Source organism: Meleagris gallopavo, chromosome 10 (assembly GCF_905368555.1).
Source record: "Meleagris gallopavo chromosome 10, MGAL_WU_HG_1.1, whole genome shotgun sequence".
NCBI lineage: Eukaryota > Metazoa > Chordata > Aves > Galliformes > Phasianidae > Meleagris > Meleagris gallopavo.
This window is the reverse complement of record NC_139413.1, coordinates 25,704,063-26,575,008: the sequence shown is the minus strand read 5'-3', so window position 1 is coordinate 26,575,008 and position 870,946 is coordinate 25,704,063. Positions and strand designations below refer to the sequence as shown.

Here is an 870,946-nt window from a genome sequence, read left to right as displayed (position 1 = left end):
TCCATCCCAGTCCCCTCCCATTGGGGCCTTTGAAGCCATGCGCTGCCATCACGCAGTCACAGCCGTGGCACTGAGCCCCAGCCAGGAGCTCTGGGCAGGAGCTCCAATCTCCACATTCCAAGGAGAAAAATTAAATCAGCAAACTAAGGTATATTTTTGGAAATTCTCTCCTTATACCGCTAAGTGTGTGCAAATACTATTGTGCACGCAGTAATTTCTGCCTGTTGGTGAGTGGGATAACGGGTTGCACCCAGGCCCACCCCTACAAGTGTCTGAATTTTGGGATCTGGGATCCCCTAAGGCATAGAAATGGGATGGAACTCAGCACTCTGCATCTCACTCCCTCACACTCACGGTATCACCGGGGCTGGCATCCACAAGAGGGGCACAGAAGACAGATTCTGTTGCTCTCAGAAATGTTTTCACCCATTGTGACCACTGCTGGGGACCTTGCACAGCTTCTGCATGGCATGAGTGCCGCTGCCACCCCCTGCTCCAGCAGTTGGCAGTGTGCTGAGCTCGGCCTCCAGCAGAGCATTGCACCAGGAAAGTTTGCACCAGAGAGGTACGAGTGCAGTGTGGCCATGTGTGTGCACAAACACACAGTGCTTCTTGCAGTACAGTATACACATACACTGACATATTTATGCAATACCTTTCTCAAAAGGAAAGCACTCCTACTGTTGCTGCTTTCCACAGCAGGATGTTTTATATGTAGGATTTGCTTAGAAAAGCTGAGATTTGATAGTGGTGTGACAACAAGGCTGTGTGAAGTTGCTTTCTAGGCATTACAGCATCCAGGTGATATGAGTTATGCCTAATAGGAACCGGGAACACAGCACAGACCACTCCACCTGCACCAGCAGCACAGTTTGGCTTTCACTGCTGGACATGATCTCCCCAGCTGTGAAAACCAATCTGAACCCCACAGCAATCTACAGAACAAGTCACTTTCCCCCCACTTCTCTGTGCTGAAGCTCTGAGAGGACACAGCAACCTGAGGGCCTTTCCAGACAGAGCTGCAGTGCCAACAGGTGTGGGTTTCTCACTGCTCCTCTGGCATAGCGCATCGCAAGGCATTCCTCTACACATCTCCCCACTGCCCTTTTCCAGGGCAGGAGCACGGGGTATGGCTGAGCTCTGTGCTCTGTCCTGGCAGACAGAGCGGGGAGGTTTCCATCACAGCTTCTCCCAACTCCAACTTTTCTGATACAAAAATGACCCTTTTTAGCCTTAAATGAGGGATTCTTCAGCGCGGGATGAGGTTGTAGGAAGGAGGGATGGGAACGAATGTGGTACTTTAGAACCCCTCCCCTTTGTCACTCACTAAACTCAATGAAATGAAACGAAATGAAATCGTGGAGATTAAAAAGCGATGCATTCAGGGGTGATTGGGAACTTTTCACATCTCCGTATCGCTGAATTGTACAGACAGCTCTGCACCTTTGCGGGGGGGAGGCTCAGATGAAAGTTGTGTGCACCCAATGCACAAAGGCTGCACACACCCAGATGTGCACCAGAGCCACTGCCGACATCTCAGTGCTGCACAGAGCCGTGCCGGTGCCCGGAGCAGCCCCGGCCGCGTGCTCCAGAGCCGGAGCTGCGCGGAGCAGCGCTGCAATTCACGGCGCTGCCGCACTGCGAGCGCTGCCAACTGCGATCCCCGGGACGGGCACTGTGCATTCATTGGCACCGGGGCTCCCGGAGAGGCTTTGGGTTCGGTTGGCTTTTTTTTTTTTTTTTTTTTGGCCCAAGTTTTCTTACAAGGAATTCAGTGGAGGAGCGCAGTGCAGGCGGTGCCGTGCCGGCCCCTATCTCTGCACTCAGGGTGCCGGCAGCCAGGTGAGCCGTGGGCGCTCCCGTCGGGACGCGCAGGCCCGGGGATGGTTGGGGCTCCTGCAAAGCCGTCCATGGCTGCTCCGCTCTCGGACCGTCGGAGCGGAGGGATGCGGGGACGTGCGGGCGATGGGTGGATTCCTTCCGTGGAAAAAGGGAAAGACACCCCCAGCCCCGCTCCTCCTTTGAACGCTTCCTTACTGATATTCTATTCTTTTTTTCTCTCTTCTGATTCAGATCGTGGCTAAATATAGAAGCTCCGTCGCCCCGCAGCTGCTCATTTGCAATTTGTTCTGCGCGTAAAATCTCTTAATGCTACAAATAAACTTCGGGAAAGTTACATCCCAATAAACAATGAGGTGTTGTTTAAAATTACATGTGCTGCTGTATTATTAGGTCTCTACCGACACTGCAATTATCTCCGGGGCTGGCGGGACCGCATTAACTGCTCACTCAGACGCAGGAATAGCTGCTGCATGAGCTCTCTGCCATTTTTATGAATGGAAAATATTTTAAAAGATCTCTTCCCCTCTTCCCTTTGTCCCCGCCGCAGAAGGAGCCCCTCGCCGAGCATCTTTTCCCACGTCACTTTAATAGCCGCATACATCCTCCATACATCGCGATGCACCACGCGCTGCCTCCCCGCTCCCCCCGGTACGGATACAGATGGGATTAACCCTCGGTCCTCGCTGCAGGGGACGCGGTGTCCGTGTGTGTCCCCCCCCGCGGCTGCGGATGCTGTGAGGACGGCGCACGGTGGGTGCCCGCACCGCAGTGCCGGGCCGAGGAGGGGAGTGAAGCCATGGGAGTTCGCCGCTGTGGGGTTTGGGAGGGGGGAGGAGGTATCTATATCTTTTTTTAGGGGGAGGGGGGTAAATAAAGAAAGCTCGCAACCTGCCATTTCTGCCTCCTCAACCGCTGGTGGAGTGGTAGCCTTTGTCCTCTGGGGGACGGGAAAAGGAAAGGAAAAAGAAAAAAGGAAAAAAAGGGGGGAAGGGAAAAAAAAAGCAAAGAAAAAGAAAAAAATAACAACAACAACAACAACAAAACCAACAAGTTAAAAAAACCCACAAATAACAACAACAAAAAAAAGCAAAAAAGAGCAAGGAGCGCAGCCCGCGCAGGTCCGGCCGCGCCGCTCCGCGCAAATCCCGCGCAAGTCCCGCGCTGCGCCGCCCCCGGCCGGGGGTTCCCCGACCTCGTCCTCTCTGCTCCTCTCTTTTCCTCCCCCCCCGCTTTTGCCGCAGTGCCGCCCCGCAGTCCCGCTGCTCACAGCTCCGCTCCGCGCCCGGCGCCGCGCACATGCGGAGATCGAGGACTGGGGCGAGCCGGGAGCCGCCCCCCCGGAAAAAAATAAATAAAAAGGAAGAAAAAAAAAAAGAAAAATAACCCCACGAAGGCGGGGGGCAGACATCCAGCGCGCGGCCCGGCCCCAGCGCAGCCCCATCGGCACCGGGGGGGAGTCGGGGGGAATCGGAGCCACCGCGCGTCCGTGCCGCCCCCTGCCCCGCACTGCCCCGCACTGCTCTGCACTGCTTCGTACTGCTCTGCACTGCTCTGCACTGCCACTCACACACAGCACACATGCACATATGCATAGCATATCTATACATTTGCACACATGCACACATACACACGCATAGCATGTACACACACATATACACACACACATATGCACAGCACATATACCCATCTGCACACACACACATCTGCACAGGACATACCCACACGTGTACGCATACATATACACACAGCACATATCCATATAGCACATATTCATGCACGCACAGGATTTATACACACAGCAGACAGACATGCATGCACACAGACACGCACACATACGCACAGCACATACACACGTGTCACAGTATCACAGAATATCCTAAACTGGAAAGGTGTCATAAGGACCCCCAAGTCCTACAGGAGGTTGCTGCGGGATCCTCGCTGCCATTTCTCATCTCAGGTTGCTCTGTGGCCATCAAGGTCTTATCACCAACAGCCATCCATTGCGTTGGGGCTTTGGCCTTGGGACATCCATGCTTGGCCTCTCCCTGGGTCTGCAGCACTCTTCCTGCCACTTCCTTCTGCGTCCCTGGTCACTAAGGAACAGACCCTGCCACAGATACGTGGTGGCACTCTGTGACTGGGGGCGAGCACCTGCAGCCCTTCAGCCCCCCCCCCCCTCACACACAGCCCCAGCGGGTGCTCACCTCCCACCTTGCAGTAACCCCAAAGCACAGCAGCACGAGGCCAGAGCCACTTTTGCTGCAGCACTGAGCTCCAATATTTCCCCACGTGTTGAGTTCAGGGAATGCCTCCAGGCTTGCAGTAGTACTGAGCCCCAAACTTTGGGGTGCGTTTGCCCCACATCTGCTGGGCCAGCTGGGACACTGCCACCCCAGCCACATGTCCCCAGCTATGCAACTCATGTTTCACTGCAAAGAGCCCCAAAACCTGCTTTGAAAGACACACCGAAGGCCCATAGGAATGGGACTGGGTTCCAAAAGCTCTACAGCAGAGCACCACACTGCTCCCCAGCAGAAGTAACCCGCACAGCCCTTGGCTGTGTAGAGCTGCGCCGTTTCCCAGCAGCGCTCACAGGACAGCTGGAATTCATATCGGGGTATTTTTAACGTGCTCTTACAAATACTTTGGCATACGCCTATCCCACTCCTTTTAATGATGTTGACTTCATTTCCTTTAATACGAAGGAAAAATGTGACACCGACAGAACTTAATTAAATTAATAAGAAGAAACAATAATAAATAACTCCAGTTTGTTGCTGCGGGGTTGCAACACACGGCACAGGAGTTTCACTGCTGGAACATCACCACCCCGCAGCCAGGCTCAGCATGCCCTGCGCTTTCTCCTTGCCCCACACTGCTGCACCACGGCTCTTTGCAAACCCAGGCCCGTTCATACTGGGCCCCGTCAGCAATCCTAGTGCCACGTGTGAATTTATGCACACATCCATCCGTGTGCACACGTGTGTGTCTGCATGCACACTATAGTCACACGCGTACATATGTGAGCGCACGACTGCGCACACATATGGTCAGAGTTGTGCACGTATGAATGCACGTCTGCACGCATGATTGTGTACAAATCTGTGCACATCCGTGCACGCACCTTGCAGTTCCGCGTGCTTGCACGCAGGCGTTTTAAGCCGCACGCCCGTGGACACGCATGTAGCCACGACCGCGCACGCAGACCCGCCCGCTCTCGTGCCCGGCCGCGCATGTCTCCTCGCACGTCTGCACGCTCCCCGCTGCCCCCGCCGCCCCCTGCCCCGCGCGGCGCGGCCCGGCACAGCTCGTGGCGCCCCCTGCAGGCGGCATCCCGCCGCCGGCCGCCCCCCCGCGCCCGGCCCCGCGGCCTCGCGGAGGGGTGGGGACCCGGCGGAGATAAGGAGCGGCGTTAAAGCCTCCGAGCGGAGGCGGTGCGCGTTTCCCGCTCGCTTTTAGACAGTCGCATGAGTGTGGGAACAGAGAATTGGGATGTACGAAGGGTGGAGGAGGATGCGGCAGAAGGGCAGACGGCCCCAACCCGCCCGGGGAGCCGCGCTCCCCCCTCATCTGTCCGCAGAGCCGTTCTGCCTTGCCCAGCGCGGTCGGGCAGCACCTCAACCCCTCTGATCTGCCCACCTGGATGTGTCTCTTCCCCCTTCCGCACCACACAACAGACTCTCCTGGGCCACCAGTAATGGCTGTGGAGCCGAGGGCGTTCGGCTGGACCGCCAGTGTTGGTAGCTCCCAGCAGTGCCTATGAGGCAGCACCTCCCATGCAAACATCGGTATCAGTTTTAGACAACAGGAGAATCCTGCACTTTAGAGTGTGTGCACAGATTCGAGAAATACTTTCCTTTGGCTTTTTGGGATCGATGTCTCAAACCTCCATAGGAAAACCCTTTCCACACCAAGTTTCAGCCTGGCAGAGGGCTTTCGGACGTGCTCTACAGAAATGCTCTGAGGCCGCCTTGTAGGACTGACTCACTCGGTGGTGTTCACAAAGTGAAATACACTTTTTTACCTGCCCGGCCCATTTTTTACCCATGTAATAAAATATGACACTAGAGGGCGGCCTGTTAATGTAATTCAGTAACGAAGCCGCAGCGGCCGCAGATGGAGAATCGCAGCCCCTGCCTTGCGCCGCTCTGGGGCTGGAAGCCGCCCTGGGAACCTTCACCCCCCGGAGACAACCAGCAGTGCTGGGACATGGGGAGTGCCTCAGACATCACACCAGAACCCACAACAATACGAATTGCTATGAAATGTGATTTGCCAACAGAGCAACGCAACTTGTGTTACGAGCTGTCCTTTTAGCACTTAGTAAATCTGGGAGGAGAAAGTGGCTGGAACTGTCCTCTCCTCTCCCTAATGCCTGACCCTCGTCCTGCCCCAAACCACTGAATGCTTTTACAGCTAAACAATAGGACTGCAGCTACAGCCTGCTTATAGGGGACAGCACTGATGCTTGCTCGCTGGAATACAGTCCTGCTGATGGCTCTGCACAGCCTTCCCGTGCCCAGGGAGGTCTCCTGCAGTTGCAGAGCCCAGTCTCCCTGTGTCAAACGAGGCTAATATCTGCATGCAATTTAATAAATTAAAGATTCCAAATATTTTTAGAACACCAGACTCAGTATGCATCAGAAATACCAGGTATTATCTAAGTACGAAGTGATGTCATTACTAATATTTACATTTTGTCCTGCCTGGCAGCAGAGATCTCCTTGTTGACAGCAGAACCTTTTCTCCTCCCCAGTTTTAAATCTCTGCCTCAGCTGTGAGCCAGCAGGCAAAGCGATGCGGTCAGACGGGCTGGAAGAGGAGTGAGGATGTGGCTCACAGCACCATGAGTGTGGGCTGAGGCCCGTGACTTTGTAGGTTGCTGCACATGGGATGTTTGGAGGTTTGAAGGCATCCCTGCAGCTTGCTCTATAATAGCTTCAGTGCCCTGAGACTATCAAAGGCAGCTCGCCATGCTCGCTGTGAAACGAGGGAACGTTTTAAGCTGAACTTAGGTGAGACTTTCTTATTGTCTCAAGCAGAAATTGGCCCAAAGTTACAGATGGAAAGAACTTGAATTAGTGGCCTCTTTCTCTGAAAACTGATATTCCTTAGCATTTAGCAATAACATGTCTTCAGTTTTTGCTAAATTGCAAACGAGCAATTAATTTTTCAGCACTTGTGCAGAATACTTTAAAAATGGAAACATGAAAGTCTTCTATTAAAATGAAGTTGATAGTATGCACCTGCCACTAATGTACTGTACACTGTGTCTTCCACTCATTATAGTGATGATTTGGGTTGAGATCAAGAGTCATATAGTGAAAATCACTTCAACACGTGCCTGTTCATATGCATAAACTCCTGTGTACCAGATGGCAAAATATAATGACATCTTAAACAGCTAATTGCATAAACCTTGTAATGCAGATAATTGCTGAACCAAAGTATGAGTTAATAATTTCCCACTGTATTGCCTGGCTTGACACTAATTCTAAAGGAAAGTTGTGACAATTCTAACACACTAAAGTTCACCAAGCGGTAATTAAAACTAGCACTTAAAATCATTCGACTTTCAAACCCTTAATTACAATTCAGCGGAATCACTTTGTAGAAATCTAACATTTGTAGATAGTTACATGATAGCTGATATTTCATCATCGTCCCTTTCATGGTGCTCTCCTAAGGCTCGCTTCAGGAGGCACGGAGCTCTCTCTGGAGCTGCAGGGCTGCAATGATTTCCGTACCGGTGGTCACTGGGAAGCACTTGGAAAGCAGAGGCTGGGAATAGGAGCGAACACACACATAGTGCTGTAGTTTGTATGCAGCTTACGCATGGCAAGTAGCCATCCTTAATCACCTGATGATATAAACATAAACAAACAACAAGCCGCTACTATGAGGAGTGTCAGTTTTCAAGGAGTAGTTTTGGTTGGGTTTGTAACAGGCACAGACCTCACAGACAGGCCTGTAGCACAGCATCGGCTGTTCCCCTACATTGAAATAACTGCCACGGGATCGAAACAATAAAGAATGGAAATATAATTAATGGTAGTATATACAATTTTAGCAGAAATAAGCCTTATAAGACAAACCCAATTTCTTTCTTTGATGAGGCGCATCAAATAATATGATGAAGGTAAAGACTGAATGATAAAGGTCAATGAAAAGATGCGATGTTCATTTTTTATGGAGATTAGAATTAACACTGTGTGATATTCTGATCAAAAAAACATTAGAAATAGCAACAGAGCATGCACTAATTAGATTAGGAATTGGCTAACAGCCTGTTAAAAGCTAGCTATGAATCAGGAAGCGTTATCAAACGAGAGAGTTTTACCAGGATCAGCATCAGGTCAGATGCTAGTTAATGTTTTCTTCAATGAGCTGGATGTAAACACTGTAAATTCACAGCTGATAAATTTGAGGATGACAGGAACATCGGTGGAGTGACAGACAATGATGAGAATGATATTCCAAGTGATCTCAATTGCTTGATGAGCTGAGCCCATTCAAACACAATTGGTTTTAATACAGACAATATAAGATTATGCAGTTTCTGGTGCTCGCAGTTTTAAAAGATTGTTGGAAAAGTGGAGAGGGTACAGAAAAGAGCCACAGAGAGGATTTCAGGGCTGAAGGAAGTGCTTAATGGTGAAAGACTTAAAGCACTCAATCTGCCTGGCTTACTGGAAAGAAGACTGAGACGTGACATGGGTGTAATGTGCAAAGATGTATCTGTGAGATCACTCTGGAAGCATCTGCTAGATACTGATGAAACTCCTAATCTTTCAGAGAAGAATGGCTATCTGCAAGCCAGTCGAGCAAATTCAAGAGAGAAGTTAGATTTGAATAGCAAAAATGGCTGGCGGCAAGGCACAAAGCAGATACTGTGGTTTTTGACGTTTTCAAAGTACACCAGAAGAGCTGCCGTAACCAAACACAAGTTAATGCACTTAATGCCGGCACAACAGCACGTAATGATTTGTAGAATATCAAGGGACTTGCTGTAGCCTTCAAAGCTGTGAGTCTATGCACATCAACTGAAATGCTTCTTAAGTGTTTGGGAGCAGGAACGTACAGCTGTGCAAAGGACTAATCAAGTAATAACAAGTCTAACACATTTCATGGGCTCTACAGACACAGGCCAGGTGTGCGGGTATCATACGTTTATATACCTGTAATAACAAATTATTTCAAAAGGTAAGGATGTGGGGCTTTGGGAAAGCACTGAGAGGCAGCCCCCTCTGCAGACGGGTTGCCCCTTGCTGCCTGCTGGCTGGAAGCAGCTGGTTCCTGGAACCTGGTGCCTCTGCTCTCCGGTGAAGGGGAAGCAGTGACCACAGCTCAGGGAATCTCCTGCCTAGAATTCTCTTTTATTTGCAGTGTGAATAAGACAGTCCTAGATCAGAGCGGGTCACAGACAGAATACAAGGCTGAAAGTTCACCCCAGACCTCTTTCTCTGAAGCAGCACTGCCTCAGCAATCTATTCCCATGAGAAAATGCTGATAGTTACTTGTCCTGCTGCTCATACAGCTTCTTGCCTCTGTGACCTTATATACCTGCCTCAGCAGTTCCCAGACATGTATCCTATGCATCCTTTGCTTTCTACAATCATGTTCCTCTCTCCTCCCTCTGAAAAGCTCAAGAACTGCCAAAACCACGATCAATCATAAAACATTTGGAGGCTCTACAATACCACCACACCGTGCATCTGGTCCTAGCTCAGTGTATTGCAGAAGGGAGAGAAGCAGAGGCTTCATCTGATTTCCTTCAGCTGTAGCATCTTCAGACTATGCACAGCTCGACTTTGCCTAAATACCTGCTGGGGGAGATGAAAACTGGGATCTAAGTGCTGTAAAATCAAAAAGCGTAGGCTGATTCTGTGTAGGAGGTCAGAGTAAAAGCTCAGCACAACCCTTTCTGCTCTTAAACTTGTTAGCCCATGAAACGTAACTACCAGGTGTCAGTTGTTTCTACCAATTTTACAGATGGAGGTGACCAGAGATACTGGTAATTCAATAAAAAGACAAAACAAAAGATGACATTGGGCAGCATTATTAAATGGTAACTCAGATGCCAAAAGTTGGGAGGGCACAGAAACATCAGTGACAGCAGAGCCTGGACAGCTAGATGGTCTCAAGGACTTAGGCAGGGATCAATCCAGTGGCTGCTGACCTGCCTTTTTGAGCTTGCAGTGGTGTTGGCAATTAACTCTATGCAGGAAATTGTCCCACTGATCAACTCAGAAAGTTAAAATGAAACACAAGCTGAAATGATTTGCTGGGAGAGGTGCAGTCTGAGGGATTTCTTTATCTTTGAAACAACTGTCAGATCCAGGATGAGGTGGTATGATATGAAGGAGACTTATTTCTCAAGCTGTGATCATAAATTGGTCTTCCTCCTTTCTTTCAATGGAAAGTGGTCTGATGGGGATAGTTTATCTTCCAGAAGCGAAACTCTAGAAAACAAGACAGAATACATTGTCATATCTCTTTACTCCTGTAAAATTAAAATTTCTAGATACCTACTATGCCAGTGTAGAATAAAAGCACTTTCTGATGATAGATATGGTCAAAACAGATTTAAGAAATCTCACAAAAGCACCATACATTCTGACTGTTAATAATTAGGGTGAATTTATCTCCAGTGCTTTCTTCCTAACCAGCGTTCAACAACATTCATACAGCACCAATGTAATATATATTCCCAAGCAGGAACATAACTCAAAGTATTCCTACCTGGCCATGTCTGCCTGGTACTGTCCAGAGGAGTCATCTTCTTATCTCCTTCCTTCCTTTCTTCAGGATGTTTTCAGGAAAGAGTCAGCCACCACATTTTAGATTCTCCTAAAACTGCATGTCTGGCTTTTACTTTGCATCGTATGTGTCCTGATATCCTCAGACATCAGAGACAGACCGAAAGATGTGGTGGTAGGGAGATAAGATGCTTTGGGAAAAAAAGGTGGGCCCCCAGATTCAGTTTTCTTATGATTTTGGAGCATTTGCCCTGCACCACTGCTGATAAAATAGCCCTATAAAATACAGTATCGTGTGGGAAGTGGAATCAGCTTCCAGAACTGATGAAAAGTAACTCGAGATCTGTCACTTTTCCAGATGAACATCTGGCAAGTGATTTTATTTACTTTGATTTCTAAGACCCTAAGGCACCTAGAGATCAGAAAATAGTTCAGTCTGTTCCAAAAAGAAATGAACCTTTCTTCTTAGCATCAGTTCTCAAAATGTTCTTTTGCGTACCTCTATCGCCATGTGTAATTACTTGCAGGTGCCAGCTGGAACATGATGCTTTTTGTCTTTTCTCAAGTGCTTTGGCCAACATGGACCCAACAAACTTGGTTTACCGTGATTAATAGGTTGGCTATTGGTCAGTGACCATTGGAAAAGGACATCTCACAAGATAAGAGCTTTCACTGTCAGTCTTATGGATTGCTTTGCCTCAGATGTACCAGAGCAGTATTGCTGGAACAATTTGCACCTGAGTTTGAAGCCAGTGAGACACACACAGACACGCAGAACTCTGTAAGAACTTCCAATTCAGGTGGCTGATGGACACCAGAACAAGGAATAGAAACCAGTGATTGAGATTGCAATTAGATTTGATTTATACACGTTATTTACTTATCATCCACTCCATATTCCACCAGTTTAGGTTGTTCATACGGGCTCTTATCACCATCCTAAAACCCTCCAGCAATGTTTGCTGTCTGCTCTGTTAACTGATGATTTCATTGTTCATTACACCTATTTATGTGCAACTGTCAGGAAAGGTTTTGTTCTTTCATCTAAGTGTAAATGAGACTGGTATCCTCCAAACCACAGCAGGATTTCAAACTAGGCAATGGCTTGAGGGAAAGTCCTGAAGTTTGCCTGCAAAAGGAGAACAAACTCTTTAGAGATTTTTGTTGCCCAGCAGAATGGCTGCCGGAGGCTTGTCAGGTAGCAGGAAGCCTTTCCCAGGGAGATTCTGCAAGGCTTTGACATTTATATGGTTGCTGTCAGTGTAGCATAACCTCAGGAGCATCATTATCACTGACCTATTGCAGAGCTGCCACCATTTCATGTACTGTATTCTTCAGCAGAGCAATACTTATCAGAGCTTTTCTTAACTCATGCCTTGTCAGCGAGACCTTTTTGCCATGTCCCTTATTTCTGTTTAGACTATAGAGTAATAGTAAAACAAAGAAACAAAATTCTTAGGAATCAGGGTAAAGTTCTTAGCCCTTTATATCTTTCAGTAGGTCCTCTTGCTTTAAGTAGGCAAAAGATGTCCCTTAGCATTTATTTATGCAGCTGCAGTGGTCAGCATTGGCAGAAGCAAGGAGGGATTTTGCAAGCTGTGACTGCTGTTGCTCTGGGAGAAGTTTCCTTCTGACAGGAGAGGTGCAGAGGTACCTGGGGCTCCTGGCTGCTGCCCCTTGCTGTTGTGTCACGCTGATGCTCTCTCTAAGTTAGAGAACTGAACCATTTCCGAAAATCTTGGCCACTTAATTTCTAAAGACAAGTTCTTGTTTACTATTTTGTTCAGTGAATGGACTCTAACACTGTTTTTATTTCCCCGTTTCATTTTTAACCTCCACCACCTGACAGTTTCTTTAAATTATTTGATTTATCCACAGCATTCTTCAAGGTTTCTCCCTGTAGATTATTTTAGCGTGGTGACTGAAGTGATGTCTGCACACTCACACACTACCTTACAGAGCTCTCACTGGGGCTTTTCACACATCCGTACGTGATTGCAGCTCCCACTAATGCTTGCCAGTGGGACTTAATGTACGAACACAAATTGGTTCTGTCTGGGGCTCCATCATAGACTTTCTGGGGAGGATGGTTGGACCTTTGCAGGTCAGTTCTTATGAATGCAAAGCTGAGATTTGAAAATTTGCATTTTACTTCTGTGTACCTATTTTCTGCATCTTTAGCGGTTCTCATATCTCCAGGCTCCCCACTATGCTGGTGTTCACATGCATGTAAGTTAACTGATGACAGAACACTTTCCATTACAAAGTTGAAATCTTCAATATGTTTGGTGAAACGAATGCATCTTGTACCATCTGTAATCCCACTCCACTGCAATTCAGGGACATGCAAATGTTGAACCATTATTATTTGTTAGCCATAGGAAAATAATTACTCATTTCAGAGTAATTTGTACTGAACATGTGTCCACATCTGAAAGTGGAAATGACCAAGTCAAGATACGGTCTGTCAGTTTCTTTGCCCAGGAGGTTTTCTGCCTTTAAGCCACACCTGGGAGATTTTTTAGGTGGATTTTTTTAATTTTTTTTTTTTTTAATGTATGATCCTTGGTGATGTTTGCTGAGCTATAATTCTGGATGCACTAGGGACCAATGAACTGAAGTAAAGCCAAACACGGGCAGGAAGCACTGTATTTCAATACCAGCCTCTCAAGAACAAATTTACTTAGTTTAAGTCTTCACTTTCTACCTCACTGTATGCTTTCAGGCTTGTTTTACAGGTCCTAGAAGTATGAATGTGCCAATAAAGGAGTAACATGATATGACAGTATCCGTTTTCCAGAAGATCTGGCCCCAAACTGAACTACACTACGGGCAGAACCACATATAACAGCAAAAGTCTATTGAATTCAGTCCATGGGCACTGGGACACGTTTCTGAAGGCCAAACCATAGGCACATCTTATGAAAAAGCCAACTGGCACATTCAGCAAGTTCAGCAAGTGGTAACTCACAGTGTTTTCTGTCACCCAAGGCTGACCAATGCTTCCTGTTTAAAAGTTGATTTTCAGCGCTCATAACTTCACCAGGTATTAGCAATTAGAGGACATTCCCCACACTTCATGTTTTTGTCAGGCTGATTTCTTTCTGGAATTCTTTTCATCCGAGCCAACTCATCTATCTCTAAAAAAAGGCACTAGAAAAAAGTGTTTCAGTGTTTCTGGCAGTTTGTCCTTGAAAAGCCCTGTCGACATCATGGTCTGAAGCAATAACTGGGAGATTGGCCTACATCAGCCATTTCTTAAGAGATGCTTCACTGTAGCCTTGAAAATCTATCAAATCTGAAAAGCCTTTACAAGCTCAGAGTTTGCACGTGCTCAAAAGAAGTTTTTCTTTTTTAAGCATCAAGTTGCCAAACTCATGCAGGTTTTATAGGGAACTGACCCCACACAAACCTGTCTCACTGCAGGGGGCTGAGAACCCTGCCCTACAGCCTTCCTTCACGCACGCTCAATCTTGCGTCCCCACCGGTGTCCTGTGAGCATCCCCTTCGTGTGCAATGGGATGTAATTCATAAATCAGATAATGAGTTAAAATGGCCGTGCCCTCATTGCCTAGTAGGAAGTGTCTCTCTTAACTGGTGCTAATGGATGGCAGCCGTTAGTTACTCTTACATTAAGGTGCATTCATATTGAAATCTTATACTGACATTATAATGCATTTGATTAAAATGCAGAAGAATTATGCGTTAGATGTCATGTGGCTGGATGGAAGCATAATTTAGCTGAGTCTGCAGATGCAGTCATGCAGGTGTTTTTGTAATTCCATTCAGTTGGCGAAACTGTTGATGTTCAGTGGCCCTCAAATCACATAACCATCTGCAGCTCAGCTCCTTGTGAAAGGAATTCCTTGTGTTTTTTTTAATCAGATACGATCACTGGATTCCTAAGCAAAACTTTTGGGTTAGACAATATGTAAATGTCAGGTGTTCTGCAAGGAGGGGAGAGGTACTGCAGACATCAGGCACTTCAGCTGTGCTTGTTAGCTGCACAGCTAATGTAAGGAGAAGTGAAAACCTGAGCTCTTTGGGGGAGCATTTCCCTCAATTCAAGAAGCATTGTGCTTTCTTAATTGGGAAAGGGTTGAAGCCTGAACTGTATCTAGTTTGTGGTTTTTGAAACTAAATCAAGTGTGGTCTTACAGCCCCCCCATAAAGTAGTCAAATGCCTGAAAAACACTTCATGCCAGAGGTTTTGTAGTTAGATTCACATTTTCTGTTTAGATCCATTATTAATGAACACAACTGTATCAGCTACAACTCTTGCCACTTCCAGTTTTCATAAGCACCAAGATGATGCCAGTTACAATCAGCACAGAGAGAACTAAGCCCAACACTTGGACAGATCCATGACGGCCAGGAACGGTTCCCATGTACTTAAAGACACACATGCACACCATTTCTTTGCTAGACTGAGGAAATCTTGAAGGCAGGAAGATGCGATGGAGTATAAAAGAATGTAGGAAGGAGGAACGGATAGGAGGGACAGAGCTACCAGGAGCAGGGCTCCCTCCACAGTGCTGCTCATGGGGTAACAGCTGCTGCCCTCTCCTACAGCAATTTCCAGTCCATGGGAGCCATCCTTCCAGTCTGGGAACATCAAGCACTGGCTTGGGATTTGAGGCAGGACGACATTAACTTTTGGAAGTTGATAGACTTTATGTCATTGGAACGCGCTGTGAAGTAATCTAGCTAATGTGCAGTTTTGTCTAGAAAATCTCCGAGAATTGAACACAGTTCTAAAGAATAAAGCAAGTCAAAATCACAGACTGTTTCTTTTTTACCTCAAGGGTCATTATGTTTATACATTTTGAAAGAGTTACTGAACTAATTTGTAAAAGACTTCTATTTTATATACTAAGGAAAAATAAAGACCTCACAAGATTTTTAGTCCATCAGCAACATATGGAAACAAGAAAAATCTGTCCTCGGTTGCTGAAGTATTTATTTATCATTGAAATCCCAGACATTTGCATTCAATGTAAGGGCAACGCAAATCTTATGTATAACCTCCTAGAGAATTCGGTTAAAAGCAGTTTTGGATACCTGTAAGTAATTATGCTATCACATTCTCTAACGGATTTAATTCGGGCCAAGTAGCAACTACCGTATGTCCAAAAGATAATGAATTAAAGCAATGCTTTGGCATATCCCCTTTCTGAAATGTTAGCAGCCTCTCAAGTGACTTGAAAAATAGGCTTCAATAAATGGACAGGAAAATATATGCAATTAAATTCAATCAATAAAGCTGTCCTTGACCAAAGTCCAAACATTAAAAACAACTCCAATTGAATTATGAGAAATCCTTTTCTGATTTTAACTAGATTAGTTTAATCACATGTGCACCAAAGTTGCATGCCATTCCTCAGTAAGTTTATGGAAACAAAAATCAACGCGCGGCTCTGCCTCTCGCTTCAGCTCAGCCCTGGCTTCTCCATAGAGAAGAGCACTGTTCTAGAAGAGCCGTTTTCTGTAACAAGGTCACTCGATCAGAGGAAAATGGCAGAGCAAAGTCCCAGGTGACTGCCATAGGTACCAGCCTTCTCTCTTTCACTTCTCCACAACTCCTCATCCCCATCCTACAAGGGCTCTTTGTTTCTTCTGGGAAAACAACATTTCTGAAATCCTGAAAAGCAACTCAAGATGTGAAACCTCCTCCAGATCCCAACTAACTAGAAAGCTATGATTTTTATTTTTTTTTTCCTTTTCTTTCTCGTGCTTTTTCTCCTGTCATGATATAGCTGAAGATAAACACTGTAACAAAATAATGCTCAAAATTATGATGAGACCGTGCATAGGAACAAGCCACAAACATCTGTAAAAACAGAAATCCTTCATAAAAACAACAACAACAAAGAAAAGCATATCAGACAGTGATAGAGATTAGGCCTTTGTAATATCAGATATCAAAAGAACCTTCACAAACAACCATGTGAATACTCAAGTCCATTTCTCAGTGAGATAGGAGCACACCAACCAGGAGGAATTAGGCAATTTAAAACTTTGTATAGGAATATCTGACCCTTTTTCCCTTTACCTTAAAGAAAGCAAGAGCTACCTTCCTTCTTCTCTTCCCCAGGGATGTAGGACAGCTGGCAAATGATTTCACATAAACCAGACAGCCATCAGCTGGTAATCACAACCCAAGTCTACTTGCCTGCCTGAGATCTGAACAAGTAACACCTGAGAGTAAAGCACTGCTAGGTGAGCTCTCTGAGCTGTCTTGCACAATGCAAGCATTATCTTAAATTTAGAGCAAAACCAGAATATTAGTTTATTTTAGAGTTGACATTTTAGCTGCGAAGCACTTGAGATATGAGAAAGGTAGATCTGGAGAAATAATTCATAAGTAGCAATGTGTTTGTTGAATTTTTACTCTTCAGAGACTTGTGGTTTTTCTGCAGTTCTTTCCAAAGCCAAGGGAGAATTACGATAAAATGGTTTGTCTTGGATAAGGGACAGTGCATCAGAAGCAAAGTTATTTCCTGCCGTATAACAGGAGAAGTAAAGCACTGGAATGAGAAAGAGGGATTAAAACTGTTAGTGCAGGGTTCAAGACTTGCTCTGGTCTTGTTCCTCCTCCACTTGCATGAGCAGGAGGGAAAATCCATGAAAATGGCTGTGCTCATCCCCAGTCTGTGACCTCTAATGTCCCCACAATGACATAATTTTGTGATTTGTCTACAAAAGAGACTTCTGTTTGGTTCAAGCCCCCCATTACTAAATTCAAGACACAGCTGGTTGCAGAACATGGAAATCCTCATATGGCTGCAGCAGTTGTGCTGAATTCCACAGTTACTTGCCTGCTGGCTCTGGAGGCACATCCTGATCTTCAGAGGGACACGGACGCAAACATTACAAAACCTAACCATAGAATAATATGAAAGATTGCAATAAGAGTAATATCACAAATAAGGGCTCAGTGCTGGAGGTACTTGCTCTGATGAGGTCTCCAGCTGCCTTTGTTTGGATCAAATTGGCTGACAATTCCACGGTGTGTCAGGAGCTCAAGCTGACTAGTAGGACACCTGAAAAAGGCAAATTACCTTCCTGCTGACAGCAGAACCTCTGCCTTGGACAATCTCTAGCTGTTTGCACACATACTGTGAAGCCCAAGAAGCTTGCATTCCCTTAGCAACCAAAGTTGGCACCTGTGATATTTGTTTTCAGCGACTGACACCAAGAATTTGAACTTACATCTGTTTTACTGAGTTATGATAAAACAGTATTAGTAACTGCAAAAAACAGCGCTAATTTGGACAATACTGTCCAGATAATTTGCAGCTCGAGGCGCCTGTAATTTCATTTCACATATATATCATTTAACGATATGGGAAATCACACAGTAGAGGAACATGACAAGTCTTACACAGGCTGGATCTTGACAGCTTGACCTATTCCCAGCCATAAAACTTGCTTACGTAGAAGTTTTCCTAATGTCTTTTATAGTTCATTTGTGAAGGATTGTCCACCTGGTGCCTTATCGCATACTGTGGAATGAGTCCAGGAGATGGCAACAACATGAACTGCTGTGGGGGATAACAAGGACTCTGTTATGACTGGGAACGTTTGCAGTACTATAAATAACTCTATCAATATTGTGATAATGGCACTTTAAAGAGGTCTATTTTACAAGTGTTGAATGTAAGAGAGACCACAGCTGTGCTCATTAATTCTGAAGTATGCTCCTCTCTATGTACAATTTGCAGGTGTAACAATAGGAGTGTTGACTCAGTGCAGGTCTAGCTAGTGTTTGGATTTAAAAAAAAGGTCACAGTAGCATGATTAGTTCTTAACAAGTCTTTATTGTGTTTGGCAGAGGGAAAGCAAATGATGATAGTTTAATTGAAAACAATAAAAGTAAAATGGAACTTTGTTACAGAATTCAGCTATACGTAAATAGCTTCTCCCCCCGCAAACAGCAAGTACCGTAATTGACAGCAGTAGATCTTTTGATAATTAATTGCAGTAAATTATCACTTGGCACAAAGAAGGCATAATTCTAATTAATTTGCAACCTTTCCAGCATAACACTGAATTGAAAATGGCACTGCTGTAATTTTTTTTTTTTTTTTTTAGCTAATATATAACTGGAGTACAAACAACATTGTGATGCTTTCCTGTGTTTTCCTTGATGGGAGTTGAACTTGGGTGATTCAGTCCCTTCCACACCATTGCTGTACTACACAGAGATGACCCAAATGGACAGGAGCTTCCTGCAGTCAGAATTAATCTGCCACAGCATGAGATAATAGAATGACATACAGGCATGCAGTCAGATAACCGGTTCAGCTGGGGCTGGTATGGGACATCAGTGCCTTGATTTGGGGCATCAAGGCTGTGAAGAGTTCTTTTCATTGTCCTTTTGACCTTGGTGTGATTTGCAGAAAAGGTACAAGGTACGTGGTAGTATGGGCAAGCCAGAGTATTTAGGCAGAACTAAGAAGAACTACAACATGGGTCTAATTCATCAGCCTCCATCTTGTTAACAACTTACTAACAAATTTTCTTAATCTCTGGGAATAGAATCCTTCTTGGCGAAATGGCAGGTCCTCATGAGGGGTTGTGATGTAGGGACACCTATTGATAGCACAGCCAGTTTTTAACTCTGAGGACTGCATGGATACAATGGCCAACAAGTCCATTTTCCTCAGGATGCTTTGTGAGGTGACATTCCTTCCTGTCAGATCTAGATGCCTCCATGAGGCTCGTGGCTAGTGATCTGTTAATGGAGTTGAGATCTGGCCCCCAAACTGCAACTGTGAACAACTCATAACTCTTCTACGCCTCAAAACTTCTCTGTGTCCCTGGGAGATAATATTTACCTCCTGAGCATCAGTGTTGTGAGAATAAATTAACTTTGGGAGAGTATGTTGAGTTCCTTGGAAAACAGTTACTAAATAAGTACAAGTATTATCATACATTAAATCAGATCAGCTATTAAAAACGAGAACAAGTCCTCAGATCTGCAACCCTCGCTACATCAGTTTCTCCCTCCTTTGCTGATTACTGTTAGCCTTGATAATAATGAACTCAAAGACGATATTAGCAGCCTAACCTATACTATGATTTAATCTTGATTGCCACAGATCAAGGTTTGATTTAATTGCTCTAGAATTAATTAGGAAGAAAAGCAAGTTATAAAAAAGATTTTTCACTCTAAATAAAGAAACTGTTTACATTCAATTGGAGTTCATGTTAGAACAAATCATTAAGCAAAAAAAGATTACATCTGGGCTGGAATTAAAGTCAAGCCGATTCATTAACCCAAATGGTAGCCCAGAGATTACCAACATGGTTTTCTGCCTTGGTGATCAAAGGATCAAGGGATACATGACCAGATGACCCTAATTGAAGCAATCTCCACCAAATTTTGCAAATGAACTTGAAAGTACTAAGAAGATAGTCTCAAACTTCTGTCAATGTGGAGAGCAAATCTGTTCTAGTAGCCTTACTTTACACATATGGCAAAAGAAAGGAAAGAAAAGAAAACTCATGGCAATCCTTTACGCAATACATAAAGTAAGAATATTTTTCTTGAGTTATGGGGGACGCTTATCCAAATTGTTTATAGTTGTCTATTACCACTTTTGAAACACAGTGAATTTACCGTCAGAAACTTCATCGCTATTGCCCTGTCAATGACCTCATCACACCTGACCTACAGGGAGTACCTTCTGGTGGGTTAACCCATAAATCAGCCTGCATGCAAGGCCCTTGTCTCAGAAGCTTGCCAGTTGTGCTGAATTAGGTATGATAGTTTTATTGTGTGAGCTACTGTTCACTGGGGACTGAGCAGAAACTGCTGACTGTATTTCACTCCAGAGTGTAGGATGAACGTGAGCCTTGGTCCCAGTGGTGAAAGGTCAAACCCGTACCTCAGTGGGCCTCTGAACCCACAGACTCAGCTCTGCAGATGCTTTATCAAGGTAATAATCGGAAGCATAAACTTGGGTTTTGTCTCAGGTTTTAAATAAGAAAAATGCACTTAAATGCTGAAAAATGATAGGGGTGTGACTTCTTTTGAAAGACTGGTATAGACATTAGTGAAATTCTACATATCCCTCTGTGGAAAATCAAGAGTCACTGAGCAAAAGAACTTCCTGAAGACAGAGACTATAATTCATCTTATAAAAGGGATGGAATTGGATGTGATAACTAGTGATGGACAAACTTCAAAAGGCTCAGAGCTTGTGCTTGGTTTGGATAGCCATCCAGGAGCTTTGATGCACATCCAAAGCTTATCTGGATCTTCTGGGCCTGTAAATATTGGGATGGAAATCTTGCAAGAGCAGGCTGTCTCAAGAGGTTTTTCTTTTTTAGTATTTTGGGCAAGTATTTACTTACCGTGCTGGAAATACAACAACAACAAAAAAGACAAAAAATAAGACCTGTTTTTAAAGATTACTTCACCAAATCTAAGTCAAGAATAAAAAGATGCTTCTCCTGAAATGTTTTAGACATCTCCAGACCTTTTTGGAATCAAAAAGGGCAAAGTTTTAAAATAAATGTGGAGAAATACGCTCCAGTTTCTTCTGAATCTCAACTGTGCTGCAACCATCTTGAGCCGGAGGCTTTTTTCTTTTTCTCTATATTGTTATAGTTGCTTCTATGTGTAACTTTAAAAATGCCATACAGATTTTGCATAAATGAGATATAAATCAAGGTAGCAAGAATACTGGCATCATCTGACCTGTCGTTTGTACATATTGCAGTTACATAAAGTAATGCATAACTTCCAGAGGACAATCTTTGCACAATACCTCTCACATGTTTTTGTGAAGGTTTTTGTTTGTGTGTGTGTGTGTGTGTGTGTGTGTGCACCCATTTACATTTTCCTAGTTCTCTGTGGACACAAAATAGATTATAGCTGCCGAAACTTCTTCTCTTGGTTTTGCAGTGGTGATGATTGTATAACTACATTTTATGCTAAATAAACCAGTGCAAAATGCAAAATGTTGTGGATGAAGAGAAGTTGGCTCCTGGGGCTGATAGACAGCCTCATAGGTGTGTGATAACAGGACACAGCAGTTACTGTGACAGCAAAACTGACAAGGGACTTCTCTGGAAGATTAGGTTGACCAAGGCCTAAACGAGCTTTTTCTCAGCAGGATACAGCCTCTGGGCTGCCGTGAACCTTCTGTGTGTTGAGCCTTAGAGATCTGCTGAGGACCTCAGAGTGGGACCCAAAGTAGAGCAGAAATGGAGCTGTCCTAAGGGGGTGAGGACACATGGCTTCTTGGTGCTGGTGGAGGCCATGTCCTTCAGATCCCATGGCTAACATCTCTTAACCTGCAACCCAACAGGATCCCCATGGACATGATATCACCGAACCATAGGTTATTTATTTCAAATGTTTGTGAAGAAGATGTAGTCTGCTATTTCCATCTCCCTCCTGCTGTAGTCATTGCTGCCTGTGTGTCTGACAGCGGGCTGGACTGGAGTGCTTTGCTCTCAGGGATTTGTCCAGCTCCAGGCATGGGAATGTCCCTGCTGACTGAAGCCTGGGGCTGGCTGTGGTTCTGAGGAGCTCACAGAGCACAAAGCTGCGTGCTGGCCCATCCCTTCATAGCAGCAAGACCTCAGCTGACTCGCAAATAAAAAGCATTAAACATCCTCACTGTGTTACCATGGGATATCAAGTGAATGAAGGCATAAAAACCCAGCCAGGGCATGCAACAAAAATCACTATCCATATGCAGGAAGAGGCAAACCAGATCTTCTGCCCTGGAATTATCAGAACTTTTAAAATTGTCTTTGACCATGTCATCCTTTCTTTTTCAGCCAGCCAGTAAGCCAGTTTTGGCACCTTGGTACCTTCGGTATTGGGATATATATTTTATCTTAAGCAGTACACACGCAATAAACCTAACGTATCAGTAACTTGGGGAGTGCATTTGCATCCAAAACTCCATTATTTTTATCTTATTTCTCCTTAAGGTCACAAAAAGTATAAAATCTAAACTTGAAATATTCCAGAATGGTACTGCAGAATTAGGCAAATCAACTACACATTGGCATAACAGCACTAAGAATAGAGATCTCCACAGAGCTTTGCAAAACAGAGACTTTTTTGCAGATGGAAAAACTTAGACACAGAGTTAAAGTTATCACTGTAAAGAGGCAGCGGAGGAAAACAAGCAGAGAGTGTCTGCTCATGCGCACAGCCTTGTTTCCTTGTTCTTTTCAGCAGTGCTGACCTCTGGCTGCCCCAAAGTTGTCAGAGCATTGATTAGATGCTGCAGAAGGGAAAATGGTGGCAAGGTTAGAAGGTAAATCTCAAAGAGTTTCAGGCATTCAAGGGATAAGGATGACTGAGGTGCTTAAGTACTGGATGTGTCCAAAATACAGCTGAGGTCCTGATGGGATCAGGGTAATTCATCACTGGAGATGTTTGCTTTCTGCCATCCAGGAAGAGGTGTGAGTCAGAAGACCACCCTCATCCTCACAAGCCCAGAGGCAGATTAATGAAAAGACTTACAGAACCAAACCGACCCACAGTTTTGTTAATGGAGAAAGACAGACGTGCATGGGAATGGGGTGTGGGAGGTGGGGCTAGTCCTTCCTCCTCCTTCCCTCACAGCAGAAGCTCTTTTATGTCCAACATGGAGCAGAGACAGCAGGTGGGGTGAGCTTCTCTCTGCCCTTCTCAACTTGTCTGCTAAATTATATACCATGGCTTAGGCACCAAATAGCCAATCTCAGTTCTTGTCTACTCACTTGCTGTCCCTTACCTACCAGGAATGTTGGAGTTCCTTATGCAGTACAGCCACCAATAGTGAAGAGCACCCAGTGAGGGCCATTGTTAATATTTAAAAATAATCCTATTGGTAAAAATACAGACAGTGGAGTTAGCAGGGGGCCAATCCATTTGATTCATAGACTGACTGTATGGAGGAGGACAAGCCAGTCCCAGTGCCTCTTCATTGCTGGGTTTTTGGAGAGCTGTGGAGGGGTTTTGAGAGGTGGGAGTTGCTTCATGCTGACCACCAACAGCTGTGAAATGTTAGTTGCGTCTTTCAAGACAAGCAGCTGGGGAGTATTCCTTACATCTTGCTCAAAAATATCCAAAATATCTTGGGAGAGGAATCTGTGCATAGCAAGGCAGACAGAGAAGGAGAGGTCTGTCCTTTATTTTTCAGGGCATGGTGTTTCCAGACATGATATGTGATGATCCTATTTCATAGGGAGTCAAGAGCTGAAGGCAGATGCCGACTGGGACAGTTTGCAGTGAAAAAAAGTCCAGAATAAGATTTTTGCATCTGCAAGTCCCAGAATTTTATACAGACTGTTAGTAACAGCTTGAGGGAAATTTATGGCTGAGGAAAACTGCAAGTTTTACTGTGTCCAAAGTGAGATGTGTACCAGATATTCAGTTCCTACTACCGATTTTAGGAAGCAGGTTTTCCAAAGTACATGAATTGTGTGTTCTCATGTATTCAGCATTTATTTGCAATAAACTTAATTCAAACTCTAGGAAATGGCTTGTGATGTTTTGCTATTTAGCCTTCAATTCTTCTAGGTCATGTTCAAACAGAGACCAAGAGGATGAATTGCAAGAAAAATGAGTAGGACCCACCCAGGAGCTCTTCAGAGAAGCTCTCTTTAAAATCGAAGGAAAGTAATTTTCAAAGATATTTTAATCAGATTTTTTAAAACTGACTACACATTTGGTGAGGATCCTGAAAAATTAGCTCATGTATTTCAGTATCTACAGGAGCTTTCAGACCCCACATCTAAAAGACCTGGCTTTCGTTATGGAGGTCTCATGAGTCAATGCATTCAATCTCTAGTCAAAAGGTCACCTAGCTGAATTCCAAAATGCACATACCATATTTTTTATACACGTGGAGTATTACCATAGCTGTTACTTCATTTTTCTGAATAACATCAAGTATAATGCTGTAACAGTCTGCAGGGATTGAGGTTTTGCAGCTGGCTGCCCAGTCCTGGGGCTGAAGGCATGCAGCCAGGCCAAGCCCAGGCTGTGCTGCTCACAGCAGAGGAAAATCTCCCCGAGAGCACACCTGGAGCCCACCTCAGACTGGAGGAAAGCAATGCAGACAAAATGTAGGTGTCTTCCAGAGGAAAAAATACATATATATATTAAGCTCTTGTTCTGAAGAGATTGCTTCAGCCCTTGGAGAAATGGAGCGAATGCCAGGTGACTGTATCACAACTTGAGGGAGCAATAATGTGATGGCAAGACGAATTACTTCCTGGAAGTGCTTCTCTCTCCCTTGACCTGCCAAGGATGCATGATGGCTTTTTCTAGGCATCTAGTTTTCAGGCAGTTAAATGTAACTGAAGTGAATCCAACCTTCATACCCAGATGTGGGACACACTGTTTTTGGGAACTATGGCATGTCTGATGTCAAGACTGTTATGGAAGTTTAGAAATGAAGTTGGAGCACAGTCCAGTAATTAAGGGGATTGCAACTCCTCAGATCTGGATGCTGCTGCTGTTACACCCTTGTCCTGTGAACCTTGGAAAAATCACCACAGACAGGATTTTTAAAGCTGTTTAGGTATGAAATCCTATTGGTTTCAGGTGATTCACCCAGCTTGTGGTCAATGAGAGTTCAGCATCTAAGCGCTGCTGGGATTCTTGCCTTTAAATCTCCTTGCTTGCAATATGAGGATAACACCTGCCTGCCAGGCAGGATTATTGTACTTGGACATCTTTGGGTGGCTGGTGCTGCCGGTGAAAAGTGCAAATTTCAGATTGTCTTGCACATCATGTGCTGCAGATAGCATAGCCCTGCGGCGCTGAGCACCACCGCAACAGACCTCAGATTGCTGTGACAAAATTCACAGCACAATCCGATCTGTGAGATCAGCTGCTCCCTTCCTCCTGGCTTCTTATTTACTTCTGGTTGCTGTGACTCGGAGCTTTGAATAAGGAAATGGCAGCAAGGTAGAAAGCATTTATTTTAGTCTGTTTTTTCACCAGCACGGAAGTATTTGTTTTATCCCTTAAAATGCAGCTTCTGGAGAGAAGAGGCTTGCAGGTTGGAGCTGGAGCGGCAGCAGCAGGCACAGACTGCCACAGTCAGTTGCCCGTCTCTCCCAGTAGATGATGCTAAAGCGCGACTGTTTTGAAGGTTTTAAGGAAGGTTTTTCTGGGAAACCTGCTGTGGCAGGAACGCTTCTGGGGTGCAGTGTTGCAGGAGCTACATGCAGCAGTTATCCTGGAAGCCGGGTGACCCATCTGCTCCTGCTCTGCAAAAGGAATAGGTGTAGACTTTGTGCAGGTTTTTAAGATTTTTAAGCTGACCTTTCAGCAGACTGACGTGCTTACGTTTCTGCAGTTCTTGCAGTGAAAGCACGCTTCCAGCACCACGCTGCCTTAGCTTGCCATGTCTGGACTCTTGCCTTTGAAGAGCTCTGCTTAAACGAGGGATTTGTTGGCACTACGCTAAAGCCTGAAGTTGTGTGGCCCCCCCCACCTTTGTTTCCATAACATGTTGCTAACCTCTGCTCAGCGCAGTCAGACCCATCCAGAGTAAATCGTTTTGAATGTAATACTCGGCATGGGCTGTAGTTTTCTGGTTGCTTTTGAAACGTGCAGTGACAGTTATTGCTGGAAACAAAGCAGCTCTTTGCCTGTAGATGTTGCCAAAGTTCAGCTATGTTTGAGCTCAGGCTGCTCTCTGGAGCCAGGAGAGGAAGTGGTTCTGGAGTGGGAAATGTAGGCTCAGATATACATTTCCCTGGAATTTAGGAAAATTAGGAGGAGTTTGGCCTTGTCTTTGCTTCCATTAGAGCTTTTTTGAGGACTTCTTGGGCAGCCAATATAATTCACTCTGAAACGAAGTTTTAAAGTTCAAAGATTCATCTGGAAGTTATTAATAAAAACAATAAAAGATATAAACTTAAACCCAGCACTTTTTAGTGAGGAAAAATTGCCTTATTATTATTTTTGTTTTCAGTTGGATGATTCTGTATTTCGATAGCTGAAAAATATATGTTCTTTCCTTTCAGGAAAAAAGGCAAGTTATTTGTCTCCTTATGAGTCTTATGGATCCGCAGGGAAGACACGCAGATGCACGCTTTGACTCTCCATGACCAAGCCATCAGTCTACACTGCTGTGCTAGGGAACACACACAAGGTCCCCATCCTCAGCACAGAGGACAGCACAGAGCAAAGAACATTTTGGGAAAGAGATGTACAGAAAGACAAAACGATCTCCCTGGATCCCATGTTTGATACGTGGAGGAGCTCAGAGTAGGACTCCATGTCTCTTGATTTGTGGTCTGCTGGGTCATTATTGCTTCTATATGAATAGTCATCAATTATACATTAAGGCTGTATGATTAAGCTTGCCCTTCCCTTCCCACATTCCTGTGTACAAACATAACACACGGTGTCAGAGATTCAGCACCGATGTTGTCTTGTCCCTGACTGATGCGCTTCACTGGATCAGGAGTACATCCTGGGACAGTCAAGAATGCATGAAGATATATGGACAGGGATTTTTTTCCCTTCAGAGAAGTTGGGCGAGAATCAAATTGCCTGAAGGAAACTTTTAAGAGACTTTTAGTCTCTTTTAAGAAAAGAGATTCTGCAAATATCACCGACCTGCTGTATTTGCAGTTATCTTGCCGCCAACTGTATTTGGTCTTCTGGAATTCTCTCAAGAGATATTGTCTATTCAGCACACACTGCAGGCAGCCACAGCAGAGGCTATTTGATAAGTGGAGATGTTTTGTGCCCTTGCTTTCTGGAGCTCATTCACACCAAGATGGGTTTTTTTTCACTCACTCTGTTAAAGGTTTATCAGTGGAAGTGGGACAGATGGAAGCAAGCTTGATGAAAGGTAACAGATAGGATGAACTTGGTTTTGTGTGGGCCTTCGGGTGGAGACAAAGGAAGTGGCTTTGGAGTAGGGAAGTTTGCTGATGGCAGACTGTATGGGAGCTGGAAAGCAGCCTGATGAGCTCTTGGATTAACTTCTGGACTAAAAAGAGCAGTGTTATCTTCTCGGGGTCCTGTCATTAGGCAGACAACAGCAAGGTGTGCATGAGCAGAAGGGGTGGAAAAGGAGAGGCATGGTGAGATCTGTACAAAAAATCCAGCAGAAAGATCATTGTATCAAATGGGGATGAATATGAAGGACAGCATGAGAAATCCGTGCTCATTCCATCCTGTCAGACCAATTACAAAACTCACTGTGTAAGAGCAAAACGGGATTTTCTCAGTTGTCAGTGTCTCCCAGTATCTTCTAGAAATGGAGCTAATATTTAGGAAAGGCTGGTAAGTATTATTTCACTTTGGACTTTTTCACTATTCAATCAGAGTACTCAGAAAAAAAGGATAAATAAGGCTGATGAAGATTCTAAAGCAGCTAAAAGCAATTGCTGAATGAATTACTTCAGAGCTGTACTCTGTTGTTAAAGTAAGTGTAAGGTGCTGCCCTTTTAAAAATGGCCAAAGAAAATAAAATGGGAACCTCCTGGCAATAGTATTCTGACCTCACCAAATGCCTTTGTCTAATTTAGACTGCATTAGCCATTGTGTTCTTCACAAAATCCCAGGCAGAAGAAGGGAAAGGATTTATAGATAGCATTATGTCCTAAAGGGATTCATACAATGAAATTATAAAACACATTTAAAAATACATAATTAGCACTTTACATCCATAAATTTCCAAAGTGATATTTTTAAAAGGAGGACATTATCTAACTCCATGTGAACTAAATAACTTTAAATCAAATGAGACGATTTATGTGTTTGGAAGATGTTTATATTTGAAATAAGAGCATCGTTTAACATCTCTTTGCCTTTCCCTCATGCTGATTTATCTCCCATATTTCTGGAGGTCACTCTTATTGGTAGAAGTCAGCATTTGTTGTGTTTTGCAATGCAGAAATTCTTTTCATTCCCTAACACTAGAACAATATTTCATTGAATTGCTCTGGTTTATTAGACTAGTTGCACAGATGTCCTCTCTTCCTGAGCCAGATGTACGGAGTGCTGCTTCCAGCTTAGCCCAAACTGGAACATGTTGACAGAATAACATAACTGAGACCAGACATATTGCATTTTACGCTAAAGGTCATGCAGAAAGCACTGGCTGCATATAGCATGGGCTGTTTTACATAAACACACATTTGGTTCAGCTTTGGTATAGGGATTACTGAAAGAATGCTCGAGGAGGACAAGCTATAAGGCAGTTAGAAAGATCTGACAGTTGTTGAATGAATTACCCCCAAATGGGTACATCTCTCTGCAAGCAAGTGTGAAGGGCTCTCTGCAATGGGGAGTGAAGGAAAAGTCTTGGGGAAATGTTTCTGCTCGAGACTCTTCCAGAGAGACAGGGCTGCTTTGCAAGCTTAACAGGAAATTCCCTGAGGATTTGCTTTCCGTAGAGTGGGTTTGGCTCAGCAGTGCCCTTACCTTGCTAATACCTTGCACCAGCATAAGAGCAGTAACTAGAAGAAAAAAATAAATGGAATCACCTAACAAGGAAGTTGAGTGAAAGCAAGTGAGGCCAGAAGATTTTCAGTGGCTCCAATAATTCTTTGGTGAAGAGCTTGCAAGAAGGGATCCAGATGTTGCAGATGAGAAAGAACTGTCCTGCAGAGTAGCTTCAGCTGCTTCAATGTCATGCTCACATGAAGTTTAGATAATGGACCCAGATAAGTATGGGAATGAGGGTACAAACTCAGATCAGGGGCAAAATACCAATTGTTTCTTTGGTATGTTTTGGCAAACTGGGTTGGTCTTGGGTGACAGAAATCTCGCACAGCTCAGGTGACAGAAGAGAAGGAACAAAACCCTTCTGAACATTGGAATTCACCTGTGACGTGCATCATGTTATTTTTTTCCCAAGAAACTTAACCCTTCCAAGTTTTCTGCTCTGAAAAATGGGTACAAACATTAAATGTCCTGAGGATACTGTCCACTTTAATCAACCGGTGCTCATAAAGGTTTTGAGTTAAAAGACAGTATGGACCGTAAGTGCCAAGTATTACTGGTACTATGAACAAATGCACAATAGCAAATGAATAGAAGCACACTGCAAAGAAGGAATGTCATTAAGGAAAGAGGTCCCATTTCAAGCTGCCAAATACAAAGGAGTGAGTCATTTATTTTCACTATGAAAAACATTTCAATGTTGTTCTTTAAGTGATCCTGCTTACGATCATTACTCCTTAGCTAACTGCTCTGTATAATTCCAAGTGGTGACATGGTCTTCTATTCCCACCTAGATATGCAGAAAATAAGGACTGCAAAATAGAAAAATAAAAATAGTTTGGAAAAGGCATGTCTGTTTTGCTGTGTTCTAAATACAGCCTTTGTCTTATGCATAGTTTTGCTATTTTTTTTTCCTGAAGACAACCCTGTGTATATGGGACTGTGCTGCTCCGCGCTTTGTCATTATGGCTGGATGAAGATTTATGAGTTGATAAGTGTCTAAATGTTGGATCACAAAGTATCATTTTTGTTCTCAGCTGACCTTGGCTGTGACCTATGGGACTGCAGGCACGGAGAAATGTGTGATTTCTGTACAGCCAGGCAGGGTAACGCAATCTGCTGGCGCTGCTCAAGCACAGCTTCACATTTCTGTGAGAGTGCATTAAATTGGCCCACAGAAAAGTTGCAAAGGGTACAGAAGGTGGAAGGAGGTTCTTCTCAGGCTCCCTTGGATGTTCTCAGTGTATGTAAATACACAGATCTGCTTATTGTGTTTGTGACCAGCACATTTGCTGCTGATGTTCTGCACAATGATGGCACAGACACACTGGTCCTTCCCCTTATGGCTGCCTTCAGAACAGAAACAGAAAGTCTTGTGCGTGGCAGGTGCTGGTACCCAAACACAGCCTCCGTCTAGGTTAGGGTTTCCAGAAGGTGATAAATGAAGGTCAATGACAGCAGCTCTATGAAGATGAACCCAAGTGCTTAGGCACATCCAGGCCATGTACCGACTGCAAAGTGCTGAGCAGGTTCAGGTGCAGATCTGGTAAGGAGTTTCCCCACATGAAGCCTCATCAAAGAGCCAGAATCCCATGCAGTGCTGTTCCCTGAAGTATTACAGAACTGTGCTGCTTCAGAGTTACACAGACATACATTATTGATATATTTAGACAGTCTGAAGACGATTCTTCTTACTCTAAGCAAGATAACAATGAGATGCTCATTTAAACTGGAGTAGCACTGGGGCAAATCAGACTCAAACCCTCCATAGCAGCTGTCTCCATTCTGCTCATGAAGGCAATGAAGAACGGCAGCCAGACCCCCTGGATGGTGTTGCATGAATTGGCTGCGACAGGATCATTAGGAGAACATGGGTTTGCTGTGCTCTCTAAGTGACAGGGCTGTGCAGCTCACACTGCACGTTCACCCCATGGGCATCGTCTTGATAGCAAAGAAAACGTTGACTGCTTGTAGGAAGACTGAGACCACAATCATCCCTTTGGACAGCACGATGCAGGGGAGTGTGGCTAGGCTTGTTTCAAAGCTGCAGTTCTGGTTCTATCTGGGAGTGACAGGAGTAGCCAAAGACCAAATGGATGCGGAGGGGTGAGCCCTGTGCAGCACAGGTGTTGCTGAGGCAGAGGTGGAGGTGCATGCTGAGGTCAGTGCAGGATCCTGCACCATCTCTATCGACACTTTCAATGCATACAAAGAAGTTTTGGTCTTCAGCTCTGTCACTCAAAGACTTCTTTGCAGAACTATGTTTATTACGAAATAATTATAACTGCAAATTAGGAATGGGGGTGTTCTAGCACCTCCTCATATGTATCTAAAATAAAATCAGCGTAGTGAAACTATTGTAACCTTCTGTTGTAGGTTCAAGTCAGGAATTAAACAGAGATACTCATTTAGTTAGGTGCAAACACTGTACGTGTTGGATTCACTGCCCATTTTCTAATCCCAGCAAGCCTATTTTCTGCACTATACAGCCCATCATGTTTGTAGAGACTTTAAATAAATGTACAACTGAAAGCACGGCTGATCTTATTGACAGCAAGCTGTTGCTACACAGCTTCTGGTGCTGCGGAGCACCACGTCCTTGTTTCCTCCTGATGGTGATCTTCAGAGGAGGACATTCAGGGTGATACCCCCTGATCAGTGCCACTCCTTCACTGCCCTCTTTTGGTACTGAGCCTGGTTCAGTTCAGAGCAATGTTTCTTAGAGCCTGGTGTGTGGACTGTCAGGGGAACAGCAGTGGTTGTATGCAAGCCTCAGATTGCTGAATACTGAGACATGCTCAGAGCCCAAATATATAATGCCTGGCTGAAGACGAGTCCAGAGCCTAACTGAGATTGTGGAGATACTGCTTTGTTATGGATGGCAGCAGTGTTCTTCACTTTTTAAGGGTCAGTCTTCAATGAGGAAAGGGAGAAATGCTGAATGAAAAATGTTACTGTCAGGGTGTGTCTTACAACTGGAAATATTTTATGGACTGCTTCGAGGGAATAAGTGCACCAAATATAACTACATTAGAAAAAAGATTGTTTTGAATGCATATGTTTTACAGTTAATGCAGTATGTTTTATGTTACATGTGACTTGCTGAGCTAGTTAGGGATAAGGAAACTCTTGAGAAAGGAAGTGATCTTGACATTTGCAATTTATTTGTACAACAGATCCAGAAATGGAAGGTTAATAAAAATAGATTTGCCTAAGCATACTATGGCAAAAAAAATTGGGGTGAAATGCAAAATAAATAACTGGGACATGTATGAAAAATAAATACATTAAACCCAATTAAAAATATGAAGAATAATTTGAAAGAAAGAAAATGCAAGACCATGAAACAGATTATATAGCATATATACACAGGCTTTAAGTGTAGCCACGATGGCAATGTATGTCTGTAGTGTATCAGTGCAGAGTTCCTCAGGAGAACACAGATCAAACCACAACCCTTTAGCACTGGTTTAAGCAGGGTACAAAGGGATTCTGCTGCATACTTTTTAGAAACCATACAGGTACCTATTGATGCTCTGGTTACATTTATGTTCTGACTTTTTAACAAGTTAACACGAATTAACACAGCTAAGATCTATATATTTCACTGCAAAAAAAAGAAAAAAAAAAACAAAAAATAAATTCCCATTGAAATGAATTCCATTGCAAAATTGGAATTTCCAATTCAACTCCCTATAATGTTATTGATGACATCCTTAACACAGCTCTATTGGAATATCCATGCAGATCTATATTTTAAGTACTTCTCGGTCATCATATGGCCAGCAATGCATTTCACCCCATGGTTAATCCCGTGGATGCCATGCTCTGTTTGCCTGGAGGCCTGTTTCAAGGTCTTGATTAACACCACCACTCCATGGCTAGTTAAGCTGGCAGAAGTCTGCTCTGCAACCCAAATGGGTTTCCTGTCCCCGTGCTCTCCAGATGGTTACTCGTGCTCCCTCCCCCTGTGCCAGCACAGGTGTTTCTCTGACCACGCAGTGAGAGATCAGGAAACTGATCTCAATGAAAATTAACCCTTTTTTTCTTTTTTTAATGCTTGATTTTCTGACAGGCCGTTTCTTTGGTTGGATTCACTGTGAGGGTCTGTGAGGGTGTACAATCCCAAAGTGAGAGCAGCAGGATTGGAGAGGAAAGATTGGGCCCCTTCTCTGGCAGCTTATTTGGAGGTACAGGGAAAGTGCAGTACATGGGTACCAGCACCCAGCTGGATCACAGACTTCTTCATTGACTTGCATAAAATAACACTTCACCCCTCACCCAGCTGGTGAGAATACTGGCCATAAAAGCAAGTCCCCATGAGATTAGCAGAGCAACCACTATTTGGTAGTAATTGTCTGCACGTAAGTTCTTTCCTCACAGTGAGGGAATTCTTTCTAACTGAAATAAACCAAAATCCTGGCACTAAGAACCCTCTAACTTTAGTCATTTATCATCTGAAAAGGCTTTCTCACTGGATTGGTTGCATTAGGAACAACTTGATGCTTCCATGCTAAAATCCTAAAGTCACTGCCTCTTACAGACACTGCAGCTCCTTTTTGTTTCCCTTATGTTGGGAATTGTCTGTTTCTCTCCTAAAGGCTGGATTCAGCCCACCAGAAAAGATCATCAATTTGAGATGAAGACGACGAACTCTTTGGAGACACCAGCTTGCTTCCACATGCCGTTTTTCATGAGCACAAGTATCTCCTCACCTTCTACTACCACAAGGGTCCACCACAGGGTCATCCATGACACAGTAACAACATATCTACCCGTGAGAAGGCACCAGGCAGGAAAATGTGGGTGTATGGCCAGAGGCTGACTGCATTTTCTAATACCTGACAGATTACAGGGCAGCAAGTAGAAACTACGTATGGTCACTTGAGCCAACTTTTCTTACTCATTCAAAGGAACAACTGTCATGTTACACTGGATATGAACATGACAGAATACGATATGAGGTGATACAATATATTGTATGATATGATAGCTACAGGTTAGGTCAACTGGTCAGAAAGAGGAATTGCGCAGCCCTTGAGTGCCAACATAAGCAGTCACTGCCTGCCTCTGCCAAAAGGAGAACTATCTTGCCGTGTTCTTCTCCCAGAAGACGTTGAACTAATGATCCTCTTCTATGTGCTAACATGCCTATCCTGCCATAAGCCATGTCTTTTCAGTATTACGTGGTTATCTTGCTTTTATTCTGAGTTGTGGCTTCTCTGTGTGGGTTTGGTTCCCACACATCCGTGTTGTGGTTTTGCTACCTGAGCGAGGGTGCCTATGAGATCACGTTTACTCTCAGACAGCTTGGCAGAATACTTTAGAAAATGAGATAGGTTTGGGGCAGGAAGCAGCAGCTCCCACAGACAGATTGGCATCAAAGCAATTCGAATGACTGGCACTGCCATTGAAATGAAAGGAACTGGAGACGAACTCCACCCAAATTACTGGGCTAATGATTTGCATTTTAACAGGTCCCATCCCACTTGTAACAGTAAACTCTGTATTCTGACCTGAAGGGTGTCTTGTAAGGATTTCAACAATAATTTGATTAATGTGCTAAGAGTAAAAGAATTTGCTGTAGAACATCAACATCCCACTCCAAACATCAGTGAGACTGAAGAGTGAGAAGCTTGGTTCCCTGATATTAGGGATCAGTATTGCTTCAGCACTATTCAGACATGGCAGAGGAGAAGCTGTCAATAGCTGTTTGGACTCATGTGCAGACAGAATTACTCTTCTAGTCACTTTCACCCCTGTATTTCTCTACATCCAGCAGACTATGCCAATGACACAAACTTCTGTTGCTGAAGCTGCTCCCACCCTTGGCAGCCAAGCAGTGGGTGTCCCCAGCACACAGAGGACATCTCTGCAGATCCTGCTGACAAGGAGCAAGGCTCCAGCAATTGCGGTGTCCTTCGTGCAGGGCTCACTGCTGGCCTTGCGCTCATTCTGCTGCAGGAAGATGCATTGCTGGTGCCTGGAAATGATGCTGGTGGAGGGTGATGGAGCCAGAATGCAGCCCACTTTTCCTCTAATAAATTAATATGAGTTATTTTGATTAAATGTGTAAGATCATTGCATATTTACAGTCTAGCAAAATACACCTTCAGGACCCAATGCCATCTTCCAAGATGTTATAATTAATGAAATCGCTTTGTGCTTTTTTTCTTAAGAAAATTTGCAATGGGGAAGGAAGATAAAGCAACAACAAGAAATATATCGTAAGATGGAACGGGCAGATTTTAACAAGTACTGAAGGAAAAGTAAAACTCTTCAGAGTTTTGGAATGAACTTCTACTAAAAAGAGTAAAGGAAAAATCAATTATCCAGACTACATTAACTATCTTAATTTACAAGTTTTTGTGGAAGATTTCCTTTTGTTCAAATAGCTGTTTTGGAATTCAAATTCTCTTTTTGCTCTCTGCTTTACCTGCGTTTGAGGTAAAGCGTGAAACTTCCTTTAAAAGCCACCCTGCAGCAGTTTGTCCTTAGGATATTGTTTTAAACGTAATTGAATTGCTGGGGTACATTAAACATTGCAGTGTTTTAAGCAGGGGAAATAATTTAATGATGTGGTCTTTAAGACAGTTAATTAGCCTGGCATGTATGAAAGTGTAACAAGAACACCACCTACTGTAAAAGTGAATGTTCTACACTCTGGAGCACTAATTCCTCATAGCTTTACCCTGCATGGAAATCATTAACCCCTTTTGTGTCACATGTTTTTATCCAATATCAATGAGTTTGGAGATCACAGCTCTCAACAACATTAGCCAGAGGCAAGATCTGAGGGGTAAAATAAATCGCAATCAGTTTAAACGTCAGTAGTGGTAATTTATGGAAAGATAATTCCACAGTCATTTCCATAATTATGATGGATTTTTTTTAGCTGAAAATAGTAAGGATTTAAACAAATTTTCCAATGATGTCAGCATGGTTTTAGAAAATTGCTCGTGGTGACCCTAGTGCAATATCGGTGTGTGGGTGGCTTGATTTATTCAGACGGGCTGTAAATGATAGCATCCAGCACCGAGCAGAAGGTGGCAGAGGTTGTGGGGCAGGGAACAGCAGTGAGCTCCCTCCACAACTCTCCATGCTGAGAGCAGCAGTGAGGTCAGTGCCTCTGTGCAGCCTGAACTCAGCCCCATGGAGCTGCTGGGTTCCGGGTGCTCTCGGCACCACACAGGTGGCATTGCGCTGTATTCGCCCACTTGTCGAAGCCTTATTCAAAGCAAGGCACGATGGAGGTCTCCCGACAGGTCTGCAGACTCAGACCACCCGGAGGCTTTCATACACAATTGCTGGCTGTGTCTGGAAACGGCAGCTTTTATCAGAACTTGTATCTTGGTGTACCTTGCTCTTTTTAGCTATGCCTCTTTATCTGCCAGTAACAAAGCTATGATATAGCAGTTGTATTAATGCCCCAGGTTTGAGATCCCAAATCCTCAGATATCTGTTCTGCTCCTTACGGAAGGCTCCCATAGGCTGGTTGTGAGATAGTTTGATGAGAAGGTGACATCTCCCACTGGTAGGATTACAAAAGGAAAAAGGAATGTGATGGGGAGAAACAGCACAGGAATCCTGCAGGGAGCACAGCATAATGCTGGCCTTGTTGGAGGCAATGCAAACATTGCTCTTACTTCTAATAGCCCTGAATTCACCCAAAGTATCTTTCTGGTTTTGCCTACTGTTGGAAGTGTTTAGTGTGCTGGGATTTTTTCCTCTGGACAGAGTGTGGATTTTGTGATTTCCAGGAGGTGTTCAGTGCTGGCAGGGACAGGAGCATTCCTGATTAAACAAACTCCCTAATAGACCAAGTCTTGCGCTGCTAAACTCACACGCATTATTGCGCAGGAGGCCAAGCATATTTCAGCCACAATGATGGAGTGGGCAGCACTCTGTCAGATCAATTATGTACAAGGCCCATCTTCTCTATGATTCCCTCGATTTTTCCTCCTGACAGTTCACCTTGTGCCCAACCTTCTGTTCTCACGGAGAAAAACCTGCAGACAATAGAAAAACCTAAGGCTGTTTTTCCTCGATGCAGAATGGCACAAAGTAACTCTTTCCTGTCAGGCTCCTCACGACTTCTCACACTAATTTATCTTCCCCAGTTTGGAGGATTTATAGCCTGTCTCTCTCTCTCTTTTTTTCCCCTCCTTTTTGTTCTCTTTGGTAATGTGAAAACAATGAGCATGCTCTTGTCTGCAGGCTCGTGGTCCCTGCACGGCACTGGTGGCAGGACCCCAGCCTGCTCATCTTGCACGTGGCCCTCTGTGCTGGAGCTGTGGCTCTGCCCATTCCCACCCTGGGACAGGAGGCATCATCCTCAGCAGGCACGGCGTGTCCCACACCATGGCCCTGCATGCACCACTGGGACCTGAGTGCTGCAAATCTTTCATTTTGTGACAGCATGCTGCTGCCTGGGGAGATGAGTCCTAGGAGAGACTGCTCAGTTCCCAGTCAATTATCTGGTGCAAGTGGTCTCAGCCATTTATTATCAGTTCTGCCCTACAGTATTTTTAAGGAAAGAAAGTAAATTTGAATCCGCTAAGTGAGGGCCGGTGTCAGCCCATCCTGCCTGGAATAATTTAAAGCAGATTTTGTGGGAGTGAGGTGCTGAGAAATATGAATGGAGTGGGTTGAGCTGGGGACACCTCACAGGAGAGATGTTGTGGTGCTGGTGCCTCACCTATCCCCATTCCCTAAGTCAGCCCATACACCCAGGTCAGTGAAATGAGCATTGGACAGCCAGGAAAATATGGTAGAGAAGCAGCTGAAAGGCTCAGGAAAAGCTTCTATTATCCCTTCTATTATCCCTTCTGTGAGGAAGAAGATACCAGAGAGCACATTTAATTCCTATGAACTCAGTTGCGTGCGAGCAAAACCAACACAAAGCACAACCAAGCACATTGTTATAGGTGGAGTCAGATTCCCCATCTGTAATAAGAAGTAACACCAAATTGAATCAAAGCTCAGACAGATGTATACGTGCAAATGTGAAACAGAAGTGATGGCTATCGGCATAGACCTCCTGGAGTCCTTTAAATGTAGTGCTGGTGGGAGGCTTGGGACCTTTCTCTGCCTTTGGTGGAATTGTCTAAGCCTCCCTGCAGTCATCTGAAAGCTTCAGATAAAGAGTTTTGGCTCAGTTGTTCACAATGGCCAGTATTAGTGGTGTGTGTAATGGGAGAGAGCCCTGTGTCTCTCTGCACGAGCTAGGAGCTTATTTGCCTTGAAGTCAGTGCAAAGAACATTAAATGCAGCCAGAATGACTCAGGAGCACTGATACAGCCCTGAGGAACTGAAATGGGTGATCAGTCCAGCCAAGAATAACCACAGGTTTTTTTTATCAGATTGGTATCTTCTACAGATGCCTTGTCTTCTAACAAACTGACTTCCTTTTCCAACCTCTGTCTTCTCTGATCAAAGGACCTTAATCTTTTGGTAGGGGAGAAATGAAACTGTTTTTCTACCCACGTCTCTTTAAGCTGTGAAGAATTCAAGGTCCCAGTAGTATGGGTTTTCCACAGTCTTTTTTTTTTTTTTTAATTCTCACCATTTTCCCTTTTACTTTGATCTGACCAGTTCTGCTCTCACTTTCCAATCTTACTTCTCTCTCCCCTGTAATGAGAACACTGATAGCAGATATATTACGTGGTAAGTATTGCATCAAGCAGTCACAGCACACTAGGATCACTGTACTATGGACTTGCCATGGCAAAGTGGCAAGATTGATCCATTCAAAGCCATTCAATTCATTAACTTAGAAGTATTCTCCAAGACGGCCTTAGCATTTTTTGTTTCTGATACCCAAATTTACTTAAAAAGGAAGATTGTGCAAAATAAAAATTCAAGCTTGAATAGCTAAGAACTCTGCGATAAAATGGCTTCAAAAGTAAACAAATGTCATTATATGGCACACAATGTTTTTTATTGCTAATTGCTTCTCCTATCAATGACTCTGTAGCAGAACCTTTCTAAAAATGGTTCAGGAATGAGCAAGATTACATCTTTAAAGATACCTACTGCATCTTTAGCAAGAAAGAACAATTAGTCTTTTCTCAATTGAAAAGGTCAGCACTTTATCTGGTCTCTGTATTTAAGATTTTAATTAGAGATCAACTATGTAATGATAGTGCCTGATGCTGTTGTGCTTTTACGTGCTGTGAAGGCTGACTGCAGACAGCCTAAGTCCTTGGATCCTTTAACTTCCTATTTGGGCAAATTTCTGGTGAATGCCTAAAGGTTTTTTAACCTATCTGTCTATGAAGTTAAGGCCTCTAATCATGCTCTAACCTGAGAAGAATGATGAAAAAATAAATCAGTGGGAAGCTGATCCTGGAATAGGGTATAGTTCATCTGAAAGTTTTCCCTGTGTCAGGGAGCGATTTGGGAAGAGCATTCAGCCCCATCACAAAACCATGTAATTCCAGCTCCTACCACTGGTGCTTTTCTGCTGGGTGCACTTCTGAAGGAAGGGCCCAATAACCTAGATTACTAGTGAATATTTCAATCTGACAGCTCACTATCTATCTGACAGCAGTGCCGTGACAACAAGTCTGGGTCACATTCAACACTATTATGTAACCCACCAAACAAACCTTTTTTTGAATACATTAAAGGCTGCTTAAGTACAAAACCCACTCATGCAAATCTTAAAATGCAGGGAAATATTTGGCTGAGGAGAGCTTTTGGACACCCTTTTGTGCCCACACATTATAGCAAGCAATCACACTGAGAAACAGCCTCCACAAGAAACTCCTTTGCATTTTCAGCATCGAAGAAATGTAACACATGCCCAAATTCCTCTGGCAAGAGGAACAAACCTAACTCTGACCTCAACTGGAAGTTGGCAATGCCAGCTTTGGAAAGGGAAGCTCAGGCTGCTGGTGCCATTTGGGTGGAAGCAGGCAGAGGAGGGAAATCAGCCCTGGGAAGAAGTCTCCATAGACAGTGTGCGATTTTTTTGGTTTACAGTATGATATCCAACATTTCCTAAATCACTAGATTATGCATGACTAGAAATGCTGCCTTTTGTTTCCAGGAAAGGGATGAAGGTGGTAGGATTGGAGGCGAGACATCCATGCCCCTTTTGGCAGGGCTGTGGTCGGTTTGGCCACTGGTACCAGACAGATGGCTGGTGTGCCTGGCAGCCTGGCCACTTCTTCTGGGCTGAAATCCTTTCTCAGTGCTTCTGGAGCCCTTCAGCTGCATTTCATTTCTGATTTAACCATGAGCTACATTTAAATAGGGCACTCGTAAACAGAAAGAAAGGTGCCAGCAAAGGGCTTCGTAGCACTTTGTATTTTTTTTTTTTTGTTAGCACCTCAGAGGCTGCGTGTGCAGGCAATGTTTCAAAGCTACCAAAACAATTGTTGTGTCACAGGATAAGCCTGTGTTGTAACCATTCATCCAGGCCATCTGTCAGCACGTCCTGGGCAGAACTGGAGACACAGCAGAACCAGGAGGGAAGACACACTTGGAGGTGCTGCTGAAGAGCTGTACTGCAGTGGGACTGAATTGTCTTTGTTCTTTAGAGCCTGTGTCCCTTGGAGGCAACAGCAGAGCTCACCAGGTGCATAAGACAAAAAGGCTGAGTAGAGAAAGCTAATGTAGCAGGGGACATGGAATTGAAGGGACTTTATGCTAACACTGTGGCAAATAATCATCAACAAAACCATTGGCAAGAACACATCCACCAAGTTCCTGTGATGTCCAAAGGATTTAGTTATTGGGAGCCCCTCACAGAGGGCACAGATGGATATATCTATGAATTTTATACCAGTTTCTCAAGTTAAAGAATAATTAATTTATTAAGTAGATCTGTCCTCTTTTCCTTAAAGCGCCACACGGTGACAGATCTGGAGTAACCCCATTAAGGTTGGTTGGAACTGCCTTTATAATCCAAGAAGACTTTGGCTCCTCTGGTTTTAAAAGCTTCAGAAAACCTATACTCCTCATACAGAAAAAGAGTGAGCACAATATTAAATTTCATCATTTCCTCATCATTCACTGTGTAAGCAGGCAAAGAAAACACACGTTGTGCTCTTTTAGAATAGAATACTCTCTTTGGGGCTGGCAAGTAAGAACATCATGTTTCATATATATGATAGGGAAGGTATTTGATTATTTGTAGAAATCTCTGTGATTCAGCAGCACTGTGGGCTATGTGAATCAGAGGGTGATAGGGAGGGATGTTTGTTTGAAAGCCTTGGCTCCCTTAGCAGCCCCCCAGGTCTCTAATGCTCAGCAATCTGCTTCCTTTCTCCCAGAAACTGGGAGATTGGTGTAGATGAGATGGATGCTGTCTAAGGAGCTATGTTTGAGTCCTCTGCCAGAGTTGTAAATTATCTGAGGTATGACTTAGACGTGAAAATCCTATTATTTGCATTCTGGTAAAACCTGTTGTTGCTGATGATTGTTAAGAAGAAAAGCTCGCCCATCATGTGTGCCAGTACCTGCAGTTGTATCTGCCGTATGGACTTAGAGTTGAAAGTCTTTCTGAAGGAGACATTCACAGAGCCATTGATTGGTACAATAACAAATCAGACCAGCGTCCAGACTGCTGTGTAACATAGATGTCCAACTGATGCTTTTTCAACCTCAAGCATATCTTTAAGATAATCATTTCCTCCTAGAATCAGCCTAGATTGTTGAGTTACCTCTAGTAGCTTGTATTTCCCAATGGCTGTAAGGAGGAAGAGAGACCTAACCTCTGACTTTTTAATGCATAGTCAGCTATCATTGTTAATGGACCAGATCCAAATTCATGTACTCTAAGCAAAGGGAATTGAAATCAGTAGAAAAAAAAAAAGATGGTAAAAAATAATTTCATTTCTGTTACTTTAGTTTCAGTAATTTTATTAGGCATTGCCCCTGTGCAGTCACATACTGCTTTCTATTACCCACTTTCCTGTACTGGCTGCACTCATAAGAGTAAGAGGCACAATGGCCCATGACTGGGTAGGTCAGCATTTTTTATTTCCTTTCAGCTCTCCCTAATGAAAAGCACATGCATCCAGTAAATCTTGCCTTTTCCCTTATTAAACCAGTCGATGTTCATTATTGAGGTCTGTGCCTGGCTGGGTGGGAATCAATAAGATGATCCTTTTAATCGCCTCAGTAATCAACAAGCTATTTCTTATTTCAATCTCAGCCCAGCAGTCACTGAAATCCAATGATTTATCTGCATTACACATCCACTCACACACACTTACAGAGCAGGGAGGCTTTACGTGTGTATCATAGAGAGAGAAAGAGAGAGAAGGGCTAAATTTCATGATACACTTTAAATTAGCGTGTCACAGAGGTGCCCCCAGTGTTATTATTTACTTTCTAGAGAATGGAACATGCATGCCCACGAGCACAGAGCAAGAATTAGATGATATGCCAGAGCATGCAATGCAAAAGACCTGCAGAAAATAAAGGCATTTTTATCAGGAAGAAGGACCACAGGGTTCATTATGCCTACGCTAAACACAGTTTTCTGATTTTTCCTGCTCATTCCTATTTCTGCCTCATACAGGGAGACAGCACAGTGCTGCCAGAAGACCACTGTGCTATCAACTCAGTATGCACAGCTCTGCTGCCTCCACTCCCCCAGTTGCAGAATGGGAATATTTGGGCCAATGACCTTCACAAAGGCTTAAAAAAAATTATTAAATAGGAGCATTAGTTCTGTCTCTAATCACGGCTGTGTTTCAGAAACAAATGCTGCTGCCTCCTGGAGTCTTCCTGAGCCACGCGTTTCGTTGCATGCGCTTAGCTTGCACCGCATGAGGAATGCTTAGGTAACACAGAGCCGGGTGAGTCCGTTTGTACGCTCCTTTACGTGGCTGTATTTTGAGAGTTTGGCCATAAAAATATTTTTCTCCCTCTTCTTTTCGTTTTAATTCATCAACCTGACAACACAGAAATCAAAGAAAAAAGCTGGAGGAAAGCAACATAAAAACTTTCACTAAAGCAAACTCTTCTCAGAAGCTCACACAATGTTTATAGGGCTGCTTATTTGAGTAAGGACTATTCTCACAGTGGGGTAAAATGAACACTGCACACTGGTGATGTTCCTGCATGAAATGTAGTTCAACTGTGCAATGAAATTAGATGGGCAGGAATAGCAAAACCCTGACCTTGCTGAAATAAGCAGCAATTCTTTAGCTGATTTGAGTGATTTCACCCCATCTTTCCTTTTTGCTGAAAGATCATTATGGCATGAATTATGAAATGTGTTAACAGATGGCAAATTGGACACGGGGACTTTTTTCTGCTAATTTATAAACTTTGTTTTTTTGGAGAACAAAAAGCTGGAGGAGAAGAAGAAAGAAAAAAGCCGATGTGCGAGTGCAGCAAGTGCGGGCATCGGTGCATCTTTCAGCTGTGCCTCCCGCGCCATTGGGTGAGCTGTGCTTGGGCTGCAACCCGACACGGCTGCTTTCTCCTCCAAACAGAGCTTTTTCTCATAAAATTCAGTCAGGCACTTCTTCTCAAGTTCTTCATACACTTTTCGCAAGAAAAAAGAAATCATTCATATCTCTTAGAGAGTCTCGGATTCTTCAGATATTTTCCATTATAAGCTTTTGGCACCATTATTACCCACAGATCGAGTTACTTTTCTGATCCCTCTTCTTTCATCTAGTAAAAATGGATTATTTCATTATTAGCCTGGAACCATTACTGTTCACAGAGATCAGGTCTGTATATGAACAATGCTGTCCCCAGTATATTACTGAAAATCCCGTGGCTGATGTAAGGTTTTCTTTAAACACTAGAACTCTACCTTTTTTCTGAAATCAGCATAGTCACTTAGGCTCTGAAAGGAAATTCCTTCTCTCTGAACTACACAAAAGCAAGATATGGTCTTGCTGAGTAGTTCATGGAAGTTCTTAACTGGTGTTAATCCTATTACTGGTACGTTTGTGTACATATATATATATACTTAAATGTACTTCCAATGTCTGTGCTAATATTTACTGTAAATTGACTATATTTTATCTGTCTAATTAACTGTAATTTACTGTTGCTGTTTTGTCAAATCTGCCAATATATTAAAAGACTTCCAGTGAAAAATGGCTGGACTGAGTCACTCTAAAATCTCCAGTCTGAACACTTCAGATGATGGGAAACAATTTTTGTTGCCATGTGCCATTTCTTTTTTCTTTTTTTTTTTTTTTCCTACTCTTCCCATTCCATTGGAAATCTGTCTGTCAGTTTTGAGAAGCTGGGAAATCTCCAGAAAAAAAAAAAAGTAGACCTGTGACACGAATTGAAAGAGGAATGTTTTCACGTGTTAGGAGATGCATCCTGCCCTCTTCCCTTTCCTGCCCCCATTCACTGGTTCTTACAGCAAAAACCACCCTCGTGACTGCAGAAATCTGTGGAGTTGGGTGCGGATCTCAGTCTTGCAGGTCCTGGGACACTGCCCTCAGCTGCAGAACTGCTCCTGCTAGAGCCACTGTAAGTGCTGATGCCTCTGCCTGCACCTCTGCTCCATCTTCTCTGAGCAAATCATCCTCTCGTGCCCTCAAAGCGTTTTCCTGCAGGAGAGCACCTGTCTTCTGAGAAGAGGGCTAAATCCAGCCATTAATTTTGCAAAGACCACCAATAATTCTGAGCTGGTGACAACTCCTAAATGCCAGCCACACGGACAGAGGCAGAACAGATGGGGTGCCAGGTAGAGAGCTCTGCTTCCCATCCCCACTCCTCTGAGAGGAGCTTGAATTCTTTATGTCCTCCATGTGCTTGCTAATTAAAGTGTCTTATCTGCTTAGACTCCATCAGAACATGTTTTCTACTTAATATGAGACAAATGGTTTCCATAAGTAGAGTCCTGACTTAGACTCTCAGTTCATACAAGAGTGAAGATGACGGCAAGATTTTAAAGATTTATTGTATACTGACGTGTTTCATTCTGTGTTTAGATTAACTTCTTAACTGAGCACATTGCTTCCTTTTGCCTCCTTGGTACCTCCTTTTCTACGTGTGCTGTTTCTGTCCTCATTCAGAACAATGCCAATGAGGCAAGAAAACCCCCACCTTTGAATCAGTTTCCTAGGTTTGATTCTGAATCTGGAAATTTGCAGGAATCCTCTGTTATGCTGAATTATCTCACAGAGGCGAGGAAATATCTTTGTGGGCTGGAGGCTCTTCCAAACTCTTTGTCCTCCATGGTAATGTCCCAATCACAGTGAAGTGCTCCCAAATGTGCAAGGACTATTTAAGCTTTGTAAATGCCGTCCTCCAAAAATCACTCCACATAAATGTTTCATGTCTCTCCTCTGCGATGCACAGGCCCCAAACATTCAGCTGTGAGGGTGTTTATATTTGTGGAACTCTCTTGAACATTTGCTGTGGATTTCAAACAGCTGCTACACTGAAGCACTGGGAATAGTAAGATCATGAATATTCAGGTGAAGCCACTGGAATGAACAGCCGTTAATAGAATAAATGCCTAAACAGTTGTGTAAGGCTTATTAAGACCTATTGGGGCTGAGATAATAAATTCCCTCTTTGACATGTTGCAACTACTGTAGTTTAAACATTTTGGACCACCTTTTCGGAACTGAAAGAAAAAATTATGTTAGTTCTGTGTGATAACACAATGAAACACCTGGAAGGCTTGGCGCTTGCATTAGATTTGGCAGAGAGATTTTAACATGCTAGCTCATCCTCACTTAAAATCATGGCACTGTTTATTGTGTTAGTTGTCAAGGTTATCCAAGTTACATACAGTCTGGAGTGAGCACAGCTACATCACTAGAGAGAATATTTTTTTCCTATGTTCCTTTCAAGTTTGGAAATCATCAGTAATAGACTTTTGCACTGGAGCAAGAAATGGTCAAAACTCCATCTCACAAAAGGAGATACTAAGCAGAACATTAGGAAAAAAAAAAAAAAAGTGTAGTCGAGTTGTCTTACAGTAGAAACCCAACAAAGTTTGGGAAACCTGCAGGCACTGGTCTAGCTGTGCATGTTTAAAAGAAGATCAGTGGTTCTGCAGGTGATGTTCCTGTTAGGAGGACACCTGGCTGGCTGCAGCAAGCACAAAGCACTGGATTTGAGCTCGGAGTATCAAGAGTGCTTAATTGTTGCAGGAGAACTGTCTTTTCCTTTGAATTTAGCTGTCACGTTGCATTATGCTGTGCTGTTTTGCCTGGTTCTGGCATACTGTGTCATGAAACATAAAATCCGACAGGATGCAGTGTATAACTCTTGCAGGTTAAATTTTAAAGGCAAACTCAGTAATATTTGATCAGTTACCTGCTGTCAGTTCAGATAAAGGGCATTTGATCTACAATAGCAGAGCTAACTTGTGAGAAGCAAACCTGCACATGGCAACACAGTGCTGCATTCAGCCCTGCAGCAGCTGTGAGCTGCTGAGCCTCAGCAATGCAGTTCAGGTGCACTTTGAACTTTTAAAAATTAACCCATTGGGCTCTTTCTCAGTGTTTTAAGGAGTTTATCAAACTGTTTACTAGTATTTGTGAGAGACAAGCAGATTTTGGTAATTGTTTTGAGAGGAAATTCACAGGTTACATTAAATATTCAAATAAGTGACTTAATTCCACTGAAATTGATACAAAACTTTTTACACATTGTACTTTCTGAGGCCGTTCTGCAAGCAGCGAGTAACCTTTCCCATCTAGTTGCACAAATGATCTCAGATGTGTTTGCTGACTGCCCTGATGTATGCAGCATACTGTATAAATCAGCCTCCTGCAAGAAGGAGTCAGAAGCTAATCAGGATGAAATAAAAGCTAAATTCCCAACATTTCCCTTCACCCCCTTCCCCATTCTCCTATTTTTCTGTGACCTGTTTATCAATATGAGAACCAAATCTGTTTCGGAAACTTCTGTGTCATGGTTACATTTTGGGAGGAAGGAACAGATGGAATAGATTAATTAGTCAAACTATGTTTAAGTAGAAAGGCATTTCTTTCCATGAGTAGCCACAGGCTAGAAAGAACATATAAGGGACAAGGAGAAGTGCCTCAGGACTTCTTGCTTGCTGGAACAGCTTCCCAGTTTAAGGCTTTCAGCAGCATAAAGGGCCTTTGATTTCAGCTGCTGTTAAGAAGTAGGTCAGGAGGTGCCTGGTTTGCAGGAAGGCAACTGTTCCCTCCAGCTTGTTAAAAGTAGCCACTCCAAAACATTTTTTGCATGTTATTTTTAAACAGACTCTGGCTTATAATGACTTCTACTTGCTATTCCTTAGATATGAAAGCAAGTGGTCCTGCTGCTAGTATCCATCAGTGCATGCTCTTGCTCATCAGCAAGTGCCTGCCTAAAACGATGCACCGTCATCTGGCTCCAGTTTTCCAGAGCCTCAGGCAGATACTCATTTCATCACCTCCCTATTCTTCCTGCATGGAACAGAAAACTTGCCACTACACTTCTGGCTCCAATGCTTCTAGCTTCCATGAAGCTAGGCTGGACATGCCACTGCTTTGGATACTTAACATGGTTTTGTTTCACTTCTACATTGATTTCTGAGTGCTCATACAAACTTATGCGAACAAACAAAGCCCAAGCAACTAGTTCAGGAATCATTGTGCCCATGTTTGAGGAGATTCATGAGCTCCTGAGCATTTTGACAAGGTCTCAGTCAGCCTACCTGTGGTGAGATGCTGAAGCAAGGCATCTCAGTGAAGATCATGGTCATAGAAGTACACTGTGCTATCCCACACAGAGAAATACATACCTCCTGAATGTACTTTATCCTCCTTCAAGGGCTTGGTTTTACTGTAAGGGGGGACACAACAGGGTGATCTGGCTTAGCTACACCTCAACTGATCACCTGGTAGATGGATTGAGCTCTTCCTCGTGCTGGTTTGGTTTGTCTGGAGTAATGCCCACAAATAGACATATTTGCTAACTAAAACATGCAACTGCCCTCTCTAACAAGTTGTAAAAAATACATTTTACTCCTATTTCTATTCTTATTTTCTGTCGCAGACAGAAAGGGAAGATGGGCAGGAATTTGGGACGGGAACACTTATTTCATATAACTGAGATGGGAAAGATTTTGGCTAGAAGGGAGATTTAAATCTAACCCAGATGTAGCTCATCAGTGTCTGAAATAGAAGAGTTGGCCCTCATTACAGAATAGCACCCAGGGCTGGCGCGGGAAGAAGGGATATCTGTGCTTTGGGATATCTGTGGGCTGAGGAGAGTTTGGCCCCAACCAGAGGAGATGTGCTGGGGCTGCTGTGGGCAGCAAGGTCATGGGGTGAGATAGAGCTCACTGGTAGATCCTGATGGCATCTGGTCCTATTGGCAAAGGAACAGATTTGCCTTGCCTTGCCTTGCCAACAGGGCTTGGATTTACTGCTGGTACAGTCCAGAGTTAAAGTGGTGCTATCCTTTTCCTCCTCAACTTTATCTTCCCAAAACAAGGCAATAACTGCATACCAGAGGGGCACTGCCAAGTGCCTGGGCTGTTTCTGAGCACACAGATGCACACAGCTGTTCATGCAGGTAGCACACAGCACACCTCACGCAGAGCTGGCCAGGGCTGTAAGCTGAGCAGCCGGGCCATAGGAATTAAACTCTGAATGAAGCTCAATTCTCATGAAAGTTGACAAATGACCTAGTAAGCTTTCAGGTGACAGAAAAGATACGATGTAGGGCCTTCTAGAGGCTTACCTCTTTTTGAAGTAGCTTTCTGAGATTGTTGAAAAAAAGACATCCATTCAAATTCCCATATTTGTCATGACTTTGCTACAGTTATGAGGACAGAGAAGGTAGGAAAGCAAGCAAGTAGGCAGGAAAGAAAATGTTTTTCTTGTTATCTTGCAGTAACTCTGGACTATGATTTGGAATAAATCTCAATACAGAAAACACTATGTTTACTGAAAAAATGCATTGTTTGTGGGTTTTATTCTCACTAAGACTAAAGGAAATTTAAGAAGAAATCACTAGAGATCTGTTTAAAAAAGCAATATTCAAAAGATCAAAGAAACAACTTGTAGATTATGTTAAATAATAAACACAATTGTTTTTGCAAATAGTGCTAACAGACGCTGAGAAAACCTGGGCTCACATCTCATTCTAGTCACCTACTTATTAGCAATGTTGAAATCATATTGTTCAAATCATTCGGCTACAAAAGAATCATCAACAAGATGATATACAGTGACCAGGGGCATGTTGATTTGTAGGTAATGGTGCAAAATTTTGACCTGGACTCAGAGCATCTCAAAGCCTTTGGGTACCAGAGCTGACCCTCTGACACAACCTCATAATAAAATACAGGTTAATTTAAAAAAAAAAAAGGATCTGCACTGACAGGTCGTTAGAATGAGGCTGTATATTGATGCAATAACCCAGTTTGAATTCAATTCTTGCATACAGTTGAAAGACAGATTTCAATCTTTAACTTTGACTGCTGCAATTGGAGCAGTCCTTTGGAGGTACAGATCCATGCAGATGGAATTTTAGCCTAAAGAGAATAGTTCTGCTTTACTCATTGCCTTTCATGGACCTGTCAGGGATAGTCTGTGAACCCCTGGGAGACCTCATCTCAGAGACTGTAAACTGTGGCTGCATAATTTTAGGATGAGTGTGCGGTTATTAACTCGCTTCTTATTGTGTTTGTCTTGAGGAATCTGCAAAACATTCTGCACAGTCTAATGCAGCCATTCTAGAAGGTATTGCCACTCACGAAAACAGTGTAAGCACTGCAATTTTAACATCATGCTACCATTCCAAATGTAGCAAATGGCTGGTGCTGTATTGCCAGCTAGCACAAAACCAACATGAAGAAATCCCACAGCAGAGAACACCTCACATTTCAGGTACAGAGATAAATACATACGTTTGAGATATACTTCAATAATCACATAAGCCTGGCTGTTTTGTCTTTCTCTAGTAAAGGGGTATCTTTGCAAATGATTCGGGTTCCATGGATACCATGAGCAGCTCCAACTTTGTGTCTTTAATGCTTGCACTGTAAAAAACGCTGATTAAATATTCATGCTGACCTTAGAAAGCTATCCACTTGGCCATCTGGAGGACTCCCATACCCCATCCAGTAGTATTTTATTTTGAAGGATATATTCTGATCACACTGACTAGACTAAATAGACTATTGGTCCATTTGTTTTGTAACTGCCATTTAGTTACCCCTCAGGATGTCAGCTCAATTTATCAGGGTGGAGTGGAATGAATGCTCCAATAAAAATATAGATAAATATGACCAAGTGTTGCGGGTGGTTAGGAGGTTACTCATTCCCACTGTCACTGCCGTAAGTGGATGTGACCTTGTCTGTAACTACATGACCTTGCACCTTGTCATTCACATGAAAATTCAAAGCAAAGCCCCACCAGGTCAGAGTGAGAAGCCAGCCTTGTGTTTAAGAGAAAAGAGATTTTCTTGTTACAGCAGTGCTGGGGCTGAGTAGCACACAGAAACACAGAGTGCATAATGCCATGGGCTAATGGGAAAATGAATGGAGAATGAAGAATGTGGCAAAAGCAAGGGAATGGGCAGAAGAGAAGGAAATGCAGAGCATCAAAGGCAGAACTGTCGCAGTCCCCGATGGGGTCTTGCAAGGAAGGGCCAGCTCTCAGGGGCTGCCATCCTCTGCTTGCTTGAGATGGGAATGGAAAAAGGTCTCACTTCCACTGCTCAAATTCCAAAAATACACTGTTTAGAGTATAGGGCAGTCCTATGGCCGTCATGGTTCTCCAAGGGCAATCACACTGCCCAGTGATCTATAAAGTCACCTGAATGCACATACTAACATAAACCATTTGCTGCACGCTCCTGTTCCTGAGACACTCCACCAGCATTAGTAACCCAAGGTTAGGTGAATTGCTCATGACCCACAGTGTTTATTTTGGCCTTTCCTCTCCAGTTTGGGTGTGGGGGCAGTGGCAATGGTGCTGTTTGGCTGATGTATTTATATGAGGAAGGAGGGTGGAAGAAGGGGGCGTATATCCATGGTCACGCTGACTTTTTCAAGCTGCCTTGAAAGAAAGTATGTGCTTAATTTGCATTCAAACTGCATCTCTGGTTCCTATCTCTCAGAAATGCTTGAATAGATTGTGGTGTGTACAGACCTGGCAATAACTCCAAGCTGGACTGACAAGACTTAGGAAGTGCTACTTAATTCTTCTGTTTCATTTTACTTTTCTGGTCTTGGAGAGATTTTATTCTTTGCTGCTTGGTCATTTTCCCTGTGATTCATGTTCTTTCAGGAAATTGTAATTGACAAAAATAAAGCACTTTGGTTGTTATTTAGTGAGCTCCAGCTAAATTCACGCGGTCCTGCTTAAGAATCTATGCCCTCCGTGCTGCATTTGTTTTAAGCTTCCAGCCTCTTCTAGACAGATTTTTTTCCTGGGCAGGCACAAAAGCGCTTTAGTCAGCACAAATTTGGAGGTAGAACAAGAAGGCTGTAATAGCATATCTCATGCTGCTATCAATTTTCCACCGGTGGAGCACTTCAGTACATGAAGTCCTTTGTCTATATTCAGAAGTCAGCTTTGATGACATTACATGAGCAACTACAACATTTTAGCATGTTCCACACTGCTTTGAATTGTAACTTAAAAAAAAAAAAAGAAAAGAAAAGAAAAGAAAGAAAGAAAGAAAGGATGTCTTGGAATATGGCCAGGGCATAATGATTTCAATTCCAAAGAAATCCAACAACTTATTACCCTAAATTCAACATTTTCATGTACTGTAAGTTTAAAATCTCCTCTAATTAAATAGGGAAACCCTTTTTCCCCATTATGCTATGGTTTTAGTTACCAGTAGGCCTCTAAAAATCTGTTTCTGCTTAAAAAGAAATCCTGAAAGGTTATATTTACTATATGTATGAAAAAGGGTTGAATCATACAATTATATATTTTGGAATACTAAAGCAATGTAAAACAGACAAATCATGATCCCAAATTCAATTTTCAAACCTTTAATTGATCCCATCCCAAAGGTAACATTCTATCTTAATTGCCATACTGAAATGGTTGCAATTACGTAAAATAAAACTATTCACTGGTAACTGGAAAAAGTCTTCTCATTAAGCAGATGACGGCCAGCCTTGAAAATAGTTGATTGCAAAAGGATGCAACCACTTTGCTTATATTTCCTTTTCTGGTTAAACTCTCCTTCACATATGTTGAGTCAATTCCAAAAAACCACACACACACAACAGCAAACTGAAGATAGTAGTGTGCCTGTGCTCCCTGCACCTTCTTTGGACAAAGCTGCTACCTTGCAGGGGGAAGGGAAGGGACAGAAGGAAAAATGGCACCAGGGCTGATGTCCCTGTTGGCAAGCACTGGGAAGCACAGCGAACTGTTTACAGGGTGCAGTGTGGGAAGGGAGCTCCTCTGGAGATGCTTTAAGCCATGCTCCAAACAAACTCAGGACATAATTACTGCAAGCTGGGCTATGTGTCAGCCTTGTAAAAAGTTAAACCCCCACAAGGAGAGCAAGATGAAAGGTAGTTGGAACCAAGTGATACAAATGTGATGATCTTCCCTCCTCCCTGGCAGCATGACTTTGAAAAAGGTGGTGATGGTGAGCCCATAGAGAACTTAATTCCCTGTTAAATTTAGAAGTTGTGCTACAAAGTATGCATCAATAGTTCTGCTATAGATGTCATACGAGGTGGGACTAGGAAGGGTTGGTGTCCTTTCTGTTTGTCTGTTTGTATAAAAGCAGAGGTGTTCCAGAGGTGATAGTAGATGTTGATGAATCAAGAAGACCAGCAGCTTTTTCATTATTGCCAAGAGAGATTGAGCCATTCTCAATTTGATATCGACACCTGTGTCACTTGGAACACTGCCTAACTGGATGCAGATATCACATAAATAGTCACGAGTGGTTATTCATTAGTATGACTATTATTGTTCAACTTCTGTAAGCTACAACTGTCTAGCAGAGACAAAGGCATGTCCATAGGAGACTGCTAGAATTAGAAACAAGGCACAAAACATTCAGCTGTGATGGCTGCAGATCACTGAAACGAAGTCTTATGGAGTCGAGAAAAGTATCCTTTTCTCCTTTGATCTTTTCTCAATGAAGCTGGATGTTTCTCCACAGAATGTAGTCTTCAGCTGAACATATACAACTCTATTCTGCTTGGGAATTGTATGGGGACTGCTGAATCATGGCCTGAACCTCTGATTGATCACCTGAGGCGAGCAGTGAGTCAGCCACGGGAGCACAGGTGAAGGCAACTCACCTGTGCTGCAGGAAGGGATGGAGCCTGGCTGCACCTCTCCTAGACCCATTTAAGAGCTGACTGCCAGTTAGGAAGAATCTCTTCTGAAGATCCACTCCACTGGAGTTTCCCATGTGAGCCTAGGTTATTGGTGAGTGTATCTATCATTTCTGTTTCCTGCTTTGGTGTAATAACATCATAGCTAAGCTCTCTGTTATACCTTCGCAGCTGTATATTTGTTATTTGCACAGTGCTATACCATAACATCAGTATATTTGTTAATTATACAGGAATAAAAAGATGAGTGTCTGCAGCCTGCAACGTACAAGAGATAAGATCATATGATCTGAAGGTCCTTAAAACATCTTCCAAGTAACTCTAAACAAATCTATCATGTGGAAGTATTGGAAACAGCCCCTTTCTACAACATGGACACTTCCCATGGCAAGTGTCATCATCTCTCTGTACAGGTGCAGGTCTGGTGCTCCGTTGAGCTTGGGACTGTATAAACTCAAGGAAAGGACGCTCCATATCTCAAGCAGTCCATAATGTTTGAGTAAAAGATGAGATAGATTAGAAACAAACAGATGGGGAAACACAAGGTAAGACTGAAATGATTATATGGTTAATGAGTATCAACTGCAGCATGCCAGCTGTAGCTTCTTAGTCAAATTCTTGTATGTTGACTAAATATGTACTGTGGTTCTACATCAGCAAATACCAGGTCTTTATGTATGCCTATCCCTTCAATTTTCAAGAGATGTTTGGATAATGTCTTTAATAATGTACTTTAACTTCTGGTTAGCCCAAAGAGCTCAAGCAGTTGGAAGATCTTTGTAGGTCCATTTTAACTGCTCTGTTCTGTTCTATCCTGTTTACCTACACTTGTGAGCTATGGTTATGATGGTTACAGAAAACAGATCCTTTAAGCACCTAGGAGATGCACTAGGAATGATGTAGATGCCTGAGTTAGCTAACAGAACATAGCTTTCTGTGTTCTCTTAGAAAAGGGACTTAGATGTCCAATGGGATTTAGCTGTTCAAATCATTTAGGCGTGCCAATGCAACCCAAATATTGCCTATATATAACTTTAAACATCTGAGCCTTTGAATTGCAGTGCTATGCAGTGATGAATAAATGCCTACTTGGACAGAGAACAAAGATACTTGACTAGCTGAATAGGCAGCATTTGAATTGTACAGAACATACAGTTATTCTGCTAAATGAATGGCTGTTCACTTACTTACTCAATAGGAAAAATTGCTCTTTCTGTTTCTGAGCACACAGTATTTGCAGTAAGGAAGACATGCATACAAACCCCAACAATCTATTTCACAAGCTCTTGAGTAGACTTGTGCAAATAGAACCAGTGCATCTTTTTATTGAGGAAATCTTTAGTGGTTTGGACAAAAATCACTGCCAGTCCTACAGACACTCAGGGTCTGCACTCATCTTGATGTGTGCAGCCTGATAAAACAGGATTCTGAGTCTGACTTACTTCTGTTCCCATCTTGTTCCATTAGAACTACATCTTGATCCTGCATTTGGTCTCGATAATGGTAGTAAATACAAATTTTTCCAGGCACTGCTTATAGACTCAGAAAGATACTCAGTTATGTGTTCATTTGAACCCAGTGGACTTGAGAAACTCAGGGAAGTGATTTCTTCTTCTGTGGAAGATTGCTCTTCACCCAAAGCAATGGTAAAATGCCACATAAAGTTGGGATCTGAAACTTCCTCAAACTTCACTAGAAGTAAAAATAGAAGTGAAAATCCACACTCCTAGCTTGCATAAGCTGGTGCAGATCAGCTATATGACAATTATCACATAGATCAGCAAGGTTTGAGATTGCTTAGCTGGCTGACCCACCTCTCCTATTGATCATTTTTCCAGCTGAAATCATCACGATACTGATTTTTTTTTTTTTCTGAGGTAAAAAGAAGGCAAATGAAATGTCAACAGCTCTAAATACAACAAAAGCACAGAGCATTATCCAGTCTGTTTTTAGAGCACTTCTAAGAATTCTCTGAGCTGTGAAAGTTATGGGATTTGAACATCACTTCTGTTTTGCATTTCCCTTGCACAGACAAGACTTCCTTTGGAGAGTGTGGAGAAGTCTTTTGTTTTGGTGCCCTTAGTCCTAATATCACTTGCAGATGAGCCAGCTGAGCCAGCACCAAACCACGATTGATTGAAGATGTACCCTTGTGAAGAGACAGGAGCTGCCTAAACTTCTGTTACTGTTCCAGTCTAACTCCAACCAGCTTTAGGCCAAAGTCTAATTTGGATATACAGCAATACTCTTGCCTTCCCTGCCAGGTGGATGTTTGATCTATCATTTTCACTAGGTATGGACTTTCATGAAAGTTTGTTACCTGATATAAACTGCAACAAAAATATGCAAAGCTCAGACTGAGCAAATAAGAGGAGGGGAAAAAAAAAAAAAGAGAGAATGCTGCTTGTGGACAGAGCAAGGTGCTTGACTTCACTTCTCTTCAATATAGGATGTCTAAAGGAGATTTTTGGGGATCAGAAGGAGATCAGTGCTGTCTTCGATCAGAAAGAGGATTTTCTTTTTTGCTACAAACTACTTGTGAAAATGCCTAAACTGCTACTCTGGCAATTTGAATTTCTGTCACTTGACTGAAGTTGTGGCAAGTCTAGTAACTCACACACTGACTGTGTTCTATGGCTTTCATCCTTCACCCTTTCTTTCCTTCCCCAGCAATCAGAAACAGAAATGCAGGGGGAAAGAAGGTAAGCAAGGAAGACAGAGGAGAGGGAGAGGTTCAGATCTGTTGGGCAGCCTCAGATGATCCGTTCCCATCCCTCTGTACCAATGCAGAACTGGAAGAACATGCTGTGTAAATATAGTATTAAAAAAGCAGAGAACATACTAATGCTCTGTGCTTCTATGAACTGTTTACCCGCAAATGTTATTAATTCCAGGCAAATGAGAGTGAGAAGCAGGAAGCTACTTGCTCACAGTAATACTGGGCAGTTCAGCACAGGCCTGTGTTACTGCAGGAAGCCAATGGCAGAGCTGGAGCTAGACCCCAGCCACACCACTTGTAAACCTCCTTGTCTTGCACTGCTGAGTCTTTCATCTTATATCTTCTTCAATGTCTTGAAATTGCAATTTGATAGCACTGATCTGAAACTTTGGACCTATAGGGGTCCAAATCCCACATTATAAAGGAGATATTTACATTCCTTTAGTAGAAAGAAGTTAATAATAATCACTAGAAACACCATTAGGCCACAGCACACAAAGCAGTTTGTTCCATTTGGAGTGTAAATTGCATAGTACTCTAAGATGAATGCATGTTGTATTTCTTTCATGCTTATATTTAAATCTGTGTTTTCTTTAATTTAAATCTGCTCTATAAAAATCTCAGCAATTTGAAACAAAAGTATGCTTTAAAAAAAGGAAAAAAAAATTGACACGATAGCATCCTTCATGCCAGGCTGGCCCTGTTGTGTTTTTACATTGAGGGTGCATTTTAATTGATGAAATGTGCTACACAGCACAACTTGAAAAAGTAACAACCTTTAGTTACCATTTGGAAATGTGATGGAGGTGCCAGAAGTTAAACTCTTAGGACTAAATGAAATAACAGAAGCTCCCTATCCTTTCTTGAAGACGCTCATTAGTTTTCACTTTCTCACATTCTGTTTGCCATGGATTTCATCCAAGAATGACGGATGTAGAGTTATTAAGCAAGTGATAGTTTCAAAACTCCAAGTGTCAGTGCTCAGTGTGGAAGCTCAGTTACCTTGCAGAGGACAAGAGGTTTAAGAACCAGTACCCTGAAGCTGGTGCAGCAGAGGGAACGATCACACGAAAGGGTACTGTCAGAACAGAGTGAAAGACACAAGTCAGTTATAGGAAAAGACAAATAAACAAATGAAGAATGTTTGAGGAATAACCTGGCATTTGAATGCTTCAGCACACGCAGGAAACCTAAAAAAAGAAAAATAAGGAAATAAAAAAGGAAGGACTATGAATATGCAGAAGGCAATGGAATAAACACCTTTTCTTAAATTCAATCCAAGGGCCAAGATCAACAAGGCCTCTTGGAGAGAAGAGGAGAACTAGTGATGTTCCTGGCTATGGGCTTAGACCCAGTCCGTGGGACGTTCTCCACAGATAAGGCACCAAGGGCTACCTGTAAGGAACCTGCTAGAGAACATGGAGGGCAAAAGCCCCGAAGCCTGGCCTTCAGTTGAGAATCAGAAAAGCAAGCTGCACATCTGATCTCTCCTTATTTTACCTTCCAAGTGACATCACTGCTACGATACCTTTCTTACCAAAGATTTATCCATTCCCAGACTTAGACAGATATTTACTTCTATTTCCTGCTGCATTCTGACTCATGCCTGTGTATTAAACTAGACCCAGCAATTCCATTCTTTTTTTAAATTCCTTTTCCTCATCCTCCTGCACTTGATGGTTTTGCTTGCAAACTGAAAAATAACACTGGAAAGAGCTGTTTACATAGTTTATCTTCTATCCTAGATGCAGTAAAATCATAACAGGGGTCCACATGAAAAGTCTGCTGCACAATTCCTTCTTTGATATCCAGGCTCATGACTTTGTGTGTATCAGGTGAAATCAGACTGTGCAGTTCTAGAAGTCTGCCTGCTCCTGGAGCTTATTTTATGTATCAACCAGAAAGCCACCAGGATCACATTTAGAACTGATGTATGACCTCTCCTTCTATAAGTGTGGGCTTCTTTAGCTGCATGACTCAGAATTATTTGCAAATATTTTATTTCTGAGTCAACTTAGAGATTCATTGCTAACATCCAGCCTGGCGATGGATGAGACTGGAGAAAACCTTTCAAAACAGAGGCTCTTCCTAGGTTTCCACTGCTCACAGCTGTTGGAGGGCTTACAAGAATTTTCCTACACAAAAGCTGAGCAAGGAGAGATTTGAGGAACATCAGCTGTGAAGTACTGAAGTAGGTCACATACTCTTCATCACAGGAGGTCCTGAAGATCATACCAGGCATCAGAACGCTGACTGTGCTTCTGGATAGCTGGATGTGCTAGGTGACCTCTCATGTTCTTTTTCCAGCAAAATTTGTGGCAAATTTGGAGATTTTTTTTCAAAATTAGAATTCTGCAACATTTGCCACCAGGCTGAAAAGACCCTTCTGGTGACCTTTTCTGGATGCAAAAAACTGATTAAGCCTACTGGATTGCATATTAGTTAATCGTTATTTCCATTCTCAGGAGATTTTAAAGCTGGTTTATCTCTGCACTACCAATTATATCAGTCAGAATTTTTAATATGCAGTTGCTGATGAGTTCATGACAACAGGACTGGTCTGCACCCTGAGAATTTCCCTGCAAGATCCTCTCTCCAAAAGCAGAGGTTTACTGTAGCAGAGGTTTGTCGGTGAGTTCTTCAGCATGCTCTCTTAGAGCAGGCAACAGCATCCTGGCCATGTCTTAAGGAGGTTTTTTTTATGAATGAAAGACAAGAGTCATTCAAGACAAGAGTCTGGAACAAGAATATGAATAACAATAATATCCCATTGAGAACAGAAATATTTCGAAGACCCCAATGGCACATTCCTAACAGTAGTAAGAGGTGGTATAGAGTAATAAGACTGGTTCTTCACTTGAATTATTGATGGAAGAAAGAATTTTTGTCCCAGAAAACTTACAACAGGGATAAGCAATTTTTTTGTTAGCCATTTGTGCTTGACGTATTTCTAGACTTTGTGATTTGATTTTAACCTCAATCAATTTGTCCACCTTTAATACTACTCAAAAATACAGGAAAAATACGCATGACACTGATAGATATTATTGAAAGTTGCTAAGTGTGGGTTGCAGAATGACCCACTGATCTTCCTCAGCCCAGGATAGGGTCATGTCTGCCAGGTCAGTATGACTTTAGCCTAAAAGATGTATTCAGATTGAATGTGTATTCAGATTAATTCCAACTTTGCTGTAATGCACAACTTCTACAGATAAGACTTGTCAACCCATGGCTAACATCAAGATACTTTTCATTTCAAAATAGCCCACTAACATCTTCCCTCCCTCCATTACTTCTGTTCTGCAGGTGAGACAGAGCTCATGGAAGGATTGCTTTCAGGCTCTATTGTAAAACACAGAAAAACTCACACTGACATCATATATAGTCAGATCAAGTTCCAAGGTTGCACGTCAACATTTTTTTGAGTGGTGCTGGCTGTGCACAGAGGCCCCCACATCACGTTACATTCTTCTGTAGAAAAAAGGATGTGGGAATTTTTTACCCTTCCAGAGACAGATCTCTTTGGAAATCACATTTGTTTTCTCTGTAAGTACTGGAAATAAATAGATGTGAAAAGATCAACAGTTGACTTTAAACTGCCTCTTATGCTGGTATCACTTTATAGTGGGGGAGGGAGTGTGCATGCATACGCATTCACAGCTAAGGTCTTAATTCTATCTCCAGATGTTGTGCATAATCTAGAGGTTTATCTTAATGAATTATTTCTGTTATTACTACAGGCAAAGTGAGATTTAATTTGATGTGTGATATATCCCTGGATTAACTACCCTTTGGTTTTATTTGCTTCATAATGGTGAATTTTTGTTTATAGACCCATTTTTGTAATTACATCCCTGAGATTGGAAGGGCTACAGCAATGCTGCTCCGTCCTATGGGGGATCAGAAACCAATTCCCTTCTCCCAGTCCTGTTGTCAGCTGGGGCTGGAACAGAAGCTGCACAATATGATGTGCACCATTTTGTCTTGCTTAATAGCAGGATTACAGGACAACATACATTGAATCAAGAGACTTTCCTTGGCAGAGAAGACTGCAATTACCACTTGAGAGATGTATGCAAAGTGGCAGAGAAGCTTCACCTTGAAAATGAAAAGTAACAATTGTGTGCGTTGTAATGGGAAACCAAGCCTTCACTCCATCCTCAAAGATGCCACACAGGCTGGTAGTCATAGCACTGGGACACTCTTCTCCCTTTCTCCCATTGAAGCTCTGGACCCCTTCCCTTATCTTCTAGCTGAAAGGTTTGGGACCACCATACCCCCTCTGGCTCATATTCACAGCATCTTTTTAGCAGTTGCAAGAGAAAGAGAATCATGCCCCACATCCAGCTCATCTTATCCCAGACAGCCCATCCCCAGTGTGGGAGAAGGCAGAAGAACAGGGCTGGAAGCTCCACAGCACAGGGCAGGACATGATGTTGCAGTTACAGGAACTGTGACAGACCCTTACCTAATCCCCTGGGAGCATATGATATGACACACATGCAGAATTGTGTTTCACCACAGTCATAGTGATCTTAATTAGTATCACTCATAACAACAGAAGAAATCAGTAAGCACCAGGAGAAGTAATTGGAAGCAAACAAAACCCATCTGGGTCTTAGCACACGCCTTGGAGATGCTTTTCTTTGGACTTCTGACTTAACGGAGAGAGCCTCCAAGCCACAATGGAGCCTTCATGCATGACCTGCAGTGGGCACTTTCATGAGACCAGCTTCAAACTATGAAGCTCAAGCAGCAGGTCAGGCTTCTTGGGAGAGTGGAGGTGTTGGGTTCAATCTCTACTCTGTCATGCTTGTAATATTCATATTTCCTAAGTATACATCACATCACTGAAGACAAAATGTTTTCTCACAAACAGACAAGAATGTTAGAGTCCATTAAACAGCACTGTGCCAAAACCTCCAGTTCATAAGAAGTATCAGCAGATTTAGGTCATACGGCATGTATGGTAATTTTTCCTGTTCTCATACACTTCCATTAAAAGTTTATTTCCACTTTTTTTTTCCTTTTTTTTCTTCCCAGCTATTAAAATCAAATGTTGGGAAGCATAAAAAAAAAAATCTGTTTGGATCAGTACAAGATGCATTAAGAGCTGACACCAAAGCTGTCTTCAAAATCACCTACTGTTGAGAGAGCAGCGGACAAAAACTCTGCTTCCTGCTTTTTGCCAGTTTAAACCAAACCTGTAGTGTTGTTTTACTGCCTTGGGAGTGTGAATTTCAAATGGACCTTAAGGGTGGGAGCTGATTTAAAAATATTATTCTAAGAAACCCCAAAACACAAGCAGCATTTTTATGAGTGAGAATCTAGAAGTATGCGTCAACATTTGCAAACATTTCTGAGGGATGCAAGCAACATAAATCCTAGGACTTTAAAGTTGTCAGGAGGCCAAAGCCATGTTTCCTTTGCCCATATGAGTAGTCTTCTTCAAGTCAATGGCTGTAAATAAAGCAAGCTAGACTTAGCCTGAAGTTATGGCAAATAACTTGAGCAATCTTTTTCCCCCAGGAGGAGGCCTTGCCCTTTCCCTGCAGCAGTGCTTGGATCCTCAGCCTGCTCCTTGTTAGAGAAGGGAAGGTTGTGCTCCAAAAAGGATGGGAGCAGCAAGGCAGGAGTCTTGTCACACATCTCCCTTCTCTGCGCATTCGGATAAGGCATGGAGCTGTCATGCCCTTTTAACACTGGCTTTGGTCTTTTTAATCCAGAGAGGGCTGTTACGATATTGCAGCTTGACCTCACCCAGTACCAAAAGGAACTCAGTAACCATACTAACAAAACTAAACAGGTCTTTCTTAGATTTAAGAAGTTACTATAGAGCATTTATGGAGTATAAATACACTCCAGCTACAAATTTCTGGAGAAAAAATCTTTTAAATTTCAATCTAGGGCACTATTTTTGCAAGGAGTGGAAGCTATGTCTGCCACTTGCCTTCTACTACAGTAGGTCACTCAGTGATCCTTTTTTCTATGTTAAAAAGGCATAATAAATTCAATACCACTGAAGAAACTATAAAGATTTGAAGACCATTATTGCAGATTTTGTATGTGCAGTGAAAGGCAAGTTGTTTGCAGCTACTATTGATCAGGGAAAGCTGAGTTAATGCAATTGCAGAACATAAAATGAGGGAATATAATAAAAAAAAATAAAATTAATAAACCGGTCTCAGAATCTGAACTCAAAAAGCCAATGAATGACATGCAATAAACCACTCCAGACAAATGAAACTCTGTCACAGTGAATATCAAAAGTGCAGAAATAAACTAGGGCCTCACTACCCTCACTACTTGGACCTTTAGGAAGTCCTGTCTATGCTCACTGTTTTACAGAATTAGTAGCTGCAGTTGAATCTGTTTTCCTGATTGTGAAGTGTCAGCAAGGTCTTCACCTGCCCTGCAGTGGAAGTGCATCTTTGAAGTCATGCTCTGTGCTGCAGAGTAAGGAATCTGAAAAGTTTGTGCAGGAGGAAAGTGCTGGTGTCATCAACCTACAGACAGAACGGCTAAAAATGGAAAGTTTCACAGGGAGCTGGGGTCCAGTTACACAGTGATGCAAGATGTCCTAAAACAAAGTACCCATTTTAACAGTACCCTGTTGTGAGAACAGCAGTGTTATCAGTGTCAAAAATCATGAGTCAGACCCCACAGAAATCACGACATTGACTAGAGAAACAAGAGACTAGGCAAGAAATTAAACATTTGTCCTTTGTGTTTGTCAAATTAAATTTTGACTTTTAGTGTTCTGATTTTCAAGCTTTGTTCTGTTTCCATGAAGACCTGGATTGCATTTTGTTTTGTTCCAAAGCTCAGATTAATGCTCAAACTTAGGTAACTCTTGCTTTGAGTAGAGTCTGCTATGAAGCGTACTCCAGGCAGCATGTAGCATGGGCTAAGGCAGAAGTTTGTGTCAAATGAGATAAAAAAAGATGATGCTCTTACTCCTCAAGATGTGCAGGTGAATGAATTTAGTATCATATAATCATAGAATCCTGAGCGTTGAAAGGAACCTTTAGAGGTCATCTAGTCCAAACTCCCTGCAATGCACAGGGACAGCCACAGCTAGATCAGGTTGTCCAGAGATTCAGCAACAGGTTTTGTTAAGTATTATATGAAGGGAAAAAAAACATTCCCCCACTTTTCACAATGCAATTTCTCCCCAAGCCCTTGGGCAGGATGAATTTCAGCAACTGCTCTGAAGGATGTCCTGGCCTCTGGCATAGGCTGGAGGTGGAAGCCTTATTAGCAATAAATAAGGAAAGCAAAGTCACTGCTAAATGTGCACTTATGTTTTCGTCCTGTACAACAGGATTTTCTTAGCACTTTTAATCCAGACTGGGAAGCAAGAATATCCTTTTAAAGTGTCCATCCAAAAAGAGATAAAACATATTTCTTTCATAGGCCATATATTTAGCAAAAGTAATGATGCTTTTAAAATGGGATGTCCAATATCTGGTGACTAATGGATGACAAAGGGGTTGCAGGGTACTTTATTAAATGTCTCTAGAGACAAAGAAGTCAATTGCTACTCACCAAGTTGATTTACAGTGATAAAGATTTCTTTTTGTAGGAACCACTCTGGCTTCTCACACCTCCACTTGCTGCTCAGGGCACACAGACAGCATGTTCTGCTTTTTTTTTTTTCAAGAGGAAAGAACTTCTCTCTGAGCTAGGGCTGAAAGAATTTTCTGGTTATCCTGACAATCCCATTAGACCAACAGGCTGGTGGTACCAGAACTCTGCTATCCAGGAAAGGAATGATTAGACCTTGAAGAAGCATTATGTCAGATTTAGTAGAAACTACATTGTTTTACTGGCATCAATTTCTGTACTTAAACCATTCAAAAATGAAACAAAATAAAATGGTTCTCTGTATTAATTAGTTGTGGGAGGGGAGAATGCACAATTTCACCTGAATTGTCACTAATAGAGGAGAGCAATGAAGATGGGACAGAGCTAGGGTGCAGGGGAAGCACACTGGAAGGGTATCCTTTGATACCTGGGTCAGTGACTGCTGCATATCAGTGTTGGATCAGAAACCCCAGACGGCCTCAGCAGAAATAATTGCTTGCATCTATGACACCACTTGCTACTTGTGCTTTGCCTTTTCTTTGTGGTTTTCAGTGGCACAACCTACTTTATGGTGCTGATTCTCAGCCTGAGCCTAGGACACAACTTCCATTTGCTGCACTCTGTCCCAAACTCTCTGTTACATGGAGTGTTCAGCATTTACTGCAACAAAACCCATTATCCTGTGTCTGGAGCTCAGACTACAAACACTATATAATGACCCCCTCTCTCCAACGTTACTACTAGTATGACTTGGGAGAGAGATTCTGGGAATATAGCAAAGACCAATTTTTAACAATCAAGGTCAGATAAAGAAGCAAAACAGATAAAGGAGCTCAGAGATACACGTGCTGATTTGCAAAGCCCTGTCGTTTCACAGCCTCATGGTGTGCTAAAAACTAAGCTCACTGAGCAATACCCTCGCTGATGCAATACTGGAGGTGGACAAAACAACTGTACTTGGAGAAGGCTACATAAAGATGAATTGCATCTTCAAAGAAAAGAACTTGCGACATGAAACTTGTGATGGGCTTGTGAGGGTGTCAGCGTGACAGAAGCCCTGGGGTTTTCAACAGGCTGCCCATTGATACGAACGGCGAGGTCACGATGGATCTCAGGGATCCATCAATCACCGGGGCACAGACTGCAGGCATGGCATAGCTGAAGGGACACAACCACTTCCATAGTGCTGGCTAGGTTACACAGCTCTCATGCCTTTAAATGGAAGCAAATTAATTCAGACAGAGCTCAGAAATGTTGTAGCATTACGAAGGTATATTAGATCTTATTGCACCGGGTCCTGCACATGCCTTTTCCTCAAAAAACACAGAAATCTATGTATCAGCTAACTCATCGCTCCTTTGCTTTAAAATGGCTAGCAGATTTAACAAGAGGAATTATTTTAAGACTGTCATTTTAGAGGATGAAGTTATCAATTCTCTATCTTTCTGCAGATAATCCTGTTATGGGATAACGTGATTTTAGGACAGTCCATTTCTAAGGACAGTCGTTTCAGCCTTGTCTGACAGAAGTTCCTATGTCCTTCATAACTTTTCTCGTGCAAAAAAAGTGGGAAGATCCTAACTTTCTATTACAACTGTTGACTTGTACGTTAGCTAACTTTACCAGTACATTGCACATTGTCTATATCTTTAACTGAGATTCTCAGTTTAACTGAATTATGCAAATATATTGGAAGAGTAGTTATCCAAAGAAAGCTGCAGCCTGCCACATTCAGATACTGTGCTACCACACCAATGCATCTCTGCCCACAGCACTGCATTCATCTGCTGCTGTTCCCACTGACTTTTCCTTCATAGCATCCTCAGAGGGCAGCAAGGTGTTACCTCTGATGTTTTAAACGTGGGGAAAGTGAGGCACAAACAGACAAATGAATTCCCTGGTCACAGAGGAAGGGGAAAGGCAAGGACAGAACCCTCACGATGATCCAGAGCAGCAGTAAAAAATCCCTGCCTCCCCAGCTTTTCCTCCTTTTATTTGCACAGATTCCCAAGGAAGGTGTTCGGTGAAAATTTTACATTGACTTCCTAGCTAGGACTCAGACATTCCATTGCTACAGAATATCAGCACACTGACACTGAAAGGTATTTCAGTTTATGACAAAAATTAATCAAGATCTTGCAGGTCAATGGGGTTCTCCAGAAGCAGATTGCCATTTCCTCTTTGTTTGCTTTCTGGAAACAAAACCTTAGTTCTTTAAGTCCAAAAAAGTCTAGTTTGTTTCTCAGCAAGAGGAAATACTTACACAACTGATGCTGAAATTCAGTGCTATTATTTGTATTTATTACAAATTAAATGCTTAACAACAGCATTTAGGAGCCTGGAATATGGACCAGAAGCTGGCTGCGATAATTGCTGCAGTAAAAAGGTCAGCCCCAACTTCAGAAATGCTGGGTAGGGAGCAGAGCAAGCATTGAAACAGCAAAATTTGGGAATTGATATGTTTTCACATGTTAACTGGTAATGAACTGCAATAGACACATTACATTTTCAAACTGCACAATGCTCAGCACTGAGGACTTCCTGCTCATTCTCACCTTCATCTTTCAAAATACAGCACTTGGCTGCTTACCTACAGGCATTTTCTCTACTCTAAAAGAAACCTCAGTTATTTTCTTCAGTCTAAGGGAACAAATGGCTCAGTGTAGATTCTGCACTCCAACAAGGTCAAAATCTATGCGTGCAAATGATTTTAACTCAATGATAACATATTCATGTCCTGCCTGGGGAATTGCACTGATCTTTTCTGCAATAAAGCAGGAGGTGAATTTTTCTAATTCAGTTTATGTTTCGAACTATTCCCTTCTATTTCAATGTTCCTTCAAAGGAAAGACAGCTCATTTCCTTAAGAAACTGTATCCATCCACCAAATGTTATTTCTCACTGTACATAAGTAATGGGAGATTTCCTACTTTTTGCCTGCTGCTGCCCTACAGATTTAATATGTAAACTGGGAATGTCCAGAATATATTGCTTGGCACAAGTCAGTGAAGTTTCACCTGTGAGAACACAGTATGAATTCAACCTTTGGCTGCTTGTATTAAACCACAGGGAGAATCTGCACTTAAGTGATGTGAAGTTCATAGATTAGACACAAACCCACAAAACCAAACCCAGAGAGCAGCATTTAGGCCTGCAGAGCTCCCTGCCCCTCTGACTTCATATCATTACAGGAGAGTACCTTGTCCCGGGGCAAAGATGCTCCAGGTAGAGGAGGGATGATTGCTGGGGTGCAGCACAAAGCAGGTTTTAGACCCTACCTGTCCCATCCATACAAAGCAGGAGAACCTGTGCTGCTGCCATTGTGTGCTTCCTACCAGCCTCAGGTTCCAGGTACAACAGAGCAGTAACTGAGAGAGGATGCTGAAGCACAAATTCTCTATCAGAAGCCTGATTGAGAGAGGATAATTCTATCCGCTTAATGAAGAATGCAGAGAAAAAGTGACTGATACCCTGGAAGTGAGCATGCAGGGAATGAGGAAAGCATACTTGTTCTCACATTTTGTAGCAAAACTTTCTTTTGCAATTTAAAGTTACATTTAAACATTCAGTTAAGCTTAATGTACAAAGCACCTGATATTCCTTGCTGTGCCCTGCAGCGAATCCCCAGGATTCACTTCCATAACCTCAGTGTATCCCTGATCTCAGCTCCACAACAGGTGAGTGAAATTTATACCACAGTTTGCCCTTTCAATTTCACACATTTCATTGTGAAATTGAGAGCTGGAAGGAGAATTATTCCTGGTTCATATGTGAGTTCAATTCTCACTTTTCCTTTTTCTTTCTTTCTTTTTTTTCTTTTTTTTTTTTTTGGCCCTGGACGTGTTTCCATGGATCAGTTTGGGTTCCAGATGATCCAGATCTTAAGTCATTATTTTCTTGTTGTCACGGGTCAACTCTTACCTTACCTCATTTAAAATGTGAGGCGAGCTGCACTGCTCTAAACTTGAAAAAACAGCTCCAACTATCTCTGCTAGGAGTGGAGTGACAGCCAAAGTTCTGATTAACTTCACCTCTTCTGTGGCTTCTGCAACAAACACAAACTGCTGTGAAATCTTTTCCAGCAGGGTAATGGAGAGAGGAAAATGGTTGGCTGTAAGTTTGAGAATTATTATTCGTATAAACCCATTCACACACCTATCACTTGGGACAAGAGAAGGGCCAAAGACATGCCAAGCAATTACACAGCTACATAGGTCCGTGCACAAGATATTCCACCTCACGTTGGCTGTAATTTGCACTCACTCGGTTGGCACTAGCTCTACCTGTGTCAGATGGCAGCAGAGAAAACAACTTTTCTGGGAGACTAAACCCATTTCAGTTTTGGCCAAGCCACGTCCTTATTTTGAAAAGTCTGATCATCAACAGCAGCACCTGTCAATTTAAAGTGGAAAAAAGGCTTACAGAACTCAGACTCCTTAGTCGTGAATTCCCACGTCACTTTCAGGACCCTGAGCAGAATCAAATGCCCAGAGCTTGGTGGTGACATCGCTGCAACCGCCCGCAGCTACCAGGGGGTTCCTGGGGAGTAATGCTTGGTCTTAATCCTGACCTTAGCCAAGAAAAGGTTTTTAAGCAGGTTTGTATTCTCCCTCATTATGCATTTGAGTTGAAAAGAACTGGGAAACCAACTGTTTCCTAGTTCAGCTCGAAGGATAGAAGAGCCACCGTTCTCAGATCGCTGAACTTCACAGCAGGAAAGATCTTAGTGAAACAGGAAGAGAAGTCAAGATCATTATTCATCTCACACAATGTGTTTGCAGATGCTTAAGGGCCTAGAAATGGGCTGAGGTGGCTGCAGAGTAAGTCCTGGTGTTGTATGGGCCAGTATTCAGTACTGGATGTGTCAATCAGCCTTTTTTTCCCTACTGGTAAACTGGAGGCTGCAGTTCCCTGCCAAACAAAAGTGACTTGTTTCATTCTTTTTCACATTGTATTTCCAAGTCTTCATTCAGTTTTGTAAAGCACCAAAGCCCACTGATGCTGTAGAACAGATGGTGGGAGAGGACACAAGAAGACAGACAGACTTATTCTGAAGGGTTTCTGAAGTCTAAACAATTCAGCACCAATGATAAGATAGTCAAGGACCTGTTGGACCATCTTTAATAAATATTCAGTTACTTGAATACTTTGATGTGACGCACAAGTAGCCAAGAGAGCAAATCAGCAGTGCTAAGGGTGCCTCTGTTCTCTGTAGACAAAAAAGCATGTACGTTTACCTGCAGTTACTGCGTGTTGTCCACAGTATTGAGCTGTCTGAGTGGTTTTAAAGAATATCTCAATGCTCCAAAAGACTGACTTCTTATTCTGTGAACAGATCGTGGGCAGGACAGAGGAGGCTCCTCACTTTAACTGCAGTATAAGCTTTGGATATAGATTTAAATCTTAGACTCATATAGCTGCATTCTTGAAAATCAAACCTCCTGTTGGATGAGGCTGCAAATTTGGAGCAGTATGAACAAGACTGTTAAAAAAATTAGTTATTGCAAACACAAAGTCCCACAGGACTAGTCTGGCACAGTACTGTGCTGCTTTCTGCTCTTTGCTTGCCCCAAGAGGACAGACAGTTCACAATCACATCTCCCTCTCCCAGTAATGTTGTGTTTTATGCTGCTGCCTCTACTTTGCCATGTATCTGCCAAATGCTGCAGGTGCTGAAAAACAAAGGTGAAAGCACCCATATGGTGTGTTCCGATCACAAAATCAACTCACGGTTTCAAAAGCCCAAAAGGACCTGTTTTTTTTTCCCCTCATAGAAAAACCTAATGGGGAATCTGTGGAGTTACATCCAAGTGCCAAGGCTTATGAAAGGATATATTGTGAATCTCTTTTACAAGATTCCTTACTTGGTGGAGATAGGTCCTCTGGGATTCCCTTTCATGATACTGCTAATCCCACGCATTTCAAATTTATGATGTACGTTCTCTGGAATATCAAGATGACTTCAAGAACACAGTGTGGATTGTTGTGCTAGTTTTGTTGTGATATTCTTTTTAAGATTTCTGAACTCAAGCATTGACTGTGCTCAGGCTTCCTTTTACAAACAGGAGAGATAGGAAACTAGAGTTATTTGTATGTAATGGTGTGTTCTCTGCTAATGTATCCTAATGCTCTTGTACAGTTCTGGGTCCAGGGCTTCTCCTGGGATCAGCTGTGCAAAGATTCAGAATTGGATGGAAGAGGAATTTTAAGGAAGTTGTGTGCATGTGTGTGAAGTGTTCAGTTCATATGTGGTGTTTTCCTGACTGCTCCTTCTACATTCAGTGACTTTTTTTCAGAATCAAAATCAAGCTGAAAATATTTTTTCCTTTCTACACAGACAAAAGGTAACTGCAAAGATAATATTTATTTCTAGTCATATTTCTTTGCAAATTCCAATATCTGGAAATTAATGTGCAGCTGTTCCCTGCTGCATATAGATAGTAGGAAGAGATGGGAGTGCATTCCAGCTGCCCCAAACATCCTGCCCTTGGAATAAAACTTCCTTTTGAATGTGCCAGTTCCCCATGCCTCTGGAATCCTTATTGCTTTCAGTGATAAGCTACAGAGGGCTTCCAAACATGTGCCCAGCTGAGGCAAAAATGGCAGGTCAGTGAGAGACAAGCTGTTTTAGGCAATATTCACCTCCAATGGAAAGCAAACACTGAGAGTTTTTGTTCTAAAATATCATACTATGTTTTACCGTGTCCTTTTCCAGGATGAGTTTAATTTGATTTGGTGTAATAAAGAAAAAAATCCAAACAACACGAGTTACACGATGCCTTCTTTGTGTCAGAAACTTTTTTTTTTTTTTTAAAGGCTACTTCCAAAAAACTACAAATGTATCTCAAACCAAACATTTTTTCTCCCTTCTGTTTGCCTTCTCTTTAAAGAGAATACACTTTCACTATGGAGTGTGGTCTCTTTTTAGCCTAAAAGCACAGACTTACATCTCATCTCTGAGCCTCTGCAGTGTCTCCTGAGCACAGCAAGGACAAGTTTACAGGACAGTTCCAAAACATCATTTAGAAATGGAAACCCACCCCCAACTCATCCAGTCAATCCCTAGGAGTATCAGGAAATACAAGAAAACGATAGCGCTAATAATAAAAACAAGAGCTGCCATTATTAACAGCGCAGCTATACAAAGTGCACGTTAAACAAAGCTCATTTAAACATTCTCTACTTTAATTAGATTTACTTTAGCCACCTAAAAGAATCCCACAGAAGTGCTGGGGGGTCCCACTGCCGCTCCCTGCTGGGTGCCCACCTGTCTCTGCCAGCCTCGTGGCCCCGAGTCACAAAACCTGGTGGGCTGGGGCAGGGCAGGGGATGGGCTGGCAGGCACAGCTCACTGCGTGGAAAAGGGTACTGAGCAAGGAAGCTGGCTTTGCCGTGCTAAGAAAAAAAAAAGAAATAAGTATTACTTAGAAATTTTTTCAATGAATCAAAACAACAGGCTTCAAGGCAGAGAAGAAACCTGCTATTCAAAGTAGGTTTTTGTACTCTTGCTTGAATGATACTAAAAAAAAGAACACTGTTTCTCAGATAAGCCCCAACCTAATAATCTTGCAGATATATATATTTAAAAAAACCAACCATACAGAGATAAAGAATACATCAGGAGCAGTGTCTCTGTGCTTTGCTGTCTATTTGCACACGGGACATGTTTCCTCCCTGGCACAATCTCAGCCCTGGGTGTGCTCGGAGCCTGGCCCGCATCCCAAGGCAGTGGCGGAGCACCTCCGGCAGCACGGTGGCCCCCATGAGCAGGGTCTGTTTCTACATAAACAAGCTTGGGATCAGCTAAAGTTGCCGCTCACTGGCAAATGAAAATAAAGAGACAATTCAGAATCAAAGGTGAGTCAAAGAAAAAATATGTCCAATAAGAGGAGGCAGCCCAGACATCAGTCAGATGCCAAAACATGTGACAGACCCAGAGGCAACTCCAAAACAACCAAACCAACTGCCTGTGGAGTCTGCCAAGGAGCCAGATGCTCCTGCTTAAAAATATCTTCCGCTGCCTTGGCATCTGCATTTTCTGCCTCTCTGTCAAAAGAGGAGGGAGGGGAAACGGGAAAGGGGTGCAGGAATAGGGGTGGGAGGACGACAACTAATAATATTTTTTGCCATTTTAATTCTAACAAATTCTGGTTATTCATTTGCAGTTTGTCATCATGTCATCCGAGAGCAAAACAAAACCTCATCCTGGCACAGACTGGGAAGGGAAAAGCAGACAAAATCTTCTATGCAGAAAGAAAAAAATGATGAGAAAGACCCAATTCCACATTGCTGCTGGTGGCAGGGTGAGAAAAAGCCAAAACCTGCATTTCCACCTAAGAAAGTGCCCGTGTACCCAGGCTCAGAGCTGGGCAGGGAATGCTCCAGTTCCAGCCATGTATGAGGGCACCGCTGCACCACACCGGCTGGGGTATTCTCGGGGTGCCCCATGCTGCACTGCAGGCTGGGCAGGAGAAAGCTGTGCCAAACACAACTACTGCTGCCCCCCAGCCACAGCAGCAGGGTTCAGTTCACAGAGGCTGTGGCCATGCAGTGGCTTAAAGCCTTGCGTCACAAAAGTGATATTAACTTACTGATCCTTTGTTGCTGTGGCCATTGATTAAAAACAGGAAATAAAGCATACATTCTGGAAATGTTAGAGTATTCAATGCCAGAGAAAAGCACAGTCAGAAGGGAGGAATCTGCACAGTGTCTGTTCTAAGAGAAACTATAAAAGTATTACGACATTTCATTTTAACTGAAGGTCTTTCTCTCTTGTACAGAAGTTTTCATTGGAGAATAAGCCTGTTCAGAAATTAAATTGCAAAATGGATTTGTTTGCATTTCCTGAGGCTTTAAGTGGGAACGGGGAGCCCCACACATGCTGTCCTGCTGCCACCGACCTGAGTGGCTGTAATGCTGGCTAGAAAGCAGCACTGATGATCAAAATAGGGTTGGTATAAAATTAAGACTCATCCTGTGCTCTTGTAATTGAACCACCAGATCTTTGTGTGCTATTTGACTCATTTTCCCCCCTCAGCTGTACGAGGAGTCTCAAGCCTCTGATGCCCACAGAGCACAGAGAGAAGGGCAAAGCTTCCCGACGCAGGCAGGGCAGGTGCTGGTCTCACAGAGCCTCTCTGTCCCTTGACCAACCTGGCACCTCTGGACTACCTCCAGCTCTTCTGCACCGAAGGTTTGAACCCTTCACCGAGGATCAGCCTTGCACCTCACGTGCTGAATTTTGTGCACTGAACTCATTTGTGGTGAAATGCGATCACAGTCAATAGATGAGCAACAGGAGCCAGAGCAGCAGCATGGCAGATCGGCACACTTACTGCAGATAAATGGGAAGAACTCACAGTGATGAACATCTCGTGTGGGTCTGGTACTGACACCGTAAGGATTCTGAAGGTCTACGCAAACTGACTGATAGCAAAGGAGTTTCTAGCCCCCCTCACGGCATACACAAATGTCTGTTAAAGACATAAATATTTAAAAACAACAGCTAGACTAAGAGGGTTAGCTTTCATTTTATCTAATTTGGCAAGCATTGGATACACCCACCAGAAATCATTTTATTTTGTGTAATTTAATAGCAGCTCTATTGTAGCACTGCAGCTTCTGACATACCGAAACAAATCAATGTGGCCTTTTTAAAGTTTCAGAATTAATATAGAGCTGTGTCTCAAATGCTAGATGGAAATCAGCGAAGATTAAAATCTGTCATTCACTTGTTTCCAACCTCAGCTGCAAAATTTATTTGCTTTCCTGCTTGTAATGCAGACTTTGATCCTTGTTCAAATATCACTGATTTTTTCCTTCCCTCATGTTTGGTCTGGTTCTCAGGTGAGAAATATTGGCAAAACTTGTTAGAATTACACCTGCCAACGGTAGCATACAGGCAAGCAACATGGAACTATATAAACTGTACTATGCATGCCATTTGGCTTGTTACACGTCAGAATAGTATTCCCACAGAAATCAATCTAAGATTTTAATTTATTAAATCTTTTTTTCCCCCCACTTTCTTAAAGAGATAGATGGAGACACAGCGGAGGAAGTCAGACAACATCAAATAAAACAGGTTCAGAATGGTCGTGGATGACCTTCACAATATGTGTTTTGCAATTTTGGGTGGATTAGAGGAAACTAATGATGGCTTTGAGATGAGCTTTTGGATAAAGCTCGGGAAACTCTAATCATTACAAATCCACTACTTAAAGGAACAATTCCGTATAGAACACTGCAGCTTTAAAGTATACATGTCTTCATTAAAGAATACGTCTTCATTTCTTTCCTCCTCTGAACAAGCTTATTTTGCTTTCACTTACTCTAGCCTTCTTATAGGAGCCCAGCCACCGTTTTCATTTTCTGCCCTGCCTTTTAATTTAAGGGAGCCTATTGTTTTTCAGCATCACGTTGCCATTGCGGTGCCTTCTGCGTTTGGTTTAGGACTCATAGAGTTAACAGGCTGGGGAAGAGAGAGAGGAAAAAAAAACCCACTTGCATTAAGCCTGAAGCCTGTCACCTTTTCTTGGCAATTACACTGCTAATGGCTGGGTCCCAAGCAAAGTGGCAAAGAATATCTCTTCTCACGTTCCCAACTCACAGTGCATTCCCAAATACCAGATGGTGTTTTTGGAATCCATTTCACTATGTTTGATATGACAATACTTTTGTATAATGTTAAATTATATATAACTATTTCAAATAGCCACTATCAGAACAAGGCAAGAAAAGGAATATTAGACGCAAGGAGGAAAGAGAGAAACTGAAGACTGAAGGTTCTCGTCTACTCCTGTTGTATCTGGTGTCTCAGATTTTTGTGTAATTTGAACAAAAGTGGTTCAACAGACTAGCTCTCACAACGGTATTGTGCAGAAATGGTGCTGTTTCCCTCCCAGAATTTGGTGTATATCTTAGGACACTTGCCAACTCTACAGGAGGCAAGTGCAAGATCATAAATAGTGCAGTGAAAGCAGGAGAAAAGGGGGGAAAAAACCATCATGAATAAACAAGTCTCACCGTTTTCTAAACAGTCTTTTTTCTCAAAATTTAGGGAAAAGCAAAGTGCAGAAAATTCAGCAGGGGTACATTGGTACAACTCCATTAGCTTTAGTGGAGCCATGACTGGCAGCAGCAAAGCATTTGGCCCAGATTATTTAAGTTAAGGCACCTTACATCTATGCATTAAGTCAGCTATATATCCACTGAGGGTTAGTCTAACTCATTCACCCCAAAATATCCATTACAGTTACACTGACGGACTGATAGGAGTTGGAAAACATCACTGGATACAGGTCTGCAGATTTAGTTGCATTACAGTTCATCACAGAAATACCTTGGCCATTCCTCAGGAGACAAGCAGGACCTTAACCTTAGGAGGCACTAGGGCTGTCCTGTTGGACACACTTCAAACAATTTCTGAAGAACAGGAAGAAAATGCACTACTGAGGGAAAAATGCATTCGGGATGACGACCGTCACTTCGATCTACCACTGCTGCCACTGTACCAGAATCCCATCATTCAGACACAGGTTAGTGTCGTGATTTCTAAACTGAAATTGTTTATTTTAATGTAGCCAAAAAGTTTGTTTTCTTCCGTCTCAGTTTCAGCTCAAGGCACATTTTAACAACAGCAAGCTTTCAGGATAAATGCTTACTAACAAAAACGCTTTCCAAGCTTAACTGTAACATGAATATTGAAGCTATAAGGACACAACTTCACAAGTAATTTGTCTAGTTCAATCAGCTTTTTTCCTGCATATGCTGCAAACCTGTGGTGTACACAATCCAAATGAAGGTTTCATTCATATGGCTATGCATAAGCAAATTACCACATTAGTGCTTACGTCTTACACAACAAAATACTGATTTTCCCTCTTGATTACTTATACTGCCAGCACACAGAAAAGATTATCAGCCCCTTAAAGGATCATACAGATCCAGTGACTACTACATAATTAACAATAACTTGTAGTAATGCAATTTAAGAGTCTTTTTAATGGGCATAGATGGCAGAATGTATAGCCCATCTTTCTTTGTCATCCTAGAAAAGGGGCCCCATGCGGAGCTGCTGGTTGCTGAGTGATGCTTTGTAGTCTGTACCAGACAGTTGCACAGTACCAGCTGCATTGGCAGGTAGCCGAAGTGCAAAGAGATAGCTGCCAAGCTATGCTATACAAAGGAAGCGGTGCCAGAGAGAAAGGGACCTTTGCATGAAATCACCTTTGACCCTGAAGCCAGCATGGATCCCATATTCATCAATTCCAGACAATTGCATCTTTCATTCCACCACAAACTATGATTAGAAAGGGCCCATTTGTGATAGTGATTGTTAGTTTACAGTTCCCAGAGATTGGATTATTTAATCTTTAGTTCTGTTGGCAGCAATATTTTCCCTAACCTTTTGTAATGGCACGCCAGTGATAATCTAACATATGTATATAGGGAGATGTACAGACAGGCACCTCCCGTCACCACCAAAACTGGGTGAGCAGAGAAACATGCAGAGAAAAGCACATGAGATTCGTGTTGAGTTGCAAACGTTCTGCTAATGCAGATCTTCCAGAATTTAGTCTGGAAGGTACAATCAGAGTGCAGCCGTATCTCAACTTCTGGCCGCAGAATTTGCTACAGTTCTTTCCTTTAAAAAGGAAAACTTTTGCTTTAGACAATTGAGAAATACCAGAGCTACTATTTCCAGACAAGAGCAGTTAGAACCTCAGGATTTCAGTTCCAGTTCCAGTTCCAGATTACTTTATTTCTACATGCACTGACTGCTTGTAGCTCATACAAAAAGAAGAGGAACATTAAACAAATTTCACATGTGCTCCTGAGAAAACCACGAGCAAAAGCAGCATTTGGGGGATAAGGAGGAGACAGTGCACAGCATGAAAGCAGCAGGGGAGCGTCTAGGCCTGCTCCCTGCTACTGCTCTCCTGTGTGCTTGGCTTTGACATGGCAAGTCCTATTGAAATCAGTGCAAGTGCTCCCAAGGTGCACATGTATGTCAGCAACTTCAAGACTGGCATCTTAGCAAATGGGTCTGGAGCAGCCAACTCACCTCGAGCTTTGCACAGCACTTCCTTGAGAAATAAAACAACTTGTTGGCATAATCAGCAGGCAGGGATAGAACATAAGATGTCTGAGAATATAACTTTTAGCAATGGCTTTCCATTGAATGCAGCAGAAAAAGAGTAAAACCCCCCAGCAGAATCAAATTATAATTGGACTGGAAAGAAAAGGGGGAAAACAACAACAACAAAACAAAGCGCATCTATAAAACTTGTATGAAAATCCTTTTTTGTTCTGACCCTTGTCTAATCCTAGAGGTGTCAGCTGAAGGGAAAAAATGCTTCTACCTGAAGGCTGGCCGTATTGTGCTGCACCTGACTTCTGGCTCGCCTGCGAGACCGTCTGTTCTTTATTTTCACTCTGTATGAAGCTAATGGAATTTGCAGTTGATTAACCTCAAATCTGGAGTAATGATCCAGCCTGGGACTGCAGCTGGCAATGCTGGGGCTATTTGTACTTCTTAACTGAGTAAGACAGCAACAAGTCTAATGGCACAAAGGTAAAGAACCCAGGCAGAGAGGTAAATGTCAGAAGTGCATTAAAGTACTTGGGAATATAACTTCTGAGAGCATGGACAATTTTTCCCCTCTCAGTAAAGGGGTGGGAGTACCAGCTCTTATGGAAATTAATCAGAGATAATATAATAAAAAGTATATGGCTGCACTTATTCCATGTTATTCTACAGGGGACAATCAAGGCAACAGATTTACCCTTTCTGCAAACCAAATCCCTACATTAGAAAAAGGTCAGCCACTGAGGAACAGCCTCTGTGCAAAATTTAGGAGACAGAGTCCTAAAACTCATCTACAACTTCTGCTCATATGAGCGAAAGTAAAGCCTTCATAAGATCAATGCCACAAAATAGAATTTGCAGTAGTTTTACACTGTGTTATTTGTATTTATTTGCACAAACCTATTATTCTGTCTGAAATATGTGAAATGGCAGCTGAATGGCTGCAGATAAACACCACGAGCAAGCAATTCAAGCTTTTTTCTTAATAGATTCTTTGCTGTTTTTCCTTCACAATTGTTCAAAGCTTCAATGAACAGAATTACACAAATGTGCACCAAACCTCAGAACTAATTTAGTTTAGCAAGTGCTTCACACATCTTCGTTTACTGAACAATGTTACTTTCAAATCATGACAACATTCTTCCTTCCTTGCCTCATGACTAATACAGTGTTATTCAAGCCATTCCTCTTCAGACACTTCAGATCTTTACAATTTTTTTTTTTTTTCCCCTAGCATTACCACCTGATTTTTAATTAAAATCAAACTGAGGAAGTTCCTTCCACAGATGTAAATCCCAAAGCCCCAGGCCAGTGACAGTTGCTACAGAAAACGGCTTTGTGCAGCTTCCCTCCTGCAGCATCATTTGGAAAAGAAACTTCTTCAATGAGTTAGAGCACAGGGCTGGGCTGAGTAGGGAGCTCTGATGCTGTTCACCGGATAAATAATTATTAATGTGATGTAGTGAAAACAGGTTTTCATTCTGAGAAAGATCACTCTTTCCATCCTATACAGAACTCATCAAATCAGTGACTACCAGTGGACTTTACTAACACTGCATTACTGTCTGTATTTTATTTATATATCGTGCATGTAAATATACATGTGCACACACACACACTGTGTGTACTATATGTCAACAACTAATCAAAAGTTGTTTGCCCACAAGCATATGTGAAAAATTCATCTAAATAATTGTACATTTAATTTTTAATGAAATCCCAGTAATCCACTCATTCTACCGAATTCCTACTTAATATGGAACAGCAACATACAAGGGACTGGAAAGACACACAGATCTCTCTGTCTTACACAGACTGAGCATACATACCACCAGCCTTCCCCCGTCAGGTTTTATTATATTATTATCTTGATTTCGAGAGTGCAGTTCAGCGATTAATCACTGAACACTGCTCTTACTTGTGCTCAGAGCAAATGCCTTATAAGTAACCCATAGTGTTTGGCTTAAAGGCAATATAAAAATCAGCAATAAATAAACAGTAAGAACAGACTGCTGCTAGATGGAAAGGCTCCACAGCCTGTTAGGTCTTCCCTGTTTTTAACTTCTCTAATTCTGCAGAAACTTATGTTCATGAAGTAATTTTTTAATAAAACAATGTATTACAATTACAGTACCTCCCTTCTGATAACGTTGAAAACCCACTAATTAACATCTAACACCCTTTTTGAGGTGAGTTTTAATCTACTCCATAGATGGGGAAGCTGAGACATAAAGAAGCTAAAGCAGTAGATTTGGCAGAACTCTACAGAAACCAAGGGAAACACATTGCATATCTGCACAGACTGTAGCAGGCACCTGCATTTTGCAGGTGCAAACACCTTCAGCATACAAATAACAATCCTATATCATGCTCACACGCACCCGCCCTGGAACGTGCACCCAGAAAACTGATTAGAACAAAGGAATTTGCAAGCATGAACACATACATGGAAGTACAGGTGTTTGATTATTTCAATCCAAAGCACATGAACAGATGTTTGCATCAAATTGAAATTGTCACCATCCTCAAAACTCTGCAGCTCTGTCATTCCCCACTTATTGGTCTGTTTATTTCTCATATTCCAGAAGGCCTCATCTCACACTGTATTTCATGGTACAACTTCCACTCGTTTGGTCTCCAGTCCCTTCTCCTGTCAAAAGGGAAAATGAAAATTCCCAGCCCATCGATCTTTCCATTACTAGGCACCCAATCATTCACTTTTTGCCTAGATAAATATTTCCAGTATATCATAGTTAAGGTTTTACTGTTCCCAGTATACCTGCACACTACTGGTATATCTCATTTTTGAAGCAGGATCAATTTTCAAGCAGGACAAGTCCCATAATCAAACCAGATATGCTAAGAGACAAGTAGCAGAGAGGTGGACCGCACCATGCAAAGATAGGAACAACTGATGAAAGGAACATGAAAGGGAGAGAAAGTGAAAATACTGCAAGGGCATGTGGTTCTGGAGGTTAATGTGCTGTGAAACCCCTGACTTTGTCAAACTGCAGGTGAGAGACACCAGGATGCAAGGCCGCAGGTTGTGATGCACAACTGTGCTTTAGACATCTGAATCCAGCACCACAGGGGTGCTTTGTCAGCCTGGGATCCTCTCTTTTTCATGTTTTCCTTTTTCAGTTTTCGCCAGAGTTTACAGCAGAGTCCCTTAAAATACTAAAATACTACACTGAGCAGATGCAGTCAAAAGTGGCAGCGCTGCTGACTGGGGGGACATCTCATGAAGTTGGCATGGAGCCTTGTTTTGTTCAGCCAGTGCTGTCATCCTATGACTCTTTGGCTTCCTGCTATGGAGTTGCCTCAGCGCAGAAGAGTTTGAGCAAATGAGCTCCTAATCTGCAATTCAAACCGTGCCTGTGCTTCTGAAGAGGGGAAAATAAACCCAAGTTGTCTGTCTGTGCAGCGGTCCAGTTACTGGAGGACAACAGCAGTTGGTAGCCCATATGTCACTGAACCGGATTTTAAGTAATGAAAAAGAAAACTTCAAAGCAAGATCTGAAGGACAGCAAGAAAAAAATCTTGTGATTAACTGCCTTTATACAGGTGTGATCTCTTTGCTGCTCTTCATAATGCTGGAAAACACATTTGCAAGCCCTTCCTTTCTTTCCTTCCTTTCCTTCCTTTCCTTTCTTTCCTTCCTTTCCTTTCTTTCTTTCCTTCCTTCCTTCCTTCCTTCCTTCTCATCCTTTACAGTACCTGTGTTGTACAACCACGCTTTTGGCCAATTCTCCTCTTCAGACTTTCTCATCTTGCCACAAACTTACATCAGAAATCAGCTAATGTCCTTGCTTGCCTGGCCTTCATTGAGGGTTTCTCATTACTTTAGGCCTATGTTCTCTTCCTACATGCTCACATGCTTCTGCGAAAGGTATTCCCCATTTTTTTTTTTCTTGGGAGGCTCTTAGAAAACTTCATTATGAATGAAAAGAACGGGTGTCTATAGAAATGCTATAATGGTCTAAAGTGAAAAAAAAAAAAAAAAAAAAGTGACTGTAAAGAGACATGTTTTCTCCAGAGATTTTCAGCTCTACCTCGAGCCATAAAAATAAGTTTTACCCTATAAAATTAGGTAAAGCAGTTAGAATTCAAAAGAAAGTTATCATTTACTTTTATGAATAATTTTTTACAATTTTAGTTTTTCAACATTAGGGAATTCTTTGGGTGCAATATATAATTTCTTACACTAAAACTTCCTTCAGTGAATATGGCAGACGGGCAGCATGATCTTTTAAGCCTCATTTCCTTGGGAAATCTGGATAAAAGGAGAGGAAGTAACAAGTCTTAATGCAATGCTTATAAGCATTGCAATTTATATAAGCTGTAATTTCTCATTACAGTGACATTCTCTCCCGGTGACAAGGCACAAACTGAAGCACTGGGCACAAACTGAAACACAGGAAGCTCCATTTGACCATTAGGAAATGCTTCTTTCCTCTGAGAGGATGGCCAAGCACAGGCTGCCCAGCAGCGGTGGACTTTCTCCCTTGGAGATCTCCAGGAGCTGCCTGGACATGGGCCTGGCACCCTGCTCTGCATGGCCCAGCTTGGGCAGGGATGGGATCAGACAGACCCAGAGATCCTTTCCCACTTCAACCTGTCTGTGATTCTGTGGTAACTTACAAGCAAAGAGCATCAGTTAATTTGATTTTTACTTCTGGTAGTTTACAACCCTTAAAAATTTATTCTTGTTCTGCTGATGTAAAATCCTTGGTGAATCACCTTTCTACAACTGCACTAAATAACCCACACTTAACATACACCTCTTAATCAAATCAGAGAAAAAATTTTTAGTCAAAAGAATGCTGGCAAACAGAAATGCATAGGCACATTGTTTCTATTTGTTCCTGGGAGTAAAATAAGTCTTAACTGAATCAACAATCAAATGGAGCAGTTTTTCTTCTTTCTTATTGAATATAAGAGGTTAATTTGGGTCACTTTTTGTGTTTCCTTTAGGTAAATCATTAAGCCGTGCTCCTCTTCCTATTTCTGTTACACCAGTAAAGACAACCACTTCTGAACATTAGCACATTTCCATGCAGCATCAGGCCCATTTGCTCCAGCACAACTGAATTCTAAATAAACAAAACAAAACAAAACAAAAAACCACATACAGAAAAACTTCCCTCTGAGATACTCACAAACTCTCAAAAGTCTGTTTGTGACCACGTACACAGAGCATCTTTTGAGTTATTCAAGTTTAAAGTAAAGGTCTCTGTGGCTTATCCAGGAGCACTGAATTCCCACACTGCTCCTATTTTGTGTATGTGATTCCAATTGGGCTGTGAAATTAATATAGTTGTTTGTGTACATCAAGGGCAACCTGCACTCATTTGAAAGCAAGGGCACTGCAATTATTGGTAGTAAAAGTCTACAAGCTTATAGTGCCATCTGTACTATCCAACACTCCCACCCATATCTAGTTGTATTGCTAACTTTGTGTTTCACAGCCTCTGAAGAGAAAAAACAACCACCAAAGAACAAGACATGCTTATGGAGGCAAAATATTTTGAGTCTCACTCCATTAGCCAGTGCTTTTATTTCATCTGTTCTAATGACTTTTCAGCTTATTGAGCCAGTAATCTACTGTATGGAAAATAGATCCAGAGATTTTCGTCATAATGATTCTAAATTCACAGACCTCTGTGAAGATGATCTGTTCTGGGTTTGTATGCTCCAAAGGTACCTCAGTCGGATCAGCTCCTGCTGCTCTGAGCGTTGTTGTATTCCTTGGGAATGTGGCAGGGCCCGGGCTGAGACTGGATAAAGTGTGAGAGTATTGCATGTGTAAATTGTGTGTATGTGCATGTAAAAGGCTCCAGTATTTGTGATGAATAATGTAATTATTACTGGATAAATCCTGCAGTACATGCATAAGAGAAGTTCCTAGGGAAATTGATGGAAATAGCAATTGAAGTTCTCATCAAGTAAAAACATGCAATTAAGAACTAGCATTTCTTTGTTGATTTGGAAGACAAACACAACTTGATTCATCCTGAAATCATCTTTAAATATTAATTAGTGTCAGTGGTCACATCTGAGTGCAGTCACATCAGAGAGGAGTGAAGCTCTCCTCTAGCAGCACAGCAAGACTCTTCATGCTGGGGTTAGAACTCAGGGAACATCTCAATAAGCCGAAAACGTTACCTTTCTCCTTTCATCCAGAGGTAGAGAAAGCAGATATTTACATCCTTACAAGTTTAGATTGATTTTCGTTCTTACAGAAAACACTTGTACTTTAGCAGCAAAACGTCTCAGAATATTCTTTTATTTTATTTTCACATTTGATTTCCCTAACAGTTGAGGGCTTGTTTAATGCACGAGTAGCACACTACCAGAATGCCTCAGAAGCATCCTCATCAATTTAAAGATCCAGTGCTGACGTTTAAACTCATGTGTATGATCAGCCTTGCAATCTTTGGTTTCAGATCAGAGAGTGTTAGACTTTTCAAGGCCACACCTATTTTTTTTTCTTCATGGTCAAGCATTCACCAAAGTTTTGATACTTCAGAACTCAACCCAAAGCTGATTAAGAATTAAAAGGATGGCAAATGGCAAGTGATAGCAGAGAGGTACCTTAGGTATAGCACAGCTTCAGATTAGAAGTCCATAAGATAGTTGGAAAAGTAATAATATGATCAGGAGGATCTATCAAAATAATTTCACAGCCAGACACAACAGCAGGTTCTGGAAACAATGTATGAACATCACCAGAGAGATTGAGCAAGTCCCTGAGGGCAAAGAGAAGTGCTCTTCCTTCTCCTCCTGCTCAGAATGCTGTCTGTGCAGCATCCTTCTGCCCTCCGGACGCCAACAGGGACAGCAGAGCCCCGGCTCCTGGCTCACAGGATAGCACCACAAGTCCTGATGAAGCTTTTGGGACAGCTGCCTTTTCTCCGTGGCCGTTCCTCAGGGTGTGCTATGGCTGTGCCATCGCGTTACAACAAACCAGGAAGTTCTCGAGGGGTTGAACAAGGGTTAACGTGGCGCATTCTCTTCTTACTAAAATGATGTCATTTCCCTCCCCTTTCCTGAAAGTATCTCTTGCTTGGTTGTTTACATACTAAAGTTAATTTAAAATATATAGTATAAATCTGAATTCTTTAAAAAACAAAGCACATTTTCATATCTGAAGAGATTTATATACATTTAGATTAAATGTATGGTGTTTCAGTGCTACAAAAAAGCATTGTGGAGTTTTTTTTGCCACAAACTACCCTTCTCTCATTTTTCATACTTTCTCCAGAAGAATAAAGATTAAGAAAACAGAAGTACCAATACATTGTAGAAATTGTCCCAATGAGTTTCTAATCCAGTGTCAGTTACACAGGACTGATAAGTAAAGGAAGTTCAACCAGACAGTTTAATCCTCCAATTTCCTGTCTTCTAATCAGCCACTGACTCCTCTGGCTTTAAATTAGAAACATCCATGGCAATATTCAGGACAGGTGAAGGAAAAAAGAGTGGAAAACAACTAGGGCAAATGTTTGTAGGCATAAGGAGGACATACACAGAAAATGAAGACGTTATAAAGTAGTGAAAGTGTGTAGAACGAAGCACTGAACGTAAGCACTAAAGTTATATATGGAATTTAGCAACTCTGCCAGGGAAGGAATATTTTAATTAAAGCATTTATGCAGTGGTTGAGCAGTGTGTGAGCATACAAGAATTACTGCATAAAACAAGGAAAATCCATGCTACAATGCTGCACTTTGGAGCACTTTATTATTTTGATAGAGGCAGGTCCAGGATAAGAATAAATACAAGTATGCTTTTTAACATACCGTAAATGATAAGCACAAATCAGCAAAGCCACAAACAGCACAACAGCACGAGGTGATTATCATGATAAACTTCTATGAGAGTATGTAAATGCATTCATGTATAGATGTGTTCAGTGATTTAAATAATAAATGCTACTTTTGAGTGTTTCTTGCTTCTGGTCTTTCTTGGCTTTCATAGCACTAACTAGCCTTCCATATGACAAAGTTGAGTACTTACTAGATGTGCCATTTTTTTTAATCTCATTTGTAATAAAATTTATAGTGAGGATTCCATTAGTTCTTAATTGAGAGAAATGCCACTAACAGTTTGGAATTGCTCATGACCCGAGCAAGTTCAGTTATTCCTCTAAATATTTTGCACAGCGGCGTGAGAGAAAAAAAGTGATTTCAGAGAAAAGAATGATATAAGGTTAAAAACGTTCAAACAAAATGACCACAAGTCCAGCCCTGTATCTTTAATAAACTACCTTTTAACTTACGGCGTCTAATTAAAATAAAGGTCTATATACTGAAATGTGGATTGATAGTTTGATAATAGAACTCAAAAAGAGTTATTTTGGCAAATGTCTGAAAGATCTGCTTTAATGGTCATGTTCAGCAACAGCAGTTTGCATGCTAACTCATACTTGGAGTCATCCAAAATACCTTATTTATTAATAAGTGGTTTTCTTTTTTTTTTTCTTTTTTTTTTTGGCAGACACTTCCACAACAGAAAGCAGTTTGGGGTTTGGGTCTTGAAGCTGCCTGGGCTGAGATTCTCAAACTGTGAGTGGCTCCCAGGCACTCAGGGGGTGAACCTGGCTCACTCTGCTCCTCTAAACAGTGACTCCAGGCTGACAGCAGTGCAATGCTGAGCAGAATTGGGCCCAGGGTCTTTACTTTTGCCTTGCCATTCAGAATTTTCTACCAGTTATACGTTTGCTACGTGTGTATTCTAATAACCTGGCGCAGAAGAAATTTGAAGACCAGCCCTTATTGAACATATATGAAAGTCACATCACAACGTCATATAGCCTTGCTAGAGCAAATAATTTAAAAAAAAAATAATCAGCTTGAGATAAATGTTTATAAAAGTAGCACAGCTGCACATATTTGTTACAAATGCAAGACAGTACTGAAACTTTCTTAGGACTAACCCTTTAGTGTCTCTATGACAGCCCCAAATTTAAATAAAAAGTGCCAAAATTATGATTTTTTTTGCAACAAATCAATTCTTGTCACATCTTCAGGCTGTTATATTGCTTAGAGTATTTGCTACTGTATCTAAAAATATGTAGATATTCCTTCCCATGCATATTTACAGCATTTTGGGAAGTTTTCTGCTAAAACACCACATTACAATATAGTCAAATAATAACTGTTTGTCATTTTTTTTATTACAGCATGAGGAAAAATAGATTAGATATCAGAAGAATGCCTTAAAACTGTGGTGAGAAAGGCAATTACTGTTAAAATGCACAAATCCTGTGGGTTCTTTTGAAGCAGTTTGGAACATTAGTAACTGTCTGCAAGAAAGAAAAATAGCATTTTTGTTTTACTATGGCATCTTGCTACTTTGGCAAGTAAGATAAAATATATTAGCCATTCCATCAGATGGCTTGAGAAAAAAACTAACTGCGATCAGGCAAAACGAATTAGAGAAGCATTAATAAAGATTACCAGCAAAAGAAAATAAGGTCAAAATTAGAACTCTGCATTTTAAAGCCACCTCTCAAAAATGCAAGCTGCTTTGCCCAACGATAAAATCCATTCATTTTCCTAATCATGCAATCTACCAATCTCCATTATCTCCAGCTAGCTAGCTATAAACATGCTATAGACCAGAGTGAAAGAGGGAGAGTGTGAGGTTGAGAGACGGAGAGAGAGAGAGAGAGAAAGAAAGAGATTACTACACCCAGCCTTTTATAAAGCCGTTTCTTTCATTATAACAGGTCTTTTCATCAAAATGACACAGAACCTTTAAATTTGGGCATAATAGTCCAGTACAGTACACAGCTATAGCTTAAACGTGATTTAGAACCTGCTCCAGAAAGAAAACAAACTCCCTCGTTTGACACACAAATTGTTTACGATTCATTAAAAAGCAAAATTGCATATCACAGTGCTGGCAGCTGAGTCCATATGGGTGCAAGGGGTATTCACTCATCTCTTTGTATGCTGGCAGTACCAAACTGAAGTTTAGCACTATGCAGCTGAGATTTTGTGCAGCCAGACGATGCATGAGGTAATTTTAAAAGCTTTATTTGTCTTTAAAACATTAAGATTGGCTCTCTAGCTAACTTTTGATTAAAAGAACGTAGCAAATGTGAAGAGGTTTGGGGGTAAGGAAAATAAGATATATCTACTTTTTGTTGTACGTTTTAGATTCACAGACTGCATGAAAAACTGCTTATTACTCCATCAATAATTGAAACTTTGTATGAAAATTATTTGCAATTAACGCATCTATTGTAAAGAGCTTGAATTATTCATTTTGGTTAAAAATAACATCTCTTTCATCTGGCGCAACTCCTACCACAAAAACAAGGCTATTTTAGTGGGGGTTTTGTTCTCTTAGAAAATAAATGGTGTGACGTTCAAGTTTAAGAAGAACTTTTCGGCAATGTTTAATCTAAACAACAGCATGTGTGGTTATAAAACTGTTTATTTTTAGGCAAGTGCATTACTAAATGTTTCCATCTTTTTTACATATTATATTCACGGTACTAAAACATCTGTGAAATAAATGTGACCGAAATGAAACTTCCTCGGGTCCTTTCTAAAGGGTGACAATAACTGCCTAGTAGCATTCGAGGATATTATTAAATAATAAACATTGACATACCTCATCATAAAAGCAGCCGATAGAGAATAAAGGAGGAGCGGTAATAAAATATACAGATAGATAAGAATAAGGCAAAATCACAGCACGAGATAAACGGTGGGGCTAAAACAGGCAGTCTAAAACTTTGCTTTGAAAATGATAACTGAGAATCAATAGACTTATTTACAGGGGTTTAACAAGCTAAAAAAAGTCACATGAATAGTCAACAGTTTATATGCATGCAAATACCCCTTCCCCCTCCAACTTCCCCTGGCAGAAAGTCTAATTGGAAAATCAGTACTATAAGAAAGTGGTTAGCCTCCTCTATCCTTGTTAACCAAAAGCTGCATGTTACATTTCTCTGGCAACCGCTGGCAAACCTCTAATAGCCGGTTAAAAAATTAAGACTTTAGACAAAACAAAACTGACAAACCCGAGCCCAAACACCTTTAAATACAAGCCACATGATATACACAATGGCCACCACCAAGCTGCAGAATAAAAACCTTCCGGATCTCACTTTTAAAAGTCTTTCAAGTCCTCAGAGGTCTTAAACTTTCCAAATGATACCAAAATTGGTCCGGGGCGGCGAGGGGGAGGGAGAGACCCGGCTTGTTTCAGCGTATCATACAATGAAAGTGATCATGCCTTGTTTTGTAATTCCACTCGCCGGTCCTTTTTTAACTGATATCTATGTGAAACGAGCTGAGGTTCACGGTCCAGTTAGGAGCGGATAATACATTCATTGTCCTGGCAGCAAACTTTTCCTCTCACTGGAAGAATTCACGCTTGCCACAAGAATAATAATTACAGAAAACTAAAAATGCGCTGCTAACGAATTAATCCCTAACGGACAACACGCTAACGAGGGCAGTAATGATTTGAGGACTCTCTTCCTCGCAACAGGACTTGCATCTTCTGCCACAATGGGCTATTGTACATCCTCCCAACTCACCCTACCTCTTATAGATTCAAGATGTCAAAGGTTGTCTGGCCCGGCTGACCATGACATGCTAGTTAACTCGTTCTACGGAGCACGTTGGGACTTTATTGAAACTTTAATTGCGCCCCAAAGCAGTCTGAGCTGGGCTCAGTGGGATCTGTGACACATGGCTCCAGGTCAGCGCAGCCCCGTAACCTGTTCTCACGTAAACAAGCGGAGGGAGCAGTGAGAGCGGGGTCTGTGGCAGCACCTCGCAAAACGCGCTCCCCGCACACGTGATGGTTTTACACCACGACACTCCCGCACCGGTCCAGGCTTTTACAGCCCCCGACTCGCTCTGCAGCGGAATGAACTTTCCACCTCCCCTCTTTACAAAATATTGCACGGTAAAAAACACACATGCACACGGACGCTTGAAAGCAGCAGATAAAGTAAAACAAAGTGAGCGCTAGGCAGCCGGCTGTGACAAGTTACTCTGCACAAGGCTTTTGCAAACTACTTCTTTGCATGTTTTTTTTTTTTTTTTTTTTTTTTTTTTTCTGCTCTTTAAGGAGAATTGAAAAAGCTTCCCTGTGGAAACTGCTGTGCACATTAACGGTCTCCTGTTACACAGGGGAAAGCACACAAGTGGGACAAGTGTGAGGCTGCTCTACTGAAGAGTGTGAAAAAAATCAAATGTTAATTTGATAAATGTGAGGTCTGGGACATTTTGTCAAAGAGGGAGGGAAAGTAGAAAAGGGAGAAAAAAAAAGCAGCCCTGCTGCCAACTCACCATCCACCAAGTTCTGGCCGAGATGTCGTAGCAGAGCTGCCATTTGATGGAGCCGTCGGAGGTTTTCCCTGCCATTATGCTGTCAGCAAGCTTCATCTGATGCTAACTCACGGGAGATAAGACACCTAATTGAGAAAACATTTGCACTGGCATGTTGGGCAACATGTAGCCCGGTCCATACCATATGGAATCATGGGTAAAAAAAAAAAATCTCCTTGACAATGAACCAATCTCTCACAGACCCAGTGGCAAGGTGAAGTGGAGATGAAAAGTCATCTGCTCCCAGCACTGTCTTCTCCTCTCTCTCGCTCCCTCTCTCTCCCCCTCTCTCTCTCTCTTTTTTTTTTTTTTTTTAAATAAGAACCCACTGCTCAACATCAAAGAGAGGCGGTCAAAATTAGGGCTTCATCACTCAGATGATTTTGGTCTGCAAGGTTTTTCTTTCCTTTCCTCCTTTTCCTTTTTTTAAGAAGAATAAAGAGATTTAATAGGACAAAGGCAGGTAGTGGACTGCGGAGGGAGATCGCCACAGGCTATTAGCCTAAAATTTCTGCTTGACAGATGGAACTGCTTAGAGACTATCATGCAATGTTTTGGGTATTTTTTTTCCTTTTTTTTTTTTGTGTGTGTGTGTGTGTTAAAAAAGAGTTTCAGTCTGATTCAGTATCTGTTTATCGCAGCTACTTTTGTCATGTATGTGAGCGGGCAAAAAAAAAAAAAAGACTGAGCAAAAAATAATTGCATCTCTTTCGTTCTTTCATAACTATGCATATAATCATTTAACCAAAACAAAAGTAGAAACTGATCAAGTTTATTTCTTGATTGAGAGGAGCTTTCTGAAGAAACCAATTGCTCTTTTTTTTTTTTTTTTTTTTAATAAAGGAGACAGAAAAGTTTTGGCTCTTTGTTTCTTCTTGATTTTAGATACCAGAACTTATTATTTTAAATGAATGACTTTTCATAAGAAGGTTCAAATGGCAAAAGTGCTCCATAAGAACTAAACTATTCCCTTCTTGTCTTTTTAAAAAACATATATGTTTAATATATTTTTTAATCTATTTTTGCTACTGTATATTTTAAAACTTGTTTTCAACGTTACACTTCTTAACACTGGGTAATAACCACCCAAAGCCTCGCAGAGGTTTGTTCCTTCCTCCCACAAAGCACAGTGCTCTCTACAAGGTTCGTTGTGCAAATGAGGAATTGACAGATCACTTGGAAAAAAGACAACTCCACAATAAACAGTTCTGAAATGTTACAAAAACCTGGTAATGCTCTGTAATAAAGCCCCTTCCTGGAAAATCATCTACAAGACAATTATGTGCTCTCCCACCTCTGGTGGGGCACTGTAAAACAAAAGTATGACTTTATGACAGCTGAGCATTAAAGAGGCAACAAGCACTTTCCATTTGCAGCGCCCGGCTGGCGCGCAGGGAGCGAGGGATGCCCAGCTCTGCCAGCCCTGGGGAGCACAGAGCACAGCACTTCGACCTCTGCAGCAGCGCCTTTCCTCAAGTGCTCAACAGAATCAACTTCTGCACCGGCAAGGAGACTCACCCGGAACACTTCCTAGGTCTGTGAGCTGGGGCTGATACAACTCACTCCCTCAAAGAGCCACATTCTGCAAATCTTTTGTGATTTGCATGCAAAAGGAAAATGCATCAAAAATATCCACTCTATTTTAAACAATATCTATTTCTGTTTGTATCATAAAAGGAAGCTCGTGGGCGCACAATTCTTCATTTGATTGTTTGTGTGCTATCAATTGTTTAACTATTTGGCTGCAGCGAAGTTGTAATTCCAGGCGGCACAGATCACAAAACCATCATTCAGTACAGGACAGAACCAACTTTCATCGAGCTTCAAAACTACCTTCAGATTTCTGTGATGCGTGAGATAAGCAAATGACTTAAGCATAAAGTACAAAGTGCTAACATAACATTCAGGGATTAGTTTTTGGTTTTGCCCTGACTTTATCTATGGAGGCTGCACAGAAGAATAACATTAGAGCATACTCTATGCAACTACTTCACATCCCATCCCAGTTTTTTGTGTTTTTTGGTTGTTTTTTTTTTGTTTTTTTTTTTTTAATTTTTTTGGCTTTGGATAGCAGGTCACTGCTATTTACAGTAACGGTCTGACTAGCATGGGAAGTGTTAAGTTTTAGTCAGCATCCATAAAAAACCTTAGAGTCTGTGCCAGGAACTGTCCTCACACTGGCCGGCCAAAGCATTTACCGTCTTCTCTTACTCCAGACACATCAGAGCTACCTGTCCTGTGTGGCTGCTGCTTACTGCAAAAGCTCCCTCGCAGTAATCATACAAAATAAAAGTAAAAAGCTTAAGTCACAACCAGCCTTTGCCCAAGCGTCAAATTCAATTTTATGTCACTGTATTTGCTCCAGCCTCTCTAAACAAACAACTTACCCACCCTACTTATAATTTATTCAGTATTTTATAGCCAGTTGTGTGGTGTGCCTTCCCTGTCAAGTTCTGATGAATCTCTGTTCGGTCTATATGGCTTTCCACTGATGAAGTCTGATGAAGTTATAGATCTACTGACAAACTTTCTCTTGATTGCTCTATTAACCACTGCTTTGAGAGTACTTAGGTCTGCCTATACCAATACGTTACTTGGTTTCAGAATATTAATTAAAAGCACACTGAATAAACAGTTTTTCAGAAGAGCATACACTTTTCAGCTTATGAATGACAGAAGCATGAAACCATTTCCTTCCTGATAGTGTAGCACTTATGTGCAAAGAAATGAGGAGTGCTGTTGGTTAACTGTGTTTTAAATTCAGAACAATTAGGTGCAGTTAACTTTGCCATTGTTCTTTCCGATGCTGAGGATGGTGGGTTCTTACCCATGGAGCAATTATTCCTTTCATAAGCTGCTGTTGTTAATAGCATTAAAACGAGATTAAATACAACATGTTAAATATTGCAATTATTGTGGAAAATAAAATTATTTGGTGAGCATAATGGGGAGCAAATCAAGCATTTAACATGATCCAGGAAATGCTACTCCAAACAATTGCATTTGTTTTATGCAATTTTTCCCCTTTGATTGCTGACAGATGCCGTTTTGGAAACAAACATCTAAGTAGTTTTCCTTCAATCAGGAAAAAAACCACACACCAGAAAATGGCTACATGTTTTGAATTTAACTCTTGTCAATCAGCATTCTGCACAACACTCACTGTGAATAGTACTAGGACAAAACGATGCCTTCCAACGACTAATAAGCCACGAAGATGTGAGTTTCTAAATCAGATCTGATCTGATAAAAGAAAAAGCTTTCACGATGCATGGACATTCATGCAGACACAGCTGCAAAATATAAATGCCTGCAATCTACGAATGATACTTCAAGTTGGAAATGTTAGGTATATGTGTTTTTGGGCTACGGGGGAAGAGATTTGTTTTCCGACAGCTTTAGGCCTGAAGCAACAAATTCACATACTTGCCAGTTACTTTCTGACTTCCTCCTAGAGAAGTGGCCAACTATCCACAAATAAATGTGCTTATTTGCTGAGCAGACCTACCTAACGCGGCACAAACAGCACAAGCATGCCTCCCTGCATCTGCCCTCGGCAGCACATTTGGGTGAGATCATTGTTGCTATCAAGTGTTGTATCAAGGAACGAATGCTAAAAAAGGCCAATAACATATATATATTAATTCAGATGACTCTATCAAGCTGGCATTTTACAGTCTACTGGAAACTGAATGCATGAGAGCATTAGAAGCGTTGGCATAGCGGATGCTTTCTCCAAATGTTGGCTTGTACTATTCATGTTAGTAAAAGAAACCCAGCAGAACAGTGCATAGCTCCCAGTACCAGACACAGCTTTAGGATGTCAGTACTCTTTACTAGAATATCTATTAACAGCACTGTACCTACTGTTCATTAACACTTTTTTTTATTCCCTTTACCCTCCCTTATTTCTGCAGCGGGAATTGCTTAGGACTTTTTTGGAAGACTACAACTGTATGATTTTAGATCTGTTCCTAATTTGGAAGGCATTTTCCTTGGGAAGCCAGTACTTAGATGAGTTACGAAGCGGATTTCCTTATCTCGAACAGTGACAATTAGTTCAAGTGCCACGTGAGAGCAGGCAGTCGATTTTTGGACAGCCTCTGAACTAATGCAAAGTTGCTGACAATGAATGCATGTTCCAGCTTTTGGAAATCCTATAATCCTGGCTTCAATCAAGAGGATCTGCTGTTGCTGAAGGCGTAAACAAGAGGAGAAGCAGTATGTGACCACTGCACCTTCAAGGATTTTTGAACCAACAGTAAAGCTTCTGCTGGGCACTTGAGGTGACACACACATTTTGGATTATCTTACTGAACCCAGGGAAAAAAGTTCTTTCCCCTCCCCAGGAAAGTTGTCTTTGGTCTTTGCATTTCCCCAGTAGCTCTGTTGTATGTAATTCCCTGTATTTTCCCCTCACTACTCTGATTTGCTTCCTGCCATCTGCATCCCCTGTTTTGCCTCATCTGTAACAAGCACTGAGACCTGCTTCTGGCAGTATGGACACACGGACATCAAAGATGATGCTGTGACTTCATGTCTGAAGAAAACAGGAGAAGGAGCAGCTGAAAGGAGTGAAGGAGAAAGAATGACACACAAACATTTCAAATAAAAAATTCTTCTCTATCAACCTGAAATCTAAAGGAACACAAAACAGTTGTACTTTGCAGTTTAAATATAACCAACCATTTCCTACTCTGTGGCCATAACTCAATGGCGCAGCTCAGCATGCTCTTCAGCTGAGAGGCACCAGCCCTAACAGGGTGTTCTCTGCTGGCTCCAGGCTGTGGGACAGCCTCATTGGGAGGAAAGGCTTAATGCTCATACGTGGGAGAAGCCTTCAGAGGGAAAGAAGGACTTCTGCCCCAGAAATAAATAAATACGTATTTTAAGTCAATGCAAATTCATAGTAAGCAAAAGTATAAATCTAAATTACAACATTTGCTTTGATGCTGCTGGATCAAAGCTATTACTACCCTACTTAGCTGGGAATGCAGGATGTTTCCTTTACAACCTGAACTATTTATTTTAGCTCTGACATAACAGGGCATTTAGAAGATACAGGTTTCCTACCAGCTCCAGAGCCACAGTAAAACTCTAATAGTAAAATTCATAACTTGTAGGATAGGAGCTCAAGAAAACTAAAAGGTTAATATATTCTAACTAGATGTTGGGTATAGAATGTCAGATCTGTCAAATTTCATTACAGTTTGCTGCTCAATGAAAAAGATTTGATTTCTTTTGCCACTGTCCTACTATGTTCAAGTCACACAGTGCCAGCAGCAACCAGCCAACGACCACAGGCTGGCACTGAGCAGGCCCGAGTGGGAAGCCAGCCGCAAGGACCATCTGTTTCCGATTTCTAGCGAAGCCAAGATGTGCAGTGAAGTGCATTCCATTCACTCAGCCAGCCTTCTCCCTGCTCAAGTTATTAGTGTTACAAGTGAAATTATCTTTTCCAAACAGCGGGGGAGCTATAATCCTTATGGAACAAGACTTCAAAAAAAGGAAAAAAGGGGGGAAAAAATAGGACAGAGATATGCCCCCTCAACACCCTCCCTCCCTGATTCAAAGACATTTTGTTCAAGTTGTTGATGACAGTTTGTAAATTTAATTGCCATATTCATGAGTTTTATCATTTTAAGATATCTTATTAAAAACTATATTCTCTAAAGCAAGAATGCGTGTATTTGTTCATGGAATCTAATGCAGTAACTCATTCAAATGTATTTAGAGTGCTCATTTATGAATAAAGTTAAAAATGACAAGATGAATGCTCATTTAAGTCTCTCTAACATTAAGTGCCTTGAAAAACATTTTAAGTATAATCTGAAGTGAGAATGCATAAACAACACTAATTACATGCTACTTACATTGTTTCAATATGTAATGCATATGTTTAACCTCTCAGTGAGAGGATTGCTCTTGGCACAGCAATTGCAGGGATTTAAGGGTATGCTAAACTGATAACTGTAGTCTGAGCTCTGACATAGGATATTGGTCTCCTACTGTTACCTAAACGTCAGGTGAAACCAAAGGATTTATTGAAGGGAATGGGGGGGAAAAAAAAAAAAAAAAGACAACACAATGAAGTGAAACTGAGAAGTTTTTTTCAAAGGGAGAAACATTTATCCTTTGACACCATTCCATTCCAGTGACTTTATTTCTAATATACCGTGAGATTAATGATGTGGCTACTGTCACTGTGTCTGATGAACACTGGCAGAGCTTTGAAACAGTTGCTCTCTCTACTATTATTGGACATGTTTGTAAATTGGCATATATAAGACAAACTTGTTCCATGTGCCAGCCAATTGGAAAAACATTATTCAGAAGGACAGAATTTGTGTTTTTTATTGCATTCTATATATAATATACATTTGGCTTAAAATTCACTGATTTTAAAACTTTTCAATTATCAGTTTTTTGACAGTGTTTTCATGTCATATAATAATCTCAATACAACTCCTGTGAACATTTATTTCCTTGATTATCTCAATTGATTCATCGCCATGAAACAAATTCCTTACATACCAGAGAGAAGCCAATACTTAAGCCTTTGCTTGGGAAGGCTACGACTGCTGAATGCAGTCATAATCATCAATAATACTGTCCCCCAAATGATTTATTCTCTCATCGTAGCATCATAAAAGAAAATAGAGAGTATCTTGTTTTATTAATTTTCTTAGTTCATTGCAATCTGCTTTCATAGGTACAAAACCATTGCCATAAGTGGCTACTACTACACATTAAGAGTAACTATTGAGTCACCAACTACTCAATCAGCCCCACTTTGTTTTATTTTATTCGGTGTTCTCAGTGATGCAAGTGGACATTGGCTGTTGTTGCAGGTGCTACAGCTAAAGCAATATTAACAAAAACTGTAACCTCAATCTTACGTTTGTATATTTAGAAATATACAAATATAGGCAATGTATGCAACTAAGTTTTACCAGCACTAAAATGTACTTCAGGTTCACTGATTCTGTGAGAAACACCCCTTCAGTTTCTCAACACAAGCTTGCATTACTTCTGTGTGAGTAATTAAGAAAGAGGAATAGGGATGCAGAAAGGTCCAAATAGCACAAGTAAGAACTGTGGGACTGGCATCTTCTGTACTTGAGGTTTACAGGGTATAGCAGGAGAGACAAGCTAGGAGGTTAAAAAAAAAAAAAAATCACAAAGCTCAGTACATTTCTATGACTAGCCTGGTCAGACATGGGAGGCTGAGTACCAATACTCCCTGGCAATGACAAGAGCAGTGCAGTCAGAGTCAGATTTTGTATTACTCCTCATTTTGAGTTTGTAGGTAGGTTCTAGGTGATACCACAGACTGAGAACTACCTTAGGATTCAGAAACAATGATGCCATATGACACAGGAAGCATTTTCCTCTCTGAAAAATGAACTTATTCTCTTTGATTTATTCTCCCAGTGTCTGACTAGGGTTTGCTACAAGTGGCTCACAGTAGAAGGGGAGATTTTACTATTAATCAACAGTGATAGACAAGAGCCCAAAGTCTGCCTGGAAACGACTTTCTTTCAAAGGATCTGCTGAATCCACCAGGGCTGATGGATTCTCAGGCAGCAGAGCTAAATCAGCATCTTTTACCATCTATAACTGCATGAAAGACTGTGACTACTCCTTCCTAATGAGAGACTCCTGTAATGTTCACTGCTTAGGGCTATTCTTGAGGAACAAGGAATCCAGGGCAGATGTGACAGTGACCATCACATTAATCTCAAAGACCAAATCCCTCAAAGCAAAGGATAAATGAACTATTGAAACAATAAATATACTGAACAATATCATTCACCAGTGCCCTCAGCACTAACTACAGTTCCACACGTTACTGTGTAATTTTGGTCCATGAGTAAGTCAGTCCTCTTCTGTTCAGAGAACAAGATTAAAATGCTATTAGTAGTAAAACCACTCCTGGTTGATGACTCATATGTCTACTTAAATACCTGTCTGTTCCTTCACTTCACCTATCATATGCCAGACTTGTCCTCTTGAGGATTTTGGGAAGGACTGAGCTGCATATAAGGAAGTTTTACAAGTGAGTCTAGTACAATGAATTGAAGTGGCTTCGGATTGCTGAACATCTCTCAGGAATATAGCAGTTTGGTGATACTAAGATATATGTGTATTCATGGGTAATCCATGCCGCTGGAAGGCAGATCTCTGAACAAAGATTACTCAAAGGACATCACTATAGACATCCTTTTTTCCTAATTGGTCATGTAATGGAATCTGTTTTGGAAACTTCTTTGATGAGTCCCATCCAATTAACAAAAGCTCATAAACTAGGAAAAGTTAAGAAGTTCCAACTAACCAAATGTATGTATTTTTTAAGTTTAGAACTAAAAATCTATTACTTCAGACTTGAAAAAATCAAATCTTACATAAAATGTGGTGCATCATTAGCAAAGATGTGGAAATTCAAATTTGTAGTTTTTATTCAGTGGACATTTCTGTTAAAATAAAACAACGTAGCCATTGCAGGCTCTACTCTTTATTGGCTCAGTTTTGAAGACCTGACTTTCTACTTTTGCCTAAAGGACTTTGTCCTGCACAGGATAACTCTGGCATGCAGATACAAAAGCACTGCTCAGCACTCCAGCGTACAGATCAAAAGATCACTGAGCCTACTTCAATCTTTTTTTCAACCTTTTGATGCAGTGTCCCACAGCCAAGGAGAAGACATGTTCTCTCTATGAAGTCTTCTTGAGAGGTGTGACAGGGTCAGGGACATTCCTGGGAGGTGCTAACAAATAGCTTACAGTCTATGGTCTGCCTTATTATGTCAGTGCTCCCCTCTTTGGTATGGCAGCAGTTTTTATGAATCCAGAATCAAGTCTAGGTTCTGTGCATTTATCAAACAGGGAATGACAGTAAACTTGACTCTGCTCTGGATCAGACATGCTCAGTGCCAAAAGGCTCAGGAATGGTTTCAAACCAGGCTTTAAAGCCAACCCAGTAGGAATGTATGCCTGCATTACCAACAAGCTGCTCTGATACTGAGAGCAAAAACACAAGCTGAGTCACAGTAGACAACAATGCTGCTGACAAAATGTTTTAAACTGCAAGCTAAAATAACAATGGGATTATTTATGGACTGCAACTCTTATTTTAATGTCAATAAATGTACTGGATAAATTCCCCTTCATTAGCTGGAAACCTCAGAAGGAAACAGAAATATTCTGGTAAACCACAAGCTTGTTCTTAGCAAATACATGGCTACATTTCCACTTCAGAGGCATATCCAGACTATTCCTTCACTGGGACAATAAATTTCTGGAAGTGAAAAACACAGTCTATAAATGCAAGACCTACAAAGTAAGGGTGTGACACATGTGGTCCTCAAGGCTCCAGAGGATGACACTGGAGAGCACTGAGAGCAGCTTTTTTTTTATTTTTTAGATAAATGGAAAAACATGACTTCTAAGTTCTCCCATTCAGCTCTTAAACCAAATTGCTGGAACAAGTTCCCTTCATTATAGGGGGTGTCTGCTTTCTTTTCAACTGAGCTTCAGGCATCTTAGAGAGAGCAAGTTGGTTTGATGATTGTATGGGAAAACAAAGAGGGCTGGGGTAGTCACTGGGGCTCTCCTATTCTGAGACCTGGATTTTCCAAGGCAGAAGAACGAGGCACAATTCACCAACAATAGTGATGGCTCCCAGCCTTTCTTGAAGGAACAGGTTCACTTCAAGTTGGAAGGACTGGAAATCAGTCAGTGATTGCTTTTTTTTTCTTCTGCTCCTCAGCACTAATTTTTCATTGCTTTCCTTCTTTCTGAATCTGTAGTTCTATACCTTATACTGCAACTGATGGCTTACAAGTCATCCAGAATTGAAAATACGGTGCTCTCTTGTCAGTGTAGCATTTTGTTTATTTACAGTGTGATAGCAATGACATTTGAGATTTTCCTTAGAGTTTTTTCCTATTGTGAAGATGAGCCACACAAACAATTGTGTCTGGATCTAAGTATATTCTTGACTCCATTCAATTTATTTCAGACTCTGATTCCTTAGGAAAGGGGACCAATGACTAATAAATCAGGTGTTTTTTCTTCCTTCAGTCTAAGTCACCTATTGGGATCAATAAGAAGCAGAAGAAAGAAGTTTACTTGTTTGCATGAGGTAATTCAGACAGATTCCTATGTGTAATAGGCAATATTTCAAGCCCTCTCTTTGGCAAACTGACTGTTGGCCAAGGCCTATTTTGTCACTCTGTTTTGTCAATTATCCCCCTACAGATGGACTAGATAGTCTTGCTTCTGAGCCCTTACCTGAACCAGTGCTTTTGTCATTGTAGCATGAGTTCTCTTGCAAATAACAGATGCAATGCTGTTTAGATGAAAAGAAGCCATGCCTACAAATCACACATTGTTTCCAGTAATGGGACAAAATCCTGATTCTTGAAAGGGAAGCAGTAAGAACTGTGAGTACAGGAAGCAAAGGGAAAACTGGTTATCACAGGATGGGAAACAGCCTCCACAGCTTTCAATCTTCATGAACTACTTTTTAAGGTTCACCAAACTCATGCAGATTCAGGGGTTTCTGTGATACAAGACAAATAAGCATGTTTTTATAACTAAAGAGAAGCTCTCTACAGTACAGCAATAAGACCATTCCTGCTAAGAGTGCCCTGTCACAAACAGGTTACTAATAAATGGCACACATTATATATATTTGCTTTCATAAACATGCAGACAGACATTCATAGCCTGTAATTCAGAAGTTTATGTAAACCTCATACTGAGCCAGGCTCCCAAACATGCAGTACTTGAACAGGTTCCAAGTGAGAGTGAATTGTTTTGCCCCACATTCTGTCTTTGTAGAACTGTGTAGCATCACCTTTATGCATATACACTCTGTCACAAATTAATATTATTTTGCCTAGAGCACCTCATTTTAGCTTAAACAATAAAAACAAGCCAAAACAAAACACACAAATCAGGTTCCTTTTTGTAATTGCTTCACCTGAAAATGTAGTGCTCACCTTCCTAAAGGGAAATTGCATTAGCTAGATCTTGTTTGTGTTTGTGCTGAAGGACCAGGGCTCCAGTAGATGAACCCAGACAATACTTATCAAAAAATGTCACACCACAAATACGAGCCAATTATGTGTTACTGGGAAATCGCCTGGACCAATGTAAAATTAGAGAAAATTGGAAAGTATTATACGTCAAACAATGTAGAACACTTGTATAGTCTATGAACGTATGTTGCTAGAACTGCCTGTATACTGAATTAAACTAAATTAAAAAAATTAAGAAAACCTAGTCATCGTCCCTCCGTTCCCCACCATTTCTGACTGCACTACACGGACAGCCCTGTGGGACGTCAGCAGGACCAGAGGGCTCTCACACTCTGCCAGCACCTCCCTGAGAGCAGTTGTGGGTTGCCAGCCTCCTTGAGGACGCATGGGAAAGATGGGACATTTTTCAAGTCCCATCCTCTCACTCCATACACCCCCTGCCATAGCATTTCTGCACTGCATTATTTCTCAGCCCTATACTAGGAAGATATACTAAGAAATACCTACAGGAAAGACACTGGTTGAACCTGTCCTATTCTAAGATTTAGTAACAAATCAACTATTTGGTGTATGATAGGCAATTCATTTTGCTATGCATTTACTCTATTTAAAACTTGAAGCACTTAAGGATATTTGGAGTATGCAAGGCACTATTATAAAATCAATTTCCATTCTGGTTTATAACCCAGCCACTTAAAGTCTTAATTTGCTACAACTCATGCTCCTATATTCTAATTCATTAAAAATGGGACCAGCTTCCTTCTGAATTCTGATTGCATGCTTACAGCTGAACTACCAGCTCCGCCATCTCCACTTGCATCTTGCCTATATTTCTGAACTTAGAGCATCAGTCCAGGTTATTTGCACTTGCTTGAGAACCTGCTGCCTCTCTTTCTGAGGCTAGAAGGATGGAGACTTGGGTTTCACTGGGTGATATCCCATTACGCTTTACAAATAAACAAACAGAGGAACTGGCAGGAAGTCATGCCCCTTCGGTGAGCAGGGCTCAGCCCCAGCTGAGGGCAAACAAGGCAGCATCATTTTCACTCCAGCACAAAGTCCCTATTCTTGCCTATTTGACCAAAGGAAGCAAAAGCAGAGGGACGAATAGCAGAGCACATCTGCAGGGCTGTATTTCACAGGAAGTAATGCAGCTCCTCTGCAGATAAGTTTCTCTGAAGAACAAAGACCGATTTTGTTCAGTACTTCAAGAATGATGTATTGAACCTGGACCTTGCTTTTCAATCCTTGAAAACAAGGCTTAGAGAGTGAAATGTAATTTCTTCCTCACCCTTCTTTGAATTGGCTGCATGATTTTCAAATTCGCCCTGTACTTCCCTCATGAAAAAAGTTGAAAAGACGTACATTAATCTCCAGCTGTGATTCTATGCTTTATTTATTGATTTTGCAGACTGCACGTAAGAGCACCTGAGGTAGAAGTCAAAGCAACAATGGCAAAATCAGTTATACAAAACCATGAGCTGCCTTAAACCTAAAGAGACAAACTAGTTACGAGTATGAACAAGACAAACGTGGTAGTAATAGAGCAGCAGGCAGCGTTGTCACCAATTGTTCAAGTATTTTGAGCTTACATCTTTTCAGTACATCATAAGCTCCAAGGCATGCTACTCAATACAATTGGCTTTCCAGCAGCTCAGCATTTAACACGAGATAATCAGGTTCATGAAGTGTGTTTTTGAATGATACAAGCAGCACTGGATAAAGCAGGAGCAAAACCCCATGATCATGCTAAAAAGCAAACAGCAGAGCAAAGATTACCTCTCACCCTGTTGATTTTTTTTTCCCTAGCTTCAGCAGCATATTCCAGTAAATGCAGAAGAGGCACTGTCAAGTATTTCTTTCTAGTTTCTTTTTAAATCTCCATCACTTGTAATGTCCTTGCTTTAAATGTTCTTTAAATGCTGCAGAACAAAATTTCTCTCTGTCAATTTTGCTCAAAACTTCACCCTCTCTTCAAGAGAAGAGTAAGAGATAAAGGTTAAAGATAAGAAATTTTGTATTAAAATTTCAAAGGACTGATAAGCCCAAAGGAAGATCATCTGTCTTACTCCTATTTGTTGCTCATTTCCACCATGCACAGCTCTGTAAGACATAGTGGAGCATTTCATAGCAAACAGTAGCTCACAGTAAGTGCAGCTTGGAGACCTTTGCTCCATGAAAAAGACACTAATTGTGAGATGTGCACCAGCACAAGGCTACAGCTGCATTGTGATGCTTATCTGAGCAATTCCACTCAGCAGTTGCTTGACCCTGAGCTGGAGTAGGACTGGAAGGGAAATGCTGTTTGTACTGGCTCAGGCCTGGTGTTCACCTGGGCCAGGGTCAGGAGAGTCTGTATTTATCCTGGCTGGGCAGAGAGCTGTCTCCATGAAGGAGAAAATATCCAGAGCCCCTGGATTTGTAGACTGGCAGTCACTAATTTTTTTCCTAATTCCAGTGGAGATATGTCTCTTGCTGGTTGTTAATAGAAGTTTTCCTTCAATTTCAGCACCAACAAGACAACTTTCTTTTTGATAACTTAAAATTGTATTTCTTCAAGCTGCTATTTAAACATTTTACCTTTTGCATATTGCATACAGGAGCTCTCCCTATGCTTCAGTCAGCATTTTGCTTAAACATCACGTTTACAATGTTGTGCATTTCTGCACAAAACCTCTAAGTTGCTTTCGCTGTGGGACTAAATTTGATTTAATCTTTCTTCCTTTATGTATTTTGACTTTGTAAAAGAAAGATTAACATGAGAAAAAAACATTTCACTCCCCGAGTTCCCTTCCCAGCCTTGCAGTCAATACAAGCGATCAAGAGTTAATTGGATAGCACTGCAGCTAGTGATTACTCTAATAATACACAGCGACACTGTTGCTTACAATAAGCATTTGGGTCAGCAGATGCCACAGTGACAGTAAGAAAAGCTTTGAGTGCATCTATCCGAGCCTTCCCTGTAAATTTCACCTAACTTCCCTTTCATCCTCTTCTGCAGGGCTCTGTAGGGAAGACCAACTCTCATGATTTCTCCAACCCAACCTCTGAGACACTTAAAACGAATCACAATAGGATCCCAGATGGTCATTTACAGCACAGCTAACAACTCCATTGCAACAGACAAACCTGAACTGGCAACTGAAATTATTCTGACAAAGGAGCAGACAACTGTCATTCACATAAAAATAGCACGAGCAGCATAAAACCTCTGAACAGGAGAAAAGCCCTGTGAGCAGCACTGACTGATGCCCAGAAATCCTGAGGCAGGTATCTATCACCTGGAGGAAATTATTTTGCAAATCAGTAGATCCCAGCCTGCAGGTCATGACTCACAATAATTGAGTTACTATGTTCTTTGACACCTGCTTCGTTCTGTAATGAATCTGCCACCCAGATCTGACATTTAGGCACCTATGTGTACAAGCAGTGAAAATCAGACAACAGACAATTAACGAACACCCAAAGGTTAGCCTGTTATTCAGCAAGTGTAGATGGCGGAACTAAACAAGATGACGTTAGAAAAAAAGGTTGAATACTTCCTCACTTAGAAGAGGGGACACACTCAGTGGAGGAAGGCTTTCCATCGAGTATTCAGTCCAGCAACCAGACCATATTTCCTGTGGTATTTCCTGACAGAGACCATCCAAGACGTGACCTGTCTGTGGGAACTTAGGGTAGGGCAAGATTTGGATCTGAAAAGGGCTAGCACTTCTGTCACAGCATCAGCCATTGATAGCCATGGTGGGTGCCACAGTGCCAGCTGATGCTGCTGAGGGCAGAGGCCAAGTCCAATGACATAATACGTCCTCTGCAGAGACATGCTTTGTAATATCAGTGCTTTCAGTCTCCTGCTAGTTGTTCACCTTTCTTCCCTATCCAGAACACAAAAGGGGACGAAGAGGGAAATAGCAACTGGCTCTCAATTGCCTTTGCAGGGAACTTAGATGGAGATAAAAAGGAAAACCTGAGTTGAGACACATTTTTTGATCCCTTCTGCTCAGTGCAGTGCACTAAGCCAAGCCATCTCATCCTCCTCCCTTCTTTCCTCCCCCAAGAAATCCGTTGTAGCTGCACCACTACAGACATCAAACAACCCAGTAGCAGCCTGCAGCTGGGAGCTGAAGGGAGGGAATCCCATCAGCTGCAGGAGATGCAGCTGTTGTAAAAGAACACGTGCTGCTGGGAGATGCCCTGAAGGCAGCTGGGCCTGGATTCTTGCTCCAAATAGTCTCCAGAACTGCCCCAAAGTTCACTATACCAGTTCATAGCATACGCGTAGCAGAAAAGTAATTTATTGTGTCCAGCAATATACAAATATTAAATGCACTTTTGGTGCTGTAAAACATTTTAAGACTTATAAACCTTTCACACCTTTCACACCTTTCAGGACATAATTAAACCTATTTTGCTTTCTGCAGTAGGCCTGGCCTCCAAACACGTAATTAAGCAGTCACAAATAGCAAAATTAGATTGGTTCCCACCATGCAAATAATGTTAAAAGCCTTCTTGCTTGTCAGTTATTGCATTGTAATTGCCATGAGCAACAATTGTGTGAGTTGGAAGCTTGAAGACCACATCCATGCCTTCCCATCATTCCCTAGCACCAAGTATTTCATTTGATGTGTTCTCTGTTTTTCACGTGCTGCGTGCATTCACATAATACAGCAGCTACTCCCAAAATCAAAGACTTAAAGCTCATTAAGTATAAATAATCTCTCCCTCTCATTATAAAGCAGAAGGTTATGCTTTTCTGCATCTGACTGTACCATCCCTAACCACTAGAAGGATTCATAAGCACCAGCATATGCTGAATGACTTTCTGCATTTTGTAGCTCAGATAGTACAGACATGGATATGTATCCCAGGGACCAGAAACACCGTCTGCTCCAGGGAGCAATTGCTGGGTCTTTTGCTCCATCTCATGTACTCCTCCCCTTCCTCAGGCTACCCAATGCACTTAATATCCAACGTATGCACACATAAGCAAGGGGTGTGTTATTGTATATACCTTGCATTTATGAGAATTTCTCTTCAGTGATTGTGTGGTGTGTTAAATACCTAAATAGAGAGGATTGTGTGCAAGTCATTTAAGTCAATTCTCTTCAAGACTTCCAGCTGTAGCCCTTTGGCACTACCAATCTTCCCAAGAATATTTCCAGCATAATTGTTATTGCTGCAACTTCTGTTCTTCATGCAAAAGTCACAGATTACAGGGATGAAAGTGGAACTGCATCAAAAATATCTGAGAAAAGAAAGCAACTGATAGAGGCATGCATTCTTTCACAGGTTTTTCTATTATCCAACAGTGATTTAACTCATAAGGTCCAGCAGGGCAGTTCAAAATATGTAGAAAGGTTCCTACCTGCCATTAAACATACTGCAGCTTTTAAATCCCCACTCTGAACACAGGTCTACACAAAATATCAAATATCTTGGAGGGTCACCAGAAAGAACACAAGGAAGATACAATATTCCTATGTGCTTTTGTAGATGATGAGAGGGAACTACAGTGTACTCTTTTAAGAGCAGAGCTACTGATCACAATCTGGATTTGTACTACTTTTCCAGCACACTTTTCCAAAGAGCAGAAGTCCGGACTGATTCCTGAGAAGAGGAAACACCTCAATTTTGACTCTCCACTGCCACATGTCTCACCAGCTTAAAGAAAGAACTACAGGCAGCAAATGTCACTGCTGGAAGGAGCAAGTGATAGAACCCATCCCACAGGGTTCTCCAAATGCTACAAATTCAATTATTTTTTTGGCTCATTGATGACAGCATTTGCTAGAAATACTTGTTCCTATTTGCTAGAACTTACCTTTCAGATTCAGAGTCCCCTCATGCCCAATTTTTGTCTCCTTGCACACAGTCCCACCACATCAAGACACCCACAGGTAGCATGCATGCTTGGTAACAAAAAAGCTTTACTATTAAAAGGCTAAAGTACCAATTCTGCTTCCATCTCTATGGATACAAGGCTACAATTTCAAAAGCAGACCAGATTAGACTAGAGTTATACCTGTATAATAAAAGAGTTGACATGTGTGAAGTGCTTTGGATTTACACTGGTGTAAGTCAAACTCTGTCCCTGTGAAGTCCTGCTTTGGGGATTTTGGTGATTTGTTAGATTTATACGGCTCAGTATAGAATTACAAAATGATAACTAATTTCTACCCATCTTTTCTACTATGTAGGTTATTCAAAATGCATGTTTGTTCAGTTACTTTGTGCTTTAAATTATTGGTTCTATTTGTTCTGTGTTTTTGGCAGCCAGAGTCAGCTCTTTCCCACTAACAAAGAGAGAAAAAGGATTTCTACTCATTTAAATACAAACCAACACAGGTAACATTTTACTAGCTTCATCAGCTCAGAAATACTATTTATTTATTGTTTACATCCAGTCTGATTCTGCTGTAGAAGCATTGCTCAAAGCAGCGCGATCACAAAACCTTTGCTAAACTCACTGTTATTAGCTCAGCTGAGTTACAGCACACAGGAGTCAAAAACCAACCAGGGTGCCCAGACAACAAGCAAGGTGTTCTTGGCTGAAGCACAACCAAATCTACATTGCAGTGCTGCTTCCACTGCCATAGTTGACATCATATCAGCAACTTCTGTATGAGCTTTTATTTTCAGGGCATTACACTGACTTGGAGAAAGTCAATCTCTATTCACTCCTGAGTGAATGTTGGTATTTGGAGTTTCCTCACCAACCCATTTGCTTTTTTAATGCCCTGTGGCTGTGAGCAGGGTGGGAGTGCCTGTGTACCAGCTGTCCCCATCCCACACCTCCCACCCTGCTCTGCGGGGTAATTCCCCACTCCTGGCTCCTTGTGCCCAGGTATCTTTAATTAGCACTGTTATATGAGAGCAGCTCATTCCAGGGGTTAAGACTGTGAGGGAAAAAGAAAGACATTTCATTCAGAATTTTCTTTCTCCTATTTCTCTCCAAGTAGCACTGGCATTTATTTTGTAATAAAATAAAAACTGTCTCCTGACCCTTGGAAGATGCTTTATTTTTAATAAAGACTCTTTTCAAAAATGCTTTGATTAAATGAAGAAAAAGATGAATAGAAAGCTAAATATCTTCTAATAAGCAAAGTTAATAAGGAAAATGGTTCTAATCTTTCTTTTTTGATAAAAGCTCCATTGTTTTATTTTGGAGGCAAAAGGGAAATATACATTCAGTGATGCATTCCCACGACTAAATCACCTGTAAGACTGCGTTTTGTATTTGAAAGCTCTTTTACAATGCCTTTCCCAGAGTGGATGTCTTTGCTTCTTTGATGTGGTTAAGCAATTTTGCACAATCATTTAATAGATTAGACTTGGTCTACTTTTAACATTTTTATACCGGGCCTGGGTGATAGATTGAGCTCAGGAACACGAATTCTTGTTGAAGAAGCATACTTGAAGGCACTTAGCAGGAAGCACTTTAGTAGCCTGAAGAATCAAAATCACAACACAAAGCCCTACTACTTCAGAACAAGTATGCTCCACTTTTGGTGACCATATTCCATTTTTTTTCCTGATAGCTACAAGCTGGAATATCAAATTGTACCATTCTCTGCTATTCCCTTAACAGCTTCTGAAATAAAGGAAACAAACAATTCCCATTACACTTAAAACCTCAATGTAGCATCCCATTAAGGGGATAAAAGTCTCAAGTAAAAATGAAAAGTTCACAAGTTCTACTGATTCGTGTCACTGCTGAAGCATGGAGCCAGGAGCAGGACAGACGAACGCTAAGAATTCAGTTCATTTTGCACTTAAAATTTAAGTGGCATTTAATGAAGGTATTAATCATGAAAAGGAACATTCAGTGGATATTTGCTGTGGCATATGATAAACTCATGAAATCCACCTGAGGAAAGATACCCTTAATCAAACAGGAATGACATTTACTACTTACAAACACAGAAGAGAATATAGGTATTTCATAAGAAAAGTGCTCTAATGATCAGACATGACATCCTGCTATTAACTTGTATTTTAATACATGATTCAAGGTGCAAAACAGAGTTCCCCTTTAATTTCAGGGGCTTTGGCAGCATGTGACTTATTAGCAGCTTTACTAATGAAGTATCAGTTGGCTATAGAACCTGACAATCTCATTTCCTGGCATTTTAAATCTTTTCCAAGTAAATGGAACTACCCACATTTGAATTTTTCTTAGAAATGAGGAAAAAAATGGCAGCCGCTGGCACTAGCTCAGCCAACAGAGCTTCAAATATCTTTCCACACATAATGAAACTGAGATGCTTAAAGAAAATAATAATTAAAAAAACCCACAACACATTGAAAAGAGGGAAGGCATTAACGGGTTTCAGCACCTGCCTCTGCTAATGATAATTAAGGATCCCCCTTTGCCTCTGCCCCTTTCCTCCAAGTTTGTTTGTTTTTTTTTTTTTCAGAATAAAATAAAAAATATTGAATTTATTTGGGTCAATACTGTAAATGAAGAGAAATTTTTCCTAAGCTTAGTTAGAATTCTAGCCAAACTGGCAAACATCATCAGAGCTTCAGAGTGGTGTGTTTGAAACAAAAACATCCCCAAAATCTCAAAAACAAGTCCATTTTGCCTTGTATTACGGACTTCCATGAAGAACATTAAACAGTCCTGTGTAACAGGATTAAAGTAAATTTAGCTTCCAGGACATGAAATTTCTTCCTCTAGGTTTAATGATGGTTTTATTAACATAAGCGGATGCAGGATTAGACTGTAAATATTTAAATACCAACACTTACTGGAATTAATGTAGAAATGGAAAATTTCTAATAGATGGTTTAGAAAACGGGATACTGGGATACCAAGTCATTAATTAATTTACTTTTGACATAATTTGCCCAGGATACTTTTTAATAGAACTCATCTCAAGAACAGAATTAGTTTGACAAAGTTGTGCTTAGGGGCTACTCCGTGATGTGTTGAGAGTCAGAGATTTTTGGTACATATCTGGAATTGACAGTAACTCAATAGAAATATGAAAGACTGTCTGTACATTTGTGTGATAACCTCCCTTCTGTTGGCACAGGAATATGTTGTCTTTTAACCTGACTTTGGGAGCTGGCCCTAGAATTAGTCTCAGCATTTTGGATAGCAAGTTGGAATCAAGATTATTTTGACAGATGGCATCTAGCTTGTCTAATATGCATTTTACCTGCTCCATAAATATTGATGATTTTAATACATTTTTGTTCTACCATATGCTTCTTAAAGGTACCCTTTCAAAACTTGACTTGGCTGCGTGATTTAAATGAAATTAATCTTCATTTTGTAGTACTATAAATGAGATCAGAATCACACATGGTCTGTTGTTGGAAGATTTAAGTGGTGTGCATGCATCCCAGAACACTGGGGGTAACTCCAAAAGATTCTCATCCCAGATCCATCCTCATAGTCCTCATCATCAGTGTCACAGAGGGACTTTGTGCAGGTGGAAGGTGCTTTCACTGTACACGGAGAGGAGTTCTGGACAAAGAAAATCCCTTCCTCATGTGAGGTCTTGCTACTTGTATAATGTTTAAAGCCATTTCTCCCTTTCTAGTGCAAAATCCTTTAGCTCTGTCAGCTCCTCTACCTGCCTTATGCCTCTAGAGAAAAAAAGTAGAAAACAGTGGAAAGAAGATTGTCTCATTTGATGCCTATTGATTTTTTATTTTTATTTCTTAGTCTTAACTCTGAACATCCAAGCTGCTGTGTAGCTCTTCCTTTGCATAATGACTCATTCTGCACCCTGCCGTTTAGAGGATGCACTGTCGCAGACTCTCTCATGAACTACTAGCTCTGCGTAAGGACGGACAGCCTCTTTGAACTCCGTCCTTTCCAGGCCAGATGAGATGTAGAGTGACAATTAGCCTCCTTATTATTAACACCTCTTTCCTGCTTTCCCACGAAGCTTACAGAAGCGTTCACAATGCTGCAGCTGAAATGGGAGCGAGGCCAGGTCTGCTGGCAGGAATGGGGAGACATGGGCTAACGAAGGCTCAGGAACCTTTCCCCCAGGCCCCAGTAACCTTGAAAAAAGTAGCACTGCTTCCAACAGGAGCAGCCTTCTGCCCCATGGGTGGGAAAAGTTGGCTTTGACTTCTAGCAGTTCTTCCTCTGTTGGATTTGCCACCTTGTTTCATCAAGCAATAAGAAAAAAATGACAGGCTTATTGCCACCCCTTTGCACAATGTTTCTTCCAGTTCTTCAAGTAATATCTGAGACATCTTCCACTCTTTTCCCCCAGAAATAATGACTGAACATAGCAACAGAAAAGTCATGCCCTTCATAGTAAACAGTAGGAACTCAGAGCAATACTACAAAATTTTATCTAATACATAAAATATATATTTTAAGATTTTCTTCATTAGAAATAATACAAAAGGTTTCTTTCTTCAAATTAAAATAAGTTTTCCATCTGCATGTTTGTAGGTTCCCCGTTAAGAGAATTTTCAAAAGCCAGTGATGAAAAACTGAAACCAACTACAACCCAATAGGTTAAACATCATTAAATTTTCTCAAAAATTAGTGAAATAAACTGGCTTCTACTCCCACTCAGGTGTGCAATTTTTTTCAAGCTTCTCTCATAAGAATGAAGAAAAAAAAATCAGCATTATTTAGCATATACTAATATTTTTCCATCATTAAGTAGCTTTACTCCTTTTAAATACGTTATTATTTGCTCCTTTATACAGGAGAAGAGATGGTAAACTGTAGCTACTTGGCAAAGGAAGGAAAATTGAATCAACAAACCTGCTGAGATTATCTGCTGTGTGCTTTACTTGATAAATAATAACCACTTCAGTGCTGAGCATGTAAAAGGAAAGGTTAATGGTCTTGCTGATGCATTGGTACATCAGTAATAGCAGAGGATTTGTTTGTTGGCAATGAAATCAGACGAGCCCACATAGAGCATGGTACTTGCAATAGAAATATAGCTGGCTAAGTGCTTTAGCTTCACTACCCAAAACCTATTACAAAATGACTCCTAGCACCATATAAAATTGTCCAGGTTTCTCTGCAAAGTCTATTTATGTAAACTTTCTTTATATTAAGTAAATCGCTTCCTAGTCATTTTTTTTTTTTTTAATAGAAAAATTGCAAGACAGTTGGTCTCTATCTTCTCTTGCTAGCTTAACCAAGCTTTTGATGATGTCTCTCCATAGGGCTCTGAATAGAAGTGACACATTTGCTGGAAGCACACACACAGAGACAGGGTTTATCCCTATACACTAACTTAGCACATAGCAGAAGCAACAAAGGTGAGGATTTTACCAAAGCTGAAAATGATGCTGATAGTACTGATCAGAAACATACACTGCTTGCTGCAGAAGGGACATGAAGGAGGCTTTGCTTAAGAGTTGGTTTGCCCAAAGTTCAGGAAGACTCCAACTGGCTGCAGAAAAGTAAATTTGACACAAGACCAACCACTCACAGAAGTGAGTGATATTCTGCACTGATGGAAAAGCAGCATGCCTCCTACCTATGCAACACAGCTTTGGTACCTAAATCAAGGTTGGAAAAGCCTCACCAGACTGTGTTACAGAAGAGAGAGGTGATTTGGAAGAAACTCAACAACACAGGCCTGTCAGAGGTTCAAAAACAGATCAGATCCTTACGAGATGTAAATCAACAACACACTGCTGGCTTTCGTTTATTCAGATCATTTTTTCACCAGCTAAGAACATGCGCTTTCTCCGGTTGGATGAGACATAAAGGAAAATCAGATAAGGCAAGAAGAGCTGGCGTTCCTGGAGCCAATGGCAATTCTGTTTCAGCCAGTAATAAGAGCTTTAGAACTGTCCTGGAGTCAGTGCTCGGCTGGAGCTGAGTATGCTAATTTGTGCAGGTGCTAACACACAGTAGCTTGGCAACTTTGAATGGGAAGGAAAAATGACTGCTTGTCCATCTTCCAGTGGTGATTTGAGGTCTCTAAATGCAGGTGTAGGCTGAATCAGCTTGGAAGGTTGGTTTGACCAGACACTTAAGAAAAAGTGATATAACAAGTCAGAAATACAATGAGAAACAGCTTTCATACAGTTGCTACTTAGTAGACCAAAACTGTTGTAGCAGAAAGAGCTATTCACTTGTTTTTGCCTCCGCCCCTCTGGTGCTTGCATTAACAGTCTTAGAGATGGCTAATAGCTGGCTTCAGTCTTCAGAGCAACAACAAAAAAATATATAATTTCTCCAAGCTGTTAGAGGAAAGAGTGAGCAACGTAGGTGTGAAGAGAACATAAGAAATTTAATGTTTTCTCATGGCTCACTTTCTGACACTTACAATGAGGTTGACCTTAAATGCAAAGTAATGCAAGTCAGATCTTCATGGTTACCTGTGATGGAAACCAACACATTTGCTTCTTCTGGTTTCAAGGTGCTTTGACTTAAAACGCATTTATAAAATCTACCCTGTTTAGTGAGGTAGTAATGCAGGATCTGTCCCTGATGCGCTAACTGTAAGTGCTTCTAGAGTTTTCTCAGAAGAAATAAGACACTGCAGGTAACTAAAAAGTCAAACAAGCATTCAACCGTTTTTCTTCAGTCTGACCACTTAATAACTGTAGTTAGACAACTGGCTATTCAGAACTGAAATGACTTAACTTCTTGGCTTAAGTTCAGAAGTGCTTAATTTAGTGAATATCTTGAAGCATAACTCCTGCTGACTTTACTCCACATCTTCTATCAAAGTGCCTCTCCAAGTGCAGGTCTGACTCAGGATGTACATGTGTAATTTCAGACATCTGTGTCATCTCACTGTGTCAGGGACTACAATGAAGAAACCAAAGACAATTCTGTTTCTGATACCCCCAAAGCATTAGCAAGCTAGGCTAGTAGGGGCACAAAACATATCTTCACAACTCCTGTGCTGCAGAGGTCTGGCTACAAGTTTTATTCCATGTTTTTCTTTCCCTAATATAAACACAACTTGCTTCTGAAGGCATGCATCCTGTGCATGCTCTAACAGAGCCCAGGAGCTTCTTTTATTGTCTGACGCTTGGATTTCTAGTGTTAATGCATGACAGAATGCCCCAGCAGAATAACCTTCATCCCATAGGTTTGTTTACTACAGTATTTCTTGGTTTCATAAATGAGGCAGCTAACTTGGAAACATTTACTTGTTCCTAAAGTTTTGTTATTGCTATTTAAAATTATTCCATGACTTCAGAGGGCTTATTTCAAATCACTGCCACATCTTTCCCTTGTTCATGGCTTCATAACATGTAAAAGTTAATCAAAGGAAAGGATTTCATTATTACCTTCATGATCTCATATTTCTTCATGTTGAATTGGATAAGTTGCCTATACTTCTAGGTTATTTCCTTCAAATTTAAAAAATAATTTTTTTCAGACAAGCAAATTAAATGTTTGCAAAAGCATGTTGGTGGTGGCTTTTATTTTTCTTTTATGTAGGAAGAAATGTAATAAAATCCCACTAGTACAGAGAGTTCACCTCACTTTTAGTCTTTGCTCTGGTTTTCATTTTTAGTACATATACATTACTTAATGAAGTATTCTAAGTGTAAATCTCTAAGGAGATGCATTATTTGTAGAGGAACCTCCATCATATAAATCCTAACACCTTGCTGACTAAGTGGTTCCACTCAGAGAAGCATTTCATCTTGTCTCAAAAACATACTGTATTAACAGTACCAGCCTTCTTTTGTCCACTTGAACAAGTGTTTCATTTTCAACATCCTTCAAGAGTTGTATTACACCATCTTTGTGTTATCGTTATGAAAAGCATTAATTCACCTCCATTAGCAGGTGGGTTGGACTCGGTGAACTCTCAAAAGTCCTTCCAATCTCTGTAATTCTGTGAGTTTCCCAGCATACAAAGAGCTTTTAAGGCCTTTGCAAACTCCCTCATTAGCCTTTCATTTATCCAGTGCTGTGTAGTAGTTGACGTTCTGTCATATTTCAAGTGACAGTAGTTTCATATTCATCATTACTCACATTACATGGAGTGCTATGGCCAGATGTGGAGCTCTCAGTACAAGGGAGATGTGAGTCTGTTACAGCACATCCAGAGGCAGCCCACAAAGGAACTGCAAGGGCTATGCTGAAAGTAATGCCTCCTCTTTTATTAGGTTGGCCTGTGACATCAGTGGTATGGCAGTAGAGACTGAACTTCTCTGCCAACGTTGAATTTCATTGCTGTGCAACAAATGGCAGTAGAGGGGCAGTCTAACAATTTGGTGCCAGACATGGAAGTGTGTATGAAGCAAAAGTGTGGAACTGAATTCCTTCATGAGGAGAATATTACACCCACTGACATTCAGTGAATGTTTATGGAGACCAAATGAGCACAGTGAGACAGTGGGTGGTGTGTCTCAGCAGTGGTGACAGTGCAAGATTTTACGAACATGAAGGTTCTTGATCATGGCTGGCAAAAATGCATAGCTAATGGTGGTGACTACATTGAAAAATAGTGTTTTGTAGCTGAGAATTTGTTCTAACAAAGAGCACAAAAACAATATTTGAAGCTGTTGTAATTTCCATGAAAAAATAGGAGGCATTATTTTCAGGGCAACCTATGTATACAGGATTTTAGATGAAAAGGGTCTCACAAACCTGAATTACATTTATTATTCTTTATACACTGGAATAGTTTCTAATGTACTGTTTTAGCCTTCAGTACAAACATAGTTAAATTTCTCATGTTAAATCTTTTCTGTTTGAGTACAAAACCAGTGACCTTCACTGAATTATGAGAAATACTGGAAACACTTTATACTTCATTCTGTAGTTCTTACTCATGCATTTTCTGACTGTTAAAGACAGGAGATAAAGACTTAGGTCTACTGCTGACAGTGAGTTCCATCACAAGGACAGCTGTTTCTTGATTTAAGTAAACAAAGCAAAACATAACTCCAAAACCAAAGCAAGTGTTCTCAATGCAAACCACATGTGGCACCTTGCCTTTTTCTCAAGATAAAGTCAAAAGCTGTAACTACTTAGACACCTTCTAAAGATACGTACGCATCCAATTCCTTGATTTCATCATTCATTTTGGTGAGGAAAGAAATGACTACAGATGTCAAAATATTTTAACTAAAATATACAAATGCTATTTTGATATCAGTATAAGCTCATGAGTGCTGCAGCAGCAGCAGGAAGACTACTCATTAAGTTCAATCAAGATCACCTTGTAGATAGATTCAGTGCTGAGGATAAAAAGATATCACTTACTTTAATACAAATGAAAACTCACAGCAGTATTTTCCTCCCATTTCCCCACTACACTTATTTGATTCAATTTCTTTCTCTGAGCTTCACAAGTGTACATGACAGAGACGTGCCTTGATGTACCTTTACCTATTGCCATCCAAACATTTGATGGAGCATTCTTGGGAGCTCTTCGCTTCCACTTACAAAAAAAGTAAATCACATTATGTAAATGGAAAAATCAAGAAGTTCAACATTAATAAATGCTGAAAATACTCTAAAAAAAAAAAATAAATTGCATGTCTAGTGGGAAACAGCATCCCAGAACTTCACAGCTTCCAGCACATGTGCTGCAGTTCTGTGACAGAAACCTGTACCAAGAACTGAAGCTGGTGTCAGCCAAACCCAGAGGGAACACGATGAGATCCCAATTTGTAAATATCACTGGACCATTCTGAAGTGGTCTCATTCCTGGCTTTGCCTTAAGCACCATTTGAAGGGTTAATTCTGTTTCATTTCCCTCTGTTTTCAGCTATTTAACATAATTAATTTGATCAGCCAGTAAAAAGAGCTTTTCCTTCTCTCATGATGCAAAGATGTAATTTCTTTGACCTCATATTTTTTTTTAAAGTTACAAGGCTCACAGTTAGAAATAGTGACTTGCATTGTTTGCAAGTACGTTGCCAAAATAATTGTTTCAATAAATACATATAGTATTTCACCTAAAATGGTAACATTTCATCTTGCCTCATAAAGTCATGTTCATTATATACCTTGTTACACTGCTCCAGTAGAATTTTTTCTGATAACCAAATTCACATAACTTCTGGGAAACACAAACTGGATACTCCATAATATGAAGCTATTACCTCTTCCTACAGTGTGAAGTAGGTATACTGTTTCATTAGTTAACTATTAAGTAGAAACCAAGCTCCGATTAAACCTAAGCTTCTGAGATTAAGCTAGTTTTGTAGAACATGCGTTTCAACAGAACTGTAAGACAACTGCTATTATACCATGAAATCTAATCTCTTCCCCCCTTCTTTAAATTCATTTTTAAGTGATAACTATTTCTACTGCTACAGATGTGAATTCATTAATTTTCTGAAACATATGCTTACCTTTGAGAGAAATATCAACATATTTTAAGAACAATTTTAAGCACATGACTAATGACTTCACTCATGAGCACTCTCTTCTGGGTTAACAAACACATAGCATGAGGAGATTTTTTTTGTTTATAGGTAGAATTTTGATCCTTTTTACTCTATTCATGTCCTCATTCTTCAGACCTGTAGATTCTGTAGGATCTTTGGGAGTTAAGATTACAGCAGGCATGAAACTAAATGCGATCGCTTCCACCACTGGCCTGTATTATTTGTTTACATAGTGCATTCAGTGTAGTTGGGGGGCTGTAAATTTATAAGCAATAAGACAGATGATGGTCTGACGATCACAGTGTGATATATTAATACCACAATGTCATGTTTTTGATTGATGTACACACAATGTCCCTGTACTGTAAGTGTGGCTTGGGCACACAAACATTCACTACAGTTTCATACTTACTCAACTACTCCCTCCTTTCCCCACTCCTCTTTTTTTTTTTTTAAATAGACATGCTATTATGGCAAACGTATTTTCATTTGAAGCAGCCAGTCTGTAAGACACGACACTCAAGGTAGTACTCTTATTTTTATTTTATGGGAATCTTGTTTTGTTTACAATTATCTGTGCCTGCTGTGGGTTCTCCAGAGCTTTTATTCCAAAGCAGGTGTATTTTCAGCTCATGTAATGGATATACAGTTATTTGGCAATAAATAGATAGCGTTAAATGTTGCTGTAAAAACGAGATAAATGTTTATTACCCAAAAGTTTAATAAAAAACCCACCTGGGACCCTCTACAAAAGAGCTGATCCTTCTAAGCCTGTATTGAACCAGTGACAATTGTGCAAGATTCACAAGCAAACTGCATCCCTGATACATCCTAAAAACAGGAAAAAAAACACCCAGACTGCACACCACACTAAATGGAGCACAAGGCATTCATGAGATAGGTACCATTTATTATCTAATTTAAGCACTTAGCAGTGGCATCTGTTTACAAACAAACGCTTTCAGCATTAGATAAGTCCCACATTAGGCTAGTTTCCCTTTCCAACTTCATTATCAAACAGTGTGATTTTATCAGAGTCACACAGAAAGCCTTAGCTGAAGAAGAATTAGTTCTAAAGTAGCCAGCAAATAATCCAAAAGTCAGCAGGAAGAGGAAACAACACTTAACAGGCACAAAACACTTCATGTACATACAATATTTTCACTGAACTGTATAGGTTTTTACACCTAGCTTTTATGGATTAAATGACTTGACATTTTACTTCCCTTACTCTGCACTGAATACAGAAATATCGTGTATTCTGGATGGAAATAGAAATTTATTTTCACAGGAGTAGACAATATCATAACCATCAGATCCAACAGTAATCCACGAGAAAATGCACACAGCACTATTTGTCCAACATACACCACAAGCTCTTCCATCCAGTCACCTTCCTTAGATTCTCTTGGGGGCAGGCAGGACTTCCAGTTCTCCCAAAGCTAGTTTCCTTGTGTCCACCCAAAGCTTTTAAGTGTCATCACTCTTTATTTGCACTTTTATACTTAGAAAAAGCCAGGGGAAAAAAAAAAAAAAACACAGCTAGACTTCTATCCACATCAGTTGCTATCCTTGCTAGATGTGCTTAGCAGAGTTACAGGAGCCATTTGGCTCTTTTAGCAACCTAGCTGTCATCCCCCCCTTCTGGCTGGCTGCTGGAATGGTGTGGTTTGTGTGGCTCCCCCCAGAGAACTCTAGCTACCACCCAGATGGCAGATGTGATGCATCTTAGAGAGGTACTGCTTGACAGTCCATCCCCCTATGGATTGGGTTTGAGCAACCCGGTCTTGTAGGAGGCATTCTTGTTCACAGCAGGGGGCTGGAGCTTGGTTGTCTTTAGGGTTCTGTCCAACACAAACCATTATGAGTCCATGACTTTGTGCTACAGGATATTTTTAGCAACCACCACTGAAGTTAACGAAGTAGCACTGGAGATCAGAAGTTTATGCTAGATGCTTCAATCCTGTCCAACTCTGTGATATTTTAAGCTAATGTATATCTTCAATTAGCACCGCCTTTGTGTATCCCCAAGTTTGGAGTCCTGTACTGATGAAATAGCCTAAATCCATTGCAATACTGACAAGTTATTAATTAGGACAGCAGGCCTGTCACAACCTTTAAGTCTCACCAACACTTCCCCTTGTTCCTTGGAGAGATGTACTGTCACCTACTATTGGGATTATACTTCTCACCTCCAAAACATAAGCCTCAGTCAGAGCAGTACATTGAAAATGACTATTGGTATTCTGTAGGCTGTTGGCCTGAATCACTTCCTTCTTGATTTTATGAGCGAAGTCTCAGACCATTGAAAACAATGGGAGTTCTGCCACTATCTTCAGTGGGGCCAGAATTTCACTCAATATATTCTACAGGGAATCCCAAGAAAAAGAATTTAATTAACAAAGCAGACTATCAAGTGCAGTGGGACAGAAAGGGCTTGAAATATCCAAGTCACTGTCTCCATTATTGAGACAACTCTGGATAACTTAGATAATCTACATAATCTCGCTATATTGGCTGAGAAAGCAGCATCTGATCCACAAAACTTGGAAGAAAACCATCAGTTAACAGCGCTGCTGGACTTCAACAAAGTAAAAGGGAAGCATTACAGAGGATGACTGAAGGGTGACACTCTTGGGACTCCCTGTAAATTCAACTCTTGGCTTGGCACAAAAGCACTGCAAAAAATGCAGAGGTTTTAAACTCAACAAGAGCTGTACATTTTCCCATTACTGTTTGCACTGCATTATGTGGTATACTCTAATGAGGTTATTAGCATACAGTGATGACAATCATACAGTATGAACTAGCCTCTTTTGGTAGGATTGCATATTCCATTCAAAAGAGCATTCAGTTGCATGGCTTTTACCTTCCAACAGCTCATGGAACTAACAGAGTGGCAACATACAAGGCATTAGAAAAGATTTACAGAAAAACATACTTGGATAAAAGAGTTTTGATGAGAGCACAGTAATCTATTAGAAACATTCACATTTTACTATCAGCTATCCTGAAGAATAGCTGCAGTTCTATGATGTTAGCGTTTCTGTAGCTCTATTGGTTTAAAGACAGCTGCCTTTGTTGGATTAGATTCACACTCGCAAAGAAAAAAACCCTGTAGCCAGTGCCATGTAGGTCACCATGTTCTACTACTTGTCCATACTGCAAAAGCATTATTTAAGACCAAGCCTTGTGGAGGATCCAAGGGATCTATAGCATCTGGATTCACTGGTTTTTAGTGCATTGATCAAAGAGAAACACAGGATTTTAAGACAGAAAATGAAAACAGGTTAGTAGATGGACTTTTATGGAGCACAAAGTAACTCCCAGTTCCAGATTTTAGTCTCCTGTGCATTTGCCAAAGCCAATACCATGTAGCCTTACGCTTGTTTTGTGCTAAAAAAGCAAACAAAAAGCCACAGAGACTCATAGACATCACACAGATTTACCACAAACACAGCATAGAGAAAAGCAACACCTCTCAGAACACGCATCTAACTTCACCCCAGCCTGCACAGTACTAATTTTCACAGTACAGTTATAATCAGTCATAATAATTTAAGAAATAAAAAACCAACAACTTCCTTCCATTTAACTGCCTCTTCCACTCCCCCCTAAAAAAAAAAAATCAATTAAAAAAAAGACTTGCTCTCAGGCTGTTTCCAGTCAATTTCCCAAGTTCATGCATAATCCATATGACACACACTAACTTTTACATCTACTAGCAGAGATCTCTATAACTGCTTGAGTATGAAGACTATCTTTATGGACATTAGTGTTCTCAGTCGAGTTTACACCTAGGTTATTTCAGCAGTATACAAAGGGAAAGCATAACTGGGTGGAGCTCTCTTCTTCCAGCACATTCTCAACCCATGAGAAGGGTTCTTTTCAAGTTCCAATTAATTCTCAGCTCTGTAAAAACAAGACATGTTAGATGCTAATCCACAATAAAACAGCCCAGCAGGACAAATAAAAAAATCATATTCCTAATTAGTGGGAAATAGTGGTGATAGGTGAACAGTTGAACTGGATATCTTGGAGGTTTTTTTCAACCTCGATGACCCTGATTCATCCTATATTACATTCTGATATTCACGATTCTGACTATATCAAGACAGACATTTATTAGGTAACTAGACAATAACTAATAGCCAACAATATCATGTTTGTGGAAAGCTACAGAACCACTCAGAGATGATCTTGCCTAAGAACCTTACAAGAAACTTCTATCATTTTCTCAAACATCCCATCAAACCTTCAAAGTAGAACCAATAATGCTCCCTACTTCTGCCCAGTAAGGCACACAAGGCTTTCCTTTTTTACCCACTATCACCAGCAAAAATCATTCTGCCACTGAGGCAAGGCCCTGAGAAACCACTGGGCACATTCATGGCCTTAAAGAAGAGCATCTGGTTATGATTAGTTTCACTGAAGCCCTGACATCACCTGCAGGATCTTTCCTCCTAATAATGCTGTATACAAGAGAGCAAGCTCAGAACAGCTTTCAGATTAGAAACTAATCACATGCAGAGACTCAGGTTGTCCCCATAAGGCTATTTTGCTATCTAATACTTTTTTTTTTTTTAAAGAGTCATTTTCCAGGATGGATTTTATCCTCCAGTGTTCACCTGGCCTGTGTCTTCACAGCATCTGAGACAAACAAAACGCTTTTGATGAAATACTAGCTCACTTTATGTGCAGAACATGGCTTTAAATTTATAGAGCAAAGGAAGTAGTGGTTTACTTGCCTTGAGGGGAATTGAGAAGTGACAGTAGGCACTTGACAGCAAGTTCCAATTACAATATTTAAATATAATTGCATACTCTGTTCATCTATGTCAGGATGGCATCATTTTAATATAATTCTCACTGATTCTTTCTAATGTTATGAGTGATGTGAATGAAGCTTTGCCTAGTGAAAAGTTGAATTTTAGTTCTTAATATACACTCTAACTCTGTCTGTCAATTATGCTGCAGCAGAGTTCAAATAAAGGTCTGGGGATCTAGAGGATGTAGCTACCTTTATTAAAGTACTTCTTTTGTAAATAGCTGTGTGGGTCAGGAGACAGTTATCATTTGGTCTTGTTATTTTTTATGAGCCTACTACTATTAGAATAAACTCTTGTGTGTAATCATTCAGATGTGTCATGGAATCTTACTTCAGATGGAAACTGTAAAGCAAAGTAACAAAGACTGCAGTTTGACCTCTGCAAAAGCATTCGCTTATGCACTTTTGCTTTATGTAGAGCTACTACAGCAGACCATTACAATCCAAGGATCCAAAAGCACTTCGTACATCCTTTATAAACTCCAAACTCCCAGTGAAACAAAGAAACAGATACACAAAGAATTGAAAATCACATTCAGTAGTTACACATCAAAGCTTACTGTAAGCATTGCTTGTATTTAGAGGGTATAGATGTTGGTGTCAGGAACAACTTCAGGTGATCCTTTCTCCTTGTCCACCACATCCAAGCCTTCACTGGGATTTACTTTCTCCACAGTTATACTAATCAGGCTGATTGTACAACTGTACTCCAAGCTTGATCAGAACAGTGCCCTGAATTAAGAAATGGTCTCTCCTGGAGGAGTTTTCAGTCCTTGTCAGCTCATTCATCTGGCTTAGAACATGGCCCACATTGTTGCATTAAAAAAAAAAAAAAAAGAGTACAGTAACGTGTTGCAGCCTATAACTGGAATGAATGTCTGGGGTAAAGAAGGGAGAGAAATTGTATCATGGAACTGAATGAAGACCTTCCAAAGTTATTATGTTTTGCTAAAGAATGTTAGAAATATCAAGCAATCTGTATAAAGATGCAAACTTCTGATTATGCTTTTCATAAAAGGCTGCCAAAATGTTTTGTGAGCTGAGCATATAAACAGAATTTAATACAGAAATACAACCACCTCCTTAGAGAAATACTATTGTATTATTACAGTGATGTCCCTGAGCAGAATTAAAAAAAGAAAACCCCGCTCTGTTTTCTGTTGTGGAGTTACAGGAATACAATGATTGTGAACACTTCTGCACTTTTGTGCAAACTGTCACTTGCTTTTTAGAATAAATTTAGATCTCATATGGAATTTAGATCTCAGTGCCACCAACAGCACTATCGCCTAGCACCATGCTGGCACTGGGGTTGCTGTAATCATGCAGGAAGAATGCCACTTATTGAATCACTGGATTTTCCTTGGCCATTTCCCATCCAACGCTACAGGGCTTGGCCGTGTTTAACTCGCAAGATCAGGCAGGCTTTCAGCCAGAGTTGCAAGGCCACATATTTTCTTAACCCTCTGACCAGCTGCCATGTTGAAAAGACAAGTTGCAAGTGCAACTTGCAACTACATAATTCTATGAAGATACCCTCTTATGACATTTCATTGCCTCATTTAGTCTTGGAAAAATTGCTCTGGGCCTGTCATCTATATTCTGTAGACTCCCTATTTTCTCTGTAACCATATAAGGGCACAAAATAATTTCAAAGTAGATTTTCCCTCCCCTCCCCCCCATGGAAAGGACCCCAAAATTTTAAAGTATGGATTTTCTTCTAAATTCACCCTTAGTAAAGAGATGTCTATCCCAGAGGCTTACAAGAAAAGACAAAAAAAGTTCACTTTAGAAATCAGTGAAGCAAGCAGATGACTGTCCTACAAGCTCTTGGACAGCACTGCACAGAGCTACCATATGCTTCCTAGCGCTCCCCTAACTGCCAGCTGTCTCCACCTTGCTCTTTCCAAATGGCAGAGTGGGCAGCTGAATTGCCAAAATTGATGTTTTGACCTGCAGTTATAGGCAGAGAAGAGGCTCTGGGTCACTTTAATGAGAACATAAGCTCCATATAAGTAGAGCAAGGACAAAAGAGTCACATTGTTCCACTACTATCACACAAGGAGAATTCAGCAAAAGTGACAGTATAGAAACACATCTGCTAAACTAGAGTGAAATCAAAACCATGCACGGATTCTGAACAGTATTTTACATTTGTTTTTCCTTTTTATTGTAGAGGAGGCAAATGTTAAGCAAACTGCCAGGCAACAGAGAATCAGATCTACTGACCTTTGAATTTGTGCCATACTCTGAATACAGAAGCCTAAAACAAATGAATTTTCAATTAACACACAGGCTGGGGAATCCATACTGCAGTCACTGTGTCATAATCTCCTCTCAGAATGAGGAACTAGATTTCCTGCATCTCTTCTTGTCCTCCCTTATTTAAGCTTTAACCAAGTCAATGCAAAACCATGCACATTGTCCTTTCTAAATGCTGGTGCCATTCAGTAGTGAGATGTGCTCCAGCGAATGGCACCCATCATATAGAAATGGCATGTCTTTAGTACCTGCTAGACACAAAACTTATACTAGCACAGGCCTACTGACATGAGGAATGAGCATGTTTGTTCTTCTAAACTGAATGAGGATGTTAAACAAAAAGTCTAAGAAGAAAATTCATTGTGACACTAAATTACAATGATTGCTCCTTGATTCTGTCATGTTGCCATGGAAAATATAGAAACCCAAGAGAAAGCTTATGTGAGATACCAGTACCGTTAACATTGTTTTATTAATTCCCTCCCCTCCCCCCATACATTACTGCACTGTTGAATCTGGCAGTTTTCTACTACATCAGCCAGAACCCTAAAGCTTCCTCCTTATAAAAGATCAAATTGAATAGGTTATGACTGCCTAATTTCAGATATTCTCAAAGGTAAGAATCTTCTGGGACATTTTACAAATGAAAGCTTTTACTAATGAAACACATAATAGGCAGGTGTGATGTGGGATGTATGAGTACATCCTTCTCTCACTTATAGACTTCAAGCTTGAAAGAAATACTAGGGAACAGTTAAAAACCTTTTAATTTAGTGTGTCTTAAGTAAACTGGGTGCTCTGACAGACTTAGTTTGGATGGGGCTTTAAGATCATAAATCCTTAAAACTTAAAAACTCTATCTCATGACAGCATAGAGACACTGACCATGCTACAGGAAAGGCAAAGGACACTGCAATTATTTCAGCAGTCTTCATCACCCCGTGCCTTCCTGAGAATTTCACAAAGAAAGTATAGAGGATGCCAGAATTCACATACTACAACCAGAACACCTACCAACATGACCAAACAAAATGGCAGTGTGGGGAAAAAACAAAACAAACTATGAACTTACTTTCATCTGTCCTTTACACTAAAGCAAGACTTACAGAACCAGACTTCTGAGGAAACAGGTTTTAGGTGAGGTGTGCTACCTATCGGCGTTGTGTCTGTAATGAAAGTACAGTAACGACAGCAGAGCAGCAATAAGTGTGGATTTGCTCAAATAAAACAGCCATACACACAGAAATAAAGGCAGGAAACTGCTTACCTTCAGAAGACCCAGGTATGCAGGGATCTCTGCAAGATATACTCACCTCCACTGCCAACCCTTAAATGAGGTTTGGGAAGGGGTGGATCCTGGCTCCAGCCCTTCTGGTCATTCATGTACATTACCTGGACCTAAGCTCCTTTAAGTTGGCCTTGCCTTCCTACCAGGTGCTCAATCACTGCTTTAAGCTGAGACTTGCATTTCTGCTATAGTGTCCTTTAATACTTTCTTGGATTGCTGGTGTATGTGTATAATCAATGAATATTAAGATGCTATAATTATGAAATAAACAAGAGAGGTAGGCAAAGCAGGTTATAATAACAAAAAGAGAATAGAAGAGGATAGATAGAAAGCCTACCCATATCCTGGGCTCATTTATGAATTGCCTTCACCTGTGCTCCCATGGCTGACTCACTGCTCGCTCAGGTGATCAATCAGAGGTTCGGGCCATGATTCAGCTGTTCCCATACACCAGTCTTCGCTAGCTCAGTTTCCCATAGAATGACTAGTTTTAACTCTAACTTTAGGGCTACCAAAAGCAGTCTTAGCTGGATGCCATAAACTTCCAGGGATGTTTCATTGCTCATAGGTCATGAAAGCATTAGGTAAATGTCTTCAGCCCTGAAAGACAACCAGGAGAACATTGCAAGGCTGGGATACTGAACTGACTCTTCACAGAATTTTCTCCACCCTAAGGTTTTCTTAGCATTGAGAAGTAGAACCAACATTATGCTTGGTGCATTTGCACTTCTGTTCTCCAAGACACTCGCTTTCAAAGCTTTCAAGAGCTTTTTGGTGCAGAAAGGTACAAGAGGAAAATTAGGCTCAAGTAACTAAATAAGATGGCGCTTGTGTGTACAAAGACAGACATATACATGCTCACAACATGAAACATACCCCTTCTCCCATCTGTATGCTGTTGCTCTTCTCTAATGATGCTTCCACTTCGCCTGTGACTCTTTCTGAAGAGGAGATACACAACAGCTGGTGTAACAACACAAAGTAAGGGGAGTACAGCTATTAAAGGAGTTAACTGATGAAGCCTGGACACCACTAGGAGCTGTTTTCCATGTCACTGTGCATTCAGCATGGAATCTGTGTCATCACATGGTGCCGCAGTCTTGGCAAATCTGCTTTAGAGCTGAGTCTGCTGGCATTTTGCAGCTACCATCATCCCTGCTGCTGCTGCTCTTTGGCTGCCTTTCTGCAAGTGGTATTTTCTTGATCTCACCTCTGCTGCCACACAGACAGACACAGCTAAGTTCAGTTCTAGCTTACAGTTATGGTCTGTTATTAGGCTAAATGGCATTATACTGGATTTCTTTTTAGATAGCATTTGTCCATAATAGGCATCCTTTTGAACATGGATACAATGCATTTTTTCTTTAATCCTAGAATACAAGGAATAGGTCAGGAATTCTTAAATCTCTTGGGCATAACTATGTTGAAGTCAGCTCAGTTCAGATGTTATTTTTTCAGTGAAGATCATTCAGCAGATAAGGAAGCCCTGAAGTTCTGGCATTATACCTGAATTCTTTAAAGGCACTGGGAATGGTAGTTTCTCTTGTATGTAAATCAGCAAAGGAGCCATTAATAAAACATGCTGCTCTTGAAATAATTTTGTATCTAACACAGGTGATTCCTTATACATAAAACTATATTCACTACTGTGGGTATTGGTTATAAAACTGGAAAGGCATGAAGACACAGCAGCTTCTGGCACGTGCCAAGTATTGGTATGTTACTGTATCATGCTGTCTATCTATGCTAGATAATTTGTTTTTCCTACTGTACTATTCCTTTTCTGCATAAGAAAAATGCATTTCATTAAACTGTTCATTATTTTACAGTTTTTGAGGAACGCTTCAAATCAGTCCTGTTCTGACACATACTTTGTATATAAGGTACAGTGTTACTTGTCATTCCATTCTGCTGCTCTCATTTGCCATGGAGAGGACAAACGTGCTGTCTGCTGACCTCTCTGGACTGCAGATAGCACATGTTAAAGGGATTTGCTCTATATGCAAGTCCTTCGTAGTGTGACTAATTCCCTGGGCAAACATGTTCTTGAACACATCTTGAGGATTTTTTCCTTGTTTCTTTACTAGATCTCCATGTAGCCAAAGCTAGGCAGGTCTTGAGAATGAATTCCCGCTTTGGAAATAAACTTGCATGCATGTTTCAAGGTGCTGACAGTACCTGGTTTACACAGCCAGTGCTCTGACGCAGGACTGCGAGCCTTTTGGAAAACTGAGATGTCAGAGTTGTCTTTGCCATACACAACCACGTTATCATGCTAGGACAAAAACTGGAAGAGTAACAACCCTGCAGCAAGGTGTCTGCAGGGAATTAGATGCTGGTATCTTTTTCTTCCTTCTGTCAACCCTTGCATAAAAGGAAAGCAATAGTATATGTACAACCTATACTTCTTTTAGGAAATTTCTGTTTCCTTCTGAAAGGTTTCATCAATACTTGTGTGCTAACCTATTATTATGTATGTGACAAATGCTTTAATTTACAAAAAAAAAAAAGAAAAGAAGAAAAAAAAAAGAAAAGTTTGATCTTTTGATGTAAGTAGGAAAATAACATCTTTTAAATGTTGTTATTTCAGCAACTGTAGTTTCAGAATCCAACCTTCTCTTTTCTGCCTTGCTCTGTGACTGACAAATCTTTCAGATTCGTTTTTGCTGCCTTTGACATATTTTTGCACTTCTTGCATAATCTACCTTGTGTTTTAATCCCCTCCTGCTCCTAGCTATCCTGTTGCCAGAGAAAATCTGTGCCATTTGTGGATTATGCCATTTTTGGAAAACCTTTCCCACGACAGAGGGACCAAAGGGGCAAAGCCCATTTCTTCCTCTTGTGCCAGACACACGAGATACACAAAATATGTGGACAGGCATGAACTTCACTGGACATTCATGCAGGCAAAACCACACTGACAGCTGGCTTACAACCTCCCCTCAAGCATTTACTTCTCAAGCAATCAGAAGACTTCCCCGATACCAATACCAAGTAATTTGCATCCAGCATGTTTGGACTAACCTAATCAACTTGATATAACTATATATTTTAAACGGCACAGTGGGACAGCAAGAACAGTGCAGTACGACTTGGAGCAATTTTTACTCTAAACTTTACCAGACATTGTCTGGTTTAGTTTATCTTTATGGCTGGTTCCTTAGCTTCTGGCAAGGCAAGTATTTAAAAAATGAACATATGTTGCATAAAATGACAATGCATGTAAATTAGTTATTTTACTCCGACATGCATTTCTAGCACAGCCCTCTTTCTGCAAAGGAATCTCTTGCTAACAATTCTGATCATATTCTGTGAAGTCTGTGTGGCCATGTCTGGTAATTTTTGCATGTTTGGTGAAATGCAGCTGCATTTCACAAGTTGTTCATTACCTGCAAATGCAGGTAAGTAACCTATACCAAGTAAAGATGAACTTTTGGATAACTGATCTAATGAGAATGGGGTTCATTGTAGTAAATAGTTCTTGTGAGTTAGGGTTCATAAACTCTTTCTGTGGAAGATAATGTTTTACTGAATATCTCATTCCTGGATGTGAGTTACTAACATGCAAAGCAGGAGCTAATTGCTGCTCTGCATTATAGACGGGCTGTACACAGATTTCTTTTTAAGCAGTGGCAGTGAAATACAAAGCATTGTGGTTAATAGCTCTAAAAAGTGCTAAGAATAATCATACTATTTGCTTACTCTTCCCCAAATAACCTTCCTGACTGGATTTTTGTTCTTAAAAACTGAAGCTGAATGAGAGAAAACAGAATCAGATCTGCCTGAAATGTCAAATCTTAGGAGCACAGCTTGGAGAGCAGACAGATGGACCTAGCAAAAAGCAACCGCATATGAAAGTGCTATAATCCGTTGGAGCAGCATGTTAGTCGAGAACAATCAGATTCAAAATTGTTCCTCTGAAATTTTCTTGCTGGCAACCAAACATTGTGACTTTTGTCATCATGCTACGAGGATGAATCAAATGGGTGACAAGAGCCAGGGACTGGAGAGAAAGCAGCAGATGTGAAGAGAGAACAGTAAAGCCAGCACAAAATGCTGCTATCGTTTATGAGGAGAGGTAGTGATTATGGCATTAATCAGCATTCCATAATCAATGGCAAAAATTCTGAGTAATGCCAATACCTATTCATCTTTATTTATGCATATGCCACTCCTTTACAGTATTATCCCTGGGAATAGTTTCTAGGCTATAAAGATTGTTGCCATGAAAAAAAGATAATTGTAGTTCATGACCTGGAGGCCAAGGTAGTGCATAATAACACTATTGTGCTCTGGGATGTACAGAGAGCTCTATAATGAGGGTGAAATGTAACCAAATATGCCATTCCAGCGTAAAGTCAACAATGCGTTTTAAACAGAAAATTCTAGCTGTGCTATTAGAAATATGCTTTTGCCAGGATGTAATTACACAGAAAACTAAATTATATCACAAAAGTGATAGCATTCCTGACATCAACAGCCAAAAAGGTACTTTACCCCAGGAGCTTACCAGACCTGTGAACAATGAAAAGTTGTGTTGGAGGGCACTTAGCCTGGGACAGAAGTCCTGCCTTTGAGTGCAGAATGCTTAACTCTTTCCTTCCTTCTGGAGCAATGTTTTCTGTCTTCCACACTCCATAACTACATCCAATATCTGCCATTTTTGAGACTGGGAACTATTTCCCAGTGTAGTACTAAAACGTTCTAGTTATAAGCTTTAAAATTATCTAAAAGAGAGTCTGGCTCAGCAAACTTTGAGCCTGCTGTTTCCAGAAGGCTTCAGCTCAGTTCATAGGATAAGGAGGCCTCAGGGACACTTTGCTGTTTTTGGCAAGGACCACGCTAAAAACCCAAACTAATTCTGACTTCTCCTCTTTACTGGTTGTAATTTCATTTTCAATTTCCAGCATACACTTAGAAGATTACAGTGGTTTGTTGTGGTTTTTTTTTTGTTTGCTTGTTTGTTTTTACACATACTTACAGATAATAAGCTGCATCACACTGAATTGGAAGGTGGCATGCTCTTGAAGAGAGAAGAGTATTAGAAGTTTATGGGAAGTTTTATTTAAAGCTATAGTCTACACCAGGTTCCCCTGGTGGAAAAGGTGTATTTAAAGCCATAAAACGATGGTCCATTTGTATTGCATGGTATCTGGACGTACTGGATTAAGTTGCTTTTTGTGATGTTATGTGACTGAACGTAACCAAGTATAACCATATGGTCCATGAAGTAACTTGTGAAATAGACTAGCCTTATCCTGGGAATAGACGCTGCTTATTTATGATCCCCCCAAAAATCTATGTCTGAATTGCTTGCAGGTAGTGCAAGGGAGCAGAACTTTACTTTGTGACCAGAGCAGCTGCCAGACAGAATCCTCACACCAGCTCAGCTATAAAATGTACTCATAGGTCAAAGATTCAGAACAATCGGAACCATGCTCATGGCTGTCTTCAGTGTTTCCTGCAGCAGAACTGTTCTATATAGGAACGTTACAATGCTGTTCCTGTTTATGTTAAACTGAATGCTCTAAAGACTATCACAATATTCTGGTTAGTTCTCTGAGGAAAAGACTAATCTCAGAATATAATTCTCCTACATACGGGATAAAATAATCTGTTTGAAGTTATCCCAATTCATTTTTCTTTAGCCCTAGTTCCTGTCCTCTGTCTTTGACAGCTAATTCTTTCCTATTCTTCTGCAATGTAATTTAATCACATAAAACTACACAAACACATCTCACATATTTCAAATGCTCGATATTTCTGGTTTCTTTCTTATAATGATGGTCTGTAAATCCTAGAAGCTTTCATGATAAAAGTTGAAAGACTCTACTAGCACATCCATATTTTCCATTTTTAGCAGTAGTTGGATGTTCTGTGGCAAGTGAACACCAAGATGAACCATAATTACAAAGATAAGGCTTAAATCATAGTTACTTCTGGATTAATCTGAATGTCAAGCTTGGGAATAGGCCATGACAAAAGATACAGAAGTTTCAAACTGTCTTCCCAAGGACTAAATAAGGACTGAATATAGAGTTTTCAGTCAAACCTTTTGAACTATCTTAATTATTTTTAACTTCTAAGGCTGTGCAGAGCTGAGTTCTAACAAGACACTGCTGTGAGAACAGAATTGGAGAACATTGAGCAACAGTTGATAGCCGACGCTCTTTATTCTTCACTATCAGTAACATCCATAAAATTCATATTTTAAAGTAAATAAAAAGATGATGAAGAAAAGTAAGCTGTGGAATGATTTAGTTATCAATTGTTGTTTTAAATCTTGAATAATAGTGATGTTTCTATTAAAAACATATGGAAAAAAATGCATGTTCTGGTACTTGAATATCTTAGTGGGAATAGCTTTACTTTCAGGTACATCCTGTCCCAGTTGCCTTAGAAGTAAATTATACTAGCTAGGAACCAATGGCTAGGTAAGTAAATCAAAGGCAGTATTACTGATGAGTGTCCAGAGGCAGATCTACACAATTCTATGTTGTAGTCCTCTAATTAGTGCACTCTAAATTCAAATATTGTATCAACTACCTGTTGACTTTATTAGATCAGTATATTTTTATGACCTATTAGATTTTTGGGAGGCATCCATAATGATCTAAGTCTCTGCTGAGCGTATAAATCTAGGCATGATGAATTCTATTTCACAATGGAGATTTATGCTTAAAAAAAAAAAAAAAAAAAAAAAAAGGAGAATTAGAGAAATAGAAATGTAGGAATGATTATTCATTTTTACAGGTAAACGTCGAAGCACTGAGTACTCTCTTCTTTTCACAGTGTTTTCCATTGTCACTCAGTTTGTTCATAAAATGCAATTTGAGTAGGTGGCATGAAAACAAAGCGACCAAAAGCATGATCTATTAAGAGAAAATCTTTGATCTTGTTACTTCATATCAAAAACCTCAGTAGTAAGACACTAAGTAGGAAATATCATGGAAAATTGGAAATTATGTTTTTTTGACCTTTGAACATCAACTAGATCTTTTTTCCCCCAGTGTGACTGACAAGCAGTGTTTAGAAGGAATGAAGACATGTGAAGCCTTTCCACGTTTTTTAATGCAAGCTCACTGCATCCTCCTCAGAAAAGCAGACCTCTGCATATTGCATTATTAAAGCTGAAACTAACTAAAATGGTGCCTCCTTTGTGTTGCAATTTACAGCAGACTGAGGATGAGCAAACCTTGAAACCGCAGATTCATTTTCACTAATTTCATCAAACATGCATCTGTGAGGGAAACAGGCGTAGCCAGGACTATTCCCAAAGAACAATTTCTTAAATGACATGTGTTCTGCACAGACTTTCAGGGACAGACTAAACATTCATGAACCTTTCCATGGATTTTTTCCTCAGGTCCTTTTATTTTTCTCTCCCCTTTGTCTTGGAGAGTTGAGCCATTTCCTTCATAAAATAATCATCTTCTTGAAATAAGAAAAGAGAATCATCTGACAACTGTACATCAATATGGTATTGAAGGTACATAAAATAATCCCAACATCTGCTTCTTTGTCAATTTTCCAAATCCTAACTTACTATTAATATGCTAGAAAGACGGCAAAACCAACTATCTTGCTACGTGGATCCTTTTGGCTAAATCAATGCAATAGGATGTGCGTCAGCTTTTGTGACAACATAGAATGAGTGGAAATAATAGACTGAAAAAGAATCACAACAAAGAAAGAGCATATGCCATCAATAAGCATACTTTAAAACCAAACTGCAAAATAATTTTAAGACCAGTGGTTTATAAGAACGGACTTGAAACATTCTGTAATTGAATTTATACAATTACATCGCTTACAAGATGGATTCTTGTTGGTTTTGAAATTGTGGCTTGACTGCTATCAGCTTGAAACAATAATCTATCTATGAGTGTGTCCATTACCAGTGGGCAACCGTTTAGTGTAGGAAGTCTGAACTGAAGGCTATTGTGATGTACTCACAAAAGAAGATTAAACGTGCTCTACTACATGTGACTACTTTATGCTATTTAATGTGAAAAGTGAGAGTCATCTGCAGCTGCCTCATTCCTCTCGTGTCTCCCTAATAGCTCCCTTTGCCTAGAACTGGTATTATGAATAAAGGTGCAATGACTGAATTACAGTGATTACACGATTGCACTGACTTTTTTTTCTGCTATTCATTGTAGTATATTATGTGGTTTGTTATCTAAAGACTCTCAAGATGATTGTTACCTGAAATATCTTACAAAAAACTTTCATTGTAAGTGATAGAATTCTAAATATCAAAATGTAGATGAGAATGGAAAAAAAATGGAACAAAGTAGCGAACTTTTATGATAAAACATCTTCTAATTACAATAACACACTCCAGGGCTCAAATTATCAAATGATAATTTACACCTAGGTGATTTGACAGCACTCGGCCTTTGGCCTTCTGCCTAACAACACAATAGGCGTAAATCATTACCAAGTGATTCACACCCTGTCATGTCTTATTGCTTAATTAATTTGTCTAAAAGGCTTTCCATGAGAACTTTTAGCAAATGCCTTTGTTGTACATCTTTCAGTATGGGGGTCAATACCTGCCCTCTGTCATTCTCAGTTCTCCTTTCAGCCTCTCGTGTTTTAAATGTGTCCAGGAAATTTTTGTTTTTACCACACAATCATTTAAGTTAACGCTTCCATTTAATGCTCTTTAGGTAAGTTTGTCTGTTGTTCTCTGGCTGCTTTATCTGTGGATCCATGCATGGAGGCAGAACTCATGCTGTGCTTTAGAGTGCTGAATGCCTAGAACAATTGATCTAAGATGTCCCTGGAAAATTGCTCTCAGAAAGCTAAGATGCTATTATTTTTGCTGATTAGTAACTGTTTGTTTACTCAGATAGGAATATCAACTTTCTGTATAAGCTTAGAGCAGGTAAAGCAGTATACTGTTCAGTAAGACATAAAATTTTTTGAACAGAAATATTGTATAGTGTACTCTTGCAACGATCCAACCCCAAGCCCCATTGGAGTTCTGAAGAGCAAACAGTAAGTCTGATGACACAAAGGAAAAGTTAAGCAAATTCGTAGGGAATATAACTACTGATGGCCATTGAACAGGATGAGCCAGCTGAAGCCTCCAGTCCTTAAAGTACTTGCTACTGAACATGAGGTATGATTATAAAAGAAGGTCACTCCAGTTTGCTTTTTTACTCTACCCTCAAAATTTGCTGTGGACTCTTTTTGTTGAGATAACCCTAGATTAGATGGATTGAGCATGAAGGAATATTTTATGTTCTTACAGCACTGATAAACAGAATTTCCCAGAGACTATTTTCTGCTAGGAAAGACAATGGAATTAAAGGAAATGTAACGGCAATACTTTTTTCTACATGCATAGAATACGCAAATATTTGATGAAAACTTCTTTGATACCATTTTACTGACCATAATTTTTTATGATGAGATTTCGATTTCACTCAGACTTCATCACATAGCTGAAGAGCAACTGGGTTGGAAACTGTCCATGAATTACCTCAGGTCGTGACTAGACACAAGGTTTTTATTGTCTGTGCAAGTGAACGTAGAATCAAGTTTCTATCCTAGTGCCATTTGTTGTTTTGGATACATCTTCAATTTTTGTTAGAAATTTATATAGACGAATACTCTTTCTGAGAAGCAAGGTGAGCAGTTTCTATATTTTACCACTTTTTGCATTTAGCAGAAACCCTTCTGAACATTAGCCAACCCGAATGCTCAAGAGAGGCATCCAAGATTACCAAGCTCAGCCGTTCAGCAAGGATGATCTTGCTGAGAAGGGCCAGACTATCCAAATACATAACATTGCAAAGAACATACAGACAAGCCCAACAACAAAGATTTTAAAGACAGTTGCATAGAGGTCTGGCTGCTCCTTTCGTTCCTTTTGTTTCAAAAAAGTAAATTAATTCAGTGTCATTTCATCCCCTACAAATGCTGGAAAAGTACCCATGAGGCTAGTAGCCAAGCTGAAAAGAACCTTTACAAGGACCACCCGGAGTCTGTCCTTGGTGATCCAGGGCAACAGAGCCTTAAAGGAAGATTTTCTTTCTTCTTTGTTTTTGCCTTCAACTTCAAAAGGCAAAAAGAGTCTTTTAAGCACTTACACAGCTGCTCAGACACTAGCTTGCTCTGTCAGTCAGCTTGGCCCACGCTCCTTGGCTTCCCTTATCTTAATGCTGAGCTCTTCAGTAGTGACATTGAGTTCTCAAACAATGCACCACTTTTTTATTAAAAATTACATCAATCTGGATCTTTGGATTCTGAAGATGCATGTATCTCATTTTACTGATTCACTGATTCTCATCCTTAAAAAATGCACTGAAAGATATCATTAACTGCAGGAACTTCTTTATTTCCTTGACTTCTGATTCTTGCACAGCTCAGCCTCATTTCCGTTCACTTCACAAAATGTTCTGAACATGAAGCAGTAAATGCAGCTTTCCCTGGTAAAAGAAGCATCTTTTGCCATTTGCCATAACTGTCTTTTAGATGACAACCAACAGGCAGTTTTCTTTATTCTCTTTCTGAATTCAGATGATCCCTGTTTTGCAAGTGGGCTCAGTCAACAACAACAACAACAAAAAGCATGAATAAGGAAATTGAAATAAAGTCATCTATATAAAAAGTGGAAGATAATATCTTCAGGGAGACTCTCCTTCAGATCTTTATTTGTATCAAGAGTATAAGGCTGAGTGTCTACTCAAATTTTACTATGGTTACACCTGGCAAGTTGAACAAAGGCAGCGTGACTGTAGAACTGCAACTGAATTTCACTAGAACATGGTACAGGCAGAAAAACTTAGTGTGCAACTCTTCTGTAAAACATATGCAGGAGAGTGAAAAAAATATTTTTAACATTAGCAGAATAGAATATCATGTTTAAGTGATAACAAGGCCTCTACCATTTTTCCGTTTGAATAGAAATCCCAGATTAGTAGTGCTCTTTAAGATTAAGCAAACCTGTGGGCTCATTTCTTACATCAGAACTCAGGATACTCCACAGCTTACAAGTGAGCCTTGCAAAAGAGATGATTCATGTAGCATGATCCAAACGTGACATGAGAGCTCAGGTTGACCTCTCAATCCTATGCACTGATTTTCATTAGGAGATTTATCCAAGGGCTTAAGATAAATAATTTTTCCTGTTCTTTCATTCTATTTTTTTCTCGTTATAGTTAATATCATCAGAGCAATAGAAGCTGAAAAGAGCTCATTTGATGTAAATGCCTTAAAAGCACCTCTAAATTGTGCCTGTATCAAATTTGCATGCCGGCCATCTGCACAAAAAACCCTTGTCTTTGCTCCAGTGAAGCTGGCTTGCTGAACTTACAGTCCCTGGATTTGTACTTCCCTGCACCATTGCATGGTTATTTGTGCAAACATGGGCAATAGGAATAGCAGCAGCTGCACATGTCCATCTGAGGGCAGAATGCATCCTTAATCTTTAACAATAATAGTGGCAATACTTCCCATTTAAATAAGCCTTTTCATCTTCAAAGCCCTCTGCAGCACAGATTCATCCAACACCTCTCAGTTGTGGATATTATTAGCAGCATTTTACAGAAAGAATTATGGGTCAAAGAGAAACAGTGCAAGTTGTTCAGGGACAACTGTGAGATCACTGGCAGAGAGACTGTTATGAACTGTCATCACCTGGAAAATCAGTTTAGAGACCATGAGAAAGAATGGCATACAAGCCCATTCGAAGAACCACAAAGAGATCTGTGTGATGCTGCTCTTTCCTAAGACTTTATGGGGACGTATCCCAGTAACCAGCAGCTTTAACATGAGAAAAAGAGGGATTTTTTTCAACTGGTGGAAGCCGTCAGGAATTCTCCTGCTGCTAGTTCAGGATGTTGCTCAGTATATTGTGATACAGATTAGATTGATTTGTTGCAGAAAAGTGCAGCATACTGCAGTGAAAATGAAATATCACCTGGGTTTTGCTCTACTGCACATTGATTTAAACCACTCTGAACTCAACTGCAGCTATCTAGAGATTTTGGATCAAGCCATCCTGCTAGAAACCTATGATCAATCTTTTATTTTTAAAGGATTCTGTTTTCATAGGAGCAAATTTCCTGTGCAAAGACCAAAATGCTGTTCTAAACGATATTGCTACAGTAGCTGAAACACTAATGCTCAGCATCCTGGAGTGTATCTCTGTCAGATACATGGCTTGTTTTTGACCTAAGCTTTTGGGAATAGCGTGGGCAAAAAGACTTCTCAAAAGCAGCGATAAAAATGACCTTATTTGAAATTTGTTTGTAACAAGTTGAAAAAACCTCAACCTCACCTGCTATTCAATCCACCTGAAGTGAAACCATCATTACACTGCCATTATCACTCCACTGGACACAGAGTAATAAATGGAAAGAAATACTATGTGCTCACTGAGAGACCTGATCCTAAAGAGAGCTGCTTTTTCCAAGCCAGGAATCCTTTAAGCTCCCTTGAATTCAGTGAGAAATCTGGGCTCTCCATAGCTAGTGCACTGCACTCTTTACTTAAAAATTCTGTGATAAATGTATTGGAAAAAAAAAATTTGAAAGGAACACTTGCAAAATATATTTACCCACTTTGATTTTGTCCTTATGTCTCATCTTAACATAGTTTATTTGGCAACATAAAGGCATGGCAGCTCAACACTATGTGAAAAACAAAAACGCTGTTTATTTTGCATAGGATTTGGGAACTGCATAAGGTTAAGGATATTCTGCAATAAAGAAGCACTATATCCATTCAGAAGAGAATTTGCATTTAGATTCTTCCAAGCTGGTAATCTGATAAATACAGACTAGGAATGTATTACTCCAACAGTATGATATTGACTGAAAAAATGTTTAATTTTCTATGGAACTACACCTAATACTAGAAATTTTATCATCCAACGTGCTGCTGATTTTTTTTCTTGTTCTGTATTTACAAGGCGCAGCTATAAGCATACCACTTGCTCTCTAATATTCCTACAAAAATGACAACCATCTGGGTGCTGGGGTGGGTGCACTGAGCCCTAGGGTGCCTTTAGCCAGTTCACTTGAAATCTCGAATCTGTCCTATCCTATCACCCAGCAGCAATGGAACATTTGTTCCCCGAAGGGCCGGCACGCTGCCAGCAGCAGGTGTTAGGCTGTCCTCTGGGATGAAGGCAGCAGGCATGAGCACTGATGTGTGCCTATGACAAGATGTTGCAAATCTGCTCTCATAGCGACGGTGACAGCATCTGGGACAGTGTTGTGAGTCACCATTCTGTAACCATTAAAAACCAGTTGCCATTCCTTTCATAATAATAAATTAAAATATCATTCCAAAGCGTGCTGGTTTCAGGAAGAAAATTAAAGGATGTATGTGTGGATAAACACGTGAGCATGCACTGGCACATACATAGCTTTGCAGCATGTATTACCAAACTGTGTTCAGGTGATTTTATTTGAAATTAATAGATATAGTTGATAAGATAGGTTTGCAGCTACTTTTCAGGATGCATTTTTAAGTTTTCATAGAATAAAGTCAAGTAGAAAATGTTTAAGGGAATAAAAAATTGCAACCTATTAGGACCATATATTCTTTTGAATTAATGTCTTATAATCTATAGACAATTTTAAGACAGTTGTCTCTATTATAAAGTCCAGACGTCCAAACCATTTAAGTTTTAGACAGTATTTACACAGGTTGAAGTTGTTTTTTCTGCTGATATCCAAAGCTAAGCCTTTCATATGTGGCATTTCATAAGAAGAATATTTATATAGATATCTATGTGGAAACAATAATAGATTAGCAGTAGCTGTCTGTTTCCAAAATGCTTGTTTTGAAAATGCTGCCATAGATGTGTAGGCAGGTGCACAGATATTGTTTCTGTGACCTCTTCCCACGGAGATCATATTCTTCTACTTCAGCTCATACTAGATTTGAATTTGGATAAAGCATACTTTAAAATTTCTCAAGCAAATAATACAGCAAATATCTAAATTATACTATTCCTTGACTTCTCTGGAGCCTCGTTTCAGCCTGGCATGCTTATCTTCCTAGTGATCTAAATCCAAGACCTTCCATGTTATTGACCTTTGCTGAACACAACACATGGGGTTGATGACCTCAGTGACTGGGCCTCCCTTTGACTAGCAGTCTTTTGTCAGCAAGGCTACTGCTTTAATCTGGACTGATCCTGACCCAGTTCAGATCAATGGCAGAACTGTTAACGATGTCAACAGAGCCAGGATTTCACCCTTGCCCTTCACACTTACAATGGTTAGCATTATCATGAAGACATTTTATAAGCAGTGTTCATCAACATTAAGAGATTCAGAAAGAGAGATCTCATTCGAGGGCTGACGTCTGAAGTCACATTATGTGCAACAGGATTTGGTCCAAGCAGCTTTTATCATCACTAGCATTTTCCTCCTGTCCATTCTTACTCTTCACTTAACAATCTAAGTGCTCATTTGCTGCTTTTAGCCTACCAAATCAGACATTTGCACACCTTTTTCCCTTTACATGTACCTGTAAGCCCCATGTTTGAAGATCATTACTGCCTAGTAATATCCCATGTACTTCTGAAGAGCAGGTAGTTTGGCCCTGCCACATTTCCCTCTAGTGAAAAACAAGCTTCTCTTCAAAGACTGATGTGAAGTTGTTTTGCAATGGCCAACTCTGAGAAAATTCATTATTTTTGTCTCTCTTATGCTTTCAATTAAAAATGAAAGCATACTCTTTTTCTTTTTCTTTTTTTTTTTTTCCCAAACAAATGAAATGCGTAAAATAGAAACAGGATTTTGGTTTTGGACCATTTAGAAGAGACCAAAATTATTTGTTACTAGAACAGGTTCAGTCGACAATGCATTCAAAAATGCAGGAAAAAAAATGCTCTAAATGGCAAAACATTTTTTTCTGGTTAAGAACACTGTAGAATTTTCCCTCAGAGAAAAGTATTTTACAATCAGAATTCAACCTAAATTTGTAAGAACTCTAGAAATCATACTTGATATAAAAAGGAAAAAAGAAAATCATTTAAAGGTGAATGATAAATTCTGGGTTAACACAGAGAAAATTTTTCTTATTTTTATTTCGTAATGGAATTTAAAAATCCATTGATCACTCCGCTAACTTTTATTCTGTGGAGCAAACACAAAAATAAACAGTGAGAGCTAGCTGTAGTAGCAACATCACACAACCCCAAACAGCCAAAGAGATCTTACTTTAAACTATTTTATCTATATTACTATTGAGATTAAATGTATGTAAGGCACGTCTTCGTTGCTTAGTAATTACTAAATGTCTGAAGCATAAACCTAGCAATACAGAATGAAAACATAGCTTACCTGTGAATGACAGACAAAAAAAAAAAACCAACAGACAACAATATTAAGTGCAGGTATAAGTGCAGCTAATGTTCTTCTCATTTTTTCAGATTAGCTGCTGGTTTTGTGCTTTGCTAAATAATGACATCAGATCTAAAAGGCACCAATTACCAAATCACCTCCTTGACCCCTACAAAAGCTCAGTGATAAGCACATCTCAGCTCCTGTCCTTCAGATTTTTTAGCTGAGCACTGGCGATTTCTTTCCGTCTCACACATCATTCACTCACCTCCTGTGCATTTAAGATCAGATTTTCAAAGCCAGGCATGTGTATTGTGCATGTACATCTACATGCATCAACATTTGAATATCCAGCTCACAGTTCAAAAGAAAAACAATGCTATTCCAATGTGAATAGGATACAAATACTCCAGAGAAAGCTGAATGACTTATTTAAATGTTTGACAAAGAAACCACATACTGCATCTTTTTGATGGATTAGTTGTGGGTCTGCTTTTTTTCTTTTTTTTTTTTTTAAATCATCAGCATGAAGAATTCTAACATGAAAACAAAAGCAAATTATTTAAAGAACAGCCTGTTCCCTAAACTGTTACTGTACTTTGTGCCAAGCCACATTTTGTGATATATCATGAACAACCTCCTCTTGCATGTTTGACTGTTATGCTTTATGTGACTTGGAGTGAGAAAACCCTGATAGTTCTGTCTTAGACTCACCACTGCCACCAAAGACAGGTCCCCTCGTAGATCTGGATTGCAACGTGACACCTTCTTCCAAAGATGATGACTCTGAAAGAGGTGGAAAAGTGTTTGTTTACTTGGCAATGTATACAAAAAGAAATCTGAGTTAAGAAGAAATGCGAATTTAGAGTGAATCTGTTTCCCTTCATAAAGCACTTGGTGGACGCAGAATGACAATGACCTTACTTGTGAAGTGCAACACATACAAAGTAAGGCTATTTCATTCTCACACAGGCCTAGAAATAAATGACTGTGAACTCAGCTTAGATGTGAATTCACAGCATATCAATTATAATTACTGCCTGTATGCAAGCAGATCTGCAGAAGTAAATGCAAAATAATTTATTTCACACAGGGCTACGTTATATCACATTTACCACAAGCATACAGGCAACTACTGTAGAGCAACTCATGTCCACCAACTTCACATTGAAATATATGCTGGAATATTTTGTTTATATGCCTCTATCTTCTATCTTTACATTTACAATAATCCCTTTACAAAATTGATCCAGATTAATTTTCTTAGATGTAACTGAGAAGATCAAGCCTTTCAGTAATAGGAAGAAAGACACATTTTATAGATCTTGTTTCCAGTCTCTCACTGTACAGACTCTACATCAGAGGATTCACGTCAGAAAACAAAACAAAACAACAGGGCTCACAAACAAGTAAGCAATTAAAAAAAAAAATTGGAATTATTTTTATTGATAGTGATGCAGGCACTCAGAAGAAGGTATTTCCAGGGTAAAATTTTCTGCATCTTTTAAAGAAGAGATTAAATAAAAATTAATGTTAGAAATTTGTTCTTACTGCCTAAATATTTTCCGTTTTGAGAAACGCCTCGTGTCCTACTTGAGCTCAAACTACAGAAAAAATACTTCTATTCTAAATGGAGTAGTTAAACCAGTTTGTTATCAAGACACCTTGAAAACCTCTGCTTCTGCTTGCCTACAAGCTTGCTGGATTTCAACCCTTTGAGCTGAAATTCTCCATGTTGTGGAAGCTTTTCCTGAACTGACTTGGGCAAGTTACTAACTAGCCTTTTAAAAGGACTGCATCAAGAATGTGTCCTTGGCAGCTGTAGCTTCTGTCTGTTGCAATCCATTTGGGGTTAGCATTGTATTTTTCTCCTTGTTCCATCAACAGTCGAAAAGGCATAATTAACTAATGCTAATGTAGAACCTGTTTCATTTGAAGATACTAGGACAGAACTGGTGGAATCAGCCTAGTGCTGCAGGCTGGTGGGTCAAAGAATGGAACTGAAATTCAAGGTGTGGAGAGATCAGAACCAGACCTAAAGTGACTGAGTGCTGCTAGAGAGAGGAGGCAGACTGAAGGAATATCTGGGATCAAAGCCGAAGGGGAAAGCATGTGCAAGCTGTCACTGCTGTTAACTGCTCCATTAGCTCAGGTAGAGAGGTCCATGTTATGGTATGAGAGGTCCCTGATTTGGGAGTGACCCACAAGCATGTCAGTGTGATGCAAGATCTGTTCCCCATTTTATTTATGAGCCTCTCAGAAAAATGACAGGCAGAAACTATACTATAATTAGACATATTCCAATGCCAAGGACTCATGGGGAAGGAGATTACAGAATGAATTTTCCTCTTTCAGTCATAATTTAGTTCTCCCTGCTCATACGCATTTTATCTTTAATAAAATAATCTAACTCAATTTTTTTCTACAAAACTCTTGTCTGTTTCTGCACAATTCTGATCTACTTTGGGATGAATCAGTGTTGTGTTGCAAAGTAAGTTCTTTCAAATCTCTCTTTATTGGGAAATGGGAGGTAATAAATGAGGTAGAGATTCCAGGGTATGATAGCAGAGGTTCATAGTTAAAACCACTGAAGACTGAGATCTTAATTCTTTAACTGCTATTACTAAAGTTATCATGTGGTGAAAAGCAACTCAGACAATCAATGATAAATGGAGATTAATACGTACCTTATTTGCAGGGCTCCTGACTTCATATTCAAGGGTTGAAGCATTTAAGGGTCACTCAGCCTGTTTGTTTTTTTTTTGTGTGTCTGTCATTGTTGTTTTTGTTTGTTTGTTTGTTTGTTGTTTTTTGTTTTTTAATAAAAACATTGAAACTATAAAGTTGCTAGAATCTAGATTTCTCTTTTGTACACATTACTACTGTGATTTCAGTGGACTCCAAAGGGCAAAAGTGACTGACTTCTGTCAGTTTGGTAATCTAATTGATCCAGATGTTCACTTTGCTCCATTTTAAGAAAATAATGGTCATAGGAATTCATTTTCTGCAAGTTGCTCCCTAATTACAGTATTAATATGAAGACATTATTCCAAAATAATGATATATTAGGATACTTTTTTTTTCTGTACCTCATTTCCCTTCACCTTCTGGCAGTATAACAAAATATATTCATGTTTGTCATGCATATGAATTTTAGTGTTTAAAGTACTGTGAAAGATCTGAAGGGGAAATTAATAACTCTGGTCAGTAAACAAGGCCTTGGACCACACATTGGATTGTGAGGAAAACCAGAAGTATGCCTGTTCCATCCATCCTCTATGTGAATAAAAAAAATCACGCAGTCACGAAAACGTAGCATAATGCACGCACAGAACCTGTGAAGCCTTAGTTGCAGCTCTCTCACTTTTTGGTCTTTGAAGTCCACTCTCCCTTTAACATTCCTTAAATTTTATTGCAGTGTGGATTTTCTGTGATTAGTTCTCCCAAAGGGAGCCGTCTGCTGTCAGTCCTGAGCAGGAACAGAGAGGTTTTGGGAAGGAGAGAAACACTGCACAACTGTAGCTCACCTGTTCACATCTGCTGGGTGTGAGGCAGGCAGCTCTCACCAATCCAGAACACTCTTCTTCCTCAGAAATGCTTGCACCTGGAGACAGAGGTCTTCATCTGGAGTACCTCAGGGAAAAGAGATGCTGTTATGGATTACTCCTGAGAATGGCATGAGCGGACCCACATCCCAACTTGAGGGGAAGCACTGTGCAATGGGACTTGGGGGACCACTGGTGGATGAAGAAAACCTCACGGTTCATGAGCCAACCTCAAGGATTTATGTTTGTGTTAAGGCTGGGTGAGGTATACAGGGGTTGTGTTCCACCCCCCCAAGAAAAGGAAAACCACAGAAAGAAACGGAGATGAAAAGGAAACAAGTAAACAAATGTGGTTTTACAGAAACTGAGGAACAATTTATCCTCAGCACAGCAAGTGAAAACTTGGAAAACATTTGGAAAAGTCAGAAAACAAGTTAAAGTTGGTTGGCAGACTCTGACAAAACTGACAGCTAAAACTACCCCTGGCATGTTGACAACAGCGTGGCATCAATCTGTGTGTAACAACCTATCCTTGAAAAACTCCATCCTTGATTTAAGCTAGCACTTCCTAACCTTTTCCCTACCCAGCCTCCAAACTGCCGTGCAAAAGTTTCCACACGCGACTCTTAACTCACTCACCATTGGGGAACAGCCCCTTACCACCGGACAAGATGGCGGCTGCTCCTTCACGGCGTAGCCCCTCTTTCCCGCCTCTGCGGCCAGCGGGAATCTCCCCTCAGCACACACCCGCACCCAGCATCTTGCACCTGCCCCATGCTCCTGCACTGCCCTGTGGTTTTGCACCTGCCCCATATCCTCACTTTTTCTCCAGGGCATGACTGTCTCTCAAAGCTTCCACTGCACTAATAACTAATAATAACTAATAGCTTCCCAGCAACCCAGTCCTCCGCATGAGAAAGGAATCTCAGTCTTGTGTTGTTACCTCTATCTGCAGAGTAGCGTTCTCCATTTTGGATTGATACTCCTCAGCTGATGCTCTGCTTCAGGATACTGACATACCTCAGGTAAGTGGGGTTGATATTACTGCCACAAATTGATTTCAGTAGTTTTATATATTCAGTTGTTAAGGATGTCATGATTGCACCTGACCTGACTTGACATAAAGCAAGAACAGAGTGACATAAATGCTGATTCTCTTGCACCACAACACAGGAGTGTACACCTGCCCTACCAGACCCTATTTAGCAAAGCCTTATTTCATTCCAGGAGGTTGGGGAAAACTTTCTTGAGGTTAAATACAAACTTACTTATAACGAACCTCCTAAATTGCTTTTTTTTTTTTTTTTTCCTCTCTCTAGACCCGGATTTAAAATGTCCTGAGTTTTAGTTCTGAAAGGAATTGCAGCCTTGAAAATTGTTCTTGGTTTTGTTTTTTTCTTTTGAAAGGCCACATATCTGATTCTCAGGTCTGAGGTCCCCTACAGGTTTCTGTTATCAGAGACAGTCTCGAATAGGTCTGACATACAAGTGGAAGAGCTGACACACAGCTTAAACCCTGGACCGCTAGCAGCCCTTTCTGAGCTGCATGTTTGAGACCCATACCTCCTCTTGTTGCACTGCTGTATGTTCTTTTATGTGGGTAATACAAATGAAGGCCATGACATTTCTTCCTATGAAATTTCTAGTCACATCCACAGTTTGCTGCTAATAGCCGAGACATCCCTCTGCAACTAGCTGTAAGTTCTTGGTCTCTCCCAACAAATTGGTGACCATCAGATATCAGTGGGTCGAAATGACCTGAGATGCAATGGTAGCAATAAACATAGCCAACCTGTACCATCTGCAGCTTCAGTCCAAGTAATAGGGGTTTAGAAGGCTGTTACCATGCAGCAGCCTCGCATGCTAACATATAAGATGCCACCTTTCTTCCACATTGTTACTCCACCTTAAAAATAGTCTTCTTCTTTGAGACCTTTCAGTACTTTCAGATTATCTGTATTTATACAGTTCTTGTGGTCTTAGGATATCTATGCTTAGCTGGATGATACACAGATAGCCTGAGTTGTCAGTCAGACTCTCCATCTCTCCCATCCATCTCTTGAGATGCTCACCTCATTTCTATATATTCCCTTATATAATATCCCCAAGAGATTTATCTCAAACACCTCAAACATGTTAAGGACATCCATATGTAAAATGTCACCTTCTACAAGGACTCAGCCAAAACTTGCACTGCACAGCTCATACACATGCTATAATGACCACATTATTTTGATTACAAAAGAAAGCTGTGCTTTCTCAGCCTTGGCGTGTCTCGCTATCATTTGCTGCCGCACGCCACACTGATACTTAGCAACTGATGGGGGGAAAAATGAATTGCTAACATCTGTTTTATCATTTTTTCGATGAATGAAAAGCAAAATAGAGATCTTATTTGTGCCTGGATCATTCAAAGCAATAAAATTCACACAGACTGGTGTCGTCATGCATTGTGTTTTTAGCAAATAGAGCTCTCTATGCTTATCAAATGATTTTAGAGTTATTGCTAAGAGAAACTTCATATATACTGCCATACAGACAACTCAGCGATCCAGTACAGAAGATCACAACGTTTGGATCATCTGGCTGCTTGTCAATAGTCATTGTGTTACATATCTTGATGCATTTATCAGAAAAATGAAGACTACTTTTCTTTCTAATTTCTCATGTGGAAAAACCACGTGAATAGTGGGTCTGTTTGGTTTACAAATGCAATAACAAAAAAAAAAAAAAAAGCCATCTTTAACACTTAGGAAACTGTCTATTTTTAGTTTGGTTTCCTATGGAAACAAGGCATCTGTGATCAGATTGTCTCCATGCATGTATCTGTCCTTGTGTACCCCCTAATAATTTTTTAATCTAGCGGCCTTTTCCAACCAAGAGTGACATAATGAACAGAAGTCCCAAGATAACTGAGTTACAGCAAACTTCACGAAAATAAGTGGCCAAAAGCAAATAATTCTATGTTGCCCAGCTGAGGGAAGGTTGCATCATGAACTTAAATCTTATGAGGCTCCACAGAATCCACAACACAACTACAGAGTAAAAATCAGTCCTAAGTCACATTTTCACATTTCACTTCAAGTTTATAAGACTCAGAAATCAGATTTAAATCCATTCCACTGCTCATGCACTTATGTGTTTAATATTTGTATAGGACTCCCTTCAATGCTCAAAGGATTAGAGTCAGTTTTCTCCCCAAAACCAGCAGAGAATCCAGTCCCAGATGTTTTTAAATTTGACCTGTTATTTGGGTCAGAGGATCAGGGTCATGTGATACTAGTCTGCAAAATTAAATCTTCCCAAATGGTGCAGAATTCTGCGTCAGAAAGCTTCAGGGAATGCCTAGAAGCAAGATGTCTTTGGGAATTAACCAGTGAGCCCAGCAATGAGAAGAAAATAGCGTTGGACTCAGTTCTTCTGGTGATTAGAATATGTTAGCACATTAAGAAGTAGATGCTAGAGATTGATTATTTTTGGTTATTGGGAGAATCAGGAGGAGAGGTGGAAGCAGTAGCAAGGCGTGATGCTGAATAGACCTTGATATGGAAGACTTGCCAACTTAGATCATCTTGTTTCTGTTTTGCTGAACCTATTTCTTGCTGTATCTTCAGCCTTCTCAGTATTGTTTAGAGATAGAAAACAAACACAAGAAAGAAGTGTCCTTTGAGGTAAGGAAACTGGAACAGAACACAGAGTAGTTAGCAGCACATATGTAGTGCTTACCAAAACTGCAAACTACAGTTCCTGTCCATTTTGTACAGGGTAATCACTGGAATCACTGAGGCAGAAGGTAGTGACACTCCTATAGCTCTCCCTGAGTTGGATCTGAAACTAAATTATACTTCTGCAACATTGCAAATTAATAAGCCTCATCCTGAGGCAGAGCTGCTTTTTGGATCCATTTTGTGTAGTACCATAGACTTACCAGCCCAACCCGGTGCTTGCCTGGGGCTCTTTGCACTGTGCTCCATTGTACAATGAAGCACATACAAGATATAAGCAGAAGAGCTGTGACTTTAGATGGTGTGTTATTAGGGGAGCTAGCAAGGCTAGCAAACGGGAGAACTGCAGCTTCCGCTTTCTCTTGAGAACAAATGTTTTTCAAACTTGCTGGGGTCTGCAGAGAAGTCTTGGCTGATTTGTAGCTATTTTCCACTTCCTAGGCTATTAAGAACTCAATATCTTGGAGACAAATAAGCCTTTCAGTAAGGAAATGTTCTTCCTAACAAGAAAGCATCCTGACTGTAAAGGTGCCTCCCTACAACTCTTCTACCCTGTCTCCCTTTGTTGTGGTGCTAACAAAACCTTGGGTGGATGGAAAAGATGAGGAAGTTTATCTTCATCATAGTGTGTGGAGGAGGAGTTCCCACGAAATAAAGAGTTTGAATTTTCCTTAGAGTAATATAGTTGCCATTTCTATCCTGTAGTAGTCTGCTGTTACATCATCCTGTTCTTGCTAATATGCCAGCAAAGTCAATCATACTGCATATTTGTTATGCTATGGATGTTATATTTAGAGATCTCCTAATTTTTGATCTTTTATATGAAATAATAGTGAAGGTATTCAAAAAATAAGAATAGGCAGATGTAGTTTTGAGATCAATTGCCTGACACTGAAAGGTTATATTTTTTTTTATCATTTTTTTCTTTCCAATTTTCACCACCATGCTTACTGTAATGTAATTCATTTAAAAAAAAAAAACAAAAAACAAAAAAACTTTAGAAAGCAACGAATATAATTAATTTATTGATCTAGTTTCTCATTATGCTGTTATCACAGGTGAAAAATGTGTTGTTGATGAAATTGTTGATTAAAACTACCTGAAAATCCATTATATTCTAGCTTACTTTCCCTTACCTAATGAAGCAGATGGATATAAAATTAAAGAATGCCATATTGACCTTTAGTAGAAACATATATAGCATATAAGTTGAGACCTATAAAATAATGAATATTAATCCAACATTTTTCATTTCTGAGCTAGAGCTCTTTTACTAATAGCAGCTACATAATGTGTTGTATGCTTTAACTGGGAGAGTGTTACACTGGATAAGAGAAGGAAAATGCAAATTAGCTGAGGCTGTTCTCAATATCTTTTCTAGATTCAGGACAGAGGAAAGGAACATGTCCACTTTCCTTCCCAGCTACTCATACAGTTTGGTAGGTCAGGAACAGTGCATCTTTTGTGTATAACGGAGGAACGTCAGCATGAGAAACTGCAGTAACAGTTAAAACAGGAAATGGGATAACTTCAGCAAGACAATCCCAGGCTTATGCTATTCTGAGTAGGGACCATTAGTACACTGGGTTTGCCCAGCATCTAACATGATAATCTAGCAAAGTTATTTTACATGCTGAAGTAGTGGGGGTTATGTAAGTACATGATTATTGCTTGCCTAGCATGGAATTTCTCAAAATAATCCTTTTCTTTTGAAATTCACATCAACGCTACTTCAAACTGACTATACCTACAGGCAAGTAAAACATGCAGAAAACTCTGCAACAGGATTTTAAGAAATATTCTGATCATAAACATTTTTTCTTAACTCTTCAAAGTCAGTGATAGGCCTCTTTTAAAACTTCAGAAAGTCCCAGATATTTTTTGCATTATTTAACAGCAGCTATTCTTCATTTTGGTATAACAGTACAACTTGAGCCACATTTTCTTCTTGGTCACTTCTTTAATGTTAGCACTTGGATTTCAACCAGAATTTGTTTGTTTGTTTGTTTGTTTATCTGTAAATACAAGAACCCAAAGCAAAATTCCATTCTTCCATTCCCTTTTGTTTGGGTCAAATATGGATCTTTACACTGGAGATGAACACACTCCTCCCTTTCAGATGCAACCCATCTCTTTAAGCATCCTGAAACTGCTATGAAAGGGAAATTTCATTGTGGCACCACATAAAGAGTCCCTTTAGTGTATGCCAGAGGTCAGACTGTCAAGAGCCAGACTTTTAGTGCTCACACTAAAATCCTAATAAAGTGCTAGAATCCACACAATTTTTATGTGGCTCAGGGCAGCAGAGGGTGCTCCTTACACTCTTAAACGTTTCAGACAACTGAAAGAACAAATTTTATTAGGCCTTGAATGAAGAGGATCCATTCAAGAGTTACTATGCCTTTTTGTGTGCAGAGGATTTGTTTTCATCATGGTACAGAATGAGAGAAGTTCTAAATTATAGGGAAATTACACATAATTTCCTGTGCTTACTTTCCACGCCCAAGGAGCTGTTCCCTGTCTGCCAAGTTGTTATGAAACAGAAAGCAATATCATTTTTTAATTCCATGGCTTCCTCTTCAATCCTGCTCTTGCTCACTCTTCTCAGAATGTTTTTTTTTTTTTTTTTTTTAAAGCAAAAGTCTTCCTCATGTTTCTCAGATTTGCATCTTGCTTATAAAGCAGCTGCAAGCAAGTTTGTCTTTGATCTAGTTGGACTTCCATAGACATATTTTGTGCTCTGCGCCATGAGGTCTCCCTCTTTCTTTTTTGGTGCCTCACATTTTCTTTATTCACATTTTCAGATTCTTAGCAAATAAGTCTTGAAAAAAAATATGCCAAGTTTGGTAGTAGGCAAATCTATTTATTTGCTTTAATGAGAATCAAACCTGAGGTTTTGCGTCTCCAGCAATGAACGTTCCGTTCTTCTTCACCTTTTATTAGTTATTTTCCTCTGGACTGCACAGTTACCTCTGGCACTTGAAATTCTTTCTCTGAAGTTTCTTTCAAATCATAGGTCCTAGAGATGCTTCTTTTTAAGTATTCTTTGATAATTTTGATAATATCAAAATTATAGATGAATACCTGAGTTTCCAAGTCTTCAGCATGTTCTGTCTCTTCTTGGTTTCCGCTGAGCCAGCTGATCTCTTGAGCTCTGCTCTGTGTTCTCTGCAGAGTCCAGGTGAGCAGCCAAGCTCGTGTAATCAATCCACATGCAGCTGAGTCTTCTGTAAACACAATAGGATTCACAGAGAAAAATGTATTAGAAGAAAAAAGTTAAGCAATGAAGGTTAATAAAAATCTTCTATTTGTGAGTTCTTGAGCAATTTTCCATGATTACTAGAAGGAAGGAAGCTGAATAAAGGAGTTTTTAAGGAATCTATCTTTTTTTGCATAGCTGAATTATTGATTTTCTAGATGCAGCCTGTGAGACGGGCATACTCAGTGCTGTCTCTGTGTTCACACCTCTTAAAGCCCATGAACAGCTTAGAGGGCATTTGTATTGCTCACCTTCAATCAAAGGTGCCCTATGAGAGCAAGCTCACAAGGATGTGTGGAAAAACATTTCCTCAGTGTTGGACATTTCTAACTATTTCCTGAAGCAGATCATTTACTACATATCTCTGCAGCAAACACTCCCCAGATGTCAAAATAAAGGAGTGAAGATGCAGACAAACATTTACCTTTGCTTGTTCAAAGCACATCCATCTTTCTGGGTGAATCCAGCACTGCCTACTTAATCCATTTCTCATGTGCTGCTTTGTTTTCCTGTGGCATCTCCCCTCTCTGTGCTGTACCACTGGGCTGACCCTGACACGTCTGTGCATACAGTATGCTGCATAATAACACAAGAAGGCTCCACATTTCTGAAATGTAATTCTTTATTAGCACTGGTTAGCACTAAGCTGTAACTGCAGCCGGTGCTCCAGCCATTCTCATTCAGGCTGAATCCTTGGGTGCCTTTGCTCATGCAACTTCTGCTCCTCCTTTCAAATTCTAGATAGGCTGTTATCAGTAGTTGTTTACCTGCTACATAAACCAAATGGAAAGGCTTTCCTTTCTCAGGATCACCACCTATAACAAATTTCTCAGCTTCAGCTTTCTTTCCTTGACTGTATTTCAATGAATTACCCTGAGTTCCTTCCCAAGGTCTATGACTACTCCCTTAACATCCTTTTATGCTCTCTCTTTTTCCTCCCTCTCCCTTCACACTTGCATCATAGACTCTTCCCCAGTCTCAACCTCTTGCTTATTGTCACCTGCCTGTTGAATACTTTGCCTGGCTTTCATCCCACAGCAGTCTGGTCCCCCTCAGGATCAGGAAATTGCTCTTCTTTATATTTCTCCAGGCCTATTCCTGTATACATTCATACATACATATATATTCCCAAGTTAGATCATTATGCAAACTGTGCATGTTCAATTCGTAAATAAAATATTTGGAGAACACCTCTATATTTCTGTCTCTTTACAGTCAGCAGCTTACCCATTTCTCCTTTTAAAGATGCTTGCAATTCTTTTTCTGGCTGATATAAATAATGTAAATAATTCATGTATTTAGTAACAATAAATATTCATATTTCATTGGAACCAGACAGTGGTTGTCTAGATTAAATTGAACTGCTTTGGATTCAACAGCTGGCCATCTCCCCATGCCAAATAAGGGATTTTAGTCATAGTTTATTCAAAGTGCATAACTACCAGAAATGGGAGGTGAGGAGGAAAGGAAATGGACTCTTACCCAAAAATGTAACACATCTGCCTATTGACTGTGCTTTCTTCAGACTTCGCTACAAGCAAATATACTTATTTCTGGAACAGACTAAAAGGGTGCTGAAAGGAAAAATAGTTTGCATGCTTTATGAGCGTGGATAACTATATCAGAGTTTCTTACTGCTTTTGGAGTTCAATTCCTGGTGAGTTGTATTTGTCTACCCTGAGGAAGCTTGGTGATTTCAGGGGCCGGTTGTCTAAAAAAAAAAGTACCAACCAAAACATCTAGTAAAAAAAAATGAATAATGAAATAGAAGACTCCTTCCCAAATTAAAGATATTTTCCCTTGAATTATTAAACTCTACACTGCATTTTCATTTGTCAAAAATCTTCGTCATTAACAAGGAACAGAACTTTGTAATGTGAAGCAGGAGAGAGTTCAGACTGTGGGAGACATTCAGGGATTCTGTGTTGAATATTTGGAGGAATAGTGGTTTCCTTACTACCTGTTCCAATCAGTTGTGCAATAAGGGGCCAGGGTGGAAAGAAAAGGGCTCAGGTTTCCTTTCTGTGCTTCCTTGGTGTTTGTTTACTTTCCTAAGTTCATAACATGAGCTACTGGACAGGAGGGCTGGGAGCTGATGTACATTTTCTTGCTCAGGAAATTGGAGTGCTCATGGCTGTGCGTTCCATATAAACCAGGAAAAAATCAGATGAAGTACAATCACCAGCTTTTAACAAATCTCATGCCATTTTTTTTCCCACAGAAGAGAGTAGAGATATCTCTTGTAGCAGGCATTCAAGTGCTGCAGATATCTTCATGGAATAAAAGGGCATTTTGTAGCCAGTCTGACTTAAACAATATTAAAACATTGCTGAAAACAATCGGTTGTATTTTAACATATATCATCTAGTTGAGCTTAATAATGGATTTATTCCATTTAGCTAGATATCTATATATACAGCATTATGGTACTGGCTCTGCTGTGGAATATACAGTATGTGTCTTTATGTTCAGATCAAGCTATTCTAGTCTGGTCCTGTAAAGTGCGATTATAATTTCAAAGGCAGATAGTTTAGGAAGTCAAACTATTTTTTTGTAATTATTTTTTCCCCCAATTTCTGAAAGAGCTGGAGACAAAGATAATGGGATGCTGCGGGTTGGAGTATATGGAGAGAGTTTGAGGTCAATGGTTCCATGAGAGACTTACCCAGTTTGCTCAAGTTACAGAATCATTAATAAATCCTTTGTGTCATTATTTCAGCTTGCTTCTGTTGTGTTTGTTTTTTTTCTTCCCAACGTTCAGCAGCATTCAGGGCAACTAGGATGTGTCAGTATTGGGAGGCAAGGACCATGATGGCCAATGGAAACATTCTTCCTCTTATGCATGCTCACAGTGCAGCATTTGCAGGTGGGCCGTCTGGAATCACAGCCATGACTCTGCCTGGTGTTATTTCCTCGTTTGTTGTTTTCTCCATCTGCTCGTTTATTTTCCTGGTTATGGTCTTCTTCTCTCTGTCTCCATCTCCCCCTGCTCATTTGTGTAAGCAGAAATATCCTTCCCTCTGGCAACTGTGTAATATGCTTTCCCTTTTATGTATATATTTGGCTTGCAAATAGGTAGCTTAAAAAGCAGAGGCAAGGCAGAGAAACTATCATCAAATTCCAGCAGATTCTTCGCGTATTTAGACTATCTTCCTGCAGATTTTGCTTGTATTTTCCAGAGAAATGTTTTGGCCGTGGCATATCACAATCTAAACACACAATAATGAAGCTTTATGCAGGACAGGTTATGTGGGAGATGAGACTGAAGCACAGAACACGATGCTTTGCAAAACATATGGCTGCTGCCTTGTTGCTGAAAAAGTGTGGTTGCATTAATTTGTGCTCAATGCCAGCTGTGGGGTGCTTCTCCTCTATTTATGCCTTGCCAAGGAGAATTGCAAGGAAACTGAAATCTAACCTACTGTTCTTTCCTGGGTTGTGAATACACTGGATCTGACCTCTTCAGTGGTGTAAATCAGGAGTAAATCAGTGGATTAGAAAGGAGCATGGGGAAGCGAGCAGCCTGTTCTCTGTCAGATGGTGGTGAGGGCTGTTGTACTTTCAGTGTGCTGCTAAATCTGCCCTTTCATGAGAGTATTTGAGTGCAATATTATAATCTGTTATTGTTATTTTCAGCTCCCTGTTTTGCCAGGAAGTGAATTTTGATCAGCAACACTGGAGGCCTGCTGGAGTCTGGTGGGGAAGGCGCAAGCCTGGTTTGTTATGCTGTGGTCTGAACTGCTCTCTCCCCTATAATGTAGAGGTTTTAACAATGATTTCAGGATTTTGCCCCAGAAAAGGATTCTCAGAATTCCCTGGATCCACTGCCTGACCTCTGGCCAACTTAGTCACCTTTCTGTGCCTCTCTCATCCATCGCATCTGTTTGGATTTTAAGCTCTTCAGAGCAGCCACTGTCTCTTTAAGTGTATTTATTTTGTACAGTACCTAGCACCGTGGGGCTTCTGCCTCAGTTGGAACCACTGGGTGTGACTGTAATGTAAATACTGAGTAATAATAATAGCATATGTGGGGGTGTAGAAACAGGGAGAGAGAGAAAAATATTTTCCCCATTCTTGTCTGCTTTTTGTTGTTGTTCTATTTCCTATTCACAGAAAGCATACAATACTGATTAATGAAAAATTTCTGGCTCCAGTTCAGTATCTGGCTTCAGTACATTTGCTATTTGATATCTGAGATATGTACAACATGTTCACAGTGAATTCTCCAACTGAAAACAGTAGAGTTCAAACCAAGTCAATTAATTCACAGAGTGAATGGATTCAAGCCCAGATTCTCGTGCCTTGTGGAGGCCTCTTTGAGTCTCCTGCCAAAAGATATCTGTTTATAAATGCAGTAAACGTAACTATTTGATACTTATAGCTCTTACAGCCTTATGTGATTTTTTCCTTGTTATGGCTGATCTCTGATAATTGAGTTACATTTTGCAGACATTTCAGGCATTCTCTGTCTCTCTGCACTTTCTTCCCCCCCTGGCGCTCCAGCTCAGCCAGTGCTTTGGGTGGTTTCACATTTCCTTTCTCTTTGTTGCCTTGGATATTCTGCTGAAGTAAGGCATAACAAAACTGCATCCAAAATCCACACATTCCTCTAGCCAGGCTCCCTTTTGAACCTGCTCTGTGGCTCTGGCCTGTGAGAAACCGTATCTCATCTACGGAAGGAGAGGAGAGATAAAGCCTCACAATGAAAATGACTGTTGTGTTCTGCATTGATGATCCAAGAACATTAATAATTGATCTTTGTTGAGTAGTATCTCTCATCCCTACCAATCATGCATTTAATAAACTGATGTATGTAGTACAGTAGGCAGTTTTGATAAGACGTCCTCACTTCTGTGGAGTACAGCACGTTATAAAACCAAACAGAAAAAAGCAGTATGCAGGGAACATCTTTATTCATGTGGAAAAATAAGAATAACGTGGGGTGGAAATTTGGGTAACGTGTTTATCCGTATGAAAAATTAAGTTAGAGTATTATGGGGTGGAAATTTGTGCAGGATGTATGGGATAATTTTTCTCCTCTAACAGTAAACATTCAGAATTTCTTTTTTTTAATCTTTATGGCTTGCTTCTTTTTTTTTTCTTCTTTTTTTTTTCCAACAACTTCTTGTGACCTCTCCTGTCTTTATCCTTCCAAGTGAGCTCTTTTAATTGTATGCTTCTCTCTTCCCTTGATACTCTTTGCCCATTTTTATTCCAATCACTCAGCATATTTAGCTGTTGTCTTTACACCCACTGACCCAGCATCTGAAGTGTTTCCATCCATCCATCCGTCCGTCCATCCATCCATCCATCCATCCATCCATCCATCCCAGGGCATAGACATGTCTTCCTGGCTGTTTTGCTACAGATGAAATGCCTCCTAGATAGCTGTTAAATTCTGACATATCCTTAATATTTCTGTCATCCCCTTTATTCTTTAGAATCCCTGTCTGCACCACTCAGCTCTGCAGCCTTGGATGATCAGGTTTGATTCATTCCATTATTTGGCCCAGAAAATCATGGAATTGTAGAATGGCTTGGGTTGGAAGGAAGCTCAGAGATCATCTAGTTTTAAGCCCTCTGCCTTGAGCAGGGTTGCTAACCACTACATCTGTCCAGGAGCCCATCAAGCCTGGCCTTCATTCTTTTCCATCTCATGGACTTCCCATCTACCTGGTCCAAAGGAGTAACACAAGTAGAGGTTACTTTCTTTGCCCATTCATCTGAAAAATTCATTCCATTTCATGTCACTATGTTCAACGTTTTCTATAATCATTTGGATCCTTCCTTACCTTGCCCTACTATATTTTTATGTCTTCTGCTGCAATACCCATTCACCTCTGCTCTACCATGGCAACTGGGCAAGTTGCTCACAGTATCTTGTACCCTCATGCATAGTGCACTGAATACCACCATCTCACTTTGGTTTTCTCAAGTTTCACCTCTATGATAACCAAGTCAGTGAAACAGGAGAGGTAGTAAGGACTAATAATATGTACAGTTTAAAAGTAGATTAAAAATAAATATTCCATTCTATTACTCTCTCCTCAAGTTCTGTGTACCATTTCTGTTCTGGCTGGAAATTGCAAAGCAGGAGTGTTTTCTTTCTATATACTTCTGCAGCACCAGGCATGATGGAGTCCCATTCTACTATGTATGGTAAATACTGCTGAGGAGCAGCTGTAAGAGGTGAGTGAGCATTCCTTAATACTGTGCTGAAGCATTAGAATATTTTACTTGGCTCCATAAAGAGTTGCACCACCTATGGGAACATGAAGCCATTACAATATCAAATGAACATACACTGTCCTCAATATTTTTAGATTGTAATTAGGAGAAATTTTGTGGCTGCCAGAAATTGTAGAATGGTCTCACCAAAAGGATAGTATTTCAGGAACAACTTAATGAATTAATGGAAGAGATTGTAAAACAGGATAATGGTAACCTTGAAACCACAGTTTCTGATCATGAAGCTTTGGGTATTTGATTTATTGATTCGTTATCTGCAAAAGGGTGGTGAGAGAAGATTTGATTGGTGAACATGAGAGTTGTGGTGTATTTGTGTGGCATTCAACTAATTCCATGCTTTAGGGCTTCTACTTTCTTTAAAGCAAGAAAAGCAGGCTAAATACTGTTTGGTACCCAGTAGCCCAGATGTAGTATCTAACAGTCTAGTATCAAAAGATCATAGAAATCATAGAGTATCCAAATTGGAAGAGACGCATAAGAGTCATCGAGTCCAACTCCTGGCTCCACACAGGACCACCCAAAAATCAGACCCTGTACCTGAGAGCAGTGTGTCCAGATACTTCTCGAACTCCAGCAAGCTTGGTGCAAGGACCACTTGCACCACTTACCTGGGGATCCTGTTTGAGTGCCCTATTACTCATATTTTTCTTACTGCAGAGATACTTCTTAATTGCTAAAGGTGAGAGATGGGTTTAGCTGCATGTGCTCAGCACACAGGATCTGGAGCAAGTCCTGCTCCCTCCTGCTCCCATTTGACAGCAGATAGTTTTCCATTCTTTTGCAGCAGCGACCCAAAGTTTTGCTCACAGCTTTGTGAAGCATTTTGGGGCCCCGTGGAAAAAGGGACCCGCAATCTGTTCTGACTTCAGTGTCCATGCTCCCGTTCTGTACAGCTGAAGAGGTGCAACAGCAGCTCCATTCCCAGCAGCTCCTGTCACTGCTCCCAACCACCTTCTGCCCATGCACGAAGGCAGCTGGGCTGTGCTTGGCAGATGCTGCTCTTTTGATGGGATCCCTGCAAAGGGTGCTATAACCTTCGGCAGGCAGTAGCACTGCTGTCAGCGCTAGCACACTGAGCTGTTATTTGTGGTATATTTCGATAAGGAGAGATTGCTGAGGAAATAAGTGTCAGAACTTAAATCATTTCACATTGTAAACTGTTGAACTGCTGTAATCCTACAATAGTTCTGCTTCTTTCAGTTTATTTAAGTTCAGTCACAGCTAGAAAATCAGCTCCTCGGTATTTTTGCAACTGCAAGTAAACCCTGCCAGCAGTAAGAAAGAGGGGAAAAGGTGAAGGGTTGAAATAGTAAAGCCTAGAGAATAATGAAATGTCAGCAACTCTGTACTGGTAGCAGAACTCAAGCAAACCCACAAAGAACCTATCATGTTAAAATGCCAGGAATAGCAGATCAAAGAAAGCCAGACCTGGGAGAGTACTCTGTCTCAAGCAATCACCACAGACATGTAGGAGGGCTTTTCTTGGTGATCTGGAGTAGCTGAAAGCAAGTTTTCCTTCCATTTCTTTCCTTTGAGCATTTAGTAACTGTATCATTCTAAAGCTGCCTCTTGCTGTTCTGAGGAATTCTCCTGGAACAGATAAAACCTTATGTGTACTAATTCAAAAAAGACATCCAACAGATTCTTCACTGCACTTACCTTGTGTATATATAGGTAGAATTTCATGCCAGCACTGCTCATGTGTACTAGAAAGTGTTTAAATGGCAAGCTGTGATTTCCCTCCTGTTCGGAGGGAGAGAGTGTCACATGATCAGAGCATCCCATCACATACCACAAACACTACTTCAAAACAGGTGAAGCCAAATATCTGGTCATCAGCCCTTAACTGAAATGGATTTTCAGAAAACATTTCAACAATTTCAAATAAACAAAATGTGTTGATTGACAAGTTGTGAGCTGGAGGGAAAAAGTCTAAATTCATCTATTCTAAGCTGTGAATTAATCATAGCTTCAGAAACAGCTTCTGTCGTGACACAGCTTTGATGTGTCCCTCCCCAGTTTTACTCATACCCTCCCTTCCTTGCATCCTGATGATGAGAGCTTTCCTTGGGATGGCTGCTCCAAACACACGCATACCCAAACACCACATTTCTCACAGCCCCTCTCTTTCCCCTTCAGCCTTCAGTATTTATTTAAAACACCTCCATAAAATGTTTTTGTCCAACCATCCCCTGGACATTTCACCCTCTTCCACTCCTCGCTTATCCCTTCCCAACCTTTTATTCAATATTTCCTTTGTCCATATTGTTATTTAAAAGCTCTCACTTCTCCTAGCTTCGTGCTAGTGGGTTCTGTCATCTTTATAACAATCTCATTTAATTTTTGCTCATCTTTCCTCTGCTCTCTTCAGTGTTTTTAGGTAGATGGTTCATGAAAGTGTGCACTAACATAAAAAAGTGAAATGGAACCTTCAAATAAACTTGAGTGAAGCTGCGACCTATTTGCAGATGTTCAATAAAGTCAAAGAGAAGTTGATTTGAGGGGATAAATTATTCATAGTTAATTATTTGCCCTTTTTTAATGCTAAATCCTCCGCTTCAGCCTCCTGCAGGCAACTCAAGCAGCGCTTCTTGAGTTTTTTAACAGCAACAGCACAGAGAGTTTTTGAAGTGTTTTTGGTCCCTCCGGGTTGACAGGTGCTACATAAAAAGAAGCCTGGATATTGTTATTAAGACTTTTGAGAGTTTGAAGCATAAAGTCCTGTAGAGTGAGCTGAGATTGTATCTTCAAAACACACATATTACACCTCTAACACACTCATAGGCTCCAGGCTGTTCTTCAGCACAGGCTTGAGCAAAGAACTGGGTGTCGGTTGCTTTGCCCCAGGGACTTTGTGACTTCAGCTTGGGGCTGAATCATCTGCATCTGTGGTGCTGGGGTGCTGTGAGGACAGAAGATGGGAACACATCATTTGCCTGCACTGTACCACGAGTTTCCAGTTCTCCTGTGCACATACCAACTTTATGTTTGTTTAGACAGCTTTTACTGGACTCGAGGTTCTGGTCTTTCTCTGTGCTTTCCATCTCCTTCAGAGTAGTGAGCAGTTGCATATAAAGCTCAGTTTCCTCATATAAAGCAAGATGAGCTTGCTCAGTTGGAACAGCAAGATTTTACTCCTTATATGTATCTCAGGTCTCACATTGACCATTTGTAGTCCTTTTGGCTTTGGATACTCTGTACTCTGCTTATTTTATTCAAGGAAATTACTACTTCCTTGTTAACCTCCTTGCTCAGTTTATTCCAAGCCTGGAATATAGTTATCCATCACTGAGCTAAGTTGTACATGTGTAATGTGAAGTATTGATCCATTACAGCTGCAAATCCAATGCAAAGATTGCAGTGAAAAAAGACTTGATTCTTTTTCCTTTTCCCTTTTGTCTTTTCTCTTTTTCCTTTTCCCTCTTCCCTTTTCCCCCAAGCGGAGAAGCCTGTGTTATTGAAACGAACTCAGGCAGCCCCAGTCAGCCCTTTGACACCCAAAGCACTTTGGTAGTCAGTTCAGACTGGCACACAGCCACTCACTTCTGCACTTGCCCATAATGAAATCAAACATACAGCTCCCTGAGAATGCTGTACCTCAGCCTAAGATTATCATGGAGGAACCCACAAAGCAGGCAGCAGTAACGCGAGGACCATTTATATGCATCGTTTTATTTGCATTGTAAAAGGCTTTTCCAACACACAATGAGTTTCAAGTACTCGGAGAAAAGTTTCAGGCTGATTACTGGTGTGCACAATATTTTTTGTGTTTATATGCATATACATATGTATATAGTGTTAGAAGGATATTAGCTCAGCAACATCACTCAGATTGAGCTGTGAGTAAAAGTCAGTGTGGTTATACAGATATTAAGTAGTATGTTAAAGGCCCTGTTTTTTGGAAATAAAAGCTTAATTTCATTAGCATAATGATGATAACATACAGCTTTGAATGGTATTAGTTCCTGTTTACATTTCTCATGGTGTTAGTCTAAGCTGCATTTGCCATCTAGACATAATTACTATTTTATTATTATTTTTTTCACAGTTAAGTGGAGCATTTTAGCACAGCTGAATTGCTGCAAGCCTTGGTGGAACAAATCTATTAGTGGTATGGCTTGAAACAATACACAAAAGAGCCCTGTGTGTGGTCTGCTCTACATGCTTTTCACTTCCTTATGTTAAACAATAAATCTCTGAGTCAGCTAGAACTCAGAGACTAACATCCAACCAGAGCCGCATTTTATCTTTTATTCATTGGCAGGAACATAGCTGTAGGAGGTATTCAAATCACACTTTTATTTAAACAAACACAGCTGGATCACAGCCTCTTAATATAGCAATTCTCTAATGAAAAATAACAACATAGTATTTATCTCTTTTCTTTTGTGCAGCTCTCAATTTGCTAAAATTAGGCAGACTTCAATCCCATACAAAATTGGCATGTTTTCATGACCAGAGCTCATAGCAACTAACTGCAAAATTATAATGGGAATGTAATTATAGTAGGGCATGTGAAATACACATCCTTTTGCTGCTGTAAGCTATATGGGGTTATACAATTATGCTGTAATAACATCATTTATCTTAAAGAAGTCAGACAGCTGATTTCATTTATTTAACTCGAGTTCTCCAGTTATGTGCTGTGTCAGATTAACATTAATGTATTGCACAAAGTAATACAGTGCTAGAAGTCAGGGCTTCCCCTAGATGCATTGTTCCCTTGTTTGCACAAGTTTATTTTCTTCTTTATCCCTGGGAGTATTTGAAGACAACAAACTTGAGTCTCCAGCTCTTCGGAGCCTTGTAAAACATGCTTTTCTTTCTTTGTGGCTGCACTGTTCATTTTTTCCTGTGGTTGGGTTTTGTGTCTAACAATTTGTAATTAATTGCAGAAGGCTGTAACCAAGTGAAGTAGCTGAGTCACTGAGCCACATGCTGAATGAGAGATTGAAAATAATCACCTTGCTATTTATGTGGTTTGATAATTGATATTGGCCAAATTTTGCATTCATCCATGGCAAAACAATTGCATTGAAATCAGCAGGACATGTATAACTCAGTACTGTCTTTGATCTCCTCACGATCGAGCAGAATGCCCAGCATACTGCCTTCCTGTGAGCGATGCTGCTGTTTAGAACAGACTGTGAGTGACGTTTTGGGGTGCGTTTCCTAACAGGAACGGAACAATCCTGTCCTGGGGCAGTGAAGTGCTGTGCTCCCACTCCAGGGAACAGGGAAGGTGTGTGGCTCTTAGGGATGTATGGGCACAAGAGCACCATCTGAGAAAAGCCTCTTCTTTGGAAGTGGATTTTTGGTTGGTTTTCATGTATCACTCTTGTCATTTGTATTTTATCACAATACATAACCCTATTAATTATTACTGCCATTCAATGGGGCAGTGCAAGCACAAGCTATAGCAAAGTTACAGGCAAGGTCGATTAACAAAAGTAAATGCAAAGAAAAATAGCTTAGCAATGCAGACTGATCTGGTGTGGGAAGCTTTATGAGGCTGAATTGTCTGGGAGATTGCAGAGTGGTGGGGGTGGAAAACTTCCCAGACTAGCAAGGGGTTTGTTCTGCAGAGAGGTGCTCATCATTAGCACCTGATGCCATCAAGCTTCCGGATGTTCTGATGCTCTTCCAAAGCTAAAAGGAGATCTGCAGTCTGTGTAACAGCAGTCCAGCTGCTGCTTCTGCTCATCACCTTCCTGTCTCAACTGATACAGTTTTCAGTATCTGGTGACCACTGGCAATTTCATTCATATCTTGAATAGCTGACACTGGGACTTGTATTAATTTCCAGCCCAGTTCTGAAGCTTGGGATAACAATGTCAGCCTCAAACTATGTTTCTTTCACTTGTTCCTCATCGAGCTTTCTCAACAGATGGACACACTGTGAAAATTTTTAATTTCAGTCTGTGCCCTTCATGTCTCAAGAGCGTTAAATATTGTGGCCTGACAAAATGTCCCATTCCTGATGAAGGTAGCAGGTTTGGTTTTCCTCAGCAGCCACCAGTTCACTGTACACATGTAGCTGCTGATGCAGAGAGGGCTAAACAAACTGTTCATTTCAGAAAGCTGGTGTTTAGCACGCTTGTTGTAATGGATTTTGAAAAGAGTTCAACCTATTTAAAACAACAGCCATATGGTTTTCAATACTGGAGGGCTGGCCAGAACCTAAATGGATATGACACACATTGTCAATAAAAAGTCATTTTACTGCTAAACATACATCTGTAAATTTAAGGAGAGTTCTGAGTCCAAGTCCATATTTGACCAAAAATATGGAGCATGGAGATCTTGTGTGGGGCCGAAATTTAATATTTTATTTTGTGTTGCAAGTGGCATTTCCCAGTAAAAATACCAAAATCACATTGCAAAATGTTGGGGTTTTTTTGTTTGTTTGTTTTTAACAGGATTGTTTGCATTTATACCCAATTTGAAGTGTTGCCTGTACCTATTTTTTTGAAGTCTTTTTCTGCCACTGTAGATATATCTGTAACATAGCACCTGAATTATGCCATCCTCCAGAAGTTATTGATTGTATGGGAACTGCTGAGTCACAGCCTGAACTGATTGAGCACCTGGGGAAAGGACCCCGTCAGCCCTGGGAGCACAGGTGAAGGCATTCAGCTGTGTGACCAGAAGGGATGGAGCCTGGCTGCACCTCTCTTAGACCTCATTTAAGGGCTGACTGCAATGGGGAGGAGGATTTATTTTTTGGAGATCTTACTTTAGTGAAATTTTCCCATGTGGACCTTAGATCTTCTGATGAAGGTGAGCAATCTTTTTCCCTTTCCTTATTGCACCTTTCTATTGTGCTGGTCCTTCCATCATAGCACCTTTTTGTAACACCTTTCCTGTTGCATCAATCTGTCCAATTGTTGCATTAATGTATCTTCATTAAGTATTAACAGTGTGATTGAGGAGTGGGAGGTCAAAAAAAGCCCAAATGCTCATTAGTTGGTAGCTACTGAACTGCAGCTGAAGAAAATAGAATTCTATTGGTGAGGACCTGTGCTTATTACTTCTTGCTGTGAAATACAGTGTGTTCAAAATGCAGTCTTGCCTTAAATAAGTGTGGCTTCATTATATACTTCTGTGTTTTGGAAATAAATTCCTTGAGCTGCATCGTGATGTTAATGAAAGCCAAACTTTTCTGTGTAAATGGTTATTTTAAGAAAGGTGTTTTTTCCAGAGGTGTTGTTGTAGCTGGCTATTATACACCTGTGACTGCATTTTTGAATCTCAAAAGCTTAAGAAAATATAGGGGTGAATTAATTGTGCTCTTGAAATCTCTTTCTAGGTAATGTGGAATTTGATTGTATAATAAATCCAATACTGGGCCTCAAGATTATGTCCAATAGGAAGTTCAGGAAGGCCCCATAAGTGGGAGGGAACCTCAGAAAATTTCACCAGTAGTGCAGACTCCTGGTGAGCTCCCATCTCACATTACAAAAGAGGCCATGGAAAAAGACTAGAATATCTTGCTTTTACCCAAGAGAGCAGTTTTTGAAGGGAGGGAGAACTTTCCTCTTTATAGATGTGTGATTCTACTCTCCAAGTAAAATGGGCTGTATCATTTTTAGTATTATGTTTTCTTTTTTGTTCCCCGTTTCAACACTTACTTATCGTGTGTGTGATGTCTTCCCTTTATTGGTATCTTTCTTGTGTCACAAGTCACTGATATTTAGCTATCCCAGTTGTCACTGTAACAAATGTTGGAGAATTCTACCTAGCAGAAAAAAACTGAGCTTATGAGCACAGCCTACGTTCCTGGGGATATTTGGGAAGGTGTGGATTAGTAGCAGTACTCAGTGAGCAAATACTCACAGAAACGGGTTTGACAAACAACACTCCTCTTCCAGGGTCTGTCCACCCCCAACTGAAAGTGAAAAACAAATAAATTAACCTTGGCGTTGTCCTTGAGGAATGAAGCTCAGTCAAAATGATTTCTTTGTATGGATGCCTTTCAGATCATCGTAATGACAAGTAACTTGTCTGGGCACGGTGACAATTTGCAGATTTGGTCTGTAGATGTGAAGTTTCACTGAACAGAGTACTTGTGAAAGCAGAAATTCCTTTTGGATCTAATTTCACAGCGGTCCACTCCAGTATTAGAGATGGGGGTCAGACATTAAGATGGGGTAAAGCTCTCGGCTGCTTCAGATGTTTATTCAAAGCTATCTGAATAAACTAAGCTGAGGTAGAGCAGTCTCAGGAGAACCAGCCCTCTCATAGGATGTTTGATACTTCCTGTTTCTGATTTACAAAGAAATAAATATTTCCAAATCCTGTTCAGCTTTGATACTTCTATTCCTGATTAGAACCAGGAAGTGTGGCATTGCACTGGAGAGGTAAAGGAAATCAAGAGAGGGAACTCAAGGCATTTCTTGACACCTCACAAAAGTCCTGATTCAGGCCCTTGTAAAAGGTGAGTCTTTTTCCTATTCTAAATATATGCAGCATATTAAAAAAATAAAAATAAAAATGCAGCACTGCCAATTCCAGGGTTCACAACAAAGAATGAAGTAATGTATCTGGAAGAATAGCCATTTCTCCAAATAAGGTGTAATTTCACAGTTATAAAATCAGCATAACCCTTGTGTTAGTGGTTCTTTCACTACTCAGATCAAGAAAATCTTCAAAGATGAGTGTAAACAAAATTATCGGGGAACCAGTACTGCTTTCTAAACACTGGTCTTCTGTGTGGCTACCACATTTTTTTTTTAGCAGTCATCAAGAATGCAAGCACTGGAGCCTGTCAAAGCAACTTCACCTTTATGGTGTAAAGCTCTGCATGTCCCTATGGGAAAGCTATTTTTGTATATTTGTGCGAGAAAGATGATGTGCACGGAGTTTGCACCAAGTGCAGCCTGGAAAAAGGATTATTTGGGCCAGTTAGAAGTCTATCCAAATGTGCATCCTCTGCATTCTTTCTTGCAGGGACTCTATCCTGCCTGTTCAGTTTTATGGTGAAATTTGGAAAGGGTTTCTTGAGTGGTTTCACAATGATGTAGTGCAGGAAAACCTTTTGTTTGCTTTTATGGATGAACATAGAGTTCATCTGCCAGTATCTCATCAACAAGTGCAGCCTCTCTCTGTCTGTGTTCCAGTTTGTCCAAATTCCATGTGGCTGTGCTAACACAGCACCAAGCCCAAGTTAATATATTTAGTCACTGGCAGGGCTTTCCCATTCAGGCTTGGCATGCTGTTAACCACAAGGCTTTGGCCACATTGGAAAGTGGACAGATTGAGCTCATGTCTGTGCACAGTATGTCATGTAGACATAACTCCCTGGAATCATTGCAGTGCTGGGGCCACTTCCACATTTAACATCCTTTTCATCTACTTGCTCATTTTCTTAACTCATGGTGTTCTGCTGTCCCCCTCCTCCTTCCTTTCAGCAGCATTATCACAAGGCTAATTTTGATATAATGCCTGCGGCAACTTGTCAAAAAGTTTTAAATCACATTTTTGATGTATTATATCATCGTGGAGAAGACATCAAATACATTTTATCTAGATGCTTTTGCTGAATTGTTGAACTATTAGCTGTGTTTTCCCTCCAGAACTGGGTAAAACTGACTATTTGTTAAAATGACTTAAATGAGTATTTATTATCAGCATGGCATTTCTGTTCATGTTTTACACTCCTGTGGAGTAGTGGTACCTAAGACAGAGAATACTGTGATGGTAAACAAAGTTTTGAACATGAGGTGATAACCAAGTGGATTTAGAAGTAGCCACAGAGCTGCTTCAAGTGGCAGATCAAGTGATCAGCCCTCTCACATGACTGCAGAATGCTCCAGCTTCTTCCTGAGAAGATGGAGAGGATTTTTCTATTTTCTTTCCATAATTTCTGCTCCGTCTTTCACTGACAAAAGAAGCTGTCAGGGTACTTTGTCCCGGTCCCACCCTTTTCTCACCCAGGTTTGTCCTTAACCCATGGTAAGAAGAGCAAAGTTCTGAGCCCTGGGAAGCAGAGATTAGCTATTCCTGGTTAGTTGCAAATACAATACAAACAGGAAAACTAGGTAAATACAGATTTAAAGACTATTAGATACTTTAAATCACTGATGTCTTACATTTCGGGCTGTTTATAGCCTTATTCGTCTTCTCACAAACAGCCAAATTCCATACATCTCCACGTGGGGTGCTGAACCTTTTTATTTAGATAAACCTCCTCTATTTGATTTCTCCTACAGGGGCACTAGGCCAGGAGCGTATGCAAAACAAAGAGAGCAAAAGGCAACAAAAGCAAGGCATCAGTCAGCCAGAGGAGCCACACACACATTGCTTGGCTCTCTCTCACAGTACCAGCACTCGAGGAGCTTTCCTTGCAAACACATGTTGAATGCTGTGTGATAGACCCACACAGGATTCGCTTTTGGGGAAAGATGTAAAGAAAAATTGGGGAAAGGAACTGCTGCTTTTCTTCTTTCCTGTTTATCTTAGGCCTCATTTAGCAAAACAAAAATCAAACAGAGGACTATGGAGACTTCATAGTTGTGTTATTTTCCAAAGCCTTTAATTTTTAAAATTTACCATGAATAAAGGAAAAATGCTTGTTCAGAGCCAGCCTCTGCACCCAGCTGCTTCCCCACCTCATTTACTGACAATAAATAGGATTAAGAATATATATTGTTTCTACTTTCCAGCTAGATGTGTCAAATGACACAGCTATGAAAAAGGAGCACAGGGTTCAGTTCCAGAAGGCACTTCATTAACAAAAATGACATATAACCCCCCACACCCACACTTGGCAGCAACCTGAAAAGGGTTAATGAAGGACCTATTTGCCTCCCCCATCTGTGAATAAGTGCCAATCAAAAAACAGCTGCTATAAAAGGCTGTAGCCCAGCAGGAACAGGAGTGGTAGGTGGAGAGGTGTTGGAGAAGCAAGCTGTGGGAGGCCAGCATGCCAAGGAGGGGTGGGAAGACTTGGTCCTTTACTTGTCTGATGCTGTCTTGGAAGCTGGAGGAGAAGGTGGGTATGGGGTTGCTGGTCCACAGCGTAAAGGGGAGTGGGTTCTCAGTTGGCCCCAGCGCTAAATGTGTGACCTCCCAGGTTTTGGAGAGTAAATCTGATGCTTGTTGTTCTCATAGAGGCTGGAGAAAGACAGGCTAGGAAGAATCTTCCTGGATCTCAACCTATGTCTTAGTGAGATGCGAACAGAATCAAAGCTTGCTAAATACCTTCCCAATACCAAAGGATGCTTCCTGTTAAGAATGAAGTAAATAATACAGTATGATACTTGTATCACTGTAGACTCTTACCACAAAACTCTGACTTGATTTCTCCATAATCCCATTCTTACTACTGTATTTTGTGCATATTTGTGCTGACACTTCTTCATATGAATGTGCTGCAAGTGACTTATTTAGGAGTGTTTACTGGGTTAGGTTACAAGCTTGGTAACTTCCTGCTTCTCTCCAAGCCCTGCTATGCCAGAGACAAAAGGTAGAAAGGGATCTAGAACTTGCTGGGTGTTACTGGAGAGGAGAAAGGTGTACGGCATGAAAAGAGCCTTACATTGCCTGTAGGATTTCTTTGGTCTGTGAGATCCTTACTCCAGTGTTTACAACCTAAAGTGGGGAGCGTAACTTTGTGGGTGCTGATAAGTGCAGATATAATCCTGGGATCTCATTAAATTTGAAAAAGAGAGGAAAAAGGTCATTTAAATTAATAGTAGCACAAAAGCATGCACAGGAGCTGGAAATGGAGAGGCTTAAGGGAGCTGAAAAATGCCTTCAGCAAAATAAGATGTGATAGAAACGATGTGTCAGCTATCAAAGTCATTGACTAGGAGCTGAAAATGGCAGTAGGAATACATTAATAAAACTTGAAAACAACAGCTTAAGGTGTTTGGTAGCTTGTTGCCTTCCTATCTGTTGAAGAGATGGAAATTTGATATGAGCGAGTAGGGAATATTCCCCAAACTTGCTTATGTCATTATCCAGTGCATCTGGTTTGGAGTATGTCTGATTTATTTATTTCTCAAGTGCTTAATTTTGTGCTTACCTCCTTCACTTGTAAAATAGGAAGTGCAACAAAGAGCAGCAGCCAAATGGCAGATCCCTAGGTATGTTCATCAAGAAACTTCACTTGCTTAATTACAACTTGTGCGTTCCACAGCAGTGGGCTGGGTTCTGTAGCTGTCTGCTAACCTGGTTAAAGGCTCAAGCCGTGAACCAGTAAGATACAGATAGCACTTCAGATAGCACAGGAGCTATTGTTCAAAGCTTTTTTTTCTCAGGAGACCTGAAGGCAAGGTTCTTGGTTCTTATCAAAGCCATCCTTTCTCCTTTGCGTTTACAGTTTGGTAATGCTGTTGCGGTAGCACGCTTCATTCTGGCACTTGAGGCTCTCTCTGTTGTACTGACTTCCCTCTGACAGGGCTGTGCTGCACATGGAGGCTTTCCTCAACTCAGAACACTCCTGTACCCTTTCAAGGGTCTGCAATATTTCACATTACTGAGCGTGAAGTATTAATGACACGTGTATTCTGTTAAGCTTTTGGCCTTTGCCATATTTGTAGCTTTTTATGGAGATTGCATGATGTATTAACAATGATGGCAGCTGCCAAACTGTCTGAACTCCTGCTTCCATTCTCACCCTGCTGTTTTGCCAGGTCAGGGACTCCAAACATCAAATTTCTTCTCCTCTGTTTAATATTCCATGCATTCTTTCCCTGTTTTTGTACCTAATTCTGTATGAAAACTTCCTGATTTCTTTTTTTTTTTTTTTTTTTTTCCATGCTCTCCTTACTCCTTTCTATGAGAGGAGAGGTGAATGAATTAAGCAAAGATGAGCTGGAATGTAAGGGCAGGAGTGGCCTTGCTGTGCAGGATCCCTGCCCTGTGCCCAGCTGGGGTGCAGTGCTAGCCCTGTGCTAGCAGCTCAGCAGGCTGGGGGAGAGGCAGCTTCCCTGCTGGAGGTAAAATATGCCAGCCTGGCCTTCAAAAAAAACTATCAATTTCTGCTGTTCCATAATGTATGGGATGATATTTCATTTAATCTAGTTAATATTATTGAACAAAGCTATTTTGTCTTCACTATGCACAGCTTAGTATTCAACTTTGTGTCATACTTAACAAGGGCAGCAGTCCTTTTCTGAGTTTGATATGCTACGTGGATGTGTGGTTATTTATACCCAGGTCTGCACAAAAGAAATTGAGACAATAGCATATCCTGTAGCACATAACCAAATTGTTGATATGCGTTCTTGGGTGAGTAGGCTGGTCTCAGTGGTTTTGGTAGCTTCCTGGATGGGATACCAGGATGCTGCTCTGTACCACAGAGTATTGTGAGGTTTACTTCTGAGGTTGTGCAGACTTTACAACAGCTCTACTATGCTGCCTGTGTGGGGCTCATTTCCTTGTAGTCACGTGGTCTGAAGATCTTTGAAGTGGAAGCAAAGCTGAGTGTGACTCTAGAAGCAGGGGGTGAATACACAACAGAAGTAGTGCCTGGGACTTTATGCTGAGTTACTCCATCTGGAACCTCCATGGTGTTGGCTTCCTATGAATGAGAGTCCTGAGAGCTGGTGCTGCCTGAGCAGTGCTGAGAGTTCTGCTAGGAAGTCTCTTCATTATGTTCTGCTTGTCATGTCTGCGCCTCCATCTTTTCAGCTGCTTGGGAAATATTCTTGGACAAGACATGCTTGACAGGTGGAGAAAATCGAGCACAGCAAAATGCTGGCCTCTTCCAAAGATGGAAGTGTTACCATGTTGGCTGGGGCTCTAATGTTGCCATGCTAGCCATAAAGAAAAATGGCGTGGAAAGGAAAGCTTGAGCATAGTTGGGAGTTCTCACAGTCCTGATTTTGTGTTATTTGTGTTTGTGACAGTATCAGCTTTTTCCACATAAATACCCGGAAGGCAAAATTTCTTTTTTTTTTCTGCTAAAGCTCCAATAAACAATCGCTTAGTGCCTGCTCTGCAAACTGACCCTCTTCCTGAGATAGAAATGTGAGGGCTTTGCTTGTTGTCAATGAGCCTGTCATGGTTTTCAACATGTTACTTTGCAAGAAATTCATTTCCAGTGATCAGCTTATAAACCTGCCATAAGGAAGTGTGTTTTCACACTAGTCTAGTGTACTTCTTGTTTTCAAACTCTCAGGGACGTAGAAATACACCAGATTTTTGGCAGCGCATGGTTTAAAAATCAGCACCAACGTATCTATTGAACATCTCAAATGGGTAAAGGAAAGGGCAGGTTTCATCAGGGGTCAGTAAACAACGAACATCTGCCTTGCCAATCTTTTCTTCTTCTACAGTTTTGTACAGTCCCAAAAATCCTTCAGACATATGTTGAACAGAGTTTCAAAGCACACAAGCCTCCTGCTTCTGCTGATATTTTGGCCAGTGCTTAACCCTACGTAGTTCAGTCTGGATTTTTCTGACTGCTGGAATCAGATTGAATGGATTGGGTAGTGCTCGGGGCTGGGAAATTGAGGTCTGTGATCTCCAGCAGGTTAGATGAAGTGTGAGCAGAAGTTCTGTAAGCTGCTTGTGCAATTACCCAGGAGAAATAGATGAGTGAAGTATTAACTGATGTTCTTTACCCCTCTTTGTCAGATCTTGGCATACAATGCTTGGTGTAATGTGCTTATTATAGTTTGTCCCTGCCCAGTGCAATTCGCCCCAATTGGCCATAATAAATAGTTCCACAATAGTCTTCAGCCAAGTAAGTGCTTGACCTAATAATGCATCTTATGCTCTGCCTGGAAGCTCAGCAGTGCTTTGTAGGACACAACAGTGCTCTCTGAAGGTCGAGCTGTGCTGCTCTGCTGGCAAGGAATAGCCATCTGGTGACCCCTTGCTTAAAGCATCAGCCTTCCTCTCGTAAACACGAGTCGGTGGATTGCCAGCAGATGCATTTAATTCTGAGCCTGACTGTTGAGATGGTGTGTGGTGAGGGAAATGATCAATAACAAAGCTCTGTTCCAGTCTGAGTGAGGCTTTATTGATGACTGACACCTAGCAGCAAACAGCGGGTCACGAGGAGTAACTTAGTCATGCTGCTCTGCTTCTCAGAGGCAGTGACAAGCTGAAGCTTGTGAGTAATCTTTGGGGTAGTCATATGAAGAAACAACTGCAGCTGCCCAACATAGATTTGCTTTGCTTTTAGTCTGTATAACCTGAAGGCTACCATCTCTTGACTCAGTTGCGTAGGCAGAAATTGAAGGGAACCCCAAGGCAGTATGAGAGCAATTGGAACTTGAGCATGTTTTTGGTAACATGGAGGTGTATGCACGTCATTATACTCAATCCTTCCTTAATTTGTATCAGTGCTTGTCTTAGACAGAGGTATCCACAAAGGACTAAGCAGACAATTGTCCTGTTTAACTTCATCACGTTTTCTTTATGTTGAAGGGTTAGCTTGACTGGGTTTTGCATTTTCACTCTCTGGGTTAAGTGAAAGGAAAATAAAACCCTCTATTTGTAATTAAACTCACAATAACTTGTCCAAATACTGTAGAAATATAATTACATTGTCTCAGTGGTGTCACACCCACTCTACGTGTTCTTTAGGCAACTGCATGTCATGGTAGGACCGCTGATTGTATGCGTTTTAGATGCATACACTGCTCCAAATACTGCTGGAGAAAGCACTTTTGATCCTTATCTTTGAAGTGGGGATACAATTAGAAACAGATGTAGCTAAGTATAATGTCTAATTAGATATTGGGCAGGAAAGCACTAAGTAGATAAACTTGTGGATTATCTTTTGATGACAGAATTAAAAATTCCTGGAAATAAATTGATTATAGTGAAATTTCACTCATTTGTATGTTCCCTTTTCCGAAGAAAAGAGGAAATTCTAGCAATGTCAGCGTTCAACTTGGACACTTACAAATTAGGCATTTTAATTATCAGAGTGATTCTTAGTTATGTGGTGAAATCTAAGTCAAAATGCAAATGGAATGATCTCATCATGGAGTACTTTGATATTTTGTCTATTTTTTGGAAACTCTGGAGTTTACCTTTTACTCTGAATAAATTATTGAAATTCTTCATAAGGTATAATTTAATTAGGTAGCTCTGCTGGTAGTAAAGATTTGGTCAGAGTTTCTTGAGATAGAACAGATATTGTAATGATTTCAGATGATGGGGAAAAATAATTCTTTGTTTAAAAAGCATTTGTTATATAAACTTGTATCTCAGATTCCTCTTTCATAAAGCCTTTCCAATGCATAGTAACTCTTATCTCGATGCCAGTCACAGGGCTAAATATGTCATAACTGACAATGTTTAGAGCATTTTTTGCCTTGACTTGCTTGTGGGATTTTGTCACAAAGTAGGCAAAAAGAATTGTTTGCTCTTCAAGAAGCAAATCACTGAATTTATTCAGCTAACAATTTAATAGGGAATGCTAAGATGCTGACTGACTTGTAACCTGAGTTTTTTTTACTTTATTTTGATCAAAAACAAAATGGGATCTCTTACCTCTATATTCTACTTCAAACTACTCCTTCAATAACAGCTGGTTATGTCTGAGGTAAACAGAGTAGAAAGTGTCCAAAATCTTCAGTGCAAATGAGCATTAGGCATCAAAATGAGTCCAAGCTTCTTGAGTGCTGTTACAGCTTAGTACCAGATGAACTTGAATCCAGCACCTGAGAGAGCATTTTCCTCCCACAGTAAAATGTAGATAAAGGACTGCATAAAGGATTCTCCTTGGCTATACCTGAGCATGAGACTCTTTCAGAAGCCAACACACAGGAACGATACTTGCAGCCATTGCATGTCCCAGATTCTCCACCTCTGGTATTTGTAGGTTCTTGATGTCTGACTAGGGTTTTTAGAAACTGTGCATTTTGGTCAATCCCTGTGCTCAGACAATGAGCAAGAGAGTAGGAGGCCATTTCTGTGTGTATCAGGTAGCATTTCTTCCTTGGTTATTTGCAGTGTAAAGATGAAACTAGAAGAAGACAGGCCAATAGCATAATGTTTTTAGCAAGTCTCTAAAACTGCATTTACCACAGTTGAGATCCAGCTGAACTTTGTGCCAGCGGGAAGCTAGATTGACTTGTTTGGAAATAGCCACCTACTCTATGGGACATCGTGCAGAACCACCCACAGCTGATGGCTTGCAGGACGTGAGCACGGCATCCTTATGCTGCACTTCTGTTTAGATTATTGTTCAAGGATGTGGTGGTGCTGAGCTGAATGACCCTTTCTCAGATGCCTCACCCCATGCTAAGGTTTGGTTATTTCTTAACCAATTGCAAAGAATCAGACTGTATTTACAGGGTCAAAAGTTTAAGTATCCACTGCATAATTCTTGTAGTACTGTGGTGAGGCAGGCTTGCATTAACACAACCTCATCCTGGAAGCTTCAAAGCCTGTCAGTGTGTCTGATAGTGCTTGGCACTCAGATATGACAGTGAATGGTAATTTGCAAGTGCCTCAAATGGACAGAAAATAGTTTTCATTATTTTTACTTGATTTGGAGTAGTGTCAGCACCCTGTAAGAGCTCAGATATTTCCACGAGGGCTGCGTGTGCCCTCAGATGGCTGAATAGTACAGCATGTCCCATCCTTGGTCCAGGGCCTAGAAAATTCCTGGTTCAAACCTCAGACTCAGCACAGGTCATCTGGTTGACTTTAGGCAGAGGAAGCAGCTAGTTTATTGCCTTTTGCAAAGAGCTTTGGGTTGCAGATGGAAGTGATACACATAGGGAAGGCATGACTGGTGCATTGATGGGTGTTGGGGAAGCATGAGTTACAGAAAAATGTGTGGGTGTACCAAGTGAGGAAGAGGAGCAAGAAAGTAGAGGAAAGATAGAATGCAGTGTTGCTCTTCTCTGCTGCTGTAGCACCTGGGTGAGGATCTCTGGGAGCTGATGTTCTCGTGTCCTTGCCACCAGGACTTGTGACAAATCAGCCTGCTCTCATGTAGGCTTTCGAAGCTTCTCTCTGCAGACCAAGTGAGGCACTTCTCCTTTGAAGAAGCTGTAATTACAGAAGAGCCCAGCAGCATTTTCCTGTGGTGTTAATGGATAAATCAGTGTTTCCATAAAGTCCCTTGTGAAGGATTTACAGCTCAGCCATTAATATTAGCTACACAGTGGGTATATAAGCTGCTTGCCCAGAAGTATTAGAAGTTTAAAACAGCGTAGCAAATTCTAGTGGGCCTTGTCTAGAAGCAAGCTTGCACTGGTTTGATAAAGAGCAAATTTAACCTAGTTTGGTTAGAGCACTGCTTATTTGTATGTACGTGCTCATATCTGGCTTGAGGGTGACTTATTTCAGCCCATGCTGATTTTAATTCAGCTGCACAGAAATTCTGTGAGGGTTCCCACTTCATGCATACCATCTGCTGTGCTGAACAGCTCTGGTATCTACTGGGTTAAGTAAAACAAGCTTCTGATAATGTAGGTATGGGACAACACACGGAACCAGCAAGCATTTGGTCAAACTGGTTTTGAACCTCTCTGCAGCAGAAATGTGAAAGATTGTGTGCAGACTCTGCCTAAAACTGAAGGTAGGACTGGTGCTGAGACTTCAGCTATGTTACTACTGCTACAGTGTTATACATAGCGATGAAATTTATTCTCTTCTCAGCTGTGATTAATACAGAGCATAAAAAATACCCTATTTACTTTCCCTTCTACTTTATTACACTGAGTAGACATGAGAAAACATTTTTTTTTCTTCTATTTCTGTGAGTTGAAAATTGCATGCACGCTTTACTGAAATAAGCAAAACCTTTGAATGTCAGAGGTAAAGCTGAAGGCTTTTTCCACAGATTATCTTCAGTGTCAGGAATTCATGGTTCAGAAGGCACTTTCCTCTGGTAATGAAGTCTGAGGCAGTGTTAATGTGTATGACTTTCCCCATTCTGAGAAAATCCTTTTGGCAAGAGAAGTCGGGAAGGAGAAGAGTACTCCTGGTGTGATGATTTCCTCATTAGTAAGGTCTACAAAGCAATGCAGGAGGCTCTGTACTGTCTTCAAAGCAAGATTCATTAAAATTCAAGCGTGGGATGCATGGGATGTCCATAGAATGGGTGGCCCTTGGGCAGTGTTCTAGTTTTGCTTTGTGTGCTTCATATGCTTTGCAATCCCTTTGCCTAGTTATGGCTTCAGAGTGAAAGCCCTTCTGCATAGAGGGACAGTCTCTTCTCTGCTCCCGTGGCACACAGTGTGAAGGGTTCTACTGGAAATCTTGCTCACCATCAATATTTATTATTACTGCTATTGCCATCACATTTAAAAAAAAAAAAAAAAAGTGGAGAATGTTCCAAGGGAGCCTACCAGAGCATCTTGATCAGCTCTTACACTTGACAAAACTTGATTTCCTTTTTCCGCCCCTCCCTTCTTTTTTTTTTGTTTCAGAAGATGATCTATTTCAGGCATTAAAGAAAAGAGAAAACAGACAGTGGTATATGTAAGAACCATTTTCATGAGATATGCATTTATGTTGAAAACCGGACTACATGAATGTACATCTAACAAACTGTCTGTGAAGGTGTTTTTTCCTGTTGAATTTAAGGAATTGAGTAGGGTGTCCTTAATTTCTGTGCATTCATGAGCTAAGGCTGTTTGTTTTTTCCCAGGGAACTTCTCTTGGTTATAAGCAATGGTGCTAATAAACACAGCTAGAAGAATGATATCCTGCTTCTCTCTTCAGTACAGCAGAGATCCTGCAATGAAAAATGGAATAGCAGTTTGGTGCAGGATCTGTGGAAATAATGTGATGCTATAAAATGCTGAAGTTGTAGCACTACTACTCACACTACCAGTACAATAAATATTGGCAGGTTTCAATGTACTGCAGTGTGCAAACATATCAGCACCCACACAGAAGTCAGGGCATGAGAGCTGCTAACTTCCCTGGGGGTTGTGCTGAATAGAGTAACTAGATAGCAAAAGCAGTTGCATATGTGCCCTCAGAGGTAATCTTAAGGACAAGAGAGGTGAGATTTCACCTTCCTGCTACCAGGATGTAGAGAAAAATGATGGAATGGGCTGAACCCTTGGAAGATGTCTCCACCATCCGTCTTCAGAGGAAGATGTGAGCTTGCCCAGGAGACTGGAACCAGTGCACTGCAAGCTTCCAAAAAGAGAACCTTGTAAGAAATTTGTACATCTTATGCTCTGGATGAGAGTGCTTTTTTCCATCTCCTTGGAAGTAATCCTGACACTCCTGCTTCATGTTATCAGCATGGTGGTAGATATCCCCGAAGGTTTTCTGTAATGTCAGGGTCTTAGGATGCTGCTTGGTGAGTTGGTCAAGTTCACACAACTTAATGTGCAGGAGGATGTTCCTGAAAATTCAATCAGTCTAACATTTTATTATAAATGAATAGTACTGCAGACTTTGTTAAACACACAACCCATGCCATATTTAATACCTTCAGAATTAATAACTGATTCAGTTTGGAGCATGATGAATGCCCATGTCAAAGTCTAATCATATCTGGCTTTTTTTCCAGCATATTCCAGAGACAAAACAATCTTTTATGACTCTCCTAGTCTATGCATTTTTAAAAACACAGAATAAAATGTCTTGGCAGCAGTCCAGTCACTAGAGTGATATTCATTCCAGGAATATTTTTAAGGCCACTGCTTTCTGTTCATCCTCCTGGTATTCTTCAGTTTCTTCCTCTTCTTACATTGAGACATTGTGGTTTTTTTATTATTTAAAAATTATGTATGGTCCCAGCTTCCTCTAAAGTAAGTCCTAAATTCTAACGATTAAAAACTAGTAACTTGCATGTATTTATTCACAAGCAGTCACTCTTTTAAACTTCATGTTGTAATTGGGAAGGAGACTTTACTGTCACACTGTGATTATATATTTCAATCTTCATCCATTATGGGATACTCAGATGAGGTACTTGCACTCGTGTTTCTACAGAGGAGAACTTTACCTTATGGAGACCTTCAGTGATGGCAAAGAACCACATTTTTCTGGTATTACTCAAGCCCAAGTAACTGGTCACTTGCTTACCCTACTCATGCTTGAAGAGGCGACGCTAAGCTGTGGGAGCAAATGCAGTGAAAGATGCCTTGAAATGTCTTGGAAATAACTTCAAAGGTGGTTTGTGCAATAGTGAATACTATGTATGTTTAGCATGCCTTGGAGAACTTGGCCTACAGCAAAAGAAAAGTTCAAAATAATCCATCCGTTTTAAAGATATTGGACTAAGAACTAAACCTATGCAGTTACATTCAGTTGTAAAATTAATGATGTTTGAATAACAGTGCTTGGAAAAAGAATTTGGTCTTGACTAAATGTGTGCTCCTTGAATTTGTTTCAGTTATTGATTGCTAGATGATGACTTTTGCAAAAACTCAGAATTCTTGAAGTGTTTTTGCTTCTTCATTTTCATACAGAGATTGCAGAGTTGGTGATTGCGGTTGAATCTGGCATGTGGCTGAGCACCACACCATTTGCTCATTCCCCCCTTCCCAGTGGGATGGGGGACTTGTGAAAAAACTAAGTAGAACTTGTGTGTTGAGGTAAAACTATTTACTAAGGTAGGGAAAAAGGTAATAGTTATGACTATATATGCATGTATATATGAATGCATATAACAAGTGATGCACAAGAAATTACTCGCCACCCCCTAGCTGAGGCACAGCTAGCCCTATGAGAGATGAACTCCCACCCCCTTCAAAATTCCTTCTGCGTGATGTCATATGGTATGGAATATCCCTTTGGCCAGTTTAAGTCAGCTGTCCAAATTCTGTTCCCTCCCAGCTCGTGTGGCCTTGTGCTGAGACTGGCTTTGCCTCTGTACAGCGCTGCTTAGCAGCACCTATAAACGTTGGTGCATTATCAATGTTATTGCTCTCCTAGAATCAAAACATAGCGTTGTACCAGATGCTCTAAAGGAAAACCATTCCATCCTAGCTGAAGCTGAGACACTGATTCAGCATGATGTGAGGATGAACTCTGGGTCCGAATAGGTACATAACTGACTTAGCTTTCACTTTTTCCATCATAACAGTTCTTCACTCATCAACATCCTATGGGAAAAGGTATTTTTGACCTTTAGTTTTTTAGAGACAAGAAGTACCATGGAGATGATCAGTGTTCAGAACATCTTTCTGTGGGAAAAAGACTAATATTAAGGCCACTGTTTGCCAACTGGCAAGAAAAAAGTATTTTTATCCATTCTGACATAAAATAGAATTTTGTTGAAGAAATAATTGCAACCTGGCAGCTTGTAGACTTCTGGGTTATTTTAGGGCAGAAGGTGTCTATGTGATTATCTAGTCCTGCTTTATAGATCGTAGAAATTTAACAATTCCATGTGTATGTAAGCCCAAAGACCAAGTCTTCTGAAGTTTCAGTGTTCTTATTCTCTCCGGGTGATTTCATTCTTGTGAAAATAAGATCTTTTTACTTAAGGAGTGCCACATCATTTTACAGTTCTGTCCAGTTCAAAGATGATTCTGATTTTATAACCATCCCATTTAAATGGGAAAGATCTAGAAAGTACACTGCTAAACTTTGATCTTTGAACAGTTTATCTGTGAAAGGTATAGATCTTCCTCATCACTTGTAGGTTTCAAGTCAAGATTCGATACCATTTTGGCTCAGCAGGGATATTGATGGTGGGCTAACATGAGGAAATTCTGTGGCATGGGTTGTGGAGGAGGATCTGATTAGATGAACAAATGATTCCCTCCTGGCCTTCAGGCCGCTGAATTACTTCATGCGTGTTAACAGTACTTTACAGTAAATGTGCAGTGGAAATCACCAACGTTATGAAACAGGCTGTAACATTTGCTGTATTTCAGGGCTTCTTTTATATTTCCATCTAAGTGAAATGTCAAAAGAACTATATAACAAGATAACACACCGCAAATGATACTACCTGTGTTATTCCAGTATGAGTTTTTCTGTGCCCCTAACTGTGAGGGAAGAAAGGTGGGTTTTCCTGTAACATCTGATGTGCTTACAATAATTAAGGTTTAAGGTATGTGATTATTATGGAGGGGTGGGGTGTGATATGGGTGTACTTCTGTGCAGAAGTTATGGGTTCCCCCTCCAACTCCCACCTATTGCTAGCTGGCTAGCTGAAACAAATAGCACTGCGTGCTAAATATAAGTGGCTAGATCCTACTGTGGTTCCATCTGCAAACATACCACGTGCCAGTTGCTCTAGGTAGGGTATCTTGGCATGGACGTCTGTTTACAGGGAAAGCCTTTCTTTTTTTTTTTTTTTTTTTTTTTTTTTTGCTGCCCTAATTGTTTCCATGTATTTCAGACTTGTGTTTCTCCCATTTCATGGACATGAGAGCAATTAACCAAGAACTTACAAGCTCAGCAGAGTGAGGGGAGTGCTTTATAAACAAATCAAAGTTACTCACAAGACATGTTTTCTCACATCCGGTGAAATGGTAAATACAGTCATCTCCCAATTAGTCTGACTAGCAAGGGGGGAAAGGGGCAACCTGGATAAAGAAAACACATTTACTATGAAACATATGTAAATAAGTTGATAAGAGTATGTGATAAAGGCATAAAAGGGAAAAGGTCTGTGATGACTTATAGTTGTGTGTGTAAATGAGTTCTTGAGCTGAGAACTCTACACAGTGCACTGATGCACCTTAGCCTAAGCACATTTGTCTGGTGCCACAGCCTAAGACAATTTATTTTCCAGTGGGGACTTTGTGGTCAGGCCCAGGGCTGTGAGCATGAGCACTACTTCTCCTGTTTGAGACTGAGCAGGCCACTGCTCTGGGACTTCTGGTTGTGGGGTCAGTGGTCATACAGCTGATCTGTATGGGTGACAGATCCTGTGTCCTGGGCTAGCTGGCCAGGCTCATTGCATGCAAGGTTTTCTCAGGATCTAGTTTATGAAGAGTTACAAGAATACCTACTCTGTATATTGTTTGTTGCTCATGCTTCTTTAATTAAATAGCTTCTGTGTGCTCTTCCAATATCTTCTCCTTGCTGGTACTTAAACTGACGTTTTCATACACTTCTCTGAATTCACTCTGGCAAAATTTCAACCTGACTTACACCAGTGAGACCTTCTGAGCTTGGATTAAAATGTAGAGGAAAGTGTCTTACAGAAAGGTAACTTGAAAAGCATAAGATGACTAGAGATGGTCATGTGGAGCCAGGAACCTGAAGTATACTGGTGTGCTGGATGTCTGTAGTGCATGTATATCAAAGCAGTGAGAAATGACTTCTAAGGAATCGCTGTTGTACAGATTATTAGGAACTCTATGATGCTTGCTTTCAGAATTAGTGTTTATCAGCACGTAAGGTCTGGAACACGTAAATACCATTAACTATTCCTGAATGCTTTAATGCAGTTGTTCTGAGTTGTTTTGTTACTGTTACTACACAGTTAATTCCTAAGTGCAACTGGTGCTCTTGGCCTCCTAAAGCTATGCAAGGCTGATGCAATTAAGTATCACTAATTTTTTTTAGAATAGATCCTCTGGAGTTAAATCCCTCTCTTCTGAATGGACAAAATATCTCAAGCTGTTTTTTGTAACCTAAGATTTACTCATAAGTCCTGGACAAAGATTTTTCCTCCTTTCTGCTGCCACTCCTTATAATGGATGCCAGTTTGCCAAGTGATGGTGGGAGTAGTGATAAAAGCGAAAGTGTAGGTGTTGCACATAGTTGTAAAGCAATCTGCACCTCTCTGGTTCCCAGACATTTCTGGATGGGAGCCTGTCTGTTTGGTTACACCACAGGGCTCCTACCTGAGCAGGAGGTACATTTGTGCAGATAACTCCACTGGAGTCCACCAGATCCCACGATGTGAAATGGTAAGAAGGACTGGAGAATGAGGCCTTGAGTATGCCACTGGCAAATGTCTGTGACTACCTGCTGGCTTGGAAAAGTTAAGTTTTCTAACGCCAGAAGTTTCAGGAATCAAGCCCTTGTCTATTTCATCACTGTCAAACCTGGGGAGCATGAAGCTGATACACATCCACTTTGTGAGTGTCTAAGGAGCTGTTTTTTAAAGAAGAGCCAGGTACATGTATACTAGTCGTCTCCTTAGCACAGAGCCTCTCCAGCACTCTAACCCTATACTTTAGTCACTACTGACAGGTAGAGGGCAAATTTGCATAATGAACTGTTTAAATATTCAGTTTTATCAAGGCTTCAAGGCACTATTTGTCCTCCGCATCTTCAATAGCTAGTGACCCTATCTAAATCAACATCATTTGTCAAATCAAATTAGGCTTGTTGTTAATTTCAGACAGTGATGTTCATCTTTTTGATGCTTTCAAACAACTCTGAGGTAAATCCCTGTGACATAATGCTGCTTAGATATGCTAAATGAGTCACTTGTTCAATGCTGCAATTGTCAGAAAAATATGAAACTTAGCTCTAAGGTAAATATTGTTGGGTCACTTGAAATGTATGCAAATTTGACATTTCTCTACTGATTAGCATATCTACACATCAAAGTTTTCTATATATCACATCAGATATTTTTGATTCGGGAGAGTTAAGGTCAGTGGCACTTGGCATAGTCTTTACTTTGCATCAGACAAGATGAGAAATGAAAATCTTCTTGGGGAAACTTTCCAGCTCAAACCTTACTTGGCTGAAAGAAGAACCTTGCAGAAGAGCAGGGAAAGATAGCAGAGGCTCCTGGTTATTAGTACAAAGCTAATAAAGGAACATGAAGAGGTTATTCACTTATCTAATTGATTCTAAAAGAAAAAGCAGGTTAGGTATTTGGGTTCACAAAGAACAAAAAGCTTCTCTCTGAATCTGTATAATATTTGTTCTAAACAAAGCATGCATCCATGTATCTTTGCTTGTTTTGAAGTGTCTTTTTTAATGAACAAAACTAGGAGGCACGTTCTGCTCTCGTAAAAGTTGCACATGGATCTCCGTCAGCGAGAGCTGTACTTGCAGAGTGCCAGGTGAGCCCCCAGGACCATCTGCACGTGATGGAGTGGTACTGCTTTGGGGTTGCTTGGCTCTTTAGATGTAAACATAAGTGGTCACAAGATTTAATTATTTGTCTGTTGTAGACATCAGGCTTTCAGAGATCCTCAATAAACAGTTGGTGGGTTCAGGCTCTGAAACTATGAAAATCATAATGCTCAATGGCAGATCGGTTTGGTCCTAGGCTGCCTTGTTCCTCATCACAAGAAGGAAATCTATGCAGTCCCTTTGAAATCCTGGTGCCTGACTAGAACTGTCAGCGAAGGGAAAAAAGTACAGCAAGCAGAGAGCAGGCACCAAAACCCACTGGGACATCTTACTGGAGAATAAACTTGCTGCATGTGTATGTTGTCTTTCCTTTCTGCTGCAGAAGAGTAATTTGGTCATGCAAGTTTTTTCTTTCAAAGAGAGTGAAAGTATCTCAACTGCAGCATACAGCGATTGCCAGCAAAATTTTGTTTTAAAAATAAAACAAACATTTTTTGAATTATTGGAGCAGAAAGATGTGTCAGACACTACTAACATATGTTTATTTTTTCTTTTTCTCTCCTATAACTGAAACACGGCCAAACTCTGTTTTTCTTTACATTGTGTGAGTGTGCATGGATAAGTATCTATAGATACAAATTTCATGTGAGCATTTATTCTGCATGGATACCTTACCTGCTGCATCTTAGAAATGACTGAATGGGCTTATCTGACTCCAAAAAATAAGACACAGAAATGCTGGTTGATCCATTATTACTGCGGGGCATCTAGCACCACTCAACCACATTAGGAGCTGATGTTTGATGATAAATCAATAACAGCTTATATCTTCTAAGTAAAAGATATGTTATTCTCTTCCGCCTGTCCTTTGATGGGTGATATAAAAGCAGGATCTGCACACATATTCTTGAGGCAAGATTTTAAAACTATTTTGGTGTAAGATTCACATTTGCAAGCTGCCCATGCTTCCCATATTGGCAATGATTTTGACAAATGTAAAAAAGTCACTAATATTTTGACACTTTCACTGCCCAACTATGATACCAGCTGGCTGTGAATTCAGTTATTCATTGTTCTGCTGTATTTTAAAGACTGGTCCAGAGCCAATGTACTGGACCAGCTCCATTCATTCATTTTCAAGATTGAAGTTTCAGCTAACTGTAGTGGCCATTTTTCAAATAGATCTGGAAACCTCTTCCAATTTAACAGGATCATACACAATAGAAAAAGTCAAGTATGCGTTTAGATTTAAAGCTATTCTGTTCACGGGGGTTATTTACATTGCAGCCCAAATTGACCTAATCTTCTCAAGATTTGATTTGACTGCTCTCTCCTGTTGTTTGTTTTTGGTTTGTTTTTTTTTTCCTAATTTACTTAAGGCATGATTGTATTTTCTTCATAGTAAAACAAGAAAAAAATATATATTTATAATGAGTAGATGAATTTTACTTAAAATTGAAGTAAGGGATAACTGTCCTGAATTCTTAAAACCAGAAGTCACTGCACAGGGCTGAAATGTTTAGTAACTCAGTAATTACTTTAAGGAAACTAGAATGAAACTTACGCATCTTTGGCTCCAGGTAGGTAAATACAACATTTAAATGGATTGAGATGGGACTCTCAGAAGTCCTAAGAGCTTCTGTGGGGCAGAGCAGAAGGACAAGATGTTTTGTAGGGCTGGTCCTTCCTGATCTGAGCATCCTGGGGAACAGGTACGTGTCAGTGGCAGCAGATCCTTCTGAAGTGCTCTTCGTTAAGAAATACCATAAAACTATTCTTACTTAGTAAGCTTTCTTTTATTGTGCCTGCTAAGGTTTTACAATATTTTCTAAAGCTGGTAACAATATTCATCCCTCTGGCTTGTAACTCACTGATTAAAAAACAGATTGCCAGCAGTCATCTGCTATTGTCTGGCTTCTTAAATTCTGTTTCTGGTTTAATTTACTTGATTGTTCCATGCACTATTCATGAGTTCTATAATATTCCGAACTTTAATTTCAACAGATTAATTCTTACTAATTATTCAACATATGAACCTGCACATGAGAATTGTACTGTATGCACCATCCTGAGGCATAGAATGCAATGTCGAATCGTTTTCTGATTTCAAGTGGAAAACAAACTAATTATGTGGAAATATGATAATATATTGTGCTGCAGGGACCAGCCCTTTGTCTGTTTAGAAATGTTTACTTATGATCGGCTCCCTGTGTTATTTCTTCCAGGAGGAGCTGCCCTTTCTTAATGCATAAACATTATTGACTGGTCCATGATTCTTTACTTCAAGAAATCTGATTTGCATAATTTTATATTACTTCCGTCTAGTGGAAACAAACAAGACATCCCAGGAAAGTAATAATTGAGCTAGCTGTAGCAATATTCTGGAGAGATAAGACACGGAAGTCCTTAGAAATGAAGGATCACTTATTTCTCTTTTATTTCTTTTTTTTTTTTTTTTTTCAAGCTGTCATGCAGCTTTACCTCAGCTCTATTTGATATGTTGCATATCGGCTTCATCACAACATGGGGTGCAAATCAACCATCAGAAAACTGATGTAGAACATGCTTTCTCCAGTTTTCTGTCAGCACACCCCAGTCGAGGCATAACTGGGTAATTTCAGTGCTGCAAAATGCTGCACCTGGGGTGCTGGGTCAAATGTTGTTGGGAGAAGTGGGGTGAAGTTCCAGCATGGTCAGTGAGCTGTCAGCAGCCTGGCCTGCAGTGTCTCAGCATTACTGTGCTAAAAACTGTGGGGACGCAGCAAAACCTCACTGCAGCGCTGCTCAGCCAAAAAAGAAATGATTTAGTCCCACGTGGGAGGTGGGGGAGAAGGGAAATAAGATAGGTGTAATACGTTTTTGCTTCCTGTGCCACGTGCAACTGAAAGGCTGAAATATGTGTTCAGGAATTAATCACTAGAGAGAACTCTATAAACATAAAAATAGAGGAATTGAGTTTCATGGGGACTCTGCTCAGTAGCAGCATTATGTTGCAAGCCAAGGCTATGCAAAAACAAACACCAGCAACGACTGGAGGAACATAAAATCAGGGCCCTGGAGCTACATTTTGATAGACTTTGGGTGATACTTCACAGCATAACATATGTCGTAGTGCTTCCATTCTTCCTGGAAAACCCATTCTTAACTGACAGGGTGGGTATTTAGTTTTCCATTCTTCCATCTTCCCCAATAATTTGTAGTTATGAACTTTGCAGTATCTAATGTCTTCTATAATTCACTTGTTTACTTCTTGCTTTATGATGACAAAATGTTTGGAGATAGTCTGCTTTCTGTTTCATCTGTCTTTTGATATTATTTCTACTGTGCCTTGCCTAAAGACCTTAAGGGGCTGTCAGAGGTCTCTGCTGAGATTTGTCCTACCCTCCTGCCCCAAAAATTCTCATTTTAGGACCTGAGTTTTAAAATGCCTAATATTAACTTAGTTATTTTTCTTCAGTAGTTCTAAATGAAAGTAGTTCTAAATATGCAGTTACCTTATCCCTACTTATAAGTGGAAGAACTGAGTCAATTCTGTGATAACAAGTTATTTCAGTCCTCTCTGAAAGATTGTCTTCCCTCCTTCACGCTGCCATAGTATGTAATTGAATATTGACTCAAAAGTCCTTTTCTCTCTGCATCTGCCTGTCCCAGCCCTGCTGCTGAGTGAGGAGTGGGATGGAGGGGCTGATCCAGCCAATGATTTTCCTGCCACAAAGAAAAATGGAGGAATCAATTTTTCACAAGGAAAATGTTCTCAGAGAGACCAGGACAGCTCAGGAAGGATATGCAGATTCAAAGAGGCGGCACAGAGGGGTGTATTAATATTTACTTTAGATCTTTGGGTTTGATATGAATCTAAAAGTACATTTTTAAAAGACTGGTATGAATTTCCTGGTATCAGTTAAAGACGGTTTTGTTCACGCTTGGTGGAATGATCAGACAGTGGGGGGAGAGATATGGCCGCAGGGGCAGGATGGTTATTCTTTTTACTTGAGCTCAGGCTTGAAGAGTAACTTGTTCCTTTGCTCAGAAATAAAAACTGTGGAAAACTTCCTTGGGAAATGGCAGTAGGGTGTCTCTAGAGCTCTTAATTCTATTTAAATAATTGAAATTTAAATATCACTGTAAGCTGGCAGACTGCGTTCTCCCTGCCATAGCAATGCTTAGTGTGTTGGAAAGGTAACAAAAGGAAACAGAGAAGAAAGGAAACTATTTTCCCAGTTCCTTGTTGCATTACGGGTCCTGCTCCAACCTGCAGCCATATCTCTGGCTCTAGGCTGTGATCTCTTCTGATCTGTGGCACAGCCGTGTCACATCAGGTCAGACCCTGCCTGAGAAACATTCCCGGAAAATGCTTTGGAGATGTTTCCAGAAATGAGAGGTTAGGGAAGGTAGTGTCAGGGAAGAGAGCTTTCTGCCACACCTAGCAACACACCTGCAACCCAATTAGCAATAATTGTTGGCTCTCTGGAGTCAGTGGTGCAACACTTCACACTGCCTCTAGAAATGCTGCTGCTCCATTTCGTAGGTTGGCAATGCTGTGAGGAGATGTTTTGACCAGAACCAGGTAAGAATTGGCAGCTTATCATATCTTCCATGTCCTGAGTTATTACTCTGGAACAAAAAGATGATCTTTCTTGACTTGATCTTTGTGTTTCGAATATACTTGATTCCATTTTTGTAAACTGCCTCCTTCTCCTGGCCATCTTTTTGCCAGAAAGTAGGACTTTCAATTATTTTTTTTTTCCCTACGTGATGAATGTACAGGGATACAAAATGAAAAAGGGAGGGCTTTTCTCAGCAGCTAGAGCTGCTCTGGATGGCCAGTGTAGTCACCTGGAAAGTGCTGATATAGCACAGAATGGCTTAGGTTGGAAAGAACTTTAAAGATCATCTAGTTCCAACTTCCCTGCCATGGTCTGGTTGCCAAACACTCAATCAGGCTGCCCAGGGCCACATCCAACCTGGCTTTGAACACCTCCAGGAACAGGGCAACCACAGCCCTCTGGGCAGCCTGTTCCATGGTCTCAGCACCCCCCGAGTAACATATGCTTCTTCCTAAAATCTAATCTAAATTTCTCCTCTTCTAGTTTCAAGTCATTCCCTCTTGTCCTATTACTATCGGATTGCATATAGAGATTGTCCCACTCCTGCTTATAAGCTCCCTTTGAGCACATAGGAAATGCAGGACTTATTGGAGGTGGGAGGATTGTTGCAAAGTCTGGTGGAGCCTGCCTGGGACCATGGATGCCACCATCCTCATCCCCTGTTAGCACAATTGAAGCCCCAAGCCAAGAGCACCCAGTAGAGCCATGTCCACATAGGTGCAGTGCAGGATCCCACTGCAGCCTCTGCAGGTGCCTGGCTGTGAGTGCCAATGCTCTTTGTCTCGATCTACCCAGGCCTGCAGCATGCGAGCTGATGATTAACACCTCTGCACTGGCATAGAGCAATTTGTTGATTAATGGCAACTCCAAGCACACAATTAGATTAATTAAGTTTTGATGCCTTCTGCGAAGGCTGATGAAGGTGTCAGGGAAGTTTGCTCTCTGCTGCTCTGTCCTACCTCAAGCCTCGGATGTTTCCTGTTCCAGAACAAGTGCTTTGGATGGGATTGGTAATGGTGTTTGAAAGCTTTGCTCTTCTAAATAAAGGGAGCTGTTTCAAATCTCACCTCTACTCATATTTGGACATACATTCTTTTTTTGTATTTTTTCCTATACCCATCTCTCTTCATTTAAGGACAGGTTCTCCATCTCACCCTTTTTCTCCTGAGTAGACCCCGTTTCCCAGTAGTCCCCAGTGGATTTACTTTCTATCTCCTTGACTTGTGATCCAGTTGCTTCACTGCATCAGCTCACGTGTACCAGCAGGATTGAGGTCACAGGGTACTTTTTATTAATGGCAGGCTTGTGCTCTGCTGTAGTTTGTCACAGCTAATCTACAGAAACTTTAAGGAAGATATGTTATGTCCTCAGTCTGCAGCCAGGGGACCTGAGCTGGGACATCTCTTGCCTACCCATCTGCTCCTGCAGGTTGGTCAGTGCCCTTTTCCAACACATGGACAGTGGTTAACCTGGCTGCTCTGTCAGAAAGTGCCATAAAGAAGGTGTTGAACGTGCTCAGATTTACCTACCTGTTAACACCTGTGTCAGATTTCACTGGAAAGAAGCCTGTTGTGGCTAAAAAATGATATCTGCTGATAAACTTTTCCTGAAGGAGTAACAGATCTAAAGCTTATTGAAATAAAAGCAAAGAATAGGCTTGTTTCTAGCAGGCTTTGATTAAGGCCCGTGTTCATGTTCATATTACAATGTCTTTTCAAGTAACTTTGTAAGGATGGGCTGGCTTTATTATTTTTTTCTTTGTGCAGCAAATCATAGCTAAGGGGAGTGTGAAAGCAAGGAAGCAAGAACCACAGAAACTGTGCTAAAGGAATTTAAAATGAAAAATGCATTAAAAATTTAGTATGTGAGCAGAAGTGGACTACTTTACTATGGTAGGGTGAAAGGGAGGAAAATTTATTATTTTAATATGTACCAGGCAAGGACAAACACAAATCTGATCACATCTGAGAAAGTAGAGAGCAACTACCTTGGCTTATACTGGCTCTTGCAAATATTTTGATTTTAATGAAAGAATGAGAGAAGGAAAGAGCTAGATATGGTTGTGACATATGCTTATGACTGTATCTGTTTGTGTGAAGTCATACCATGCTCAGTAAAGGTAAATTTGTTTGATTCGAATGCTGATGTTTGATAATATGAAATGACATATTGATATTTCCTCCTTACCTTAATCAAGGGTATTTTAAAGAGTTTGTGGAACTAGAAGCTTTCAAAACAGTTTGGACTGTGTCATTTTTGCAAAACCAACCTGATAATTAAGGGTTCCACTCTGTATGGCATGTGAATCTCACTGTGCTGGAAGCTCACGTGAGACTAGAAGGTAATTCTGAGATCTCTGGTGGGGAAAGACCATGTTCCTGTATGAGCAGAGTGAGTTTGGGTTGGGTCTGTTTGCAGAGACTCTTGGCTGTGTTGAGACTTCAGTTGTGTCCCTTCTGGTCATACTGATCCATCCACCTGCAAGCATCACCTTGCAAAGTGAGACTTCAAGGAGTACTGGTCAAACACCCTCCTAGTGTTTTCGTAAGAGTGTTTTTAGTTCTCCTAACAGGCTGAAACACCCATTTTTCTATTGTTTTGTTGTTGTCTTTTTTTTTTCTTTTTTTAAAGGGGAAAAATTGTCTTCCAGGGGCTAGGAGTAAATAAAAGAGAAAACTTGGTGAAACCTTTCAGGACTCTCTGCATTTAATTAATTTCTTTATGAAGCAGGACTTGGATGCCAACAGTGTGTATGGAGGCTTTGGTAAAGAGCTGTACCATGGAATTTCTTATAGAAAACAGATCTTATCTGGGTTATTTTTCCTTCTAAAAGCTACTGTACAATCAAGAAGGAGATACATATGTGAAAGCGGGAAGATGCAAATGTGTAAGTTTAGGCCATTCACATTAAACACCCAAGAGGGGGAAACAAACCCCCTCATTTTCCTGCAGGAGAAGACATGAGTAAGAGATGTCAGTGCAGCTATGACATCTGTTTACATGGGGATTTTATGCACCTGTTCACTAGGCAATAACAAATGCTTACCATGGTGGTAGCTGTATCACACGGTACATATGCTGCTTCTGACATACATAACACCTCTTTAAGGAAACACATGGCCCCATATGTCATGAGAACTTGTTTACATTCTACAATACAGTAATGGAAAATATGTTTCATAATAAATGTTTTCATCATTTTTGTGTTTAAGGAAAGAATGGGAGTTTTACACCCTTGCTGTCAGTCTGAGTGTCCTCCCTCATTGTTCTCACTGAAAGATGTGTGGCTATGAACTAAACTTCCTAAAAGCTTTCAAAATTTAGAAAATTTTGGATCTTAGCAGTTCAGCTTTGAGGACTGCTGTCCACGAAAAAGGTGTAATAACAAAAATCCATACATATTTGGATGCGCATCAGAATATTTATCTGTTTGACCTTCTGTGACGTCCTATTTCTGGTCAGGCTGACAAGAGCATAGGGTGTGTATTGCCTGGATCTGGCTCTTGAGATGCTGAAGCCTCTTAAGGAAGAGTAAGCCATTGCTTTGCAGGACCACCTTTTAGTTCAGGAATCCTGGAACTGAGAAAAGATATTATATTACTTCATCCTGAAATTAAGCAAGTCATCTTCTTCCTGAAAGCTGACTTGTCCAACCTCTTGAGAAATTGATTTGAATATGTCTGTAGCTTGGCTATGGTTTGGCTCAGATCGTTCATATGCTACCATTTTAAGACTTCTCCCTTTTAATTGTTTTTTCACCTGTCAATATATCTACCCTGGATTAAACTTCATTTTTAGTGACATTTTCCAAGAGTATTCATACCCAGGAGTTCTGAGGTCTTGATTCAGCCCCTGTTGCTGGGGCAAAGTTTTGTCCTAGAGTTAAACTAACAGTATTGTGGGAACTCGAGAAAAGAAGCTCTTACTTCTTAGGGAAGAGAGATCAAGGAGTTTAAAATTCTTACAGGGATATATTATAGGGATTTTTTGTTTATTTCTTTGATATTCACTCTGTCACTTAAAGAATTTGTTTTTGTACATCTGGTTCTTCTTTTACAGATGTAACTGGTTCATATTCATGTAGTTAGGTAACTGGAGTGAAAATCAGAGCCTATCTTTTTAGGGGAATCCACTTGTTTACAGCCAATACTGAAGGGTGAATATTGGGAATGTGTCAACTAACAGTTTTTATTATTTTGATTTAAGGAATCACGCATTGCTGTGTCACACTCCTTTTTTCATCTCAGTCCTTCTGCAAAGCAGTATTCGCTACTATTTCAGCAGTAACTGATATAAAAGGATGGATTAATAGAATATTTATCCAAAATGTAACAGCCTCAGCTTGTCAGCTTTCTTTGTGCATAGATGTAGTGTTGTCTAACAACAAATAATTCTCAGGAGTTTCATCGTGTCAATTATTATTTATTTTTTTTTTACCAATACATCACCTATTTCACATGTATAAGAAATCACTTTTTATTCTCTTTGTTTTTAAATAGCTGCTTGATAACTTCTTCAGCCATTGTGAGAAATAGAAAGCAGTATTTGGCTGTTTTTTTTCTTTTGTGTGTGTGTGTGTATTGTTTTAAATCTTACACAGAAGAAATATTTTCCCCTCTCTCCCAACATCTTTCCTGGACTGGAAAGTCTGTGTCTGTTTTGGCCGAGCTTGGATAATTTATGTACCGCTATGCAACCTGACAAATGGGCACAGGGAACTTCAAAATCTTCTTCTGGAGCTTGTCGATAGTAAAATAATTGAAACACAAAAATGGATTAAACTTCATTTTCAGTGACATTTTCCAATTTTATACATTCTTACTGCTAGTTTCTGAGTTTCTTCTGGCTTGTGCAATATGTTAAGGCATGAAGATGCTCTTTTCTGTATGCATTAAAGACCAAAGAGAAGTATTTTGGGTTACTCTATGAGCTGAGCATGAGTTTTTGCATTTTCTGCTACAAACATGCTGTTCTAGCGTTCTTGGAGGATTTACCAATGAGAATACCTTTGCTAAAATAAACCATCTTGCAGAAAGTCTGAGGCTAACACATAGGACAGTGCAGAACAGCTCTGGCATTTAATCCTCCTCTTGACTCTGAAATTGCAATGTCACTGGGAAAAAAAACAAAACAAAACAAAACACAACAGGGCACCTATCAAAGTGTCTGGTCTCTGAACTCTGCATAATAAAGAGAAATATGATATATTCTTTTAATAATGTGAGAAGCCTAAGGCCATAATTCAACAAAGCATATAATTCTCATTGACTTCTCAGTGATACTAAAGGTTAACCATGTGCTTCATTGCTATGTTGAACAGGGGCTATAGATACAATCATAATCTGATTAAAACCCACCTTAACTAAAAATGTGGGTTTTACCAGACTTTAACAATACTCAGTTTCAGTTGTAAATAATTCTTCTTTCTTAAAAGAAAGTGTATCTTTAATGCATAAAAAAGGCGTTTTGTTCTTGAAGATAAAACTCAACTGATGAAATCAAACGTAGGATTCTGTTTCTACACCTTGGTTTATCCCACACATAAATAAAGACATACATATTTATAGGTTATTCTCACGATTAAGTCCAAGACTCCTTTTGGTTTTATAATTGTACAAGGAAAAGAGGGGATGGCAAATCTTGTTTGACTTAGAATACTTGGAAGCAATTTTTTATTTTAAGATGCATTTCCTTAATCATTTTTTTCATTATAATTTAACAGAGCAATTTTGAAAATACTGGGGGCACATTTGTGCTGTGTTTTTCTATTTGTGACACCTTTTAGAAGAGGATGGTGTTTTCATTTCCAACGGTGCTAGAGTACACGGGTACATGATCTCTGCTGACTGCAATTCTGTGTCAAGCTTTTGTGTGTTCAATACACTACAAAAACTTGCAACAAAATTTTGCCTATTAATTTCTCCTCTAAACCCTACTGAACAGGTCTATTGGTCATGTACTTAGTATCTTGCTTACAGTAGACTGCCAGCAAGCATTATTACTGTGAGAATGGCATCGTTTAAAAAGAAAATAACTTAAAAGCCCTAAGGAAGAACTGTTTCCTATCATTTTAAAGCAGCATGTAATGTTTCACCATCCAACTTTTTTTTTTTTTTTTAACTTTCTTTAAAGTCAAGAAATGATATCAACCTACAGAAACTTGGCACAATAATTAAATAATCATTTTTCTTCCATTCTTGGATGAAGCCATAAAGAGAAAAGTCACAACTGAGATGAATTTTATTTTGCTATCTTATGCAGTGAGCAGTTTGTGAGAAATATTGTTTCCTCACTACAGGGAACCAATGCTCTCTATTAGCAGAGCCAAGCAAAATTTCTGAAAATTGTTATTGTAATGTTTACATAATGAGATCATATTTTTTTCCCTTATGAAGTACAGGTGCAAAATCTAAACACTCTGGTCCCAGAAGTACAACTTTCCAGCCATTTCTTTCTGAAGTAGTCCTTGTGAACTTAACCAGCCAGCTATTAATGGGCTATTTACAACCCTGCTAAATCTTCTCTTTTTTGCCTCTTACAATCCTATCAGTGCAAAAAATCTCCAACAACTCCAAAGCTTTCTACACTTTATTTATTTTTTTCTCATATTCTATTTTTCAAGAGGCAGTCAACCTACAGAAGAGCATCTGCTGGACCCTGAGTGGGGAACAGACAAGCGGAACCCTTGCAAATGTAAAAGCCAGGAGTGGGTCGGACCCCAGATGGTAAGTGTTTGCTCTTAATAAGGAGGCTCTTTCTCCAAAGGAAGGCAGGCAGCACCCTCTAGCACTGAGCCTTTGCTACCACTCCAATGACAGACACTGCCAAACATAAATCAGACTGATAACAGCCTCTGCTGGGGATTCAGACCCACATTTTCCTGTATGGAAGATAAAATCTTTTCTGGTTCTTAATTCAATCACATACCCAACTGGCAATCTTGCATATCAAAATGGGAATCCTGGGAGGCTGCTGGAATATGCAGATCAACAGAAGCTAATTAGCATTTACTTGCAGCCATCCTTAACTGATTGGCAGCACAGCTGTGGGGACCAAGCAGAACATGCTGAGTTGCATATTTGTATGGCCACCTGCCATTTGGTGGGATCCAAAATAGTGTAAACTACCACTTCATAATAACTCAGTGACCTTAGTTTTGAAGTAATATTGAATAGACATATCTGGCTAAGTGTATAATTAGTGCTTATTTCACCTGACATGCAGTTCAACAATAGGCTGTGCAGCGGTATCTTCTTAATTTGACATGTTGATGTCTTAATTGAGATTGACAACTTGTTAGAGAGGTACTCTATTTCCAATGCAGGCTGAGATCTATCCATCATCACTGACTTTCCTATACATATGAAACAATGCACTTTTATGCCTTAAAACATATTCCATCTCCTGAGAGCGGAATGATCAAACATGAGTAGAGCTCAATGATGAAAGCACTTGATCTGTTCTCTGCAGGGTTTTTATGTGAGTCAGGAAACATTACAAAGAAAATAAAGGAGAGAAACATTTAGACGGAAGTAATGTCAGCATTTAGGCCACTTCACACAACGGTGGTGAAGTGTAGATGGGTGAAAGCTGTACCAATGATTTACTATAAGCCATTGACCAGAAAGTGGTGCCTTTTGTGGTTAAGCAGGTGGAGAAGGTTTGTATCACGATTGCCTCACCCTGATCTGGAAATCTGTTAGCTGGATGGAGGGATTACCTTTACTTACAGGTGAAAATAACTGTGCTTGTGACAAACTCTGTAGTATGACCTCTTTAAATGGGCATGTTTTATCAGGATGCCTGGACTGGCTAGTGACAGCTAGGAATTTGACTCTCTTACAGAAGGCACGATACAGAGTTGAAAGAAATATATGGATGAAAAAGGTGGTAGATGGTTGGAGGAGTACGTGTAGGGCTGCTGATCTTTGTGAAATGTAAAGAAATATAAAAGCAGTGCTGTACTCCATGGAAGATGTAGTAGCATGGTGCTAAATTAGAAGTTCCTACTCTAGGCTTTGGATCACACCCATGATTACCATGAAATGATGTAGTTCTGTTTCTGGATATTCACTTGTATGCCTGCATGTTAGAGAGATCAGGAGACTTGCTTCTGCCCCACCAGTAGTTCATCTGTCAGATGATTACTTGGACGCGTGGTTCTGTGAGCACCAGAGCAGGCTGGTAGCGGCTGTAGGATCAAAGAGAGATCGGAGTCTAAGTGGACTGGCAACTTGACAGTGTGTTGGGCAGGTTGCTGCAGCTCTGGGCTTTTTGTATGGATGGGAAGCCAGAAGCCTGGGAGCAGTGTCTCCTTAGCCCTGAGACCTCATTCATCTGAGGCTTCCACTTTCACTGCTTCGTGTTGAGCAGCCAAGTTGAATTTTAATTAGAAACTTATTTGAGTTGTTTGATAATTTTTCAAACCTTCTATATTTCCTTCTTTTCCTTCCAAATCAGAATGAAAACAAACTTTGGAATATTAAAATCATTCCTGTGCCAAAATTACAAATCTTCATCCAACTCTACTTCTAAATTTGTCGCAATAGTATTTGTGACTGAGCTATGTCATGTTGTATCACGCTGTGTGAATGACAGCCTGACATTATAAGTGCTCATCACAGTGCTGTATATGTATAAAGATGTTCTGAGTTCTGCCAACAAACAGACATGATTGTTTGGGAAATATGTGTATTCACTAAACCTCAGGAGCAGTGTTAGGGGGCAGGCAGTGAATCCAGTCTCCATCAGCCAGTGCTGTTGAGGCCTGAAGGCTGATGTGGTCCCAGTGTTTCCATCATAAGTTTGTAACCACATGGCAAGGAGGCAGCATTGCTTGAAATGAAGGCCAGCATGGGAAAAGTTTGGTTGTGAGCTGCAGCAACCTCTGCATCAGGTACTGAAGAATGTTTTCCATGTATTGTGTACTGCAGGCAGTGCCATGTGCTGCTGTGTGAGCATTCTGCACTTTGAGCAGAGCATGACATTTGCACTCTGAGCCCTGCTGCCTCTCCAACAGATTGGGCTACGAGAAAACTCAAGAAAATAACTTTGCCTGAAGTAGGGAAAACTCTGGGAGATACTTTGTGCTCTCCTTAACATTGGAGAGGATGGTCCTGCCCACATTACAGCAAATTCCATGAATCTCAACTTCCTGCTATGCTGGGAAACACTCTACCTAAGACTACATTCTGGATTTTCCCCAAGTGCAAACGTTCGTCTCTCCTATATGTGTGACATCCCACAGGTGGTCAGACACTTTGTGTATCTGGCAGGATATGGGAGACCCCTGTGTTGGGATTCATCCCAGTCCCTGGCAATGCTGTAAGAGTTAGTTGGACAAGTAATTTTTAAAAGCCCGTACTGTAAGCTGAAGTGAGATGCAGTCCTTAGTAAAGACTTTTGTTTCTTTCTACTATGCAAAATAACAAAAAAGACTAATCTTAAAACTGCTCTTAATGAGTATAACCAAAATATTAACAGTAGTAAACAAGAATACATTTGCTCATAACTTGTCATATCAGTGTAATAAATTAAGCCAGAAACACATTAACATTTGACAGCTTAAACAATGCAGGAAAAAATACAAACCTCACAGGGACTATGTGAAGCATGTTGGCAGTTTAACAGACATTTTGAGATGTAGATACATATATCAACCTTTCTGAATTTAGTCTTGATAACTCCTTTTCCTCTGTGTGCCAAAACACTGCCGTGTGAAGACTAATGAGTTCCAGATTTGTTTATCTTTGGTGGCTAAGGCAGATTCATGAGCCCCTTGAACCTATTTTACAGCGGTCATGTGACAGCAGTGTGCAAACACCAGAGGCAGAAACGTCTCTTTTGTGCTGATGGATATACAACGTGTTAAAAGATCTTACAAGAAAGATGTGCTTGGCCATCTGATACAAGGGACCACGTCAAATCCGTTTTGAATGATCTATATGAGTGAATTGTCCTGCCTATTAGCTTTCGTATGTGTTTTATGTTTATGTTCAGAGGTGTAATAACAAATGCTCAGAATAAATTTCGCACAAAAATAGGGATTATTTTGTCTAACAGCAAGATTTCATGATGTGCGCTCAACAGATTTTTGCATGGATGATTGTTTTTTTCCAAACTTCTTTCTTTAAATTGCATAAGCTCGTGCAAACTCTGGTCCACCTCAGTGAAACTTCCTCTTGTTTTTCCCCTATTGTATATCTATTTCTTTATTTGTCTCGATAGTATTTTGCTTTTCTATTACTTGATTTATGATGTTATGTCAAAGTTAACATTCCATATTTTGCGTAGATTTTTAGGAAGGCTGAGCAGAGCAGAGGTCCTACCTGCTGACTCCTTAGTGAAATGATTTTTGCTCAGTTTTGAAAAGAGTTGCTTGCATCCCCCTTGCACCCATAACTGTTTTATATCTCTTGAAAGAACAAAGTGGATACAAAGGAGACTTAGATAACTTGAAGCAGAGAATGCTGCACAGGTGTCTCTGGGTGAGGGGCAGTTGCTGTGGTGAAATTGCCTCTCCTGCCATGATTCCAGAGGTCGGGCCAGGAGGCTGAGCCATGTGCCAAGCTGGTGATAACTGCAGGTAACAGAGAATAAGTTTAAATAATTCTGATCAACACCCTAAGTGACTTTGTGTTGTTTTTTTTTGTTTCATTTTGTTGTTGTTGTTTTAGCAGATGCATTTGGACTTACTATTTAAGTAGAACAAATCCTTCTGCTGAGTCTGCTTGCTGTCCTTCTGTTTCTTGTAAGTAATATTTTTTTCATAACTTCTTTGGTTGTATTTTTTAAATAAGCAACATGAAAAGTCAGTAATGATTCCTCTCTCTCCTCAATATCAATCTGGGAATGATATAATCCTAATGCAGCCAGAACCATGCAAGACTTTCCATAGAAGCATGAGCTTACGAGGCTGTGTCCTGTGCAAATGCCGTTTATGTGTATCCTCGTAGTGTGTCATCTGGGGGAGGCAGGAGAAGAGAAGGAGGAAGAAGAGAAAAAACAGAGAAACTCAATTAGGTATAGAGGTTATTTGTTGGATTATTTGTATGGAAAGCTTACTTGTTATTTGAATATTTAATAAGTCATCTGAACCTAAGCTCTGATTTTCTGGAAATTGGCCTTTGTTAGCTTTCTGATAGAGGTACTAAACCAAGATCAGAATTTGTTCCATAGTAACAAGAAGCAACAAAAACTTTTCAGTTTCACTTCCTGTAGATGTCTTCACTGTGTGCCCTGCATGCAATTGAGCCTGGAGTCCCCATGTGCTACACATAGGGTAAATACACAAGGAGAGGTAGTCCTTGGCTGGAAACGTTCCCAATCTAGGAAGATATGGCAGCTGATAGGTGGATAAAGAGGAATTTTATTTTACTGTAAGTGCAGATTGCTGAGTTGCTGAGAGGAAAAGAGATTCAGCCACAGACTGGAATTTTGCCTGCCCTGACATGTTGCTTCTGCTCGTGCTTCAGCCACAGGTCACATTGCTCTTCCACTTTGTAACCTTCTAACTATGATTTTCTTGACAGAATAAAAAAGTGAAAAGCAAAAATATACCATTTTACCTGGGAACAGTAGTCCATTTCCATACCATGAGCAATGACTCTTCTCATTCCAGCACAAGTCAGACCTCTTCATAACGTACCTTATAACCTGTTAATTATAATTTCCTTCTCTAACGCTTGGATCACACTACTAAATATTTTTAAATATCTATATATGTGTTTTTTAAGCTGCTGGGTTTGGGTTACACCTTTTCCATATGCCCAACCCACACAATCCCATCAACGCTTTCACACACCAGTCAAACACTCTATATTTGTGTGAAACTCACTGAAGGAAAAAAATTCCTATTACTACTACTACTAATACAAATTCATTTCTCACAACTATTTGTGTGCCACTGAATGAATTTACTGCCATTGAACGTCTAACTTTTTGTTGCATCAGTTTAGTGCAGATTTTTTATTTATATTCATAATTACTTCAGTCCCATCACCACGTGCCTTATTTTTTTTTCCTCTTTACTTGACAAAGCTCTCTTTACAAAACTTAATCACTTTTTGTATGAGCAATTTCCCCAGTACATTTTATGTTCTGTTGTTACTGTGAACGATGTTCTGAAAGTTGATACACATTGCAACAGCAGGTGTTAAGACAGGCAAGGAGGGAACAAAAGCTCGTAGTGCATGAAAAAAGTCTAATAATAGACAATTTGTTCACCTGGCACTGGCTGCATTAGCATTTGAGATGAGCTCATTGTTATTTGGCACTGAGCTTTCTGCTGGTCACAGGGATGAAAATATGGAAAAACCAGGTTGTGGAAATAAAGAGTTGCTAATATTAGAACAGCTTTAAATGGTGCGTGATAGAACTGGAAAGGTTGCAGGTTGAGCTGGGGGATTGAAATAGTGAGACACTTCCATAACTGGGAAAGTAATCAATAAAGACACTGTTGTGTATACACTTGCAATAAAATTACACGTGTAAACATTTTCAGTAACTGTACTTCTGGGCAAGCTGTTCAGGGCAGCTTTGCACTCAGAAGTGTAGTTCCATTTTTTTCTAAGCTCGATGAAAACATGGCCATTAGTTAGGGAAGCTCACCATACAAAGAGGAGTTAAACAATCTGGTCAAAGCCAAACCCCCAGTCCATAAAGACAACTTGCTGCAGGGCAGTGCTGAGAGCATTGGGATGCCCTGTTTGAGATCCAGGCACCAGGTACACAGAGTGCATGTCCAGACTAGTCAGTGTGAGGAAGAGAAGTGATTCCTGGAAACATGTTGCATGCACTCACTTGTAATGTAGGTGCCATGAGCATTTGGGAAGCTTTCTCTTTGAGAAGGGGAGCATGCCTGGTCTGGTGGAAGGGAGAGATGGAGGCTGCACTTGGCTGTGATTCCCATCCATCCCCTAGAAGGTACAAGGAGAAGCTTGAATTAAGATCACAAATAGTCAGTGTTTTAAAAATAAATTAAGTGGTTAATATCTCACACTTTAAATCGTGAATACCTTGTAGAAGTTCATGAACGTTTAGCAGTCCATTCATATGCTGCTAGCGCAGTGTGCTGATGGCATTTGTGCCAGCATGTAACTCTGCTTATGTCCAAAAGTTGGCCCATTGAGAAGTTGAGGGCAGGAGAATTAATTTCTTCATATCGGTTGTTTTTGTCCTCCCCTTCATTTTTTATTCCTTTTAAAATGTCAGCTGGAATTTAGGATGTAAGCGTTTAGGTATCTGAAGGGAGGCCACAGTTCTGAGCACAGATCAGATTGCTTTTCCTTCCACAACTCCCTCTTTGCATTCCAGCCTGACATAGTTTTGCTGCAGTTACTTACTACATAGATAACTAAATGCTTTAGATGCTAATTAAAATAGATGATGTTTAACTGTTGGCCTATGGTATTTCTCTATGATGGAAGACAGCAGCAAACAGAATCATCTATTATCATTATCAACAGTGTCTTTCTTTTCTTCTCCAGTCCTTATCCAAGCAATACATACATCCAGGCACTGACTTTGTTCCCATAAACAGCCTTGTTTCCAGCAGAACCTCTGCCTTTCCACTGTCTCACTTTCAATTCAACTCAAACCCACCTATAAGCAATACATTGTAAGTTCCTGGGGGTTTTTGTAGTCGTAACTTTATATTGGAATTGTTTCAGGCCATAATGCACTTCTGCATACAGAGGATGAGGCTTCATGCATTCCCATTAATCAAAGGAAGAGCTGAGTAAAGTGGTGCAATCCACATTCTCATTTTGCAAAATTAAAAGGCAGTATCGTTATTAAAAGGCAATTCGGCTAAATGTTTTCTGATGGAGGGAGAATTGGGACACACTACATTGTCCGGTGACTTTGCCAAAAATATGACACCAAGAGGCACGATAAATGAATGTATAAATAGTAATTGTTCTGAAAGGAGTAGTCATAAATCAAAATGTGAGTTGCAGGACATTTCTTTCACAGTGATACTTCAAATGTGATCTACCTTGAATTAAAAGAAAATCAGATTTTCTCTTCTAATTGCACTGAAATGAGATAGATACTGGAAACCCAATTTCCCTGAAGCAAAATCCTATGCAAAATATGAAGCTCTGCAATAAACATTAGACCAAATTTTGCAAAGAGAAGTTTGTTGCAGAGTGCAAACTAGCAATTTGTTGGTGCAAGAGGCAGTTAATCATACAGCACTTTAGGGTTAGCAAAGTTCTGGCCTTAAATCAGTGACGCACTACAACAAATTGAATCACTCCAGTAGGAACAGATAAGGTGATCTGTGCAGTTCTGCAACAAATCTCAAAAGACCTTTTCCCTTGCAGAACAGCTTGTGTTATAATGAAATACAATCCTATTATTTATTGTGACCATTTACCAGCAGAATTTGACCTGTCTCATGATGTCTGTGTAGATATTCTTCCTAGGGTTCATCTACCCTGCTTTTGGGTGGAGAAAATACCTGCAGCCTACTTCTCCCCTTTTAATCCCTGAACAGCTTCTCTGTTAATATGCACAACCTGGGCACCCATAGTAAAAACATCTAAAAAGCTGAAGGCTGAAGTTTGTAGAGTAGGTGAGCACTGGGTCTTATCAAAAGAGAGATCTTCCTAAGATTTGAGATCCTCTGGACTTGTCCTTACAGATGTAATCCAACTCTGTTCCAGTTATTAGATCAGATAAAGGATTCATAGGGCACTTTAAAGCCTGGGTGTACCTGTATTCCCAGAAATCCTCTGGCCATTTCCCTCTTCTCTTCCGGAGACTCTGTGTGACCAGTTTCTGCTATGCCTATAAGCAGTGGTGTGTAGGTTGGCATCACTAGCTATAATTTGCTATAATTACATTTGAAAGTAGTCCCTTGATAAGATTTGGAAACAGGGACATGCTCAATTATGCAGCTATGTGATTTAATTTTATTTGCTTTGGTTTCACAGTCTCCCTCTTACCCCACTTGTTTGTCACTCTCCCTTTTGCTCTGGTTTACATCAAATGAGCTCCTCTATGCTTCCTGTTTGTATAACTTACAATACAGGGACAGCCTGGGGAAGAAGCATGGGGCCTTGGAACACAGATGTTTGTTTGGAGGATGCCATGCTTGGCAGTCTTGGCGGCCAAGAGAATGCAACAAGAATGCATCATTGCGTTGCAAGAAAAAAGACAAAGGCTTTTGAGCAGGAAGGTTTGCCATCAGCTCCTAGCCCACCTGGGTCTATTCAAGAAGTGATGAATTTTTGGTATTCCTATAAATTTGAAGTGGTCAAATGATTGGTTGGTTGGTTTCTTTTCAAGTTTTGTTCTGGAATAACAGCAATTGTGGAGCAATTGCTGCTTTTTCACTGGGTACTTGAACACCAGCTCTGTGAGGTAGCAAGCAGAGATGCTTCCTTCGTATTCATACACTACTGATGCATTTTTTTTTTTTTGGTTTAATAACTCGTATTCCTCCAACACAGCCATTTCCTCAGCAGCAGCTAAGAAGCTAATCTGATGGCCAGACTGACCAATGCAAGATAGATTTCTGAGGTTTAGTAGCAGAAGTCAAAACTGTTGGTAATTTAGGAGTGAGACTAATGCATTTCTTCAGTATGGCCTACAGGTCAGCCATTACCTGCTAATAAATAGGTAATAAATAATCACTAACAGTGCCAGCTTCCTTCTGTTTTTTATCTCATGTAATATTCTGAGTCTATTTGTGTCACAGAAGAAATTACCTGGTCAGGAGGACCAACAACCCACACAGACAGATTTCCCTGCCAAAGCCTGCCTCAGGCTGTCCCCAGCACTTGCAGATCTGCATGTAAATCACTGCTTCCACCAAGAGAACTTTCTGGCCATCTTATCATGTCTCTTGTGTCATCAGCATCTGTGTGGCTGACTGGGTCCCCAGGCAGTGATCATTCTCCAGCTGAGAGCTTGGCTTTCCAGTAGCAGCTTGGTCATCTCCTAAGAGCAAGTAGCCAGACATGACTGCCTTCTTTCTCCTGTATTTCATTGAGTTTATCCACACTGCTAAAACTTGAGGCGACTTTTAGATGATTGATGCAATTAATTTCATGCTGTATCTCCAGTAAGTAAAGTATTTTCTCCCCGTTTTTCACCTAGCTGCTAGGATCAGACTGATAGGTTTTTATTACTAGAATATATACTAATATGTAAACATATTTTCAAGCCAAATCTATTAATTACTTTTTCTGTTATCTGCCTGGCTTTCCAAATAAATATATGAAAAGCAGAGAAGACAGGCACATGACACGATCTGCTGTGTAAATCACTCTGTATATCCTAAACCATTTTCTAGCACAATGCTAACTAATTTATATCAGAACATCCAACAATTATTCATGTTATTGATATAAAATTAATTCAGCGATGGTTCTCAAGTTAATATCTGACTCACGACTGAATAAGCCTCTTTATGTTTTGCAGAATATTTGGAAATATGATGTCATGGGTTCCTGCTAAAGGTGCATGTAATGATTCAAACGCCTTTCCCCTCCACCAATGGAGGATGGCAGTGTGGAAGTATCCATCTAAGGCCTACGTGTGCAAACCCACTTCACTTCTCTTCTGCGCCCACCAAAACATACATTTACCTAAAGTCTAACAATTATCTCATTTCATTTTGAAAATGCCAAAATACCACATTTTCTGTGTATTCTCTAATGGCTTTGTGTTTCCTCCTCATTACATCAACGGGTGGCCAGGTGTTGCCTCACCTCACTTTGTGTTTTGCATGGAGCATTCAGTTAACCAGGCTGGAACCAATAACTTTGGTAGCTCTTCCCCCTCCAGAAGTCCAACTCTTATTGCTCATCCATTTTTAAAAACGTGTTATTGATACTTCAGGGGACTTCAGGAATCCACTCTGTTGTGTCTGCAGCCAAAGAAAGGAGCTGGCCTGTCACCAGGATAAAGCTGCTTCTCGTGGCCATCAGGTTGCGTGACTACAGAGGTGCAGGCTCTTGCTGCATCCCACTGAGCCGAATCAGAAAATGGGGAATTTAATGAGAGTCTGGCTAGCATAAGACTTCAGTTCAAGTACAGAGATTATTTTGGTGACAATTAAAAAAAAACACCATGTATATTGGGTGGGCTTTTGCATCTCCAACTTGGAGTCATTTGAAGTTTGCCAGCCCTCATGTCTCTCATTAGTCAAGGATATTTGCTTCGTTTACCATCCATTTCTCTTTTTTTGTTGCCTTGAAGGAAACAATGTATTACAGAGGGGATGTTTTACTCTCAGAAAGTATACAGCAGTTCATTTAACTCTGCTTCTCCTGACATTGTAGCCTGAAATTCATCTCTAATCCAACCTATTCTTCCTGTGCAGAGTTAACCCTTTGGTAAGGGAATTACCTCTTATCTGAGACAGTGTTGGTCACAGTGAAATACACACAAATGTGTCTGAAGGATGTGCTGAATTCTCCCAGAAGGAGTTCAGCTTAACTTGCTGACCACAATTATCTGAAAATGTTTGCAGCCTTATATTCACTTGATTTTGTTTAACGCCTTCCTAATTGCTATCAAGGTTTTGACTTTCCATTTCAGATGTCTCTGAGAAACGTTCAGGTAAAGTTAAAACAGCTTACAGAGACTAAAGAGGTAGTGAGGCTGGAAGACTGCTTGGTTTTGGAGGTGCATACTGGTCCCTCTGCAAATGGAAGCATTACCCACCACTTTGAATTGCAACTGCCTGTGTGGCAGGCAGAAAAGACCCTCACTGGGGAAGGGAGAGGGCTGCCAACAGCACATTTTGCCAATGCCCACTGGCTATGGAGCCTGTCCCTAGTCCCAGTGGTGTGAAACAGCTCAAATATCTTTGACCCTTCCAGGCACGATGTAAAAAACCATCTGTACATAACAGCTTTGGAGGAGGCCTGATGGCATGGGATTTGGAGCTGGGTGGAATGGGGTATATTCTGCCACTTGATTTATTGGCTGGTCAGATTGATTTGCTTTTTCTGTGCAGGAGGATCATTATGTTGCCAGGTGTTTATTCCAATTGGACTGTGAATCTAGTTAATTGCCAGGGCACCTAGAACTTGTGAGTAACCTTCTATGAGAGCAAACCAAAACCTAAATGTACAGAAACAAATGAGGATCATGGCAGAATGGCCTTCTTTTGCTATCAGTTGGATGTCATAAAGTAGAACGAAAAGGTACCAGCCAGTGGTCGCAAGCCCTGTGCAACCCAGTGGACAGGGCCTGGGGCTCCAGGGTCCCAGGTTTTGTCATCAGCTCTTCCAGCAGATGGTCTGTATGGCCTTGCTCCTCCTTTTCCCAGGATGAGCCATGTGGGCTGGGACAAGAAGGCTGTGTATAGCTTGGGGTGCTTGCCCTATATATCACAGACCTGGGGACCTATCTGCTCAGCTGATGCATGCTGTGGCTTGACTAATACAGCTGCTTTTTCTTAAGTAACACTTGTTATTCCTGCACGTCGTGTGCCTTTTTTCTTCCCGCACTGCTGGTACAGCCAGTAGATGTCTGAGAGTTGCTGAGCACTTGGGCGCAGCACAGGGGTATATCCTGCTCAGTCCCTTAGGACTTGATAACTTCCCTTCAGCTTTTCAGTGATGATGCAATAAATTACTCAGCAATAGAATTTAATTGCACAGCTGAATACATCATTTACAAGGCTTTTAGTGTCCCCTACTAAATTCTCCACTTTTTCATCTAATCTCTGTAGGCTGCTGTGACGTTTTCAGAGACCTGCACTGTTTTCATTCCTGGTAAGTGCATCGATAAATCACAGCAGAAGAAAAAGTCCTGACATCTATCCAGAAGTTTTCACTGCAGCTCCCAGCCAGCACCAAGCTCCACGGATCACCCGAGAGGCACTTTGCCATTGCTCCATAATTACCATGGAACCTCTAATCCAGGCCACAAATTCCTCCCTGCCCATACTCCTTTTTATTTCAGAATGCGTATCTAATAGCAACCAAGGACTTTTCCTATTTTCTCACTTGGAATCTGTTTTGGGAGCTTGGAATTGCTATCTAACTCAATCAGTAACATCTGTGACTGCAGGGCAGCCTGAGTGGGAACGGTTAGGGGGTTAGACAGATTTCCTGCATTTTAAGGCTCTTTTCCTCCGAAGAGACTGCTTTGGGACAATCCAATTGCCTTTAATGTTGCTTCTTCCCTTCTTCATTTTAACCCCATCTTTTCTCCCCCTTTTTTCCTCCCCTCCACCTCGTTCAAGCTCTTTGGGTTTCAGAAGTAAAAATTATTTTAAGGACGTATGCCAGCATTTTGAAAAGTTTCAGTTTCAAACACATGAAAAGGAAAGTCTGAAGGGATTCCTAGAACTGTACTGCAGCTTGCAGGTATGGCTTTGATTTTCCTTTTGGCAGGCTTTCGCCATCCACTCTTTCATTGCCCTTCCAGGAAACACTGCTGGGTGCCTAAAGACCAGGGCGCTTCTTACACTTGGCAAGAGAAGATAACAGTAATGCTACAGCTTGGGCTTTGAAAGATTAAAAGCAACGTTTATTCCTTACAGTATTTTCAAACTTCTTTAAGTTAATTTAAAATCCATTTTAGAGAATGTTTAACTAGTAACACTGATTTATTTTTTTTTAATTCTGAATATACTGTACTTGTTATTTAAACCAAGTAAGAGCTAGATTAAAGTAAGCGCAGTTCTTTAAAGTACATTAAATGCTTTGAGCAGTCCTTTCCCTGTTCTGGAAGAAACACCCTGTGCTTCTGGGACTGGTCTCTTTATGATATCTCTGTGAAAGCCCTGGCAAGAAAAGCCCGTGTTTTGAGAGCAATTTTCAATTTTTCAGAAAATTTGTACCCCTCTCCCCTTTTGGTGTTTGACCGACCTCACTGCTAGCCAAGTAGAGCACAGGAGTGTTCCTTCCCCAGTTTGTGGGCCTGCTGATAAATTATTCATACTGCTAATGAGGATTGAGAATTTTCAGGCATTTTTAAATGCTTGCATCACTTCGTCAACATTTCTCTCACACCTGCATGCTTCAGGCAGTCAGGTGTTTAAAATTACCAACATAGAGCTCTGCCCTTCTCCCCCTGAAAGTGCTTTGCTTAACAGTGGAGTCCTGTGGCTATTTTGTCTGTTTGTCTGCGTGAGGTTTTTTCTGTGCTAATTAGCATGAGGGGAAAGGGGACTCTGAGAGGACTGTGTTAATTAGCAAAAGGGATCACATATCTCAGCTTATATTAATTTTGAAATGACAAGACACAGGTGCACATTTAGTGGCAGTGAATGCATGTTAGCATTTAAGGGCCTTTTTTTTTTTTTTTTTTTTTTTTTTTTTTTTTTTTTTTTTTTCCCTCCAATGGATGGATCTTCCTTTTAGAGGCAGTTATCAGAAGGAACAATCTCAAAGTAAGGAAGCCCCTGCTGAAGCTAAGAGCTACATGATATGAAAGGACTGATTATGTTTATATTATGTGGTCTCCTGTGAAAAAAATCAAGCCTTCCAGCTAGTAGAGAAAGGTCACTGGATCTGAGGAAACAACTGACTCAGTGTCTTAACTCTGAAGGAAATTAGTCCTTTGTAGATGAGAGGGATTTTCTGATCTAGTTTAGTGAAAGGCATGCAAGTATGAAAATAAGTTTTTTATGTAGGGTTGGAGAATAAAGAGGAGAATCAGAAGGAATGGGAATGGGAAGGTAAAGAGTCTTACATATAGTCTTATTTTTACCTTTAAATGTTCCACGGGTGACTGGAAGCATCATCCACGGTACCCTTAAGAAAAACTGAGTAGAAGGAGAGTGTCTGAAGAGGACATTTGGTATGTACGTATTGCTCTTTGAATTGTAGACCTGAGCCCATATTTGAGCCCAGTCTTGCCTCCAACACATCTTTTGTGGAATTGAATTTTCAATGGCTTTGGCTGAATGCGAAGATAAGAGTTGGCATCACTGATGTCCATTGTACCTTGGGGAGTGTCTTGGATGGGTTGGGCCCCTTCACTTTGCTTGGGCACTGCGTGTGCTGACAGGGGGTCTCAAGCATGCAAATCCTTCTCATAGATCATAGATCACTTAGCACAAAGAAAGAAGAAGAGATAGGCAGGGTGAAGCAGAAATGATTACACAACAGTGTGGGTTTCCACAGCAAAGATTGAAAGCAGGTGAATTTGGCTATAAACGGGGAAAAAATGAAGTTAATTTAGCTTGTTCCCTTACTTGGCATTACAAGGTTTCCATGGCCTTGTATGGGTACACAGGAATGCTTGTGTGCTAATAGCCAAGCTGTTTAGGTGAAGACCATGATAGTGCTGTGAGATTGCAAAAGGTGTAGGAATCTAAATCCTCATGTAAACTGCAGTGGCATCATGAAGTACGAGCACTGTAAATCTTTACAGATACTGGTCACTCGAAACGGATATACTTGTGAACTTTGGTGTATATTCCAATCATTCGGTCATTCTTGGATAACAGTTTTGCTCTGAAATAAAGCCAGCTGACTAACTGGAGATAACTTCATGCCCTGGCAGGAAGTATAGAGCATGTTTAGTGCTATACTTACAATGAAAGTGACCATTTTGATAAAGCACTGTAGAAGCTGATCAGAAACGCACATGCAATAGAAGATTGTTTTTAATGGCTTTTGAGGAAATATTAAGATTTATTCGTGTAGAGACCTGTTCAGCATGTTGCACAAATTCCTGTTAGCACACTAATAAGTCAATGTGCTACCAAATGTTTAGTCATTATAATTAGAGCCACGTATTGTCCTTTTTACAAATAGGTCTGGCTTAATTGCACCATTTTTCAGCAGGATTTATGTGGTCCTGTTTAAGCTAAAATTAGTACATGCACAAATGAAGTGCAAACTATTTTCCATCACTGAACTGTGAAATATTCTCCAGAATAGAGATATACTAACGTGTTCTGAAAAAGATGCAATAAGCAGTCAGGCAATTTTGTGATTTGTCTGCTTCTATACAATTTGCTAGAACTAAAAAAAAAAAAAATACACTGAAACATACATTAACTGCCGACTGAACAAAAACGTAAGTTAAATGATCTAAGTTGAGCAGTCCTTTTAGATCATCACCAGTAAGACAGAGGATGGGGGAATTCATAAATCTATCGTGATATTGCTAGCTTTCAGCATTTATTAAGTACAGTAAGAGATGGTGCATTTAATATATCACATCCATCACATGTAAAAGTATCACATTTCTAAGATGGTCTGTAGGCCTAAATTTTAAGTTACTGTGACTAATATTCCTTATTACCCACATAGCTGTGAGGGCCTAAAGATGTACTTTGGATGTGGTACATATAAGCAGGAGCTGCTTGAACTTGGGACACGTGTAGCATTTGCAATACATATGTATTGCATATAATATGTAGTGGTGTGATTTCCAAGAGTACTGTAACTTAGACATTAAAATCTAAATGCGTGGCTTAATCCTGCTTAGATCTAAAGGCCTAGTGCTGGTTGAAATCTTGGTTCAGTTTGCATCTAACAGGAAAAGGCATTTGTCTTCAGTAGAGCTTTGGTCTTTATGTGTAGAATAGAGACTGACTGACTGTTGTGAGGAAGTCTGCTGGGTCTGAGGGCAAATCAGAAAACCAACAAAAAGTTCCCATGTTACCTGAGTACTATTATGGTAGTGCTAAGAACTGTTCTGCCTCTAAACATGGGAGATTCTTCATGTTGTCTTCCTGTTGGTATTTGTAGCCGCAGTGTAGATAAATGCATTTTTGTGCAGTATGAGTTTGATGTAGAAAGTGGGAGAATGCCTCTATTATTAAAAATACACGAGGATTGAATATAGCCCTTGGTTCAAATCTACTCTCTTGGTTTTTATGGCTTGAAATTATTTCTTTGTATGCCTCAATGGGCCAAAATTTTGAGGACTTACTTGAAGTAAGGCAGCCAGTGACCTGTGGGGTATGATCTTGCCCACAAAACACATGCATTGTAGTGCATATGAATGGGTTAATATGCTGACAAGCAGTAGCTTGCAGGTCACTGCCATTTCTCTCTGCTTTAGCATGTCACCACAGTAATTCACGCTCTGAAACCTTAAGGCTATATCTGGTAACGTTCACTTCTTCATGCTGCAAATAGAAGCTTCAGCAGAGCTGTCTCTTAAACAGCACCGGCCCTGAGCAAGCACAATGATCCCTGGGGATCAGAACCATCCTCGGGCCACCTCAGTGTAGCTTACAGTGGTGTTTGTGATGTGTATTATCCCAAAGCTGAAAGTACTGGTACACCAGTGAGAGGCTCATCCTTCTCTGCAGCTCTTTGCCCCAAATGCTGCATGGTAACAACAGAGGTGCTCCCAAAGCAAGGCCCAGGACTACTCCGGTCTTTGGGATCGTGCTGAGGTCTGAACCAGGGTGTGACATTGGCCCTGCCAGCCCTGTCACTCAACCTTATTCTGCTCTTACGTAACATCTATTTTTCCTAAGAATTTTTGTAAATTAAAATCAGATGCCCAGGTTGAGAGATTTGATACCATCTGTAAATGAGGTGCTGAACATCAGAATGGTATTTCTCATGTAAACTTGTCCTACAGCACTTTAACAAAATCATTTAAGGACTGCTAGCTTCACTTGATAACAGCAAAACGTGATGCAGGAATAGGACATGGGCATCATAGCCATATCTGGAGAAATCATATGTGGAAAAGGATGTGACACCGAAATTTAGGGAACACTTTTCTAAGGACGCACATTAGTTGTGGATGTGCTGCTGCTGGTCTGGGCTTTGGGTGAAGTCCTTTGTAGATGTAGAAACCCTCCATAGTACAGGAAAATGTTCTTGGAGCACAGAGCTTGAGTTTTCTGAAATAATGGCGCTCCTAAATGAATGTGAGGAACGAAACATGCGTTGCTATCAATTTCTCAAGCTACTTATTTAATAGCTCTGTGATTTCAGGTGCTGCCACAACAAAGTCAGCATTTCCAGTTTTCGAACAGCTTCAGGTAGGCAGCTTAGGACTGTCCTGATTTTGTTGTGGAGCATTGTTTCCCTTTAGCTTGTTCCCCTCCATGTAGGGTGACATTAACCTGCCTGCATGTCAGGGGATGATCTCTATCTGTTGGACACGTGTCGTGTGAGCTGCTGACCTGTGCTGCAGTAGCACCCTGCAGCACCTGCAAGATGCTCCGCCGGCCGCTGTGTAGCACAGAGCAAGGAGCAACTGCAGCAGCCTGGAGGAAACTGGGTCACTCTTGTAGGTACCTTAAAATATGAAGGAAAATTTCTCCTGAAAGCCGTGGAGCTGGAAGCAGTTATTTAAGGCCTTTTTATGTGGAAGGGCTGCTCTTGCCTTAATTCACAGAAATTAATGCTGAAAGCACCTGGACTCGAAAGATGGAAGCTCTGCTCGCTTTTCTCAAGTTGGATATTCTGATATTTCTGGTGCATCTTGAATATGTAGAAGCAGCAAAACTTGTCTCAAGGAATAAAGGCATCAGCACAAGAAGGGGACAGATGGTGCATCTTCCTGAAACTGAACCACGGCTCGATGTTCCCAAAGAAATTGAATCCCACAAGGTAGACGTGGTTTTAAATGAGCTGGTGACATTAACAGTTGAGAAAGGAAGGAATGCCTCAGGTGTGATTGTCCTGTGGGGTGTCGAACCTCCTTGGTCAAGTTGGCCATGGGAAATCTCTCCCCCTAGGAGGGATGTGTTGCAGTGGGATGGAGAGGAGCTGGTGGAGGGGTTCTTTCAGGCCTCCAGCATTTGCACAAACTGTTTCACGGTTATGTTACGTGCTGATGCTGTCTTTCTGTTCATTTCACTTAAAGGTAGCTTTTAAAAGAAGAGCCTGAAGCAGTTTTGTGCTCACAGGATGCTCTCTGCTCCTTGCAATCCTGAGGCCTTAAAACCCACTTCACTTGCCCGGGGGTTGCTGAGGTGCTGTAGGATTGGCTTTCCTGGGCTGCCTCTCCAGCTGTGCGGTGTCTTGTGTTAAACTAATTTGTTTTCTCCAAAGAGGTTAGAGATTACCAGCATTTAAATGGTTATTAATTAAGGAGAATTTGTGTTTTTCTCACCTGATTTTTTTTTTTTTTTTTTTTTACATGCTTGGAAATAGCATTTATTCATGCAAGTTTCTGCTGAAAAAAAGACTTAGTAATTCACCTCAGCCTGTGGCCAGCAGTCTTTTGAAGCAAAAGTGCAAGGATTGGTGTAGGTAAGTTACATGTATCGCACAGGGGAGATGTTTTCCTGTCTCACAGTGGGAAAGGATGACATTCTCTGAACTGTGAGAGTTCCTCAACCTTTCAGAAGACTTCTGATCAATTTTCAAGCTTCATTATGGTAAGTTGAGATTTATTTTTTTTTTAATTATTTGTTCCTAGCAGGATTGGTCTTGCAGTTAGGAAAAAAATATATATATACAGATTAAATGATAGTTAGAATTGTAAGTTTACCAGGTTGCTGGAAATGTGCATCTATATTTTTCTTTCAAATTTCTGCATTGCAATAGATTTCTTTTTTCTTAATTCCAGAATGTATTTGGACTATTTCTTTATCCCTGATTCCTGTAGGCTGTCTGCAAATACTCTAGGCTGAGGATGAGCTTGAAAAGAATACGTATATGCTCCTGGAATATAAATTAATTCCTAACTTCTCCAAGTTAGATTGGTGATAACATTTTTTATCTTCTCAGATACCAGTTAGTGTCACGAATAAACCCAGAGTTGTTATGAAGGATCATCTGATTTCCTAGATTAATCCAAAAGTATGCTTTCAGATTTTGAACCCCTCTCCTTAACCTCTGTTCCAAACATAGTTTATGCTGAGATGAAGCAGAGACAAATACACAATAGAACCTAAATATTGCTGCCTAATAGGAAGAACTGAGGGGCGTGTGCTATATCTTCTCATAGCAACCATAGGCCACATTTCAGATGTGGGGACTGAATGGATCCCATGCAATGGTTTCCATGGTTGCACAGGGTTTGGTGTACCCAGTAACATTAATATTCAAGTCCTTAATAAAATAACTTGTGCAAAGACAATTCTTCCCTGTTTATTTCCTATCTTAAATGATTATTCTGTAGATTTTTTTTTTTTTTTAAATGGATTTAAGATATGATTAAAACTTAAAATGTAAAATATTTTTTTAGCATGGACTGGAGCCTTTTGTACTTGTGTAAGCAAAACTTCAGGTGCCTCTTCAGTCAACACTATATGATTTGGCTGATGAAATAATAATTCTTTTTCTTTACCAGCTTATTATTGTCATTTATCATAACAGAAGTTAGATTGCCATTTTTCGTCTGGCAAAGACATATATGTTGGTGATGGCTGACTGTTTTTAGAAGAAGACAATGTGAGGCTGAGAGCTTGTAGATGGGATTGCAGTTGTGAACATGTGACTTACCATTTTAAGCTCAGTAAGTTGTGCTGGATCATTGAATAATCCTTTATAAGCGAATGCCCACTTATGTTTTTTAATACCAGGTTGAAGATTTTTGCTTTTGTTGTCATCCAGGGTTCTCAGAGGTTCTCCTTTGCTGGAGGTTGTCCATTACCTCATTTTTTATGTCCTGAAAAACCTCAGCTCTTTATTTATGTGACCTCTGTGATAACAGCACTCTTAAATTACACGTTAGCCAAGAGTCATAGGGAAGTCCTAATTGTTGGTGTGCTTGGATAGTTCCACTTGATTAGGTCTTCCATGTCACCTAAAGTCGCAAATGTTTGGGCTTTATGAAATACTCCTTTTATAGTACCAGTAATTTGCAGGTGCTCTTCTAATTCTGGGATAAACCATGCCAAAATGAGGTGTAGGATCACAGGGAATCCTTGCTGCAGGGAAGAGACATTGTGTAACTGCTGATTTACTGGAGCACCGTTCTGGCAGTTGTGTTTGATTTTTCAAGTCTCAGTGGGAATATCTAGCTGTACTTGAGCATGGGGCTCATTTATCCATCCCATAATCATCAACTGAAATATGGAGAGGTTTTGGAGAGCTCTTCAGAAATACAACACAGTGCTTTAAGAAATTGTCCGCATTTGTGCGACTTTGATATCTATAATAGCTAGTAGCTACTGAGAAGCAATCAATGCTGACCTCTGGACTCTGCTACATGGCTGAAAACCTGTGTGTGGAGCTCTGTAAACCTCCCTGTGATTTATCTGAAGCGTTTATTATCTGGCTCACAGATGTGTACCAAAGCTCAATGTGCAAGAAGTTTGAATTTTTAGCTTGTGTAAACTGTTGTTTTCCCCCCGAAGTCTACAGAGTTACCATTCGACATACCCCAGCAGACGATCTGGTCTCTAACAAACTTTCAATGTATTGTTCTTGGCTGCATCTATGAATATTTGAGTGTGCTGAAGCTGGGCTCTGAATGCATTCATTCATGAACCACTGTATAAATGATCAAACACAAGGCTTCTTGATCTCAAACGCAATAAATCCTCTGCTTTCAGGTTTACTGGACTGGAGACTATCATAGAAATACTTCTTCCTCTCATATATACGAGCAAGCTGGACTCAAGTGTTGCTCACTTTGGAAAAATGCCCCTGCGAGTTCCCGAATTTCTTTGGCACACATAACAGAGAGTGGACAGAAGCATCTCAATCTTCATGTGTGGTGGTGATGGGTCAGCTACAGCCTGCCTACATGGATCATGTCTCCAGAGACACTGCTTACTGCTCTGGGGAAAGCAGTGACAGTGGAGAAGCAGCATTTACCTGAATATCTGCAAAATGCAAGCAGAAGGAAAGGTGACTGACTTTAAAACCAGTATGTGTTCAGATAAACTTATTTTTGTATTTCAAACCTTTTGTTATAAAAACATTGCAGAGAAGATTAACAGAGGTTTACCACTGTTTGCATTTCTATCTGGGTTTGTTCTGCACTTTGCAGGTTTCTTTACTGAACAGTTGTAGAGCCTTAGAGCAAAGCTGATGTGAAATGGATTTTGAGTCACAAAACAAGTACAGACTTCTCCTTGGACATAATACTTTTCTGGCAGTGATCAAAGTAGTTATATTCACATAAGAATTGTTTAAAGGCAATGTTTTTAAGGGTGTTTATAAGCTGGTGACATTAGAGAAACCTGCACAATGAAGACTAACAGCGAAAGGAAAGATCAGAACTTTTTCACCCTTTCTAGGATTCTTAAGTGGATGTTAATTCTTTCTGCAACAACGTATGACCCCATTTCATGGGAATAGCAATACTCAAATCTGAACTCAGTCAAAATGAACACTTAAAAATATTGTACAAGGGGGATTTGCTTAACCCACGTACATCATTGTGGATGTTTCCCATGTGACACTGGCCAAAATTTTTCAAATAAAAACCGTCATCATCAAGTATTCCTGTGATGCATATCTCCCTTGCAAAGGGCAGAGTAACAGTGACGAGTGGGAAATATAGTCTTGAGAGGCAATATTTCCTAGGAGAAATGCTTTTATTCTAGGATAAAATATTTTAAAATCAAATTTCTTAACTCCTTTCAAATTCTTTTTCTATGGAGTTGCTCATCACCTAATGCCAGCACTGGTAAGGTTTGGGAGAAGCATATTCTTGAAGGTACAAACCCACGTGTTTTCAAGGACGTGCTGCCAACTTCTCTTTCTCCTTTCATTAGCAGGGTTATCTGCTAATTGTGGTGAGCAAAAGTTTTTTATCAGAGTGATCTATCAGAAATACTTCAGTAGTAATTGATTTGTAACTTATTTAAACGTGAATGACCACAAGTATGACTTTTGAGGTTTTCAAGTGTTTATCATGCACACCATGCCTTCCTGCACTTAACTGGCATGACTATTTGAAAAAAAAAAAAAAGAGCCCCAAATCTGCCAAATTATTGATTGGATTGCTCTGTGCATCTGTTAACCTGTGTATCACCCTTCTTTGCATGGCTGCTTAAAAGTTTAATAGACAGTCCTGCCTTTTTGAATAGGAATTTTGCCAGCAAACAACAACTGGGACAGGATTATTGACTGTCTGGGTCAAAGATTTGAGGATAATTGTTGTGTTTAACTGTTAATTCTATAGTATTATCCCAGTAAGTTGTTGATGCATCTAAGAATTGTTTGATGTCTATCCATACACGCGTGCACACACTTGCCTATGGGAATCCACATGATTCTACTAATGTGTATGCCAAAGATTCACTGTGTTTTCTCATTTGTAAACAGAAAACATTTTTATTTATGTCCCGATAAAGGGAGCTATTCCAAACACATCACCAAGTTGTGTTTACGACTGTGTTAGTCTTACAAACTGATCAGTGCATCCTCATACACTTGCAGCTGTGGTTCAGGGTGCTGAAGATGCAGAAATGCCAAAGCTAACACTGGGCATTGCTAACCACCTGCTGCAGGGTACTTCACCCATCTGGAGAACAGTGCATAGAAAGCTACAGCCTTCACTCAGCAGGATGTGTCTGCTAGGAGAGCTGCTACCTGCCACCCGAAGTGTCTCACCCTGGCAGACAGGATGATGAAGTAATGGAGCCTGGCTGTCTGCAGCCAGGGCTGCTGCATTACATCCAAAGCAAGCTTGCAGTCAGCAAGTGCTGCATTAATCTTTCTGGGAGTGTTTGTTTTGCTTGTTTTGTTAGGCTGCATTTCAAGCAACTGATAGTGTGTTTGTGAGCAGCTCTCCTGTTGCAGCCCATTTTTCAAAAGAAGTGTGAAGACTGATGCTCCAAAGGTTTGGTGGAACATGAGTGTGAAGGGTTATATATGATCATGCTTGACATGTGTGAGCTGACAGTGCTTTCAAGTGCGTGTTAATATGTCTGTGCAGGTACGTTTGGGATAGAGGAGTTATGGCTTTGTGTGAAGCCTGATGAGTGTTTTAAGAAATACACCTTGGTCATGGTTCTTCTTTATGGATGCTAATTGTGTCAGTGCAGCTACCTCACTGCAAGTGAATTGTGTGCTTATTTGCTTAGTAATAGTCAAGTCTTCTAACTATTCAGGGAAAAACTCTGAAGCCTTCTGAGGATTAAATGATAAGTGCTTTATTGCTTAAAGCTTTTTGAGCATTGAAATTCCTGAGATTTTTTGGAGGTAAATGTCAGCGTATATGGCTTGTTGCTACCTGAACTTATGGTGTCACTCCCTGTCCAGCTGCGTTACTGTTGTTACAGTTCTATAGGTGCTTAAAACCACATCCTTCAAAATATTTGTGCATTTAGTTCTTATAGCCAGAAAGGAATCCCCAAGAACTTTTCAGGATGTGGAAAATTCAGATGTGATTCCAGAGCCTCCCAGATGTGTTGAAAAGGAAATATATACATATATTTTTCAGGACACTTTTCTCTTTTCAAGAAACCATGTGTTGATTTGAGGGGGGGGGAAAAAAGCAACATTTCTTCAAATCAAGAGAATTGTAGCTCCAGAGTGAGAGTACAAGGAGGTGTTACGACCTTGAGGTCTTTTAGGCTGCGTAAGTACTCTGAAAGAATCAGTTATTGTGGATGGGCTGTTGGTGTTTATGATGTGATGATCTCTCAGGATAACACAAACGCAGTGGTTGTTTCATGTCTACATGCTTGCCTGGAAACTTTGAGAAGAATCTTTTATTTAAATATGATCTTTTCAGCTGGGAGCACTCTGAAGGTGGTACCAAACAAGACAGTATTTAAAACAAAAATAATATATATATATATTTTTTTTTTCTATGAAAATGTGAGAGAAATGGAATAGTGCATTACTTTTCTGATAACTTTCCTGCCTGTACTTTAGAAGTTTTCCTCTCTGTTATCATTACTCTACTCTTGCACCTTTTCCTAGTCACAATAAAGGTGATTAAAAGCACAGAAATGAGGAAAAAATAACCTTTGAAATCATCAGTCTGGGGGCTGATTACTCGTGTTTTTTGTTTCTTTCTGGTTTTCAGTAACATTTCTACTCTGAAGTCAAATAATCCGCTTAGCATCTTGCTCTGGAAGGACCCACAGTTGATGCAGCCCTGGCACACAGTAAGCAGGATGCCTAAATGGGGAAAGCTGGTGCTCATCCTCGCCTGCAGCAGTCATGAATGCTGTGAGAATTCCCTTGACGCAGGAAAGTGCTGTGGTAACAGACTCAATGTTAATTGGTGTGGTAACAGAAGGCTTCCTCCCAGCTCAAGAAACTTTATAAAACCTCCCTTCTCCAAATCAGCTGCTAAAATTGGATTTAGGAAAGTTTCACATCTTGTATTCTGCTGCGTACCTCTTTTTGAAGAGTAATGGCAATCCTGAACTCTGACACACCATCTTACAGTTACTTAGTAGGAAAGTCTTGTGCTATCATGTAGGATACCCTACAGGCTGCTGCAAACAGCAGTGGGGAGACTGTACAGCTCTTCATGATGTAAGCTCCTTAATATGGACTTATCACAGTTTGAGGTGTATTGCGGCAGATGTGGGTTAAACTGTGCGCAATCCAGTGCCTATGAAATCTAAACATAGTTTCTCTTGCAAAACTTATCTTCCTAATTTTCCTGAGAAAGGATTGAGTCTTTTGTGCATTATATAGAAAGAATAACAGAAGTTCTTTGGAAAAACAAAACATATGCTCTGCAATTTCTGAAGTGAGAGTACACAGAGTTCAGGCAAGTTACTAAGAACAGTCCAGTGTGTAGCTGAGAGTGGAGGAATAACCATGTCACTTCTTTGGAACCTCATCTGAAGTTCACTGAAGTGGATGAAAAGGCTCCTGTTGGTTTTAAGTGGATCCAGCCTTTACACAGTGAACAGAAGACATGTGTCTTATCTGCTTAAACGTGAAAATGTTATTGGTAATTTATTTTGATAGAAAGAGCACATGGTAACTTTCTCCTTGCATTTATATAACAGGAGGCAAGATCTTCAAGTGCACAGTTAGAAACCATTGAGCATGCAGTTGCTTACTACTAGCACAATGATAGTGACACAAAGAAAGATTACCCTGTGTTAATATTTGATGGAGGGTAAAGCATTAGGCACAAGTTTCCCATTGCCATCCTGCGTAAAGATGATGGCTTACCACTCCTGGTGAATGATGTCATCACCAACCATGCAGAAAGGAGGGGGTTCTTCCTGAAACACCTCTGCTGGTGTCTTCTGAGTCCAGTTCAAGTCAGTTCAAGTGATGTAACATTCAAATGGTTTGAGGGCCATGCGGAAGAATATTGCAGAGCAGGAGAGTGACAGAGATGAGATGGCTGAAGCCACTCATCAGTAATAAAAGTGATGCAATGTTTTGATAAGAGCAGTTCCTGTTTTACATTAATAACTTGATTAAAAATTAGCAGAGTTGCTCTGGAATTTCACCAGTGTGAAATCATGTTGAGAATAAAAGCAATAAATAAATAAATAAATAAATATAAAACAAACCCAAAAACTGCCCCACAACTAACTTTCCTTCTCTTTTCTTTAGGAACACTGAATCAGTTGGCATGTTTCTTTGGAATGCTGAAATGAATACAGTAAATGTCAAGACGCTGCAAAAACAAAAAACTCTGAAAAAGAGTTCTCATGGACTGATGAACTGAGAGCTGAAATGGGAGTAGCAGATTAGAACCAATTGGTGATCAGATACTGTATGCTGTATCTCCATTTTTAAGCCGTCTTGGAGACTGATGTGTTAGACAAGCAGAAGACTAAGTGCTGGGGGAGTTTCTGGAACTACACAACAGCTTGCTGTCAGAGAGACTTGCAGCATCACACAGCATCACCTCTGCTTTCCAGACTCTGAGTCTCCAGGCAATTAATATATGTCTTCAGTTACTACGTTGTTTCTCTCGCACTTCTCCTGGATGAGTATGAAGCTGCTGAGCTGAATTACCCTTTATAAGGTGATAGGGAAAAGATCTAACATCTATTTTTTCCATCTTACAGATTTTATAGTGTTAGCGATGCTAATTTTTCAGCCTAAAAACCAACCAAACACTGAAGTCCTGCTACTCCTGAACTGACATCATCCAGGTAAACAAGAACATCTGACATCACTGATTTGTGGCTTAAGTGCCAAATCACTGAGCCCCACGTCACGTTCACCACTAGAAAATGAAAAAGGTGAGTTGTACCTGACTCTGATGTTTCTGTTCCCTACTAGTGTACTGGCATCCATCCTCAGAGAGTGCTGTGCCCAGGCTCACTCTGTGTATGGTTTTCTGCTGGTGACCCAGAGACACATGTGGTGGCTGCAATTGGTTTCTCAGTCCTTGAGTAGACCAAGCCCTGTAGGGATTTTCCTGCTTGGCTCTGACGTACACTGTCATCTTCTTGACTTTCAGCTGTGGAGACAGGTCACAAAAAAAAGTGTTAGGAGAACTTGACTCAATGGTAGGAAAATTCACTGCATGAAGTGTTTTCCATCTTTGGGAAAATTTCACCATGGTGCTTGAAAAGCTCAGGTTTGCCATTCCCCTTGCTCCTCAATAGGCTACGTGGTTTGTTCCACACACTTGCTGTCTGACTAGTTTTGAGGAGTTCTTGCATTATATCAGTTAGTAAGCAAGTTCTTGTCAAAGTCAGAGCATAAAGCTTGCGTGAGGTTCTTGTGTTCCTCCAATGTAGACAGTCTGGCATTTTCTACATGAATGAAAATTATTCATTGAATGTGTCCCATGTGGAGTTTGTTCCATTACATTTTTCATGTAGTTCTAATAATTTCTAAGATCTATGTCAGCTTACAAATAGAAAATGATCACTAATTATATTCCAAAAATAACAATGAAAGCCAGAGCTTCATTAGTAAGATCAGTAGTTGAATTGCTATACTTCCGTTTTCTTTTTCCGTTTTCTTTTTAACATTTTTTTTTTTCTTTTCCTTAAATCTCCGAGCCTTGTAGAAGCATTGAAATTCATTTATACTGTTTTTTCATTGGTGGTGGTGGTGGTGGTCTTGTTCTGATCTTTCTCAAAGCCACTCTTTAACTATGCACCTTTGGCTATTAACCCTGTGGATTTCTTTTATAGATGAGAAAGCTTCTTTCCAGTAACTTATCAGCCTGGAAAACCAGCCCTTCAGGGAACACCCAGCCCCTGCTTTAAATGTCAAGGAGGAAAACATCTTTGTATTGCAGAGCAGTCACAGCAGCTTCACTTCTGACTTGGTACCTTGGATGGAAGCAGGTAGCCCTTTCCTTGTCATGTAGGTTGTTGGGTTTTGGTTTGTTGTTTTTATTTTTTCGTTTTATTCTGTGTCAAACCAAGAGGCAAGACTACTTTTTCATAAGTTCATGCCCCAGTGGGTACTCTGTGGTTTCCTAGGAGCCTCTTGCTATGCTTGCATCTGACAGAAGATGGCAATGTAGGGATAGAGGCAAATACCTTTCTGGAATGGGAAGATTAAGAAAGCTTTTCATTCCCACCAGTGTTAGAGGCCAAGAGAGATTAACATTATCTGCTTTCTGTTTTACTCAGTGGAGGGGACTATATAGCAGTAGAGTGGGAAGAAATATTTAATCAAACTGATCTTCTACTTGCTACTTAAATTCATGGTGACAGGTCAAAAACATTATGGCTCCTGTGCTAGTTAGAATGATCTTTCATCCAATTTCAATCCTGCAAGTTTGACAAATACGACATTACTCGTGCCAGTTAGATTTCAGGCAGTCCTGTTAAGTTGCAAAATAGGGACTTGTAGAGCCTTTGGATCTACTGAAATGCTTTTCAAGGTTTTGAATTTGTAGGGCAGAAACTGGGAGGTGGGAGAATGCTCCTGTTTCAGGAGCCCAGGTACACTGCCTTAACATCAGGGCATCTATTCCAGCTCTGAGGATCCCACAGATTTTCTGGCATGCTGATAGGAGCCTTGTAGGTCCCTCTGGCTGCAACGAAGTACAGCTCTGCTTAATGCTCTCATGAGGATCTGAAATCCTTTTCTTATTAAGGAACCTCCTCTGCTTGAGTACACTGAACTGCATGGACTTGCTATGGAGGAAAGAGCTTTGCTTAGTCTTTAGGACAAGTAGGATTTTAAAATCAGTTGCTGAATTTGAATTCTTCTTAAAAAAAAAAAAAAAGTCCTCTGCTGGTTACTACACAGGGTTAAAGAATAACTGCTCTGCTGTGGGATTTGGGGGAAAGTGAAGCCTACATCCTATCTGTAACTGCCTAATGATATATATGATAGTTCACATTTAAAAAAAAAAAAAAATCTTTTAAAAGGGAGCCTTCTGATTTAGTGAGCTGGAATCCTAGTGAGGAGAGGAAAGGAGGTCAAGGGGAACAGAGATGAGGGAAGACTCTGTCATAAGCTTTTCCTTCTATTACCTGCAGGCACATTTAAACCAGCTGTTGATATATTAAAGTAACTTTTAAACATCCAAGATATATTCATTAAAACCTGACACATCTATTCTGTTAGTTTGTACCAAGTGTTTAGAAACAGCACCCTCTACTTTTAGTACTCTCCAAAGGCAGCAATGTCTGGAGCTTTCCCCTTGCCATCCCACCTGCTAACATCCATGCTACACAGACCTAGTTCAGCTCTAGTTCATCCTCCTGGGAGTGAGGACTTGCTAAGGATGGAGTCCTGCCCCGTTGGAAACTTGGGCTGTGGGATGCACTCCTTAGGTTTCTGCTGCCTCCATACATTCACATTGACACCTGCTGGCTCGCCTACATCCATCTCACAGAATAAACTGAGGGACTGGGTCCCCCTGGTAGGCACTGGGAAACATCAGTGAAACCAGAGGAACTGATGGTGCCAAGTCCAGTGTCCGTAGCAATATTTTAAGTTGGAGCAGGCAAGACAATCAATTGTGAGAATGGGCAATGCTGGCCCTCAGTCCTTCCCTTGCTCCCCTCCCCTCTTATTTATAGGTTTCTAATTTCCGCTGGATAATGAATATCACTCTTCATTATAATTATGTTAAAAGGTACCAGCATGATGATTCAGAAACCCTTGAAGATATAGTCATATTTTCAGCAACAGATGGATTTAACACTGCAGATGGAGTGTTAAGAGTGCAGGTAATAACAAACTCAGCAATGTACTGTACTGAAATATAATTGGAAAGTATTAATCATATATTGGTTACTTCAGCTTCACTAAGTAGATGTTTAATTTTCATCAATCTTTTTACAAGATTCCCGGAAAGGTTTCTTTGTAGACGAAGTGTGGCTTCTAGGTGAAAGGATTGCCCAAGTTATTAATGACCAAGGCCTTGATCTTGCAGGCATGTGCCCATGGCTTACCCAGGCATGCAGAATAAAAATCATTTGTGTTAATAAGGCTGTCAGATGGGGCCTCATTCATATGGCCTGAAGTTTCTGCTGGTGATGAGTCGGTAGTAAAACCGAGACCTCTCTGAACTCAGGGGCTGCTGGAGACCTGCCAACAGGAACTACTGACTGCAGATTTGGGAAGAATGCAGGCAGTTTGGAAAGCCTAGTTTGCAGAGGTAAACTGTGACTCTTTAAGTCTTTACAGGGCTGCGATTTAGCGTGTCAATAACACTGGGAGAGACCGCTTTGTTTGGTTGTTTTCTTTTGCCATTCTTCACTGTTTTCTCTAAGTTCAACTCTTTAGAAATAATCTGCATACAGGGAAATGTCTGCTACTGTTTCCATAAACCGTCATCTGACTGTTCTGGTTTGTTTTTTTTTTAAATGTGGGGATTGCATTTGAAGCCTGGATAATGCAAAGGGATTTTTGCTCACAGCAGGCCATGCAGGGCCAGGGGAATCAGCGGTGTGCATTGCCACACCATGACTCTGATTCTTTAATTAATGTTACTTAAGTTTTCATTTTTAGGGTCAGAAAGTGGTCTGTGCTATGCTGTGTCACTTGGAGATGGCAGGGAGTGCTGTAGGGCAGATCTCCAGCTCATATGGGGAAAATCTTCATCTGTTTTCTGGCAAAAATAGAAAATATGCTATTTTTGTGCAAACTGATATATTTTCTTTTGACTGCATTTCTGAGGATGCTGTACCTCTGATGGTTTGCATTCACGTTCTTCTCTGTGAGCTTTGGCCTCTGGTGGAGCTGCATCACAGAGTCACAGACAGGTGGAGGAGGGAAGGCCTCTGGGTGCATCCGGTCCAACCCCTGCCCAGCAGGACACCCAGATCAGAGTGCCCAGGCCCACCTCCTGGTGACTTTTGAAGAACTCCAAGGAGGAGACCCCACAGCCTCTCTGGGCAGCCTCTGCTCCATTGCACACCAGTGCATCTCCACTGGCTTCCGTAGGCGCTTTCCTTCCTGGTGAGAGCCCACAGCTATGGTATGCCATGATGAACATGGGCTGATCAGGCTTGCAGACAGCAATATAAATATGTACTACATACATTTTAAAGCATGTAAAATATATTTAGTTGGAAACATTTTGTTTTCTAGTTGTCTGTGGACCCTGAGAACATATTCAAAACCAGAATTCTCTCTGGAACATTGACTCTTGCTTGATGGTGCGATAGACTTCTACTTTTTTATCTTGTCTGAGAAGAAAAAAAGATTTGGTAAGAAAATTCAACATGGCTAGAAGTAAAGGTCATGATGGTGAACACACAGTAATGCAGGACTAGTGTATTCTCTGTTTTCTGAAAAGCTCCTGTACCCCAGAGAGACATGAGCAGGTACTGATCAACTGACCATGACAATGGAAGGAAGAATTGGGAGTGTGATTCTAAATATGGTGTCCCTTTAAGGGTACCCAACAAGAAGACTTGTCTCTGACACTAGTGTGATGGGGAAGCAGTAGCTTGTTTATAGCATGTGGAAACAAATAGTAATTTTATTTTCACTGGCCCTTGGAAATCATCCGTCCCTTATCTTCCCATATTCTGGGTAGGCTGTGGGATGAGCATGAGCCCCAGACCCACAACAGGTATCGCAGGCTGGGCTGAGTTCTGGGGGGCAGCTGGAATCACCTCTGAGCTCTCTGTGTGACATATGATGAAGGTGGTGGCACACAGCTGACTTATGTGACTGCCTGGGTTCCAGCACATGGGGTGATACAAAGGGCAAGAGTCATGGTGGATCAGTTTTCCTGACTGGATGCAATCTGAAGATCCATCTCCTGTGTACATACTGGTAGGATAGACTTTTGATCTCTGTGGCAATGTTTGTACTCTTTCTCTCTCCCCGCCCCCCTTTTCTTTTTCTTTAGTTATGAAAATTAATTGAATCAAAAATGATTTAAAATGTCAGGCCTCTTAGTCCTGATTTAAGTCAGATGTTTTAAAGCTTGTTCTGCGTTAGTAATATGAAGTCATGCTCCTATGGAGGGTTTCAGCCTCACTGTTCACCAATAGGACAAGGACACTGGTACTTGTTTGTGAGAAACAGATCATGCACTGCATATACCTGTAAATAGCATAGCTTAATACTCATTAAAAAGCTATTTAGCTCTGTACGGAAGGTACTAAGAGGCAATAGATCTGCCTTAATAAATCATCTCATAGTTGACTCCGCAAGATTTAGGTTCAGGGGGGACTGAACCTAGAAGGATGCTACTCATAGTGGCTTCAATCACTGGGGCTCATGAAAACTGCAGGGCCTCTATCATCTTCCCATTAACACTGGGACTTCTACCTGTCCTTGTTTGCCCTGCATCATCTTAGGATATGGGGTTTGATCTTTCCAATTACTGTGATGACATTTTTCATTTGTGACAAATGGCTTTTGGATGAAAATTGCAATTCAAGCAAAATTACAAACTACTGCCTTAAGGAGGCGTTTTATTTGCTAACTCAGGCTGTGTGAAACTTGTTCCATGTATCAAAAATGAAAGTGAAGCATATCTGATATTTTAAAACTTGATAAATTATTGACAATGGAAAAATGCCCCGAGTTAATCAGTCTGATGGTTTTGTCACCATTTGTCCCTTGAGGATTCAGAAGTAGTGGATCATGCTTTAATGTTGGTCTGCCCTCATCATTTGGAGAGAAGAAACAAACATTCCTGTGCCTCAGCTCATCAGTGTCTGCAGCTGACTCAATCAGCTGTAGAACTGAAGGAAAGGAAACATAAATTGACGTGGAGAAAATGTTCTCCCTGCAGCTGCAGAAGCAGCGATGGTTGTCAAAAGCTGAACTTTATCCCTTCAAAGGCCTGTAGTTAGGGTTACTGATCACTTTGTCTCATTCATTGGTTGGACTTTATACATATAACGTTTGGAAGAAAGGTACTGCTTCAATATATTTTACTTAGTTTATTAAAACAAGTTTATTGCAAGATTGCGTTAATAACAAATGTGACTTTTGGCACACATTTAGAAAGGAAAATCAACATTATAAGTTTCTCTTTCTAACATCTCCTACTGCTTCTTCTTTTCTATCACAACCACAGCATGTAATAGTCCCAGAAAATAAAATATAAAACATTTTGCTTGCTTTGAGACTTGCAACTCAGTAGTTTGTGTTGCAGAAATGCCCTGCCTGGAGGTCAGCCTGTTGCATTTACTCACCTTGGGTTTGCTAGGCTTGCATGCACGATTATGCAATGACACAGTGCTGTAACTTATTGCCTAGGCTTCCTAAACAAATGCTAAGCAGTCTACTTTGGGAGTGATTTCAGACCACTTAGATTCCCAGCACTGTGCCCTAGACCTCTCAGGCTGCTGCACTGAATTACCTGGAATAAATTCTTTGAACTCGGGCTGCCCTATCATCCTTGTTGTCTTAAGTGGGGCCATTATTTAAATGTTATATTTTTCTTGGCAGTTTCTTTGCCATGCAACTTTTCTGCCTTTACTTTGTGCTTAAGCACACAACGGAATACAACGCTGTTCCTTTTCTCAAGTATATTTGAAGAAGTGAAGGAACATTATAAGATGATCATTTTAAAAAATACATTAATTACACAGGGGATTAAAAAAAGCAACTTCTCTGTTGCTATTTTGAGTTTGTATTGTCCGATCCAGTTATCATTCACCTCTACCACAGCAACTGGTCACTGCTGCATGGATATCAAACTTGGCAGATCTCCACTCGAGCCATCAGCCACGAGAAGAGCACTACTTTCAACACATTTATCTTTCTTTTGAAGTCAAAACCTGCTTCCATCTTTTGCTGCCTGCTTTTAATTTCCTCTTTCCACCTGTGATGGCAGCAGCTTCTGAGTTAGGATGGAACTTTCCCTGCTATCCTTCCAGCAGCACCATTACTCATCCCATGGACAGGGTGGGCTTTCTCATCACTGCCAGTTTTGTGCTTCCCGCTGGAATCCTGCTCCTGGTGGGTATTGTTTTGCTGAGTGCATGCCTCCTACTTCTACTAAATAATACATACCTGCCTTGAGATCAGCTGCATCGAGCATTTGTGGAAGTCAGGTCTTCTGTGCCTCTTGGATCCTTTGAAACACATTCCAAGGGATTCCTCTGGTTCTCTTTGAGCTGTTTTTTTTAATTTTCTTAAAGATGCAATTGAGTTTGGGCATGATAGAAAATCACTTCAGTACAGCATTGAGACCTCAGTTTATGGGATTAAATGCTACATACTAGCTTCTTTACTTACATAACTGACATTTCTTATTTTATTACTGCACATGCTTTTTTAAAGCTGAACTTTGAAGCCGATCCCTCTTTAATGTTTGGTGGAACTGCCCAGCTCAGTTTGTACGCTGTCACATGAAAAGATGCTGACGTGCACCTGTAATTGGTCTCCACTGGGAACCATACCGTGTAGAAGTAGCTGGACAATTTATGAACCCACTTCATGATAAAATAATAGGTTTTTATGTAAAAAGGCTTCAGTGAAAAGAATGTGCTTTGTGTGTCTAGGTTTTTTTTTTTCTTTTTTTTTTGCTAGAACTAAAAATTGATGTACATCTTTTGACTTGAGAATTTCTGTTCAAAATATCAACTGTCTGTGGAAAAAGGAGATGGAGAAGATTTATCTGAGGACTTGTCAAAATTCTGTCCAGACATGGTGATGACAACTTCTGTGTTTTAGCTACTTAACATAATTTGTTGATGTTTTAGATACTCTTGTTTGATATTTGTATTCATGTGGCTTAAGTAAATGAGGTAGTTGGGGTTTATTCCTAATTTTACCACTGATTTCCTTTGCAACCTTGTGCATAATTTTTCCCAGGACATTGGCCAGTTTTGCATGCTTTGTCTTAGGAAGGGGGGATGAAGGTGGAGGGGTGGAATGAGCCAATCAACCTGGAGAACCTTTAGCTTTAACTGAGGTGCTCAGTGCTCATGTGTCCATGAAATCATGGATTCCCAGCATGAATTAATCTACTAATGCTGCTGCAGAGCATTGGGTAGGCACCATCTGGGCATGCACATTCTAGAAAGAAAAGTCAGACCAAAATTAGGATAGAGAAAACCTAGCAAGATTATCAGGAGAATGGAGAGTCTATCATGAGAGAGGTAGGGCTTTGGTTCATTGAACTCAACCCAAAACTACACTATTTACACTAGTAGGTAAAATTGACACATAAGGCAAGCATGTGAGCTGCCATGCAAAAAGGACGGATTGCATCCAGTGGAGGGGAAAGATTTTGAACAATTCACAAATGGAGACAAGAAACTTCAAAATTGGGGCTTAGAACATCTGTGAATAGGAGGTTATGTGCTGACGTTATGGGTGAAAGGGGCAGAGGGTGGCAGCTGGATCCCAGGGTGCTCCCTCCAACCTCCAGCTGTGATTGACCCTGCCTCCCTCCCAATGAATTCCCCAACCCACAGATTTCAGACAGTTTCCATCTGACATCTTATTAAGCACTGCAACACTCTGAGGATCTTTATAGGAGATACTGCTGCAGTGCTCATTCCTTTTGCTGCTTTGCCTGTTTTCCAAATCTTATTGCCCCTGTAACAGGGATCCCTGTTAGCCAATGGCACTAATTGCTGCTCACTGGATTTGCCTGAAATTGCAGAGGCTATGCTCAAAACAAGACTTTTTTTTTTTTTTTTTTTTTTTAAAGTTGCACTGACTGGTGCAACTTTATTGCACCAGTATATTGCACCAGTAATATTAGGGTAGCTAAGTCTGTGCTTAAGTATTAATTTTTTATAAATACTTGAGAAGTGTTGCTCTCAGGTTGGTCTGCATGTTTCTTGTGAGCGTGGCTGCTGGACCAGCACCTTGTGCTTCCCCCTGGAGCTGGAGCACTGTCCTCTGCCATGATGGAATGAAAAGTGAATGGTTCTGCCTTGATGAAGCTCTTCATCCACGTCTGTGACCTCGTGCTTCTCTCCCAGTTCATGATCTGAATGGTGCATCCATGCCCACTGATAACCAATGGCCCAAGACAAGTGAGGTTAAGTTGTCTAACATGATTTCACTTTTCATATTTAACCTAAATGACATTTATTTACTATGCTGTTTCTCCAGCTGCAAATTCCTCAGTGAGCAGGCAGAGCTTGTTGCACTGTCACAAACTGGGTTGCATAGGAGCAGGCAGCAGTGCTCTGCTTCTCCTGGAGATGAGTCGTGCTATTTCAAACTATTTGGCTAATCAATAAGCTGAGATCTGCAGCTTCACGGACAATATATAACATTTGCTTTGCCTCTGTGCTTTGCTTTACATTTTGGATCCTTTTCTATTAGGGTCTGAAGCGTATAGACTGCATCTAATCCAATTTATCCTGTTCATCTTGGCAATGCTGGCAATGCTGACAGCTCAGAGAAAACACTTAATTTGACTAAGTGTTTTCAGTTTGCTTCTCAAAATATTTGAAATCATTGAAGCCAGAGTACCTCTGTGCTGCGATATACAGTCCTGACCTACTTTAGCTAGTTAATTACAATTTGTAGATCCTGCGGTCTTTGCTTATGCTGCAGGCTGAATAGGAGTTTACCTGGTGAAGACTGGGCTTGGTGTTTTGAGAGTAATTTTCCTGGTTTGATGCATTTTAATACAACTCTTGAAAAAGCACTTCAGCTCTTAGAGGAAAACCAGGGACTGTTGGGTGCGTGGTACTCTCTGTGCTGCACTGCCCAGGGCATCTACACAGAGTGCTGAGCTCTGTGCAGATGCTCTCCTGGCTACAGCTGCTTGAGTGTGTGGTGTTCATGCTCGTGTTCATCACTGCATGCTCTGCCTGAAGTTTTGGGAGGTGTCAGGAAACTCTCAGCTTTCCTCGATGTTTTATGGCCTGGTTTGTCATTTGGATCACAGAATCACAGAATTGTAGTAGGGGTTGGAAGGGACCTCCAGAGATCATCGAGACCAACCCCCCTGCCAAAGCAGGTTCCCTACACCAGGTCACACAGGTAGGCGTCCAGGCGAGACTTGAATATCTCCAGAGAAGGAGAAGGATGCATGTTTATTGTAGAGTCAGTAATGACTGAAAAATGATGAAACAGGTATCTAATCCCAACTTCTTACAGATTGCATGGAAAATGCAATTGCTGAGTGGCTCAGGTTGTGTTGCTGGATAGGGCTGACTGACTAGCTATGGTGGTTTGCTAGCACGGGAGCTTCTGTCTGGGATGATGAGGACATCTGAAATGGGCAGGCACTGGAGGGCAGGAGATCGTGCTACACCAACATAGAGATAGCTTGCTTTGCAACATCAATGTGATGTCGTTTTAATTTTGTTTTGTTTTTATTTTTTTTTTCTTTTTAAAGGATTGCCTCATGAGGTTCCTGTTCAGAGCTGCATGCTGGCGGGTTGCAATACCACTGAGAATGGAAGGTCCAGAGCTGCAGCAGGAGTAAGGAACTTGGAAAATGCAACTGGTGCGGAAGAGCGAGCAAGGTCACTGGTGACAAGGCTCAGCTCCATCTGTGCAGGCATGCTCTTGAGCAGAAGCATTCCAGCAACATGGCATTTTGTCACATTGTTCCATTCCTTATAAATTTCAATAGCCAGTTATTTGCCTGCCTTTGGTTGGGAAACAAAGCCCCTCTTTGTGCAGCAACACAACACGGCTATCTCATGTAACGGAGAAATGAAATGCAAATAACGCAGGAATTGTGATTGTCTGGGGAAGAAGGAAGCATTGTCTGGTGACAAGAGCAGAAGAAAGTGGTGCTGCCCAGTGCTTCTGACTGTCAGTCCTAAAAGGTGGAAGAAACCACCATCCGTGGAGTCTTCTGATAACACTGACATTAAAACCTTCCATGTCCCCATTTCATCATTCCCAGAATGGGGACAAAAATTAATCTGCTCTTTTATGCAATTCAGCAAAGCACTTTAAGCTGCACTTTTTCTTTTTAAGTATACAAGACGTCCACTGCCTACGCAGAGCAACATTCATGCTGAGGTATGCACTGGTATTGGGTCTGAATTATTTGTAAAGGACTTAGAGAATTCTGAGTGAGAGTCATTAAATTACAGAGTTAATAAACTCTTTCAGCCATTTTTTCCTTTTTAACCCATTTTCTCGAGGAAGTGAGATTTTTATGTGAAATGTTAGTATTTTCTTTATCCTTTTTGTTCAGGCATAGTACAGAATAGGTGACTACTTGAAAATCGTGATGTAAAAGCAATGGGAGGCTTTGTCCCTCTTTCAGCACACCCTCACATCTTGTTGGGTCAGGGCATTCACTTAGCCTTTTTAAGCTGTGTGTACTGACACCACAGTTTTTTGTTCATGCCTGTTTTTCGTCTTATTTTCCTCTTCTTTCTCCAGCCTTTTCTGCACCATCCCACCTCTTTGCTGCTTCTGAGGTCAAATCCATAGGAGATGTTCTGCAGAGTGAGCAGAGAGTGAGGAAGATGCTCAGCAAAGAAGCAAGAGGTTCGTTTGGCATCACTCCCCTCAAAGAGGAATGCTAACTTGCATTGTCCACATGAAGAGCTATTCAGAGCTCAAATGGGTGACAGTCAGGGGACAGTTTGACCTCTGGCACTAGCTGGAACTGGGCAGCAACATGAGCCAGTGCAGTCATGCTAATTAATGCACCCCGAGGGGACACATTGAGGCACTGGCTCTATACACCTGAGACATACTGCTGGCAGTGCCAAGGTGCCAACTAGAGTGTTCTCTCATAAAAACAACCCATGCTAAAAAATAAAAAATAAAAAAGGCAAAATTCCAACTTGTGTATATAGAACAAGACTTGGACGTAAAAAGCCAAAGTGGACTTATTAATCACAGACTCTTTTGAGTTGGAAGGGACCCTTAAGAGTCATCTAGTCCTCTGCAACGAACAGGGACACTCCCAGCTCCATCATGTGCTCAGAGCCCTGTTCAGCCTGACCTTGGGTGTCTTCAAGGACAGGGCCTCCACCACCTCTCCGGGCAGCCTGTTCCAGCACCTTACCACCCTTACTGTAAAAAAAATTCTTCCTTATCCAAATAAGGAAAGATCTTCCTTAGATCCCATCTAAATCTCTATTCTTTTACTTTGAAACCATTTCCCCTTGTCCTATCCCCTATCTATATCCCTTTGTCTTTATCCTACACATCTCTCTGACACAGTGATACAAGGCAGCACAAGCTTTGCTTTAAAGGCCATTACTGAAGTGCAGAAGCCATGTCCCTGGGGTGGGCAGCAGCATCTCTGATAAACTGTCTTGCCTGCCTGGCCTGAAGGCACTCATACTCATCACCTTGGGTTAGCCTACTATTGGGAGCAAAGATGAACATCTGAGGCTACAACCTCTGTAGCTCACATGGGGATGTCTGGAAAAGGACCCAGACTGAAGAGGACTGGTGCCACACGCCAAATGAATCCACTTCAAAGTGGGCAAGAAGGGCTCCAATTCTTTTTCTGCTTCTGGTTTAACTTTAATAGTGCATTGTTTTCTGCAGGCTCTCCATTTCAAATTTTTCTATCACCAAATCTCAGCAATCCTCAAGCTGATTATCACAGCATTGAAAATCAAGCTGTTTTTAGAGTATGGTGTGGTCTTGGCTTCATCAGATGATCAGTTCTTGATAACTGAGGCAAGGCAGCACTTTGTTCAGAACAGCTAGTCTCACATTAACTTGGTTTCTTCTTCAGTAGGTATGTTTGTGGTGGATGGGGGATCTTATGCATGCATTCATTTGAAATACTGGAGTGTTTCTGATGGAGGAGTCCTGAAGGCACTTAACCCCCAGAACCTCAAAGACAAAATCTTTACACAATATGACTTTCTCTCAGCTAGCTATGAGAAGATAAATGCTGGGATTGATACATGTGAGTATCTACCCTGCAGTATGCTACTATTCCTCTAAAATTTTATCAGAGTTTAATATGGTGAAAGTACACATGGCTGTATGGGGCACTACTTTACAGCAGAGTGGATAGTAGGAGAGAGGAACCATTTGGCAAATCAGACCCAGCCACATGGCATTCATTTGGTTAATCACCAGCTATTAAAATAGCATCAAATCATAGCAACCTATTTGTTTATCATTCAGTGCACAATTTTCTGCACAGTATATTCATAACTGTGTACCCAAGCTAATTTTAAACGAGCCAACAAAGCCATTTTCCAGCACTCTCCTGAGAAATGGATCTGTAGACTGATCAATCTCGCTGCTTCTGGGGCTAAGCCCCCACAGAATCAGAGCTGATGACATTGGCGTTTAACTTTGTAATAAGCTGATGCTTATTTATTCCCAATTTAAAACTCTGTCATTTAAATCTTTTGCATTACTCCAAGATTTGACTTCCAGTATCTGCAAGCAGATTATATCACCCATGTTCTCCCTAGGCACGAATGTTCAAGCACCACTGCAGACAACGTTGTGATTTCCATTAGAGACAACACAACATTCAGCAGTTCCTTGATGGTTCCTCTTTTTCACCAGGAATTCATCAAATGATGAAATCCTGTTAAACTCAGAACGATAACTTTGATCCTGGTCTTCAAAGTGCTGATGTTTTATTTCTGAGGGCTGACACCTCACTGCTGGAGTAGGATCCTTCTGTAATTAAGGGAAGCAGAACACTAGAGCTGTGGTTTGTGCAAATATTAAATTAGTTTTATCGCTGAGGAAAAAAATGGATGAAGATATAATGGTAACACAGTGGGGTTCTTCTGTTGTTTGTATCACAATAGAGCTTAGGAGCCATAGTGATGTACCTCTGGTGTATGAATGATGCAAAAAATCTGAGAAATGAGTAGCACCTTCCCCCAAAATACCTTTTCATATTAGTAAATAAATGTAGTTCAGAATGTTCCCTCTGCTACTGTTGGTGTCCTGATCAAGCTTCCTCACCTTTAACATACCTGCAGAGAAAAGAGGACAAATTTTGGCTTTGCTGACAGACCCGCTGCCCAGATTCCCACAATGTCCTTGCTCTTAGTGCCAGTGAAATAGGTGTGTGCTTATTTTTAGGGTGCAATGGGATATGATGAGACCTCAGAGCCGTCTGAAGGCTAGCTGAATCGTTGGCTTGGCATTTCGTTCTGCACGTCAGTTGATTGGTCATTTTATCACCAGTTATGAAGTGAAATTAGATAATCTTGATGCCATATGGTATACAGTATTTATAGTTTAGTATGTTTTCCATACATGTGCGCTAAAGCCTGCTTCAGGGATTTGTTACGGTCCTCGTGTTTACAGGATTTGGGTCTTGGGTGAAAGAAGAAATTGACAGTTACTAATGTTTGATTTAAACTAACACATCGGAGGCCACATGGGCGATCCCTAATTAGAGTCAATTCACACTTCCCATCCTTCACCAGGGAGGCTGTCAAGACTCCATGGGACCAGATCCCATGTCCACTCAGCTCTGCTACCTCCAGCAGCCATTGAGACCGAGAATCTGTGGTGGTTAATCTCCACCCCAGCTCCTCTCCCGAACAGCCGTGGGTGTGTGATGTCTCCTCCAGGCTTCTGACACAGGTAGGTTTCAACCTGAAGCATCGCTACGAGGATTACTGTCAGCATTAGGTTTAAGTTCAGAAATTCTTGCTTTGTATCAAAATGCTCCATTCCCGCTGAAATCTCAATAGATAAGTATTAGAATAATAAGTTAGGATTAATTATGTGGGACATTAGTCACTCAGTATGTGTCATTATTTTCTCAAAACGAGACTGAATGAATGCCACAGAAGGGTCTGATAGAGATCTGCATTTGGAGCTCACTCAAATGCAATGACATAGAAGTGTATTCTGAACCCCAAACATTATTTTCCTGATACAGGTACCTGTGCTGGGGACACTAGTAAGTTACATGGTGTGAATGCCCTCACCACAGATAATTTCTTGACTGTTTCTCAACAAAACAGATCCCCATGTGTATCTTCTGAACCAAGCTATAAGTACGTGCAAAGCTATGGCAGGCTTCAGAGCACATGTTGGTCTGCTTCAGACCGTGGTCCCAGTCCTCATCTCTGTCTCTGCTGCCATGTCTTCCTTACTCAAAGCTGATGTAATAGCAAGCAGAACAGGAGCAGGCTGAGGATGGACATTTTTCTTTTTCTTTTTTTCTTTTTTTGAAGTAGTAAATAGTAATAATAAACTACAAACCCTGAGAGAGGAATAGTGAAGTTCAATTGCCCCATAAGAACCCCGTGAGCACTGGAACAAAGAGGAGTTAATAAAAGTTGCAGTCAGGTTTTTTTGGATGGGATTCTTGCAGAATATGATTTCATAATCCGCTGTCTCTAGTGAACAACAAGACCTCTGTAAACACTCAATATTCAAATAGAAAATTGTTTCTTGTAGGCTTCCATGGCACAAAATAAAAGCACTGTAAATCTGGGCCTCCATATGTGGTTCTCAGCTGGTGTAAGTCCCTGAATGAATTACATGTGAACAGAGAAATTAATGCTACACACATGGTGGCCAAACTTAAAAGCAAAAATTGCAACTGAGAATATGCTGCAGCGGATTGTGAACTATTTGAAGATAAATGGGAGCTTGAGTCCTTACTGATATAATGCATCATTGATGCATTTCAAGGGGTACACAACAAACACAGTCAGATATTACAACGCTGAGATCAACCTTAGGGGGAGTGCAAGGACCTATGCTTTACAATCAAAGGCTGAACTTAATGAGAATACCAGAAGGTAAATACACAACGTTGACTCTTTCTCAAGATTTTGAACAAAAAGCAACTGGGTGAAATACTTGCTCTTTTTAAAGAATCCCCAGATTTACTGTCACAGCAAGTGTGTATCCTATCTAGGTTTGGAAGTGATTGCGTTCTTAAGCTGTTTTTGTTAATCTGTAAACGCTGATGACAAATTACCCCAGAGTTTTTGTACTTTTGAAGCGGTCGTGATCTTTTTGTTATTGTTTTTCCCCCCTCTCCGGGCAGAGGAGGAGGAAAGAATGTGCATGTTCCAGTGAATTCTAAATGAGGGCTGTGCCTCCCGTTTGTAAAAAGACAAGCACAGCAGTAAAAATAATAAATAAAACAAATGAGACTCTCTTTAATCCATTCATGAGCTCAAGTGTTTCAAGTAGACCATAATATTAAGACAAAGAGTTCTGAGAGAGATGGATCAGAGGGAAGGGCTGTTGCTTAAACAATGTCAATCTATTTAATTAAATTACATGTTTGTCAGCGCTGTATTTTCCCATGTCCAGGATTCTTACTGTTGATTCAGGGCTTAAGGCCTAAATAGAAAGGGCAACAACTGCTGTGTATTTGATCCTGAACAAGCTGTGTCCTTTGAAATGCCAGCACTGAAGGGCTGGGAGAATGCTGGAGTGCTTTGCGGTGACGAAGGGCACTGGCATAAGAGTTACTGAAAATATGTGTCTGACATTGCCACAGCATCCTGAGGGTGCACAGGGACCGTCTCTGACAACTTCTAAGCCTGCTGTTATTTCTGTAACAGTTTATTTGTATTTGTCACAAGGACAAATGGGACTGGGGTAGAGGACCAAGAGCAGGGCCAGGAGCCAGGAACTCCCAGCTCCCTCTTTCCTTTGTCTGAAATGGTTTGGCAGGTTCTTTTCATATATAAAGCCTATAGCTTAGTCATGGACAATTGCAAATGTTTATTGCCTTATGGCCAGATTTTAAGCTGTTTTTGTAGCCAGTTTGTTGCACAAAATAGATGGTTGGGTTTCCCTTTCCTGGATAGATCTCTCCTGCTTCAGCAAGGCTGGGAGGAAACCACTGGGACTTGCAGTACAACAACTCAGGATGAAACACCAGATAAATCTGCAAGCACCAAGCCAGAGTATCTGCTCTGTGTATGTGGAGAGAGCACTCAAGCACCCAGCTACTGCTGCCATACTGCAAGATCTAAGAGAGATCTGAGTATTTTTTTCTCTTCTGTCCACCCATACCACTTTTATTTAAAGAATTATTCTGAGGACTGAATGCGGTCTTCAGTTATGAACAGCACGATCTGTTCTTTGTCTCTTTGAATCACCTGGCAAGTCAAGCAGGACTTGTGCTGTAGCTGAAGAGTGTGCTGGCAGGGCACCCTGACTTCCATTGGTCAGACTGGTGCCTTATTGCAACTGCTCACATCAGAAAACTCTGACGAGTTGCTTTTTGAAATTCCACCAGGTACTCTGTGAATCTCATGGGGAGATATCTGCCCAACCTGCTGTGTCTGGATCTTCAAACACATTTAATTTGCAAGGAGCGCATGTAACCTCTGCCTCCTTATAGTCGTGTTGCACTTGAAATGCCCATGAAGTTCCTCTTCTAGAAGGCCAGAACAGCTCTTCCCCAATTTGTATGAGATTAATTCCTGCTCCTGCTGATGCTAGAGACATAAAATGTGCCGAGTTCAGTGCTGTGGGATCGTGTTCTCAGTACCTTGAATGCTGAGTGCAGAATCTGGCTACTTTAGGATAAATTCCAAATAAATTGCTTGAAATCTTGAAAAATATGAGCACGGGCATCGTATCTCTTGAAATAGACCATATGAACTGGGACAAATAAAGCACATTTTTATCTGCAAGAATTGCTAAGTATGGGGTGTAACAGATGCAGTATGCACTGGTTTGCTGGTCTGTTGAATTTTTTTATTTTTTTATTTATTTTTTTAAGAAAGCTTTCATTTTGGGATTGGATGTTTTACTCAAAGAAATGTCTCAGTCAAATAAATGTTAATCAGAGAAATTCTGTCCTTCACGTCTATGCAGGGATCTGATTTCCAAGCTAACAGGTGACAGTGCTTCAAAGTCCTCCTAACAAGTCCACCCACCTTGCTGCTGCTTGGATCAGTCTTTGACAATGAATTTTTCCACCACTACGAGAACTCTCTTTGTTTTGCTTGATGTTCAAGGTGAGACAATTTCTCTTCCTTCAGTTCTCCCAAGCTGTTGGAGGCATGGCTTTCCTTCCTGCTGAACATGCAATTTTAGCACCATTCATGGTAGGCAATCCCCTAAGAAAATAGGTTCCATAAGTAGGAACTTTATGAGCAGGGAAATGACCTCTTTGGAAATGGGAAATGAACACTTTGCCTTCCTACCAACCCAGTGCAACCAAACCGCTCCAGAGTTTTCATCTGCCCATACGTAGAGTTGTTTAATTTTGTGATTTCAGGCCAAAGAGTTGGACCACGCAGCCTGCTCATGGAGCTGCCTCAATTTACTTGAACAGCCCTTGGGATCCCATTCCCTCTGCACTGCCATCTTCATTTCATTCTTCCATTCAGTGTGCAGGAAGGGAAGTGTCATCCTCCCCATTTCCAGAAAAAGAAGGTTGAGGAGAGAGTCCAGAACTGTGTGAAGTGGCTCAGGGAATTACATTGGAACTGAGTTTTCAAAGACCAAGCTGATCACCAGCTTACTCCTCTGCAACAGAGCAAATAGGCTGAGAGGTGACCAAAAATCTGCTGCTGTTGTCTGGCTAACAGGAAATTCAAAGGCAGAAGTGTTTCTGTAGGATCTAAATTTTGCCATCTTGCCTGGCTATTATATGAAGGGCACAATTTTTATGTGATTCCAAATAACAGCTGAAATGCTTTCTTTTAAAATAATAATTTCAAACTTTTTTTCTTTTTCTTCACATATTTTTTTAATGTATCACACACCTCAGGTGCCCTTCTAGCTATTTCTGCTCATGTTTGAACTCATTCTGATGTGTGTGAAGAGCATGGCTGCTTGAACCCACCTCCTGTTGTAAGGATGGATATTAACTTTTGTTGGGTTGTTTGTTTGTTTGTTTTTCTCCAAAGTGATTCTTTAATTGAAATTTTAAATCTTTTAAATCTTTAATGAGCTATATCAACCCAGAAGGAAGGAAAAAGAGAAGAAAGAAAACCCTGCACTTTATTCCCAGGCAGAACGTGTGCTGGTGCCTGGTATGCCATCAGGGTGAGCTGGCAGCCCCAAACTAACAGGAATTGGTGTTGTGTTGGTCTGTGCCCTGCGCTCCATCCAGCCCTCAGCCCCTCACATCACTGTTTGATGTTTTGGTCAGAAACTGCCTCCAAATGTGGTCCTTTATATATGAGTCCTTGCTCCGGCAAGGCGTTAGGGTTTGGTTTGGTTTGGGTAGGGTTTGGTTCTACTCACAGATAATCTGTAATCAAAACAAATGGTGTTTCTAATTGAGCAAGGCCCTCTTGGTAACGAAGGACAGCAGTTGTATTGAGATCACTGCTTCATGTTTCTCTTCCCGTTCAAGAGATTGAACTAATTTATTTACGAAACCAAAGCAACGTGCCAGATTAGCCATATAACCAGCTATCTGCGTTGTTCAGATGCGTTTGTTTGCTTTCCCGTGACATTCAAGTGAACAAGCTATATGTCAAGGAAAGCGTTGGCGCTCTATCGTACATTATAGACTAGATTGAAGTGCAAAAAAAGATCCTGCAATGGGGCTACACGCAGTATTCTTTTTCTTTTTTTTTCCAGTGAGCATATGCTGTGAGTAGGAAAAAACCATATATTGCGAATGAAGGTTTCGATAATGATGATACAGAGCAGTCTGTGGGTGAAAGAAGGGAAAGCAAATCCAGGAGCAGTGGACACAGCGAGGGCAGCAGCAGGAGCCATTCTTCAACTCTGCCTGTCTGAAGTTTGTTTATAGGGTAAGTCCCTTTTTTGGCCTCCAAAAACAAGAAGGGAAGTGTTCACTTCCATGTAAGCTTTAACATTTTTATGAGAAAGGCAGAGAAGATCTGCTGGGAAATATTTTTGCCCAAATGCCTCCTGCATCCCATGGCTCTGCATGGGACAGTTCTAGTTTAAACTTCCCAGAAATCTCAACCTGTGCATGTTTCCTCACGGCAGGCAAGGAAAGGCAACCCGTAGGTAACAGCCCTGTGCTGCAGACCTCGTGGTCCCGCTGAGCTCCTCCATCCTCAGCCTCTCTGAAATGAAGAGCAATGCTGGCCCAGGAGAGATGGTAGCACAAAGTGCTGAGCACCAAAACGTTCACAGCTTTTCTCTGCTGAGCTCAAGCAAGGTCCGATGGAGGGGACTCGGGCTTTCCTTCAGCACCTTTATTCTTTGCTTTTCTCTCGTACAGCACGGCGGGGCCGCCAGCACGCGGCGAGAAGCTCGGCGCAGCCGCGGCCCCGCTGCCCGCCGGACGAGGCCGGGAGTTCGGCGCCGGGGGCTCCGCGGGGCTGCGGGCGGCCGCTTGTGCGGGCTGCGGATGGCCTCTGCTGGGAGCCACGGCTCACTGCAGCGAGCCCCGGCCTCGGCAGCTTCCCCAGCCCCACGCCAACAGTGGCCGGCTGCCTCCCGAGAGGGACGTGAGGCCCGGCACACGTGCGATGGTTTGTGCCCAAGCCAAAGTGCCAACAGCCCCTTTTCACCAAAACCACCACCACCACCACCACCTCCCTTTTATTTTTTCATCTTCCTTTCCTTTTTCATTTCTTTTTTTTTTTTTCTTTCTTCTTTTTCTTTCTTTTCCTTTCTTTTTCGTGCTTTTTCACCCCAAGAGCTGCCAGGGGAACTTGGCTGCCCTCGTGCCCCATCTCGGAAGCAGAAGCACGGCGAGGCTGGAGCCCGGGAGCCACCCAAGGCGTGTGCCAGCTGCCAGCACCGCTGCCTGCAGACCTTGTGCAGCAGCCAGATGCAGCAGGGAAAGAAAAAAAAAAAAAAAAGAAAAAAGGAAAAAAAAAAAAAAGAAGAAGAAGAAAAAGAAAAAAAATTCCTTCCACAGCTTGGCATCTGGGCAGCACACATGTGAAGTGGTGCGGGAGCAGGGAGAGGAAGCGGCTGCAGGCTGGGGGCGATTTGGCACCCCAACAGCCCCCAAACGGTTTGGGTTTGAGCTGAGAAGTGAACGGCTGGCGTTAATGCAAAGGATGTGTTTTGTAAATTTGAAAAGCCAGTGCTGAAATGGAAAAAAAAAAAAAAAATTCCAGCCAGTCGGTTCTGCAGGCTGAGCTCTGCAAGACCTCTGAAGAAGGTGAGGGTTTTGGGGGCTGGGGCTGCATGCAGGCTGTGGGATGCAGATGTGAGGAGGGCCCCCTACCCCCTATTTGTTTCGGTTGTGATGCTGCAGGATGCTCTGGATGTGCCCTGGGGTTGCTCAGCACTGATGGTCAGGTCCTGCACACAGCACAGCTGCTCAGTGCTCAGCCTGTATGAGCTGCTGGAAGCAAGATAGAAAGCAGGTGTAAGAAACCTCTGGAAGGTTTTGTTGTTAATTACTGCGATTTCCTCTCCCTAACAAAGACTCAACAGCTGAATGGATCTTTTTAGTTATGTAAATGCATTTTCCATAAATACTTATTTTGTGGAAGAAACAAAAAAATATCTATCTGTGGGGGCTGGTGTGTCTTGCTGCTGGTTGATGGAAGCCCACTTGTGTCCAGGCTGGTGGTGACACAGGTCAGCTGTGAGCAGGGCTGTCAGAGGATGACATTCCATAATCCTAACATCCCCAAATCCCAACATCCTGCACCTCGGGCACACTCTGCTCACTGCTATAGTGAGACCAAGATGTGATTTCTCAATTTAGCAAAATCAGAATCACATAGAAAGTACCTCACTGCTACTGATTTATTAGGAGAAAACTTTCCCTCTTACTGCAAATATGATGTTACATCTTCTCATGTATAGCAGATAACAGTCGATGGGGCTGGAAGGACTGGGCTGGAGCTGGTGGATTCCTGGTGGGTTCAGAAGGTGACACTACCTGCAATTGGCAATGTGCTCTTTGGGGAAACATAAGGGGTGTGCTGCCTTTATAAGACCTCTTAAAAATCTTTGGAGAAAAGAAAGTAGTAAAGATTGTTTTTTTCCATATCTTTTGCTATTTGTCCAGAATAACCTTTATTGGATGAAGCCAATTATTTCTAGTAATATTTTTTTCCTTTAATTCTTTTGCAGTTAAACTTCAGAACACTTCCTCCCAGTGTTCAAGCAGTGAAGGTTCAGCAAACTCTAGATATGTTTACCTGCATGTATTCAGGACGATGACTTTCCCACTTCCAGTTAAGCCCCTCCTACAAACAACCTGATCCCACATTTCCTCGTCACTTTGCTCCCGTGGCTCAAAGGGCAGCTTTTACCCCTGGGGAGGGACCTGAGCTGCCAGCTAGTCTGCCATGGAAGAAAAATACCAAAACCTTCTCCTGAGGGTCCTTCAGCAATCAGTCTGGGTGACAGTGTTGGCTGTGAGTTGTGTGGGATCACACAGGTCCTGCTGTAATGCTGAGCATCAGCACTGCAGCAGCAACAAGGGTTTATTTCAGTGGAAGAAAGTTGGGCTTTCCAGGACACCAGATCCATAGTGCTTAGAGATCAGGACTAACATCTGAAATTCCAGGTAGAGCCAGGGTGCCTTTTTCATAAATAATATGATCACTGAGTCCTGAGTTTTTAGAGGACCCAGGGTTTTTGTTTTGATCTCCCCCTCTTTCCCTTAGGACGGATGCTGCCATACATGCATGATGACACAGAAAGCCTAGAGGATAGTCTTACTGCACAGCTGACAGATGGCAAGCGCACAGTCCAAGGGACGCTTTACATCTACATCATGCCAGTCAACGATGAAATCCCTCATCTTTCCAGGTTAGCTATCTAAGTGACATTCAGGGCATAAAGACTTAGGAAGAAAAAATGAAATACATGAAAGCAACCCATCTCCCCAGCAGCATCTCCAAGCCTGCTCCCAGTGCAGAGACTGTGCTTTCTTCTCATCTGTTTTCTCCAAAAACTGGCTGGTAGCAAGGCTACACATGCTGCCACATAGTGCAGGACTGCAAGGAGCCCCTCAGTACCACCCAGCAAAAGCTATCTGTGCACAAATAGCTGTTTTGCTATCTCTGGGTGTAGGATTGCTTGTCTGGTTGTCTTCAGTGAGGCCAGGGCTGCTCTTTATTTTACACTCTAGGACCTTCTCCTGTTTCCTTCTGTATTCTTTCTCCATTTCCCGTAATCTACTTTTAGCAGTGAATCATGTTGGAAAGAATATGTTGTGCTTTTTTTTTTTTTTTAATATTTAAGGTCCAAAGTCCATTGAAAGCAGTGTTAATGCTCACATTCCTTCCAAGAGAGCCAGAGCTCTTGGCCTGGGGTCCTGCTGTGAGGCCAGGATGTGGGAGATGTGATTTCACTCATTTCATGGCTGTAACACTCATTTTGGCCTAATTAAGGTCTCTCCTCTTAAGAATTCACAAGTTAAAAAAAATAAAATAAAAGCTGGTGGAGCTTCTGAGTCTCCTCAGTAATGTCAGACACGGCCTAAAAAACAAAAACAAACAAACAAAAAAAAACCCACAATACTTAAAATATTGATTTTGCTGCTTGCCCTTTGTAGACTCTTTAAAAGATTTCCACAAGCCATAGGGGGAAAAGCATCAGTGAGACCAGTACTTCAGTGCCCTCTCTGCATGGTGATGGTAGCAGTGTCTCCTCGACACCCAGAAATACTTTGCAGAGCTAAAAATAAGTTCTCATCCCACAAAAACTTTGGGGATTTGAAAAATTAAACTTTTGTCTCAAAGAGAAAGCAAACTTCTCAAACTTGTGTGAAATACAAAAATATTCCACTCAGATCAATGTTAAATTTAGACCCAATTAGCTGCAATGTCGCGTTTATATTTTTAATGGTTGTTGGTTGTTGCTGTGGCTATTATTATTCTTTTTATTGTGTACTTTTTTGAAATGAAAGCCATCTTTACTCCCCACATGAATTTCTTCCTTCTAGAAACTGGCAGAAGTACTGTGATAAATTCAAACTCTTTGTGTTATTTTTCTCTATTTTTTTCCTCTTTTGAAACAGAAAATGTCTCCAGATCTGACTCTAGCAGGGTCTGAATCTCCATAGAGCGCAGGAAAGCTGTTTGGTCACAAAAGACCTGGTGGACTCCAGTTGTGAAGGTTGATGCAAGCTTTCATTTTGAGGCATAAATCAGTGCATGCGTGCAGTAAGACATCTGCCTGGATTGCTGGGGCCCTTTGCTAGGCTCCCTGCTGCAGGGGAAAGCAGAAAACTCAGCACAGGTTGGCTCCGTCTAGAGCTCTTGGTGCAGGGGCATCAAAGCTCACCCCTTTGAAAGGGCTTTGGCTTCATTCCCAGAGTGCTACGTGTGCATTGTGAAAAATTTCATAGAAGCAGTAAACAAGGAGAAGCTGCAAAATGGGCACGTGTCCCTGCTCCTAGCAGCGTTTCCATAGGGCTTCCAGCCCCTCTGGGCTTGAGGAAACACTGCCAGCCTCCTCCTGCCCTCCTAGCAAGAGTTGTGCCCACAGCTATATTTTTTTACCCTTCTCAGCCTGCTCCCTTTGTTGTTGTTTTCCTTGCCTATCGTATCTTTCTTTACTTTCCTCCATTTCTTGCAGTTTCCCTACCTCAAATGGCTTTAGTTGTAGGGTCGCTCCATCCTACTGGAGCAACCCCACGGAGACACCGCTTGTTTCACCTTACGTAATTTCCATGTTATTTTTTTTTGAGGTGCTGGCACAGACCACGTAGAGAGGTTGTAGATGCCCCATCCCTGGAGGTTTTTAGGGCCCTGGGCACCTGACCTACTGCCTGATCTAGTGCTTGGCAACCCAGCCCACAGCAGGAGGGATGGAACTGAATGATCCCTTTGAGGTCCCTTCTAACCCAAGCCATACCATGATTTTCTAATCCATCAGAGGCAAGCTTCATCTCTCAAATGCTGTTCATGCCTTTCTTAGTTCACGGAACAAATGAAGCCCTTTTGTTGAGAGGCTGAAAGGTGCTACTTTCACCAGTTCCCTCTTGGCCATGTTGCAGGGAATGTGTTCTTCTGCACCGAGCTGTAAAGCCAAAGGACTTCATAAGAGAAAATTCCCATGCTTGCAAGAGGCAAATTTTTCTGTTCCAGTCCCACAGTAGCATATTTGTTGAAATGTTTTTTAAAAATTCTGTCTGCTTGATGCTAAGATGAGCCTGTTCATGCTTAATAAATTGGAGAAGTTGCTCAGAAATGCTTCATCCATATGAAAGCACGAGCCCTGTATGGCTGCCAAGAGAAGTGAGACCCATGGTGTCATGCTGAGCAGGCGATGGTCACACAAACTACAGAACCTTAGGTACAGATCCCTCACTTCCACAGTTTTCTCTGAGATGTGAAAATGTAGCAGGGAAAATACTGAACAGCATTTGGTTTTTCCAGCCAGATCTGCCTCTTTTGGACACGTTCATGGGCCAAGCACCAAGCAGTGTAAAAGAGACCAAAATAACATCTTTAAATAATCATTCCTGCAGCACATGCATGTATTTTAATTATCCTTACTCAGCATTGTTATCACTATTCTCAGTGAATTCTGTGCAGCTGCTAACTGGGAAGTGACTGCCACTGTTTTGTTTTGTTTTGTTTTTCACCAGTGTCTCCATTCCTTGTTTTGGTTTGTTTCAACTTCTTGGAAGCTGAAGCTGCTGTGCAAAGCTTATTTCCGGGTCAGAGAAAACATCCTCCTGCATTCAGGTAGGTCCCTTGCAGGATGTCCTTCAGAAGTGCCCATGCCCCATGAGCATGCCTGCCCCAGCTCCATGCCTGCCCCAGCTGGAGCTCACCCAGCTCACCCACAAGTCATCAGAGTGAGGTGGATGCCATACAGCGTCCCTCAGCAGCACGCAGGGAAAGCTCAACCCCTCAAACTCACTCCTACAGCTGCTTCTTGCCGTATCTCCTTCCACCACCCTTCTCTGCAGTGACACCTTTCAGCTGACTTTTATGTCGGTTCGCTAAGCCACTGTGCTGTCTTCTTCCTTTTATAATTAAGCAACTTGAGAAATCCTCAGTGGACAATAAATTCTGAGGAGGCTTACATAAAACAGAATGTAAAGTGGAGAGCCCTGCCATCAGAAGCCAGTAAAAGTCAGCCTCTTTGTGCGACACCTCCCCAAATGGCATTATGTCATTGCATAATATTAGTAAGAACCAGTACGATTATGATTTTTTGTTCAGAGTTATAAAAAGTAATGAGTCTCACATAATCTACTGAAGTGAAGGGGAAGGGGGGAGCACCAGAGGGGAGGGAAGTGATTGTAAAAGTGAACTTCCATTTTTCTGGCATCCTGAGTGCATTAGGAAACTAGCTTGTAACACCCAAATAGACTTTAATGTGCTCTGTCGTGTGGATTTCATTTGTTTTGTTTTGCTTTTTTTTTTTGCTGGGATCACACACAGAACCTTTCAGGAGTCAGGTGGTCTCTCCTGACAAAGTTTTGTTTCGGTAAATACAGCACAATGATCAGAAAGTGGAAAATGCTGTCGGCTGCTGGGGACAGTTTCATTCCTCCTGGGCTGCCATACAGTGCTACAAGTGTTTGGGAGGCTGCTGGTCCTTCACAAACCTTCAAGGGTGACGCTGTAAGGGCAGTGAAGCACTGGTTGGCCCAAGAGGTGATGGGTGCCCCATCCTTGCAGACACCCATGGTCAGGTTGGACGGGGGTCTGAGCATCCAGTGGAGCTGTGGGTGTCCCTGTTCATTGTAGGAGAGTGGGATCAGGTGGTCTTTAAAGGTCCCTTCCAACTCAAACAGTTCTGTGGTGAAGTGGAATGCACAGCCAAGAAACCCTTGGAGTCCTTCATGTTGGATGAGGAAGGAAGCGATGCTCTGAGGGAGGCTTTGTGGTGCGGACCTGAAAACCCAGATTGTATGGGTTAAATGTGAAAGGTTCTAAGATCACACTGTGCTTGGTAAACACCAGTGCTGTGTCTCACTCTGGGCCAAGGCAAAGAGATTTTAGCAGTGATTTTCTGCACCCAAATGAGAGGACGGCTTCTTTTCACATACCATGGTGGCTCACTAATGCATGCATGAACTAGCTGTCCTTTCTGTCAAAAAGCTTCATTAGTATTCTTTTTCATTCTCTGCTGGCTGAAAGAGAGATTATATTAAGAGTTTTTTGGCTATCTCTTGGCCCAATTTTCTGTGTTTTTAAATACGTGCTTTTTATATGACCAAAAATTGATCAAGAGTCCCTGCGTAGCAGCAGCCACTGTGACTGGTGGTTGGTGTCTCTGCTTTGATCACCTTGTGTGCTCTGGGATGTTCATAGCAAGTAAATGGCACAGTGAGTGCTGGGGTGCAAATGGATCAGTATTAATGTGGGAGAGGGCAGATCCAAAAAGCAGCAGTGAGGGTGGCAGCCCTTAGAAGGTGCTTCACTGGTGGGGTTCTGCTGGTTCTGGGTTGAAAAAGATGCAGTTGTAGTGTATTGTTTTATCCACCTCTTCTCCTCCATGCTGTAGGGACAGCACCAAGCTCTGTCCTTGGAGCACTGCAGTCCTACACACCCTGTGTACTTCTCCCTTTCTACGGGCTTCCATGAGATCCCCACTGTTCTCTGCGAGCTGAGAACTCCTGGATTCACCCAGAGCAGCAGAATGGTGTGTTGAGGCCACAAGGCCACAAGATGGGTGTCACCAGCACCTGTGAGAATGCCATCAAGGGCTGCCCAGCCTTCAGGAGCCTTCCCTGGGCCACAGGCTCCATATCACGCAGGACCTTATAGCACGCACTTGGCCTCTCCCCAGCTTTCTGGAGCAAGCCGGTGCTGCACACTTGCTCTCCACATGTGCCGCAGGTTTGGCGCATCCCGAAGCATCGTACGTGCAGCTCCAAACGCACCCGCTGCAGACAGCTGGGGAGCCCCGCCAGCCAGATGGTGGAGAGGCTCCCTGCACCTGAATCCTGAAAACCATTTGTTCTGCAAAAAATAATAATAAGGCTGAGGGGGGATTTTTGGTGTTGATGCCTATGCCTTCTTGCAGCGGTGAAGGGTTCGCCGAGGGGCTGGTCCATGCTGTGTCCCTTTGCCTGTCGTTGCTGTGTCACCTGGGGTGTGAGGCTGCTGCTCATGGTGTCTAGACGGGTGATTACTGAAAATTAATTAAACTGAAGGAAATTAGGCTGGAAGGGGAGTAGGCTCCTGGGAGGGGAAAATGGAAGGGAAAATAGGATCCTGGTGTTAACCCTTTCCAGCTATTGAAATGCTCTCAGGTCAACTTGGCTGCATGCAGGCAGTGCTTTGCTGTGGTTTCAGGAGCTCCTTATGCAAACCCTCAGCCTAGGCGTGCCGAGAGTGGCTGAAACCAGCAGCTCTCCCTTTGCCCGTGCCTATATTGATGGCCAGGCCTGAAATAACTCACAGTTCAGCAGTAGCTTTGAAACAAGATGTTCTGCTTGTGGGCAAGGTCAGAGGAGAGGAAATGCTGGGATGTAATCCAGTAATAAATCAAAGCTTTATGGGGACAGAAGGCTTTGACAGTGTTTCATCCTGGAATACGCTGCAGTCAAGAAAATATGGACAAGCCTCCTCTTGCTTTTGTACAGCCTCTTACCTGCTCTTCTCTCTCTTAAAGCCTCTCTTATATAGCCTTTCAGCATGGTATCCGAGTGCTTTGTGCCTTCCCCTTGGCACTAAGCCACCGTCTGGCTAGCAAGCAAGTACAAACTGTAACACCTGGGTGTCAGCTATGAACATTAGGGTGTGCTACAATGGACCCATCTGTAGTACTTGGCACATGCCGAAGATTTTTATATGTGGTTGGCTGAAAAGCAGGATCAGAGAGAGAGAGGAGGGGAGAGCAGGAGAAGAGGGCTCCACTGGGCATGCAGAGAACATCTTTTTGGCAAAGGTGCCAGCAGGTTTCCATGGGCTTGTCTGCTTTCTCACTCAGCTCATGCATTCAATAAAAATATCCAGGTTGCTTCTAAGAAAAGCAGGAGTAGATTTCCCCAAAGACAGGCTTAAAAGCTTCATCCTTTGTCTCAGGAGAACAAATCTGATGCTATAACTGGATTGAATAAGAATAGATTTAATGGTAATAGATACAGTAAAAATTGATTTAATACCAACTAGTTCTGCTGCTCCTCCACATGCAGCAGGCCTTGCGGAGAGGTCCCCATACCTTTGGGCTCAGAGGAGGGACCAGCAGTTCTGGCTGGCTTTGAGGCTCAGGCAGTGTTGCATCCCCAAATATAGGGGATGCCCTCATCCAGGAGGGCATGGACAAGGGCTGCTGTGATATTTCCACACTGATACCTTTAGCCCAAAGATTTGTGATGGTTTCCAGCTTTTTTAACGTGGTGGGTAGAAAAAACAAACCCCCACCTGCCAATGTCTGTGTATATGGGAGAAACACCAGCAAAGGTAGGGAAGGAGCTTCCAGCGGGGAAAGGAGTGGCGGCTTATTGATTCAGGCTCACTTAAGTGAGTGCTGCAGTGCTCTGGAAGGAGAGGAAACGTTGTTTTTCCCCCTGTATGTGCCACTGACGTGTTTTAAAATGCATGGGCAAAGTTTGTAGTTTATTTCCTCCAAAGGGGCCAAGTCCTCCTGGCATTCTTATGAACAAGCTCATTAGAATAAAATCCATTATGCGCATAACTAATGACACAAATTTACAAATCTGTTGACAATTATGACCACATCCCTCATGCATTTGCTTGCAGCTCGCTGGAGTGACCAGGAGAAGGAGTTCAATCCAGAAGTTTTACAGCTCACGAGCTCCGAGTGCAGTGATGTGAGATTATTTCCCAACTGGATTACAAAGCTGTCATTAGTCAGGGCAGCGCGGGAGGACCAGGGCACGAGACCGTAAACTGTCCTCGGGAGACCTGAAATCATTCTGAAGGCAGGGCGAGATATTCCTGGCTGCAGAGACCATTATTATTATTTTTTTTTTCCTTTAGCTGGGGGGGAAAACACAGGCGGGTGCACACAAACGACGTCTGTTCCAAGCAGCGCCTCGCGTCCTCTGGAAATGAATAGAAATCAAATTGAGACACTGGTGTCCTCAGAGTGTTAAATATTTCCAAGTTCTTGCCAGGCGGGTGTAATTTATTGAATGTAGGTTTTGTGAAATAGTGCTGCTGTCAGGGTGAGATTGGCACCAGAGAAATGAAGGCAGCTAATTCTCAGGGGGTCCTCCCTGGCAAAAACCCTCTATTGAGTCCTCATGCTACTTGTGCTCATAACTGCCGAAAAACCAGGAGTGCCATCTGCAAACTGTGATTCATAAACACTCTGTCAGTCTGCCATGTACCCTGACATCATAAAATAACAAGAAGCAGCATTGTAATAAAGAGAGGAGGTTTGCAGTCGACCAATTAAATGCATCTAATTTATTTCTGTTACAGCTGAGGCTTTATTTATTAGTAAACAGCTGCATTTGTTACACTTTTTTTTTTTTAATTTTTTTTTTTTTTCCTCCTTTTTACTAGGAGCGTGCCAACTGGCACTTTTGATAATCCATTAATCCTAAATAATCATCTGGGTACTTCATGGTTGGTAGGGAAAAAAAAAAAAAAAAATAGCGAGAAGGTTATTAAAAGTTAAAACGTCACCTTGCGAGGAGGCTGCCGAGAGCTCCTCTGCTTTGCAGCTCAGTGGGAGTCCGGGCGAGCTCCGCTTCGCAGGCAGAGCCGTGCACCCCACTTCCACCAGCATGGATGTGGCCATCCATCCCGAGCAAGGCCTGGCCCTGCTGGATGGGGTTGGTGTTTGGGGCAGCCCTAAAGCAGCGGTAGGAGAGGAGCGCTTTGCGTGTTTGGTTTCCTTGCCTCCGACTTTCTCGGCGCTAACTTGATCCTCAGCAAAGCTAAAAATCTGCTAATTGGTTGTCAAAGTCTAATTAGCTGATATTACAAAAAAAAGAGAGAGAGATAAGTTTGCCTTTTATAATTGGAGCTGAAACCCCCACTTCCCCTCCCTCAGACCCCCTGGTGTGTGTTAATTGAGCTCCAGGACTTTTCGGTGTATTTTAATGCTCTCTCCTTTTCAGTGCCCTGGAAAGCTTTGCAGTTAATGAGACAATAATATGTACAATCAAGGAAAAATGTAGTAAAAACTAGGCAGAGCCTCATGGAATCGGGACGGTGTGAGCGTGTGCAGATGCATGGAGGGAGGGAGCAGCCCCACCTCCCCAGGCAGCACCAGGCACCAGAACTGCCCCGTTGTTTGCTCTCTGCCTCCCTAGGCATCTCCTTCCCCCCCTTAAGGAGGAATACTTTTTCCTGTAGAGCCATATTTTAGCACTGAAGGGAAGAAGGCTGTACTCAGTGCAGGAATTGAGCAAACACGCTCCACCTGTGTATCTCCTGGGCTACATGAGCCATTGCTCTCTTCTATATTTGTTTGTGCGCGTACGGATCTAAATATACAGCATCCCCTCATAGCCAGAAAATGAGCCCATCTCAATGTCTGTATGACTGATCCCCCCTGTTCCACCCGTCCCATAGCACCCCAGTGCCACCAGTGTTGAGCTGATCAACAGGGGAGCACCCACCCCGCAGCCCTCCTTGCTGCATGTTGGGAGCTCGGTTATAAGCCCATCTCTTGCTGTGTATTAAAAAAGGCAGTGTTCAAAAGAAGTGAGCACAGGTGGGTGCTCTATATATGGGTGCTCTTTTCAATATGTATAATAGCATTGCGTTTACTTACTCAGTCATGTTTTCCTCTTTCTCCTCCTCCTATCTTCCTCCTCCACACCTGCTTTCCACCAGTCCCCTCTGCCCCGCTTGTCATCCTATCCTCTCTGCCGCTTTTACTGCAAACCCACTAATGTTATATTTCAAGTCAGGTTCTCAAGCCCACGACATGCAAGGAAGCAAATCCAAAGCCTGAGTGGCTCCAGGAGCCTGTGGGGGATGCTGGGGTACTTGAGGCGCAGCTGGGTGCAGGGCTCACCCATCGCCACAGTAGGAAGCCTGGTTTTCCTTTAAATCAGAGAGAGTTTTTTTCTAGCATCAAAAAAAAATGAACATATTAAGGCCAATCGTTGCTGCTAGATGAGCAGCTTCAGATCTACGTGTCCTATTGTTGTGTGTCGCAGCCCCTTAGCGGAACGTATCCTCACTATTTTGAGTATCTGGCTGAGGAAAGGAAACAAATAGAAAACAGAATTATAGAATCATAGAATATCCTGAGTTGGAAGGAACATCAAGTCCAACTCCTGGCTCTGCGCAGGACCCCCAAAAAATCAGGATGTATGTCAGAGTGTTGGAGGTGTAATCGAGAAGTCTTCTCCATGTCATGAGTTGTGGGGTAGACTCCCATCATTGCACCTCTCTGGAGCACATCGGATGGGGCAGCAAAGGTAAAACCTCCCAGTTTTATAAAGTTCTTGGAGTGTTTAGACTTGGTGGGTGCCTGGTCATGGGCATCAGTCATGGGGCAATGCAGCAGTGTGACAGGTAGGAGTAGAAAGTCTTTCTACAAGGGACAGCCTGGGTGAATGTCATTGTCCCCTGCCAGGACTCTGAAAACTGTATCAAAATATTCCCAAGCTTGGAACTTGGCCCTTTTCCACATGGGCAAAAATGATCTTGGGTTAATTGCATTTGCATATTTCTGTTTCTTCCTTACTTTATCTTGTTTGTTTGGATTTTCTATAAAAAAGTGAACACAAAGCACTGTTTCTGCTTATCTTCAGCGTGGACTTCTGCAACCCCTGAGCAAAACGTGCTGCGGGTTGATGTCCTGCATCCCTGGCTGCTTCTGATGCTGTTGTCCCATCCTTCCCTTTCTAAGTTCTCTCTTCTGCTTTCCTCCTTGGAAATGAAAATGATCTTGCAAGACCCTGTTCTTTGAGATCCCATACAAATTTATACTCCTTCACAGATGCAACCAACATGTCAGAACCCCCAACTTTTCCAACACAGCATAAATTACTTTTCCAGTGCCATAACTTCTCCGAACTGGTGAGTTTTGCTGATGCTTATTGCGCTGGTGAAGGAGTTGACAATTTTTCATTTGGATGATTTTCCTCAAGCACAATTAACATTTTTTTTCTGTATGAGGGCAAGCTGGCTAATATATTATGAATTACTATCATGTCCTTAGAATAATTTCCTCTGCTATTTGTCACTTCTTGAATGTATCAGGCCTCATTCATGGGTTTCATTTGCCACGTTAGCTGCATAGGAGAATTGGTATTAAGGGGGTTAATATCAAAGGTTAACTATCAAACAGGGTTGAAAAGCAGCTAAATTAGTGCAGATTTTACTGGAGAAGTAAACTTTAAAAACCCCAAACTCTGACAAGCACAGTTCTCAGATGTTACTTGTAACCTTCTGCATTTAACGGGAACCTGTTGTTTCTGAAAGCCAGTTGGCAATGCAACAAGAAGGCAAAAAACAGAAAAAGGCTCCTGTGGAGCCCATGCTACAAGTGCGATTGTTGTGACTTGTTTGTTGTTGCAGGTTGGCCAACAGCAGCAGGAGCTGGTTGATGTCATTCTCCTGCTTTTGCAGCATCCTCAGATAAAACGTTTGTCCATGCCTCTGCCTTTGGCTGTTGTGCTGCAGTGGAAGCTGAGGTCTCCTGAGCCCAGGCTGTAGTTTGGGTGACCCAAACAGTTTTCTTGCACCTCATGACTAGCTGTTTTGCTGCCACTCCAATTCAGATGTTTTTAAAACCAAAGAGAGTTATAATAGAAAAGGATGAAGAAGGATGAGGTAAATCATCTCTACTCCTCTTCAGAGAAGACCAGTTGATCAATTTTCTAGCAGCTTTAATTTTCTGTGCCTACTGCTTTATAAAAGGGAAAATTGCACTGGTCCTTGGGCGATGTGGTGGAGCTCTTCATAAATAAATCTAATGGAGCCAGAACCTCTGTTGCTGAGGTTACAGCATCACTATCGGCTTAAAACACAGTGCCCGTGCTTAATGCTTAGTTCATTAACGCATTCTGTCCATTGGCTCATTTGGATCTATTAACATAATTGTTCTTTCTAAACAACTGGGTCATTCTCTCTCCCCGAACAGAAAATCAAAGCTGGCTTCAATATTTTGGAGAAATCACGCAGCCAGATAAATACATGTATTCCTCTATAAGCTCACTCAGCCTGGGATTAGATAAAACTGTGATTTTGCTTTCTGAGACTCACAATGGGGCATATTAGAAAACAAATGTTAGAGCTCTGTTTAAAATGTCTCTAAAATGTAAAATGAAAATATTTTCCTCAAGTATTTTGGTGAAATTCTTTCTTTATTGCTCCTCGCCATGCTTTTGCTCCCTCCTCTTCTTCTTCCCTGAGGCAGAAGGCTGATGTCTGGGATGCAAAAAGGAATATTTCCCTTTTTCATTTCTCTCCCATTGGTTTCCCTTTTATTCTTTTTTTTTTTTTTTTTTTTTTTTAGGTGACATTGTTCTACTCGCCAAACCTGTAACTTTAACAGAGGGTGACAGGGTGACCTTGACGACAGATGTTCCTGTGGCAACAGATGGCACTAGCAAACCCGAGAAGCTGCTGTACGCCGTCTCCGTGCCACCTGTGCATGGTCAGATTGAGCACATCAATTATCCCGGCGTGCCCATTCCCAGACACAGCCGGTTGGATGTGGTGGCCCAGAAGGTCCCCTCTATTCATGACAATAGCCACGAGGCTGGGAAGGAGCCACTCAGGTGAGCAGACCTCCCCTTGGCACACTGGTGTGCTCGAAAGCCCTCCTCAAGCAAAAGGGTTAAGCTTGCATTTCCCGTGCAATATTTAATGTCCAGTTGTGTAAGAGACCGCTGCAAACAGGAACACGACGTAATTTCATCATTACAGTAATTACATACTTTATTAACTGCAATAGTGAAGTTATACGGCCAAAGGCAATGGGAGTCTTGTAAGCTTAGTGTTGGGGTGTATCCAGGTAGGCTTTTGTGATCGAATAGCAAGTGGAATCAAATGGTGTAGGTTCGTATAAAGAGTTCACTGCGTTCCTCAAGGTTGCCGGCGGTGGAAAAGGAAAAAGCAAAAATTCCCCATCTGCAACTGTGGTTGGTTTTTGGGCAGTTCTTTGTCCTGAAGGGAAAAAAAAATAATAATCGTAACATTGTCTGAAATGATCAGGAGAACTTAATCCAGATGGTGGTGTCATTTCTAAGAAAAAGCATATGTTGGCCATTATGATACTTAAATATAATGGTTTTACATTCCTCTAGTGGGCACAAAAGGCACACAACAGAGTTGGCGGGGTTTTTTAATCTTCTGAATGGTGGCGGTGGTGGTGGAGTGGTGGGAGATTTTATCTTCCAAATTGTGCATTTCCCAGAAGATATGGCAAATTCAATTGACGAGAGCCTGCTGTAAAAGCCGTGCTCCCGTGGAATGTAAATTTGTACATTACCCCGAAACAGTGACAAGGCTTCATTTAATGCCCCCTTTGGATCATTACCATTTTATATATATTCTCCTGGCTTTGTGTCTGCTTCTTTCTCTTTTCTTTTCTTTCTTTCTTTATTTATTTATTTTGCTTTAGCCTGTTTTGTTTTTTTTTTCCGATTTGTTTAAAAGTTATTTACACTCCCTTTGCAGCAAAGTGGGCACTATAACTAATTTTATTCTCACCATGATTAACTATGAATAATTTCCTAAGAAATGAGTCAAATTAACAAGGGGAAGAAGGAATCAATAAATCATGAAAGCAGCCGATTTCTAAGTGGGGTTAAAACCACCATTACATAAATCACAGCCTCTAAATGATGACCTGCTTGGATACAGGGGGAAAAAAAAAGTCCATTTAAATTGCGATGAAAGGAAAAATTGAAAAGAGTGAGCCAGTATCTGTGCCCCCCACCACCCTCTCCCCCCACATACCATACAAAGAGGGGGGCAGAGAAGAGATGTGGTTTCCTCGCACTGGTCCAGCTGTGCAGGGGCCGCAGGGCAGCTGCTGCAGCCAAGCAGAGGGCAGGAAAGCTCTGCTTTTCGGACACGGAGACATAAATGTTGTTTAATGGCACCTTCTGCCTCTGCGCGGGAGCAGAGGGAAACTGGGGCTGACCCAGCATCACTCAAAAGGTCTGAAATGTTTTCATCCTGCTTTTATTTTTGTACTTTCCACTGGTTTTCATTGAGTTAGCCTCAATTTGAAGCCACGGAAAGAACCGCAGAATCAGGTCCACTGCGCTCCTTGGCTAGTTTACATTACATCCTTCTAATTGTGCATTAAGGATCACAACTTGCCTGGCAGGATGGTGAGTGCTGCAATGCTACCTGGGGCTAGATTTTCATCTTTCTTGCTCTCTGAGACTCTAAATTTTATATAAACCATGCCATTGCTTTTGCAGAAGAATTGCCTATCCATCTTTACACCGGGAGGTAAAGATCTCTCTAAATTGTGAATGTTGGGCAGACATTTTCTTCAAGTTTTCTGCAGAAAAGAATGAGTCAAAATGCATATACTTATTAAAAAAAAAAAAAGAAAGAAAGAAAAAGGCAAGAGAAAAGCAGTTTTGCTTGTAAGTTTCCATTTGCAATTCTTTTTTATGATCTTTTCTCCTCCCTGAACACATGTATGAAATGGAACCAATTCGTTGCTTGCTGGGAAGGGGTTACTTTTTGTGTTGTGTTATGGGCCAAAGATTGGCAGCTGGTTTAAATCAGTATATCTACATTTGCTGAAAGGATGCTGCAGCCGTTTTAACTGGCTCTTCGGCTTATAAAGTTAGTTCATAAAGTTGCTGAGAAGTTCTCTTTCCTAATGATCTCTGTGGTCACAGGGGCTCATCTCTCCTTTTGGGGGACCACTGAGTATTCTGCAACTGGAGGTGATGGGGAGCTCTTTGTCGTCCCTTTCTTTTGCCCATCTTGCTTTGGGAAAGATTTGATGCTTTTTTATTATTATTGTTGTTATTATTATTATTATTATTATTATTTTGCTGAAATTATTCATAGTATCAGAGGGTAACAAAGCCAGCAGTTGCTCCCTGGTCACAACACACCCAGTGGTTGGCCAGAGCAGTGCTTCAGGGCATCCTTTGATGATGAACATGAAGAAATGAAGTATCATGCCTTCTACTCTTCCTCCATGCCAATCTTGAAGCAGGGGACAGTCATGAGCACAGGGCAGATAAGGATCAAGGTGAAGGCCCAAGGATGCTGTGACAATGGGCAGAGTGGGAGTTTGGAAGCCAGAGCCCAACAGAGCCTCCAGCAGTTACCGTCGGCACAGCACAGTGCTCAGTATAGCTCCCTTCTCTCTGTGTTTCTTTCCAAAAAGTCTGCTTACAGTCAGGTACAGGACCATTGAACCCAAGCCATCAGTGGCCAATTTGGCGCTTATGACCATCTTGGCCACTTTCTGTAAGCAAGAGAGCCACTTGGGCAAGCAATGGCATAGGAGGAAGCTGAAGGAGAGAGACCCAATGCTTGTCTCTGTAGCAGGGATTTAATGCAGGTCCTTCAGGTCTGCAGGGCAGGGCTGGGGCTGGGGGAGAGAGGGCTTGTCTGTTAGGCATGAAGGAGTTAAAGCACAAGGATTAAAAAAAATCCTTAAAAAAAAAAAAACACACGCACAAACTCACACACTCACACACTCTCACAAAAACCCTGCACCCTAAATTAATTTCTGCTGGTAATCTATATCGGGTTAAATAACGCCTCATTATTCTGCAACACAGCTGAGGCTTCTCAAAATGTTTATCTTGTTTTGTAACTGGTACCTTCTGGCATATTCCAGTGCCAACTCTCCTAGCTCTTGCTATATTTCATTCTCACTATTTTTGGAATGGAGCTGCTGGTTCCAGGTGATTTAATAAATTGCTTTTTTTTGTGTTCCTTTTAACTTACCCATCTGCTCAACACATGCGTAACTTGCAATCTGTCGGCAGTTTGCAGAAAGACAAACTGTCAGAGCTGCATGCATTTGACAACTTTGTTCCCAATTAGATTAGTGGTAATTTTAACAGATTTCAGGGCAATCGAAAAAAGGGATGACATGTTATTAAAGCATCAATTTTGACAGACCCAAGCACATACAATTTCAGTGTAAATTATTTTAAATGCTTTAATTAAAGCTATGAAAGATTTACCCTTTTAAGCGGTAAGTGATTGCAAGACAAATATAAAGGGAAAGTGGATAACAGAGTTTCCTAAATGGTTTATGCTGCGCATGGCAGTCCACAAGTCACCACCACCATAATCTATGACTGTAATGTTGGAGGCATAGTTAATTATTCATAGCCTCATCTCTGGAGCAGACGTGATTAAGAACATGAGGAGCATTCAGAGATCTGAGCTGTACCTATGAAATTCAGAGATCAGCCTCTCTGAGACCAGAAGCCAAAGGAAACGGTGTAGGGGTATCTTACACAGAGGATATTTTTATAAATATAGTTTTATTTTTGCCCTAGTTCTGCTCTGGTGTAGAGGCCGAAGCCCAGTGGTCAGGGTGATTGTATACGTAGAGCAATCGGGGATTTTCTGTTCTTGAAGACAATTTGCAGGCTGCACAAGCTCTGTTTAAAAAAAAAAAACAAAAACAAAAACAAAAACAAAAAACAACCGAACAGCAAAAAACAACACACAACATTTATTATTTAAACAGAACACAGCATTTTAAGTTCATCACTCCAGGAGCACTGTGCCACATGTGCAGCCCATTTAACCGTTTTCAGGATTTTGTGAGCTGTGGCCCCTTTCCAACACCGTCCACTCGGCTGAGTCTGGTGGTCACTCCACGGCAAGAGGCACAGGCTTGGCCCTGCTCCTCCAGCTCCGTGTCCTGGCTGTGGGATGTCAGCCTCCCCACAGCCACACCTTGGCTGTGCGCTCAGCTGGGGTCTGACTCAGAGCCGAAAGCTTCCAGGAGAGCGGCTCTGAGGAGCTCATTTGTTTTCTGTCTGGGTGGCTGTGCGGCGCAGAGCTGTCTTGTTTTCAAACTGTTGCATGTGCATATTGCTTTAGCCTATCAAGTGTTGGTCCCACAACTTGCACTGAAAGTTTAGGTTAGTTTCCTTTTTAATTCAGGGTCTGTAGGACTCCCCTATCCTGTTCAGAATAACAACTGACAACCATGCTGTTCCCACTCTTCCCTCTTTCCTAATACCGAGCTTGCGTGCATCTGTTTTGGCATTTTCTTGTTTCCATAGGGGATGGTTATGACTTGGCCTGACTCTCTGGAAAGACCTAAGGTTTTTCTTTGGAGGCTGCTGACCCAAAGCCTTACTGTACCAGAATGCAATGCAAGAGAGAGAAAATGCTCCAGTGAGTGCAGTGGATAGGAATGGCAGAAAGTTCCTCAGAGCCCTTGGTCTCGTGCCCTTCCCAGCAGGTAAGACGAAGTCCTGAAGGAAGGGAATCACTGCCTTTGGGACTGCTTCTGATTTCCTTTTGCATGCTGCCAGAGTATCCTCTGCTTTTCAGACCCATGAAGAAAACTTTATTCAGAGTTTTGCAGTTGGGACAGCTCCTAAATCCACTCGGATCTCTTCCTCTATTGCTCTTCATAACTGGTGTGTATCATTGATTCCATGTAGCCCAATCAATCAACTCAAATGCTGGAGTAAAATCCACCTGATTGTGTTTCAGTTGATGAATGCAGGCCTCTCAGGATGTCCAAGTTGGGCATGAAAAATCACCTTTCTCCTTAAAAGGTGAAGGAGAACATACATCACAGTTCAGAGTTTAAGATTCCTCTGTTCAGCCCCAAAATCAATGACACTGATAGCACAGCAAGAGAACAGAGCCTACATGATGGGTGACATTGGCAAGCAGATTAACATGGGCAACTATACTGGCTTATTTCAATGTTAAACCCGACCACTTGTTCTAATGCACAGCAAAAAATGCTTGCATGGTATAGCACGGAAAGGACAACTTCATGGAGATCCTTTGCCAGCTAGTCATGCACAGCCCATAGAAACACCTCTTATATATACTTACACCTCACTCCAGAATAACCACATGGAACAGACTATCATAAAATGGGCCAACCTAATAGGATGAAAATACACTACTGGCACAATGGAAATGCTAGGAAAGATTGGAACATTTTATTTGACTAGTAGAGTCAACCATGGTTTTCTTATCTACAGACAAACTGAGGAACAAGCAGAATGAGTTACTGTCTCAAATGCTCTTATGCATGGCTAGTATTGAAAGACAATAATATCACATTTTACATAAATACTGAGACTTGTCAGGAAGAAGGATGGAGAAAACAATCTTTTGAATCTTGTGATCTTCTTACATATCAGTGCTTCCCCTTCCATTAGAACATTAGTTGTTTTGGTTCAAAGCATGGTACTCTGGAGATTTTAGAGAGTTCGTCTTCACAACAGATTAGAGTTGGTGATAAGGTCTCAAAAAGCTCAGTATCTTAAAAATCTTCCTATTTTTAGCAAACTTATCTTTGCAGCTTCTGAGATCAAATCCCTGGCGAAGCCAATCCTTGAAAACTAAGCAGACCTGAAGTTACTTATTTAATCAAGTCACATACAAAACAGAGCAAAAAACCCTGCTTGCATACATATCAAGCTTTTCTGCTTAATCTATTTTATAATGTTTTGCAATTAACAGGCCAATGTTCATCAGCTGATAAATAATTAACAGCTGTTGTTGTTTCTAGGGCATGACGTAAAAGGCTCACATAGGACACAAACTAGCTTGAGTTGTCTGCCAAAACTCTGACCAAACACACATTTATAGCTCACAAAAACAAATTTCTTTGACAAAATTGCATTTTATGGTATCTCTAACAGAGTCCTCTTTACGAGGACATATTAGAAGAGATATTCATATGCTCTTTTCTTTGGCCAGGTATTAGCAGCTTCTCCTTTTTACTGGCATTATTCAGACAAATCAAGGAGTAAAGCAGAAAAACAAGTTTTTTATGATTCACCTTCAAGCCACTGATATCTGTACTTTTCCTGTTATTACAGACAGGATTCTTTGATCTGTGTTCAAAATCCTCAGATCTGGGAGAAGTGAGATCTCACCTTGGTGAGACCTAACCATTCCTGGCAGGTCTGAGCAAATGTAGTGGTCTAGTTTTTACTCATCTGAAACAAACTTAACATTGACTTTCTGTTAACTCTGGCTGTAAATGAGAGACAGAAAAAACATCACTTGGAAATACTCTTTGTATGCAGTTTGCTGACTCTCTTGCAGGAGCTCACAACTTTTATATGTTTACATCTGCTTTGAATGAAGGTGGGGTCTGCATGAGCTGTGAATTCCAATAAGAGGGGTAACTGCAACTGAATTCTAATTGAAACTGCTGAGGGTCATCTTCCAAAGTATTTCTGATGTATTTAATTTTATTCCACGTATTCATCAAGCAATTACAAGCACTCTTGACTGGATGGGATGACTTCTGTTTACAGCACACACAGTTATCTAAGATTAAACCAGTTTGTACCATGTCTACACAAAAGTTCAATCTCCAACCTAGATGAGTGTTCTTCCTACTGTAAAGACTTCTACTGTGCTTGAGAAACACAATTCCTGACCATAGCCTTTATGCAATAGTCTCATGCAGTTTTTTAGATATCCTAGCTTCAGGCCAAGGAGAATCAGAAAGAAAGGAGCCAAAAACTTGAATGTCTCCAAATCTAAAATCTGAATCTACTGTAGACAGCTGAGCATAGACGGGATGTATTTGTGGCAGTGCCTATCACTGAAGAGGTTTTCTCTAACATGTTGTGCTATTTGGAGTTTCCCAAGTGTTGAAGGCTTCATGCCCAGGTATATCGGTTTTCTGTAATACAACCAAGTGACCAAAGCGTGAAAAGCTTAAGGCCAGGTCAGTATCTGCCAGCACAGGATGCAGTCTCCCAGCCAACTGGAGATGGCTGGAAGTGATAATTGCTGCTATGTGAGAGCTGAACGTGCTTGTGCATTCTTCACCTATTTTTGAGATGTGGTCTCAATCACAACTGTGTTCCTTAGCCATAAAATTTTCCAAATTGTCTCCTGTGCATAACGACATCTTGGGTTCAGCTTCACCTACCTGCTGTGTGTGTTTCGGCTCATCTTGTCTCAGCATTGGTAAATTCATCTTGGTATTGGCATGACTGTGTAAGTTGAAAAATAGAGATGCATGTTTTCTGTGCCTTGCCAGCACAGAGAACACTTACACTTGCTTGCATGTAAATACTAAAGAGCTGGAGGAGTGTCTTGGCTAATTTGATACCCCAGGGTAAAGATATAGGCTCAGACTTTGCTCTGGACTCAAGTTGCCTCTTGCAGGTGAGATTGTCAGTGCCCAGTGTAAGGAGTGATATATAAATGCAGTGAGACCTAGAAGGATCTTCTTTCTCTCTGTTTCCAGGAGAGGACCTTGAGCTTGTGGCAGCAGAGTGGTGGCAGGTCTGGTGTGAGTCCAGTTTGTGCTAGGCTGGCACCTTTCCATATCACACCTTGACTCTTTGTTCAGCCCAGAGAAGAGAGGCTGAGTGGTGGCCCTACAGCTCCTCATGGCAGCCCTATAGCTCTTCATGGCAGCCTGCAGATCCTCACAGGGAGCAGAGGCAGCGCTGAGCTCTGCTCTCTGGTGACAGAGACAGGGCCCATGGGAACCACAAGGAGCTGCATCAGACTTCCCCAAAGCCGGATTGTGCATCACATTGCTCTCCACCCCAGCAGAGTGTGTTCCATCCTGCCGGCAGTGGAGTCCTACCTCTCTTCCCAAATGTTCCCCATCCCCCTGGTGCACACAGAAGTCCTCCAGCTCACCCAGCAAAGGAAACGCTGTGCCTTTAACCACCCTCCCCACGACGGGTGCACACTTTTCTGCTTACTCGGAGCTGACAGGTTTAACATGTCGCTGGGTAAATCCGCCCGCGTGGTCACCGGAGAGAGGCACCTCTGGCAAAAGTTCAGAAGTCAGTGTTTTGGAAAGATTGGTTTGACCAGCTCTCAAGCGAGAGCAAATCCCAGACCAAGTGCAGTCAAATCTTCTACGACATTTAACCACTGTTGTGCTGTAGCGTGCTGATATCCTTTTAACCTGGAGAGGACTTTTTGTCGTGTGTAAACCTCAAAATTCTACTTATTGTTTCTTTTCTGCTCTGTTGGCAGGGGGGACCTGGGCTGGAAACAGTTTGTTTTGACTAAGTTCCAACTAATTGATTAACTTGCCTATGGTTCTGGCCCCAAACTACAGGATAGAACAGCAATTCTGAATGTTGCTTTGATACCCAGAGTTCTGTAAAATATGGCATTGCAGTAAGGACATACACTCCCTTATTGCCTCTTCAGAGTGTTTTATTAATCCAAGGCATTAAATTTACAGCATGTTGCTTTGAAAAATTGCCAATTCATCAACTTTTTCTCATCCTTTCATACTTACTTTCAAGAGAAACAGTCTCTTATAAAAAAGAAGAAAAAAAAAGAGCAAGCAAATAGTTAATAGTAAGTGGTGCCCAAATTGCATATTTCTTAAACTCGTGGCCTACTTTACTAATCAGTTGTCATAAGATGTCAGATGGGGACCCATCACTAAAGAATTGCAGAATGCAGCCAGTGAAGCAACTAATTAGTTGGACAGTGGCATGAAGGTGTGTGTCCCAGAAGAGCTGAAATGATCAGAGCAGGTGAAAAAAGTTTGGGTCGGAGCTGTATCTCCATAGTGTAAAGCCCAACCGTTGGCTGAATCGTGGTGATGCTGAGGGTGAGTGGGTCCTCCATGGGGACTTTGTGCTGCGTGGGACCGCAGTACTGCTGTTTTCAGAAAGAAGCACGAGTCAGCTGCATGCTTGAAGGAACATGACCTGAGATTTGCAGGGGCTGGAATAGCTGAGCAGCTTCTGGGTTTCATCTGGGAGGGCTGTAGCTGGCTGTCTTGCTCACGGGTGGTTTGTTACTCAGCCTTGGCTCCCTGGCCACAGCAAGAATGCTGTCTGTTCCCTGCAGGACCAGATGTACCTGAGCAGGTGGGTGATGTGGAGGGTCCAGCAGCTCCTGCTGTACTTGAGGGTAAAAGGAAGCAGTCAGCAACCCTTGAGACCTCTGCGACAAGCATGAAAGCCTCTGTTGGGAGCTACAAGATATCAAAACTTATCAACTTCTAAATTTGGTCCATATACTCTTTTAACGCAGTTTAAATTATGTATTATATGTGCTGTGTGACTTTCTTCCCTTCATACCAGCCCTATAGAGTGGCACCCGAGGGGTGCAGTGGCAAAACAAATCCTCCCAAGAGCAAGCCCCTCATCGTGCAGGACCTAAGAAAGCTCAGCCTGGGATGCCAGCTTCCCTTCTCATCAACATCACCCGTTTTCACAGCAGAGCTGAGTATCATCCTCTGCCTCCCCTCTTTGAGCACATGGAAAACTCCAAACCAAGTACTTGACTTGAAATCCTTAGTGCAATGACTCTGGTTGGAAAATCTCCTCTTGGGTGTTTTGATTTTCCAAATGTTGCACACAGCCGGAGCAGTTTCACAAGGTGATGAGGTGGCATTGTGCTGTATTCTGGATCATCGATTGCAGGACAGGTCCTAGCTGAGAAACTGAGCACTTGACGGAGGATGAAGTTCATCCCACGATGTGGCTGCATGGCACAGGCTGGCGGGTGGCCCCGGAGGACCTTGGTCAGGTAGACACACCACACAGCCTGGCAGGAATGCGCTCAGCAAGCCCACGTAAACGCTGTCTGAAGGTGTAAAAGTAAAAGGGCAGCGTTTCTTTTGATCCTGCTGAATTCAGGCAAGATACTTGATCAAGGGACAGATTCTTGGTTCCAAAAAAGCTGCTTCGACCTTTGAGCTGCCAAATTCCTTCCCCCATTACCTCCCATCCTTCTCTCCAGTATAGCACAGCCACTCTGAGTCATTGTTTATCTAATTTAATTAACATTTGCCAGTGCCTGCAACCTAAAACACTGTCTTAAAACATTTGCTTGAAAAGCCTCCTTGTCCCAGAGCTGTCATTTTTTAGCATGATGGATAATGGATAGAAATAATTATCCTGAACAAGGTTAGACAGCTAAAATGATTTGAGTTTCAAAGAATTAGTAAGCTTAGCTAAACATCTTATTTTTCAAGACACATTAATAATAAAAACACAGCGATGACCATAATGTAAAATCTGCCTTCTGCTAAAACTTGTGCTGTTTCTTGCACGTAGCTGTGCCCACAGTGCCTTCACTGAGGGTGGTTTATATCAGCACATCATCTGATGCATCGCAAATCCCTATATTGAAAGGATTTTGGTAGCACAGAGCTTCCAGGGCTGAGTGCTGGTGTCCAGCTCAGCCCATCCGAGTGGGAGGGCAATGCATATGTGGCTCTACGGAGCAGGTGAAGATCATATCCATCAGCCACAAGTGTCTCCTCTTCCAGTATTTCAGCAACCCAGGTGGGTTACAGAGATAACTGCCTGTCTGAGGATTCATTCCTACTGCACAGGGTGGCTACAGCCCCACATGGGCTGTCTGAACCCACTCAGTCCATGGCAAGCAGTCCTAAAGCTACATCCCTTGCAACAGCCCTGGAAAAAGCCAGAAGAAAGCAGAGACTTTGTGTGAATGGAGTGAGTTTCTTCAGGTTTGCAAAGGTTTAACCCAGGGCTGAATTGGGCTTGTTGCCTCTGCATTGTTTCCCCAGCCCATAATTTTGGGGAAAACTTAAGTTTTGAATTAATCATTGACCTTTAGCTTTGAAGAGAAACAGAAATTCTGCGTGAAATTGCCAAAAATTAGAGTAACAATTTCTAATTGCTTCATTTTGCTCCTAGAGACGCAGGTGCAGCTGAGCCTCCGAGGTGCTCTGCACAGCAAGGGAGTGGGCTGTTCTCCAGGGAGCACTGATCCAAGGCAATAAGGCAAAGTGAGCACAGAGAACACAGGCACTTGGTGGAGGACTGACAAGTGGCACACGGTGGGACACAGGAGGCACTCGCTCCGTGCCCTGTGCAGTGCATCATGACACCTTGCAAATAACAAACCTCCTCCATACAATGGGATACCCACACCTGGTGCTGTTCCATGGAGCACTGGGCCACATCCTGATGTCCATAGGCTGCAGTGAGTGGTGCTGGTGGAAGAGCAGAGCCAGCTGTTCTCTGCCCATGAGCACAGTTGGGAGTAGAGCAGTCCAAATTCACCGAAATGGTGAATATTTCCACCTCATTCTTTTTCTTTTTTTTTTTTTTTTTTAATCTCATTTGCCCAGTTTTGCATTTTGGGGGCCTTCAGGCAAATTCAGTAAAAATCTTCATCAGAAATAGTATTCCATTTCACTGCTGAAAGTGGGTGAAAATTTCCTCTGTAAGGATGGAGAATTTGCAGACTCACTTAGTAAAGCCCAAAAGTTTCACTTCAATCCTCACTTTTTATGTTTCTAAATTTGTTTTTTAAAGATCTCTGCATCGGTGTCGAACGATTTAAAATTCCTCTGGCAAAGTACAGTTTTATGGCTCCGGAGCTAGCATAAAGCTGAATAGGTGGCTGTATTTCATGCAAGGAGCTGTGGGAGAGTGCAGGTTGCAAATGGCAGTAGAGCCCAGAAATTGAACTCTAGCCTTTCTATTCAGCGCTCTTTTTATTATTAAGTCACAGAATAAGTAAAATGTTACGGGGACACTTTAAATCTGCACTTGTTTGCACAGCATCCAATGAATATGTGATGGGGAAAGAAGATGAATTATGTGGGGATGCTGGAAGTAAGGGAAAGATTGGGCGTTGAAGGATCAGGTATGGGAAATTACGGCATAGAGCAAAATCCATAATTCTGGCCTGAAATAGAAAACAGCTTTGGTGTGCTCTTTGGTTGTGGGGCACCTTTGGGGCAGGTGCCCTCTGTCTAGTGGCTCAGGGGGTGGGAGGAGGCAGCAATAGCCAGGAGCTGCCTCCAATGCAGTTAAAACTATGTTATTTTAAATCTGAAGATCCCTCTGTGTTCTGGCATATACTTTTTTTTTTTCTTTTTTTTTTTCCCCCAGACTTGAAATAAAGTGGTCTAGGATTGAATTGCACAAAACTTTGTCTTGTGCCCGTGAAAATGTTGGGACAGGTGGCAAAGACAGGTGAGAGTGTGGAGCTATCATTTGTTCAGGCGTGGAGGTAGGACCTGAAACACGCTGGGGTGAAAGATGCCTGCAGGCTACCGTTAACACCTCCTAATGATAAGAAGACCAAATGTCTGGCTGATGCATCTAAATTAGACTAATGAGGCTTTGTTTTGAAAGGCCATGAAGTCTTAGCTAGCTAAGGTTCACTTGCAGGACTGCAGCTTTGTGCATGTGGCTTCTGGTACAGCAATAATCTTGCTGTGTTTCATTATGGCTCTTTGAGCTGCCATTTTAAAAACCCGTATATATCCTGAACACAGCTCTGAGGTCAGATCTGTACATCCTGTTCTCCTACACACAGGTTGGGCTGTAGGAAGGCTCCTCCCCATGAAAAGCATATCCCTGAGGAGCTCACTTTTCCAGCTCCAATACCCACCTGCTGCTTTGTCCTGGCCTCATGATTGTCCTTTGATTGCCCAGGTGGGAGGAGGTGTGCGTCCATATGCCAAAAGTGCTGAAAAGGAGTGGAAAGGTCTGACCCCACCTGCTGTACTTTTGAGCCTTATTTTCAATGTATTTCACACAAATTCATTATAACTATTTTTTGCCCTGCTAGCTTGAGAAAATAACACCAAGTTACATATGATTGCCTGACAACATTTTTACATGCAATAGCTGAAATAATGCTGTACTTTAAGGAGTTATTGCCTGTGCTTTTCCTTGCCCCAAATGAGGAGCAAGTGACCAACGAGATGCCAATTTCTGGTGTTGTAAAAACCCAATTTTTGTTTTTTGTAGGTCAGAGACCGATGGGTCTGAAATGTTACGTAGACGGAAGAAATCAGCAGTGCAGAGTCCCAAGAGAAAGAGATGTTCCCCACAGAGGCAGCTGTTTCTCTGCCATGGAAGTGAGTTGGGTGATGTGGGATTTGGATGGGGCACCCAACCTGCCAACAGCCATCTGGGCAGTGGCTTAAGATATGGCGATGAAAAGATGACATGGAGAGGCACTAAGGCTTGAGCCTACAGTGTAAAGGGAAACATGCCATGGATGAAATCCTGCTGCTTAAGAAGCATTAGCAGACACTCAGTTATCATCAGGGGACTTTAGCTTTTGTGGCATCCAAGATAGCTGCAGCTGTGCATTCAGATGGTGGCTGGAGAGGAGCAATAAGGAAACCACATCCAAGGGGCAGAGGAAGCCCCAGGGACACCAGAGGTGCCCATCCTCAACCTGTCCTGCTGAGCAAGAGTGAACCAGCTCTACCCTTTGGCCAAAATCAAAAATAGGTAGAAATAAGTCACAGTGCTTTGTGGATATCTGTTCCTTGGGTTCTCCTTTAAGTAGTATGGTTGAGTTTTGATGCAATTTGTTTCTCGTGCTTGTGGACATGTAATGTTAGGCAGAGCTTTCATTACTGGGGAGCCACAAATGAAAGATGAATAACACAGTTAGGTGCCAATGTTAGCATTGGCCCTGGATAACGATCATGTTGGTAACCTGCATTAATTGCTCATGGCAAAAACAATGGGTTGGTTTTCCCTAGTTATTGTAATTACGGAGTGAGTCCAGTGGAAACAGTAGTAAAGTATAATTCACGTATGAGTAAGTATAATTATGTTGTTACTTGTTTTATAGTTAACAGGCGATTGTTGGATGTATACATATGCAGTTTATATGTCACCACTGTGTGCTAGGTGGCTGGGAGAAGCCTGGCTTTGGAGTATGAGTAGCTGCATCTTCCCCGGTGATGGAGGCGTGACAGCCTCTGCTCATCCTTCTGGTTGGAGGGTTGTCTCCTGACATTTGGTCCTTGATGCTGTGGATAATTTTTGGAATGCATCCTCCCTTCTGTTGGCTTCTGCTTCTTCCTACTCCATGTTGAGGTGGCTGAAATATTTCTGGTTGTCCAGTGGAGTTTTTTAGCCAAACACCATGGCAGAAAGTACTCATAATGCTGGTGAGGATGGATGTGAGCACTGAAAGTTGCTGCTAATACAATGGGGTTTTTAAAGACTAAATGTAGAATCTGTTTTAATCACATGCTGAATCTTCTAAATCATTCTGAAAGTAATGCCTCCTATTTATTTCCATGGAAACTATGACAGATACAAAGAGCACAATAACACTATTTAGTAGAGCAAACTCTCAGCTACGAAACTCTGCTTTTCAACAGAGTCACCATCATTAGCTGTGTATTTTCACCAGAGATGAACAAGAGCCTGCATGCCATGTTCATAAAAGTCTGCATGGAAAATGGCTTGCTGTGGAGAGCAGATTGTGTTGGTTTTTTTTTTTTTTTGTTTTTTTGTTTGTTTTTGTTTAATTGTTTGGTTTTTAGATTTTTTTTTAATTGAAAGAAAAGGAAACTACTGTACAAACTCAAATTTTCCAAGGGAAAATTTCAGGTTGGCTACTGGAAGATTTGATGGGGGCAATCAAAACACAGCTGTTCTGGGTTGCTTAAGGGTCACACCAACGTGCTGAACTCCATTTGCTCACATCGATCAAGCCTCAGGTGAAAGCCCTGATCTGAGAATATACCATGATGTCCCGCTATATGTCTCATCAATCACACGACAGTTGTGACTTCATTTTTCCTATGCAAAAAAAAAAGAGCAGCATTTCTGCATTTAGCTGAAAACAAGTGCCAGTTAGTGTTCATTAAATCTATCAAATCAAATCATTGAATAAGAATGAAAGAGTGAAAAGTGTTCTTTAATAATTTGGGTGAGATGGCTGGGATTGTGATTTGCCCCTACCCAAGGAGGACGAGTTCTTTCTCCAAGCACATCCTTTTTTTGCATCTGGATCCAGGTCTTGGCTGTGAGCTGGGCAGGAGGCAGTTCTCATAGACTCACAGCAAGGCTACTTTGAGGCTATCAGAGTTTTGGCTGTCAAAGCTTAATGGGGAGTCAGACTAGATGACATTTAAAGGTCCCTTCCAACACAAAGGATTCTATGATTCTAATGTGACCTTGCCCCTGTGCAAATCCAGAGCATCACCGGTCCCCAAAGAACTGCTCCACTGCTTTATCAGGGTGGGTGTGATAGGACTTGCCATTGTGCCTGCTGTGTTTTCAGTGATTTTCAAGGGGCAGTTGACTTCTCCTAAATTTAAAATGTATTTCTATGGAAACTGTGAGGCTAGAAGAAAGATCTGAAAAAGTTTAGTACGGTGTTTAAGAGCAGCCAAGAGAATGGCAATAGAATGACATGCAATGACATGTGGGATGCTTAAGTATCTCAAATGGCGGAGATATAGGTGGAGGTGAAGAGAAGCCAGGCACTGGCACAGGGAGGTGGTGGACTCACTGTTCCTGGAGGTGTTCACAAACTGTGAGGATGTGGCATTGAGGGAAACAGCCAGTGGGAATTTTGGGTTGGGTTGGTGGTTGGACCTGGTCACTTTAGCAGTCCTTTCCAACCATAATGATTCTGTGAAGGTGAAGGCAGGAGAAATGGAGGATACAGCCAGCCTGCCTGCATGCCCCTGCTCCCCTCACGTGACCATGGGCAGATTCTGGTGCTGGAAAGCAGTTTGGGCAAACTGGAACCAGGGAGTCAAAATGGAATGAGATGGTCTCAGCTGAGTACATTTGCCTTCCACACAGAATCTGTATTCATTCTAGGCTGTTGTAGTGGGTGCTTTGCTTGCCCTTCAGTGCAGGTCAGATTGTCTGGGGAAATATTCTAGATGCAAAAAAGCATTTCTGTCCATTGGTAATTACAGCAAATCTCTCTAGTTCCTTTCAATATCCAGCATTGCCCACTGCAGAGAGTGTTCAGTGTTTCTTCCAGCAGGTCCCTCAGAGTAGAGGGCTTTCTTGCACAGCAGAACCTCTCCCTGGAGGGAAATACCAGCACACGGAGGAGCAAATCCTGCACAGCTCCCTTGGTGCAAAGTGTCCTTGTCTGGGCGCAGAGGTCGGCAGTGGTGCAGCAGTGCCTGCACGGAGGCTATTTCCGACTCCCATAAAAATCTTTATGTCTCTGTGATCAGGATTCAGTAATGCAAATTTGCTGTGTCAAAAGAAGATGCCTCTGTAAATGAATTAGTACGAGAAGAACTTCTTATTTAAGAAGTGCTGACTCTGCACTCTCCCCTGTGCCCTCGCTTTTAAAATTGAAATCTGGGTTTGCTGCTTGCTATAATCTATATTTAGATACTTGTAAATGAAGTTTTGCAGTCACATGGCTGCATTCTTTTATGGCTTCACGAAGCTGCTTTTTTCACATAACAGAGATTTATACTTTTGCGTTTACATATTGCAGGTGTTTCCATAAAAGCTTGGGACAGCCACATCAAGGAAGATGGCCTGAAAGAAAACTGTGCAAATTATACTGAGCACACCTAAAATCACTGTCCTGGGGCAAAACACTGAGCTCACTGCAGAAACGGGGGAGCTGCTGACAGGTGAGATTAATGGATGTAGAGTTTTTGGGAGCACCTCCTCCAAGCAAAGCATGGAGTCATGCGAGGGGACAGCATCCCTTTTGGGGTGTATCTGTCTTGTGTGGTGCACCCACCGAGCTGCAAGTCCCCAGCAGAATATTTCAGTCTGCCAGAGAGTGCTGCAGTGCTGAGCTCATGCTATGTAAATGATTGTCTGATGAATTATGTGCTGTACACACTACACACAAATCCTGTCCCGACCAGCCCTGGAAGAAGAGATCACATTCTTGCTGGTGTGTCCTCTGCTCCAGGAAACTTGCCAGGAGGTCACGCCATAATTCATGCTCTGCTGATGCTTTGTAAAAGTTGCAGCCTGTGCTGTGGCTGCTGTGCTGCTGACCCCAGCATCGGTGTCCCCTTCTGATCCTGGTGGCTGACTGCATCCCCCTACATAGCCATGGGGAGCCCGGTGTGTACACTGCCCCTCCAGCTGGAACAGCAGCACAGACACCCATCAGCTCAGGAGCAGATCAGGGCTCTCTGCTTTGAGGCTTCCCTAAGCTGGCTCAGCCCCTGCTTTGCCTTCCTGCCCCCCCATGGCTTGCAGCTCAATAAAGAAAGCAAGGTGATAATTCATAGGGTTTCTCCTTAACTAAAGGATCCATCCAACCAATCTGAAGAACCTGTTTCCAATAAGCAGTAACGACCTAAAGCTTATCAGCACTTAAATTAAGCTGCTTCAGAACTTGCCATAAAGCAGTACTGTTGCATCTTCCAGGAGATAGGGCCGGAGATCTAGGAGGTTTCCTATAGTGAAAAGGTAGGCTAATGGTATAGGAGGACAGAGGAATTTCAAAATAAATTAAAATAGGCCAAGATGGTGTGGTAGACTTGGGGCAGAATGGTGAAAAAGAGTTTGGTAATGAGGGTTTCCTTCCACCTCTGTACAGGAGGTTCCCAAACAAATCCTGCCCTTGGGAAAGGCCAAGGTAAGATGCGGAGTGGGGCAGGAGGGGTACAAGCTGCTTGCCTGGTAGTGTTGCTCTGGTTTTTGGAGGTTTCTGCTGCCTTGGAGGTTCATTTGGGGGACTGAAATCTCCAGTCTGTGTGACCCAAGTGTGGGTCAAGAGTGACACCCTGTGGACAAGTTCCTCTTTTCCTCATCTCCTCCAAGATTTCTCTCCTGCTGCTGCACTTTATTTATTCACCTCCCTTATGGTTTTCTTGCCCCCCACCTTTCCCCTCCTCCCCTGCTTGCACACCTTTGTTTGTGCCCTGCTCACGCAGGCGTTGTTCCTGCTGTAAGCTCAGCCAGCCCCAGGCAGTGCAGAGTGATCAATGTTTCTCATCCCTAAAAAGTGAGGAGATGAGGGGGTAAAAGCCCCAGTCCCCACTTTGTTTCATTTATATATATTTTTATTTATTTATTTTTCCCTGTACTGTACTTGGTTTCATTTGTACACCTCTGAGCCCAGCTGGCCCTCCTGGCCCCCATCGGTGCCTCTGCTTTCCTGCAGTGTTTCAGCTAACCCTGGTTCCTCTGCTGTGCAGCTCATCAGCTGGAGCGTGGTGTGCTCCTGGGGCTCGTAAATTGAGCTGCTGCTCTCAACATTTGGCAAGCATGAGCCCAGACTGTCTGTTGCATTGGGAGAGAATCTGCGTGGGCTTCCCTACAGTCACCCTCATGCCCTGGGTGAAGATTCCTGTCAGAACACAAGAATTTGTCAAAGAAAAAAAAAAAAAAAAAAAAGGAGTATTACAGAAACTGCTTCTCCTCTGGTCACCATAAAGGACCCTTCCCAATCTCAGGCTTGCTGTGGTTGGACCACACTGTCCCCAGGGAGCAAAACCTTGTATCCCAGAACAGACTGATTGACACCAGCTGACAACCTGGCCATGCTGCTTCCAAAAAAAAAAAAAAAAAAAAAAAAAAAAAAAAAAAAAAAAGAAACCCTAACAAAGGCACCGTTCTATTTTAAGCTGCAAATAATTCAGTTTTATATTGGTGAGAAATTCCTCATCACTCATTTAATTACGTGGGTCTAAAAGAAACCATACTGTTCTGACATGCCTGTGTGCTGGGAGTGGGAAAGAGGGGGGTGTCAGAGCCCTTCCAGAAGTTTTTGTCCTTTCTTACCATGGTGGTTGGCCCTGCCAAATCTGCACAGACCTATATATATCCAAAAGCTAAGGCTGGATGGAGATTCCTTAATACTCGCAAAAGAAGCAAATATAAAGGCAGTATTTTTCTGTTCTGGTGACATTTATATGTCATTAACTCTGCTTTAACTGTTGTAGTTTAAAGCTTTCAGAAAACATAGCCTCAGTAGCACCAACTACCACCTGTTTTTGCTGACAGGAGATGCAGGGTTTGCCTGGACAGCCCGTGTAGTTTCTCTGCCTTTTCCATAGTATTCAAAAACTTGGAGAGGAAGAGATCCCATAGAGCAAAAAATCATCATTGCTGTTCTTTTGCCATTTTTTGGCAACCTCAGCATCATAGAATCCTTAGAGTTGGAAGGGACCTCTGGAGGCCACCTAGTCCAACACCCCTGCAAAAGCCTGCACCCTTGCTGGATTAAGAGCTGTATAGCTCAAGTCTCTTAGTCCAGTCACTGGGACTTTGTAGAACAATATTAGGTCAAAATTAACTGCGTTTTGGGGATGAGGTTTTTTTTTTCCAACCATTCTCATGTCCCACCATGTGTTGCGTCCCATGCTTTGAGATTAGGAGGCTGCACCCTAGCAGGCATTGGAAACAGAAGGCACAGAAGGAAAAAAAAAAAAGCTGAAAAGCTTCAAAACAGATTTCCATTGTCCCTGGCACTTACTAGGCAATAGTGGCCAGGTGGTTGTATTGAGTTCAAATAAGCAAACAGTAATATGAAGGTTATGGCAATGAAAACTGGAGGTGAGAGACCTCAGTGTGAGCATGAGAAAGCTGTGCATCATCTCCAAGAGTGACAAATCCAAAATTCCTTTTCTTTCAGGATCAAAGATTGTGTCGTGGTGGGAAGCATTTCAAATGGTTCCTGACTCAGACTCTGCTCTGCTTGCAGAAGGGTGCCTTCATGTCTCCACTTGGTTTTACGTGGTGGGAGGATGCAGCTGTGTGCTATGGAGCAGGTGACATAGTTACCCCAGAGATGGCTGCAATTTGCAGGAAATCTATTGCTTGTAATCTTCATAATTGCGTCGGATGTTCATGCTAAAGATGTGCAGCCCTGGGTTAGCCTCACGACGAGGGCCTCAGGGGGAGCTTCGCAGTCATGCAGGAGCTCAGATATGACAGCTATTGGCAGAGCTAGAAAGAGAGTCAGACCGTAATGGTCCGTTTTGGAATTTAAATTTGGTGGATTTGAGGTAAATAACATAACTGAGCTGCCTGGTTTTCAAAGGATGGTTTACTTCTTTGGAAAGTAATATGTTTTTGGAAAGCATACAGGCATCTTTCAGGATGAAGGCCTCTGTGCAACAATCAAGTTTTTACCTTTTAATTAACAAAGCTTTATAAAGAATTTCAATTCAGAATTACTAAACAAAGAAACTATACAAGCCCCAGATGATATCTAAACAGTTTCCAAAAGACATTAAAAAAGAGAAAAATACCAGGCCACATGTTTTTTCTTACGTCTCTTGAGTCCATTTATTCCAGACATCTGACATGCAATTCAAATTTCCAATAGTTTTAGGTAACCATGTCCAATTTAGAAACCGCAGCCTTCAGCTAAGCCTACCTACCTACAAATCAGTCTAGAAAAGCAGAGCACTTGCTGATACTATGCATTTTCAGATTTGCAGAGCTTTGTTACGTGTGTGCCATATATACTTGAGTTTTCTGGCTCTATGCAATCCATTTAGATATATTTCATAGACCTGTAGTCAGTGGTCACAGTCAGATAAATTATAGTTCCTAATGGAGGGCTTGTTTGTGCTCTCAAAGAGTAAAACCGCTATAAAATTGATCTCCTCTTTTGAGATGCCTTTGACAGGGGTTGTCGTATGGCAGTTCAGATGAGATGGAAGCAAAGGGCTCCCTGTGGATGGAGGACTAATGAACTTTATTTCTGGCTTGGAGACTAGGGTTGAATTCTTAACTTCCCTGTGCCTGAGCTTTCTTATCTCAAAAGTGGAGACTAATCAGTGTCTTCATGACAGACAAATGCAAACTTCAGAGGAAATCCAAAGTTTGGGTGTGAGTTAATAATGTCCTGCCATGTGGCCTTCCCTAATTCCCTGCAGCAAACAGCTGGGTGGTGTTTTCAGGGCAGCTGAGATGAGGCAGGGAAGGCATGGGGCACCACAGCTGCATTAGGCACTGGTTTCCACTTCACTTTTTTCACTTTGCTCCATAAAGCCTCGGTCATCCAGCCCCAGCAACCTGATCGATGTCACCTGGAGAGGTTCCTGCAGAGGTTGTCGTCAAACATCTACTTTTTCAGGGCCCTGAGGAAATACTATGAGGCCAGGTGTTACTTCCCAGAGAGTGTGGCTGAACAAAAATTATGGAGCAGTTTCTCTGCTGCTAAACCCCAAACTCAGCAGAGACTTTGTCAGCCTTGAGCAGTGAATCCTATTCGGCTGGGAAGTGGCCATCACTTCATCCTGTAATCTTTCGTTCCTCTCATCTATTTTTATCTTTCCAGTTCTCTTTCCAGTGGGAGCGCTCATAGGCAGTCACAAACTCTGCTACTGGAGGGAAAATAGGATTTGAAACAAATTTGTCGCTGTTAATTTCTTTCAAATTGTTTCATGAGTCAGAGGATGCAGCTCTCAGTGGTGAAACATCTGTTCATCTGCAGCATAAAGGCAGCCTCTGACACGGTGACTGGGAAGAGGCCAAGAGTGGAGGAGTTGAGCTCTGGTAGGGATCAGGGACTAGGAGGGCAAAGGAGAGAGCTGGAAAAGTCACCTGCCTGAGCATTCTGATACCCCCTGATGGTATTGTCTGGGCACTCCCTCCAGTCTTCTGCTTGTGAAGGTGACATGGGCAGAGGCAATAACTTTTCTTAAAAATAATCATAAAATCATAGAATGGCCTGGGTTGAAAAGGACCACAATGCTCATCAGTTCCAACCCCCTGCTATGTGCAGGGTCACCAACCAGCAGACCAGGCTGCCCAGAGCCACATCCAGCCTGGCCTTGAATGCCTCCAGGGATGGGGCATCCACAGCCTCCTTGGACAACTTGTCCCAGTGCTTCACCACCCTCTGAGTGAAAAAATTCCTCCCAATATCCAACCTAAACCTCCCCTGTCTCAGTTTAAAACCATTCCCCCTTGTTGCATAAGATAAAATGAAGAAAGCTGAGGACAGAGGAAAGAAAGGCTTGTCATGTCTGTTTTCAGGAAGGCCATTGACCATTCAACTAGCCAAGGGATGTGGAAAGAAGGGTGATTTTGGTGACCTTGGAAACCAGCAGTGCCAATTGCCACTCTTTGACTCCACTGACACCCAGACTCATTGGCTGGGTGGGAGTTGTGCTGATATTCATCAGCAGGCCCTTAAAGGCATGGTCTGCAGAATTAAATGTGTTCTGAGCAGGCAACAAGTGGCCAGATTATGGCTGGAGAGCAGGAACACAGCGACACGCTTTCTTCATCCTCTTTTGCTGTATATCCAAGGGCTGAGAAGTAGAGAGAGAAATGCTGAGTCTGCTAAAAACTGTTCAGATACTTGTGGGTGCTTGGAGAAGTTGGCTTACAATTACGAGGCCATTCTCTCTGCTGGCAAATTAACAACTTAGGAAAAATTACAACAGGGGAGAAAAAGAAAATGAAAAAAAAAGACATGAAAATTCTGCTAATGAAAGAGAACAATGAAAATCAAAGCTAAAGATGGAAGAAACTGAGTGGGCCCCATCCAATTCATTCCCTGCTAGGCTGGATTTCTGCCTATAGTAATTTATGCCATAGCCTTAGAAGTGAAAACAGATTTCATTTACTACTGAACACTACTACTCTGTGCAGACAGAGTTCATGGCCTTGCAGCATTTCTGAGGAGGTACTGTAGGATTATTGCTCCCACTTTGCAGATGGGCGAGGTAATGCTGCTCGAATTCTTTAATTTAGGCTCTAGTGATGGGAAATCTGAATGAAGACTGGGGTTCCTGAGGGCTGTCCCCTTGTCTCCTGCTGTCATGTTGCCTGACCACCTTGGGAAGTATGAAGATTGCAGAGGTACAGTTAAAATTGGCGTTCGTCTGCACGAGGCACTGCTTGAAGGTCATTCTCTCTGCAGGGGTTTGTCATTCAGTGGTCTGATGGGATAGTCAGGTGGAAGATACTCTTCTGATAGATAGAAATCAATATTCAGATTTAACTACACCATAAGACAGAAGAATACTTGAAGTTCTGGCTTGCTTTTCCTTTCCACTAGTCTCACGACATCAAAGTAGAGCCCAAAGAACGGCTTCTTCTACCCTATAGGACTGGGATGGTGTTGGTGGGCCTCTGCTTGCACACAGCCCCACCTCTGCCACAGTCACAAACTTTCCCCAGGGAGCTGAGCCTTGAGAAACACACACATTCTGTTGCACAAATGGCAAAAAGCAGGTAAAATTAGCATTTGGAGGAAAGTTCTTGTGGAAAAAAACTATATGTTCCCTGAGAGCCAAATGAAAAAAAAAAAAAAAGCTCTCAAACCCAAGCTTGCAGAGTCTGCTGTAATTTATGATATACCATATGAATCTAACTATAGAACTTCATTTAAAAATTTTATAAAGACTGTAAATCTACAGTGAAATGTTCTAGGGACAATTTGCTGGCAGTAACATGCACTCTACAGACTGACCTATGGGAGAAACTGTTTGTCAAGGGCTTGATCCAAAGCCCGCTGAAGACAATGGAAGTACTCTCATTGACGTCAGTGGCCTTTAGATCAAAAAGCCCCAAAAGCCCAACATAGAAAAATGAGTAGTGAGGAGAAGCAAACCACTGTAATCAATAGACACTGCTGTACGAGGGTCTTTAACAATAGCTTAATGGGCTACAATGAGCTTCTTTGGACACTTTTATTTTGCGTTGTATATAGCTTATAATCTTTATCCTGAAACTTCTAATGGAATTTATCTCACTGGAGAATTTAGGAGAACATCTGCTGCAAATGATGGGTAAAGACATAAGCTGTTGTGGGTGGGGTGAGCCTCAGGAGGTTCGCAGTTTGGGTTTGGCTTCTGCTTCGGATTCTTATCTGAACTATACAGATCTCCTGTGGCTGCAAAAATTGGACTGGAAATCACAAGAGTATGAGACTTCTTGTGAGATTTCCAGCACTTTTCTTATGGTTTTGACTGAACACCAGATGTGGAAAAAATATTTAACAAAACTGGATACAGTTTTATTCGTGTCTGGTTCTAGAAAGAGATGAAGGTTCAGGAATCTAATTTTATCCTTTCCAGTTTCACTCATTGGTTAGATTAAATTGTAGGTTTTTTTAAAAAAAAAAATTGCAATTTAGACCCAAAATTTAGCTATTGCAACCAGTCCCTGAAGAATCGTTCAAGTAGATGAAACTCTAAACATTACATTGATCATGAACAGAATTAAAACCGTATGCCTTTGGCAAGTGGAGTGCAAAGAATGATCAGGGTGAATGGTGACCGTTAGGAAACATCCACTAAGATTCTTTCTCTTTAAGAATTATTTGTATTTGATTTCCATACAAATGCATTTATATTTTTGACCCTTTCCTGCCCACTCCCACTAAACATCCACACTCGTAGGCTTTGCCTAACACTGATATTTTAAAGATTTTTTGTGCAGTTGAGCTTATCATGTGCAAATTTAAAATTTTACACCTGACCACAGAGTTTACTTTTCATCAAAGAGACTTTGCAGCCTACTTTCACAAGCCTACAGTACTTTTTGGGTGTAACACAAGTGCTAGATCTCACTAAGCAAAGGCAAGTTCTTCTAAACCATAGGCTTTATGTGTTTTTGTGGACAACTCACTAGCAATGTAGTTTACTCTGATTGTACCACCTGTTACACTTGCTTTTAAACTGTTGGTCTCTCATCAGAGGTGATTTTTTTATTTTTATTTTTTCCCAAGCTAAATAGTGAAGGTGGGATTGGGGAACTCTGAAGTCACAGGAAGATTTCAGGCCACGCATAGGCTTTTCTGGGTGATGGAAAGTGGCCTGAAGAGAAATGAACATCATATCTCAAAGGACTCTCACTGTGCTTGAATCACAGATGTTGGAAGCAAAGCTGAACAGCAAAACCAAGCAGATCAAACCAGAAAACAAATTGTTTAGAAGTGACAAGGCTGGTGATGACCCAATTCATTAGAGTACTTTATCAGTCATGATTGCATGTGAAATCTTAAGTTTAAGTGGAGACATGGGAGTAAGTTTGTGCCTTGGGGTGCATGAAGGCCACGCTGAATGAAAACTAAGTTGTCATTTCTTTCAAGCTCCTAATTTGTTGTGTATTCTCTCATATAAATCAAACATGACTGATGAAAAGGCCAGATATTATCCCATCCAAGAATCCATGGAGCAGTGAAATGTAACTCCAGTGCCTGAGGAGATTGCCTCGTGTTCACCATGGCTCGCCATTGTGCTGAAATTATGGCAATGCTGGGATGTGTTCTTTACAGATCTAAAGCCAAGCCTCCTGTGAGTCTCTCCCATCTTTTAGCAGCAAATAAAATAATTATTGTAAGAAACAGCTTCGAAATGTGGACACCAATGCTGAAAAAGGATGGAGGAGAACTCCTCCTCTTTCTGTCCCCCCCACTGTTGGTGTTTGTTTTTAATCCTATTAGTTTGGACGGAGAGAGGGGCTCTGGTGAGCTTGTAGAGATGTTATAGCTGTCCTTCCAGTGCAGTTTGGATGGAGCAGTTTGTGGAGAGGGATGTGCCAAGGCACTCTCAGTGCCTCTGCTCCTGTCAGAGATAGGGCCTGGCCTCAGTGGGGCTGGAGCAGGCCTGGAGCTGGGTGCTGCATCTTCCTCGGGAGCTGCTTCTTCCTAGAGACCTAGGAAATGTCCACTGGGATCAACCCTCCCAGAAAAATACTGGTTTTAGCAGCACAACTTGGGAGAGGCTGAAGAGAGGGGTGAGGAGGGAGGCAAGGGCTCTCCCACTGCTCTTGGCCTGCTCCTCTCGTCGGGCTGCACCTCCAGCCCATGTGGAAGCAGTTATGTCCAAATAACACATCCCGCGGGACTATTTCTAGTTATTTCACAGAAGCCTTATGAAAAAAAATAGAGACTTTATTAACCTGAGATTCGGGGACTTGAAGTCATGATAGAGGCTGTAAACTCTCAGCCTACGGTTGGGTTTTACAAGGATGATTTGGGGGCTGGAGGAGGAAATCTTATGGAGAGAGACTTAAGGAGCTCCACTCGGTTATGTGTAGCAAAAAGCAGATCACGCAGCGATCTGGCTGTGCAGTAAATGCCTTTGCAGGAAAAAATACGGCATACAAAGGGCCTTTATAGCCTAGTGGAGGAAAACATAACAAGATGCAGTGAGTGGAAATTTAAGACAGGCAAAATGCAGAGATTGGAGAGAGAAAGGGGGCTGAGTGCTGGGACAGAGTGTTGAAGGGGGCAGGGAGTTTGTCATCCTCGTACTGAAGAACTGGAGGCCAGCCCAGATGACTCTGGTGAAACGTACACTGGTTGGCTCAATTAGTGAGTGTATGTGTGAAGTTATTTTCTTGTGGGTTTATATTGAGCATTAGACGAAATGATCTGAATTGTCCCTTTCAGCATTAAAAACAGGCAGCAATGCCACATAAGGAGCTAGATTCCCAAGTCCTACCAAAATGCACTTTCTAGAGTCTCCAGACCCCTTTGGAAATGCCGTAAGTTGAAGAAGTGGTTTATTGCGAGCTCTGGGCTCGTGTAGGACAGACAGAATGATGCATGCCACCACAGGCTGCTAGCACAAACCAGTTTTCTTTCTTGCTCCCCCCAGCATGCTTTTCTTTTTTATATTTATTTTTTTGAAACTAAAAATATATCCTCAGAGGCATTAGTCACTCTGCCCACATATTAATAAATTGCATAATGATGCCACCAAGCATCCAAAAACCTTTCAAACCGTTATATATTATTTCTTCCAATAATATTCTAAAAGGCCAGTGAAGCTTAATGGAGCCACATGGTATTGTATTTAATCCAAAAATCTGGAACTGTCTAAAATCTCATATATAAATTAAGATAATATACAATATGTTTTTTCATTTAATTTGGTTCTCCCCATTTGATGAGAAGGCTATAACTGAAACTCTGTAGGGCTGCGTCTTTTGCAAGAGATTTTCATCTCCCAGATCTTAGATTTGTAGATGCTGTTCTCACTTCTAATTGCTCAAGGCCGTTCTCCACAATAACTCAGTCAGTCCTTTGCCAGCCAAAGGAAAGTTTAATAGAACACAGTTTATCTGAGCAAAGTTTAAAAACTGTGCAAGTTACAAGAGGTTTCCTGGGATTTTTTCCTTCTGGCCTCCCCCAAAGGCTCCTTCTGCCTTGCTGCTGGGTATCTCCCTGTCCTACAGAGGGCACGGTAAGCTGTGCACAGCATTTAACCCTGCTCAGCAGGTATCTCCTTGACTCTCCATGGACTCAGCTGGGTATTTGGTATCTGCACACAGGAATGTCTTGGAGATCAAGAGTTAAAATAACTAGCAGCTATAGAATGAAGAACAGTGAAGAAATCCAAATCCAGATGCAGATGTTTTGCAGGTTGGAAAAACATAAGATTTAGATTTGGGTTTTGAGCGTGAGGTTTACTTTCACAAAAGGCATCTCTGAACAGATCCACCTCTGCTGTTCATTGTCTGCAGGAGGTGGCAGAGGGGTTTCCTGTAGTCTGGCAGATGATGGGAGATGTCACAGACTATGAATTGCAAAAGAGTCAATAAATGAAATCTCTTCCTCCTCCTGTCTTTTCACTTCAAGAAACTTCAGCTTTAAGAAGCTACGTCTAGGGTGGAATAAGGCTGTGCAACAGGAGCTGTGTACATCAGGAATTCATGTCTCTTCTTTGTCAGCCTTTCTTATTAGTAATCCCATAGACCCTGAAAATGCACATCCATTCACCAGTCTGAGAGCCAAAGGGGGAGAGAGAAAAGGATATATATTCTTGGGTACGTTCTGCTCTGCGTTTTGACATCCTGCAGAAGAAGAAAGCCAGGTGTGGAAACAAACTGAATAAGATGATTTCTTGCAGGGTCAGTGGAGTAATAGCAGAGGAGGTGCCGAAATCTGGGGCATACCTTTCATTTGAGAGAATGTGTATGAGAATTAAACACGTTCTGGAAAATAACAGCTCTATGCACTATGAGTGAACAGCTTATGAGCCCAGGTTTTGTTGATCACTTGAATAAAATCTCTTTCAGGCTTAAATATTTCTTCTGGTAATTTCTGTGCTTTGCTTTATTTTTTTTTTTCCGACTGGCTTTGAATTCTCCTTGACTTCATCAGGACTACACCTGACCCTGGATAACAATATTCTCAAGGCTGTAATCTGCTTTTGACAAACTTTCAGTAGGTCAAAGGTCCCTTGCTCTTCCACAGAACTGATTTGGTTTTGGAAAGCTGTGCAATAGATGCTTGCTGTATTTACACTTTTCCTTGCTGTATTTACACTTTTCCTTGCTGTATTTACACTTTTCCTTGTTTTATTCCACTCCCTTTGTGATGTCTCACTCACCAGAAAGGCAATCTAAAGCTTTTTCATCTTTCCACACAGCACAGACAAAACTGCATTGCTTGAACTGGTTTGTGTGATCTCCAGTGCCTGAAGCCTCTCCAAACTCTCCAAAGCAATACGCTGCTGCTGCTATACCAATATCAAACTACAGCAATAACAAGCATGTCTAAGTGCTTTACTTTATGCCAGATTCATTACCCTGAGAGTCTTCCCATAAAAATATCTGGGATATATAATCAGATCTGTACCGGTCTTCTTACAAACCTCAGTGTGAAGGGCAGATTGGCTCAGAGGAGGCTGCACTGCATGCAAAGGAGGGAGATTATCCAGAAAGCTAGATAGTTTCTGAAGCAATTTCATCTGTGAAGACAAGAGCAAGCCCAAGCCCTCAGGGCCACCGCAGCCCCATCACTTGTGTCCTGAAGGCACCAAGCTGCTGTGCAACCTTCCTCACCACCTCTGTCCCCTCCTGTGTGCTTTGGGACCCTCAACGAAAGTCCGAGCTGGGACTTGGGGCACTGTGCCATAAAGTACTGCACCATAAGATATTATTGTAGGGAAGAGTGAAAATTTACTTATTTTTGAGCGGGGGGACAAGGTAATTTTCTCTCAATCTAGTAATTCCCTCATTTTTATTGCTGGTGTTATAGACCAGCTTCTCCGAGGTGCTTGGATTTTGCCTATATTGCATCCTTCTTCACATCCGCTTTCAACAGTAAAACCCGTGCGGTTTTGATCTCTTGCTTTCATGCTTGCTGCCACACTCTGGAAAATTTAAGAAGGGCGCAAGGAATGGGTTAGTCACACTTGTTAATATTTATCCCATTGCAGAGTGAGTAGGGCTGACCTCAGAGCTCAGGCTTTGGAGAACAGTTATGAGAACAATTCCACCGCACCGAAACGAAATCTGCATGCAGAGCTCGTTTGGTGCCTGGAAGGAGCTAGAAGGAAATAAAGGTCTTCAATGATGTATTTCCGCAGTTAATGTTTTGTCCTGTTTACAGAATCTCACTCGAATACTGGGGGTTTTGTTTTGTTCATGTGTTTTTCATAAGGATAAATAGCCATGCAGTTTAAACATTTTCATTAGACTGAGACAAGAAGGAGGACGACACGGGGCTATTTTTTTCTTTAATTGTTAATATCTTTTTTTTTAATGGTTATTTCTTATAACATCCTTTAGAAATAAAACGTCAGGTTAATCAAAGAGATGGGGAAAGTGACTCTCTTTAATTATTCTTGGAGCAATTTTGAGTAATGTAGGCTAAATTAAAAAAATATACAAGCGAGATATTTTGGCTGGGAAGTATGTGTAAAGTATGAACAGCAGGAAAAAAAAAAAAAAAAAAAAAAAAAAGCCTTCCTTTCTAAATAGAAAATCTTTGAAAGTAACAGGGGGAAACTGATGGGAAGGGCTGAAGTCCATATATTCCCACCTCCTCCGCCTTGTGCTCTCTTAAAGGTGAGCTGCAAAATGCAAAAGAGAAATGTGTTAAATTCAGATGACTCGCTCGGGTGTCAGGAAGTGGTTTGAACAAACACACCAAGTTAACTCACACATTCCCAGCTTTTTTGTTCGCTCCCCCCTCCTTTCTCCTTCTCTTCCTATCCAATCTCTTTTTTCTGCTGTGTTTCTGCCTCCACACAATGTTTGTCCATGGGAGCAGCACCCCCGGGGCTCACGGGCAGCCACAGCTTTCTGGGAGGATTTTCCAGGGAAAAAGTGGAGGAGAATTTAAAAAAATGTATTCCTGTGCTATCTACCCTGTCTGCAGGAGAAATGAGACAGGCTGTGAGGACATATGTGGTGAGCTTTGGTGGCTGTGCCATTTGTGTTTCATCCCAACTGTCCTTCTTGGTCCATCCACCTGCTCTGCCATGGGTCTTCAGCAGCAACATGGCTCCTGGCATCCACAACGTTAAGTAACGTGGCCTCAGAAACAGCAGATTTGAGCAGTGCTGTGTTTGCCAGTGAATGCGTTCAGTGGTAGGCACAGACAGAAGCAGTTGGATGTGGGGAATACTTTTTGAGCTGCCAGTGGCAGCGCTTGGTTTGCAGTTGGATGTGTGAGATAGAAGTAAGTCTCATGTGAAACATTTTGAAATTGGAATAGGTCACCAAGATTAAGTCCTAAAGACAAGGCATCCAGCTCCACTCTCCCTCATCCCATGCACCAAGCAGGGTCCTGTCCCATGGAATTGGCACACATACAGGGCTGTTCCTCATTAACTTCCACATCTCCCTCTGGAAATCTTCCCCATGCCTTTCTCTCCCTGTTTGGCAGCAGGTGTGCAAGGGAGAACTTGTAAGTCTAAGTGAAACGGAGTTATCTGATTTATGGTAAGTAGATTTTCTATTTGGAATAGCAGTGTGTGCATTACCTTGTTGCAATATAATATAAGCACGCACAAACCCCGTGCCTTTCTGCCTAGAATATAAAAGGACTGTATTATTGCAACACCGTGTGTGTGCCTGCACAGAGCTCATTCGTGTACTACAGCATGTTTGTCAAAGGACCCTCTGTAATTGCACTCCAGTATGTTTTAATTTGTGATCAAGCAGTAAGACTGGTATTAGTCTCCCTGCTGATTTATGTTTTCTTCAGCTACTGCATAACTGCATTCTGCAGCAATTCCTGATTTTAATTTTCTGTCCTTTAATAACACAGGAGGCATTTAAATGCTTAGTTTTTGTGGGATTTTTTTTATTTTTATTTTTTTATTTTTTTGCAAGAACAGATCCAACTGCACACCTGAGACTCTTCAGCTAAGGAAAGCCAAAATGGTTTATGAAATCAACTGCTGCTCTCCTTTGTTAGGGCCATTTCGGTTCTCTTCCCCCACCCCAACAAAATTTTCAGAACTGTTTGCTTTCCATTATGGCCAGAGAAATAAACTGTGGGTTTGGAAACGTCTCTGCTCAGTCTCTGGAATAGAAATTAAGTACATTAAAAAAAAAAAAGAGAGAGAGAGAAAGTGAATATTAATTCACATTTCTCCTTGGGGAGAAAGATTTAATGAGTTTAAGAAAGAGGTTCTGCTCCTACCAAGTGTTGAATTTGATGAAGTTGCCCAACTTATCATGGTTTAGTGGAGGAGGCTCAGCTTTTGACAAAAACATAACAAGACAGAAATTCAGGAAGCAGTCCCCTTGGAAGGAGGGGGTTATTCATGCAGAGGATCTCTGCTCCATCTGTTTTTTAGCTCTTTATTTTTCTTTCTGGTGTAAGCGGTTGTCAGCACTGGAGGAGGACAGAAGTGAATAAAGTGTGGGGACACTGGGACAAATATATCCCAGTCTTGAGACTGTTTTGGACACCAGCTGTGCATCTCGTTCTCCTGATGCAAAGCAGCAGTGGGACTCTGGCTTCACTCCTGGAGCTTCAGTTTGGTGACACCCAAAGGCCCCAGCTCTGAGATGGGGTGATGAAGTGGTGACAGCATGGGTTCAACAAAGCCCAGCCGTGAGCTCTGGGCTGACATCCCATGGGGTGTGCACATGGTGGTGTTCATGGTACATTAAGCATTGTAAACTTGCCACCCTATGCTCCCTGTTAAACAAGAGCTTTCTTTTTCCCTCCTCCTTTCTTTTTCCCTTGCGTCCTGCTGTGGCAGCCCAGCAGAAAGGTGATAATCTTGTATAGCATTATCTTACCTCAACCCAGTAGGCAATAACTGGATGCTGCGGGAGATGAAAGGGTTGTGATCCAGTTGAGCTAAAGGTTTTGTTACGACGTAGTGTTGGTAGCGACAGTCGTTCCTGCACACATTCAGAATGGCAGAGCTGTCTGAGATACTGCATTATAACATAGAATCAAAGGATCATTGAGTCATAAAGACTGGAAAAGACCTCTAAAATCACCAAGTCCAACCCATCCCCACCGTGCTGATCAAGCCATGTCAGTCAATGTGACATCTACTCTTTTCCTGAAGACCTCCAGGGATGGTAACTTTACCATCTCCCTGGGATGCATCGCAAAGACCTGCATGCATCCTGAAAATCTGCTTTCACAGTGAAAGCCCTTAGCAGCTGACATGGCCATGCTAATGGCAACATGCCACTACCGTGACTGCTGCAAGTCCCTTTTTCAGCTTTGTTTTATCATCACCTCTCACCTTTCCCACAATGTCCACCTTTCAGGACTTGTGGTTGGTGCTGGTTCCTCTGTTTGTATTTATCCCTCTATTAATTCAGCCATGCCACGGTTCCCATCTGGCATGAGACATCGCACTGCAGGACTCATGTTTACAACACATCACAGTACCACAACCAGCTCCAAAGCATCAATTCACATTACAGCTGGTCACCTTTGGCACCTTCCTGTGCCACCGACTTCAAAACCCCAAAATCACTGGATACCGGGAGTTTAAAAACTTGGTGAGATGCTGTGGCTCCATTTATGCAGCGAAGCTGTGTATTGAAATATGAATTAGTACCATGCGTATCGGCAGGGAGGACCATCTGCTGTGCTCAGCACCCGGGTTGGAAGCTGGTTGGCTGGCAGGACAGCATGTGTTTACAGAAAACCCTAACAGTTGTAAAGGAGCCATTTAGGTTTATCGTGTCAATTCCTGTAAAACTCCACGAGGAGAGATTCCTTTCACAAACTTGCATAAAAAAGACAGATAGACTACTTTTGACCTCTCTGAAAACATGTGACAGTTGAGCTTGCTGCAGGGGTAAAATATCTAGAACGGCAAAAAAAATTCTTGTCATTTCCCCCTCTCATACATTAGACTCCTTGAGTACAACATCCATTCATAGCTTGGTTCTTGCATTATAATTTAACTGCCTTTTATTTTCCTTCTGAGATACAAATGCAGGAGTCGTACATGATTTTCATGCTGTATTATGTGAGCCATTGTGAAAAAGCTGGCCAGAGTAATGGCTCCATTTCAAAATGATGCATGTGCCAAGATACAGAGATCATTTATTCTTCTTAAAAATGAAATGAGGATGGGATTAAAAATGTTATGTTTTGCGTATATGAGCAATATTCCTCTAATCAACCATTCTGAAGGTATTGCCTCCCCGTAGCTTCTCTGTCATACAAATTATCCAAGGGAAAGCGTGTATGAGCTCACCAAAGGTGCTCGTGGTGCTGCATAAACATCCATCTTACAGGGGCTGTGCAGCTTGCAGAGTGCCTGGAGTTGTCTCACCACTGTGCTAAGGACAGGATAAAACCAAGCAGCCCTAGGGATGTTTCTGCACTGGGCTTTCAGTTCTATTTCCATGGAAGGAGGAATTATTAAAAAGCAATCATCGTAGTGAAAGTGCTGAAGTTCCTGACTGTTGTGTAACTGCTGTATTACACAATCCACATGCATATGGAACAGAATAAAAAGGGATTGTTCGCTGATGTCAATCTGAGGCTCACACCAAGCCCTTCAGTCATTATCCCATGTATCCCATGCGTGGCTGTGGCTGTTGGAATGGGAGAACAGAGAACAGGCAGGTTTGGGGGCATCTCTGCATCAAATTGCAATGTGCAAATAGAAAAGAAAAAAAAAAAAAAAAAGATTGTAATCGATATCCTGAACATGAACATAGTGTGGTGGTAGTTCACAAAGGGCCCTATGGCTTAGATAGCCAAGATTGGGTAGGGACAGGAGACTGGTGGGAAGAAGAGAAAATGATGCTTTCCCTTACCCAGGCACTGTGCTCCCTAAAATCTTCTTTCTGCGTCACCTGTGGAGGAGCCTAAGGCTGCCTATTTTCAGGCTGTGCGCGGTGCCCTCCTGGGTCAGAGCAGAAAGGGAAGAGCATCACAATCCGGCGTGTGGAAGATGACTCACCACATTATTTTCCACATTTAAAATATAACCCTGCGTTCTTGCCAATGTATCAATAGAGTCAGGCTCTCCTTCTTGCAGCATCTCATGTGTTTATATTTGTATATACACTACGTAATGCCTCAGCCAATATATCTATATATCTAGCCATCTTTTTTTTTCAATCTTCTTTATTTTTTCTACATTTTTGCTCCCAAATGGGCACTGAGAGAATGGAACTGCAGCACATCCAGTGCAGCTCATGTAAGCATAAGGTATCAGCAGTTTGACAGCAATGTATCGGGAACCATGATCCCATTTCAGGACTGGTCAAAACTGGTCAAAAAAAAATGAGTGGTTGATCTAACTGGGCTAAAAGCCAGCCCAACCAGTGGCTTGTTGTCAATGAAACAGCTGGCAGAGCTGTACTGCGTGTTCATCTGTGGAGATTTTCTCACCTTCCATGGGGGCACGGTGTGTCCCCACCAGGGTTTAACGCTCCTCGTGAGTTTGGGGTTGGGAGGTTGAGTTGAGACAGTTGTGCAGAGCTCACAGAAAGGAAATAGGGCTGATACCCCAGCTAAAACCTTCCCCAAAAGGCATCCTGACTCAGGGATTGCTTTCTTCTCAGAAAGTGGAGCATAAATATAGAGTTAATTGAGTCCGGGACCTGTGGCAATAACCTGTTTATGGGAAACCTCCTTTCCTAGTCCAGAAGAGCTGCAATCATGCTCTGCCATCTAAAATTTGTTGCTTTATTAAGGTTGCATTCTCTGCTGAAAAAAAAAGCAAATTAGTTTGATATGTTTATTGTCCTTTGTCAGGATGGCCATATTTTTTTCCGCTTTGAAAATAGATGTTGCTGCTTCTATGTCTGTATATTTATCCTTTCTTTTAGCTTTTTCATTACCGTTCCCTTTAATCATTTAATGAGGAGCGTTCAGGTTCCTGATGATTTAGAATTATGACTCACAGAGACACTGGCAATATCTTTGCTGGAGTAACGCCGATCCTCTGACTTGAAGACTTTAGATTGAAACCACATGTTCTCGCCGCCAGCTCCCAAAACAACCCCTGCAGTTGTGTGACTGTCACCGGAATATAAACCATGGCCACTCTGTAACCCTCTGCAAACAAAAGCTGCAGTATTTAAATTGCAGTTACGCTCCGAAAAGTGCCTATTTTAATCATCGCCCCGCTTTACTCGGGAGATCTGCTCCCTCTGCACATTCCAAATATCTCTGCAGGTTTTTATAGACTGAAATGAGATTTTACTGCTTTCCACTGCTCGGCCCTACAACCAGACAGTGCGGGGTGGGTGCACCAGATTTGTTCCAGACCCTCTGAGCAGAATGAGCTGAATTCCAGCCCTGCAGGATGGGTGATGTGCCTGCCTGCTCCTGTCCCTGGGGTGTGTGGCATTGGGCAGGAAAGAAGGAAAGTCAAAACACTGTGTTTTTCCTCACCTGCAAGCCAGGTTGTTCTTTGCAAGGGGGAAAATCCCTGTGAGGCCCCACAGGCTGGAAGGACTCTTGGTTTGCAGCTACCTGGATGCTGCCTGCTCTGGGAATGGGGAAGGAAATCAGGTTTAAATAAATGGAATCGAACGCAGAAGCTGAAGACAGGAGAGTGCCCCATTTTTGTGTGTTTGCTGCATCAATATAAATAATATCCCATTTAGAAGCTTGAACTCACATTCTACATTTATGAAATGTAATATATGTATTTTGCTCCTGCGAAAAAAAACTCGCATTACAGTGTTGGGAATGTTACTCTGATATATGCGTACTCAAAATAAATGTTGGTAGGATAGGACCTAATTCATTTTAGATGGTTTTATTAGGCGTCTCCTAACAAATCCCAGAGTATGTAAATGAAATATAACGGTACGTACATATTCATCAGTCTGTTCTTGGAATTAAATATGAGCGCTGTGACATTTGGTTTTCAGGAATGACTAATTAACATGTGTGCAGGATGTTCTCATCTTCCTGCTTTGGAGTCCCAGAGTCAGGGAAAAGCAGACAAAACATATTTCCACTCTTTCTGTCGTAGTTTGCAAAGCAGAAAGCTTTGCACAACAGCCAAGAACTTCTCCAGCTTTTTTTGTACCTGTTTGGTGCTGACACGGGGCTCCTTCTTGAGCATCGCCTTTGTTAAATGTCACCTCTTCTGTGCCAAAGCTGGAAGTGCATACAATATAACCCACTTTGTGTCTGGTCACAGAGCAGGTGAGCAGCAGAATGGCCTCTGGAGTCAGTGATGCTTTACCTCCAGGCTGCAGAACTGGGCTGAGATGGGGCTGCTGCCCATGCTGTGCAGGGACGTTTGGGTTTGATTGATTTGATGCTGTGTTGGGGAGCACCGGGATTAACCACGCTGTTGTGAAAGCCCAGAGGAAAGCTCACTTTTGTTTGCAGCAGTGCTGGCCACCACCATTTTTGTGCCAGAGCAGTGTGTGTGTGGGGCAGGACTTTCTGTAGCAGAAAAAAATAAGAAAAAAAAAAAGCTGACTTGATTTCTTTTTGAAGCAGGGAGGGCCGGCACCACGCTGCCCCATCTGAGCATCCCGGAGGAGCTGAGCAGAACAAATCCCAGCAGGAACACACAAACCCCTATTATAGCCCTTATAAAGCTTCCCATTGAATGCAAGCAGGTAGGCGGGAAGTGCCCTTTTATTTCTTTTCTTTTTTTTTTCCTTTCTCAAAGCTCACTCCCTGCCTTTCATGGAGCCAGGATCAAAGGAGTGCCGAAGGCATCACTGCCCACCCCATAAAGTCCTCTGCACCCCCCCCCCCAGAGGAGCAGAGCTGCTCAGGAGCATTCAGGGAGACTTCAGTCCTTCGGGGACTTTCAGGGCTGTGGGTGGCAAATCATGCACCCGCTTTCCTGGAAATGAGTTTCTTCAGCTGGCTGGGGACAATTTTGGGGGTAGTTTGGTGAGATTCTTGGTGTGGTTTTATTTTTGGCAATGGTTCATGAAGCAGTAGGTTGATACTGCTGTCGGTGTTTCAACTCGAAGCCCCCTTCCCCTTGCAATAATTCCCCATCCTCACTCCCCAAAGGGTGAAATCCCCCTGCCTGACCCTGGGTTCCAGCAGGTCTGCCCTCGCTCTGCTGCTGCAAACACTTGGGTCGGAGCCATTTTGATGTCGGGAGGGACACAACTGGGACTGAGTCATCCCCGCTTCTTTTTCAGTCATCTTCATTAACTCTTGCAAGCTGCAGCCATGGATGCAGCACTCTGGAGTGATGCACGGGATGCTGATGCTGGGTGAAAGCACAGTCCTTGCTCCCTAGGAAGCAATCTTTCCCAGCAGTGCTGCTTTTCAGCTGCTACAAGTCAAAACTTAGTGGGCTGTGCTGTGGCATTTTTTTTCCCCCCAAAAAAAGCTGTTTCCTATGTATTTTACTGACAAAAGCCTGAAGCTTCCTTTCTGTGCTTTATTTTCTTTCTCCTCCGAAACGATCGTTAGACAAAAGCAGTTTTGCTGCTGGTTAATCAAGAGAGTGATGTGGCCCTGCATTTTAATCCTAAACCAATTAGCAGGATTTGACATCATGCCATTAGACTGCTTGAAACAAAAATCAAGGACAGCATTATGCCGCTAGAAAAGAACAATAACCATCAGCTCTGCCCTGTCAAAGGGGAAGGAAGAAATTTGGCTGCGTGTGTAATTTCCAAGCGATCCCTCCAACCTGAGCATTCAAATGAGGGAGCTAAATAATAATGAGTGGGAAAACGTTGAATCTCTAATCACATTACCCCAAACCGGACTGGTTCTAGAAGCAGAAATCACTGTTTCTGCTCATGAGATGACACAGATCGGGTTGCTTTTTCTTCCATCCTGAGGTCTGTGCTGTGTTTTATTCATCCTGAGTTCCGTGCATGGCTCTGCGGGGAGGTTGCGCACACGGTGGCAGCAATGCAGATGCACAGCAAGCGACCCAACATTTGGCCTCCCCATGAAACAACTCCCTGGGCACAAAAACCTTTCTCTTTGTCCGACGATAATCAAAGAATGAAACACCTCTTAGCAACCGTACTTTGCTGCGGGGCTGATCCTACAGCAGCAGTGCCGGTGCCAAGGTTGGAGCTGGGCAGCAGTAAGCTGCCTGCAGGCAGGAATAAGCCTCAGGAAGATGCATGGGGAGAGGAGAACACATCCAGGCCCTGCAATGAGCTCCCGCAGCCCAGCACATCGGGGCACAGTGCCTGCTGGGGCTGGCAGCAGAGAGCCAGAGCAGAGCGGAACCCAGCACCTCGTAGAGCAGGCATATGGCCGGGCTGCAAATGGATGGGTTTATGTCCCATGCAGTGTTTTCGTTGATATTTATTTTGATTTAATTTGGCTAATGTACAGGGCTAAAAAATGAAAACACCTCGTGCTCCTCAGCATCTGATGGGGAGCTGAATGCGTTTGGAAATTAGTATGCACACATAGGCGGTGATCTGTGAGGTCTGCCCAGCAACTGTGCTTGAAAATCATGAGTCATCCCATGTAAATCAGGAGATGACCCTCAGAGCAGCAGGTTTTTAAAAATGTTCCATTCTTTCTATGAACATTAGAGTTTCTTGTGTTTCTTCTTCAGCCTTTTGCCATCGCTTAATTTTCCTTGTAATAAAAGTGTAGCTTCCCACACCTTCAAAATGCCTCAAAGAGAGGGAGTTCAAAAAAGAATTCAAAGATGTTGAGATTTAGCATAAAATAGTGGGAGACAGCAATTCCTTCCCCTGGCTTGGAGAGGCTGGGGCAGAGCTGGGGAAGGCTGGGATGTCACTGATGGCAGCTGGAGTTTGAGAGACCAAGCAGCAAACCTCTGCCCAACTCCTCCAAACTTGGGCAAGTGGCAGAGCTCTTCCTCTCTTGTAGCTGCATGAGGGATAAAAACATTCCATTTACTCCATAGAAGTAAATGCCTTAAAAATGGAGGGGACCACAGCAATGGCAGAGTTGTGCGTAGACTTTGCTGTCTTCAGAGTACCTCAGATCTTTCTCAACTCATCTCTGGATAGAAGCACGTTCTCCCCACATTGTCCAGCCCCATCCCCCAGCTCAATTTGGCCACCATGGCAGTGACAGGAGTTGCAGGGGGCTTTGTGGGGCTTTGTGGCAGCAAAATATTTGTCCTGGAGATTTGGGCTGAATCCAACAAATCAGAGCAATGATTTGGACAATTCTGCAAGGAAATTGGGACCTAACAAACAGAACAGCTAAACAGAGAACAAGAAGCAGCAGCAAGAGAAACCATTTCTATTAAACCACGAAACTGTTTATATTAAAATAATCATATTTGCATTTTTTTTTCACTTCTACTGTTATCAAATATAAGTTTCGACATCACAACATCTGTAAGAAAATAACTGCCTCAGAAAACAAAACCTTTTTTTCTTCTTTTCTAACTATGCAGTTGTCCATTCCTGGTTTCCACCTCCTGAGTCACTCTCCTTAGACTTGCTTCAATTTTATGTGCATCCACCTTCATCCGAATTGATTCCTTTTGATCTTGGCAGCATATCTATAAGCAAGCAGGGATGGAACAGCATCCTATGAGTTCCGCTGTACCTGGAGGACCAGGGCATGACAGGAAACCCCAAGTCATCTCCTGGGGCCAGTTCTGAGCTGCAGCTCAGGCAACACAATAGTCCTTGTGTGCATGATAGCTTTTTTAATAGCCAAGCGGTTATCGTAATGGTGTTTGTAATATCAAGAGTGCATTATCATACGAAGTGATGGTGACCATTCAATAGTTACAAGAAGCACTAATTAAAAAGGAAGTTCTTCTGTCCTAGCAGTTTCCCTAATCCCCATTATGGAAATTGGTTAAGCCAAGAGAATATTTCCTTTATAGTTTGAGCTCTTCAGAAAGCCTTTGATGTCCTAAGCCAAAGCAACGGCCCATCAGGATCTGAAAGACGTACTTGGGTCCCCCATGCCAGCTTTTCACTTACTTCTGTCATTTAATTTCCCACGTAATATGAGAAAAGTCGCAGCCAACATCTTCATTTTCATTCATTAGTGAAATCATTGCAATAATACAACTCCGCGCTTAGCTCCCTCAGAGGGACTTGGGAGGTGTCTGTCACTGCTGGGTGTATACATGAACAGCTCCCCATCCAAAAATGAATGGTTAGAAAAGTTCCTGAATATTGAAAAGGTCAAAGCACTACAAGACCATTATTACCACTCAGAGCTACTCGAGGCATAAAAATCACATGAGTGGGAAAGGTGGAAGAGGCAGCTGCCTCCCTGGATAACACTGGGGCTCCATCTCTACCCAGGCTCAACAGTAGCTCTTCTCACTCCTCCCTGTTTGTTTTTTCCCTCAAGAAGAGGTCATTCTGTATTGTGCCTGAAGGCACTTTGTGCATCCGCTGTTATGCCGTCCTCCACAGCTTTAATCTGCATAGGTGAGCTGCATCCCTATAGAGTTTAAAAGCCGACAGAATGAGAGCACAATGAAATTACCACAGCTCTCTGTTCTAGGAGGGGAGGAAAAAAATGTCCTGAAGAGCTCTCTTTATTAATATGAGATGGCAAATATTTTTTCCTGTTTATTAAATCATATGAAAGGTTAATTATGGTTAGCGACTGTGGGTAGAAAACAATTCTTGGAAGATGCTTTTGTAACAACAGGTTGGCAGTATGCAGAAGCCATCTGCTTCCTGCAAATGTTAAGGTACAATCTCAAACTTGTGAGGTTAAAAATTACAGATTGCATAGTAGTTTGGTAGAGGGAAAATCCATGTTGTGTTGATGTAAAGTTACTCGGTCTCCTTGACACGCAGCCTGGAAGGAGTGCCAAGTTCCCAAAGGACAGTTCTTGGCTGGAGAGGACTTTCATGTGGGGCATTCTGTGCTCACGACGGCGGTCTGCTGAGCTAATTTAGCCAGTTTTGCACTGTGATTTGTTTTTCTAAAGCAGGAACTGGTTTCAAATCCCAACCCGGGAAGAAGAGCGGATTGTGGATGTAATACAGGCTCCTTTTATGCACAGAATCCAGCTCCTTCCACAAAAGAGACTAAAATGCTGCTGTCGTTATCAAGGTGCTGCGCTCCTGGAACTTGTTGCTTCAGTCTGCAATGTGGAAATGTAGCTGCAATGGGAAACTCTTTGAGGGTTTTTTATGTTTTTTAAAAGGAAGAGCGATCTCCCTCCTCTTCTACAGCGAGCTGGGCAGAAAGACATCAGGCAATTTGTCCAAGGGTGTGTGGGAGGCTGTGGCTGGTGGAATTAAACCCAGACTTTTCAGATCACATTTAAGTGCCTTAACCACAAAACCATTCTTCCTCTCTGTGGATCAGCTACTGTAACTTCAGCAATTGGGCTGGGTTTGCAAACATGCTGATCTTCTTCCAGGGACTGAGTTTAATTGTGCTGAATTTTCCACTTCCGCAGCAAGCATCGTGTGGTTCTTCCTGCCTGTAGCCAGCACTGCCCAAACTGAGCTGCCCACCAGCAGAAGGAAGAGGGATGGGTCCTCTCCAGGTTCTTCTCAGCCAGACAGGGAGAAATTCTCTTTTTTCCAGAACCTGAACCTAGAGCAACGCCATGTCAATACCAGCCCCTCTCCTGCTTTCCTAATCCTCACACTACTTCACTTCCAATTCATGCAGGCAACGGAGACACCGAATTATTTACTATGCAATAAAATATTTCCCTGTCTCATTTCTAGACTTTCTACCCTGAGCAATGTTTTCAAGAACATTTTGTTTGCGTACAGGGGCTTTTCCTCCAGCCTTTTTAATGACTTTTTAACACTTTCCAGACAGACAACTTCTTTTTCTAAAGCACACTTTGAAGTGTTTGCATCTTCCCTTTTCACACTGTCACTGGTGCCCTGGTCTGTTATTTTCAATTTCTGGGCTGGAATCACTGATGGGGAGGAAGGAGCCAGCACCACTCTTCTGCCTGCCATCCAGCTCCATGCCCCATCCCTGAAGGTGCCTGAGGCCAGGTTGGATGGGCCCCTAGACAGCCTCATTTGGTGGGGGGCAATTCTGCCCATGTCAGGGGCTGAAACCTCCAACCCAACCATTCTATGATCCTATGATTCAGTGCTCCAAGCTCTTCAAGGAAACCAGCTGTGGGTAATACCAGCAACGCTAGATTGGGCTTCCTGGAGCTCTCTACAAGAGTTGGCCCCAAAAGCAGTGAGGAGTACAGAGAAATTAGGGGTGAAATTTTTCAGTCCCGCCAAAGGGATTCGGATGCCCAACATTCATTAGAATGAGTAACAATTCCCAGTCCTCATCAAATGGCCAGAGCCCAAATGGCTACATGAGACTGAAACCCTCTTGTTTAATGCATGGACACTTAAACCTCAGAATCTGACTTCACTTATATTTTAATTCCAGAAAACTTGGTTGATAATATCCAATGAAATACCCACATCCCCTCCTCTCTGCACCCATTACAGCACATTGGGCCGGTGCTTGCCAGCTCAGCTATGAAGGTAGTTAATTTGTTTGCAAGTTGGTGAATGATGTAAAAGGTTCATCGTCCATCATCATAAAGACTCTTGAAAAAAAGAGACAAATGGTTCTTCCTCCCATTTTGCCTGCATTACAGGGGGACATTTGAAACTGAGGGAAAGTTCAGCCCAGCCATATGTACAGAGGGCTGCACACAAATCACAGCTGCAGCTAATTGGATCCAGAGATCTAATTGGTCCCTGCTGGCTGGCCAGCACTACATGCAGGGTCATTGCACTGGGGCAGCCCCAGCACCTTTTGCTGTCCCTGACTTACAGATGGGACGAAGCTGCGTTGAGCAGCAGTTGTGAGGCTGCACTGGGGGAGAACGTAGGCATAAAATAACATAAACATAAAATAACATAAAATACCTCCAGGTAGTCCCTCCAATTAATACCTCTCCCAAAAAATTCCTTACACCAAAGCACGGAGATACCCCCAATTAGGAAGTTTTCCATATCCCCTTCCTTCCAAAAGTTTGTTGCAAGTTCCTGGACTGTGCTAAGGATATTGGTCCTTTTCAACTCTTTTTGGATCATCACACATGAGTCATTCCAACCACTTGGGGCATGGATGCTCCCAAAGGGGAAGATGTTTCTCTGGGAAGATGTTCCCAGAGAAAGAGGACCCGAGAAGTGGGGAAGAGAGCCCAAAAGTTCGGTCTGAATGGTGCTGAGCAGCCCTGAGAAGGCTCCAACTCTTCTTACTTTATGCAAATCTCCTCCGCCAGTCCTAATTTTAATAAAGGTGATTAATTGTTGCACCGCGGACAAGGACAGTTATTCCCTGACTTATGCCACAGCGTTTATTGAAACTGTATCCTTAAATGAATTACTACAGGGATCATTAAATTTTGACTTAAATTGGACATAGTAAGCTCATTTGAAAAATAAAAAGCTTAGCAAGTTATATATAAACTAGAGGAAAAATGAATCTCCTCAAACTTTCCACCATCCCCTTTTTAAGCAGTGACTTAAAGGGCAGATTGGAGTTTTAATTTGCAAGGCTACTTTTGATGAGAGAAGTTTGATTGCATTTGGTCAAATCCTAATTGAATTTTTGCTCAACATTTGGTGCTTTTTATTCATCCGACTCAACAAAGAGGAATACAAATAACATGGAATCATAGAAGAATATCTTGAGTTGGAAGGGACCCATAAGAAACGTGTGTAAGGATACATACTATGTGCATTATTTGGGTTCTGCACAGCCATTGCTCCCCACATTTGGGGCTGCAGTCCCCTGTGCAGCGCTGTGGGACTCAGTGAGATGCTCATATTGCCTTGCAATAGGTAAGGATGGCTTTTGAGGACAAAGAGGGCAAACTGGAAAGGCTGCTCTCAAACGCCCACCCCACGTGCTGCTCCTTGAGACCCCATCCCTGGCTCTCCATTCTCCATGCCTCTCTGTATTTTAATTAAAAATCTTAATTAATTTTTCACTTGTGTCAACATTTCTTTCGGCGCAGCTATCAATGACTGACATATCTCTTGGGGTGTTTTGCTAGAGAAGGGAAGAATGCTCTTTTTATATCACCATTCTGCAATAAACTCAAAAGGGCTGCAGTTCACCCTGGATCTTTAAAGAAATGCACAATAAATGCATGAACCAATGTATGCCCAAGGAAAAGGAAAAGGAGAAGGGGAAAAAAAAAAAAAAAGAAAAAAAACAAACAGGAGGAATATAATGTAAAACTCCCATTGCTACGCAAGTGTCTTTTACTTCGCCTCAGCACACAGGCCTTCCTCTTCATCCTTCATGCTCTTCCTCTCCAGGGAAATTTCTATTGCATCGCCATCTCGTGGCTTTTTGCAAAAATTGCCAGTTTTGCAGCTTTACTGTGCAATGGCACTGATGGAAACATCGCTCCCACTGGACACAAAGTGCATGGGTAATCCCAGTTATTATTGCACCTGTAGGGCTTTTACATTTCCAGCTTTTTTATTATTATTATTTATTTATTTAAGTTTTTTTTTCATATTTGTTTACAGACTTAGGGTGTTTATTACATTATTATTGTGTCATTAGCACTGCTCTGGGGAATGGTCATACTTCAACCCATGCTACCTGTCTGAACAAAAGGCACTTTTTGTGAAGCCTGTAAGCAAGTTTAGCCTTGTGGTTCTTGCACCAATAGCTTGTGGAAGTCTATCAAAAATGGTGCTGTGAAATGCAGCTTAATGCAACTCAGAGGTGTCCATCCCTGAGTGAGCCTAAGGATGTGTTTGCAAGGAGGGATCAGCAAAAGGGAGCCAATAAAGCAGCCACGTTGCTGCAGCCTGCAGAGGATTTGGCTTGTCTTTCCTGCCTGCAGGTGTGTTAAATCCCCATTACTCACACCCAAGGTTTTACCCAGCCCCTGACACCTGGGTAGGAAGTGAGATGGCCTCAAATCTGGCCAGCCTCTAGGCTGGAAATCCAAGCTCCTAGTACTCCAGTTACAGTTCTCCTGTCCCATCTACTTTGTGACTATGGTCCTGGAGCCCTTTTTCCTGTTTAGGAAGAAAGTTCTTGCGCAGAGCTGTGTATATGCTCCTGGTTTTCCTCAGCATGGCAACAGGTGAGTTAGTTCTGAAACTCAGGTGGGCAATGGTCTCTTCCAATACTAGCTAGAGCTGTGGAAACCCTGCAGGTCTCAAAATTGCAATCAGGATTTTGATGACAGAAAGCAGAATGAAGGTGAATGCTAAAAAAGTGAGTTTAAACAAACCCAAACAAGAAAGAGCAGGTTTTGAGAAAGAGAACGGAGTGGTTATAGGCAGTATCAGCTCTTTGAGCTGCTCTGGAAAAAGCTGAGGAACCATGGAAATACCCCATGGTGAAGGGAACAGTTCCTCCATGATTCCTAGGTCTGTCTGTAGAAGTATGAATGTGATCAGGGGGATCTGCTTAAACCAGGGAGCTATTGCCTGCAAAGAGCCCCAGAGAAGCTGGGGTTTTGCTCTGTTTTAGGGCTTTCTGAGTGCAGCTACCCCCTTTTTGGGGGAAACCTCCCACTCACAAGACATTGGGTATTGGCATCCTGCTCTCCACTTCTAGGCCCTGTCCCTGCTGGGTATATTGTTATGCATTTAAGGTATTTGCAAGAGGCAGTTAGCAGCTTACACATCATTCCATCATGGAGCAACTGTAGGAAGAAATGAGAAACTTGTTGCTAACTTGGTTTTCATTGAAATGAATGGCTTCCTTTATACCGGCCACCTCTCAGAAATGTTGAGATTTAATTAATCCCTTGCTGGAAATAATGTACAGCATTAGCCCTAATCTCTAGTGCAGGATATCATTGCTAATGCTCAGAATAAAGAAGGAGGCTTGTTAAATGTACAGCTGGAAGCAGGCTGTGCCCAGCATGGGCAGCGCTGCCATCCATCGACAAACCCCAGTGCTTCTGGGGTGGGGGAAATGTTTGTTCCTAGTTATGTTTGGAATTATATTTTCACGCTGAAGCTTTGCTACTAGGGTTGTACAGCAGTGTGAGTCCCAGCTTTCAGGAATCTAAATGCGGTTAGTAGCTCAGCAGAGGTGCTGGGGTGCTTTTCTGTGCTCAGCCAGCTTTATGCCCTAAGAGGATCACCTCTCTTTCAGAGCAATTAGCAGAGATGCTGGAGCCCCTGTTGTCTCTTGGGTCATTTTGGTAGTGTTGAAGATTTGCAGCAGCACCCGTCCCTCTGTCCTCCTATGCCTCCTTAGCTCCTGCTGTGGCTCTCCATCCATTTCTCCACTTCTCTTCCTCACGCTTTGCATTAGGCTTTATATCAAGGACTAATCCCAACACCAGCAGTGTCAGAGAGAGGGCTGTGGATTTCAGGAGACTGCAAGGACATCCGTTGTTCGTTTCAGGGCAGTTTTTTAATAGATGATTAAATAACCAGATGAGAACAGCACCAGCACATCACTTAGACACGTTCCATTCTCTAAGTGAGCCTAGCTGTGATTTCTTTTCCCCAGGAGGATGAGAAATGTGAGGGGTTGGGCCACATCGGTGCTCACTGATGTCCTTTGATGGGGCTTATCTCCACATACAGTGTTGTAGGTGAGATGTGAAATGCTGGTGGGGTTTCAAGGGGAGGCTGCAGCACTTTCTGAGTATTTCTGAGTGCAGAATATGAAGATGTGCTCTGGGTCTTTACTCACAGGATCCAACTGGAAAGGATCAAAGGAAAAGTGTCTATTTTTGGTTTTACATCTACTAATTGCTCTGAACAAATGAGCAATGCATCCGAGAAGTAATCCTTTTTCAGGTTTCCATCTGCTAAAAGTCTTGTAGGTGCTGTAACTTCAAAATAATTTCATGCCTGTACTTTTCACTGAAGACTCTGAAGTTGGAGTCACCCAGTGAGTAGAAGAATGCAAATTTCTTTTCCTGACACTTGTGTCCATTCAGAAAACTACTGAAACAACACGTTTCAGGGCTGTGAACACCTACACCCAAAAATGTTGGAAACAGTGAGCTTTATAGGTTGCACAGCTCCTTTCAGTGTAAGGTAAACTGGTGATACTACTCTGCATCTTTCTAAGTCTTTGCCTTCTGAAGACCTCGAAGCCAATTTGGAAGGGATATAAGGGAGAGAGGTGTGAAGTCAGACAGACAGGACAGAACCTGAGCCCTCCATCCCACACATCACCTCTGCAGGCTTTGGTGCTGCTGCAGACAATGGCACATCAGGGAATGCAGATAGATTGCTTTCGCAGAACGTATTTTATCTGTGTGGATTTTATGCAAAGAAAGAAAGAATGAAAGACAACTCAAAGAGCTGAAAAGGAAACAAAACAGCGAGTGAAAGTAGGTGAGAAAGAAAGATTAAAGGGGCTTAATTCAAAGAGATGTTTCCTTTCTACAACATATGAAGTTATCCCTTTGCCCTACGTCATGCTCTAAATCCTATTCTGCAGTGATAATGGAGTGGCACAGAGGGAACGGGATGGGCTGTGGGGTGGGATAGCACAAAAGTCAGAATTATTTGCTGGATTTATAGTAACTTAGTCTTTCCTAAAAGGAAGCTTCTCGCTATGTTATCTCCAAGCAGTATAAATGTGCTTAAATAAATATCTCCATCATTTCTGACAGCCATAGGCTCATTCCTTGGAGGCCAGTGGTGATTCTAGGGTGAATTTCCCAGCTTTCTGTGAAAGTGAGGTTTCACACCAGTTGTGAGCGAGTTCCACCCACTGCACCATCATGTCGCAGACCTGTGGAAAGGAGTGTGGGAGCAGAAAGGGAGACTTCAGAGCTGTTGCTTTTCAGACGCTGGTTATCACAGGGTATTCTGTGCATCATTCTGAATTTGGGCTTGTTTTTGTGTGAAAGCCATTGGCTGGCAAGATTGCAGCAAGCATTCCTAGTAGTGCTGTTTTGAAGAGGGGAAAAAAAAAAAAAAAAAAAGAAATTTTCTTGGAAAATTTTGACTTTTAAACTGAAAACTTGAAAACTTCAGCTGAAACCTTTTCAGCTGGAGAGCCTTCCCCAGCGTGGCTTCTTGTTTCTTTAAGCCAAAATGAAATAGCACAGAGGGAAATGGAAAATTTTCTGTTCCCATGTAAAAGACAAGTTTCTTTACGGTGTGCACTGGTGGTAGTCTCTGCCCTGGCTGTCTGCTGGCCTCCAGCTCCACTGTTACTCTGTGGATTGGTGTTCCTCGAGGTGCAGTGGAAGCTTTGCATAGTGGGAAACTGCCCGTGCTTGGCCACAGATGTTTCAGAGCATGGAAAATTTCCCTTTGGAGTCTCTATGCCATGGGTATCCAGCCTAAGCACTGATGGGATGAGATGCCTGTCACTATTAAAACTCTGAATCGGTTACCAGGGTATGACCAGGATCTACAGTGAGAAAGTATATATTAGGTTGAGAAACGTTTCTGGGAATATCAACTTTTTGACCCTCTGTTGTTGAAAGCTTTGTTGAGGAAGCGTGATTTGGGCGTTGGAGGCTGAATTCAGTGGGGTGGGAATGCCAAAGGGGCCCCACACCACAGCATCGACCACCCATGTGTGGTGAGACCAAGGGCAAGACCCCTCTGGTGACCTCCAGAGAAGAATTGCGTTTGCAGGGGATAAACTGTTCCCCACACATCCCACCCCTGGCTGAGGCCTAGACTGTTAAATTAAACCCATTTCATGAAGGGTTTTAAATGCTGCTTGCCCATATGCAGAAATATGTCTTTAAAGATTAAAAAAATCCAATATAAACAAAATAAATCCAGGGAGCTGAATGCATGAATCATTATTTTAGTACATATTGTCCATTCTAATCTGCAGTCCAATTGTGAAGTCATTCAAAATGCTGCTTCTCAGTAATTAGCAGGAATCTAACTCAGAGCCAATTTCTGATTAAATGTGCTTAAAATCAATAAAACATCATGAGTGATTAGAGTCACGTGTGATTAGCCCTGTCGAACAAAGCAGAATAAGTTATGGCCTCACTTTAACTTGTCAAAAAACAGAACTGGGGGTGGGAATGAGGAGGAACAGCTGATATTTCTATAAAGGGTTTTTCCAGTTCTCTGCCTTTCTCTTTGCTCCTTTGGAAGAACAGAAAGGATTGGTTTGTTGTCTGAAAATTACAGGCTGAAGGGGAAAGTTTAGGGGCGGTTTGGCTCCTCTCGTGGGTTTGTTTAAGGATACCCTGAAAAAGGACATTTTTAATTCTGCATCTCAGCTGCAGGAGTGTGACCTGCTCCTCCTGCAGTCACCTTTCCCTCTGCTCGTTCCTAGCTATCTGCAGCAGGAATAGCCCACACCCATAGGAAAACAACACTTTTTCACCTGGAAGAGAAAGGAGGTTGTCATTAGAATCATTAAGGTTGGAAAAGACCTCTAAGATTAAGTCCAATCCCAATCCATCACCACCACGCCTACTATGTTCTCTCCTTCCCTGTGGTCAAAGGCATGTGTTGTCACAACCCCTGCTAACAGAATAAGGGTCCAGCATGAGATGCTGCTGCCAGCAAAGCATCTTTTTGGGCAGGCAGTGTTTTGCAGCATCCCCATCTGCAGCAGCTCTGGGTGGAGGTGTGTGAGCACCCAGCGCATGGGAAGGAGCTGGCTGCAATCTCATGTTGGGTGCGTGGGATGGGAGAGCTCCTCTGGAGCCCAGTGCTTGGCGTCAAGAGATGGAGAACAACACTCATAGCTACTGCTTCTTCACAGACAGCTTTGTGAACGCACCCACACCAGTAGGACCTTTGGAGGAAAATCTGTACTGCACCAGGATGAGGCTGTTGGGGCTGCTTTGTTCCTATCTCTGAAACCAGAGCAAAAATAACACATCCATGACATGCAGGCAGTGATGGAAGAAGGGAAGTTTGGGAAACTCTGTCTCAAGTGTATTTCTGCTGCCAGTGGCTGTGTTTAATTGTATTGTTCTGTGGTCGATGGGAAAGTACGTTGTTTATTTCAGTAGTATGGCCACATGTTGTTTCCTGCTTGCAGCAAGGCTCAGGCTTCCACCCCGTGAAGCTCAGAAATTTTTGGCAAAAGTTTATTTTTTTTTTTTTCTCTTGTGTGTTTAATCCTGATGTGTTCCCTTCTGCAGATAAAAAATGTTTCTGGAGTTGCTTGACACCACTCGTTCCAATGAGACGCTTCTTTCTCCTGTTCCCTGGGTTTTTCTAGAAGCTTGCTACCACATTTCACACCTGGGTGATGCAATAAGCCAAAGGGAAAGGCTGTCCTTTCTGTGGGTGAAGGATCTGGAGGTGTCCTGACCCAACACAGAGACTTTTCCTACAAGAAACCTGCAGTTGGCAGTGCCACAACCTCCAAGCACCGCGCCAAGCTTTGGGTTGGCATCTCTTTCAAATAAAAAGGTCTTACAAGCTTCCAGACAAAACACAAAGGCAAAACAAGTCTATTAAAGGGTGTTCTGGATTCAGAATCAGTAATCCAGAGTCCTTCATTGTACCTTCATTGTATGCAATTGGTGGGTGAGTGATGCCAACACAGGGATGTCGTGTTTCATTGTATGGCAGCACATGCCAATGGGGACAACACGTATGGTTTACCACGTATAAAGGTTATAACTTCTATAGGTTTCCTTACTGCTGTACTAGCAAGCTGCTGATCTTGAAAGACAAAAACAGTGCAGAAACCAAGAGGATCCGCTGCTGTTGTCCATAGCTGTAGCTGGGGTGCCCCCAGATTACAGCAGCTGAGCCCTATGGTCTGCTGTGCTCCAAGAGATAAATCACTACGTTGGCCTCATGGATCAACACTGAGGTGGGACCATCCTCAGTGTCATGGCACACACCAGATCGGATGCTTATTTTGCTGGGCTTGGGGCAGCAAGCAGTGTGGCATTGGGTCTGTCCAACGGGCTGAAAGTCAGTGCTCTGTACCTGCAAATAAAATCCAAACCGAATGCAGGAAACGCATGAATCAGCTAATTATTCCTTTCCCCACAGCCCCTGTGCATAGTTTGGTGTCTGAGTTGGGGTTTTTTGCTTTTCTCCAAAGCAGCTGGAGATGGGATGTTGAACATGGTGTGTTATTGCTCTTAACGGTATTAAAGAAAAACATCTCAAGTGCTCATTGGCATGTTTTCATTATATGTGAGGGTAAAATGAGTGCCAGATTTGAAATGAGGGAGGCTTTTTCCTCCAGTTCATATCGTCAGGGTTTGCTGGGGAGCAAAGTGGGGAAACAAGACACTGGGGCTGGCAGGGGCACTGGGTATCATGTCCCTCTTAGAATTAATTTGGTATTTTCACAGCACAAATTCCTGCTGTGGAAGACTGGAGTCCTTGGTGGTTCCTTTTCTCTCTTCCTTTGGTGTTCCTATTTGTGGCTTTAATTATTTGTACTAAAAGCCTTAAGCTCGTTATGGCATTTTGTGAAGTGTTTTCGTGGTTTGTGTTGAGTGAGTGTGTGCAGAGCAGTTGTTCCCCGACCACTTTGGATTTAATGTTTGTCATATGATTGCCTGTGATTTCATGACCTCTATGGCTGAAGTGAGCCCTGTGCTGTTTTTTTTTTATGTATGTGCAATTTAGCTTTTAATTAAGGCCTTGTTACCAAGGGAGTTGCAGCTCACTTGGCTCAGATGCCTCAAGGTTCTCCTGGCTTGATGCTGGAGAAAGGTAGCCCATATTTGGAAATGCTCAGCTTGCTTCTCTTGTTCCAGCCATCCAAACTGTTTGAATTAATCTTCAGCCTCCTTTTTCAATGCTTACTGAAGAACAGCATTTTTATTTTTTTTTTTTAACACTCCTTTTTATCACATGGTGTGATCAGCCTAGCCCAGACAATGTGCCTTCACGCTGTGGTCTGGTGCTCATTTAGCAGTCTACAAAGTCCTAACGAAGTGCAGATGCGCTGGGGAAGAGCCTCCCTCTGGCTGAGCCCTGGCTGTGTCACTGCAGCATTGCAGACCAACGTGGTTCTGCTGGCACTGGTTGGTGGGATGATTTGGTCCTGAGAGGTTTTACATACTTCTTTCAACCTCATAGACATAGACAAGCAAACTGGCTTGTATTTTTATTTCTCTTCCTCTTCTCTCCTACTTTTCTATGCTAGCAAGGTTCATCCTTCTGTTTGGCTCTTGAAACTTATATTATTCACAGACTTAAGGTCTTCCTTTTTCCAAGGAAACAAGCAATTTCTGTAGCCCTGTTCTTAGGTGCTCAGGCTGTACCATGTATCCAGGACTGACTTTTCAGAACTGACTCCCTTCTCACATGTGTGTCCTCTCTCAGCTGTCTCTAGGATACCCATAGATTTTGGGAGCTTTAACAGACACCTGCCTCCAGATTAATGCCAGACAAGCAGAGCAGATAGGTACCAGACCTCCATTCTGCCACTTTGAATAGACCTGGTCCCCCCTCCTTTCCCCCCTGCCCTCCTCAAAGCAGGGACCATAAATTTACTTGGCAGCAAGTTCCTGAGATGCCACCAGGCTCAGCTGCCTTTCTAAAGTAACCTGAAAAAGATTACTGCTGCTAACAGGTTTTCACACATCTGTTTTGGAGAGGTTTAACAGAAGGTGAGCTCGAGCTGTGTTTTAAGGCAGTCGCTTGGGATATAATACTGGATAATCATATGCTGTGCCTATGGGTAATTAATAGAGGTGGCTCAAACATCAGTACTTTAGAACCAAGCCAAGACTGAAGAACCATTAATTCTTGAGAAGCTTACAGCCAGTGCTTTTGTTTTTGAAACGTGCATTTTTTTGAAATCAGGATGCAGACTTGAGCTCAGATTTTGCATGTTTAAAAAGTTCCTTTTATGTTAGGTGCGTTCCAGTACCTCCATTCCAGTCCAGTTTTAATGAGTTTGTGTTTTGTTCTTGGAGAACACTTCTTATTGCTGTCTTTGTTTTAAAGCTATCAGTTTCCCCTTCAGGTTTTTCCAAGCCCAGTAGTGAAATGTCAAGCTGGGTCATACAATAATTTTTAGGAATCATTCTGGAGTGTTTAGTATTCATATAGTGGCCAAACTCTGAGTTCAGTCAGTTGTAATCATTGTGCTGGAGCACGGTCAAGGTGAGAAGTTTGGCCTGGACCCTGTGGCCATCTGGCCATGGAGAAACCAGCTGCCTCCTGGGCTAGAAATGTCCTTCATCCATCACAATCAATCTCAATTTCTACAAACAAGCCCTCATTCTGCAGCTTACCTCCCCACGCACAAAAGACCACACTCTCCAAATATTATCATTGATGGTTGTTTAGGTTTTGCATGGAGAAAACTCAAGCCAACACCTTGGAAACAACCATAAGTAGATTACCAGGCCTTGCCAACTTCCAAATCCTTGGTGGTGTCTCCTGGGAGAGAAGGTGCCTGGAGATCATTTGACCCAACATGCATAGAAAGGCACTCAAGAAGGCATAAGATCTTCCTAGAGGAAAGGCAGATGAGCAACATTTAAAGCACTGCTCTCAATGACACAGGAGTCTTTTCCTGATGTTGACTTCTCTGTTGCTTTCTAATTGAGGAAAATAGATACTTGCAACGCAGTAACTGCATCCCACTAAGTCCAGATGCCTCAGGTAGGTCAGATAAATCATGATTTGGCCACTTATTTCTCTCCACTCATGCCAAAGGGAATCTAGACCAGTAGCTCTAGTGTAGACATCAACCCCAGAGACATACAACATCCAGGGAGATGTGAATCTCAGCTGGTTTGTCTCTGCCTTGAAGCCTGAGTCTGAGGAAAAAAAGAAAGCCAGGCTGCAGGCAAACACAGCGGTCAGAGACACAAAACAAAACGCTGAAAAAGAGAAAAGCTATGAGATGGCCAACAGTTCTGGGAAGGTAAGGGCATCTATCTGAAAATGAAACAGCACAATGAGAGAGCAGGAGAGAAAAAGGCAGCCTTGGACCAGCGCAGGAAAATGAAAATTTCCTTTCAACACTGAAAGTAACAGTTTCTAAAATCCACCTTCTCTGTCCCTCCCAAAATGTAAATTCTAGTGGTTACCCCTGTGAAAATCTGGAGCAGTTCTGTGGTAGTAAGTAGCAGATTCTTGGCTACTGGAGCTTCAGAGCAGCAGATGGTTTTTTTGGAAAATGACACTTGCAGGGCCCAGCTGGTAACCACAGCTGAGATCTCCCTATCAGAGATCTTAGAAGTCAACTGCTGCATCGGCTTTGATTGCAGTGGAAACAGCAGCTGGGCTGCTGGAGATCGCACCCAGGTGTGGTGTGAGGAGGTACATATGGGCCAGTGGCTGACCCACTTCAGGCAATTCCCCACCAGAAGTGTCTGCATTAACTGTGACGTTGCCAGAGTGTTTAGTAAATACGATTTCTTTTATAGGTGATCTGTTAAAAAAGAATTCCTTCTTTAGGCTCAGATAGTATTTAGGTCCATTCTGGAACAGAAGCGATCACCTCATTCTGGCCCTGCCGAGGCACCTTGCTGCTGAAAGGCCAATCTGCTGCCAGCAAGCTGCAAAGCCAGGCCAGGAACAGGCGTTCCAGCAGGAAATGTTGGCATCTAGAAACAGATCCCTCCCAAAAAACGTGAGTAACTTGAAGTATTAGAAGATCTTACTGAAGAAAAGGGTGGAAGAATGCCTCAACTTACACACGTCAAAATGAAAATCAGTCAACAATTTGCCTCAGAGGTAAACAACGCAGCATATGGGGAACTCTGCTGCTGCTGTTATTGAAATCTTCATGCTCCCCAAAAGTGTTGAAAAAGTGGCATCATTTCTTGCACACAGAGACCTGGTACTTGACTGTAAGTGAAGGACTTCCAGATGTTTTCAGTGTCAAACAGTGGTTGTATCTCAACTTTCCCCGAGAGCAAGAAAATACAACTTTCTTCCTACCATCTGATCTGAATGTTATTTAACCCTCCTTTCCAATAGTTTCTGTGTCCTCAAACTTTGTCTCTAAAACTTACTTTTTGCGCCCATGCCATATGCACACCCACCTGGATGTGTTATGTGCTATGTTATGTTTTATGCTGTGTTAAGTGCTATGCGCACACACCTAACCATGATGTGTTATAAGTAGAGATAGCTGTGGATTTTCCATCCTGTCAATTTCCAACTGAAAAAAAAAAAAAAAAAAAAAAAGTACATTCAAAAACATCAAATTTTGCTGTGGAAAAACAGAAGTCCTTTTTCTCTGCTTGAACAGCCTCAAAATAAAGCTGTTATGGTAAAATTGAAATATTTTCGTATAGGAATCAATTGTAATTAGGGCATATGTATTGTACGAAATAAATGTTTTATTTTTTGTTGTTTCAGTCAAGTGTCAATCAGTTGGTGCCTGTTGGTAAAACAATCAGTTCTGAAAGTCAAGAGATACAGGTCGTCCTCCCAGCTCCGTGGTGGTTGGATTCCATGATGTGGACATGTAACTGCAGCTCCAGATGCCATGTTGTTCTGGGACGTGCACAGAAAAGAGTGATCAGGCACTGGAATGAACTGTCCAAAGAGCTGGTGGAGTTGCTGTCCCTGGAGGTATTCAAGAGCTGTGGGGATGTGGGCGGGCAGTGGGGACACGTTACAGTTGGGCTTGGTGGTCTTAGAGGTCTCTTCCATGATTCTGTGGCCTTTTCTATGATTCTATGATCCATGGTAATAGTGGTGCTTCAGAGATAAGATTCCATCTATCTGGGGTCTTGCTGTGACATGGACTATTTGTTGATCCCTGTGTTTGTGCATTTGGTGCTCTTTAAAATCATCTGGCTTTCTAGTCCTCCAAACAAACCCAGAGCCAACAGAGGTGTGCTAACACATGGGCAGAATGATAATGATAAAGACTTTATGTCATTCCTTCCTCACCTCACTTCCTTACAGGATTTAGACATCGCACAAACCAACTCAAGAGTTATATAGATTATTTAGTATCTCATCAAATAACTTAGCTGATTGATTTGTGTGTTTTTTCTCTCTAAATATATTTTTCTTTTAGCATTCAGGCATGCCGGAAAAGGAAAATGATCCATTCCATAACTCCAAGCTTATCTGTGATCCAGCTCTGAGCCCCCTGAAAATTTGCCCCAGCTTTCTGAAACATCTGTTGTAGAGCAAACATGCATCACAGCTGTTCTGTGGTGTTTAAAGGACAGAGGCACCTGAACTATTGCTCCCCTGCCATCAGTTCCAACGAATGAAAACCATCTTGAAGACGCAGTGTTGCTGATCACCAAACACAGGGCAGGATTGTTGCTTGTTTCCTATTCTCTAACAGGGGAGCACCAAAAATAGAAGCAGCTGCATCTTTCAATTGGGTGAGATTTGAATAATGTTACTGTGATTTAAATAAAATGGGAAAGCTGGGTGCAGTGGGGGGCTTGATCGGACAAGTGCAAATGAGACCACATTTCAGCATTCTATGGCAGATGTGATTCCAATTTCTCTGACCCTCTGCTCAAGAATATTTGAATCTGTAGTTTATTCTTATGAAAGCAGCGACACTGACACAAAGGATCTCAGCAGGCTGCTTGGAGAATGTCTCACAGCTGATGCTGGCAACGGACAGATGCAGCAGACCAGTGACTGCCAGATGATCTCAATGAGATTTTAAACCAAAAACAGAAGAGGGCTATTTTTCTTCCTTATTTCCTGTACCTTTGGATGATTTTACTGGTTTTAATGAGTTTTGGACTCTGGAAAATTCTACCAGTTTCAGTAAGTTTTCTTCAAGTTTCTCACTACCAGCCATTCAGAAACACCTGTTAGCTGTAATTCTTGAGAATTATATGTATCTCTTGCAATATAGCAAAGACCAGCCCCAAATCCAGTCCCTTCTATGATGCTGTCTCCTGTTGTTCTTGCCTGTAAGACTGAACCTGCAGGTGTTCCTTAGCACAGGTGTTGAACCAGTGCACAGCAAAGCTAGTAATTAGGAGGATTCTTTGAAACGGCCAAACAAAAAGCAATTTCTGCATGTGAAACGGATGAATGAAACCATCACAGTAATTTAGGTCTGGCAGTACCTACACACATCTGAGGTCCTGATGTAGGATGGAGCTGAGGCCAATGCAGGATCACTGTTGGTGCTGTGCTTCAAATGAAGCAACTGTGGTCCTGCAGGGATGCAGGGCTGTGGTCCTGTTGCGGTGCTAGAGTGCATTCTTTCCTCCAGTTCTGCTCAGCACTGGCTGAAAGGTTTTGGAGGATGTTTCTGTCTCTGTTATCAGCCCATGATGTTCTCAGGTATTGCACCTCTGCTGCACCCACCCTCTCCTCCCTCTGAGTGGGTCTCAGGGCTTCCTGGGGGTCGGCCCTTTGCACTTGCATCCTTCACATACTCGAGCTCATTTGTCACGTTCCCCCATTTACCCATCTCACTGTGATGCATATTTACTAATTCTAACATTTCCTCGTTAGTCATTCCCTCCAGGCCCATTAGTCACTACAAATTCCCAAACGAGAGGCCACGGTACATCGTTCCTTCCAACAGACAGCTGACACGTAGTAATTAGGCAGCTGAACATAAAAATAATGAGGCTGAGGCTCCTGCAGATCTCCGTCCCCCCTCTTGGCACCTGGGAAGCTTCACGCACAGCCCCAGCAGCCACCACTGCACAAGCTGCTCCCTGCAAGACGTGCCTCTTTCTCTCTTTCTCCCCCAAAACTTGCTATCTGATCAATTGAAGGGCTGCTCGAGCATTCAGCTTCATGACTTCTGGCAATATTTTCTAATCTAGGCACTGAGTTATTGAGCCTCCCTTTCTCTGTATCATGTAGGGACTGGTCCAGCTCCTCTCCACCTCCAGGAAATCCTCGTGCCACGCTGCCCTGCCAGTTTGCTGCAGGCTCTCTAACTCAGAGCACACCCCTGGAGATGACGCATTTTTTCACAATAGATTTGCACGCCAAAACAAACAGAATGATTCAGGCACTGGTTAGACTGCCGTGTGCAATGCAAAGTGTTATGAGACCAAAAGGCTGTTCATGTCCATCCCAATTTTCCTGTTTTCTTGTATTCATTCTCTTTCTCTCTCCTGTGCACTGCTGGAAAGCCATTCAGTTGCTTTTATTCTTTTTTTTTTTTTTTTCCTCTTATTTTTTTTCCTTTTTTATTTTCTTCTTTCTTTTTTTTCCCTCTTCTTTTCTTTCCTTTTTTCTTTCTCTTTTTCTTCCTCTTTCTTTCTCTTTCTCTCTTTCTTTTTTCGTTCTCTTTTCCTTTTTCTTGGCTTTTGTGGCACTCGCTTTCCTTTGCCACAGAAATACCCTGGAAACCAAGTGCCCATGCAGACACCCAGTCCAAATCACAGTGTCTGGCATCGCTGGAGTCACTGGCAGGTAGGAAGAAACTTCCCCTGCAGCTCTTTTTTTCCCCTTCTGAAGCAACGTGTCTGGGCTGTATTTGGTTTAAACAGGCCCTTGATCTGCTTTGTTTATGGTAATTTCTTTATTCCTGTGAGAGAGAGAGGGAGGCCAGCACTGAACGGATATTGTTATGGGACTGCAGATGGGCAGATGGCTTGAAAAAATGATTGCAAGATTTCGCTTGCACTCTGGGCCCGTCTTTCACATTTGGGTGCAAAGACCGAGTTTGTCTTCTGTCACAGGGAGCCTCGATTAGTTTCCCTAAAACCAGAAATCACTTTGAAAGCAAATCCCCGAGGTCAACGGTGCCACAGATTTGGAGGTGAAGGATTTGAGGTTAAGAGCTGACAACCAGGATGGCGAGGCAAGATTATGGAAATGAGGATCTGCAGCAAATTCTCTCTTGTTTCCCCCTTGTAACCTGCTAATGACATTAGCGTCCGTCTTTGACAGCCCCTCCTCACAGGGGAACTTACTTCAGCACTAAAGACGCTTTTATGAGTCCCAGAGATACCGGCAGCAAAACATGTGGGCAAAGCTGCTAAGACTCAGATATGGGACAGAGTCCTTAAAAGCCCAGCGCTGACTTAAAGGACCCGAAGTGAGGAGTGGAGCACTTCTCTCCTCTCTTGCAGCTGCGAAGCTGCAATCAGAGGGATTAAAGCCCTCCTCCCATTAACGTTGCTTTCCCAGCTCAGGCTGCCCATCTCTCAGACATCTCCCCTTTTCTTCTCGTGGTGTTCCCCACTATAACTTCAATGACAACTGCCCAAGGACAGGTATTATTAGAAGTGCAATTGCTCCCCATGAAGTTGGTGGACTCACACTCTAAGATGCACTCCTGCCCTTCTCTGCAGGACTTTTCTGCTGGTGCCGGTAAAGCTCAGATCCATTCCTCTCCTCCAGCGAGGTGGCAAAAAGCAGGGTGATCTTCCTCCTTTTCTACCCAGTAATAGTTAATGAGACGCTGTAAGCTATTTTTTAGTCTTGAAGTGAGTAGTATCCTGCAACCATCCATGTGGATAGAGGCATTAAGTATGGAAAAATAATGAATGTGGCTGTTTGAGAAGCACCTTACTCACCTATCTAAAACACCTGCCATTCTATTGATCTCAGATGTATGAATTTGTGGCCTTGTTACGAATATTCTGATGCCTCAGCTCTCTAGCATTGAAGCATTCATTGAAAGTAGCTATAGCTTTACAAATAGAATTTTTTTTTCAGAAATAGAATTTTTCCATCTGTTTGTTCCATTTTCCCATCTGTTCCTCCAGCCTCATAGTCTTGTTCAACCTGTTTACGAAGATTTCCTTTAAGTGAATATATATATTTTTCCATTCCAGGACAATTGTTTCTTTCACTGTGGTTTGACTTGTTCTTACACTGCCTTTCCGAGCCCCTCTGTGTGCTTTTGCCACTGACCTATTTAGCCTTCCAATACACATTTTAATCCCTTGATGTGAACAAATGCCTTGAGGCCATGAGGATTTATTGTTGGATATATGGTGATCACTGGTGGCCCTCTGGCCAAAACCTGGTGAGAAACCCGGGATGCCCATGGATGGCATTAGGAGGTCTACCTTGGTGCCTATGCATGGGTGACACCAGGGCACTTCCAGTTGTACTGCTGTTGGCCAACATGGTGAGTGAATGTGTGCACCTAAGTTTTTTTTGCAAAAGAGGACACTTTGCTACCAGAAGAAGCACGGCAGCACGCACCCTGCTGCAATGGCTGCTCTTCACAACGATGCCTTTCAATCACCAGCATTTTCTGCAAATATACTTGTCCTGCGTGCCCCAGGTGTTGTTCATCTTTGAAAGTTATCAAGCAATGCAGAAACAGTAGGACTGTGTGATAAGCAGCAGATAAATACAAAGCGAAGAATAAATTGCCACCAAACAAATTCTTCCCATTGTTGGTTGCCACTGAAGATGGTCTCACAATTCTTCCCAAGAGCTCCATTAGTGAAAAAGCTGTGCTAGCTTCTGGGTGGTACCCAAGGCAGTTCCCAGCCCATGTTTATAGAATCAAATAATTATTCGAGTTGGGAGGGACCCTTAAAAGCCATCTGTTCCAACTCCCCTGCAGTGAAACTTACAGCTCCATCAGGTGCTCAGAGCCCCATCCAGCCTGACCTTGGGTGTTTGCAGAGACAGAGCCCTTAAATGGGAGGAGTTCTCAGGAACATCCAGACAGTGTTTTATTATAGCTCAATCAGAAGGTGCACTGCATTTGTCTCTCTGTAAGTGTCTGAGGGACGCAGGGAAGCTCTCCTCGAGGAGTTGTCATTTCTGCCGCACAGAGCACAGATTTGCGTCTCTCCAGGCCACCCAAAAAGGGATCTTTGATTTGTCAAAATAACCCTTTCTGCAGGGGAATGGAGAGCTTGGAGGATATCCAAAAATGTGCTAATCTACACTTTTTAGATTTCTCTTTTTATGTAAAGGAGGCGTGGGGGGGGAGAGGGGGGGAAACTAATAATAAGCTTGTAAATCATGCGGTTAAGTTTAAAGAAAAATGCTTTGGGAAACTTTTCCAGTCTTCTACAAGAAATTTTGCTTTTATTCCTTCTGTCTCCACAAGACTTTTGCCTTCTACTGTTTGCCAGCAGGAGGAAGATTGGAAAAATTCTACCGATCCTGTTATCATAAGCAATAACTGTGGAGTGCTTTTATTGTTATCCTCCTCCTCCAAAAAGAATGAGGTCAAACCCTCTGTTTAGCTAAACACAGACTTTTCTTTTGCTCCAGATGTGCTAAGCAGGAGAGCTATGTGTAAACAGTGTAAGTTTTTTTTCCTATTCAAGAAGAAGCTGAGTGCTTCCTTGTGTGTCCAGGAGACTTTGCAGACTTCTGGACAACACTTTCCAGATAAAAGGTCTCAGAAGAAGTCTTTGGTGCAAAGGAGACTGCAATTCCTGCTCACCTTAGGAGGACTTCCCTCAGAAAGACTCAGACCAAGCACTGGCCTTCCTGCCCCAGTGCAACCATCTACTTCTTTTAAAGGTTTATGTTGAACAGCATCCTGCTCAGACGTGTATGATGGAGGCAGCAGCCTTCACAGCAGCCCCTACTCTTGCTCTTACCATGTCCTTTTGGACACTTGGAGCTAAGCACAAATAAGCTGCACATTTCCTTCCAAGGACAACTGCTTAGTTCTTGAGCTCTTGGGTACCAGAGGCCAGTCCTGCAAGCTCATATAATAACAAACTTTAAATAGTTTGATAAAAAGGTTATCCATTAGCATTATGAGTTGCTTTAGTTCTCTTTGTTCGCAGAAAACAAAGGCTTTCTGATCACAAATAAATCCCCCCATGCGCATTGCCTTTAACCAAAGAAAAGCTTTCTAAAAAAGAACATTATCCCTTTGGGTAATGATGCACTCCCCCATGCTCATGGTACGAGGCATTCCCCTCCTTCACTTTGTTACTTTCTGCAGCTCAGCTTCCATACGTCGCTGCTGATGTGCAGTGCCAATGCTGTTGGTGATGAATTTCTTGCAGAGCTGACTTGAGCAATGTCTCTCTGAAGTAATCATTTTTTTTTTCTCCCCAGCATTTAGCTGAGCACAGAGCACAGAGTCTCCAAGACCTTTCACCAAGCACCCATCAGCAACAAGTTCAAGCTAAGCAAGAAACTGCCCTGTTCCAGAGGCTAAGCAAATCATGTCCTACGTTGTAACTAATTATTTCTATTGGCTGATTGCTTGTTAATGTGTCTGTTTTACAGGTAAACAGATTTATCTTAGAAATGCAAACATTATAATGATGTTGGGTTTTACTCATTGCCTTCCTTCAGAGATGGAAAGGCTGAACACTGAAATTGGTGTGATTTAACCTTTTACAGAATTCAGCTGATTTTCATACCTCTGCAGCATTATGTCCCAAGTTGCTGGGAAAGATTAGGAAAGCCTGAAAACAATTTGGCCCCTCTGAGGTGATGATACTACCCAACCCCAGCTCTTCATGAACATCCCCATTTAAAATGGAACATTTTCTAACTGGTGGGTTAGAGGGGAAGTCATTTCTGGAGACCACTGTGTAGACTGCCATTCAGAGTTTTAAAGAACATCAGCCATCAGAACATCTGGCTGAATGGGCTCTGAGCACCTGATGGATTGGTTGGTATTCCTGTTCATTGCAGGGTTGTTGGACAAGATAGCATTTAGAGGTCCCTTCCAAACCCAATGGTACCGAGAGGGTAAGGTGATCCAAAAGGTTTGACCCCCAAAGCTTATGACTAAAACTGCAAAGGCTGGGTGAAGGCATAAAGGGAGACAGTAAAGCACAGCTTTGTGGTTCTGAGAAGGCTCTCTCAGGCTAACAAAATAAGGAAAGGGAAGAAACTCACCAAATTAATTAAAATTCTTCAAAGTAGACGTCACACGTACGCTGATTGTAAACCCCTACCTCCATGGGCTGGTGGCACAATCTGGGTGGTGTCTTCACCCTGTGGGAATCAAATGTTGTTTCTGCATTAGAATTGGATAATATATATATTTTATTTCTTTCTGGGAGTCTTTCTGCTTAACTTGGGGAAGATCCCTGATAGTTTACGTCACTTATCGTCTAGATAACCCTTCCCAGGGACGCACGCTCTGTATATAGGTGTATATAGGTGTATATATGTATATTTTGTCATACACACTGCAAGAATATCCAGCACCAGATCAAACCAGAGAACAAATCATGGCATGCCCGAGGAAGCACCTGAAGAGACATCGGAAGGCCTGACATCATCCCCCGCCACGGTGATCCTTGTTTAACGAAGACTTGGAAGCAAATCACCATATCAATACGACAAGAAGAGCACTGAGACATCTTGGAAACGACAGGATGGCGACTGACTGACACCAGATAACAAAACAAATTAACAAGTAAATAACAAATGTAAATCCTCTGATAAGATTGTGAACCTGGAGTACCCAGCCAGTGGGGAAACAGGGGAGAGGGGGGAGGCAAGGGGGAGAAAACAGGGTATAAAGGCTGTCATGTTGTGTCCATAGATGCGCTCCTGCTTGCGGGACGCCCGCCATTGCAATCGCGAATAAAATCTGCTTTTATCAGAGATACCGTCCTGACAAAATTATTTGGATATTTCCAACAACCCCAAGGTATTCCTGCATCTCTTTTACCTTTATTTCTAAAGAAAAGCAGATCTAGAAAATCTCTGGATGGAGATACTCAGGAATGACAGCCGTTGCCTTCCTTTTACCATGTGGCCAGCCCTGGAGACCCAAACCAGTCATCAGTTTCTCAACGCATCCCAGCCCTGCCCATAGTGACACTTTGGGTTCCCATTCCCATCGGGAGGGCCCCTCACCTCTTTCTTTCCACCACCACATAGACTGCTTTCAGTGGAAAGGGGCCAGGTTTTCATGCTTACCTTCCCTACTGCACTGACCTGGGAGAGGGAAGGCCTTTACCTGCTGCTGGCCGCGGGCAGGGGACACATGGAAGAAGCAAGACTGAGGTGCCTGGTGGCAGCTTTATGGGCTGGATTTCAGTTTGCCTGCTGGGCCGAGGTTGCAGCTGGCTGGCCTGATCTCATTCCCTCCCACTGGCTCTCACTGAGAGCAGAATATGCCTTCTCCCGCTGATTTCTGCTTGCCATATTGATTGCAGCAGGGTATAATGGAGACAAGTCAGGCAGAAAGCCAACCACCCTTGGGAATGATTAAAGGGCAAGCAGGAAAGGATAGAAGTGAAGAAAAACAGGCTGACACTTAGGGCGTGGTGGATTTGGGGCAAATTACGCTCCTTTCACCACCTCACCCCGTGCTCGGGACCGTGCAGCAGAACTCCTTTTCAGCTCTGCCCAAAAAGAGGCATTGCACCGACCCCCGTGCACGCAGGGAACAAAATCCCCAGATCGCGTACAATATCCCCATTGTGCATGGATTTGCAGACTGATTATTCAGAGCGCAGCCAAGGAAAGGTAAGGCTATGACCCATTGTTTTCGTGCGATCAATTGAATACTGTCATTTGCATTTAAAACGCTCCGAATTCGCACTGTCAATATGCCAAACAGCTGCTCGGGCTTTTCAGCATTCCATGGTGACAATCACACTATCGTACATCATTGGCACCAGGATTTGCAATACTCTCAGTGTCAAAATTTTGTGTGTTTTTTTTTTTTTTAAATCCCCCCCCTCCCCCTCCTTCCCTCTCCTCCCCAAATACCCAAACCTGTGAAAAATCCTCTTTTAAAACGATGGCGTTGGGTGCTGCTAAGCAGGCCTTCGCAGATGCCAACATATCAAAATTCATCTCTTTTCTTCCTCTCCTACAATTAAAAGGTAGTTAGGAAAGAGGCTGTTCCTGATAGATCCACCTTCTGTTTTCTCCTTTGTATGCGTATTATTCATTAGCAGTCTAATAAGAGTTTCAAAATGCTCTGTGCCTCTGCCAGCAGGGCATATGTATGTAGACATGTGCTTGTGACAGATAAGTACATAAACAGCATATTGGCACCAGAAAGACATCTGTGCCTAGAAAAATGCTTGTGATATGTACATAAATGACATTTTAGCTCTAGTCAAGTCCTTGTGGCTTTGAGAGGAATATGTGACTATACTCTTCTCTGTGAATATTGAAAAGGTGCATCTTAGGAAGGAGAGAATTTCAGAGGTTTACCGAGAGCCAAAGGGAGAGCTCTGGTGCGGGAACCCAATGCTGAGCACAGTCCAGCACCCCCAAATCTGACTCGATGTGGCCACGTGGGCGCATCACTGCACGGAGCTGGCAAAAGCAATGCAGCAAAGAGAACAAAATCTTGTCCTGAAGACCAAAAAGTGGAGGTGTTTGGGGTGTGGAGGCACAGGCAGGGGTCCCCATGTGCTTCTTGCTACCTGTGTGTAATTATCTGGCTGAGAGATGTGAAGAAAAGCTCTTCAACTGTCTTCTATGGCAGAAAAGGGAAATGGTGGTTTGTTACAGAAGGGAACCAAATGTGCCATCCTCTGGAAACTTCCTGGGTTGCACCAAGGGCCACTTTACAAGTACACTCATATTGTTCAGCTTAGGCTCAAAACACCTCAGTTTAACCATTCACAGTGACAGCTGCCTGTTTTACAGCTTTAATCCATTCTGAAAGCTCCACTGCAGCCAGGAGGTAAAAAGTGAGAGGCATGTAGGAGAGCATTTGCATCTACTCCTAGGTAGAAAAAAGGGAAGATGTAAAATTGGAGATGTTTGGGTATTTGCCATGCACACATAGCAGTAATGAGGGACTCTCTTCCTCGATTTTGGGGCTTGGAGTCTGACTCCCTGAGATATTTGAGCCCTGAGCTCCCATGGTGAAGTCACACCAAAATGTGGAACTTTGGCTTTTCCTCCTTTTAGCACTGGGTTCAAGCACATACTTTGCAGATTGCTCCAGGAGGTACGGGTGCTGCAGTACTCACAGCTCCTCACTTTCTGCAATTACACATCTCCCGTAGGTTTCATCAGATCCAATAACACAAATCCTAAAAGGAAATGAATGTCCAAAGCCGCCATCACCTCTGGGTCCATTTGGACTCACCTGGGTTGGATCGTGAAGCGACAGCTGTGTGTGCACAAAGCCCTTTGGGACATGATCCCATGTACACAGTGGGGTTGTTCACCAGCAAAAAAATGTTTTTTTGGGTCTGATGTGAGAAAGAAAGAAGCAGCAAAATATTCCCTGCTTCCTTTGACTTTTCTGGGCCTGTTGGTCGGCATGGCCATGTGGGCATCCCACACCTCCTGCGTCTCCTGGAGGTCCTGCAAACTGCAAGGGGAACCACAGAGCTGTTACTTGACTGCAAAAAAAGTGTTCAGGGGGAAAATTGTCTCCAGTCATTCTCATTTTGCATGTGATTTTTCCTACATATGTTTCTAATCATTAAGAAATTCTGTAGCTTAAATAATGCTCTGGAAGTACGGTAACTGTTGGACTACATTCTGTTGTAACCTTATTGAATTTCACTTCTCTGGAAAAAATAATGGGATACTATATCTTGAAAAACAAATGGTAATTGAGTTTTTAACAGAATGTTTCTCTTTGTGTTTCAAAACCTTCTGCACACAGTTAGACATCTAGCCAGGGAAGAAGGTACAAAGCATATGGGCCAATTTCTGTCTGTTGGCTGATCAAGATGCCTTAATACTTAAGCAGTGATGGGTGTGTGTCCATGCAATATGGCACAGTGTATCTCTCTGCCCGATACCCACGAGCTCAGGTGAGATGGCCAAAATTTTTATACTATGGTTAGAAGAGCATTCTAGGAGGAAACGGGGAAGGTGGGCTTACAACCTGCTCCCTATTAGGTGTTGGCATACCATCCTCATCCTGCATGAATTCACATTTTGGCTATTAGACAACAAAGGGTTTATATTCCTGTGCTTGTGGTGCAGCCCAGGGACACAGGCTTACCTTCTAGGTGACAAGGTTTTGCAGAAACTGCAGAAATAAGAATTGTCCAACACTTTTTCTTTGCCCACACGCCGTAGTGCTGTGATTTCCTGAGTTCTCTGGGGATTTACACATCACTGTGCTCTGATTTGATTAAAAGCTGGGACCCGAAACAGCACCATTGCAATGGTAACTTACAGGTGTTATTGCCTACCGAGATTAGGAGAGGCGTGGTAATGCTGGAGTGCTCTTCCCTGATTTTTAATAAATCTACCAAGTTAGGGACTTTGTGAAGAGATGCATTTGGACATGGGAATCTTCAAGGCAAAGTAATAGGCATGAGGTTTCTGACTGACAAGACACATGTGAGTACATGCAAAATGTGCTCCTCCAGCTAAAAATAACATTTCTCCTGTCAACCACGATGCATCCACCCCCACAACACCACCCAGAAGAACACATTAACACCTTGGCTTTGCACGTAGCCCAATTCACAGCAGCCACAAGTGGTAGAGGGATCTGCACTCTGTGTGCATGCTGACAAATCATATGGCATAGCGAAGAACAGAGGAGTGAAACTGGGCTAGCAGAAGTTGACGCCTTATCATCACAGTCCCTTTGAGCATGCTGTAGGCTGACACCTCCACCAACCGAGTCATCTCCCCGATGCCAGGATGAAGAGCACGAGCCCACTATCCTGATTTAGCCTCCGAGGCTCAGCTCACCACACTGAGAGGGTGCAGTGATGTAAAGAGACAAGGGATCAGCCTTGCACCAGCAAGGGGGACAAGCAAAGAGTGCCCAACCACCACTGCTCACAGCTGTGCTACAGTGATGGTACAGTACAGACCAGTGATGTGCAGCGTTTCCCCCATTACGGATCCACAGTTTGTGCCCAATCCCAAAACCTGTAAATAATATTTCAAACCTAAGAGTGTTGGGTTGCAGATAGGCATCATTGTTAAGGAGGAAACCTGTGCTAAGGTGCAATTCTGTCATGCAGTCTGTATGTGGTATAGCAGTCAATAAGTAGTAAAGCACATGGACAGTAAAGAGAAATAGAAATATCAACATCTTTTGCCCAAAGATTATTTCCCATGAATATATGCTGTTGTGTTGCTGTTTTGTTTTGTTTTATTTTGTTTTTCTAAAAAATTAAAGCCTTCTAGAAAATGTTGAAGAAAATAAAAAATTACCATACACAGAATCCCAAAATTGCAGAGGTGGGAAGAGACCTCAAGAGATCATCAAGTCCAACCCCCCTGCTGAAGCAGTTCCCTACAATAGGTCACGCAGGTAGGCGTCCAGATGGGTCTTGAATATTTCCATAGGAGACACTGCCACCACTTTGGGCAGCCTGTTCCAGTGCTTCATTCCCTTCACCATAAAGAAGTTCTTCCACATGTCAATATGGAACTTCCTATGTTCAAGTTTTAGACCATTACTCCTTGTCCTATCACTACGTACCACCAAGAAGAGCCTGGCCTCATGCATTTGTCTCCCATCTCCCACCATATATATTTATGAACATTTATTGGATCCCCTCTCAGTGTTCTTTTCCCCAGGCTAAACAGATCTGGGCTCGACTATCAGTCTCACCATAATTTCTAGGCCAGCCATTTTAAAATCATTATTGACAGTTCTGCATCAGTATAAATGTAGTTTGTGAAGTGCAGTTCTTAAGGGGTGACATACATATAGATAGACAGATATAAAAGATGTGGAAACAAATCAAAGCTAAAATATTGGCAACTGACTCGAGGGTGGTTCACGGACATGGAGGTCACTGTCGGTCCATTGCAGCCTTCCTCTGGACAGCATGAAGCTTTATTCAGAGGAGCTTTGTGGAAATCTGGGAGATTAAAATAAGTAAGTTCCAATCTCTCCTTTAGCCAACAAGCACATGAGCCTGTGTTCTCACTCTCAAAATTAAGCTCCTTTAACTCTCATCTAAGTTGAACCTAGAGCTTTTACAGTGCTTCCCTTGTCCGAACTTCACCTGACTCCAGCAAAGCTGAGCAGGCTTTGGTGGGTGCTGAAGGCATCTAGCCCTTCCCAGACAGTGCTTAGAGCTTAACAGGATCAGCCCCTTGGCAACTCGCATGCTGTCCATCACCTCAGATGCCTTACAGTTTTTAAATTATGCAATATCTACCATGTGTAATTAGCTAAGTATCATGGTTTTGTGATTTTTGGTTTTCGGTATTCCACATCATAACACCATGTAGTGCACTGCAAGTTAAAGCATTAATGTTCCAATTCCAGGTACCTGTCTCAGTACGCCATAGAAGTCATGGGATCTGGCTCTTCCTAGTTGGGTGATCTCTTACCACCTTGCAGAGGGTGCTGGAGGGTGCTTTCCTAGCCGTTCCAAGCTTTTCAGGTTTGACTGGTCTCAGGAACTCTCTCTCTTTCCTATTTTATTTGGTTTATTAGTCTCAATTTCAATTAGATTGTATTCTATTGTGTTATCTTGCATTCTGTTATCATAGTTAGTAAAATAAGTTTTCCTCCATAGATCATTGCCGCTGTTTCTTTTCCCTTCCTTGGGCCTAGCTCCCATCTTCCTACCCCTTTTCCCTTTTTCTTCCCATTTTGTGGGGTCGGGGGGGCTCAGGGGCCTACTGCCCCCCTGTCATGGGCGTAGATTGATCTAGTTTACTCCGTGACAGTAAGCTGCTTTCTCTTAACCTCAAATGTTTGTAATGCTTATAATCCCGGTTAGGTGTCTGTATAAAGGAGCTCCTTGTTAAGGGCGGAGGGGAGGAATTTTCTTCTATAAGGAAATTAGGTCCTTGACTGAGATGTAAAGCCAAAGGTTTTAAAGATTGCTTTTGTTTGGCAGATGTTTGAAGGGCTGTTGTTGAAGGTCCCAGTGTTTAAATTACTCAGCAAGTCATCACTGGGCACAAGCTGTCTGTGCAAAGCCCAGGAGCTATGGACATCCTCATTATTTTTCTTCACTAGTCCCTCCTTACTCCTGTTTCAGCAAGTTGAACACCAGCATCAAGTGCTTTCCTGGGACGAAAAACCGGGAGTTCGTCAACCAACATGGAGTTTCGCTTTTGGTCCATTTCCCAGTTGGAAAAGCTGAACGTTTCAATGCTCTTGGCGGTTCTTGTCATGTTTCTTCTGATTGCTGACTTTGTGAGAAAGAGGCGTCCCAGGAATTTCCCTCCAGGGCCACAGCTATTTCCACTTGTGGGAACCATTGTGGATTTAAGGCAACCTCTCCATCTTGAGATGCAGAAGGTAAGACCTTCATGGACATTTCTCCTACTGTTAATATTGTACCTTTTCAGTGATTTTTGTCACTTATCAAAGGCAAAGCAAAGGCAACTTCTGGTTTACAAGGTGTATAATAACAATGTAGACAACTATTGGGTTTATCCCTTACCACCATCCCCTCTTCCAAAGGAACTGGACGGTTTCATCAGAAGGGAATTTGTACCAGAGGAATGTCTGCATGTTCCTCCTTTTTCTTCCCATTTCAACACAACTATTGTGTGCTTCAGCCCAGGAAGAGTTTGGAGGGTATGGGTCAGGATGGGTGAGGGACAGTGGGAAACAAACTGTTTGAACAGGGAACTTCGCCTCTGAAAATTGTATTGTCATTGTCTTTGCCCAGAGATCTGCAATTTGCACCATTACATCTGAAAGAAAGACTAAGGTCCAGAGTTAAACACCTCCATGGTTTTTTCTGTGTCACAGAAAGAGGCAGTGATAACTTTAGAAAGGTTTCATGAGCTTTGACTCCCACCAAAGCCAACAACAGAGTGATAGCTGATACATGTGGAGTACCTTGTCTGAGAGAGTGGGAGATAAGGTTCTGATGTGCTGGTTGCAAGTATCCTTCTGGTGATTGACTTTTAGTCTCTTGCTTCAATTTAAAAGAGGACCCTATCTCATCTACCCCAGCCATTAGCAGGGCTATCCCCCAGGGAACAGAGACAGTATGCTCAGGTCATTTTATCAACATTTATAATTATTACTAATAAAATTAATCACATTCATTTGCAAGCACTGGCAGAGCTGCCCATTTGATCCTAGGCTCATTTCACTAGCCACCATGTGAGTTCAGGGTGACCATGCATGTCCTCTCCTGCAGAGTCACGCCGAGGAGCATGCACGTTGAATTCCTTGGCAAATGAGGACCCAAGAGAGGATATAATTGTCCTCTGCCCTTATACATCAGGGAGCTAAATGCTGAAGAGGAGAGGCTAATGCTAGCAATGTCCATGCAAGGAAAATGGCTATAAATTGGCTATAAATGCATTCAGGCTTAAAATTAGAGGAAGTTTTCTGAGCATCAGCAGTTGGAGCCACTTTCTAACTGTGACAGCTGGAGCAAGAAATCTCACTACTTTAAACAAAGTTGGTGAAATAGACTATGTGTTGTGCCTTGCTTTCAGCAGCAAGAGCCTGGTGTCGGTGACCCAGGTGGAGCCTTTGCCTCCTTCACTCTTTTGGTGAAGAAGAGGGAAGGAGCAGGTGCCCATCAGTCCAAAAGTCCTTGGGTTCAAGTTAAATTGACACAACAGCCTGATGAAAGCCAGTATGCAAATCATCCCTGCCACACCACAGCTCACTAATATTTCTTATGTCGTCTCCAGCCTTTGCAGAATAGTTTAGGTTGGGTGGGACCCATGGAAGACTTGGGTTTGGATTTTTCTTAAGCCCAACTCAATGCTCCAAGTGGAACTAAACTCAAAGTTTGATCCCAGGTCTTGTCCGTCTTCTTGCTCTCAGAGAGTAATGGACTCTCTTTCAGCTTACTGCAAGGTATGGGAACATCTTCAGCGTGCAGTTCGGAGGTCTGACTTTTGTGGTAGTCAGTGGGTACCAGATGGTGAGAGAAGCTCTTGTCCACCAGGCTGAAATATTTGCAGATCGGCCACATATTCCACTTCTCCAAGAAATTTTTAGAGGCTTTGGTAAGTATAGCTTTCAACATTTTGGCAATCTATTTGCAGTGATAACAATTAGAGTAAAGGAGGCCGAATTCAGCCCTCAGTAACTGTGCCAATAAAAGCCTGTTTGTAGAGGAAGACAAGAACTGAACTCAGCCTAATAATCTCACAGGTATATATTTGAACCTGTCTGGGATTTAGGGATAAGTCAGGGATCAACGTGATGTGTTGAGTTGGGTGAAAGACAAGAAACAAATGCAGGCTGTCCAGTGTCTCTTGAAGAGTGTTCCCCTTGGATTTATCTCCCCTTTACTTTCTTTCCCTGGCTACACGTAGCTCCAGAGGCGGGTTCTGCTGCTCCTGCAGCAGCTCTGCCAGCAGCGTGATCGTACTCAGAGTATTTTGGCTTACACCTTTTTTTCCCACGCAAAGTGACAAAGAAGAAAATCCATAAAGCTAGATATTTAGCATAAGCCAGTTACCCTTGAATTTTAATTCCCAGGCGAAGCTATAGCTTCTCAATGTCTGCTGTTCTTATTTGCTTCGGTTTGGGGTTTTTAAGACCGATGGCCATTTCTGAATCCTGTCACTCACATTCCACACAGAGCTAGCTTTTGTTTGTCTGTTTTTCTACAGGTCTTATATCCTCAAATGGGCACATATGGAGGCAACAGAGAAAGTTTGTTTTAGCAACGCTGAAAAACACTGTGGTCAGTTTTGAGTCAAAAGTGCAAGAAGAGAGCCGGTACCTCGTGGAGGCGATGGAGGAAGAGAAGGGTAGGCAGTCCTTGGGCAGCACTGTGCCCAAAGCTTTCAGCCAGCCTCTTACCAGATGAGTTCACACCAGTGTGACTCCTAATATGCAGAGCAACTCTGCAGTAGCACAGATCTCTATCTTAGGTTTCCAGATTCTGCCTTTTAGGTCTGCCATTTCAATTCTTCCTTACTAGAATTAAACGAATATATAGTAGGTGCTTATTAAAATCGGTATGTTTATGTGTCTAAGAAAGCCCTTTCTGTAGCCTGCAAAGGCAGAAATGCAGCTCTCATGATATCAAGCACATTCTCTCAAAGGCTCCGTTAACCTCTGCTTGTCCTTGGCTTTGCAAAGTATTTTAAAACTTGTTTAGTCAGGCTTTCCTTTTGTATCATGCACAGATGAAGCGTGTGCTTTGCTCTTTTATGGTCCAGCTTTTAAGAAGTGCCAGAGAGATATTAGTAAGAATAATTTGTATGTTGGTATATGGGTGATGTAGCACTTCAGCTTTAAATAGAAGCAGATGGGGTTTAGCTAATTCTATGGAGCTATATATAGTAAACAAGAAAGATCTAAATAGGAATTGTGAAATTATATACTGAACTTGCTCCATTTTAATTGCAGTTGCTTTGAACAGGCCAAATACTTCATGTTGCCAATTGATTATAGTCCTTTATAGTCCTAATCAATAAACTAATTAAGCTGCAGTTTCGGGCCTTTCTTCCCATTAGTAATGACAAATAGTGATCTTGTCCATCACTCCAGTATCTGAGCACCAGCCCAGCTTAATTACTTTCTCAGAATGGAGAGATGAGCAGTGCTGTGCATGGTGCCTTGCATCTCAACACGATGCTCCCCACTGCGCCGGCACAGCTCAGGGCCATGCTGGACTCATTACAGATATTACTCTCTCCTATCACAGCAAGTAGTGATCTGGGCTTTCTAAATGTGCCCTGGGAGATGGTGGCCTCTGCTCAATAGCTCTCCTGAGGAAAGCAGATGTGATGAGCATCACGCCACGCTTTGCTCCTTTAGGAGCCAGTGTGCATCATGTCTGTTGGCCATGTGAGCTATTGCTGGATTTTCCTGCTTGAATACTTCGTGGTGCGTGGCCAAAGGCCAATACAATGACATATTTGCAGTGTGACTGGTCTTAAGTTTCCTGCCCCAGGCAAAGGTTTGAAGGGACCTTCTCTTGGTATTTAAGATGAACACCAATGATGAGCAAACAAACCCAACAGCCATAACTACTTGTTTACACTGGGAAAAGGCTCAGATCCTGTTTCAGAAGCTCAGTGCTAACACTGGGCTGTGCCACAGCCTAGATGGAAGGGGATGTCCTCGGAGAAAGGATGCTGGGGCACACAGCACCCAGCTTTTAGAGGTAGTGGGGATCCCAAGACAAGGGTGAAGCCTCAGCATCACCATGAGTAGGTAGTAGGTGAGGCCTTACCCCATTTTCACATCTGTTGTGTACAGTGTGCTATATCTGAGATTAAAGACCAAGCCTCACAGTTTTCATTTTGTTCCCCTCAGGGCAACCGTTTGACCCTCATTACAAAATTAATAGCGCTGTTTCAAACATTATCTGTTCCATAACTTTTGGGAACCGCTTCGACTACCATGACAGCAACTTCCAGGAATTACTGCACTTGCTCGCAGAAACACTGCTGCTGATAGGAAGCTTCTGGGGCCAGGTAAAACCTTTTTAACTTCAGCTCCATGTAAGCGCTTGGAAATGAGTTTCTAAGGTACTGAAGTAATCTGCTTTTCCCTGTAGAAAAAGAGTCGTGTTGTAAGAGAAATGACCGTGGGTATTAATTTACATGAGGCTGGGTTAATCCATTAAATCCATCAGGAAAGCAAGCGAGTTAAAATGATTGAGGTACATGGAGGAAAAAAGATTGTGGGATTGTAAAGTCAACCTTGTACCAAGCAGAACAGAAGAGCAATGGAAAAATGGAAAAAATACCTTTTAAATATCTACATTTCTACAAAAAGAAAATAGTAGCACTCAGTCAAAATTCCCATCTCCTCCCTTCTACCCCTTTCCCAACCAGATTCTGCATGCTTGTATTGTATGACAAGATGAGTGAGACCCTGAGTTTATTACCAAAGTAGATGGCTCTGGGGGCTGCCATAGTTTCTGTATTGCCACACACCTTGAACCAGACAAATTGGTCCCTGCCAACCCCAACACCAGTGGGCTCCTCCTCATTGACTTAGTTGACCTTTGTCTCAAAACTGATTTATCCTTTGAGCAAGTGGAACTAACAATTTGTACTACCATCTCAAATGTGAGACCTGATCTTTTTTCACCCCAGTAAGTGCTTTTGTGCTCTGTTTGATTTCTCACCAGCTGTATAATGCTTTCCCTTTGATAATGAGATGGCTACCAGGGCCCTTCAGGAAAATCTTCAGGCACTGGGAGAAACTTCAGCGTTTTGTGAGGGGAGTGATTGCAAAACACAAGGAGAACTTGGACCAGTCTGACGTGGGAGATTACATTGACTGTTACTTAAAGGAAATAGAAAAGGTGAGAGGGAAATACCTAAGGCCACTTAAAGCTTAATCACAAAAATGAGCAGACAAGACCCAAGGCAACTTTGTTAGAAGGGCTTTTTCCTCCCTTACCTCTTTCATGTCAGATTTTTTAGCAGCAGCAGCAGGATTTTGATCGCTTTCAAAACACATAGATTTTTTTTTTTCATTTGGAAGTATTTACACTTAATCTTCTATTTCTCATTCTGTCAACTGGCATAGGAGGGCTCTCGGGGAACTTATTCATGTTCCTATGAGAATTTGCAGGAGGGCGTTTTGGTTTTGGGTTGGGTTTTTGAAAGCATCCCCTCCCTAATAAGCACTTCTACTGTCTTTTTTTTATGTAAGTTTAAGGGTGACACCAACTCCTATTTTCATGAGGAAAATCTGCTCTGCTCCACACTGGACCTCTTCTTGACTGGGACAGAGACAACAGCAACCGCCATCCGTTGGGCTCTGCTCTACATGGCCGTGTACCCCCACATTCAGGGTAGGGCCACTGATGGGTCTTTCATCACATAGCCCAAAACCAGATAAGTGAAACAAAAAACTGAGTTGTTTCTAGGCTCACCACACAGGACACGTGCAGTGGAAATGCTAAGTCACTGCTTGAACCACTGTTTGAGCACCTGATGGGAAGGCAGAGCAAACACAGGGGAGCTCAGGTGCATGAAATGTGCCTGAATGACTTGAAAGGGTGGAGCCAGGATCCACTCTTTCCCAGACTTCATTTAAGGGTTGGCAGTGGAGGTAAGAGTATCTTGTTTGAGATCTCTGTTTATCCGAGGACTGTGTGGGCCTTTCTGAGGTAAGTGAATTCTTTTTGCTTTTTCTACACCTACTGCTATTACATCTGAGCAGCCCATCCCTCACCTTAGTACAAGACCTTGCTCCCTTCCTTCTTGTAACAGACATGCTTGTGGCCCAGTTTTCTTATTCAGAGCTTTTTGAGCGTGCGTGCACACACACACACATATATATATATATATATACAATTTTTTTTTTTTAATATGTATTTTTGGTTTCTGTAGAGAAAGTGCAGCTTGAAATTGATGCTGTGATTGGCCAGTGCCGCCAGCCCACCATGGAGGACAAGGAGCACATGCCCTACACCAGCGCAGTGCTGAGCGAGGTGCTGCGAATGGGCAACGTCGTGCCATTGGGAGTGCCCAGGATGTCCACCAATGACACCACCCTGGCTGGTTTCCACGTGCCCAAGGTATGCCCAGGATACAGCCCTCCCCTCACCCTGCCAGCACAGGGTCTCCAAAGCCCCCATCCCAAACCTCACTTGGAGGCACCAACCTGCAGCATCTTATGACATCTTTCATTTGTGGAGTAGTCCTGGCAGATGCTGTAAGGCTGTTTGGATCTCACCTCTTTATGGAAGAGAACTGTAAGATTCTATTTTGTTGGTCATTGCTTTCATGTTTTTTCAAGGCTTATCTCTCAAGTTTTACAGAAGGTGACTTCCATGCATTTTGGAAGCAGAGGTCCAAGAAACACAGGAAAGCAAACAGTTTGGATTTGTTAATTCCACAGAGTATTAAAGAACATCTATTAAAATAGCCCTTGATAAATGTCAAGTAATAGTTATTGATGAATGTACACTGTTCTGACATTATGAAAGCAAATATGAGATCTGGATAGATTGAGTCTCTTGCACAGACATGTTCAGTTACTTCTTGGCAAATTAAAAATTAAAAATTCTGAGCATTTTGCTGCACATCGATTAGAGGTTTTTTTTTTTTTTAATTATTATTTCTTCTAATGGAAGATAGGAAGGTAAACCAGATACAGTTTTAATAAAAAGCAAAGTAAAGCAGGTTGATTGACAATTACTTGGTTAAGTTGTTTTCAATCCCTACGATAAGACAACTTTATTGATTAAAAGTGGATTCATATTAACATCACCACTAACAGCAGCACAAGGTATGGATCAGCAGCATGGAGGTAGACAGTGGCACATTGAAGTGAACAGTTCTGCAGGCTTTTTCCAAACCAACATGGTTAAATGAGGGCAAAACACTTTGTGTATTAAAAAAATAAAGTATCTTACTTCATGTGGATAGAAAAGAGCTAATAGTAACCCAGTCTGGCAGCATGTTGGCTCTTCATGGAACCTCTTGTTTCCCCCACCCTTTCAGGGTACCACGCTGATGACCAGCCTGACTTCAATAATGTTTGACAAAAATGTGTGGGAGACTCCAGACACTTTTAATCCTGAACACTTCCTGGAGAACGGCCAGTACAGGAGGCGGGAGGCTTTCCTGCCCTTCTCTGCAGGTAAGAAGATGGATGGGGAGATGGTTTCGCTTTTTGTAATGCTTTTTCTTCACCCCATTGGAGTGGGGGAGAACTGTTCCCAGTCTGATAGCAGCCTATGCCTGGCATTTCCCACAGTGAAAATCCCCTAGCAGTTAATACTGACTGCTGTGGGCAGGAGGGAGATCAATTTGTTATTGCAGGATGAAAAATAAGGCTTTTTCCTCCTGCGTGAGTTGGGTAAATGGGTGTGCTTTTTTTTTTTTTTTTTTTTTTTTTTTTTTTAATGTCCCCCCCCTTTACTTTTCTGAACGGTTGCATCTCTCTGCTGAGCTGGGAACTTCTGGGGACGTGTTCTGCACGATGTGTGGGTGAACATTGCCACCTAACCTTGCTAGGAAGAAAAGCTCCTGCAGCCTTTACAATGCAGCACGGGTGAAAGGAGCCTGGAGGCTGCAGAGACCCTGAGCCAGTGCCCTTCATCTGCAAGCATTTTCCTTTTCTGTGTCCCATGGCACCAGCGAGCCCACCTACCCCCTTGCACAACAGCCTCCCTTCTGTAAGAATACCAATTAAGGGTGATGCTTAAGCTCTGTTCTAGACTGAGTGTGGTTTTCTTTGCTCCTCTTCCAGGCAAGCGTGCCTGTCCTGGTGAACAGCTGGCCAGGACTGAGCTCTTCATCTTCTTCACTGCCCTGCTGCAGAAATTCACCTTCCAGGCTCCGTCTGCCACTGAGCTGAGCTTTGCCTTCACAATCAGCCTCACGCGCTGCCCCAAGCCCTTCCAACTCTGCGCCCTGCCTCGCTGCTGAGGGCAAGATGGAAAGCATTCCCTTCTCAGCTGTCCCATTAGGTTGCAGGCTGCAGTGCTGGGACTCCTCACAGCCAGCAGCCCTGTGTGGTGTGTGAGGAGGGCTGCATTCTGCACACCTCAGTGAGGACAAGCACCCCTCCCTCCCCCTCTCCCCCCCCCCTTGTGCTCCTACTGCTTTCCCTGATCAGTTTGATAAAATACATGAACTCAAAAGCCTTATTACTTCATTTCCACCCTCAGCAACTCCAAGGAAGTGTCTGTCAGTTGTAAGCCATGGGCACACTTGTGATTGCTGTGTCTCTTCTATAGTGGGCACGTTCATCACCCTTCTTGCAATCCCTAAATCTCAATGCTGCTATACAGTGAATGGCCGTGGGCTGTGTGTATAGAGGTCTTTCTGCTCACTAGGGGTGGCTGTCTGCACATAGAAGACCTAGGCTCATACCCATCACCTTAATGGACAGCTAGCTACCAGTGCAGATCCTGACCTCAGGGTTGGTGCAGTGTGTGTTTCCCCACAAAATACTGCTTCTGCTTTGCAATGGAAAGTCAATACCTAAATATAATATATTGTATAGGAAATATAAACATTTTTTTTCCCCCTTCCATGTGTATATAGAAATTTAAATAAGTTGGTAGAAGCATCTTCTACCATAGGCTGGCCCATGGGTCTCCAAACTTTTGACTTGCCTGAGCTGCATTGAATGAAGAGGAATTCAGTGATACACCTTTGCTTTGTATGTGCTTTCATCTCAGATGCCACTTTGGCAGGCTGCCCCACTGCTGCCATCTGACACACTGCAACAAAAATAATAGGATGTTGGTGGGAAGGTCCAACTTCTAGTGCCACACCACCAACAGCTGCCTCTGTTGTCAGGGGCTGACATAAGGCAGGAGGCACTACTTTTGGAGCAACCCTCATAAAATATATTATACAGTTAATGTCTATGAGTAACAAAAGTTAAAATAACTTTTAATATTGTTATTAAAACTTTTTTTAAGAAGTGGGAGAGAGCAATAAAACCTTAAAACCAGTGGAGTGCCTGGCCTTATTGTTCTGCCACTAACGCATCAGCCTGGTTCTATGGCAGGGGCTGCAGCTCTCAAGGTGTTCACCACAGATTTTGGATGAAATTTTACTCTTCCTGTGCTTCAACTTTGAAAACAGTTATCAAGGGAGGTTGCTTGGTGGGAAGTCCCAAGATCTGCCTCCGACACAGTGCTGGGCTATGGTTGATGTACATTCTCTTCTGCCCACATGAAGGTCCCTCTTGAAGATTATTCCAAGTCTGCAACTCGAATTTAATACTTCAAAAGCCCATGCTGCCTCCTATGTGCTCTTGTTTGCAATATATTTGCGAGAAATATTTTTTTTCTTTTTATTTCTCCCTCTGACCTTTCATAAGTGACTTTTCTACGCACGCTCTCATAGGACAGTGGATAGTTAACGAGAAAACAGGATTACATCAGGCTTCATTTCCACTGGGCTTGGACGCCCTCCCAGGCAAGCGCTGTGCTGCCGCACAATTGCTGTGCAGTGACAGATCTGCGCCGCAGGGGAGAGTCCTCTGCACATCCCATGCCGGCATTCATGCACTCCTAACTCTCATCCTATTGCATTTTTAATTAACTTTTCTCTATTAGAGGCACGTTTATTTTATTTCTGATAGAGAAGACATAAAATATCTGTGGACTATTTTTCACGTATGGAATTTCTAAAGCCATTCTGGAGTGGACAGTGACTTCTCTCCATTTCTAGTCTGACCTCTGGAACAGGGTACAGCTCTTTTATTTGCACGGCGTGAGCAAACACAAGCTGTTCTATTCCCTCATATCGACTTTTCCTCTTACCTTAACGAAACCTTATATACTCACGCTCCCTTCTGGGAGGGAATAAATGGTTGCAATCTTCCTGTGTCTACATCGAAAAGGAATAATTTATAGATCTCCACACAAAAAGGCAGAAGGCAAATGGTGTTTAATTTAAGAGCGGAGCATGCCATGTGAGTGCAGGGGAACTCTTCAGATTCCACGAAAAGGTTGAACTTATTAACGTTGATCATAGGACCGCAGCAGCTTCGCTGCGCAACGGCACTCGGGCGCCTCCGAGCTGCGCCTTCATCCCGAAAAACCCATTGGCCGCAGCTGCCGTCCCCCAAACAGAAGCAGCCCGCACCGCCCACCGCATCACGAGTGCGGGCTGCGGCCGCGCGGCGCGACGGGAACGCGGCAGTTGTCAGCCGGCAGCAAAACAAATCCTCGAAGGGGACGGGACGGGAGCGGGGCCGGTGTCACCGCCGGGCAGGACGCGCTCGTCCCTCCTCAGCGCTCAGCGCCACCTGCGCCCTGGCGGCGGCGCCCCGTGGCAGCGGAGCCTCGGGCCGCGAGTCAGGGGCTCTGTGGGAGCTCCGTGCAGCCTTATCTCGCGTCCCTCGTGGCCCGGCTCCGTGCGGCGGGGAGGCGGTGGCCGCGAGCGGGGACCGTCACGGTGAGGGACGTGCGGGAGCCGCCGGGCTGTGGGAAGGCGGCGGTGGGAGATGGGAGCGGAGCGGGGAGCTGGCGGGGCGCTGAGGGTGGGCTGTCGTTGGCGAGATGAGAGACGCGTGGTCGCGTCGAGAAGGGCTTTGGCGAACGGCTGTGGCTGAGGCTGTGGCTGAGGCAGCGGAGGCCCCAAGGCGGCCCCGAGGCCGGGCCGGCCCGAGCCCGTCTGCGTTTGTGCCCGCAGCTGCGGCCGCACCATGCTGCGCTTCCTGTGGGACAGCGTCTCCCTGCAGATGCTCTTCGTCTTCCTCTTTGTCTTCCTGCTCGTCGCTGACTACATGAAGAGGAGAAAGCCGAAGGACTTCCCCCCCGGTCCTTTTGCCCTGCCATTCCTGGGAAATGTGCAGTTTATGATGGTTATCAATGACCCCATTGGCATGGTGCAAAAGGTAAGGGGATTCACAACATGTGGTACTGGCCAACCCAATGCAGTCTAATTCTGGTCACATCCATGGCCCACAGAGGGCTCTCCATGAGTGGGGAGGAGGTTAGCCCATGATCATCAAGGTGGATGAGCTTTGCCCAGGATTCCAGAGCCACATCCTTGGGTCCAAGGGGAAGGGACAGAACCATGGGTTCCACTTCAGCTGTTCGTTGTTCTGATGACAAGTGTGACTGGGAAAAGAGTTAAACACCAGCTGAAAATCCTTGCTCAGCTAAGTCTTGCAAAGCCTGGAAAATGCAGCCTGTAGGGTTTTACCCCAACTTCAGAACACTGATAGGAGAAATGAGGAAAAAGTCTGCACGCAATCAAGCCAATACTTGTGCATCCATTCTGCTGCCTCTCCCAGGCTCGGTTTGCCCTATTTCCACTGAAGTCTGCCTGTCCCTCTCTGCAGGTGCAGGATGCCAAGGCTTTCCCTCTTCCAGTTGAAAATGTCATTGCAAATATACCCTCATATACTTAATTACCTCATCCACAGCTTACTGAAAAACATGGAGACGTCTTCAGCATGCAAATAGGCAGCCAGTCATTTGTGATTGTAAATGGGCTGCCACTGGTCAAGGAAACCCTTGTGAGCCAGGGAGAGAACTTCATGGATCGCCCAGAAATTCCTATCAACACAGAGGTCTTTGGCAATTTGGGTAAGTTATCAACAGAGTCTTATATCTAAAAAGCATTGATTTTTTTTTTTTTCTTTTGAACCTGGCAGGAGGAAAGCTGGAGGAAATGCCCTAGCTTGACATTCACTCTGAGCAGTACACGAGCATGGTTGAGCCTCCTTTATAAAGGCAGATGTCCTCCTGCTTCTTCCCCTTGCTGAGAGCATCTTCCTTTGCTCACTGTGGAATGCTTCTGCCAGGGCTGGTCTTCTCCAATGGGCACCTGTGGAAGCAGCAGAGAAGGTTCACCTTGACCACCCTCCGAAACTTTGGCCTGGGGAAGAGGAGCCTGGAAGAGCGGATCCAGGAGGAGTGCCGATTCCTCACGGATGCATTCAGGGATGAGCAGGGTGAGGACCACTTCCCTCAGCAGTTGTGCTGAAGGCAGAATCCACCTTAGACTATTTTAATTTCCCCCATGCTAGTGCCTGCTGAAAAATCATAGAACCGTAGAATCATTAAGGAAGGAAAGATCTCTATGATCACCAAGACCAACACCAACTCACCCTCAGAATGCCCACAAACCGAACCCCTCAGTGCAACATCTCTGCATTTCTTGAATGCCCTCCACCTCTGTGGGCATCGTGTTCCAATGTCTGACCTCTTCTCCTAGAAATTCTTCCTAATACCTCACCTCAACCTCCTGTGAAGCAATTTAATGCCAGTAGCTCTCATCCTGTCACTGACAGCTGGGAGGAGAAATTGACACGCAGCTTGCCGCAACCTCCTTTCAGGGAGTTCTGGAGAGCAGTGATTTCTCCACTGAAACTCCTACAAACTGAGCAATCTCAGTTCTCTCAGCTGGCCATCAGAGTTGTGTTCCAGACCCTTCACAGGGCCTCAATGTCTTTCTTGAAGAGAGGGGCCCAAAACTCAACTCAGCACTTGAGGTAAGCCTCACCAGTGCCAAGAACAGTGGGAAGATCGCCACCCTGCTCCTGCTGACTACACTGTAGCTGACACAAGCTAGGATGCCCTTTGCCGCCTTGGCTACGTGGCACTACTGGCTCACCTTCAGCCAGCTGCCAACTAACACACCAACATTTCTCTTCATCTCACAAGCAATGCTGGTAATGTGCCAGCATCCCAGACTCCCTCTACAGGTGTTTTGCCTTCAGATTAACTGATAGACACAGCTGTATAACAGTATTCTTACCCCACCATTGTCCTCTTGCTGAATTTGAGACCTCTAAGAAATATCATGGACCTGTCAGCACCAATGTTGTTTTCTCTTCTGAGTCATTTCCGATCTTTCTTTCCAAAGTAAACAAGCATCTCCAAGAAGGTGGTTTTCCCACTGAAAACCACTCATTTCACTTGTTGACTATTTTCCATCTGATGATGGTGCTTTCTTCCCTTTGTTTCTATGGAGTCAAGAAGAGAATTGATTGTTCCTTTTTCCATCTCCAGGAAATCCTTTCAACCCTCACCTTAAAATCAACAATGCTGTTTCAAACATCATCTGCTCCGTCACCTTTGGCAATCGGTTTGAATACCATGATGAGGACTTCCAAAGCTTGCTGCGGATGATGGATGAGACTGTTACTCTCCAAGGGAAGATAATGAGCCAGGTACAGCCCTCCTGCCCCAACACAGGTAGCGTGCGGATTTGAAAGGCTATTGTTTCTTCTCTGGAGTCAACCGCAAATGCTCGAGCACTTTTTAGATTCTGAGAATGTCCTCTTGGAAGGGACCCATAAGGGTTATCAAGTCAAGTTCCTGGCTCCATGTAAGAATACTTACGGTCCAAACCCTATTTCTGAGAGCACTGTTCAAACATTCCCTGAGCTCAGTTAGCTCAAGGCCATGCCCACTGCCCTGAAGAGATGTCCCGTGCTCCCCACCCTATGGTGCAGTGCCTTTTCCTAATCACCTTACTCTGTCCTGACACAGCTCCATGCCAATCCCTTGGATCCTGTGCTGTCACCAGAGAGCAGAACTCAGCGCTGCCCCTTCACCCTGTGAGGAGCTGCAGGCCGCCATGATGAGCTGCAGGGCCACCATGAGGCCTCTCCTCATTCTCCTCCATGGTGAACAAATCAAGGGACCTCAGCACTCCCCATACATTTGCCTTCTAAACCTTTCTCCATCTTCTTTGCACTCCTTTAGTGCTCTCTAATAGTTCCACATCCTAATATATTGCAGCACTCAAAACTGCGCACACTGCTCAACGTGAGGCCATCACCAAGCACAGAGGTCGGGCCAAGCACAGGAGATGTTTCCCTCTCCTCTGAGGCCGTGAAGACACAGGGCTGTGTGATCCCTCTCCCCTTCTGAATGCATCCTGGTGAAGATGCAGTCCCCACTGATCACAGAGCTGAGCTGCCCCAGCTAGTTTTCCTGTGCTTTGGGAGGGAGCTGAATACAGCAGAGGGTTTGGGCAGGGCCCTAGGGGAGGTCATGGGAAGGAGCAACGATAATTTTGCTAAGGACATTCACTGCCATTCATCATGTTGTTTCACAGAATGCTTCTTCATGTAATTTCGTTCGGCCATATTTTCAAACTGTGCAATGTTCACATTGCTCTCTTTCACACAGCATCACCACCTCCACTGAGTGCCAGGCTTCCTGCTGTAACTCTGAGGAATGCAGTAGTTCCTCTGACAATGGAGATAGCAATCCTTTGTCATGCTCCTCTGGAAATGAGTTAATTCCATCTACTCCAGCAGTGTAGGGTTGTGGCTTTGTAGGCTTTTCAAGTCTTGAAAATAGAAGGGGCTTCAGTCCTTTACTCAGTTTTCCTCTTTCTTTCTGTCCAAAGCTGTACAATGCTTTCCCCTCCATAATGAAGTACCTCCCTGGATCCCACCAAACCATTTTTAAAAACTGGAAGCTGATGAAAAATTTTGTGTGCAATGTGATCAGCAAACATAAGGAAGATCTGAACCCCTCAGAAAGCCGAGACTTCATTGACAGCTACCTGCAGGAGATGGCCAAGGTCAGCAATGTGGAGCAAACCCTTCCTCAGTGGGGATTGGAGATCAGGAGGGCTGAGAAACAAACCAGATCCTACCTGAGCTGCTGGTGTGTCCATTTGTGAGCTCAGGATGGACATCAGGTTTGGGGCATCCACTGGAGGGTTGAGAATGCTTCTGCCAAAAGCCTTGGGGCAGAACTGTGTTCATGTGGCACTAACATTTGATTTTCTGAAGCATAATGGCAGTGACTTCTGTGAGGATAACCTGGTGGCATGTACTCTTGACCTTCTGTTTGCTGGGACTGAGACCACTTCCACAACCATCCGCTGGGCCCTGCTGTATATGGCCGTGTATCCAGAAATTCAAGGTACACGTAGCAGCAGGGCTGTGTGCTTCCTGGGTTTTGCCTGTGTGGTTTGATAAGAGAGTCACTCTTTTGAAAGACCATCAGGAATCCCTCTATACTCAAACAGGAGAGATGCAAAATATTGTTTCGTTTATTTTTTCATGTGTGTGCTTTTTCTGTTTTAACACTTGCCCTGGTAATTTTGTAATGCTTTACTTTGGAAACAAGAGACAGATGTGGCCACCAGCCATAGAAGTACTGGAGACCCATGAGGGCTTTCCAGCAGAGGTGGCAGGTGCTTTACACAAGGCACAGGGCCCATTTAGTAATTGGAGTGACGAACTCATAGAGAGGTGCCACAAGTGCCCTGGTGGCACACAATTGCCCTGGGATGGTCCTTGGGAGACCCTCACAGCAAACATGTCGTGGTGTCCCCAGGGCTTCCACGGCTTTGCTGCACCATAGCTGATCCCTGCTCTTTCCAAACAGCCCGTGTGCAAGCCGAGATCGATGCTGTCATTGGGCAGTGCCGACAGCCAGCCCTGGAGGACAGGAACAACATGCCCTACACCAACGCTGTCATCCATGAAGTGCAGAGGAAAAGCAACATCATCCCTTTGAATGTCCCAAGACAGACAGTGAAGGACACAGTCTTGGCTGGCTTCCGGGTGCCTAAGGTAACCCCACTCCTATGCACTGAGGTACTAGCAGGAGTCTCCCATTTCTCCATCTATGCAGGAACCAGTATATATGCTTTGGGCTGAGGCATCCATACTTACTATCAAGGGATGGATCATTTTCCTTACAGTCTATTCTTAGAGAAACAGGCAAAAAACACGGCCATGCAGTTGGAGTAGAATACATGCTTGTGGCAGATTTGACTATGGATGCTCCTTATAGTGACCAAGAGGTAGGGTAAAAATCCCCCTCCTGTTGGCAGTGACAGAGAGAGTGCAAAGTGATTTTCTTTCTCTTGTACCAGGGCACTGTTATGATTGCAAATATATCCTCTGTGATGTTTGACAAGAAGGAGTGGGAAACCCCTCACAGTTTTAACCCCCAGCATTTCCTGAAGGACGGCCAGTTCTGGAAAAGGGAGGCTTTTATGCCATTTTCTATAGGTAAGATCAGCTGCAGTTCGATGCTTCTGTGCTGAAGCACTGGGATGAGGCTTCCAGCTGCACAATGGAGACCCTGAGCGAATTTGTGATGGATACAGCAGACATTGGCTCCATCATGGGAGCTGATGCTTGCCCATTGTCCATATTGGTGAAAAGCAGCCCCTTCCTTACCAGTCACCATGGGCCCCCCCCCAAAGCACCAACAGCACTATCTCTTAGACCTTTTAACAAGTGCATGAGAGACTACAGAAATTCCAGAGACCCCAAAAATGCAATCAGCAAGGTGAGAGCAGTGCTCTGTGCTCCCACTGAGAAGAAGGTTGGCCAGCAGGGACAGGCAGGGGATAATCTCTCCCTGCTCTGCCCTCGTGAGGCCCTATCTGGAGTACTGCATCCACATCTGCAGACCCCAACACAGAAAAAGTATGGAGCTGTTGGAGAGGGTCCAGAGGAGGGCCACAAAGATGTTCAGAGGGCTGGAACACCTCCCCTGTGAAGACAGGCTAAGGGAGCTGGGCTTGTTCAGCTTGGAGAAGAAAAGGCTGCACGGAGTCCCCATTGCAGCCTTCCAGTATTTAAAAGGAATATAAAAAGGAGAATCACCTTATTACTCGGGTAGATTGTGACGTAGCAAGGGGGAATGGTTATAAGCTAAAGGAGGGATGAGATTGGATGTGTGGGAGAAGTTCTTCACGGAGAGTGGTGAGGTGCTGGAACAGGCTGCCCAGACAGGTTGTGGATGTTCCATCCCTGGAGGTGTTCAAGAGCATATTGTATGTGGCCTTGGGAAGCCTGGTTTAGTACCAGATCTGGAGATTGGTGGCCCTGCCTGTGGCAGGGGGGTTGGAACTTGCTGATCGTTGGGGTCTCTTCCAACTCAAGTCATTCTGTGATCCTATGATGCGTTCCCACACAGCTGGTGGCTTTGCCTCCACCACCACAGGGTGCCTGTCCTGGCCAACAGCTTCCCTGCAGAGAGTGATTTTAGCATCTCCAATTTCCTGCCCAAGCATGGCACAATTTCTCTGGTGATTTGGTTCCATTCCTTGGAGCCCAGCCAGGCACATGAAGCACTGCTCATCCCAGCAGGGTAGAATAAAATGTGTGTGTATACACTGACATGCACGTGCCCTCACTGCATCACCCATCGGGAGCTCAGTTGGGACGGCAGTCCTGGTGCTGGAAATGGAAGGTGGGCAAGGGGATGCGGGCAGGGTGATGTTCCTGCAGGAGGTGTGTGCCGAGGCTTTTCCAGCAGAGAAAGCAGCTGGGCAGCCAGCAGGGCTGAATGGGCGCTGGGCGGCTGTCTCCGCAGGGAAGCGCGCCTGCCTGGGTGAGCTGCTGGCCCGCGCCGAGCTCTTCCTCTTCTTCACGGCTCTGCTCCAGAAATTCACCTTCCAGGCTCCCCGAGACACCATCCTCAACCTCAAATTCATTCTGGGCATGACCTTGGCCCCGCGGCCCTACAAGATCTGTGCAGTGCCTCGGTAAGGAGCGCGGCCACTGCTCTACGAGGAGGAACGTCTCAGCTTTGGCACAGATGTACAGACTGAGTGCTGAGCAGCCACCGTGGGCCATGATAACAACATCCTTGCATGCTTTGTTGCTTTCAAAGCAATTGTATGATAGTTTATTTTTACCAGCAGATCTTGCATGCTGTCTGATAAGAAGGTCTATCAGTACTTGATGGGCTGGGGCACTTCTGGGCTTGCAGCCCAGCACTGCCAGTGATTGAGGAGCTCGGAACATTCTTTATTCCATGCTGGATGGCCGTACCTCACAGCTGTGGATCAGTACTGGCAGAGAGCAACACCTGAGCTCATCTCACTATACTGGTACAAGCAGTAATTGCAATCAGTTCCTACTTAGGAAAGCCATTTGTCAATTGTTCAAAAGAAAAATATACCACAGTGCCTTGTGAAATCTCCCTCTCTTGAGCAGTAATAAATCCTGACTGAAACATTTTTGTTGTGAAGCATTTTGCAAAGTGATGACCAGCACAGCCTTTTCAGCGCTGCCTGCAGTCTCCAGCCGTGCCAGCATTTGGGGCAGCAGGGATGGGGTGCAGAGCCATGCTGAGCTGCACGGCACCAGCTCTCTCTTGGCAGAAAGGAGGGCACAGGAACAGCACAGGCCATTCATGCAGGGCTGATGAACATTCATGATCCAAGCTCTATGAGCAAGCCAGCAGGAAAACCAACAAGACCAGTGGCTGAGTTCTGCCGCACCACTGCAATTAATGCAGTGACAGACACTCGGAGGATGGCAAGTGCCATTTCTGACATCTGTTTCTAAAATAGCAGCACTGGAGCCATAGCAAATACAGGACCTGTCTCCTGGTGTTACCTCAGTGGTCTTCTTTTCCCTCCCCCAATCCGGAGCCCTCTCTCGGCACTGGGCAGGTAGCAGTGGGGAAGGCTGAGCTGGCACTGCAGTGCTGCCCAGGATGAAATGCAGGGGCCATGACCACGTTCAAGAGCTGATGGAGATTACACACTGCCTTGTCAGCATTTCTGCTCACCTCATGCGCTTCTCATCTCTGGTCTACCAGAATGTCCCTGCAACTTCATTGCTTTCTTATCTACACATGGGGGACAATAAATGGCTGCAATTTTCCTTTTCTTCCCTCTTTCATTATTTAAATGGGCAGAAGACACGAAAACATTCGCTTCAGGAGCGGAGCATCTCATGTGAGTGCAAGGGAACTTTTGTGAGTGCTTTAGAGTCCGTGTTAAAGCACTGATTTAACTTTATCAGGTGAACGCAGCAGCTCCTTTCACTCACTTCCGCATCTCCGCAGCCACAGCTGACATCCCCCAAACAGAAGCAGCCCGTACCGCCCACCGCATCACGGCAGCAGCAGTTCTCAGCCGGCAGCAAAACAGCGTGCCCGGTAAAATTAATCCTCGGAAGGGAAGGGGAAGGATGGGACGGGACAGAGGGCCGGGAGCGGGGCCGGTGTCACCGCCGGGCAGGACGCGCTCGTCCCTCCGCAGCGCTCAGCGCCACCTGCGCCCTGGCGGCGGCGCCCCGTGGCAGCGGAGCCTCGGGCCGCGAGTCAGGGGCTCTGTGGGAGCTCCGTGCAGCCTTATCTCGCGTCCCTCGTGGCCCGGCTCCGTGCGGCGGGGAGGCGGTGGCCGCGAGCGGGGACCGTCACGGTGAGGGACGTGCGGGAGCCGCCGGGCTGTGGGAAGGCGGCGGTGGGAGATGGGAGCGGAGCGGGGAGCTGGCGGGGCGCTGAGGGTGGGCTGTCGTTGGCGAGATGAGAGACGCGTGGTCGCGTCGAGAAGGGCTTTGGCGAACGGCTGTGGCTGAGGCTGAGGCTGAGGCAGCGGAGGCCCCAAGGCGGCCCCGAGGCCGGGCCGGCCCGAGCCCGTCTGCGTTTGTGCCCGCAGCTGCGGCCGCACCATGCTGCGCTTCCTGTGGGACAGCGTCTCCCTGCAGATGCTCTTCGTCTTCCTCTTTGTCTTCCTGCTCGTCGCTGACTACATGAAGAGGAGAAAGCCGAAGGACTTCCCCCCCGTCCTTTTGCCCTGCCATTCCTGGGAAATGTGCAGTTTATGATTGCCAAAGACCCTGTGGCTGCAGTGCAGAAGGTAAGAGGCTTTTTTACATGCAGAGTGGTCTCACCCAAGCAATGCAAACTCAACACTGCTTAAGCTCTGTGGTCCACAGAGGGCTGTCTGGGGCTGGGTTGTAGTTCACCCTGGAATCAGAAGGCAACGTGGATGATGTTTGCCTTGGAACACAGAGCCACATCCTTTGGGCAAAGGGCATGGCACAATGCCATGGTTTCGATTGCAGCTGTAGGTGCCTCTGATGGGAAGGGTTTCTGTGGAAGGAGTTAAACAACATCAGGAAAAGTTTTGCTCAGCTGAGTTTTGCAAAGCCTGGAAAATGCAGCCTGGAGGGTTTGCGTCCAACTGCAGAGCCCTGACAAAAGAAATGAGAAAAAAGAATGCACCCTATCACAGCAACACTTATGCAATTACTTTACAATGTCTCAGAGACTCATTTTGCCTCATTTCCTCTAGAGCTCTGTTGGTCCCAGCCTGTGGGTGCAGGATACCGGTGTTTTCCCTCTTCAAACAGAAAAAGTCATTGCAAATCAATCGTGGTTTATTTCTTTACCTCATCCCCAGTTTAATGAAAAACATGGAGTCATCTTCAGCATGCAAGTGGGCAGCATGTCATTTGTGGTCATAAATGGGCTGCCACTGATCAAGGAAGCCCTTGTGACCCAGGGAGAGAATTTCATGGATCGCCCAGAATTTCCTGCAAATACAGAACTCTTCAGCAAGTTGGGTGAGTAATCAGTGGAGACACAGATCTGAAACACAAAGTCCAAGTGTTGACCAATGAAACATGCCAGAAGGCAATACTGTGGCTTTGCATTCTCACCGAGCAGAGTCACCAGCGTGGCTGAGCCTCCTTTATCAAGGCATACGTCGTCCAGCTTCTTCCCCTTGCTGAGAGCATCTTCCTTCGCTCACTGTGGAATGCTTTTGCCAGGGCTGGTCTCCTCCAATGGGCACCTGTGGAAGCAGCAGAGAAGGTTCACCTTGACCACCCTCCGAAACTTTGGCCTGGGGAAGAGGAGCCTGGAGGAGCGGATCCAGGAGGAGTGCCGATTCCTCACGGATGCGTTCAGGGATGAGCAGGGTGAGGACCACTTCCCTCAGCAGTTGTGCTGAAGGCAGAATCCACCTTGCACTATTTTAATTTCCCTGATACTAGCACCTGCTGAAAAATCACAGAGTCAAAGAATCATTTCAGTTGGAAAATCCTTCTAAGATCACCAAGTCCATTCCCAGCATGCCCACAAACCATGTCCCTCAGTGCCACATCAAGACATTTTCTGAATGCCTCCATAGATGGTGACTCTACCACCTCTGTGGGCATCGTGTTCCAATGTCTGACCTCTTCTCCTAGAAATTCTTCCTAATACCTCACCTACACGTACAGCAATTCAAAGCCATTATCTCTCATCCTATCACTGCTACCTAGGAGAAGAGATCAACACCAACCTCACTGCAACCTTCTTTCTGGGAGTTGTGGAAGGCAATGATTTCTCCACTGAAACTCCTACAAACTGAGCAATCTCAGTTCTCTCAGCTGGCCATCAGAGTTATGTTCCAGACCCTTTACAGCTTTGTTGTCATTCTCTGGACACACTCCAGGGCCTCAATGTCTTTCTTGAAGAGAGGGGCCCAAAACTCAACTCAGCACTTGAGGTAAGCCTCACCAGTGCCAAGAACAGTGGGAAGATTGCCACCCTGCTCCTGCTGACTACACTGTAGCTGACACAAGCTAGGATGCCCTTTGCCGCCTTGGCTATGTGGCACTACTGGCTCACCTTCAGCCAGCTGCCAACTAACACACCAACATTTCTCTTCATCTCACAAGCAATGCTGGTAATGTGCCAGCATCCCAGACTCCCTCTACAGGTGTTTTGCCTTCGGATTAACTGATAGACACAGCTGTGTAACAGTATTCTTACCCCACCTTTGTCCTCTTGCTGAATTTGAGACCTCTAAGAAATATCATGGACCTGTCAGTACCAATGTTGTTTTCTCTTCTGAGTCATTTCCGATCTCTCTTTCCAAAGTAAACAAGCATCTCCAAGAAGGAGGTTTTCCCACTGAAAACCACTCATTTCACTTGTTGACTATTTTCCATCTGATGATGGTGCTTTCTTCCCTTTATTTCTGTGGAGTCAAGAAGAGAATTGATTGTTCCCTTTTCCATCTCCAGGAAATCCTTTCAACCCTCACCTTAAAATCAACAATGCTGTTTCAAACATCATCTGCTCCGTCACCTTTGGCAATCGGTTTGAATACCATGATGAGGACTTCCAAAGCTTGCTGCGGATGATGGGTGAGACTGTTACTCTCCAAGGGAAGATAATGAGCCAGGTACAGCCCTCCTGCCCCAACACAGGTAGCATGCAGATTTGAAAGGCTATTGTTTCTTCTCTGGAGTCAACTGCAAAAGCTCGAGCACTTTCTTAGCTTCATAGATTATCTCAAGCTGGGAAAAATTTACCAGGGCACTCAAGTCCAGTTCCTGACTCCACACAGAAGTATTGAACATCCAGTCCCTATGTCTGAGAGCGTTGCCCAAAGATGCCTTGATCTCGGTTAGATCAAGGCTGTGCCCACTACCCTAGGTGCCTATTCCACGTCCAGCGTTTCCTCTCTTCAGCCTGACCTCACCTCACACAGCTCCTTACAGTCCCTTGGATCCTGTTGTTGTCACCAAAGAGCAGAGCTCAGCGCTGCCTCTCTGCTCTCTGCAACAAGGTGCAGGTTGCTATGAGGCTTCCTCTCAATCTTCTCCATGGTGCACAAAACAACAGACCTCAGCATTCTTCATATATTTTGCTGTGTAAAGCCATCTTCATCTTCATAGCACTCCTTTAGAGCTCTCTGATAGTTCTGTACCCTAATATATTGCAACACCCAAAACTGCACACACTGCTCAAGGTGAGGCCATCAAGCACAGGGGGCTGGCCAAACCCAGCAGATGTTTCCCTCTGCTCTGGGGCCGTGAGGTTTTCCCTGGTGCTTCCCACAGCTGCGTGCTGGCTCTCCATTGCTGCATGTGTCCTTGACAAGATGTGAGATGTGGTCCCCCTGGATCACAAAGCCAGTCTGTCCCCAGCTGGTTTTCCAGTGCTTTGGGAAAGAACCGAATGCAGTAGAGATTTGGGGCTGTTCCCTAGGAGAGCTTATTGGAAGGAGCAAGAGCTAATGTACAAGGGACATTTGTTGCCATTCCTCATTCCATTGAAAAGGATACATCAGCTGGCAATTTCTGTGCAACGTTCACTTTGCTCTCCCTCCCCCTGCATGCATCACCACTCCCGACCACAGAGTGCCAAGCTCCCTGCTGTGACTCAGGGACGCACTAGTCACTCTCACCATGGAGATATCAATCCTTTCTCACGCTCTTCTGGACAAATGATAATTCCATCTACTCCAACAGTGTAGGGCTGTGCCTTTGCATGCTTTTCAAGTTTTAAGAACAGAAGGGGTTTTTCAGTTCATTCTTCTATTTGCTCATCTCTCTTTCTTTCCAAAGCTGTACGTCTTTTTTCCGTCCATAATAAAATACTTCCCTGGATCCCACCAAACCATTTTGAAAAATGGGAGGCTCATGAAGAGGTTTGTGTGTGAGAAGATCAGCAAACATAAGGAAGACCTGAACCCCTCAGAGAGCCGAGACTTCATCGACAGCTACCTGCAGGAGATGGCCAAGGTCAGCAGTGTGGAGCAAACGCTTCCTCAATGGGGACTGGAGTTCAGGAGGACTGAGAAACAAACCAGATCCTACCTGAGCTGCTGGTGTGTCCATTTGTGAGCTCAGGATGGACATCTGGTTTGGGGTATCCATTGGAGGGTTGAGAATGCAGCTTCTACCAAAAGCCTTGAGGCAGAACTGTGTGGGGTTTTGAGGAAGTCCTTGCTGCTCGTGTGGCACTAACACCTGATTTTCTGAAGCCTGATGGCAGGGAATTCCATGAGGAAAACCTGATAGAGTGCACTCTCGACCTGTTTTTTGCTGGGACTGAAACAACCTCCACAACCATCCGCTGGGCCCTGCTGTTTATGGCCGTATATCCAGAAATTCAAGGTACAAGTAGCAGCATTGCTATCCATTTCCTATTTTTAGCTCTTGTAGCTTGGTGAGAGTTTATCCTTGTTGAAAGAAAAAAGTGGAAATACTCTGTTCTCTGACAGATTTGGTGCAAGTATTGGTTTTGTTTTCAAGTGTCTTCCTTCAATGTTTTAAAACGTGTCCTAGTGATTTTGTTGTTCTTTATCATGGGACAAAGAGGCAGATGTGCCCGTATGCCCCACAGGCACTGGAGACCACTGTGGGCTGTCCAGCAACGGCAACAGGGGCTTTGCAAGGGCCCATTAAATGTCTGGAGAGATGAACATGCAGAGAGGTGCCACAAGTGCCCTGGTGGCACACGATTGCCCTGGGATGATCCTTGGGGGACCTTCACAGCAAACATGTCGTGGTGTCCCCAGGGCTTCCACGGCCCTGCTGCACCATAGCTGATCCCTGCTCTTTCCAAACAGCCCGTGTGCAAGCCGAGATCGATGCTGTCATTGGGCAGTGCCGGCAGCCAGCCCTGGAGGACAGGAACAACATGCCCTACACCAACGCTGTCATCCATGAAGTGCAGAGGAAAGGCAACATCGTCCCTTTCAGCGTGCTGAGACAGACAGTGAAGGACACAGTCCTGGCTGGTTTCCGGGTGCCCAAGGTGAGCCCAATTTGAATCAGTGAGGTCTGAGCAGGAGACTTCCATCTCCCCATTGCTGCAGGGACAGAGCTGCAGCATTGCTGCCCCTCCCAGAGGTCACTGCTGTGGATCATGTTGTGTTGCTCACCCAGCACTGCTCTCCAGCACACTGCATTCTCCATGCCCAGGATGAATGCCATGAGGTGCTGCATCCGTGCGTAGCAGGGACGGACAGAGCCCTCAGCATGCAGCTTTTTCTTAGATGAATTTTTAGGAATAGTTATGTTCATGAGAGAAAAGAGTGGGTCTAAACAATCAAGCATGGCCAGGCAAAATGAGTGCAAGACGTGGATTTCAGATTTGTCTAACAATGATCTTCTTGTCAAGAACACAGGAGGGTAAAAATCCCCCTCCTGTTGGCAGTGGCAGAGAGAGCGCAAAGTGATTTTCTTTCTCTTGTACCAGGGCACTATTTTGATCCCAAATCTGTCCTCTGTGATGTTTGACCAGAAGGAATGGGAAACCCCTCACAGTTTTAACCCTGGACATTTCCTGAAGGATGGTCAGTTCTGGAAAAGGGAGGCGTTTATGCCATTTTCTATAGGTAAGATTGGATCAGTTTACTGCAATTTGGTGCTTCTGTGCTGAAGCTCTGGGATGGGGCATCCAGCTGCACAATGGAGAACCTGAGCTAAGCAGTGATGGAAACAGGAGATGCTGGCTCCACCATGGGAGGGGCTGCTTGCCCACTGCCTGTATCAGTCAACACTAGACCCTTCCTTAGCAATGACTATGCAGGCACCTCAAAGAACCACCTCCACCACCTCTTAGGCCTTTCTTCACAAGCACGGGAGACTACAAAAGTGTTCCAGAAATGCATTCGGCAATGCAAGAGCAGTGCTCTGTGCTCCCAGTCCCACACAGCTGAGGTCAGTGGGCTCTGCCACCACCATCACAGGATGCCTGTCCTGGCCAGCAGCTTCCTTGCGGAGTGTGATTTTAGCATCTCTGATTTCCTGCCCAAGCATGGCATGCTTTCTCTGGTGATTTGGTTCCATTCCTTGGAGCCCAGCCAGGCACACAGGGATTACACGTGAAGCACTGCTCATCCCAGCAGTACTAGGATAGGGTAGGATAAAATGTGTGTGTATACACTGACATGCACGTGCCCTCACTGCAACACCCATCGGGAGCTCAGTTGGGACGGCAGTGCTGGTGCTGGAAATGGAAGGTGGGCAAGGGGATGCGGGCAGGGTGATGTTCCTGCAGGAGGTGTGTGCCGAGGCTTTTCCAGCAGAGAAAGCAGCTGGGCAGCCAGCAGGGCTGAATGGGCGCTGGGCGGCTGTCTCCGCAGGGAAGCGCGCCTGCCTGGGTGAGCTGCTGGCCCGCGCCGAGCTCTTCCTCTTCTTCTCGGCTCTGCTCCAGAAATTCACCTTCCAGGCTCCTCCGGACACCATCCTCGACCTCAAATTCACGATGGGCATCACCTTGGCCCCGCGGCCCTACAAGATCTGTGCAGTGCCTCGGTAGGGAGCGCGGCTGCTGTTGTCAGAGGGAGAACTCTCAGCTTTGGCACAGATGCACAGACTGAGCATTCACCAGCCACCGTGTGCCTTAGTAACAACCTCCTCACGTGTTCTGTTTCTTTCTAAGCAAATGCAGAATAATTTCTTTTTACAAGCAGATCTTGCAGACTCTGTCAGATGAGAAGGTCTATCAGTACTTGATGGGCTCGAGCTCTTCTGGGCTTGTAGTCCAGCACTGCCAGTGAATGAGGAGCTCAGGACTTTTTAAATTCCATGCTGGATGGCCGTACCTCACAGCTGTGGATCAGTACTGGCAGAGAGCAACACCTGAGCTCATCTCACTATACTGATACAAGCAGTAATTGCAATCAGTTCCTACTTAGGAAAGTAATTTGTCAAAAGAAAAATACCACAGTGCCTTGTGAAATCTCCCTCTCTTGAGCAGTAATAAATCCTGACTGAAACATTTTTGTTGTGAAGCATTTTGCAAAGTGATGACCGGCACAGCCTTTTCAGCGCTGCCTGCAGTCTCCAGCCGTGCCAGCATTTGGGGCAGCAGGGATGGGGTGCAGAGCCATGCTGAGCTGCACGGCACCAGCTCTCTCTTGGCAGAAAGGAGGGCACAGGAACAGCACAGGCCATTCATGCAGGGCTGATGAACATTCATGATCCAAGCTCTATGAGCAAGCCAGCAGGAAAACCAACAAGACCAGTGGCTGAGTTCTGCCGCACCACTGCAACTAATGCAGTGACAGACACTCGGAGGATGGCAAGTGCCATTTCTGACATCTGTTTCTAAAATAGCAGCACCTGGAGCCATAGCAAATACAGGTCCTGTCTCCTGGTGTTACCTCAGTGGTCTTCTTTTCCCTCCCCCAATCCGGAGCCCTCTCTCAGCTCTGGGCAGATAGCAGTGGGGAAGGCTGAGCTGGCACTGCAGTGCTGCCCAGGATGAAATGCAGGGGCCATGACCACGTTCAAGAGCTGATGGAGATTACACACTGCCTTGTCAGCATTTCTGCTCACCTCATGCACTTCTCATCTCTGGTCTACCAGAATGTCCCTGCAACTTCATTGCTTTCTTATCTACGCCTGGGGGACAATAAATGGCTGCAATCTTCCTTTTCTTCCGTCTTTGATTATTTAAATGGGCAGAAGACAAGAAAACATTCGCTTCAGGAGCGGAGCATCTCATGTGAGTGCAAGGGAACTTTTGTGAGTGCTTTAGAGTCCATGTTAAAGCACTGATTTAACTTTATCAGGTGAACGCAGCAGCTCCTTTCACTCACTTCCGCATCTCCGCAGCCACAGCTGACATCCCCCAAACAGAAGCAGCCCGCACCGCCCACCGCATCACGGCAGCAGCAGTTCTCAGCCGGCAGCAAAACAGCGTGCCCGGTAAAATTAATCCTCGGAAGGGAAGGGGAGGGACGGGACGGGACAGAGGGCCGGGAGCGGGGCCGGCGTCACCGCCGGGCAGGACGCGCTCGTCCCTCCTCAGCGCTCAGCGCCACCTGCGCCCTGGCGGCGGCGCCCCGTGGCAGCGGAGCCTCGGGCCGCGAGTCAGGGGCTCTGTGGGAGCTCCGTGCAGCCTTATCTCGCGTCCCTCGTGGCCCGGCTCCGTGCGGCGGGGAGGCGGTGGCCGCGAGCGGGGACCGTCACGGTGAGGGACGTGCGGGAGCCGCCGGGCTGTGGGAAGGCGGCGGTGGGAGATGGGAGCGGAGCGGGGAGCTGGCGGGGCGCTGAGGGTGGGCTGTCGTTGGCGAGATGAGAGACGCGTGGTCGCGTCGAGAAGGGCTTTGGCGAACGGCTGTGGCTGAGGCTGAGGAAGCGGCGGCCCCAAGGCGGCCCCGAGGCCGGGCCGGCCCGAGCCCGTCTGCGTTTGTGCCCGCAGCTGCGGCCGCACCATGCTGCGCTTCCTGTGGGACAGCGTCTCCCTGCAGATGCTCTTCGTCTTCCTCTTTGTCTTCCTGCTCGTCGCTGACTACATGAAGAGGAGAAAGCCGAAGGACTTCCCCCCCGGTCCTTTTGCCCTGCCATTCCTGGGAAATGTGCAGTTTATGATTGCCAAAGACCCCGTGGCTGTGGCACAGAAGGTAAGGGGCTTTTTTACATGCAGAGGGGTCTCACCCAAGCAGTGCAAACTCAACAGTGCTTAAGCTCTGTGGTCCACAGAAGGCTGTCTGGGGCTGGGTTGTAGTTCACCCTGGAATCAGAAGGCAACGTGGATGATGTTTGCCTTGGAACACAGAGCCACATCCTTTGGGCAAAGGGCATGGCACAATGCCATGGTTTCGATTGCAGCTGTAGGTGCCTCTGATGGGAAGGGTTTCTGTGGAAGGAGTTAACATCAGGAAAAGTTTTGCTCAGCTGAGTCTTGCAAAGCCTGGAAAATGCAGCCTGGAAGGTTATACCCCAACTTCAGAATAGTGATAGAAGATATCAGGAAAAAGCCTGCACACAGTCAGGCTAAAACTCATGCAATTACACTACTCCCAGTTTTTCTTCCTGTTCCAATGCAAGTGAAACTGTTCCTCACTGTGAGTGCAGGATACAGGTCTTTCCCTCTGCCAACAGAAAATTCATTGCATATCAATCATTCTTTATTTCTTTACCTCATCCCCAGTTTATTGAAAAACATGGAGACATCTTCAGCACGCAAGTGGGCAGCATGTCATTTGTGGTCGTAAATGGGCTGCCACTGATCAAGGAAGCCCTTGTGACCCAGGGAGAGAATTTCATGGATCGCCCAGAATATCCTGTGAAAACAGAACTCTTCAGCAAGTTGGGTGAGTAATCAATGGAGACACGGATCTGAAAGACACAGTCAAAGTGCTGACCAATTAAATGTGCCAGAAGGCAATGCTGTGGCTTTGCATTCTCACCGAGCAGAGTCACCAGCGTGGCTGAGCCTCCTTTATAAAGGCAGATACCCTCCTGCTTCTTCCCCTTGCTGAGAGCATCTTCCTTTGCTCACTGTGGAATGCTTCTGCCAGGGCTGGTCTTCTCCAATGGGCACCTGTGGAAGCAGCAGAGAAGGTTCACCTTGACCACCCTCCGAAACTTTGGCCTGGGGAAGAGGAGCCTGGAGGAGCGGATCCAGGAGGAGTGCCGATTCCTCACGGATGCGTTCAGGGATGAGCAGGGTGAGGACCACTTCCCTCAGCAGTTGTGCTGAAGGCAGAATCCACCTTGCACTATTTTAATTTCCGCCATGCTAGTGCCTGCTGAAAAATCATAGAACAGTAGAATCATTAAGGAAGGAAAGATCTCTATGATCATCAAGACCAACACCAACTCACCCTCAGAATGCCCACAAACCGTACCCCTCAGTGCAACATCTCTGCATTTCTTGAATGCCCTCCACCTCTGTGGGCATCGTGTTCCAATGTCTGACCTCTTCTCCTAGAAATTCTTCCTAATACCTCACCTCAACCTCCTGTGAAGCAATTTAATGCCAGTAGCTCTCATCCTGTCACTGACAGCTGGGAGGAGAGATCGACACGCAGCTTGCCACGACCTCCTTTCAGGGAGTTCTGGAGAGCAGTGATTTCTCCACTGAAACTCCTACAAACTGAGCAACCTCAGTTCTCTCAGCTGGCCATCAGAGTTGTGTTCCAGACCCTTCACAGGGCCTCAATGTCTTTCTTGAAGAGAGGGGCCCAAAACTCAACTCAGCACTTGAGGTAAGCCTCACCAGTGTCAAGAACAGTGGGAAGATTGCCACCCTGCTCCTGCTGACTACACTGTAGCTGACACAAGCTAGGATGCCCTTTGCCGCCTTGGCTACGTGGCACTACTGGCTCACCTTCAGCCAGCTGCCAACTAACACACCACCATTTCTCTTCATCTCACAAGCAATGCTGGTAATGTGCCAGCATCCCAGACTCCCTCTACAGGTGTTTTGCCTTCAGATTAACTGATAGACACAGCTGTGTAACAGTATTCTTACCCCACCTTTGTCCTCTTGCTGAATTTGAGACCTCGAGGAAATATCATGGACCTATCAGTATCAATGTTGTTTTCTCTTCTGAGTCATTTCCGATCTTTCTTTCCAAAGTAAACAAGCATCTCCAAGAAGGAGGTTTTCCCACTGAAAACCACTCATTTCACTTGTTGACTATTTTCCATTTGATGATGGTGCTTTCTTCCCTTTGTTTCTGTGGAGTCAAGAAGAGAATTGATTGTTCCCTTTTCCATCTCCAGGAAATCCTTTCAACCCTCACCTTAAAATCAACAATGCTGTTTCAAACATCATCTGCTCCGTCACCTTTGGCAATCGGTTTGAATACCATGATGAGGACTTCCAAAGCTTGCTGCGGATGATGGATGAGACTGTTACCCTCCAAGGGAAGATAATGAGCCAGGTACAGCCCACCATGCCCACTTTTTCCTTTCAGTCAGACTGACCTCCCCGACACACGTCAGTCCCTCGGATTGTGTTGCTGTCCCCAGAGAGCAGATTTCTGCACTGCACCTCTGCTCTCTGTGACGAGGTGCAGGCTGACACGAGGCCTCCCGTTCATCTTCTCCATTTTGAACAAACCATGGGACTTCAGCACTCCTCATATATTTGCCCTGCAAAAGCATCTTCATAGCACTCCTCTGGATGCTCTCTGATCATTTTAAATCCTTATATATTGCAGCAAACAAAACTGCACACACTACTCAAAGGGGGGCCATCACCAAGCGCAGGGGATGGTCAAGCCCAGAGTTTTCTCCCTGCTCTGCAACCATGAGATTTCCCTTGGTGCTTCCCACAGCTGTGTGGTGGCTCTCCATTGCTGCATGTGACCTTGTGAAGAAGCAGTCCCCCTTGATTCCAAAGCCAGGCTGTCCCCTGCTGGTTTACCAGTGCCTTTGGAAGAAACTGAATACAGCAGAGGGTTTGGTCAGGTCCCTAGGAGAGGTTATGGGAAGGGCAAACGCTCAGGTAACTTCTTTCAGCCAAATTTTCAGGCTGTGCAACATTCATGTTCCCCTCTTTCCCACCTCATCACCCCTCATGATTTCTGAGTGCCAAGCTCCCTGCTGTGACTGAGGAACGCACTAGTCTCTCTCGCCATGGAGATACCAATCCTTTCTCATCCTCTTCTGGACAGAAGATTATTCCATCTATTCCAGCAATGAAGGGTTGTGGCTTTCCATGCTATTCAAGTCTTTAAAACAGAAGTGATTTTTCAGCGTGTTCTTGAATTTGCTCATCTCTCTTTCTTTCCAAAGCTGTATACAATTTTTCCGTCCGTAATAAAATACTTCCCTGGATCCCACCAAACCATTTTGAAAAATGGGAGGCTCATGAAGAGTTTTGTGTGTGAGAAGATCAGCAAACATAAGGAAGACCTGAACCCCTCAGAGAGCCAAGACTTCATCGACAGCTACCTGCAGGAGATGGCCAAGGTCAGCAGTGTGGAGCAAACGCTTCCTCAGTGGGGACTGGAGATCAGGAGGACTGAGAAACAAACCAGATCCTACCTGAGCTGCTGGTGTGTCCATTTGTGAGCTCAGGATGGACATCAGGTTTGGGGTATCCATTGGAGGGTTGAGAATGCAGCTTCTACCAAAAGCCTTGGGGCAGAACTGTGTGGGGTTTTGAGGAAGTCCTTGCTGCTCGTGTGGCACTAACACCTGATTTTCTGAAGCCTGATGGCAGGGAATTCCATGAGGAAAACCTGATAGAGTGCACTCTCGACCTGTTTTTTGCTGGGACTGAAACAACCTCCACAACCATCCGCTGGGCCCTGCTGTTTATGGCCGTATATCCAGAAATTCAAGGTACAAGTAGCAGCATTGCTATCCATTTCCTATTTTTAGCTCTCGTAGCTTGGTGAGAGTTTATCCTTGTTGAAAGAAAAAAGTGGAAATACTCTGTTTTCTGACAGATTTGGTGCAAGTATTGGTTTTGTTTTCAAGTGTCTACCTTCAATGTTTTAAAACGTGTCCTAGTGATTTTGTTGTTCTTTTTCATGGGACAAAGAGGCAAATGTGCCCATATGCCCCACAAGCACTGGAGACCACTGTGGGCTGTCCAGCAACGGCAACAGGGGCTTTGCAAGGGCCCATTAAATGTCTGGAGAGATGAACATGCAGAGAGGTGCCACAAGTGCACACAAGGTGGCACACGATTGCCCTTGGATGGTCCTTGGGGGACCCTCACAGCAAACATGTCGTGGTGTCCCCAGGGCTTCCACGGCTTTGCTGCACCACAGCTGATCCCTGCTCTTTCCAAACAGCCCGTGTGCAAGCCGAGATCGATGCTGTCATTGGGCAGTGCCGGCAGCCAGCCCTGGAGGACAGGAACAACATGCCCTACACCAACGCCGTCATCCATGAAGTGCAGAGGAAAAGCAACATCCTCCCTTTCAACGTGCCTAGAGAGGCAGTGAAGGACACAGTCCTGGCTGGTTTCCGGGTGCCCAAGGTGAGCCCAATTTGGATCAGTGAGGTCTGAGCAGGAGACTTCCATCTCCCCGTTGCTGCAGGGACAGAGCTGCAGCATTGCTGCCCCTCCCAGAGGTCACTGCTGTGGATCATGTTGTGTTGCTCACCCAGCACTGCTCTCCAGCACACTGCATTCTCCATGCCCAGGATGAATGCCATGAGGTGCTGCATCCGTGCGTAGCAGGGACGGACAGAGCCCTCAGCATGCAGCTTTTTCTCAGATGAATTTTTAGGAATAGTTATGAGAGTTATGAGTTATGAGTTCATCAGAGAAATGTGTGGATATATACACACTGCATATTGAAGTAGTCAAGAAGAAGGCAAACATGGCTGCATTAAATGAATGGAACACAGGCTTGTCGTATTTGACTATGGATGCTATTCATGGCAGGCACATTGAAGGGTAATAATCCCCCTCATGATGACTGTGACAGTGAGTGCAAAGTGATTTTCTTTCTCTTGTCTCAGGGCTCTGTTTTGATTGCAAATCTATCCTCTGTGATGTATGACAAGAAGGAGTGGGAAACCCCTCACAGTTTTAACCCCGGGCATTTCCTGAAGGACGGTCAGTTCAGGAAAAGGGAGGCGTTTATGCCATTTTCAATAGGTAAGATCTGTTGCAGTTTGATGCTTCTGTGCTGAAGCACTAGGATGGGGCTTGCAGGTGCACAATGGAGACCCTGAGCAAACTAGCGATGGAAAATGCAGACCTTGCTTCAGAACGGGGAAGTGCTACTTGCCCACTGCCCTTATCAGTGCAAACTAGACCCTTCCTTAGCAATGACTATGCAGGCACCTCAAAGAACCACCTCCACCACCTCTTAGGCCTTTCTTCACAAACACGGGAGACTACAGAAATGCCCCAGAAATGCATTCGGAACTGCAAGAGCAGTGCTCTGTGCTGCTGGTCCAACACAACTTACTTCAATGGGCTCTGCCACCACCACCACAGAGTGTCCTGTTCTGTCTAGTAGCTTCCTTGTGCAGAGTGATTTTAGCATCTCTGATTTCCTGCCCAAGCATGGCACACTTTCTCTGGTGATGTGGTTCCATTCCTTGGAGCCCAGCCAGGCACACAGGGATTACACATGAAGCACTGCTCATCCCAGCAGGGGAGAGTAAACTGTGTGCATATACATTGACATGCACGTGCCCTCACTGCATCACCCAGCTGGGGGCAGATCGTGCTACACCTCTATGAGGAACTCAGCTGGGATGGCAGTCCTGGTGCTGGAAATGGAAGGTGGGCAAGGGGATGCGGGCAGGGTGATGTTCCTGCAGGAGGTGTGTGCCGAGGCTTTTCCAGCAGAGAAAGCAGCTGGGCAGCCAGCAGGGCTGAATGGGCGCTGGGCGGCTGTCTCCGCAGGGAAGCGCGCCTGCCTGGGTGAGCTGCTGGCCCGCGCCGAGCTCTTCCTCTTCTTCACGGCTCTGCTCCAGAAATTCACCTTCCAGGCTCCCCCGGACACCATCCTCGACCTCAAATTCACACAGGGCATGACCTTGGCCCCGCGGCCCTACAAGATCTGTGCAGTGCCTCGGTAGGGAGCGCGGCTGCTGTTGTCAGAGGGAGAACTCTCAGCTTTGGCACAGATGCACAGACTGAACCTCTGTGTACCTCTCACCTTTGGCCTACTTGAATTTCCCTGCTTCTTTATTGCTTACTTATTTACCTGTACTGCTTCATGGGCAACAATAAATGTTTGCAGTCTTCCTTTTCTTCCTCTTTGTTGTTTTACACAAGCAGAAGACATGGTATAACAAATCAGGAAAGGAAGGTAAGAGACTGGCGTGGCTGAACTGGGACCTTCTGGTCAAACTGAAGAGTAAGAAGAAAATGCACAACAGTGGAAATAAGGACAGGTATCATGGGATGATTATAAGGAAGCTGCTTGGCTGTGTAGGTGTAGGGTCATAAAAGCCAAGGCCTAGCTTAATCTGAACTTGGCTAAGGATGTCAAAAAGCACAAGAAAGGCTTCTATATGTACCTCAAGTAGAAAAGGAAAGTCCAGCTAGGTGTAACCCCCCTGTGTCAGTGAGTGACACAGGCAGGCTGGTAACAACAGAGAAGGAGAAGGCTGAGGTACTTAATTTTTTTGCCCCAGTCTTCCTGATAACTGCTCACCACACAGCCCTCAAACATTTTGTTTGGAAGGAGGGGATCAGGGAAGCAACATCCCTCCCACTGTAAGTGAAAATCAGATTCATGACCAACTGATGAACCTGAACATCCTCAAGTCCATGGGCCCCAATGAGATGCATCCCAGAGTCTGAAGGGAGCTGGCTGATGTAGCTGCCAAGCCACTCTCTATGATACTTGAAAAGTCATAGCAATCAGGTGAAGTCCCTGGTGAGTGGAAAAAAAGATAACATCATACCCATTTTTACAAAAGGTTGAAAAGATGATCTAGGAAACTATTGGTGTATCAATCTCACCTCTGTGCTGGGGAAGATCCTGGAACAGATCCTCCTGGAAGCCATGCTAACGCACATGGAAGGCAGGGAGCTGATACTGGAGAACCAGCATGGCTTCACCTGCTTAACAAACCTAGTTGCCTTCTATGATGGTGTCACTGCATCAGTGGACAAGTGAGGAGCCACTGATGTCATCTAGCTCAAATTCAGTAAGGCCTTTGACATGGAACCCCACAACATCCTTCTCTCCAAATTGGAAAGATATGGATTTGATGGGTGGTCTGCTCGATGGACAAAGAACTGGCTGCAGCTGAGTCAGAGAGTGGTGGTCAATGGCGCAATGTCTGGATGGAGATTGGTGACAAGTGGTGTCTCCGAGGGCTTGATGCTGGGGCTGATACTCGTTCATCACTGACATTGACAGTGGGATTAAATGCACCCTCAGCAAGTTTGCTGATACCAGCAAGCTGTGGGGTGCAGCTGACACACCAGAGGGATGGGATGCCTTTCAGAGGGACCTAGACAGGCTGAGCAGTGGGCCCAGGTGAACTGCTGCATGCAGTAGTGTAAAGGCACTTCAGCTGTGCTTTCTGACACACCATCTTACTAGAGTGGGCCTCCCTCAAACCTCTGGAAGAACTGTGAAGTTTTCTCCCATTGGTTCCTAGAGGGACATGAGAGGGTTTTGTATATGAGGTTGGCAACATTACCTCCTCTGAGGATTCCCAGAAGAACGTAGGTAGGACAGTTCAGAGGTTTTTCCCCACAATCTCCTGGCCTGACAGCAACTCTAAGCCTTTCTCTATCCTGCCGCAGTTGACATTCTTCCCCCATCAAAACTAGTATAAAGCCTCAGACTACTCACTCTCCCCTAGCAAACCTCATTGCATCCTATCCCCCTTCCTATCTAGTGTAAAGCACTGAAATGGGACTCAAAGGCCTGATAGCAGCCTTTCAGTGTCTAAAGAGGAGCTACAGGAAAGGAGAAACTCCTCAGCAGGGCCTGTGGTGACAGCAAAAGGGGAAATGGCTTCAAGCTCAAAAAGGGCTAGATTTAGGTTAGATACAAGAAAAAAACCATTTATAACAAGAGTGATGAGGCACTGGAACAGCTTACATAGTGATGATGTTGATGCCATATCCCTGGAGACTTTCAAGGCAAGGCTGGATCAGCCCTGGACAACATGACCTAGCTGTGGTGTCCCTGTGCATTGCAGGGCAGTTGGACTAGATGGCCTTTCAAGGTCCACTTCCAAGTCTACAGATTCTATGATTCTAGGATAATGTTCACTTTAAGAGTGGAGCATCTCACGTGAGTGCAAGGGAACTTTTCTGAGTGCTTTAGAGTCCATGATGGAGCAGTGACTGAACTTGTGAAGGTTGATCAGGTGAACGCAGCAGCTCCTTTCACTCACTTCCGCATCTCCGCAGTCACAGCTGCCGTCCCCCAAACAGAAGCAGCCCGCACCGCCCACCGCATCACGAGTGCGGGCTGCGGCCGCGCGGCGCGACGGGAACGCGGCAGTTGTCAGCCGGCAGCAGAACAAATCCTCGAAGGGGCCGGGACGGGAGCGGGGCCGGTGTCACCGCCGGGCAGGACGCGCTCGTCCCTCCTCAGCGCTCAGCGCCACCTGCGCCCTGGCGGCGGCGCCCCGTGGCAGCGGAGCCTCGGGCCGCGAGTCAGGGGCTCTGTGGGAGCTCCTTGCAGCCTTATCTCGCGTCCCTCGTGGCCCGGCTCCGTGCGGCGGGGAGGCGGTGGCCGCGAGCGGGGACCGTCACGGTGAGGGACGTGCGGGAGCCGCCGGGCTGTGGGAAGGCGGCGGTGGGAGATGGGAGCGGAGCGGGGAGCTGGCGGGGCGCTGAGGGTGGGCTGTCGTTGGCGAGATGAGAGACGCGTGGTCGCGTCGAGAAGGGCTTTGGCGAACGGCTGTGGCTGAGGCTGTGGCTGAGGAAGCGGCGGCCCCAAGGCGGCCCCGAGGCCGGGCCGGCCCGAGCCCGTCTGCGTTTGTGCCCGCAGCTGCGGCCGCACCATGCTGCGCTTCCTGTGGGACAGCGTCTCCCTGCAGATGCTCTTCGTCTTCCTCTTTGTCTTCCTGCTCGTCGCTGACTACATGAAGAGGAGAAAGCCGAAGGACTTCCCCCCGGTCCTTTTGCCCTGCCGTTCCTGGGAAACGTGCAATTTTTGTTTGCCAGAGACCTCTTGGCTGCAACACAGAAGGTAAGGGGATTTTAAGTGTCTTGAAGGGACTCGCCCAACCCAATCACATTAAATCCAATGGCCCACAGAGAGCTTTCCACGAGTGGGAAAGAGATCGGCCCATGTTTAGTTGCAACATGGATGAGGTTTGGTTTGGAGTAAAGAGCTGCATCCTTTGGGCAAAGGGCATGTGACAGTGCCATGATTTCATCTGCAGCTGTAGGTGAGTCTAACAGGAAAACTTTTTGGGAAGGAAGTTAAACAATTGCTGGAAAGTCCTTCTCAGTTGAGTCTTGCAAAATCTGAAGAATGCAGCCTGTAAGGCTTCACAGCAACTCCTGAAATCTGGTTTAGGAAATGACTGTGTGCAATCAAGCCAACATCCTTGCACTTGTGCAACCACATCTCTCTCAGGCTCAGCTTGCCCTGTCTCGATTGCAAGTCTGCCTGTCCTTCCCTGTGGGTGGACGATGCCAGGACATGCATTCTTTCTTCAGAAAACGTCATTGCAAACCAATCACCATTTATTTATTTATTCATTTACTTACTCCTTGCACAGCTTACTGAAAAACTTGGGGATATCTACAGTTTGCAAGCAGGCAGCCAGTCATTTGTGATCGTAAATGGACTTCCACTGATCAAGGAAGCTCTTGTGACTCAGGGAGAGGACTTCATGGATCGCCCTGAAATTCCTCTCGACACAGATATCTTCAGTAAATTGGGTGAGCTATCTATTTAAATTCATATCTGAAATGTGCTGTTAATGTGTTTCAAATATACCAGAATGGAAGCTGGAGACAATGCCATGGCTTGACACTCATGGTGAGCAGAGTCACCAGCATGCTTGAGCTCCTTTTATCAAGGCTGATACCCTCCATCTTCTTTCCCTTGCTGAGGACATCTTCCTTTGCTCACTGTGGAATGCTTTTGCCAGGGCTAATCTCCTCCAATGGGCACCTGTGGAAACAGCAGAGAAGGTTCACCTTGACCACCCTCCGAAACTTTGGCCTGGGGAAGAGGAGCCTGGAGGAGCGGATCCAGGAGGAGTGCCGATTCCTCACAGATGCATTCAGGGATGAGCAGGGTGAGGACCACTTCCCTCAGCAGTTGCACTGGAGGCAGAATCTATCTTGGACTGTTTTCATTTCCCTCATGCTAGTGCCTGCTGAAAAATACCTCATCTTACAGGGAATGCTAGCAACCTGCCTGCATCCCAGATTCTTTCTACAGGTGTTTTGTCCTCATATTAACTGATAGTTGCATCTAAGTTACGCTCAAAACAGTATTCTTTGCCCACCTTTGGCTTATCACTCCATTTGAAACTTTTAGAACATTCCTTGGGGCTGTTGACACCAATGTTCCCAGTTAATTCCAGTAGTGTTTGCAATGATTCCACATCTTCCTTTCTAATGAAACCAACCATCTCCAAGAATGTGCCCACTGAGGGCCACTCATTTCCCTTGTTGAATATTTTCCACTGATGATGGTGCTTTCTTCCCTTTTTTTCTGTGGACATGGGTAGAAAATTGATTGTTCCCTTTTCCTTCTCCAGGAAATCCTTTCAACCCCCACCTTAAAATCAACAATGCTGTTTCAAACATCATCTGCTCCGTCACCTTTGGCAATCGGTTTGAATACCATGATGAGACCTTCCAAAACTTGCTGCGGCTGATGGATCAGACTGTTACCCTCCATGAGAGCATAATGAGCCAGGTACAGCCCTCCTCCTCCTGATGAACAAACCAAAGGACCTCATCTGATCCTCATACACGTTGGCTTGTAGACGCTTCAGCACTGACACTCCTTTGAACACTCATTGACAGTTTTATATCCTTTTTATATTGTAGACGCCAAAATCTCTCAAGGAGAGGTTTTGGGAAGAAGCAACACTGAACAAATCACTGAACAAATTCCTACATACACAGTGTATATCAGTCAGTAATTTCTTTCAGCCGTATTTTCAAGCTATGCAATGCTCACATTGCTTTCTTTCCCCCCCCATCACTGCTCCTAACCACTGAGTGCCAAGCTTCCTGCTGTGACTCAGGAACGCACTAGTCACTCCATTGTGAAATGGAGATAGCAATCCTTTGTCATGCTCCTCTGGAGATAGATAAGTTAATTCCATCTACTCCAGCATTATAGGGCAGTGGCTTTGCAGGTTTTTCAAGTCTAGAAAACAGGAGGGGATTTCTGTCCTTTATTCAATTTACTCTTCTCTTTTTCTATCCAAAGCTGTACAATGCTTTCCCCTCCGTAATAAAGTACTTCCCTGGATCCCACCAAACCATATTTAAAAACTGGAGGCTGATGAAAGGCTTTGTGAAAGAGAAGATCAGCAAACACAAGGAAGACCTGAACCCATTAGAGAGCCGAGACTTCATTGACAGCTACCTGCAGGAAATGACCAAGGTCAGCAGTGTGAAGCAAGCTGTTCCTCAGTGGGGACTGGAGGTCAGGAGGGCTGAGAAGCAAACCAAATTCTCCACCTGAGCTGTTGGTGTGTCCATTTGTGAGCTCAGGATGGGCATTAGTTTGGGGCATCCACTGGAGGAATGAGGAAACAGCTTCTGCCAAAAGCGTTGATGCAGAACTGTGTGGGGTGTTGAGGAAGTCCTCGCTATTCATGTGACACTAATACTTGATTTTCTTAAGCCCAGTGGCAGGGAATTCCATGAGGATAACCTGGTGGCATGCACTCTTGACCTACTGTTTGCTGGGACTGAGACCACTTCCACAACCATCCGCTGGGCCCTGCTCTATATGGCCGTGTATCCGGAAATTCAAGGTACAAGTAGCAGCAGGGCTGTGCTTTTCCTGTTTTTAAACCTTGGTGAGACACTCCTTTTGGGTGAAAGGAAAAACAGGAATCCCTCTGTACTCGTACAAATGAGAACAAATGCTTTCTTCTGTATTCAAGCACACATCTAAGCTGTTTTAAAACTTTCCCTGGTAATTCTGTAATGCTTTAATCTGGGACCAAGAACCAAACACAGACACTTCCCCCACAAGCACTGGAGATCCCTGAGGGCTTTATAGCAGAAGCTAAAGAGGCTTTGAAGGGAACATAGGGTCCCTTCAGCAGCTTGAGTGATGAACGTGCAGAGAAGTACCATGAGTATCCTGGTGGCATATGATTGACCTGGGATGGTCCTTTGAAGACTCGCATAGCAAAAAGTTCATGGTGTCCCCAGGCGATTCATGGCTTTGATGCACCATAGCTGATCCCTGCTCTTTCCAAACAGCCCGTGTGCAAGCCGAGATCGATGCTGTCATTGGGCAGTGCCGGCAGCCAGCCCTGGAGGACAGGAACAACATGCCCTACACCAACGCTGTCATCCATGAAGTGCAGAGGAAAAGCAACATCATCCCTTTCAACGTGCCTAGAGAAGCGGTGAAGGACACAGTCCTGGCTGGTTTCCGGGTGCCCAAGGTAACACCAATCCCTAGCACTGAGTCGTTAAGAGGAGACTCCATTTCCCCATTCCTGCTGGGAGAAAAATGCAGATCGCTGCCCCTTAAAGAGGTCACTCCTGTGGATCATACTTTCCTGTCCCAAAACCACTTTCCAGCACACTGCATCCTCAGTGTCCAGAATGAAAACCATGAGGTGAGGCATTCATACACATCCTCAAGGAATAGAGCCCTCCTCATGCAGACTTTTCTTAGAGGAACTTTAGACAAAAAGATGCTGATGAGAGAAAAGTGCAGGTGTATCTTGATCAAACAACCAAGAAGTAGGAAAATATGGCCAGGCAAAAAAAAGAGGAACACGTGCTTGTGACAAATTTGACTATGGATGATCTTCATGGCAAGCAAAGGGAACATTAAAATGCTCTCTTGGTGCAGTGGCAGAGAGAGTGCAAAGTGATTTTCTTTCTGTTGTCTCAGGGCACTATTTTGATCTCAAATCTAACCTCTGTGATGTTTGACAAGAAGGAATGGGAAACCCCTCACAGTTTTAACCCTGGGCATTTCCTGAAGGACGGTCAGTTCTGGAAAAGGGAGGCGTTTATGCCATTTTCTATAGGTAAGATTGGATCAGTTTACTGCAATTTGGTGCTTCTGTGCTGAAGCACTGGCATGGAGCATCCAACTGCACAATGGAGACCCTGAGCAAACTAGTGATGGAAACAGCAGGCAGTGGCTGCACCCATGGGAGGCACCGCTTGCCTACTGCCCATAACAGTGCAAACTAGACCCTTCCTTAGCAATGACTATGCAGCCACCTCAAAGCACCACTCCCATCTCTTAGGCCTTTATTCACAAACACAGGAGCCTAGAAAAATGCTGCAGACCCCAAAAATGCATTCAGCAAGGTGAGAGGAGTGCTCTGTGCTCCCAGTCCCACACAGCTGAGGTCAATGGGCTCCGCCACCACCACCATAGGGTGCCCTGTTCTGGCCAGCAGCTTCCTTGTGCAGAGTGATTTTAGCATCTCCAATTTCCTGCCCAAGCATAGCACGCTTTCTCTGGTGATGTGGTTCCATTCCTTGGAGCCCAGCCAGGCACACAGGGATTACACATGAAGCACTGCTCATCTCAGCAGGGGAGAGTAAAATGTGTGCATATACATTGACATGCACGTGCCCTCACTGCATCACCCAGCTGGGGGCAGATCGTGCTACACCTCTATGAGGAACTCAGCTGGGATGGCAGTCCTGGTGCTGGAAATGGAAGGTGGGCAAGGGGATGCGGGCAGGGTGATGTTCCTGCAGGAGGTGTGTGCCGAGGCTTTTCCAGCAGAGAAAGCAGCTGGGCAGCCAGCAGGGCTGAATGGGCGCTGGGCGGCTGTCTCCGCAGGGAAGCGCGCCTGCCTGGGTGAGCTGCTGGCCCGCGCCGAGCTCTTCCTCTTCTTCACGGCTCTGCTCCAGAAATTCACCTTCCAGGCTCCCCCAGACACCATCCTCGACTTCAAATTCACGATTGGCATCACCTTGGCCCCGCAGCCCTACAAGGTCTGTGCAGTGCCTCGGTAGGGAGTGTGGCCACCGTTTTTGAGAGGGGAACTTCTCGGCTTTCGAGCAGTTCCACAGACTGAACCCTGTCCGGCTGCTGTGGAGTCATCAGCAGTTTTATTTCTTTCAAAGCAATTACGAAATCACTTCATTTTAGAAGCAGATCTTGCACACAGTATTGGGTGAGGAAGACAATTGGTATTGGATGGGCTGGGGTACTTTTGGGCTTGCAGCAAAGCACTATCAATGAATGAGGAACTCAGGACATTATTAATTCTATGCTGGATGGCCGTACTTCATAGCAGTAAGAAAATCTGCACTGTTAGAGATTGCCTTTCTTGGGCTGTAGCCCAGATCTGTCAGAACACAGTAGCAGCCCTTGCAGTACAACATTAATACCAGTAGCAGTGAGAAACATTTTTTTAACTTTGATCTCTGGAAAATAATTTGTAAGAAATAAAATACAAGCATAACTTATATCTTCTCTCATTCTACTACATCAATAAATGATTACTAAACATCAAATTGTGGCTCTGCCCCATCCTCTACTTCTCTATGTCAGACAAGTGGCTGGAAGACAACAGGGCAAAAGTGATATGTCTGATGCTCAGGGCTCCTGTTTTACAGATTTGTAATGCAGAGATGAGAGAACATGGCCTGGGAACCAAACAAACCCACCGATACAATGCAGGAACCCTGACAGCTTCCTTCTGGATGCAGGATGAGCCCTTCATGACCCTGCTCTAACCAAATCCTGGCACTGGCTGCCATGCAGTTACCACTGCTGTCCTCTTCTCCTGCTCCCACTGAGGGTCTTCCACACCTTCCCTAAAAAAATGGGGAAGTTCAATTGACATTCCAGACCTTATGTTCCTTCTTTTCCTTCCTTTCCTTCTTTAGAAAAGCAAAAAGGGAATGACAGAACTTCTCACCGGCTGCTTCAATTCTCTTTTAACAGACACAAAATATCTGCAGACTTTATTCACATATGTGAATATATCTAATGCCGTTCCAGATTCCACAGTGGCTTCTCTCGACTTCTGCTCTCTCGTGCAGGTCTGATCTCTGGTGCATGGAAACAACTCTTTTATTAGCACTGCGTGAGCAAACAAGTACTAATCACTTCCCTTTTATTTTACGCTCAATTGCTTCCTTATCTACTCACACAGCATCATGGGAGGGAACAAATGGTTGCAGTCTTCCTATTCTTTTCTTCCGCACTGATTTCTCAACAAGGCAAAAGCCGTGAAGATCTTTATCTTAAGAGCAGAGCATGCCACGTGAGTACAAGAGAACGCTTCAGGTTCCACGAAACGGTTGAACTTATTAACGTTGATCATAGGACCGCAGCAGCTTCGCTGCGCAACGGCACTCGGGCGCCTCCGAGCTGCACCTTCATCCCGAAAAACCCATTGGCTGCAGCTGCCGTCCCCCAAACAGAAGCAGCCCGCACCGCCCACCGCATCACGAGTGCGGGCTGCGGCCGCGCGGCGCGACAGGAACGCGGCAGTTGTCAGCCGGCAGCAGAACAAATCCTCGAAGGGGCCGGGACGGGAGCGGGGCCGGTGTCACCGCCGGGCAGGACGCGCTCGTCCCTCCTCAGCGCTCAGCGCCACCTGCGCCCTGGCGGCGGCGCCCCGTGGCAGCGGAGCCTCGGGCCGCGAGTCAGGGGCTCTGTGGGAGCTCCGTGCAGCCTTATCTCGCGTCCTTCGTGGCCCGGCTCCGTCCGGCGGGGAGGCGGTGGCCGCGAGCGGGGACCGTCACGGTGAGGGACGTGCGGGAGCCGCCGGGCTGTGGGAAGGCGGCGGTGGGAGATGGGAGCGGAGCGGGGCGCTGGCGGGGCGCTGAGGGTGGGCTGTCGTTGGCGAGATGAGAGACGCGTGGTCGCGTCGAGAAGGGCTTTGGCGAACGGCTGTGGCTGAGGCTGAGGCTGAGGAAGCGGCGGCCCCAAGGCGGCCCCGAAGCCGGGCCGGCCCGAGCCCGTCTGCGTTTGTGCCCGCAGCTGCGGCCGCACCATGCTGCGCTTCCTGTGGGACAGCGTCTCCCTGCAGATGCTCTTCGTCTTCCTCTTTGTCTTCCTGCTCGTCGCTGACTACATGAAGAGGAGAAAGCCGAAGGACTTTCCCCCCCGGTCCTTTTGCCCTGCCATTCCTAGGAAATGTGCAATTTTTGTTTGCCAAAGACCCCCTGGCCACAACACAGAAGGTAAGGGGACTTTCAGCATGGTGAGGGGACCCACCCAACCCAATCACATTAAATCCAATGGCTCATAGAGACCTTTCCACGAGTGGGAAGTAGGTTGGCCCTTGATCAGCTGCAACTTTGATAAGGTTTGGCTTGGAATACAGAGCCACATCCTTTGGGCAAAGGGCATGGGACAGTGCCATGACTTCCACTGCATCCATACGGGGGTGTGAAGACAAGGGTGACTGGAAAGGGAGTTAACAGCTGAAAACTCTTGCTCACCTGAGTATTGCAAAGCCTCAAAAATGCAACCTGGAATGTTTTACATCTACTCCTGAACACTGATTCTGGAAACACGGAAAAAGACTGCACACAATCAAGCCAATATTTATCACATCACTCTCCCAGGTTCAGCTTGCCTTCTTTCCATTTCAAATCTCACTGTCCTTCCCTATGGGTACAGGATACCAGGAAAAAAAATCCTTGCAAATCAATCACATTTTATATATTTATCCCCTTCCCAGATTATTGAAGAACATGGAGATATCTTTAGCATGCAAGTAGGCACTCAGTCTTTTGTGATCTTAAATGGGCTGCAAATGATCAAGGAAGCCCTTCTGATCCAGGGAGAGAACTTCATGGATCGCCCAGAAATTCCTATCAACACAGAGGTTTTCAACAAATTGGGTGAGTTATCAATAGTGACACATATCTGAAACACATTGAAAGCATCGTTCTTTTGGACATACCAGGAGGAAAGCTGGGGGAAATGTTGTAGGTTCACTTTCACTCTGAACATAGCTACTTTCACAACTCCTCCTCATTTATCAAGGCATGTGTCCTCCAATTTCTTCCCCTTGCTGAGAGCATCTTCCTTTGCTCACTGTGGAATGCTTTTGCCAGGGCTGATCTCCTCCAATGGGCACCTGTGGAAGCAGCAGAGAAGGTTCACCTTGACCACCCTCCGAAACTTTGGCTTGGGGAAGAGGAGCCTGGAGGAGCGGATCCAGGAGGAGTGCCGATTCCTCACGGATGCATTCAGGGATGAGCAGGGTGAGGACCACTTCCCTCAGCAGTTGCGCTGAAGGCAGAATCCAGCTTAGAGCATTTTAATTTCCCCTATGCTAATGCCTGCTGAAAAATCGTAGAACCACAGAATCATTATGGTTGGAAACAACCTGTAAGGTCACCAAGTCCAACCCCAACCCATCCTCAGTGTGTCCACTAATCATTTCTCTCAGTGTCACAGTTCCTTTTTTTTGAGAACCTCTGGGGATGGTGACTCCATGACCTCTCTGGAATCGTATGCCAATGTCTGATCAATTGCTCTGAAAAAAAATTTTTTGTAATATCCATCCTGAACCTCCTGTGGAAAAACTTAAGGCCATTATCTCTTGTCCCATCACTGTTATTTAGGAACTTAGGCCAAACCCCACCTTGCTCCAGTTTCTTTTCAGGGAGATGTATAGGGCAATAAGGTATCACCTCAGCCTTCTCTCCTCCAGACTGAACCATCCCAGTTCCCTCTGCAGCTGGCTATCAGAGTTGTTTTCCAGACCCTTCACGGTTTCATTCCCCTTCTTAGGACATGCTCTAGGGCCTTAATGTCTTTCTTGAAGAGAGGGGCCCAAAACTCAATTCAGCACCTGTATGGGAGATGCTGAGTCATGGCCTGAACCACTAATTAAGCACCTGGGGAAAGGACCTGCTCAGCCCTGGAAGCACAGGTGAAGGCAATTCACCTGTGTGACTGGAAGGGGTGGAGTCTGGCTGCACCTCTCTTAGACCTCATTTAAGGGCTGACTGCCACTGAGGAAGGATCTCTTCTTGGAGATCTCTCCTTGGTGAAGCTTTCCTCTGTGAACCTGGAATCTTCTGCTATAGGTGAGCAATCTTTTTCCCATCCTTTATAGCAACTCTCTATTGTGCTGCTCCTTTTGTCATCACATCTTTGTTGTAAAGCCTTTCCCATTGTATTCATCTGTCCAGTTATTACAGCACCCAAGATGTGGCCTCACAAAGTATTGAGCACAGAGGGACGATCACCACCCTGCTCCTGCTGGCTACACTAGATCTGATATGAGCCCAGATGCTATTTGCATTCTCGGCCTCGTGGGCACGCTCTGGCTCACCTTCCACCAGTTGCCAACTAACACACCGGCATCTCCTTTCTCCTCATCTCATAAGCAATGCTAGCAATCTGCCAGCATCCTAGACTCCTCCTACAGGTGTTTTGCCCTCAGATTAACTGATAGATGCATCTGTGTAACACTCAAAACAGTATTCTTAGCCCACCTTTGTCTATTGCTCCTTTTGAGACCTCTGGGAAATTCCATGGGCCAGTTAACACCAATATTCTGAATTAACACCAATGATGTTTGCTCTTCTGAAGCCATTTCACATCTTCCTAGCTAAGTAAACAAGCATCTCCAAGCAGGTGCCCATTCAGGATCTTTCATTTCACTTACTGAATATTTTCCTCTGATGATGGCACTTTCTTCCCCTTGTCTGTGGAGACCAGAAGAGAATTGATTGTTCCCTTTTTCCTTCTCCAGGAAATCCTTTCAACCCCCACCTTAAAATCAACAGTGCTGTTTCAAATGTTATCTGTTCCATCACCTTTGGCAATCGGTTTGAATACCATAATGGAAACTTCCAAAACTTACTGCGGCTGATGGATGAGACTGTTATCCTCCATGGGAAAATAATGAGCCAGGTACAGCCCTCATCAATCCTCATGCGTTGGCCTTGTAGACCCTTCTCCATCTTTGTAGTACTCCTTTGGATGCTTTCTGATAGTTCTATATTTTTACATAATACAGCACCCAAAACTGCACATGTGGTTCAAAGTGAGGCCATCACCAAGTGTAGGGCTGGCCAAGCCCGGGAGCTGTTTCTCCCTGCTCTGGAACCATGAGATTTTCTTTGGTGTTTCCCACAGCTTTGTGGCCCCTCTTCTTCCCTGAAGATGTCCTGGTGCTGATGCAATCCCCAGTGATCACAAAGCTGAGCTATCCCAGCTGGTTTTCCTGTGCTTTGGGAGGTGAATACAGCAGAGGATCTGGGCAGGTCCCTAGGAGAGGTTATGGGAAGGAGCAATGCTAAGGTTTCCAAGAGCACTCATTGCCATTCCTCTTTCCATCAAGTACATCTGCCTGTAATTTATTTCTGCCACATTCTCAAGCTGTGCAATGCTGACATTGCTCTCTTTCATCACTGCTCCTGTCCTCTGAGCACCAAGCTTCTTGCTGTAACTGTGAAGAATGCAGTAATCTCTCTGACAGTGGAGATAGCAATCCTTTGTCATGCTCTTCTGGTGAGGATTTAATTCTATCTACTCCTGCACTGTAGGGTTGTGGCTTTGCAGACTTTTGAAGCCTTGAAAACAGGAGGGGTTTTCTGTCCTTTATTCAAATTTCTTTTTTTTTTTTTCTATCCAAAGCTCTACAATGCTTTTCCCTCCATTATAAAGTACTTCCCAGGATCTCACCAAACCATTTTTGAAAACTGGAGGCTCATGAAAGGTTTTGTGAAAGAGAAGATCAGCAAACACAAGGAAGACCTGAACCCATCAGAGAGCCGAGACTTCATTGACAGCTACCTGCAGGAGATGGCCAAGGTCAGCAATGTGGAGCAGGCCCTTTTTCAATGGGGACTAGAGATCAGGAGGGCTGAGAAGCAAACCAAATTCCCCACCTGAGCTGCTAGTGTGTCCATATGTGAGCTCAGGGTGGACATCAGGTTTGGGGCATCCATTGGAGTAATGAGGATGCAGAGGGCCAGCAGCTTCTGGCACAGCCCTTAAGGCGGGACTGAGTCTGATTTTGAGGAAGTTCTTGTTTTTAATGTGGCACTAACACTTGATTTTCTGAAGTCCAATGGCAGTGATTTCTGTGAGGATAACCTGGTTGCATGCACTCTCGATCTGTTTTTTGCTGGGACTGAGACAACCTCCACAACCATCCGCTGGGCCCTACTGTTTATGGCCTTATATCCAGAAATTCAAGGTACGTGTAGAACATGCACACCCCTGTAGCTATCTCTGGTAACTTGGTGGGATATTCTGTTCAGGCCAAGAGAGGAGAAAAACTTGATATGATTCAGCTAAAGCAAGTGTAGAGTTCAGCACCTGCAGAGAAATAACCACAAGCAACAGTACAGCAGTTTGGGGATGACCTACTGGCAAGGAGCTCTGCAAAGGAGGACCACAGGTCCTTCCACAAGGGATGGATAACAGGTTGGCCATCAGCCCACAGTGTGCACTTGTGGCCAAGACAGGCAATGGTATCCTGAGGTACATTTAAAAGAGTGTTGCAAGCAGATCAACAAAGGTGATCCTCCCTTCTGCTCTGCCCTGGTGATGCTACATCTGAATTAGTGTGTCCAGTTCTGGACTCCTCAGTTCAAAAAAGACAGGTGTCTCCTAGAGGAGAGACTAAGTGTCCATAGTGATGAGTGACAAAGGTGATAAAATATTTCCTTTATGAGGAAAGGTTGAGAGACTTGGCTCTATTCAGCTTAGAGAAGACTGAGAGGGGATCTAATCAATGTTTATAAACACCTAAAAAGCGTGGGAGGCAATTGCATGAGGCCGGACTCTTTTCAGAGTTATTTAGTATTGGAAATGGTGGAATGGCCAAAAATTGGAACATAGGAAGTTCAACACGAATATGCGGAAGAATTTCTTTAGAGTAGAAGTAACAGAGCACAGGAAGAGACTGCCCAGATTACTTGAGGTGTCTCCTCCTTTGCAGATACTCAGGACTTGCCTGGATGTCTACACAAATGACCTACAGTAGGGAAGATGATTAAGCAGAGGAGTTGGACTCAGTGGTCCCTACTGCTCTCTTCCAACCCTTGCAACTATGTGAATCCCTCAGTACTCTTGCAAACTAGGTACAGGGAAGTTTGGCGGTTGGTTTGTTTTTTTGCATTCAGGCTCATGCCCTTCTAATATTGTAATACCAACAGAAAAAAGGAGCAATCTCACCAACAAAGACTAGAGACCCCAGACATTCTGGCAGAGATGACAGGTGCACTGCACAGAGCTCAGGGCCTATTTAGTACCTGAAGTTGCAAGATGCCCTGGTGATACAAGATTGCCCTCTGATGATCCTTGGAGGAGCCAAACCACAAAAATGACATGGTGTCCCTAGGGGATCTATGGCTTTGCTGCACCATAGCTGATCCCTGCTCTTTCCAAACAGCCCGTGTGCAAGCCGAGATCGATGCTGTCATTGGGCAGTGCCGGCAGCCAGCCCTGGAGGACAGGAACAACATGCCCTACACCAACGCCGTCATCCATGAAGTGCAGAGGAAAGGCAACATCATCCCTTTCAGTTTGCCTAGAGAGGCAAAGAAGGACACAGTCCTGGCTGGTTTTCACCTGCCAAAGGTAATTTCACTACACCTACCTCAGACAAGTCTTTAGGAGGACATTCCTGTTTCCCAGTCCACAAAGAGACAAAGCAGCAGCATCCTCACCCCACCCAGAGATCAACCCTGAGGAAAAAATACTTGTGATGGATTTGAATACAGATGCTCTTGATGGCAAGCACACAGAAAAGTAAAAATTTCCCTCCTGTTGGCAGTGGCAGAGAGAGTGCAAAGTGATTTTCTTTCTCTTTGCAGGGCTCTATTGTAGTCCCAAATCTATCCTCTGTGATGCTTGACAAGAAGGAGTGGGAAACCCCTCACAGTTTTAACCCTGGACATTTCCTGAAGGATGGCCAGTTCTGGAAAAGGGAGGCTTTTATGCCATTTTCTATAGGTAAGATCAGCTGCAGTTCGATGCTTCTGTGCTGAAGCACTGGGATGGGGCTTCTAGCTGCACAAGGGCGACCCTGAGCAAACTAGTGATGGAAAATGCGGACATTGGCTGTATCCATTGGAGGTGCTACTTGCCCCCTGCCCATATTGGTGAAAAGCAGTCTCTTCCTTAGCAACAACCATGCAGCCACACAAAGCATCACCCCTTAGCCTTTTTTCAGGAGCACAGGAGCCTAAAAAAAATGCTGGAAACCCCAAAAATGCATTCAGCAATGCAAGAGCAGTGCTCTGTGCTCCCAGTCCCACACAGCTGAGGTCAATGGGCTCTGCCACCACCACCATGGCCAGCAGCTTCCTTGAAGAGAGTGATTTTTAGCATCTCCAATTTCCTGCCCAAGAATGACATGTTTTCTCTGTTGATTTGGTTCCATTCCTTGGAGTTCCACCGGGCACATGGGAATTGCAGGTGAAGTCGCGTTCAATCCAGCAGGGTAGGATAAAATGTGTGCGTATACATTTATATGCTTGAGCCCTCATTAAGTCACCCAGTTGGAGTCAGATCGTGCTACAGCTCCATGGGGAGCTCAGTTGGGACAGCAGTCCTGGTGCTGGAAATGGAAGGTGGGCAAGGGGATGCGGGCAGTGTGATGTTCCTGCAGGAGGTGTGTGCCGAGGCTTTTCCAGCAGAGAAAGCAGCTGGGCAGCCAGCAGGGCTGAATGGGCACTGGGCGGCTGTCTCCGCAGGGAAGCGCGCCTGCCTGGGTGAGCTGCTGGCCCGCGCCGAGCTCTTCCTCTTCTTCACGGCTCTGCTCCAGAAATTCACCTTCCAGGCTCCCCCAGACACCATCCTCGACCTCAAATTCATTCTGGGCATGACCTTGGCCCCGCGGCCCTACAAGATCTGTGCAGTGCCTCGGTAGGGAGCGCGGCCGCTGTTGTCAGAGGGAGAACTCAGCTTTGGCTGGGAGCCATAGACTGACCCCTAACCAGGCCACGGGCCACTACAACAACCACCTCAAATGTTTTTGTTTCTTTTTTTAAGTAATTGCAAAGTCACTTCTTTTTACAAGCAGATTTTACACACTGTATCAGATTAAAAAAAATTGGCCAGGGCCCTTTTTGTTCTGGCAGCCCAGCACTGTCAATGAATGAGGAACTCAGGACTTTCATAATTCCATGCATCACAGCTGTGGATCAACAGTGGAAAGGAGCTGTGACTGAAAACAGTTCCTACTTTGATCTTAGGAAAGCCATTTGTCAAAAGAAAAATACCACAGTGCCTTGTGAAATCTCCCTCTCTTGAGCAGTAATAAATCCCGACTGAAACATTTTTGTTGTGAAGCATTTTGCAAAGTGATGACCAGCACAGCCTTTTCAGCGCTGCCTGCAGTCTCCAGCTGTGCCAGTATTTGGGGCAGCAGGGGTGGGGTGCAGAGCCATGCTGAGCTGCACGGCACCAGCTCTCTCTTGGCAGAAAGGAGGGCACAGGAACAGCACAGGCCATTCATGCAGAGCTGATGAATATTCATGATTTGACTCTATGAGTAAACCTACAGGAAAACCACCAAGGCCAGTGGCTGAGTTCTGCCGCACCACTGCAACTAATGCAGTGACAGACACCTGGGGAGGGCAAGTGCCATTTCTGACATCCATTTATAAATCATCTACACCTGGTGGTATAAAAATTGTGAATCCTGTCTCCTAGAATAAGCTAAATTCTTTCTCCCCACCTCCTCCTTCCTCCATCACTCACCCAAACCTGAATCTTCTTCTCCACACCTGGTTAGGAAGCAGCTGGGAAGGTTGAGCTGACACTGCAGAGCTGCCTAGTAAAGAAGAGGCACACCATTTCTCCCACAGTTGCACACTGACCAAGCACAGTTCTGTAACACATAGCACAATTCCAGACAACAGTTTGGACAAAGATGATATTTCTGGCTCTCATGGCTCCCGTTTCACAGATCTGTAAGGCAGAGATGTGAGAAAGTTCTCTAGGAAACAAACACATTGATACAATACAGGAACCTTGAGCAGGTTTCCTACTGGATGCATAATGAGGCCTTCCTGACCCTCTTTTCCCCACACCCTGGCTGCCATGCAGCTACTGCTGTTTCATCCTGCACCTAGCAGCCTTTACTCACTCCTCCCATGCTCAGGAAGGCAGCAGCAGCTCCCCTCAAGCTGAGGGGCTGAAAACACTCACAGCTGACAGCCTTTTACCTTCCCTTCTCCCTGAAATAAACACCTGTATTTCTATTCTTTGATGGATTAAAATGCTTTTAGTCCTGCCTCAGAAATGATGAAAAACAATTCTTCCGTATCTGGCCCTTCACTTCCGCCTCACTGAGCTGTTTCCACCAGCTCAAAGTCCCTTCTGCACACGATAGTCCCTAGCTCCCCTCCTCATGGATTACAGACCAAGGTAATAGAAGTGCTTGCTTACATGTCAGGCTGCTCAGCCAAGGATTAGGATACACACAAGCTCTTGTAAAAACAGGTCAGAAATCGGGACCTTGAAGTAAACTAGGCTCTTTCCTCCTGCTGATCTTCACTCTCAAGTCATCTTTTCCAAATAATAATGAGCAGAGAGCTGTCCTATTAGGTGTGGCTGAGGAGAGCACGCAGAGATCTGAACTTCTTTTAGTAGCAATAACCAATTACGTAAGTCATTCAAGAGCTAATTTCTAGCAGCTTTTAACCTTTCCACTTCACCTGCCCAGTTCTCAGATGATTACTAGAGGCAATTAGCTGCACAAGGAAGCGGAACTTCTTAAAGCAGGAATGAACCGGGAAGGGCATCACACCTCCAATTTGTTGCTGCAAGACAACAATATCCCGTAAGGGAACATTTGATACAGTGTGACTGGAACAATTATTTCATATGTTGCCTAGAAGAACAGATGCTTGCATTAGCTAGGTACCATTAAGGGCATAACTGAGAAAAAAGACACCAATGAATTCATTTTAAAAAGCTTTATGTGAATATAAAAGAATAATTTCCAAAGAAATAAAACAAAAAGAAGTTTAAAAATTAGTGCAACTTTTCAAGTTCTATGCAATACAGTGTTTACATTTGTTTTCAACTGACAATGTAGACACTGATACAATATGAAATCTTACCTCTAGCTGGACTAGTGGGGGAAAAGGAAAAAGGCAAGGAAGCCTTAAGAAAATTATTTTACTAGACATTATCAACTCAAACAATTATTTTCTAATTTCTAGACTATGGCTACTTAAAACATTGGTATTGCTTATATTTTTTACTTTCAAGTAAGTGTATATTGTAGAAAATAGAATACCTATATACATATATATTTCATGAAGAAAAACGGGTGAAAAATTTATTTTTAGTGACTGTTTCTTAATCCACTACAATACAGTTATACTAAAAATCATCTTCTCAAAACTGCTGCCTGACCCACCTTGAGTAAAAGAACCTAATAGCCCTAAATTTGTATTATTGCTACAAAACACTTCTCTTCCATTGTGGTTATTTTCTTAGATCTTATATAAAAAAAAATTTATGAGTTAAATGATATGTAACTTATTTTTGCTTCTTGGGATTCATACTACCCGTTTTACCAGAAACCAACCAGAATTACTAATAGTGCTGATGAAATTCAGCAGTATCCAGTGTCACCTCACACAAATCTGTTCCTAACTGTGAAATCTGGAAATGCACACTGCATCAAGGAGCACTGGATTGATGTTGTTCTGCTGTTATGTGGCATGTGAAACGTTGCTACAACACAGCAGTTTTACTCGTAGCTTTTGTTTGATGTTAACGATGTTAACAATACTTTTATCCCTTTTTGCACATCCAGATGAGGTGAAGTGAATACGACAGTATGGCTTAGATTCAAATAATTATTTCCATGCATCACTTCCTCATTCACAGAGCATAACCCATAACAGTCACTGTTCTGCAGGTTCCCAAAATTCTAAGGAAACACTAAATAAGATTTACCCATTTAAGTTTTAACAGTTTGGAAAAAAGCCAAGGAAGTAAAATTTTTCTCTACATACCTGAACATTTTAAAGTTTTGCATCCTCAATAGGTTTACTGGAGACCACTCCTACTCTGAAAAAGGCTTATTCCCATCCGTAATTAGGTATTTAAATTTTTCATTTCTGCTTAGAAGATAAGCTTCTAATTAAATAATAAGGAGGTTCTTGGTCATTTTTTGGTCCCAGGATCTGCAGTTTTGAGAAGTATATAGAGATATTTGCTCCAAGGTTTTCACTATTCAGCACCCGATACGACTACTGACACAGCTCTACTACCGTGAGAAAAACCGCGTGTACCAAGCCTATTAACTAGATGAGTACTTGAAGGATGTCCATCAAAGTTTTCATGCTGTAAAGAACAAAAGCTAAGAGACTCATTCAACACCATCAACAACAGGTTCATATTTCACCAGAACACACTGAAGTACCAGGCTTTAAGAAATGTAAGCATCCTGCTACGGCTTACTCTCATGTTCTACTGGTCACCACCATCTCCCACACCACTAACAGATTAAACACACAATTGTATCTTAAGAATACAAGAAACAAAACCATCGCTACCGCAGTCAAAGACTTCAAAACTCAAGAGGTAGTCAAAGAAGCATAGAGTCCCGAAGAACACAAACTGACAGACACAACTGTTCAAAAGCAGTTTGTTGGAATGTTCTTTGTTCATATAACCCCACCTTTCAGATGAATCTGGCTTTTAAATTAATACCTTGTATAGATGTACTTTTCACAAGAGGAAATCTTTATGCAATGCTTAGGTGTATAAGACTGTAAGCCATCAATGCTATTAAGAAGCAATGCTTACTAAGTATTAAAAATGAGAAGTTTCCTTTTCTCTATCATTGCATACAATGCCCAAGAAGGCAGAAGGGAAGGAAGATTGGGAAGGGAAAAATTAAAGAACAAGCCATACTGAGAGGCATACAAAATGCAAGACTACTCAAAATTCACAATTCAAACCATTCTCAAAGTAGAAACTTCAATTCTGCAAAGCAAAGCTGAACCCAGCTCTCAAATAAAAGATGGCCTTAGTGATGAAGGTACTATATGTTTTCAGTGATGAGATTTATAATAGATTACAGACAGGTGCAGCAACCTCATTTACACACTGTTAAGTGTATTCATTTAAAGGACTGCTATTACTTTATGTCATTTAACCAGCTACAATGAATTTGTTCTGGACAGTTTGCAAAAAAGGATGGACATAAATTTCTTAAAAATACGGTTCGCAAAAAATAGAACACTTTTTCAATAAAGGGACACACATTTGGAGAAAGGTAGCAATTCCCCCCTCAAGTGTCCATATCAATCCATGACTTTTCTCCCTCAGTCTTTGCTGCCAAGGATTTGCAAAGCAGCGTTTCACTCACCTGCATAGCACAGTTAGTTCAGAATAATTGCAGTGAAACTACATTTAAAAATGAAGAAAAATAATTTCTATTCCTAAGGTTGTATAAATAGCTGGAAATAAAGGTTTCTTCCTACACCATCACCACCTGCAGCCTTGTCCCCTCATCCCCCCACATGTCTCACAAATGCAGTGCACAGGTACTCCAGACTTTTAAAACACAGCCTAGACTTGAGTTAATACAATGCTCTTTTTTTTTTTTTTTTTCTAAAACAAAAGCTTATTTGGCTTTGGTGAATTCAACATCTTCAAGGTAGGATTTCCTTAGTGTATATAAGCACTAACTTGACCTTTACTTAAATAGACTGCATAATTGTGTCTCTGACTTGAGATGACAAAGCCTGTCTCCTGTCATACAGGTCAACTAGTAATACAATTTTAAAATTTTATTTTTAAATAAACGCAAATATTTTCTTGCTTCTAAAATTGCATTTTATATTATATTATATAAGAAGTATTTCTAAAGCATGTTACCAATTTTTTCAACTTCATTTTAGAAGAGGCCAGCAAAAATGTCAAATATTGCCAGTTTCCTGAAATAAATTTTTGCATAACGTCTTCCTATTACAAAAGTCAAGTCTCTAGTCCAAATAAATTGATTAGTTTTAAATATATAGTGCCAATTTTTATATTTACAATATATCTTCAAGGCAAATATAAATCTTAAGTTGTGCTTGTAAATACATACTGTAGTTATTAAATCTACTCCTATTGTGCTACCTTCTAGATACCACTGATCAAGTTAATCAAGCTAAGTTCTTGATAAATTCTGATGCTGAATTCACAGATGCCCACCACTGTAACATCATCTTTCACCAAATATTTGAAGTGGAAGGTATAAAACATTTAAGGACACTTAAGCATGTAAGCTTCCCTCACTGTTTTTGTGGTTCAATCAGATGTTGCACTTGGTACTTTAACAGGAAGATTCCTTCTAGTATTGGTGACGTGGCGCTGTTGAGCTAGGAAGGAACGTCCTGGGCCATCCCTGCAGGCACCATCACTGCCAAGCAGTCTAGCTTCCATACCTAATTTCTGGAGTGTTAGGCTCTGCAAATAAAATAACACTCATTACACACAGCAAGCAAAAGATTGGTCATCTTTTATACACATAATTAATATGCATAAATAATTGCTTTTACTATACTTCTAAGAGAACCTTGTAGTGCCATACATGGTATGATCCAATGCAAAGGAAAATAAGATTAATTCATCACAGAGTATGTTCATTTTAGATTATTGCAAAGTTGTTCCTTTATTAAGCATGCTAGTTAACTTTGCTTTCATTGTTTGATTTTCCTTCCCAGCCTTCATGAAACTCTATACATTGTTTCAAATGAAAATGAACTTTCTCTAGTCCTTTTCACAGCAGTCTAAGATCTAACACTGCAACACTGCTGTAAGTATGACTCTAACTTAATTTCACAAATGCCATGCTAAAGACTCTACAGATCTGAAGCAGAAGTCTGAAAGTCTTTGGAATCATGGCCTCCCTTTGCCTAAAGTTATGTGAGAAATGGCTAGCATTAAAGAATTTGGTTTGACAAATCCAGCTGGAAGCTTATGACAGCTTATGACTATTAAGATGGCAGTCATGACCTGTGACAAATTTTAAGTCTCCTGTTCCAAAGCCAAGCAGAAAAGATTAAGTATAATAATTTTACCAAATAGTTGACTATTAAAACATTTTCCCTTTATATTACTATTGGGAATGTTGATGCTTGGAATGTTGATTCCAAGTTACCTCAAGACTGGAAATTCTAGCTAGGACTTATTAAACTTCGCATTCTTGCCTGCAGTCAGCATTAGAAAGTGCAAGAGAGCGATCTCACTTCAAACTCAGGGTCTCAGGCTCCTCTCCTTACCTTAGTTCAATGCTTTCAGGCATGAGGCCACGCTAACCGCAAGTTGGATATTTCAGACAAGTAGCTAAATTATTGACCTTCTGTGCTAAGCACCAGTTTATAGTGAACATCCAAAAAAAAAAAAAAAAGTAATATTTCACTGCCACATTTTGCAACGTGTACTTTTAAGATTTCTAAAACTTTAACAAATGATCTTTTGACCCACCTTGTTGTACCATGCAGTTACAATTAAATTTTCCTCATAATCACGCAACTTAGCGAGTTTGTATTCAGCCTGGAAAGAGAGATTGGAGAAGACAATCTCAAATAAGACACAGAAATTGTCTGCATAAATTTACTGCAGCTCAGTGAGAAAATAAGTTATGCAGAAGAAAACCTGAAGCATGCAAAGTAACTAGAAGGAGTACAAATGTAAATAAAGTTGTTTCCTTGAACAACACAGAGATACCTGAGACAGTGACTACCTCAAGAAGCAACTAACTTTTATGTAGAAATTGCACTTCAACTTAGAAACTTCTTTTCAAACTGGAAAAATAAAGTGTGAAAGTGTATGCAAAGTCTAGAAATAGTCTGGAAGTCTTTTTGCACTTTAAAGTGAAAAAGGCTTAAAGACAAGAACATAACTTGGCAGAATATTCTTGTCACATTACTGAATTTCTATTCTCTATATTCTTTTAATTACTAGTTTGTTCATATAAAAGAAATTTGAGGCCACAACATTTGTTAAGCCACACCTCTAGGCCTACTAATTCATAGTGATGAATTCTGTATTTGCTCAAGTAACTCTTCTAACTCATCCCATCAATATTGTTATGGAAATAAATGCAGCATTTCCCAGTTTCCCTTTGTCTTTGGACTGCTGCCAGCGCCCCTTCCAGAGAAGCACAGGCAATGAAATTTTACTAAATTAGCACGTTTTAATCCTCAGTACAGTTTCAAGCACTCCAGTTGATGAAACCACTGATACCATGGGTCTAATAAAACTGTCATTGTCCTAACACCTAGTTAGTCACACAAACTGAATTTCATTACTACCCAAAAAGATCAGACTCTGCAGCTCTGTACAAGTTACTGTGTGGCAGCAAAATCCTTGCTCTTGTGCTGTACTTCACTTAACACATCTTAAACATTTTTAGAAATATTCCAAATTTGTGTTTCAGACGTACAAGGAAAGACTCTGCTAAAAATCTATAGGTTTAATAGTCTGTGCAGTTCCTAAATAAGAGGAGCATTAAAGGGTACTGGATCATGAGTAACTTCAGTGTCTAACATCAAAGACAGCAGTACACATTAATTGAAGTTACTTTTAAGTATATATAGACATTACCTCCAGTGCTTCAATTTTTTTGTCTCTCTCTGTTATCTGTTTTCTAAGCAACATGATTTCTGCGGATGCTGGATTCAGCTTGGGATCCAAGGTTTTTATCACCTATAAAAGGCAAAACAAATGCATTATCAGCTTTGCACCTCATTTGCTCACAGGATAAATACAAAAACAGACTGAGTACAAGTTGGGCAAGGAGGATGAGAACCAAGCCTTTGTTTTCTTAATCCAGTATGAAATAGGATATTAAAAGTTACTGAAGATGACTAATGCATCTCATTGTTCAGGCTGAACTATATACTCTCATACATTTCTGACTGGAATCAAGTAATCAAGGGAACAGGACAAATCAATATATTCAACAATTTGTGTATCTTCAGAAATATGCCACTCACATTTCTTGCTTTCTCAAGGTACATTTTATATCTTTCTTCCATCGCTTTCATGTCCTCATCTTTTTTTCGTAATGCTGCTTCCAGCTCCCCAATCTTCTGGGCTATTTGTAGAAACCGTGAACAATGACAACCAAAACAAAGATAGACACGGTAGTTAAGCCTCCTCCCCTCCTCCCCCAGGTAAGTTTTCAGCTGCTATGCAGTTTCCTACCATAGGGTCCCATTTGACTCTGAACTCCCATTTATCATTCAACAAAAGTAACGCCCCAGCCAGCCTCTGCCCCTGTGTGCAAAACAAGTAAGCAAAAAAAAAAACAAACCACCAAAATAAAAAAATCCCCAAGCAATTGTTTTTTAAATTCTCTGTTTCACATTTCAAATCTGCACTCAAGAAGAAAGCCTTATCCAGACTAGTATCTCATAGTCCAGAGACTGTGCAAACAATTTCAGAAGAAACAACATAGATCCACAGAGAGGAAAAAATTGACAAAAAAACCCGGACTTACGGTTCTGACTAACATCAGGCTGTAGTTCTGCAAGAGCAGCCTCTTTCTTCTGTAACTCATCATGAACTTCACTCAATTTTTCCCTACAAATGAAAGAATTAAGCTTAATTCTATGCATGATTTCATACACAGTTTTAAGATACAGCAGTTGCAAGTTAATTGTAGGAAATGTTTAAGCAACAGTTTTAAATTCTGGTGATTCTTTTGAGTTTAAATATTAGTATGCATTTTTGTACAGCAATATAAACTGTAACTGAGATTCAATGCAGAAGTTACTTAAGGGTAGAAGCAAGAAAGAAAGTGAACAACAAAAAGCCTCTCTAGCACTTCTTAAGCATCAACTCAATTTGCTGAAAGAATGGATACATTTCAGAATAATTAAATGCATTTTGAGTTGAGCAAGAGTGATGTTTATAAGTGTTACAGAATCAGAACAATTAAGTTACTGCTAGTGAAGAAGACATGGTTAAGTGGATACCACTGTAACAAGATTCTCAAGACCAGAGCATAATATTTAAGACAGTGACTCAAAAAAACCACAAGACATCACTATGACGACTTGGCAGTTTACATGCTATAAGAATCAAATTATTTGGCATAATTAAGTTACTGTGGGTACATGTGTGTTACTTACATATGTGCTGCCAATTTCTGCTTCAGGTTGCTAGACTACAAAGGAAAGTTAAAATTCAGTTAATTTCAGCATTTCACAATGTGCAATGTTAAAAACAAACCTACAAGTGATCCTTGAAAACTTATCACATCTAAAAAGGTTAAGTAAGCTTTAGAACCTCCATTTTTTATTTATTCCCACAACTGCATTCATATTTTTTGCACCAGATACCAACTCCAGTATCTTTCTTTCTGTAAAGTTACCCTTCTCTTCACAGCTCTGCTTAAGCATAAAACTACAGACTTACTGAAGTGAAGTAAAAGGCAGAGGAGTTACAGCTTCTTAAATAGGGAGGAAAAAAATAGAAAAAAAAAGCATCTAGCTAGGATCCTACTTCCTTAGTATCTATCAACACAAAATACACTGAAAAAGAAGAGGTACATCTAAACAATATTCGATGCTGCACTGAAGGATTTTAAACAAGTACTGCTAAGACATATTCATCAGGGTCAAGAAAGCTGAGCTTGCACTTACTCCTTCTGTCTTAGAACCTTGCTCCTGTAAAGTCCTTTGCAGATCTTCAATCTGCTGTTGTAACTCTCCAATACGTTCCTTGTTTAGCCTTTTTGGTAGAAAAGCCAAGAAAAGACAATTAATATCATCTAAACAGATCACAGTACAGTGAGTTTTTTTCTTCCTGCCTGGCTGATAATTTTGCAGAGGTTTTACCCAGCAGGACATAAGCCACAAATAAACTCATTCCAAGTTATTTTAGTATGACTTGGAGTTCTGCTTAAACAAACATTTGGCAGCTCTATTAAACATTTTATAATGATTGAACTTACCATTTAAGTAAACTTAAACCTTAACTGCTCCTAAATTATCATGTACTACAAAACTACTTTCAGCATTTGTTAACTGACAAAAAAATTCAAACCATATCCCAGCATCATTTGCTTGCAGCTTTAGAAATCGAGTTTACATCTATTCCACCAAGAATCAGAGCTAAGAGTATTCTACAGACACAGTTTCTTCACACCAAGCCAGACTCAGAGCTGCCAAATTTTACGTCATATTTAAGATTTCCATCTAGCTTGTCTTCTTGTCCCTTCCTGTTCATTTCACACTGGTGAAATTAAATTGGGCAACTGGCTGCCAGCACAGTGCTGTGTTACAGATGCCTGCCACTCTAAAGGACCAGAAACCACATCTTGCTATGTTTTAGATACTGTTTCACCCATCACCTTTTTTCAGTTTCTAGTTCATTTACTGTCCACTGCTTTTGCTCCAGCTGTTTCTGGAGCTCCGTAATACGTTCATTTTCTGATCCTTCCTGTTGCAATAGAAGCATCTTATTTTCGTGCTGAAGCTGAATAAACATTTCTCTGAAAAAAAAAAAAAAAAAAAACAACACAAGAAAAACCTAAGAAGAAAAGAGTCACCACTGATACCACTGATTAAGAAAAAAGAAGAGATAAAGTTCCTGTTCACCTTGTTGAACACAAGTTCTGAAGAATACAGATAGGGTAATAATTCAATTTTGGATGGAAAGGTAACTTAAAATTCTGAAACACCACAAAAGGATTTTCTTGAGATGAGCAAAGTTGTAAATTATGTTACTCCAAACTCAAATTATTTGTGTCTTTATGCTTCACTCTGCCAGACTTTCAAAGTAACCAGAGCTAGCAACTAGCTATTCTATTTTAGCTGCTGCATATTTTTTGTATTACATATAGAAAACTGTTATGTTTTTAAGAAAGAATGCAAATCTATTACAGTAGAAATCATTACTAACAACTACATGAAGTGGTCTATGTAAACATGAGGGATGCAAATCAAAAAGTGGGTGAAAAGGCCCTGAAAATACTGAGCTTTCATGGAGACAATTAATGTTACGCCCCATCCACAAAAATCATAAAACAAACTCAACCTTTATGTCTTACCTATATTCCACTGGCAAAAGCTCAGCAGCAAGATTATCGTGACTTTTAATACGAGATGCATCTGAAATTGCAAAAGTTCAGTTTAACAAACATACAAAAATCACTGACTATGAGAGAAAAGCCTCTGAAGATAAAGCAGTACCTGTTCGACTCAGATGATCCTGCTGCATCTGTGAATACCGGAGCTCTTCATTAGTCTCTTTCAATGCATCACACTGTACTATCAGTCTCTAAGCACACAAATTTGAGATGGAAGTAATTAATACTGCAATATTTTAAGCCCAAATAACTTTAAAAAGGGGTAGTACTAACATAAGGGGTAGTACTAACGTTTTTTTTTAAATACTTTTTCTTTTACAGAGATATGTGCATACAGACTCACTGAACACACTAATTTTCATTAGCTGTTCAACTAAGCTCACACTTACCTCTTTTTCTTTGACCAATGCTTCATGTTTTTCTTCAAGTCGTTTCATTTCAAATGCTAACTTATCAGCTCTTTTAGATTCTTCAGACAGCTTGTTATGAAGCTCCTGGACCTTTTTATTAAGAGATTACATTTAGCATACAAATATGCACGCGACATTTAGAATCATGTGAGAACCTTCATCCTATCCTATGATCGTAAGCATAAATTTTTCTCTTTAAAATAAATTTTCCTGATGTTAAGAACATTATATGCAAGTGGTGATCTCAGTAGCAGCTAAACAGTTTCTCACAAGAATACAAGTTACCTCAGTTAAAGGAGAAAAACCTCCAAATAATGGATAACCAACCAATCAAGAAGGAAGCTACAGTGAAGATTGTTAATATGCTTGTTTTCCTCTGTTCTTTAAAGGTGAAGAACTCTAAGAGCTCTAATACAGGTTAAGTCCATGGCCTGTTAAATTAATGTTGATGTTGTCATCCATAAGAGGTAACCACCATTTTTGAATATTCAAGTCCATGGCATTTTAGATTAAGCTACTTATTATTATTTTTCCAATGAAACAAAAATATTTTCATTTAGGTAAAAGTATCTGAAGAAAAAAATAACATCTTTAGTATAGGCGCAGCCCTACCTGTCTTTTGTAGGTTTCTAATTGGGCACGGGCTGCATTGGCTTTCCTCAGTTCATCTTCCAAACTGACTGTATTGTGCATGTACATCATGTTAGTTTCCTGCAGAGATTTGACTTGTCTTCGGAAGTCGTTCAGATCCTGCAGCTTTTTGCGATACACTTCAACAGTTGACTCCAGCTTACTTGCTTTGTCTGCGGTAGCTCTTAAAGGATAAACAGGAATTAGAAGACAGACTGTTCTTTCAAAGATTAAATAAATCAGATTCTTCTTATATGCATGTTCAAGCTATTTTCAAAGGAAGATTCAACATACTTCAGAGCAGAGTTAAATCTTGCAGCTCTGTTTTTAACTGCAATTTGCCCTTATGTGCAAAGATTGTTTATAAAAAGTGAAATCACCACAAGGCTTACATTGGACTAAGTCAATCATGTGCCAGAAGTATGAGCAGAGGTTAGTGTATCAAATATCTCTATGAAATTCTGCAGAGTGTAACTTAAATACAACAAAACATCCTGTGCTGCATAGTTACCTCAAAGTTTTGGTAAGTGGAAAGGACAAAAATGCAGATATCCTCATTAGAGGGATACTGTGAGAGCAACCATTAGCAGATATGATCAAGGACTGCCAGCTGACCATTAACAAAATTTATTATCTGTCTATATCACTAGAAACTAGTGCAAGAAAGTTACATGAGAAAATCTATTATTAAGATGTTGTTATTTCTGATGTTAGTGAAGAACCACTACAATGTAAACACCTGAAATCATTTTTTTCCATGTTTTATTCATACTGTGGCCACTGATCCTGGCATGAGAAAAAACTAAGCATGGACTTTTTCCTGTGGTGATGTGGCATCCCCCAGTTTTCCCTTCTCTTTGTTGGGATATAAATGCTGCAAGAGAGACTTGAGATAACACCTGAGGATAAAGACCAAACCATGGGGGAAGGCTGATAGATTGTTTCGTGATGCCGCTGCCCTGCTGTTACTCTTTCTCCCAGTAACTTCTTTCCGCATCAGTATGTTAAGAGGATTTGCTGGCCCATTCAAATGTCTGATGTAACATGGCAACTAAGCAAGTAGGACCAGTGGCTGGACCAGACTCCAGAGGTGATTGCTGCTTCATCTGCTTCGACACTCAGCTGGATGTGGAGGGCTAAAGGTACCCCCAACATTTATATGCTTGTAAGCCAGATAAGTGATGTTTATGGTAGGCCTTTATGACATTACACTTGACATAGTGGTTGACCCTGATAATCTTGAAGGTTCTTCCAACCTAAATGCTTCTATGATTCTCTATTTTATAAATAGTGGCATCAAGTAGTGAACCTAAATCTAGCCTAGAATTCAGATACCAAAAGTTATGTCAAAGTTCTAGCTGCACATGTGCTTTCCTACATGAGAAAAGGCAGGCTCTTACCAACACGAATGTGCCCCCTTAGTAAAATACACGTATGCATCCTTACAAAAATATCTTCATTCTTCCAGAGCTTAAGCTTCCTTTCATCCCACTTGAACATCAATTTCTGTATTCATTTAATCCTTCTTTACAGAAGAACTCTATGTTGCTGTTCTTATACAAACAAGAGAAGCTATGCATGTAAGCTTGCTCTTCGTTTCAGCTTGAATTAAGAGCTCTTTTCCAACATGCACTTTGTATCTTGTTTAGGCAAGACTTATCCACAGATAGAAAAATTCGTAAGAAATACAAAGCTTTGAGGTTAGTAATTAAATCCTACTAATGTGGAGCAGAATTATATACCTCAGAATGTCATTTTCATCTTTCAAGGCTCTAGATTCTTCAGCCAAAGAGGTTAGTTCATTGTTTCTATGTTGTAGTTCAATCAATTGTTTTTCCAGATCTTCGCAATGGACACGATAATCATCTTTGGCAGCTTCAAGCCTATCACAACAAAAACAGGAAGTCTGTTAAGAATATACTCATCACACATTTGGCTTATAATGTTCCACTTAGTACTAGAACTAATAAATAGATTTTTAAAAAGGAAACCTATTGATTTAAGAAGCGAAAAAATGGTACAGTAAGTATGAATAATTTTAATGCCTATTTTTTAATCCACAGTGGATTGTATTACATATTGTAGGTTATATTATTATTTCAGGGAATCATATGAAAAATGAATTTTTTTTTTTTTAACATATGGATCAGAAAGACTAATGTGATTACAGAATAACAACTTGTTTTTCTTATTAATGTTGAGGACTGCCTTTAAAATAATACAGTAGTGAAGTGCTACTGAATTTTAGCAAAAGAAATTAAGATGGAAAATCCTGAAAGACTATCAGAAATTCTCAGGATATATTTGATATGACAAGTAAGGCTTTTTTGAAAGAAAAATAAAATGGTTTCATACCTGAAGTTTTCTTCCTGCAGTTGTTCTAGCTGCAACTGCGCATGAAAATACTTCTTTGCTACCACAGTATTTGGATCATCAAGAGAGTCATCTAATTGCTCCAGCCTGTCATTCAGAATCTCATTTTCTGACACCAAGCTGTTCTTTTCATCCTGAAGGGCAGCCACCTAGTACAGATAAAACAGCATCAACATTGTAAGACCTGTCCAATTGGAAAGAACTAGAGCAAGACAGCAGCATGTCACCAAATTAGTTTATGAGAAAGGCTGAGTGTTTAGAAACTTTAGAATGTAATATACATAGCATACAGATGTTTAGTGTTTGAAAGTTGTGAAGCACTAAAGGAAAAGTATCTCTAAAAAAAGAAACTTTCGTAACTGAAACCATGGAAAAGGCGTACGATGCGATATGGAGAGAAACTGATTTTCAGTAGAAAAGATACAATGGGTACCATACAAAAACCGTTAAGTACTGGTGTAAAGGTACTCTCCATCTTGCTTGTCCTTAACAATAAAAGCAGGATGGCACTGGCTAGCACACTAACACAGTACTGCCGTGCGCTCAGCAGTGAACGGCTGCGCAAGAAGCGGTTCCAAGCGCCAGAAGCTGGTAAGCACACACGCAAAAGAAAAAACCTAGACTGCTTCAGATAGAGCATGCATTTTTTGCAACAATCAAACAAGTTCGAAACTGAGTGTTCACAGCTAAGCAAATGAGAATACAACACTGTACTGAAACAGTAGGTAATTAACAGCCATAAAATGGGGGAGGATTAAGGAGGGTAGAACTCGTAAAGTTTTTCTAGTGAAAACTACTGTGTTAATTTTAACATCCTGTCAAACATAAGAGCATGTAGCACGTGTTAGTTAACTGGCATTTAAACAGGGACAATATGCTTTGTGGGTTATGCTTTCCTGAATCATAAAGAAAACCTACCTTTCTTATATTCTTGGAATATATCAAGGAAGATTGAGACCTTACAAGTGAATTTATTAAGAATTAGTTTAAATGAGAAGTGTCAATCATTATTATGGCTTCAATAAATAAGTTAAAAAAGCATATCATGGTGACATTATTAGATAAAACATCAGATACATATAACCTAAACAATGCAACATTAAGAAACAGCATGTTTGTGATTGAACTTTAATGGTTTATCAAACAGATCTCAGAAACAAAACTATATTTCCTGCAGCACTTCATTAGATACTGGCTTTCTAGGTCCAGCCTTTTTTAAGTACTGGATAAGAACTTATTGTATACCTGCATACAAAAACACCTGTGAGTACATAGCATATCAGCCTTACTCAGTGTAATACTTCCTGTCCAAGGTTCAGCCACTCCTTAGATCATAGAATAGGTTGAAAAGGACCTCAAAGATCATATAGTTTCACCTCCCCTGCTATGTGCAGGATCGCCAACCAGCAGACCAGGCTGCCCGGAGCCACATCCTGCCTGGCCTTGAATGCCACCAGGGATGGGGCATCCACAGCCTCCTTGGGCAACCTGTTCCAGTGTGTCAGCACCCTCTGTGTGAAAAACTTCCTCCTAATATCTAACCTAAACCTCTCTCGTCTCAGTTTAAAACCATTCCCCCTTGTCCTATCACTATCCACCCTCCTAAACAGTTGTACTCCCTCCTGTTTATACACTTCCTTCAAGTACTGGAAGGCCACAATGAGGTCTCCCTGGAGCCTTATCTTCTCCAAGCTAAACAAGCCCAGTTTCCTCAACCTTTCTTCATCTCTAGAAGTGAGAACTTCTGAATAGTAAACAATGCTTTCCAAAGTTTAACAACTGTAATCTGCAAGTTCAACTGTTAGAGCAATTCTCTTGCACATTGAAAGAAATTGTTTTCTCCTTCAGGGTTCTATTCACATGAACTTTTATATCTCTGCTTTTACCAAGAAGGCTTACTATTGCTTCAGGAAAAATAACTGAATTAATATTTTAAGTCCCCAAGAAGATCATCTCATGCATCTCTAGTTAGTAACCAGAACTCCCTTTCTATGCAGACACAACTATTTCAGTCATTACTGTCAGTAAGAAATCTAAAATTGGTCTCTGGAGTTATTTATTACTAAGGCTCATACAGCCAGTACAGCACTCTGGCTCCTACAAGAAGATGCCACACAAACGTTTGCTTTGAACAGGATCAAATATGAGATGAGCTGCTTTATCACATAAGCCTCTTTCCATTCTCACAAAGGAATCAGACTTAGGGCTACCACTTCTCTCATTTTCTTTAGAAAAAAAAAAAAATTCAAGTTCTCACTTATTGCTGTGAAATCAATACTCCTTTCTCAAAAGAGACTCAATTAACTGCTATTACCACTAAAAACAGAGGTACATGTATTATCTTTGCAGTTAAGCAAGGGGCTAGGCAAGCAATTAGATTCTTATTTCTATTTCTCAAAGTATTCTTCATGATGAAACTGTGTACAAGAAAGCTCAAATTTTTAGATAAATTTTATAATCTTTTATCAACTGCTTCTGAAAACAGCATAATTTTCCTTTGATTAAATCTAATGACTGATTAGTAAATGAATGGCATTTCTTTTTAATATAAAGTTCAAAGGACTAACAGCAGCAGTGATTAAAAGCCACACCGTCTTTGTTTTGATGGCTGTTTGCTACTAGAGGCGAACATAAAGGTAACAATGAAGCAATCTTTGGGTTAAGAGTTGACACAGGACCTCAGCTTACATTTCCATCAGGAAAAGTCATTGTATACAGTGTAGAGAATGGTTGTTTCCCACTCCAAGAAAACACAAGTAAGAAATCTCATTAAAAGTTAAATGAATACAAAATTCAGTTTGACCTTCCTAATTTCTGCATCTTAACAATACCACTACTACATACTAAAGAAATAAGCTGCTTACTGTTTCTTACCTGTAAATCTAGCTCTTGACATCTTTGAGCCAACTCTTCTTTTTCTGCTATTGCATCTTGAAGATCCTCCAAAGCTTTTTTAAGCTTTTAAAGAACAAAGACAGTCAAACACTTTTAGTCTCTGAAGTGTCTCAATTGCTTAAATAAATCATTTAAAGAAGGACATTAAGCACTCACACAGTTAGAAATCTGTATCTACTGTTGGATCAGGTCCTCAGTTCCTTTAAATACAGTTTAAATGAGTACTGCCCGTACCAAGTCAAGTATTGAAACTCAAACATTCAGATTCAATACAACTTATGCTAAAAGCAAAACAAGAACAAATAAAACCAGAGGTAACTGTATTGTCACAATTTCAAAATCTATGCCTGTTAAATGCCTCCAGTTCACTGGATCACATGCACTCATTAACTAAGTTGTGAGACTCATACATGTGGATCAAATCTAAAAGTGGGATGCCTATCTTCCTTTTCTCAACATTAAATTCACTGTCAATACAGGAATATCTTTCTAAATTCAAGCTTTCTCTGGGCAATCAAATACCCTTCATCTCAGAAGAAAACAAAGCATTTAGTCTGATACAGCCGAGTCTTGATGTACACTTAGCTCTTCTTGCTACAAAGGGTTGAATTGGCAGGTTCTACACCACCAAGGAGGATTACCTAGCTTTCTTCACATAAATTTCAAAGAAGATTTATTAGCACAAGCCTTTTAATCCATTTCTTAGAACTGGCAATAAAAGAGAGCATTACCTTACTGTATAATAGCCTACATCAGGATATTGTTCTACCTTTTTTGAACCAATACGGTTTAATGCCAGCTCTGACAGAACAGACATCAAGCAGTTTGTGCAGAGAGAAGAAAAAAAGATCTAACTTATTTGTTGATTGTTTTGTTCCTTGTTGGTTTTATCTTTTTGTTTTGTTTTTAGAATTGGAGAGGATGAGCAGTCCTCTTCATTTGAGGAAGGTCAAGATACCAGCATAACGTTCAGTCTTGAACGACAACAACTACAGAGTATGAAGCACTTACCTGTTGTTCCATTTCACTTGGTGCATCACTTGCAGAAGGAGCCATCGCTTCCTTGCTCATGAGCTACAGAAGAAGGCCACGGGAATTAAAAAAAAAAAAAAAAAAAAAAAAAAAGGTTAAATAGGAGGTTAATATTCTGAAAATCCACTGTCTACTACTGCTGCATCCCAGCTGTATTTTCTATCACATCCTTGTTCCCCTCCGATACATAAAAACAGATTAATAATAATAAAAATATTCATTGTTGATACAGGATCTGAAGAAAATCTAGAGTAGGAGAACTGATCCTCCCCCCCCCAACTGAAGTGCTAACAGTAACACGTTACTTGATGAATATATTCTTCGGTCAAGCTAAAACAGCAGACCAGAAGATAGGATTTCACCCCTCAAATTTAATAGTTATCATACTTCTTTGTGCCACTGTAAACTAATTGTCATTAAAAGCAAACAATGGGAACATTAACACAGTTTTCCTTGATCTCTGATACAAAGATGCACATTGTTTGTCAGCAGTTACAGGGCTTTACTGCTTACTCAGGAAGTACAGTACTATTTCTTGACCTCCTTCAGAAAGTTTGATTAGTCATGAAGCAACAAATGAGGTGTATGGAATCATTTCTGTAAACAGGACAGATTTTAAACCTATATAGCTTATTTTAATCAGAAAATTTTAAAGTCTAATACTATCTCCATTGTTATCTGGATGGGGGTGCATTTACACATTAATTTTTCGTCCTATGTCTGTATTGCAGTTACTGACTACTTCCACATTTTGCTGAGCTTCAGTCCTGAACCTCAGAAATGTGACTATGCTCTGAGCTGGATCACTGAGATGATCCAACTAAGAACATAATAAGATGGCAGTGGGAGAGAGCCATGACAAAAATAGAAGAGATTCAGCTGGGAGTTTGTACATCAGGAGCTGTCAGAACAATGCAGCCCCACAGTTACGATCAGCAGTCCGGATACAAGACTATAAACAGGGAAGAAATTTCAGATCCAGATTCCAATATAATCAGCCGTTGGCAACTAGATACGTTTCTTACCATTTCTAGATGCATCTCCACAGGTTGTACATTTGGACATGGGACTAAAACCAAGCCTATTTGGTTGGAGTCTGTTGTCTCCAAGTAGTTATATAAATTTCTCAGCTAAGTGCACTAGTCTGGGAATTACTTACTTCTTGGATGGCTGTCATGACGACATGTTGAACAGACTCTTCAAGGGTCATGATATTTTGTATGTGTTCTGTGGAAAGTGAGATTTGTAGTAATTAATAACAACATTCATCTTAATGCTTTGAACAACTTGACAGCTTTTTAGAAAGATCCAGAAGAAACTGCTCTCTAAAAAGCTGCTCCTAAACAGGTAGTGCTCTTCTCACACATTACCATTAACCAACATCACCATAATCCAATTAAACGGTAAGGAATTATAAATTCCTAAGTGAACAAATTTATTCTATGTACAATAGAGAAAAGAGATCAAGACACCCATATTTCCACAACACTTTTTCTAATACTTATCTATACAGATGTACATGAATACGTTTTTGCAAAAAGTCAAAACCCTTGCAAGTGAATTAATCAAGTGTAACAAAAAACATTTACTGCTAGTATCTTCATTCCCAATGCAACCTGACAGCTTACTTCCTATGCACTCTTTGATGCAATCATTCCAGACTACCTAGGAATCAAACCTATTCTATGAATGAAAGCATGGCAAGGATTTTTTAGCCACCAGCTCTTGTGAGAGAAAACAAATAAAACTTTAGCTTCTACAGATAAAAAAAAAGGTAGCTTTTCATTTAATTTGCTTGAGTGGTAGTAGTTGAATAATATGTTTGAAGTCTTTATTTGTATTTTACAAAGTAGGAATAATTCGCCCATGCATATTTTAGACCATTTTTACCCAATCTTGAACAGTTTGAATCTCGAAGTTTGAGTTTTATACACAAATTTCCATAGGTGTTCTGTTTTTAAGTAAATGCCAGTTTCAGATTAGGCATGTGAACACAACAGAGACATCTTGATACATAAGAAAGATTCTACACGCCTTCCACCTTAAAAATCACCATGTTCTGAGGCAGTCTGCTGTTTGTTCATCAGATTAAAGCAGTGCATACCTTGTTTCCTTTCACAGTTGACCGCACAGCCTAAAATAAGCTGCATAAGCCTCCCCAGTTCAGTAGGATCTGATTTCTCAGAAATCTTATTTAAATCCGGAATAAGTTCTTCTGAAATCTGCTGATCCAAAAACTGAAAAATAATCCAAAAGAGAAATTGGACTTTTGTTTTTGCTTACCATGAAATCATGAGTCATTCAAGAAATTTCGACAATGAAGAGGCCATTAATAAATTTGTTATGAAAAAACTTACGGAAGGAAAAGCTTTTAAACATTAAATGCGGAGATACAAACTAAAAATACTGGTTTATGAGAGAGTACATATTATTATTAGACTAGGAAATCTGAAATGGCCTCAATAAAACAAATATTCTTAACACATTTGTTACAGAACTTCATACATGATACAGATGTAACACAAACTATCCTTTTATGGGGCAAGAAAAAGCAGTTCTAAACTCCCTCTCCGCGAGTGTGTTCTTGGGTAGGGGGTACTTAGTACAGTGCTAGCCAATGTCTTTTATGAACCTCTGTACCTAATGTTTGCCTCCAATCTAATCAAAAGTAGATGGCATCAGGATATACTGAAATCAGTCAGCAATTATTTATTGCCACGTAGTTATGCACTTTAATATGAGTTCATTAGAATTGTCCTAGCAAGAACACAAATTTTGAAAGTCTATTAAGTGGGGTGTGTCATCTTTGTTATTTTTTTTTTAAATGACCATTTGCAGAAGAAAACAAAACAGCAGCAAGTTAAAAGAACTTATGACAGTCTTCAGATATGAGATAATTATTTTCTTCTACCAACAAGACCAAAAAAAAAAATATATATATATATATATATATATATTCTAAATTCATTTCCTCCCTAATCTTTAAAAAGTTTTTCATCAACTTAAACAAACCCCACTCCTGGGCTTGCCAGAGAATCTCAATGCTGGCAATATGGAATGGCTTGGCACTTGATATCACAAGAGGTGAAACCAGGAAGCAGTAAAATGATGGGGTAAGTTTTTCTGCACCATACCCAATTAATCCCTGTCCATAAAAAATTCAACAACGCTTTCTATTACTGTTTTTTTTTTTTTTTTTTTAAGTCATGACACAGCACCCATTTACAAGTGCAAGCTACTGTACTTGATCTGCATAAGAGAGAACACCATTATCTTTATCCACAGAATTTGTAATTTATCTCCCAGCTTCTAGATGAATACGAGAAAAACTAGACTAAAGCTGTTAAATGTGTTCCTGTTGAATAGGAAAGGATTAAAGCTTTAGTTGGAAGGAGCAAAATGAAGGTACATCCAAAAGCCTGCAGGATTCTGTAGTTCAGTACTTTTGACATTTGTCCAGGCAGCAACAGAGAAATGGTTTCCAGATTATACTCCAAGTTTTATCTAAATTATACACGCTTAAGTATGTGTGATACACATAAACATATCCAATTTTATATGATTATACTAATTTTATGTTCATTCAGACCTCTCATTTAATCAGATAATTACTACATATGTCCTACCCAAAAAGCCCCTCATACACACTACTTAGCCAAGCTGAAAGAGGAAAAAAAAGGCCCTAAGTGAAAGAGAAAAATATATTGATTGATTAGAACAATCAGAATTCCATACCTCATGATAGTAGTCCATAATCCCTTGCAGTATTTTCTTCAGATTACTGGACTAATTGTTGTACATGAAAGATAAGGTTACAGGTTTTTATTAATCTATTATTTAAGTACAGTGAAATCAATAATTTTTACAATCGAATGTTTATAAAGCAGCTCTGGAAGAGGACCACAATGACAGAGGAAGAGAAATATCACAACACAAAATCCGCATGCACCAATTCCAGAAGTCACTCAAACTATTAATAAACAGTTCAGGTACGTTCAAAGTAACCTCAACTTTGAACTAAGTCTGAGCTTAATTCTGATCTGTAGGTTTTGGACTGCCGGGCAGGCTCAGGAGAGACACCGGATCCACACTCATAATACTCTTATTAATCAGAGTTTTTAATACCTTTATCCTCCAGTTGTCACCAACATCTTCTTTAATGCGGTTTAACCAAGATGCATCAAACCAAGCAACATCTCTGAAATGAAATTAAACAATTGAAGCATTAATAAGCACGCATATAAATAAGTAAGGCACCAGATTCTCAGCATTAAATCATCATGATGTTTAACCAGGGTCTTTAATGAAGCAAGAACTCCAGGAGATTGCATGTTATACTCATGTCACAGGAAATATCCATCCTCCTGGCTGAATTAAGATAGCATCTTCCTGGGCAGAAAGAATTTCTGTACATGTTTGAGCCATCTAGACCTGGAAACACAAGTAGGCAAAGGAGTTTGTCATGCTGTTACTATACCTACCAAAGCTGTCACAGTGCTGTACAGAAATGTCATCATTTGGAAAGTGCTGTCATTAATTTTCTACCTACTTTTGTACATTTGGACTTCTCACAGCATTCACTACAGTAATTCAAAGGCACTTATCAAGGAAAAAAAATAGACATTTTATCTGCTTTCATTTGGTAATAGTTGTTTTTGTTTGTTTCTTTTCTATCTCTGTTTACCCTAGACAGAACTATATTCTCTTTCACCAGCATAAATGAGTTGTTGGCAGAGGAGTTTATATACCCTAAGCTGCAAATATCATATCTAACTATATCTCAACTTTTACACAGCATTATTTATCTACTGATATCAAAGCACCTAATAAGAGACAGATATTATCCCCATTTACTATTCATTAACTTGCTTATAAATAAAATTGTCCTCAACAACCCTAGCATCACAAAACACACAGTAAGCCAGTGTTCTGGCCATTATGCTACATTGCTGCTACAGATCTTTGCTTGTAGGAGTGCTGATTATTTCTTATTCTCTGGTCCTGACACAGCTGTCTGACTGACACACTGGTTTAGCAATAGTGGCATCCTGCAGGGACATCTAGCTAAGTAACAGCGACAAGCAGAGCTTGTTAACACACACAGCACAGAGATGCTGGGAAGTGACCCTCAGCAAATCTTCACTAGGCAACCCCACACCAATTGTTGTAGACCTCAGGAAAAAGGTGAGCTGTGTTTACACAACACTCTTCAAGATCTGTAAAAATAAACCTTTTTAGGTTGACAAGTAATTTCTTAATAATCAAAAACATAGTTTGCGCAAGAAATGATAATTCAGACCTGTCCTTTATTATTGGAATCACCACCAAAACCAAAACTGCAGTGATAACAAGTTTCAACAAGTTCGACAATTAACGAGTCACTCAGTTGAGCTCTGTTTGTCATCATGCCAGTACAACAGCAATGATTTTGCTGTTGATCAGCCCACTCCCACTACTTTAAGTAGTAATGGTTCAGTGCCTTTTGAACTTTTAGTTCCTTATTCCATAGAAGAACATAACCCTAAACTATGGGCAGAAACACTGCTGATAAGAAAATTGAAAAAGATTGTATTTTTTGCCTTGTTACTCCTAAGTATAAATTTAATAATACGGTATTACAATATCTCTTCATCCCCTTCTCCTTTCTATCACTTTATTATACTATACCACTATATTTTTGTTCAAGGGATGATTTAAAGACATACTTCATTTTCTGCTACAAGCCATCTGCTCTGAATTTATAACTATACAATAAACCTCTGGGTGGGAAAGTGACTTACATACACAAGCCTCAAGAAATTAAACATCTGTTCTTTGAACTTATGTATCAACTTACATTTGATGAAGCACTTGAGCCATGGCAACACCACTGGTCAAATCCTGAACATTTCTGCAAGGTGCAGCAGTGTTGAACGTCTGCAACTAGAAGAGTGAAAACCATCACATATCTTAGTCAGTGGACAGAAGGACACAACGTTAGTTACCAATTTCCTTTTCCTCTTTAGGAAAGAGGCCTTTCTGTATACTTTTCAGACTGTCCCCTTCTTTTGTGGGCAGTCTGAAATCTTTTTTGAATGATGTAGATTTAAACCTAATTACCTCAGTATTTGTAGCTTCTGATTACAACAGATTGCACCCTAAAAGTTTGCATTACCATGCTTTGTTTTTTCATACTAGTGTTTCCATTATACCTCAGATTATAGATCACTCATTTGGGAAATTAAAGGTCACATTCATTCACCCTTCCGATTGTGTGAGAACACTTAACTGTGGACACAACAGTATTGCCTCAAGAAAAACTGGCATCAGACAGGAAGTGAATGCTGGATAAGACAAAAATAATCCAGCCTTTTATAGATGCACTTTGTAACAGAAGTCACAGCACAAACATGGTGCCCTGAGATTATTTGGCGATTAAGAACAAAAGAGAGAAAATTATGCAAAAACATTGGAAAATGCAGTTATCTGAGAGTTACTGCACACTTGGAGGATATGAAGCTGACTGAGACATACTGAAGTATTTGAAGCAGTGCAAGCTGGCAATATGTTTATTTCCTTCAACACAGGAATTCAAACATCAGGCTACAGATGTTCTTATTAAAATGTGCAATTTCAAAATACTGCTACACAGAATAAATTTCTACTGCAAAATCTACTATACATCTTCTCCTGGTATTTGAATTTCATTAACATACTGTTCCTGATATTTACAGCTAAAATAGGTTTATATTTCCTGGTACTTTCCAAGCATCACACTACCTACTGCATCCAACTACATTGAAGCAAGTTACCTCCTCTTCATATTTCTACCTTAAGATTAAACAACAAAGCCCCAGTTTTCACTCTTCACCTCTATTAGAAAATCAGATTACAGATGAAAGTTCTTTATAGGAAGTTTACCGATCTATTCTATATGAATTATTCAATCTTATCCTTGTGTTCTAGCTAATGCTTCTAGGCACAAATACAGTCCCTTTGTGCAAGGACTACACAAACAAGATTCAGCTCCCATCCTGACCATTCAAATTTAAGAGCTGAACTCAAAAAAAAAAAGAACAATTTCAACACTTCTACATTGTTACAGAGCATTGCAATGAGCATTTGCCTATCAGACTGCTATACACACAGCATATAACCATCCCATCAGCCTGAGGAAACATCTATAACACCAGCATCACACATCCACATTTTGTCGGGCTACCTACCAAACTCTGCATCCAATACTAACAGTTTCAAGCTATAAAGCCTTAAAACAGAAGTACCCAGGTCCTCAAGTCACACCACAGTCAGCAAAAAGTTTCTAAAACTGTTCACTTAAGCCCAGAGGGGGGAGAAACAAACAAACACTATTTTTTATTCATTTATTTTTCAATTTCAAAAGTCTTAAAATCCTGTATTAAAGCGAGCAAGAAGTCAGTAATCCCTTGCAGGTTACATAAAAGATTAAGCAGAACACAAACTGAAGCAGCAGTGATTGACAGCCCTGCTTTCTAATAGCACAGCAGCTTTCATGTCAACACAGAAGCAGACACAGAAGCTCACATGTCAAGATTCAGCATGCCAGAATTCAGGGTTTTATGGCACGATACTTCAGTGCTGCCTTGGATACACACCCTTGTAAACCAAATAACTTGCAAAGTAAGGTAACAGGTTCTGTCATTTTAGTTCTATGACCAAGGCCACCCAATTCTGCAAAAGCTGAACAAATAGCTTTAGAAAACCTTGTGGTGTGCAGCTGCTTTATGTATGCTGCTATCTAGCAGAATAAAACAGCTCATCAGGATTAAGCAAAAAGCAAAAACAAGGGTCTTAGTCTCTCCGCACATTTGAAAGTTTTATAAGAGTCTACAAACAATATGATAGTAGGGGTATTAATAAAGGATTCTCCAAACCCCATGCCAATACAGTCATTTCCTCTGAGTGTTTTTCTGTATTTACAAAACCAACATAATTTGGGAACACAGGGAGGAGGTTGGTAGAAGCAACTGTAGATTTTTATTTTGCACCAGTACTAATTTTTTCAAACTTGATGAGTTTTTCTTAATATAGCCTCAAGGATACACTGCTACTCAAGCTAAAGAGCATTTCAGGAGTCTAGCTTAAACAACCACCCCATTTATTGCTACATCAGGAGCAGATATCTTTCTCACAGGCATACACTAATGCTGCCAGTGCCATAAAGCACCAAAATAAAAGTACATCTGTTGTAAAAAAAAGCTTTCTGTCTCCATGCTGCCATAAGAGAACTGGGAAGGACGACTTAGTTCCACCAGACTTTCAAACTCCTTCCTTTTAGAGACAGTTTTAAAATAGTTTTCCTCATGCATCTTCTGATTTGCATAAGTAAAGCTTTGGATTATGCACTCTCAAATCAGATATCTAAAAGATACTTTAAGAAGGAAATCATAACCAAGCAGAACCAAGGTTTTCCTGTAAACAAAGCAGATAAGTAGGTTCTCATATCAGCAACTGAAAGAAGTTTTGTCAGTGACTTCTGTATAAACAAGACCAAGCTTTACCATGACATGATTTTTATTAAGTTTTGGACACAAAAAGATTCAATTTACATGTGTCACATTTGTCACCTGCACCTCATTTCTCATAATTCAGCTGTGATTTTAGATGAGGAGTGCTAATGCAAAATGAACTATGGAGGGAAAACTGATTCTAAGGCACACTGTACTTCCAATCCCCACATGCATTCCTTATTCACTTTCCTCCCCCTTTTATTAAATTAGCAGTGACTACAGACGACACACACCAAAACACACATATGCTGTAACACTGCAACATACACATGCACATATATTTAAAGGGCAGTGTGCACAAATGCCTCACAAATACTTTCAAGGCATTACAGTTCTCTGGCCATACCCCTACAGAGGATCTGTTATGCAGAAGTGATCCATATGTGGGGAGGTTTATCTTAACATTGCTCCAATTTGGAGACAAAAACAGCAGAAAACTCTGAGAGGTACAGTACCAGAACATCCCCAGCCCTACTGATAGAGCTCCTACCATGCCACTCATAGAATCACAGAACAGCCTGGGTTGAAAAGGACCACAATGATCATCCAGTTCCAACCCCCTGCTATGTGCAGGGTCTCCAACCACCAGACCAGGCTGCCCAGAGCCACATCCAGCCTGATCTTGAATGCCTCCAGGGATGGGGGCATCCACTCCTACCCACAGTTGACTTCACATTCAGGAACAGTTTATTTACTTCACTTAGAAAATTGTTTCTGCAGCAGACTGGTGAGCTCTTAACACATCTTAACACAATCTTAACACATATTACTTGAGTTAATTTTTCTTAGGAATTTATGCACATCCCTTGTGTAGTTTAATGCAACTTTATTACATTCTTCTATAACATCATCAAAACATTCAACTCAATGACATCCACGTTACAGAACTAACAGATAGCATTTTTAGGCAATGAATGTTTCCTACTATAAAATGTGCCCAAATTGTGAGGAAAAAAGCCTGGGAGATACAGCAGCAGAACACAAAGTCATAAGCATTTTGTTGCCAAATAAACAAATGCAAACTTTTATTACAACAGAGACCTGCAGACCCTTCTCAGATGACTCCTCCACGTTGCCTCAGGATTCCCTTTCAGACCCAGCTAGATATTGCAGCCATACTAAACAATTAGGCACAAAAGAAACTTGGAAAGAACAAACTGAACGAAGCTGTGGGGTTTCCGCTCCTGATGATGATCACTGTTAATCACAGAGCGGCTTCCACACTGAAGAACCACTGCTCGGGCCCGCAGGACATTCATAACACCGCCTCCGCAGGGCTATTTCTGACAGAACGTTTTCCCGTCGTGAAGCACCGATTCGTGACGCAGGCCCGGATCTCACAGCCGGGCCCCCCCCTCCCTCACGGCTCCTCAGCCCCCGGCCCGCCCTCCGTCACCGCGGCAACACCGGGAGCCCAACAGGTGCCCGAGCGGCCCTGACGGAACGGGCCCTCCCGCGCCACTCACCCACAGGATGAGGCTGTCACAGAGCAGCGGGTCCGCCGCCTTCCCCTCCATGGCGTCAGCCTCCTCTCGGCGCCCGCCGCCTCCGCTCAGGGCGGCTGCGTAAGCATCCGATGTGCGGGGCGCGCTGACGGCGGGAACCACGCGCGGCTGACGTGACGGCGCCCGCCACGCGCCCACCTCCGCGCGGAGGGAGGAACGGCACACTCCGCACGTACACGTCAGCGCCCGCCCCCGCCTTTAAACGTCGGGAGTGGCAGAGGGCGCCACCAATCAGAGGGCAGGGTTGCCGCTGCTCACACCAATCACGGAGGGGGAGGTATTCGCGTGGGCGGGGCTACTCCGCTTGGCGGCGGTTTACCTCAGCGGTCGGTTGCGGCGGGTGTGTGGGCAGGGCGTGGATGCGTGGCCGTCCGGTGGCAGGTGACACCTGCGCGGGAAGTGCAGCTCCGTCACAACATGGCAGCCGCCGCTAAAGCCGCCCGGTACAACAGGGAGCTGGTGGCCTGGCTCAGGGCTGTGTGTGGCCAAGCCGTAGGTAGGTCAGCCCGTCTGTACCAGCCTCACGGCTGCTTTCAAGGCAGAAATCGCGTAGAATACATAATCCGTTTTAAAACTCCCTTCTGAAATATCCGTGAACAAAGCTCTCAGAATTCCTTCACGACGCTTCAATGAATATTCCCTAAAATATCAGATACATTTTCGGCTGTTTTTTAATGTACACACTTTACTCCTCTGTTATTGATTCTTTTTTAGCAGGTTAAAATCGTAGAGAGAGACCTTACCCTCTTAAAGCCATCCAGCAACACAAAAGGCTCATTTAAAACAGGCTTTTTTGTTTTCATGTCAGTTTTGCTTTTTAAACGGTGAAGACTCATAGACTTCTGCACTAGGGTTTGTACTGCTGAGAGCATTTGTTTTCTTAATTATTTGTTTTATTCTATTATTTCTGTTTTTGTTTTTTGACTCGCCCATCAGGCTTCATCATTTAGCTACTACTTCTTCCTCCTGATATTGTATGTCATTCCCTTTGCAGAAATACTGCACCACTCTAATACTCACCCCTTTATGCAGTAGTCCAATCCACTCAATTCCCATACATGGATCATTCTCCACACCCTCCTGTTCATTTCACAAACACTCCTACATATTCAACGTTTCACACAGTTTCTTTATACGGTTTCTGCAGGCAGCTCCTCTTTCCTGGATTTACACTACACATGCCAATGAATACCAGAAGCTACCAGCTGCTTTCCAGGGAACACAAAGACAAGAGCAAGCCAGCCCCGTGCCACAGTACTTAAGCAGGGCAGGTAAGCTGAGCAGGTTCATCAGCCATGAGTGCAGGTGGTAGGGCAAGTCCACAGAGATGAGGCAAGTACACTGTGCCTCGTGATGATGAGACAAGTATAGAAGCCAGGAAGGCAACCCACTGCTCACTGCTCAGGGTCAGGGACAGTCCCGTGATCAGCACAGTGATGAAATAGTTTTGAGGTCAGTCTGGGAATTCATTCCACAGGTCACAGTCCAGCCCAGTGAAGTCCATAGCTACGCATAGCTGTAACTGAGCTGAAGGCCCAGGGCTGAGTTTAAATAGAATTCCTGGTCCCAGGGGCAGAGGGTATGGAAAAAGGAACCAGGTGAGGCCACTACAACCTGTTACTGCACCCAAGGCCCTGACAACACGCTCTACTTTCAGCAGGGTCATCTCCCATAAATACAGAAAACACTGCAGAGAATACTTTTCCTCTAGAGGGCTGTATAGTACAGACAGAAAGGAAGTATCTGATTCTACCAAGGTCTAATAGCCCTAAGTCAGGGTTGCTTCTCATTCAGAAGTATCAAAAAACTATTCATATGGGATGGCTATACTGGAAAGGTAATACAGGCTGTATATAGTACAGGAAGGTTGGTTGAAATCTATAGGACAGATGCTAACTGCAAAGAGAGGGCAAAACATACAGGCTAGATAATCTGGGATTGTATCAGAAAAGATTAGCTCACCATACTCTGTGGCTATTGTGCCCTCCTCAGATGTCTGACTCTATGATGGAGTGCTCACTGAAATAACAGTGTTTCCAAGGAATGTTACACTTAAATCATAAGTAATTGTACAGAGAACTGCAATACAAATTTGTGCAACTTTGTATCTTCCCAGTTGCAGCTGTACTAAGGCATGTCAAGAACTCCACAGTGTGGGCAAGGCATGCTCGGAGTTCAATGATGGAGTAGGTGTAGTAGTAAGAAGGGGAAGCTTTTAAAGTTATGCAAAGTTGAGGTGGTTAGGTTTTATTTTTTAATCCTAGCTGGAAGTTTCTTTGCAACCTTCAGCACACTTGAAAAGCTGTCAGCAAATTCTGGTTTTGTGCCAATCAAGACAAAAGACTATGACCTGTAATACATTCCAATCTAGTTTGGCACCTCACACCAGTATCGTAATTCAGTCTCGTGACATCTTATGTCTATTACCTACATTTTAGAGTCAAGATAAATCACGTCTTGTAATAAGAACTTATTTAAAACATGTTCAGTCTTTTTGATGCTTCCTTTGCTTTCTTGACAGAAGTATCTGACAGTCTTTTAGAGAGGGCTACTTTTTCCTAACGGTAAAGAATGGCTTTTCCTACAGTAATTTAAATTAGTAGACAAAAATGAAATCTTTGATTTTCAATGGAATTTACAGTATCTCCAATAATTTGAATGCTTAGTTTGGACAGTATGTCTTGGTGATTCACACAGCAAATAAGCATATCTTTTGTAGTTTAACAGATATTCTTGTTCTTGCTCAAAAACCCTTAAAGGACTACAGCTAGGACAGATTTTAAGCACTTAGAAACAAAGACACTGGAATAAAAAATACCAAACAGTGACACTTGGTGGCTAGTTATGTAACATGCACATTCCTAGCCATTAGAACGAAATGAAAAACAAATCTCAGCTTTCCTATCATATTTAGTAGCTTGACAGACACAATTTATCGAAGTATGCACTTCCCTACTGTAATGCTACAATAGGATAATGGCAGGGTGATAAAGTCTCTGGCTACAGCAAATGAGAATAAACCCAAATGCAGCAGCCAAGGATGGAGAAATGAAAAGAGCTGCTTACCTACAGAAGGCCTCAGTAGGCAGGGATCCCTAAGAAAGGTGCCCTCACCTCCACTTGCAACCCTTAAATGAGGTCTGGAAAGGGGTGGATCTTTACACCACCCCTTCCAATCACCCAGAGACATTGCATGCACCTGAGTTCCCCTGTGCTGGCTCTGCCTTCCCACCAGATGCTCTATCACTGTTCAGGCCATAACTTAGTATTTCCACTACACCTAACATTTTTCAAAAGCTTCAGAAACATCAAATAAGGTTCTTGATATCCCGTGGAGCGAAGGCATATTTGAATGCTTCAGATGCAAAAAATATTAACTAACCTCTTACCAAAATACATGTATTTAGTAATTACAGAATAGAAAGTGATCTGTCAGTCTTGATGCCTACTGTATTTCTTGGGCCATGTGTTTCTTCATGTGCTGTCATAATTTTTCTGGTATATATATATCCTGCTGCCTTCTCAATCAAGCTCTCTTTATAATGCACGTGTTTAGTATTTCCATTAAAAAAAAAAAGCACTTGCTCTCTGTTAATCCTCAAAATGTGGCCAGTCTAGAAGCTAGTGTAATAAACATAAATATATCTTCAGCATAACTGAACACCTAAAAATCATAGATATGAAGAAAATGCATATTATTCTAATGTAAACTCATTGGACTGACAGAAAATTTTTATCAGTACCTCGCTGGTCTTGCACAGGTAGGTGTCCTGATTGCTCAATAAACAGAACTGCAGGCCACTGGCACCCTGTGCTGTGTGTCTTGTGATCACTGCTGCTCCCCCATGGCCTGACAGTTTGTTATAAAGTTACCAAAGAGACCTATGTCAGCTGGAATAGTCATACCAATCTATCACTTACTCCTCTGGGGCACTGGTTTAGGGAATGGGTAAGCAGCGCATTTCATTATTGCTTTGCAATCTCACCATTAATTGCATTTTACAAGAGTAGCAACTCCCAGAGAAAGGGAAGTATGAAGACAACCTTACCACTGTCTGGCTTACTTCCTTATTTCTAGCTGGAAAAAAAAAAAAAAAAACAACAAAACAAGCATTCAGAGGAGATTAAAAGAAGGGAAAAACAAAACCAAATCAAACAAACTGAAAAAAGAGGCAGTACTGATGACTGAAATGCTGACCAGGGTAGCCAACCATTAAGCTACAGGTCTATGCACTTGTGTGACTTTTGATGAGGGCAGGAGGTTCTGTTATCTGTGACTCCCTTATGAGGGGAAGGAAGATACACAATACAGACCTTACACCTGTTTTGCTGATGATACAGTTAATCAGCATGACTGACTGTGCTACTATGTTGATGTATCTCAGGTGTTTGAAGAAGATTTTTCTTTGAAAATGCTCTACAGTACTTTCCAGGTCAATTATGCCCTCAGAAATAGGAGCAATGTAATTAGTATGAATGTAAATTTTTTTTATTTATTATGTAACTGAAGTATCTATTTTGTAAAATACTTCAAAAGATTTTTGTCTGTTACAGGGGATGAAAAGCATTATAATGCACTCATTAAAAACATCAGGAATTCTGGATGTTTTAAGTATTTCTTAAATTTAATATATTTTTTAATGTGTATATTCTTCAAAGGAGTCTTGTATTTGAGCTTTTCTGAAAGGTAGATATATTTCCACAATGGAATAAGTGCCTTTCAAATACTTTCATATTTGTTGGAAATACTTTCTCCACTTGAGGCCCTTTCCTTTGAATTTCCTTGAATTTCTTTTCTCATTTCTCCCTTGCAGTGGGAGAAATGAGAGAGGAAATTCACTTTGCAGAGTCAAGAGGACAAGGAACACTATACTGAGACCTGACATGATCACTCCTTAAAGAAATAGAAAAGATGAATGTAGTGAGAGACAGATAATATCTGCTTTAGTGTTCAATAACCCCCAAGCAAGAAGTGGTTGAAAAGGCATGGAGATAATGCCACAGAAGCAAAAGTCCTAATATCTCCCAAAATTCCATAAAAAACTACTCTGGGAACAAAGTCAGAGGTAGAAAACTAATTGTATCTTTGCTTCATGCCAGAGGGAGAAAAAAAAAATGGTTAAGATCTTTAAGGAATGGCCTACCTCCATCTTCTCAGGAAAATATCTCAGAATCGGGGGCTATCATGAGCAGCAACTTCAGCAGAATGAAGTTACACCTCTCTAACATTATTACTTCCCAATGGAACCTCACTTTTTCGTTGTGGCCTCCCTTCCCACCATGCTCTCTACCTTCCTCAGTTGTTTTCCTAACATTTGTCAATCTGCTCTTTCCTATTTTGGGCATTTTGTTTACTTTTTCACACATATCTGCACTTCTATTTTGGTACTCTTATCTTTTGTGTGTATGTGTGTACAGTGGACAAGGTCACAAGCAGCAATCTTTTTAGACTGATTTTCTGGCAGGGTACTGGCATACAGTTTTGCACTCACAAACCAATTATGATAAAATATTGGATCTCTCAAAACAATTATTTTCAAAACTATGTTCTGTATTACTTACTATTTGGAAGCATTATCATCACTATTCAAGATTAGCTGAATAAAAAGTTAATAACCTGTTTGTTTCCATTCTGTTTAACTGTTCTTAACATCTATACACATTGTTATAAATAATTCACTAAAAAATGTGCTTTAAAAATGGAGTATTCAAATAGTACTCTCTAGTTGAGTAAGAGAACTGTGTTCAAAACAAAATACACTTGGTGAAAATATCATAGCTATCACTTGATAGCAAGTGACACAAATGTCCCAAACCCAACCACAGCTGAACAGGGCAGGATATGTAAAGCATAACATGAACTGTTCTGTTGCTCATCACAGCACATTGAATACAGCAAGTTAGCAGGTATGAGTTAAAAATGAGTTCAAATTTCCTTTAATATTTATACTGAAGTCATTTTTTCCCTTGTAAAATGAGCTTCAATTTGTCTGAATGTCTTGAACACATTTTTATTCAGATTTTAAGGTTCTGTATTGCAGAGTGAAATCCAACTCCTGCAGCAGGTGGATAGAGCTTCTTTTTACCAGATTGTTCACTCTTCAGCAGTAGCAGAGCAGTTACAACTATTTCAGTTAGCATTTCCAACAAAGCTACTGGATCATTCTTTTAAGATAAAAGTTACAATACACTGAATTTTCTAGTCATACTCTTGTGTTTCCATTTTGAAAGATTTCTCCCTTGCTTTCCTGATGCAATTCAGTGACAGCTAGTCTGACATGCTTTCCTCTTGCTTAGGAGCCATGTTAAAAGCAGCTCTGATAGCCTGGATCTTCATTTCAGCAGAACACTGTAACACTGTCTACATATTGTTTATCCAGCAGCCAGCATTCACCACTCTTACTTCCCAGAATGGAGTTAGGCCACAGATGGGACGCACTGGGAGTTCATAATGCAGAATTCCATCTCAGCCTTGAACCCCTTACTTTGTGTCAAATGTCATTCCATAGGCTCTGCTCCAAAATTCTGCCAGGAAATGCTATTTCACATCTTTTTATGTCTCAGTCCCAACTTGAGTTGGGAAGTAGAATAGGAAGTTTTATGTGGGAAACTATGAATTAATAATGCAGTAATACAGGGCTTGGCATGAACAGACCAACTGAAGCCAACTGTTGACTCTGATGGAACTACCTGACCACTTGAACTCTAATGGTAACTAAGGAATAATAGGTTGAGTGCTATTAAAAAATGAAGACAAAATCCTGCTTATTGAAACAATGCAGCTTTTATCATCCAGTTTCCAAGAACAGCCTGTCTGTAAGGAAATAAGCAACTGCAAGAGACATTGCACAAATGCATACAGCTTTTGGCAGGTAAAAGGAGATCTGGGTTTATTTCACCCTTATGGGAAGTCCAGTCTTTTTGCTATTATTTTGTCAAAGGGAATTTTGGTATTAAAACAATCCCAACCCTTTCTTTAGTAAGTTGTAATGAAATACTTGTGTGAGCTAGCAAAAATAATTCAGTGTGTTCAAACTGATTTTCCAGTGAATAACCTTCCTGTCTGAAAAAAAAAAAAAAGACTTTCCAAGAACTAACTGACATTCTTGTTATCAGCCTTTATGGATTTAATATGCTGAGCAGAGAAGAGCAGCTGGGAAAAGGTTGGAGAAAATGAGATACATTCAGATACTTGGGGAGTCCACTGTGGTGAAGCACCTTAGTAGAACAGCCTGGAAAGGATGCCACTACTCACCCCATGTCAGTTCTCTGGAAGAAGCAACAGCTCTGGCTTCTGCATCTGTTAGTCTGGCACCTTCAACAAGTAATTAAATCACACTGTAGATTTGTATACATACTTAGATAAATACTAAATGACAGCTATCACACTGTCATGCAAGCATGCATGCATACCCAGGGCAGGAAATCACATACAGTATTTCATTTGTTGCCAATTTATCTCTAACAGAGTGAGGAAGATGCCCTAGGGACTGGTGACTAACAAGGAGCATTGTTTATGCTACAAATCCCATCCGGTTATTAGTCTTTGAAAAGTGTTTTGTTTAGCTTATCAATGCTTCAACAGGAATGCCAGAGGCATTATTTTTGTACCAAGTTTATTTCTACTCCAATATTACTGACTCCCACTCAACCTCTCCATAAGAGGTTATGTGTTACTTAAGGGCTAAAATTAGGCACGTGCTTCAGTGCCTTCTTGAATCAGGATCAGAGTGGTAAATGCTGCACAAAACCAAGGCCTTTCCTTATTAATTTTGCTTCAGTAAATTGGAGAATATCTGTAGAAATCAAGCCTTTCTTAAAGGCTGCAGAGCATGACAAAGAATAAATACCTTATGAAGTATATATGCTGATAAACCAAAAGTATTGTAACAAGTTAGATCTGCTTAATTTCTACATTTTACTTGCTTCATTGGATGATACTGTGTTACTCAATCTAATTCTGCACTTCTGCAATACCAAAGTATCGCAAGTGTCTGGCAAGTTTTAAGCCTCTTTCACAATAGTACTACAGTTAATCGTTTGTCCACACCATTGATAGGCTGCTATTTTTTCAGGTTATCAAAATACCTGTAGCATGCCCTTGATCCAGTTAATATTTAAAAATAGTAATGCAATATTTTTATTGCATTCAGGTATCTTTTTGTTCATTTTAAATATCTTCTGGGAGGAAAATTTAGAGTTGCTTTTGTTTGTTTTCCCCAGGAGACCCCTGTTTTCTTTTTATTTTTTTTTAAAGCAGACTTGCTTTATTGAAGGGAACAAAAAACCCCCTCACATTTCCTTCATAACCTTATTTAGAACATTTGAGAGACTCTTGCCATCAGGCAAGTAAGTTAATAATTGACAATGACACCCAGCAGGTCTGCATGAATGATTCCACACCATAACACTGACAGCTGGCACAACTTACTGAGCTCCTCTCAAACAATTCTGCAAAGAGGAATGGTAAGCTAAATTTTATGTGCATCTTCTGAACCAAGGCAGGAAGTGTTTATTATAATGGTTATACATAAATCATTGAAGTATTATTTTTAATCATTAAATTACTTTTGGAAAGTGTGCACAGGTAAATTCTTCTTTGTAAAACATCTTATTCTTATTTTACTTGTGATCTGATTTAATATTTTTTGTCAAATAATGAAGTGTCCAATGTATCACCACTGATCATCTCAGTTGTCCTGTAACCGAGGCAAGGAGCAACTGCTCACCTATCACAGGAAGCAGTTCTGTTAATTGCTTTTTTCCACTTAAATTCCTTGTTTTCAGACATGCTGACTCCGTGAAACATTGCTGTGGGAAAACTGAAAGATACAGTGAGCTGAGCTGTATTGCAGAAGTAAAGTCTTTACACCTAGGAGCTTCTGGCGTTATAATCAACTATATGATTACTGTGATTTCGTGTTTTTCTCTTACATACAAGTATGAAACTGTACCAAGTCTAGTGACAACATGTTAGTAATACAGGCTTGATTTTGATCTACCAGAGTTTTCTGAAATGCTCACTTTTTATTTTAGCCAAAAGCTGTATCCAAATTTGATACTACCTCTTCCTTCCCCTGCCCTCTCCTTCCCCCTAGAAAAATTGACTCTGTCACACACACAGGGAACTTCTGTTTTGAAGGGCTTCAAAACCTGAGCTCTGGTCAGGTACTTCCATGGAGAGTTCGACCCCAACAGCCAAAACACCTGTGGTGCTCACAAAAGAATATAAACACGAAGATCTGATTATAGCAGAACCTAAAGCTGCCTAAAATGTTAGCAGAAGTGACAGTTTTAATTCTGCTGTTTCTGGATTACATGTTGAATTAGTGTATGAGAGGAAGATCCCTAGAAGTCTTTTATTTTGGGCCCAGTCACACTAAACATTGTATTTTGTTACAACTATTTAGTGCCGTCATGAACTAACAGGCACAAGACACAAAATGCTAGCTGCTATAATCACTGCTTCAATCTCTAATTCAGTCTTCAATTGAAGTGTTCCAAGGCTGGCTCGTGATTTTGGAAGGGGGAAATTTATTCTGGCACAAATGTCTGTATCAGATATTGACTGTCTTCTCTCAGGTCCATCTGGACAGTCCTCTTATAATCAGCACAAAGCCATCTCAAACACAGATTCAATCATTTGAGCTAAATACATCAGAAAACTGATTATTTGCACAAAATCTATTCAAATAATGAAAGATTCAACTTGTTTTTCCTAGCCTATCTACTTGGGACAAGCATAAGGCACTGACATCTTTGTTGAAGGTGACCCAAAACACTTGATTTCTGTAAGTGTCCTACCAGGTCACACCAGCCAACTTAGCCCTCTGTGCTGCAGTGGATATTTACAAAAGAATAAAGAAAGAGGCAGTTTTATGAAGCTTCCCCAGAATACTCTTTCATTCTCTAGCAATGTACTGTTCACTAACTTCCTCAGTCAGCAGTACCACCTTTGTATTTAGCAGCACTCGATGCCCGGTACCTCTTGGATTCAGAAATTTACAGCATCCATAATAAGCACAGTCACTGCTTAGTTATCTTTATAAAGAAATGCCTATTTCTTCTCATGGAACCTAACACCTGTCAGTCACATCACGAGAGCTGGACAAGTTTCCCACATTGCTTCATTTAGTAAGAGAAAGATTACAAGACAATGAAAGTCTTTTCTTATTGACATTCAAATGATTTTTCTTCATCTGTATATGCAGACATTCTTCATTGGGTGTCACTATCAGAGGATCACTGCCTGTTTCCCTGCTGTAATTCATAAAGCCCTAACTTTCATGCTCTGAGCACAGAGCTTCTCAACACTTGGCTGATGAGGAGCTTACTTCAGCAGAACTGGTATCATACAGCAACACAGTAACATTCAATTTTCCCATTTTCTGAATAGCACAAACTCTGCTCTGTAGACTTGCCCACGTTAAGTCAGCAGAAGATGAATCATCTGGAAAAGTTATAACCATTCATCCCCTAGGAATCATATAGCATGTTAATTGCTGTACAACACATTCTAATACAAAATACACAAGTAGTTTTAACTTGTTGAGGTTGCAGAGGGCAAGAGTGCTGCTCACAATTTCCATCAGCTACAGTCTGGGAATGTTGGGTTTCCCTCAACTCAAGATCTGTTACATGATCAGAAACACATTTGCTTTGTTGTGAGACAAAGGAATGTGCACAAAGAAAAGTGTGTTAGTATTTTACTGAAATAGCATAGCTACCTAATCAGTTTATGTAATATATGGATGTCTATACATATGTAATATGTTTACAGACACACGTTGGGAACTCCAAGCAGTTCCTCAGCTGACATAAACTATTACAGCTTATATCAGTTGAAATAATTCACTTAATCTATATTAGTACTGCATAGGAAAGCAAAATACAGAACTTTCAGTGCTTATGAAGCTTAGATAACATTGTGTCAGAAGATATTTGCCCAGAGGTCATTTGTCATTCTACTAGACTTGAGTTACCTCCGACACTAGTCCTTTCTGTAGGATTACAGAAATAATTTCCTTGCCTAATTTTCACTATCTGCTGAGATAACTATTAGTTGTGCCAACATGTCCATTAAGCTTCTGTGATTCTTTGCTAATTCATAATAAATGATTTTATTGAACTGAGTGTGTCAATCACAATAGTAATTTACTGAAGACTGCACTACTTCTCTTTCAGGAATCACTCCAAGTTCAGCAACCTAGCAATCACAGTGACTTCAGCTGCCCCATCTGTCTCCAAACAGTGACTCTCCCAGTAGAAACCAACTGTGGACATCTATTCTGTGGTAAGTCTTCTGAGTTGAAATTACAGTGCTTATAAAGGCTACTAAATGCGGCACACTTTCCACAGAGATATGAAATCCTGCACAAGAACCATTCTAAGCACTTACCCAATAACTAAAGTTATGAGGAGCAGCTGAGTCCCTAGGTTTTTCAGCCCAGAGAAGAGGAGGCTGATGAGAGGCTTTATGGCAGCCTACATTTTTCTCACAAGGGGAGCAGGAAGCAGCACTGATCTCTGCTCTGTAACAGCAGCAGGATCTGACAGCTGTGTCAGGGGAGGGTCAGCTGGGTTAGGAAAAGGTTCTTCACCAGAGGGTGGTCAGGCACTGGAACAGGCTGCCCAGGACAGTGCCCATGGCCCCAAGCCTTCTGGCATTTAAGAAGCCTTTAAACAACAGTCTTAGACATATTTAATTTTTGGGTGGTACTGGAAAGTGCCAAGAGTTGGATTCAATGATCCTTGTGGGTCTCTTCCATCTCAGGATATGTTTCTATGATTTCTGAAGTAAATTCCCTCACCAATAACAAGAGAAGTTTAATCTTTGTATCACCAGGAGAAAATTTAGTATTCAGTATCTTTTCCTGTTTATTGCCTTCATACTTATGAGGGGCCACTTTTCAAATGCCCAGGAAGTCACAAGACAAAAAGTAACAATTTTCTAAGATACAGTTAGATTACAACACAAACTCATGGAATAATTAAAAGGCCTAGAAACCCAAACAGTTGGTAGTATTCAAGTATGTGGAAATGAACTTAGTTTCTCTCAGACCTCTGACATACATACTCCAGTGAGTTTACAGGCAAAGTTTACAACCTTACCAGCTGCTTATCAAGTTCCTTGCTGAATGCTGTCGTCACCACTGCAGGGGGTGACAGTAAAGAACTGGAGTTTATGATCTAATAAGGTTGAAACTGCCACTGAAGGTAGTTCAGTGCTCCTGTGCAGCACAACATCGGTAAACTCTGGCAGAAGGTCACACAGACTGCTGGAGTCAGTAATATCTGATTCTCCAGCAGCAAAATGTATCAAAATGCACTGGGCAAAAACAAAGCTCTTTTCTATGCTTTTCAAAGACCTTATAGCAAGTTTAATATATAGTTACAAGCTATTGACACTTTCTTCATCATGTAAGACTGTTATAAAAAGACATAAGCAGAAATGAAAACAAGGCTCTATATTGCACCTGTTGGTGCAGTAAGAATGAATTTTGTCTTGAGGAAGTGACATTTTTTTCTAGATTGAAATAATGCTCTCTCAGACCAGCCCCTCATCAACACTGCTAATACCTCTGTCCTCTGAAACCACAACAGATCAGGCACACTGTAGGGCCCATCTACAACATGCATGACACCATTTAATACTTGAGCTTTTTTCATGTTTTTATTACTACGCATTGTTTCCTACCACGCAGGAAAAGGATAGTTTAAATAAAACTTGCTCCAGAAGAAACAGCAAGCTTATAGCCTCCAAACGTGTTTCAAATAATATTGCATAAGTTACAGTTTCAAATACAAAGATAAACATGATGAGAGATGTCATTAATTTTCCTCCTTCTCTGGCCTAGTTAGTTTTCCCTTTCCCATTTGTGAGTATGACATTATTACAATCAAAAAGGTCAGCACGGTGGAAAGGTGACAAAGAAGCATTACAGCAAAGGGACTAATATAGATGCAATGGTATTACAAAGGAAAGGTACTCACCCATGTCCAAGGATCCAGGCTAACAGGAAAGACTCCACAAGAGAAAGCTCCCCCATCACTCTTCCCTAGGGGCAGTCAGCCCTTAAATGAGGTCTAAAAAAGGTGCAGCCAGGCTCCACCCCTTCCTGTCCCACGGCTGAATTGTCTTCACCTGTGCTTCCAGGGCTGACTGGGCCTTTCCCCAGGTGCTCAATCAGTGGCTCATGCTGTGACTCAACAGTTACTATACAGACATAATGATTTGGGCTTTATTTTTATTTTGAGATTTGTGGAGAAGTACCATCTATAAGCTGGGTATACATTATCATTAGTTGTATCTATTTAAATAGGCTTTACATCCCCAAATACATCATCATTTACACTCTGAAGCATAAATTCCAGTGCAGTGCATTATCCATGCTCTGACTACGTTGATGTAGTAGAAGCGTAACATGTCTGTTTTCATGTCTTAAACCAATAAAATTTTACACTGAGCTTATCAAAACCATTCTGCATAGATTTAAGTCTGTGGTGACTGAAATCAGTAATAAAACTTCTCCCAATGCCCCATGGAACAGAGCTAAGGTAATGCTGAGCGCTTTTAATAAATTCCACTCCGGTAAAAGTTTTATTTAAAAAATGTGGTCAAGCCAGAGCTTTTAAAGAAGATTAGTATGGGCTTATAAAAAAAAAAAAAAAAATTGATTTTATTATTAGTAGTAATTCATACAGTTTGTCCTGAAGTTTTCCTTTTCAGCTTCAGTTTGAACCATATGCTCAGGAAGTTCAATTGAAAAATGATCCTTGTGCAATATTATTTTTTTCTAATTAACAAAAACCTCAAAGGTATTTTAGAAAAACCTATGGACTCCCTCAGAAGGTTGTGTAGCAGGCTAGATTAAAACAGGATTTTGCCCATTTTATGAAAAATGCACTGAAGCACAAATAGGTCAACTTCAGAGGAGTCCTTCCCTTCCTGTTCCACTAAACACAGGATTTTGCATGTAGCAAATTTTAATTTCCACGCAGTTCTATTTTTAAAGCCCTCAAAGAACTATGAGATCCATTAGTACCCCGTTGTCATCACTGGGACTGAGTACAGGCACAATTGTGTGGATCATGATACAGGATCTGGACCCAGAGGGTCAAAGCAGTTCCTGAAGTCAGGCATGATGGCTGTCAAATGCAAAAGTTCAATCAAAGGCTTGAAGCTGGTTGCCAGACTGAGTTTATACATACCACATGAGGATTTAGATATAAATGCAGCCGTGTGCCCAGCTAACTTCTGTCTGTGCAAACAAACTAGAAGAGCCAGAAAGAAAAACCTTGCACTCAAATAAAAATACAATGCACAAGTCAGAGCAAGGTTCATGAAAATATCCTTAGGGCAAATGTATCATCCCTAATATAGGAATGTCCTCCTTAGGAGGTAACTGACAGCATGGACATTTTTTATACTTGACTTTGGACTCTAAAATCCTTCTTTTCAATGACAGTGCAAAAGAAAGTCTGGGTACAGAAAATGCTGCAGTAAGGGCTCCTGAAGACTTCCTGTTGTAATACTTCTTAAGCTACTTACTAGTTGTTTTTTTCAAAAACAAACACCATTGTTCAATCCAATAAAACAATTCCAACAAAATGGCAACACAGTGTTCCACTGCTGCTTTCACTGTGATCTTTGTCAAATTTGATCAGTTTACATGTTAAGAGATACGTTTTCTTGACTGTCACACTGAACTGGGAGCTGAAAGTCAAGCTGTGCTACTTCTGATTAGATGCTATTTCTGTTTTGTTGTTTTTGCTATTAGTACCAGCACTGATATTCATGTATGTCAAGCACTGCTATCAGGTACATGCACAGGCTAATGTTAGTGTCCTCAGACTCTGCCCTCTTCAACACCTGAGAGCTTGGTGTTAAGATGGCACTGCATTTGGAAATTAGTTAGCAGTTGTTCTGGTAAATCAAAAAGAATGCATTAATTAATTCTTCCACAGTGTACACATAGCACTGTGCAGTGTATACATATATGTACACATACTGGAAGGGCACTTGTATTCCCGAGTGCTTCATCCACAATCAAGGAAGCTGAAAGAATGAGATACTAAGATACTCAGAGTCTTTGTTAGGGGGAAGTTCCATGTTGCTGTATATAGCAACACAGATCTACAGCTCCGTTTTTACAGTTTGCAGAGTAAAACCACATCTTAAAATGAAAGCAAAGAATGACATTCATTTCTGCAGTCAAATGTAGAAAGAACGCGTATTAATTCTGATAACTTTTTATAAACATTAAATATCCTCGAATATACTCCATGCATCTTAACTTTTTTTTCTGTAGGCTCTTGTCTAATTACATACTGGAAACATAGTCCTTGGTTAGGAGCAATAATCTGCCCTCTCTGCAGACAGAAGGTAAGACATCTCCCCTGCATACATCTGCATTGCGATAAATAGAAAATGACAAGCTTGAGCTCTTAGGATCAACTTTATTCATCCTCTAATTTTCCATTGCATTTCAAAACTCACTTACAATTGAATGCTCTGCAGCCAATCACATTTATAATTTGACACATCTTATCAGGCAACAAATATTAAACAGGCCTCTGGCATTTTACTTTTGTATAGTTTATTGAATCTCTGGCATAACATTCCGTAAAAAGCAATATAGGACATGGGACTCCCTCATCTCCTTTGACCGCTGCCAGAGCCTGCCTGCTGTACTGGCAGTTTGGATGCAGGTCATAAAAGGAAGATGTTCTTGCTGTTGTGGAACTGCTGGAACTGTACAAAGGTCAATTCGTAATAGAGAGCCTATGAAGAGACGTGCTACAAAACACTATCCTTTATACTGAAGATTAAAATACACAGTGGTAATGCCTGTATTCTTTTCTTATGAAGGTGGTGGTTCTGGTTAACATCTCTTGTGAAAAGCTACACGATAAGCCAAGTAAACAGATTGTTCACGACATTAGAGCGTACAACAAGCGTTTCTCAGGGCAACCTCGACCCGTAAGTATTTCTGAATCTACATTTATGTAGTTAGCACTGCATAACACACAGAGGATTGCAAGAGACTCAACAATGAAAGCTGGTTTGTCTCAGTATGTGAATTATCTTTTTATACACTCACTGATGATATTATAAGGGAGGTCTTAACATTCGCTGCTGGAGTCAGCATCTTCTAGTAATGGTGCTTCTCAAGAGTTTCTAGCTCAGAGAAATCACTCTGCAGTCATCCTAGCAGGAAAGAGAAGGCAGTGCAAGATGACTCTTAGGAAGTGAAGCAGAATTAGAGAGAGTCAGTGTAAAACTTCCACATTTGAACTCATATTTGAACTCCAGGAGATTAAATTACATCTAAGTCTTTTGTTCCAAAGCAGATCCCAGCTTAGAAAGCAGCTGTTTTTTTTTTTTTTACTGAGGTATTGCCAAATTCAAACAGTCTACACTGGCTCTGTACTTCATTAAAGCTGGAATCCCAGATGGTGTAGGGACGTGACAGGTACTGGAAGTGATGTGAAAGATGCAGGCTGGAGGCACATGAGACCCATTCTTGACAGCGTGCAGAATACCACCAAAGCAAATCTTCCCATCCTGTCAAATCCCCGTGGGGGGCCCAAACAGGACTGTGGAGTCTGTTTTAATCTGTGGACTAAACTAAGCACTGTGCTTGAGAATGTTATTTTCCAACCCAGCAAATTAGTATTAATGAGCAGGAATGATTCTGATAATGACTCAGGTTCCCATCCACACTAAAGTGAGACTTGAGGCCTCTTTTTCATGTACTGATAGCATACACTTGATGTCAGACTTTAAAGAGAGCATGTATACTCAAGTCAGCCATTAAGGACCAGTTTCCAAAAGTGTCAAGCATAATACTCTATGCAAAGTGCTGGGGAAGTGAGGATTGCCTTAGGAGTGTGCCTGTAGATACTGCAAAATAACTGACCTGCCTTGGTGAACTGGGACAGCACAGAAAGTTTTTGCATTCAAGAGATTTGAATCTAGAAGTGCTTAAAGACTCGTGCAACCAAAAGAACTGCATGGATCAGAACGGAGCAGAGCTTAACTCATCTGCATGTTTAGTTTGCAGATTACCTCTATGACATGCCGTTGTTCCTGACTCTTGCCTTGCGAGGAATCTTCACCTGGAGTGGTCTCATGTGCATTTTTTTCCTAAGAGTTGTTGTCTGCTCCTTTGGAACAATCATATGCTTATCGTCTCCTTTTGACACGATGCCTGGGCCTCTCTGTAGAACACTTGGAACAGCTGATGACATGGTGGTTATTTCCCTTCTTTTCATTTGTGTGATAAACATTTGTCAGCAAATTGCAACAAATGGGGTAAATATGGCAAGGTCTGCAGCTCAGAGCATGCTGTCAGAATCCTGAGTGACTCAAACTTTGATTTCTCAGTCAAACTCAAACAGTGACAGGCTTCTCCTCCATTTGGGGCAGCATGTGATGGATTTGTCATTCTGCTGCAAAGACTGAAGCAGGACTCAAGTGATATTTGGCATGGCCAAGTGATTCGATGTGCAATTGCTTAGAAGGCTGTGCCATTGTGTATTTACTAGACTCTTTCATGCTTCATGTGCCTCCAACTTATCCTCATACAAAGTGCCTGAATTGAAAATGGCTAAGCCTATCAGCAGGACCTAAAATTACAACGCTGGTCAACTTGCAGTTGAGATTTTTAGAACTTTTAAGCTTTGACATTTCATGTCTTGGTTCAGTTTGAATACGATTTAATTTGAGAATTTAGCAAAATGCTGTTTGCCAGGTCTCAAGTAACACAAGTAACGTTAGATAATACCTCTGCAAAATCTTGTGTTGGTACTTTCTGCTATCACAGCTTACAGATTACATATCCAATGGAATACAGATTTTTACAGCTCTGCTATGAGTACAGTCCTGATTTTAAAATTGGACAATATGAACCTGATAGTAATACTGTAAAAATGCAACTGTAAAATGTAAGTATTACAAGGGGAGAATGGCATATAAGGATCATGCAAGAAGTGTGGGCAAATCTCTGTGTAAGTCTTTTGTCTAAAGCTACACAAAGCATACAGCTTTGGTGAACTCTGTTCTCTTAAGCTCTAACAAAGTCAGTATGAATGGCTGTTTCCTTTGTGGACTCCATACACTCCTTGTGTTTTCCTTGCAAGCCTTGGTACTACTTTAGGGAGAGATAAAGGCTACATTTCTGATGATAAAGAAGTTTATGGAAAATCTGCTGAAGTTGCTGTGTGTGTTGAGTGTGACAAGTTAAAAATGCTGGTAGAGCGCCAGACAAGCCTAAGCATCTGTCACTGTACAGTCTGTACATTTGTTATGTATTTGGAGTCAGTGAACCTCATTTTTACATATGAGTTGTATATTAAAATTGATATGTTAAAATATATGAATATTTATTGTTCACAATACACTGGTCTCCAACTGTTTTTTTTTCTTTTTACACATTTTCAATTGACATATTTTATTGTACCCTTTGCTGTATGCTATGATATAGCAGTATGTCACAGTTATTCTCTTGCTTGTTAGACTCTTCTTGTTATGGTGGTTTTTTTCATTTTATTCCCATCAACTTTCATTGTCTTTAATTATGTCCCTGAACTTGTAAAGCTTCTCTCTTAACAATGGGTACTTTGGAAATGGCAACAATTGCTTTTCCATAAAGTATAAGGCAGGAAGTGCATTGTTTCTTTAAAAAAAATTCCCAGATGTTTTTGAGTGCTGACTACAAACATGTAAACCCCAGAAACCATTATTTTCCAAGTTCTCTAAGTGTAGTTTTGTTATTGTCTAACTTCTATTTGCATTTAACTGGGAATAAAAGCCTATGCCAAGAGAAAAGAGTGGCTCTGCTATCAGTTGAAGTGTATAAGGATGGAGTCCATTTTTATGAATGTTCACTCTGTGGAATGGCCTTTTAAGTTGTTTCTGTGGCATAATAAAGGCTCACCAGGAGGGTCAAAAACTGCAGTCTGGAGAAAAGAAGGGCTCTCATTACGACCTATACCAGAGTTACAGCCCCCAAACAGAACAGCATCTTTTATTAAGAAGTAAAAGACAAAGGGCAGAGAAAGAATTGCTGAAAATCTCACTGAAGGTCTTGGCAGTGTTTGGATCTCGCAAGATCAAAACAGTATTCTCTGAGGTGAAATGTTTCTGCAGGGTACAGAGCATCCAGCCCCTCTACTTCCACGGCCAGCCATGCCGTGAGCTGATGCTGGGAGCCCTGCAGCTTCCTGTAGGAATAACTGTCCAGCACAGCATTTAAAATCACCTGAAACAAAGTGAAAGCCTCTTGTTGACCAGGATTGGCCAGCAGGCAGCCAGGAGGATGTCCAGGCACAGACAAAGGCAAGTCTAAAGAAGGAAAACCTCTCTCTCCCTCTGCATTCTCTGTACCTGCTGTCACTGGACTTAGCTCTGTGCCTGTGAGTGTGCAGATACACGGGTTTTGAGCTGAGCCTGTGTGAAGCAACATGGTAAGAAAAGGCATGGAGAGGTGGGCTGTTGCAGGACTGAGGGCCGAGATGCAGCTGGCAGGGTGGAAGGAATTTCCTGCATTATGAACATGTTTGCAGCAACTCTGCACAGCCTCACCCTTCGATATCAAGCTGGCTCACATATGCACAGAGATTCACATGCACTGAGAACAAGTTACTTGCAAGAGACAAAATGGCTCAAATTATCAACAGCAAAATCACTATACTGCAAGAATTGAGACAGAAAAAAAGAGCAGGAAGCAAGAAAACAGAAGGAAAGACTGCACAGCTGCAAAAACAATGCCCAAGTATGAGCCACCAAAGATATACCATAATCAGAGTAAAAAAAATACGAAACAGAACATTCCAATGGAAATGATGTCTCAGCTGTAGCTGCAGCAGGCACTAAAAGGACCACGTTTGCAATACCTGTGCAAAGCACAACACAGGGATTCAGATCCACCCGAGTCAGCGGCGCTGCTCCTTGTGCTGCTCTGCGAGGCCGTCTGCAAGCAGCAGCACTGCGGTATCCACAGCTGGCTCTGATTCTGCATAGCCCCATGTGCCTGGTGTGCATGGGTGACAGGTAGAAAACACCCAGTACTTCATAGCGAATTGAGTGCATTTTATTTCTCCTTAACAAGAACAATGGACATTTCAAATGATAAAATTGTATTTTTACAATGGACGGTGCAGTAAGATGAATTTACCCTCATTGCAGGCATTTATCCCTGCCGTTCTCAGAGGATGCCACTGGCTTAGGAGCTTTTCATGATGGAGCGATACTCTTTCTGATGTTCCACAAGTTTCAAAAATACTTCATATTTCTTGTCGTAGAATCTGCATAAACAAGTTAACTTCAACAAAGCTCGAGAATTTAAGATTTAAATCCCCTGTAATATAGATACTTAGTATCAAAGTAGCTCTGACTCTAAAAACAAGTTTGACTCGGATGAGTCCCGCATACTGCCGGAGCAGTTTCCACCCAACGAGTGACTCCAAGTTAGAACTGTACATCTGGTTTCCCCGCAGCCGCCTCTGATTTTCAGTTCTCCCGGAGCCCCCCAGACGCTCCCAGCCCCGGCCGTGCCACCAGGGGGTGCCCGCGCCCCTCCGCCCAGCGCCGTTCCGAGCTGCCAGCGCTGCGGACTCAGCCGGGCAGCCGCTCGCTGAAGCGCAGCTTGCACCATCCAGCCTGCAGCCACCTCCCCGGTAGCTCAGCTCATCCCTCGCGCTGCGAGTGGCATCCGCGGGTGGCAAGCTGCGGGCACGGGCAGATATCTATAGGGTAAGAGGCTTCCTTGGAGTAGATTACCACCTTCACCCGCGCTGAAGAGTTTGGGTGCCCGTGTGATCTTTAAAAACCGGCGGTCATAAATGCCAGTGCATTCAAGCAGGGCTAGAAAGACAGAGCGCAACTTAGTTTTAGGTAAATTCTCGTAGGTGAACACACAAGATTACCTTTTGTGCTCATGGTTAGGTTGCACGACTCGCCCGATTTTTCCCATTTTTGCCATGGCCTCCTAGTAAAAGACAAACACAAGCTGGAAAAGCCTGTTTTGATTTAAAATACTTTTTGACAAGAACAAGATGTTTCAAAACCAATCGGAACATTACTGATGTATTTTGTTTCGACTGAACAGGCCAGATGGCTTAAAATATGTTCAATCCCATAATATAGTAGTCATGAGAACAAAGTACTGCAGACCTCTCAGTAAACCAAAATCTGTTCCTCTTTCTTACTGAGTCTGAGGCAGAACAGACTTATCTTTTATTATTTACACTAACCAAAGGAAATGTTAAACACTGCATCCCTGGAGGGGAAATTTCTCAAATAAAATGATACATTACATGAGATCTCTTAATCATATTTCTAAAATATCAATTTCTTGCAGCAAGGAAGGACTTGAGAATGCTTCAGAAGCTCAATAAATCTTGCAAAGTCCTGCCCTTGCATTCCAAGATAAAGGTGTCAGAAACAGATTTTGAACCTAATCCGCTTTTGGCCAAAATAAAGACAGAGGAAGGGATGGATCTCTTTGGAAGAAGTCTTTGGGACAGTCGTGTGCAGGTGGAAGAGGACCAAGTTGTTTGGTTCCTTTCCCAGCCTGAGATTCTGATTTTCTATTGATTTTCCTGAGCAGTCCCACTGGCATGAAACTGACCACCAATGTGAGTACGGAGCCAAGCTCAAGCCCAAGCACTTGAACAGGAAAGGAGGCAGCAGCCTAAGGCTATTTTAATTGGAATTTCTTCCACGAGGAGCATTAGAGCTTAAGTTTTCAGATGGAAAGGCATTAAACATAAAATATCAGGATTCAAGAAACAGTGACTGACGAAATCTCTATCAGAACTCATAGTTTCTAGCAGGACCTTAAGTCCATTTTAATGTTAGTGCCTAAAGCACAACACTGAGAAATTCTCAGTGACTTCTGGATAACACCCAGCTTGTGCCAAGCTGCTTCTGCTGGAAGCCACCTCCTCAAATACTACTGCTAGATTTTTAAAAGGGTTGGATGACTTTATAGCCTGTTTACTGTAGTAAAATCCCTGCTTTCCACTAATCCAGCATTCTACAGCTGAGGAACTCACACGGCTTTACGATGTGGATGAGCAATGTAAGCACAGTGTCACCAACTCATAACAAAGCAGGAAGGTTCTGAAGATAAGCAAGTGACCAGCAGACCTTACATCTTCTGGTTTCTGATTTCCACTGTGTTAAAGAAATGTGATCGTGAACTAACTGCCAGGATGCACGTGGCCTGCCCATGAAGCCAGCAGCTACCCTGTCTCCATGTGCAGTGGTGTTTGGCCAGCTAGGCACGCAGTGCCTGGGATGCCACACATGTGCCAGAGCTGCAGGCGGTCCCTATCTGCCATTACTGCCGTGTTCTGGGTGTGTTTGCTTTGTCCTTCAGCACCAACAAATCCTTTCATACTGCCTATCAAAATGTGAAACACATATTTTCTATTTTTGTCAACTTTAGGAGATTAAATACTGGTTGAAGTCGCAGTTCTACCAAAGCAAAACACACTGCCAGTGATGGTGGTCAGCATTTTACTCTGATAAAACAGCAGAGGAGTGTTTTGGTGCACTGATATGCCTGTACTCTTTCATGCATGCAGAAGTTGGTTGTATTTTGACTCCCTAAGAACCACACTTGAAGTAACACTTCCAGTGAGATAGTGTGTTCTCTTCTCTGGGACACATGAATCTGCTGGCACAGTGATTCTGCTCACCAGCCAGATTAAAATGCTGACACAGAAAGGCTGATATCTTTCCCAGTTAGAGACATGAGTGCTTATTCTCTGTTTTTTAACAGGTGATACTAACTCAAGCACAACAGTCCATCTCTTACAACTCCTTTACATGGCCAGCTGGACTTACAGGCTCCCACAGTATGAATGAGCACAGGAAAAAAAAAAAAAAAGAAAAAGAAGCAAAAGACAGTTTCTTCTTGTATAACCAACAATGCTTTTTCAGGCAGTTTCCTCACTTAAAAGAAAAACACAAAAAACATAAGGAAAAGGGGCACACTGCATAGAAAAGCCCCTCAAAGCTTTCTCACTAATGGGAAGAGTCACATTGCTTTCAATTCCCTGCTTTACAACTCCTGTTGAATTGTCCTGGTGCTACTGCTCACACCAGTGAAAGAAAAAAAGGGACACCTGAAAGGCTGTAAATGTCTCAGAAAAATCAACTTTTCTCTCAACTGCAAGGAAAATGAAAGGGAGAGCCTTTGCTGCTCACCTCCTCTGTGCACAATTCCCATAGTGGGGAACATTAGGAGAGAACAGACAGTTCTGCTCCCCAGGAAGGTTCTACCTCTGCCATAAATACTCTCCACTAATGTTGTGTTTTACTCTGGGCCTCTAACAGCTTTCAGCATTGAAAAATGCACTAACCACTTCTTTGGGAGATAAGCCAACCTTGTGAGACAAACAGACAGTAAGCCCAGTTTTATTTTTACACTATTACTTGTCTGACTAACGGTCTTCTCAGGTTGGTTCAAGAGAGAAGACATCAGTGCTGGCACGAGCAGACAAAGCCAATGTGGGTGCCATGGCTCATCCTGTAGCTCCCTGCCTGTGCCACTGTCCCCTGACTGAGGCTCCATATTAACACCAGGAAGAATTCTTTACTGTCAGAGTGACAGAGCACTGGAACAAGATGCCCGGAGAGGTGGTGGAATCTCCTTGTCTGGAAATGTTCAAGACCCATCTGGACACAGGCTGACCTATGCTACCTGCTATAGGGAACTTGCTTTCGCAGGGGGGTTGGATTTGATCTCTAGAGGTCCCTTCCAACTCCTGTAATTCTGTGATTCTGCGGTCAGCTTAATATTTAGTACTCTTAAATCTAATAAATATCTACAAGTCTTGGGGAATTGACAGCATTGGGCTCTCACAGAAACCACCATAGCAATGCCAAATACTATGTTAAAAAAAAACACACAGCCAGCAATTTTCAACAACTTGTTCTAGGTTGCTCAAACTATCATACATGAATTCCTCTCTTAATTTGGTCAATTTGGTCTTTGTTGGTTTGAACAAATACTTTACTCTCAGAGGAGACTCTTTTCAACAATTTTCTGGGGACAAAGAGGAACAGAACACTGAAAATATGAATTTATAATGAAATTGGAAACAAAGGATCATTAGAATCGCATTACTCAATCAGATCAACCTTGTGCACTGCTCTGTCTCCAACAAAGCCTTAAATATAGCAAAGCGATAATGCTGCTGTTCAGAAATAGTTTGAGGCTTGACATCCAAATCCATAATTCCAGTCACCAAGAATTTCACAATCTTGATTTGAATGACGCTCTATCTTCTTTGTTTGGCAGTCTAGACAGTACAATGAATACAGTGATTTAAACATAATGAATTCTCTCTTAAAACAAAATATTTTGTAAAACTGCTTTTTAATCATTTCTTTTCTCTCTTTACATAAAGGCTATGCTATAAATAAATCCCGAAAGTTCGCATTTGATCATCATTTCTAAAGGGTGGGCAAGAGGCAAGTGAAGGGTTTACACAGAAAAAAATAGAGGCACTGTGGAGGAAAAATAAAGGGATGTATTCATGATTTCTAACCTTTTGTTACAGTGTCAAAGCTGAAACAGACAGAAGCCAGTAAACACTCTGCTTACCATGGAGAGTTAACTGAACAGCATTACCCTACCAGGGCAGAAGGCAGAGGCCCAGCAAACCAAACTCTCCAAGGCCCACCAGTGTTTCAAAGCAAGGTGCCAGTCTGCAACCCCTCTGGAAAGTCAGTTGTTCAGAGCCGTTCATTCAGCGCTGGTGGCTGAACTCTGCTCTGCAGCACCACCTGGGGCAGAGCCTAACATTAACCCTCCACAGGCAGCAGACCTCCCAGTACTATCATGGTCCAGCTGACAGCTCATGCTGGAAATTTCAATCTTTGTCCTTTTAATGATGGAAAGGAAAAGGTTTTTAACACTATGTTGCAGATGTATTGCAGCAACCTGCTGTGTCATACCAGGAGACACCAGGAAAAAACGTCAGCACAGCAGCAGGAGGAGCAGACAAGAGGTGCTTACAAGGGCTATCTAGACTGGGAGTCTGCTCTCCTCTGATTCCCGAGTCAATCAGCTCCTGCAAGGGCTGGCTCTAGAGCATCCAGTGTCATCCTGTGCATCCCACAAGAGCAACCCATCTGCCTCGGGACTGCTGAGGAAGCCAAGGAAGATCAACCTACCTGTAAGTAGTCTTTAAGTTCAATTTTCAATACAGACTCAAGGACTCATGTGGCTGAGTATTACTGAAAATTAATAGGATGTAGGCCCTTAAAAGCATATGACAAATGAGAAATCAGATTTACATGCCTCAGCCATAGCTTTTAGGATAAACCAAAGTCATCAAGTAACTAAATCTCGTTGAAATTAATGACCTGGGAACATCAGATCCCTTCAGAATTTACGTGTATGCTCTATTTAGGTATCTTAAAATTGCATCCAAAGTTAAATGGATGAGGCATTCAGGCACAAATGCAATTTCTCAGCTGTGCTCTTTCCAATTACTCATTTGAAAACCCCAAGAAATGTTAGGATTTTTAACTAGTGTCCTTTTTAACAGTAAAAACAATTATTATCTAAAGTTTGACTGCACAATTTCAGTGGCTGGAAGCATTTGGCCTATAAATATAAAAGCACACATCAAAGCTCACCAGACTGTTTGGGCACACCATGAAAAGCGTGGCCAGCTATTTGGAGGAGGAATCTTTAAGCAACATGAAAACCAAGAGGTGGTACTCAAGTGCAAATACAGCATGTTTTCTCTCAGAATGGTGCTGGTTTGTAGCCTGTCCAGTGACAGCCATTGCATCGAGAATGAATCATCTACGAAAGACATGAAGGATGAAAACTAACTGCTGTAAACCAGTTTTCAATCAGAAATTGTAACAGAAGTAATTCAGGAATCTCAGAACAACTGGAATGAGATGCATGGCTTGCTTCTCTTTCTAAGCCAAAGTTAATTTACCTCATCTTAGCACTTAGGCAAAAGATGGAAATCATACCCATTTTTATTGTGGTAATACAAGGCAAGTGATCAAAAGCTGCCATTCTTACAGCAGTGAAGAACCTCTCTTGCCATCTCCACACACAAGCTGAGACTAACAGACACTGACATCATTTTAAGGAATCTAGTCACACGTATTTGGATTTGAGGGCAATAAACAGATTTCTTGAAATGCTGATGTCCAAGAAATACTTTTGAAGTATGCTGAGATTTTTAAGCAAGGCTGCTGTTTTCTTATAGGCTTTTATGTAAGGATTGCTTACCCAATAGCCTGGAGATAGAGAGTTCATCTTATCTACGCTTACAGGAGTTGCATGAATTCAATTATGTAACAGAGCCCTAGTAGAACATTCCTTTTTAGTGGTATATGACTGCATGAAGAAAGCATATGATGGATCTACACACAATATTTTTCTAGTGGCTTTCCCCCAACCCCTTAAATACGTTTGAGTTATAGGGGAAGATCTTGGCAGCATGCACCAAGTCCCAAATCTGTAACTCAATTCTCTGTGGCATTCTGTATGGAGTGAGTCAAGTTTTAAAACACATTATGGATAAATAGGAGAGCCGAGCAAAAATTTCACACCTAAGACCAAAGTTGAAAATTTGGCTTTCATTCATTTAGTGAAAAGGTGGAAAGCTCCATACAAGCTTGTATTTTTCTTTTGCTCTGTTCCAACATGGATTTTTGTGTTAGGATCAAACCTCAGAGAGAAGGAGGGAGAAGAAGAGGATGGAAGGATGGAGGTCCAGCAAGCAGGACAGCAGCTCTGGGCTTCAGGTGTAGTCTGTCTTCCAGGAAGAATTGCCAGCCCTTTGAATCTCCCTAATCTCCCTACCCATGTGATAGATAGCAGCATTGGCCCATCCTAAAGAAATATTTGAACCATTTGTTTATTAAAGATTGTTACTGTGGTAGAGGAGAATCAGGCAGGTAGTGTAGAAGATGCCCAATGTTTTTATACTCCTACATCCATCCAATTGCAGTTGACAGGGTCAGCTGGACCTGCCTTGGATGGGTCACTCAGAACTGAAGCAAAGTAGTACTCTGGTTTGAGCACCAAATCAGGCTACAGAAAGTTTGCAAAAGATTCCCCAAGTTACTTTCAACATGTAATTTACTCTTTTAAGTTTCAGTTACCTCTCTAAAATGGGCTGAGCCCATTGTTTTCCCACAGGCTTGATTAGTTATACTCACAGTTTGTAGGTTAGGTTTAGCTCTAATACTGTGCCATGGGTGGTACACAGAGGCATTAGTTCTACTCCTGCCCTCCGTGCCTGATTAAAGTACATATTGCCTGACCTCTCCTGTGACGCAGAAGAATGGCTTTCACTCCTTAGTATCAGAGACAAGAACAAATAGAAAAAAAAGATCACGTAACAAGAGCCAAGTGCAACTAAGGCCACCGCACCACCTCTACCTCCTGAGGTACTTTTATCCTGCTTAAATGACCGCTCTGAGTGTCAGACGGATTGTGGCCACCACAGCTCTGTGTCACACAGAATTTGTGCTTTAGCCAGGCTGGCCAGCCAACAAAGCTGTAAGAGGAGCAGCAGTGGCAATGCAGCTGCTGTGAAGGGTGGCTTGTCGTGCTAGCGATGATATTAATTACTTATTCTCCAGACCAAATTTAGAATGGGACGAGGGTCAGCTATGATTGTCACATCATCTATCAGCTGGAAACTATGTTTGGGTCTAAGCTCCAGCCACACTGCTACTAAATATAGGCTGTTTTGTTGTTCATCTGACTCTGCGCTCCAAACTTGCCTTTGACTATCAAATAATTAAGCAGTTTGCATTGTGAGGGCTCCACTGCTGGCAACTCTTAGTGTCCAAAGCTGTTTGGATGCAAACTTGACAGCTTAGCACGGGTTTCAGCTTACCCAGGCAATGGAAAGAGCCCAAATGTTTAGCTCTTGTTTCAGTCTCACAGACTACTGGCACTGGGTGCCATGAATCAACAGTCTGTAGGCAACATCTAAGCAGCCTTTTCTGGAGCTGGGGCACACTTACCAGACATTAGCCCATGTAAGATTATTCATGAAGTGTATCCTCACTTCCCAGAGCCTGCAGGTGAAGATCCAAGACAGCTTTGAGTCCAGCAGCAGATACTGCTGTGACGCAACCACAGCAGCACAGAGCTGTGCCCTATGCCCACCAAGCTGCTCCCCACAACTGGAGCACACTTGGCCTCCTCACTGTTCCCATGCCATGGGTGGCTCTGCTCTGACTGGCAGTTCAGCCACCAAAGCAGAGGCTCCATGACCACATCACCAGCTAACATGGACAGCACATTTCCCTCAGCCCCTTCTGAGGTGCAATACATTTATTAACCATATACAGCATAACTGTTGAAACAAACTTTGAAGGTTTGTCCATATAAACTACACAAGAAAATATATGTATTTAATCCATTTTTGGGGGCTTGGAAATGGACAAGTAGCTCTGTGTAACAGAAAGCAAGCTCACCTGGGAGTCAAAAGATCAGATTCCTACATCAGAGCCTAACGTAGGGAATTGCAATATAGCTGTAAGCTAAATCAACCCTGTTCATACTCATTGCTGCTGGTGATGGAGCACTATTGGAATATGGGAGCACTGTTCTGCTGCACAACCTGGAACAAGTTATTCTGCTTCTCTTGCTCACTTCTTGCACTGTCTTAACACTTCTATATCCTCAGTTTTAGGTGGGAAAACCTTTGGGCAGGCAGAGCAGGTGTGTGACTCCACACTAGCTTGCAGAACAAAAGAAATTAGCTGGACAGAAAGCAGGAGTCATTTGCACAGGGGAAGGTAAAACAGAGAAGCTGAAGGAAAAGCATCCGCACAGGATATCCTGGCGCTCAGCTGTGCACTTGACACAATATTTTGTTAAACTGCACCACTTCCTTTAAGGTGATAAATTCACTTTTATTTAGCTGATTTCTTTTCACATTCATGCTTAGCGTATGGCTTTCTGCGCATTTAGCTGGAACTTTTATTTGTCATCTGGCAACAGGTTGGGATTTACTGGAGGGAGGGATAGGAATGGGGGCTTTCGCTTTTCTTTTTTCTTTTTGCATCTGTATTTGCTTTATGAGCAATGGCTAAGGCATCATTTACGCAGGGGGAACTCAATCAGGTTCTCTCAATTCCTTCCATATGTTCACTTACACTGTCAAAACATTTTTTCAATCTAATTAATCTGCACACATCTCTCCATTCACTCCCCACTCAGTAAGTTTTAGCACTTTGGGGTTACCTAGCTGAGATTTTGTCATAAAAACAATTTCTGCCTACACTTTGCTTTATGGTTACTCCATCAAGGAAACAAAACTGTATGCAACATCTCACTCTTTTCCATCTAATTATTCTTCAGCATCTTTCCAAAGTTCTCAGGCATTCCTTTTTCTCTCACCTTTCAGATTTATTTTGCGCTATGCTCCAGTATTTCCTGAGATTAATGAGGGAAAATCCCACTGAGAGTTTTGATTTGAAATTATTTTTTAACTAATTAATCCAATGTGTGGTTTACTATTAAAAAATATATCTCAGATATATGCTTACATTTTACCCAATCTGGACTGCATTTGGGAAATTACTCTGGGTCGGGGCTCATAAAATACAAGAGGCCTTAAAAAAAATAAAGCTTATCACAACTGTAAAGCAATAGAAGCTCGAGTTGCTAAAATAGAGTAAAACTGCATAAAAATAGGAAGAGCCTTTCTGGCAGCCTTACAGATATTCTTTCTGCAACAACAACAACAAAATATTTCCCAAGAAACACCGGTGTTTTTCAAGTATCCAAAGGGTGTCATGCAGAGAAACTTGAAGAAACCAGCAATCTGCTTCAACCTCAGAACTGGACTGTACAGCCTTCTGTCCTTGTGAAACACAGCACAGCAGTACAGAGAAAGTAACGGTCTGTCTGCAGGGTGCAGTTGGTTTCCTTCCTACAACTGCTCCAGACAAGGAGTGCTGGTGCTGTCCTGTCTTTAAAGCAGCCCAGGGGAAGGAGTGCCTGGCAAAGACACAGCTCTCCGTGGTCAGCTCCTGAAGGAGGTACCCTGGGCTCTGTGCTGGCACAGGACACTTCGTGAAGCACCTCTGCCCTCAGCACAGCGCTCCTCATGCAGCTGCAGGCACTACAAAGACTATTAGGGGAGGATTTGCTGGGCCACCAAGGGCAGTTGGCCCCAAGATACTTTCAGCATCTGACTCTGTGTCCTCCATCACTACCTCTGATGCAGCTGTATAACAGAAAGGTTCTCTATTGTTTACAGAACTGCCTATCGGGCAAACCAGAGCTGGGAAGGGAAAACAATGAACAGATCAGAAACAGTACAAAGAGCTCTGCAGGTGTTGCCAGGGCAGGAGAATGCATCCCACACATTCCAAAGATTGTAGGTCTCAAATCAGCCTTTTGAAAACGAGAATAAAATGCTTGGCAATTCCTCGTGGTCTGCTTCTCTTTCGAGATGTGAACTTGTCTGGTTCTGATCCCCTTGCTCCTATAAACATTGGCTTGTATCTGTTGGAGACCATTTGGAAACGATAAATGTATTTTTATTTATCATTAAAGCACCAACTTACACAAATGCATTGGGAAGAAGCCATTCTTGTGGGTGAGTGTGAAAAATTATCCTCAGCACTACTATAGCCCTCTGTCAAGCCTGGCATTTTTGTGTATAAAAATAAAAGCAAGGGTTATTAATCCTCACCTGCCCCAGAGCCTAAAAGAGCCGTTGGCTGCAGGGATATTGTATAACCCTTTTTAATGTTCAAATCTGAATCAGCCACCCAGAACCCACCACTGCCAGCAGGAATGTTTAAAGGTATCCAAGGCATCTCTTTCCTTAGGAAACCTTCTAAGGAAGCATTTGTCTTCATTTGGCAAACAGAAAAAGAGCAAACTTTATAATTGACTCTGCCCAAAACAATAGCTGGTTCTGTCTGAAAACACACCAGTTAGAATTAAAAGTGCAGTTAGCATGTTAGGGAGTGAGTCATCGAGTGGTAGCAGAGTTTGCTGGCTCACAGCCTGAGATCTAACAGAGCACCATCCTGCTCTGGGGGTTATCTTTAAAGTTGAGATCTTGCAGAATAGAGCACAGTAGACTAGAGGAGTCTGCACGCCTTTCCCCCCTTCCCCAAAAATTTTGGCTAGGTGGGAGGATTGGTGAGCTTGTTTATAACCTGCCTTTAACCTTCAAGGAAAGGTGAACCCTGTAATTCCAGCGAGGCACGCTTCCCCTACAGCACCCAGTTGGACACCATTCCTATTCTGATGGGACTCTCCGCTGCCCCATCCCATTTCCTGCTTTTTAAGAAGCCTCCAGTTAGCTGCACCTTGTGGTTCCTATTTCCAAGCAAGCTTCGCCCTTCACTCACTTTAATGAGAAATTTCTAATTGTCTGCTCCTAAAGCATTTATGGGGAAAGCAAAATTCTTGACTGTGAGGAGGGCAGCAGGATGTGTCAGCTCCTGCATCTTGACCTTGGATAAGACATGCAAGTCGTCTGCACCTCTGTTTCTCATATATTCCATAGGAATCAATTAACACCATTAGATTAACATCAAAGATGTAGAAGGGAAATCTAGCCAATGTGAGATTCAACTGAAAAAAAACCACTTTGTGATTTACAATTCATCTGATGGTCAGGATTGAGCCAACTCCTATTGCTGAGGGTCTGGCCTTTTATTTGAACACAGCAAGCTGGGAGAGTAGCACAGATTCAGATCACGGAGCTTTCCACTCGTAGGTCACCAAGCAGAACCTCAGCAAGGTCACTGGATGTTTACAAGTTATCGTGGTATGCAAGCTTTTTATAATGTCCTTTGCAAAGTGGTCTTTTGGTTTTAAATTAATTTTCTATTGTACGCACTTTCCACAACATGAAACACTCTACTTTACTGCTCAGAAACTGTTCACCCTTTGCAAAGCTGTTACCACTATCTGAGCAAATTCCCTTTTGAAACTGTTTGAAGAAGTGTACAAACTGTGAGCTGAGCCTGGATGACCTCAGAGAGCCTTTTCCAGGCTGTGGTAGAGGCAGAGCATGACAGGAAAAGCTGCACTGCAGCTGAACATGCTGTTCTCTGGGACAGGCAGAGCCCAGCTCTGCAGGCTTGTCCTTCACTCCCCAGAGTCCTGCAGGTCTCACTGAGCCTGCTCACATACAAAGAGAAGTGTGTGTGCTGGCAGCAGCACAGCCTATTTTTTGCAGAGAATAATTTCTGAAAGTAAAACAGAAGAGAAGCAGCAAAAATGAACAACTCTATCATTATCTAATGTGCTGAGATCTCAGCAGAGATCATTTCAAAGATCCATATTGTTTACAGCAGCTGATGAGTGCAGCAAGTGCTGAAGCTGTGCTCTCGCTTAAAGTGCTAACATATTTACAGTTTTCAGTCCTATCCTTAGTGCTTATCTGTCATTTCAAAATGAATGCTCCTTTTGTAAGGGCTAATTACTTGCATGAACACTGCACTAGCTCAAAATCTCAGATTTGTTTCACTTTTCTATTAGCAGCAATCTTGTACTTTGCTTTACACAGCACATGTAAAAAAGAGCGGTTTTGTTCAAAGATATTCCTTTGCTGTGACAAAGCTAGAACAGGGGGAGGGAAATTAAGCTACTTGTCTGGTGGAAGTCTTAACTTTACAATATGAAATGCACTTACCCATTGTTCTGCTCTGGCTTGGTTTCTGGATTTAAAATAATTTGTCAAGATCTGTACAAAATCAGAGTGGGTCACAAACAAAGTGCTTGTAAAGAAGCTGTTGCCTCATGCTGAAGAATGTAAATGTAAAAATTTTGGTAGGATCCCATCCCCTCTTCTTCCAACAAATGGTGGGACCTTGAGAGACTGAAAAGCTGTCAGTCATTTTTTTACAGGAATAGAAGGAATGCAGGCCACTCTACAACTCAGTAACTTAATTAAAATGAAAAGAATACAACCCAGACATGGAAGAAAAAGGATACAGTTATAACAAGGAGGTATTATCCTGGTTTACATTATGTTCATTGGGTTACTGATCTGTCATAAACCAGTTTCAGAGACAAATCCAAAAAGCCCAGCAATGCAAGACATGTTTGCTCTCTGTGCTAATCCCAATCCCACTGCAGTGAAAAAAAAAAAAGGGTAACATCTGATTAGAATAAGGCTCTTGCACATGTCTTCAGCTGCAGCAAGGAGGGCTCAGTACCTGAGCCAAAGGAGCACCTCACCCCTCCATTACTGCTTAGGGGCAGCATTTGATGCCTACAGCTACAGAAAATGCTGCTTTTGAATTAAGCTTTGTTGTTTTTACCTGTGACTGAATTTGTGCTTTGAAGGATGTGGTTTCCCATTGCTACCCAAATATTTTCTTTAAGCCAGAGTTTTGCATAGCAAGCGCATTTCATTGTAAACATACAATGCAATCTTTAAAAATCATGAGTGATGTAAATATGGATATTAAAACCTGATGTAAGCTTCTGAGTGCTATTCACACCATACTACATCAGCCACCTTTCATATTATATATTAGCAATGGAAACGACCACAGATAAAAAACTGTTTCCATTTCTAATGTAAGCTTTTGTTTTCCAACAAAGTCAACGGATTTTCTGATTAAATTGAACTGGGTCAGCAGTCTACTGGCCTTCCCACTCTTATCTTTCCTTCAGTCCATCAGAGCAATATCATTAACAACATTGTACATCTTCTTTGCACTTCTATCACCTTCAATCTAACTATAAAACCTGCCGATAAAATACTTAGAGATCACTAGATCTGCTTCAAAGATCAGCCAGATAAAGAGCCAATGAAACAGTTTGTTCAAAGTCAAGATAGAGTAGGCGGCAAAGCCAGAAATAAAAGCCATGCACTCTGATTCTCATCATGTAACTTTAAGTTTTCTCACTTGCAAATTTGGCTTTTATTTAAACCAAAGTAAATTCAGAAGGACTTGGTACTTCACTGGTTGATGTGACATTTGAAGTAGTACAGCTGATAACAGAACTTCACCAGTATGTCTGTTACCTTGCACTGGCAGGCTGCTAATAAGTTTCTTTCTGGCAAACGCAGCTCCTCTTCCCCTCATTACTACAAAATACCACTCTGCAGTTTATACGGTATTTGTTTGATCCATAGAGCCAGGGAATTCATTACTTATCTCAAGGACATTAAACAAGCCTGCTGATCTGAGGTGTCTTAATATTTCTAGACATGGGTATCTGTTCATCCTTAAGGAGTTACAATATGAACAGCGATGGTGATAAACAGAGAAAAGCCCTTTTTCCTTAACCCTTACTGTTACTGCTGCAGAAAAATATCCAGCATGCATGAGTAGAAAATGTACAGAAATTCTCCTCTCCTCTACAACCTTAAATCAATTGTTGTGCTGCAGATGAAGTTTTTTTCCACATTTTCCTGCTTCCTGAAGTCACAATCAAAAGAATGACAACTGACCACACTAGGAGAATTAGGAAAATTACAAAACATAGCAAAAATGTGAATAGGAGGAAAATTAGGCAGAAAGTTCAAAGGCAGCCAAATGAAATGCTCATGTGAAACAGATCCTGTTTAAGTAGCCACTAGGGGGAACAAGAGTCATGCTGCTTAATTAAACTGTAGGTCACTTTTAGCAGTGGGCCTGGAAGGTTATCCTTTCCCAAGCAGGCTGGGGATGCTCCAACACGTTCCCTGTAAGCTTTCAGGTGGGACAAAGCTTTCCTGATGTTCAGCAGTGTTTCAGCTTCGTCCTTCAGGTCTGTGTAGGCCTTGGCACAAGCAGTTATCTAGCTGCAACTAACCTATTTTTTCACCTGAAGCACCTGGTAAAATATTTTTAAAAAAAGACATGGGAACAGAGGGGACAGGAAGAAGAAAAGGAAGAGACACAAATAAAGAAAAAGGGCAAAAAAGACAAAGCTTGGTGCTGACTCTTTTAAAGTAAAAGAGAAGAAAAACCACACACGGCTCACATGTAAACTTGTGTGTGAAATGCAGAGTGCCACACAGCCCACACGGTTAGAATCCTTACTCTAGTAAGAAACGAGGGATGGCAGAGGATCTGCACCCACACTTTCCCTGTTGTTTTGAGAAGCTGGACAAGTGCTGCCTCAAGAAAAGGAGACATGCAGCTTTCCAGAAGGCAGGAGTAAGCAGGGAGGAGCTACTGAGTTCTCTGCTTCACGTCATCCCTCTCAGCTTCCTATAGGGAGATGCAACTACATGATGTTCCCTGATCAGTGCATGTTGTGAAGTTACACCCTAGCCCTTGGGGAAGAAGCTCCGCTCCACGTGTGTTCAAGCTCTCCACTCCCACACCATCCACAACAACCAGACTTTGTCACCCTGGGCCATGGCTGAAGCTGCATGAGAAAAATGAACGAGGCAAAAAGTAAAAGCCCTTCTTGGGTCACTCTTTGGCTGCTGTTGCTCAGGACACCAAACTGTTCAACACTGTGGCTGGAACTGAATCACAGACAAACAACATTTTCTACTACCATAAAAACAAGAAACAAGTAATAGGTTTCAGCCTGTAAATACAAGACTTAGGTTAAATAGAGTTCTGAGTGGTACACTCAGACTGGTAAGTTGTACTCTAACTGGAAGCAGGAACTCACTCCTATTAGAGCTAGCTCAGCCTAAAGAGTATCAGATGTTACTCAGGCCTTAGAAGGTCTGAGACATAAACTCTGCGTGCAAGACAAAAAGAAGTCAAATGACTCATAACAAGTTTGTTCTAATATAAATGACTTTTTCTGGCTCTTGGCTTTTAAAGACTTGCCATTTTCAGATTTTGAACAGCTAACCTAGGCAGCTGGCTTCCTCAGCCAGTGTCCTTCATTTTGTGTATAAAATGCTGGCATTTACAAACTCATATTCCTCTGGCTAAGGGAGGGCAGTTTATTTTAGCACTGCAATCAATGCCATCATAAATCTTTCCTCTTCCAGCCCAACACTGGCATAGCCCAAACAGTGCTGCGTGGATAAAATGTGTACCCATAAAAAAGAGCATGCACCACAATGCTTAACCAAAGTACTTCAACCCTTGAGAGCATACCTGAGGAAGCAGCAAATGTGCTGGCTACCCAGTCACTCCACGGGGGCAAAGATATACAAAGGAAATGAAAAGCAAAGCTTGCCTTGTCTCCCTTTCATGCAGTACAAGAAACATCCCTTAGATGGGACTATTGCAAAATTAAACAACCTTACAACCGTGGCCAGTAAATAATGAGTAATGTGCCTGTATATTCAAAGCTCTTATACCAAACAGTCAAGGAAAGTGAGGATAGTTCATCACAAAAAGACCCCATTTATTAGAAGAGTTTCAAACAGCTTAGCATCTTTACGGCCATTACTCATCTCCTTCACCTAAGCTAAGTGCCAGCTTCCAACCCAGAGACTAACACATACCTCATTTATCAGCTGCAAGACACTTGAGCACAGTTTCTCTCAGTCCAGCCTAAAGACACAGCATTCAATACCTAAACTACTTAATAAGAGGCAGGGAGACATCAGTCTGGGAAAATTTCACAAACATTCTTATCAGACATTCTGAAAGCATAAGGAGTCTGACCCAAGGCTGCTAGACTCAGAAGTATTTTGCTGAATATATCCAAGATGTTTAGCTCAGTTTTGAGCTACAGGGCTGGGAAACAAAAGGATCTTCCAAATGCAACATAATTATCATCTTCCAATTATCACCACCGCTCTGTTCCTTGACAAAACACGATGCTTCCAACACGGCTTCCCCCACTTACGCTCCCTCAGAAGATCTCTATATGGTGAAGGACTAAGTGGAAACTGTGTGAAAAACCCATAGCGTGCGCTCACACAAACAGGTCCTACATGGATCAAAACTTATTATATATTGAAGGTTAAAAATATTCAGGGGAATGCAACCCCTACTACTGCTACCCATTAAGTACATTCCCTATACATTATTCTTAGCTGAAAAGGACACTTGTAAAACTAAACAACACAACTCATTTTGCTGTTTATCCACTCTCGCAAGGCACAGCAAGATATGGACACAATGCTTCTTTCTCCTTATTCATGTTTACCCACTGTTTTCCAACCCTGATGTGGAGGATTATCTTTGTGCAACAATCTGCAACTTATGCTTTTCCATGCCCAGTTAGTGGTTAGCCCTTCTGCTTATATTTCCCTCAAGAATGACAGTTATGGTCTTGCTAGTCATTACGTGGACATTTGTCTCAATTAAAACAAATCAGAACCAAGAAGCAATTTCATATGGATTCTCTCTACAGTTCCCTGCCCAATTTCTAGTATCAAATTGTGTTTCAGAAATAAGTGCTGTGGGTGTGAAAAGTTGTTTCAGAACAAGAAAGTTAGCAAGAGTTGGGAGTGATTGTTATACATCTATGTCCAAGAAACCAAGGAAACAAGTACCCATGGCTTGAAAAGACAAAGAAAGGAGACTGAGAACTGGGTTCCAATTCTGAAGATGAGGAAAGCCAGTATGCTAATAAAGCCACTGGGATTTCTTGCTAATAAAACTAATAGGGGATCTTTAACATTTCAGATCCATGATTACATAAAAGAGAAGAAAGAAAAGTCTACTTTATATTAACCACAGCAAAATGAAATGTACTGGAAGTGCTTGGATCATAGCAGCCATCAAACTATACAGATAGGGCAAATTTTGAGAAATGAAACCTTCCAGGCACCTATAGGAGAAATGACAACATAGTACAATAAGTAAAAAAAAACTTCTTCAGATTAAGAAGGCTCAGGTATGTCCTGATGATACAAACTACTGGCATCAAATCCCATGATTCGGTGATGATAATGTCCTTCAAAAAATTATTCAAGAAGAAACCATGCAAGCTATTTCAGACAGCTATTGCAGAGTCTACATGCTTGTGCTTTGCTACAGAACAGTCTGATCCCCTGCACTGACATAGCAAGAGAGCAAATCCCAGATGGAAAATTTATCTCACAGCATAGCCAGATTGAGTTTCCAATTCTCTGGTGCATAACTTGAGGGCTGTTCTGCTCAGTTCTTGAAGAGGCGAGGGCAAAGAGACTTTAACTATCTTGACATCTTTAACATCATTTAAGCAAGATGCTCTGAAAAGGACCTTACTGGCTACCGACTGTTACAAAGGATCCACGGTGTCCTCCTTTGTACTCATCCTTCCTATAAAATATTGCTATCATGTTTTTCCCTGTCTAAATGGCCTGGACAGAAAGGGTGTCCAAGGTCCAGATGACTTCAGCCATGTCTTTGAGCATGTGGTAAAATCCGGCCTTAAAATAGAAAGGAGATGGATTACTGTACACTTTAAAGAAAGCATCTGTCTACTATAAAGACACATTTATGGTTTCCTCATATTTATGGCTTTCCTCAAGACAAGGCCAGCAAGCTAGAATAACTGTAAGATAGCGATATTACACAATAATTTCTTCAACAAGATGATCTTAGTTTGGTCTGTTTGGAAAACAATCAACAAATTGTACATCTTCTTACACTGACTCCAACACCATCATTTCGGGTCTTGTTACACAGATGTGCACCAGTTGAATCGGAACTGTCCCAGTCAGCATATGTTTTCCTGTTTGACAGGTCTTGGTAAGAAGAGCACTATTGGGCTAGTAAGAGGCTCGATTTCTGCAGATTAACAAAATACTAACTCCTATTCTTTGCCAACATCAGCCGATGTGAGTTTATTAAAAGCTAAGAGGCATGACGATCTAAGTGCTGAGCCCACAGAACAGATTTTATTTATACACATATGGTCGCTTCTAATATTCTCATTGGGCATGTGCATGCAAGATCTAAAAGTCAGGTGAAGCCAGTGGAATTACGCCAATGCACAAACCTGGATGAATCTTCAATATAAACACTGAAGATTAAATAAATTTTGTGGGTCATTCGAACACGTTGGAGGCCCTAAATGTCTTTTCAGTCCATCCTCATAAATGTGGGAAATAGCTAGCATTTATCACCGTTCTCAGACAGAATTAATAAACAGGTAAGTCCACTGATTTCCTGACACAGCCTCCCACCACTGGCCAAATAGAAGGCCATGCTTTGTGTCATTTCATTAGTCTGGTATTCTGTTACCTACTTCTAGAAAAATAATATGGTCCCATCTTTATCTGTTGGATTTCTGAAATTGTCATCTCCAGCTTCAGTGATTCTGTGCCAGATACTCAACTTACTGTACATGGTTGCAGTTCTGTCACATCAACGTATTACACTGACCTACTGCAGCTGCCTTTCCCTGTCATTAAAAGTTAGCAAGAAATTCCAAATCTGAACATTTGTGTACGGGCTGACATTTACATTGGCACATGCTAAGTCTGCACAAAAGGACAGCACTGAACAGAAGACATAGCCTTCGTATCCTATTACCTCCAGTATCCACAACTCGTATCTGAATGGGTAATAACCAATTGCAAGAGCCATAATAGCCTTTATCATTTCAAGATGTGTCATCTACAGTCAAACCGTGTGTCAGATTTCTGTTTGGGCTCTGATCCAACAAAGTACTTCAGCAGATGGGCAGCCCTGCTTGTCTTCGACTGAACTCCTATCCTACTTGAAAGTTAAATGATGTACCTAAGCGCTTGACTGGATCAGGGCACTGGAGTAAACTGGTGTCACTGCTCTGAAATCCTGGAGTAATGCTGATTTACATTAACTGAGAATATTGCATTATGATTACGGACTACACTCATCTGTCACTTGAGTAGCTATATGACCTGCTACAACAAACTTTGACATTTTCTTAGACAAGTTTTTACCTGTAATAATTTCAAGTGATATAAAACAGCTACAAATCATCTAAGCTGACAATTAACCAAACACTACTGTACAGCACGTACTGATCTGATAATTCATCAAATGTATGACAACATATAGCACTACACATAGCACTCCACCAAGAATATTTAACAGCCACGGAATTATTTCTCTGAACTCCAGTATAAAAAGCAGCCGTGATATCAAATGAGGGCAGCCCCGCTTCTCCTAAAAGGACCTTGGGGACTCCAAGGAGATCTGTGTGTCTGCACTTCAACAGCACAGCAATGTGGAAATGTTAAAGTTAGTAAAGCAAACAGTCCTCAAATGAGAAGGGCAACAGATGTCAACCAGTATCACATGTCTGTAAACAGCAACAAGACAGAGGGTACTTTTCTTAGCGCTTTTGTGAAAGCATCATGCTCTCAGCTCCATCTCAGCTGTTTGTCTCTAAGTGGTGGTGCTTGTATGTGTGATTTAACACCCACCAAGAGTGGACTTCCAACCACACATAAATATTGTCCACTGAAGTCGGCTGAAAGAAAGTAGAAATGTTTTCATATATTTATTGTGGCTTTTGAAAAGTGAAAAAAAAAAATCATACTGAATGCTCTCAAACCAATTGAAAGCTCATTGTGTGCTTGGCAGAGACAGACAAGCATTTATATTTCTCAGCTTTAATAGGGAAGGATCATCCTTAGGGCAAAAGAGTAGTTCTGATTCATCCACTTCTTACCCTTACTGCTAAGACTTCTGACACAAAGGCCAAAATATGCTAACTAAAAAGGCACTCTTTGTACCATAAACACTACACCACAAGGAACTGGACAGTGGCCATCAAATCACTGCCTTTTAATTTTTCCCTCTCATCTATATTTCTCCAAAGATTTCTGGTAAGAAGGCAGCTGACTCTATACAAAAGCCAGAGGCATTGCCAGGATCTTGGTGGTTTCATGCATGCTGTATTGAATCCAACCTTTTCGATGAAAGCAAAAAAAAAAAAAAAAAAAAAAAAACACCCACCCAAACCATTTCAATTAGGCAAAGATGTATTTCAATCTCAAAACATCATGGAGAGAGGTAAAGGAATGGAGTTCTACTGCTGAATCACTGCTTTGAATCCAAGCCTGGCTGCAAATATTGAACACAATGACCACAGTCACTGAATGTCTTAGCTGTTTATGTGGACAACAGCTTGATTCTCAGCAAGCTGTACTGTCTGCATCACAAACTGTCCATGACATTACTTCATAGCTTTGCTGACAGTCAGAAGTGAGAACACACAAAATGAATGAACTGTGAAGATTCAGCTCTTTTCACCACCAGAATACTATGTCTAACAATAGCTATATCAGCTATGCACAAAAATTTCAAGTGATTTTTTTCATGGAGCACATGCCCTTTCAATAGAGGCTGACGACAAACATATCCAGGATGGAATTTAAAAGAATCAGTGACATAAAGACGTGGCTGTGCCATGCCCAGCCAATATACTACAAAGAAAAGCAAAAGCCAACGCCCAGCCTTGCCCAAGAATGGCCTCCACTGAACCATGGATTCGAAGCGTAGATGAACAAACTTGGAGCTTCTAAAGAAAAGGAAGGGAAGATCACAGCACCTTAACGCACTACTTGCACACAGCATGGCATCTAAGAACAACCACCTCCTTCTTCTGACTTTCCAAAATACCCAGATTAAGAAAATAGGACAAAAACATCCCAATGTAACACGAAGGCCCTTAGTAAAAGGTGCATTAATTGGGTAAGGCAAGCCAACGAAATGATTAATTTGCTGCTCTCCTTCATTATTATGTTTACACAAGTTGATTATAGCACTTAATTACTAATTTACCCTGCTCAAAAAACAAGAGCACTTTACATTTTTAATGAGATGAAGGAAGGCAATATTACCTAATTCAACAGGGAGAAGTCATTTTATTTCCTCTTTTGATTTCCCAAGTTATTACCATTTCTAAGGAAAAAAGCTATCCTCTCCCTGATCTTTCACTTGGTTCTTCCTTTTGAAAATATGGAAATCAACTAGAACACTTGTATTAATTTCAATCCATGACCTGACGGTTAATACTTTGGAAAAGGAATAGAGGATCAGATCATCAACTGAAGCATGTCCACTGACATAAGTGGAGCTACACGAAATTGCAGAGACAGCCTGGTCCAGAAATGAAAATAGTCCCATCTTGCTAGTTCTGTCAGCTAAAAGTTGAGCAGGTCCAATTACTACTTATGTGTCTTCTTAAGAAATGCTGTCAATTCACTATTGCCAGTTGGTCCATTACCAAAGCTGTAACTTTGGTACAGGAGTAACTGTAACAGGAATAACTGTATTGTACCAAAAAGAACCAACTTCTAGCTCAACATTTTACACCAAAAATGAATGCAGAAAGTTACCAGGGAAATGTATTTTATCAAACCAGATGAAGTTCTTCTCTTCCATATTAACCAGTAAGAACGACCCACATTAGATACCAGCTCCAAAATAAATTTGGCAGTTCAGTTTCATACTAGCAATTTTATTAATTGCTTTAATATGCAATTAAGGAATAGTCAGTGGAGTGCAGAATTTTATAAGGCAATAACCCTGTTCCCTGGTGTACAGCTTTGTCCCAAAGAGTCGGGTATCCAAAAAAAAGAAAAGAAAAGAAAAGAGCTGGACGATTGCCAAATCAAACAGCACCTTCTTCCCATTTTCAATTACATACAAGTGAAGCAGATTAATGAGGATATAGTGGAAACTTTGACATTTATTTATTGAACATTTTTACTGAGAAGGAATTGCTGGCTTGCTATACCGGAAACTATATTTTTACTACAGAAACAATCACATAGAAAAAAAACCAGGATCCTGCTGCTCCACATGGAAGGAATGGCAAGAACCAATAAATTGACCCATCTAAGCCAGAAGCAGTAAGGTTATTTCATTGAAGGAGGCACATGTTTCAAAAATCCCCCGAACTACAGTATATATTTCATAAATCCTTCTGTCATATGATTTCTACACAGCACTATCTTCTGTGTCAGCGCTGACCCGGGCAGGCTGTGCTCCAGTTCACAGGAACAATAATCAAGGTATTATAGAACCTCTAAAAGGAAAAAGCTGTAGCAGGGGCAAATGAAAAGATAAACGAAAATGCACGAAGAAATTCAGATTTTCTCCTTTTCCCGGAGACTCTGGAGACTAAATAACCAAAAGATAAAATGGGAAATAACTCTCACCACACCGCGTGTGGTTTTTTCCTTTTTGGATAAACCAATTGTTTTAGTTCTCTTTTACCACAGAGGAGAAAAATGCAGAGAGAATAAATGAAGAGGAAAACAGAGAAGTCAACATTCTTTGAAGGAACGACATATGGTGACCAGGCATGAGAGATGGAGGTTATAAATCTTTCCTTGATAGAATTACCTAAAGATGAAATTGCAGCTCCAAGGGGCTCGAGCTCCTAAAACCACACACATCCAGCAAATTAACCTCCATGGCTACAAATTTTACAGTAACTTTCATTTCCAATGTGGTTTTTTTTTCTCTTGCACAGGCTCAGCATCCTGAGAATTCTGTGACAAATACAGAAGTGGTGAACAAAAAGCATGAAAATCTTTTCTGTCCAAATCACTCAAGAAGATAAAAGAAGTAAGGATTATAGGGAAGTACCACGTCCTGTAAATGGCCACTGCTGTACTACAGAAAAGAGAAGGAGTCGGGAGGTGCACTGAGACTTGCTTCCTTCTGAGAAGAAACTCATTTAGGGAAAAGCATATTTGTGTTCCAGCCATTATAATCAATTGCCCAAGAAGAGGAAGTGTGAGCATCCAATTGCTTCACAAACGTGATGACTGGGTTCACCATGCAGCAACTGTAGGTAAATCACTCCCTGTTCCTGGAGCAATAATCCCCCAGTTTCTCTGCAGCAACTTCCCCATTTCCAAATCCCAGTGATGGAATGTAACAGGACTAAGCATCAAGACAGTACAGGACTATGGGAGTAACAGCAACCACCACAACCACCTACTTTACCCCTAAGGAAACAACAGGCAATGCCAATCCATTTCCCAACCATTAATCTAAAAGTCTAACACTAATTACAGTATACGGTTACCATATGTTTCTCACTCTATACCATTTCTCCTTACCACAGAGCTTCTCTGTGTACCAAATTTCCTGAGCAAACAGCAGATGGCTGGAGCACTGGCTCTGTCTTGGTGCCCTGTGCCCCCCAAAAGCCCACAGCATCACAATGCATCAGCAGGGCAGCTCTAACACCTGATGCACGTTGCAGTCCCAAAGCTGCAGCTTCAGTGTGCAGACACAGCCCGAGCTCAGCCCTGCTCCACAGGCTCACCAGAGAGTGAAGCATCACTCTCAGCAGCACTACTACTAATGCTTGGCACCGGTGTGCTTTACCTGTCTGCTCTGTAGTCAGTAGACCTTGTGAAATCCAGACTAAGATTACCAGAGGTGTTTGAGGGACCAAGCTTTCCTAAAGATGCCTGGATTTTAGAGAAAAGAGAACAGCAAAGCCAGGAAAACCAGATCGCCTTTAAGCATTTTGATTTTGACATGTCCAAAAATCATTCTGAGAAATGTGACCAAAATCACTGGGACAAATACAGCAAAAATTCCCCTTCAAACAAACATAGTCATAAAGAAAGAGGCTACTGCTAAAAAAAAACGCACAGGGTTGGTTGTTTGGTGTTTTTATTTGTATTTTTTTCTCCTTCACTGTTAGACTGAGCAAACAAACAGTTTTGGAAAACTCAATAACTAAGTAGGAAACATCTATCAGAGGACAGATAATAACATCTGCTACTTGCAAAAATTACAGTGACACTGAATGTTTGCAGCAGCACCTCTACAAAAGGTTTTGCTTTGCAGAAAGTGTTAGAAAAGTAAGAGAAAGTTATTGAACTGTAACGTTAGATACCCATTTACACCTAAAAAGACATTTGCATATTTTATACTGCTCCTGATCTCAAGTACCTGAATTCTTTGGAAAATATTTCAACATAACTGAAAACGTTTGCTGCACAATACAGCTGATATTGCCATTGGTGTCACCTCTTTAACTACAATCTTCTGAACAGATACTAAGCCAAACTACAGAGAATGGCTTCTTCCCACCACATATTTGGTGTCTCGGATGGGGCCTCACCTGGCTCTCAGCAATGATCACTGGCAGTGAGGTGGAAAGAAACATGTCATAGATGTCCAGTGAGATGAACAACAACAGTCCTTTCTGAACTGCTTTCCCCTTTTCTGTTCCTGGGGGATCCCAAAGAAGTGCCTGGGGCTGACCTGCACCTCAGTGAAAAAAAGGCATCGCCCTGCTGGCCAGCAAGAGCCTTGCAATCAGACCTGACCCGAATGGAGAAACCAGCTTGAGGCACTGGAATGAAATGGGATTTGTTTCTTTTCTTTCTTTATATTCTGGTATTACTTTCTCTGATTCAAGAAAAGATGGGAAGGGACCATATTTTTATGAAGACAGACTTACTTAATTTAAAGAGTTTTGAGATGGTCACTGATTGCGTAATAGTGCAAGCTATCTTAAACTAGAAATGAAGTGCTGCTGTAAATGAAACAGATAACAGAAAGGCAGGAATTAAATATGAGTTCCTATCACCAAAAGCTGCTACTGAAATTACGTTTATCAAAACAATCAAGATTTCCTTAGAAGCATTGGAATTTTTAAGTAGAAATGCATATTGTACAATATATTTGTTCCAAGGGGATTAATTTTAATGGAAGAATTCTTATGCAAGGAAGCTGTGCTTTCTGCTAGGAGAGGAAGTGCCTTATGCTAGCACAACTGACAGGTGGGAAAACAGCTATGATTGTGAGCATACAGATGGTTCTGCAGGTTTCTGTGTCTCACTGTCACTTATATAAATGTAGTTAAGTCATGCTTTGGCTGATCCACTGAACATAAAAGCATTACTGCCACTTCTACAACCATTAAGGGACTGAAGTAACACAAATAAACATGAAGTTCCACTCTCATTATTAACTCTGAATTCACTGTGAGCAAGACAAGAGGTGCAGGTGTGTTTTTTGTTCTTTTTAACTCTGTGAGTGCTATGGTACTTCTAACATTTAATGTTCCTCAATGCGAAGTGGGACTCAGAGCTGAGATGAAAATGTGTCCTTCTTGCAAGAGCAGGGATTTGCCAAATGCCCTCTTCTGCCTGTAAGATTACACGGCCTAACCTTACAGAGAACAGTTTATACTGCATGTCACCACAGTCAAACATTAGTGAATCTTCTATGCTCATAAGTAACATTGTTAAAAAATGAGGGTGAACAGAAAGTGATGCTGGCTCCCTCCTGGCTCTGCAAACTTTTTCACTTGAATCAAAGTCTGTGCATAAGGCCAAATTTCCAAACATAAAATATAATTCAAAAAACATAATTAAAAATAAAAAATCAGGTACCTGTATAGATGCAAAATCCCCAGAAGCACAAGCTCCAAGAATAGCAGCACCCACAAGAACAGACTCCACTTCTTTGGACAGGACAACAGGCTTGCCTATACAGGAAAAAGTCACACATCTGTTAGGAAGAATAAAGCAATGCAGCAGTAGCTGCACAATAAATAATTGCAGGTAAAAAAGAAAAAGAAAGAAGGAATGAAAAAGGACTTGAAAATCCATGTTCACAACTCCATTTATAATACAGTACAACCCACTGCAGATAAATGTTAATCTGTGCTGTGTGGTTCCAGGACCCCCCCCCCCCCAAAAAAAAAGTAAATAAAACAATAAATAAAACAAGTTCAACAAAATATTGATGCAGAACTCAAAGCAAATGAAGAACAGTGGTTATTCACCTCAAAGCACTTGGCTGTAACCTGCTACCCACACCTCCAAACCAACCTGAAAACTGAAAGTTGACCTTGAGGGGCAATAGAGTGGTAACCTTTCTGTTTCTTTTGTAATGAACAGCAAAAAAACAAAAAGGTTGTTTGTGTTTGTTTTTAAATATATGCCAATAAAGCCAGTCTGTTTTTGCTGGAAGGCAGAAAAATATAAATAGTGACCTTTCACAAGCTGTGAAGGAAATAATAAGAGAAATCTTATCTTCCAGTACAATATAGTTGAAAAGGAAAACTAAAACCCTGGAAAATAAAATAAAATACAGTGAAAAACTTTGCATATTTTTCAAAAGAAGTAAAAAAAACAGTTTCATCACCCACGGGTGCCATCATACTTTTCCTCAGTTCACACAAATTTTTCAGAGACCTGAACTATCAGTGTAAAATCAGAAGGAAAAAGAGCAATGAACCACTAAAAACTGCCTGCTTTCTGAATTCTTAGAGATGCCTAAACTGTGTGAGTGTAACAACTCCTCTAGCTGCACTTTGGATGCTCATCCCACTAAAGCAAAGAATTGTATATTCCTACAGTATTTGGCACGTGTGTAGATTTCCATTACTGAGATAATTTCATTGGATGCATGATGATGCAAACACGGAGGTGGGAGGAGGACTTCCTTTTCCAAATAGCCTCAGTGACATGATGCCCCTGCAAGCCAACGGGGAGATCAGAAGGAGCTGAAATGGGAGGGAGATGTAAAGAGAGCTCTGAACAAATTCCTACAGAGGAAAAGCCAAGTACATGCTTTTAAAATGAGAAATAAAACTATTAATATAAAAACCAACTGTCAATGCAAAGCAAGCTCACCTTGCACCCCAGCATCTGCTAACATGCTTTTTTTGCTCTGTTCTCTCAGTTTAAAGCTGACTACGATCATTATCCAGTGCCACAGCACTCTTTATGCTGTTTTTTCTTATAGTTAGCACAGGCAGTGTGGTGCAGAAAGAAAACAGGTACAGCACAGGCTTGTTGCTAGACTGCTGGAATGGCTACTAGGCGTGAGCCAGTGCGACCACAGCATCTCTAATGTTTGTCTGAATTACAATAAACACATCCATCTTAAAAACAAGAGTGTCAAATCAGACTTGTGAGCACTCCTCCTGCTAAGATGGAGCACAGCTTGGGCCTTGGGTTGGCTTGGAGCAGACACAGACAGCCTAACACTAAGCTCTCAGCCACGCGGCTGCTCGCCAGGCGCTGAAGCAGAAAGCAATTTTCAGCACGCTCTAAAATTTACTGCACATTTCCTGCACCATCAGAATGAATGCAGAATTCTTACCAAGCAAACAAAAAGATCAAGATACTTTTTAAGTGGCCTGTAAAGTTATCTATTGGATGTCTGCATGGCTGAGTCATGGGCATTTGCAGCTAACAATAATATATTCAGATTTTTTTCTTCTCGTGAAAGAATGGGGGATTGATCCTGGAATGTTAGTTATTTTATCTGATAGGCTCAAATGAGTTCAACACAACTGGGAGCATTTCACTGAGATGAACTCTGACATCTCTTGTCAGTCACAGATTTTACAAATGGGGAGAACTCCAGACTGCAAAAGGGCCTTTCTGTACTGAATTGTACTTGGTCATTAGTTACAGTCAAAGAACTCCTGATTACATTTTAATTGGAATACCTTTTCACAGATCCTTTCTTTTACACATCAGGAATCAGCCTCCCAAACTTTGCACCCTGAAATGCACCTAAAATTTGAGTCATGTATGGAAAGATATGCACCACTCAACATTCTTCACAAAGTGCCACTTTGACCACAACACATTCTGTGAATTGTAAGGCCAACAGGCATTATAATTTACTTCTCCATTTCTGTTCTCAACTCAGATAACTACAAAAAGGAATACTTTTGCCTTCCCTTCTGCATCAAGATTATGAAATGTGGTTTGTGTTAGGGCAAGTCAGATCTCCCAACCAAATATCCCAAATCTGAGCATTACTGTGCTCATGGCAGCTCAAACAGTCTTTATTTGACATACACTCTAAACATGTATTCCTCAAAGTTTTTCTGAAGTCTTTTAAACTAAATTTTGTTATTTTTTCCCCTGTTTTTAAAAGTACATTCAACCAACTCAAAAGAGTGCTAAGACACCCAGTGCACACAGGCTAAAGGAGATCAGAAGCATTGAGGCCTCCTCTGATAGTGAGCCACAAACCCAGCACCTTCCATCTATCAGTAGTTGTACAAAACCAAATGGAACATCATGCAGGAGCAGGGATGCAGAAATTGCCCTCTAAACCATACGAAAGGTAAAGAGGCTGAAGCAATTTAGAATTTGTTCTCTACAATGCATGATGTGTCCAGCATGAGCAGAAATTCAAATAGGATGAACCTGACAGAGATTTCACTAGAAATAAAGCACATCTTATGTAGTAACAAACTCATCAAATGTACCACACATTATCCTCATCAAATTAACTTCTTGTAATCTGATTAAATGGAAGAATTTTTATATCATGCCTAGAATAATTTTTATAAATCTGATAGTGAGGAACATCACAGACATCAACTTACACCTACTGGTTTTAAAAATTCCACACAGCTTTTATATTAATTCTACTGCACTTTCTTAGGAAGCCCGTCAGGCTAAGATCCACAAACTGGAAATAAGTTGGAAGATCCTCCAAAAGTCCATTTTCTAACAATACAATTATGGAGCTTTATTTGCACCACACCTCAGTATTATTCTAATACCTTTAAATTTCAGGAAATCCAGTCTTGCAGGAAGTTACATTTCATTCCAATATTTTTGTCCAACCAACAAAATTCAGTTCTATATAAAGGAAGTATTTATTTTTCCAGAGATGAGGCACTTGGCCACCTACAATAATAAAGCAGTTGACACTCCTTTACCCAAACTTCCTGTAGCTTACCAGTAATGTCAGCATGCATCTGCACAAAGAGAGGGTTCTTGCTCAGCCCACCACACAGGAACAGGGTGTTGATATGATGGCCTGCAGCCTCCATAGCTTCCAAAATATGTCTTGTTCCTAACTTGAAAAAGGGAAAAATAAAAGAAAAAACAAAAACTCAACAGATGAGCACAAGAGAGCAGCCACAGAACAGAAGAACAATGTGCTACGAAGTGTGACAGAAATATACAGACACTACCTGCCCCCCGCAGTAACCCGAGGGCTGGGAGTAGACCAGAAGGGTACAGACTTGGCTTAGCTTTAAAGAGTAAATGGTACTGTGATTAAGGACAAGAAAAATCATGCAGATTGCACAAAGAATTGGGAAGTACAAAGGCACAGTATATTGCAGTGAGCATCCTTGGGCTGGCTGAAAACAGGAAAAGGTAACTTCCACTCTACAGTGCTGGGAAAAAGGGGCTTGCAGGGAAGTACTTACAAGGGTGAAGACTGAAATTACTAGAAGACAGAAGTGGGCACCAGCTCAGCTGATGGCAGTGATAAGCAGCTGTTTGTGACCATGAGCAGCACGACACAGAAAAGATTTCCAGGCCCACAACTAACCCTTATATGGCAAAGACACTCCCACCAAAAAACTCCTGTTTTCTTTGTACAAATACATCTGAGTATCACTCTCAGTGTTGAGATTTCTGGCAAAACAGAACAAAATAAAACAAAAAAGGAGAAAATGATAAACCTGTACTTTCTGTCTTTTCAGCAAAAAGGAAAACCTGAGGAATTTTCTATTGGCTTAACTATTTCTCTTGGCCTTTGCCCTGCACAAAATAAAATGTTCCATTTCATGCCTGGATTAATTGAAACATGTCTAAAATGTAGGTATATTTTTAAACTTTTCATTTCAAAGTCTTTATTCACAGAAGCTCATATTAGAACAGGTCAGTGTTCTGTTCTGTAAATGACGAAAGCAAACAGGTTGCCAATTAAAAAAATCTTCCCTCTTTGTGCTACCTTTGCTTGCCATTGAAGCCAGCCCTCTCTGTTTTTTTCTCTTACAAACCTACTTCCAGTTTCACTGACCAACTGTCTGTCCCCCTAAATTCCCAGCTCATTATAATACCCTGGAAGTTAATTTTGAAGTACAAACTTGACAAAATATAAATCCAAGTCAAAACTTCAACCCAAGCTGACCGTTCGTAGGCAAACTCCCCACCAAACACAATCTGGTCCATTTCTGACAAACTGTTATTTATGTTTTCTTTATGCTATGCTGTGAGTTCACTAAGAGGTCTGCTGCCTGCAATAAAGCCCTCTGCAAATAAACTCCACTAAAACTAGCAGAGTTTCTGCAGATTGAGCCACGTGCTGTGACTGGCACAATCCTGGACAGGTCTTCAAATGTATTTTTGAGTATGAAGGCAAACGGTTACAAGGAACTTCAGCAGCCACAACACAGCTGACTAAATCCATCACTTCCCTATTGACACAGAAAGCTCATTTCCAAATCACACAGCCACGATTTTAATTATGGAAAAGAAAAAAAAAAAACTACTTGAGAAAGTCTGTCTCCTCTGAACGGGCTCGATGGCCACGACTGGGTCTCTGTTCTCACAAGCCCAACTGGTGCATCGCATGTTGATGGATATTCTCTTTCACTACTTCTGAAATTCAAATTTACGAACAACTTCTCTCACAATGTACACATGCCAAAGACCCTGAGAAAGGACACGCTGTGAAAATTATTTTGTGTTTACCTGCCTGGAAAATTGTATTCACAGAGCAATTTAAATTAAAGCCTGACTTATTTCACTGTGGGTGGGGGGGAACTAATTTAATCCTGGATTGGAGAAAATGCAAATGGAGGGGCTTGAAATGCAAATTTTATATGAAAAGAAAAAAAAGCGTCTCCTGCTGAAAAGAAAACCAGAGATTAACATTCTGTGGGCAGGCCTATACTTTGTACAAGACTTTTACTTAGCTTTAAGGCTGTCTTGCTTCAGTGGTTAATGGTATGGGACTGAGGCTGTGCTTCTGCAAAGCAGAGCTAACCTGGGAGTGGCAGAGCATGGGAGGAAATGTAAGATTTCTAGGTACAGCATCAGCAGTTGGTAAATACATCACACCAAACCCAAGGCCACCGTTGTCTGCTTTCTAGCTACTATTTGAATAGTGTTTACCAAAAAATTAATTTCTGTTAACATACAGTGAAAAGTATTGTATGACCTTTTTATATTAAATCACACGGTCGAGGCAATTAACTATCACAACTGCTGAATATAGAGCTGAACACAGTATGAGTGTTTTCCAATAAAACGTGAGTTGCATTGTACAATGAGATAATAGGTGACTTTCCCAGGATTTCCAGCTGTGAAGGTTTCCACCTCATTAGCACAGCACAATACCTGAGCACCTGTTCGATTCTGGGAAGTTTTTAGTTTCTTTCAGGATAGTATCAGTAGCTGGCATTGATTAAACTCTCCTACACATTCTTATTTAAATTGTGGGATTAGACTGAAGCATCAGGTAGAACCCAGCTACATACATCTTAAAAAAGATCAAAACTGACAACCATCCATTCCAGACCCAAGTTACTTGCTGAAGATGGAGGGTTAACACACGACATGTACAGCTCACAGTGAATTTACAGCAGCCGCCCACCCTCTGTCCCAGATGGCTGACCCAACCTAGCAAAGTTGCTGTTTAACCAGTAGAGGAGTTTGGAAGTTTTCCAGCCAAATAGAGGTTTGTCAGGAAAACTCCCCAATTCATCAACATGCTAATGTTTTGCAAGTTCAACAAGTTTTGTTTTTTTTTATAATTACAAAGAGGATGTCAAAGGAATGTCAGTTGCAGTCACCGAACGCCTGGGGATAGCATGCCCCATTGCAGATACCCTGTGCCAGTGTTTCAAAACAACTCCTTTGACCCAGGTTCTCGTGTCAAAATAGAACTTCTCATGAACTGGAAATCCTGGTTTCTAGAAAGTCTCTCATCTGAGAAAATGAGGGTAGGAACAGAAGTATTCCTATAAAATTTCCCATGCATGCATGTTAGCAAACTTCTGTGACATTTTCATAAAGGTGGTCTCTCTGCTTTTACAGAAACACAGCCTCAGATTGCAATTGTCATATATTAGACAACTGCTTGCCTTACAATGGGGAGACCACGAGAGGAATGAGCTCTGGTTCATTCAGTATGTAGAGATACAAACCCACTCAGACTTCAGCAATGTGGTTCTGACTCTCCCATCACACAGCGAGGGGAAATCTGTGCATTTAGGAACATTCTGAAGCCGAGGCAAATTTGGGGAGAGCAAGTTCCTTCCTAAAAGGAAGTCAGTGCTTTTTTTCCTCCACTCTCTCAGCCTCCCTCTAGACAGCCCATGATGCCAACAGTGCCCCTTGTAGCATCAGCCTCTTTCTCACATATGCATCAGAGACAAAGGCTCTGAATTGTCATAAGGGGAAATCTTTCTAGGGAACATATTCTTCACACCATCTCCTACAGCAGGGAGTAGTCAGCAACGTGGGAAAACAATATCTTGCTCCTTTAAGAAGTCCATTAAGAGAATTCATCTATTACTAGCAATCTGTTTGGTGGAGGGGAATGATCAGTTTGCCACAGAACACAAGACAATTCATTTGTTCTTTTATGCACTTAAAATGGCTTACAGCAATTGCTTGAATCGTGGCCAAGTAGATAAGGGCAAGTTCATCCAGACCCCGAGAGAGCGTCAGTCCGACAACCTGTGCAAAGATCAAAGAGAAAACACACAAATCCAGCCAAGGTAACACTCTATGGTTTCTCGTTATAACAAGTTTAAGTGATAATTCTAAGCCTTATTTTTGTGAGCTGTACACATAACATTATGTCAAGCATGTTATTCTTGATCTAGGGAAGAACCACATGAATTGTTAATATGCTTGCAAAGAAATAAAGAACAAACAGCAGATAGTGTGGGATTAGAGATAGATTAACCCTGACAGTTTTATGTTATGACTCAGACATTGCCTGTGAATGTATTTAATGTAATAATATGAAAATGCTATCACATAAAAACAAGTTTTTAAAAGCACTTCTCACTTCCAAGTACCATAACACTGAAAGACAATTAATAATTCAAGACTATACCTTCACCTTCATTACTCTGAAATAAATAAATAAATATCGTACTGCAGTTACTCTGGGTCAATATTAACATAGGCCAGATGTGAGCACCAGCAGAGAAAATGATTGCTATTACCACTGTTTGCATACAGCTCTCATACCAAGGGAAAATCTGAATCTTCTGCAGCGTATAATTCTTTCATAAAATCATATAGGTATTAGTGGAACTCCACAGATAAGTAACCTATTTTTTGATGCTTCCTCTGTTTGTGGTTTAAAATGTGTGGTGGTGCTTACAATTCCCTTTCCTCAGCCTCACGCACAGCAGATTTTGGTGCTGGTGAGTAGCTTGAGATATTCATTACAAGAACATGATACCACTTTGAAGTAAATTTTTGTCTTACTCATCAGGTATTTTGATATCATCAAATGATACCTTTCTGACAGCTTTCCAGCCCTGCACAATTACATCTGGCTTGTTAGCTATCCAGTCTGCAACCATGAAGAGAAATAATCATCCAAATCTTTAAAGATGGGCTGAAAAAGGTCCCCAGCAGAGCATCTCTGGTGAGCTTCCAAAAGCTGCTTTCTGGTTCCACACTGCAATGCTCTGAAAATTTCCTTGTGCAGAACACAGTACTTCAAGCCCTGTGAGTTCCAAAAGTAGCATTTTTAAAACCAGAAGCAAGCATCAGAGTACATTCAGCTTTGAACAAAGAACCATGAAGCACCATGACCGCACGTTTCCATGCATGAGAGCATCTTTGGCCATTTTTAACAATAAGCAGAGGAGCCTTTAGTTTCTGTTGAGATTTAACACCCAACAATTATAATATAGTTCATTTACCAAACATTTATCTGCATTTGTTTCATTCCTTTCCCACGTAGGCATACTCTAATTTGTGCTGAGATGCAAAATTAGGCAGACAGGTGAGCTAACGACAACTGTGGGCACTGCTAACAGAGTTCTGAAGTGTGAGTCCTAGGAAGGTTACTGGGAGATGCACACTCTCCTTATTTTTAGGAAATAAATGTGGTTGTAATGATATCTAACTATAATGATCTCTGGTTTTCTACTGAAACCTTAGCACACTTCAAAATGCAGCAAGAAACCCAAATCCTATGGGACAGTTTAAATAGCTAAGGAGGAGTATGTTCAAAATTAAATCCCCTTCCAAGATTTTTTTTTTTTTTTACCCTGTATTGACCTTTTTGCAAAGACAGGCTGTTTCTTACCATGCCCTTTAGTGTCAGATCTGTTAAGGGAGATCTGTTTCCATGGAAATCTGGCCAAACATGTAAATCAACAGTGAGGAAACCCACAGGCAAGGATTTCTTAATCAGATCCAGGTGACTGTTCAAGTATGTATATATACTTTGAGCACTAGAAGAAAAACAAGTTGGAAAAAGAGTGGGGGAGGTTATTCATCAAACATAAAACATTTGTACTACTATCAAAAGCAGAAAACCCAACAAAGAATCCCAAATCCCAGAAGTAAAACAAAGAGGGAGAAACACCGCAGTGTGCAGGCAGTGGGGATGCCTCAGTTCTGCAGGACGAGAGGTGGAAGTTTGTGATCTTGAGCTTGCACGCTGCTTCCTATGGGTCCCGAATTGAGCCAAAGCTGCTGGGTACTTTGGGGTTTGATGATGCTTGTCTCTAACAACAAGGTGCTGACACTGTGAAAGGGAAAGCTGGAGGAAAGAAAGCCGAGAGAGAAGAACGAGGAGGATTCCAGAGAGAAATGAAAATTCCTTTACAGCAGTTAAACAATTTCTCTGATTAATCAATAGCACTTTCAGCTTTCCTTTTTTAAACCATAATTATTTCAATATGTGTTATGATTAAAATGTAGCACTGAGGGTGGAGGACAGAAAGCAAGTGGCTGCTATTTTTGGGAGGAGCCGAACATGGGCCTAAACATCTTGCATCTAAGTTCAGATACACCCAGCTCCACAATATCCAACAGACATTTTCTTGGACCAACAGTGATCTTTGGTCTAACAGTGAATTCTTCAGTGCTTTGGCTTCCAATAGCTCCAGTGACATTCCATTTAAAAAATGTTGCAATTATGCTCAGAATACTTTTTCAAAGACTCATAATATCATAAACAGATTCATATATATTTTTCAACCCCTTGGAAATCTCCAAGTGGGGCATTTAATTCTAGACATGTGGGTCAATAATAGCATGTAACCCTAATTACAATTGATTAGTCATTGTCTCATCCACTATAGACCCAAACAGTGATATTCACTTAGCCTCTACATGTATATTCAATCACACACTAATGAGATCCCTAAGGGAATTTGGCATATGCTTTACTAGTTTGACTTCTGACCTGCTAGCAGCTGTATATTTATACTTTGCATTCAACCATTCAGCTGCATGTTTTTTCAATTATACCTTACCATGTGTATGCTATCAGAGGATATCATTCAAAATGAAGTACACTTGGAAGACATTAAAATAACTAATTCACATCATTATTCACATACTTTTAAATGTGCTTTGTGTGTCTTCCTGGACCTGAATTATGGTAATTTTCAGGTCACCATTTTTCTCCCCCTTGCAGAAGTGGCCCTATATTCTACATCTCTAAAACTTACTTATAGGTAAGCAGCACATGTTGAACACAAAGTCATTGTATTTCCAGGCTAAATCACGCTTTGATGTTGGGAAGAAAAAGAAAAGAAAGCTTCACTCATCCAGAAATCTACCGGACAGACATCTCAGCTTCTATCTGATCTCTGTGCTGCTTGACCACTCTTGCAGGGATCAGCTGTTCGTACCACCCTGACAGAAGACAGCACAAAAGAAGCTGGAGCTCAGCCAGATACATTAACACCCAGATCACCTTGGCATTATGCTTTTTTCCACAGCTTTTCCTCTTTTTGTCTGTACAAGATGTGAGTGTGAGGGATTGGCAAAGTCCTTCAAACTTCTGCCGGTTCCAGTTCGTATCAAGCCTCTGCTGGACATAATGTTACAGCATGAGCTCTCTGGAGCTCTTTCTATCCAGTTCCATGTGAAGCTATCAGTAGCAGCTGGATCTGGTTTGCAGAGCTAAGCACAAGCTAATAAAAATGAACAATGCTGAAAGTGGAGAATAAGAATTGAACGTAAGTTTGCTCAGGATGATGTTCTTACTAAGGAGAGAATTTCAGAAAGCAACAAGAGTTTGGTACTGAATCTTTGAGAAAAATGTAAAAAAATTCCATTTCTAAACACTAAATAAGGCTATAAAAATATACAGGTATAGAAAATTGTCAAATACTATGGTTGTATTGTGCTTGAATGGTCCCAGAAGAGCTGACAGATGATATGTGTGTTACTTCATTGCTTTTTTTTTTTTTTTTTTTCCTCAGGAGCCATGTCTTTAGATGGAGAAATGGCATTGAGAAGCAAAGGAAAAGAAATTCTGTCCTAAAATAAAAAAGCAAAGCACCAATGAGCATGGAATCTTTGATGGCAAACATACTTTTTGCACCAGGAGATTTGGAACTGTGATTCCAGGAAGCTAAGTATTTAGACTTAAAATCATAAATGATGTTATTTCTTTGATCTCCTACCCTACACTACACAGAGTGGATTTTACCATATCATGATTGCTAGATGTCAGACCCACACAATAAAGAGACTGAACACCAAATGTGATGTCTCTACAGTGATTTCTGCAACTCACTGAACTGTATGAAAAAAAGGAGCATGTTGTTCAGAGTACATCTATGGGTTAGACCAAATGCTAAATTTGCAGCTGTTCGGACAGCCCTCATGCAACTCAACCTCTTCATTTCCAGTAAGAGAAGGGGAAAGAGAACATGGGAATAAGACTGGGAAGGCTGCACAAGTGGTCAGCAGGAACTGGTTACTGGCAAGCCCATTTAAGCCACACATGCTCTAGCAAGCCACCACAAATCAGCTGGAATAGTGGTAAGTACAGCATGCAAAGTCTCACTCCTGCAAAGGAACAAAATCTGAAAAGTGAAGCTTCTGAGACCAGCTGCTCAGCAGGCAGTTTGACACTGCTGAACCTACTTACGAGCAGCATTGCTAGATGGAGAGGAAAGGACAGGCTTGGGAAGGCAGAAGTGGGCAGCAAGTAAGAGGCACAGATTTTTGACACCACATTTTTATGACACTATATCCACAGTATGTGTGGAGTTCTGTTCCCAATACTCTATATTTAGTGTCCTATCCAGATCACAATCCAAACTTTCAGCTCTGTGAAATTAGTTCTGGTCAGTACACTATCACGCCTAGTATGGACAAGCAAGCTGCTGCATAATCACTTTAACAACACACAAAAAAAGTCATCAGAGATCTAACTAATTCTTTGTCTTATGCTTATGCTTCACATGGGGAAAAAATGGATTGGAAGCCAAAATCTTGAAAAAAACCCAAGCAGTAAAGATCAGTCCTTATTCCAAACAGACAGATGCATTTGTTTCTTGATTTTCTTTCTTAAAGAACAACAAAGAGAATTCTAGGAAGTGTGAATCTATTCCATATTGAAAGAAGTCCAGTAGGTTTCTGGGAATTCTGGTCAAGGTCTCAGCAAATAAATAAGCCATTTAACACTAAAAACTATGAAAGGGCCATCCAGAGAAACCAGGTAGCTTTATCTCCCCAGAGAGGACTAACTGTAACTAAATGAATTTTAATACATCTCTTGGGACTGTCCCTTGCCATTTAGACCAGAGTGATAAACTGGAGATTAAAGGACAAATTCACTGTTTCTGTCTTTAATCCAAGGAGGAGAAAAAATAATTAGGATAACTAATTTTTCATCCAATGTACTTTAATGTTCAGCTAAGTTGGTCTCAGAAAATTCAGATTTGACAGAAGTGTCTGAATGGCCCTCATCCACTTCCAAAGTAGATCAAACTAAAATTTGACATCTTTCATATCTGCATGCTCAAGGAATCCTGGAATTACCAGCTGGAATTACACTCCCACACCTTAAGTTTTGTCTGAAAATGTATCCTGGCTTTCTATGTTCTATTTGTGCTGTCACGAAGGAGTTCCATACAATGGTTATAACTTCCTTTAGATGTTTGTTCCAAAAATATTGAATAATATATTCTTAATTAAGCTCTATTTCACCCCTCAAGCTCAACAGATCACCTACAAATTAAGACATCGTTAGCCTAAGGCACACAGCTTAGCTGAACAGGGCTGATGCTATGGTACCAAGAAATATGCTGGGTTGGGTAAAACAGGCTGAAAAGCAGGAAGCTGTTGAAGCTGGTATCACCATCTAGCTACCCTCAAAATACCTGAGAGGAGATTAAAGCTTTCCTCTCTGAACAACCACCTGAAAAGCCTTTGTAAATATTTCCAACCCACTGTTGCTCTGTTGATTCCCACATTCCAGAATACATATACAGCAGAGCAATATCTCAGTGTTTGGAATACAATATGTCAGTTGATAAGGCAGGCATGTGATAAAGAAATAAGAACAGTGACCTGGCTGCAGCTTTGGATTGTAATTCCGGGAAGGCAACATGGCCTTGGACCACATGCTCTATCTGAAAAAGAAGAAAGCAAGATTTTTTTGAATGATTATATCTTTAAAATTTGGTCCTGGAAAGGGGCAATGCAGTTTCATAACTTTAGAAAGACAAGAGAGCTTCTAAGTTACTCATGAGGTGTAAAGTCCCAACCCGAACAAAGCCAATGGCAAAACTCCCACTGACATTACAGGATTCAACATTTTGCTTTAAAACAGTAACAAAAAGCAACGCACCAAACTAGGCAAAATGCTGAGCATGCAGTGCCTCAGTCAGAAGAGTAACACCAAAAGGATGGAGGTTTTTCCTGCCCAGCAATACTTGAGAGTATGTCCTCTAATCTTTCTCACTCAATTGCATGCATGCTTTCACTGGAACTCTACCAGGAGCATCTTCTTGGCCCACATTCCTACGTCATTCTATATCATGTCATTACAATAAAACACAAGGTATGTTGTCATCTGGATAAGCGCTCCATATGTTCATTGCAGGAAACAAAATGTTTCCTCTGACAAGCAATTATTGCTTTAAAAAAAAAAAAAAAAGCTCAATACAGGTTCTGTTCATGCCGTATTTATAAATCATCCAGCCCTTTCATATCACAGTGACTACCATTACTCACTCATAATAAAGTATCAGGTAGAATCAGTTTTTTGTGGCCTCTTGAAGTGACAGTAAAAAGTAAGGAGGCAAAACTAGAGCTACTCAAGAGCACAGACTGTATTTGGCAGTATACATTGGCAGTAAAACACATTCTGTATTGTATATTTCACAGTCTGAGTCTAGACTGTAATCAGTGTAGAGAAACCTTTATAATGAAGCATATACATCAGAACACAGGAATAAAAATAACACACTCCTGTTCTTTCTGAGATTTACATCAAAGACAAAACTCAAACATGCGTTAGAACAAAGCTCTGACCTAATTGCAATATTAAATAATCACTGTAGAACATAGGAACAACTCATAAATCCAGAAATACATCTATAGATAAATATCATATATACATGTGTTATGAAAAAGTTTTAAACAGAAGTGTTACTGTTAGAATGAAGTTAGATATTTAAATGTCCTGAGTGCAATGACTACAGCTTTAAAACCATAATGATAGTGAATGCAATCTATCTTCCACACCACTTAAACCATTTCTTCCTGTATGTGCAACCTCAACAAAATGACACTAAATATTCTAAGAATGTTCTAATAAGATAGCTTTTGTAATATACCTTTATTTACTCTCAGTTTTTTTGCTAAGTGTCCCTAACAAGCACATAGGTTTTGTAGCATTTTCTTAAATGGCTGAGGAACACCTTGTCCTCTGGCACTAGAATGGAATCCAGCAGTGACTGAAAAGGATTTTTAAAATCATCTTTCAGATGAATCCCCATGAGGCAGCCAACAAAAAACATTTGATTTGCTGTATCCTCTCCAGGGCTCGGTTAAATGTCTCCACCCACTTTTCGTTAAGCACACAGAGACTTCTCTCAAAAGATTTTTTATGAAGTATGCACAAGATTTACCATTTTCCCTTTGAAGTGGTATTGTCATGAGTGATAATTAAATCTTCTGGCTGTAGCTGTTACCTGTAAAATGGGATGCTTTGGTTCCAGCCTTGCCTTGACCTGAAAAATGTAACACACACATCCCACCTGCTGCGAGAGTGATTTATGCACCAGGCTCAGTGCAGGCCTGGGATGGGAACTGGAGGTGCATTTGGGGAAGAGTGCTGACTGTCTCACTGAAGGTGTGACACTGTACAGACAGGAACCAAAGATTCACGTGGCCAAGGACTGCACACACGAGGGAACATCAAGTCACAGCTCACCACTCAGGGTGTATCTGGGCTTCCTGATCCAGGATTATTTCTGTTCCTTGTACTGTGATTGTTTCGTATGGAATGCGTAAATGCGGTGATGCCCAACTCTGCTACTTCCAGGACACGTGCATTGATCATGAGGATTTTTAAAACATGGGTGGTGCTAAGTCTGAGTAAGACAGCAATTATGGCTGCAATTTGTGGAAAGCCAAACCCACCTGTATGTTTGGAGCTTACAGCTTGTCCTTGCAGGACCAGGCCCTGTTTCCTGTGGTTCCTCAGTAGGAATTTGGCACCTTGCCACTAAAGGCAGATCATACTGATTGAGCAGAGATACACATGGAGAAACACATGGAGAAACACAGAAGCACTCACCGATGTCTTCTTGACCTCATTTGTACATTTCCTCATCTCAAAGCCTACCTCACCCTCTTGCTACTACAAAGTATGAAAGCTTACTTCTCTGTAGAATTATTAAAATAATTACTGCAATTATCAAAAAAGGACTACATGCTTTTATTGCTCCGCCCTACATATAATCCCCTATCAGAATGGAAATGCACAGGCCGTAAGGGCATAACAACCAACTAATTGTTTACTGCTTTCTCCTCCAATCTTACAAGGAAGTTTCAGGCACAGCACTGGCTGAATTGGCAGTGAAGCTATCTCAGATGATTGCAGTCAGCTCCCATCTCGAGCTCTGTGCTTCCATGCACTTACCAGCTTTCCTGTAGCACTCTGACCTCCTTCATTCAGCCACAATCCAGGTACCATGGCAGAGAAATAAGGTCCCCAAACACCAGGAACAAAAATGGGTGTTTCACTGATCTGGAAAAGTAAGAAATAGCCTCAGTGACCTGTTGAAGTAGGTGCTTCATAGCTAATGTTTGGCAGCTGTCAGAATCCAATACTGATTTGTGCTCCTCCACTGAAGTTACCATCATCAGCAAAAATGTGTAGGTGGAGATTTACTCTAAGGAGAATGTGGAGAAATGTGTTCCCCATTTGCATCATTTTCAGATGACATGATACAGCTGCAGCTACTGACTGCCTAACTCCTATTTCTCCCACTCACACCCATTTATACAGCAGCTGGGCCTGGCCACACCAAAGAATGAACTTTCAGGAATAAGAACTGTATTTCATATGGAGAAGGAAGGTGTTTTGCTCCTTCAAAAAAACACTCTAGTTAAAATGAGCATTTGGATAAAACAGTCTGTGCTTGAATATCAGCAGAAAACACAGCTAACCTGACCAGGGAGCAGTGCTTACAGAGCACTCATCCTGTGTGTTCTCATAGCTGAGTCCTTACATCAAGGCAGCAGTCTCTTTCACGAACTGATAGATCATCCATATCTACAGTGATGTCCTGTCCCTACACAGCACTTCAGTGGCTAGATCACTCAGGATGTGGGACGCACTGTTTCATTTCCTTTCTCTGCTTCAAAAGATGCCAATTACCAGTTTATAAGGGTGGAGGGCACTTTCCTTCCTCTTACTAAAGCTGTCAATAGACTAGATAGACTTTCTATACTTCCTTTTGAGTGCAGAAAGAAAGGTTAAGGAGGTATGACAAGCTAGCAAGCAAGGCACAGAATGTAGTACATGCTACAGATCAGCAGTAAATTGCCATAGCAGCTAGCTGAGCATTCTGCACTGTTTGAATATGACTTACTCCTGCAGCAGAGACTGGAGAAGACAGCTCATCCATTGCCATAGGTAGATAACCTGTCCTGTCATTTGGAGAATGATTCACGTCACCTCTTCCAGAACCAACAGGTTGAGACATTCAAGGTACATGCAGCCATAAATTCAATGGGAAAATAAGATGGCAGAACAGTTCTATGCCATCAGATGGTGCATGAATGCACTGCCCACTAAGCTGTGTTAATGAAGTAAATCTGCAGCTGCTGTTCTCTAGAAGGTAGGAAATGCCTCAAGAGAAGGAAACAAGAATTCCCTAACAATGTTGAGTCTGCACGTTTGCAACACAGAAACAAAAATCAAGAAAGGTCTCAGTCAATAGGACAATGTGGTTTTTTTCTATTTAGAGTTTGTTCTTTATTAGAAAAGCTCTGCACCCATTGAAGGATGCCTGTGGATTGCTGTTGAATTCAATAACACCAGGATTTCACATCCAAATAGCTTCAAGGAACAGTAAACAAAAATTCAGCTCTGTTTCTGTTCAACTCAATGCACATTCTCTGTATATTTAAGCAGGCCAAACTTTAAAGACAGTTTTTGCTGGCAACTGGGGAATATGCTGGATGATGCAGTTTACTGGCATTTGTGTATCGCACATGTTTAGTAAATATACCAGCAGCAGGGAAGGTTCTGCACAAACAATAGTCTGCTTTAGCCATCGTCTGACATTACAGCTGATTCTCGTCATGAAGTTAAGTAGAAAAACAAAGCAACAAAGACTGGTTGCTCCAAATACATCATGACAGTTTCGAGCTATCCTGATTTCTCTTTGGAATGCATCTAAATAAGAAGAGAATTCTGCTCACTCCCCCCTATCAGCCATAGGACACCGACTTACTTTCACTAAAGAGGTATGCCTGCACATGTGTCTGTGTGTCTGCGTAACGTTTTGGCTGACTGAACCCATTAAAGAGCAAGAATAGCTGCACTGAATTTAAAAAGGCATTTATGACTCCAAGTGGACAAAGCTACGTCAAAAACATTGCAAAGACATTTGGTTTTGTTTTGTTTTCTCTTAAAACTACAAATTAATGCAGCCTTGGGTTTTCAACACCTCCATGAGGCGAGCCTTCTCTTACAATTTCACTAACAAAAAGAAGTGCAACAAAAAGTATTGGCTAAATGTTTCTAAAAGTTAGAAACCTAAAATAAACTCATCTCTAAACCAATTCCACATCGCCAACTTTACTGAGAACACAGCAGCGCAAGATCAAAATTGCCAAATGCTATCTACTCCAAACTGATGATGGGAGCACACTGAGAGCCCCAGCATCCTCTCTCATTTACGTGGTAGGGGGTTGGAACACAATGATCCTTGGGGTCCCTTCCAACCCAAGCCATTCTATGATTCCCTTCATTCAGGCTTTGGCACAGCACACCTGGGAAGGGACCTTCAGGGCAGAAGGGATCTGCTTGTTTGAAGCCTCCTCTAAACACATTGCTGCATAGTGGGAAGAGACCAAATACTTTAAGGATATTTGAGGCACAAAGATGCTTTATGAATACAAGGGAAGTTATAAACATAGAAAAGGACAAAATAGTTTAAATGCATCATATAGATATCTATAGATATATAGATATATCTGTATCTTTCTTCTGTCCTTATTCCACCATTTATCAAATTGTCCTGCATGTCTGACAAAACTAAAGGGTTTAGATTGACTAAAGGACCAAAGTGTCCCTGGAGCCTATACTGGCCTAACATTTTGGACACCCACAGGAATTTGCCAGGACAGTCTATTTCCATGCTGGCTTTTCACAAGTTGCACTGAGACTTTCCTACTATTTTATTACTGAAGTAGTTTGTACATATTCCAGAAAATTTTCAATACCCATACAGAGCAAACAAGGGAGCTCCACACTGATGGATGGTTGGATATAACAAGTGGGATACCGGGTCATCGTTATTTTTCAGCTGCAGTAACTCTCCAAAGTAAAGAACACTGGCTAGCATGTTGGGATTTATTAACTGTATGTGGCATTGCTCAATTTGATTGTTTTTATTTTTTTATTTTTTCATTTTTATTTCCTACCTTCACTTAAACAGTTCAATCCACATTTTGCAGCCATCCAGGAGGTAGGTTAATTCTAGATCAGATGTGCCTGGTTATTGATAAGAAGTGCAATAATAAACTCCCCAAATCAGGCACATGCTGAGAAGAAATGGTGAACACTGTTCTGCAGATACATGCATAAAAGAGACAGCAAACGGCTTCCATTTCCCCTCCTTGATATAGCTCGGATGCTTGAATTTTTCAAGCCATGCAGCAGCTGGTGTTTGTATTTTCATTGTAAATTCTAAATTCTGCCTGAGTATACATACCACTCAATTCCTCTAAAACACATGAGTAGACATAAGCATAAGGTTGGAGAAAAAGTGTGCCACAGAACTCAGAAGATAAGCACAGTGTGCCAGACTCAGTTATTTTTGTGCCACTAATACCATGTCACGGAATCACAGGGGCTGGAAGGGACCTTTTTGGAGTGTTCTATTGCCTTCAGACATACTTATGATGATACAGATGGATCAGTGTGGTGTCATTTTATTCCTTTAATGAGCTTAAGAGAATCCTTAATCTTTTTAGTGGAAAACAACATCTGTTTTAGATCTCTGGGCAATTGATTTTTACTTTTAAAGCAAATAAGAGTTGACATCCTTCTTTGAAAGTTAAAATACATGTTCAAAAGAAGCTTCATATTTTCTTCCTTCTATTTAACTTAAATCCACCCTGCAACACGCTCCTATTGTGAGGCATGTTACTGTTTATTATTTTTTACGTATAGAGAAACTGAAACACAGAGAGGGTCAAGTTACTTGTCCCCTGCTGGGTGTCAGAATGCTCTCTGCACAACAGTTACTGCAGCAGGCATTTGAAGACAGGAGATGAGAAGCATTTGATCCTGCTCCACAGACTACTGCCCCATGTATGATGGTGTTTACTTACGGAATTATTATACTCCATAACTGTACCTCACAGTTCATCTGGCATTGGATGGGGAGGAATTCTTTTGTGCAGGAAGATGTCACCTTTCCACATCTCCCCAATACAGGATCATAAAGGTTGGAAAAGACCATTAAGATCATCAAGTCCAACTGCCAATCCATCACCACCATGCCCACTGACCATGTGCAGTCCTATATCTTACCCTTCGTTTTGGTAGAGGAAAGCATTAAAAAGTTTCAAAGTTATCATTCATTTTAACAGAAAAAGAGAAGTTCAACATCTGAAAGGGCAAATAAGGAGGAAGAGGTTCTGTCTGGGAGGACTTAACTTCAGTGTGTGCTCTATATAAGATTGTACTAATATGTAAGATATGTAAACATATAGAGCAATCAGAAACAAATGATGAATTCAGTTTAATAGTATTCAGCTGCAGTGCAACTGCCAGAAGGCACTTTTTGTTATGAATAGATCATTTGGATGAGTTACAGACCAGATTTCTACATTGGTGTGTGCTAGGAAAATCAATGTCAACCTATCTGAGATCTAAGAACGTATCACCAGCACATCTGGCAGCTCACAGGAATGAAATATATCTTTAAAAGAGATACTGCTATATGGAACTAAGCTAAAGTACGAAGGAACCTATTCAAATGGCATTAGTACAAGGGTAGAAGCATATTTGGTTTATTCCTCCCCCACCTGCCTCTCCCTCTAAAAAAAAAAAAACGCAGAAAAATGTCTATTGAAAAAGATTAAAAAACCACTGCTTACTACATAAAGGCTAACTTACAGCTAATGTAAGATAATGAAAATGACAACTTTTAATCCAAACTTTCCCAGATGTCATTTGGGTCAGATAATGGAACAGAACGCAGACCTTCACAAAAGAATCACCAAGGCATGCAGCTGTTCCATGAAATCAGCAAGACAAAAAAGCAAGATTTATTTGACTTAGTTTAGCTTTGCTAGACTAGCCATAATGATTGGGCACATGCTTGTGTTTCCTCATCAGTTCTGCGTAAACGTTACAGTAATTAGAACAAGATAAAATAAAACAGGCCCTGCTGGAGAGAGCAGTTTCATGGAAGCGTGAATTCCAACACAATTTTCTTCCTTAGATGACACCTTCTGTTGCTGTTATACGCTTACCAAAAATTCCTAGTAACTTAAAAAAAATTCCTAATGACAACACTGTTGAAGAACCTGGCTATCACTTGAAAAGTAAATCTTTATATTAACAGGGTATGCTGCTGTATATACAAGTCTTTCGTTGTCTTTTCTTTTTTTCCTAATATTGTGCCTGTGATTTCAGCCATAAGATTCTCTATTAACTTGCAGTACAGCATGCAGAGACAAAAATCAAACTGTTCTTGACCTATAAAAGCCAAATTAAGCTTTCATTCTACTGTTCACTAATTATTTAAAGTAAGGGCTTATTAATGAGAAGCTAATTCAGAAAAGTTGTTTCAAAATCATTTCACTTATCAGTTTCCATAGCCAGAAATTCAGAACAACAGCTGCCTTCGTTATGCTAAGGCAGGTATAAAAAAGAAATCTAAGACATTAAAGGAGAATAGGGTAAGAAACAAGGCATAGCACTGTATCAGTCACCAACTAATGAATGCTCTTTGCAGGTCTGGACTTTGATCATCAACAGGTCAAATGCTTTCATTACATTCTTTGCTGACTTTTAACTTCCAAACTTCGTCTTAAGAATACTGATCTTCATTCAATGCAGGGATTTTACATTGATGCATTAAATCCTGTATTAAGAAAACTGCATCATTTGGCTTCTGCTGACAGATGGGTCTGAAATAGCTATTTGGCCACAACTTTCTGACAAAGAATGAGATTAATTAAAAAAGAAAAAGAGAGAGAGAGAGAATTCAAAGAGAAACCCAAGAATGTTTCATTTCTAGGTTTCAGGTTCAAATTCAGGTCATATTGATAGCTACTGGATGTATGATGTATATTATGGAGCAGGGTTGGGGTGCACAGCTGTTTTTTTCAGAGTACTGACGCCTACTCTATGATTGCCATCTTGGCACTACTTCTCAAGCACTAAACGAGTTTACATCTTAGCTTCCCCATAACTCTGAGGGCAATTCTCCTGGTCAAGGGTATGATGAATTCAGCTAACTAATTAAATGTAAATATTACTAGCATATAATTATTAATTATATAGTAAATACACATCAATATTCAAGCTTTAGCCGATATTTCAGCAAATAAGCTCTTGGAACACACACAAAAAATGTACTTCAGAACACAAAGTTAAAATTAATTAATATTCCAACTCCTAATGTTGGAATTCCAACTCCTAAAGGTCATATACCACCAGTTATTTATTTGATTATATTTCAAACTTCTATCCTCCATCCATCACAGGTTTGCAATGTAGCTGCATAGCTTGTGGAGGCAAGTGACATAGCTCTCCTCCCTGTGACAGGTTGGCATTACATGGCCATCCACAGGGATAGAGTTGCTCTCCAGCAATTTTAAGACTAGGCCACAACAATTTTTGCACAGAGCTAACTTTATCCCACTGAAAGCATGGCAGTTATTGAGTAAAGACCACATAGAGACAGAACGTGGACTTTGGGATTCTGCCTCAACACATCCAACCACAGATGATTTGGGGAATTTATTTACAGGCGATTTAGGAATTCTAATTTATGTGATGTAATCACTTTCATAAATGGCTTGCTGAGCATGGACACCATCATTTGTTGCAAAGGCTATGTCATGGGTTTACCAAAGAAACTTGGAAGGTTACTAAACCTTTGCAACTGAGAATGAATTAAAGCAAAACCAGATTGACCATTTACATCTGTGGAGGTTGATCAAGAAACAAACAAACAAAAACACCCCTCAGTCAAAGGCATCAAGTGATATTTTTTCTGTAAAAGACACTACAGATAAGATTTCTGGCTGTGGAGCCAGCCAAGGTTGAAAGAGACAGACAAGAAAGGCAGATATGATTCAGTGTGTGACCTGCAGCAGGAATGCTGAAAGCCAGCCCAGCTTGCAGCAGCTTAGCTGGAGCAACAGATCCACACAGGCCATGCATGACAACATAGAAACACACAAACACCTTTCTGATTTTGCTGCTTATTCTTCACTTGGTGGCATCACAAACTTGTGTGGCAAAACCAAACCAATCACAACCACAACAACACCCTGAAGTAAAAATGATCAGAAACAGATGGTTTTCTGAATTTTCCATAGAACATTGACTGGTCTACAACCTACACACCAAACAAGGTATGTGATTAATGCCCAGTGAAAAAAACACATGCCTAGGACAACCATCTCATCTCTGAAAATATTTCAGGTGACTTATACGATGGGATTATACATTGCCCAATCTGGCTTTATATCTTACAAGAATTACTTAGAGGAAAATTTCACTGAAATTATTAACATTTTCACTGTGAGACCTTTATTCAAGGCTAAATGAGGAAAGGTATTTGCATTTTTTCTTATGATTTTTAATGAAAGAATATTTTGAATCACAATAATATTATTTAATCAACTTTATATTTACAGGTACAAAGATAAAGTTGTCTGGAGCAGTGCTCCCAGCCTTGGAAGCCAAAGCCTTAGCTTGTTCAAACCTGCATGCTAACCACCAGCTTCCTCACAATTATGCTGATGTACACTGCTTGAACCTGGGCTAGCACTACTATTTAGAGTAATATAGGTAATCTGATTTCAAAATGCCAGAGACGCACATTTCCCACTGATTTCTGGAACACAGAACATGAAGCCTTCTCTTTGCGTATCCAAGAATGGACTCAGGCACTCACCCTTAGGAGGGTATGGTGGCCCTAGCTGTTGAGTGTCTAGAATTAGGGAAGCTAGCATATGTCCACAAAGGTGAGAGACATCTTCTTGAATGGGAGACAGTGTATATTTAGATAGCAAAGGAAAAGGGAATTTGTTTGCTTCTGTATGCCCATGTTCCTTATTTCAAAAAAAAAAGAAAAAGAAAAAAGAAAAAAAAAAAGTAGGGAATAAGAATACTTAAAGACAGCTCACGCAGTCAGAGCTTTGTTTGTTAAGAGTATCAGTCTAGCTGCAGATACACACTTCAAAATCCGAGGGCTGGACATGACTTTACCAGACATATCCCTCACTTAAGGGCGATGACGACCTACTCCCACATTTACTGTTGAAAATGTAGCCACCAGCTGAAATGATTAGACAGGGTATGGGGGTTTCCTCTCCTCACCCAAAGGAACCTGGCTCTCAAAAGAGTTAAACACATCACCTAAAACATTACTTATAATTGATAACAATTTTTTTCCAAACTTATCAAGAAACAAACAAACAAAAACCCTGAAACTTTTATTCAGCTGTATTTTCTTTTATCTTCTTAAATGGAATACAAAAGGCTCTTGCCAAGAGCTGGGACTCTAAGAGCTCACAGACTGCACTCCCATAAGCAGCTTTCCTGGAGCTCTGCCACCAACAGCCAGTTTGAAGTTGTGTTTCTGAGAAAACCTTTTGACAAAGGATGCTGTGGGGCTAAAAGAACTCGCTGTGCTCCTTAACAGAATAACAGGCACCTCTACATGGCAACCCGTTTTGAGATACCAACCAGTTCCAACCTCTTCAGCTGAGCTAACTCTGGGTATTTCATGTTTTTCTCAATATACTGCACCAGTTTTCAGCCAAAAGTGTGTATGGTATCAATACATCTTGGGTACTGCCACATGAATAAATTATTACAGGCAAAAATAGGAGGCCAGTTGCCTGGTAAAAACCACCTCTACTCAAGATCTTTCTGTGGCATATCATGTGACAAATCCCAGGGACCTTGCACATTCCACAGGAAACCAGGGCCAGGAGTGCTACTGCAAAGTCGCTGACAGCGTGCAAATACACCCCATAGATTACACAGTTAATTTCTTCACATGCCTATACTCTTAATTACTTGATTACCAACTTGGCAATTGCTTTGTCTATGCTGATTTTAAAATTGCTTCCCTTTCTTTTTTAGATACCAGTCTTACAAAACAAACATGCAATGATATCAGCCTTCAGAGAATTGTTCAGTATTAACCAGAAAAGCTGAACAGCTAAGACCTGTTTTATTCAGAGTAATATTTTTCATATTGTACAAGACTACTATTTTTCTTGAGTGGAAAATACAATGCAAGAATGGCACCTAGCTACTAAATCAAATACGGAGGGTGTTTTATTTTCATTCTGTATTGCCTACCTGATCAGAGCCAGGCAATCCAACTGTAAGAAAGTTAAATTTGGCTCATTTCATTTATGGCTGCATTAAGCCTTCCCTGCTATTTTCTTTCTCGCAAAGAGGGAACAAAAACAGAGTGGGTGCTCCAGTTCAGAAATGATATGGAAATCCACACAATGTGCAGTACTCAAGCACTGAACTTTTACAAGGCCAACAGCTATGTCCTTGCAGATCCTCCCTATTCAAACAAATATTTTCCTACCTCTGCATAAGGAGACTGTCCTTCACATACTTTACGATAATAACAGAGACAGCCTACAACTACATTTTTCTCCCTGTGCCATTATAAAGGCATGAGCAGGAAAAGAGATATCACAAACTAATTGTGTTCCACAACCCACTATTTAATGAGGAGGGTGCACCATGGAAAAACAAAGGCACTATTATGAAGTACAATGCATCTCTCTGTCACCTCATCTTTTACTTAACCAGGAGAGCTCTGACCACAAAAGGTGAGAGGACTACATCTGAACAATGCACTCCTCAAGTCTCATGTCAACTTACACTGTAATTTGCCAGTTTGAGAAAATTGGAGCTGTAACAAGACATGAGTGTTTGGTACTTGGCTACTTCAAAGCACAAGCTGGAAGATGGGCACGGCTTAATGGTATCCATATCACACTACTTACCTATGGACACTCTGTGAGACGAGCAATTAGAGAGAGAGGAAAGAAAAGTCATTGTCCATGAATAAATACAAACTTCTCAGCCTTCTATGAGATCTGCAGAGAGCTGTCAGCCATCTCCTGATGGCTCAGAGATGACTCTACTGACCCACTATGAGCAGCAGACTCATCTGCATTCATGTGAGTAATGCACCCACATGACTCTACAAAACTCCAAGGAACATATATACATAATATAAAGTAAAAAATATATATCACTGACCTCACATTTGATGGACAATAGTGGCAGTTTGGAGTTTGGTTACACTACTACCTCGGAAGTTGGATCCCTAATGCTGTTCATGTAGAACTGAAGCCCACGAATAGAAAATAAGGGCAATAAGATCTATCCTTGGAATTGAGCAACAGACAAAAGACTGAAAATGTAGGAAAGGATTCCTGAAACCAATAGACTAGTGAGGCTGTGATTCAACAGATGATCTTCTAAGAAGGTAACACAAAGTAAAAAAGACTAAGATAAAACTGTTTTCTTTATAGAAAAATGATGTTTTATTTATACAAAGCTTTTTCTGAGGAACATTGGTTGTTTATGCTGGTTGAGACACTGATGCCAAGACCTGAGAATTGCCTCTAGAAAGGGGCTGGGACCAAATGGCTTCTGTGTCTGTACCAGGAGAGGCCAGGAAAGTAGAGAGAGTACTTCCAGGTAAACAGGTCATTCAGAGTCATAGATGAGATAAGCCTCAAGAAGTAGTGAATGGGAGCAGCAGGAAATCTGAGCACAATATCCAAATCTAGAACTGTCTCTGGGTTGAATTGCCTGAGACACAAAAACAACACTGTTGTCCTCAAAAGAAAATCTACCCCTGTAAAATTTTATTTCTTACGTGTGAGGTTAACCTCCCATGTTTAAGTCAGGAAGCAAACTTGGAGCTAAGCCTGGGACAACTTGAAAGAGTTTCAACTCTGGGAAAATTCAAATAAGAATGAATTCATGAGTAACCATTCCAGGCATACTCAGTTTTCACCATTTCCGTCCACCTTAATCAGAGATGCAAGAACTTCAAATGTCTTCTCAGGGACCCTAACCAAATTCTCAGCTTTGAAACAAATCCTACAAACTAGATACATTTTGACTGTACCACGCTTGAATATTCATATTTAAATTCTGCCATTTTTCAGAATCCATTAACATCAGGCACATCTTGTGCCACTGCATGGGAAAGCAAACAGTAATACACAGCAGTGTATTATCTGTCTTTTCACTCTCAAAGGCCATGGTTTCTTATATAAAATAGAAAAAAAGAATTTGAATCTATTAAATTGTTTTCAATGTCCAAAAGAGGAAAAAAAGCCCACATTCTTCATAGATTGATAAGGTTTTTTTGCGAAGCACTGAATAACAGTACTATATTGATTTATTTTAGTTTTATTTTTGTGAAATGTCTGGATATAGATATACAGATTAACCTTTTTTTGCTCATATTTACTGTGTCGCCTTTCTTGAAATGGGAACTACAAGCGTTTTGATAAATGGACTGAAAGGTTGTCTGGTTACACAATAGCTTCTACTTGTATCCTCTGCTGAAATGCTATTCAACACTCTTCTAAAGTTATGCTGCTGGGGATATAGGGCTTCAAATGAGCTGGAACAATTTATACCACTCATTTATTTTTACTTCTCTTCCAATGATAGATTCTCACTGTCACAAAATGCCAGTTGATGTGAAGATTATAAATCTCTCTGCACAGACAACTCACTGCAGGACATTTTAAATATTCACTTTAGAGGACTAAATTTGCCGCTATACTAAATTAAATTCCTGAAAGTTTACCACAACAGAAACTATCTCCTTTCAACGATGTAACAACAAAAATAAAGAAGTCAAACCAAAAGATCCATACAGCTCAGTCACCTGTTAGCAATGGCTAACAACAGATGGCTTAGGGAAGACCATAGGCACAGGGCAATCATACAATAATCCTTTCCCAAAGTATCCTCCCAGGCTCCACTCTTTCTGTTCCCACTTCCAACCAGCATGAGATGCCAAATCTTTAGTAGAGACTGAGATTGCAAACAAAGCACATCTTGCATGAACACTAGAAAATCTCTCAGTAAAAACTCCATTTGTGCATTAGAAAATACATTTATTATAATGCTGACTTAAAGATCAATATAAGTCTTTAAAAAGAACATGGAAGGTTTTTGTTTTGTTTTGTTAATGTCTCAGCACTATCCCTGCAGCTCCCAGTCCCTCAGCTTCAGTTCTGGTTCCTAAACAAATATGCCACAGATATGATTTGCAGCACTACCTCATTTTATGACACCAGCAAGACCTTGCCCCAATCTGGAAGGTTAGGAAGTGTGCACACAGAACAGCTATGATACAAATACTGTGACTGCTCAGCTCACATGCCAGACAGAATAACAATTCTGTCTTCAAATAACACTTAAAAATCCCTGAGGTTGTCTCAATGTAGTCTGAAGTGGGCCCATTCCTTGTCACTGTGACTAATGGACCATAGCACAATATGTCAGGCCAGCTCAGGAACACGTTGTCCATAAGGGAGTGTCTGAGTGCTGTGTTTCCACAAGTAGCTGATGGCAGAACTGTTAAATTGCAGAAAGATTTGGGCTATCTTGCTTTACATCCTTTCCCATTGACTGTACCATAAGACCCTTGTTTTTTCTTGAAAGTATTTTCAGTCATCTCTAATATGCATGGTAAGTAGATGAAATCTTGACAACCCAACTTGGCCAACCCATTCTATCAGATGGTGACAACCCTGAAGAACTTGAAGCTCAGTAGCTGATGTAACAGAAATTTAAGGGAAGGGTGGGAGACAAATCCCAGGTGGCAACTAAACAGGTAGCTCAAGTTCTCTTGCATGAATGTAACATTCCTTATTATTTATAGGGTTGAATTATTCTTCAAAACCTGCAGTTCTCACTGCAACTAGTGCAAAATATCAAGGAAAAAAAAATCTTTTCAAATGAGGTCTGGTTTATTTATCTACTTTGAATGCCTTTCCCATGCACTTCAAGATCTTATTTATTGCATAATACTGTACATTTTGGAGAGATGTTTCTCTTCTCTTTTTCACTATTTGGTAGGTATACCTTCTCAATTAGTGCAGGCCACTACCAACAAGAGTATCAAACTTACATGTAAAACTAATCTTCTTTTACAATACCTCTGAGTTAATGGAAGTAGATTTACATTATATGGGATATGCCATCACACACTATTTTAAACATGCTTTTATTTGAATAGCTAAATGGGTAAATCCTGAGAACCTTTCTTGGTGTTTATTCAGCCCTTACTTACTGAGACAAACTCCCAAGGTCAGAATAAACACTGGGAGAGAACCTCAGGCCTTCACCCACAGTTATAAACAATGAACTCAGCATAAACTGTGATTCCCAGCTGACACTGGGAAAAAAGCAGCAGCTAATGTTTCTTCTCATTTGCATCCAGAATGATTGTATGAAAAGCGATTTACTTTCTTGCTAACAAACCTTGCCCCATCTAAGCTACTGAAGGAGGGTAAAAAGAACAGATGCAATCAGGCAGAATCACATGGCACACCACAATATTCACGGCATTTGGGATTTTGATCCCAAATCCCATAATACTTGCTACAAATACTGCCACATCCAAACTTTTAAAGCTAACACAAAACAATGAAGTTGTTTTTCATGCAATTACTGTACTCCCTTGAAAATTGTATTTAATCATTTCAAGGCCCAGAGACATCCCAGCAGACGAATAAGGACATCCCTTATAATCTTTCATTTGAATCTTAATCATTCCTTCACAGTCCAGCTAAGTTCCTCTGAGAAAAAGACTAGCATCAGAGAAGGACATCACTTGTCTTTTTGGTTCACCATGAGATCTAGATACACCAAGAGAGCAGGCTGTTTGATAAATTCATGGCACCAAACAAAAACAAGGCAAACAAGCCAACTAGAAAGACCATTAATTATACAGAAATATGCCTGCGATCTGAAGGAGTCCCCTATCTGTCTGTCCTAGGAATGCCAGTAAGATACTCAGGCTTGATCAACAACAAATACAAGCTTCAGGCTAATATTTTCTTCTTGGGCTAAAGGGAGAAATCAGAGTTGCTCAGTTTGCAGTACTGATAAAATGTCATACATGTCATATCTGGCATCATCATTTTGAAGAATATAGAAAACAGGAAAATCTTTTGTTACAAAGGAGGGCACAGTTGCTGATAGACTGTTGTGAACATAAACAATAATACAATAAATCAGAATCAAGTTGTTTTATCCTTTCCCTACAATACTGTGGTATCTATACATCAATGAAACAACAATTTTTTTATTTTATTTTATTTTTTAAAGTTTCCTTGCTGTAGAATCTCGTCTCCCTCCTCTAAGAGACGAACAAAAACCCCAAATCCTATTAAAATACATAAGAGCTACAGTTAAGAATTAAAGATACAAAGTGGTGACTGCCAGAGCTACTTACAGGTAACATTCAATGCCACAGTAGAGGGTACAAATCAGGTGACAGTGTTTCTGGCAGGCAGACCACACAAATCTTACTAGTGTCAGCATAGGTAGGTAAGAAGCTCATGCTTTCTAAGGCAAAACACGAGTCAAGCAGTGACAAACAGGAGATGAGCCCTATTAGGGGACATATCTGGAAGAAGTCCAACATAAGCCTTCACATCCATTGTGCTCACGTCATAGAATAGAAAATCCAGACAAGGAAGAAAACATCTTTGGTCCGTGCATTTATGGTACAGTGCAACACAGTGTCATCTGCAGCATATAAATGCTGTTGTTTTAGAACAGGGAAAAATCTTGCATTAAACATACTGAGCAAAATTTCTCACTCAAGTATACAATTCCACAGCACTGTATAGGTGCAGTTCATAAAAGTAAAGATTAACAATTAAAAATCTGCTAAACTACAGAGTCTCAGTCTCCCATCTAATAAAAATGAAATAATAGTTCCCACTCTCTTACTCCATTCATTCAGTGTTGCAAAGAACCTGAGACCACCAAAGAGAAGACACTGCAGAAAGGCTTAGTATTATAAAACAGATCCCCTAATATAAGGCTGCATGTCACACAGGATGGTTTGCAGCTAACCGCAGTATGAAAACCACCGCATCTGCTGGAATTTTCAAAGCAAGCATTTTCACTGATGTCAGTGAGACGCCTGTAGAATATCAGTCCTCATATAGGCTCCAAGCAGAATATTTTTCAAAGTATTTGCTCTATCCCCATGTATTCTTCGAGTCTTTGAACTCAAATGATCTGTTCACAAAAGGAAAGGAGAATGGACTGCAGCTTTCTGGAAGTGTTGCTAAGCATTATCTAGGGCACGTACAGTATAGTGACTGTACTGTTTTCAGCTACATCCCCATGAACAGGTTGACTGCCCACAAAGTGATGCGATGCAAAACTTGGGTTTCTGTGACAGGCATGCACTGAATAGGAATGTCCTATTCTCCCAGCCACCAAAGCATACCTGAGCTTTGAATTATGCCAGGCCAGGAACAAAGAAATATTGCTCATAACAAAAACTTTTAATAACTCATTTTCTGGAAAACCCTTCCTTTCATCTCTGCCAAGCTTCAGAAAAGGCTGGGAGGCAAGCAGAAATAAACATGATACAGACTCACCACTGCTGGCTCTAAAGTAAACTCTCCAACTTCCTATTTACATTTTAAGATCTGAAGCTTTGTGGTTTACTAGTTCTGCAAGTAAGTGCTTTGGGTTTTGGAGGCTGCCTGCACATGATGTCCCACCACTACTGAATTCTTCCTAGCTTTTATTAATATAATGAAGTCAGAAAAGCAACAATCTTTTATATGCCCCGCTAGCAGAAATATTTTACTTCTTGCCTTTTATAAACAAAACAAAGCAAACAAAGCATACAATGTCAAATTAATGCCAGTGCAGGGGATATTACAGCTTTGTTTGTTTCTTTTGCAAACCAAGGATGCTAGAACATGGAACGAGGCAGCCTCATTAAAAAAGGGTGTGGAGAACTTCTTTGAGGGATGAGTAGAAGGCGGTGGCATTTTTATGGCTATGTAACCCTTCCAGAGCCATAGGCTGAAAAATATCAAAGCAGGCCCTGTGACCTTCTCCTCAGAAGACACAATCTGTGTAGAACAAGGATGGGCAACGTGTAACAACAGTCGTGAAGAAAATGTGGTTTTCATCTCACACAGCCCTCCCTGAATGTAAAATGTCTTCATTAGCTGGGAAGTCAGCACTGTGACTGCTGCCAAACTCGATATATAAGCTAGCAGAAGTGAACTGAATGAGGACAGAGCAAGGGAGAGGTTCCCATGACACTAATTCAGTTCTCCCATTTGAAAGACATCAGCTCTGTGATTGATGTGTAGAACTGGCCTTACAGAAGAGGAGAATATTAAAAAAGCAGGAGGGCAAGCACTTATCAATTTCAAAAGCAGGCACGGGTCATTGCTAAAACTTCTCTAGATTGCCTCAGCTTCACAAGTGTTGCTTTTGCGTTGTTTTGTTTTGTTTTTTTTTGTTTTTTCTCCCTCCTGCCTTCCTCCTCTCTCATCTCACCCTCCCAAACCCAGCCCCTTTTCCTTGGTCAGCAGAAGGACAAGTTGCTGCCTTTGCTGAACCTGGGTCACAGCCAGCTGGCATCCAGGCTCCTTGCTGAGGGCTTCTGGCCCTGTCCCCACGGAGATTGCACGTTTCACAGCAGGGCCACATGTGCAGCTGTGCTGCAGGGCGCGAGGCTGAAGCGCTGCTCACAGTTCTCCGCTCCAGAAAGTTTGCTCAGTGCCATCCGATGAGATTAAATATAGCTGGGAGAGCAAGTACCAGGCTGTTTTGTCTCTGCAAGTTTTCCCCTCATCGCAGATCATTTCAAGCAGCTGAGGAGTCCTTCTGTAGTAATTACTCTAAGGTCTGCTGCTTTAACAACGTGGCATGTTCTGAAGAGGAGACTCTGGTATCAGAGCCAAAATACACGGAATCCACTTGCTGGTCTGGCTCCCACCGAGATTACAGAGATCAGGCTATGAGAACACTTCGAGCCAGCATGTCTCTGCAGCCTCCACTCCAGGATGTACTGTAAAGGACACGTACTGTGCATGCTTTGGGGGTGGAAACGTGCTTTGCACTCTATTTGTGTGAACAAAGCTGGCAGCTTGGGTGGATATTGTGGAGCAATGAAGCTCTATTGTGTTTGCCAGTCATCACGAGAATCAAATGAACAAATTTAGAAGAAGCAAATTGGGCTGAAGTTCCTTTAGAAGAAAACAGGCAAAGACTAATCAGGCTTGGTAAAACAGAATACGGGACATTCTTCCTAAAATAATACATAGTAAGCATTGGAACAGCAAAACAAACTGCCCATTTTGCTGCTCAAACTCGGTCTCTTAGATCACACAGTGAATATAAGCAAGATAGAAAATAAACTACTTATACCTCTCAAATTTTAAGAAAGGACTACATTCTAAGCTTCAAACCACACATACATTACCACCAGGGGAAAAAAATAACTTGTGCACCACAGAAGATGAGTCAGTTCCCAATGACTGAGATAGAGGAGTAACAAGAAGATGTAAAAGAAGAGACTCCATCCAAACCAAAAAAGACTCCCTGACAATCCCAAAAAGTAAGTTTTGCATACAGAACGCTGATAAAGAAAACAGAATGACTGAAGAATGACCATATCACTAAATGAGGATGGAAAAAAAACACCACCACACCAAAACAGAGACCCTCTGTAGAAAGGGACAAACCCATTATATTTCAAAACGGCAGCAAATTCAGTGTCCCCCCTCTCTCAGTAAGCTGAAATCAGCCCAGACAATGCTCCCATTAGATGATGTTCTGTCTAATTCCTTCAGCTATCAATTCAAAAAGGTGTTAGGGCAAGGATGACAAATATTTCCAAAATGGAACAACTGACCTGCAACCTGTACTCTCAAATTGCTTACAGTCTCACAATACATGTTATTATGAGGGGAAAAAAAGTGAATTTAGTGTCCCTGAGAAGGCGCTATTCTTTATCAGGTACAGGAAATTGCAATGTTCATCTATCAGAAAGCAGCAGGAGTACTGCTAGTTTATGCAAGGAATACTAGGAGTTTTCTGGTACAGGACACTTTGTGTAGTTGCCGTGGCGGCACAAGCAAAGTTTCCTTTAAGTTCCAAAACTAAATGTGGGTGCTGGAGCTCAGACACCCTTCCTACAAAGCCCGATGGGCGGCAGCAGCCCACGCAGAACAGCCAGCCACTGCGTACCATCACTTGAAAGGAATACCTACACTGCTCAGAGATCAAAGCCACAGCAAATGAATCCCAGCCCTACACTAAGGGACCGACCTTCAAAAGCAAAAGGACAGCTTATTTGCCATTTCAAAAGCAAACTGCACTGATGACTTCTGCTTGGGCAAAGCAGGCAGCAGAATATCAAGTAAAACGAATAACTGCTCCAAAATATTCAAAAGACCATCAGTCCCCACACCCCCAAGCATGGATAATGGATGAGCCCTCAGGTGGCAGTGACTTTCAGCAGCTACCTGCTAGGACCTGGCCATGGTTCAGTAACCTAATTACACTGTGCTTTTTGCCTCTTTCACAAGCTAGTTAAGTATCTCAACAGAAACACAGTGCTTTGCATATGCTTGATCATCCAAAACTGTCACTGGTTAATTCTTAGAAGTGATTCTTCTCATAAAAATGATAGCTTTACCACAGACTATTATAGCCATGAGTAAAATTAGGTTCCACATTTGTACTCTCTAAAATATCAAAGGCATAACTAGCAAAGTCTTTTGTTCAAGATCTCTAGAGTCCTTGAGGTAATAAAAATTGGGTCATGGAGCAGTTTCTCTTAAAAGTTTAAAGTAAATGCCATGTTCAAGCAATACCTGCTCTGTGACTCATGGAGGATTCGGTCTGAGAGTGGAAATACTGTACCAACAGACACAGCAGCAGTAATACTCCTGCCCCCACCAAGAGGAGGAAGGGCGGGGAGAGAGGCATAGCAGATGATTTTGAACAGTTTCCTGTTACAATCTCTTGAAAAAAATCCAGCAGTACTTTCACCCTGCTTTCTGTTTGCTGAAGTTCTCCTGACAGTTGGCTCTTTCGGTTGCCAGAACCACAACAAAGGACGGCCTTGAGTTTCCACACAGGCCATTTTCTCCCTCTCTCGTCTCTGATCATCTCACAAAGGTATTATTGTTGCTGGCTCACTGGGGCTCAGTGCACCTGAGGCAGATCAAAGGCACTTTTTAATGCCCGCCTGACCACACAGGTCTCTCTCCCACTGCATTAAATTAAACTCGATGATTAATCTCTATAGCCCTGAGGGTCCCTTAGTGCACACAGAGAGAGCAAATATATATTTCTATCAAAACACAAGTATAATATACTTTCATTTTATAGCCCTAATTAAAAAAAGGAACAGCTAATTCCAGCCAAATGCAGCTGCATATAGGTCTCATTAAAACACAAATACAACTGCACTGTGTGCTCTGCATTCATTTCATGCAGTGTACATAGGTAATAGATAAAATAACAGTAAACCAGAATCTTTCCATAGATTAAATGCAGAGAAGTTTAGAATTTGCCTGCTAAAGATTGCTCTACTTCTGATCAGATAAGCAAAGGAAGGTAGTTAAGGAAATGATTATAAAATGCTGAGTAGTTACATTTAAATAAAGCTAACACTGCACAAGCATCTATTTCTGAGTTTGCATTCAAATGATTAAGAGCCTTGAAAGGTTTCATCTTGTCTATGGTGCACAGCGTATGCACACTTCAGTTTAGCTTTAATGACAGAAGAGAACAATGATTAACACCAACATGGACGTTATCATGCCACTTCTGTTACATTAGTGCAGTTAATGGGCCACATCTCACAACATCTTGGAGTACGCACACAAAAAGTGATTTTAAAGTCTTTACACTGATATGCTTTCATTTAGTTTGTTCGTTTTTTTTTTTCTCCCCAAACTGCAGTTGTGAACTGAATTCAGAACCACATTAGAATTTACCAATATATATATTTTAAAAATTAATAAATAGCCATACACATGTCCTACTCCAGGGTGAGTTACACTAAAGGGATAAGTTACAGCCAGCTGGCTCGTTTCCAGCCCTTCAACATTGCCCTCAGACCTTTTGGGGGAAACTGATTGAGAGGTTCTTAGCTCATTTTAGCCCAGTATTATGTATCTATTAACCCAGCTTATTTTAATGATTTAAACTAACTCAGCTAAATGAAACAGGTTAGGAAGAGTTCACGCAAACAGCTTCTTCTGAAGGACCTTCACCAAATTAACTGCAAACAGTGAAAGTAAGGGCACGCTTGGAAGGGCAACTTCACCCCCAGAGCTGGTGTTTACAGGGTGCCATTCCAGCACCTTAATAGGTATAGACATCAATGTGATTTTTCAGAGACAAAGTAAGCTAATAGCAGCACACTAGATACTCAAATCTACAGCTTAGAAAGGAATCCAAATACATTCCTCATTGTTTTACGGCATCTAAGCTTTTGTTAAATGCTCTGCTTCACAATACTGGGATTATTTTTATCTTTAAATTCAATCGTGCCTAAATGCTTTACTGCACTGCAATCCATGTGACAAGATCACTTTAATGCATGCTGTTACTACAAAGGCAACTTATAGATTCTGCTAAACCTGATGCTTTATTATCTGCTTCCTTTCTTTTTCTCTACAGGAGATCTCTCTCCATCAAGCACGTTAGACCTCTCTAAATTCAATAGCACTCTCACTGCCATTTGCTCATTTAGTAAAAAAAACAAGTCAATAATCAGTCTAAATTTAAGAGTGAAATGAGTTTTAAATAAAAAATGTGGCAGAAAAGGGTACTTATCTAAATGGAATGCTTTCAGACTCATACATTTTAAAAAGGTATAAATTTCAAAAGCAGACACTAAATTTTAATTGCAATTTCAGAGAAAGCTTTTGTATTAATTCACCGAGAAAAATTAGCGAACAGAAAATTGCTTATCAAGGTTTTTCTTTCTTTTTAGTCACGATACAGATTGTAATTCCATAGATCATGGCAACTTACAGAGGTAGAATGATTTATATTGATTAAGTGAAGCGGTGGCGGAAAAGGGCTGTGACTGGAGACATGCATTCCTTCTCCAAAGACACTATTCTGTAACACATTAGTGACAAGCTGGTCACAGATAACTCAAGCTCAGAGTCTGGCTCAGATTTCAGCCTGCTCTTTAAGCCACTCTAGCATCCTGGTTTCTACTTTTCACGTCATTTTTCAGTATTGATTTCTACTACTATTAAAGTCCTTGCTAAATGCATGGTAATATATAATTAATAACCAAAGGTAAAGACAGAGTTAACATTTAAAAAAAAAAAAATCAAGGGAAAGGATGAGAGGCACAAAGGTCATTTTTCCCTCCAAACACATAAGTTACTATATTCTCTACAAATTAGGACCATACATACAACCTACCCCCATGTGGCACGAAGATGTTCCACAGATCAGAGCAACTCGTGATGTAATTGGCTGGTTTTCACATGGCAGGTTATGTCCTCTCACATCTGCTCCAATTACTCCTATTAAAATAAAATCAAAATGCTATTTTAGTGAAGAGCAAGCCAACCCTCACAAAACAGTGCTTTTCCATGCACAAATAATTGCCAAATATCTCACACCACTACCACAAATCATAAAATTCTACTTTCTCAATAAACAAAGCTATAAAAACTCTGATAAAATATTTCTTTTTTATTACAAATGCATGAGGACACAAGATGTTTTCTTGTTCATGTTTATCATCATGATCATTAAGCGTTGTAACAACTACAACCTGACCTTCATTCCCCTAAGTAGTATGCTAACATACAGAAAAAAAGACCGCCCTGCTAGGAAAGGCACCACAGCAGGTATGTTTATTTGTTGACAGTTTATCACACACGCTGTTTGATGTGTTTTGTCAGGGGATGAGTTGGTAAAAGGGAGAACTAGGCAGCAGACTGGAAGGCTGCCAGTCCTGTTGTATTGGCTGCTGCTGCTGTCTGTGTCAGACAGAAGTATCTACAGGAGAACAGATTAGTCCTTCCCTATGAGGAGCCGTGCTCGGCTGTAACTTTCTGCGTGAAGCTTCTACATGCAGGACAGCACAGGAAGGAGGACAAACACAGCAAGCGCTCAGCCTACAGCAGAAATTTATGCTGGGAGATGCCAGAGAAGATGCCAGGATACTGCTTACAGAATGCTGCAATGAAACTTCATCACATATCTGATTGTGCTTAAATCAGTTAAGGACGGGCTGAAGCGGAAATTTTGCCCTCTTCTTCTCTTCTTAAGTTGTATTCTTGCTTGCATGGCATTGCAGCAACATAACAAACCATGTTTTCTTGACCATTATTTTTTAATAGATCAATATCCAGTCTAGTGACTGGTTTGGCAATCCTACCAACATAAATAATAATATTTCTCTGCATCATAAAAGGATAGCAAAAACATTTGATGGATATTTTATATTTTCAAAACCATAGATTTTATGAAGTGAAAGGTGCCAAGTGTTGTGGTTAGTATGCTACATTTTCTTAACACTCTCTTGTTTAGGTCACAACTGCAAATTCTGTTATCAATCTGTCTGCTGGGTTTTCTCTTATCATGGTTGCCATGGTTATCACAGTATTATGGTTGAAAGTTACTTAAATAATGAGAAAACCAAGGGCAAAAAAATCAGTGTCTTTAAAGATACATCCTCATATCCCTTCATCCTAGTTGGCTTGTGACTACATAGCAGCATGGCTGACATACACAGGGCTTATTTGCAGGGAGCAATAGGAAACTGCAAGTATTTTACTTATGCTTTATTTTTCACTGCTCAGCATAGGCAGGCATGAGTTTATATTAAGAATTTTGGATAGTGTTATCAAAAAGGTAGCACTGTTTCAATAACACCGAAACTTCCTGAGGTAAGATTTTTTTCTAACTTATCAAACTCAAAAACCTCCATTTCCTGCTGAAAAAGTTACATTGAATCACTTCGCTTTTTACTCTATTTAGATAAAGCTAAACAGTATAGTAAGAAAATAAAGGAGCTGAGCCTCACAAACATATTTCAATGTGTCTGAAACTGAGCACATCAGTATATTGTGCTAGAAACACTAACATTAGGCCTTCCACACTCCAGCTGTGGAAAAAAGCTGAAAGTCTCAGATGGGGATTGCCTCTCATAGGCCACCTCTCTCTCTACTCTTGTTTGCTAGTTTAGATGAACAGTATTTACCTAATCTTACTCCTAGACCAAAAGCACTGTAGTTGGTACATATCCAGCATTCTCTTAGCATAAACTTCCATGAAAAAGTACCCACTGCAGTATTTAAAGGAAGACTATCTCCTAGAAACAGGAAGGAAAACCAACTTAGACATGAGACTTCTTGCTCAGAGTTGACAATTTTTATTTTTCTTGCTTATCCCCCAAATTCTGAGCAGTAGAAGATGTGCACTCTCATCACATTGCCTTGCCAGCCCACTGGTGTTTCAGCTCAGGAGTTCAAAGTGGAACTGACAGGAGTTAATGCACAATTTGGAAGTTTGCTGCTAAGAAATAAATAAACAGCAATACCTGAGGGCCTTTCTATAAACAGATATTCAATATTGGTACTTATTGTTTGTTTTTGTTGTTGTTGTTTTTAATTTTAGTTATGCTATTTTATAAGAACAGCATCTGAGCAAGCTGCTGGATATAAAACTGGCTATGCAAAAAAAAAAAAAAAAAAAAAGCTAAAATTAATTCAAGACATTCCTACTTCCCAGAACAGTAAATATGTGACTAAGTACCTAGTCCTCCAGCATGTGCATCAATGAGAGATGCTGCTACTGCAATCCCTTCGGGGAGACCGAGTTCTTTTGCAGCTTCTGGCGTTAGACCTTTTCCAACAGACTCTCCAGGAGACAAGACGTGGTTTCCTGGGCAGACACAAGAAAAACCATACACCTGTGAATTTACTAAACAGAAAAACAAACATGTATGTTATTACAAGAACTCCCTTCCTCTCCCTGAAGTTACTTGGTATATGTAACACTAAAAAGTGCATCAAAGAACTCTATCTGATTAAGAAATATCTCTCATTATGTATCTGTATGTTAAACACAACCATGCTAGATCAAACTGCTCCATAGTAATTTAAAAGTTCAAAAGCATTCAATGCCCTGTCTAGCCACAGAGAAAGATCTCACCACAAGCAATTAAATTTTGCTTGGCAGCTTTCCAAGAGATATGAAATACTCATACAGAAATTCCAAGTTCCTGTGGTAGTTGCTGCATACACTGCCTGCAGCCATTCTCTATGTACGGGAATGAGACTCAGCTCAGCCCGTGCTCACCACTGAAAGCTGATCCTGTTAAAAAAAAAAGACAATAACCTTCCCCCTTTTCATCTCCCTCACCCTCCCATCTCCATCCTAAGAGCTTCCACTAACAATAAGTTGGCTATAGTAACAGAAACTCTGAAAGAGAAACCAGCAAATTACTGCACTGTTGCAGCTGTACTTTCTCATAGGTTTAACCATCCATTTTTGAGTCCCCATTGGAGGTATGAAGAATGTCATGGCCACCCCAAACATGACCAATGCAACTCTCCTCTCTCAGGCTTGTCACTAGGAGTGACAGATCTCATCTGCATAGGTTTATACTATCATAATGCACATTTATTTTTTTCTAGCTGAAATGTAACATATCGTTTTCAATAATTAAATTAGTGATAGAGATTGCTCAGAGCTTAAAAGAAACAGAGATTCAGGAAACTCAGAATTGAAGGACAGAGCCTCCTCCCTGGCAGCCAAGCCTAACCAAACCCAAGGTAATGATTGACAGCTCCTAGAATCACACACTTCTCAATTTATCTACAGGTTTGGTGGGTGAGAGGCAGTGTAGTAGATGCTCTCATATACCTCCCTGCCAATCCACTCCTTTAAGACAGAGACTTCTACTCATTTAATAATGCATAGTAGTGTCATTCAGTTCTGCAACTATGCAGGGCAGAACTGACAACACTTCTTTCTGAAAAAGAAAAGTTGATTGAGTTGAGAATGTTACACCTATAGAGCATTTCAATGTGTATAAAGGGAGCAAAACATTGTCCACAATAGAGGTTAATTAAGAGGAACAGCATATTGCAATTTAGCAGGAATACACAAATGCCTATGAGTATTACATTCTAGAAATAGTTATGTTATAACATTGTTTAATGAAAAGGCTACAATATTAAATTCACAGTTGGAAAATGGATTTTATATATCATAGTGGTAGTTGATCTTAGGTTTGGCTGTAGATGATACTGATTCTTCACTTTATGGAAGGCAGCCACATCCTGACTGAAGCAATGCATTGGGCACTTGGTGATTAGACAGCACATAAACTTCTTAGAGTTCACTTCTCCAAGAGTTTCTATTCTGTTGAAGCCACACCTCTGCCTCTGAAATGTTAGACTGGATTTTACACTGGAAATTTACAACAAATCTCTCATAGCCAAAATTTCTGGCTTGACTTTGGGTTTGTATTCAAACATTAGGGGCAGTAACCACAAGTCATCGTTTCCAGCTCTCAACTAACTTATGCAGAAGAATGTGATAATATCTTCACATCTCCTCACTCAAAAAAGTCTACTTTTTATTAATTCTTATTCACTGTGCTAGCTTTTACAAGAGATGTATATTTTTGATTTTTTTTTCCCCAGTAGTAAGATTTGAGAGCAGGTTGCTTCTCTTCAAGATAAGTTTTTTGTTGTCTTCTGGTTTCTTAAGACATTAGAAAATAATACAAGTAAAACAGAGGTTGCATGCTTCACCTGACATTCAAAGACCATGCAGGTGGAAGGAAGTTCAAAAGAGTTCATGCAGCTAAAACCACATCTTTTTCTCCAGAATCAACTGCATGATATGAAAGCATACAGATATATTGTATATACAGCATGAGATGAAAATAATCTGAAATAAAACGTCTTTCCAGGGACTCAGTTTCACTGTTGGCTTATTTGGGGCTTATTTGTATCAGTCATATTGGTTAAATATTTTCATGTTTAATTATTATATGGTTATGCTCCAATTTAGAGATCAGGATTACTGCAAAATCTTTTCCTACCAGCTCCTCAATTATTGTATTTCTAGTTAACAAGCACTAATGGAGCATTTCCAGGTATAAGAAGAGAGGATTCTCCTAATGGAACAGAAAATGATCCTATCAATTCCATTGGTACAAGTGATGTACCAGAATGAGCAGCAACACTGCAGTCCTCCACAGGATTCAAATGTGTGAGAAAGTGCCCAGGGATGGGTTTCCTGTGATTCAAACACACAGCATAATAACACATTTATTGTGTTTTAATAAATGAATTCAAGGTAGAGTTCAGCCTGCCTCATTTATGAGTTAAGGTAAAGCTGAACAATTATTCCTTGACTGAAAGCATCTCCAGACAATTTGGGAAGTGACAGAACCCAGAAATCCCCCTTACATGGAGTGCAAAGGGGAGTCTCCAGCAATCAGGGAAATCAGCAAACAGAATATTGACTCTGACCCTCTGCTTCATCCTTTCAGTTTTAGCAATCAGTGTATGTTCTGCTACATGCACACGATCTGTTCTTAAAGAGCTTTATAAAAGAGCAAAAGCAGGCTCTGTGTGGCCACTGTCACACAGGAGTTGCTTTCTTGCACCCACGCAAGAGTGAGTAAGTAGGTGTGGAATGGGCAGAGACCTAGGAAGGGAATTACTATTCCCATGCTTTAATCCTCTACTGAAAAAGTAGAAAACTCAGCTAAACACCAGTATGCCTACAGTCTGTAGCTATAAAGCTATTAAAAGATAAGGTAAACGATGTAAAAATGCAAACAGAGGAGCCACAACTGAAAAGCAAAGTATTTGAAACAGGTTGTACACCAGTACTTGGCTGGCAGAGAATGGAGATTCTTACTTCAGCAAAATGCAGTGGCTCTTGAAGTCAAGGAACAGCTACTATACAAATAAAGGCATTGCACAGCTACTCACCAGGAATTCAACAGCAGGTGCTGCCACCCTTAAATCCTACCTGTCAGGGAAAAGAAGCTGCCAGAGGGGGAGGAAGGGAAATGAGCAGCCCGCATACACAAGCAGTCAGTGAGAGTATTACAGAGGCTGTAAAAAAGAGGCAGTGAAAGGACCGAGTCTTCCCAAGCCTCCTGCCAAAGTAAATGTATCGAGTCCTTTGTTTACAGTAGTCTCCTGTGCAAGTCATTTACCTTTGCTATAACGATTTCCAAAATTAGACCTAACCAAACAAACCCATAATGGCTGAAGCTGGAGAACTTTCTGTTTCACATTCATACAGCTGTTTCACCAAGGCAATGCCTTAATCCACAACCTTTTCATTTCGTACGAGACATATTATTTCTAGCTATTTTTCCCCTATAAAGCAGCAAGTTTACAAAAGGAAAAAGCTGTCTGAATCTCTTCCTCCTCTTTAATACTTTTTTGAAGACTAATGTTAGAATTTGCTATGATCAGGTTTTGTTTAAAGAATTTATGTAGTACCAATGACCCTCTACCTTTTAGGCAGTCACCACAGCAACCAGCTATTTACCAGACGTAACACACAAGGCAGACAATACATCTTCAGTCAATTTCAGTGATCAGAATTCACTCTACAGTCTTGCTAATATTTAACAGAACTAGGTTTTTAGTACATAGACCTTTTTAAAATAACAAAAGCAGGGGGCCAGCTAATTCAGCCATGACATACTCATCCACTTGAGAACAGCTTTTCATCCATCATGCAGAACATGACTGCACTGCATATGCAATTAAATTTGGCTGTATAAGTGCATAAAAATACAGAAGAAAGAAAAGGAAAAGGGGTTATTCCTTTTCTTCACTAACTTGACACAAGCAAAGTTGAAGGGGTACAGCAATCCCTCAGAAAGAAAAATAAAGGATACATTCTGTGTCTATTTCATAGACACCTTCCTAAAACAGGTCATTTAAATGCTTTTTAAATTCTTAGGCTGGAAGGGACCTTAGAGACCACTCAGCTCCAGCCTTTTACCATGGGCAGTGCTGCCACCCACTACATCAGGCTGTCCATGGTCCCACCTTGCCTGGCCTTGGGCACCTCCAGGGATGGAGCACACACCACTTCTCTGGGCATTAGTAGAAAGATGCACTGTAATCAAGTAATCAAGTAATAAGAAACACAGGTGTTCTTTCTCCTCCTCTGAACCACAGTATTAGAAGCTTCGTGGTGCATTTTCTCCAAACATTTGCTAATACTTGGAATAGCCCATTTACGCAGTGAATTCATTACAATTCTTGTAGGCAATTTCCAATTTTTGTTTTATATAATAATCACTGAATGCCAGAATTCTGGGATACGCAAAGAATCTGAGTAATACAGTTCTCCTGTTATGTCATCAAAACCCCATTTCAATAAAATAAATTACCATTACATACAATAATCATGTTTTACTGACGAATGTACTTAATACAATTATTAAATCTAGCTGGAGAGCAGAAGTGGCTGACATTCAGAGAAGAATGTAGCAGGATACTTATGTTGATGAGAAAATAGTATTCATTTTTTCTTAGAACTAAAGGTATGGTGGTTAAAAAAAAAAAGTGTTAGAAATGGTCAGATTTTTTACTTTTTAAATATGGAAATATCCTCGATAAAATTTCTCAGTTGATACTTGAAAACATGAGAACTTTCCTTCAGAAAAATCAGAACAAATTACTATAGGGCAGCTTATTTAAGAGTGAGAAAACCACTCAGTTAAACAAAATCACTTGGGCTTTCTTCAGTTCAAAATTCATCTCTGTCTATGTGAGCTGCCACAGTAGCTTTAGGCAAACCTCATTTGGGTTCTTTCCATCCCACCCTTCCATACAACTTATGCTTCTGGCTGAACTACATCTCAACTACCTAACACATAATTATTTAAGGCAGACATGTTAGGTTGCTAAATAGTGGCAAAAGCAACCTAAGTGCAGGCAGATCTTGATTCATTAATCTGTAAAGTTGGTTTGCAGACCATAGGAGCCTACTTCACTAAATACTATTTCCTTCTTGTCCAAATGAAAGAGAGCTACCCCATGGAGAAATGAAAAGCTTTCCTGGTTAGAGGTCAAGAGAAAAAACATTCTGCATCATTGGATCAGTAGGCATGTATGCTGATGGACATGACTGAGTTGTCATCTCCAGATTTCAGTGAAATAGTGCAGAATGAACATCTTTTATAATGCATGGTTCACTACTCATTAAGATGACATGCATGTAGGTATACAGTACGTGTATTTAAATGTCTTCCTAAGTACCTAGACATAACATGTTTGTATTTAAATTCAGCTACCTGACCTCCCATTTTGCTTGCAAATCAGTAATTTCAATACACCAATCGTTCGTATTTCTGACACCTACAGTATGTTACTCCTACTCTAGTGTCTCTAGATGCTCAACAAGTATCATCAGTGTAGATGATATGACTACTGCTACACTTTCAAAGCTGCAGGAATCAGAGTCTGATTTGATACAGTATGTCACTAGGATTGCACACACAATTGTAAAGCTTGTATTATTTACAGATTTCTACTTAACATATTTCTTTTCTATTACAGGGCAAGACTCCTTTCAGTGGTACACAGTAGCAATGCTCACAAGCTGATACATAGAAAAATACATTTAATCATAACAATAAATGTTCTTATTGAGGAAGGTTTGCCAATGCACTGGAAAAGGTTGACTTTGGAGTCACCATCTTTGGAAATACTCAAAAAGGAAGATACAGCCCTGAGCAACCTCCTGCAGATGACCCTGCTTTGAGCAGTAGATTCTGACTATATGATATGCAGAGATGCTTTCTAACCTCAACCATTCATGTGATTCAGTGACCTCAACACTTAAAAAAAAAAAAAAAAAAAAGTAGAAGTCAAAGGTCAATGTCACTTCTAAGAAAAAATACTTTAACTTGTTACTGATGAATCACAGATTATGAAAAATGCCTCAAGCTTTGAGGAAGGAGGAACCCTAAAACTGCTTTGCACTGTACCAGTTTCACCTCCTTCATAGTTACTGCAGCTCTTGGATGGTTTGAAGTGACAGGAAGCCAGAGAAGTTAATACATCTGGAACACTTCACTTGTAAATTCCACAGATAAGTGTAAATATCCTGTGATTCATTGTTTTAACTTTGTTCAAAATTGTAACCTGTTTTACTTTATTGGGAATAGGAGAAGACAAAGAAGATGAAAGGACTCCATATAGAAGAGAAATGTTTTACTTACCATTGTCTACTATTTACAAAGTGTGATGTTTAAAGCTCATTCTTACAATCCGGTTTTGTGAAGAACTGGCAGTTATGAGTTGACCTGAATAAAAATCATCATCTGCCTCTTCTAGCCTTCCAGGGAATCCCTCATAAACTTTGGAAGACCTGGTATCAAAGGCCTCAGTGAAGTAAAAAAATTGACAGAACTAATAGATTGCTGCAGTATAAGTTAATATTCGCTCTATTCTCCCATCCTTCACTGATTCTCCCATTTTCACCCTAAAATATAAATAAATTAATAGAACTTACAAGTATTAAAATGGATCACTTCTAACAAAATACAAAAGCAAGAGGATGCTAAGTGCAAACAACGGAGTACATAATATCATTACCTCTGCTAGTTTTGCAGATGGAAGTAGATAATAGCATATGCAACACTATAACTGTTCATACAAAATGTTCATGATTAGAAAGCTTGCAATTTTCTTAATTGTTCGAATGCTTAAAAGACCAAAAGGCTTCACTTACCTACATCTGAAAATCCCGCATACTGTAAAGCTTTCTCACAGTAAGAATGATAACCTGCCTGCAGTAGGGGGCCTGCTTTGCAGGGGGGCTGGACTCGATCTCTAGAGGTCCCTTCCAGCCCCTACAGTTCTGTGATTCTGTGGTAACATATCAAAAGAGTCACAGCTATCTTGTCAAAATCCTAAACTGTATAAGGTTTTCTTTATTATTAATTTATGAATAAATGATACAAATTAAAGAACATTAGATATGAACATTCACATATTTATGCAGTTCAACAGATCTTACTTTTCAGGACACTCAGAAATGGCCTACACAAGCACATGAAACCACCAAAATTCCAGGTCTCAGTGTCCTGGAATGAAGGGAAGGGTTATGGTTAAGAGATGGCAAAGAGCTAGGGCTGTCAACATGTCAGCCTTCCATACACAGCATACAGGAACAGTGCTGGGCAGTACACACAGTGTTCTCCCAGGTAAATTGAGCCATTTTCAAACAAAAAGAGACCTAGCATAAAATATTACCATTCAGTAAGAAATCATTATTTGGTCCCTTAAGTAGCCCCTGAAGTAGAGAGTTGTGGTGAAAATTTATCAGTCTTTTTCCTCCAAATGGAATATACACTTCAGTACCCTAAGAGGTCTACAGCACATGAAATTTTAAAGGAATTGTTAATGTCCTTCTAGGTTTTAGAATACCACAAAGAGATACTTGTCATGCATTTTCACCACAACAGATAAATGCTAATGCTTGTAGTACACAATGCTTTCACAGTGGTTTTGAATACAAGTCATCTTCTGCTCTCTTGGTGGGCAAATTAATGAGATCAATAAGTTTTGAAATATTTCCAGATACAAATCTTTACCTTCACAAAAGCGATTGGTACACTCACAATGTACACAGACAACTTATTCTGTGGATTCCCTGAAAGGTTACTCTGCTCTGAGAAATGTAAAATGTCAAAGGCCTGGGAATTTTCATATGTGAACCCACACTTTGATGTGGGAAAGGTCTGTGGATGATGCTAAAGGTCAGAAGTGAGGGTCATCCTTAATCAACAAGGTTATATGTTAAATTAAACTGAAACTACAAGAAGCATACTACCTGGAACCACAAGCACTGCTCTGATTACAGTAAACAGATTCTTAAAGGGCAAGACCTTTTAAAGTGATGTTGAAAAGCGAATTTATCAGGATAAAAAAAATAAGTACATTAAATAAGTTTCTCTCAGGTAATTTCCATACATATTTTCAGGGTCATGACAGTCAAAGCTACTTCAAAAAACCTTCCAGTCATAATTATTCATCCTCTGATTGGAAGCAACACTGACTTCAATTACAGATTAAGAATGAATAACATTTCTCCCTATTTCAACTGGCAAACTACATATGTTTGTTACAATAAGAAAATTCAGCTGATTTTATTTTGTGATTTTTGCTTTCTTTAGAAAGAAATTATGATTCAGAGCCTACTGCTTCTAATCTTTTAGTGATATTTTTCTCCCCTATCTGTCCTATCACTCTTTTCAATGGGAACGGGCAGATATTAAAATACATCCTTGCATTTGAGCTCAACAAACCTTGAGCAGAGGTATGTGGGCTTGGGCAAGCTCTACAGGAGAACAAAAAGGGAAATTCCATAAGAATTACTTCAGACTTATTATGGTCTTGTTTATATTTTTATTTGAAGAGGAGTTTTTGACCTTTTACAGTTTCCCACCAACCTACTCCTACCCAGGTTATCTGTCAATTTCAAGCTCCTTAATCTGTAAGCCAGCTAAATGTACTGCTTAGAATTCTGTTCTGTTAGGCACAGCACAGTATTATAAACCTCCCTGAAGGGCACACACTGCTGACCATATGAGTTACTTAAACAAATAGCTTTCGTTTTGTATAACGTGCTAAAGTTAATGGGAGCTGAGCTAGTTCATTTCATGGGACATTGCCCTGAAGCAGTATTAGAACTACAGACTCAACTGAGATTGTCAAAGGCTTGATCCCTCATTCGTTGTGCTTAGAGCAGCATTTGTGGGCTCTTGGGAGGAGGTCTATGTGATGCTGCTGCCTCACCAATACTGCTGACACTTCTGGAGCTGCCAGGGGGTCTTCCATAATACAAGACTGTTCCAGCTGCAGCTTGACCAGTGCTGCTGCAGTCAATGAATGGTACTTTCCTGGTAGATGGACCTATACTGCTTTCATTAATTTAAATTAAGTATAGGAAAGCTGAGCTCATTAAGAGTGTTCCTAGCAAGTTAGGTAACACTTAACATTCAATAAACCAAATAAAACCCCAAATTTTCACTGGAACAATGTTATAACTCTCTTTTTCACAAGTACAGAGACACTCATAAGACAGGGTTTAGACTAATGGTTATTTGTTTGAAAATCAGTACGAGTGTCCAACTAGATGCTTTTCCTGTTAACTGAAAATAATTTTTTTTTTTCCAAGAAGCACCTGTCAACTGAAGCTAATTTACTGATTTGTTCTGTAAATATTGTGCTTTGAAAAAATTATAAACCTTACACTGCAAATTCATTAGTCTTGTATTGCCAGATTTTGAGTCATGAATAGATTAGCTTTATGAGGTCTCCATCACAACAAAAAGGTCCTTTTTATTAATGGTTACTTGAAACATGTATGTTGAGTTACTTAAAGAAGCAAATTGTTTTGCGCTGCCTTTTAAGTGTATTGCATAAATATTGTATTAAAGTCTTAACTTACAGTTCATAAATAATTTATCTTAAAAATACTATTCCACAAGACCATCAGCTGCTGAGACATTCTATTTTCTGCTAAAAACATGTATTTATTGCTAGTCTTAGTTTAACCAGTAGAAGATTTGCTAAAAGCCACGTTTGAATACCATTCCTATAACATTTGTCACCAAAACCTCAGAAAGCTAAAAACCTTATATTCAGTAAGTTTTATACCTTTGAGTAAGCACTTTCATTGGCAGGGGGAAATGCTGAAATCTATTCAAGGAAGTTTTCAGATACAATTATCTGATATATCTGAAAATAGCTTATAGTGTATTTTGTGATGATCAGAATAGTTCATAATTTCATTATGTTTCATTTCACTACAGTCCTCCCCATGCCATTTCTATTTCATGTTGCTGCATTTTAACTACTGTACAAACTTGTTCAAAGTACTAGACATTAAAAAATCAAAGGAAATTTCAGATAATTAACTTTGATGAACGAGCATATTTTAATTCATGTCTGGTAATATTCTTGTTAATGACATGTCTGCTTAGGACATCCATTAAAAGTCCATTAACTTAACAGGGAAAGTCTAATAAAGTTATCCTGGAAATTTTCTGGTATATTAACATTATGGACTTTTAATGAATATCTGCTGTAGGAATTGCTATTAGCAAGCCTACCGTTCTAATTAAACTCAGGCTCAAAGAGAGTGGAGAAACAGTATGAAGATACTAATAAGCAAAAGTCCATTTTTGGAAAATTCCTATAAGGGACATTGGTATGGGCTACAAACATGCTTACAATAGCAGCTACAAGCATTTTTTCCCTCCAACATACCTATTTTTTCATATTTATCCTTCACCAAATCTTCTAAGCCAATTATCTCCCAGAAACTGTCATCCCAACCTCCATCTGAAGTGTACGTCCACTTGCACACTAGCGTACATAAGGACCTGAAAGGAGAGAACACATGCACAAAATCAGGAGAATGAACACACATATCATTTTAAAATTGTTTGCGCAAAACTCTCTCTTTAATCACTGCTCAAAAGTTCTAAGCATAATGCTAACAATTTATTTATTTAAATTGGTTAATGTTTGGAGTGTAAGCCTTGAGATACGTTTAAAAAACCTTACGTTTAAAATTCTTTTCTGCTGTAACAGCTCCTTGTCTAGCCACCTGATTGCATCAATCAGTCAGTCAGGCCATGCAGCTATTATGGCATGAACATAACAGCTCTTCAGCAAGCAGCTCAGGGAAAAGTTGTTGCTTCTCCAGGCTGTACCTAAGTAGAAATGTTTTGTTTGAAGTAAGTTCTTAGAAAACCTATTTCTTATGTGCAAGCTGAATTACAATTTGCAGAAGATGCATGCGCTGATAATTAAATGGCACTACCTCAATACCTGCAGGTATAAAAATGCCTTTGTCAGGTGAATGTGTTCAAGTAAATTGCACAGAACTGTCAGAGCTTCTGTCCAGCACGTGTTTAAGTATCACTATCATCAGCTCTGCATTTCAGTAGAAGCTGATGACAGGTCAGTGAAATGTTGAAATAGCATTAGCCACGATGTAAGTGAATGCAGCATTAAAGGTTTTGATTCAGGTCTCATTGCTGATAATGGTGAATGATGAACTTCACCATGACAGTACAGCATCACAAACATTTTATTTCTCCTAAAGTGATCCATACTCTTAACATCCCATTTCCCTCCAAAATATGTTCCAGGACACATAGTATTTTAATACACTGTTGCCTGTCCAAACACTAAGAACTACCTCAGAACAGCATTTAATCGTTCTTAGGAAGTCAGTAAACTAAAAGGCATTAATAATGGTATTTTCCACAAATCAGCTCAAACCTCTTACTGAAAGGAAAAATTAGGACACAGAACTTCAATGAAAGATCATTTCATGACATTAGGAAAAAATGTAACACATAAAGAGTGAAACAATAGTGCATTATGTTTTCCCAAACACAGTAAATACCAAATCATAACAAATTATCATCAAAACAGAATATGCATTTTTGTAATTACACCAATGTTATGAACAGCTGCCACATCCTGAAAAAAAGCCCTAAGGATGACAACTAGATGTCATGGTTTCTCACTTTCAAAGCTCATAAAAGCAGATCCCTCTGAGTCTCCACACTTATCCAAAGAGAAACTTAGCCAGCTCTCTGGGCCTCGAAGAGCAGGTTTTACACCTGCAGGGGCCAGCTCTTCCATACAGCTCACTCTGAGCAGCATTATATATACAGCTCAGTGAAACGTTGTGAACAGGGGACAGACTGTGCTAAGTATATCCACAGCCTTATATAGATTCTTAATATCTAAGGGAAAGTAGTATACTGCAAAAGGGCACTCTGCTCTCTTAAATTACAGCTCAAGAATCTCAGTTAATGGATTTGCTTGACATGCTCACAAAGACCAATTAACTTTACTACATGGTTCAGAAGAACGCAGATGTGTTGGCCCAAGTTCCTGCTGCTTGCCTGATAAGGTGCCCTAATAATTACACACAGATTTGCTCAACTTGTATAGCCTGGAGAGCTCTATACCCACAGACAGAATAGTTTCTTCATGTTTCTTCACATTTTTGATCAATGGCATAGACACATATTTGTTTTATCGGCAGCTCCCCTCCAGCGTATCACCACAATGAAGCAATATCTCAAATGGTATCTTGGAAAATCTGCACCCAAAAAGACTGGTCAGTAAAGAGGAAATGGGGGAATCAAAGCATTTACATCACCAGCAACTCCTAGATTTTATGAGATGAAGGACAGACATTAAACAGAAAAAGTACTAATGTTTGCTGCAGCATACTCCTTCTTTTCCCCTATCTCACAGTGCTACCTCAATTATTTGGTCACAAATAGCAGACTTGCAGCAACTGATCCTGAGAAGGAGATTGATAGAAGCGAAATCTCCCTTTATTTTACTGTCAGAATCACTGGGTTCAAAGGTGTTGAGTTTATAGGTAATAATCCAGGCAACCATCCTTTCCTGGCTGCCTCGTCCAGCACAGGACTTCAGAAGACATGGTGCAGAACCCCTCAGAAGCACAGGCCATATTTAGCTAGGCTGACAGACTGAATTAGAAGACTCTTTTCTTCAAGCATATTACAAATACAAATAATTTCTCTCTTTTCTGCTCAGAACAGAATGCTTCACTCAGAATATTCCCACTGAAATAAGCAGCACATTTACATGGAAAGTTTTATTTATGTAAACCATATTTTCAACAGGAATATGATTATATTTAGAGGTTTGCTTGGTTGCTTCCTTTTTTTTAAAAAAAAAATAATAAAAACAACAAATTCTAGTCTATGAAGAACCATAGGATCCTATTTGCATCCAAGAGCCCCAGGAAAAAAAAAAAATCACTGCCACATTCATTACAAAGTAGATTTGGCTGAGCTTGGCATATTACACAATCCCTTTTATTTACTGTCTAGTGTTGAGCTCTTGTACATCTCTTGCTGAGAACTGGCTGTGGATGTGCTGATGTCCTGTATGACCAGAATCTCAGTATGTCCACATAAGAAAAACAGGAGGTTCCAAGTGCAGTGGTTGAGCTTATCCTGATACCTCCCAAAATGCTATCTGAAAGGAACCATCTGCCCTCATTAACCTCCAAAAAGATACAGGCAAACTAGACCCACAGCCAAAGCAACTCAGGTACTCAAAGGTAGTTAAACATGGGCTATGCTCACATTGTCTTTCCACTCTGAGAATTCTTCTCATACTCTGTCTTGCTCCTTAGAGAGAAAGAAATCAGAAACACTCAAAGAAAAATGGGAAACACTGTATGGTCCTTTCTACCTGCATGAAAATGCATCTAAAAATAATTTACAGAAAGCTTTACCATGATTTGAATATTACCCATTTAAGAGTTGCCACAGTTTTATGTATTGGTCTGTTCTTTGCTGGGATAGCACTTGCCATCTTCAACAACAAAACACATTTCAGTCCACATTTTGTAATTGCAGTGGTCTTCTAGATGTCTTCCTACCTTAGGGTATAAGACTTACTATAGAAGTCCTGTTATCAAGAATGCTTACCATTAATATAACAACAACAAAACAAGTTTTCTCCCTGAAAAGTGACCTCATAAGGTATTCACACATGATCTGCCATTCGAGATGCTGGGTACAATGCTCGTTAGCCTGCAACACAAGTCAGCTACCAGCTTTAAAAGGCAAGTATTCTTATCTTGATCATCTTGAAGTGAATAGAAGCTTTGCTCTTGATTCCAAAGGAAAAGCATCTGCTTCATTCATCCAAACAGGTTAGAGATTAATTCAAACTAATGAACATAATTGATTTTTCAGGCATCATTAGTACTGCAAGAGTTTAAGCACAAAATACGGATCACTGTAATGAAAAAATGCCCTTGCAAGCCGGGTCACACATAGAGAGACTTCATAGTAATGAACCAACTGCACCTGCTGAGGAATGTAACCAAAGCTAAGCCCTGCAGAAGCTACGATAAAGCACTGCCAGGTCCCAAAAGGAATGACATGCAGTAGGATAAAGTAACTTTCTGCAGTCTGTTGGACAGATTTACTTAAAGCCACAAGCAATCAACAACTGAGAAAGCTATACGAGGTTCTAAAAGCAAGAAAGAGATCTGAAACAATGGAGTGCAACTGTCAAAACATCAAAACATTTTTCCTTTTGTTATGCAAACTTGAAATTTAAAACAGATTTTGAATTCAAACTGAAACCCAAGGCTTAGGTTCTGCTCAAACTTCTCCACATCTGGACCAAGCTGTCAATGTCCTTGCAAATTACGCATCCCAGTCTTGAGGATTTTTCACAAAAAAGTTTTGTTGTTTTTACAAAAATGTTCCAGATGAAAAATTAAGACATAGCACATACACTCCCACCATCCAAGCCTTATATTAAGCAGAACTAGAGTGCTTCAAGAGCTTGAAATATAGCAGACATTATCACAGAGCAATAACGTGCAATTATTCTCTGCTGCATTATAACTAATGTCATATATGTTAAGACATGATCTTCTGAATAGAACCAGATTACTACTTCCATATACCAGTGTCTCTGCCTACCTGGCTACTTTGGGGGAAAACAGGAAAAGAAGAGGGTAATTTGTCTTAGGGGAATACCTCCCAGGTAACAGGAGAAAAAAATGTGACATCTAGTCACTGAGACTTGGAATGTATAAAATGTATGACATGCTGCCCACATCAAGTGCTTGCTAAAAAGAATCAAAGAGCTGTGAGCGCTGTAAGAAGAGCTGCACCTGTTGTCACTCAGTCACTACTATAGATCTCCCGGGCAGATTAGCTTTAAACCACAGGGCCAAGTAAGTCTGGGTGTGCACCACTTCACATGTGCTGTCTGCATTTCACTCATTTCACCTATTCAACAGCTCTTTAATTGTATGAAGACAAATCAAAACATGTTAGAGTCTGTTCCATCTACCCAACCATCCAAATCTCAAGTTTCTAATATTTACAGCACCCCACTACTTTTTATTATTAATACTTTGATTTAAACCCTGTGAAATTCCTGCTTGCCCAAATCCATTGCCTTAGCACAGCAGCTCAATGCGACTCAGTGCGAAAGCAAATGATACCCTGGGCTCCATCAGAAGAGGGGTGGCCAGCAGGGACAGGGAGGTGTCCCCCTCTACTCTGCTCTTGTGAGGCCCCACCTGCAGTACTGTGTCCAGGTCTAGAGCCTCCAATACAAGAAAGATAGAAAGCTGTTGGAGAGGGTCCAGAGGAGAGCCACGAAGATGATCAGGGGACTGGAACACCTCCCCTACGAAGACAGGCTGAGGGTGCTGGGCTTGTCCAGCCTGGAGAAAAGAAGGCTGCAGGGTGACCTCATTGCAGCCTTCCAGTACCTAAAGGGAGCCTACAAACAGGAGGGTAATCAACTCTTTGAAAGGGTAGATAACAGCTGGACAAGGGGAAATGGTTTTAAGTTGAAGGAGGGAAGAATTAGGTTGGATGTCAGGAGGAAGTTCTTTACTAGGAGAGTGGTGAGGTGCTGGAACAGCTGCCCAGAGAGGCTGTGGATGCCCCGTCCATCCCTGGAGGTGTTCAAGGCCAGGTTGGATGGGGCCCTGGGCAGCCTGGGCTGGTATTAGATGTGGAGGTTGGTGGCCTTGCATGTGGCAATGGGTCGGAGCTTTGTGATCCTTGAGGTCCCTTCCAACCCTGGCAATTCTGTGATTCTGCGACTTCTGACAAAGGTTGCCTTCTAACACAACATTAAACATGCCAAAAAGAAAGCGATGGAGAAGCAAGCCTGGGACAACTAGCAGACACATTCCCATTGCACTCAGAGGTCTCTGCAAAAAAGGTAGCAAGGATATTGTTTTAATTAGCGACAAATTCTACTGGATTGATCCTTCCTATGCTCTGAATAACAATAATAATTCTCATAAAAGTAGTCTGCCTGCCAAATTTGGAGTTTTGAAGGAAACAGCACTTCAGTTTCAAAAAAGTTTTAGTAGGAAAGACTTTTTCCTGCAAGTATGGAAGTTTGGTGGAAGCCACCAACCCACCAAAGTAAGCAGGATGGAAAACAGCTTGGGACCTCTAAGCTGGATACATTGAAACTAATGCAGTGACACAGTGTCTGAGTAAGACTTTCTCCTACACTTTCAACATAATTTCTCTTTCAGACTCAGATCTACTGCTACAACTTTTGTACAGCTTTTCCTTAAAATATGCATTGAAAATATTTGAGTTTCAGCAAAAAAATAGTGTATGCTCTCCATTTTTTCCTTAATGTCGTTCTGTGAATTCCTATGGTGCTCAGAGATTCCCTCACAATCGAGGAGATTAAAGCACAATGGAAAAAAAGAAATCACGGTCTTCTACTCAGCAGCTCTGCTCTCTCTTGCACCTGGGAAAGTCAGAAGCCTCACTGAACTGGGGGCATAACTTTCCTTGAATAATGTAAAACAGGTCCATCTCCCTTCCTCTACCATAAATCTTCCTGGCAAAGCACAGCCCATGACAGAGTACCACACTCTTATAAAAGAGCTATGCTCTTAGAGACAGCCCTTGAGGCACTGGGATTCCTTCACATCTCTGACCAACAGACCCAGGCATCCCACTAGTGTTTAAAACCCACTCTATCAAAAGAGGAAATGCACTGGGCTGTAAGAGGCAGCAGGTTTTGTTTCATTTCCACTGAGATGGGAGTTTCTTTTCTGAGTCTGAGGTATTAGATCAGACTTCATCTCAGTATCATACAAGTTTCCAAGAGCATCCAAGAAGAAAATACAATACAGTTGCTTGCAGAACTATAACGTTGTTTCCTTGCAGTTTTTTTTCCAGTACCTCAGTGAGGACACATCTCAAGGTAGACAGATGTATTACTGTGGGTTTTCAGGCCTCCTGTCAGGATACAGCACACAGAAGCAGGACTCTGAGCATAAAGAAATCTATGATGAAGTCTCACTCGGGGCCCTTAGTAATAAGGAGCAGGGAAGAAAGTCTTTCAATTTAAAAATAATAAAAAAAAAAATCAATTATTTCTGCAAAAGGTGGGAAAGTAATTAACAGAAACTACACTGCAGAATTTGGGGTTTATGCTGTAACTCTTAGGTTTTGTCTAGCTTTTTACATTACAGAATTTTCCAAGCAAATATGTTGCTTACTTATAGGGAAAGATTTTATTGCCTGAAAAATACAATAAACATCTGCAATTTTCTACACCCACAGCTATAATTAATCTCCTCTGATTACAGCCACTCCCTGACAAGATTCCATGTTATATTTAAACACTGGATGCCACTCTCACAGTAAAAAACAAACAGAAAACAACAGAACAATAGGATCATTTTCAAAGACTCCATAGCAGCATAAGATTTAGAATCAGCAATGTCCTTTAAATTGCACTATCAACTGCCCATCCCAGCCAGAGCTAAGAATGACCTCTAATTGCCACTGCAATGGGCTCAGAAGTCTCTTGAGAAATATAAAGTGTAGATGTTGTCTGTGCTACAGAAGAGGTATGAGATTGATGTTGTATTATACAGAAATACTTCAAACTCAATGACAGATTGCTGGGGAAAGCAATACTGTGACACTCAGACTCTAAGGATCAGCCCCCATAAATAAAATCCTGGGTTGTCTAAGGCTCCTTAAGAATGTAACCTTTGTACATCTTGCCAGAGGTTTGAAATAACACACATGTGTTTATATACATACAGATATATACTCAGGATTGGGAAGATGAACATGTCTGTAATTGTTTGCTGGAATCTATTGAAGCCTGTCTTCAGTAAATATAAACAAACACATCAAACACTGAAAATGTCAAATAAAGTCATACAAGGGAAGAAGAATCTCGAAGTTAAATGAGAAGGTATTTCTTGTATTATTTGTAACATTGTCCAATTAAAAAAAAAAAGTGTGCTTCTCTTTAGGAACAAGCTATTAAAAGCCTTAGAGCATTAGATTTTAAAATTCAGTTTTCCTAGAAGTTATGTCATCAGGCCTGAAGGGAAACACCCATCCCAAAAGCAGCATGGCAAATCAGATTAATCCCCTGTGTATGTCCAGTAACTTCAGTGGATTCTTACCAGGGATGCATTTAGCTAAACATGTTGAGTTGGATGAAAAACTACAAAATAAGAATATCTTATCCACCCACATATGCCTCACCACGTCATGAGGCAAGGGGAAGCAAGCAGTCAGCAGACTGCTTTTTTTCTTTTTAATTAATTTTGTTCTGTTTTATATTACAGACATCCAACTAAGATTCAAGCCCATTGTCTTCGGCATTGTTGAAAAACACATAATGAGGCACAGTCCTAGACACAAAAATGTATTGTCTAGACAAATCAGACATAGCATGTGGGGCTGGAAATATTAATCCATTCCATGAAAAAATGGCAAACAGAGGAAAAAGAAATGGAGAGATTTGGCCAAGGGTCAAAGAGTAACCATCAGTCAGAGCCCTGAATTGAATCCTGAGACTTAGTCCAGTGACCTGGGCAGAAAGACAGATACTATCCTGCTGAACATATCAGAAATCTTCCTATGCACAGCTATGGACTAAAGCATGAGAGGAATAAGAAGCATATACACAAATAAATCTATTTCTGCCACTGTAATTTTTAAAACCTTAATAAGCAAAGGAGAGGTAATAAAAATCATCCCAAAATGAAAAGCAAAACTGGTAATGAAGCCCATGCACCCAGATGCCCGTCAGGCACTCGCCCTCCAGACAGACCTATGCCACTATGCAGCATCAGCAGCACTTCAGAAAAACAGACTCTTCCAAGCTCAGTATTTCAAGTAAACAATAGGAAATCAAATAAATATTTCAAGAAAGAGGCTGTATTTAAAATATATATATTGTTTCCAGTTACACAACAAGCAGGAGCACACCACCACTCACACATCACCTCACACATCTGTCAGCAATAATTGGTGCTTCAGTCACTGGTTCTAACATGGCCACACGTATCCCTCCTATCTTTTGGCTGTGTTAGACTTTATTATGCAACAGAACTAGCATCAGCAGCTTTTAGGAAGGCTGCAGTTGTTGGCTCCGTGACACTTCAGATATCCCCCTACCATGTGAAAAGTCAATGTGGGACATGCACCACCAACATTCTTCTTCAGGGAGCACAAAGGATGAGCTATTTTGGACTCTTCCAGGTTTGGAAAGCGTGGCATGAAGCTGAGAGCACGTCTGGCCAGCAGCAGTGCACACACATTCTCTGCTACTGCGAATCTGATACGAACAATGCCAAACTTAGTGATATGGTTTGTGCTGTTTCCATAACACTCCATCGAGTTAGGGCAGCAGGAAAAAACCTGAGATCAATATTTTGAGAAATATTTCTCAAATTTGCTATAAAGAAAGATTTTACCAATTCATGAGTAAATAATGCATTTGTTCCTAGAGTCAAAACTGTTGAGATCCTAATTCAGCATGGTACTTAAAACATATGAAGAATTGTCAGTAGAGTTAATGGAGTTTTTACCAGCTTTGTCAGGCATATGCTGAACTGGAACCCAGGCTGTCATGCACTTGTGGCCAGACAAAGGCTAAGTGAAACCAGAACAGAAGCAGGAAAATTGCCAAGAGGAACACAATAAAAGAAAGTTTTAGTAACTAGGTTTTGATGGAGACTGATCAGATTTCACACTCCAAACTCCAGTATCGAGCCATCCTTTACAAGGACAAAACACCTTCAAGCCTGATTCAAGTTAGATGACAGGATTTGGCTGCCATGTGGATCTGAATCAAAAATGCATGTCAGAGATTCCTGCACAGGCAATGAGGTGTGGTTTCACAGAACTCAGCTCAGTTTAAGAATATATTTTATAGTCTGAAAATAAAAGTCATTCCTAAATACAAAATACATTTGGTCAAAACTTAAAAACATTTCTTATGGTTATACTTAAATGCAAGGTATTTAAATCACATGAAAAACATATACATCACATGCTACTATCAGCCTACTTTTAGAGTATATTTCATTATAAAAATTAAAAAAAAGATTATAGTTTACAGTCATTTGCAACTGCATTCACATTAAACAAAGACTATGAATTTTTTGAATATGTCACAACAAGCAAGATCAACACTGACATTAGGATTGCTGTGTGTTTTCACAAATCAAAGGAAAACCCACTAAGCAGAACCACAAGGAGTTGGGAAATGGGTAAAAGAGGTGAGTAAAAGCAAACTTATTTATTTGGTAGGAACACGAATACAGACAGTAAGTAAGGCTGCTATCCAGGTAAGTCAGCTGTGCAGGTTAATTATTACTCAGAATTCAGCAGTTAAGGCACTGCAACAAAACAAGTGATCATGGAATTGTAACAGGATATGGGTATTACTGGGCCCAAAACCTCAACAGAAAAAAAAAAGATAACTAACAATTAGGTACATGGATATTTGCAGTAGTCCTAATCATAACAACAGAGATAAATGACATGGGAGAATATGAACCCTTACTACTTCAGCATGATCAAAAGAACTACACCTCCCCCTCCCAGCAGGGAGTCAACATTGTTGGCAGTTCTAGAATTCCTCCCTTCTTTTTTCCCTCTGATACAATTACTGCTGGACAGAAGGCACTGGAGAAAATGAACCTCCTCCTTGACCTGTTCTAACAATGAAACCAATCAACACACAGGTCCCTTGGAAGAATGGCTGTAAGAATGGTACAGTTCTCATTTCAGATGCTTAGAGTCTGTTACACAGGAAAGGTGGACATCAGTGGTTTTCACGTTCACTTAAATCTTAAAAAACAACTTGATCTGGGAATGAACATCCACAGCGCTCCCAGAGATGGAGCAAACCCTCCCAAGTGAGCCGGGTAATGCCTGAGCTTGCCTCAGATTAAATACTGTGAAAGGTGATGGGTGAACTAGAAGGGTGGAACTTACCACAGTTCTAAGCTGTAATGAACCTTTATGCAGTTCTAACAACTCTGAAGTATTCCTTTCCCTTTCTTGAGACTTGAATTATACTGCAATACTTGCAGAAAATAAACAGGAAACAAAAAACAATGCCCTGATCTTTCTTTACTGCTTCATATCTTTATAAAGTAAAAAAACCATGCAAGAGTTTCCACACTTGTAAAAAAAAAATTCAGTGATGAAATTAAAGAGATCACACTTCACAGAAGTGCTGCACATTTTAGTGTCAGAAGAATTAAGAATCAATTTTAAAAATGCAATTATGCAAAATTCTGTTTATCCATGAGCTTGGTTCTGCCAAGAATGAGGCACATGTAATTTGACCTGAACAAATAATGTAATGCCCCCAACGTCAACTAGAGCACTTATATCAGGCAAGCCACTCTTTGCATAAGCATTCTGCATAATTAAGTCATTTCCTTAGTCTAAGGAGGTTTGCAGTTTAAGAAAGACAGCAAAAATAAAATTAATGCACTTCTGCTCTACAGTTGCTCTAGAAGTGGAAAGAGCAACTTTCACTGTTGTGAGATGCAGACTGAAATCCTAAGGTTTGAATTTAAGTGAGTTCTCTTCTCTTGACTTGCTATGGATGGTACAAGGATAAAGAGGATGGCATACAAGATTTGCAGCCCTGCAGTAATGAAAAGCAAAACCAAACAGCTTATCAAATCCATAAATAAGAAGAATGTTCACCTAAAAGGCAGTGAAGAAGGAAGGATGTGCCATACCCATGGCTTAGGTACCTCCAGTACCTGAGGATGTCCTTGGATGACAAGCTCTACCAACCATGTACTCAGCTGGAGTAAGGCATCAAATGAAAATTCCTCTGAGTGGGCTGCCCTTGATTTTTCCCAAGCACACAATTACTTCATAAACTCTGCCTATTAATCTCCATTGACAGCCTGCAGATTGTTTGCAAATTGTTATTTGTGTCATGTAGGATATCATACTCAAATTACAAATCTTTTCTGAGCAATTAAGTAACAAGAAGTTCAGAGGGAAAAAAAAAAAATCGTGTAAAAAGAACAGTTCCCCAAACGTTTGTATACCCAACAGCCTGTTCATACCAACATGCCTGCTGAGCAAACAAAGGACCCAGACCAGCAAAGCACTTAAGCACATGCTTTAACTTTAAGCACGTGCCTAAGTGCTTTGCTGGAAAAAGGCCCAAAGAGAAGAATGAACATGGTTAACTGAAAAGCCCTTCGGAATTGGATTGACTGCTTTGTTTTTCCATTAACTCTAGTTGCTAGTAAACACACATTTGGTCTCAGCATCCTGCCCAATATATTTAACCTTCATCACAAAAATAGCGATGGGATAAGGCTACTGATAAGATGCAAGTTCAAGCAACACTCTTATGTCTCTCTGATAGGCAAACATACAAGGTGGCCCCAGCCATCCAACACTTCAGAATGTTCACCACACACGACTGCATTGTCCTTATTCCTCCACCTCTTATATCGAGCTCCACACAACATATTCTTCCTCCAGCAAACCCATGTCAGGGAAAGAATCCCAAGCCTGGAGGAGATTGCTTCCAACTGTGGGCTTTGGGAATGTGATAGGCTTTCGAAGAGCTCCACCTTGGCCATTAATAACCCTTCTATATGCATCAAATTTAGCCCAAAAAGAAAATGAAAACAAAATTCCCTAGAATATCTTAAGAAAAATGATTAAGTTAAAAAAATACCTAGAGAGTCCAAAAATGGAAAGATGATTAGGGAAGGAGGTGAAGTTGGAATGAAGCAATAATAAAAAGCCCTACGAACACATCATATATTCATAGCTCTTGAATCATTAGGGCCCCACATGACAGCTCTCACAAGCACTGGTACAGCAAACTTCCTCACTTTTAAGCAGGAGTGAAAGTGGTTAAGCCGTAGGACAAATAATTTGAAAATCTCAGCACAAGTCTGATCTCAGTGAGTTGAAAGGAATGCAGACTGCCCAAAAACACAGCAGCTGTTTGTTTTTTCTGCCACCTTTCCAAGGTTCATGTCTGGAGTGAGGATAAACAGTTCTGAAAAAAAGTTATGTGGAGTTCAGACTTAAAGAAAATAAAACATCAGACTAGCATTTCTTGCAGAAAGATTAAAAAACCCCAAACCTTAAATTATTCAGTCCTGGAAGTTTTCAGGTAGAGCTCTCAGGAGCAGAGAGGTAGATGGCTTGAGGCTTCAATATATTAAAATGCTTTCCCCGAACCAGTCTGCATTTTCAAAAGCTTGGCGCGATGTGATTCTCTTGAGCAATATTCCTCCAAGCACAGTTTCAAATTTAATAAGGTAAAAACTGTATTCCTTGTTGCATGTACGCATGTGTGTCTGCAGACACACCAACACACAAAAACCCTTTCAGAGAAACCAGCACAAGAGAGGTGCTGCACAAAGCCTTGAGATTTTTCTCAAGTGGAAAATCAGTGCAGTAACAATGCAATTTGTGCCATGTCATTTTGGACATACTCTTTTTGCTTCCCCTCCTCCTTTCTCTTCCTATGGTTCTGTTTGTGTTAAATCAAATGAGTACCTGCTTTAAGTACATAATTAATAACTCATGATAGGTTAGGCAACTCAAAATCCCTTGACTCTTAACATTTTTAATGGGGTATAATTTTCTTTTGATCCATAACATAAGCCAAAAACCAAAGAGTTAATCGGAAATTTACTTTGATAGATTACTAGTGGAGCTAATCCATATAAATAAGGATTGTCTGTGTTGTTACAGGCATGTCAGAAACAGCAGTAAATTCCAGGCACCATGTTGAGTTCCAACATCTGTTTATGAACTGTCCTTACTCTCAAAATGAACAGCTGCTACAGGATAAAGCATACAAAAACCTGAAACAAACAGGAATTTATCTAGAGAGCTCTCCCATTTTTGTCTTACTTGGTGCTACTGGGACACTGGCATGAGGAATGGTGAACAATACAGAACTCTGATTTGCCTGAGACACACACAGATACGTACATACACACATATGTATCACATATACAAACATAACCCAACCTGACATAAGATACTATTCATTAAGTAGACTGCAGACACTACTTTCCAAATCTAAACTGTGCTTGGATCTTCACAGAGCCTGGGGAAAAGGAGCAGAGGGTAAGAATGGCAGTGGATGGGGATAAATTTGAAGAGGAGATGATAACTGTGCTCTATACATACCCCATTTTCCCTTCTTTACAGAGAGATCAAAGGTCAGTCCAACATTAACCTCACATACAAACGCTGTGTTCCAGAATTTAAGGACAATATCACACCTGCTTCTCCCATTAAGACAGGAAGCACACAGTTCATTTCTCGAAACTAAATATCATAATGTCGCTTTTATCTAAGGAGACTTTAGTAAGTGCATTGTATACAAAGGACAAACAACTCCCAACTACAGGTTCACGGGAGGAATCTCAGGAAATGGAAATAGCTCTCTGCAGCAGTACGCTCTTCCCTCTTATGCTGATGTGCAGATCCAGTCTCATCCCTTGAAAGAAAACTCTTGGAAAGTAAGGATGGAATACACAATCTTCAAAATTCAGAGTAGAGTGAATGAAAACAGGAGCTATTTCTTTAATCCTAACAAAACTGTATTATGCCTGCAAAAACACAAGTAGGTTAAGAGGGCTTTTCTTGTTTGTTTTTCAATTTGTTTGATGTTATCTTTTCATTTAAAAACAAAACAAAAAATTAAGTTTTGCTCAGGCAACTTATCCAGTGAGAAGGGCCCCCAAAAGCCCTTCTTTTCCAACTGACAAGTCACTGTGTGTGGGTACTTAAAGCAACTGCAAGGCCTCCCTTCTGCACTAATAGGCAGGCACAGGGAACATGGCAGTGACTGCAGGAGCCACAGATCTGAACCTCTGAGCTGACTGTAGCCTTCAGGTAATACAGGGACAGGCTCTCTGAGGAATGCTGCTCATTTCCAAATCTGCACTGAGGAAGAGCAGACGGATGCTTACAAACTGCAGAGCACCAACAAGCTCATAACTCAGGCTGGCACATCTGAGATAGCAGAACTTGAACTAAAATAAAGTGAACAAACCCAGGCTTTAACTTATATTAGCAGCTCCGAGGGAACTTAAGGCTGAATATAAGTAAACTGAGAAATAAAAATAAAACTAAGTTGCTCATTCCTCTTTCTCTCTCTAAAATCTAAATATTACCTGAAGCCAGCTAGTACCAGAAGACGAAATACTGAACTCCCTCCCTTCACTTTAAAATGAAGCTAACAGACACAGTAGAACCTTAAGTTTTAACTGTTCTGCCCATAGGAGATTTAAGTTTCTTAACAATGGTAAAAGTAACTACAGTCATCTTTAGCCCAACACACTGCAATCATTATTGCTTTGTCTTCTTCTCCCAAGTCAGACAGTCAGAATCCTACCATCGAAATTTAATTAAAGGTAGTAAGAAAATAAACAGCCTTTCTTGGAACGCCTTTGATTCCATAAGCACATACACATTTCATCCACTGAAAACTGAATTACAAGCTTTCATCTAACGAGCAGCTTAATGGAACAGCACTGGAATAAAGGAACGGGGGAAGGAAAAAACAAACCCTTGTCGATTTCATGTAACACGTTATATATTTATATAGCACTGGGCTCACTATCTGGGAACATCAATTTGTAAGCTACAATAAAAGTGCTCGCTATCTTAATGCGAGCAGAAGGCAAAGCCGGGGACTTGAACCGAATCAATAGCCAGATCTTACTTAATGTGCCAGATGGTCTACCACAAAGAAGAAATGACAGAACACGTGGAAGCATCTGCCTTCCTTAGAAGCATTCTTGAACGCACTGTATCTCTGATCTAAGATGATTTTTATATGCAGATGACAGGTCAAGCATAAAAGTACACTATTATAAAGGTTACAGAGCTGGCAAAGAAGTAGCATCACTTCTATGGACAAAGAATCGCTTTCTTTTGAAGTCTGGGTTGTCAGGATATTTACATTTCACAGTTAAAAGGCTCCTCTCTGGACAATATGAATGCTAAAACAAACAAGAGAAAAAGTCCTATGTAAGCTAATGCTACTTTAAAGAGATAATGTAAATCAACCCTGACATCATCAGTGTCATCCTAAAGCACGATGAGAATTTCCAGTGAAAGTTACTGACATTAAACAGATTTAGATAGCCAGCCAACAAAAATAAAGCAAACGTAAAACTAAACTGCCTTCCAGTCTAAGGCTGTTGCTTCAACCATGCATTACAGTGAAGAGGATAGGAGGAACACTCCGGTGGTAAAAAGCATTTGTTTGGGAAGTCTGGAGAAAGAATTGGTCTCAAACAAATAATTTCTAGTGTGAGCTATAAAAATACATACATCATTTGTAAGTTAGATAGAAAGCTGGACACCCAGCTCAATGCTTACAAAAATCTTACCCTTCAAATCACATGGCTGTTCTCCCATCCATAAAACAATCATGCCACCTTTTTACTTCAGAAGAGTATTCTAAGGCTGAAATGATTAAGATTCTTTCATATACAAGATATGGCAGAAGGGTAAATTATTTCTTCCTTTTTTAAATAAAAAGAAGTAGAAGGAGAGGAGAAGACTTATGGAACAATAAATTTAAGTGAGTTTAATACTTGTAAGCACAATATGTACTCAATGCAATGCACAGACTTCATCCTACATAGCTTTATTTTTTTCCTTCACTGGATGAGAACACTTCTGGAATGTTATTGTTTTCAGGGGGTGGTTTTTAAGAATTTACTGTGAATGCATGCATTATATATGTGCACAGTGAAACACTCCTGGGGCTGTAAATGACCCAAGAGTTCATAAACATGGCTATTTTCTTATCTGGTTCAAAGTTATGCAAGAAAGGAATTGTTGCACAGTTCTTGCTGAATGGAGACCCAATTTCATAAGGGACAAACGCTTTGCATGGGGCTTTCCACAACGTTTCACATAAGCATGAGTTCAAAGAAGATGACAGATTGTTTATAACATGTCTTGTACCATCGGGGTCTGATCCCTGATGGTGTTCTCAGAAGCTAAAGCAAAGGAAACATACACCCCCTGAACACAGCAAAGAACAGCAAAGAACCACGAGGACTGTTCAAAAAAAAAAAAAAAAGAAGAAGAGAACTGAAAGACAACGAGCCTCTCTGTGGTTTCTGCCTCGTCCTTCCCCAGAATTGAGTGCCATAAGATCACAACCTTATTTAATATCACCCCTCCCTCCCCCTCCTCCCCCACACACTTACAGAGAAGGACAGTTATCCAATGCTACCATTACTGAGCAAGTCAGCAAGCTAGATCTGAAGGACTCCTAACCACCTCTTTGCAAATGTTATTATGGGAAGATTATTATCTGACCCTTAGAGAAACTATTAATTAGTGTTCATGTGTATATTGCTCCTGCACAGGATCAACAATGAAAGGGTTGTTTAAGCAAAGCTCCTTTGCCTTCATGGAAAACTTTGTGTATGTACTTCTCATCAGCTCAAGTAAATGTTAATGACTATTTTGGAAAAATAAAAAACAAATATTTTCTAACGTACCATAGCATTCTTATTTAAAAGGCTTCTTACAAGGTAAGATGCTGTATTTCCAAACTGCAGAAATAAGACCTGCAGCAGCAATGAATATATGAACCCCAAATTTTATTTCCAAAAAGTGCTGGAGAATGTTTTAACCATCACACAGACACTCACATATACATGCACTCTCAAACTACCACACTAGGCAAGATCAGAGCTTAACAGCCAACAAAACACACATTCAATCCTTGAGATCATTTTCCTGAAATAGAAAACTACATATGTTTCTCAAATTTCACATCAAGCCACTGCACAGCCCGAACTGCAGGGGAGAGCAGAGCCAAGCCTGCTTTTGGGCTTGGGAGAGGATAAGGAACCTGAAAACAAGATGATTCCTTGGATTTTGCCACATTTCTTGTCCACAATCTAAACTTACAAACACCTCCGTTTAACAGCATTTCTAGCAGAGGCTGCTTATCAAGCAGTCTTTGCTTTGTCAAATTAAGACACATTGCCTTGGATTAGTGAGACTCCCTGAGTTCAAAATGACTTCATGGTTGGCTCAGAGTTCACTGTCTCTGTGGCAAGTTGCCAGTAATACATCTACTACTGCGCCTGCCCCCAGTCCTTTTCTATACTGACCTAGCTGACTTTTTTTTCCAGCAGCAAATGAACACAATAGAAAACTAAGGGCTAGATGCTGTCACAGCTAATTAAGAATCCTAACAACTTAAAAAAAAAAAATCAAAGTAGTAAATATTTAAAGATCTGAATTCAAATCCCTGAAATGCAATGTCTCAATGTATGTCAAAGCTGTTGGAAAGGGACAAGGCTGTTTTTCTTCTCTGCGCAGATACAGTTCGACACTATGAAGGGCTCCCGTTCTTGTGGAAAACACATTAAGTTTCTCTTGCTAATATTTTGTAAAGGGCATTTGTACAACAACAATAGCTAAAGCTTCCTGTTTGCCTGTATGCTTCCTGGCTTACATTAACGAGACCTGCTAACAATTTTCTTATTTAGCACACAGAGCTCTTTCAGCCTCCACCGACCCAAGGACAGCCCGTTTTTAAATTAATCATTAAGAAGAAAATATCGAGCAGTAACGGCTCACATTGCACCTGCCCTTCACATCCCTGATCATTTTTGCAGCTACACGCTTCCTATTTTCTTACACTGCATCAGTCTGTGTGTCACCAGACTCCAAAGAACATGTTTTGAATTTATTAAAAGCCTAATAGAAGTGGAATTCTGTCTTGTTTGGCAAAGGCATCGTCACAGGGACACTTGCTGTTGGCTTCAGGACAGGAAATTCGTGGCACTTTCTTTGTCTGATCCACAAAAACACCACCGCTTCCCTCCCAACCAGACCTTTGAGATAATCCCCCCTTCTCCAGAGACTTCTCAAAACAAGTCTCCACGTCTGAAGCCTTGGGTTTCATTTCATAAACAGGATGTAAAACCCGAGTGCAAATCAGGATACTGTCACTGCCACATGGGCTGCAGTGCTTATCAGCAAAACCTTCAGAATATTCCCAAGCCCCTTTCTTCACAGAGAGGGGTTTAATTTTTAGACCAGGCATCTCTAAGTAGGCACAATATATAAACAAGAAGCCAAACACCAGAATCCCAGCCAAAAGGTATACATTAGTCATGGCACAGCTAGGAAGGAAGGGAAGGGCAGAATCTGGTGTCTGTGCTGCTCCAGTTACCACATCTTTCTTACTTATTGCTCAATCCTTTAAAAGGCACAGACATCCTTCAGATAATCATCCAACTTACATCAGTCTGTCTCTTCTACAGCACCTCTAAACATCCCCTTCTCTTCCAAGCTTTTCCACTTTCAAAGCTTCTAGCCTATCTGGAGAAAAAGTTTGGTAAGGACTCTACTAATCATAGATGGAAAAGAAATACTACTCAAAGGGAAAAGAAAGTAACCTCACAGAATCATAGAATGGCTTAGGTTGGAAGAGACCTTAAAGGCCATCCAGCTCCAAACCCTGCAGTGGGCTGGTTGCCACCCAGCAGATCAGCAGGCTGCTCAAGGGTCCATCCTGCCTGGCCTCGGGCATCTCCAGGGATAGGGCATTAACCTAGTAACACTGTCTGTGTGTCAGCTTAACAGATGAAGAACAAGCATAAGAATGAAAAAGAATCAAATCCTCAAAAGGTATTCAGCAGTCTGAACACCTCCATAAATGCAGATTTAATTTGCTTATCCAAATCACGGAGGGAATAAAAACTTAAATCTTTGATCTCCCCAGATTCAAATATACTGAATATTAAAAGAATATACACTCCTCTCTCACAAACACTCATGGCATAATACTATTAGTTAGTTAGCTATGTGGTTCCTAGAAATCTTTAAGAACCATATCCATTTGTTTTTCAGTTTGCAGCCTGTAATTACCATAGCAGTAAGAACATCTTTCTTATAAAATTGACTTTCTCTGAACAAACTCAAGATCCTGAGATCTGTGTTTAAGACTGACTAGACAAGTATTTCCACAGGAAAATTACTTGGGCCACCACTCCTATATGAGATGACATCTCTACTAGATAAAAAATTACTTTCCCCAGCTATTAATACATTGCAGCGTGAGAACACACACAAAAAAAAATAGCTTTTGTACAAAAACTCACTTTGTTCCAACTTTTTTCTGCAGTTTTGGGAGCTACTTTAAAAGAGTCCTAAGTCTCTGTTTCTCCACTCATTCTGGCACTTCTTGAATCTTTATGAATGATTTGCCAGCATGTTCTTTAAAGACTGAATTATTCATCCTCAACCAGTGGCTTATAGCACAATGCTGGACACTCTCCACCTCAGTTACTGTCAAGTCTGACATTCTTCCCTGCATTTCCAAGTCCTCCTCCACAGGTTCACTCTCTTAGATTACCAATCATCTTAAACCATGTAAATCCAGCAGAGACCATCTCTATTTCCAGGCAGTGAGCTGGAAGTGGCTCTGAAACAGAAATGCTGTATCTAAATACACGACTTCAGAAATGTGTGTGTGAATTCTACCTGATACCACAGCTTAACCATATTCCTGTCTGCAGCCTAATCCTTCATGAGACATCAGAATAAAGACAGAATTGCAGAAGTGCAATTCTGATAAAAATACTTTGTCCATAATACAGTTATCTCTAAGTCAGTCAGATATTTATTTTGATTTTAAGATAACTTCAAAAACACCATATAAAGAAAAAGTGATCAGAGGTTGTAGATGGTGGGTGGAAGATAGCAGTGAGTCACACTCACCATGAGGAAAAGCGCTGAGCCTATAAAAGCACTGCTAGTATGTCTGAAAAAAACAGCTTTCTCCCCACAGCAGCACTTCTGCAATAAGACCTGAGTATTCTAGGGGCCAAACCAATGTTCCTTGTTGTAACCTTGGGGGCAGGAGAAGGAAAGTTGCAGTTTTCAAGCTATTAACCAGGGAGCTGTCAGGAAAGCTTTTTAATGCAGAAGAGTCAGCTTCTGGATCATTCAAAACAGCTGCATGGTCTTAAATTAACCCAAATGAGAAATAATAAGAATTGAACTCTTTTAATAGGAAATATTACAGGCAACAATCTTTTAAGAAAAGTAGGAATCAATGATTTGAAACTCACTCTTTGAAGTTCATAGGCAGATGCTATTCACTGAGATACACAGGCAGCACTTCTAAAGGGAGTAGGTAAAAATCTCAGAGTATGTTTAAGTCCCCATCCCTCAAATATTCTTACCTGAACTTTTTGCTAATTATATATCCACTGGAAAAAACTTCCCTTGGCAACAAGGCACCTCAGGCCAGCAGAATTGCTTGAAGGTGAAGGACAAATGATTTCGTATTCAGAAACATGAACCAATAGCTGCTTTCAAATACTTCAAATCCCGATCACACGCTGCTTAACTTTGTGCAGAGTAATCTCTCTGAAGCCAAAAAGACCACACAATGTTTTTAAATGATAAATACACACAAAATGTTTTAAGGAGCCACTTAAAAACATAAGGAAGCAAGAGTAAGAATTTCAACGCATGCAAAAATCCTTCTTACAGAAATGTCCCTGGAATTACTTGATTTTACCACCACCAAAACAGATTAAAAAAAATAAAATAAAATCTGTCTTCCACCAGGGTCAAATAATGTGTGATTCACAATGACTTAACACTGTGCCTTGCCCTGTGAATAGGCTCCTTCGTGCTCAAGGGAAAAGGTGGTAAAAATCTTACACACGATAAAATTCCACTTCCACAGTATTATGAAAGATAATATGCAGGATGAAATACTTCACTTCAAACTACATGGCAAATCTTAAGAAAGAAGTGTGCACAGGGGAAAGTGGAGGATGGGGGAAAAAAAAAATTAAAGTTTGATTCCAAGAAAAAAAATTCTTGTCCTTATTTTCCTATATTTTTTTTCCCTTTTATTATCACCTAAGACATTCCATTAGAGCTGAAATGATCAGTTGAATTTGGGGGAAGTGCACATTAAGGCAGCAAAGGACGATATACAAGGAACTACTTTATCCAAAATAGTATGATCTTTTTCCAACTGCTAAATTGGTAATAATAACAGTTATATTTTCAAGTCTGCAGGAAGGTGCCCTCCATCACCTCACACAGACTAAACTATGTTGGAAGTTAGGAAACAGGCTGGAGAGAGGGATTTCTTTAATACAGTACAGCTGCCTCTTTTAAAAACAAGAGGGACAGAATATGCTATGGGACAGAGGGGAAGAGCAGGAACCCTCTTCATTAATGCTAGAGATCCCTTTCCTCAAACAAGATAAGAATTCTGTTCCACTTATATCATTACTTTCTCTGGAACTATCTCCCTTTCTTTAAAAGTACATTCCAAATAATATTCGAGTCCAACCGCGCTTGGATCATATTCTATTTTAGCTTCTTCAGCCAGCAGCCCAAGGCAATCCTTTTATTATTTGCCCGCATTTCTCACATCAACTGTTAGCCATCCTAAGATCACAAAGCCAAATTCAACTGCCCTTAGTACAAACTTTCTATCAGCATCTCACCATGTATAATACAGAGATGTTCCTACATATAAGGACAAATAAAGTGTGTGTCCTATTAAACTTATCAGAGGACAAATTTAAAGAATCTGTAACCACATACATGTGCCGTTTAGGCATATCTGTTTCCCAGGTCATATCTTCTCAACTGCCTCAAAAAGGCTCTCTTAGGATAGAAAGCCAGGTTTCTCCCACACAACTGAATTTAAGTAGCACTTCATACGTATGATATTGATCATTATGGTCCTTTTCAACTCAGGCTATTCTATGATTCTATGAAGCACTCAAACTGTTTGTGGAAAAAAAGGCTGTTACCTTTCTCCACTTAGTCCCTGAGCAAAGGGTGCCAGCTCTAAACTGAAGTCTTGAGTATTTGTACAATATAGAGGTCCTATAGGGCTCAGCCTCTGGGAGCCTGGGATTTATCCTCCTGAAATTTGATTTGGGTCAGGTGACAGGTCAGCTTACTGCATCTTCTGAGTAAGAGTTCTTCTGCCATGCAGTTGATCACTGAACAGAATACAGTAGAATCTCACTATATTTGCAATACCACCTTTCAATTCTTTGTGTAAGAATTTACTAGCTTCCATTCTCTTCACTTTTTTATTCTTTCCTGGCAAAGTCAAACAGCATCTTTATATAATGCAAGATAGGTATTTAACAATAGCTGCCTATTAAGGAGACTAACCAGGGAGAAAGAATGCTCAAAAAGAAATGTATCTGATATGAATGTGTTTTCCATTCCCCCAACACTAAAACTAACTCCTTACAGCTTTCATTTTAGACTAACTTTTGCACAGATACAACTCCAGAGACTCCAATGGAAGTACCTGTGAACTGAGCTGGGTGTGGAATTGGGCCATAAGACTTTTTTTTTTTTTTTTTTTTAAGTTGACACTGTATCTCACTTCTCAGATGGAGGATTTGTTTACCTGCATGTGTATTTCACTTGTACTAATGTCACTTTAATCAAGATTTTAATGGAGTTCTCTCAAACACCGCTTTAACTTATCAGTTTAACTTATCAGTAAGCATTGTAGGCTGGTTTTAGTGAGTGTTTTACAATGAAGTAACAACTTTTAGATAGATTTTATAAGATTTCTTCCATACCCAAAAGAAGCATTTTGTTTCAGTTCTCAGAAAGTCAATAAATTAGTCAACAAAAATAGATTTCAAAGCATTATTAGAAGCTTATTTCACAATAACAAGAGCAATCATATTTATGTTCCAAAACAGAATATGAGACCAATTGACTAACAGTTGTAGCAACATACTGTATATGTGAATTACACTGCTCACAAGAACTGTGCTCAGGAATGTACAATGGAAGCAGGAGATAGGTTCAAGATGTTTTGGAGCAGACTGAATTACAGACAGATGTATGTAACAGCATGTCCAGTCAAAATGAATTAAAGCAGAAACGCACATAAGAAAATAGACTAAGATGACTAAACCATCCTGTTACAATTACCATACCTTGCAGTGACACCTGTGGCTTTCCAAGATAAGAAATCCGGAAGATCAAAGAAGTAGCCTGCTTTCTCCCAGCATGACTCTTGTAAGTTCTAACAAAAAAAAATATATTAGAGAAATACAGATATTTGAAGCCAGACATGATCACATGCTTCTTTTAATGGCAATTAAGAAAAATGTTGTGTGAAAATCGTAATTTTTCCAAATTCAATATTCTGATCTCTCTCCATATTCCTGCACTGCTCACATTGTAGTGATTTACTGTCCGAGTCCTTTTCCCACCACGAATTGATAATAAGGCTTCGCAAGAAAGTTAATGGAGGCACATAGTTCAGATCAATAGCATGGGATCTTTCAGTTCCCTGTCAGCTGCTCAGTGTCAGAGCAGGCAGGCACAAAATCAGTAGACAACTCACTTCAAAAACATTTGCTCGAAGCATGCCTTACTTTCTAAAATAAACCATTTTATATTTATTATTTCTGAATTTTAAGTGCAGGAAGAAAACAAATACCTCTGTGAGCACAGAACAAAGCTTTACAAACTATTAGGCCAGTTGATCAAAGCAAGTAAGAATCTGTAAGCTTTCTGCGAAGCTTCACCCTCCCAAATTGCTTTAAAAATCTCCAACAGTTTTCTAAATAACTGAAACAGTGGCTCATCTAAGAGTACATCCTAGGTGGGGTCTCTAGGGCATGGAGATCTGTTAAGTGGCACAGTTTCAGCACAAACACACATTTGGTCAACAGTTGCATCTAGTAGGCTATGACAGAGTCGGAGAGGTACTCGAGAAGTAAGATGGGAAATTATTTTGGGCTTCATCTCTATAGAAGAAATCTAAGGGGTGATTTGCTTGCCATACTGTGTATTTGGATTTCATATCCTACCATTTTCATCTCCCCTTCATAAGCTCAGGCAAAGGCAATTATAAAAGATTATACAAGATTGCAGATGCAAAGGATTTTTAGAAAAGTGGAGTATTAAACACTAAGAGTCTTAATAGCTTACTGCGTTAAAAAAAGACTGATGCAACCACAACTTTTAAACAAAATGTACAAGCTTTGCATGCTTGTTCCAAACTTGAGTGTAGCTTACACACTAGATGTAGATGGCTACTACTTCAAATTTAACTTTGTATGTGAAATGCAAAAGGCGCTCCTTAGCTTAATATATAGGTCATTCATCCTATTTCCATCATAGAAACTGTTCAGCATTGGTCTTTAAGAAGCAACAGAAGTAGATCAACTATTAGTGTTAATCATAAAAGATATTAGATTAAGAACAACTGTGCCCTTCAAGCAAATCTGTTTTATCAGAGATACTCACCGGGTCCTTATTCTATTACTTGGGAAATTCCCAAAAGCCACACGTTAGTGACATTAAAGTATTTAGTTTCATGAACATCCAAATGATTCATTCTTTGCCATCGCAATGCTTTGTCATCACTAATTAGTAAAGAAAGACAAAAAACCATAGCATATCCTTATGCTTTTTCCAAACAAGTTTAAAAAAAGTCTCCATGTTTTTGACATTCACTTAAGTCAATTTAATTTATTTTTACTCATAGTCAAATCTGTGACCACATTAAAAGCACGATGGAAAAGATCCGGGAACATTCCCAGTACTGTATTCATACCCTGCATCTCAGCCATCAAGCTCACTTCTAAAGAAACACATTCAACCTTTCAACTGAGGGGTACCCATGGATGCTTCTTTCTTTTAAAAAGAAAACAATCACAGAATTGCAGGGGTTGGAAGAGACCTCCAGAGATTGAGTCCAACCCTCTGCTAGAGCAGGAACCCTACAAAAGGTTGCACAGGGAGGCATCCAGCTGGGTCTTGAGTGTCTCCACAACCTCTTCGTTGCCCAGAAAATACAACTCTTCTCAACAGTTATTCAGAATTATCTGGAGATTTTAAAGTAACTGTGGGTAATGAGTTTAAGAATTATGAAGCACAGAATTTTTCAATCTTCCTAGACAAGAAGGATAAAAGTGAGAGGTAGGGAGAACTGGTACAGAGGTCAAGAAATAAGTAGAGGAGGCCATTTCTGCCAAGTCAGAAGATTATCATGAAGCCATGCCACACAATTTTGTTTCATGTTATGCATACTGCTCACCTATGAGTTGGGCTGAAATGCACACACACGTAGAACTTCACATGAGCTTTTCTACGCAACAGGATTTTTCAGAAACACATAGAGGAGTGCTCTCCTTGAGAACGAGGAAGAAGCTTTCAGATTTGTACTTCAGTGCTTTGTTGAGGTAGTTTATTTCTGTATTGGAAACTTTTTTAGCTTTTACTAGCTTTATTATTTTCTTGTAAGATTAAGTGATCATCAGACAACTACAAATAGTGAAAATGCTTTTCCCCCCACACCAGAACTAAAATATGTATACAAACAGCAAAACTTCCCTGACTTTCATAATTGCTAATAGAGACTAAATGTGAATTGGAAAATACTAAACATCATTACAGACAGCTTTTACATCCAAACTCTTTTGGCCACTGGATTAATTTAAGAGGGGTTTGAAGTAGAACTTACGATTTAGCACAGGGCATTGGCCTGTATTTCATGGCTACTTATCAGTCAAAACCCACACATTCTGAAACCATCCCAAATTGGTGTGTGAGAAACCTAGATTAAAACCAGCAGAGACAGATGGAATCAGAAAGATTTTACCATTTAGAGTAAAAAAAAAAAGTTGGCATGAGCATTCAAGTTCCATATCAGGTCAAGATCTAAGTCATCTGAAAATGAGACACGCTCACTGAATAATAGTCTGCTTTTCCCAACTCAACCTGAATTTTGAATCCCAATCTCCTAGGCAATCTGCATGAACAGACTGAAGACAATACACACACTCATGGGGATATAAAAAACTGATGTTCCACACCCTATTCCAACTCAGACAAAGCAAGAACTTAGAACTTACATCTCTCATGCCTCAGAACTAATGCCAAACCATGTGATAGAGCCCTTCTCAGACACCCAAGATAAACTGTAGGCACTATTAAAATCATTGCTGGAGCCAGGGCTGCAGACTGATCGGTTTTGCTACGGTTTTACCCCCTCCCTTCCCCCCACCACCAAAAAGCTCAAACCACCAACTGAATCACCCAATTCATTTTAAGGCCTTAAACGTGTTCTTGGGGCTAAGAGGCCACCTTAGAAAGTAAGCTGTAAGGATAAGGCTACTGTCAAAGGTGGAAAACACTGCTTTGGTGCATCACATTGTCTCCACAATCAAGACACTGTCTTAGATATCTGCAGGTGTTTCCAAATCCATGAGGCAGCCTCAGAGTAACACTAAAAGTCAGGCAAATATCATAGTCGAGGCCAGACATTGCCACGTGCATGACAGAAACACAGACCAGGGCTATCAAAGGCTGAGTAAGCTGGAGCTGTAAAAAGGGATGAAGGACAATCTGTGGGAATGTTCATAAACATCATCACATTGTAGCAGAGTTGAGAGATTCTCAGAAGTGCAGATGTTTCAATCATTCCAGCTGTTAATCCTCTTTTTTTTTTTTTAAAGACTATTTTGCTTGATTAGTAACTGCTACTAAAAGCTCGACTGAACAGTCCAAAGTACAATCTATGCAAACATGTCTAAATTATGTATGGATTTTGATAGCAAAAAGCTGTTAAAGCATTTATAAACAGTCCTTATCAAGAGTTCAGTTTCAAACCCAGTAGCTTGGATTCTTTTCACTAAACATGGAGTTGAGAGCTTTTTATTGGTAAAATCTTACCAGTTGCATTCAACAAAACAAAATCAGCTGCAAATGTAATAAAGAAGAGGACATGCATGAACAAATATGTTGCTGCCAAGCTAATGCCCCTCCATAGCCAGGAAAATACATGTTTTAATTATTTCTGCAAATTATCCCATTGGCTGGTAAAGCTGCAAGTTACGGGTGTACAAGAACAAACTAAAAGAATGATGATGCATAAAAATGTGGCTGTATCTGAAGATGTGAATAGAAAGATCACTGAGCAACATGCCATTAAAAATATGAAGAAAATAAACTGAGAATTATCAATTTTAGTTAACAATTGCAAGGGACTTCTGCTAGTCATTCACTCTGATATTTTTTTTTTGCTGTAGGGAGGATCTTCTTTGCTCTTACCATACTTAAATATGAGGTGTGAAAATACACTATAGGAAAACTGCATTCCATTTGGGGACAGTTACCAAGCAAATACCTATTCCCTGTTCAGCACGCCCCACCCATCTGGAATATGCCACAGCATATGGGATGAATGTTTTTTAGAAATAGCTGATTTGTAATGCCATTAATATGACAAAAATGTAACAAGCATCCTCCTGTTTTGGCACAAGCCACAATCAAATCTCCAGCCAAAAATTAGTAAACAAGATTCTTTCTTCTGCTACTTTGGGGAAAAAAAAACGCTAACATTAATTCCAGAGCAGAACCAACAGTATCCCCAGACCTTGCAAAATAGTTCTAAAAACAATAGAAATCTAAGGAAATTATAGCAAGGAAAGAGAATTACCTGGTTATTCTGAGAGATCCAGTAACTAAGGACTACTTTCTTTTTCACTTTAGTTTACATTTTTACTTATCTTACAGAGTTCAGGAAGACTTTGTCAGCATTATCTTTCAGCTGGTTTCTAAATATTTGTGAAAGGATAATGATATTTTTTTTTCCAACTTTATCTACAACATTCCACACTCTCAATTCAGCTAACAACATTCCAAATTCAAATGCGACTGTACCTACAGAAAGTAGATTTAAAAGAAAAATAAAGTATTCATTTTGGTTTGCATATACTGCAGATTTAACATTTAAATGGACCCTCTCAGCACACAAGGGGCAAAGAAACAAAGTGCTGCTCCTAAGTGAGCCACAAATGTTAACAAAAAAGCCCCAGAAGCTTATCCAGCAGCTGCATTCAGTTGATCATTTACTGCAAAATGACCTACACACAAACTTCACAGGCAGAGCTGACTTTGCCATATGAGCATCTATCTTCAGATATCAGGACACTCCAATTAATTTCATGTAGACCAGCCTCTGGATGCCAGGGCATAAAGTGATTCATCAGTGCTCAAACTAAATTGAATGTAAGCTAATACAATTCAAACAAAAGATTGCAAACAAACCTATTAGGTCCTCCACAGTTTGGTTTCTTAATTTGAAATCAAAATGTGATAGAGTGAAATAATTAAGTGTATAGAATATGCTCTGAAGCCTCTCAACTTTCTAATTGTTCCTAATCTCTGTACAGTGAAAATGTAAAGCAATTAAAAGAAACACAGATAAAATACTACATGGAAAAGAAAATCAAGAAGAAGCTGAGGAGTATAACTCGCAATTTGGATGAATAACTGCAACAGCCCTCCAGAAATAAATACAAGTTATTTATAACAAGAAAATTACAAGAAATAAAGACCAGTATCTACTTCTTGTATAATTAATTCAGCTCACTCATCATGGTGAGGTCATCTTCAGTGTAAATTCTAGTAAGAAAAGATGACAAATGGAAAGCACAGTTAGGTCATCTCCCCCTTCTCCTTTCTCTTCATTACTTTCAGAAGTTCACAGTAAATTTGATAAGTGATATTCTTTAGGAATACCTAAAATTGTTTAAGTGATAATTCAAATAATAGAAATTCCTTTCCAGAAATACAAGGTCAGGTAATGATAGGGGAGATTTAGGATAGGTGTCAGGAAGAAGTTTTTCACTGAGAAGTTGTTGAGGTGTTGGGTTGAAGTTGCAGATGCTCCATCCCTGGAGGTGTTCAAGGCCAGGCTGAATGGGGTCCTGGACAACCAATTCTAGTTGACTAATCTAGTGGGTGGCAACCCTGACTGCAGCATGGGGTTGGTGTTCAATGATCTTTGAGGTCCCTTCCAACCCAAGGCACTGCACTGAAACTGGCAGAAAGTAATCTACATTTGGCTAAGGATCAACACCAAACGTAAAATCAGACTAGAGGAGGTTTTGAGAAATTTGAGTGGTGAGCATTTTTTCTTTTCTCTGACAGTTATTGTTAAAAACACAAGAAAGAAGCAGAGTTCCACATTTCGAACAGAGCATCTTCCTTCTACAGATGATCTACTTCCTAGAGACAACATGCAACTAAATCACTCAGCTTCTTCTTGGAAAGCTGATGAAGCTCAAACTAGATTGCCCTGTGAGCAGCCAAAGACATCACACATTCCCTCACTGTTGGATGCAATGTCTCAAAGGCAGTAGTACATCCAGCAAGGATGCCCAGTGCTGAGCCACTGCTGCTTTCACACTGATGCAAAAAACCAACCCAGAAGTAGAACCTAAGCCCTTTTTAAGCATGTTCAGCTACAGTATTTTAAGCATGTATACAGCTCCATAACTAAATGCTAGGATATTTCCAAGACACATTCATTACCTGCACCGAAACTACTAAATACATCTGGTCTTAAAATCACATAAGAAAAGCATATCAAAAGTTTTCATTTGAGAAAAACTGAACCTCACTAAAATTAATCTCTAAATAATCAAGAGGTAAAAAAAAAAATCTCAAAACATCTTCATCACATCTTAAGGCTGGCCTTACTTTGCACATCTCTGAACTCAGAAGTAAGGTCAAAGAACTTCATTTCTGAAATATCATTCTCAGGCATTAACAAATATAATGATATTAATCATTATTAAAAATGCTATGCAATCTTAGAGGTACTCACTTCCTTTATCCACAACAACTTAGGAGGCTGCATTTCCACAGACATCACTCCCCCAACATATCTCAAAATCCTGTGTTGCGTTGCATTGATGCGGTCTACTTGACTGACGGCACGATGGTCCATCCACATAATAACATTCCTGTTATTTTGCCCTTTAAAAGACAATAAAATAAAACAAAGATTGTTTTAGCTCCTGTATAACTCCACCACAAGACTGTCTGTTACTAGGCTGTAAGCTGCTTCATACTTATACATGGAAAACTCAAGTACTTAAATGTGCTAATAACTCTCAGTAGATAGTTACAGATAAAATTCTAGCCAACTTTTAAGGCATGCTGAGGGCTGAGAATGCCCTGAGATTGAAACTAGTCAGGCTTGTGAGAGTCCAACAACGTGACAAGCGATGCTCTTGTAAAGTATGGTTCATTCAAATAACCCAAACTACTGGGCATGGTACACATTTATTTTAAAACAAAAAAAAAAAAACAAACATTTTTAATTCCTAGTCACTAAAATACGACAAAATCTGAGCAAATAAGTTATAAATTGAAATGAACTTTGCCAGTCAACTAATTATAGAGTAATAGGGATCCTTTTTCCTATTCTATAGTTAAGAGAAAACTACCCTAATTTCTTTCAAAAATACTTTCATGTCTGTAGTTGACTATGTTATATTTTGAATGTGGAAGGCAAAAGCATTCAGCAAGTCTGTGTAACACATCAGAATTAAAAGCAAAAAACATTTTAATTAAATTAACCTACAAAAGACCTACTAAACAGGTGAAGGGAAAATCCAAGTGACACTTCACATTACTCTCTTGCTGAGTACAGTGCACACTCAACTCCACAGAAGAGCCACTCATGCATTTCAATCTTGAAAACATACTCCAAGACAAGTCAGGTCTATGAGGAACAATGCTACACTAAATATGGATTCAAACAATTTAGACCTCCAAAACTGCCTGAAATGAGTTTAGTGCATGCCCAGTGTGACAGTATTCTGTCTATTCTTGTCTTATCTTTGATATCATTGTTTAAAGCCCAAGTTCTTGAGGATATTGTACAGCAAAAAGTGAGAACTGAATTTGACTCAGTAGACCAAAATAGCCCTAGACATCATCAGATGCTGAACAGATCAAAGACTCTCAAACCGAAAAATAATCTTTCCTAAATTTAGCAAAGGACATTTTGGGGACAAAGCTGTTGCTTTTTTTTTTTTTTTTTTTTTTTAAGAAGTATAGGAGATGACAAATAAATGTGAGAATAGAAAGGGTAAAGCAACAGAACTGTGATTATGGCTATGTAACTACTGAATTAGCAGCCTCCCAGTCATAAATGGGATTGTGTGAGGGGGAAAAAAAAGGCTTCTGAAGTATCGACTTAAAAATTAATAAAAACTTAAATTTCTTTTTAGAAAAAGGTACCAGATTGTTTCAGAGGTTTAGCTCTGTTCTAGACAAAGACAGAACACCAGTGTAATAAAAATACACAAGTTCAACCTCTGCTTGCAACTCTATGACAGAAAAAGCAGTCAGGCTACACTAATACTACATTTCTAGCATTCCTTAAGCCAGTGTGGGCAGGTATTCACACGCACAAGAAAAGCCATGATTAATAAGGATGAATGAGGATGAAACACCTAAAAATTGAAAATGAGCAGAGACCTCTAAGAGGCAGCCCCTCTGATCCAATATGAAGGAGTTTGGTGTTAGGATGCCAAACAGAAAGCAATTCATCTCACTTTTTGTCCTACCTTGTGAGTTGACTGCCAAAGGTTGGAACTTTTTATCCACGACAACAAGGGAGCACGTAGCATCAAATCCAATCCCTCGAATCTGGCTGGCATCAACACCACAGATGACTTTCTGCAAATACATAAAACATACACAAATACAAAGAAATCCATATATATGGCCTACCATGTGAACTAATGAGCACAGAAAACAAGTTAGAAATACAAACTCAAACTACAAAAATTTAGAGATTCAGTATTCCTTAATATCTCAATCTGAATGCTAATAAAAACGTAGCACACTGCCAAAATTTGGTTTTCAGAAGTGTATTCAAACGTACATGAAAAGCTCTTAAATAGGCTTCGAATCTTTCTAGCACTGTTATTTCTTTTCTAAAAGTTCTGCTGCATATGAAACCTAGAGACAGGATTATGCATTTCCATCACTTACTTCACTTGTTTGCTACCTGCAAACTGAATGATCTTATGGAACTGCTCTGGTAATACTGTGTCATAGTTTTTATTACAAAATAAAGGGTCCCAAAAATAAATTGCTGTCAAGTTGGTCAAAACCTAAAGCAGTGCTAATACATCTGTAATGCAAACCTTTTCAGAAACTCTGCTACCAAGAGTTTGGAAAGCTTACGTTCAGAAAATAATCTGAAAAACTCATCACCCCCAAAAGATCTGAACTTCAAGGCTTCAAGCAGCACTGGAGAAAAATATATAATACCCACATGGATCAAGTGCCATGTAAAGTTCCAAGGCATCTAAAATGTAACGCAGTAATAAATTGCCACTTCTCAGCAACAATAAAAATATCATTATCTTAATTAGTACTATAACGAAAGACTTCAGACTTGCAACAGTGCCAGTGTCTTAGTGGTTTCGTAAAGCCAAGGTTCCAGAGACCATATTTTAATTGCTTAAATATAAGATTGTATTTAAAGATCAAGAAAAAAGCAATTCACAAAGAAAAGCCAAATAACTTGCTCTGTCTGTAATATCAAGCTGCTTTCCTTGTCATTCCTGTCACACTACTCTTCTCCTTCCCCTCCCCTCACCACTTGTCTCCTTCATCGCAGAAAATTTCTGCAGAGCCAAGCTCACTGAAATTTGAAAAGGCTGACCAATAGCAAGAGAAAGAGCAAACTGCCCATCTGCAAATTACAAAGCATATCATGAATACTTAAAAAAATAACCTTAGATCATGGAGCAGGCTGTGGCTTTATTACAGAGGATGAAATAGTCTGCATGTAGACTGCCAAGCAAGGTCAGTCATTTACCACCACCATGTACAGGTGAATCCTTGGATCCCTTATAATTAGGTTTATTTCAGACTATTTTTAAGCTTGATACTATCTACAAATACATAAAATTTCTTTCAGTTTTATAACACCAGACAGATGTCATAATGGGGATCACAGGTGATGGTGCCTCATATGATGTCTATCCATAAAATAGACTGAATTTCTATAATAACTGCTCCTTTTTGGCTGCAGTGCAACACCACACACACCTCTAAAGGTGCATTATCAGTTCTGAGCAACTTCCACTCCTCAAAGAAACTGTTTGTGGCTAAAACATGCAGCAGTGGAACAAAAATCCCTGATGTGAATCCCAAAGACAGTGGAAAAGTCCTCCTTTAGATCTAACATAAAAAGGAAAGCTTTCCTCCTCTTTTCAGTTATCACTCTGGCCTTCTGCTCCTCACATAGATAACAGGCACTACATATCCTAAAGTGCCTAGAATGTATGAAGGTGGTTCCATGTTATAGAGAAACACGGCAGAACTGAATATTAAAGGCCAGTGACCGAAAGACTTCCAACTTCCAAAATTTGAAGTGCTGTTTGAAACTCATCTCCTTCATTTCTTTTCCTTCAGGTACCTTGGTGACTGCACAACAAGCAGCCCATATGTCAGCAGAGGATTGTTCATAGTGGTCTGGTTGAGGTTCCCAGATTTGTATTGGTTGTTCTGCGTGCATCACTACTGTCCCAAACTCATCTACCAGAGCAGCACGAACACTTGCTGATCCAACATCAATTCCAACATAGTATTTCACTGAAGTCTGGCTCTCACTGTGCATTTTCAATAAAGCCTGTGAGGAAAAATAAAGTAAACAAATAAACAAAATGAGCTTAAAAAACAGATAAGATGACAAGCAAAGTTATGCTGAACAGGAAACGAGATGCTGCTTAAGTGCTTTGTTTGGTAACTTCTTTGCAGCAAGTCTTCACATAGCATTTCTCAATTAATTTGAGTTTTCAGGTCTTGGACAAGTTATTCTGTTTTTATCTCCAATGTTTGGAACTGGTTCTAGGGAACCTAAGGGGGTTGGACTGAATGATCTCCAGAGGTCCCTTTCAACTCCTAGGGTTCTCTGATTCTGATTGCATCTAAGTTGCGTGGCACAAAAGTTCCTGAAACGCAAGAAGTGAATTTGCATGTAAGATCATGCACGCTCTGATAAAGCTCATGCATACACACAAGGAACTGAGCAGTAGTCATACACTATCAAATCTGTATAAAGGGAAAAAGAAAGAAAGAGGGAGCAAATGAAAAGTTCTAGATGCAAACTCAGCAGTAACTGGGAGTTGATACCTTACATGTTCAACCCAGATGCTCCTGAGCTTTCCTGAATTTTGGCAGATGGGAAAGCTGCTAACAAGCAGTAAATTGGATTCACTTGTGAAAAAGACAGGAAGTAACACCTCAGCCATGTCAATGCATCGATGCAAACAAATTAGACTCCTGAAGCTGTGAAAGGGGTTGTGTACCTGGCTTCACTGAGCTCTGAACTGAAGCAAGATGAGGAGGCAGGAGCCGATGCCTCCCATGTAGCCAACAAGCCAAGGAGTGGCAAATCACTGCTGGACGAGACAGTGAGTCAGGCTGAATTCTGCAGAGTCTGAAAATCGTTTCCTCCTCCCCCCAAAAAGTGGTGTGATGCTGAGAATTCAAATAACTAAGTGACAACCTGGCACATCTTACCCAACTTTGAGCCTTGCAAGAAAAAGAAAAAAAAAAAAACAACTGAAAAATAAACTGCTTAGGTTTTTAAGAGCTATGCACTAGGAATCCACATGATTTTAAAGACTTAGAAAATAATTTGCTAAAATTACTTCATTAAGTTATGAGAACATCCCAGGAAATGTGTGCCTGCTTACTGGCAACCTAAAAGAACAAAGTGAGCCTAAATCGATTGATTTAATTATTCACAGTGAGTTGCTTACTTCACTGTATCACATTTAAATAAATGACCTTTTTATATAGTGACAAATGCACTGTACTTAATTTCTAAGCTTGCCCTTAATTAATAGTTAACATTAACATTTAATCAATCTGGGAAGTGTTAATTAAGAGCTGATACAAAGTATTTGATAGGTATCACATCAGTGCTTGTATGAATCTCCTACCAAAACTCAGCATACAGAACTCAGCTGGTGCTTTGAGAAAAGAAAAATATCAATTATCATTTGGTCATTTATAGAGCAACAAAACAGCTGTACCTGAAATCAGCCCAGTTATCCCAAGCAAGTGACCTGGATGACATCTGTTTGTAAAAGACTGGTTGTTTAGGGAGCAAGGACATGTGAGAAGGGGGAAAGATTCTGAAAGTTCTGCTTAGCAGAACAATAAGGTTGTTAGCACTTCAAATTAAGCCTAGATATGAGTTTTTGGCAATAACTGATTTTACTGGCTTAGTATATGCAAAACACGATAGAAAAAGCATTGGAGCCCAAAACTCTTAGACTTCTTCTTATCTTCAGACAGTAACAGCTGATCATACAGCCAAGTCAATTGCTCTCCATTTCAGAAGTAACGTTTGTACACCAAAGCAGCTATCACACAGCATTCTGCATGCACAAAGTAGGGTTACTAGGGCAAGTTGTACACATCATTGCTTTAAAAAAATCTGCTAAACAAACTAGACTTAAAAAAAAATATATATGTATATCAAAGCTAGAAGGTACACTGTAGTATTGATAGAAACCCTAACCACTCTCCTTCAGCATCCTGATTCTGTGTGGTAAATTAGGTGCAATACACACTAATCTTGCTAAGCAAGGTCATCTGCTCAAGAGATGAGCAATCAGCTAAAAATAATGGTGTGCCATGAGGCTAACACCTAGGGATATTGGCAAGAAAGCTCACTTTATTTGCTTGGCCTTGGCTCTATGACCTGGACAAAAAGAGGACAATTCTCCTGCTATCAGTGATTAATACTGCATCTATCAGCTGGGATACTCACAGCACTCTGCATCTTCCTCCTAGCCCTCGGCTGTAAAAGGAGTTTTAAAACATTCTTATCAACAGATGATGATCACTTTTTAATTCTCCCCAGAGCTGAAAAGCCTGGCTGCAGGTGCTGCTAGCTACCTGCTAGAAGGTTTACAGTACAGTAAGGAGGAAATTGCATGAAACTATCCCTGCTGCTATCTCATGCATTTCCCAATTCTCCCCTAGTTTGGCACTGCCTTTGGCTGCTGACTCATAAAAAGAGAGTAAGCCACAAGTTGCAAAGCTGATTTTATTTTTTTAAACACAGGCAAATCTTTCTTGCTTTTTACAAACAGCAAAAGGAGTACTTCACTTTGTATCCTGCTTTCTCACACACAGCTTTACTCCCAACTACTTCCCCTCCCTGTATGGCAGCACTGATTTTATTAATGTATTCTGCTGGTTAGAGAACAAATTTAACAGATGTTAGAGAATTAAGCTCATAGTACCTCCTACTCAGCACTTGTAATTATAGCTTTGCATTGAATTCATCCGACAAACATTTGAGATCTGGAACCCAGATCAGCCCATGTAATGTTTACTCTTTTTTTCCTTACTAAGCAACCAGGATGCACACATTTGAGTGATCGTGCAGGACGCCAAGTTTGTCTGTGTGCTCAAGCAGCATCTATCAGTTTACAAATATCTCTTATTTCTGTAAATTGATGGACGTGTGCAAGAAGCCATTGTGTGACAGACCTGAACAGTGAATACAACAGACCTATTTAAAATTGCATTTCTCTGAGCAAAAATCACCTAGCATTATAAAGAAATATTTTGCTATCTTACAGAAAAAGGCTAAAAGTTAGAGCAAACCTTTTCTCAAGTGCAGCAAGCAGCCAATGCTGTTCAAAGTATGGCTTCTCTAAAAAAGGATCTGATCTGCTTGCAAAAACATCAGTGGCTGCCGAGGGCTTTTCTGGAATGCCACTCACATTCCACAAGAAGCACTGTCATCTCCAGCTCATAAGTGTCACCAACAAGGGAGTCTGCCTAGAGGTGCTTCTTGAGGACCTCAGATCTCAGTAATAAGGCTGACTGAAAATATCTAGCCAAAATACTTCGTTAAGAATTTGAAGATGAATGTTCTTATTCTGAATATTCCTTCTGTACAGGAGAAGACTCCAAATTACAAACGAAGAAATGGACCTGTGAGCTGGAAGAAGCTCTCTCCAGCTCTTCTGTTTCCAGCACAAACTTCCTGTTTTGGAATCTGGACACCAACATTTATTGCCATGTGCAAATGAAATTTTGTTTCGCAGTAAAACTCCATGTTGAATTTTGTATCTATTGGAATCTTTGCCTACAGTTTCTGCAGTCAATATAATAAAAACAGAACCAGAAAAACAGTTGAAGACAAAGTCCTGCTGGTGAACAGTCACAGGTCAACTCCTTGAGCACAATATTCCTAAAAACACAACAAACTATTCGATGCAATGCAGCAGAGTAGTGACTCTTGTGGCCAAGAAAAAAAGACCCCCAGAACTTCAATCCAGTTTTGCCAGTCTGCTGCAGACTGGGGCCTCATATGTACAAGTTATTATTTGATCTTGCAGACAGAAAGAGAAGTAGAGAAAAAAATAAAAAAATTAAAAAGACATAGCCAGCTTTACTATGTTATAGTCCATGACTAAAACTGCTAACGCAGGACAAACCAAATCTCCCTCCTAACACTGAAAAAGCAATGGTCTCTCTCTTTGCAAATCACAGCCGGGACAGAATGCCTTTTCAAACAAGTGTTTATGATCAAAGAGCTGCAGCACATGATAAATATTTATATGGCCCATTAAATATTAGTCTCTATAAATATTAACCAAAATGTACATGCTGGAAACCACTGACTTCCCAGTTTATCTTTACACAAATGTGCTAGCTTTCCCACATAGGCAATGAAAAAAGAAAGTGGGGTGAAACTGTCACTTGCAACAATATTAGTTTAGTTTTTGGTGGTTTTTGGTTTTTTTTTTTTGTTTTGTTTTTTTTAAAGACAGAAAATCCTTAACATTGTTTATACTAATTTAAAAAGACTAAGTGCTAAGAAACCACATGACGGTTCATTACAACTACTAAATTCCATTTGTCCTACCTTATTTCATGGTTATCAACCTGCAGGACGTACCTTTCTGTTAAAGCTACAGGACCAGAGGGCTGCACACAAACACACACAGGCTGAAGCTCAGCAGTATTTATCAGCTGCAAGCGTGGCTTACATGGTTTCATGAGATTAAATAAAAGGAATTGTGAAGGACTGGCACGTCTCCTTTAAACTTTGATCTTTGGAACGCTGCAGGCTGCCTGGACCCAGAGATCATGGGTAAACAGTATGTGTTTAGTAGTGCAGCTGTGCTTTTCTATGGATTACCGGGAAAAAGATTAACAGGCTCAAATTAGGCTTCACAATCTTAGTGTGAAAAGATCTAAATATGTTAAATAAAAGGTGTTTGTCAGTTGTAGAAAGGAGATAAAATGAAAGAAGCATTTTTGACATTACATATGAAATGCAACACTGTTGCCTTTCCAGGGTTCCAGTAAGCTAACGGAGATGGTGGTGGAAGAGTGGCAATCACTGTCTGATTATTCCTCTTCCAGGTGACTCCTGCGTGGATGGGAAGAGATGAAGGTATATTTCTGTGGGAAAGTGAGAGCAGATAGAAATGCTGAAGGCCAGTATTAATATAGAATAATACCCTTCACTGCCCAAGGGACTGTGCTATAGCTATCAACAAGTATTTATTTTTCTGCTTTCCAACAGCACCTTCCTTTCTCTTCCCCAAATCAGGCATACACAAAGGAGATCTTTAAGATTTCAGAATTTGAGGATAATAAAAGTGGAGTAAATAAAAGCACACTGGAAGAAGTATGTTAATCAATGCCTTCTTCACTATAAACCAAACATTCTCCATCATCTATCCATTCTCTAGTAAACTCTGCGGAGCCTTTTCACATCCTAGAACAAGGGAAAGCAGCTGAGCATAGTGGAATGATCTCGCTCTGGTAGCAGAATCAGACCCCAGCACCCAGTCCCATAACACTCACATTGCTCCTCCAAAGCTTTCCTACTTGCCCTGCCCCCCGCGCTGTAACATCATCTCAATAAATCCTACCACAGGTCTGGAAATATTCTACTACTTTCTAGTATCTGCTTTTTTCCACTCTATAAATTATTCACTATGTACTAATCTTCTGTAATGTCTCTCCATATCTTTTTTTTCCCCCTCTCTGTGTCCAAGACAAAACCATTACTTCATCACTACCTTCTGCCCTTTAATTCTATCTTTTGTATTTTAAATCCTTTCAAGCCAAACCACTTTCACCTATTCTGACAAAAAGCACATCACGTCCCAGTTCATCCTGCTGTACCTTAACAGACCACTCCAAGCTAAGTCACTTGAAACAACAAAGTAACGTGCAGCAGAAAAGTAAAAATGACTAAGCAAATTATTCCAATAAGTGAGATCCAAAATTCATTTATTTTCAGTTTCTTCTGCCTACCTAGAGATCTCTAAAGAACACCAGGAAGATGTCAACATGGCCACTGTCAGCAAATATCAAACTCATAGATGTTCAACAGCATTGTTTTTCTTTAGAGTCTGCTCTACTCCAGATTTGCACTTACACAGAGAAGTGATTCTGCCCCTCCAGTTCCACTCTTGAGCTCACACTAGAAGATACAGTCCATATTGCCACTGATGAAATAAGAGCAAGAGCATGCTGAACTCTGACTAAAGAGAGGCACATGGCTGCACCAGGTGCTGCTCAGGAGCACAGAGGTGCCTATTAAAGGTCAAGGACTTCAAACTATGGGCAATTCTCTATGCATTGGCCCTCAAGGAGCATTTGCACAGAGGAATCCAGCCTGCAGAAGACTAACGGCTGCTGCTCACCCTGCTCTTCTCTGGAAGGACGCTCAGGGCTCCTGTAGCTGCAATGCACCCTGAGAGGCTCTCCACTGCAACCACCTGAGACAACACTGCAGGATGCCTCCCCAATTCCCAACCACAGGCAGGCAGAACAAACACTGACTAGTTCTCCCACTGCAAGATTTTTCTACTTGACAGTGGTAGAACTGCTCCATTTCTTCCCCAGCTTGCAGCTACGCATTACAAAAGCAGTCAGTTCAACTCTCTGCTCTGCTGCTTGTCTAACTGCTGGAACAGCAGGAAGCAGCTGCAGCCGGGAGCTCTCAGGAAAAAGGAAGGCCAAGCAAAGAACCACAAGAACACGTAAATTAGAGATGAGGAGTGAAGGCATGAGCTACTAGGGAAATCCAGCAGCTCCAACTCTCACTGGGGCTATCTTAGCCCTGCCTGGACAGGGCATCACTTCCAAAGCAGGGTCAGATCCCGCATCCACTGAAGTGGCAAAACTCCCAAATTAGCAGTTCATGATTAGACTCCTGATACTTGTGAACATCACAGGTGCACTCTCAAGCTGCAGGATTTGAACGCTTGCCATAACCTACAATTTTTCAAACAGAGGAAACGTTCATCAGCCCATGCCAAGACACAATTCTCACGCTGGAAAACCAAAGGAATTAGGAGGGTATAGAGCTGCACCCTTTCTTCTCCACAACCTGAAAACTACAATCATACAACACATGCACACCAACCTATGTAGATCACTCTCTCCTTGACACTGCAGCTGCATGCATCCCTGAAGGCTGTTCTAATGATCTTGGCAATCAGGCATGTCCCAAATGACACTGCAGACTGCTAGAAGCTCTGGAAGAAGACGTTCTTGCTTACATTGACTGTGAAGGGGAAAAAAGTACAATCTGGCTATTGTAGTAATTGTAGCAGTAACAGATTCAGACTAGCTGAAAGGAGTCAAGAGGCTCCAAAATGACTGACACATCCAAGTGGTTGGATCCATCTGGTTATTAATGTAGTGCTAAGGAAGACAACCTTTCTTATTCATGTCCGCCACTCTATCCTAACCCACATTGGGCAGGTAGAACAGCACCAGTTCATGGTTGTAAAAATGCCAGGCACCTATGTTGTGACTTCTGTGTTATGTTTTTTTTTTATTCTATGTTAAAACAAATGAAGAAAATACCACTTAAATTGTAAAACACAACTTGGAGTAAAAGATGGTTCAAAAGGCAAAGATAGCTCCTGTAACCATACATGCTCTAGCTTTAAAATGCATTCTGGAGCAAATAAGCCTTGATATCACAAGCTTAAATGCAGGTATGTAAGCTCACCTGAGTAAATGAATTTATTATGCGCTACTGTAGCTATCAAGTTAGTCAACTTTAGGCTAGTGCTGATACTGTAAGTTTTCACACTGGTAGTGTTCAGTGCTCCATCAAGGACAAACTTGGCCCTCGCTATGCAATTATGTATCACTAGATCATTATAAAAATAATTTGTTCTGAGTCTGTAGCTTTACAAAATGACAAAACATCAAAATTAGCATTTTGGCTGAAATCCACTGTGTTTCCCATCAAGGCTTACACATTTAAGCAACATCTGAACCAACTGTCTATAATTACTCCTGGCAGATCCTGGAACACTTAGGCCAGTAGGTAGATGCAATAGTGAAATCAATTTTTAAAGACATGTCGTAAACCACTTCTATTAAAATGCCCAGCCTAGAAGAAAACACATCTATTAGCCGAACACAGGGTTTATCATACAGTATTTGTTCACTCTTCCATGGTAAGAGCATGGGAAGAATGACAATTGTAGGTAATCTGTCACTTCAAAATTCCACATTTATTTGGTCTACAACATGAAAAACACTAACCTTGAAGCTCCTCTCACAAACACCCACGAGCAAGTGAGGCTGCACTAGGTTAGGTTAAAAGAAATACATTATGCCTATAAATCAGATATAAAGATACAGCATAAAAGTATAACATGTCTACATCCACTTCTTCTGTTAAGAAGAAAGTTCTGTTCATCTGAATGCAGTGAGTTATCTTCCTCCTCCCTTCTCCCTGCATACACAGCTCTTACTGGGTTGGGGAGCTTATGAAGGGTATTTGTTTCAATACATGCAAAATCTGCCTTGTTAATGATCCTACCAGCCTGGTAATTTCAAACTTGTGTAACAGGCCATTGCTTTTCCGTATGCTTCCTTCAGTGACTTTTGAAAGTATCTCTGAAGCCACCAGCTTCTAAACTTCTTGCATCAAACAGTTCAAGGTCACAGATTTTCCAACCTCATTTTATGTACAGTCTGAGTAGTTTCCACTTCACATGCGGAAATACAGAGGGGAAAACAGTAGGCAGCCCAAGACACCAACCTGAAGGTATTACAAGAGCCAAACAGACAACGCTGACCAGAGACTTCCCTTCAGAAACAAAGCTCAGAAACCTCATTTCTACAAAGACCATGCCACTGCTTTGACTTTGCAGGCCAGGCACTTCAATATTCCAGTGGCACGTAGAAGGGAAAAACTGCAACTCGAATCATTACTAAAACCCAAGATACAAAGCAGGAACACACAGGGCAGCTATTCTGATCCTCTCCTGTAAGCCCACAAGTTCTCAGACAGCAGGCCAACATTTAACAGAAACAAAAGAAGGCTTAAATAAAGCCTATGGGAAGAAAGAAGGCAGACTTACTAAGGAAATTCATGAAACAAACAGTGTGAGAATCTTTTCTGGGGAAGTGGATGATTTATTGAAAAGAACCGGTATTTTCAAAAGATAAGTTACAAATAGCACCATAACAAATGCACAGCAGTGTAGCAGAAGTGGCTACGAGTCCACAGGAAAGCTTCCCATCATATTACTAGTTTATTTAGTCTCTCCTGACACTATACATTTATTTCTGCCCTGATTCTTACAGCTGGGAACAGCTGTACCTACAAGAATCCAATTCCCTCTGCTTTCTCCTTTCATCCTCTTGTTCCAGGCACCTCTCCCTCCCAGAAAGAAAAAAAGTTATAAAGAAAAAAGGAAAAAACCACAAAGCCTTTTTTTGCCCTATCCCAACACATGTAGAAAAGAGAACCATTAGCATTCAAGAAACTTGAAAAGTATGGTATATTTTAGTATTAAATTTCAGCACTTTTAGGAAAGATAATTTCAATAAATTAAGCAAATGGCTTTCTGGGACAAGGGGAAAACACGAGGGTGAAAAACAAGGAAATCACTTTTGCTATAACATCTCCATTTACTACTCTCAGGAGCCTCAGAGCTACGAGAGCCCCTTGCCCTCCTTCCCTGATGCTTGTTGCTTAAGTGCACTCCAAAATCTCCCAGGGATGCAGAGAACGAAGCAGGCACACGAGAGGCGTACACATCCCACCTGCCCATTCAGGTCACTCGAGTGCCGTTGGGAACGAGCGGGTAAATGGAGGAAAGGCACCGGGGAAGCCGGGGCTCCCGTACAGCGCCAATAGGAGCAGGCACGCACAGGGCACAACGCACCCTCAGGTGCTGCCGGGGGGAACGGCGCAGGGCGTTCTGCACACGAGTGTCTGGGGCTTAAAGTCAGAATAATTAAGTAATACATTTTTATTTTAGAAAGCAGAAAACGCGACAGTTGTCAACAAGCAGCGCCTCGTAAACAAGGAAGGCGCTCTGTGAGCGTTCCCGCGCCGGGGCCAACAGCAGCGCCGCTCCGCGCCAACGCCGTTAACGGTCGCAACGGTCGCCGGCGGCGCGCGCGGGGTCACGCGAACGCGCTCTCCTGAGGGGCGGCCCCGCCCGGGCTGCCTGCCTAAGGGAGCCCGCCGGCTTGCGGCGGTCACTTACTTGTCCAAACTGAAACACTATCTGAGCTGCTCACACAAACCGCGCTTTTCCTGACAGGGCGATTTCCTGCTCGCGGACCGCTGCCGGGAAAGCTGCTGCCGCCGCCGCCGCGCTCCCCCCGGCCCGGCCCGGCCGCTTCTGCCTGAGTCGAGGCGGATGGCAGCGCAGGCGCAGCCGGGCCTCCCCAAATCGGCTTTGAAGGCCGGCAGCTGGTTCGTGTTTGGGGACCCTGAGTGTTTTTAAAAGCACCGTGCCCGGTCAGGAGTTCAGCTGTGTGGCTGCCTCAGAAAGGGAAAAGTGGTTGTCTTCGATTTAAAAGTGAATGAAACGGAGAGGGCTTCGGGTCTTAATGTTTATTAAAGTGGATGATGCTGTCTCAGCTGTAGGCTGGCTGCCCTCACAACACTGCAGGAATACAGGGGTGCTGAAGTGCTTGGCTGTAAGCAGCAGGCAGATGGGGAGGCAACCACAGAACGATGGGTCTGAAATGAGCACCCCCGATCTGCACTCATTGCTTCTTAAATAGATAAAGCAGGCCTGCCAGCTGGGAGCTTTCTGCCATCCCACTGAGAAGGAAAATGGGCCGGCACGATCCTCCGTGTGAAGCCACTTCCTCCATGTGAATCACAGAATGGCCTGGGTTGGAAGGGACTCCAAGGATCATCAAATTCCAACCCCCCTCCTGCATGCAAGGCCACCAACCTCATATCCAATATTAGACCAGGCTGTCCAGAGCCCCATCCAACCTGGCCTTGACCACCTCCAGAGATGGAGCATCCACAGCCTATCTGGGTTCAGAAGCCACATTCCTCACCTACATACTCCCATGCCCCAACCTGTCTGAAGAGCCCCCAGCAAGCCAGCACGGATTTCTCCTTTTACCCTCCTCATCTTCCACATCAGGAAATCTTCTAACAAAAAGCTCTCTTGCAACATTTCCAAAATTTTCCCAGTTTGGCCCAGGCAGAAATAGTGCAAGAACAACCTTGCTCAGGGAAAGATGAGTGTTGTCTTGTGGTCGGAGCACAGGGTTAGTGGTCAGGGGCTGTGGGTTTGCATTCCAGCTTGGCCACTGAATCATTTTGAAACCTTTGCTAGTCACTTTGTATTAGCACCAGTTGGTAATTTTCCGTTGGAATAACTTTCTGACAGAAAACACCACTTTACAAAACTGGTATCTTTGTGCAAATCGACTTTCCATTGGGAATACCTTGCATCTTGACAGGGCAGGAAAGGACATGAAACCCACACGGAAATATTCATTGTTTTCCTGTGTTAGTCCAAATGTTTTGCTTTGAATTGATAGATTTAAAAAAACAAATACCACTCTCCTGGCAGTAATTCCAAGTCAGCTCATTGCGCCGTGGGAGTTTGTGCTCTCATGCTCTACTTCACGCCCCGGGAGGTCTGCACCTCCTGTAGTGGGATGCAAATGTCTCTCCTGAGCTGTGCACATCACGATCTGAGTCAGACCAGTCCCAGCATGCAGGACCCGGCCCATGGAAAACGTCTGCAGCAGAAGGGACTGGTCTGAGCAGGGAAATGGGCCACGGGGAGAAAGTATAAAGAGCATGGACACAAGCTGTTTCACGTTAGCTCAGTGATCCAAAACAAAGTGCTGTGACTGTGATTTACCCACATGTTTTGCACAGCTGAGAAGCAGTTAAATGAAACCCAGTGAAATGAACCTAAGTGTTCTTCTACTATCCTTGACAGTCAAATTCTATAAACTCTTCCACAAACATGCTGTGTTTCAGTTTATAGTTCTTGCTCTTCACCCCCCCCAGCTATCTCTTTTCTTCACTGTTCTGTTCTGGAATCCTATTTCATTGAAAATAAAAGTTGTGATTTCTGTCCTCCATACGTTATGGCTGGCCAACACTTTCTTTTAATATAAATAGCACTTGTTCTCCTCCCACAATGCATTTGTACACACAGTTTGAACCCTCTTTTGGCTTTTGTTTTGCAAAGTTAAATATCAACCATTTACAATTTCTTTCATGACAGCAAACTTTGCACTACCTAATAAACTTTCACTGCACTTGTTTCCATCAGAATTCATTTTTTTTTCTGTACCCAAGTGAGCATAACACATCACCATGGATAATGTTGACAGTGATGTTTTGCCCTTGACTCATACAGTGGTAATAACAATTCCCTGAGCACCCTTAGTTACACAGAGATCAACATTGCCATTTTTATACCTATATCACACTGGTATCTCAATTTCTCCAGGTCTTTTTCCTCCAACTCATAGCATAAATAAGAGGAAAATTCATATATATTTCATTTAAGTTGGAAGGGACCCTTAAAGGCCATCTGGTCCCACTCCCCAGCAATGTGAACAGGGATACCCACAGCTCCACCACGTACTCGGAGCCCTGATCCTGGGTGTCTCCAAGGACAAAGGGGCACCACCCCCTCTCTGGGAGCCCTATGCCAGGGTTTCACTGCCCTGATCAGAAAGAGGCATATTGCACAGCACGGTGTTATCAGCAAACTTGCTGAGGATGACTTGATCCCACTGTCGATGTCACTGATGAAAATTTTGGTCAGATTCACTTAAAAAGTATCCTGTCACATTTTCATTTGAGAGTAACTAACGAAAATTCCCTGTTAAATGGTGCTTTCTGAGAGACAGGAATGTTCTTTTCTTTCTCATGACTACCGAAAGCCCATATTTTAAGCCACAGAGCTACTTCAGGTAGCGTAAATCAGCCTTGCTGTGATATGGCCTGCAGTCCTCTCAACCAGCATTGCGGAACAATTTAGTGTTTTTAGATGACAGTTGGTATCTTTGAAATATTCTCTTTTACAGAACTAGACTAGATGTGACACTTGCTGGAGAAAAAATCTTGCATAAATCTGTCCAAAAAGACTCACTTAATCATATTACTTCACTAGCAGTGGTAACCTTTGGGGGCCAAAGTCCAGACAGGTTGAGAAATGGCACATGAGTACATAAAGGTGACAATTCCATTAACTGCAATCAAATAGGAAGGTGAATGGTAAGATAAAGACAAATTACTTGCTCTACAAAGAAAAGAAAATATGTGTGTAAAGGGGAAAGAGACAGAATGAACACTTTCCAGTCTTGTCAAGAAAATAAAGCCCCACTCCTGCTCCACTGAGATCCACACAAAAACATCTTTCTGCCTCCTTGAAGGCAAGGATCCTGGCCTGCTGGTGAACGGTGGTGGGAGCTGTTGTGCCAGGAGCACAACATGTGTGCACAAGAGGAACGTCCCTGCAGAAAACTGGGCAGACAGTCTTGCTGTATTGCCCACCATAGCCATACCAGAAATGCCTACCTTTGAGGGCAACTGGATCTTTTCCAACAAGCAGAAGAATGGCTGGCACTGCATCCAGTGATTCAGAATTCTCAGATGTACCAGACAAGATTTTTTGGTCCAACTGGTGCCCCAGAGGATGAATAGGAACAGCTTTGGGACTTTCCTTTGGCCCCCAAATCAGAAGGCATGGCTATGTATTGCTAACTGAAACTATCACCACAAGAAAATAAAAGTGGTTGTGCTGGTTTAGTGCCAAATTTCAGCACAGATGGAAAACTGTTGGGAAATATTCTGCCCCAGGATCATCAGTGAGGCCACGGATGGCATCGACAGCTAAGACAAATTCACATTACCCAAGTTTTTTTCAGAGGAAGAGGAATCTTAAGAAGAACAGCCATGTTAGCTATAGTGTTGCTTTGCAACACTGAAATAAAGCCATAGAGATCTGTTCTCTTGTAAATCATTCTTAAATTTATATTGAAGGAGAAATGAATAGTATATAGTCCATCTGTATAACCACTTTCTTTCTCTTTTGCAATTTCCTCACTTAGATATGGTCTTTTCAGGAATTTCTATGCCAAAAAGCTCACCTACAGCCAATGCATTTAGCAAAGCAAAACAAGCAGATAAGTAAATTGCTTAATTCACAGCAAAACTGTAAAAGGATTGTATCTCTGAGGATTCAAAAATTCTGCTTGCTTAGATATTGATTAATAATTAATTCCTTTACTATAATTAATAATAGTTAAAGGGAAGAAAAGATGTATAAAGAACCGCGTAGCGTGCATTTGCTTGCACAGCTTATACAAGCACCCAAAGCAGGTGTAAGTCTCGTTCTTAAGCAGGATAATACTGGAGTAGGAAACTGAAGTTGGGAAGTGCTCTGGATGAAATGCTTTCTAAGCGGTCAGATCAGGACAGGGAGATGGGGAAGGAAAAACCAACCGACTACTATGTCACAAGAACAAGGGATTTTTGAGTGGAAAGTTAAACATTCTGAGAAGTGTACCATAGGAAAAAAAGGAAATTTCCTTTTTCCTGTTTTTAATAGAGAAGATCAGTTACTCTTAGACAGTAGAGCAGCCAAGATGGAAAATCCCTGCTTTATGCAGCTCTAAGTATAACTAATAAAATGATACAGATTTCATCAATCTCTGACCCATTTGCTTAACTTTTGGGTAGCTCACCTTCTAATACAAAATTCAGCAGCTGATATAAACAAGCATGCAATATTTCAGGCTCCTCCAAAATTCCAGTGTCTTGCCTAGGCCTGTTCCTGCCTGCCCTGTTGGCTGGATACCAAAAACCTTTATTCTCAGGGGAGTCAGCCTTCCAAAAAACCACTTGGCACTCGAATCAGCGCTGCTCTGTTTTCCTAATGCCTACTGCAGGCAAGATGTTTTGGGGTTCTGATATCCAACAGTTGAGCATTTCAGAGAAGTCGGGGATTTTTCTTTTGAAACCACACTGACAATGCCATAAGAATAAGTGAGGCTCTGTGACACTGTGTGAGTGGTGGGAAGATGAGATGACTTGCTTGCCGTGGTATACAAAGGGAAAATGCACATACCATGTCCTTTATAAACTGCCTTCTGTGATGTGAATGCTGAAAGTTCTGGCTTAAAGTCATGTTTTCATCAACTGGCTCCCCCATGGGAAGACTGTCAGGCTGCCACAGATTAGGGTAAGAAGAAGACACCCCCCACCAATGCTTGGACAAGAAGTCCACTGCTGCAGCACGGTAGAGGGCTGCTCAACAGTCCTTGCACACATTTATTGCTGCAACCGCTCATGTTGCCAGCATGTGAAAATGTCCTGTTTGCTCCCCAGGTTCAGGCAGTGCACACAAGGCACAGCTTTGCTTATCCCTCTCCCCTCTTTGCATATCTCTTTACACCCAGTGTTTCCTCAGGCCACTGCTGTCAGGGCCAACTATGACAGTGCAGCCTTTGCCTGCTGGGACAGAAGCCTCATGGCAGGTGTGGGCAGGCAGGTTGCAGTCCCAGGCACCAGACCTCACTGCCCAGGAGCAGGCAGATGGCCCTGCTCTGTCTGGAGGCAGACTCATCAGACATCTTCCCTCTCAACCCATGGCAAACCCAGATGCGCAAAATTCTGAAACCACAATCTGCTGAGCTGGAAATGAATTTCACAAGCCAAACAGTGAAAATCTCTTGAGCTTCTTAAATTTCACAATACCTTAAATCTCATGAAAAATAAGCAGCAGAGGTTAAATATTTTTCTGCAACACCCTCTCAAGAGTTTTGAATTGAGTATAACCAGCGTATGTGAAGTAGTTCATTACAGAGGTGATGTATCATAGCGATGCCAAAATCCAGACAGCATAGAGAAAGGTAGAAAATGACTCTAACCCTTTAAGCAGCATGTCTTGTCTGCTTTTGTGGCTGTGATTTCCTACAAAAGGCAAATCCTATTTTGACCTTTGAATTCAGACACTTGTGAGCACTGTCACAAGAGTTGAAACACCATCAGCATCTCCGAATTTGTGAAAAACACAGCTGTCTGCTCTCTGAGGGTAAGGTTGTTAACTGGAATCTGTACTTTCAAGATTATAAACAGTCTGCAGCCTTTCTCCTAAACTCATTGCAAAATGTACAAATGACAACAATCTAAAGTCAGCACTGTCATCTTTTAGAATCTGAAATTCAACAGGGGCTCATGCAAGTACATATTAAGAAATTTGTAGTGTCATAAACCCACCTGCACATCGTACAGAAAGAAACTGAAGAGCACTAGATACAGGAATAAATTCACCATATATGTAGATAGTTCCAATTTTTGTGTTCTGCATCCAACCCAAAACAAATTGCTAATAATTAAAACATGATACTGATTGCAGAAGTTTTGCCCCTAGGGAAGTAATTTTATAACACAGAGCAGATTCAGCCCTGTTGTAGTATTTCTGATTTTCATGCAATTACACCGTTAATCAATTTTGCCCCACAACTTACCCACAGTGATGCAATTTAACTTCAAAGGGACAGTTACGGGGTTTCCTCCTGACTCAGGCCAAGTTTCTGGAACAAGGAAAGGGAGACAGTTTGAGGGATGTCTCAGTCTGTCATTTAGGAACATTCACATATTAGAAAATGTCACGGGATTTATATTGTAACATCTTGGATGTTAGAATTACTTGCTTTTTCTTTGTTCCTTACAGATACATTCTGAGTAGGTGCTCGCTAGAAAACAGGGCAAATACCAGATAAATGTAGTGATATGATTAGAGACAGCTGTTAGTAGAAAGATACTGGGGATCTAGATAGTTCTGCCTCATCTTTGTTGTGTAGATTTATACTCTGAACTTAATACATTGCCTGAGCTTGTACTGTATGATAACAGAATGTCTGCAACACTCGGAACCCTGGAGGAAAATATAAAATATTTATTCTCCAATATTTTAGGTGACTTCAAGTATTTGGGGCAGGACTGATCTCACACTTGTGAGATTTATACTTTGCATGACAGATGGAAATCAGAACGCACACACTGATGCTCTCATTGGTGTTGAAAACTTCTGATTTCTGTATAGAATCAGTGAAAAAGAGCTGCAACACTTTCCTGCTCAAAGGGCTAACCTGCTTTTTCCTGAAACATGCAGCTTCACAGGTCATGGCCCAGAAAACAGGAGTTTCCTCAGCAATTCCTGCCTATGTGAACCAGGCAAGTGGGATGTTTTCAGAGAACTGAGGGGCGATTATTCCATTCTCTCTGCAACTGTTTGAGTTGCCAAAACAGCATGAAGCAGATGTCCAGGTTCTTGCCTAAGGCTTCCTAGGAAAATTAATGCTATTTGGAAATCATATCAGAGACAAAACTACTGAAAGATACTCAAGCTTGGATCAGGAAGGAAGGAGAACATAGTAGCTTTTGACATGCCCACTGCTGAGTGCTCTTATGAGGCAGAACATTCAGTGCATCACATCAAAAAATCCTTTAGACTATTGACAAAATATTAAAAAGAGGTAGAACAGGACGGTAAACATAACAGAACTATCAAAGGTACATTTAAAATTTCCTGTCTGCATTCTGACTCTGAGACTTGACGATGAAGGGCAGGTAGCGACAGGATGAGGGGAAATGGCTTCAAACTGGAAAAGAGTAGATTTAGACTGGATATTAGGAAGAAATTCTTTACTGTGAGGGTGGTGAGACACTGGCACAGGTTGCCCAGTGAGGCCGTGGATCCCCCCTCCCTCGGGGGCATTCAAAGCCAGGCTGGATGGGACTTTGAGCAACCTGTTCTAGTGGGAGGTGTCCCCAACACACATTTTTTGCCCTTTCTGTCAGCTACAGCAATGAATTGTGATGAATCAAGACGAACATTTGAGGAAGGAAATAAAATTGTAACTGTACTCTTATTTTAGTCTATTTCATGTCTGATTGTTTTCAAGAGCAGGACGACAAGACTGGTTGTGTAACTCCACCCTTACAAAGAACTGCCAGGATCGTTGTTTACGAGCGTGACCCAAACACCAGAACAGCTTCCTCACCTACACAGTGTTGCAATCCCGGAAATACCGCTGGATGTCTTCACCAACATCTCCTTCCTATCAACACCGCATGCACTGAGAAGAACATCCCAAGAGATACAGGATTGAGAAATTAGGATGGCAGATAATGATCCCATGGGCTGCAAGCATTTCCCTCGAGAGAGTCATGGCCACCAAGGGTCAGGTCTGTAGCTATGAAGAAGCCTGCAAGCAGGGCACGACCCTGTGCTGATGGACATATAGCAAACTGCATGTGCAATTTGTATACATCCATTTGTAGGTTCTAATACTATAACTTAATTTTCCCCACATTATCTTAAAGTAAACTGAAGATCTGGGAAGGGAAATGAAGCTTATAATGAATGAAATGAATTTTTCAGAACTCAACTCCAGCCCTCCTTGATCCCCTATTACAATCCGAGCAGCAAGTGCCATGTTTCAAGTTTACCTGGTACTTTTTCCACACCTTATCTCTTTACGTTGACTAGCAGCTCAAAGTTTAATCTAAAGCTAATTTGTGTGCTTTTTTTTTTTTTTTGGCCTTAAAAATTCCCATCGAAAAGTCATTTACTCTGCATCAAGATGTAGGAGGTCAGCTTGATATGGGAGAAAAGTATCCATTACTCTTGCTTTGCTTTAATATGCGAGTGAAAGGAAAGAAATTCCAGATAGAGTTGAAGATATGTCTGATTGCCATCCTGTTAGAAAATATGTATGCTCTAAATTGTACTTATATCACTGAGTTTCTGATGTTGTTGAAAACTGACACCAACTTCACCATCTGAACAGCTTTGCATTTTCACTCAAGAACAATTTTCCCCTTTAGAATAAACACCTCCAGGGTTGAGACTTCAGCTGCTCCATCCTGAGCTAGAGAACTGTTTTTCCAAGCTGCAGCCTGTATTGGGCTTCAGACCAGCACTGAATGAATGCAAAGAAGGAAGCCCAATACACAGCAGGCTTAAATATATGGAGGCTTTGGGGTTTTTGGAACATCAAACACTTCACAGTAGAAAATATTTGCAATTTGGTATTGCAAGCATTTCCCTTCCCACTGCAAGGTTAATTTATCATAGAGGAATATATTGTTCTCAGACAGTATTGCTGGCTGGTGGTGTTCTTGTTACATTAACTTGTTCTCAACCAGAAGAAAATTAAAGTGTCACCAAGGTTGTCTTTGTGAAATTGCTTTCTCTTATATCATGCCCCTATTTATTCAAGGAACTAACGCAGACATTGAGAGTAAGGCTAAGGATCTCAGTGGTGCTTTTGACCTTTCAGTTATGGCCTTTTCGAGGTATTCTGCATCTTAGCATCAGGCTTTAAGTGTTACATTTTCATTTGTAACCTGTTGCTGCATTTATTCCACAAGGCTATGCAACAGCAATCCAGAACATGTGACCACAGAGGCTTACTGGTTGCAGCTCCTCCTAGCACAGCTTCCAGCAATACATCCTCGTCATTTGCAGTGCATTTTGCCTTCAAAAACCTCACTGATTCTCTGAGTTGAGTAACAGTGTTCTTCCTACACCCACTCAGTGTCCTTAATATTGGGTAACAGGAAACGAGGGGACGAAACAAGCTATTACCTCTGGTTCCTGAGGCCTTGAATCTTCAAGCTGTAGTTCTATGTGGGTATCTGCTCTTTGACAACACTTCCCATACTGTGTTTCAGCCAGGAAGATGGATGTACCTTAGTAAAAGTGAGTCATTCACTGAACCTAGGCCAAACGTTGAAGCAAATCTGGGCCAGTTTATTGCCTCAGGAGGAAACCTGGTTTTTGCATGAATTAGATGTGAAAATAAGCAGAGCCTGACTGACATCTTCTCTGAATTCCATCTGTAAGGGTAAAACCCAGCGGGCGAGAGCCTCAGGCATGACAAAAATGAGGAGAAAATGAGGCTTCCTGTTTCCCCTCCAAGAACGGAGGACACACGTTACTCAAACTTAGGGTAAATTGTTAATTATTCATATGCTAATTAACCAATGTTTATAGAATGTCCTATATATGTAAATTGGAGTAAATATGCTTACATTTTTTCCTGCAGTCTCCAACTTTCATTCTACAGCAAAACAATCCCAACTTGTTACGCCAGTTCTTTGGCCAGGCACTTCCTACAGCTCTGTTGCTAATATTCCCAGCTCAAACTGCTCAATTGTGTTTCCCTACAGAAATTTCTGCACCGGTTTCTAGTTGCTTTAATTCCATCACAGATCGCATTCTGTTTAATGATAATTTGATTTTGCATTGCAAGACCCAGACATACATTAGGAGGTCACAACCTTTCCATTTATCTTTTAAAGTAACTATTTTTTCCCCAAGTTCCATCAGGTTAAAACAGTTAGCAATTTTTCTCCTTGAAGCGTCCCTTCAGCTTGGCCAAGATATATAATAGATCAGTGTAGCTACGAATGCATTACAACATTAGTCATCAATTAGTTTTAAACCATCACAGTAATATATCATTTATCTAGCTTGCTGTAGCACTATTGTGAACGTTTAATTTTTTAAAGGCATCTTGATTTTTTAACCTGACGGCTGCATCCTCCTTTTGTCCCCTATACAGACATCTCCTTAAGGAACAATAAAAATTAGATTTGTTTGACCTGCACTCAGGGTTCGTTTAAACGAGATGGATTTTAATTGCTCTGCCTACTTCACCAGACAGCTTTTATGTAATATTCCAGACATTTACGCACTGTCTTTCTCCTTGCTGTAAGCAGGTGTGTGTGCCCACAAATGCCTGTGAAGCAGCTCTCATTCATTTCACATCCCTGACAATCCTCTGGGCAACTGCTTACTCTCAGGTATCATTGGCATTAAATTAAGGGCCCGAGTCAATGCCACTTATTTCTTCCTAATGCCATTTTCTTTTAAGACTCAACCTCTTGAGTGGATAATTCTGAAAAATCTTTGCTAAGCTCCTTGTGTTCGTGTTGCCATCACATTGTGCAGATGACTCACCTCTGCATCTCCTGAAAGCGAAGATGTGTACAGAGCCTGACCTGTCTCTCCCCAAGTTCACATTGTCCTTTCTACCATTTGCATGCACTTGACTTACATTTATGGTTCGAAAGAGTCTGGAGTATAAACTAGCCAAGGCTGAGAGAAGCATGCCTATACTACAGATATTCAGTATCTTGAAGGATCTCTAACTTCAACTAGAAAGTCACACGAGCAAGTTATCACAGAGCTGACTCAGGGCTGAAACACCCTCACTGCTCTGCCAGCTCAGAGCAGAGGCAACATGAGCTCACATTTGCCCACAACGAACCTTATTTGCTCCAGCTGCTCCAGCAGGGAGAGGAGAAGCTCATGTAGAGTTCTCTCCCTGTTGATTCTCCTCTTCCACAGATGATACAATCTGAAGATGATGTCCTTTGTCTTTCCTCTTCTTCCCACTCCTAAAAAGGAAGATTTGGCTGTCGAGTTACCAAATCAGCATTAAAAAATGGGCAGTTATGTGTGCCTACAGCTGGTTCTGTTCTGCTCTCTGTTGGACACACACATGTACTCAATTCTCATTTGTGCTGGATGCCTATTAAAAGAACAAATCTGTGAGTGAGGAGGGTCCTTTTTACCAAGTCAATGGAAGTGAAATACGTAAATCTCATGCATGCTGAGGGAGAATGTATGCTTAAAATGCTTGGGAGAACAGCTGTGAAAAAGAATAAGCTGTTTGTATTATGCTGCACAGCGTCATTGATCCAACATGCTAAGCTGATCCTCACGCAGTACATTGTGCTTGTGTTACACTGCCCACTGCTCCATGTGTGGGTTATTCAAAATACACAGCTTTTCAGACAGTACAAAAAAAGAAGCAAACTTGGCTTCTTCCATCACAATATAAGCAGCATGGTTCACAGCAGCCAGAAAAAACTGGATTGGAAAGAACTATTCCAGCAAGGGGCCCTGTACCGCGAGCAGAGGTGAAGGTCAAGGCGAGCCTGGAAGGCATTGCAGGGATTGGAGGGGCTGCCTGTCTTTCCTATGCTGGGCAGCCATGTTAGGGACTGGAATCATCTTCTGTGGTGCCAATATTTTAATCCTCCTTTAATCTGCCACTCACTCAATCTGAAACCCACTCACTTGGGAGACACCTCAGAGTGAGACCAGTGTGTGATGATAGGGGAACTACGAAACACCAAAATAGCATCAAGGGTTCTACAAGAGACTAACAAATGAAATCCCATTTCATTTCCTAAAAACAAAGCAGAATTACTCACTTGACCAAAAAACAGAGTGCAACAACAAAGTGCAAGGTACAACTCTTTGTAGCTCGAGGCATTCTTCTTTCATCTGCCCATCTGAGCCAGCATCTGAGCCCCATCACAGATTGTGCTAAGGGTTTCCCTCTGGACAAGAAGGAGAGGCAGCATAGTATGTGAGTTGTTAATTATGGCATCAATAGAAGAAATGCAGATGTCACATTGAGAGAAATCTTAAAAAACTTGTACATGATTTAGAAACTATGAATACAGCAATGACATCAGGAGAGAGATGGGAGCTCCAATGCACTTAATTTGAAGATGGTCACATAATTATTTCATTTCTTATTGTTTTCTTCCTAAGGCTTGTATATCCATCAATAACACACTACATTTTTTACTTTTCTGACAGAGGTACTGAAAATCAGAGCCTATTAACTTAGTGCCAAACAAAACCAGAAATAAGGCCTGGCTTCAATACTGCAATACAGCACCTCTGAGGACGAAGTGCAGCAGGGCTGGAGTGCTTGACAGTTGTAATGTGCACCCAGGAGTCACATTTGCTCAAAAAGAAGTCACGTTACTTAGTTTCATTGGATATGTCCAGCTCATCTAGAGTCTACTTAATCCTTGGCACACCTTTAACTCAGAGACTTAACAAAAATATTAATATAGACTTTTTTTTATATTATCACGTTTCGTAACAGCTCCCACCTTTGCAACCTAATACTTGCTCTTTGGAACACAGAGAACTATTGACTCATAACTGGACGGGGGTGCCAAAAACTCCCAAATTTAGAGATGTTTGGAACAAGAGAGTTTGCTTCAGACCCATCCACAACAGCAAATTAAACACAAGTCATCATCTGTGTGAGTGACATTTTCAGCATGTCCAGAGCCTGGCGTGAGCAGACATTCCTTCTCCAGTAAGATTTACAGAATTTGCACATTGACAAGTATTGAGGTAAACCGTGATCCAAGGGCCAAGTGCATAAATTAGCCCTGTCCCCTCCCTGCAGTAAATTACACATATACACACTGTAGGTTGGCTAACTCTGCTTTTGGCAACTTGAACAAGTTTCTGTGAGTGCGTGTTAACAGAAAGGGAGTTTGTGTCATGCTCATGCATTTACATTTTCTTTTCTAAGATTTTGTTGCAAGGAATATGTTGTACATATTTTTTTCCCCCCCATTCACATCAGATACTAGATTAAACAGAAAAGAAAAAAAAAAGGTTGCATTAGAAGTTTTGGCACATATTGCGCTTTCACAGCAGAAATGGTGTCACTTGTAGATCGGATTGGTTTAAATTACGTAGATCAGTATAAGGTCAGCAAGAAGTGCTGGATTAGCATCCTCAGAGACTGCGGTCCTAACCTCATTCACAGAGCAAGTCCAGATCAAGAGGCGTCAATTAAAGCTCCGTGCACAATGCTTCCTTCATAGAAGACAGCTGTATTTCCTCAGGAAATCCAAGTGCTCAACCTCTTCCTTGAGCCCTCTGCTTGTGCAACAAAACAAAATGACCAGCTGGCAAGATGCAAAAGGGACTGACACTCCCTTTTCTTCTTTAAACACTGTCAAGTTGTTTCATGAGCTGCAGATTTGCAGTAGTCCATGTACCTGTGAAATATCTGAATCACTGTCTTCCATGTGTCAAAACGATGCCATTTCTGGGCTGTTCCATCTTCCTCCCACAGATTTACCACATTTTAGGTAAATTACATGGCCTGAAAACCCAAATATGTTTTGCAGCTCTGACTGGATATTGATGACTTCTAAAAACATCAGACAGTGAATGCTACCAGGAAACCCACATGTTGCCCCAAGGGATGCAGTTTGCACTCCAAGCATTCAACTTTCAAACTGGATTATCTGTGGCAAAGTTTTTCTCTACGACCCAAAGAATCAGTAGCATTATTTTTAATTGAAGGCTGAAAGCCTCACATAATCAAATGACAGAAGAACTGGGGCTTTCTGACAAATGGAAAACATCAAATGATTTTAGATTCAATCACAAAAGAACTAAATTCTGTGTATAAGTCTCCTCCTGAAAACAAATTCAAGCAAATCTAACCTCCTGACAGGCTCCTCGCTCAGCCCAAGCCATCTTCTTGCCAAATGCCTTTGTATCCCATCTTCCAAACTGTCTGATATATCTGCTCCCCCTCAAATCCTTGCGGAAATCCTTTCCTTGGGCTGGTGGCATCCCAGCTTTGTGGCACTCCCCAGCATCCCATGGAGCAGTAGAAGGCTGTGCTGCTTCACACAGTGTGCTCAGGCTTTTCCTACCATGTCCCTAAACTGTCCCAAGGTCTCTTATGCAGGGTGAGAGAGATGAAGAGCAGAAGGCCATTTCAGGAGTGTATGGGGCTGCTGGATCACGGCCTGAACCTCTGATTGATCACCTGAGGTGAGCAGTGAGTCAGCCATGGGAGCACAGGTGAAGGCAAATCACCTGTGCTGCAGGAAGGGGTGGAGCCTGGCTGCACCTCTCCTAGACCCATTTAAAAGCTGGCTACCAGGGGGGAAGGATCTCTTCTGGAGATCTGCTCCACTGGAGTCTATTTTGCGAGCCCAGGATAGGGTGTGTGTTTTTCTTTTCCTACTCTAATATAGTAATTACATCAGCTAAGCTCCTGGATATACTATACCATCTGTATATTCATTGATTGTACACTGCTATACCATAACATCGGTATATACATTAATTGTACACTTGTGAGCCAGGCCAAATATATTAACTTTATATTATGTTGTTCTCCCCTTGACCCATTTAAGGAAATTCCAAAAGAACATTACCCCCCTAGATAAAATGATTCCAGGGCAGATCCCAGGATTTGTGGGCTCTCCCTATTATGAACTAGCAGTCATCATTGAAAAATGGGATCCTTTATGTGTTATGGGAAATATCTCCCTATATTGCATGGGAGATTACTTTCAGGGACTTAACAAAGATATACTGATCATGAAAGAAAGACAACTAGCTGCTTCTATGGTGGCATGGCCACTATTAAATGCTTTAAGTCATGTGGAAATGAGAAATGTATGGGGCTGCTGAATCATGGCCTGAACCTCTGATTGATCACCTGAGGTGAGCAGTGAGTCAGCCACGGGAGCACAGGTGAAGGCAACTCACCTGTGCTGCAGGAAGGGGTGGAGCCTGGCTGCACCTCTCCTACACCCATTTAAGAGCTGACTGCCAGTGGGGAAGGATCTCTTCTGGAGATCCACTCCACTGGAGTTTTCCTCATGAGCCCAGGTTATGGGTGAGTGTATCTATCATTTCTGTTTCCTGCTTTGGTGTAATAACATCATAGCCAAGCTCTCTGTTATACCCTAACATTGATATATTCATTAATTGTACAGAGGAATAATACTTTAGAGAATGAAAACCTTTTGAAGACTGTATCAAAAAGTTGGAGCAAGAACTTGGCATATTAACAGGGAAGAAACCAATTCTGCATCTTCCAATAGGTCAAGTTCGTAACATTTCAATGCATGATGACCAGACTCTGAATCAACCGACTTCGCTGATCAGGAAAATAAAAAATCTAAATTAAATCTCAAATCTCCAGTTTTGACAGATCCGCTAGAAGTCCATCCTGTCATAACTCAGAAAACAAAAAAAGTACAGGACAGACCAGCAGGGGTGCCGCCTGATCAGTGGCCCCCTGCCCAGACTCATTTGCATGTAACAGCCCAGCCATACACAGCAATGGAATTGATGGGTTTAGTACAGCGATTTTGGCAGAAGCCTGAACAAAGTGTGCCAGCCTGGTTATTAAGGCTGTGGGATTCTGGGGCAGAAAGTGTTTTGGTGAATGGCCCAGAAATAACCAAGTTGGCCACCATGACTGTCCATCCTGCTCTCAGGTGGAGGTTATATGTGGGTACTCAATATCCTGATAAAAACCATTCTATAATAGAATGGTTAATGGCAGCCTGCCGTATGGTATGGCCAAATAAATCTGATATACCTCTACATACAGGGATGTGGTCCTCCATGGAGGACCTTCAAAATTATATCCACGAATTAGGCAAAAGGGAAGCAATTTATGAAGATACATTTGATGGTCCTGATTTGGTCAAATTCTCAGCAGGGATGACAGACTTAATTTTACAGCAAGCTCCCTCTCATCTGTATGGTACTTTGGTCTCTATATTAAATCCCCTGGTGGTCTCAGAAGCTGTAGTCCAGCAGGCTGCCCAGTTAGTGGCTGACCTAGGAGAAACAGAACGCCTGTTGACTAGGTGCAACATTCAGATGTTAGAAGAAGCTGAGGTCCTGCCAGTGACTAAAACCAAGATGCCAGCTACTCAAGCTTCTTGATCGGAACCCATAAGGGTTTCCCAAAAACAAATGTTTAATGACTTAACTTGGGCTGAGGTCCAATTTGCTAAGATTGACTGCCAGTCCAACCATGTCCTTCTCCAGCTTTGGAGACAACTAAAGGACAATCAGAAATTTCAAAACTACCCTAAGAAACCAAGGGTAAGGATTATAGAGAGAATACCAACAACAGCATGGAACCTAGAAGATTTCATTGTACCTAATAGGAAAAACTGCCTCAGGTGTCTCGGGCCATGATGCCTGAGCCACCGGAAGCAAAAGAATTGGCCCTAGCACAATTCATGGCGTGACGAGGGATGTTAGTCTCCCTAGGGCCTCCAGACAGGACAGGAAGCCTTATGTAGAATTAATGATTTACTGGTCCCAAAAAAATATTCAGAGTTATGGCATTAGTGGACACTGGAGCAGAAACATCAATTATCTACGGAGATCCAACCAAGTTTGATGGAGACAGAGTGATGATTGGTGGCTTTGGGGGACAGACTATTCCTGCCACCCAAACATGGTTGAAACTGGGGGTTGGGCATCTCCCACCCCAGGAGTATAAGGTATCTATTGCCCCAGTCCAGGAATACATCTTGGGCATAGATATTCTATGCAGACTGGCACTCCAGACAACTGTGGGAGAGTTCAGACTTCGACAGAGATGTGCCAGTATCCAGGCGGTGCAGGCAATTTTAAGAGGCCATGTAAAACATGGGCCTATTTGCCTGCTGAAACCGTGCCGGATTACTAATGTGAGACAGTACAGACTCCCGAGTGGGCAGGATGAAATATCAAAGACAGTGCAGTAATTAGAGAAAGTGGGCGTTATAAGACCTGCTCACAGCCCATATAATTCCCCATAAGGCCAGTGCAAAAGTCGGATGGCACGTGGAGAATGACAGTAGATTACAGGGAATTAAATAAGGTCATGCCACCTATTCATGCAGCTGTACCCAATATTGCCTCCCTAATGGACACATTGAGTAGGGAGATAAAAACCTATCATTGTGTCCTAGATTTAGCAAATGCATTCTTCAGTATCCCAATTGCTGAGGAATCGCAAGATCAGTTTGCGTTTACATGGGGAGGCAGGCAGTGGACCTTTCAGGTCCTGCCACAGGGGTATGTGGATTCACCAATGTATTGTCACAATCTAGTGGTGCTTGACTTGGCTGATTTGAAAAAACCTAATGATGTTAATCTATATCATTATATTGATGATCTCCTGCTGACATCTGACTCACTGGAGGCAGTAGGGCAGGTGGCAGATTCCTTAACTGCTTATTTACAACAGAGGGGATGGGCTATAAATCCCCAAAAGGTGCAAGGACTGGGCCTGTCTGTAAAATTCCTGGGGGTGGTTTGGTCAGGAAAGACCAAAGTACTACCCAGTGCTGTCATAGATAAGGTTCAGGTGTTCCCAGTCCCTACAACATCAAAGCAGCTGCAAGAGTTTCTAGGTATATTGGGTTATTGGTGTTCTTTTATACCTCACCTAGCACAGCTGCTAAGGCCACTGTATAGACTCAAAAAAGGGGCAGCTATGGGATTGGGGGAAAACAGAACAGGACGCTTTTCAACAGGTGAAACTGGCAGTTAAACAAGCCCAGGCATTGGGTATGTTTGATCCTACCCTCCAAGCTGAGTTGGATGTTCACGTCACTCAAGATGGCTTTGGTTGGGGCCTGTGGCAATGCCAGAGTTCTGTTTGGACCCCCATTGGTCTCTGGTCTCAGGTCTGGCATGGAGCAGAAGAAAGATACAGTATGATTGAAAAACAGTTATTGGCTGCCTTTGGCATCGCAGGCAGTAGAGCTGATAACTCAAACGGCTGAAGTTATAGTCTGCCGATTCAGGGGTGGGTGAAAGATTTGACCCACCTTCCTAAGACAAGGGTGGCCAAGCACAAACAGTAGCGCGATGGGTCACCTATGTGAGCCAAAGGAGTAGTCTATCTTCATCACCCTTGAAAGAGGAACTCCAGAAGATCCTAGGCTCGGTAACATATCACAGTGATGCACCAGAAGAAATACTTGTTGCTCCACCACAGAAGAGTTCCGTTCAGAGGGAAAATATCCTATCCCTGAAGATGCTTGGTACACAGATGGGTCCAGCAAGGGCAACCCGAGCAAGTGGAGAACAGTAGCATACCATCCTTCTACTGAGACAATCTGGTTTGACAAGGGGGATGGTCAGAGCAGCCAATGGGCAGAACTGCGAGCCGTGTGGATGGTTATAACTAAGGAACCTGGTGATGGTATCCTGAACATCTATACGGATAGTTGGGCTGTGTACCAGAGGTTCACTCTGTGGATTTCACAGTGGGCCACCTAGGAATGGACTATCCATGCCCAGCTGATCTTGGGCAAGGACATGTGGTTAGACATATGGAATACAGTCAAACACAGGACTGTACGTGTCTACCATGTTTCTGGTTATCAGCTCCTACAGTCACCGGGAAACGATGAAGCTGACATGCTGGCCTGAGTTCGATGCATTGAGAATTCACCATCCGAGAACATCGCCCATTGGTTACATCAGAAGCTACGGCATGCAGGACAAAAGACAATGTGGGCAGCTGCTAAAGCATGGGGACTGCCCATACAGCTACCTGACATTGTCCAGGCATGTCAGGATTGCGACGCTTGCTCCAAGATGAGACCGAGACCGTTGCCCGAAACAACAGCCCATCTTGCTAGAGGACATAATCCTCTCCAGCGATGGTAGGTCAATTACTTTGGACCCCTTCCTTGGTCTGAGGGGGCGAGATATGCCCTGATCTCCGTCAACACCCAGGAGCTGCTTAGCATCTGGAAATGTGGGCAGTATTGGTGTAGGTGGACAGTTGGACTAGATGATCTTAAAGGTCTTTTCCAAACTTAATGATTTTGTGATTTGTGAACACTGCAAGTGGGCTACTGCAGACCTATCCAGTGCCAAAAGCAAACCAGGCATATACCATCAAGGCACTCACCAAACTGATGTCTGCATACGGGAAACCTCAAGTCATCGGGAGCGACCAAGGAACTCATTTTACTGGTGCACTGATACAATGCTGGGCAGAAGAAAATAACATCGAATGGCAATTCCACCTGCCATATAATCCAACAGGGGCAGGCCTCATCTAATGTTATAACTGTATTCTTAAGGCTGCCCTGAAGACAGACTCCCAGTCCCTGCAGGGGTGAACAAAAAGACTACATGAAACCTTGCGGGACCTGAAAGAAAGACCCTGAGAATGTTGCAGACAACATGGGCCACCCTGCTTAGGATTCAAATTACAGGCGCTGATCATCAGGTAAGACCCCAGATTGGTAATAAAAATCTTCTGCTCCCTGCCCCTGAGAATTTAGATCCAGGCACCCGTAGAATAAAATGGCCTTGGAAGGTGCAGGTAGGACCCAAGTGGTGTGGCCTACTTGCACCTTGGGGGAGATTATTGGAGACGGGAGGCTCAGTAGTCCCTTCAGTAATAGGTACATGGCTTACTGATGTTGTAGTCAACACTCCGATTTTCATTGCTGAAGGGACTCCCATCATGTCCCTATGGCAGATCAGGACACCTCCTTTGGTGCCTGATATTATTATGCAGCTGCAGACATCCAGCCAGAAAGTGTGGTACAGGCGGCCAGGACGTGACTCTGTACAAGCGGAAGTGTTGACCCAGGATAGAAATATGGCCTGTATCTTGCCCTGGAGGGCAGACCTTCCCCTCCTGGTACTTCTGAAACATCTATATTTCCCCCTGTGAGTCTTCGAGCCTTCAGGAACACCGGAAGGAATGAAATGTCATCAAAAGCGTTCCAGTGTTACTGTCAGATCATGTGTAACACCCGGTGATGGTCTGCATGGGACTGATGGAACATAAGATGGACCTGCACCTCACGACTGTATGTCTCCAGTAACATCATCGAGCACTGGCCCATAAAAGAATATCAGTGTTCACCAATTGTCGCTCATCTTGAATTTTACCAACATGTGTCACGATGAAATTGTATAAGCATTGCAGTATACTGGATCTCTGTATTAGGAAAAGCTCACCCTTTTAGTCAACCTAATCATTGTTTCATGCTGTGAAGGGGTGGAGTGTATGGGGCTGCTGAATCATGGCCTGAACCTCTGATTGATCACCTGAGGCGAGCAGTGAGTCAGCCATGGGAGCACAGGTGAAGGCAACTCACCTGTGCTGCAGGAAGGGGTGGAGCCTGGCTGCACCTCTCCTAGTCCATTTAAGAGCTGACTGCCAGTGGGGAAGGATCTCTTCTGGAGATCCACTTCACCAGAGTCTATTTTGTGAGCCTGGGATAGGGTGAGTGTCTGTCTTTTCCTACTCCAATATAATAATTACATCAGCCAAGCTCCTGGATATACTATACCATCTGTATGTTCATTGATTGTACACTGCTATACCATAACATTGGTATATTCATTATTGTACAAGGAGTGTGATGATGTTGGAGAGGGTCAGAGCTCAGTCCTCACCTTAGGTCTCCTGCCTTCACCTTGTAGCAAGCAGAGCTGTTGTTCTAGATATGAGATCCAGAAATTAGTTCATTCCAGAAATAAAAGTGACAGGAAAGGTTTCCTTCCTCCCAGGTTTTTTCTAAAATTATGTCCAGGGAAACGAATTGACTGCTAGGGGCTGTCCTTGGGAGTTGGCAGAGCATCATGAAGGGCAGCAGGGAGGAAATCCTGCATGTCTGTCTGCCAGAGCATTCTGTCCTTTCCTTTTGGCAGTGTATGCTCAGCCCTAGTGTGGAAGTGGCCAGGGAGAGAGAGGTGGATTTACCTGGAGAGAAAGAGAGAGAGAGCAGAAGCAATGACAAATAAAGAGGGCTGTCAGCCCCCGGCCAGCACAGGATGGCTCTGCCACTCTGTGCAGTCAGGGATCTACATCCCAGAGCACCACTGCCTCCTACAGCAGCTCCCTCCTGGGCTTTGTGCTCCTGCTTCCTCCTGTGCCTCATCTGTGAACAGAGATTTGCTGCTTCACCATCCCTTCCCTCCTCTGCAATTAGGACTGCATGCCATTAATGTCCCTGAAATACAAACCTGAGTGCAATTCCCAGACACACGGCCCTGGAGACTCTTTTCAGAGCACACCACATTTAAAAGAAGTGCTTTCTCTTAAGCTACTCTGTCCTTTTTCCCAACAACAGAAGAACCTGCTAGCAACCACAGCAAACTCACAGTAGGAAAAATATTGTTAGAGAAGTGTTCAATGTTCACAATAATCCCCTTTTCTACAGTTTAGGAGAAATGCAGCTGGCATGGCCCAGGTATGAAAACCAGTCCTTAAAGCATAGCAGAACCACCTGACATAAAATCTGGCAAATTCCAGAGTTTCTGTTTCTGTAAATAAAAAATGTCACTGGGAGAATATACAGAGGACAATGATGTGAAAGGCCATCAGGAAATTCTGGGTCTGGTTGCAGACAGGTACCTTGGCTCGCTCTGTTCCCACTCTCCATCTTAAGAGCAAAAAAATGATACTAAAAATCACAATGAAAACAAATGAAAAATATCTGCCTAATGATATGGCATACATTCGTATGCTTAGGTATGCTAAAGAAGAGGTTGTTTCTCAACCTATAATCACAGAATAGGGAAGTAAAAAGAGGGTAGGAGAACTGGAACAGAATTTGTTGTAGCAAATTCAGTTCCTTAAGGAAAAAAAACAAGCTGAAGTGCCAGTTTCAGAGAAGCTAAGCGTGCAGACACTCCGAGCCTGCTGTAAAAAGTCATGGAGTTCGTAGCAGGAATGCAGGCTATGACACGGAAGGAAGCGTGGCCATCATTGTGGAATAAGCCAACACATAGGTGGAGCGGGCTGGAAATACCAGTAGAGCTGCGGGCAGGTATCACAGCAGGTGCACTGACAATGAGGATGATGAATGCATTTTCGGTTTGGCCGGTGATGAAGCAGGAGTCCTGCTGACTAGGAGTGAGGCGGCACGGACGGTGACTGCGAGACTGCACTGCTCCAGGGCGAGACGCCTGCGTCTGAACGCCGCTGGGACGGCCTCGGAAATAACACAACTGCTGAGAGCGTTATCTGCAGATCTCGGCTGATTCCAAAGCTGTGCTGAAAGCCAAGCCCCCGCCTCAGCACGACACTGCTCCACGGCTCCTTGACGTGGCACATTCACCAGCAGGTTCAACCCGTAATCCAGTTAGTCGAGTCAATAGCACAAACGCACGCGGGAACAACTGAGTCACCTTGTCGTGCATTGAGCTGAGCCCATCCCGGAGCTGCTCCCCTGGCACTGTGTGGGGGTCTGCCAGAGATCAGGTCCTCCATCTGAAATATCAAACCCTGCCTCTGCTTTGCTCCACAGACCCCACTTAGGTGGATATGCCAGATGATGTTTCCTAAACACTCAGACATCAATGGAGACAGAAATACTGACAAGCATCAATGCAGAGATATGTCACCTTGCCAAATTTAAGTTACTTCATCCCCAGTGTGCTTTGGCAGCTTTCACCTGTGGCTGATTATATGATTTGTTGTAGCAAAAGGCCGTGAAAAGGCTGGTTCAAAAAGAAAAAAAGAAAGCTGAAGGGAAGCTGAGGTTGTCATACTCAGCAAAGTAATATAATAAACACATATCAAGAGGAAAATACATGATAGATGCCTCTGGCAGTAGAATTCCTAAGAGCAACATGAGCTACAGGTTACAAGAAAAAAAGACGAAGACATGAAGAAGTACAGATTAATTTGGTCATGGCAGAGCAGCAAGAAAAGCAGCTGGTTCTGATATTTGTATTGACAAAACTCTGGCTGACTATCAAATGTACCCTTCCCACCCAGCAATGCTTTGGACTTGAAGGGAGTATAAACATCTCTTATCATTCTATATCATTAATTACAATTCTACTGGGTGTCCAAATGCCAGAACATTAGGATCTGAATTCCAGCACGATGTCCCAATCATTGAAAAGTAACAACGCATTCTGCCCCACTGTATTCTCCTTTCAGTTCACGTGGGGAGAAGCATGACCTGCCATATGGAAAATATCAATCAGAATAAAACATTTGTATCATACTTTAAGAGTCGTTCATGGTCTCCCAATGGTATTTGCCATAAAATCAAGTAAAAGGAAAGTTGTTCAAGCACTATTAAACTCAGAATTTTAATGTGAATGGATGCCCATCTAGTTTTACTGCAGTCTGGTGTAGTCTTTCTTAATGCAACACGCACATTTAGCAGTCTACAAATTCCATGGATGACTTCAGTAAAAGTGGGAGGTTGTGCTACCAAAGGAGAATGCGAGCCAAAGATGTTCTATTATCCATGTCCTATTAAAGGTCAGAGAGAGCTCTTACCTCAGTTCTATAATGTGACCAGAAACTTAATTGAAAATACACAAAAAGGTTATTAATAAAGGTTATTAATAAAGAGATGAAGCCACAGTAAATTTAATATAGCTCACAGAAGGACTTTTTCTAGAAAGAGAAGGTTATATAGATAGATAGATAGGCCTTTAATTAAGGTGTATAGCTGAGTTAAGTGTAAATTTTCCAAGCAAGCAAGAAGATGAAAAACTGGTAATTGCTTCCAATTTATATTATAAAAATCAGTCATGTTCATTTTGCTTCCTATGACAGCCTTACTCAATTCTAAAGTTCATTCACTTAATTGGAAGGGAGATAACTCAGTAAAATTATAAGGAACTGAAGAAAGGGACAGACAGATTGGAAAAATTGAACAAACAGCACTTTAAGTGAAATCATTTAAACCCCTCATCCAAGATTCTCAATAGATTGTTTGCTGCCCTCAGGGGATATTTATTATCAAAGGTGAGTAGGAAAAGATAAGAAACTAGATCACAGAGAAGTCTCAAGTGGTCTTACTGAAAATTGAATCTTAAGAAGACCCCATTTCTAATACCGCCGTAATTTTTTCCACAATCAGCACAGATGAGAAACTCGAAGATTTCTCTCAGAGAATGACTCAGTTAAGGATCACCAAAATATACCCATGCACAAAAACCATATTTGCTTCAACCATGTTCTTCTCTTGCACTTTTTCACAGCTCAGAGTCGAAAGAGAGTTTCATACACCTCTTCATGCAACTCTTTTGGCATTAATTGACCTCAGAAAAAGTGTCCTACACATGCAATGAGTCTTTGTGGGTTTGGGAGTTATCCAGTTCCTTACATGGAAATGATACTTGGTGAGTTAAGTGGCAAATAACAAGCAGGAATGGTAAGAGAGAACGTTTATAAATTATAGTCCTGGAGAATAATTTACAAGTAATTCACAAGACCAAATACAACCTCAGAATCACTTGCTGACTACTTTCAAATAGAAAATCTACATCTCTTTTGCAGGTAAATTGCCTCTAAAAAGATTAACTTGAGGGAGGTAGGTATTTAATTTTCAGTATGAATATGCACACTGCATCAGTGATATCAAGAAACCTGCCAGCCTCTCTTCTCCTGACAAAGACTTACACAGGACAGATGTTTCCACATCTACGTTAATGGATAAGAGATATAATTCTGTAATTATCATCAACGTAAGAGCACTGAATTTTAATCTTCCAATACATAAATCAGAATAACTGCACCATTAATATATTCCTGACTTGGACAGTGGGCTCTGCTGCAGACAAAATCATTGCCAGTGCTGTGCACAAGCCTCAATGAACGTCATTTAAACAACCACTTGTGGAAGATCCACAGCAGACAGAAGACAGGACAAGTGGGGAAGGCTGAGGTAAGGCATTGGTAAGTAGCACGGAGCTAAATCTCTCCCTGACAGATGTCTAATGATGTTACAGAACTTACAGACGGCTTTGGTTTACCATCTTTGGTCTCTGGAGGGAACGGACATGGGACACCACTCCTTCATTAGAAAGAGAAAGTTAATACTGCTGTAATGCTAATAACTTACAAAATTCAAGGTAGCCACGTTGTGAAAGTATTTAATACTTTCTACTAATGAAATAGCAAAGTCAGAGTAAATAAAGTCTCAGATGTTAGGTTGCTAATCGGAACAATTAATGGGTTATCCTTAAACAATGCAGGACTAAATCAAAACACCAATACATTCCTCAGTTAAGATGGGAGGAATGAGATTTCCATACGTGAAGAACATTAAAGCTAGAAGCAATAAATTTTTATCTGTCAGCGGGAAGCAAAGATAGGGCTCCAGAAAGCACAGGGAGGATTAGGGAGAACAGCAGACAATCGACAGCAAAACAGAAACAAAGCTGGGAACATAACTATAAAGTGCTTGAGGAAATCCCTAAATCCACTGGTATTACAGCATCTACAATGACTTCTCAGTTTTGTGGCCAATCACACTATCAGAAGAGTTCTGTCATTTGTAGGACTGGAAGTAGGATCAGGTCCTAACAGCAGGATGTTAAAAAAGCTTCAGTGAGGTTTGAAGTGATTTCATGAAATGTATCTATGGTGACTTATTGAGAAAGGCAGAGGTGGCCTCAGCCATGAAGGCAGAAAGAAGTTAAGAAAAGCAAGACACTGAGGCTGAAGCATTTCAGTAAGCAGGCACTTGGACAGAGCAGTGCTAGGCATGGCAGCAGCCAGGCTTGCTGCATGCTTTGCACTTCCTTCTGTGATGCAGCAAGACAGCTGCTGGTGGAACTGCATGGGGAACTGCATCACTGACATTGCACAATTCCTAAATAATAAAAAAAATAATTAAAAGCATAATAAAACAGAGTGAAGGTGTCTATATTCTTTAGCCCACACTAATTCTACAATCTAACTTACAGCACAGCACCGCAAACGTTGCACAGGTCCCAAGAGGAGGCAGTAACCTCCATCATGAGGGCAGAAAAGCAGTTCTAAGAGTAGAAGGAACTTCTTAATGTGGTCTTATTGCTTTGTTTTTGTTTTCAGCAAATGCCAAATAAGCTTCATGATGCCTTCAGGAAAACGGAAGCAAGCTAACCTCCTTTATCCAAGTGGGCACAGTGCTGACAGGTTGATGGTTGGACCTGATTATCTTAGAGGTCTTTTCCAGCCTTAATGATTCTATGACTCCACAAATCAAGGGTAAAAGCAAGCATCCAGGCAGTCATCCCAGACTTGTTGAGATGATGTCTTAACACCTTACCTTACTCTTCTCACTGACTGTGAGGGATAGAGCAAGCAGAAAGATTTGGCACTAGAAACAGTTTGGATAAACCTCCACATTTGCTAAGAATTAAGCCCTAAAAAGAACTTATCTGGCATCTGAAATATAGTAGGATGTGAAAGACTGGCAAAAGCTAAAGATATATAATGGAAACTCCCTTTGCTTTCAGCAGGGAGAGCAGATAAGGTGTAAGAAGGACTGAAAGGATCTGTTATTTCAAGGAAAAAACATCCAGGGTTCTTGTCCAGAGAGCTGTTCTGAACTGGAAATACCCCACATCCCCCTCTGTGCCAACTTCTGCTTCTGCCAGTAAAATGAGTCCTTACACTACATCGCTATTGTGCAGTGCTTCTAAAAGGATGCAGCATACACAGAAAAATGCAGCTGTTAAGATCAGCTTCCTCACTCCCTGTTTTACTTAATCTTTTTGCTTGTCCACGTGCCCTGAAACAAATGTGAAGCCTTACATCCCACTGCAATCATCCTTCACTCATCCCCTCTCCTGACACCTCCGGTGAATCTTTAAGCAGTACTAGAAAGGGAACAACATCACACAAGTCTTGTATCATTAGAAAGTTTGGTTAAGATGATCCTAGCAACAGTTAGCACCGTTTTTTTAAGGAGAATATGCATGAACAAAGATAAGATGTTGAAATGCATTTCCAACAGTTCTGGTATCACTGCATGTTACACACCATTTTTAGAGAAAACTGGGCATGTTATCTACAGCAAGACAAACAAATAGCAACAAAGCACTACTGACTCAAAAAAAGATACAACCCATCAAAAATTAGTTTTGCTTCTTGACAAATCTTCTTCTGTGACTGTCTAATGTTCTGTTTTTTTTTAGTAGATTATTTTCTCATTCAGAAAGTTTCAATACATCACACATTTTTTACCAATCTTGTTCAAAAAGCCATGATTTTCCAGTTTCTTATTCTAATATAGGCAGCAAAATAAGTTTCCAAAATCAACTATTATGCAACAATAAGAAAATAATGTAGAACATTGTTGCAATGTGGTCATAAATTTAAAAATCTGTTCTTTGTTAGGGCCCAACCCAAAGCCCTGTAATGTCTGTGGAAAGACTTCAATCAAATTTGATCTGCTCTCATAAATACAGCCATTAATTCAGACTGAAAAGTTGATAGTGCTTTACTTTTCACAAACAACCGTCAGCAACATCAATGGGACTTACCCATGTGCAGGCGTGGGCAAAAGGGCAAAAAGAGAGCACACTGTTGGCATCAAGCTGTTGTCTTACCTAGCAAATGCTATCCCGAGGTGAACACAAGAGCAAACTGTCAGTCAGCCTCATTTGCTCCCCAGATAACAATTTACAAGCACCAAGATGCCAAACATCACTGATAGATGCTACAGCAGGAAGAGGACAAACTGCAAGCTGAAACCTCGGGGAAGATCCTGCCCTTCTTTGCTGTCTAGCAGCACCAATCTCTTTTCACATCATGGACTTTACCCCAGAATTATATTTTTATCAGTCTTCTGAAACAAAACAAAGCAAAACAACCACCAGTAACTCCTATACTGCCCCTTAAGCACCAGTTACACCACTAACTTCTATACTGCCCCTTAAACATTCCCATTTTGACCTGCCTCAGCCTTTATTCCCCTGGCTGTGTTTCACTTCTTCTTCACCTCTTTCCCCCAGGATCAGAGGAGGGATGAGTGTGGCCATCAGAAAGAAACCTTAAGACAACTCTTGTTTTTTGTTTTGTTTAACTTTATAGGTAAAGGAAGTCATTCTATGTCTAGCACTTAAAGACACAGTAGATAGGATAAATAGGATGCTGTTTCTTAAACTTTTAGCATTCTAATTAACATCAGAATATGAAACTGAAAGGCAGGAGTGATTTATGCAGTCACCACCATTCCAAAAAGTAAGTAGTTGTATGCTCTCATGGGCAATACATAGGGCTGGAGTCCAGAAGCCTGAGCTCGTCTTGCCCCTGACATCCAGTTCAACCATAGGCAACCCATACAGCTTGATCCCAGACCTACTGAAGTCATTGGCAAAGGTTCTTTTGTTGCAACAGCACAGGATCAGGTCCAGCATCTCTCCTTTTCCTTTGTTGCAAGGTGTCTCCAGGGTGAAAGCGTGTGAAGTGTTTCAAACATTTAAAGTACTATGGTTGTCATCCAGCAATTCTTATTCATGCCTGCTAATTTTTACTTGTGGGAGTAGATCCATTGGCTCCATAGTCATCATTCTTTCTAACACTACTAGTATTATTCATAACACATCTAGTTTTCCTGCATGTTTTTATTAATTTTAAAAGCAGAGTATTTTTAGCATCACATTTCACATGTTGAATAGATGCATGATACAATTAACTAAAGAAATGTCATAAGAAACACAAAGAAAATATTCTTATTACATTTGATATTTAATTGCCCCTGGTTTCTCTCAAGTCAAACGTTCTACTGCTCACAGTAAGCTCCAGAGATTGGTGCTGCTCTTTCATGGTTTTTTTTGTGAGTCTAAGCCAGGATCTTCCTCAGCCCTGTGGTGTTGCTATATTTTGTAGATCCTTCCCTGGTTTCTCAAAAAGCAATAAGATAAAGTGGGTCCAGAATGCAGAAATGGGTTTGGCCAAGTTTGCCAACATCAAATTTTATGACTGAGTAGCCTAATTATTTTTCTTTCATTATTCCCAGAGTTGGAACTGCTAATTCTCTTGCCTATCATCCATTCTGTGGTTTTGTTATTTCAGAATGAGGCAGATGTCTTCTATAGGAAAGGGCCTTATGGGGCAGAGGTTTATGAGGTTGCCCACAGGTTAGATGCATTTCTTTTTTCACTCCAAAAGGAATGACAAAAAGCTGCTACAAGTAACATCTATAAAAGAGATAAAACAATGTTACCAAGCCACTCTAAGTACATGAGCATGCCTGGAACAAGGTTAAGTGAAAAATTGCTAGCATCCATTTATTTCCATGATTGTTTTCATACAAATCAGGCTTTGGACCATCTTTTATTAAACACAGCCCTTTGCACGCGATAATGTATTGGTGTTAATCTTCATCTTACCTAACACAGCTAACATCAATCAGCAATCATCATGTTTTGTAGAGTATTAGGAAGTGGTATTATGAAACAACTTCAAAGGGCAATCCACCTCACCCCAACTGAACTAAGACCAATGGATGACTCACTCTCTCAAGAGTACCTGCTTGTCCCCACTGACAACAGATCAAGAGCTGGGTGGCTTCCTTAGGCTGAATGCTTACCTTCAGATGGCTTAAGCTGGTGAAATGAATCCCACTCAGATTCGTATTCAACATCAAATTCTGTTGCTTCCCACAAACTAAATTATTTCAGTCATCAGGTGCCTTACTCACTGCCTTTTGCTGTTTTGTTCGAGGAGCTGACTTGTGGAGTAAAAAGCCTTTCCTACAAATGAAAAGGCAAATGATTCTTGTATTTTTAACTTTGCTTCTGTTAGTGAAGTACTGCCTGCAGTATGGCAAAGTGTGGGTGTGGTGAGCTCTTTATGTGTAAGAGATGCCGATGATGCTGAAGCCAGAAAGTAGGAGATAATTTCTGAAAGCTGCCTCGCAAGCAGTTGGCCAACCAGATGTCAGAAGAATCCAGAAACTGGCCAGCTTTGCAGCCAGAGCCATGTTGGCTGGTAGACTAGAAATCAGCACTTCCCAAAAACCATGTTTTTTGGAAACATAATGGAAGTAGATACACCAATCCTATGGAACTTCAGCAGCAGCTGGGAGCATCCGATTCCCCTCCAGTCCTCTGAAACCCTGAATGTTGGAATTTAAAGATGCAGCTAATGGAACTCCTGGTGACTCAGCATGACTCAGCCCAATTAAAAACTGAATCAGGCTCTCCAAATATTCCCATGAAGCTCTTCCCCTGAAGTCTTAAAGGGCATTACTAAGATTCAAACTGCTAGCAAGTAGGATAATCCAAGTAGGATAATCCAGTGATGGTATCAATTCCGGCATGACGCACTTCTCACACGATCATGGACGAGTCCATGTAGAGGTAGACTTTGTAGATCTTTAAATGTCATAGGCATTTAAGAGATTTAGATTGAAATACAATAAAAATTTCATCTTGACAATCTTATTTCTGGAATTTATAAATTGGTTGTAAAATTTTATATAAATAGCATTCCTCTAACTATTTCCTTCCTGGGGTTTCCTATAATAAATCGCTGCCCTGCTACACTTGGGAACTAAGCTTTGCTGCTCAGCCAGATCTACAGCCTGAACCACGCAGCCCTAAATTCACGATTTTGCCACGAACCTCCTATTCTTTTCATAAGAAAATAGTAAGAGGCAAAGCTGAACAGAACCGTGTTACACCTTTTATATTTGTTGATGGAACTAAAAAATACCTGAACAACACATTACTACACACAGTAACTGTATAGATTTAGGACTCATCTAGTTCCCTCTGAGGACAGCAGTGAAACTATATACTAGTTTCTTTTGAGTGAAGGTGTTAACTGTATTCTTAGAAAATAATAGTGGGCCGGCCCTACAGAATAACAAACAGTTTTTGACAGTAGTGATTGTAGGAACAGGTGAGCACATTCAGCAAAATCACCGCTGCTGTCACAGTGAATATGTTGCGTGCACAACACTGAAGCCACTGAAATCAATAGGAAGGTGGATGTAAGCAACAACCATCCTTGGGCTGAGCCCTCATGCAAATGCTCTTTGTTGCAAAGTAAGAATGGGCAAATCAAAATTGAGAAACATTTTATAGGTGGCAGAAAGTACATCTGTCCTTTGTATTGTGTTGGCAAGTATAAACGTCATCACGGTGTAATACCTGGGGAAATCTGCAAACACTTGCACAACATCTAGACAATGTGGGGTGTGCTTAACCCACCCTCATTGCACAATGGTACACCAGAAGTCAGCAGCTGAGCTGCAGCAGCATCTCAGTGCAGCAAGAATGGCTCAAGATCGTTCTGCTCCAGGCACCATGCAAAAACATCCTGGTCGTCTCTGACAGCCCCTGAAGATCCTGACCACCCCTGATCTACCGTGGGGTCAGATTTATACTGCAAACTCAAAAGAACATGCAAAGTGAAAGCTCATTGCTTTTGATTAGGTTTGCCCTCTGCTGTGGCTGAGGACTGCAGTCTCTCAGGCTTCCATCCAGCTGGATTGAAAGCAATTCATTCACTGAAAAATGCAGAGAAAGAAACAGGAAAAAACGATATGAAGTTTCCATGGCCACTAGGCTGTATACTTTCTTCTGACCACTGTCACAAACTTCAACACTTGCCAGTTTGCCATACAAACAAGCAACAGATGTCAGAAGTAATGCTTGTTTCTGGTGAGCATTCATTTCAGATACAGCACAGGGAAAGGTACGGCTCAAGCTGCAAGTAAATCACTTGCTTTGAGCCCAAGCAAGTAACACATTTTCAGCTGTGGGCAAAATGCAAAGCATAGGATTCCAGACTTCTAAACGCTGACCCCAGATTTCTCCTTCAATAATAATTTCAGTATAATTTCCCAGTTATGTTAAACTTCTAAAGCTCATGTTCTTTTGTGTTAGTTGTCAGTAATAACATAACAGGAGTTACAAAGTATGAGGCTTACTAAAGGACTAACAAATGACTGCATTTGTTGGAGAAATTGCAGAAACATTGACTTTAATATTCTAGAACAATGAAGGTAGGACAGAAGTAAATGAGTTCTCATCAGTGTCACTGGACTGCAAAGCAGACTGCCCTCAATTCATTTATGATATGTTCAAAAGCATCAGGTGGAAGTGTAAGTGTTCTTTTTCATCCCCCTGTGTGCTTGGTCAGCTTATCACCGTTACCTAGACAACATAAAATGCTGCTTAAAAGGAAATGCTCTCTAAATTGTCACTAACCACTGACTCTATTTGCTTCCCTATTATTGTCTCTCATTCTGTTTCCCTATTACAACCCCCACATCCTGGTCTGCTTTGGAGGAATAGCTGCATTCTGCACTTGCTACAAGGCCTTCTTCCCTCGCTTCGCTGCTCTAGACAATTTTAACCTGCTTGCAGCTTTTACAAGTTTACAACCAAAAGGGATTGCAGAGAATTTCCTATCTCAGCCCAAATTTGGAGCACGGACTAAGGATTCTGCTAAACGAGAATCTCAGGGCTGTCAAGTTACTGTTCCTGTAACTCCCACTTTTGTGCCAAAATATAATGGATTAAAAAAAAAAGAAGAAGTTTCCTTACATATCTTTGCTGACTGCACAGTCTGCAGGAACCACAAGCTACTCAACAGTTAATAACAACAAGGTTCTCCCCGCAACATTTGGTTTGAAAGGACTCCCGAGCTCTGAGTCATTGCACAGTTGATTTGAGCTTAACCCTAATAGCTCTGTTATGCTGAGGCTTATTCTTAAATCTTCTTGGAAGCAGGAGAGTGTCAACAATAAACTTGTAAGGTTTAACGCACTAACACCAGGTAAGCTGCATTATCTCAGTTACAAGGATCAGTCCTGTCCTTTCCACTACATCACAGAGCTGTAAAACAATGCTGGAGCAGAAGCATGTGCCTGCTGGTATATGCCTGAAGAGGTTCTGGGAATTAATTCTGCTTTGCAGAACTATTCCAGTTATTCATGTGACTCAGCGGCTGAGACTGGGATCTTCCTGCACTCACATGCTGGCTGCTGATTCAGGCTGGTTCAGCAGCACGGGGCAGGAGAGGCACCTTATCAAAAGAAAAGCCTTCTTTGGGACAAGCTATCCCACAAGTCGCAAAGGAAATTTCCTCTGCATGATCTGCACTTGGTCTGGTTGGGCAAAAGCAGAAGTTATTCTTAGATTTGGATGATTTTTGGGGGTGAGAAGAGAGTCATTATTTTCAACCAATAACATATTTCTTAGCACTGTTGCTGTGATGTCTGCCCAGATGTGATCTCAGGCCAAATGCTAGCACCGTGTCAAAGGGAAAAAAAAAGTGCTCTGAACTTCTGCATGCAGAGTCATACCTAACTACTTCAGTCACACTTGGTATTCTGGATTTATTTATAAATGTTTTAAGAAGATAAATTCCTGGCCAGCCCTTAGTATAAGCACGTTGCAGATGGGAACAGTAAATTGAAATTAATGTATCAGCACCCCCCAGACTTATTCAATGTTGTGTATGATCACTGAGACATTCGCAGTAGATTAACCCCTTATAAGCCAACTGCAAATAATTCTTGTCCTGCAGGGCACTCATCATTCCCAGTAGGCACAGAACTCAGGAATTATCTGGTTACAGGTAGGCAGGTGGGGTGGGAACCTCAGCACCTGTGTCAGTCACCCCATGCTCTCTCTGGATAACAGAATCAAGGGAATGAGGCCCTCAAAAGCAAATATCTAAGACAGGTCTAACAAGTGGTAGCCAACGCACTTCAGCTGACTTTCTCAGGATCTTACAAAACAGACTGTGGCAGATGAGGACCAAGACTCACATCTACCTCTTGTCCTCATTCTCAGGCCACAAAGATCACGTCACTTCCTTTAATATTCTGCACTGTACAGTATTTTTGTAGGAGCAACCAGTGCAGCCAATACAGCCCAGCTCAGCCACCTGATCGTGACAGCACACAGAAGCACCTGGTTATGCGTGGGGTCACATTTCACGCAGAGCACTATGGTTGCATGCTCCACCCTGATACAAATAGCAATTACAAAGTATTTTTGCGAAGCATTTCAGCAACTGCACCATTTCCTGCACTTATTGCTTCAGCAGCCTCCTTCCCCTGACCTGAGGGTTGGATTTTCTCTTTCAAGAGATTATTTTCTGTCTGCTCTGCTGCTCACTTCTCCCACGAGTGGTGTGACATTCAAAACACAGGGGAAACAGTGTATTTAACTCCTTCTTGGGTAAAAGGATATGACTGTGACAGCAGTGCTTGATGCCATCTGCTGAAATAGGCTTTAATGGGTATCAGGGGATCGGAGCAGAAGGAAAAGCATCTACAACACTGAAAGCAATGATGACCATGACAGAAATGAAAAGAAGGAGGAAAAAAATCTGGCTGTCTCAGGATGTTCTTCTCCCTTTCCACTCCAAAGATATGAAAGGCTTCTTACTGACTTGTCAGAGCACAGCTGCTGATGTAGGTACAGCCTCTCACAACTTCCTCCAGACGCTACAGCTGCAAGCTCCTACCAAAGAGAGAACTTAAGCATTTTTCTCCATGTGAATATCTTAGAGACATCAGGTACAGGGGCATAAATCAACACGGTTCTCGAGGGTTAAAAACCAGAGGAAAACTGCAGCCTGGGAAAATTAGGGGCTTTCCATTCCCGGTGTAACAAAATGACAGATTTTAAGTTCAGAGTGAGGAAAAGCATTGAAAGGAATTAGATTTCAAGCTTTCCGAGACATACAGGCTTTGTTTTCCAAAGCTATTGATAAATCTATCAGTCTCTTGATTACTGTCCCCTCTTCCCCTGAAAAAACCCTCTAACAAGGAATCTGCTGCCTTAATTGGGAGGAAAATAGTTTAAAGAATATCCACTGTAAGGTCTCTCTGAAGAAGGAAAGTCCCTGGAGGCAAAACAATAATTGGTTTTGACCTTCCGCAGTTAAGGAGGCATGGGTAAAGACTGGACTTAAACACAGCCTGACAACTGTGAGTTCCAATCAAATTCAGAAAGAGACGGAAATTGGATAAGCAAATTCCTTTTTGTTCATGACCTCGATCCCGCTCTCCTTTCCCCCTGCAGCATGACACATCAGAATCTGTCCTGCATGCCATAAATCACTCGCAGGACAGCAGTAGCCTTTGAATAGCTGTCTTATGTTACGCTGCTCTCCTCCAGGCAGCAGCAGTAGAGCTCCTGTCTGCCCGAGCTGCAGCCCTGAGAGCAGCACGGAGGCTGCAGTGAGGAAGGAAGCAGCGTGAGTTCATTGCTGCTTCCAGCACGGTGTAAATTCCCTCTCTCAGTTTGGAAGAAGCCTTCACATTTGGTAGCTGCTTGCCAAATTAATGAAATTTGGTTTTGAACGCAGAAACTCATAATCCTCATTCTGCCTGCTGCTGACACCTTATGCCAGCACTGCTGCAGGAAACACCGTGCTTGTTGCATTACCTTCTGCGTGGCAAACACATCTCATTTGGGTGTCCATGCAGAGCCTGGCAGAAGTCGCAGGCTCCTCCACTCTTCCCACAGTCCATGCCTGTCCATACTCACCAGCACTGCCCAGCACAGCCCCGCTGGACCAGGGCCATTTGGCTTGCCAATGCCTCCTCTGGCTCCTCACATTGTTTGTTACCTCCAAACTCCACTGCTTTTAGAGAACCTGAAAAGCATTTTTTCTGTTTCAAGGACACCTTAATAATGCCTCAAAGGCCAGCAGAGCAAAGCTTTCCTTACGATAGTTCTGAGTAAATTTGCAACTGAGTATTGGAATATATATATTTTAAAAAATAATTTCTGATATCTGACAGAAAAGAGAAATAGGAAAGAGTCACAATACAAAGCCCACAGCCCAAGTAAAAGTGGATGAACTAATGGGAATGTTTCCACCTTAAATGGCCAGCCTGTTGGAGATGGGCACTGCTGAAACTTGATGCATGCAGTTCACAGGTATGACTCACAAGAGTTGGAGGCCCGAAAGCAATAAGAGCATGGCTTGGAGGAATATCAAAACTTGGGAGACAAAAGTTAGCTATTTTTAGGGTCTGATGAGACAGAAGTGAAAGTGTAAGCAGTATATAATAAGGTACATGCGATGTCCAGGTATTTCTTCAAGGTTGATATGGTTTCACTTCCTCCAGGGAAGGAACAGAAATCTGGGAATGGCTTCACACAGCAAGCTACAGTCACCAGCAGCGGGACTGCACCACGGTGCCACCTCCATTTGCTTTCATCCTGTCTCAGATTTTGGGAAATGTTGCCTCTTCCCACCTCCTCCAGCTGAACCCAACTTCACTTAACACATCATCCATGGCTCTTCTAGCCTTTGGGTGCTGTGCCAGCTGACGCCTGCTGAGTCTATAGAAAGCCTCAGTCCCAGAAGCACTCCCTTGCTCTTTTAGAAGTGCCCAGAGGATCAATGTGACATTGAGTGTGGCAGCAAAGCAGAATATCCCGACAGTGTCCAGGCCGCACTGCAGCTGCTGCAAGGCTCAGACACTGACCTGGCAGCTTACACGCACTCTGAAACCAGAGGTGTTTGGCCCTAGCCCACTTGCAGTGAGCAGCAAACAACCCAACCAGAATGCACAATGACAGATCTTTAGAAGGACTGGGTTTGGAATGTATTTCAGAATCACACATCTGCACCATCTGCATCCTCAGTGTCTCTGCCACTGTGCTTCCCAACCTGAGTCCTACTCCGCCTCTGAATTTCATTCTATAGGCTCAGACTTCTGCTATGTACTTCTCCTGTCCTTAGGTAGTACTGCAGACTCTTACCAGGAAGGCACAAATTAAGGGGATAAAGAATCCCTGTCTGTAACAATATTCCAATTGCATGTAGGCAATGGGCATTAAAAAAACTGGAACAGGCTCAGCACTGGCACTTTATGTAGGACAATACGTACCTCCTGGGTCATGTACCCAGCACGTCCTTGCTGAAGTGCCAGCTTTGCCAAAGAATGCTGACACTTACAGGGGTGCTGCTATGTACTATAGTAGAGCAGAAGCTTCTGCAAAGAGCCAGCAATGCAGGTTAGCCGGGAGCATATCAAAAATCTATAAATAATGTTCTATAAATGACACTCCATAAAAGATCTAAAAATACCAGGAAGGCAGTTTGTCGGTTGTTGGTTTTTTTTAAAGTTGTTTTTATCAATTTACAGAGTTCTAAATGAATGGAAGTGAAGGTTTAGATAAGAAAAGTGAAAGATCTAACATTCCAATTGCAAGATGCTAGGCATCTTTAATTACCCTGGAAATCAAAAACACTGAGATCCCATCACAGTGGCACAATCTAGCCTAAAAACGCAGTCCTAAGCCTTTGCTGACTCTTTGCACTTGTCATCAGGCATTTGCAGTTGTGTTCAGAAAGGATGATCCGCACTCCCAAGAAGTCTTAATTTAAGCAGCAATGCAGCTTTTTTGGTTCTGCTTCTTGTTTTTAATTTTACGTTTGGGAGCACTTAATAGTGAAGCAACAAGCTTCCGCCACAGGTCTCAAAATAGTTCAGGAGAAAAACCACACTGTTTTCAGAAGACAAAGCACAACCTCAGCACTCTGAAGCAATTTACTCGAGCTCCCTGGGCAAGTCAGTAGCAGAACCAGAAAGTGAGCCCTGCCTTTGCTGTCATCAGCAAGGCCTTGTCAACCCTTCATTCTCCTCCTGTTTTCAGTGCAGTTGCAAAGAAGGGGAGCCTGTGATGGCAGAGGTGACACTGGGGCAGGAAGCGAGTCAAAAAGAGTGAATTGAAAGCTCTTAAGAGAGGAGCAGAGCAGAGCAGAGCACGCTTAGCTCTCCCCATTAACTGCTATCGCCGTTTCTGTCGAGGAGGTCAGGTGAGGATCTGAGACAGAGAAGCTTCACATACTGTTCCAGCACACGGCCAGGGGAGTGAGCCCAGCGGAGCCCTGCCATCTACACGGGACCTCAAGTCAGGACACCGTCGGATCTCCTCAGCTATCCTATGCAGCTGTCCCAGGAGCACACAGTGGGGCTGGGATGGGAGCACGTCCGCAGAGACGCACCGTGGCACAGGAGCTGCTCTTTAAGGGCACTTTGCTCTGCATAGTCATTTAGGTCACAACGTTTGTTTTCAAGGTCTCTCGAATCCTTCAAACGTGTGTTTTACAGATCACCGAGGCAGAAATCTGCCCTGCTTTCAGCAACGCCGCTCTCGAATAGGCTCTGCTGTAAGAGGGGAGCAGCTCGCTCTCCCCTGCGCAGACATCCATGCTATGAGGATGACACACCGCCAGTCACACTGTTCACACCAACTGTGGCAGTAAACTTGATTTCAACTTTGACATTTAGTTCCTGTCTGGTGACTCATGAGCGCCTATGATGCTCCGTTTAGGGATGCAAGACTCCAAGGCCAATGCAGGAAAATAAGCAGCAAGCTCCAGGAATGAGAAAGCATTATTTGCCGAAACAAGGCACCTCATCAGTTCTAAAAACTGCGGGGACAAAACAACAGATGAGGACAAGTTCCATGAGTTGTGTTCTCCCGCAGAGAAAGGCAGGCAATTTATATTTAAAGTACAATCTAACACGTGTATTTTTACCACGCATACTTTTTAAAAACAATATGGCATCACCAAAACCCTTCCAGCTTAATGAAAGCATCAAATCTTCCAGTTTGTGGAGTTCTACAAAAAAATGGCAGCACACAAAGTGGTTTTAGAGTGCAATGAATACAAACATACGGAATACCACACGCATAAAACACAAACACTTGCATTCTTCACAAAGTTAAAGCTGTGCAATGAGGGACAGTTTGTGTCCCTTCTCACCAGGTTTGACGTTTCTCAGGACAGGTGGTAGGGATGTAGGGATGACAGCAAACGCTCTGCTTCTGATGTGACAATGAAGCATGTGGGCATGGGTCTCTGCCACCATCCCAAGGAACCCACTGTGCTGGGGAAGCCAGGGCACAACCCACAGCTGAGCCAGACACAACAGAGTTCACTCTGCCTGCCCCCGTGTTCTGGATGTAATTATGTAACTGGTGCTGAGAGGGCACTAGGAGAAAATAATTCTTGAAATTCAAAATTCACTTTTTATATGTGAGTACCTACAATTAGTTTCCAGAAACCAGTTAGGACAAGTGTGGTTGCATCTCAGGAGTTAACTGTTTTGTTTTTGTAGTGTTATGGATTATTCTCTTTGGCTCAGTGAAGGCATTCTGAAGGCAAAGTAACACATTTCAGCAGTTAGCATTTACTGAAAATCTATGTTATGTACAAAGACATCATCAGCAAAAAGCTGAGAGGCTTTCCTTTGAAACCTTTAACTTCACAGGGAATAGTTCCTCATATTCACAATGTACATACGGAACCATCAAGCCTTCTCTGCAGATGAAGCTGAGCTGTGAGGTCAAAGACAGGAAACAAACTTCTCAAAGCAGTAGCTGGTGTCAACTGAGAGAGCTCTTGATTACTGCTGAGCTGCAGTGACTTCACCAGCTGAAGATCTGCCCAAAGTGCCCAAATTTCCCTCAAGTTTCCACCTATAGCCACAAGATCCATCACCAAACTCTTGTAGCAGAAACTCTGTAAACAGCCAACTGTAGGCATCTATGTGTCTGCTGACTGGAAAACATCCAAGTTAATCGACTTGGAAACTCAACTCCTTTCCCTCATCTTGCATCACAGAATAATTTATTTGCCTAAAGGCAGTTTGAGGCAATCAGTATACTCAAAGGTTGGTATTAAAAGTGCTATTGATAGTGACATGGGGAAGAAAATTGCAGTTGAACGTCAGTAATCTGAACATTTTTGGACAAGAATAGTGTTCGGATTAATGAACGTCAATGCTATTTCAAGGTTATGCTTGCTAATATTAGTATGTAGGCAGACATACCAGAATGCTGCTTTTTTTTTTTCTATTTTTTCTCAAAGCCAAACTTCTGACTTAAGCAAAATGTAGCCATGGCAGCAGGAGTGGCGCAGAGAACAACACATTACCATTTAGTTGGCCAAGACATTTGTTTTAGCAACTTCTGGAAGAAAGAGGTTTCAGTGTATTTAATTAACTTGTCTTAAGAGCTCTTGATCTTGTTTCAAACCACTCAACCTTTAAGGTCTCTGATGAGTCAATGTTTCTCACCTGAGACTTGCAAGAGAATTTTTGAATGCACATGAAGTGGTTTAGAAGCTTGTTGGTTTGTGGATGAGCTTTTACTCCTGAAAGGTGTTTAAAACAAAAAAAAAAACAAACAAATAAACAAAACAGCTCAAACAACCCGAGTGCTTGCCAAAAGGTACAGCTAATCATAACTAGTTTCACCTTTTACCAAGGTAAGAGAAACAATTATACTGCTCATTCCTACTTATAGCTGCAGTGAATGTTGTTATTTTTTGTTTCCCTCTAGCTTGGAAATAATTTTCTAAGTTCCACAAAGCCTCAGTATATTTGTCTTTTACATGAGCACTTTGGAAAGGTCAAGCTTAAGTATTTTATATATAAAAAAGAAAACCAAGTTATTAGACACCATTACGAGATTATAGGCACTGAGATGTGCCCAGGCAGACAATTCAAGTGATGCTTAGTCAAAGTTATGCCTACTGCATCTCAGTCAGGCCACCATGTCAGTGCTTCCACTGTAAACTTGAAATAAGGTTTGTAAGCGAACCAGAAAGCTGAGCAGAAGCTTTGCCATGGACATATCCATTTCAGTGCAGAGCCGTGTCAGAAGCAGCTTGCTGACTTCTAGTGCTTACAAGGAGTGGAAATAAGAAGTCAGTGATTCAAACTGGATTTTTTTGCTCTTGCATGAGGGAGCCTAGGAGAAATGGTAAATGGTGGGAAGGTCCTATACACCAGCCCCTGGAGCCCTGTGTCCCACCATGCTCAGGAGCCTAAACTGGAGTCAAGATTTACAGGAGTAAATGAAGAGGTGAGAAGATCGTAGGCGTTGGTTCTCCATCTTCCACCTTTCCTTCCCAGATCCTGTCCACAACTCCCTTATGTTGAACCTGACAAGCTTCACACCTGTGATGCAACATAGGACAGTAATTTCCCTTAGGCTTTTTTTTTTTCCTGTGAGATGAGGTGCTGAAATAGAACCATCTTGCCCGTGCCTAGATGATCTTTCTTAGCTGAGCTGGAAAACAGGCTTGAGCTTCTAACAGCCAAGTCACTGGATCTCTTTGCACCTGTACTTCAGGACAAAGCTGGTGTGGGAGCCAGGTCTCCACTACTAACAAGTGTCTCTGCCTGGAGGCCAGCTGGCTGGCTGGGTTACAACTGGACACAGCACACAGAGAAGAGGCAGAAGAGCAGACTCATGAATTCTTCCATTTGGCACCATCTTAGGAGAAGCCTCAGGCCCTTGGTATCCTACAGTGTTGTACAGAACCCTGATCTCTGCTAAACATCTGTTTAACAAACCACCACCAATGCTTTTCCAGAAGGAATTATGCCATGAAGATATTTTGCTTTTATTTATAGCAAAGCCTTTAAAAAGTCACAGTGTGCCAGCAGCACAGCTCTGATACACAAGCTGTCAAAAGAGCTTTCTCTTCTAAGCGGGAGGAAAAAAACTCTGCCATAACTGGGTGGTATTTGCAGTCAGAAGGTGACTTTCTGATGGTGACCACCACACCAATGTAACCTACATTACTCTATATGCAGATTACATCACATAACTTACACGCTGCTTATTTGCTACCTAGCACTAGTCATTCAACAAATATTAGTTTGATAGGTGGGCATCTTAAGCAGGCATACAGAAATAACACCAGCTGTAAAGAAGTAACTTACATATTTGATTCAATGGTCAGAAGGGCTCTCTGATACAGAGCATGCAGAAACTTCAGAAACAACATGGGTTTTGGGGGAGATGAAGGCATTTAAACAAAGATGCTGGAGAAGGTAAAAGCTAGAATAAAAGAAGAGGAAAGAAGTCAGAAGGGGAGAATGATATCAGGTAAATATAAATAAGAAACAATCTGCCTTCTCACTGGCAGATTCTCAGCCATCACTCCCTCGTAGCAGGTAACAAAGAAATGCAAAGTGACAGCACACAGCAATCTGCTATCATTAAAGTAAGTACAGGTACATCTCAAACACAAAAGCAAACATCTCTCTAAATAGTCCTCCAATTTACAGACTCTTGTTTGTTTGCAGGTAAACATTTATAGCTTTTGATACCTGAAGTTGTTGAGGTTGTTTTATAAATAGATATGAATTGCTTGACAGATGCTGGGGTAGGAGGGGAAGAATGCTTTCTGTTGCAATCTCTATAGGTTCTTATATTAGAACACACTGTTCCTGCTGCCCTCTGGTAGTCTCTTAAAAATAAATAATCACATCTTCTAGATAAGATCCTTTCCCCACATATTCCTCACATAATTTCATCTTTGAACGTTTTATAGCAATGCAGCCTCTCCCCACCCCGATTCAAATAATGATCCTTCATTTTCTTCAGCAACACTATTAGTATTGTGCAGATGCTCTGCTCTGGGGTCAATATCAATTCTTATAAAAACAAATTACTCATAGTACGTGTTCAGCTCATTATCCATGTAGGAGTAAGGGAGCGAGATGTACTACTGTTTACCCACATAACCACTCTAAAACTAGCAGACTTTCCCTCACACTGCTATCCTACTTTTCTCTCATCATGACTGCAAGGAGTAACTTGCAAATAGAACTCTATGACCAAACCTCCGAAGTAACTGTCAGAGTTAAACAGATTCCCACTCCTCTGAAGTGTCCAGTGTTCAATTAAATCCATTGCAAACTCTCCCGTAAAGTCAAAGGGGCACCAAAATCTGTATTTACCTTCAATCAAACAAAAAATAGCTCAGATCTTGATCTTTTCATTGCACACGTGCAACATTAGGGAAACAAACCTGGAAAAAAACACCACTTTTTGGCTGCGTGTCTCTGAAAGAACAGGGAAAACAAAGCAATGGCAGCTTGCTCCAGGACTGCCAAGATGACTGCGATACAGCACACAGATGTGAGAATGCTCTGGAAAGCCGTCAGTTCTGCCCGATTGTCTAGCAATGCATAGCTTAAGTATTCTAAAGACCATGTTTCTGGAAATGAACAGCTGTCACAAGAGAAGTCTTTAAGGTGTTTTGCAGATATTTCAGAGAACCTAAGTCATCTCTGAATCATTGGGAGATTAAACTGAAGTTCCCTGGGGCATTCTGGAGAATGAACCTATCAATACTACGCAGTAGGCAGGACTTTCACTTACAATGCCCCGACAAATACTGTTCCTATCTCACCTGCTAACCTTTCACTTAAAACTTCAGATGTTTTCTTCTAACATCCCTTCCACGCCCAACTATTTTCACTTAGAAGAGGTCTGACTTTTATCCAAAACTAAATAACCTGCTAAATAATGTACTAAAAACTGGACTATGATCTCTGAAATATACAGATTTGTATCAGAATTCTCTTGGATAGCGGGTGCATCTCACCTTCCTTCGCTGACATCTTCACATCTGATAACCTCATACCAGCACTCACCTCCTGCTGGGTACGAAGCCAACCACAACAGGATTCCTGCCACTGCCTGTAGCTGGACCAAAAGACCATGGACAGACCCAGCAGTTGCCCATTACACAGGCTGTGTTTCAGTTGTGCTGGGAGGCTGCACTCGTGCTCACTATCCCATTCTGAAGACTCTGTACCATGAACACCTCCATGGTGAACACCACACAGAGAGGATTTGTAGAGCAGGAGGAAATTAGCTTTCTGTAGATGCTACAGACCTTCACTTGGGTCTTGCTTTAAAGTAGGAACAGCAGCATCTCCTCCACTTTGGTGCATGAAACCACCCTACTTCCCATGCATAAGCATGGGATTTGTGGACACACTGGGAGATGAACATCAATCTCAGTGCAGCATCTCTCATCTCATTGCCTTTTAAAATCTAGGGGAAGACTGTGCTGTTATTGTTCCACTGCCATTAAACAAACCCTTTCATTTTGTGCCTTGTGCAGGGCTTTTTGTTTTGCCTTTGGCTTCCTTTGGACTTTGATTCTTTTGTGAGACTTTAAATCTCCCTTCTAAATGTCCCACCCACACTCAGCATCACTTCAAATGAGTAGATGTCAACTAATCTGCAAGCACAGAATTAGAGAGAACAACAAATTCTACCAAAGGTCTCACTCAGACTGTAAAAATAAAAGATGAGTTTGTATTGGCAAGGGCTTCCCTCGATCTGTTAATATCAAGGAAGACAAAATTATCTGTGTTCTTTGTGAAGCAGCGGTTGTTTTAGTGGGGAAGGAAGCCAAGACAGCTGTTAGATGGTTCAGTAAGGAATACTGACAGAGACACACCAACAAGAGCACTAGCAGTGAGGGGCTCAGCTGAACAGCCCGAACACCAACTATTACCAGTGCTGCTGCTGTTAAAGAAACCAGTGACCTGCAGCAATTGAACGTTTTTAAGCAGAAAGATACCTTTGTAGCCCAACTTTACCTACAGTGTTTAAAAAAATAATAATGCAGAAAGAGCAGCAAAATCTTTCCGATCCAAACAACACTGCTGAGAACAAAGAAGCAGGTTTTGATCAGTGCTCAAGATTAAGTGGAGAAGGATTGGTCCATGTTTGCCTTGGATGCAGCACTCTGCTTTACTGAGGAAGGAGAAGCCATGAGATTTCAACAGCTTTTGAGAAGTCCTCAGTTCTTACTACTCAACCAAATGGCCTTGTCCATGTGACCTATAGCACCTCCAACCCCATGACAAAGGATTATGAAATCATTTTTTCCACTTCCTTCGGGCAGGATGAAAGACAGCAGGCACTGTGGTCAGAGCAAAGCAGAGGTTCTGACTGGGACCTCGCTCTCACCCCGTCATCCTGCTCTGGTGACTTGACCTCTCCTGCACATAATTTTCTCCATTCGTTCTTATTTCCCACTAAGGTTTTATTTTCCAGATCTTCCAGATTTTCAGATAGAGTTAATAGCTAAACACAAGGCTTTATCTTTGCTTTCACTCGCCCTTTTCATATGCCCCAGCAGGAGTAAACAGGGTTGCACTGATACATGCTGCATGCTAGGCTCAACAACAGATGTTAGGGACCAAAATTTGGCCACCTTCTTATTTAAACAGAGCATGAGCTCCAACCTACCAGTGCAATGCAAGCTGTTGAGGACTGCCTGAAACTTGCACTCTGGCCTGGTTTGGATGGTTTCATGTTCAATTTCTCCCCTTCCTGGCCCCTGTGTCCTCTGGAAAAGCTTTCTTTTATTCAACTACACCCTTCTACATGGCACATTACTTTTCCCTCCAGCTGCACCTTCAAAGCTTTGCTAACTCCAATTACTGTCTAAATTGCATTTATGGAAAAAAAAAGTCATTCTCTTTGAGCGCAGAATTACATGCCAGCTGTTTTCTTACAGATTTGGATCACAAAAGAACTCAGAAGGAAAAAAAAGTAGAGAGTCCCAGTTTGGCTGTAAGTAACAGGCTTTGTCCTGCATCAATGGATGCAGCGGTGAATGGAGCATAATCCATTTCTATAGTAAGGACTAAGAGTCCACAGCTCTGATGGAAATCATGGTCCTCCGCCCTACCTACAGAAAGCTCTCACTGGTGCTACAGGCTTGTTACGAGACTGAATTGAGCCCTAGATCCTCCTAAATGCTCACTACTTATATTTGTGAAGAATTTAGAATTTCATAGCATCAGTGACTCCAGCAACCTTTTCCCCCTCTTTTTATGAGGGATGCATCTCACCCTAAACTCTGTAACAGATGGTCTTTAAGAGGCAAGAATAATTTACGGGGTTTTGTGCATAGGGAGCTCATACTTTTCAAAACCTGGTTTTGCATGTACGTACATCTCACCTGCACAGCCAAACTCAGTGAAAATTCCTGAGATCTTCTAACAAGCGAGTGGGAAGATTCCCATAACAGGAACAGACTTCACAAACCAGTAAGTAAAGAAAGGATTCTTAGAATCTGAAAGCCAACAGAAATTCTGAAATATCCACAGTAAGATTCACCTTCAGTGTGCATCATTCCATATTTCAGCTTTATCTTGTTTTCCCAGCAGGGTTTTTACTAAAGGAGCAGATCCCTTCCATCCACCTTCCCAAACCTTAATGATGTTGCTCCTTAAATTCATGGGAGATGACTGTGAAAGTCGTAGCCCTAACAGCAACACCACCTGACAAAGCCTCTGGCACTTTATAGCTAACAATCTTTTCTGCAACTTCTCTTAGTATTTTCAACAGCTGGATCTTACACTGTATTCACAGGCAGGTCCAAATATAAATAGTAGTTTCTCTACTGACCCACATACTTGGCCTATATTCCAAGTCTTTTGAGAGGATTCCATTAGCTGCAGAGCACTGTCAGGTATTTCACTTGTGTAATTTTATTTATGAGCTTCTTTCCCAGAACAAAATAGGACCAGATCAACCGGAGTTAGGCTCTTTAGTCACAGTTGAGAAAGCCTTTTTTCCCCCTATCCTCCATGGAAATGTACCTTCATCTTCAATATGTTCCATGGCTGCTGAATTCTTACTGTCTGCCTGCTTCCTCTCTGGCTACTTGTAAATGCTTTTGCTCCCACAGGCACAGAGCTTCCCTGAGCAGTCCCCACTGCCCACACGGCTGAACTGCAGCCCAGCTGGCACAAGACTCTTTGGACATAAAGGAATGACTCCTCCTTTTATCTTTTCTTTAAAAAAAAAAAAAAAAAAAAAAGAATTACACTGCATTTTATGCCTATCCAGAATGAACTACAACTGTGCCCCTGGATTTAGTGAAACATGAAGGAAAGGGAAGGAAAACCATAACTGATGAGGAAAAGTGGAAAACTAAGAATCAGGGAAGGAAGCTAAAGTAGAAGCTGGAGGATGTGGCTGCACAACTATTATTTACAAATATTTTACAAGCTCATTTACCATATGCTTAACTCTCCTCGTCTGCGAAGTCTCCAAACCAGACAAATCAGAGTCTAACTAGATTAATCTAAGTACAAAAACCGTGGCCCAAATCCTTTGCCCTTTATCTGGGGAAGTCTTTTATTGGAGCTTTCAGCTGGAAAGAAACTGCAAGAATTTGTGGCTGTGGAGTGTGCAGTTACAATAAATACATAATTCATCATGGAGAGGCTTGTTAAAACCGTTAGGAATAAGATAAATGTTCTTCTTTCCTACTAAAAAGAGATGTCAGTTTTTCTCTTAAGATTACTCAAAGGGCCAGCCAGGCAGAATAAAGGCTTGTTACATTAGAAAGCATATAGAGCCCTTTTATGAACTCTGGCTGCAGCCATTCTCTTTGTGAGACTCTTTGTTTCAATTTGTTTTTCAGAAGCTGTATCTGATCTGTATCTTGTACACTTTCATCCTCTGACAAAACACAGCTGCGAGAGACTGGAAGCTGCTCCTGTATGCCTGTGCACATTCTTACAGATGGGACAGGTATGAGTGAGAAGTACCAAAACCAACTTATGGGTGTTCAAAGTGATAAATAATTTGAGGTTGAGTCATGAGGTCCAGTTCTGTGTTCACCATTCTTGGAAATAGGAATGACAGTACCACAGTCAGAAAGATACTGAAGTTCACCAATATGAAGTGAATGCAGTTACTGGCATGACACAGTGACTAGGATTGCCACCCCCTGAAACCTGAATTTTAGGGACAGAAATACTCTGCTTTCAAATGCAAAATTGAAAACTAGTCAGTATGTGGTTAATCTAAGCTTCTTATTCTAAGAAATCCTTGACACACGAGCACAAGGGGCAAGATCACAGCCAATGCACAACAATTTCAAGCATCCCCTTGCCTGATTTACACAGGCATTATCAGGGTTGAAATACTGCAGACTCCCACCACACAAAACGTGCATGTTAGTGCTCCTTTTAGACAAAACTGCCTCATGAGAGAATAGCACTTATGTAAACGCATCCCCATGTCTTCTCTATCACGTAAAATGAGTTTTAGAAGTCATGTAGGGGTGTTCACACCGTACTTGTGCTTACCATTTCAGAAGTACCACCTTCCACAACTACAATTGGAAAGGAGACCTGGTGACATTTACAACCTTGCTAAGGGGAATGCAGAAGCCAACATGCAGGAGCAGGCTGATTTTACACAGTGGGGCTCAGTGAATTCAGTGCATCAGACACCAAAGAGAGAGACTTGAATACCACTTTTTCTCCCACCTTCAAAATCAGGAGATATGAAGATGCTAGGACTGCTGGACTCGGCATCTCCCCCAAACTATTCTCTCTCTTGAAATTTCCTAATTCTCTCTAAAGACTCCTCCTTCCTACCAGAGGTGCTGGTCAAGGGCTGCTGGAGAATCCCACAGCTGCCAATTGTGATTTAGACAGGGGGAGCTAAGACACTCTAATGGCTACGACTCTTACCACTAATTACCACTTATTCAGGCACTAATGGACTTCATTGGCCAGCACAAGTCTAATGTAAAACCCTCTGCTGTTTGAGAAGAACCATTTTAATTTATTAAACATTGTGAGTCTCAGGCAACTGATAATGGTAAACATGCCCACAATTAAAAAAGGAGTGTATGCAGCAACGGCAGCTGCACTTGCCTGGCTGGCCACATTTGACCTGGACTGCATTTTGAAATTCTACTGTTATCCTTACTTTGGAGTTTAAGAATAGTGAACTTGCTTGATGTAAGTGATATGAAGCAACAGTTCTGTCTGCAACTTTCCAGAATTCAGGAATACTGGAAAACAGTCCATTTCCTCATCAAGAAAAGAGACTTCTCCATCACCGTACATCTGCAAAGAGCAATGCACTCCTACCCAAAGCTTAGCTTTGATTCCTGCTACTAAGGCGCTTGAGCCAGACACTCCTCTGCCAGAAACCCTAAAGCAGGTTACACAAGAAAGCTTCCAGGAAGGTTCTGAATATCTCCAGGGAAGGAGACTCCGCAGCCTCTCCGTGCAGCTTGCTCCCTCTAAGTAAAGAAGTTCTTCCTCATGTTCAGTTGCAACTTCTGTCTTGATTCCGCCCTTTAGATATTTATATGCATCGATCAGATCCTCTTTCAGTCTTGTCTTCTCCAGGCTTAACAGCCTCAGGTTCCTCACAAGTTTTCTCATCAGGGAGATGCTCCAGTCCTCCCACTTAGAGGCACCAGAGGAAGGATTTGAGAACTGAGGTGGAAACGGAGCTGAGCCTGATGTTGTCCATGGTACCCACAAAACAGGACAGGATTAGACACCGGTCCTACTCCAGATACCATATATTGAGATCGTTTTTTATTGCTTCCATCTTTTTAGTTTGCACCTTTTCAACAAGATATGAGGGTGCTGAGGATGCCCTGCATCCTACAGAACAGCTGGAAGACTCAGGAGAAATCACAAGTCAGTAACACAGCTTTGTTCCCTTCCAGCTTTGCACCCACGACTAATAAAGCCATGCCTTCTTTTGAGGGTACCACTTCAAATCCAGTGACGTAAAGGCGTTAGGAGAGGTAAGCAAAAAGTACAAAAAATAGAACAGAGGAATTTTTATCCTGTAGAAGACTATGATGCTGATATTTGCTTTTCTGCTCATCAGACAGAACAGCAAAATATCAAATGTTCCACAGAATGGAAACTCTGAGTTATTTTTAGCTGAAAGCACTAAAATTACTTCATTAAGAATTTCTATCTCATAATGTCAAACCATTCGTATCTATTATTAATCTCTAATTTTTGGAGGCAAAAAAAAAAAAAAAAAAAAGCTTAACTCTAAAGCAAGGAGTCAAAATGAAAGTTGCTATTTCATTCTCAAGTAATATCAATGTTTCCGTTGAAAACTTCATCAAGATGAACTTCCCCCAAAATTCTAATTCTGCCAGAACAGCATTTTCCAAAAGAAATATTTTCTGTTTAAAAACAGAAAAAAAGAAGAGAAAAAGAAAAAGCTGGCTGCCTGGCAGCCTCAGCCTCCCTACAACAACAAAGCCAAGCAGAATCCACCCACCCTCCTTCCCCCCCACAATTGTCGCCTCTCACATTTTGGTTACAAATCTCATGGAACTGTGTGGTTTTGCTTCGAGCTGTAGGTTCTGGAGTCAGGCTAGTTACAGGAACACCCCATGGTTTGCCTGCTCTAGAAAGGATTTTCTCAGAATTTGTTTAGACAGAAATATCAGTAGATCTGCCTTGGCAAACAGCTACAGCGGACACGCGGCTCGTTCCAGCAAACAGAGTTCCCCAAGCTGAATGAGTTCTTTCACCAACCAGACTGGTTTGCTGGTAGAAGCAATGTCTGCCCACAGAGCTGTGTCACTTAGAGACATGACTTCGCCATGCTACTCAAGGATCAAGTGGCAGTACAACTTTTTGATGTACATTGTAGCTCTCCCCTGTTTCCGGCATTGGCAGAAGACAGAACTTTAATTAAGAACCCAAATAAAATTGAATGGACATGGAGCACTACTTCCAGTACCTGATTTAAATACTTCTATGGAATGAATGAATGATGTACTTAATTTAATTTAAATTTTACCCACTGAACACTTCTTTCCATTTCTAGACACAAGTCACGTGCAGACACACCTTCACATCTGAGGAACCAAAACTCAGCTAGCAGTTTAAATCGTGCAAAATCTTCAAAGTAACTTTGAACTTGGAGCTTTTACGTTCCCTCGGCACCCACTTTTCATGGCTGTGATTGACATCAGTAAGAGGGAAAGCAAAGAAACAAGGAAGATCAGTGTTACACATCACGTTGGGCCGCGGCAGGGTAGGGAAGCCAAGAACAAAGCCTTGGTGTTTCTTTGCTGCTACACATTTGCAGGGAGGAGGTCTCGGGGAGGAGAGATGCCAGGCAACCATTCTGTTGAATCAAAAGGTGTTTCCGGGTCACCAGAAATTCCAAAATGATTCTGAGCTTTCTCTAGTCTTCTTTTCCACTGCAGAGACCAAAACCTGTCCCATCAGATGCCAACCAGGCTGTTACTTGTTTTGTTTTGCATGTTGCTAAGGAACAGGGCTGTTTTTGCTTACTTGCCTCCCTTGGGCTATTTCACAACACTTTGTAATATACACTGCTCTTTTTTGTTGCACATCTGGTTTCGATTTTAGGTTTCAGAACCCCTTCTGAAAACTGAGATATTAGTTTTTCATATCTATCATCTAGACAAAGTGCATCGGCCTGTCAAGCTGAGTGCACCGGTGAGACACGTTTAACCCTCTCAAGGAACTCTCAAGTTACTCGCCAAAAACTATTTTCATTCTCTGTCGAGTTCAGGAGGTGGAAGCAGCTCAAGTATTTAGTCTGATTTGCTGCGTGAAATTAGCTGCAACCACCATTGAATTTTAGGTATGAAATAAAGGTACCCATTTCTTGAAGGCATGACATTGGATAGGAAACCCTCATGCTCTGCAAATGCTTGCAGAGAGAGAGCTGTGCGGTGGATTAATCGACCATTGCCCCAACACATGCTCGACAACCTCCCCTAAAACTTCTAGCCTGTCATTTGCACTGAAAGCAACTCCTGACAGGAAAGCAGCTAACTAGCACAACCAGGGGCTCTCCTGTGTCTGCAAAATGGTATTTCTGAATGCCAAATTATGGGATGGCTGCTCACACAACCTCTGGGCCTAGCAGCACAGCCAGCCAGGTGAGGTGCCCATGCTTCTGGCTGGCCAGGCTCAGGCCTCACAAGCCAGCATCGTGGGCAGTGACTCACACACTGATGGGCATAATAGGATTCTTACTCGTCTGACATTCCTAAGCCGAATGATCCTCCTGTAAGACCTCCGCACGCACTGAAAGCAAAGCTCTGACAGAAAGAAGGTGGGTAGAGCTAACTGCTTTTCTTTAGTTTTCACCCATCCGGTCTCAGCATCACTGAAAGCTTCAGTTAAAATTTATATCACTAGGCTAAGGTCATTTAGAAAACTTACGCCAAACACACTTCTGACATCCTGCAGAGAAAAGAAACTCTGCGTTATCCTGAGAGTTTGTTCTCTCCTCCACACAAAGGATTTGTCTTTGTGCTTTTCTGAAGTAATTCCGGTGATTATCTGATCCTATAAAATTGTATTTTTACAACTAAAGATGACTATTTTCTTCATTTTTGGAAGGGAAAATATCAAGTCTGCACCTCTGCCTTTCAGTTTGGAAAATCATACAAGCTTTGCACAATGCTGTTTCTTATCTCCATACAGATCTAAATATACAGCCAGCCTTCAGAAACAATGCATGAAAAGCCCTGCTCCCTTTCAGGGTCTGCAAACACATCCCATATCAGTTCCCATTTGGGTGATAGCTTCCTCTCTTGCTTTCTCAAGAACTGAATACTTAAGGAAATAATCCTTTCTCAATAGGACTGACAGGCTTTGCAGCTCCTAAGCAAGGCCTCAGGCATTCAGTCCTGCAGGCTCTGGCACATGGCCCTGCCTGCTGCACCAGTGCCTAGGAAGTCTGGTAGAACAGCAGGTTTGAAGGATGCAAGTCTTTGTGAGCATCACTGCAAATCTCATCTAGATCTGAGGGCCAGGTCTGACACCAGGGATGGGTGAGCTGCAAGCTGCTGTGGGCTGTCCACTCATGGGTGGGAAGAGTAACATCTCCCACAGGGCATCCTACGCTTTCAGCAACACCTGACTGAACCCTGCTAACCTAAAGGCATAGAATTCACCCCATAAACCTTAAGTAAATATACAGCTTTTCACCTGTCTCCAGAGACCTATCCCAGCAGTGTTACACATCCACATCAAAAAGGTAACTGGAGCCATGGAGGCTCACACCATTAAACAAAGAAATTTGAAGTTTGCCAAGTATTTTTTCATGAACAGACCTTTCTTTCCTAAACAGAGGAGTATGGGAAAAATGTAACAAAGAAAAGACTCCACCATGGAGGAGCTGTATGTTTTTAAGACTGGACAGACTCCAAAACTTGCAGATTTTGGAGACTCACAAAGCTCGGGATATGGTACCAGAGGCTGTACCTGAATGTAACACTCCAGTCCTTTGGGGCTTCTTTCCGCATGGGGTGAGCCCAGGGCCTGGCAGCAAGTCTTCCTATGGCACAGGACTGCAGAAGACATCCTAAGGATGACAGATACAGGGTTTCCTTGATCCACATAATCACAGGCATTGTGGTCTTGCGGTGGAGTGGGGATTGAGCTTGTACAGGACAAAAAGCCTGAGGATAAACCTCATGATAAAGCATACAGTTGGTCTCTTCGTTTTGCTTTCATAGCTTTTTAGATGCTTCAGAGAAAAATGAAACAAAGGTTTTGACCATTAACAGTGGTAAGCCACATCTTTCCATGTCCTTGCATCGAATGTGAACCTACCCAATGCTTGGAGCCCTCAGATTCAGTTCTCCCCTCCCACCCCCCTTCTGGTTTTGGTGCGGTTGGGCTCTTCCCTCCACACTCCTCCGCACAGCCTCTCGCCAGTTCAGCCCTGGAATGCTGCAGGCAGCTCCCTCCACCCAGCCAGCACCCAGCCCAAACTGCTGTCCTCCTGCCGGCATGAGCTCACCCTGACCTTTCAGCAAAGCCCAGCCCTCCATTCCTCCTTGGATTCAGAGGGGCTTGTGAAGAAGCCTTCTTTTCAGCTTGTGCACTTCACACTTAATTAATTGATATCTCTTCCTGCAAGGCAAAGCAGTGCTTAGTGCAATATTGGCCTGTGACAAGCAGCATGTCCTGATTGATGCATCAAAGGCGAGGAGAGGGTTAAGAATGTTTGGTCTGGAATATGGTCTGGAAGCAGTTTAAGTAACCTAAGGAGAATCTGATACAGACCAAAGACACACAAGTACAGATGCATTTAATAGAAGCCTCGCTCTGGAGATCTACAGCTGAGACTCATGCAGCAAAATGTGCTGTTTGGAACATACTGTGCTCCAACCACGATGGCTATAGGAGGAATTGGAGCCAGTATTATGTGCTGGTGCTGTTAAGTACTCAGTGTTCACTTAGCACACACGTTTGTGGGATGTATATTTATGCATACATTTTGGGATGCGGCACATCCCATTGTGAACTTGGACAGCAGCTTACTCTTCGATCTAAGAACTGGTCTATTAAGAAACCCCCATATTGTGTAACTTCAGGCACAACCCCATGTGTTGTTCCAGCCGCAGCTGAGCCAGGTTAAGAGGTTACCACCTCCAGCCTGCCCACAGCTATTTATCCACTGCCCCCCATTAAGGGTTACCACCCTTCTCAATGAGCCAAATAACTGCATGTGCAGACACTCCCAAATCTGGCTCAATCAGAACGATCCAGCTTAGCTTCAACAATTTTAAGTAGGTTTATTGTTTAGGCTTATTTTTTTTTTTTTTCAACTAGCTCATCTTGAGAGTGACAGTTTCTTGACTCAGATCAGCCACAACTGGAATAGCATCTCTGACCATGCTCCAATAAAGCTATTGCAAAATTGCATCTGTTAGTCTCTTCAACTAAAGCCTATAAGACTTATCTAAAGCTAATATTTGTGCTCCTAGCATTCTTTTGTTCTCTATCTTGCAGATCCCTGGGATTTAGCAGAAATTAAAACATCTCGTGGCGAGCCATCCACTTTTGTTTGCAGCAGTCTGTATTCTCTGTCACTTATTTATGGAGATCTGAGAAAATCAGCACTCCGAGGAAACCATCACAAAAATCTTTCTACTGCCTCCTTCTTCCAGAGGATTTATAGCTTCCCTCAGATGCAGAACTGCAAGATTCCAGTGAGTCACTGAGGAACTTTTACAGAGACCGCCAATGCATTTACACTGTTAGTATTATTACTTTACTTCATCTTCAATTCTTGGCATGTGGGACCTAGAAGACTTGTCAAACTCGGGCCTCACAAAGCTGTGCCAGCATGCAGAAAAGGTAGTTGGGGGAGACCAAAACTGTTTGCTTTGCTGACCTCTCTGTTTGGCTCCTAATGAAGTTTGATTTGTATTCAGAGTTGCGCATGTGCTCCCAGGGAACACACATAGCTCAGGCCAATTGTATGAGATTGGAGTACAAAGAGAAGCCCTACTCAGGCTCTGACATTTAGCAAGCCAAGAGGTTTGAAAATGGAGCCAAGTCAATTGCCTGGCTTGGCTGCATAAACCAAAACACAAGCCTCGCCACTGGAATTGATTATATACACATGAAAAGAAAATACATAAAATGATACATAAGGTTCTTGTAACCTCCAGGAGCCGATGCCAGAATATGCTCTCTGGCTTGGGCCTTCCCTGGCTCAACACTACAACTGAGCACAGAGCTCAGCTGAGGCCATGCTTCAGTTTTCATCAGATTAACTCTTCGGCGCAGGTCAAAGCACCCCATTTCACATGCTCTAAGCTCTGAGTTTTCCCTCGAGCCCCCAGGGAAAGTAGTAGCTGATTGTATGAGTGCAGGATTTACGGCCCTTAAAGCTGGTGCAAGAGGTGCTATAGCTAGCCACGGGAGGAAAGCAAATTGAATTAAATGAGATTAGGAAGCTACACAGAAGAGTAACCAGGAGAGTGTTTATGCTAAATGCAAAAATACCTTTTGAGCCAGCCTTACGTAAAGTGCTTTTTCCTGTGGTACACATCCCATCTATCTCTAAACATAAATCGGAGTCTCCGACTGCATTTCTTAGCTTAATTACACATCATACTTTAGTTAGGAAGCTTAACCCACGCCGACTACTGCACTGATTCTGACAACAAAAAGACAGCAGGCATTGAAATGTGACATTTCTTGGAAGAATATGGGCTATTAATAACATTCTTTCCAATGAAAATATTTGTGCTTTTCTGTCATATCTTACTATACTCCAGAAATGTACTTTTTTCCTCAGTTTGAAGTATTTGATATTATTATTTGATATGATTAAACTTACAAAGCAGCACTTAATGCATTCAGGAAGAGCTTGAAAGCAGACCATTTTATTTTGCCACATTTATTACAATAAAAGGGAGACTCAACATTTCCCTGGAAATAAGCAGAGCTAATAAGATGTTAAGCATTTTCCAGTTACCCTTGTGCCAGGTGCTATTGGAAGCTTTCTGAAAATATCACCACAGAGTTCCTCTGAAAAGTGAAAAATGCTTCTATCCAAAGAACTCAAAAAGTGAGTTTCCTCAGCCAGGGTTACTCGTGGACAAGCACCTTTCCATTCTGAAACACCAGAGCCGAGAGGTTGATACAAATAAAAAGTTCCTGTAGGACAGGCAGAAGTAAAGGGTAACATTGCAAGAGCCAGCAATTAGTTCGCTACCTGTTGGATAGATTTCTAATCCCAGAGTTTCTTGGCAATAGATTTAGCTTTAATGTCTCTCTAGCAGGAGTGATAATACACTCATATTTGCCATTAAGAGCCTGCAAAACTCAACTCAAAGTTTGCTTTCCACAACCAGCGGAATCCAATGTTCACGTATATCACATCATCTAAGGAACACGCTGCTCTTGTGCCAGCTAATAGAGGTAAAATGATCTCATCTTTCGGACTAGACAGACTAAAGGCTCTCCTTATACTCTTGCAGCGGATACTCAGTTTGCTGCCTCTTCTCCCACGTGTCCTCATCACATCCCTCTTCAGCCATGCATCAGCAACATCAGCCAACACACCACATCTTTGCAGGACACTCCTCATTCTCCTGGCCACTCTGATGACAGCTTTTCATACTGCTACTACCATGCCGTGGTACAGGGTGCAGACTGGCTCCCTGCTACTGCATCCACACACTTTGCTTCTGCTACCTGCATTGCTTCTTCCGTGGTTTGGACAAATCCTCGTGCTCCCAGGGAAGCAGACCTGGTCCTCAGCAGGATGCAGACTGGTGAGCCACCACTGAAGCTACAATTGACTGCAGCTTCTTCGTAATTGCAAACTCACTTCAGCCAGGTTCACAGGCTTTTCTGGCACTGTTCACACGTGCATTTATTGCTCAAAGCCTAAAATAATTTAACTACTGATGCTGTTACTCTCATACCAACTCCTCTTTAGATTTCAGAAACTTTTGGTAATGGCATGCAGAAAAAGCTCAATATCATGCTATTCATATGTAGTCTATTCATGTGAGATTTAATCTTCTCCAATTTAAAGACATTTCATTTGAAAGTGTTTCTGCCTTACAATAAACGGATCATTGGTTTCCTACAATAAAAACAGAAAAGAGTATAACTTCAAATGCTTAAAAGCTCACACAGGACTATCTTTAATTTTACTCTCCAGCTGTGGAATCTGCACACATTAACACTGGAAAGGGGAGATCTGATTGCTATTTGTGCTTATGAAGATTGCATTTGTATGCCAGCTCGCCCAAAGGGGAGGCAAATTGAGCAGAGATGTTCCACTTTCCATTTCTGAACCTTTTCACTTCCTGCTGCAATGTGGCACCAAAGCACAAAGTTTGGATTTCCTAGAGTGCAAACAAGCAGCTAACTACATATGCTTCCTTTCAGAAAGAGTCTTTACAACAGTGTTACACCAGAGATACTCAATGTCTTCAATATTTTAGAAACTACGAATTTTGGCAACTAACTGATAAAAGAATAGTAAAACGGACCAACACTTTCCTTGCTAGAAATGACCTTGATGTGTTGCTGATCTGAATACGTAAGTCCTTCCCTGTTTTGCTGTATTTTTTTTCTACAGATGCATACAATATCTTAGTAATAAAACCAACGGAATTGACCTTACGGGCCTGAATGGCAATTGGATTCATAACAGCAAGCATGAGACAGCCAACAGTCTATCCTGGTGGGACGGGAGAGAGCGGGAAGCAACAGGAGTTTCTGTCTCCTCATTTTCCCAGTTCTACATCCCAGCCATGCAGCTGCTGGCCCTGCCCAGCCATGGGCACACCCCTGCTCCCTCCCCAGCTTGCCAAGTTCTAAATGTCAAGCTGTCACTTCACAGCAAAGCAAAATAAAGCCTCACAGCCCATGTGCAAATCAACAGCCCGTGTACAAGTTTTCTCTGCACGGCTCCCATGCCTTTCATATGGTTTGACAATGGCGTTCAGACTACAGAGTTGTATTATAAATATTTTTGCTAGGAATAACCTCAGATTCCTGTTTCACAAGTAGCTGTTGTTTCTAAACTTGTTTACGTTCCTATACCATAGAACCATAATGATCCAGCCAACATTCTCCATGCTAACACAATTAGCTCAAAATCGTTTCTAGAAAACAAAGCATGCGTTTCAAGATTTTCTATTAAAACTAATATTTTTCCATAGGATTTGAGTTTGTACTATCAGGATTGCAAGAATTTTTGTTTTGCTTTGTTTTGTTTTTCCCACACAAAGACATTAAAAATAGACAGGCATTATGTGTCAACTGAATTATTTCTATTGGCTCAGAAGGGTTCATCTCACCCTGATTTCCAAACTTAATTCTTAACACCCCTTGAAGGAACCAAGAAAGATGCAAATATGAACGAAAATATTGACATGAACTGATTGACGTTATCAGAAGATCTCTTTGCCTAAAGGTATCTGAATGAAATTTAATTGCTTCTGACAAGTTCCTGAGGAAATTTTTGGTTCAAATGAAACCATATTTCAGAGGAAAACATTTCAGAGAAAAATCTGCCCCCCACACACTCAGTGCAGCTCAGCCCCAGGCCCTGCCCCACGCACTGGCGGAGGGGAGCTGTGCACTGTGCTGTACTTTCATTCTGAATTTGCCTATTTTTAGTGCCCTGTGTCAGAATGTAGTGGCAATTTGAGGACTTTGCTTTCATTTTTCTGGTTTTGTCTCACTATGACTCATTTCTGCTGTACATTTATGTTACTGCTGTTTGTAAACAGTGGATTATGAGCTGTTCCTAAAAACTAGAGCGGGTTTTACCAGAAGGCTGCCCAGCTACTGCTTTTCCTTCAGGTTTTCTTTCTGTGCATTCCTTGTGCATTTAGCTACTCACTCATTTCCATGTATTCTTGTAAATGTAAGAGCAGAATAAATTTAGGAACCACAGTACTTTCAGCAGCTCCACTTCATTCTCACACCAGAGGTTTCTAAACTACTCCTTACAGTCAGCTACTACAGATATGCATGAGCAGCAAACCACCACTGCCTCCAAGGCATGTCTTGTCTGCACACTTATTTGCAGCATTTTTTCTCTGGACCATTTACATGAGTCTGATTCTGAGGCTCTTCTCTGTTTTTGCAACCGGAGCGTACTGAAATCAGTGAGGCAAAGTATTGTATGATCCATACAAACAGAACTGATGAGACAAACTGTACGTTTCACAAAGAAACTCAATGATCTAAATCGTTTTCTGGGACAGAGAATTCAGCCTTGTCCACCTTAGGGCCAAGCTGCTGGTTTTGGCAGCCCTTGTGGGTCTTATGGATCATGCAGCCCAGGTAGCTAAAGCATCTAACTGGATGCAAACACTGCATGAGGAATTCAACTTACAGACCTTCTAAGTTCTCTTTTGGATGTACTCCCTCTCCTCCACGGCAAAAGGCTCGATAAAAAAAATGATGGAAGACGTATTGTAACACCACCACTACACTGCTGTAGAGCTTCTCTCCTGCTGTATCAGCATTTCTGCTTCCATGCTAAAAACTAGAAGTGAAATGCCATATCGTTAGCATAAATCCAAGTCAGAAAGAAGTAAAGAGCCAGGTTACAAAACTACAGAAATAATCTGAGGGAAGACAGGGACAAAAAAGGAGGAAGAAGATGGTTTCTAAATATTGTTTGTATTTGCCTACATGGGTAACCGAGTTACAGATTGACCAATCTGATAAAAGTAAATCTGCATCTTAACTCTCTTTCTTATGGCAACATCTCTGAGTTATTCCTATCCCACACTTTCTCTCTCCCCAGAGGCATCCATATCCATGTCATGAGAAATCTATGAAAATCAGCTGGTAAATTTTTGTCCTATAGTGGGCAGAGCTGATGAAATGTGAGATTATTTCGTAACAGTTTCCCAATAATAATGTTTTTGATCTTCATAACATTATCCAGAAATTAGACAGATGTTTCTGTCCAGTTGAACCCAGCTGGCTATGTGGAAAATATTTCAAAATCTGCCATAAACCTTTTTTTCCCCGATGTCTGTTAATTTACTTAAAACAAATCAATTAAATGTCCTAATCAGAACTGAAATATATAACTATGTTATGCACTCAGCTCAGAGCATGCTAATGAAGCAATCACCGCCTTCTTCAATTAGGCACTTTAAAACTAAACCTGAGTAGGAATGGAAAAATGCTTTTCTGTATCTTCAAATGAGGCACTCGATTCATTCTTCACTTGCTTGTGAACTTCTCCTTGAGGAAAACAGGCAGAAAAATACAAAGGATCACTGCATGTCTTTCCTTTTAGTCAAAACTCAAGAAAAATTATCATGCAGGAAGGTGGATCAGCTCGCCTATAAATTAGAGACTGTTCACAACATGCATTTCAATATTTTGCCAGAAGCCTTTTGTAAAATTAGCATAAAGTTACAAAGACAATGTACAGCTCTTTTAAAATCAATTTTCCATAATGTCTAACTTGAAGTTGGCTCCTAAACAGGTAGGGTTTGATTTTCAATCAGCTGTCAGCACGGTCTGCTGATACGTATTGACATCTATTGGAGGTGACAATAGCGTGCAAGCTACAGATCCTTATACTCCCTGTCATTCTGTAGGTAAATCTCTCAGCTACATAATCATAACCCACATGAAGCTTGCACATCTGCCCGACTAGAGGAAGACTGGTAACAACAGTAGGCATAAGGTACTGATAAATAATAATGGACAAGGCAGCATCACGACCCTCTTGCCTCACAAACTGTGTGCAGTACAAAAGAGCTTGCCCTTTAGGCCCAGAATCTGAGACCACCCCCGAAATGTATTTTTGCTAGGCTCAACATTGGTTCCTAGCAGGAATGAGCAGCTCCGAACTCTTCATGCCTCGGATGCGTCCTCTGTTTTGTGATTACTACAATACTTCATACCAAATCTAATTTAGATGAAGAGTATCTTGGCGAGTGTGCTTTGCCTGCCTAACCAGAAATATTATAGCAGCTATTTAAATGGTAATTGATAGATGCATAAAATTACTACCATCCAAACTGCAAATCAGTTAGCAAAATTCAATGAAAGTTTAAACATTTCATTGTGTTAATGATAGAAATGCATAAATTTACCAAGACGAGCATCCAGGCATTTGGCAGTCTTCCACCATATTTACTTAAAGGTGATAATACATTTAAAAAGCACTTGAAGCAGAATTTGTATTAAGCACTACTAAACTTGCATAGATTTATTAGCACAACTTTTAGACCGTCTCTGCCCTGAAGCAGAGTCTTTTTTACATCTGGAAATTTAAAAAAAAAAATAGAGCAATACTTCACTTTAAGACACATCAGAGGGGTTGGAATGGTAGTTATCTTTAAATACTGTATTTCTTCATGACAAGTGCAGCTTTGGAGCCCTCAGCTTGTTATGTGACTGACTGATAGGGCTGCCTAAGAAATGCAGCTACCCACAGGAAGTGGACATTCACACATTAATGAATAGAAAAGGTAGTTTGGAAAATTCTCTAGTATCCCTAGGGAGTAATTTGATTTGATTTGATACAGGTATGTAAAGATATGTGCAAAACTTCACTAGTAGAATTCACTTGATAGTCTGCATGTGGAAAGAAATATCCTAAATATTAAATATATATCTCAAGATAAAAGCTCAAGCTGGATATATGCCTGCATGGCTATCTTCCCTGAACAGAACTGGCACACTACCCCACCTGCCACCACATCCAGCAGTACGTGGTTGGCACTGATTTGTTTTAATGTGGGCAGAAACTCATCCAAAGAATCAGAAAGTAAGTCAGCCTGAGATGGAAGAGGTCTGCCCAGACATTTTGCTCATTCCTCTGCCAACAGGTGAACAGTCCCCAGAACGCAGCCTTGGGAATTAAGCCCAGAAAGTGGCATTGTGCTTAGACCTTGGTCAAAGCTTTGGAGTTTGGAGCCCTGAGTCATTACATCAGGCAAGGCAGAGGAGAGTTAAGAGTTTTCATTTCAAGACTTCTCCTGACAATTGGAAGAGTGAATTTCATACAGAAGCGCTTCTCATTTTTAGGTTCTGTGGCCCTGCCCTGCTTGTAAAGGAGCACCCGGGAAAACATGAGTGGAAAAGCTCAGCACATCTTCCCTCATCCTCCGCTGAGGCCGAACTGCCTGCTGCCTCATGCCTTGTACAGCCAGCAGTGCACAGAGCGTGTGTAAGCACAGCCCTTCTGATCTGCTGCAGATATGCATGTCCTGCACTTGCCTTTTCTGTGTGTTTACTTACAGGGTAGGCACCCCTGTCTTGGCTGGAACAGGTTCTGAATTGATAAGCTGGAATGAGTGGATGACAGAGATTTCTTTCCATTTCAAGGCTTTTCTGGCCAAATCTTCTCTGGGATTCAGCTCAGCAAGATCTTTAAATATAACTGAGAGCAGAATTTGGCTCAGTGTGCATTTCCCCCATTTTATTCCTTGCAGCATTTCATTACTGCATTCTAAATCTGTAACAAAATCAGGATTGCTTTATGGTGCTCTGTGCTGGAGTGTTGCTAATAAGTAGCTCCATTAAAATAGTAAACATAAATCATTTATTCGTTTTATGCATTTTTAGTCCACTTGAGAATATTTTTGGCTGAGCTAAGACACAAGTAAGGGTGTTAATTATTATCTTACTACAGTAATCAGTTAATAAGGCAGTTAGGAGAGATGTTTGTTAGGAGGATCTGGGATGCCTGGAGGCTACTGAAGTCATTGTCTGGGGAAGAACACCACAGCCCAAGCAAGCAGGAGTCTGATGGCACCCAACCAAAACCCTGAGGCCTCTGTCTGCTGATGAGCTGAAAGGAGAGAGCAGACATCAGGTCTGAGCAGGGAGCTGTAAACAAGCAAACAGGTAAAGCTGCTGGCACAGCTCCTCACATACAGAAGAATGTCAGGGGCCCCCTGAAGGAGCTGGAGGGCTTGGTCCATGTGGACAGGAGTGTGGAGGAGGAGATACAAGTAGCTTTCATTTCTGTCTGCTCTCCAAAGGCTGCAGCAGCCTTGCCAGTGCTCTGCTACGTCCTCAGGCCAAGGTGCAGGGCTTTGCATCTCCCACTCAATCTGGAGGCCAAAGACAGAATGCATTTTAAGGTTAAAAGTTAATATTCAAGGAAAGCGGTGCATAAGGGCATTTTGCTGTCCTTCTGCCTGGTTTCTACCTGCTCAGTGCTCAACAACTTATACTTCCAATTCATCATTACAGCAGCAGTGGTGACAAGAACCAAGTATTTCCACTGGTGATTTGCAGAAGGTTAGCACAGTCTCTTGAAGCTGAAGGAAAACCTCAGCTTTCTGCCCTCAGCCTAGGGTGTGTCAAGGAATCTATCCATAAGGGAAGCATTTCTGGTTATGCACTATATACTAGAAAATCCCTGTGGTCCTATTAGAGATGCATTTCAAGGTGCTCCAGGGGTAGCCTATATTAGAAGTTCAATTCTCCCCATGGGAAATAAGAAATATTATAGTGGTTAACAGAGAAGGAAGAAGCCACTGTATGATGTTCTTCAAAGCCAAATAATCTGATTCTTTCTGTCCAGCATCAGCAGAGGATGATCTTACACAACTTCAAAGCACTTAATCTGACTTGCAGCATAGACATCATTTAAAAAAATCCCTTTTACTTGTCCTCCCTAATCCAGATAGTCTTCAAAATAGGACTGCGGTAGAGACAACATGTTTAACTTACACTTGGTAGACTCTGTTTACTTGAGGCAGCCCAAGAATAAATCACAGATCTATCTTACTGTCTTACAGTTTAAGATAATACCTGAGCACAGGACTGTGACTCATCAGTGAGGGAAAAACGGCCATTCCCATTTTGCAGATGGCAAGCTGAGAAAGAAAGGAGGTCAACAGCTTATCCAAGGTCACGGGAGGATCTGCTGTCAGGCTGAAAAGTGAACTGAGATCTCCTGACTTCATCCAGTGGGACAGTGTTGGGCAGATTCTTCTTTCTCTCAGGAGACACAGCAAAGCTTTCAGCAAATCCAGCATGAGTGGCACAGAGCTGACACTGTCCCAGGGAGCTCTTCCTTCTCTGGAAGTACTTAGATGGAAAATAAATACTAGATACATCCAATTCAGTATTTAATAACCTATCACTGTTTTAAGCTAGAACAGCTTACCCAGAAGTACAAAAGGATTTCTGGTTGAGTGAGGACAGCAGCACTGAAGTCCTGACATCTGATCTCATGCTGGAATAGAGCTCTGCCTGCACAGACTGCACTTTTTCACTAATCCTTTCAGTCTTCTAATCTACCTCTGTCTGGTGTGTTAATACTTGGCACTGAGGCTGTGATCTCCATCACAGCTCTTCAGATGTTAGCACAGAGAGACCCGATTTCAGACAGGAGCTGCTCTAAAACTGATACAGAACCATCAGCATCACCAGAGAGCTTCACTGGCTCCCAGAGGCAACCTGCAGAGTGCCCCTCTTGGGACAGCTCCACATTGTCTGCCTAGACAAACTCCTCCTTAATATAGACAGTGAGACATGTCACAACCATTCTAGAGTACAGTTTAATGGACACATTACAAGACACTTTTACAGAGACTAAGCTCATTCCCTCCCCTCAACTCAGTAACTATCCCAGACAGATCTCATTGAGAAAACTTCACCTGGTAAAAAACATGATTTATAAGCAAGATAAAATGTTTCGTTAAAATATAGAGAGAGGAAATTAAGAAGCTGCTTTTTTTTTTTTTTTAATGGTTAAAGCCAATTTTGCTTCAGAAGCAAATACTTACCCTTTTTTCAGGTCACTAAGTTGAAGCCTGGATGTTATAAATCCATCATCAGTGTTTCCTTACAACTATAGTAGCTGACACATCTGAATTACCAGGAGCTAAAAGCATGCCAGAAGAAATGAGCGCCATCAAAACACATCAGAAGGAGGGGAACAGCAATTGCTTCTGTAATGCACCTGACTGCTGACGGAACAATATTAGCTTGCTTTCTTTGAGAGTGGCCACGCGTAAAAATGAGTTCATAATGAACAAATGTCTGTCCATGAAGAAATTGATTTAAGTGTATCAATTAAAAATTAGCTCCGGCATCACTAGAGGGATGTTTTTAGCACTATTAATGCAAAAAGCATAATAAAATTCTTTTTGAGGTTCAATCAAGTACCCCGATGATGGTGTATATGCACCACTTCCAGGGAGCGTAAATGACTGATCCACTTAAGAAGTTGTGAAACCTTGATTATATCCATGTCATATGGCTTTTCTTCAGGACAGAGCTGCCCGGAAAATAATTCCTCCCTTCCCCATAAAACATTGACATTTCATTAGAAAAAGATGATGATGATTAAGCAAACAATTGTGGATAAAATAATCCCTAAGTTTTTGACGTTCTGGGGAAAATTTATGTTGAAAATGAGATTCTTTCTCAAAAAGTTCAAAGGTCATGTTCATGTCTAGATTCAAGAAAGCAATAAATGTGTTGGTCACATTTCCATCAGGAACATTATTTGGTCTATTTAATAATGTAAATTAATTCACAACCAAAATAACTGTAATCTGTGAAGAAAGGAAGTCCAAAGGATGACTACTGCAGTTTCATTAAGTATAGGATACTTCTGTAAAAATACAGGTTAGGGATGAAATACCCTAAAATGATGGTAGGGAAATCTTTGGGGTTTGAAACTGCTTTTGCCTCAAAAAGACACAGTGCCCAATGGTTTTGTCTCTTGTTTTGCTCTGTAGGAAGAAGATTGCTCTTAAATGCAGTTGCCTACTGTGGACAGATGCGATCTCACGACAAGGAAGGGGATGTGCAGAAAGAGGAGAGCCTGGGGTAAGCTGTTGGGCATCAGAATAACTCATCATGACAGAGACCACCACAATGTCAGCATCTCTAACACTGCGCATGTCAGAGAGGTCCTCAGAAAAAAGTATGGCAAAGATGGAGCTGTGGGCTGTGAGACGTGCTCTGGTGATCAATGCTTTGGATACCACTCCCCTAGAGAACTCATTCTTCTCATATTCTTTCCAGAATTTTGTGATGCTGAAATGTACGTAAAGAAGTCAGAAAAAAATGTGCCAAAGGCTTCTCTATGAAAAGTCAAAACTCAGTACTTCCTCTTTATTTCTGGATGTAAGCTGGACAGAACTACAGAATCCTGAGGAGTTCAGGGCTTTGAAATTCTACATTTTATAATGCAAGCTTGGGAGCATTAAAGCTGTCATAAAAGGACAAGGGCAATCTGCCACTCTAAGCACATTCATATCTCAGGTATATCATAGCACTGCGTTATCAAAACCAAGCATCTCAAGAAAGGTTGTGTGCTTTTTTAAGAAAGAAGATATTTGTGGCTTAACATTAAAGGATGATGCTTAAAGAAATCTGGGATGGTATTAATCATTTTAACTACTCACCGATTTAAATGCTAGTGTGTTGATAGATAAATATGCACCTGCTGGTCACGTTAACTTGCCTTCACTAAAAATACATCTTGCGATACAAGAAAATGCTGCAAAAATGAATCACCACAACCTAAATCTAAACTAAAACCTTTAAAAACTAAAATGATGGCATTTTTTTCAAGCCATGTTTCCATATTTCTGTAACGCCATGCCTTTGTTTTTGAGGAATCCCTTGTCCCTCTCCTTCAGAAGAGTGTTAAAGAGTCAGTGCTTGCTTACTCAGTTCTTTGTGACTTGTGGCCTCAAGGCCTTCTGCAACACCAGCAGCCGTCACATCAAGAAATACAAACATGAGGTTGCAATGCTGTTGCTCATACACTGGAACATAACCACTTCATTTGCACTGGAAGAGAACGAGGCTTGGAGCTCAGTTCTTCATTTCTCAGTGTAAAATCCTGCAATAAGAATAGCAGGACAGATGGAGAGGCATCTTTAGGATTTCAGAATTTTCCTTGGTTGCTGCACCATTTTAAACAGCTGTAATTTATTTTGTACTCATAGGAAGAATAGGAAGCAGCAAACTGCTTTGTAGCCACAGCTCCTATTTCACGTGTTCCACCCAATGCCATTATTTGAAGATTGGCTTATGCAACTTCTCTATTTATTACCAGTTTGTTTTCCCTTTTGTTGCAAGAACCAAGCTGACAGCTGAACATATGTACTTACAATATGAGCTCATGCTCAGCAAGAAAAAACTAATTACAATGGCATATTGTTGGCCCATACCCTGAATATCTTGCCTCCAAAGACAGCAATGCACCACCACTGCACTGCCTTGGGAACAGCACAGATGCAGTGGCAGAGCTTCAAGCTCAGGTACCAGGTTCTGGGCTGCAGCACCAGCTGTAGGAGACACATCCAGGCAGAAGATGGACACCAAGAGGTGATGAATCTGGGAATAGACAGGTCCTTGGTTACTGTAGGGACCTTGGTAATACCTCTGAGCATGACTTTTTGGTTTATCCTAGCATGAACCTTCAAATGACAAGATAGGTGAGTGCCATCCTACTCTCTACGTAGCAGGAGAGCGTTCATGGCATGGTAGGAACCTTCACCACTGCCCCTGTCTCCAAAATGCAATCTGCACACAAGAAGGAGAAGAAAAACACGCTACTTCTCATATGGCTTTTTAACAAGGCAATTCCAGGGCTCAGTGCCAGCACTCCTGGTATGAGAGTGCTTATGTTCAGCTGATCGCTCCTTTGGACCATCTCAGAGCTTAGGGTTTTGTACACCAAAGGTCATATCCTGAGTGGGATAATAGCTGATCTGTGCCACAGTCAGTGGGACCAAACAATGTATTTCTGCAAGCTTCCAGCATTCCCTCAACTGAAGAGCTCAGAATCCACCGTGTTATTGCAAGAAGATTGTATTATTCCAGATGCAGTAGAAATCAAAATCATTCTGCATTGTAATATGGGCTTTTTTACACAGCAAAAGCCTCCAGCCACAACAGCAGCAAAAATTAATAACCACACTTATGAGGTCCAGATATGTTTTATCATTATTTTGCAGGCATATGCTTTGTGCGACTCGGATCATTTATTTCCTTTTCATTTTCAAAAGCTAACACATGGCCCTGAACAAAAATTACACTTCATGTTGTATTTTTTCAACTCGGTTAAAACCATGGCACTGGTTTTGTGGAGTTTTACATAAGAATGTGCTGTTTTCTATGACTTTTATGTAATTTAATTCCAGTAAACCAGCCAGAAATAATCTAGAAAGTCTACAATATGTTTCTGAATTCAGTGTTAGGGATTTTAATACTTTTATTGATGTCAGACTTGAAATTTGATTTGAGCGTGGGAGTTAGTCGCTTCCCCATCTCTATACAGAAATAAAACCCACAGTGTGGACAGGATAAACTCTTCCATCGTCTCCAGGACTAGAAGGGAGGACTGTTAAACTCTGATCCTCATCATCCAAATGAGGAACTACTGCAAAATAAAGAGCTGGCCATCACTCATTTTTCAAGTGCCCAGGACTTGAGATACACTGCAGAAAAGTGAGGAAAATAAAAAAACAAAAACAAGTTTTCTCCCTTATTGTTTTGTCTGTTGTTGACAAACACGAAGCAATTTTTTGAACAGATGCCCAAATAATGTGTCTGTCTTTCCTTTATCTGTTCAGCTGTGCTTGGCTGTTAGAGATGAAATCCACTGCATAAGGCAGGACTTCTGGGAAAGAGTGTGCTGGATGGGGGGAAATAAAGGGATTAAGGCTGGCCTTGAGAGGGTACCCTTTTGAAAGGGTAGCACATGTGGCTGGTGAGCCCCAAGGCCAGGGAAAATGTTTGTGTGGCTACATAGTAAGGAGTGTAAGAGAGAAAGAGAGAAGCTTTGGTGGTGGGATCCACCATTGCTCTGCTTGGGGCTGGACCAAGGGAGCTTCACCAGGCACTCAGACACGACTCTGCTACAGCAGTGAATCAGAAATGAGACAGAAGTGATTCACAAAGGGTGAAGACTTCACCACTGGCATCCGAGGAGCTAGGAGGACACACAGCTTTGAAAACCCCACAGCATGCTGAACTGCAGCAGTGTATAACCAAAGACAATAAGATTTTGAAAACAGCAGCTACATCTCCCCATAATTTTTCCCCAAAATTGACTGTGTCTCTGAAGGAAGGCCACAGAAAACAAACAAGCCATTCAATTTGTAACACTTAAGACATATTTCTTGTCTGCATCCTCCTTTGCCTGCTTTCCTTCCTCTTTTCTGTCTGTTCTGCTTTCACGTGGACGCTGTTCTGAGCACTGAGTGGGATTCTGACATCAGAGGAGAAATTGGTTGCGACAGAATGAAGCATGATGCACACAGAAAGAGGAAAAGGAGCAGCAGGTGGATGAGCTTGTCACGTATTCAGCATTGCCATTTGTCACTTGTGACAGCGGACTGCACCAGCGTTTGATGTGATTGCTACAAAGAACTGTATCACTTCATTCTTGCTTTGGTTGGAGCTACAGTTCTGAAGGTTCAGAAATGCTCAGCACTCATGTTTTAAATTACAGCTAATTCATTTTGATACGCCTTTTTCTTGGATCCATAGACAATATGACTGCAGTGAGGTTTCAAAAAATCAAAGGCAGGTTTCCCTGGGAGATACACATCAGGCTATGCCTGTGTTTCTGGGGTGTTGCAATACAGCTCATTGCAACCGAGCAGAAATCAGTTCTCCTTTCTTTGGTAAGAGCTGGACAAACAAAGCAATTTCTAGCATCCTAAGAAGAACAGCTTCAGAAAAGACTTCCTCCATATTGTCGCGGGCTAACCAGCACCAGAACCACAGTTACACCAAGGTCAAGATTGAATTTGTTGCCTGAAGAGATTGTTATTGCATTTCAGTTTCTATTAACGTTCCAAGGTAGCATAGCAGTAATTTGCCAGTGAGAGGCAGGGGTCGAGGGGAAAGTAATGAAGTTACAGTCCTTGATTGTACAAATGCAACTTGAGCCTTATTTTAGGATGTTATCTATCAGCCCGTCTGGCAAATGTCTGTCTGGTAATAATGTATCTGTCTGCTGAAACAAGCCTAAATAATGCAACAGTATATCAATAATTAATAGGCACATAGGTCAACAAGTTCAAGATAGCTACAGGCAAAGGAGATGTGAAAGAAATGGTTCATTTGGGGCAGCTGCCCAGCCTGAAATCACAAACGCGGCTCTGCACAGAAAGGAAGATCCAGAGCGTGGCTCTTTCTGCACTGCAGCCTCACAGAAAACAGGAATCTGCCCCAGTGGCACTTCCCAGGAAAACGGGATCACCCAATGTGGCAAAGAGTGGCAGAACCTGCCCTTTGATTAATGCCTGCCCTGAAATGCCCAGAATTACTACCTTCAGCACCAGAAGAAGGCATCATTTCAAGATCAGGCAAACACCTCTAAGAGTTTCTTCTTGCACTCAATTTCACCAATGCACATACAAATCCAGTGCAAAAGATCTTTTTTTTTTTTTTTTTTTTTTCCTAATCCCAAATAAAAGAAAGGCTTTACTTCATCTACTTGTAGCTGTCTGAAAGTTAGGTGCCAGACAGCAGCTGCGGCTTTCTCTACAGAGATACAGACATTTTCAGACAACGACTCACATCACCCCAAGGAAAGGTTTCTAAGGCAAGCAGGACGAAGCACCTTGTGAAGGTGCCCCTCTCTGGATGAGGGGCATTTTGGGTGCTGAAGTCAGACAAGAGAATCCCTTGCAAAAAGTCAAACGCTGTGTCCTTCCCATGAATGGTTTGGGGAACATCAGATGTCCTGGGAGGATGGCAGTGCTGAAGGCAGGTTGTCTTCACAGCTCCAGAATGTAACTCTCAGAAGAAAAAAGCAGCATCCCACGCTCCTGAATTGGGCACCTAACCTCTTTAAGGACATCTAATAGCCCTTACAAGAAAGGCCAGCAGAACAGGTATTGCTGATTTTAGACAAGCGGATGATAACAGTACCTGAGGTCACTTACTGACTAAGAAAATTTGTGTCTGAAGTAACCTCAAGTGTTTTAAAATGGAAAGAACAAAGAATCAATGCTATCATATAACAGTGATCAAAACCAGAAAATATCTGAAAATGGAAATACAGAAAATAAAGCATTAAAACAATAATGACCTTCTTCTGGGAAGCGTGCAGAAAGTCCCAGTATTTTGCTAACAGTAATTCCTGACCAGCAGTCAAAACAGGACGGTGGGCTCCATTCCATGCAGAAGCATGATGACATTACTTGGATCCAGCAACACAAAAGCAGGATCAAGGTTCTTATTTGTAACTACACAACAATAAAGTGTTACTACAACAATAAGCACAAGTATGGTGTGGTACAAACACATCACCTTGGTAAGCAACTGTGCATGTTAAACTCATCTTAATGGTAGAAACTTAAATGCCTGGGGAAAAGAATTACTTTTATTTATGGTTGGTGTTCTCTGTTTTCTAAATAGAAGTATTAGAGAAGAAAGCACAGCAAGCATCACAGCTACATGTTGAGAAAACCACAGCCTACTTACAAGTGATGCAGTACAGAAGGGAAACTGAAAGTAAAAAAAGGGAATCACAAGTTGTAAAGGCAGTTCTAGTAAAATGTCATTTTTAAAAAGCAGATGACCAAGATAGAAAAATCCCAAATTAATATTTACAGTAAATTTTACTTTTGAAGTTTTGTGATCAGTTAGTTACTGAAGATTCTGTCAAAGGGATTTTCTTCAGAGTGAAATCCCAGAGCATGGAGGCTGTTTTGCCCTTTAGCCTGCTTCTAAATAAAAAAATACTGATTCTGCTCTCAAGGATTTACAACAAACTCAGTGTCCTCAGTAATAAGGGCTCAATGTGATCCATTTCTGAATAAAAGTGAATTAATATTGGGAAAGCCAGGGTTCATAGTCATAGCTCTTGACAATGCATGTGAAGCATGCATTGTCTACGTTCCTTTAACATGGCACATGGCTTTTGGGGAAAAGTTTTCAAAAGCACCAGAGGAGTAAGAGCATCACTTCCAGCCCTGCAGACACCTCCCAGCTTCTGGGGAGTTAAAGCAGCTGCTTTAACACCATTCACACAGCCACAATCCTGCAGATGATCCTGGGCATTGCTGAAGGGTGAAATGCGTCTCTGAGGGCACCTGCAAATGATTCCAAGATGCAAGGCACTGAATAGGAAAAAGAAGTATCTGGCACCTACATTTAGGTGGAGTGCAAATTTTCCGAATTAAAGACATTCCAGTCATACAAAAATGATCAGATGAGAGGACTCCTGGCAAGAGCTGTAGTTTGTAATTTTATAAAGAGCCCTAGGGAGGAAGACACCCAATTCTCTTTCAATCTGAGTGACTAATGCCCTTCTTCTCCTTTGAACATCTGCCTACGTTACCTGGGACGTCACCAGGTTCGCTGCATCTCCTAAGGGAGAACAACAAAGGCCAATTTTACCAAGGTATAAAACTGGATGTCCAGAGTTCACTTATGAAGTAAGAGCAGACATCTGATAGTGCAGAAGTAATTGCTTTTATCGTAACACACCAGTCTGTCCACTTTGGTGTCCTGAAATCAGAAAGCAAGTTCCATTGGTGCACATCATCATCACCATCTTCTGACTCCTGCAATTTCATTTCTCTGACCTCTTTTTATGCCATCTCCATTTCCTTTGTACAAAGTTCCTCTGTCCTGTGTTACAAAACTCTTCTCAGCAATTCAGACAAAAGACGGAGACTGCAAGAGGCACTCTGCTCTCACAGCAGAATCTGGGAGTGCCCAAACTCACGATTCATTTTATACATTCAGTTACTTGATCCCAAATCCCTTCTCACACATATGGCAGGGAGGATTATTCTATTCATGCCTCACAGTCTTTAATGGATTTAGGACACAGCCCTTAAAAATGTATAAGAGAGACGGGCATCGCATGAGTTTGCTATGGATATTTTATGAGCAAGTCTGGGTATGTGCTGTGTGCTTGAAACAAAAGACTGCACAATTTGCTACCAGGGCAGGATCTGTGTTATGTCTTGTACTCAAGGCCTCTAAGAAATCTTGGGCAAGAAAAACTGCAAAACAAAGGGACACTACAATCTAGTAAATGGTCAAGACAGCACCAATGTGCTGCACGCACTAACAAATATAATTCAGTCATTTCAGACAGCAAATTTGATTTAGGAAGCAGCAAATCGACCCCTCTTTTTTATTGGCTATTATTTGGGGCTTGCATTTGTCAGTTAACTTACATTTGGAGCAAAGACTTCCATTGCTGTCAATCTGATTAAAGGCTTTGGTTAACATTTTTGAAAGCATCTACCTAACAAAAAGGACATCAGTGGTGTTCAGGTACCTAAATCTCTAAGGTATGTATTTAAAGGTTTCCTAAAGAAGCTGGATGTGCTCAGCACGAAGCGCTTTCCTATTTCCAGTTTGGCTATAATTCCTTTCTCATCTTTAGGGTAAGATAATACTCACTGTGCACTAGGTCTGCCAATGCCTGATAAAGGCAATAGGTTGGATGCAACCTCCAGATGAAGAAATCCTGGTAAGAGCTGACCACCAGATGCCAGGAGGAAGACTGTGGTCCAGGCTTCTCACCTTCTTCTCTCCACATATATAACAACTCATCCCCTCAGGACATGGGTGGAGGAGCCCCTTCCCTCATCCAGCACCAACTGGAACTCAAGAATAGAAGGAAAGTTTATGGTCGTTGGAAGATGGGCAAGCAACTTATGACCATTACCAGATTTTTCTCTTTTATAATCTGGTCACTGCAATCCACAGGAGTAAGAGAGTGATGAGGCAGGACACGATGCTGGACCAAGACCATCTGCCCTAGGAAGACTCATGCTACTATGATGTGTGCAATCCAACGTTCATCAGCCTTTCCAGACCTACTTTCCCCAGTCTTCCACTGCAAATATAGCAAATGCTATTTACATTCGCTTTGTTCTGTTAACATTATTATCACTAATAGATAACTACTGCTATATTATGTGGTGCATAAGATACACTTATTCAGTGCATTACAAGTGGAGAGCTGAAGGAGACTGCAAAGCTTTGTAACAGAAACTAACACTTGCATTCTAACTGCACTCACAAGCATATGTGACCAGTGCTCCATTTAAAGCTAAAAATGTCAGCATTTTCCTTGTAACTTTACTCAGAAATGAGTTTTTAAAGAATCAGCTCTGACAGAGATATTAGATTCAATCTTCTGTTTCGGTGCAGATTCATCACCACAGGGGGCCCGGAGGAATTTTCACACATTACTTTTACATGTCACTATCTTTTTTCCCATGGGTAAAATCGAGTCCCTTCTTTGCTGTAACTTATCAGTTGCTACTATAAACATGGCATTATATTCAACAGACCAGAATTTAGAGAGCAACCCAATAACAAAGCTTAGAACACACACGCTCTTTTGTAAACATTATATTATTATGAGAAATGTAACTTCTATTTGCCATTCATGGGAATGCTCTTTCTCAAGATGTTTCTCAGTAGAGAAACGTAAATAACTCTGAAGTGGTAGTTTCTATAGAAACTTAATCTTCCAGTGAATTGGAGGATAAATAGCCTAATTTTCTACTTTGCTTTAAATCTCACAGAAATGTGGAACATCTTTCCGAAGTGGCAGATAGTACTTTACAACTGCATAGCCATATTGTCTTTGAAGCTTGCTGAAAAGATGAACCACTTAAATCTTCAGAAGTATCCTTAGGTAATATCACCATTTCCACTAAGAAGGGGAGGTAGAAAAGTAGATAAGAGAGCTGGAACAGAGCAGTGTGTCACTGCCTCACAGCTTGATGCCCACTCACAGTTTTGCTGCTGGCTCTATTACAGCTGACGGTTCATCTTATCCCAGTCTCAGAAACCATCAGTTTCACTCCCATAAAGAAACGGTTTCTCTCAGCAGCAGCTGTAGGGTGAGGGCTGAGTACAACCCAAAACCAGACAGCAGCAGTAGCATTTTTCAGAAACTTGTTGGTTTTGCCAAGGTGTGATGAGTGAACGAGTTCATCTCAGGGCTGGCAAAGCTGCTGCAGAGAAGAGTGTGGCCGGCACTGGAGGGCTGCCTATGGACTTGTAGTGTTCAAGGAATCTGATGCTGGGAAACCATTTTCCCTGGCATCGACAGCCTCCAAAGCTCCCATGAGAGCCGCAACAAGGAACTTCTGGCTGCCCCCTAGGCCACTGGGGAACGTTGTTTCCATTAGGTTGCTTGAGGAAGGAAGCTGAAGCTCAGCTGGGCTGAGCAGCCACTGCTGTTTTTTTTGTTATGACACTTCCTTACATCACATGGAACAGACAGAACAACATTATAAGCGCGGAGCCCCTGAATGATGCTTCCCAGGAAGGAACTGCAAGAGTGATGTGTGCCCAAAGACCCATTCCTGCTGCTCGGAAGCTTCTGCTCCTTTAGCTATTGCAGCAAGTGCCTGGGCATCAGGCATCTCCTCCTCCAGGGTGTGTCAGAGCCAGATCTTCATCTTCCTAATTGTGCTGCACATCCCCATTATCGCCAGCCCCACACAGATGCTGTGTGTTCGTGCTGAGATCAGAGCTGTAGGAGTCGGCCCTCCTCCGCACGCCAGATGGCTCGCTCTGCTGTGCTTGTTTTGGTGCTTGCTTACCTATTTGCTCCTCGACTTCTGACAGTCATGTGAATGTGAGAAGGGAAAAAGGAAAAGGCTTCCCAAGAGCTGATAGGGAAAAAAAGAGATCAAGAAGTTTCCTTTTTGTGTGTTATCTCAAAACACAGAAAACATACTCAAGAAGCATTCTGAACCTTCTCTGAAAGGAGAGAGATGAAGAAATAGGGCAGGCAGAGATGAGGAGAGCTCCTTGGGGTTGAGTCGTGTGGACAGATCCACCAGGGCTCCAATGCCCGAGAGACAGAAGGGGACAAATCAACCCTGAAGATTGCCCAGCCTGCCCGATGATTTGACCAACCTCCAGTTTCACTGCAAAGTGAAGAGCAGATATTGTCCACTTGAGCTTTCTCCTTCAAGAAATGGTGATATATAAAAGACTGTAGGCCTGTCCAAACACAGAAAACCTGATTTTGCTTTCTTGCTTTTAAGAATGAGCATGTTTTGATTTTATCTAAACAAAATAGCTTGTACTTCGACATCACCCTTGCAGTAAATAAACGTACAAATACATAAATAAATAAAAACTAGTGAAAGTGAAGCATTTTACAAATGTGTGAAATTTCTTCCATGGGCTATTTCAGTCTGGTACAATCCTACTAACTGTTGTGATTTAAACTGCAAGTTGAATGAGATCCAGCCCTGGGAGGTATATAATTATGTCTAAAAAAAAATTTCCCAAACACTGATTGCATGAAGAATCTTGAAAGCGTGACCCATCTGCATTCTTGTAAACAAGGCTTGTAAACAAGAAGGCAATGCGCAAAATTTTTACATGATTTTGTTTTTAAATGTATTTTAGAAACACCTTATAAAAGGTTATCTGAGATTTGTGGTTAGTTAACATAGACCACGTGATAATCCTTGTGTGCTGACATAAAGGATAGGCCACTTCATTGCTACAGTGTTGGACTGTGTCATGATAACTGGTAGACAGCTCCAGGCACTCCTCTCTAGTGATCAGGTCAGGAGCAAATCCATAGCACAATGAGGCAGAAATCATATCTTATACCCAAGGTATAGCAGAAAGGCAAGCAATAGGAGGCAACTGGTCACTTCACCATGAAAATGGCAAAGCATTGGTTAAAACTCTGTTGAGGAAAACACCTTCAACCAACTACATGAGCAGAGCTACTTTCCTTCAACCTTTTCCTGTGTAGTTCATTTCCACCTCCTGTTTTTGACTTCTCAGCCAGTGCAAACATCACACACAGGGAGATGTGTGCCAGGCAACACCAGGCTTCCTATCTCTGGAACTCATATGGTGCAACATCTCTTCTACACAGCCACCAGCTTGGGAGGCTGTTCCTTCCTTGGGGAAGGAACACAGCTGAGGGCACTCTGTAGACACTGTTCTGCTCAGAAAATTATACCCTTTTTACTCGTGGTTGTTTGAGATTTTGTTCTCCTGCTGTGTTCCTTTTGTAATTGCCAATTAAACAGATATCCAAGAGTCAATTCATCACCACTCTAACTTCACCTGTGTCAGGCAGGTGAAACTGGTAGGTCATTACCTATAAGGGCAAGTGTTACTCAGAAAAGCAAGTTGGGTGTCCCCAGGGAAAAAAAAAAAAGGCTTTCTTTGCCCATCACCGCGTTGTCCCCCAGTATTTTTGCTATAGATAGGGTTCAGTGAACATACCTTTTCCTTCTCCCCACCACTACCCTCTCTGTTGCTCTCCTATCTAGTTCCAGTTTAACCAAATGACAGAACCCTGTTCTCCCCATCAATGATTTTATTTCTTTCCCTAATTGTTCCACTGCCAAAAGTCCTATCTATCTCTTCCTTTTCCCAGTGGAGAGCACTTTGTCATTTTGTTTCCCATCTGATTTGAATTCCTCCCTCCACGTGTGGGTGATGAATCACTGAGTAATGGCATTTTAAAAACTCCACAGAGAAAGTAGGTAGACTCAAACCTGGGGGAGTGCATATAGAAAATGTCAATGTGTGCCTTCAACTCTGAGATCAGAAGTTCCCAAACTTTCCCACTGTATGAACAGTGCCAAAGGGCTGGCTGCTTCCTTGTGGACATCTTGGTGGCAGCTACCACAGCCAAAACTGGAGCCATGTTATAGACACGAAAGTACAACACCTAATATTTTATCTTTTATTTATGATTTATCATTACTGATCATGTCATATAATTATATGACATCATCATATCATAGATAGCAGAAAATTTCAAAAGAAAACTTAGTTACTAAATTTACTTAGAAGAAAAAAAAAGTGCAAAAACTCAACAAGTCTGTTTCCATTCCATATTACTGCTTATAGTAATAGAATTCTTACTACGAAACACTTCTGTGTCAATAATACTGCCCTTTCAACGAGGAGCCATAGAATCAAAAAATGGCTTGGGTTGGAAGGGACCTTAAAGATCATCCCATTCCAACCCCGATGCCATGGGCTGGTTGCCACCCATCAGATCAGGTTGCCCAGGGCCCCATCCAACCTGGATTTGAACACCTCTAAGAACCACTGAACATAACATTTTTCAACCATTTGCTTATCAACTATTGTCTTTTCAGATGAAAGTGAATTTTAATTCTTGTTATTGCTCCTAGCCGTGCAGAGGTTGCCTGGGCTCGTGCATCAGCAACAAAAAGCCCGTCTAATTATAGGGTGATTGGAAACAGCAGTCATATATTCTCACTACAGCCCGTGTCTCAGTGATATTTTCATTCTGAATCACAATTTGATTCAAGGCAAGAAATGAAATTCTTATTGCTGGAAATTCTTCAATACTCTTTATCACCTGCGCACATGACACAGAAAAGCTGTAGCACAAATCTGTCCAGAACTTGATGTGCTTAAGAAATAGCATGTTGTTTAATGACTTTATTCCCAACACCTACATGTTTTGTTCCTATTACTTGTGCAGCTGTCACATATGACAAAGAGATTAATTCTTCAGCTGAGGAGAGAGAAGGAGAGGGAACAGTTTACGGCCTTCTAAGCATGTCTTTTTTTCCAAGAGGCAAATACAATAATAGCACTATGGGTTCCATACTGGTTATGCCTCAGTGACTTCCGTTCAACTTGTTCAGCCTATAATTGAAGGATACTTGCTCTGATTGCCAACTCTACCAGCTCATACTGACATCAGAAAACCCAACAGTGTTCTTTCTGGCTTATGGTTCATCATCGGTAAAGAATTCTGCAAAGAAATTTTCCTCTGTGTGCATGAGTATAATCCTGAAAATTATGGCCTTGGTAATAATTGCACAATCCCCAGTCCCCTGCAAAATCCTTGCGGTGCACACACAGCCCACAAGGCACTGCATATGCACTACCGCCTCCTGCTTTCTGCTCCCCACAAAGCCCCAGCCCTGTGAGCAGTGATGCTGCTGAAGTCACTGACTGATGTTTGACATTCAGAGCTCCCCAGTGCACCCCCAGCTCCAGCCCTCACTGTCTGCACGTGTGTCTGGGGTTTCGGCGGATGTGAGCTATACCTGCTTGACATGAGCATCTTCTGCTCAAAGAAAGCTGTGTTATTCATCTGCCCTGCGATCCAAATTCCATGGCTACAGATCTGTTACAGACACCTTTTATGAGCTTCCTGCCTGACCAGAATGAACTGGGGCAGAAATAAGGAACTGCAGAGGTAAATGTCAAGTCTGTAAAGAGCAATTCAAGACCAGTGTTTGCTAAACACCCCAAAAAGTGCATTATACAACAGTCAAAAAGAGCTGAGACATAAAACTCTTATAGTTCATTATAGGACAGAGAGAAAACTTAGCAGACACAGTGATGTGTTGCCCTTTCTGATGAGCCACCTCTTACCTTGAAAAATCTATTCAAACCTCAGTTTTCCTTTGGTCATGCTTCTCAAGTGTCTGATTCTGCCAAAGTCCAGATTCCCACGACACAGATAAAGTGGCCAGAAGTGACAGAGAAAAGAACATTTGAACAAGTGTTTTACACAAAAGAACTGTACAGAACAATACTCTTAAAAACCTATTTTTGAGCAAACTGACATTGCAGTTTTTTTTCATTTGGATTACAGACAGAGGCTCACAAACCTTAGAGTAACAAACATGATGGTTCTCACTCAAATCAGAGAGTGACTCAGCACTGCAAGGAAAAGCAAGACTAAATGTTGTGAAGTTTCAGCAAAGCCAGCCGAGGAGTGAGCAAGCAGGAGTCCAACTTGGAATCAGACACAGAGTTTGCATCAGGGGAAAACTTTACTGATTACATTTTGGAAGGGGGTTGTCACAGGGCTGTCTCACTGCAAAGCTGAATCTCATGTTTATATTGGAACCAGCATCAAATAATTCCCTTCTGGGTATAAAATCACTCCGAAGAATTCCAGGAAGCCCTTCCTTACCCAGGAAGTGTTCAGAGTCCCCAAATACATGAGAAGAAAATATCTTTCCTTCCACGTTTCCCAATCACAGGCACCTCCTTCTGGCTCTGGGACGACCCTAGCACTATTTTCAGAGTTCTCATCTTTCACCCGTATCCACAAGACAGCTGGCCCCACGGAACGGAGCAGCCCAGCCCCTGCTTGTCTCCAGCTGGGGATAACTTGTACTGCTCACAGATTTCTTGAGAGCAAGCCCGGAGATAACCTGCAAGCAGAGATAACCCCTGCTTGCCTTCCTGCATCCCTTGACAGCTTCTGAAGGAGACTCTTTGAAAGCAGGACTGAAGGGGTCAGATGAGGGGTAGGAGAGATAAGGAAGATTGAAGGGTCTGGGGGAGTGCAGGGGCACAGGGGGAGGTTTCACAGGGGCTGGAGCTGCCGGTAGTCAGAGAGGCTCCAGGGCAACCTTCCAGAGTGACCTGTGCATCCCTCTGACCAGCACAGCTGACAGATCCCAGGTCATCTTTCTAATCTTCCATGCTTTACATGCAAAAAGAGTATAAATGTTTTTATTCTTCTGGATTATTTGCATGGGCTAGAAACATAGAAACAGGGTCCAGTTACATGAAGCTGCTGCTCCCCACCTCGGTTCACACTGACTCTGCTTCACAAATACCCAAATGTGGGCACGGCTGGGATGAAGCGGTGTGTTCCAGAGCCAGGCAGGAGCAAACAAAGCTGGAGGTGGGAGCAGCAGCTAGTATCACCTCAAACCATCAGGAGAAGCCATCAGGAGACACAATGACCGATCTCATCCTCTGCCAACACATCTGCTTGGGCTGGGATTCCAGGCGGGGAATTGGGTAAAAGGAGGAATAATGCCATTCCCTTACTGACAAACGTCAGCAAACAGCGTGTGCTTCTGAGCCGCTACGTCCGTGTCCTACTCACACTCACCCCAGACGTTCCTTTTTAATATCCTGTTCTGACTGCTCCACATTTATCATGTAAATTAATTGCAAGTACACGCAGAATATAAAAATTAAAGTTGGTCTGCATAAAGATTATAAAATATGAGAACTAGTTGGGGGCTTTAATAATGCTCAGGGTTAAAGCCATGCTGCCACTGCACAAATACATAAGGACAACATGCATCATGAGTTGTACTTATTTCAGATGAAAGTAATTTGGTTTCCAGCATCTTCTAACTAGCAGCTCTGGAGACCTCCCAGCTTTCAGATTTCTTACAGACGGCACAAACCAAACTCCAGAGGCAGTAACACTTGATCATCCAGTAAAGCCCACTGGTGTAAGCCCTTTAGAGACGGTGCGAAAGGAGCACTGAGCAGTAACAGATACAAGAGCTGGATTCAAAAAATTCTGAAGAGAAAAAATTATCTCAAGCATTGTCATAATGGCAAAAGTTGGAATACAGTGAAATTTTGGTAATTGCATTTCTTACCTACTGGAAAGAAATATTTTTTCTCCTAAGTAGATCTTCCCATATCTGAAGGCCGCATTGCTATGAGCATTGCTCTGGCAGGGAGATGCCTGCAGATCCCAAAGGCAGTGCTGCCTCTGCTTGCTGCTCTTGAAGCAGAGATGGTGTTATGGCTTCCCTGGGGCATCGTCAGCTCCCACCAAGGGACCCATCATGCATTTCTGTGCTGACAATACTTTTCTGCCCTCTACTCTTGTGCTGGGTGCTAATCTAGGGGTGGTAAAATACCGACCCTCATGATATCTACTCAGCCCTACAGTATCCCAATCTTTCTGATAAGTGTACCTGTTATTGACATAATATTGTCCCAAACACAACAGCATGCTTATAATCTAAACAGCAAAAGAGTATAATTCAGACTCAGCATCTACTGCAAGCAATACTTCCAAAAAAGGGAAAAAAATATTCCAACTCAAGCTCACGAGGGCATTGCAGTTACTGCCTCTAGACCAGTGAGCTTCTACCAAAGTGACAATTCTGTGACATCAAGGGTAACATTAATGGCAATCAGGCTTGAAACAATCCATGCATCAAAACTCTAAGTGCAGGGAGCTTGGCATTGATTTTCATGCTGTAGGTTCAAATGTTTTGACAAATTTAGTAGACTTTTCAATCAGAAAATAAGCAAGGAATCCTAAGACACAGGAAAAAATCTTCCTGATGGAAATATATTCTCACATCATCTCCAAAAGGACTGTAAATCTTCAGTGAGTAACACAACAGTACTACTCCTGTAGCTTACTCAAATTGTCTACATTCACTGAGCAGGAGCTGCAATCAGGTTACTGCTGGCTTCCAACACACAAGGTAGAATACTTCTATTTAAAAGACTTCGGTCCTAGTTCCTGAAGCACAGAAAAGCTTATTTCACTTCAGGCAGAGCACATCCAAGTGGATGAAGCACCATGGAGAAAGCTATTTGTGCCTACTGATAGCTCCCCACTGTTCACACAAAGATTGAATATGCAAATAAATGCATCTGAGGAACAAAAATACAGTTATGTTGGTCATCAAAAATGCTCTGCAATTTTTGTTCTTTATTTATATATGCATATCTATCTCATACAAGAAATCTTGAACATTGCTTACATGTATTGAATTGTTTCTAACATGCTTTAAGAAACAGTGAAGAGTTTGAACTTCCCTGAACATGACCAGAAGAATTTGTATTTACCTGGACAGGAAGGAGCATAACTTTTAAAAGACAAACGATGTGACTACAGAACCAGCTGTAATTAATATAGTTTGGCCTCATTCTCCAAAGGAGAAAAAAAAATGAGAGAGAGGTTATCACCATGAAGTACTAGCCACAGACTCAGTAGAGGATGAAAGAAAAAGATTAAGATGTGGATTGTGGTTCTTGTTCAGATACACGTCTTTAGAGGAGTACATTTCACCTAATAAGTCATTTTTGCTCCATCAACCAACCGTTAATCTCTGGTAATGGTGTTCCAAGTTACTGACTGAGTTGAAATAGGTGGAAAATGAATGCGTCGTGCAGATCCTGGATACCTGCAGTTGTGAGGCTGTTGACATAGCAGAGGCTTGGTGTGCTCCTGCTGCAGCCATGTTTCCTGTTTCTAAAATCATGTTCTGTTTGAAAAGGGGCAACTATGGGCACACATGTGCCGTTTATAGCTAGCTTTGTGCCAACATAAATCAAGCCCAAATGCCATCTCGGTGACATAATGTAAGACTTATGCTTAAGGGAGTCCACAGTCACAAGTAAGTGGGTTCCAAAGTAATTAGTTTGAGGAGTCGACTTACATTTCCATCTCACAACCAGACAGACTGCCTCATGGTTCCCTTGGCTTCTTAGTGTCAGACTCCCCAAGTTTCACTCTTCCATTTCCTTCACTTCCTCACCTTTCAGGGTCAAAACTTAACACAGTAAAGGGAAATGAAACAGAGAAAAACAAAACAAGCTGTGAGCAGATTAAAGCAATGTCTGATGTCAAGAGATGCACGATTCCTTTCTCAGCTACAGGTAAGAAGTAGCAATCATTTTATGTCTGCAGCTCCCAGTATAACCAAAGCTTAAAAAATATTGAAGTTTTCTCGATGCATCCTGACTTTTAAACATGTTGCAGCATTTTAAATGAATGCTATTTTATGTTCAGGTCAGCTGGATTCTACTATGTTATTATTATTTGCTTAGAAATGGGCTGAGAAGTAGACAGAAACCTTCCTACACTTCCCTCAACTATTGGTGCTGTAAATGTACAGCCTCTGAGGCAAAGATGTTTGCAGAGTAAGCCACAGTAATGTATCCTTCTTCTTGTTAGAAAGGATGGATCAGTCCTCTCTGCTGTCTGCTAAATGTCTTCTCCTGAGCAGGACTGAGAGAATTACCATCAGGCTGTGATTCTTGCAAAATTCCTGCTCTGGCTGCACTGCTGACACACCCATCTGCTCAGAGGAACCAACTTGCTGGAGTCAGGGTCCAATTCCTTCCCCAGGAATATCAGAACATTAATTCTTACTGCCTTCAGCAGAGACTGGATTAAAAGTAAGTGACGAGACATTCAATTAGTTCTGAGATAAAATGGCTCATCCAGAAGCAGGCTGAAGAGATGTTTTATGGGATGTAATTAGCTGTTGCTTACCCAGTTTACGTACACTTTCCTGAGTCAGTGGGCATGAGGCCATTTAGCAATTCATGGGATCAGCCTTCAATCAGGGATTCCCACGTTTTCGTGGCAGAAAAAGCTGGAACAGATTCACAAAACCAATACAAAGGTAATAAAAGGTTATTAGCTATGTCCCACAACATTTCTCACATCTCATTGAGGAGGTCAGAGGAATTATAGCATATTTTTGCAGATCCTGGACTATTGTTAAACTGTGCTGTTTCTATATTCATTCCAGCAATACTAGTGTGAAATCTGTTTCTATCAGACAGCCTATTTCAGTCTTTATGATTTTTAAAGAAGAAAGGACAGTGATAACAAGGATGTTGCCAATGAGATCTCCTCTGGTTCATTCTGAACATTCAACCCCACTTTCTGAAAGTATTTCAGCTCTGTTTCTGATCTACTCTGATGAATGTGCAGCAGGTGAAAGGGCTGCCTCAACACTTAATGCATGTATCTCAGAGAGTTTCTATAGAGGTCATCATCATAGCATGATCAATACACAGTGAAGGAATATAAGAAGCCAGTAAGAGAGGTCAGATTTTGTGGACTTGGGGAAAAAAGTGCCCAGAGACAAAGAATACGAAAACAGGTGTCAGAACATAAGAGAGCACGGCAATAACCCTTCCTGGTGAATATGTTTTTGCGTAGCTAAAGCTTCACTAAACTACAAACCAGTGTGAAATGAAAGATTCTCATTCCCAAACAGATTATTGATTTTTTTCTTCTTTCTTATTTTTGGTCCAAGAAAATCCGTTTTCACAAAATGATGCCATGGCTTTGAAAATTCTAATACAGTTTGCTGAACATCAGTAGCTTTTTCTTCAACTGCTTCAATAGGGATACAACATTTCCATGAAGATGAAGATCTGAGAGAGGAACTTGGCTTTCCTTTTTTCTGGTTACACTTGGTTACACATTCTGCCATGCTTGCCATGCATCTGAAGAGATGCAAACAGAGTGGAAAAATTATGGCTGGAGGAGTTACTCAACAAAATAAAGAAGTGCATGTGTATACTCATAAGGAAACAAAGAAACACATACAGGATTGTTTGCTATAAGAATCTTCTTATTTCAGAGGAGGAAATGCAATGATTGTATGTTTTTAATGTTTATGCAAAGATGATGAACAGGTAGAATAACTGAACAAAGCCATTAAATAAGACTAAACTCCCCAGACATGGTTACGCAGTTTAACTTAACTCATGCTTATATAGGACTCTCTTAATCATGTCTGAAGACAACTCAGACTTCAGAAAAGTAAAAATAAATGTTCCGAGTTTCAAAGGGTGGGTCTGCAGCTCAGGGATGATGTAGCTTTTGAACAGTTATTCCAAATTCAGAACCAAAGTCATCTGCTACATGGCAAATAGACAAATATTCCAACTCAGAGACAAAAGGGTCCTGAAAGAAAACGCACTGAAGTAATCAGCCACATCTAACACAGTAACAAATGAGGTGAGAATAGGGGAGTTACAACGAGTATGCAAGTAGGAAAGAAAGAGATAATGGACTTGATGATTGTCTAAATTTTATTTACTTTTTTAGGAAGGGAAAGTGTCTTCTGTCACATCCTGACTCTTGTTTGCAATATCATTTTGCAACTTCCAAACTTCTGCCAGTTAGGAAGAGAACACTCTTACTTTACATGTGATGGCAGGATACCCTATATTGATGGGATGATATCACATGATAGATGAAAGATCTCTCGTCCTTCTCTTATCTATGGTTGTAACCAAAAATCCAAAAGAAGCAGAAGTTTGCAGTAGGCAGCTATTGGTTAGTCTGCCCACCTTCTTGCATTTTTCAGGGTTCTCCTGAATGACTCCTGATCCAGGTGATAATACATAGCAATGATATCTTCAAAAATTCCTTAATCAACATCATAATCTGGCTTTACCACCAAGCTCCTGAAACTCGTACGCATGCAGCTCAGAGAAGACACTCCCAAAGCTTAGAGAGGTCCCCAAACGAGGAGCACAGAAAGCCCCAGCGCTGAGATATTGAATTGGGGGGAGAAGAAGGGGGTAAAAATGCAAGGATTTCCCATGTACTCCCAGCTTGCTGGTGAGTTCTTGACACAGGTCTTGGCAGAGTTTGTATCCAGCTTGTGACTCCTCCTTTTCCTGCTTCTCTGCACCCACCAGATGCTGAGCCCAGGTGGTGCACTGAGAGCCCACTTTCCAGCTTCCCTGCAGGAACCAACTTCTGGCTGTACAGAAGCACTTCGGTGAAGGACAAAGGAAGAGGAAGCAGAGGCTGCTTCCAGCAGCAGAAGGGGCAGTGGCCCTAAACTGGTGGTTTTAAAGCTGGAGGAAGAGGTGGAGCAAATACGAAGAGTATGTAGGAAGACACAGGAAAAAAAGTCTGGAGCAGTGCTGATATAGATCCTTAGGTCAGTGTAACCAGTAAAAAAGATCACACAGTCAACCAGGAATGAAATCATGGCTTGAGCATTGATTTTGTGCCACCAATAAAATCCTGTGGGTGTAGTCATTTAAAGGGTAGGCTTTGCCTGGCTTTTTCATACTTTGGAGCAAATGCAGTCATTGTAGCCATGGAGCTGAAGGGAAATGATTTATGAGGACAGAGCTAAATGCTTATAGCTAGGTTAAACAACAATAAGGGCAGACATAACAGCCTACAAATACCCACAGGATTAAATGTCAAAGAGTGTGAGGAATTGTCTTGAACAGTAAGATAAATGTGCTAAGACTGAGATGCACTGGCCTGTGGTACACTTGCCCAAACAACTGAAGTTTTGTTGGTTGTGACTAACATGGGCAAAGCATGAGCAAATAAAAGGCAAGGAGTGATTCTGCCCTGCTGCACAGGTGAAAGGGTTTACTCAAATCTATTCCACATTCAGATCAGCTTTACTTCTCCATCACAGCAGAAGATATCTGCAATGCTAAGCAAGGTATAGGAGTTCAAGACAGCATTCTGGAGACATACTGCAACTGCCTTTCCTATTATGATTTTTTGACAGCAGCAATTACAAACCTTATTTCATCAGGAAAGTTTCAAGTTGATTGTATAAATGAAAAAGTCACATAGCTGCTATTGCAACGACTAAGCACATAAGATCACTCATAGCCAGAAAGACTATCCACCACAGCAGTTTCATTACAATTAACACCCAAATTACCCTGCACAGAGGATGTGTTAACATCACACCCTACTTCATGCCCACTGTAGCCCCTGAAACAGCTCTTCAAAGGGCCTGAACTTCATTTTGTGCTGAGCACCTCTGTGAGGGGTGAGCTCCAGCCCAAGGTCATGTTTCCAGGAGGTGAGGATTTCAGCAGGAGCACTGGGGAATGCACTTGATGGGCAAAACTGCTGTTGGGGCTACACTGAAGAAGAACCCAAGGAGAAGGGAAGAAATATGAGGTGAAAAAAAAGCACCTTTGAACTTTGTTTCACAGCATAGTATTGCAACCAGGGCAGGGTTAGGAGCAAGAGGTTACAACTAGCAAGGTGGAGAGGTAAAAAGAGATTGCCTCTGGATTCCTCAGATTGTGAAATTATTGCCTCACCGAAGGAAATACATACAGGCAAAGGAGAGAAACAGCTGCTGCATACGCAGTCCTGAATTATAGTAAGGGGAAGGTGAAAGGAAAACTAAAACAAAGCAAATGCACCACCACGGGAAACAAATGTAACCCTAAGATACTTTGCATCTCCCTCCTTTCTGGCAGATATCTTTCCCAATCACTGCGAGTTGGTCTGTGTGCATAAATTGGATGTTTCCTTTTCTTCCTGCCCTCACTGGGATGCTGGATCACCAATGAATGTGTTGCTTTCCCTTGGGCTGCCAGGAACATCACGTGCACTTATCCCTGACTCCTGAAAAACAATCCCAGCACTGGGTGCCCACTGACAAGAAAGAAGAGACAAACAATTCCTTGGCTTCTTTGCGTATGAAGAAGGTAAATTGCTTGTGAACACCCAAAAAACTTTCTTTAGAGGAGCTACACCTGGGTGATTCCTGTAGAGAGAGAGGACTGAGTGAAACCCAGGGAAGCTGGGGAGGGATTTGCTTTGGCTGAGTGCTGGGAGGTGGTTCTCTTGATGGCTATGTGTTTTCAATGCATGTGCAGAACGAAAGACATGTCTGAAATTAGATAGGGATTTCAGGAGTATCCAAAAACATACTATAATTGGCCTGCCTTCTGAAGGCGAGGAAAGAGCTGGACATCCCAGGGGAAATTTCACTCAATGTCTGATTTCAAAGCGTTTTTCCAAAAGATGAAGGAGTATTCAAGTACAAAGAACCAAAGCAGCCAACTCACCTTCAGCTCCCTATTCTTATTGTCAAACGTTTACAAGTGGCAAGAAAAAAAATTACTGAGGAAGAAGAGCCTTGTAATTAAATCCTTAATTTGTGATTCAGGTTCTTCTCACTTGAACTTAATGCCTATAAAACAGTCACAACAGGAGGTGCCCTATATAAGTGTAAACACTATGATGCTTAAAGGTACACAACAGATTCCAAAGGTTTGTGAGCCACAGCACGCCGTCAGGAGGCCACAGTGGGAAGAGCTGACTGACGAGGTGGCAGCATTGCTCCTGTGGCAGATATCTCTAAGAAAATTCAGGCAGAGTCATGCTATGCACAATTGTGCCAGAAAGAGATTCTGAGCCTATTCTGTCCACCTCTGTGTTGTGGAAGGAAAGTGTTTTCCACCTTCCAGACCTGTATGGGGCTTTTATTCTTTTTTTAGATCTTTTAGATGAGCAGGAAGTTAAAACCATTACCTGAACAGAACCATTCAAGTTATAAGCTCTGACTCTCTCAAAAATGAGCAGGAAGTTAAAACCATTACCTGAACAGAACCATTCAAGTTATAAGCTCTGACTCTCTCAAAAACCCATTTTCCCTCTTATGTCAGATTGCAGCCCTTTGCTTTCGTTGCATTAGTTTTGTGGTGTATCACAACACACCAGACTAAAACCCGAGGTAGGAAACGAAAAGAAGAAAAGAATCTGTTCTGTGAATCTTTACTTTTGTCAGGAATCTTTTTCTGGATGTTTATGGCATCCCATAAAGTTGCTCAAACATGCCTGCTGTATTTTTAATTGTCATTTTAAATGCCAAAACCCAGAAGTCCTGCTTATATTGTATGCGAACACAGTGTCTGCTTATGTTCAAACCCTCAGGTGCTTTAAATAACTCTACTGTACACAGAGAACGTTGTTCATTTTGTTTTTACAATTTTTGCCTGTGTAGAAGGAGCTATAACGTCTTGAGAACATAAATGTATGTTCATAACCACGGAGCGAGATCACAGCTGGAATCTACCTGAGCCTTGGATCATATTTCAGCAGTGGCAAGAAGCGAAAGAGCAGCTTATTTCTCTGTTTAATTTACAAGTGCTACAACTGGAACGGCACATACTAGACTTACTGATGTAACACACAGGTGAGTGTGTTACAGGTCCACCTCTGTGCTGGGTCCCCAGGGAATACGAGGTTGTTTCAGCCAGACTTAAGATTCGTTACTGCTGCAGCCCTGGAGGAAGCTGGTCCGAACCCTGGTGAGCTAGTAAAGGTGGCAGCTGCCATAACAGACTTCTGTGCAGGCTACAAACGTGGGGCATAAAAGGGGGGTCTTTTTATTGATTCCAGTGAGTTTCGTATCAAGCATCCATTGTTCTGTCTTAAAGTATAAACCATTACAGAGAATTCATAAGCAAATCTGCTTTTTTCTTTCAAGGATAAAACAGTAGCAGATCGTAATTTCCTTTAAATGCATCTATTATTCATCAGTATTCAGTAAATTTTATTATGAGCTGCAAAACAGCATATGTATTTTTATATTTGGTTCCAGTCTGTTCCCTACTTGTGTTCTGCAACATCCATTTTCAGTTTAGAAATGACTGGTCATGAATGTCACAGGATAATATGTGTTTCCTGAGTAAAGACACAGACAAGTACCTGGCCTACGTTCATTTTACACATTAATTTGCTGTAAATAATCTCACATGCAGTTTTGCCACTTCCTTTCTATAGGAATCTCTGCGAGTATGTTGACAAACGCTGGCTTGCAGAAAGCTGAGATGTAGTATTTATGAGCGGAGAGGAAGTAAATTAATTTCAGCGCTTGATTCAACATAAAAGAAAAGGTTTCTGCAGTATTCATCTACCCACAGTACTAAGAGAAGGTACAGTCCCTCCTCTACTCCAGCCATATTACCAGGGAATGAAAATTCTGCTGAGCTAGAACTACAGACAAGGGGTGAAAGAAAGAGAGGCTTCATTTCCTAGTGTACACCCTATAGCAGCTGTCATTATTTGCAGCATGCACAGTAAAGGGATAGGTGGAGACATGAAGCCATGCATGTAAGGTAAACACCCTCTTCTTAAGCAACTACCATTTTTTCTAATGATATGTACAAGGATCATTTGGGGACTTCCTTCCCCTGAAGTCTGGGTTTCCTGAGAGGAAGGAGAGATGAAATACAGGAACAAGCGGCTGCACATCATTTCCAGCAGTGTAGTAGACCTTCCTTATTAACACAGGTTTAGGAACCACATCTGAATCCCCAAACTTCCTGATGTTCTCCCTTTGAAAGGAGGGATGATGGGGAAGGAGATGGGTGGAGAGGGTGAAGAGGTGGTTCTGTCCTTTTAAAGGCCTTTCAGGCACAACAAAACTGCTCCCATACTCTTAAATCTACTATAAAAAATAGGTTGCAATACAAGTGGGAAATACAAGGAAATGTTTCAGCTAATAAAATGTGCTGGACTGGCACCAAACTTCTGCTTGAAAAGCTGTTTATAATCAACAGTGATTACTTACAGTGTCATTGCAAGACCATTGGAGGACTCAGAGATCGAAGGGTACCTGGTTCATCTGGATGAGACCTGGAAAACACAGTGCCATGAATCAGTAAATACCCACAGCAAACAATATGTTTTTTATGAGTGCTATTAGAAAAGGAGGAAAAGTCCAAAACCAGACTGATGAACTGCTCTGTGACCAGAGAAAATAAAATCTGCCCTGTTCACTACTTCACCACTGATATAAGAGAAGCAAATCAAATCCACTTGATAAGAACATCAGGGCTGTGTTACAGATCACTTTTAAGCCTCTGAAAGGGTTAATGGGACCCAAGAGATAATAAATACATTATGCAGCTGTGTAGGTGCCAGAAAGATGAATATAGGTTGATTTTTCAAAACTTAACCTATGCAGAGTGAGTCATAATCTGCACCTTGCGTCACTCAATAAATGGGTCTTTAGAAAATGAACCCACTGTGGCTGGGCTGCTGGCTCTCAAAAAGCAAGCACCCTGTTCTCCTGCCTACAGCCTGCCCAGTCGTAAGGATCAAAATAGCTATTCCCCATAGGTTACAGTGGGATGGCAACAATGGGATCCAATGCATGTTTGTGGGGTTACTGCATTTCTCTTACAAGGTCGAAAGGTTTTGACTGAAACAAATGCTTCCATATCCTGAGACATTCATTCTTAATCATAAATGTGCATTATTCTCATCACAACTGCTGCTGTGCCTTGTAACAGTGTTTCCTCGTTCAATTATGCCTCACTCACAGTCACTTTTTAATTAATACCTTCATTAGGAAAACCTTGAAGGTTTAGATAAATAACATTTGTTTTTGTGCATTTCAACCACAAGTTTCTGCATGAAGGAAATTTCTCTATTTTGTCGTCACCCTGGAAAAGAAAAGCAAGTAGAGAGGAGGTCTACATGTTCACAAGATCTCTGCACTGAGAAGACAGAATAATCATCTTTTGTTGAATAGGAAAATAATGCAAAACAAAGTAAACAACGCCCTTTTGTTCTGCACAAGAAAGACAGGGCTTTAATAGTCTTTAAACGAGATAGAAAATTTCCATCCAAATGGAACCATGGAGTAGGTAGACACATTACAACGTTTTGGAGCTCAGTGATTAAATTTAATACTGTGCCAAACAGCGATTAGTCGATGAAGGGCATTCATAAATGGAATAGAAACAAGGGAAGTGTGGCTCCAGTATAACACTGGGCCTCCAGTACACTTTGGTGCTCAGCTTTTTACTTTAATAACAGGGTCAAACAAAAATAAGTTTAATTTGATTTATTTCCCTAAGGAAACTCAGTGGAATTGTAAACACGGGCTGACTGGGACGTATTGCTAAAACTTCAGCTTCAGGGTCAGATCCAAGAAAAGGGTTTAGGTGCCTACTGAAGCGCAGTGATTTATCCTTTTCTTCAGCATTTTTCCAGCTCGCTAACTCAATCCCCCCGCTCGGAGTATCGGTTCACATGAGCCCCATTACTAGGCACTGAATTCCCCCAACTCGGTGTGCAGGCAAAGCAGCATCCTAATTAAAGCTTCTGAATCCCAGCCTCAGAGCTGGGTGCCTGTGCCCTTTATGGATCTCTGCATTAGTACGTTAAAATCCTTTGCTGAGCCCAGTGCAGCACATTGTCCTTAACAGTCTACATACGTGACTGATGATCCAGGAGAACAGGAGCACAAATCCTTTTTAACTTATCTGTGTGCTCTGCTAAGCCCATCTAAACCAGGCAGCAAGCATGTGGTGTGCAGGGAAGCCAGCAGCAATGCATGAGCCCCACGCACACGGAAGGATCGGGCCTGCTTCAGCAAACAGTCACTGCTTTGGCACAAAATGAAGAATTACTCCCTGACCTCTGCTAAATGACCTTTGAAGAAAATGAAATTTTACTTCAGTTTCAGCTAAATGTTCGAGCCCATCCCAGCATCTGAAGTGTCAGCACCTGAATTCTCACAAACACCAAAAACATGAACTGAATTAAACTGTGTAGACTTGACTCCCTTGACACAGCTCTTCCCTGCTTCCCTTTCCTTCTTCACCTATTCCTACAGCCCAACAGGAGGACATCATCATTTTAATTTGAAAGTAGTCCTTTTGTTTTAAAACCTCTTTTGGGCCAGATTCTGTTCTTAGCTGCAGCAGCATAAATCTGCTGGTTTTTCATGGGCCTTTTCCAATGACGTTCTGATGTAAGCAAGATCAGAATCTTGTTTTGGTGAGAAGTCACAGGGTTATGCTAATGTTCAGTTGTGGTACAGGCCACAGGTTCTGGTGAAATCTCATCTACTTATGCAGAACAGAATTCAGAGTTAAGAATTCCAATAATAGCAACATGATTGTTAAAAATGATAAATTACACAGAATGTCTCAGGCACTTTGCTTAAAATTTGAAACCCGTTCATTAATTAACAACAATTAATCACTACGAAACGTGTTATGCATGCTAACTAAGCTAACTATCATTCCAAGAAAATGAAAAAGTCCAGGAGAAATTCTCTCGGAGTCTCTATTTAGCACCTCAGTGAATGGCTGTGTGAAGCTCCGGTTAGGATCCTCCATCAGTGGCGACTTCCCTGCCTGCCAGGGGGCCTGGGAGCTTTTATCATCAGGGGCAGATGTGATTTGTACCTTAGAAAAGTTCCAGGCTTATTCTTCATGTATGATTTGTGTTCCAGGTGATGGTAAGAGGTAAATCTGAGAGGCTTTCTCCACGATGATCGAATGCCAAGAAGTGGAGCAGTTTACTGGAACAGCAGCAGCTTCTAATGTCTTCGAAATGATGGTATTCACAAGGAAGGTAGGATATTTTACGTTCCGTAAAGCTGAGCTAGACCATTTTGGCAAAGAGTCTGTCTGCCTGCCAAGGGTGGGGTAGCTATTTACTATCTATATAATCACTTCCTACTGCGAGTGGGTCAGGTAAGTCAAATAACTTATAGCCAAAGGAGCCTTTGGTCGAGACTGGTAGAAGTCTAGCCCGTAAGTAAATACATCCCTGTGCTACACAGAGCACATCCTCCGTCATGTGATGTCTCAGCCATTTCCTGGTACTGCCCCTCCAACAAATACTTCACTTTATCTCCCTCTGATTGTAACATTGGCAGTTTCACCACTGAGGTTGCTGTTGCTGCACTTTCTAGTGTCAATGGCCTGCTGTGAACTGGAAAAATACCTACCGAAAAAAACAGTCAAGCTCTTGAATGATACCAAAGGCTCTCTCTTTCTCTGCCTTTTTTGTATCACACCGGGCAGTCATCCAGTTTGTCAGTTCTGCTTGTCCTGCTCCATACTGAATGTCTCAGAATCCAGCCCTCGCTAACCATCAGGTTTTCAACAAAAACCACAGCAAAAGATCAGCTTGCTGTGTGTGATAGGGGTACTGAGAGGCTTTCCCTCAACCTGAGCCTGGGTGCCTTACATCTACACGCGTGGATTCTGTTTGTTCTGGCACCTGGTTGGGGTAAAAGACATTGTATGAGTGTGATGGAGTGGTAAATCCCAAACTCGGCAAAAGTTCAGAGGTGCTGCCTTGCACGATAGTAAGAAATAACTCATTTTTGACTGAAATGCTTAGAAAAAGGAAAGTAACCTGGATGGTAAGAATTAACTACTGGCTCCTGGCCAGCTCCTGGATGGAGCAGGCAGCCCTGTCTAGTGGCAGATCCCACTTGTGTGCTGAGCAAGCTTCCTCCAGCCTAAGCAACGGTCCCTGCAGAGCTGCTGGGAAAAGATGCAGTGGTTCTTGAAAAGATCCTGCAAGTATTCAGAACTTATCTGATAATGGTATGGCTTTGATCCTCATAAATATTTTGGGCAATGCTGTTTGAAATTTTGCCTCAGCTCACTAAATTGTCTGTCTCTAAAAGTCAAAATCATTCTGCCAGACTGCAACTGAACCACAAAAAGAAAGGAGCAAGGAGATCCTTCAGATACCAGTCAGCATGACCGAGAGATGTTCAAGAGTTTCATAATCCTTTACTGGAAACCAAGTCAACAAAACAAAAAGATGCTCACAGACTCTAGTGGGGTCTGGATTACACCAATGCCTTCCAGGGAACAGCTCAATGAATCCTGGCAGTTTAGAGCTGCCTCCTTTAAACTCAGTTTCTGAAAATGAATAGGCTAATTAGCAGATCCACTAAGTTATCAGTTATAAGGTTGCTGTCCACATTTCACAACAAGCATACTTCTGTAAAGAACGAATAAATGCCAGTATTATCACTAAATGAATTTGAAAATTAACACTGCAACTGTATGTCATACGAAAATACTCTGGTTTGATCTTCACAAGGTCATCCCAGTTGCTTTGCCCCATAAAATAAACCACAAACACAATACTGAATGAGTCAGAACACACAACTGGCTCCAAGAGAAGGGATAAATGCCTCAAAGAGTCCAGCAGACAGAAGGCACAGTGCAAAGCTAAAGGTGCAGCAGTGCATGGTAGCAGTTGAATGAACAGGGGCTGAGGAAGTGAAGAATATTTTTCTCTAAAATCGCCTTTTTCATGCTCCTCCATACCCCAACAAGGCTAACGACCGTTATAGGGCCAGGTCAGTGTCTGAACTGGGAAGCTGGGAGATCCCAGCTGCAAACTGAGCAGTGGCCACAGGCTCTGGCACTCCTTCTAATCACAGCCTTGGAAAGAGCTTCCAATGGTCTTACACAAAAAGTCCTTTCAGGAGCGCTCCATAAAATATGTCTCAAGAAAGATCGTTAGGAGGAGACTTGGTTTAGTTTTGGTCTCTTCTGTTTAGCTCAGGTGTTGTTTTTTCACACACAGAAACACATGTACAGACTTAGTACACCATACAATGCCTCACTAAAGTCATCAAATGGTGGTTACAACTTCATCCAAGATCAACAAAGACCTTTTCCACAAGTAAGCCTTTGTGTTTAGGAAGCCTTTGCCCTGAATTTTATTGTCTCCCAATCAACTAGCAGGTGCTCTGCAGTTGGACTCGAGTTATTTAGGGGCAGCCTGCACAACAATTTCCCAAGCTGGCAAGCAATCCGGACTAGCAGTTAGGTACTGGAATGGCTAAGTTTTATCCAGACAAACAGAAACACTCCCAAGAGGAAAAGAACAGAAAGGGGGGAAGAGGGAAAATGATAGTTTTCTTAGTTTCCATTTCATTTTCTCTCTGTTGGCATAATAACTCTCAAAGAAAAGAATGAGGCTTCCAAAAGCAGATACTGGGGCAAGCTGACATTATACAGTGGTTCTTCTTAAAATTTTCCAGTTTTGTTTAGGCCAACAACACAATTTGCTGGTTGTATATGTGATACTTTCTGCACTTTCATAGATAGACGTATGCTGCTAATACAAAACCATATAATTTAGAGCAATTTGACGTTTATTTTTTTTCCCTGGAAAAAGAACATTGAGTTAGGAACAAAAAGTAAAAAAGCCAGATGCCAGATGTGTCATCTTTCAGTGTAAAGCCTCACCAGAACTTTCTAAGCCATGCAACCGCTCATTTGTGTGCTATTCTCATATCACATTTGTAAAGTCTGTCTCTAGGATCTGTGCACTGCACGCCACAAAATGTGATGTTTCTCACACGTGTGCATTGTACATACGTATACTGTTCTACAGAAGATCAAGCAGCAGCCTCCCATCAGAGCCCCACTGAAGCCTGGCACTCCCAGAGGCAGAGGCACACAGTGACATGTGGATTGAGGGATATAGTTCAACTTCATTCTGTTAGCTTGTTAGGGACGGCCTGTGCAAGTGGCATCACTGGAAAGAAGTCTTTTGGTCACCAAGTATTCATAAGCCCTATGGTCTCCTGGATGTCTGAAGTAATTCTCATTCACTGACATACTTTAATATTCCTCAAGAGTGAAAAATATCCCTGCATAAGTGCTAAGTTTCCAGGCAATGATGGAATTATATTCTTCGGTAGACTGTGACTTTACTGTAAGTGTCATCGTTTCTGCTGCTGCAATGTTTCAGTCAGCAAAAACAAAACTCTTACCTCTTCTGCTATCTCTTTTCCCCTAATGCCAATACAGAAGTACTGGCACTGAGTGACTTTTACATTTAATCATAACTATTGATATTTATGGAGCTTGTGAACACATTTATAGCAGAGACAAAGAAGACGTGCTCATAGGCACTGCTGGCTGTGTCAGAGGGACCGTGTCAAATCCAGGAATAACACACACACTGTTATAATAATGAAAATGGAAAGTATTTTTACTGTACAGTCTCAGTACCTGTTATATCAAGTCTGATAAAGCAGCTCTACCAGTGAGAACCAGCAGGGCTCCAGAGATCCTTCCATAAGGAAAACCACAAAGTGGCAGCTGGGCCATGGCATTCAAGGCGAGGCTGGACCAGGGTCTGAGTGCCTTATCGAGGTATATATGTCTTTGTTCAGTTTTGTAGAATTGTCACAGAATCATAGAATGGCCTAAGTTGAAAAGAACCACAATGATCATCAGTTCCAACCCCCTGCTATGTGCAGGGCCGCCAACCAGCAGACCAGGCTGCCCAGAGCCACATCCAGCCTGGCCTTGGATGCCTTCAGGGATGGGGAATCCACAGCCTCCTTGGGCAATCTGTTCACACCCTCTGAGTGAAAAACTTCCTCTTAATATCTAACCTAAACCTCCCCTATCTCAGTTTAAAACCATTCCCCCTTGTCCTATCACTATCCACCCTCATAAACAGCCGTTCCCCCTCCTGCTTATACGCTCCCTTCAAGTACTGGAAGGCCACAATGAGGTCTCCCTGGAGCCTTCTCTTCTCCAAGCTAAACAAGCCCAGTTTCCTCAACCTTTCTTCACAGGAGAGGTGCTCCAGCCCTCTGATTATCTTAGTGGCCCTCCTCTGGACCCGCTCCAAGAGCTCTGCATCTTTCTTGTTCTGGGAGCTCCAGGCCTGGACTCCAGATGGGGCCTCTCAAGAGCCGAGTAGAGGGGGACAATCACCTTCCTCTCTTGCAGGCCACTTCTCTTTTAATGCAGCCCAGGATATTCATTGAAAAGGAGTTGGAACAGATGACCTCTAAAGGTCCCTTCCAACTCAAACAATTCCGTGATGTTATGGTTATGGATTCTGCAGAAAGATGGACAGTGTCTTCCCACATACACTGAGACATTCACAAATACCTACAGATATCTGCATGTGAGTTGCCTTTGCTTGCACCAAAAACGATGCACAGGCCATGAATGGCAGAGGATGTGGCAGCTCACATTGCTCAGACTGGGCAGGTCAGCAGGTGCAGAGCCTCTCTCACTGCAGACCGACTCAGTATCAGTTATGCAACAGGTTATCAGCATGGGCTGCTTCTGTATGGGTCATGACTTGTAGGAGTGGAAAAACTTGTTTTGTAGTAGCAGAGGGATTTTCCTGAAGTAAGTTAAATAATATTTAATGAAAGCCTGAAATTGCTGGAGCCGCTCTGGAGTGACATTAGCAGAGCTGAAATTTTTAAGCTTCTTTCACCTACTGCAATCCAGAAAATCGGTGACGATTCATTTATGTATTCAGTCAGTGTTTATACCAGAAACTCAGAACTCGTTTTCTGGATCCCTCAATCCTTCAGACAGAGAAATCTGAAAATTTCTCAAACCACAGGAAACTTAAAAATAGCATTTGTTCCAGCACAGTTATACACTGTTGTTCTTGAAATCTGGGTTAGAAAATACTTAAGTCTCTAAATGAGCAAGGCCTGAAGTGTCTCCGATACAGCACGCCTTGTTTGAACAATTAACTCTGTGAGCAGAAGGGTTAGAAGCCAGAGTTGCCATTGATTTTGTTCCTTGAGATTAATTCCTAGGTGGATTCCCCAGTGTTTAATACGCATTTCACCTCTGCTGCTATCAGCTCCTGGGTAGAGATGAAGGCACCACAGTGAGAGACACAAATTGGGCCTCAGCATGGCTCTGCATTCAGTTTCCTATTTTCACAAAACAGGATTTTTTTATTATCAACACCTCTGTCTTGCTTATTTGCTTGAAACTGAAGAACAGGTTGGCAAATTGCTGGTGGGTAAATCCAGATGCTTCTTTAGCAAATGATGCCACATATTCTTTGTGCCACTCCTGCTTTATCATCCAAGGGAGCCAAGTGCCAGCAGCAGCTTTGCAGTGCTCCACTGGAGCACTCTGCAGTGCTTTTTAGAAGGATTGCTTTCAGTAAACTAGAATACAGACCTCACGTGGCACAAATCAGCAGCTCCCCACTAAAAGCAGCAGTGCTGTGTCTGTTCACCCTGCATCCTCACACTTACAGGGGCTAACAACACTGTTTTCCCCACAGGAAAGGACTCTGATAGACTGACCTGAACTCAGTTAACAGCTCCAGATTTGGATTCAAATGGATGCTACTAAGGAGCATTCTTTCCTAGTAAATATGCCTGTCAAAGTGTTTTATTAGCCTACACAGCAGCTGCAGCTGCCTCTTTCCTCCCTACCTGAACACACTTGCACTTAGCATCTTCTTGGCCAGCAAAATTAGAGACATTACATGTTCCAGCAGTGAGGGTTTGGAGAGACTAATAAAACAATAAAAGCAATAGATGTGTCACCTTAATCCACTTTAGGGACCTACGTTTATTTAATATGCATCTGCCTATTTCAAGCACTCTCCCAGTATTACACGCTTCTTTCCTTGTCTCCTTTTTAAACTTCTGCTGCAATACTTCAACAACTAAGGGGGATAACTTCCACTGCAAAGATGCTTCACAGTATTTTCAATTATAGTTTGCTTCTGAAAGAGCCAGAAGCATTTGGACTGAACATTTCTTCACAATTCTTTTCAAGTGCAGACTATTAAGAGAGGTCCTCAAGTGTCAGGACACAGTCTACAGAGTGAAGAGGTAATGATGTTTTGTTTCTGCCGTAGGATGGACCAGTATGCACTTGGGATGAGATCTGCTATCTGTTAGGAATGTTTCCAGTTAAATCCATTCTAAGCACATTTGCTTTACTTGGTTATGCTTCAGGAACTGCAAGTAGCTTGGCTCCAGCATTAAATAACTGTGCAGGAAATAGCAGAAGCTTTACCATATACAGGCTGGGTAGGGGTGGAGCAATAAACCAAACTATAAATAAAGCACAGATTGGTTTGAGGACATTCAGATTGATTCCATCTTAATTAGGAGACACACAAGTTCCCCGTGATGGTGATTAAGTTATCTTCATTGAAAACACATTCAAATATTTAAATGCTACCCTACCTCAGAAAGGGATGTACTGAGACATCAAAGCTAAGTGCCCCTAAATGAGGATTCATTCATTCAAAGGCATGTTCTGCAAACTCTACAATTGACCCCATGTTGTTTTTTGAACAGTAAATATCTTACTGTCTCCTGTCACATTCTGAAAGAATGAATCCTATTCCACATCTTAACTGGACTGCAAAAATAAAATCTAGACAGCTCATTTATTGATACAGTGCAATATCCAAACAAGTAATTTTATTGCTATTAAGCAAAATGTAACAGCTGGAAAAATAAATCTCAAGCTATCATGAGAGTTCAGCTGTACAGAAAGAAAGCAAAACGGTGCAAACAAACAGAAAAGGCACTTCCCAAGAAACGCCAAGAATGGAGTGAGCTCTGGTGGCCCTGATTCCCAGCAGATCAATGTGGCTGTTGGATTTGTTGGTTGAAGTGATAAGAAAGTTGGGCGGAAAAATGCCCCCATGAAAGTAAAGCTGTACTGTATCTAATCCACTGGGAAAGAAAACTATATGAGACAAACAAGGTTGCTACACTGTGCTTGCTGAACTTCAGAGGAAAACAGAAGCATGGATGTTAGTATTAACACAGGGTCTCCCTAGCCTGGAAAAAAAGGCAAAGAAAAGAGTGCCTGTCCAAGAAACTTACTCCTATCATTATAAGTCTTTCCAGTTCTATTTAAAGAAAGCAAAGGAGCCAACATGAGAAGCTGTGTTTTGCAGCTCTGCATAAACACTTGCAGATAAGGGTGGTACCAGGTGTCAGCTAGCCCTGCAAAGTCACTGAAATGTCAAGGATTGTTTTTCCTCTACTCCCTTTCTCTTTCCTCCGACTGGGAACTGCCAATGTTTATTTAAAAGATATCCCTTGTATTTGGCAAGAATGCCAGCGGGGCAGACATTAATGGATTATTATTTGGAACTGGAAGCCTGCCAAGGCGATAAGGATAGCCTGCCTACCCAAAGGCCCAAAGCCGTGCCATTAACAGTGGGAGTCAGAAATGAAATTGTCCTGCCAGATGCTCTGCTGTACTGAGTTCAGCTAAGACTTTAAAAATGGACTGGCTCCAACTCCTATTTGATCTGACCTATGCAAATAATTAAATATATAAAGAGGCAGACATGGGCTAAAATGAGAGACTAATCCATCTGTAAGGCCCAGGTCTGATTCTTCTGTTTTGCAGCGGCGTGAAGAATTTGCTCAGAGCACCATGAAGTCACTGCGTATGTTCCTGTTCACTTCTCTGCCCTTGAACTAGATCCCAACCTGGAAGCCCTGAACTCAACAGCTAAAAGCAGTGCGAGTGCGAGCCCTCTTTGTAGTGCTGTGACAACAAAGCCTTCCTCACTTTTAGCTCTGAGCCAAGCAGGAGGAACACGTCCCTGTGCAGCTATCCCCACAGTGCCAGCAGCACCCCCTGAGAAGACAAGCCTGAAAGAATGTGATATTTTATATGTGAGATATATTTAGATTAACACTGTTTACTACTGATCTTCTCTGCAAAGCTGCCTGTTTCCCAACAGTTGAAAAACCAAGCAGTATTGCTCCACCCTTGTTATCATGTTCTTTGGAAGACGACCTTTTCCGTGGCCCATCAGACATCACGCACTATAATTAAGGTGCTTACAATACCATTCAGTAAAAGCTGGGGTACAGTAGCATTTGCTGCTGTGATTGAAAGCCTTTAAGGTTATACGGATTTTACCAGGTTAGTATTTTTATCTGTTTGGAGCTGGCAAAGATAAAAGAAACTTTGTGCTCCTTTTGAACAGTTGGTCTGCCATTAATGAAGTTGAACTAACCAGGGCAGCTTTCCTACTTCTCATGAATGTGTGCAATGAAGCATTACCCCAGACAGGTGTTTGCTGCTAAAAGAAAACACACATAAAGATTTGACTATTTTTTTCTGTGGGTTTTCTTTTTTCTCATCTAAAATATGCCTATAGCAAACCCCCAAGTTCAGGTTCTGTAACCCTGGGGAGAGCACAGGCAAGGAATTTCAGCACCAAAATAAAAAGCACATCTCTTTATTCTCCTTTGACATTTCACTACCCTCTAGAGCAACAGCTTCTCAGGTTTTTAAGAAGTTTGCTCTCTGAAACAGGACTCTACAAACAGCACAGAATTCAGACACCTGGATTTGTAGAGCTATCCTCAGTACCATGCAGTCATAAGGAAAGTGTCAAGCATACAAGTCAAGAGAGAATTAATCTAACAGCAAACCTGGGGTGTGGAAGTTGGCCTGACCTCTCTGTCTGCTTTTCATAATGTGCTAGTTATGCAGACATCTGAGTACTTGCTCTGTAGCTAAGGCAGCACAGTACCACTGATTCTGAACAATTCTGTCCTCTCCTTACAAACTCTCTAATAGAAAAATAAGGAAAGAAAAATATCTCTTTTTCATCCGATATTCCTGTCCACTTTCTTCATGGAAAAATATACTTTAATGTGAGCTTGAACCAAGTTTTTTTTTTATGGATGTATCAAGAATTAAACAAGACTGAAGGTACTCTACTTTCTGGAAGTCATTTACATTTTAAGATCAATGTCTCCTCTGGAATACGCAATTTAGCAGACTCTAGATTTATTTTTCTCCACGGTCCTTGAGGATAATCTTCACAACAGGAAGCTGACAAATGCTGAAACTCTACTGAGTTGTCAGGGGTGAAAGTTATTAACACGTGGACATAACTCTATATTAGCATCAGCTCCTGTAGTGATTCTTTAATATAAAGGATGCTGGGTGTCTAAGTCTAACTATTAGTGGAGCTTAAGGAAGGTAAGTCAGCCCTGCAGGCAGTGCATGGGGTCCCCAGTCTGTGATGGCACAGGGAAAACTTTTGTAGAGGAAAAAAGCTCTGCTGTGAAGAAGAATAAACTTGGCCCCATAAATCCCATGTATTATTGTTTCGTTACCATTCACTAGGAAACATAGACTGTGTTTTTCAGCAGCAGTTTTACCATTACAAAGAGCAATCTGATTCCATGGCATCACAGGTTATTCCTAGCCCTAGGAGTGGGTGCACCAAGGAAGGACACATGGAGGCTGAGCCACAATCAACATCCACCAGGGTGTCTGTCCTCACCCACTCAGCTGCCTTCTCATTCCTTTCTGACTGCATTGGGACTGCTCTGACACCACCCCATAAGCTGTTTCTTCATGCTGTCTCCTCAGTTGTTTTTCAAGAGCCTTCTGGCTGCCCACATGTGTCTCCTCCTCCTCCTCTTGGATGCTGCGTTTTCGACAGAAGCAACAGATTGTTGAGATGTTGTCCTTCTGATCTAATGAGAAAAACTCCTACAACAATGTGCATGTGTTTCTTTCTGTATTATTTAGCAGTGGGATTTGGAGGCACACATCTCTCCCAGACTTACTTTTTCTGTTTCACCCTTATTGCCAGTGGTCTCTTAGCTCATTAAGCTTTTTCCTCTCCCAGCCCCACACCTGCACCCTTCCCTTTTGCTCTCACTGTGCGGCCATTGGAGCCCCCACCCTTTACTTGCTCTCCCCCTGCAAATTTTTGCTGCTTTGCAGGTTTCCTTCTCATTTTTGCTCATGATCATTTTATACCTGAAGCACAGACATGGGTCTTAAAACTGACAACGGTCATTCTTTGTGCTGTTACAGTCTATTTTAATATCTCAAAACTCTGCCTTCTTACACCAAGAAACTTAGCCTTTCAAATGATCATAAAGATTAGAAATAGTTGTACTCATCTTACTGCAGACAGGGAGGTAGTTACAGACATGCCAAAAGACAAACCTGGGCATCAGTTAGGAACTGATACGGAACCTCCATGCCATGGTTGATCTCAGTGCAGAAAACAGCACTGATTAGCTCAAAAGTGAACTTGCACTGATCAGAGGAAATAGAAAAGTGCAATTAAAGTTGCATCTATTGAATGAAACTTAGCAAAATGGACATTACTCATTCTTTGCCCCTCAACAGTGTAACATACCTTGGGATCACCAGTTTCTTTTCACTACTCTACGTGTGTCACCTTCTTTGTCAGCACTTTTCTGGATCAATTCTATTTCTCTGTAAAATCCTCTTTCAAAGCCTCCTGTCTTCCCCCAACAGCAGCACTGGTGAGGTTTCCCTAATGGCAGTGACACCCTGGGACCATGAACAACTCACTACAATTCCCAGGGTTGCAGTTGGAACCCCATAAAACTACTTCACTTCTGGAGCCTTGAAAGACACAGCAATGAACACGATGTGCTGTGTGTACATGGAGGATCCTCATGGAAGTCAGGGCCTCCTGTGTGCTGATGCAGGGGAACAAGGTCTTCCAAACCAGGGACTGCAGCTGTAAGAGAGTGCAGCACATGAGATATGCGTTTAGGAATGAAGTACCTTTCCATTACTGGACTGAATCTGCCCAAAAGGATGCTGACACATTTCAACACGTTTGTTTCGCTCATGGCAAGGCAGAACATTTTGAACATGCTCTGAGAGCACAACCATGTAGTAAAACTTCTCCCATGCCTTTTGTTAAAGTAGCAAGAACCAAAAGCAATGCTTCCAGAGCTCAGCTAGATCAAACATAGGGTTTCATTTGCCTGCTTGGCTCATTTTGCCATCATCTTGAAGGCACAAATATGGGCTAGGAAGGTACCACGAGAGCAGAGCTTCATAAATCATTCCCTGTATTAGCAGGAGGCTGCATCAGCAAGCCCTGCTCATTTAGCTACCTTAAACTTCATCCAACCTGCTTATCCCCCAGCTGCAGGAATAACAGACCACTTGAAAGGTAATATTTTTGCTATTAGTGAAGAAAGGAAAAAATGTGATCTTTGCTGTAGCTTGGGAATAATTTTTCCAGTGCTACATAGAATGAGCCTGAGTGAACACTGCTATTTTTGGCAACGGCCCTCCTGCTTAGCTCACATCAATAATTTTAATGCTTTATTTGTGGTTTGGGCTGTAAGCAATGGTGAAAGCCTGTGGAGAAAAAACGTGGCAAAATTTGCTAAATAATTTTGAGTTCATGACATTTATAAAAATACACGAAAGTTTTCAGAATTCTTAGAGTCCATACATGCTCATAAAGCTGAGCCATGAAGCATTTTATTTTACATATGCAAACATCACTGAGTTACTCTTTATGAGGTTTTAATTGGACTTTTAAGGTTTCAGTGGTTACAATGACAGACTGTCAAATATGTACTCAGACTCCTGTGTCTTGCAATGTCATTAATACAGGGAATCTCACATTTTGTCCCGGAAGCTGTCTTCTCTCCATGTTTTTCACTGTTTACGTCATAGAAGTCCCACTCAGAGGTCAGTGTTCAGTGTTTCAGGTGCTGCATAACAAATAACTAAAGCAGACTTTCAAAATCTGAAAGCACATTTTAGGAAGAGATATTTCAGCTCAACAATTACAGCTTGTGTCGTATCTTCTTCCTTGCACTCCTGCAGTGGTTCTGACCTCTGTGTAGGTGGCCTGACTTTCAGAGCTGCCCTGCTCGCTCTAGCATCACTTCTCCTCCTACATGCCACTGCTTGCTTTTTCTTTTCCTGACTCTCCACTTCAGGAAAAAAAGAAAGCAGTGCAACTGCACTATGTTTGGAATAAGATATGCCGTAGGGGAGGACTTGTCCAACCAAAAAATCATATTAAAGCACTAACTAGCTCACAAGGATCCATGAGTGTGGACAGTGATAGGACAAGGAGTAATGGTTTTTAACTGAGACAGGGGGGTTTAGGTTAGATACTGGGAGGAAGTTTTTTTACTCAGAGAGTGGTGAGGCACTGGAACAGGTTGCCCAAGGAGGCTGTGGATGCCCCATCCCTGGAGGCATTCAAGGCCAGGCTGGATGTGGTTCTGGGCAGCCTGGTCTGCTGGTTGGCACCTAGCAGGGGGGTTGAAATTAGATTATCTTTGAGGTCCTTCTCAACCCAGGCCATTCTGTGATTCTATGATCCACCAAATTATTCACAATCCCTTAACCTTTGGTACAAGAGGAATCAAACTGCAGTTACTGGTAATACTCAGGTTCCTATAGTTAGCCATATGCTTTTTTATCAGTTGGATCAGACCAGGAAAAGCTTTAGCTGGGAGAAATTCTGACTTCATCAAAATCAAACAACAAAGATCCTACAAGCATCCTTGAACGAATAAAAGTATTTGTATGTTCTCTAACAGGCAAATGACCAGACAGAAGCATCACTTTAGGCCCAGCAGACAGCGTTTAGGACTGTTGCTAGGTGAGTAACTTAGGCCAGAGAAGGAATAATAATTTTTACTACTTCATAGCTACTCTTTTTTGTCCCTAAAATGACATGTTCAAGTTCTGCAAATTCTGTAGCCAACACCAAATGATCACCATAATAGAAAGAAAAGTGCAGAGAGGAATATTCTAGTGCCTTCCTCCAGTCAACAAATACGCATTACTGATGTCAGGGTGGTACACAGACAGGGTTAAGTGACCAATAAATTTTTTGGTTTGTTTTTCTTGATTGGAAGTTAGCAGAGTAGCACGGCCATCTGCGTGATGTTTACAACACCATGTACTGCTTGCAATTAGAAGTTGTGGATTTGATCATTAGTTCATTGGTTTAAATACAAATACATTGGCTGAAATACAGTCATGCTGGGTTTAATAACAGCAATTGTGGAGTGCATTATTTTAGTTCATGTTAGTAATATGAAGACTTGGGAAAAAACTCCTTGGCAGACAGATTCATCTTTTAAATTCAGTGGAGCAAACAACTGACATATTGGCTCCTTGCCTCTGAATCAAAATACACCCAGAAAATACATCTGGACCAGTTTCCCAAGGAGGCAGTACAGATTATTCTGGGCTAGAGCACCAGTAAGCCCCTTCTGCTTGTAGGCCCCTTCTTGTTCTTTAAGAACCTCAACAAGCACCAAGCCAGCAGAGAGAAGGACCTATAAATCAGCAGCCTTATGAACTTGACATGCTCTGCAAGGGCAAGAGACCAGTTCCAGAGAGCAATCCAGAAAACACGACGCTCTCTTCAAAATGAAATCCCAGTCCTAAAATGCAGTGGTTAAGACCATTCCTGGAAGCTGGAGATAGGATGGTTCAGTTCCCTCTGGAGAAAAAGGACTAGAACTCAGCTTTCCTACAGCCTGGGTAAGTACTCCTGCTATTAGACTTGTTATTTTTAAGCATTATAAATTCATCCTTAATGTCTGATAAAACAGTGATTCATTCACAAGAAATAAATGATTATCAATTATTAGATAAATTTTTAAAAAGCTGAAATAAACTGGAAATAATAAGAACTGTGTTATCTAGAAAAATTAACATTTCTGAAAGACAAGCTATAGTTTAAAGCATAAATACACAGACACCTTGATAAGCTGAGAGCCTCCTCCAGCAATTGTGCAATTGCAGCAGGATCTTCATATAGGAGAAGATGGGAGCCCTTAGTGTCCCTCCCACTGATGGGTGGTCATCCTTCACAATTCTGCAACGTGTTCAAAACATGCAGACTATCTTCAGTACAAAAAGCCCTCCCTCTTCACATATTTCTTTAAAGCCCAAACTGTTATTTTAAAGTATTGTAGCTTTGTTGCATAAGCTTCTGGCTCAAGCCAGTGCTCAAGGCACAGTTACTGTGAACATCCAGAAAAATATTCCCTTGTATAAGGCAGTAAAAGGCCATTAGATGGAGTATTGGTATCTATATACCTAGAGCCTGACGTGTCAGAGTCACTCCAGTACAACTTGATGAGAACAGGCAAATTTACAATAGCATAAAGCTGGAATAACAGTGGTTGAGAGGAACGAAATAGGAATCAGCCTCACACTGATTAGGGCCCATAAAGGCACATGTGGCCTCAATCACGACAACGCTGGGTTCTGAGAACAAAAGCTACCTCTCCCTTTCATGGGGACACTTCTTGAATTACATACTCCTTTGAGACAGGAGACATGCTAGGCCATGATATGCAGATAACCACTAGCCTAGGCAAAAGACTTCCTTCTGCTCTCCACTACTTTAATTATCTTAAGCAGGATTTTACAAATAAAAAGCACTACCTCCTAGCCTCTCATTTAAGTATATTCCACCCATCATGATATATTCCAGAGGCCACAAGCCACATGCTGAGTATGCCCTCTGACTTCAGTTCAAATAGCATATGGCTCAAGGGCTTCTGAGTTATTATTTGATAATACTGAAAGGTATTATAGTTGTGTGGTCCATCAAAGGCATCCCAAGTGTTCATTCACCCTACAGCGAAGGAAGGTTCCCCATGCTGCTGCACTCGACCCTGCCTGTAATTTGAAAAGAGTGATTTTAGAGCTGGTTACAATTTAAACCTTCCAACTCTGAACAGTTTCTGGACAATACTGTCAACGTTCATTACGGAAGGAAATAGGAGAAAAAAATCCATTCGAATTTATACAGTTTTAGACAACTGTATTTGTTTTACTGCATGTTTGGAGGGCTTCAGCATCCTTGCATGGGCAGTATTACACAGTAAACGTGGCACAATGAAGTTGAGTATAGAAGAGAGCCAAATTCATCACGATGTCTCCTCATATATCAGAAACTCATCAGCCTAATGTGCAAAAGCATTATGTGCATGTGTACATTCCCTCACCAATCCTTCATCGCTTTTGAACCAACTAGCAGATTTCAAAGATATTTACCTGAGCAGAAGAGATTTCTGAGATATTAAATGTCTATCAACGGTGTGAAAACAGGTTAAGTGGGTAGATAAGAAAAAAGTGATGTCTGCTTCCACCAAGGGAAAGGTTGCAAAATGGGCTTGTACTTCATGAGACATCATTGACTTTTTTTCACACTGGAAATAAGAAGTATGATGCTTTTCCCAGTGGTGAGATATTTAATTGCAGTTTTGACCTTACATTCACTAAAATATTCAACACAGAAAACCAAAGTCTGTATATTTTATTTCATCTTGTTTGGACAGAACTCCTTGTTTAGATATCAAGGTAACAAGAAAACTTGCTGGTTGTTGAATTGTTAAAATATGGCAGTCGACCTGCAGGTGAAAGCATGGATGCAAACAAAGAGAAGACAATAGCACCATTTTAATTAAATAAAAAAAAAAAAGGAGTACTGCTAAGTTTAATCAGATTTCCTTCCCTCACCCCAAACAGCAAATATAAACAGATGAGGTGCCTCAAGTAAAGGATATCTGGCAGCATGGAAAGATTTCTTCCCAATGGTGAAAAGATGGATCATATTATCTGAATAAAGTAAATATTATTTTTTCGCCAAAATTTCAGGTGTATTTCATCCTCTGTTTTCTTCCATCTCTGAACAGATCATTCTGAGTTCAAGGGGAAATTGTTTGGCACGTTGCTAGGATTGATCTGTACAAAATGATGGATTGAGAAAAAAATAGACCCAAACCAATAGCAAATGTCCAAATGTCACTGCTGTCACACATTTCATTTGGGTTTTCCTGGAGCCTCACACGTATCGTTTGTACTGGGCAAAGAGCTCCTGATGCAATTAATTCTTTTTAAAGAACTGTAAAGACAAGTAATGTTCGTGAGGTTGAGTGCACAGTTTCACCTTGTCGCCTGCGCAGGAGTTCAGGACGGCTGCACAAAGCTTTCATTCAGAGAACAGGAGGGCTCACACTGACAGAAACGCTTTCCAAAACATTTTTACTGGAATTTTGGTGTAAGGTGTTACAGAGCTCCAAATATTTGTTTCTTTGTTTCCATGGGAACAACAGCACAGTGGTTTAATAATAAAACAACATTGATCCTCAGAGTTTAAGAGAGTTCCTTGATTTTTGTTCTAAGTTAAAGATTTATTTTTCCATGGGTTTCTCTTCCCCCCCTCTCCCCGAAACCAGCAAGTTGCACAGTTCAATGCCCTTTCAGTACTTGGGAGTGGATCAAAAACATTAAAGACAAGTCTTGCAAAACTTGTATTATCCTGCTGCATATTATAAAACCAAGCACTGTATTAAACACATTCTAAGAAGTCTGTATTTGTAGACCAAGCTTACTTCTTCTCAGACCCTTAACACACACGTTTGTTCAATCACCTTCTATCTGTGTTTTGGAGACTTGATATAATGTTGTTGGAGAGCAATAGAGTCCAGAAATCGGGGTGCAAAACGTCAGCACTCGAAACTTTTAATCCCAGTTGCAAAAAGAAAGGAGGAAGTAAAAAGGGAGTTTTCACAAGGCTTTACTTTAAAATGTTGTTCTACCTAACCTCGACCTCCTCTCCAGGAAGAAGAAAACCCTGTCAGAGGGTCAGACCAGAAGTTAGCCTGAAAAGCTTCTGTAAAGGCAGCTTTTTGTTTACTACATAAGGGATCCAGATACGGTGCCCTCTTATGTTAGGCGTCTAATTTAATGTTTAAAGATGGGTTGCATTTAATGTCCCCAGGAAATGTGTGCAATTTTGCTCAAGCCACAATATCTGAAAGTTGAAGATCTGTGGTGTAAAAATTTGCAGTCATGACAGTCATACCATCAGTGGTTTTGAGACTGAAGAATTTTTTCTTTATGTCACAATAATGTATGGCCATACCTTTGTTCCCAAACCTGATACATGTATCTGAATATGTACAAATCTTATTAAAATATCTGAGGCTCTTGGGTCATCAGTTGGAAGTGGAAATTCACAAAACATTCAAAAAAGATTTTCTCCTTGCCTCTGTGTGGGCCTTAGATGTGCAGCTATGTTCAGTGCCTTTGCCTCTGCTAAGGAGCAATTAGTAACCCTATTATCACAAAAAAAAAAAGCACGGAACTTGTGACTCTGGTAGCCTCTGCTCAAAGTGAACCCTGTATGATAAGAGTAAGGAAGAGGATAAGGAGAATCTCAGCACTAGTAAATAATAACCATGCCACTGGAAAATAAATAGAGACTGACAAATTATTGCTGACGTAGTGCCTGTGAGAGTGTCTAGACTCAGGGAGTCAAACCTACTGTCCGTAGGCTGAAGCTGGCTCCCTGGAGTCTTTCCACCAGCCTACAGTTTCTTGTGCAACATTCACTGCAATGAATGGGCAGGCACCTGCTTGTTCCTCGTCCAAGAAGGGCAAAGAGTGCAGACAGTGAGGCTGGAAATGAATTCTGCTCCTCCACAGCTGTCTTGTCTTTCACTTCTGCTTCTCCAGCCCAGGAGCAGTGCAGGTGCCCCCAAAACATCCATTATCTCTCCATCTCTACACCAGCACCTCCAGAAATGCATTTGATTCTCTCAGCCTCACTTTGTGTTCACAAGTTTCAAAGTGGTTATTTTTCCACAAGCAGTGCCTCCCTTTTGTTTCCTGCCAAGGGAAAAGAGAGTAAAGATGCAAAGGAAAGATTTTTTTTTAAGTGAAGATGAAGAGAAGGGTACTGGAATAAACCCAAGCAAGAGCCAGAAATGACTAATGTGGAGAGAAAGGCCCAGAACAATCAGAAGTTGGAGGCAAAGCGAGAACATAGGTTCCCTCACAATGCAGCTCCCAAGAAATGAGAAATAAAGCAAGAAATAAAGAAATGTATCATCAAGGCATTTTCTTCTTTAGGCAATACTCTTTTTTTTTTTTTTTAATTTTAACTTCAAATGAAATCTGCAACATTCAAAAATAAATAAATCTTTTAGCAGTGTGACAGGAGTGCAAAATGTGTCTCTTCACTCATCACCCACAGACTTGAACTGAAATAGTAATTTGGCCCTTGCCAAGGTGTACAACCACTTAAATAGCAGTGCTGTAAATCAAAAGGTCCTCACAGCCTCCACACAAGCAAGAGTTTGAAGGTCACCAAGCATGATGCAACCGTCAGGCATGAAATATCTCTAAGGAGACCTGGTACTTGCACCTCACTGTCAATACTGGGGAAAAAAATTTCCATTATCCACCTGTGCTCCTTCACATCTGTCAGGATGGAGCCAGATGAGGCCAGCAGGGGTTAAGAAACTGCTTCAGTGCACAGTCAGATAGACAATATAGTACAACATAACAAAAGGAGCTCTTGCAATCAGGGTGGAAACAGTAACTTCCCTGAGATTTGCTAGGCCAAATAGTTGCGGGAAGTTTTGAAACTTCCCTACCATCTAAATATCTCATCAGGCAAGTGTCTTCATTTCTTATGCCAGACAAACAATCCAACGCTCACACACACCAGCCATCTCTGCACCACCACATTACCAGTACTGAAAAGTAAGAACTCCTCCTTCCCAGAGACAGCAAGTGCTTCAGTATCTGCAGGACTTCAAGCCCTGCTCTGCCTCCCAAGTAGGGTAACAAAAGTTACTAAGAGGGAGGGAAGATTTATTTAGGTTGGATGTCAGGGGGAAGTTCTTTACAGAGAGAGTGGTGAGGTGCTGGAACAGGCTGCACAGAGACTGTGGATATCCCATCCCCGGAGGCGTTCAAGGCCAGGTTGGATGGGCCCTGGGTAGCCTGGTCTACGATTGGATATGGAGGTTGGTGGCCCTGCATGTGGCAGGAGGGTTGGATCTTCGTGATCCTTGAGATCCCTTCCAACCCAAGCCATTCTATGATTCTATGATTCCACAAAGTTCAGGTGCTTCAAGTCACCCAGAGAAGCACAGGCAGAGTTGGTTAGGGACATCTGTCAAGCTGAGCCACAAGGCAAACACGGCATCTGAGTGAGAAAAGCCTTTTATGATTAGAAAAATTTGTTTTTGAAGGCAGCCCTGTAAGTGGTAGTTCACTGAAAAGGTCCATGCAGATCAGGAAGGCTAAATGAACACGGGATATAAAACTCATTGTAATGACAAATACAAACAGTGTCAATTGGCTACAGCAGCTTTTGGAACTTGGAGCTGAAAGTGCCTCCAAGGGAAACAAGTAACCCTGACCAGTGGTAGGATGGTGTGCACATGCCTGGCCAGGTTACCTGAATGGCACATTACATCTTGATCTTCTATCGACTCAAAAGTAATGAAGTAATGGCATGGTTTTGTCCCTGCTTATTATCAGGATGTGGGTCATTGTCCGTAGGCTCTGACTGCAGTGGCTATTAACCTGTGCCCATCATTTCTGGGATAGGTGGCACAAAATGAAAATCAATGGATGGGTGATGTGCTGGAGGCAGTAATTCATTCCCCACAGGATCTGCTCTGCTCTCAGCAGTTGCACATGGCCAGGACAAGGCAGCTGCCTGCACCACTGTGGGATGAACAGTCTCGCTGCTGTCCAGGCAAGTGACTACCATTGCCAGCTTGATCAAATTACAGTTGCTTTGAGAGACTTAAGCAAATTATCAAAATAAGCAGAGCAATCAAAACTATTAAACACAAGAAATCATTAGCCCTCATTCAGCTCAGGAGAGAAGAGGCTCTGCTGCTACCCCGAGTCTTGGGAGAAAAGCTCTCAACTACTCAGAGAGGGAATCCAAATAAATCCTCTTTCCTTGGGAACCTGTGTCTTGTTCTCAGCCTGTCTGTTAGATCAGCCTCTGAGCTCCTTCACTGGACTCACAGCCTTTGGCAGAATCCCATCACCTATGTGTTGTTTTCCCAGCAGAGGAAAAGCAGCTGCTTTCCCAAGGCCTTAGAAGACCCCTCTGATACACTGAACTGCTGTATTCTGGGCAGTGCAGGGAACACTCCTGACTTTTGGTAACATTACAATAAATCTACACAAACAGAACTAATCTTTGGCTTTCCTTCCAGCCAAATGTTTTTTTTTCTTGTTTTTTTTTTTTTTTTTTTTTTTGAAGTTGCTTCCACCATTTCTATCTTACTGACTACAAGGACCAAAGTGAAAAATAATCCTAATACAGAGAAGGAAAAAAAAAACAGAAAAGCCAATAAAAACTTTGTCAAAAAACATTCTTCATGCCAGAAGTGTTAGTTAACAATCTGATTACTGAAGGCTACTTTAAAGCCTTGCTTCACTGGACAAAGAAAACGAAACGTGAATTATCTCCTGCTCAACCTCCATGGAGGCTGTAAGTGCTGGGCAATCCATGCTCCCCCGCTAGCAGCCACCCCTGGCCCTGTGAAGGATCCTCCCTGCTGCAAGGCACAGAGTGCTAAGGCAAAACTGCCTTTTTTTAAATAGATGTCACTCAACGAGAAAATTCAGACTTTTCCAATCATTCAGAGATTTTGCCTCCTGGTCATTTACATGCCAAACAAGCCTAATAATGTCTCAGATTCTCCCAACTTCAAGTAGACACTTTGAGACTCCAGCTTTCTGCCTTGAGATCTCCAGATGAAAGGCAGTGTTCAAGTGCCAAATACCACAGATTACCAGTGGTCTCCAATATCCTGAAAATATGTTATTTTTAGTATGTGGTTGGCAGAGAAAGGAAGTGTTAAATCTTGGACCAATATCAAATTGGACTGAAAATTAGCAGCTAGAAACATCCTCTTTGAGTATTTATTCTACTTTCCCATATCCAAATAGTCCCAGAGGAACAGTAATGACAACATTACCAGGAAAACACCTGATGAGAGCAGGTTAGCACACAGCACTAGCGCTGCTCTCCATACGAAAACATCCTCAAGTTATCCCCAGTTTTTGACAAGCGGATTTCTGACACAGCTGGGTCACTGTGCTTTGCTGCAACTCCTCCACTGAAGCTCTCTTAGGAGAGCAGGAAACAAGAAGCAAACTGTAGATAAGCCACATCCAGGTGCCTTCTTATTTTCTCAGAGGTCCTTAGGATGCACCAAGTTGGTTGCTTGCATTTACAAACACAGCACAAGTTCAATACGATTTCTCAGTGCTCTGACTTCCAGGCCTTTCCTCCCAATACCTGCCAGCTTCTTTCTAAATTAAGGAGCTACAGTTTCGACAGCATTTTGATCTTGATTACATTGGCAAGGTGCTCCCATGTAAATCACTGCAGTGTCTATGGGCACCGATCTGTGTAACACTGGAATTCACTCCCATTGCCTGTAGGGCGGACATGGCCAAAGAGAGGGTCACTCTAGCAGAACACAGCTCCATTCATTCAACAGTAAGTCAAAATTCAGACGTCAACACCATTCTTGCAGCACTCTAGGCTCGCCCAAGCCGTCAGACAGCAAGCAGGCCTCAGTTGTGGGCACTTCAGCACTCTTCCTCAACAACAATCCCACCTCATGCACTGCAGGACAGGCTCACTCCTCCGATTCTTGACGATGGTGTCCAAACTTCACAGGATCTCTCTCTTCCATGCTAACAGTTGCAGGGGAGCCTGAGACATGAGCACATGGAGGTGCACAGCTGGAGGTGATCCATGGCTCTGCACTGCAGCTACTGCAGGTATTTGTTGCTGTGATGCAGAATATACAATGACATCCTCTAAAAAAGCTGTTTACCTAATGGCAGCAAGTGCAAAGCTATTCAGAGCCTTTTCCCTTGGAAAGCAATAAGACTTGGCTGCCATCTCCTCTCACCTACTGAACCAGATGGGCTTATCATCACCATCAAGCTGCTCCTAGCAGCAGGGTTTGATTCCAATTTTGGCTCCAGTGCTGTGGCAGGGATGAAGACTTAGCTCCAGTACACAGGGAACCGCTAACAGCTTCTCCTGAACTACAAAGCAGCATTCAAACACTGCTCCTCATCCCTCCAACTCCTGGCTTGACCCCAGAGCACACTGCGAGGTCCCAAAAGGGCAGACATGACAGGGGAGGGCATTTCCTCCAGTCAAGGACAACACAAAAAACTGTCACACATGCCCAATTCTGGAGGCAGAATGTGAATAGCAACAAAGCACGAAGGGAAGGGAAGCCTGCAGTGTTGCCAACTAATAAGGTCAGTACAAAGTGCATCAACTGCTTTAGGTCAGAACGAATGACAATCGGGACGTGCCACAGAAGGCTGCACAGAGAATTCACAGATGGACAGGCAATCTCAATTAAACTGTCCTTCCCTCCCATTCTCCCCTGAATTACTGCTCTAAAACCCCTTAATTATCTAAACTCAATTAGTCTTACAATATTTGAAGCTTCCTGTTCAGACTAATTTCTCTCTCTTTCCCTGTTCAGAGGGTTTGACTTGCATTAAAGAACACTTAGTGCCTGTGGTTGGGAGAACTTTAAGAAGGCAGGTCAGGACTTCAGGGTATTCAAAATCTCCCCTCCGTCCTTCCAGTGTCTGAAAAGATCACATGCTCAGTGTAGGCCTATATTCTATCTAGATGAAATTTCAGTATCTCCAATGCTTTTTATTTTTTTTTTCAGTACCTTAAGCCAAACATTTTTATTACTAATAGCAACTATCATCCATTGCAACTATTTCCACTCTTAAAGATTTCCATATGTACTTTCCAAAATGATTTGCAAAGTGGTAATTTTCTATTATAGCTATTATTATTCTCCGGAACAAAAACCATGCTATTCATTCCAACAAAAAAGAACATCAGTGGTAAAGCAGAGAGTAAGACAAGACAATAGAAGGAAGCAGTTAAAATATTCCCTTTCGTTTCAATGATGTGAATTCTTTGTACAAACTGAACCTGCACATTTTCATTCAAAGGGTGTCAATAAAATTATTGGATTTTGAAGATTCCCACTGTTTTAGGCTTTGCAATGATGGAGAACCACATCTAGACTTCTGTCACTGTCCTTCACTTTCTATTACAACCTTGTAAGAAACTTCAGTCAGAAGGTTCATGCCTCTCCTGAGGTCATGCTATCTCCTTCTTCCACCAAAACACAGATGAATCCAAGGCCTTTTGAGGCAGGCAGCCCATACAATAAAGGCCCCAGCTAACAGGATTGGTGGTAGACCCACACAAGGCCTCGAAGTTATCTATAAATCACTTCTGTAGGGAGCTGGACAATAGGTAGTTTCTGTTCTTCTAGACAAGGTTTAGAGAAAAAAACCTTCTTTGCTGCACATACAGTATGTGGACCTCTCATCTTCATTATCCTGATTTGATCCAGTTTTTAGACGCACTTGAGCAAAATAGGAACTCAAAGCTGAAAATTATCTCTTCTAGATCAATTTGAACTTTGTCAGAATAGGTTTAAGCTAACCTTAAAGTAGTTAGCTTGCTCAGTAGGCTGCATTATCCTAATATCTCACTTAAAGTAGTTCACTGATGCCTCATGCAGGCAAACTCTCACGGACAGGAAACCAAAGCACAGAGAGATTAAACGAATTGCCCAAGATTAAGAAAATCTCTGGGCAAGGTGGAGCTGAATGTAGTCTGAGTCACAGCTCAGCATATAAATCACAAAGCTGCCTCTGTTAGTGCTCTTACTGCTTATGCTGTGTGGTGTTGAACACAAGCTGCTTCACCAGGATCTCCATCAAGGAGGCAGACATCTCTGACCACGATGCAGTAGCAGGATTACGTTTTTCATTGAATATTTAAGAGGCAACCTCTCTCTCCAGCACCCTCCACAAGCACACAGTTGTTCTGGTTCAGAACTGGCTGGAAAACAAAAATTCCACTTTGCATCAATTTCTGAGGTTATGGTATTCAATTTTATTCTTGCATTGGGATAATACTGAAATTGAAAAATGGAAATTTGTATCTCTCACATTCATTTGAAAAGCTCTTATTGGGTATATCACACATCCCCTGTATTCACTGATCCTCAGACCCTGTCGTCTTTTCCCTCCAGAACTTTTATCTCTACGTGAAGAAAGTTTAAGGGACAAGTTTCTTTGATACTAATACACTTCCACCAACAGCTGTTTTATTAGCAAGGCATTTTTTTCCCAGCACTCATGTGACATTTTTTTTCAGGCAGAAATCTACATGAGAAGAAGACCATAAACTAAATGCAATTCCTGGGCTTCAAAATACAGATGATAATGCAAAGAATTATTTTGCATAGTCTATAGCTGAAAATATTTTGCAGGCATGCTAATATGGAATGGCTCATTTTTCTTTTTGGGTCACATTATAGCTTTTTATTAAGTCTATTGATACACAAGGAAATTAAGATTTTCTGTTGTAGGTTTTAGGCTCTAAACTAAAACATGCTCTTCATAAGATCAGGAAAGAGCACAACTCCTCTTTCAGGTGAGCAGAGGATCGTCGTTGTGCCTATTTCACCTTTCAGGCAATCTTTGTACAGAGTTCAGATGTAACATAGGTTCACAGCACAGGTTTGTTCCCAGCTTGCAAAACCCCAGATAGACTCCAAAAAGTATTGCTGAGAACGCCGTGTTGTCCTGTTATCAGAACAATTACAGTAGTGCCAAATTGCTATAAACTTAAAGCGTGGTCCAACAGGTTCCAGAAACATTTACTCTAGCTATAATAGCATTATTCACATAGACTGCAAAAACTTGTGAATACTGAGAGTTTCAGCACACAGATGAGGACATGAAACCTTTTGGGTTGACTTACTTAGGTAGAAGCCTGCTTTCACCAATAAAGCACTCCAGAAAAGACTAAAGGAAAGCTAAAACTCTATAAAACGAAGTTAATCTAACAGTTTGTATAGACAGATGAGAGTCATTACATTATTTATGTACACAGGGGTACTGGGATAGGCTGGATTAGATGATTTATCCAAGATCAAACAATGAGTCAGTGACACAGTTTTTTGCTGTCCATTGAAAATACGGATGTACAGTAAGCTGAAAAGAATTCATTTATTCCCCATATCAAAAGGATAAATGAAAGTGTGTTCCCTTTACTATCCGAGCTCGTGGTTCCAATAAGCACTGATGGAACTGACTTTGGCAAGCAGGAAATTAGCTGCACTAGTCACACATGCAAAGCATTTGCTGAATAAGAAAACCTTGAGTTACCCAATTAACAACAGTTTTCACTTGCTGTAGCCACAGGTCCATCTGACACAGCAGCAACTTAGTCCTTGCTGCTTTCTTGAGAAGTTAGAAGGATGCAGCCCATTCAGTGTTCAAGGCACAGTAAAACCAGTCAGGACATTGTGCAATGCCAGACTCTTGCCTCATGTCTGATTTCAAAGAGCACAAACTGAGTTACTCAGTTTCAGTCAACATCAGCTTAGATGGTGGGATTTTGAAGTGTTTGTGGATCAGATTTTAGCAGACCGATAGGATCAACAAGAAGAAGGAACAATTCATCTGAATGCTTCTCAGCCCTGAGAATGCCCTGAAGTGGGCCATATCCTGCCATAAATATTTGCACAAAAATCCTGCTGACCTCAGTGGTGGTTCTCAGTACAAAATGATGGCAGGATGTGGTCGCAGCAATCTTTCTAATAATAGATTTTCCATTGAGATCAATGGACATTGGTCCTCATTTCATTGCCAAAGCTTGGTTCTGAGCTCTGAAGAGAGACATTGTTTTCCTGCAGCAGGGAGCACACAATTGCCAAATTTACTTCTGGCAGGGCAGACGTTTATTTTTAATGCTGAATAGCACAAAAAATGTCTGACATTAATTAAGACAGTATTTTCCTTCTACATATCTCAAGAAAAATCTTCCAATGCTGCCGTTGGAAAGACACACAGAATACAGGAATATAAATATGTTAAAAGTCACGCACAAAATAAGCTAAAAGACACCTTTCTGTTATCTGAATGCAGTTCTAAGGAGAGTTTCCCATGAATGGAATTAGCAGGTGCTCCACTCCTCAGAAAAATCAAGCTAATTTATCATAGGTGTCAAAGACCCACAGCTTCAAGTAAGTTCCTCATAGGCACATTCCTAAGTCTGTAGGTAGCACCCTTCACTCCATTTTTCCTGAGCCAATCCCTCCCTTGGCACTCATTACCACTTTGATGCCTATATGCAGAAATTCTTATCTTCAGGATGCTAAAGGATGACTAAATGTTTTCCAGTGTTTTATTCTTTATCTCGGTTCAGCTTTAACTGATTTTAATCTCGTGATTCTGCTATAAAGATAAGCAGCAGCCTGCCAGGGAAATAAGCATTTCACAGGTTAACAGCACAAGTTTTTTTGAAGAGGAAGCAGGTTTGTTTTCTGCTTTATTTTCTGGAAAACGTTAAAACAATAAAATGAATGAGAAGCAGTGGAGAACAAGTTGTAAAGGAACTAATTTCCTGCTCACAGCAGCTCTGATAAATTTCAATCTTGGATGACAGGGGTTGTGGAGGGAGAGGGGAGGGGTGGCTCTTCCTGGAAAGCCAGACAGGATAGGATTGATTTGAGAGCCAGACAGGATAGGATTGATTTGAGACATCTTCATTGCCAGAACAGCCGGTATTGGCTAATCATCAGAAAACAGAGACTTCAACCTACAGGAAGTGGAGAGCAAGGAAGTCGTCTGAATCAAACCTTCAGGGTCCAAGTGTGTAAATGAACAAAATAATAACAAACCAACAACAACAACAACAACAACAAAGCCTTTACTCGAACACAAGCCTTCCTGCAGACCAACAAATGCCAAAGGAAGTGCCAGTGCTCTGACTAACAGAAGAATCCTGAAACGCTGCAGGCTCCTGTGCCAGCAGCGACAGCACCAGCACCCAGCTAAAAGTGGGTGGCTGCCTGACACGGCTGCTGCCGGATGGACCGGACAGCTCAGCATGAATCACAGGGCAAAGGATTCCTTCAGTCCGGGAGGAATTGGTACATAGGCTGCCTGCTGCTTTTTTTTTTTTTTTTTTTTTTTTTTCTCAAAACACTCCTGCCTTTTAGAGACCAGCCGTTTCCTTCCTGATGCGCTCCGTGGGCGTGCAGCCGGCAGATGACTACTCACTGCTGGCACTGTGAATGTGAGCGAGCTGATGGACGTGGTGCTGGGGGGTGCCAGACTGAACGTCCCCAGGGATTGAACTCCCCTGGGTAGTAATACAGCTGCTGCCGGCTCCTGATTGAGCAGACCTGCCATCACTGCCCTCTCACTGGGATCAGTATGTGCACACAAACACACACAAGATCACTACAAGCCTATCACACAGCAGACTTCAGTCTTTTGGAAATCCTCCCTGGAAGGAGAAATCTCTGCATCTCTCTTGCCACAAGCCTGGAAGCAGGGCAAAGGGTAACAGAGCTTTCTTACGCCCTTCCAAAGATCTCAGAGAGCTCCTTAATTAGGGTTCCAGACACAGCTAGCTTTGGTTTACTGTCTCCTGTCTCCTCATATTGGGCAGGGGCAATGCTTATTTTAGCCTGACAATGCATCTTCTGGCTGTTGTTTTTCTATCAGCTATAGCTGATCCAGTACTACCGACACCAGTTGGAATCTCTGCACTTATTTCAGTAGGCTCCAGAACATCTCAATCACCAACTAGCAGGCCAGTCTGAGAAGCAACTGCTTCAAAAGGGTCACTACAAAGTGCTCTTGCATCTGCTCGTACCAATTAACTTTAGTGACACCTTGTGCAGTTTCAGTCTCTCTCCCTACTTTTATTGTTCTCTCCTAACACTGACTGGCTTGATTTTCTCCATGCCTTAACTCTTCTCTGTTCATCGCTTTCCTTCTGTTCCTGTTCTTGTCTCTTCACAGTTTGAAAAGGCACTTGCCAAAGTTTCAAATCAATACTCTTCACTCTCTGTGACTTGTCAGCCAACTTCAGCACTTCTAATCAAGCTCTTCTCAGAGACCTGTCATCCCTTGGCTTAGAGGATTCTTTCCTTTAATGATTCCTCTCCTCCCACTCTGATCAGTCTGTGAACATGCTCTAATGGGGATCATCTGCTGGCTTTGTTATTCACCTTTTACAAGCTTCCCAGATCCCATATCCTTAACTGATTAAATCCTACCTCTGCAGTTTTGTAATTGAAACACTGATACATATGCTTCTGATAGCAACCTAGTTGGGCTCTTTCATCAACCAAATGCCTTTTTACTACAAAATTCCTGACACTGAGGGAACTGTTTCAAATAACCTAGCATCCCAACAGTGGCAGCAGAGGCAGACAATGTAGCCAATACTTTCATTTTCACCTTTATTCCACTCACTTAATCAAACAGCTTGTAACTCACTTTGCTCTTTGTCCTTGGGTTTACCGTGACAATCAAGTCCAGCAACAGCAGAAAGTTAATGTATTTACCTTGGGAAAGGGTAAAAGAACAAGTCCTGGTTAAGGTACCCCACATTTAGTCAGGATCTTGCTCGGCAAACAAAGTGTGAATACTGATAAGCTTCCTGGTCTTACCTTGCCTATTCAACCCTGCTATGCCGTGGCTCCTGAATCAGCCAAGTGTGGGTAGCTGGGGGCAGGGGAAAGCTCATGGTGACTTGCTCACTGCTAGCAGAAAAATGGTTTGCAAATGAATTGCTGTAATCTCAAAGGGTGTCTCCACTGCCTGCACTTCTAATTGTTCCATTGTACTCTTTAAACAGGTGGTTCACTTACACTAAGTAGCTCTGACTTTGCTGACAGCAGAGCATGCTGCATCTTTGTGGGTTGACCATTATTTCCACTCACATTATTTTTCCTTCTGCGCAAATCACACAAAGATATTGATTGATCAATGATCCATCAGTCACTTATCAAAAAGAATAAACCTGGAGTGGTAAATCTAATGCAACAGGCTAAACAAATCAAAGTAAATAGAAAATTATTCACATTTGTATTTCAATTATGTCTGAAAATTCACCAATTCTGATCTGCCTCAGGAGATAAGTCCTTAAATAACATCATATAAACAATTCTCGTCCCGTTTTTGCGGTTTCAAGAGCACAATACTCATATCCTCAGACGTATCACTTAACTTTATCTGCACATCCTAAAACGATTCAGCCTTTGAAAAAAGAGTTTTGATCTGAGTTCAACTAACATTGCCAAATTTCATACAAGAGGCTGAAATAGAGTACTGGCATTTACAACAAAACCACAGTACAGTAGTTTCATACACCACTCCTCCAGCTTTTAAGACCCAGTTGCCTTCAGTGGACCACCAGTTCAAGCCTTAACTTTGCTGACCGACTTAACAATTTGTTCCTGGTATCATGTGACAAGTTTTTGAAGCTCACATATGTAATGGGGCATTTGCTGCTAGTATGAAAAGAAAAAAATATATTTTAAAAATATAGCAGAACATGAGGTTTCAATTGTCAGAAAAACAGAAACATCTGTTGGAGTCATGAGCAGTTGATTAGTGGAGTTCATTCCTAGGGTAAGGCTTCAGTTGATCAGCTCTTCTATCTAAGTATATCACTGTAGTCATTGGAAGCATTACAAAGAGTTACAAAGAATAAGCAGCAGACATACAAACAATTTTTTAGGGTGCTGGTATCCGTAAAAGCTAACTATAATGCATTGGTCTTCCACATTTATTCACTGCTTTCCATGATAGCAACATGTGAAATTAATAACTGTATTTAAACCTCACTTTTATCTGCAACAGCTAAACATCTGCCAGCCTTTCAGTTACAAACCTAAACTATTTTTGAAGCTTATAACTAGAGACTGTAAAAGTTCTTTCTAAAGATAAAACAGAATGTACAAGCTGTCAGTCTGAGCACACTTCTTAATAATCCAACCAAGTTGGGTTCTGTCTGCCAGTCAAGATAACGACAAAAACATTAGTTGTTTTTTAGATGCTGCTTGGATTTCAACCCAAAGCTTTTCCAGCTCATTACACTAACATAAGGATTAACACCTTAGAACATCTGTGCAAAGAGCAGAGGTTAATCAGAAATGCTAATTCAGCCCGTGTGCACTGTGGAGTATCAGTGATATTGGATAGATGGCTGAGTTGTATAAACTCCTTTAATTAAGACTGCACTTGCAGATCTGTACTCATATCACCACAAGCCTTGGCACCAGGAATACAAGAAGCCACTAGGAAGAGGGTATCTTTAAGGTTAAGCCTCCCTTTCATTAGGTTGACTATCTAATTGAAGGTTCACTAGGAATCCTAGCCACAGCTCTTGTTCAGTTCCTGATATCAGTGGCCTGATCTAACCTCCATGTTTCCTAATGCTCCATCAACATCCACCTGTCACCTCATGGATATTTCTCTGCCAGGAACAGGGTACTGTTACGTTAAAAATAACAACTAGAACTTGTAGCACTTTTCCTTGTGACTTTACAGACTATTTTGTTTTTAACAAATAAATAGCAAATACAAAATAACCTGCAATACCGATGGGTTTTGCGTTCAGGTACATCATCTGATTCACATCTTGTGCAACCCTAGCGTGACTCTGGGAGATTATTTATATAGAAATTAGAAAGTACACCCTTTTATCATGAAGCACAAACTTCCAAGACACTATAGCTATCTAAGAAAAAGGTAATTAGTGAGAGACAGACAGTGTTTTCAGTTACTTGCAGCCTAACTTGAAGCAGGAGAATCTTTTCACACTTTCTCAAATAAATTTGGATTTGACTGTAGAAATTATTACCTGATGTCCCAACTGACACCGATTCCATACAAACAGATTCAACTTTTGCCAATATTCTTATATCTGAACACATAATCGACTTCGGAACCCATGTGAGCAATAAGCCTCTGTGGAAGGAGCAAAGACCAAACCTCAATCTCCTACGTACGCACTGAGGATCCTCTTCCACTGCCTCTTCTTAGAATTAAGTCCAATTCTTTCCCCAGGAGACTTAAGTTGACCCCAAGGAGTTCCTTACAGACATCCTTCCCTGTAACCACATCTGGAGAAGCACCCAGTTTACTGTTCAGTTCTGTTGGGCTGTATGTTAGTGAAAATGCAGCAAAGCTGAGCAGCAGCGAGTTTAGAAATAGAAGCAGAAGTTCTCTATAAAACCCAGAAATCATCTCTGTGCAGATTATACATCACAGAGATATCACAGATATCACAGCAGATTCTCTGGGCTATACCAGGTTTTCTATGAGGATACAGGATCCAGACAGGTACAAAACTCTCCTTTAAAAACCCAGCTCTTCCAGAACAGCTTGTTTTCTATTAATTCTATTCTTCATTCACCCATGCCACTGTACATTTGCTTCAGAGATGGAAGAAGATGCATTTAATCAGTGCAAAGATAACAAAGTGAGAGACAAAGGTCCGTCCTTTCTCCAGGTCATTCACTGTGTGCACCCACTGCCTTTCAAACTGCAAATAGGAGACTTGTGCTACCAACACACAGCCACTGCTGGCACTGCTACAGCAAGCCTGTAATGAATCTTGGGGATTTATCTAATAGAGTCACCAAGGTTGGAAAAGACACCCAAGATCATCTAGTCATGAGTGGGCTTTGAAAGGATAAACAACGGCAACACTCAACTGCCAGGATCTCTCATATTCTGTGCCTTCTCTTCCTGAGAATGGGCAGAAACAGCTTCTGGGTGAGGCTTTAAACTAGACAAAGTGCACAGTCCTTTCAGCACTGAAAAAGCCTGCAGGAGCCACAGAGCTTGGAGAGCAGAGGAGAGATTGCTTGAGTTTGATGTCTGTATCAGTTATGAGTAAGCCAATGGTGCCCTGACAAGAAGTCCTGAAGAAACTGAGGTGTGGCAGCAATTCGATGCAGCAAGAAAGGGAGCAGAAGCCTACGCAGCAGTTTTCCTCTGGGAAGGACTGGAGAACAAGTGAGGGTAAGAGGTTCCTGTGCTACTGTGAGGCTGGCTCCAGGCACTGCCAGAGCTGTGTGACTCATGAGAGCAGGAAAAAAAAAAGAGGGGAGGGGTGAGAGGTGGGCAAGACTTGGCAGCCCTGGTTGTCTCACACAATAGCAGATTTTGTTCTCTACAGGATAACCCAGGTGTTTGTGGCATTTGGTCAAATTCCTCCGGTAAAGGACAGCACTCCTTGTCACTCTCTGGTCATCACCTGACTAGCAATGGAATGCAATCCTTAATTCATGCTGCATAAAAGCTTAAGAGTACTTCAACCGTTCAGATTCTTCCTTGCTCCAGCTGCCCAAATGACAGCAGCCTGAGGAGTGATGCTGGTGGAACTCCAGCATCTCCTTCTCTTTCTCCCCAGTGGCAGAGCCACCAGGACAGGACACCACTCCCACACAGCATGGAGAAACCAGGACTGTGATTCATGAGTGGAACCACTTCCTTGGAACAGTCGTAATGGCTCCCATTTCCTGCTCTTGACCCTACCCAGTTTTTAAAGTTCCCATCCTCACCACAAGAAGCAAAGAGCTTGCACAACAGCTGCTCCTCTGCTGTAGTTTACAGCCCAGCACTTCAAGGTATTTCTGGTTAGCACCATTAAAAGCTGGGCTATAAACTGCAACAAAGACAATTGAAGGTGGGACAAAAGAAAGCTGCACCCTCTTCTTCTGAGCAGAGCCCTAGAAAATGCCTTTTTGGTGAACTCTATCAGTATTACCGTAGGTTATTTTTAAGGCCTGTAAAAAAAAAAACCAGTTCCTCAGTGTCTGTTGTAGCCAGCACTGCCTTACGTGCAAAGTGGCATATTTGAGCAGCTGTGTTTAAAGGATAATACACTGAAACACCAACAAGTAAACTGTGCAGTGATGGTTGATTCTAAATTCTAACAGTTTGATTTTCTTAAATAGCACTGACACTGACGGACCATAATACATGAGCTTGTATTGTTTGTATCAACAGGGGGGAAGTTCTTCATAGAGAGGGTGATGAGGTGCTGGAACAGCTGCCCAGAGGGGTTGTGGATGCCCTGTTTCTGGAGGTGTTCCAAGTCAGATTGGATGGGGCCCTGGGCAGCCTGGTACAGTATTCAATGGGGAGGTTGGTGGCCCTGCATGTGGTGGTGGGGGGTTGGAGATTCATGATCCTTGAGGTCCCTTCCAACCCAAGCCAATCTGTGATTCTATTCTCTGATTCTATGAAAATATACTCTTACAAAAATGAATTTGCTTATTAATCAAAGACAGTAGCACTAATATCTTAGCTTTCTATAAAGTATATACAGAGCCCATCCCAGGAAGTAATAATCTATTTGTAAAAGGTTGCTTACCTTTTAGTGACGTTTCCTGATAAAGGCTCCTTTTATAATCACCAATTACATTTAATATGCATGGCTATAACAACATCAGCTTGTTCTACAGTGTACTTTATTCTGCATTATCAGAACTGCACTTGCATTCTTCATGTGGTTAAAGGGAAAATTCAGGTACCTTTAGTTACTTTTTTCTACAGGTCTTACTGCATCAAGTGGATATTGGTTATTAGAAAATGAACAAAGTGCTGAGACTGCATTCAGGGCTAAAACATGGGCTGCCACTGGGACTTCAGAGCACCTGTGTGATTAAAAGGGCTCCTGCTTCTCTAAATTTCCCCTTTGAAACATCCAAACATTTTATCTGTTCTATCAATAAGGTAAATCAGTAAAATCTCCTAAGTTGGGTAGATTTACACTTCTAAAATTCTACTTAATTCACACACTGGAAGGGGAATATGTCCTTGATTTGACTATAACTGTGTTCACACAAAGGAACACAGCTGGAACAGTCTATAAAAATATTAACAACACAAAAACTGACGGAGCTGCTCTGCTGCAAGTTTGTACATAAACAAGGACTAGTGAGAGCCCCATGCAGAGCTGCTACATTGTAGACTAAGAAAAGCAACACAATGAGGGATTGAGAATGGTGCTACTAAGCGTGAGGTGGGGCTGTTAATTCAGACTGATCATATAGCTCTGTTGCATCGAAGTGCTTTGTGTACATAAGGAACTTTTCTAAAATTCAAAAGTGTTCTGAAACTGCTAAGATCTGGACAATTTAGCCTCCCTTAATAACACTGCATGGGAGACAAGTTGCTCTGCACCAAAATTACTGCTCACTTTAAAAGAACATACAGGCACTTTCTGAACTCAGATTAACAGCTGTGTTTCCAGCAGTCCTCTCACTACCTTTTCATGTGTGCATCTTCCCAACAACATACAGCTTCCAAATCTCACATATGCTGTGTATTGGGGCCACTGTCACCAGACAGCCCCAAACCTGTAGCTGTACATGTTTTTCTTCTGCCAAATTATCAAATTCCATAGCTGTTAGTCACACATGCCACCTCCCACTGCATCAGACCAACAGTCAATCACCCTCTTCCTTATTGTCCGATCAATGTTTCTCTCTAATCACCCTCTTCCTTACTGTCTGATCTGTTTCTTCCTATGTATCTCATTAACTACCATTCAAACACATCATATTTTACACGACAGGCATACTAAAAGTACCAGCAGCTGTAAAGGCAATACTGGAAAATACACAACAGACCTCAGCTAACATTGTACATTAAAAGAGTGCGTGTCACTTCCATCACTTTTATCCACACCATCAGTACTGTTAACCTCAACTACACAAGGCTAGGAGCTAACCTAGCACTGGTGTAAAAGGAAAATGAGGTAGGAAATGCCTTGTAATCTCAGAAAAAGAAAAGACAGGAATGAGAAAAGCAGTATTTCATCCTTACAAGTGTGGAATCTGATTTTGTAACAATAATTGTTTGTGCTGCTGACTTCTCTTAACACCTGTGACCCCGCTTGTCATGGCCTCATCGCCTGCTGGAAACTTGGCAAAAGACAAGAGAAGAGAGATATTAGGGAACCAATGCTACATCCTGAGAGAGGCCATAAAGTCCAAAGGTTGAACAGAATTGCCAGGAGCAGCCTGATAAACGAAGGAAGTACGTGGCTCTGAAGAGACAAACTGCTGTGCCTGAGTACATTGCGTTCAACCTCTGTGAGCTGCACCCCAATGTCCCACACACCCTGAAGAGCAGAGAGAGGGACCTCTGGTGCTGGCCTTTCCCAAACGACCCCTTTGGAAATGGATTATCTTAAGTCCCTTTCTGAAATGAGTATGAGAGCACTTAGTGTGCTGCACATGTCAGAATTTCACAGATCTTAAATTTGAAAAATTCTCTTTGTAATTTTTCAAATTAAGCCAGGATGATTTGTTAATTTAATTAAAAAAAAAAAAAAAAGGCTGTGTAAAGCCCCTTCTGAATTGGTATATTCAAGCCTTTTCCAAAATCTGGCTTCACTAAAAAACTTGTCCTTGAAAATCTACCAGACTGTAACTAAGCCTGTAACTTGGCATGTGAAATAAATAAACCAGTAATCAGATCCTTCAGAGCCGTTCAATTAAATCTGTAGAAATATCTAATAAAACATTCAGCAGTTGGAGTTTTCCTCCAGAAGGTGCAGACAGTAGCTATGGTTTCATGTTAGGAAGAGTATGGGGCATTGGTAACCAAGTCCTGTTGCCCCTCTTTCCTATTCTTCTCTCAGCTAATACTTGCATAACTTTTTGTGAAGCCACACCATCAAGCTAAGCAGAAAATGCTTTTCTGGCTTTCAGAACAAATCAAACCAAAAACACAGCATGGCCCCACAAAGAGCTGCACGAGCGCAAGCAAAGAGGCAGCGCAGGAATGGCAGTCGGGAGGGAGGAAAAAGGACATGAATTGCTTTGAGCTCATATTGCTGCTGACTACTTTCTCTTATAAAACCATAACCTAATACGCTTTCAAGACTACGGCTCTGAACTGCTTCCCACGGCGCATCTCCTTCCCTGCACAGAACCCTCCGGGCTGCACGCTGCTGCAGAAACGTGCCTGTGCTGGGAGGCTTGCAGGCTCGGGCACTGCACTCTGTTCTACTTTCCATTATTCACTGAAGAGAGGATAACCCCAGCAGTGCTTGTAAACACAACGGCTTCCTCGAGAAGCAGCAGCAAAAGCCATAAGGAAGGCTTTCCTTGTAAGCGAACCGCTGGCCCTGGGAGGGCTGTCCTCCCCGGGGAGCTGAGCTGTGGGAAGTGGGAGCAAGGAACTGCCTTTTTAGGAGCGTGGCTGAGCAGAGTCAGGAAGCGCTGGGGCTCCTGCAGCAGCTGGCAGAGCCTTTTAAGGACAAACACAGGTATTTGTCCAGCCTGCTGTTAGAGCTGTGCTAGGTAGCGCGGCAAGGCGTGCCAAGGCTCTGCCGGCCACCGGCCACAGAGATCCTCGGCCACGGCCATCCTGCACACTGCAGACCCGCTGCTGGCCGTGTGGCACTTCCAATAGGCCTTATTAGGAAGGCAAGAAGCTTAATTAATCGTTTTCAGATCCGCAAAGCCAGATGGTTGGTGGGTGAACTGTACGTGATTTTAATGTGACATTTTAAGGCGTTCAAGGCAACATTTTGGAGTGCGTCAGGAGTTTTTTTAACTACCTAAATGAGAGGGCAGATTTTCAGAGGTGATGAGCAACTGGATTTTCTTTAGACTCCAACAGAAGGGGCAGGATACTCACAGCCTCACGCATTCAGCAGGTTGCATAAGCAAGTTTTAGGATCACATATGATTAGGACTCCTTCCTAGTTGCCTAAAAATTAATGCTACTGGACAGAAAAGTGAAACGATTTGGGGTTTATTCATTTTAAATTACATCTCTTTTTATTACGAGTTTTATCCTTCTGGGGAGTAAAACAAAGTAATCCAATTCAGGCCAAATCCATCTATTTAGGATATATGGATAAGAGCCCCAAACACAACTTGTCTCATGTTGTTCTTTTTATTTTCCTGCCTACCTTTCACAAATAAAAAGAGGAGGCTGCAAGTAAAATTGGAGCTGCCTACCTAGAAATAATGCAGCATCTCAGTTCAGAGTATGAAATGGCAAACTGGAATTCAAGGAATTACCCATGTATTTTGCCTTCTTGGTTTCTCAAGGTTAATCTTTGATAACTGCCTGCCTCGACATGCTGAGCAGTGTGATTTTTAACCAAACGTGCTATATTTTAACCCAAAGACATGTGAATGACTTAATAGTTTTTATCTATGCCACATTTTAAAGCCACAGATGACAAGCACCTGTTGTACATCACAAAGCACTGTCATCATTAGTGCCTTCAGGTAATAGTCTCAGCAGGGAGACCAAAACTTTGCTTAATCTTGCCACATCCCACTTGCAACATACTGGCAAGAAAACATGGGTGAAGTACTAATTACACGTGGATAATCACAGGGCATTGGTTTCTAGGGTTCTTTACATGAGGCCCATCAGGAGAAACAGGTACACAGACAACAGGAAAAGTTATGTTAACCAATCAAAAAATATCTAGATACATGATAAAATTATGCAGTAGGAGCTGAGACATCATGTAGGACATACTCCAATTGCTGATGGGGCTGGGACTGCATTTCCACAGCTCTAAGCGAGCACTAGGTTAAGGCTACTTTCATAAAAGGAATAAAAGTTTTGACAGCAGGCTTCATATTGTAAATTCCTCCTTTAAAATGACTTGCTTGCCAAAGCAGTTCAGCTGCCAGAAAGGGAGAAAAGCAGGCAAACTATTCCCTTAAAAGCAATGGCTGTGCTATGCTGCTCAGGTACACGAGGCATCGCTCCAGAACTGGGGAACATTGGCTCATTAGGAGCAATTAAAAAAAAAACAACAAAAAACACCTCTGAGGGGATTTTAAAAACAACTTCCAAAAACAAAACATGCATATATACCACATGCATTTGTTTATGCAGCTGTAATGAGTGATGAAATCCATTTATGAGCTGAAGTCACAAGATTCTAAGCAGGTCTTTGTTTAATCTCAGTAAGTCATGACATTTCCCTACTACTTATAATAATGTGATTTGGATCAACATTTTCAAACTTATGCACCTGGTTTTTAACAGTGCTTACCCACTGCACTTCTCCTCTGAGTCACTGGAGACTGAACAGTCTGCTTCTGAGCCACCACTTCGATAAGCATCCTAAGCACAGATAGAGAAATTTTAAGTTTAAAACAAGCATGTAATGTTTGGATTCAGTATATATTCTGCAGCTCGTTCAAAATGTGACTATGCAACCTGCAAAGAGTGTAATCAAAATGAGACCGTTAGTGGAATGAATACTTACAGCATCAGCCTTTCTCTACCAAAAAGTTTTTCTAGATGGAAGCCCTTCAAACACTTAAGAATGTTTTCTATAGACAATGGTTTCCTTCCAGCATCGTTGCTATGACTTGGAAGAATATAATGATGAGAAATACAACAGTGCTGCTTTCATTAATGCAGCATTATGTGCTGAATAACAAAGGTAGGAGAGAGTACACAGGAAAAAAAACATTCAGTGCTCAGAACTATTAAGGTCCTTCCATTTCGGGTGTTTATAAGCCATGCTAGACTCTAGGTTACATAGCTGTAACAACATAGGAATCAATACTACTGCATATAAATCAGCATCACATTTTTAGTTTTGCTGTTAAGTAAAATAAATTAAAACAAAAACCAACAGCATCTGCCACCACTGCTTTTGCCATTGCATCTCTATTTGCTTTCCAAACATATCTGAGGTTTTATGACTACCAGATCAAAACTAAGTGCTAACATAAACAGAGTGATTCTTCTCAGTCTTTCTTTTAAGAAGGAAAAACAGACCAGAGTCCTGATCTGGACAAAAAACAACCTATCTAATGTGCAAGAGCAAGACATTCCAGATGTAGAAAATGTCTGACAGCCTTCAAGGTTTGAATGAAAGTATTGCTGTCTCTACTCATTTCTCTATTCTATTTCTCACCTTTTACTTTCAAGAGTCCCAAATTAGTCCTGCAAACAGGTAGATTTTACATTATATCATCAAATCAAGATGACAGAAGAATATTAGAAAAACACAAGAATCTTTCACCTAAAACATTTTGCTCCAAGCAGCCTTATTTACACTCACAAAAACTCATTAAAAAAAAAGTACAGGACAACATCAGCAGCTTGGACTCAAACTTGGGAGTGTTCTAAAAGAGGCCAAAGGCAAACATGCATAACCAGCAAAATCAATACATCACCTAATTGGCACAAAGAGAATATGTTCCTGTACCTTGATTTTTATTTTCAATCTCTTTTCGTTTATGTAAGAAAATAACACGCACTGTTGCCAGTGTTTGAAATCCTACAATGACTATTGACATGAGGCAGTCAGGGAAGCACTGGAACTTCTAAGATGCCCAGGGGCACCTTCTGTGTTATCTTCAGATATAGATTTGGTATGATTTCTTGTTACAGATGAGCACTTGGGAAGAGAGATGATATTTGCAGTAGTATAGGACAAAGGCTTTGTTGACTCCCATTTTCTAAGGATGGCTGCATCACTCAAGGGTATGCAAGCCTTGACATCAAGAATCTGTAATATTCTTATCGCCACATCACTTTGCACGTGGGAAAATAAACTCAGATGCAATACTCCTACCTAAATTGGGATTATATTTTATATTCCTCCATTTCCAGTGTTGAGCTCAGTTATTTTCCCATAGGTTTTTGGGATCTGCTCTATCGGTCTCCCAGAAAGAAAACAACTGTGACTACTTAAGTCAAAATACCAACTGGAAAACAAATATCAGAATATTGATTAATATACTAGTTCATGTGAAGTAAATCCATCTGAAAAGCTCTGAAAACACACATGAAAAGTAACTGTGAGAGTCTTAAGTAAACAGTTCTCTTACTGGATTGCTGTAGCCGACTAAAACCTTTCTTCTCCTTTCCACATTAAAGGAGAGCCCTAAAACCACGTTTTGCATATTCCATTAGCTCAAATCTTTTCTAACCTGGTTCCCAGGGCAGCCCAAGACTAATAAACTTTTTAAATGAATCTAACACTGTTCTAAAATAACAGTATTAGAAGCCGGTGGAGTGTGAACAACAAGGCTATCAATCAATAAGTATCTACTCTTATTCCCAGACCATGGATGGAATTCTAAACAATTTTAGCCCCTAAGATTCACAATTTACTGAGCCTGAGCTAGCACAATAGCTTTAGTAATCAGTGTTACCCATCTCACGCTTCTGGCTGCTTTCATCACAAAGAATTACACATTTGGAGAAGAAAAACATTTTTGTGGCTGTTTAAATAAATCACAGCCGAAAGTTTCTAAAAGGCCAGAAAGCGAGGAGTTATCCTGTTAGAAACAGATTAGTGGGCAGAGGGCAGGTGAGGTGGTCAGAGGTGTACAGAAAGTATAATCTATCAGATTGATAGCACCACAATGTAGATGGCACAATGGTATCTTATCTTCCCAGCCCTGCAACCAAAATAAACCACATACAAGTCTTGGAGCCTGATTCTGTTGTCTTTAAGTACACACCCCTGAGGGTGGTGACCCAGGACACACCACACATCTTTTACTTCATGTAAGACAAAATCAAAACAAATATTATCAGTATTTTTCCTTTTTGGACTCTCACAGAGAGTCTTTGATGTGTTTCCCCTAATCGTTTTGTCTTTTTAATCACCACACTCGGGGGTTTCTCTGAGATTATTATGGTCTAGGTTTTTACGTAACCTCTTCCAAGAGAGCACATTCCCAAGCTCCCAACACAGCAACTGCTGTAACAGTACACAGCAACTCTACACCAAAGAATATCTTGTCCAAATGAAACCAAAAGGGAACTTTAGATGAGTACATTCTACTTAGGTTGGAATTTTGGCTCAGATACAGGAGTTCACGCTCCTGGTCTTGCAAAAAGCAGCACTAATGGAGATACTGAAAATGAAAGTATCTCTTCTAATTCAAAACTGAAAATCTGGCACTTCTGTAACATGCTTTTATGCTCCGGGAAATTTTACTCACCTTTACACATTCAGGAAGGGGAAATCCTTGGTGCTACGGCTCAAAGGGGGGGTTGTCACTCACTGACTAAACACAAGATTCCACCAGCAGTACGATTTAGGATCTATGGTATAAAACTAGCTACATTTCTAACTTCCAGCCAGCTGCTTGCCAGTTTGTCTTTGGAGCAATTACTGTGATTAACGTGTAACTTCAATTCTCTTTGTCGATACCCCTTTTTACACAGATAATCCTTAAAACAGATTACCACAACCTTTTCAATATTACCTACGAGGTACACTGGCGTACTACAGTTCTGAACTTTAACAGGTCCAGTAATAACAAAATGCCTAAACTTAAAATAGGCACCATGCAAAACCTGCATAACTGGAACATGTATAACGTGCCCTGTATGCAGCTGCCAGTGGACCTGTGAGGTTCTAGAGTTAATTTCCATTTATCAGCTAGGAGTTACTGACACCGCTGACACTCAGCTCTGTTGCTCTCTGCTATCAAGACACTGCACATGGAGGAAGAGAGAGGTAAGACAAGAACTGGAGACATCTTTATGTGGGAAGGTGCCCTGCTAAGAAACTGCTTATTGAACCTGACAGCAAGTGCATAAATAACATAGCAGGAGCACTCCAGCAAAGGAGAGGATGAGGCAGTGACAATCAGAGCTATTACAAGACAAATACAAATTAAAGACACTGCCTTTAATCTCCAGGATACTAAAATGTTTTTTGAGAGCTCCTGGTGTTTGGGGGAGGGGGAAGGATGAGAAAAGGGAATGGGGGGACAGGAGGTTCTCCTGGAACTTTTCTTACAGTTTGTATTACCCCTTGTGAGGGAGGAAAAAAGAAAAAGTAAGCCTAGAAAAAGCAACAGAGGATTTTGAAACTATCAGAAAAGCTTCTGCTCGATAAAACTTTATAAAAAGTAGTTAACTCTTTGCAAAACTTCCCATGAGGCCTCAAAAAGCACCCTGGGCACACTTACATAGACAGCTTTGCATATGAAGCGCTGTTTGGTTCAAAAAACAATTGTGTATTTTTACCAGTGTGGTTACTGCTGTCAATTGTCCCCTGGTTACTGATCTGTGAGAAGCAAAAAAAAGTACTCAAAGCTACCACAGATTTAAAAGCATAACTACTGATGTTTATGGGATTTTCTGCATTTCTCCTTCTTACCCTGAGAATTTAACCTGGTGGTGAATGCTGCCACATATATTGCCTTTGTCTGTCTGTTCTGTGGACCACATGGACAGAATCAGCACTCTAGCAAGAAAACTGCTATTGTTTATGCAGAATTTCCTTAAAATGAAAGCTTGCTGCCCATTAGCACTTCCCAGAAAGGTATATTGCTCTATCACCGCCCATATCAAATTCAAGTGCACAGACATGTTTACAGTACGTGCGGCGGCTCAGATAGGCTGGGCTGTTGCAATCCTGTTGCAATCCTGAGCAGAAAAGTTAACACTGGCATGCTGCTCCCACGCCCTCCCCTCTTCAGGCTTTACATTAACTCAGTGACACCCTGCGAGGCACAAGGTTTATTTACACAACAGAGTCTTGAGACGAGCCTTTGTTTGACTACAATGTTGACAGGCTCGCAGAGCGCTACTGCCTATAGCAAAGGTGCACTAAGAACCAACTGCGGACCACGTATGAATGAAAGGTTTTGAAAGCAGCTTGATTGCGTTTCCAGATGCAGCACGGTTCTCCTTTAGCCAAGAGCTGCTGGGACAGACTAGAAGCTCCTGGCTCTCACAGACCAGGGAATTGCACTAACACAGTGGTTCTACTAGGATTTTAATCCAGCGTATGCTGGTGACACTCCGAAAAGAAGGAAATTCCTCCTTCCCTGGCCATTCAGGCTTTTTGCTGGGATAAGATTTGAACTGGATGTATTTCCCAAAACGCTTCACCTCATGGTTGTGTCAGAGCAAGGGAGGGGACAGCGTGGGAGCAGGAAGAGGGCAGGACTGCCTCTTTTGTCAGCAGTGCAGGCCAAAAGCACTTGGGAGCTAACAGCACGGTAAATTGTGCTGATTTACATTTACTTGGTTTTCCTAAAAATCTTTGCTGTGCAATTTAAAACATAGATATATGTAAAAGCATGCAAGAAAGCTTAGGGGCAGATTTGCTGGGCGGAGTGTCCAGGGGGACTGTAAGCCTCACCTTTGCAGCAATGCCCTTTCATGCGAGCAGGGAGTGGCTGTTGCACTCACTCTCTTCCCCAAGCAGTGTGAAATGCAGACAAGTTCCTGTGTTTCATGTGATATCTTCTTGTCAAAGTTTTGGACTACATATCAAAACTTCGTATTCAATGAAACGGTCTGTGTGATTTTGGGAAGGTGTTGAGCACTGTGCCCCAGCTTCCCCCTTCTGGGAAACTGAAAAGTATTACTTTCCCTTACACAGATTTTTGACAGTAACAACTCCAAATCATTGCCAGAACCTCTGACAGTGGGGGGAAAAAAAATACATTGATACCTTTCCCCTCCTCTGCCTTCCCCTCCAGCTTCCCCCAACAAAAAAAAAAGTCCACAGCAGCTGCAGGAAGATATTTGGGCAAAATGTCAGAGAGTGAAAATGGCATAAATCTCAGCGCCAGTTATGCTCTACACGTTTTAAATGCATTACAAGGCTGATGAATTAATAAAAATGTCAATAGTTGATATCCTAAAAGCAAACAGGGCCAGTAATAAACATTTTACACCAATAAATTAATCCTAGGTATTCTTCCAGATGAAATTCCATCCCTTATCTGTACCTATTTCCTTACTGCATTTTTAGAAAGAAAAGCAGATCATGCCACTTGCACAGCATTTTTTTTCCCCACAGAAAGGGGATCTTCACGCTTTACTACAACTTCAGTTATGACTGTTTTACAAGCAAGCAAAGCAAGCCAGAGAAATGCAAAAGTAACTTAAGGTCATCCAGCAGGGAGGCAGAAGCAGGGAAGGTTGTGGCTGTATCCCACTTGAGTTTACTCATTTCTCCTGTTTTTTCTCCACAGAGAAAATAAAATTACTTCTCATTATTCTTGTGAGGTGACATTAAAGAGGTGAACATATTTTTGCTTCACCTTGTAAATTCTTTTGGTTGCCCTGAATTGGATGTATATTCCCAACCACTAATGTTACAGGGTTAGGTAGGTGCTTCGCAGGCCAAGAACATAAATGTGAAATACACTACTCTTCTTATTAATATTTATAAAATCATCCGAGGCTGAAATTGGCTATCATTGAATTGACCTCAGATCTTTGACATAAATGCCTATTTGAAGCACTTGGCAATAGGTTGTAAGCATCCACACCCAGAACATCTTTGCCCGGGCTTGCAGATTTGCCAGCCACACATCTTTTCCTACACTGACTGAAAGGAAAGCAATGGCTGGAAAAAGTCAGCACCAAACATGCTTATATAGAAAAGGCTACTTTGTACCATTAGCTCTTACAATATGAGTGCTTAACCTCTCTCATGTGACTCACCTGAGTCCGCAGCCTTAGCAGAACAGAAGCCTCTGCAAGTATGTGCACATAACAGCTGGTACCCAGACCTCTAAATACCACGCAGTCCCTTTTGGAATGTCTTTCTAGTTATGTTCTTTGGAAAAAAAAAAAACAGCCAAAAAAACAGCTGAATTTCAATTAGCAGCCATCACAGCCCTCAGGCCTTAGCTTTATTGTTGTCCTTTTATCCTCAAAATTTTCCTTGATCTCATGAGCTTGTTTCTAATATATTCAAATATTATGGCTTTTTATATGTTTCATATGTTCTCAACAGACTGTGTAAACAGTCCTGCGAGCTGACCAACGTGTCTGCCAAATGCACTGCCTGCTGTTCATGCAGTATTTCCTCTAGCACATACGTGAGCTGTGCTCCCAAAGCCACTGTAAATAAAATGAATACAGGTAAGGATCAATACTACCTGGACAGAATTTTCCATCAGTGCCTCATCTCTGAAACGAGGGAAGGTACAGGTACTGCAGTGTCAGTGACTGCATATGATTTTTTACTGAAGAAAAGAGGCAGCAAAGTGCAATTTTCAGGGTTTCAAGTGGCCTGATTCTTCTGCAGAAGCCCTGAGAAGCTGCAGTGGACAAGGCCAGGACATTTCCACTTCAAGTGGGGAGCAGCCAACACAGTGGGGACTGTGTGATATTGTCAGCTGTGCTCAGAGATCTGATTGCTTATTATTCATCAGATGGGACTGAGGAAGAGTAGCAGTTTAGCAGCATCTTCCCCACAGCTGAAGTCTTTAACTCTGCCTATTGTCCTGCCTTTCCTCCTATGTGCCCTTTCCTCCCTACAGTGCCTGCCTTAGCTGTTTGGCAACCCTAACTGCTCCCACACCATGACTCCAACTCAAATGACTGTCATTCAGAGGGAATGTTTCCATTTGAATGACATGAGCAGGCACTCCGTAAACTTCCCCACAGGCTCTGCCACTATAATCCCCGGGAAGGAGCAACCTGCAGGACCTACTTTCACTGTCCAATGCTTTCTCTGTTTATTGCTACCATTGTCAGAACCAGAAACATCACTCAAATTCACACAGGAGTCCTTACATCTGTCAGCCACCAACCACTGGTGATAGTCAGCAACAGAAACTCGCTGTCCATGCAAGCCTGAACCCGTAGCTTAGGGAAGGGGAGCTTGATTTCTCATTGGAAATTCCTATGCTCTGTGGTGCTCTATACAAGGCATTTTTGGTGTCATGCTGACTTGCTTCCTTTCCTTCTCCTGTTGCAAGCACTCCTTTATCCCAGGTTGCCAGAAGCCTACTGTTCCAACAGCTGCTAAGACAGAGTGAGGTGTCAACTCTGACGAGATGCCAGATTGCTTATTAATTAAAAAGCCAGGCATTTTGTATCCATTCTGAGACACTAATCAAAAGTAAACTATTTTATCGATGGCTCCCAATAGTTAAATCTGGTTATTCTGAGGTATTTGCTCACAACTGGCAACATAAATCAATGCATTTTGTTGTTCTTGCTTACTTTAATAAAGATTTATCAAAATACCAAAATGCCAGAAAGCTCATTTCATTTCTGCACAGTGAAATCGTGCCTTGGTTGTATCTGAAAAAATGCACATTTCTGTTGGGATCTTTGTCCTCAAACACAGTAAATATCTTTTCAAAGGTGCTCATCTGCCTCCCCAGCACTCAGCATTAGTATGCTTCTATTTGTATGTTAATTTTTGTTTTTCATACTGCTAGCCCACAACCGAGCACTGCCTTCTGCTTCCCATATGCCACATGTCCTCCAGTGCCTCCTGTACAGCTTACCTTCAAACTCACTTCACTCTCTGGGCTCCCACTGTGGATCAGCTGCCTTTCTGCCAGCCTTGGTCATGTGTTGGGAATTGTTTAAGTGTAAGATCCAAAGGATAGGAACTTTGCCCAATTCTCCGTTTCTCAGAACACTGGATATGCTGTGGTATGGGAATAATGAACATAGAGGCTTTAACAGCGTGCTACTTTGATTTGTAAAGCCCTAAAATTCCAAGGAGAGCAATACCCTGGGATCTCTTCATCTCTAAATAATGTAGCTAGCTTCTATTCAGCCAGGTTTTTCATCAAAAATTATGCAAATACATACAGCTGTTTGAATAACAAAAAAAAGCTCATTAATTATTTGAAAATGTACTTTTGAGTAACTGCAGTGATAACTCAGAGCCTCTACAAAGCTAGCAAGGAATGGAAAAAAGTAATACCAAGTAATGTAATATAAATAACTAAATAGAAGGTAATCCTCTCCACTTTAGAGACAATCATATTACATCTTTCACTCCTTTTTTGCTGCATGTAAAACATCCAACGTTTGAAATGCTCCAACTGTACTCATAATAAAATGAAGAAAAAAAAAACAACCCAGCAACTGTTTTTAGTGGTTCCTCCTTCACTTCTATACTCTCTCTCTGTTTACATCCAGCGTTGCTGTCCTGCCCCAGAGGTAACCCAACAGGTCTTGCAAAGTCTCCTAACTTTGCCCCACCTCCATCATTCACAATCTTGTCTCTGTAACCTACTCATTTTCCTCCATTCCACAAAGTAGTAGTTTCAAAGAAATTCACAGATTAATTAAAATGATTGGTGGGATGAGTAGGTGAGGGGGACAGGCTAAAGGGCTTGACAAGAAGAAAGATGAAAAGGACTAAACGCATGTAGCTTGGTTATGCGATGACTAATTGAGGGTGGAGGAGATGGACACGATATTCATTTACAAGTGCTTGTAGTTCCGAGGAACCTTTTTCATGGACAAATGCTAGCTCAGGACCAAGTGTTCCGCCTTGTCTTACAGATCTGGTTTCAGGGTTCTTCACATCGAGCTCAGAGACCTCCTGTGCATTCACACCTCTCCCTTGGACCCTCAGAGATGATTTTTCCAGCTCAGCTCTCAGTCAGACGCAGTTCCTGGATCCCCACGAGGCCACGTGAGCCCTGGTGAGGGCAAAGAGCAGAAGGAGCGGCCGTGGGGCCGGAAGCCGGGGGTGGACGACGTGGTGGCTCTGCCACACCTCTTGCACTGCAGGCTGAGGTGGATTTGAACCGGCCCTGAGAACACACCTTGAGGAACACCTGTGAATTATTTTTACTTCCACTTACCCCAAGGAAACTCTGCTCCCCGTGCCCTCGCACCCCTGGCCTCTTTCACCACGCTCTGATACAGAACATAAAGGAAATACATTTGCTCCTTCTGACCGTTCCAACTCTCCCCTCCCTCAGCAGGGCAGACTCTGTAGCAGTTCATCAAAAAAAGAAGCTGCTGGAGAAGATTGGTGGATTCTCAGCCTTACCTCATGCAGAGGTGAAGCAGGTATCATGTTGGAAAGCACGAAGGGGGTCAAAAAGCAAATAAAAAAAAAAAAAAAAAGAAGAGCATTTATAAGAATAATGCAGAAACTCCTCTAATGTCATAATATATCTAAGCTTAAAGAAATATATATATATATTCTGCATGCAAGCAAGCACTTTCCTTCTGTCAGTGCTGTTTCCAATACAAAAACAGTAAAAACCTACCATTTCTTTTTTCTAGTGATCCAGAAATAAGCAAAAAGCACTTCTGATACAGGCCTGTAAAAAACCAACCAACCTGTTTATTCCTGGACACCAAATATAATGTAGATGGATGGAGTACGTATAAGAAATTTTAATTTGTCTTTGAAAAGCCATTTAATTATTCAGATTATCTGATTGCCTCAGTCAATCTCGTATTGATCGATTAGAGAACTTTATAAATCAAAACCTGCATTATGCTGGTCAGAGCATCTGCCTCTCACAGCAACAGAGATATGCAGCTAATTTCCAGTTCCTACCCACAGGTTAGTTTATTGGGACATGTAAATGGCCACGATTTATAAATGGGCCGGTAAGTGTTTTCGTTCTACTAAAGGAGTATTTGCTTAAGGACATCAGGAAAGAGGGGAAAGCCCTCAAGTAACAACTGTTTAATAGACCAGAGCACAGCCCCAAGCTCCCAGCCCCTCGGCTGACGGCCATGGAGGATCACTGTCGCTGCACGCACGGGGGAGCAGCACTCAGTGACTCAGGTGGGAGCTGGGCGCTGTGCTGAGAGCTGAGCTGAGATCCCTGCCCATGGCCAAGCACCCGCCTGGCACTCGTCCCCTGTTGGGATCAGAATGCTGAAATCCCCTCAGAGCAGCAAAGAGCGTTGGTCTTGGGTTTCAGAGCTCTCCTGCTACGCGCAACCTTTATGGGCAAGCTGGCTGTCTATTACCAGGTAACCTTTAAGCGAGTAGTAATTAACATAATGAGTGGACTGATGGGTGTCCCCTATAGCTATGGGCCTCAGTAGCAACACGTCTCTGGCAAACTGGAATGTCTAGTCCTAAACTGCACCTTCGTAAAAGGAAGGAAGTAAAAAAACTAAAATGGGCTGGGGATAAAAAAAGACCAAAGAAATGAAATGACTTTGAGTGAATATCTCCAGCCCGATCCAACACTCACTGAGGCCAATGAAAATTCTGCATCCATACAGGTGGGGCTGATGTAGACAGGCTGTAAGGGCCCACTTACCAGGCTGGAGTGGTTAGAGCTACACTGACCAAGCTCCCTGATATGCAGACTGAATGCGGCTTTCTAGGACAAAACAGATGTGCAGAGGAAACAAAAGGACAACACTTGGACAAATTAGATATGTCAACAGTTAATTGGAACATCCTTTGTTGGGGTTATTTGTTTATACAGTAAACTGACTAAAGCAAAAGACTTGCAACGGTTTCCTACGTAACAAAAGCCACACACATAAAAATCTTTTAGTTTAAAAATCGTTTTAAAATAAAAACCTCCAGACAACAAAATGCTTCAAATTCACGTCTTCCCTTTCTCCACAATTTCTTCTTTGCACAGACAAGCCCTTTACATGTACCAAAATGGTATGCTGACACAACAGAGCCGGATCGTTTACAGACTGTCTAAGTGGGAGTGTGGGCACAGCAAGAACACAGGACAGCCCCATCAGGCCCGATGAGACACCCCGCAGTCCTAAGGCACACAAAACCAAGGCACACACGCAGGAGTTTTGCCCTGGGATGCTCTCCCAGACACAAGTCATTTGCAGTTTGGGATTTCCAGAGCCAGAGATTCACTGCACTCAATAGCCCTTGAGAGATTTCTCTCCTGTGACTTCATCTAATCACTTTAAAATCCTTCCGTCTGCACAGCAGCGTCTTGCCAAGGTGTTCCACAGCCCGACAGCTCTGCACAGCAATTTCTCTTGTTCATTCTGAACCTGCCATCTGCCAGCTTTGCTCGGTGTCCCTCAGCTCCTGTGCCAGGAGTCAGGCTCTGGCCTCTATCTGTCTTGTACGTAAAGCTTAGGACAGAGCTAGGAAGCTGCCTCTAAACCTGATGACTTCCAGAGACATCCTTATGCACATGCAATAACCGCTGCTGAAGTTACAGAGGCAGCCGGGCAGCTTGAATTACCCGCACAGAGGTGCTCATTGCCTACGTGAAGGCTGTGCACACACCTGCAGCACACACCAAGTCCCATATTTGTGGGCAAACTGTACACCATGGACTGCTAGCACAAACCTACAGGGATGCGTGGATTGACTGTGTGATTCCAGCACACATGGGCACACGGGTGAAATGAATACGCTGACTGAAGTCAGGTGGGCACAGCAGGGGGACCGGGAGGAAATTCTATAAGAAAGGGAGCAGTAACTTCTATTAGTGCATTCAGACATTCACTTTTAATTGACAGCTTTTTTTTTTGCTTATTTCATTGTTGCTTCCCATACTGTAACCGGTAATTATGTTATTATGTCTAGAAAAAAAATAGCACCGGAGAATTTTAAAGCGCATTTTCAAACCAAGACTTAAGTTTGTCAGCTTGGCACATCATACAAAGCGATGGAACCCGGCAGCCAGTAGCAGGACTTGCTGCCCCGGGTTCCCGTCCCGGCGGCACGGCGCGGGCAGCTCTACCAGCTGAGCTGCGAGTCGGTGCGGTCCGGAGGTGCGCCCCGCAGCTCTGAAGCAACACAGACCTCCCTCCCCGACCGGATCTTCCATCTCCCGCCGTTCCCCCCCACGCCAAGCTGCGCTCACGCACCAACACCAGCACAGCGCCCTACAACCGAGCAGCCGTCCCAAGTTTAAAGAACGACTTTAGGGAAACCCATCCCGAACCCCGCTCTCTTCCCGTCAGCTTTCTCCCTTCTGTTACTCCGGGGAGCTCCCGACCCCGGGAACGGACGCGCCGCTCACCGCGGCGGCTGGGGGAAGCCGGGGCTGAAGGGAACCGGGCGGCCCTTCCCCGCCCGCCCGGGGCTCCCCTGGACGGGAGGAGGCGAGGCCGAACCGCCGCCACCTCGGGCACGCCCGCCCGCCCGGCGCTGGGCTCCTCTGCGGTGCGGGGGCGGCCCCACAGCGCTGGGCTCCCGCCCCGGAGCGCCGTAACTCCCCCCGGCCTTGCCTGGAAGCGGCGGCGGCGGCGAGGCGGGGAAATCACGTGAGGGCTCCCCAGAGCGCCACCTCCAGGGCCGTACCACCGCGGGGCTGGGGGGAGGCGACGAGCAGAAGCGCGCCGTCGAACGGAGGAGCGCGGCCCGCCCCCGCCGCACGTCGCACCTCGGAGCCGAGCGGCAACGCAACGCAACGCGACGCGATGCGATGCGATGCAACGCAATGCGCGGGCGGGGGACGCGGCGCGGGGCGGCAGTGCTGCACCCCGGCACGGCGGCGGGCGGGCGGCGCGCGGCCGGTAAGGAGGCGCCGGCGGCGGCCAACCCGGCTCGAGCTCGGGACGCGGTAACCAGATATTCAAAAACAATACGTCAGCCCACAATGCCCCGGGCCGCCGCCAGCATTACCTCATCCCACAAGGCCCCGCGCCGGCGCTGAGAAGCTTCTAGGGTGGGGTGGCCATGGCGACCGGCTGCTATGCACCGGGCCGGGCCAGCGGCCCGCCTCCCCCGGGAGAGGCGGCGGCAGCCAATGGGGAGCCCGCGGGGTGACATCATGGGCTATTTTTAGCGGGCTCCCGGTCGCTGATAAGTGAAGGGCTGCACGCCGCGAGCGGGCTCAGAGCGCGGGGCGGGCAGGCAGACAGACAGACAGGCAGGCGGGCGGGCGGGCGGCAGCGCGAGTCGGTCAGCCGCCGGAGCGAGCAGGGCCGAGCGGCAGCGCAGAGCCGGGAAGTACTCGCGGCGGCGGCGGCGGCAGGAGCGGCCCGCCCGGCCCGGCGGCACAGCGCGGCGAGTCGGCCCGGGAAGTGCAGCGAGGCCCGGCGGGCCCGGCCCGCGCCGGGAGGAGCGGCGGCGGCGTCCCGGCTAGAAGTAAGGCTCCGCGCGCTCCTATCCCCAACCCGCGCGGCCGGGAGCGCTGTGGGGCGGCGGCCGGGACGCTCCAGCGCGCTGCCGCGGCTCCCGGCGCCACTCCGCGGGCTCTGTTCTATGAGTGCAAAGATGGAGCCTACTTTCTACGAGGATGCCCTGAACGCCAGCTTCGCGCCGCCGGAGAGCGGCGGCTATGGATATAATAACGCCAAGGTGCTGAAGCAGAGCATGACGCTGAACCTGTCCGACCCGGCCAGCAGCCTGAAGCCGCACCTGAGGAACAAGAACGCCGACATCCTCACCTCCCCCGACGTGGGGCTGCTGAAGTTGGCCTCCCCGGAGCTGGAGCGGCTCATCATCCAGTCCAGCAACGGGTTAATCACCACCACGCCGACCCCGACGCAGTTTCTCTGCCCAAGAACGTTACCGACGAGCAAGAGGGCTTCGCCGAAGGCTTCGTGAGAGCGCTGGCGGAACTGCACAACCAGAACACGCTGCCCAGTGTCACCTCGGCCGCCCAACCTGTCAGCGGTGGCATGGCACCTGTGTCCTCCATGGCCGGCGGCGGCAGCTTCAACACGAGTTTGCACAGCGAGCCCCCGGTGTATGCCAATCTCAGCAACTTCAACCCCAACGCGCTCAACTCTGCACCCAACTACAACGCCAACGGCATGGGCTACGCGCCGCAGCATCACATAAACCCCCAGATGCCCGTGCAGCATCCCAGGCTTCAGGCTCTGAAAGAAGAGCCTCAGACTGTACCTGAAATGCCGGGGGAAACCCCTCCCCTGTCCCCTATTGACATGGAGTCGCAGGAGAGAATCAAAGCCGAGAGAAAACGCATGAGAAACAGAATTGCGGCGTCCAAATGCCGGAAAAGGAAGTTGGAAAGGATTGCCAGGTTGGAAGAAAAAGTGAAAACTTTGAAAGCCCAGAACTCAGAGCTGGCATCCACTGCCAACATGCTCAGAGAACAGGTTGCACAGCTTAAGCAGAAGGTCATGAACCATGTCAACAGCGGGTGCCAGCTAATGCTAACACAACAGTTGCAAACGTTTTGAAGAGACTGACTTAAATAGGAACTGTGATGTTGTGGTATAACTAAACAACAAACCAAAAGCGGCGGCCGCGTAAAGCTCACGGTAAAAGCTGAGAGGCTGTGAGTCCTGCCTGCGTGCTGCAAAGCGCATGTGTGGAAAGACTGGCGAGCCTTCAGCTTGAGTTGGTGAAGCAGCCAGCACCGCTCCGAGGAGTGCTGTTCCTGCTCTGATGAGGCGTCAGATCTTCGTTTAACATTGACCAAGACCTGCATGGACCTAACATTCGATGATCATTCAGTATTAAAGGTTAAACTGCAATAGAAACTGTAGATTGCTTTATGTAGTATTCCTTAAGAAAAAAAAAAAAAAAGGCGGGAGGGAGGTTTGTGGGAGGCTGATAAACAAACAAGAACTGTTCTGCCTGCCTTCAAGTAAATGGTGTATGTACATATCCTTTTTTATTTTATTTTATGAAAGTTGATTAATGTCAATAAACTACTTCATGACTTTGTAAGTTATTTTTATGTTGTTTATTTGGGTACTGCCCAGTATTGTTTGTAAATAAGAGGCTTTTTTTTAGCACTCTGAGTTTACCATTTGTAATAAAGTATAATTTTTTTAATGTTTCTGTTTCTGGAAAAAAAAAATCTAGAAGGTTCTATTATATTTAAGAAAAATAAAATACTTAAAATGCATTTCCTCCTCACACTTTTTTTTTATTATTATTATTTTTGCCAGTACGTGAGTTAGGAAAACGCCCTTTATGCTGAACTCTAAAGGGCAGGGATTATGTTAAACTCGCTCTGTAACTACAGGCATGTCCTGGAGAACGTGTGAGGAGGAGACGGAGGGGGGAAACCAGATCCTGAGCACTGAACAAACAGAACTTTTTGAGTTGTCTTGGACTTGCAGTTGCTAGCCTTAACCTGAGAGGAGTGCTTGTGTATTGTAGTGGCCCTGCTGGGGCAGCTGACTTCGGCTTTAGGCAGGCTTTAGATGGTAGAAAGCCTGTGTGTTGAGACTGCTCTGCACTTGTAACCGGCTGCCTGTGCTCTTGCATGCTTTTTATTAAGCTAATGCCCTCAAGCAGGATCAGGCAAGAGGCTGTTTGCTTTTCTTTTTAACAAAACCGCTCTAGACTTCAAAAATAGAAATATTCACCTTCATTCCTGTGCGCTCTTTGCACAGTAAAAGGCAATCTCTGGTAATAGTTGTGAAAGTGCTGTTGTCTGTGGGTAAAAAAAAATAACTTTTTCTCTTCGAAATCCTTTCGGCTGTTACTGCAGTTCTGTTTAGCAATAGGAAAACTGGGTAAACAATGTAGCAGGAAGTGAAAAGACATGATGGCAACTTTTAAGGTGCTTGCCATGTATTTTTAATATAATCTTGTTTCTTAGTGCAACAATGTAAACATCTACCTTAGAGACATGCTACTCAACTGGTGGGGGGAATGATTTGGATGCCACGCTTTTAACGTGCAGCACCCAATTCATTTTCTTCAATAGCTACATATCTGAGGAAAGAGCAGATGCTCTGTTTGATGCCGATGGGCAAACAGCAAAGAGCAGAAAATATTACAGACTAACTACTAGTGAAGTAACGTTATTAAGTTTTTAGACAACCCTAATCCATATTGTAAGGAAAAAAGATATATGTTTATCTACAGTGACAGCCACGTGTAGGGTCGCATCACAGACTGATGAGAGCAGACTTACTGTCAGCATAGTGATACCCTGAAACTTCCACCTGATGTGCATTCGAAGATCAGTTCCTCACAGGAAGCACAGAATTATCTTTCTTCTGACTTTTTTTTTTTTTTTTTTTCCTGCCCAAATTGTATGGAGTTAATGACATGAAGGGTTGTTTTAGTGGGTAAAATGTGATATTGTGGCAGTATCCTACATCATAATCCAAGCGTGGGGGCCAGCACTGTTTAGATGCTGTTTGCTGCTGTCAGAGGAATACTCTTATAACAACACCAACCAAACAAAGGGTTACTAGGAGGATACTGTAGTTTGCCAAGAGCACATTTTGCTGATGTCAGCAACCCGGAAGGTAAGTTGATTTTGACCATATGTAGGAATAGACAGCAGAGGGATAATACACAGCACTGCTGGGTGTGGTTTTACAGGGATTTAAGCAAGTGCCAACTAGCAAAATAAGCAGGGCAAGGAGATTAATTACCTGCAAAGGTGCCTGTTTAACTCTCCATAGTGCTGGGTTATGGAATAGATGTTACTAGCAAGCATTTTGCTTAATCACCTAATTACGCAAAAAATAAATACATTATATAAAATACTATGTTAATTAAATACAGCTGAGTGACAGTCTGCTCCACCCTATCCTAATACGCGCACACAGACATTTAGCACTGCAGTTAGAAGTTTTTTTCTCTCCAGTTCCACATTCTGAAGCACTGGCAAAAAAAGTTACTGAGTAACAGCACTGCTGGTTCGGCAGGCACAGACTGGGGCAGAATTACCTGCCCAGGCCCAGCCCAGGAGGTGCTGTGCTATTCAGTGCCAGTCACACAGGTTCACAAGGAGACAGGGAGGATGTAGCACGAATCCTTTCCTATATCCCACGTCTGAGGATCGAGCCTGACATGGGGCAAAGTAAGTTTATATTATCTCCACCTCCGTCTGTTTTGTAAACAGCGTGGTGGGATGTGAGCCTGTTTCTGTCTGGTGCACTTCAGAACAGATTAAAGCTCAGCACTCTTAGTGTATTACCAGATCACCCGGTGATCAATAAGCATGGCTGTACTGAAAGACATGCATGTGTTTATATGTGGTGAAATGCAAAGTTTTCACACCTACTTAACTTGAGATTAAAATTGCCTAATGCGTTGTGTGCCTTACTTCTATAAGGAAAAGTCCATTTTCTTTGAGATTTAGAAACTCTTTTTGTTGCCCCAGCTGTACTCACAAGGGAATATTTTGCAAATAACAGCATTGTGAGCATGTATTTTGTTTGGCTGTGAGTGCTGTCAGCGGATTCAGGAAGTGAAGTCAGAAAAAGGCAGGGTTTCAAACAGGGCAGGCTATGCCGAAATGCCTAGGCAAAGAGCCTCTAATCAGAACAACATGTTTGGGCTACAGAAATATTAATTAGAAGTTGGGTCTGTACAAAAACAACCAACTCCTCACACTTCTACCCCATGAACTGAAGTGAGCTGCGAGGAGGACAGAATTATTTTAAATCCAAAGTACTTGTCTTTACAGAAACGATAGTAACCATCCAACTTACTCCAGTGTAAAAGAGTTAGATGCCAGCCAGATTTAATCTCAGAACATTGTAGCAGTTATTGACATAGTCCTTCATCCTTCAGTTGTTCAATTCTCCGCAGGTCAAAAAATACTGACCTCAAAATACAGCACTTCAGTACCAGTGTGCATTCAGGCAGTGTGTACCCACCTAATGATGAAGATGAGATAAGATGCCATAATTTCCTATAGAATTATAGGAACATGCCAAGACACACAGCCATCACTATTGCTACTCACTATTCCCATCACCGTTCACTAATAACCTGCCATCACTGTTCCTCTAAACCTCTAAACTAGACAGTTTTGTCCCATGCAGAAGCCTAAGGAATCCATTAAGATAATTGCTTTCTGAAAAAGTAAATAAGGCCTTTCAATAAAGTACATTGCTGCATATGCATTAATGATCTTATCCTCCCAACTGCAAAGGAAGCAGAGAATCTAATTTGCAGGCAGCCAGGTTAGTTGTACAGCAGGCTTACATCACTTATCTAGCATCACGCAGCACATGCAGAGGCTGCACAGTGCAGTGTGAAGCCTGAACCAGCAGCAAAACTGGAAGGTGTGTCCAGCTGGATCAGCACAGCACTCTGCCCACTGAATAACCTGAGCCAGGCTGCAGGTTTATTAGCTGGGCAGCATTACTGAGCAGCCTGCGGAGGCGGGTGGACCGGCTCAGGCCAGAGCATGCTTGGGCATCTTGGAGTAGTTACAGCATGGAGTGAGGTGTCCCACGGCCAGAAGTATATGGCAGAGCTGAAAAACCAGAACATTTATCTTTGTTACCAAGGTGAATACCTTCTCTGCTTTTCATCTCTTCCTTCCTATCCCCAGGACAGGTATAACAGCGTAGATTTACCAACAACTAGAAACTAAAACCAGTTCAGGCAAAGTTTCTCTATTAAAAAAAAAAAGTTGCAAACAACATAAGTGAGCGCAAAATGCTGCTAATGAACAGATGGACAGTAAGGAATAATATTTGAAATTATTGTATACACAAATCCATTACGAAACAGAATATGTCTTATTAACATTAGCTATGGGACAGGGAGAGGGAAGGTGGTATTCATGTTCCAACTGAAGAAAAGGAAAATGTAGGTGGGTCGCATTGTGGGAAGGTGATCATTCCAGAGCTGTGCTCTTGTTTCGACGAACTGCACACACCGCCAACAGCACTGCCTGCACCTGAGGGTGGAGGCCATCCCAATTCCACACGTATGTATTGTTGCTGACATCAACATCAGAATATATTCTCTGAGCAGAGCTGGTGCTTCTTACAAAGAGAACTTGTAAAAAGTCATCGCCTCAGTTACCACGATAGCCTCTGATTACTTCTGCACACCTGGGCCCTCTTTTCCAATTTCACGCATTACTCTTTGCAGTACATTTTTGTTAAGGAATGATGGAACTACATAAATCAAACTAGGTCCCTGAAGTATTCCAAATACTAGAAAACAGTCGCAATGGGAAAACAGAGCTTTTTAAAAAGTGAACTGAATATTCAAAACAACGATGACTTTCTTAGCCGCAGAGTAACAGCAGACACTGGGGGAGGAAACTAATTAAGAAAAATGAGTGAAGAAAGTAACCTATTAGTGAAGTCTTAAGGCAGAACTGAGTAGGTTCTGACCTGACGTGATTAATCCAAACGTATCCAAAAATACCTCGGAACTAACTGTGGATGAGAGTAGAGGAAGAATTAACATTTATTTTCCTCTGTCCCACAGTTATTTTGTGTTTTGAGCCTTGAATTCTCCAGGCAATTTTTATGTTAATTCCAAAAAGAAAAGGACCAAAAATTTGCTAGAAACTCCTCCAAACTGACCTTTGCTCTTTATTCTCTTTCAAATTTAAAAGAATTCCTGTGAAATCGCAGCACAATAACAGCAAAGATGTGGGAAATGGGACGCAATTCCAGCAGATGGAGCTCAAAAGCAAACAGTGCTGGAACACACTGCACGGAGGCTTGCGGCACGAGCTTTCGCGTAAATGGTGTAGCAGCCAGAAAAGACTTCAGATGAAACCTGCAGTCATGCAAACCTTCTCAAATCGATGCATTTTAGCAGCTTCACTTAGTCCTTAAAGCAACCACTGCAAGGAACAGGGAGATCCTGCATCACTGTGACCACAGAATAACCCCAGCTATTTCAGAGGACACTATGGGTTCAAAACCCAGCATCTATGAGCTTTGAATTTGCATCCAGGATGCCAAATTAGTGAGGATGAGGACTGTTACTGTGCCTCCTGTGTCTCAGAACAAGGCATGCAAACATGCACGATGCAGTTATCTACTGAATGTTGCTATTCAAACTCATGCAGTGATTCAGGTAGCAGCCGTGCTAAAAAGAAGTGACTTCAGAAATGTTGAATCTCCACTAGAAGGATTAGCAGTAGGTTGAAAAGTGCAGCCTTGCACTACAAAAGTTAGAGATCACCTGGAGAAACTTCTCAAAGTTTCTGACCTCTGTGTGACCATAAATCAAAGCACTTTGTCAGCTTTTGAATGAAAAGCTCACTTTTGTTTCTGTCCAAAAGTAGTTTTGGAACTTTTAACACTAGTAAAAATTGCAAGCTGCTGCTCTCCCTATACAAACTCTGGTTGTTGTTTTGTTTTTACCTTGAGAAGTGAAATAAGGAAAGTTCCTCTTGAAACAAAGCCATAGCACTTCAAAGGTATGGGTCAGGATTTATTCAGTTTAACTTCTGATAGTGAGTTTTCTAGGTTAGGAGACACCATGAGCTCTCTTTGGACTTAACAGAGTCCAACAGTGCATACATCTTCAGAGGGTGAGCTGAAGTAGCAATCTAGGAGTGCCGAAACTCAGCTGTCTGGTTCTTTAACTGAAAGGCTTTTGGTCAGATAGGACAAAACCTGGGTCTGATTTACCTGATTAGAAAAAGGAGGCCTTTCCTTCTACTGAACAGAAAAGTTCAGAACCATCATGTGTTAGTGATGAATGAATTTCTGTAAACAAAATGCTATTCTACTGCATCACACACCGTTTTCCCCATCTACAAACAGCAAGGTATCCCTAAACATTAACCGTTCAAAACTCCTTGCAAGAAGTAATTAACAACAAGATTCATTGCAAACCCTCCCTTGGTATGTCTGGGCCTCAGTCAAGATATGATCCTTATCACTCTAAATAATCACATAGAGTCTGACCCAAATACCTAAAGGGGAGAAAAGGAAATGTAATTCTCAAGGCCAAATGCACCTCTTGTTTGGATTTGCTGTCAAACAGACTGCCAGCTCTCCTTATTTTCTGACTGAAGGAGACAATTTGTAAATATGAATATTCGAGTTATTTAACAGAGTACTTTTATCCACAAAAACAAACAAACTAAACCATACAAGGCCATACGTGAAGCATAGCTGACTTTGGGACTGACGGTACAAGAGTTTACAGTTAGCCTGCAACAAGATCGTTGCCCTTGGCAAATTAACAGCAACGTTTCCTTCTTTAAATAACAGAAAATAAACAGAATTCAGTGGTCTTGGTCCAGTTTCCTTCTCCTTTAAGCAGAGATTTTCTAACCCATATCTTTCCAGTGCAGCCCTGCAGGAAGCAGTACATCTTTATCTAACTTCCCACCACATTGGTTCTCAGGGCTGTGAAAAATGGACCACCATTCAACTATGCAGATTCAGCTGGGCTTGTAATATTTCAGCTTGGTTAGAGACTTGTGCATTATGTTTGCCACTTGTGCATTATGTTTGCCACTTGTGCCCTCCCCAGTGCAGCTAAGTGCTGCATATTTAGGGAAGTGCCCCTGACTGAGCTTCACCACTATGTATAGCTGTTAATTCCATGTACTTTTGCAAAAGTAACAATCAAGTTGCCTGCTTTGGTTCTTTTTTTCCCAAGATAACGACTGACAGTTACCAAAAACTAGCCCAAATCCAAAAGATGCTGGGTAGAAATAGCAGCTCTGGAAATCAGACCACTAATAAATACTGTGAAGAAAGCATGTTTTAAAAATCATACTCTCTTCTTGTTTGAGAAACAGGGATCACTGGCAACCTCCAAACTGCCAGGGATTGAGACAGAACTCTTCAATTCATTCTTCCCAACTTCAATTACACTGCAAAAATGCCCAGGCAGATCTTGCACCAGTTTTATAACTTAATTTTAATTCACGCTTTTGGTTAAACAAGCTCAACTTCCCATATGGACAAAGCTATAAAATGTGGTTTGACTTTCACAGAGAACAATTTTCATGCACCCATTAACTTGACTTGGGAACTGAGTCCTTAGTATACCTGCTTATGAAACTGCTTTTTGTGAGATGACTAACTTTGTGCATATATATTTAAAATTATTTAAGAGGGCAGTGAGGTTATTATTCTAAGTCTTATAAATGGAATTCCTTGCACATGCTCCTGATGTTGGCTTCCATGTCTGTTTTGAATTTACTTACAAAATATATCAGCACACCCAAAACTTGTTACAAGCTATTTCCCCGGCCCCCTCTGTTCACTGTTTATCATTCTTACATGCAGAAATTGCTTCTGTGTTTTTCACTGCACAGGAAATGCCAGACTGGCAATATGAGAAAGGCTTGCTTTTTAGCTTAATGTCAATTGTTCTTTCTTCCACGGTTACGTGCCTGTGGGCTGGATGTGGCATCTGGGTTAATGGAATGCTCTTCTCTCAGCATGTGTGGTACCTACTTGCACAGCCAGTTACTTCTCCAATCAAACTGCAAAAGGTAACAATGACAAAATAAAATGACAAAAGGAATAACACAATGAGCTCAGGGAATGGAAGATGTTATGCAGTTACTCTTTTTCTGTTAGAAACAGCTCAATCCCTAAATCTGTTGCAAATTAAGAACATATGCATCTCAGTTTAGGAACAGTAATGCCTGGTTTTCTGTAGTCTTTCTTATGGCATTCTCTCCTGAAATTTAGTTATAAGTGTTTTGACAGGTCTGCAGTCTGATCTAAGAAGAAAAAGCTGATGTTATCCCCTTTGGGAGTGCACTGTGCAGAGCAGCCACAAAAGTGCAGGCCTGCCAACCTGTGAGAAGCACAGCATTGCTACCCTTGTCCTTTAGGAGAGTCTAACTTCTGTAATAGCAGTAGTGATCAAAGGGCACTAAGATGAAAGAAAACTCCTTGTCCTGTACCACTGTATAGAAACAGGAACAACCAAGATCAAGCAATTAACACACAAAAATAGAAGCAAATTCCTCCCTGTTTCTAAGGTTGAGCTGATATAATGTCAGACAATATCACTGTAAGAGGTTAAAGCAAGCAGAAGGTCTCCATGTAGCCATAAAAATGGTCACTTTCACCTACACAACAAAAAATGAGATTTTATAGTGATGAAACCTCCAAATATATTAAAGGCTGTTTAAATTAATGAGAAGAGTCAGAACAGAAGTAAGGCTCTCTGAGTACTTTAATACCTTCCCATTTCTTTGTCAGTCATCAGTATTTGCCTACTCTAAAGCCTATAAATGATTATACACTCAAATATATTTTGATTCACTAATTAAGATACATTAAGCTATGTTTAAACATTGCTATACTTTGATCTAAAATTGGAGAGCTATGAAAGGCTTCTCAGCACTACAAAAAAACCTGATTCTTTAAGTTCGTTTGCCTAATACGTGTTTGCCATGGCCAACGTCACGAGCCTCATCCTAATCTTGAACGCTGGTATTATTTGATACTTCAGAAGGAATCCCAGGACGTGAAGCCTGGATTCTTAATTGAAGCCAGCTGTTACACAATAACTCAACATGTGTGGGATTTTCCCACTCAGTAAAAATGAAAACTGGAATTGTTTTTTTTTTTTTTATTTTATTTTTTTATAGGAGATTAAACATCCATTGTGGGATGGCTTCTTCTAAATGAAGGCAAAGAAACTATCACATTTGGATCACTCAGTAACGTGAAGATGATGCCATGCAACATAGCTGCATTTGTTATTTCATGCCTTGTCCACGTTATGGTTTAGTTTACAAAGGGATGTTGCCTTTTCTAGCTTTCCATCTCACTGAACTATACGCTTTGCTTGAAGCTGACAGTGTGCAAGTCAATCTATTTGTCCTTCCAGCATCATGGCATAACCCTGTTCCTTAATCTGTAACATGTGCTGGTACTGAAGTTCTGGTCCAGGGGCAGAGGGCTGTGAAAGGCAGTGGGTTAACCAGCAGGCTGCCCCCAGCAGAGCTGTTTGGCTTACTGGGCTTCTGTGAAAACAAACCTTGCACCAAACATTTTTAAATACTTATCCTGCATATAATATTTTATGTCACATATTGGTATGATAACAAGCTATATGTGTGCAATTATAAGGAAATTGTACATCCTGCTATTAGAAGCAGGTTCCCAGATATCCAATAGAAGATTCTAAAGCATATTTATTTCCTTCTGAATATCATGCACTGAAAGGCACTGGGGGTGGGAGAGGTGTATACATATATTTACACATCTACCAAGTCCTACCAGTACATTATTAAAACACAGAGCAAAAAATAGCACTGAAATATATAGATTTCCAATACTATTTTGATCACAAAAAGACAGGAAATGGGCTCCAGAAAAAAAGCTCTGTTCTACCAGATGGTAATAAAGGGTTAAAACAAGCACTTAAAAGTAACAGAATGTTTTCCTGTAAACTCCTTCTATGGTGTGATCCAGGGGAAGGTCCAACTTAAGTGCTGGATGTTCATACAGGATTTCCTATGACTAATGCTGTCAGCATTCAAAACTTTTAATTTAAAATGTGGGCGTTATACACAGATAGGAAATTTACCATTTACAATTTCTTATTCGAAAATGAATGAAAATTACTCTGATTTTCAGATTCATTCTCTGTACGTGGAATGGCAGCAGAAGAAAAGGAAGTCACTAAGTGGCATATGCTGGGACTGCCTGCCAAGCATTTACACAAGTCCTTTATATCTGGACGGGATCCACAGGAAGCTTGTACAGGAAGGACTTTTCCTTCCTTATTTTTGAAAAGCTTTGGTGGATGGAAATTATGCCAGTGAGTAACAGAGGGGAAGGGGGGAGCAGACAACTATTCTGATGGGTTTGGTGCCAATCCTTGCAAAACTGAAAGTCATACTGAAGTAGCAGTAATTCAACCTGTTGTAAAAAACACAGGTCCCAATTCAAAACACCTACATTTGCCAGTATTTCTAGCAAAACAGACTTTGTGTATAGAAAGCTTGCTCTGAATTCTCTTGTAAGATCTGATAATTTTTTTTTGCTTCAGATAAATTTTAAATAGCGGTATCTTATTGAATTAAACGTGAAATGAATAGAGTTTGAGCTGTCACAGCAATATTCCTTCTTTCATTTCTTAATGTCACACTGATCCTATTTTCACAGTGCTATATTAACACTTAGTTGAAACTAAGCTTTCCCTGTTCTTATGACACAAGGTAAAAATAAGGTTGACTATTCAGCTCTTCTCTTACTGCAGCTACTTCACTGTGCAAGAACTTCCTAGAAATCACTCTTTGTTCCTTAATCTGAGTCTTTTAAAATCCCTGGGGGGAATACTACTGTTCTTTGCATATTGTAGTATATACGTATTGAGCCAAGGACTTTGCTTCACTGGGAACCATGACAGCAGAAAACAGACCTACAGGTAGGCTGCAATGGCTCTAGATACCACGTTAGCAACAGCTATGTCAGCTGGCAGGAGTCCCAGCTTTATCCCTGAGAGTCCTGTAAACCCAGAATGGCTATTTAGGTAAGGGAATAAGAACAAACAAACAAGCAAACAAAAACCCTTTCTCAAATAGGGAACATTTCTACTGCACAGTAAGGGAGGCAGAAGTTGTAAACAGGTGGATTTGATGACAGAAGAAAATTGGTTGAAGAGGAGTCTTTAAAAAGGTTTAATATAGTGTTCAAAGGAATAAGAAGCAAGTAGCACAGGGGACAATGGAAAACAACAAAAGTATTAGAAAGAATGATTGAAGAGTAAGCAGCTCTTGCAGAGGCTTTTGGTAGAGGTGTGCAATTTTCTCCAGCTGGACATTGGAACCAAACATTAAGAGCATGAAAGCTATTATTAAAAAAACAAAGAAGGATGCTGGCATAATGAGTCAAGCTTATGCTTTGTCCACAGAGCAGCTCTGGTGCAGGTAACAACCATCATCTGCTGTGAAAAAAAAAAGTATTCCTAGAGGAAAGAAAATCCATGCTGATATGATTCCATTGCTCTTGTGATCAAAGCTAGTTTTAAGGAAACCTATTGGTACAGCAAACAGTTCTGTGCTCACAGCAAGCACTACAGGAATAAGGAATAAGAAGCAGTTTAAGGAATGAGAAGAAAAATGTCTGAAATGAAAGCTCTGGTTCAGATGTGTGTTTGATTTGCAAAACGATGGAAACTGAGGGGGCAGCTGGGTCATGCCTTTCCCCTGCTGGATGAATCACTCTTTGAATGGAAATTTGAGTAGGAAGACATAATGGCTTGGGAACAAAGAGCGCTGCCAGAATATCACAGGTGCAGCTGAACAGAGAAGGATGTTTTGGGGTATGCCAAGGGAAGCAAACACCATGAATCTGGAGGAGTTGTCAGGCTTTTGTGATTTAGGGAGCTACCCAAATCAGCACAAGTGTTTCTCATGGAAGCAGACAGGAGGAAGGCCGAGGTCCCGATTCAGTGCAGCAATCAGACCCTTCATGTTTAAGCATAGTACTGTATTCAAAAAAAGAGAGAGGAACTGCTCGTGTTTTACTAAAGCTCATGGAACTCAAACTTACCCTCTGCTCAAGCACCTCTCCATATTTAAATACAGACTTACACATTTTCTGAACTGGAGCTAAGAATACAGATGCTGGCATACAAGGAGACACAGCCAGGCTGATATCAACTTACTATTTCTCTAAATATAGAATTCTGGATCCAAAAAAGTATCAAAGACAAGAGAGTGACCTAGAGGATTCACAGTAAATAACTCGGGGATCAGGGAATATAGGAACCATTTTCAAGGTTAACAGGAAAAGAGACAAGAATCAAAGCTAGAATATTAACTTCTTTAAGTTCTTCACAGAGAGAGTGGTGAGGTGCTGGAACAGCTGCACAGAGCGGCTGTTGATGCCCCATCCCTGGAGGTGTTCAAGGCCAGGTTGGATGGGGCCCTGGGCAGCCTGGGCTGCTATGAAATGTGGAAGTTGGTGGCCCTGCATGTGGCAATGGGTTGGAGCTTTGTGATCCTCGAGGTCCCTTCCAATCCGAGCCATTCTGCGATTCTATGATAATTTAAAAACTTTGAAAATCAAGGAGGTAAGATGACAACTGTAGAAGAAGCAAGAGATGCAGAAAAGCATCTCCAGGCCCAGGTGTGCCAGTTGCCTTCAAGCAACTTGAAGGGGGAACAGCAGAGCCCCCAGTCCCTGCTATCTGCTCTCAGCAGGACCTTTTTCCTACTGGTGGTGTTACTAGAACCTCCAACTTACCCCCACTAACTCAGAAAACGCTCTGCCTTTTTTCCAGAGTAATTACAAATTAGTTTTTCTTAACAGAATAAAAAAAAGCTTGAGGTGGTTTTCCACGCTTAATTCAAAAGTTTTCTATTTCTTCACATTCAGGAAAAACAACAACCGTGGAACTAAAATAAATGGATTTGAAAATTCTGTTGACATAACAAATACAATTTATATACATAAATGGATTCCTCAGAGAGAGTGAAATTTCAGTGTATGCATAGGTAGCCTTCATTGGCAAGACATTGTTTAGGTACACGTCTGTGCTATGTCTGATGCCTGACATCTAGCTGTAATAACTTAATAAATAACAGCAATTAAAACTGCTTTATGATGTAGCAAAACATCATTTCCTTTCAAAGTCACATTAGTCTCTATTAATCTCTGCAGCACTCTCTAATGGGTACAAGCAATATTCTGCTTGCATACAGCTGCCTTCTGTGGGAGATCTGGTGGCACTGCCATAGGCACCTCCTGGGAGCAGCCCCAGGCCTATGGGGGGCAGCTAAAGAACTTTCACAAAGTATTTCCTTCTGTAAGATTTCACTGACTAAGTGTGTGTTCCCAACTCAAAACCACAAAGGCCTGTCTAAAAATGTAAAAAAATCTGCCTGTTAAGAAAAAAGGAAAAAAGTTTGCTGATCCCTGAAGATGCCTCAGCATTTAGTAACTTGATGCTTTTACATCGTGTGCATTTAGTGTTAATGATTTGAATAACAACTTGAATAAATGCTAATAGAGTTAGTTTCTAGATTTAAATTAAGATTGTGACAGTAAAGATTTCTGCAGAATAAGAACTTATAGAAGCATACTGCTCACGATACTCAACAGAAAAAAAATGATCATTTTTCTTTTTTGATCTTTGCATGATATAAATTTCATCGTACATCACTAACAATTTTCCTGTTTGTTTCAAAGCAATTTTAATTCTCCTTGTTACGTTTCAAAACAAGCACATTGCTTTTCCTTAGCTCTGTGAAGCTGAAGTAGAAAGCTTTCTTCCTTCTTCCTCCCTTATGCAGCTTCTTGGAAAAATACTTGGCAAGGAACTTCATGGAAAGCTATGGAAAAACACCTACATGTGATTATTCAAAAATAAACTGTAAAAAAAAAAGCCTTCCAGGTTACTTGGTCACTCTTCTGAAACTTTACTAATTCACAATGGACAAGAAACCAACCCTAGTCCTCACTTTGGATGATTTATGCATATTAAGCCTTGTATCTACAGGTCAATCTGGATCCACGTCTGCCCTATCAGCATGTAAAGCCACCAGAGGCACGTTATGATGTGTGCTGCTCTCTTAGAGTCACCCCAGGACTGGAACTGCAGAAAAGAATACGCTCATCTTTGGAAAAAGAACATTTTGTATTGCAGAGATGCAGCACTTTACACGATCTTTGCATGTTTATACTTGAAGAAATAGTGTTAAGATAACATTGGAAATAAAGTATCTAAATTATTACACCTGCTGTTGTATTATTATTTAGTACCTCAGAGGCATCCATGACGATTGGACAAGGCAGGGGAGCAGTGCTGCCTGCAAGGCAGCTCTTTAGAGACAGGACCTGGCACAGGGACTCTGCAGGAGCAGTTATGGGCAGGCAGTGTGTGAGCTGCACAGGAGATAAGAGGGGAGCCCAGTGTGCCAGGCTGAGGTGCAAAACACGAGGCTGGACGGATCAGCTTTCCTCTCCCTCCAGGAGGCCCCAGCTGGCACGCACGTTCTCCGTGTGCCACTCCAAGGGTGGCACTGCCCTATGGAATACTTCTTTAAATCCCTGCCAGCATAGAGACATCCCAGCACCAGGAAGGCCCCACGTCTCTTGGTCCACTCCTGACAGAAACCTGACTAAACAACAACAAGATTGCTCAGTGCCAGAGCTCCCCTTCGGACTTCCCTAACTCACTGCAGTTACTCTTTATGCAAAACTAAGAACTAAGCTTTGTCTCTCTTGCAGACATTCTGACTAGTCAACTTCTCTACCAGTGTTATAATAAGTCGAGTGCATTCTAATCATCACCGCAAACACTTTGAGCACTGCTGCTTCTCTGTCTGACTATGCCTAAATATAGTTCAACCTCAACCAGCCAGGTCACACTTAGATTTCTGATTATCCAAAACAAAGCATTATTCCTGAGCTGTGTTTAATAGTGATGATGCCCTGATTACCCTGATATATTTCCTATTCCTCATGGTGTTCAGATAACGACGTTGGCTTTACTGCCTCTTGGAAAGAAGTTATTCTACAGCAAAGATATGTTCCTAATAAGCAGTCGGCATTACTGCAAACAACTGTCTTAAATGAAACCGAACTCCACATTGGGAAATATAAAAATATCACAGAGAGCAAAACTGTGATATTAATGTTTGGCTTTCCAACCATTTTATCAAGAAAATGCCCTGGGGAACACAAGCAGTTACTGGCAGTCACTGGGTTTCACAGAAGGCAGCGAGTGCAGTGCACGGCTCCCAGTGCTGGCTGGAGAAAGGCTGACCTCTGCAGGATCCTCAGGCCCAGACTGCTGCATCCCGGATGGCAATCAAACAATATGCAAGGTGTACTTTTGGTTGCTTTCATCTTTGAGAAATTAAAATAAAGAAAATTAAATGCATGCTTGATGATGACATAGCAATATAAAATAAGCTCGAAAACACAGGCACGTGTTAATTTAAGAAATAAACTTCATCTTTGAGAAGTCAGAAAACAATACTTCAAAGGAACAAAACTTCAAAGCCCTCCGTAACTTCAAAGCACTGCACCACCGTTAATAAACACACAGGACATGTCTGTGAGGGAGAAAAAAATTTCCTATTTTAATGCTTGTGTAAACAGGGAGCAGAGATGAAGTGATTTGCCCAAGGACACGTGTAAGCAGCAAAGCTGGGACTCCAGGTATGAACGAAGTGACTCGAGCTGCGTTCCTCAGAGCCACAGCAGGGTTAAAGCAGGCATCTGATGCTCCCCAATGGAAACTCACTCAGCAGAGACATAACTACAGATCCTTCCTATCAGTAGCATCACCTGCTCTTTTTCAGGCCTGCTCTAAAGAATCACATCGTTCTCAGCTGGCATCCTCCTGCAAAGTCATTGCTAAGTATGCACAGATCTGTAGAAATGATGTCTTTTCTATCAAGCCACGTTTTCAGAGAGTGTTATTTCTGCATTTAATGATGATGTGAGAGTTTACATTCAGGACTTCTGTCATGACAGTCTGCTCCCTGCAGGGATCTCAACAGCACACGATCAAAACACAACCAGCACACCTACAGCACAGAGCTTCTCCAGTGACACTGGGGAAGCAGAGCCTGCATCAGCACCAATCTGAGTTTTACTCCATGTCCTTCTGGAGTAAAACGAAGTTTCCTCAATGCATGTATGCTCATCTGCTATGTCCCCACGACTCTGAACACAAAGACCCTAAAAAATGCTCTATTACGAAGAAGACAGAAGCAAAGACCATCATTTTCTTTTGTTTTTAGAATAACATAATAAGGAACAGCCCTTGGATATGCAGAGCTGAAGATGCCAGTGGAAAGAAAACTGACCCATGAAGTACTTTGCAAGGAAAAAACAAACCTCCTCATGCCTCTCAGACATCACATAAATGTAAAAGTTAATAGAGAATGCCAAAGGTCTGGCTTAGTAATAAGAAATTTTGCCATTCAGACTTCTAATGAAGACCTTCCTGGAAATCCTACACGTATGTGGTCTCATGCACTTAATTAAAGGAGCACAGATATGGAACCTTAATATATTTCCTTTCTCTAAAACATTTATATGCCAAATAGGTAGAGTTAATAAGTTTTAAAGATATAAACAAAAAGCATACTTCAAACAGCCAGTTATTAATCTCTTATTCATCTATACAACAAGCTTCCAAAACTTCCTTGATGAACACCATTCTCGTTTTAACAGAGAATTTCCTCATGTCACCTCCACACAAAGAGCTTTTAAAAATATATCCAGAACTACGATTTGAAGACTATGCTTTGCATAGTAATTGGCCAAGTAATTGGCTGCATACTATTCTCTAGAAGCCCAGTTTCACACTGGCTCTAAATAGCCATTGCACACACAGGGCTCCGCTGCCCTTCCCCACGGCCGGTTAGGGGCAATGCACCTTTAATGCCTGCTGGTTTATCAGCACAATTCCTGCACATTAGGAAATTACTGCCATACCAACAGGTTCTTAAGGAATATCACAGTTGACGGCTTTAATTTTTTCCAGGAGTTCCACTTTTTTTCTGTGTGTCAGCTTTATCAATGATACTGCTTAGCACTCGCCATTCTCCATTGATAGAACTCAAAACTGAGAGTGCAGTCAAGCACTGCTACCTCTAGTTTGCATTGGAACAATAACAGTGAAGACATAACAACCCAATCTGAGCAAACTTTAAGTAAGGCCTATTACTTTACTCAAGAGATGGATATATCTGAAGTACTTTGATGAGTCAGATCTGAAGACTAAATAATTTGCAGCTCACAGACTGAGTCATTAGCAGATTTAGGAACACAGTTCGGACCTCCTGACAACAAACCACACTTTTCCATGTTATGTGTTAACAATGATTAACTAAATGACAAAAGTTTACCCATCCTTGGGGCAGTGCCCCTCTCTGCATTTCACAGGAGTTATTGGGCTTCTAAATGGGCTGTCCAATTTGCTGACTCTGTAACTGGCTGGCTTTCAAAACTTCTATTAGAAGTCTTGCCTTTCCTGGCTATTTCTTCAATAAATCTTTCTCGTAAAAAGAAAAAATAGTAATAGAATAAGTTTTGCAATCTAGCTTATAAAATAGAACAAGTTTTGCAATGCAGCTTATAAAGTCAACTCATAAAAAATTAAAAATCTCATCAGTCACACTATGCCTACTATTAAAGAAAATACAAGCAAAGGTAGCAGGATGCAATAGAAAAGGCAGTCAAGAAAGACACAGATGGCAAAATGTCTGATTTGCTTAAATAAGGTGAAGCTGTCAGCGTATTTTCCTAGAATGGTTTGGGTTGGAGGGAGCTTAAAAAGCATCCAGACCCAACCACTCAGCTCAAGCTCTTACAGAACTGCCATCTCAATTTCTCTCAATTGCATTCCAAATACGTAGATGGTTATTATTATATTTCCTCCTCTCCATGAGGAATTTTGAGACCAGGAAGTTAATTTAATTTCAGCTGGATTCAAAGGTCCTACACTCACACCGAAGACTACACACACAGATTTGAAGTCTCATTTCATTATGCTTTAAAAGTTTTGTACACACCTTGATCCACCTCATGGAATAGAATTAGGCTCCAGACAGACAGCAGACACAAGAATGACAGCCTTGAAGTTAAATACAGCTCACAGACCGAAGCTGGAACTCATCCTGGAAAGCCTGGAACACTTTTTACAATCAGCTGCTCTGTACAGTTCATTTTTATCTGGATCTTCGTGGTTTTATTTCATTATATGACAGAGATTTCACCTACAGCTCTGGCAAAGGGAACGCCTTCATTTACCACTATGCAAGTATGCAAACACGGCAACAGTAACCATGCTGTCCATTTTCTCTCGTCAGGTCTAAAAGCCTGGACAACTGGGAACCACAAAGAACAGCTTGGCCCAAAGGAACCTGATAAACCAATAGCTGCTATTCAAATATCAGCTTCACAAAAGCATTTTTTTCCCTAACTTTGCATTAAAAAGTCTGGAAGAAGTCTTCCAAATGGAAGATCCTTATATATCACGGGTTTTTGTTTTGTTTTGAGCCTCACTTGTTGCTAAGGAAGAACAAAGAAAATCAAGGGACTTCTATCAGAACTAAAGGTGAGTTTTGATTTCTTTCTCATTCTTTAAAGATGTACTATCGAACAACAGTGATTGCTGGTTCGGAGTTCTATCAAAAAGAATCACAGAATGGCAAGGGTTGGAAGGGACCCAAGGATCATGAAGCTCCAATCCCCCCCACCACATGCAGGGCCACCAACCTCCCCATTTCATACCAGCCCAGGCTGCCCAGGGCCCCATCCAACCTGGCCTTGAACACCCCCAGGGACAGGGCACCTCTCTGGGCAGCTGTTCCAGCACCTCACAGGCAGTGATGTGACCCAGCTTTGGTACTTTGTAGTTCACTTCTGATGTTAAACAACAGTTCCGTTCTCTTCTCGCTTATCAAGGTGAGCATGCATTCCACCAGCCTATTTACCAATCCATATGCAATCGAAGTCCTAAGAACTAAAAGAGAAGAGCTAATAGAAGGCATTAATGACCCCGACCACCTTCTGAGCTGCCTCATAGACAATGACATTTTTTCCCCAGAAAAAAGGATGGTCATGAGTTTCTACAGGACACGAACAGAGAAGAACTCTCGAGTTTTAGACATCCTAATTTCTCAAGGTGAACGAGCCTGCAGGCTCTTTTTCTATCCGTGTTTAAAGCAAGTGGAGCCAAAACTTTATAACAAGATGAGAAAATATGTCAGTGAAGTAAACGAAAGCATCAGAGATGCCAGAAGACAACTGATAGGATACTTACTTGAAAGAGACAAAGTTTGGTTTGAGAAGAGCTGTGAACAGTACCAAGAAGAAAGAGAGAGTCCTAGAAGAAAAAGACACGAAGGGGCTACTAAGAAGAAAGGAAAAGAAACTCAGCTTTCAGGAGCAGCAAAACCTAGAAAACATCATTCTGATATTGGCATCTTTGACACAGCTGCTAAGGGTTATATTTCAGAGTTAGCGAAAACACTGAAAGATAATGATATTAATGCATTAAACTCTTCAAATGAAACCCTTCTGCACGTTGCAGCCTCTCAGGGGCACCTAAGCATAATGGAATATTTGATCAGCAATGGTGCTGAGCTAGATGTGATGGACCAGAAAGGGAGAACACCTCTGCACAGGGCTGCTGAGAAAGGCCACGGTGATGCAGCCAAAGTGCTTCTCCGCTGTGGTGCTCACATGTACAGTTTGGATAAAGAAGGCAAGACACCACTTCATCTGGCTGCACAGAATGACCACAGCCACATATTGAAGATGTTTCTGAGAGAAGAAGCAAGAAGCTGTGGAAACCCGCATCACTTTTTGCACATGGCAGCTCTTAAAGATGAAAGCAGTCTGGCAAAAATGCTTTTAAAGAGTGGTGCCTCCAGTGATGGGAAGGATGAGAGAGGACAGACAGCTCTCAGTTATGCTGTTTCTCAGGGCTTTGAAAACACTGCAAAAGTACTGTTGGAAGCTGGAGCCAGTGTTGATTCCAATGTGGTCGAAAAAGCCTTCAACAGCAACCACCCATCCATTTTCAAAACACTGCTAGAATATTCTAAAGATTTGCCACTGGACATAATGGAGTCAGCTCTTTTTAAAGCCGTACAGAAAAACTTGCATGGTATTGTAGCAGCTTTAGCTGACAGAGGTACAGATGTAAATGCCTACAACGAAACGCAGTACACTCCTTTACTCCTGGCATGTGAAATGGGCAAGGCTGAATGTGCAGAAGTTCTAATTGAAAAGGGAGCAAACTTGGGAATAAAAACCCCTGCTTCAGACACAGCTTTGCACCTGGCAGTTCGGGCTGGGGCTGCCTCCATCACCAACCTGCTCCTGCACAAAGGGATGGAAGCCAATGTGACCAATCAGACCGACGAAACCCCGCTCCATACTGCAGCGCTGCACAACAACGGAGCACTGGTTGGCCCGTTAGTCAGCGCCGGGGCCAAAATTAATGCTGTCACTAAAGAGTTTGTTACTCCCTTGCATACTGCAAGTCAAAGAGGTAATGCTGATGTTGCCAAACAGCTGTTGCACCACAAAGCCAATGTTAATGCGAAGGATAAGCAGTCAAAATCACCTTTACATTTTGCTTGTGAAAGGGGAGATAAAACAATGGTGGAGATGCTTCTGAATGCTAATGCTGATCCCAATGCACAAGACAAGGAGAAAAAAACACCTCTGCATGCTGCAGCTCTGCGAGGTCATCTTGGTATTGTTCAAGTTCTGCTAGCTAAAAAGGGAAGACCTGGGCTTAAGGACATGGATGGATGTACTCCCGTGCACTACACAGCCATCAAAGGAAACATGGAGGTTGAAAAAATTCTTTTGACATCAACGAAAAGTAAGAATATTGATGATAGAAACATTTGGAGAAAGACTGCATTGCATATTGCAGCAGAACATGGGCACAGCGACTTGATAAACTTATTACTGAGTTATGGGGCAGCCATTAATGCCTTAGACAGCAATAAGGATACCCCATTGCACTGTGCTTGCAAGGCTGGTCACTTAAATGCTGTAAACTCCCTCATAAACTGGTCACAAGGAGAAAAAGCCAATTTACTAGCAGCTAATAGCCTCAAAAAGACCCCATTGCAAGTAGCAGAATGTAACAAAACAGAGAATCAGGCTCACATTGTCAACCTTCTGAAAAAGAAAATGTTGATGGCAAAATAAATATGTAAAGCAAACATTTCTAAATGTAAAGGCAGAATTATTCTTTATATAATAAATATATAAATATAATATATATAAATATAAATTTAGATGGTGCTGGGTTCTGTGTGATTGAGAACAGGCAAATTAAGTCAGTAATCAGTGGCGCCCATGGAAAACAGGATCTTAACCATACCATTAAACTTTGGAGCATTGATTACACTTCTGCTTTTTCCCATGAACCTCATCCTTGGAATCTAAAAAGCGGCAATCTTAAATGCACTGTTTTTTACCTTCTGTCGTATAAACCACAACTCAAGTCTGTGTGGATAGCTTAGTTAAACACCACGTTCTTAACTAGCCATATTATGAACAAGGAGACATTTGTATCCTCAAGGATACAGAGCACAGAGATGTTGGAGCTGATAAGACTGCAGTTCAGTCTGTTTAGCTCAGGCAGAACTAACTGCAAAGCACTGCTGACAGATTGCCCTGCCCTCCCTTCCAGCCCAGCCACACACACTCCTGCTCCAGGCTGGATGTGGGAGCTGAGCCAGCCTATTCCACAGCTGCACCTGGACAGAGGAGAGAAGCAGGGCTATAGGCATTCAGTATCAGGCTGCACCCTGCTTAGACATCTCTGTGAGATACCCTGTCGCATGGCATTAACACAATCTGGAACTATAAAAATTGATCTGTGTGGGATCACAGAATCACAAAGGCTGGAAAAGACGCCTAAGGTCACCAAGCCCAACCCACCGCACTGCCCGCATCCCTCAGTGCCACAGCCCCACAGTCCCGGATCGCCTCCCGGCACGGTGACCCCACGACTCCCCGGGCAGCAGAACCAGGGCTCGATGGCTCTTTCTGATAAGAATTTTTCCTAATATCCAACCTGAACCTCGCAGCCACAACTTAGGGCCGTTAACTCATCCTGAGCGCTTCTCCTCAGAGCTTCCTCCCCCCTCCCCAGCATCCCAAACCCGCTCTCGTCCCGTTCAGACCCACCCTCCACCTCCTCTCTCTCCCCACACGGCACCACAGCCGTTGCCCCACGCCTGGCCCTCAGCTGCCCTCTCCCCGCCCGGCGCCCCGCCTACCCAGCACCATCTCTCCGCCTCCGACCGGCGTCTCCTCAGGGCGCGGCTTCGCCTCTGCCAGTCGCGCGTGCGCGCGCCGCCGACTGGGCATGCGCAGAGCGCCTCGATTCCGCCTCGCCTCGCGAGACTTCGACTCGTCTCGCGAGAGGTGCGAGCTCGCTATCATGGCGGCGGAGGAGCCGGAGGTGGACGTCGAGGGGGATTTGGCGGCCGCGCCCGAGGAGGCGGCCTCAGAGTGAGTGAGGGCCGTGCGCGGGCACACCGCCGGTACGGCGCCCAGCCGCTGCCGGAAGCCCGAGGTTCTTCGGTTTGTTCGGCCTGGAGCAAAGGGGGCTGAGGGGAGGCCTCACGGCAGCAGCACCTCCTGCTGCGCTGCTGGACGGGGTATCGGACTGCCGAGCTGACAGCAGTAACGCTGTTTTCTTGCTGTACACAAAGATATGTGCCTGCTTGCAAAGAGATGTGGGAACTGGTGGCACAAAGCGGTTCAGAGTACAAGAGAATTTGCTTTTATTACTATAGCAAGAGATAGAGGGCTGATGGCTCTTTAGACAAGTCTCAGTGTTCTGGAAGCAAAGATTTAGATGACAAGGCATTACATCCATTACTGGGTGGTCTTTGCTATGTTAAGGTAGAATAAAGTTGATTAGTGATGGTTTTCTAAAGGTAAAAAGCGAATACTGACAGGAGAAGTTAAGCATAGACTGGATGAAGTCTGTAAGAGTGCTGGCTATCCCACATGATGAGATTCCATTAAACCTTTTGGCAGCAAAAGCTGTCCTCTACAGGAAAACATTATTGCTGTGTTAAGGGAATGTTCTTACCTCACAAAGGTGGAGCAATGTTAAGTGGGAATAAAGCAAGTGAGTGACACAGTGAAACAGATGTATTGTCTGTACTATCCATGAAATTCTGGTATTTTTCTTCTGTATTTATTTTGCAAAGTCTCTCCTATTTTCAGTGGTTCTGGATGGGACTTCTTACTGTGCAGGGTTTCATTGGTATTTGCAATGAGATAGGTGAGGTGTTCTGTCTGGAATACTAACAGATGAGGAGGAGTTAGGCTATGCCTTATAGAATATTATAAAATAATGTTACCTAACAGTCTACAATGCGTGGCTTGAATTTTAGTATCTCATTCTTCTGCTAATGGTACAGTTGCTAATGATGCATTCATTTTGATTGAATGTATTTGTGGTTTTGAATATGGGACTTCTTTTCAGAGGTCATGAAAACACAGCATCAAGCTTACTGCAGGATCACTACCTTGATTCATCTTGGAGAACTGATAACAGTCTTGTAAGTTATTTTTAATTGAATGGTGCTTCTAGCAAGGTTATTACAACTTCAGTCTTACCTCCATGTACATCCCCTTTTAGCTTATTAAACACTGTTTTCTGCTTATTTTCAGAAGCTGTTTATATATTGCTTCTTAAATAACAGCATAACAGAATCCAAGGATTAAGAAATGTTTGTGTTGTTTGCAGCCGTGGACGTTGGACAGCAGCATTAGTGAAGAAAACAGGGCTGTCATTGAGAAAATGCTGCTGGAGGAAGAGTATCCTTTTTCTGATTTGCTCCTTAATTACAAAGGAACTGGCCAAATTGTTTGCTTGGCAGTGTGACTGAAGCACTTAATTAAGTCATACAGCTACCAATAGCTTTTCCTGTTGCTGGTAAGTCTGTGGCTTCTTCAGTCCGTTGGCAATGCGTATCCACAGCCACAATTACATAGTTAAGGCATTGGAAACAATGTTCTTAAGTGATCAGTTGAGAGTATTAAGAATAGGATTCCAAAGCTTTTCAGCTTTAGGCTGGCCCTGATGCCTGAAATCGTGTTCCTTTCCACGTCAGCTGTTTTTTCAGTGCTACCTCTGGTGTTGTGCTGACACAGCCAAAGCAAACCTGCTCAAACACCCATTTTCACCAAAAATTGCTATTTATTTTTTTTGCTGAATTTTGCTTAATTTGAACTGTTATACTACTTTTTTTTTTTTTGTCTGACTATGTGCATACGAGTTTAAATGAGTAGGAACACGTGACCCTCAGTAGACAAGGGCAGTGATGGCAGTACTGACAATGGTCCAATTCATTTTCGTATTCTTTTTGTGTCTGACTATGAGTAAGAAAAGAAACAAGAAAATGAAGTAATTTTCCCAACATAATAAATTAACGAGGGTTAAACTGAAAATGGATAAGGCATCAGTACAAAGAAAGTTACTTCATTATGGTTTCTGTGTCAGAAAAGCAAAAGCCTATTGTAGGAACAGGGCACTTAGCTCACTCCAAGTAAGTGTGTGCATTCAGAAAACAAGCATCACTGCCTTCTGTATTAAAATAATAGGAGCACATGAAATTGCAGTTTCTAAAGCCATACCTGCAGCATTTCTACAACTGAATTATTATGAACCAATGTAAACAGTAAGATTTCTAGAATTCTCACATCTTTGATACTTTGAAAACTTTCTTAGTAACAATTTCAGATATTATTTATCAAATAAATCGCTTTCGGAGAAAATATGGCTCAGCCAAAAGGAAGCAGAAAAAAGATCTGTGAAAAGGTAAGGCTGTGTTCTGGGAAAGCTCTCAGATAATTATAAATTAATTTATAAGAAATTAAAAGCTGGTTTATTGCAGCTATGTGCAATTGTATCGCATTTACTAAGATCTAATTTCATTCTGTTTTTGTATTTGCAGCCCACATAAGAAAACTGGAAAAGCCATGTACGTACATTGTCACAGTTGCCTTTTTTCAGCATAGCTTCCAATTCTTGTTAAGTTACAGAATGCACACCCAAAAATGTTAGCTCCCTAACTGTTATTTCTGTTAGCAGAAATACTGTATGTAACAAAAGGCCTGTAGTGAACTAATTTGTTGTGCTTTGTTGCTGGTTTGTCGGTTTGCTTTATAGCACATGACATGTTTCCCAGTCTATCAACCAAGTTGGTGCTTCAGACAGCACCATCAGCTTTACAGGGGATGATCAGTAGTGCTCTTGGGGTTATCTACAGTTACAGGGGTTTGGGAAGACGTGTTTAAGAAACCATTACCTCGTTTCCTTCCTGTTCGTAGGGTGCGATCTCCTACAAAACCAGGGAGCTACTCATTGAAGTGGACATCAGAAGAAAAAGAGCTATTTGAACAAGGGCTGGTATGATTGCATTGATGTGTAATGTTTTGAGTAGATCATTAAGTTATCTTAAATAATAAACTAACCATAAATAAACATGTTGTGTTTAGCTGCTTCTACTTGAGTACTTCTTATTTGATAGGAATTAATTACCATATATACTCAGAGCATTTTTATAAATCAGATCTGTACTGATGAATTGCCAGAAATGGCTCTGTGTGCTTAGCATGTTTTGTTCACTTGGGACTGATTACAATTTGAGATCACAAAATATCTGAAATATGTAGCTTCCTGAATTGCACAGCCACACTGCTGTAATTAAGCATGCTTTAACTACAGAATGCATACGGTAAGTCAACTAATGAAAGTGAAATCTTCAGAGATTACATGGTTGTGCAATAGGGTTTGCTTCTGCAAGCATAAACTAGTTTCAGTAGGATTCCTTGGGTTAGTAAGCAACAGAATTTACAGCATGTGTACACTGAGTGAGGAATAGCAACACTTGTTACTGTTGGATGCAATGCTTTTCTTGGTGCAAGGTGATCACTGAGCTTCTTGGGTTCAGCTGTACTGTTTGTGTGTTTGTAATGCAGAACTGAGCTTTTAAACAATTCTTGTGTATAAACTGGAATGTTAGAGGCTGGCTAAGTCAGGTGTGCTTTGTTGTGCTAGGTGAAGTTTGGCCGCCGCTGGACAAAAATTGCCAAGTTGATTGGGAGTCGTACTGTTCTACAAGTAAAGAGCTATGCCAGGCAGTACTTTAAGAACAAGGTAAACAGAGTATTTCAAGTATTGTTGTAAAGTTAGCTTGCTTTGAATGATTTCGGTATTTCCATTGCTTTATCAGCCCATCAGACACCTCCCTCAGAATGTCCGTCTGCTGTCAATTAAAATAGTCCTGACTGTCTGGGAGGCAGAGGGAATTGTTTCTATTTTCTTTCCCTTAAAGTATTTTATGCTATCCTTAGGCAAAAAATGATGGTTCTGAAAGAGAAGAGCAAAGTCAGCATGGTGGCAGCCTTCCCACTGAAGATGGAGTAAGGGTAGAAGCATGGTCAGCTGGAAACTTGAGAGGCCGTGCAGATCCTAACCTGAATGCAGTGAGAATTGAGAAGCTGTCGGACGATGAAGAAGTAGATATAACTGATGACATGGATGAACTGTTTTCTCCTGCTTTCCAGCAAGATGTTGGAAAATCTGATTTATCTATAATCTCAGAAAGTCCAGCTGAAGAAACAAAAGGAATGGAGCATCCTTTTCCAAATGTTGGACGTAGTTCTGCTGTTTCTTTGCTGAAAGAAGACTCTCAGAACACCAAGCAACCCACGGTGGACACATTACTGTCTCAGGATGCTGCAGCAACATGTTCTCAGCACGTGAACGGTGATAAATCTGTGAACTTAGATTACCAGCAGTGCAGTGATTTTATAGAAAAAGCTGAACAGGGTAGAACAGGACAAATAACTGAGCAGGAGCTTCACGAGGAACAGAGAGACCTGGCTGATAACGGACTGCTTTTTCATCCCCCCTGCCAAGTGGATGAAGATCATCAAGAAGAAGCAGAGGCTCTTAAGCCACCTGATCAGGAAGTGGAGATTGATAGAAGCATCATCCTGGAAGAAGAGAAGCAAGCTATTCCTGAATTCTTTGAAGGACGCCAGGCCAAAACACCAGAGCGTTACTTGAAAATTAGGAATTATATTTTGGATCAGTGGTAAGATGCATTCATTTCACTTCTTTCAGTAAGTCATTAAAATCACTCTTGCCCTGCTTTGTTGTAGTTAAAACAGTACTTTTTGAAAAGAGTAGAAGTAAGTTTGTAGTAATATTCTAAAGATGATCAGTGAATGGCACTGATTGGTGTTGCTGCTTTCATCTCTTCCCAGTTCTGGGATTCTGGAAGCTGAGCTTGTGTCTTACATATGTGTATATATATATATATATATATATAGGACACATATATTCTGATATATATATATATATATATATCAGAATAAACCACTTCTGTTTTTGTTATGCTTCTTTCCTTTTGTTTTTGTCATCCAGCATATAAGTATCCTTAGATATTTTCAATAAATGTTTCTTCAGAAGACCTACTTTAATTCCTTATTGATAACTGTGATAGTGCCCATGCAGAAGAGCAGCTGGAAGAAACAGTCTGCACTGGAGAAAATAATGTTGACCAAATAATTTTTCAAATTAAGAACCACTTTTGAGTGGTGTTTGTACATTTGAATACTTTATACTCCATCTCTAAAAAAATCAGTTCAAAGAACCTTTAATATTTGTGGTAGCAGGCTGAATATATGGATTGTTGCAGTTCTGTTTTGTGTGCTCATAGGCTGGGTTACTTTGCTTTTTAGTAGAAAGAATTAACAAATTTTAGTGGGTTCTCACTGAGTGGTCTCTGTGCTAACAGCTTATTCTAGTGGCAAAGAAATTCTGACATTCTATATTGGAGAGGTATTAAGCTCAAAGAACTCAGTATCAGCCTAAGAGCAAGTAATACGTGCACAGAGTGAAAGCAGGCTTGTTTGTTACACTAAGGATGCATATGATTATGAGTTATTCCAAGGAATATAATGTAGACATTCTGAATTCAGTTCAAAAGAATCACAGTACTTCTGAGTAATTCATTACTTCCTGGCATATCACGTTGGAGAGTTTGTTTTAAAGCATGGAACAGAAGTTTCACACTGCCTGAATATGAGTGTGTATGAATAACCCTAAAATAAACTGCTTATGTTTTGTGAAACCTGCGTTTTTGCTGTGGTTGCTCTGCACAGCAGTGCGTGGTGTTTGCATCAGGGTAGAACACTTCACTGTCTTATCTCCACCTGACTTGTTTTCTATTAGATGATGTGTTGTTCTGTTTTATTTCAGGGAGAGATATAAACCCAAATACCTGAATAAGACCTCAGTACGTCCGGGCCTTAAGAACTGCGGTGATGTAAACTGTATTGGACGTATCCACACGTACTTGGAATTAATAGGAGCAATTAACTTTGGCTGTGGTAAAAAAAAAAAAAAAAAAAGGCAAAAAACTTTTATCAGAATTGATTCAGAACTTAAATTTTAGTCAGCGTGTGCTGAGACCAGCCATTGCTTATCAGCTTTTTTATTGAAACAAATATTTTCATGTCAAGAATGGATGTTTTTCTTTTCCTGCTTCCCCATATTGAATCATAATTGAATCATTTTGGAAATAAGTCTCCACTCTCAAGGCTACTTTTTTTTTTTTTTTTTTTTTTTTTTTACAACATACAAATGTTGAAATTAATTGGCATGTTAAAAGTATGTATAGACACCTCAAAGTTACTGTCAATTGATGCTCAGTTTTGGAGTCCCTATAATGGGTTGACTCTGGTCCAAAGCTGAGGGACAGACACCTCGGTAGGGAGGAATGTCCTACAATAAATCCTGTCTAAAATGGAAGTTATTTCAAATGAATTAATGGAAGCAGATTTTCCCTTCTTAGAAATGCTGTGGTAGTGAGAGAAAACTATATAACCGCTCATCAACATGACCATCAAAATCTGTCTTGATGTCAGTTTTTTTCCTTTATGGCACGTATTGATCACTTCAAACATTGCTGAAGCACAGTGTGTATCTCTTGTATTTCCTGTAGAACAGGCTGTCTATAACAGACCACAGCCAGCTGATAAATCACGGTCCAAGGAAGGCAAAGACACAGTGGAAGCGTACCAGCTTGCGCAGCGTTTGCAATCCATGGTATGTTTTGGGGGTCAGGGGAAGAGAGTGGGTGGTGGAAAATTTGACATGCAGGTCTTTTCAAACCAGGCCATCTCAGGAAACTCCTTCTCTTGTTCAGTTTGCAGTTTCATTGGAGCACCTTTCAGTTCAAGTATCAGTTTAAGCAGAATTTTTTTTTTTTTTAATGGTATCTGTTCTGTTTTCTGTTCTCTTGCACGTTAATTGCCCAGCTACTTAACTAAGATTTGGTACAGTTTTTTCCTGGAATCCCAACCCCTTCCTCCCCAGCATCATATAAATTAGTCAGAAAACAGTGGAGTGCATCAGTAGAGTGAGGTTGTTGCTTGTGTCTTAATCATTAAGTAGACTGGGTATGTGATGTGACTTGCTGAGAGTCTTATGCACGCAATTAAGTACAGTAGTAACTCATTCATAATTAGATGAATTACCAAGGTTTGCCAGATGTAATGTTCATATTTACATTTAATGTAGCATTTTGAAGTAATTCATAGCAAAATAAATCAGTTGATGAAAAGAAAACAAAATCAATCCCATTAAAGAAAAAAAGCTTCAGATGAAGAGCAGTAGCTTACACAAGGCACACACATAGTGGTTGATAGCTTTCTGCATTGTCTGTGCTATAATTCACAGTTGGATAATAGTTTGCTGTTGCTGTCAGGGATGTTGCTGTTCCATGGATTGATATCCAGGTGTTCTTTACAGCCTTAAAAACTTGAGAACATCACTGGTGATATTTTGTGACAGATTGTGAACTACTCAATTCTGCACAACTCCAGGGTGTTTTCTCTTTTCTGGAACTATGTCACAGTGTTAGGAAAGCTCATGTGGCAGTAATCTTTTGGATGGTGTTCTTACAGCTGATTAAACACACCAAAGGCAGTTTTTTGCATGAGTTTGATCCTTGATTTGTGTTGATTTACTTTCTGCAGCGTACAAGAAGACGGCGAGTCCGAGACCCTTGGGGAAACTGGTGTGATGCTAAGGATTTGGAAGGGCAGACATTTGAGGTACCTGGTTTTGAGCCTTCATTTACATATGTGATTATTGATAATTGCTAGCAGTTGGTATTGCTTGCTGTTCAACAAACCCTGCAGCTGTTACATCTGCTGATAAGTGACTGTACTTTGGTGTTTGCAGAGGTGTTCATGCTGTGAGCATGGATGGATCTACACACTTGAACACCTACAGAGCAATTTTCCTCATCTTGTACGAAACTTCATGACCCTTTAGTTATAGAAAAATTGGTTTTGCCTCAGTTTAGTTACCACCTTTGTGTGGTGGGGGATGGTTTAATGCAGTGCTAAGGTTAAAATATCAAGTCATCGAGGATCAGGAAAAGCTGACGTTAATTTCTGTATGATTCCTTTTGCTTATTACATAAAATAAATCGGCCTTATTTTGGCACATATCTGTTTTATTTAGTTCAGATTTGCCTTGAATTGACAGGAAAAGATTGGTTCCCTTTTCCAAAAAGAAAAAGGAGTGGTTTAACTCTTGTTCACTCTGGATTTTGGAACACTAAGTTAGATTTGATCCTGAATATCCTTGTTTATCCTGAATATTTAGGATAGAGCTTCAGAATAGAGCAACCTTGATAGAGTGTACGCAGACTGCATAAAATGTGGAACTTGATCCTTGATGTGAGAGGAATTGGGCTAGTTCTCAGAAAATCTTGTTTCTCCATTAGTTCCCTTTAGCCTTACTGAACAGTACAAGAGAATAATATATGAAGTTATTTTTCTTTAGGACCAGCGTGGTTTCTTTGTAATGCTTGTAATGCAGATGATGTGAGTTGGTGATTAGCAGGGATTCTAGAAATATCCCCAGAAGTACAGTCCTCTGTGAAGAAGTTTTAAGGTTTTAAAGAAGATGTGGAAGATGCTTCCTCAAGCCTAGCCATTCTTACAAGTTCAGAATTTAGAAGAAGTGAAGAACAGGAAACATTCTGTTATTCTTGAACCCTCCCTCACAAAAAAAAAAAGAAGAAAAATCACTTAAGTTCACAGCCTTCAGTAGTAAGCATCTGTAACAGTCACTGTTACACTGACAGAAGTGTTTCTTGTACAGCCCTGGTTAGTGAATACACCTTCTGCAAAACACAGCTTTGGTTTGCAATGAAATGTGAAATTGCTAATCCCTAAAAAGGTGTTCTGGTACTTTGTGGTCACAGGTTACAGTGGAAGTCTGTAATTGGTGGCACAGAAGGAGGGCAGTGATGTCGAGGATTCATTCAAGTCACTGAGACGGGTTTTTGCAATTATTTTTTAGCATCTGTCCGCTGAAGAATTAGCAAGAAGAAGAGAAGAAGAAAAACTGAAGCCTGCAAAATCATCTAAAGGTTCAAGACAAATAAAAAGGTATTTGCTGTACATCATGTTCCAAAACAGGTCTTCTAGAAATAAAACAACTGGCTTGCATGGCATCGGGCTGGAACACTGCAAATCAGTAATATGTGTCATGGGTAGAAATGACGTGTAGCATTTCAGATGTTTAATACTGAAATTCAAAAGTGTGGGAGGTGAACTTCTGTATTTGGTGGAAGTCTTCGTAGTATGAGATGAAAGGCATACAGTAAAGAAATCCTCTTCTTCCTCTATTGAGGAGACAGTGGGAAACTAGGAAAGTTTCCTGACTGTCCTGCATCTTTAGAGAAATTTTCTTTCATTTTATAGTTCCTTTGATCCCTTTCAGCTGATACCATGCTGTTTATTCACTGAAGAAAAACGGGTATGTATCTATGAGTGAATATCTATAATGCTTTATTTAATTATATTACTTTCATTATGCTCATTATTGTGTTTGTGATTTCAGGAACCTTTTCAGGTGAAAGTGTCTTCAGAAGCACTTTTAATAATGGATTTGGTGAGGATGAAGTTTTATCTTACAGAAAGCTATGATGTGTATGTTGGGAGGGGTTGTTTTTATGGGCAACATGGTTAGATTTAGCAATGCAGTATTTAGTTCATGCAGTTTTTGAATGCTGTGGGGTTTCTGAAGTTAGCATTGCTTAATGGGTGGAAGTGTTATACAGGTGCATTATAAACATGCATTTGTATAATAAGCAAACGTATTTTTGTTTACTTTAAATTGAAACACTGGCTATTTTAGCATCTTTAGCTGTCCTAAGTTCTCCTTATAAATGTCATTGAGAAATTACTGAATTGCAATTGTGAAGCCAATGTGTTCTATCAAGTGCAAATCAAAGTTTGGAGAAATTATACAGCTTGAACTTTAATAATTGTTTAATATCATTTTAGCACTCACATGTGTCTATGGCAGAAGTAATAGGGTTGCTAGGTGGAAGATACTCTGAAGCTGATAAAGTTGTAGAAGTAAGTGTTTATCTTTTTTCCATTTTCTCTTAGTCATTAAAACTGTTGGATTGGAATTGATGTAAATGTTATTTCTTCGGGGCATCTACTTCAAACATATTGAAGTAGAAGTTAATTACCACAACCTTGAAATGTTTTTTATGCTTTGTGTTAAAGTGTTGGCTCGTCAGCTCTTTCACAAGGAAGATCTGGCATGTGTCTTAGAATTATTTAAATGAATCTTATTGAACTGATTAAGATTTCTTGCATTTATCCATCTGGAGACTTTCTTGACAGGTTTGTGCAGCAGAGCCGTGCAATAGCCTCAGTACAGGACTGCAGTGTGAGATGGATCCTGTATCTCAAACTCAGGCCTCAGAAACACTTGCTGCCAGAGGATACAGTGTTATTGGGTGGTACCATTCCCACCCAGCATTTGACCCCAACCCCTCCATACGAGATATTGACACTCAAGCTAAATATCAGGTACTTACTGGTCTGTACATTAATAATAAATAGCCAAAAAAAGTGCAAACCCCTAAAGCCCAGTTGCAATGTTAATGCACATTTCTGCACTGTTGCATGTTAAAAGCGTGTTCGTGTGGTGTTCTGTGGTTTATGCAGCATGCTGATGCTGAGCTGGTTTAAATGAGGTTGAACATGTATGAGTGCTTCCCAGACTTTCCACTATTCTTGTCTATTCTTTAATTTCAGGATGCTGTTGTGAAAAGGGCTTATTTCTGATGTGTGGTTTTGTTTGTTTGTTTTTAAGAGTTATTTCTCCAGGGGTGGTGCCATGTTCATTGGAATGATTGTAAGTCCTTACAACCGAAATAATCCTCTCCCGTATTCTCAGATCACTTGCCTGGTGATCAGTGATGAGATCAGTTCTGATGGCTCCTACCGTAAGTACTCATAGTCTACCCATTGTTTTAGCTTCTCTTATCCATTTAGACACTAAGGGGAAAAATATTGCATACTCTTGAGCCAGGCCTTGAGAAACAGGTGTATGTTGCTAAGGAAGGACTTGCACTGTACAAAATGAGGAATTGCTCCTAAGGATCATCCTGCAAGTAGCCCTTGCTGTTAGGAGAATACGTACAGGCATGAATAGATAAAAGATTGTGTTTGCTGTTTACTGACATTGTAGTATTTCTCACAATCTGGGAAATAAAGAAAGGAGTCAGAGCAAGGTATGCTTACATACAGCATCCACATGAAAATCTGAGAAACTCTTTCACACATTTACTTGAATTTTGTAAAGCAGCGAAGTTTAAATCCTCTGATAGAGGAGGCCAGAAATACTGTAGCAAAGATTTGGCTGCTGTAGTGGTGGAAATTCTTACTTGAGTAACTAAATATTCAGAAGGTTGAGGGATCAAACTTGCCAGCTGTCCAGGAAAATGCAGACATAAAAGATGAATTATCAAGCAGATCCTAGAAATGGTGTACTGGTATGAATCTCGACCAAAGAGAGTACATGGTTGCTTAAAAATATAACTGATGTTTTGTGAAAACAGGATGTTTTTCTTTCTTGAATAGTTCAGACACTTAATATAAAATGTTTGGAATTTCTAATGTTGATCGGGTATTCCTTTCGTTACCTGGTAATAATCTGAGGACAAATCCCAGAATTGCAGAACATGGTTGTGGTCTCTGCCTCTTCTCTCTTCTCCTTCCTTCTCCCATTTTAAGACCTGGTTTCTGTGTCCAAACATGAAGATATCCAGTGTTCTTGGCAAGGCAGTATAAGAGGCCATGTGATCTGACAGTTCCCCTCTGTTTTTTTCCTGTGGATGTAAGCAATGGAGACCATCTGCCTGGAGACTTGCTTCCTAGCCTAGGGGAAGTGAAGTGGTGATTACATTTGTGCAGTACTTGTACTGTAAAGTTTAGTTCTTTGGGTTTTTCTATCCTTCTGTTTCCCACTTGTGCCACACCTGCGTTGTGGAGTTAAAGTCTGTAGAAATGTTACCTGGCCTTAAAAGTAGACATTTTCTTGGTCACATACATTTTCCATCTGAGACGACTTAATATTTCTGTTTACCTCTGAAAACAGCATCTTACAAGATGGCATCTCAGCTGCTCTTGAGATGTGTTACGCTGTAGTTCTGTGCAAAGGAACAAAATCAGTATTTAATGAGATCTGCAAATATTTCTGCTGGTTCAACTAACCAATTGTAGTGATTGCTCCATTTTCATTACACTGATATATAGTTTGAAAGCATGCAACTCATCTCATTGAATTCTTAGGATCTCGGGAAAGTGGTTTTTTTGTTTGTTTTTTAATGAGTATCTGAAATTTAACATTTTCTCTCATTTTTGGTACCTGACTTTGTGCTTTCCAAGTAACTCTTTCCGAGTATTTCCTAGATTTGCCCCTCCACACCTCTGTACCTTCAATAATCTAGCAGAATTTCTTCCTACAGGAAAATTCCTCTGAAGCCTGGAACAGTAACAGGCATTCTATCAGCCAGTTCGTACATGGAAACCAGTCTTCTTTTCTTGCTTGTTTAATAGCCACACACATCTTACAGAGACAAAGTGGTTCTGACTTAAAAGAACTCAATTCACATTCCCATTTTTCTGTTACATTGTGGATTTCTTGTTGTCCACAATTCCTCACACAGACGCCCACCAAAATTGAATTTCCCATCCAAAGTATCAAAGTATCACACTTGAACATCCTTAGCACTGACAAGTATTAAGTGTCAGTGACCTGAAGATATTTTTAATGCATATGTAAAAATGTTATGCAGTGAGTATTTGTGTTTGATTGATTACAGGCCTGCCCTACAAATTTGAAATACAGCAAATGTCAGAAGAACCTCAGTGGGAATTAATATTTGAAAAAACAAGATGGATAATTGAAAAATACAGATTCTGTCACAGGTATGTTTGCATTGTAATATGCAGAAAATCTAAACTGAGTATGTTTATTATTGTGTTTCAATAAAGAAATAAATCTGCTCTAACCTGTCTACTGCTTTCTTTCTTTTCTTTCAACAGCAGTGTCCCCATGGATAAAATTTTTCATAGAGATTCTGACCTGACTTGTTTGCAGAAAGTAAGTTTGCTGCTTTTGATTCTCAGGTTTTGTAATTTAAAATACTGTTTAAAATATGTCTGTTTAGTATCATCAGGTTTCACATTTAAATACTAGAGAGACAGACTAATCCCACTAAATGACTTCTGTGGTGCAGCTTTTTGCTTACAAACACAATGACAGTAAGGATGCTTGCTTGAGATAGTGGGGATAGCAGTAACAGACAGCCAAATTTTAACAGACAACCTAAATTTTAACCTCCGTTTGGGGGAGAACGAATGGCAAATAAGTAACATCTCAGCATGATGTGTGCTTTCAGCGTGAGAGCTGCACACATGTTGAGAAAAGATTGATCCTAGTCCTTTATTCTGTCAGTAAAGTGGAGCTGTACTGTGTTTATTACACATAAGTGAGAATTTCAATTTTCCAGTCAGTGTAATCATCACTATGAGGTTCTAAACAACTACAGCTGTAACACTAATTGCACAAACAAAACAGAAAATCTGCCCAAAGCAAAAGGCATCAACAGAAAACATACACAATAATTATCCATGTCTCTTTTTTTCCCCTCACAATGTGGCTTTGCTTATAAACAGCTAATGTCTGAAACGGAGGTGGTAGAATTCTCTTGAATTTAGCTGTTGTGTAAATTTGTAATTTACAAAATAATACACACCCCCCACAAAAGGCTGTCAGTTCTTTTTTTGTCGTAGCCAGTTATTGAGCACTAGCTGATCACAAAGATCATGAAGTGTTGTTCCTTTCTGCTTTAGTGGGGTATGGCTCTTTTTTGAGTGTTTCTTTTTTTTCTTAAAGGCCAAATGTAGAAAAATCACCCATTTGTTCATATGTAGCTGTTCTTTTCTGAAATCTGTGTTGTTCAGTTGATCTTAATCTTAAAGTAAATCAATGAAAAACCAGTTTGAAATACTAAGTAGTTAGAAGGAAACAAAAATTCAGGAAAACAACTTTAAAATTTGATTTTTCTCTTGACTAGCTGTTGGAGTGCATGAGGAAGACTTTGGGCAAGGTAACAAACTGCTTCATTGCTGAAGAGTTCTTGACTCAAATAGAAAACTTATTCCTTTCCATGTACAAGAGTGAAAAGAAGAATAATGCTGAAGAAAACAGGAATGAATGTTCAAGTGAATTAGAATCATGAGTTGGAAAAGACCTACCAGGTCATCCAGTCCAACAGTCCACCTATCACCAATAATTCTCACTAATCCATGTCCCCTCAACACAGCATCTAAATGTTCCTTGAACACTTCCAGGGTTGGTGCCTCCTCCATGGGCCCATTCCAGTGCCTGACCACTCTTTCAGAAAAGCAGTATTTCCTGACATCCAGCCTGAATCTCCCCTGGCACAACTTGAAGCCATTGTCAGTGTGATGGCTTAAACAAAACAAGTCTGGATTTATTTATTTTATTTTTTTAATGCTTATTTCACCCACTGGTTTCTTTTCCTTCTTGCATTATGTCAACACTTTCAAAAGTGTTACCCATTTTAATACTAATAGTTTTAAGTATTCAGTCTCTTTGTTATGGTTCAAAGAAACTGAAGAACTCCCAGGGAGTGTGATCAGGCCACATGAAGAGCATTTGCTATCAACATATAGAGAAACCACGTATCACAGGGTTAGTGAATTATACCCCAGCCTGGGTTTGGGGAGAAGGACAAGCTGCCCACAGTACTGTGCTTCAGTCTTCAAGGAGAGTTCTCTTAGATCTTTCAGGTTGGGAATTTTGTTTTCATGTATTTTTTTTTTTTTTAATTGACAGGCATTTATATCTGACACTCATGGATTTGTTCCTTAATGCTTTAAGAGTCTAAGTTCAAGTGAATTCACAGAAGGGGAGCTGACCACTTTACTGAGATGAGCAATGTGTAGCTCAGAGTAGCTGTTTGGCATATTCTTTGCCATCTTGCTTTTATTTTGTGTGGAGAAGGCTGGCAAGTTGTTGTCTTCTCATTACTAGTTGTGCTTGTTTCCAGTGGAAATGTTAACTCCTGTTTATTACAGGTTACAGTCTTTCTGATCTTCCATTCTACAGGAAGATAATGTATTTTTCTGTCAGATCATTGAGATTTGCCCACATTTAATTGCCAGTGTTTCCTGTGGAAACGAGCTCTTCATTGTTGGCAAGCATAGAGCAACAAACAGAAAAGTATGTCTCTTTTGGGGGGGAGGGACGCAAAGAAAAACGTGCTTTAAATGTTGCCCTCTAAATCAAGAGATTTGATGTAAGTACACAGATTTATCTTGGGCAAAGTTTCTTAGATCTGTCTATGAAATATATTTGAGAACATGAAGCAAGCCAGAACTTGACTCCATACTTACAGGGATAAAGATGGATTTGATTCTTATTTGAAAAATACATATGTATGTATATCTACTTCTACATCTATAAATGGGATTTAAGATTTTATATGTTTAAATCTTCAGCTTTTCATCTGAAAAGCTTTAAAATTGTATAGTTGTATCCTAATGAGGGAACTCCTTTGCAGAGTTTAGAACTACCATTTTTTTTATCATGTCTCATAATGTCAGTTTCTAAGTGGAGATGCAGAACATGATTGTGTGAAAGTTTGAGCAGTTGATACTTGATGGTTCTCTCGGTGCACATTTGAGGATTATGGTCTGAAAAATGTTGGTGTCTGTTCTTTCTCTTCTCTGTCAAGTGTGTTTGTGCACAGTTTTAGATCACACTGCTGTGTATAATTTACAAACTTGGTGCATCCATCTATTTAAGGCATGCTGACTCTGCATATATTCTAAATCATCATCTTTGGGAATTCCTAATTAAAAATACTGCATGGCTTTCTGTATTTCTGATTTAGACAACACTCTTGGTGACAAAGCATTCTGTCCTGAGTTGGTTCTAGGATGATCTGCAGCGTGAGGAGTTTTCTACTCTAAAAATACTCTAGAAAAATCATATGCTATATATTGTATGTACTAAAAGCTGTAGTTCTCCTATAAACTAGAAGAAAATTTCAACCTCATATGTAACAGCAATATGAAGTAGATGCCATTCTTTGTCCATATAAACAAATATCAATGTTACCAGAGTAGTGGTAAGAACGTGCTGGCTGCTTTTCTGCTTAAGAATTAAAGCAAGTTAAAGTACTACAGTTGTATTAATTGATTTTAAGTCGCAGTTCAGACCTCCAGAGAATACTGTGCAGAACTGAGCTTTTGATATGCATTGCACACAAAGGCACCAGGTTTCCCAAGGGTGATTCTGGTACCAAAGGTTATCTATTGGCAAGGTTTCAAAGTGTAGGAAGGGTGTGGGGGGGGACACAATAAGCTGCCACCATAATCCCATGTGACCACATCATGTGGTATGTGGATTGGAAATAGTGTATTATCAGGGCAAGTAATAATTTTGTGGGCAGGAGTCAGGTAAGAAATACTCTGCTTTTTGTCATTTATTTTTGTCTTTGTGTCTAATAATGAGTTTGGAAGTTGTGTGCTTCTGAGATGTATGTTACTAATACTGCTACCAAACACATACAAGGCATTAAATATGTTTATTGAGAAGCTCGGTGTTTTTTCATTGGATTTTTTTTCTTATGTTAGCTTTGTTTTAGGACAAATACTGCAGCCTAATATATTTTTTGTTTATATATAAAGACCCCCTGCTATGTCTAGCCAAGCATTTCCTCAAGAGAAGGGAAATGTTTGAGCAGCAATTGGAACAATGAAACTGGGAGAGTCACCATTGCATCCTACGATGTAGCTCTTGGCCATTTGTTATCTGAGTGAAGTTTTGCTGCCCCAGTTACCAGCAGCACTTTTTCACAGCTATTTATACTTGTGTTCATGGGGAGGATGGGGGCCTTGTCCGTATTTCTTTGAATATTTTTTTCCCCTTTTTTTGACTTCTTTGATATTCCTTACTGATGGTATCCAAGAATCTATTAATAAAGACTGAATATTCTGTACTTCAGAAGATGTGTTCCAAATTTTTAATAGCTTCTTGCTTCTTGAAGATAACATCTGCTATTTCTTTATTTGAAGCCTGTAAGAATGAAAAACTGATTCAGCTCAGTGTAATACCACCAGAGGGAGCTTAGGTACAGATGATACGAAAAAGTAAACTACAGAATACAGCAAAAAGGATTGTCATTTTGAACTGAGCTAGAACTATTCTTATGTATGCAGCCTTTGTGATTAAGTTTTGTGGGCAGTAGCTTGTATACTGTTGCTTTCATTTGTTCTTATAAACTCTCTGCTCTGATCTCCAGAAAATTGTGGCAGGGATGCTGAGATGGTAGAGCTGTATTTTCCACACTATTTCCTTAGAAATAATTCTAGCATCCTAGCTGTAGGATCACTGAAATAATATCATGCAGTTTTTCTTTCTCCCTCGCCACCACAGGCAACTGCAGTGACTTCTAAAGGTGATCATCGAGTTATCTTTCAAACTGCTATATGCATTACCCAAATTTCATTCAAATATGTTGGTTATAGCTCTATTCCTGCTGTGCTAGCAGGGAATTTGATCTGCTAGGAGTTTCTAGGCAAAGAGAACATTCAGTTGAGTAGCAGAGAAAGAAGCTATGCAGGTGAAAAGCAGGCTGCACTGAGGCGTGCAGCACACTGCAATGTGCCACCTGTGCTGGGGCAGAGCAGTGTAGCTCAGCACTGCAAGGGAAGGAAACACTGCAAAGGAAACACTGCTGCAAAACCTGTGAGGGAAATCAGGATGCGTGCAGCGTGGCTGCAGAGCCAGCGCATGGGAAGTAGCTTGTCTCAGGGAACGTGGTAATAGTATCTGATACTGAACAAAGCATTTAATGGCTGAGATAAAAGCATTCTGGTCGTTTAATTGGAAGTGCCTTGCTGTTTTACGCAGACCTACTGCCCTATTTTTATGAGATTTAAAATTGTGCAGAAAAATTGTTTCCATGGAAGCAGAGATCACGAAAGAAATAACACTCCGTGTTTCCTACAGGATTCCTTTTACAGCCTGCTGTTCTCAACAATTAACTCTTGTAGTGCTGTTGCAGTTTAGTGTGGATTCACGGAGATGACAGAAAATAATACCTTGAGGGTTTGTGTATATATACTTGACTTTTTTTTCTTTCCTGCCTTTGAAAGAAATCTGTTCTCTGCATGTTTACAGAGGGAAAATCTACAGTGGGGAAAAAAGTTAATGGAGGAGTACACACTACTTTGGCAAATTATGGAACTCAGTCAGGGAAACATGAAGTTATTCTTTCTTTTCCCTTTTCCTGCCTCAGTTTTATGTTTTCTTGCTGACTAAAAGCACTGCTGTGTACTCTGAACCAGCTTTGAAGGAAGCAGCAATTAATGCAGTTTTTAATTAAGGTAACAGTAGTGAGAATCATCACCAGCAGGGAAGTTGGACCATCTGTTTTAATTGCCTATCATTTTTCTTCCATACATTACTTCTGAAAAACCTCTGCATTATTCTGTGTTTCACTGTGTCTGTAAGGAAGGGGAAACTATCAAATGATGATGGGAGGCTGAGACCAAGGCTGAGCATCGTATGAGGAAAGTAGTTATCTGAAAACCTTAACTCAATCAAGTGCTTTCAGAGCACAAGGGCGGCTCAGCTCTCAGCCATACAGAAATTGCTGTACTTTCTTTTGAATCTGGTTATGAGCTGTAACATTTTATGGCTGGTGAGGGTCTGTCCTCAGTGAGACATCTCAGAGGACAAAAACAAAGCCCGCTCTCTCTGAAGTTCATAACGTCAAATAAAGACACAACATGAGGACGTAGCTGATAGTTAAATAGATTTTGACTTTGAAGGAAGGATATGGATTTTTTTGTATATCTAAAATAGGTAAATTAATTACTTGGCAATAAAAATGACATGAGAGGTAGGATGTAGTACACTTGTGTAAAAAAAAAAAAAAAATAATAAAAATAAACAACAACAACAAAAAACCTCAAGGTGGGAAACTGAATTACTTAGTGATTTCATAAAAAATGTATCAGTAGTTCACAATGACTTCCTACAGTTCTTCAATGCTGTTATTTTTATCCTAGAGGAGGGGAAGTGAAGAGGTGCAGTAATGAGCTATAGGTATGAAAAGGAGCCAGGAATGATTTGAAGAACTTGCCTCATCTTTGTTCCCTTAAGTAGCGTGAATTTCTGTGGCTGACTTAGAAGCAGGAGTAGGTCTATAGACAGATTATGGAGTGATAGGGAGTGTTTACATCTGCAGCTTCAATTTTAAACCTATACCATGTTATTAATGCTCATTGGTAGCCAGTATAACTTCCTACTGTTCACATACACACAAGTCATCATTACAGGCAGCCCTGCTCGCAGTGATTTAAATCAGGTCAGGCCCTCAGGAAAACAACAGAACAGGCTAAAAAAAAATTGTCTGCAAGGCAGCACAGAAGTTGTGCAGATGGGAGAATGGTGCTGTTTGCTACTGCTCATAAAATAATGATTTATAAGGGGTCTGACAACATTTGACAAACAGATAGATGACTTAATGCTAACTGGAAAATGTGGTTCATGCTTTGTAAATCATCATTAAGACATTTGGGAGCCACTGGAGTGTACTGTGATAGGCATTACTCAAAGTTCAGACTGAAAAAATTCTTCAGAAACCACTAACAACTTTGTAAGGGTAATGAAAGTTTGAAAATTAGCGTTCCTAATACTGCTTTGGGATGAGTAGGAAAAGAGAAGCTTTCTGCAGTGGAAGCTGAGATTGCTCTCCTATGGTAAGTAAAAGTTCATCAAACTGATGAATTGTCTTTGTACCTGAATTGGCAGCTTCTTCAGGTTTTGTTGGAGCATACATAAAATAAAGCCTTCTGCAGTTTTATAAGGATGTGAAGTTGGCATCTACACAGTGGAATGATACAGAAGTTATGTAAGAGGTAGGAAAAATCACGATTAACATAGAGGAGTAGGATTGCCCCAGATGAGTGGGACTTCCTCCAAAGGAAATGGGAGAAGATGCATTTTTCTGTGTGCTCCATAAAGATCCTGAAGAGGGAAGAAGGCGAGGTGAAGCCTTGTGCTCTAATCTGTAAGGGAAGCTCAATGCAGGAGCTATGCTTTGGGTCTGCTTTTGCCTCTTCCACGTTGCTCCCTCACTAAGAGGGATGTCAGGCATCTGGGCAATCAGTGCTGCCCACTTAGAAATAGTAGATGAAAGTGTAGCACCTCTGGCATCTGGGCACGAGAGACCAGTTGTTTTAGAAGAACTTGTCTGTCAGGTCTGATATGTACTCTGAATAAAGGAGCGACACAACAGCATGTAGAAACAAGCAGACTCCCCTAAGAGATATAAGCTCCAGACAACGCTTGTTGCCACTTCCAACTGTACCCACAGTTGTACCTGTGCTATGGAGCCTCTGCTTGGAGTTACGCTGGGTTTGATTCTGATGATAACTTCATCAGCACGGAGCTGTACCTGTGTGACCAATAAGTGGACAGTATGTGACCAGCATGCATCTGACAACTGCACCTGCAGGTTGGTGGGTTCAGATCATATAGTAGATTGTTCAACGCTGACTTCAAAATGCTTGCTGATGAAGGCAGAAATGACTGCCTTGAAGCTCTCCTACAGACCTCGGGTTAAGCTGCTGGATGGTGGCATTTACAATACAGACTGTGAGGACAGTGGTATCTTCAAAGCCAGACAGTGTGATGAAGCTGGTACTTGCTGGTGCGTGAACACAGCTGGAATAAGAAGAACTGGAAAAGGTGACAAAAACTTGGTATGCAATGAACTGATAAGAACAAACTGGGTCGACATTGAACTGAAGCACAAAGAAACATCCCATTACTTCGAAGCTCTTGATGTAGCAGAAGCCATGATGCATCTGTTTGAGAACCGGTACAAACTGCAACGCAAATACATCACAGCTGTGAAGTACGATTCCCCATTTATCCAAATCCACCTAAAACAAAATAACTTGAAGCAGCGGGATGTAGATATAGTTGATGTAGCCTACTACTTGGAAAAAGATGTAAAAGGGGACTCTGTGTTTCATTCTGACAGTACGTTTCTTGTCTCTGTTAATGGAAAAAATCTGGCTATTGAAAATATACACATTTACTATGTTGATGAAAAGCCACCAGTGTTTAGCATGAAGCAACTGCTTGTTGATGTCAGTGCTGTGGTGGCAGTGGGGATACTGCCTGCTGGTTTTGTCATTATTTTGGTGATTATTCTGTGCCAGAGGAGAAAATACAGACAACTTAAGGTTGAAAATATGAGTGAAACAGAAGGACAAATTTTAGAGTTGCTCTAATCTGACAAAAAGAATCAAAGTGCAACTTCAGCAACCAGGCAGAGGTGGGGAGGGCAAAATAAAAAGAATGAACACACTCTATGTATGTGGATGGATTTGGAGTTGTCTCCCATTTTGTAGGAATTGACAAAGCACTCGGTTTGAATTATTCTACTAGAAAAAACAACTTTTCCTTGGGTATAAATTAATTTAGGAGTTGGTTCCTGAAATCTAGGACTGAAAATCTCAGTTCAGAAGCTACAAAAAGTGTAATAGATATTTTGTGCAAATATAGCATATGTGCACTTGTATTGCAGACTTCTTGCTTAATATTTAAGCCAAGGTTCCTCATGTTTGCTTAGAGCAAAATAATAATAGCAATAAAAATGTTTTAAAAGTCTTCAAAGTTGCTGGAACTTCTTTTTGTCAATAATTAGTTTTGTCGGTGTCTTTAATCAAATAAATTGAGATAAAATACCTCTATTGCTAAAGGCTTTGATGCAGTCAAGTGTCAGCAGGCAGCACTGTGGTCACTTCCATTTGTACGGGGCCCCAATTCTTTGTATGCAGGTAGCACTGAGCTATTCCCAGTTGCAGGTCTGGTACTCGTAGTCAGCAATGATCCCTTGATCCCACTGTAAGTTAACCTTGTTTTTCTTTCCAAATTCAGATAGTAGCTTTCTATCTATCTAAATTTCCCTTGTAGTTGTATCAGAGGAGATACTTTTTGGTTTTTAACAGTTTTACAGAACTACTACATAAAGCTAACAAAACGCTTTATTTAGTAGGGCTGCAAGGGGAATTTCAGCAGAGTGTAATTGCTGCAGAGTCTGAAAACACAACCCCATCCCAAATACAGGAATCTATCTGGGGAATGACTGGCTACTAGGAAAAGAGTGAATATAGTTTGGTTCTATTTCTGCCTGTTTATCATGGAAGAACAGACTTGGGTTTGGGAGCAGAGGGTGTTATTTCTGACAGCACACAGCATCACTACTTAATTTCTTACCTACTGGAAAAACATCGGATGGGCAGATGCATCACCTTTCCCCCAAATCAGATTTTTACACAGTTACATTAGCAGCATAATGCAAATAGAATAAACATATAAATAAAATAAAGATAATCAGCGTTAATGAGAGGCTGTGTGCTATTACTTAGCTGCACCATATAACAGAGGGTATGATCATTTCAACTACGCAGAGGTATCTGTTGCCTAAATTACATTATGTAGTTCCCACTGGGGAAAGGCTGCCTTGGTTTGAAAACTGAAAACAGCTACTCCCACAGAAAGAATCCCTGGCTCTAAGTTGCAACTCTGGAGAGACTAATGCTGCCCTTTGCATACAGTGCTATCTTAGTTCAGCTGACTGAAGTGGGCTTTAGCCTTTCCTTTTAGCTTTTAGTTTAAAAAACAAATAAACTTTTTTTTTTAACCACTGGAGAGCTGAGGGAAGTGCCAGTTGCAATGCCAGCATTAGAGCAAGGAAATGAAAGATAAAGATTCATGGAGGGATTAAAAGCCTCCTAAACTCTGTTCCCTCTGTCTCCCTGGTGAAAACCATGCCTGCTTCCATATGCAAGTATGCACTCAAAGGGATTGGTACATAATGGCATTAGTTTGCAAATTATTGGTGTGTTTGCATTCTTGTAGGTTCCCATACCTATATTTAAAGATGCACATTGCTATTATCATTTTTTTTTTTTTCTGCTGGAGCAGGCAAGCCCTAGGGAAAGCTTGTGGCAGCAGATACTACACTTCAGCCAGCCTGAAGCCTCACCTAGCTCTTATCAGTGGTAACATAGGCCAAACCCACTGCTCTTCTGGATGACAAAGAGAATCTCTCCTTGTCTCATCTTTCCCCAATTAGGATTTATCTCTGTATGGCTGTTTGGACTGGGACTACAGTAAGATGAGGTTAACTCCTATGCCATATCGTATAAACACACCCCACCCATCCCTTCTTGTTTAGATGATAAAACATTAAAACATTAATATGTCTGTGATGGTGAGCACTTCATGACAACAAGATACAAGATCCCCCCAGTAGTCCTTAAAATGTCCCTAAAAGTGTCAAGCTTACAGATTGAAATCACTTTTTCAGAGAAAAAAGTAACAAATAGACCTTTCTTTCATTTCTCCTTAGCTGGAATGATTAATGCTATTAAACAGACTGTCCTTGTGCAAGTATACAAGTATAATTACCCTTTCCAAACCATCTCCATTGATTTGTCAGAGGGTTTAAGTGCAGCCAGTACCCATCTTTTTTTATGCTAAAATTAATCTTGATTATTGCAATTACTTTCAGAGCAGGAAAACCCAACTTTCGGCATTTATATAACTATGCACAGCAGCTCCCAACAGAATTCTTTGTACTGGTTTTTATCTGGTTAAGATTTCACACACTTCAGGCAGCCTGACAATATTCACATCTCATTTTCATGCCAATCCCTTCTCCCTGAGGTATAACACTCTTACAGTCCTACTCCAGCACAAATCAAGTGCCACAGGAACAATTAGGGATACTTCATATTATCTAAGTGAAATAATGAGTGAGAATATATTTAATTTTCCACTGAGATTTTTACATATGGGCCCAACAATACCGGTTTTGCTTGAAATAAATGGATTTCATAAGGCCTGAGATCAGAAATCTCTGCATTTCTGCTAGCCTGATTTTATCCAAAAAACCAAAGTGGAACAACTACAAAGTAATTGGAAGTGGCACTGCTGTAGTTACTGCACTGCATAGTGCAGAAATGCTCAGCACAGTTTCCCCAGTCTTAGCACACCTCTTGAATTCTTTTTTTTTTTCCTGTCCTCATGTGCTCTTTTCTGTTGTTAGAGATATACTACTTTTACAGCTGTCTCAATTCTGCTGAAGTGAAACCGTCAGTACTGAAAGTTAATGAATGCTCCATTTCTAAGTCTCTCTAAATAAATTTCCTGCTTTAGAGATCTAGTAGAAAAATTCTGTGGTGTTCGCTATTTTCACTGGGATATTTCTTACACAGTTGCTTTAAAAACAATTTCCAAATTAATTGCAAGAATTAAAAACCAGAAAAAAATATTGAGTGAAAGATTCTCAGAATTTCTGCCAGTTTTGCAACTACTAAGTGTTCAATTTGCACTTTTAAGTGCAATGATTGTCAGATACACCAAACTACAAGCAACAGGTAATTCTGGAGATCATTTGCATTTTAATTGGCTCAAAAATCAGGAGCTCTTCAAAAGTATTGGATCCGGATGTTTACATTTGGTTCCTTAACTTTAAATATCTTGTCTGTATTTAGACTACTCTGAAAAACTAGTGAGTGCACTTTGCCCTGGACTGACTAGAACCCCGGGTCAGCAAGGCACTCATTGGTGTGACTCAGTGCAAGTCTGATGACAGCACGACACGATTCTCAAGAATGCTAGTACTCAACAAATGTCCCTAGCAAGCTGGGAAATCCAAATCAATTCACTGGTAGGAGGAGATCCAATAATCATTCGTGGCTCTAACAGAGTCTTTTATTAAAATATTATAACATTGCAAGCAAATGAGATCACTCTGCCTCTTCACGGATGTTTTGGAAAGGACTATACTGAATTTTACAACAACGTCTATAGTCCTGCAGTAATTTTCCATTCAGTTGAGTAACTTCATCTTCTAGATTGTAATTTTACTTTTTTTAAACTATATTGATACTACATAATGAGCAGAAATAATTATTACTTATTAACAAATAGATACATATCTACTAGCATCCACGGACGGGTATGTCAGTGGACAGGGATGGGTTAGTCAATATGATATGTACACAATACAGTGCACTCAGTGGATTGAGAGAGGCTCTAGTGAACAACATTTGGAAGAACTTCAATAGTAACTAAATGTTAACTATTCTTTTAAGTTAACACGAACTCCTTGGACTTCTGCTGGTCAAACAGGCATAAGTAGCATTAAATCCAATTTATGACTTGGAGAAGGCTGATAGAATTTATTGTTTCTGAAACGATTTTAGCCTGCCACTAATGAGCAGATGTGAATTACTTTGAAACTTGAATGACAAAACCATCACTCAAGGTTGTTTTGTTTTTTTTTCTGCCTAGATTTAAATAAAAGATAAACATTTTGCAAAAAAAATTTTTTTTCCACTTAAAAATGAATACTGTACATTTTAAGTGACAACTTTTTAATTGTCAGGATTAAATTGGTACTAGGGAGATGTTAGTATAAAAAGGCTTCCACTTGAATACACAGAAAAATTGTTAATGTTTATAGTTACCTTGTTTTTAATTACTTTTATTGGATTTCATATTTGGCAACTGCACCTATCTTTGAGGTCAGCCCTATTCCAAACAGAGGATAGGACCAAATTACCTCCAAGAGATCCCTTACGGCCTGTATTACTCTGTGATTCCGCAACTCAGAATAAAAGATTTGTAAGAAATCAATTTGAGTTGCAATGATCTTTGTAACACACACCCTCTCACTAAAAAAAAGAAAAAGCTCCAGCTCTATGAGACAAAGACTCAAAATATCAAAGACAGCGCAGTACTGCCAACTGCTTGAGTGAATAGTTTTAAACATGTACAAAATTTCATTCAGTTTAGTGTGACTACTTACAGTAATACAGAGACTGGATACATCTACACAAGTCTTCTGGTCTTCAGAAATGCAAATTACAGACAAGGGATGAGGCTAGAAACAAAATCTCAGCACAGAAGTTTCTTTAAAAAACAAAAAAGTTACAGGTATGTATAGTTGCTAAAATTTAAGAGAAGCCATGGTGAAAATCACTAGATCTATTTTATTATTTAAACTGGCAATTTGGAGAAAAACACTTAATAAGTATCCAATTGCTCAACTGCTTACTAGATTTTCAGAGATGTATTTCATATCAATATCTGATAGAAAAATCCTATAATTATGTGTCGTATTTGCTGCTTGTCTGCTTTGAAATCTTAATTATAAGTGACAGAACTTGTGGAGAAATGCAGAACACAATTCTTAGCCCCATCTTTATGCACTGAAAACATCCAGTGATTTTAATAAGAATGAGGCAGGTGAGGTTTAATAGGTGAGGCAGGAATGCAGAAATAGCTCTAATACCCTCTAAGCGGACAGGTAAATAACGAATCCGGAGAAACGAATAATAGCAAAAATAAACAAAACAAATTTTCAGCTGATTTCAAATAAAATGGAGCCTCTGAGGTGGAAGAATGAGATTGGCTCCACAGACCAAACAAGAGAAAGTACTCATGCTTGGCTTAGGAGGGGAGAATTCTGCATGAAGAAAACATGGAAAAAAAAGATGATTAGAGGGTTGGAGCATCTCTCCTATGAGGAAAGTTTGAGGGAACTGGGCTTGTTTAGCTTGGAGAAGGCTCCAGGGAGACCTCATTGTGGCCTTGTGGCCTTCCAGGAGGGGGAATGGCTGTTTACGAGGGTAGATAGTGATAGGACAAGGGGGAATGGTTTTAAACTGAGACAGGAGAGGTTTAAGTTAGATAGTAGGAAGAAGTTTTTCACTCAAAGGGTGGTGAGGTACTAGACAGGTTGCCTAAGGAGGCTGTGGGTGCCTGGAGACATTCAAGGCCAGGCTGGATGTGGCTCTGGGCAGCCTGGTCTGCTGGTTAGTGACCCTGCACATAGCAGGGGGTTGGAACCAGATGAGCACTGTGGTCCTTTTCAACCCAGGCAATTCTGTGATTCCATGAAAAGTGGACAACAATGAAGTCTAAGAAATAAGGACACCGAGCATCAGCAGACAGCCACGAGAGCGTGTATTTCTTGGCATCTAGGATACACACAGGCCTTCAGTTATGCTAAGTGCTTTTCTCCTGCTGCAGCTCCTCTGCTTTCACATGTGAAGCTGCCTGTGCGGCTGCCGAAGGCGGGATCTGCGCTCCTTCACCTCCCTTGCGAGAGGAAACGCTTTGAAGCGCGCAGAGCCCCAAGGCCCGTATTAAGCGCCTGTGCCCTACTCTTAGCACACACGCGTTCCTCACCCTTTCATTTGTAAAGAACGCGTTCTTCACGTCATTTGTCCAACGCATGACACATCCTTATCAGTTAGATTTGAGGCCACGCCGCCGAGCTGGGAGGGGCAACCCCGACGCTCTGTGACGCTCCGACGGCCGACACAAAATGGCGGCACCCGCCCTCAGCGTCCCGCCCTGCTGGTCGGGGGAGGGGCGGAGCGGCGGTACCGCATCGGACCCGTCTCATCTCATCCTGTCTCCTGGTACCCGCCCTCAGCCGCGGCCCAGCATCAGCCCGACCCCTCCTCCTCCTCCGCCTGCTGGCGAGGTGAGTAGGGGCGGCGGCTGAGGAGGTGTATCCCGGAGCAGGTGCCAAAATCGTCTCGCCGTGATGGCGGACAGAGCTGATCTGGGCGCCTTACAGACACACGTCCTCACATCACCCTCCTCACATCTGCCAGTATCGCGATAGGGCTGGCAGCTCGGGGGGCGCGGGGCTTCTCTCTGAGGGGAGCTCAAGGGTGGGAATGGCCGCCGCGCGCGGGGCGGGAGGTCCGCTGGGCTGGGGCTCCTCAGGGAGCGCGGGATTTCCCCCACAGCCCGCCTGCCCTCGTTGTCGTTAAAGAGCGAGGGAAAATACCCGACGCAGTTTTGCTGTCGGTGATAATATGAGGCACGAGTTTTGGTTTTGCAGCTGGCAGCAGCGTCCTGCCGTTGGTCTGCAACAGGATGCAGTTATAACTGTGTGTGGGCAAAGAAATACGTAGTAATCTGTTCAGGTGAAATATGGTATCTGTTCAGATGAAATATGGTATCTGTTCAGATGAAGTCATGTTTCCCAGTTTCCTGTTGGGACGTTTCCTGTTTCTTAATACTTATTTCCCCTTTTCTTTTTTTTCCCCGTCCTCCTTTGTTTCAGGCGAACCAACCAAAGAGATTATGAATATCACACGTGGTTTAAAGCTTCTCAGAAGGAACTGTCTTTTCTTTCATTTGGCTTTTACCCCAACAAAAAACTGCGTCAGAACCTGTCTTGATAAAGGGCAGAGATGTGTTTCAAATGTCCCAAATACAGAAGTATGGAAGAGTGCACATCACATTTCCAAAAGGATTTGCTCCCAGTCTCCTCAGTTGCTGAAGGAGATCACATCCCTCCAAATCAGTTCTGTAGGGTCAATCCCAAATCATTTTTCTGCTGGGAGCGCTCAGCTCATCAGATCTTTTCACACATCGCCATCACGTCAGGCTGCACCATTTCCTCTTTTCTGGATAATCATTAAACCTGTTCAGAAGCTGTTTGCTATCCTTGTTGGCAGGTAAAATATGATCTTGCTTTCTCTCTCTTAGAGTAAGGCCCTGTCGTGCAAAAGCATGCGGGTGTGTTGAATCTCTTTATAAAGAATGGTAGGTGTATTTATTTATAGGGTTTTAATTGTGGTAGATTTGCAAAGCTTTGAAGGGCTGAGGCCTAGGCTAAGAGTTTATTTACTAAGGAATTGTTTCTCATGTATCTTTCTCCCTTCTACTCCTCACCTACACATGGCAGAGGGAGATGGACCAAGACACTAGGAGACATTTCCTCCTCTTCTTCTGAGAAGGAGGAAAGGGAGATAGGTGGGGGCCAAGTGCAACAAAACGTCCTTAAGCTCACACCAGCTGAGAATGTAGGAGGGATCAGAGCAGCAGCAGACTCTAACAACCCTCTTTTAGCTATGTCCTAAGTTGCCAGTGTTTGTGTCTTACAGGAGCATAAGAAAATGGTGGAAGGCACTTCCTCCTAATAAACGGGAGCTCTTTAAAGAAAGTGTGAGGACAAATAAATGGAAGATACTCCTGGGTGTCAGTAGCTTAGGAGTTTTATTTGTCGTGTTTTATTTTACTCACTTGGAAGAGACACCCATCACTGGACGTGCCAGACTGTTGGTGTTTGGAAAAGAGCATTTGAGAGAGCTGTCACAGATGGAATATTCTATGGTAAGATTGTGAAGAAAAAATCAAAATACTCAGAAAGTGCTACTGCTTTATTTATTTATTTATGTATGTAAATGGTGAGATGGACAAACACACCTAGCGGTGTTTAATTTGTAGGTAAAGGCTATAGTTGTGTTCTCTGGCACACTTCTTGACAATCAGATTCTCTAATATCCCTTAATAAGAGTGAAAATTACATCGTATTTTCCTTCACTTTGTGCTCAGAAGCCCTTAGAGCACGTCCAAGAGTAATCTTACGCTCTTATCCATTTTTAAGAGTTCCCTTCCCATTAGCAAATCATTCAGGCATTGTTTGCCTCCAAAATGATGGCTAAGAGCACATAATAGGTAGGTAGCAAACATTTCTAGCAGTGTTATTGTAATATGCTAATTACAGAAATCCAATAGAGAAGAGAAAAACATAGCTAATAAGCACATGCTCAGATCTGTCCTATTTTCTGGTTTGATCGTTTCTTGGTATTTTTTTAAGGTCCTTTCTTCTATAAGTTGTTACTCTACCACTGAGAATTTATTCAGTTCTTTTTTTTTTTTTTTTAATCAGCTCATTTTTCTTGTTTTCTTTTACTTTGCCCATTGTTCTAATTTTGAGACTTTGAGTTCTGTAACTTGCTATCCTAATGTCAATGAAACCTGGTAATCCACTCACATACAAATGTCACTCTATTCCTGTTTCATAGAGAATGTGAGATAACAGAATGAGTACAAGGATATATTCTGTTATATCTTTTGTATAAGTTTGTCTAAGATATGACAAAAATATGGAGATATAGAGGAATTATAAATTGTAATGGGAATTCAGGAAGATACAGAAGTCTGCTTAATTCTTATGCCAAGCTTAGCTGTATGTATGAGAAAAAAACAGATATAGGAACAAAGCATAGTATCTTATTTTTAGTTTGTGGGTCTGAAAGCATGATCAGTATATATATATTACGTTAGCTTGGGTTGTATGAAAGAAAAATGTATAAAAAATTAGCTATCATGAAATTGTATGTAGCCACTAAACTAATTTACCAAGTAGTCGTTTACTGTGTGTTTGTTCCACATGGCAATCAATCAATTCTTGTTTCAGTGGATGGACAAGTACGAAAGCAAAATGTTGCCTGAGACAGATGCACGCTATCAGGTTGTGAAGAGAGTTGTTGGACATTTGTCTGAGAGCAATAAGGACATCCCACAGGTCTCAGCACTCACCTGGGCTATCCATGTGGTAGATGAACCAGAAGTAAATGCTTTTGTGCTTCCAGTGAGTTGAACCTAAATACAAAAATTATTAGCGATATTGAAACAGCATTTTATTGACATGCCTTCTTAATTTTCTTATTCACAGAATGGTGAAGTGTTTGTTTTCACTGGATTACTAAATGCAGTTTCTGATATCCATCAGCTGTCTTTCATTTTGGGACATGAAATAGCTCATGCTGTTCTGGAACATGCAGTAAGTATTTTAGAATTTTAGAATTCTTCATTCTTAAATTTAGAATTCTTTCATTCTATTAACTAAGATATTTCCTATCACTACCAAGCACAATTTTGGTATGGCTTTCTAGTTAATGAGAAATTGAGTTTGAAAGGAGAGCAGTCTGATACAGTATATTCTTGTTACTCACCTAGTATTTAGCTGCCAGAAGTCCTATCAGTGTGGCTTGTGTTTGGGTTTGTTTGCTTGTTTTATAGCTGTGTGGATGGATTATGGCTCACTATTAGGAGTCGTTTAGAATTTGGTCTGTAGATGTCTCTCCTCCTATAGAGAGAGTTAAGGAGGCATCAGCAGCTCAGTTTGTTGCTCCTGGACTTGTTCATATCCACGTAAGTGGATATACTTTCATAAATTTTTTTGTACACACATGGTACTTTTATTGCTGTAGCACAAAGTTAGGATACAAAACTCAAGAATGTCTGGAGCTTCAATCTGTATTTTGAGAGAATTAATTTCACAACCTTAATTATTCTGTATCCTTCATGTGTTGAAATGAATAGTTCTTTGCCCTTTATTCAATTGCCATTCATTAAAGAATGAAAATAATCATTTTGTTGTGCTCTGTAGGTGCAACTATGAAGAGCATAGTATAGAACTATGGTTCATACTGTTCTGGATTGGGGTGATTTGGTAAAAGGTGCTGTTTTGCCTCCAAAATGATTTCTGTCTCTCAATGTAGTTTTTAAGAAATTGCATCCATTATGTATACATCAGTTTGAGAAGGCATGACAACCTTTTAATCATACTTGCCCTGATAAAGTTGCAAAAGTAATCTCTAAGTCAGTAAATATGTTTTGAAAATCAGTGAAAATCCAGGGGAACTTCTTTACTGCAAATTGTATCATTTGGGGTGATCAAGAATGTTTACATCATAGTTGTTTGAGTGTGGTGGAGCTGTTAGACTTGTTAAACCTATTAGAAATAGCTTACCTTGCAATTTGTGTCACTGACCTGACAGAAAGAATGGCACAACCTGTCTTGTCTCAGATCAATTTGGTGCGTGTTGAGTGGAGAAAAATGGCAGAATTTCAGTTTCATTCTTCACCTTCTGAAGTTGGGAAACACAACAGAAAATAATTTAAAAAAATGCATTAAGTAGAGTTGCTTATTGTCTCCTGTCTAAATGATGCCTATCTCATCTCAAGTTAATGTAAACAACAGGCTTTTGGGTCTTTTTATAGATTTTCCCTCCAAATATTTCATATTTTTACTAAAGAACTGTGTCTGCATACCACCATCATTGTATTCCAAGCTTTGAGTCTTTCTGGCAGGGAGACATCCAACATATATATATATATCCAGCAGGAACAAATATGTAATTAGTGTGGATTCTAGACTGAAAGTACTTTGTATCCAACTGTTCTGTGGGGTGGTGGTCGCTGTCGTTTATTTTTTTTTAGGTTTTTTTTAATTTGTGAGCATAGGATTTTCTATTTGCCCCACTTATGTGCCTGCGTAGAAGAAAACCCAGTAAGGAATGAAAACTGGATCATTTTTTTCTTTCAGATAGAGAAAGCCAGTCTGGTTCACTTGTTGGATTTCCTATCACTCATCTTTCTCACTATGATTTGGGCCATCTGTCCTCACGATATATTGGCGGTTGTTGGCCAGCGGATCCAGAGCAAGTTGCAGGAGGTAAGAATGACTATGGAATACTTCACACAGCTTAATTGAATACATCTGTTTCTGACATTCATTGCAAATGTGTTGAAATATTTCTTGTTATCCTTCACGGGAGAGCACTGACAGTTTTGGGGGGTTAGTATCTCTAGATAGTACAAATGGGAAAAAAGCAAGAGGAGAAAGACTATAAACAAAAATAAACATGTCTTTGGATGTTTTTGGAGGAAATATGTTTTTACAAATAATCTTCTGCTTTAGTTGATATATATTTCTCATTTGTCACTTTGAAAAACTGTAGATCTCCCTAAATAATGATTGGATTTAGTTGGATGGGCTTTTAGCACTTGCTTGCCAATTAAGTTAAATGAGGGTCTTTTTGAAATGTGTCTCATGTTTCATAGATGCTGAAGTTTTTATTTGAATTGTTGCTAATTTGTTTCTAAACAAACTGAAATATATGGAAAGAGTATCTTTAAATTCATTGCTAATGGTTTTCAAAATAAGGAAGTTGAGAGTCTAAATGTTCTTTGAAAGTAGGAACTATACTATAATAAAACATAGTGAAATAAACTTTTCAGACAGCTTATTTCCAGTAGTGTAAAATTCAGGGTTTTTTGGTGCTGATTTTTTTTCCTGCTGCCTGATTTTCTGTCTTCTTCTGGATAGTTACTCATAAAAAATTTTTTTTCTTTATTAAAAAAAACAATAAAACCCTTTTTAATAATTTCCTTACAGGAAATTTTGCTTATTTCATAAAACTTGAGTCTGGAATGCAGTGAAAGTGCTCTTTGGCTTTGACGTCTCTTGATGATTTTCCTATTTCACCCAGCTCTTTGGAAACTGAAATATAACCAATCTGTTTGCTAGTCCTTATGCTAATGGATAGATATGTGGGTTATGAACATAAATTACATCTAAAGAGCTTGGATATTTGTACAAGTGGCTAAGAAAGTAATATACTGATGATTGCTAGTCATCATTTTGAACAGCTGAATTTGGAAAAAGCAAAGTGTGAACCAATCCTCAGACTGCTCATAATAGCAAGATTTAATTTCCTGTCAAGGATAGGATTGCATTGGATTTCATTTCTTTTCATTGGGTTGCCTTGCATTGCGTTCGATTGCATTTCACTTCATTGCGTTGCATTCCACTGTGTTGCATTTCCATTTGGGCTGGGTTGTATTGCACTGGATCTTTACTCTTAGGTTACTGCAACTGATATTTTGTTATTGTAGATTGGAGTTGCTGGGGTAATTTGGGTTGAATCTCAAAGTTCTACTGTTGTAGATCTGCTGCATGCAGGATACAGTCCAGTAGTGTCCTGGTTTAAAGCATCGATCAGAATTACCTTAAAATAAAATAGAATTAAACGTATCCACATGTAATACTGAATAAATAAGTGGTTAATATTGGCAATGCTCTATCCCACATACAAAATATGCTGAATAGGAATTCTTGTTTGCTGCTCACCCATGAGTGCCTTGGCTGCTTTTTTTTTCCTCGTCACAAATAGATTTTTACCATGCTTTGATTTGGCAGCACTTTGAATTTATTAATACTTTTATTGTAAATCACACTACTAGATCATATGATTTTACCAGCACCTAACCACCACTTAATAATCAAATCAGCACTTAATCATCACTTAGTCATTGGTGAATCTAATATGATGATTCAGTGAAATTTGCTGCAATCAATACAGCGCTTCAGATAAGTATTTGAGAATGGCAAGTTTCACAGAAGACTTATTACAGAGAACAGGAGTTTCCTAAACTAGCTGTGTGCCTTAAAGACTTTTCCATTTAGGTGAACTACTCACCCCTCCCTTATGCCTGTGTGTGCAGCCAAGGGTTTCTGAATCTTGAGGAGCCTGGCCTTTAATGAATCACTCACTCTTCTGTTCCATCAGCACATGGCAGATGATCTTTGATTTCCAGGTACAGTTAGGCAATACTAGATCAGCCCTACTCACTGTTCTTGTAGCAGAGATGGGAACACAATGCTGGCTAATACTAAAATCATAGAATGGCCTCATCAGGCGTCATCCATGCTCCCATGGACTGTAGTGTAGGTAACTCCTGCAACGTAGGTAATCCCTTAACCAGGAATTGCATCAGCACGGGATTTCTTTTTCAGAATATAACCATATTTTTGTGCACATTTATAGGGATGCAGATAAAGAGTAATATCCTGGTGCTTAAATGTAAGCACAAATAAATCTAAGGGGTAAGAGTTAAAATCATGATCTTATGATCATCTTCGTGCTGTCCAAAGTCTCTGTCTAGGTTACACATGCATTCAGATCACCAATTTCCTAGTTCTTCAACTTCCAACTTTAAATTCTCCTAAAGATCCTGGAGAAGAAAAATCACAAGTGGTTGTAATTGAAGAAGTAGAAAACTACCTGCTTGTGCAGATCTGTTTTGTTTGGTGATTTGGATAGTCATCTTGCCTTTTACCAGTCTCTTACCAGTTTCAACCTGGGGAATTATTAACAATTAAAAAATAAAATAGTTATTTAGCTAACTGGGAAATAGCCCTTGAGGATTACATGTCACACTATCTAGGGACATCTTTGCCTCTGTAGACTTTCAGGACAGTAAAAGTATATATATTGCACTTCAAACAATATATCTACAGAAGATTTTAAAAATACATTTATAACTGCAGTGTTCAAGGTCTGTAAGAAAAGGAGTTACTGGTATCTTTATTGCACCACTGCTCCCTTCATATCTACCTGTTTTTCTTTCTTTTTTTTTTTTCCTGGAACGCGTAAGGAGGATCTGCTTCTTTGGCTAAATAAAGAATGGATGCAACCTTTTCTTCTTTGTTTCTTACTCTGCTCTTTGTTTTTTTCCCAGTTGATGCATAGATCAGAATATTTTGACTTGTTGCTCACCTCTGCAGGAGAAGGCTGCTTTTTGAGCCCTAATTTGCCTTTACTATAACCTGATAAACTAGGACAGGGTCACCCAAATCTACACAAGCCAGAAGATGTTGGGTTATATGAATTAAAAACTACCACTGTCTCTTTGTGCCTATTAATAAATTGTCATAACCACAAAAAAAGGAGAGTAGCTGGTTATGTCTTTTCTTCAAATCAAGCTTCTCAAGGCCAATTTGCAACTTCTGTTGAAAGATAATTATGGCAAAGGAGTGATTTCTGCATGAAAATATTTGATTGCATTCATACAGTGGGCTTTTACCACATAATGTTCATAGTAATAAACCATAATCTAAAAAGCCTCTGGATTTTATTTACTGTTGCTACATCTAAAATTTTAATGTCAATAAAGGTGAAGTGAGAAAATTCCATTTTGTGCATAATCAGTTTATTTGTCCTGACTCTGAATCTTTAATGCAACCCTGATCAGTAATATATTTCTGCTTATAATATCTTAAAGCAACTAATTTAAAGTTGATGTTCACCCTTTGCCCACAGCAAAATACAGTGACACTGGCTGATGAGGGGAACCATGAAAGTATTTATAATCTGAGTTAATTTCAACTGAAAATAGGAACGTTGAATTATATCTATAGATAGATAGATATAATGTAATTAAAGATTATATTAGGAAAAATCAATACTGACCACATGCAATGCAAACATGATAGATAACACACTTGTTATGGGAAGATTAGAAAAATATCTGTAACATTTCAGCTTTAATACATTCAAAAACATGACACCCAGCTCCAATGTGCTTTTTTTGCAGTTTATTTTTGATAGACCGTACAGCAGGACGTTGGAGGCTGAAGCTGATAAAGTGGGACTTCAGTTTGCAGCAAAGGTAACTACAACTGGTTTGTTTTATTACCAACTGAACAGACACTTTTCATTTTCCATTATAACCAGAGGGAGCTTTGCACTTCATACGAAGGTAAACTGCGTGGTTATTTGTTCTCCAGTTGGCACAGTATACAGAGAAAGCCAAACAGTGAGTCTATATAAGTAGGCCATATTAAATTGTTTACTGAAGTAGAGACTGTCCTTTGAGCTTTTCCCTTTCACTTAGCATCTTTTGCAAGAGCTTCTGAGGAATGCTTTGCTATGTTTAATGCAATTAAAAATATTCTGATCTGTAAAATCTATTTTCATAACAATACAGGAAAATTTCAGATGTTGAAATGCCCATGGGTGCTCTTGATTAATGAAGTATACTTTTCAGGTATTTAAAGTTTTAATCCAAATACAGCCTAAAATAAGGCAAATTTGTAAAGAAATGACTCTGTCTTCTTTCATAATTCATTTTCCAGTCACTTTTTTAAACAAAAGTCAGTTCTAGCAAAGTGCAGTGGAGCTACATAACTGTTGTGTTGGATATCTATGAGAGCAGCACCATCTAGTGTTAATATTTGATAAGGTTAATTTCCCTTTCTTATTAGTTATTAATGTTTCTTCACGGCAGAATTTTAAAAATGATCTTTGATTCTGGGACTGAAACTTCATTTGGAGTTGAAAGTCACCCAGAAGAACTAATACCATCATCAAAAAGCAAAATTACTGTGTGGGTAACTTGCTGCTTTCTAATAGCAGTGATGCTGTAGGACTGTACCAGAAAGAAACAAGCAAAGTGCTTTCACAGCATTTCTCTACTTTTGCAACTAAATTTTTTGTAATAATTGATAAGAAATAAAATTAAAAGGACAAAGCACCACTCATTTTTATTTTTGAGTAATTTTCTTACCCTGTAAGTGGTCATCTTTTTCTCTTAAAGAATGGAAACTGTTGCAAGCAATCTTGTTCTTTTTTCCACTCTACTTAAAGTCCAATATAAAGGAGTTTGTTGGTGATACACAAATGCTGTTTGTGTTATAGGTCCATGCCTATCTGTAGTTAAATATGGAGGGAGATGGGAGAGTTCTTGTTCTCCTGAATTGCTGCTTTTGCCTGTTGTGAATTACTCCCTTAAAAGATAGTTTAAATCACCCTTTATAAAGGTAATTTAATCACATATAGAACAGCCTTTGCAGCTTGTTTTCAGAGGTATTTACCCGAGAAGTGATAATAATTCATGTTTTAGACTCTTCCTTCATGTATATTTTCTGAACTCTGTGAAAATGGATAACTTGTGCTGTACTGAGACTAGAAAATATAGTGTGGAATAAACACCTGGTTCAGGTTTTTTGAGGTATTTCAGAACAGTCCTTTGCCTGAGAAAAACTATTCTAAATAGTCATTGAGTTTTGGAGTTCATGATGTCTCTTAAGATTCAATATCCAATAGAACTTGTGTTGTATTACCTTAAAAACAGTGGTGTAAACATTTTTGTTCTCCTTGCAGGCTTGTGTTGATGTAAGAGCAAGCAGTGTATTTTGGCAACGAATGGAATTAGTAGAAACCATTAAAGGGGAGCCCAAGTTGCCAGAATGGCTCTCCACACACCCTTCTCATGAGAATAGAGCTGAGCACTTGGACCGCCTTATTCCAGAGGTGAGCAGAGCTGAAGGAAGTGGACCTTTCCCTCTGAGGAAAGTTACCAGAATTAGTTTGGTATTAACTGACGTGCTATTTTTTTTTTTTTTCTTTTTTTAGTATCATACTTATCTCTCTCTTTATCATACAGAAATTTTCTATCATAAAAATCTCAACTTTCTTGATAATTGTATTAAATGAATGAAAATCGGGGTAATGCAGGTAAAACGTAATTCAGTCTAGAGACTTTTGTTCCTGATTTCTAATCAAATTGTAATAATTGTGGTTTTTAATGGCTTTTATAATATAGATGTGATAATGACACAGGTTGCATTAATTCTTTTTCCTTTTAAGCAAATTTGGAAGGCAGATTTTAAGCTGGTTTCCTAGACTGTCTCTGAACTGCCTTATCTAACCATTACATTGGCAGCTAGCCCAAGGCTATCAGGTAGAGAACACTCCATTCTATGCTTTCTCTCCCACTGATGTGGAATTGGACACCTTGCATAACAGTGCCTCAAAAAAATATCAGATCCCCAATAGAAGATTTCTTAATGGATCTTGTTACGATAGTTTTCTGTATAATTTTCAGCCAGCTTTTTTTTTTTTTTTTTTCCTTCCACCCCTCACATTTCATCTCTATTTGTACCTTCACACTGGGGTGCAAACTTTACCCCACTCTAAGGGACAAAGAGCTAGTTCACACAGGTGCCTGCAGGTCTGCAGTCTGTTCTGTTATTTCTTTCAGATTTCATCCCAAAGGATGCCAAGTACATGGCCTGCTTAGAGATGTCCTCAATTTGGTGTGTTACTGCTAGCTTAAGCAATAACTCTGCTATTAACCAAGTGCTAGTTTAATATGTGAGGAGTGTTCCAAGTTTAGTGATCTTAGCTTGTTTACTGTTTCTTTATTTTATTTTTTTTTGCACCATTAAAATAACATGGATTTTTTGCCTAGTGTGTTTTTTTGTTTTTTGGCTTTGTTGGTGTGTATTTGTACACTTCACAACAGCATTGTTTTTCAACGATCTAAATGGTAACTGGAAATTCCCCTTATAATCAAGCAACTTCTTCTTTCTTCCTCTTTTTTTCTGTTCTCCCATTCCCAGCCACTTAATGTCTTTCTTAATTCCAAGCTACAGAAACAGTTGAAGATTTATTGGTAGAGAGAGCACTAAAATACTGAGGTGTTTACTGATTTCAAAGGAGAAGAGATTTTCTTGAACCTTTTGATGAGAATGAATGCAGTAAATAATCTAAATGATGGCATAAATCAAAACAGAGATAAAGTGTAGGATGTCGGAGAGTGGCCAAACTGAGTATTTCAAATTAACGTACACAAATTCTGTGCTTTACAAAAATAAGTTGTGAGAATATTTTTGTGAATTCTGTACCACGTAAGAGCAGCTGAATGAAAAATGATCTGCATTTTTATGGAGCCTTCCCTTTGGTTAGATGTAACATAGAAGGTTTGAGAGGTTTCATTTTTATACAATTATTGACTGGCTTCTAAAGTGGTGATGGTGAAATAAATTCTTTTCTACACAGAAGTTGAGTGAAGAAGTTATAGAAATGAACAATAGTGTAGTCCTAGCAGTTGTGTTATTATCTGTCTTAGCCCTTGTAGTTTAGCAGGTGCAGCAACTTCTTGTCTATTCATTACTGCTCTTCTGTGCAAAAGCAGTGGAGGCTAGGAAGTCTTCCACAAGATAGTTGAGAATGTGATGTTTTCATTTGCTTTTTACCTTGTATGTTTTTTGGAGTAGGATAATAAAGGCAGGGAAGAAGGCTTCATGTTTTTAACGTGACTGGATAAGTTTTTAACACTTGACTGGATAAGTGAGGCTGATACTGCAAAAGTGGAATAAAAATGAAAGAAGGTATGTAGAAATGTTGTTTGAGACTTCTTGTCTGAAGTAGTGACTCCTTTTCTTTGAAAGCTGCCTTCCTGAAGCTGGATTTCAGGCATTTAAAGGGAATTCCAGGGTTTTATTGTTCAGTGCTTTTTGTGTACCATATACTGATAGCCAGTCAGTGTTCAGAGCCCAGGAGGAGAAGCTGGATATCTGAATGGACCTCTTAAATCTCTTGATGGAGAAACTACTACTTAGACTCAACATCAGATCCATCATAAAATTTGAATCCTAAAATAAAATAAATCAATAAATAAACCAATCTGTTAGTTTGACATTTGCATTTAGTTTTAATATTCATTCAGTTGAAACTGCCTTTCCTTTGAAGATGTGAATGGAGTAGAGCAGCTTTTTGTTAAAGATACTGATACTGTGATTTGTATACAGATGGCTTTGAGGCTGAAATGTTTTTTGGACAATGTTATGTGTATTCTTAGACAAGCTACCAGACTGAGAGAAACAGACAAGTTTTTTGATCTTATCAGACCATGCAGCTGTTTCTCTGCAGATTTGAAGCTCACAATAAACTGCGATTATATAAACAGAACATTTTTTCTTCAGGTAATGAAATGGCTTGTCTCAGTGAGGCAGCTTAACAGTCTCAAGAAACATAAATTTAAGCAGCAATATCACAAGGATTCTCTTTTCACGTAATTAAAAGGCAGGGAGCAATCAAATGGGTTTTAAAGATCTTGCATCTGGATTTCTGAACAAGTTGCAAGCTACAGCCAAACAGAGGAATTAGTAAATAGAGAACTACAAACAGCTGCAAAGTGGCTGTCTCCTGGAAAGGAAATCGAGAAAATGAAAAAGATTTATCAGGGTTGTAAGGGATTTCCCCCTCAGTTAGGCAGCAATTTTGGTTGTACACTAGGAGGAAAAAAATATACCAGCCAAATCAGAACCCTCTTAAAAAGGAAACTGGAATCTCTTAGAATTCCTACATGGAAAGTGGTGAAATACTCAGCGAAGAGTTATTTTCTTTTTAAATAATAAAATCCATAATTTTGTAGTAGTGGGAAGGATGCTTATCATTGTCCTACAGAGAAAAATCATGAAATCATAGAGCCGGAGAGCAACTAAAGGATCTTGTGGTTCATCATTGAACCTTTATTTTAATGTTCTCTCACTCACTGCAGCTTGTCTACCTTTCCTGCTCTACTATCCAAATGGAACGCTGTACATCAGCTGAAAACTCAGCTATCCTGAGTAAAGCAGAAGTTGATCTGCTAAGCCTTGTCTGTGACACAAAAATTCATCTTGACGAGACATTTGCTTTTTTGGCATCGCGTTGTTGGTTCACATTCCATTTTTGATTCACGTAAGCTTCTCTTCCCAACACGTTTTCTTGGAAATACCCCACTGAGATCATTTCAACAGTCTTAGTAAGTTGGGACACATAATTTCTACTGCTTCTCTTCTGTTTGCTAGGGCAACTAACTTGCCAAAAAAGAAACTAAATTAATTTTCTTGGGCAAGGTTTGTTGTTATCAAATCCATGTTGACTGTTCATCGTTTATTCCTATTGTGTAGTTACTTACTTTATTGCCCATTCTGGTGTCTTATGGAGTACTGAAGATGTATTTATTTTGTTTTCTTGTCAGGATGGCATATTTACCCTTTGCTAATGATGTGCAGAATACCTCAGGTAGTTCTAATACTAGAATATATTAAGTCCAATCAGTGTAAAAAACCTGAAGGAAAACAGAAAATGAAAAGTGCTGTCCTGTGTTTCTGTCGTCTCCATAAATCTGTTAAATATTTTTCACAATTTTTCTTTTCTGTGCCAGAAGAAGCAATGAAAGATTTGCAGCATTAGCATTATGAACCTGTTGTTTTTTTCTCCATCAAGTAACAAATCTATCCATTCTTTTCTTTTAATAGTCTTTTTAATGCTGCTTTGTTTGTAGAACCTGTTGGTCTTTTCTATGCCTGCTAATTGTAACTCATTTTGCAACTCTGCTTTTCTGACTTATTTTTCCACATACTTGTGGTATTCTTTAGCTTTTGTCAGAATTGCAAGATCAGAACAGAATTCAGCCCCACTGAGTAATCACCAGTAAAAGAAAGTGATTTTAAGCCTTAGTCTGGCTTGTGGACAAGAGAGTGATGTGAGTTTGGTGCTGAGAGAGCTGATGGACTGTGAGAGGTAGGTTGAACTCCAAAAGTGTTCAAAAGATCGAGGTGCAGTTAGCCTGGTCATCTGTGACAGTGGTGTAGGACTAGTACTAAGAGCTAAAAATTCTTTTTCTCTTCTCCTGCAGTACATTGCAGGAGGTGACTTCAGTTGTATTGATAAGAAAAACAGAATCACCTTTACTACTTACAGGACAGGCAGCAATTTTGATATTTTGATACCTTTGATACCTTCAGAGGCAGTAAGCATGCAAGTGATCTTTATTCTGAACACCAGTGTATCTTCCTTAATGTTAATCTGAAAAGAATAGAATTACAGTGCTTTTAATTCTCAGGTGCATCTGTGTATTCTCTACCTTGTTTCAGTTCTTTCTGTGGTGTTCAGAACACTTGTCAGTATACAGTCAACAAAACATTTTCTTATTATAACTGACATGCATATGCTTCATTAAGAATGCTTTTATTTCTCCACTTGCCCAAACTGACAGAAAACAGTTCATTTGAGGATGTGGAGTTACTAGTGATTTTGAAAATACAGCATAGTTGATAATGTTGGGCTGTTTTGTCTTTTAGAAAAAGTGTGCTGCAAGCTTCTCAGCCAGGTATTGGTACATCAGTGATGCTATATTGTTACTGGCATAAAACAAAATAGCCATCAGAGCCAGGGAAGGAATGCCTGAATAAGGTTGAATGTTTCATGGCACAAATATACATAAGAAGATTGCTTTCATTAGAATGTGTCCTCATAAGTGTGTTTAACAGTAAGATGATGTGTTAGCAGAACTTTTCCTTCTCATAACTGTAGCCTTTTAATGGCATTTGGGTTGATGGTGGTGTGATAGCTGCCTTCTTTCCCATCTGACAACAATATATATAGCAAGAAAACAGACTTCCACAGACTGAAAGTGTTAACTCTGAAGTATTGTTTTGGACCTTTGCTGCTGTTACTTTGGTATTTTAGATAAGTGAAACCATGGAAATAAGCCAGGCACTATATACTGACAACAGCAAAAAAAAACAAACCCTAGAGGTTTACAATTGCTAAATTAGTTTCAAAGATTATGTTGCCCTTTTCCAGGATACAGCCTAAATCTTTGTATTTCCATTTGCCTTGAATAATGCTGTCTGACATTAATGCAGTCTTGCAGCAGCTTATGTTCTGGAAGAGAACAAGAGAAAACTCCTGGTTTGTCAAAAACGTCAGTTTAGAAATTAATTGGTCAGTGAGGCAGAAGAGTGCTTAGCAATAGAGTTACACTTGGTGCCTACATGGACAATCACCCTCTAGAAAAACAAATACTGAAAGCTTTATTTGTGGCTTTTATATTCCTCTTGTTAAATTCCTCTTATTTGCATGCCTAATCCAGATTTATGCATTCAGTAACTTACACTTCAGCAAGGCACGTTCCTGGAATGCATCTTTTTCCCAAGCCAGTTTTTGCCTTTATATTCTTTGTTTCTAGCCATTTAGATCCAACTCTTATTAGTTCACTATACTAAAGTTAGGGAGAAATAAGTTTTGGTATCTCTTAATACAAAGAAATTGAAGAGCTCTGCTCTTCAATTTAATAATCTGCTGTAGTAAGCTATTCCCAGTGTTTCCTGTGAAAGAGTACCAAATTGGTTCATAATGATGCACAAATAGATACAGGTGGTATCTCAACTGAACCTGGTGTATATAAAGCAGATTACAGTTTTCCTTTTTTTTTCTTCTTCAGTGTATCATTCGAACTCCTATGTAAACTCTTAATTTCTTCTTCCTCTTTAATCCTTTTAGGATGAATGAATAAGCACACTTTCTGATAACTGTCCATAGATGTGTCAGGAGACATCTGGCTATGACTCAGGGCAGATATTGCCATTACTTTTCAAGAACTGTATGGTTATGAAGAGATGTAGAATGAAATACACATTTGAACTTTTTCCAGTTGGATGTTACTCTGTCAGTAGGTTATGCTGTTGACTGAGGCTAAGATCCAGTTAACCTTGTATAAAAACTACTGTCCCACAAGTGATCACTGAATGATGGTAAATAGCAGAGTAATTATTGACTTGGTGTTTTATTTGAAAATCTTGAAGAGTAGTTCTTTGCTGAAATGCAGACCTTTCTGAAGTTCTACATATAATGCGTTTTATATGTAATATACAGAAACTTGGTTAGTTGATATGGCTGCTGTGGGAGAATCCATGGATACTGAAATGTTTGTGTACAACCAATTGGAAAGTACTGCATCAAAGTGGTTTGTTTGGTACCCATTGTCATCTTTAAAACAAGCTGCCTGTTTGAATGGACTTGCTAAAGCAAGTTTAACTTCATTAGAATGAGCACCAAATTAAGCATCTTTTAAAACAGCTATCTTTGTACAGTTTTGTACCAATTCTGCAGGATTCCTCTGAGAGATGATTCATCCATTGATTGTCATTACCTTTCTCATATTGCCTCTAAGGCAAAATGATCTGTGGGCCAGAACACAGAGCTGGAGGGAATGTGGCTGCACTAATGGATTTTGATTCTCTGGGAAATCCTTTAAATCCTTTGTGCCTTTACTTTCTAATCTGTAAAATGGAAGCTGTATCACTTTCATTATTTAGCAAGCAGGGATAATTAGAGTTTGGTCTCAAAGTACTTCTTTTAATCCAGATAAATTCGGACATTCCAGAGACATTCTTTTCTGAGAACACATGCCAGAAGTATTCAAATGCTTCTTGAAGACAAGATCACTTTTTGTAACTGGACCTTTACTACACTGATCAACCATCTTGGATCTCTCTGTCAAACAGTTAAATGTCCATTATATTATTGGAGACTTTTCCCTGTTAGTTTGTTGTTTGTTTTTTTTTCAGTCAGATACCTATATATGTCATTCCTTCAATAATGAAATGCATCTAATGAAGTATGCAGTCATTTCAATTTACATATGAATGTAAATTAGAAAGTAAAAATTACTGATGTGCACAGATATCACACAGTACTCTGGGAACTTTGTGCTTATTTACGATGTATGTTTTAGGACATCTATTCCTCTGGAGACTGTGAGAAAACATTTTTCATTCTTGATTCTTTTTTTTTTCCTCCCCACATTGTTTTATAGTATAAAAAGGTACATTTCTTCCCAGGAAATCTTGGTTTCTGCTGAAAAGTAACAATTCTGACTCTATTTTATACTTGCTAAGTTTTATATGAAAATGCAGACTTTGCTGGAAAGCCGAATTGCTGACTGAAACCTTTTTTTTGTTTGTTTATCTTACTTAAATGAGCTTGATTTGTGTTCCTATGTATCCACAGGCTCTTAAAATAAGAGAGCGCTGCAATTGCCCATCTCTTTCTGGACCTGACCCTCGTCTCATTTTCAGACTTAACAGGCAGCATCTCCTGGAGTCGTATAAAGCTCAAGAATCACAAAATTCTACAAATCAAGATCTCTCAAAAACAGAACTGGATATTCCTCACACTTAGGAAAAACAAAAAAAAAACAGAAGACATGCCAGTAACTTTTGCAGTTAAACCTACGAACTAATTATGATCGTTTTTCCATTTTATGAAACTCGTGGTTCCTGAAGGTCTGTCTTTTAGGGCACATTTGTCTTTGAACCATAAAGATGATCTAACTGCTCATATTCTATGTTTCTTTTATGTGATCTTTCACTCAAAGCAATAAAGGAGCCATGCCCACACAAGAAGCATCGGTTGGAGCAGAAAGTTTCTTATTCATTAAGGGTTACTAAAATAAATCACTTCTCAGGGGAAAGATAATCTCATACAATCCAGTTGCACAGTATAATTTTCAGCTTTATCAGACTCACCTTGATCAGAGGACAGATGAGCCAGAAGTGTCCCTAAAGCAGAGGAAAATGTGCAATTTTCATCACTTAAGTTGTCTGGTTTATCTTGCCTTAATTTGCGTTAGATCTGTTCAGCTTCGTTTGAGAAATAATGATGAGAGCTTACTGCCTGTTCCACATATAGAATGTTTAAAAATGTTAAGCTGAGATGCAGTAATAGCCTATGGGCTAGATACACCTCCACTTTAATTAGGTGGATTTACTGCTGGGATTTTGTTTCTTTCTAAGGCGTTTTAGGATATGGATTAATTCGACATTTTTCTTCAAAGCAAACCTGAAAGGCTTGCAAAAATTTCAATTTAAAAATGAAGCTAAATAATTTTCAAGGAAGTCTTTCTTCTAAAATACTGTGTGTAATATCTACAGTTTGTAGCCCCTCTAATGCTTTGCAAGGATGATTGTGTTATCATTTAAATTATCAGGGTGCTTCATCAGAGGCCAGTTTTACTGCAACTATATTTGATCTGGATACATCACTTTGTACAGAAGTGTTAGCTGATGTGGAATTATGTTAGGTAGTAGACAAATAAATGACTTCTTGACTCTACAGCTTTAGCAGTTGTACCTTGTTCTAGAAGGTGACTGATCCTCAGGAACCAGCATCTGATGCCGGGCATCTAAAAAAAAGAAAAACAAAAATGCAAAAAACCACAACTACAAGCAAGAAGGAAACCCTCCTGTTTCTCATGAAGCTGCACCTTGTATGTTGTGGTGACCATTATACACAGTATAGGTCAAGTTCTATCTTTTGTGATGGACTGCTCCATACAGCCCTCATGTTAGTATTCATTTGCAACTGTTTGAGTTATCAGTGCAGTTGGTGAAAATATCAAATGTCTTCTTACGGGAAGATGCAGAAAGAAGCAGCAGAGAATGAAAGCAAAAAAAGGAAAATCTCTTTCCCTTGTCCCCTCAGACACGTTTGCTGTTGTTATTCATTTTGTACTGCAAGAAAAATCAGTCTCATTTATGGTAGGGTTTTACATGGAGGGGACACTCAAAATGTTTTACAATGTATAGCATTTTGATATATTCTTTTTTTTATGTATGACAGGGGTGAACTTTGTCATATTTCTTGAATTTGATCAGAATGCAGTTTTTTTTAAAAGGAAATAAACAATGCATTCGTTGCTCTCTGTGAATATAGTTGGATAAAATGTTGTGAAACAAGTGCTTTCTTTCCTGACTTCACTTGATGATTCCGAGTCCTTTGAGAAATGCCAGCAGCTGCCTGACACATCTCTGGTCAGAGGTAAGATGATACATCTGTAATGTTGACTGCTGATGATTCTAGGCCTGATTATATAGGTCTGGATTGGCGGCGTATTGCTTACAAGCTGTTTTAGAATCTTTGCCCAATCGTACTGGCAAGAGACGGAAGGTCCGGCCTGGCCATTATTCATCCATCCATTTTTATTCTTAGTGACAGGAGTTTTTGTAACAGACGTTTGCTGATGTGTTAAAGCATTTGGACGTTGTCACCTGAAGGTAAACAGAAAAATACACCATTTAGATTTCCCTGTGGACCTTATAGTTTATACTGCAACACCAAGACCCCATTGCTGCTGCCTCTCTCTCTCTCTCCTGTGTCAAATCTTGTTGTGTTATCCAGGGCTCTTGGATGACATCCAACCTGATGTTTATGTCTGCTTGGAGTAAGGAGAGCATAGAAGGGTTTTTATAGCACTCGAGATGAAGCATAAAACTACACGTTTCATATTTCTGCTGTCTTTTTAAAGCTGAAACACATATAAAATTTTAAAGCTCACCAAGGGAGATTTTTTTAGAATTTGTATGTAAATGGCCTTGTAACCATAGCTGTGGTGATGAGAAATTTTTGAGAGAGAGGGTAACAAAGGACCTGTGTGCTTTTTCTAATGATACTGCTCTATCAAAAAGTGTCTTTCTTCTTCTTAGCCTTACATTCACTTGTCCACATGCAAACACACGCACACACAGTTGAGCCACTGCATTCAAATACTGAAGTCTTACTGTTCAATGGGAAGTTGAAAATTTCAGGTTTTTACTTTATGTGTTGAGTTATCCATAAAATTTTTCATTAGTGATTTAGGAGGAGTTTCTTCTTTCTGACTCTCCTTTTCAAACACAGAATGCCTTCTGCTCGTTCACCTCTTGGTAGGTGCTTTTTTTCTTAAACTCTTATTAAATACCATATGTTGCATCTGCCTGTGTTGTTCAAGTATTTTCTTTTTTCTTACTTGAGCAGATAAAACAGATCAAAACGTTGCTTTCCAAAAGTTTGAGAAGTCATAGTAAAAGTTGCACTTTTAAAATTGGAGTTCATGTAATGCCTTTAAGTTGTTAGGAAGATCATTTCAGAATATATACCTTAAGAAACATTGTGGTTGCCAGAGTCTGGTAATATGTAGAAATTTTGTATTGCAGTTGTGAAACGTAGTGTGTTACAGGAAAACTAGACCTAGGAGTGTATTTTAAGGAATACAGTAACTGAAGGATGCATTTCATACAAGAAGAACAATAGTAGCTAACATGACAGAAGATAAGATGGATCAGTAAAAATGTGTCTGCACTACGACTGCCATTACTGCATTCTGTGCTTCACTAGCTTCCTGTAGAAAAAGAATGTGGTATAAATTGTACTGAATTTCTTAATGTACTGACTGTAGTGGGAGTATAATGAGCTAGGGATGGACATACAAGACAGTCCTGTAGTAAAAATGGCCTCTTAAAGCTTTTGGATTGTCATATTTACTTTATTAGTAATAGCACTTGAAATACACAAGTGCCAGTAAAGCAGACAGCTGTTAGAAGCTCTTTGTTCTTGAATTCTGTTTGTAGTCACTGAAAGAGAACAATCTTGCAAGCTTTACACTTTTCCCATATGTTACGTAGGCTGCCACCGTGGTGGTGGTGGTATCTCAGTACTTGTGGCTGACAAAGTATTTCCAATGTAGAAGTCTGTTAACTATTTCTCTGCCATTAAAATTCTCTCTACTGAAAATCCTTCTTAGTTTTTTTCCAGATCTTGGGAGGGGAATGCAGAATGATGACAAAATGTGGTTGATAATAGAGGTAGCAGAATGAGGATTCTGTAAGCAATAATGCTGTGGCTTTAGAATTGCAATCCATTATTTGAAGCGTGGCTTAGTAGCCCTCTGTAAGGACTAATATTTATAACTCACATTTCTAGATCACTTGAAGCACATCCTAAATGATATTCAAATTCTTCATAATACCTGCATCATTGAACTTTCTAGCACTTACATTGAGGATACTGAAGCTCAATAAGGTAATGATTTTAGAAAGGTTAGAACTGTGATTCTGAATCATTCCTTAGCTTACTGTAGCATGTCTCACAATGTTGTGTCCAAAGCCAATTTTCTCATAGCTGAGTAAAGTGGTAGGCTTTGGAAGGAAGATTGTTATGTTTATGCTGTTTGTCATCTTTCAGTTTGTATCTGCAGAAGTTGGATGGGCCTTTTAGGCATACTTAGCTAAGATACTGCATCGAGAACAAATAACTGGTACTTCTTGACTTATTTCTCTTATGTATAGAAGGGTTATTGTTTGTTTTCTGCCTGTCATCACTCAGAAGCTGATGCCTAAACCTTTTGACATAGTGGCTATTTAATTTTAATATAGTTGAGAATTTCAAATTCTCAATTCCTCCAAAAAATAACTTTTTGCTGTATGCCTGCTGCCACATTAGCTGTTAAAATAACTGCATGAAAGTTTGCTATAAGCCTTCTTTCCTCCGTCTTTTTCTTGTGCTGTATGTGCCTCTGCTAGAAGCAGTGTGGGCTGCTAAGAGAGGAGCCTGTCAGCAGAGTCAGACTCTGAGGCCAAATAAAAGAGAGGGAGTAGAATGTTCTGCCTGCAGTAAGTTTATTGATAGGGTTAGTGATTGTTGGCAGACCTGTAAAGAGAACTGAGCATCTCTGTGTCCCCGTTGCTGCCTAGCTGATTTGTGGGAATCCACTAAATGTGTTACCTGATCTCATGGAGCCTAAGTTTCCATGCCAAATACAGGCTAAGCATATTCTTTCTTGCTGTTATACTGCTAAAGGCTGCTATTCTTGTTATGAGCCAGGGGCTCTTACACTGATTCATGAATGGATGCAGAGAATTGTTATCTCCAGCACATAAATTCATTATAACTATTAAACTAGGCTGAAATTGAACCTGTTGACCTGGAAGTGAATGGCTCCATAACATTTCATTAATCCTTTGAGATGTTTAATTCTTGCTAATTTGATATTTCAGATACGATCTTCTCTACAGATATAATGGCTTAATTAGTATACATTACATGATGTCTCTTTGCAGTACAGCGTGTACAGTATTTATCCACTAGGAAAGTAATTCAGTAGAGCTCAATTATAATACATTGACTAGAGCATAACTATTGAAAAGGATATGCACAATATTCCTTGTATTTTAAGCATAAATATTTTTCAGTCTCTTATAATTTGGCCGGAAATAAATGATCTTAAAGATCCTTTCCAACCCAAACCATCCTATGATTTTATGATTTGTTGATATCAATCCCCTTCTCAAAATGGTATTTCTAAATCTTCTGTTACATCCTACAGTATATTTCAATTTAACAACTCCACCAAGTCTGGAGCAGGAGTTCCAGTTCACTCTGTATGGAAACAAATGATAAAAGGTGGTAGTTTTCATGAGTGTCATCGTAGACAAGGCTTTTGTCATGCTGAACTTCCTTGCACATAGAGAACTCACCCAAGGCCATGAAAGCAGGGCTAGCAAGCTAGCATAGCAACTGAAAAAAAGAGTATAAGGTGATATGCAATAAGTAACAGAAGTTACTGAAATTCCTAAATGCATTGAGCTTATAGGAAGCTCCAAATATTTTTCCTTGCATATTCTTCATATTATCAAAGACAACACTCAATATTCTCAAGTCATTTAGGTTAACCAGAAGGCCACAATTAATGAAAAAAAACTCTCCTCTCCTCTCCTCTCCTCTCCTCTCCTCTCCTCTCCTCTCCTCTCCTCTCCTCTCCTCTCCTCTCCTCTCCTCTCCTCTCCTCTCCTCTCCTCTCCCTCCTCTCCTCTCCTCTCCTCTCCTCTCCTCTCCTCTCCTCTCCTCTCCTCTCCTCTCCTCTCACTCTCCTCTCCTCTCCTCTCCTTTAGAATTGCATACAGAATTAGTTATTAACCCAACTGTCACATGAAATATTTGGTTGATGTTGGTTTCCTTTGTCAGATCAGCTTGTACAGAATCGTACCAGAATTTAGCTGACTGCTGCCCCAACCCAGATGTTTCCCCACATACTGCTCTCTGCAATATAAGGCTTGAGGTAATTGAATTTCTCTCTTTTTCCCTTGTAACAACATTGATCTGTATTGGATATTTGGACTCTAGAGAATCAGAGCTCTTTATTCCTGCCTAGGATACGTTGTCTTGAGATTTATTCTGAATGTGTATGGAATAAATAATGAAGGAGTAAATGATGAAGGAATAATGTACCGAAGTTGCAGCAGAATGATTTGTTAGCCACAAGGTGGCAGCTGGGCTGCCTGAGTGAATCTTGAACTGATGCATCACGGTATCTTCGTTTTCAGTCTGGCTTTGGTAAATTACCAACGTGATTTTTCCCTTTCAGTATTAACTGCAATGACTCTTTTCTAGAATAAACTTGAAACATCGACCTTGTGGGCTAGTGAGCCTTGCATGGTTCAGTTGAAGGCTTCCAGTTGTTCTTTACCTGAATACTAGAAAACTTTACAGAAAGCTGCTGTCTGTTGATCCTTGCTTCTCTTTAGTAGAAATAATCAGAAAAGAATGGCTGAGTAAAGAATTGTACCATGCAAAAATTAAGTATGCACCACAGGATTTTCAGTTGGAGGAGCTAAACATGTGTTTGGTGGATTTTGGAGAATGCCAGGTAGAAAGTTGTCTTCAAATTCTCAGTCTGGGGAAGATCCATATGTATTCTTCAATTACTTCAACAAAACAGCTGAGGTCCTGTCTGCTTTAAGAATAGTTTGCTAGCACTGTGTTTGGTGGGTTATTTTCTTCCACTTCATTGCCATGATATCCTCAGCTGTATCACCCTCTTATTGCACTGTTGATACAGATGAGGGTATGTGGTCTGTGTTTCACTGTTGGTTTTTTTTCAGTGTGCTAGAAAGAAACAAAATCCCTAACAAACAACAAGGTCCAATTTTCCTTGTCAACAGCGAGGCCTATATGCAGTTTATGTTGAAATCCCTGGCAAAGGTCCCAATAGTCAGATCTGCATTTCTCCCTCCTTAACACAATATTCTTCCTTTTGTGCTTTATCCTCTGCTTGTCAGAATCAGCTGATTATGAGCTCCTGCACAGATGACATTTTAGCTTCAGTAAGCAGGAAGGAGGCATGAATTAGGGCTTAGGAAAAAAAAAAAAAAAAAAAAAGTTCAATAATTAGCCACAGAGGAAGGAAAACATCCAAAGGAAAAAAAAAAAAAAAAAAGCACACAGAAGAATTGACTGACTTCATTTGGCTGGGCTGCAAAGTTCAGCTGTAATGATGGTAGTTAAATTAATTATGATGATTTGGTGACAAGGAAGCTAGTTTGTCTTCAAAATGCTGTGCATTATTTTTTAACCAAGAAGAAGTAACTTTGCACATTGCTGCTGCTCTGGTGGAATAATAAATATCAGATATTCCTCAAGACTTGTAAACTGTGCTTTCATTCAGGGTATGATGCATGATGGCACAACTTGATCCCAAACTAACCCTTAGGCTGGGGTTCAGATAAGCCTGCAGAAGGCTTCAAGGCTTTCCTTCTTTTCATTATTTGCTAGACACTGACTTGAACAACACAATGCATTGTGATCTTGTGGCATTAAAGTGACAAGTTGTAGGTAGGAGAGGGCCAGAAGTGTCAGGAATACACCTTATCTTTACCACTGTCTGCAATTGTGAATGCTGCTGATCCTGCAGATTTTTGTATACTCACACCTCTATTAGAATTCCATCTTGCCTAAGCTACAGCTTTAATCACTGCAGGTGTTTGTGGGCATTGCTATTGTAATATACATGTTGCATGTGCCCCTCTATGATAATTGGATAATTTCTCAAGGATTTTTCAGTGCAGTATTTAAATGTACCCCACATTCATTTCCTCATGGCTGTTTGGTCTCTTTGCATTCTAGCAAACAGCTTTATTTTTGATGCTAGCTTCCTTTTGACATGCAGATATCTCCTTTTTGTAATCAATACTGCAAGCAAGTGTGGCTGGGAAGCCACTGAGACTTCTGGCTGTCTCATTTTTCTCTGTGAGCACATCCTAAGCCGTCAGTCTATCCCTGAAGAAATCTTTCTCTCTTCACTTTGGACTTTCAGTTTTATTGTTTAATGTCTCATAGTTCCTGTGGGATTTGTCTGCCAAGAGGCATGTCTGTCATCTTAGAGGATGTTTCCTAACTGCTCTGATAAGCTGATACGTATATGACTTTAAGGTGGGCTTTGAATTTATAGGGAATGACGATAAGGTGAATTAATAAAATGAGCACAACATAGCAAAGAAAAGTGTTCATAAAGTAAAATGCACTGATCCGTTTCCAGGGGTCTTGAAGCAATTTTGCCTTTTATTGCCACTGATTTGGGATTCAGGGGTCTTTAGGCAATTTTATCTTTTATTGCCACAGATTTGAATCAGGCCGTAACTCATTAGCAGCATCTGTCTGCACAGCTGTTGGGCACAGGTGTGAAGGGCTTCTGATGGTCTGAGTGGTCACACCAAGATCCTTTAATTAAAGCACAACTATTTTAGAAGAAAAAAGAAAAAAATTCTGGCTTTGATTGGTTTTGGTACACCAATAAAAGTGCATCTTCACCATTTGTAATTGTATCTGCATAGGAGCACTTCACCATAATGATTTACAAGTTCTTCTACATCAGTAAGATCCTCTTACAACACGTGGAGTGGTTTTTGTTTAAGACTGCATATTCGGTTCTGCTGCCTGGAATAACAGTAGTAAAACACGTGCATGCAAACTTCTACAGAGGCAAATAAGCACAGTTCTTCCTCTAACACTAGGCAGAGCTGCTTTGTGATCTCTATCTTCCTCTAAGGCTTCACAAAAGCTTCTTCCTTCTAACCTTCTCTTTGCTGCTTCTTTGCATTTCTGCTTTAAACTTGGTTGCTTGTGAAAGAAATGTAGGGATAAATTTAGATGGTGACTAAAGGAGTAACTACTACTCCTTTATGTCAAAGAAAAGCTTTGACAGGTCAGAGCCTAGGTGAGATGAAGTGGCTTAACCCACGGAGTACAGCTGTGGCTGCAAGTAATGCATGGCGTCTTGAACTCTTCCTATAGAGACTTTCACCCCAGGTGCTGATATATCAATGGCTCTTAATGTGCAAGCTATTAGCATGTTTCAGTGTAACAGTCTAATGAGTTGCAGTAATCCAGCCTGGAGGTCAGAGATGAAAGGGTTGCTGTTGAAGCTGCTTATTCAACTTGATTCACCCATCTTTAGAAGGTCAGGACACTTAGCCACTGAGAGAATGACCTTTGCCAGGTCATGGAGTCTGATGGGCAGGTTGGTGTGCATGGATCTGAAGTTTTAAAGCCACTCTTGGAAGCAGATTGGAGTGCTTTCAGTAAGACAAGGCTATTTGATATCTTTGTTGGTTTAAAATGCTAATATGTATTAAAAATGTATATTTTAAAATAGAATTGAATATAAAATAGAATATTTTCAGACTGGTGTACTGATAGAATCTCATTTGGGCTCAACGAGCTGAAGTTTTCATGTCTGCTCCCATCCATCAAGCTGACCTAGTAAAAAGTTATTAAGAAGGAAGCAACACATAAACTGCTGATATTGAGACAATTAGCTTTTTTTTTTTTTCTCCTTCTAAAAAAGTATGTTAATACATGAAATAGAAAATATCTGAGAAGACTGTCAAAACTACAACTTGATGTTATCTCAAAAGGTGCCCCGAATTGGTTGAAAAGAAAGTTTAGAAAAAGGGACTCTCCATCTGCGCCTCACATTCCCCACAGTTGAGTTTTAAAGATCCAGCACCAATGACCTTGGAAACTTAATCTTGTGTAATTTTCTCCTTTAGTACAAATAATACTTTTAAAACTCAGTATTGAGGCTAGTTTTGTTAGTAAAAATGTAGACTTGCACACTGTGGAACTTTTTTTTTTTGTTCTTTCAAAGCCAATTAGATCTTGGCCAAAGTTTTGTGGGAGAAACACCTTCTTCACCTCATAGATTTCTGGGCTTGTTCTCTCTGCTTCCTTTGATTTACGCTGTCACAGAGACAAATCAAAGCCTATTCTTTATTTATTGTAGCTAGCACAAGTGTGCTGCGGACTTAATTCAGGATATGGACTGAAATCCTTCCCTGGAGCAGAGTACAGTACTTTGTCATTTGCAAACACTTGGAAGCACAGTGCTTCAGAGTTCCTGTAAACATGAATAAATTCAAGGAAAATTTTGAATTAGATGTGTAGTTTGAATGAATACTTAGGGATCAGAGTAGCACACAGCAAGATGAATCTATCCATCATAGGCATTTAGTGTAAAGCTTGTATTTGCTTTTCTTTACGATCCACATAGATTCGATCAACATAGCAGTTCTGTCATTTGCTAAATACATGGGCTCTGCTCTCTGGGACACCAGCTCATCAGTTACCAAGTGAGCAGCCTGTCATAGGGCCTGCACAGATCATTTGTAACTGTCACGTACCCAGAGATCAGAATCTTCCCATAGTCTGATCCTTTGATGGCTTGGAAATAGGCTAGCTGTACTGATAACTTGCTGGTTAGAAGTAGAGATGCCAGACCTGAAACCTAGGCAAGCATGGAATTGGAAAGTTTGGGTCTCTTAAAGTTACAAACTAGGCTTCAGCCTGCAGCACATTAACTTAAAATTTTAGTATCCATTTTGCATTGCTCTCTGAAAACACACACCATCACTTCAGCTCACTCTTTTTGAAATTGTCTCTGGTTTGCTGTGTTTTTTTATAGGGGCTGCAGTAAAGGCAGAGAAATAAAAGAATGAGGATGACCACAAGGCATCTTTCCATCCTTTCTCTAGTGCATGATTTTGTCAATAGCCAGTGGATAAGACATTTTAACATCTGTTGTTCATGTGGGGCTTCTGATAACCCTGAGCTGTCTCCAAAAAAGTGAGACATTATTAAATGTTCAGTAAAGATGAGCTATGGATGTGCTGCAGCAGGAGGATGACCATACCTCTGGGCCTATGTACATCTTTTTCCAAATGGCTATTTTGTTTAGGCAGACCGTGAGTCCTTAAGGTGCCTGGTGAGCTGTGCATGACAATGTTTTTAGCAGGGCTGTCAAAAATCCAAATTTCTCTTTTTTTTTTTTTTTAATTTTTTAGGTCAACTGCAACATATGTTTCATAAGTATGTCACTGCTGTTATGCTAAGTAGCCCCTGGACATTTATTTCTGTACCAGGAGTCCCACCATACATAGTGTAGATCCAACTGAAACCTCCTGTTTTCAAGGCTGCCTGTCGCAGCCCAGCAGACGCTAACACAAAACTGTTTCTGATATTCAGATTGATAGTTCTCGTTCTCAAATTTGTGCCATTACACCCAGATCATTGCCCTAAGGACTAAAACAGGCATTCTACTTGTTTGCACCCTTCAAACACTCGATGGTGACACTGCATTTTCACCTCCCTGTCCCTATCCACACATAGCCTCTATTCATACTGGGTACATTACTGTATTTAAATGCAAAAACATTGATGTTTCTAATGAGTAAGCCAAGTCTCTATGAGTATACTGGACTTCTAATTGTGTGATTCTGTAACACTGAATTGTTCCAGTAACATTTCCCACTTGGGACTGAAACACCAGACTTCCACAATGTCTTTGCTTTTTGCAGCTTAGGTCAAACCCTGCCTGAACATACTAAAATACTTCTTTGCATGTTAATTTTAGTTAATAGCTGCTCAGTAAAACAATGCATCCATCTCAAGATATATGGCACAAATTAAGCTGAACGCCCAAACAAATTCAGCAACAGACCGTGGCCTCAGTGGGCTCTTTAAATCCAGTATAACACGCATTTACATTATTTTATTTCTCTCTAGTACCGTAACTTGTTCCCTATGGGGTTACGTTGAGTTAGTTTCATTTTCACATTGTGCTGGCACCACTAGAGTCTTGCATTTAAATAGTCTCATTTCATTTTGATATTGTGACGTCACCCCCACAGAGGTACACTGATACTGTCTGGAGAATTTAGTGTTAATGGCAAGGCAGAGTGAAGCAGCACTCCTCAAGCTAGCCAGTTGGCTAGATGCATTGCTGTGCTCTATACTAAGCCAGCTTCAGCTCCTGAGAGCAGCCTTGTTCTCTGTACTGATGTGGTTTTATATCACCTGAGCCCAGTTCACTCCGATACATATGGGACATAAGGTCTCTGGGAAAGTTCATAGTGTTGATCAGCGGTAGCTGGGAAAAAGACACAGACAAGACTGGTTCTCTTGCTTTAGTGTTTTGCCATGGCTGTAGCCAGTGGAGACTCCTGTATGGTGTTCATTCTGATGATTATAGCTACCTGCTGGAAAATCCCATGGGGCAGCAGGGAAGGGTGAGCCCACTCTTCAGGTACCACAGGATATGGGTGGCTCTAACCTGGAGCCGAGAACAACTAGACATTAATGCACAGATGTCACCAGAGTCCTCCCACAAACATGCATACACACATCCTCTGCAGTGCCCCCAAGTACCACAGTAACACAAACAACTTCCAGCAGTAAATGTTAATATCCTAGTAGCAATCTCAGTTCTTCTGTCTGCATTTTATGAGAGACTCACAAGTGTTGTCCTCCCTCATGAGATATGTGCTATTCTCCATCTCCCAGCTCAACATAAGCCACTTAGGTAAGAAAGGACCTAAGTTTTACCTGTTAACAATTTGTATCTTATACAAGGACACAGCTCTGTGACTTTGCCCTTCACCCTCAGGCCCAGCAAGCATTTTGACTTCACATGGGCAACAGAGCCAATACTTCAGGTCAATGCATTTTTTACAATTTATTTATAGAGTTGTCATTAAATAAGTCTAGCACAGTCATACAATATTTATAGTAAGATTAGACACATGACTGCATCCAAAGCAAATAAAGAGATTCCCACTTCTCAGTGGAACATTCATTTAGCAGGGAAACCTTAGCTTTAGTGGGTGCTTTTCTTCCTACTACTGTAATATTTCCAGGGACAAATTAAATCAGGCTGTTTGACTTTAAAGGTGAATTCTTTGTGGCTACTATCTTTCTTTTCTTTTAGTTGTTTTGTTCAAAAACAAATGAGCTCTGCAGTTGCTGATCTTGAGGGTTACTGGATTTTTGAATTCTTTCCCAAAGCAGTGAGGTTACATACTGCAAAGCTACAAAAGTAATTCTATGAAGCTACTGGTTCTAGCCATTTTCAGAACAGTGCAAGAATAAAACTATTTGTTAGAGCTACCTCTGGGATCCAGTGCCTATATACATTTGTCAAAGGATGTATTATTGAATGCTTCGTTGTCCAAACACTAGGCCAAGATAAATTGTACCTGAGTGTTGAGACTTCCTTATATAAATCAGTGGCATATCAATAATAGGATTCAGCTTCTCCCTGAAATTTTAAAGTGAATATATTAGGATCCTTGTGGGAAATATTAGGTTTCATTTCATGGACTGCTGCAAGGGGTGTTGTCAGTGGATCCTGCTTTTTAATGTGGTCTACAGAAAAATGGGAAAGTAAGTATAAGGAGGCACAAACTAAAAGAGATTGGGATGATGCTTTGGAACAGGTCTTCATGATTGATAAAGCAGTGAGGACATTCAGATTCCCATATAGAACTGATGTAGGTTCTTTAGGATTAGAGATGAGGAAATGAACACTCTTTGAACATCAGATGAGACTTGGAAATTGAAGTGGGGAAGGAAGACAGTGTGTGGAACTGAGTGTTTATCATACTAGTTTGACTTGAGAGACCTGGGGCCAAATCTACTCCAAAGTCGTAAATAACAATTAATTCAGTGTTTTAATCCCAATCTTCTCTTTTCACATCAGACAAGTGCAGTTCTGAAATCCATTTTTATGGTTGACATTTTATATTGATTCTAAAGTACTTCTGCTAACATATAAGGTTCTCAGTAGTGTTTTCATGGACTGTCTTTCAAGGCTGGCTCTTCACTTATGCTCTCCAAAGAGAGTCTGATAGTGTAGTTTGCTGTGACATTCATCTTCATCACAACCTGGAAATGATTAAGGTCTGAGCTTTATGCCCCGTGGCTTTAAAGCAGTCATTCTCCTTGTAGACAGAATGCTGAGCATTTTTTTTTTCCTCCTTAAAAGTTAAAGCAAATTCTACAGTGGCTCAGATCTTCTCGGGACTTTAAACCCAGGTAGGATCACAAGTACCAATTAGCTATCTACAGGAGGAAGTGTTGCTACTATCCTTATTTATCCCTTACTTAGAAACTCAAGATGCAAAGGAGAATTGAGTTGATCTTATCCTTTGTGCATTTGACACATCAACAGTAGGCACCCAGTTGTATACTTTACACATTAGCCATAGGCACACAGTTTCTGCACTTGCTTCTGCTGCAGTGAGACACCATGTAAAGATGTAAGAATGAAGAAAAAGAGAAAAGAAAGGAAATGGAATAAAATAGGATATAATCTAAAAGGGGGAAGTAGTCATGACAGGTACTAGTGGAGAAAAAAGTGTGTTGGAACAGAAGAAATGCAGAACTGGAGCAAAGATTGAAAATGTGACAGACTAAGATATATCCTGCACTGTGGATAAACCATCCAGTAATACAAATAGCACAATAAGAAAAAAGAAACCTCATGAACTGAGTTCAATTTTCCTCTAGAGACTGTCCAGAGAGTGGATGACCAAATAGTTCAGATGCCAGAGACGACACCCGAGAGTCCTAGGTTAATTTAATTGCTTCATCATGGACTCTGTACATAACTCAAAAATACTCTTTCAATTGTGCTCCAGTTCAGCAGCAGTGAAATGATATAACTGCCTCTTTGCCTACCAAGAACATGAAAATGCATGTGTTACAACTGCAGAGCTGACTGATGACGATAAGAACCAAAGAGCATTTGGTGATATTATGATATTGATCTTCTACTATTTGAATGCAACTTTTTGTTTTTGTTGACCAAAACATGAGAAGGTGATATTGTGGAAGGAAGTTACTGGGATACTTAATTTTTTAAATACTGTGATTGGGACCTCCTCTCAAGTCATACTTGAAAAACTTCTTCCATCAGTTCCGTGCAGATATACAGACTGGATCAACTAATTCCTACATACTGTGTTTCATTCTAAGTTGGTGTTTTACCTGTAGCTGCCTGTCGAACGATGTGGTTTAATGCTTGCCCTCAGTGATTCTACTTATATCACTCTCAAGGGTGGCTTGTAAGATCATAGAGCTGAAAGCAACTAAGGAAAGAGAAATCATTCTTTTTCTAATACTGGGAAATGTTTATCTAGCTGCATGTTTCTACTTTTACAGTAAACATTGTTTTATTCATGCTTATTATAATGTTTTTCCCTGGGTAATATCTCATACAATACAATAATACATCTTCCTTCTCTTTTGTCTTTAATTATATTTATATTATTTGCTTACTGATGGCAAATACTTTCATAGATGAAAGTAGATGAAAGGAATAGATGAATCAATCATAGAAGACAGGAAAATTATGCATTAGCAACAATCTGTTTTTGAAAAACTAGGGCAGCAAGAACTTAATACATTCTGGTCACACTTACTGCTGTTACTGTACAAGAAAGTAGCATAGCACTCCGCACTCATCTTTGCCTCCAAAACTGAAAAGAAGAAATAAATCTATTAGTTAGAAGAAGAAGGCTGGTAGGAGAAAGGATACACAGCCCTACAATCATAGCTACTACTTCAAATACTTTAACAGTTGCAGCAAGAGCATGGTGTTTGAACCCTTCTTTGTTTCCCATGTGTCTCAGAGCCAAAAACAAGTGCCAGTAATAGCTATGGAAATTCATTTACCATCAGATGTATTAATTCATCTAAGGGACCAGATGTGGCATTTGTGTGATCAGCTCAATATGCTACAGTTGTGAAGCAACAAACCTGGAATAGTAAAAGCAGAATGCCCACTGTGAAGATCACTTGTCCATACCACATACACTCCAGTATCACCAGCTAGCACTTAAGGTTCCTATAGTCAGCCACGAGCAATACCATGCTCCCATAGAGGAACACATTAATTACCTTCTAATTACATGCACAGACTCTTCTGCTATTGTGCATTTGCTTTTCAAATCTCTAATTTCTATTTTATTCTATTTTTTAATCTTGACACTTGATATGTTTAAACATTAGTCATGTAAACATCATCGTTACAGCATTTTGACCTAAATGGTCATGTTATGGCCTGTTAGGTTCTCATGTATCTGTAACTTGCTTTGTTGTATAAAACTGTTAAATACAACCCATTCCATATATTTCTTGTAAGGCAAGATCTGCTTCTCTAAATCCAATACCAACATTTAAGTCATTGCCAGTTTAAAGGACACGATACATAAATTCTCAGAAGTTTGATTATAGGGATGAATATTGTACCAAATGTGTTCATCACTTTGATGTTTTGCTGCACTGGAGTACAACTCAGTAAGCTCTAACTGACCTCAGATCACTTTCCTACTGTTTGTCAATTATCCACTTGACAGTTAGTAGTACCACATGCAAAAGGGAAGCTGTAGAAACTGGTCAGCTTCAATTTCCATGTTTGTCATTTACATGTAGATACACATGAGCATCCAGGCTGCAAAACAGTCTGGAAATATGTTGTTTTACATGTTTAAGGCTACATACATCAGTAAAGATAGTGTTTCCTAAAGTATCCTTAACAGGATAAAAAAAAGTTCTTTCATTTCTCCTTCTACCCAGTATTACTGTTATTGATTGGTCTTTACTGGTGAATAATGGCTTTCTTAGGGTGGAAACAGATTACAAAGTCAAATCCAAGAGCATTCAGGTCAGATTCTGCTTTCATTGACACCAGTATAAATCCAGAGGCACTCAAATGGATTACAGATTTACATTGGAGTAAGTGAAAGCAGAATTTTGCCCTCAGTCTTTAACAACTCATTAGGGATAAATAGCCTTTTAGCTAATGAAAATGTAGCATTTTTGTTAACAGCTTCATAATGATATATACCAAGTGCTGCATTGCCTTGATAATTGGAAAATTTACTTGCCTTTTTTCTTTGGTAAAACACTGATGGTGTTGTAGTTGTTTCTTAGTAAAATAATTGAGCCATAAAACCCAAACACCCAAAATATGCTCATAGCATTTAAGGTTAAGCAAAATGCACCAACAAAGCCTTGCTCAAAACTGACTGAAATCATAAATATGACAAATATGACCATATTGAGTTCCCCAACGACATGTACTTATGTGCTCATAATTTTTCAAAAACTCTTTCTGTCCTCAACTGGAACCTTGTTTTGTGTCAGCAAATATGTAATGGACCTTGAAAAGCAAACTACCATGAAAAGAGTGCAAATTTTGAGTTAGATGCAGGTTGATTTTTTATTTGTTTATATTCAATGATTAATTTATTCTCCCAACAACTCTTTCAGAACTATGAGACTTCGGTTGAGACTGAAACCTTTTCCAGAAAGTTTCAGCCTTGCTCCTGGGACATTTGTGCAATTAGTGGTTTTCCTGATCTCTGGGTTATGACATATCTTCAGATATGCCCAGATGCATCCATCCTTCAAACAGTTTATCTCAGAGGTAGAGAAAAACGCAGCTGCTCCTGACAAAGGCATTTCACAGCTGCTCAGATTAAGCAGAAGGTTGTTAGGGCAGTATGGTTAGGTTGTGGTTGGACTCGATGATCTTTAAGGTCTTTTCCAACCTGAGCAATTCTATGATTCTCATGATCCTCAACTCATTACTCAGCAACAAAGGTAAAGGTGTTGTGGGGCGTGGTTTAGTGAGAACTATTGGTGATAGGTGGATGGTTGGACTGGATGATCTTGAAGGTCTTTTTCAACCTTGGTGATCCTATCATTCTGTGATTCTGTAAAGGAGTTAAGAGCTATAGAACCATCTCTGGCCTAGAAGTTTGACTACATTTTTATTGCCTGCCTGGACGTTAGAGATGCAAAACCCCTGGGGAGAAGTGAACCAGAGAGGAAGCAAAGGGTAGAACTGAGACTTCAGTATTGAAAAGGGTACAAACCAACGGTTTGTAGATAGACTAGATGAAGAAAAGAAGAGCAAATGCCTCTTCTGGGAAATAAAACTGACTTTAGGAGGAAATAGGAGTTGATGAGAAGGGATGAGGACCAGCATGAGAACTATCAAAATACAGACGTAAAAGCCAGGTCCAATTACAATGAGCCAGTACAGTGACCAAGCAGGTCTGAAGTCAAGGCAGGAGGTCAATCCACAGGTTAGGACCGGGCATGTAGCGATGAGGCAGGGCCAACATCAAATCTGGAAGCCAGTTTGCAGATTGATATCTGGCATAAGGAGTAGCAAGGTTAGAAATGGGCATGGCTGAAGTTATACCAGAACCCAGGACTCTTGCAGTGGAGCTCAGAAAGAAATTGTGTGGCCAAGGCCAAGGATCTGGTCTCATGGTGTGGGTGGAGGCCCCAGGTGAGGCTGGACAGGGCCATTAATGCTTGTTAGTGCTCTCAGAGGCCTGACTGTGGCAGCTGTATAAGGTCTCTGCTAGGTAAATTTCACTAGGAAATGCTGTATCAGTTCATTGTGGTTACCATGGTACAATAAATTTGTAACAGTTTTAGGTTGTTAAGTGCTATTCAGAAGTTGTATTTTGATTCCCCAAGTTGTCACAACCAGTGCACAAAACTGGATAGAAAAAAATCACATCGCCTTTATGTTGCTTTGATTTCCCCTCCTTTGTCTTTCTTTTTGCTTCAAGGTTTGTTGCTCTGGGGATTTGTTCTTGCTGCATATTTGAACTGTTTTGTCAGAAATTTTATGTGAAAATATGATGTGCTCCTCTACTACAAATCATAACTTGATAATACTTTGGATAAAACTTGCTAATATGCTTCTATAGGGAAAAGAATTTCCTGTTGCTTTGATTAACTGGCTATTCCAATTAACTTCTGTGTGTTTGTTTAGGTCTGGGTAACTGAGCTACACATTTATACTGGAATCAAAACCTGTGTGCTTGGCCTTTAGATCAAGCACACATCGTGCTACTGTGGAATACTTCCTCCAAGTATTTAAAGGCTGTAGCAGTTAAATGATATACAGACATCTGCCAGTATGTTCATAGAACAAGGTGAACATGTGTTACACTAAGTGCCTTAAAAATGCTTTTTAATCAACCCTTTAATACTCACCAATGGCAGTAGAATTGATGCTAAAACACTGCAAATGCTTTGCACGTTTCTCTGTGGGTTTTCAGTCTCTGTGAGTTTTGCTTTCCCATTGTTGGTGTATTATTAGGTGTGGAGACAGATAATTCAAAGAGCAGAAAAGTGATTTTGTTGTCCATTTCTCAAAATCTGCTTATTAGTTTGAAGTCAAACATTTCTGCTTTCTATTATATTTACAAAAGCAAAAGTAATAAATGTTGACAGTGCTAAACAGCCTCTGGGAAGAAGCAGCCTAGAATTGCTATGCAAACATGCTTTAGAAATTACCTACAGACAATACTGCTGTATTAAAATAATAATCCAAATGAGAGTATTTGCTTGAATACTACTTGTTTTGCTTCCTTTTACATCGAGGAATAATGACAGATCCTGTGCTAGTTTGAATGAAAATATCAATTGGGGAGTGGATTTACATAATAAAATTAATAGAGCATGGAAAGCTTTCAGCATCACTTTCTGATTTTCATCTGTGTGTCACAGAAGTTATATTTAAAAAGACAGATGACTGCAAGTTTGTTTAGGAAAACAAATCCACTAGGCTGGCTTGTATGAAATCTTTGCATATGACAGCAGCTGCTGCAACTCACAAAACACTCCTGTTTCTGTAATGAAAACCTCTGATTGTGCAGGGTGCCACATATAGGTCAAAATATCATGATTTGCTCGCTCATTGACACTCACTAGCCTGCTTCTCTCCATATAGAGATATTCTTCTTAGTTGTGCTTTCTGCAGTGCATAGAAGAGAGGGAACTAGACTTCTGTTTTCAGTGCAACACAAATATGAATTTCTTTGTGCTCATTCACAAGGGGATGATTTTGCAAATGATAATTTACCTTCAGGCTGCTTAATCATTTCATGGCTATCAGTGCCTGGCCTTCCTGTTATTACAGATTAAATCTAGCAGTCTTTTTTCCAGTGGTGCAAACCAAGATATTTTCCTCTGGAATGTGATGGGAAAGGGATTAATGTTAGAGTTGAAGGGCATAGATCTGGAAATCCTGCTCTCCCATGGATCATTATGGATATATTGCAACTGCAGATTCATTACTTCTCAGAGCTGCAACCATCCAACTTTACAGTGAATGACAATGGTTCTTTTTTCACTACTTTTGAATATCTTCATATCCAGAAATCTCTGGCTGTCTATAAAATGGAAAGAAGATCTGTTTTGTTGAGCCAACTAGCAAAATGATGAACTGCCTAAGCCTCTGCACAGAAAGGCCAAGGGAAGAGTGGTGAGAAGACCAGTTTCAACATCCAAGCAGCTGGTTTGTTACATATAGACCTCTTCATTTATTCACCCATGCATCACAATCCTTCTGGAAAAAGATGTAAAAGTTGTCTAGTTCATTAGCCAAAATGTCTTAAACTCATGGATGATGCCTGTTTGACTCTCCTCTTCCAGTGTACTGTAGTACTACTGGCTTTGGATTGGCGTTGCTGTCTATGGTCTGCATCTGACTCTCTATCTGCGAATCTTAGATGAGATTTTTGTGCTTCTTTGAAACAGAGCTCCTATAGGTGGCACTCAGTTCACTGTCTGTTTTATCAATCCTATTTTAAGGTTCACGTTGAGCTAAGAACGAATATGAGCAATTTGTTAATTTTGAGATAGGGACAAGATTGCAAATAGCTACTAATAGAAAACTTATAGTGCCCTGGAGGTGATGAATCAAGGCAGATTTAAGTTTAAAAACAGAAATACGTATTTTTTTTAATGCTCAGTGGTAGAAGGTAAAAATGTTTTCCTAAATCCCACTCTCATTCATGATAAACCAGGCAGGAAATTTTTGGTTTGTTTCCACTAACATTGGTGACGATCTACTTAATCCTCAAATTTAACTGTTTTGTTATTCTTACATACAAATTCCATTTCATATCAACATTATTGCTTTCCAGGCATCTCACTTGAGGATGATTTCTCTACATCACAGGTAGTAAAACTCAGTTGGTCTCATTATGCAATTCAAGGTATGTGAAGCAGACAATTGCCTATAAATCTGATGCATGATGGGTGTTAATGCTTCATTATATTTACTGTTTTCTTTTCATTGCTTCAGGTAGCATGACAAGCTTTTTCCCCAGGAATAAGATTTGCAGACTGTTACACTTTTTCTTGGCAGTGTTCTTCCTAATCCGACAATGAACATGCCTCAATATTCTCTATACATTGAAGAGAATATCCTCATCATTACACTTTGGCTAAAGGTTTTATGGTGCTAAAAAAATAAAATCTAATTTGTTTATGTGAGAGTATAGAATATCTTAACAGAAAAAAAAATCCAGTTTACATCAGGATTTAGGGGTGTGCTGAAGTCTCTTCTTGAAAAGATAAGCAATTTTGTAGTTCTTCATGAACAAGGTGAATCCTTGCATAAACCTTATGAGCCAGAACTGCTCAGCTAAAGGAGTTCCCTGTTCATCTGGCTGGAATTGAATTTAAATGCTGGGATTAAAACATCCATAGCTGAATATCTTGGCTTTCTTGTTTTCGGGGCCTTTCAGTCACAGTTTTAATTACTGTAATTATTAATACAAAAATTGAATACATGGCTACTTCTTCCCTACTACATAGTGATTGTCAAGAGGCTCAACACATCTGTACTCATTTAAAAATGGAAAAATTACTCAGTGAAAATCAAAAACATCATAGGATTTATTCCTCTTTAGAGGTTCTACCTCATCCTGTCTGCCTATTGCAAAAAGTAAGAACAAGAAATAAGGATATAAATGTTGCTGACTTTCTGCAACAGTGAGCATTTACACTAAGGTTCTAAATTGACTGAAGCAGGTTCGTACGATGATACGCACCCTGTGGTTTTGAGATTGTGTGGTTAGGGCCTGCTGTCTCATAAATTCCATCCAGGATACAGATACTCGCACACAGAATATTGTGTAAACTGAGATATCCTGTAATAATTTCAACTAGTAGTAATCTAAGGCTTTTATCTTAGCTCTTACTTTATTACATACTTTTATATCTTACACTTTTGTAATAGGAATGTGACATTGGGGGAACAAAGCTAGGAGACATTTCCCCAGTCAGAGAGTCCTGAGGTAGCTTTGGTTTGCTATAAACCCATTCATAAATTGGGTTTTTTTGTTTTGTTTTGTCTCCACTGGAAGTCTTCCAAAACCCTGGTCCTCTCTTGATTAGAAAACTTCTAGCTAGCCTCCTCATTTTGCTGGTAGCTGATTTATAACAATAGTTTGGGAACTGATCATGTCCTTGCTTTTCTTGCTTGCTGCTAATACCCTGAGGTATTTAGAAAAAGCATCTGTATCACTTCAACTGTTTTATAAAGCACTTTCGGATGTATCCCACTGATGAGTCTATCCAGATTGCCTACCTCTTCCCTTCAGCTATGATCTATAGTCAACTGAGTTACCCCTTACCCATTCTTTTCATCTGCTCCCTGCTGGCAGAACTTTTTGTGAGGAGGATCATACAATCTAAACCTCATCTGGTCACTTTCTACCAAAGCTTAAATAATTGAAATGTCAATAACATCCCATTTAAAATCTATTCTACTTAATCTCCCAGAGTGGTGTGTTGGCAGATAGTGAATGTCACACTACTGATGAGGAAAAGACTTGGATAACTATGAGCTTCTAATCAAGAAATTCATCTAAAATTATATATCTGCGTAAGAAAAGCTGGCACAGAAGGGTGAAATACTCACTAAAAGCAGTTGGGTATAAAGTGATTACTAAAGCAATTCAGGGTACCAGGAACTTTACAGAATATTGGTCTCTGCAGCGATTCAGCTTTCATAGGTCTGTCTTATTCTTTGCTGCTGCAATGCTCCATGAGAGAGGCAGTGCTGCAGTATTGGCCTCCAGCTTTGTGCTCACAGATCTGATTTCAGGAGCAGCAGGGAGACCCAGAACTTGTTCCATGCAGGTTGGGCTCAGTGCCTTGTTGTCGTTGGGCTCTCCCATGGGTATGCACATCTTCTTGGTGAACCTTTGAAGCAGTGAGTCATTGTTTAATCAATGGATATATGGATGGTGTAGACATATATCCAGGAGCTTGGCTAATAGAATTTATATTGGAGAAATAAGAGAAAGTCACTCACCCTGTCCTGGGCTCGCAAGATGAACTCCTGATGGAGCAGATCTCCAGAGAGAGATCCTTCCCCACTGGCAGTCAGCTCTTAAATGGGTCTAGGAGAGGTGGAGCCAGGCTCCACCCCTTCCTGAAGCACAGGTGAATTGCCTTCACCTGTGCTCCCATGGCTGATTCATTGCTCACCTCAGGTGATCAATCAAAGGTTCAGGCCATGATTCAGCAGCCCCATACAGTCTTCAAGCCATGAACGTTCCCATCTTTCAGAATTGTTGTCTCATGGTATCTGCAACTACAGATGGGCATCACAATATCAGCTGCATTTAGAATATATTTTCAGGATTTTATTTTAAGTGGTAAAAGCTATTAGAATCCAGCCAGACACTCAGTAATGCTATTTTGGGATTTTACAGTTTAAGTGATTTGAATAATGACTAGAATAACAGTTTATTCTAACCATTTGAAATGCACATCAGCATGGTAACTGAGAATTTATTAATAATGTTTAGAGCTTCAACATTGCATTTCAAAGAGACTTACAAACAGTAGGTAATTAATAGCCTGATGCCACTGATCTGTCTATAAACTTCAGTTGCTATCACAGGTCTTATTTTCTGTGAAGTACAGTTATGATGGTTGAGATCTAAAGCACAGCTTCGCAGTAGATCTCAGATATTTCTATGGGTAAACAGAAAATTTTTTACTGTGGACTTATGAGGTCTGAGGAAACACACCCAGCTTTCATTCCAGTCATTATCCTCTGTCTGGCCACCAAGAAAAGGGAAGGCTTTGTAGTAGTTTTTCTGACAAAAGCAGTTTCTTCCCTGATGCTTGGTGACAGCCAGGCCCCTAAAGAACCAAGCATGGGACTGCAGCATTACTGCTTGGAAGCCGAGTGTTCAAAGGCCCGAATATGGATGACACAAGTGTTTTTCAGCACATACTTTTCAGCACCCTGAAGACATTCTCAGAAAGGCTGCTGCCTTTTCTACAGCAAGTATTGCTTAGGGAGAGGTATGCCTGTCACAGAGTGGATAGAGCCCTAAGCAACGCCATGTTCCTGCTGCAGGGCTGGAATCAATGCCACAGCCAGACAGACCTGCTGAGTTGGGTATGGATGATGCTATAGGAACATTTCACCCCATGGTGCAAGTTTAGTAGTATAATACAGACAACAATTAGAGGAGAATGTGATGAGGGGAAGGGAAACAACATAACTACAGAACTATCAAGCTGAACAACAATATCTTCTCTTGTATTTCAGAGGGAGGATTGGAGAGAGGTTGACATTTTAATATTTTCTGAATTACTCTGCAACATGTTTTCTGATGAATCTAATCTGACGCCTCTTCCAAATTGATGTTTCATCCAAGAATATTTAGGTAAATACATTATTAAACTGGTAATTTAGATTTAGCAAGTTTTATATTTCAGTACATTTAAAAGAAAGACAACTTAATTTCCACAGTTAAAGGAATAGGGCTCATTATTTCCCATGCATAAAGTTAAATTGTTTTACCAGCAAAGCTCTGTGTTGATTTTCATTCCGCGTCTTAATACTGAATGCTGTTTACACTAAAAAATGCAAAAGGAAGAGTAGGTGTTGAGGAGGCAGGCAATATATGAAAAGAGCTTTTAGATTGCGGGAGTAAATTTCTCTCTTTACTGGTGTCACTGATGGTGGCTCCCAGTTGTGGGGTCACTATCTGAAAGCCAAGAAAAATTAGGAAAAATCATTTGTTTCAAGTGGTCTTGGTAATTCTCAGTAATGAATGAACCCAACAGCTCTTCAGTTTTCATCTGAAGCTCTTGTGTTTTGGTATTGTTCACCAGACGACTCTGAGAGAAGTGACTAACAAAAGTGAATTGCATAATTCCTTCCCATCTAAAACTTCACTTTGATGAAGAGGAGAAATATCTCCTCAAAAGTATCTAAATATCGATCTTCATCCCTTCATGCACTACAGTAAGCAATCAGGTGACCTTCAGCAAATTGCCTATCTTGAGGTCTGTTGGTAGGACCCACACACTTAGTAGTCTTCAGGAGCCTACTCAAATCTATGAACTCTCTGTATGGCTGCTGCAAAGTGTAAGGAAGTGGGTGATTACTTTTGCTCTTCCTGGCAATTTACAAATGTTGATGAATAATACTTGAAGCCATAATGAGTGTTGGAGTCTGTTGCTTTTGATTGAAATTTAAAATAAACTACGTCTGCTGGAATAAGTATTGTCTTATTTTTCTATCAACTGCAAGTTTAGAATTTGTTTATAAACATCCTTTCCATATACTGACAAGAATTACTTCTAAACAATTTGTCACCCTTACAATCTCATCAGCTTTATTTGAAATTATGTTTTGAAGCTAGGACTAAACTTATTCACACAGTTTTTCTACATAAAGATGCTGGGCCTCTGCTGCTTATGGGCAGCACCACTGCCTTCCCGATGTTGGTGCTGATGGAAGAAGTAGAAAGTCAGGTTACTTGGCACTTGTCAAACTATTGTGGTGTGATTCTTCAGGACAGCTGCTGAAATGATCAGGTCGGAAAGGAAGAAGAAATTTTGTTTTGGGTAAATGTGATTTTTTTATAGACATTATCTTAGGGTTTTTCATGTATCAGTTGCTGGCAGTTGAATCTAAGGCTGTGAAAATGGTAGGGAACTTAATGTCTGATTTAGACTTACCGACATGCTGGCCTCTGTAAAAACATCCATAATAATTGTTCATCAAAAGGAATTTGATGACAAAGGGGAAAACAGCTTTAAAAAATTGCTGAATTGCCGAAAGAATTAAGACCAATCTGCTTCTCACCAACTTGATTTGTTAGTGAAGCTGTCCTTGTTTAGTTATGGAGTAAGCTAAATTTTTTGAAGGCCTACCCATTGATTTGTCTACATCCGATGGAAGGAAGGATTTAATAGGCACTGGCAGAGAAGACTGAGGAATTTTCTTTGGCAGTGGTCTTAGCTTGGCATCATGTAACATCAGGTTTTGTGTATCCAAAGACAAACACATTTACTGTTACAAAGCAATCAGTCATTTAATTACTGAGGAAAGGGAACAGAAAGCTCTTCAATGTATCCGTAGCACGTTAATCTTTTCTTCTGTCAGTTCACTGTTTTGTCTTTCAGCCAGATGCACTGTGTGTCTCCTTTGTCTACTGCATACCCTTTATTTATATTGTAGTCCTAACACTGTTAATCTGCTCAATAATTTATAAGACAGCTGACCTCAACATTAGGTGAGCTATTGAACAAACATCAGGGAGTGTTAAATTCAGTTTAGGTACTGTAGTCTGAAAACCCCTCAGAGTCCACAGGCTCCACCGAGCACACAAAAGGTGTGGAACAAATAGGCCTACCTGTGCTTGTGCACATCCTTGTCTTCAGCCATTACCCAACTGATAAATATTTAAATCACAGACTTCAGTGGGTGGACCACTTTTTGTCCTATTGTCTCTTCTTTCACTTCTGTGGCTAAAGGTATAATCTTTGCACACAGACCCTGTTTAAGTACTCTGTTACTAAGGAAACAAACTTGTCAAGCACGGACCATGTGGGAATAATGGTGATTTATTTAGAAAAGGAAAGGTTTGTCATTTTAAGCTCACTACTACAAAATTGCTTTTTGATTACCTTCAAGCTTATTGCATTGTCTTGTCACAATAAACTATGGAACAAGTGGAAAGGTTAATAATTGTGGGCTTTGTTCTTGTCAGTTTTTCTGCAAAAGATCATGCTGGAGACCTCTACCCGTAGCTCAGAGGAACAAATTTCAGTAGAACTGAAGCGGGATCCTGGGCTCTGTTTAATTTCCTAGCTGCCTCCAAAGGCAGCATGGCTGAGATGCACAGATTTGCAGACTGGCTCCAAGGATGGACTCTGATACACTGCAAAGGGTAGGCAAGGTTGTAACCACATATTTGTCAGAGAGAAGAAAGACCTCGGTAGGATAGGCAAAGGACCAGGAAATTTATATTTCCTAAGCCTTGTCACTAAGGATTCCTTGTTTGTTAGAAGCAGCATTTTTTTTTTTTTTTCATGTAGTCTATTTAGATTTTGATAATCAGATTGAAAAACAATTCTAAATCACATCAGTGTGCTTTGAGCTGGATCTGAGTGATACAGTCTTTTTCTCAACAGAAATTATTATGAAGTAAAGAACTTTCTAGAAAGTGGATCACCTTATTGCCCTACAGTGTGTTCCCCAGGAAATACTGTTCTGCTGTGAGCTGCCTAAAGCATAAAGCATTAGAATATTTGGTGAAGAAAAGAGTGAAAGATTCGTGATTTTGCTCAGTTTGAGAGTAATTTGAGGAACCTTTGGCATTAACAAATCACACTAAAGACTTCTGTGTTTTCAGATTATGACAAACATTTAGCACGGTGGAAGATTTTTGAAGTGGAAGTTTGTTAGAGCACAATTGTTTTTATGATTTGGAGTAGTGAACAAAAACAGTACATCATTTTGAAAATGAAAAGGCTTTTTGTTGGCTTTTCTTAGTGTGAAATGATGAATCCTTTTGGAAGTTTTATTGGAGAGATTTTAAGAATATTTGAAACCTAAATCCATCACAGTATTGAAGGGGAATTAATTTTTATACACAATTCACATTTTGTCTTTTTATTCTTATCTGGAGTGACAACACAAAATGATCTTGAAGTACATCCCAGTTGAGGAAAAATATTTCCTGCATACTTCTTGGAGATCTTGCCACTGTCTCTCAGTAACAGCAGGCTTCCCTGCTTTCCAGAAACCCCTGAGGACTGATGGAAAGAGGGGAAAAAAAAGCCTTGTTAGTATCTTTTCACAGTCTTTTCCCATGTGAGACTACTTGCCTCACATTTTGCTAGAAAATGAATAATACAGTAGTAAAGGATGCAGCATTAAGTATTTATGGCAAATTAAAACTCATCTCCAGGACAATTTAGATAATAGGAACGTGGACCACACCTGTTCTGTTCTTCACAGGAGCAAAGTTTTGAGGAATTATTTATCAACCTAAGTTATTTTTGTTAGCTACAAATACGAGTAAAAAATAAATTAGTCATTACATAATGGGAGTTATATGTTGTAATTATGAGCAATTCAGAATTATTTGCTGTATTAAAGGCAGGCTGGATGGCACTTACAGTTAATGAATGAGTTCCTGCCATTGTACTACAGAATCTATATTGAGACATCGTACTGAAGCTATGTAATTGAAGGCACTGAAATTTGGTCAGTAGTTTTTCTGCAATAATATGTCAGGCAGTAGCATATCTATCTGTAAGCTGGGAATGAGCAAAGATATTATAGGATGTTCTGTAGTATATCAGCTGCTGTGTTCTTCAGTTACTTTCCTGGATCCAGGTTCCTAAGTAGGACTTCAAAAACATGAGAATTTGACTCAAGCTTTTGAATTTTTATGTCTCTGTTCTGACACTGGGCTCCAGATGAAGGCCCGTGAGTGATGAGCTTTTTTCTTACTTGGTGGGAGCTGCTGTTCTGAAAACTAGGACTAGATGAATGATTGGATGTTTGAGTTTTTCCTTAAGAAATGTAAAATGAATTAAAATCCATTGTCAAGTTAGCCAAATGATTTGCATTTTTTAAATTAAACATAGATAAATATGTTCTTGAAAATCCAGTTTTAAAATGAAAAGCCAAGAAAGTCATTTGGAGGGGAATGACTAGTTTAATCTACGATTTATTCCAGGATCTGGTGTTTGCAATGTCCCTGCATTATGAGAAGAATGGAGACAAAAAGGATGTGAGGGGTTTGTGAGCCTACAGCTCCTATTGCCTCACACCATGGCTGAGTGCAGATAAATTTTTTAATTTTCCTATTTGTAAGGTATGGTTGACAGCTGATCACAAAAGTAAGCGACTGTCATACTATCAAAGCTCTTCCAAGCACTGCAGCCTTTATCTCTGGCTTCCATTGCTAACAAGAATCAGTTTCTTAGCTCTAGCACATGCTCGTTTCCAAAGGTTTCTTTTCTACGCATACAGGGAGAAAATGTTATCTTCCCTCAAGAAGTGGCTAAAATAATCCTCTTGGGAATGAGAAGCTGTCTTCAGAAATGTTGCTGTTGTGAGAAGATTTTTCTGTGGTGTTTCTCCTTCGCTTCTGGAGATAATACCTCCCTTCCATTTTTTTTCCCCGTCTCCAAGGATGTATGTCTGACTCTGCTTCATAGCCATGGGCAAACAATGAAATCACTCTTTTTCAGACTTCTGGTTTGGCCTGGATGTGCGAATGTGTGAGCATTCAATTCTAAACAAAAAGAGCTTTAGGTGGAAGCCTTAGAAAAAAGTCTTTTCCTCTCAAAAACAGCATCCTTCATTTGTTAGCCCCATACTCAATGTAGGACTGACAGCACTTTCCAGAGAGGACTCTCCAGCCTTTGGCCATGCTTCCAGCCTGGGAAGAACTGCTCAGCCATGAAATGGGCTTCCACTTAGGATGAATTCTAAGCAAAAGGTATTGTGGGCTTTTAAAGTGGATACCAATGGATGATTAAGTAACTTGACTTTGTCTGTGGTTTTGTTCAGTCTAAACGTTTTGCGTATATTCTTGTTATGGCATATAGATATTAGAGACAGTTGTGGCAGTCATGTCTCAACCTTGTAACTATACTTTAAAATGCACTGACAGAAGTGATAGGAAATAAATAAAAAAAAATTCACTGGTAGGCTTATGAGACACAGAAGCAGTCAGCTATCAATCTGCCTGCCCTTCAGTCTGCCCAGCCACTACGTGTACAAGTATCTCTTCCCAAGAGATGAACACAACACACTGCCTTGCTTGTTGTTGGAAGCAGGGCCAGAGGGCCACAGCAGCATGGTGAGGACAGTTGCCCTCAAAAGTCACCAAAACAGAGATTCCTGAATAGTTTATACATCTTCACCAAAAAGTACTTCTTTGTGCCTTGGAACAACTGCAGTGTCTACCAGTATTAAAAAAACAGAGCACACTGCAATAAAAGAACACAATAAAAAGGATGAATGTCACTTGTGTTAATGGAGGAAGAAACCTCTATTTTCAATCTTTATTTTGTGACACTGTAATTGATTTATTCTCTCAGTGGTGTGGGACTGGCATTGCTTCTGGATTCTCCTCTGTTGCCTACAGCTCCTACTGCTCTCATCTCTTCAGGTTACTTTGCAGCTTGATTAGGTCCTGCTGTGTGTGTGTTATACCTCCTCAGTAGAGCTGCCACCCATACATTTGATCACAGTTGAACTCCAGCTGTAAGAAACACCCAACAAAGTTGTGTCATGTAGGGAACAGAGTTGTTTGGGTTTCTGTTGCTATAGCTACGATGTCTAAAAAGCCTTGGGAAACCTTGGCTGGAGTTTAGTAGGATGTGACATTACTTAAAATCTACTTCATTGTAAAGATGAAAGTAGATCTGTGAACCCCTAGTGATCCCATCAGACTTAGTCTGAGAGCAACTGCTGAAAGGGACAAGTGTCCATATCTGAGAATTCTATGTGTTTCACGTATGTCATTTAAATTTTTATGTTGAATTCATTATGCGGTAAAGAGTAGAAAGGCAGTATTTTCTACTGATATTCTCCTGTTTCATCTTCAATAGGATATCTTTTATATGGAAGCAGAGACATGCTGTTCTCAACTTGTCATTGTCTTCATTCCCCTTTTTGAATTCCTTCTAAAGACAGTGGAAAGAAATAGACAGCTACGTAGAGTGACTCATTCCATTCGTTTTAAGACTGTGTGGTGTTTTAGGACTTGGCCTATCCTTTCCTCACTGAGTACAGTGAGAACTTAATTTAGAATTGACACCTTGCTGAAATTAGACTGAAAATATTAGGTGAGATAAATCCCACTAAGTGCCCATGCTTCCTCACCTTGTCAGCTGCTCCATCTTCAGGGCCAAATGCTGCACTCTGCTGCTCGTGGCATGGCTTTCCTCAAGGGGAGGTTCGTGGCTTTAGCAGCCTGCTTCTTAGTTTTCTCCCTGACAGCAATGATACCATTTGCACTCAAGCAGTTCAGTTTAAAGAGACAAGGATTAATTTTATTTTTTTCCCCATAATGGGAAATTTAAGTTCCCTTTTCATGCATTACAGCCCTGTGCTTGAACTCTGTACAGTTTTAGAAGCTGATGCAACATTGCACTGCAAATAAAGTCACAGAAAACATACAGTCATAGAAGAATGTAGTTGGAAGGAATCATGAAAGCTGTTTTTCCTGTTTCAAGAAAATTCTGTACCTAGAATTATGCAGATGCTATCAGCCAAGCTAGAAGTTAGAATACTATCACTTTGCAGGGTCTCAAATACCACAGTCATACAAAAGCTTTGTGACTGAATACCCAGGGGAGTCTGGCTGGGAACTCAGACATATTGGCTCCACATGTCTATAGCTCACCTTCTTTAAAAACATATGTTTTCTTTCCGAGTTTTTCTGATTTCCAGAAACATAAACTACTTTTCAGGCCTTTCTAACATTATAATTGTTATCTGCAGATGAGAAATGATTTACTGGAGAATAAAAAAGTTCGTCTTCATGAGGTGATCCTCTGTAAATAACATAGATGTAATTTCATAAACGTAGATGGCATCATTTCAATTTTTCTATGCTCCAGTGGCAGTTGGCCCAGCAGAGTGAATTAAAGGGAGGAGATAGGATGTCTTACAAATAAATCCACTTACATTTCTATATGTGAATTGATTGTATTCTATTTACCTAGCCGTAATCCAGATCCTAGATAATCAAGGCTTTGGCTTGCTGCGCTACATTCAGTTATTCTCAACAAGTTCTAAGGAAGGCATGCAGTATGCTGGCTCATTTTATAAACCTCCTAAGCTAAGACAGAGTAAATAGCAGAAGTTTGCTGTTGCTGAAAGACGCCCTGCCAGGATTGCATGTCCCAGAAGGCATCATTATAGCTACCATATAGGGAATACCTGGGTACTTCGGGGTCACAGAATGTAAGGTTCATGTTAGGAAGTCACTGTTGAGTGCCAAATTAAATCTCCTTTAGGTAAGAGTGTTATCAAGGAGATGAAACAAAAAAACTTTTCTGGTTTTAAAATAACATGTGTAGTGGGTGAGGGGAGGAGGGCAAGGGCTAGGAGTGTTGGCAAGGCTGGAAATGGATTGGTTCTGATATTTAGTTCTAAATCATTTCTGATAGCCTGAATGGACAGATCATAAAGATCTTAATTTCCAGATGAGTTCATACGATGTCTTTTGTGATGACTCAGCTGATTAACAGGATCACATAGGTTGATACCAATTTGACTGCTAATTCATGTACACTTTCTATGAAATTTTAACTCTATTGCTGCTGACAGTCTTCATTTTAATACTTCCTATTTTCAAGAAGACTTGAAATGGCCTTCATCTCACATTTCTCCTATCCCCTCCAGTATCTCCTTACTTACAATATTAGCTTGTCTTAAGTGGTGCCATTTTGAATATACACAGGGCATTCCCATTTTGAAAATAAGCCCTTCTTACATTGTTTTAATGTCTTCCCATCATTTCTCCTTTTCAAGCTCCCAGAAAAGGTCCTTCACTCTTTTGTGACAAAGTAGTGAACATTTCCTACTTTGTAAGCAGGGTTGGCACATAAATAAATAGAACAGCCTCATTAGTGTGTATTCTCAGCTGTCAGTAATGGCTGACAGTTGCAGCTTTGTATATTATAACCTACTTTATTCAGCAAAGGTGAGTTAGGATGCAAGGGCTATTCCCTGCGCTGCTTGAAAAGTGCCAGAACACCTTTAGCTTCCAGCTGGAAGAACCACCAGAGAATAGCAGGAGGAATCTTAGTTTAAACACCTCATTTGAAGGTCAGAACCTCTAACAGTGTAGCAGAAGTACATTGCAGTGTCAGCATTGGTTATGAGCTCAGAGCCTGATGTAGGGCTCAAAACCATGACCTTCTACACCAGAGGCAAGACTGCTACCAGCTGAGCCAATCTGACATTAATTAAACCCTCATTAAAAGTGAGGGCTTTTTTCCTGGTTAGAAATGTGATTTCCACTGCAAGATTTTATCATGCATATTTTATTACAAATTTTAGCATGTGGACTGTAGACCCTGTACTGATCTCTTGGAACCACTGTACGTGGCATATGTTTCATGCAGATGGGAAATAGAAAAGAAAGAGTAATATACATATTCATCTGTTCTAGTTTGTAAGGTAGGTGGCTATGTTATGGCAGACAGGGGCAGCTTAAAGGTTAAAGTTTATTGTCTATTATCATATACTGATATGGGGAAATATTCCATGTAATGCTAACAGGGCATAAACACACAAACCTCAAGATTTAAGATCTTCTGCATGTGAGTTCTCAGTATTACTAGTGTTTGAATATCACTTGGCCTTTGGATCTGGGAAAACTCATGAGCCCTTTCTGCTTATTCTCAGTTGCATTTCTGAGAAGGCTATTTACTCATGAGCCTGATTGACCTGCAGTGTAACAAACATTTTCTTTAAACCAACCAAGACTTAACAGTAAGTAAAGGAAAGCAGCAAGACAAAGTTCAATATTAAGAGTCTTCATTTCTATGAGTATCTGAGTGATTTATCAGAATTACTGAAACTCATTCCAATCAGGTGCTGCAGGGATTGGCAATATTTGGCTATCTGGGTAATGTCTAAGAGCATTCATGCCTGGGTCAGCTGTCATTTTGTTGTTTATTTCGTGTTTAAACTCTAACCCTCATCCAGTTTCCCTACTGGGAAGGTCTTGAAACAACATTATAGCTACATACTGCTTCACATCATTTAGCATACTACATAGCAGCTCAGTATCAAAGTGCTGCCTGACAGAGCACCCTTCCCTCCTGCTCTGGCACTAAGCTACATGTCCCTAAGTGACAGGACTTTCAAATTTGAAAGCAGAGACTCTGAGCCATATGAATTACTTCCAGTAGAGGACAACACTTCTTCCAGCTCTGATCATTGGTTTACCGTCAGCTGGGCATGGGATGTGAAGAAAACTTGTACACCTGTGTTTTGGTCTCCACAGAAAGCACTTAAGTTAACTAACAATGCCCTAAATAAACAGCAAACCTTCACTTTATCAAATAATACTCTTTTAAACAACGACTTCAACAATCTGACTTTCCTTTGTTTGGATATTTTGATGTTCTCTTCCATCTGAATCACAGCTTTTCAGTTTCAGTTATACATTTTCCTTCCTTTAAGGACACGCTTTTCTTCCTTCCTTTCTAGCAGGCAGCTCAGAGCCAAACCTCTGCTCCTGTCTTTTTTTCTGTGAAGACAAGACTCATCACCTGGGATTTGTTGACCTGCAGAGGAAAGAAGCTGATCTTTCTTCTCAGCTCTGTGGGAATCCCTAATGCCAAGACACACTTCACTGGGAAATCAATATAAATAAAAAGCAGTGAAATGTCTTTGTTGTGAAGCAACCTCTTTGCATCACTTGTGAGCTCATGCAGAGGGCACATCCCAATCGCCAGCCTAACTGAGCAAGTAGCAACACCATCGATTCAGAGTCCATCTTACTTCACATCCTCTCCTGCACATCGATTCAGCCTTATTCCCCATCTCAGCTTGTCCCCTATGGTCAATTGATTAATCATCAATATTACTCACCAAAGGCAGCTACAATTAAACAGACATTAGATGACTTCCCTTCACATTTAATAACACTGAGCTCAATCAGATACCTAACACTTTGCCTTCCTCAGAAAATTTTAACCGATATCCAGTTGAAATCAAATTCTGTAAATTTGGCAGGGCAATTGATCACAGATCACAGTGCACAAAGATTCAGACTACTGAATTTCCAGAACGTGAGCCTGTAGGTTAGGTTTCTGTGCAGAGCAGCATTTTAGTTCCTGGAACCTCTTTTTGTTTAATATTGTAATGAGATGTACTGTGAGACTGTATAATACAATAATGATGTTGATCACATTACACACAGCCTTTGTATTTCATGTTGTTTCTGTGTGTCATGTTGTCAGCACACATAACAGCAAATATTTTAATATCAAAAACTGATGTAACAATGACTTCACCTCATAAAGGCATACCTGAGCTAGCTGTAAACTAACTAGTCCTCTCCAATTAGCAAAATGCTCTGGAGGCAAAGGCATCACCTGCTGCAAACCCTGTGCAAGGCTGGACGGCTGGGCATCTTGTTAAGCAACGGCCTTGATCATCTTGTACCTTCTTGCTATTGACAGTTCAGCAGTGTGTTACTATAACTGAGATGTGGATGTGTCTGGGATCAATTAAAAATAAACGTCTTATTATGTAAAGGAATTAGTTAATATATGGATAGATAGGTGTTGTATGAAACGGGGAGGAGGATGTGCATGTGAAGGCTTAAAATCTCACAGAGGGGTGGCTGTCTGTCTTCCCCCCATGGGTACCAACCATGTGAGACTCTCCAGAGAGTGGCGTTGACCACTTCAGCCACTGGCTGACAGTGCTCTGGGAAGGGAGGCCCCCATCTTACATTTGCATAGAAATAAGTACGGTATCTCAGGCTTTGACTTTGCATTAATTCATACGTAGATAATAAAAAGCCACTGAACTTCCACCTTCTGCTCTCTGTTAAGCGGAGGTATTTCATGTTGCCTTTGGCTAGGTGCAAATAGATGTGTAAGGCAAAGGCTGTGCAAGATGAGAGCTGTCTTGTTCACAGAGTATTTCGAACCCTCTGTCACTTCCACAAGACTGTTGCAGCTGCATGGCTCAATGTAAAGCAGTAAACCCACTCATTCTTGTTCCTGTTTTACCAATGGGAGGGTAGGAATTATCTGTTAAACTCTATAGTCAATTGATTTTAACATTTTTGAAAAAACTCAGAGAAATAGAGAGAAGTATTTTTAGATGTGAAGCGACGAAGCAAATTGTCTTTATCAGAGCCTGGTGAAAGTTTCTTTTCTTGTACGCATTCATCATCCAAAGACTCACTGTTTTTATAAATTTCCTGCTTGGCAAGTTTTCTATCCACAGATTTCTAAGGGGTTGAAGCCCTAGAACATATATTTAGTGCCTGCCGACAGGTCCCTAATTATGGCTTGATTAATCACAGCGGTGCCTGCACCTGTCTGTGCAAAACATCTTCATTTTTGCTTTGTGACCCATGCAGGATCTGGGAACACATCTAACAACGGCTGTGGAAACACCCAGCTTTGTTTTCTTCCCTGCTGTTAGTTCTGCTTCTGCTCAGACCAGAACAATTATTTCTGTTTTGAGGGGTGGGAGGGATTCTTCCTTTGTTGCAGCTTCTGGAGAGGCTGGAGTGCACTTGGAAGCATTTCTTAGGAACTGAAAAGGGCTAAAACCTGATTGCCTTCAGAGACAATTTTTGTACACCCTTCCTTCCACTGAAATGAGCTCCCATCAACCCCAGTGACATCGATGGGAAAGCTCACAGAATTTCCCCTAGATATGGACAAAATATCTTAGTCTTTTGAAAGCCATTAAGCGCATCAGGAAACCTCATAGGTCTTGAATTGCTGCAGGCTTATAGGGATATGCAGAACTCTGGCTTGGATTGGTTTTCTTTTTTGAGCAAATGCAATTTTTTTTCCTTTTTGCTTTATTTTGAAAAAGGCCTAGGGAATTGTTAAGGGTAAAGGAGGACATTTTCTATGGTGTAAGACTGGGTAGTTTGCACAGACCTCAGCTCAGTGCCTTGAATAAGGGAAGAAATTCATAGGGCACTTGAGGGGAATGTGAGACTTCAAGTCATTTCCTACTGAGAAATACAAAGACCAGAGAACCCAGTGAACGGAATATGCCGGGAAGGGACTCAAAGAAGAGGTTAGAGAATAGTTTTCTGCAGAGAGCCCTTTTCTTATTTTTCAGAGAAAGACTGAAAAACGAGAGACACTTGCAAAGTTTCCAGAGAAAACTGAGAAAGAAATGTCTTTTTATACCATTGAGATGAAAAGACTCAGCTGAAACTACCCTAAGCAAAGAATGGGAGCAAAACATGTAAGATTTCACCTAAGGCACTGAGTGATCACTTTTCAGTTTGGCAATCAAAGAGTAAACCTGGAGGAAATACATGTGGTGTGGATCAAACCAAAGTAGATCTGATGTTTTTCATCCTGAAATGAAAACCAGGAAGTTAATTAGTACAATGCAGAACATTTTTTTGTCTTTGGGTTGAAATATTTTCTTTTCTGGATCTTGTAAAAATAGCTGAGGAAATGAAAGGTTTCATTGACCACATTGGAGGAACTTTGGAATGTCCTTATTTTTAAGACCCAATCTTTTGTCTTTGCCTACTCCAAATGAGGAAGGGGTGTAATTCTGCACACGTTTCCTCATGTTAGCAATCCGCTCTCAGAAAGAATACTTAGTGAGTCCTTTGTTGGTACTAACATTCCCAGGGAAGGTGCTGGAGCCCGTCTTTAGACTCAGATGCACTCTGAATGTTTCATTTCCCCTTTCTTCCCTGACAGAACACTCATGTTTAAACACAAATTCAGATATATTTGGAATTATACTGAACTCTACCACTAGAAAAATCTCAGTGCTCTGTTACCATCATTTTGCAGACTAGAAGACCAATTTTACAGTAAAACCTACTTGCTAGTGTTACATTTCCTTTCAAACAATATGGGCAGTCGTAGTCCACAAAAGAACTTATGAAGAAAGTAAATAGCTCTACCCATCACAACACACACTCAAAAAATAAAGCAAAATTTCTCATATGGCAGCTTTTCTATTTCATACAGACAGAGGCACTTTGTTACTTAAAATCTGTAAAGCACAGAGAATTTGCTCTGTATAGGGTGAAGCATGGATGCCAGGACTGTTTCAGGTGGCAAACTGAAGGAGCAAAAATAAATATAAGAGAAGACTCTCATCTCTTTGTGGACTGGGACAGAGCTGCAGACACACCACTTGTTAAAGCTGTTGAAGTGAAAATCAATGAAACAACACACGGAAGGAGCACCAAGTTCTGACTGTTGGGCAAAAAGGGACTGGAGTGCTGATATCCTGGATCTTCAACAGCACATAGGGAAAGAAGAGGTAGTAGAAAAATAAAGTTATGAAGCTGTGAAGATGAAAAGGGCATGAGCAAAGTTTGAGTTGATGGGACTGAACGAAAGGGTCAAATATTATGGAGAAATGAATTCACTAAATCTTGTCAGCCTGCATGTGAGAAGGAGGTAGAAGAAGAATAAAAAGTAATGCTGACATTGCTGGCCTGGGAGAAGGGGAGGAAGAGGGAGGGAGGAGAAATTAAGAAAATAATGGAGAAAGGCAGGAAGGGGGAGGGTGGAGGATGTAAGAAATAAGGCGCTCAATTTTGTCCTAGTTGCCCTTGAGCTGGCAGGGGGGTTATGCAGGATGATGTGCTGAAGAGATTTATGGGCATGGGGTAAGGTTGGAAAGGCAGATTTGTGAGTTGTCAGCATAGAGGTGACAGCAGAACAGCAAGAGAGACCGAGCATAGAAGGAAGAAAGAAGTGAGAACAGGCCAGGTCCTGGGGGCTTATGAAGAGGACTAAGAAGCGACATCACCAGGAGAGTCACCAAAGTGCAGGATGCTCACCAGATAGCAAGCAGCAGGGGGGGACTGAGAACTTAGGTAAGAAATGGCCAGAGTTTGGTGTATGGAGGGAGCATGAGCATTTAGACATGAATTTTGAGAGAACCCATCAGTATTGTAGTTAAAGCTGATTAGTTTTGTAACTCCTAGTGAAGAGTTTGAGAGAAGAGCTGATTTTGGGTATTGTCATGGGCTGCTGTTCAGGCTGTCTATCCCACTTTAGGGTGTGAAAAGGCAGATTTTCAGGAGCATATTCCACAAGGAACCGTACACCCAGGTCTTTGTGAATGCTGGAGGAGGGAACTTTTGGGGAACCCCATTCACAAGGCCTGGTTTTAAGAGGTGCTGGGCGATGCAAATGCCCTGCATGCAGTCAGAAGAGTGAGTGGAAGTCACTTAATTGAGAACTTCAATGTCTAGGTAGAGCAAAAAATCTCAGTAGGTGCTTTTCTGCATCTGTAGGTACCTGAATGCCTTCAGCCATCAGGCCCTAGGAAGTAAGATCTAATAAAAGTCAGGCACATTAGATAGACAACTTGAACTTGGCTACTATACAGACAAAGTGATTTCAGATCATGTATTTTTTAGCTATTTTCAGTAGGTCTTTTTTTATTTGACTTCTATTTTGAAGGATCTGATTTTAGGCTGTTATTCTAAACCTCTCTCAGCTGGGGATTCTGATTGCTTTTCAAACCTTCTATTTTATAACCTTTGTACTCTTATGCATGAATCTAGGCCAAATTACCACCTTCTGTTCGCTTTCCAGTGTCTTTGAGCTTTAAAAAAAATAAAATGCAATTTCAGATTCCGAGGCTGGGATCCTTAGGAGACACCATTGTTGCTGGTTCTTTTTTAACTGGCTGGGACACCTTTGGATGAGTCACCATCCATATGAATTGTTCCCTACACCACATCTTGTTTAGTTAAACCCAACTCCAATAACATTTGCGTGTTTTTTTGGCCTCTTTTAGAGCAGAGCTTGTTCTTAAATGACAGCAGAAAGCAAAGGTAGATGCTGTTGCATAGCAAGAAGAAATTTAAACAGGAAGAAGTTATACAGCTCTCCTGTGGTCATTGTTCAAGGAAGAACTCGGGGAGAATTCTCATGAAGTGAGAATGAAACTTTAATTGATGGTCTGATTCTCCATGGCTGTTCAGCCATCCTTTCCTTCTCTGCTTCTAATAATTGTTCTCTCATTTCGCCCCCACATATGCAAGTAAAATCCATGTGACCAGATAGAGAGACCTTTAAGAAAAGACCAATATTTGCATATCTATTATGGCTATACTCAGTGTTATACTTGTTTCATTAAAATTTCTATTTGGATAATATGTAAGGTCAATACTGTCACTGTTCTGGAAAATTCATTTACTTTAAAATTAAAGCTAAATACAGCAAGTATGGTTTTCCCTCTGCCTCCACCTGTGTCAGTCCACTGAGCCTGACAGATTAAGTAACTGAAAGCAGAATTGGGCCCACTGTATTTATGGATGGAGGTCTACTGTGTGGGGACAAAAAAGCATGCTAATTACATGAATCCTTATTTTCAAGGTAAATCACTTGTTAAAGATGCTCTGAGTTACTCCTTTTTATATTCAAGGGATGGTTGTTATTTCAGCTGGCTGCCTACTGAAGTTCATTAGCTTTTACATACCAGTTGCTGGGATTAAAAACACATGAAGAAATTCTTAGGAGTCCCACACTACCCTGGGTAGTACCCTTACCAGCTCTCAAACCTCAAGCAACCATTTTCAATTTTTCTTGTTTGGAAGGCTGAAAATGGGAGTTCTTGTGTCAGAGGAGAGGAAAGATCTGGCTGTCACGGATATTGGTAGGGTCTGTGTCTGGTCTAAGTTTTTCCAGAGTGTGGAAAATGGTCCTTTGTGTGATCAGTTTGTTGTTTTTTGTGAGTGATGCTTAACAGTCCTTACTTAGCATGGCATCTGCCTCAATCCTCAGAAATGACAAAAGGGGAAAAAGGGATCTAGGGGGGCGACTGTGGAAGTCACCTTTACAGTCTTCCAAAAATGTATTAAAAGCAAAAGCTGTTTTCGACACGCATCAAGGGAAAATGTCTATTAAGATGGATCTGTTCTAACTCTACCATTGCTGCTGTAAAATCACAGTGTTTTAAAGACTTTGTTTTTTATGCAGGAAATGTTGTGTGTCTGTTCAGTCCTGCTGCAATTACAAACCTGTTTGTTAAACCATCATGTTTGTGAAATCACCTTAAGCAGATCACAATAACTTTCCCCCTAAAAGCAGCTGGCTTGAAAGCTATCAGATGGTGTCTGTTACCATTTTCCAAGATGGTAGTGGTCTCTTGTATGTCAAATGAGCTCAGTGACTTTAATCCCTGTCCACACCACAAAGGGCAGGATCTCAAGTAATAATCTTTTCGTCAGTCTCAACAGACAGAGCCAGAACTACATTCACCCAGGAGAGTAGGTGGCTTTATTGTCAGCAAACAATCTTCTCCAGCAGAATAGAAGAAAAATTTAAACCGATGCTTACAGTGCTCAGTCTTTTCTTCAGTGCTATTTCTGAACATTATTTTCATTTGTTGATGGAGTAGGTTAAGTGGATGTCCACAGTAAAGAAATGTCTAAGCCCACCTTTTTCTTTGGATCCTTTGCAGAGTGCTGATAGTAACACATTACTGTTAGCAGAGGAGGCTGCTGTGTGAAGGTGGGATTCATCCCACTGGATCTAAGCATCTACCAGTTTAAATCTATCCAAGACCTGCAGGAGCCCGTTATAGTTAATGAGAAGGAATTGGCTTCTCCAGAGGGAGAATTGGTGGCAAATAAACTTCTTTTCACAGGCTGTGGCAGCAAACTCCTGGGTACCTGAAGGTAGGCCAGGGGAATGTTTCTCTGCCCAAATTTGTCAAGGCTAAACAGAAATCTTTAGCAAGGGAAAGACAGGAACTCAACAATCCCAAGCCCATCTCAGCTCAATTGCTGGGCAGCTTTCCTTTACTTAAATTCCTGCTCTATTATTGAAACAAATATGTACAAAAGTTTCATGCACAGAAGTGATCTGGGGTCCTGAGAATAAAGATAGTGCTGAACCAGGTAACTCTCATTGGATCTAGCTGTTATGTTCAGGAAATCCAGCAGTGCAGCACTCAGCACCCTCTGTATGTTCTGCAACCTGGAAGGAGTCCAGAGCAGCAGAAGCTTGCGCCTTGCCCATTTTTCTGTCCTGTGGGGAGCAGGGAATTGCTTTCTTTACACAAGGCTGTGCTGGAGATGGGCTGAGCTATAATTTGGAAGGTGGAGGTCTTTGAAAAAAATTCAGATCTGTGTTCAAATCTTGTAATTGGAACTCAGTATCTGTGAAACGTAAAGCCAGAAGTGACCACTTCAAATACACTTTAAAGTGCTGTTTGTTTAATGATGGTTGAATGTAACTGGCAAAAACATTTAAATAAAACCAAATTCAAGCAAGTTCTTCTAAACTGGAATCATGCAGTGTTTGTATTAGGGATGTGGAAATTTTCCCTTTAAGCATTTTAAAGGATTTCTATCAGTAAAAAGGTTAAATCTGAGAACAATAGAGCAAAACATTTATTAATCTCATGCAAATAAATGGATTTTGCATCCACCTGTGTATATATGTATTTAGCAACTAGTTAGAACTGATTAAAAGATTTTTTGTTAAGCTTGATAAGCGCCAAGCTCTACAAGAGTCCTAAATGATGGTAAAATGATATCATCACTTTAACATCAGTGAGCAGTAGTTATTAAAATGGTCATTTCTTTTCAGTGCTTCGCCCACAAGTTGAGAAATCCAATCTCATCCTTGTGGTAACCAGTCTTAGCCCAGGGGAATAGAAAGGAACATCTGGAAGCAGAAAATCCATAGCATTGACCTGGGGAGATTGAACTGTGATCCTAGCCAGGACTGGAGGAAAGGGGGTGAATGAGGTCAGAGGCCAGATGTGAATCCTGATAGATTAAATGAAGCTCAGAGAGGGGCTCAGAGAGCAATAAAGGCTTCCTAGCCCTGCAAGCCAAGGCTTTCTGTAAGCCTGCGGCTTGATCGCTCTTCTGGGCTGGGAGACGAAGACTTTGCTGATTAGCATGCAAATGCAACAGCAGTGTAAAAAGTTCCAGATGAATTTATGACTAAGCTTTGCTGCAGGGGAAAACATGTTTGACAACGTGCATTAGAAAAAGAGTTGAATGAAATTAGGTGTCAGCCTACTATCAGCCAAATTGGGAAGGTACATAGCAAGAGGTGCAAGGACACGGGTCATGAGAAAGAGAATCCTACAAGCAGAAATGCAGGCTGGAGAGGGGAAGCTCTTGCTGTTTTAAAATAAGAATTCCAGCCTAATAAATGCGACTTTCTGTTTGGCACTAATGAAGTAGATTAATAAGGCTGTTGGAGCCCATATGGCCACAGAGATTTCCTAAGACTAAGCACTGCTAATGAATGTTTTCAGAAAGTAGTGTTTACTTTCAGGCATATTTCGTCCTTGGAGTGGCCTGGTGTGTAAAGTAGCCATGGTGTTGGTCTTTGTGCATCAGATGCATCATCTCCCTGCAGAACACGTGTTCTTATTTCCATTTTGCAGATGGCAAAACTGAAGTGGGAGAGCAAAGTTCAACATCTGCAAAAGCCATCTTTGGTTTCACAGAGGAAGCGCCACTTAAACAGGCATTCTTCTTCCTCTAAAAATACATAACTCATAACCCTACCAAAAGTGGTTTGGTGATAGGACTCCAGCACAGGTTGTCTAAGTCACATATCTGTTAACTCCAGGAGCTCTGTGGGTTTGGCCTCCTGACACACCAGCTATCTTCCTTGTCCAGCACTTCTGAAATCCTGAAGACAGGCCAGTCTTATTTAAGTTCAAAATTAGAGTCTGGCTGCTTGGGTACTGGCAATCAGATGTGAAAACATGCTGATTTCATTCTTAAATGGAGATTCAGTTGGCTGCTTATTTGCTGAACAAACGTATCTGCGAAGATAAGAGGAACAGCAGTGAGAGTCAGCACACAGAGCTCCCTGGTCTGCTTTTTCCTCTCGGAGGTCTCTTGGCTTTCTGTCTTTACACACTTCCCTGTCATTTTGATCTCTGCATCCCTATGTGGTTCTGGCCAGCCAGGATAAATGGCTTTTCTTTTTTTTCTCTCTAGAAACAGGGAGCCCTAAGCCCTAAATCTCCCTGAAGATAATTCAGTTGTAATCTTTTCTTAAAGATTTCTAAAAGTTCTTGGTCCTGGCTATGCAATTTCAATCAAGCATGTGCTGCATGTCCAGACTCTTGTTTTCTTTTAGCTGATTTAGTGTGGACTGCTTTGTTTGATTCTCTAGACAGAGAAACATCAACCGAGCTTGGTTCCCAGTCACAGTATTAGGGAACAAGGCTGTAAGCACAGGCATCAGAATTTTGTGTTTAATTGTTCATAAAAGTAAATGCATCTTTAAAGAGAGGTTACCTTTGAAAGTCAGACTCAAAGCTTACATTTATCCAGGACAATTAAGGAGAATTTAGGTCAATAACAGCAGGTGTGTGTTTATGTTTTTATGTGTGCACCCTTTCCAGAGGTAACTCAAAAATACACCCAAGATCGAGCACCACTGCTGTGAAGGACAAGGCAAGAGCAAAATAGATGCATCAGCTGTCTCCAAGGCGTTACGCTGTGGAAGGAGGCAGACCAACACAGCAGGTATCAAATGTCTTTTTCCAGAGCTTGGAAGTGACTGGTGTGTAGGCAGGCATGAAAAACCCTGCATTACTTTTTTGTCAGTCTGCCTGTCAAACTACCTTGCTAGGCAGGGATAACAGGATAGAAAATAGACTGATATTTGTCTGTGTATGTGTGTGTGAAGGCGACAGTTCTTAGAAGTTTATTATAAGAATGAACTTGGTAGTGCCAAAAATCAAAAGCAAAGGCTCAGACATGTGGCAATGCAAAGAGCAACAAAGCTGTTGTCCTTCTTCTTAAACCAGAGCTGCTAATCCTGGGAGATTTGTTCGTTCCATTCTAAGCTTTACTTGAGCCCTTCCATGGGAGTGCTTTATTTCCTCTTGGAGGAGAATGTCCTCCGTGCTCAGCTCCATGCTGAACTCCTTGCTCTCAGTACAGGACAGCAGAAAGCAAAAGGTGAAGTAAGTGAAAAGAGAGCTAGAGCAGGGCACTTTGTGTATCTTCTGTCTCCTCTCAAGTTGCTAAAGGACAAGAGAGTGTTAGGAAAGAGGAGTTCTCTGATAGCAGCTTTGGGCCAGAGATCTCTCGCTTTTCCTTGCTGCATATGAATGGCAGAGGTTAAAAAAATGGGCCACGTTCAGGGAGGTTCTGAAATCAGCTACTGTTTGCTACCCTCTTGCATACCTTCACTTTTCAGTACTGTTGATCATCACAATGCTTAATTTCTTCTCAGGCGCTTATAACTTTATCCTTGTCTATTATTCTGAGATAGCATATTGCTTTTCTAGTAGGGTGAGGTTTTGTCACAGGGAGATCAAAGAGCAGATTCTTCAAAAGAGTCAAGGTTGGAAGACTGATTAAGACTTCTGAAATAAAGTTTGTGGTTGTGCATCTGGAGCTGGGTGAGATTGACATGTCTCTGTATCCTGCAAGTCCTCTTACAGCTCCTGAACCACGTTCTCAACCTCTTTTCTTTGGGCCGAACTGTGAAAGGACAACATTCTCTTTGGGAAGCATTCAGCATCCTCTTCCCTGACATCAATCTAGTAGAGTTTCTATTCCAGTTCTGCCAGCGAGGAGTCAGTAATATGTGACTGAAGTGAAAATATGTCGAGGATAAACAGAAGAGATCTGTTTTATCAATTTCCCCTGCATCTTAGGAAGAATTAATATCAATCTGTCTCTTTGAGGCAGGATTGCAGGAACAGTAGGTTTATTTGCATTTAGCATTTTGCTGTTGGCAAGAAGTGGTTTTGCATTAAGCATTTGACCATTTGACCAGAGGATTTTGCTAGCAGCATTTAGAAGGAGGTAAACGTTATTACAAACCCTCCTAGGTTAAAATGAACAATAAATATAGGTAAGAATTTGCACAGAGGAATCCTGCTGCCCAGTACACATGTACGCAGCTGGGTGCCCTGTCACAGGTACTGGTTTTGTATCTGGTTCCCTAGAGTGCTGTGGAATTTGCTTTCTTTCCTTCACACAGCATGGTCAAGCTCTCACACTCATTTTACTTTAGGCTCTTTTGAAAAGGCAAATGGCACTGCTGGAAACTAATCAACATAATTTTTTACTCTTCACAGAAGCCTATTAGCAATCATTGCTGCAGTCTTGGGCTGAAAATAGGGACTGTCCATTCCTAAATAGAAAACCAGAAATGTTTTGTATTTTCTATATATTTTCTGCTTTGTCTTGTCTCTGAACAGCCTCTTTTCCCTAGGTGCTACAGCAGGCTGTCAGAGAAGCAGATGCTGCTGAGGATACTGGAAAAGCTCAAAAGGTAATGAATAGCAAAAAGCTAGCTCTAACATCACTGTTGTTGTAGGAGCCTTGCACAACCTCTTCCTGTGTTCATATACAAGAAAAGAGTGAAAATACTGGCCTTATGAGACACAGACACTTAGTTTTTGTCCTATCTGACAATGGAGATGGAAATTGGCATTTTCTCCATACAAAGACAGAGACACAGTTTTCATGGACTAATCTCCCAACAGAGATAAAGTGCTGCAGAATTATCACAGCTAAGTTAAGGAAAGCTGTCCTCGGGGTAGACTTCCTTCAGTTGTATTTCTGTAGAAAATTTGTTGGCCCCAATTTTACATCCGAAGAACTACTCTGAGTAGAAGACAAACAATTTGTGTGAGAATGCAACCGAGGTTGATCTGCCAAATCCCATGAAGGTGACTACAGTAATCACTGAATCAAATTTCCTTTTCCTATTGAGTATTTATATTAAAAGTAGTTAACTTAATTAAAGAACACAGATTTGATTAAAAGTTTCTCTGGAACTCAAAGGGAAGCCATTTGATTTCTCCCTTGCCCAGGTTTCTCCGAGAGCCCAGGGATGAAGGCTGTGCTTTCTTTTATACATGAAGCAATGCTGCTTCTCTGTGCTCATTTGGAAGGATTTAAGCCTAAAATGAATGTGAAAACTGAAATTTTCATGTATTACAAGAGCTCATCCATTTATCAGAATAAAAATTATAAGGGTCATTAATCTGTGCATATGTAAATTAGGAACTGTAGAGAGTTTCCTGAGAACCAGTGGCAGCGTGTGATGTACTCTACTGCAGCCGTGCCAGGGATGAAATGTGTTGATTGCCTCCAGGGTTAACCCTGCAGCTTTCATGCAGCGCAAGAGCAGCTTGTTCTGCTCACCATGTGGCACCAGAGCAGGCAGAAAGGTCACACGAGCAATCAAGACCTGCATATCCCTACTCAGGTAGGAACCCCTGTGGCTCTAGGATTAGCTGCAGAGCCTGAGCTGACTTTGAATACATATTTGCTTCTAACTATTCCAACTCCCTTGTATATATTTTTTTGATTCATTAATCTATATCCATATTTGCCATGAATGTGGACACACGATGGAACGACGCTTGCCATTCTTGCCATTTCTTGCTGTTTGTCTGCTTTTCTTCTTTCCTGAGTTTTTGAAATGTGAAAACAAGAGGAATTAAAAGGTTAGATTGTTTTCTTAATGTGTCTCCCTGCAGGAGCGAGCTGTAATCTGACAGGCTGCTTTAAGGCCTTTGGTGGTGTCACTTTAATGAGGATTCTACAAGAAAAGGAATAGTAAGCATTTGCAATTATCAGATAATATACATTTTTAAAATATGTCTGGAATTTTCTAAAATAGCTGGGGGTTTTAGAGTAATGGATTTGATCAGGGTGAAGAGGAGCTGTACATCTAACACTGTGGCATCACATGCAGAATCTCAGTACATGAATTTCAAACTGAAACTTAAAGATCTGGCAGAATTTACTCTCTGTTTTCTCTTTACCATTCCCACAATGTTTGGGAAAACAGTAAACTCACATTTGCTTCAGCACCTCCATTGCCAGAGCAGTAGTGGGACAAGGGGCAGCAGTGCATCCATGTCGGGCTGTCTCTAAGGCAGAGATTTGTCAGGGAGAAGTCACTGACCTCCTTGTTTCCTTAGCCCTGGAGATCCTTGCACTCTCATTGCCTATTCTCCCTGGGGAGATTGGGGTTCATATGCCTACCCTGGGAGGAAGATAGCATTTAATCTTATCAGTCGTGTCAGCTGACATCCCTGATGCTGCTGTAGGAGAGCTCTGGGGGCAGCCCCCAGCCAGCAGCAAGAGAGACGTCTGTTCCAAAGCATCCTCTAAATGACTCCTCAGCATTTTCATTAAAAAGAGCTGCCCCTGCTGGACAATTACGGATTGTGGCTCCCTCATTTTTCCACAGACAGAGAGCTTATGTAAAAGCTGACTGACATTTAAAAATGCCAGCAATCTTATTAATCCTGCAGTTCAAGAAGGGTTTCTTGGGGCTTCATATGCAGAGTGCCAGTTGGAGGGCAGAAGGGTGATGCAGCCACACTGACAGGACCAAGCTCCTTACACAAATACCAGACTGCTTTAATTCTTCTTCAAAATTGAGTTTACCATGAAACTTCCGATTAACAGAGAAGTGCAGAGAAGTAACCTGCAAAGGTTAAGGCACCTGGTGCCCTGAGAGCCACAGTTGTATGAATACAAGCTATTTGTGCTCTTTCCCCATGGCTGACCTCCTTCCCATCTGGGAAGATCACCTTCTGCAGGAATTAAAGGCAGCTGTTCTGTCTTCTGCTAGCTCAGAGATGTGCTGCTACTCTCCCCTGTAAGTAGAGGGCACTCATTGGGTGTCCACCAGTCCACCAGTAATTTAAGCAGAATTGCTGATGTATTGCCCTTATCCCAGGATCACAAGATAAACAACAGGATGATAACTATCAGGACTCTCCTCCACTGGTCCCTGAAGGATGGAAATGCTGAGCACAGTAACACCTCTGCTGCTTCTTCTTGCTTCCCAGTTTGTGGGAACTGGCATTCCAAAAATGCTTAGCAGTTGTCTGAGGAGAGCTGGGTTCAGTTCAGCATCTGCTAGAAGAAAATGCAACCTTTCCCCCACCCCACTTTCATTATTTGCCATGTGAAGTGGGGACGAAAGGAGCTGACTTTCAGTGCATGAATTACTCTGTGAGCTGCCTTTGCACAGCCTCCACTAAGACTGAATTCTGCCAAGCAGGTTTTGGTCCCAGGCTGGACAGACAGTGCTGTTCAGAGAACAGAGTGTGTTCCCCTTCTAATAGTAATTCTGCTTCAGTTGTAACTCTGACAGTCTGCTCTCTGCTTGTTGTTACTCCTTCATCTCAGAGAGCTCACTGCTGGGGATGATGACTCAGACTGCTGTTTTTCCAGCACAACTGGGATCATGCATGTTTGCTCTTTGCCAGATGCATGTATATTTTGATGCCAGCTTTGTTATTCTATATTGGAAATCATTCTCACTGCTTGGATTATTGTTTACTTGGGTGTAAATCTAGCTGTGCTGCACATATAGAATCAGAGCCAAGGTTACTTCACTTTTAAATCTCCAGTGACTGTCCAGTAAATAACAGCTTTTGCTGTCCTGGCTGAGTCTATTGGCAGAAAATAGAACTGTAGATCACTCTCAGAAGAGTGACTCGTTGCAGCAAGGTTAGGGAGAAGAGAATGAAAAGGTTTCCCTGGTAATTTAGTCAGGTTTATTAACACAACAGCTATTACTGCATTAGCAATTATATGTAGTGTGTGTTGAATGAAAAAAATCAGGTGTCTTCCAGTTCCTGCCATTAGTATGGAGCTGCTTTGTGTTGAGAATGGTTGAGATATGTGAAATCATCTTGGGGCAAGAGGTTGTGTGTGCATTAAGGTGACAACCAGCCTGACACGGGCTGAGCCATCTGTAAGCCATGGCTGCTGACTGCACATTGAGAAGACACTGACAGTGGGTCAGCCCAAGGTCTTAAATCCTGCTTTTGAGGGCTTTTATTCTTTGACCCATTTCACTGCAGGAGAATGGGTTTCAATTTGGAATAAACTTTGACCCAAATAATTGAAAGTTAATCCCACTTTATTTCACATAATATTCTACGATAATGCAATTGTAACGTGTTTCATATGGGGCATAAAGGGCAGCAATTTACAGTAGCTGACTTTTTTGCATAAAAGGAACCAACAAGAGGTCCTGAGTTTATCTATCCAAACTGATAACAGCATTTGAGAAAATTAACCTTTTTAATAATGACTTCCTCTTTTATTTACTTTTTTTTGGATGTCTCTTGTAGATATTCATTTGTGACACTCAGCAATTACCTTAAGTTCATAATGGTATAAGTGAACTGAATACATTTCTAGGTTAAGTAATGCCAGCGAGTTCAAACCAAACCCGTTAAAAAAAAAAAAAAAAAGAAACTGTAAGAGAGTAAGTGCAGTGCAGGTCAGTGCTGCTTGAATGAAGCAGTGTATTGATGTAAGTTGCTAGATACAAAATACTTTCCTTCTTGGGGAGTTATCAGAAAAAATGCACTCAGTGAACTGGAAAACTGTGAAATTGTTTAATAAAATTAATCCTCGGCTGTGATTAACAGAAATGTCAGGTTTATTTTGCATCTAGATTTCCATCCCAGCAAGTACGAATTTATCTCTGAATACTGTTGTCCTGATCTGAACGTTTGCTGTATTGTATTTGTACAATTAACGAATATACAGATGTTTTGGTATAGCAGAGAGCTTGGCTACGTAGTTGTTACACCAAAGCAGGAAACAGAAATGATAGGTACACTTACCTTATCCTGGGCTTGTGTGGACATGGAAAACTCCAGTGGAGCAGATCTCCAAAAGAGATCCTTCCCTGCTTGTAGTCAGCTCTTAAATGGGTGTAGGAGAGGTGCAGCCAGGCTCCATCCCTTCCAGCAGCACAGGTGAGTTGCCTTCACCTGTGCTCCGTGGCTGACTCACTGCTCACCTCAGGTGATCAATCAGAGGCTCAGGCTGTGATTCAGCAGCCCCATACAGTACTGAATGTAGTCTTTTACCCAGCCCATGTTATCTAAATGTGTTATGTTCGAATAAGAAATAAGAAAGCATGTTTTCAAGTAGAATTTATACCCAAAATATTTGTGTTTAGAAAGTGTTGGTTGGAAGTCATATCATTTCATTACATATCCTTATATATCTGTATTTTATTTCTTTTACTTCTCTACACACTCTTGTGTTTTCCACGGGGCTACATGTGTTGTGGAAGGAGCACTGAGGTGGATAAGAAACAGAAGAGTTGAGGCTTGCAGGTCATTGTTCTCTATGCCCGAGCTACAGAACATCTGAGCCTTTTCAGCCTGTGAAAACCCAAACCTTTCAGCCCTGAGACTTTGGGGAAGACCACAGTTATGAGAAAGCTTGCTACTGATCCTCTTGGATCTATGGATGTCCTCTGTAGTGCTGAGAAAGGAAAGCAGTGTCTCCACTATCACATCATGAGTGTATTGCTTACACTGTGGTTCATATCTCTTAGACACAGAGCTTTTCTAGCTCCTTGCTCCCTGCTGCTTGTCAAAACTTCTGTCTGCAGGCTGTTTTGGTTACTGTTGTAGCTTTGGAACTGGACCTGAATCTTAAGAGATAGGTTTATAGGTGTTTGTGCTTATAAGCTGCAAAAAACAAGATAATGAAAACACTAACGCAAGCCTGCAAAGAAAATAAGGAGATCTTGGAATTAATAATTAGTTATTACTCTACAGCTGCGTCCATTCTTTGATCCAGAAGATAAACACATTAACTTCTCACTCCCCTACCGAGGTAATCTTAAGTATTTTCCCTGTCTCTCTTTCCAGTTGTACTGGAAGTTGGAACTTTGCAAGCCAGTTGATACAGCTTTTCTCAGCTGTCTTTGATTGTTGGCCTCCATGCCAGCAGCCATAGCATCTTCTGCTCCTGCCACAGACTGGCAAAGCAGCCCATCCTTCACCAGAGTGAACAATTCCATCGTCTGCATTGTTTTTAATGCTATCTCCAGTTCCCACTGGCTTGGCCTCCCCAGGCCATCACCTTTAAGAAACCAACCTCAGAATGTTCCATCACAGGGACACAAAGTGCTGCTAGCCACACCTGCAGCGGCAGCACCCAGTTTGCAATACAGAGCAGATGAGATGGATGGTGGCATCTACTGTGTGCTTCTCCATCTCTACAAGACTCAGGAGTCTCTATCTTGTGCTCCTTTGGCAGCACAGGGTGCTTCTTCTTCACTTGTTTTTCTCTTGAAATATTTTCCCTATAAGTAGCCAGAGCAATTGCAACAACCAGCACACGAAGGGATCTTGCTTCCCTATTGATAGAAAGCAGAGCTTTTGATAGCTTGCCCCTTCCTGGATCAGAGCTTATTCTTCTTGTTAAACCATGGCCACCAGCTTAATGAGCTGCACGCAACCTGCTTGACTTCACTTGCAGTGCTCAAGTGCCCTGGATCCAAGGGGGCACTCCTGCACTTGGTGCTAGCAGGACTGAAGGACTGGCAACTGCCAGCCCCATTAACTCCTCTCACAGCCCCTTTTGGAGGTGGTGCGGAGGTGACCCATGTGCATGGCTGGATTCACAACTCCAGCAGCAGGAGCTGAAATCCTCAGCACTGCCATTGTTCCAATGCTGGAGCAGCCGTGTTAGTGCTCATATTTTCTGTCCCAGACTGAAAGGCTCCCTTTAAAAACTCCAATCCTTTGAACTCCCCTCTCTCTCATTTTCCCTAGATGAAGCCATTGCTCTGCTTCAGTCAATGTCAAAACACCCCTCAAATGAACAGAACTAGGACAGAATGGGGAGGGTGCTATTTCCCTGCTTTCATGGGACTGATTTGGGACTGAAACCACCAGAGCTCTTTGAAAGCTGAGTTATTTCCATGCAGATGCCTTAGGAGTTCAAAATGGTATTAGAATATGCATTACTATTTTGATTTTCACCTGTCAGTGCTGACATCAGCGACAGAAAAGGGCACGATGCTGGAAATGCGATCTGCTCCCTTTTCCCCAACATGATGCAGCACAGAGATGGATGATTGTTACAATGCTTCTACTCAGTAGCTCGGTCCCAAAGGGTATTGTATTGCTGGATGACATTGTGCTGGAATCTCTGTGCTTGATTTTATTCTGAGTAAGCCATACCTCTTTATACATAGATAATGAAGCCCTGTGCACCTGGTAGAGGCTGCACAGCGTTATTTAAAACACAAGTGTCGGATCATGCCTGAAAGTGAAGTTCCCTTGTAAGTATAAGCTGCAAACCCTTATTCAACATCAAATCAAATCAATGTTAATTTGTGAACTAATTAGCATTTCAGGCTTTTTTTTTTTTTTTTTCCAACAGTGTGGTGATTTTGTATATAATGCTATGTGATTGTACCAAAGTACATAATTACAGAGCTGAATACATTGTCTCCTGCTGACATGTTGCAAAAAGAGTTTCTTTCAGCAAAGGATGCTGGCTACATCTAAATTAAAGACACATGGATAAGTCCATGCATCTAACCTGTAGCTGAATTAAACCAACGCAGTGTCAAAATCCAGGCACCTTGATAATGAGTGGGCTGACTACATGTTAACTGAATTTACTCATTCTCATTCCTACTTTATTTTGATGGTGAGCTGACAGGATATCATTCGATGTGAGGCAGAGGATGGGACATGTATTCTGAGTAGAGAAAAAGCATCGAAAAAAAAACAAGTAAGTGTGAAGAGATTTTTTAATTTATTTTTTTAGTAAAAGAAGCCTGCAGTCTGAGTGCTGAGGCATGGGAACTGTTGGTGCTTGCTCAGCTTAGGGCTCATTCTCAGACAGAGCCCTCTCTCTGACAGTGACCCACACCAGGCAGCTGTAATGGTGCAAATTCCATCAGCTCTGCAGTAGCCACCTCTGTTACAGCAAAACTGATACAAGCCTCCTCTATATGCTTATCTAGCAGCAACCATTTTCATTTAAATACCACTACCCACATTGCAGTGTTCTTTTAAAACATAGTTTTAATAATATTTATGTCCTTCATTATCTCTCTCTTGTCTCAGAAAGACACCGATTTTTAGCAGTAACATGGTTAAGATAAAAGCCTCCATTCTACCATCACGCAGAATTCACAATCTGCTCTGACAGGATGAACACTGCATCTGTCTAATACAAATATATGAAACAGTAATGCAGCCTCACTGCTCTGTACAGTCATCAACTTTGTTTAAAAAAAAAAAAAAAGCTGTAAAAACATATAAGGTGTAAAAAACTTGTGCAAAATGGAAGGGTTGCATGTGCGTATAGTTCCCTATAAGATTGCTGTGTCAATCAGGAAAATTTTACACCTCTACATAACCCCGTGAAAGCCACCCACCTCCAGACTCCAACAAAGCAGTCATGCCAGCACACCAGCTTGCTTTTCTTAGTGCTTCAGCCCAGCAAGTCGCACAGCTTCACGTGGCTCATCTGTATTCACTGACTGCAGGAGCACTGGGCCCTAGTGAGATCAAACTCTGTTTATTTATTAAACCTCCTCCTTCCCTCAATGACTCAAAGAAGAATCTCTATTGGAAGTTAATGAAATTAAAGACTTGATTTTTTTACTTTAAAAGGCCAGGAGCTCTAGCAAAGGGCTAAAACAATGAGCTAAGGTTTAGTGGGCATCGCTCCCTTTGTGAATACCCAACTCCTGTGCTCATTCTGGACATCTTGCATTATTAGATGCAAACTGTGTGGGAGGAGAATTGGCCTTGATTTTCAGCATTTACCACGACCTTCTTACATCTGTACACTTAGGGCGTTTGAAAGGTTTAACGTTTCTTCCAGTTACATTTTCTGGTTGACTGTACACAGTGCTACCTTTGTGCAAATGCCCCAGTAAGCCATTATTTTCAGTGCAAACAGCAGAAAGTCGAACTATTTGGAAAAAAAAAATGCAATTTAGCCCAAGAATCATGCTAATTATATCCTTGGTTATTTTCACACAGACAAATATTTCAATCTATGCTCTGTGTTTATATGCTGAAGATGTTTCTTCTTGTCTGAAGTAGGAAATATACCTCAGGGAGCTCTATTTTTGGTTACGCATTTAATGCAGAACATTATTTGCATCACAGGAAGATCACATCTTCCCCTTGCCCATTTCAGCTTTTCCACACCCAACCTCAGGCTTTCCTATTATTTGTAAAATTACTTTTGTTTCCAGTTGGGATCAGATTTAGAAATGGAAAGATGAAAGTATATTAGAATTTTTAGTAGAATGCTAAACCATGCTGGGGAGAATGGATGCACGAGACAAAGGAAAGGGCTTAGAACAAGGTTTTTTGTTGTCTGATTGCTTTTACTCTGTAAGACTGAGAGATTAGCAGAGAAAAAGTAAGGTGTAAAACTAGAGAAATAGAAATATGCACTTAAATGATGTAGATGATGATTTTATACTTGCTAAATTTTGAGGTAAGTGATCTTGCCTATTTGGGAAGAAAGCTGGCATTGGTTTCTTAATCACTTAAAAACCCTCAGGACATGTTTCAGGGAGAAGGTGCAGAGAAAATGTTCACTTTTAAATATTCATGGAGAAATTGTAAGAGGGTTCCAATTTGTGTGGCCAGCACTATGTGCTTAACAATTTCCCTGTCATTTCCCTGTTTGCACTGAATCTACAAACGATTTTTTAATTGGATTCTAATAGAAGTCTCTTTTCTCTGTCTATTTAAAAAAAAAAAAAAAAAAGAAAGAAAAATCCAGACAACTATTACAAAATAAGCAGCAACTCTGGAGATAAGATCTGCTCTACTTTCTAGCAGCAGCTGCAATATCGAAAGGGTTAACTTAGATCATCAAGGTCTCATCTTCTTGCCCTCTGAGGTCAGATTCATAAAGCTGAAAAGATGAATTCAGAAATTTCCAGAGACAAATGGGGAAGACAATCAAGATATATGAAAAGGGGGCTGGGAAATTAAGTTCTGTCTCAGTGTATGCAGTTACCAACCAGGGCTTGAAATTCACTTAGGTGCAGATAAGGTGTTGAGATGTTTCCCTCAGCCAAAGGGCAGTTTTCATCTCCGGGCCACATTTTGATACTGGTCTGTTCAGCCTCATTTAACAGTTTAATTCTACAGAGATGACATTGCTTCTAGCATACTAACATACAAATACTATTTGGTCACTGATACAATACTGTTCTACCTCACATATTTGTATATGAAACTGACATTCAACCTCTAGCTGATCTAAGTGCCTTGCCCTACTCTCAACATCTCATGGGTTCAAATTGCTGGTTAATTAAGCACCATTAAACTATTACTGTCTTTGATTAATTTCTATCAAAATTTTATTTCTATCTTTATTTTAGTCTTATTCTATATACCTGAAGGGGACCTGCAGGAAAGCTGTGGATGGACTTTTTATAAGGCTGTGTAGAGACAGGATGAGGGAAAATGGCTTTAAACTGGAAGAAGGTAGATTTAGACTGGATATTAGGAAGGAATTCTTTACAGTGAGGGTGGTGAGACACTGGAACAGGTTGTCCAGAGATGCTGTGAAATCTCCCTCCCAGGAGGTGTTCGAGGCCAGGCTGGATGGGGCTGTGAGCAACCTGGTCTATGAAGAGGTGTCCCTGCCTACAGCAGAGGGTTGGAACTACATGATCTTAAAGGTCCCTTCCAACCCAAACCATTCTGTGATTCTGTGTTTAAATAAGTAAATCTTTATGAAAAAAAGCCCTGTTGAAAATACGTATAGTTCTAAACCTTTCATGTCTTAACATGTGAGATGTGGCACTCAGTTATGCTTGAATCTTCCTCTTAACTCAAAAGAAGTGAATACAAAGTTCTTGGTGTCCCCACTGGACAGCAGCACCTGGTTTGATTTCTCTTCTGAAGAGAACTCCAAAATCTCTTGGTCACATTGCTAAAGCCTGGCGTGTTTGAGGCAGGTTGGAAAGCCTCACAGGTCTCACTGGTTCCTAACACCAGGCTGCGATGTCCTGTAGTGAAGCTCACTGGAAGTAGCCATGCACCCTAAAGCTGTGGTTATAAAGATGGTCATGATAAACCTTTATTGCAGAGAGGCATACAATCGTCTCTTCTGTGTTTCTGGTGGAAAGGACACGGTGAGTGGTGCTGAGCCTAGATTTCAGCAGTGAAGAGCAAGTTTGGTATAAAGTACACTTTTAAAATGTAATATTAGTGAAGCACTGAATAGATTTTCTGGGAGGCTTTGGAGTTTCTTAGGCCTTAATCTACGAGACACCTCTGCAGAAACTTCTAACGTAGAGGCATCTAAGTGACTTTCTGCCTGTGCCATTGCTTAGGTGTGCAAAAATCATTAGCTGTGTAAAATCACAACTGAAGTTTGAAAAGTATTCATGGAGGAATGCAGACACACAGAATCCAGGATTAAATTCTGATAGCATCCAAATCTGTTGTCATTTCTGCATTTGCTTTTTATTGTGCTCATGTGAATCCACATGGGTTTGTAAATTTTCTCTCCCAGACACATATCTCTTGTTCTTGGAGGAAAAAGCAGCCAGGAATGTCTGCATAGTTGAATTGACTTAATCACATCCAGCCCACAGCCCTCGGGAAGTTGAAACAAAAAGTCGTGGAGCACCTGCACAGCTTCTTGTTTACTTAACACAGTCTTTAAGATTTGATAGCAAACGTTCTATTTCCGAGCTTTCTGAAATCAACCTTGCAGAGAGAAGACTGCTCAATGCACTACTTTTTGAATTAACGAGTCAATCCATAGCTGCTTGATGAAAGAGAGGGGAAGCAATTACTGCTATGCACTAGATCACCTTAATTTCAAGTATGCATTCGGATACGTCTTCACTGGCCCAAAGAGGGAGTTGGGTTTGAACAGACAGAGAACAGTGATTAGCCAAAGCAGCCCGTGCTCCTTTTTGTCATGAAGTTTAATCAGTTACTTGCTTACATGACATTTTTCAAAAGCTATTCATTACTCACAAAAAGGTGCTCGATTCTGCGACAGTGCCAGCTGTGCTGCCTACAGTTGCTGCTTTTCTGTACAGGGTGCTACACGTTTATGTTTCATATCCAAAAAGATACCATTAGCAGAAATCCCAGATTCAGTAGTTCGATGCCAACATGAAAATTACTGATGCAGTAATGGTGGCCTAAGGAAATGCTACAAATTAATTACCAGTAGTTGTGCAGTCATTCTGGAAGCATGTGTTACCTGCCATAAGCAACTGCTATGCCCTCTTATACTGAGCAGCACGACTGTTTGTGTGTTATTTTTTCTTTTATTAGTAGCAGAAATGTTTCTTCCCCAGAATTGCTATAAAGCAGGTATTCTCAATCACTGGAATGTGCATTGCTTGTGGGACTTGAGAGAGTAAAGGTAGGACAGAGGCTCCCTTCTTCCCCTGGGACAGAAGCAGAGCATGTGCTACAGCTGGAGCTCCCTCCTGCCTTTCCCCCACAGTGTCTGCAGAATTTCTCAGTGCTGCAGGGCTTTTCCAGCTGCATGACTGAGTGCTGCTGGAGCTGCTCCCTCATTTGCCAGGCTGATGACCAGACCTGTGACCCACTAACTCTCTGGTCCCTTCCCTCCCAGCAGCCTCAGAGCTCTGCAGTTTCTAATGGCCTCCTGCCTCTGTTCTCCTTTTGCCTCCAAGGGGCATGGGGAGGAAGGGAAATCAATACAAATGGAGCTCATTTTAAAGAGTGGGAACTGCTAATTTAGGTGTTGAATAGCAGTGTGTAATTCTCTAGGCATTACACACAGAGAGGACAATTTATTTTATTTTATTTTTCTCTTTTTGCATCATGGACTTATACTCTATGGGCTACTTGGGGTACAAGGTGTTCCCCGTGGACACCCAGTGCTTTATCAGCACACATCCCACCCCCCAGACCTCAGCATCGGATATAATTTATCTCACCATCCTGTGCCATTACAGAAACCCTCGTACATGAGGTTGCATTTAGCCATTAATTTATACATTCCTGGGGTTTCTGGCTGGGCGAAGAGTCTAACATGAAAAATATGAACCACTGAAATGTGGCATTTAAAAAGAGAGCAGGTAGAAAGCACCTGTGGCTGCGAGAAAGGATGAGTGCTCTCCAGCTGCACTGTTTGAATGGTGTTGATACTGTTCCTGCACATGGGAATCATTTGGTCACTTTGAGGCAAGCAGCAGCAAAGTTGTGCTGTGCCTGGGGAGGTGAACAAGGGGGGAACAGGAGGGCTGTGTGGTGTGGGTATGGCATAACAGGGCCAAGTGGATCACAGTGGGTTCTTTAAATATACAGCCTCCTTTTCTTGCACATGCAATACTAATGCAGTTGACTTGCAGAAATGAACCAAGGACATGAAATTGGATAATAGAGGAGCTGCTGGATAGGAAGTCAATGGAAACTCCTGGAGGAAACTGAACAGGTGTAGGAACAACAGGCTGAATAGTGATCAGGGAGTGCAAAGGCAGATTATTGCTAAAATATGAGCAGTCAGAGCTACTTTTATATTCAGGTTACTTGACAATATGCTGACTAAAGAAGTTTGCTGAGTTATTCTTTTTCATTGTATGAAACTAGCAGGTGATTTCCTTCCTCCCTTCCTCCTTTCAACAGTTTCGAAAGGCTGGTTTTCTTTGCGTATGTCAACTGTCCTACCTTAAAATTCAGTTCTGTAAGACATCCATCTCCATCTTTTGCCCCTGCCTGCACACTGATCTATGTGCTTTTTGATGTTGAAAAAGATATCTCACACAGATTGCTGCTCACAGTTGGTAATAAGGAGGAGTTATCGTCACCACGCTATTCTAAGGTCTCAGTATGCCTTCTGTAATGTGAGAGGATTATTACTGATGCTCTGCTGGCTCTATTCATTGTTGTGAATGAATTATGCTTTTAAGCTTGGCATTAGCCTAAAAATACCTGCAGTAACTTAAGTGGGGATTATTATTCCTGATCATGTTTATGGTTGTTCTGAAGAGCCCAGCAAGAGCAGAACCCCATCGTGCCAAGCCCTGCATGCAGGATGCTCTCTTCCCCAGTGAGCATCTGCATGATATGATGGCAGGGCCAGGGATGAAGCCTACAAACAGGGTGATTTCACACCACAGAAAGTTTTCTGCCACACAGGGTAAGGAAGAGAGACATCTTGTCCTTCCTAATGCTCTGGCTAGTCTGAAGAAGGGAGAGGGTTTCTCCCATTTTCAGCTCTGGTTTGTGGGGTGAGGCAAAGCCTTTCCATCAGATATTGCGGTGCTCACTTGGTGTTTTCTGCTCCCAGGAGCTGTCAGTGTGTTTGTTCACATTGTGTTTGCCATTGAGGTGGCTCCCTGTGGCTTCCCTTGGATGTCACAGCACTACTATGGGGCAAGGAGAGCTGGGGAAGAAGAGGGATTGAGCAGGGCTGAACAGATCCAGCTCTGCCTGTGCTTTTCTCTTTAAGTTTGTCACTGTCCTTTAATGCTGAATTATTGAGCTTTTGAATCCAGCCATGTTTCACCATAAACAGAGCATTTCAGAGAAGAAAGTGAGGAGTTAGGTGTAATCCAGGCACTGCCAATAGACAGCTTATGGGGAAAGGTGTCAGTGGGAAACAACACAGACCAGTCCATGTGCTCTCCCATTTGCAAAAATACAGTTGCAGGCTTATTTCTCCCATCATAAAATTGTCTCTTGGAGTTTTCCAGGTGGGTGAATCACAGAGGTCAGAATATAGCCTGACAGGTAGAAATCAAAAGCAGCATGTCTTAGTGATGCTTTGTCAGCTGTGAATAACAAGCAATATTTGGGGGTTTGTTCTGAACATCCAGATGCCATCCATTGTCAGCTCTCAGCTTCTGCTGCCCTGGGCAAACCTGATAATATGTCACTGCAGAGTGTTTGCTGTGCCACGTACGTTGCTCCCATAGATATTTGCCTAATCTGTCTGCATGGCAACTCTAAATCAGGTGTCAAATCCTTTCTGGAATGAAATCTCTATTGCCCGTATAATTTGAAATCCAGAGGAAAAAAATGAATGTGTTTTGTGGCTACTAGGATGATTTATGCTTGATTCCTAACGACTTAGATGGCTAATTGCAAGGCATTAAAAGGAGATACAGCATTATGGTTTTGCATAGGAATGCCAATATATAAACAGTGGAGAGAATGGGAGCTGCGGTGGTCAGACAGGGTGAGATCACCTCCTCACCCACAGGGCAATAAGAGTTCTGGGGTTTATGTGTGTTGCATGCTGCAATACACTTCCTTTTGTATCACTGGCTATTAAAAAGTATAGCATGTCTCTGTTTGACTGAGCACTTCATCATATATTATGGGGGATAATATTTTACAGTGCGAATGCTCTGCGACGCTCATTTCTCCCGTTTCTGTTCTTACTTCTTTTAAACCCCTGAACTCAGGCACCAGAAGGAGCAGACTTACCTCTTCTGTCATACTTTGCTCAGAATAGGTTGTACATAGCATTCACTTAGCTCCTTGTTCTACAAACCAAAGGGTACTTCTTCAGAGGTGTGACAAACAAACATACAGATCACAAGCTTTGTTAATTAGAGTAACCTTTCAAACTCCAGCCTTCAGCTGATAAGATGGGAGAATAAGAACAATGAGATCCAGGATAGTGCACTGCAATTTCCCCATATAAAGATCAGTGTGTTTCTGACAAGGCTTGTATGCAGAAACACTGCCTTACTTGTAGAAAACATCCAAGTGAAGTAAATACTCGACCTATCTGACAAACCATAAATGCTTCCATTAGCATGGCATAATTCTAATGCATTTAGTGTGTATGTTTAATGCTAAATGCATTAGCACTTAATGTCAGAGCTTCAGACCCGCTGGAGTCAAGGGGTTAACACAAATTAAGAATTGCAGAAGAGATTTGTCACTCTTTATAGCTCTGTGTTAGAAGTCCTAATTTCATTATTGAAGCTCTGTAAGGAAAGAGCATCATTTCTGTTGGGCTCCTTTTCCTTCTTTTGTGAAGAAAGGCCCAAGACTGCCCTGCCAGTGTTTGCTATTGCAGTAAGATCTGATGGGAGACCCTGCTGTAACATCATACAAGCTGAAGTCATGCAGTAATACCTGCAGAATATATTAAGAAAATGCATCTATCCAGCTTAATTAATAGATTCACATTTTAACACCAAGCCCACAATTAATTCCTATGTTTAAATGGCATCTTTTGTTTTGTTTTATCTCTAAAAACAGAACATTTTGATCTTGATTTATGTAGGAGAGTGAGGCCAACACATGAAATACAGCAACCCAGGCTGCAGCCACCCGGAGCACCAGGAGGTTAAGCAGCCCTTAATCCTTCCACTTGACCCTGCCTATCTTTGTATTTCAGCACAGACAGTGGCACAGCTGTGCAGCAATCCTCACTGGGGAGCAGCCAGGTAAGAAATAACATAGATAGGGAATAGGGAAATGGGTGCAAGAGAGGAGCCAGCTTAGATGGAGAAATGGGCATCAGCTTTGTCACATGGCTGGTCATCATTGGACTGCTCAGAGCTTGTTTGGTGCAATTCAGAATGGAACAAGGAAGATGCACCTGGCCTTCAGGTTCCATGAAAAAACAGCACTGCTTTGGATTCACTACCTTAATAGTAATTTGAAACAATAATAGTGTTGGAGTCAATGGGACTGTAAACAAAGCATGAAGAAAATGCCAGTCTCTACAGGGTCAGGAAGAAGAGCAGTTACACTGTGTACAAACAATGAATATACAGATGATACAGTTGTACAATCAATGAATATACAGATGATATAGTATATTCAGGAGTTTGGCTGATGTAATTATTACACTAGAGTAAGAAAGAAGGACATTCACCCTATCCTGGGCTCACATGGTAAACTCCAACAGAGTGGATATCTAGAAGAGATCCTTCCCCACTGGCAGTCAGCTCTTAAAGGGGTGTAGGAGAGGTGCAGCCAGGCTCCACCCCTTCCTGCAGCACAGGTGAATTGCCTTCACCTGTGCTCTGTGGCTGACTCACTGCTCACCTCAGGTGATCAATCAGAGGTTTAGGCCGTGATCCAGCAGCCCCATACACATTGATTGACCTCAGGAAAAAAGATTATTTGATTTGGGAAGGTTTATTTGGTGTGTGATTTTAATTAAGACTTGTATGTGACCCTAACTCTTGAAAAAGTTTTAGAAATCTCAAGACCATAACTCCTTGTAGTGCTTTAGTAAGACAGGAACTGTGCTGGAGGTGAGCCCAGCAGGGAAAGCCAGAGCACAGAGATACATGGCAGGAAAGAGGGCCTGAGCTGGCACTTTCCTGCTCCTGGTCAAGGGCCTTTGCTCTGCTTTTCCTGAGAGCAAGTTCTCACAGTTATGTGGTAACTTTATTTGGCATTGAATGTTTTTCTACTGATAGCAGCTGGATGCACAGACAGACTTTACATAGTATATGTTGACTCACTTGTAGACTAGGTACAGCTTGAGGAGTTTGGGTGTGATTCACCATCTTTTTCCTGAAAAAGAAGTAAATATTGCTGTAGCAATCAGACACCTCCTCTTGGCAGCATCCAACTGCCCTTAAACATCTCTTAAGGCTTTAACATGGCCTTGAGTTGCACTAAGGGAGGTTCAGGTTGGACATTAGGAAACATTTATTCTCTATTAGCCATTGGTACAGGCTGCCCAGGGAGTGATGGGGTCACTGTCCCTTGGGGATATCCATAACCGTGGGGATGTGGGGATGTGTAGCACTGTGGGACATAGGAGGTGGGTATGGTGGAGTGGGTTGAGCTTGAGCATCTTAGAGGTCTTTTCCAGCCTTAATGGTCAGAGGCTCAGAACCTCTGACCTTGTTCCTGTTACTCTGTGAAGGATGGCCTGAAGATCACAAGTTTCCCCCTGCCACTGCATTGCTTCCCCACCTAGCGTCTCCCATCTCTGCAGCCATTGTTGCCACCAGTAATGAGGGATGTAACTGGGCCTTCAGAGGGGACCAAGCAATCATTTTGCTAACTAAAAGGATAATCTGTGTATTTCCTTTCTTTTTCCAGACATGCTGTGATTCTTAACCTTTTAAACCATTCTTAACATCTGCTCCTTTCAATAAGCACGCATTGCTGCTAACAGGCCAGCACACTCCCAGCATTCTGGCTGTATGAACAAGTCACTCCAGGGGATGTTGGAGAAGAGCTGTGGAGCAGCTAACGTGCTGTGGAGCTGCACTCCATAACCCTGCAGCAGTTTGTTCATGGAGCCATACTCTGATACCAGTCGCATTAACCCTTCTGTGTCCTTGGAGTGCCCTGCTACTGAATGAGATGTCCATGGAACAGTTTTCATTTAAAGAAGTGTTTAGTAAGCAGCTAAGCAGCAGAAGTGCAATGATGAGAGGTTTGCTTTGTTCTGCATTTACATTTGGGTAGGAAGTCCCGATGAGAAAGAGAGCTCTGTGATTTGCTGTAGCTTGCACTGACCATCATCACACAGCCTGAGGGTCTGATTCAGATGAATTTAGATGAGGAAGAAGTTAAATAGCAGCCACAAATGTGCTTGCTTTCCCTGTGCAAATTGGAGTTGCGAAGCAAGGTGTGCCTCTGGCTTTCTCATTGACTGGACTGACGTAACCACAAGGAGGCAAGGCTAACTGTTATTATGAAATGAGACAGTGAGCTGGAGCCAGCAGGAGGTTTGCTCATGTTCTCTAGTGGTCCCTATGATACGTGACATCAATAGATCATCTCCAGAACTGCCTCCTGCAGCAGGAGGGAGGTGAGGGCTGAGGATGCTCAGGTGTGGGCTGGATCTATTTTCCATCTGTGTCTCCTTAACAGTCTCTCTAAGGGTTTCATCAGGCCTGCAGCTTCCACTGCACCTGGCCTCTGGGAAGTGAAATAAGTGCTCCTCTGCTGGCAGCAGCTGAGCTCTCTGCTTTCATTCTGAGCTGCTTCTTGGACCTTGGGTTGTATTTTGATCTAACCTTGGCTGTATCTCTGTTCCCCTGGTACCTGGCTCTAACAGGATACTCTGCTCATGCCTTGGCTGCCATCATACCTAGCCTGACTGTGTGTGCTTTGTAAAATGAGACCTTTTCTTCCTCGTGCATCCCTGCTTTAGCACACCTTGAAGCTGAAGAGAGTAAGAAATGGAGAGCAGGCTGCAGTCTAGGAAAAATTATGGCTGTCTGAACAAGCATGCTATGAATGCAGGCTGTGTGTTTCCCTCTGTCCTTTGCTATTTGAAATGGATGTTTTTTGAACCGAGTACTGACATTAAAATCATGCATTTCAGTATTCTTTGTTTACATATTATATGTAAGCTCTAGGATCACTTTCTGCTTATTTAAATTGCATATACATTTAAAATGATCTTAAAATGATTCTAGAAGTACCTATATCTATACCTGAGCAAAGTCTGGCATCTCAGTTGCCGAGCCTTCAATAGTTACGGCATCTGTAGGTGTCTTTATGCTCTCTTTGGTTAGTGGAAATAGGAACAGTATTTTTTGACAGTTCTTTTTTTTTTTTTCGCATCTCTTTCTGAAAATGCCTCTCTTCAGGTATGTAACTGCCACTGTTGTTATTTATTAAAAACAAGCATAGATTTTGCTTTCATGCAAATATTTTGCTCTCGGGTTCACATCTGCTTTTAAAGCTTGAGTTTATTGGATGGCCAAGACAACAGTAAGCTATCTGGGACTTATTGCTGCTCTCTTGTTCTGTCACATCAACTCACGTGCTTGGCACTGCCAGCAATCCCAGGCAGGGAGACTGGAGGGCTGACCCTCATGGGCTGTTTATCCTGCTGACCACTGCTGGCTCTCCTGTGTGTTGCTATTTGGCCAGGGACAAAGTAGGGAGCAGGCTTGCTTAGCCCAGTTCAGATGCTCAGTTGAGCTTGTAACTGACTTAACTAACCTTCATTCACATCAGAGTGAGAGAGAGCAAGTATAACCCTGGAGACTGGAGATCAAGAATGGATTTTAACCCCAAAGGAGTTCCAGCTTTAGTTCATCTTTATGCAGTATAATCCTCTTTTTATGCATCCATCTATTTCTTATCTCCTTAAGTGGTTAAATATTTTATTTATTTGCCAAGTGTGCATACAGACTTAATTTATATTTCATGTGCTGTGCACTCTCTGCGTGCTGTAAGTTCGGATGCTGCAGTTGTGCACCTCCCAGACTGTATCTCTTCCTCCATGCGATACCACTGTATCTATGCAGATGGGTGTTAGCCTTTGGACAGCTGATATTTTCCTCATTAGTCTGCCACACAGCTGTTAGTTACTCTTAAGATTCATTTTTTTCTAGCTGCACTGTGATTTGACCACGCGTTCTCAAAACCTTCCTAGGATCATTTTAATCTATGCCAGGAATGACCCAAAGAAAGGGTTGTGCTCATTTTCTTCCTTGATTTCAATAATCTGTTTGCAGCGCAGGCACTTTTCTGTGTGCAGGTGTTTATGGCATCAAGGCCTTGCTGGTGTCTTCCAGGTTCATCCAGTATCAGTCTGAGTGAATTACTGCTCTGTGCAGTCACTGGGCGGGGAAGGCAGTGTGTCCTGGCAGAGCAGAACCTCATGGGCAATAATTAGTCTCAGCATCTGTAAATTATTTTGCAAACCACAACCGAAAGGTGGTAAAGAAGCACCTCCACTGGGATTATTAATGCATAAAATGAAAACTTGAATGTTAAATAACTACACAAAACCCAAAGACAGCTGTTAAAGGCATTCTAGAAAGACAATAAATCAGTTGCCTCTAGGTTGGAACTGAGAGTGGAAGCACTGGAAATGCATCTATCACTGAGATAGCTGAAGTAAGCTTATTTCCTTGCTTCAGAAAGAGAAGCTTTGATCACATCTGCCACTGAAACACTAATTAAAAAAAAAAAAAGTTAAAAGCCAAAATAAAGTTTAAAAAAGAATGGAGGATTATGGCTCTGAGAACTTGTTTCTAATGCTGATTTCTTTCTCTGTTAGTAAAGCATTTTAATGAAAGTAACTCAAGGCTTCTAAGATTTTGAATTTGTAAGTTGTTTCCATCCTTTTCTTCTTCCTTACCTGTCGACCTCATTTCATCAGCTCTTTTAGTGTGATATTTCTTTAATCAGTGAGTAGTGACTAACATTGGGGAACTGTAACTACTCAGACTTCATTATGTTGTGCTGTAAATCAGGTCAAAACAGCACCTGGATACAGAGGAAAATTTTGCTTGCCGGGTGGATGTTTACCCTGATGTTTTAATTCAGGTCAGCAGTGAGCTTTTAAGGTAATCTCTCATTCAATGCACTGTGGTTCTTGAAGTGCATAAAGTGGATTTCTGTAGCATGAAACTAACTCAGGAGAGATGCACCTAATCTCTCTGCTAATGGACACCTAGCCCACGCACAGCAAGGAAGGACTAGCCTGAAGTAACTGGCCCAAAATTCTGCCATGCTGTGCTGATCTGCTTCTACAGTGCCCATGGAGCAGTCATTCCTTAACTGCATGCTCTGCCTTTCAGTTTCCATCTGATAAAGATGTTAAGACTGGGATGTGCTGTGAACCTGTGAGCTTATCTGGCATTTCAGCTCTGTCCAAAATGGGAATATGAAGACTTGAGGATGGAGAAGAGGAAGAGGGAATATCCTGTGTTTGTTCCTCACTCCATTGGCTCTGGGGAAGTCCAAAGCATCATAAAATGGAGTCAGAAAAGGCCTGCTGTGAGGAGTATACGACTGTACTTATTTCTTCACTTTGAAGTAGGGAGAAGTGATTTAAGAGCTGACTGTGGAAGTAGACACAGACATAAAGACAGACATAAAGAAAACATCCTGACACTGCTGCTGCTTAAAGAGAGATGGGAGCTGGGAGTGAATGCTTGGAACGGTCCTATAAAGTGATGTTTGGTTCTGAAGCTATTCTTTAAACTCTTCTACGTTTTTGCCATGGCTCTGCACAATAAACAGCGCATGCAGAGTAAAAGACACGTTGGTGGGCTACTAGCAAATTAAGAGCTCAGCTTTGGTTTTAACTGCTTCTTCTAGATATCAACTAGCTGCAGCTGAGCATGGAATAGCACTTGCATCTGTGAGAGGTTTGTAGTAACAGTGCTAAACTAGGAGATGAGAATCCTTGCTGCATCCTCCATCCAGCCAATGTGATACCAGTAGAGCATCTTCGGAGAATGGGGAAGATTCAGCTATAGGTGAGAATTTGGTGAGAAGCATGGAGAAATAGGGCTGATTGCTGATATGACTTGGTGTAACTAGGCAGCATCACTTCTGCTGGAGCTGGAGCCCCTGTGTCTGTATGGAGAAGTATCAAGTACTTGAGTTTTGGCTGTGTCTTTTGTTTTATCAGTCTCAGATGATAATAATGACAGGTATTAGGAATGTTCTGCTGAACGTTGCCTTGAATTCAGGCCAGTATAACATTCTGGCTAATGTGTTAAGTGTTACATCTCTTATCAGATTGTCAGACCTCCTAAAGCAAGTACATATCTTCGGCTTGTGAATATGTGTGAATCCCAGATAATGCTACAAGAGAAAAAAAGTAAGAGAATCCATCTTAAATGACATCTCATTTCTGCCTTTCACTTAGTTAAATCCAATAATAGGCTGAATAGGGAGCAGATGTAAGGTCAGATATGCTGTGTTAGCACTTACGACGCTTATTCAGCGATAGCAGTTGCGTGAATATTTGAAAGCTCTTCTCAGCAATACCCGTGCAGGTTAGCTGCTATCACATCCTGACATCATATCTTTGAAACAGACCTGGAAGGGGAACTGAGTTTCTGTCCTTGAAGACTTCAGAATTTCAGGCTTTCAGTACTGGTGTGCACTTGGCACTGAGGAGTTTAGAATTTTTATGTGGGGGAAGAAAGATAGGAAAAAAAAAAACAAACAACAAACTAATTTCCCAAATATTTGGAACTTCTTCCATTTCTGTCTCAGAAATCAAACAGCAAAGACATGTTGCATTAATCTCACATATTCTTCAGCATACCATCCTTGCAACATGCCCTGTGTGCAGCATGGCCAGGGCTTTGAGCCCTTTAGGGAATCATTGCACTGCTACAGCAACAACTCAAAATACAAATCTATGCCTAATAACAGTAACTGCTGGTATATATCTTGCATGATATGTTTCTGTGCTGTAAATACAGGCTGGAAGACACCAGTTGCAGAGAGAAGGGAGTAAAATTTTTGTTGAGAATTCGTTTTTTTGGTGCTTACTTTAACAAAGGGTTCAGCAAACACTGAGGAAGGGAAATTGCCTTTTCTTTCAAGATTGAATAAGTCAGCATTTGTTTAAGCAGTATATTCTTCTACCCTATAAAAACTCTGTGCCCTTCAGTCTGAGCAAACAGGAAGTATAGGTTTTGCACTCCAGGACTTACTGCTCCAATGTCTATTTGCTATAGTACACAAGCACATGCCTGCATCTCCAGTGGTGAATTCCAGTGCTCTTTTTAAAGACGTTTAATTGAATCTATTTAGAGGTGCTGGAGAAACATCCCGAAACTCTGAATACACTGAGTTCATGTTGCTGTGCCAGCCCTGTGACTTACATTAAGGCTGTGTAATGAGGACGCGGCTCTGAGTTTATCCTCAAGATTTTCATTTCTATTTGCTTGCTTCTGTGTAGTTCTTCCATTTTCAGTTCAAGCCTTGAAGGGGAGGGTGTTATTTGGTAAGTTTAGCAGTAGCTGTGTAAGCTTTCTTTTTACTTAGCTGTGTTATTTCTTTCTTACGACTGTTGTGACTGCCTGCCATCTGGGGGCTTCTGGGCCTGCTTCAATAAATTGTGTTCTCTTTTCCTGTTGCTCTGAGGCTTTGTGGAAGGATAGGAGACTGGACACGTTGTGTAGTGGGCTGCAAGCTGTGGAAGGCACGTAAGGCATATATTCCTGGTTTTTGCTTATGTAAATTGTTGTAGTAAGTCACCACAAACAATGGCCAAGGAGAAAATCAGTGGCAAAGCAACTTTTATTTGACAAGTTGCTACAGGGAGCTGCTAACTCCCTTTGTGCTGTGATTCTAGTGGAACATCTCTGCTGGCCTTAATGAATGTGTGTGTGCACTTGGGTGGCTCAACGTGCCGTCAGGATGTACCCTTGCAGATGTCCCTACCAAAAATGCCACCTGCTGGAGGTGCAGCCATCAGAAGCTGCTCTGGAGAAGAGTTCTTAGGAGACCTACCCATTTGCTATGGCCATATGCTTCTAGAAAAATCTTGCAGCTGAGTTCTTACTCTTAAAAATCAGCTCTTCCCACTTACACATTGTATCTGTGGGGTGTTTTTTGGGTTGGTTTTTTTTTTTTGGTAAATTTTATTTACACTGTTCTTGGGAGCCCTTATTTATAAGTTTGTGTGAAACCACAGTACTGTGTATATCAGTTTTTGTACACAAGAGACCTTGAAGTGACTCAAACCAGCAGCCTTCTGCGGTTCCAGCATCTGTATTTATGAGCTAGGGGATGCGTTTGGTGCAGCATTTCATTTTACTTTGCTTTTTTGTTTTATATACTCATTTTCACTTGGCATATTACTCATTCCTCCCTTTCTGTAAATACACCAGAGCTGGAGATTGCCTCAGTCCAATTTTTACTTTCTCTGCTCTTTCTCCCTGACTGATGGACGTGCTCGAGTCCTTTGTTGGCCTTGGTCACCTTTGGTTTAACTGGCACACTGCAGTTCTTCTGCCAGTTCTTACTTTCCAAATTACCATGTTTAATAATAGTAGTTTTGAAATTCAACATCGTCAACTTTGACTGTTCTCTTGACCTCCTTATTTTCCTGGGAGGTTATTGGGATAGATATGTAATGGGAGAATATGTTAAAAGAAATGCTGCAGCCTTCATTACTCTTCCTGTGAACCTTCATTTATAAATGCTGGTTAATGATAACGTAGCTGCTGTCCAATGTGCTCTCAGTTAGCATATGTCATGCATGGAAAATAGATGTGCTTTTCCTGCTTCGCTGCAAAATAACTCACTACTTACTTTCTATTAGAGCAGTGAGAAAGGTACTGTTCTGTCCTCCTTTAACGTAATAACACATTTATTATGCAGGTGGATTAGATCAAGTGGTTGGATTAAAGAATTCCCTATGCAAGAAGAACTAATCGTGCTAGGTACGTAATTAGCATTTGCTTTTGTATTTAATGAGCTTTTCCAAGAGTTGTTCTCTTCATGGCCTTTTTTCTTTTTCTTCTCTTTTCTTTCTTTTTTTTTTTTAAGAAATGTAGGTGTTCCATGCATTCTCCTGGTGTTCTTGCAACCTCCCTGACTTGGTGCCAATGCCTTCTTGGAGAGCTGGAATTAATCAGTATCTGCAGGCTCATAGGAATGATAAGCACTAGAACCAGGTCACTTGAGAAGTACTTATCCGTAATGGCAATTATTAACCAGACTGTATCAAGTGCTTTAAATATGATAGGGTCAGAGCCAGGTGTGAAGAGTTTTCTGATAGGTTTCGTGCTTCTCTTTGGAGCAGTTACTCGTCCAGTTGAGCGCGCTTTTATCTGGAAAAGTTAGACCTTGCATGAAGATTCTCTATATAAAATACACTGGGAAATCTTGTTAGGAGCCCCAGGATCCTGTGACCACATACTAACATTCTTTTGTCCAAAAACTGCTGCTCAGTGACAGGGAAGTTACCAGCCTACAGAATTTTGTCCTTAGTGAAAAATTATTTTCCATCTGTCTGTTCAAGTCTCCACGTATCACTTTCTCACATGCACTCAATTTTTGCAGGTGAGAAGCAATGAGACTGTAATCCTTTTGCTTTTTGTGCATTCATGATTATACTGAGATCATCTCCAAGCAGGTTTCCCTGTACATTGTAGGGCAGTTAGTATAGTAATTGTTCACAACTCCAAAGGCAAATGCTGGAAGTCTATTTTAAAATCTAGTCCATATTGAGTGAAGTCCTTGGGGATGAAAGAGCTTTATATATGCAAAATATTCATTTTTCTTCTAAGTGGGGTAAAGCTGTTTCCATCTCAAGGGATGAAAAACCTGGGAGTTTTCATGGAATTGAGCCCATCTTTAATGATCATATCAGCAGAGTTGCCAGGCTGACATTTGATTATCTCGGAACAGTGCAGTGCTGCATTACCACCTCTCCCAAATGGATGTTGGATTGCTTATCCATGTCTTTTGCAATGCCCCGATTGAATTAATCAACTATCCCTGGAGTGCTTCCAACAGAGAGAATTCACTGGTAACAGCTGATCTAAAAGTTCCCCTTCCAGGACTTTAGCTCAGCCTTTGTACACTGTATTTGTCCTGGGGTGTGTTGTGCTGACTGCACGATAGCAGAAAGCTGCTGCTTGCTTTGCAGTGCATGGGTTAATGCAGTCATTTTTCATCTCTAAAAACAAAGATCTAAACTGGTTTAGGGTCACAAATAAAGTGAGTTCAGTGGCCCTGACCTCATCTCTAGCAGATATTTGTCTGCAATATAAACCAACCACACGGGTTCATCATGATGGGCAGTCATTTTTTATATGAGATCCAGGGAATGGCTACCTGGGGGTGCTAAAGGCCACAGCAGGGGTGAATTAGCAGAGTTATATCAAAAGCTAAATTACTTGGCATACCTCAGCTAGATCCACTTCATTACAATACGTGTTAAGTGGTCACCAGCCTATTAAAGGGAAGTGATGCACAAAAAATGTCATTGGTATATGTTGTTGAAGTATTGGCATTTCAGTGCACCTGTAGGGTGCAGCCCACAGCTGCTGTGCTGATTTTTACAAAGTTTAAGCAGAACTTCTATCACTAAACTGCTCATATTCTCTTCTCTGTAAGTCTCAGCTTTAGAAGTCAGTGTTGTCTGTTCACTGATGTTGCAGGAGGTCTTCACAGCACTGTGGATAGGTTGAACTCTTCCTGCATTTGGATATCTTTCCCAATTTATTATTACTATGCTGAACTGTGTAGCTCTGCTTATGACTAATATGACCTGAATGCAGGGCACTTGTAAGGAAAACCTTCATTGCTTTTGGAAGGAGCACACCTGAAAACAAGCTTTTCATCCATACATGTCCCGTGTCAAGAGGCCTGGGATTTGATCCAGCTTCAAACTTCATGGGTAATGCTCCTGTTTAATTTCTCATTTGTGTCTCTGCCATTTCCATTGGCAGAGCATCAGATCTGAAAGAGCCTCTGACCCAATAAATGCATGAATTATTTAAGATGTGGGTTAATTTTCTTTGGGCATTGTAACAGATTTAAACATGATACCAGCAGAGAGGAATTTCTTTCAAGTATCTTTCAGACATTTTAAATATATTTGCATTATGGTCAATTAAAAAGAGCCGAAACAATGCTAATTGTGGATTTCTTATTACTAATGCTTTTAAAATTCCCAGATTTGTGCTTCATGCTTCAGGGTATAAACGCACCTCTAACTAATGAGTGCTAAGAAGAAGCTTCCCTATGGGCAGATTATCCCATAAGTGCCGTATGGCTGCTGGCTTGTCTCCTCAACTAAGGAAGGGCTAACATCTTGCCAAAGTTGCTTCCAACCTCTTCCCTTAAGGCACTGTTTATTAATTCAGACAAAAGCCTCTGAGAGTAATGCGATACAAAGCTGTTCCCTGAACAGAACAGACTTTGCTCTCTGCCCTCTTTATCTCTCAGCTACAGGGCTAGAAATGGAAGAAATCTCCTTCCTGCACGTTCATTTCACTCTCTCTGGATTGTGTTTGAACATCAACCATTCCCTTTCCAGATGGATGACAGAGCTGCATGTGTTGGTCTTGGCTAAAGCAGGCAGGATCTTTCACAGTCAGACCCTCAGTCTGGGCTAGTACACCAGCCTTAACGTTTCCTTTGTTTCCTTTTTAATTGTCAGTTGCAATATTGAAATGAACTGTGACAGCGAAGCACAAAAATGTTTCAGAGCCACTTCTACAAAACTGGGGAGATGTGGTTGCCTATCATTCATGTCCACCATCACCTTTGGCTGTGACAACAGTGATTGTGCAATCCAATGCCCTGTCTCATCAGAATAGCCTGACTATGGATCTTGCCTCTGAAATATGAGGTGATTCCAGAAAAGTGAGTTGGGATGGTGTGGGAAAGTCTCTCAGCTTGTGTTCGGCTGCCAAGATTAGGAGGAGCAGGCAGCAGATCTGGAGCCTCAGCTCAGCATTGTGGTCCAGCAATCAGTGTGAAATGTGTGCATTGAGACAATTTGGGAAGAGTGCCTCTTCACACCCAGAGATCCACGCAATGTCTAGACATCCATTTCCACACCATGTTTTTTTTCAAGAATTGTTTGATATGAAGCTTGTCTCCAACTAAGTATTACATTTATAACAGGCACTCATGTCTGAAATTATCAAGAAAAAGAAGTGTATTGCATTTTAAACTAATTACATAAATCATCTGAATTATTTATCAGGGCTGCTTCAAATCTCTGTTGTGGAAGACCTTTACAGACTGCATGTGATTTAGTATTAACACAACTGAGATGCAGGCAGGGCATTAAGTGCTTCTCCTAATTTTATTTTATTTTGGAAAAAATAAAGAAGTCAGTAATTGACTCTTTGATAGTCCCATAACTGTTGATTTTTAACCTTATTTCAAAGCATGTTTTTAATGCAGAGTGCAAAGTAGCTCTTGTGTTTAAGTAGCTACCACAAAGACTGGTATCTGAGCCCTTTCTCCCCGCTGGAGGCTGGAAAATCCCTGAAAGGACACTACCTGTAGACACATAGGTGCAGTTTTGCTAACAGTGCTTGCATTAGGAGAAGCCACTAAGAAAGCATTTCATTTTAAATGAACACAGTTTTGCTTGGAAAACAGCGAGGCATCCTTCAGCAGGTGGTGGTGGTACTGAGAATATGGAGAAAACTTGGAAAAATAGAAGTGTACACTTCTTAATACAGTTGGTCTGGTTTGTGAAAGGTTCCACCTGTGTTCTAGCATCTCCTGGTTTTCTTTTTTTCTCTTATATTTATATATTTCCCTGCTGTTTGGAAGCCTTCGTCTCTATTATATTGCCTACACCAAGAGATGAGGAGTTTTACCTTACTAATGCTTTCACTGTGTGCTTTGTCCTTAGGATAATGCAAGGGAAGATCAAGAGCAGAGGCCTGAACAAGCAGAACAGTTTGGGAGCATTTGAAGTAGCCTTCTGCTTCTAGGACCACTGAGCTTCTTTGAGGTTTTGGAAGCCAAACAGAACTGAATTTTGGAACTCCCCTTATCTTTACAATAAGCCAAATCAGAACCCTGGATCTTAATTAACATTTCTTCATTTAGAATTATTTTTGTGAACACAATAGAGCTGATTATTACTGAGAGCCTCTTCAAAGAAGTTAAATTAATCTGATAAATCAATGTGGCCAATGCAGATAAGTCTTGTGGAGCACTTTCAAGCAGTACCAGGATCCGTCAAAAAGAGTAATGAATATCAGATTTCCAAATGTACACATTTTGGGGGGAAGGAATAAGATAAATGACACGCGTTAACTTCAATAACTTGCATGCGGTAACGTGAAGATGCAAATAGGAAAATTAAACTGGGTCAGCAGATGCAAACTTGAAGACAATAATAAAGGATGCTGAGATTGTTCTGAATGAAGATGGCAAAGAACGGGAAATGATGTATGGGAGTAATGGCATGACATTTGTGTTCCTTCAGATGAATCCAACTCAATAATAATAATAATCCTGCTGTGAATTAAATTTCACTCCCTGCCACATCCAAGTAAGGACCAGCACACCAAAGACATCTTGGTGGTAAATTCATTGTAAAACTGAGGACATACAAAAGGCTTCAGGCTGTGGCTACTGCAGAAGATGGCAAAATGAGCCAGGGGCCAGCCCTGTGTTCCCAGCAAACAGTGGGGAGGACTCCAGGAAACATTCTTGCTGCTCTGGGAGAAAATCTTATTCTTGTGTAAGAGCATCTTATCGCAGTGCCATGCATCACATGATAGGTGTCTTGGGATGCCATGATGCATCAGATAGAATAGCTATTTTCATCAGAAGTGCAAGTGATCAATTTCTACTGATAAAAAAGGCATTCATTTCTTCAGATAGAGAAGCAAATAGAAGAGTGTTACATACAGAGAAGTGTAAAAAGTAAAACGTCTAGCCTGAAATCAAGAGGAAGAAAGAGGACATACCTGGAGTAAAGATAAAAGGAAATGGCACAGTATTGGAGGAGAGTTAGCATTATACTCCCAACAGGCTCTGACTTGGAGGTCTTGTCTCCTGGTGTCAAAGGCCAGGCTTGGCTGGCCTTTTCAATATTCTCATAAGCCTTTCTGACATTAAAGGATGGGAGATAGTCTGGAAAGCACTTAACAAATTAATATGGGATGCATATGCCCACACCCAGTGCTAGTCCTTTGGCTCGCTTCTGGGTTACTGCTCTGTTGTACTACAGTGATGTGTTGCTGCCTATGGCTGACTCTTCCATGGGCTTCAGGGGGAGTGGTTATGTCATTTATGTACATGTAGATTCAAAGGTTTGTTTAATTTCTATTTTTTATTGTAGTTTTCATGTTCCCTTCGAGTTTCTAGTACAAGTTTAAGCAAAGAGTATCAGGAATCTCCTGAGAGTTTTTAGTCTCAAGACTTCTGATCCAAAGCATTTGTGTACGCATCAGATTTACATCCAGTGTAAACCTTTTGAAAATCAACCCTCGTTGTTCCCTAATGATCAGAGTATGAATTCCTAGTAGGCAAGTGATGAGTTCCATGTGTGTGCCTGCTTGTTTTTTTCTTTAAATATTCCTGTGATTTAGGATGATCTCTGTTATGGAGTCACAGGCAAACCTACGTGCAATTCTCAGCCTTGGAGCCTGAAGAGAAAAGCTGCATCCTCTGAAAGAAGTGTTGTTCTTTCTGCCTTTGGAGTTAGGGGACAGGTATGAGAACTGGTAACTTGTTTACAAGTTTTTCTTCTCTTTCAACTCTTCCAGCTGTTTATGTCACCTCTTTCATAGGTGGTACTGAGATAGAGTTGCCAGCTAGAGCTGAAAGATGAAATAGAGCAGATGAAGGGTGTGTGTATGGAGGGAGGGGAGGGTGGAAGTGTTCTCTTTTTTCAGTTCTGTACGGTGACATAAAAAGTGGGTTACAATTCAAAATATTGAATCATGGTTCTCGAGGCAGTTTTATACTTAAATCATGGTCTTGTCAAGTCTGTGTTTGATGTGCTTTAATTAACGCTTCCCCTTACTTTGTGTTTGATTTTGATGTGTATGCAATGGATTCACACAACCTGAAGTGATCAAAAAGAGGCATTTGTCAGTGTCAGAGCCTGTGCTGAGGTCTCGGTTGGCTCCATGCACACCCTAAATGAGGAAGGTGGGGATGGGTTATTAGAGGAATACAGATCAGCCTTTAAGAAATCACCTACAATAAATGAAGCTAATGCAGTTTTCATTAGGCTGTTTGCAGTACCAGGATCAAATGCGTTCGGGAAGTTAAGTCAAGCTGAGCATGACATCCCCATAATGCAACAAGGGGGTTGCTCACAGCCTGTGGGCTTGCATTTGTTCCTTTTCAGCAATCACCATCTGAAAGACCAAGCATTTGGTGAGGTTTTGCTAGAGCCGTTATTATTTGAGACAATGCAATAGGAAGGGGACAGAGCACACAATTGTGCTGGTGGGGACCAGCAGCGAGACCACATTGAGAGCAGAAAAAGGAGGAAGGGAGCTCAAAACACTCTGGTGGGGGTCTGCTCATGGGTGGAACTGGCAGCGAGAGCAGATCCTGAATCAGTGTCAGCCAACAGCTCTGGGAATCTCCTTAATGAGTTTGGATGTACAGCGTAGTGCCACCTTCCACTCCTGGCTCTGCTGAGTGCCTGGCGATGCTTCAAGCATCCTCACTGCTCCTCACTTCCTTAAGTGGCAGTACAAGTGATACCTGGTATTTGGAAAGTAGTGCTTGAGGGGATAAAGTGCGTTGATAAACTCATCGTGATATGGTTTCTAATAATTTATTGACTTTTTTTCACAGCAATAGTGGGATGCTTCCAATGCAGGGCCTTATTCTCAGTGGTGTCACTTGACATAACTCCACTGATTTCATTAACTTATACCCTGATTTCCTTCCCCTCCTCACCCCCCCCTCTTTTTCTTTGACTCAAATCAATCACCATGATAGACTAGGAAAATTGGTTTTATCATTCTTAGTCTCCAAATTGAATAGCTGCAGCAGCTGGATTAGGCTAATCCTCCTTTCTTGGACTTGCATTGCTGAACAGAACCACCCCTTGCCCCCACCCCTTCCTGCAAATTAGGGGATTAAGCCAAGAGGTGCTTAAGCATAGCACGGATTGATACACGTGGTTATGCAAATTGTATCATAGTGAGATTCTTGAAACGAACTTGAATACTGGAATGACATCTTCAACATGGAGGATACGAAAGTAGCAAAAGAATCTAAGGCTCAGTTTGAGCAAAAAAGTTGAACTTCGTGTGCCCAGCCACATCACCCACCGACATCCCACAGCCTGTGTGCCCCATTAGCTGGTGGGGAAAGATTGCAAACACAAGGCAGCATGTTGTGCAGTTCACACAGATGTTAAGTAAACGATGCCATTGACATAGATACATGGCAGGTGGAACAAAATGGCTGCACCATCTACCACAGGCTACAGGGGAGACTCAGTGTGTGATTAAATAATGAATAAAATATCATCGCAAATGATAATGTTATATTGTAAATAATTCCATTTGTTTACTCTCTCCTGGCATTGAAGTTCATCTCCCTTGGAGACTTCTTTGACTTTTGATGCTGTTTTGCTTTGCATATGCTTGAATTTTTTTTTCTGCTTTCCACAGAACCTTCATGAGGGTTCAGAAAATGACACAACTAAGTGAATAATTCACAGCAAATAATTCCTTGGCTGCATTTTGCATCTTTATTGCTGCAAAACATCCATCCACGTTATGTGTGTTTTGCACTAATTTCTTGTTAAATTAAAGCATGACTTCCCCTCTAGCCACTGTCTTCCCATTTTCATGAGCAGGACAATAAAGTCTCATCTGGAAGTAGTTCATTTTTAAAATTAGTTTACTTATGACTGGAGAAATAGACATCATTCCCACTTCTTTCTTGGACGGCTGTAGTATTGCTGCTGGTATAAATACCTCCAAACAACAACAGATGATGTGACGCTCAATATTTAATATATTTTTTATTATTCAGATTTAAACTATTACAGTTTGATCTCTGAAACGCTTCAGAAGGGGAAATACAAAGCACTCAGATAAAATCTGTGTTTTCCTCTGGAGCAATCATCCAGAGTTACACATTTGAAAGAAGAAATATTGCAATTATTATTTATGATTCTTGACTTTCACCATCAAAAGCAGTGTTTTTGAAGACAACATAAAATTACTTATTCTTTCAGTGGATGAAGTGGGTGGGTGCATACACTGTGGTTGTAACTCCAGATTAATATTTACACCTTAAATACTAGTCTTAAGATTGGAGTTCAGTGTAAGAGCATGTGGTGAACATTACAGTGCAACACATTTTGTGGGGAAGCATCTCAGCAATCCCTTTTGACTTGCTACCACTAATGCACCTTCCAACTCCATTCTTCCAGCCCAGGGATAAAAGAGAAATGCCTTCAGATGGAATGATGGGGGCAGAGGGTACTTGGAGCACTGGGACGTGAGGCTCTGTAGTCTGGTTAGTGTCACCCTTGCAAGGACTGGTGGAATCTCTTGCTTTGTTTTCTGGATCAGGGTATTTTTTTGTAACAGAAGCCAAAAGGAAACCTCCAGGAAAGCAAGATCTTTTCTGTAATTTATTTGAGGATCCAATTTATTAAAGGATCATATTGAATGATGCGAAAGCAGCCCATGCTACGTAATCTACTTGAGATTACCAAAGAGCAAACACCTCAAATCTGTTGTCTTTTTGGTAAAATTGGGGTATTGGCAGATGTGTCAACCTCCATGAGATCTGCAGGTGGCAAATGCTAAAGTAAAAGGATTGCAATGCAAAAAGTCAGAGCATTTATCTATGCCTGTGAAACTTGTACTATTCCTGGGCATGCATATGATTAAATATCTCTGCCTTGACTACATCAGAGATCAGAGGTCTCTTTTGGTAGGTGCCATCAGCGGACACATGTCTTGCTTGAGAAAGCCAATACTTTCCTAAAGTCATAAAAAAAAAAGAAGGAAAAAAAGCCCTGGCTGTGATGAAGGGTGATGACAGGGCAAGTCAAAATTCTCTTTTGGCAGATATTTGCATTCACGCTTGTCTGGAAGTTACATGTCTGGGAGTTTTTGAGGGTAAGTATATTGGGTAGGTGTGATTTCCTCATGGGGATTTTGGGTCAAGCGTGTACCTTAGCCTAGGGCACCCTTAGCCACACCTGGGTGCAAAGGGCAGCAGAGTGCATCCCCAGCAGCTCAGGTGGGGGCCTTTGCATGCCTGCATGCAGGGATCTTTGCTAGCGCCATGGGTGATACTTTGGTTCCATAAGGATGAGAGTTGTAAAGGGAATTTGCTCTGCTATGAGTACATAAACAGGGAGGCCTTGATGTCACTGTCAAGATGTGAGGGTGAAAGTAGCTTTTTCTTAACCAGTTCATTACCACATGGGACTTTTTGACTTGCAATTAAATGAACCTCTGAGTTGGGCTGAACAACAGCTGAGCAAAGAGTCCATACTGCATGCTGCTTTCTCAGAGCAATGTTTGCTGTAGCTGCTGAGTAACATGACAGGGAAACCTCATTTCTATGCCAAGTTCTGCCTGCCCTGAGCTGAACACAGCCCGTCCCTGGCTGTGGCTGCAGCATTCCCTCCTTGCTGCTTTTCCTGCCTTGTTCCCAGCTCTCTGCTCCCTGCTGCTTGGAGGCACACAGCCCCAGCAGCTCTGCACGAGCTCACCAGCGCTCTCCTTTGCAGCCTCCCAGGGCTTTTTGCTCAGCCATCTGTGTTAAGGAACAGAAATTAACAGCGTTTGCAGACAGATCTCATGCAGTCATCTTTTACAGACATTTCCCAGCTCCTGTTTGGATGGGATTGCTGATGAGAATTTGCATATTTGATGCTCTTTGTACTGAGCATCGTATGGTTAAGCTCTTTCCATGCAAGCTTCTCCTGAAATCCCTTCCCAGATCCAACTGACCACCCTCCCCAACTTCAGCAATTCTGCTAAAAGTAGGCAGGAATCTGGAAACAAAACCCCCATCTCTTCAATCCCCCAGCTGTGGCTTAGTCCGAAGGCTGGGCGAACCTGGTGCATTTTCCTACCAAACTTCTCCCTCCAAAAACAGGTAAGACGACAACAGTAAGAAAACTGCTGGGGCCTCAATGCCAGCATCACCACAACTGAACAGTGGAAGAATGCAAGTCTTGAGACTGACAAACGTTTTGTGCTGATTGTTGTAATGGGAATGTGGTGGGATTGGAGCAGGTCAGGCTGGCATAGCTCCTCTTCCTGTTCTCCTAAACCCCAGAAAGGAGCAAACTAGAAGCAACTCAAGATGAGAAGGACAATGAGGATATGGTTCAGTCTCATAGCCCTCAAAGGTCTCTGGCAGCTTTTTTCACCTTTCATTATCCACCAGTTAGGGATAACAAAGTGTTTGAAGCAGCTGTTGTCAGATGGCTCAGGGCTGGCACCTGGAACCTAACAGGCAGGAGAAACCATCACTGCTGTCATAGGTAAGTGACACAAGCATGCTGATGAGAGGTCAGGGCTGCAATAAATACCGTCTCAGAACCACAGAGGTCATGTACAATTAACAAATATACCAATGTTATGATATAGCACTGTGCAAATAACAAATATACAGCTATGAAGGTATAACAGAGAGCTCGGATATTATGTTATTACACCAAAGCAGGAAACAGAAATGATAGATACACTCACCCATAACCTGGGCCCACATGATAAACTCCAGTGGAGCGAATCTCCAGAAGAGATCCTTCCCCACTGCAGTCAGCTCTTAAATGGGTGTAGGAGAGGTGCAGCCAGGCTCCACCCCTTCCTGCAGCACAGGTGAGTTGACTTCACCTGTGCTCCTGTGGCTGACTCATTGCTCGCCTCAGGTGATCAATCAGAGGCTCAGGCCGTGATTCAGCAGCCCCATACAGGTCAGGAGGAACTTTTGCATGCTCTCAGTCCAGCCCCACTACAGCAGTTCTCTACAGAGCTGCACAGGAACACGTCCAGGTGGGTTTGGGCCTCTCCAGAGGAGGGTTCTGCACCATTCTGGGCAGCTGTGCTGGGACTCTGCCACCTCACAGTAAAGTTTTTCCTCATGTTCAGATGGAACTTCTGTGTTCCAATTTGTGCCTATTGCCACTTATTCTGTCACTGAAAATGGATGAAAAGATCCCAGCCCCATCCTCCTGACTCCCACTGTTAGATATCGATCAGCACTGATCAGATCCACTCTCATCCTTCCGTTCCCCACAGCCCCGGGGCTCTCAGCCTATCCTCATCAGGAGGTGCTCCAGGTCCCACCACCTCTGGACTCCCTCCAGCAGTTCCCTATGAGGGGCTCCGGTCCAGCATTCACCCCCCGGCCACGGCCTTCTGCCCCCAGCCGGGCGGGGGGATGCAGCCAGGCGCAGCCGCGCCCCGCTATTAGGGGGAATGCGGTAGCGCGGTGGCTGCAGGGGCTGCAGAACGGCGCGGAGCTGCGCGCGGGGTCGGCTGCGCGCTCAGCTGCGGGCGCGCGCATCGCTCCGCCGCCACAGGAGGATGAGCGCGGCGCTGCGGGCGGCCGAGGCGGCTGCAGGTAGGGAGCAGGCGGTCGGTTTGTGCGGGGTGTGTGTGGGTGTGGGGGTCCCGGTTCATTAAGGGGGACCGTGGAGATGGGGAGCACTTGTGTGCAAAGTTTGGGCCGTTCGGAGCGAGGGAGGGAGGGATGGAGGAGGAAGGAAGGAGGGAGGGATGGGTAGAAGGAGGGAGGGAGGCGGGGGCTGCGGGCTGCCCGCGGTCGTTCCGTCACGGAGGGGCGGCGGAGCTGCGCGGCGCGTGGGAGCGGCCGCGGGGAGAGCCCCGCGCGGGGGGCGCGGAGTGCGTGGCACCGCTGCAGCCGCCGGGGGAACTTGGGGCAGACGGAGGTGCTCGCGCTCGGTCAGGTTGGTGAGCGATTAGGCGTAACTCCTTCGGGAGGTGGGTGACTCCGCGGCGGTGCGGTGCAGCCCGGCTTCGCGCCGGGATGGATTGAACGAGGGCTGCGGGGTGCAGCTGCGGGCACGGCTGGCTGCGGGTAGCGGGAGCGCTGCCGTGCCGTCCTGCCCACCGCTACGGTCCCTCCGCCGCCGTTCGGGTGTCGGTGCGCGAGGTGGGGGCTGTCTCGGTGCTCCGAGCGGTGCCCGGAGTCGTTGGCATCGCTCTCGTTAAATGACGCCGTTGTTGGATGAGCGCGGCTTGAAGCCGACGTGCCGCTCCTCAGAGCCCACAAGTTGTTTCTGAGCTGAATTTCTTCTCGTGAGCGGAGAAGCATTTGCACTGCAGTGTTACAATACAGCCATATTAAAAAGGTCCTTGGAGCAAATAACCCTCCGGTGCTGCAGCGATGCGTTCCGCGGTTTCAGTACTTCTACGGGAAATAACCGTGCTGGATTTCAGACCTGAACTGACTGCGTTCTTTTAATTGTGGTGTTAAACTGCTTGTAAACGTTCCTGGGAGCGGTAAGTGTGAGCTGAAACATGGAAAGGAAACCCCCAAACCACCCAAAGCTTTATTCGAAATCGTTTTAAATTATTTATATTTTTATTTATTTATTTTTTGCAACAGGTCCTTCTGGCTTTTTCTTTCTACTGTTAATTAATTGGCGATGAGGTCTTTTCCTTGTGTGTATTTCCCTCACTGAGCAGAGTGTTCTGCTCAGTTCTGGTGCTGAGCAGCAGCACACGATGCCATGGTTGTCTTCTGTGGGTGGTTCAGTGCCTGTGGTGCTATTGGGGATGGAGGCAAGGAGGACCAGGGATAAGAGAGGAAGGGATCGCTGAGGTGGGAGGCATTTGCAAATTGGGCAATGAAGGTTTCTTCTGATTTGGTGATGGTGTCTGTGGGGTGTGATACTGAAGTCACAGAACAGGTTGGTGTATGTCCTTCAGCAATCTCACACCATGCTCTGTGGTGTGCTCGGATGGAGTGAAGAGCAGATGAGCTCTTCACCAGAACATGAGCTGCTTACCTTCCAGAGCCAGTATTTGATGCTGTAACTTTATAATTTTGAGTGGAAGACAAGCAGGTTGCTTACCTTGATCTGACTGCAGCTCTTATTTCACTACCAGTTAGTTTTTGTTTGCTTAGTAAACAAAAGTGTGTCTTAAAATTAAGAGTAAAACCTGCTTGAACCAGAGGACTTTGTATCAAGTAATAGATTAAAAAGGCACCTGAAATACTACCTTACTCCATGGCCAAAAGTGGTCAGCCTTGGGTCCGTCTCTCCAAGCAACCGCTGCCATGGGCTGGCAGAATGAGGGTGCAGGAGGGACCTGCAGGCTGATGTTTCCTTGACTGACAGACACTTATCGCAGTGGCACGTGGTGCTGCCTAATTTGGCCTCTCTAATGACTTCCTCCAGCAAGCTGATAGAGAATTAAAATGTTTACAGATGGGTTTTGGAAGGGTTCATCAGGATGCAGAGGGGTGGGGAGGGAAATCCTTCTATTCTTAGATTTCTCTAATCCTAAGCTTCTGTTCCTGTAGTCATGCTAATTTTTTATTGATTGTTGTGGCAGCTGCTGCTGCGTTGTAGAGAGCAGTAACGCCAGTGTTTCCACTCCAGGCAGAATAGTCCTTAGGAGGAAGTGGGAAGGAAGGAGAGGCTAAAGAGACATTCAGTCCTTATTTGGGATGCTCATAAAGCCAAGGCCATTGATGAACAGCTACACACTTTTGCAATTAAGTTTCAATGACTGGATTAAGCTCGCAATCTGGTAGAAATGTCAGTAATTACCTTTCCTTGAGCTGGTGTCCTCCAGCTTAAGATCATTTCTCCATTGGAGGAAACTGTGGGAAGGGATAGGAGTACGGTTGAGGATGGGTATCGTTCCCTATACGAATGTCAGCAAAAGAAGATGAGCTGGAGTCAAGACTGGTACCCAGAATGGCAGGACAAGGAGATTGTCAGTCACTCTTGATGACCAGCTTTCTCCTTACCAGCACCAAATGAAGATCAGGAATGTAGTCTGTGTTTCAGTAATCACCTGATTCTTGCTTAATATTCCTCTGTGGATCCATCTGCACTGATCAAATGAGCCTAAACTATGCTTGCTTCTCTATTAGCAACTCTTAATTTCACCAATTTCACACTTTAGTAACGTGAGTTTTTTGCTGTTGAAGTGCAGGACTCCACATCACTCCCTTCCATACTCTGTAGAGATGTAAGCAACAAACCCAACCCAGCACTGGCAGGTGTGGATGCTTTCAAAGCGACCCCTATTAAGTGAATTCACTGTTAATGGGGGGAGGAATGGAAGAGAGCTATAAAAATCATGAGGGAAATATGAAAATAATGATGCTTTCTATGTTCATTCTTCCTCTGATTGCATACTGCTTACAATTGCTCTCAGACTTTAAATGTCCTTCTGTTATTGGAGCACTAGAGAGTGAAGTAGGTGGCAAGTTTATGTTTTACCAGGCACGCAGAAGCAGGCTGGAGAGGAAAACAAGCTATTCTCGTCTGTTGATTATAGTTCTTGGAAAAGAGAATGAAAGATATTTTTCTGAGTAACCTGGAGAGCAGATGAAAATGACCCCTTAAACAGTGTCTATAAAACACCATTTTGGTTGAAATTGTTCTATTACAAGAAATAGAGAGGATGAGAAACCTGAGCAATTTTGACAATCGTTTTGGGATTGTTCTACAAGAAGATCAAGGACTTGCCAGATTTTGCTCTTATGCACATAAATCACCTTTGCTCCTCCTGTTCCATAAAATGCATTGGGTCAGGACTTTTCAGTTTGCCATCACATTATTTCAAGTACCTAACATATAGCACCCATCACAAATAATAGGAGATCCATGTTTCACAGCACTTAAATTTTTCCATTGGTATGCCAAGACAGTGAACCTCCAAATTCTCATGCAAGAACATGCGCGTGCATTCCTCTTTTATATCTGCAGGTTGATGCATTCAGCAGGAGCTTCTTTGATTCTTACAACGCTTTAATGTGACCGGCTCAATGAAAAACTAATGTACGAATATTTATTTACTCCAGTTTTAATGTAGCAGAAATTAAGTTGGAGCAACCTCATCCAAGTCCTGAAGCTGTGGATGCAGCCTCGCAGAGGACTGTGCTCATTTGCGGGACGCTGGCCATGGTACCTGTGCTGTATCATACAGAAGAAAAATTCCTACTGAGATCGCTGGAATTTCTTATTTGAAAAGTTAAATGTTCCTCGGTGAGAGGTGTAAGGGTATTGCTTTGCCTCGTGGAGTGTTTTCTCTGAGTAACACATCCAAATGTATGTCGGGATTGCCCAACGCTGATAATTCATGCTCCTCTGGAGTGGAATTCGGCAGCCATTGCGGGTTGGAAGCATTATGCAGGAGGGGTTTGGGGAAGAGAGATGAAGAAAAACTAATCCAATTGAAACTGTAAGGGGAATTTAGGAAGCAGAATGCAATTATCCGAGTTGGATATTGGCCAGGACATGTTAGTTAACATTTTTACTCTTGCAGTAATTGCCATGGGATTGTTAATGATGATGAATGGTCAGGGCTCTGTCTTACATTTCATTTGAAAGCTTCAGCTGAGGAAGACATGAATGTTCTGCCTTCCTACAGGGTGTTTTGTTGTGGTCAGTGTGCCATCCATCCCATGCACCTGGACTTTCTGGACACATCTGCCCTGCATCACTATGTAGCATCCATAGCGAACCAAGGTGCTGAAGCTTACTGAAAAGTAACTGATGTTTCAGGAGAACAATGCTCAAAACTATTCTATAGTCCCGATTTTCCATTCAGCTGTGTGAACTTGTATCTTCTCTAATAAAAATAGCAACTATTTTTGATTAAAAAGTAGCAGTCTGATTTCAAATGTTCTTTAATGGCAGTGCCTTCTAGTTGGCTAGAAAAGGAGCAGGATGGCCGTATACAATGGAGGGGAGAAGAGGCATCAAGTTATTTTGGAGGCTCAGTGATGCTGCTATTACAGTTAAAATACAGCTCCAGGAACTTCGAGGATTGTTGTGCATCTGCTGGGCTCCTCCTATCTAACGTCTAATCTAATGTTTATCTATGATCTATCTAATGTCTATCTATGGTCTATCAAAGTGCTGATGGTTCATCTTGGGGGTCATGAAGCACAGCCAGATGTTGAGAGAGAAAATTAAGTATGCATCCAGATGATATATTAAATTTTTACTTAACACAATGTAAAGAGCAGAGTAGTGGTAGGAACTTAGCAGTGTTACGATGGATACCATTTCTATGATTTTTATTTTTCTTTCCTGAACTTTTTTTGTTTTCCTGGGAGCTGAAACACAAGGAGGCTTCTAAGCTGCCCACCTCACTCATGTGCAACGTGGATAAGTCAAAGATAGCTCTAAAGGGTCGATACTTTCCTTACAGCAAAGATTTTCCTATTTCTATAGAAATTTCCCCCAAAGCTTTCCTGGTAACATCAATAGCAGTAAATTAAAAAGCTATTTCAAAGTCACTCAAGATAAACCTAATGTATAAAGTGACACACAGATTTCCTTCCTATGTTTTCATCCTTGCAGCCAGTTTATTTAGTAATCTGCAGAAGGATAGGTAATGCCAGTATCTGCACCCACAGCTGTCTTGAACTTCTGATTAAAAGAAAAAGTTGAACATTCTAACATGGGTTACATGGACTTACCTTACATTCTGCAGAGCATGGGCTCTCACAGTGAGTTACGAGTGCTTGGGAGAGTCCAGAGATCTCTCAAAGCTGGTTTAGCACACAAGCAAGTCTTAATTGCACTGATCTCCTCTCAGCATGTGAATCAATATCAGTATTCTGAGCTTTCTTTAAGTTGTTTTAAGTACATGGAAATGAATATTAAACAGCAGATGAATCTTCATCGTCTGAAACATGAGATACAGCCACTTTTCCTTATCTTTGTTAAAATAAGTGTCTTTGGTACAAGGCTGCTTAGATGCCTGTGTAAGGCCAGATTTCATCTGCCATAAATAAAGTAAATGGGCTTAGAGACTTCATATGTAAATAAAGTGCCCGTTCCATCTGTCTCGGTGAGGTTTGACCCACAAAACAGCAGCAAATGCTCCTACTGCTTGGAGGAATTTGATGAATATATTATGTTGGTCAGGTGTAAAGCTGTGATCTGTGACATTTCATGTCTCGTGTGGGCACTGCTGCTGTGTGGCACGGTGGGCTGCATTAATGCAGTCTTCAGGGATACAAAAAGGGAAAGAATATGGGCAGAAGCTGTTGTTGAGCAAAATAAATTATGGAGTAGCTCATCCAGTGTGAGCAGTATTGTGAATGATGCTGTTTCAAACATCTTTTTTTATTTTTTTTTTTCAGTAATTGTGCTGTTTGAATTGTGACCTACTTTAACAACATTCTATCATTTTTTAATATTTCTTTATTCATCACATTTCGTACACGCTCAGGTGGTTTACTGCAAGCTGTGTGGAAATTACAAGGAAGGTCAAGTGCTCTTTGAGAAGGTAACTTATTTCTGAAAATATTAACTGGCTGTCATTATTGTTTTCTGGCGTGGGATTTTATTTGTTTGGTGGATGAAGAGATGATGTTGGGTTCGTGCTAATAGACCAAAGTCCTTCCAGCCATAGGTCTGAGATATACACGATCACTGAATAAGTCTCACTTCAAATTGATTTATGTTCCCTACACTGGTAAGCTGGTACAGTCTCTTACTGGAAACATCCTTCAGACCAGGACTGGCTTATGTAGATTTAACGTTTAAACGCCTTCAGTTAGCTGAAGCTAAACTGAAAATTGCAACTTTAATGTTGAAATAACCATGCCTACACAGGGTTTGCAGCTGCTTAAATGAGCTTAAATTCATGCTTTAAATTATATTAGTTCAATTTTTATCTCATGTGGAAAAAGCTGTGTGGCTTGGTTTGTGGCAGCACTGTGCAGAGTGGGAGTCGAGCCTTGGTTGGAGCTGAGAGCGCTCGTGGTTGTTAATGTTGGTGTCACTGCAGTTAGACTGTGCATCCCCTTAGCAATTGTCCATACAAATGACTTTGAAGCAGATGTTCCACTGTTAGTGGCCATGTAAAGTGTTGGGAGAAGTACGTCCTGGTGCCAGGACATCAGGACCTCTGGCTTCTCAATCCCACTTTGGTGCAGTAGACACATTACTTGGCTTAGAGCTAGGAAAAGAGATACTATTGGGGAAAAAAAGACTTTTTGGCATGTCTGTTATCTTCACAAAGCACAGCAGACGCATTTGATACTAATGCATTATTTCTTCAACATTACTGAAGTAGTTGACCTTTATGTAACATTACTCTGTGCTCAGTGCCTGAAATGTTCTGGCTTTTATTACGCATATTTAAGGTTACTCTTAAGAGTTTATTATAGGAAGTGTAGAAAGAAAACCGAAGTGTTGTGAATATTCACTATTTGGGTTGTTATAGGGGTCAAGGACTGAGGTGTTACCATCTCTATCACTGCATGGCCAGAACTTCCAGTCTGACAGCTCTATGGATGGGTATAAAGGTTTCTCTGGGGAGACCTCAGCTTGGATTTCATTGGGATCTGGCTCTGGTTCTGAGCTGCTACTCTGTAGTAGGGCTTATTTGCTTCTTAAATTTAGAAACTTATCTTGCATTTTGGTGGTGTTCTAAGCTTTGTTCCGTGTTTCTGAGATGAAAACTTTCATTTTCATAATTACTGGAAGCGGCGGTTGTTGGATAATTGCTTGGCTTCAGGAATTAGGGCTTAAGAAAAACATTAAATATCATGAGACTTGTGATAAAATCTTAAGAGTCGACAGCACTGTATAAACCGCTGAACAGCTGTCAGATTGTAATTAGGTTTGATCGTTATCAGCTTGAGCCAGATTTGCACAGGTTACCTAGACATTAAAGGCAAGCACACCGTTAGTGGTTCCTGGAGCTGCCCTGTCCTCCCATTGAGTGGTTCCTCGATGGCAGTAACATGGAGTTATCAGGTATCTGTTTCTTGACTTTGCTGCTATAGGCAGGGACACTTCTCTCTGGACCAGGCTGCTCACAGCCCCATCCAGATTTCACTTATTGTAGGCTGTCGCCTTCAGAGTCCAGCTTGTGATGCAAACACAGCTGGTATGGCAACACTTAATGAGCACAGTTCAGGTGTTGTAGTTGTGTAATTGAGTCGGTAGGAGTTCTCTAATAAAAGAGCAATGCAAAAAGGTTCCTCTTGCTGTAATTTTATTAACAGTGTATTTTACAGTTGGCTGAAGATGTTGGGCTGACAACTTTTCTTTCAGTGCACTGTGGAACAAATCAGGAGCTGACTGGGATTTCAGCATTGAACTTGTTGTGTCTGCAAGGGATTTCCTGCTGACAAAGAGGGTGTGCCCCTTATTTCAGAAATAGAAGTTAGGAAATGGGATGGTATTTTTTCACTTGTCAGCAGATGCCAATAGACAGGAGAGCAGAGGTTGGGCTGAGACTGTACTTCGTGAAGGAGCAGCATGTCCATGAGGGCAGTTCAGTTTGTTATTTCAAGATGTAGCCTGGCTCATTTTCCCCTTTTTCTGGAAGAAGCAGGATGAGTGCATGCTCCACTAATGTGTACTTCAGTATTCCAGGGACTTTCATGAAAGCAGTTCATGAACTAATCAGCCTCTTTTTGCTGCTGAGATTTCCCTTCCTGCTGTTCATTGGTTCCAGATTGCTCACGTTTTACTTGCAAATGCTGGCTGCTGGCTCTCCAGCTCTGCTCACCTTTCCTTCCCCTGCAGCTCCCACATCTGACTGGGCTCTGGGCTCTGCAGTCGCCTGGCTAACTTGCTTTCTGCCTCGTTTCCTCCCCAATGGCTGCTGAACAACATTTCTCTGCATTCAGGTCCAGCTCAACTCCGTGACTCAGGATGCTGCAGAAGCAGCCTGTTTAGCAACTTCTGGTTAGAGGTGTGTGACCATACATCTTCTGAATCACAGAGCGAAAGAAATCCAGCTTTGTTGGAAGGAAAGAATGAACATTTGGGAAGGGGGAATATATCACCAACAAAGTTCAGCTACATGATTCAGCATAATGGAGCTAGCATCAACTATTGGTGAGTACTGGTATGCTCTCTGTATGCCCAATGAAGGAAAACAAAAGTCCATGAATACAGACACATCTTGAGCTTCCGTTAGAAATGCCACACCAGGACACACGTTGAGTCATTCTTATTGTTCCATCATATTCAAGGTTCTTTTTAAAACCCTGTGTGGGTGTACCGTAACTTTATTGCGGATGTACTGTAACTTTATTGTGTAGAGCACTGGGTTAGTCTAATTTTTTGCACTGTCTTAATAAAAGCCACCAAACCTATTGGCTTTCCTCAGTTTTCCCACCTACCTAGCGGTTTTGTTTCTGGTTTCAGAATTTCAGTTTCTTAAATGTTGGGAAATTGATGGTATTTTTGACTGTAAATACTGTCCTATAAATACTGTGTGAATAACAGAGGGAAAACAAATCTGCATCTAGCCATGTAATTTTATCTCCTTAGCTAACTGGGCCAGCTAATACACTAAGACTGGGGCTGAGATGTGGCATTTGTGTGCTTTGCCCTATTGTGCAGACTTCTGATTTTCAATTTTTGCATTGGTTACCTCATTGGTGGAATGTTATTTTAGAGCTCAGCACTGAAGTCAGGTATTTTATCTCTGTAGGAAGCAAGAGACAACAGAACTGGATGGTGGTCTTGTTCTTTTTCTACATATTTTTTTTTGGAGGAGGCTGAATTTGAGAGAAACTTGGCCCTGCTCCATAGCAGAGGAACTCACAGTGATGCTGCAGTTTTGCTGGTGCCCCTGCAGGCACAAAGGCCAAAACAAATCAAAATGAGCTGAGAGGAGCAGATGGGGCAAGTGAGAAGTTGGGAAATCATTCAAAGTGTTAGACGCCGACCCATTTCAATTTTCCTGAGACAAGTGGGTGCCATGGCACAACATGGCTCTTTCTGACACTCAACACACGTGAGGCTGTTTTGGAATAGAAGCTGCATCAGGTGTTCTATTTCCAAATTTTCCTGCCTGAGGGAGAGTGCCTGCATTTGGCAGGGATGGCAGGGAGAGGGGGGGGGAATGAGAGCAAGCTTGCTGAGAAGAAATGCCTCCTTTCAGGTGTTCTGTGATCTCCTTGAGCACAGCCTGTGTGAGATATGGGCGAGATTTGAAGGCAAAGCTGGACTTTCTGAGGGCGGAAATAGTAAGGTGAAGTTGCATGCGCTGAGAGCATCATCTGTACTGTACTCCATCAATAACAAATCCACACAAGTTCCCCAGAATGTGATCTTTATTCCCCTGTGACATTGTTCTTCTCCTTAAGATTCCCCCCTAAGGGATTTGGCTCCCTTTAAAAGTAGGGAAATGAGATGTAAAGAATTCAGTTCCCATCTGGTAATTGCAGCCTAAACACGGTTTTGCAGTATTTATTGTTTATAACTGCATAAGTAGGCTGTAGATAATTCATGCTTTAAATGCTGCAGGGCACAGGAAAGTTGGGTGTTGGAGAAATATGTATGGTGAGGCATAGCTCCAGAAGAAAGAAATGGAACTTGAAAAGCTGTTGGATCCTTTCCATCCACCCTACACAGAAGAAAATTGGTTTGCAGGAAATATAGGTCATGGCACTGCTCTGGCATCTCTCTGTTCCTGTTCTGTAAGTACAGTACATTGCCAGCAGCACAATTTGGGACTCCCATTAGAGCCATTCTCTGCTGTCAGGCTTAAAGGCCGTTTAATATCCCTTATCTGACATAATGCACTCCTCCTCACATAGACAAAGGAAATTCAGAAGTTGGTTTCTCTCTCTATATTTTTTTTTAATTAAGTTATTGAAAGCCACTTTGGACTCTTCCTGCTGTTGCACCCAAGGGTCAGCTACTTTGACAAGGACCCGAGGACCAGGGATGCAAAATGAAAGGGGCAGTGAAACTGAATTCTTCTCTCCATGGCAGAGCACAGAAGAAAATGAAATCTTATGCTGCTGTGCCACAGGGTTTTACAGACATAAACTTATTATTGGAGAGCTTTGGCTTTTTGAACATGACATTCACCTTTGATTATGAGATTAATCTAATTTCTTTGCGCTAGAAAAGATATTAAAGGCAGCTGTGTTTTGAGAGCCACGGTGAAAACAGAAGGGAAAATCTGAGTGAGGAACTGTATCTACACTGCTGAAGTTACAGCCAGTTGTTGCTGCTCGACCTGGATACTTCCAGGCATGATGAGGATGGAAGAATGCAACCACGGGTTTTTATTGCTGCCCCGATGTATTTCCAGTGCAGTGTTATTACTTCAGAGTTCATTAGCAGCAAACAAAATCAGTGGAAAGCAGAGTGCTCGTAATGCAGTGCTGCACAGCACGGCTCTTTCTCTGCTGTCTGATGGAAATGGCTGAGCTGCAGATGAAGCAGGAGCCCAACAGTTTCCTCTGCAGCTTGCCTGAAGATTTCCTAAACCTCTAACGTGTTTCATTCGTTATCTGCTGGTACCCTTGGATAAGAAAGAAGCGTATTTCTCTCTTTTCTTTTTTTCTTAAACAGGCAATCAACAAAATTCCCTGTGGTGATGAGTAGGTTTTCCTTTTGGGTTGATCCAAGTACTGAACCAGCCTTATTGCATCTTAGCCACTTGATTTCTCAGTTTCTTATCATCTGAGGCACGCTTAGGAAGACTAATCCTTTGCATCCTAAACAAGGTGCTTTTTATTTTTATTTTTGATTTCTTTGATCAAAGAAGTACTTCCATGCTTCTGACTGATTGCTGTTTGAGTCACCTCGCTTGGATAGCATCTGGAGGATTGAGGTTGGAAGCCTAAATTACTGACAATCATAGGTGGGGAATAAAGGGAAATAGAGGAACTGCGAAGGATGAATAAGGACAATGGCTTGAAGACATCTCTTAGTGATTGCTTTTAAGCACCTATCATTAAAATTCCATATCTTGATGGGCAGCTCTTTCTGGAAGCTCATTCAGTGTTATGAGCACTGTGAATATATTTTCTCCTGGATTTGTTTTAAAACCAAATGCAATATCTTAAAATATATTTGATTTTAGTGTAATTTTTTTCTAGTTTAATGTGCAAGAGTAGAAAGCTGTAGTGGTTGTGTGTATCTCATTGAAATACATAGATTCTTATATATAAATTATTGCATTCAATCGTGTGGACAAATAGAAAAGCTGAGCTCAGGACCCCTTGAAAATAACCTCTTTCTGTTAGACATGCATATCATTTAGATGTATGCTCGTCTGCACAATGTATAATTTTTCACTGGCTCTTTCAGAGGTAATTTTGGAAGGTGAAATGTGCCATGTGAATGTGGTACTTCACATTGTAGAATGCTTCCATGAGAAAATACAGGATTAGTTTGCAAATAATCTCTTCAAAGTCCCTATTACAATTCTGAACTCTCTGGTGGGTTGTCTAGTCTTTGCTATTGCTTTAGAGCAACAGATAATGCTAAAATCATTTATGACTATTGTCACTAAATAGTTTTATGCAGTTGATCCTTCCTGACACAATGCTTCACAACATGATGGAAAATTCACAAATGTTTTCTTCAATTTGATGTTCAAGTAGCACTTTAGAATGCTTATTTCTCTACAAACTATTTTTTCTCTTTATGTCTGATTCATCGATTATGGTCAAGTGTTGGTTTTTATAGTATTTACAAGAAATGAGTTGAGTCAGCTTGCTCATAACAGGCCTCCCACTCCATCCACTCCCCTGTCAGATGCATCCTTGCAGCATCAAGGAACAAAGAGAATTGAGATTCTGAGCCCTGCTCAGATTTGATTTAGTAGTGCATTTTCCTGTAGTAAATCTTAGGAGGCTGGGTTACTCGTGGTCAAAGATGCTAAGGTTACGTCCATTATACTAAAGACAAGATTAATGGTTAATAAGATCTTTCAACTGTCTAATACTTTAATTGGGGATGGAATTCCTTGTCTTGTAGTTATGAATCATTTGTCTCCGTGAGTGTGTATTTCTCTTTGTCCCTTACTCAAGCCACAGCTGCCTCTCAGTAGTTGTCATTCTGACTTCTTGTTCATTTAGTGGTGAAGCATCCCAACTCTTCATCACAAGGACTGTGCCAATGTGCCAGGTGGAATGGGAGCTGTTGGTGCTGTACTGAGCTCTGATGGCTGCTGCCGGAGCAGTTGCACTGCTGTGAATTCAGACACCATCTACTAACCCAACTCTAGATGAGGCACGGAGCGAGGAGGTGACAGTACATGTGTCATGTGTCAAAGCTGCAAAGCGATCTCGTGTTTGCAGACTGAAGAGATCTGCTAACTGTCTCGCAGTGCTGAACTGATGGATTTGGAATAAGAGTTCACAGCTGCTGCGGGTCTTGAATTTCATAATCAGTCAAGTTTGGTCATTCTGGGTAATGGTTTTTAAGGTTGGGTTGGATGTGGGTTTGGAAAATAGATCTATGTGTGATCCTGGCTAGAACTTCAATATGTGAAGTCAGCTTTGCTTTCTGTATTAGAGAATCCTTCAGTACTTGTCTTGCTTCCCTCCAACATGGGGTTAGGTCCTTACAGTTAGCTGTTTGGAAGGATTCTATGTTTTAGTTGGCTCTTACTCAGCCATCACCAGCAAGATTTCTTACAGTCTTAACCATGGTTTTGGATTATATAACAGATAAAATGAGACAGAGGATGTGGGGACCTCGGTAGCATAATCCTGAGTCCCTCTGACAAATTGTGGGGTCTGGATCCAGCTGATCAGGAACCCCAAAGTCCTGTTTATCCATTAGAAGTGAACAACCTTGCTCTGTTCCTGGTTTTATTCTCTTGGTTAAGGTGACATGCTCTCATCCCATCTTTTTAAGGAATATTTTTGTGACTAGGTGTGCAGCAGAGACCAAGTGGCTGTAAGGTCAGCTTGTAGGAGCCAAGCTCTTTCTACAGTTGCTTTAACCAGTAGTGCTTGCTCTGCTAACGTGTTTGGTTGTCTTTTGGCCTTTTTGCTCCCTCTAAATGTTATGTGAGCTGGGGAAGGAGTGGGGATGGGAAGGTGGCAGGGAAGGCTGTGCTGTTAGAGCTCAGGAGCAACGTGCATGGCACATCCTCAGGTGTAGAAGTGTGGAAACAGCACAGCTGACACTGTTACACAGTCTGGGGCTGTGACCAGGGGTTGAGGCTGATTTTCACAGAACTTGAGTTGCTTTATGCAACATTAGGAGAGTTTATCAGCCTGTGCACACAGAGCGCATGACTGCCTTTGAACCTCGGTTTGCATTAGGTGATGTCAGTGGTCTGAAAGGTGTCTGAAATAGCTGAGCAGGTTCAGGAATTCAAATACAAAAGCATCAGCCTGCTTGGTTACCATAGCAAGCACAGCAGGAGGCAGTGCCAAGGATTAGGATGGTATTTGTTGGGGTACACCGGCAAAGGAGCTCATAATCCTGGCTGTACTGCAGCAGAAATAATACAGCTAGCACAACAACCTTAATGAAAACTTCCCAGAGTGCCCCATTTCAAATACTGGCCAGAAACATCAGCTTCTGTCAAATAATAAGAGTACTTAACTCTCTGGAAAGCAGTAGGTAATCTTTTTGGATAAAACCAATGGAAACCAATAGGGTGTTGGAGGAGTGAGTGTGAAGAAGGCAGCAAAGAGCAGCAGTGTGTACTCTGGAGGTGATTCACCAGAGATTTTGCTAAGACTGTACTTTGTTACTTTTAATTCTTTCTTTTCTTCCAATCAGATGCTCTTTCCTGACTTGAAGAGTAGCTGGTGTGGCTGCAATACTCCTTGTTCTTGGTGTATTTCTCACTTCATAAAGATGCCTGCAGCTCAGGGTAGGCGAGCTTTAAAATGTGTATTTATGAATTTAAAATTGCAAACACTTTTTTTTTTTGGTTGTTGTTTTGCTTTTCAAATAAGCCCCATAATGAGTTGATCCTTCAAGTCACTCGCAAATAAGACAGTTCCAGTGAGAGAGGCTGTTCTGCGGGATTGATTTTTGGAAACTATTTAGGGAAATTACTGTAGGCTTTCTGAGCAAATTAGTGCGAGCGTGGAAGGACCACAGAAAGGCTTTTTCCCTTAAGATTTGCAGGATCTTATGAAGGGGGGAGGAGGGGAAGAAAAAAGAAACATGGTAATTAAATAATTCTTTATAATGAAATAAAATTATGCGAGGTCAGGTTTTGAACTTGGATAAATTCTTAGCTACTTCTACTAAAAGAAGTTTTTCCTCAAATTGGGGTTTTTAGTAAGCAAAGGAGATCGCTGTTGTTTCAAATGTATGTTACATATGTGTATTCCACCTTTGCAAGCTTAGATTCAGGATGTTGAAAAAGAAAATGTACCACTCATGGGTGTGAGATGAGCAAGGCAACTGCTGTGCTGGGGGTCCTCTCATGAAGATTATTATTAGCTGAGTTCCCCTGAAGTGTTCATCCTGGGGAAAAACAGTGGACGAAATCTTTGGGTCTTTCATGGGGACTTCCTAAATATCTGATTTGGAGAGGGGCATGTCTTGTTGCTTAAATTCAGTTAACGTTTTGTGGGTATAGTGCTGAGGCAGTGGTGATGCAGGGCACGAGGAACTGGGAAAGCTATTTGTGGACCTCTGCTGCTGATCAGATGCCACTTGGTCTGCGTGCATGTTTATCTTTATGGTGCTCTTCAGGTTCCCTTGACTGATGCAGAACCACGTTCAGTGGAGGTGACTCTCCAACACAGAAAAGGATGGATGTGGAGTTTGGTGCTGGGGACCGTGTTTCCATAGCAACAGTATCCCTACGAGGCTCATGGACAAGCTCTGAGGTCATGTTCTCTGAACTCAGGAAGTCAGGCTGCACTGTTTGAATGCTTCCGTGTTAGAGGAGAGATGCTGAAATGTGGTTTTATTTACACAGGGTTGGAATCACACCTGGCTCACACTGCTGCTCATGTATTTCTATGAGCATAGCACACTTCTTATGGACCTTAGCACCAGATAGCAGCCTAGCTGAAACTATTCAAGGGATTACTTTTTTCTTTCTTTTTATTTTTTTTTTTGAGGCTTTGGCATGCTTTTGCATCAAAAGACAGATGCATAATTACGGTATCATAAACCTGAGATGACTTTGACAATTTTATCTGATTTTAAAACATCTAATTGTTCATCAGCTTTCTTGGGCTGCAGTGGCAACTCACCAGAGATAATGTGGGGATGAAAATGTGTGTATGAGCACTTGGAACTGCTGGAACTGGGGAACTTTTTCTATTTCCAGTAATACTTTCAAAATTGTGCCTGCTGCTGCTGGTCCCTGCTGCCTGATCTCTCCTGCCTTCCCAGTGCACTGCGACATGATGGTGTAGAGCAGGAGGAAAGAGGAGAGACTGAACAACGCTTTTATTATTGTGATTATTTGGAATTGTGTCTGCATCAGGTGCCAGCAGGTTCTCAGGTGATCTGGGCGGGTGCTGCCCAGCTTCACAGTCATCATCTTGCCCCAGGCTTCAGTGCTGGTGATCTTTCCATTGGTGCTCAGGTAGACCAACATGAGGCAGTGGAGTTGTGGAAGAATCCCTGTGCTACTCGGCACACTGAAGGGAAAGGATGCACTAAGAGCTGAGTTGGACTTCACAACTTCAGTACTTGAACTGCTTCCTAATCCTTCCTGACACATATCTCTGCATGCAGGTGTGATGTTTCTCTTCTTTTCCTCCTCATCTCTTAACTTGAATGTTGTTGTGGTTGTTTTTTTGTTTTTTGTTTTGTTTTTTCTGGATGGGGCTAGCATAGTAGCCTACTTTCAAAACAAACAAGCAACCACCTCCCACAAAACCTCTGAATCACTGAATTTGTCACAATAATTAAGTACAGTAGCTACTGTTCTGGATGCATTTCACCTGCTAAGAGATGCTGCAGTCAGCACCATATGGTAACCTTTTTTTTTTTTTTTTTTCCTTTTTAACAGACTTAGAGCAGCAATTTGTTTCTCCCATGAGCCAGCACCACAGCATGCGTTGCTTAAGAGATACAAAGTAAAGCTGGTGAGCTTTTCAATTTAAGCTTTCAATGAGCATTTAGCTGAGCTCCAGAGCCTGCTTTCAGGCACTGTCCTGTTTGCAAATTAACCCTTCCACTGTGTGAAAGTGAGGTGCTGAAAGACAGAAGGGCTTGATTCTGATCAGAGACCCCTCAGACCTTCAGTTTTAACCTTCATAAATAAGTTAGTATTTATTTGCCATTCAGATTCATTGTCAAGGAGTCTTCAATGTCCGTATGTCACCTGGAGCTTTTGAAAAGAAAATGGTTGCAGATATGGAAAATACTCTTTTCTTTCGCACATGGACTGAAACTGCAGATGGAGTTATGGCTACATCTGTGCTGCAAAAGCCTTGTGTGGAATCCCAGATCTACTTCTGAAACACAGAGCTGTGTTACAGCACAGTGATGCTGTCCCTGAGGACCTCATCCTGAATGGTGCCGTGATGAAGTGTCAGTGTTACTTTGAACTACTATCACAGAATCATTAAGATTGGAAAAGACCTCTGTGATGAAGTCCAGCTGCCAACCGATCCTTACCATGCCCACTAACCATGTCTTCTGTGCCACATCTCCATGTTTCTTGAATGTCTTCAGGGATGGTGACTCCACCACTCCCTGGGCAGCCTGTGCCAGCATCTGATCACTCTTTCTGAGAAATTTTTCCTAATATCCAACCCGAACCTCCCCTGGCACAGCTTGAGGATATTACCTCTTGCACTACCTGTATCTTTGATGTGACTTTGAATAGTTGTACCGTGCCTAATAGGCGTTCGCTGTTTAGCACATCGGCTGGAGTTGTGCAGCCTGGAATGACATTGCAAAGTGGAACAATGGCCCAGTTTCATAGTGTACTAACCTGTAATACAAGAGACTCGATTCTTTTTCCTTCCCTTACAAACACTTGATAGAAGTCCAGGTAAAGTGCAGAGGTAGGGTGGCAGCAGAATCCCCTTCCATCAAGGCCTGCAAGAACACATGCACGCCCCAGTGGGTCTCAGATAATGGAGGATGTGTAAGAAGCAGAAAGCCCATTTCAGGCCCTGTCACCTCCCTAGGCAAAAGTCGATCAGGGTTATGCTGAGCCCTCATTCAGATGCAAGTGCTGTGGTTGTGGTGTCATGCATCCTTCCTCCCTGCCCCCTAATTGGTCCTGGGATCTTGCAATTTGTGATGGGCCACTAATTCTGGATCAATATCTCAGGTAACTTCTGTTATATGAGACAGTGTTGATAAGCCCGTTCTGCAAGTCTTTCTCTTAGTGATAACCACTTCCTCTGCTTAATTAGGAATATCTGCTTATAAATAAGATATGTATCTGGGTGAAATGCAGGTAACAAATGGTTGCAATTAAAACTCGTGTCGTAGTTTTCCTATGTCTTGCCTCACTGCATTCCTTTTTTTTGTCCTTTAAAGGATAAGGGATGTGATATTTCTAGAAGACTTCTGTTTGGAGTTTGAGATGATCTGAAGTGAAATGAATTTGAACTGTCACACATCTAACATAGCTCCTGTCCTACATCCTTGTGGTCTTTGGAATATCATGGACTTCTAATTTCACAATGCTTGAGAAACAATGGGGTGTACTATGTGGGTTTTCTTTTTAAGTTAACCAGCTTATGTAGAAATCCAACGTGGCTTTTTGTGGGGGAGGTCAAAAGGTTGTTGAAGCAGCACCCAGTGGTACTAAAGCTAAATCTCTGTCAGTGTTTCCTTTAGATTTGTTTTAGACAATTCCAGACTTGAGACGAGAATACAAATTGTCAGCTTTACAGCTGATCAGATTTTCCTTGTAAATACTGGCTTACCTGATTGAGATGAGGGATTCCATTTGTCATCGTACTGTCATTTTTCTTTGCTCTGCTTACCAAGAAATTACTATTGCATTACCTTACTTGCTTCTTACCAAAGGTAGTAATGAAATGGAAATAAGCATACTTGGCAGTAGTGTTTCTGAATGTGATGTGGAAGAGGTGAGCACAGCAAAAGTAGCGTAGTGCCTGGGACTTCTTTGCTCTTCACAGTCTTCAGCTTCATGTGTCATTGCTGCTTGCTAGTGTGCTCACATACTGTTCAAATTAGTTTACTTTGCACATGTAAATGAACTTACTAATGCTCTCATTTTAGCAATGCCATATTGAAATACTGATTAGAAATGTCACGTAATGATTTTAATCTATGTGGAATAAGCAGTTCTAGAAAAAGTAGACATATTTCCTTCTCAGTACACCTCTGTCACAGCAGGAATGTTTGTGCTAATTTTCTTTGCCCTGAAAGGTTTGTGTTCAGCTAGTTATGGAAATAAATGGGATTGGCATTTCTTTTCTGAAGTACTAATAAACTTCTTTTCAGCCAGTTCTGAGCTTGAAATTGAAATTCCTGGTCTGGGAGAAGCCTGGAGAGATGGCTCTGCATCTGCTTGGGAAAAAAAATACTCTCTTTTTAAAATGGAGGTTCAGAGCTCTATACTATTCCCTACTGGAAGAGCAGGGAAGCGCTGTGAGTTTACCCCGTGCCCAGTGCTGGGAAGCTTTGGCTCCCTGCAAAGCAGTTTGGTGAGCCTGCAACACTGCTATTCATCCAAAGCATCTTTTAATTACAAACTTTCTGCTCAGCTGTCATTAGAGCTAAGATCTGCTGTTATTTATGACAGAAAGGATATTGCATGTCTCTTTTGCTTGCAGTTCTCCAAGTCAATATTTGTTTAGCAAATGCTGATATTCTAATTCACTTTGCAATACAAAGTCCTTCAGTAATCCAAGTACTGTTCCCCAGAGTACAAATAAAGAGCTGTTCTTTCTCTTCTGGGAGAGTGATATTGTCAAGTGTCCCATTTTGGTCACAGCTGGGACGTGTCTCTTGCAGTCAGCAATACTTCAGCCTTGATGCATATGCAGGTACGTAGCTTAGATGAAGTTCAACTGGGTTAGGTGCAAAAAAAACCACTCTTGCCTTGGTATCTGTGCACTGTAGCTGTGTTGTCTGTGCCTTAAATGCAGTGCATGTGCTTGGGTTTTGATAAGATCATCCTCTGTGGCTAGGGACGACCTGAGCAGGTTGTTTTTCATATGGTTGAGGAGGGATGCCCATGAGCAAACATAGAAAGGGATGTGTGGTTCAAATGGGCCCTTATCCATTGCTCAGTGAAAGAAGCAGATGCACGGTATTAATTAGCACATACTACAGGGCACTTTTTGTACTTACGTAGAGGAAGGAGAAGATCAAGGCAGCACCTTATTACTGAGAAAAATGAGTTGTGTAGTGACCTTACATCAGAATCCTACTTAAAAAAAAGAAAAAAAATCAATCTAATTCCTAAAATACTTTGAGGGGAAAAAAAACCACCAAAGGATACAAAAACTCAGCACCAACGTTTTCCATTTGACAAAGGGAAGAAAAAATGGGTGAGTACATGCCAGCACACTAATATCAGGTGTATTATTTCATCTGCGGAATTATCCCATGACTGAGACAAATTACTTAAAGCATTAAGAAAATCCCAGAAATGCTGATGTGGGAAAGACCTTGGGAGGTAACTCAGCATGTTGCCAGGCTCTTAGGTGAGATCAGCCATACCTGTCTCACCTCCAGAAGCTGACATTCTGCCTCACCTCCTCTTAAACTTTGAGTATTGATTTCTCATCTTCCCTAGGCAACCTGTTCTGGGTCTTTACCACTTCTACTGCTAACAAGCTTTTCATTTTTCTAATATCTCATTCTTTTAACTGCTTGTCCTCCTGCCAGTTGAATGGAGAATAACTGATGAATGTCCTCTATTACTGCCTTTTTGGATGATGCTTAGCATCTTCCTAGCTTAGTCTCTTTCTTTTTTTTACTGGTGGGGGGTGGGGGTGGAGAGGAACAAAAGAGAAAAAACCTTTTTCTGCCTTCTTGTAGATCATGCTTCTGAAATTGCTGTTGTTTATTTATCCTCCTGACTTTCCCATTTGACTTTGTTGTAAGGAGAACCTCTCAAAATGGAATATCAACTGGGATAGCTAACATCTGTCTAGTGCAATAGCAAAAGAAAAATAAGCTCCTTGATAGTGTTATCTGATGCTTTGGCCACACTTCCCTTTCTGATCTTTCTGTATTTTTCACTTGCGTTCAGTTTGTGGCTCATTGTAACTCACCTGACCTATTGCCACCTCACACTTCCTGTATCTTTTATACTTCCTTCCAAAATACACATGGTTACAGTGCAGCACTGTGTTCTTATTTCAACTGTTGGATGTTGAATCTTGTGTTCCAACTTCTTGATGTGCTCTTTCTCTTCTCCTTCTGCTTAGTTTGGTGTCACCTACAGACAGCTGTCCAAGTGTTCCTGCCACTTAGTCCTGTAAGAGCAATGCCATACCTGATGTTGCTGCTGATGGTGGCTATTTCAGAGACCATTTATCAGAAAACAGACTTCATGCCTTGAGCTACTTTCTTTGGAGAGCTTTGTATGAGCCTCTCAGAATGTCCAATCTTAATGTGTTGAAGGGTAGAACCAGTTTGTAGATTTAGTGCCAGTCATCATTGGTCTGGCACGATTTGTACACAAGGCTCTACATCTTACACTTGTTCCAAGTTGATGTGAATGGTGTTAGTGATTTAGACTTTTAGAACCTTCTGAGATGTGAGTGATTTTTCATTGTTGTTCTTCTAACATTCTACTGGAAAAGTATTTTTTCCTGTATATGTATCAATGTCAGCTTCACTCCAGTGAGATGGACTTTGTTCACACAGTCCTTGACAAAAGCTCCTGCTATTGTCTCTGGTAGTTCTCAGGAGGAACTTGTTAGATCATAGCAATCCATGTAAATATAACTGCAGCATGTAGTTATGAAGAGATTATAAAGCACTGTGAGATTCTCAAGTCTTGTAATATTATTGTTCCTAAATGCTTTCAAATGCAAAGTGACACTAATGCACTTCATCTGAAGTATTGTTACCTCAGAGTTAGTTTTACACCCAAACTAAAATAAGGGAAGCACTTTAGGAAATGTTTGAGGCTGTTGCTGTGTTATCTTTCATTGCTTGGAAAAACAAGGGTAAGCCCTCCCACATCCTGAAATGCCAGTATCTAAGTGGGGGGGAATCAAGGCATTTTTACAGGGAACTGCATTTATGCCCTTACATGAGTTCTAATAATGTTTACCTCAGCGCAATCTAATTATTCATATACTACTTTGAAAATATATGATGCATAGGTTATCCTCATATTTTATAGAACTCGGGTTCTCTGAGACTGTGACATTTTACAATTCTCCTCAGGATTTGTTTCCTGATGTTCCATGTGATGTTCTTTCCCTGGGTCTCCCTGTCTTCCTTGGGGGTCTGCTCTGTCTATTATTTTTGTGGTTGTATACTTTGATTTTCCCCTTTCCCCCCACTTCTTCTTGGAGCTGTTTGAAAACCCTCAACTCCTTTTTGTGTTTCTTCCAGTGATGCTCCCATCACTTCCATGCAGCTTCTTGCTGTTCTCTGCTCTCACATTGCAGTTCCCTACCCCACACAGCAAGATTTCTTTCCCCGTGAGCTTCCCTTTCCTTCTCTTTGCACAGACCTGCACTCCAGCCATTCCTCTCCAATGCTTATCACCTTGCACAGCTCCAGTGGATGCTCCAGCCCAGCCATTTCCAAAGTGGTGCTCCCAGCCCATGGTGCTCTTTTCCCCACGTTTTGCCACTGCTCTACTTGCCTGCCTGTCTGTTCAGCTGGCTGCATGGTGAGAGCTAAATGTCAGACCAATTTTTTCTGTTCCCCAGACTTAAAGGAGTGCCATGAAATGGAATTTGAACACTAAAAAATTTTCTTTTGCTGGGGGATGTTTGAGCTGTGGTTTTCAAATAGGCGCTAAATCCCCGCGTGATTTGCTTCCATCTCCAGTGGAAACAGTTCTCTCCTTAAAATCCACCTTAATAAACAGGGAGACAGCTTAAGAAACTGGAAACACTACAGGTGGAAATGCAATAGGTGAACTGATGACGTGAGAGCATTCTCTTTTGTTCTCACATCATGGCTCTCTTTGCTGCTTGCAGTGTGGTAGGATGCTTGCAAGTAGTTGCAGTTCTGTCTGGCTATGGCACTTCATAGGTGATAATGTTGTGCCTACACTTTGCATCTTTGCTGTGCAGCCCCTGCTAAATTTTAGTTTATTTAACTGTAAATGTATCTTTCAGTAAGGAGACAACAGATCATAATGATGTTTTTCTGAAATCTTACTGGGTGTTACAAATAACAAAAATAACATGAAGATGGCTGTGGACACCAGCTAGTAGGTTTGTCTGACCAACTGGATAAATAGGATGAATGAGACTACAGATGATGCTCAATGTTGCAAATCGATCCAGCAGCGACAGGCACAGGGGCTTAGTTCTGGACACTGGGAAAATAGGCAGGAAAGATGAACAACTTGTGTGAAGGGGATCATGAGTACGTTTGCCTTCAGTTGGAAACAGTAGTTAAAAGGTGGTGGTGGTGGTGGATGTAGTGATGGTCTGGTTGAACAAGCTGCCTTCATGCTGGCTCTTCTTTGAGCAAGATCTGGCATTTGAGGTCCCCTGTGCTAAGCTGAGCAATGTAGAAGTGACCAATGATGTAGGCAGCGTTTGCTCCTTGACTGGCACCTTGGCAGCCCTGTTGCTTGTGGAGGCATGTGAATTAATGGCTGCCTGAGGGCTTTGCTGGGCCTGGGCAGGGCCTGGTCCTTCCCAGAGCTGCTCCATGGCTGGGGAATAGCAGAAGAACACTGTGTGCTTCTGAGCAAAACTGGGTTTTTATCTGCTTTATATTCAGGGGCAAAGTACTCTCACTGCATCACTGAGACCTCTCTCTCATAATTCAAAGCTCTTCTGTATTGCTCTCCACTGTTCACAGTTGCTTTATATTAAGATAAGGATCAATCTTTGTTTTGCTTTTAGAGAGATTTAAAGTAGCCTAAGGGATTGCAGAGCACAAGGCAGGGGCAGTTACTCGTACAGTGAAAAAGACATTGCTACAATAAATACAGCAAGCAAACCAAGTCCAGAAGGAAAGAGATGATATTGGGAATGAAGCTCAGCCTTACTCTACTGTAGTATTTCATGTCAAGTGATGGCCAAAGGTTACAGCCTGTGCATTCTCTGACCAAGTTGTGAGTGGGTCTGTAGTGACTGTGGATAGCTGTCCTGCACTGGTTGCTTTCTTGTGGACTTAGCGTGGTAAGTGAAAGGACGGGGGGGGAGGTGGGGTGGGGAGAAATGATTCTAGGAAAGAATGAGAGAATTCATATTTTAATTGCTTGTTTTGCTTGGTTTTTCCTCCATGCTCCCTGTAACCTTTTGATGAAAATCTAATAATAAATGAGTCATTTATAACATACTGAAAATTCTGCTTGTTCTTACTTAAAAAAACAAACATGACTTGGAAGCCAAAACTCATCTTCTGAAACAGGAAGCTAAATTAAAATGGAGTTGTGCATGTGATTTCTAGATGAACCTATGCACAAAAGCCACTGACAAATGCATCTGACGGAAATCTTCAGAGATCTCACCTCTGAACACTGAGAGATTCTTAGCTGGATGCTTCCAGTTGTGCTGCTGCTTTGGTTGGTTTCAAGACCTAACCACAGCTACTAAGGACTGAACTGGAATCTTGAGATTTGGGTATGAAACCCAAAGCATAGATTTTGTGTGTTAATATTTTAATCTTGTCACATCTGAAGCTCAGTGGGGAAATAATTTTAAAAAGGTAGATGCATTTGTATCAGGCCAATTTTGATTTCCCCACCTTTTCACAGTGCTCTCTGTATCACCTGAACATCTCTTCAATGAGCTGCTGTGTGGAATACGATGCCTAACAGTCAGAAGATAACACCAGATGGCAAGGGCTGTGGACAAAAGTGGTATTAATATCTATTCCTGCCACAATGTATTTAAAAGCTGTTCTTTTAAGGCAGTCTTTTCCCAAGTCAGACTGAATAATGGGTTGTGGAGAGGAACATGTTGGTGCTTGGCCTTGAAGAAGAGATCCATGAAGGTGTGTCAATGCAGGAGGTGGTGTGCTCCCATTTCTGGTGATGTTGTGAGATAGCCTTGGCTTGTGAGGCCTCCTCTCCCTTTCATTAAGTATTGTCTAGCTGGACTATGCCTCTTGCCTGAGGTTTTTATTTATTTATTTATTTATTTATTTATTATTATTTTTGCCACTACCACTGCTGGTCACGATGTGCAGAAATTGTACCCTCATGCTGAGTAGCTCAATTTTGGCACCTTGCCATTTTAGGCTTTCTGCTAAGCTCCCTGCATGAGGAAAGTGAGTCATTGTCAAACTGGAGTACTTGCTGGCGCACTGCTTTTTGTGCCCTTCAGTCCTGTGGCTTATTTATTTGTCTTGCTGTTGTGCATTGGAACCTTAGTGGTGAAGCAGGACTCTGCTGTGCTTGTTATATATAAATACGGAAAGAAAAGAAACACTCCCCTACAGAGAGCTTGGGAATATGATGAGAGACTTTTCATAGACTTCTGTGGACATGAAAACAAATGAATGAAATGAATCCTTCTGAGAGCTGCTCGTCTTAGCATGCCTACTGTTCTTGCAGGCCCCAGTGCAAAGCTCTTTGTAATGCACTGCAATAAAATAGCCTTTTACAAAAGCCAAGGATGTATTATGTAGAAGTTCATGAAAGTTCCTGCTAAGGGCTCAGAATCAGGTGTTGATAAAATGTAACATGTAAAGAATATTTATTGATCAAAGATAAGATTAGTTCTCAGTGTAAGGACTGAGAAATGAGAGATAAGGTGGCAAAAAGGTCTAGTGTAGAGTGTTTTGGCTGGAGATAAGTCACATTGACAAGACAGATTCTGGATGCTGCTGGGGGCCCTTTGTTCACTGCTAACCAATGGGCAGTGCAGTTTGCAGTGCTGATGTTCTGTTAATTTAGGCTACCCTTTTGTCTGTTCATTTACCTTAGGCTTTAAGGATTAGCATGCAAATCATAACACAACTGATATTTATCTTTCTGCTGTGTATTTGGCATATCTGTTTTCCAGAAGTCAGTTCTTTCTATGCTGTTAAGGTCAATGATTCTTAGTTGCATCTCTCCATCTTGTCTTAACTCTGAGTGTGCCAACATGAAGCTATTTGTTGAACCATTTCAGTATCACTGTCACCTTCTTGCTGTTGATTGGGCTTGGTGATGAGCTGTATATCTCCACTGCCACACTTGAATTGTTGCAGGCTGTTTTCACCCATTCAGTTCACCCTTGTCATCAGTTACTGCTTCATCTCAGGATCGCTCTCTTTAGCTTCTGTGTCAACCTCCACTGTTGCCAGCCACTCCAGATGGAAGCAAAGTTGTATGCCCATTGTGCCACTGATTGCATGGAGGCTGAGGACAGCGAGCCAGCTGGCTTTGATGGTACCATTTCATGTCCTACAGTTGCCATTGGTTTGGAATATAAGTTGGCATGTTGATTTTGGTCAGAAATATTTTCTGTGCATCTGTGGCAAGCCATCTGCTTTGTGCACAATCACTGGTGTGAGAAGTGGGATAGTTGCACCTGACCTTCTTCTAGTGCATCTTCATCCCTGAATTCTATCTGTTCTATGTTTACTTTCACATATCAATCTGCTAGGAATTATGGTTTAAAAAACCAAAAAAACAACAACAAAAACAGTACAAAACAAATGCAAAACCATCCTAGCACATGTATCAGGGTTGTCTTTTCAATTACATGTACTCATGTTTGTTTATCCAGTACCCTTGGAAATAATGGCTAAAAGCTTTGCCTCGTGCTGTTCTGGCTTTCTACCATGGCTGCTGAAGTGGCTTGTAATTTGGCATGGGGTTCTCTGCTACAGACTACTACTAAACTTCTATGATTCTATTTACTGTGTGCGGATGCAGATTCCATTAGGATATCTTGCATACGTGCAGCCTGGGATCCTCCTATGTATGTTCTTCCACACCTATTAAATGTGTCAGTAGAGGAACATGCTGTTACTGGTGCCTTTCCTACTAGAAGTTCGTTATTGGTAGCAGGAGAAGACTGATGTTATGTTGGAAAGTACATTCCTGCACACCTCCCCTATTTTCTGGCTCATCCTGTGCACTGCCTTGGGAGCAAAGCCAGAACGTGGCCCTAATTTTGAAATATGCAACCACCAGCTTGAAAATCAATTAAATAATTGCTAAATCAATGAGGCAGTTTGGGTGTGACCGTGTTTGTCTGGTCTGTGTAGGCATTAGTGGGAGAGCAGTCTCACAACCTGAGTAGCATTAAAGCTTTTGCTCCTTTTTCCCTCAGGAGCAAAAGAGTATCATCACAGCAACTGCATTTGTAGCTGTGATGTTTACAGCACTGTTTGCTGGTGCAGGGTAGATGCTGACTGTGGTTTCTCCTTACCTCCCTAAACAAAATGGAGCTGGAAATAATTCAGTAGTCTGTATCAGTCATTGCACAGAAATGCACTGGCACTTCCAAATGGGAGTTTCAGGCTTCTCAGATGTGAGATTTGGTGCCTCCATCTTATTGCATATCAATTTGTGAAGTCGTTCTGCATTTGAATGGGTGATGTAAGGTATAATTCTTGTTACTATTGTTCCCAGTTGTTAGGAAAAGCAGACTCAGCCAAAATCACCTGACTGTTCTTGCAAGGAGGAGTTAGATGAAATGTGTTCCTAAACAATCAGACTAAATTACATGTGTACTTTGGCAGACTTCAAATAAACGACATTGATGAATCCTTAAAACTGTGACCGTTGAGTCAAGCCGAGGCTTTGATACCATTAATGAGGAAATAATGTTTTGACGTGCATAGCTTTGTAAATTCTGACACTTCCAATTGTCCTCAAGGAACAAAACAATATTGTCATCTGCAGTAATGCACTCTTTAAAAAGTTTTGTTTAAGCTGCACGAAGCTGGGCTTTTTATACTGGAAAGGGACAAGCATTTCTTGTTTGTGCTTTCGTTCCTCTTTCTTCGGCTGCAGGTCCAGCTGTGTAAGCCCTCAGCTGTGCTTTGTGCCTATTGATGTATGGCCGCTTCCTTTCCTAGCCTCAAAAAGGGCTTTAGCACTACTTGTTCCTTTGTTGGTATTGCCCTTTGTTCTTGTTACAGGGAGGGCAACCTGGTCTGAGAGAGATAAATTTCACAGCTTGTCTTGTCAGACTGAGATGGAGTTCTCCGTTCCGCTGGCTGGGCAGATGAGCACTGTGTGCCATCCAAGCACATCGGGGTGGCTGTGCACTGAGACTTCACTCCCATAATGGGGATCCATGCACTTCCCTTCAACACTGACCTGCACACATCCTTGGCTTGATCTGTGCCGACCAACGTAGCTTCTTGTTGACTTCCCCACTCAGTAACCCTTCTCGATAAGCCACCCATTAACATGCAACACCATTCCATGCACTTGCACTGCTTAAGGATTCATTACATTGCCTTGTGGTTGACCTGACAAAGCTCTTCGGTGCCTCTCCTTCCAATGCAGTCCTAGATTCAGCTCTGCTCCTGGGACCACATACTTTAGCTCTGGACAGCCTTTTGTAGGAAGGGTAGATGGGACGCAGTGGAGAAATTCATTTCTGGAAAGAGTTAGATAGAAGCATTTAAAAACATTTTGCTTACTCAGTAGGGAAAAATAGTGGTGATCGTGCTAAAGGTAATAGGATTCTTCTTCATGTTTTCTGCTGCCCTTTCCTGCAGCATTTAAGTATGTGGTGGAGAAATCCTCTAGCTATATTGCCATGTTATTGTTGACCTATTTTCCAAACAGCTAATGGCTAAGACTGAATACATATTACCACCATTATAATTGTAAAAATTTGCCTCGCTGCACCGGGAATTCTGTGAATATTGTGAGTCTGGCCCAGAGCACTTTGCTAATCAAACATGAATTAAAACCAGCCCAACTGACTGCTGCAAAAATATTGGTACACTTCCTTAAGTCTCGTGTACTGAGGGAACTTTGTGACCCTCTCTTAAAATGGAGATGCTGCCATGTATTTTTACAGGCGGGGTGAAAATGAGATGCAGGAAGGCTCTAAGTCGCAGCCTCATAGCAAATGCAGCCTGGCTGCTTCCAGTGCCAGACTGAGCTCCACTTTTAGTAGGGAAGTATCCATTAGCCACATCTACTTCCAGTGTTTTATATGTGGAAGGTGATTTGTAGCCTTGGTATTGCATTTCCTGCTTCAATAAATGGCTGTTTTCTGAATGCTGTATATTTTAGGTTGGGTGCCAAATAAGACCATTACAGGTTTTACTGCTATACATCCAAGCGAAGAAATACATTAACCCATGTATTTCCTTGCGTTTAAGAGGCTCAACCAAAATCGTGCTGTTCTGAGGAAGGGACAAAGGAAGGTATCCTGCATCTCCCTGGAAATGTACATCGCATGCTGTCAGTTGTCATTTCCCTTGCGCTGTACTCAGCGTGGCATCCTATAGCACAATGTAAACAAAATTATAATCTTATCAAGCAGGCCTGCTCCTACAGTGATGACAGCTACTTTGATTGCCAGAAGCAGGGCAGCAAAACAGAGACCATTTTAAAGCAGCTGGCAATTTATTTACTTATTTATTTATTTTTCCCAGCAGTGTGAGTGGGAAGGAAATTAGATTTCATTACATAGTACTCAGAGGGGCCAACACATTGAGTTTCCATCAGACTTTCAGGTGTGCAGCTCCAATGAGGTCTGTGTCTTGGCCTCAGTGATATGCTGCGAGTTCAGGGGACAGAATAGGAACTCAGCAGGCGTAATTCTTCTTAGGTGTGTTGGGGGTATTGCACCATCCTATTGATGGATGGAGTCACTCTCTGCTTATTCCTGAACTGACTAGACTGATTTGGACTGGTTAAAGAATGGAGAGGAACGTATCCAACTGCTTTATTAAATAATAGGTATGTCTTTAACTCACCTACGTATTGGTCTGGTTCCCAAAAGGCTGCTTTAGTATGCGCCTGTAGCATTATGACTAAGGCTCCTGTTTTTGCTTCCTTGCCTTACCAGGTCCCAGCACTGCGCACAGGTGAGGCTCTGCTCATTTTAGAGGTCTCTTTGGGACAGTGAACCATTCTCTGAAGAACTCATGAGATCTTTCAGTGTACGCCAAACCTTGTAATGCCCTCATAAAGATTTGTTGCTCCGTTCCATATCCATCGTGTTTACAATTGACTGGTATATCTTCAAGCATCTGGAGACATGGAACGAAGTGCTGTTCTGCAAATGCAGCATCGGCTTAGCTTGTGCTCAGGAGGACTGTTGCATCATGTACTGAGCTCTAAATATATTACTCTAAAGGTCATGGTCCCAGTGCATTTTGTTTCCTTAACAGAGCTCTGTTTGAAGGCTATATAACTTTCTCTCTCCACATTGTAAAATAATGCAGTCCCTATACGTTTTCAGTTATTCGTGAACTGTATTGCAGATATAATTAAAACATTAATAAAAATAACAGCAGGAAGAGTTAATCAGCAATTCAAATACAAATATTTGTGAAAGTCTGTCTTCTCCAATGTGTTTCTTTCTCCCTTTTTTGTGGGAGGGGATTGTATGTAAATATAGCAGAAGCAACACTTCTTATCCATTTTTACCACTCCAGTATCTCTGTAGGATAGTCAAATTATTAAGCTTTTGAATTAATTTACTGTAGGTTCTGCAAGCTCCTTACTGCCATCATCTGCACACCCAGCTCTGTGAAGATATGTGCCCACTCCTGCCTCAGAGTAAGGAGTCCACCAGGGCTCTGCAGCCAGGCTGACCCTCCCTGTTGTGGTTTGGCTCTCCACAAAGCAGCAGGCACCTTTGTAATGGTAGCATCCTGCAAGCAGAATAGTAAGGCTTAAAGTGCTTGTTTAGTTTCCTGGTTTTATTCCTGAAAGGTGCCTTTGGCTGCTCCTTGCAGGGTTGGGTTGAACTCGGAGTCAGCCAGAAGACCCTGCCTGGCACTTACCACAGTTGTGGTTATATTTTTCCAAATCTAGGTTACTAAATTTCCCCAGGATAGAAACTAAATTGTACTCTACGTGCACTAAATTATGGCAGTAATAGTGCGTGCTGTACTCCTAAACAAAACGCTGGGACATTGTGCTATGTTTTTTATATTGCTTCGAGTAAGGATCACAGAATCCACCCAGTGAGTATGACCTATGCATTGGTTGGAAATTGTTTCCATCTCCAATAGATGACTTCAAAATAATAATGAAAAGGAGAAAAATGGCTGACTGTGGGAGCACTGTTCACTCACTAAATTAAAGTTCCCATTTGTACAAGATAATCAAGTTCTTCTTAATCTTTCCGATTCATTTCTCAGTTTTCTTCCAGCAGGTGACTCCATGGCCTTGGTTAGGAAGGAATCACTTCTCAAGGGGTTTCTCAGGGATCTCACTGCAATTTCTCTGCATCTCTTGGTTGATTTAGCATTTCCCTAAGTTGCGTCTATGGAATGCTCAGCTATGAGAAGGGTTCTTATTTTAAGAACAAACAGAGTGGGTATAAAGAAAACCCAGCTCTTGCAGGATGTGGACTTCCAGTGCCAGCAATCCCTCATTTGATTAATCTCTTCCATCTCTTTCTCTGTCAGTTTCTTTGAATGAGCAGTGGATACAGGTGAATATTTTTCCCTTGCATTTCATTTCCAAACTACCAAGGTCGTATTAAGACCTTGCAAGGAGTAATATGTTTTTATTGTTAAAAAAAAAAAAAAAATCTATAATTCCAGCATG

General features: G+C 41.6%; 12 protein-coding genes, 1 long non-coding RNA gene and 3 pseudogenes across 62 annotated transcripts; 14 read left to right on the top strand and 2 right to left on the bottom strand.

Moving 5' to 3' along the window:
* The first annotated feature begins 186,979 nt into the window (after positions 1-186,979).
* Positions 186,980-318,259, top strand: LOC104912426 (uncharacterized). 16 transcript variants are annotated; one of them, XR_014885141.1, is made up of 36 exons: positions 186,980-187,313; positions 193,976-194,078; positions 198,030-198,103; positions 206,048-208,125; positions 212,406-212,504; positions 213,576-215,073; positions 218,191-218,648; positions 219,696-220,333; positions 221,240-221,395; positions 223,147-223,240; positions 223,588-223,671; positions 224,607-224,725; positions 228,018-229,482; positions 230,797-231,434; positions 231,804-231,911; positions 233,122-233,298; positions 234,797-234,956; positions 238,173-238,315; positions 239,895-240,070; positions 240,273-240,447; positions 242,331-242,769; positions 242,870-243,014; positions 244,228-244,448; positions 245,803-245,902; positions 253,631-253,885; positions 254,571-254,835; positions 259,294-259,475; positions 259,568-259,656; positions 265,882-266,257; positions 267,088-267,171; positions 267,955-268,064; positions 271,433-271,574; positions 291,524-291,648; positions 310,159-310,374; positions 310,829-313,167; positions 316,750-318,259. XR_014885141.1 is itself a non-coding variant. In XM_085231308.1 (30 exons), exons 26-29 carry the CDS (start codon positions 259,385-259,387, stop codon positions 310,940-310,942), a joined length of 546 nt encoding a protein of 181 aa, XP_085087434.1. In that variant the 5' UTR covers positions 186,980-187,313; positions 193,976-194,078; positions 198,030-198,103; positions 206,048-212,632; positions 213,576-215,073; positions 218,191-218,648; positions 219,696-220,333; positions 221,240-221,395; positions 223,147-223,240; positions 223,588-223,671; positions 224,607-224,725; positions 228,018-229,482; positions 230,797-231,434; positions 231,804-231,911; positions 233,122-233,298; positions 234,797-234,956; positions 238,173-238,315; positions 239,895-240,070; positions 240,273-240,447; positions 242,331-242,769; positions 242,870-243,014; positions 244,228-244,448; positions 245,803-245,902; positions 253,631-253,885; positions 254,571-254,835; positions 259,294-259,384; the 3' UTR covers positions 310,943-313,167; positions 316,750-318,259. The 16 variants fall into 16 exon arrangements, 1 of the variants encoding a protein (XP_085087434.1); XR_014885139.1 differs by having other exon boundaries at positions 206,048-211,859; positions 214,757-215,073; XR_014885143.1 differs by having other exon boundaries at positions 186,981-187,313; positions 214,757-215,073.
* Positions 318,260-324,622: 6,363 nt separating this feature from the next.
* On the top strand, positions 324,623-332,904 carry LOC100549121 (cytochrome P450 2J2-like). The gene is made up of 9 exons (XM_031554948.2): positions 324,623-324,823; positions 326,343-326,505; positions 327,118-327,258; positions 328,775-328,935; positions 329,598-329,774; positions 330,128-330,269; positions 330,811-330,998; positions 331,927-332,065; positions 332,678-332,904. The coding sequence occupies exons 1-9, from the start codon at positions 324,623-324,625 to the stop codon at positions 332,854-332,856; spliced, it is 1,491 nt and encodes a 496-aa protein (XP_031410808.2). The 3' UTR covers positions 332,857-332,904.
* A 2,087-nt stretch (positions 332,905-334,991) lies between these two features.
* Positions 334,992-342,773, top strand: LOC104912428 (cytochrome P450 2J2-like). 5 transcript variants are annotated; one of them, XM_085231845.1, is made up of 12 exons: positions 334,992-335,346; positions 335,584-335,788; positions 336,323-336,485; positions 336,704-336,853; positions 337,914-338,074; positions 339,265-339,441; positions 339,656-339,788; positions 340,257-340,444; positions 340,576-340,677; positions 340,750-340,888; positions 342,204-342,375; positions 342,535-342,773. In XM_085231845.1, the coding sequence occupies exons 2-12, from the start codon at positions 335,597-335,599 to the stop codon at positions 342,617-342,619; spliced, it is 1,662 nt and encodes a 553-aa protein (XP_085087971.1). In that variant the 5' UTR covers positions 334,992-335,346; positions 335,584-335,596; the 3' UTR covers positions 342,620-342,773. The 5 variants fall into 5 exon arrangements, with proteins under 5 accessions (XP_085087971.1, XP_085087974.1, XP_085087970.1 ...); XM_085231844.1 differs by lacking the exon at positions 340,576-340,677 and having other exon boundaries at positions 335,211-335,346; XM_085231846.1 differs by lacking the exon at positions 334,992-335,346 and having other exon boundaries at positions 335,653-335,788; positions 336,239-336,485.
* A 1,133-nt stretch (positions 342,774-343,906) lies between these two features.
* On the top strand, positions 343,907-351,137 carry LOC100548965 (cytochrome P450 2J2-like; annotated as a pseudogene). The gene is made up of 9 exons (XR_014885275.1): positions 343,907-344,484; positions 345,031-345,193; positions 345,401-345,550; positions 346,643-346,803; positions 347,972-348,148; positions 348,391-348,523; positions 348,979-349,166; positions 349,611-349,749; positions 350,500-351,137. The product of XR_014885275.1 is annotated as a cytochrome P450 2J2-like (transcript).
* Positions 350,940-404,331, bottom strand: HOOK1 (hook microtubule tethering protein 1). 2 transcript variants are annotated; one of them, XM_085231828.1, is made up of 24 exons: positions 404,078-404,330; positions 399,920-400,005; positions 398,209-398,281; positions 397,819-397,869; positions 396,188-396,320; positions 395,243-395,310; positions 394,063-394,125; positions 393,031-393,114; positions 390,139-390,305; positions 389,526-389,666; positions 387,766-387,967; positions 387,133-387,243; positions 386,847-386,934; positions 386,705-386,765; positions 386,006-386,146; positions 385,296-385,383; positions 384,783-384,817; positions 384,149-384,231; positions 383,643-383,743; positions 383,251-383,352; positions 382,129-382,197; positions 376,387-381,108; positions 369,614-369,790; positions 350,940-369,521 (listed from the first exon to the last, which is right to left on the bottom strand). In XM_085231828.1, exons 1-22 carry the CDS (start codon positions 404,126-404,128, stop codon positions 380,950-380,952), a joined length of 2,157 nt encoding a protein of 718 aa, XP_085087954.1. In that variant the 5' UTR covers positions 404,129-404,330; the 3' UTR covers positions 350,940-369,521; positions 369,614-369,790; positions 376,387-380,949. The 2 variants fall into 2 exon arrangements, with proteins under 2 accessions (XP_085087954.1, XP_085087955.1); XM_085231829.1 differs by lacking the exon at positions 397,819-397,869 and having other exon boundaries at positions 404,078-404,331.
* LOC146543743 (cytochrome P450 2J2-like) lies at positions 351,285-358,823 on the top strand. 3 transcript variants are annotated; one of them, XM_085231849.1, is made up of 11 exons: positions 351,285-351,866; positions 351,977-352,069; positions 352,566-352,767; positions 353,298-353,460; positions 353,668-353,817; positions 354,878-355,038; positions 355,895-356,071; positions 356,314-356,446; positions 356,905-357,092; positions 357,581-357,719; positions 358,479-358,823. In XM_085231849.1, exons 3-11 carry the CDS (start codon positions 352,579-352,581, stop codon positions 358,652-358,654), a joined length of 1,476 nt encoding a protein of 491 aa, XP_085087975.1. In that variant the 5' UTR covers positions 351,285-351,866; positions 351,977-352,069; positions 352,566-352,578; the 3' UTR covers positions 358,655-358,823. The 3 variants fall into 3 exon arrangements, with proteins under 3 accessions (XP_085087975.1, XP_085087976.1, XP_085087977.1); XM_085231850.1 differs by lacking the exon at positions 351,285-351,866 and adding an exon at positions 351,867-351,886; XM_085231851.1 differs by lacking the exons at positions 351,285-351,866; positions 351,977-352,069 and adding an exon at positions 352,089-352,334.
* LOC104912427 (cytochrome P450 2J2-like) lies at positions 361,324-367,205 on the top strand (annotated as a pseudogene). Its single transcript, XR_014885276.1, has 9 exons — positions 361,324-361,743; positions 362,282-362,444; positions 362,657-362,806; positions 363,275-363,435; positions 363,958-364,134; positions 364,378-364,510; positions 364,968-365,155; positions 365,614-365,752; positions 366,526-367,205. The product of XR_014885276.1 is annotated as a cytochrome P450 2J2-like (transcript).
* LOC100547794 (cytochrome P450 2J2-like) lies at positions 368,696-375,961 on the top strand (annotated as a pseudogene). Its single transcript, XR_014885277.1, has 9 exons — positions 368,696-368,885; positions 369,389-369,551; positions 369,768-369,917; positions 371,420-371,580; positions 372,307-372,483; positions 372,739-372,871; positions 374,072-374,259; positions 374,496-374,634; positions 375,378-375,961. The product of XR_014885277.1 is annotated as a cytochrome P450 2J2-like (transcript).
* Positions 404,332-404,533: 202 nt separating the features above from the next.
* On the top strand, positions 404,534-422,671 carry LOC104912430 (E3 ubiquitin-protein ligase RNF170-like). The gene is made up of 5 exons (XM_085231094.1): positions 404,534-404,608; positions 415,301-415,409; positions 419,428-419,501; positions 419,988-420,098; positions 421,176-422,671. Exons 1-5 carry the CDS (start codon positions 404,534-404,536, stop codon positions 421,479-421,481), a joined length of 675 nt encoding a protein of 224 aa, XP_085087220.1. The 3' UTR covers positions 421,482-422,671.
* A 1,519-nt stretch (positions 422,672-424,190) lies between these two features.
* Positions 424,191-708,347, bottom strand: FGGY (FGGY carbohydrate kinase domain containing). 20 transcript variants are annotated; one of them, XM_085231830.1, is made up of 21 exons: positions 683,554-684,571; positions 675,357-675,427; positions 634,819-634,883; positions 627,987-628,089; positions 627,148-627,878; positions 555,067-555,196; positions 533,882-534,094; positions 532,014-532,125; positions 530,261-530,412; positions 523,569-523,657; positions 499,982-500,097; positions 489,459-489,587; positions 487,113-487,216; positions 465,804-465,911; positions 463,223-463,284; positions 458,988-459,135; positions 457,316-457,390; positions 453,648-453,768; positions 450,323-450,417; positions 425,048-425,109; positions 424,191-424,426 (listed from the first exon to the last, which is right to left on the bottom strand). In XM_085231830.1, exons 7-21 carry the CDS (start codon positions 534,080-534,082, stop codon positions 424,345-424,347), a joined length of 1,656 nt encoding a protein of 551 aa, XP_085087956.1. In that variant the 5' UTR covers positions 534,083-534,094; positions 555,067-555,196; positions 627,148-627,878; positions 627,987-628,089; positions 634,819-634,883; positions 675,357-675,427; positions 683,554-684,571; the 3' UTR covers positions 424,191-424,344. The 20 variants fall into 20 exon arrangements, 16 of the variants coding, with proteins under 16 accessions (XP_085087956.1, XP_085087957.1, XP_085087958.1 ...); XM_085231831.1 differs by lacking the exon at positions 555,067-555,196; XM_085231832.1 differs by lacking the exon at positions 555,067-555,196 and having other exon boundaries at positions 627,148-627,261.
* On the top strand, positions 688,805-690,807 carry JUN (Jun proto-oncogene, AP-1 transcription factor subunit). The gene is given in 2 exon segments (XM_003208888.5): positions 688,805-689,487; positions 689,490-690,807. Coding segments are annotated over 2 exon segments (942 nt in total). The 5' UTR covers positions 688,805-689,189; the 3' UTR covers positions 690,134-690,807.
* On the top strand, positions 708,343-711,466 carry LOC104912496 (CARD- and ANK-domain containing inflammasome adapter protein-like). Of its 2 annotated transcripts, none has more exons than XM_085231827.1 (2): positions 708,343-708,647; positions 709,140-711,466. In XM_085231827.1, the coding sequence occupies exon 2, from the start codon at positions 709,148-709,150 to the stop codon at positions 711,263-711,265; it is 2,118 nt and encodes a 705-aa protein (XP_085087953.1). In that variant the 5' UTR covers positions 708,343-708,647; positions 709,140-709,147; the 3' UTR covers positions 711,266-711,466. The 2 variants fall into 2 exon arrangements, with proteins under 2 accessions (XP_085087953.1, XP_031410844.2); XM_031554984.2 differs by having other exon boundaries at positions 708,344-708,647; positions 708,998-711,466.
* Positions 711,467-712,427: 961 nt separating this feature from the next.
* MYSM1 (Myb like, SWIRM and MPN domains 1) lies at positions 712,428-729,115 on the top strand. 3 transcript variants are annotated; one of them, XM_085231826.1, is made up of 20 exons: positions 712,428-712,579; positions 713,568-713,643; positions 713,832-713,902; positions 714,828-714,905; positions 715,042-715,068; positions 715,418-715,496; positions 716,148-716,246; positions 716,444-717,189; positions 718,359-718,489; positions 719,104-719,207; positions 720,140-720,217; positions 721,479-721,567; positions 721,883-721,937; positions 722,022-722,072; positions 722,468-722,542; positions 722,819-723,007; positions 723,294-723,426; positions 725,308-725,413; positions 725,534-725,588; positions 726,565-729,115. In XM_085231826.1, the coding sequence occupies exons 1-20, from the start codon at positions 712,434-712,436 to the stop codon at positions 726,727-726,729; spliced, it is 2,553 nt and encodes an 850-aa protein (XP_085087952.1). In that variant the 5' UTR covers positions 712,428-712,433; the 3' UTR covers positions 726,730-729,115. The 3 variants fall into 3 exon arrangements, with proteins under 3 accessions (XP_085087952.1, XP_085087951.1, XP_010714377.2); XM_085231825.1 differs by having other exon boundaries at positions 725,531-725,588; XM_010716075.3 differs by lacking the exon at positions 712,428-712,579 and having other exon boundaries at positions 713,756-713,902; positions 725,531-725,588.
* A 555-nt stretch (positions 729,116-729,670) lies between these two features.
* Positions 729,671-734,210, top strand: TACSTD2 (tumor associated calcium signal transducer 2). Its single transcript, XM_010716074.4, has one exon. It carries the CDS (start codon positions 732,920-732,922, stop codon positions 733,829-733,831), a length of 912 nt encoding a protein of 303 aa, XP_010714376.2. The 5' UTR covers positions 729,671-732,919; the 3' UTR covers positions 733,832-734,210.
* Positions 734,211-739,905: 5,695 nt separating this feature from the next.
* Positions 739,906-760,366, top strand: OMA1 (OMA1 zinc metallopeptidase). Of its 3 annotated transcripts, none has more exons than XM_085231557.1 (9): positions 739,906-740,109; positions 740,701-741,097; positions 741,527-741,755; positions 742,846-743,019; positions 743,104-743,211; positions 744,760-744,888; positions 748,593-748,667; positions 750,161-750,310; positions 757,696-760,366. In XM_085231557.1, exons 2-9 carry the CDS (start codon positions 740,721-740,723, stop codon positions 757,699-757,701), a joined length of 1,248 nt encoding a protein of 415 aa, XP_085087683.1. In that variant the 5' UTR covers positions 739,906-740,109; positions 740,701-740,720; the 3' UTR covers positions 757,702-760,366. The 3 variants fall into 3 exon arrangements, with proteins under 3 accessions (XP_085087683.1, XP_085087684.1, XP_010714374.3); XM_010716072.4 differs by having other exon boundaries at positions 739,907-740,109; positions 757,628-760,366; XM_085231558.1 differs by lacking the exon at positions 742,846-743,019 and having other exon boundaries at positions 757,628-760,366.
* A 43,181-nt stretch (positions 760,367-803,547) lies between these two features.
* Positions 803,548-835,984, top strand: LOC109369308 (uncharacterized). Its single transcript, XR_014885288.1, has 3 exons — positions 803,548-803,638; positions 828,180-828,241; positions 832,186-835,984. It is a non-coding gene; the product is annotated as an uncharacterized LOC109369308 (long non-coding RNA).
* The last annotated feature ends 34,962 nt before the right edge of the window (positions 835,985-870,946 follow it).

What these genes read in the sequence shown, in the direction of transcription:
- LOC104912426 (XM_085231308.1), top strand. Translation starts at nt 259,385, where the DNA reads ATGCAAGAGAGAGAAAATGCTCCAGTGAGTGCAGTGGATAGGAATGGC. An exon ending in TCTCGTGCCCTTCCCAGCAG is followed by an intron (nt 259,476 to 291,523) that starts GTAAGACGAAGT and finishes TTCTTTTTGAAG; the next exon opens with CAGGGAGGGCCGGCACCACG. An exon ending in TGGAGTTGCTGTCCCTGGAG is followed by an intron (nt 310,375 to 310,828) that starts GTATTCAAGAGC and finishes TTTTTCTTTTAG; the next exon opens with CATTCAGGCATGCCGGAAAA.
- LOC100549121 (XM_031554948.2), top strand. Translation starts at nt 324,623, where the DNA reads ATGGAGTTTCGCTTTTGGTCCATTTCCCAGTTGGAAAAGCTGAACGTT. An exon ending in AGAAATTTTTAGAGGCTTTG is followed by an intron (nt 326,506 to 327,117) that starts GTAAGTATAGCT and finishes GTTTTTCTACAG; the next exon opens with GTCTTATATCCTCAAATGGG. An exon ending in CGTGTACCCCCACATTCAGG is followed by an intron (nt 330,270 to 330,810) that starts GTAGGGCCACTG and finishes TGGTTTCTGTAG; the next exon opens with AGAAAGTGCAGCTTGAAATT.
- LOC104912428 (XM_085231845.1), top strand. Translation starts at nt 335,597, where the DNA reads ATGCTGCGCTTCCTGTGGGACAGCGTCTCCCTGCAGATGCTCTTCGTC. An exon ending in CGTGTATCCAGAAATTCAAG is followed by an intron (nt 339,789 to 340,256) that starts GTACACGTAGCA and finishes CTTTCCAAACAG; the next exon opens with CCCGTGTGCAAGCCGAGATC. An exon ending in TTTTATGCCATTTTCTATAG is followed by an intron (nt 340,889 to 342,203) that starts GTAAGATCAGCT and finishes CTGTCTCCGCAG; the next exon opens with GGAAGCGCGCCTGCCTGGGT.
- LOC146543743 (XM_085231849.1), top strand. Translation starts at nt 352,579, where the DNA reads ATGCTGCGCTTCCTGTGGGACAGCGTCTCCCTGCAGATGCTCTTCGTC. An exon ending in CCGTGGCTGTGGCACAGAAG is followed by an intron (nt 352,768 to 353,297) that starts GTAAGGGGCTTT and finishes CCTCATCCCCAG; the next exon opens with TTTATTGAAAAACATGGAGA. An exon ending in AGAACTCTTCAGCAAGTTGG is followed by an intron (nt 353,461 to 353,667) that starts GTGAGTAATCAA and finishes TGCTTCTGCCAG; the next exon opens with GGCTGGTCTTCTCCAATGGG.
- HOOK1 (XM_085231828.1), bottom strand. Translation starts at nt 404,128, where the DNA reads ATGGAGGGGAAGGCGGCGGACCCGCTGCTCTGTGACAGCCTCATCCTG. An exon ending in GCTCAAGTGCTTCATCAAAT is followed by an intron (nt 398,282 to 399,919) that starts GTAAGTTGATAC and finishes ATTTCATTTCAG; the next exon opens with AGATGTTGCTTGGTTTGATG. An exon ending in AAGGTTCTAAGACAGAAGGA is followed by an intron (nt 384,818 to 385,295) that starts GTAAGTGCAAGC and finishes TTTCCTTTGTAG; the next exon opens with TCTAGCAACCTGAAGCAGAA.
- LOC104912430 (XM_085231094.1), top strand. Translation starts at nt 404,534, where the DNA reads ATGGCAGCCGCCGCTAAAGCCGCCCGGTACAACAGGGAGCTGGTGGCC. An exon ending in CTGTGGACATCTATTCTGTG is followed by an intron (nt 415,410 to 419,427) that starts GTAAGTCTTCTG and finishes TTTTTTCTGTAG; the next exon opens with GCTCTTGTCTAATTACATAC. An exon ending in GCCCTCTCTGCAGACAGAAG is followed by an intron (nt 419,502 to 419,987) that starts GTAAGACATCTC and finishes TTTCTTATGAAG; the next exon opens with GTGGTGGTTCTGGTTAACAT.
- FGGY (XM_085231838.1), bottom strand. Translation starts at nt 534,082, where the DNA reads ATGCACAGTGAGAGCCAGACTTCAGTGAAATACTATGTTGGAATTGAT. An exon ending in GCCACAGGTGTCACTGCAAG is followed by an intron (nt 500,098 to 523,568) that starts GTATGGTAATTG and finishes CTCTCCTTTCAG; the next exon opens with GTCCTTATGTACGCTAGTGT. An exon ending in AGAGTGCTACAGGAAAGCTG is followed by an intron (nt 463,285 to 465,803) that starts GTAAGTGCATGG and finishes CTTCTTTTTCAG; the next exon opens with ATAGAGCATGTGGTCCAAGG.
- LOC104912496 (XM_031554984.2), top strand. Translation starts at nt 709,004, where the DNA reads ATGCATTCCACCAGCCTATTTACCAATCCATATGCAATCGAAGTCCTA.
- MYSM1 (XM_085231825.1), top strand. Translation starts at nt 712,434, where the DNA reads ATGCGCAGAGCGCCTCGATTCCGCCTCGCCTCGCGAGACTTCGACTCG. An exon ending in GGAGAACTGATAACAGTCTT is followed by an intron (nt 713,644 to 713,831) that starts GTAAGTTATTTT and finishes TGTTGTTTGCAG; the next exon opens with CCGTGGACGTTGGACAGCAG. An exon ending in AGCAATTAACTTTGGCTGTG is followed by an intron (nt 718,490 to 719,103) that starts GTAAAAAAAAAA and finishes TATTTCCTGTAG; the next exon opens with AACAGGCTGTCTATAACAGA.
- TACSTD2 (XM_010716074.4), top strand. Translation starts at nt 732,920, where the DNA reads ATGGAGCCTCTGCTTGGAGTTACGCTGGGTTTGATTCTGATGATAACT.
- OMA1 (XM_010716072.4), top strand. Translation starts at nt 740,721, where the DNA reads ATGAATATCACACGTGGTTTAAAGCTTCTCAGAAGGAACTGTCTTTTC. An exon ending in TTTGCTATCCTTGTTGGCAG is followed by an intron (nt 741,098 to 741,526) that starts GTAAAATATGAT and finishes TGTGTCTTACAG; the next exon opens with GAGCATAAGAAAATGGTGGA. An exon ending in CACAGATGGAATATTCTATG is followed by an intron (nt 741,756 to 742,845) that starts GTAAGATTGTGA and finishes TTCTTGTTTCAG; the next exon opens with TGGATGGACAAGTACGAAAG.